The 1,153,433-nt window shown below is 48.0% G+C and overlaps 1 protein-coding gene, 1 long non-coding RNA gene and 1 other non-coding gene across 8 annotated transcripts; 2 read left to right on the top strand and 1 right to left on the bottom strand.

The window, feature by feature from the left end:
• The first annotated feature begins 151,694 nt into the window (after positions 1-151,694).
• TRNAI-AAU (transfer RNA isoleucine (anticodon AAU)) lies at positions 151,695-151,768 on the top strand. The gene has a single exon. It is a non-coding gene; the product is annotated as a tRNA-Ile (tRNA).
• A 125,711-nt stretch (positions 151,769-277,479) lies between these two features.
• Positions 277,480-320,848, bottom strand: LOC138526913 (uncharacterized). 2 transcript variants are annotated; one of them, XR_011283772.1, is made up of 8 exons: positions 320,677-320,848; positions 307,773-307,832; positions 307,504-307,564; positions 306,542-306,673; positions 290,713-290,811; positions 290,288-290,379; positions 284,550-284,736; positions 277,480-284,083 (listed from the first exon to the last, which is right to left on the bottom strand). It is a non-coding gene; the product is annotated as an uncharacterized lncRNA (long non-coding RNA). The 2 variants fall into 2 exon arrangements; XR_011283773.1 differs by having other exon boundaries at positions 284,550-284,663.
• Positions 320,849-320,951: 103 nt separating this feature from the next.
• Positions 320,952-1,120,979, top strand: GOLGA5 (golgin A5). Of its 5 annotated transcripts, none has more exons than XM_069637746.1 (14): positions 320,993-321,077; positions 428,170-428,256; positions 439,127-439,728; positions 564,600-564,830; positions 590,867-591,086; positions 622,053-622,176; positions 622,564-622,767; positions 623,058-623,228; positions 652,289-652,417; positions 726,111-726,209; positions 959,307-959,532; positions 977,949-978,054; positions 1,002,728-1,002,791; positions 1,120,101-1,120,979. In XM_069637746.1, exons 3-14 carry the CDS (start codon positions 439,149-439,151, stop codon positions 1,120,179-1,120,181), a joined length of 2,235 nt encoding a protein of 744 aa, XP_069493847.1. In that variant the 5' UTR covers positions 320,993-321,077; positions 428,170-428,256; positions 439,127-439,148; the 3' UTR covers positions 1,120,182-1,120,979. The 5 variants fall into 5 exon arrangements, with proteins under 5 accessions (XP_069493844.1, XP_069493847.1, XP_069493846.1 ...); XM_069637745.1 differs by having other exon boundaries at positions 428,170-428,315; XM_069637742.1 differs by lacking the exon at positions 428,170-428,256 and adding an exon at positions 346,143-346,285 and having other exon boundaries at positions 321,001-321,077.
• Positions 1,120,980-1,153,433: the final 32,454 nt, after the last annotated feature.

Below are 1,153,433 nucleotides of genomic sequence, written 5' to 3'. Positions count from 1 at the left end.
TGAGGCGATGCTGGTCGAGGAGCGGCCTGCGAGGTAAGTTTTTCGGCACCGTTCATTAAATTGTAAAAATGTCTAATGCCTAGTTTCTTACTTTTTTGCAGATCCGTCGGTTCGGGAGGAGTGCTGGTTCCAGGATACTGATCTCAAGAGCCGTGGACAGCTAACGAAGAAATTACAGGTAACCTGCTGCTGCTAACGATGTCCTTTTTCTCCTTTACAGATGCTGTTCTTCCGAGGTTCGCGGGTGCAGCTGAACACGGTGAGCGTCACGTTGCAGAATTGCAAAGTAACGCGAAGCGTGTTATCCCAGTCGGGTGTGGTTTAAATAGCTTCAAGAAAGTAGTTCAGGTAAAATAGTTCCTATGGTACCACACCCAAAAATACTATACCGCATAGCTTGGTTCCAAGGAGCCAAGCTATGTGGATGCCTCCATGATGATTGACACTGAAATAAAGTAGTTCCCAATACAAGACCATTATCAAGTATGAGCCAGGCACCAAAGGCGCCAGGACTGGCCCCAAGAAGGCCTAGGCCTAGGACAATGATGCCTGGTTTTAGTGGAGACCCTTCCTGGCCCATGGGCTTGCCAGGGGGTCTTCTGGATGGGGGTAGTGACACATACTTGGAGATCTGTTTGGGAGTTATACGTAAGTGGTTTAGAATTTTAAACTGAATTAACCTGAAGTTTAAGTTCATGGATATCTCCCTAGTGTATCGGCAGTATCTGGACCATTGGGCGTCTTCTATGTCAGTGTGCAGGTCCCATTCCCATTTAAGAACATATTGCTTATAAACTCGATTGATGGCTCGGATGCCTGTACGATGGCCCCTTTTCTCTCTAGATCTAATATCTCTTTGTCTAACATGGCCTCATCTTCTCTGTTGAACGTTATAGGTTTCGGGAAATCTGTTTGTATTGGCTCTTGATAGAATTCTAATCGGAAGCCTGGTACAATCTGTTCGACCCATGTATCTTCTGAGACCACTTTTCTAAGAATAGTGCAGCCCCGCCCCCTTATTTCTGGTGTTTCCTTGCTTCGCTGGCCGATTCAGAACTTTTGCGCTCGCTCTCACCTGTGTTTGTTGCCCTCTGTTGCTGCCTCTCCAGCCTCTGCCTCTCCCCCTTCCTCTCGACTGAAAGAAGGGGCTGGGTTTGCACTTTTATTGGTCCCTCCAGTAGCCCCTGTTATTGTAACTGGGCGTCTATGAGGAATATCGGCTGGCTGAGTGGCCACTTCCTCTGCAAGCCCTTCCAAAAACCTTCTGCCCAAATACTCTTTTCAATGAGACCTGAGCTTTGCCGATAGCTGCATATGTATTGGCAAATGTCGCCATCTCTTTAATGAAGGCATCTCCGAAGAGCTTGCCTTTACCTTCCCAGGCTGACTATGAGCTGGCCAGCACACTCATTTTGAACAAGTTAGACCTCTGTCTTTCTGTCGTGAGGGCGCTGTTGGCGTTGACGAGTAGGCATATTGGCCTCTGCGCCCATTCCACTAGGATCTCAGGGTCAACTTTTGCTTCGGATGTTTCGCCTCTTCAGCCATCTGCCAGATCTTTGCTAGAGGGCTTAAAATGTCTAAGGCTTTATCTTGATATGATCGCCATGATCTATCTATGCACCTTCCCATGAAGGATAACATCTTTTCGTCGATCTCTGTTGTTTCCGCCACCCCGACTGGCACTTGAGGCCTGGGGTATTCAGCTCAGAGTTTGCTCCTGGCCTCTTTTGACAGCGAATTACGGATCCTCCTCTTAATCTAACTGGCAATCTTGGCGGGGGCTCCCACTCTGCTGACCTGGGATGGATGAGAGAGTGTGGGTCATACACCTCGTCTATCTCTTCCTTCTCCCTTTGCCTTTTCCTTTTCTTGGCAGCCTTATGTTTTCTAGGAGGGGTTGGGATGATACTTCTCGCTCCTAAGAGCTCTCTTCGGAAGTTTCGTCCCACTCTTCCTCGTCCAGTTCCTCAGAAGTGGACTCCTCATCCGTGTAACCACTGCCTCTGCTTCCCCATGAACTCACTCTTTTCCCACCCCTTCTCTTTCTGCACGGTGTGCCTGGGGAGCAGGGGGTTTGGCTGCTGCAGGCCTTTCATGCTTTCTTTCTTTCCCTATATCCCCATGTGATATCTCTCTGGGGCTTCTCCTCTAAGGGCTTGCATCCCCTGGGAGAATGATATCAAGTCCTTCACTAAATGTCGGCCTTGGGCTAATGATCCCAGGCCTGCCCTCAGTACTCTTTGTACTGCCCGTCCCCTGCTGGGTTCTGCCCACCTTCTGCTGGTATGAGGCTCCTCATATTCATTTTACACTCTGGTGGGTCACTAACAGAGTCTTGGGCCTGTCCCCGTCAATGTGCAGCTTAATGTGGGTCTGGGGTGTATCACTATATTACTGGTTGGCTTGGGTCTGTGACCATCTGTTGTGCAGTGTCCACACACTGTATTTTATTAGCTGCCGGCTCTCAGTGCAGGCAATGCGTTTGTCCTGAAAGGACTTATTAATGTCTATCCCACTAGGTGACGCTGGCTCTCATCAAGGCAAGCCTGTCTCCTTCGTTGTGGGCTGTGTCTGGCTGGCGGTACCCTCGCACTGAAATGCAGGGCTCTGGTCGTGTAGCCGACCCTTGAGATGCTGCTTGGTTTATGTAATATATAACATTAATGGCTGCTCGAATTCTTAATCGGATTCCTGATGCGCTTCTCTCATGGAATGACGTTGATGCAGCGCCGGAATTAGTATCCTGTTGGCCGCTTCGTCTTCCGTGAGAGAGCACCCTCTCACTCTGAAAAGTAAAACTCGGCACTGGCCCTCCCACTGGGCCCATCGCGCCTAATGTCCACCGAGGCTGTTACGTTCTGGCTCTGCGTGGAGGCAGAACGTTGAAGGCCTCTGAAGTAGGCCGCGGTGGCGCAGCTCCGGCCGGAGCGAAATGAAACACGCCACATGTTGTTAGAGTCTTGGCCCGGAACTGCCTCCCATGCGCGGGGACGGGGCTTTTATTAAGATGCCCTGCGTCACCGCGTTGCGGGACGCAGGGCCGATATAACATTCCTCCTTTATTATAACTTAACTTAACATTTAACCACACACATCATCCAGATATGCAACTGCTTAAAAATACAACCCAGGTGCTTTCCGATTTTAGAGTCCTCGTGGGGCAAACTACCACACATAGGGCCTCATTACACGGTAGGCGCTGAGCCATGGCGCTATTAGCGCTATTAGCGCCATGGCTCATGCCGGTAAAATACCGGCACCGCCTTGGCGGAAAGGGGATTTACCGCCCCATCCCAAGGTTGGAGGGGCGGTAAATCCCCCTTCCGCCATTGCCCTTCCCCATTCCCATTTCTGCCCCATAGGGCTCAATGGGAATGGGGAAGGCGCTAATTACGGCACCGCAAATTACGCGGTGCCGTAATTAGCTCCGAGGTCCGTTAGCGGGTTGGTATTTAACGCCTGCAAAAAGCAGGTGTTAAAACTCCAACCCGCTAAGGGACCTCGTAGTAAGGCGGCAGGGATTTACCGGTACCGGTATTTTACCGGTACCGGTAAATCCCTACCGCCTACCGTGTAATGAGGCCCATAGTCTTTGAGCCGAGCTGGCGGCTTGGTGGCGGTTCTTAGGCCATATCTCCCACCCCTGGAGCTGGGCCCCACTGTCTCATTGGGTCTCTCACCTTCCATCTCCGGCTCACCCATGTCCGGTTCACTCCACTGCTCCCACGTTCTGTCACTCGCTTCTTCTTCACTCTGAAAGTTAGTGGATTCGTCTTCAATCAGCTGGGAGTCTTCATCTTCTTGGGGACATTCCCTATCAGTCCATAGGTTACGTGGCACAGCCTTGAACCACGACGCATTTCGTGTCACCTGACGGTGTCCTCTTTGCACAGTTATCATGGTCCCTTGTGTCTCACTGACAGTCCATGGGAGAGACTCATAGCGGGAGTCCAACTTGGACTTTGTCGGGTTCTGCAGCATGACCACCTGGTCGCCCACCTGATGGTTGGATGGTTTCGACCTCCTCTTGGCGCTCATGTGGGCATTGGCACCTGTTCTCCTTCTTTCGGTGCGCTCATTGTCGAATCTGTCCGGGCTTCTGCTGGGGTGATTGGAATGGAAGACTTTATGACGGTGCCGAACATGAGGTCAGCTGGCGGGACACCAGTCGTGCTGTGCGGGGTGACCCTGTAGTTTTGCAGAAAACGATAGAGGTCGACTTTCCACGGACTGGCATTTGCTCTAGATATCCTCAGCACTTTGTTAATTGTTCTCATGAACCGTTCCACATCCCCATTCGCCTGGGGCCACCTTGGCATGATGTGATGATACCGGATATTAAGTTCTTGCAGGTAGTGTTTGAACTTCTCCCCTTGGAATGGTGCGCCGTTGTCACTCTTGATTGTAGTGGGCAGTTCATGCGTTGCAAACATCTTCTCGATGGCGGGGATGACCACCTCCGCTGCCGTGGATTCAACCACCTCGACTTCGGGATATCGGGAGTGATCATCAATGGCCACCAGGAGTTACAGGCCTTCTTGCAGTTTACAAAAGTCAATGCTTATTGCGTGCCATCTGCCAAAACCTCATTCCGCTGACTGGATTGGTCCTGGATCAGGTGGGGCTCCGGTTATCAGGCATGGTAGACAGGTGTTGACTAGCCTTTCCACCTTTACATCTATTTGTGGAAACCATACTCGGTGTCGAATTCGAGCCTTCGTCCGAGCCATCCCTTGGTGGCCTTCATGGGCGAGCGCCACTATTCTGTCCTGCAAGCACGGCGGGATGATGATACGATTCCCCATGAGCAGCAATCCTTGCTCTGTGATCGACAGGTCCTGTCGTATGGTGAACATCCCTGTGAGGAATGCCTTTGCTTCCGCTGTCCTGTTGTGGGTGTTCTTCATGAAGGACCTCCAGTCTCCTGAGATGATGGCATCCTTTACCAGGTCGCAACACGAGTCCTTGTGTGTTTCATCTGCAATGTCATCGATGCTGACAGCCTTTGGTCTCATGGCCCACACTACCTGGCAGATATGTTCCTTGGTCTCTTCGGCTACCTGAACTTCCTGTGGCGTCGCTGCTCGAGGGTGTCTTGAGAGGAAGTCTGCCGGGTTTCCGGTTCCCGGCTGATATGCCAACTCAAAATTGTACTGTTGGAGATGTAGCAGCCATTTGGCTATTCTGGCCGGCGGGTGCGAGGATGTGCCCATGAAGATTGGCAGGAGGGGTTTGTGATCCGTGATCGCCGTGAACCTTCTGCCATACAGATAGAGATGAAAGTGGTGACACCCCCACAGTACGGCAATTGCCTCCTTCTCAATGTGAGAGTATCGATGCTCTGTCATTGTGAGAGCTCTTGACGCGTAGGCGATGGGCCTCTTTTCACCTTCTTTGGTGACCTGCATGAGGATGGTCCCTAGGCCAACAGGGCTGGCATCCACAAAAAGTTCAGTCGGGAGCGCAGTGTCGTAGTACGCCATTTTCGTGTCCATGGATAATGACTCTTTGATGCTTTCTGACACGCGTTACCCCATTCCCACTTTGTGTTGAGCTTGGTAAGTTCTTGAAGTGGTTCAGAGAGAGTGACCAGGTTCCGGATGAACAGTATGTGGCCATCCCCAGGAAACTGCGCACGTCAGTGGGTGTCATTGGCGGACTCGCAGCCTGTATGTCGGCAACCTTTTGGGGGTTCAGGGAAATGCCAGTGCTGCTGAACTTGTAGCCAAAAAACGATATTTCCGTATTGAAGAACTCACTTTTTTCTTTGTGAATGGTTAGTCCAGCATCTTCTAGTCAGCCCAAGAGCATCCGTAATCTCCTTAAGTGCTCTCCTCTGTCGTGAGCATGGATCAGGATATTGTCACTCACATTTAGGACACCTGATATGCCCCGGATGACTTCCTGAATTGTCTGTTGAAAGACTTTGGCAGCCGAAGAGATCCCAAAGCTTAGCCGCTTATATCTTCGCAAACCCATGTGTGTCGAAAAAGTGGTTATGTACCGAGAGTCCCTATGCAGCTTTAGCTGGTGGTATCCTGCTTTCAAATCCACCTTAGAGAAGTCCCTTGATCCCGTGAGGTCAGCCTCGATTTCGTAGAGGGTCGGTGTGATGTGGCGCTCCCGCTTGATGGCAGTGTTCGGGAGGCGCATGTCTATGCAAATACGGACCTTTCCCGGCTGTTTGGGTTTCTTTGTGACCACCATAACGGAAACCGATTATATTAAAAAAAGACGGCCCGTTACCTCTTCTATTATGCCGGCTTCTTCCAATTCTTTAAGTTCTTTCTCCACTTGTTCACGCATGTGGAATGGGGTCCTCCGGTGTCTGACGGCCTTTGGCTGGACCGACTTGTCAATGTGGAGCTTGATTGTCTTTCCTTTCAAACACCCAATCCCGTTTTGCAGGTTGGGATACTGTGCAAGGATGTTCTCAACCTCTTGTGCTTCCTTGACTTGACTGATGAACTTTACTAGCCCTAGGTCCTCAGCTGCATCACCACTCAGAAGGCATTCGATCCCCGCATTTACTACGTAGATTTTTGACGGTAGCCTGTTTTCACCGTGGCTGAGGGTGGTGCGGAATCTGCCAACCACCGGTAGGGGTTTCCTACAGCCATATGCAAACAGAAGGGTGTCTGTGTTCTTCAGGTCTGGTCGTGGTTGCAGTGTTTGAAATGTGCTTGTGGGCATGATATTTACGGACACTCCCGTGTCTATGGTCATCCATAACCGCTGGTTTTGGAGAGTGACCTGGCATTTGCGCCTCCTGAGCCCTTTTTTCAGCGTAGCATGTCCATGATCCAAAGCTGACACCAGGTATACTTTTCTCCCTTTCGTCCGCTGCTCCCTGCCAGATTCTTGTTGGCTCCCTGTGACATCATCCCCTTCTTCCTCAGTTGAAGAGTTGGTCGTTTCGACCCGCCTTGCACTCGCTTGCTTCTTTTTCTTGGTCCCACTCTTCTCCGGGGATTCTATGGAGGCGTAGTGGGGTGCCCAATGACCAGCACACCTTAGCATAGTGGTCTTTTCTGCCACATGCCCCACATGTTGTCCCTTGTGCCGGGCAGTTCCGCCGTCCATGACGTGGTCCACCACACCATCCACACTCCGTGGATCCCGGGATCCGTGGCTGCCATCTGGCTGGTGCGTAGTTGCCGCCAGCCTCATCTCTTGTGGACTGTCTATTGGTGACATGGGCCACCATGGATGTCGTGAGGGCAGGCTGTAGTTTTTGAAGAGTCACGCCCATGTTGGCGGCCCTGGCATGTGCCAGCTCCCTTTGATGACCCAACTCCAGAATGCGTGTTAGAGAGATGCCCTTCTCACTCAGCACCATCCTTCTCAGTTTCTCCGATTGGATGCCGTTGATGAGTTGTCTCCGAATTTCTTTCTCGACATCCGTGAACTCACACGAAATCACCAGCTTCCTGAGTTGGATGTGGTAGGCATCCAAGGTCTCCTCTTCTGCCTGAAATGTGGTGTAGAATATGAAGGTTTCATAATCAGGGTTGAGTTGTGGGAGAAAATGAGCCATCAAGGCATCTTTCGCTTGCTGGTAAATGTCCTGGCCATTAGCAATGATTAGCGAGTTGAAGATACGTAGCACCTGGTCCCCCACATTTAGCAACAGGTGCAATCTCATTTTCCTGGCAGTGGTTATGTCCTTGCATTCTATTGCCATTTCAAATTTTTGGATCCATAGCTGCCACCGGGTGCCAACTGATGATGGATCCGTGAATAGGTAAAAAGGCTGAATCATTGCAGAGGAGCTCCCTTGTGGGCGAGCTTGTGGTGACAACATTGACAGATTTACCACGAGTCTAGAGGGCGTACCGGTCCTGGGGGTGGATGTGCCAGTCGCCATAGTGGGGCCTCACTGTCAGTTGATGGGGTCTATTCTCCTCACCTTGGTACGTGGTTTCAGGTGTCAGTGGTCCCTTCTGTGGCTGACCTTCGAACCAGTAGCTGATGGGACCGCTGCCTCGCTCCAGGTGCCTGCTGCCGTGATCACACATGTGAGTTGCATGTGCGATGGCTTCTCACGTAGTGCTGTGGTGCCTCTGGCCCCTGGACACCAGTTGGTTGGAAGTTGCAGCGCCCTGGGACCACGCTGTGAGGCTGTGTCTCCTCCAGCACCTGGGCCCCGTGTGGAGAGCAAATTTGACAAATTCACCCGAAAAGAGAGAGAGAAGAAAATAATATATATTTTTTTTTTGGGTGGGGGGGTTTTGTGTGCCCCCCCCACAGGGTGTACAAAAATTGTGCGCGTCGCTGCTGAAACATAGCTCTCAACCATTTGTCTCGCCCGATTTTGTTTCTGGCGGGTGAGACGCCTATTGGAATGAATGGGCGTGCAGGAGGCTTGGCGGGTGAGTCAGCCCTTTGCAAGGCGGGTGACACCCGCCAAAAGCGGGTGAGGGCTATGGCTGAAATAAGCAGCTGGTAGGGCATTGAGCGCGTGTGCTGGGTCCCGTTTCCCTCGTCATCATATAACAATAATTAACTAGGGGGGTGTATATACTTATGGTGACTGTGTTTGAACTTGCTTGACATATTAGTGCCAGTGTATTTTTTACAAGTGTGTTTTTAAATAAATAATTATATACTTTTATACCAAAGCTCTGGTCACTGTTTGCTTGTGCTACTGTATTTTTAGCCCTATTGTGTATACTCTATATACTGCCTAACTCTTCTTGAGAGAAGTCTGACTGCTCAGCCACAGCTACCAGGTAAATCTGGGTGCCTGCTACCAATTGGGTTTATTGCTTACTCCTGTGGTCTTAAACTTTTTGCAGTGGTCCCTAAGGAAACTGCACAGGTTTCTGCCTAACACCAGTCATGGTCTATGAATACTCCCATGGCACCGCAGTCCACTTGAGCCAGGGTGGGAAATGAGTCTTTCTCAGTGGGTGACAAGATCGTTTGGAGAGCCACTAAGTTGTTTTGGCTGGGACCATTTAAGGAAGGAAGGGATGCGGAGCAGGCATTTTTCTCCCAAAGCTGTGCTCCGGTTAGGATTGGGAGCTGGCGTTTCCCCACATGCCTGGTTGGTGCTATTGGGCATTCTCTTACAAGATGTTTGTCAGAAGCACAATACATGCAAAGTCCGGTATTGATCCTACGGATCCTATCTTGCTGAGAAATTGGTCCGCGGAAGGCACCCACCTGCATTTGTTCAGGGTCTGATGAATGTTGAATGGGTGCTTCCTTGAGGCAAGGATATTCCATGGTTGTCTTTGGGGATGTTGTCTTTGTTTTTCTTTTCTCTGCCTTTCTCTCCTGGATTCTGAAATCGATTTGCAGGGATAAGTCCATTAAGGCCTGAAAGGAACTTGGGCGGGCCACTTTGGCTAACTCATCCTTGACTTCGTCATTCAACCCTCTTCAGAATAGGGTGAAACTAGCTTCTTGGGACCAATCGGCTTCTTTAGCTAGTTGTTTGAAATGAGTCACGTAAGTAAGCATATCCTGACTCCCTTGCTGGAATTCCAGAAGTCTTTCCTGGGCGCTGTAGACGAGTTATGGTCGATCAAACATGGCCTTAAAGGCTTCTATAAATCCATCTTAATTATCCAGGAGTGGGTCTCCTGAGTTGACCAAGGGAGTCGCCCATATAAGGCATTGCCAGTGAGGTGAGATATTATAAAACCTACCTTAGCCCGGGGCGTGGAAAAATAGTAGGGTTTGAACGTGAAATGTACCAGGCAGGAGTCAAGGAATGAACCCAGGGACTTGGAAGCGCCATCATATTTGTCTACTATACCCCCTACCAGGGCGCTTTCTTTGAATGCTGAATCCCGGGACAAGACAAGTTGTTTTAATGCTGCATTTTTGGCCTTGAGATTTTGAACCTCTGTTGTTAATTCTTGCATTCCTCTCATGAGGTCTTGGACTGCAGCCTCCATGTCTACTCCGATATCAGGTTCTTGGCATCTCAATCTGTCACACCCTTCCCTCTTTCTCACCTGTTTGTCCTTGATTGCCGTCTTCTAGGCATGTCAGTGTTACGCTCAGGCTCCGCACGGAGGCAGAACGTTAAAGGCCTCTGAAGTAGGCCGCGGTGGCGCAGCTCCGGCCGGCGAAATGAAACACGCCACACGTTGTTTAGAGTCTTGGCACGGAACTCCCTCTCATGCGCGGGGCTTTTATTAAGACGCCCTGCGTCACCGCGTTGCGGGACGCAGGGCGGATATAACAGAGGCTACATGGAGTTGCTCCGTCTTCAGCCCCCTTATCCATATTCGCATGCGCGCTCGCACTCCTAACACCAACCTTATCACTAAATGTAAAAGTATACAATCATTTCACATACATACCGTTCTCCAGAATAATGAAATAAATGTGTACTTAACTGCTGCCCAATCAGAAAAGAAAAAGGAAGGACAAGAGAAAGGATAGAAGGTTATGGACTATCAGAGAAAGGATTGTTTAAGGATATCACATGTTTCAAGTTAACATATCAAAAATGGACTACAAAAAAAGACTATTTCTTGCTTAATGTAGTTTTTGTTGTGTTGATTTTTTATATATTGTGATTGTTAGAATGCTGCTCGAGTTTGAAGTAAAGGAGGAAAGCATAATCTGAGTGTTGGGCCTTGACATAGAATTTGTGCCAGTTCTATAAACAATGGGCCCATCTAAAAGAACATGTACGCTGATGAGCCAGTCTTCAAAATACAATCGTTATGTGAGCTATTGGCGTTTGCTGGCTGATAGAAAACTGCTACATGTTACACTGGCAGCTGATGCCGCAGCTTGCTGACTACACAGCCTTCTAAGAAGGCCCATAAAATGCATGTGATCTTTGTACCATGTCATCATAGATAATGCCTAGATAATTTACAGGTAATCCTCATTACTCATAGTCATACTCTTCCTCGTCACATTATTTACTTTTGCGGCCCGTCCCCAATCTCAGGAACCCTTCTCCAACTTTAATTGCTCCAACCCAGTGCTGGAAATAGGAAAAATGTACTTTCGGAACTCTCCCACATTCGTGCAGGTGGGTGTTTTTGTGTAGGTGGGGCTAATCGGCGGAGCCCCAGCCAAAGGCACGTAGCACCATATTTCTTAAGGGAACCAAATCCTTGTGATTTGCACAAAAGCACAGTGCATTTTGGGAACCTAAGAAGGACTACATTTTGCATTTGAAATATTTCTGTCATTGTTATTCAGCGTGAACGTGCTGATCAACTAGGGGTTGGAGCCGAATATGGCATGTGTCATATGCCAGTGACACATGCCACTGCATGTCACCGATACAAGTGACACGTGCCACGGTAAGTCTGTCTCTTCGTTTTTCAAATTATAATTCTCCTTTTTAAAAATAAAAATACGAAACGCCAATTTGAATCCTTTTTTGTAAAAATAAAATTGGAAGTTTCCACGAAGATTCAAACTCATGACCACGTGATATCGAGCCTAGCCCCTTTAACCACTGCACCATTACGTCATATGACGTTAAATCTTCAAATTCTACCTCTAATCTAAACTCTTAGATGGTTCAAAGCTTCTCCTTTTCTTATTTTAAGTCACATCTTAAAACAAACTGCATGTGCAATTCTGAAAGTTTGTAGGATTGAAACAATTTACTGAAAGTATTTGCATCTTGTGCTTTTCTTGCATAATACTAAATGTAAAAAACAGTTCAATCCAAAACCTGTTACTGTGTAATGATTTAAATGTCAAACATGTATTGTGTACATGTTTTCCAAAACAGTATGGTTGCAATATTAAAGTGTGTGTGTTTGTACATTAATTCATGTGTTTCACACTTGACTGTACGAACTGTGACAAATACAGTACAACCATATCCTACTGATAATATGTATAACTTATACATCAGAGTATATACAGGATCATGAAAACATAATTTACAAATGTTGCTAAATCTTCAGATTTAGGTCCCAAATCATAGAATCCAGCGCAGGAGCAGCACAAGTGCTGCACGCCGAGAAGGAGCGTGTGCCATGCGTGCACCGTTTGTGGCACGCGTATTCACGGATTTTCTGAGACATCGGTAACCGTGGCGCAGAGAACATCAAGTACCGCCAGCAACGCCCCCAACACACCCCCATGCGCAGGCAAAAGCCAGTGAAATGCCCAATACGGCGCAACGCCCCGCACCATCCGTGACCCAGCACACATCCCCTCCATTGTAATTGCGTGAAAAATCAGAGCGTAACCCGCTCGCACCAGCCAAATCACGTGAAAAGGCCCATGTGTACCCCGTCAACACCCCAGCAAAATCTCGTACCCCGCTCGCACCAGCCAAATCGTGTGGGAAGGCCCGCGCGTACCCCATCCACACCCCAGGAAAATCATGTACCCCACTCACAAAATCACGTGGGAAGGCCCGCGTGTACCCCGTCCGCGCCCCAGCGAAATCACGTACCCCGCTCGCACCAGCCAGATCACGTGGGAAGGCCCGCGTGTACCCTGTGATACATGCACAACTCCCCTGGAAGCAGACGCCTCCTCACAGGGCAGCCAGACCCCAGCAGTGGACCATTCCCCGCAGGCAGCCCATACCACATGGTCCCCCCATCACCCGTGACCACACCCCGCAGGCAGCCTACACCAAATGGGATCTCCACCATCACCCGTGAACATAACCTGCAGGCAGCCCACACCACATTGCCACCCCATCACCTGTGACCACACCCTGCAGGCAGCCCACACCACATGGGACCCCCACCTTCACCCGTGACTATACGCTGCAGGCAGTCCACACTACATGGGACCCGCACCAGCACCAGTGAACATACCCCGCAGGTAGCCCACACCACATGGGACACCACCATCACCCGTGAACATACCCCGCAGGCAGCCCACACCACATGGGCACCCCATCACCCGTGACCATACCCTGCAGGCAGGCCCTGCCTCATGTCCCCACCCCCCACCAGTGACGGCAACCTGCATGCGGGCCCCGCCTCATGTTGCCACCCCCCAACAGAGGCGGCAACCATCAGGCAGGCCCCGCCACATGTGCCCACCAGTGACAGCAACCTGCAGATAGGCCCCGCCTCATGTCCCCACCCCCCAACAGTGACGGCAACCTGCAGGCAGGCCCTGCTTCATGTCCCCACCCCCCACCAGTGACGGCAACCTGCAGGCAGGCCCTGCCACATGTCCCCGCCCCCCAACCCAAAACACATTGGACCAATATACAATCACGCAGCACATGCCAACTAAAGTGCCACCACACGCTGCATCCCCCTGGTGCACCTCAACACCCATCCATTAGTCATGCTCCCTATGTCATGTGAATCCTAACATCACACATGCATGCTTGTGCACACATGAACAACATTGGTGAACAGCAGGAACAGGCAAATGCGTCAAGGAGGAGTGAAACATGCACTAAACCGTTGAGACCAGATACCACTTCGATTTCAATGTCAAAAAATTATATTAAAAACATGTATCTAAGTCACACACAGTAAAAACAACAAATTAAACATGCATGAACCAAATGAAAAATCAAAATAAAGTGAAAACCAAAATCAATGTGATGTAAAAAATGAAAGAGTAAAAAATGTGGTCCTTGTCCATTAATGTATGTGCAAATGAAATCACATATCATGTGAAAATCATTCCAAATTAAAATCCAAATATTTACAAAGATCCATGTCCCAAAACATGTAGAAAAATCCTAAAAATACAATACAAAAATAACTATATACAAGATGCGGAGCAAAGTCTAGGAACTCCAAATAAAAATAAAAAAAACAAATGAAACCTACTCCTAAAGAACTGTATACAAAGGTAGCAGGCTAGTCCATCTCCTCACCATGCTCTCTCATAGTCTCTGCCAGGGCGTCATCGAACACTGCGTCCACTTTCAGTAGGCGGGCCTCGGCATCCCCCTCTAGGGATTGCAGGGACTCCTTCATGCTCCTCTCGAACTCCCTGCGAGTCTCCTCGAGGACCTCCGCCCGCCTCTCTGCTCGACGCAGTGAATTCTCCGCCTTGGCCATGGTGAGTTCGCCTCCTGTGCCCGCTGCCGCTCTTCCCCATTTTGGCGGTCCAAACGCTCCAACACGGAAGACATCCTTGTCGTAAGGTCCACGTTTGTCTCCTGCCCGATGGCCGATACCTGCCCCTCTGATGATGAACGCCCCGAGTCCTGTTGCCTCCTTTCCTGAGCCTGCTGCTGCCAAAATGCCCAGTGCCTGCACCACAAGGACAGCCTCCGGGATGATGACACAACGCGGGGCTGTCATGCACATGCCCTCCTTCTTCGTGCCTGCACTTCCTCCCTTGCCATAGCTCCTGTCGCTGCAGTGACAACCTCTGCTGATCCTCCTTCGACTCCCGACTGTGGCAGGGATGTGATCTCCACCAGACTGCCCGCTGGGGTTGGGACAGGTACACAGGGGGCCCTGGTGGTATCTGGGCCGGAAGACGGCATGGAGGACACTGGCGCACAGAGGATTAAAAGGAAGAGGGGGTTGCAGCAGTGGCCAGCACATGTACCAGATTTGTGACCAGGAACTGAGCTAGCCAGTTAATGAGGCGATAGACCTCATCGTGATGATGTGCAAGCCCCCGATTGGAAGCCTGAACATCATCACGAATGGTGGCTGTATGCCTCGCAATACTGGCTAGCAACGGCTAGCAACGGTTCCACCCTGTGACAAATTGCTTCATCCGCAGGTAGTGGAGGATCTGTTTGCGTGGATACATCTGCCACCTGTGGAGGGGTCCGGCCTGAGGCATGCCCGCAGGTGCATACTGGTGCAGTCTCAGTTCCAGGGACAAGATCAGTCACAGGCCCCTCCACGGTGACCTGCACTGCCTCTGGCCCCTGATCCTGGACTGCACCACTCACACCTAACTGATCACCCATGCCGGGTCCCATGTGCTGGGCTGATATGGCCTCCTCCTCCTCCTCCACCACCACCAACCTGGATGACTCCCCACTGTCTTCTGCATCGGATTGCCCCTGTGTGGGCTCACCTGTCCCTCCCACTGCCGAGGTGCCCACGACCAGCTTCACCCTCTTGGGCCTCCCCTCAGCAGGTGAGGCCATTGTCATGGACGCGGCACCAGTCTCCTCGCTCCCGGAAGATGACGGTACCTGGGAGGAGGACTGGGCCCTGCGTCTGTGCCTGGTGGAGGCATCCCTGCTGCGGTGCTCCACAGCGCCTTCTCCGCCCTCTTCTTCCATCGTCACTGTGGATAGGGAAACATAGAACACAAACATCAGGCTACTGAACATATGTGTGTATGTGTGTTTGTCACAATGCAAATGTACATCAGTGGCACTGTCAAAGGTCACAACCATCATCACCCTCCACTAGACATAGGGAAGTACCATTCACACACATTCACAAACATGTCTATCAATCACAACAGACATTCACATCCATGGACAAGGCACTGACACAAGATCATAATTCTGTATTCAGCTCACACACATCATGGGACATACACATCTCATTCACACACATCACCTGACAGTCATGAGGCAGGCCATGGAGCTATCACGTCACAGTGCACTCAAGGGCAAATTGGCAGCGTGAGGCAATCACAAATCAAGAACTCAACGTGCGGAGTGTTGGGCAGTTACACACTCACTACTCAGTCACACGCACATGTACACCATGCATGTCCATGATGATGACATAAGCACCCATGTGTCACACCTCTCGCATGCCCCAGACCAGACACAGGTATGCAAACATGTGTGCATCGTTTCATGCCGGTGCGCAACACAGACACCATTGATGTGGAACACGCTTGAATGGACTCTCATGCAGCACTGTCAGGGACATGCACACAGACATCTGTACAGGAGGCATGCCAGACATAAGGCCAAGGTGCACACTCCAGCCACATGTCAACATGCACATGCTCAATGGTGGGCAAGAACACATGAACCATTCAACTCCAGATGGAACACCAACTCCAAGACCTGGGGGTACAGCACTGGGTAGGCTCCAGGACCCTCATCTCGTCGGTGGTCAACCGGCCCCGGCACCTCACTCGATCATCACCAACCTTAATGAGGCACCGGGCCTTGTTGTGGGTCCTGGACTTGAAGTCTTCCCAGCACTTGTGGACATGATGGTAGTCGCGGGGTGCCAGCCCCTCTGCATTGATGGCACCCACGATGTCCCCCTAGATCTTCTTCCGTCCTTCATTGCCAACTTGCGATGGGCCGTGGAAGAGGGCATCATGATGCCCCAGGACTTGCTCTACCAGGATGCCAAATTCCCTGGGTGTGAAGCTGACAGCCCTCTGCCTCCTGCGAGGGGGTTGCCACTTGCCTTAGATGGTGTGGTGAGGCAGGTGTGGGTGGGCAAGGTGGTCCTGGGGCTGGGCTGTGGAGCGGTGGTATGACAGTCAGGAGTCTTCAGGATCAGCAGAGGTGGTCACAACGACAGGATCACTGGCAATGGCTGATGAGCAGACACCAAAATGCAGGTCATGTGGGCAGCAGGCACACAGAGTGGGCTGGCATCAGCAGATGGCTCGTAGGAGGCAGCTTGGGCAGTTGGAGGCAGGTAAATGGCCTTGTAGGCAGGAGCGTGGGTTTTCCATATTCTTTCGCGTGGCCAGCCGGAAACTGAGTGACTCCACACATGCGTAAACAGCGCGTTAGCGTGTAATCAGAGGAAAGGCCCTAAGCGCGTAAGTTACATGACATGCGCTGGACGTTGAGCGTTGTCATTCAGTATCGGGTTAAAGGTCTGCGTAGGACAACAGTACACTGTACATGCTTTTCGTGGGGATGGATGCGTGAACTTCATATTTTTGTGGGTTCACACGCAAATAGTTCACTACTGTGGCAGTGCGTACTTCTTGTTTTGGAGCAGGAGTTGCCTACACGGACACACATGTATGATTTTCTTTCATTCTACGAGACAGACGGTGAGTTGTACACACATTTTTCCCACTGTGGTTGCCCCTGTGTGACGCATACCCCATTTCCGAGGTCATAGTAGCCTATGTGTTCCTCGCGTACACATTTTTTGTGTTGCTGGGTGACACAGTGTACTGCAGGATGTTTTTTACTCAACGTGGGCTACTGAGGGGTCACATACACGTTGAGTTTTGTTTTTCGGGTGCCTGAGCATTGCACAACCTGTTATTTTTTCACCTGGGGTCACATAGAGCCTTTCTGGAGCTCAGTGGTATGTTTTCCATCACATACCCTTGCCCCTCACTCCAATTGCCCAAGGACAATTGTTTGCTGCACCTCCCATTGCGCTAGTCCATCAGTGCCATGACTGGGAGGGCAACAAGTGGGAAGGGAGGCAAAAGTGGGCGACTTGGCCAGGGTGGCCAAACTGGCCAAGGTGGGCGACATAGCCAGGGTGGCCAATGTGGCCAAGGTGGTCCACGTGGGCAAGGTGTCCAGGACCATGCACAGAGAACTATGCCCCACACCCAACCGGGCCAGGGAGATGCCGTAGCTGCTGACATATCCAGCACCCGTGGTCCCGGACAAGCAGTGCCATCTGCTGTCCAGAGCAGCCAGAGTGTGGAAGCTGCAGGGGCAGCTGCGGCTACCACTACCCAGGCTCAGGGTCAGCCAGCCTGGACCGTTGTGGTCCCAGCACAGGGACAGGGTGACTCAATGGCTGATTTCCATGTCCCGAAGGCCAAGACACGTGCGGTGCAAGTTCCAGGCACCGGCACCTGGGGATCTGGAGCAGCAGTGTCATCTGCTGTTAACACCGGCCAGGGTCTGGAAGCTGCAGGGTCAGCTGTAGCAACCGGCACCCTGTCTCAGGGTCACCCAGCCAGGAATGGATTGGTCCCGGCCCAGTGTGACACAGGGGCCAAGTCCCTTGTCACTAAGGCCAAGACACGTGTGGCGCAGAGTCCTGGAAACAGCACCGAGCTACTGATACCTGCAAGCTGACCTTCTGTAGTTACATTGGTGGCTGATTTCATAGGCCAGTCCACCTGTACTCCAGCCCCTACTGACCAGAGCGGTACACGCCACTCAGGGTCTGCACCCCTCACAAGAAGCAGAAGCATGCTCCAGTAGTACAGGCTTAGACCCCAGACAAAGCACAGGAGTCCCACAAGTCGAGAAAGAGGAGTTTCTGTGATGAGGAACTGGAGATGCTTGTGGACTACATGTTGGAACATGGCCGTGACATGCTGGTGCAGGCAGGGAGCACACATACACCTGCACAGAGTATGACCCACTGGCAGTGCCTTGTTGACTGTATTAGCGTCTTGGGCTATGAGAGGCGCACAGCTGGTGATGTTGTGAAGCATTGGAATGACTTCCAACACCAAGCAAAAGACAAGCTGGCTACAAAGTTCGCCTCTACTCTGGTGACTGGCAGTGGATCACCACCAGAGGACGATGAACTCACTGGACATGAGGATATCGCTAGTGATTTCATTGCAGTGGAGCAGATCCAAGGCGTGGGAGACCTGCCAATGTATGAGGGAATGTCCGGTGAGTGGTGATGCGTGTGTGTACAGGCCATGTGTATGTTGCTTGGGTGATATGTTATGATTGTCTGCCAGTTCAGGCTACATTGTAATGACTGCCATGTGTGACCCATGTGATGTTGGACTGATACGTGCTTGTTGTCATGCAGACTGCATACAAACCATATGCTGCACACAGAGGCAATCCTCATCACCACACCTGCTCCCTCCTTCCATGACACTCTCTGTCCAGCCTCTCTTGGCCCTATTCTTGCTCCAACCTGTGGTCACGGATAGCCTGTGATGATCTTCCACTCAACAGTCGCCTTATATCATTACATGACTGATGTCCCTGCAAGTTGCTCATCCTCAGAGGCATTCTTCCTTTCCTCTCCATCCCCCAGCAGCTCACTGTCTCCAGAGGACTGGTAATTCCTTTGATGGACTACTGCAACAGGCTTTACCAGGATTTCTATGATTCTACACTCTTCCCTCTGCAACTCTGCCAGTCCTGGACTGTGTGAAAAGTCCTTTAGGCTTGGTGCAAGGTATCTCCCTAGGACTGTGATAATGGCACAGGCTCACAGTGGCTAGCTATGTGTGTTCATTCCTGAACCCTGTGCATTCTTAGCAAGTCCCTATGGGTCCTGGGCCAGCAATTCCTTCAACTCCACCTCCAGTATTTACTTCATTCTCATGGTCTTTGATCATCCCTTTCTTACTCCCTCAGGGTCAGTTGCTCCTCATGGAAATTAGTTTGTGGTTCATGTCTGTGTTGAGCTGGGTCCTCCCTCTGGTACAGCCTCCCTGCCTTTATGTAACTGGAGGTGTAGCTTCTCCGGGTCTGCAGGCACTTCTAATGCTTCCTCCCAGATGACTGAGAGAATGCACTTGCCACCTGCCCACACTGTCTGCTACAACACGGTACTCTGAGCAGCCATTTTAACACATGCACTGCCTCCCAGCCACCCCCTGCCCTTGGGGGTGGGGTTTACTGTATCCCTACAACCCACTACCAACACTTTACACATGATGACGGCACTTACCCTTACACTGCCATCAGGCCACGACATTGACATTACTGGATCTGTGTTTTTATTCATAGTTGAGGCCGTACCCATGAACTGCACTGCACCCACATACTTCTAAACCCTCTTATCCCCTTCAATATGCCTATTCACTTGCATGATGTCAATGTGACCTAGCATTATTGAATCCGTATGCCTGCCCTCACTGTATTACAACACCCTAGCGTTGTTGCACCCTGTGACACATGTGGGTTTTCTAATAGTGAATTCCATGACATGTCATCTGACATGCATTGTACATGGCTCATGGTTAGTAGTATTCAACTTCCATCTGAGGTTGGTTGACAATTCTGGCATGGCTATACTACGTGCCATCTGTGTATTGGCATCAGTCATGTTTGTGGAAGGACTATGCCAGTCACATGTTTGTGTGTGATGCAGGTGCTATGCAGTATATGTGTTATTTTTCCCTTTGACACCCATCCATGTCTGCTTTCTGGCGCCCCTTCCCTTTCATTGACACTGCATGCGTGCCTGACTTTGTGTCATGTGTGGTGGATGGTGCGAGCTGGTGGTGCGAGGTGGTGGAGGAGGCTGCGGTAGGGTTGGCTAATTCCTTGCAGACTTTGAAAAGTGTGTCCGTGTTATTGGATACCGCAGAGATGCAGGCTTGTATAAAGACTCTTTTCTGGGAGCAGATGCAGAGTCTATACTGCCTTTGGAGGAGGCGGCAGGCCAGTTTGTCAGAGGGTGCTCCAGAGGAATCCCATTTCTATTTGGCTGCCCTGCACTTGTGTTTAACGGAAGTTGATTTGGAGTCATACCAAGAGTTGCACTTTTTGGTAGGCTTCAATCGTACCCTCATGACAGAGGCAAGAATATAAAGAGTATTGGAAACAGAGAGGTTAAAGTTTGAGAGGGCTGTGGCAGGGTGGGAGTCAGTCGCAGGAGTGGAAGGAGTATGATAGGTGGAGGCAAAGGCAGCTACTGAGACTATTTTCATGGGTCAGATGACATTGTAGACGGAAGGCAGTGCCGTGCTTACCTATGCAACGGGAGAAGAGAGCTTCAAGTGAGAAGAGAGGAGAAAATGATCAGTCCAAGAGAGAGAAGTAGTGAGAGGGATAGATAGCGGAATATCAGTTGAGAAGAGAGCATCCAAGGTGTGGCCAGGGCTGTGCATTGGGCCAGACGGTAAGATGGAAAGAAAGGGAGAGTCGCAAAGGTTGCATAAAGGTCTTAAGGGATCAGGTGAGTCGAGATGGATGTTGGGATCACCCAGTAGGAGGAGATGAGAAGAGGAGGAAAGGAGAGAGAAGGCCAGGTCAGCCCATTACGAAAGGAAGAGGGAAGGCTGACCAGGTGGCCGATAGAAGGTGGACAGCAGCAGTGAAGAGTTTGGAGAGAGGGACAGCCTGCAGATCAGGGACTCAAAGGATGAGTAGGCCTGAGTGGGAATGACAGACACAGGGATACACTCAGGGAAGATCAATGCTACTCCCCCACCTGGTCTGTTTGGTCTAGGAAGAGAGAGTATTGTGTACCCTTCTGGGGGAAGTGTGTCAAAACTTGTGACAGAGCAATCCTTGAACCAGGTTTAATTGATGGCAAGAACATCACAATCCAGGAGTTCAAGGAGGTTTCAGATGTCAGAGGAGTGTTTGACAGCTGAGTGAGTGCTTGCCATGGCAATGTGGAGCAGATTGCATAGTACCTGAGGGACAGAGGTAGAAGGAGGCAGAGGAGCCAAGTCTGGTAAGGGAGCCAGGACCATAATGGGTGAGGAGAGAGCCAGTGCGGGAGGCACCACAGGGGGCAAGGGAGCCCCAGATACAGTGTTAGTGGGTGACTGGTTCACCCAAGGGGAGAAGGCAGATGGGGTTGTCAATGTGTCGGGTGGTGGCAAGAAAGCCATGGCAACGGTAGAAGGGTAGTTAGGGGGTGACAAGGGAGCCAAGGTGGGCACAGCAGGCATGGGAGCCAGGGCAGCTGAAGGAGCTGGTGCAAAAGGCGGAGGGAGGTTGATAAGGTGGGGGAGGAGCCTATGAAAGAGTAGAAGGTTGGTTTGAGGACCCTGGACCATGATGGTACCATTGCAGTAGACATTGATGATGACCCTGGAGGTGGAGAGGGAAATAAAACCTTGCAGCGGGTGCCACCATTGATGGGCAAAGAAGAGAAAGGAGAGAGAAGAGCAATCATATGGAGAGTCCATAGGATGGGTGAAGGAACAACAGAGTATGTCTGTGAGAGTCTCTCTGGCAGAGGCAATGACGTAGGTGCCTGCAATTGGAAGGCCTGGTTTAGAGCTCAGTATGTCCTTCTTGAGGTTCTTCCTGACAGACTTAGTAAGGGGTGAAGGATAAGAGATAGAGAAGCAGTTTGAGAAGATAGGAGAGATAGATAGCGCTGTAGCAAACTGCAGAGAGTGAGGTACACTTAACCAGGCTGAGGCCACAGAGGCGCAGCGAGAGCAGAAGGTAGAGGGGGGGAGACAGGGAACAAGACTGGGAGAAAAACAATGGGAGCTGGGGGAGGTAATATGCACAGAAAAACAGTGAACACGCAGAGGAAGGGGACGTAGTGGGTGTATGGCTGAGGGGAATAACAGCACAGATGGACAATGGAACTGAGGAAGGGTGAGGGAACCGGTAGCAGACTAGACAGAGTACAGAGGGGTGGACTTGTTAACACATTCTCATGAAAAGCAGGTTATGCATGCAGCTAAAAACAAATGTAAACAGGAGCAGGACAATCAAGATGGGCCCACAGCTGAAAACGAATTTAAAAAGCAGCAGGACAATCAAAGTGATAAATATTTTAGAGGAGTCATCGATCTGACCATGCTAACCAGAGCTTTCGCCTCAACTTCCACTGCCTCCGATGTCGACGCCCGAAGACCTGGATAACCCAGCAGGTAGTCCATGGGGTTGCCAGCCACTGCATCGAAATGGACAGTGACCATGTAATCTGACAGTTGCAATCAAGTGCTCTAATGGGAGTGGTGTGCGATGAAATGACCCTTGGGAAATTGGCAGTAGGGGTTTTGGGTCCATCACGATCATGATAGGATGATGAAAAATGTAAAGGTGGACATGACGACACCACAACAGACCAAGGAACACCTCACACTCTATTTGTGAATGTCGCATTTCTGTTCGTATCAATGCTTTGGGAGCCCCCACTCTCTGCACCCCCTATTCCAGGGTAAAGGGCCTTCGTTCTTTCCTTATGTGGCTCCTGAAATGCCTGACCTGTTTAATATACCAGGGTACCCCAGGCTCCATCTAGCCCATGTGTCTCTGGAAATATTGTTTTTAACTAAACCCTGTCATGCTTTTCTTCTATTCTTTGACCCAATGCTGAGATCCCACACAGTAACATGTAAAATGTGACTCGGAAGCAATGGGCCTCACAAAATGGACAACTTATCAAAATGCAACACATCACACACATCTATGACTCCAAGAAATCTACAGCCTACAGAAGGACAAACATATGATACATAGATTTTAAGAGAAAGCTATATTTCACATGGGCCTGCAGTATAAGAATATTGTTACTCTCTTGCCAACATGGACTAGGGGAAAAGCCATATAATTGCTGCCATTTCTTCCATAAAGCTGTGGCCCTGAGGGCAGTTGTCAATTTCATGCATGCCTTTGAAGGACAATAGAGGTCGTGCAGAGTGTGAGAAATATGAGCCACAGCGACATTCAGAGGGACCAGTCTGTTGGGAAGTGTCTGGATTTTCCTCGGGCTGGGGCTTAAGGAAAGTAGACATTAAAGTGAAGTAGTCTCTCCGTGAAGCCTATCCCTTGACGTTGACTGGGGTCTGCAGCACCAACCTGGTAGTGATGAACTTGCACATGAAATCAATAAGAGAATTGCAAGGTCCTCTCCTTTCCTGATGTAACATTAAAAAATGAAAGGTCTGGCTTAGAAACCCTAAACTGTGCTTCATATGAGACTGCAGGATGTGGTTTCTAATCATATTTAGAAGCAAAGCAAGAATATGTCCTGCCAGACACTACAGTCATATTTGGGCGCCAGAATATACATGTCAGACCATCACATGGGCTGTGTAGCCTCTCGCACACCACCTGTGCTGAAATTAAACACATGGGGCCTCATTACGACCCAGGCGGTAAGTATTGAACATTACCGGCATGGCGTAATGAACGTTTACGCCGTGGTCCGATGGCGTAAAGAGCGGCACATTCTGACCCATCGCGCACGAGCATTACGCCATGTAAATTATATGTAAATTACGCCATGGCGTAAATGAATCTAAAACGGCCCCTACGGCATAGTACGCCGCGTAAGGTGCACTACCGCCACCCATCATAGCGGCGACCGTAGTGAGTGGTCACCGTAATTAGCGGTCACCGCAGTTAGCGGTGACTGTAAATAAGCGGAACCGGAAGTAGCGTCATCGCGGCGGAACGGGAAAGAGCACGGCGGCCATCTTTAAAAACACAATCCATTGCCATCCTCCCCAACCATTCCACATCCGACCCTGAGACCTGTCCAAACCCATAACCCACCCAATTACCAACCTGAAAATGCCCAAAGTTGTTAAAAAAGCATGCGATCGGCAGGGCCAGGACCGCTTCTCCCGGGAGGAACTAACCATGCTTGCTGAGACCCTCCAGGACAATGCTGCGGTGGTCTTCTCTACGCAAATGTCCAGGCCGGCAATAGCCAAAAAGAAGGCCATATGGTCCCTGGTGGCACAGCGTGTCAGTGCAGTGGGGAGCGTACCCCGCAACGCAGAGCAGTGCAGAAAGCGGTGGGACGACCTGAGGCTCCGCGTCAGGAGCATCCTCTCGGCGAATAGGAACCTGGGCACGGCAACCGGGGGTGGATCTGATTCCCCCATCAAATTGCAAGCATGGGAGGAAATCTGTGCATCCACCATTGGAATGGAGAGCATACAAGGAGTCGGAGGGATGGAGAGAGGAGTCCCGACATCAGGAGATGCAGGTAGGTGGCTCCAATCAAGCCTTGCAAAAATCACCAAAGTCCAATCATGTGAAGTACTTTGTTGCAGGAGACTGCCCACAGACACATCCGAAATCCACCCTGTACACATGCAGCATGCACACCCTAACTGCCGGCCCCCAAATACCACCATGCTACTTCCACACAAAAGGCAGACAACCGGTATGCCCCTGCCTCAAATGTGCTGCATGTACCTACTGATAAGATGTCATTCGTCACAATGCACGCACAATGTCCGCAGACCCATCAATAACACTCTCCCTCCTTTGCTCCACCACAGGCTCTGATTCAGACCTCCAGGATGAGGACACCACTGCCTCCACAGCCACCAGGAGGGCCAGGACAACTGTGCCTAGGCCGCAAGCCTCCACCTCTGCCGTCCTGAGGAAAACACCCCAGCAGCCACAAACCCTGCCAGGGGAAGAGGACAGGGCACTGACAGCCACCACAACTGTCACCACAGACTCAGCAGCAGCAGCGCACATGACACACATTGTGCCCACCGAAGGGACAGGCTCTGCTGCAAGCAGCACCCTTGGCGAAATTGCTGCCATAGCAGCATCCTCCGACAGTGAGGCACGGAGCATCGAGGAGAATGATGATGGAAGCCCCACTGCCCACCCACATTCCCCCTACACATCCCTAAGCCCCCTGCAGGCGGATGCCACATAGGGGCAGTTGGAGGCCGAGGATTGGCCAGCCACCCCATCCCCGCTGCCGGAGGTGAGCAGCCCAATGGGCATGCCAATGCCATTGGCCATGAGCCAGAGGAACCAGCAGACCCTGGATGAGATTGTCACCCGGCAGCAGCAGCTATCCACCCTCCTCAATGAACACGTTGCAGAGTGTGGGGGGGCAAGGGATGCCATGGAGAAATGTGCAGACAGAGTCACTGCTGCCATTGAGTCCTCCACGAAGGACATCTGCACAGAACTCGCCGCTGTGCGGCACGTCCTCTCAGAACTGGTGCAGACCATTCGGGACAGCCGTCCAAATGTGCAGCCAGGACCCTCCTCGTCAACCAGCTCGGCACAGAGCAGCCCCATCTGCAGATCAGGGAGGAACCTGCGCAGTACGGGCAGGGGTGCACCGGGGGCCAGGGGAGGGGACTGTCATTAGTGCCTGGACAGTGGAGAAGAACTACATCACACACTGCTGCACAGATTGAACCACACCTTCGTAGGGATTCCAGGGGGGAGGGGGGAGTGGGTGTGTTGGGGTGTTCAGGGGGGAGCGGGGAGGGGGGAGTGGGTGTGTTGGGGTGTTCAGGGGAGGGAGCGGGGGGAGTGGGTGTGTTGGGGTGTTCAAGGGGGAGGAGGGAGGGAGGAGTTGGTGTGTCATACCTTTTCACTATTATAATACACTTTATCGTTTAGCACAAATCCAATGTGTGGACATTGCTCATTGCGTATGTGTGCTTTATTGTTGTACAGTCCACAGTGTGCATGTCCCAGACACACACAGTGCCCCAAGTGCCGTCTCCATGTTACACACACCCGCCGTGTGTGCTAGAAGCATTGGTCAATGAGATTCTGACGCATTTCACGTCCCTCCTGTGCATCGCTGCCTCCTTGAGGTGCTGCCACATCCCCACCCTCCTCATCCTCATCGTCAGGTGGTTGCAGTTCTGCGTCAGGGGGCGGGGGCACATTTCGTCTGACGCACATATTGTGTAGCATGACACATGCCATGACGATCTTCGCAACCTTCTCATGGCGGTACTGGAGTGCCCCGCCAGACCTGCTGATGCAGCGGAAACGTGCCTTCAGTAGGCCAAAAGCCTGCTCAATCACCACACGGGTACGTGCATGGGCACGGTTGAAGTCCTCCTCATGCTGGTTCTGTGGGTTCCGGACTGGTGTAAGAAGCCACCTCTTCAGGGGATAGCCTGCATCACCTGTATGTGGGCAACAATGTATGTGTCAGGGATGAGATTGATTTCTGAACATGACGTGCCACCATGTCTTGCATTCAACTGTAACTTTGCACCACTTTTAGTTGCGCTAATGGATTCACACTATGCAACCGGTATATGTTCATAGCTCTCATGTACTGTTTTACATGCCAAAACACAATGTATGCAGGGGGGACAAGTGCCTTGTGAGTGCCCATCCACTGTGTACGTTCAGGCCGTTTCTTTAGGTGACCTGGCACGTGTCCTGTGAGGTTAACGCTCACATGATCGCAACATTGCTGTCTGCCTCATTATGACCCCAGTGAACAATACTGATGTCAATAGGGACAGTTTGTGGGCCTTGCTGTCTGTGTTGTGGTGCATTGATGTTCCAGTCCATCATGTGCCTCCTTTGGGCACAGTTATGGGGGACAGGCCTTTCAGTAGATGGTGTTTGGTGACGTGCATGTAGGTGCATTTCGTTGGAGTCAGTGTGGTCACATTTTGTACAATGCACTTGCAGATGGTTGTGTCATGGTTGGGACACACCTTCATTCACATGTTAGGGCTGCTTAGGTCAGGCATCGCGTATACAGGTGTCAGATGACGTAAGTGCTGCCTCAGGGTAAGATCTGGCTACTGCTAGTCACAGCCAGGTGAAGTATGCATCATCCCCCCCCCTTTCTGCCAGGTGAAGTATGCATCATTCCCCCCTCTTTCTGCCAGGTGAAGTATGCATCATTCCCCCCCCCTTTCTGCCAGGTGAAGTATACATCACCCCCCCCCCTTTCTGCCAGGTGAAATATGCATTGGTACGTCGATCACCTACCCACTTCACATTTCCATGCTCATGACATGAGACTCACCGAGGAGCCAGGATCTTGGCCTTGCATGTCGCTCCATGTAGCGTGGTATTGTGGAGTTACGCATGACCATTGAATCATGGGTTGATCCGGGGAATCGGGCACAACAATGTGTGAAGATCCTGTTGGAGTCACAGACCATTTGCACGTTGATTGAGTGAAATAGTTTACGGTTGCGGTACGGTACCTCCATGGCACGTGGGGCCGACAATTCCACATGGGTGCAGTCGATGGCACCAATGCAACCAGGTATGCCAGCTAGTGCATGGAAACCCACTTTGGTGTTAGCAATCTCCTGGGCAGACCGTGGCAATGCGATGTGGTCATCTGTGTGCTTGAGGAGGGCATCCAGCACTTGGATCAGTGTGCGTGAGAATAATGGTTGTGAAGCCAGGTGAAGTATGCATCATTCCCCCCCCCTTTCTGCCAGGTGAAGTATGCATCATCCCCCCCCCCTTTCTGCCAGGTGAAGTATGCATCATTCCCCCCCCCTTTCTGCCAGGTGAAGTATGCATTGGTACGTCGATCACCTACCCACTTCACATTTCCATGCTCATGACATGAGACTCACCGAGTAGCCAGGATCTTGGCCTTGCATGTCGCTCCATGTAGCGTGGTATTGTGGAGTTACGCATGACCATTGAATCATGGGTTGATCTAGGGAATCGGGCACAACAATGTGTGAAGATCCTGTTGGAGTCACAGACCATTTGCACGTTGATTAAGTGAAATAGTTTACGGTTGCGGTACGGTACCTCCATGGCACGTGGGGCCGACAATTCCACATGGGTGCAGTCGATGGCACCAATGCAACCAGGTATGCCAGCTAGTGCATGGAAACCCACTTTGGTGTTAGCAATCTCCTGGGCAGACCGTGGCAATGCGATGTGGTCATCTGTGTGCTTGAGGAGGGCATCCAGCACTTGGATCAGTGTGCGTGAGAATAATGGTTGTGATATGCCATGCAAGTGCCCCACTGTATGCTGGTAGGTGCCTGTGCCTGTGGCCAGGAAGAGATGTCGTTGTGTATCATGTCCACAATGGTGGTGATGGTGTCCCGGTCCAGTCGGTACAGGGTGTGGATCTGCTCAGCGGTGAGGGTGAATGGACTGGCTCTGATGCGTGGGATTGGGGGCTGCCTGCGTGGTGCCACTGGCTGTGCTGGTGGGGCTTGCTGGCCCTGCCTTGCCCTCCTTCTCCGCCTGCGTCTCCTCTGTGCAGCCTCTTGTTGTTGTTGTTGTTGTTGTTGTATTTGAAGTTGTAGCACTTGCATTGTTATCAGGTCCTCCAGCCCCAACATTGCTAGTCCTATTGGTATCATTGTGGAGTGTGACTGGGTGTGGGAAGGGGTTGGGCGTGCTCTTTTTGTACTTCCTGAGTCTGTATTGCCTCCACCTGTGCTGATTCTGTGCACCTGTGGCAGCTGGATTCACTTTACATGGCCCTTTACGGTTGGTTCGCGATGGCGTAATTAGCACCATGGCGGTAAGGTACTTAACGGGCTGGGTGATGGCGTTAGGTGCATGTCCGCTTTGGGTCGGCATTCGCGTACCTTTGCGCCATGCCGGTAATTACGGTGTGGGATCTTGCGTGCGCGCGTCCTTGGTGCAGTTAGCGGCAGCGTTAACTATGATGCTGCTAATGGCATCGTAGTTAACGGTCACGGGTCATGATCGGACCTAGCGGAAAACGATGGCGGTAATCATTTACCGCCATCGTTTTTCACTTAGCGCCTGGGTCGTAATGAGGCCCATGATCATCTTATCTATCCCATTTATCCCTCTTTATCCAAAGTTGCCACTGAGATCAGCTGGAAATTCAACAGTCAAGGTGCACAGGACACAGTTTAGCCCCAGTCAGACCAGCATGTGCTGTTGAGTGCTGTGTTCAGCAGTGTGTTACTTACTTCACCCCAGTGTTGCCACAAACAAAGGGACTGTTTGAGGCACAGCTGAAGATCTTTGCAGATGTAGAAAGAAAATCCTGCTCAAATACGAGAGTGCAGGTCTCCGTCTTCTTTTGCTAGAGACTCCCACGATTTTAGGGACACTTGGCAGCTCTGTTGACAGAGAAATGTAGGGGGCACTCCATGACACGATATGGAATACATTGCCAGAAAAAAGGGACTAGCCAGAAATGCTGTCTGATGGTAAACTCCATTGAGGCAGTTGGTACTGTGGTAGAGTCCAGATTGTCAATACTTTCTTTCAGGAAAGTCATGATTCTATTAAAGACAAAGAGGCTCGTATTATGCATACTCTTCTTTATTAAAACTCAAGCAGCAATCTTAAAAAGAAAAAAAACATTAAACAAAAATCAAAGAAAAAAACATGTTCTGTGTCAATGTAGTCTTTGCAGTTTGAAACTCTATTGCCCTCAGGCATGACACTTGTCCTAGTCCATGAATCACAACGTTATGGTCCTATCACCTCACAATTCCTCATCCTCAATTCCTCTTTCTTTCACTGTCTCGCTGTAGCTTCCTAATAAATGACTCCATCTCGAACAGGGTATAGCGAAGAACAAAACCTGTAATGAACCACCTCCAACTCCAGCAGGGATCCGCCGTGTGTTGTCTGCCTGTTTAGTGCCCGCACCTGCTGTCAGGTTCCCTTGGAGGTTCAGCAGATTCCTTCTTAGATAAGTGACTGTAAAACTACTGACGAATGCAACTTGTTATGACATATGATTGATGGGAAATTGATCAGTTAGTTAAAAGAACTTTTAAACAGAAGAGGTGATTGAGCAAACATAAGACTGTCAAGTAAAGTTTAGTCTTTAATGGAAAGTCAATACTGTGATGTTTCAAAGGGTCGTTCATTTTCTACAGGGGCAGAGACAGTGCCCCAGCTTTGAGTCTGTGATAAACCGCAGGAACTCCATTCTCTGCTGTGGTGGTCTCGGATTTCTCCCAATTGATGAGAAATCCCAGTTTCTCTAGGAGACCCGTCATTGGGACCATTTGCTCTGGCAGCCGCATCGGATCCTGCGCCATGAGACAAATATCCTCGATGTATAAAATCAATCTGACTCCTGAGTAGCTTTGTGAAGCACCATTGTGCTGAAGTTAGTCCGAAAAGGGAGACACATAAACTCCCACCTTTGCCATCACCAGAGGAATCCTAAAAATTGCTGGTGCATCTCAGGAATGGGTACTGCTAGATAGGCATCCCTCAAATCTATGCAGGTTAGCCAGTGTCCTTTCTGCAAAATGTCCCTGAAGAGATGGATTTCCTCCATCTTGCAGTGTCGGTACACGAAAAAGGCGTTAAATTGTCTGAGATTATCACCGGCCTGACCTTTTGCTTCTGTTCCACCAGTAAGACATTGCTTAGGAAGCGTTGCGCCACCTGCTGCGCTGGCCTTATCGCCATTTTCTTTAGAAACTCTCCTACTTCCTTGTCCATGAGGCTTTGTTCCTCCTCTGCGTTTAGGGAGAATTCTCAAAATGTGCTCATTTCACTTACCTTTTGAGACCCCCAGCAACTTTGTTGGATTTCTAGGATTTGATTTTTCTACCTGGGAAGAGTGTGAGCCTTTTTTCCCACTCTTCCATGTATTTTGATGTGTGTTTTACTTTTGTGTTCTTTTAGTTATGGTTGTTTAAAACAACTCCAAAGGCATCATCTTTTTCTTTGTGTCACACAACACTTTCAGTTCAGTGGCAAACGGGTGTCTTTCAGACTCCCCAAGGTTTAAACACTTTCTCTGGGACTGACTACTGTCTCCCAGAGCATGTAAAGTTAAATTGACTTTACTAGTCTCTTTATATTTACTGACCCAGCACACACTATCTTCCTATAGAGTTCTGGAGGGGTTGCCTAGCACCCCCTGAGTCAAAACACTCATGTAACAGTCAAATGTTACCCTTTCCTAGTTTAAATGGCTGGTGGCAGTGGTTTAGATCAAACTACCGTGATTTTACCAGACCGCGAACAACGGTAGCAAAATATCGGTCAGCCATGTTTTTCAAGATGGCGCCCAAGACCTATCTGTAAAAACAGACTCTGGTCGACTTTTTTCGCTGTTTCTTTTAGGAAAGGTCCTTCTTGTGTTTAACCAGGTTTGGTCCGTTTGTTTGTTGTCCTTTTGCGGGTTTCAGTGCTGAAGCCCTCCTCTGGCGCCTCAGTGTCTGGGGTGGACAGGATGTGAGGGAGGTGCCCGAAACTCCCTGTGCTTAGTCTCCTAGGAGACCTGAATGCACGCTGGCGTGATTGGCTGGCTGGCTGTCCAGCAACAACAGCCACCCTGCTTTGTGAGTGACAGCCAGACTGGAATTAATGGGGGAAAACTGTTTAAAAGCAGGTCTCTGGGACTTGGAAAGCAAAGTCGACCACTGGAACGAAAGAACCGAAGACGAGCTGAAGGAAGAGGACTAGTGCAACTCCTGGACGATTGGTGAAGTCCTGCTGCAGGTCTGAATTGCCTGAAACTCCATCGACAGAGAAGCCCTTCAAGGTTAACTTCTTCCCTCGAATTTGGTGGGACCATCCAACTCACAAGCCGCCTGGAAACCGTCCCCTCCTTGTCCAATTTTCTACAGAGTGCTGTGGAAAACCGGATAGCCAGTGGGAAGGATACCAGTTTGTGTTCTTTAAGGCACTCATACCTTAAACCGACGTTTAGCCAAGCTTGTGGCATTGTCCCTGAGCCGTGCAGGAACCTCCCGACGTCCTCCTTCTTGTCCTCACGACTGAAGCACGGGAACAGCGAGGTCTGCTCGAACTGCCAGGAACAACTGCCTCAGCTACAGCTCTTCTTCACTTTAAAGGTACTGTGCAAACGCGGTCCGGAAATCTTTTCGACCACAGAGAAAGTTTGTGAAACTTTCCCCTCTTTGAACGCTGGTCCTTCCCTAAACAGTTGTCTAACTTTTCACCTAGCCAAATTCTTCTAAAAATCGTGGCAAAGACTTAACCGTTATCTACCAGAACTGTGCTATCCTATACAAAGACTCTGAACCATTGACTTTGACCCAGGCCTACCGAATTGAATTGCTGCTTGCAGTTAACTGAAACCCTTTGCCCTACCTATGAATGTATTTGGGCTGCATTTCTTATAACCTTGTCTTTTTAAAGTAACTGAAGTGCCATTTTGTTCCCACTTCAGGGGAGCTGAACTTGTTCAGTAACTTATTGGTTGTGTATTGTGGTGTATTAGTGTATGATATTAAGCTGCTTTTGCTAGTGTAATGTTTTCTAATTGACTGTGTAAATAAATGTGTATTTTTTTACCAAGAAACCTTGAGTTGAACCACTGTATTTGTTGGTCCCTTTGTGTAACTTGTTCTACTGCTCACTTCAACTCTTGAGATACGTCTGGCTGCACAGCCAATGCTACCACATAACTGTGTAGTACAGGCTTGTACCAAAGGTGAAATTGGTCTGACACTTGTAGTCTTAATTGCATGTAGTGTTCCCAAAGGGTACTGCATGTGATTCTGCCTAACACTCTGAAATTGCGAAAGCGTGCTGCAGTTTAGTTTGTGCTCTTTAAAAATTACAGACAACACCCCTGCACAGTCTCTGCGACCCAAGAGTCCACGGTAATCCCCTCCCAAGCGCTTAGGTGCATCGCTAGCCTACCAACTATTGCGGGAATTGCATTGCTTGCTGCTGCGCTGTGTGCATACGACTGTACTCTCACCTGCTGCTGCAGTGCCAACCCTGACCCCTGCCTCTTCCACGGGAGGGGAAGGAAGGATTCAGCTTTCTGTCTTCCTGCTGTCACCAGTTGTTTCCTCTATAGGGCCTCTGGCCTCCTCAGTGGCTGGCAGAGACGCCTCTGCTTCTGCCGCCCTGGCGGATACACAGGGCACAACCACTCTTTTTAACGATGTCTGACCTTTGTCCAGAGCAAAAGGTGTTAACAAATCTGGACAAGTCTTTGACAAAAGCTTCTCCAAACAAAAGCCCTTTAGCTGCTGCAGTGGCCTCAGTGGATGCCAACTCCCTGAGTTTTAGGTCAATCTTTACTACAATCGATCGTCTGCTCTCCGCTGCTATTGTACAGTTGGTATTACTTATTAAACAAACTGCTCTTTGTGCCCAATTAGGCAGAATATGCACATCCATAGGCAGGGCCTCTTTGGTCTCTTCGACCATTTTAATGATCTTGGCCAATGGACCTATGGAATCGGGCAGCGTGTCCTGGCATGCTATCCATGAGCGGTCAATGCCCTTTTCAGGTACTTGGTGTGCTTCACCATGAATGAGTCCACCTCCAGAGTGTCCGCTACTTTATCCGGCAGAGAAGGTCTGGGATATTGTGTCTTCAATTAGCCTCTCAACTCCTTATTTAGAGGCGTGCGCAGTCACTTGGCCAAGTACTTTTTGGCCTTAGGTGGGGGCTTCCCCTCCGAGGATCTCGGGTGGAGTAGCAGGTCTGGATGAAAGGGGTCGACCAGGGAACTATCTCTGCATTTCTAAACGCTCTTATTGTGCCTTTTGCACGGTTCTCCTTCCTGAGGAGTGGCCAAGCTCACAGAAAGGTGAGAACTCTCAGTGCTGCTGGAATCCCATTCAGTTCCCTCTTGGACTTCCTGTGGGCTAAGGGGTATGTCACCTTGTCCCTTCCATCACGCCTTCCCCTTAGCATGCCTCTCTTTTGTGTGTCCTTTGCATGATTCGGACAGTGGTTCGCCACTGGCCTTATGTTCCTCCTGCCATTGTCTCTTGCAGGCTCTGGGCCTCACAGCTGTCGGCCCTTGCGAGAAGGCGACCCAGCCCAGGAGACAGTCCAGCTTATGGGATCGCTGTCAGAGGATTCTACTTATACCCAGGCCATATTGTGTAATGCACAGGAGACAGACAGCTAGCAGCCGCAAGGTGACGTACAGGGTTTTTATTATTAAATTTAATTTATAACATCTCTCAATGGTCATGAGGCTATTTCTTCACTTGTTTAATGTCTTTGAAGTCATTTAAACAGTACATTTTACATCTGCTAGTCCAGAGATTGGTGACATGCTGTGGCATGCTGGAGTTCCAAGTGGCTGAAAGTTATGAAATATAACACAAGAGGCTAAGAGGTAAAATGACTGAAGTAATTTTGAAGCAATGAAAAAACTGATTTGAAGCAGATATAAAGAAATGTCTAGGTGGCATGCCACGTTAGAATTGACACTGAAAAGGGACTTTCAGGGCCTGCTGGTTGAATAAGCCATAAGAACTAGCACCACAACTTTCCCATCTAAAGCATTGGTGCAATCGTAGAACTTTAGACTACATTGCGTGAGGTAGAAAGTTCTAAGAAGCTCTCGGAATTCAAATGTTTCTTTTTTTTAAAGAAATTTGATTTATAACATCTCCCAATGATTGTGAGGCTTTTTACTCACTTGTTTAATGTCTTTAAAGTCATTTAAACATAAAATATGACATCAGCTAGTCCCGACAGGGGTGACATGCTGTGGCATGCTGGAGTTCCAAGTGCGTTCGACCATTCAATTGCTGAAAGGTATGAAACATAAGACAAGAGACTAAGAGGTGGGATGCCTGAAGTAATTTTGAAGCAATGGAAACACTGATTTGAAGCAGATATAAAGAAATATCTAGGTGGCATGCCACGTTAATATTGACACTGAAAAGGGACTTTCAGGCCCTGCTCTTTGAATAGGTCATAGGAACTAGCACCAGCAATTTCTCATCTAAAGTATTGGTGCAATGGTAGAGCTTCAGACTGCAGTGCATGAGGTTGAAAGTCTTGTTTTTTTATTTATTTGATTTATAACATCTCACAATGATTGTGAGGCTTTTTATTCACTTATTTAATGTCTTTGAAGTCATTTAAACAGTAAATTTGACATCAGCTAGTTCCGAGATTGGTGACATGCTGTGGCATGATAAGTGCTTAAACCATGCATTTGCTGAAAGTGTTTCAATATAAAACAATCCCACAATGATTGAGAGGGTATTTTTCCCTTGTTGAATGTGTTTGAAATCCTTAAAACTGCACATTTTACATCAGCCAGTCCAGAGATTGGTGGCATGCTGTGGCACGCTGTGGCATGTGCCACATGTCACATTCGGCTCCTACCCCTTCTCTAAATTGGTTCACTGCCTTTTCATGTGTCTTAATACTCACCCTCACAAAGAAAAAGGTATGTACATTCTTAGACATATATATCCAGCTAGACATCTAATCCATTGTGATGCAGACAGGGCGGTGGGATGAGTTGTCTGTTTATGTGAGACAAGTATTGATTGGTGGGTCTGGTGCACATCATCCTTTAGGATGGGGAAGCGCCTGCGTGGGTCCGCACACGCACCCGATAACTAAGAAGAAGAAGAAGAAGAAATCTAATCCAAACAATGTGAGGCTTGTTTTGTTTCTACGCAAATCTTCCGTCTTCTGAAGTTGGAGTGGATGAAAGCTGTTGCTGAGACTGCAGTGAGATTATCATAATAACGTGAGCTGCCGCTTGGGAGCCTGCAGTGAGGTGAGAGCTACGAGGGTGAAAACTGCTGCTTGGTAGTTTGTTTTGGCGACTGCTGGGATGGCCTTGCCCCAGGGGTTTGGGCCCTATCATCCCCCAAAGGGCGGTAGAGGTTGGTCAAGTGTACTGTGATAAAGAAGGTTAGGACTAGGAGTAATGAGGATTACCGGAAAGTAAAGATTACCGATAAGTAAAGGAAGAGGCATTACCTCTACGTCCCTCTTCCTACTTACTTTTGAGAAATACCAAAATTGAACATAATATGGCCTAAGAAACACCACGCAGCACACGTCTAAATTGCAACGCATTGGGATAGATTAGGCAACCTGAATAACAGGAAATACATGGAAGGACAACATGCAGAAGGAGATAAACCGGGACACCTATTGGCCTAACTACATAAGACTGAGTTTAAGTGAGATATGATATGGGAGGTCACAGGAGGCAATGGAGAGGCCCTCACGGCGCAAGAAGGCTTAAACAAACACTTTTACGATTACTACAGGAAGCTGTATGCCGAGATATCAACAACACCACCGTCAGAGATAGACGAGACCCTAGAGCAGACAGATCTTCCCATATTCGATGCAGAGGCAGCGAGCAGGTTGGACGTACCTATAGCGATAGAGGAATTAGAATCTACCATACAAGGGTTGCTGATGGGTAAAGCTCCAGGAGCAGATGGATTGCCCAGCGAATTCTACAAGGAATTAATGGCTGAGGTCGTACCCCAGCTGTTGGAAATGCTCAATGAAGCATTTGATGGGGGCATACTACCAGCGTCATTGAGAGGATCAATCATTGTCCCGTTGTTGAAGCCCAGCAAGCCGGACAAGGAAACACTGGGCACCGCCGCGGCTGCAGCACCACCTGATTCCTCACCGACCCAACCATTAGTTTGAAGTGAACTGGTCTACGTGCAGAATTTTGTCCGCAGGTAGAGCGACCCCAGGTATAACAGGCTCTGCCAGGTCGTCTTTTCCACTCCCCTTGAAGTGAAAGTTAAGGAGCTCCGCTACTGGATTTACTTATCGAACGTCCGAAGAGCACCCCATAGCACCCCACTGTAGCCATAAGAGCATATTTCTACGACCAGTGGCCCTAAAAAATGGTATGCTGATACAGATTAACTACATCCTTTTCAAATACTACGTACCAGTACCACTACCACTACAACTAAATTGCAAGCACGTCATTTTGCGCGGAGGGTGCACTCTTACACCCTTCCAAACTCTCTCTCTCTTTTTCTCTCTTTTTTTTCTCTCCCTCTCTCTGTGTCTCTCGCTTTCTCTTTTTCTCTCTGTCTCTCTCTCTGTATAATATAATTGCTTTTCAGAAACAGCAGAAGATGGACCCAGCGCTCTCAAACTACTCCAATATAAAGGAAAATGTTAGTTATAGTAGTGTGTCTAGATTTTCATTCTCATACTTGTGTGCCATGCATTATATTGCAGGGTTGTTTGCAATTGTTATGTTTGCATTGGGTATTTAGTGAGGGGCTGTTTTTATATTGGGGACACTTATAAAAAGGGGGATGTCTATCAAAACACCACTGTTAATGTATATATTAATAATACAAATGCAACTATGTCTTTACTCTCCCTAATACACAACAACAGCACCCGGGCCGTAAACTTACATGCCAGCATTGACAGTTCTGTCCCTGTTACATGCGCACCCACTTGATTCATGGTTTTCATAATTAATTTGCAGGTCCTTAGTATTCTCCAGTGTTTTTTTCCGATACAAGTTTTACAAATGGCACTAGTAGTTGTAAAATTATTAATGGATATATACAATGTTCTAGGCGCACTAAAAGACAAACAAAAAGAGGCAAAAGGTGATGCCTACTATGGACTTGGCTTAAATGCTATAGAAGATGTACGCCACCCAGAATTGTCAAACAGTTGGTACATGGACACAAGCACAGTGGGAAGAGATAAAGTGAATGGAAGTTGTTATGTCTGTTCATTGATACTGCATGCATCAGGGGCCCCCAAGGTCTTAGTGCCGCACGAAGTACCCATTATAGAGGCTCAATGCCTGATCCACATAGTGCTATGCAGGATACGAGGCACATTCTAGGCACATAGTGTGAGGCTCGAAGTATTGGATACAGATCAACTGTAATGCAACAACAATCCTAAAAGCATCAAGTGTTTGCCAAGACCCCATTTGGTGTTACAAAAAAGGTTAGCAGGCGCACCTCTCTCGAAAGAACACAGCATGATAACTTTTTCAGTGGTTTTTAAGCACCCTGAGAGTTTGCAGCCATCTGCATTTTGCTCACTGTACCTTTCACAGATGGGAAATACCCATTTGCATATCAGTCTTTGTTCCGCCCACTCGGGCCGTCCAGCACCGAAATGCTATGTCAATTCCCTTCTGAACAAGACTAGCAACCCCATACACATGTTTCAGCCTTGTTGGGCCTCATCAGTGAGGTGGAGCTGTGCCTCTCTGAGCCCAGTGAGCAGGGAGTCCTTATCTGGGTGCTCCCAGATAACACATTTGGTGTTACAAGGACTTAAATATGGGGCAAACAAGTGGCAAGAAACGACGCTGAGCTGTATGGCGGGTGGCTTGATAGGGTTTGAAGACAAGGTCTTGGCCTGGGTGAATACAGCATGCTTACCATTCTAATTTGACTATATGGCAAAACTGACATGAATAGAGGCAATGGAAGAAACTGTGCACAGAGAAGAAGCATATGGACTTTGTTTTTACAATGAAGGGACTGTTTCCATAGGGGCCAATGAACGTTGTAATAAGAGTTTGCTCATTCCAGACCTCAAGAAAGGCACAACTGTAGTTATGGACTATTACTGGGTGTGTGGTCAGTAGGCGTACTTGCACCTACCACCATTATGGAGGCACTACTGTTTCCTAGCTACCTTGCACTCAGCACTGCTTGTAATACCAGAAGAGCATCTCCAAGGAGGGCTGGTGGACTCATCACCGCCCATGGCAGTTCCCACCTCCGAAGGGCCTACCAGAAATCCATTACAGGCCCCGGAGATCCACATCCTCCCTGAAAGCGAAAGAAAAGTTGCAAAGGAAGAAAAGAGCTATTTATCTCATGATTCATCCAAACTTCTCAGTGAGATACCTGATGAGTATAGGCTATTCAGTGGCACGGACATGTTCTTTGCATCACTGTTACTGCCTGGGGTCCAAGCAGCTGCTACCGCTAAATGGCCTCAGATTTCTCTGCTGAGAACTGATACTGCTGGCAAATGACACAGAACAAGGGTTCAATGCCATAAAAGTATAGCAGCGGCCCCTACGGTTGATGAAGATGCAGAACCACTACGTTCTTGACCTTCTCACAGCTTTGGAAGGAGGCGTGTGCAAAAAGATCAGAGATTCGTGTTGCACATTTGTGCCCCTTAATCATGAAGAGAACGGCTCCCTCTCGAGAGCTATAGCCCTCCTATGCTTTGATCCCAAGACCCCACATACCATAGTGCCAGCCAGGCCCAGACTACCGAATATAAAGCTGTAATAACCCCGATCGAACCCCTGAGGAGTATGCCCGATCAGGAGCAAGTTTGCGCAATATGTGTAGAGCATGGGATCCTAAGGAGGGATCGCCACCATATTTGAAAGCTGAACGGTTAGAAAGGGTACAGAGATTGGAAGAGAGACATTATTGGGGGATAAGCACTGGTGACAATGCAGGAGATTTTGTTAATGTAGAATTAATGAAAGGGGGAATGTTAGGAAGGAGAGAGTATCTTCCTACCCCCTTAGGTGATTCCAAATGAGAAACAAACAATAAACCACACTTCGAGAGAGCAGGTCGGAGGGGGTCGTGCACACAGGAGAGTGCACTATTGCGTAGTGCATGCATTAGGAGCTACATAGTAGAAGCAAGTGTAAACACCATCTTGGTTATTGGCATCCATTTTGGAACAAAGGCACAATTGCTGTAAAAGAACCAAACATGTTAGTATTAGACTTGTATTATTGGCACAGACGTAATCCACACCACAAGTGAACTTCAGGGAGTTACGAGCCTTTAATTATCTTCACGCCCCGGAAAGAATGTGCTCGGCAAGGCCAAGACACCAGAGAGGCAGAACACCTCTTGGCAGTTCCCATCCCATGATACAGATAGCATGGCCCCTCATCCCCAACACCCCTCTGCATCAGAGCTATAGCCCTCCTATGCTTTGATCCCAAGACCCCCACATACCATAGTGCCATCCAGGCCCAGACTACCGAATATAAAGCTGTAATAACCCTGATCGATCAAAAACATCAGAAAGCAAGGCTATCTTGCCTTCACTTTTGGGTCACTTGATTTGTGCTGAGAGGTATGGGGAAGGGATGAAATTATAGCCCAAAACGAGGGTGGGAGACCTTGGGAGGTTGCTGGCGCATCTGGGAATGAGTGAAGTATGCGAGTTCGGATGACATCGGCTCTCCCCCTGAGCCCATGTCTGTGTCTAACAGGTGCATCGTTACAGTGATAGAGTAGCATTGTTTTCAAAGTAACTAATTGCTTATTAGGCCCTGTTTTACTGCAGATGACGAGCCCAGAAGCACCCAAGTGGACAGAGATGGACAAGAAGGCTGGGACCAATGGCCTAGCTTCCCCTATGGAGTGGACCGCCTATATATAGGGTCCTACCAACCAGCCACATGGGTTTCCACTGCATGTAATGACGTCACTGATGACGATTTGTACCTTCATATGATCCTGCTCATGCAGATTTCGGCCAAACGTTCAGTGGCTGCAGAGTTCTTTGCTGATGCACTTCTTTTGTGTATGAATGAAACTTGTTATCCTTGCAAGCAGAGTCTTGGGTTTTGTCCCTAGCGGGTTGTATTTTTTCTGGTGTGAGCTTACAGCGGCGTGCCTTCATTGTACAAATGTGAGCCGCATGTGATTATTGCTGTGATCAGAAACAATCGTCTAGGAGTTCTTGCTGCACCAGGCGCCCATCCCTTCCCTCCTCCCGCTCACTGTAAGTAGTGAGTCAATTACTTTTGGGGGCGGCAGGTCCTCATCAGAGTAAGGGGGGATGGGACATTTTGCCTGAGGCAGATGTTTTGTTGCCCAACCTTCTCTGGCCTTTACATCAAGGTCCCTCCGGTCCAGTGTAGACACCGAAAATGACCCTTCAACAGGCCAAAGGTCTGTTCTATGCACAGCCTGGTCCTGACGTGTGCCTCATAATAGGCCACCTCCTGTGGCGTACATGGATTACACACAAGTGTGTCATTAGCCATGGTAGCTTGGGGTATCCAGAATCACATGCAAGGGCAAAGGTAACAGGTGTCAGTCACAGTGCATTGTGGATGAGTTAGCTTTTCAAAAGGCATGTTGATAGATGCTCTGTTCATGCATTTTTTCTGCAGTGTTGCACAACATGGTTTTCCATCCCAGTAATTGAATGTGCTGTCATATGCTATGGGGGTACAGATGCATTGTTGTTTTACACCATGCACAAAGCTCTCAACCAGCAGGCGTCACTTTCATGGCCTGTGATTGGCATTGCAAGGTGCATGATGAAAGTTGTCAGATCTCCCATATGATTAGGGCGCAAGAGCAACAAAAGACCTCTTATGATAGAAAGGTTTTCTCAGATCCTTTTTGATAGGTCAAAAGGTGCTTGTCCTGTTACCAACTTCAGAAAATAAGCATGTGTCCAAATGACATGGACAGTATGAAGTAATAGAACAAACAGGCCCATGCCTCACAACCTGATTGCTGCCTTAAAACACAAATCTATCATGTTAACCTGTTAAAAGAATGGAAAGAGCATCCCGAAGAGTCTCCCACCATAATATTATCTTGTCTTTTACCTAAGGACACAGAAAGTAAGGCCATAATTTCATCTGACCTCAATAACAATCAGACACAGGACCTATATGAACCTGTAAGGAAATATACAGATGTATTCCAGGAAGAACCTGGAAGAGTGAGGGATGTTTATCATCATCTCTTCTTCTCCATCCTCCTCCTTGAATCCCCTACCCCCTTCTACTTCCCCTCTTCTTCTCTCTTTCCCTGCCTCTCTCCCTCCCCTACTCTACACCCTTTTCCTCCCTCCCTTTCCCCCTCTTGCCCTCTCCTCCTTCACTCCACCCCCAACCTGTCCCTTCTCCCTTTCCCCCGTCCCCTTTCAGTTAATTGCTCTTTCCATTGTTTTGATGTTTGATTGATTCATATTGTTATGCTTCAACAGTTTATCATTCATGTTTTATGTATCATGTTGTTCTTTGTACAGCGCTTTGGCGTAAGGCGCTTTATAAATCAATAAAATACAAATACAAATCATATCCGAGCTCCTGTGGGTAAAGTTGTACATCTAAAACCGTACCAGTTACCTGAGGCCAGGAAATAAGTCATAATTTGGGAAGTTAAAACTATGCTAGAGGCTACCATCATAGAACTGTCTACTAGCCCTTGGTTTCCCCTATTGTATTGGTGGCTAAACCGGATGGAAGTTGGAGGTTCTTTATAGATTTCTGTAAATTGAATGCCATTTCTGCTTATAATGCTTACCCCATGCCACACATTGATGATCTGATAGTTTGGCTGGGTAATGCTGTATATTTATCAACCCTCGATCTTACTAAGGGGTATTGGCAAGTTCCACTACATGAAAAAACTGCTTTTGCCACTCCACTAGGGTTGTTTCAGTTTAAAGTCCTACCTTTTGGGTTAGATGGTGCTCCTGCAAAATTTCAGAGACTTATGGGTACAATATTACAACCTTACTCTGAATTTTTGCAGAGGCTATAATGATGACATTGTAATTCATAGTAAGACATGGGAAGATCATTTGTACCACCTTTACACCATCATGAAAGTACTAAGAAAAGCAGGGTTAACTGCTAATCCAAGAAAGTATAAACTGGCACGGTCAGTAGTAAAATATTTTCTTTTTTTTGTGGGCAAAGGCAATGTCGAACCATAACAGGAAAAGGTAAGAGCTGTCCTGGAAACACCCTCTCCCAAAACAAAGAAAGACTTAAGAGCCTTTTGGGGTTCAATAGGGTACTAGCGTAGGGTTATCCCAATTTTCTTCTGTAAAACAGGTGGGAAGAAGAGGATGAGATTTGTTATGCTTCCTTGAAACAGGCCTTATGCCAAGGCCCTGTGGTGGGCGTAGCTGACTTCTCCAAAGAATGTATTCTTCAGACGGATGCCTCCTTAATGGGATTAGGAGCAGTTTTTTCACAAAATGATGATGCATTTGAACATCCTATTTTTTTTTAAAAAAACTTGTTTATTTTGGTCGCACACATGAAAACATTACATTACAAACAATTTGGCACATGTTGCATTTTAAGCCATTTTCATCTTCCCTTAAGCCCACCCTCTAATTCTGGTGTCTTCCGGACCTTGCTCCTCTGCTGATTGAGCCAGATCCCTGTCCTCTGCCCGTAGTGCATTCACCACCAAGCGTGGTTTGTATGTTAGAGCTGGGAAGCGCTGGTCATAGTCTATCACGGGCGACCAAATGTTTGTGAAGCGGTGAAGGTGGCCCCTGTTTGCCGCCATGATCTTTTCCGCTATGAAGGTGTCCCAGAGTTTTAACCAACACAGAATCATTAGGGGGCCCTCTGGGGATTTTCAGGTTTGAGCCACTGTGATTTTAGCATCCAGGAGCAGCTCTTTTATGAGGGCCGCCTGCTCACCAGATCTCGGATGTGTGCCCGGAATCGGGACCCCCAGTAGTATTGATTCTGGCTCCAGTGGCAGCGTGGTCTGGGTGATGTCTGCTATGGTGGCGATACATTGGGACCAGAAGTTCGCCACTATCGGGCATGTCCACCACATATGTAGGTAGGAGCCCGTCATGCCGCAGTGGCGCCAGCATAATAATAATAATAATAATAATAATTAGGCTTTTATATAGCGCTACAAACCCTCAGGTATCTGAGCGCTGCTTATTATTACCCACGGTGTGTGGTGCTCATTTATCGACCTCGGAAGGATGAAAGGCTGAGTTTGGCCCCGCCGGGATTCGAACCTGCGTTAACAGGCTCTGCACGGGTGTCAAAGCGGGCGCTCTACTCGCTGTGCCACTTGACCGGCATAGCGGGTCTAGGGACTGGTTGAAGTGGTGTAGCCGAAGCGGTGGGTAGTACCACCTTAATAGGAGTTTATGCGCACATTCCCGGTTGGTAACACAGAAGGAGGACGAGTGAGTTTGTGACCAAATGTCTGCCCAAGACTGGTCTTGTATCGGGTGTCCTAACTCTATTTCCCACTGTGACATATAGGTTGATTTCGCTTCAAGCAAGTTTGTCTGCAATAGTTTGTATAGCGTTGAGATTCGCCCTCGGCTCAGAGGATCTGCAGATGTTAACTCGAGGGAATCTAGTTCCCGTGTGGCCGCCATGCGGGTCTGCCAATGTCGGATTTGGATATAACAGAACCTGACGGTCTCCGATAGGCCGAAAGCGCTTTTACATTCGGCGAAAGTCAGCGGCTGAGTCCCTTCGAATAGCTGATTTAGGGAGTTGAGGCCCCCGGCGATCCAGTTTTTAAAGTTTGTGGGGCAAATTCTGGGTGAGAAGGCCGGATTGTGGAACACTGGGACGGATGGGCTTAGGTCTCTCGGGATGCCTCTGCATTTGCGCGCCCAGTCCCATGCTCTTAGTGTCTGTTTGGTCGATGATAGGATGGATGGCCAAGTCCGCCGCAGGGAGGCTGGCAGGTGTAACAGAAAGCGAAGGGAGAGAGTTAGTCGGGATTGTTCTATTTCTGTCCACTTGGGGCGCCCTGATGCAATGGTCCAGGCTCGAGTGTGAGCTATCTGCGCCGCCATCTGATATCTTTGGAGGTCGGGAACCCTGAGGCCTCCCAGGTATGGGGCACACAGCATAGGTTTCTGTGGGATACGTGACTTTTTCCCTTTCCAAATGAAGCTGAATATCTTCCTCTGAAGGCGCTTGAGCGGAGGGCGGGGGATTATGGTGAGGAGGGCGGAGCAGGCGTAAAGGAATCGTGGTAGGAGGTTCATCTTGCAGGCTGTGATGCAACCTATTAGCGAAATCTCCTGCGAGAGCCAGCGATCCAGGTCTTTCTCCAAGGTCTTGAATAGCAGCGGGAAGTTTATCCGTTAGGTATCTTCGGGGCAGGCGGGGATCTGGACCCCGAGGTAAGGGATTGACTTTTCGCTTAGTGGGATCGAGCAATGGGATCTAAAGGACTCTTTATCTCCCAGTTCTAGGCCTATCCCCAGGGCTCTATATTTCGCGAAATTGATGGAAAATCCTGAGACCCTTCCAAATCTATGGATATCTGCTAAGGAGGCCCTCAGTGACTGGGAGGTGTCCGTTATGGTCAGCATCACGTCGTCCGCGTTTAGCGCAATCTTATGTTGGGAGGGGCCTACTTGGAGGCCTTTAATTCTGGAGTTGAGGCGGAAACGTTGGGCTAGGGGTTCCATTACCAGGGCGAAGAGAAGAGGGGAGAGAGGACACCCCTGCCTAGTGCCACATGTTAGAGGGATTGGGCTGGATAGTAGACCGTTTACCCGGAGGAGGGTATTCGGAGCTTGGTAATTCGTTAGGACGAGCTTCAAGAAGGAGGGTCCAAAATGGAAGGATTCCAGGGTGAGTCGGAGGAACGACCAGTCTACTTTATCAAAGGCCTTGGTCGCATCTAAGGCCAACAGGGCTAATTTTCGCAAGTCTCCTTTAGCTATCTCGATCAGATTGAGGACCCTGGTATGTTATCTGTGGTTGCTCTATTCATTATGAATCCTGTCTGGTCTGGATCTATAATATCCGGGAGTATTCTCGCTAGTCGGTTTGCCAAGACCTTCAAATAAATGTTCGCGTCTAGGTTTAACAGGGAGATGGGTGTATATGCTGCCATGTCTCTGCGGTCTTTTGATGGTTTGAGAGCTAGAACTGTGATTGATTCTTGCATCGATGGGGTAATAGATCCTCAGATGGCAAAGGAATTAAAGAGCGTTGTCATGGGGGTCAGCAGCTGGGGCTGAAAGAGTTTGTAAAATTGAGACGAGAACCCATCTGGTCTGGGGGCTCTTGATTTCAGACTTTTAATGGCCGCGTCGACCTCCTCGTGGGTGTTCGGGGCTTCTAACTCTTCCCTTCTTGTGGTTGTGATGTGAGGTAAGGCTGCATCCTGCAAGTAGGTTTGCTGTTCTCCACTGGATCTTGGGGTTGCTGACATCGTGTCTGTCAGGTGGGCTTCTGCAATCTGCAGTTTCATCGCGATCCGCGAACTGCACTGTACCCTGCGGATCGCGCAGGCCTATGATTGTGTTCCTCTTCTTGACTCTTGCTGATTTTTGCACCAGGAATTTATTTGCCTTATTACCTCTGGCGCAGTAGCTTTGTTTTGTTTTGGCTAGAAGCTGAGCTGTGTCCTCTGCATAGTGGGCCTCCAACTTCTTCCGGGCTGCCTGCAAGGCTCGGCAGGTTCTCGGGGTCCAGTTCCTGGCTTTACACACTCTCTCAGCCTCCTGCACCTTGTTCTTTGGCGGATCTGTTGCTTTTGTTTATGGTAGGCTGCTCCTTGGGAGATTAACACCCCTCTCACCACCGCCTTCATTGGATCCCACGTGTTTGCTGGGGAGGTATCTTCATTCTTATTTTCTTTAAAGAACTCCATTATTGCTTTAGCCACCACGTCTCTTAATGACATGTCTCCCAGAATCGGGTCATACAGGGACCATCTGCGTCGCAGGGCCGGGTCAGGGTCATGGGCTCTGAGCGTTAGAGTTATTGGGGCGTGATCTGAGAGAATTCTGGGACCAATGACCACTTCATCCGTAAATGCTAAGACTTGCGGGGAGGCCAGCAGGAGGTTGATGCGTGAACACGTTCTGTGTACATATGAGTAAAACGAGTAGCCTCGAACCTCAGGATGGAGGACTCTCCAGGTGTCCACTATGTCCAAGGTTCTAAATAGTTTGAGTAACGCTGCCGCCAGGCCGAAATCTCTACGAGCCGGAGGGTGTGATTTGTCTGTCAATGGATCAGGAACTCCGTTGAAATCTCCCTCGCTGATAGTCTAGCCCTCAGCAAATGGTGGGAGGGCTCTTTCTAAGGCTGAATAGAACTCCTCTTGCTCATCATTAGGAGCGTAAACCGAGATCAGTGTGTAAAGTTGGCCGTAAATTCGGCATTTTATAGCTATGAAGCGGCCATCCGGGCAAAGCAAGGAGTCTAGGATCTGCGGCCTGAGGCCCTTGGCAAACAGGATCGCTGTACCACCCTTCTTCATGCCATTCGACGCCGGAAATTGTAGTGGAAATTGGTGGTCACGGAGCGGGTGAAATCAGACGGGGTCAGATATGTCTCCTGGAGGAAGACTATGGAGGCCTCTTCGTTCTGTAAGCGCTGCAGTATCGCTTTCCCCTTCTGCGGGGCGTTGAGACCCCTGACGTTCATCGTCAAGAATTTCAGTTTTTGGTGTGGGGGGGGTCTCCTGGGCGCCCTCCGGTGGGGGGAGCTGATCTGGGGGGGGAGGATGGAGGTTCTCAGTCATCATCTAGGGACTTGGCTTCGACATGGTTTTCCTGTGGCTGGGTTTTATATTTTCTCCAACGGGAGGGTAAACTCATCATTGAGTGGGGGCCGGATTTTCCGATGCGGCCCTTCCCACCGCCAACTGGGCCATAACTGTCTTCCCAGCCAACGGGGCTAGGATCAAACCACTTAACTGGGTTCGCCTCCAAGGGTGGGTTGGTGACATACTCCTTGGAGTGGGGTATGGGCCGCTCGGGACCAGCAGCATCGTTGATTTCTTTTTTAGGTATAGGATCGGTCATTTCACGACCGCCGGTCGTGGCCGGATCATTTTATCTTCCGGCGTCTCTGTGCTTTGGACCAGGACTGCTGCCGCTGTCTCTGAGGCAGCTGATCTGACTCCCCTGGCAGACGGAGTGGACTACGGGCGGGCGAGGGCTCCGGAGAGTTCGGGTGTAGGATGGACTCTGCATCTTCTAGGTGGCTTATTTTGCGCTGGGTTCCCTGGAATGTGAATTGGAGTGTGGAGGGGAACAGCCATCAGTAGCGTATCTGCTGGTTCTGCGGGAATAGGGTCAAGGGTTTAAGGGCTCTTCTTTTCTGTAGGGTCATCAGAGAGAGGTCCTGGAATATCTGGAGCTGGGTGCCCATGAACGAGAGCTCCTCCTTGGTGAGGCTTATTGCTGAGATGGCCTCTTTAGTGGCATAGAAATGGACCCTGGTAATTACGTCCGGGGGAGCGTCCGAGTCTACTCCTCGTCTTGGGCGCAGCCTATGGGTGCGGTCCAGGATGAGTTGGGCTTTGTCCATGAGTGGGAGGAGCGCTTGGAAGAAATTGCCTATGTATTCTGACAGCTCTTTGTCTTGGATAGTTGATGGGACCCCTCGAATGCGCAGATTATTTTGTCGCGCCCTGTTTTCTAGGTCGTCCTGCTTAAACTCCAGCACTTCACTCCTATTCTGCAACGCCTGAATCTCGCGTCTCATGTCTATTAGTGTGGCGTCATGACTGGGTCAGATCCTCAACCTCACCCAGCCTCTGTTCCGCTTCAGTGAGCCGTTGATCTGTCTGTTCCATCCGCGTGGAAAGCTCTGTCATGCAGGACCTAAACTCTGCTTTAATGTCCCGCATGAAGGCCTGGATGTCTTCCTTAGTGGCCAGTTTTCCCTGCTCCTCAGGGGCCTTCTGTAGGGTTAGTTTACGGGGGGTCCGGTTTCTTTGTCTTGTCCGCTGCTAGCAGCATGGTGGAGATGTCCGAGGATTTGGTTGCCTTAGCTAGCTTCGACATCATGCAGGGCTTATGACTCTGGGCTTTCTGCGTCTGCTATGCTTAAGTTGAGAAGGTCGGCTGGACTCTAGGGATCCCTTTATTTGGAGGTGTAAGAGGGGGGGATTTGTCAATGTAAGGGGTGTTAGGGTCTGATTCAGAGGCTCTCGGGTGGCCGGTTGATGATAGACTGGAGGTCCCAAGGAGGATCCGGAGTGCTGATTACTATGCTTCAGGCGTGATAGAGGGGAGGGGGATGAACCTCTGACATTGGCAGCCAAGATCCCCAAGATCCGATGATGGTGAGGGAGACCTCTTCCACCGCGAGGATGGAGTCCCGGAACACCAGGAGGATATTGGGAGATAGTGGGCAGGGGCGCCTCAGGAAGCAGCCGGGTAGCAGGGCGCGGCGGGAACCCCAATCCCGGGCTCTTGCGGTGTTGGGATTGTGCCGGAGTAACCGTGCCGCCAGCGTGGTACTTTGGTAAAGGGCGGCCGGGTAGTGTCAGGTAGCTGGAAGATTCTGGTAGGGTTCCGGAGGAGGGCTCCAAGAGGTGCCACTGCTGGTGGCAAGCCTTAAATTGTGCCCCAACTAGGGAAAATGGGCCAGGGCGCCCCAGGAGGTTGGGAGGCCTAAGAGGTGCACTGCCCGAATGGCGATTGTGCTGTCAGACCCTCTGGGCAGCAGCCCGCTAGCACCTCCTCAGGCCTCGCAGCAGCGTTCTCACCTTTTCGGTATCTGGAGGATTCTGGTCGCCGCCGTCGGGTGCGCTGGAGGAGACGGATTATAGCTGGCTGGTGGCGGCTCCCATGTCCATCCCTAGAAAGTAATGCTGGGCCCAGGCTCGGGAGCTACCGCTCGACCGGCACCTCAGGCACGGAGCTCGTTGCTTCCCCCGCAGGGCTGTCACACCAGAGGAATGGGCTCTCCCCCTCCCTGACGCCGCTGTAGGGAGCTGCAGCCCATGCTTCAGAGAAGCAGGTGGGGGAGTGAGGGAAGGGCCGTCTGCCGCCCGATTCTGATGCTCCTGCACGGCTCAGCCGAGAAGCAGGCAACTCTCCCTCGTCCTGCCACGGGCACTGTCGGCTCCCTCCATGCTCCGCACCCGCATCTGGGTCCGGGCGGGGACCCCCTTCACTGCGCTCCTCGTCCGGGTGATCAGCAAGTCTCGTCCGCCATCTTGGAAGCGCCGGATTACGACAGGGCTCGTGTGGAAGTTCGGGCTATTTCAGGGCTAATTAGGGCGGTAGCGAAGCCCCACTGGGCCGCAGCAAATGCCTCTGATCTTCCAACTGCCATAAATCCGAAGATCGCTTCGATCCGATCAGAGGGGATTAATTTATTGCTGGATGCCGCGGGTCTCGGACGGAGGCCATCAGGGAAGCCGCCACATCGCTGGTGCTTCTGGCCATGCCCCCCTGAACATCCTATTTTATACATTAGTAGAAAGCTCCTTTCCAGAGAGAAAAAACTATTCAGTCATTGAGTTAAAAGCATCGGCCATTAAATGGGCTATAGTCCATCTGAAGTATGATCTATTAGGTTGAAAAATGTTGCCTGGTGACAGATCATTCTCACTTAGTTTGGATTAGCCAAAGAAAAGAATCCAACCCTCGAGTAATGCAGTGGTTCCTGGACCTTCACCCATATTGCTTCACAGTGGAACACTGTAAAGCCGAGAGCAAGGTAATGTAGACTTCCTCTCCTGGTTTCCATGTTAAGCACCTCGATCCAACCCGCATTGGGGAAGGATATGTGAGAAACCTGAGGGTACTCTCTCTCCTAGTCCCCATGGACCTTCTACGCAGGTGGCCAGGGAAAGGCCATCCCTCTTGCATCCTGACCCTGTGGGTGGACAAGCGAGGGCGGATCACCTGGGTGGAGGGTCTTTTAGGACTGGGAGTGGGGTGTCCTTGGGAGAGACATGATATCCTACCTTTCCTCCCAACAAACCACCTGACCCTAACCCAAGCTTTAAGGGCTATTGTAAGCCAGTTTTCCTCAGTTTTCCTAATGTAACTTATGACAGTACTGTGACGAGGAAGAAGAGACTAAGACGAATGAACACCACACATTTTTTACCACTTAGGTACTGGGGCGAGGAAGTTGCACCCCGAGCATTCGGAAGGTCAGGCATGTCATCCTAACTATTGTCAGGCAGATCTAATTGACCAGGCACACCTGCAGCCGATTAGAAGGCTGCAGGTACATAAAATGAGGGAGAAGCTCCAAAACCGTGAGAAGCAGGGAGACCAGCGTGGCAGAGACCAGCAGGGCACCCGCTCTTCGTGGAAACAGCAGTGGTGGGACTGGATGCCAAACCAGGATGCCAGTAGACCAGGATCACAGAGGATGCCGTCTGCGTCCACCGGAAAGCAGAAGAAGAACCAGAGCCAGAAGTATCCGGCAGGCGAGCAGGGCTCACGACAGAGATGTTTCCTGGCTCCAGAAGTGGAGCGGAGAAGGCAGGAGCTGCTGGGATAAGGAGCAGACTGCCGGTGAGCGTCTGAGGGACATGCAGGCACTGGGGAGATCTGAAACTGAGCAAAGACAAGTGCCGGTCCATGTATTTTGAATTCTGTACTGAAAGCCAACTTATATTTAAACACAAAAGTGCATTTTGAATACCAAACTGAAAGTAAATGCACATTTAACAACAAAAGTGCATTTTGAATACCAAACTGAAAGCAAACTTATATTTAACTTATAACAGTGCGTTTCAAATGCATATTTAAACTTCAAGAAGAACAATGCATTTCAAATACACAAGAGTGGGTTTTTTTCAGAGGGAAACTTAAACCTTAACCAGCGCAAAGAAATATTGAAGTGAGAGCAATTCATCTTCAAAACCCTTAAGCAATTTATATGTGAAACCCAATAAGAACATTCAAGTACAATCCCAGAGGCTGAAGCCAAAAAGAGTGGGACGTTGTATACGAGGCCGGGAGGCCCATCTAAAGACATTAAGCAGAAATACCTTGGTGCACAGGAGCAAGTGCAAAGAACCACCTTGGTGCACAGGAGTAAGTGCTAAGGAACACTGTGGGGTACTGGAACCAACACCAAGAAACCCCTTGGCGCACAGGAGCTAGTGCCAAGGAATCAGCAAAGGCTGAAGAGCCCAGGGATCCTGGTTTCGTGACCTGCAATGTGTGGACTGTGTGGTCTAACAACTGTGCCTTGACCAGTGAACCCTAAGGACCCAGCATATTGGGAACATCAATTGAGAAACAAACTACAACAAGTACAAAAGGTGAAGTTGTAGTCTTGGGGAAGGGAGCCCTGAGACTGGAAAACAGTTGTACATTGTCTTGAGAGTGAGATCTCAAGACCCTTCCCTTTTTGTTTGGAATTGTGTTGCATGAGACTTGGGAAAGGGAACCCCGAGGATTATCTTGAACTATGTTGCTTGGAGCTCAAGAGAGGTGATTGTGAGACTGTTGTGGGACTATATTATACTTGGGGAAAGAAAGCTGAGAGCTGGAAGAAGCACCTAACTTTGCACTGAACTTTGCTTCTTTGGTTATTAACATCCCTACACATTGTTAGTCTATATGGTGAGGGCAAGGATAGGTTGTGGACACAGACAGACTATTTGACTCAGACTTTGCTTAGTTTTATTCCGATAGGGAAATCCCATTTTATCATAGGGCAAGATAGGCTTTCCACCATCCTGACATTTGATTTAATAAAGTGCTTTAGTTTGAAATATAAATCTGTTGTCTGTGTCTTTTTTAAAAAAAACTCTTTTTATTGGTGGTCACACAGGGATACACAACACTTCTCAACCCGCACAATACTTATACAACAAAATTATGAAAACATGATCATGAAATTTGCTCAGTCTTACAACGATTCATCTTCATCCGAGGACAGGTTACACAAATAAGTCCTGAATGGGCCCCATATATCTTTGGGTCTGCAGGCTGTGGGTCGGGTTATCACAAACTGTTCTTCCGCCTCATTAACATATGTAAGTTCGCGAAGAAATTGGTACATGCTGGGTGGGCTTGCGCTTTTCCGCTTCAACAGAATACATTTTTTGGCAATTGTACATGTTACATTAAACAACCGTCTAGTTTTTTCGGAGCATTTGCCTATGTCCCCAAATAGATATTTCTGGGGCTTCAGGTCTGGGGGATCTGTGTCATTTCTCCCAACATTTCAGCAACTTCTCTCCAGAAGCTCCTCACCACCCGACATTCCCAATAGATATGATACTCGCCTGCCTGTGGCATGTTACATTTGGGGCATGCGTCTGACGCACCAGGAGTAAATTTCGCTATTTTATTTGCGGTGTAGTGTAGCCTATTCAGGATCTTGAATTGGATTAATCGTAAACCAGCGTTCAGAGAGACCCTCTTTGTCAGCGAGCAATATCTATTACACTTCTCGTCCTCTATGGGCGCCTGCAGGTCCCTTTCCCATTTTTCTTTCATATGGTTTACAGTGGGGGTGTGAGTCTGTACCGCCGTGTATAGTTTAGAAATTCCCAGGCCTCCCACAGCCGTCACCATCTGCAGACATGGGTGCGGTTGGGGTTCATCCGGGAACAGTGGCCATTTCTTTTGGAACGCCGATCTCATGCGGTAATATTGAAGTGTCCTGAGTTGGCCACCTCCGAACGCCCTCAGTATGTCCTCCAGGGCCACAAATTTGCCATTTAGAAACATATCACCCACTTTCATTCCCATGTTGGGGTCCCAGGATTCCTGTAAAGAACTGCCGTGCGTGGGGGGTATACCTCGGTAGTTCCAGAGGAGTACCTCTGGATTGTAGGGCTTTTGTAATTGTAATTTTCTGTAAATGGCCTCCCATGCTTTACCGTACAGCTAACTGGATTGTATTTGCATGTGTCCCTGTATTGTGTATCAAAAATGATGGACTGTATATTTGTGGGGTGTGTGGTATAATTCTCTATTAGCGCATGGGGCGTCTCCTGCGTGGTATCATACCAGTGTTTTGCAAATTGTGCTTGAGCCACATGGGAATAAAGCTCAAAGTCGGGAGCTGCTATTCCGCCAGCGGAATATGATTCAGTCATCTTCTCCCAACTGATCCTAGCAGTTTTCCTGTTCCACAGGAACGTCACCACTACGGAGCAGAGTCTGGCGAAAAAGGTTCTACCCGGCCATATGGGAATATTAACAAATAAATAGAGCAGCTTGGGGAGGACTATCATTTTAAGAACCGCCACTCTGCAGTGCAGTGAGATAGGCAATCGCCCCCACAACTGGAGTTTCGTAGTAATGGTCTGTAGTGTAGTCTCATGATTGTCCTGGTATAGTGTATCCCTATCTCTGGACACAAGGATCCCCCGATACATAATGTGTAGATCTGACCATTTAAGTCCTTGCAGCACATCTGGGTATTTGGTGGATGGCGTGAGGGGAAATATTTCTGATTTGGCTCTATTCACCGCGTACCCAGAGTAGGCCGCAAATTCCTGTATTTCCGCCATTACGGGTGCTATATTCGTCCTGGGTTCACGCATGTACAATAGAGTATCATCGGCATATAGTGAGATTAGTTGGATTGTGCCCTTTATATTTATGCCCTTATCGGCGTGTCTTAATCTCACCGCGGCAGCCATGGGCTCTATAGTCAATGCGAACAGGAGGGGAGAAAATGGACAGCCCTGTCTAGTGCCCCTATCCAGTAAGAAGAGGTCAGAGATGGATTTATTGGTCAGAACTCGAGCTCCAGGCTCGGTGTATAGTAGCTTGGCATATCTAATAAAGTAAGGGGCCCATCCCAAATGCTTCTAGTACCGCCAGGAGGTAGGCCCAGGACACGGAATTGAAGGCTTTCTCAGCATCTAGGGATATTGCAGCTGCACTTCTCTTGGGGACTATTTGCGCCATTAGACCGAAGAGCCTACGAAGGTTGAGGGCTGTGGACCTAGCAGGAATAAACCCATTTTGATCGGGGTGTACCAGCCCAGGAACCGCTGGTAAAAGTCTATTGGCCATCACTTTCGCGAATATTTTGGCATCAGTGTTTATAAGTGACAGGGGTCTATAGGACGACACAGCCTTTGGTGGTCGCCGTGGCTTGGCGAGGACCGTGATCATCGCCTCTCTCATAGATGGAGGCAGTATACTGCATTCTAGGGATTCCTCCCAAAACTGGAGAAGTACTGGGACAAGCTCTTCCCGGAATGCCTTGTAGAATTCTGCCCCTTTCCCATCAGACCCAGGTGCCTTACCAGATGTCAACATTTTAATGGCTTCTGTGACCTCTTCCACCGTTATCGGTTGGTCCAACCCGGCGCGTTCAGCCTCCGAGAGCTGGGGTAAACTAAGAGACGCAAGATAGTTTTTAATGTCTACGGGTGTCTTTTTATCTTGGTTGGAATACAGCTTGGTATGAAATTTTACAAATTCTTGGTTTATCTCATCCTCCCCCAAGAGCACCTCCCCCTGTTCCGTTTGTATACTAGTGATTAGGTTAGGTTGTTTATCACCTTTGAGAAGATTAGACAGTGTCCTACCAGCCTTGATCCCCTCCACATATCGCCGTGCACGCATGGGAGCCGCCACATACTGCACCTCTCTAGCGGACAGTTTATTAAAGTCCTGTAAGTATGTGTGTATGTCCGCCAACAGTTCCCTATTTTGTGTCAGGGTGTAGTTCCCCACCAATACGGCCAATTTACTTTCAATATTAGGTAATTCAGTGCGCACACTCTTCAGCATGCCAAGGGATTTGGACAATAGTACTCCCCTGATCCATACTTTAAAGTATTCCCACACAATAGAGTACTTGCTTACCGTTCCCACATTATTAACAAAAAATTCCTTTACCTCAATATGTAATTTTTCCATCACCCCCGAGTCTCCCAACATTCCATTCGGCATTCTTCATCTTTTTGTGGCACAGGGGGCATTTTGAAACTTCAGTTCCACCGCCAGTGGGGAGTGGTCAGAAAACGTGCGGGGCAAGATTTCACATTTCTGCAGCGAAGAGGACATACCCGATGCAACAAACCAATAATCTATCCTGGACTCAGAGTCGTGAACCGAGGAGTAATATGTATATTTCCTGTCTCTTGGTTGTAACATACGCCAGGCATCTACCATTGACAATTGTGAGAGAACGCTATTCAGGGTGGAGGCCATTTTACTAGGGGTTCTATTGACTCTGGAAGCCCTATCTAACACAGGGTCCAGTGCCACATTGAAGTCTCCCCCCATATCACTTTGGGCAAACCACAGGCGTTAATCATCTGATACATATTTTCGTAAAATGTGGGGTCGTCTATATTCGGCCCATACGTATTAACCAAAAGTAGTTGTTGTCCAGCGAGCCTACCCCATACGACCACATATCTACCCTGTTGATCCACCTTGTGGCCCTCCAGCCCAAACCCCAGGCTTGGATGGATAAGAGTGATTACCCCTCTGGCCTGTGTGGAATAGTCCGTATGGAAACGCTGGGTACCCCATTTAGGCAATATGCGCAAATTGCTGCTTCCCATTGTATTGTAAGCAGTTTTATTCGCATCCCGTCACCAGTATTATGTAAAAACAAATCAACCCAAAGCCATGACCATTATGGCTGTGCCGTTTGTGCCAGCCGACCAGCGCCACTTCCAATGCGACCATTTTTTTAACATAAAACAAGCAGTCAACCACAACCAAACTGTAACTTGGGTCACTCTTCTCTTGGTGACCAGAACTTCTCCATTCTATAACATTACCCCCCTTCCCCCTTCCCTCCTCCCCTCCCAAATCATCATCCCCAACTTGATGACTAACCCGGTTAACTGATGGAGCATTCCAGGGGTGGACATGTCGCTCCACATGACTGCCGATTGGCCCCAACACTCCAGTATTAAACATGGAGGGAGCCGCCCAGACCAATTTTTCAACCAATCTGGATTCCATTAAGCACAGTGGCCCACACTTAAGCCAACACCACACGTGTCCTAGTCCTCCGGCCTGTTGTTTTGTGCCGGTCTGCTCCCTCTGGGCAGAGGAGGTATAGAAGTCTCAATGTAATGCGTGGCCTCAGCCGGGGTTTCGAAGAAGTGCACCCTTCCTGCGTGCTGTATCCTCATTTTAGCCAGAAACATCAAGGCGTATGACACTTGGCGGTCTCTGAGGAGTCTTTTTACCGGTTCATAGGATCTCCTGCTGGCCTGAACCCCGGCGGAAAAATCTGGATATATATGAATACGGTTCCCTTCATAGTGGAGTGTTCCAGCCTCCCTTGCCAAGTGTAGGATCGTGTCTCTGTCTCTATAATTCAGGAGCCTCCCAATTATCATCCGCAGCGGCGCGCCAGGTTTAGGGGCTGGGCCAAGGTTCGATGTGCCCTTTCCACTAGGAAATTTTCTGAAAAAGCCTCCGAGCCGAACACAGTTTTGAGCAGCGCTTCCAGTTGTTTCTCCATCTGGCCTTTGCCGAATGATTCCATCACTCCCAACACTCGGATATTGTTGCGCCTTGAACGTGACTCCAGGTCCTCGCACTTATTTTGCATTTTTGACATGGCTTCCTTGAGTTGGTTGATGTCCCGACTGTGGTATGCTATAGTATCCTCATTAGTGCTTACCCTGTTCTCTGTTTCCGTGACACGTGCACTCTCCTTTTCAATCCTTGCCTTAAGCGAGCCTATGGTGGATACTGTGTCGTCCAACTTAATATTCACTGCTCGGAACCCATTTTGAACTATTGTTGTAAGTCTGTCTTCCTGTTCCTCGCCCACAGCGCTCAGGGCCTCTCTGGACTCGGTGGGTACCTCTACGGCCGTGGTCTGGGCCTGGCCGCCTGTGTAGGCATCCATTGGGCCTTTTTTCTTGCTGCTGGGGGTCTTGTTCCCTCTCCCCGATTACTGAGGTTCACTCATGGTAGTAACGTATATTATGCAGTTCTGTGGCATCCCCCTTTCCCTTTTCCAGCCCCTTGACCCACGTTATATGAATAAACTGACCTTGTCAAGAAGAGTCTAACACGAAAGAGGGGGTCCAGGGGATGTGAACCATCAGTGGACTGTGTCCTCCCATGTATATTTGACACAGGATACCAGTACGGAGCAATCCAGTGATGCCGCTGGCCAGGGGAGCGCAGGGAGCCTCCCACGTTATTTCTATGTTGCAAGGCCAACACAGACTCTCTGCGGGCCAAATACAGTGTTTTTCCTGGCCCCAAGTTGTCTAATAGGGTGTCTGTAGGTTGAAAACAAAGGATACAAGTATGGGGTGATCTAGCGCTGTCGTTCACCAGAAGTCCGCAGGGGTCTTCCCGCGAAATAAGTTTGTGACAGAGCAGCTTTGGGCTTTGCACGGGCCAACTTCGGAGTTTTACCTGGCCCCCAATTAACTAGCAAGGTGTTCGGAGATAGAAGAGCACGCGAGCACCGCGGGGCAAGCTGGTAGAGGGCCCCAGTATGACCAGCACAGAGAAAGGAATGAGGTCACATCAGCCGCAGTCCACAGATTGCAGGCGGGATCTCCCACCCCCCACGGCCTCCGCGGCCGATTATGAATTAATGTTCCTCTCCAGGGGGGGGAATTCCGGGGCCCGATGCGGCGGTCAGGTAGGGCCAACCCAGACAGGCACGACAAGCCCAGGATAGATCAAACTCCGCAGGCTGATGCCCCCGGAGCCCGGGGAAACACTACTCCGGATGAATCCGGCTCCTCGCCGATTACGGGTCGAGCATGTTCAGCCGCCCAGTAGCAGAGGGGCCCAGGAGTCAAGCGATCTCCACCCCGCGCCTCTGTGTGGAAGGTATCGTCGTCGTGGAGCCCTCAGGCGAATCGCGCCCCCGGCACGGGCCGGTCTAGGATTGAGCGGGTGCAACCTCCGACAGCGACCACACAGCTGTCCAGGATTTTCGCCGCTTACAGCAGGGTATTCAGGCCATCTGTGTCTGAAATTGCAGCACTCCAGGCGGCGTCCATCAGGATGTTTGAACCAAGGATTTTCAGTCGGAACAGGAGCTCACAATCAGGCAGCCATTTTCCTTGTGCGCAACAGCACCCCCCGTCTGTTGTTTGTGTCTTGCTTCATGATGTCATCACAGCAGTCTAGTCTTGTTTGGACTCATCAACCTGGCAGGAGATTTAAAACTGACATGAACAGAGAAGATGGCATCAGGTGAGATAGCAAGTACACAGACTGCTGGAGGAGCGCAGACCCTTATTCGAAAGTGGTGTAGCAGAAGAAGCATTCAAGACCACGAGACAGATGCAGAGTATATGCAGCAGGACGCAAAGCTGGGAGAAGATAGAAGCCTGTGGCAGACAGCAGAGAGGAAGCAGGCAGGACCAGGCAGAGCTTCGGAATGAAGCCCAAGCTGCGAGATAAGCACCGGTGGCAGATGCAAATCCACAGAGAGCTGCTGCAGAGGAAAAGTGAGTCTGCCGCATGCAAGGGATCGTGGTGGTCAGAAGCCATGCGTGATCGCCATGCACAACAAACCCGGTGAGTGAGCCTAGAAAAGCTTCTAGAGGGGCACAGAGCGGAAAAATGAAAGGAGATCTGAGAAAGACAGAAAGCACAAGATATAGATAAGGAAATCAATTAAAAAGGAAAAGGGCGCTAGCGGCACAGATGGAAAGTAAAGACATTAAGACGGTGCAAGTGTCCACGAGAGAGCAAGGAATATGCAAGTGTGCACGAGAAAGAAACAAAAGAAACAAAAGAAAACAAGAAGGGGTGCAGGAAGCACCTGAAGGAGAAAGGTTTAAAAGGAAGAGCAAAGAATCAAGAGAGGGGTTATAGATCAGAGTGGTCACGCCTAGGAGGAGCAAAGAACCTGGCGGCTTGGTCAGTCTCTGACTGTACCCCACAAGTGAAGTGTGTGTGAAAGAACTCTATATGAGAGAGAGGTACATTCTGACAAACTGAACTTGTCTTTAAATCCAAGAGGGGCCTAAGCTGGGGGAAGGGAAACCTGAGAGGCCTAACAAAAAGTTCAATATCTATTGGTTTGTCATGCTAAAGAAGTTAAAAGCTTGGGGAGGGGAACCTTGGGAAGCTTGAAGAGGAACTGCGCATATTTCATTTGGTTGTGTTTTGAACTTGGAAGAGTTAAAGTTTGGGGAAGGGAATCCCAAGGAACGTAAGACATTGAAAGTGTTTGAGACTACTGCAAGAACTGTGGAGAAGGTTTTATGAACAACCTTTTTTTTGTTTAATTAATTTTTGTGAAACTGACCAACCTACACCTTGGTTTCCTATTTTCTTTTGAACCACTATATTCTTCTTTTAAGAGACTTCTAAACACATTTTTTCAGAGAGTGAGGGCAAGCATAGGTTTAGACACAGACAGATTTTTATTTTGGACTTTCAGACTTTGACGGCCCTTATAAACATCAGTTAAGGGAACCATTCCTTTAAGTTAGGGCCAGTTAGGCATACGCCAACCCAGAAACTGTAAATAAAGGTTTTAAAGATCATCTTTGAGTCTGTGGCCCTCATTACGACCCTGGCGGAGTGGGTTTACGCCAGCGGTATTCGTGGCGGACCCGTCCGCCCTACTACGAGTTCCCATAGCGCCATGGAGCCTTTCTCCGCCTGGTTTTTCCGGGCGGAGAAATCCATGGCGCTACGGGACCTTGTTGTTAATTACGCCACCGTACTTTACGGTGGCGTAATTAACTCCTTCCCCACTCCCATTATACCCTATGGGGCAAAAATGGGAATGGGGAAGGGTAAAATGGGGATTGGGGATTTACCGCCCCGCCAAGGTCGGAATGGGGCGGAAAATCCGCCAACCCCCATGGCGGTATCGGCAGCTTTCCGCCGTGCTCCAAGGTGCATTTTGCACCGCGATTTCCGCCAGGGTCGTAATGAGGGCCTGTGTCTCTTTTGACACCATGCCTGTCTCCCACCAGAACTAAGTAAGGGAAAGGATGCAATCTTTAAAGTCCCTATTTATTGGATATCTATAATAATTATAGTTTTCCTAATTATAGTACTTGTTTTATCTGCATAGAGGGCCATCAGAGGAAGTGAATGTTGATACTAAGGACGATCGATGAAGATATTCAGTACAGAGAGTAGTCCTAACATGCAGGCATGAGCCAATCAGCAAAAAGTGGCTAAAAGACACCACTTTTGATCATTTGGCATTATAGTGTGTGAGGTCCTACCTGGGGTCCTGAGGTAAGTGGGGCATCGGTGTTGGTGGGGCAATTCACTGGGGAAGGCAAGTCTAGATGCGCCCTGCAGTGGATGGGCAGCGTCCCTTAATGCACAGTGTGACCAATCAATGGAATGTGTCCCTTCTCCCCAAGGAGGCCCCCTCCCGTGTCAGGTGAGCCCACTCCGTAACACCCTCCATATGTGTCGAGGCAAATGGGACCTCACTGGGAGAGACTCCCCCTGTGGGGACAAGGACTCCCATTCCTGTGAGGAACTCCCTAGAAAAGACCTTGAAATGGCCTACTTAGGAATATCAGACCAACAAAAAGTATGCAATACAGAGACTTGCATGAAGAAAGAACTAGAATACGTTATTATCAACAGGAAACAGAGCCTGTCACTTTATATGGAAGCCTCCATTTAACTGGGACGTAAAGGGTGGAGTGAAGAGAGACGGTGCAACAAGCGCAGAGAGAGACACGAACGTCAGCCACGGATGCGCCAAGGTGACCTAACACCTGAGAGGGGAGGAGACTCTGCAACTGGCAAAGCCTGTGAGTTTGGAAAATGTTTGGGTACTGAAGGCAGAGTGCTAGACGTGCAGCGTCCTTGGAAAAGGACAGAGCAAGAAGCTTATGGCGGTGGCATTACCACAAAGACTTCTTGGTGGACCAGCGGATCACACAACAACGTCAAAACCACTAAACGGTCAAAGCCGCATACGCTCCAGAACACGGGCAGAGTTGCTAATCCATCCAGAAGGAGAATATGGAAGGCAGGACACCGGAGTAACGAGAACAGAAAAGGAAGTGAAGGAGACAGCGAACCCTGACCAAACTGATTCCTCAGTGACGTTGTCCCAGAAAATCCACGGTAACAGAGAGAACGGAAGACCCGGGAGGCTGCCGGGGAATCATTATGGGACTAGTCATACTTGTCCCATTCAAAACAAAGTGAGCATAATATCGAAAGTGAGAAACTGGAATAATGGCAAGGAGATAAAGATGAACCCAATAAAGATTGACAGAGAAACTGAAAGACAAAAGCCCGGGGAGAAAAGCAGAGTGATATATGCATTGCAGGAGATAACAACAAATCCCATTATCAAATTTCAGTGTAGATGGGGGTTGGGTTAGGGTATTAACTAAGGTTTGCAAGGGGTCTACCCCAAATTGATTTGGGGTGCGATATGTTTTTTTAAAAAAAAGAATTGGATGGAATGGGATTTGTTGTAATATTTTCAATGTAATCACGTAGATCCTGATATATATATATATACAAGAGGGAGAGTTGTAGAGGCTGGATATCAGTACTGTTGAAAAAGGGGAAAGAAATCCCTTTTTGTAGAGTGAAAGAACAGAACCAAAGTTACACCAAAATCCTTAATACGGATCAAAGCATTCATCCAAGGTCAAAGAAACCAAGTGTTGAGAAGGAACAAAACTTTAATGAGATCTTGAAAGAGTTATACCAACCGATTAAAGAAGTCACAAAAACTATTTAAAAATCACCTATTAGACTGGCCACCAAGGGGTGCAGAGACGAACATGGACCCTGCGTGAGCTCTGCCGCCGCGGCCCCGTTAAGTGAATTGATCCCCCACTTGACGCCCCCCCCGCCTTGGATGCAATCAAGCGACTGCCACAGGAAGGTCCCCTTGTCCTCTGACTGAAATCCCGAAGAAAATCGGATCAGCATTCGTCCTGAAACCACCCCTGAAGCACGAGCGCCCCTCGGCCCAGCAAATCTTCAGGAAACTTTCACTTGCGGTGCGACACAGAGCGACTCCTGAACTGGAAAACAGGCCCTGAAGTGGCCCTCGCAGCACAAATAACACAAGATCTTCCCAAGAGAGAGCAAGCAGAGGAAGGATTCATTCTCATATGCACGGTGCCCAGCGTTTTGGAGACCGCAACCCGCCTCGAACGTACCAGAAAACCAAAGGAGGCCCAGCTCTTTCTGGGTGCATCTCCTTTGAGGTAGCGACTCGGAAGTAGAGCCTTCGGATAACGCGCTTGCCGGACACCCCACAGGCCCCCCTCCGCTGGTAGGAAAGTGAACACTAAATATTTTTGCTTGCATTTGACTGGAACTTGCACCCCCATCGAACGATGTAGGCTGCAAAACAGGGAGACTCAATGCGCACTTCTCCGACACTATGAAAACGGAGGGCAACCCTGACAACGCCCAGAGTCCCATATCAGAGAAACCTCACGGCGAATCGAAGGGAACGGAAAAGTACACAGTGGAGTAAAACCCCACTCCACTCCATTACCCAGCCTTGCCATAAATCTCCTATGGATGTGAAACATAAATTGGCCCTGTTTGTTTGCCTACACCCCCATCCCTGCAGCTTCCAAACCTAACATGGCAACCAGTGAAACCACAGAGAATGAACTCGCCGCCACAAAAGGAGACATTGCGGCCCTACTGGGAGAAATTAAAAACATGAGCGCCAATATAAGAAGCAAGATAGATAAACTCACGCAAAGACTGGACACAATGGAGGATAGACTTGAAGGAGTGGAGAACAACCAGGCTTCTATAGATACCTTAAAAGCACAACTTGATCACAGGATGACGGAATTGGAACAACGGGAAGATGATTTTAAGCTCAAGTTGGACGATTTGGAAAATAAGAGCCATCCTCTCAGAAAAATGTTTTATGGCGTTACAGTCTAACTCAAGAGGGAGGGACTCTCTACGGGTAGGGACACTTAATGTGAAGGGGCTCAATTCTCAAATGAAACAATCACTCGTGGCCAGAGAATTTCAGAGGTCTAAAATGGACATCTTACTGTTACAGGGGACAAAATATGTGAAGGGTGAAGAACGGAGAGTCTTAGGAAAGCATGTAGGAACAGAATTCTGGGGTTGGGGCCCACTTAAAAAGGGAGGTGTAGGTATTCTGGTCAGAAAAGGATTAGAGTTTGTCGAGATGAAAACATGGTCAGATGTAGAAGGTCGAGCACTATTGGTAACTGGCAACATAGGCAAGGTGAATCTAATGATTGCAACATTATACTCCCCGAATGCAGGACAAAATAGATTCCTTCGCAAAGTAATCCCCAAAATACATTTAGAAGCCACAGGACACATTATTCTTGGGGGCGATTTCAACCAGTGGGCGAACCCACTCAAAGATAGAAAGCCGGGTAATCCGGACGTACAATGTCAGAGTAGAGATGATCCAACTGAGATGGCAAAGATGATGGAAATATATAATATGATAGATGTGTGGAGGAACATGCACCCCAATGCACAGGATTATACATTCTTTTCTGCCCCCCACAATACATACTGTCGTATTGATTACATATACCTGTCCAGAGAACTCGCCAAACACCACAACACATTCAAAAATAACCCCGATCACATGGTCTGACCATGATTTGGTGCTGGCTGAAATCCAATGGGAAAACTTATCAACTAAGGGGGGAAAATGGCGCTGCAATGAGAGTCTTTGGAAAGACGCAGCCTTCAAGGCTGAAATGGAGACTGAAATCACTGAATTCCTCAAAACAAACGACACTGGTAAAGTCCCCAAGCAGACAGTGTGGTAAGCGGGGAAAACCACTTGGAGAGGGATCTTAATAAGGGAAGGGTCAACAAAAAAAAGGGAACGAAATATAATTGAGCACAGATTAAGATCCGAAATTTGTCAACTAGAAGGTGACATCAAAAAGGGCAGGGGAATTGACCATCTAAAAATCAAAGAGGCAAAGGGTAAGAGGGAAGAATTGAAATTACTGGAACATAAATAAATAGTCAGCCAACTCAGAATGTTGAAACAAACCTTCTATGAAAAGGGGGATAAGGCGGATGCACTACTGGCTGTTAGGCTCCGAGAGCATAGAGCACAGCGGAAAGTGGTGGAGATCATCGAAGATGACCCTAAAACAACGCACACTCACCCCACCATTCCCGAATGCTTCCCTAACTTTTATGAGAGCCTATATTCCTCAGAAACAAACCACTACCAATCAGAAACAGACTCATACCTGTCCCTGATCAATATGTCCAAAATACCGAGACTAGATTCAGAACAGCAGGAATCCCCTATATCTGAACAAGAGGTCCAAGACGCAATAAAGAGATTAACCTTTGGCAAATCCCCGGGGGAGGATGGCTATACAGCGGGATTCTATAAAGCGTTTAGCACACAATTCATGCCATTTATGACCGAACTCTTTAATGAAGTAATATAAACTGGGCACGCCTCTGATTCCTTCACCCGTGCACTGATTACAGTGATTCCTAAGGAAGGGAGGGACCCCAAAAAATGTGGATCATATTGCCCAATTTCCCTGCTCAACCTAGATGCAAAAATATACACGAGGGTGCTGTTACGATCCGCGCAGTACCGCCCACCTCCCAGCGCAGCACAACACCACCCACCTCCCAGCGCAGCGCAACACCACCCACCTCCCAGCGCAGCGCCACACCGCCCATCTCTCAGCGACATCTTACCTACGGCGGTGGCCTTGGCCGAGCGCCCCCCTTTAGAGGCCAGGTTGCCGGACTCCCCGGAAGAGGAAGGCGGCGCGTGACAGCTTGGAGACTGTGGCCGCGATGGTGCTGGGGTGGATTGAGCCTCACCACCCCGTCGTCCTGGTCACCTAGGCAACGCCTACGTGTTGCCGTAGGAGCGGCCCGCTCGTCCAATCATGTTGCTGCTCCCCGGTTGCGAGGGTCACGTGATATGCTGCGTCGCTCACGTAACCCGAACACCGGTTTAAAAGAACGCGGAAGCTGAGTCTCCGCGCTTCTCAGCTGTTTCCGGCGATACAAGTGGCGTTGTGTTGAATCTTGGAACTCTGGTTTTTGAACTCTGGCTTCTGATTATTTCTGGACTGTTTTTGCCTGCCCCTTGGATTTGGTTGCTTGAACTATTGCTTACACGGATTTTGGAACTCTCTGGCGTGAATCATTGGACCTGCTTACGGATTACGGACTTGGCTTTTGGAACTTTCAACGATTGTATCTCTTGGATTTTGGACCCGGTTTTTCTTGGGACACTACTTTGAACCGCCTTGGAAACTCCCTGACTCAAGGGTGCTTTGGTTGGACTTCGGCTCAGCACCACGTACAGCCCCTAAATGTGGGGGTCCTGAACACCTACCTTCCTGGCTGCCTTCCCGTCCTGGTTACCCTTCCTGATTGGTAGGTCCCACTTCATTATCTTGATTATTGAGTATTCCCATATTCTTTACCGTGTACTTACACTCACCTGCTTTTTCCTTTGCAGTGCCTGGTGCCCGTACTCACGGCCCTTTTCTCCTTCGCTGGAGCTTGGGGGACGGAGGTACCCATAGACATCGCAGAGGTTCGTTGTAACAGACTGAGAAGCCTTCTCTGCTTTGGCTATGGATGCCGCCGCCGGGGACCAGGTAGCTGCTCTGGTACAAGCTATCACGGTACTCAGAGCCGACATGTCTGCTGCCACGGCAGCCATTCATCAGCGGCTAGACACCATACAAAGCGAACGTCATGCACTCCCCCCTGATCCGGAATTCGGAGACAATATTCCCCAGATGATCCCACCAGCTCCTGCTCCGAATACTACCCCGATCTATGTTCCCACACCGTTTCCTTTGGCCCCCCCCGAAAAGTTTCATGGAGACCCCAGTAAATTCCGTACATTTATTAACCAATGTTAACACCATTTCTTGTGCCGCCCCTTAGCCTTTCCCGATTCCACAACGAAGGCAGCATTCACGCTCTCACACCTGGGAGGCATAGCAGCCGCCTGGGCCAACCCACTGTTAGAAACAAACAGTCCCGTATTATATGATTTCGATTTGTTAATCACGGAAATGACAAGAGTGTTTGATACTAGGCACAAAGCACAAACCCGGGACTTAGAATTACTAGAATTGGTTCAGGGTAAGAGTTCATTAGTGGATTACATTACTCGCTTTAATCAATTATCAGTAGAGACGGCATGGCCGGAAAATAAAAAGGCTGTGGTGTTTTATCGCGGCCTAAATGAGGCAATGAAGGATGCACTAGCAGTAGTTCCTTCCCTGCCAGCTCAATATCCCGAACTTGTGGATCTGACACTTCAGGTCGATGCTCGAAGGGCTGAGAGAAGAGTTGAGGCTAAAAGACCCGTTCCCTTTTCAAATCCCAATACCAGCGATTCTCCTCCTGAACCTATGCAAATAGGTGGGGTACGTAGTCCCATTACGGCTACCGAAAGGGAACGCCGTCGGACCTCCAACGCATGTTTTTACTGCGGGTTGAATGGACATTATGTCCGGGAATGTCCTCGACGTCCTAAACCTAAGGCGGAGGATTTTCGGAAAGCCCGTCCCTAAATGAGGGGGTTCGGACGGGTCCTCCTTTTTCTTCCCCCTCGCCTGCAACATTTGCGGGACCCATGCATATTCAGGCCCTTCTCTTTTTCCCTGGCAGCACTCCCCATCAGGTGTGCTTGGCAATCGATTCAGGAGCCACGGGGAACTACATTGACATCGCCCTCGCTGCCTCGCTTAACTTACCCATCCTGAACAAAAGACGACCGGAACCTGTGCAAGCAGTTGATGGTTCATCACTCATTTCGGGCCCCATCAAGCAACAGACAGCTCTTTTAACCCTGGTCATCCACGAAAAACACAAAGAAACCTTGTCATTTGATCTTATCACGACACCACAGTACGGTCTCATCTTGGGTCTTCCGTGGTTGCGAACCCACAACCCTATCATTGATTGGACCCAGAGTAAAGTGTTCTTCGAATCCCCCTACTGTCAAGATCATTGTTTGGTATACCCAGAATCGGTGACCTCTCCTTCCCAAGTGCTGGGTGCTTTGGCTCACTTGCAGCTCACGGATGTGCAGGATATGGAGTCAGATCCTCCTAACCATGTCATAGGAGTCACCGCTTCTGGCATACCTGCAGAATACAGGGATTACCTGGACGTTTTTGATAAAGGAAAGGCTGAAGAACTCCCGCCTCACAGACCTTATGATTGCCCCATCGACCTCATCTCGGAGGCCGCAATTCCTTGTGGTCGGATCTATTCCTTGTCACCCACGGAAGATCAGGCTCTCAAGGACTACTTACAGACCGCCTTAAGAATAGGCCACATTCGGCCATCACAGTCCCTGCTGCCAGTCCTATCTTTTTCGTTCCTAAGAGGGAAGGGGACCTACGTCCCTGTGTAGACTACCGCCGTCTCAACCAAATCACCATTAAGAATCGTTACCCGATTCCTTTAATAAACCCCCTTTTAGACAATCTTACTCACGCGGTACTGTTTACCAAGCTCGACCTCAGGGGGGCCTACAATCTTATCCGAATTAGAAAAGGGGACGAGTGGAAAACCGCTTTTTGCACCCGACATGGACTCTATGAATATACCGTTATGCCTTTCGGACTCTGTAATGCCCCGGCGACATTTCAGAGATTCATAAATGACACCTTCCATGATATCCTAGATATATTCGTCATAGTCTATCTAGACGACATTCTGATATACTCCTCTTCTTTTTCTTTACACGTAACTCACGTTAGAGAAGTACTCCATAGACTCAGGACCAATGCCTTATTCGCCAAACCTGAAAAATGCCTCTTTCATGTCTCCGAAGTGGATTTCTTAGGGTTTCACATCACTCCTAAAGGCCTTTCCATGAATGCCACCAAGGTTGATGTTGTCTTGAAATGGCCTGTACCCACGACACTCAAGGCATTGCAATCATTTCTCGGGTTCGCAAATTTTTATAGGAGATTTATTGCGGGGTTTTCCTCCATAGCTGCACCACTTACCCGCCTGACCAGCCCTCGAGAACCATACACTTGGGCGAAAGCACAGGATCTGGCCTTCGAGACATTAAAGGCCGCCTTCACTTCCGCACCCATTCTGCAACACCCAAACCCGGAGCTGCCTTTTATAGTGGAGGCAGACGCCTCGTCATTCGCATTAGGTGCGGTGTTGTCGCAAAATTGTCCCATCTCGGGGTTATTACACCCCGTTGCCTATCACTCCCGCAAGTTCACCGCTACCGAACTACATTACACTGTAACCGAAAAAGAGCTGCTCGCTGTCAAAGACGCATTTCAGGTTTGGAGACACCATTTGTTGGGAGCAAAAAGCCAAATTGTTGTTTATTCTGATCATCGCAACCTGCAAGATCTGGCGAACCTGAAATGCGTAAACAGTCGACAAGTCCGTTGGCACCTGTTTTTCTCCGCCTATGACTTTGTCATACGACACCGTCCTGGCATTGGTCATGGTAAAGCAGAAGCTCTCTCACGCCTACAAGGTGGAGAGTCTCTTCCTGTGTTCCCTGAACACATCTTAGAAAAAAACCATGTCATCTGTCTATGTACCCCTCCAATCGACCTAGTCAGTGCCATTCGCACTTGGGCTTCTACGCACTCCGATGAAATGAGTGACTGGGATTTAGAGTATCGTGAAGGGTTACCCTTCATGCAAGGCCTCTTGTTTCTCCCCACCACGGACACACGCATTCAGGCTCTCGAATGGTCTCATGACGCCCCAGTCAACGGACATCCGGGACAACAAAAGACCCTCACACTATTAAGGAGATGGTGTTGGTGGCCGTCCATGCGTCGTGATGTAACCAACTATGTCCTAAACTGTCCAATTTGTGCTCAATGTAAAAATACTAGAGGACGCCCGTTGGGTCTGCTTCAACCATTGCCCATACCTCCCCGTCCCTGGCACACTGTAACCATGGATTTTATAACTGATCTGCCGAGGATCCAGGGGCATGATACCATCTGGGTTGTGGTGGATGCATTCACCAAAATGGCACGTTTCGTTCCATGCACCGGCATCCCATCAGCACCAACACTAGCCAGATTGTTTTTCCAATCGGTATTCTGTCTCTTCGGATTACCTTCAGTAGTCATTTCCGATAGGGGCTCCCAATTCACCTCTAGGTTTTGGCGGTCCCTCACTCGCCTCTTGGGGATTGATGCTCGTTTCTCGTCTTCATATCACCCCGAAACTGACGGCCAGACCGAACGCTGTAACCAGACACTAGAACAGTATCTCCGCTGCCTTTCTCTCCAACATCAATATACCTGGTTCCAAGTTTTGCACCTTGCGGAATTCGCATATAACAACGCACCTCATTCTGCCACTGGTTTCTCTCCGTTTTATTCCATGTATGGGCAACATCCCCGAGTCTTTCCCATTCCTGACTTCTCCAATACATTAACTCCTGCGGCTGCTGACTGCATTAGGGATCTGAAAAGCGTACATGCTCAGACCCTGGTGCATTTAAAGGACGCCCAGACTGCCATGTGCCGTGCGGCCAATAGACATCGTGCCCCGAGCCCTTGTTACTCGGTTGGGGATAAGGTGTGGTTGTCCACCCGTCACCTGCGGATACCTGGTTGCCGTAAGCTCCTTCCCCGTTTTGTTGGCCCGTACCGTATTTCGAGGGTCATTAACCAAGTGGCCTTTCGTCTAACCATTCCTTCCTCTTGGCGCATTCACCCGGTGTTTCATACTTCCCTGTTGAAACCTTGCCGGCCCCTCACGAGACCACTACTACCGCCGGCTCCTCTGGTGCAAGGGTCCTCCGATGAATATGAGGTGAAGGACATATTGGGTTCGCGCCTTCGTAATGGGGTCTTGTACTACCTGATTGATTGGGCTGGCTTCGGCCCGGAAGAGAGGTCTTGGGAGCCTGCGTCTCATGTTCATGCCCCCCTGCTTGTATCACGATTCCATCGAGAGCATCCGTCCTGCCCACGTGGACGTGGGCCTTTGGGTGGGGGTTCTGTTACGATCCGCGCAGTACCGCCCACCTCCCAGCGCAGCACAACACCACCCACCTCCCAGCGCAGCGCAACACCACCCACCTCCCAGCGCAGCGCCACACCGCCCATCTCTCAGCGACATCTTACCTACGGCGGTGGCCTTGGCCGAGCGCCCCCCTTTAGAGGCCAGGTTGCCGGACTCCCCGGAAGAGGAAGGCGGCGCGTGACAGCTTGGAGACTGTGGCCGCGATGGCGCTGGGGTGGATTGAGCCTCACCACCCCGTCGTCCTGGTCACCTAGGCAACGCCTACGTGTTGCCGTAGGAGCGGCCCGCTCGTCCAATCATGTTGCTGCTCCCCGGTTGCGAGGGTCACGTGATATGCTGCGTCGCTCACGTAACCCGAACACCGGTTTAAAAGAACGCGGAAGCTGAGTCTCCGCGCTTCTCAGCTGTTTCCGGCGATACGAGTGGCGTTGTGTTGAATCTTGGAACTCTGGTTTTTGAACTCTGGCTTCTGATTATTTCTGGACTGTTTTTGCCTGCCCCTTGGATTTGGTTGCTTGAACTATTGCTTACACGGATTTTGGAACTCTCTGGCGTGAATCATTGGACCTGCTTACGGATTACGGACTTGGCTTTTGGAACTTTCAACGATTGTATCTCTTGGATTTTGGACCCGGTTTTTCTTGGGACACTACTTTGAACCGCCTTGGAAACTCCCTGACTCAAGGGTGCTTTGGTTGGACTTCGGCTCAGCACCACGTACAGCCCTAAATGTGGGGGTCCTGAACACCTACCTTCCTGGCTGCCTTCCCGTCCTGGTTACCCTTCCTGATTGGTAGGTCCCACTTCATTATCTTGATTATTGAGTATTCCCATATTCTTTACCGTGTACTTACACTCACCTGCTTTTTCCTTTGCAGTGCCTGGTGCCCGTACTCACGGCCCTTTTCTCCTTCGCTGGAGCTTGGGGGACGGAGGTACCCATAGACATCGCAGAGGTTCGTTGTAACAGGTGCTAGCTGCGAGGTTGGAAACACTAATGCCACAGCTAATAAATTCGAACGAGGTTGGGTTTATATTAGGGAGACAGGGAGCAAATACAATGCGGAAGACCCTTCATCTTCTCCACACATCACAGACATTAAATACTGACCCAGTCCTCTTTTCGATTGACGCAGAAAAAGCCTTTGACAGGGTAGAAAGGGGATTTCTGAAAGCAGTGCTATGCAAAGTAGGTATACGCCCAATATTTAGAAGAGCAATACACTCAGTGTCCACAACCCCCAAAGCATCTCTTTTTGTGAATGGAGAATACGTCAGGGATGCCCCCTCTCCGCTATTCTTTTTGCACTCTCCCAAGAGCCCCTTGCACAAGCCATGCGAACAGACCCCATGCTAGAAGGTATTTGTCTATGAACTGTGGAATATAAAGCAGCTCTCTATGCTGAAGACATACTCCTGCATATCACTAACCACATGACATCAACCCCCCAAGCACTATCAATGCTAGAAGAATATGGTTGGCTCTCAGGGTTCAAAATAAATAAAAATAAATTGATACTCTTTCCCTTACAAGGACAAAAAGAAGAAAATTAGGTAAAATTCTCCACACTAGGTTTTAAGATTGAACATACTAGATTACAATACCTGGGTATACAGATTACCAGACTTATAGACGATCTTTACAAAGCAAACTTCCCCCCTCTCCTTCAAATGTTTAGTGCAGACCTAACTAGATGGAACAAACTGACGATATCTTGGCTGGGACGACTTAACACGACTTAACACCATCAAAATGGTATCTATATCATTTCCAACTGCTACCCATTAAGATGCCGAGAAGCTTCTTCACAGAAACCAAGAAAACCATTGTTAAATTCCTCTGGCAAGGGAAGAAAGCGAGAATCCTGTATGATACCCTAACACTGCCAAAAGATAAAGATGCGGTAGGACTCCCAGATCTACGAAAATACTATGAAGCGTCCCAACTCTGGGTACTGATCCCTCATTTATGTAACCACAAAGACATCCAGTGGGTTCAAATGGAAAACCTTTACCTGTCACCTGCCACAATATCTGAATGGCTATGGTCCCCCAGGAAAAGGCTTCATATTAGAACCAAAGGCCACCCAATTTCGAGTGTCATATGGGACATCTGGAAACAGAGCACAAACATGCATAAAATCACCACATGGCCATCCCCCCTAAGCAACTTATGGTCTCCTGGTATCAATAACCACATCCCTAACGTAGAACGATTTCAATCATGGTACGAGGCAGGCTTGGAGAGAGTGGGGCAATTAGGCCCTCTGTCCACATTCCAATATATACAAATAAAAGGTGTCCTAACGAAACCAATATGGAAGCCCAAATTAATGAGAGACCTCACTCCGCTTGAGAAGATATTGGATAAGAGAACGGAAATGAAGGGCTTGATATCGGCACTATATAAAGAGTTGATTATTGCGGGTGCAGGGTCCACAGAAACGCTCAAAGGCCGTTGGGAAAGAGACCCAGGCGAACAGATTAGTGTAAACACGTGGGAAACGATATGTGACGCCGCCACCCACACATCTATTTCAAATCAATACAAACTACACGCTATCAAGCTCTTACACAGATGGCAGTATGACCCCGTCCGGCTTTCCAAAATGTTTCAAACAGCTAACCCAAAATGTTGGCGAGGGTGTTGGGAAAACGCTGATTATTGGCACATGTGGTGGGGATGTGCCCAGATAAAGATTTTTTGGGATGAGGTCCTGGGATGGATCAAGGACATAGATGGCATATCCCGGGTGGCTGACCCCTACCTTATACTGTTTGGTCTTGAGAGGGACGAGGAAGACTGGAATAAGATTAGAGGCCCAGCGCCTCAGCTGTTATTAGCTGCTCGAGCAACACTTGTAATTAAATGGAAATCCAAATCCGCCCCCACCAAGAATTAATGGATTAATGTTGCCACCAATATTTGTATAATGGAACTGATTACTGCATCATTGCATGGGAAGTCATCACAGTGTGAGGCCATATGGATGGACTACAAGAATGAACACCTCCCTAACGGGCTGTTCCGTTGACCAGCCAAAATCTACGACTACAATGTACACGAGGCGGCTAGGTGATCAAAGCGAAAAAATGCAACAGCCTCACGGACAACTGTCCTGAAACAAATCCCTACATTCTGAAAACATTTAAAAAGACTGTGACCCTTTACAAGAACACGCCAAGACGCCCAAGAGCTTTGTTATTCGACCTGCAGGGGGCAGGGGGGAGGGAAAATGGGAGGGGTGGAAAAAAGTAATGTAAGACTACAATAGCTGGATGGAAGAAACATGTAAAAATAATTCTGTAGCATTATTGGAATTCCTGTGTTCGCTATGTAACTCTGAGATCGTAATTGTGTTATGTAATGTGACTTTCAATTTAAAAATGTTAATAAAACCAAATTTACAACAAACATAAATCACCTATTAAGAAGAACTCAGAAGAAGAGGTTTGCAAAAAGCAAAGCACCAGGAGAAGGGAGTCATTCTCCTGTCTTTAGTTGTTAGAATAGTAGTAGGGTCAGTTTAGGGTTAGTCTGGACTGTGAACATATTCTTTGAGACATCCACAGAAGTCTGATGGATACCTTAGTTTGTTTTATAGGTAGGAAACACCCCATAGTTACAAGGAAAATTAGACTTTATTCTTTAATAAACATGCCTTTGAAAATGTCCTCCAAGAGTGAGTCTTTCTTCTGACCCGCCACAAGGGGCACACTGAGGTGCAGAGCTCTATGTAGGCAGGGGCAGGGCAGCAATAACAAGACAACGCACTGAACACTCAGGTAGAGGTTGTTGCTGGCTCTGCACACATGCATACAGGCCACGCATGTTATTATGCACCTAGACATTGCCTTGCATCACTGCATGATGATGTGTGTGCATGTGGATCTGTGTGAGGGCAGCTGTACAGTTCTGATCCCACACTTAAGCATTCTTTAGCTCCACATCACTCACAGTGTGATGCTGGCCCTTTAAGGGCGCGCACGCGACGGGGTGACGTTCACTCCGTTGCGTGCTCTGCATAAATAAAGAGGGTGTTCCCCGGTGGCGTCACAACCACCGTGGAGCCCACACGAGCAACATCTCTGCCTCTGTGTCTTTGTGTCACAGGGGGTGGGGGGCACACGGAAGGCGGTGTCGGAAAACCGCTAACAGTGGCGACGAAGACCGGATCACTCCCTGGGACAGGTGGCAAAATTTGCTCAGTGCGCGGATGATCGTACGTGAGCGCATCAGCGATATTTGAACGCGGAGAGGGGAGAGACACATGCGGCCGGCGGCCATTTTGTTGTATAGGCCTCGGATGTTCACAGCCTCGTAACGAGGCATCCGTGAGCCATTCGGACCCAATTTTTGGATATTTTAGTGGCAAATGGCCACTGGATGCAGCACGTGTCATTTTTCCAATGACCTATTGACAGTTTCACTGTTTTTCACTGAGTTTGTGGGTGTGACCCCTCTGGAAGACTGCTGGTTTCAAATTGGGGCCTACCTTGCTCAATTTTTGGACCCTCCATTGTCTGTTTGCGGCCAAGACTGCGCTTCCTGGATCTGCATGTGCCTGGCCACAGTGAAAAAGTGGTGCCATCGGTGTTGGGTGTGTCTGGTGGTGAGTTGCGGCCCCATCAGTTGGATGCATTGAGGGTGCCTGTGCGCTTGCCACCATGAGCCAAGCTGCGGCGGCCGCAGCTGCTGCGCAACAACAGGCTGCACCCGCAGTTCAGCCTCCGCCTGTCCTGCCGCCAAGACCTCTGCTTAAGCCACCTGGTTCCCTACAGCCAATGCCTGAGTTTGATATCTCGGGCACACCTTCAAGTCTGGGACAGAGGTGGAAGATGTGGATGGACAGACTTGAGATGTACTTCAGGGCCACGATGGAGACGGGCGACGACAGTAAGTTGGCCACCCTCCTATATTCTACTGGCCCGGCAGTGCATGAGATATTTCTGTCCCTGCAACCTGTGAATGGGTCGTTTGCGGCAGCGAAGGATGCGCTCCACAACCATTTTCTGCCAATGGCGAATGCAGATTATGAACGTTTCCTTATGGGCACTGCTCGGCAAAAGGATGACGAGACTCTTGATGTCTTCTATGGGCGACTGCGCAGACTGGCGGCGCCATGTGCGTGGAACGACCCGGACGTCATGATCCGTAACCAACTCATACAAGGGTGTGCCTCTGGCAAACTGCGGCGCCAAATACTTCGTGAGCCTGGCATCACCCTTCCCCGCATACTGGAACTTGGAAGATGCCATGAGGTGTCCGAGCTGCGGGCAACCAGAATGGAAGCAGGCGTGCACCCCGGCAAGGTGTAGGAGGTCTGCGCAGTCAGCAGGGGCCGTGGATCTACACGCCCCATGAACACCCAAGGTACACGACCACAAGTAGCGCAATCCTCGTGCCAAAAATGCGGGTACGACCTCCCGCACCCAGCGGAATGTCCAGCCACGGGAGTGAAGTGTGGTCGGTATGGGGGTGCAGACCATTTTGCCAGGATGTGCAGGACAACAGCTCCGAAGATAGTCCCCAGGGGGCCTGTCCGGGCCGGGTTCTTCCGCCCCCAGAGGGCGTCAAACATTGCCTAGGTAGACCAGGGGGTCGAAGGGACCCCTCAAGAGGGTGAAGAGGAAGAAGAGGATGAAGAAAATATTTTCTTCGTGTCAAGTGTGAGCCTGCTGAGAAATCGCTCCAAGAGACAGCCCAGGTGCAACGTGCTAGTCAATGGGGACTCAATACCAATGCTGGTAGACACCGGTGCATCTGTAAATGTGATGGCCAGACAGCATTACGACGCAATGCAGACCCCACCAACACTGACTCCTCCGAGGGCACGCATCTTTACGTTCGGAGGCGACCAGGCCATTCCCCTGGATGGTGTGTTTGTGGCAGAAGTTCAGTACAGCGATTCATTCATCCGTGCTAGATTTTACGTCACACCGGTAAGCAACAACACGCTGCTGTGCTGTGCGGCTGCAGAAGCACTTGGCATTGTGACATTCGCCTATTCGGTGTACCTGGACGACATACAGGTGCTCCTTGCCAAGCACACCTCCCTGTTTGAAGGCATTGGACAGTTCGTGGGTGAGCCGCTACACATTGATGAATCGATTCAACCAGTGGCGCTGAAGCATCGGAGAGTACCGTTTCACCTCAGGGACCTGGTGGATCAAGAGCTCGACAACCTTGTAGGCTTGGACATTATTGAAAAGGTGGAGGGCCCCACTCCATGGGTCTCACCCATTGTCATCGCACGGAAGCCCAAACAGCCTGATGCCGTGAGAATCTGGGTGGACATGCGCCTCCCCAATAAGGCAATAAAGAGAGAGCGACATTTGACCCCCACCATCGATGACATCATAGCGGAATTGCAGGGGGCGAAATTCTTCTCTAAACTGGACCTAAGAGCGGGGTATCATCAGGTGGTCCTGCACCCCGAGTCTCGCTACATCACAACTTTCACCACCCATCGGGGTCTTTACAGATATAAGAGACTGAGTTTTGGGGTGTCTTCGGCGGCGGAGGTGTTCCAGAACATCATAAGGGGGGCATTGGCGGATCTGAATGGAGTCCTTAACATCAGCGATGACATCCTGGTGTACGCCAAGTCTGAAACGGAACACCTGGCGTGCCTGGCCAAGACATTCGAGCGTCTTCGCTCGCTGGGATTCACCTTGCACAAGGATAAGTGCGAATTCCTCAAAACAACGATTGAGTTTTTCGGGTTTGTCTTCAAGGCGGATGGGGTGTCGCCTGATCCCTGCAACGTGAAGGACATAAGAGAGGCTCGACCGCCAGAAAATGTCGTAGAGGTGAGGAGCTTCCTGGGCATGGTCACTTATCGTGGCCGCTTCATCCGGAACCTGGCGTCCCGCTCAGAGCCGTTAAGATCTTTGACAAAGACGTACACTGTGTGGCAGTGGGGGCCCCTTGGGCAAGCAGCGTTCGATGATATCAAGAATGCCCTGGCGGCGGAGGACACCAGGGCGTTTTTCGATCCAAGCCTGCAGACGGAGATCGTCGTGGATGCCAGCCCCTACGGCCTGGGGGCGGTGCTCACTCAGGTGAGGAGTGACCAGGAGGTTCGCCCCATAGCCTATGCAAGTAAGGCACTCTCCGATACAGAACAAAGGTATTCTCAGATCGAGAGGGAGGCTTTGGTGGTCTTGTGGGGCTGTTGACATTTTCGCCTATACATTCTGGGGCGACCTGTGACTGTCGTCACGGACCACAAACCCCTGCTGCCAATCATAGCTCGCTCTTCCTCCAGGCCACCGGTGAGAATTGAGCGCTGGAGCTGGCTCTGGTCGAGTATGGAGTGTCCTTAATATATCGTCCCGGGGCCAACAATGCTGCTGACTATCTGTCTCGTCATCCAAGAGGGGACTCTCATGCATCCACGTCAGCAGAAGAGGCCGACGAACACTTTCGCTTGGTCGTAGAAACGGCCACCCCTAACTCCATGCAGGTGGAGGAGCTGGAGCTAGCGTCAAAGAACGACGAGTGCTTTGCCTTTCTAAAGACAGCCATGCAACAGGGTGCCTGGAAAACGGTTTTGGAGGCTTTGGACCGCAGAACGTGCGAGGCCAGAGTGGCTCTGGAGCAACTGTGGCGGGTGCGCGAATAACTGACATTTTCGGAGTCGGGGCTCTTACTGAGAGGGGGAAGGATCGTGGTGCCCCAGACCAAAATCCCACAGGTTATCGCCCTGGCTCACCAAGGTCATCAAGGAGCCCCCAAGACGAAAGCTTGTCTCCGCCAGAAGGTGTGGTTCCCTGAGCTCGAATGGCGAGTGGAGGAGTTTGTGGCATCATGTGTGTGGTGCCAGGCCGCATCACCGGCCCAGAGGGACCCGTCCATCGAGACAATGCCGAGAGGGACAAGACCATGGGAGGTGGTGCACGCGGACTCGGGGTCCACATCACGGGGCACTCACTTCCTAGTGGTAGTGGACAAGTGGTCTCGATATCCTGAGGTTGAATTCATGGAGTCAGTGGCGTTTGACAACGTAGTGATAGCACTGGAGAAAATGTTCGCCACTCATGGACTACCCTCTGTTCTGTGTTCCGACAACGGGGCACCATTCCAAGGCGAGAGCTTCGCTGAACTCATGAGGGACTATGGCATTCAGCACAGAAGGGTCTCCCCGCTCTGGCCTAGGGCAAACGGGGAGGCAGAGCGCATGATACGTACCCTGAACAAGGTGTTCAGGATCGCCCAAGGGAAGGGCGAATGCCTACAGAGGACGCTGTACGTATTTCTGCAGGGGTATCGGACCACACCCCATTCATCAACTGGTGTGGCACCTGCTGAGGCCCTATTCCAACGGTGCCCGAGAGACATAATTCCTGAGGTGGGGGTTCGGGAGCCGGCTGCCATTGACAAACAACAGGTGGAGGCGGACCGACTGGCTAGAACACAGATGGAAAACATCCAGAGAGGGCTGAGACCACCCACTATTGCCCTGGGTGATGAAGTGCTAGTGAAGAATCGCCACCCACAGGGCAAACTCTCCCTCATGTATGAACTCGCTCCCCTCAATGTCGTGGCAGTGAAGGGGTCCATGGTGACCGCCTCTGACGGGACTTCATCAGTGACCAGGAATGCCAGTTTCTTCAAGAGGTTGGGTGAGCAGAGAGTGGACAGTACTGACAACCGAGAGGGCGAAGAGGCACTGGACGAGGGTGGGGGTGAGGCCCCCATCGTGAGCTCTCCCGCCCAGAGCGGACCAGGTCAGAGCACACCGACCAGAGACGTCGGCAGGAGGTACCCCCTGAGAACAGGGTGTGGGAAACCTGCCCGTCTCACTGACTATGTGAAGGACTGAGCCGTGGAAAACACCGCTGAGGGATCCAGGGCGGCTGTCAATAAATGGGGGTAGTAGGTGTGTATTGTGTGCTGTGAAATGTTTTAGTAGTTAGATTCTCTCCTTTTTAATTGTTGTTGTCATGGAAAAGGAGGAGTGTGGCGCTGGTCCTTTAAGGGCGCGCACACGACGGGGTGACGTTCACTCTGTCGCGTGCTCTGCATAAATAAAGAGGGCGTTCCCCGGTGACGTCAGAACCACCGTGGAGCCCACACGAGCAACATCTCTGCCTCTGTGTCTTTGTGTCACAGGGGGTGGGGGGCTCACGGAAGGCGGTGTCGGAACACCGCTAACACTCACCACCTTCAATAAAAGTTCCCATTTGTCATCGTTCTCACCCCATTATGAAGTCCTTGTTCTTGTTCGGTAGTCTGGTGGTTCTTCGCTCTGTGCATTGTTTCTCTCTGTGTTCTTCATGGCCAGGTGCAATGGTTTCATTCCCTGTCTCAGGCATCCAATCGGCTATTTGTTTATCCTTCATCATTTTCTCTACAGCTAGTTCTCTCCTTTCCTCTGGCGATTAGTCATTGCACGCATACGCCATCTCATCGCCAATGCTTCTACTGTCGCCCACTTCTCCAGTTGCCTGAAGTGCAAGTTCTTTGTGATGGACAACTGTCTGCAGTGGGAAGTCACTATGCTGCCCTCTTTTGTGGTTACCATGAGTGGAAACGCGTCAAATGGTAGGTTGAACTTGCTTTGTGAATGCAAGTTCTTCACTCGAGATACATCTCCTACACCCTGTTCGGGCTCTTTGGCTCCCTGACGTGCGATCACTGCCATGCTGTGCTCACCTCGTTTTGTTGCGCATCTCTGTGTATCTAGAGTGGTGGGTTCCCACCCCAAGGTCGTTGGGTTGGTGATTCTAGGAGCTCTCCCTAGCAAGAGGCTGGCTGTCGCTACCACCTGTGGCTCTATGAGGGGTTCACCATTATTCCAGCAGGAATTGAAATATCGCTCTCTCCTGGTCCTCTTGAAGCTTGACCGTTATTCTGAGCATTTTGTTGAGGGTGTGCATGAAGCGCTGTGTGTCTCCCTTTGCCTGTGGCCAACAAGGTGTTATCCTTTGATGCTGGAGACCCTGATCGCTCAGAAATAACTTGATTTCATCACCTTGAAAAGACAGCGCTTTGCCAGACTTGAGGGACACAGGCAGGCCATGGGGTGTAAAACAATTTTACAGTTTTGGTATCTCTGCACTTGCTCTCGTGGAGGCAACAGTCTCCACCTCGGGGTAGTGGGAACATGCATCCATAATTACAAGTATGTGTCTTCCATCTGCTGAGGAGCCGAAATCTGGATATTTCATCCTTTCACCGGAAGAGGCTCTTGAGTCGCCTTTGGGCGTTTGCCTTGTGATGCTGCTGAGCTTTCAGCTCCCCATTCCACTTGGCAGAGGCCAGCACCTCTTTGAACGCGTTTATGCATTCATCTCGATGTTACCATGTTTATGTGGCTGTCTGGGTCCGCAATCTACCTTTCTTCCTTAGCAGCCCCCTCGAGAGGTGCCGTGAGAGGATGTCCACTGGGTTTACTTGCCAAGTGTTATTCGAGTACAAAGTCTTGAATTCAGAGCATCCATTTTTCGATGTGTGGGGCGAACGAAGGGTTGACTGTTCGAAGATGGGGATGAGTGGCTTGTGGTCAGTCAGCACCTTGAATGGTCTCTCATAAAGATCCAAGTTGAAATGTTTGCACCCCCATGCAACAGCAAATGCTTCCTTTTCAATCTGGAAGTAGGGTGTCTCGGGTGGGGTTAACACGCTGCTTTCAAATGCTACCAGTGTTACTTTGCCTGTGAGTGTCTGTTGGGTAAGGACGACGCCCCATCCATGAGGGCTCGCATCCATGATTAGTTCCATGGCAAGCTTGGGTCAAAGTAGGACCTTTCCCTGCCTTCGCCGAGGGTTTTTTTGCAAGTTTTGAAATGCTGCGGAATAGAGTTCTATTCCCACGGTTCTGACAGTTTGGTGAGGCGTTTCAGGGGTTCAACGATGGTGGCGAGGTTGGGGATTAATCTGCCACAATAATTTAACATTCCAAAAAAGCTTCTGACTGGTTCTGTGGAGCAGGTGCTGCCTTGATGTCTTCAACTTTTAATATTATTATTATTAGTATTATTATTATGGTATTTATTGAGCACTGACCTAACTTTGAGATGCAACAGAGCGATTTACAGTCATAAGGGGAACAGGATGGTGAGGGGCGCAGAGAAACAAGGCAGTGGGGAGGGAACAATAGGGCACGGGTGAGGTAGGCTATTTGTCAGCATGTGATCCAAAGAACCAGGGGAGGAAGCAGTGGGGATCATCCAGTCTCATGGTGGGGAGTGGAAGGTGTGTGGACCTAGGTATTAGGGAGGAGCTATTCTTTGAAGAGGAGGATCTTGAGCTCCTTCCTGAAATGTAGACAAGAGGGGGAGAGTCTGATATTGATGAGGAGGCGGTTCCAGAGTCTTGGGGCATAGACAGAGAAGGCCTGTCTTCTGGCTGTTTCCTTCCTGCACTGGCAAAGTTCAAGTCCTTACTTCTGGTGGATCGTAGGCCTCAAGAGATGCTGAATTTTTCAATTAGTTAGCTTGGGGACTTCAGGGTGACAGCCTTGTAGATGATGCAGCAGGATTTGAAGATGATACGGGTTTGCAGCAGTAGCCATGCAGTTCGAGGAGGGTCGGTGATGTGGTTCAATTTGCAATCCTTTGATGAGACATGCTAAAGCATGCAGCACATATCTCAGGGGTGCCAGGTTAGTCGCCAGAAGGCCTTCCTAAAGGTCATTGCCACCATTCAGGTGGAAGAGGACCAAGGGTTGGCCAGCAGATTTGAAGTTGTTTTCTGAGATGATGGCCTTGATTTTCTGCAGAAGAAAAAGTTGGCATCAAGCTGTTTGTGTCTTCCTTGCTATGTGCTATATTTAGGCGAGGTATCTATCGATGTCGAACCCAAGGAACTTGGCAGAGGTGGACAGCTGTGCTGTGAAGCACTTGAGGTGCATAGCAGACAGCCAGGTCTGGATGTCTGGGTGTCAAGGTGTTCAGTGCTCTTGGTCAGGAGTAGGAATTCAACCTTGGAGGGCTTGAGCTTCAGGTAGGCACTTGACATCCACAACTGGATCAATGAGAGGCAGGCCTTGAGACTGTGGAAGTCTTTGATGGGGGATATCTTGAGCAAAAGCTGCGTGTCATCTGCGTATTGGTGGATGTTGATGTTGTGTGGAGCGAGGAGGGCTCTAAGTGGTTCTATGCAAAGATTGGAGATCAAGGGAGAGGGGATGGATCCACAGGTGATGGACAGAGTTGGTGATCTGGAGGAATCGATTTGTACAAACTGGTTGCAATTAGCAAGGTACGATTTGAACTAGCTCAGCACCATCTTGCTAATCCCCAAGCAGCGAAGTAGATTGTTGGTAAGTGTCTGGTGGTCTACTAGGATCATTATGCAAGCCTGCTGATAGCCCTTTCTGGAATATGAAACCAAAGGACTCTAGCCATTCTCTCTTAAATTCGCAAATACACTTTTTTAGCATGAGAACCAACATTCCTTCAATAGTTCTAATATGGCTCTTAATCGGAGGTGGGGTTCGGTCAGGGATTTTGCAAAGATGAGGATGTCATTGATGACGTTGATGATTACTGGGATTTGCACAGTCGCACCTTGAATGGTGTTTTGAAACACTTCAGCTAGCTGAGGATACTTTAGCGGTGCAGGCCAACATAGGACAAGAAGATTGCTATGTATGACCAGTCTTTGTGTAATTGGTTTAAAAATAAGATCTGGTACCCCCTCTACTGAGAACGTACACGGCCAAATAACTTGTTCTCTGGGAAGGTGCCCACTCTGGAGGGTCTACAAGCACGTTTTAGCTCACTGTACCTTTCACATAGGAGAAATATCTATTTGCATATCAATCTGGTCCCACCCACTTGGGCAGGCCGGCACTGAAATGCTTTCACCATAAGTGACCCAGGGTAATCCAGACGTGGACCACTTGCTTGCTGTGCCTTAGAGAGGCCAGCTTCACCTCACTGAGGAGGCCCAACAAGGCAGAAACACTGTCTGAGGTTGTTAATGGTACTCTTGCTCACAGGAGAATTGCCTAGCATTTCGTTGCTATACTGCTCTTGTGGGTGGGACCCAGACTATGCAAATGGTTATTTCTCTAGTAAGCTAAAACGTGGTTGTAGACCGTTCTGAGTGGCAGAACAGGGTATTTGACCCAAATTTGTTCTCAGTATCTGATAATACCCTGCCATCAGAATGGGATGTCTTTTTTGGTTTCAGAACCATGACAAAGGTAGGCACCCAATGTGTGAGGCAAGTTGTAATAGGATAAGGGCAAACGATCTTAATAGCACATAGGATCGTGCTTCTTTTTGGGTGTTTGGCACGATCTGGGATTGGAGCCAGTGTTGCTCAGCGTGGTATTTCTTCCAAGACCCAGAAAATTGCCACTAGACTACCACCCCTTAACCCATTGCAATTTTTTAAAAATAATACAGGCTTCTCTTCCTCGTATCATGAAGAAGAGGGAAATGAGATAATGTTGGTATTGTTTACCAGTAGTTTTCATTCCACTTCCAACTCATTCTCCTCCCAGTACCTTTTGACATACCGCCCAGCCTTTGGAGTTCAAAGGGCGTGTGAAAACAAAAGTTTTTGTTTTTGGGGGTGGTGGGAGTCCATTAAAGTGAATGGCAGATGAGGGGCTTGGCAGAGGGTGAATTGATTCTTAGTATTTGTAAGTATCTGTACCTAACAGCTATGAATAATCTGTACCTAACAGCTATGAATAATTTGTATCATTTCACTGAATTGTCATGCTCATAAAATATAAAATCATGTCAATGTGCATCTGCCCGGCTAGCTCAGTCGGTAGAGCATGAGTACGACCTCCCGCACCCAGCGGAATGTCCAGCCACGGGAGTGAAGTGTGGTCGGTATGGGGGTGCAGACCATTTTGCCAGGATGTGCAGGACAACAGCTCCGAAGATAGTCCCCAGGGGGCCTGTCCGGGCCGGGTTCTTCCGCCCCCAGAGGGCGTCAAACATTGCCTAGGTAGACCAGGGGGTCGAAGGGACCCCTCAAGAGGGTGAAGAGGAAGAAGAGGATGAAGAAAATATTTTCTTCGTGTCAAGTGTGAGCCTGCTGAGAAATCGCTCCAAGAGACAGCCCAGGTGCAACGTGCTAGTCAATGGGGACTCAATACCAATGCTGGTAGACACCGGTGCATCTGTAAATGTGATGGCCAGACAGCATTACGACGCAATGCAGACCCCACCAACACTGACTCCTCCGAGGGCACGCATCTTTACGTTCGGAGGCGACCAGGCCATTCCCCTGGATGGTGTGTTTGTGGCAGAAGTTCAGTACAGCGATTCATTCATCCGTGCTAGATTTTACGTCACACCGGTAAGCAACAACACGCTGCTGTGCTGTGCGGCTGCAGAAGCACTTGGCATTGTGACATTCGCCTATTCGGTGTACCTGGACGACATACAGGTGCTCCTTGCCAAGCACACCTCCCTGTTTGAAGGCATTGGACAGTTCGTGGGTGAGCCGCTACACATTGATGAATCGATTCAACCAGTGGCGCTGAAGCATCGGAGAGTACCGTTTCACCTCAGGGACCTGGTGGATCAAGAGCTCGACAACCTTGTAGGCTTGGACATTATTGAAAAGGTGGAGGGCCCCACTCCATGGGTCTCACCCATTGTCATTGCACGGAAGCCCAAACAGCCTGATGCCGTGAGAATCTGGGTGGACATGCGCCTCCCCAATAAGGCAATAAAGAGAGAGCGACATTTGACCCCCACCATCGATGACATCATAGCGGAATTGCAGGGGGCGAAATTCTTCTCTAAACTGGACCTAAGAGCGGGGTATCATCAGGTGGTCCTGCACCCCGAGTCTCGCTACATCACAACTTTCACCACCCATCGGGGTCTTTACAGATATAAGAGACTGAGTTTTGGGGTGTCTTCGGCGGCGGAGGTGTTCCAGAACATCATAAGGGGGGCATTGGCGGATCTGAATGGAGTCCTTAACATCAGCGATGACATCCTGGTGTACGCCAAGTCTGAAACGGAACACCTGGCGTGCCTGGCCAAGACATTCGAGCGTCTTCGCTCGCTGGGATTCACCTTGCACAAGGATAAGTGCGAATTCCTCAAAACAACGATTGAGTTTTTCGGGTTTGTCTTCAAGGCGGATGGGGTGTCGCCTGATCCCTGCAACGTGAAGGACATAAGAGAGGCTCGACCGCCAGAAAATGTCGTAGAGGTGAGGAGCTTCCTGGGCATGGTCACTTATCGTGGCCGCTTCATCCGGAACCTGGCGTCCCGCTCAGAGCCGTTAAGATCTTTGACAAAGACGTACACTGTGTGGCAGTGGGGGCCCCTTGGGCAAGCAGCGTTCGATGATATCAAGAATGCCCTGGCGGCGGAGGACACCAGGGCGTTTTTCGATCCAAGCCTGCAGACGGAGATCGTCGTGGATGCCAGCCCCTACGGCCTGGGGGCGGTGCTCACTCAGGTGAGGAGTGACCAGGAGGTTCGCCCCATAGCCTATGCAAGTAAGGCACTCTCCGATACAGAACAAAGGTATTCTCAGATCGAGAGGGAGGCTTTGGTGGTCTTGTGGGGCTGTTGACATTTTCGCCTATACATTCTGGGGCGACCTGTGACTGTCGTCACGGACCACAAACCCCTGCTGCCAATCATAGCTCGCTCTTCCTCCAGGCCACCGGTGAGAATTGAGCGCTGGAGCTGGCTCTGCTCGAGTATGGAGTGTCCTTAATATATCGTCCCGGGGCCAACAATGCTGCTGACTATCTGTCTCGTCATCCAAGAGGGGACTCTCATGCATCCACGTCAGCAGAAGAGGCCGACGAACACTTTCGCTTGGTCGTAGAAACGGCCACCCCTAACTCCATGCAGGTGGAGGAGCTGGAGCTAGCGTCAAAGAACGACGAGTGCTTTGCCTTTCTAAAGACAGCCATGCAACAGGGTGCCTGGAAAACGGTTTTGGAGGCTTTGGACCGCAGAACGTGCGAGGCCAGAGTGGCTCTGGAGCAACTGTGGCGGGTGCGCGAATAACTGACATTTTCGGAGTCGGGGCTCTTACTGAGAGGGGGAAGGATCGTGGTGCCCCAGACCAAAATCCCACAGGTTATCGCCCTGGCTCACCAAGGTCATCAAGGAGCCCCCAAGACGAAAGCTTGTCTCCGCCAGAAGGTGTGGTTCCCTGAGCTCGAATGGCGAGTGGAGGAGTTTGTGGCATCATGTGTGTGGTGCCAGGCCGCATCACCGGCCCAGAGGGACCCGTCCATCGAGACAATGCCGAGAGGGACAAGACCATGGGAGGTGGTGCACGCGGACTCGGGGTCCACATCACGGGGCACTCACTTCCTAGTGGTAGTGGACAAGTGGTCTCGATATCCTGAGGTTGAATTCATGGAGTCAGTGGCGTTTGACAACGTAGTGATAGCACTGGAGAAAATGTTCGCCACTCATGGACTACCCTCTGTTCTGTGTTCCGACAACGGGGCACCATTCCAAGGCGAGAGCTTCGCTGAACTCATGAGGGACTATGGCATTCAGCACAGAAGGGTCTCCCCGCTCTGGCCTAGGGCAAACGGGGAGGCAGAGCGCATGATACGTACCCTGAACAAGGTGTTCAGGATCGCCCAAGGGAAGGGCGAATGCCTACAGAGGACGCTGTACGTATTTCTGCAGGGGTATCGGACCACACCCCATTCATCAACTGGTGTGGCACCTGCTGAGGCCCTATTCCAACGGTGCCCGAGAGACATAATTCCTGAGGTGGGGGTTCGGGAGCCGGCTGCCATTGACAAACAACAGGTGGAGGCGGACCGACTGGCTAGAACACAGATGGAAAACATCCAGAGAGGGCTGAGACCACCCACTATTGCCCTGGGTGATGAAGTGCTAGTGAAGAATCGCCACCCACAGGGCAAACTCTCCCTCATGTATGAACCCGCTCCCCTCAATGTCGTGGCAGTGAAGGGGTCCATGGTGACCGCCTCTGACGGGACTTCATCAGTGACCAGGAATGCCAGTTTCTTCAAGAGGTTGGGTGAGCAGAGAGTGGACAGTACTGACGACCGAGAGGGCGAAGAGGCACTGGACGAGGGTGGGGGTGAGGCCCCCGTCGTGAGCTCTCCCGCCCAGAGCGGACCAGGTCAGAGCACACCGACCAGAGACGTCGGCAGGAGGTACCCCCTGAGAACAGGGTGTGGGAAACCTGCCCGTCTCACTGACTATGTGAAGGACTGAGCCGTGGAAAACACCGCTGAGGGATCCAGGGCGGCTGTCAATAAATGGGGGTAGTAGGTGTGTATTGTGTGCTGTGAAATGTTTTAGTAGTTAGATTCTCTCCTTTTTAATTGTTGTTGTCATGGAAAAGGAGGAGTGTGGCGCTGGTCCTTTAAGGGCGCGCACACGACGGGGTGACGTTCACTCTGTCGCGTGCTCTGCATAAATAAAGAGGGCGTTCCCCGGTGGCGTCAGAACCACCGTGGAGCCCACACGAGCAACATCTCTGCCTCTGTGTCTTTGTGTCACGGGGGGTGGGGGGCTACCGGAAGGCGGTGTCGGAACACCGCTAACACTCACCACCTTCAATAAAAGTTCCCATTTGTCATCGTTCTCACCCCATTATGAAGTCCTTGTTCTTGTTCGGTAGTCTGGTGGTTCTTCGCTCTGTGCATTGTTTCTCTCTGTGTTCTTCATGGCCAGGTGCAATGGTTTCATTCCCTGTCTCAGGCATCCAATCGGCTATTTGTTTATCCTTCATCATTTTCTCTACAGCTAGTTCTCTCCTTTCCTCTGGCGATTAGTCATTGCACGCATACGCCATCTCATCGCCAATGCTTCTACTGTCGCCCACTTCTCCAGTTGCCTGAAGTGCAAGTTCTTTGTGATGGACAACTGTCTGCAGTGGGAAGTCACTATGCTGCCCTCTTTTGTGGTTACCATGAGTGGAAACGCGTCAAATGGTAGGTTGAACTTGCTTTGTGAATGCAAGTTCTTCACTCGAGATACATCTCCTACACCCTGTTCGGGCTCTTTGGCTCCCTGACGTGCGATCACTGCCATGCTGTGCTCACCTCGTTTTGTTGCGCATCTCTGTGTATCTAGAGTGGTGGGTTCCCACCCCAAGGTCGTTGGGTTGGTGATTCTAGGAGCTCTCCCTAGCAAGAGGCTGGCTGTCGCTACCACCTGTGGCTCTATGAGGGGTTCACCATTATTCCAGCAGGAATTGAAATATCGCTCTCTCCTGGTCCTCTTGAAGCTTGACCGTTATTCTGAGCATTTTGTTGAGGGTGTGCATGAAGCGCTGTGTGTCTCCCTTTGCCTGTGGCCAACAAGGTGTTATCCTTTGATGCTGGAGACCCTGATCGCTCAGAAATAACTTGATTTCATCACCTTGAAAAGACAGCGCTTTGCCAGACTTGAGGGACACAGGCAGGCCATGGGGTGTAAAACAATTTTACAGTTTTGGTATCTCTGCACTTGCTCTCGTGGAGGCAACAGTCTCCACCTCGGGGTAGTGGGAACATGCATCCATAATTACAAGTATGTGTCTTCCATCTGCTGAGGAGCCGAAATCTGGATATTTCATCCTTTCACCGGAAGAGGCTCTTGAGTCGCCTTTGGGCGTTTGCCTTGTGATGCTGCTGAGCTTTCAGCTCCCCATTCCACTTGGCAGAGGCCAGCACCTCTTTGAACGCGTTTATGCATTCATCTCGATGTTACCATGTTTATGTGGCTGTCTGGGTCCGCAATCTACCTTTCTTCCTTAGCAGCCCCCTCGAGAGGTGCCGTGAGAGGATGTCCACTGGGTTTACTTGCCAAGTGTTATTCGAGTACAAAGTCTTGAATTCAGAGCATCCATTTTTCGATGTGTGGGGCGAACGAAGGGTTGACTGTTCGAAGATGGGGATGAGTGGCTTGTGGTCAGTCAGCACCTTGAATGGTCTCTCATAAAGATCCAAGTTGAAATGTTTGCACCCCCATGCAACAGCAAATGCTTCCTTTTCAATCTGGAAGTAGGGTGTCTCGGGTGGGGTTAACACGCTGCTTTCAAATGCTACCAGTGTTACTTTGCCTGTGAGTGTCTGTTGGGTAAGGACGACGCCCCATCCATGAGGGCTCGCATCCATGATTAGTTCCATGGCAAGCTTGGGTCAAAGTAGGACCTTTCCCTGTCTTCGCCGAGGGTTTTTTTGCAAGTTTTGAAATGCTGCGGAATAGAGTTCTATTCCCACGGTTCTGACAGTTTGGTGAGGCGTTTCAGGGGTTCAACGATGGTGGCGAGGTTGGGGATTAATCTGCCACAATAATTTAACATTCCAAAAAAGCTTCTGACTGGTTCTGTGGAGCAGGTGCTGCCTTGATGTCTTCAACTTTTAATATTATTATTATTAGTATTATTATTATGGTATTTATTGAGCACTGACCTAACTTTGAGATGCAACAGAGCGATTTACAGTCATAAGGGGAACAGGATGGTGAGGGGCGCAGAGAAACAAGGCAGTGGGGAGGGAACAATAGGGCACGGGTGAGGTAGGCTATTTGTCAGCATGTGATCCAAAGAACCAGGGGAGGAAGCAGTGGGGATCATCCAGCCTCATGGTGGGGAGTGGAAGGTGTGTGGACCTAGGTATTAGGGAGGAGCTATTCTTTGAAGAGGAGGATCTTGAGCTCCTTCCTGAAATGTAGACAAGAGGGGGAGAGTCTGATATTGATGAGGAGGCGGTTCCAGAGTCTTGGGGCATAGACAGAGAAGGCCTGTCTTCTGGCTGTTTCCTTCCTGCACTGGCAAAGTTCAAGTCCTTACTTCTGGTGGATCGTAGGCCTCAAGAGATGCTGAATTTTTCAATTAGTTAGCTTGGGGACTTCAGGGTGACAGCCTTGTAGATGATGCAGCAGGATTTGAAGATGATACGGGTTTGCAGCAGTAGCCATGCAGTTCGAGGAGGGTCGGTGATGTGGTTCAATTTGCAATCCTTTGATGAGACATGCTAAAGCATGCAGCACATATCTCAGGGGTGCCAGGTTAGTCGCCAGAAGGCCTTCCTAAAGGTCATTGCCACCATTCAGGTGGAAGAGGACCAAGGGTTGGCCAGCAGATTTGAAGTTGTTTTCTGAGATGATGGCCTTGATTTTCTGCAGAAGAAAAAGTTGGCATCAAGCTGTTTGTGTCTTCCTTGCTATGTGCTATATTTAGGCGAGGTATCTATCGATGTCGAACCCAAGGAACTTGGCAGAGGTGGACAGCTGTGCTGTGAAGCACTTGAGGTGCATAGCAGACAGCCAGGTCTGGATGTCTGGGTGTCAAGGTGTTCAGTGCTCTTGGTCAGGAGTAGGAATTCAACCTTGGAGGGCTTGAGCTTCAGGTAGGCATTTGACATCCACAACTGGATCAATGAGAGGCAGGCCTTGAGACTGTGGAAGTCTTTGATGGGGGATATCTTGAGCAAAAGCTGCGTGTCATCTGCGTATTGGTGGATGTTGATGTTGTGTGGAGCGAGGAGGGCTCTAAGTGGTTCTATGCAAAGATTGGAGATCAAGGGAGAGGGGATGGATCCACAGGTGATGGACAGAGTTGGTGATCTGGAGGAATCGATTTGTACAAACTGGTTGCAATTAGCAAGGTACGATTTGAACTAGCTCAGCACCATCTTGCTAATCCCCAAGCAGCGAAGTAGATTGTTGGTAAGTGTCTGGTGGTCTACTAGGATCATTATGCAAGCCTGCTGATAGCCCTTTCTGGAATATGAAACCAAAGGACTCTAGCCATTCTCTCTTAAATTCGCAAATACACTTTTTTAGCATGAGAACCAACATTCCTTCAATAGTTCTAATATGGCTCTTAATCGGAGGTGGGGTTCGGTCAGGGATTTTGCAAAGATGAGGATGTCATTGATGACGTTGATGATTACTGGGATTTGCACAGTCGCACCTTGAATGGTGTTTTGAAACACTTCAGCTAGCTGAGGATACTTTAGCGGTGCAGGCCAACATAGGACAAGAAGATTGCTATGTATGACCAGTCTTTGTGTAATTGGTTTAAAAATAAGATCTGGTACCCCCTCTACTGAGAACGTACACGGCCAAATAACTTGTTCTCTGGGAAGGTGCCCACTCTGGAGGGTCTACAAGCACGTTTTAGCTCACTGTACCTTTCACATAGGAGAAATATCTATTTGCATATCAATCTGGTCCCACCCACTTGGGCAGGCCGGCACTGAAATGCTTTCACCATAAGTGACCCAGGGTAATCCAGACGTGGACCACTTGCTTGCTGTGCCTTAGAGAGGCCAGCTTCACCTCACTGAGGAGGCCCAACAAGGCAGAAACACTGTCTGAGGTTGTTAATGGTACTCTTGCTCACAGGAGAATTGCCTAGCATTTCGTTGCTATACTGCTCTTGTGGGTGGGACCCAGACTATGCAAATGGTTATTTCTCTAGTAAGCTAAAACGTGGTTGTAGACCGTTCTGAGTGGCAGAACAGGGTATTTGACCCAAATTTGTTCTCAGTATCTGATAATACCCTGCCATCAGAATGGGATGTCTTTTTTGGTTTCAGAACCATGACAAAGGTAGGCACCCAATGTGTGAGGCAAGTTGTAATAGGATAAGGGCAAACGATCTTAATAGCACATAGGATCGTGCTTCTTTTTGGGTGTTTGGCACGATCTGGGATTGGAGCCAGTGTTGCTCAGCGTGGTATTTCTTCCAAGACCCAGAAAATTGCCACTAGACTACCACCCCTTAACCCATTGCAATTTTTTAAAAATAATACAGGCTTCTCTTCCTCGTATCATGAAGAAGAGGGAAATGAGATAATGTTGGTATTGTTTACCAGTAGTTTTCATTCCACTTCCAACTCATTCTCCTCCCAGTACCTTTTGACATACCGCCCAGCCTTTGGAGTTCAAAGGGCGTGTGAAAACAAAAGTTTTTGTTTTTGGGGGTGGTGGGAGTCCATTAAAGTGAAGGGCAGATGAGGGGCTTGGCAGAGGGTGAATTGATTCTTAGTATTTGTAAGTATCTGTACCTAACAGCTATGAATAATCTGTACCTAACAGCTATGAATAATTTGTATCATTTCACTGAATTGTCATGCTCATAAAATATAAAATCATGTCAATGTGCATCTGCCCGGCTAGCTCAGTCGGTAGAGCATGAGTACGACCTCCCGCACCCAGCGGAATGTCCAGCCACGGGAGTGAAGTGTGGTCGGTATGGGGGTGCAGACCATTTTGCCAGGATGTGCAGGACAACAGCTCCGAAGATAGTCCCCAGGGGGCCTGTCCGGGCCGGGTTCTTCCGCCCCCAGAGGGCGTCAAACATTGCCTAGGTAGACCAGGGGGTCGAAGGGACCCCTCAAGAGGGTGAAGAGGAAGAAGAGGATGAAGAAAATATTTTCTTCGTGTCAAGTGTGAGCCTGCTGAGAAATCGCTCCAAGAGACAGCCCAGGTGCAACGTGCTAGTCAATGGGGACTCAATACCAATGCTGGTAGACACCGGTGCATCTGTAAATGTGATGGCCAGACAGCATTACGACGCAATGCAGACCCCACCAACACTGACTCCTCCGAGGGCACGCATCTTTACGTTCGGAGGCGACCAGGCCATTCCCCTGGATGGTGTGTTTGTGGCAGAAGTTCAGTACAGCGATTCATTCATCCGTGCTAGATTTTACGTCACACCGGTAAGCAACAACACACTGCTGTGCTGTGCGGCTGCAGAAGCACTTGGCATTGTGACATTCGCCTATTCGGTGTACCTGGACGACATACAGGTGCTCCTTGCCAAGCACACCTCCCTGTTTGAAGGCATTGGACAGTTGGTGGGTGAGCCGGTACGGCTACACATTGATGAATCGATTCAACCAGTGGGCTGAAGCATCGGAGAGTACCGTTTCACCTCAGGGACCTGGTGGATCAAGAGCTCGACAACCTTGTAGGCTTGGACATTATTGAAAAGGTGGAGGGCCCCACTCCATGGGTCTCACCCATTGTCATCGCACGGAAGCCCAAACAGCCTGATGCCGTGAGAATCTGGGTGGACATGCGCCTCCCCAATAAGGCAATAAAGAGAGAGTGACATTTGACCCCCACCATCGATGACATCATAGCAGAATTGCAGGGGGCGAAATTCTTCTCTAAACTGGACCTAAGAGCGGGGTATCATCAGGTGGTCCTGCACCCGAGTCTCGCTACATCACAACTTTCACCACCCATCGGGGTCTTTACAGATATAAGAGACTGAGTTTTGGGGTGTCTTCGGCGGCGGAGGTGTTCCAGAACATCATAAGGGGGGCATTGGCGGATCTGAATGGAGTCCTTAACATCAGCGATGACATCCTGGTGTACGCCAAGTCTGAAACGGAACACCTGGCGTGCCGGGCCAAGACATTCGAGCGTCTTCGCTCTCTGGGATTCACCTTGCACAAGGGTAAGTGCGAATTCCTCAAAACAACGATTGAGTTTTTCGGGTTTGTCTTCAAGGCGGATGGGGTGTCGCCTGATCCCTGCAAATTGAAGGACATAAGAGAGGCTCGACCGCCAGAAAATGTCGCAGAGGTGAGGAGCTTCCTGGGCATGGTCACTTATTGTGGCCGCTTCATCCGGAACCTGGCGTCCCGCTCAGAGCCGTTAAGATCTTTGACAAAGACGTACACTGTGTGGCAGTGGGGGCCCCTTGGGCAAGCAGCGTTCGATGATATCAAGAATGCCCTGGCGGCGGAGGACACCAGGGCGTTTTTCGATCCAAGCCTGCAGACGGAGATCGTCGTGGATGCCAGCCCCTACGGCCTGGGGGCGGTGCTCACTCAGATGAGGAGTGACCAGGAGGTTCGCCCCATAGCCTATGCAAGTAAGGCACTCTCCGATACAGAACAAAGGTATTCTCAGATCGAGAGGGAGGCTTTGGTGGTCTTGTGGGGCTGTAGACATTTTAGCCTATACATTCTGGGGCGACCTGTGACTGTCGTCACGGACCACAAACCCCTGCTGCCAATCATGGCTGGCTCTTCCTCCAGGCCACCGGTGAGAATTGAGCGCTGGAGCTGGCTCTGCTCGAGTATGGAGTGTCCTTAATATATCGTCCCGGGGCCAACAATGCTGCTGACTATCTGTCTCGTCATCCAAGAGGGGACTCTCATGCATCCACGTCAGCAGAAGAGGCCGACGAACACGTTCGCTTGGTCGTAGAAACGGCCACCCCTAACTCCATGCAGCTGGGGGAGCTGGAGCTAGCGTCAAAGAACGATGAGTGCTTTGCCTTTCTAAAGACAGCCATGCAACAGGGTGCCTGGAAAACGGTTTTGGAGGCTTTGGACCGCAGAACGTGTGAAGCCAGAGTGGCTCTGGAGCAACTGTGGCGGGTGCGCGAAGAACTGACATTTTGGGAGTCGGGGCTCTTACTGAGAGGGGGAAGGATCGTGGTGCCCCAGACCAAAATCCCACAGGTTATCGCCCTGGCTCACCAAGGTCATCAAGGAGCCCCCAAGACGAAAGCTTGTCTCCGCCAGAAGGTGTGGTTCCCTGAGCTCGAATGGCGAGTGGAGGAGTTTGTGGCATCATGTGTGTGGTGCCAGGCCGCATCACCGGCCCAGAGGGACCCGTCCATCGAGACAATGCCGAGAGGGACAAGACCATGGGAGGTGGTGCACGCGGACTCGGGGTCCACATCACGGGGCACTCACTTCCTAGTGGTAGTGGACAAGTGGTCTCGATATCCTGAGGTTGAATTCATGGAGTCAGTGGCGTTTGACAACGTACTGATAGCACTGGAGAAAATGTTCGCCACTCATGGACTACCCTCTGTTCTGTGTTCCGACAACGGGGCACTATTCCAAGGCGAGAGCTTCGCTGAACTCATGAGGGACTATGGCATTCAGCACAGAAGGGTCTCCCCGCTCTGGCCTAGGGCAAACGGGGAGGCAGAGCGCATGATACGTACCCTTAACAAGGTGTTCAGGATCGCCCAAGGGAAGGGCGAATGCCTACAGAGGACGCTGTACGTATTTCTGTGGGGGTATCGGACCACACCCCATTCATCAACTGGTGTGGCACCTGCTGAGGCCCTATTCCAACGGTGCCCGAGAGACATAATTCCTGAGGTGGGGGTTCGGGAGCCGGCTGCTATTGACAAACAACAGGTGGAGGCGGACCGACTGGCTAGAACACAGATGGAAAACATCCAGAGAGGGCTGAGACCACCCACTATTGCCCTGGGTGATGAAGTGCTAGTGAAGAATCGCCACCCACAGGGCAAACTCTCCCTCATGTATGAACCCGCTCCCCTCAATGTCGTGGCGGTGAAGGGGTCCATGGTGACCGCCTCTGACGGGACTTCATCAGTGACCAGGAATGCCAGTTTCTTCAAGAGGTTGGGTGAGCAGAGAGTGGACAGCACTGACGACCGAGAGGGCGAAGAGGCACTGGACGAGGGTGGGGGTGAGGCCCCCGCCGTGAGCTCTCCCACCCGGAGCGGACCAGGTCAGAGCACACCGACCAGAGACGTCGGCAGGAGGTACCCCCTGAGAACAGGGTGTGGGAAACCTGCCCGTCTCACTGACTATGTGACGGACTGAGCCGTGGAAAACACCGCTGAGGGATCCAGGGCGGCTGTCAATAAATGGGGGTAGTAGGTGTGTATTGTGTGCTGTGAAATGTTTTAGTAGTTATATTCTCTCCTTTTTAATTGTTGTTGTCATGGAAAAGGAGGAGTGTGGCGCTGGTCCTTTAAGGGCGCGCACACGACGGGGTGACGTTCACTCTGTCGCGTGCTCTGCATAAATAAAGAGGGCGTTCCCCGGTGGCGTCAGAACCACCGTGGAGCCCACACGAGCAACATCTCTGCCTCTGTGTCTTTGTGTCACTGGGGGTGGGGGGCTCACGGAATACGGTGTCGGAACACCGCTAACACTCACCACCTTCAATAAAAGCTCCCATTTGTCATCGTTCTCACCCCATTATGAAGTCCTTGTTCTTGTTCGGTAGTCTGGTGGTTCTTCGCTCTGTGTATTGTTTCTCTCTGTGTTCTTCATGGCCAGGTGCAATGGTTTCATTCCCTGTCTCAGGCATCCAATCGGCTATTTGTTTATCCTTCATCATTTTCTCTACAGCTAGTTCTCTCCTTTCCTCTGGCGATTAGTCATTGCACGCATACGCCATCTCATCGCCAATGCTTCTACTGTCGCCCACTTCTCCAGTTGCCTGAAGTGCAAGTTCTTTGTGATGGACAACTGTCTGCAGTGGGCAGTCACTATGCTGCCCTCTTTTGCGGTTACCATGAGTGGAAACGCGTCAAATGGTAGGTTGAACTTGCTTTGTGAATGCAAGTTCTTCACTCGAGATACATCTCCTACACCCTGTTCGGGCTCTTTGGCTCCCTGACGTGCGATCACTGCCATGCTGTGCTCACCTCGTTTTGTTGCGCATCTCTGTGTATCTAGAGTGGTGGGTTCCCACCCCAAGGTCGTTGGGTTGGTGATTCTAGGAGCTCTCCCTAGCAAGAGGCTGGCTGTCGCTACCACCTGTGGCTCTATTAGGGGTTCACCATTATTCCAGCAGGAATTGAAATATCGCTCTCTCCTGGTCCTCTTGACGCTTGACCGTTATTCTGAGCATTTTGTTGAGGGTGTGCATGAAGCGCTGTGCGTCTCCCTTTGCCTGTGGCCAACAAGGTGTTATCCTTTGATGCTGGAGACCCTGATCGCTCAGAAATAACTTGATTTCATCACCTTGAAAAGACAGCGCTTTGCCAGACTTGAGGGACACAGGCAGGCCATGTGGTGTAAAACAATTTTACAGTTTTGGTATCTCTGCACTTGCTCTCGTGGAGGCAACAGTCTCCACCTCGGGGTAGTGGGAACATGCATCCATAATTACAAGTATGTGTCTTCCATCTGCTGAGGAGCCGAAATCTGGATATTTCATCCTTTCACCGGAAGAGGCTCTTGAGTCGCCTTTGGGCGTTTGCCTTGTGATGCTGCTGAGCTTTCAGCTCCCCATTCCACTTGGAAGAGGCCAGCACCTCTTTGAACGCGTTTATGCATTCATCTCGATGTTACCATGTTTATGTGGCTGTCTGGGTCCGCAGTCTACCTTTCTTCCTTAGCAGCCCCCTCGAGAGGTGCCGTGAGAGGATGTCCACTGGGTTTACTTGCCAAGTGGTATTCGAGTACAAAGTCTTGAATTCAGAGCATCCATTTTTCGATGTGTGGGGCGAACGAAGGGTTGACTGTTCGAAGATGGGGATGAGTGGCTTGTGGTCAGTGAGCACCTTGAATGGTCTCTCATAAAGATCCAAGTTGAAATGTTTGCACCCCCATGCAACAGCAAATGCTTCCTTTTCAATCTGGAAGTAGGGTGTCTCGGGTGGGGTTAACACGCTGCTTTCAAATGCTACCAGTGTTACTTTGCCTGTGAGTGTCTGTTGGGTAAGGACGACGCCCCATCCACGAGGGCTCGCATCCATGATTAGTTCCATGGCAAGCTTGGGTCAAAGTAGGACCTTTCCCTGTCTTCGCCGAGGTTTTTTTTGCAAGTTTAGAAATGCTGCGGAATAGAGTTCTATTCCCACGGTTCTGACAGTTTGGTGAGGCGATTCAGGGGTTCAACGATGGTGGCGAGGTTGGGGATTAATCTGCCACAGTAATTTAACATTCCAAAAAAGCTTCTGACTGGTTCTGTGGAGCAGGTGCTGCCTTGATGTCTTCAACTTTTAATATTATTATTATTAGTATTATTATTATGGTATTTATTGAGCACTGACCTAACTTTGAGATGCAACAGAGCGATTTACAGTCATAAGGGGAACAGGATGGTGAGGGGCGCAGAGAAACAAGGCAGTGGGGAGGGAACAATAGGGCACGGGTGAGGTAGGCTATTTGTCAGCATGTGATCCAAAGAACCAGGGGAGGAAGCAGTGGGGATCATCCAGTCTCATGGTGGGGAGTGGAATGTGTGTGGACCTAGGTATTAGGGAGGAGCTATTCTTTGAAGAGGAGGATCTTGAGCTCCTTCCTGAAATGTAGACAAGAGGGGGAGAGTCTGATATTGATGAGGAGGCGGTTCCAGAGTCTTGGGGCATAGACAGAGAAGGCCTGTCTTCTGGCTGTTTCCTTCCTTCACTGGCAAAGTTCAAGTCCTTACTTCTGGTGGATCGTAGGCCTCAAGAGATGCTGAATTTTTCAATTAGTTAGCTTGGGGACTTCAGGGTGACAGCCTTGTAGATGATGCAGCAGGATTTGAAGATGATACGGGTTTGCAGCAGTAGCCAATGCAGTTCGAGGAGGGTCGGTGATGTGGTTCAATTTGCAATCCTTTGATGAGACATGCTAAAGCATGCAGCACATATCTCAGGGGTGCCAGGTTAGTCGCCAGAAGGCCTTCCTAAAGGTCATTGCCACCATTCAGGTGGAAGAGGACCAAGGGTTGGCCAGCAGATTTGAAGTTGTTTTCTGAGATGATGGCCTTGATTTTCTGCAGAAGAAAAAGTTGGCATCAAGCTGTTTGTGTCTTCCTTGCTATGTGCTATATTTAGGCGAGGTATCTATCGATGTCGAACCCAAGGAACTTGGCAGAGGTGGACAGCTGTGCTGTGAAGCACTTGAGGTGCATAGCAGACAGCCAGGTCTGGATGTCTGGGTGTCAAGGTGTTCAGTGCTCTTGGTCAGGAGTAGGAATTCAACCTTGGAGGGCTTGAGCTTCAGGTAAGCACTTGACATCCACAACTGGATCAATGAGAGGCAGGCCTTGAGACTGTGGAAGTCTTTGATGGGGGATATCTTGAGCAAGAGCTGCGTGTCATCTGTGTATTGGTGGATGTTGATGTTGTGTGGAGCGAGGAGGGCTCTAAGTGGTTCTATGCAAAGATTGGAGATCAAGGGAGAGGGGATGGATCCACAGGTGATGGACAGAGTTGGTGATCTGGAGGAATCGATTTGTACAAACTGGTTGCAATTAGCAAGGTACGATTTGAACTAGCTCAGCACCATCTTGCTAATCCCCAAGCAGCGAAGTAGATTGTCGGTAAGTGTCTGGTGGTCTACTAGGATCATTATGCAAGCCTGCTGATAGCCCTTTCTGGAATATGAAACCAAAGGACTCTAGCCATTCTCTCTTAAATTCGCAAATACACTTTTTTAGCATGAGAACCAACATTCCTTCAATAGTTCTAATATGGCTCTTAATCGGAGGTGGGGTTCGGTCAGTGATTTTGCAAAGATGAGGATGTCATTGATGACGTTGATGATTACTGGGATTTGCTCAGTCGCACCTTGAATGGTGTTTTGAAACACTTCAGCTAGCTGAGGATACTTTAGCGGTGCAGGCCAACATAGGACAAGAAGATTGCTATGTATGACCAGTCTTTGTGTAATTGGTTTAAAAATAAGATCTGGTAGCCCCTCTACTGAGAACGTACATGGCCAAATAACCTGTTCTCTGGGAAGGTGCCCACTCTGGAGTGTCTACAAGCACGTTTTAGCTCACTGTACCTTTCACATAGGAGAAATATCTATTTGCATATCAATCTGGTCCCACCCACTTGGGCAGGCCAGCACTGAAATGCTTTCACCATAAGTGACCCAGGGTAATCCAGACGTGGACCACTTGCTTGCTGTGCCTTAGAGAGGCCAGCTTCACCTCACTGAGGAGGCCCAACAAGGCAGAAACACTGTCTGAGGTTGTTAATGGTACTCTTGCTCACAGGAGAATTGCCTAGCATTTCGTTGCTATACTGCTCTTGTGGGTGGGACCCAGACTATGCAAATGGTTATTTCTCTAGTAAGCTAAAAAGTGGTTGTAGACCGTTCTGAGTGGCAGAACAGGGTATTTGACCCAAATTTGTTCTCAGTATATGATAATACCCTGCCATCAGAATGGGATGTCTTTTTTGGTTTCAGAACCATGACAAAGGTAGGCACCCAATGTGTGAGGCAAGTTGTAATAGGATAAGGGCAAACGATCTTAATAGCACATAGGATCGTGCTTCTTTTTGGGTGTTTGGCACGATCTGGGATTGGAGCCAGTGTTGCTCAGCGTGGTATTTCTTCCAAGACCCAGAAAATTGCCACTAGACTACCACCCCTTAACCCATTGCAATTTTTTAAAAATAATACAGGCTTCTCTTCCTCGTATCATGAAGAAGAGGGAAATGAGATAATGTTGGTATTGTTTACCAGTAGTTTTCATTCCACTTCCAACTCATTCTCCTCCCAGTACCTTTTGACATACCGCCCAGCCTTTGGAGTTCAAAGGGCGTGTGAAAACAAAAGTTTTTGTTTTTGGGGGTGGTGGGAGTCCATTAAAGTGAATGGCAGATGAGGGGCTTGGCAGAGGGTGAATTGATTCTTAGTATTTGTATGTATCTGTACCTAACAGCTATGAATAATCTGTACCTAACAGCTATGAATAATTTGTATCATTTCACTGAATTGTCATGCTCATAAAATACAAAATCATGTCAATGTGCATCTGCCCGGCTAGCTCAGTCGGTAGAGCATGAGTACGACCTCCCGCACCCAGCGGAATGTCCAGCCACGGGAGTGAAGTGTGGTCGGTATGGGGGTGCAGACCATTTTGCCAGGATGTGCAGGACAACAGCTCCGAAGATAGTCCCCAGGGGGCCTGTCCGGGCCGGGTTCTTCCGCCCCCAGAGGGCGTCAAACATTGCCTAGGTAGACCAGGGGGTCAAAGGGACCCCTCAAGAGGGTGAAGAGGAAGAAGAGGATGAAGAAAATATTTTCTTCGTGTCAAGTGTGAGCCTGCTGAGAAATCGCTCCAAGAGACAGCCCAGGTGCAACGTGCTAGTCAATGGGGACTCAATACCAATGCTGGTAGACACCGGTGCATCTGTAAATGTGATGGCCAGACAGCATTACGACGCAATGCAGACCCCACCAACACTGACTCCTCCGAGGGCACGCATCTTTACGTTCGGAGGCGACCAGGCCATTCCCCTGGATGGTGTGTTTGTGGCAGAAGTTCAGTACAGCGATTCATTCATCCGTGCTAGATTTTACGTCACACCGGTAAGCAACAACACGCTGCTGTGCTGTGCGGCTGCAGAAGCACTTGGCATTGTGACATTCGCCTATTCGGTGTACCTGGACGACATACAGGTGCTCCTTGCCAAGCACACCTCCCTGTTTGAAGGCATTGAACAGTTGGTGGGTGAGCCGGTACGGCTACACATTGATGAATCGATTCAACCAGTGGCGCTGAAGCATCGGAGAGTACCGTTTCACCTCAGGGACCTGGTGGATCAAGAGCTCGACAACCTTGTAGGCTTGGACATTATTGAAAAGGTGGAGGGCCCCACTCCATGGGTCTCACCCATTGTCATCGCACGGAAGCCCAAACAGCCTGATGCCGTGAGAATCTGGGTGGACATGCGCCTCCCCAATAAGGCAATAAAGAGAGAGCGACATTTGACCCCCACCATCGATGACATCATAGCGGAATTGCAGGGGGCGAAATTCTTCTCTGAACTGGACCTAAGAGTGGGGTATCATCAGGTGGTCCTGCACCCCGAGTCTCGCTACATCACAACTTTCACCACCCATTGGGGTCTTTACAGATATAAGAGACTGAGTTTTGGGGTGTCTTCGGCGGCGGAGGTGTTCCAGAACATCATAAGGGGGGCATTGGCGGATCTGCATGGAGTCCTTAACATCAGCGATGACATCCTGGTGTACGCCAAGTCTGAAACGGAACACCTGGCGTGCCTGGCCAAGACATTCGAGCGTCTTCGCTCGCTGGTATTCACCTTGCACAAGGATAAGTGCGAATTCCTCAAAACAACGATTGAGTTTTTCGGGTTTGTCTTCAAGGCGGATGGGGTGTCGCCTGATCCCTGCAAAGTGAAGGACATAAGAGAGGCTCGACCGCCAGAAAATGTCGTAGAGGTGAGGAGCTTCCTGGGCATGGTCACTTATTGTGGCCGCTTCATCCGGAACCTGGCGTCCCGCTCAGAGCCGTTAAGATCTTTGACAAAGACGTACACTGTGTGGCAGTGGGGGCCCCTTGGGCAAGCAGCATTCGATGATATCAAGAGTGCCCTGGCGGCGGAGGACACCAGGGCGTTTTTCGATCCAAGCCTGCAGATGGAGATCGTCGTGGATGCCAGCCCCTACGGCCTGGGGGCGGTGCTCACTCAGGTGAGGAGTGACCAGGAGGTTTGCCCCATAGCCTATGCAAGTAAGGCACTCTCCGATACAGAACAAAGGTATTCTCAGATCGAGAGGGAGGCTTTGGTGGTCTTGTGGGGCTTTAGACATTTTCGCCTATACATTCTGGGGCGACCTGTGACTGTCGTCACGGACCACAAACCCCTGCTGCCAATCATGGCTGGCTCTTCCTCCAGGCCACCGGTGAGAATTGAGCGCTGGAGCTGGCTCTGCTCGAGTATTGAGTGTCCTTAATATATCGTCCCGGGGCCAACAATGCTGCTGACTATCTGTCTCGTCATCCAAGAGGGGACTCTCATGCATCCACGTCAGCAGAAGAGGCCGACGAACACGTTCGCTTGGTCGTAGAAACGGCCACCCCTAACTCCATGCAGGTGGAGGAGCTGGAGCTAGCGTCAAAGAACGACGAGTGCTTTGCCTTTCTAAAGACAGCCATGCAACAGGGTGCCTGGAAAACCGTTTTGGAGGCTTTGGACCGCAGAACGTGTGAGGCCAGAGTGGCTCTGGAGCAACTGTGGCGGGTGCGCGAAGAACTGACATTTTCGGAGTCGGGGCTCTTACTGAGAGGGGGAAGGATCGTGGTGCCCCAGACCAAAATCCCACACGTTATCGCCCTGGCTCACCAAGGTCATCAAGGAGCCCCCAAGACGAAAGCTTGTCTCCGCCAGAAGGTGTGGTTCCCTGAGCTCGAATGGCGAGTGGAGGAGTTTGTGGCATCATGTGTGTGGTGCCAGGCCGCATCACCGGCCCAGAGGGACCCGTCCATCGAGACAATGCCGAGAGGGACAAGACCATGGGAGGTGGTGCACGCGGACTCAGGGTCCACATCACGGGGCACTCACTTCCTAGTAGTAGTGGACAAGTGGTCTCGATATCCTGAGGTTGAATTCATGGAGTCAGTGGCGTTTGACAACGTAGTGATAGCACTGGAGAAAATGTTCGCCACTCATGGACTACCCTCTGTTCTGTGTACCGACAATGGGGCACCATTCCAAGGCGAGAGCTTCGCTGAACTCATGAGGGACTATGGCATTCAGCACAGAAGGGTCTCCCCGCTCTGGCCTAGGGCAAACGGGGAGGCAGAGCGCATGATACGTACCCTGAACAAGGTGTTCAGGATCGCCCAAGGGAAGGGCGAATGCCTACAGAGGACGCTGTACGTATTTCTGCGGGGGTATCGGACCACACCCCATTCATCAACTGGTGTGGCACCTGCTGAGGCCCTATTCCAACGGTGCCCGAGAAACATAATTCCTGAGGTGGGGGTTCGGGAGCCGGCTGCCATTGACAAACAACAGGTGGAGGCGGACCGACTGGCTAGAACACAGATGGAAAACATCCAGAGAGGGCTGAGACCACCCACTATTGCCCTGGGTGATGAAGTGCTAGTGAAGAATCGCCACCCACAGGGCAAACTCTCCCTCATGTATGAACCCGCTCCCCTCAATGTCGTGGTGGTGAAGGGGTACATGGTGACCACCTCTGACGGGACTTCATCAGTGACCAGGAATGCCAGTTTCTTCAAGAGGTTGGGTGAGCAGAGAGTGGACAGCACTGACGACCGAGAGGGCGAAGAGGCACTGGACAAGGGTGGGGGTGAGGCCCCCGCCGTGAGCTCTCCCGCCCGGAGCGGACCAGGTCAGAGCACACCGACCAGAGACGTCGGCAGGAGGTACCCCCTGAGAACAGGGTGTGGGAAACCTGCCCGTCTCACTGACTATGTGACGGACTGAGCCGTGGAAAACACCGCTGAGGGATCCAGGGCGGCTGTCAATAAATGGGGGTAGTAGGTGTGTATTGTGTGCTGTGAAATGTTTTAGTAGTTAGATTCTCTCCTTTTTAATTGTTGTTGTCATGGAAAAGGAGGAGTGTGGCGCTGGTCCTTTAAGGGCGCGCACACGACGGGTTGACGTTCACTCTGTCTCGTGCTCTGCATAAATAAAGAGGGCGTTCCCCGGTGGCGTCAGAACCACTGTGGAGCCCACACGAGCAACATCTCTGCCTCTGTGTCTTTGTGTCACTGGGGTGGGGGGCTCATGGAAGGCGGTGTCGGAACACCGCTAACACTCACCGCCTTCAATAAAAGTTCCCATTTGTCATCGTTCTCACCCCATTATGAAGTCCTTGTTCTTGTTCGGTAGTCTGGTGGTTCTTCGCTCTGTGTATTGTTTCTCTCTGTGTTCTTCATGGCCAGGTGCAATGGTTTCATTCCCTGTCTCAGGCATCCAATCGGCTATTTGTTTATCCTTCATCATTTTCTCTACAGCTAGTTCTCTCCTTTCCTCTGGCGATTAGTCATTGCACGCATACGCCATCTCATCGCCAATGCTTCTACTGTCGCCCACTTCTCCAGTTGCCTGAAGTGCAAGTTCTTTGTGATGGACAACTGTCTGCAGTGGGCAGTCACTATGCTGCCCTCTTTTGCGGTTACCATGAGTGGAAACGCGTCAAATGGTAGGTTGAACTTGCTTTGTGAATGCAAGTTCTTCACTCGAGATACATCTCCTACACCCTGTTCGGGCTCTTTGGCTCCCTGACATGCGATCACTGCCATGCTGTGCTCACCTCGTTTTGTTGCGCATCTCTGTGTATCTAGAGTGGTGGGTTCCCACCCCAAGGTCGTTGGGTTGGTGATTCTAGGAGCTCTCCCTAGCAAGAGGCTGGCTGTCGCTACCACCTGTGGCTCTATGAGGGGTTCACCATTATTCCAGCAGGAATTGAAATATCGCTCTCTCCTGGTCCTCTTGACGCTTGACCGCTATTCTGAGCATTTTGTTGAGGGTGTGCATGAAGCGCTGTGCGTCTCCCTTTGACTGTGGCCAACAAGGTGTTATCCTTTGATGCTGGAGACCCTGATCGCTCAGAAATAACTTGATTTCATCACCTTGAAAAGACAGCGCTTTGCCAGACTTGAGGGACACAGGCAGGCCATGTGGTGTAAAACACTTTTACAGTTTTGGTATCTCTGCACTTGCTCTCGTGGAGGCAACAGTCTCCACCTCGGGGTAGTGGGAACGTGCATCCATAATTACAAGTATGTGTCTTCCATCTGCTGAGGAGCCGAAATCTGGATATTTCATCCTTTCACCGGAAGAGGCTCTTGAGTCGCCTTTGGGCGTTTGCCTTGTGATGCTGCTGAGCTTTCAGCTCCCCATTCCACTTGGCAGAGGCCAGCACCTCTTTGAACGCGTGTATGCATTCATCTCGATGTTACCATGTTTATGTGGCTGTCTGGGTCCGCAGTCTACCTTTCTTCCTTAGCAGCCCCCTCGAGAGGTGCCGTGAGAGGATGTCCACTGGGTTTACTTGCCAAGTGGTATTCGAGTACAAAGTCTTGAATTCAGAGCATCCATTTTTCAATGTGTGGGGCGAACGAAGGGTTGACTGTTCGAAGATGGGGATGAGTGGCTTGTGGTCAGTCAGCACCTTGAATGGTCTCTCATAAAGATCCAAGTTGAAATGTTTGCACCCCCATGCAACAGCAAATGCTTCCTTTTCAATCTGGAAGTAGGGTGTCTTGGGTGGGGTTAACACGCTGCTTTCAAATGCTACCAGTGTTACTTTGCCTGTGAGTGTCTGTTGGGTAAGGACGACGCCCCATCCATGAGGGCTCGCATCCATGATTAGTTCAATGGCAAGCTTGGGTCAAAGTAGGACCTTTCCCTGTCTTCGCCGAGGGTTTTTTTGCAAGTTTTGAAATGCTGCGGAATAGAGTTCTATTCCCACGGTTCTGACAGTTTGGTGAGGCGTTTCAGGGGTTCAACGATGGTGGCGAGGTTGGGGATTAATCTGCCACAGTAATTTAACATTCCAAAAAAGCTTCTGACTGGTTCTGTGGAGCAGGTGCTGCCTTGATGTCTTCAACTTTTAATATTATTATTATTAGTATTATTATTATTGTATTTATTGAGCACTGACCTAACTTTGAGATGCAACAGAGCGATTTACAGTCATAAGGGGAACAGGATGGTGAGGGGCGCAGAGAAACAAGGCAGTGGGGAGGGAACAATAGGGCACGGGTGAGGTAGGCTATTTGTCAGCATGTGATCCAAAGAACCAGGGGAGGAAGCAGTGGGGATCATCCAGTCTCATGGTGGGGAGTGGAAGGTGTGTGGACCTAGGTATTAGGGAGGAGCTATTCTTTGGAGAGGAGGATCTTGAGCTCCTTCCTGAAATGTAGACAAGAGGGGGAGAGCCTGATATAGATGAGGAGGCGGTTCCAGAGTCTTGGGGCATAGGCAGAGAAGGCCTGTCTTCTGGCTGTTTCCTTCCTGCACTGGCAAAGTTCAAGTCCTTACTTCTGGTGGATCGTAGGCCTCAAGAGATGCTGAATTTTTCAATTAGTTAGCTTGGGGACTTCAGGGTGACAGCCTTGTAGATGATGCAGCAGGATTTGAAGATGATACGGGTTTGCAGCAGTAGCCAATGCAGTTCGAGGAGGGTCGGTGATGTGGTTCAATTTGCAATCCTTTGATGAGACATGCTAAAGCATGCAGCACATATCTCAGGGGTGCCAGGTTAGTCGCCAGAAGGCCTTCCTAAAGGTCATTGCCACCATTCAGGTGGAAGAGGACCAAGGGTTGGCCAGCAGATTTGAAGTTGTTTTCTGAGATGATGGCCTTGATTTTCTGCAGAAGAAAAAGTTAGCATCAAGCTGTTTGTGTCTTCCTTGCTATGTGCTATATTTAGGCGAGGTATCTATCGATGTCGAACCCAAGGAACTTGGCAGAGGTGGACAGCTGTGCTGTGAAGCACTTGAGGTGCATAGCAGACAGCCAGGTCTGGATGTCTGGGTGTCAAGGTGTTCAGTGCTCTTGGTCAGGAGTAGGAATTCAACCTTGGAGGGCTTGAGCTTCAGGTAAGCACTTGACATCCACAACTGGATCAATGAGAGGCAGGCCTTGAGACTGTGGAAGTCTTTGATGGGGGATATCTTGAGCAAGAGCTGCGTGTCATCTGCGTATTGGTGGATGTTGATGTTGTGTGGAGCGAGGAGGGCTCTAAGTGGTTCTATGCAAAGATTGGAGATCAAGGGAGAGGGGATGGATCCACAGGTGATGGACAGAGTTGGTGATCTGGAGGAATCGATTTGTACAAACTGGTTGCAATTAGCAAGGTACGATTTGAACTAGCTCAGCACCATCTTGCTAATCCCCAAGCAGCGAAGTAGATTGTCGGTAAGTGTCTGGTGGTCTACTAGGATCATTATGCAAGCCTGCTGATAGCCCTTTCTGGAATATGAAACCAAAGGACTCTAGCCATTCTCTCTTAAATTCGCAAATACACTTTTTTAGCATGAGAACCAACATTCCTTCAATAGTTCTAATATGGCTCTTAATCGGAGGTGGGGTTCGGTCAGGGATTTTGCAAAGATGAGGATTTCATTGATGACGTTGATGATTACTGGGATTTGCTCAGCCGCACCTTGAATGGTGTTTTGAAACTTCAGCTAGCTGAGGATACTTTAGCGGTGCAGGCCAACATAGGACAAGAAGATTGCTATGTATGACCAGTCTTTGTGTAATTGGTTTAAAAATATGATCTGGTAGCCCCTCTAATGAGAACGTACACGGCCAAATAACCTGTTCTCTGGGAAGGTGCCCACTCTGGAGGGTCTACAAGCACGTTTTAGCTCACTGTACCTTTCACATAGGAGAAATATCTATTTGCATATCAATCTGGTCCCACCCACTTGGGCAGGCCAGCACTGAAATGCTTTCACCATAAGTGACCCAGGGTAATCCAGACGTGGACCACTTGCTTGCTGTGCCTTAGAGAGGCCAGCTTCACCTCACTGAGGAGGCCCAACAAGGCAGAAACACTGTCTGAGGTTGTTAATGGTACTCTTGCTCACAGGAGAATTGTCTAGCATTTCGTTGCTATACTGCTCTTGTGGGTGGGACCCAGACTATGCAAATGGTTATTTCTCTAGTAAGCTAAAACGTGGTTGTAGACCGTTCTGAGTGGCAGAACAGGGTATTTGACCCAAATGTGTTCTCAGTATCTGATAATACCCTGCCATCAGAATGGGATGTCTTTTTTGGTTTCAGAACCATGACAAAGGTAGGCACCCAATGTGTGAGGCAAGTTGTAATAGGATAAGGGTAAACAATCTTAATAGCACATAGGATCGTGCTTCTTTTTGGGTGTTTGGCACGATCTGGGATTGGAGCCAGTGTTGCTCAGCGTGGTATTTCTTCCAAGACCCAGAAAATTGCCACTAGACTACCACCCCTTAACCCATTGCAATTTTTTAAAAATAATACAGGCTTCTCTTCCTCGTATCATGAAGAAGAGGGAAATGAGATAATGTTGGTATTGTTTACCAGTAGTTTTCATTCCACTTCCAACTCATTCTCCTCCCAGTACCTTTTGACATACCGCCCAGCCTTTGGAGTTCAAAGGGCGTGTGAAAACAAAAGTTTTTGTTTTTGGGGGTGGTGGGAGTCCATTAAAGTGAATGGCAGATGAGGGGCTTGGCAGAGGGTGAATTGATTCTTAGTATTTGTATGTATCTGTACCTAACAGCTATGAATAATCTGTACCTAACAGCTATGAATAATTTGTATCATTTCACTGAATTGTCATGCTCATAAAATACAAAATCATGTCAATGTGCATCTGCCCGGCTAGCTAGTCGGTAGAGCATGAGTACGACCTCCCGCATCCAGCGGAATGTCCAGCCACGGGAGTGAAGTGTGGTCGGTATGGGGGTGCAGACCATTTTGCCAGGATGTGCAGGACAACAGCTCTGAAGATAGTCCCCAGGGGGCCTGTCCGGGCCGGGTTCTTCCGCCCCCAGAGGGCGTCAAACATTGCCTAGGTAGACCAGGGGGTCGAAGGGACCCCTCAAGAGGGTGAAGAGGAAGAAGAGGATGAAGAAAATATTTTCTTCGTGTCAAGTGTGAGCCTGCTGAGAAATCGCTCCAAGAGACAGCCCAGGTGCAACGTGCTAGTCAATGGGGACTCAATACCAATGCTGGTAGACACCGGTGCATCTGTAAATGTGATGGCCAGACAGCATTACGACGCAATGCAGACCCCACCAACACTGACTCCTCCGAGGGCATGCATCTTTACGTTCGGAGGCGACCAGGCCATTCCCCTGGATGGTGTGTTTGTGGCAGAAGTTCAGTACAGCGATTCATTCATCCATGCTAGATTTTACATCACACCGGTAAGCAACAACACGCTGCTGTGCTGTGCGGCTGCAGAAGCACTTGGCATTGTGACATTCGCCTATTCGGTGTACCTGGACGACATACAGGTGCTCCTTGCCAAGCACACCTCCCTGTTTGAAGGCATTGGACAGTTGGTGGGTGAGCCGGTACGGCTACATATTGATGAATCGATTCAACCAGTGGCGCTGAAGCATCGGAGAGTACCGTTTCACCTCAGGGACCTGGTGGATCAAGAGCTCGACAACCTTGTATGCTTGGACATTATTGAAAAGGTGGAGGGCCCCACTCCATGGGTCTCACCCATTGTCATTGCACGGAAGCCCAAACAGCCTGATGCCGTGAGAATCTGGGTGGACATGCGCCTCCCCAATAAGGCAATAAAGAGAGAGCAACATTTGACCCCCACCATCGATGACATCATAGCGGAATTGCCGGGGGCGAAATTCTTCTCTAAACTTGACCTAAGAGCGGGGTATCATCAGGTGGTCCTGCACCCCGAGTCTCGCTACATCACAACTTTCACCACCCATCGGGGTCTTTACAGATATAAGAGACTGAGTTTTGGGGTGTCTTCGGCGGCGGAGGTGTTCCAGAACATCATAAGGGGGGCATTGGCGGATCTGAATGGAGTCCTTAACATCAGCGATGACATCCTGGTGTACGCCAAGTCTGAAACGGAACACCTGGCGTGCCTGGCCAAGACATTCGAGCGTCTTCGCTCGCTGGGATTCACCTTGCACAAGGATAAGTGCGAATTCCTCAAAACAACGATTGAGTTTTTCGGGTTTGTCTTCAAGGCGGATGGGGTGTCGCCTGATCCCTGCAAAGTGAAGGACATAAGAGAGGCTCGGCCGCCAGAAAATGTCGTAGAGGTGAGGAGCTTCCTGGGCATGGTCACTTATTGTGGCCGCTTCATCCGGAACCTGGCGTCCCGCTCAGAGCCGTTAAGATCTTTGACAAAGACGTACACTGTGTGGCAGTGGGGGCCCCTTGGGCAAGCAGCGTTCGATGACATCAAGAATGCCCTGGCGGCGGAGGACACCAGGGCGTTTTTCGATCCAAGCCTGCAGATGGAGATCGTCGTGGATGCCAGCCCCTACGGCCTGGGGGCGGTGCTCACTCAGGTGAGGAGTGACCAGGAGGTTTGCCCCATAGCCTATGCAAGTAAGGCACTCTCCGATACAGAACAAAGGTATTCTCAGATCGAGAGGGAGGCTTTGGTGGTCTTGTGGGGCTGTAGACATTTTCGCCTATACATTCTGGGGCGACCTGTGACTTTCGTCACGGACCACAAACCCCTGCTGCCAATCATGGCTGGCTCTTCCTCCAGGCCACCGGTGAGAATTGAGCGCTGGAGCTGGCTCTGCTCGAGTATGGAGTGTCCTTAATATATCGTCCCGGGGCCAACAATGCTGCTGACTATCTGTCTCGTCATCCAAGAGGGGACTCTCATGCATCCACGTCAGCAGAAGAGGCCGACGAACACGTTCGCTTGGTCGTAGAAACGGCCACCCCTAACTCCATGCAGGTGGAGGAGCTGGAGCTAGCGTCAAAGAACGACGAGTGCTTTGCCTTTCTAAAGACAGCCATGCAACAGGGTGCCTGGAAAACGGTTTTGGAGGTTTTGGACCGCAGAACGTGTGAGGCCAGAGTGGCTCTGGAGCAACTGTGGCGGGTGCGCGAAGAACTGACATTTTCGGAGTCGGGGCTCTTACTGAGAGGGGGAAGGATCGTGGTGCCCCAGACCAAAATCCCACAGGTTATCGCCCTGGCTCACCAAGGTCATCAAGGAGCCCCCAAGACGAAAGCTTGTCTCCGCCAGAAGGTGTGGTTCCCTGAGCTCGAATGGCGAGTGGAGGAGTTTGTGGCATCATGTGTGTGGTGCCAGGCCGCATCACCGGCCCAGAGGGACCCGTCCATCGAGACAATGCCGAGAGGGACAAGACCATGGAAGGTGGTGCACGCGGACTCGGGGTCCACATCACGGGGCACTCACTTCCTAGTGGTAGTGGACAAGTGGTCTCGATATCCTGAGGTTGAATTCATGGAGTCAGTGGCGTTTGACAACGTAGTGATAGCACTGGAGAAAATGTTCGCCACTCATGGACTACCCTCTGTTCTGTGTTCCAACAATGGGGCACCATTCCAAGGCGAGAGCTTCGCTGAACTCATGAGGGACTATGGCATTCAGCACAGAAGGGTCTCCCCGCTCTGGCCTAGGGCAAACGGGGAGGCAGAGCGCATGATACGTACCCTGAACTAGGTGTTCAGGATCGCCCAAGGGAAGGGCGAATGCCTACAGAGGACGCTGTACGTATTTCTGCGGGGGTATCGGACCACACCCCATTCATCAACTGGTGTGGCACCTGCTGAGGCCCTATTCCAACAGTGCCCGAGAGACATAATTCCTGAGGTGGGGGTTCGGGAGCCGGCTGCCATTGACAAACAACAGGTGGAGGCGGACCGACTGGCTAGAACACAGATGGAAAACATCCAGAGAGGGCTGAGACCACCCACTATTGCCCTGGGTGATGAAGTGCTAGTGAAGAATCGCCACCCACAGGGCAAACTCTCCCTCATGTATGAACCCGCTCCCCTCAATGTCGTGGCGGTGAAGGGGTCCATGGTGACCGCCTCTGACGGGACTTCATCAGTGACCAGGAATGCCAGTTTCTTCAAGAGGTTGGGTGAGCAGAGAGTGGACAGCACTGACGACCGAGAGGGCGAAGAGGCACTGGACAAGGGTGGGGGTGAGGCCCCCGCCGTGAGCTCTCCCGCCCGGAGCGGACCAGGTCAGAGCACACCGACCAGAGACGTCGGCAGGAGGTACCCCCTGAGAACAGGGTGTGGGAAACCTGCCCGCCTCACTGACTATGTGACGGACTGAGCCGTGGAAAACACCGCTGAGGGATCCAGGGCGGCTGTCAATAAATGGGGGTAGTAGGTGTGTATTGTGTGCTGTGAAATGTTTTAGTAGTTAGATTCTCTCCTTTTTAATTGTTGTTGTCATGGAAAAGGAGGAGTGTGGCGCTGGTCCTTTAAGGGCGCGCACACGACGGGGTGACGTTCACTCTGTCGCGTGCTCTGCATAAATAAAGAGGGCGTTCCCCGGTGGCGTCAGAACCACCGTGGAGCCCACACGAGCAACATCTCTGCCTCTGTGTCTTTGTGTCACGGGGGTGGGGGGGGTCACGGAAGGCGGTGTCGGAACACCGCTAACACTCACCGCCTTCAATAAAAGCTCCCATTTGTCATCGTTCTCACCCCATTATGAAGTCCTTGTTCTTGTTCGGTAGTCTGGTGGTTCTTCGCTCTGTGTATTGTTTCTCTCTGTGTTCTTCATGGCCAGGTGCAATGGTTTCATTCCCTGTCTCAGGCATCCAATCGGCTATTTGTTTATCCTTCATCATTTTCTCTACAGCTAGTTCTCTCCTTTCCTCTGGCGATTAGTCATTGCACGCATACGCCATCTCATCGCCAATGCTTCTACTGTCGCCCACTTCTCCAGTTGCCTGAAGTGCAAGTTCTTTGTGATGGACAACTGTCTGCAGTGGGCAGTCACTATGCTGCCCTCTTTTGCGGTTACCATGAGTGGAAACGCGTCAAATGGTAGGTTGAACTTGCTTTGTGAATGCAAGTTCTTCACTCGAGATACATCTCCTACACCCTGTTCGGGCTCTTTGGCTCCCTGACATGCGATCACTGCCATGCTGTGCTCACCTCGTTTTGTTGCGCATCTCTGTGTATCTAGAGTGGTGGGTTCCCACCCCAAGGTCGTTGGGTTGGTGATTCTAGGAGCTCTCCCTAGCAAGAGGCTGGCTGTCGCTACCACCTGTGGCTCTATGAGGGGTTCACCATTATTCCAGCAGGAATTGAAATATCGCTCTCTCCTGGTCCTCTTGACGCTTGACCGTTATTCTGAGCATTTTGTTGAGGGTGTGCATGAAGCGCTGTGCGTCTCCCTTTGCCTGTGGCCAACAAGGTGTTATCCTTTGATGCTGGAGACCCTGATCGCTCAGAAATAACTTGATTTCATCACCTTGAAAAGACAGCGCTTTGCCAGACTTGAGGGACACAGGCAGGCCATGTGGTGTAAAACAATTTTACAGTTTTGGTATCTCTGCACTTGCTCTCGTGGAGGCAACAGTCTCCACCACTGGGTAGTGGGAACATGCATCCATAATTACAAGTATGTGTCTTCCATCTGCTGAGGAGCCGAAATCTGGATATTTCATCCTTTCACCGGAAGAGGCTCTTGAGTCGCCTTTGGGCGTTTGCCTTGTGATGCTGCTGAGCTTTCAGCTCCCCATTCCACTTGGCAGAGGCAAGCACCTCTTTGAACGCGTGTATGCATTCATCTCGATGTTACCATGTTTATGTGGCTGTCTGGGTCCGCAGTCTACCTTTCTTCCTTAGCAGCCCCCTCGAGAGGTGCCGTGAGAGGATGTCCACTGGGTTTACTTGCCAAGTGGTATTCGAGTACAAAGTCTTGAATTCAGAGCATCCATTTTTCAATGTGTGGGGCGAACGAAGGATTGACTGTTCGAAGATGGGGATGAGTGGCTTGTGGTCAGTCAGCACCTTGAATGGTCTCTCATAAAGATCCAAGTTGAAATGTTTGCACCCCCATGCAACAGCAAATGCTTCCTTTTCAATCTGGAAGTAGGGTGTCTCGGGTGGGGTTAAGACGCTGCTTTCAAATGCTACCAGTGTTACTTTGCCTGTGAGTGTCTGTTGGGTAAGGACGACGCCCCATCCATGAGGGCTCACATCCATGATTAGTTCCATGGCAAGCTTGGGTCAAAGTAGGACCTTTCCCTGTCTTCGCTGAGGGTTTTTTTGCAAGTTTTGAAATGCTGCGGAATAGAGTTCTATTCCCACGTTTCTGACAGTTTGGTGAGGCGTTTCAGGGGTTCAACGATGGTGGCGAGGTTGGGGATTAATCTGCCACAGTAATTTAACATTCCAAAAAAGCTTCTGACTGGTTCTGTGGAGCAGGTGCTGCCTTGATGTCTTCAACTTTTAATATTATTATTATTAGTATTATTATTATGGTATTTATTGAGCACTGACCTAACTTTGAGATGCAACAGAGCGATTTACAGTCATAAGGGGAACAGGATGGTGAGGGGCACAGAGAAACAAGGCAGTGGGGAGGGAACAATAGGGCACGGGTGAGGTAGGCTATTTGTCAGCATGTGATCCAAAGAACCAGGGGAGGAAGCAGTGGGGATCATCCAGTCTCATGGTGGGGAGTGGAAGGTGTGTGGACCTAGGTATTAGGGAGGAGCTATTCTTTGAAGAGGAGGATCTTGAGCTCCTTCCTGAAATGTAGACAAGAGGGGGAGAGTCTGATATTGATGAGGAGGCGGTTCCAGAGTCTTGGGGCATAGGCAGAGAAGGCCTGTCTTCTGGCTGTTTCCTTCCTGCACTGGCAAAGTTCAAGTCCTTACTTCTGGTGGATCGTAGGCCTCAAGAGATGCTGAATTTTTCAATTAGTTAGCTTGGGGACTTCAGGGTGACAGCCTTGTAGATGATGCAGCAGGATTTGAAGATGATACGGGTTTGCAGCATTAGCCAATGCAGTTCGAGGAGGGTCGGTGATGTGGTTCAATTTGCAATCCTCTGATGAGACATGCTAAAGCATGCAGCACATATCTCAGGGGTGCCAGGTTAGTCGCCAGAAGGCCTTCCTAAAGGTCATTGCCACCATTCAGGTGGAAGAGGACCAAGGGTTGGCCAGCAGATTTGAAGTTGTTTTCTGAGATGATGGCCTTGATTTTCTGCAGAAGAAAAAGTTGGCATCAAGCTGTTTGTGTCTTCCTTGCTATGTGCTATATTTAGCGAGGTATCTATCGATGTCGAACCCAAGGAACTTGGCAGAGGTGGACAGCTGTGCTGTGAAGCACTTGAGGTGCATAGCAGACAGCCAGGTCTGGATGTCTGGGTGTCAAGGCGTTCAGTGCTCTTGGTCAGGAGTAGGAATTCAACCTTGGAGGGCTTGAGCGTCAGGTAAGCACTTGACATCCACAACTGGATCAATGAGAGGCAGGCCTTGAGACTGTGGAAGTCTTTGATGGGGGATATCTTGAGCAAGAGCTGCGTGTCATCTGCGTATTGGTGGATGTTGATGTTGTGTGGAGCGAGGAGGGCTCTAAGTGGTTCTATGCAAAGATTGGAGATCAAGGGAGAGGGGATGGATCCACAGGTGATGGACAGAGTTGGTGATCTGGAGGAATCGATTTGTACAAACTGGTTGCAATTAGCAAGGTACGATTTGAACTAGCTCAGCACCATCTTGCTAATCCCCAAGCAGCGAAGTAGATTGTCGGTAAGTGTCTGGTGGTCTACTAGGATCATTATGCAAGCCTGCTGATAGCCCTTTCTAGAATATGAAACCAAAGGACTCTAGCCATTCTCTCTTAAATTCGCAAATACACTTTTTTAGCATGAGAACCAACATTCCTTCAATAGTTCTAATATGGCTCTTAATCGGAGGTGGGGTTCGGTCAGGGATTTTGCAAAGATGAGGATGTCATTGATGACGTTGATGATTACTGGGATTTGCTCAGCCGCACCTTGAATGGTGTTTTGAAACACTTCAGCTAGCTGAGGATACTTTAGCGGTGCAGGCCAAGATAGGACAAGAAGATTGCTATGTATGACCAGTCTTTGTGTAATTGGTTTAAAAATAAGATCTGGTAGCCCCTCTACTGAGAACGTACACGGCCAAATAACCTGTTCTCTGGGAAGGTGCCCACTCTGGAGGGTCTACAAGCACGTTTTAGCTCACTGTACCTTTCACATAGGAGAAATATCTATTTGCATATCAATCTGGTCCCACCCACTTGGGCAGGCCAGCACTGAAATGCTTTCACCATAAGTGACCCAGGGTAATCCAGACGTGGACCACTTGCTTGCTGTGCCTTAGAGAGGCCAGCTTCACCTCACTGAGGAGGCCCAACAAAGCAGAAACACTGTCTGAGGTTGTTAATGGTACTCTTGCTCACAGGAGAATTGCCTAGCATTTCGTTGCTATACTGCTCTTGTGGGTGGGGCCCAGACTATGCAAATGGTTATTTCTCTAGTAAGCTAAAACGTGGTTGTAGACCGTTCTGAATGGCAGAACAGGGTATTTGACCCAAATTTGTTCTCAATATCTGATAATACCCTGCCATCAGAATGGGATGTCTTTTTTGGTTTCAGAACCATGACAAAGGTAGGCACCCAATGTGTGAGGCAAGTTGTAATAGGATAAGGGCAAACGATCTTAATAGCACATAGGATCGTGCTTCTTTTTGGGTGTTTGGCACGATCTGGGATTGGAGCCAGTGTTGCTCAGCGTGGTATTTCTTCCAAGACCCAGAAAATTGCCACTAGACTACCACCCCTTAACCCATTGCAATTTTTTAAAAATAATACAGGCTTCTCTTCCTCGTATCATGAAGAAGAGGGAAATGAGATAATGTTGGTATTGTTTACCAGTAGTTTTCATTCCACTTCCAACTCATTCTCCTCCCAGTACCTTTTGACATACCGCCCAGCCTTTGGAGTTCAAAGGGCGTGTGAAAACAAAAGTTTTTGTTTTTGGGGGTGGTGGGAGTCCATTAAAGTGAATGGCAGATGAGGGGCTTGGCAGAGGGTGAATTGATTCTTAGTATTTGTATGTATCTGTACCTAACAGCTATGAATAATCTGTACCTAACAGCTATGAATAATTTGTATCATTTCACTGAATTGTCATGCTCATAAAATACAAAATCATGTCAATGTGCATCTGCCCGGCTAGCTAGTCGGTAGAGCATGAGTACGACCTCCCGCACCCAGCGGAATGTCCAGCCACGGGAGTGAAGTGTGGTCGGTATGGGGGTGCAGACCATTTTGCCAGGATGTGCAGGACAACAGCTCTGAAGATAGTCCCCAGGGGGCCTGTCCGGGCCGGGTTCTTCCGCCCCCAGAGGGCGTCAAACATTGCCTAGGTAGACCAGGGGGTCGAAGGGACCCCTCAAGAGGGTGAAGAGGAAGAAGAGGATGAAGAAAATATTTTCTTCGTGTCAAGTGTGAGCCTGCTGAGAAATCGCTCCAAGAGACAGCCCAGGTGCAACGTGCTAGTCAATGGGGACTCAATACCAATGCTGGTAGACACCGGTGCATCTGTAAATGTGATGGCCAGACAGCATTACGACGCAATGCAGACCCCACCAACACTGACTCCTCCGAGGGCACGCATCTTTACGTTCGGAGGCGACCAGGCCATTCCCCTGGATGGTGTGTTTGTGGCAGAAGTTCAGTACAGCGATTCATTCATCCATGCTAGATTTTACGTCACACCGGTAAGCAACAACACGCTGCTGTGCCGCTGCAGAAGCACTTGGCATTGTGACATTCGCCTATTCGGTGTATCTGGACGACATACAGGTGCTCCTTGCCAAGCACACCTCCCTGTTTGAAAGCATTGGACAGTTGGTGGGTGAGCCGGTACGGCTACACATTGATGAATCGATTCAACCAGTGGCGCTGAAGCATCGGAGAGTACCGTTTCACCTCAGGGACCTGGTGGATCAAGAGCTCGACAACCTTGTAGGCTTGGACATTATTGAAAAGGTGGAGGGCCCCACTCCATGGGTCTCACCCATTGTCATCGCACGGAAGCCCAAACAGCCTGATGCCGTGAGAATCTGGGTGGACATGCGCCTCCCCAATAAGGCAATAAAGAGAGAGCGACATTTGACCCCCACCATCGATGACATCATAGCGGAATTGCAGGGGGCGAAATTCTTCTCTAAACTGGACCTAAGAGCGGGGTATCATCAGGTGGTCCTGCACCCCGAGTCTTGCTACATCACAACTTTCACCACCCATCGGGGTCTTTACAGATATAAGAGACTGAGTTTTGGGGTGTCTTCGGCGGCGGAGGTGTTCCAGAACATCATAAGGGGGGCATTGGCGGATCTGAATGGAGTCCTTAACATCAGCGATGACATCCTGGTGTACGCCAAGTCTGAAACGGAACACCTGGCGTGCCTGGCCAAGACATTCGAGCGTCTTCGCTCGCTGGGATTCACCTTGCACAAGGATAAGTGCGAATTCCTCAAAACAACGATTGAGTTTTTCGGGTTTGTCTTCAAGGCGGATGGGGTGTCGCCTGATCCCTGCAAAGTGAAGGACATAAGAGAGGCTCGACCGCCAGAAAATGTCGTAGAGGTGAGGAGCTTCCTGGGCATGGTCACTTATTGTGGCCGCTTCATCCGAAACCTGGCGTCCCGCTCAGAGCCGTTAAGATCTTTGACAAAGACGTACACTGTGTGGCAGTGGGGGCCCCTTGGGCAAGCAGCGTTCGATGATATCAAGAATGCCCTGGCGGCGGAGGACACCAGGGCGTTTTTCGATCCAAGCCTGCAGACGGAGATCATCGTGGATGCCAGCCCCTTTGGCCTGGGGGCGGTGCTCACTCAGGTGAGGAGTGACCAGGAGGTTTGCCCCATAGCCTATGCAAGTAAGGCACTCTCCGATACAGAACAAAGGTATTCTCAGATCGAGAGGGAGGCTTTGGTGGTCTTGTGGGGCTGTAGACATTTTCGCCTATACATTCTGGGGCGACCTGTGACTGTCGTCACGGACCACAAACCCCTGCTGCCAATCATGGCTGGCTCTTCCTCCAGGCCACCGGTGAGAATTGAGCGCTGGAGCTGGCTCTGCTCGAGTATGGAGTGTCCTTAATATATCGTCCCGGGGCCAACAATGCTGCTGACTATCTGTCTCGTCATCCAAGAGGGGACTCTCATGCATCCACGTCAGCAGAAGAGGCCGACGAACACGTTCGCTTGGTCGTAGAAACGGCCACCCCTAACTCCATGCAGGTGGAGGAGCTGGAGCTAGCGTCAAAGAACGACGAGTGCTTTGCCTTTCTAAAGACAGCCATGCAACAGGGTGCCTGGAAAACGGTTTTGGAGGCTTTGGACCGCAGAACGTGTGAGGTCAGAGTGGCTCTGGAGCAACTGTGGCGGGTGCGCGAAGAACTGACATTTTCGGAGTCGGGGCTCTTACTGAGAGGGGGAAGGATCGTGGTGCCCCAGACCAAAATCCCACAGGTTATCGCCCTGGCTCACCAAGGTCATCAAGGAGCCCCCAAGACGAAAGCTTGTCTCCGCCAGAAGGTGTGGTTCCCTGAGCTCGAATGGCGAGTGGAGGAGTTTGTGGCATCATGTGTGTGGTGCCAGGCCGCATCACCGGCCCAGAGGGACCCGTCCATCGAGACAATGCCGAGAGGGACAAGACCATGGGAGGTGGTGCACGCGGACTCGGGGTCCACATCACGGGGCACTCACTTCCTAGTGGTAGTGGACAAGTGGTCTCGATATCCTGAGGTTGAATTCATGGAGTCAGTGGCGTTTGACAACGTAGTGATAGCACTGGAGAAAATGTTCGCCACTCATGGACTACCCTCTGTTCTGTGTTCCGACAATGGGGCACCATTCCAAGGCGAGAGCTTCGCTGAACTCATGAGGGACTATGGCATTCAGCACAGAAGGGTCTCCCCGCTCTGGCCTAGGGCAAACGGGGAGGCAGAGCGCATGATACGTACCCTGAACAAGGTGTTCAGGATCGCCCAAGGGAAGGGCGAATGCCTACAGAGGACGCTGTACGTATTTCTGCGGGGGTATCGGACCACACCCCATTCATCAACTGGTGTGGCACCTGCTGAGGCCCTATTCCAACGGTGCCCGAGAGACATAATTCCTGAGGTGGGGGTTCGGGAGCCGGCTGCCATTGACAAACAACAGGTGGAGACGGACCGACTGGCTAGAACACAGATGGAAAACATCCAGAGAGGGCTGAGACCACCCACTATTGCCCTGGGTGATGAAGTACTAGTGAAGAATCGCCACCCACAGGGCAAACTCTCCCTCATGTATGAACCCGCTCCCCTCAATGTCGTGGCGGTGAAGGGGTCCATGGTGACCGCCTCTGACGGGACTTCATCAGTGACCAGGAATGCCAGTTTCTTCAAGAGGTTGGGTGAGCACAGAGTGGACAGCACTGACGACCGAGAGGGCGAAGAGGCACTGGACAAGGGTGGGGGTGAGGCCCCCGCCGTGAGCTCTCCCGCCCGGAGCGGACCAGGTCAGAGCACACCGACCAGAGACGTCGGCAGGAGGTACCCCCTGAGAACAGGGTGTGGGAAACCTGCCTGTCTCACTGACTATGTGACGGACTGAGCCGTGGAAAACACCGCTGAGGGATCCAGGGCGGCTGTCAATAAATGGGGGTAGTAGGTGTGTATTGTGTGCTGTGAAATGTTTTAGTAGTTAGATTCTCTCCTTTTTAATTGTTGTTGTCATGGAAAAGGAGGAGTGTGGCGCTGGTCCTTTAAGGGCGCGCACACGACGGGGTGACGTTCACTCTGTCGCGTGCTCTGCATAAATAAAGAGGGCGTTCCCCGGTGGCGTCAGAACCACCGTGGAGCCCACACGAGCAACATCTCTGCCTCTGTGTCTTTGTGTCACGGGGGTGGGGGGGTCACGGAAGGCGGTGTCGGAACACCGCTAACACTCACCGCCTTCAATAAAAGTTCCCATTTGTCATCGTTCTCACCCCATTATGAAGTCCTTGTTCTTGTTCGGTAGTCTGGTGGTTCTTCGCTCTGTGTATTGTTTCCCTCTGTGTTCTTCATGGCCAGGTGCAATGGTTTCATTCCCTGTCTCAGGCATCCAATCGGCTATTTGTTTATCCTTCATCATTTTCTCTACAGCTAGTTCTCTCCTTTCCTCTGGCGATTAGTCATTGCACGCATACGCCATCTCATCGCCAATGCTTCTACTGTCGCCCACTTCTCCAGTTGCCTGAAGTGCAAGTTCTTTGTGATGGACAACTGTCTGCAGTGGGCAGTCACTATGCTGCCCTCTTTTGCGGTTACCATGAGTGGAAACGCGTCAAATGGTAGGTTGAACTTCCTTTGTGAATGCAAGTTCTTCACTCGAGATACATCTCCTACACCCTGTTCGGGCTCTTTGGCTCCCTGACATGTGATCACTGCCATGCTGTGCTCACCTCGTTTTGTTGCGCATCTCTGTGTATCTAGAGTGGTGGGTTCCCACCCCAAGGTCGTTGGGTTGGTGATTCTAGGAGCTCTCCCTAGCAAGAGGCTGGCTGTCGCTACCACCTGTGGCTCTATGAGGGGTTCACCATTATTCCAGCAGGAATTGAAATATCGCTCTCTCCTGGTCCTCTTGACGCTTGACCGTTATTCTGAGCATTTTGTTGAGGGTGTGCATGAAGCGCTGTGCGTCTCCCTTTGCCTGTGGCCAACAAGGTGTTATCCTTTGATGCTGGAGACCCTGATCGCTCAGAAATAACTTGATTTCATCACCTTGAAAAGACAGCGCTTTGCCAGACTTGAGGGACACAGGCAGGCCATGTGGTGTAAAACAATTTTACAGTTTTGGTATCTCTGCACTTGCTCTCGTGGAGGCAACAGTCTCCACCTCGGGGTAGTGGGAACATGCATCCATAATTACAAGTATGTGTCTTCCATCTGCTGAGGAGCCGAAATCTGGATATTTCATCCTTTCACCGGAAGAGGCTCTTGAGTCGCCTTTGGGCGTTTGCCTTGTGATGCTGCTGAGCTTTCAGCTCCCCATTCCACTTGGCAGAGGCCAGCACCTCTTTGAACGCGTTTATGCATTCATCTCGATGTTACCATGTTTATGTGGCTGTCTGGGTCTGCAGTCTACCTTTCTTCCTTAGCAGCCCCCTCGAGAGGTGCCGTGAGAGGATGTCCACTGGGTTTACTTGCCAAGTGGTATTCGAGTACAAAGTCTTGAATTCAGAGCATCCATTTTTCGATGTGTGGGGCGAACGAAGGGTTGACTGTTCGAAGATGGGGATGAGTGGCTTGTGGTCAGTCAGCATCTTGAATGGTCTCTCATAAAGATCCAAGTTGAAATGTTTGCACCCCCATGCAACAGCAAATGCTTCCTTTTCAATATGGAAGTAGGGTGTCTCGGGTGGGGTTAACACGCTGCTTTCAAATGCTACCAGTGTTACTTTGCCTGTGAGTGTCTGTTGGGTAAGGACGACGCCCCATCCATGAGGGCTCGCATCCATGATTAGTTCCATGGCAAGCTTGGGTCAAAGTAGGACCTTTCCCTGTCTTCGCCGAGGGTTTTTTTGCAAGTTTTGAAATGCTGCGGAATAGAGTTCTATTCCCACGGTTCTGACAGTTTGGTGAGGCGTTTCAGGGGTTCAACGATGGTGGCGAGGTTGGGGATTAATCTGCCACAGTAATTTAACATTCCAAAAAAGCTTCTGACTGGTTCTGTGGAGCAGGTGCTGCCTTGATGTCTTCAACTTTTAATATTATTATTATTAGTATTATTATTATGGTATTTATTGAGCACTGACCTAACTTTGAGATGCAACAGAGCGATTTACAGTCATAAGGGGAACAGGATGGTGAGGGGCGCAGAGAAACAAGGCAGTGGGGAGGGAACAATAGGGCACGGGTGAGGTAGGCTATTTGTCAGCATGTGATCCAAAGAACCAGGGGAGGAAGCAGTGGGGATCATCCAGTCTCATGGTGGGGAGTGGAAGGTGTGTGGACCTAGGTATTAGGGAGGAGCTATTCTTTGAAGAGGAGGATCTTGAGCTCCTTCCTGAAATGTAGACAAGAGGGGGAGAGTCTGATATTGATGAGGAGGCGGTTCCAGAGTCTTGGGGCATAGGCAGAGAAGGCCTGTCTTCTGGCTGTTTCCTTCCTGCACTGGCAAAGTTCAATCCTTACTTCTGGTGGATCGTAGGCCTCAAGAGATGCTGAATTTTTCAATTAGTTAGCTTGGGGACTTCAGGGTGACAGCCTTGTAGATGATGCAGCAGGATTTGAAGATGATACGGGTTTGCAGCAGTAGCCAATGCAGTTCGAGGAGGGTCGGTGATGTGGTTCAATTTGCAATCCTTTGATGAGACATGCTAAAGCATGCAGCACATATCTCAGGGGTGCCAGGTTAGTCGCCAGAAGGCCTTCCTAAAGGTCATTGCCACCATTCAGGTGGAAGAGGACCAAGGGTTGCCAGCAGATTTGAAGTTGTTTTCTGAGATGATGGCCTTGATTTTCTGCAGAAGAAAAAGTTGGCATCAAGCTGTTTGTGTCTTCCTTGCTATGTGCTATATTTAGGCGAGGTATCTATCGATGTCGAACCCAAGGAACTTGGCAGAGGTGGACAGCTGTGCTGTGAAGCACTTGAGGTGCATAGCAGACAGCCAGGTCTGGATGTCTGGGTGTCAAGGTGTTCAGTGCTCTTGGTCAGGAGTAGGAATTCAACCTTGGAGGGCTTGAGCTTCAGGTAAGCACTTGACATCCACAACTGGATCAATGAGAGGCAGGCCTTGAGACTGTGGAAGTCTTTGATGGGGGATATCTTGAGCAAGAGCTGCGTGTCATCTGCGTATTGGTGGATGTTGATGTTGTGTGGAGCGAGGAGGGCTCTAGGTGGTTCTATGCAAAGATTGGAGATCAAGGGAGAGGGGATGGATCCACGGGTGATGGACAGAGTTGGTGATCTGGAGGAATCGATTTGTACAAACTGGTTGCAATTAGCAAGGTACGATTTGAACTAGCTCAGCACCATCTTGCTAATCCCCAAGCAGCGAAGTAGATTGTCGGTAAGTGTCTGGTGGTCTACTAGGATCATTATGCAAGCCTGCTGATAGCCCTTTCTAGAATATGAAACCAAAGGACTCTAGCCATTCTCTCTTAAATTCGCAAATACACTTTTTTAGCATGAGAACCAACATTCCTTCAATAGTTCTAATATGGCTCTTAATCGGAGGTGGAGTTCGGTCAGGGATTTTGCAAAGATGAGGATGTCATTGATGACGTTGATGATTACTGGGATTTGCTCAGCCACACCTTGAATGGTGTTTTGAAACACTTCAGCTAGCTGAGGATACTTTAGCGGTGCAGGCCAAGATAGGACAAGAAGATTGCTATGTATGACCAGTCTTTGTGTAATTGGTTTAAAAATAAGATCTGGTAACCCCTCTACTGAGAACGTACACGGCCAAATAACCTGTTCTCTGGGAAGGTGCCCACTCTGGAGGGTCTACAAGCACGTTTTAGCTCACTGTACCTTTCACATAGGAGAAATATCTATTTGCATATCAATCTGGTCCCACCCACTTGGGCAGGCCAGCACTGAAATGCTTTCACCATAAGTGACCCAGGGTAATCCAGACGTGGACCACTTGCTTGCTGTGCCTTAGAGATGCCAGCTTCACCTCACTGAGGAGGCCCAACAAGGCAGAAACACTGTCTGAGGTTGTTAATGGCACTCTTGCTCACAGGAGAATTGCCTAGCATTTCGTTGCTATACTGCTCTTGTGGGTGGGGCCCAGACTATGCAAATGGTTATTTCTCTAGTAAGCTAAAACGTGGTTGTAGACCGTTCTGAGTGGCAGAACAGGGTATTTGACCCAAATTTGTTCTCAGTATCTGATAATACCCTGCCATCAGAATGGGATGTCTTTTTTGGTTTCAGAACCATGACAAAGGTAGGCACCCAATGTGTGAGGCAAGTTGTAATAGGATAAGGGCAAACGATATTAATAGCACATAGGATCGTGCTTCTTTTTGGGTGTTTGGCACGATCTGGGATTGGAGCCAGTGTTGCTCAGCGTGGTATTTCTTCCAAGACCCAGAAAATTGCCACTAGACTACCACCCCTTAACCCATTGCAATTTTTTAAAAATAATACAGGCTTCTCTTGCTCGTATCATGAAGAAGAGGGAAATGAGATAATGTTGGTATTGTTTACCAGTAGTTTTCATTCCACTTCCAACTCATTCTCCTCCCAGTACCTTTTGACATACTGCCCAGCCTTTGGAGTTCAAAGGGCGTGTGAAAACAAAAGTTTTTGTTTTTGGGGGTGGTGGGAGTCCATTAAAGTGAATGGCAGATGAGGGGCTTGGCAGAGGGTGAATTGATTCTTAGTATTTGTATGTATCTGTACCTAACAGCTATGAATAATCTGTACCTAACAGCTATGAATAATTTGTATCATTTCACTGAATTGTCATGCTCATAAAATACAAAATCATGTCAATGTGCATCTGCCCGGCTAGCTAGTCGGTAGAGCATGAGTACGACCTCCCGCACCCAGCGGAATGTCCAGCCACGGGAGTGAAGTGTGGTCGGTATGGGGGTGCAGACCATTTTGCCAGGATGTGCAGGACAACAGCTCTGAAGATAGTCCCCAGGGGGCCTGTCCGGGCCGGGTTCTTCCGCCCCCAGAGGGCGTCAAACATTGCCTAGGTAGACCAGGGGGTCGAAGGGACCCCTCAAGAGGGTAAAGAGGAAGAAGAGGATGAAGAAAATATTTTCTTCGTGTCAAGTGTGAGCCTGCTGAGAAATCGCTCCAAGAGACAGCCCAGGTGCAACGTGCTAGTCAATGGGGACTCAATACCAATGCTGGTAGACACCGGTGCATCTGTAAATGTGATGGCCAGACAGCATTACGACGCAATGCAGACCCCACCAACACTGACTCCTCCGAGGGCACGCATCTTTACGTTCGGAGGCGACCAGGCCATTCCCCTGGATGGTGTGTTTGTGGCAGAAGTTCAGTACAGCGATTCATTCATCCATGCTAGATTTTACGTCACACCGGTAAGCAACAACACGCTGCTGTGCTGTGCGGCTGCAGAAGAACTTGTCATTGTGACATTCGCCTATTCGGTGTACCTGGACGACATACAGGTGCTCCTTGCCAAGCACACCTCCCTGTTTGAAGGCATTGGACAGTTGGTGGGTGAGCCGGTACGGCTACACATTGATGAATCGATTCAACCAGTGGCGCTGAAGCATCGGAGAGTACCGTTTCACCTCAGGGACCTGGTGGATCAAGAGCTCGACAACCTTGTAGGCTTGGACATTATTGAAAAGGTGGAGGGCCCCACTCCATGGGTCTCACCCATTGTCATCGCACGGAAGCCCAAACAGCCTGATGCCGTGAGAATCTGGGTGGACATGCGCCTCCCCAATAAGGCAATAAAGAGAGAGCGACATTTGACCCCCACCATCGATGACATCATAGCGGAATTGCAGGGGGCGAAATTGTTCTCTAAACTGGACCTAAGAGCGGGGTATCATCAGGTGGTCCTGCACCCCGAGTCTTGCTACATCACAACTTTCACCACCCATCGGGGTCTTTACAGATATAAGAGACTGAGTTTTGGGGTGTCTTCGGCGGCGGAGGTGTTCCAGAACATCATAAGGGGGGCATTGGCAGATCTGAATGGAGTCCTTAACATCAGCGATGACATCCTGGTGTACGCCAAGTCTGAAACGGAACACCTGGCGTGCCTGGCCAAGACATTCGAGCGTCTTCGCTCGCTGGGATTCACCTTGCACAAGGATAAGTGCGAATTCCTCAAAACAACGATTGAGTTTTTCGGGTTTGTCTTCAAGGCGGATGGGGTGTCGCCTGATCCCTGCAAAGTGAAGGACATAAGAGAGGCTCGACCGCCAGAAAATGTCGTAGAGGTGAGGAGCTTCCTGGGCATGGTCACTTATTGTGGCCGCTTCATCCGGAACCTGGCGTCCTGCTCAGAGCCGTTAAGATCTTTGACAAAGACGTACACTGTGTGGCAGTGGGGGCCCCTTGAGCAAGCAGCGTTCGATGATATCAAGAATGCCCTGGCGGCGGAGGACACCAGGGCGTTTTTCGATCCAAGCCTGCAGATGGAGATCGTCGTGGATGCCAGCCCCTACGGCCTGGGGGCGGTGCTCACTCAGGTGAGGAGTGACCAGGAGGTTTGCCCCATAGCCTATGCAAGTAAGGCACTCTCCGATACAGAACAAAGGTATTCTCAGATCGAGAGGGAGGCTTTGGTGGTCTTGTGGGGCTGTTGACATTTTCGCCTATACATTCTGGGGCGACCTGTGACTGTCGTCACGGACCACAAACCCCTGCTGCCAATCATGGCTGGCTCTTCCTCCAGGCCACCGGTGAGAATTGAGCGCTGGAGCTGGCTCTGCTCGAGTATGGAGTGTCCTTAATATATCGTCCCGGGGCCAACAATGCTGCTGACTATCTGTCTCGTCATCCAAGAGGGGACTCTCATGCATCCACGTCAGCAGAAGAGGCCGACGAACACGTTCGCTTGGTCGTAGAAACGGCCACCCCTAACTCCATGCAGGTGGAGGAGCTGGAGCTAGCGTCAAAGAACGACGAGTGCTTTGCCTTTCTAAAGACAGCCATGCAACAGGGTGCCTGGAAAACGGTTTTGGAGGCTTTGGACCGCAGAACGTGTGAGGCCAGAGTGGCTCTGGAGCAACTGTGGCGGGTGCGCGAAGAACTGACATTTTCGGAGTCGGGGCTCTTACTGAGAGGGGGAAGGATCGTGGTGCCCCAGACCAAAATCCCACAGGTTATCGCCCTGGCTCACCCAGGTCATCAAGGAGCCCCCAAGACGAAAGCTTGTCTCCGCCAGAAAGTGTGGTTCCCTGAGCTCGAATGGCGAGTGGAGGAGTTTGTGGCATCATGTGTGTGGTGCCAGGCCGCATCACCTGCCCAGAGGGACCCGTCCATCGAGACAATGCCGAGAGGGACAAGACCATGGGAGGTGGTGCACGCGGACTCGGGGTCCACATCACGGGGCACTCACTTCCTAGTGGTAGTGGACAAGTGGTCTCGATATCCTGAGGTTGAATTCATGGAGTCAGTGGCGTTTGACAACGTAGTGATAGCACTGGAGAAAATGTTCCCCACTCATGGACTACCCTCTGTTCTGTGTTCCGACAATGGGGCACCATTCCAAGGCGAGAGCTTCGCTGAACTCATGAGGGACTATGGCATTCAGCACAGAAGGGTCTCCCCGCTCTGGCCTAGGGCAAACGGGGAGGCAGAGCGCATGATACGTACCCTGAACAAGGTGTTCAGGATCGCCCAAGGGAAGGGCGAATGCCTACAGAGGACGCTGTACGTATTTCTGCGGGGGTATCGGACCACACCCCATTCATCAACTGGTGTGGCACCTGCTGAGGCCCTATTCCAACAGTGCCCGAGAGACATAATTCCTGAGGTGGGGGTTCGGGAGCCGGCTGCCATTGACAAACAACAGGTGGAGGCGGACCGACTGGCTAGAACACAGATGGAAAACATCCAGAGAGGGCTGAGACCACCCACTATTGCCCTGGGTGATGAAGTGCTAGTGAAGAATCGCCACCCACAGGGCAAACTCTCCCTCATGTATGAACCCGCTCCCCTCAATGTCGTGGCGGTGAAGGGGTCCATGGTGACCGCCTCTGACGGGACTTCATCAGTGACCAGGAATGCCAGTTTCTTCAAGAGGTTGGGTGAGCAGAGAGTGGACAGCACTGACGACCGAGAGGGCGAAGAGGCACTGGACAAGGGTGGGGGTGAGGCCCCCGCCGTGAGCTCTCCCGCCCGGAGCGGACCAGGTCAGAGCACACCGACCAGAGACGTCGGCAGGAGGTACCCCCTGAGAACAGGGTGTGGGAAACCTGCCCGTCTCACTGACTATGTGACGGACTGAGCCGTGGAAAACACCGCTGAGGGATCCAGGGCGGCTGTCAATAAATGGGGGTAGTAGGTGTGTATTGTGTGCTGTGAAATGTTTTAGTAGTTAGATTCTCTCCTTTTTAATTGTTGTTGTCATGGAAAAGGAGGAGTGTGGCGCTGGTCCTTTAAGGGCGCGCACACGACGGGGTGACGTTCACTCTGTCGCGTGCTCTGCATAAATAAAGAGGGCGTTCCCCGGTGGCGTCAGAACCACCGTGGAGCCCACACGAGCAACATCTCTGCCTCTGTGTCTTTGTGTCACGGGGGTGGGGGGGGTCACGGAAGGCGGTGTCGGAACACCGCTAACACTCACCGCCTTCAATAAAAGCTCCCATTTGTCATCGTTCTCACCCCATTATGAAGTCCTTGTTCTTGTTCGGTAGTCTGGTGGTTCTTCGCTCTGTGTATTGTTTCTCTCTGTGTTCTTCATGGCCAGGTGCAATGGTTTCATTCCCTGTCTCAGGCATCCAATCGGCTATTTGTTTATCCTTCATCATTTTCTCTACAGCTAGTTCTCTCCTTTCCTCTGGCGATTAGTCATTGCACGCATACGCCATCTCATCGCCAATGCTTCTACTGTCGCCCACTTCTCCAGTTGCCTGAAGTGCAAGTTCTTTGTGATGGACAACTGTCTGCAGTGGGCAGTCACTATGCTGCCCTCTTTTGCGGTTACCATGAGTGGAAACGCGTCAAATGGTAGGTTGAACTTGCTTTGTGAATGCAAGTTCTTCACTCGAGATACATCTCCTACACCCTGTTCGGGCTCTTTGGCTCCCTGACATGCGATCACTGCCATGCTGTGCTCACCTCGTTTTGTTGCGCATCTCTGTGTATCTAGAGTGGTGGGTTCCCACCCCAAGGTCGTTGGGTTGGTGATTCTAGGAGCTCTCCCTAGCAAGAGGCTGGCTGTCGCTACCACCTGTGGCTCTATGAGGGGTTCACCATTATTCCAGCAGGAATTGAAATATCGCTCTCTCCTGGTCCTCTTGACGCTTGACCGTTATTCTGAGCATTTTGTTGAGGGTGTGCATGAAGCGCTGTGCGTCTCCCTTTGCCTGTGGCCAACAAGGTGTTATCCTTTGATGCTGGAGACCCTGATCGCTCAGAAATAACTTGATTTCATCACCTTGAAAAGACAGCGCTTTGCCAGACTTGAGGGACACAGGCAGGCCATGTGGTGTAAAACAATTTTACAGTTTTGGTATCTCTGCACTTGCTCTCGTGGAGGCAACAGTCTCCACCACTGGGTAGTGGGAACATGCATCCATAATTACAAGTATGTGTCTTCCATCTGCTGAGGAGCCGAAATCTGGATATTTCATCCTTTCACCGGAAGAGGCTCTTGAGTCGCCTTTGGGCGTTTGCCTTGTGATGCTGCTGAGCTTTCAGCTCCCCATTCCACTTGGCAGAGGCAAGCACCTCTTTGAACGCGTGTATGCATTCATCTCGATGTTACCATGTTTATGTGGCTGTCTGGGTCCGCAGTCTACCTTTCTTCCTTAGCAGCCCCCTCGAGAGGTGCCGTGAGAGGATGTCCACTGGGTTTACTTGCCAAGTGGTATTCGAGTACAAAGTCTTGAATTCAGAGCATCCATTTTTCAATGTGTGGGGCGAACGAAGGATTGACTGTTCGAAGATGGGGATGAGTGGCTTGTGGTCAGTCAGCACCTTGAATGGTCTCTCATAAAGATCCAAGTTGAAATGTTTGCACCCCCATGCAACAGCAAATGCTTCCTTTTCAATCTGGAAGTAGGGTGTCTCGGGTGGGGTTAACACGCTGCTTTCAAATGCTACCAGTGTTACTTTGCCTGTGAGTGTCTGTTGGGTAAGGACGACGCCCCATCCATGAGGGCTCACATCCATGATTAGTTCCATGGCAAGCTTGGGTCAAAGTAGGACCTTTCCCTGTCTTCGCTGAGGGTTTTTTTGCAAGTTTTGAAATGCTGCGGAATAGAGTTCTATTCCCACGTTTCTGACAGTTTGGTGAGGCGTTTCAGGGGTTCAACGATGGTGGCGAGGTTGGGGATTAATCTGCCACAGTAATTTAACATTCCAAAAAAGCTTCTGACTGGTTCTGTGGAGCAGGTGCTGCCTTGATGTCTTCAACTTTTAATATTATTATTATTAGTATTATTATTATGGTATTTATTGAGCACTGACCTAACTTTGAGATGCAACAGAGCGATTTACAGTCATAAGGGGAACAGGATGGTGAGGGGCACAGAGAAACAAGGCAGTGGGGAGGGAACAATAGGGCACGGGTGAGGTAGGCTATTTGTCAGCATGTGATCCAAAGAACCAGGGGAGGAAGCAGTGGGGATCATCCAGTCTCATGGTGGGGAGTGGAAGGTGTGTGGACCTAGGTATTAGGGAGGAGCTATTCTTTGAAGAGGAGGATCTTGAGCTCCTTCCTGAAATGTAGACAAGAGGGGGAGAGTCTGATATTGATGAGGAGGCGGTTCCAGAGTCTTGGGGCATAGGCAGAGAAGGCCTGTCTTCTGGCTGTTTCCTTCCTGCACTGGCAAAGTTCAAGTCCTTACTTCTGGTGGATCGTAGGCCTCAAGAGATGCTGAATTTTTCAATTAGTTAGCTTGGGGACTTCAGGGTGACAGCCTTGTAGATGATGCAGCAGGATTTGAAGATGATACGGGTTTGCAGCATTAGCCAATGCAGTTCGAGGAGGGTCGGTGATGTGGTTCAATTTGCAATCCTCTGATGAGACATGCTAAAGCATGCAGCACATATCTCAGGGGTGCCAGGTTAGTCGCCAGAAGGCCTTCCTAAAGGTCATTGCCACCATTCAGGTGGAAGAGGACCAAGGGTTGGCCAGCAGATTTGAAGTTGTTTTCTGAGATGATGGCCTTGATTTTCTGCAGAAGAAAAAGTTGGCATCAAGCTGTTTGTGTCTTCCTTGCTATGTGCTATATTTAGGCGAGGTATCTATCGATGTCGAACCCAAGGAACTTGGCAGAGGTGGACAGCTGTGCTGTGAAGCACTTGAGGTGCATAGCAGACAGCCAGGTCTGGATGTCTGGGTGTCAAGGCGTTCAGTGCTCTTGGTCAGGAGTAGGAATTCAACCTTGGAGGGCTTGAGCGTCAGGTAAGCACTTGACATCCACAACTGGATCAATGAGAGGCAGGCCTTGAGACTGTGGAAGTCTTTGATGGGGGATATCTTGAGCAAGAGCTGCGTGTCATCTGCGTATTGGTGGATGTTGATGTTGTGTGGAGCGAGGAGGGCTCTAAGTGGTTCTATGCAAAGATTGGAGATCAAGGGAGAGGGGATGGATCCACAGGTGATGGACAGAGTTGGTGATCTGGAGGAATCGATTTGTACAAACTGGTTGCAATTAGCAAGGTACGATTTGAACTAGCTCAGCACCATCTTGCTAATCCCCAAGCAGCGAAGTAGATTGTCGGTAAGTGTCTGGTGGTCTACTAGGATCATTATGCAAGCCTGCTGATAGCCCTTTCTAGAATATGAAACCAAAGGACTCTAGCCATTCTCTCTTAAATTCGCAAATACACTTTTTTAGCATGAGAACCAACATTCCTTCAATAGTTCTAATATGGCTCTTAATCGGAGGTGGGGTTCGGTCAGGGATTTTGCAAAGATGAGGATGTCATTGATGACGTTGATGATTACTGGGATTTGCTCAGCCGCACCTTGAATGGTGTTTTGAAACACTTCAGCTAGCTGAGGATACTTTAGCGGTGCAGGCCAAGATAGGACAAGAAGATTGCTATGTATGACCAGTCTTTGTGTAATTGGTTTAAAAATAAGATCTGGTAGCCCCTCTACTGAGAACGTACACGGCCAAATAACCTGTTCTCTGGGAAGGTGCCCACTCTGGAGGGTCTACAAGCACGTTTTAGCTCACTGTACCTTTCACATAGGAGAAATATCTATTTGCATATCAATCTGGTCCCACCCACTTGGGCAGGCCAGCACTGAAATGCTTTCACCATAAGTGACCCAGGGTAATCCAGACGTGGACCACTTGCTTGCTGTGCCTTAGAGAGGCCAGCTTCACCTCACTGAGGAGGCCCAACAAAGCAGAAACACTGTCTGAGGTTGTTAATGGTACTCTTGCTCACAGGAGAATTGCCTAGCATTTCGTTGCTATACTGCTCTTGTGGGTGGGGCCCAGACTATGCAAATGGTTATTTCTCTAGTAAGCTAAAACGTGGTTGTAGACCGTTCTGAATGGCAGAACAGGGTATTTGACCCAAATTTGTTCTCAGTATCTGATAATACCCTGCCATCAGAATGGGATGTCTTTTTTGGTTTCAGAACCATGACAAAGGTAGGCACCCAATGTGTGAGGCAAGTTGTAATAGGATAAGGGCAAACGATCTTAATAGCACATAGGATCGTGCTTCTTTTTGGGTGTTTGGCACGATCTGGGATTGGAGCCAGTGTTGCTCAGCGTGGTATTTCTTCCAAGACCCAGAAAATTGCCACTAGACTACCACCCCTTAACCCATTGCAATTTTTTAAAAATAATACAGGCTTCTCTTCCTCGTATCATGAAGAAGAGGGAAATGAGATAATGTTGGTATTGTTTACCAGTAGTTTTCATTCCACTTCCAACTCATTCTCCTCCCAGTACCTTTTGACATACCGCCCAGCCTTTGGAGTTCAAAGGGCGTGTGAAAACAAAAGTTTTTGTTTTTGGGGGTGGTGGGAGTCCATTAAAGTGAATGGCAGATGAGGGGCTTGGCAGAGGGTGAATTGATTCTTAGTATTTGTATGTATCTGTACCTAACAGCTATGAATAATCTGTACCTAACAGCTATGAATAATTTGTATCATTTCACTGAATTGTCATGCTCATAAAATACAAAATCATGTCAATGTGCATCTGCCCGGCTAGCTAGTCGGTAGAGCATGAGTACGACCTCCCGCACCCAGCGGAATGTCCAGCCACGGGAGTGAAGTGTGGTCGGTATGGGGGTGCAGACCATTTTGCCAGGATGTGCAGGACAACAGCTCTGAAGATAGTCCCCAGGGGGCCTGTCCGGGCCGGGTTCTTCCGCCCCCAGAGGGCGTCAAACATTGCCTAGGTAGACCAGGGGGTCGAAGGGACCCCTCAAGAGGGTGAAGAGGAAGAAGAGGATGAAGAAAATATTTTCTTCGTGTCAAGTGTGAGCCTGCTGAGAAATCGCTCCAAGAGACAGCCCAGGTGCAACGTGCTAGTCAATGGGGACTCAATACCAATGCTGGTAGACACCGGTGCATCTGTAAATGTGATGGCCAGACAGCATTACGACGCAATGCAGACCCCACCAACACTGACTCCTCCGAGGGCACGCATCTTTACGTTCGGAGGCGACCAGGCCATTCCCCTGGATGGTGTGTTTGTGGCAGAAGTTCAGTACAGCGATTCATTCATCCATGCTAGATTTTACGTCACACCGGTAAGCAACAACACGCTGCTGTGCCGCTGCAGAAGCACTTGGCATTGTGACATTCGCCTATTCGGTGTATCTGGACGACATACAGGTGCTCCTTGCCAAGCACACCTCCCTGTTTGAAAGCATTGGACAGTTGGTGGGTGAGCCGGTACGGCTACACATTGATGAATCGATTCAACCAGTGGCGCTGAAGCATCGGAGAGTACCGTTTCACCTCAGGGACCTGGTGGATCAAGAGCTCGACAACCTTGTAGGCTTGGACATTATTGAAAAGGTGGAGGGCCCCACTCCATGGGTCTCACCCATTGTCATCGCACGGAAGCCCAAACAGCCTGATGCCGTGAGAATCTGGGTGGACATGCGCCTCCCCAATAAGGCAATAAAGAGAGAGCGACATTTGACCCCCACCATCGATGACATCATAGCGGAATTGCAGGGGGCGAAATTCTTCTCTAAACTGGACCTAAGAGCGGGGTATCATCAGGTGGTCCTGCACCCCGAGTCTTGCTACATCACAACTTTCACCACCCATCGGGGTCTTTACAGATATAAGAGACTGAGTTTTGGGGTGTCTTCGGCGGCGGAGGTGTTCCAGAACATCATAAGGGGGGCATTGGCGGATCTGAATGGAGTCCTTAACATCAGCGATGACATCCTGGTGTACGCCAAGTCTGAAACGGAACACCTGGCGTGCCTGGCCAAGACATTCGAGCGTCTTCGCTCGCTGGGATTCACCTTGCACAAGGATAAGTGCGAATTCCTCAAAACAACGATTGAGTATATCGGGTTTGTCTTCAAGGCGGATGGGGTGTCGCCTGATCCCTGCAAAGTGAAGGACATAAGAGAGGCTCGACCGCCAGAAAATGTCGTAGAGGTGAGGAGCTTCCTGGGCATGGTCACTTATTGTGGCCGCTTCATCCGAAACCTGGCGTCCCGCTCAGAGCCGTTAAGATCTTTGACAAAGACGTACACTGTGTGGCAGTGGGGGCCCCTTGGGCAAGCAGCGTTCGATGATATCAAGAATGCCCTGGCGGCGGAGGACACCAGGGCGTTTTTCGATCCAAGCCTGCAGACGGAGATCGTCGTGGATGCCAGCCCCTTTGGCCTGGGGGCGGTGCTCACTCAGGTGAGGAGTGACCAGGAGGTTTGCCCCATAGCCTATGCAAGTAAGGCACTCTCCGATACAGAACAAAGGTATTCTCAGATCGAGAGGGAGGCTTTGGTGGTCTTGTGGGGCTGTAGACATTTTCGCCTATACATTCTGGGGCGACCTGTGACTGTCGTCACGGACCACAAACCCCTGCTGCCAATCATGGCTGGCTCTTCCTCCAGGCCACCGGTGAGAATTGAGCGCTGGAGCTGGCTCTGCTCGAGTATGGAGTGTCCTTAATATATCGTCCCGGGGCCAACAATGCTGCTGACTATCTGTCTCGTCATCCAAGAGGGGACTCTCATGCATCCACGTCAGCAGAAGAGGCCGACGAACACGTTCGCTTGGTCGTAGAAACGGCCACCCCTAACTCCATGCAGGTGGAGGAGCTGGAGCTAGCGTCAAAGAACGACGAGTGCTTTGCCTTTCTAAAGACAGCCATGCAACAGGGTGCCTGGAAAACGGTTTTGGAGGCTTTGGACCGCAGAACGTGTGAGGTCAGAGTGGCTCTGGAGCAACTGTGGCGGGTGCGCGAAGAACTGACATTTTCGGAGTCGGGGCTCTTACTGAGAGGGGGAAGGATCGTGGTGCCCCAGACCAAAATCCCACAGGTTATCGCCCTGGCTCACCAAGGTCATCAAGGAGCCCCCAAGACGAAAGCTTGTCTCCGCCAGAAGGTGTGGTTCCCTGAGCTCGAATGGCGAGTGGAGGAGTTTGTGGCATCATGTGTGTGGTGCCAGGCCGCATCACCGGCCCAGAGGGACCCGTCCATCGAGACAATGCCGAGAGGGACAAGACCATGGGAGGTGGTGCACGCGGACTCGGGGTCCACATCACGGGGCACTCACTTCCTAGTGGTAGTGGACAAGTGGTCTCGATATCCTGAGGTTGAATTCATGGAGTCAGTGGCGTTTGACAACGTAGTGATAGCACTGGAGAAAATGTTCGCCACTCATGGACTACCCTCTGTTCTGTGTTCCGACAATGGGGCACCATTCCAAGGCGAGAGCTTCGCTGAACTCATGAGGGACTATGGCATTCAGCACAGAAGGGTCTCCCCGCTCTGGCCTAGGGCAAACGGGGAGGCAGAGCGCATGATACGTACCCTGAACAAGGTGTTCAGGATCGCCCAAGGGAAGGGCGAATGCCTACAGAGGACGCTGTACGTATTTCTGCGGGGGTATCGGACCACACCCCATTCATCAACTGGTGTGGCACCTGCTGAGGCCCTATTCCAACGGTGCCCGAGAGACATAATTCCTGAGGTGGGGGTTCGGGAGCCGGCTGCCATTGACAAACAACAGGTGGAGACGGACCGACTGGCTAGAACACAGATGGAAAACATCCAGAGAGGGCTGAGACCACCCACTATTGCCCTGGGTGATGAAGTACTAGTGAAGAATCACCACCCACAGGGCAAACTCTCCCTCATGTATGAACCCGCTCCCCTCAATGTCGTGGCGGTGAAGGGGTCCATGGTGACCGCCTCTGACGGGACTTCATCAGTGACCAGGAATGCCAGTTTCTTCAAGAGGTTGGGTGAGCACAGAGTGGACAGCACTGACGACCGAGAGGGCGAAGAGGCACTGGACAAGGGTGGGGGTGAGGCCCCCGCCGTGAGCTCTCCCGCCCGGAGCGGACCAGGTCAGAGCACACCGACCAGAGACGTCGGCAGGAGGTACCCCCTGAGAACAGGGTGTGGGAAACCTGCCTGTCTCACTGACTATGTGACGGACTGAGCCGTGGAAAACACCGCTGAGGGATCCAGGGCGGCTGTCAATAAATGGGGGTAGTAGGTGTGTATTGTGTGCTGTGAAATGTTTTAGTAGTTAGATTCTCTCCTTTTTAATTGTTGTTGTCATGGAAAAGGAGGAGTGTGGCGCTGGTCCTTTAAGGGCGCGCACACGACGGGGTGACGTTCACTCTGTCGCGTGCTCTGCATAAATAAAGAGGGCGTTCCCCGGTGGCGTCAGAACCACCGTGGAGCCCACACGAGCAACATCTCTGCCTCTGTGTCTTTGTGTCACGGGGGTGGGGGGGTCACGGAAGGCGGTGTCGGAACACCGCTAACACTCACCGCCTTCAATAAAAGTTCCCATTTGTCATCGTTCTCACCCCATTATGAAGTCCTTGTTCTTGTTCGGTAGTCTGGTGGTTCTTCGCTCTGTGTATTGTTTCTCTCTGTGTTCTTCATGGCCAGGTGCAATGGTTTCATTCCCTGTCTCAGGCATCCAATCGGCTATTTGTTTATCCTTCATCATTTTCTCTACAGCTAGTTCTCTCCTTTCCTCTGGCGATTAGTCATTGCACGCATACGCCATCTCATCGCCAATGCTTCTACTGTCGCCCACTTCTCCAGTTGCCTGAAGTGCAAGTTCTTTGTGATGGACAACTGTCTGCAGTGGGCAGTCACTATGCTGCCCTCTTTTGCGGTTACCATGAGTGGAAACGCGTCAAATGGTAGGTTGAACTTCCTTTGTGAATGCAAGTTCTTCACTCGAGATACATCTCCTACACCCTGTTCGGGCTCTTTGGCTCCCTGACATGTGATCACTGCCATGCTGTGCTCACCTCGTTTTGTTGCGCATCTCTGTGTATCTAGAGTGGTGGGTTCCCACCCCAAGGTCGTTGGGTTGGTGATTCTAGGAGCTCTCCCTAGCAAGAGGCTGGCTGTCGCTACCACCTGTGGCTCTATGAGGGGTTCACCATTATTCCAGCAGGAATTGAAATATCGCTCTCTCCTGGTCCTCTTGACGCTTGACCGTTATTCTGAGCATTTTGTTGAGGGTGTGCATGAAGCGCTGTGCGTCTCCCTTTGCCTGTGGCCAACAAGGTGTTATCCTTTGATGCTGGAGACCCTGATCGCTCAGAAATAACTTGATTTCATCACCTTGAAAAGACAGCGCTTTGCCAGACTTGAGGGACACAGGCAGGCCATGTGGTGTAAAACAATTTTACAGTTTTGGTATCTCTGCACTTGCTCTCGTGGAGGCAACAGTCTCCACCTCGGGGTAGTGGGAACATGCATCCATAATTACAAGTATGTGTCTTCCATCTGCTGAGGAGCCGAAATCTGGATATTTCATCCTTTCACCGGAAGAGGCTCTTGAGTCGCCTTTGGGCGTTTGCCTTGTGATGCTGCTGAGCTTTCAGCTCCCCATTCCACTTGGCAGAGGCCAGCACCTCTTTGAACGCGTTTATGCATTCATCTCGATGTTACCATGTTTATGTGGCTGTCTGGGTCTGCAGTCTACCTTTCTTCCTTAGCAGCCCCCTCGAGAGGTGCCGTGAGAGGATGTCCACTGGGTTTACTTGCCAAGTGGTATTCGAGTACAAAGTCTTGAATTCAGAGCATCCATTTTTCGATGTGTGGGGCGAACGAAGGGTTGACTGTTCGAAGATGGGGATGAGTGGCTTGTGGTCAGTCAGCATCTTGAATGGTCTCTCATAAAGATCCAAGTTGAAATGTTTGCACCCCCATGCAACAGCAAATGCTTCCTTTTCAATATGGAAGTAGGGTGTCTCGGGTGGGGTTAACACGCTGCTTTCAAATGCTACCAGTGTTACTTTGCCTGTGAGTGTCTGTTGGGTAAGGACGACGCCCCATCCATGAGGGCTCGCATCCATGATTAGTTCCATGGCAAGCTTGGGTCAAAGTAGGACCTTTCCCTGTCTTCGCCGAGGGTTTTTTTGCAAGTTTTGAAATGCTGCGGAATAGAGTTCTATTCCCACGGTTCTGACAGTTTGGTGAGGCGTTTCAGGGGTTCAACGATGGTGGCGAGGTTGGGGATTAATCTGCCACAGTAATTTAACATTCCAAAAAAGCTTCTGACTGGTTCTGTGGAGCAGGTGCTGCCTTGATGTCTTCAACTTTTAATATTATTATTATTAGTATTATTATTATGGTATTTATTGAGCACTGACCTAACTTTGAGATGCAACAGAGCGATTTACAGTCATAAGGGGAACAGGATGGTGAGGGGCGCAGAGAAACAAGGCAGTGGGGAGGGAACAATAGGGCACGGGTGAGGTAGGCTATTTGTCAGCATGTGATCCAAAGAACCAGGGGAGGAAGCAGTGGGGATCATCCAGTCTCATGGTGGGGAGTGGAAGGTGTGTGGACCTAGGTATTAGGGAGGAGCTATTCTTTGAAGAGGAGGATCTTGAGCTCCTTCCTGAAATGTAGACAAGAGGGGGAGAGTCTGATATTGATGAGGAGGCGGTTCCAGAGTCTTGGGGCATAGGCAGAGAAGGCCTGTCTTCTGGCTGTTTCCTTCCTGCACTGGCAAAGTTCAATCCTTACTTCTGGTGGATCGTAGGCCTCAAGAGATGCTGAATTTTTCAATTAGTTAGCTTGGGGACTTCAGGGTGACAGCCTTGTAGATGATGCAGCAGGATTTGAAGATGATACGGGTTTGCAGCAGTAGCCAATGCAGTTCGAGGAGGGTCGGTGATGTGGTTCAATTTGCAATCCTTTGATGAGACATGCTAAAGCATGCAGCACATATCTCAGGGGTGCCAGGTTAGTCGCCAGAAGGCCTTCCTAAAGGTCATTGCCACCATTCAGGTGGAAGAGGACCAAGGGTTGCCAGCAGATTTGAAGTTGTTTTCTGAGATGATGGCCTTGATTTTCTGCAGAAGAAAAAGTTGGCATCAAGCTGTTTGTGTCTTCCTTGCTATGTGCTATATTTAGGCGAGGTATCTATCGATGTCGAACCCAAGGAACTTGGCAGAGGTGGACAGCTGTGCTGTGAAGCACTTGAGGTGCATAGCAGACAGCCAGGTCTGGATGTCTGGGTGTCAAGGTGTTCAGTGCTCTTGGTCAGGAGTAGGAATTCAACCTTGGAGGGCTTGAGCTTCAGGTAAGCACTTGACATCCACAACTGGATCAATGAGAGGCAGGCCTTGAGACTGTGGAAGTCTTTGATGGGGGATATCTTGAGCAAGAGCTGCGTGTCATCTGCGTATTGGTGGATGTTGATGTTGTGTGGAGCGAGGAGGGCTCTAAGTGGTTCTATGCAAAGATTGGAGATCAAGGGAGAGGGGATGGATCCACGGGTGATGGACAGAGTTGGTGATCTGGAGGAATCGATTTGTACAAACTGGTTGCAATTAGCAAGGTACGATTTGAACTAGCTCAGCACCATCTTGCTAATCCCCAAGCAGCGAAGTAGATTGTCGGTAAGTGTCTGGTGGTCTACTAGGATCATTATGCAAGCCTGCTGATAGCCCTTTCTAGAATATGAAACCAAAGGACTCTAGCCATTCTCTCTTAAATTCGCAAATACACTTTTTTAGCATGAGAACCAACATTCCTTCAATAGTTCTAATATGGCTCTTAATCGGAGGTGGGGTTCGGTCAGGGATTTTGCAAAGATGAGGATGTCATTGATGACGTTGATGATTACTGGGATTTGCTCAGCCACACCTTGAATGGTGTTTTGAAACACTTCAGCTAGCTGAGGATACTTTAGCGGTGCAGGCCAAGATAGGACAAGAAGATTGCTATGTATGACCAGTCTTTGTGTAATTGGTTTAAAAATAAGATCTGGTAACCCCTCTACTGAGAACGTACACGGCCAAATAACCTGTTCTCTGGGAAGGTGCCCACTCTGGAGGGTCTACAAGCACGTTTTAGCTCACTGTACCTTTCACATAGGAGAAATATCTATTTGCATATCAATCTGGTCCCACCCACTTGGGCAGGCCAGCACTGAAATGCTTTCACCATAAGTGACCCAGGGTAATCCAGACGTGGACCACTTGCTTGCTGTGCCTTAGAGATGCCAGCTTCACCTCACTGAGGAGGCCCAAGAAGGCAGAAACACTGTCTGAGGTTGTTAATGGCACTCTTGCTCACAGGAGAATTGCCTAGCATTTCGTTGCTATACTGCTCTTGTGGGTGGGGCCCAGACTATGCAAATGGTTATTTCTCTAGTAAGCTAAAACGTGGTTGTAGACCGTTCTGAGTGGCAGAACAGGGTATTTGACCCAAATTTGTTCTCAGTATCTGATAATACCCTGCCATCAGAATGGGATGTCTTTTTTGGTTTCAGAACCATGACAAAGGTAGGCACCCAATGTGTGAGGCAAGTTGTAATAGGATAAGGGCAAACGATATTAATAGCACATAGGATCGTGCTTCTTTTTGGGTGTTTGGCACGATCTGGGATTGGAGCCAGTGTTGCTCAGCGTGGTATTTCTTCCAAGACCCAGAAAATTGCCACTAGACTACCACCCCTTAACCCATTGCAATTTTTTAAAAATAATACAGGCTTCTCTTGCTCGTATCATGAAGAAGAGGGAAATGAGATAATGTTGGTATTGTTTACCAGTAGTTTTCATTCCACTTCCAACTCATTCTCCTCCCAGTACCTTTTGACATACTGCCCAGCCTTTGGAGTTCAAAGGGCGTGTGAAAACAAAAGTTTTTGTTTTTGGGGGTGGTGGGAGTCCATTAAAGTGAATGGCAGATGAGGGGCTTGGCAGAGGGTGAATTGATTCTTAGTATTTGTATGTATCTGTACCTAACAGCTATGAATAATCTGTACCTAACAGCTATGAATAATTTGTATCATTTCACTGAATTGTCATGCTCATAAAATACAAAATCATGTCAATGTGCATCTGCCCGGCTAGCTAGTCGGTAGAGCATGAGTACGACCTCCCGCACCCAGCGGAATGTCCAGCCACGGGAGTGAAGTGTGGTCGGTATGGGGGTGCAGACCATTTTGCCAGGATGTGCAGGACAACAGCTCTGAAGATAGTCCCCAGGGGGCCTGTCCGGGCCGGGTTCTTCCGCCCCCAGAGGGCGTCAAACATTGCCTAGGTAGACCAGGGGGTCGAAGGGACCCCTCAAGAGGGTAAAGAGGAAGAAGAGGATGAAGAAAATATTTTCTTCGTGTCAAGTGTGAGCCTGCTGAGAAATCGCTCCAAGAGACAGCCCAGGTGCAACGTGCTAGTCAATGGGGACTCAATACCAATGCTGGTAGACACCGGTGCATCTGTAAATGTGATGGCCAGACAGCATTACGACGCAATGCAGACCCCACCAACACTGACTCCTCCGAGGGCACGCATCTTTACGTTCGGAGGCGACCAGGCCATTCCCCTGGATGGTGTGTTTGTGGCAGAAGTTCAGTACAGCGATTCATTCATCCATGCTAGATTTTACGTCACACCGGTAAGCAACAACACGCTGCTGTGCTGTGCGGCTGCAGAAGAACTTGTCATTGTGACATTCGCCTATTCGGTGTACCTGGACGACATACAGGTGCTCCTTGCCAAGCACACCTCCCTGTTTGAAGGCATTGGACAGTTGGTGGGTGAGCCGGTACGGCTACACATTGATGAATCGATTCAACCAGTGGCGCTGAAGCATCGGAGAGTACCGTTTCACCTCAGGGACCTGGTGGATCAAGAGCTCGACAACCTTGTAGGCTTGGACATTATTGAAAAGGTGGAGGGCCCCACTCCATGGGTCTCACCCATTGTCATCGCACGGAAGCCCAAACAGCCTGATGCCGTGAGAATCTGGGTGGACATGCGCCTCCCCAATAAGGCAATAAAGAGAGAGCGACATTTGACCCCCACCATCAATGACATCATAGCGGAATTGCAGGGGGCGAAATTGTTCTCTAAACTGGACCTAAGAGCGGGGTATCATCAGGTGGTCCTGCACCCCGAGTCTTGCTACATCACAACTTTCACCACCCATCGGGGTCTTTACAGATATAAGAGACTGAGTTTTGGGGTGTCTTCGGCGGCGGAGGTGTTCCAGAACATCATAAGGGGGGCATTGGCGGATCTGAATGGAGTCCTTAACATCAGCGATGACATCCTGGTGTACGCCAAGTCTGAAACGGAACACCTGGCGTGCCTGGCCAAGACATTCGAGCGTCTTCGCTCGCTGGGATTCACCTTGCACAAGGATAAGTGCGAATTCCTCAAAACAACGATTGAGTTTTTCGGGTTTGTCTTCAAGGCGGATGGGGTGTCGCCTGATCCCTGCAAAGTGAAGGACATAAGAGAGGCTCGACCGCCAGAAAATGTCGTAGAGGTGAGGAGCTTCCTGGGCATGGTCACTTATTGTGGCCGCTTCATCCGGAACCTGGCGTCCTGCTCAGAGCCGTTAAGATCTTTGACAAAGACGTACACTGTGTGGCAGTGGGGGCCCCTTGGGCAAGCAGCGTTCGATGATATCAAGAATGCCCTGGCGGCGGAGGACACCAGGGCGTTTTTCGATCCAAGCCTGCAGATGGAGATCGTCGTGGATGCCAGCCCCTACGGCCTGGGGGCGGTGCTCACTCAGGTGAGGAGTGACCAGGAGGTTTGCCCCATAGCCTATGCAAGTAAGGCACTCTCCGATACAGAACAAAGGTATTCTCAGATCGAGAGGGAGGCTTTGGTGGTCTTGTGGGGCTGTAGACATTTTCGCCTATACATTCTGGGGCGACCTGTGACTGTCGTCACGGACCACAAACCCCTGCTGCCAATCATGGCTGGCTCTTCCTCCAGGCCACCGGTGAGAATTGAGCGCTGGAGCTGGCTCTGCTCGAGTATGGAGTGTCCTTAATATATCGTCCCGGGGCCAACAATGCTGCTGACTATCTGTCTCGTCATCCAAGAGGGGACTCTCATGCATCCACGTCAGCAGAAGAGGCCGACGAACACGTTCGCTTGGTCGTAGAAACGGCCACCCCTAACTCCATGCAGGTGGAGGAGCTGGAGCTAGCGTCAAAGAACGACGAGTGCTTTGCCTTTCTAAAGACAGCCATGCAACAGGGTGCCTGGAAAACGGTTTTGGAGGCTTTGGACCGCAGAACGTGTGAGGCCAGAGTGGCTCTGGAGCAACTGTGGCGGGTGCGCGAAGAACTGACATTTTCGGAGTCGGGGCTCTTACTGAGAGGGGGAAGGATCGTGGTGCCCCAGACCAAAATCCCACAGGTTATCGCCCTGGCTCACCCAGGTCATCAAGGAGCCCCCAAGACGAAAGCTTGTCTCCGCCAGAAAGTGTGGTTCCCTGAGCTCGAATGGCGAGTGGAGGAGTTTGTGGCATCATGTGTGTGGTGCCAGGCCGCATCACCTGCCCAGAGGGACCCGTCCATCGAGACAATGCCGAGAGGGACAAGACCATGGGAGGTGGTGCACGCGGACTCGGGGTCCACATCACGGGGCACTCACTTCCTAGTGGTAGTGGACAAGTGGTCTCGATATCCTGAGGTTGAATTCATGGAGTCAGTGGCGTTTGACAACGTAGTGATAGCACTGGAGAAAATGTTCCCCACTCATGGACTACCCTCTGTTCTGTGTTCCGACAATGGGGCACCATTCCAAGGCGAGAGCTTCGCTGAACTCATGAGGGACTATGGCATTCAGCACAGAAGGGTCTCCCCGCTCTGGCCTAGGGCAAACGGGGAGGCAGAGCGCATGATACGTACCCTGAACAAGGTGTTCAGGATCGCCCAAGGGAAGGGCGAATGCCTACAGAGGACGCTGTACGTATTTCTGCGGGGGTATCGGACCACACCCCATTCATCAACTGGTGTGGCACCTGCTGAGGCCCTATTCCAACAGTGCCCGAGAGACATAATTCCTGAGGTGGGGGTTCGGGAGCCGGCTGCCATTGACAAACAACAGGTGGAGGCGGACCGACTGGCTAGAACACAGATGGAAAACATCCAGAGAGGGCTGAGACCACCCACTATTGCCCTGGGTGATGAAGTGCTAGTGAAGAATCGCCACCCACAGGGCAAACTCTCCCTCATGTATGAACCCGCTCCCCTCAATGTCGTGGCGGTGAAGGGGTCCATGGTGACCGCCTCTGACGGGACTTCATCAATGACCAGGAATGCCAGTTTCTTCAAGAGGTTGGGTGAGCAGAGAGTGGACAGCACTGACGAACGAGAGGGCGAAGAGGCACTGGACAAGGGTGGGGGTGAGGCCCTCGCCGTGAGCTCTCCCGCCCGGAGCGGACCAGGTCAGAGCACACCGACCAGAGACGTCGGCAGGAGGTACCCCCTGAGAACAGGGTGTGGGAAACCTGCCCGTCTCACTGACTATGTGACGGACTGAGCCGTGGAAAACACCGCTGAGGGATCCAGGGCGGCTGTCAATAAATGGGGGTAGTAGGTGTGTATTGTGTGCTGTGAAATGTTTTAGTAGTTAGATTCTCTCCTTTTTAATTGTTGTTGTCATGGAAAAGGAGGAGTGTGGCGCTGGTCCTTTAAGGGCGCGCACACGACGGGGTGACGTTCACTCTGTCGCGTGCTCTGCATAAATAAAGAGGGCGTTCCCCGGTGGCGTCAGAACCACCGTGGAGCCCACACGAGCAACATCTCTGCCTCTGTGTCTTTGTGTCACGGGGGTGGGGGGGTCACGGAAGGCGGTGTCGGAACACCGCTAACACTCACCGCCTTCAATAAAAGCTCCCATTTGTCATCGTTCTCACCCCATTATGAAGTCCTTGTTCTTGTTCGGTAGTCTGGTGGTTCTTCGCTCTGTGTATTGTTTCTCTCTGTGTTCTTCATGGCCAGGTGCAATGGTTTCATTCCCTGTCTCAGGCATCCAATCGGCTATTTGTTTATCCTTCATCATTTTCTCTACAGCTAGTTCTCTCCTTTCCTCTGGCGATTAGTCATTGCACGCATACGCCATCTCATCGCCAATGCTTCTACTGTCGCCCACTTCTCCAGTTGCCTGAAGTGCAAGTTCTTTGTGATGGACAACTGTCTGCAGTGGGCAGTCACTATGCTGCCCTCTTTTGCGGTTACCATGAGTGGAAACGCGTCAAATGGTAGGTTGAACTTGCTTTGTGAATGCAAGTTCTTCACTCGAGATACATCTCCTACACCCTGTTCGGGCTCTTTGGCTCCCTGACATGCGATCACTGCCATGCTGTGCTCACCTCGTTTTGTTGCGCATCTCTGTGTATCTAGAGTGGTGGGTTCCCACCCCAAGGTCGTTGGGTTGGTGATTCTAGGAGCTCTCCCTAGCAAGAGGCTGGCTGTCGCTACCACCTGTGGCTCTATGAGGGGTTCACCATTATTCCAGCAGGAATTGAAATATCGCTCTCTCCTGGTCCTCTTGACGCTTGACCGTTATTCTGAGCATTTTGTTGAGGGTGTGCATGAAGCGCTGTGCGTCTCCCTTTGCCTGTGGCCAACAAGGTGTTATCCTTTGATGCTGGAGACCCTGATCGCTCAGAAATAACTTGATTTCATCACCTTGAAAAGACAGCGCTTTGCCAGACTTGAGGGACACAGGCAGGCCATGTGGTGTAAAACAATTTTACAGTTTTGGTATCTCTGCACTTGCTCTCGTGGAGGCAACAGTCTCCACCTCGGGGTAGTGGGAACATGCATCCATAATTACAAGTATGTGTCTTCCATCTGCTGAGGAGCCGAAATCTGGATATTTCATCCTTTCACCGGAAGAGGCTCTTGAGTCGCCTTTGGGCGTTTGCCTTGTGATGCTCCTGAGCTTTCAGCTCCCCATTCCACTTGGCAGAGGCCAGCACCTCTTTGAACACGTTTATGCATTCATCTCGATGTTACCATGTTTATGTGGCTGTCTGGGTCCGCAGTCTACCTTTCTTCCTTAGCAGCCCCCTCGAGAGGTGACGTGAGAGGATGTCCACTGGGTTTACTTGCCAAGTGGTATTCGAGTACAAAGTCTTGAATTCAGAGCATCCATTTTTCGATGTGTGGGGCGAACGAAGGGTTGACTGTTCGAAGATGGGGATGAGTGGCTTGTGGTCAGTCAGCACCTTGAATGGTCTCTCATAAAGATCCAAGTTGAAATGTTTGCACCCCCATGCAACAGCAAATGCTTCCTTTTCAATCTGGAAGTAGGGTGTCTCGGGTGGGGTTAACACGCTGCTTTCAAATGCTACCAGTGTTACTTTGCCTGTGAGTGTCTGTTGGGTAAGGACGACGCCCCATCCATGAGGGCTCGCATCCATGATTAGTTCCATGGCAAGTTTGGGTCAAAGTAGGACCTTTCCCTGTCTTTGCCGAGGGTTTTTTTGCAAGTTTTGAAATGCTGCGGAATAGAGTTCTATTCCCACGGTTCTGACAGTTTGGTGAGGCGTTTCAGGGGTTCAACGATGGTGGCGAGGTTGGGGATTAATCTGCCACAGTAATTTAACATTCCAAAAAAGCTTCTGACTGGTTCTGTGGAGCAGGTGCTGCCTTGATGTCTTCAACTTTTAATATTATTATTATTAGTATTATTATTATGGTATTTATTGAGCACTGACCTAACTTTGAGATGCAACAGAGCGATTTACAGTCATAAGGGGAACAGGATGGTGAGGGGCGCAGAGAAACAAGGCAGTGGGGAGGGAACAATAGGGCACGGGTGAGGTAGGCTATTTGTCAGCATGTGATCCAAAGAACCAGGGGAGGAAGCAGTGGGGATCATCCAGTCTCATGGTGGGGAGTGGAAGGTGTGTGGACCTAGGTATTAGGGAGGAGCTATTCTTTGAAGAGGAGGATCTTGAGCTCCTTCCTGAAATGTAGACAAGAGGGGGAGAGTCTGATATTGATGAGGAGGCGGTTCCAGAGTCTTGGGGCATAGGCAGAGAAGGCCTGTCTTCTGGCTGTTTCCTTCCTGCACTGGCAAAGTTCAATCCTTACTTCTGGTGGATCGTAGGCCTCAAGAGATGCTGAATTTTTCAATTAGTTAGCTTGGGGACTTCAGGGTGACAGCCTTGTAGATGATGCAGCAGGATTTGAAGATGATACGGGTTTGCAGCAGTAGCCAATGCAGTTCGAGGAGGGTCGGTGATGTGGTTCAATTTGCAATCCTTTGATGAGACATGCTAAAGCATGCAGCACATATCTCAGGGGTGCCAGGTTAGTCGCCAGAAGGCCTTCCTAAAGGTCATTGCCACCATTCAGGTGGAAGAGGACCAAGGGTTGCCAGCAGATTTGAAGTTGTTTTCTGAGATGATGGCCTTGATTTTCTGCAGAAGAAAAAGTTGGCATCAAGCTGTTTGTGTCTTCCTTGCTATGTGCTATATTTAGGCGAGGTATCTATCGATGTCGAACCCAAGGAACTTGGCAGAGGTGGACAGCTGTGCTGTGAAGCACTTGAGGTGCATAGCAGTCAGCCAGGTCTGGATGTCTGGGTGTCAAGGTGTTCAGTGCTCTTGGTCAGGAGTAGGAATTCAACCTTGGAGGGCTTGAGCTTCAGGTAAGCACTTGACATCCACAACTGGATCAATGAGAGGCAGGCCTTGAGACTGTGGAAGTCTTTGATGGGTGATATCTTGAGCAAGCGCTGCGTGTCATCTGCGTATTGGTGGATGTTGATGTTGTGTGGAGCGAGGAGGGCTCTAAGTGGTTCTATGCAAAGATTGGAGATCAAGGGAGAGGGGATGGATCCACAGGTGATGGACAGAGTTGGTGATCTGGAGGAATCGATTTGTACAAACTGGTTGCAATTAGCAAGGTATGATTTGAACTAGCTCAGCACCATCTTGCTAATCCCCAAGCAGCGAAGTAGATTGTCGGTAAGTGTCTGGTGGTCTACTAGGATCATTATGCAAGCCTGCTGATAGCCCTTTCTAGAATATGAAACCAAAGGACTCTAGCCATTCTCTCTTAAATTCGCAAATACACTTTTTTAGCATGAGAACCAACATTCCTTCAATAGTTCTAATATGGCTCTTAATCGGAGGTGGGGTTCGGTCAGGGATTTTGCAAAGATGAGGATGTCATTGATGACGTTGATGATTACTGGGATTTGCTCAGCCGCACCTTGAATGGTGTTTTGAAACACTTCAGCTAGCTGAGGATACTTTAGCGGTGCAGGCCAAGATAGGACAAGAAGATTGCTATGTATGACCAGTCTTTGTGTAATTGGTTTAAAAATAAGATCTGGTAGCCCCTCTACTGAGAACGTACACGGCCAAATAACCTGTTCTCTGTGAAGGTGCCCACTCTGGAGGGTCTACAAGCACGTTTTAGCTCACTGTACCTTTCACATAGGAGAAATATCTATTTGCATATCAATCTGGTCCCACCCACTTGGGCAGGCCAGCACTGAAATGCTTTCACCATAAGTGACCCAGGGTAATCCAGACGTGGACCACTTGCTTGCTGTGCCTTAGAGAGGCCAGCTTCACCTCACTGAGGAGGCCCAACAAGGCAGAAACACTGTCTGAGGTTGCTAATGGTACTCTTGCTCACAGGAGAATTGCCTAGCATTTCGTTGCTATACTGCTCTTGTGGGTGGGGCCCAGACTATGCAAATGGTTATTTCTCTAGTAAGCTAAAACGTGGTTGTAGACCGTTCTGAGTGGCAGAACAGGGTATTTGACCCAAATTTGTTCTCAGTATCTGATAATACCCTGCCATCAGAATGGGATGTCTTTTTTGGTTTCAGAACCATGACAAAGGTAGGCACCCAATGTGTGAGGCAAGTTGTAATAGGATAAGGGCAAACGATCTTAATAGCACATAGGATCGTGCTTCTTTCTGGGTGTTTGGCACGATCTGGGATTGGAGCCAGTGTTGCTCAGCGTGGTATTTCTTCCAAGACCCAGAAAATTGCCACTAGACTACCACATAGCTCTCAACTCACCCGCTTTTGGCGGGTGTCACCCGCCTTGCAAAGGGCTGACTCACCCGCCAAGCCTCCTGCACGCCCATTCATTCCAATGGGCGTCGCACCCGCCAGAAACAAAATCGGGTGATTTCACCCGCCTTTGCGAGACAAATGGTTGAGAGCTATGACTACCACCCCTTAACCCATTGCAATTTTTTAAAAATAATACAGGCTTCTCTTGCTCGTATCATGAAGAAGAGGGAAATGAGATAATGTTGGTATTGTTTACCAGTAGTTTTCATTCCACTTCCAACTCATTCTCCTCCCAGTACCTTTTGACATACCGCCCAGCCTTTGGAGTTCAAAGGGCGTGTGAAAACAAAAGTTTTTGTTTTTGGGGGTGGTGGGAGTCCATTAAAGTGAATGGCAGATGAGGGGCTTGGCAGAGGGTGAAATGATTCTTGGTATTTGTATGTATCTGTACCTAACAGCTATGAATAATCTGTACCTAACAGCTATGAATAATTTGTATCATTTCACTGAATTGTCATGATCATAAAATACAAATCATCTCAATGTACATCTGCCCGGCTAGCTCAGTCGGTAGAGCATGAGACTCTTAATCTCAGGGTCGTGGGTTCGAGCCCCACGTTGGGCGTGGAATTTTTTTTTTCACGTTACATAGAACTGAACTGTACACATATTGACGCCCATATAATTTTACATACGAATAACTTCATGAATTTGACAATACTGTGAGCATATTGACAATAATATATGAATCCACAAATTTGACAATACTCTGAGCATATTGACACTAATATATGAATCCACAGAAAGGTAAAATAAATCGCCCAACGTGGGGCTCGAACCCACGACCCTGAGATTAAGAGTCTCATGCTCTACCGACTGAGCTAGCCGGGCACTTAAAAAATGAGGAACACAGGAATCATTTCAGACAAGAGACGCTTAAGGTGTCCCAGGGCTGTATGAAAAAATTATCTGCGCGAACTGGTGGTAGAACGATAACTTACATTCTTAGAAAAGGAAGCAGGTCGGCCATCTTAACTGTGACGTCTCCTGATGCACTAGAGCGACACCGTCATTCAAACTATTTAGCCGTAACGGAAAATGGCTGTTTCGAATGTGTTCACGTACTGATGTTGTGTTCGTAGAACCTCATTTTTCTGTTCAAGGTGGTGTCGGTTAGGCGAAGCACTTCATTGTCAACCACGTAACCTCGAGTGTGGGCATAGATTTATATTTCTGCTTCAGTAAAGTACGAATTCCGTTTTGACTGTGGGACTACTCACTGCAATGTCTTATTTCAACCTTTAAACAAAATGGGTTTCAGATTTCGAACTGAATACGTGAATTCAAATATGCATTATAAAAGATATAACACCGCAGTGTTCTAATTCAGAATATGAATACCATGTTACCGCCCTCTGTTGTTTGGCCGGTTAGCTCAGTTGGTTAGAGCGTGGTGCTAATAACGCCAAGGTCGCGGGTTCGATACCCGTACTGGCCAAGGTTTTTGTTTAAAACATGCATTGAAATTATTTCATATGTCAAAAGTAAATTCTGTTTTGCTTTTCTGTGTAATATTTCCTAGGCAATACATGTTCACTTTCTAAAGTGCTTTATTCGCTTTAAGAGGTTTTGCTCAAATGCAAAATGTCATTAAGGAAGTGCATTTGAAAGCGCTGTTGTGGCCACATGGCTCCCTGACCCTTTATCCTGTGAAGAACGCGATGGTGATTACTACATAATGGCAGGGCGCACTATCAAGGAAGTGCTTCTAAAAATGCTGTTGTGGCTGACGTGGCTCCCGGACCCCATCACTGGGAAGACCCTGTGAAACCAGCTCTACTGTGACAAGACCACACAGACCAAGAAGAATAAAAACCCATTACTACATACTCAACCCGAGAAGATGGAGTAATGAGGCTCAAGTCTTGGTATCCAATAAGCACAGCTGATGGAAAAAATTCATCAGCAAGAAGAAGAACAAGCCGGACCCTTTATTCCTGTGAAGAACTCTGTGGTGATTACTAACACCAAAATAACCCATTGTGATATCGTGATGGTGGACCTCCTCACGCAGCCACTCGTGTATCCTCTCACGCATGCAAGGATACCCCAACACAGGAGCTGGGGTGCAACACGTCTTTAATCAAACGATATCTGACTCTAACTGCTCTTTTGGCGGTAACCCCGCCCATCCCCAACACGTGGGACGCAGCCCACTAAACAGTGATAATAGAATACAGTGATAATAGAAAGAGGACTCATCCTCATATCAACTAACAGTGACGGCACCAGACCCTCCCGTTACTAAACATTTAGTTACGCTCTCAGTCCATTTCTTCGATGAGGCGATGAGGTTTTTTTCTTGCTCTCTGTGGTCGATAGTTCACTCTTGGAGATGGCTCTGTCCGCTCTTCAGATGCCATGTCGTTTCCAGAGTCTTCCCTGTCTCCGTCATAGGGAGCGTCCCACTGAGAGAATGTGTCACTCATGCTTGTGTCACCGGCGTACTGAGTGCCAGGCATCCTTCTGAAATGAGAGGAGTTTCGAGTTATGGACCGGCGGTCCCCTTTCGCGGTAATGAGTGACCCTTTCTTCTTGACAATGATGAGTGGCTCCTCATTGAAACGAGCTATATTATTGCGCTGTTGAGGTTGTCGGACCACTAGGTCACTTCCTCTGGCCGGGCGAGTGATGTCGGCAGCTTGTTTCATGTTCTACTTCACGAGTGTCTCTTACTCTCATTGCAGCGTCGTCCTCATATTGGTCCTCATTAGCGGCTACATGGGGTAGTCGTGTTCTGATCATTCGTCCGAACATCACTTCTGATGGTGACTTCCCGGTGATACTGTGTGGGGTATTCCTGTAGTCTCGCAGGAGTTGGCATAGCAGTTTTTCAACATGCTCCCCTGTGAGGCGCGCAATTTGTGTTGTGCGTTTCATGCTGCTCATGAACCGTTCTACGGTACCGTTTGCCTGAGGCCACAAGGGTGTTACTTTCCTGTGGCGAAAACTCATGTATTCTGCGAATCTCTGGAAGTCTTGTCCAGTGAATGGGGGCCCGTTATCGGACTTGACTACTTTGGGTATTCCGTAGGTTGCAAACATCCTATCCAGTGCTGGGATGGTGTGATGTGCGGAGGTGGACGGGACTATCTGCAGGTCGGGATACCTTGAGTATTCGTCCACGACTACCAATATGTAATCACCCCCTTCCATGGGTCCGAAGTGGTCGACGGCTATTTCTTCCCAGGTTCCTTCAGGCAGCGCATTCATGCTTAGCGGTTCAGGGAATGTGTGCGGCTTTATGATGGTGCAGGTGGGACAATTCTTCAGTAGTTCTTCCACTGATGTGCCCAGTTGGGGAAACCAAAGTTTTTGTCTTAGCATCCTTTTTGTGGATACAATACCCCTGTGTCCTTCGTGTGCTAGTTCTAGCACCTTCTGTCGTAGGCTTCTCGGGATGACGAGCTTGGTCCCTTTTAGCAGTAGTCCTTCCTCTGACTTTGCGAGTACTTCTTTTACCGCTAAGAAGCATGTGATGTCTTGTTTTGTGTCTTCATTCATTGCTTCTGTTATAACTCGGAGGTCAGACTTGATGGTCGTGCAGTTATGAAATACCTCCGTCCCCAAGTACCGCTCGAGCAGGAATAAATAACTGCCCTAGCAATCTTTGAGGCCACAGGTGTAGAGTGTCATCGTCAGCCTGATACCGGGAACGCCGGAAGGACCCCTGAGTGCTGTAAGGCAAATGGTTATGGTCAAGTAAACAACTACAAGAAATTGGCAGAGAAAGCAAAACAAGGTATGATGACACCAGCTTACCCAGAGGATGGTAGAACAGGTAGGGAACCTATACCAACAGCAGGGGAACCAACAGCAGGCTGAGATGAAGGATCGGCACTCCGGACAACACCTGTAGCAAGAACGTGATTCGTGGTGATTCTTTGAGCAGTCCAAAGGCCAAACAGGAGGTCAAAAGTTCCAGGGTATCAGAAAGTTCGCCAAGTCCAAAAAGTAAATCCAAAGCAGGTCCAAGATAACGTTCCGTGGTCAAGAGGAGGTAAGTAATAAGAGGTAGTAACCAAAGCTTAGCAGATCTCCAATAGAAGCAGCTGTGAAGCGCCGTGTGTTCTTTGCCGGCTTCTTTTGAAGTCGCGAGCGAAGTCACGTGACAAGTCACGTGACCGCTCGCTCGCTTCACGTGGAGCGTGACGCGGCCAGTGATTGGTGCTTCCTGGTGCGTGGGTGATGATGCTGCCGGCGAGCGGAATCACGTGACAAGTCACGCGACTGTTCACGCGCGTCATGTGGAGCGCGATGCAGCCAGTGACTGGTGCGTGAATGCTGGTGCTGCCGGGCATGGAGGAGGCGCCAGGGTAACCGCCACCGCAGAAAGGGGCAGAAAAAGGCAATCCTGCGTCCCGTGGCATCTCGCCTGCTGTGTCTCCCCCGCTGAGGTGGGTGGCGGGCATGGTAGCGGGCGGTGTCAGGCAGGTAAGAGGAGTGCAGGGAAGGGTGTCGGAGTAGGGGCATGAGCGGGGGCATGACAGCTTCGCGGATCTGCTTTGCTTGTTTCCATCTCCCCGTTTCCAGGCATTTTAGGATGATTTGTATTCCTTGGTCTGTGTTAGATTCCCTTGTTATTTGTTCCATGTCAAGCCCTTTTGGAGGGCTGCTGTGAATGACATATCTTATATACTGATCAGCAATGGATGGTTCTGGTCCACTCTTTTCACTTGGGTGGCGGGAGGGAAAGTCTGCGGGGTTTTGTTCCTTCCCCGGCCTGTGCATGATGGTGAATTGGTAGTCCTGTAATTGAAGTAACCACCTGGCTATTCTTGGTGGCATTTTCGCCTGAGGATTGCCATAGATGAAAACGAGTGCCTAGTGGTCTGTTACCACTACAAAAGGTTTTCCGTATAGAAAAAGGTGAAAATGCTCGCAGGCCCAGACGACCGCCAGTCCTTCTTTCTCCGCTTGCGAGTAGGCTTGTTCAGTTTTGGAGAGGCTTCGACTGGCGTAGGATACTATGTGCTTCCCACCACCCTCTCTGTTGTCCAATTGCGTGAGAATGGCACCCAATCCGACGGGACTGGCGTCCACGATGAGTTCTGTGGTCTTCTTGGGGTCAAAATAGGCCATGCTGTGGGCATCAGAGATGCGGTCCTTAATGATTTGGAATGCTTCTTGGCATTTGGGGGACCAGACGAATTCAGTGTTTAGCTTGGTGAGGGCTCTGAGAGGTTCGCTGATGGACGCGAAGTCTCCTATGTACCTTGTGAAATAGCTTGCAAGTCCTAGGAAGGATCTGAGGTCTGAGGTTGTCGCGGGTGGTTCAGCTTCGTGGAGTGCGCTTACTTTTTCGGGTTCTGGTGTCATTCCTTTCTCAGAAAATATGTGTCCGAAGAACCTGAGTGTCTTCTTGCGAAACTCACACTTTTCTTTATTCAACGTTAGCTGGGCTTCTTCAAGGGCCATGCAGACTCTCATTAGCGTGTCATCGTGTTGCTCTTGAGTTTGGCCGAAGACTAAAATGTCGTCGCTATAGTTCAAGCAGTTGGGCACGTGTTTGATGACATTGTGAATTTCTGCTTGGAAGATTTCTGCCGCGGAGGACACTCCGAAACTCAACCGTTTGTAACGGAATAGGCCCAGGTGGGTGGCAAATGTTGTTATATACCTGGAGTTCTTGCTGAGTTCCAGCTGGTGGTAGCCTTTGTTTAGGTCCAGCTTGGAGAATACAGTCGCTCCATTCAAAAGATGTACCATGTCTGTTATTCTCTGAGATTGGTGTCGTTCCCTCAGGATGGCCTCGTTTGGTCTCCTCATGTCAACACAAATCCTAATGTCTGGGGAGTCTCTCTTGGGCACCGGCAATATAGGGGAGACCCACGGTGTGGGGCCTTCTGCTGGCTCAATAATGTCTGCCTTGAGCAGTTTGGCTAGTTCATTTTCCACTTGCTGTTGAATATTGATGGGGATACCCCTGTAGTGCTGTGCTACTGGTGGGACGCTGGAGTTGATCTCTCAATCTGCCTGTCCTTCAGTTTCCCGAGGCCTTTGAACAGTGCTGGGAAGACTTGGTCGATGCTCGTCATTGGGTCTAAGTACTTGTGCACCATGATGCGATATAAAATGTGAATGAGTCCCATTTCAATGGCTGCTCGATAGCTTAGAATGCATCCGCTCTCAGTGGCAGTCTCTAGCACATGCATGGGGATGTCCTCCTCATGTTCCTTGTATCGACATGAGGCCATGAAGAAACCTTTGCATGCCAGTGGTGTTTAGAGCCGTATGGGTAGATGAGAGCTCGTGCTGGCTGTAGGCGCGGGGCATTTGGTATGCTTTCATAGACCTCCTCACTGATTACATTCACGGTAGCTCCCGTGTCTATCAGAAATTCGGCCGTGGATTTGTTGACTTGTATTCTCAGAATTGGGCTGTGTTCTTTTGCCATATTGTTCCCAAGAGCATATAGGTATCCCTTTTTCCTCGGTGTCTCTTGATGTTTTTCCGGCCTGCGGGTTCTCTCTTCCAAGGATGCACTTGACATGCTTTCTGATTGTGACTGTTCTATGAGGCACCGCACGTACCTCCTGGATCTTCTCCTTGTCTTGTGTGGTGTAGTTTTGCTCTCTCTCCACTCCCTTTTGTCTTGTCTCCTTTCTACTCGTTCGTCGAGGTATCTGTGACGTCCTTGTTCATGGGGTTGATGGGTGGCCCGATGATGTTGGGTGGGTGGGTTTTGTTCCAGTTCGTTTGTGGGCTTTCCACTTCTCCCTGCCCCCTTCATCTTGCTGCGGAATATCAAACACACAGCCTTGTAGTGGTTGTCACCACCACATGCGGAGCATGTCTGGCCCATGGCAGGGCATGTCCCTTCATGGGGGTACTCGTGTCCCCATCGATAGCAGAATGGGTCACTGTTGGCTTTCGCCATCCCTTCTAGCTTGTTAAGACTTTCGTGCTTTCCGTGCGTGATTTTTATTTCTTCTAGGCCCTCTACTTGCGCTGCGAGTGCAGCATCTGACCGGGCCAGACGCAGGATTTCGTCCAAACTTCTCGGCTGTTGTAGCAACCGTTTGCGAAAATCAGCGCTTTCACATCCCACAATGATTTGCGACCTGAGGGCCTCCTCATTGGAGTATTTGTTGAAATCACAGTGTTTCATTTTTGACCGTAGCCTCATGACGAAAGCATCTATGGTTTCTCCCTTGATCTGCTTGGTGGTGTGGAATACATGTCGTTCATAGTCTACATTAGTGTGGGGCGTGAAATATTCTGTGAGCGTTGTCTTTAACTTGGTGTAGGTGCATACTTGCCAACCCTACCGATTTAGGCGGTAGGATACCGCTTTTTAAGCAGTCCTACCGCCTACCGATTGTTTGACACCAAATACCGATTCTTTTTGTAAAAAAAAAAAAAACAAAACTTTTTTTTCCCCACGCCATCTCGGGGGAGTCTTTCAAGGGCTCCCCCGAGCTGGCGTACTGGGAGAATGCCCGGCATGCAGGCTTTTAATGTCAAAGGCACCCACGGCGGTGGGCTAAAGCGCCCCTCCGCCGCGGGTGCCTTTGGCAAAAGGCGCCATTAGTCCCCCACCACGCCAGCTTGGGGGAGTCTTTCAAGGACTTCCCCGAGCTGGCGTAGCGGGAGAAGGCGTGGCATGCAGGCTGTTAATGTCAAAGGCACCCAAGGCGGTGGGCTAAAAGCACCCCTCCGCCGCAGGTGCCTTTGGCAAAAGGCGCCATTAGCCCCCACCACGCCAACTCGGGGGAGTCTTTCAAGGACTTCCCCGAGCTGGCGTAGCGGGAGAAGGCGCGGCATTCAGGCTGTTAATGTAAAAGGCACCCACGGCGGTGGGCTAAAAGCACCCCTCTGCCGCAGGTGCCTTTGGCAAAAGGCGCCATTAGCCCCACCACGCCAGCTCGGGGGAGTCTTTCAAGGACTTCCCCGAGCTGGCGTAGTGGGAGAAGGCGCAGCATGCAGGCCTTTGATGTAAAGGCGCCCACGGCGGTGGGCTAAGGGCGCCCCTCTGCCGCAAGTGCCTTTCACAAAAGGCGCCATTAGCCCCCCACCACGTCAACTCCGGTGAGTCTTTCAAGGGCTCCCCCGAGCTGGCGTGATGGCAGAAGGCGTGGCAGGTGCCTCATTGTCATTGAATGCACCCGCGGCGGCGGGCTTATTCAATGACAATGGGCTGCTGACACTCCCTATTCCTATCATTACCTCCTCGCCTGACTATTTTTGAAACTTTAAGATTCCTATAGATAGATTTTTGGTCACAGAACGTTGGCATGTATTTAGGTGTCTATGGTGCTTTCCGGTATTTCGTCGAGGATGTCTCGCACGTTGTATCCTACGGCATGGTTCAAGAGATTTAGTTTCTGTTCATCCTCTAGTGGTCCGGCCGCTTTTAAACATACTTCAAAATCCCTCAGCCATCTTTTCCACCTTGACCCGAGGGTGCCAGTGTCAGTGAGGTCGAAGTTTGCCGGCAATTGGGCTAAGAGACTGTCTGTCATCTTTCTGTGCTCTGTTCTGGCTGGAGTCACAGGGACTGTCAGTGGCTCTTCTTCCGAGCTACTCAGGGGCTGAGCCGGAGTTGCAGGGAATATCAGTGATTCCCCTTCCAATCCACTCATGAGCTGATTTTAGGTGTTTCTCCTTGCGCTGCGCTGCGTTGTGGGCTTGACGGTGGTTCGCGTTGGGGCGCGTGAACTTACCCTCGTGTCTAGTGCGGTGGGGCCTTGGCGCCAGAAGGGGGCGCTGTTCTAGTTTGTAAGCAGCTTGCAGGCACTTTCCCGCCTTGCGCGTTGCAATTTTGCGTGCCAACCGGAGGGCGCTGTGTCGCGTGTTGGCGGGCCTGTGAGGCCTAGTGTCTTGTTGATGGCCCTGATCTGCAGTCGTGGTGTTGTTGCGTGCGCTGTTGGGCCTTGTGGAGGTGAGAAAAGAAAAGGGAGCGTTTGTGCTTACCCCTTGATGTGGTCTCGTTGGAGCGGGAGGTTCGTGCCTCCACAGCTCGTCTTTTGCTTGTTGCCGTCGGCGGGAGGCCAGTGCTCCTCTAGCGCCCGGAATGCATGAGCAGGGAGTTGTTGCTCTACCTGCCGGTGTTTTAGCGTGTGCAGTTGGCTTTGCTGTCGTTGCCGTTGGCGGGAGAAACCCGTTCTCCACCGCCCGGATGATCCACCACGCGGGGAGCCGTTGCAGCTGCTCCACCCGCGGGAAGTGTGTGCGCCGGAGCTCGGGAGATGCTCGCGCAGGGGGGGCTTGTCTCGACGATGGGGAGCCTTCGCGCTCCAACCCACTGTATCGGACTTCCCCGACAGGTGGGGTCCTGCGCTTCCAGTGGTGTCAGGCAGTACACCACGAGCGCGGTGGACCTGATGATGGCAGGCACGGTGGGACCTCGTGTCCGCCTCGTCGCCAATGTGATATCGTGATGGTGGACCTCCTCACGCAGCCACTCGTGTATCCTCTCACACATGCAAGGATACCCCGACACAGGAGCTGGTGTGCAACGCGTCTTTAATCAAACGATATCTGACTCTAACTGCCCTTTTGGCGGTAACCCCGCCCATCCCCAACACATGGGACACAGCCCACTAAACAGTGATAATAGAAAGAGGACTCATCCTCATATCAACTAACAGTGATGACACCACACCCATTACAAACTTACGAGGCTAAGCCCTGTGGTGTGGGCGCCCGAGCCTCAGTGTCAGACATGGCAACATTCTGAAGCCCCTGAGAGGGAGATTTCAGCACCGAAATCAGGAGAATGCATTTTCCCCATAGGAATGCATTGGGAATATTGTTATTTTAGGCGGGAAACAGTAAAAAATAGCACTGTTTTTAATTATAAAATCGGGAGTCTCCCGCCTAAATCGGGAGGGTTGGCATGTATGCAGTGATCGGAGGCCAGGCTGGGCCATGGAGGCAGGCAGCGCAGCAAGCAGGCGCGCAAAGAGAACACAGACATTGTTGCGATGGTCTCAGAGCGTAGACTGCCTTTTCCCGGGCTTTCTCGCTCGAATTTATTTACTTGCCCACGTGGGGTGTGTGGACATCACATCCCTCTCCCACATGTGACGTCTTATGTTGAAAGTACGCATGCACGAGCCTCGTTTTGGGTCGTGCATGCGCATTGTGAATAAAGACGATCCGTGCAGCAGTTGCCTAGGTTGCTGAAGGAGACCGCAGCTGTCCGGGTCCGATCGACACCCGTGTGGGGTCCATGTGAGCGTAACAGAACGCAAAGCCTCTCTACAAATACCCACCCGGGTGTTATGGAAACCTCGGAAACCGACCAACTGGCCCAATTATTGGGGGAACTTAGGGCGGAAGTACATGCCGCTCGCCAAGAGACTAATGCCCTCAGGAGAGAACTGATTGTCTCAAAGGAGCGCACAGATGATCTGGCTAGGCAACTACTGCAAAACCAAGCTGGGCAATCGCCCCTACCTGGATATGAGGGAAACTCAACCCCCGTTTCATCAAGCAATCCTGTGCAAGTGGTTTTACCAGGAAATATTCCGTTAGCTCCACCCGAACGCTTTGCTGGGGACCCCAAAAGGTTCGCCGTGTTTATGAACCAATGCCGTTTGCACTTTTTGTGCAGACCGGGAGCCTGGCACATCTGACCAAGCCAAAGTAGCCTTTGTATTGTCATATCTTAGTGGCAGCGCAGCGGATTGGTGTAATACTTAGACAAATTACAAGAAACTTGAATAACACCAAAAGGTTACCTTAGAGAAACACCAGTCATTCTCCTTCCTAAGCTGCCTTCTTCAGAAAGATTCCGACAGGGGTAGAGAATGAGAGCCTCCCTGAGACCCTTCCTCCGCCCACAATACAAGGAGTAAGGAGGGGAAGGACCCCAGGGAAACCCTCTGGGGAAGAAAACCCTGTGTCGATGGCCTCTGGATGGATGTCGTCTGTCTGGAGAGGTTCTTGGTACCCGGACTATCCGCAGAAGGGGAGCCGTCTGAATAAAGACAGATGAAAGAGGTAAGTTTAAGAAGGGAAACTAGAAAGCAGAATATGGGTAGAGAAAACGAGGAGTACCTGATTGGAAAGGGGATACCACTTATCAAGCTATATTGCAGATCTTCCGATAAGACGCGGATAGGAGTAACCTGTTTCTGCAGAGGTGGGATAATATCAGGTGTCAATTCTGGGTCTATTTCTAACCCATGGGTCTACTAGGGACTGACTATCAATTCTCACGTACCGCTCGCCAGGGAGAGATTCTCACTAGCGAACCGATCAGTGAGGTTCAGCTGGTAACGAGTGAGGCTGAGAGAGTCCACTCGAGTCTCCGATGTCGTGCAAGAGTTGGGAGAAGGAGTCAAGTCTGAAAATAGGTGAGTGGAAAGGGCAGAATTACACAGAAGGAATGACAAACAAACTACTATGCAATAGTTCCTAGTATCGAACTCACGAAGCGTTGTTGTGGAAGAGTAGCAACGCGTCCGCGCGTTGTCTGCAGGAACAGATGAACCGGCTCCGGAGCCGGGGGGCGGTCCTCCCACTGCGCGGTCTTGGTGTAAATCTAGACCCGCACCATCCGTAGCGGCGGCCATCTTGGGAGTAAAGATGGCCGCAATCCGTCTAAGAGACCATCTGTGCCACAGTGACCATGGTCTCCGCAGGGGCGTGACAATTGGTCCATTCCATTAGTAAACCAGGATGATCCTCTTCTCCGGGATTTCAGGGTTTTCAAAGGAGCATGGAAAAACTATTCGCCAGACACTCACAGGGTCAAGCCCTGTACAACAAACTTTTATCCTTACGACAAGGTAACCAGGATCTGCTAACCTATATTGCAACCTTCAATAGGTTGGTGGTGGAAACCGGGTGGCCTGAGGAAAAACGAATTACATTGTTTCATCGTGTACTTCGGGGAGAACTCAAAGATGTCTTGGCTCAAGTTGTGAACCCACCTCAGGATTGCACAGAATTTATAGACTTAGTGGTCCAGTTAGACCACCGACTTCAGAACCGAAAGACTGATCGAGCTAAGTTCGAGAACCGTGTATTGGTTAAGCCCAACGTTGCCCCCAAAGGAACAGATGCATCTGAACCTATGCAGATCGGGGGGTTAAAGGACCCTTAACTCAAAAGGAAAGAGAAAGAAGACGACAGATGCAGTTGTGCCTGTATTGTGGAACCTCAGGGCATTTTCTACGGGATTGCCCTACAAAACCACCCAAGAAGGTGGTAGGAGTTGCTGATAAAAGCCACATAGAGCCTGATTCGGGAAATGACCATGCCCGACAAGTGTAGAGGTCCGCTTGCCGAGCTTAAAGAAGGACACTCAGACCTCGCATCTGATCATCCCAATGGTCCTACTTGATCCCAGGCAGCTATCACGTATGCACGCAGTAAGGGCATACATAGATAGCGGGGCCGTAAGAAACTATATGGACCACAAATTGGTGTCAAGGATGAATTTACCTCTTTGCAAAAAGACCACTTCGGATGTCATCACCACAGTTGATGGAACTGAGATTGCCTCGGGGCCTGTAACTCATTCCACAACAGAGATGACACTGTTGAGTCAAGATGGGCATCGAGAGACTATTGTGTTTGATCTAATCAAAGCGCCACAGTTCCAGATAATACTGGGGATGCCATGGTTGGAAACACATAATCCTTGTATAGATTGGCAAGAGAAGAGAATAACCTTCCCGGATTGTGCACACACCTGTTACCCAGAGAAAACTTTGAACAAAGGCCTGGCTACAGTCGTTAACCCAATCGTGCAGTTACCTCAGGAATACCAAGAATTTCAGGATGTTTTTCAAAAAGAACAGGCCAATACATTACCTCCTCACAGATCATACGATTGTCAAATCAACCTCCTACCCGGTGCACAACCCCCATGCAGTAGAATCTACGCCCTCATGGAACCTGAAAATCGTCACCTACGGCAATACTTGGACCAATACCTTGTTAATTGCTTTATTCGTCCTTCCAAGTCTCCTGCATCCTCATCTTCATTCTTCGTGCCAAAAAAGGAAGGTGACCTTAGAACGTGCATAGATTACCGCACATTAAATCAGATTACGGTAAAAAAACGATACCCATTTCCTCTGATCCCCGAATTACTAGACCAAGTAAAGGATGCTTATATCTACACTAAGTTAGATCTCCGAGGGGCATATCATCTGGTACGTATCAAGAAAGGCGACGAATGGAAGACTGCCTTTCGCACCAAGTACGGATTATTCGAATATCAGGTGATGCCCTTCGGGTTGTGCAATGCACCAGCAGCCTTCCAGTATTTTATGAATGATGTCCTTCGTGAACTCATTGACATCTGTGTCGTCGTATACATAGATGATGTTCTAGTGTACTCCTCCTCAGAATCAGACCATGTTAAGCACGTGCGTGCAGTCCTTGAGAAACTATGCCAGCACAAGTTATATGCAAAATTGGAAAAATGTGTTTTTCATGCTATGGAAGTTGAATTTCTTGGATGTATCCTGACTCCAAAAGGTGTCCGAATGTACTCTCGAAAGGTGGACGCAATTCTCAAGTGGCCATCACCCAGTTCAGTCAAAGGGGTACAAAGCATGCTCAGATTTGCTAATTTCTACCGCAGATTCATTCCGGACTTCTCCCATGTTGTACACCCCATCACAGCACTTTTGCGAAAAAACAAACGCTTCTTGTGGACCGAAGAGGCTGAAAAGGCCTTCCAAGAGCTGAAAGCGAAATTCACATCAGCACCTGTCTTAAAGCATCCACGCCCTGAGCTTCCATACATAGTAGAAACAGATGCATCCAGTTTAGCCATGGGAGCTGTCCTGTCCCAGAAGGATCCTGAAACCGGTCAACTTCACCCAGTAGCGTTTTGGTCCAGAAAGTTCTCAGCACCTGAGTTAAACTATGCGGTTACCGATAAAGAGCTATTAGCCATCAAATCCGCCTTTAAGGCTTGGCGGCACTATCTTCTTGGTGCCAGGCATACTATTACCATAATCACCGATCACCGGAACCTGCAGTATTTAAAAACAGCCAAAGCCCAATCATTGCGACAACTTCGATGGGCATTGTTCTTTGCCGAATTCGATTTCGTGTTCACTTATCGACCAGGCTGCAAAAATGGCAAAGCAGATGCCTTATCCCGAATAGGGATGGGAGAAGCATATGCAAACCCGGAACCGGTGCCAATAATTCCCGAGCAAAGAATTCTTGGCATAACTACTCTACAGACACTAGAAGATATTCATTCAAAAATCCAACAACTCTTCGATCCAGCAACCCTGCAGGACTGGGTAAAGAACGGCCCGGACTACTCAGTCGTCAATGACCTACCTTACTATCAAGGACGACTATTTCTACCACACAAGGAAATACAAGAACTAGTCATCTCCAATTACCATGACACCCTGGTGGAAGGGCACTCAGGTATTGCAAAAACTGAAGCGATAATTAAGAGACAGTTCTGGTGGCCCACTTGGCGAAAAGATGTAAAGTCATTTGTGATGTCTTGTTGTATTTGCGCCCAAAACAAAAGCCAGAAGAAAAAACCTGCTGGCCTTTTACAACCTTTGGATATTCCACCTACACCATGGCACACCTTGTCTTTAGACTTTATTACAGATCTACCTCCATGTAATGGATTTAACACCATCCTAGTTATTGTGGATCTTTTTTCCAAGATGGCCCACTTTATTCCTTTAAAGGGGTTACCTTCTGCTTCGATTCTGGCCAAGGAGTTCCTCGAAAACATTTTTCGATTACACGGATTCCCTTCCGTATTGGTTTCTGACCGAGGTAGTCAATTTATCTCGCATTTTTGGAAGAAATGTTGGCAACTAGCACAAATCGACGTGAGGCTATCAACAAGTCACCATCCCCAGAACGATGGTCAGACGGAAAGGACCAACCAGACCCTTGAACAGTACCTACGCTGCATGCTACAACAGACCAAAAGCAATTGGAAAGATATTTTATGGATTTCCGAGTACGCATACAATAACTCTGTACATTCAGGAACCGGACAAAGCCCTTTTTATACCATATATGGACATCACCCTCGAACCTCAGAACTCGATTCGCTTCAGCACTTAGAAATGCCTGCAGTTAGTAATTTGCACTCTACTATTACACAAGCCTTTAAGGAAGCCACAGAACATTTGAAACAAGCAAAAGAGAAATACAAGAAAAATGCTGATCAACATAGTGAACCTCCACAATACCAGATTGGGGATCAAGTTTGGCTGGCTACAAAACATATACCTCTGAAGGGAACTCTGACTTTTAATCCTAGATATTTGGGACCTTACACCATTAGGGCCATTATCAACCCGGTGGCCGTCAAATTGGAATTACCCTCTAATATGCAAATTCATCCTGTCTTTCATGTTTCACTTCTAAAACCAGTTCAACCAGGGACAAGATTAACCAAACCACCTGACCCCATCTTGATAGATGGAGAACCTGAATTCGAGGAAAAAAATATCCTGGACTCCAAGATGATTAAATCAAAACTTTTTTATTTGATCGATTGGAAGGGCTACGGACCACAAGAAAGATCATGGGAGCCTAGCGACCACGTTCATGCACCTCGGTTGGTGAAAAGATTCCTTCGGAACTTCCCAGACAAACCGGGGCCAGGGGGAAGAACAACTTAAGAAGGGGCCTTGGGGGGGAGTGCTGTCATGATGCATACCCCCGGGCATCAGGACCAAGGCCCTCAGCTCCGGGAGCAGGCATCCAGACATTTGTTTAAACCTCAGCAGCCCCGGCTAGGGGCTGTCCGGGTTCAGTCCTGGCCCCATAGGGTTCATCATAGAAATCAGTCCTGGCCCCATAGGCTCATAGACTTTACTTACCTGATGCAGACCATGCTGCAAAAGAGTCCAAGCCTACATGAGGCCTGGATGGGACTATTTTGTTACAGGGACTATTTTCTACTTGGGCGTGGCTCTAAGGAACTTCTTACCTGGAACTACTTTGGAGGCTACTTAAGCCACACCCGAACAGCAGCACATGCTTCGCGTTATTCTGCATCCAGCAGCGTGACGCTCACCGTGCCTGCAGCCGGCATCCAGTCTTCTGCCACGCCCACGTGCCTGCAGCCAGCATCCAGTCTTCTGCCACACCCGCCTCGAATCCGGAGCTCCTGGAATAAAGAAGAAGAAAAGGACAAGGTTAGAAAACAAACTTATTTCAAATTCCTCACCTAATTTTGGAACCATTTCATCTCCAGACCTGGAAAGTACATCAGTCCTGCACGCGTCGCTTCGCGAGCTCCAGCACGGCGCCATACTCACCAGTTCTCACAGCATCTTTCGAACCGGCACTGTCTCCATCATTTCCTAGGGGACACAAGAAAAAAACAAGGTGAGCCAAGGGAATCAACAAATACAACCTCTGACCACCATAGACTTACCTGATTTACTACTGGCGGTATTATTCCATAACTCTCCACATTTTCATATGTCGCATCTGTAAAGAGGGAGAAAAACAACAAGTTAATGCATGAAATAGTTACCGGACAGCGTTGGGTAACACAGACTCTTACCTGAACGCCAGCAGCAGCTACGAGACCTTCTTCTCACGAACTCAGTTGCAACTTAAGGAAAGAAGGGGACAAGAGTGAACATCGGGCACATTGAACTCTTTGAACTTAATACTTACCAATCCCGCCAGGGACTTCAGAGTCAATACTTACCGGAACTCTCCCAACACCTTCAAACCAGTGAAGTAACTGGTATCTACGCGCCCCTGCAAAACACGCAGGATGGAGAACTCATCTTTCACGAACATAAGGTGAGGTTACTAAGGGGATATCGGAGGTGATTAGTGGGGTAAAGCGAGAACAGTTGGGAGGCCATCACTAAAACCCACAGGTGGTTAGTCCCTGTCTCCACTTGCAGGAAAATACTTCTTCGGGTCCAGCAGACAAGTCTAGGCGGGCCAGTCCAGACAGTCATCGCTGCACTACGCATCACGTTGAAGGAGACCGCAGCTGTCTGGGTCCGATCGACACCCCTGTGGGGTCCAGGTGAGCGTAACACTGCCTCGGCAGGCTGGGGGCCTTCTTGTGTGCCTCCACCTCCCTCCCCCATTTCCCGCTCCAGCATTATAATAGTTTTGTGCTGGGCAGGGTGGCACAGAAGGTAAGCTCCTTTGTTTCCCGACCATGTTAATATGCAAGAGCACATGGGGAGGCAGGCCCAGTGGCTATTATCCTATAGTCCATTGGGTTAACATGTGAGCACTATGGAAGGCGCTAACACGGCTGAACTGTGTTTGCTTCGCAGCAATTTCGCCTGGGAAGTTAGAGAGCTTTATTTTGCGGCGTGGCAAGGGTTATCTTATTACCAGCTGGTTTTACACGTCAAAGCATTTTTGGGCTGTGAGGCCAGAAAGCAGGGCGGCAATAAACTCTCTAATGCACAGTCATTTGTTTGATTGAAATGAAAGAGTTGGTCACGCGAGCCGTCATAGTAACAGCATTTTAATTTAGAAATGTTTTGCATTTGTACAGCGCAAAGCCCTCATGCATCAGGGCGCTATGAGCCTGTTACATGTGTATCCCATAAGCAGGGAAAAGTGCTTAGATTGAATTTTTAGCTAGCATCATGTTTTAGAGATCTATTTCGATGGGTAACACTATTGTATATGCACTTTCACAATACTACCGTGCCATGCCAACAATGGGTGCGATTTAATGAGAATGGATGCAATGTTACATTTGGTGCGCTGAGTTTTGTTTAGGAGCAGCATAAATGGCAAAAAGCTAAAGCATGCGTGGCAGTGGGTTTTAAGCAGATGGCTCTGCTTATAATTAGATTACCTGCAACCCGCATATTAACTTTGGCACCAGGAGTGGGGAGCTAGGGAGGTTTGTTTTAGAACATAAATCTGGGCGAGCACGTCCATTCAGCCCCCGCATCATCCCATCATTGTGTAGGCGCTCATCGCCTCCACCATTGTTTCCGCCTACATGTGGCATGGGTGGGAAGGGCAGCAGGTTTGAATTTAGGGCATTTTGTTTGTTTCAGAGCAATTAAGGCCTTTTGTGTAACTACAATCCATCTCGGGAGGATGGCTCAGCGGCAACGTGCTTGCCTTGGAAGCAGGACGAAACAGAGCAACCTGGGTCCGATCCCCGGGTCCGAACTTAGAAACCTCTGGGTTAAATAACATATCATATCATATCATATCATATCCAGGCCCCGCAAATTGCATTGGCGAGTTATGATAGTTTGGGCTTCAATGAGCATTGCCGAAGCGTGCACAGTTGTTGTTTGTAACGGGTACGTGTACCAAATAAATAAATAAAAATCACATTGGGCAGCCAAGCACTTTCCTCTTCCACAACCGAGGAGTCGGCGCACCAATGATTCACCTGCCTCTTGTGTTTCCTGCTAGCATGCGGAGTGCGGGATGCAGAAGAGAGAGTTGCCTGTTCGGGGGAAGGACAATTGGCACAATCACCCGAAAGGGTATTGCTAGCAGTAGCACACTGCAGCCTCGGCTCTCAGGCAGGGCAGCAATTAGCAAATTAGCAACATTTGTTGCTTTATTTCACTCCTCCCCACCCCCGGGTGGTGCTGCTGGCACGAGCAAGGCGGGCGCACGTGCCCTCCTCCAGGCTATGCGAGTGCACAGTGTGCACTGACACAGGATTGATTGGGGCTCGGCATGGGCAGCCTCCCCTTCCTTGACCTGCTGTCCCGAAATTGCGCAGAATCGTGAAATGGATCAGCAGGCCCAGCTGCAGCCAAACCCAGTGAGCCAGAGCTTGCTGACTTTGCCATTGGGGCACCGTGACCAGTCCGTGCAGCCTGTGGGTGCGAGTGCTTCTGCCTTAAGTTCTGCCGATCAATAAGGTAAGGCAGTGTGCTGCTAATGCTGCTGCCAGCCACTGTCGTGAACATCCTGTGGTGATAACATGTGTAGGCAGTGGCCCAGCACATGTTGTGCCCCAACGTTTTATTTCAAGTTATTTTCATCATGCTATAACACTTTTATAGTATGATGAAAATAACTTGTATCAATCTTCCGAAGATAGGAACCTGTTTTATAATTGCTTGCAAAGACTCCAGTAGATTACATCAGACAATGGAATCTTCCTGTATTGTTCTATCTTTATGGTAATTATACTCTCACAGGCCATGATTCTGCTCAGAATGCAAAAGTGGATATCAAATTCTGTAAACATTTCCTTCTCACAACCATATTTCCCAAGGATGTCAGGGTATATGAAGGAGGCAATTTAGGATTCAGGTGAGCCTTGGGATGAGGAATCCTGCACTCGTGTACATAGTCAACCATTCACTTTCACGTCGGCATGGCGCTTTCCTAAATAAAGGCTACTTGGAGGCATTTATTTATTTATTTACATTTGTAAAGCGCACATCAGCCCTTGGGCATCGTGACGCTGTTGCAGAGACTTTACTTAGTTGGGATGGTAGTACAGACAGAGCAGGCATTTGAGAACATCGTATAATATGCACTCAGGATAAGTTTCACGAAAGCAGCAAATGCAGTGTGTCCCTTGGTTACATTGGAACATGGATTAAGCACATCTTGAACAGGTTAATGAAATAGTTGGGTTTTAAGAACTTTGTGAAAGGTGGTGTAGAATGCTTAGTTTCAGAGGGCTGTAGGCAAGGCTTTCCGGTGTTTGGGTGCTAGATGTTGGAAGCTAGCCCCACCTGCTTTAGCTCTTTTGAAAGTGGGGACAACCATCATGTCGGAAAGGTGTGAACGGATCGGTCTGGTAGAAGTGATGGGAATGATCTTCCCAACTAGGTAGCCAGGGGCATCCTGGAAGATGCATTTATGTGTGATGGCCATGGTTTTGAACAAGATGCGTTCTTTCACTGGGAGCCAATGTGCTTCCCTCCTGGCTTGAGAGAGGCGTTTCCTTTTGGGGATGCTAACGGCAGCTCAAAGGGTGTTGTTTTGTGTAACTTGCAGCCTATGGAGGTTTTTAGTGGAGGTCCCAAACAGTAAGGCATTACAATAGTCAAGTTTTGCCCTAACTGTGGCTCTGGCTATTGCTAGGTGGTTGGTATTGGATAGGTAGTGTTTCACCGCATTGATGATTTTAGTGGTGAATGCAGAGGCTGAGGCAACAGCACTCACCTGGCATGTCATGGATAAGGTTGAATCCCAAAAAACAAGGGTTTTGACTGCTGGTGAGACTTTAATGGGTGTGTTGTCAATGATGAACGTCTGGTATTGCGAGTCAAGTTTCTCAAGCATTTCTTTGGAGCCTACAAGGAGGATCTCGGTTTTGTCCCCCTTAAGACATAGTCCATTTGCTGGCATCCATTTCTGAATGGCTGCTTAGATGTTATCGAGGACGGCAGCATCTTGTGCATAGGAGCCAGTGAGTGGGAGTAGGACTTGGGTGTCGTCAGCATAGTAAGTGTAAGCTAAGCCTCGATCGTCCAAGTCCTTGAAGAGGGGAAGGGTGAAAATATTGTAGAGTGTGGGGGATGTGCAAGAGCCTTGTGGGACACCACAGATTAGGGTGGTGGGGGATGCACCTGCATGGTCTGAGAAGACCCTCATGAGTCGACCCTTGAGAAAGGATGTTATCCAAGCAGTGGCGTTGGTGGAGAAGTGAGCCGCATTTATAAGGTGTTTGCACAGACTGTCATGATCCACAAGATCAAAGGCCGCAGACAAGTTCAGTAGGAGGAGAAGTGACGGTTGGCCTTTGTCAACCAGGTTGCCCAATTGGATCTTAAGATCCAGTAGGGCAGACTCAGTGCCATGTCCTGGTCTGAAGCCTAACTGCCTCTTGCCTAGGATGTTGTTAGATTCAAGGAACTGTTGAATTTGGGTGTGGGCAACTTTGTCCAATATTTTTAGAAGGAATGGGACCGTGGTGATTGGCCTGTAGTTATTTGGAGATTCAGGGTCAAGATTGGGCTTTTTGAGTAGTGCTCACACCCATTCTTCTTTAAGAAGATGGGACTGAATTAGATTAAGGGTGGACGGGACTGAATTAGACTTAAACCAGGCGTTGATGAAAGATGTCAGAAATGGTGCTAGTGAATCAATACAATCTTTAACTAAGGAGGCAGGGCAGGCATCCCCTTTGCAGTTAGAGGGCTTGATTCTCTGGATGATGTCCCATACTTCTGACTCAGTTTCCTCCCTGAAGGAAATCCTCCCTTCCACCCTGAAACTTAATGACACAAACTTTAAGTTTATCAAAGAAAAAAGAGCACCATTCTAATCTCTAAATTGGAAAGGGGTGCAGCAGCGTGCCGGCAGGCATGTGGACTGCGGCAGTTTGTGTACCTTAATGTAGTCCAGACGTGATAATTGCACTTTGTACCGTATTTGGCGAATTGCCGGCTAAGTAGTGCATTTCTACAAAGCGTCTCAATTTTAACAACTTCGGCGCAGGTTTGTTTGTTTGTTTTATTTGTTTATATAGCGCGCTGAACCCTGAGGTAGCTAGGCGCTTTATTTCTATGTCATATATTTCTCCTTTTGCCAAATGACATTAGGCTCGTAGTTGGTGCCAATCCTGATTCCTGACTAATTATAATTTAAACAAATAAGCGAATAAAAATCAAAATCACACAAAATTAATTTAAAATGTTTAATACTATGTTTGAAAACTGCAAATATGGGTCTATGCATGCCAATTTCTCGTTTAGCGCTTAACATCACTTTGAGGACTTTGCTAAGCGCTTTGGAGGAAGTGACTAAAGGGTGGTACTGGAGGTGACATTACGGGGTGACACAAGGTGCTTTGCAATCCTCTTTCTGCAGACAGACCTTCCGGATACACGCTGTTTAAGCAGGATGTAAAGTCAAGGGTGTGGGGGCAGCTAACAAGTCAAACAACAATATCTATTTGGGGGGCTGGCTTAGAGAGCATAAATAACAAGGGGGTGGTTAATACATTCAACGAACATGTAAATTCGGTATTGAAATCAATGGCATCAGCCAATGCATCTCGCTGCGACTCCCAAAGCATTGATGGCAGTGCTATTATCGATTCTAGTGGCCACTTGAGGGCACTTCCTTGAGGGCACTTCCTCACAAATCATTGACTGCCGAGCCCTTGTAAAGAGGTGGGTACCTGGGCATGTCACCCCACTCTCTACAACTGATATGAGTTGCAGGGTGTTTGGTGGCAGTCTCTTGCTAAGTGGTGAGGGCTTACGCGTTTGATGTTATTATCTTGAAAAAGGGGGATGATTTACTGCCGATTTGAATGCAGCCCCTGGCAAAGGATGTATCCAATGCTGTGCTTTAATTTGCAAGGGCAAAGTCAAGAAAAGTTACTTTTTGAACACATAATATAGGTAACATTCTAAGACTGTCACCTAATGTCTAATGTATGCATTTTCTATTGCGTTTGTATTTCCATCTGGTTCTTAATGAAGTGCTCTATTTACAACATTTGTAACACATTTTTCTGGTTGTCATTCTTAGGGGTCGGGGTGGAGGGGGGCGCCAACAATGCTTCCCTCCTGGGGTGCAATCTGGTGTAAGACCGGCCCTGTTTGCCAGTACTGTGGGTATGATTTGCCTCACTCTGATGACTGTCTCGCCAAATCAAGGGTCTGCGGTAGGTGCAACGGTCCTGGCCACTATGCTAGGATGTGTCACGCAACAGCACCGGTGACCACTCACCGAGGGCCGGCGAGGACAAGCGGAGGCGGGTTTAGGAGGCAACGCAGTATTGCGACATTAGAACAAGACGCTCAAAGACTCAACATCGCAGAGGAAGAGGAGGAGGAAGAGTAAATCTTCTTTATTTCGAATCTTTCGACAGGAGTTCGGAAAAGGAGGCAGCCTATGTGTGTTGTAGACATTCAAGGCGCCCCCATACAGGTACTGATAGACACAGGGGCCTCTGTTTGTGTGCTTGCCACCGACCACTACAAGGCACTCCCGGGACCGCCACCGTTGGACGTGTCAAAAGCAAAGATTTTCACTTTTGGGGGTGATACCCCGATAACCCTTCAAGGGGTGTTTGTGGCGCCCGTTACCAAGGGGACCAAGACCATCAAGGCCCGATTCTTCGTCACCGATGTCAGCCCACACTCACTGCTCAGCTGTGCGGCGCCAGAGGCGTTGGACATGGTGCACTTTGCCCTGGAGGTGTACCAGGTGGACATAGATCAACTCCTAGTCAAGTGTTCTGGCATCTTTCAAGGGGTGGGCAAGTTGAAGGCTCCCCCAGTGCATCTCCACATCGATGACACCATCCGGCCCACCGCCCTCAAACACAGATGAATTCCGTTTCATCTCCGGAAGCAAGTGGAGAAGGAACTCCAACTGCTTGTCGAAATGGACATAATAGAGAGGGCGGAGGGGCCGACGCCCTGGGTATCACCCATTGTAGTGGTGCCAAAGCCGAAACAGCCAGGTGCTGTCTGCATCTGTGTGGACATGTGTCTCCCGAATGCTGCCATCAAACGGGAAAGGCACATAACACCAATGCTCGATGACATTGTGGGAGAACTACAAGGGGCCAAAGTATTCTCGAAGTTGGATCTGAGGTCGGGCTACCACCAGCTAGAGCTCCACTCAGATTCGAGATATATCACAACATTTACCACACACGAGAGTCTCTATCAGTTTAAACCCCTGAGTTTTGGCATTTAATCTGCAGCAGAAGTCTTTCAAAATGCCATCAGGGGAGCGCTGGCTGGCCTAAAAGGGGTATTCAATATGAGTGATGACATTCTGGTTTTTGCTGAGTCCATGGCCGAGCATATGAAGAGACTGGAGTCCACCTTGCGGAGGTTGAGCGAGCTGGGCCTTACCTTGCACCGTGAAAAGTGTGAATTTTTCAAAGACAGGATTGGGTTTTTTGGTTTCATCTTCCATGCCAGCAGTGTTTTCTCCAGACCCGGAAAAAGTCAAAGACGTCCACGAGGCGGCGGCGCCCCAGTCCCCTACGCAGGTGAGTAGTTTCCTGGGGATGGTTAACTACTGTGGGCGTTTCATCAGGGGACTGGCGTCCCTATTCAAGCCTCTCAGAGCACTGACCAAGAATGAGGCCACCTGGGTGTGGGACAAGAGAGAGCAGGAGGCCTTCCAGGAGATGAAAATAGCCCTGTCGGATCGCGACACAATTGCATATTTTGACCCCAACGCAGAGTCAGAGATTGTGGTGGTTACCAGCCCGGTGGGACTGGGCGATGTTCTCATGCAGGCGGACACTAGAGGTGACATGCGCCCCATCGCATACGCAAGCAAGGCCCTCACGGACACGGAGAGACGCTACTCGCAGATTGAGAGGGAAGCGATGGCCATCCTTTGGGGTGCCGGCATTTCCGTCTGTATATTCTTGGCAAACCTGTAACAGTCGTAACGGACCACAAGCCGCTTCTGCCCATCTTAGCGGGTGTGTCGTCAAAGCCCCCCCCCGAGGATAGAGCGCTGGATGCTTGCACTCATCGAGTATGGGGTCAAGTTGACATACCGACCAGGGACTAATTATCCTGCGGATTACCTCTCCCACCACCCAAATTACGAGAGGGCAGAGGGTCCCAGCGAGATGGTGGAGTGCCAAGAGTTGGTGCACAACATCGTGGAAGGCGCGATGCCCGTGGCGCTGTCCAGGGCAGTGGTCGCCGAGGAATCGGCGAAGGACTAAGTGTTTCGAATCATCAAGGCCGCGGTGAGATGTGGCGATTGGAAAGAGGTGCTCCAGAACAATGCCAGGCGGGAACCGAGAGTGCAGAAGGACCTTCAGGCGCTCTGGAGGGTGAAGGACGAGCTCTCGATATCGGACGACGGCCTACTGCTGCGGGGAAGGCAGATTGTCATTCCACAGGCCCTGAGGAATCGCGTCCTAGAACTGGCACATAAGGGACATCAAGGGGTCGCCAAGACGAAGGCGCGGCTGGGACCCAAAGTATGGTTCCCTGATCTAGAAAGCCTAGTGGAGTTGTACATGAAGAGGTGCCTGCCGTGCCAAGCGGCGAGCCCCGTAGAAAGGGCTCTGCCCATCAGCTCCATGGAAAGGAGTGAGAGTCCGTGGGGCACCGTCCATGCCGATTTTGGATCGACGGGGAGGGGCATGTACTTTTTGGCGGTGGTTGACCAATGGTCGAGGTATCCGGAAGTGGAGGTGGTGGAGTCAACAGCAACCGACCACACAATCACGGCTTTGGACAAAATGTTCGCGACTCATGGGTTTCCCGAACTTCTGTGCTCGGACAATGGGCCTCTGTTCACGGGGAGCCAGTTTGCGCAGTACTTGAAGGAAAAAGGCATTCAACACCGGAAAGTTTCGCCCCTCTGGCCTCGGGCAAATGGCGAAGCCGAGAGACTTATGAGGACCCTTAACAAAGTGTTCAGAATATCGGCATATGGAGGGGATGACCTATGGCAGAAATTGGTCGAGTTCTTGAGAGAATACAGAACTACGCCTCACCAGTCCACGGGCATTGAGCCAGCCGAAGCTTTGTTTGGATGCTGTCCGAGAGGTTTGATCCCGGAGATCGAGGGCTGAGAGCCTGGGGTTATCGACAACGAGAAAGTCTGTGAGGAGCGAGCTGCACGAAATGCAAAGGAGAGTGCGAGGAGGGGTTTGCAAGATAAGGAGGTGGCCATCGGAGACTCTGTGCTGGTGCGGAATCGTAGACCTGAAGGTAAGCTGTCACTACCGTACGAACCCTAGCCGTGGGCTGTCCCCCATGTCAAGGGGACCATGGTCACTGCGGCCAACGAGCGAGGGACAGTCACCCGCAACCGGTCCTTCTTCAAAAAAGTGGATATCCCATGTGCCGAAGCCGATCCAGATGAAGGAGCCTCATTGGAATCTGCGGCTGAGAACCCCGTGGCTGATGTACCCTGGACGTGCCGCCGCAGGCTGAGAGCCCCGCTGTGGCCCCACGGAGCAGCAGCCGATATCCGGTGCGACATGATCGCAGACTGCCTACTTGTCTCAAGGACTATGTCCTGGACTCAGGAGACTGAGCCGACGTCCGAGTCAGGTCAGCGACCCACTTTGGGTCTAGCTATAGTTACCATGTGTAATGTGTTGATGACAGTTCTGTTTTGGTTAAAGAAAAAAAGGGATGTGACGTCTTATGTTGAAAGTAGGCATGCGCGAGCCTCGTTTTTGGCCGTGCATGCGCATTGTGAATAAAGACGGTCCGTGCGGCAGTTGCCGCCGGGACCCTGGAAAGCACAGATGTATGTCTCCTATCTCTGTGATTGTATGCGTGTGTGTGCGAGTACAGGGCGGTCCGAGGCACGGACTCGCCCATCACACCACATGAGATGAATAAACAAACCAACAACTGAGACAAACATGTGACCATTTCTCCTGTTACAGTGGTGCCCTTTGGTGGCCTCTCGTTCATCGGTCTTGTGTGTTCGATCTGACACTTGTTTATAGGTGCCATTCAGAATGTTCCCATGGAGTCGAGTGAAGGGTACTAGTCGCCTCCGGAGGGAGTAATGTTCTCCATGCTCCCGATGTGGGGTGATGGGCTTGAGCGGACTCCTGCCATCACTTTCTGACATCGAGTGTTCCAGGGTTGGTCTGCCTCTTTGTTCTTTCATTGGTGGCGTTCCCTTGGTCGCTGGGTGTGACACATTTCGGGTCACTGTTTCGGGTCCTCTCATGGCCGTGGCCAGCCTGTGTTCTCGGTGGGTGATTGTCCAGGGAACAGACTCATAGGGGAGGGCCATCTTTCCCCTTGGCACTCTGTTCTTTACTAATGCTGTGTCGCCTACTTGGAGGCCATTGAGTGTGGCTCTCCTCTCTCTATCTTCTTTCGTGTTTTGTTCTTGTATTTGGCGTTCTACCTGTTCCAGGTCCAGTTGGGGTTGCCACGAGTGGTGGAGGGGCAGTCCCGCTTGAATGGACACCCCAAACATTAAGGCTGCGGGGCTGACTTGAGTGGCTGAATGAGGGCTTTGTCGGTACGACCAGAGAAAACTGTATAGTTCAGGCAGCCATGGACGTCCTTTGTCTTTTGCAATCCTTACAGATTTGTGGATCAACGCCATGAATCTCTCCGCATTACCATTGGTCTGGGGCCAGTATGGTGTGATGTGGTGGTGGCGGATTCCCATGTCATCGATGTAGCGCTTGAATTCCTTGCTTGTGAACGGCAGGCCATTGTCGCTTTTTATCAATGATGGGATACCATGGGCCGCACACATTTTCTCTAATTCGGTGGTGACTGAGGCTGCGTCCGTCGAGTTAACTCGTTCCACTTCTGGATATCTGGTGTACTCGTCAACGGCTACCAGGAGGTATGCTTCGTTGGCAATAGTGCAGAAATCAACGCTGATTGTGACCCAGCTGCATTTTCTTCTTGGGGGACAGGCCATGGGCTCGGATGGAAATAACAAGTGGGGTCCTTGGAGTCCCTTTGCCAGACATTATTCCTGGTTACGAGGGCCTTACCCAGAGTCTTTAGCTCACTGTCTTTCACAGAGGAGAAATATCCAAAACATATCAGTCTTTGTCCTCCCCTGGGGCAGTCCAGCACCGAAATGCTAGGCAATTCTCCTCTGAACAAGAGAACCAACAGCAACCCCAGACACATGTTTCAGTCTGGTTGGACCTCATCAGTAGGGTGGAGCTGTGCATCTTTAAGAATAGTGAGCAAGGGGTCAACTTCTGGATTCCCCTAGTAACCTATGGTGAGACCCAAAGTTACTTAAAATATGCAAATAACAAGGGGGTCCTGGGAGTCCCTCTGCCAGACATTAGTCCTGGTTACGAGGGCCTTACCCAGAGTCTTTAGCTCACTAACTTTCACAGAGGAGAAATAACCAAAACATATCAGTCTTTGTCCTGCCCTGGGGCAGTCCAGCACCGAAATACTAGACAATTATCCTCTGAACAAGAGTACCAATAGCAACCCCAGACACGTGTTTCGGTCTGGTTGGACCTCATCAGTAGGGTGGAGCGGTCCTGGCCGGCGGGTAGCTAGACATGCTGTGCAGGTTTCAACGAGTGCGATGACCCATTGCTGTATTTGAGGCATCCACACATGCGATTTGAGGAAGGCCTGCATTTTCACGATTCCCTAGTGGGTTTATAGTGAACATGTCGAAAACAAAAATGTCGAAAAAAATAATGTTGAAAAAAAAGTTGAATGTTTTTTTTAAAAAAAAAAAAATTAATGGGGGGTTCCCCCGCCAACCCCCCGTTTAAATAGCTTAACGCCAAAAAACATACAAATAAAACAAAACACATTTGATTTTTTGTTTTCTACTTTTTGCAATCGACATAACTGCACACCTCCCTGGTGGCCTTCATGCGCCAGTCAGAGGGCCCTTTCATGGAGGTTGGTGGGCATTACTATGTAATGGCCTTTGAGGATGAGGCCTTCGAGTGACAATGATAGTTCGTGGTGTATCCCGAATAGGGCTTGTATCATCTCCTGCACTTGGGTTGTCTTCTGGGCGACAGCAGTGAGGAAAGTCTTCCACTCGCCGGTTAAGATCGCCTTCTTGGTCATTTGTAGGCAGGGGTCTTTGCTTGTCTCTACTATGATCTCATTGAGTTTCATGGTTTTGGGCTTGGCACAGGCTATTACTTGGCATACATGTTCTTCCGTTTCCTTGGCCGCTTCTTGTTCTGTTGTGGTGGCAGGTCGGGTTGTCGCGACAGAAAGTCTGCCGGGTTGTGAGCTCCAGCCCGGTAGTGTACCTCAAGGTCGATGTGTTGCAGTTGAATCATCCAGCGCTCAATCCTGGCTGGGTGGTGCAGTGCTGATCCTTTACATATCGGAACTAAGGGTTTATGGTCCGTCAATACCTTCACTGGGTGCCCTAGGATGTACACGTGAAAGTGCTTATATCCCCAGAAGATGGCTAGTGCTTCTTTCTCGATATGCGCGTAGTTTCGTTCCGTCGAGGTGAGCGCCCTGCTTGCGAATGCGATGGGGACGACTTTTTCCGTTGCGGTCTGTTTGCGTGAGGACAGCTCTGAGGCCCACCGGGCTGGCATCCACCAGTAGCTCTGTCTTGCGTGCTGTGTCAAAGAACGCAATGGTGGCGTCACTGGAAAGTGAGTCCTTGATCTTCCGGAACGCTTCTTCCTGGGCTGTCCCCCAATCCCAGGTTGTCCTTTGTGAGCTCCCGCAGGGGGGTGGCGATGGTGGCCAGGTGCAGTATGTCGCCATACCTAGTAAGCTTCAGACCTCCGTCGCTGTGGTTGTGGCTTGTGCATTTTTGATGTCTTCAACTTTTTCTGGATCTGGTAACACTCCCTTTTCCTTAAAGACATAACCGAAGAAGCTCAGCGTGGATTTCCCAAATTCACACTTTTCTTTAGCCCAGAGTCTTCGAGGGGTTGTAGGGTGGCTGCTAGTCTGCTGTTGTGTTCTTTGTTGGTCTTGCCGTAGACCAGGATATCATTGTTGACATTTGTGATGCGGGGAGGTCTTGGAGCACTTTCCGTATTTTGTGCTGGAACACTTCTGTGGCCGTCGAGATTCCAAAGTTGAGTCAGCGGTATCTCCTCAGCCCAAGGTGTGATGAAAACGTTGTGATATATCTTGATTATTTTGCCAGGAGGATTTTATGGTAGCCTGACCATAGGTCCAACTTGCTGAAGACCGTAGCGCTGTCAGGTCGACGATCAGTTCGTCCACCGTCGATGTTATATGTCTTTCTCTCCCTATTGCCATGTTTGGCAGGCGCATGTCAATGCTTATGCGCACTGCTTGGGGCTGCTTCAGTTTCACTGTTACCACCATAGGGGATACCCAGGGAGTGGGCCCAGTGGTCTTCTCAATAATCCAGAGGTCTTCAAGCTTTTTTAGTTCAGCCTTTACTGCTGCCCTCATGTGGAAGGGGACCCTTCGGTGTTGTACCGCTCTCAGTTCTACTTTGGGGTTGATGTGAAGCTTTACTGTCCTCACTTTGAGGCATCCAATGCCTTTGAATAGCTTTTTGTGCTTGTCTAGTTGGGGATCGATTTCCTTTGACTGGATTGCAAAGTTGAACTATATGAGTTCTAGCTCCTCTGCCGTTGGGCAGCTGAGCAGTGTTTCAATTCCTGCATCCACAACGTAGATGCAAGTCTTGCAGTTCTTCCCATGATCTATCAGAACAGTCTTGAAGTATGCAGGAAGGTGCACCATTACGCGTCTGTGTGCCTTAGCTCACAGAGGGCCAAAGACCACTCACCTCAGAGGAGGAACCCAGACTGGAGGAGCGACACAAGGCCCGGGAACACACAAACATTCCGATCAAGACAACCCGACCACCGGCAGCAGAGGCAACCCGACAGGACCCAAGGGACCAGGAAAGGACAATCCCGAGCAATCGAAGGTGAGGACACCAGCAGCAGCAGGGAGGAGGAACAGTCGAGGAGGGAACAGTCCCCAAGTCGCACCAACCGGCACCGCAACCTCAGGCGAGAAAAGGTCCACATGATATCAGCGGTCAAGCCAACACACGCCAGGCAGACCAATGATAGGAGATCACGCCGCAGCTGCACAGTCACCGTAGGAGACATCCCCGTAAAAATGATGATCGACACGGGCCACAGTGATTGTCATGCCAAGCACAAGGTTTGACAAGCTTGACCCCAGACTGCCCCTGCGGCGGAGACCCGTACAACCTGTCTGGGTTCCTCCTCTGGGGTGAGTGGTCTTTGGCCCTCTGTGAGCTCAGGCACACAGACACGTAATGGTGCACCCTCCTGCATTTGTGGCATGTTGTGTCGTAAGCAGGGCAGGGTTCACCCCTGTGTTGTGCTCCTTCGCACCATAGGCAATCTTTGTGCCTGTTTGCTGCTTGCTGTTGTTGGGGCTTGTGCTGCCGCAGGGCATTGGTCGTGGACATGCTGTTGCGTGGTGTCTCAGTGTCTAGCGGCAGGCGATTGATCATTTGCTCCATTTCTGCCACATGTTCGTCTGTTCTTTCCCGCTGTCGCTCCATGGTCAGGATGGTGTCTAGCGGGAGATCCGTCTCCGACAGGATGGATCTTTTAAGCTTGTCTGACGATAGGCCATGTATAACTTGTTGTCTCACTGCAAATTCCTCGCCTGGGAAGTCATATCCAATGGCCATTTCACGCAATCGGCTGTGGAAGTCATTGATGGTCTCTTGTGGACGTTGTCTGGCTTGACTTATGTTGAACCGTTCAAAATATGAGCTGATTTTGGGTTTGAATTTCCTGGTGAGGATGTCTTTCGCTGCCTCGTAGTCATCCTCTGTGCTTCGGTTCGGGTGTGTGTTGAATAGCCGAAGTGCCATTGTAGCAAGGTTGAGCATGAGGAACGGCCTATCCTTTTCTTCGCTGATGATGTCACGTGCTTTGAGGTTTTTATTAGAGTCCTGTCCGGGGTCCAAAAGGCTGCAATGGTTGCATGAAGGTCCCTTGCGTGGTGTCTAGCCAGGTGTTGGTGTCGGGGTTCTGGCCTTCCTGCCTAGGCAGCGTCGCAGTGGGGTCCTCTGACAGGTTGCGTGGTACACAGGGTGTTCCTTGTGTATGCCTCTGCTGTCGCTCCCTAGTTGCCTTGCTAGGTTGGTGGTCCGCCCTTCCTTGGACTGTGGTCATGGCTGGGTCAAGTCCTGATTGGCTAGTTGGGAGGATCTCTGCAGGTGGGCTGCTGGCAATGACTTGGGGCTAGATGCAGTCCTTGTTGGCCACTTGGGAGTATCCCTGCAGTTGGGCTGCTGGCAGTGAAAAACCTTGAGGGCCAGGGGGCCCGGGCCATTGTCTTGAGCTCTGGGGGCTCCTTCAGAGGCTTGGGGCCTAGATGTGCTGGGGGTCTGGACGTGCTTGAGGCCTGCGGCCTGAACGTGCTAGAGGCCTGGGGCCTGTAGTTCTTTTTTTTTCCCGGCGGCCAGGCTGCTTCTCTTTATTGTTGTTACGCTCACCTGGTATCTATGGGGACGCCACTCAGCCCTGGTTTATTGATTTGTGCCTGGAACCCACTTCCCGATCCTGGGTGGTGCCTTCGATGGAAGTTGGGCCCTATTGTAGTATTCGTCGTGCTCTCCGTCCTGCCTTCTTTGCAGGGGTGCGTAGTCTCCAGCGGTCTAAGCGACCGAGTAACTTCACTGGTGCGAGCCCATTCAAGTGTCTTTAAGGTACGTCTTGCTGCAGCAGTCTTTATATGATACTGTTCTTGCCTTCCTTTTTTTTGGTTAATGTCTTTTCTTTCTTCGTAGGTGAGCGGGAGATTCAGCGTGTCGTGCTGGTTGGATTGAGCGAGGACCTGCCGGTAATGGATGGTGTAAGAACGCACTGCAGTTCGATAAGTAACGCGCTATGCGCATCGCTGTTACGCTTTGTATTTGCTAAACTGTGTTCTTCTTTCCTTACAGGTTGCGATGGTCTTCTCCGGTGAGCGTGGTATTCCGGAACGATGCCGGCCAAGAGGTGACCAGCCAAGTGAGGGTCTCGTAATGTTCGTGGCTATGCCGTGAGTAAACCTTTTCTAACGTTGTCTTTCTCCCTTTCATTTCAGGTTGTTTCGCTCCGGTCAGTAGGCGGTGTCCAGAAGATGCAGTTTGCTGGTTAGACGACAAAGTGAGTAGAATCAAGGACTAACGTCGGGCGGATAACAGGATGGAGTTCGCAGGTAAGAGTCTATTAATGATGTCCTTTTTCTCCTCTGCAGGCTCGTTGCTCCGATGATTGCCGGTATCAAGGACACTGGAAACCGTGAGCGTTACGCTGCAGGCTGCAAAATAACGCAAAGCGTGTTCTGTTGCTTGGGTGTGGTTTAAATAGCCTCCCAGCAAAGTAGTCCAGGTAAAGTAGTCCCAGAATACCACACCCAAAACACTATACCGCATAGTCTAGTAGTTCTAGGAACTAGGCTATGGGCCTCATTACACGGTAGGCGGTAAGGGTTTACCGGTACCAGTAAGGGCACCGGTACCGGTAAACCCTTACCGCCTTACTACGAGGTCCCTTTGCGGGTCCTCCCTTAACGCCTGGTTTTTCCAGGCGTTAAGGACGTGACCCGCAAAGGGACCTCGGAGCTAATTACGGTACTGCAATTTGCGGTACCGTAATTAGCACCTTCCCCATTCCCATTATGCCCTATGGGGGCAAAAATGGGAATGGGGAAGGGCCTTGGTGAATGAGGAATTACCGCCCCCGCTCACCTTGGAGTAGGGCGGTAATTCCGCCATCCACCAAGGCGGACTCGGTACGGTACCGGCGGCAACCATGGCGCTAATAGCGCCATGGTTACCGCCTACCGTGTAATGAGGCCCTATGTGGGTGCCTCCACCCCTATGTGGGTGCCTCCATGTTGACTGCAGGCCCAAAGTAGTCCCATTCAAAGATGTTCCTTATACTGAATATGAGCCGGGCGCCAAAGGCGCCAGGATTGAGTCCAAGAGAGTCTTGGAAGAGAGTGTGAGGCCTCTGAGGCCCTAATGGAACCCCGAACCCTGACCTTACCTGGCATGTGGACATGCCAGTGGGGGTTTTGGTTAAGGGTTGTGACAATTGTGTAGGGTGTTTCCTGCCACCGGGGGCTGTGCACGGCCGTCTTGTGTGGGCCTTGCGCTGGGATTAGAATGTTCAGTGCAATATTGGAATGTTCAGCGTGGGCGGGAATGGGCGCTGCCACTGCGCAGAGCGGCGTGGGTGGTGCACTTACTTTATTCACTTTGCCTTCTTCGCAGCGTTCTCCTGACACGCAGGGACCTGAAATGGTGGGTATGACATGAGTCAGCGGACCCCTGGGGTGCCAGAGGTGCGGTGTCATGGTGTGCAGCCTTCGATGTGGGCTGTTGGATCATGGACTGTGGCACTGTGTTGATCCATGTAGTCTGCTGCTGTGGATGGAGGCTGTGGTGGGTGGGCATCCGTCCCCGTCTTCGTCTCCAGTGTGGTGTAGGCACCCGGGCCTCAGTGCTCGGAGGCCGGGCTGGGCCGTGAAGGCGGGGCGCACAGCAGGCAGGCGTGCAAAGAAGACACGGGGACTGTTGCTGGCTGGCTTTCTCGCTCATATTTATTTACTTGCCCACGTGGTGTGGACATCACACCGCCCACCTCTACCCACAATCCTCATATTGGCAGCACGCGCGCATTCAAGAAAGTGCTTCTGAAAGTACTGTTGTGGCTGACATGGCTCCCAGACCCTTTATTCCTGTGAAGAACTCTGTGGTGATTACTGTGATGCTGCCCCTTTAAGGGTTGCACACACGCGGCGGAGTGACGTTGCACTCCACCGCGTGCAGTACAAATAAAGGGGGCGTTCCCGGCCACGCAGAGCGACCGGGGAGCCCGAACCGAGCAGACGTGTCTGTGTGCAGTCTGTGGCGGTGGGGGCTCACGGACCCCGGCAAGGGCGCGGGACAACCCACAACAGTGGCGACGAAGCAGGATTGTATCCCAGGCCGGGCGGTGAAATCAGCTGTGATTTTCTTTTTCTTATGATGACAATGTCACGGTCTGATAATGTCGATGGGGAGGATGCAAACCATGCGGTCGGCAGCCATTTAGTGAACTGGGCCAAGGAAGGTTGCAGCTTTAATTGTGAAGTGTCAGTGGGTGCCATGGCCACAGGCCCCAGAACACAAAAATCACACCATCTAGTGATGGGGGCAATGGGTCACTTGACTCACTTATGTCCCTTTGGGACCCATAAACCCAAGGGCCCTGGCTGGACTCAGTCCTGGCGCCTTTGGCGCCAGGCTCATATAGAGATGCGAGCAGGAACACTTTATTTGAGTGCAGGAGTGCTTTTACTTTATTTCAGTGAAAGAGTGCTTTTATTTTACAAGAACTTTCCAGGAGCTGAAAGCCTTTATTCCACAGAAAATCCGCATGTGCTGACTCATTGGGTGTGGCTCCCTAGGCCTGGTCTTCATGTGCAGACGCATTGAGTGTGGCAGGCAGGCTGAACCTGGTGGGCGTGGCTTCAGAAGCTCAACTATATAAGCTGCTCCATCCTTAAGGTGCTTTGCGTTACTGTGCACTCGCGGGCAACGTGACGCTCACCGCCGCTTGGACCAGTTTACTTACCTTTGAAACCAGGCGTTTTCCTGCATACTCACCTCCAGGAAACCGGTGCTTCATTGCTTCATCTGCAGACTCATCTCATGCCATCCAGTGATCTTGATCCCAACGCCGCAGCACCACACTCTGCATCCACGAACTCGGACCCTGTGAAGAAGAAGAAAGACAAGGTTAGAACATCTGTACTAGGGCCGCGCCGCATTTGCACCATGCGCGCCACCTAGTTAACAACTTACCAGCTACTGTATCACTGCAGCTTTGTTCCTCATTGCCTCGGGCTGCCGCCTCAAGCTCCGCAGCTTCTGCTGGGCCGGCAACATCACCTGCAAGGGAAGAAAGCAAAAGAGCAAACATCAAAAGTCGAACAGACAGCAATACAAGACAACAAACTTTACAATACAACAAAAACAGACGAGGAAAGATAAAGGCAAACAGGAACACTTACCTGAAGTATAGTGGCTTAGTCGCAGCAGGACTGGACTACCACGTGCAAGGGACCAGTGAAGGAACTCGGTCCAGATCATACAAGTGCCCCTGCCAAAAGCGGCAGTACGGAGTGCTCGCCAAAGCTAATCAACAGGAGCAGTCCCGAGCAGCATCACCTATTACCATCAGTCACCACATAAGCAAAGAGGGCGAAGTCGGGCCCGAGCAACCTCACCGCTGGGAGGGCTGCCACTGTGCCCCAACGCCTCCGCAGAGACCAGGAGAGCATAACAGTGGGCCATCCCGGGCCAATTTCTGGAACCTCCGGCAGCAGAGGGCTGCTTCTAACACATGAAGTGGTTTTTGATGAGAATTCTATTTGTTTTCATCGTGTTTTACCGAGTGTAAGGTGAAGAACCAGGGGATGCCTGCTATGTTAACGGGGTAAACCCTGGGCCCACCTGGCTCAATTTTGGGGACTTCCACCCACATGGGTGTATAAACTAAACTGTGCATAGGTTGTGATTCCTCCTGGTGGTGGATTGGACATTGTCACTGCCTCAGCTGTTTCCGGGGGAGGTGATTTACATCAATCCTGCAAGAAAGGTGGTGTATGTTGCAGCCTTTGTGTGTTTTAACAAGGGTGCTTGTGCGCTCAGTGCCATAGGTGGTGATGGACAAGCGGTGCCTCAACAACAAGTGGACCAACAACAACCTCCTGCACCAGGTCAGCCTCAGGCGCAAGCCCCTGTATTACCAGGTCTACCTCCAGGTCAGCACCCTGTATTGCCTGGTCATACTCCAGCGCAGCCCCCGGTACTACCTGTTCAACCTCCAGCGCAGCCCCCTGCAATGGCTGCACAACAACCGCCTGGGATAAGACCTCCAGGTGCCATCCCACCAATGCCTGAGTTTTATATCTCATGCGCACCCTACAGTTTGGGGCCATGCTGGAAGATGTGGATGGACAGACTTTAAATGTATTTCAGGGCCACGATGGAGACAAATGATGACAACAAGGTGGCCACCTTGTTGTACTGTGCAGGACCGGCAGTGCATGAGGTGTTTCTATCTCTTCACCCCCATGATGTCTCCTACGATGTGGCAAAAGATGCCCTCCATGACTACTTTCTCCCTCTTGTAAACGCCAACTATGAGAGGGTCCTCATGGGTGCAGCTCGCCAGAAAGATGATGAAACCGTAGATACTTTCTATGGGAGACTGCGTAGGCTGGCGGTGCCCTGCACATGGGCCAATCCAGAGACTATGGTCAGGAACCAACTGATCCAGGGGTGTGCATCTGGAAAACTGTCCTGAGGGACCCGGGCATAATCCTTCCCCGCATCCTAGAGCTGGGGCGATGCCAGGAGGTATCTGAACTACATGCATCCCGCATGGAGGCTGGGGTATGCCCCAGTAAAACGGAGGACATCTGTGCGGTGGGCCGTGGCGGAGGAGCCAGACACTCAGGGATGAATCCATGGGAGAGAGCGTCAGCCCTAGTCAACTCATGCTCGAAGTGTGGGTATGACCTGCCTCACCCTGTGGAGTGCCCAGCGGCAGGAAAGACCTGGGGCAGGTGTGGGCGTGCAGACCATTACACGAGATTGTGCAGAGCCACTACTCCACTGGTGGTCCCGCGAGGACCAGTGAGGGCGGGATTCTTCCGGCAGAAGCGCCCATCAAATGTCACCCAGATTGATCAAGCCGAAGATAACCCAGCTCCGGACGATGAAAAGGAAGAGGAAGAAGAGAATGTCTTCTTTGTCTCCAGTGTGGGAGTTCTAAGAGCAAAAATAAGGAGACAGCCTCAATGTCAAGTATTAGTAAACAAATCCTCTGTTCCGGTCCAGGTGGACACTGGTGCATCGGTGAACGTCATGACCTGGGAGCACTACGACGAAATGGTATGGACGCCATAGTATGCCCACCCAGTCTGACCACGCCAAGGTGTGCATATTCACCTTTGGGGGCTGTTAGGAAAGATTTCGTAATTGTAGGTAATTTTCCTGCCATGTGGCAACCCCTAAACTTTTTGCTGTTGTTTTTCACCTTGTTCTTGACTTTGCCAGAGAAGTGCAGCCTTCAGCCGCACTCCTCTGGGCTTTCGCTCCTTTCTTACGGGGAAACTGACATGCCCTTAAGACAGTCAGTACCGGGGAACGCTGTTTCCCGTAGTTTCTTTTATCATGCTGCGGCTTTAGTGCAACATGACACAAGAGGGCACTGTAAGCTAAGTTACAGCTCTCTTGGGTCTCTAGCCTTCTACAGGCCCTAGATATTCTTTTAGGATGGTATTTTGATCGGTGCAAGTCATTCAGGGACTGGAATGGTGGCAGCGATCGATTTGTGTATTTTGAGCGCCTTTTGTCGTTCTGAGCGCGTTTTTCGCACTGAACCCAAAATGGTGGCCTGGCTCCCAAAATGGCCAGACCACGAGGCTCCTTTGTCTTGTCCACTGACCGTCTTGCTCCCTTCACCTTCCCCAGGTCGAGCGACCCGGGGCCTTCCTTATTTGGGCATGTACTTTCCCGCGAAACGTGGTTGCTTTCGCGGGCTTCTACATGTCGTTTGTGTGCCTCCAGGGTGTGGGCTGGGATGTCTGGTCCCAATACACATCCTGGGTGCCAGAGAGTCTAGGGTGGTGTGAATGCCTGGGACCACCGTGGTCCGTGATTGGTCCACGTATGGTATGTGTGTTGATGAGCAGATCTCCCATTGGCTCCCCTCCGTTTTGGCGCGAAGGGAACCGTGGATAAGAGGGGGCTGGAAACACCACTACCAGGTCGATCTCCTGAGTTCTCACGAACGAAGGAATACAGGAGCCAAGTATCCTGCAACCAAGAGGCTGGACCGAGGAATCGCTGGTGACCCGCTGAAGGAATCCTCCTTTGCACTGCTGTCGTCCTGTGAAACCCTTTCCTCCTTTGATCGAACCAGAAGGCCTGTACTGGTGCTTCGACCTTTGGAATAGCAGGAACAGCTATTCCCGGCGACTTCATCATCTCCTGCCAAGTAAGCCTTCGGAAGCGTCTCTGGGCCATCCAGTTGACTGACCAGCTTACAAGGGAGTCCTGCTCTGTAACCGCCGCCAGGTTGTGTTGTATCCCGAGTCCTTGTCACTCTCCCACGCTTCGTGCACTTGGCGTTCCCAGGTCTGAAGGGAGGAGTGTACATTTGGCTCGGATACACACGGCCGCTCCGTTGCCCTGCGGTGGTGACAAAACTGTGCAGGTTTCTTCGATTGGGACGTCTTTTTGCTCTACACGACGACGAGGCATTTCCCGACTCTTCTGAACCTGCCAGCTGCTGAAACTAACGTGGAGAAGCCTGGGTCTGCTTGCATCGGGGACCGGTGAGTAGTATACCTAGGATCTGGTCGCCCTCCTGCAGTTGCCCATTGCTTTTCCCCGCTGTGTAAAAACAGCACCCTTTTGTCCGTACTTGCGCTCTGCTTCTGCTCGCTGTGGAGGCTGCGCTTGAGTCGCGGAACCTGTTCTTCTTCTGTTGTGCACTAACCCGAACTGCCTGACTTCCTCCGAAGAGCTTCTCCTTTTGCCCGTTGGCACCATCGTGTGCAGGTACTTTGAGCACAAGGCTCCACTCTTCGCAGGGCTCGGACTGCCATCTAGTTAGGTGCCTCTGAAGGCGAACTGAGTCTAAAGCATTATCGCACTGCCTGTTTTCCTTCCCTTTCAGGTGGACTACACCTTTCGTGCATATAATGCTTGCGACTGTTGTATTTGTATATATATTGTGTTGATATGGTATGTGTTGGCTTAGTATTGTGATATTGTGATTTTCTCGCTACGGTCATTATTTTAAAGGCCTTAAAATAAATGTGTATCTATTTTTGATATAACAACTGTTTGGAGTAGTTTGTAAGCGCTCTTGCTTTGTGTGCTCATTGCGGGCTTTCAGTCACCCTCACCCCTCTTGAGACCTAGTCTTGACCGCCGCGATCGCTACCTTGATTGGTCTGGCTTGTCCAGAGGTTACCCTGTTAAAAGTAATTAGGTTGGCCTTCTGAACTTCTGCGCCACCAGGACAGAGTTCAGAAATCCGTCTTAACAAATTGGTGTACAGCGGTGGGATACGACTGAAGGTATCCAGTGTTGCGCTCGAACTAAGGCATTTCAGGTGATTCCAACCAGTACACGTAGTGAATTGTTGTAGTATAACTTTAAAAAGGCCATAGTCCTATCAAACAGTATGGAAACAAATACCTTGTTAACTTTAAATGCTTCCAAATCAGAAACGCTGAAAAAGATGTGTGCGGAGAGAGGTGTTTCCTCTCAAGGCACAAAATTGGAAATGATCTAGAGAATCGTGGCGTGGTAAGAAGCACAGCTTGACGCTATAACTTCTGAGGACAGTGCAGAAGGTGGTGGGGCTGCTCTCACTGGTAGAACCGACGGTTCTGCCGCTGCACTGATCCATCGCGACCACGAGGACAGGGAGGATGTGATGTCTAATGTTTCCTCTGCCAGTGCTGATTCGGAGGCTATGCTTGAATTCAAGAAGCAAGAGCTGCGGTTTAGGCAGCAGGAGCTTGAATTCAGCATAGCCAAACTAAAAATCGAACAGGCAGAAAAACAAAAAGACAGGGATCACCAGTTGGAACTGGCCAAGCTTCAGGTTGCAAATGGGTCCAAGGGTCCTGGACATGGGTCTGGGGCTTCCTCTCATCCACGGTTTCCGAAAGATCTGCTCAGTGTGTATGAAGAAAGGAATGACATTATGGACTGGCTGAATGCGTTTGAGTATGCATGCGAGGTTCAAGAAGTTGACAATGCTGATAAGATTGTGTGGTTGCTCAGTAGACTGCCCCATTCTGGCTGTAGTGCCATCATGGAAATGTCGAAGGCTGAGCGAGCTGATTTCGCAATGTTAAAGCAAACTCTCATTTTAAAGTTTGGGAAGACTCCGGCCCAATATTTAAAGCGTTTTCGAGAGTATAAGAAAAAGGAAGGTGGTACTTGGGTATCTTATGTCGCTGAATCTTTGAAAAACTTAACTGGCTGGGTCGAAGGTTATAAGGTTTCTATCTTCGAAGGCATGATAAATCTTGTCATGCTGGAACACATTTTTGCTTCTTCTTCCCCGGAGCTTAAGCAGCATTTGGCCGATTCGAAGGAGATAGATCCTAAGAAGCTGGCCATTGCAGCAGACTTATGGGTGTCACATCGAGTGTCCCATAAGGACAAAACTCATCCTGGTAAGCAGGAGGAAGGGAAAAAGTCCAAAGATATGGAGGGTGGGGAATCTGCTAAATCTTCTTCCCATAAGGGCCACAAAAAGAAAAACAAGGGTAAGACACAAGAGAACTCACAGGGTAGTGGAGGTCAGCCTCCGAAACAGAACTCTGGTTACAATAAGCCTCCCTTCGTAAACAGACCCACTGGGGCTTGTTTTTCTTGTGGAGCAACTGACCATGTGAAGGGGGATCCCCGGTGTAAGGTTAGACCTTTGGGGGTCCACTCCGCTAATCTGGCCTTCTCCTCCTACGAGGAAGAAGAGATTACAGGAGCATCCTTCTCCTCAGACTCATTTCCCAGCGGAATAGAGGCTGAGGTAGTTTTAGTGTCCCTGGGTTCCTGGGAGCCTAAAGTCGCAGAGGCTTATGCTAGGATTCCGGATAATACCAAGCACTACTTTAAAGACAGTGTGCTGATCAATGGAGTAGATACTCCAGCTCTTAGGGATAGTGGGTGCAGTCGCACTGTAGTGGATTCTACCTTGGTAGACTCAGAGGAAGTTGCCAGAGCTACTCTGATGCCCACTAAGTTGGCTGACGGCCCCCTCCGTATGTTTCCAGTAATACCTGTAAATCTTACTTTAAATGGTACAGCAGTCAGGATTCCAGTGAGCATTCAGAGAAGCGTCCCGGGAAAGGTCTTGTTAGGTAATGATCTCAGAGCTTTAGGGCTCATAGGAGACACTGCCGAAAGACCCTACACACGGTCTCAAGCACGGGCAGCATTTGCCAAGTCCAATACGCCGCCCCAGCCGAAGGGGAAACCCAAGGCGAAAGGAGTCAACAAGTCACGACGAGGGAAAGAGAATATTCCCCCGAGCTCGCCTACCACTGCGGTGGAGGAAGTTGGTCAATCGCCCGGGCCTGACGAGGAGGTGGCGATGCCTGAAGTATTCGACCCCAACGATCATCCTGAACTAAAAGACTTGTTAGTTGAAGGAGGTCCTGATAGGGACGAATTCAGTAAAGGCCAACGGGAGTGCCCATCTCTGGAAGGCCTAAGGAGACAGGCCTGCTCCCAGCTTGAGGGTGAACCTCCTGGGAAGCATAGGATTTGTTGGGAAGGTGGACTCCTGTATAGTGAGCCCACAGAGTCTACAGAAGGAGACCATAGGAGGTTGGTGGTTCCCCTTGCTGTTAGGCCCTTCCTCCTGCAGTTGGCGCATGAAGTTCCCCTTGCTGGTCACCTTGGTATGAAGAGGAACAAGCAAAGGTTATCCATGCACTTCTACTGGCCCAAGATGGGGGTGCAAGTAGAAAGTCACTGCAGGAGTTGTGCCTCCTGCCAGTTGTCTGGTAAGGTTGGCGCGACAATCCAAGCTCCGTTGGTACCGCTCCCAGTTGTGGGGGTACCATTTGAAAGGGTAGGGATCGACATCGTTGGTCCCCTTGACCCGCAAACATCCTCGGGCAATAGGTTTATCCTGGTGCTGGTCAACCATGCAACCAGGTATCCTGAGGCCATCCCATTGAAAACTGTAACTGCCAAGTCAGTTGCAAAAGCTTTACTCGGCATATTTACTAGGGTTGGCTTCCCTAAAGAAGTTGTGTCAGATCGTGGCAGCAACTTTATGTCGAAGTATATGCAGGCTATGTGGAAAGAATGTGGGGTCACCTACAAGTTCTCTTCTGCATACCACCCCCAGACCAATGGTCTGGTGGAACGTTTCAACAGAACGTTAAAGAGCATGATTGGGGCTCTGGAGGAACCTCAGAGAAGAAAATGGGATCTTCTTTTACCATGCTTACTGTTTGCCTACCGAGAGGTACCACAGGAGGGTGTTGGCTTCAGCCCCTTTGAACTTCTGTTCGGTCATCCCGTACGGGGACCCTTAGCCATCGTCAAAGAGGGATGGGAGATGCCCACTCCCCCTGTTACTACCAACGTAGTTGATTATGTGCTAGGGCTCAGAAAACGGATGGTACTTCTGATGGGCTTGGCTAGTGATAAATTGAAGGCAGGGCAAGCGCTGGTGAAACATTGGTACGACCAGAAAGCTTCCCTCATCAACTTTACACCTGGTCAGCAAGTCCTGATCATGAATCCAATAAGGCCTCGAGCTTTACAGGACAAATGGTCAGGCCCTTACACAGTGGTGGAGCCCCTGGGTGAGGTGAACTATTTAGTGGACCTTGGAAGGCCTGGACAGGCTCCAAAAGTGTTTCACGTGAATAGGCTGAAGGCTTTCGCCCCAAGAGTCGAAATCGCAGCACTGCTACTGGCTTCAGACATTGAGGAAGAGGAGTCTGAACCTCTCCCCGACCTGTTCCAAAGCGGTCCTTCAGATAGCTCCTTTGAGGGTGTCCGAGTGGCCCCTCACCTGACTTCTGATCAGCAGGCTGAGGTGAAAAGTTTGCTTAGGCAGTTTTCCCCCCTGTTTTCACAGTCCCCTGGTTTGACACCTTGGTGCAAACATAACATTGACACAGGAGACAGTGTACCTACCAAAAGTAGGGGATACAGGATGTCAGACAAAGTACGGTCTTATATTAAGACCGAGGTCAACAAGATGTTAGACCTTGGGGTGATTGAACCCTCTAGTAGTCCTTGGTCCAGCCCTGTGGTGTTGGTTCCAAAGGCAGGCACTTCTGAATTGAGGTTCTGCGTGGATTACAGGGCTCTGAATGCTGTCACCAAGACAGATGCACACCCCTTGCCTCGAACAGATGAGCTGGTGGATACTTTGGGTGCCTCCAAGTATCTCAGCACGTTTGACCTCACTGCTGGCTATTGGCAAATAGCTTTAGCAGAACATGCCAAGGAGAAGACAGCATTTTCTACTCCAGACGGCCTTTACCAATTCCGGGTAATGCCGTTCGGGTTGAAGAATGCACCTGCCACTTTCCAGAGGCTTGTGAATCATGTGTTGAATGGGTTGGACGAATTCTGTCTTGCATATCTGGACGATATAGCAGTTTTCAGTGCCACCTGGGAAGACCATGTGAAACACCTCGGGATTGTGCTCCAGGCTCTTCAGAAAGCCCACTTGACCATAAAGGCTAGTAAATGCCAGATTGGACAAGGCTCAGTGGTTTACCTTGGACATGAAGTAGGTGGAGGGAGGATACAGCCTCTACCCAGTAAAGTACAAGCAGTACAAGACTGGCCTACCCCCACTACGCAAACCCAAGTGAGAGCCTTCTTAGGACTCACGGGGTATTACCGCAATTTTGTGGCAGACTATGGCACCATAGCTGCTCCTCTGACTGCCCTCACAACTCCGAAGAAACCCAAGAAGGTAACTTGGACCGACGAGTGTGAGAAGGCCTTCAATGGCTTAAAAGACTCCTTGTGCCAGGCCCCTGTGCTCAGGGCCCCTGATTATCAAAGACCTTTTATCGTGCAGACGGACGCCTCTGACACTGGGATAGGAGCTGTACTATCACAAGTAGATGAGAATGGTAAGGAACACCCTATCGGTTTTATTAGTCGCCAGCTTAAGGACAGAGAGCTCAGATGGTCCACGGTGGAGAAAGAATGTTTCTCTGTTGTGTGGGCCCTAAGGAAGCTGAGGCCCTACCTCTATGGGACCCACTTCACTGTGCAAACTGACCATAAACCGTTAAAGTGGCTAATGAACATGAAGGGGGAGAATCCAAAGTTGCTTAGGTGGTCCATAAGTCTACAAGGCTTCGACTTCACTATTGAGCATAGGCCAGGTGTCCAACATAGCAATGCTGATGGGTTGTCCAGAATGTTTAACCGACCTGAACAAGAGACTCATCCAGGGGTGGATTAGTTCCCCCTGTCCATAGTCTGGGAGGGGCGAGTGTTAGGAAAGATTTCGTAATTGTAGGTAATTTTCCTTCCATGTGGCAACCCCTAAACTTTTTGCTGTTGTTTTTCACCTTGTTCTTGACTTTGCCAGAGAAGTGCAGCCTTCAGCCGCACTCCTCTGGGCTTTCGCTCCTTTCTTACGGGGAAACTGACATGCCCTTAAGACAGTCAGTACCGGGGAACGCTGGTTCCCGTAGTTTCTTTTATCATGCTGCGGCTTTAGTGCAACATGACACAAGAGGGCACTGTAAGCTAAATTACAGCTCTCTTGGGTCTCTAGCCTTCTACAGGCCCTAGATACTCTTTTAGGATGGTATTTTGATCGGTGCAAGTCATTCAGGGACTGGAATGGTGGCAGCGATCGATTTGTGTATTTTGAGCTCCTTTTGGCGTTCTGAGCGCATTTTTCGCACTGAACCCAAAATGGTGGCCTGGCTCCCAAAATGGCCAGACCACGAGGCTCCTTTGTCTTGTCCACTGACCGTCTTGCTCCCTTCACCTTCCCCAGGTCGAGCGACCCGGGGCCTTCCTTATTTGGGCATGTACTTTCCCGCGAAACGTGGTTGCTTTCGCGGGCTTCTACATGTCGTTTGTGTGCCTCCAGGGTGTGGGCTGGGATGTCTGGTCCCAATACACATCCTGGGTGCCAGAGAGTCTATGGTGGTGTGAATGCCTGGGACCACCGTGGTCCATGATTGGTCCATGTATGGTATGTGTGTTGATGAGCGGATCTCCCATTGGCTCCCCTCCGTTTTGGCGCGAAGGGAACCGTGGATAAGAGGGGGCTGGAAACACCACTACCAGGTCGATCTCCTGAGTTCTCACGAACGAAGGAATACAGGAGCCAAGTATCCTGCGACCAAGAGGCTGGACCGAGGAATCGCTGGTGACCCGCTGAAGGAATCCTCCTTTGCACTGCTGTCGTCCTGTGAAACCCTTTCCTCCTTTGATCGAACCAGAAGGCCTGTACTGGTGCTTCGATCTTTGGAATAGCAGGAACAGCTATTCCCGGCGACTTCATCATCTCCTGCCATGTAAGTCTTCGGAAGCGTCTCTGGGCCATCCAGTTGACTGACCAGCTTACAAGGGAGTCCTGCTCTGTAACTGCCGCCAGGTTGTGTTGTATCCCGAGTCCTTGTCACTCTCCCACGCTTCGTGCACTTGGCGTTCCCAGGTCTGAAGGGAGGAGTGTACATTTGGCTCGGATACACACGGCCGCTCCGTATCTATTTTTGATATAACAACTGTTTGGAGTAGTTTGTAAGCGCTCTTGCTTTGTGTGCTCATTGCGGGCTTTCAGTCACCCTCACCCCTCTTGAGACCTAGTCTTGACCGCCGCGATCGCTACCTTGATTGGTCTGGCTTGTCCAGAGGTTACCCTGTTCCAAGTAATTAGGTTGGCCTTCTGAACTTCTGCGCCACCAGGACAGAGTTCAGAAATCCGTCTTAACAGGGGCGCAGACCCAATCACGCTGGACGGTGCATTCATTGCGGATGTGAAACACGGCGGGCAAGCGCTAAGAGCCCGGTTCTACGTCAAGCCGGTCATCAGCAACACCTTGCTGAGCTGTGCAGCGGCAGAGGCATTGGGCATTGTAACCTTCACCTACTCAGTCTACGTCGAGGACATTCAGGTACTACTGGAGAAGTATGTAGCTCTGTTTGAGGGGATTGGGCGAATGTCTGGCGAGCCGGTGAAGTTGCACATTGATGATTCGGTTCAGCCCATTGCCCTCAAACACAGACGGGTCCCATTTCACCTCAGGGAACTGGTGGATAAGCAGTTGGATAATCTGGTTAAACTGGACATAATTGAGAAGGTGGAGGGCCCTGACTCTGTTTGGATTTGTGTCGACAAGCGTCTACCCAATAAGGCCATCAAAAGGGAGCGACACCTGACACCCACCATAGACGATATCATTACAGAGCTCCAGGGTTGCCGGTTCTTCTCGGAACTTGACCTCCATGCCGGTATGATCAGGTGGTGCTGCATCCCGAATCTAGGTATATCACCACCTTCACCACTCATCGTGGCCTATAACAATACAAAAGACTAAGCTTCGGGGTATTATCGGCAGCAGAGGCGTTTCAGAACATCATTCAGGGGTTGCTGGCTGACCTGGACGGCGTACTAAATATAAGCGATGATATCCTGGTGTTTGCCAACTCTGAAGAGGAAACCTGGTCAAGTTGACAAAGACATTTGAACGCCTCCAGTCACTGGGTCTTACTCTACATCGCGACAAGTGTGAGTTCCTGAGGATGACTATTGAGATCTTTGGGTTTGTCTTCATCGAGGGAGGTGTGGTGTGTCCTCTGACCCGCGCAAGATGAAAGACATCATCAAGGCCCGTCCCCTGGAGAATGTTTCGGAGTTGAGCAGTTTCCTGGGGATGGTCACGTACTGTGGCCGTTTCATTAAGAACTGATAAGAACTTACCATTACGATCTGAGCCCCTCAGGGCCCTCACTAAGAAGGACATGACCTGGCAGTCGGGACCGCTGGAGCAGGCGTTGTTTGATGACATCAAGGGCGCTCTCACGGCGGAAGACATCATGGCATTTTTCGATCCGGCCCTTCAGTCGGAAATAGTGGTGGATGCCAGTCCGTTTGGCCTTGGGGCGGTATTGACATAGATAGACGCAAATCAGGAGGTTCACCCCGTCGCCTATGCCAGTAAGGCGCTGTCAGAGACGGAACAGCGCTGCTCCCAAATCGAGCGGGAGGCACTGGCTCTACTGTGGGGCTGCTGCCATTTCAGTTTATATGTGCTGGGACGACCAGTGACGGTGGTAACAGATCACAAACCACTGTTGCCCATACTGGCGGGTCGTCCTCCAAACCACCGACAAAAATAGAATGCTGGCCCTATTGGAGTACGGGGTGTCACTGGTGTACAGGCCAGGCAGTAACAATGCCACAGACTATGGGCCTCATTCCGAGGTTGGAGGTAGCCATGGTGCTTTTAGCACCATGGCTACCCCCTTACCGCATACCGGGTCTGGGTTCCTCGAATCAGGAATTAACAGGCCATTCCAACCTTGGAGGACCCGGTAATTCCTCATTCAAGGAACCCAGACCCGGTACCTCCCCATTCGAGCCCCCAAAGGGCTCAGTGGGAATGGGGAGCATGCTAATAACGGGCCCGTTAATAACGGGCCCGTTATTAGCATGCTGGTCCTTTAGCGGCTCCCACTAAGGCCGCATGGTAAAACCAGCTGGCCTTAGCGGGACCCACCAAAGGACCTCGTAATGCGTCGGTAAGGGGTTAACATCACCGGCACCATTACCGGTGCCGTTAAAACCTTACCGCCAACCTCGGAATGAGGCCCTATCTCTGAAGACACCCTCGAGAGGACACTTGCGGGGCACAGTCCAGGTGTGCGGAGGAGGCGGATGAACATGTTTGCCTCGTGGTAGAGGCAGTCACGCTCCGTTCTGTGCCGGTGAAGGAACTAGAGCAGGCTTCGGCAGCGGATGACTGTTTCCGGATCCTCAAGGCAGCCATCCAGCAGGACTCATGGCGGATGGTGATAGAGTCTCTGGCAGCAAGAACACAAGAGGCCAAGTCCACACTGGAACAACTGTAGAGGGTGTGGGGTGAATTTACCTTCGCAGAGACTGGTCTATTGCTGAGAGGAGACCGCATTGTGATCCCACAGAGCAGAATGCAACAGATGATTGTGATGGCCCATCAAGGACACCAAGGTTCATCCAAAACCAAAGAACGCCTACGCCAGAAGGTCTGGTTCCCGGACCTCAAGAGGAGAGTGGAAGAATTTGTGGCATCATGTGTCTGGTGCCAGGCAGCGTCCCCTGCCCTGAGAGAGCCAGAAATCGAGACCAAAGTGACCCTACTGAGGCCAAGAGAAACTGGGGAGCGGGAGCCTGCAGTGATTGACAATGAGCAAGCTGAGCTGGAGCAAAGGGAAAGGATGGCGCAAGAGAACATCAGGAGAGGACTGAGACCTCAGAGGCTGGCTCCTGGGGATGAGGTGCTAGTGAGGAACCGGCATCTACAAGGAAAACTGTCCCTGACCTACGAGCCGGAGCCCCTGGACGTGGTAGCGGTGAAGGGGTCCATGGTGACCGCCTCCGACAGAACTGTGTCCGTGACCAGGAACGCTAGCTTCTTCAAACGGTTGGGCGAATCGAGGAATGAAATGGCACCTAGTGGGCAAGTGGTGGAAGTACCGATGAGGGCGGGGACCCTATGTGCTTGCCAGGATCCCCAGCCCGTGGGCTTGTGGGTGAAGGGACTCTGACCCGAGACGCTGGCAGGAGGTACCCCCAGAGGTCTGGGCGAGAGAAACCTGCCCGTCTCACCAACTATGTGCTTGAATAGAGACTGTGATTGGGAGTCAAGAATATCCGGGGAACCAGGGTGGTTGGTATTAAAGTGGTCCCCAGGGTTAAGTTATTTGTGTGGTAGATAGATATCCTTCCTTCATCTGTTCTGTTTGTTATGAAAAAGGAGGAGTGTGATGCTGCCATTTAAGGGTTGCACGCACGCGGCGGAGTGACGTTGCACTCTGCCACGTTCAGTACAAATAAAGGGGGCATTCCTGGCCGCGCAGAGCGGCCAGGGAGCTTGAACCGAGCGGATTTGCTTGTGTGCAGTCTTTGGCGGGTGGGGGCTCACGGACACCCGCGAGAGTGCGGGCAACCCACAATTACTAACACCAACCTATACCCACAATCTGGCTGAGTGCGCACAAATGGAAGTGCTTCTGAAAGTGCTGTTGTGGCTGACATGGCTCCCGGACCCTTTATTCCTGTGAAGAACGCGGTCTTACGAATTTGGACTAAAAGCCACTCTTATTCATGGCCTTTTTGAATATGCAGCTATAGTAACGATATCTACTTGTATACGCTTTTTGTATTATTTGCAGGTGATTACTAACATCAAAATAACCCATTACAAACTTACAGGCTAAGCCCCGCCCACCTCTACCCACAATCCTGATATTGGCAGCGCCTGAATTCAAGGAAGTGCTTCTGAAAGTGCTGTTGTGGCAGAATTGGCGCACGGACCCTTTATTCCTGTGAAGAACGCTGTGGTACGAATTTGGACTAAAATCCACTATTATGCATGGACCTTTTGAATATGCAACTATAGTAACAATATCTACTTGTATACGCTTTTTGTATTATTTGGAGGTGATTACTAACACCAAAATAACCCATTAAAAACTTATGAGGCTAAGCCCCGCTTAGCCATCCATCCATGAACAACTCTTCTGCTTTGTCCATCTCATTTGTTCAACCCACTCCCAGGAAACATCAAGGAAAGCAAAACACTCAACTCTCGACATGCTGAACTTCTTGCATAAGTCCCCTTTTACAACCCACACTTACGGTTATGAATATGGCCCGTCTTTCTCTCGCTAAACTATACGAAACAATGGATGCAAAACTGAACGCACAGCATTCACGTTGGAGAAACTTATGTGGCAACAACGTGACAAGGTCCCTGAGCCCTTGCCACGCTCCAACCGTTCTAGAACAATGCCGATAGCAGATTTGCCAAAACATGAGGGTCAAGCAAATGCACTACTGATCCTTAATCAATGTCCACAGTGGACTTAACAAATAACGAGGGACACACAGTTTCTGCATGTACCAATAATCCTAAATCAATGCCTATAGCAGATTCGACATCTAACGAGGGACAACATATGTGTCAGATAGAGTTAGCAACTTAAAAGTAAACCCAGAAACTTTGAATAAATCAGCAACCAAACTGGCGGTAAAGGCCAACAAGGGAAGAAAAAAAACGGACTTTACAATCTTTACCAAAGCAAAGGGAAAACTCTGCCCAGGGCTGGGCAACTAGAAAACAAAGTAAAACCATCGAGGCAGCTCCTCTGCATAATCATACAGGGCCTCATTACGACCCTGGCGGAAATCGGAAAACGATGGCGGAAATGCAATACCGCCATCGAATAGCGCTCGGTGCGACTATGACCCGTCACCGCAAAGTACGAATCCATTAGCGACACCGTAGTGAACGCCAACGCTAACTGCACCAAGTACGCGCGCGCGCGCCATGCCAAACCGTAAATACCACCATGGCGCAAGGGTACGCGAATTCCGACCCTAGCGGACATGTACCTAACGCCATCAAGCATGGCGGAAAGTACCATTCCGCCATGGTGAGAAGTACGGCATCGCGAATCAACCGTAAACGGCCCCACTGAGTGCCTGTACACCGCTCCCTGCCCACAAAGTACAACTCCCCGTAGGTGCAATGAAGTCACAATGCAACCAGTGAAATGTACAAGTCACCCATGCATGCCAACGAACAAAAGAATCACAAGAGGGGCCAATGGGAGCTGCAGGGCACAGATGGCACGAATACAGAAGCCATTCCAATGGACATGACCACAGTCCCCCCCCCGAAACGCACGCAAACACAGGCACCTGTGACCAGCAATATTCCGAAAATCACAACATTCCACCAGTCCACCTGGCTGACCGGCATCTGTTACACAAAACCCAATCCCCCGCCCCTGAGCATGACAACATTCAAACAGTCATATTGGCAGCCCCCATCCCTGACCTCACTGGGCTCCGTAGGCAAACGCGCCCAGCACAGTACCACGCAACTAAACTCCGAAGCTGGAACCCAATGCAGATCTCCTCACAATACATCGCTCCCCAAATAGGAATATGCCACATCACTCGCAAAGAAGAACGCTACACGGCCCATATCAGAATAGAAATTTAATGCACAACAAAATCACCAAGCCCATACAGCCATTAGTCCATGAACTCCAAAACACATATCACCATTGTGGGCTGCATCCGCAAGGAATGACCAGCTACTACTTGTGAGACGCCCTGTTCCATCATGGTACACAGAGCCACATTCACGTACGAAAAGGCAACATGGAAGCGCACAGAACCGCAGGGCCGTCCCAATGGGGAGGCACTAGTCCAGCTGAAAGGCCGAAATGTTGCTCCGAGCCACTAGTACTGCGTAAGGGCATGTGGCCCATTGGCGATCGTCCCATAAGATCGTAATGCTGCTCCACTGATTAACACGAAGCAGCAGGTGTCGGGAGTAAAAGCCATCTGCAGGAGTGGCATACAGATGGCAGTGGCAAAAGGGGAGGAGATACCTGTCAACCAAAAGAAAAGAAAAAGAACAGAATGGCCATCAGAACTACATTCGAACAACTCACTTCAATGATCACACTAAATCCACAGCCATATGCATGCTAGCCCACTCCAAAGGATCATCACCACCCCAAAACCACTTGCGACTCATAACCATCTATATCGAGGTGTCAACACCATCACAAACGAGTGTACCTGTGCATGCGTCTGTCAAAACAGATTCCATCAGATGGGAATGTTAACGTGCATGGACACAAGTGTCTGAAGGCGCGTCGAGACAGGGAGGGCTCAACAAGGCCAGATAGACGATGGTCCCACTATGGCAGCCCTGCATCACATAGCGCAGGGGAGGCGGATAGATTCCAACAAGCCCTGTACATGGCAAACCCTGTATCAAATCACCTGCCCATGCATCCATTCATCATTCCCTCATCCCGGTATAAAAACGCCTGAATATTTACTCACATAACATTAGAAATTTCCATTGAGTCTGTGCGTTATGCAGCCTGCAAAATCCACAGTGCCCCAGCCCGTAATTCCAGTGTTGTGAAGTAACATGTATTTGGGAACGTCCGGCCTCATCGCCCACGTCGCTATTGCGCATCCCAAACTATTCATATCAATCATTGCTTCCTCGCCATGGCCCCTGTCTCAAGGACATTGAACAATAGAACGTTATATTTGCAGTCAGACCTGTGGGCATCTCCTCGCCGCTAGCTGAAAACCGAAAGCGCCGCCCTTCGAATTCCTCATTTGCAACATCACGTCGAAAAGGCATCTGTGGCCGTTTGAAATCACAAATTAATCCATCTAGTGCGGCTGTGTGTGAAAATGGCAACTGCCTTCACCCACTAATGGGACGCCCCGCCCGTCGTTGCAACTCGGTACAGTGATGCATGAGGGCCCACCGTTACTCGAGTACTACGTTCCACTGACCCATCACAAGTCTGTTCGCGACTGCAAAGATTGTATGTGAAACAATGGGACCATAGCCGAATGTACATATCAACAAATGTTACACGGCCATCGGGTACAAATACATGATTGCAATTGCAAGATGCCATTCCTCGAATTGCAGCGTTGTGTGCGGGACGTGCTCGCCCAAAGGGGAGAGCAGCTTGCACAGGTGGAATGAATCACCACAGGTGGAGGCCATACAGCCTGAAAACACATGAATTGCACACCCGGTCTCCTCCCACAACCACACCCACTCCGAAATGCTACCGGCAGGACTCGCGATGTTGGCCCTGGGGGACCTGATAGCACTGCAAGTACTCCAACTCCAAGAAGAAGACGAACACCAACTACAACCGGCCGCACGGAGGAGACGCAGGAGGAGGAGGAGGCCAAGGCAGGGCCAGCAAGGGCCGCCAGCACAGCCACTACCACCACGCAGGCAGCCCGCAATCCCACGCCTCCGAGCACATCCGTTCAACCTCACTGATGAGCAGATCCACACCCTCTACCGTTTGGACCGGGACACCATAGCCGCCATTGTGGACATGACACAGGCTGACCTTGTCAGCATGATAGATAGCCCAACCGCCATCCCACCCCTACTGAAGGTGGTGTCTGTACTCCACTTCCTGGCCACAGGCACCTACCAGCACACAGTCGGACAGTTGCATGGCATTTCTCAGCCACTGTTCTCACGGACACTATTGCAAGTGCTCGATGCCCTCCTGCAGCACGCAGACGACTACATCTCTCTACCACGCTCGGAGCAGGAAATTACCAACACAAAAGTGGGATTCCATGCTCTTGCCGGCATACCGGGTTGCATTGGTGCCATCGACTGCACCCATGTGGAATTGGTCGTCCCACATGCCATGGAGGCCCAGTACCGCAACCGAAAACAATTCCATTCCCTGAATGTACAAATGGTGTGTGACTCCAACAGGATCATTACACATTGTTGTGCCAGATTCCCTGGATCAACCCATGATTCTATGGTCTTGAGGAACTCCACTATACCACGCTACATGGAGCGACACGCAGGGAACAGATCCTGGCTACTCGGTGAGTCTCATTTCATGCATGATGATGTGGGGTATGTGATGCGGCAATGACCTGGCAGGAAGGGGGGGGTGTGCGTACGTAGCAATGGCATTCCACATCATACGTTTATCGTCCACATACAGGTGATGCTGGGTATCCACTGAAGAGATGGCTCCTCACACCAGTCCGGAACCCACGGGACCAGCATGAGGAGGACTACAACCATGCCCACTCACGTACCCGTGTAGTCATTGAACAGGCATTCAGCCTACTGAAGACTCGTTTCCGCTGCCTCAGCAGGTCTGGCGGGGCACTCCTGTACCGCCATGAGAAGGTTGCAAAGATGGTCATGGCATGTGTCATGCTCCACAACATGTGTGTACGTAGAAATGTGCCCATGCCCCCTGACGCAGAACTGCAAGCACCTGATGATGGTCATGATGAGGGTGGGGATGTGGCAGCACCTCATGGAGTCTGCGAGGCACCGGAGGGCCGTGACATTCGTCAGCATCTCATTGATGCATGCTTCTAGCACTCACGCCTGGTGGCTGATACATGGACACGGGACTCGTGGCACTGTGTGTGTCTGGTACATGCACAATATGGACTGTACGCCTATGATGGCCTAGTACACAAAGATCATTGTCCACACATCTCATTGGTTGATCGTGCACTGTTTATGGAATATGTGATATCATGTTGAACACCCTATCGACCCGCCACCCAAGTGAGCCCAACACACCCCCTCCACCCTCCTACCTCCCCCCCGAACACCAGTGTCCAAAGATGCTCATTGTCAGTGGGCTGTCGCTATTGCAAGCCCCCTCTGCGGGTATCAGGGGCACCCCTGCCTGTGGAGCGCAGGTTCCTCCCAGATCTACGTTGGGGGCTGCCCTGGACGGAACTTGCAACGGATGATGTCTCTGCCTGCTCACGTCCATGCATGTCCCTAAGGGTTTGTGAGAGCTCAGTGAGCACACGGCGCACTGCGGCAAGTTCGGCACATACGTCTTTGGACGTCGCATGCAGTTCCCCCCTCAGGCTCTCGGTGCTTCTCTCCATTTGGACTCTCAGGCTCTCGGTGCTACTCTCCATTTGGACTCTCAGGCTCTCGGTGCTACTCTCCATTTGTGCCCTTAGTGTCTCTGTACTTCTCTCCATTTCTGCCCTAAGTGTCTCAGTTGATGTTTCTATGTCTGCCTTAGTGCCCCCACATTCATCGGCATGGTCCTTGAGGAGCGTGGCCAGTTGCTGCTGTTGCACGATTAACTGGTCGAGGGACTGTTGCCTCTGCTGGGCCATGGCCATTTGCGGGGGTGTCACAGAGGGGCTGTTGTCCTCATGTTGCCTTGCCACAGGGCTTGTGGGGGATGGCCAGTCGTCGTCCTGTGGGTGCCACTGCGTGGTATCCTCATGTTGTACGGGATGGGACAGACAGGGGGATTGGGACAGGTCATGGATGGATCTGACTTCGACATCCCCGTCTTCTGTGTCGGAGCATGCTGCCATCAATGGGGTGTCACCTATGGTGCTGCTGCCACCAGAGGCAGTGCCTTCTGTGGCATCCGTTGGGGTGACCTGTGGTGGTGGTGTTGTGGGCATGCTGGCTGCTGGGGTGCCTGTTGATGTTCCCTCCTCTGTGCTGCCACCTGATTTGTGCTGCTGCCGTGTCTTGATGCGTGCAGCTGAGGTGGAGGGTCTTTGGCCGTTGGTCTTGGCCCTCTTTGCAGGTGTGCTGGTAGGGGTGTCCTGATGCTCGTCGTTTGGATCGGACCCTGTGGTGGAGTAAAGGAGGGCGAGGGTTATTAATGGGTCTGTGGGTATTGGAATGGCATTGTATCACATGCATTGGGGTGGTACCTGAGGGTGATTTGGGTCGGGGCCTTGGAGGTGCTTTCATTTGTGTGTGGAGTGAGGGTGCAGTTGTTTGGCAGCAGCAGGGTGCAGCAGGGTGTGCCTGCTGCACGTGTAGTGGTTGTTTTAGGGGTTTTTAATTATTTATGTATTTATTGTGAGTTTTAAAGTGCGCTATCAGGGCGATGTGTGTGGACGTTCTCCTGGACATGTGTTTCTGTTGCACTATGTGGACACATGGTACTTCACATGATTGGACATTGTGGATTTAGCATTGTTTTATCTGGCCCACCTACCTGAATCTTCGGATGTATGCACTCCTTTCTCCATCCCTCCGACTCCCTCTATGCTCTCCATTCCGATGGTGGAGGCACAGATTTCTTCCCAGGGGGTCAACTTGATGGGTGATTCAGGACCTCCCCCGGTGGCTGTGGCAATGTTGCGGTTGGCAGAGAGTATGCTGCGGACGCGTATCCGCAGGTCGTCCCATCGCTTTCTGCATTGCTGTGGGTTGCGGGGTGCGGTCCCCACCGCACTTACCCGCTGTGCCACCAGAGCCCATATGGCCTTCTTGTTCTCAAGTGCCGTCCTGGTCATTTGCGTGGAGAAGACGACGGCAGCATTCTCCTGGAGGGTCTCTGTTAGCACGGTGAGTTCCTCACGGGAGAAGTGGACCTGCCGCTTGCGGTCGCACGCTTTCTTCGCTACTTTTCCCATTTTTCTTGGTTTCGCTAGGGTGGATGACGGGTTGGGGTGTGTCTCGGGGTAGTGTTTTTAGTGGTTGTGTGGGTTTTGTGGTTTTATAGGTGTACGGCGGGATGTTTCCCGTTCCGGGTCCATGTTTTTGCTTCCGTTTCCGTATATTTACGGTCACCGTACTTTCCGGTAGGCGCACACTGCGGTGTCCGCTGTGATGGGTGGCGGTATTGCACCTAGGGCGCCGTATGGCGGCGGTGTGGGCCGTTTTGGGGTCATTTCCGCCATCGCAGACTTTGCACTTCCGCCATGCCGTGGTGCTCGTGCCCGATGGGTCGGAATGGGCCGCACTTTGCTCCTTCGTGCAATGGCGGAAACGCTATTTACGCTGTGGCGGTCCGGTCAGTCACTTTCCGCCAGGGTCGTAATGAGGGCCACAGTCTCTAAACGCTTTCTAAAAACTATGACAAAATGTAAAAATCATTTGCTCAATGCCAGCACAGCTATTACCAAGAAATAGACCAACATAGCCAGGAGTAATGAAACTAAAAGGACTAAACAAATTACTAATAGTCACTCTACTAGCGAACATGGGCCACTAGATGTCTTATTGAAGAGATCCAACTCCAAAAATCAAAAGCTTTACATTCCAAACACAAACTAGATCCCTCGCCACATGATGTGCGGCAAAAGACTTGTCAGCAGACCAACTTAGTCAAACAAAGGGAATTCCAGACCTTAGAACAAAGGAGAGACGAGATAGCAAAGTCAGTAGCCCAATACCTTCAAAACGTAGAATCGAGCCAGAGAACACCTAAGATACAACCATTATCCAAAAAATCCCTACACAAAATACTCTCTGACAGACCTACCGATCAAAGAACAGGAGAACAAAAATCAGACGATAATCAAATTGCCACCTGCGTTAGTCAAAGTGAGTAAGGTTTGCAAATCAAATCCACTCTGCCACAACTTGATCATCTAATGCAGACGGAGACCCTTTCTGACATATAATCTAAATAGGACGTGCATACTGAATATATTCAGTGATGTGCCGAGCCTAGCGGATCTTGCATCCTCCGACATAAACAGGGTAGAGTTTATTTATGACCCTGATCTCTCCACAGCAAGACTGTGGATACAGTACGGCATAGTTCTAAATACAATATGGCAAGCCAGGCATTCGCTCTACGATCTAGGATTTTCTCTTACTCATGAACCAGTCACGTTGGCCCTTACTGAATTCATCCATGTCAGGACCACCTTCTACTAACAAGTCTTTTAGTTCAGGATGGTCATTTGGATCAAATACTTCAGGTAACACCTCTACCTCGTCAGGTCCAGGTGTTTGACCAACTACCTCCGCCTCAGTGGTAGGTGAGTTAGGGGGAATATTCTCTTTCGCTCTTTTGTCTTTTTTGATTCCTTTAGCCTTGGGTTTCTCCGTTGGCTTTGGCATAGCAGTGGTCTTGGCCAATGCTGCCCTTGTTTGAGACCTTGTGCAGGGTCTTTCTGCTGTATCTCACACAAGCCCTAAGGCTCTGAGATCATTTCCCAGCAAGACCTTTCCTGGGACATCTCTCTGGATGCTCACTGGAATCCTGACTACTGTACCATTTAAAGTAAGATTTACGGGTATAACTGGGAACTGGAGAGGTGGGCAATGAGCCAACTTAGTTGGCATCAGAGGAGCTCTGGCAACTTCCTCTAGCTCTACTACCCTAAGAGCAGGAGTATCTACTCCATTAATCAGCACACTGTCTTTAAAGAAGTGATTGGTATTATCCAGAACCCTAGCATAAACATCTGAGACTTTAGGCTCACTGGAACCCAGGGAAACTAAAACTACCTCAGAATCTATCCCACTTGGAAGGAATCCAAGGAGAAGGATGCCCCTGTAATCTATTCTTCCTCATAGGAGGAGAAGGCCAGATTAGCAGAGTGGACCCCCAAGGTTTTGACATTACATCTGGGGTCCCCCTTCACATGGTCACTTGCGCCACAAACCACACACGATCCACTGGGCCTGTGTACATAGGGAGGCTTACTGTAACAAAAGTTCTGTTTTGGAGGATAACCTCCACTACCCTGTGTGTTCTCTTGTGACTTACCCTTATTTTTCTTTTTGTAGCCCATCTGGCAGGCCGTTTTATCAGATCCCCACCCTCCTTATCTTTGGGCTTTTTCCCGACCTCCTGCTAACCAGGATGCGTCTTGTCCTTATGGGACACTCTATGTGACACCCACAAATCTGCTGCAAAGGCCAGCTTCTTAGGATCTAACTCCTTTGAATCTGCCAAATGCTGCTTAAGCTCAGGAGAACAAGATGCAAAAATATGTTCAAGCATGCCAAGACATATCATACCCTCAAAGGTGGAGACCTTATAGCCTTCAACCCGGCCAGTCACATTTTTTAAAGAATCATTCACATATGACACCCAAGTACTTCCTTCTTTCTTTTTGCACTCTCTAAATCTCTTCAAGTATTGGGCAGGAGTCTTCCCAAACGTTAAGACGAGAGTTTGCTTCAACATTGCAAAATCTACTCTTTCAGCTTTTGACATCTCCATAATAACACTGCAGCCAGAATGGGATAGTCTGCTGAGCAACCATGCAATCCTTTCAGCATTTACAACCTCTTGAACTTCACATGCATACTGAAATGCATTCAACCAGTCCATAATGTCACTCTTCTCATCATACACACTGAGCAGATCTTTAGGAAATCTTGGATGAGAGGAGGACCCAGACCCATGTCCAGATCCCTTGGATCCATTTGAAGCAGGAAGCTTGGCCAATTCCAACTGATGATCCCTGTCTTTCTGTTTTTCTGCCTGCTCTACCTTCAGCTTAGCCATGTGAAATTCAAGCTCCTTTTGCCTAAACAGCATCTCTTGTTTCTTGAATTCCAGCATGGCCTCAGCATCAGAGCTGGCCGAGGAAACACTAGACATCACATCATCCACATCTTCATGGGCACCATGAATAAGGACAGCAACAGAACTGTCAGTTCTGCCAGTGGTAGCAGCCCCACCTCCTTTTGCACCTTCATCAGAAGCTATGGCACCGAGTTGCAACTCTTGCCATTCCTTGATTTTCTGAATTATTTCCAATGTTGGACCTTGTGCAGGTAAACCTCTCTCAGTACACATCTTTCTTAATGTTTCTGACCTAGAAGCATTTAAGGTTATAAAGGTACTTGTTTCCATTATATTAGATAGGTCGATGGCCTTTTTCAGTTATCACTACAAAGTCACTATGTGTCCTGGGTAGGAATAACTTGAAATGCCTTCACTAGTGTGCAACACTGGATACCTTCAGTCCTATCCCACCGCTGTACACCAATTTGTTAAAATGGATTGCTGAACTCTGACCTGGTGGGCAGAGGTTCAGGAGGCCAGCCTAGTTTCTTGGAACAGGGTAACCTTCTGTGTGGTTTTTTCTTACTAAAAGGTTGAAGGTCGAATTTATTTGAAGATTGTACAAATTGTATACATCTTTACATGTACACTTGGAGTCTTTTTTGTATCCAAGAGATAGATACAGTTAATTGCGTATTTTGCACTTTATCAGCCATGTGGTGACTAGCACATAGCACCTTGGTGGAAGCACGAGTCACCTTGTTAGTTGTTGTATATATTAGCTTTTTTGTACAGGTTTTTAACAAATGTATGCTTTATATTAAATTTTATTTTAACAGAATCAGTAATGAAGTCAGGTTGTAGTTTCCATGTACTTCTTTGCGTCATGGTCCAGAATTTTTCTTCAGTGTGATAACTTCCAATCATCCAGTGAACTGTATGTCCAAACCTATCTTAGGTGCGGGAACCTTTTTTGTTTACTTACAAGATATGTCAGGTTTGCTCCCTTGTAACCTGTTGATATACCTGATTTCCCTTTAGTTGTCTTTAGCTTCCAGTACGGCCATCGGTCGTGGGAACCTTCCTACAAATCCCGTTAAGATACTGAGACATACTCAATACAAGTCCTTTTCCAATAATCCCTGGTGCTACCATTATAAAATAATGGCCACAGACAAAGTGAAAGGCTATGATCATAAGTACGTATTAGAATTACTTGCACGAGCCTCAGCCCTAGACCCAGCTAATGGCAGTTCTCCTATTAGCAATGTCAGTAACTGGGATGAACTAGCCCAATTAAAGAAAAGATTCATCAGAACATCTTTACCCCAAGGCCTTGTGGTTCGTAACGAACGAGGGTTATTTCTAGACAACAAACAATTTGTACAACAATGGAGCTATATCGCAAACAAATGCAGTAGAGATTGGATAATTTTAATAATCGATACGGCAAAGGAAATGACCGACACGTTTGTAGCCGAACTATTGACACTAGAAGATGAAATTAAGAAATTGGTATCAATAGACATCTACAAGAAAAGACTGGAAGAAATAAACAAAGAGATAGATGATTTCAAAGATTATACTACTTGAGATAGAGTCAGAAGGATGAAAAAAGATCTAACAAACTTCACTCATGAAAAATCCTTTGTATATACTCAAGAGAACTACAAACCCAATCAATCACGAGATCAACCAAACCCGAGAGGACGCAGAGTACCGTTTGGCAATACTTTCTATAGTTCGCATGGCTCCAGTAACGAAAACGGGGAATAGGGTGAAAATGACTATTCAAACACCAGAGGTATCAAGAGGTAGAAGACCCAATGGCATGAGATGTGGACAACCACAGAGGCCCGGAGAGGGAGAGGGAACTTATGATCCAACTCTAGTTTTTTAGACCAGGAACAAATGATTTGGCACTTCGAGCCACGACACACGAGGAGTAAGAGACCCTATTAGTGAATCTATCCAACTATCATCCTAACGAGGCAGAAAAATACATACTAGAAAAAGGCCTACGTTTTGTGCCAACGAACCGTTATGATCCATTTGGAAATAGAACAGATTTAGAAATGTTATTCAGGAAAATACACCTGAAAAAATTCTTCTCCATTAATAACTACACTGGTGAGACTAATGAAACAGGACTGCAACGGCCTTCGAACTTCAACCCACCTACAACTAGATATACTCCGGAATCGATAGTATTAAAAAAGAGAGTGATGAGTGACCTCGAAATCTTGAGAAAGGTACTATCGCACATACTTTTCAGAATACCAGCAGAAGAGAGAGAGAGAGGCCATCCAAACACTGAAGTCCAATCAAAATATAATAATCATAAAAGCAGATAAAGGAGGAGCTATAGTTATCCTAAATAAGCAGTATTATGATATGTTGTTATGTTATGTTAAGTAATTTGTAATGCGCATCTGGTACCCGAAGGCTGATTATATCAAAGCTTACTGATACTTCTTTCTATGAACTGCTCACTACGGACCCTACGAAGAGATTACAATCCTTGATTAACCTCAAAGTCATGAAAGCTGAAGAAAGAGGCTGGATATCTAAGTAAGAGGCAGAATACTTGAGGCCCTCAAACCCTAGCGTTCCTAAGTTTTATACTCTGCCAAAGATCCATAAAACCCTCGAGAACCCCCCAGGTAGACCAATAGTGTCCGGTTGTGGCTGCCTTTTAGAACCACTCTCAAAATTCGCAGATCGTTTTTTGAGTCCATATGTGAAATTAATGGCATCCTATATTCAGGACACTACAGAAGTTATCAGATTGGTGGAAGGGCTAAAGATTAACGACAACAACCTACTTGTTACCCTAGATGTTGTCTCACTATATACTAAGATTCCCCAGGCAGCTACATTAAGTATGGTAGAAGAGAAATTGTTATCCTCTAGAACCACAGGCAAAACCCTAAATTCCTTTATTTGTGGTGCACAGAGATGGCATTGTGTGAAAACTACTTCGTGTTCAACAATCTGTTTTACAAACAAATTGTGAGAACTCACAACTTCCCCTTTTACTTCACCCAACTCCTCCTCACCTGGATCTCCTGTTGAGCTTGTAGAAGTCACCCAATCTTGTCTCCTTCGGTATTTCTTTGACTCCTTCTTCTTTTTGGATTTCTTTTGATGTAAATAAGGACGTGGCTCCCTGGAGGCCACCGTGACCGGATAGGTACCAAATCCGGGGGTCTCCCAGGAGCCAGTCCCAAACTCCAGGGAAAAAGCTGTTGGCTGAAAAAACCCTGTGTAGCAGATGTAGTCCTTGGACCTGCCGGATGGGACTTTGAGAGAAAGTGCCAGTAAGATTCAGTCTAATAAACTTAGCTCCGTTTGTGAACAAGTGGTTCCAGCTTGTGAAGAAAAGGAGTCTGGGATCTGTAGTCAGAGGCGTAGCCAGGATTCTCTAAGAAGTGGGCCTTGAAGCTAATGCAGTTGGGCCCACAACATTGACATTAACATCTGTAAATGCCCACACAGAGCTGCTGAGTGGGCATTCACAAGTTTTGGGTGGGCCTTGCCCACTCAGGCCCTACCCTGTCTACGCCTCTGTCTGTAGTCAGCTGGCTGGATATGCTGGAAGAGTTACAATGTGAATAGGGAGACAAGAACAGTCTTAGTAGTATAGGTGGGGACTGCAGGATCCAGCATGCACCGCAGGATAGGCAGCACCGTAGGTTCTGCGACACCGTAGGACTGGCGGCACCGAAGGATTATGGCACTGAAGACTGGCGGCACTGAGGGCTAGGCAGGAGGTTGACCAGAAGGAATACTGGACAGAGAGCCTTAACAGAAAGAAGGATCCTGCCTCAGACACACAGAAGAAAGAAAAGAAACGTAAGAAAGGTAGGAGTAGGTCAGGCAGAAATAAGATAGCAAGAAAAAGAGTGAGGGGCGTAGACCCGAAAGACAGGGAAAGAAGCTAATAGGACAGAAAGAGGGAGGAAAGGTACCGAAGAAAGAGATGAGCTTATACCTCTGTGATCTTACCAGATAGACACCGCTAAACAAAGAAAAACCTGTAAGAAAACGGCACCGCGAGTGACTGCAGATAGAAATGCAAAGGTAAGGTTGAAGAAAAAGGCTTCTGTAACACAGAGAAACACTAGCAACAAGGGCAGCGACCAAAGTTCTGAGTAAACGATGATACAACGCACCAATGCTACGGTGCATATGATGCATATACGTTTTCGGATGCCATCTTGGTAGAAGACTAGACCGTTACCATGAACTAATGGCATCCATGTTAGGTGTATTTCCATCGTTACCATATCTTCCATGGTTGGTGCATAACACAAATACATGGTACCGCCATGGGATCAGCTGTGGCACCAAAACTTGCAAATTTGTATGTAGAAACTATCGAACTCCATATCATTATGACCAACCTTAATCCATACAGAAAATACATCCAACTGTGGAAACGGTTTATTGATGATATTTTTATGATTTGGACAGGTGATATGCTGAATGTTGATGCATTTGTACTTTGGCTGAACTCACAAAATCTCTTTCTACAGTTTACTAAAACTGTGAGTTTCGAAGCAGTTAACTTTTTGGATTTGACCATTTATGTGAACAAAGAACAGTCAATACTTCAAGTTAGACCTTTTCATAAAGAAACAGACACAAATTCCAGGCTACTTTATTCTAGTTTCCACCCCAAACATACAAGACAAAATTTGCCTTTTGGCCAATTTTTGCACATGAAGCGTAATAGTAGTACCAAAAGAGATTTTGTGAAAGAAGCAGACAACTTGAAACACAATCTGATTCAAAGGGGTTACCCCCAAAAATTGTTAAGACAGCATATAAAAGAGCGTCCAATAATAACAGAGACGCCATCTTGGAATATAGAGAGACAAAAGTGAATGATGATAACATTATGTTTGTTAGCACATATAATCCACTTTCTAATGCCATAACAAAGATTGTGAGAAACAACTGGTATATATTGAAAAAGAGAGATTGCCCATTGTTTATACCAAAGTGTGCCTTTCGAAGAAGTAAAGATTTGAAGGAACTAGTGACTAGAAATGATGTGGCCCCAAAACCTAGTACTCAACCTACACTAATGGAGAGCTGGGGCCTACCTAAAACAATAGGACATAGCCCTTGTGGCCATTGTAATTGCTGCGCACAAACAATCAGATCTAAAGATAGCGATCTGGGTCTCAAAAAGAGATGGGAACAAAGAGTCTTGACAAATTGTAACTCAACAATGACAGTGTATGCTATCTGTGATAGATTGTACATTGGAAAGACTGAAAGGAAAGCAAAGGTCAGGATAGGCAAACATAAAAGTTGCATTAGGAACAATACTACTAATGCACCACTAGTGGGCCATTTTGTAAGCTTGGGACACAAACCAGAAAAACTACGGTGGACAGTAATCATAAAAATTGAACAAACTCAAGATCCCAACAATGACTACGGTGGACAGTAGTCATGAAAATTGAACAAACTCAAGATCCCAACAATGATAGACATATGTTGAGTGTACAAGAACAAAAAATGATTTATTTAACGAAAAGTTATCCCGAAGGACTGAATGAGAACATTGATTGGAGTGTATTTATTAAATAATACACACTACAAGTGCAGACTATACTTGTGATGAGGACTGCTAGTTACTAGGACTTTATGAGACAGATTTTTGTCCGACTTGGTCTTCTATACAACTCTAGTCGACTTTATATATTTTTTTCGCAAGTCGGTAGATTACACCATCTGACAGTGCATAAACACATTTACACACATAGTGGAATTTTCTTCCACCAGCATCTTTATAACTTCCAACTAATATCTTATCCCTAAAAGATCTTACACCTTTCCAGGTACATACCTCCTAGAACTGCTGCCGTCATGATGGTATCCTTATATATAGACTACATTACATACCTTATTCTTCCAATACTTTTACATCTGGCGAGGCCCCCATTGATTTGAAGATGTATCTTATTTACCTGACTTACGTGCTCCAAAACCGAGCATGCGCAATTGCCCCCACTGTTTATACATCGATCGGATCTAACGTCTCTCATATAAACCACTCTGGCGGGTTCTAATCATTCTCCTTTTCGTTTTGTGCCGCGACCTACACGTCTAGTCGACTTTATATATTTTTTTCGCAAGTCGGTAGATTACACCATCTGACAGTGCATAAACACATTTACACACATAGTGGAATTTTCTTCCACCAGCATCTTTATAACTTCCAACTAATATCTTATCCCTAAAAGATCTCACACCTTTCCAGGTACATACCTCCTAGAACTGCTGCCGTCAAGATGGTATCCTTATATATAGACTACATTACATACCTTATTCTTCCAATACTTTTACATCTGGCGAGGCACCCATTGATTTGAAGATGTATCTTATTTACCCACTGTTTTGTCGCTGTTCTGTTCTTACAGATACACTACAGATATTTACAAACAACCACTAACGTATAGAAGGCCCAACTAAGATCTGTAGCCCTATGATCTGCACAATATACAGACTTGGGAAGTCTTGCGCACCGCACTAGAGATCAGTATATCTTTTACTACACATGCACAGTTGCTTGTTAGACTAATCCTTAGCGTGCCGGGTTTCTATAGTAACGGATCCCTGACTTACGTGCTCCAAAACCGAGCATGCGCAAGTGCCCCCACTGTTTATACATCGATCGGATCTAACGTCTCTCATATAAACCACTCTGGCGGGTTCTAATCATTCTCCTTTTCATTTTGTGCCGCGACCTACACGTGACCATATGCAATTCCACTAACTCACAGTCGATATATTAAGTAACTGGAGCGTTCGCTGCAGTGCAGTCCAGTGTCAGTTTCTACTGCACATGCATAGTTTACATCTACACACAGCACTTCGTGTACATGGTTGTTTTAGCAACAGTGGCTTGATTCCTGTTGCATAGAACGTAGTAGCAGCCTCGACGAACACCGGCGTCCATGTGTATTACAAACCCCAGGTAACCCTGATGCACGTCCTGTCTCTTTCTTTCTGTCTAGCCCTACACTGTTTTTACTCATATATGGCACGGCATGTCCCGACTCTAACCATGTGTAGTAACTTTCTTGCTAGTAACTTTTTCTCTTACAACTTCTGTACGAATGGTTGCTCATCCGAGTTATCTATTATTATTTATTCTTGAGTACTATACCTCGCCCAGTTCCAGAGAGTTCACTGTAGTTGAGGACTACTACGACCTTTTATCCTCCAGCCCTAACACATAGGCCGACAATATTTATTGTCCGCTATGTGCAAGAAGGGAGTGGCTTGACCTTGTCCTACACTTACCATTATCAACGTTCGCATGTTGATTACATTTCAACATTTACATTACAGGGCTTGACCAAGAGTCCAGACCATCGGCACCAGTATTGGAAACATGACTGCGTGTCAAGACAAATGAAATGCCAATTTAATCTAAAATTATGTCTGAAGTAAATCCCCACAAGAACTCACGCTTTTTTCTTAACCTTGATAATAATACTTGGTACTTACAGTATTATTCATAGGCAGCCGTCTTCATACAGGGATTATAGGACGTTATGTTATGTTTTTGTAGGTCTACAGGGATTCCCCCAGGGACTGTGACACTAAGAATGTATGCAGTACCAGAGAATTACTTACCGACACTAAGAGACGGTAAGCCCCCATATAAGGGCATCTTCAAATATCAATGATTATTGATGTACTTGACTAAGCAACCACACTAACTGAGATGTGATTCTGTTTTTATGATTAGGTTTGGCCTGGATCTACCCTCTTGTACCAAGAACAAGGGTTGTGGGCATACACCTCTTTGAATTGTCCACTAGGAAAACATTACCCAGGACTCCACACTGCTACGACAGGCTCAACTTGCTAAGCTCAGCCAAGTGACCATCACAAATCGGGCTGTGGGTGGTTTTTCTGCCCCGGCCTCCACACTCCCCTGAAGAAGTTCCTGACACCAACCTTATGAACTATAGGAACGAAACATGTAGGGTTACTACAGATACTAATGTTAAGTATTTGTTTAAGGATTAAAAACTCCCCTGGTGTACTTTAGGTATGCTCTGACTAATACACCATGTTTAGAGACATTTAATAATAATGAAGGTCTCAATTTATGTACTTTGTGTGGTCTTTTCTTACTAAAAGTTGAAGGTTGAATTTATTTGAACAAATTGTACAACAAATTTGTACAAATTGTATATATGTTTACGTGTACACTTGGAGTCTTTTTTGTATCCAAGAGAGAGATACAGTTAATTGCGTATTTTGCACTTTATCAGTCATGTGGTGACTAGCACATAGCACTTTGTTGGAAGCACTAGTCACTTTGTTAGTTGTTGTATATATTAGCTTTTTTGTACAGGTTTTTAACAAATGTATGCTTTATATAAAATTTTATTTTAACAGAATCAGTAATGAAGTCAGGTTGTATTTTGCATGTACTTCTTTTGCGTCATGGTCCAGAATTTTTCTTCAGTGTGATGACTTCCAATCATCCAGTCAACTGTATGTCCAAACCTATTTTAGGTGCGGGAGCCTTTTTTGTTTACTTACTAACCTTTTGGACAAGCCAGACCAATCAAGGTTGCTTGGCGGCGGTGAAGACTAGGTCTCGGGAGGGTTGAGGGTGATTGAAAGACCTCAATGAGCACACAGAAAGGATACTTACAAATCACTCCCAGTCAGGTGTAGATGTATTAAAAATACATATACATTTATTTCAAGGCCTTTGAGTTTCAACACACAAATCAAATCACAGTAATACTATTAAGCCAACACAATCCTATCTAAATACATATATACAAGACCAATGGGGTCTACAGGGTTAATGCATAAAATTGGTCTACAACCTAAAAGGGGAAGGAAACAGGCAGTGCAAATAGTCTTTAGCCCCTTCTGCATCCAACGCACTCCTAACTAAGAGGCAGTCCAATCCCTAAGACGAGTGGAACCTAATGCTCAAATGTACATGCAATGCAAGCGTACGCAGTAGTTCAAATGGGAAAAACGAGGTCTCTTCAAGGGTCTGTAGCAACTCAGGAAGGTGGGTGAGGCGATGAAGAATAGGTTCCCACTATTCGAGGAGGGTCTCCACTTGAGGGCAGAGTTGATTCCAAGAGTTGGGAATACTTTGCTAGTACGCACTAGCAGTGGAAAGTAGAGGGGATTTCAGGGGCCACTCATGCTAAAAAATGGATGGAGGCGCTAGTGGCCACCGACTCGGAATGCGATTACTCACTGACCCCCGGGACACTCCGGACCAAATTTCGGCAGTCGAGTCCACTTTAGTTGCAGGTTCAAGTGCAGCAATTTGGCGGCTCTGTGGCTTTCAGCAACGAAGATACAGCAATGGTTCCTAAACGGGACAGTGGCGATTTCTCTGCTGCTGGTGGATGGATCAGGCCAGTTTCACTGCAGCTGGCTTCAGGGGCAAGAGGGGCACAAATGCAGCGCACCTGCAAAGATCGTCACCACGGCTGGGCGACACGGTGACTGCGTATGCTCTGGTTCTGGTGCACCCATCTCACTGCAGACCTGGGAACGCCAAGTGTACGTAATTCAGTGTGAGGGTGCCGTGAACACTGAGCTAACTATATACCAAGTTTTGAGGGCCTCCTCAAAACGGCAGCAGAGACAGAGCAAAGGTCCTGTGTAAGCTGGTCAGCCCACTGGTTGGCCCAGGGATACTTCCGAGAAGGCTTACTTGCAGGGTTTGATGACGGTACCAAGAATAGTTGGTCCCACTATTCCAATGGCTAAAAGCGTCTTTGCAGACCTTCTAGGACGACCAGATGCAGGAGGGTCCCACAGGACAACATCAGGCTCAGGATGCCAAACCTTCCAGCGGGTCACCAGAGGTCCTCGACTCAGCTTCTTAGCTTCAGGATACTTGGATCCTATACTTCATTCAGTGAGAACTCCAGAGATCGACATGGTATGGGTGTTTGGGGGCTTCTCTTATCCAGAATCTCCAATACCAAGAGGACCCAATGGGAGATCTGGTCACATACAGGCACACCATACGTGGACCAAACAAGGACCACAGTGGTCCCAGGCATTCACAGCACTCCAGACTCTCTGGCCCCCAGGATGTGTATTGGGGACAGGCACCCCAGCCCACATCCTGGAGGCACACACACAAGGCATGCAGAAGCCCACGAAAGCCTGCCGTTTCATGGGAGAATGCATGCCCAAATAAGGACTGACCCAGGTCGGCTTGACCTGGGGAAGGCAAAGGGGCAAGATGGCCAAAGGACAGGACAAAGAACCTTGTGCCATGCCTCGATTGAGCACGATGAATTTCAAGTCAAACTTCCCGCAGACACCACTATTAGATTAAACTTCAACCAAGAGGACATACTGTTCTATATCTCTAAATTGAGCTCCTCTAGAGCCACTGGGCCGGATGGCCTAACTAATTTGATTCTTAAAACCAACCCAGAACACTCGGCCTGGATCCTCCATGAAATTTTCAAGGAGGACATACACACTTAGATTATTCTGCCATCCTGGCGCAAGTCTACAAACATACCCATCTTTAAAAAAGGCAATCGTCAACTAGTCAGTAACTGCCATCCCATTGCCATATTGGAGAACCAATGGATAAGTAGAAACAACCTACAGGATCCTCATCAAACAGGATTTGTAGCCGGTCGTGACTGCCATCAACTTGACAACAATAACAGCTATCAAAACACAAAGCATACAGGTCAAACATCCAGTCTATCTTGCTTATATAGACTTCAAAACCGCTTTTGATTCTATATCTCAGCACATGCTGATGACCAAACTTGCTGAAGCAGGATGTCTATATTCACTTTTAACTTTAATTCAGCAACTGCACTCCAAAACATGAATTCAAATTTGACTAACATTGGAGGGAACATTATCTCCCCCATCACCACACACCGAGGGCTGAAACAAGGGTGTGTATTGGCTTCAGCCTTCTTCAATATTTTTATAGCAGACATGAGACAGAAACTCAGTCCCATAATGTCTGATCCTCCGCGATTAGGTACAACCCTTGTAGCCTGGTTATTCTATGGAGATGACCTTGATCTGCTCGCTAAAACACCAAGAGGTCTGCAGAACTTGCTATCTGCATTGGGAACCTACGGTGATCAAAATCACCTTGAGATCAAAGTACGCAAGATAAAAATCCAATAATCCAAGTCGAGCGGGTGAAGAAGGGCGAACCCACCAGTACAAATGTCTGGGAATTAATATTAACAACCATATCTCAGATCAGCCCTATCTAATAGAGCTTAAAAACAAAATGACAACTGCCACCTCGCAAGCTCGAATAATCCATGCACAGTACGGAAAATGTTCTTGCTTGCCATTGATAACATTTTACATACAAAAAGTGGCGCCGACCATTCTGTACAGTGCTGAAACTAAAGTGTATAGATCAGAAGTGCACTGGACAAGATTGGAACGGTCCTTTTTTTTTTTTTTTTTTTTTTTTTATTTAACATCAGCCTGGAGTGCCACACTGAGATCAATGTGGCATCAGACTTTTGTTACAAAATTACAACATTCATCAAAATACATTCAGCTAAATCCGAATTATGATGCAGCATAGAGTTATCTAAAAGAAGGAGAAAGGCAATTTCATGAAAATATTCACGGGTCATCAAGATTTAAAGCGCCTAGGTAATCTATTACCGCACAACTTAATTTTATGCTGTGTCCGGCTGCAACGTAGGACCACCAATCTCGAGTGTTACAGTCTGCTGGGATGTATTCTCCTAGATGTTGCATTCTCTTTGTGGTGGTCTTCGTGCATGTGGTGATAAGGTGTTCTAAGGATTCTATTTCGCTATGACAAAAGCGACATAGATTATCTTTAGCTTCTTTAAAATGACGACCCCACATCATTTCTTTGGTTTTAATTACATTTAGACGAAGTCTTAGAAACTGCTCACGGTGGTAACGAGATGGACAGTTTGTTAGGTATCTACTTGTAACATTTAGTTTGTGTTCTCCGATACCAGAGTCTAAAGTGGTCTTCATCTGCAAACGTCGCTCGTTGTTCTTTATCCAGCACCATTGTTCAAATTTTGTTTTTGTGGATTGCGGTCTTGTCAGTAGATCATGCAAGGTCAAATTAGCATTTGATAGAGTTGATATCATTATTTGTTTCCACTCATCTAACAGTTTTAAGTTTCCAGCTTTTTCCCCAGCAAAAATTTCAAATGCCGGCGCTAAGATAATCGAATTCATTTTGCGTAGTGCCGTTAATGATTTCCACATTACGTAAGTATGTAGGGAGTTTAAGGAGAGTTCGTATCTTATGTGGATCATCGAAGTGTATGGAGGGAGTTTCAGGACGCGCCTCCAGTAGATCCCCTCTAACTTTTGCCAAAACAGGGCGTCGATGTTCCAACCTGCCTCTGAACCAAAGGTGATTGCAGGAATCACTTTTTGAATGTAAAAGGTCAGAACTGGAGCTAGAGTGAACTTTCCAAAGTTTCTATTCAACAGCTGGCCTTGAATGCTATATTGAGTCATTCTGTTTACCATGTCAACCTTCCAATGGTGTTCGTGCACTGAGTTATTAAAAATTGTTCCCAAATATCTGATCGAATTAACTACCTCCAGTCGAGTATCATTAATTTTCCATACAAAGATTTTCTGTTCGTTGATGCGACGTTGGCCAATGATGACGATCTTGGATTTTTCGATATTTAGCTCCAAGTCATTTTTTGTTAGGTAATTGCGAAGATTTGTTAACTGGCGTTGCAGACCTATCTGTGTTTGGTCCAGCAGAACCACGTCATCGGCGTAGATTATGCATCCAATTTCGCTATTATTCAATTTCGGTGGAAAGCAGCGCACATTTTTACGATATGCTGGGAGGTCAGAAATGAACAGTTTGAATAGTTCGGCTGCTAGTGGGCATCCCTGTTTCACACCTGCATTTGTTGGAATCGGCTCAGATAGTAGGCCTTGATTGTTTAGTCTTATTTTGATGGTAGTCTCTGTGTATAGAGCTCTTATTGGGGCAACCAAGTCACTAGGACACTTCCAATTCATTAATTTTTGCCATAGTTTACTACGGTTGACGCTGTCAAAGGCACCCCTCAGATCGATGAAAGCCAAGTATAATCTCGATTTTGCTTTTATGCTTTCAAGTTTTAGTATATTTATTAACAGCAGGTTTACCTCCACACCTACACCTTTTGTAAATCCTGTTTGCCGGATGTCAATTCTTTGCTCTTGTATGGACCAAGCTGTTAGCCTTTGTTGTAAAAAAGAGGCGAAAATTTTTCCTATGGTGTCCAACAGGGCAATCGGGCGATAGTTGGTTGTATCAGCCCGGTTGCCCTTTTTGTAGATTGGTACTATAATCGCCACGCGCCAGGAATCAGGTATCGTCTTTGATTTGGACAGGCGTGCAAACAGTTGTTCAATAAAGTTCGCCCATTGTTGTTCGTTCTTCTTTAGCATCATGTTAGATATTAAATCTGGACCTGTTGCATGCGAGCTTTTGAGGGCCCGTATTGCAGCTCTGATCTCTTCCGCTTTTGTTTGAAAATTCCAGGATGTTAACTCATTTGTGGGTGTACACATTTCTTCATGGAATGGTTTATTGAAGATGTTAGTAAAGTGTTGTTCCCATGTATCAGCATCAATCGTGTTAGATGGTGTTTGATGATGTCTCGAGTTGCCAGTATTCAGGATTTTCCAGATTTCCCGTGGATTCTTCTGAATTAGATGTTTCAGCAGAAACTCGGCTTTGTCTTGCTCAATTATTAGTTTCTGAGATTTCAACCAGTTGCGGTATGCTTTGCGACGCGCACGTATTGCATCTTTAATTGCAGTTATCGCACTGGCTGCCTTATGAGACTTTTTTAAGGCTCTGATATCGCGTCGCATGATCTGTTTGGCTTGAGTCAGAGTTGAAGACGAGAGATGTTTGTGAGTTACACCCATTATGCGTTTTGCCGCTTTTCTTATTATGAAGTCCTGAAGCAAAGGAGCGTAGTTCACGGACAGATCGCTATCCTGGCAAAATTGCTGGCGTAATTTATCAATCTTAGGACTGTCGATTCTAAGACGATTTCCGCCAGTATTTACAGAGATTGTTGGTTCATAAGTTCTTGCATCAGATGACCATTCCACTGTACAGGCCAGTCTGAGAAGCTTATGATCGCTATTTGGCATAGCTCTTATTGACAGTGTCAGATCGTTTTCAAAAAGATGTTGAGATACCCAGAAGTAGTCAATTATTGACTGTGCGTTATGAGAAGACCATGTTGGCTGAGGAGGTTGGTCTCCTATAGCTTGACCATTTACCATAAAGCAGTTTCGATTCCATAGTGCCTGTCTCCACTTGAACTCTCTACTTTTTTCTTCATCACGAGTTAATCCTTTAAACGTCTTCGTGACAAGGTCGTGTTTAAACCATGAGCAATTGAGGTCACCTGCACAAATTATAGATAAGTTCTTATAATCAATTAGTGATTTGTCAATGCAAGATGTTATTGCATTTATAAAATTTTTAGTGCTGATTTTGTTTGGATTCCAGTATCCGTTTAAGATAAGCAAATGTTTCCTTGTGTTTGAAATAACATCTGTTGTCTGAAGCAATGCACTTTGCACAAAAGGATTGGGGTTAGAGGACTCTACAAGGCACCACCTGGTGTTTATTTTAATCATCATTAGTAGGCCAGAGGATGGTTGCCCCTTTAGGTTTTTAATTGCTGGGTTTAATAGTGTCAGGAAGCCATCTCGTGACGGGGGGTCACATAACCAAGTCTCCTGCAGACAGATGACGAAGACTTTGTCTAAATCGACGTCAAATTTGTTAAATAAGTGAATGAATCCTCGAGTATTCCAGGAGATGAATTCACGAGTGCATTTGTTTCCAATCCTTAATGGCTAGTGTCGTTCGACATCCTTGTTGTGGTTAGTGATTTTGGCAAAGTGGATGTTATTTGATCTTGGGTTTTCCTTGAAGGTCATTGCTCTGCGTAGTTCGGCGCAACTTTGGTTTTGCGTTGCTTGGAGCGTTGTCGGACTGCGTGCATTTGACCTGTCGAGTCTTGTGCTTGTAGGTTCCACAGAGATGTCGAAACCAAACGCAAGCAATTCCTCTGCGGCTTTTACAATGGTGTTGCGTACTGAGGACGCGGTAATATGTAATAGAACCTGGTCGCATCGTTTTTCTGTTGCATACTCAACAATTCGTATGTCATCAGACACTATCGTTCGTAGAGATGGAATACAGGCAAATAGTTTTAGTACATTGTTGCGATTCAAGTTTAGATCACAATCTTCACGATTTAGATTTTGTAATCTCAATTTACAATTCGTTGGGCTTGAGCCGTTTCTTAGAGATGAGGAGGCATGAGAAATATAACGGTTTTTCTTTGTTTCTTGAGAGCGTGTGTATTTGGGATTCAACCGCGCTAGCCAGTCGGATGATGGCCTCGAGAGCATCGACCCATTTTTATGATTCATGACTTCGTTCGCCGCAGGGTTTACTTTGTGTTGCAATTCGTGAATAGCGTCATCAGGCGTCACGATAGGGGCGATAATAGGGATTCTAGATTCGGCATCGTCGTAGTAGGTTGAAAGATTGCATAAATCGATTTCTTCATCCGATGACTTACTCATTCGGCTTTCGCAATCAGATTCCACTCTTTGTCGTTTGTTCACTGGAGCAGTGAGACGCCCATGGCTTCCAGAGTCGTTGTCCACACGAGCAATATTATTATTGCTGGATTTAGGCAGTTCTGTTCTGCTAGATGAAGCTGACCTGTTGTCTAGCATTGTGTTTCGGAGGAATTTCTGTGGCTTTGAGTTGTTAACGCGTTTTTTAATAGCAGACGTTCTCTTCCCAAGGGCTGATTGTCGCCCACGCGTTAACAATGCTTTTTGGTCGGAGGTCGTGGAGATCTTTATGGCTTTTGCCGCGCCTTCGAAGATTCTAAAAGAGGTCAGAGGTGGTTCAAGATGCGCACTTATTGCTGAGCAGGGTACTTGGATGCTCATCGTTTGCACAGGAGCAGGTGTAAGCGGGGGCGCAATCAAGTTTCTTTCTCCACCGTTAACAGCCGGAACGATGTTCATTGTTTCTACGGCTGATGACTTCGAAGTTGGAGCAGAATCGTTTGTATTTTGTGGTCGTGTTTGCGATGGTCTTGAGGCCTTGGTTGAACGTATGGATGCTTGAGGGTTTATTGGAACGTTGTTTGATCCCATCATGGTTGATGAATGTCTCATCCATTTCACGGCTTCAAGTAACCCATCAGATAGGGTATCATTTTGGCAATGATGCCGTGCTGCAAGGTCACTCAAACGTTCTTGCCATCGTATCGTGTGTTCAGCTTCCTGGGTCAATTGTGATTGTAAAAAGTTTGTCACATTTTCAAATTTATCCATTTTTTCCTTGAGGGATAGAATCAGTGAAGTCTGATCTTTATATGCCTCCTGCAGTGACTCGTACATCTTCAAGAACGGAAGCAAGGCTGCAGAAGAAGCTGCTAGAACGTTGTTATAGATCTGCATCGCTGCAGCTGACGAGAGACTTGGTTTTGGGTCGGTAGTAGTTTTGTCCGCTAAAGATGATTGTGAGCAGTTTGTATTTTCTATTTGATGCTCACTAGAGGACGATGTATTCACTGCTGCGGTGACAGAGCTATTCTGTAAGTGTTGTGAAGGTTTTGGCCGTAGATTCACATTTCTTGGTGTACTAGAGGAGGCCATATTAGAAGTGTGAAATCTCGTCTTAGTATGGATTGTATTAATGGTGCTGTCGTCTGCACCACCAGTGTTTCTTTTGTCACATGATGTTATGCACTTTTGGTTGCTTTGCCCTGTCAAACCATGGTCGGAAGATTCACGTGATCTATGCAAGTAATCACTTGCAGTGTCGAAATTACGACTGGGTTGATAGGTTGCTTGCCCTTGACTAGCATGACAAGTAACAGGCCCATGTAGAGGCTGCGTAATGCTTGGCATCACATCTTCTTTTGTTCGTGTTGTCGCAATACTATCTGGGAAACTATATGGCGTTGTTACTTTCGTCAACCTGGAATTGACAGTGAGAGAATTGGTTTCCAGTAAGGCACTCGATTTAGATTTGTGTGTATAACGAGTTTCAGCTTCAGCGAGCACGGGAATGTTAACCACAGCCTCAGAGACCTTAGTTCGAGGCATCACAGTTTGCATTTGCCCATCGAATGCAGTCAAGTTGTCAGTTCCTTCCACATCTTTCGAGGCTGCTATGATTTCTACATCAGTGATTTCGAAAGGCGTGAAGAATTCTTCAATGTTTTCTATTGAATTTAACGTTGGCTGGAGTGTGTACTTGTATTGGGGTGATCGTGAGGAATCTAAAGGGATTGGAAGTAAATTAGTTAGGGTTAATAATGGACATTGTGAGAAGACGTCCGAAGGTTCAACTTCATTCACAGTGGGAACACTCGCTTCTGGATTGTCGGGCACAAACACACGCGCGGCCATGACCTCCTCTGTATTAGATTTGGGTTTAGACGTGAGTTGGGCCACTCTGAGAATTGTTTGGGTGGTTTCGCACTCAGACAAAAGTGCGGATTGCTCGCAGACATTAACATTTTTATAAGGAGAGATGGAATGTGGGTCAGTGCTCACAGGCTCTACAGATGTCGCGGTGCAGTCTTTCTTTGACCGGTCCGCGCTCATTGCTCTAACCTTTGAGCACGTCGTGTTTGTAACCAAAACTTCAGAATCGGCGAGGAGAGAGGTGGTCACTACGGTCGCAGCGATCTCAGGCGAGGTCACAGTAGAAGACGTAGAAGGCACAGACAGCACCGGTGCTGCTAGTTGGTGCATGTCAGCCGTTAGGTCTACAGTTTCAGATGATACTTTGGATATGTGTCTCTTTAAGACAGAGCTTACCTTTGAGGACGTAGGAGCAGAATCTACCTTCAGAGCTGTCCAAGGGTTCTGCATCCGCCGTTGTTGTATTGTTTTGTGCCTTGTTTGGGGGCCTCCATGGCCAGTTTGAGCAGTCATTTCGCAAGCTTTGTGTGCAGTACTGCCAGACGCGGGCTGACGCAGACTGACTCTGCTCACGACTCCGCGCGCGCTCCGCGCTTGGCGTGGAGTTATGTAGTCGCCGCCCACAGCCGGCAGCCGGCAGGATTAAAGCGACAGTGCTTGATTTAAGGCACGTAGCGAAACACACGGCAAACACTGTACTGATCACATAGCTGCAGCTCCTCACACCCAGAAAAAGGCAAGTGGACTGACGCAGACTGACTCTGCTCACGACTCCTATCCTAGCCTTACCAAAAATCCAACTCATGTGCATATTTAGGTATGAACTAGGCTTACCTTCATTGTTTATCATGTATTCTTGGAAAGCATGTCCTTTGCATAGGAAATGTCTCTTAGCTGAGAAATCAAACATGCTTTTGAGCACATTGTCAAGCTATATGAACTGTTCCGAACATGCCTTTGCATTAGAATGGCGAAACCAGATTGTCACATTGTTGATTGCAGCTGACATCCCTGAGGACTTGTTGCTATCCAATGCGAGCAAAACTGAAACTATGGCAATACGATTGGATATGCACCATTGAGGCATGTAAGACGTACAAGTCATTTATAGATAAACCATTCGTCCCAAAAAAATACGCTCCACAGAATCCTATCTATTAAAATGTCCTAGTCCAGCATATAGGACTGCCTTCTTACGGTTCCAATTAAATCTTTGGAAAACTAGAGAAATGCACGCCAGACCACATGAAATCCCCAAAAACAATAACTTCTGCAGGTTTGGATGCAATCTAGAACAATGTGAAAGTCTGCAGCACTTAGTGACTGAATGCCCTGCTCTACTAGATCAACACATTTGGTACCTGAAACCCTATAAAGATTTCAGGACATTGACACCAGAGTCTATGTGGCAAAACAAAATTCAAACCAACACAGCAATGATCAAAATTGCAACTGTCAAGTTCTTACTGTCTTTAAATCTTGAATAGATAAAGAAATGCATTTTACACGAGATGAACATAATTTAAAAATAGAAAGTAATTAATTTTTCTCTGAAGTCTTTTCTCAAATCAATTTCATATGCTTACATTTGAACCTATCCTTACAGAATTTCTAAGATGTGAATTGTTAACAACAATGTACTATGTTTTTCACATCTCCTTAATGTATGAATCAATGTGATGTATTTGATTAGAAATTATTGAAAGGTTGATGTATTCAACCATAATATTAAAAAAATAAAACAAATAAATAAAAATAAAAACGTCATTAACATGGGGCAACTCCTAAAGACTTGCTGGGATTTCTAAGGAAAACAGTTTTTTCTGTAGTAGATGTAATATATATATATACATATATCACTAACAAAAAACGTTGTTAAAGGGACGTTATGGTTAAGTTGCACTAGCAAAAACCTGTAAGAATGTTTTTTCATTGAATTTCATAGATTTTTGCTAGTGCAACTTATCCATAACGTGCCTTTAACAACGTTTTTTGTTAGTGAATTTCATAGATTTTTATTAGGGCACTACAAACATAACGTTGCTTTAGCATCGTGCATTTAAAAATGATGCTATGTTTGTAGTACCGCACCTTCACCACAACGTCCCTCTAGCAATATTTTTTGTGGCTCATTATGATAAAAAGCTCCTTTCAGAGTGTCACAATGTAAGTGGCAATGAAGGGAGCCAGTGCGACGTGCATCGTATACCCTCCACACAATTGTATACTAAATGGAAGGAACCTTGGTACTGTGGAAAACACTGCAGTGGAAACGTTTAGATATGGGTGGCTGTTGGTTGAAACAGATGGTTGTGCGTGTTGCAGTGCGTTTTCAAGAGTGCAAGTGCACAACAGCAAGCACAAACATTATTCCTATACTTCTAAAAAGGGCAGCAAGGCAATGTGTGTAGAGCTTGCAGAATTCAGAAATGCAGTATTGTCAACAGGAAAGCTAGTTGTGGGGAAAACTGTGTGTGCTGTGAAACAATAGATTCCCATTTGTACAGTAAGACAATGGCACAAGTTGTAAAAACATACAAATACACTTCTTCACAATGTCCATTTCCGGACCAAATAAAAAGTAACGCGCCTACATGGGTGTATGCATAATGGTATACACAATTATGAAGGAGATCGGAAATAGAAACATTACCTGGCCTAGTGTCTCCCTCAGCACAAACGGCACTGACAATTGTGTTACATGGTGTTCATTTGTCCCTCCAAAATCAACAACAATGATATTGCCGTCAATGAGCATCACCAAAGTCTCACACAGACAAACCAAAAGCAATCACTTCATTGTAGGTGCTCCATACGCGTACAAACCCACATGATACACTCCACACATAACTCCCACCGGACTCTGTTTTCCATTCACTGTTAAGTAATGTATGTGCAATTCACCCACAAAGCACATGCTGTGGCTCGTACAACACACAGCCATAAACTCACCCTCTGCATTTAGGTCGACAAATACGTATACCACAGTCTGTGCGTGCACTCCACACCCAGAAAGCTTATTGCACAATCCCGTGTCCTCCACAGTCCCAAATATAAGGTGGCCATGTGCAAAAGGGGCGTATGTTACACATACAACCCTGCAACTGTTGCGATTACTGCAGACTTTTCCATGTGTGTGCATGCGAGAGTAGGGGAATAAATGTCAACCAGCGTAGGGGATGTGCTTTGTAGTGGTGGCTCTTAAAAAAGGAAATTTCTTTTTATTTTTTAAAACAGCTTCCACAGTAATAACTTTTTTTTAGGGCTTTTATAATTGTTTTTATTTGTTGCACTGCGCCTCACATTCTTACAATAACATCTTCAGTGCAGCCTATAGATTGGAATACCAAATGTCATTGCCACTGGGCGACAATGAAATGCCATTTCCATTGAGTTGGTGCACATATCGATCACCAATGTTGTTATTGTCACAGGAGTACATCCCAGCAGCACACAAAAAGTTACACATGCTTCTGTTTATAAGACGTCTTCCCACCTCTGGCTGCCGACAACATTCATTTGGATAGTTAGATACTGGACTTGGTGGTATACATGAGAAAAGCACCTTTGCAGTGCAAAAATGTGCTGCACTTGTTTCATCATCTTTTTGAGTTGACTTTACATACTTGCACAAGCTATGGAACCCAAAAGAAATGCTCCATAGTGCACTACCACAACGTGTACAGTACCTAAAGTGGCCACTTGTCGACATTCTGCATGAAATGGCCAAAAGTACAGACAGTGACACCGCACCACAAAGTCTCCACTTCGTGCAAATTCAAATTGCCATTAAGGCCTCTTTCCATGGCATACTGGAGCAGATCTAGCACAAAGCGTTCACCCACTATAAAAAATGTGCGTCTGACCATCTCAGAGTAATGAAACCAAATTTGGCTGCCCTTTCCTGTGACGCACACTCTAACCACCTGATTGGACAATTGCAACAATCGCATTTCCATTGGACAGCATGTTCAAAAGCGCAGAATGTAACACGTGCGCCGCACAAAGTATCGTAAGGGCCGCACCCCAGTAAATCATGAACAGTCCTTCTTCTCTTTACACTGTCCTCTTCCCACCACAGCCTTATTAGGTATTGCTAAATACTCACACACGCATCCACCAATGCCCTCCAAGACTTCAGCATCTTACAATGTCAGTTCTCCACAGGACTTCATATGTACCGTTACAAAATCAGCCTGTACGTGTGCTGTTATTGGAAAGCACGTCAAGTGGAAATTTCAGTGACACATTGCATGAGTTACATGTGCACATTCATCCACATAAGCACCCATCACCACAAAAGAAAGGTATGAACAGTTTTTTTGCAGTATGTTCACAACACTGTTATAGGTGTCTCTGCACACGATATCTGCCTCTAAGCGTCCACTACGTGTTTAAAAAGCATACTGATGTTCCTTCCATCTCCTACAATAAAGTGGCAATTTGTTGTTATGTGCTTGCAACGTTTTAATTTACCCATATCATACACTATATTAGCAAAACAGGAACTCTCTTCTTTCCATCCGACAATGCTACGAAAATTGTTCCCCACTAACCCACCTACTACATAATGCGTAAAAAGAAGGCACTAACGCCACCACTAAATGTATTTTAGCAACCTACAATCACTTTCCAAAAGGTCAGTGTCTGCACGGCTGTGGTGCTTTGTACGCTGCACTTTTGCCACAGGCTCTTTTTAAATCTGCCAGCTTCCACTCTGCGCCCTCAGCAACTCATCCATAATAGGAGTGCCCAACTTGTCCTTGGCCTGAACGGCAGGGATCGTATCTCTGCTGGACTAAAATGTCTGCAATAGCTCACAGTGCTGCGAACAATAAAATAAAAGCCCTGTGCATTATGCAGAAGGCATTCTGGTCCCTTGGACCTCAATACCTTGCACTCTCACTTTCTAAATATCTGCTTGCTCCATCTCGTCCCTCAGCTGCTCGTCCTCCCTCAGGGTCAGTTGCTTGTACACGCAACCAGATGTGTTTCTTCTGCTGGGGCCCTCCTGTGGAACACACTTTCTGTCTCCCTGGACCTTGAGGAGAAGCATCGTAGGGTCTGAAAGCACCTGAAAACCTTTCCATGTGCTTCTTCTTTTTCCCATCCTACTCACTTCCTGGCTAAAACATATTGTGCACTGCTTTCCTACCCACTTTATAATCTGTGCCCCATGCCACCTCCCTCCCTACACTTCCACTCCTGCACTGCTGTCTAACAAACCCCCGCAATTGTGGACTGTTTTTTATAACTTTAACAGTCCAGCCACCACTTCATGTCTACACTTATCCTTGTATTTGCCAGCACTGGTTGTAGTTGCATGTATTTCTATTTTTTATTGTTCCCATGTACTGACTTTGCCCTCCGCCTTCCCATTCACTTGCGCACTCTCAATGTCAGCTGGCCTAGAGGAATCAGTGTCTCTTTGTGGCCTCCATTCCGCCTCCCTTTCCTCTGCACGCCTTCACACACTTTTATGTAGGCGCGATACAAATGGCACAAAATACCATAGCACATCATATCATATGATGCACACACTGCATTCATAACAACATGATGCCTGCCACTTACCTTGTATACTTCACAATATGGTCTTCCCACTGTAATGCATGTACTACAAATGTCGGAAAAGTGATCCCACAAAAGCAGTAGGGAATGTATATTAGCAACGTTAAGCAAGTACGTTCAGTGCATGCATACAAACAGGATACAGTCCCCTTACCTGGCACATTTTCACCATAGCCTCCTACATGTATCAGTACAAACAGACCTTCTGTAACAGTGTTTATGTACACACCACAAGCAGCAATCACATTGCCCAATGGCTTAGCCGCCACATGGCCAATGCCATAGCTGCCATCCTAAAAAGAGTGCAAATTGACAAGGGGGGGTCCTGGGAGTCCCTCTGCCAGACATTAGTCCTGGTTACGAGGGACTTACCCAGAGTCTTTAGCTCACTATCTTTCACAGAGAAGAAATGTCCCAAACATATCAGTCTTTGTCCTGCCCTGGGGCAGTCCAGCACTGAAATGCTAGGCAATTCTCCTCTGAACAAGTGTACCAACAGAAACCCCAGACACGTGTTTCGGTCTGGTTGGACCTCATCAGTAGGGTGGATCTGTGCCTCTCTAAGAATAGTGAACAAGGGGTCCACATCTGGATTCCCCTAGTAACTTAGGGTGAGACCCAAAGTTACTTAATTATGCAAATTGACAAGGGGGGTCCTGGGAGTCCCTCTGCCAGACATTAGTCCTGGTTACGAGAGACTTACCCAGAGTCTTTAGCTCACTATCTTTCACAGAGAAGAAATATCCCAAACAAATCAGTCTTTGTCCTGCCCTGGGGCAGTCCAGCACCGAAATGCTAGGCAATTCTCCTCTGAACAAGAGTACCAACAGCATCCCCAGACACGTGTTTCGGTCTGGTTGGACCTCATCAGTAGGGAGGAGCTGTGCCTCTCTAAGAATAGTGAACAAGGGGTCCACGTCTGGATTCCCCTAGTAACTTAACAACACTCCCTTAGTGGCGCCTATTGGCGACTATAAAACTTCAAAAACGCCTGCACCAATCACATACTAAACTTCTGCATTACACAATATCATTTCTGTACACAACTCCATATTTCCTGTTAAACACTCTGAGAGCACATTCCCTTTGCTTCCAAAGCAACTTCACAAGAACCTTTTCCTACAGGATGCCCTATTTCAGCATCCACAATGATCCTGATGCGTACCCAACACACCTTTCGCCATGCACACAACAGTCGACCCTTGCCCACACCCAGCACAACACTATGAATCCATGAGTGCGACCATGTGGGCAGCTAACATTGTGCACAAATGTAACATACGCAGCGGCACTTCAACCCAACTCCCTCACACCATAAAACACCCATTCACGAAAATAGGTCACAATTAGCAGTATTCACAAACATACCACAGCCTCCATCACCCCTACCCACTGCCATTCACAAAGTATTGTGTCACTACCAACCTAACCAAACATTTTCACAAAATTGGCCCTACTTCAACAAATCTGCACACAGTATAGTAAAGAATCCATACAAGCTACACTTCAACCATACCCTCTGCCATACTGCCAGTATGCACACACGTCACCCAGTGCCCACACTGTGTGACTTTTCATTGCACCATCTCCAATCACACATCCAAATCTTTACCATGTTCTAGCAGTGACCTCACCTGTGGAACCAAACATACACACCTGCCAGCTCACTTCTGCTGCTCTATGGCGTCTGAAATGTATTGCACAATCATTCTTTGCAGGTCACCACCCTCTACCAGAAACACAGACAAAATTGCATTAAAGGCGTGGGTTTCCTCAAGTCCTAGGCTCTTCAATGCATGGCCTAGAGCCTATGCACCCAATAGGCTAGGCCTTGAACACAGGCACCTCAACGCAATGCCACCATGCATGTGAGCTATCACCAACAACGCCAATCCACATACACACCACTGCCACCAGCACGCCTACCCGACCTGCACACGCATCCACCAATCACATATTGAACCTCTGCATTGCACCCTTTTACGAAAACAGGTTGCTATCAGGAGAATCCACAAACATATCAGAGCCTCCCCACCTCTACCCACACCCGATTCACAAAGTATTGTGACACTATCAACATACCCACAACTTTTTCACAACATTGGCCATACTTCAACAATTCAGCACACAGCATAGTAACTAAGCACATTTAAGGTGCACTTCTACCAAACCCTCTTCCATACTGACAGTATGTAAACCCAGCACCCAGTGCCCACACTGCATGACCTTTCACATCACCATCACCAAGTACACATCAAAAACGTTACTATCTTGTAACAGTGTCCTCACTTGCGAAACAAAACATGCATGGCAGCTCACTTCTGCTGCTTTATTGCACCCAATAGGCTAGGCCTTGAACACACGCACTGCAACGTAATGGCACCATACATTTCACCATATCACCAACTACGACAATTCACATACAGTCCACTGCCACCTCTTTCACCAATCACATACTGAACCTCTGCATTGCACCTATTCAAGAAAACAGGTCCCTATCAACAGAATCCACAAACATACCACAGCCTCCACCACATCTAGCCACACCCATTCACAAAGTATTGTGTCACTACCAACCTAACCGCAAGTGGCCGGCCAGAGCAGGGCTCCCATAACAGAAACATGCCAGAAAAAATTCACATCTTTGTAGCAGCAAAATATGACAGGAACAAGTCCAAAAAAAGATTCTAGATCTCTGTCAATTAGTTGAGCATATGGAAGATCAGGAAGGTGAAAAAGAGATCCAATGTAAGGGAATATACCCAGTAACGCCTAAACCTGCAGTAGGGTATACAAACCCAGTCTATAATCCTCCAGTGGTAGAGAGAGTGTCAACAGGATTACCAGGATTAGCAACTAGTAGGGGGGACTCAAGAGCTTTTGCACCTCCATATAACCCATCCACAAGCTCTAATATGCCCACAGCATTGCTGTACCGAGAGGGTCCACAAGTAGACATTGACAATGAGTTAAGAGCATTGTGGAAAAGGTTGGTGAGGTTACAAGAACCTGAAGAAGTATCACAGAAATAAGGGTATCTGTACAGAAAACAGGGGGTTGGAAGTCATGAGATTTTTTGTTTAGGTTTAACCCTTGGGCAATAGGAAATGTTGGTGTTGAAAAATATGATGAGCAGAGGGTATGGACGGTCCTGGGACAAGAAGTAGAACAAGCAAGGGAAAATGGAGGGGAAGATCAAGGTGGTAGAAATAATGAAGAGGCAGAGGAAGAAAGAGATCAAGGAGAGAAGGCAGTGAGAAACTTGTCTCTGCCACAAGAGTCAGTGGAGAGGGGCAGACCAAGAAATAGACCAGAAGTAATCATGGTAGTTCAAGATCAGAAGTATACTAAAGGGGTAGGTGTCAACACTATCAATTTTCTCATCTATTTCTTGCGTCTCACTTTCTTCAAACACCCCCTCCTCCTCACCTGCTTCTTCTCATGAACTGCCTTGGCGTTGTTCCTTTTTTCTTCAGTCTCCTCTTTTATTTTTGAAGAGGTATGGTCTTCCCTGCAGCAAAGCCACTATGATGCCTTCTTAAAGGAGGCAGCAAAGGACCCCGTCCCGAGAGAGCCCTTAGAGAGGAAAAAGACGATTTGGCAGAAAAAACCTCTCATGGAGTGCGGAAAGCAGTCTATGCAAACCGGTAGGAAGCAGGTAAGTGTCTTCTATAGTGGTTGGAAGCGTGGGTTAATCCGACTTCCTGATCAGTTCTGAAGGTTACTTCACGGGTAGTTTGGATCGGTGGGCAACTCCAAGTTCTTCAAGGCTGAGTAGACAGAGCGCAGTGGAGTCCGGAGCCTCAGGTAAGCAGAATTCCGGTACACAAAAAAGGTAAGTAAAGAAAAGGAAAATAATGGCACCGGTAAAAGAAAAGGAAATAACAGACCGGAGCTGGTAAAGGAAAAGAAAGAAAATCGCTGTAGTGGCGGAAGAGAACAGAAGACAGAAATGAGTACGAGCGAAAACAGAAAGGCTACGGGTCGTAACCCGGAAAGCCAAGGGGGCCAGGAAACTGAAAGGTAGAAACAAATTGGAAAGTCGGGTAGAACAGGGCAAAGAGGACACACAAGCGTGGGAACCCAGAAGGGAAACGGTAGGGTTGCAACGCAAAGCGTTGTGGAAAGGGGCGTGGTTAAAAGGAAAAGGAAACAAACACAGACAAAAAGCTAGACCGCTGCACCAGGAAATGAAAGAAAGAAACGGCACAACTCAATGGCAGCGAAACCGGCAAGTAATCCATAGTCTCCATGATGGCATTTGCCTAACGCGCGTGACAGTAGGAAACAAAATAGATATGCAGATGCCTCTAATAGATAAAGAAGTAGGGCTAACACAGTATGTGCCATGGCCTCAAATGGACAAAAATAATTTGATCGAAGCTCTCCCTCAGTTTATAGACGGAGCTAGTAAATGGATCTATAAATTTGTAAAACAACCAGCAGGGGTAGCCTTAGCAGCAGGAGGCTTTAAGAGTTTACTGGTCACCATAGCTGAGGACCAGGCTGGGGACATATGGGCAAGAGCTGGGGTAAGTTTGCAGATAATTAACATGATGGAACAGCCTTTGATGAGGCAAGGGCAAGGGTAAGGGCTGCCCTACGAAGGATGTACTCAGATACCCCTGACTTATATTCTTTAATGCAGTTCACAATGGCTGATGATGAGGACCCACTTAGGTTTATTCTTCAGTTACAGCAAATGTGGAGAGTTGAGACAGGACCATTTTTCTATTTTATTGTAAAGAGGGGACTACCAAAAGAGGTCTAGAAGGCACTAGTGTCATCCGCCGCCGCGATTGGCGGATTCTTCCGCATTACAGGTGGCGGCACAGGGGTGGTGTGTTTTAGTCCTCTTTCTATGTTCATCATTCTCAGCCATTCTTGTGGGCGGTGCCTGACGGGGGTTTAAATACTTCCTCTTTCCCAGCAGACTCCGCGTTGCAACCCGCTACGGAAGTCTCTCTTCTGGGTTTATGTGCTCCCGAGGCTTGGCACTCCTTGCTTTGCTGCAGCCTTTCCTCGCTCCACTGTCCACCACTTCGCTCTTTCCGCAAAGTGTTTTTCTGACGCTTTCCTTTGAGCGTTCTTCAGTGTTTTTTGTTAGGTCCGGTTCTTTATTTTCTCCGGACTTACCTTTCTCCTTCTTACTTGTTTCTTTCTCCTTCCTCTCCACCTCCTGGCTGTACTGCCCGGACTTCTCTCTGCCCTCTCTTCCTTCCCTTACCAGATTCGGCTCCCTCTTTTGGAGCTACTAGGCAGACTCACCCGTCCTCGGCTTGCCTTCCGGAGGTCCCATCTGCCAGTGTTGTTTCCTTCATTGCCTCCTTCAGAGGCGCTGCCCGATCTTCAAGCCATCCTACTCGTTCACTTCCTGCTCAGCCTTCACCGACACCTTCGGAGAGGAAAAAGAAGTGAGCTCAAGTACTACGAAGGGTTTTTTGTTCCCGATTGGGTTTTTCCCTTCTTCCGGCTTGATTCCGGAAAAGGGACCACGGAACTGCTGTTTCCTAGCGGTAACTGTGGCTTCCTTCCGTGACAAGCACATTCATCCAAGAAGGGAGAAGGATTACCTGGCCAGGCGGAACCTACAGTCTACGAACAACAATTCCGGCAGCTCAGGTGAGGAGAGTGCAGAAGGAGGGAAGGAGGAGGGAACGAAGGGAACTAAGGGAATCAAACTAGCACAGTTTGCAACGCCAAAGAGTAATAAGATGTCAGCTGAAGAGCAAGTCCAGGAATTATGGAAAGCCTTTCAAGCCATGTCCCAAGAATGACAGGGGGTAAAGACAGAAAACGCGCTCCTCAAGCAAATGGTAACAGCAAGAGAACCCTCACCGCCAGAACTACCACCCATGGCACTTTCCTTAGGCAAATTTGACGGCTCTCCAAAGAAGGTGAAAGAATTTTTGGAAGCTTGCACGGTATATTTCACCTTCAGGCCCCGTACTTTCGTAACGGACCAGGCCAAGGTTGGATTTCTAATTTCTAACATGACTGGAAATGCACTAACTTGGGCTACTCCATTGGTTACTAGCGGCAATGCTATCCTTCAGGATTATGTAGGGTTTCGGAACCTACTCAAACAGACCTTTGAACGTCCTGAACTGTCTTTCACGGCCTATGAAGATCTGCTGGACGTTAGACAGGGTAATTTGGATGTCCTGTCATATATCTCTTCGTTCAAGACCCTAGCAGCCGGAGCAGGATGGCCTGAGACAGCGCAGTATGCCATTTTCTGGAGGGGTTTAAAGGAAGAGATCAAGGACGAACTGGCCAGATCTCCTCATTCACCCACTTTTGCGGACTTGTGAGCTGCTGCTCTTCACATAGAATATCGACTTCAAGAACGAAAGTTAGAGCGACGCAAACAAAGAGGTTCCGGGTCCTCTTCGGACTCCTTTCTGCACTCTCTCCCTGGTCATTCCTCAGCGACAACCTCAGATGAACCAATGCAGATCGGTGCCACCAGGGCCCCTTTATCCGTGGCAGAGAGAAGGCGAAGAAGAGAGAAGGGTCTGTGCGCGTATTGTGGTTCCGATCAACATCTTCTCAAGGACTGCACTGAACTACCAAGTAGGAGGTCCGGAAACGAACTCCCTCGGCACAAATAGGGACTAGTGTCCGAGGGTTACCAAGCTCTTCTCAACGTCCCTATGTTTCCTTATCCATTTCCTCTCCTGATTTCCGAGAAGACTCCAGACTTATGGTAGTTCCAGTGATCCTAGACTTAAAGGGAAAACAGGTGAAAAACCTTAGCCCTATTGGATTGTGGTGCCGCAGGCAACTTTATTGATACTTTATGGGCCGATAAGCAAGGGCTAAGTCGGATCGCCCACAAGGAGGGGCAGAAGGTTGAAGGAGTAGACGGGTCCCCTCTGTCTACAGGCCCTTTGACGCATACCACAGAAGATCTTTCCTTGAGAATCTATCAACATTCTGAAATTTTGAGGTTTGACAACATCAGGGATGCACACTTCCCTATCATCCTGGGCATCACGTGGCTTCCCAAACACAACCCCTGGGTCAATTGGACTGAAAACCAGTTGAGTTTCCGTTCCTCATTCTGTGCCACGAACTGTCTTCCTGTGGAGGGCAGGGAAGATCTTCAGCCAGTAAAGATTTTCACTAATCATCACATTGGTATCCATGCTCTTCCCAGCTATTGCTCCACCTTTACAGAAGTGTTCCAGGAACAGTTGCATGCCAAACTGCCTCCACATCGGCCCGAGGACTGTGCAATTGATTTGGAACCCAATGCCCTGGTTCCGTTTGGAAGAATGTTTTCCCTCACGCAGACAGAGTAACAGGTGTTGCATAGGTATTTGGACACAAACATGGAGAACGGACTCATCCAACCTTCGAAGTCCCCGGCTGGAGCTCCTTTATTCTCCATAAAGAAAAGAGAATCAAATGAGCTTAGGCCTTGTATTGACTATCGGGGTCTAAACAAAGTCACCATACGAGATCGGTACCCGATGCCCCTCATCACCGACATAATAGAGACAGTCCAGGGGGCGAAAATATTCACTAAACTCGATTTAAGAAACGCCTACCATCTGCTCAGAATAGCCAAAGGAGATGAGTGGAAAACTGCCTTCCGCACCCCATTCGGCTTATACGAGTATAAAGTGATGCCTTTTGGATTAGTGAACGCGCCAGCTACAATTCAAAGATTCATGGACAGAATGTTTTCTGATCTTTTGTCAGTCTCTGTCATTATCTAACTTGATGATATATTGATTTTCTCCTCGAACATGAAGGAACACATATGGCAAATCAAGCAGGTTTTGAAGCGTCTTCAGGAGAACAAACTGTTGGTCAAGGCTGAGAAATGTAAGTTTGCAGTTCCGTCTGTGCAATACCTTGGATATGTGCTATCCGAAGATGGAATTAGCATGGACCAGGACAAAGTACACGCCATACTGAAATGGCCGGCTCCCACTAATGTACGAGAGGTTCAAAGATTTCTTGGGCTTTCCAACTATTACAGAAGATTTATTCCAAATTTCTCTGAGGTGGTATATCCCATTACCCGACTGTTGAAGAAGGACAGTGTTCCATTCCGATGGTCAACTGCTGTGGAGGAGAGTTTCCATCATCTCAAAGGTCTTTTCTGTTCTGCTCCGATTCTGCAACATCCTGATCAGACACAACCTTTCATATTGGAGACGACACCTCAGCTATTGCCATTGGAGCAGTGTTACTTCAGGCTGTCAATGAAGTGGAACATCCGGTCGCATATCTATCTAAGACTCTCACTCCAAGCCAACTGAACTATTCAGTTCTGGAGAAGGAACTGTTGGCTATGAAACTTGCCTGTGAGGAGTGGCATCACCTGATCATGGGGGCCGACACCAGTTTCTGATCCGAACTGATCATAAGAACTTGAGGGTTCTACAGGAGATGGAATGCGCTAACTCCAGGCAGGCAAGGTGGGCTCACCTTTTCTCGCAATGTGATTTTCAAATCACTTACATCCCCGGAACATCTAATCGATTGGCAGTTGCATTATCTCGCAAGGACTCAAGCAAGGAGAAGGCCTTAATCAACACCGAACCTATGTTTCACAGAAATCAGATTCTAACCCTGGCTGGTTCTTTCCTCCAAGAAGTGCAAGCAGCAGTCATGAAAGAACTACCTCGAATATCTCTATCCCCCAAATCACTTTATCAAATGAAAGATGGCTGGGTTTTGTATAAGAAATGCTTGTACGTTCCAGATGGTCCCTGGCGAGAAAAGATCTTAGACTGGAGTCACAACTCACGCACAGCAGGACATAGAGGATGGAATAACACCTTGGAACTCATCTCGAGAGTCTTCTTTTGGCCCACTCTAAGGGAAGAGACTCGGAAATATGTCAAGTCATGTCCCATCTGTGCCAGGTCTAAATACCAGGCCGGCAAACCTTTGGGTTTACTGAAGCAGGCAGAGGTACCTACTCGTCCTTGGGGACATCTTTCTACTGACTTCATTGTGGATCTTCCTCCCTCTGAATCCTGTTCTTGCATTATGGTTACTGTGGACTCTTTTTCCAAACTGGCACATTTCTCCCCTCTTATAGGTCTCCCAAATGCATCCAAGATGGCAGAAGTGTTTGAGAGAGACATCTTTCGTCTCCATGGCCTACCGGATAAGATTATTTCAGATCGAGGTAGTCAGTATGTCTCTAAGTTTTGGTCAGCGTTCGGTCAGCGATTGGGAATCGAAAGTGCTCTTTCTTCTGGTTACCATCCGCAAACTAACGGACAGACCGAGAGGCTGAAATCTACATTGGAACTATACTTGAGGTGTTATGTCACTACTCATCAGGAGAATTGGGTCTCTTTACTTCCTACGGTGGAGTTTTCCTACAACAATACCAAACATTCTGCCACAGGTTACTCAGCTTTCTTTTGTATGTATGGAGTTCACTCAAGATCCATCCTGCCTTTGATGCCCAGTTTTACCAACTCTCCAGCAGTTGAAGATGTGTTGCAGAATATCACGGAGGCTCATTCCACCACCTTACGCAGCCTGGAAGCTAGCAAGAGACGTACCAAAAAGGAGACGGACAAGCATCGCAGGGATTGTCCGGATTGGAAGCCGGGTGACAGGGTGTGGCTGTCCACAAAATTCTTGCCCAAGTGGGTCTGTCCTTCTAAACTGTCTCCTTGTTTTCTGGGACCTTTTCCCATTCTCGCTAAGATTAATCCAGTGGCTTATCGTCTTCGACTTCCCCCCACTCTTCATCGCATACACCCTGTATTCCATTCCTCTCTTCTTAAACCATTTTTTCCTGATCCACATCACAGATCAGTGCCTCGTCTTCCTTCCTACCCCAAACCAGACATGATAGAATATGAGGTCGCTAACATTTGGGACTCCAGATTCTATCGGGGCCGTTTGGAATACCTAATTTCCTGGAAGGGTTCCCCTGAGTCGGAGGATTCTTGGGAACCAGCTACACAGGTGAATGCCCCTCGGTTACTTGCCAGATTTCATCGCTTGCACCCGGGCATAATGTCATCCGCCGCCGCCGCAATTGGCGGATTCTTCCGTGTTACAGGTGGCGGCACAGCGGTGGTGTGTTTTAGTCCTCTTTCTATGGTCATCATTCTCAGCCATTCTTGTGGGCGGTGCCTGACGGGGGTTTAAATACTTCCTCTTTCCCAGCAGACTCCGTGTTGCAACCCGCTACGGAAGTCTCTCATCCGAGTTTATGCGCTCCCGAGGCTTGGCACTCCTTGCTTTGCTGCAGCCTTACCTCGCTCCACTGTCCACCACTTCGCTCTTTCCGCAAAGTGTTTTTCTGACGCTTTCCTTTGAGCGTTCCTCAGTGTTTTTCGTTAGGTCTGGTTCTTTATTTTCTCCGGACCTACCTTTCTCCTTCTTACTTGTTTCTTTCTCCTTCCTCTCCGCCTCCTGGCTGTACTCCCCGGACTTCTCTCTGCCCTCTCTTCCTTTCCTTACCAGATTTGGCTCCCTCTTTCGGAGCTACTGGGCAGACTCACCCGTCCTCGGCTTGCCTTCCGGAGGTCCCTTCTGCCAGTGTTGTCTCCTTCTTTGCCTCCTTCAGAGGCGCTGCCCGATCTTCAAGCCATCCTGCTCATTCACTTCCTGCTCAGCCTTCACCAACACCTACAGAGAGGAAAAAGAAGTGAACTCAAGTACTACGAAGGGTTTTTTCTTCCCAGTTGGGTTTTTCCCTTCTTCCGGCTTGATTCCGGAAAAGGGGCCATGGAACTGCTGTTTCCTAGTGGTAACTGTGGCTTCCTTCCGTGACAAGCACATTCATCCAAGAAGAGAGAAGGATTACCTGGTCAGGCTGAACATACGGTCTACGAACAACAATTCCGGCAGCTCATGTGAGGAGAGTGCAGAAGGAGGGACGGAGGAGGGAACGAAGGGAACTAAGGGAATCAAACTAGTACAAATAGATAAAATTGTGGGAAATGAAGCCAATGAGTGGGCAGAGATCCAAAGTATAATAGTCCACAATTGTAAGAGAATCAAGTAGCGGGACAGGGAGACAGTCCAGAAGCGGCAAACAGACGAGGCAAAACTAGTGGACACTATGGGGTGAAGGAGTACACGAAAAATGGGGTGGGGGGGACAGTACCCCAACCCACAGTGGCATTATGAAGGAGCACCAAGGGGAAAAGAAGTATTTGGAGGAGCAAGAGGCTTGGGGGTAAACGGAACATCACAGTGCTGGTATTGCGGAAAATGGGGGCATTTCGCAAGGGAATGCAGGAACAGGCCTGGGATGAGATTTAATTATGGGCCATCACCTCCAGGGCAGGGATTCCAAGGGTTTCAAGGAAGAAGACAAATGCAATTTGGGCAAGAGGGGCAAAATCAGTCCCCTAATGGGGCTGACAGGCACGGGCAATGTGGGCAACAACTACAGCAGGGTAAGGGAACACAGTTTAACAGGATGGCACGGGGAACAAGGAGTTGCAATGATGCGGCGGCCTTTTTTCATTCCCCAGGACAAATACATATTCTGATTAGGACAGCCCACAGAAAGCACTTGCATGTCCAATCCTATTAATAACCGCACACCCTGAAGAGGAGCCCTTGGTGGAGGTGGAAATAGGAAACAGGCAATTTATATTTATGGTAGATTCAGGAGCAACAAAAGCATGCATCATGGAGGGGAACTTTCCAATATCAGGTAAAACTCTTTACATGCAGGGATTCTCTGGGGCTATTTCTACAGTTCCATACACTGAGGAGCTGGATATAAAAGTGGGAGGAGAGGTAGTACGAGCCCCCTTGTTATATTCAGAGAGTTCCCCTGTGAACTTGTTGGGTAGGATTCTGCACAGTACAATAAATATAATTGTATTATTCACAGATGAGGGGTAGTTTGTTCCACTCCAGGGATGTGTGTAACTCAAGCAATGGTAATAATTAATGCAATACCAAGGGAGTCAGTAGTACATGGGGTTCCTGTAGTCGCAGATATATGTTTTGTTATGGTATTAAGGTATTAGTAAAAAAGTGCCTCAAATTGTGACAAAGTGTTGGCAAATACCTACAGATTTTATTTTCCGACCCATGGCGCCACCCGAGATGGTGGCAGGGACAATATTGTCATTAGATGTATAAAGACTAGTAGTATCAGACAAAAGAGTAGATTATCTTGGTACAGACCAGGATGGGTGCGAGTAGCGCACAATATTCTGTATAGACCCGAAAGTGTAATTAAAGAAAATGACTGACGAGGAGTTATTTGAGGACAGTGATCCAAATGGGAGATTATTTTGGAAATCTGAATCCCCTGTGATATCATGGTGCAGTACAGGGAGGTACAGTGCCCGCTGATGGCAGTAGTAACCCAGTCATTTTTATTTTTTGAGGACATGCGATATGTGCTAGCACAATTATCAACTGTTAATCCATATGATGTTGGGTAACTAAGAGATGCGACCCCAGTAAAAGATTACATTGAAGTAAGGTGCTTAGCACAAATCATCCAGTGCGTGGATGATCGGTTGGGATGTAGTGAAAATAAACTTCAGTCCAGGAGGGATTCTGTTGCATTATTGTAATTGCTGGCTCACAAAGGGTACAAGGCAGATACAAAGAAGATACAATACTGCCAACAGGAGGGTCTATACTTGGGACAACTCATTTTTGTAATGGGGACAAAATTATCAGATAGGGTGGCAGCAGTATGCACCACCCCTTGGCCCAGTACTGTGAAGGAAATATAGCAGTGTTTTGGGCTTATGTATTTATTGTAGGGCATGGATCCTAGACTACGCAGTTTACACAAGGCCTCTGTTACAAAGTCTCAGGGAAGGACAGAAGACTTAAAAGTATATTTTAATGGACTAACAAAATGATTAGACAATTTGAGGACTTAAGCTATCTGCACGCCCCCTGTTTTAGCAACTCCGGATTATATACAGGAGTTTTATTTATTTTCCCACTCTGATGAACGACTCATACATTGACGGAAGGAGACATATTATATGTTGATAGTCATAAATAATTGACCAGTGGACGGGACGGAAGCACACAGGGGCGGTAGTGGGACACGGTAAAAGGGGGGGAGAAATAGTGACCACCCCTGTAGAAAGCAAGACCATAGTTCCATACACAGCATTGCCCATATTACAACTGGACCATTATTATATGGGGAACTGATCAGCCCCAAGTTTAAAGGTCCATATAAGGTAGTCTTCTGTACTCCTCTCGCCATCCGTATGAAGGAATTAGATATTGGGTGCATCTCTCGGATATCCTAAAATCACCTGAGATAAGGCAAAGTTTAGTAAGGGCATAGCCAAAGAAGAGAGATTTTTGGGGATCCATGCCAGGGTGGTGTGCAGTGGCACACGCTTGCTTTTTTTCTTTTTTCATTTTTTCCTTTTTTTCCTTTTTTCTTTTGTCAATTTTTATTTGATTTTTCATTTTTTGGTTTGTTTTTTGGAAGGTCCAGGATCCGATCGGCCCTGGATGAAAAAGGGTCTCCTACTCCCTCTGTTTCTCTTTCTCTCTTTCTCTCTCTCTCTCTCTCTCTCTCTCTCTCTCTCTCTCTCTCTCTCTCTCTTTCTCTTTCACTTTCTGTCTTTCTCCCTCTCTCTTTCTCTCTCCCTCTCCCTCTCTCCCTCTTTTCTTTCTGTTTCTTTTTCTCTTTCTCTCTCTTTCTTGATAACCTTTTTTCTCCTCTCCTCTCCTCTCCTCTTCTCTCCTCTCTTCTCCTCTCCTCTCCAGGAATAAGCAAAGATGGCTGACAACCTCTCTGTTATGTAGGGATTAGATCAAGACAAAAGTAATTTGTTCTAGGAATTATGTATTATATAAAGTACTATGTTGATTTTTATGACACTGGTTGTGGCTGTTGGAGTGGATGAAGGGATGTTTGTTATATGGGGTGGCCATATAAAGGGGGGATGGACAGTTGAAAAATAATAATAGTATAAATATATCTATGAAACAAAAACAACAATCACAAAATGTCTCACGTTTTGGCAGCCACCCCTACAAGTTTTCCTGGACGAATGAAACGGGAAGTATGAGTGACGTATGATTTACATAGGGGGTTGGGCTTTGACAGTATTTCTGACATCCAGAATGTAGAAACATTGAATAGCTGGTACTCTGATATGCGCATTGCAGGAAGGAATATAATCAATAAAAGCTGTTATGTGTGTGCACTTATCCCGTACACATCAGGGGCTCCTAAGGTTTTAGTTTCACATCCAGTCCCAATTACAGAGGCACAATGCTTGGTACATTTTGCACTATAAGGGATAAATGGCACATTCCAGACACACAGTGTGCAGTTGAGGAGCATTGATCTATACCCAGATTTATGCAATGGCAACACAAAATACTGCCAGTGTGTCACGCATGGCAGTCAGATTGCATCTGGACCTGTAACTCATTCTTACAGACCTTGTTATGCCCATAGAACTACAAAGCCCTCCTATTCTAGATGGAGGCTGTTTGATACCTTGCCCGGAAAATGGCATTTGCATTATACATGTCGTTAGTATCACGTGATTGGAGATTGTCACGTGTGTTCGACTCTACGTTTATTAGCAGCGTTTGGATGTCGCTCGCTGCTTCTGATTGAACAAACATGGATTCTTGTAGCTGAACCTTTGATCTGCATCCTCGCAACTCTTCAGCAACTCTTCGGCTTTTCTTGCAGCGTGCAAATTCTACACGCTAACTCCTGTAGCTACATCCCAGAAGACCAAAGTGCGGGTTTCCTTGCTGCGTGTAATATACTACACGCAAACTCCTTTAGCCGCGTTCCAAGAAGAACAACGTGTGGCTTTCCATACTGCGTGTAAATATTCTACACGCAAACTCCTGTAGTTGCGTCCAAGAAGAAAATGTGCGACTTTCCTTGCAGCGTGTAGATTCCACATGCTAACTCCTGTAGCCGCGTCCAAGAAGACCAACGTGCGGCTTTTCTTGCACACACAAACTCTTGCAGTCCCAGTTGCGTGTACTTGTGCCGCGTATAAAATCCACACGCAGTTTCCTGAAACTCTTGCAGTCGCGTGTAAGAAGACTAACGTGCGGATTTCCTAGCTGCGTGTAATATTGCCACATGTAAAATCCACACTGAGTTATCGTGCTACTGTCTAATTGAGTCCTGTCGCCTGTGATGAAACAGGTGGATTTCTAACTTATCCTTTGCTACTCATTATCTTCTGTTCTACATGGGAAAGGAAGTATTGCAGAGAACTGTTAATTAAGAAGGTGATTGTGCACGTCACTTTGGACGCTATCCTGTGGTGCACCAACCCGTAATCTAGCGTGACCCTCATGCCGTTCGGGATAAGCTTCCCTTACTTACCTTCCCTCCTTTTTTGTTGTTTCTATATTGGATTGCTTCAGAGACTTGTGTCGGAGTCTTCTCCTGTTATCAGCATCTACAGGTTATTGTTGTCCTATTTGTTGAACTATTAGTGAGAATTAATGTTGGGACACATCTTCATTACGCCTTATTTTATCCTAGGCTAACTTCCAATTGTTTTCCCACGCCCTTTCCAGTGATTTCTCCCTCTGATTGTTATCTTAGTCAGAGAGTGGTATCATTTGGAAGGTCTAATTTGACTTCACTACCATCAAGCCGTTTGCCTTCTCAAGGATCCGGAAGAACCCTATCCATTGTATGCTTTATGGTTATAGCTGTATCCTTTACTGGGCAATATAAAATACGTGGTTGATTTATGACACAGTGTCTACAAGGACCATATTTCTCCTTGGGAGGTTACTCAAATGACAATGACACATTGCAGGGCACCACAGTGATGTGCCTGGCAGATGGGCTGATCCAGTACAGCAGAGAAGCAATATCCCAAATAGAGACTATGGTGTGCAAATAGGGTCCCAACACATCACAAGGCTGACACGTATTGCAACAATGAAGAAGCCAGTCAATAGATAGAGCCAAACATTTTGAACTTTATTTTAGCAATGAAGGAACAATTCCTGGTGGCACAAACACACAGTGCAACCACACTCTTGTGATCCCTGGTATGACGAAAGGTACAGCAGCAGTGATGGATTACTACTGGGTTTGTGGGGCGACAAGCAACTCCTACCATCTTGGAGGGGCAAGAGTTCACTGGCCACTATTCACTCAGTGCTGCTATTAATCCTGGAAGAACACCTGAAGGGAGAAGGAATGCCTATCGATGTGCCAACAGCCACTCTAGCACCTAAAGAAGCAGAAAGAAGCTTGCAGCTCACACAAGAATTTGGTATGCTGCCAGAAAAAGGACGATTTCAACGGCAGGGTTGAAAGAAGAGATCAAACTGTCTCAAAAGACTCTTCCACACTAATCTTTTTAGCTCAGCAGAGACATTTCTTTTACATCTTTTTTGGCTCCTGGGTACAAGCAGCTGCTGCACTTTATACCCCCGGAGGATGCTGAGAATGGGTCACTATCCCACATCATCAAGGCAGTGCACAATCTAGGTGTTCAAATGAAGAAAGAAGGTGGCGTTCAGAACGCAGATTGGCTATCGCTTGCCTTTGATTGGGTCATGTCATGGCTGGGGGCAGTAGTAAAATTACTGATCCCTGTGATCGTGTTCTTTTTGGCTCTCTTCTGCACGTGCCAATGGGGTCCGATGATGTGTTCCTATAGTCCCTGATAGTGCAAAGATTATGGTATCAATTGGGGGATCTAAAAAACCTTGCCATACAATAAACAGCAAAACTCAAACTAATATTTCTGGGGTTGTAGATATGTCGGGTGGGGATGAGTTTGTTACTGTAGAAGGAACGAAAGGGGGGAATGTTGGGGAGGAGCTAGTGCTTTGGCTAGCGCTTTCCTGCACCCCTCAAGCACTTTACAGTTAGGCAAGACTTCTCTAAGCACTATAGCAGCGAGAAAGCTTTTTTCATTCAAAAATAATTACACACAGACATGGCCAGTCACTAAAATAAAGATAGGTAGTATTTAAAATATAAGGTGCAAATAACCATTTGTTGAAAACACGTGTAAATGTTATTCTGTGGAGTTTTTAAATCAAATCTCAAAGCAGGCTCTCTGCCAGAAAGAATGCAGCTTGTGCTAAAGATATACTACATGCATTGCCTGGGGACCGGCTAGCTCTAGCAGAAAGCACAAGGTAATTTAGCAGCTGTTCCTGTCCATCACAAGCCACTGGAGACTAAAAAAGATTCAGCACGACATACAGAATTCTATGGGGAAAACAGGTTTTTTTGTAGCAATTACTGGACCAGATCAAATATAATTTAATTGAATGAAGAGTTGCAAGAATGGCAGGAAGATGTGTTTTTGTATGAATGTTTATAACATAGCAAATGATGCTAAGTAAGAGCACAATGTATTCCTGCAGATGCAGCACTTTGTTAAAGTAGGTTGGTCTAAATGTAAACCTGACCATGCAACACTGGAGACTACAGCATCCCTTGTATGGCAAGAAGAACAGATTTGGATGAGCTCTGCCGGTATCCAGTAACCAAGTCAAGAATATTTTATCCCGAGGCCCAGCACCAGTCTTCAGGGCCTGGGAGCCAGCCAAGGGAGACAGAATGCTGGCCAGAATGGCAGAGTCCTCTGCTATTCCCCAAATCCTCATTTTTGTAAAGATTAAAGTTTGTTATCTCTTGCAAGATAGACTCATTGCCTTAATTCCCTAGAGGGGTGCTTTTACTCTGGTTTGAGCGGGATCAGGGGGTACCCCAATGTATTTAAGGGGTACAAGTATGGCCTACCGTTCACACCACCGCACTGTCCTCCGATACACCATGGCAGCATTTCCCAAAAACTTTGACGCAAAACACGCTTCCCTCCAGCCAACCACTGGCCGCGTCCAACATTCGATGACACTTGGGCCCGCGGAGCGAACAGGGAAATGGGTAATTTTGGGACCCCCCTATAACTCTGCCCCCCCCATACGAAACCTCACCCAACTTGGCAAAAAAAATCAAAGCCATCGATATATTGTTTTTGCAAAGTTTGGTGAGGATTCCTCCAGGGGGAGCGAAGTTATAAGCCGCTGAAAAAGTGTTCTTCCTATGAGTTTAGCAAGTTAACCATAACTACACGCCGCGTAATATATATATATATATATATATACACAAGACATGTGCAATACCAAACTTTAAAAATTCCAATAAATTAGGCAACTTTGTACAGCACATGTTGGCCTGGATTCCAAAATGGCTGCCAGTGAGTGAGGACGTGAAGTTCTCTGCTCCGCTCTGGGGCACACAAGCAAGCCACACCTTTCAGATGTAAGAGGCGGGCTGGGTATCAGAAATAGCCACAGAACCTCGGACTGAGGCGGTGACCCAGCTCAGCAATTGTGCGCCTCCGGCCATGGTGTAAACGGAAAGATATTGCTAGGCCTCAAAGACCGGGTGTCAGCGGCACGCAGTGCTGGTGCAAGGAACAGTGATCCAGGCGGCACAGGTGTGATTGAGGGAACAATGCCCCTCGTAAGGCGCAAAGCCTCATGAAGGGGGCAAAAAGTCAACTGCCAGGATTGCTATAGACTGTGGCCACTCTCCGCTGGGCTTGTCAATTGAATAACAGCAGGAGGAGGGTGTGAGCTAAGGGCCAGGCAGCACTGCTGGTACATGTAAATGGAGTGAGAAGGAAAAAAAGGGCTGGAAGCGTGCCCTGGGGGGTAAAAAGTGCCCTTTTCCTGGCGTATGATGGTGGCAGGAGGTTGAGGGCCTTGTTAGAAGTATAAGGGGGTGCAAAAGTATGGTGGATCCTCATGGGATGTGACTTGGGGGCATCCCTCTAAGAAGCTAACTGGCAGGGGTGAGAGTGGTGCAAAGGAGAAGAGTCAATGGAGGACAGAGAGCCCGGAGGGACCGACATGCCTACAATATAGGCTCTACATAAGCGTAGGAAGTCGGGAAGCAGGGGTGAAATACATATAATATATAGGTGGGGGGGCGCCACTCAGATGCCAAAACCTAAAGAGAAGGGCATCAGGGTCAGGAGAAGGCAACCTCAAATTGCGCAGAAAGGACAGCTGGAGCGTTGTTGACAGCAGCGTGTTGAGGGTGCAACAGGGGCTAAAGAAATAAAAGAGGACATTGAGGAGGAGAAAGGAGGCATCCAGGAGAGAGGTGAGATGGCTCTCAGTAAGGGAGACCTTAAGGAATGCCTCAACGACATGGAAGGGAGACTCACAAATATCTTCCGGGAACAGTTTACTTTGCTGCAGAATGAACTGAGGAACTCTGTGACTGCAGTCAAAAGAGGAGGTGAAAGTGCTGGGGGGGAGGGTGGATGTCTCTGAACAGGGCCTTGTGGAAATGTTGTATGAAGTATGGCAAAATAGTGAGATTTTGGATCAGCTGGCCAGGGTCACACACAACTTGGAACTGCAGTCGAAGGACCTGGAGAACCGCTTGCACAGGTCAAACATTTGCGTGAAGGGCTTAAGTGAGTCAATTCTGGATACTGATTTAAAGAGTATGATCCAGCAGTGCTTTGGGAACTTATTTACAGACATACAGCTGGGAACACTTTGTTATTGACCGAGTGCATAGAGTGGGGCCAGGAGCCGGGAGCCAGGCCGATAGATTTACTGGTTGCCCTAACTTTGTATGGTTTAAAAGAGAAACATTTTCCTGCCACAAGAATCGATGGGAATATTACAGTGAATGGGGCACAGGTGCAGCTGTTCCAAGACTTGGCTCTTGTGACACTGCAAATGCAAAGAGACATGGGCCAAGTGATACAAGCTCTAATTGCGAAACAGATTCCATATAAGTGGACATTTGTGTTTGGCTTACTTTTCAACTTGGAGGGCATACGACACCGAATTACATCATGTGCATAGGGGCTGGCAATACTGAAAATGGAGGAGGAAGAAGGGCATGTAGAGAGATGAACAAGGCCCTCCTCCCAACGTGAGATATGACAATGGGACTGGTCTACGGTGCAGGGGAGGAGGGGAGACAGGGGTAAAACTAAAAGGTCAGCTGGGGAGAGGACATGGGGAGGAGCGGATGAGGGTGTGGGTGGCGTCTCTTAGTAGTAAATGCTGAAGTCAAGTAAAGGAGGAGGTGGGTGATGTTGTGGGATTGGATACTGGTCTGGTCACCTGGAGGGGAGGGGGGTGGTCAATGTTTTGGAATCAGGGGGAGGTGTTAAACTACGTTCCCAGTGGGGGTGAGCTCAGGTATTTTCTTAGGTCAAAGCTTTGGGCCTGGTCCCAGAAGGTATCATAAGATCTTCAGCCTGGTCCTGAGTTGGTTTGTTGGGGGGGTGGGAGGGGGTTGGTTGGGGAAGTTGAGGAGTTTGGGGGGCAGGGGGGGCAGAGGTTGTGGAGAAATTGGCATTGCTGGAGTTGTGGATCAATATAAGCATGGCATAAGCAGTCCAATTATAAACAGGCGTTCAAGGTTGTGCCATAGGACGTGAGGGGGTTAAATTCCCCTGTAAAGCGTGAAAAGGTGGAAGCCCTAATGAGAAAGAAATATGCAGATGTTATTAGGTTACAGTAGACACATGTTAAGAGGGCAGACAAGTCTGTGGTGAAATGGCAGCATTTTTCCCTAATTTCTCAGTCCAGTGCGATGGGGAAGACTTCTGGGGTTTTGATAGGGCTCAAAGATTTGCTTAGGGCTACGATCGTGCGGTACTTAGCGGATATTGAGGGGAGGTATCTATTTGTACTAGTGCAGGAGGAATACAGACAAATTACCTTGGCAATGGTATATACACCTAACACAGGGCAGGTTGGGTTCTTGCGGGAGGTGGCAGCTAAGCCAGAGGGCTCTGCAGTAGGTGAAATTATATTTATGGGCATTTAACTTGGTGTGGGATCCCATTATAGTTAGAAGCGCAGGTGCAGAGAAGGGGTCAGTACTCCCTACACGGGCACTAAAAGAGAGTTTTGAAACGTTTACCCTACGAGATGTCTGGTGGACTAAAAGGGGAGAAGAAAGGGGTTATAGGTGTTTTTCGCATATATATCAATCCCTGTCCAGAATTGATTATGTGTGGGTAACAGCTAGGCTAATGGAGGAGGTAAGAGACATAGAGTTGGGCTCCATTTCATTGTCCGACCATGCCCCTCTACTGGTGACGGTCAGGGATATAGGGCCCCGCATGGGCCTATGGGACTGGACATTTTACAGACAAATAATTGAATGATGAGGCGGCGGCAGAGGTGATTGGGGACAAGACCGACGAGTATATCTTGGTTAATGACAATCAAGCTGTCTCGCCAGAGGGAACCTGGGATGTCTTTAAGGCAGTGATGCAGGGGGAACTTATTGCATTGTGATCTCAGCGCGAGAAGCCGAGAGGGAGAATGGAAAAGGACCTGGAGGCTCAACTATGAGATATCCAGCATGCTATTACAAAGCGTAGAACGAGGGCCCTTTATACAAAGTTGAAGGAACCCCTTAGCCAACAATAATTGCTGCAGACCGGCAGGGCAGAGAGATCCCTGCTGATGACTAAACAGAGGCTCTATGTGCAAGCCAATAAAGCAGACTTGCTTTTGGCTCGGCAGCTGAAGGGATCAGAGGCATCAAAGACAATGCAGCGGATTACACAGCCCGATGGCTGGAGCGCTACCGAATCGGTTGCCCTAATAGAGGCCTTTGTCAAATTTTACGAATCATTATACGCTTTGGAGCACCCACACCCCCGGGCTATAAATTAGTATTTATCGGATATATCTATGCCAAAGATAACGTCTATGGAGCAGGAAGTGCTGGATGGTGACATTAGAGAGGAGGAGGTGGAGGCAGCCATTAGGGCACTACCATGTAATAAAGTGCCGGGAACGGACGGGTTCTCGGCAGCCTTTTATAAAAAATATGCTAGACAATTGATCCCAAGGTAGGAGGGGTTGTTCAATAAGCTGGTGGCTGGGGGGGGGGGGTAAAACTGACCACAACAGAGGCAAAAGTGGTGGTATTCGGGAAACCAGACAAATATCTGACAAAATGCGGGTTTTGTAGACCTATCGCATTGATGAATATTGATGCAAAATTGTATATGGGCATTCTGGCAGCTTGATTGGCACCTCTTCTTACGGACTTGATCAACACTGATCAATTGGGGATTATTATGGGGAGATAGACTTGGGACAACACTAGGAGGGCTATCCATTTAATAGAGATGGTCAACGCAAAGCAGATTCCATCTGTGCTAGTGTCGTCAGATGCTGAATAAGCATTTGACCAGGTGTAGTGGTCCTTTTTGTTTGCCGCTATGGAACAGATGGCAATAGGAACTAAGTTTGTATGTGGCAAGACTTGAGTGTTGCGTGGATTATTAGGACCTGCGCCCCTAAGTACCGAACAGAGGAGTACAAACAACTCGCTGTTCGGTCTTTAGGGCCACAGGTGGCAGGTACAGGTACGCCGGAAACACAGAGACAGCTACAAGGAAAACAAGTAAGTATGTAATGCGTGAGGTGACACACCAAACTAGGTAAGTATGAACAGTGTTACAATAGGGGTAGCCTTACCTAAGTGTTGGTAAACCTGGAAGGGAGCCAAGGGTGGTGACAGGTAATGGCTCCCCCTGTGGCGTAATCCGTACCCTCAGTGAAGAGCAGCAGCAGGAGGAGAGAGATGGCCTGCTATGGCAGTTGAACACTCTCACTGGAAGCCCCTGAGAAGATGGATAAAGGGGAGCGTTCGCTTGGCAGACGTGGTCAGGGCTGACCTAGTCCAAACAAATCCTGAGCTTTATGTTGAGTCGTGATATGTACAAGAAGAAACCAAGACGCCGTTACTGAAGCGTAATCCAAAAGAGTCCTTTATGTAAAAAGCCGTGGTCAAAGTACCAGTAGAATCCGCTGGATGAAAGGCAAACAAAAACAAAGGGATATTCCAAGGCGGTCCGGTGTACGTGGTCCGTGGTCAGAAGTATTCACAAGCAAGATGAGAGTCAAAACGCTAACGCTGCAAAAACCACAGCTGTGAAGCGCGGAAAGGCGCGATCCACAGTGGTTTAAAGGGTTTCCATGGGAACCACGTCACGTGATCGGACCCTCTATATCACGTGACGAGTATTGGTACGTGGTACCATGGTAACACCTCGCCTCGTCATGCGCGGTGTCAGGCGCCAGGGCAGTTGCCAGTGGAGGAACAGGCGCAACCGGCTGGAGCAGTGCCAAGTCTGTTGGGCTGTCCTGGAGCACCGGAGGACCTCCCCCTGCTGCTGAGAAGATACCGAACAGGATGTGCAAGTGGGCGTGTTCAGAGGTAAAGCTGGGGCCTTCTGGGATATGAAGTGCTGTGAGCCTTGGTGCATGAAAATACGGATGCTACAGGCAAATTACCAGGCTCCTAAAATACATCTGTTGATTAATAAGCAAATTTCCCGTAATATAGATATAGGTCGTGGAACAAGGCAGGGATGTCCCTTGTCACCCCTTCTGTATGCAATATATGTGGAGCTATTTTTGGTTAAACTTAGACAAAGGTCTCTGATACGGGGCATACCTTTTGGAAGGGAGGAGCATAAGATAGTGGCTTTCGCAGATGATATGCTAATAACACCGACACATCCGGAACTGTCCATACCAGCGCTTGTGGCAGAATTGACAGAAATAGAGCAAGTGGCGGGCCTCAAGGTTAATATGGGGAAGTAAGAGTTGTTAGATTTGGGTCTCTCTCCAGAGCAGAGGGAAACTCTACCTTCCTATTCTCCATTTGTGGTTGCTGATAGCTGCATTGGATATTTAGGGGTTCATATAACTAAGGCGGTTTTGCAGATGTTTGATATTAATTACCTGCGAGTGCTCCAACAGGTGAAAGAGGATTTGGGGAAGTGGACCCTGCTCCAATTTTCATGGTTAGGAAGGGTAGCTACCATTAAGATGGTGACCTTTCCGAGAGTACTTTACAATTTCCAAGCTCTCCCGATAACGGTCCCACATTCATTTTTTGCGGCATTTAACAAAGTGGTGTCGAGATTGTTATGGCGAAATAAAACCCTGATAGTGGCACTACATACTTTCATGGGGGGGTGGGCCTTCCGAATGTCATAAAATATTATGAAACTGCACAGTTGCGTGCACTCCGGGATTGGTTTATGGGAGATACCTCGAAACCCTGGTAAGGATGGATAGGGCGGTGGCGGGATGTCCATTGGAGTAGGTTATTTGGCTATATACACAGGATAGGCCCCAGAACACTCAGCCAGGTTTTGGCAGTGGTTTGCGATGTATGGGACTGATTACTAGAAAACGGATGTTATTCACGCGCCCATTTCCGTTTACCCCGCGATTTGGGAATCCGCAGTTTCAGCCAGGGATGGTACAGGGAGCATTTAGGCAATGGCAGAAAGTGGGGTGTACAAAGTTGCGATATATGGTTCAGGGAACTGATATTTCTACATCTGAAGAATGTAAACAGCTTGTGGCTCTTTCTGAGAAGGATAGATTGGGGAGCTATCAAATGAGACATTGGTGTCATGATGCCCGCTCCCGGGGAGCCGGTTCAAGCCCTGCGTCCCCGAAAGCGGACATCCAGTCCCCAAGGAAGGACCCACCAACCCCATATAGGGGCCCTTTGGACAGTGTCCTGGCGCCTGTGGTGCCAGGCTCATAAAAGACATCAGTCCTGGCGCCATAGGCGCCAGGCTCATTATGGATGTGCTTGGGTGCACTTACCTGATGCAGACCATGCTGCAGGATCCCGGCCTCCTTGAGGGCTGAAAGGAACTACTTTACCTGTGGGACTAATTTACCATCCGGGCGTGGTCGGGGAAGGATACATACCTGATTGGAGGAAGGATACATACCTGGAACTTCTTCAAAGGCTATTTAAACCCCACCCGAACAGCCACACGTGCTTCGCGTTGTTCTGCATCTAGCAGCTGGACGCTCACCGTGTCTGCTCCTGCATCCTGACTTCTGCCACGCCTGCCAGCATCCTGGATCACCTGCAAAGGAAGAGAAGAAGAGAACGGAAGAAGGAAAAGTCCTTACCTGCTAAATCCGCATCCCGGAGACATCTCGCCGACAATCCTGAAAAGGAAGACTTTTATTTAAAAGCTCATTGCGTCGATCGCTGCCGCGCCACATTCCACTCACCTTTACTGGGCGCCTCCATGTTCAGCAGCGATCATCCGGATTCGCAGTCACGCCCCAGCGCCTAGGGAGAAAAAGACCAGAACAAAAGGTGAGAGAGAGAAGGGAATAAGGAAAGCTAAATCTCCATGTTAAGACTTACCTGTTGATTCATTCCCTCTTCATTTCGGGTCCGCGCCGCATCCTGGCATTTCCGGACCCCGGCCCCTAAGGGGAAAAAGAGACATCAGCGTTAATGAGCGAATGAAAAGACATTACCAAAAAACGCTCATTAAAGACTTACCTGATTTCTACAAGGATTTCACCTCTCATCTCGGGCCGGTGCCTGTTCCCCGGCATTCCGTACCCCGGCCCCTATGGGGAAAAAGACACTAGCATTAGTACATTAATGCATGGACACAAGGGGAACCTCTTATCAAAAAACTTACCTGGAAGCCAAGCAAGTTTGGTTCTCACCAATCCGAAAATCCAGTGAAGTAACTGGATACCAACGCACCCCTGCATCAGAAGCAGGATGGAGAGCTCGTCCTTCCAGACCATAAGGTGAGACTCTACGAGGAATCACAGAAGGGTTTCGAGGAGGGTGAGAGGGGGAAAGTGGGAGGCCGATTGCATTACCACGCAGACAGTTAATCCCCTATTTCCGCCTACAGAAGGATACTTCTGCGAGCCAGACAAGCCAGATTTGGGGGGCCCGGTCCAGTCCGTCTTCCGAACCCTGCGCATCACCTTAGAAGAGGTCACAGCAGCGCGAACCAGGCCAGCGCCTCCGTGGGAGTCAGGTGAGCATTACAATTGGATCGCCAGCTCAGAGCTAGAAAGCAGTAGCGGGGAGAAAGCTCACAGCGTTTGAAAAATGTATTACCACACGTTCTGGTAACAGACAAAGGGTGTCAAAATTATATTCGAATTTGGTGAAAGGGGAGCTGGGACAGGTTTGGGGGTTATATGCGCAGTTGGGAAAATACATTGGGGAAGGACCTCCCGAAGGAGCACTGGGAAAATCTATGGGTGAATATCCCCAAACTGACAAGGTCGATCCAGGTCAGGGAAGCGTAGTATAAAATAATGGTCCAATGGTACTACACCCCAGAGAGATTGCATAAAATGTTTCCGGCATCCATGGAAGAGTACTGGTGGGCATGTGGCATGAAAAAGGATTGGAGACATATCTGGTGGGTGTGCCCGAACTTGGGGAAATTCTGGGAAGAAGTCACAACCCAGATAAAGACAATGGTACCCCGGATGTAAATTTTACACCTAGGGAATGGTTGTGCAGTTTGTTTGACCCGGAGATCCGCTTGCCCATCAGAGCACGTAGCAAAGCCTTTATGTTAATGTAATAGGGGCATGGCTGCTGATCGCGTATTGCTGGAAACAGAAGCGGCCACCCACGATGCAGGACTGGCTGTTTAAACTGTGGGGGTTATGGTAATGGAATGGATGACTTACAACCCGAAAGGGGAAATTATGAGATTCCAAAGAGGCTGGAAATTGGTTTTAGATTTTCTCAAAGGGGACTATGTACGGGAGTGGTGCCCTCACAACTTAAGAATATTGAATAGTATGTAAATTGTATAACGTTTTATTGATGACCTGCAATGTGGAAAATATGGTAACACAACCCATCCCGAGGTGTTGGGGGAGTTGAGGGGTCGGGATGTACTCAGGTGCGTTCTTAAATACTAGCTTTGAGACTGTGGCTACAGAGGGCTGTTCTATTTGCCATAACACATACATATGCATGCCATTCACTATACTGTCACTACTGTAGGATGGTGTCACAGATTAGGTACAATGTGCCATGAGCTTTTTCAGTTTGGTGAATCAGGGAAGGGCAATGAAAAGAGATTGCATAATGTACAGTGCTCTGGACCCAGACATGCTGGCTTATTAGGTACTAAATTGCACACAACATTATCATCACAATTTAGATACAAAACACATGCAATACCAAACTTTCAACATTCAAATAAATTAGGCACATTTGTTCAGTATATTAATATGTTGATATCTGTGGCACCACATAGAGGTATGCCTATCACCACAGTCCATTCATTCCTCGACACCAACCAAGCCTTCTGTGGCCACAGTCTCACAGCTAGTGTTTAAGAACGGTACCTGGCACGCCCATCACTTTTTAAAATTACTTGAATTTTTTCCATGCCCCCAGCATCTCCCCCACTCCTCCGCACTCACCCACCTTGGCCCCTTCTAAAACCAAATCACAAACACTCTTTGCTATCACTTGGCTTAATTTCTCCCTGGTCTTTTGCGTGAGATGGTAAGATTTTCCATGCTTTTCTCTGCACTTTGTAATGTGATTCTGAATTGGTGTGGAGGAATGAACGGAATGCAGTGATATGCATACCTCTACGTGGTGCCCCAGAGATCAACATATTAATATGCTGTACAAAGTTGCTTAATGTATTTGAGTATATATATATTTTAAAGCCAGTACTTTGTACAGCAAACATTCAGAATTTCGACCTCTTTCAGAATTATACAATTGCTTTTGCAGAATTTTCTGTATGTATTATACAAAAAGATGAAAGGAAAGGGTAAAGAGCCATTGCTATTTAAAAAGAAAACTCATATACATACATTGACAGAGATAATAGGACAACAAAACATTTATGATGGAACTAGTGTACCTGCCAGTGTACAGAGCCAAAGTGCAGGTTTTCATTGACTCAGTAAGACCACTATATATCCTACGCCAACAGTTCCCTCTAGGTGACAAAATGTGAAGCTATGCAAATTGGCATTACCTCTATATATTCTAAGGCAACAGCTCCCTCTAGCAGTGACAATAGGCAAATCTACTGCATTGGATAAACATACAGGGACAAACATAAATCTGGCCTTTTATTATATTGTTAGACTAGACGCACCCCCGGCGTTGCCTGGGTCCGTAGCTGACATGCACGTGGGGATCTGCTATATCCTTGTGTATGTTATAATGTGTCCTAACTTCCTATTTTTGAAAAATCATAACATTGGCAATCTCCAGAAATTGCCTGTACTGATAGCACATGGCCGGACCCCGCTCCATCATTGTGCAGGGATAATGTGTGGGGTTGGTCAAATTTTACTATCGCCAGTACACCCAAGACTTGTATGCCGACCTTGTGTCCTAACTTCCTATTTTTGAAGAAGTCGCAAAATCGGCAATCTCCCGAAATCACCTATACTGATAGCACAGGCAGGGCGAATAGTTGGTGTTGGTTGGATTTCACTATCTCTAGTACACCGCAAACTGGTATGCCGACCTCAGGCAAAAATGTCAGCCCACCAGCTGTTGTGCTCATCCCAAAATCACCTATGCTGATAGCACAGGGCCGGACCCTGCCTTTTGCAAGGTCGAATGGGTGGGGTTGGTCAAATGTCACTATCGCCAGTACACCCCAGACTGGTATGCCGACCTTGGGCCAAAATGTCAGCCAACCAACGGTTATGGGGCTAGAGCCAACCCCGAACATACAAACACACTTTCACAAATATATATATATAGAAGATAGATTAGATTATTATATTGTTAGATGTTAGAAGATAAGATAGCTGGATGCATGGATTCAAAGGGGGAAAAGAATAAGTAGTATATTGTGGAATGGCCCGAAGGCAATCATTATTGTTGGAAAGTCCTTCACCTCCAGATGTCTTACTTAAAAAGGTGGTCGGATAATGTCAAATGGTGCCCCTATATCCCAAACGCGTAAGCGCACAAGCGTAGGTCAGATCACAAAAGTGTGTGTCCGCATCACAGTTCCAAATTAAGTTGTTTAGCCCCTCCTTTTCAGTTGGGGGACAACGGGGGTTAGGGGAGAACTTTTTGTCTGAGATAAAAAGTATATAATACATACTATATATGGGTACTTCACACTTTTTTGTTATCGAAAGACCTGTTTCATGATGGGAAGATGCACATCACAATATACACACAGGGAACAGGTTACCCCTCCCTTTTACAATATAAGTCACACTTTTTCATAGCTGAGATCTTCACAAATCATCAGCACTTGCGCCAGAGGGATTATTTATAAAAGTTTCCTAGTTTATTTTTTGTAAACAACATTTGCTGGTTCATTGATTAACATCTTGAAAATAATATTTAACAAACATAAATTGTGAGAAAAACTGTGTTCGCACCCTCGGATTAGTACACCACTGTGTATCTGTATACTTTTTAAATGGCACCAAATCAAGAGAAATCATTTTACAATTTGCAATAGTATCTACCACATGTGTCACACCTTGTACAACAGACAAGTAGATATATATACTATTTAGTCTTCTTTAGCCCTTCGCATGGGTTGTCAATCTATTTACAGCATAATGTTGTGCTACGTTGCAGTAAAGAAAGGTTTTGTGTCCTTTATAGGGGATGGACTAGTCAACCAATGGTGTCTAGTCAAGTTATAGGTGGACACATTGTGTTTCTGCCCTGATGGTGAGATGGTTTCTAAGGGGCCTTCGTCAGGACAGGATATTTCTTTCAGGTTATGAGAGGGAATCTGGTGAATCCAAATTTTCTTAGACATGGGAAGCTACAAAACAAAAAAACAAAATCAATACAAATACTTAAAAACTGACTCTGGATGTCTCGCAAGATTTTTTAATATATCTCTGGAAAAGGGTTTAACCAACTGAGCTTAGTTTTATCCTGAAGTGTGTAGGGCGATTGAATTGATTTTTTATCTTCTGCGATCAATACAGAGTGCTGCAGTGTTCCACTAAATGGGGCAACAAAACAGCCAGTCATTACAATGCAAACTCAATCGCTGTATGTCACTCAACGTTTCTTGTTTAGTATTCTTAGTATTCTTAGTGTCTACTGACCTTAAAGTGGAAGGACACGATTATGCCCCGATGGAGGGAACGTTCTTTATTTGCTTTATTTTCTTGAAAACCACTGTTTTAATTTCAGATGGTTGTTGTAGGGCTATATGCGGCCTAAATGCATGGCGCAGCGGGAAACGCAATGAGGCACAGACACATGTTGATGGTTCACTGGCCCCGATCCGAACCGCCATGCTTGCGCAAATCGGGCCCCTTTATTCTCATGTCATGAAGCCAATCACATGACACCACACTCCTCCCATTTTTTATAACAACAGGCCTCGGGCCTTCAGAACAAATTATAACTAGTAAAACAGCCATAGTGTGAATTTCAAACAAACATTTCAAGTACATAACTCCTGTGCATTGAGTGACTCACAGCCTCCTCACAGCCTCCTCCATGGTAAGTCCTCAGGTGCTCAGGTCATAGTCCTTGAGCCTTGCCGGGGTCCTCTCAAGTCTCTGTCGGGGTACTGCTGTTCGGCCCCGCTGGTATGGGCCGGTCCTTGGAAATGCCCCGGTTCCCTGGGTGCTGGCTCGACAGATACTTCTGGGTAGGGCTCTCCCGCGTCATCCTTTCCATTGTCCAATTCGGGAAGGCAGGCTGCAGAGTCCCTGTTTTGTCCTTGACAGTCCACTGGCATCCGAGGGGGGCTTACAGCCTTCTGAAGAAGCTCGAGTTTCGTGTGACTAATCCGTGATCATCAGCGGCTGCCACTTGTGAGCCTTGTACCCGTACCATTAGGGTGGGCTTGTGCTGGAGCGAGAGCTTTCCTTCAGAATGGCAACTTCTTACTAGGACAGTGTCTCCGACAGCTATGTCGTGGTTTCTTAATCCTCACCTGTTGTTCAACCTCTGGATTGTCGTCTCTCTTTGGGTTTGTTTATTGTTCCTGAAACCCTTCCCTCCAGGTTCGGCAGGAATGTGTGTGGGCACCTCCGGAAGAGGGCTTCGGTGGGAGATACTTCCATTATGCAGTGTGGAGTTGTCCTATATTCGAGAAGAAACTGAAAGAGGGCACTCTTTTCGTATGACCCTTGTCCATGTGCTATGCGGAAACACTTGTTAAGTGTATGCATGAAACGCTCCGCTTCGCCATTCGCGCGTGGCCACACAGGCCTTATCTTTCGGTGACTGATGCTTCTTCTGTCTCGGAACTCTTCTAACCCTGTGCTCTGGAAAGGGGATCCATTGTCTGATCACACTTCCTTGGGGAAACCATGGGTTGCAAGCATTTTTTCCATTACTGGAATTACGTCTTGGAGGGCTAATGATGGCACAGAGTCAACTTCTGGGTACCTGGACCTCTGGTCCACCATAACTTGGAAGTGTGAATCTCTCTGTGTCGACCCAAAGTCCATGTGGACAGTGTCCCACGGTTCCTCACTTCTGGGCATGCTCTGGATAGCTGGTTCTCTGACATGAGGGGCGGCAGCCTGGCACGATATGCAGGCTTTGATAAATTCTTCTACCTTCGATTGTAAAGCTGAGAACCAGACCTTAAGGTTGAGGCGGCTTTTTGTTTTCGCTGCGCCTTGGTGGCCATGGTGAGCAAGCGTTATCACCCGTCAATTAGCTCGGTGGGGATGACTATGTGTGGCCCTGGCTGGGGTAAATGAGGTGTTTCAGGAGTTCTACAAGAATCTCTATCAGGAGGGGCCCCTGATTCCTAGGGACTACCTGGAAGAAGTGTTGGGGGAGATAGCACTCCCTAGGCTCAGCCAGGAAGCGAGGGACGGGCTCGAGGAGCCCATCACCCTGGCAGATATACAAAGAACAATCATAGCTTTGCTGACAGGGAAGCTCCTAGCTCCTCGGACCGGATGGGCTGCTGAGCAAATATTATAAGGCATACGCATCAGAACTTGCCCGCATTTACTTAATACTTTCACAGAATCCTATGAGGTAGGCATCCTTCGCCTTAGTTTGAGGGAATCCATGATTATACCACTCCTTAAACCTCACAAACCCCCAACGGAGTGCAGCTCGTATAGGCCCCTCTCAATGCTCAACTAGGATAACAAGATAGTGATGACAATTCTACAAAATAGGCTGAAGCGAGTGATACACACCCTGATACACCCGGATCAAACCGGCTATGTGCCAGGCTTGGAATCTGAGGAGGTTACATCATGTGATGGACAGAATGTCAGCCTGTGAGTCTCCGGGAGTCATAGTCACGCTGGATGCGGTAAAGGCGTTTGACTCCATTACGTGGGACTGGCTCTATGAGACTCCCGTGACCCATCAAATCTGGTCGACTTATACAACAATACTCTCAAATCTGCTCTGGATATTGCAGCCCCTCTTAAACTCAGAAAAGCCAAACCCCAGGCTCACCTTAACAAATGGTTCACCCCCAAACTAAAAAGTCTTCAAAACTTAAAAAGAGCAGCCGAATCCACCTGGCGCAAATCCCTGTCCCTCAATAACAAAGCAGCGTTCTCCTCAGCTTCTGCGTTATGCAAACAGGCTATCCTCTCAGCGAAAAAAGACAATTACAAATCCAAAATCCAGAATGCTAAATCCAATAGCAAGGAACTTTTCAGTATCCTAAAAGAGCTCGAATCCCCTGCACCACCATCACAAGACTGCATCGAAGATGCGGAATGGTATAGCAAAATTCAGCAAGCATTCAGTGACAAAATAACTATGCTCCAAAATAAGATCAAGGCCAAGAAAGCAAGCCTCACTTGAAATGCCCAACATCCCTTGGACCCCAAGAAATCCCCATTCACATGCACCCCCTTAAGCTTCTCTCGAGTCACTCCGAAGGAAGTAGAGGACATTATCAAAAGTCTGAAACCCTCTCGCTGAAAAGGTGACATTTGTCCAGCCACACTAATCAAAGAAGGTGCCAAAAACCTTGCCCCCTTCATCGCTGCACTTATAAACTCCTCCTTCGCCACCAATCAAGTTCCCAACAACCTCAAAGAAGCATGGGTTATGCCCCTTCTAAATAAAAACAATCTCGACCCAAATGTTCTACAGACCAATCACCACTGTCCCTTTCCTTCTAAAAATTCTGGATCGGGTGGCTTATCTGCAAATACAGAAACACCTCGAGGACAACAAACTCCTTGGTCTCAGACAATCCGGTTTCAGACCCACACATGGAACTGAGACTGCCCTTCTAGACCTAAAGATCCAAATGGATGAGCCAAAGACAAGGGGAAGCTCTCTATTCTCCTCCTAGACCTCTCTGCAGCCTTCAACCTCATCAACCATCAGATCCTTACCAAACAACTGATCACAGCAGCAGCTTTCTCCACGAATGCCTTTGATTGTATAAAATCCTTCTTATCTAACAGGACTACCAGAGTCTTCTTCCCATCAGCTTCAGCTGACCCTACACCAATCCTTTGTGGTGTCCCCCAGGGCTCTTGTGTGTCGCCCACATCGTATAATATTTTTACAAAGCTTCTCTTCGACCGTCTGGATAACTTGGGAGTCATCTACACCAACTATGCAGATGACACCCAAGTCCTCATCTCCCTTACTGGTTGCTATGACCATGATTCTAAACTTTTAAACACTACCTACCTCAAAATTCAGGCCTGGATGGTGACCAATGGTCTGTGTCTCAATGGCGATAAAACGGAGCTGATGATCGTGGGAACTCAGGCACGCCTGAACAAACTAGACTCGAACTATTCCGCCTTCGTCATTGATGGCAACACCATCAGGGTTTCCAGAGAAATAAAAACATTGGGGGTCTACCTTGATTCAACTCTCTCCCTCAAAAAACAGGTAAATAGTCTTCCACTGCCTATACCAACAAACTGATCTACAGTTGTAAAGCCTACCTGTCAACAAGTAACTGCCTATTACTGGCCAGAGCTCTTGCGCTCTCCAAACTCGACTATTGTAACACCCTCTTCCTGGGCTCTTCTGAAAAAAACCTAAACAAACGCCAGGTACTTCAGAATAACTCTTTAAGAGCTGCACTTAGCCTCCCTAGAGCCTGCCACATCTCCCATCACAGACAGAATGTGAACTGGCTACCTATCCGTGATAGAATCACGTTACGCACCCTAGACATCAAGCAGAAATGCTTATCCAACTCTGCCCCAAAATATCTGGCTGATAAATTTTGCAAACACCTTCCCACCCGTACTACCAGATCAGCCCACTCACATAACCTGACAGTACCAAGATACAAACTGAAAACAGCAGGAGGAGCCAGCTTCCCAGTACAGGCTGCCATACGATGGAATTCCATTCCCATCCCTTTCAGACAGGAACCCTCATTCCTCACCTTCAAAGCCAATATAAAGAATTGGTTGGGCAGCAAATCTCCTCGTCAGCAGACAGCTACCCTGCATAAGCACCATTGTGTTTTTAAGAATTATATTTAAGAATCTTAATTAACTCATCCTTTGTTCTTCTTTTTCGTATCTAACTCTATGCCTCCTTTTCAACTACCGACCCACCTGTAACCAGGGTCCTTTCATTGTTATCCCTAATGTTTGTACTATGGCTACACCTCTGTACATTGCCGTTAAGTTTCTCAAGCGCCCAGTTAACTCAGGGTTTGGTGCGCGATACAAATAATAAACAAATACAAAAAAAATACTCTCCGTAGGGTCAGGTTTGGACTAATATATATTAAGTGGGTTTGACTGGTGTATGCTAGGCCAATGGCAATTCTCACATTTCACAGTTCTGTTATGCCTAGATACTTTAGACAGCTGAGTTGTTGCCACAAAACTAAAATACAATTAGCTGTGAGGAGGTTAAAAGCCACCATTCTGGTCCCGTTGGTGATGTAGGTGAAATGAGGATCTACCTGGTCACCCCTCTGTAATCCTAAGAAACTAGGATCACAGAGAGGTTTCCAGGGAAACCCTCCTAGGGGAATAAATCCTGGGATGAGCTGCTAAGGTGCGTAGGGTCTGGGCCTCGCAATGGTCCGAGATATCGGTGATTCGATGTGAAGTACCAATCCCTTAACAGTGTATCCGTCTTCCTGAGGCAAAATAGAAGGGACAGATTACTAGAGTCCCAGATCCCTGCGACTGGGTTCTGCCGGAAGGTAAAGAACCAATAATGAGAGAAGTTACCCTAACTACACCCTTTTGTAGGCTCCTTCGAGGAGGGAGCAAAGGTGTCATCCCTGTTTGGTGTTGATCTTCTGGAGCAGGCCCTTTAACAGGCGAAAGGAGGTATATAGAGATAAGGAGGAGTGACAGAAAGAAACAATAAAGGAAATGGAGAGGCCTGAACCTTTCCCTTGCGTGATGGACACGTACCAGGTCTGCGACAGCAATAACGCAGAGCGTGCCCATTTATGCAGCAGGCGTCTTGGAATGGTAGTGCCTATCAACTTCTCCCGATGACTTCTGGGTAATTAAGTTCCGGGATAACAAGGTGGCAGCTCGGATAACCGGGTAATGAAAGGACTGTGATTAAATGGGGGAACAGGTGCCTATGACATATATTTAAATCTGACATAAACTCTTCCTAGCTAAGTAGCTGGAAACCCGTGTCAGAGTATTGAGCTGCTGACGTGGAACGAGACAAGGGACGAAAATCGCTATCTGCACTATGCCAGCATCACAGTGAGGAATGGACAACTGAGAGGGATGATAGAGAGTGGTAGAGTGAACAGGCAGTCACATAAAGGAACAAGTAGAGCAGAAACTGGAATATATAAATGATGATAGCGCGCAAAGAACTTACTGTGCATGAGGGCACTCGGAAGAGAGTAGCAACGTGAAGCTGCTTACCCGGCCTGCTGTGAAATACTGTTTCCTGCATTGTGGTCATTGCCTGACATGGATGCATGGCTAGACCGTCACAGAGCAGATACCATGTTGGTAGTTCCTCCTGTTAATGCTGTGCGAAGTGTCCTTCGAGGTTGAGAGCGCCGCGGATGCGGAGATCTCATCACAGTATGCCCCCTTATAGGGTGACACACCGCCGGTTTGCCCGGGTGGCGACGATGGAAATGCCACACTAAACGAGTTGCATGTACTGCTGTAGCTGGCTTCCATGTGCATTCCGCTGGAGAGTAGCTTTTCCAGTCCACCAGGTATTGCAATTTTCCTCTGCGATATCGGGAATCACAAATCTCTGCAACTTCGTACTCTGGTCCCAAAGAACTGAATATTGGAAGGGGTTGAGTTGTGACCCTTGGATGAAAGCGACTGCGTTTATCAGGCTTCAGTTGAGAGATATGGAACACTGGATGGATACAGGACAATGAGCCTGGGAGTCGAAGCCGAAATACTGCAGTACCAACTCGAGACAGGACCAGAAAGGGACCAAAGTACTTGGGAGAAAATTTAGAAGGTACCAAGTGACGTGGCAGGAATCTGGAGGCCAGCCATACTTGTTCACCTTCTTTGATATCAGGTGCGGGGGTTCTGTGACGGTCTGCAAACTTTTTGAGCTTCTCTTGGGATTCTTGAAGAGCTCTATGCGCTACCTTATGGCCTTGCTGGATGTTATCTATCAGCATGTCAACGTCAGCGAACGATGTAGCCGGAGGATGTTGGGTGAAACCCTTAGGTGCAGCAACAACAAAAAAACTTCTGTCAGGATAACTCTGTAACCGTTCAAAAACTACTTGCATCTGTAATAGTATTTTGTCAGGATGATTCCACAACAATTCACCATAAGCTTTGTGACCTTACCACTTCTTCTTTAACACTTTTAATGGTGCCACAGTACTTAAAAGACTTCTGCCTGGTCCACTCACCTGCCAAGCCTACACTAGAAGGTTATTTTGTCCTGTTGTACTGCCCTGTCAGGACTAATACAACTTTCAACACTACTACAAGTACTTCTGTGGCACAGTTCTACTTCACACACCTTCTACATTCTTTTGACTCTTCACAACATTACCTTCGACCACTTCTTCGGGGAAACCCTGAGACACATTGGTGCAGTTTTTTCCACACTCTTGATTGCCACATGCAATGCAGGTTATTCTCCTATCCTCCTGAACACCTTCCGCCACTCTTGTTTTCACCCTCCTGCATGAACCAAGTGCTGACAATGGTTTTCTCTCACTCCTCTTCTTCTTTGTCTTAGGCAATGCTTATTTAAGTCAGTTCCCCCCTATTGCTTCTTTCTTCTGCTGACCATAGGGTCTATAACAACTTGATTCTTAATTGCCCCATCTTGGCTTTGGCAGTGCTGGTTCTTTTTCACAGGATGTTGTATTGCACTCTTTTGGCTTTGGCAATGGTTGTTTATATTTGTTTCTATAATGCCCATTCGTGTTGTTGGCAATTGTTCTGAATCAACACCATAATGACATTCTGCTGGCCTGCTTGCCAAGTTCTTATATTGCAACTTTATCCACTTCGTATCCGCTTGGAATGCAAAATAATTATCTTTCTGCTTCACATCAGTTCCACAGGTATAATACTTATGTTTATGCCACCCAATACACAAGCCAACTCACCTGGTTTGACGTGTGCGTCCGCTCGCCTTTCTGCTTCTTCTCCGGGCAGCGCAGAAAACTGCTTCACTCTGTTTTCCTTGGCTCGCACTGATCAAAACAGGAGTGTTCCATGCTCCAAAGGCTCATTGGTGCTCGCCTGCCTTACTGGGGGTGGGGGACTTCTCCACTTCATGCTTCCCGTCGCCCACCCTCTGCAACCGCGATCTTCAGGGGGAAAGCTTTTACAGATAACGCTTCCCGCTGCGCGATCTCTGCAAATCAGGTCTCTGAAGAAAGAGACCCACTCAGAAACGGCATCCTTACTGCAAACAACAGCGGTTCTGGCATCTCTACTGTCCTTCAGCTGAAACTGCAATGTAGAGCTACTGCAACCACTCCACCTCCCACTGCTACTCTTCTCTATGGCCTGCACCTGAGGGGGCCTTTTATGCCTCCAGTCTCCCTCAGGTGTGGGTCATTAACCCTATTAACCTGCCACTTGCAATCTAGGGCCTCTACTTCGTCCCAGTACTTTTACCAGTATGGGACTAGAAGTTCCCAATGTTCAAGCGACCTTTTTCCTGTTTCAATCTTATGATAAGCCATTAGGATGGTAGGGTCTCTGGGAAAGTTATTAAGGGGGTCTCCCATTCCTCCTGAGCTGACCTGCTCCCCCCCATGTGATCCTCCCACAGACTGGGAAAGTTATTAAGGGGATCTCCCATTCCTCCTGAGCTGACCTGCTCCCCCCTATGTGATCCTCCCACAGAACACCACCCCCAGGGTCAGGAAGTGTCTGCCTTTCCCTGTCCACATGAGAAGGGTCCAGGTCAGAATTTCTGAACAAATCATTTGGATTGCCCCCTAATCACATTTGGCCCCACAATTCCCCATCCTCTTGCCCAATGGGGCATGCAAGTCTGAGGAAGAAAACACCATGGCCTTGCATGGCTCACCAGGCATGCAAATCGAGGAACTCCAAATTGAAAAGGGTAATCAGGTTTCCCTGCTTTTGCTGTCTCAGTGGTGGTTCCTCCAGGTTGGGGGGTCGGCACTGCGTTGCCCATTATGTGCGAGCTGCCACTGCAAATAAGGCACAAGAGAAAATGATTTCACCTGGAGCATTTACTGCTTAAATAGTGAAGGTGGGATTTCAGGGATAGGAAGATTACAATGCGGAAGAATGCAAATTCGTAACATTTCTTTAACAAATTTGGCTGCAAATATTTATGAGGAGTGGGTAATCATGATAATAAATATAGGGGGTGGGCATGGACGGTCTCCACCCATCATATATTTGTGACAAAATCGAATTAGAGAAAACATTTTTTCGGCTGAATCATATTCGAAAAAATCTTTTCGATCTAATCACATAGAACCCGATTTCAAAGCACCGCGATAGTGCGATATCCCCACAAACGTGATCACATATCTTCCCAGGTGTAGTGGGTAGAAGGTTTGTTTGCAACAATTCTTTTTGCAATTTGTTTTTAAAACGCCATCTGGCTGTGGAATGAAGTGCAAAAAGAATTGTGCCTGTGCTTTGCTAACTGAAGTATAGTGCTTTTGCAACAGTTTCGTGACTGTTTTTAATTTTAATGGTGTTTTATGGGTTCTAAAGTGATAGATATGCATTTTAAAGCCAGAACACAAAAACACAAAAGAGACCGATTGTGTGTGGCCTTCAAAATGCCGAAATATGACATTATGACCCCACCCACTCCAAGGGAAGGCAATACCCCCCAACCCTCTCCCGTGCTGGCAGGATTTATCGGCATTCAGGGGTTTCACCCCCCCTCCCTTCCGAGCCCAACATGTTCCGCCCTCTGCCCCTCACTTACCTCACTCATGTGACTTCCTTCACCTGGTCTTGCCTGTCAGCCCCTGGGGCATGACAGTTCAATTTAGGAAGTTTGCTTTGAGCGGTCTCAGAGGTGTTTGTCTAAAATCGGTTTGGTTAATTTTTGAGAAAATGTTACTTTGCACTTAATACCGTTTCATGAGGTATTGCAGTCATCATGGCTAACTGTCCTCTTCCTTTACTCTCATCTTCCCCATGTTTGGCTTTCAACTTACTCTGTTTTAGAAAGAAGAAGTACACAACTCATAATAAATTACTCGGACAAATATGAAAATCCTTATAGAAATATGTCAAGCAAAAAAGTACTATCGTAGCATTTTTTCCCCCTCTTAGCTCGAAGACTGCAAATGACAGAAAGCAGTTCAGTGAACGGCTATGTAAAATGGCCTGTGGGTTTTGTAAATGAACGTTCAAGACTTACAAAGTGAGAACCAAAAGATAATGTGTGAAAAGGCAACCTGGCTACTTTTCATTGCCAGAGAAAAGGACGTTAAGAAAATGTGATATTGTACAAACAACACGTTTTTTCGTGTGCCAAATAAAAACACATGAAAATAAGGGAGGTAGTTCAAAACTTCTTTTTGTGTGACATTTTAATGGACTTGGAAGAAGGCATAGATGTGGGCAGCTGTGTGTGCTTTCAGAATAAAAAATCGCCTATTGTAGTCTATAATCGAAACATTAAGAAAGTCTTCAGCAAAACAATGGTTACATGAGAGCTCTACCAAAACAAAAAGAGAGGCAGCGGTATTTATCAGGACCCAGTTGGTCCTGCTGTGAGGTGTGTACCCATACAAACATGACTTAGAACTTGTGAGAAAACGAGTGAGATTTTGGGACCAACTTGTGCTCCAGTTGATTTGGAAGTGAGATTATTTTACTCCCCATTTTTTTAAATGGGGAGTAAAATTATTTTTGGGGGTGTAATAACGTAAATCCAATTCCAAATGGGAGTATTTTGTATGTGAATAAATGTTTTAACTTGAAAACAGAAATATGTTTGTAATCCTTATTTCTTTTCACCTAATTATTCATACGCATTAAAAGATACATGTTTACTTCTTTTGAACAGTCATTAATAATACCAGTTTCTTCCTGTGGTATTACATGAACTACTGTCCAAACAAATCCATTGAGCTGTGTGGGTGAAAGCTGGCGCACACGGCCCTAAGTGGCTGTTTCCTATTTTGTGTTGGGAGTAGTTTTACTCCATATTTCTATTTTAGGGAGTAAAAGTGGCAATACATCCCTTATCTCAGGGGTCTGCAACCTGTGGCTTTCCAGATGTTTTGAACTACAACGCCCATGATCCTTCACAATTGACAATGCTGTCTAGGGATGAGTGGAGTTGTAGTCCTAAACTTTTGGAGAGCCAGGGTTGTAGACTCCTGCCTTATCTGTAGGGCTGGGACAACTTAAATGACATCCACACACTTATTACATTGTTATCAAATCGCATACATTTGAAATAGGATTTATGTAAGATCTTTTACGATTCTGATAAGATCCTTATTAGAAAATCATTAAGAGATTGTTGTATGGGAGATATTTGTCTCAAGCGTTGCAGGGGCTGACAGCACGTCCTTCCTGGGACAGGAAGAAAAATTAGCCCCAGGCATGAAAGTAGCACAATAAAATCTGTATTACTTGGTTTAGGAGTGGCAGCTTGTGCCTGCGAGGCTCCCATGAGTGTGTGGCCGTGGGCAACAAAATAGACTGCATGTCCAAGGTACACGTCTCAACCTTTTGTTTCCCCGGGCGCTTTTAAACAAACGAATTTATTTTTGGTGGGTGAGATTCCATTGAAAAGTATGGATGGGTTAGGGGATTGTCCGGTGAGTGAATGGATGCCATGGCGGGTGACAGCAGCCAAAAGAGAGTGACACCAGAAGTATACCAAAGGACGTCCCTGCAGTTAACTTATTGTTTAATTGGGCATTACATTTGTTAATAGATGTATTTTTTCTTTCCATCTCTTTAGTGGAGACACGTTTTCGTGTCAGTGTGATAATGCATTCTTCATATTCTGAAGGTGTATGGGTTCTTGACACTACCATCCTCACACACTCACAAGTGCCAGAGGTAGGTACAAATACATACGCAAACTAGCTTTTAGGATCACAACACTGACTCTGGGTTTTAATTCTAACAAACAATTTGGCGCGATCAGTGTCACCCACTGGGGCACATATATTTATTGCATATGGTATTCCCGGAAAGAAAACAAGGATTTCATGTTTAAAGAAGTAAAAACAAATGGACTATTGTTGTGGGTACCAGTGAAGACAGCAGAGTCTCGGTGAATGACAGTAAAAGTCTTTACTGAGTGAGCCAGGTCTCTAACAGGCAGATGTTAGTTACATGTAGAGAAAACCGGCACCAGCACCCAGGCTAGCGTTAGTCTAGCTCCCGCTCAACTGACTCCTTTAGAACACTGGCAACCAAATGCCTAGTAACATTCTTAGGTGGAATGTGGGAACATACATACACACACTCTAAGATGATCACTGACACACTGAGGAAGTCACCACACACCTTCCCCCTAAACACAAGGGAGGGAAAGACGAAGAGTGTACAATGAACACTCCTCAACCAACATCTTATTGGCAATTTCTAATCTAAACGAATAAGATGAAAACCATTTCCTACTTCATAATACGTAAATATCATCTGTACTTGTATTACAACGTGCATGGCAATATTATCCTTAAGCTTAACAGTTGTAAAATGAAACACCCTTTACTTCTTAAAAGCTGAAAAGGATATGTCCGTATGCTCAATGCTATATACTGTCCATACATGATTACAATATTATGCAATTGCATTTACCTGTTCGTCCTGTAATTACCCTGTATGTCACTGTGATTCTCATTAAGTAACCTTGTAAGCTTTGCACCTTCTTTTTGCTGCGCCCTGTTACCTTTGGGTCTGGTGCGCATTAGAAATTCAATAAACAAACAACCAAAAACAAGCATACGAATACCATCTGTGCTTATGCTGAATGCTAAATACTGTCCATACTATACTAAATGCTAATGGCAATATACATTCCAACTTAATGTACATATCTAATATATAAGCATGTAAAAAAAGGTGGATGAGGCGCGCACTCCAATTCCTGGCCAATATACTACCTGAAGAAAGAAAAAATATATAACTGGGTTAAAACCCAAAAGTGTCCAATTCACTGGGTTAGATCCCAATTGCTGCCAAAATATTCACAGGGTTGGATCCCTTCTGCTGCATTTCTGCTGCTGTTCTCCTCCTCCTATATATAAGCATGCATCATTTGTGCATGTACACCTCCTCTCCCCCTAGCTTCACGACAACATGAAAAACAGAAAGCGCACAGGGGAAACCAAACCAAGGAAGAAATGACACAACATCCTCATTCGAAAGATCACACTCGTGGGCCCTACAGGTGTGACCAATCCTTTTGGCAAACAGGGCAACCAAGACCATACAGGACGAAAGACAACTTAAACCAGCCAACCGTTGAACACAAAAATTGATGCTCAAACAAAAGACCTTCAAGATCCGGAATAACGTCACACGGTAGAACCCTTCCTGAAAAATATGATCTCAATGTTATAAAAAAGGAGACATGGCTGCCGGACACTCTTGCGAGAAAGAGCGCAAGAAGAAAATAATGAAATTTCCCTCAAAAGCACAAAGAAACAGACTGCCCGCACACACCAAAAATATATACCTGTTAAACTAAGCCAAGAGAAAAAACACAGGACATCTCTCGCCCAGGACTGCCACCCCCGGGTCATGGCACTGCCATGCACCAATCGGCTATCAAGGACCAACCAGTTTTCAAACACACAAACTCCTTCTGGCCAGAACGGCCACTCCTGGCCCTCGGCCCTGCCACGACTGAGCATGGTTCCAAACACCTTCTTGTTATTGACGGAAACTTCAAAACACCTAACCCATGCAAGTAGATGCCTGCCTGCTGCGTGCTGGGATTCCCCGATAGGATTGCCTATTACAAGTGGCTCCACAACTCTCTGGCCTCTGTGGAAACCACTTTTAAAGCAAGTCTATTAACGAGAATACCCACATACTCACAAAAACTCTCATTCCTACACCCTCAGGTAGACTAAAAATAGCCAGATAGGATGATGCCCCACTTTATCGTAGTAACATCCACACAGGCTCAACAATAAAACAAACAGCTTAAATGAAGATGATAGAAACCCATGGACCACAGTCCCTCTAAGCTCTTTCATATTCACTAAAATAATGGCTCTGGAAGGGACAAAAAAGTACAGTTGTGTAAAACACACGTTCCCAAATAACGGTGTCTAGTCAAATGGTCGACAGACAAATGGTCGACACAATTTGGTCGACAGGACAAATGATCGAAGTTTTTTTTTAGTTATATATATTTTTTTAGGTTTTCGTTTAGGGAAATAAAGGGGTTTTAAGCAAAATAAAGGGGGTTGGGGGGACCCCCCAAAAAAAAAAAATTCTATCATTTGACCTGTCGACCTTTTGGTGTCGACCATTTGTCCTGTCGACCATTTAGATTCGACCATTTGACCTACAACCCCAAATAACCGTTATATTTCTCCCATCAATCGCACACATCTAGCACTTGCGTTGAGGGAATTGTATCACCAACCCTATTAAGTGGGGGCTAAACACACACCCCTAAAAAATGATATTGATGCCATTACATAACTGTACTCCATAACATGGCGTCAAAATACGCACCCCTGATAATTGATGCATGGTATTCCATCATAAACCAGATCAAGTGGGGTAAAATACACCCCCTAACCAATGATAAATGGACATCAAATCCTGGACCTAATAAAGAGATAAAACTCGCACAGATGTCGTTTCAATGACACACAACTTCATGCTATGTTAACTGCATTAATGTGTACAGGGATAACAGAATGATATCATCACAATCATTACAATGCAATGAACACTGTTCAACACACATTCCCTTTCCGGAAAGACAACATGTTTGTATTTGTAAAGTTCTTGCGAAGTGGGGTAGCACTACACCTGAAAATCCTACAAAAGGTGAGATGCTGACACATTCACACTCCGTTGTTAACCGTTTTCAAAACTCATTCCCTCTCAGGAAAACACATGCATATAAAGTGCCAAACAAACCGCTAATACAGAGTCAGAAAGACCCCACTCCTTATATAGCTCAAATAGCTCAGAGTCCAGTTTCTGGAGTACTCTGATGGGCTCTCTCCCCTTTAGGGGAAACATGTGGCTGCATATGAGGCAACGGCATGTTACATCGCCAGTTTCCCTTCATCCTCTGTGCAGGAGAAACTTTGGGAGCATGGAAAGTGTGGTGTCGTCACCAGTGTATTGAAGAGAGGAACAGTCCTCTCTCTTTGTTTTCATTATTGAGTGGGCTGCGCCCCACGTGACAGGAAGAGGAGGGGTTACCGCGCAAAGCGGCAGTTAGGAATTAGCACAATAAAGATAAGACGTGTTGCACCCCAGCTCTCGTGTCAGCTTCATTTGTAAGGGAAGGAACGCGTGTGAGTGTGAGGAGGTCCACGCATAAGATACTACAGAAAGCAAAGCCGCTTTAGCCTCTCTCGCCACTGCTCCTCCTCCTCATGACCCCCAAAACGGAGCAAGTACCTCATGAATGCAGGCTGTGTCCTGTGAAGCATTCTCACTTCCTTCTGGGGTTGCTCCGTGGAAAGTACTTTGGCCGTTTGAAATCCGGTGCATGACCCTCGGGGCTCAACATCATGGTAGGCTTTTTTTTTCTTTGTTGGTTCGGGTAGAAGCCAGAAGGTCTTCGCTGCTTTGGTTCTTCCTCTTCGCTCCCACCTGATGACTCTCCACGCAGTCCTTGGAATCAGCGCTCACTGATGCAGGCGGAGAAAATGCGCTTGCTCGCAGGATGATGACAACACCACTCCGCCATGCGCTGCCAAGGAGAACAGAGCTCCCAGGATGGACAATGGGGCTCCATGGTGTTTTGCTTTATATCGGCCACGTGCAGCGACCTCAAAATTACGTCCCCCAGACCAGAACAAAATATGTTATTGGACTCAGATAGGTAAGGAATCACACTTAAACCACTGGTTACATAGACTTAAAAATGGCTCGTTATAGGCCCTTTATTCAGACACATATAGACAATTATACATAAACATAGAAAAAGAGCTTCACCTTTAATAAGGTTCCAGAAGACACCTTCATCTCGGCCACCTGGGCAGTCAGGGTTTAGATCCCTTCACAGCACTGAGACAGCTATGCTAGATCTTCAGACCTATATGCTCGGAATAATTGATATGGGACATATGGGCCTTCTGGTCCTTTTAGATCTCTCAGCGGCTTCCAATTTGCTGGACCACGAATGCCTACTTCACGCACTAAAAGATGTGGGTTTATGTGGTCAGGACTCCATTGACTGGGTGTATTCCTTCTTGACACATTAGATGTCCAGAGTGTGCTGGGGAGAGGCAACGTCCTCTCAAGCTCCGATCAACTGTGGTGTTCCACAGGGAGCCTGTATGTCTCCCATACTATTCGATCTTTACATCAAGCCCTTTTCTAGCCTCCAGGAAGGCATGCCTGTCTACTTTACTAACTATGCCGAAGACACCCAATTGGAAATGGAACGAACGAGGTGACTACTCGTTGGACTCAAACCATCTGCGGTACATCTATGCTCCAATTGGGTCTTGGATGAATACCAATTGGATGTGCCTTAATGGCAACAAAACAGTTATTAATGTTATATTTTTTCCCCAAACTAAAGCTAAATTGCACCCCAAATGTCATTCTTTTCGCCTTGACGATTGTGATATCTCGGTTGTAGAAATGGTCAAAACACTTGGCACGCACCTGGATTCATCGCTTTCTGCAGACCTTCACGTAAACAAAGCGTCTAAAAACTGCTCCTGCTAGCTCCAACTGCTGAGGAAGACCCGACCCTTCCTATCTGAGAAAAACTGTGGCTCTGTTACTCTGGGCATAATCTTGTCTACACTTGATTATTGTAACTCACTTTTTATTGGAGCTAATTAGAAATGCTGGTCTAAACTTCAAATTTCCCAGAACGACACAGTTAGAATTGTCAAAAGCAAATCAAAAGCCTGACCACGACTCTAAGAGTAGGCAAGAACTCCTCTGGCATCCCATCACATCTCATATATCCTTCAAAGCAGTGATACTGGTACACAACTGTCTTTATGGCACCTCCCCTGCTTAACAAAAGTCCATCATTCTTCCCCATGTCCTGATTAGATCTCTGGGCCCCTCCGAGATGGGGTTAGTAAGATATTTATGTTTCAATCGGACCAATGGCCTTGGTAAATCCTTTCCAGTTGTGTCAGCTAAAATATGGAACTTCCTTCCTTCTAATCTCAGATTTGAGTAAGATAAATTCAGCTTTCGTCATAAACTGAAAACTTGTCTCTTTGAATAAATCCCTTCCTACTCCTTAATCCTGCTGGAGCAATTGCTGTCTCGTCTGCTTTGGGTCTGTCTCACTTATGTTGGTGCGCCCTGACACCTGCAGGCTTTGGCCTCTTACAAATAAAATAAATACATACACTCTAAAATTCTCAGACACACTGAGGAAGTCACCACAGACCACATTTAAAAAAAATGCAAAGGGGTGGGTACAATTGTAAATGTATACAGCGCTTATACACAGATGGAGTGCTTTAAAGCGCTTCAAGGTGGGAGGGCAACAAGGGAATAGAGTAATCATTCTTAGTCCATTCAACAGTTCAGTTAAGACAACATGTAAATGAAGCGTCAACAGACTATTAGAAGTGAAGTTGTCAAATTAATGCCTGGGGATCTGTTGACATGTGTGGCTCCAGTGCATGCAACGGGGTGTGCAATCCTCCAATTAAGACAAAATAAAAATGAAGCATCAACAGCCACTTTCTAAAAGCGAAAATGTCCAAATAATGTTCTGTCCACACTTCAAAAGAAAATGTGTATAGAATCAAAATACAAACACATGTGTATGAAATACATCTTAGTTTCACTGTACAGCCGTTTACATGTATACCTAAAGTGTAACTACATACACATTGCAAATGAAAAGGACGCCTGAAAAGAGACAAAACTATTTTAACATGTACATTATTTAAATTTGTGTTTTAGTGTAGTTTTCTATATTACGATAACTTGGAGAAAGGCAGGTTTTAACATCCAGATGGTTACCCTCAGGCCTCGAGATAAGGTGCGTACCAGGCCTTTTTACACATGAAAATCTTCTAAATACGACAGCTTTACTATTGTCCCTTGTACATTTTCACACAAGTTTAGAGCAGAGGGCAGTGCAAAGGTCAAGTTACAAGACAGAAACCAGAAGGCTTCTTTTGATTTTTATCTACAAGGATGTAATTGCGAGCCATGGATAAACGCCCCTGAAACAGAATGTATTTCTTTGAAGCCTTTCAAAAAAAGAAACTGCACACTGTGAAAAAAGGAATGGTTTATTTCCATTCAGCTTCTGCTGTGTTGCTGCTCATGGAGCAAACAGAAGCACTGTGCATATTTATTTTCCTAGCATTTTAGGATTGTAAAATGTATAGTTGCAATTGAGAACTAATATTTTGTAACAAATTATGCTTTTTTCCCCAGTGAAAGCATACCAGCATTGCACAATTGTATTTTTCAGAGTTCCTGTGCTGTGTGCATAATCATGCGGAAGCAGACCATTTTTATACTCACAATTTAATTTACACTCCAATTATAAAAACAGTGTGTAAATGATGACTATGCACGGTTTAGTTTACATCCATTCAACCTTGCAGTCAATGCGGTACATTACTACAAATGGTCAACGGCAGCAGAGTCTTTGTTCAAGGGTGAGTGATTGTCATTACACCAATCACAGGTATTCTAGCCTCGCAAATCTTCAAGATTGCAATTAAAACATCCAAAACCTGACTCTCCAGGAAGTGCAAGCGCCGTTCAAAAACAAACAGATGAAAGTTACATTTGTAATTAAAAAAGAAACCCAGCAAAACCTGTCCATGTGATAATCCAGATATGTATTTAACTTTATGTAGCGCTTCATACATGGTTCATCCAACATCTAGGCACTGTGATTATTATACTTCAGTCGATACTCAGTTAACTGACTTCTGAAGGATGTTCGCTAATAAGATAGCTCAGCCAGTTGAGTACTCATTGCTGCGATTTGTGCATGATCTGTAGGTTGCAGGTTCGAATCCCGGCAAGGCAAACTCCGCCTTTCTTCCTTTCAAGTATGATAAAGGAGTGCTTCGGTTTGATGATAACTGTGATCGATATGTTCTATGTACAGCGCTTGGCCAAAAGCGCTATATAAATAACGATTTGACCATGCGATTAGATATAGAATTTAGCATGGAGTCCTTGCCTGTCTGCACTGTTGTACCATAACATTGGCATGCCATTATGTAGTAATAGCTCCAGGCAATGAGGACTTTCATTAAACATCAAAAGACAATTCTGCTGTCGAACCTCAAAACACACAATACAAATCATACTTGCCTTACTATGCAATTGGCTAGGTTTTTGATTTTTCAACATTTAAATATATACTGGAGAGATCACAGGGCCAGGCCTTAGAGAAACAATGAAAGGTGTATTCTGTCACAATGCAGAAAGCTGCCACATAGTAATGATTTCCATACAGTTTTTGCACACGTCGTCTGGATGTCTCATACATTTTACTCTCTTGCAAAGGAGAAAAGTCATTTTTACTCTCTTAAAATCACATTTACTCTAAAAGTTTAAAAATTGGGAGAACAATACTCCCACCTGAAAATCTTATCTGGAGCACTGGTTACCCTAACTGCAAAAATGTTCAGTTTAGCCCTTCGCCTGTGTCTACGTGTTGACATCACTTGTCTTCTGTCAATGGGGACAGCATTTCCGTGTCCACGTTCCTGTGTGTATGTGTTGACAGAGGGAAGGCGGGTCTAGGGCCTGCATAGATTGGGGAGTGGGATCCAGGCCCGTGAAGCAGCACTGCCAGGGGATCTCACCTATATATGCACCTTGTCCTGAGTTATCTTGCTCTCGGTAAGGATAATTGGGAACTAGTATTGGGCATAACATATAGGGTTGATCAGAGAAGCCACAGCTGTGGTGGGGATTCATAGATTGGGGTTCCCCAAAAGGGGAGCTGATGGGCTCTGTACAAAAGGTAGATTCAAGCAAGTATAGGAGAGATAAAAAAAAGTAGAAAACTGCTGGCAGACTTTCTATGACCTGCGTAAAAGAGGTTTATTGATCACAGGAGTGGGAAACATAGCGCTCAAAGGGGTTTGCTGAAATGGTGCTGAATGGTCAAACAGTAGAACATGAGTGCTTAGCTATGTGGGCTGAGGGCCCCCAGAAAAAGTAGCTAATGTGCTAATTGCATCTGTCACTACAAAGGCTGCATGGTGGAGAGGGCAGAGACCACCTGGGGTAGTGTTGAGGGAGCCACCAGAGTTTGGGCTTAGAGGGGCTTCTTCTGTGAAGACTGAGGTCACACACAGTGACAACGGATTGCCACTAAGCAGGATGTGGGACGGTCCCTAGAGTGTCAGTAAGTTGGCTATGGGGGAAGGGGGCTCAGAGGGGTAACCAACGTAAAACCCAATTTACATTGTGAGGTTTGGAATCTTGGTTTCCAAACCATGGTAAATTGGATTTGAGGTCGAACAGTATACCCAAGTCAAAAAGGACGACCTTCCTGGAATCATTCTGGAGTCATCCAGTGACTCCAACCTAGAGTCATTCATGGCGAGCTCAGGGAGATCATCCTAAACCATCCTTAAGTATGTGCATATGCCAACATATTTAAATGAGATGAGTCTAGAGTTATCACAGAAACTACTCCAGAATGAGTTCCGATTACTTCCAGTGATGATCTTGTATTACTCCAGGATAACCCCATGACAACTTCAGGATGGATGGGGGGTGGGGGGAGACTACTCCAGGATGACCCCCATGACTTCAGGATGAGTGGGGATTACTCCAGGATGACCGCCATGACAACTTCAGGATGGATGGGGGGTCAGGGAGAGATTATTCCAGGATGACCCCCATGACTTGAGGATGGGTGGTGATTACTCCAGGATGACCCCATGACATCTTCAGGATGGGTGGTGATTACTCGGGGCTGGTTCCATGACAACTTGAGGATTGGTGGGGGATTACTCCAGGGGGACCCAATGGTAACTTCAGGATGGGTGAGGGATTACTCCAGGGGCACCCCATGAGAATCATGATGGGTGGGGATTACTCCACGATGACCCCCATGACAACTTCAGGATGGGTTGGGATTATTCCAGGATGACCCATTGACAACTTCAGGATGGGTGGGGGATTACTGCAGGGTGGTTCCATGACAAATTTGGGATGGGTTTGGAATTGTGAATGATTATTGCAGACAACTTCAGGAGGAGTTATTTCATGATGCTTCCAAAAGATTTAGGAAAAGGGTTTTGATTACCACCAGGATGTATCCCTTGTGTGTAAGACGGCTGGTATTACTGTAGGGCGAGTCTAGTTAGATTTATGTAATTTGCAGCCATCATTTTCCATCTTTGCCTTCTTTGGTATAGCTTCTCCAATTTAGCATACAAAACTACAAATCCACCCCACAATGTCACAAACCAACCTGTAAACGCCCTCATGTGATGCCACGTTAGCTAGAGATGAGAACTCTAGCTAACGTGGCATCACACCCAATAAACTCCCATATATACAAATCGCTGCACTAAATAAACACTTTCAGTGACCTAAACAGAATCCGTTAAAGGTCTACCTGCATGACAGAATGCCGACAGTCACTTCACCCCAATATCACTATGAGCAGCTAACAATTAGTTCGACCATTCAACACACCCAAGAAAACACTGGCTGACTCCACCAGAAACCATAGACAATACCCAATAGCACAAAAACCATTTACAAGTTGGCACCAACCTAGAAATTCACCAGATCAACTATATAGTTCTACACATAAGAGCATCTTCAGCAGCATGTGAGCAACAATTACGTTGTCGATTAGTAGCAGGGGCTGACATAGCAACCAAACTCAGTTGTGGGATGTTCCAATTCCATTGTTTTTAAAGACGGTAATCTGAATGATCGATATATGTCACTTCACTTTCTAAACAGGCATGACTATCATACTGTAACAAGTACATACTGTTGAGAAGACATGGTGATAGAGTTGAGCTTGTCAAATTGATCTGTCTAAAACTTTTGTAGCAGACAATTGACTGTTACTTGATAGTCCAATATTTTGTAGTTGTTGCACAGCTGCATCTTTGGGAACTGCAACATTACACTGAGACATCTGCCGATTTACTGCTGTGTCTTTCAATTGTACAGGTGAAGTGACAGAGGTGCGTTCTGAGGCAGGAATGTAGGAGGAATGAAAAACAGTAGCCATCCCTGCCAAAAGAGTTAGAGTTTCCAACTTTTGTGAACAGTCATTTCTAAGTGTGACAATAGTGGGTTTCTACACACCAGCTTTTACAATATAATTCTTTTTTTTCACTGCATCTTCTTCTTGTAGTTCATGCAACACTACGTTTTCCAGCACTTCGCAGATTCCATCAGTAGCTGCATTTTCTCCTCTGTCTTTTTAAAGCTTGAATTAGTCCCTCAGCATCACAATGGGTTTTACTTATTTTATCAAATGTTTTCTGCGTCGTAATATACTGTTTCTTGGCTGCAGTATGAAAAAGGCAAGTTAAAACTTAAAAATGTGACATACAACTGATTTCTTGCTTGAGCTTTACACTGGGGTAACTGACTGCCCTTGAGGGCGATCCTATCCGTCCCCTTGGTTTCATTTTTGCTTCTTATGCTCCTTGGCACTTTCCCTCCCTCCCCATGCAGCAACTAAGTCTAGCTGCACACATACTCTGACATGGCTACTGTCCCCAGGGGCGTTCAAACCATAGCGCTTTGAGATCATACGAATGGTAAAAGGCGTTCTACAAATGCCCAATAACATGATAAATCAAGCTATGCTTTAGAGAGTTACTCTAGTGGAAATAGATGCTGTCAAAGAGTGGTGGGCATTGTGCAGAACTCATGTGTGAACAATGGAAATGCCTCCGCGTAGGGGCGTCAGATATACCCCCCTCCCCCAAATATCAAATAAATGGACAACAAAAAATAAATGTGCTTACCTGCTGACTGGAAAAGCACTACTGCTATGAAATCCTGTTCTTCACGTATTCCTCTTCTACTTTCATCAAGACCCTCTATTAGCCAGGAATTGCCAAAGGCTCAAATTCCCCATCCTTTTCAAATACACAGAGAATTGTCGGAATCAAAGAAAAGCAGATTAAAGAGTGCCATGATTTGAATTAATGCCTGAAAGAAGAAAAATATATATATTTTTTTAAAAAGTACATTTAGTATGCTCCAAGTATTTGTGAAACTTGTCTGTACCCAAAACCATTACATTTATAGAGGGCTTGCTATGGATGTTCCTGCGTCCCTATTTGTGAGTGAAGCATCTCTTGGTGCTTGGTAACATCCTCCAAGACTGTCGTGGCTTAACTGGTTGCATCTGCTTGCTAATACAATTAGAGGTGGGTGTTCTGGAGAGGCAATACGTTAACTGCAGAGCTCTTGTACCTAAAATGCTGCAGAGCCATTTTGTGTGTCCTTTAAAAGACAGCACCGGTTTCAATTTCTTAAATGTAAATATCAACCATAGAGAGTCCCAGCTAGTGGACAGCAACATGTACAGGAATTTATATGGACCGGCAATCAGAGGGTATGCAGGGACAGAACCCATGACCAAAGTGATCTTTACTGCAGGAACAAAAAGAAAATATTACACCTTAGCAGGCAAGCCTTTGCTAATTGGAGCTAGGTACTATCCTCCAGGAGGGTCAGAAGCCCCCCCCCCCTCCCAATAAGCTTCGCCAGTGTGGATAAATTATGCACTACAGCTGAATTAGTGCAGCGCTTATGATTAGTGGCAACATCCTGCAAAAAAGTAAACTAAGCCATGGGTATATTTTGCAGAGGCATGGTTTCTCACACACGCGCCACAGCCTGATACACATAGCTTATTACTTAGAGAATCGCGTGCAACTATTTGAGGAAGGCATGGACCTATTCATGTGCAACATTGTGAGTGCATTGGAGCAGCAACAGCGTTAAAGCCAGAGAGGGGCAGCCAGTAGGGGAATGTATCCCCTACTTGGCGATGGTTTGAAAGTAAATCAGACTGATCAGTAGAACATTTCATTGTGTGGAACTAGAAAGGGGAAGGGAAGGAATCACCCAACCCACGAAAAGGGGGCCTCTGTATGCTGAACAGCTAGGGTGCCTTAAGGCAGTGGTCTTCAAACTGGGAGGGCCCGCAGGATGCCTGGGGGTGGTGAAGCCCTTTAAAACAGGAGTATGGTGACTTTTTAATAGGGAATATAAGCATTTGTGGCTTGTGTGTGGGCAAGGGGCCCAGAAACTATATTTTTATTCAAGGGGGGAACTCAGCATAAAAAGGTTTGAAGACCACAAAGGGAATAAAGTGACCTCCAACTTTCAAATACCAAATACATTAACAGCACACCTTTCACGCCCAGGTCAGAAAACTCCTGCTACCGTGCAAGTCCTCTGTTACACAAGGCTTCTGAAAAATCCATAAAAGCAAGAAAATGGCACCAAGCTCCACAACATCGAACGAGAATGAACTGGTCCCATCAATAAAGACACACAAAATAAAACAAAGAACAAAAAAAAACAACACACATCCATCATGAAAAGCATTCACCTCAGATCATAAACAATGATCAAAAAAGAGATTTTCAAATGTTCTCTATGTGTTCTTTAAAATAAATGGCGTAAAAGCAATACAACAGCTCTGCCTCACGGGTATAGCATCCGTAACTTCCAGCAGCGAAAAAATAATATTCAAAAGCATTAAAATACTAAATTACAGTCTGAATGCCAGACAGTTTGCTTTTTATGGGGGCAGCTTTTACAGACCTTGTTAGGGTTGCCTTGAACTTGAGAACATAGTACCTGTCATGTACCCAGCTTGAACGAGGTGTAAAAGGAAGGGGGGGTGCAGGGGGTTGAAGCTTTCCATTAACGCAAATCTCTGCTCTCCATTAACGCAAATCTCTTTCAGTTGCTGGACAAAATGGATTCCACTTCAAGAGTGGCGTTCTGTGATTTTACTTTTTTTTTAGTTGGCTGGTGTTCAGTGACTTCAGTGAGTGAAAGCAATGATCAGGCCACAAGCAATGTTAAGAGAAATAAAAAGATGGGGGGCATCTGCCCACTGTTGGTTAGAGAATCCTTTTTCTACCTTCTTAATGAGAGCTTGGATGGCCAAAATCTGCAACCATTCTCTGTGCGCAGAAACACAACAGCAAATCTAATTTGGAGATTTCATAAGCCCAAAGGGCCCTCTGCCACCAGAAGCAGGAATCAAAGAGCGCATTCATTAGGGCATTTCAACCATCCCTGGCCTGCGACTACACCGCACGGTGTGAGCAGCACAGGCTGTACCACACAGCAGCTCAAACAGTCTGCTACACACTTCAAAACCAGCCTTCATGCCAGCCAAACAAAACTGTGCTCCTTGGCACCCTGCTTCAGAATTAAGCAATGTTGAAGATGCTGCAAAAGTCGCACACGCTTCCCATGTGCCACACATCAACAATCCTCACACAAGGGAAATCTATGCCAGTGGGCGTCTGAAGGTGCGGTCATGTGTACGAGTTGTATATGCACCATAACATACACGCAGCAACGTCGCACAAAAGGGCACCACAAACACATGGATAATGGACCACTTTAAAAAGTAAAAAAACAACCAGGGATTTTGCAAATGTTTGTTTGTTTCCGCTGTTCAAGACTGCACACGTGCACTGACCCCCAGGGACCAACCGGGGAGGGTTTAAGTGCTCTTCCAAACTAGCAATCAAAGTGTATGGTATGAACATATAACAGTGCCAGCAAGATAGCAATTAGGTTATTTGTCTTTCTAAAAAAAAAGAATGTTCTTGATAACAAGATAAGTCACTCTACAGCAGCGGTCTTCAAACTTTTCTGACACCCAACCCCGCCGCCACCTAAGAAAAATGTAGCTGGCTTGCACCCCCCTACACACATGTACACCCAAATGTTTATCGGTTGTGAAAGGTTTAAAAACCATTGCTTGCAAATAGATTAGAGGACAAATATTTGTAAACCCAGCATTCAAAATGTTTTGCTTCAATACAGAGGACGTGACTAAAAGTAGTGTTGGATATTTATTTCCCACAAAAGAAAACAGCCAATATTGCTGTTCTACAGTAATGTCTGACATGCAACTGATGTAACAATGTGTTTCTTAAGTACATTAACATTCTTCCACCTCCAGCTTTGACCGATATTTAGTCTTTAGGGCTGCAAGTGCTGAGAATCCAATCTCGCAAAGGTACGAAGTGCTGAAAGGTAACAGTACATTGACTGCACATTTGGATAAAGTTGGAAACTCTGCAGACACAGATTGCCAAATATCAGACCCAAGGACAATTTTAATGTATTGGCTCTCCAGTAGGCAGTCACTTAGAAGCTCCATTAGTTGCTCCTGGAGGTGTATTGGGAGGTGGGCCTCTACATTTGCTATGTGACGCTGAATCACCCAATCATTGACGTTACAATTGTCCTCTGGCATGTACTTTGAGACTGGTTCTGAGATGGTTTCCTATTAGTTCAGCAACACATGAAAGATCGACTCTGTCTCCTCAAGAGCATCTGCTAATAATGGAAACACATTGGTAATGTCGACATCAACCATCCACCTCCTAAGTTCCAGCTTCTTCTTGAATGCTGATATGTTTGCGTTCATATCAAATGATGTGGTGTCTGTGCCTTGCAGGGAGAGGTTTAGAACATTTTGCTTTTTAAAGAGGTCGCCAAAGTTAGCTAACAGTATAAGCCAGCGTGAATCACACAGACTCTTCTTTCGACTGGCTTAAACCCAGTAGAAAGTGTCTCACTTCGTTCCTGAGTTCATAAATGTGATTTAAAACGTTTTTCCTGGAGAGCCACCAGACCTCTGTGTGAAACAACAAAGCATCATATTCAGCTCAATTTCTGCACATAATGTGGCAGACAGCCGGGCACTTGTGGTGTGCATCTTAACAAAAATTACAATCTTTACAACAGAAGTCAGCACCTCTGAGTTCATTCCCCATATTGCACACTGGCAAAGCTTCCTGGTGTATTATGCAGTGTGTACAAAATCTATGTATAGCCACTGCCAACACTTTTACTTTTAAATCAGCTCTAGCAGCACACATTGAAGGAGTGCCATCCATGCAAATACCAACACATGCCTCCCACTTTAGGCAGTGGGAATTTGGAAGTCCACAATGTCAAAGACTCCCGTTGCAGTTGCTCTGCCCGGAGTTGGTCTACAAAATAGGAAATCCCCCAATATTTATTTTACATGGCAATAGCTCACTTAAGCAATCAAATGAGCTTCTTTTTAAATGTCAGTGGCCTCATTGTAGGGCAAACTTATGTTTCAAGCGGGATATCAATTCTGTACTTATATCAGAGGACAGGTCAGTGATGCAGCAGAAAATTGTGGTGTCAAACATAAGGATACTTTTGCATTTTTGTGCTGCACCGTCACCAAGCATTGCCCGGTCGACAGCAAAATTTTTTGGCAGAATCACTTTCTCAGCATCTGTAAGAGGCTTTTGTCCGGGTAGTACGCAATGTGGTAAGAAGCTTCCAAAGCATTTGCAGCTACTGAGGCCACATTTTTAACAGTGTCTTTTTGCTTTTTTATGACTTGCAGCTGCCGTACAAATAAATCTCTGGTCTTTTTTGCAAAATCGGCATGTTTTGTTTCCAAATGCTGCCTTAATTATATTGGCTTCAGGCTGTCATTTGCTGATGTAGCATCACAAATCACACACTGTGGCTTAACTTCTCCAGCAACTGTGATCCATGTGAACCCAAAGTCCAAATAAGAGACATCATATTTCCGTGTTTTTACATTTCTTTTGTCTGTTTCCACCTATCCTTCTGCTTTTCGTTTGAGATTCTTACCATCTTTGGGCACTAGGAAACAATCAGGTTCTATGCGATATTCCCACATTATAAATCCCAGCACAAAAAAAAGACTGATTTTTCCGGCCATTTTTGTGTTGGCTTTAAAATGCAGAAATGATCATATACTGCCCCCCTCCTTCACGACCCCAACCTCTCCCACTCATTAACTCGTTAATCAGGGAGGTTTAACCCCCTGAATCCCCACCTAACACCCTCTTCCTGCATCAACACACGCAGCCTCCCCACACATACCCACATAGACACACACACAGTCCAAAACTCACCTCTGCCTCACGCAATGACTCTGCTGTGGCTCACAGAGTCCGACAGCCCATGCGCACACTTGTGTGCAGCAAGGGTTTGACAAGTATGATAGTTCAATTTAGAAAGACCACTCTGTGCGGTCACGGAGCGGTCTTTCTAAATCAACCTTTTTCTCATCGGTACAGTGAAAAAGGTCTTTTTAGTTAGTACCAACGATCCATCTAAAAAATGTGCCCAAATCTGTGAGAACATTGCAAACCTCCACTTTGCTGTATGTCACGTTAAAATGCCAAAAAAAATTCTAAATGGCAAACACCACATGCACAGATTCTAAACCAACCATGTGAAAAGCTTGTGGGGTAAATGGGTCAGAAATACTGGTTGGATTAAAAAACTACATTGATACAAGTCTCAGAAGACTACCTGTTCACATAGTGAAGCTTGATTTTATTTTTTTAAGTGTGGTCCTGGACTGGCCACAGATTGGCTGTGAAAACCACACCTGGATGCACATTGCACAGGGCCGATATATAATCCTTCAGCACTTTTACTCAACTATTGGTACATAGGGAAAAGAAATCCTTACCTGCCTGCGTGACTGGGTCAAGTGCTTCACTGGATTTGTCTTGCTGGGACACAGGTGGTTAGGTTGATCCACTGACGCTTGAAGCGATGCTGCTGCAATGAAAACGAACAGTTAGTCAAGGATACATGGGTCTACCGGAGACTTCCGAATTAAGATTAGGTGAGCAGCGGATAAAATCAGCTCTTGGGTGTTAGGCATCAGCTACTAAGCAGGACCTAACGTTGGGAAACCAAGAGAGAGTAAACAGTGCACTGTAAATTCAACTCCCACATGAGACGTGAACTTTCATTACCGCCCCAAACAAGACATAAGAACAGTCTCAAAAATAGCTTTGAAATCCCTGATTGTGACTCCACACTATACCTTTAAAATTGCCCCACCTTTAACCACAGCAAAATACAGTTTTTAAAAAAAGGCATCCTTACCTTCGGCAAGTTCTACTACAGATGTCAGGATTTTTTATGGTGCCACTGCTGCTGGGGACTTTGCTGTCCTAGATGGGATGATAGAGCCAATTTGTGTTCCTGCAATTGAAAAAATATTATAGACATCCTCCCCCAAACACAAAAGGGACCTAGTGTGCAGAATCCTACCAGGAAATCTCCAAAGTTCCCTATAAGACAGTCCACCACAGCTCGCAGAGAGAACATATAGCAGTCAGAGCACATACCTGAAAATGTGACTCGTACTCACAGTCACAGTGACAAAAAAAAGATAGAAAGAGAGCATCAGCTTGTTATATTTTACCCTTTCTATTGCTTGCCTAGAATAGTTGAGAAGTCCAACCTGCTCGCATTCCAATCATTCATCTACATATCTAACATAGAATCCACCACAGTAGTGCTTAACCCACCAAGCTAGCTTTTGGAAACATCGAGTAATAGCCCATTAGCTTTTACTGCAGATCGGTGACAGAGCTGAATTAGCAGCAGACTCTGCCGTGGCTGCCGTGCCAGACACAAGGATCCCTGGCTTCTCTGCAACATATGGTGCCCCATGCAGGTGAAGGCATGGCACCCACGGCAGAAAGATATACATGAATTCCACTTTAAAACACTACTATGACAGTGATGCACCCAAAGTACTGTTGGTAATGCAGTGATTATTTTGTACATCAAGGGATGAATAGACTTGTTTTATAGTAGATGGCTACCGGGGTATCTCAGCCGGTTGACAGACCGTTGCTGAGATGTAATATTTATGCAAAACTAGTTAATAAAATGACGTTTTAAAAATTACTTACAAAAAAGGAAGCTCTATAAAGGCCAGGAGATGGGTTGGGCAAAGGCTTGCGTTTTCTGCCTCTGTAGTGAAAATCAAAAGTCGGTACCCATGAACCAGTTTAATTTCCTAATAACTGCTGTCAGCAAAACGAAGCATTAATTTGTGATTAACCAGTTTGACAAACAGAAGAAAACAAACGGGATGAGCAAACAAAGACAGGAAATGCGCGAGTGACGGATGGGCAAAGGAGCACAGGGAAGATTAGGTCACTGAGCCCCCAGCTTCCCTCAGCAAAGCTGGGTGCTTGGTAAAGCCAGGTCAGGGCTGAGGCAGGTTGGGTCCCGAGATCCTGCCAGACATCCAATGCCGGATCTCAGACCCGGCCAGAGCGGCCCATGGACCACAGGTGTGATGAGGCAGAGGGGCAGCCAAAGCAGGGAGACCAGTACTTCTTTTGATATCTGGCTCCCCCAAAGCAGATTGCTGGAGCCCAGCTATCTGCTGTGGGGGAGGCAGATATCATACAACACCAGCTATATATTTATTGCTGTATTTATACAGCGCTTACACACAGGTGGAGTGCTTCAAAGAGCTTCAAGGTGGGAAGGGGACAAGGGAATACAGTAATCATTTTTAGGCCTTGAAGTTTCCGAATGATCTAAACAGAAAACTAGCATACTAGGCCTGACAGCATTTCTCTGAGTGCAAGTGCATGAAGTGTTACAGTTTCAACCCAGCTAGGGTGGGAGGACAGAAAAAAAGAAGGGTTGGGGGGCGAACAGGACAGACAAACTTAGAAGTCCTAGTACATTTAGGTAGCACATGAGTACAGAAAGAGGTGCGGGGGACAGGGGGGAACACATACGTCCAGTCCAACAGGGCTCTGGGTTAAGTGCAGAGAGGTTGCCTCGCTCATAGAGCGTAAGCAGAAAGTGCAGTAATGGTGAATATAGGTCAGTGGGACGGAGGCAAGTACAAAGACTGGGATGGGGCCTGGGACCTGTAAGGCTCTGGAGGTGAACCAGGCCACCAGTCAGCAAAAACTGAACAGAGTAAGGGAGGAGAAGGAGGGTAGAGGGAGAGAGAAGGGGGAAGAGAAGACAAAGGTCTTGAGGAGTTTCCAGAACTAAGGTGCTCCGGCTCAAGATGGAGAGAGGCAGGGAGGCTGTTCCAGAGGGAGTCCTGCAGAGGATAAAGATCTACCCCCGAATCTCTGTATGTGAAAGCGGCTAACCCGCAGAGAGTTGGAGGACGACGAGCGCAGGACGATAGAGGGAGAGTATTTAGGAAGAGAATGTTGTAGATAGTGTGGGCCCCAGCCCCAGAAAACCTTGTGGATTATGAAGAGGGTCTTGAACCTGATCCTTGCATCCACAGGGAGCCAGTGGAGGGATTTAAGTGCCGGAGAGATGCGGTCCCTGGGTTTGAGGCGGAGGATAAGTGTTGCGGTTCTGTTCTGGATGAGTTGTAGAGGACGGAGAGTAGAAGTAGGGAGGTTGAGAAAGAGGCTGTTGCAATAGTCCAGCCTGGAGAGAACCAGGGCTCCTGAGGTAGTGAGCCGCTGGGGGAAAGTGAGGAAGGGTAGAATACCTCTGAGAAGGTGCAGTTGGTAGTGGAACTTTTTGGAGATGTCTGAGATGTGCAAAGTGAGGAGAGAGTGGAGTCAAAGATGACAGCACACTTTTTGCCTCATTGGTCGGCGAGTGTGCAGGGCCAAAGAAGGCCAGCCAGTGAGAAAGTGGGAAAGCGGAAAGCAGGGGTCCCAATGAGGACAATCTCGGTCTTACTGGCATTCAGTTCAGGCAGAGATCGTTAGCAGCACACCAAGATTGAATTGTGGATAGACAGTCAGGGATGTGCTAGGAGTAGGCTGAGGTAGCCTAAAAGAGAGCTGCATGTCATCCGCATAACACTAAAAAATAGAGGTAAAGGTAGAGGTCCTGTGGGTCAAGGGGGGCATGTAGATATTGAAGAACCAGGGGGACAAGTCATCGGGTATGTCTGGGGAGAGGGAGGAGAGAAGAGGGGGGGGAAGGGTGGGGGTAGCCGAGTGGGGCCCAAGAGATGTTGGCGCAGGACAGGGAGCGGAAGAGTGTGAGGACAGGATGTCTGGTATTTTGGTGGTGAAATGTGCATCCAGAACTGAGCAAAGGGCCCTGGTGGGTCCAGTAGAGGATGCAACTACAGTAGGGTTGGCCAGCTCCCTGCAGACTTTTAAAAGTTTGTCCGTGTTGTTAGATGCCGCAGATACGGGCTTGAATGTAGACTGGACTGGATGCAGTCTATACTGCCTTTGAAGAAGGCGGCAGGCCAGTTTGTCAGAGGGTGTGCCTGAAGATCCCCATTTCCATTCCGCTGCTTTGTACTTGCGTTTAAGGGCAGCCAGATCGGCATCGTACCAGGAGTTGCACTTTTTGGCAGGCTTCAGTCGGACCCTCATGACAGGGGCAAGAATATCAAGTGTTGGAGATGAAACAGTGAACATTAGAGAGGGCTGTGTCAGGGTGGGAGTCAGCCGCAGTAGGTGTAAGCAAAGGCAGCCACTGACACTTTTCATGGGTCGGATGACCTCGAAGGCAGGAGTGGTGTAGTGTGTGCCATTGCAAAAGGAGAAGAGAGCAGAGCATGACCAGTCCAGAGGAATAGAGAGTGGGATGTCTGTGGAGATTAGAGCATCCTTCTGTCCCCTGCTCACCTCCTTTCCCCATGCCTCCGCCTTCGTGGGTCCACAGGGGGAGAGGGGAGCAGATGGACTGGGAAAGGCCTGAATGCTCACTTCTCGGCACCCCCTCCAACCATGGTGTGGGAGGGGGGACGATCCAAGAAGCAGCATCTCTTACCGGGCAAGAAGACGCTGGCGGCACCAGCAAGAAGCAACAATGCAGCCTGGACGCACAATCCAAATGCAGGAATGCGCACGTCCAGGCTGCGTTTATTTCCTGTTTCATGGCCCCACCCCCATCACGTTGCACTGACTGAGCATAGGCATGGTGGGCCAATGGCTGACCATGCACAGTTAAGGGAGGCAAAAAAAAAGAAAAAGGTTTTGCTTCTCTTTTCTTGCCGTCCTGGATCACGCTTCCCCCGGGTGGTGTGGGGGGTGCACCCCACCAATTGAAGATCTCTGCCAACAGTATGGCTAGTTTTGAGGCAAAATACTCAATTGTTATCTTATCTTGCTGGCAAGACTACATAGGAGTCTTTTCAGTGTAGAACGGCATAGTATACATGAACATGCAGGCATCTAGCCAGTGAGACAACAAAGGGAAATTAAGGAACTCTGTCCTATACAAAGGAAGAAATGCTGGAGGGGGGGATCCAGGAAGACATCTTGTGGTCAAACCTGCCTAGTCTCTGGGTGAAGCCTGGAGACTCAGGGTTTCCACGCTCTCCTCCGGGTCTCCAGGGAAGAGCATGGAGTCTCTCGGTGTCTGGCTGTTTGAAGTCAGGCACCTTCATTCTGTAACATCGGAGGGCGGATGTGTTGTGCAGCCTCTTATCACATGAAAGACAAGGTTACAAGTTAATTGTGAGGAAGGGCGCTTTGCCACCAGCTCACTTTGCATGACAGTGTGCTGGAGGCAAAATGCCCTTTATTTACCATCGCCATGGACAGCAAGGGGGGTGGCCGGTGTGCAAAGGCTAGCCTTCAAATTCCACATGACAAAGGATTCGAGCAATTGACACCCTCAGCTTCTCCTTGCTAAGGAGTATTGGAAAACTCTTCACTTTGTGGTTTCATGTAAAGGCAGTGTTGTACCGGAGTACAGAATAAGGATGCAACACCAGTTTAGAGAGCTCCGTCCCTTTATTACCTCCTTTAGCAAATACAAATCTCAACTACCCCCTTCCTCGTTTGGCTCCGCCCCTTTCCTCCTCCCACTTCCCGCTCTGGTTTCCCCGGCTCCTATTAAAGGCACAGTAGTCTCCAACACCACCCCTGGACTTATGTTCAGAGTTCTGGTCTAGCATGATGATGACCCGCTGGGGGCGTCACCCTTCTTCTGCAGTGCTTCTGTCAGCTCTCCCTTCCCTCTGCTCGTTTCCGTTCTCTCTCTCTCTCTCTCTCTAGCTGGGGAACCCATGGGATGTCATGGGGCTCAGGCCATTCTGGTTTCGGGTCTGCAATTGGTGTGGTCTCCTCTTCTCGTCTGATGAAGTGATTGAACTGCGAGGCATTCCTGGTGACCTCATGTTGTGCATTTTGGACTGTTACCAAGGTCCTCTTGAGGGCCATTACAGTGAGGGGTTTCAGTGAGTAGCGGTTATCTGATTTCCTGGTCATTGGTGGTCTTACTAGCACCTACTCGCCGACCACAAATTCCTTGGGCGCTGCTCTCTGTCGAAGGTCAGTGTCTTGTTTGGCGTGCTCTGTTATTACTCACCACCTTAGTAGTTTTCAGTACCGCAAGAACTACGGGAGTCTCCGGAAGCTGGAAGTAGGACTGTAGATACGGTTGGTTGGAGTTTGGAAAATGGGAGGACCCCTGCGATCACTGGTGGTTGATATGCTACTGTAATATATCCTGCACCCTAACACAAGGTTTGTCTGGGAACCAAAACTCCAAAGTCCCCAATGAATGTTTGTGGGGAAGGTGGGTTGACAAACCTTGAGTAGAGACGCTGGTGGTTGGTTTTAACCACTGAATAGGATCATTGAATTTTTTACTTCTTGGTTGTTGAAAGAATTGAGCAACTCTGGATTTGTTTGTTGTTGTGTAAGTTTAATGTTGTTTACAAGAATAAACCAGAAGGCATAGCAGAAGTGCTAGGTGCATGTGAGAGGGGAGCCAACACGTGTTTGACCGTAGTCTTCTTCAAGTCGTGGGTCATGATAAGCGGTCCTGTTTAAGGGATTTCCTCACCTGGTGAGTACATCAATGTTCCTTCTAGGCGGCGGGCTGAGTAGCCAATCTGTACAAGCTGGATAGCCATTCCGTGGTACTTACTTTGCTAGTAGAGGAAGAGTTCTTCCTATTAATGTACCCCGCTGATTGTTAAGATGCGTACAACCAGAGGAATTAATCAATTGGAAGATACGGGAACACACCACTCGAGAACTGCCAGCTGTAATATAGGGGGAAAAACAGCGTTGTTAGTAACATAGACCACAAATTCCCCCCTAACAGCAGAAAAGGGTAGGAATGAGCTAATCTCTACAGTGAGTATGGTTTACTCCAGATCGAGCCAGAAATGCGTGTGGTATGGAGCAGCAGGGGTCCCTTTGTGTTCCCAATTCAACCAGGGATACCCAAGGAGACAGGAGTTTATTTAGGAAGACAGAATGCTGGTAGGATCAGTATAATAAAGAAGGTACCGAGGATGAGAACTTACCAAGCGTGGATCAGCCATGAAGCAATGCAGTTCGGAAGTCCAAATAATCCAAGACAGAACGTACGAAAAGGGAAGAAAGTGGTTAGTGGGACCTGTCCCAAAGGCACAAGGACGTTTGAGCGTACGAGAGATGGTGCAGTACAGCAAGCGTCACAGTAAAGGTAATAGAAAACATGTAACAATGCTGAGAAATCTGCACTGATGCGTGATGATCAGCAGAGCGTCTCTGATGGAGTGTCGTGAAGGAAAACAGCAGCACAGGAATCCAAGGGACAGAAGCAGTTGTCAAATGTGCGGGCAGTAATGAGGCAGAAACGCCAAGCGAAAACAATCGGGGGTTGTAGCAGCAGTCGGCATTGATCAGGCAGTGGGAAGCAGGGCGTGAGGCAAAAAGCAGTCGGGAAAACACCAGGGTCAAAAAGGTCCAGGAATGAAGCAGGGGGCGGGTCAGCAACGTAGTATGCAGCAGAAACAAGGAAGGCATGGAGTCAAGGAACAATTCTAATCAGTAGCGCTGAGTTGGCGGCGAAGATAATACTTATTTCTTAACTCACGTAACGTCCTATGCGTCATGTGTAACGCTCACCTGATTCCCACGGAGGCGCAGGTCTGGCTTCGAGTGCTGGTGTTTCTTCAATGGTGAAGCGCAGGACTCTGAAGATGGACAGGAAGGGCCCCTCTACTCTGGCTCGCAGGAATATTCCCCTGTGCGTGAAAAGGGAGTATTACCTACTGACTGAGTTATGCTCAAGCCTCCCACTCTCTTCCAACCCTCCACGATACCCTTCCACGATTCCCCGTGAAGTCTCACCTTAGGGTCAGGAAGGATGAGCTCTCCATCCTGCTTCTGATGCAGGGGCGCGTTGAAACCCAGTTACTTCACTGGATTGAGGATTGATGGGAGTTCAGGTAAGCTTGACTATTCAGGTAAGGCGCTGTAAAAGTTCTGCTGCAAGTTCAAAAGTCCAAGCTTAATAATAATGTTCATTGTCTTGTTGCAGCAAGCGCTAATGCTTATGTCTTTTTCCCCTTAGGGGCCGGGGTTCGGAATGCCGGAGATATGGCGCCGACCTGAAGTGAAACGTGCAGTTCCAGTAAATGACAGGTAAGTTCTGGATGAGCGCTCGGGTAATGTCTTTGCATTCGCTCATTCAATGTCTTTGTCTTCTTTCCCCATAGGGGCCGGGGTCCGGAAAATGCCTGGAAGCGGCAAGACCCGAAATGAAATGGGAATGACCCAACAGGTAAGTCTTAGAAGGAAACTGAGCTTTTCCTATTCCTTTCCTTCTCTCACCTTGTTCTTGTCTTTTTCTATCTAGGCTCTGGGAAGTGGCTGTGGATCCGGATGATCGCTGCTGAAGATGGAGGCGTCCAGGATAGGTGAGTGAAATGCAGCGCTGCAGCGATCGTAGCAAAATGCTTTTAAAAATGATGTCTTCCTTTTCAGGATCGTCGGTGTGATGTCTCCGTGGTGCTGATTTAGCAGGTAAGGTCTTTTGTCTCCCTTTGCAGGTGACCCAGGATACTGACAGGCGTGGCTGAGGTCCAGATGCAGGAGCTGACACGGGGAGCTGACACGGTGAGCGTCCAGCTGCGAGGAGCAGAACAACGCGAAGCGCGAGTTGCTGATCGGGTGTGGTTTAAATAGCTTTGGAAGAAGTTCCAAGTGTGAATCCTTCCACCGAACCCTTCCACCGATCAGGTATGTATCCTTCCCCGACCGCACCCGGGTGGAAAGTAGTCCCACAGGTAAAGTAGTTCCATTCAGGCCTCAAGAGGGCCTGGATGTATCAGCATGGTCTGCATCAGGTAAGTGCACATTAAAACACTTGAACACATGTCTAGCTTTATGAGCCTGGACAGGGGTCCAACATGAGCCTGGCGCCTAAGGCGCCAGGACTGCGTCCAAAGGGCCCCAGCTTGGGCCCGCTGGCACTCCCCTGGGGGAAATGATGCCTGCCTCTGGGGTTGCTGGGTCGGACCTGGCTCCTTGGAGGTAGGCATCATGACACATGTGACCACGAGGGCCGGTCTTCCCATTGGATGCCGTATGCACTGCTACGTGTATGCAGAGGCTTCCAACGTCGCCATTGCAACCTCCACAGCAGGAGGGGTTGTCCTCCCTGTATACGTATGGAATGCTTGGAATGCTTGGCAGAGGAGTGGAGCTGAGGAGCCATATACAAAGAACCTTTCCCAGTATGTGGAGACTGCACAGTGAGGTTATGTAAAACCCTGGGCTTACGCTTATGTGGACTCCTGACACACTCCTGCCACTCTGCGTCTCTCGTCATGATCTCCTTGCTCGGTTCTGCTGGGTCGGTCGAGTTTCTCACCAACCTGGTCTGTACCTCGTAGCTCATCATTAGCTCGGCTGCTGTCCTGCCAGTTGCCTCATGGGGGTGGGCGGTGTCCCAGAGCATCCTGCACAGTGCTTGGTGGGGGTTCACTGCTTTGACATGGGCCGTTTGGATGGTCTTTTTAATAGATGCCATAAACCATTCTGCCATCCCGTTTGCTTGTGGCCATCTGGGGGTGATCTGATGCTGGAACACCATGTGTTTTGCAAAGGTGGCAAAGCCGTGGCTGTTGAAATTTGTTGGATTTGATCATGCAGGGTATTCCCCATTCCCTGTGGATATGCCGTTGTGCCCAGATTCTTGATGATAAGGAATCTTAAGTGTTCGTCGATGAACACTAGCAAGTTGTCTCCTGTGTCCATTGGACCAACAATGGCCACTCAGTCCCATAGTCGGTTTGGAATTTGTGTGGGTTGTAGTGTTATGGCCGATTCCTCTATTGCACTGGCACTGGCAAGGCAGTCAGTTTCATACCCACTCTTCTACAAGGGTGTCCATGAAAGGGAACCAGACGTGGCACGTCAGCTATTTTTTCATGTTGCCTGCCCCTCTGTGTCCTTCATGAGCTGCTTTGATCACTTCTGCTCTGAGTGTAGGAGGGATTACTAACTTGCATCCTCTAGTAGTATGGAGTTGTCCTTGTTGGCAAGTTTGGTGTGAATTCTGGCCAGCCTCTCAATTTCCTGTCTGCTAGTGCCTGGGTGGCTTACAAGCTGCCACCTATAGCCTCTCCATTTGTTGCTGGTGGTCAGTCCTATGGTCAACAACATGGGCGCGTCGGCTGCTGATGCGGAGGCCACTGTTTCAAGCGAGAGTGCCGGCGGTAGCGCATTCATTGTGACATAGTTGAGGTATTCAGTGTCTCCTGTCCTTGTTGCTTGGTTTCCTGTGGGGTGTCGTGAAATGTAGTGTGCAGTGTTCTGGACCCCCACCCAGGTCTGTGGATGATTGAGTAGTCATATTCTTGGAGCCGTATGCCCCACCCTCAATCCTCTGTGGCATTTTGGTCCTGGGATTTCCGAAAATTGAGAGGAGGGCTTAATGGTCAGTGATTAAGGTGAACTTCTTCCCTATGACGAAGTCGTGGAAATGTTCACATGCCCAGACTGCCGCTAGGCTCTCCTTTTCAGCCTGCAAATAAGCTGTTTCTGTGGGCGAGAGGGCTCTGCTCGCGTATGCTACCATGTGTCTAGGGTGTGTGTGTTCTCCACTGGTTTGGACGAGGATGGAGCCAAGTCCAACCAGGCTGGCATCCACTATTAGTTCTGTGTGCCAGGTGGGATCAAAGTAGGCAAGTCCTTTGGCTTCGGCCAGCGCCTCCTTCACGTTACCAAATGCGCCCTGGCATTAATCAGTCCATTGGAATATCATGTCTTTCTGTAGGAGGCGTCGTAGGGGCTCTGTGCGAGTCACGTAACGAGGGATGTATCGAGCACAGTAGCCCACCATTCCGAGGAACAGCCATACATCGCCACCTGTTGTGGTGCTTGTAGATTGGTGATGGTACTCACTTTGTCAGGGTCTGGTGTCATCCCCGCATCTGAGAAGACATGACCAAAGAATCTTAGCCGCTTCTTGTTAAACCTGCATTTCTCTATGTTTAGTGCAAGTCCAGCGCTCTGTAATACCTTGCACGTGAGCAGTAGCACGGTGTCATGTGCTTCCTGTGTGGCCCCAAAGACCAAGATGTCATTGCTGTAGTTCAGTGCAGATTTGATCGGGTGACTTGCCGGATGGCCTCCTGAAAGGTCTCTGAAGCTGAGGAGGTGCCAAAATGTAGACATCGGTAACGGAAAAGGTCTTTGTGGGTTGAGAACGTGGTGATCACCCGTGACTCCGGGTGCAGTTCTAGCTGGTGGTACCCCTGGACAAAATGTGGTTGCCCTGTTTAGCTGCACTATCATGTCTTCAATGCACGGGCCGGGGTGACGCTCTCGTTGTATGGCGTTGTTGGCCATTCTCATTATTGATGCATAGACGTATGCATCCGCTTCCTTAGGGACCATCACGAGTGGGGAAACCCACGGGGTGGGTCCAATGGCTGGTTCGATGATGCCTTTTTTCAGTAACTGGCCAGCTGCTGCAATACTGCTCTTTGGAGGTGACACCCCACTATCCTGGGGTGCTGGAGGACAGGTTGTATTCTCTCATCGATGTGCAGTTTTTATAGAACATTCTTAAAGGAATAGTGCGCTCAAAAATATTATTGACCCGAGGGTTCGGGCATGTGTTTTTAAGCAAACGTTGATCGATTGTACAAACATTTCCTATGCACCTTACCGTAGTTTTCCTCTTTGGTACACATGCGAAATCAGGCAGCAGGGCGCGGCCATCTTGTGATATTCTTATCCGTTGCCACATCGCCCAAGGTGGACTGACCTGGCGGCACTAAATCATATCCCCCGCCCAAGGCTGACATTACCGAACCTAGTGATATTCTCTGCCTATCTCCATGACGTTACTGGGCAGCGTAGCCAAACGCGCCCAGTCATAACCTACGTGACGCAGAACCTGGAAATCAACACACATCATCTCACAACACAGCGCGTCACAATTCGGAATATAAAACTATACTTTAAAAAGGAAATAGCAAAACTGTACAATCAGTAAAGTACTTTTATTTCACAATAGAGAACATCCGGCGATTGCCATATTCAATCAAATAGGTACATTTTTTCTTTGTTCTCGATCCTCAAATGTTTATCGTGATTCACGCAGTGTTCCTTTTGGGTATAAGAAGCGCATTGGACACACCGTGCATCGCAAGGCTTGGGCATCAGCTTGGCGCTAGGCCACTGAAAACGATGTCAAGTTGCTCCTTATCGCTGGTCCCACATAAGGGCATATCAGCCCGTGGCGATCGTCCCAAAAAAGCGTCACTGTGATCCAGGCATTCAACTGTATCTGCAGCTGCCGGTTAAAAAACCTGTCTGTTGGTATCTGGAATCGTTGACAACCGTAGAAAGACAGGATGCAGCTGTTTGAAAAACATAACAGAAATGTGTCTCAGTAGCCGATCTTTATTACACTTTATCATTTTACCCATTAATTCGGCCCTTGTTAAAACTAATGATGAACACAGACGTGAAACAACGGGAACACAGAGAAAACAACGTGGACAGTAGTCTACAATTTGCTTCAGAGGTTAGTGCTATGGAGTATGTTCAGCTCGAAATGGGATGCGGAAGATGACGCTACAATTCGAAGAACACATAAACGGCATTTTAATTAAATATTAGCATTGAACGTGGGGAAACCAAGGGGTGGACATCAAATGCATCTCGATGCTGGACTGGCTATGTGCTCGGGACAAAGACAAGTACACACACAGGTTGTATTTGCGTTTCATTGCAGTATGCTACAAAGAACAACCCAGTACAATGTAAGCCAGCAATAACGGTCGGCTAATGATAAGTTGACTCGTTGGTCTATAAAATCGTTGAAAGTAAAATTTACATTATATTCGGCATTTCCATTCTCTTGGCATAACGCAGAGACTCTGTTCAGATCAACGATTTTTCATTAAATGAAATTACATGTTCCTTTGTCCAGTTTTGGAATGGTGAACCTTATCATATTTGACGTTACTACACCCCTCCCTTCGTTCATTCCTTTCGGAACCATCCATTACTCTCAAGGTCGAAAAAGAATTGAATCTTGTGCGATGCGTGGGCTAGCTCAGCTCACCAGCAAAATATTCAAAGCTGCTGAGCTTCTCTCAGTATGGGAGCCAATAACCCTTCAGACCATAGTGGCATTAGAATTTTTTTTCTGCCATCCACCAATGGCGCTCGAAATTTCAAAGTGTTTTACTTGGTTCCTCTGGAGAACTTCGCACTCTCCCAGCGACTCCCAGAGCCAGCCCACACCACCTGTCAGCTCAGCCCGTCTCGTGTTCACACGGCAAATCAAGTACACATTTTTCGCAAGGAGCAAGTCTCGAGCCCTGACAAAATGTGCTTGTACGATCATGTCTGAGCAAGCCCTGCTGTAACCCCCTCCTGCCAGGCCACAGTCCCCTGAACCCATGACCATAGTTAGATATTAGAGGCCTATAAATTGCACACATGTGTTTGTACTATCCCACTTTGGGTCACTAGCGAGGTGAAGGGTGTGGGGGTCTTTCCCCTGAGACAACCAGCACAGGTCGGTATTGATAGCTCACAGGTCTGGCACATAAGAGCTAGAAAAGGGGTGGAGTGACACTTGTTTAGGGCAGAATATACTGTGACTGGGGTCTTGTTTTATTGGGAGGCACTCTGGGGTGGTCAGCAAGGAAGGGTCACACATCTGGTACATGAAAATAATAGCTTTAGAGGGGCACAAGTTTGAACAAACAGTCATTTTCCAGCAGCGAGAGCGAGAGGTACAGGAGAACAATTGTTGAGATGGATGAATAACTACAAGTCATTGTTTGGCCCTGACACACACAGGACAGTGATCTCGGAGGAAGATTTAAATTAATACATTTTTAGTTTGCAACATCTTGTCTCTGCACATTCATGAGAAAGGGACTTGTGAGGCACAGGAGGAAAAATGTGGGGGCTGTCAGTGCTCGCTGTTCGCGGCACTGCTGAGGGGTAGGCTAAACTTTGCAATGACAGAATGCGGCCTAGTCCAAAGTTGGAGTCGAGGTTACACAAAATGGAGTCCAAGTGTATCTAGCAATAGCCCCACCTCTGCTTATGTCAGGGCCTTCTTTCCCATGGCAGCAGAAGGGCAAAGGACGCATCCCCCATGAGTGCAAGTGCAGGGTGTCACTTTTGCGTATAATGTATGGGGGCCGGGGGCTCAACCGACCCACTCCTTCCTTACATTAGCAACGACCCCCAACACATACCCCCATGAATATATTGGTCAGAGTGCAGCTATTTCTCACCAACAACCCACTTTGATGCGCAGTTTTGCTCAGTCAGTAGTTCTTGCATGCCGAGTATCTTATCTAGCCTAGGTCTCATCCCTTTTGTGAGACGAGTAGTTATTCAGCTACTTGAGCAACTGTTTGGTAAGGCAACTGCAGAACACCAAAGTAGCTTTCATACTGTTATTCATCTGGCCCTCCAAAGATCAAGGTAGGTCCCACAGTAGCTCAACGAAACTGGGAAGTGTGAAAGCACAGCATTACATTGTATGGCATTCGTAAAAATGGTACTTGTTGAAAACAAATTGACAAAGAGGATAGATTTCAAAAGACAAATTGGATGCTTTATTTGGACACTTCATATAAACATTGTTGATCAAAAATACAGATGGTAATCATTTGTACCTGCAAGTGAACTGTTCCAGAGCTCTGCTTTAGGTGGACAGGGGCCGTTGGCAATGTTTTGTGGCAATGTATGTGTCCTCGGAACAACATTGCGCGCGATTCCGTGAGTATGTATCTCCAAGACAGTCGTAATAAGATCTTTCACAAAATCGAATTCCATTTCCTCATATATTGGCTTGACCACCCATTTTTTGCATCTTTTCGTAAAGGTCATTGAGTAGCGAAGCATCCCAAAGTTTCCTGCAGGCCTCAATTTTTCATGCCCTACATTCTCATTATGCACTAATACCGCTAGTAATGTCCTAAATTGCATCCCTTCTATGCTGAAATGCAATCTCTTTTGCCTGTACTTTAGGCACATATTGTGGAACACCTCCAAATCTCCCATGTGACAGAATTCTGTGAGTCCCTTCAGATCTCTTGATAGAGTTTTATCAAACACAATCTTCTCAAGAGCTTTGTGTGGAGGTGAAGATGGAATCAACCACTTCTTCTTCCGTTCCTGCTCCGGTGACAAAGGGCCAATGTTGGTTTTCTGTCCAAGAGTGAACGTTGGAACAGTGGTGCATTAGTGACTGGCATTTTTCTAGCAGAATTTCCACAGACCCATCACAAGTTTTGGAGCTCCACCAAAGATGGTTGCCGAAAGATTGGGACCACTGTAAAATATTTTCAGAATCTTTTTTTCCCCTGCAGCTGAGATTGTTTTATTGATTGATTTGGCAACGTGCCATACATCAAATTGATGGCGAATATTTTGAAACTGCTCTCATTGTCTTAGCTATTGAAATGTGTCTGTCTGTGGCTATGAGGTCGATTTGCATTCCCCTCGATTGGAGATCTTCCAGGGATTTTTTCAAAACCAAGTTTCTCCATGGCCACTGAGGATTTACATTCGGACACCTGCACGACCACCGAACTCACAATTCTTTTAGTTTCCATGTCCTGAAAGTGATATGGGCAGTACTTTTCTGAAAATCTGGGGCTATCACACTGTCCCACGCCAGCTAGCCTGAACCGTTTTTGGGAGAATGTACTTTGAATAGACATTTGTTCAATTTTCCAAGCTTCACTAATAGCAGGGAATAGATATTCATGTTGATATTTGTAGTACTGCATTTTAGAAAGGAACCGGAGTCCCACAAATTGACAAAAACTGGACAAATGACTGAAACTAGAGCCACTGAAAAGTAAAGCAGCTGCACACAGTAGATTTCCAGCTGGCAGTTTCCCCAGTATCAGTTGAGCGGACCATGAACATTTTGCATGCAGCATTTCACAGGTGGCTCGTATTTTGAGATTACTGGCTTGTGATACACGAGTCACATTCACCAATGGCTTCCTGCATACTTCCCCTCTCACTGGATGCACACATTTCAGCATCATTATAATCTCCATCAAGCAGCTGCCGAATACAATGTATTTGCGCGCCTTTATTAGACTATCATCCTGCATGAATGTTGTTTCTGACCCAACTGTGGTTGACATATCAGTCCAACTGGACAAACTGTAGTCGAGATCTTTGTCTAGTCGCTCGGTCATTTGTGTTGATGCTTCAGTCTCTGCTATTTCAGCTTCTGCTGCTTGAACACGAATCGGAGAAAACATCAATGTTGATTGTTTTTGGGTTGCCATTTTTTGGCGGGTGTCGATTCTGTCAAGTGGTCTGCGTCTAATTCAAAAGCATCTTCATTTCATTCAGTTTCATCTTCATCTGGTGGAGCTCTCGCATTGTAGCAATGGTCCAACAACACTTTGCTGGCTTCAACTGTGACATTCAATACATTTTCTGGCCATTGGGCAAAAGCATCTTGAGTCTGCTTATTGATTTGAACACGCTGTGCCTCAAATAATAGTTGCTCCATGGTCAAATCAGTTTGGCAAGCAGCATCTCTGACTTCTGTAGCTGGCTGTGCATAGTTCGTACACCATCGGGCAACCAGAAGACAGGTTGGAAAAACATGTTCAATGTAAATCCAACATACAGTATATGGCACTTTAGATTTTTTAAAAAGCATGTTATGAAGGCACCAGCACAAAACACTGTTTGAAAATGAAATTGTAAATTACCGTAGCTTTCTTGGTTTTCTGTGAAACCTTCTTCTTCTTCTTCTTCTTTACTGTAAGGACTGCACCAGCAAGCTGGTCCACCGACTCGGATCCACATGCCTCCTCTTCTATATCCCAATCTTGTATACATCCCTAGAAGAGTATCCATTAAAAATAAATCATTCGTATTTGAAATCATATTATTCCATTGCACACATTGCTTACACAGATACCCTCGTACACGTCAATTAGTCAAAATATACATTTTGAATTTCCCCAGATTGATAGCTAGTTTACTCGATGAAAGATGACTGTGCGAAACCCACTGTTACACCTAATATGGTTATCGGTTCTATATCCCGACTCTCGTACGCGGCGCGAGAGTTCGTGTAGATTTCAATCTGCTCCTACTACTTACTTTCCTCACTTCTTTACGCTGTTATCTCTAATAGCTGTGACGTCCTTTATTTTCTTCTTAGTGAAACCCACCGGGCTTTAAGCCAATGGTCTTTCCACCCTTACGGGTTCTGCTAGCCTCTTCAGCGACTCTATCATGTGTGTTACTACGTACCTATTCTTACGGCCCTTTACTTTTGTCAATCATTCTCTGGAGATTCTTTATCATTGTTCTAATCCTATTTTCCCCGTAGCACTTCTGATTCTAGCCACAGCACCAGAAGAAGTAGGAGATCCTACCCGGAAGTACAGGAAAGGGATTTCCCTTCGGTTTATTGGCTCAGGCGGTAAGGGAAGCATTTTGCGTTTCAAGACAAAGCCACTTGCACAAGACTTGAAGATTTATAACCTTATCCTTCTTTAGCTCATTTAGATTAGGAGTGAGCCTCTTCCCGCCTTTTTTTTTTATTGAAAGGTTGCACTGAAGCAATTTTCAAAAGATGCTCGCTTATAATAATGTCAATGTCTAATGGTATCAGATCTAGGACCAACTTTCTTTCATTCGAGGGAACTGTCAGTACACATACCTATGGCTCTGTATCAAGCTCCGAAGGATGGTGTAATTGTAGTCCAAGTACCAGCATCACCCTGTAAAACAATTACTTGTTTTAGTATGGATGAAAGAAAGTGAAATTGAACACACACACAATGTGATGCAGACAATGGTACATATCAATAAAAACCCATAAATGAAACATTATGTAAACAAACGACAGTATACGTAAATTTGATCATATTATCTCAAAATCCATGCATAAAACATTTTCTCCGAAACTGTATAGCTAATTAAAACTACCTGATGCGCACTCGAAGTTGTTGTTGACTCCAGGAAAGACATGGATGCAGAATCTTGCTTCTTCACATTCAGTGCATTATCATGGAGTTGTAAAGGGAAAATTAGATTTGATTTAGAAATGCTAACCTAAAAAAATGACATGTAAAGCACCCGATTACGAAAAGATTATGCTCATTTCCAAGGGCACTATAACATAGTTGTCTGTGCCCATAAATCATTTTCCATGATGCTCCTAAAACCAATGATCTTGATTTCCTAGCCCTAAAAGAAACCTGGCTTCTTGAGGCATCAGTACCGGGTAGGGCGTCGCTAGCCATCCCGGAAAAATACTCTATCCTCAGAGCTGAAAGACCTAACTCTAGAGGAGGAGGCGTAGCGATCATCTCCAAATCCTCCCTAGACTTCAGATCAGCCTCTTCAGTGTCATTCACATCCTGCAAGATACTCACAGCCAAATTGCAAACCTCCCCCACAAGTACGATAACCCTCCACCTCATATACAGACCCCCAGGGGTCTTTGAAGAAGACCTCACATCTCTCATTGCTGAAAACTCGAAACCCTCAGCACAAATTATTATCCTCGGGGACTTCAACGACCCAAAAGATGCACATGCTGCATCCCTAGCCAATGTCCTAACAGAACATGACTTCACACAACTCAATGCACTCCCCACACAAATCAATGCACTCCCCACCCACCAAAAGGGCAGAATCCTTGACTGGGTAGCAACTTACAATTGCAACACAACCTCTAAGGACCCCCAACCTCTGGCATGGACAGATCATCACCTGATCCCTCTTGAGGTCAATATTAATCATGTACTACCCAATAAATACCCCCTGGCACCAGCCTGTCCCACCAGGAACAAACGCAACATTACTGCTAAGCCCTACTACCCCTGGTCCTACCTACCCTCAACGCTCTCCCGGCCAATGCTGATTTAAACCTACTGATTGACACCTTCAATGACTCCATGGCTAAGGTGATGGAAACCATTGCCCTGCTGAAACTATGTAAAGTTAAACCAAAAGCTCATCTGAACTCGTGGTACACCCCTGAACTTAAATTACTCAGAAAAAAGAAAGCTAAGGCACAACTGACATGGAAGACCAACCCCTCCGTGGAAAACAAATCTAACCTCACGAACATAACCTCTCTATACAAAAGTGAGATAATGTGCACTAAAAAAGATGCATACAACACCAGGATTGTTCAGGCAGGGTCCTCCATTAAAGAATTTTTTAAAATTCTGAAAGAACTAGAAAACCCTAGTTCACCTCCAGTCACCTGCTTGAAAGACAAATCCTGGGGCACCAGCATCCAAAACGCCCTTAACAACAAAATTACAGGACTCCAAACCAAAATTGAGGACAAACGCCAACAACTCTCCAATAACAAGGTCAACACCCTGGCCTACCTACGCCCAACAATACCAGGTCGGGCTTCACATTTAAGAAAGTTACCACGGCTGAAGTTCAAAAAATCATCACCTCCTTAAAACCATCGAACTGCAAAGGGGACAGCTGTCCCGCCCAGATCATAAAAGACGCAGCTAGAGAGCTTTCCCCCTTCATCACCAAACTTATTAACCTATCCTTCATCAATAACTCAGTCCCTAGCAACCTAAAACAATCATGGGCTCTCCCACTCTTGAAAAAACAATCCATAGACCCAACCATACCCACCACCAACTGCAGGCCTATCACCAGAGTCCCATTCCTACTGAAAATCCTGGACAGAGTCGCTTACATCCAAATTCAGGAATACCTGGAATCCAACCAACTGCTAGGAATACATCAATCTGGCTTCAGACCTCAACATGGAACAGGAACTGCCCTTGTTAATCTCAAAAGTCAGATTGATGAAATCAAAGACAAAGGCAATGCCGCGATTATACTCCTCCTCACCTCTCAGCGGCCTTGGACTTGGTCAGCCACAAAATCCTTTGCAGTCACCTAGCCACCGCAGCTCACTTTTCCTCCTCTGCCATCACCTGGATACAATCCTTCCTGGCAAATAGAACGATGCGGGTTTTCTCAACAACAGCTGCAGCAGACCCCATCCCCATCTCATGCGGGGTCCCACATGCTCCTGTGTATCCCCCACTTTGTACAACATATTTACAAAGGCTCTATTTGACCAACTGGGCCGTCTGGGTATCACCTACACGAATTACGCAGATGACACCCAGATACTCCTCACCATCACAGGCAATTACCAAGCAGACGTCACCCGGATCAACAAAATATTCTCCACCATTCAGGCATGGATGGCCTCTCATGGTCTCTGTCTGAATGATGAGAAGACAGAGCTCCTCATCGTTGGCTCCCCCAGCAACCTAACTAAACTTAATCCCAGTTACAATAATATAACGATCGATGGTCACACCATCCCTATTGCCAAAAGCGTGAAAACCCTCAGCTTCTACCTGGATGCCAACACTAACCTCCCCAAACAAACCAATATGATCGCCTCACCCTCAGCCTATACCGGCAAGCTCATCAGGGCCTGCAGACCTTTCTTATCATCCAATAGCTGCCTCACCCTCGCCAGAGCCCTAATACAATCCGAACTGGACTACTGCAACAGCCTGTACCTAGGTGCTAACCAATCCGTAATTAACATATTACAGGTACTACAAAATAACGCACTGCGCACAGCCCTCAACATTCCCAGGCGAGAGCATATCTCCACTGCTAGGAAATCTTGCAAATGGCTCTCCATACGCCAGAAAATTGATTTGAAAACCATCTGCCTCACGTACAAGTCCCTTAATCACCTAGCACCACCATATCTAACTAACAAATTCACCATGAAACCTGCCACCAGAACCACTAGATCCTCCAACACTCTATGCTTGACAGTGCCCAGATTCCGCTTAAAAAGAGCTGGAGGGACCAGCTTCACAGTACTTGCCTCCCAACTCTGGAACACCCTACCTCTCAACATCAAAACCATTGCGTCCTTCCAGATCTTTAGGAAGCAGGTTATCAGCTGGCTCCTGAACAAAGAGTAGCACCACTGACACCTGACTTCACTTCTCCCTGCACGGTTAACTGCTGCATGTACTGTAAATGACTGTATATTGAAATTGTATATTGCATACTGTATATTGTTTAAACTTATAACTGTAAATTGTATACCTTTATATAATATTTGTATGTAGTATAACTATATATGTATTAAGTATGTAACACAAAGATACTTCACAATTGTGTAACCGTCTTCTTAAGCGCCCTTCTACCTCTGGGTTTGGAGCGCTATACAAATAAATAAAACAAACAAACAAGGACAGATGTTTAGCAAAATGTGGTTTAGTTATAAAGCTGTCATGATGCCTACCCCCGGGCATCAGGACCAAGCCCATCAGCTCCGGGAGCAGGTATCCAGATACTTATTAAAACCCCAACGGCCACGGCTGGGGGCTGTTTGGGTTCAGTCCTGGCGCCAAGTTCATCATGGAAATCAGTCCTGGCACCATAGACGCCAGGCTCATAGACTTTACTTACCTGATGCAGACCATGCTGCTAGTGAGTCCAAGCCAACGTGAGGCCTGGATGGGACTATTTTACTACAGGGACTATTTTTTACTCAGGCGTGGTTCTAGGAACTTCTTACCTGGAACTACTTTGGAGGCTATTTAAACCACGCCAGAACAACAGCACACGCTTCGCGTTATTTTGCATCCAGCAGCGTAACGCTCACCGTGCCTACAGTCTGCATCCAGTCTTCTGCCATGCCTGCCTCGAATCTGGAGCTCCTAAAACCAAGAGGAAAGAAAAGGACAAGATTAGAAAACAAACCATTTCGAATTCCTCACCTGATTTCGGATCCATCTCGCCTCCGGACCTGGAAAGAACATCATTTCTGTATGCGTCGCATCTCCAGCTGCAGCGCCGCGCCATACTCACCAGTACTCGCAGCATCTTTCGATTCAGCGCTGCCTCTATCATTTCTTCGCCGAACTCCGGCACCTGAGGGACAAAAGAAAACAACAAGGTGAGCCGACAAAACCAACAAATAAAACACTTATCATCATAGACTTACCTGATTACCACCGGAGGCATTATTCTATAACCCTCCACATCTTCATGTGCTGCACCTGCAAAGGGAGAGAAAACAACACGTTAAACACCGGCAATATTTACCGGACGGCGTCGGGTAATACAGACTCTTACCTGAGCGCCACCAACTGCCACGAGGGGTATCTTCTCACGATCTTAGTTGCAAGACAAGGAAGGAAGGGGGGGAACAAGAGTGAATCATCGGACATATTGAACTCTATGAACTTGATACTTACCGACCCTTGCCAGGAACCTCAGAGTCAATACTCTCCGGAACTCTCCCACGCCTTCAAACCAGTGAAGTAACTGGCATCAACGCGCCCCTGCAATCCTCGCAGGATGGAGAGCTCATCATTTAAAAACATAAGGTGAGGTTCCTAAAAGGGGATTTCGGAGGTGACAAGAAGGGAGAACGAGAACAGTGGGAGGGGGCTATCACTCATATTCACGGGTGGCTAAATCCCTTTCTCCACTTGCAGGAGAATACTTCTACGGATCAAGCAGACGAGCTTAGGCGGGCCAGTCCAGACAGTCATCTCGGCACTACGCATCACGTTGGTGGAGACCGCAGCTGTCCGGGTCCGATCGACGCCCCTGTGGGAACCAGGTGAGCATAATAAAAGCAATACAATCTTGTAAATATGAAAACTATTATAAGGGACATTTACACCTAAAACACCAATCCGTCCATGTAGTTACCTGTTCAGTACCCCAAGGCCTACAGCTAAAGAACCGTGACTCATCTGAGGCAGCGTGTGCATGGATCGAGTCGGAATTGCGTTTGGAAGCAATTTACGAGACGTTCTGAGTCGATGCTTCTTTGTGTACTGCGATTGGTCATACATATTTGTGGCAAAGTGCAGGCTGCAGATGCGGAATCGATCACCCCTCGAGTCCCCCAAGACTTGATGGGCTCTACTTTCAAGCTCTTCTGGCGCAAATCTGCAATATCTGACCCATTCTCTTATTAGATCTATATTGCTCGGGAATACATGCATTGTAGTGCCTTTAGGTTTGTTATGGCTCTTAGAGCGGCAACCAGAAACCTTACATGCAGGCATTGTTGGAAATTCTTATATATATTTTAAAAAAAAGTCAACAGTATTAATTACTTTGCATAAAAGCGTGAGAAAGATGGAATTATATCATACATTTTTCTATGCAATCTATGTCTTGGTCACCGAAGCAAAACCTTTTCTAGCGTAGGCGGCTGTATAATAGGATAACTTTCATACACAATTCATTGATGTGACAGAAATCGTTACATGTTAGACACGGTCCGTGAAGGATGCAATTCGATCCCAATTGACACTGATGACAATTGCTATATATCGATAACATAAGAAATTAAACTCAAGTCAATGGCAATGAGATGAATGAACATTACACTACTGGATACGTTCGTTCGAAATAGAAATTTAAAGATCAAGGTAAAGATCTAAGAGATATGAATAGGTGACCTGCCCTTTCCTTGACCAACAAACAGTTAGATTCAGCAAGCAGGGCAGTTAGTAGCAGGAGAACAGGGAGATGTTCACAGGTAGCACGATGACGAGATGTCTCGCAGTGGTCACAGAAGTCCTCAGGTAGCACGTTCACGAGTTGACTTGCAGTGCTCAAAGATGTTCTCATGATAAATATCAAGAGGTTTATAAAGAATTAGAAAAGTGGGTGTGTATGTGAATGAATGACGTGTATATGGCGTGGTCTTATGTGGATTGGAGGGGCGCGACCTGCTTCAAGTGGATCATGCCTGGAGACACGAGGTCTGAGGAGGGCATGTGAACAATAAGATACATTTGAAGTGTACATGGCGTTTGGCACCTTGGCCGCTCCAACCCCTGCCAGCCCCCTTTGGCAGCACACAACCGCTGGTGCCAACTGCCTTTGATAATGGAGGCGGGATGGACGCGCCCGAGGCGTGCAGGAAAGGGCCGGAACACTGCTGAATGGAGACACACTTGATTCACTGAAAAACTGAAACAACCATTGATAAAAGTTCTGTTGTGTTTTATTTATTTGCTGATTTTGATGGCACAAATGTACTACACATTATAAAGTTCTGGTTGCAGCACAGTATTTGTATTTATTTTATTTATAGAGCGCACCAGGCCCGAAGGCAACCAGGGGCGTATTTTAGTTACAACATGATAGGGCAGTCAAGGCAGTACAATTAAATTACAATAACATTATAAACATATATACATAATGCAGATGTGTGTGGGGTCAGACAGGCCTATGTACAAGAGATGGCTAGCGTGTGGGCTGTGGAAGGCGTGTAGGTGTAGGGTCTTGGGCGGTGAGCCAGGTTTTAGCCAAGTTTTTGAATCTGTAGAAGGACGGTTCAGATCTTAGCAAGTTAGGAAGCGAGTTCCAGAGTTTCGCTGCCATGACAGGGAAGCTAGCTCCACCGGATCTTTGAAGGTTAAAACGAGGTATTGCGAGGCAGTTAGTCTGAGTAGTTCTCCGAGGTCTGTTGGTGTTGAGGGGGGTGAATCTGTTGGCTAAGTAGGGGGGGCTTGGTTGGAAAGGCATTTGTGAGTGAGAGCAAGTGTTTTCAGGGTAATTCGTTGAGGGATGGAGAGCCAACGCAAATTATGTCTGGTATCCGCGATGTGTTGGTTCCTGGGGATGTTGAGAGCGGCTCTAATAGCGTTATTTTGGACGACTTGTAACTTCTTTAAGTTTTATTTTATTTAGCATTTGTATAGCGCAAAACCACTGACCCTAAGGCTCAAGGGCGCTGACAAAATACAGAAACAAATAAAGAGACATCCAGACGGGATATATAGAGCCAGAAGAAAGAAACCAGGACCATGATGGTATTAGTTAAATAAATAGGTTTTAAGACCCTTTCTAGATACTCTGCTAGAGCTTTCGGTTCTGAGTTTCAATGGAAGGTTGTTCCAGGCAGTGGGGGCAGCAGAGTAAAAGGCTCTGACCTTAGTCTGAGAAAGTCTGCAGTTAGGGACAATAAGCTGGAAGAGATCATTAGATCTGAGGCAGTAGTTGCTAGTTCTAGGCTTAAGTTCCTCATTGAGGTAAATAGGACCAGAATTGTTCATACAGTTGAAGGATATAGACAGGAGGCGAAAGAGAATACGAACCTTAATAGGAAGCCAATGAAGCTCCCTTCTTGACTGGGAAAAATGATCTTATCTCTTTTTGTCCATAACGACCCTAACAGCGTTATTCTGTACTACCTGCAATCTATTTACTTCACATTTTGGAAGACCAATCAGGAGGCTACTACAGTAGTCAATCCTTGAGCTAATCAGAGCTCGGGCCAGTGTTTCTCTGCTGGTTTGTGAGAGAAAGGGTCGTGCGTGGGAGAGTAGTTTTATATAATACGAGGAAGAGGAGACCAGATTACTAACCTGCGCTTTCATATTCAGGTTACAGTCCAAATAGATCCCTAATATTTTAACTTTTTTCTTGATCTTTATGAAACAATTATCAATCACAAGCTGGGAGTATAAATCCTCCAGTTTGCGAATTTTTGGGTCAGTGCCCACGAGCATGAGTTCTGTTTTGTTAGTGTTAAGGCCAATCCATTGGCACACATCCAACTTTGAATGAGCGAATATATCCTGTTGATTTTGGCTTCATCATCCGCGAAGACACCCGTAATAGGAATAATGCACTGGGTATCGTCAGCGTAGTTGGTGAACTCTATATTTGTTGTCTAGAAAGTCAAGAAATGGAACCGTAAAGATGTTATAAAAGATTGGGGAGAGACAAGCTCCCTCCGGGACTCCCTGCGTCAGATCAATGGGGTTGGCTTCTGCTGCATTACTGCTCACTCGCCATTGGCGCTCTTTCAAGAAAGAGGCGACCCATGCGGCCGCAGGAGCGGAAAAGCCCGCAACCTCCTTCAACCAGTGGACCAAAACTGAGTGGTCCACCAGGTCGAAGGCGTCAGAGAGGTCCAGCAGCATCAGCATGATCGGTGTGCCTTGATCCATAAGGCGAAGAAGCCTGGATTTTAAATCCAGCACGGCAGACTCTGTACCATGTTTTTCCTTAAAACCAGATTGTCTATTATTTAAGACATCAGTAGTTCTCAAGATGTGCTAATAATTGAGAATACGCAACTCTATTGAGGGTGTTGAGCAGGAAAGGCGAGTTGGAAATAGGACGATAGTTCAATGGATCATCGGGGGATAGATCCGTTTTTTTAAATAATGGAGTCACCCAGGATTGTTTTATGCATGTAGGCACAGCACTGTCCCTGAAGGATGCATTAACAAACTTACATAAAGTAGGAATAAGTGAAGGGTCGCAGGCTTTAATTGTGAGTGCCGGGCATACGTCACCCTTACAGTTAGATGGTTTAAGGTTTTGAATTATCGCTGTAAGGTCGATGTTACAGCTGTTGGTGCCCAGATAGAGGGCATTACAATAGTCCATTTTTGACAACACAAGGGTTCTAGCAAGAGTGACACAATTGGCTGGTGAAAGGAAAGGGCGGCTGGCTATAATAAGCTTGCAGGTGTATGCCCCTGCGGAGGCAACTGCATTTGTTTTTCTGGCCAAGGATAAGGTAGAGTCAAGGTATATCCCTAACGTTTTAGTATCCTTAGATGCCTTGATAGTATTACAGTCAATGATGGAGTTAAAATGCAAGGTCAGTTTGGAACGTTTTTGAGGAGAACCAAGGATGAGGAGCTCTGTCTTCTCGTCATTTAGACAAAGTCGGTGTTGCGCCATCCAGGCTTGGATGACTAAATAGATAGCATTTACAGAAAGAGAGTCAGTGTCATAATCTCCTGTAATTGGGATGAGTATCAGTGAGAGGAAAATCCCCTGTACTGACCGCTGTCACTGGGGAAAGTTTCTCTAATGGCACCAACGACACAGGTGGGTATTACTCGTCGAACGCGGTGTCCAAGCCTCCCATGAAGCCACCATGTAAGCGAACGATAGGCCACCAGCCTGTACCACCTGTGAAAGAGAAAGATACCAACTGTTTTTAAATTAACAAGATAAGTGTATTGAACCGTAGTTGACAATGACAAATCTTGTATCCAATGGCATTGTTGCAAGTACTTAGACACTGTACAATATTGAACGACTATGCATTCCATTACATTTGGGACACAAAGAAATATTGCTTCATGGCTGTACATGAAATAAACATAAGGAGACCACTATGATGTCCCCAAATTGCGAGTGATGTATAGAATTGCAAGACTACATTAGTTTGGCATTCATAGATCAAAGTTACGACAATATAGGAGACAATCATGAAATGGTAGTAGTCTAAGTGACATCACAACTAGAGTACACTTACTTGTTACTTGGATTGCGAGGGCAAACTGTTGCCCGAAGTTTGGGAATCACCATCATAATCCTCAACATGGACCGTGTGAGGCAGGCTGCCCTGAAGTCTGGCAGCTTGGTAACGCATTGCGGACATGTCTCACCTACCGATATGTAGGACAAGCATCCAGAGTTTTCTTGGCATCAGCAGTTCTCCTCCTCGGTTGGCATCAGCGGGCGTCAATTTCAGGTACACCAGGTGGAAAAGCCGTCCATGTAACTAGGCTCAGGCTCTTGATCTGTTGAATCGTCCTCCCAACTGTTGTCCGAAGCCCCATTGTTTGTGCATCTTTATCTTTTAAGTAATTCCGCCTCAGAATACTCCAGCTCGTACTGGTAGGGCTGTATTGTTGCCATTATGGGGCAAAAAAAAAAAATGGATAGTAATCGTACTAGTATCTGTAGCAACGACGGTAGCCGACCAGAGCACAGAAACGAGGCACAGGATACTAAAAAAAAAAAAAAGACAGTGAAACGATTGGAAAAGCAAATCTGATGTCTGATGAGAAGCGGTCTGTTTATACTTATTGAGGAAAGAGGCGTCCTGCCATTTCCATGGAGACGCGTCATTAGCTGAATCGCAGAGAATGTTGACACGAGACCTGCATTGGTGTTGTGAAATGTGCAGTATGCGTCTAGTGATCTCAGCCTCAGGGGCGGGGGATATGATTTAGTGCCACCAGGGCAGTCCACCTTGGGCGATGCGGCAACGATAAGATTATCACAAGATGGCCGCACCCTGCTGCCTGTTTTCGCATGTGTAAAAAAAAAAAAAAACAGGAAAACTACGGTAAGGTGCATAGAAAATGTTTGTACGATCGATCAAAGTATGCTTAAAAACACATGTCCGAACCCTCGGGACTATAATATTTTTGAGCACACTATTCCTTTAAGTTTCCCAAGCCATTTGCAAAGGTTGGGATATTTTGACTGAATAACTTCTGTCGAGATTGGACGGTCCCCAGCGTTAGTGTCGGACATGGTGAGTATCGTTTCTATTGGTGATCCAGAGGATTGAATCACTTCACAGTCCTGGTAGTGGAAGGCTATTAGCCCCAGCTCACTCACGGTGTGGTAACCCAGCAGGCAGCGACCCTTTGTGGGGCTATTATGCGGATTAAGGTGTTGACTGAACACCCATTGTGGACTAGGGTGCATCCTAGGGTGCATCGAAATAGTCCTACGGAGTGCTGGGGCTGGGTGACACCCCACTGGAATATTCTCGGTGTCTTTGTAAGGGTCGGCTTCTCAGGCATTTGTAGTAACTCCTGTTCCCCCATTATGTTGACTGGTGCTCCCGAGTCCACCAAGAAGCAGTAATGTCTGTTCCCTAGGTTTACAGGGACTCCTTCGCTTCTTGATCATTTCTAATGAGGTCGACGTATTCATCCGCTTGCGCGTGATCAGTCATAGGCGTAGTCATATGAATGCCCCGATTGTTGTTGATGGGTCTCCCAGATGTTGGTACTGCCGTGGGGGCACATATTCATCCTGAACCGTGTGCACGTCCCATTGATCATAACTTAGCTCGGGGTACTGCAATGTCATCTCGTTCATGGCTCCCATGAACCGCGGTTAACTTTGGAACTGTGTTTGTTTGGGGCGTGGAGCGTAGTGTGGCTGTTGGAATGCCCTGCTGAAATGTCTACCCTGTGGTGGGGGGGTTCAATCTGTGGGTTAGAGCATTTTTGGGTGAGTGCCGAGAATGTTCCGGCATGTGGGAAATTAATTCCGCCTCAGTAGCATTGCCTTTTAGTTTGTTGAAATGTATGGTTGTTAGGCCGTCCTGCGGGCGGACCCTGCCCTGCGATCCACTGAGGGTGTTTTGCTTTGATGGATTCATTTTGCAACCCTTTGTCCATTGGCGTGTTCTCAATGGATGCCGCTTGTGCATCAACTCTCTCAAATATTCTTACAAGTTCACCGACTTCGTTGATGGTTCAAGTTTTTTAAGGAGTTTTCTGAATGTTGGTTGTATCGCCTCTTCAACTGACAATTCATGAAACCGGCAGTGTGTGTGCTTTAGCCGCAGGCGTGTGATGACGGTCTATGGTTTTATCAGTTCTTTGAGGGCACTGGTTGAAAACGTACTGCTCTTAGTCTCCGTTTGGTTCTATGATGAGTTGTTGAGCGCCATGATGAGTGATGCATAGGTGTCTCTCATTTGGCGGGATTGTCTTGACTATTGTTTTTATCACTCCTTGTATGTCGAGGCCATGACTGGGGTAGAGTTCCCCGTCTTGTTGGGGAGTTTGGGCTGCTCATGATCACCCAAGTGTTGTATGGAGGTTGCTCGCTCTCGCATTATTAGTGTCTCTCTGGTGGGTATCTGGGTCGTTGGGTGTGGCGCCTGTTGTGTCCTGGGGCTTGTGCCTGTTGAAAGTAGGGCTTATGAAAACATTGACTGTAGGAATGGCTGTATTAGGCTTTGCCACAAACAGGTGGTGGTGAGGCCTTTTTTTTCCCCTTGTAGGATCTCCCCTGAGGCTTTGTTTCTTTCCCGGCTTGTGCCGTTTCTTGCCTGGGCTCAGCCTGGTGGTGCTGCCACCTGCATGAGTGCGCCGTGTTGCCCGTCTGTGGCAGCTCCCTCACACGTGGGTCGAGAGATCTCCTGTGTGCTGCACTGCATGGCTCATGCAGAGTGGGACTTCTCTTTCTTTTGGTGGGATAGCCGTATTATTCACCTTATGCGGGATGGTGGACTGCCGTGCGGATGAGGGAGGATCACCTGGTACACTGGATGATGGCAGACTGCCATTGGAGGTAGGAGGGAATCGCCTGGCAGCGCTCCAGGCACTGGGTGAGGCGGATGCTGGTGTGCAGAAAAAACCTAGTCCCCAGTTGTTGTACCGGAGTACAGATAAAGGATGCAACACCAGCTTAGGGCACTCCTTCCCTTTATTATCTACTTTAGCAAATACAAATGTCAACTGCCCCTTTCCACCTCCCGTTTCCTGCTCGTTTCCCCGAGTCCTGTTAAAGACACACTAGTCTCCAACAGGTAGAAAAAACAATTGCGGTTTACTGTACGAACCCTAAGAACAAAAAGTATACTACTAAAGTGAATTTCTGTCCCCTGCCGAGTTTACTAAACTAAGAAAATACCTTTAATTTAATTTCTAGCATGGGGTCTGTCCAAATAAGGATTGCAGTTTTTGACAGCTCCAAAACCGAATAGTTCTATTGAAGCAACATGTGCTGGAAATTCAGAGTTCACGTTAAAAAAGTTGAAGAGAAAATGGAATGTTCTTAATCATTTTTTAAAGGTTAACAAACCAATAAAAATAAAAAAAATAAAAAAGAAAAGAAAATGGAATGTTGAAAAGGAAGGCCTCTAGATGAACTACTCACACCTGGCATTTGAACTTGAACACAGATGGGTGGGATAACTAATTAGTGAAGGGGCCAGAGCGCTTTCAATGTTTTATATTCTCTTGGTCTTGGCGTTCGCTGCACTACCATAAATCACTTCTGCTTGGGGCGGGGCGCAGTGAGCCGGGATGGGAATACGACTTACCAGCCGGGAAGACACGCTGTTGCTGCAACCAAAATCAAAATAGGAAAATCAAACCCTACGGCACCTAAATATACCTGGCGCTTTCAAATAATTGCGAGATGTATAAACAAACAATAAAAAATAAATACATGCCCGTGCTGGGCATAGAATCCTCCTTCCACCATGATTCTCTTCCTAAACACGTAGACATCTTACGTGAAAACGCCACGACGACTTAATGGCATTTCAGTTAACGTCATGACGCCTTAAAGGCATTTTGGAAAGTGTCGGGGGAAACTTTTAAATCCACACACAATGCTGTCAGGTCTCATAGGGACTTTAAATGTGTGTTTCTATTGATAATGAAAGCAACAAGGCTTCCCTTTGCGGAACTCTCCTTTTCAGTTCCTAGGCAGCATCAGGTGAGTGCATAAGATCCAGCTTTTTGTAGTGAATTTTACATGAATTTCTTTTAGCAGCCATTAACTTAGATAGTTCTCACCCCTTTGTTGTTATATTGGTAAGAGGAGACCCTTTGCAACCTCTGGAAACGCACGTTTGAGTAAGAGCCCGCAGCTGAAGCTGTCATTTGTTGTATTGTACTTATCACATGTTGACATAAAAAAAATGTAGGTACGTGACTTTCTAAACATCTGGTTTTGAAATTATACAGGGCAGCCTGTTGGTGTCGTAGACACAGTAGCTGCTCCGATGCTCATTTACGGTACAGTTTAGGCTCTGGAATGCTCAGACGCAGTAACTGCTGTGCAGCTACTACACCGACCGTGGTCTGGTGTAAGTGACTCTATTACCTGCTCCGGCTAACGATTGCAGGCGTGTACTGTCTCCAGTTCCAATGCCTACTCTGAAAGTAATGATTCTCCAGGGCTAATGGCTGCAGATCCGGTACTTTCTCTGGGTTTAATGAACCTGCTGTGGATAATAACTGCAGACACAAACAACACCCTGATGTATATCAGCAGACACGACCTTCTCTAGCGCTAATGGTAAAGGGCCATGGCTGGAGGGAATCCAGACATAATACCTGCTTTGGTGCTAATGACTTCCGATACAGTACATACCTGCTCATCAGCTACATCTGACAATACCCGCCCCTTGGCAAATAATTACAGACACAGTGTCGGGTTGGGATACTGATTCCAGCCAGACACAGTACCTGCCCTGGAACTCAAGGCATACATTCGTTTTAAAAAATTGATTAGCAGAATTTGCTAATGAAAAAAATTGCTTTGATTAGCAAATGAGTTTATTTGATTAGCAATTTTGTACTAATTTTGAATGTCACCAGAACTAGTTGTACCCCATCAGTGCATAGCTGCGTGCTAGCAAAGGGCTCTAGGATGAATATTTTGCCCACCCAATGCACCCAGCCCTGCAATTTTAACACATCCTGCTGGCAGAAAGCATTCTAAAATTCTTTAAATTGTGATTGAAAGAATATTTAAAAGGCTTTCTGCCAGCACAGGCAATGCTTTTTGTGTGAGGTTGAACGCACGCAAGTGGCAGGTATTGATATTTCTCCCAGGAGAAAATTAATTCCCATCGCAGCCACCTGCACCAATAACAGATCCTGCTTGCAGAAGGCCTTTGAATAGTCTACAATTAAAAAGATATTTTTAGAATAAAAAGTTAGACTAGGCTTTGCTTACCTCTTAGGCCCGTTGTTATCAAGTCACAGTGGGAAGGACCTCTCTGCCTAATCTTCCTCTAGACTGCAGACCAATTCCTACAAAATAGGCAAAAAGCAACTCATTACCTACTCACAACAATGCACACTCACTCTTGGAGGGGGGCCTCGAGAATCGACAGGGCCCCTCAGCACCCGCTATGGAGTGAAAATTATATTTCTCCCACCCGAACAAATGCCAGCGCAGCCACTTGCTAACACCCAGCCCAGTAATTTGGGACAGCGTTGGGGCCTTTCGCCTTTACAAACAAAAGAGGCCTCGAGCCTCAGGGGGCAGGGAGTCCGGCAACTGCCGCCATGTTTCCAGTCCACAAAGCACAGCAAAAAAAGTCACAATTCTCGTCTGGGGCTTTAAAATGAGCTTTGCAATGCTCACATTATAATTATGGCCAGTGTAAAGCTTCCTACTGGCTCTGGCTGCCTGCCTCATGATAAATTCGGCAGCTAACCTCCGTGCACCACTGCAGGCTGCTCGGGCTGACCTATAGGGCAATAGGCCCATGGCTTAACCAAAAATGCAAAATGCTTTTGTAGGCCCACTTTTTGGGACAAAGTGTGCCACCTTTTTTGCCATGTGGGCCAGTTTGATGAATTACTGGACTAAATTATGTGGCTAATAGTTTTGACCAGTGTTGCTGAATATTGTACAATTTGCATCACATTTTATCAGAAAAGTCCTCCATGGGTTATTCAAACAGCGTCACAAAAGGAATTAATTCCCATTTCTTTGCAACTTTGGAGCACTTTTCGTTGGTGCCTGAGACAACTGTAGGCTCCAGTCCGTTCACCACTGTTTCCACCCAGCAGTGGAGGGCCGGGGGGCACACATCTTCAGCCAGGACTGTTGCTGCTTACTGCGGGTCCTGGGTGTTAGAGAGTGGCTGGCAAAAATATTTCTCCCACCCGTACGGGCAGGAGAAATATTATTGCCGGCCACTTGCTAACACCAGCACCCGCTGTAATAACACAGCCTGGTGATCGCAGAAGACCTTTTGAAAGGCCTTCTAGGAGCAGCAGGCTGTATTATTACAGCGGGTGCTGGGTGTTAGAGAGTGGCTGGCAATAATATTTCTCCCGCCCATTCGGGCGGAATAAATATTATTCTCAGCCACTTGCTAAAACAAGCACCTGCAGTAATAACGCAGCCTGCTGATCACAGAAGACCTTTTGAAAGGCAGGAGAAATATTATCGTCAGCCACTTACACCCAGCACCGACAACACATTTGCCTCAAAAGGGCTCGGCTCCCCACCCAAACCTCCCCTAGCACCGTGACTCCCTCCACTTCACCTCTTGAAAGGCCGAAGCCAGAGTGTGAGAGGGGGGCTGAGATCCTCCTCTCATGATGTGATGACGCTGCATCTGGGCTGGGCTCATAACATTAATACAATGTTTTTAGCCCAGCCCGGGTGCTTCTGCCTCACCTGCAGTGCACGCTGTGCACAGAGGCAGACTTTAAAGGCACAATCTTTTTTTTAATTAGCTGTGGAAATCATATCGCAGTTAGTGCAACATGATTGTTTAAATACACAGCAAAACAGCAGTATTATATCGCAAATTGCGATGCAATACCACTTATTTATGCCTTGGAACTAATGAAGTTTGATACAGTACCTGTTAATCCGTTACATTTGACAGAATATCTAGGGTTAATGACTGCAGAAACGGTAAAAACCCCATGCTCCTTTTCCTTCTTGTGTGTCCTTTCCCATTCCTAATTCCCGTCTGATCCCTTGAACCACACTCTCTGAAATGAACGTACAGTGTAAAGAAGTGATCAGTAGAGATAAACCTTTGTGCCACGATTTTCAAAACGTGTTTGGTGCAACTGATGGGATGCTCATTCACTTCACTTGCGACAAAAAGGCGGTGGACCGTGCACAAAGGACATTTAAATGTGTGCCTCATAGTATTGCACATTGAGGTGTTCTTTTCCCAGTAAATGCACAACTGGGCAAGGCAGATGATGCAAAGGGAGTTCTGGGCATTTTCAAGTAAATCCGATTTTTTTAAAGGGGTGCACTTTTCAAAGCACAGGGAAAAAAAGAAAATTCCCTGTGCCTATTTGCAATAGGTGCAGGAGGATATAAAATGTATGGGAAGGTCCTTTCTGATACTCTCGGGCAAAGAGTGAGTGAATGCTGTGTGTGAAGAAGAGTGAATGTTGAGTCAAAGAAAGTGTGTGGGTGTGTTTTTTTTGTGTTGAGCCAGGGAGCTTATTTTGGCTGGTGAGGGCAGCACAGTAACAATGCACTTCTTCTAGTATTTTATTGATATTTTCAACAGTAAGAACACATGTAAACCCCATCACTTCTCGTCCCCCACCCCCCCCCCCATCAATCCCAACACATGTAACCAACAGTGCACCCAGTCCTGTTGCCCCCGCCCAGAGCCCATAAACTCTGTAGATGGCTCACAGTCCCAAGTTTCTGTGAGTGGCCAGCTCTCTTGCCAGCTGTTTTACGGCCCCTGTTTGAGAACTTCCCCACCATAGTCCTCGCCGCACCTAGAAACTTCAGCCATATCTCCTCCCAACTTCATGTGAACGCGCCCTCCCGAAGTGGAGCGAGTAATCACACCAGCAATCTCATTTTCCTTGGGCACCATGCGGCCCGCGAGTCACACTGAAGGTGAGGCAGGACAGTGTCCCAGTCTGAGAGAATACTAGTAATACAAAACATAAACAGTGACCAAGGCTATTTATATCACACCCAAAACATACAATTATTCAGTTGGTATTATAGAATTTTTCTGTTTATTCAAAAAAGGCATAAGTCTTTTATTTATACCAAAGACCACATATTTATTTTACTGCAAACGTATACACATTCAGTGGCCTTTATAAGGGCCTTCGTATAAAATTCGAAACAATTTCTAAACATATCAATATCAGACACTAACCCATTTGTGTCCTGTGGGGGGCAGCTTTTAGTTTCCATTTGTGTGCCACCACAATCGTTGCTGCCACTATCAGGATGAAGTATATCTTTCTTTGAGCTTTCGAAAGTAGATTTTCCAGAACCCCCCCCATTCCCAGGATAGCCATCCTTAAGGTGTCCGGCATCTACCAAAAATACTATTTGTTGCTGCACAGATCATGTCCCAATAAGGCTGTATGACTGGGCATTCCCACCAGATATGCTTCCCCAATCCCAGTCCCCCACATCCCCTGCAGCAGAGTGCTGACATAGTTGGGTAGAATGTAGTTTTTCTGGGGTGAGATGCCAAGGGACCCCATTATCTTAACCCACATCTCCTGAGTCTGGATGGCCTCCGTGAGCTTGGGGATATCCTTCCATAACTGAGTCCAAAGTTCCCTCTCCACCGACTGCCCCGCAGCAGTTTCCCACTGCTTCGTATAGGGACATGCCTGGCTCATTGGCCCTTCTGCTATAATCCGGAAGTTTGGCGCTCACAGCCCTCGCTTACTTCTCAGAGACATTAGCATCTGCATAGCTACCCGGGGTCTCTTGCGGTTCCAAATATATGGCCCCACATTTTTTTAAAGGGTCCTTAAGAAACCCTGGGGATCCACCACTGGCAGGTCCATGAAATAGTACAGGTTCTTGGGTAAAATAACAATTTTAAGGGCAGTTATCCTCCCCATCCAGGATATAGATAAGGGCACCCATTCCGGCAGCAGCCGGTGCAGATTTTTTGCTAAAGGCGGGTAGGTAGCATGGTAAAGAGCACCCAGCTACAATTTCCGACTTACTCCACCCCTGGAACTGTTCCAACTTCCTTCTCTTCACCGGGGAATCAAGCCCCCTAATGTTTATGGAGGTCACCCGAAGCACTTCCCTCTTTCCCATGGTCGTCTTACCATGCGGTTTGCACTAATGAGTGGCTGCCGTTGGGATCTCCCTCCCCCCAATCCCCTTCTCCCTTCACCTTCCCACCCCCTCTGAGCGGGCCCAACCAGCCTCTAGTTCCCCGTGACCCATCATCTCTGGAATTCAGCCCTTGTAACAACCCTGAGTAAACCTGTGGGGGTCCCCCTAGACCCATGAAGATAAACCAAGACTTCCTGTACCACCCACCACCCCCGGTACCTTCCCCTAACTTCCTGCATCAGGCACCCTACAACATTCCTTCCTGTAACCCCCCTTTTCCTTCAGCGTGGCGATCCTGTGTTGATAGGCTTGTGGGAACCTTCCCCTCGTTGGGGGTTTAAACCGGGCCCCTTAGGCCCTGTTTATTTTAGGCCCTTGTCGAAAACTTTGTCCACTCAAACATTTACCTCTTGAGTGGTTCTCTCGCCGATCTTTGTTCTTGCCTTGGTGACCCATTCGTCCTCGATCCTCAGTACCTTTGTCGCAGGTGGTGACCCAATGTTGTTTCCCTTCCCATTCGAACAGTAGTTCAAAGGGAAAGGTCCATTTATAGCATATGTCCACCCGTATTAGGGTGCGCACTACCGGGCACATCGTCCTATGCTTCACCAGGGTGGTCTGGGCTAGTACCTGGAATAGCTGAAGTTCCGGGCCATTGTAGATGATTGATCTGGCCCTACTGGCAGCTGCCAGCACCTTCTCCTTCTTCCTGTACTCATGTAAGGCCCCACTCTGTGTATGCTGTCCAGCTTTATCCCCGACCAGTATTCCACCACCAGCAGGTTCGCGAACACTTGCTCCATCGTGCGTAGATCCTTGACCACCTCAGCGAGGCCCTTTATTCTGAAGTTAGATCTTCTCGAGCGGTTTTCAAGGTCTTCGCTCTGGGTCTCGAGGTCCTGCGTGACCCTTGCTAATTGCTCTACCAGCTTGTCGATCTTCTTTGTGTCCTCTGCAACCTCTTGTATGGCGCTCTACGCATCGGTCCGCTCCTCTAGTTTCGTTATGTCCCCCATTACCTCTTGCAACGATTGGGACAGTTCCGCTTGCATTTTGCCCAGCTGTGATTGAATGGTGTTCGCTGTCTTGTCCCCAAAATCCTGACCGCATTGGTGAAGGACCTCCTGAGGGTTCCATGTAATAATGTCCTTGCAAAAATGTCTCCTGACAAAGAAAGTATCAGTTTTTTTGCTGAGATATTATTACATAGAACATGTGGGGGACACCCCGTAACCCCTGAATTATTTTTTTTTTTTCTTTTTACAAGTGGAGCAGGGGTCATCCCAGCAAGCTGTCCCCATACATAATGTCACCATATATAATGTCGCCAATGGCTTTTCCCGGTGACATTATGTATGGGACTTATTACCTGATACCCTCCCGAGTGACCACTTAGTCTTTTGCAGTGCCTGCCGGCGCCCCCAAATCCTTTCTGCCCCTGATCTCCCCCAGCGGGTAAATCACTGTCTCTGCCTCAGATTCTGTGCAGATTGCCCTCCTGTGGTTTCTTTACCGACTTGAGGGCAGCCTGCATGTCCTTCCCCTTTTATTTTGGACATAGTGCATAGGCAGGTCTGATTGGGGAGGCCTGCCCCCTCCTTTTCTCTCAGATGTCGTGTCGCACCCTCCTTCAGACCTTTTCTGGCCATTTTTTCAGGGTGTATGAACCTCCTCCCTCTGCTGAGTTGTCGAGCAGGGGGGGTTTGGAACTCCCCTCTAACTGTGCGCAGGTGAGCCACTGTTTGTCCTCTTGCTTGTGGTTCAAATTACCCTCCTCCTGGCCTTGGTGCCAGGATCACTCTGCCCTGAGCCCGACCAAATGGCCTCTCCCTCATTCTTCCTTGCCCACCACAGATGTAGATGAACTCTTAAGCCCTCTTATTTAGCCTCAGAATTGGCCTGGGAAGGCCATGGCGCTGGTCACTGTCTCCTATGCATTGTTCGCCTCTTGCTCCCTTGTGTCCCTTGCTCTGCTTCTGGATGGGGTTGCACTGGCTGAGGCACTATATGCAGCTCCAAAATTCAAAATGGGCCTCAAGCCACCCTGGCTTTAACACCACAGGGCCTCCCTTGGTCTTCTCTGCAAAGTTCCGGCTTCAAAGCTTGGGCACAAGCCCTCCCGCCACGCTCCCCCACTCCTCTCTGCCACTCTGCTCAAAGCTGCTGGTCAGTCTCTGCCTGCTTGCACCCTTTCCTTGGGCCAGGGCGCATGCTGACCTGTGATGGTTCTCCCCCAAAGGGGTTGGTGGGGGGAGTGGAGAGTCGAGCCCCTCAGGGTCGCCGCCTTCCTGCCTCTTGACATTCCCTGTGCGGCCCTTCCCGGGCCTCTTGGCCGGTCCGGGTGGTGCACTTCTCTGCTGCGCAGCTCTCAACAGTGGGCTATGGGTATGGCCCCTCCGGATCCTCCTGATCTCTCCGATGAGATACTGCTTCTCCGGAGCAGGGGTGCTAGGCCCCACCTCAATCTTCTCCCTGGTGCTCACCAGCAGGGGAGCCCCGGCTCCACAAATCCAGCCCCGGTGGACATCCAATATCGCAGGAAGCTCCTTCCTGATGGGCTTGTCCAGCTGTGCACCGTTTGACAGCGGCTGCTTTCTGCCACCCTGCCTCACAGCCGCACTGGGTCCTCGGCCGCCACAGGTCTACCCGAGTGGTTCTTCTTGCTCGTGGTCTGTGAGCGTGTCTCTCAGCTCGGCCTGCACTGGCTGCAGGTGCAGTGCCTCCGCACCTCAGACACCACGGAGACGAAGGCCGCACACCCGCCTCTGCCGAAGTCCCCCAGCGATGCGGGCTGCTGCACTCCACCACCTCAGCCTACATCGATAAATCCCTACCTGGGGAAGGCTCTTTTATTCTATCTTTATTGTCTTTGGCCCCGGGGTTGTGAGAGCTCTGTGATCACGCTGCTCTCCCCTCGGCGGCCATCTTGGAATCCCAATCACAATGCACTTTTAATGGGTATCCGTCATAGATGCCAGTACAAAATGATGTTTTTTTTAAAAAAAAAATTATAAAGATCTGTGCTTTTATGTGGCTGCACTTGCATTTTGGGGTGCCCAGTCTAGTATTTCTTTGCTGTTGCATGACATATTTTTTTTCTTTTGACTGAGATTCTATGACAAAGCAAGTATGAGTGTTATAATGTACCCAGACTGGCATTTAGGGCAGCCAGTCAAGCCATTTCTTACTGCGGCGTTGCTTTTTTCACTGGGCATCAAGGGTAAAGCAAACCAGCATTATTAACCATCTAGTCTCGCCTGCACTGTGCAGCCAGTTTGGACGTGTTTTCTTGTTGTGACTAGACATTTTTAAAGGCAGAGCCAACAAGAGTGTGTGGCAGAGCCATGGTGGGCATGTTTTCTTATGGTATCATTACTGGCTGTATGTTATGTTAAGTTGATTTGTGCCGTGCACTGTTACCACCCTGGGGCAGTCTCGAGGCACACGCGTGGCTCTGCAGAAAAAGGGGTTGGGAGGTTAGTGGGCAAAAAGGTGAGAGGATAGGGTCAGAACCAGGAGAAACAGGAGTCTGTTTTGCATGTGGTCATTTGTGAGCGACCTCACGCATTGTAACCATATAGGTAAGATTCCATGCCTCGGTGTGTGTTAGTGTTTTGTGTTTGTGTTAGTGTTGTGTGGTTATGATGGGTTGGTCGTGTGCACTTGTTGGATAGTGTCCATAAGGGATTCAGAGTCACAGGTGGTCGTAGCTGTAAGGTAGTTCGGCATCTTGGTGTGTTGTTGCACTTTAGATGGTATTGGGCTATGTGGGTGGTCCACTCTGGATGTCGGCATAGTAATGGTTCTCTGTATGTTTGAGTGTGGCTAGTCCAAGATCTGGTGTAGAGGTGACAGTTATGTCGGAGGAGCATTAAGGGACGAGGGTTAGTGAAGTCGTTCAGTCCGTTGTGGTCTCTCTCTGCGGCAGCCCTTTGGATGCCGCTTGGCGGTATCTGGCCAGGTTTTTCTCCTAGTTTTTTGTCCGCGGTGTTGTTGTTGCCAGTGTCCCAGGTTGTCATTGTCTGCTGAATAACCAGGGTTTGAGCAGTTTCCTGAAGGTGATGTGGTTTTCTGTGGTTCTAATTACTTTGGGCATGTTGTTCCAGGTGTTTGCAATTAGACGTGAGAACGCTGTTCCGCCGAAATTCCTTTTTTCGTAGTGTTTTGCCTCTATTTGTAAGTCGTTGCTGGATATTAGTTCCCTTTCTGGGCGATACCGGTTAATCTTGTCTTGGAGGAATTGCGCACATTGTCTGTGCAAGGCTTTGTGGGTCGATGCAGAGTGCTTTGAATTTGATGCACTTTTCTTTTACTGGTAACCAGTGTAGGCTTTTCAATGCTGGAGTGATGTGGTCTCTTCTGTTTAGTCTCAATAGGAATCTGGCTGCTGTATTTTGCACCCTTTGGGGGTAGAGGCTGTTTGCGTAGGTAATTCTTGTGAGTATCAGGGATATGATTGTGAGGGTTCTGTGCGGAAAAGAGAGGTAGTGATTAATTCTCTGAGTAGTTGTAGGAGGAAGCATTTTTGGTGATTGTGTTGACTTGCGGTTCCAATGATGGTCCATTGTCCATGAGTATTCCTAGGTTGTTTACTACATTGGTAGTCTCTGGTTGCGTTCCAATGCTGATTGGCCAGTCCAATTGTGGGTTCCCTCTGTCGAATCCTGCAGGTGAGAACATTATTTCAGTTTTTGCTGGTTGCCGTTTGAGGTTGTTTGTTGTCATACATTTGTATATGTCTATGAGGCAGCTGTTGATGTTATTTTGTTCCTGTGTTCTATTTGTTTTCACGATCAGTTGTCTGCATAGTTGTAGGCGGTAAGTCAGTGGGATCGAAGGATTTTCATCAGTGGGCACATGTAGACGTTGAAAAGTAGAGGGGAGAGGCTGGACTCCTGTGTCACTCTGGATATATTTTTGGTGTTTGAGGTGAACGGTTGTAGGTAAGTTCTTTCGGTTTGGTTTGTTAGAAATGAGGTAAGCCACTTTAGTGCTCATTCCTGAATGCCACATTCCATCAATCATTTTAATAGTGTTGCATGGCTGATTGTGTCAAAAGACGCTGATATGTCCAATTTGAAGGAGGTCCGATTGGGTGTCGTTGTCTGCATTTATTTTCAGGTTGTCCTATATCGATGGAAGTGCTGATTCTGTTCCTCTCATTGGTTTGAAGCCAACTTGTGATTGGTCGAGTATTCCGTTTGTTTCTACGTGTTTAAGATGGATTTTGTAGACGTGGTTCTCCAGGATCTTCTCTAGGTAGGGCAGGTTGGATATCGGTCTTGGGTCTTCTGCGCTTTCTGACCTTTTTTTATCAGTGGTTTGATGTATGCTGATTTGAAGGAGGACGGTACTATTCCTCTTTTGAGTGATAGATTCATTAGGTTCTGGAAGCATGTCGCTGGGGTTATGTGGTTGAGGATTCCTTTTAAAAGACGTCTGGGGTGTTGGGGTCCGTTGGAGATCCTGCAAGGTTGGTATCCTTGATCAGTGTGGCAAAAGTTTCCTCTGTGATTGGTTCTAGGCAGATGAGTTTTGCTGTAATCTGTGTTCCGCCTGGTGTCTTTGGTCCAGTTGTTGCGGTTGTATTTGCGCTGGCGAGGCTGATGGTCTCCTGTATTGTCTATTTTTTCTCTTAGATGGTTGGTGATTTGTCACAAAGTGTTTGTGTAGGGGTGATGTCATTTTTGCAGGAAGAGTTTTTTTTTTTTTTTTTTGTTTTTTTTTTTAATCTGATGATTTTGAAGAGTTCTTTCTGTGGATTGTTTGCTGATTCTATTCTTGTGGCGTAGTAGTTTTTTTTTTTTGCTTTGAGGACTGATGCTTTGTACAAGAGTTGTCTTTGGTATTTTTTGTCTTGTCTGGTGCATTGTTCTCTCCATTTTCTATTTTGAGGTAGTTTTTGGGAGTTTTTTTCAGTTCTTCTGTGAACCATTTTGCTGACAGTTTTTTTTTGGTGTAGCTTTGAACGTTTTAGATGGTGCTTATTGGTCAAGGGCTTTGGTGATTCAGTTGTTGAGTGTGTTTTCTGTTCTATCTACGTTTTTATCAGTGGGATCTCTTTCGCTTGGGACGGTTGCGTCTAGTAGGTTTGTTAGGGCCTCTAGGTCCAAGTTCTTCCAGTTTCGTTTCTTGCTGGTGTGGAGCACTTCCTTCCCGGCTGATGGACAGGTTTGGGGTATGATGTAGAATGGTATCAAGTAGTGTTCACTCCACACCATTGGTGTAGGAGGCGTGGATGCGCATAGTTCTTCCCTGCAGAAAATTGCATCCACGGTGTGTCCCGCGTCGTGGGTAGATCCATTTACTATTTGCTTGAACTGCAAGATTTCCAGGAGTGCGCCAATGAGTTTGCTGTGTACTCATTTTCTTTTTCGAACCATAGGTTGAATCTCCCAGTATGACTAGGTTGTTGTGGTGGGTTTAGCATGGCGGCCTCGTCCACTAGTTTTGTTGTAAGAAGATGGTCTGTAGATAAGGAGGAATACTATGTTGGATTGGCTGCTTAGTTGTATCTTGATGTGGAGAGATTCATAGCCTTCCGCGTTGGTTGTGATTATTTGGGATGCTCGGGTGTGTTCTTTGTGTATAATTCCGATTCCGCCTCCTCTTCAGTTTTCTCTGCTGACGTGTATTCATTTATAATTGTCGGGTATTGCTACATTCGCAATGGCTGTATAGTTGTCTGATAGCCAGGATTCTGTAAGGAAAAGCACGTCTGTGCCTCCTTCGCTTAGGAAGTCATGGATTTCTGTTGAGTGTTTTACCTTGGATCTAACGTTGAGGAGGTGGCAGTGTAGTTTGCTTGATTTTCCCTTTCGGGTTGTTGTTAGTATTTTTTGTTCTGGCCGGTGGGTTGTTGGTTGGGTTTCCGTTCCAGGTGGGCTTTCACCGGTTGAGTCTGTTGGGTGGGGTGGTTCTTTGTTGGTCAGTCTCTTTGTCAAGTAGATCGGTAAGGTTTATGGCGGGGTTGGTTGGTTCCGGTTAGTTCCAGGTTGTAAATAGGGTAGCTACCTCTCTGTTGTTCCAGTCTTGATGATGTAGGGGGTGTAGAGTTTGATGGATTCCAACTTGTCTCTTATTCTGGTTGGGGTATTGTCCATGGTGGAGACCGGGTTGGGATGGTTTATTAGTTGTCTTGTTCTGCTTGGTGTCCTGGTTGGGTCTGTACACGTGACGCTTGTTGGCTGTCGGTTTGTTGTTGCTGTGCCGTTTTTGTTTACCACGTTGTCGTATGTGGATAAGTAAGCGAGCATTGTAGTCTGTCTTTGCTCTGTTGTTTGTATGTCTCCTTGGGACATCTGAGATGTTTGTCAACTTTTTGGGGTTTGTGGAATCATGCTGGTCGGTGCCTCCTGAGTGGTTTGTGTTTTCTTATTATTTCTGTTGTCTGTTCTCGCTTCTTTGTCTTTTGTTGTGAGGCATGATGTGTGCGTCGTGTTCATTTGAGTGAGCATCCTTTCGATTAGTGTTTTTTCCTAGTCTTTTGGGTTTAGTCGTTGCTGTTTGTGGTTTGTTGCTTCTATTTGGTAGGCTGTGGGTAGTTGAGACCACAGTTGATGGGACTTTGTGGTACCGTTTGTTTATTGCTTCTTTCTTTTTTGGATCCTATGTGGTTTTTTATGTTGTTGTGTTTTTTGTTTTTTTAATCATGGAGGTCCCTTTGGTTATGTTAGCTGATGGTTGAATTGATATTTTGGATTATGCACAAAGCAAACATGAATACTGTGTGAATGAATACATGTGAATACTGGCATATATTGGTGCAATCAGCATGGAAAAGTATTGATTGTGAGGGTGCTGGGTTCCTTATTTTGACTGGGATGGCAAAAGATTCTCACCCAGGGGGTGCATGCTATGTTTAGGCCCCTGGCTTCCACTTTGGCCCAATAAAGGCTCAAGCTTTGTTATGACAATTTTCTGAAGTCCTACGCTTAGTAAAACCATTCAACTGAGGCAGTACAAGACTCCACTCTTAGTATAAGGCTGTACCACCTGAGTTCAGGGTAGCGTAGACAGAGCAGCCAGGCTTATCTTAGGAGGGAGAGAGGGCTGTAGATGGGTACCAAGAATCAATACCACACAAATGAATTAATAGAACCACTGACAACCAGAAGCATTATTTAAAAAATACAGGTTTATTTTAAATACAAGCAGGCCAAGTTACGTCTTGGGGTAAGTACAGGTTAAAGTGTCATACACGCATTTATAAAAACACAACCCAATGCTTGAAGGCACACAGACCAAAGCATATAACTTTATTTGGAACACCTAACGGGAGTTCTAAGGAAGTCAGCCCAATAGTTAATTTTTAGATTACTTTCAGTAATATAAGCGTAGTGGCCCCTAGCAGTTGTACCGTGACGATCAGCCAGAAATCGCTTAGTAAACCAACTGGAAAATATACTTTTTGTGAATAGTGTAACATTTATTCTAAGTACAGTACACACCTATAACTTCTTTTGTGATAACCCACAGTTATACTAGGTGAGTAAAACCTAAGGATGTAATATTCTATTACAGATGCTTTTGAGATCAGTAAAACACTGATTGAGATATGTGTGATGCTGGAAATGCATTGGAGAGTCTAGGGCCTCCCTGTCTTTGTCCTGTAGTCCTTTTTTATTTGCGTTCTGTAATGTTTTCTGCCCAGGAGTCCATGTGGGACTCCTGGCAGTCCAGCTCCTTATGGCACCCATGGGTGGGGGCACAACCCTGTAACCCTAGTTTATGTTTTTGGGCACCTGTGTGTGACCCACAGAGCAGGGTATGGGCTGGTGGCAGCTCCATGCTGAATCTGACAGGTGATCTGAGTATCTTCCATTTTGGGATACCTAGGCCCTGCCATTGGAATAAGTTGATTCCTGATAGGAGACAAGATGGCCCCTGTGGCCTCTTGCTTTATATTGCCTGTTACCTTGTTTTTCTCAAAGTCCTGGGAAGCCCTGACTCTGTTCCTTCTCCCCTGACTGGCTGTTGGGTGGATGTTCCATATATGTTATTGTGGGGGAATTCCAAGCCAGACTGGCTGGAGCCTTCCCAGTGACTGTATGTTGTGGGTTCACCCTGTGGGTGGGACCTGGGTGAATGGAGTGTGTGACCAATATGCACTTCTTGTTATGTGTGTCTAGTTTCTTGTATGTGACACAAAGACTGAGAAAGCTCTGCCCGAAACTGGTATGAATGCAGTGGTGAATGGCTGGGTACTTGTCCCAATACACATTCCTTGTTATGAGTGTCTTAGAGGGAGGAGAATGGCCTGAATGCCCTGTGAGCCTGATTGGCTGCCTGCCTGCTGAATGCCCTTCTGAGTGATTGTTTGCCTGAGTGTGACCCAGAAGAATGAATGAGAGTCCAAACAGTATATCTCGGGGCCTCGGGAAATAGTTCAGAAGCTGAAGTCGAAACTGATACTTGATCTCGACCGCCGAGCCCGAAGAAGGTTGAGTGCTGTTACCTTCACCGCAATCCGAAAGCTGCTGTGCTGTCGAAACTGATCCAAGAGAGGACCTGGCTAGGAGACATCTTCCCGAGCTACGAGGGACCATTGTGCACCGCTAACCTTCGCTGAAGCACCCTGGAAGCCAGCCTTCGAAAGACTGTCAACCGGAGACTGGGACCGCGAGGAGAACAAAGAGAAGCACCGGACAGCCGTCCACCGTCGCCAACCAGGGTTTGCAGGTTTGCTATGACCGCTGGAGGCCCGTCAAAGCTGTGTTGCCCGGAAGCGGGAACTGTTTGAAACTGAGCCACCGATGACCGGAGCCGCAACGCTCCATTGATTAAGACATTTGAATCCAAGGACTCTCTCACCAGCACTGCCGACCGCTTTGTCCGGCTGGAGAAAGTTGAGGCCGCTGACGCTGAGGAGCATCCGCCGGTGGGTTTCCTGCCACCCAAAGACCGCAGAGACGCCAGACGACCCGACGCCCTTGCTGGGCCAAAGTTCTTCAGTGACTCTTTGTGGTAACGAACTACCGTCGTCGAGGTGCACCGCACGCCTCCTCCTCGCAGGACGTCCACGACCGATCGTCGACGAGCACTGCCAGGACCGAAGCTGCTGCCTCGTCGCCGTTGTTCACCATTTCTCAGAGGGAGCTCGACGATCTGTGGCTCCTGCCTTAAAGGGAGCCGCTCAAGAAGGATCCGTCGACGACCCGACATCGAACTCTGCTATTCCAGGTACATTGGTGTGGTAGAACTATTTTTAGAAGGAAATAAGACTCATAGAAACAATATATGGACTGGGCTTGTATTATATGTTTATTTACTGGTTGGGATCCTAACACTGAACTTTGTTTAGGTAACAGGGCCAGTATTCTGCCTATTGTTTTAACCAACCTGCTTTCCTCCTATGTCTATTGTTGGGTCACTTTATTAATTGATTTGTATGACATTTGAACTGAGTACAGTTGATGCATTTTAATGGAATCTAAGAGTAATTGTGGTACCACATAGAAACTGTATATATTTGTCATTGTAGATTAACCAGAGCACAAAGTGTGTTATTGTGTATATAACCTTGAACCTTAATTATATAAAGACTGTGTTATCACTAACATAGTGTGTGAACATTCCTTTGTGGGTGCTTGGGGAATACACTGTACTTAAGAACCAGCCTGCATCACCTTCTGAGAGCTTAAGCCTTGATTGCTCGCCCATAGCTACTGAATAGAGAATCTTGGCTGGGGGGCCCTGTGCTCCCACTTTGCCATATAGAGAGCAGCAGTATAGACACCCCCGCCAATCTTTACAATAAGCAATAACTCTTGTAACTTATATTAGGATGGCAAAAGGCTACCTCAAGGTAAGTGAAACATATACACTTTTTAAAGGAGCTATCAGCAGCTTAAAGGCAGGTATAAACCTCAGCCTGTTTAAAACAGACCAGGGAAAGCAAAACCCAGTGTTACACTTTACGAATGACTCAAGGTTAATCTGGGTAGGTAAAACCTAATGCAGACTTAACCTGGACAGGCTAACAACAAGTCAGGGGAAGCAAGACCCAGTTGGGAAAGCTATTCACCTATTCTCTGAAAGAAATAGTTAGTGAAGCCATCAGCATTACTTTTGGGAAAGCGGCACAGTCAATTTACAGGTGAGTAAAATAACCTTCCATCTACTTTCTATTAGAATGACGGAACAGTTTCTAAGGAAAGAAAGATGTTGCATGTACTTTTCAGAATGGCTGAACATTTCTAACATAAGTAATACATTTTGTAACTGTTCACTCTCAGAGTTAAAGTAACCAACCAACTTATTTTGCAAGTAAGTAACTTTTAAACATGTATTCTCTTTTCTAGGCAAAAGGCCAAATCCTTAGAAGTCTTTCCCTTATTCTTGGAGCATGAGTTTTCTCAGTGGCAGAAGGGGGGTCACTAGGGTCTAGTGTCCAACAGGCATTGTCAGGATAGGTTCTTAAGTAGCAAAAGTCAGAGTTCCTGTTAGTTGAGTCCATGGGCTTCAGAGAAGACACCCTAGGAGGGTTCCGCAGGAGCTTGGGCGAACTGAATGAGGGACCGTCCAATCACAGCAAAACAACCCTAAGCTTTACAGAAATCCCAAAGGCTTAAGGTAAGTAATATACCCCAGCCAGCACAGTGCCTCAGCACAGAAGAAGAGTTACAGCAGGAAGACTTCAGGATCTGCAGCCAAACACCTGGTTGGTGGACTCCTTGTCGTGGTGACTGAAAACAGGACCTTGCAAGGGACTTTGCAGCAGGACCTTGGAAAGGACTTTGCAGCAGGGATCAACGGGGAAGGCTCCCGGCAAGAGTTTCTTTGCGGCTGGATGCGGTTCTGTGGATTTTGCCACCCTTTTCTGGAGCTAGAAGAAGACTATCGCTAGTCAGATTTTTGTCACTTGGAAGGTCTAGCACTCTGGTGAGGGGTCTTTTAGGACTCAAATTGTGTCTCCTGAGTTTCAGCAGGATGCCCACAAAGTTTGTGTGATTCAGAATTCGGAAGACCATGCACCGCCAGATGGATCGAGGTCCCAGGTCATTGGGCTATTGCAGCCCCACAGTGTCGTAGCATGAGGTGTGATGGCTCAAAATGCAGATCTTTTTGAGTCTTAATCGGTCTCACCAGGCTCTGGGTCGGAGATCGTGGTTTTCGAAGTCCCCAGGTTGATTGAAAGGAAGGGCTATAGCAGGCTCTGGTTACACATCAGGCTCTCTGGTCTCTGGAAATCGTCTCTGCTGTGTTTCCTTCATCATCCTCTTCGGTTTTGGTTCCAGTGGTCGACTTGTCTTCAGCTCCAGGTTCGGAGTATTTAACAGGAACTACAGCACAACCTCTGCATTCTCGCCCTGCATTTTACAACAAGGGGCAGTCTGGTTGTTCCATTAGGGCAGCCAGCCCCCGCCACTGGGATTTGCCCCCATTCAGACAAGGTGGAAGACCAAGGGCTGTGGAGTTTTGGACCCCTTCCTTGCTTCCAGCCTTCACAGACACTGTGGAGCCTGGGCGGGGAATCCAAGGATGAACAAAGAAGGCTGGGGCCATTTTGGTAAACTGGGCACTCATGGGTGCCTTTACCGCAGCTGTGAAAACAGCTTGCGGTATTAGTGCACCGAATTTGGAAAAAAAATCATCCCCGGCAATCCCAACAGGGTTCTGGGCCCCGTTCAACACCTGTGAGGCCGGCTGTACGCCCACATCCGGCCCCACAATAATGGCGATGAAGGAAACGGACCCCCACATTGTGGTCGGTCACCCACCGGGGGAAAAGGAGGAGGAGCAGCATCCATCGCCGTGAGGGGATGCCGGCTACTCTGCCCCGTCCGTGGCCCTCATTGAAGAGGATGCTTGTGTGGCCGGGATCGATGTAAGCCCGCAGCCCCCTGCAGCATTCACTGCCACAAGAAGTAGAGAGTGATGCCCAGTCTGCTTCGCAGGCGCCAGCACAAGTCATGTAGCTGGCTGCCCGCCGAAGCAATCAGCAAGATCCCGGTCCTCCGGCGGTGAGAACAGACCTGCCAACCCTCTGCTGTGCCGGCGGCCTCCCCGAATGCTTCCCGCTGCTCCCTGCGAGTCCCCGGTCCACACGGTGGTGAAGTGCTGTGGCGCTCCATGTCCGCGTAAAAGATATGGCCCCCATAGTGATCCCGGGGTCCCCTCTGGTGGTGAGCTGTGAGTACTCTGGATCGGAGCAGTGAACAAAAAAAATGAAGGAAAAGAGGGTGGCAGACCGCCTTTGCAGGAAAGACATCCTGCCTGTGAGTGATCGGCCTGCCTGATAACCAGAGGCAGCATTGCCTGCGCAGCCCCCCCTGCTCTGCTGTGCAGCGTCCTGCAATGCTGGTGACCCGCTGCCACAGGAGGGTGGGGATGCTGCACCCGGCACCAGAGAAGGTCAGCGCTGCCCCTCCCACCCCGTAAGAGGCATCGTCGGTGGTTGTTTGCAGTGCTGGCACAGCCCCAAGAAAGATCCAGGGCCAGGAGGCGGTGAACATCTTGACATGCTCCCAAAAGCGGAGCAAACGATAAAAATGAAGCGCCCCATGCCAGCACAATGAAAGATCAGGTGTGCTCCGATGAAGTGCTTGTGGAGAAAAGGCCCTGCACAGAAAGATCCCGTACCGCACAGCGGTCAATTCTGATGCGCTCCACATTGGAGCAGGAAGGAGATGGCCTCCATACATATCCCAGGCCCGTTGGCAGTGAAGCACCGTAGCAGCTCATGTCGGTAGTCTGTAAAGAGATGCACATTGCACGCTACAGATCCCAGGGCCAACAGCGGTGAGGTGAAGACTAATTAATAAAGAAGGATACGTGAATATTGTTGACATTACACACGCACTGCATGCAACCTCATAAAAAATGCGAAGTGAGTTGTTTTCTCACCTAGCACCCATAAGCGAGGAAACAAGTGAAGCAACCTATCGCCCAACTTCGTGACAATAGTACTGAAGAACTGTGGAGTGCTTCACGTTGCGCACCTCGACCGCACTGCATATCTGAAAGGAGCCCGATCTGTGAAATTAACTTATCAGACGCAGCTCTGCCAGCTAAAAACAAAAGATGACCTTTCTGTGAGAAAAAAGGAGATCCTATGTGTTTTACCACAGCATGCTGCAAGATCAGGCAGCAGATATTCACAGCAGTGATTTACAAGTTCGGAAAGGAAGAACTGGACTGGCACCTTCTGCTACTGGCAGCGCCCTGCCCACATTCTGGCCACACGTGTCACTCTGCCTGCCCAGTAAGTGGCCCCAACACCGTGCCACTAGTGTTGCCTTTCCTGCCCTACCATCCATGGACTAGGCTGATGTGGCTGCAGGTGCGGGTTGCTGCCAGCGCCTGAACTGGGACATCACCTGCCTAATAATTCTCTTGCCGAGAAAGGAGGGTGAGTAATCTACTCCCACCCTCTGCCCTGTCAGCACTCGGAGGCATTCCCACCTGGGGGAACCTGAATGTGGCGGAGCCTATGGCTTGCTACCCGCGTCTCGCTGCCAGCCCCAACATCAAGGCACTGACTGAGCCTGAACGTGGCCGAGCCTAGATGCCCTGCTACCCTCATCTCGCTGCCTGCCTCAACATCAAGGGACTAAGCCGATGTGGCCCCTTTGCCGGCCTTTGAACTGTGCCATCAACTGACCTTGACGCGTGGTAGTGTCTATCCTGAACAGACACTGATGCAAAGTGAACTGGTCTGCAATCCTGCAAGTGCTCTAAGAAAACATGTGTTTAGATGCTCTTAGCCTGCATGTAAATTATATGCTTAAAGTGGTCCCAGTTAAATGGATGCTAAGCTGTTCTCCCATAGTTAGTAGGCATGCTCTAAATGGTGCCAGCAGCTAACAATGGCGTCATTCAGTTCCACTCACCCCAGGTTGGTAGAACTGCCAACATTCCACCAGCAGTTCGCCAACCACGACTGTCACCCGCTGAATATCCCTATATGTATCATTCGTCTACCCTACAATTCCCAAGTGGTATAAGCATTGTCATTTTGTAACGGGGGGCAGGAGGACATCATTTATGTTTCAGTAACATTTGTTTGTTTGTTATGAAAAAGGAGGAGTTTTGCCCTTTTAATATGGTGTGTCCATCCCAAGTGTATAGCCCTTTTAAGAGGGGCCATGGCTGTGTCATGGCCCGACCTAATAAAAGGAGCCCCTGCATGCAGAAGCCCCTGTCACTTGGCTACCCACTAATCTCAGGCCCAGGTCCCCTCCCCTGCGAGCTGCACACCTGCACTGCCTCCCAGGCAACCCCTGCACTTGGGAGCTGTTTCTGTATCACTACAGTCCCCTCCAGCTCTTGACACCTAATGTCTGCACTCACCCCTGCACTTGCCACAAGCTGGCCGCACTTTTACCTATATTTTTATTTAATTAATGTTGATCCTATGTATTGCGCTGCACCCCTGCCACACGTTCCCTTCCTCCCCTTCCCTGCACTTGCACGATCTCAATGTCACCTTGTCTAGTAAGATCGTTATTTATTTATTTATTCGAATTTGTAGAGCGCGCAACAGCCCAGCGGCATTGTGGCGCTTGTTACAGACAGATTTCTTGGTTACAGAAGATTTTGAGAAATGGCAACAGTTTGCAGTACAAGCATGAGAGATAGCAGGGTATCGTGGCGCTTGTTACAGAGGATTCTGAAAAAAAGAAAAACAGTTTACCTTATAAGCATGTGAGGGAGCAAGGCAATGAAGGATTTAGTTGAAAAGGGAGGTTTAGAGTTTTTTTGGGAAAGCAAGAAGTGAGTTTTCTGTTCTGATGTCAGCGGGTAGTGCGTTCCATAATTTGGTTGCAGGGTAGGGGAAGCCCAGCCCTCCAGCTTTAGACCTGTTGATGCGTGGGGTGTGAAGTTGGCTAGTGTATTGAGTCCTGATGGGCCGAGTGGACGTGGATGTATCTATAGTCTCTGATAGATAGGATGGTGCTGTGAGGGTAAGGCATTTGTGGGTGAGGATTTTGAAAGTGATGCGCTCTTTAACCGGGAGCCAGTGAGCTGTCTGTCTAGCCTGGGAGGGGGATGCTTAGGGCTGCTCGAAGCGCATTGTTCTGTGTGATTTGGAGTCGATGGAGGTTTTTTTCAGATGTACCTGCTAGAAGGGCATCACAATAGTCTAGTTTGGCACCAATGGTGGCTCTGGCTATTGATAGACAGATGGGCTTAGATAGGTATGGTTTTATGGCGTTTATGAGCTTGGTAGTATGTGCTGAGGTCGGAGGTGATGGCGCTGACCTGCCTAGTCATGGATAGTGTGGAGTCTATGTATACCCCTAAAGTCTTCACAGATTTGGAGACGGGGATAGTTGTGTTGTCAATTGTGAAGTTGACATAATTCCTGTCGAGTTTGGCTAGTGCCTTTTTTTTTTTTTGGCCTAATATGATAATTTCGGTCTTCTCCACATTGAGGCAGAAGCCATTATTTGCCACCCATGCCTGGATGGTGGAGTATATTAGGTGAAGTGCTTCAGAATCTTTGTTATACAGTCCGGTGAGTGGGAGAAGTAGCTGGGTATCGTCAGCGTATTTAGTATACGCAATACCAAGTGCGTCAAACCTGTTGAAGAGGAGCTTCGTGAACAAGATGTAAGGTGTGGGTGCTGTGCAGGAGCCCTGGGGGTTGTGGGGGCTGTGTTGGCTATGTTAGAAAATACTTTCATTTCCTTGCCTTCCAAGAAGGAGGTGACCCAGAGAGCTGCTCCTTTGGAGAAGTTAGCTGAATGGGTAAGGTGCGAGGTGAGAGTCTAGTGGTCCACTAAATCGAAAGCAGCTGAGAGATCAAGGAGTAGCAATAGGGCTGGTGTTCCTTTGTCCATGATTTGGGTGATCTGTTTTCTTTAGATCCACCAGAGCTGTTTCCGTGCCATGTCCTGTGCGATAAAGCCAGATTGTCTGGTTCCGAGGATGGAAGGAGATTCAAGGAAGTGTTGGATCTGCTATGGGCGGCTTTGTCCAAGATCTTGAGGAGGAAAAGTACAGTGATTATGGGTCAGTAGTTGTTAGGCTGTAGTGGGTCTAGCGTGGGCACTTTTAGAAGGGGGCGAACCCATGCCTCTTGTAGGCTTGCTGGGATGATGCCTGATCTGAAAGAGGCATTGATGAAGGCTGTCGAGCGGTGCGAGAATGTCGGCACATTCCTTGATGAGCTCAGGTAGACATATGTCCCCTTTGCACATGGACGGTTTTAGGTTTTTAAGAAGGTTGATAACTTCTATTTCTGTGGTGTCGCTGAAAGAGAAGAGAGGTTTGGTGAGGTTGGTAGGAGAAGGAGTGGAGACTGTTTGTTTGGGTCCAGAGTGGTGAGGTAGGGTTTTACAATGGTCCTTGATTTTTTTTTTTTTTTTTTTTTTTTTGCAGGAGATCAATTTTGTTTAGCATGGCAGATTGAATGCTGGCACACCATGCTTCATCTTTGATGATCTCGTCTGGGGAGTTAGGAGGTGAGATGAGCTCATTGAAGATAGCGAGATTGTGAGTTGGAATTTGAGATGCGGGCATTAAAGGAATTAGCTTTCGCTTTGGTGATGGCTGCTTTATATTGGTGGGAGATTAGATCAAAGCAGTTTTTAGTAGGGATGTTGGGGTTAGATTGCCAGTTTTTTAATGCTTCCTTTTCATGGGAGCGAAGGGCCTGTAGTTCTTCTGCGAACTAGGATTTGGCGTGCAGGGGTAGTAGTGTCTTGGTGGAGCTTTTTAGGTTGTCGCTGAGTAGATGGATAAGGTGTTTGTCTTCCCTCTGTTCCCCCTCCCTTGCCTCGTCCCGCCTTGAAACACTTGTGTATAGGACGCGTTATAAATGCCATATCATATATCGCTGCTATTGCCCTTTTAAGACTGTGTCATGGCCTGACTTAATAAAAGGAGCCCCTGCATGCCTCAGTACAGCTGCAGACTCCAAGAATGGATCTGTTGTCTCCATCTCTCACTTTGTGCATGCAGGCCCACACTGTGTGATCACGCTCCTGCGGGTCCGTACTGGTCTGGGTCCTCCGGATCAGCCTGGTGCCCTGGGTCCAGCCCAGGCATCCTCCATTTAGGATGCTCTCTGCATCCAGGGTGCCCCTGGCACCCCAGGCCGTAACTCTATGGCTTAACAGGGTCCTGCCCTGCAACCACTTTAAGTCCGGGTGACCCCATCAATCCCAACAGGGTGCTGTGCCCTCTAGTCAGCGTCACAATAGTAATGTGTCTAAAATAGATTTAATGATGTATGTGTTTGATTCATGGGAATTTGTGTTTCCAAAATAAAGCATGATTTGTTTTATTAACGTATCTGCATTTGATAGTTTCATTTAGTTTTACGTTGGTATAGTATGTTTGGGGAGGTAGTCCATGTTCCCTAGCATTGCAGGATGACTTCAAAATCATAATTTGATGAGCTAAATTAATCTACTGTTGGAAATAAATAATTGCGGTAGAATGAAGAGTTATCTCCACATTTCGCCATAAAACAGTGTATTGTTTTTGGAGGTATGTCAGAGCAGAGCAGGTGAAAAGCATTCTAGAATGATGCACCGAATATACCATATGGTTGTTTGGTGTGCATTGTGTAGCTGGCACAGAGTGAGTGCTGAATGAGGTTGGATATTCACAGCAGATGACAGCTGGTTACTGCTCCATAGTAAAAACCGGCACAAACCCAACTAAATAATACAGAAATACTACATAACTTGTAATCCTCACCTGAACTCTAGAGCTTCTGTATTCTAATAGAAGGTAACACGTTGTTTGAGCACTTCATTATCACCTCTAAAAAAACATCCTTATACTTATAAATGCATACATATGTCGAGATTTGTGGTTTTGAGCTTAAAAGGTTAAAAGTCTGTTTCTTTGGTTGTTTTTCATAGCTTAGAGTTTCTGATGGAATGAGGAAGTTCAATTCCCCACTACATAATAAATTGTCCCCTGAAGAATGTCCACTGTATTGGTTACTATCAAAAGACAGAAACATGCCTAGGTTGGGAAGTCTATAAATACCAGACCGGTTTATGCTATATGAGTTTAGGAAGAGAAGTTGTTCTAGTGCAAACAGGGACATTTTGCCCAGTGACACAACCTACTTTGCACAGTGAGGGTTTGACGGTGAAACGCGTCGTTGCCTGCAGTTTTTTGCTCTTTCCACAGCACAACTCATAAAGGATACTTGTTGATGCAGATACTTTGGTCGTTTGTCTGGCAGTGTTGGGGATTCTTTCACACTACTGCTTCTGGAGTGCTGTCTGCTTTTTGTACTTTGTGCAAGTTCTTTTTTTTAAAAAAAAAAATATATATATTTTTTTTCCTGTATGAATTGTATTGTTTGTGATGCATATGTTCTTTAATGAATTGAAATAGAGCTGCACAATGTAAATGTGTTAATGAATTTTGATTAAAATATAGTTTTTTAAAAAAGGGTCTGCGGGAAAGGTTTCTGTTTTGAAATGGACACTGTTGAATTGTGTTTAGCAGAGAAGTAAAGGAAAAATACACTGTAAAATACAATAGGTCCCTTTCTTATTGGATACATTTGTAGGCCGGTTTGCCTATTGCATTTGGTTGGCAGCCCCCTCTTTTGGGTTATATAAAGAAAATAATACATTCTAAACATACTGTGAGACACCTGACGGTGTCTCAGCCGCTGGTCCCCGGATATCTGTCATCCAGGTGGCCAGGACATCGCTGTTTGATCCAGTTCCTGGGGTATGGACCAGTCGGGAGGATCACCTGGATGGGGGGGGGTCTTCGGGGAGTGGAAGTCGGGACACCGAAGGTTGAGACGCAGTACCCCTTCCAATTAACAACTTTTCCCCATCCTACCTCTTAGGATACTCCGAAGTTGATCCCCCCCCTTTTCCTGCACAAACACTTTCCTACACCGAGACAACGGATCAACACTAGGACTGTTTACCTGACATGTCCCAACACAAGCGTCAGGCAGAGTCAGGCAATTAACAAGAACTATGCACACCTGACGGCCCTTTCCCTTCCCAACAGGGAGCAAGGCCGAATGCACGAGGAAGCAGCCATTCCGGATTGGCAGTTCAAACGGGAGGAGAAAGGCAGAGAGACCTGGATGGACGACGAAGAGGGAAATTGCCCTTGCCCTTTGCAACTCAGATACACGAAGCCTCCAAAAGGTAAAGGATAAGACCGGGAAGTCAAGCTAGCATGTGGTGTTACAGGTGTCAGTGGCACACAGGGTCCTCCCACGCTGATAGTCAAAAGCGGGAGAAGCACTTGCTCCTGTGGTGCCGTCCTTGACTTGCAAGACAAGAAAACTCCAACAGTTCAGCACAGCTGGTGAGTTGGGGAAGACAGATAATAAAACTGTGCTTGGCCCAAGGTTGCATGCGGCAACCTTGTTGAACAATGAACTTGTGTAATTGAACTTCAAAGAAACCCTGGAAAAGGTTCAGAAGCAGAGTGGTCAGGCATTCAAAGGACTCTGACTGAAGCCTTTTTGGGTTGTGTTGTTTGGTGGAAACTACAAAGACAAAGAGGCCTTAGGAGAGGCTGTTGTGAAGTGTCAAGTGGGCCTACGAGGGTCGAGCAAAATCCCTCATACATTAGAAAGTCTTTAACACATAGAGGAAAATTGAACTGTTAGAATGTCTATGTGAACTCAACGGAGGATTGCCAAGGGAAAAGCTAAGATAAGTAAATCCCACATTGTGATAAAACTGAGTGTACTGTGAAAATTGTGAAATGTGAACCCAACGCAGGGATGCCTATACATTGGGGATAAACCGTGATATACCCGTGAACATTGTGGCAATTGTGAACCCAGCTGAGGGATGTCCACAATAACTGGATGTTGAAAAGGACATTGATACTGTTTGAATGACGTGTTTTGAAAGGCCGTAGTGAACCCGATTGAGGGAGGCTAATGTTGCAAGAAGGATCGAAGCCCGGCTGAGGGGGATTCAAAGGGGCGAAGAGCAATCGCCCAAGGTGAAAGACAACCAACAGAACTTTTGTTTTGTTTATTGTTTATGATCGAGCAGGCCTTCTAAGGCAAGAGACTTGGCCCCAGAAGGTCCTGGCATTGTTGAAAGGAACTGTAATCTCATGCTGGCGAAGCCCAGGAGTGTTCTTTGCTCAAAGGTCCTGCCTTGTCCTGTGCTAAAAACGTGGGGAAGGGAGACCCCATCTATAACTTCCTGACTTATCATTTTGTGAACATTTCTTTCTTTTCTTGTGAACATTATCCCACACTCTTTGTGAAGTTAGCTGTCATCACTAGGACTGCCTTATTATTATTTAATGGTTGTTGCTTACTCCCATCTTAGATTTAGGTTTAGATGAGGCGTTTTTCCAACCCCTTTATGCAGTTTAATAAACACACTTGAACTGTGATCACTTGTGTCTGTCTTTACTGTTGCCACCTTGAGTCCCTTACAATACTGACAGCATTTATATAATGTATTTCTTTTAAAAAATCAGAATATAAATAACATTAACAATTTATATAAAAACCTGTCGAGCACCTCCTTTTGAGAAGCTTTTCAACTGTACAAAATTTCACCCAATGGCCTTAGCCAGTGCTAGTAATTATTTACATGTACAATACAATCACCCCTTTTCGACCATAAAGTAAACCAATTTGCAAAGATTGTAACGTTTTCTGTATGTTTAGAATGTATTATTTTCTTTTTTACTTTTTGAATGTAGTTAAGTGATAACACATTGTTTTAATATTTCATTAGTTATCTTCTATGAGAATATAGAAGCTGCAGGGTTCCGGTCGGATTGCAAGCTCCTTAGTGTTTCTGTATTATTTGGATGAAATTGGACAGGCACCCATAAGGAGCACTGTGGAAGCCTCACTAGGATCCAAAGCCGGCGCCTGCTGTCCTCTTGCTAAGTTGTGTACAACAACAACAAAAATGGGGGGTGGCAAGGGCACCCCAAAGTCCACAAAGTCAAACCGTACTCTACCACCAGATGAAAACGGAGGTCCAAAACCATATTGGTATTTGCCAATAAAGAGACAACACAGAGTGGATTGTGGTATGCCAAATGCAAGGTAACCCAGCTTTATTTGAAAGTAAAGCTGGGAGGAAAAACGAAACCAAAAGCCAAGCTCTCACTCAAGATTTTCTCCAACATTTCAACAGGAAACAGCAGTTTATTTAGTCATTTTGATGTCATAGTCATGAAAACCTATCGCTCCTGGTCATTGGGTCCCTCTACTTAGCTACATATATAATTCTATATGTCCAACAATAATGATTGCGAAATTCTTTATCTAAGATCCCACCCATAAAACATCCCATAAACTGTGCTACATCATCATGCTTGAATATTAATGGGAGGCTCTAAATTAATTCTGCAGTGAAAAAGACATGTGCTTATCGGTTAACCTGCGGTCACACTGTCTGTGAACTGGCGGCATGATGACATGTTTTATGTAGATGGGAGGAGAGGACAATCTTAACGCCTTTGTTCTAAATTAAATAAAACAGCCCATGCTATCTCTGCCATGATGTCTGAGTTTCAATGAACAATTTCCAGTAATTCGGGTCTGCAACAGTAACCGCCATTCTGTTCGTGACACATTTATGAATACTGTTGTTATGAATCCTACTGCTTTCACCATGTGCGTGGTAATTATTTGTCTTTTTAGCCACATCCGCGTTTCTCTGTCACGCCTAGCTGATCGTTTAGACATTAATCTGCCAATTAGGACATTTCCTGAGATGTTCAGTTCGTCCCATGGACTTCAAATAGTCAGCTTTCTTATCTTAACTTGATGTATCTTAACACTTGAATGCTCACAATGGTATCTTGTTCCGCTATGTAACCCAAAACTAACTATTCATTGTGTCAGTTGCATTTCCAGGAGAATTTAAAGTGCAGTTTCAAATGTGTCCTTTCTCATTTAATAATTTTGTTTCTTCTGAGGAAGGCAGGGAGGTAGAGCCTGAACATGCTCTATAGTCAATAATTGCCCCACTACAAAGGAAAAATTCAAGCAGTGCATCTGAGAGTGGCAGTTGTAGGTGCCCCAGGTGATGAAAACGGGTTACAGTGATAATTTCGACAACAAAAATGTCGAAAGTCAAAATATCGAAAAAAAAATGTCGAAAAAAAAAATGTCGACTTTTTTTTTCAATGCATTTTTTTTTTAAATGGGGGGTTCCCCCCCAACCCCTCTTTTTTAATTTTTTTTTAAATTTTTCCCTTTTTTTTAACTCCCGAACCCCTAAAATAAATATATAATTAAAAAAAACGAAAGTCGACATTTTTTTTTTCGACATTTTTTTGTCGACATTTTTGTCTGTCGACATTTTTTTTTCAAAATTATGACCACCCACCGATAAAAACATTTGGCTCGAATGTGATGGATGGATGGATCTGTTCTTTGTTGTAGCACAAAACGATATACTGAGTTTTAGTTCGCAGAAGGTACAGCTCAGGCCTCAAAATGTGCTTTCTTCACTTACTATAGCTAATTGATTTCACAGTATCACTGCTACTAATTGAAGTATCATTGATTTCTCCTTTTAAGCTTGTTTCCTCAGTAATGCAGTTTGATGGGTTTGATAGCGTTAAAAGTTTTGGGCGAAAAGGCAACATTTACTAAACTTAAATTCATACATAGGAAAGTAAATAAAACAAGAGGTTCATATCCAGCCTGGCACTAGACTTTAGCATGAATAGGAAAAAGGAAGGATTTTGAAAGTGCATGGACTTCCAGCAGTAAGTCTCAATACTAATTTATTTGGAAATGTTAGTACAGTGGTTTGGGGAGGTTTACAGAGAATAGGAATGCAAAGACCCAATTTCTTTTTTAGATGATGTATTTTCCCAGCTTTTGCTTACAATTAGACTCACTCTAAGCGCTTCTAGTTGGAGCAGAATTGAGGAAGAATAAACAAAATATAGTGGACACTCCCAATTTGGCAAAATCTTGCTTGTTAACAGAGTTCATTCTGGTGCCCTGCCAAGATTTCGGTGAATTTCAGAAAATGTTATTTTTAAAATGTTAGGCTAACATGATCTTAATTAGTATATGCCATTAAGATAATGCATGTTACGTTACGTATTGCTCTGTTAATGATTACACCACTAATGGAAATACTTCAGTAATAACCTTTGTCAGTGCATAGAATGAATTGAATCAAACAATACATAAACTTTAGATAAAAAGTGGAAGAGGTTAATTTTGCAGCTTATTTTTTCTGCTTCTTGGGTGTTAAGGAAAGTCCTTAATGGACTTCTCAGTCTCCTTTTGCAAGCATCTTCCTCCTCTCGGGACTGGGACAGTCAACTATTAGCCTCTCAAAATGACTTCTACGTGTCTGCAGTGGGTAGACTAAATCACTGTCTGAACAAAATGGTGCTGAAATGTGCAGTAACGTAAAAGGTGTGTAAAATGTATTCTTGTGGGGTCAGTTCTTGCTACTCTAAAATAAAATAAATCTTCTGATGATCTTGAGCAGAGTTCAATATCTTAGCAAAATGGCAATTGGGGTGGCCAAGAAAAATAACAGAATTTGTGAAGTGTCTTTCTACGAAGGAACTGAGTATTTACAATATATATATATGTATATATATATATTTATATACGACACCAAGAAAGTTATGGTGGATTTAAAAAGGTTTGGAAAAAAAACCTTTCATCTGTGACAATGGGAAAGTCCATTTGAGCCTGTGTGTGTATGTGTGTGTGTGTGTATGTGTATATATATATATATATATATATGTGTATATATACTTTTTATGAAGTAGTGCCCTTTTGCTATATCACCACATATCTAATCCCAAATGTTAGATGAAGAAAACATGAGAAGTGTTTTACAGCTCAGCTCTCTGCCATGCCCAATAGTTGGATAAAAGATTTTTATGAATTTACAAAGTTGGTTGAGGTATTTATTTGTGTTGAAACATCCCCAACAAATTACAAACTTCCCTTCTAAATGTGCTGCAATAAATCTTGGTTAATTTTTGTTTCTGTGTTTTGAGTATCGTTGGATGTGTATTAACGTCTTATTAAAAGGTTACTTTTTTTGGACATTCATGAAGATTGTGCCTGCAAGTACCATGCCCTAGGCAGTGTGCAAAATGTTTCCTCTCCCTCTGCCCTGCGTTTCATTGTGCGCTGCCAAGCTTTTTCTCCAGACCAAAACCTCTAGTTGTCTCCTTGACTGAGCTTATTAATGAAAATCTTAATTTCTGCATTTTGGCATATTGGAGCTCTGTGCGCCCATAATTTCACAGAAGTGGAGATGGGTTTGAAAGGGGGAAGTTGTTTCTCGTCATGAAAAGAATATGTGCTTCAGTGATAGGTGCTTCATTTTAATTAAGGGTGAGAGAGTGTTGTATTTTTATACAATGTTTCTCTGCAAAAACGTCAGAGAAGTTGGCTTCCTTGTCAGAAGAGACATGATTGCTTTTCTGATGTAGAGACGTTTTGTCCATTAGCAGAGTTATCAATATACATTTGCTTCTATTTTTTACCCGACATAGACAAGATTTTGTTAAAGGTACAGTAAGTAGAGGAATACCTATTTGGGGAGGTGGAACAAAAAGAGGTATGATCTAAAAATCCTAATCCTTGTCGGGATCATCAAAACACTACAGTGTACTTCCACTTCAGTAGGCAGATGGACACATGGTCTTCAGTCCAAAAGCACTGGCCCAGTTCTAAAAGGCATGGCTTCCGAGTATCCACCTCAGAATAGTGTTCAACAAAATCAATCAAACTCAGGGAGTTGATGGCATTGGGCCCTTCCTTAGTCTAGGTTAGTCGTGGTCTTCCGAGATGCTGGTCGTAGCTCATTGTCTGCGCCTTGGCTGCGTCGCATTCTGGGCCAAAAGATGTCCTCTGGTGGTTGTTGCACCACTTGTGACCTCATAGGTCTGGAATGGGTAGGTGTGCAGCCTCTCCCTTCTGCCTAGAGAGCCTCTCCCTTCTGCCTAGTGGTCTCCTGGGCTTGGATTTCCTGCTGTGACAACATGGGTAGCTATCCACCCTTCCACTCATCTCTGCTTGGGTTGGCATGGCATGGATAACATTTTCACCTCTACCCGAGTAATTACTCTAGGGTAAGGGTCTGCAACCTTTGGCTCTTCGAATGTTCTGGACTACAGCTCCCATTAACCCCAGCCAGCATAGTCAATGGTGATGGATCATGGGATTTGTAGTCCAGAACATCTGGCGATCTGCAGGTTGCCGACCCCTGCTTTATGGACTTGGGGGGTAGTGTTAATGGCCTGCTCTTGGCTACCTTAGTCTGAACCCCACCCGCACCCTATCATTTTCGTATTGTCTACTCCTGAGGATTTAGTGCTCTGCTCACTCTGACAATTTTAGGTGAAAAAGGACTCCTGACAACCTTCTTAGTACTATCCAAAATGGCCCTGGCAGCTTCTGTTTCCAGATTCTCTATAGGCCCCATGCTTTATCCTGGGGTTTGCACTTGGCCACTGGAGCTGAACCATTGCCTGTTCCATGTATTTGTTTTCAAGTGACCATCCTGGGCTCACACTTTTGTTTTTGCCCGGTTCCACCTGTTTTACTCCTATTCCCTTGCTCTGGCTCTTGCTTTCCCTCCAACCTCTTCCTATCTCTCCTACTACTAAAGTCTCTCAATCTCTGCGCTATCTCTCTAACTCCAACCCTGCTCTCAGGGATGCAGACAACTTGCCACACTAAGCTAGGTAAGTTTTGGCCCTTTTATATTGTGAGTAATAAGGTGATTGGGTCAATAGGTATTCTGTTTGGCTCCTTCCTTTCTTTGTCTACCTAGCCTTGTGAATAAACCCTCCACTCCATAATTCCTTGTGAGGAGATGTTTCTGATGGTTTAGTTCAGAGCTAAACATTTCAAATTGCAAACTAGGAGATGGGTTTAAAAAGTCACTCTCATCATCAGTTTGCCACCTGCACACAGGACATCATTTCGAATGTATTGTGTCCTCCCAGGTATTCGTCATCTTTTGATATCTCCGAAATCCAGCTTCAGCTGGTTCTGAATCTTTTTCGGCAGAGTGCACTGTGCGTCGATGCGGTTGACTCGAAGTCCCTCGAGGCCCTCCATCTCTAGGATTATCTAATTCAAGGTATATATAGCACGTGCAGCGCCCGTTGGCTGCAGTTCCGTGTTTCAGAGTAAACGTATACTTTGTGAACTACCGCACGCTTCTGATATTTCTTCGAGAATGATCAACAATGTCTTTGTTTTTGGCTCTGACAACCCTGAAGACCGGGTTTAAAAAATGGCAAGACTGCGACGCGTAAATGACACTGACGGACCCACATCGGGTCCGTCAGTGTCATTTACGCTTGTGGTGCTTGTGGTGTCTCGTGTGGAGCACAAATCTTGACCTGTCAGAAGTGTCAGTCGATGACCGGAAAAGCTCTGACCAAGTGTAAAAGGAAATTGGCAGTGTGTAGAATCCCCCAAAAATCCCCTTCGACTACCACGTTGAAAAAAGATTCTTCTGACGAAGCGAGAGACGACTCTCCTCGATCGAAGAAGACAACTTGTCGTTGAGAAAATCAAAGAAAAGGCATCACAAATCGCCTACTTCGTCTTCCTCGTCCGATTCTTCCCCAGAGAGGACTATATCTTGCCTCACTAAGGCCTCTACTCCGGCTGAATAGAATCATTCAGGCAGGAAAAGCTAAACATTTTCGAGAGCCAGAAACCCTCGAAGCAAGTAGGCCATGCTCCTACCGCACCTTCTGAAGCCGGTAAGGAAAGGGCTCGAGACAAATTCTGCATGCCCCCGAGCCTGGGGACGAAGGCCAGATTCTCATTGAGAGCCGTCGAGACCTCGACACAATGAAAAGTAATCGAAAAATCCTTCGAGTCCATCACGGACAAAGTCCACAGACAAGTCACCGTTGAAGTCATCAAAGCCAGTGGCACCATTGACGCCATCTGTGCCATCAACGTCTAAGAAATCTTCAGCAAATACATTGACGACTCCATCGCATCTGGATTGAAGCCATCAACGCCTTTGCCAGTAATTCATGTCGCTCTACAAAATAGTGTATGTGCGAATTGGGAAAGCACTAGAATCAAATCCGGCAGTAAATAAAAATGTGACCAAAATCCGACCATCCGACCAGATCAGGATGATAAGCGTATAGACTCCTGGTCAAGAAAAGTATTTTCTGCCGGGAGCATGGCTCTCAAATCAGCCAACTCTACATGTGCTCTTGCGAAATTCACCTATACCTTATGGGTCTGTGCATCCATGGCGGCTGATCATACTCCCGAAGGGGAGGAAAGTCCGCTTTTTGGACATTGTATAAGATGGCAAGGATGCCATGTGTGAGTCTCTTCAGTCGGGTTCGGATTCTGCTGACAGTATCTGTAACGCTCACCTGATTCCCGTAGAGGCGCCGGTCTTGACTGGGCGTATACTGTATCTTCAAAGGTGATGTGTAACACACGGCTGGCTCTTTGGGCTGGACTTCTGTGCACTGTATGTCTGACTCGAAGGGTAAGATGTCTGCAGATAGAAAATATGGGATTAAGGAACTGGGTTATTGAATGTGTCTCCCTTCTTCCCTTTCTCTTCTCCTGTAGAACCCCAAAGGTTAACGCTCTCACCTTAGGTAAGTGAACGCCGTGCTCTCCATCTGCCTCGGGGCAGGGTGCTGTAACCAGTTTCTTCACTGGATAAGGGGAGCAGGCCTCTTGACTTCAGAGGACTGCTGTCCGTCGTTTACTGCACGAACGGTAAGTTTCGAGTAATTCTAATGTCTTTAAAGTCTTTAGTAATGATGTTTCTTGTTTTGCAGGGTTCCGGCGATGGCGGATGACGGGCTGAAGTGAGTTGAAGATGGAGCCCGTGTGATGAATAGAAGCGCCTGGAAGCACGTAAGTAAGCGCTTGTTGCCTGCTTCACGATGCGCTCTAACTGTCTTTTTATTTTGCAGGTACAAGTTCGGAGCGGCTGCAGGGTGCCGGAATACCCACTGGGTTAGATGTGGAAAGGAGTAATGGCACGTGAGTATTAAAGTTCCCCAATGTCTTTAAACGCACCTTGTTTTGTCTTTCAGATGCGGGATGCAGCGCCGAAGGCCTCCGGAGCGTGCAAAGAGTTGGTAAGCTTTTGTCTTTCAGATGCCAGAATGCAGTGTGAAGACCTCCGGAGCGCACGAGGAGTAGGTAAGCCTTTGTCTTTCAGATGCCGGAATGCAGCGCGAGGCGTTGGTGACAGCCAATGGACCAGGTAAGTGAAGAGCTGTCACTGAAGACCGTAATGCTAACCTGTTCTTTCTTGTCTTTATAGGTGTTACTGAAGACTGGATTCAGGATGGTAAGCCTTTTTCCTTAGGCCCAGGATCAGATGCAGAAGACACGATGAGCGTTCTGCTGCAGAGGATGCAGAATAACGCAAAGCAAGATTCATCCATCGGGTGTGGTTTAAATAGCCTCCTGTAGTGCTTAGGTGTCTCCTTCCACAGCCACGCCTAGGTAAGAAAAGAGTTCCTGCTTTCCAGAAGAGTTCCAGTGTTCTGAATCTAGGGAGTGGCTCCTGCCCCACCCAACAGGAAAAGTAGTTCCAAACAGAAGAGGATCAGAGGCTCAACTGGCAGGCAAGTAAGCAGCATGGTCTGCTGCAGGTAAGTCCACCCAAGCATTATGAGCCCGGCGCTTCCAGCGCTGGGACTGGGCATATTTATGAGCCTGGTGCCACTGGCGCCAGGACTGGGTCCAAAAGGTCCCAATTGGGACTGGTTGGCACTCGGAACCTGGGTTATGGATCTGCTTCCAAGGGAGTTGGGAAAACCCTGACCTTTTGGAAGCGGAGATCATGACAGTACCCCCCCTCAAGGCCCCTCCCAAACCGGGCTTCTCCGGGGGTTTTGGCTTGTCAGGAAATGTTTGGTGAAATCTTTTGATTAGGCGAGGAGCGTGGACATATTCAGCAGGTTCCCAGGATCTCTCTTGGGGGCCGTAGCCTTTCCAGTCAATTAGGTAAAATAGTTTAGATTTGGAGATCTTGGAGTCCAGAATGCTTTTGACTTCAAACTCGAGTTCTCCATCAACTAGGATAGGTTTTGGAGATTTAGTTAGTCGGGTTTGAGGTTGCACGGGTTTTAATAGAGCGACGTGGAAGACCGGATGTATCTTCATGTGCGGGGGCAAGTCCAACTTGACCGCTACTGGGTTTACTATGGTAGTGATGGAATAGGGACCAAGGTATCTTGGGTTGAATGTGCGTGGCCCTTTTAGAGGTAGATATTTGGTGGATAACCAGACTTGATCCCCTACTTGATATTGAGGGGCTTCCTTCCGATGTTGATCTGCTCCTTTCTTGTATTGTTCTTTAGCCCTTTGAAGGTGAGAAACAGCTTCCTTAAAGGCTTGGGTGATTGTAGAATGCAGGTAGTCTACTGCTGGTGTTTCAAGATCTTGGAGGGGATCCAACTCCGAGGTTCGAGGGTGACTGCCGTACAAAAGAAAAAACGGGGTTTTCCCAGTTCCCGAATGGACAGAGTTATTGTAGGCATATTCGGCTATCCAAAGGATGTCTTTCCAAGTTTTTTCAGTTTGTTGCAGCATGCAGCGTAAATACTGTTCCAGAGTTTGATTGGTCCTCTCGGTTTGTCCGTCAGTCTGAGGGTGGTGACTGGTCGATAGTCTCACATCAATTTGAGCCGACCGACAGCAACTTCGCCAAAAATGAGAAATAAATTGACTACCTCGATCCGAAATTAGAACCGAAGGAAAACCGTGCAGTCGGACGATGTTTTCGAGAAATTCTCGGGCCAGAGTTGCTGCTGTTGGCAAGCCTTTGAGCGGAATGAAATGCGCCATCTTGGAGAATAAGTCCACTATTACTAGAATCGTATTGTATCCGGAGCATGGAGGTAGATCGGTGATGAAGTCCATAGAAAGCGTATGCCAAGGGCGAGGTGGGATGTCAATAGGGCGTAAGAGGCCTGCTGGTCTTTCCTTTTGACTCTTGTTTTGGGCGCATACTCCACAGGACATTATAAAGTCTCTGATATCTTTTTTCCAAGACGGCCACCAGAAGTAGCGCTTGATCTTTTCTGAGGTCTTGGCCATACCGGGATGTCCTTCCATTAAAGAATCGTGATAACAAGAGATTACTTTTTTCTGTAAATCTGTGCTGGGTAGGTATAATCGTTCTTGGAAATACAATAAGTTGTCCTTTACTGCAAAGTCCTTTCCCTGCAGATACCAATTCTGTATGTCTGCTGGAGTTACAAGTTGCCTGGCTTTATCCTTAACTTCCTCTATGGATTCTGTGGCGATTACACCCAGAATTCTTTGTTCGGGAATGATTGGTACAGGTTTAGGGTTGATCAAGTGTTCTTCCACTCCCATCCGAGAAAGGGCATCAGCTTTACCGTTCTTTGTACCAGGTCGATAGGTAATTATGAAGTCAAACTCGGCAAAGAATAATGCCCAACGGAGTTGTCTAGAGGATTGGGCTTTTGCGGTTTTCAAATATTGCAGGTTTCGGTGATCCGTAATCACAGTAACGGTGTGTCGGGCCCCCAGCAGATAATGCCGCCAAGCCTTAAAGGCAGACTTGATAGCCAGAAGTTCCTTGTCCGTAATCGTGTAATTGATTTCAGGAGGCGAGAATTTGCGGGACCAAAATGCCACGGGATGCAACTGATTGGTTACCGGGTCCTTTTGTGATAGAACTGCCCCCATGGCAAGGCTTGAAGCATCAGTTTCCACGATGTAGGGGAGTTCGGGGCGAGGGTGTTTTAAGATTGGTGCAGAGATAAATTTAGTCTTCAAATCCTGGAAAGCTTGTTCCGCCTCGGTAGACCATTCAAAACGTTTGTTTTTCTTTAACAAGGCAGTGATGGGCTGGACTATTCGAGAGAATTCGGGGATAAACCTGCGGTAAAAGTTAGCGAAGCCTAACATGCTTTGCACACCTTTTACGGAGGATGGTGATGGCCATTTGAGAACTGCATCGACCTTCTTTGAATCCATACGCACTCCGCCAGGTGATAATATGAATCCCAAGAATTCAACTTCAGTCACGTTGAAAACACATTTTTCCAACTTAGCGAAAAGTTTGTGTTGACGCAATCTTTCGAGGACCATTTTCACGTGTTTCCGATGTTCAGATTCCGTTGAAGAATAAACGAGGATGTCGTCAATGTAAACAACAACACACACATCTATGAGCTCCCTGAGGACATCGTTCATAAAATATTGAAAGGCGGCCGGGGCATTGCAAAGTCCGCATGACCTGATATTCAAATAGCCCATACTTGGTGCGGAAGGTCGTCTTCCATTCATCGCCCTCTTTTACTCGTACCAAGTGGTAAGCTCCTCTAAGATCCAGCTTTGTATATATGCATGCTTTTCTGACTTGGTCCAGGAGTTCAGGGATCAAAGGTAACGGATATCTATTCTTAACGGTGATCTGGTTCAGGTAGTGATAATCTATACAAGTTCTAAGGTCTCCTTCCTTTTTTGGAACGAAGAACAAAGCTGAAGAAGCAGGGGACTTGGAAGGACGAATAAACCCATTTGCCAGGTATTGATCCAGGTATTGTCGAAGGTGAAGGTTCTCAGGCTCGGTGAGGGCATAAATTCTACTACAAGGAGGAGTAGATCCAGGTATCAGGTCTATCTGGCAGTCATAAGACCTATGAGGAGGTAGAGAGTTAGCCTGATCCTTCCGGAAAACATCTTGGTATTCTAGGTATTCGGGAGGTAACTGGGGAGTCTCTGAAGAAATTGCTGCCAGTGCAACACCAGGTGGAGGGTGACAAGTAGAGACACATTCTGGAAACTGGACCGTTCTTGCTCGCCAATCGATCAGAGGATTGTGTTTCTCTAACCAAGGTATTCCTAGAATAATCTGAAACTGAGGGGCCTTGATCACATCGAACACAATCTTCTCATGGTGTCCATCTTGACTTACTAGCGTCACCTCTTGAGTGGTATGCGTTACTGGCCCGGAGGCTATCTCCGTACCATCCACCGTAGTAATGACGTCCTTTACAGCCTTGGGACAAAGAGTTAGATTCATCCTCAAAACCATTTCATGATCCACATAATTGCCGATGGCACCGCTGTCGACGTAAGCTTCAATTGCATGTAATCGATCCGGATTATCGGGGCTAATGAGGACCATAGGTATCACGAAATGCGAGGTCACGGAACTGGTTTTCACGCTCGGCAAGAGGACCTCTATTCTTGTCGGGCGAGGTCGTTTCCCTGCTCAGAGTTTGTAACTTTGGTAACTGCAGCTCCTACTGCCTTCTTGGCAGGTTTCACCGGACAGTCTCGAAGAAAGTGCCCTGAGTTTCCGCAATAGAGGCATAATTGCAACTGTTTTCTCCTTTCCCGCTCCTTTTGTGTTAGAGGACCTTTCAGACCCCCTATTTGCATGGGTTCCCCGGAGTCTACTCCTTTGGAAGGAGTTGGCGGTTTGGAAAATACTCGAGCATCAAACTTGGAACGATCGGCCTTCCTGTTCTGTAGTCTGTGATCTATTTGAACGACTAAGTCTATATAGTCCGAACAATCTTGTGGGGGATTCACTACTTGGGCTAACACATCTTTGAGCTCTCCACGTAGACTTCTATAAAACAGCGTAATCCTTTTGTCCTCAGGCCATTGAATTTCCACTATCAGTCTGTTGAAAGACGCAATATAAGCCAAAAGGTCTTGATTACCTTGTCGCAACGAAAGAAGCTCATTGTCCAAGGCCTGCCCCTGTGAATGTCTTGCGAACAGTTTTTCCATACTGAGCTGAAAAGCTTGAAAATCATGGAGGACCGGATCATCTTGATTTACCAGAGGGATCGACCAGTCTGCCGCATTGCCACTAAGGTACGAAAGCACGAAAGCTACTTTAGCTTGATCAGTTGGAAAGGCTGCTGGCCGGCATAAGAAATGCAACCGGCACTGATTGATAAATACTGCAAACCTCTTTGGGTCACCAGAAAATCGTTCGGGCGGAGCCAGAGGTACATTCCCAGGTAGGTTGATCTGCACTGGATTCATAGAGGATGTAGAAGGAAGATTTACCCCAGATGCGGGTAACGGGGTCTGTCCGGCTTGTGACTGTAGCAATTGTCTAGCGAGATCATCTGTTCGCTCCTTGGAAATAATCAGTTCCCTTCTTAGAGCGTTCATTTCCTGACGGGCTGCATGCACTTCTGCCCTTAGTTCCCCAAGTAACTGGGCTAGCTGGTCGGTATCCGAGGTTTCCATAGCGCCTGGACGGGAGTTTTGTGGTAGGCTTTGCGTTCTGTAACGCTCACCTGATTCCCGTAGAGGCGCCGGTCTTGACTGGGCGTATACTGTATCTTCAAAGGTGATGTGTAACACACGGCTGGCTCTTTGGGCTGGACCTCTGTGCACTGTATGTCTGACTCGAAGGGTAAGATGTCTGCAGATAGAAAATATGGGATTAAGGAACTGGGTTATTGAATGTCTCTCTCTTCTTCCCTTTCTCTTCTCCTGTAGAACCCCAAAGGTTAACGCTCTCACCTTAGGTAAGTGAACGCCGTGCTCTCCATCTGCCTCGGGGCAGGGTGCTGTAACCAGTTTCTTCACTGGATAAGGGGAGCAGGCCTCTTGACTTCAGAGGGCTGCTGTCCGTCGTTTACTGCACGAACGGTAAGTTTCGAGTAATTCTAATGTCTTTAAAGTCTTTAGTAATGATGTTTCTTGTTTTGCAGGGTTCCGGCGATGGCGGATGACGGGCTGAAGTGAGTTGAAGATGGGAGCCCGTGTGATGAATAGAAGCGCCTGGAAGCACGTAAGTAAGCGCTTGTTGCCTGCTTCACGATGCGCTCTAACTGTCTTTTTATTTTGCAGGTACAAGTTCGGAGCGGCTGCAGGGTGCCGGAATACCCACTGGGTTAGATGTGGAAAGGAGTAATGGCACGTGAGTATTAAAGTTCCCCAATGTCTTTAAACGCACCTTGTTTTGTCTTTCAGATGCGGGATGCAGCGCCGAAGGCCTCCGGAGCGTGCAAAGAGTTGGTAAGCTTTTGTCTTTCAGATGCCAGAATGCAGCGCCGAAGGCCTCCGGAGCGTGCAAAGAGTTGGTAAGCCTTTGTCTTTCAGATGCCGGAATGCAGCGCGAGGCGTTGGTGACAGCCGATGGACCAGGTAAGTGAAGAGCTGTCACTGAAGACCGTAATGCTAACCTGTTCTTTCTTGTCTTTATAGGTGTTGCTGAAGACTGGATTCAGGATGGTAAGCCTTTTTCCTTAGGCCCAGGATCAGATGCAGAAGACACGATGAGCGTTCTGCTGCAGAGGTTGCAGAATAACGCAAAGCAAGATTCATCCATCGGGTGTGGTTTAAATAGCCTCCTGTAGTGCTTAGGTGTCTCCTTCCACAGCCACGCCTAGGTAAGAAAAGAGTTCCTGCTTTCCAGAAGAGTTCCAGTGTTCTGAATCTAGGGAGTGGCTCCTGCCCCACCCAACAGGAAAAGTAGTTCCAAACAGAAGAGGATCAGAGGCTCAACTGGCAGGCAAGTAAGCAGCATGGTCTGCTGCAGGTAAGTCCACCCAAGCATTATGAGCCCGGCGCTTCCAGCGCTGGGACTGGGCATATTTATGAGCCTGGTGCCACTGGCGCCAGGACTGGGTCCAAAAGGTCCCAATTGGGACTGGTTGGCACTCGGAACCTGGGTTATGGATCTGCTTCCAAGGGAGTTGGGAAAACCCTGACCTTTTGGAAGCAGAGATCATGACAGTATCAGCAGAGCCATGGGGGCAATCACTGTGATATGCAGGTTTACGTGGTTGTGGAAGTTTGGATTTTCACTGGACGTGCAGTCTAGACTCCTCAATATGCCTTTTGACGGTATTGGCAGCAAGGCCGACGAAAGTCTTGAGAAGCTGCAAACCTTGAAGGTGGCAGACAAGTCTCTAGGTGCCGCTATTGGGCAGCCTCAGCCCTTTCACCCCAGTGGACCGTCTTGGAGGGTTAGATCCTTTCGCTTTTACTCCTCAGTTGGAAGAGTGGTAGGAACGGCTAGTCATAGATGCCAAAGAAGATTCCTTTGTGGTGGACGAGGGAGAGGTGCAAAGCCTGTGCAAGCAGCGGCATCTTAACCATCAGCCACTGCTTCAGCCGTCTCAAAACCTCTCTGATGTCTTGACTCACGACACCCCAGTGGGAGGCAGACAGTCTCAGCATCTGAAAGAATGGCGGGGTATTACTTCAGATGCTTGGGCACTAGAAACCATAGCCCAAGGTTACTGCCTCCCCTTCATTCAGAGACCTCAGAATCATCCACCGGGGAGCCATTCGTTAAAGGTTCTAGATCCGATCCTTGTGCATGAAGTTTGACCCTGCTAGAGAAAGGTGCTATAGAGCCAGTACCTGTAACCAGCCCTCCAGATAAAGTGCGTATGAGGCTTTTTTATGCACAGATTTCTTGTCAATATGGCCCATTTTTAATTATTCCATTTACACATGCTATTAATGGCAGCACCGCCATAAATCATGGAGCTCACTGGTGACAAGCTGGCTAGCAGCAGTTTGCAAATCCACTCTTTAATTTAGCAATCCAAAGAAGTAACTGGGATAAGTCCTGGTCTGTTTAAATTTTGTTAACACGCTCCTGTATTAATGATTCTATCAAGATAATACTTTCTGATTAATGTAAACTGCTTGCATTTTGTAGGTTACAGTTTTATTAAAGCATCTTGAACCTTTAACATGCATTTCACTTTGCTTAAGGACACGTAGTATTATGTAAAAAGAAAATTGTCTTAAACAAGGGCTGCATTTATGCTTCATTTTCCTTAGTCTTAATCCGCTTTAGTAGAGGCAGCGCAGTTGCAGCAGCATGGGCATTTCATACTTTGCTTTCTTTTCATCACAGAAGTACATCAATTGCATTTAATGGCTTGGGCTTCTTGTTCTCTTGAAGTTTTAAAAGAGCCTCCCAGCAAGCAGATGTTTGGCTTTTGTGAGGAGGATATTTATTTGGGTGTTCTATATGAAGATGTGTTTTTTTTGTCTTAAGATTGAATGTGCATTGTAGTGTATTGTAAGTGGACTTCTAAAGCGCAACAAAGACCTGATGGCATCAAGGCGCTGAAAACCAGAGAGGAAAGGGCAGCAGTCAACATTAAAAAAACAGTGTTTTGAACTGTTAATGAAAGATAGCTAGAGCGTGAATGGCATGAACGGGCACTAGACTAATAGCTAGGCATGTGGTCTGAACTTTAACTCCCTTTCTGACCACCCACCGCAAGCAGGTATAATGGATACATATGGAAGCAGTGCTGTATATATTTTCAGTGGCACAGATTGTACCGGTACCTCTCAAGGACTGCCATATATTCAGGGTATACGCATGTCATAGCACAATGCCAAATAATCACAGCAGGGCTGATTACATCATGCCCACATTTCTCAGCAGGACTGCTATGTTTTGGGACAGTACCTGAATTTCGTAACAGAGCTTCTGTAATGACAAAGCACGAACATATGTTGGCATTTTCAAATAGATTGTGTCCTCCAACGTATTCCTTATCTTTGACATGTAATGTCCAGCTTCAGCTGCCTCGAAAAACCTTTTCCGCAGAGGGCAGTGTGCGTCGATGGCTTTCGTGTTGATGTCCCTTGAAGGCCTCCGTCAAGGGTGACGTCATCAGAGAGCATATATAGCATGCGCGGCGCCCGTTGGTCCCAGTTCTGTTTTTCTGTGACAGCATTTGCTTCGACAATGAAATTCGGCGCGCCTCGTTGTCTGGCGATTATTTTTTGAGAAATTCTCCTAAAATCCTTTGTCTTCATTTTGGACACCACTGACCCCGAAGACTGGCTTTAAAAAATGTCGAGACTACAGGTCCAAGATGCCTCTTACCGACCTGCACCGTGTCTGCTTATGGTGCCTCAGCGAGGGCCACCAAACGTCCAGTTGTACCAAGTGCCAGTCCATGACAGGAAAGGGGTTGCGGGAGCAGAAGGAGAAACTCCAGGTAGGGAAAATATCCAAATCCCCTGAACCCTGACCTGCTAGGCCTTCGACCGACGAGTCGAGAGGAGACTCTCCTCGAAGGAAGAAAGCAAAGTGCTCTAGGTCTAGGAGTGGCTCCCACCACTCATCGTCTTCGAAGAAGTTGAAGAGAAGGCACCGGAGGTCGCCTTTGTCGACTTCTTTGTCCGACGCCTCTCCCAAAAGGGTTGCCTGCCCCACAAAAAAATCAACCCTAGCTGAATTGGAAGCTTTCCGAAAGGAAATGTTAAAACTCTTTGAAAAAGGTCATGCTCCTACCAAGCCTTCTAAGCAAGCCGGTAAGGATAGGTCTCGCTCTAAATCCTGTGCGCCCTTGAGCCTGGGAAAACGACCTGACAAACATTGGGAGCCCTCGAGGCCTTCATCCGATGACAAGCACAGAGAAAAATCGCGATCAAGGTCCTCGACGCCCTCAAGATCTTTGACGCTGGCCGTGTCTTCGACACCTGCCAGGCCCTCGACGACAGAGGTGTCTACATCAAAGTCGAAGACTTCGAAGCCAGCTGCGCCGCATACGCTGGCTGTCCCACCGAATTTGAGCACCCTTCCTCTGTCGACACCTATAAAGCCTTCAACGTTATCGAAGCCTGTATCTTCCATTCCTGAGAAAAATGATGCTCCTCTTCCCAGATAGGAGTTTTTCAAATCACTCTTCAATTTATGAAGATGAGGAACGCTCTGATGAGGAAGATGCTCCCTTTTTGTTGCAATATGGGACACCCAATGTTCCAGAGTGTCTAATATCCGAGGAGTCCAGAATTAAGGACTTGAATGATAATTTACAGTCTTCGAGTGGAGTTGATACTTCACCTGAACTGGAGTTTGGAAGACCTGAGCCTGGCGAACATGCTGACGCTTCATACAGACAACTCATGTCCAGAGTTGTTGAGTACATGGGATAGAGCAGACCACCACTCCCTTATGAACAAGATGACCTAACCGATATTTTGGATAAGTGTCCTCAGACTGACCCTGTTATGCCCTTCCTTATGGCATTACAAAAAAGGGTGGCTAGAAATTGGCAGACTCCGGAGAACAATTCGGCAGATAATAGGAATCTGACAAAAAATTACCGCCCCTCCAGTAGTGAGCCCGACTATCTGTCGAAACGCCCCACTCCGGAGAGTCTGGTGTGCAGGCAGCTACAGCTACTTCGAAACAGACAGCGTACCCCACCATCCCTTCTGATAGGAACGATAAGTGTATAGATGGATGGGCAATAAGGGTATTTTCAGCAGGGATCATGGCACTGAAATCTGCCAACTCCACTTGTGCCCTCGCAACATTTTCATACACTCTGTGGGATTGCATATCTATGGCAACAGAGCATATTCTCGAGGGGAAAGAAAGGGATGGCTTCTTAGCTATAATTAAGGATGGCAAAGAAGCTAGTTGTGAATCCCTTCAGCCTGGATGGATACTGCGGATAGTGTCAGCAGATCTGTGGCTATCAGCACCATAATCCATAATGCGCAGATATGCGTGCTTGAGGAAGTCAGGTTTTGCACCGGAGGTGCAGTCTAGGCTTCTCAACATGCCTTTTGACTGGTCTCCTCTTTTTGGCAGCATGGCTTACGAGAGCCTTGAGAAGTTGCAGACCTCGAAGGTGGCAGCCAAGTCTTTAGGCGCTGCTGTTAGCCAACCTCACCCTTTTCGTACTAGTGGATAACCTTGGAGGGGATCTTTTCACTAGTAATCCTCAGTTGGAAGGGTGAGAGGAATGGCCAGTCAAAGGGGCCAAAGAAAATGTCCTTGTGGTGGACGAGGTAGAGGTGCTAAGCCAGCTCAAGCAGCAGCCTTCTTACCATCGGCCTCTGCAGGAGCCGCCTCAAAACCACTCTGAGGTCTTGAGTCACAGTTCACCCGTGGGGGATGGGCAGACTGTCTCAGCATCTAGAAGAATGGCGAGATGTTACTTTGGATGCTTGGGCTCTGGAAACCGTAGCCCATGGTTACTGCATTCCCTTTATAAGAAGACCTGAGAACAATCCACCGGGGTAACGTTCTTTGATGGTTCCGAACACCCGCTCCTTATGCAGGAAGTTTTAACCCTGCTAGAGAAAGGTACTATAGAATCAGTACCTGTAGTGGAGAGGAACAAGGAATGGTACTCCACATATTTTTTTGATCCCCAAAAAGGAACGAGGATTGAGACCCATCTTGGACTTGAGATACTTTACACGTTCCTCAGGAAGGACAAGTTCAAGATGGTCACACTTTCTCAGATCCTTCAGGCCCTCCAACTTCAGGTTTGATTGGTGTCATTGGGCCTCCAGGATGCTTATTTTCAAGTTTCAATCCATCTCAAGTACAGAAAATACCTGAGGTTTGCAGTTGGCTGTTTGCACTATCAGTTTAGAGTTCTGCATTTCGGGCTGACCTCTGCCCGAGGGTTTTCACCAAACTGATGGTGGTAGTGGCAGCGAATCTCAGAAGAGGGGGGATTCATGTCTACCCCTACCTGGACGATTGGTTGATCAGGGCACGTTCTGCCAAGCAAGCCCTGGATCATCTCAAAGTCACCTGCCACTCTCTTCACAGATTGGGCTTCTCCCTCAATTACAAGAAGTCCCATATGACCCCTTCTCAACAGCTCCAGTACATTGGGGCTGTATTAGACACATCCTTGGGAAAGAGCTTGCCACCCACGTTGAGGGCTGAAGACATTCTTCAAGATGGTTATCAAATTTCGGAGTGCCGAGAATGTTCCAGCCTTCGATTTCATGCTCAGCCTCATGGCATCCTGCATTTATCTGGTGCCAGAAGCCAGCCTGAGAATGAGAATCCCTTCAATGGGCTCTAAGAGCACAATGGTCCCAAGTCTCAGGAAAGATGTCAGACCAACTTCATTTTCCAGCCACGGTCTCACTGGATCTTCTGTGGTGGGCCTGCGAGGAACATATTCTGAAGGGAGAACCCTTTTGGCAGCCATGGCCGGAGATTACAGTAGTGACGGATGCCTCACTGACAGGGTGGGGAGCTCACGCCAACAATCTGACAGTCAGCGGTCATTGGTCTCCATCGGAGTCCAAACTGCACATCAATCTTTTGGAGCTGAGGGCAATCAGACTAGCTCTGAAGGCCTTACTGCCCTCTGTACAGGGAAAGAATGTCCTGATAATGATGAACAACACAGTCGTCATGTACTACCTTAACAAGAAAGGAGGTGTAGGGTCACTACCACGGTGCAGAGAGGCAATGCAGCTCTGCTACTGGGTAATTCAAGAAGGAATCTCTCTATCAGCAGTTCACCTAGCCGGAAAGGACACGGTGGCGGATGATCTGAGCAAGCAGAGCACTGTCTCCTATGAGTGGGATCTAGCTCAGGAAGTCCTTCAAGAGATCTTCACCCTTTAGGGAACCCTTCAAGTGGATCTGTTCGCGACCAGTGTCAACCGGAAGTGCGACCTGTACTGCTCCAGGGAATTTCCTCCAAGAGGAGCTCTAGGGGATGCATTCGTAGTGGACAGGCAGTTTCCACTTCCTTATGCTCTTCCTCCAGTCCCTGTCATTCCTCACGTGATCAGGAGGTTGAGAAAGTTTGGGAAATCCGTGATCCTAATTGCCCCGGATTGGGCCAGGAGGATGTTGTGCCCAGACCTTCTGGACATGCCCATCTGCCCTCCAATACATCTTGCACAAAGAGAGGACTTTCTCTAGTGAAAGAGTCTGGTTCTCCATTCAGAGATCAAGACACTCGGCCTTTATGCATGGTTTCTGAGAGGCTGAGGTATAAGGATTGGGGCCTCCTAGATGACGTAATGGAGATTTTGCTTTCAGCCAAAAGGCCAGCAACAATGTCTTTGTACCGCTGCCATTGGAATACATTCTGCAGCTGGTGGAGGGATAAGAATGTGGACCCTTTCATATGCAAAACACCAGAGGGGTTCTCTTTTCTGCTGTACTTGGCCAATCTGGGGCTCCAGGTTACGACCATTAAGGGTTATTTGGCAGCGCCTTCCATCTTCAAGCTCTCCTCCGAGGAAACGCCATATTTTAAAATACCTATGGTGATACAATTTCTAAAGGGACTCACTAACGTGTTCCCTCCATCTCCTTTTCAGGTTCCGGTTTGGGACCTTAATCTTGTTTTAAAGTTTCTCATGTGTGCACCATTTGAACCGCTCCATTTATGTCACTTAAGACTATTAAAATTCGAAACCATCTTGTTAGTAGCGCTAACATCAACCGAGTGAGTTGCAGGCACTATCTTCTAAACCACCCTTTATGGTCTTTCACAAGGGCAGGGTTATCCTTAGGGCTAAAACTTCACTCCTACCTAAGGCCTTATCAGATTTTCACTTGGAACAAAAGATAGTGTTACCTACATTTTACCCCCACCTCATCCTGGCAAGGAAGAGGAGAGACTACACAGACTTGCCCATGGAGGGCTTCGAGTTTCTACATTCCAAGGATGTCAAAGTTTCGTCTGGATGACCAACTCTTTATAGGATACACTGGTCATAGGCTGGGACAGGCTGTAACCAAACAGTCCAGATGGATTATTTTAGCTATTACTGAATGCTAAAGGCTGGCCGGGAAGGATCCCACAGAAGGCTTGGTAGCCCATTCCACTAGGGACATGGCTACTTCTTCTGCTCTGCAAAGAGGTGTTCCAATAAAAATATTTGTGAGGCAGCCACTTGGCCTAACATTCACACTTTTACAAAAAATTACTGCCTGGATTCCACCTTAAGTCAGGATGGAAGCTTTGGGAAAACAGTCCTTCATTTGGTTCATGACAACCCTTGATTACAAAATTCTCACTCCCGCCTGCAAAACCAACACTTCTTTGGGAGTCTATCAAAGATGAGGAATACGTTGGAGGACACAATCCATTCGAAGAACAAGTACTTACCCTGGTAACGTTCTTTCGACTGGATGTTCCTCTCATGTATTCCTCATTGCCCCTCCCTGGCTCCTCCGTAGTAGAATTTCCATGTTATTGCAGTTTACGCTCCTTCAGAGTCTTGTGTGGTCTAATCCGCTTTAATGCGGGTAGTTCTATTGTAAGAATGACACAAAAAAGCAGAACTGAAGCCAACGGGCGCTGCGCATGCTATATATACCCTCAAGACTGAGGCCCTCGAGGGACATCGAGTCGACCGCATCGACGCACAGCTCCTTCTGCTGAAAATGTTTTCAGAAGCAGCTGAAGCTGGATATTGGAGATATTAGAGGAATACGTGGGAGGAACAGTAACCTGTTCTTCTTACTTGCCAATATAATGGCTAGTGGGGAGTGTGAATTCTGATGCCGGGTTTAGTTTTTGCCCTGCCCAAGCCCACAGTGTACGGTAAGGTATGATTATCATGGCTGCTTCCTGATCCAGTGCTCTGCCTGCCACGTTTATGGGGAACTGGCTATCATGAGCCGGCACGCTGTTTGGCTAGTTCACATGGAACAAGTATTCCCTTCTCTGAATGTGCACCTTTAAACGAAGGCTGCAGTTTATGATTATGCATCTTGCAAAAACTCCCAATTCCTGTTACTGTTGTAGGCTTTTTGTTTAGAGCCTGGCTATGGCTTTGCCCCTTGGGTGCCACAAATCCATAGTGGGATGCTCAGTGAGCATTGACATGCACATCGTTTTTAATTGTTAGCTATTTTGTATCTTCTCACACAGTAACAGATCTGTGCTTTTTGTTGTGCAATTTTGGTGCTGGAAGATATTGGGCCTCATTAAAGAGGTTGGCATTTACCCGCCGGTGCTACCCCGTGACACCCTTACCACCACATGATATCCCAGTGCCACCCGGATATCACAAGTGGTAGCGGTACGTGTTAATCCCCATTTCCATGCAGTCCCATAGGACTCCTTGAAAATGGGGACACAGAAGCACCGGAACCGTTCCTTCTGTGACGACCATGACGTTAGGGGCCTGAACTCCAGGCAGGACCGGCCTGCCGCGGGATCCATTGCCCCTACTGGCATCGTTGTAATATGTATGGTACGTTGCTACCGCCACCCTCATTTTCCGGATCGCCATACTTGGAATGAGGCCCATAGTGTTTAGATGAATATCGTTCCTTAGCGTGATTTTTTTTTTTTTTTTTTACTTTATTTTAAGTTTGGCAAGCACATATTAAACCTATTAACAAGACGCTGTGACACAGTGCAATCATTACATTGCAGACCAGGTTTTTGGCATGGCAGTACCCATTGTAGGGAAGGCATGGTATCAGAAGTATGACACTGACATAATGGAAACTATTTGTAAAACCTTTATTGAAAATGTTGGGGTTGGAGAATTTTGCCCTATAACTAAAATGGGAGTAGTCGCAACCATCAAACGATAACCAAACAGTCCTAGTGGAGTCCAGCAAATCAGAAGGGCCTGTGCTAACAAAAACCTAATGCCTGCCCTATCTCTTGTGTAAAAAGGAGAAATGTATGTAAAAGAAAGAATCCGTGTTCAAAAGAATAAACGTAGTTGAACCAGCTCTCCTCACGTTAAACCTCATGGTGTAAGGCTTTCCTCATAAGCAGGTTGACACACTGTGGCTCGGTTTCTAACACTCTATGCCATTCCATACTGTGGATTGTTGCCTGCCTGGCCTTCCACATTAAAGTCTCCTTCTTGACTTTCAAAATGTATTTCCAATGTAAAGTTCACAAAGGTCCCCCTTTGCCGGCTCAGACCTTACAGCACACAGTTCACGTAGGTCCCCATCTGTTGGGCACAGACCTCTCACATTACAGTTCAATACAAACTTGCAAGGAGGCTCCCTTCCCCAAGCGTTTTTTACTTTGAGTCTCCCTCAATAGGGTTCGGACCCATTTTGGATGTCGAAGACTTTTGAGTGTGCATGGTTCTCTTAACAGACCACAGCGGGACCACTTCGACTCGTAGTTCACGTTTACTTCCGTGTTATTTACTTGTGTTGTCTATTTGCTTCATAACTTCAAACAATGTACCTTTCACAGAGACTTTTGAATGGGTTACTTCCTTTTGCCGTACCACTCCATTACTTAGTATCGGTGATCTCACAGCTGCCTTTTACTTCAAAGTTAATTCACAGGTCTGCCTTCCTTCGTGTCTCATCCCCACGCGTGCAGCCTTCACTTGTGATATAATGTTGCTAATTCATTTGCTTTAACACACACCAGTCTCTCGGGGAGCTTGCCAACTCACCAGCTGTGTGCCCTTCTTTCTTGTTTTGCTATTTTCAATTCACGAGTCAAGGTTAGTACCACAGGCTTGGCCTCGCCTCGCCAACTCTGCTGTTCACCCGGGAGGGGCGCTGGTGTTTTTGGAACACAATGCATTCTTCACTTATGGGATCTGACCTTCTCCAATTGTCTTTCACGGTTTGTCTGAGGCAACAACCTCCGGTAGGGAACCCTTGGGGTTTTCGGCTTGTTGGTTCGTTGCTCTGCTCCAGTAGGCGTATCCTCATCACGGAAGTTCTGCTCGTGTTCTGCCTTGCTCAGTGTGTCTTTAGGTGTTGCCTTTTAATAGTGTGAGTAGAGCTGACTGGTATCAGGTGTATGCACTTAGTATAAAATGCATGATTTTGCCTGACCCGATTAACGGGACATGTCTAGTACGATGTGAGCGAGTTAGTCTGGTTACTCTGTCACCCTCTTCCTCGGCCCAGTGTTTGTGTAAAAAAGGGGGGGGGCGTTGTGCTTTTGTCTGGCCGTATAGGGGCATACCTCAGACTTGCCTGTCCCCGGCGCACTTGCACAATAAGCTGTTGGACTCAGACAGGTAAAAATAAGACACATAATAACCAATATCTGTGCTAAAGATTGTAAAAGGCTTGTTATAGGACGTTTATTTACTCAACACAGGTGCCTGTATATGTGTGTGTGTGTGTGTGTGTGTGTGTGCATATATATATATATTTCTGAGGCTTGTGGAATCTGCTTAGAACACATGCTGTGCATAGGCCGACATCTAGTGGAAGCTACGGAGTATTACAGTTTGTTTTTCGAAACTCGAAAATGGGCGTCGACACAGGGCGTGCCAGTAATACTATCCCTAGTGTGTCGTCCACTGTACCCAAGATCCCTCACGCGTCTAGGATCCTCAGATTGTTTTTTTCCGCCATACTGGTCGGAAGCATTTTGCGGAGTCTCCTGGCCTTAGCCATACTTTTGCTAAAATATTAATCTATTTACATCCTTCCCCATCCCAACGTCGAACTTCGACACTCGACGCCGGCTGGAGAAGAAATCGATCATCGGCTGCTGCACAACGGATTTGGGCCTCGGAAGGGCTCTGGCCTCGGCCCGGGGGTTGGAAGGCCTCTGGCCTCGGCCCTGCAAGTAGGGAGAGTGGGGGGTTGTACATACTCTACACTCTTGGTATATAGGTACACCTTATTAATTTCCTACACTTAACAGCCCGCTGCCTCAAGGTGCGTATGGAGGGTACCCCTTTTCAATTCTGCCCCAAGTGCAATCGCAAATACCCTTGGGTCGACAGGCACGCCACGTGCAATCTCTGCTTGCCGAGGGACCACCCCGAAGCGAACTGCAGAGCGTGTAGTAGGTTTAAACCTAAGACACTTAAGGACCGTTCGAAGCGTTGGGCCCACCACGCCAGGCAAGCGGCCATGGCAGCGGAGGGCGCCTTCAGCTACGCCGTACTTTCGGACGGCGAGGGCAATACGGCGTCGAAAGACAGCCGAGCGCAAGTCCCCGACCTCGGAAGGTCGTCCGGCAGGGCGGCTATGGGGAAGACCCCCGGCGACACAAGCGCTTCACACACCACACACACTAAACACACAAAGTCCAACCGAGACTCGACGACGTCGAGTTCTCGGAAAGAGGCACAAACAGAACGGTCCGATTCGGTGTCCTCTGGATGTTCTCGATCGAGATCGCCGCATGACTCCAGGCAATCATCCACTCTTGCCAAGAGTGCCTCGCTCCCTAGGCTAACAGAAGTTTTGATCGTCGGAGGACGAAGACGACTTCCACCCCCAGGGCGCGCTCCAGGAGTCGGAGCCCGCAGACAAAATTAGCGAGGCCCCACGCTCGAAGGACAGGGACCCTACCCCCGATCCAAGGATGTCTTCTTTGGCTGATTTTTACGATAAAAATCCAGACCATTTCCTTTCGTATGATCCACAAGGGGCGACACCCTCAGGCTCTAATGATCCTATCCCCCCCGAGTAGGAAGCCCCGGTTTGAAACACTGATGAGGTCTACAGACCCCTTCGAGGTACTACCATACTCAAGACCATACTCACTGTATCAAGGAGAGGCTTCCTTTGGTGAGGACCAAGAATTTGGCTTGGTAGAAGAGCAAACCGGGACGGGATACTATGGGGATGATGAGGACCAAGAAGAGGAAGAGGAAGACCCTGAAACCTACAGAGTAGATTCCCCAGTAGAAAACGAAGCCCCGGTTACCGATTCCCCTGAAGATAACCAACCCCTCCTAAACGAGGTTCTCGCACGTGCAGCATAACATTTCCATATTGACACCCACGGTGTCCAGGAGGAGAGGGACTTTGCAGAGGAGTTAGTGGGAGAAAGGAGGCCTGTTGCCCAGACCATCCCGATCCTTAAGTCCATTCAGCGAAGAATAGACCCGTCGCCGGTGAACCCGAACCTCACCAGAGCAGTCAATCCCAGGGTTGAAAAACTTTTCAGGGCAGCCCAGTCTGACCCTCTCTATCTGAAGCCAGACTCCCTAGTTGTCACTAACACTCGTAAGAGGGCTGGAACACCCTTGTCATCGTCCGAAGCTCCTCCCGACAAGGAGAGCAAAAAACTATATGGTTTCGGCAGGAAAGTAGCCTCAACGTCCGCCTATCAAGCAAGGATTGCAAACTCCACCACCCCGTTGCCCAGCTACAACTGCCATCAGTGGGAAGAAGTCGCGGCACTCATAGCCTCTGCTCCTGAACCTTTAAAGGGCCAGTTAGCTCGGATTTCCGCAGAGGGTAGAGCCGTGTCTGGTTGCATTTTGAAAGCAACCTTTGACACCGCGGACAACGCAGGCAGATTGATAGCAGAAGACACTGTTATCAAGAGACATGCGTGGTTACGGCAGTCTGGTTTTAAGGCAGAAACCCAGGCATCATTGTTGGACAAACCGGTGGAAGCCGATCTGTTGTTTGGTAAGGCGGTCGAAGACGCACTGAAGAATGCCAAGGACGAATTCGAGACACTCAAGTCCCTTGGCCATTTAACCAATAAACCCCCTAACCAGAGAGGGAATAGTAATTTTCGTCGCCCACAGGGCCAAAATCCCCAGAGAAGATCTAACTATTCCCAGGGGCAGGGTACACAGTGGAACAACAGCCAACAGCCAACAGTCTACCCAGGGTTATGGCAGGGGTAATAGGAGAGGTCGTGGTTAAGGCAGAGGCAGCCCCAGCAAGGGAGGCGGCACGCCTCCACCAAAGCAGTGACGCTCAGTTCAGGGTCCCTTCTCACGCAACCCCAGTAGGGGGACGCATTTCCAACTTCACCCAGGCTTGGGAAGGGATCACATCAGACAGATGGGTGCTGTCAACAGTATCCACCGGGTACTGTATAGAACTACTGCAGCGTCCCCGGAACCATCCTCCACGACAAAGAGTACACTCTTTAGAACATCAGAAGATTCTCCTCGAGGAGATCGCCATTCTGCTAGAAAAGGACGCAATAGAACTCGTCCTGGGACACCAGGTAAACGAGGGTATTTATTCAACTTACTTCCTTGTGCCAAAGAAAGATTTGACAATGCGCCCAGTATTGGACTTCCAGTCTGCCAACAAGTATGTCAAGCCCCAAAAGTTTCGTATGACTACGCTACAAGAGGTAACCCCCCCTCCTAAAAAAGGGGGATTACATGGCAACCTTGGATATGAAAGATGCTTATTTTCATATTTCCATGTTCCCAGCGCACAGAAGGTACTTGAGCTTCAAGGTGGACAGTCGACACTACCAATTCAAGGTACTGCCCTTCGGGATAGCTTCAGCACCAATGGTATTCACCAAGGTACTGGCGGTGGCGGCTGCACACCTACGCAGGGAGGCAATCCCGGTGTACCCTTATCTGGACGACTGGCTCATAACGGGGGAAACCCCAGTAATTTGCAGGACAAACATTCAAAGGACTATCGACCTCCTACACGAGTTAGGCTTCTCAATCAACGAGAAAAAGTCAAGCCTGGTGCCAAGCACCTCCAAACAGTTCCTAGGAGCAATCCTAGATATTCAAGAGGGGTTGACCTTTCCTTCAGAGGAAAGAATTCGGAATATACTACTGCAAATTCCGCATTATCAGTCCGGTCGCCAAATAACGGTACGCAAAGCAATGCGTTTACTGGGCATGATGGCGTCATGTATTTACCTGGTCCCCCACGCGCGCCTGCGCATGCGTCCCATGCAGGAATGGTTGGCGAAACAGTGGTCTCAGGCAAGTGGTCAATGGGACGATCCAGTGGTCGTTTCGCCAACACTAGTACAAAGCCTTCACTGGTGGACAAGAGAGAATCTCGCACAGGGGAAACCCTTTTACGATCCCGAAGTACAGGCAGTAGTCACTACCGATGCATGTCTGACGGGGTGGGGAGCTCACCATCTACACCACACAGCTCAGGGTCTCTGGTCTCCCTCAGTGTCCAAGAACCACATCAACCTGCTAGAGCTTCTGGCAGTATTCAGAGCGCTTCAAGCGTTCGAGCCCCACCTACTAAACCTGTCAGTGCAAACCCGGACGGACAGCACAACAGCCATGTTCTACCTGAACAAGCAAGGAGGGACTCGTTCGCCAAATCTGTCCAAGCTTGCCCAGAAAATCTGGATATGGGCACTCAGACGGAACATCTTCCTTTCATCACAACATGTTCCAGGGGAGCTCAATTCCCTAGCGGATGCTCTGAGCAGAGACTCCCTCCCAGAGGAACACAAATGGGTTCTACACAGAGAGGTCGTAGAAGATATCTTCTTTCAGTGGGGTTTCCCCACTATAGACTTATTCGCCATAAGCGAAAACGGACAATGCCCAGGATTTGCATCCAGGTTCCCCCAACCAGACTCCCAGGGGAACGCCCTGTGGATGAACTGGTCAGGGATGTTTGCGTACGCTTTTCCACCAACTCCTCATCAGGAAAGTGGTGAACAAGATGAACAGAGAATCGATGACGCTCTTCCTAGTTGCTCCCATGTGGGCAAGACAACTGTGGTTCCCACACCTACGCAAGATGGCGGTGTGCAAGCCCATCAAACTTCCAGCCTGGTACAATCTACTGTCCCAGCACCAAGGTCAAACAGTGCACCAGCAACCCAACTCAATGAACCTGGCAGCATGGCTCCTGAGGTCATAGAGTTTGGACATCTCAATTTACCACAGAGGTGTATGGACATCCTAAAGGAATCTAGGAAACCAAACACAAGGCACTGTTACTTTGACAAGTGGAAGAGGTTTGTTATCTGGTGCCAGAGTAGACAGATCAACCCTGTTGATTGCACTCCTTCCACTATTGTTACATACATGCTCCACCTGCTAGATGCAGGATTGGTTTTTAACTCACTGAAAGTACACCTGGCAGCCCTGTCGGCATACACCACTTCCCATAGCAAGGTCTCGTGGTGGAAAGTACCAGTAGTTAAAGCCTTCATGGAAGGAGCAAAGAGACTTCACCCTCCTATTTCAAACCCACCACCAGGGTGGGACCTTTAATGTGGTGCTAGCCAAGCTCATGGGACCCCCTTTCGAGCCCATGCATAAAAGCAGTCTCAAACACCTGACTTATAAAACGGCCTTCTTAGTAGCTATTACTTCTATAAGAAGGGTCAGTGAAATTCAGGCTCTGTCAGTGCAGGATCCTTTCTTTACTGTCCATAAAGACAAACTGGTTTTACGCACACACCCTAGGTTCTCACCTAAGTTTATATCAAAATTCCATGTAAACCAGTCCATCGAGCTTCCGGCTTTCTTCCAGGACCCTCAAAGCTCGGCTGAGGTGAAACTACACACCCTAGATGTGCGTAGGGCGGTCCTCTACTATGTAAATAAAACCAGACCACTAAGAAAAACAGATCAACTGTTTGTCTCCGTAGCTACAGGCAGAGAGGGGGATCCCGTCTCTAAAGGTGCCATCTCGAAGTGGATTATTAACTGTATCCAGCTGTGTTTCACGCCAAGAGCCCACTCTACTAGAGGCATTGGGGCCACTCTGGCTTTCATTGCAAATGTACCCCTTGACACCATTTGCAAAGCAGCTACTTGGAGCTCTATTCACACTTTTACTCAGCATTACTGCATTGACACCCATTCCAAGGCAGATACACAAGTGGGACAAGCGGTTCTAAGACATTCATTTGCTCATGACCCTTCTCACATCCCACCTCCTTCTTCAGGTACTGCTCGCTAATCTATGCACAGCATGTGATCTAAGCAGATTCCACAAGCCTCAGAAGGGATACATTACTCACCGTAATCGTATTTCTGATGCTTGTATCTGCTTAGATTCACATGCGACCCACCCTTCCTCCCCTCTGAGAGAAGGCGCATGGTTGATTGTAGTCTTACCTTTCTATCTATCTGCTTGGATTATCTGTACTCGCGCTACTCCTCATGCTACCTCATGTCAGAAAAAATACAATCTGAGGATCCTAGACGCGTGAGGGAACTTGGGTACAGTGGACGTCACACTAGGAATAGTATTACTGGCACGCCCTGTGTCAACGCCCATTTTCGAGTTTCGAAAAACAAACTGTAATACTCTGCAGTTTCCACTAGATGTCGGCCTATGCACAGCATGTGAATCTAAGCAGATACAAGCATCAGAAATACGATTACGGTGAGTAATGTATCATATATATATATATATATATATATATATATATATATATATATGGATCGCCAAATAACCTATACTTAGTTATATAAGATTATGGAAAGAACACATCACCATTAATGCTGCCGCAGAAGACCCCTTTATCTTAGCCACTACGACACTGCTTAGTCCCAGAGCAGGTAGGCAAAGAGATCACGTGCAATAATGGGGTCTGGAGCGGAGCGTCCTTCCAACCAGCGAGACTACATCAGCCAGAGATCCCAGTTCTGACTGACCCTTTGATATACAAGTCTCTTTTATGGGGGCATATCTCCGCCTCTTTCAGTTATGGCTGCCCTCGGCCGAAGAGCAGATCACACGTGGAAGGGGCAAAGAGTGGAAAAACCCAGCTTCCCTCTCCTCGCAATTATTCCCAGGACCCCTTATCACTGCACCTGCAGAGCGCTCCGACTCCCTTTTCAATTTGTCCTTCAGCGGACAATACCATAACTATTCTCCATCAGCGATGTTTCACCGTTCGAAATGGGGTGGTTATTCAGGATCTGCACCGCTTCTTGCACACGTTCTCGCCATCCCTTTTTAAAGTACCATCACCCGTTTTCCGTAACTGTGCTTTCAACAAACCATTAATTCTCTCAACCCCGAAGTCTCAGGGTGGAAGGGGACCTGAAAAATCCATTCAAGTCCTTTTTCCTTGCAATAGTCCAGCACCACTTTCCCCCTTAAAGTGGGAGCCATTGTCAGTTTGAATTTGCAGAGGGATACCATAATATATAGCTACTTGATCCAATAATTACCATTAAGTAGCCAGAATAAGTATCTAAAATAGTGCACGCATATTGACATCCTCTGCTAATGGGCATGGGACTAATATAATCAATTTGCCAAATCTGTCGAGGTAATTTCACTCTCTTTAATGTGCCGTGAATTGTGTGGAATAGCTCTCTGTTTTTGATGTTGACACATAGGACATTGTAGGATAATCGTTTTCACAATTTCTAACGGAATACTGATTCCCGTCTTGTGCCCACCTCATAGCAGCTTTTTCTCCAAGATGTCAACTCTTCTGGTGGGCCCATTTCGCAATCGCTTCCAAATCTTCCTCCTCTGCCCTCGCGTCCATGATTGCAATTTTTGCATGTTCATCTGCAACAGAATTGAACCATTGTTCTAATAAATCTGTAGCACAATGCGCATGTACGTGATATACATTTACTGGAGTATGCACTAGCATCTCGGCGATATCTTGCCACAATTCTTTTTCCCACACTTCTTTGGCATGAATTTTCCATCCATTCTTTTGCCAAATCGGCAACCACACCTCTAGCCCATTTGCAACAGACCATGATTCCGTGTAAATGTAACATCTACCAGGCGCCTCTTGCTTTAAAGCCTAATATACAGCATAGAGCTCTGCAAACTGGCTACTCTTCCCTTTGCCAGAAGTTGTGAGTACCTTTTTCAATTTTGGATTGTACGCTAATGCTTTCCAATGTCGCTCGACTCCTACATATTTAGCCGAATCATCAGTAAACCATGCATGTTCAACTTGTTCATTTGTTAATTCTCCATATGGGATCCCCCATTTAACCGGAGGTTCGTCAATATTAAACTCTCCCTCTGGCTCAAGGTCTATTAGTGGGACTCCCGCCACTTGCTCATGTCGTTTTGCCACACCACTCTTCCCGGTCTTGGCACGATCTTGTATGTACCATTTCCATTTGATGATACTAGCCTCTTGGGTATGACCTATTCAATGTGTTTTTGGGGACCTTAATACCCATTGCATAATTGGTATTTCAGGTTGGATCAATACATCATGACCCACCGTCATCTGTTCTGTATCTATTAGTGCCCAATAGCATGGTAACAGGTGTTTCTCAAAGGGAGTATATCTGTCACCGGCATCGGGCAACTTCCAACTCCAAAATCCTAAGGGCAGCCATTTTCTATCCTGTTTTTGCCATAACCTCCAACTGGCATAAGCATCCTGTACAGAGACTCCATTTCTTCGTCCCTCAAAGGCCATAAATCAAGTACTTTTTTAATGTTATCTTTGGCTAGTTGGAACGCCCTTTCTTACTCCTCACCCCATTCAAAACTGAATTATTTGCGTGTAACTTTGTAAAGGGACGCAAAGAGCTGTCCAAAATGTGGGACGTGTTGTCTCCAGAATCCAAACAGTCCAATAAACAGTTGAGCCTGTATTTTCATTCTCAGAGTTGAAAACTCGAGAATCTTTTACTTGGCTTTTAGCACCATTTCACAATGTCCTTTATGCCTTTATGCCACTGTATTCCTAGAAAATCACTCTCTCTGCCGGACCTTGTGTTTTGTCATCATTAATTTCACACCCTTCCTTCTGTAAACCATCCTGAATACGTTCCAAGTGTACCCGCACACTGTTCTCATCTTTACCTTGAATCAAATGTCATCAGTATAATGCACGATCTGTACAATGCTCTGCCACCAGCCGGTGACAGATTGTTGGACTATGCATGTAGCCCATTGCTAAACGTTTAAACGTCTACTGCCTCCCATTCCAAGGAAATGCAAACTGTTCTTGGCATTCGTCCGCATTGGGTACAGTGAAGAAAGCAATAGCTAAATCCAACACTGCATACCAAGTTCCTTCACATTTTTGCACATTTTCTACCAGGGTCACCGCATCTGCTACCGCCGGTACTAGCGGAGGAGTATGTTTATTCAATTAGCGATAATCGACTGTCATTCTGTAGCTACCGTCCAAATTGGATTGTTCCAGCCCGTGTTTATGGGACGTAACCCACCGGCTTCCACATATCCTTGAATGGTTTCAGAGATTTCCTTCTGGCCCCTGGGACGTTTTACCGGGAATTCGATATTGTTTCATGCACACTCTTTCAGTGGCTATCGGGACCTGCACCGGGGCATTTTTAACTGTCCAGCTAATACGGGTGAGCAAGTGATAGCACTTACCTCAAATTGGTATAGCTTACCTCCTATTCCAAGAGTCAACCCTTCCAAAACATAGAATCCAATAATGTATTCAGGAAGGGGGACAATCCAGACTTGATAAGTATCCTTTTTCAAATGACCTTTTTTGATATCAACCTTGGTTTGGACTGCAGGGGTCTCCTTGCCCCCCAATCCTGTAATCATAAAAGGTCTCCCTTTAAATCTAGAGCGATTCCCGTGTATCAAGGAGACCTCTGCCCCGGTATCAATTGAGGCTCGAACCTCTTGAGTGTTGCCCGATTGCCACTTGAGGTCGTCTGTCTACCTTAATATGGACCGCTGTTACTGGAGTTTGACCCCCATCCTATTCGTACTTGTAGTGCACGTATTTGGACACGTTCTACCGTTGTACTCACCATCTTTCTTAAGTCTGCATAAGTTGGCTGAGAGGGGCTAGATTCGTTGGTACTCTCCTCGTCTCTACCCTCAGGAGGTGGTCCAAACAGATCCTCCTCCTTCTTCGGCTTGAGCATTTCCTGTCATTTTACTTGTTTGTAACGTTCCTTTCCATCCAGACCCCGTTTTTTATACAGTTGGTACATCTCCCGCATTTCAATCCAATCGATATCCCCCCACGGTACTCCATCCTTCAATAGGGCTAAAAACATATCCTTTCTGTATACGCGAGAGTCTCGGCTTTCAAACCTTTTGCCAGTAGTGTGCCTTTCACTACACCCCTCCCTCTCTCGCTCCCTTGGTCATTCCTCTGGCTTTTCCCATTGGCCTAGGTCTGCCAATTGCCTAATAGCATTCACCACCTCATCTGTTATTTTGCCCGTCAATCCTCCTAACAGGGTCATCATAATATTTTTATGTGCTGGGGGGGCAGTTTGAATAAGGGCATTTCTAGCAGAACTTATAGGTTTACTAACCCCATATGTTCTGGAGTTTACACATGAATTGCTTCTTTCATAGCATGTTCCCTTACTCTTTGCATGGCCTCCTTCAACGTATACCACTTTCTCTCCTCAGTCGGCCAATCTGATGTAATCGGATACTTGTGATTACAACCCTGGACTGCTAATTGTAGGAGAGACATTTTTCCCTCATCTCCAATGGCTTCACGGGCAGGGCCTACACCTACGATTTCCTGTATCTGGACCTCCTATGTTAATGGTAGAAACTTAGGAGAATCAGTCGCATCTACTAGAATACCCGCTGACCCTCCATCAAACAATCGGACCATCCATGCTAAGGGAGATTCACCATCTTTCTGTTTTAATCAAGTGATACTCTCCAGTCTCTTGTTGTGAATAATCTTCAAGCGCGGTCAGATCTACCACACCTCCTCCCGGAACCATTGGATGACGACCCATCCTTCTACGCACTACTGGTTTAACTGTTACCTCTTTCCTGCCAGGCTCTGGTTTGGGAACAGCCTCTGGCTCAAACCACTATCGGTACTGATGCTGTCAAATACATCTCCATCCCATCTATCAGGGTCCCAATCCATTCCTGTGGAGGCGATCACCGCTGCCACTTTCCGCAAGTTCACCCTTCCCCATCTTTTCCGATATTTATATCGGGCAACTCTCACCGCCGCTCGCTCAGCTACTGTCTGATATTTATGTTTATCATGGTACAATTTCATTTGGAATTGCTGCATCAACGCAATCTGTTTTGCAGCCGCCACCTGCTGTTCTAATCTTTTAACTTCCTCTTGCAGGTCTACTTTCTGCTGGTGCATTTTCCGAAAAGCATGCATCAGAATCCAACCCCTTCTTCCTAAAGCTGAACACTCTTTCCCTGTTTCCATTTTACCACATCGCCCGGACTCGCCTCTCGTATACTGGTATCCCAGGTTTCACTTAACGTTGCACCACATTCCCATGTTTGTGCAACTTGATCGTATGGAAATAGTTACCTTGGGACAGTCTCCGCCTGCAGAACTTCCCCTTTTCCTAAACAGGGAACTCATTGTATCAAATGGATCTCTCTCTCACTCACTCTCACTCTCACTCTCACTCTCTCTCACACACACACACACACACACACACCCTTTTTTCCTCTAGATGTTTTGCCGTTCCAAGTCCACAAATTATTAGAACCAAATCAGCAGTGTTCCTTGCAATCAAAATCAGCACAGGAACCCTGCTCACAGCACCAAAATGTTGTGCTTTTGTCTGGCTATGTAGGGGAATATCTTAGACTTACCTGTCCCTGGTCCCCCTTTCACAATAAGCTGTTGGACTCAGACAGGCAAAAATAAGGCACATAATAACCAATAGCTGTGATAAAGATCGTAAAAGGCTTGTTATAGGGCGTTTATTTACGCAACACAGGTATGTATGTGTTTGTATATATATATTCACTAACAAAAACGTTGTTAAAAGGATGTTATGGTTAAGTTGCACTACCAAAGACCTATGAAATTCAATGGAAAAACATTGTTCCACGGACGTTATGGCTACAGGTAAAACTGAAAAAACCCCGAAATTCGACAGGTATGGTAAGCTAAGCAACCATAACTCGTGCCACCAGTGTGCACTGCAAGGACTAACACCCATGACATCAAAGATGCCATCACAAATCTCATTCATTTTACCAGGCGTCCTTAGCGGATCCTGCGAGCAGCCCAGCATGCTAACAACGGGCCCGTCATTAACGGGCCCGTTGTTAGCATGCTCCCCATTCCCATTGAGCCTTATGGGGACTCAAATGGGAATGGCGATGTACCGGGTCCGGGTTCCCTGAATGGGGAAATACCGGGCCCTCCAAGGTTGGAATGACCCGGTATTTCCCCATTCAGGGACAAATAGCAGCATGGTTACCTCCATTCTTGTAATGAGGCCCATTGTGTCTGCACTCAGCAGTGTGATAGAAAGTATCAAGAGGTCGCCTGCCGGTCGTACTGTTCAAGGAAACTTGTAACTGCATGTGGGACAGTTTGTAGTAAGTCTGCAAAATGGAAAAGCTGGTGCACCTTCCTCACGCACATACTAGTGCAGCTAAAGGCAAGTAAGGAAACAGCAGAATATGCAGAGCGCAAACAATCTTAGTGACGATTAGAAAAGCCCTGTAGCTGCATGGGTCGCACAGAATAAATGGCTTCCTGCTGCACGTAATGAAGCTGTGTTTTGCATTGGTGTAAACATTCTTGTATTCCACAATGTATGTATATTCGGGAATGCTACCCCTAACACTAATTGCGTAGCATAAAGTGTTTCTACTGCATGTGACGACAACTGAAATGAAAGCACAAGGGACCAGTGGGCAGGCTACCGCCCTTCCAACAATTACGTAGGGTATTTTCATGTACAGCATTTGCCACATGTGCTGCGGGCAACAATAGGGGCACTCCTGTAGGGCAGCAGAGCTGTAAAACAACCTTTGCAAACCATATGCCGCGCTACAGACCCTTACCCGGCGAAGGGCATCGTATTGTGCATGTACTGCAAGGCACTACTGTACAGAGGGAAGGTAATTGTAAGTGCGTGTGAACAGTCCTTACGGGAGCAGTACAATGACAACTGCCTATGTAGGTGAGGGCCACCCAATAATTCCGTCTCCCGGCACGTCCCAGGTGCTGTCCCTTCTGTACCTGACCTTTCCTGCCGTTCCTCCTGTGGCGTGTGTGAGATCACCATAATAAATGAAAATGAACTGGGAAAGGAAAAAAGATGAATAAAGAAAGCACCTTTCACAGATCAACAACGGAATTGCCAATGCACGCATGCAGGGCGGGAGGTGTGACAGTGTGGTAAACACTGTAGCTCAATCGGTTAGAAAGGGAGTTGCTGTACAAAGAGGTTTCTTTACGTGCTGCAGAGCGTTTTCAAGAGAGTCCGTGCGCAATCACTACTTTCAAGAAGGGGACCAAGTGAATTTAGATGGGATGTGCAGAAATCTGGATGGGTGGCATAGTAAGATGAACGTTCTAGCTGGGGAAAAGTATTCGTGCTGTCAAACGTTATATTCCTATGGGCGAAGTATGCCATTGGCACACGTCGGACAAAGGCACAAATACACTTGTTTGCAATGTACTGCACTGTTTGCATTTATGGCCGAAATAGAAAATGACAGTGCCACATCGGTGGCTGCACAATGCGATAGAAACGTATGCACGAGATCAGAAACAAACCCATGTACTGGGCAAATGCCTCCTACATCGCAAACGGCACTGAAACTCGTGTAACATCCTGTGCAATTTTCCCTGTACAATGAACAACAATAATATCGGCATGATTGCGTCTCACAGTGTCGCACAGAGAAACCAAAATCGGGCACTTCATTCTAGCTACTCCATAGCACTACACATGCACATGATAGATTGCAAAATGAATAGCCACTGCACAGTGTTTTCCATTCACTTTCAGTCAATGTATGTCGGAATCCCCTAAAACCTGCACGCTGTGCCTCGTGAAACACACAGCCATAACCCTCTGCATTTCTGTCGATAAACACACCGTGTAGCACAGTCTGTCCGTACACACCACACCCACAAACTTTATTGCCCAATCCCGTAGCCTCTGCAGGCTCATTTCTATGGCTGTCATCTGCATGGCATGTAACACGTGCCACCCTGCAACTATCGTGATATTCGCTGACTTTTCGTGCTGGGCGCGCGCGCGATTTGGGGAATAACTTTCTACCAGCGGACCTCGTTAGTTGTGGTAGCTCTTAAAAGAATGTTTGTGTTTTTTTAAGGTGCTTTTTCAGGTCTTCATGCGTAAATGTGTGTTTTCAACATCAGCTCTCATTCCTACAATTGGGTCTTCAGTGCAGTGTGTAGATTGTGAAACATTTCATTGCCACTGGTCAACAAAGACATGCCATTTGCCTTGAAAAGGTGTATGTATCGCGAACCAATGTTCTCATTCTCACAGGAGAACATCCCAGCAGCACTCAAGAAGTCACACATGTTTCTGTTGATCAGACCCCTTCCGACCTCTGGCTGGCGATAAGAATCATTGGAATACTTCCACACTATTCTCGGGGGTATACATGAGAAAAGCACCTTGGCAGTAGGAAAAATGCTCTGCACTGCTTTCATCGTAATCGTCAGTTGACGGAACACACAGGAACAAGGCATGTAACCCAAAAAGAAGGCTCCAAAGTGCACAATCACAACATGTACAGTTACATACATGAGGCCACGCGTCGACATTCTACAAGCAGTCCGCCGAAACAGCACACTTCGACACTACACCACAAAACATCCACTCCCTCCAAACCGAAATTGCCAGCCAAGTCTTCTTGTAGGGCATACACGCATGGATCTTCCACAAAGCCATCACCCACAACGAAAACTGTGCGTCTTGCCATGTTTGCCAACCGCAGTACACAAAGTAATGGAAAAAGTGAATGCTGCCCTTTCCTGTGGCACACACCCAGAGCACCTGATTGGCCAAAGGCCATAGTCCCATTCCCATTGGCCAGCATGCTGAGAAGCACAGAATGTGGTACGTGCCTTTCTCCAAGTATGGCGAGGGCCACGCCCCAGTAAAGAAGGAGGAGTCCTTCTTCCTATTGGCGCACTTTCCTGTGACGCACACCCTGAGCACCACCTGATAGGACAATCGCTACAGTCCTATTTCCATAGGCCAGCATGGTGAGAAGTGCTAAATGTGGCACGTATGGGTCCCCAAGTACGTCGAGGGCCGGGCCCGAGTGAAGCAGGAGTCCTTCTCCCTATTGCCGCACACCCTAAGCAGCTGATTGGACAATCCCCACAGTTCCATTTCCGTGGCCGCCACCCCCAAAATCCCCAGATGTGGCTTTTGTGCTGCATGCGGGCATGGGGGAACCAATGCATATTTTGCGACCTCATGATCTCATAGTTGGTGAAGAACATGCCAGCCGTCTGCATAAATTCACACATAATTCTGTTTATAGCACACCTTCCAACCTCTGACTGGGGACAAATTACACCTTCATGGATCCATACTCCTCTTGGTGTTATGCATGAGAAAATGTAGAAGAAATACGCATCACTGTGGTCAGCAACCTCTTCAGGTGACGGATTAATTGTCCACACAACATGTTACCCAAATGTAGACTTCCATCGTGCACCACGACAAAGTCAATGTTCGTGACGGACGCCGCGAACCATCCCGCCGAAACTGCAGTCACCCTGATGGAAAGTGTCCACTCCTTCCAACCCAAAATTACCAGCAACGCCTCTTTGCACACACCACTGTGCAGATAGCGCACAAAGGTATCACAAACGATAAGCAGTATGCGTCTCTCCATCTCGACCCACCCTCACGATATAGTATTGGGACAAAATGGTACCGCCCCTTCCTGTGAACCAAACCCTAAACTCCTAATTGCCTATTTCCCACAATTCCATTTCCCTTTCCACCCTGCACATAATGGCAGTATTTGGCACATGCGCTTTCCCATCTACAGTGAGAGCCACAGCCCAGTAAAGCACATACAATACTTCTTCCCTTTGCACAGTCATTTTTGCAGCACTCCCCCATTGTGTGCTGTCAAATTTTCAAACACGCATGCAGCAATCACATACAAAACCTCTGCATTGCACACTGTAATTTCTATACACCACTCCATAAGTACCGTTAAACACTCTCAGTACACGTTCCGTTTGATTGCAAAACCCCTCCACCTGTAACTTCTTCTAAAGAATGCACGATTGCAGCATCCACAAAGATCCTAAGATGCACCCAGCACACCTTTTGGCAATGCACACAACAGTGCAGCCCTTTGCACACCCACCACAACACTATACATCCAAGCAAGTGACCATGTGGGCACCTAATATTATGCACAAACGTAACATACGTAGCAGCACTTCTACCCAACTCCCCCACACCATAAAATGCCCATTCATGAAAACGTGCCACACTTAGCAGAATCCACAAACATACCACAGCCTGCACCACCCCTACGCACTGCCATTCACAAAGTATTGTGTCACTGGCAACCATTCCTTACATGTCACCAGCTTCTAACTGATCCACAGTCAAAACTGCATTACTGCTGTGGGTTTCCTCAAGCCTCAAGACCTAGGCTCATGAGTGCATGGCCTATGGCCTTCGGCCATGCACCCGATAGTCTAGGCCTTGAACACACCCACAGCAACGTAATGCCACCATGCATGTCCCCATGTCGCCACTACGACCATCCACATACACACCACTGCCACCAGCAATCCTACCCAACTTGTGCACCGCCATGGAACTATGCAGCATCAGATTGCAACAGTTAACATAATGTACCAACAAAACCCTCTCTCCTGCACCCCTGTGCACTTTCATTCTCATATTATGGGCGTACCCACTTCCATTCACAAAGTACTGTGTCACTGCCAACCTACCCACATTCTGTTCGCAACACTGGCCCTACTGCAACCAATCTGCATGTACCGCACTATGCAAGCACCACCCTCTACCAGATGCAGAGTCAAACATGCGTTCCTGCAGTGGGTATGTTGCAGCCCTATGCTCTTGAGTGCATGCCCTACAGTCTACAGCCTATGACCTTCGGCCATGCACCCAATAGTCTAATCCTTCCACAGACCCACTGCACCTTCATTCACCCATGCATGCCACCATGTGCCCAACTACCGCATTCCATCTGCAGCGCACAGCCACCCGCGCTCCCATCCAACCTATGTCATGTGGAAATCACTCTCCTTTTGCAATTGACCTGCCACCACTCGCCACGAAAAGAGGTTGCCGCAAACAGGTTGCGACAGAAGCTATGGGGCCGTTATGACAGCTGCCTCCAATCACCACACAAAGTACTCGCCTACATATGTCACATGAACCACTTCTCACTCCCCCACCCGTTCCCTCCCTTATTACTGCCAACACATTGCGTACAGTACATTTTTTGCAGACCTTTCCGCCGTCTCACTATCCTCCGATACACCATGGCGGCTTTCCCAAAAAATGATGACGCACAGGACGCTTCCCTCCAGCCAACCAACGGGCGCGTCCAAATTTCTCCGACAACATGCCATACCGCGAGCCAATGACCCTTCTGTCTGCTGCGCGAACGGGGAAATGGGTCAGCGGAGCGGACCCAGATATCACACATTTTTTGCGATGTGCATTTCAGTATTTTGCAAAAAAATGACTGGTCAGATTTCCAACAAACACACAAAAGCATGCTTTCTGACCCAAGCCCCCGCTCCTGCCCAAATTTGGTGAAAATCCGTCCAGCCGTTCGGCCTGACGGCGTGCGCAAAGTTTTTCCCCATTCAGTCTATGGAAAAAAAATGTTGGCACCCCCTTATAACTTTGCTCCCCTCGCACCAAACCTCACCCAACTTGGCGGAAAAATTCTGAACCGACCATATACTTTTTTTGCAAAGTTTGGCGAGGATTCGTCCAGGGGGAGTGAAGTTATAAGCCGCCGAAAAAGTGCTCTTCCTATGAGTTTAGCAACTTAACCATAATATGGAAAGAAAATATCATCACCGCTAATGCTGCTGCAGAAGACACCTTCATCTTAGCCACTGCGACAATGCTTAGTCCCAGAGCAGGTAGGCAAAGATTTCACACATAATAACGGGGTCTGGAGCAGAGCGTCCTCCCAACCAGCGAGATTACATCACCCGGGGATCCCATTTCTGACTGACCCTTTGATATACAAGTCTCTTTTATGGGGGCATATCCCCACCTCTTTCAGTTATGGCTGCCCTCGGCTGCATTGTTATATGTGTCTTCACAGTCATTGACCCACGTTAATTCTCCCAACCATTCACGTTCATTTGGAGGTTGTTGAGCTTTCCATTTTAGTAAGATACATCGTTTAGCCAGCATGCAGCCAATATTTAGGAAAGACCTTAAGCGAAGCGCTTTTCTGGGACAGTCCAAACCAACCCCCCTCCCCAACCCCCGCCCAGTCGCCAGCCAATACACTCATAGGCGATTTCTCCAGTTGCTTATCCACCACACTAGACAGTATTTTTGCAGCTTTCGGCTATCCTCTTTAACCTATATTTGTCAGATATGAAGAAAGCATTCAATCTACCCGAAGCCAACCCAGTGAAGATTAATATTGTTTTGATTGGATGGCTTGCGTATGCAGACGATCTGTTAATACTAGATTATATGCCTGTCGGTCTGCAGCGTATGCATGACCATTCAGCAGCATACTCTATGGTTAATTGACAATCCATATTGAAAAAAGCAAAATCATGGTCTTTATAAAAAACATAGACCTAAGAAATATATTTGGACATTGGAGTCCGGAAAAATTAAACAAGTCAATACATATATGTATTTAGGGATAATCATTGACATATATATGTGTAGAAACAATAAACAATGCTATTCAGTGTCGGCATGAATGACTATTTATTTATTTTTTTAAACTTTGGTTTTATTAACATTTTCATGGTATAACATACAGGGTCAAAGCATGATCAAAGAATAGACAATCGGTACGCCCTGCAACCCCGGCCCCTCCTTCCCTCCCCCCCCCCCCACAAAATGAAAATAAGAAGAAAAAAAGAAACAAGAGAGGAAAAAACAAAAGCACATTTCAACTAGTGCAAAATAACTGGGAGACACTTTGAGTGCACATATGTAACCAGAGCTTGGAAGCGACTGTGGACGCTGAAGTGTTCCATGAATGTTGTTCGATCACCGTTCCCCGGGCCGTGGGGATCCGCCCTCCACCGAGCTCCTGGCCGTTCCTCTCCCCCTCCCCCCACCCCCCACCGGGCTTCAATGAACATCCCATCCCCAGGACTCCTGCACCCCATACCAGTTCGCTTGGAATGAGCCAGAGTTATTGTTTACCATTGCTGTCAATTTGTCCATCAAGAACATCTGCTTCACCTTCTTTAGCCAGTCTTCCTTTGAGGGGGTCTCCGGACTCTTCCATTTCTGGGCCAAGGCCACCCTCCCCGCCCTTAGCATTGTTTCCCACATTCTGGGGTATCTATATGTGTCCGTGTCTTCTGGGGGGAGACCCAGCAGCACCGTTAGGGGGTTCTGGGGGAGCAGTTCCTCTGAGACTTCCGCAATCCAATCCCTTACCCTCTCCCAGTACGCCTGTACCTTCGGGCAATGCCACCACATATGACCCCTCGATCCGACCTGACCGCAACCCCTTGGGCATTCGGGGGACACTCCTGAAAACATTTTTGACAGCCTCTGTGCCACCCCTGTAGAATTTTAAAGTCTGCCGTGAACAAGTTTCCGTGGAATGCAATTTTAAATATCCTCGACCAGGCGTCCTCTGAGATCAGCTCCCCTGCCAGATCGTTCCAGAATGAACGGAACCCCCTCCTCTCTGCCAAATTAATGGTGTTAAGAATCTTGTATATCCCAGACACTGCCCCCTTCCTTGAGGTCGCTGAATCAAGAAATTTCTCAAAAGGAGTCAGCTGCCTTTTTAAGTTCTGACCCCATGACTGATCACAGAGGATACCTTTCAGGCGGAGATATTCTAATATGGAAAGAGACCCCTGCCCCAGAGCGCCTCTTAACTCCTCATATGATAGGAATTCCCCTTCTTTAAATAGTTGGCCCGCCCATTCCATTCCCGAGTCGGACCAGGTCTGAGCCTTTTGGAACACCCTGCTCCCCAGTTTGAGGGGGTGGCCCCAGAGTGAGGACATCGGGGACGGCCATGATGTCAAATGTGCAGTCAGGAGATCTCGAACTTTCATGGGGTGAGCATCCATATCTTCCAGGTAAGACCAGTAAATTCCCATCCCCTCCTTCATGTGCTCCAGTAGGACGCGTAATTGGGCTGCACGAAAGTACAATTGGAAGTCTGGGAACCCAAACCCTCCCTCCTCTCTCGGTAAGGTCAGGACCGCCTTTGTGGTCCTCGGGGTCTTGCCCTGCCATACAAACTCTCACTGCATTCTGTAACGTCCTAAAGGTGTAGTCTGGGACGGTACTGGGGAGTGCAGTAAAGAGATAAAGTAAGCACGGTAGTATGTTCATTTTTACCGCCGTCATACGGCCGTACCAGGACAGGACCATCGAGCCCCATCTCCTGAGGTAAGCAGAGATTCCCGCCAGGACAGGATCATAATTGGCGGGGGACGGGGCTGGATAGGTCCCTGGTAAGGAGGACGCCCAGGTATCGGATAGAGGCCTTCCCCACTGTTATTCCGTTGAGTCTGTCCAGGGGATCCAGACCCGGGTCACGTACCCTCATGGGGAGTAGAACTGATTTGGAAGTGTTGATCTTCAATCCCGAGAAGCGCCCGAAAGCGGACATCAGAGACAGGAGAGGGGGGAGCGAGGAGCTCGGGTCCACCAGATAGGCTAGAATTCTACTTCTCCTCTCCTAATCCCCCGGATGTTCGGGTGTGCTCTTACTGCTATGGCCAGGGGCTCCATTGTTAGGACGTATATCAGGGGAGAAAGCGGGCATCCCTGTCTCGTTCCCCGGGAGAGGGAGAATGATTCTGACAGCCTGCCATTCACTTGGACCCTTGCCCGCGGGGCTCTGTACAGTGCTGCCACCCATTCCCTGATGTGTACCTTGAAGCCCATTTTCTGGAGGAGGAGTTGCATGTATCTCCACTCGACCCTGTCGAAAGCCTTTTCCGAGTCCAGAGAGAGGACACTCGTGTCAAGATCCGATCCCTGGGCATAGTGGAATAGATCTATGGTTTTGCGGATATTATCCGAGCCCTGCCTGCCTCTTATGAATCCCACCTGGTCTCCATGGACCAGTTTTGGTAGTAGCCTCCCAATTACCTTGGCTAGGATCTTGACATCAATGTTAAGTAGGGATATTGGGCGGTAGGAGGAGCACTCCGTGGGGTCCTTGCCTTCCTTGGGTAATACTACGATTATGGCTTCCATCATAGAGTCCGGAAGAGTTCCTCCCTCTAGGACTGCATTGAACACCTTTACTAAATGTGGGGCCAGGGTCGAGCGAAACCTTTTGTAAAAGTATACTGAGAAGCCGTCCTCACCCGGGGAAGTGCCCGCCCTCATCCCACTAATCACCTGTTCGACCTCGTCTTCCTGCACTGGACCCTCCAACCTGTCAGCCATTTCCCTAGTCAGGGCCGGGACTTGTATGGAATTCAAAAACCTTTCTATCTCGGTCTCGCCCCCAGTATATTCAGATGAGTACAATTGTTCAGAGTATCGACGGAAGGCCTCTCCTATATGGGACGCTTCATGTTCTATTGACCCCCACATCGTTCTTCACGGCTTTCACCATTATACTTCTTTGCACCTCCCTCAGTTTCCAGGCCAGGATCCCATCTGCCCTGTCCCCCTTTTCATAGTATTTCTGCTTAACCAGCTGGAGACTCCTTTCTGTTTTGTGGAGGAGGAGGTCCTTCAACTGGAGCCTGTAGTCATCCAGGGCGATTACCTGTTCGTGGTCTAAGGGCACCGTTGGGGAGCCCTCCGGCTGGAGATGGGCTATTTTTTCCCTCGGGGACCTTTCTTGGGCATCCCTCACTCTTTTATTCTGGGCTCCCTTCTTAATGAGGACCCCCCTTAGGGTTGCCTTGAAAGCATCCCATAGGGTGTGTGGGCCGACCTCCCCATTGTCATTGATCTCGAAGAAGTCCGTTATGGCGTCTAGCACCTCCTGCGCGTGGACCTCGTCCTTCAGCAAGGAGACGTTGCATTTCCATCTACCCCTCTGGTCGATGGACCATCCCCTTGCTACAGTGACTCGTACCAGATCGTGGTCCGACCAGGGGACAGGGTCCACCCTATGGCCAGTGACAAATGGACATAGGGTCTCATCCACTAGGATGTAGTCTATTCTGGAAAAGGAAGTGTGGATGGCTGTGTAGTATGTGAAGAGGGGGGCACCCGACCCAGGGAGGGGGGGATCGTATCCACCAAGCCTAATTCTGAGTTGACTCTCTGGAAATTTCTTGCCATGGTCTCGTCTGCCACCCTGGAAATCTGGGGGCCCACCCGTTTCCTATCTGGACGGGTCTAGAACCATATTGAAATCCCCCCTTACCACCTTCGGGCCCTGGACGAAGAGCTTAAGTTTATCCCTCACCTCTTCCCAGAATTGAGTTTGACCTTCATTCGGCCCGTATACTACCGCTAAGGTTAGTGGGGCACCCTGCAGGGACCCCCGGACCAAGAAGTAACGGCCTTCTGGATCTTTCAATATGGCCTCTGTTAGGCAGAAACCTGTGCAGTTCCCTTTGGGAATTCTGCAAAAGATTTAAGACTACAGGTGTTGGCAGTAAACCCACTTGGAAGCAGTCTGTACCACCCAGATTTACCTGGTAGCTATGGCTGAGCAGTCAGACTTCCCTCAAGAAGAGTTAGGCAGTATGCAAAGTATACACAATAGGCACTCAGATACAATAGCACAAGCAAACACTGACCAGAGCTTTGGTATCAAAGTATATCATTATTTATTTAAAAACACACTGTTTGAAACACTCCAGCACTCTTATTTGTAAAACACTCTAAACACAGTTACTATTATGATATATACAACCCTTATTCCTTATCAGACAAGTCTTAGTTAACACCACTTATTTCCAGACAGAGGTGAGCGCTTAACTATAGATGGCACTCCAATAAGTTCATGAAAAAGGGAGGGAAAAAGACAGAATATGTGAAGATACACCACTCTAAGATTTAGGAACACTTTTTAGCAAGGCAGAAGAGCAAAAGTCACTGTTGAGCCAAAGTCCATAGGCTGGGCCCACTCTTAGAGAGAGCAGAGCACAAATGCGCCCAAGATCACACAGTTACACTAGGCTTTGAAAGTCTTGCAGAGAGTTCGAAAAGAGTTTAGAGAGGCTCAGAAAAGTTTAGCCAGGGTGTCCCAGGCTAACCCAGGTTCGAAAGCCGGGGGCTAAATCTACCCCGTACAGTCGGTGGCAAGGGAAGCCAGGCGGAACACGGTACCTTAAGTGGGAAGGATCCTCCAGCGGTGGCAGTTGTTCCTGGCAGCAGGTGCAAGTCTCAGCGTCGTCCAGAGGAAGAGAAGATCTCAACTTGGAGGAAAGATGAAGGTCGTTGCACTGCCAGGGAAGAAACCAGCCGCAGAGTTTTCCGGTTAAAGATATTACCCTTTATTTCACGGTCGTTGTAAAACGTGGTATTCCGGTTGCCGGGGTGCTTGGCACAGGCAAGGCGGCCACGAGATGCGTCGGGAAAGCGAAAAGACGGTCAAACTGGTTATCCCCACCAGTCAAATGAAGAAGACTCTCCGGCGGGAGATCTCCTCTGTCGTTGGGAAAAGTGGTGAGATGGTTCAGCAGGGCTCCACCGGTGGTGTCGTCGTAGCAGGTCGGCTCAGCTTCTCCCTCGTCGGATTCTTAGGTCCTGTGCCGACCTCTGAAGTTCCAGTCCCCAAAGCCCTGCTTTTATGCAGAAAACCCCCATTCACTCAGCCTAGCTGTCACTCAAACATGCTAAGTGGTGAGCCGGGCGGCTCACCACTTGGGCCAAACAGGACGGAGTGCGACTTGAGTTGCCTAGGCAACTCAGTCCAGGGTGCCTAAATTCCCCTCCACCCTTCCTAAGTACCCCAGACGGAGTGGAACAAAGGGCTCGACTTGGGTTGGAGTCACTAAGAGAACACAAACGCCATTTTAGAACCGAGTTTTGGCAAAAAATACCAACCAGAGAATTAATAATAAATTAATAACCAGCGGTATGTTCGAGGCTATCGTAATTAAATAAATAAAGATAGTAGCCTCGAACAATGGGAAAATCCCATAGAGAAATATTTGCGGTTGAATATGAAAAGTAGTATCCACTGCCACCAGCCAAAACATCAATCAGGGGGGACGGATACGTGCCCCCCTGGACTAACAGACCCCGGGGCAATTGAATTGCCCTGGCCAGTACGTCCACAATATGATGGTGTGTACTGGTTCCGTTCAGAATTCAAGACTAGTAAAGTCAATGGTGACTTTACATGCCCTGGGAGACAGTAGTCAGTCCCAGGGTATGGAGTCTATACTGGGGGGTCACTATGACACCCCTGTGTTACTGCACTGAGGGTGCTGTGTAACACACATCACAAAAACACATGAAGCCCTATGGAGTAAAAGACCCCATAGCCCATTAAACACATCTACAGTCAAAGGAACACACTCAAATCATGTCCAAGAGTGAGGGTAAAAGAGTCTCACTCTTGGCAGGAGAAAAAAATAAACCCCAAAAATCCAGCAAAGCTGCTGGGGGACTCACTAGGTTAGGAAATTCAGCCTAAACAGAGAATTCTCCCTAACAGCCTCTTTCTCGAAACCCACATTCCTTGATATTAAGATGGCCACTCCTCTTTTCTTGCCCTTATGGGATGCACAAAAGACCTCCCCAATTCCACCACCCTGCATTTTGGGCTCCTTTCCCCGGGCCCAGTGAGTCTCTTGCATGAAAAGACGGTCAAGGTTAGCCCTTCTAAATTCCCTGCAAACCAGGGACCTCTTTGTTGGAGTGTTCAGACCCCGGACGTTTAGGGAGCCCACTCCCAGGGACGGTAGACTGTCAGCCATTATCTAAGTATTCTTTTTTCGCCGACCACCTCGTTACCTCACCTCTCCTCGCAAGCTCTCTTAGTGTCATATTGTGCTCCCTCTTTCCCCCCCACTCTGCCCCTCCCCCCTGGAGGGCCTAAAACATTTCTCCAACTGCCCCCCAGTCCCAACCCCTAACTGAACAACCCCAACAATCTTGTGTCCCCCCTCCCACCATCCCGGCGTCCAGCCAAGTAGTTCTGCCATCGCTGGCTTTTGGCCAAACCACCAGCCTGCCCGCTTCGGCCAGGCGCTCCATGTAATGCTCGTCCTTATGAGCCCCCCCCCTTCCTCCCTGCAGCGTCGTCCCCCACATGACTCCCCCATACTTGCTGTTCGTAGGGACGCTGATAATGGCAAATCCACTGTTTTTTTGCTTCACATTGCCGGATTCGGCGGGTTTCCCCAGTCCTCAGTCCTCAGAGTCGTTCCGCTCTCCCTCCTTAACTGGCGACGGAGTATTCATTTTCCTATATTTCCTCGCACCCGCTTTTCTTCTCCTGTCTTTCGATGGGCCTGGGCCCCCCGGAGTATCCCTCTCCGGCCCCGATGGGCCCCTCCGGGGATTCGAGACCACTACGTAGTCCTGGATGGCTCCTCGTATGTCGTCTTCCGTGATCAGAGTTGACCGCTGGCCCATATACTCGAAAGTCAGGGAGAATGGATAGCCCCAACGGTAGGGGACCCCCTTTTCCTTAAGCAGCAGTGTTAGGGGGCGACGCATCCTGCGTTTGGCCAGAGTGTAGGCGGAGAGATCTTGGTAGATTGCGATCTGGGCATTGTTGTAAGTGATCTCCCGAGCCTTCCTGGCTTTCTCCAACACTTTTGTTTTTTCCGAATAGTAGTGAAACCGGACCAGAATAGAACAGGGGCCCCCCGACCTACCCTCGGCTCTATGCACCCTATCAAATGTGAGCTCCGTAGTAATTTCTTCAGCGAATAGGAGGGTGATGATGTCTCTCACCGTTCGGACAATGTCTCTCTCCGTTTCCCCTTCCACTTCGGATACCCCAAAAATTCTGAGGTTGTTCCTCCTTTCCCTGTTTTCAAAGTCGCCCATCTGCCTGGACCTCTCCTCATCTCTTTTCTCCAGGGCCGCAAGCCTCAGCCCTACATCCAACTCTAGGGACGCTGAAGATGTTTGATTGGTCTCCACCTGCAACAGTCTTTCCTCGACCTTGTCCACCCTTTGATCAATTTTCTCAAATTTCTGGGCAATGTCAGACCGCATGTCCCTGATTTGCTGTAATATTGAGGCAAAACCTCTTTCCATGGCCGTCGTGGAGGGTACCGGGGCCTCCGACTGGGCCATTCCATTAGTGGGGCTTGGGCTTCTCTTGCCGCTCGCCATCTCCTGAAAGCGAAATTCCTGTAAGGTTTTTCGCCAGTTCATCTGGCTGCCCCCTTCTGGATCCGCCAGTGGTTTCCTTCCTGGGGCTCTATGTGGGGGGCCTTGAAGAATTGGGGGGGGCCGGGACGGGGCACACCCCCGCCTAGCTGTAATATGCCGTTGCAGGGGGGTCTTTATTGGGCGTGCACACGCCCCACCGTCTCCAAGTGGGGGCCTCTCACCCGGACCAGGGTCACCGCGGCCTGCTTAAGTTGTCGCTGGTCTGTCCAGTTGTATATTTGTGGGCAACTGGGTCCGTGGTGCCTGCCCCCAATCCTCCGCTCTCTGATCTCCAGGGGGGGGACCAAGGCCGTCCGCACAGGACTGTTGATGCTTTCCTCGTGGGGGGGAGGGAGAGCGGCACAGGCCCGACTTGTTTTCCCCGCCCGGAACCCTCCGCCTCCGTGACGGACAAAGTCCGGCTCCTTGCCTGGCCTGGGCCCCCCTTGCCGTGATGCGGGTCGTACTGCCTTGTTAGGGGCCTCCTGCCTGGCGATCCTCAAAGTGTCTCGGGGTTAGCTCCGAGGTGCACTGGGTTTCGGCTCCTCTGCGTATTTTGCATATTTTCTCCGCCCGCCGGGCTAGGCCCGCGGCCTGCTGCTCCGCAGAGGCTGGGGGGAGGGGCGAGGATCCGTTCCACAACCCGGGGGGAAGCCCCCTCGTTCTGCCGTGGCCCCCGCTCTCGGGGCCGACCGTGCAGCAGGATCGGGGAGCAATCGGGTGAGGCGGGGGGAGGGGGACTCCACACCGCGCCTTCGCGGCGTCCGCGGGGCTCCTCTCCAGTCTTCTGCACCACAGCTGCTCAGGCCCTGTGCGGGTTCGTCCCGGGCAGACGTCACCGGTCCCGTTCTCTTGCTTCCCGGGGACCGCGAGCGTTGCTTTTTCGCTCACCAGGTGCCCCGGGGTATCACCACACAGCACCGTCGTGCTGGTTCCGCCTGGAGGGGTTCGGGGGGGGCTCAATCCCCTTGTTCTTGCCCGGCTTTAGCGGGAGCAGTACGATCAGGCAGCCATTGCCTGCGCGCCCCCTGGTGGCCTCCCCATGAATGACTATTTATATGGCAAAAGTAAGGTCAATGCTTTTGTACGCCACAGAGATTTGGGGTTACAAATTTGAAAATCTTTTAGTGTTACTAGAAGCTAAGATACTGAGGACATTATTGTGACTCCCACAATGTGTGAGTGTGGAATATTTGTATTTGGAGTTTGACTTAAAAGGAATTTGGTATGCCTGTATAAGCCAATGTGTGATGTTCTATGAAAAGGTGTGCAATTTGCAAATCGACACGATAATTGTTCCATATGTGAAGGCGCTCTTGCGACTGGAAGGCAATGTGCTGATTAGAAGGAGTGGCAGTACTACAGGAGCCTTGAAAATGTGGCTAAAAGGAAACTGTATGAGTTTGCTTATGACCAAAATATTATAAAAATTGCTTCAAAACCATACAATAGTGCCTATTGCGAAGAGCGATCCACTAGAATTAAGCCCCCATCATACACACTAGCCTATCCAAGCACAAGCACCTTTTTCGTACCCATCTACTCCTCAAATGTAATGTGTTTGAGGCTTTGGAGACAAAAGAAGATAGAATAGGACTTGCACATGATCTGAGGGAATGCCGACTGTGTGGAAACCATGTAACTGAGTGACTACTTCATTTGATCATGTATTGTGAAAGTCTACTGCGAACACATTTCTGACCTAATCATAGTCGGTGATTATGAGTTTGTGGTGCACTGCAGTGAGGATGGCTTGATAAACGGCAATCAACTCTGCTACCGGACTACTTCAGGGTCCTATTTTGTAACCGGCAGACTGTTCCGGGGTATCATTCACCCAGTCATTCCCAATGCCAGCCACTAGTTCCCCATTGTTATCCACATGGTAGGAGCACCCATCCACATAAACTGTGGGTATCCCCTGACACATGTTTCACATAGACCTTGTGCAGGGAAAAGAAGTACGCCTCCAGATTGTTGTTGGTAATTAGACTTTCGTCCTCGATACAGTTTTCTTGAGCACAATCATGCAGGTCTGCCAACCCTTGCGCTAGGGGACTCTTCTTGTTTTGTTCATATCTGACCTCCACAGGAAGGCCTTGCATGGACAGAATCCAGGAAGTAATTCTGGAATTACTAACGTTCCCTGCCAAATTCTGTCACTTTGTAAATATTGCAAGGGTTGGTGAGGAGTCTCGACAATGGTGTGCCCCCCCTGGATGAATGGACGGTCATTTTTCAATGATGACTTTGTTGAACTTGTCATGCTTTTTGTACAATACTGCTGTTAGGCAAGTATCTGAGAACCGTGTCTCCAAGAAGAACACCTTGTTTAACTGCCTCAGATTGCTCTGCACCCCACTCCCACTTGACTCCGGCCTTTAATAAATGGACCAAGGGTCGAGTGACCTCTGCGTAGTCTTCGATTAACTTTCTATTATAATTAGTGAGTCCAAGAGGGCTTCTTAATTCTCGCAGAGTAGTAGGGTTTTTAATTTCATTAAGGCTTCCACCTTCTTCACCTGGGGATTAAGACCCTATGGGGTAATCTTGTTCGCTAAAAAGTTCACTCGGATCTTATACCACTGTGCCTTCTAAAAGGACCGTTTTACTCTGGCTTTCTGCAACTGTGTGAGAACATAGTGGATTTCTGTTATATGTTCCTTCACAGTTGAGCTCTTGATCAGAACATCATCTACATATGCCAGCTTTCCGCTTTCGCCCAAGTCGGGCATAGCCTTATGTAGAAAGATGTTGAACTCATTGCCAGAGTTTATGTATCCAAAGGGGGTTCAGGTCCACGTATATTGCTGCCCCCCGAAGGTAAAGGCCTGTTTGTATTGGTCTTCCCTACTCACGCATACTGCCCAGTGGCCATTGGTCAAGTTAATGGCGGTGTACACCCTTAGATCTGTGCCAGCCCTTGATCAATGTAGGGAAGTGGCCATCTTGACATGTGGAACCATTTGTTCAACTACCTCAGGTCTGGACATGGTCTCCATGGGCCATTTGGTTTGAGTACCCCCAGTACCGGGTTGTTGAAGGTGATGTAGATCTGACGAATTATCCCACAGGATTCTACGTTTTTAATAATTTCTATGAGTTACTTCATGACGCGAGAGGTAAACGGTATTGTTTAACAAATGCTGGAGCCATCTCGGGGTTCATGGGTATGGTGGTTGAATAAATGGCTGTGCGTCCACAATCATATGAAAAGATATCCTGGACCATCTGCTTGAAACCTGGAAAGACCTCGGGCTTATAGGTGCTCTTCTCTTTCAAAGGGGATGATCCTGAGCTCCTCCACAAAGCAGGTTCTTCTTTGGCCTCTTGTACTTAGCCTGTGCTCTTTGGGTTCTCATTTCCTGGGGGTGGAAGAGTCACTTTCAGGCTGAGAGGTTTCTACGGGTTCTGTCTGGGTGAGAAAAGAAGCGTCCTCTAGGGCTTGGTATCTCCCTTCCACCTAGGCCCCCCTCCTCAGGAACCTGTGGTTTGGTTTGTTGGATATTTCCTACCGTCATTTCACCCCAGGAATCAGTGTTGGGTGTTGGGGAATTCTGCAAAGCAGGTATAAGGTTGAGGGTTGGACTGAGCCCTCAGCATGCACCCCTGTTGCTCTGGCGGCAAGACTTTTTATGGGTTGTGGTGAGGTCTCGAGTCATACTGGTTTCATGGATCTATTGTCCTGGAAGCGCGGGGAGAGGAGGATTATTTTGGAAGTTCTGGTTCAGGGTGTATCTGGGGAAAAAGTTCTGGTTTGGAGGTGGATTGATGCTTCTCTCCTGAGTGAAGTTTGGCAGGAGGTTTCCCGGGGTAGTACTTACCTGGTTGGGGTCCCCCTGGCCGGGTGAGTGTGTGCATACCCCAGGATTGGCTTGGTACCCTTATACCTAGAGCCTACATAGGTGGCAGGGTCAGAGGGATCATTGTTCTGGACCCCTGCCTGACTACCATTCGATTGGGCCGTGGCGGGGGTCACTTCTGCTTTCCATTTTGCCTTTTCGCAGGAGGGATATTTTTAGGCCCCTTCCATCTCCAGGTCTAAAGGAGGGGTAGATGGCATGGGGGTGTTTTTACTCAGTGGGCTTCTGGACCTCGTAGATCCTGGTGGCTTGTTCAATTACCCAATCCAGGTTCCGTTGCTCATGAAAATCCTGCACCAACGGAGTTATAATATATTTGGGTAGCGCATGAAACTAAGTGGTCACAAACTCCCTACTATGGGTGTTCACCCGCCGGGAACTCTGCGCAAAGGCACGCTTTAACTCCTGCACAAACATCCTAGGTGCCTGATCCTCCCCACATTGCAAATTATATGTAGCCTTACGGGCCTCCTGTGGGTAGAGACATTTTTCAAAATGACTGCCTTATAGGTGGACCGTTTATAATGATCTAGGTCCTGCAAAGAAACTGGAGTACTCGGGTGAAAAAGTCCATTTAACAAATGCTAGTCAATTCACATAATTTCTGATCTGGAATGATGCCATCATCTGATAATAAAGTTCCAGGTGCTCCCATACCGGATACTTGGAATTCTTGTTGTATAGGTTCAGGAAGCTCTTTGTGGCTTTGATTTGTCTTATTGAGTACTAAACAAAACCTGTGCTCTGTTTTGCTGTCTTTTTCTTCCTTTGCACCCACGTCAATTCATTTTCTGACCCAGAGCTGCTATTTGTACTCCATCCCTTGTCCTGTAGGCACTCCCTAACTCCATAAGATTAGGATCATCTCCCAGACTCATAGGATGTGGAGTCATCTCGCCTGGACCGCAGTGAACTGGCAGGGTCACTTTCCCTGTAGTTACTTTTAGGCCCAGGATAGAACACAGTTTTATCATCCCTCCTTCCAGTGAGTCGGAGGACCCCCACTTCCCCTGAATGTATGGAGGTTTTTAGAATGCCCTTCCTCAGCTGAAGCTCTGGTTTTTCAATATATATATTTATTTAAAATACTTTCCATATGCTCTATTACATACTAATATGATGGTTAAAATCGAACCAAGACTAATGTGCTCCATATCGATTCATTGTCCTAACATTAAAAAACCTTATGAGTTCATTTAGCTGTTTCAAAAAGTGCTTGTATTTTCTGGCACATGTGGTATATTGAAAAATTCAAAACCGTTGCATTCCCTGATAATATTAGGGCCCATGATTGATCCAAGGCATAGTTAGCTAGTTCATATCTCAGGTTAAGGTAACCCTTTTTATGTGCATCTCCTAGCTTATCACAGTTTGTTAATACATGTCTCGAAGTCTCAATTTCTATATTACAGAGTCGATACACAGGGACGTCATTGCACTAAAATGCCAGGAGTAGCGGAAGTGACATCACACGACCCATGACCTCTGATGACATCACAGGAAGTGATGTCTTATGACTCCACCCCAAAGTGATATCACGTGAAGCAATGGAACGATACCTTTCACTCCTTGACAAGACAGGAAGTGGCATCACATAGCATTGTTTCTGAGTGCACTATGAAAAATATGGTTACGATATCACTGTAAAGTGATGTACATTGCATAAAAGAATGTATCACCATATGTATCATTAATATTAGTCCGTATAGGCTTATATTACCGAATTACTGTGAATCCAAGCAGACGTCCAAGGCCAAACAATAACAATGTGTTATTATATAGCACTTACGCTTAAGCACTTCATATAGAACAAATATACCTACAATATCACCCAACCTGTGTTGGTACTCATTTATCAACCTCAGCAGGAAGAAAGGCTGAGTTGGCCTTGCCAGGAGTCGGACCTGCAGATTACACATACATTGCAGCAGCAAGTGCTCTACCCACTGAGATATCTTACCAGCTATAGATACCAGAAAACTAGCCACTCCAGAAACAAAGAGCCACAATTAAAAAAAGAAAAAAAAACTTTTTAAAAAATATATTTTTTTGGGTTAGCAAGACAGACTACTGTCACAAGCCTCTCCCTTCTCACCTGCTTTTGTTGTTTGCTTGCGACATTCTGTGATGTCTTCTTTCTCACGGTCCGGGATTTGTACAAACCCGAGCGCTGGTCCTCGGATTCCAGCATGAGGTTCGCTATCCAACTTCCGGGAACGTTCAGAAGTCCAGGGTGGATACCAGGAAGGAAATATGTTCGCACTCGGAGGCATGGAACGCCTTGACCCGAGCGCGGAAGAAAATCCAGGAAGTTCAGAGTTAAGGTAGAGGAATGGGAGGAAGGAAGGGGGATTCAAGGAACCGGGAACCAGGAATCGGAAGAAAGCCCCGAGCGAACTCCGGCAACACACGTCCGACTACAGCAAGCGGTAGCGTTGAGACGCGCAGAGCCGCGAGGGCGTGTCTGTTTTGTAGAGCGTACAGCGTGGAGCGTAGAGACTGGCCAGCAGCATTCCGTTTCAAGCGGCCATGTTGGAAGGATCACTGTATTCAGTCCCCTATGGGTCAGGGATCAGGAAGTCCAGAAGGGACGCAGACAACGGTTCATGACAGCATGCCTCCTCTGAAGCCCAGCTCCTCCGGGCTTGCCCGGATGGCTACGATGGTATCTTCGAACCAGCCTGGGGGCATTCATGTTTGACATGGGCGCTCACTGGGAGGGTATCCTTTCCATTCGACCAAATACTGTAGTTGACAACGTCTGTACCTAGAGTCACAGATTCTGGAAACCTCGTATTCAAGTTGGTCATTGACAATCACTGGGGTAGATCTTGGAGCTATTCGAGATGACTGAAGATATGGTTTTAACAGTGAGGTGTGGAAGACGTTATGGATCCTTTTCCATGATTCTGGTAGTCGGAGTCGAAAGGCCACTGGATTGACGATTTCTTGTATAGAAAAGGGCCCGTAATACCTGGGAGCCAATTTATTTGGGTGCAGATGTTGAGGAAGGAGCTTCGAGGATAACCAAACTTTATCGCCTACTGAGTAGGAAGGTCCAGGTCGTCTTTTGGAGTCAGCATAATGTTTAACGTCTCTTCGGGCCTTTTCTAAGTGTTCCTTTGCTTCTTTGTCTACAGTAATAATGGTTTCAATCCAGGAATTAACCGCGGAACTGGGGTAGGGTGTGGGAGAATGGACGGTAGAACTGAAGGATGCAATCCTTGACTACAGAAGAAAGGATTGGTTTTGATAGCTGAATGATCCGAATTGTTATAAGCGAATTTGGCCACAGGTATTAAGAGTGACCAATCATCTTGGACCTTGGTAGCGAAGCAACGAAGGTATTGTTCCAGAGTTTGGTTTACACGTTCAGTGGCTCCATTGGTCTGTGGGTGATAACCTGAAGACAAGGCACTTTGGATTCCCAGTATACGACATAATTGCTTCCAGAACTGAGATATGTACTGGGGTCATCGGTCTGAAATGATCTTGGAAGGTAGCCCATGAAGCCGGAATATGTGTTCCAGGAAGATTCCGGCAAGTTCAGATGAGGATGGCAGTTTGTATAAAGGTGTAAAATGAGCCATATGAGTAAACAAATCAATAGTAACCATGATAGTTGTGTAGCCCCTAGAAGCTGGTAGTTCCACGATTAAATCTGTGGCAATGATTTCCCAGGGTCTTGTTGGTATTGCTGGTTGGAGCAGCAGACCTGCCGGTTTCTTATTATCATGTTTGTTCTGATTGCAGACTGCACATGTCTGGATATGGATCCTGATATCATCCTTCATCTTCGGCCACCAAAACTGTCTTTGTATTAGATGGAGGGTGTTAGTTATGCCACGGTGTCCTGAATGAAGGGTATCATGACATAGGCTTGTGATCTTTTGTCTCAGTCCAGGAGTGGGAATGACCAAGCGATTGTCCTTGAATAGATATCCATCCTTTGTTTTGAGATTCCATGGATTGTTTCTCTTAAACTCCTTCCAGGTTTCAGAGGATTCAGTTTGAATTCGAATATTCTCCAGGAGGGTAAGTGCTTGGGCAACAAATATTGTGTGGGGAAACATCTTTGGGAAGGTCCGATCTTCAAAGGGGTCGTTATCGGGACGTCTGGATAAGGCATTGGCTATTATGTTGTGTGTTCCAGGGACATGATGGATTTGAAACTGGTATTGAGCAAAAAAGAAGGCCCACGGGCTTGACCACTGTTTCTACATTCTAGAGATTGTAGGACTTGGAGATTCCGATGGTCCGTGTGAACTTGCACTGGGTGTTTGGCTCCCAGGAGGAGATGACGCCAGTCAGTGAAGGCTTGACGGATGGCTAGTAATTCCTTTTCCAGAACGGATTAATGAGTCAAGGTGCGAGAAAGATAGGCGATGGGGTGTTCTAACTTGTCACCCAATTCTTGTTTTAGGACTGCCCCAATGGCATAGTTGGAAGCATCAGTTTCAACAAGAAAAGGTTGATCAATGTCGGGTTGAGCTAGGATGGGGGCTTGTGTGAACCGTTGGAACGCTGTATCTTGGGCTGAGGTCCACAGGAAAGGGGTGTCCTTCTTTAACAATGTATCGATACGATGCACAATCTCCGAAAAAAGTTGTTATGAATTTCCGATAGAAATTAGCAAGCCCCAGGAAGGATTGAATTTGTTTTACGGTAGTTGGAACGGGCCAGGATAAAATGGAGTGTACCTTCGAGGAGTCCATACCTATTCCCTTTGGGCTGAGAACGAATCCGAGGTAGTGAACAGTTGATACCTGGAAAAGGCACTTCTCGGTCTTGGCCAGGAGCCTTATGTTCACATAGACGTTGTAAGACTGCCTTCACATGCTCTTCATGTTTTAGATGGTCCTTGGGGTATATCAGTATGTCGTCCAGATATACAATGACAAAGATGAACAGCATATCAGAGGACACTCGGTCCATAAAATGTTGGAAGACCGCTGGGGCATTAGCAAGTCCAAAGGGCATAACCAGGTATTCAAAATGGTCAAAGGGGGTTCTAAAGGCTGTTTTCCATTTGTCACCTTCCTTTATACGAATAAGATGGTAGGTACCCCTTAGGTCTAGTTTTGTGAAGACTACTGCACCTCTGACTGCTTCCAGGATATCCGAGATGAGAGGCAATGGGTAGCGGTCCTTGAGAGTGCACTGGTTAAGGCCACGGTAATCTAGACATGGTCTGAGCTCCTTGGTGTCTTTCTTGGGAACAAAAAACAACGAAGCACCCGCTAGGGATTTAGATGGTTGTATGGTGCCATTTTCCAGGTTAGTATCCAGATATTCCCGGAGGACCCTTTTTTCAGGTTCTGATAAAATGAACATCCTCCCGAAAGGAATCACTGCTGAAGGTTCAGTGTCGATGGCGCAATCCTCTGGTCTGTGAGGAGGGAGAGCTTGGAACTATAGTGGTCGAAAATACATCAGTGAAGGTCTGGTAGGCCCTGGGAATGCGGATGATGTTAGAGACGGTGACTGGGTTTTGCTGACTCTCTTGCGCGTCTTCAGAAGACTTTGGTAAGGAATCTAGGGATAAGCAGTGAGACATACAGTGTTCAGAACCAAGGAACAAGGAGCCTGCTGCCTAAATGATGTAGGGGTTATGCTTTTGTAACCAGGGCATTCCTAGAACCATTGGATAATGGGCTGATTTTATAATGTCAAATTTGATCCTCTCTTGATGGTTGTTTATAGAGAGTAGGATCTCTTTAGTCTGAAGGGTTATGCGTCCTGAAGACAGCGGTCTCCCATCAATAGCCTCTACATGTTGCATAGTTCCTCGAGTTTCATGTGGAATATTGTGAGCAGTGACCCAATCATGATCTATGAATGTGCCCATGGCTCTGCAATCTACTAATGCCAGGATGGGGTAAGATTCTTTCTTGGAAGGCGATGGAAAGGCCTGTAGAACCACAAGATTATTTTGTCCAGGAGAGTTCAAGGATGGAATTGATGTGGAGCAAACATCTCTCTCCCGAAACTGTGCCCCTTCTATGATCGGGAGCTGGCGTTTCCCGAACGCCGTGGAGGAGCAATAGGGCATTCTCTCACGAGGTGTTTATCGGAGGCGCAATACATGCACAGACCAGTGTGAATCCGTCGCATCCTTTCTTGTGGGCTAATGGGTCCACGGAAGGCCCCCATTTGCATGGGTTCTAGGTTGAAGAAACTGTGGGCTCAGGTCTAGACGGGTGTTCTGTGGCGGCCTTTTGGAAAGCCAATTTAGACTTCTTTTTCTCCGCTCTTCTTTCTTGGATTCAGAAGTCTATTTGCAAGGAAAGGTCCATGAGAGCCTGGAAGGAGCTCGGGCGAGCAACCCTAGCTAACTCATCCTTTATTTCTTCATTCAGACCTCTTCGGAAGAGGGTGAAGCTGGCTTCTTGAGACCAATCTGCTTCCTTAACGAGTTGTTTAAAACGGGTCACATAGGTAAGCATATAGTGGGATCCTTGTTGAAATTCAAGTAGTCGTTCTTGGGCACTGTACACCTGTTCTGGTCGATCAAACATGGCCTTTAGAGCTTCCACAAACCCATCATAATCATCTAGGAGGGCGTCACCCGAATTGACTAGGGGGGTTGCCCAGGTCAAGGCATTTCCAGTGAGGTGTGAGATCATAAAGCCCACCTTTGCTCTAGGAGTGGAAAAGTAGTAGGGCTTGAAGGTGAAGTGCACTAAACATGAATCAAGGAAAGCACGGATAGTCTTTGAAGAACCATCATATTTGTCCACTACTCCTCCCAATAACACGCTTTCCTTGGTTGCAGAGTCGCGTTACAAAACTAGCTGTTTTAATGCAGCATTCTCAGCCTTAAGGTTCTGCACCTCTGTGGTTAGTTCCTGCATGCCTCGCATGAGGTCTTGAACAGCGGCTTCCATCTCTGTATCTTTTTTTAGGCATATCAATCTGTCACCAGTCTCTCCTCCTCTCACCTGCTTTTGTTGTTTGATTGCAACCTTCCGTGATGTTTTCTTTCTCACGGTCCGGGATTTGTACAAACCTGAGCGCTGGTCCTGGGATTCCAGCGTGAGGTTCGCTATCCAACTTCCGGGAACGTTCAGAAGTCCAGGGTGGATACCAGGAAGGAATGATGTTTGCACTCGGAGGCACGGAACGCCGTGACCCGAGCGCGGAAGAAAATCCAGGAAGTTCGGAGGTAAGGTAGAGGAATGGGAGGAAGGAAGGGGGATTCAACGAACCGGGAACCAGGAATCAGAAGAAAGCCCCGAGTGAACTCCGGCAACACACGTCTGACTACAGCAAGCAGTAGCGTTGAGACGCGCAGAGCCGCGGGGGTGTGTCTGTTTTGTAGAGCGTACTAGTTATTGGGGTTATCTCTTGCCCCCTTTTTAAGAATTGGGATCAATATAGATGCTTTCCAGCTAGTTGTTGCTATTCCTGTAATTACAATTGAAGTGAACAACTGAGAGAATATGCAAGACTAGAATTGGTGTCTATGCTTATAAAGCAGATTTGGGTTCCCATCAGGACCTGCTGCTCTAGACGGTTTCATTTCAGTTATCAATTTCTCAATATTCTCATTAGAAACATCCAGAGTTATATCTGGGTCTGAGTCAGTTTCCTTTAAAGTAGCAAGGTTATCGGCTGTGTAATATAACTGGTGTACATGCGTAACCCAGTTGCCCTCTGGTATTGGATTTCTCTCTCCCACCTCAGTCCCCCCAGTAAACCTATTACAGTGGGACTGATGGAAGTCCCAAAATCTACGTCCATCAGTGTTTTTGAGTAGACTTCACATCTGAAACCACCTTAAGGCTGCTTCCACGGCCTTACGTCATTTAACAAAATGTTTATATTTAGTTTTTATATTTGTTATTTTTTATTCCTTTCCAAATCTGTGCCGATCATCCTCTTTTCCCTCTTTACTTCTTTATTGTATATCTTTTTTTCTCTTGCTATCACTGCCTCATATGACTGCCTCTTTGCTATGGTTTTGATATCTAGTTTCTAAGTTGTGTGTCAACTGTTTAGCACTGTTTGAAATTGATATAAACATATCTGGCGCAATATTCATCTTCCAGGTAATTTTCCTTCAGTAGATTATAGAAAAAAGATATATATCTCTCCATGTTGTTAATCAATCAAGTAATTCGATTGCCACCTTGTGTATTTGTATTTTGTATTTGTTTATTACTTATATCGCGCGCCGAACCCTGTGGTAACTGGGCGCTTGAAAGCATAGGTTACAGGTATAAACAGGCATACAGGTCATACAGATAATGAACAACAGGTAGGACCCTGGTTACAGCTGGGTCGGGATATGAGGTGCGCAGGTGAAATTGCGATAGTGGACCCTGGTTACTGTAGGGTCGAGACAGGAGAGGCAGCAAACCTCTTACTGAGAAGGATTGTTGCTTAGCCAGTTTTTTATACCAGCTTTGAAGGTGAGGAAGGAGGATTCCTGTTTGAGGGTGGTGGGGATAGCATTCCAGCGTTTGGCGGATTGGACTGGGAAGCTGGCTCCACCTGCTGATTTTAGATTTTACCTTGGAACCACTAGGTTTGAGGCATGAGAGGACCTGGTGATGCGTGTGGGTTGGTGGGGAGAGAATTTATCTGCCAGGTATTTCGGGGCAGAGTTAGTGAGGCATTTGTGCGTGATGGCCAGAGTGCGTAAGGTGATTCTGTTACGGATGGGCAGCCAGTTGGCATTGCGTCTATGCGTGGATATGTGGCAAGATCTCGGTAGATTGAGTGCTGCTCTTAGTGAGTTATTTTGAAGCACCTGGAGTTTGTTTAAGTTGTGTTCTGAGGTGCCGAGGAATAGTGTGTTGCAATAATCAATTCTAGATGGGGCGAGTGCTCTAGCCAACGTTAAGCAGCTGCTTGTGGATAAAAAAGAGTTGCAGCTGTAGATCAGTTTGTTTGTGTAGGCTGTGGAGGATGCAACACTATTAACCTGTTTTTTTTTAGTGAAAGGGTTGAATCGAGATAAACCCCCAGGGTTTTTATCTCTTTGGAGACGATGACTGTGTTGCTGTCAATGACGAAAGAGGAGTATCTGCTATCAAGATTATTCAGGCGTGCCTGAGTGCCTACAATCATTAGCTCTGTCTTGTCGTCATTGAGACAGAGGCCTTTGTCGGCCATCCAGGCTTGAATTTCGAGATAGATATTGTTGAGTAGTTTGGAGTCGTGGTCATAGCAACCAGTGAGGGGGATGAGGAGTGTCGTCAGCATAATTAGTGTAGACGACACCCAGGTTGTCCAGACGTTCGAAGAGAAGCTTCGTGAAGATGTTATATAATGTGGGTGACACACAAGAACCCTGTGGGACGCCACACAGTATCGGGGTGGGGTCTGCTGAGGGTGAAAAGACTCTGGTGGTTCGGTCTGCTAAGAAGGATTCGATCCAGTCGGAAGCGTCGGAGGAGAATGCTGCTGCTGTGGACAGGTGTTTGGCTAGAATTTGGTGGTCGACGAGGTCGAAGGCCGCAGATAGGTCGAGCAGTAGGAGGATTGCTAGTTTGCCTTTGTCCTTCGTCTTGTCCATTTGGATCTTTAGGTCTAAGAGTGCTGTCTCAGTTCCATGTCTGGGTCTGAAGCCAGATTGTCTAAGACTGAGGAGGTTGTTCTCGTCTAAGTGTTTCTGAATTTGCAGATAGGCCACACGATCCAGAATATTTAGGAGGAAGGGGACAGTGGTAATGGGTCTATAGTTGGTGGAGATGTTTGGGTCAAGATTGGCTTTCTTTAGTAGTGGCATGACCCAAGCTTCCTTGAAGTTGTTGGGTACCAGGTTGGAGGTGAATGGAGAGTTTATCACGGTGGTGATGAAGGGGGCTAGGATTTTAGCTCCTTCCTTGATGATAGTGGCCGGGCAGACATCTCCTTGGCAATGGGAGGGTTTTAAGCTTTTGATGATGCTTTCAACTTCCTTGGGTGTTACTTGCGAGAATGAGAAAGGAGGGCAGGGGGGGCCGTTTTATCATAGTTGAGGTAAGATGGCTGGTGGCCCTGTGTAACTATGCATCCATCTAGAGTACCAACTTTTTAAAAGATTTCAGATTGAATGCCATATTTCTGGACTACGTGATCGCTTAGATGTGTGGCGCAAATGGATAGTTGTCCCATAAATACCATCATTGGTTTGGGAAAAAATACATAATCTACCCATGAATATATGCCTCTTGCAAACCATGTGTATGAGAACTTGTCCTCCTCCGCTTTATCTATATAGAGTTGGCAGCAGTCATTGGCATATATAAGCGATTCCCATGCATCATTTGGTTCACATTAATCTCTCTCTTGTATAATGGTGGCTCCCCAACGATTCGCTGTTGTAGGTAAGTTCTCACGAGTTTCTTTCATAGGGTTTGTGAATCTTGTAGAATTGAAGTCACCCACAATTATGTAGAAGACCCCAATATTATCACTAGTCCATTCGTCAATGATGTTACCCAATTATTCTATAACGGACCCTGTTATGATGTCATTGGGTGGATTGTATACATTGATGAAGTATTTTTAACATCACCTCATTGATCTTCAGTTCAAGGGTGGCCACCAATATACATCGGTGAGTTACAGACTTGTTATATTCTGTTAGATTTAATTGGTTCTTTGCTCCTAATATTAGACCGCCAGTCGGCCTACCCTTCCCCGAGCATTTGGCCTTTTCTTTTGTATTCTTTTGTATCCATCCAAGATGAAATCATAACATAAGCACGTCTCTTGAATAGCAAAAACATCAGCACCCATTAGGATAGCCATACCCTCCATATTGGTGGCAAAGAAATGATAACCCCTGGAATTCCACGTTATAAAGCCTAAAACCTTGTTATATTCATCCTTGTGTCAGTCAATATCGTCGCAATCTCCATTTGTTAATAGCTCATTATTCATATTAGTGGTATACAAACCACCAGCATTAAGTTCTTCCACAATATTATGTACCAGTTTCTCAATACTCAAACCACCCATATTCCCTTTTATCCCTTTGGGTTGTTTTGAATTAGCACCTTGCACCCTATTCTCCTTTTCCTCAATTCTTAGCAACTCGTATCCCATCTCTTTAAACTGGTTAGCATACGCCATTATACACTCAAACACTATGGGAGACACCAGATGTAATATAGCCCAGTTCGGTTCACAAGCTGTTTTCGGAATTTCCACAAGTGTGATCTCTTGTGAGGTAATGACTTTCCGGTCAGTTACTTGGTATAACAATTCCAAAGCATTTGTTGTATTTTATAAATGGGCTATGGGAGGAGGCATACATATCAACAATTTTAATATTTTTCGTCCTACTCATAGTGGAACTCAGGATGTCTTTTAAACCTAGGGTCTTAGTAGCCATCTTTTTCTGGGCCCCCATACTACCATTGTCTAGGTCTACGGGCACAGGCCTCAATCTCATTAGTTTCATATACCGTCTCATCCATGGTAGGTTCATTATTCTCCCTTCCCATTTAACAAAATGTAACCTTCTTCATCCGAGTCTGCTTTGGCTCCTCATTCCTTAGCCATGTTTCTATTGACCCTCGTGTGGCTTTCCCTTTGCTTTTGTTTACAGGTTTTTTTTGGAGCCTTTCTACTTTTACATTTGTTTTGATAGGGCTTACCCATATTGTTGCAGCTTTCATCTTCCACCAGTTCAATGTTATCATTTGATTCTATACATATTACTCTATTCTGAGTTGTTTCGGCCAGAGATTGAGCTGCTCTTTTCCCAGTGTTCTTTCTCTTATTTTTTCTAATGGTCATCTGGTTCCTCTTTTTTTTTTTTTTTACCATTTTATCAATTATAGGTGACGTTCTGGGAGAATTAAGATGTGTGTCAGGCCTATTTACATTTGTGGACATCTCTATCTCATCATGGACTGTCAATATCGAGTCATCCGCGTTTAAACTGCAGCCATTTACACGATCAGTATTCATCTGAAGATCATTTGGTATTTTGTCCTGGGCCTCAACCATTTTTGGGTGGGGTTTTGATATATTTAGTATCATGTCCACCATTTTTATTTTTTTAGTGAAGCCTTCTTTCACTATGTGTTGCTCTTTGAAAATAGAGCTGCAAATAGTGAATAGTGCTTTTGCATTTTTTAGTAATTCTGGTTCACTCCTCCATTTGTCCCCCCAGGCGTCAGTCGAGGAAAAGGAGTCGTCCCCCCAAGGTAAAGATGTATAGACCTTATTCGCAATTTCATTCAGATCGGGGGTTACTTCCAGATTTGTAGCTGTTCCCTCCATGGCCAATGATGGATTATATGGTGTATTTATCGTTTGTTCCGGCACTCCATTCGTAACATTTTTACATTTTATAGCCATGTTTAACAGTGAATTATTGTCAATAGGTTCAATTTCCACCCACAAACCCCACTCGTTTTCCTTACCCCTTAGGTGTATCGCCACCTGCACAGATTCTGGTTGCATAGATTATTTGTTCTTCGGTTTTAAATATGTGGTAATTTTGTCTTGTGCCATGTTTGCCTCACCCCGTTTTTTTCCCAAACCGCCTCAACCACTGCTATTGAAACCCCCTCTGCATTTAATTTATTGATACTGATTTGTTTTATTTTCCTGTTAATAACTCTCCTCTCACTCGCCACTTCTGTATGTCTTTTGCAAGCCAATCTTGCATTGCTCCTAAAATGGTATTTTTTCATAATTGCCGGCATATCACCCCACTATTGTTGATCCGAGTGGGTCCTACCCACACCCAAAAAACCGGTGTTCAACACGCCCCAACAATTGTACACAGTATAGTGGTTCACAGTACAATGGTTCACAGAATCCAGCTACTTTAAAGCAAGTAGTTTGTGCAAAGTTATCAACTCGGTAGGACTTACTTACATAGGCCAAACTTCGTTCTTAATACCCCTCTGACCAACCTCCCCACCAGCCTACCACCAGTCCTGGGTGCGCACCCGCTAGTGCATGTGCCTCTCAGTTTTATACTGCTTACTGGGAAAAAAGGGGTCGTGGCCAAGTCAATTATTAAAAATTTGTCGTAATATGTATCCAGTGTTGCCAAACGCTTTCAGCACAGAGATGCATTCAAAGTGGGCTCCACCTTCCTTCAGAGTCTCTCCAGCACTAACAGCACTCAAGGTGCACTCCTGTAAATCCTCCTGAAATGCCTCATTTTCTTTGTGGGAGTCCTGTATTATGTGTACATATTCCAGGTGCTTTTCTTTCAAAAGACTAATCTTTCTCCTGTGCACCCCTTCAATTGTTTGCCTGTGACAGGTCAGCTTCTGCATTCTTGACATGCTCCACAAGTTACATGTTCTCTTGCCTCATTCTGGTCGTTTTCTGAGAATCTGACTGACCATTTTCTGCACCCCTTTCCAATTTTGATGCATCCTGGTCTTTACTTGGTTGTAAATTCTGTTGCTTCAGAATATTTAAATCCTGAAGCATTTTGTCAAACTCCTGTTTTGAGTCTGTGGTCCTCATTACAAGTTTGCCGGTCCGGAAACAATGGTGCGGGTAAGCTTACCGGCACTGTTGTTTCTGGACCGGCAAGCTACGAGTCTGCTGGCGGGTGCCGTTCCGCCCGTTAGGTCTGACCCTGGCGGGCGGTACGGCTCCCGCCAGCAGACTTTCACGGATGCACCAGCATCGTTATTAACGGTGTCAGTGCTTTTGTGGTCCCCATTCCTGTGGAGTCCTGTCTGACTCCACAGGAATGGGGATTAACAGAATTGCTGGCACCGGATTTACCGGACTACCGGGGCTGTATTGCCCCGGTTAATCCGGCAAGTCTGGCGCCTGTAAATCACCGGTGGCAGCCTGCTGGTTTTATCGGCACAGCTACCGCCGGACTCGTAATGAGCCCCCATATCTTTGATGATTGACTGTTTTCCCTTTTTAATACACTAATTTATGGTTTGAGGGACATAATGTCATCTAACAACCCTCTGTTATGACCAGTCTGGTTATTCAATTTGCATTGGAGGCGGCTCACAGTTTCTGCACTCTTTTCGCATGTGCCTTTCAGGGCAGCTAACTCTATTCCCTGCTGTGCACTGACCTGTGTGGGGTTTTACCGCATTTTGTAATTTTTCAATGATGTTTTGTTGTTTTACTTCAAAAATCTGACTCTGTTGTGCTTTGTTCTCGAACTGTCTGATTTCTTTCTGAACTTGTTTATATTTCTCAGTCTGACTCCCTATTTGCACTCGCTCTTCTAGCAATTGCACATAAAAATATGAATGAGCTATGAGTTGAGCCATTTGAATCTGCTTATCATGAATATTTTGGGTCATGTAAAATTCAGTTAATGCTTGATGCAAAATGCTGTGATCCTGCAAAATATCATTTCCTACTGATGTGAGTTCTTGTAACATTTTAGTCTGCCAGCTCCCAGCTTTGACCTCACTCCATTCTTCTTGAATGAAAAGCTTAGCAAGGAGATGTTTCCTGGCCTCACACACTTCTATGGTAGTCATTTTTAAATGGCGTTTTTGCATCTTTTTAAAGTTTTCTTTGCGCAGGGGCAGAATCGCACTGTTCCTGCTTCATTTCCACACACAATGCCAAATCAAAATCAATTCTAATCAGTCATCTTTTTCACCTATACACCTTGATGAAACTCGGAGGTCAAGTTTTTGTGTCACTTTGTGTCACTTTAACAAAGCAAAAGGAACTTTCTATTCACCTCATTGCGATTACACCAGAACGAATAGTCTGTCACAATGCATTTGCCACAAGACATTAAGAGAAATCCTGGGCACAAGCACCGAATTTGTAACAATAATTGGGCAACATAGGGAGCCCCCGCCCGTCCCCAGTTAAACAGGACCACAGTACACCATTCATTTGAATTCAAATACACCCCACTTATCACTCATATAGAACCCTGTGGATCCCTCCCCTGTGCCAACAATGAGCCAAGAACAAGGTCGGTGTTCAGAAAGAATGTATATTTATTTAAAGTATGGGGTCAATGAGGTTCTGTTACGCGCGCCACCTTCCTTGTGGCACAAAACAAAGCTTCACACACAATGAGGTTTTTTTCTGTAATAAACATGCAAATTCGACTTAAGATTCAGATTGCAACCAAGCACAGGTTTTATTTTAAATCAAATTACACATTATGCAATGCCATGCTGGAGAAATGAGGTTTCCCTTTTGCAAAGCACTTCTCTCCCCAACACCAAAATCCCAAGATTCAGTGATATGCAGCACCTCTCTATTTAAAGGCCAAGTCTAGGGAGTGAGGAAAGTTTGGGAATTTCATTTGGGTCCAAGGGCACCCCTTTGTTTAAATACAATGTTTAAGAAGTGGTGATTATTGGGAATTTTATTTGGTGGCAAAAAGGTCTTTTTGCTTCAGTAGAAGGTTTGGGAATGGAACAAGCACCTTTTTTAAAAGGTACGGTTTGGGAATGGTGACCATTATCAATTTTGTTTTTGGTGGCAAGGACACCCCAATTGTTTTAGGTGGCTATAACATTATTCCCGCTAAAAGAGAGGGTGAAAGTTTAGAATTCTTTAAATTAATATACAGTCAAATATGCTAGGGGTCTAGACAATGTCCCCCATCCGCTAATGGAAGGCAACCCACTCATTAAAAAGGAATTGGTTAATTAAATGGATTCCCACGCTAACATTTTGTTAGACAATCTACTTACTTTTGGAAATCTCTGGGCTTGGCAATCATGGAGACTGAGCAGGACTTTGCGTTTGGCTAAAAACAGGATTCTGGCCAGCATGTCACTCATTGGGATCCCACAGCAATCATCCCTCTACGGCTCCTGGTAAGTATCACATCCTCTGTTATCTGGTCTCCCCAGCAATGGGAATCGCCAGCCCTCTTCCAATAGTTCAACCTAGAAGATTTTTCAGCCGTTCTCCTTTGGTGATTTTTAAGCAGTTGTCCCTCTTCCATGGTGCAAGACCTTTTTGTTCTCTAAGCCCTCCAATATAAAATTAACATTAGGAGGTGCTAACTTTTGATCTCGCAACCAGGATTGGACATTTACATTTCTCTCCACCCCCCAAGTCCAGCCCCTCTCTAAGGATTGGTTGAGTCTAAAACAGAAATATTGCAACTCCCCTTTGAAATTCACATTTTCTTTTCCATGTCCAGTTTTACCCAAAAAATCCATGCATGGCAAGAATTTTGTAATTCACCAATAAATGCCATGATATGTAAATATTAATATTCTCCTCCTCATGACGGATCGAGAGAGGTCACACCTGTTTCGGCAAGTGATTGCACAGGTGCGCTATGGTTCTTCGCCCTTTATTTGAAAACCAACATAGTAAAGATTGTGAAACTTCATAACTAGCTCTCTAATTTAGTCATAAGTCCCCCAAATTTCAGATTTCTAAAATGTTCGGGGCAGCTAGAAACACCTTTTCACTTATGACTTGAGCCCCAGAAATGTGGAAATGTGTGGCAACATAATAGCCTTGAAAGTAAAAGTAAAATGACACCAGCCACAAGTCAAAGTTATTGAACAAAAAGACATTTTCAAAGAAACTCAATGACCATATATTTATACACCTAAACAACAGTTCGATGTTTGTTTCTTGGTCTCATTCCCTGAAACCTTGTGGTCCAGCCATGTGCACTAGGCTGTTGGGTCAAGCTTGCAATACAATCATCATCACTCTGGTGGGGTCCAAAAGCTGTGCGAAGAGAGTCAGCAAAGATTATATTTTTCTTTATGACATGCCATCCCCAATGAAGTCAGGATTTTAGTCCACACGATTTCTTCAATTTAAGGTATTTTTCAAAGTTCAGCTTCACTTGATTACAGCCTCTGTTTATACAGACCACCAATACATCCCTGTCACACTCTAGCCACATCCTTCTGCTTGGGCTTGAAGTTCAAAGCAATTGTTTATCAACTGGGAAGTCCTGAGGCAAGCCAGCAGTGGGGGAAGTTTTGTTTTGAATCTCTGTGTTGCAGTGAACCCCACTCTCCATTAGAAATGTCATTTTGGCTAATCCAGTCTTTCCTTTACTTTTCAAACAGCAATCTTTATTAATGTGGCAAACATTAAGTGACGGGCCGCTGTTCATTTGGTCACTCACAAATATATTTATATTTCTATTATGTCCGTTTTTTTGCAGAAAAGTGGGTTTTAGTCACCTGAAAGGAAAGCTATTCACATGGCTTTGAATTTCGCCTGCAAGGCCTACTTATTTAAATGTATGGTACACAACATTTTGATGTGTGACGGTTTCAATTAAAATGCTGCATTTATCACAACAAATGCTGTAATGTGCCTTTCCTATCTTTACATTGTACTTTGTGTCATTTTCAGCAAGACACATATTTTCATTCACCATGCCCCTTCGCTGTGTTAAGGTTGTGGCTGGCATGTATATTCCAGTGTGTCTCTTATCATTAGGCCAATAGATTTCACAATAAGCCTAACCTGGTTTTTCCTTTTGTCATGCAGGGCTGACATTGAACCCAACAATAGGATGCAAGGGCATTGAGTTTGTGGGCATATTATTGCAATATGTGACATTTGAGTGTGGTACCTCACTGTATGATGGCACTAATTGGAGATATGGTGCCATCCCCACACCACGCCACCAGTAAAACCCTTTACACAGTTAACAACCTAAAATCGTTCAAACAAAAAAAAACTCTAATCCTGCATCCCTTTCCGCTTCACCCTTACACTCCTCTATACACTTTACATACATTCAACATCTACATGTAAGGCAAGCCAGACATATTGGGCCTCATTACGAGTCTGTCGGTAACCCTGCCGGTGCTACCAGCGGGTTGCATCCGGACTCGTAATATTTTACCAGTGCCTGACTTCCCGGTGCCACTGGGCTATTACAAGTCTGGCGGCCCGGGAGTCAGGCGCCAGTAAAATGTAAGTCCCCATTCCCATAGAGTCCTATAGGATTCTATGGGAGTGGGGATTCGTAAGCACCAGCACTGTTACTAACACGGTGCTAGTGCTTCCGTGAACGATCTGCCTTCCGTGGCCACAGTGCCCGCCAGGGTCAGACCTGTCGGGCACAGCGGCCACGGCAGGCAGACATGTAGTTTGCCGGTCCGGAAACAGGGGTGATGGTGAGCTTGCCTTATGAGGCCCATTGTCTTTGCAAATGTTACTGCATGGTCTCTGGGTATGGTTTGGAATAAGAAAGGCTCTGTAGGTTTCTTCAGCAAATATTTTAAAACCAAATGTTATAATGAGGGCATCAGTCCTTTAAGGAGTAATACGTCTTTTCATAGCATTTTTAAAAGTGTGCACTTTTGGTTGAAATAGACCAATTACGTATACGTATATCTGTATGTGGGAGTAGGGGGTTAGGGTTAGAGGTATGGTCTAGAGGGGTGCATAGGTGGGTGCTGCCCATGAGAAATAAACAAAAACATTGGCCAAATTAATTTCAACCAAGCGGACATGTTTAAAAAGCTGTCTATCACAACACCTAGAACCCTCTAGGACAAACAGATGATTTCTGCTTACTTTTTTGAGAGATGCAGTGTTTGTTTCTACGCCTATGACACAATTACATGCATGTATGCAAATGAGCGTTCAGTTCCACCAAAGACTACTGAAACACAGCAATCATTCCTCTGCCTCACGTTTTACACCTAGAATGACCTGACCTGCTGGTACAAAGAAATCTTGCTATGGGTATTACAGATGGACCATTAGTACCCTTTTCATCCGTACCAATTTTTGTCGGTTCTTAAATCTTTTTTTTCACTTATAGGTAGGGTGACCTGTTCAAAATGTCATACATCTCTTGAACTGCTATGAAACACTTTGAGTGCTGATTTTATTTTGAGCTAAATTCCCATTAAGTTCACCAAATTTGGTAAGCAATTGACCTAGCCAAATCGAAAATTTGGCAATGTTTCAACAAAAAAAGCCTTTCATGTCTCAAATTTTACTGCTTCTTTTTTTCAAGATGTTTGGCACACACCTAGGCTATAGGTTTCAATTTGACATTGATTTAAATGTGTTTAAACTAAAAAATAGTCCATGAAGTTGACTGTTTGTTTTTCTTCTTGGAGTCTGTCAGACTGTGCAGATCTACAATGCAAGGTTTGATACTTGTGATATCATATGTTGTGACATCATTGCGTGAGTGACATTCTCTACGCGCAAAGAGTAGGCTGGAACAAAGCAGGAGCTGTACAAATGAATGGAGTTGAATATTTTTCCTGCTGGGTGGAGACTATGACATTAAAAAGACGAAGTCAGGATAGGCTGGGAAATGTCATTTAATGTGAGGAAACGGCTGCAAACCAATAAAATGAACAGGATTTAGGTGGGAGTAAGGAAGACTACCCGAGACACTTAGCAAGCTTGACTTCCTCCGGGGCAGAGCTGGAAAGGAAGGGGCCAGAAAACCAAGGACCAGCATCTGACCAAGATGAATCAGGGATCTGTTCCCATCTTCACGTTGTATTTGAGAATTCGTTCCTTTTATAAGCTTAAATTGAACTTCTAAAGTCACATTTTCCCAAGGTTTTAGTTAGGGGTTTGAGTGAGCAGGGTTGTTTGCAGGCTATCCTCACGTCTGTTGACTTGTGTTGGATACACATTGAGCCAAGTTGTGGTAAAAATGTGGGCCTAGCGCAGGTCCTCTTTGTTCTCTCCTTTATTTCTAGCCAGTTAAGTAGTCTAAAACATACATCTGATGGATGGTAGAGAATGTTCCATCAGGTAGACTGTTGTTTTTATCATATTTGATAGTTTTTCATTTGTTACCTTTTAGTAGCCATGGGTTTTAGCTGTATGTTTTTGATAGGTTTGCCAATGTTGAAGTGGCGTCATGTGACTTCTGGGATGCCTTTCCAAACTGCACCAATGGGAGTACATGTTTCTAGTCTTTCCGTGTCCTGTTACAGATGGCTTTTCACATGAGAATAAGCTGTAGGCCTTGGAACTCTAGAAATTAATAGGAGAAACTCAGCAATTTCTTATTATTCGACTGCTATTTATAATGCTCATAGATTTTCTTTATGCAAGAACATAATATACACAAATGCTAAATAGAGGGGTAGAGAGAATAGGCCCTGCACAGGCAAAGCCTACCAAAAATATGTAAATCCCCACTGAGCGCTGCATGGGCATCTACAGATTTCACCTTGTAGACTGAGCAGCAGAGGTTGTTGTCTGGCTCTTGCCCATGTCGGAAACCAGGAGGATCTCCCTCCCTGAGTGGAGCGTGCTAGCTGGAGGCCTATGGAGCAGCTTAGGAGATGATGGTGGCGGCAGCGAGTCTGGAGGGGAAACCAAAGGAATGGGGGGCAGCGGGGAAAGCGTTTTTGTTTGTGTATGCTGTTATTAATCAAGGGAATTTGTCCCTTCTCCCCAAACGGGAGCCCCCCCATTTGAGACTAGGAAGGTGAGCCAGCCAGGCAAAACACTTGCCAAGGGGATTGGACAAGCGGGATCTCACTGGGCGAGGGGCGTGACCTCCCCTTAGGGAACAAGGACTTCCAAGTGAACACGTCTATAACATCTCCCTTAATACCAAACAAGGTTGAACACATGGGGCCTTTTTAAATGTGCATGGTTTGGTGGCTGACCCTCCTTGAAGGTCGGAACCCCAGGACCAATGGGACTATGTCTCTCGTTGTAGCGAGAGACATAAAAGGGACAAGACCCTTTCTCGGAATTGTGGAGCCGGTGCAGAACTAAACGACCACTATATGAGAGCCCGCTGGAGAGAGGTTGTGCAGAGCGGAACCCGCTGACGCACCCCGGAGAGGCAGGACCACGAGGGGATTCTGAACTGTGTAAAAAGTAGAAAATACTGTGATGGTTGTATATGGCAAGGCCGATTCCTCCAGAGGGGAATATATCCGGCTGGGAGTCAAGAGACCAGTCTGTGCTGTGAACCGTAACCACTCACCTGAAGTAGAGACAGCAGGTCCACGTGTGGCCACAAACATACCTCCATGAATCTGAACCGTGGAGGGGGTGAACGAGAGACAGCAGTTGGAAAAACTGAGATTCTTACAAATCCAATTTGTGCAATTAAGGGGCGAACTTCTACAGTTTACCAGAACTTGGTGGATGGGCATAGACGATCACCCTAAGAGTTTGTGTTGAAATCCAAGGAACCTGTTAGTTTGAACTGTCCGAGAAGGCAGGTTCAAGAGGAACATTTCCAGAGACATTGTTGGGAGGGGGTTTATACATAAGCCAGCATAAACCAAGCAAGGGGAACTAAAACCACTTCTCTAAGCTACGTTTTCTTTCTTTTTTTTTTCCTTTAGTAGGGGTAGGGCCAGTTAGAAGAATAGCATAGGTTTGGACAGAGGACAGAGTTTGTGTATGATATCCTGACAAGCACCTTTTCTTTTGTTATTTCTTTTTAGAATAGGGAACCACCACAAAAGCAGTAGGGATAGGTGAAGGCTTTTCTTATACTTTAATAAAACGGAGAAAGTTTGAACAATGTCCAGTTGTCTACGTCCTATCTCTGACCTACCACAAAGCTTGTGCAGTGTGTGGGAGGATTGTAGGTACAAGGCAAAAATAATTAGTATCCCATAGCACTTTACTACGCAATACTTTAGGTTTGCTAATTAAATTGACACTTGCGTAGCACAGCTAGCTATTTAAAAGACCCTGTGCAATGAAATCACAGCTCACTATGCATACCTCTCTTGCCCTCAGGGCTCTCTCCACCCTATTTTTCTCTGTTCACTGCAAGTTCAAAGGGGATAATGGAGAGAACAGTGGAGTAGATGATTACTGCTGCACTGTAAGTGCCAAACTCCTCTGTCGTAGTGCTAGGCAGGAAAAGTTATTTCTTTTTCAAATAATTGCAAATCAGTCATTATTGGGGTGAAATTTGTATTGAGCTCTTGATATGTTCTCTTTGGAAAAGACCAGTATGTTAACTTAATTTTTTTTAAAAAGACAGTCCTGCAGTTCCATTCCTGAAAATGTAAGTTTTTATATAATGCACAATTACAGTATTGCTGCTGTAAAACACTGCAATGTCACCCATGTTTTTCAGTAAAGTCTAGGTTAGTGTATCTAAATCTAATAGTGTCAACTAGATGTCATTTTGTTGGGGAAGGTGCATCATATTGACGAGTGAACTACTTTGGAATATGTATATGATCACACGGCAAGTGATTTTGATTGCAACCTTAGGTCTGTGACCAGCTGGGTGCATACATCTGTGCAACTGGTGCTCAACCCTTGAGCTGATCCAAACTCATCAACATTATATCTCATCACCCTGTTGCTGCATACCAGCAACCCTGAAAGTGAGATGGCTGCAAATTACAAAATTCCACAGTTTGCCCAGTTCTCTACCTGCTATGCCATTCACTCTGCTTAGTCTCTTACTTTCTTTCCTCTTACATAATAAATACAAAAATCTAACTAGATGTTTACGCAAAGTAGTGGTCAACAGTTCCATCCAGTCTGTACATCTAAGTATCTACTGCTATGATACCATACACATTAGTTAGCCTCTAGAGCTCGCTTTGCCCTACGATTATGATTGCATTATATATTTGCACCTGCGGGAGAGAGCTGGCCAATATGGAGGTCGGGAACAGATGAAGTAGCCAACCGCATTTCTTGACGAACCACTGTGCCACTGCCCATTCTTCACACTGTCCTTGGAGACGGTTCCCCAGGACGAGTCTCCACTGGAGTGCCACATTTCAACCACCCTTCCTACTCGCCTGCGTATCTCCTGGTGCACTTCCAGCTCCTGGAAATAGTTATTTCCAATGGGGACGGATGGATTGTGCAGGATCTGGTTGCCTTAAAAGCAATCAAAAAAGGTATCGGCACCACAGATAGTAGCTCGAGAGAGCTAATGACAATAATAAATACTGCTTTCATGGGTGCGCAGGGCTCTAATGCTGCGCTTGGGTCTACTGGCATGTGCTTGAGAACCGTTGGTGGCCCAACCGTCCCCCAAAATGGTATTTTACACCATATTGAAAACAGTTGATATCAATGACGGGAAAGGCCATCTTTTCCACTTGAAGTTGACAATTACCCTGCCTGACCCAACACCATGCTACGTACGAAGTCTCAGGCTATGACTTTTCTTTAACATTGTGAAAGTTTTGATTTATGAAACTTCTCCTTACCTCAGCAAATGATGGTTCAAGCATACAATATACATGACACTGCCCTGTGTAACACCATCTGCAGATAGCAGCACACAGCTGTTTTCAGAGCCTTTTATCATATATGTTTATATATTCGTGTCCATTCATGCATCTAAACCTTACATTTTACAGACCCTCATCTCACGTATGTCTTGCATCAGGCAGTGCATACAAATGCAGGGTTTGACATTGCTGGGAGCTATTTAGCTTCTGGGTATACCCTAGTTAGCTTGATTCCAACAGCTATCAGGTTCTACTTTTGGCTCCCCAAACCAACTGGTGCCAGACAAACGTATCTCTCTGACATTCGCTATGTATGTCTTGGAAAATTGTGTACAGGTGGTTAAGGAAACCTCTAGGAGACATTGGATGCAGGATTGGTCATTAAGTACTGGACACAAAACTGCACGGAGAGAGTGAGGTAGCAGCAGAGATCTTCAGGTTGTGGCAGTAAAGAGACAGCAGTGATTTGTGTAATAAACATATGTACTGGTCTGTTTATGGATGTAGTAGGAACGATTATTAGTGACCGAATGAGAGGTACCAAAATAAAAACTGAAAGGAAGGAAATGTACAGAGAAAATAACTGGAAAAGCAATATGAATAGGATGTGAGAAATGTGAAGCAACGTTGCAAGAGACTGATGGGAATCAACAAAGTCTATTATAGAGCAAAAGACAACAGCGTAGAAGTAGAAACATGGCTTTATGGTATGTGCATGCCACAGTTCGAAAATAAGAAATCACGTTCCACCATCTATCGGGCACTGCAGAGTAGCTATTCTAACATGTATGCATCTCTCGCTATACAAAAGTAGCATTTATTTCAATCTCTGCATTTATTTTACTCTTACCGTGCTTCTCCATATTTTAGTTATCCATTAAACGTGCACCATCTTGAGAACACATTCATGAAACGTTCCTTTAATAGCTCCTGGTTACTTTCAGTAAATCCCGGCCAGGGAACGATTTCCACACCAAGGGACTACTTCCAGCTCCTGCTTCATAAATTCTAATTTCGACCGATGAAATGCGGTACTGTTGCTCATTTAATGTCGGGAGTATAAACAACTCCTGGTGACATTAAAAATATTAGTAGAAAATTGCTAATCAAATAAATGTGTGCACTAATCAAGAACAATGCATGTCAGTGATGAAGACGCCTGTGAAATGACATTTCCCCAAAAATGCACCCTCAGTAAAATCAAACACTTTATCCAAATATTCTAAGATTGTCGTTTATAGTATAAAATTATACCCCGCCTAGAATATTTAGGGAAAGTATGTTAGGGGTCAGGAAAAAAGTCACCTACCTGGAGACTTTTTCCAGGAGACATTATCATATTGAACGAAAAAATGTAATTAGCAAACTCTGCTTATCAATTTTTGAAATCTAATGTATGCCTTGAGGCATTTATGAATGTATGTATGCATGGGTGTGTGTAATTGTGCGAGGGTGTGTCTGTAAATGCACACATTAATGAATGCATGCAGCCTGAATGGTGAACATGGGGGCGAGAGTGCGAGCAAATGCTCTGGGCGCTCGTGTGAATGACAGAGAAGCTTTATGGGTGCTTGACTGGTGGGTGGATGTGTGTGTAGCTCTGTTTATGTCTCTGAGTGTATGTATGTTCTGTGTGTGTTCATATATCTGTGTGCCTGTGTGTCTGTCTGTCTGTCTGTGTGTGTGGTGCATTAACATTTTATGACAGGTTTACTGGTGGTGTTGAGAAAAGCAAAGCCAGCTAATTTATGTGAAGGAAGGTTTGGGGTGGTGGAGTGTGCTACAATGGGATTTGCAGGGTACTGTTGTGGCATTGAATTTTATTTTGAATTTGCATAAAGGGAAAAATCAACGTGATGAGTGGTCTTACATGGGGGGGGATGTTATTGTTTTACTGGTGTTAAGGTCAAATGCAACATAAGGGTTCTTACAGGAAGACCATGTTTTCTTACTGTAGCATGGCTTTTTCTTTTATTGGCACTAAAGCAAACCCAATAAGTGTATGTTCATATGTTCGGATGCTGGCATATTTTGGCAGGGCCAGCATGAACATATTTTGTTATAGTATCATTACTGGCATTATGGGCAAAGCCAACATGAGTATGTTCTTAATTGGGAATGCTAGCAAATAAAGGTGCACCAGAATGGGCATGTGTGGGCACAATCAGTTTGAACATGGTTTTTACACTTGCAGAGTACTGGCATATAGCGGGCAAAGGCATTATGAAAATGCATTGTTAAATGATCCTGTTCATTGTTGTGACTTTGCATCTAAATGGCTTTTTTCATGACTTACCCTAGGAAAACGGATTGTAAACTATGTGGCTTTTTACCAAATGTATCACAGAACGTGTACTGTAAAATGCACCATTTTAACCCATAATTTCCAAATGTTTCCGGGGGTAAAATGGGTGGGGGGGGGATCCCCCTTGATTTGTTTTGCGCTTCCTCACTACATTTGGTTGCTCCTGCATTTCGGCCAGGTGCAGAACAAGCCTGCTTCCCTCTGTGGGCTCCCCTCAGTTCAAGGCCCTACTTGTTAATTAATCCTGGGTACGCCTCTGCATATCGCAGTATTACATTGTGTGTTGGTATATTGAGTATAAGAGGCATCATGTTGCAAGTGTAAATGCTTGTTTTAGGGAGAAAGCCCTGTAGGGACATTTAATTACATTTAATGTTGATCGTTTACTCAAGGTAATGCAAGTGGGTTCCTAGGAGTTCTGGTTGTAGGCCCCGTACTGTTTTGCTGACTAATAGTAAGCCTACCAGGTGTTCATGGGTAGAAGGTTTAATTGCCATAAGGGCATACACCAACACTCTCTTTGAAGCCCTGTGTCATGTATAGCACTATTCTCTGCGGCAAAAGCAGCCACGTCTCCAGGCGGGTGGTATACTGCCTCTTTGTTGGAGGTTGTGCCTCCGGCAGGCAGGATGAACCCAAGTTTTCATTGAGTGCTTATTAAGTGCTTATTAATCAATATTTTACCTTCCCTTACTGGTTGTCCATCGTCAGCTCTTTGCTTCATCTTAATGATATTCCCAATACCCTCTCACTGATAATGAATGTAGCTCAACTAAATGATTTCTCCTTGACAGATGCATTGATTGTTCCCATGTTTCTCCACAAGGCGCTTTTGTTTGCCTCTGCTGGAGTCTGGCTTCAGTTAAACATTGCATGATGATGATGAAGATGATGATGAGTGGGGGTGGTCAGAAAGTCACTGAATTCTTGTTTGTATTTCTGTAGTGTTGTAAGAGATAATGCTTGAGATTAATTTTAGTGGTGCCTGGGGGAAGTTTATTGTAGTTTCTTATTTAACTCACGGTTGTAACAGGGATGTAGAAGATGGCTCTGGACTCTCCTCCTTTAGAGGTGGAAACCCATTATTGGAGAATGGGTTCAAGCTGTGCATTGAGGGAAGTAGGGCTTAGTGACTGTTTTACAAGTTAAATGTTTAATTCGACGGCGGCTTTAGCAAAGCTCTGTTTTCCAAATGTAACTGTGTACAAATGCTATGAAAACAGCTGATTGAAAGGGAACCTTTTCTTTTTTCTACCAATAGGTTACTGAGATGGCTCCGTCGCTCTGGTTGTCAGCCATGTGCTTCTGACCGTAGCTGCCTGTCACTGTGACCAGAGTATTCACCTAAGTTAGTTGGTTGTGTCAAGTCATCTCTCTTTTTTTTTTATTTTTTAATACGCTGACGAGGTGGGTTTGTTGACGTAATTTCTAATGGTTTAGAAGTGTACCAAACTTTGAGGGGCAACTTGCCCGTTCATGACATCACAGGCAAGGTATGCCTTAAATATGTTACCAGATCCAGCTTAAGATATACAACCCAACGTTCCCGGCTTTGTGAAATTTGAGAAATTTTTATATTTACTATCGGCAGTCCTACAAATAGGCAGAGTACCATTGACTTTTTACACATTTAAAAACGAGCACATTTTCCAAATTAAAACAAATGGGGAGTAAAACTACTAGAAACAGCTGACACATAGGGGTCTGTCCCCTAATTCCATCCATAGTGCTGCGTGCATATTTGGATCAGTGGTACCAGAGGAGTAGTGCCACTAGAAGTAGCTCTAATTATTGTTACTGCTTGATCTGAAAAGGAGGTTTAAGGTAAAAATGCTTTTTTTAATTTCCAAGAATTACTAGGTCCAAGGAAGTATGGATTACTATAAGTTATCTGGTTTTGATTTAAAATATATGTTTACTTTGCTAAAAAGTACCCCATTGGGAAGGAGGATTGCATTTTCACTCCCTAAAATATTTGCACTGCCCTCCTCAGTCTGTGTGATTTTAAATCCATGCTAAATACAGGGTGATGATACTAGGGTGACCCTGGAGGTCGGGTGCCACTGCCTGCTCCATATTTCTAGGCCCCAAGGAGGTAGATGTGAGATTCCCAGTCACCCCATCCATCCCTACCCTCTGTGCAGGAGACCAGGACCCCTAAAAGCCCGGAGTCCTCTGACCTTAAAACCCCTCAGACCTGCAACAGTTTTTCCTGCAACCGAGGGGAAAATGGAGTGGGAAGTAACTATGGACCCACTGCCTGTTGGTCATGCTAGGGAGGAACAGACCCCACTGTTGTCCTTAGACCCTCTCCCATTGCCCCCCCCTTGGAATCATGGTCGCAGTGAGGGGAAACAATGTAGTCCCCTGGAACCAGCAGGAGACCTGGACACCCAGCTTCAGTCATAAATATACCTTCATGTGCAAGGACCACCCGCTACCGGTTCATGCAAAGACACCTAGTTAGAAGGGTAAGGACACTTGTGTTAAGCAGGGTGATGCTTATAATGCAAGTACAACTCATCCTCAAATATTAGCAGTACCCTTTTGTTGCAGGCCACAGGAAAGGTCGATAGACTTAGACTAAGGGAAGAATGCCTTGGACCAACACAGTGATCACCCACACCTGCAGTTGCCCTTGGGACTTTTGTGACAGGTCACTTCAACCGAACAATGTGTATTTAAAGTCCTGGTTCTAGTGGAGATAATGTTTGTTCATTAGGCCTCCCAGAGCAGCTTGTATCCAGCCTGCATTTCTGGAAATTCTGGAAAAAAGCAGCTTTGCACAAGGAAGCAGACACTTACTGTGGTGAATCGTGGGAATTAACCCCTTCTCCCCAAGGGGTTGTGCCCCCACCCACCCTTGTGAGGTAAGGAGGTGATCCCGCTCTGCAGTATCCTCCCTAGTGGTAGAGGCAAGTGGGACCTCACTGAGCGAGTCTCCCCCTTTGGAGACTGTGAGAAACCTGAAGGTGTCTCCCCAGCTAGTTCCTGGGGATCTGTCATTCAGGTGGCCAGGACACAGCTATCGCTATTGGATTCAGCCCTGGGGGTCGACCTGTGAGGGAGGATCACCTGGATGGGTGGGGGAGAAGGTCCTCTGGGAGTGGGATACCAATGGGTGAGACACGGTATCTGTCTTCCACACCTTTTCCCACCTCCTCTCACGTAGGATATTCTAAACTACTACCACCCCTTTTCCAACACGAACACTTTCGCATAGCACAAAGGTCAATTGATCAGAATCGCACAAACCTGATGGCCCTTTCCCTCCCCCACGGGGATAAAAGGTGGAGCCAGAGAGCACAGTACAAACAAGGCAGACAGCACAACGAGATGGCTAATCAGGCGCAGCAGTTCAAGAGAAGGAGAAAGGCAGCAGGAATCGAGAGGGTGGCGAGGAGAGAAGTGACCTTGCCCTTTTTGTCCCAGGCCCGCAGAACCTTCGTGGAAGAGAGCCTAAGACTGTGAACAATAGCACAAGTTTCTTCTAGCACATATCAACGGTGCACGGGGAAAGCTTATGCCGATAAGCGGGACAGAGGGAATCTCCTGCGAACCTGGTACCGGCCTTGATTCCAGGAAAGCCAAAAGCCAAGCGGTTCATCACAGCCAGAGAGTCGAGGGGAGAATCGATAAGAACCGAATTGTGTTTAATGAGAAGCGCAAAGTGTCAAGTTTGAACCAAGTTTAATGAACTGTGTGAAGAGCTGTAAAAAGGTGTTAAGTGGAGACCGGTTGCCGAGGGAAAACTGGCACCACGTGGGTGCTAATTCAAGAGACTCTGGTCGATCCCCATCTGAGCAAAACTACAGCTACCAGAAGGCCATAGGAGAGTCGGCGGATCTCAAAATAAGTGAAAGAAAGGGAAGTGAATCAAGCAGTGAGACGAAACAAGGGACGCAAATCCCTAGAAGGGCAAAGTCTAAAGTCCCAAGAAACAGTGTGTTTGGAACTGTTTAAAAAGACAGTAAGATTAGGGTAATACAATACAAGAAGTGTCAGCGCCCATAAGAGGGGGACCCAGGGGTGAAGCCATCACCCTACGTGATGCTGTGATAAACAATTGAAAAGGGTCATCGCCCAGAAGAGAAGGGCCCAGAGGTGAAGCCATCACCCAGCGAACATTGGAAACAAACTTTTCATTTGTTAAAGGAACTTTTGTTCAGTTATTTGAACATGTCAGGTCTTCGAAGACAAGTCTTTCACGTGAAACGAGACTTGATCGTCAACAGCCCTGATAGCTGAAAGTTCTATAGTGTTTCCTGAGAGCTGTCATTTGAACTGTCGTCTTGTGCTGGAAAAGCCTGAGACTGTACTGTGCTCCGAGCTCCCATCTTAACCTATGTCCAAAACATGGGGAAAGGACACCCAAGCTACCACATCCTGGCATATTATTTGAGAACACTTCTTTCTTTTCTTGAGAACTATCCCATACCCCTTTTTGTATTAGTTGTGAGGTTTGGCAATAGGTTTCTTAGTTAAGGCCCTTTTTATTTTGACACAATGCCACTAGGACTGCCTTATTTTTCATTTGATGGTCAACGCTAGCTTCCATCTTAGATATAGGTTTAGATTAGGCGTTTTTCCAATCTGCATACAGCGTTCGTTGTTTAATAAACACCCTTAAACTGTGATCACTTGTGTCTGTCTTACTTGTTGCCACCAGGAATTTCTCACAGGACAAAGGACTCCTATTCTGATGAGGAATTCCCTAAAAACCATTTCAACAATACCACTGAGAACATGTACTACGGAAACATGCATGAACAAGAAACAAGTATGTGTTACCATCTCCCAGAAACTTTAAATAACTCTTCAAAACAAAATATCCCATTCAACTGGTACAAGGAGGATGATGTATGTAGGAAGAGAGAAGCCATGCGAAAGGGAACGATGAAGACCCGGACCTACGCTGGGCAAGTCGCAAGCATATGTCATACATGACGTTGGAGGAGATTGCCAAAAAGATAAGCGTGCAAATTACAAAATGATACTGCTGCCGGCTGTAGAGAGAGAGTTGGACGTGCAGTGTCCTGTGATTAGAAAGGAACGTGAAGCCAAATCAGACGAGCAGCGGTTTACCTGGAGGAGAATGAAAGAAATCGCCAAACGAGGAGCATCCTGGAGTTTAGAGAGAGACGCACACAAAAGGTGACTCAGGGTGGACCAGGAGTTCCCCAAGCAATGCTCAGACCAATCTGCAGACAGAGACGCAGAGGCTAGCAGTTTGGGAAGAACCAAACGACTCTCCTCGACAGTGACATGAAAGAAGAAGCATTACAGTAGCAAGAGAGAACACGCTGACGGTACAGAAAACCGACCCTGAGAAGCTAGAAGTCCCAGTGACGTTTTCCCTCGGAACCCAAGATAACTGAGATCACGGGAGACCGGGGAGGGAAACCAGTTGTACTTGTTCGAGCCAAAGTAGAGAGACTGTGATACTTTAACCAAGAGTATGGAATGAAAATCAATACGGGAATGGTTTATAGTGATAGTTTCAAATCAAAAGTTTCGAAAAACAAGTTTAGAAAACAAAAGCTGTGATATGCTATATTCAACATGCAAAGTGCATTTCTTTCTAAACCAATCCGTCGACAATAGTCATGGATTGGTTTCAATTGAAATGCACTTTACATGTTAAAAGTAGCATTTCAATGCTGTTTTTTTTTTGTAACGTTGAAACGTTAGTTGGAGCTGTCCAGTGCTGTAATTTCAACCCTGGACAGCTCCATGTAACGTTTCAAGGTTTTAGTGTATATTGGGGGAGGGGGTTCCCCCCCAGCCCCCACCAACCCCCACGCCACCCTCCCACCCCCAACCCTATGCCCCAACCCTAACCCATGTTGACGGCACTTTCAAATTTTTTTCAAAGAAATTGTCATTCGAAAGAATGGCATTTTGAGAAAAAAAAATTCAAAAATGTGCCTTTCGAAACTTTTACATTCGAAATAATTACAGGACACCAACGGGAATACTCAGTCTTTTATCAGTAAAGTCCAAGAAAGTAAAATAGAAGGAGATACTTATACATTTTGGATAACTTTACCAGGGAAAGAGAGAAGAACAAATCTCTGTAAAGAGAATCAAGAGGAGAGTCATAGAACCCAAAATCTAACCATGAAGGTGGGTGAAGTGTTCTTTAAGGAGTACACTTTTTTCAGGTGTTTTCTGGTGAAGGCTTAGAAAAGACACTACTGCCTGCAGGGTTCCCACCTAATTAGACAAGACTCTTCTCTGGCAACATGAGAGAGCAGGCAGACTACCCTTTTGTATGTGTATCAGGATGGCATAAGGTACAGTTCTTCAACCCACAAGTACACAATAAAGGATTTTCCACACATTCAATTAATAAAAAAATATGCTCCTTAGTAGAAGTAAATCATGAAAGGCATTTATACATTTCCGGGCAAGTAGTAGGTTTCAGTACAATTCATATTAACACAGATCTGAGAGGCTTCTAAATTCAGCAGAACAATTGATGATGCCAGCAGTAGATGGGAAGACCAGTGCTTTGTACACAGAAAGGCCTGTACAAGAGCAGGAAGATAGAAGTCAAGCAATTTACTTTCAAATATATCTTACCAGCCCAAATCATCTTTACAGCCTGTAGGAATAAGATTACACAGGTAAGCATGTTTAACTACTTTATGGCCTACGAGTGTAAATCACTTCATTAATACCACTGAAACTGTTAATACAATCACAGAAATACTTTAAAAATACACAGGCTTCTCTGAAAAAACTCGGGACTCAAGGGAGACAAAGCAAGAACGACAGTTTACAGATCGGTTTTAGGGTTTTATTTGTTCCAGAAATGTTGTCTATGGAGTTTAACAGGAGAAATGCAATTTCCCACTGTTGGTGAAAGATAAATATATGTTACAATTGATGAAAGTGGGACAATGGCAACCATTCAACCATTGAGGAGTCTGATGGGCCCCTCTTGAAGAGCTCTGGACTCTGGTTAACTCACCAAAGGCCTGCAGAAGTATGGCCACACAGAGCAACCTATGCCCACAGAACAAACACTGTCACAGTCAGGGTGGTGTCATACTGTTGCCTGCCTGATCATGGGCACATCCATGGGGGTGACTAAAGTCTGAGTGCCTCCCTGCGCCAGTAGAGGATGTGGCCTGGCAGTGGGGCGGAGATCACGGAGGGATAGAGGGGCTGGAGGATCTCCTGGTCACCTTCCCTGTGGGATAGTGCTTGTGACTTTGACCATCCCCCCTGCCCCAGTTAGTTGTGGCAGAACATTCTTGGTATCTTTAACTCCACCCCACTACCCTAGTAAGGCTGTGTGGGATAGCTGAAGTAACCCTCTCCCCAACTGAAAGAGGCTGAAGCTCTGTAGGCATTACCAATGTCCTGGAGAGGAAGTTAATTCAATCCCATACCAGTGGTACCATTTGTCCTAATATTGTTTCAGTGGAAACAATGGTATCAGAAGATTCATTTCAGAGATATGATCCGACACACTGTAAACGCCTGTGATCCATGCTTGATATGATGTTATCCAAGTTCAGAGGAGTCTCCTGTAGCTTTGGAGACCCGTACTTGATAAGAAATTGTAAGTTTGCTCTTTTCCGACCGTGGATGTACCCATGGATGAGACGAAATTACCAAATCATTTTCTGCCCAGCAGTCTTAATTTTCAAAGGCTATTGCAAATCTACCACATGCCAACACTCTCTGCACATTCAGAGAGTTTAGAAAGCTTCTATGATGAGTTGCTGCAGCATACCATATATATCCTGAGAGGAAAGGAAAGTAGGGTCCTGTGCAGTCAACACTACAGATGCTCAGGAACGTGCGGGGAAATCTAAGATGGCAAACCGGCTAAATCAAAACATAGTCCTGCCCCCAAAGCACAAAGTGAGGGCAGACCCAGGAAACAAATCTCAATTACCAGACAAAGGTGCAGATACCTACCCAAAGCCCAACCCAGAAGGAGGAAGGGGAACATTCTAAAACAGGGTGGAGCTAGCATTGGGTGGTGGCTGGGTACTAGCAAGAGCTACAGTAATTGCAGGCTGGAAAGATGGAGGAAGTTGGAGAATGGTAGAAGTAGAGACCAGGCAGGGGTGGTCTGCTAAGAGATTGAAGGTGAAGACTGTTACAGAGCTAGTTTTTGGGTATGCGAACCGGGCTGGTTTGTGACTAGCCCATCGCCTGGTAAAGGGTTAGGGAAACCGTAGAGACGGCAAATTACAAGGGGTACAGGACCCTATTTGAAATCTAAGGACCAAAAGAGATCTTTGCGAGACATGAAGGCCCAAGATGGCAAGGTGACCACATAGGTTTTTATGGGGGCCTCCTAGAGGTGGTGAAGCCCAGTTAAGTCCAAGGAGAAAAAGCATCCTGACATATTGGTTTGGGGAGGATCAGGTTTATACTGTAATTTTGCCATTTCTAATAACTATTTCCCTAAATGATACCGTCGTCAACATATGGTTTTGGCATACATCTTGGTTTCAGATGTTTATGTGCCATTGGGCAAAGAAGACTCTCGGCACACAGATATCCTGAAGAAGGTGCCATTTGACAAAATGTGGGTCCCAGGACCTGAGGAAGGTTGCCCAGATTGAAGCCTGCTGTGAGAAACGGAGTACAGGAAGTCTTTCCAGATGTCTGTATTGGGTTTGGCTAGAGAGGACCTCTTCCAGGTTACCTGCTATAAGGATGGCACGACAGCACGAGCAGCAGTATCAGGGAGCATAGAGACCCAGGTTGTAGGAGGTTCAGGTTGGCAGAAAGGTGTGTGTGTGTGTGTGTGTGTGTAATACTCATTACATATATATATACTTCTGTGTGCAACTCACTTGGATGTCTTTCTGTGGTTTACTGTGCTTGAACAGCACCACAGTAGCTCCAGAATCCTGCCTTACTGCATGACCTACGTTACCTTAATTGAATTTGGCTAGTCTAAGTGTCGAATGCTGTGTTCACCAACTAGGTTGACCTCTCAGCACTCTCCCACAGGTCTCATTCCGAAAATTCCTCTTAACACCCGGGTGAAGGCATGATTGACAGAATGAAGGCTGTGAGTCGTGAGTCTCTGTCCTCGTTTGCTTCGTGATTAGCACTTGCTAAGTGTTTCCATATACTCCTACTTCTATGGCAGGTGTTGACTGTCTTTTGCATTTGTTGTGCTTTGGTTAATAAAGAGGATCGACCCATATCCCGGAACCCGCAACCCACATTCCGAAATGATAAAAGCTGTTGTCCCTGTTGGAATGAGGAGATTACTCATTGTGGCTCATGGAGCTGGAGCTCCAACTTATCTGTGTTCCTGTAAGTTATTTTTGTTGTTTGGCAACACTGAACGTTAGCTCGTGTAAGTGTTATCCTCCTGTGTTTCTAGTGGATGGCAAAGGATCTCTTGTCAGGCTCCTGTCCAGTTTCTATACTGGAACTTGTACGCTTGGAGTGTGCTGACTCAGCAATTTTACTGGTCTTGGACCAGAGCTTGCAGAGAATGAAAAATCAAGCTATATTTGTCCAGGTGTCTTAACATTGGGGAATCTAGGTCTTGAGCCTAAAGACAGGTGTGACGGTTGTTTAGATGGCGTCCCCTCTCCACAGGGGAGAACCCCTCTTCATGAGGCTGGGGAGGTGAGGCAGCTAACCAATAGTCTCCCTATGGGTGGTAATATGCAGGAGGATCTCATGGAGAGGGACTCTTCTCCTGGCGATAAGGACGCAAGTGGGAGGCACAGCCCCTTTAAATTCCAACCCAGTAGGCTAACGTAGGACCTGAACCTTATGGGTCTAAACTCATCTCTAAAACCATGTGTTACTATGAAACCTTGAACTACCCTGATGGTTTAGGTAATGAGATGAAGAAATTCCAGATAAAGCTACAAGCCAGCGGGAAAAACACCAGAACAGCTGTAGTCAATTAAATGGATGTTACGTCAGGGGGGGCCCTACTATATCGGGGCATCAGAAACCAGCGAAGGCAGAAGGGTACCATGAAGAAGGATAACGAAGAGATTACTATGAGAGAACCAGAGGGGGCAGTCGAAGTGGAGATATAAATTGAGAATCGGAGAGCGAACGAAGCCGAGAGAACACCCGAAGGCAGGCTCGAGGAAGCTCGAGCAAGAGTCTTGGAGGGTGTGGTTCAAGGGGACACACAAGGACGTTTCACAGGCCGACAGGGTGATGGCCATGGAGAAAGCAGAAACGAAGAAGGGAATATGCATCCCGCATGGAGGCAGAACACCAAACGCTATTCAACTAAAAGCTGGTGGCCGTTGGGAGAGAGGCAAGTGGAACAAGAGAAGGAGTGGCAGAAAACAGAAGTACATTGTTCGTAAGATGCAGGGAAAGCATCATACCAGTCGGCCGAAAGTCAGCCCTACAGAAGGATGGAGATTGGGTCGTTGTGGTGTGACCTGTAGTGGGTGGACCGGGCAGTCCAACAACTGTGCCGAAACCGTTGACCTTATCCGTTCGGACAGCTACCTACACAAATCTGAACAGTATCTAGAGAGGTGGTGGCTGGACGTTCTCTACATGGAAGAAAGGTCAAGTCCCAGGTCCACTACCCGACAGCCAGCTGTACAGGGCCCAACAAGTGAATCCAGACAAAAGTGTGAGAAGACGATTGACCGTCATCCGACATCCTACCGACCTGGTGAAGCACCCCAAACCCAATAAAGGTAATGGGAGTTAACGAAAGTCCAGGAGGGAGTGGACGAGCTGTTTAAGAAACTCTTTAGACATTCCATGGAACTTAAGGCAACAAGGGAGAACAGTGAATAGTATGAACTGAGAACACCTACCTCAGCAATTGAGAAGATACATTGTCCGTGAGCCTGAGACCCCAAATCCATAAAATGCAATTGATGTGGGTTATCTTGGCAACCCTGGAAAGTACAACAGACGGGCCAAAAAGTTTGGAGACTCAGGGATAGTTTTATGCTCTCCTTTATCCAAACATTGAATACCTGGGGAAACCTCTGCCAATGGAGAGAATCATCGAACACCCCCAGAATCATCTAGGGCTGGTCCATCATCACCATCTTCTGTCAACACCACTGTTACCCACTGCTGATTGGTCAACACCAGATCCTGCCAATAAAGTCTTTTCAGCTCATGACCTTAACCTTCCCCTCCTCAAATATAAGACGGAAACCATGAACCAATTTGTTACAGTTCCCAGTCTAGTTCCACAGGAGTGTGGTGCTGTGTAGTCAGAAGGGATTCTGGGGAACTGCTTAATAATCCCAGTGGGGCGGATCGAGAATTGTGCAAAAACCTAGAGATTGTGAAAACCTCTATAATGGAGCAACAAATCTTGTTAAGAACTGTGAAAGACATTGGGAACCAGCCAGGGGAAGGGAGCCATTCTCCTAGCTCCACAAGAACTTTATGCAACTGTTTACTTTCTGTTGAGTTACGTAGAACCCGGAACCTTTGTGGAGCTTTTGTATTGAACAACCCAAGAGGGTTTTGACGCTTCACATCCAGGAGAAGGAGTAATTCTCCTGGATTACGAACAGTAACTGGACTTTATGGTGTTTTGTTGTAGTGACAGAGAAAGAATAGGAGCCTTTGTGAACGGGATGGTGCATTTTTGTTTTGTCTCGCACAGACTTCCTGACTAGCACCCAAGTTTCTTTAATTTAGGTAGTGAAAACCCCTTAGGGTTAGGGATAGATAGGTTTGGTTTTCATTTAATAAAAGTCTATATCAACCCCTATTGCACCACTTGGTCAGTCTCTTCATTCCTTGTCGCCTCTAGGCCATAAATAGGTAATATTGTAAGAGTAACTAATGCATTGTATTCAACTCCACAGACCCACTTTCACCATCCAGTACTGTTCTTTTGAGAGTGCACAATCCGTTGTGGTGGTCACCATGTGCTTTAAGTTAGCAAACCCATCTACACCCATTGTTTTTAGAACCATTGATCAGGTAAATGAGTACTTGAAATACAAACCGAAAACGCTCCAGTTGAAGCTTTATGCATCTTGAAGCAGCTGATTGACACCATGGCCCTCCAATATGTACTTACAAGAGCTCCTGCAATGAGCTAAAGATCTCTCTTGCCAGACCTAATAAATAATGTGGTTGCCAGACCTAATAAATAATGTGGATGAACAGATGTTGTACAAAAAGCTACCTGACATTTTGAAGATTGCATTTAACAAACATGCACTGCTCTTCCTCTGTCACTAATGTTTTTGTTTCTTTTACCTTTTTAGGGATTCTTGGCAAAACATCAACATGTCTTGGTTTTCTGATCTTGCCGGAAAGGCAGAGACACTACTGAATAAAGTGGATCAAGGTGCAGCAACAGCACTAAGCCTAAGCAAACATGGTTCCCAGACAGACCTTTCCTATCATAGCACAGGTTCTGAAGCACTTGGCAATTATTCCGAAACGCAAATGCAGCAGTCAAATACAAGTTTACAATATCAGACCTATGGCAAAACTGGTTACATTGCCTCAGTTGCTGGCAATATAAAACAGCAAAAGTCCACCATTCTTGCTGGTACACTAAATGTAAAGCCTGCCTCCTGGACATCATCAGACACCCCTCCAGGTCCTCCAGGAGGGGTTTCAACTCCTAGGCCTTCCACCCAGTTTGTGAGACGGAAAAAATCAGAACCAGATGATGAACTGCTGTTTGATTTTCTGAATAGTTCAGAAAAAGTATCGAATGGGAAGGCCGATTCTAAAAAGGAGAAAATCAAAGAGCCCATCATTGAGAGTCATTCCCGGTCATCAAGCATCAGCTCTGTTTCTACTAGTACGCCAACCATCAGAACCACAGAGGATGACTCCACCAACATCCAAAGCAATGGTACAGCAGACTTCTTTATTGCACTGGCTAACTTTTTGTATGATCTAGTGTTGATAGATGCAAGATTTGGTATTGTGTGATTTTTTTTTTTATGCTCATCTTTGCTTTGCTGCAGCCTAATATCTGCTGCAATGACCTGCAGTCTGCATCCTGAACAATGAGGATTCTGACACTTCAGCAGACCTCAGTAGTGATTCCATAAACAGCCAAACAGAGAGTGACACAGTGTGTTGCCTAGGGAGACCGTTTCCCCATAATACCATAAATGGGGCTCACAGGGTTGTAGATGTTCTATCTTCAACTTTCAGGTGATGCATTTGCACATGCGATATCTTAGGAATATTGCCCATCAGAGTTGTGGACACACCACAAAGAACTTTAGAAGAAAGATGACAGCTCAAAATAACTGGGAGCTGTGAGCGATTAGTCCCCTTCTTGTGCCTTACAGGTGCAGTTTAGTATAATTGAGCCAATACTAGGAGCTATGCTTGAATCCAAGATAACTGTTGCCATACATACAAATATTAATGAAATTAAACCTGGTTTGGCCACTTGGGATTCTTCTAAATGACCTTCGGAATTACATTTAAAGTTGTGGTTAAATGTTCATAGTATGTGAAATTATTGTGAGGGGTCGGAAATGCGATATGGACACAAAGGTAAAGTTTACTCACGGTTTGCCATTTTATTACATGAAAATGGTGAGATAAACACCTAACTTCCGCTATACTGACGAGGATGTCGGTACCTAGCAAACTAAACTAAAGAAAAATGACCTGGTGTCCAAAAAGTCTCTCACCCTCACACTAATACATACAAAAGACTAACAGGGAGTATTTGGCAGTCTTCAATTCAACACAATAGAATAAGAGTTCAAACATATAAGTGGTTGAAAGTACTCCTTGTAACGAGGGGTGCATTCCCTTCCCCTGGATAAATGTAGGAATCCCTTTGGAGAAGTTCCGATTAAACAAGGTACTGTTCGTTTCAACACAAAAGATCTTTTCCTCCAAATGCTACTTCTACTTGTTAAAGTAAATGTCTCCTTCATAAAAACTTGTTCCACAAGTCTTTGTTTCAAAACATAAGTTCATAAACCAAAGCAATGATCAGCAGATCACCTTTCCTCTTCACATAGAATGCTTTGGTTAAGATAACACAGCAACTGCTTCTGTTAATGCCACACCTGTTTGTTAAAAATAAAAATACATCTGTCAGGATAGCACAGCAACTGCTTCTGGTAATGCCACACTTGTTCTTCAAATGAAGTTCTGTTAACACAATTTTTTCTTTATAGCACTTTGCCACAAAACCGCATCTTCTTTCCTGGTCTACTTGCCTGCCAGGACTAACTACTATTGGTCCCTTTCCTGGTTTACTCGCATGCCAGGATGTAAACTCCTACAAGTACAATTTGTGCTTTGTTGCAACATTTGTTCCACAATACTCCACACCAGTATTCTTTGTGGAGAGGGTTGAACAATGTCTGCCTCGTTTTATAGTCTCTTGGCTATGCGGGTTGGAATGACCCAAAAAGATGGTATTTAAAATTCTGAATGGGAGATTTGGTCGAATTTCGACCGTTCAAAAATTCTGAATCACTGAAAAGTTCTACTAAATCCCCCATTCGGTGGCAAGGGCTGCAGGGGCTGCAGGGGTGTCCCCCCACACCCTTGTTCACCCTTGTTACCATCCGAGGCAGGTTAGTGCATGTTGCTGCTGAGGAGCCCCCTGGGTCCTTATTTTGGATATTTGCAGGGTAGTCTTTGCGCTTGCAGCGCCGTTGTTGTACCCTCCATCCTACCCCTCTTGCATCCATTTCCCTGATTCCACCTGCCTCCCGACCCTCCCACCTCCCCTGATTGGCAGATAGCGCTGGTGCTTCCAGGCCTAGACACCTGCTGCCCTCGCCGCACGCCTCTTACCATCCAAAGCAGGTGAGTGCGTGTTGCTGCTGAGGAGCCCCCTGGGCCCTTAATTTGTACATTTGCAGAATAGTCTTTGCACTTGCAGCACCGTTGTTGTCCCCCCCCCACTCCTCTTGACATTTCCTTATTACCGCCTCCCTAGCCCTCCCTCTCTGGTGATTGGCTCCTGCTTAAGAGCCTCGTAGGCCCTACGGCCGTGTCTCTCCCCCTGCCTGCACTTTACATTGTGCAAGGCAGGTGACTAAAGGCCCTTGAAGACCCTCTGGGCCTTTGCATTATATTTGTGCCTCTGGATCCCCCCTCCCCCCGCCTGTGTACTCTGCTCCCCTTCCACTTGCCAGCCTTCCCTATTCCCCCTCCCTACCCCTCCCCCTCTGGTGATTGGCTCCTCCCCTGTCTTAAACCCCCCAACCCCCCCCAGGGCAGCCCTGTGGCTAGGGACTCCGGGGCCGGGGGCGGCTCCAACAAAGACAGCTCCAGGAAGTGGCAGCGGGTGTCCGCAGGGGAAGCCGGTGGCCAGCCGTCAACCATCAACTACAAGGACCAGTAAGGTAGGAGTGACCCCAGAATCCTAACCACTTAGCAAACCAACATTAAACAGTGCGATTAGGCCTCCCTCCCAATATACAGGGGTCTCAAATTTAGTAGGGGTTATATTTCCAGGCTGCATTGTGCGATATTCAGATTTCATTGATAGGCCTCTCTCCCACTATACAGGTCTCCAAAATGTAATGGGGGTTATATTTCCAGGCTGCACTGTATGATTTTCAGATTGCATTGATAGGCCTCTCTCCCACTATACAGGTCTCTAAAATGTAATAGGGGTTATATTTCCGGGCTGCATTGTGCAATATTCAGATTGCATTGATAGGCCTCTCTCCCACTATACAGGTGTCTAAAATTTAGTAGGGGTTATATTTCCAGGCTGCATTGTGTGATTTTCTTATTGCATTGATAGGCCTCTCTCCCACAATACAGGTCTCTCAAATTTAATAGGGTTCCTATGTCCTTATTGCATCGTGTGATATTTAGATTGCATTGATAGGTCTCTCCCCGACTATACAGGTCTCTCAAATTTAGTAGGGGTTATATTTCCAGGCTGCATTGTGTGATTTTCTTATTGCATTGATAGGCCTCTCTCCCACTATACAGGTCTCTCAAATTTAATAGGGGTTCTCTGTCCATATTGCATTGTGTGATATTTAGATTGCATCGATAGGCCTCTCTATAGAGGTCTCTCAAATTTAATAGGAGTTCTGTGTCCATATTACATTGTGTGATATTTAGATTGCATTGATAGGCCTCTCTCCCACTATACAGGTCTCTCAAACTCAATAGGGGTTCTGTGTCCATACTGCATTGTGTGATATTTAGATTGCATTGATAGGCCTCTCTCCCACTATACAGGTCTCTCAAATTTAGTAGGGGTTCTATTCCCAGGCTGCATTGTGTGCTATTCAGATTGCATTGATAGGCCTCTCTCGCACTATAGAAGTCTCTCAAATTTAATAGGGGTTCTGTTTCCATATTGCACGTGTGATATTTAGATTGTATTGATAGGCCTCTCTCCCACTATAGAGGCCTCTAGAATTTAATAAGGGTTCATTGTCCGTATTTCATTGTGTGATATTTAGATTGCATTGATGGGCCACTCTCCCACTATAGAGGTCTCTAGAATTTAATAGGGGTTCATTGTCCGTATTTCATTGTGTGATATTTAGATTGCATTGATGGGCCACTCTCCCACTATAGAGGTCTCTAGAATTTAATAGGGGTTCATTGTCCGTATTTCATTGTGTTATATTTAGATTGCATTGATAGACCCCTTTCCCACTATGCAGGTCTCAAGCTTAGTAGGGGTTCTATTTCCAGGCTACATAGTACGATATTCAGATCGCATTGATAGGCCTCTAGACAGGTCTCTCAAATCCCGCTGACCAACTCGATCTAAAGAAAGTGAGGGAGAACCCATCAGTGAATTACCTTGGAGTGACACCCCGATTAGGGGCTCATGTCTCATAAGGCGTAAGTCCTAGCTGCGCCCCTCTAAATTACCCCTTCAACTAGTAGATATCCTTTTAAACCCACATTGCTAGTTCACTGCAGTGAACTGCATTTAGGGAGACAGACACTAAAGAGAGCCACCGATAACACCCAACTATATAACCCCTAACCGCCTCACCTACCCCTCTCAAGACCGCGACTGAACGAGTCAGCAACATCAGCCGGAAATACCACCTACAGACAGAGCCCTAACTGTTAGCGAACAGCCCTCAACACCCATTAATAACACCACAAGACAACCAGACCGAAGCAGAGCCAACTGGACATCAACAAACAATAAAGACTAAACAACTCTCTATCTTATAATGCTGCGCAAACGACCCATTCCGAGGGAAAGAAAAAGATAAGAAAGAATAACCACCAACGCAATAACACCTTACATCACCAAAGCAAGAAGAACTTCCAATCATCAACCACAACTAATGGAAGAAGAACCCGATGAAAACAAAAACCCAAGACAGAACCTAGAAGAACTCTTCGAAGATGCTGACATCCCAAAACCTACACCTCAACAAGAGATCGACCAGGAAGGAAACCTCAACACCGAACAAAAGACGACCTCAACAAGAAAGTCCAAACCACACAACACCTCCAAACTCCAATCTTATAAACGCAAGATCCATATCAAAACACTCAACAGAGATCTTTGACCTACTCGATGACAACGACATTGACATCCTGTTCATCACAGAAACATGGCTGGACGACAAATCACACTCCAAAGCTGCCTTCCAACCAACTTCAAATGCCTTCAAATAAACAGGAAAAACAAAGGAGGAGGAATCGCAATTGCATTCAAAGGACACCTGAAAATAAAAACAGACGAACCGCTCAACATCCTCAACTGTGAAACCATGGTAATACACCTAACAGCTAGCCCAAAAACCAATGTCACATTCATCCTGGTGTACAGACCACCGACATATGATGCAACCTTTGTCGACAACTTCATAGAAGCCATCACCAACATAGCCATCAGGCACGAACACCTAATCATCCTGGGAGACTTCAACATCTGGTTTGAAGACGGTCGCGCCAGCTCCCAAAACTCACGGATTGAACAACTCACTACCATGAAACTACGACAACTAGTCAAAGGCCAACACACTCTGCAGGACACACCCTCGATGCAATTTTCGCCAAGGAAAAACTCATCACAACGGCACCGCCGATACAAATATTGTGGAGCGACCATCTCATCATCCCATTTGTGATGACGCTGCCTACTCAAGCCTGCATCCAACCCCCTAAATTCACAACCACCACAAAAAGAAACTGGAAACATGTCAAAGAAAGCAACCTACTCCAACAACTGGACTTGACCCAAACCCTCAACTATAGAACTAGAGCTAGCTGACCTAGATGGGAAAGCGGAACTACTACACAAATGGATTGCAGATGCAATTAACAAGATCGCTCCAGGAAAACCATTCACCCCTTCAAAAAAAAGAGCAATGGCAAAATGGTTCACACCACTATTGAGCACAATGAAAAAGGAAAACAAAAAGATGGAACTGGAATGGAGGAAAGAATACAACCCAGACAAAAAAACACTGTTCCAAAGACAAATCCGTGCATATAAGAAAGAAATTCAAAAGGCGAAGAGAAGGCATTATGACAGAATCACCAATGCCACCAACACACAAAAAGAAATGTTTAACATCATTAAAGAGATTAGAAACCCACCAGGCTTCGACAACACCCTAACCCCCTCAGAGAAACTATGCAACGACCTGGCAGACCACTTCAAGAAAAAAATAAATGACATCCGACAAACCATACAAAACATACCGACCACAACATACTACCTAGCGAACCTTTCACAGAACCTCAGCACAAGCTCAAAAAAGTTCCTGAAATATCAGCAGAGGCATTCGCAATGCTGGTAAAACAGAGCAAGAAAGCTGGATCACCCATGGATCCATATCCCCCGGACATCTACAAATCAATCCTCGCACAAGGAACGCCAGCAGAATACTACAGAAACCTTCTGAACCTATCACTAGCAACAGGAACTGTACCGAGGACCTTCAAATCAGCATATATCAAACCACTTCTGAAAAACACAAGTGGCGACGTAGAAGACCTCTCCAACTACAATCCGATTTCAAACATTCCCTACCCGGCAAAACTTTTGGAAACCTACGTATACAAACTGACCCAAGAACACATAGAAAAACACCACCTGCTAGACCAAGCTCAAGTCGGTTTCAGACCCGCAAGAGGAACGGAAACGGCACTACTATCCATCTGAGACAACCTAAAAACTAACGCAGACACAAACACAACCTCAGCCCTTATTCTGCTCGACCTCTCCACAGCCTTCGACACAGTTAGTCATGAGACCCTAACCAAAAGACTAGAAGACATAGGCATAACAGACACAGCACTACTCTGGACTAAATCTTTCCTAGCAGACAGAACAGATACCGTATGGATTAAACACTTCTAATCTTCTCCATGGGTTAACGGCTGTGGAGTGCACAAGGATCCTCACCATCACCACTGTACTTCAACATCTACCAGACTCCGGTTATCAGAATCTTCAAAAAATACAACATTACATGCTACAACTGCGCAGATGATACTCAAATCATCTACAAAATCAAAGACGCCCAAGCCGATCATTCAACCCTAATCGAGTGTTTAAAAGAAGTCTTCAACTGGATGAAGGCCAACAACTTGAAAATCAACCCAGGAAAGACAGAAATCATGATCATATCCAAAGACCAAGAGAATGAAACCGCCATCCTGTGGCCAACGGAAATGGGAACCGCACCATCACCATCTAAGGTAGTAAAAATTCTGGTAGTCCTGATGGACAACACCCTAACCTTAGAACCACAAATAAATGCAACAGTCAAGAAATGCTCTTTCCTCCTTCCCACGGCAAGAAGAATCCTATCTTTCCTCTCCTTTACGCACAAAACACTCACTATCGTCGCCCTCATCGTGTCAAGAATCGACTATGCAAACAGCCTCTACCTCGAAATACCAGAACACCACCTGAAGAAACTACAACAGATCCAAAATACAGCAGTCAGACTACTCCTCAAACTATCAAGAAGAGAACACATCACCCCTGCTCTAAAAACACTAAACTGGCTCCCAATAAAACATAGCATCACCTTCAAAACAATGTGCATAACGCACTGGGCAATCAGTGGGCAAGGAGCAGAATTCCTACAAAAGAAAATAACAATCTAAAAGCCAACAATACTCCTCAGGTCAAGCAACGAAATACGCCTGGAATCAAAACCATACCTCAAGAAAAAACTTGGAGGCACCTCCTTCTACCACTTAGCCGTCAGAATCTAGAACAACATCCCAAAAGAAATAAGAAACACCAAAGATCACCTAAAATTTAGGAAATTACTTAAAACCTGGCTCTTCAACACCCCAGACTCAAACTGAAAACCGAAACAGAAAGGAATGGGACGACTAAACTGGAGTGAACACGGACCGCTCCCAGAACCGACTGGGAAGCTCCCACGGCACCTGGATGGGTGACGCCGGGCAGAATGGAACACAAGCGACACCCATGGAGACGGAATCAACAACCCCACCTAATCCCATCCATCACCCTCTCTCGCCCCTTAGTTGCCACCAGGTACCACAGTGTAGTGGAATTGTCGGGATATTGGCAATCACCACACTAGCTGAGCTGTGGACATTGGCAGGTGCACTGGCCGTATGAGTGGGAAGGGAAGACAGGTAGGGCTGTGAGGGAGGCTGCTGGAGGAGGGGGCCAGATGTGAAAGGGATCTTGAAGGCCGGACGGACCCAGATCAGGACAGACGCACAGGGGTGCTCCCGAACCCCAACTGGGGAGATTGCACAAGCCCAGCGCCTCAATTCAGGATAAGAGATGCCAACTAACCAATTGCACTAACAATTTCCCCCTCTGCATGCACCTCTCAAACTCCAAACCAAACACAACCACAAACCTACAGCACAACAAACCGCACAAACTTCACTACATTGCAACAAAAAACAAAAACACAGACTTGCACAACAGTACATGACGTCTACCGGCCGCAAATGCCCCAGGCCCAGCCAACAGACCCACCGGGCTGAGGCCGCCAACAGCACATCACTGCTTTCTTGCACCTTTCCAGCTTCCTCCCACTAACCCCCCCCCCTGCCTTCCTCTTTCAGAGCCGCCAGAGCGCCAGGGGACCACTCCGGTGGTGATAGTGCGCGGTACAAATGTCCATTAACATTAACATACTGTGAGCTGGGGTTCTGGGGCTGTCCCCTGCAGCTGTTCCCGTAAAAATAAAGTTAAAGCTGCAGCACCGGTTCCCGATCACGGAAGTGAAAGGGAAAAGGTGTTGCAGGGACAGAGCATCGGCGGCACACCGCCGCAAGGTAAGTAGGGGGCTGGAGACAAAGGAAAAGTCTGAAATGTTCAGGGGAGAGGAGCGAAAGTTATTTCCGGGAAAAATTATTTTCGGTCTTTTCTCCCTCAAACATTTCAGCGGTGGTTTTACAACCCAAATCCATGCGGGTTACAGCTCTCCCCCAGTTGGTGTCCCGCATAAGGGGAGCTGGGCCCTTGTTGTCTTAGTAATTCTCCTTTGCAACCTCTTGGCAATGTGGGTCATAAGTTTCCCCCAGTTGGTGGCCCCAAAAAGGGAAGTTGCACCCTTGTTTCCATTCTTCTACTACATTATAGCCTCTTGGCTGTTGGCAATGTGGGTTAAAAGGTTCCCCCATCAGTGTCCCATATAAGGGGAACTGCATCCTTGTTTTGCTTTATTCGGTCGATATTCAAAAGTTGTGGTGTCTGTTAAATGTTTAATACCGCTGCCCCGGAGTTACCTTTTAGTTTTAGGCCAACTCACTGGTCTTCTTTGGCGTCTCCTTTTCCCTTGCACTTGCTGCAATGGACCTTTTGCCATCTTTCTGCATTCGGTCAGCTGCCGCATAACTCCTGCAGTCTGCACAGCTTCTTCCTGGATCTCTGACAGCTCTGGCGGTCCTCCTGCACGCTGAAGCGCTGCCTGTCGGAAGCACGGCTCCCTCTCGGCTGGGCTTTCTTCGCAATACCGCTTCCCGTTGCGCTTACTCTGCCATGCCATTGGCCTTCACATCCCACGGCGGCATCAGCTGGCATTCTTCTGTCGGTTTCTGCGGCCGACCCAGCATTCAGGCCTGCCTCTGCCTCAGCTACTCCTTCAGCATCCTCCTTTCCTCCTTCTTCCAGTTGCAACTCATTTCTGTGTTCAAATGTTCCGCTTAGGTATTGTGGTCCACAGCAAGTAGACCGCACATTCTGGTTAATGGCATTGTTGATCCTTAGTAACTCTAGGCCTCTCTTCTTCCTCCCTGTACCAAAGGTATAATGGAGCCTCAAGTAATAATGTTTGTGGGATTTGGATGTTCAATTATTTTGGATTGTTTTTTGAATTTAGCATTGTCATAGTTAGGGAAATTTGTATGAAAGGTTTGTGTTGTAACATTGGGTTTTGAACCTCTATTTAGGACATGATCATCACAATTGGAGGATGTTGCATTTAATTCTTGAACCCCCCAAAGTATACACCTCATTCTGATTGGATGACTTTTCCCAACATGTTCGTTGGTTATTTGTATCGGAGGGACTTGTATAATGACAGCATGCCATTCAATATTTGGGGATCTCATCCTCATTAGAAGATGAATACTATGTCTCTCCCAAAGGAGTCACCACTTCTCTCTGACAGCCATCTCCTCCCATGTAATCCTCCTTCATGATACTACCCAGAGGGTTAAGATCAGGTAGCGGCTGCCTTCGCCTGGCCACATGGGAGGGGACTTTAAGTTGGTGTTTAGTGATGACTCAGCAGGATTCATCACATAATGCAATGTGATTAATGGTTCACCAAGTCATGTGTTGATCTCAGGTATGTTCTGAGATGGTACATATGCTGGTGCTGGAAAGGCGCCAGATCTAAACCACACTGTTGGGAATATTGGCGAATACATCTAAAGACTTTTAGGCTATCCGCCTTTTTGCTTCCCGACACCTGTTGGGGGCATTCTTTATTTTTGCAACCGGCAACTTGATCTATTAAGGTCATGGTTTTTCTTGGTGCATATGGAATTATGTTCATGAATTTTCGAATGTCATTAATCAGATTACTGCCTAGATAAAGACCCGGGGGGGTCAAAACATGTGTTGGCTGCGTTTCTTAGAACACTGTATATGGGCACAATATTTGTTTTGTAAATAAACTAGTTAAAAGGTAGCGCAGTGTGTCAGTGCTGTCTTATCTTAGGTTCATTTCTGAGTCCAGGCGGGCACTGGGACTCAACAATTCTTTGTCACCCACTGCAGACCTGCTTGTTATGTTTCTATTGTTATTGTATACATTGGTTGTTGTGTATAAGAGCAGGGGATTCAGTTATAAATGCCCAACTTTGTCTTACTCCATTGCTAAAGCTGTCCAGGTCATGAAATATGGAAGTCCTGTACTTAGAAAGAATATTTCAGGTCTAGCACCGAACGCTGCTGGGCAAAGTCAGTTTTTGTGGCTGCCCATCAGTGGAGAAGGGAAGGGAAACTAGCAATGCCCACTTGGTTAACAGAAACCTTCTCATGAAACCAACCATCCAGCGCTTTGGAAGCAATTGACTGTCACGATCCTACTCGCCTGCCACCCAGCACTGCTACATGCGTCTCTGCCTTTATTTCCTTGTTTTACCGCTGCGGTTTTGGGCTAATCTAATTGCACGTTCCATTCTGGCTTTTGGGTTTAACCAGCAGATGCATTCTGGGACATCTATGCTGTCCAAAAGGCAGAGGGCTGGAGGAGGCATACTAAATACATTTGTTTGCAGCAAGCTACTAAGAGTTGCAGAGGGCCTGATTGCATCCACCTGTTTCAAGCTACTGCAGGCTAGGCTGCAGAGAGCTGGAGAGCACTTGATTAGAAACCACTGCTGCAGGCTACTGAAGCCAGGACTGGGCTTAATTGAACACAACTGCCAGAGCCTGCAATCCGCTCTACCCTGCTGGCCTGCTGGCTGGGAGGGCCTTTATCTTTATAAGCTCACTTTGAACAGAAGCAGTTGTCAGTCAACTGCTTCCACTGGGAGTTCGTGCTGGTGCTCCTGTTACCAGTTTTTGACCTTTCCTGGAAATCCTCTTTTAGCCTTTTGATTCTTGTTGCTGTGGATGCTTGCAGCTCCCTCTCCAGTCTGCTGCAGCCTTCTTCCCTGCTCCTCTAGGCTCACACCTGGTGGCTATGCCTCACTCTGCTGCCTTCTGCCCTGCTCCTCTGGGCTCCCACCTGACGGCTCTGCCGCACTCCGCTGTCTTCCGCCCTGCTCCTCTGGGATTCCACCTGGCGGCTCTGCCACACTCTGCTGCCTTCCGCCCTGCTCCTCAGGGCTCCCACCTGACGGCTCTGCCGCACTCCACTGCCTTCTGCCCTTCTCCTTTGGGCCTCCCTGCCTGGCAGCCTTTACACACTCCTCTGCCTTCTGCCCTGTTCCTCTGGGCTCCTTGCCTTGCTTCCTGCCTGTTCCAACTTCTGATATCCTATCCTGTCCTGCACCTGGTTATTTCTTTCAACACTGCTTTCTACTTGTATACATCTTGGTCCACTGTGGTGTCTCCACTTGAATCCTTTTTACAGTGTGACCCTGGATTGGTCTCCGTTCAGATAAGATAAGGGAAGACTTCTGTTGCCTTCACCTAGTCCGTTGAAGTCGTACCTGCCTCAGAATATGGTCTTTCAGTTTTACCCTTGCACTGAGTACAACAATTTCCCCGGGACACGCCTAAGTCATGACATTGCTGTATGACTGTTGTTAAGAGTAATCTGCTGGTACCTATCCCAAGGGCTTTCCTTAATCCCTGGAGACCCCTTATCATATTCCAATACACCCTTATTTCTGATCAACCCAGGTTGCCCAGCGTACTTGCTTGTCTTTGCCTTTTCTCTGTCTCTTCGTTTACAGCCTGCTCCTGCAGTTCCTGTGGATATCTATTTCAACTAACAGCTTGGTATGTACCTTTAATCGGTTATATTCTAGCATTGTCTCCACAATCTCCCTTAATCTACTTGCATACAGTGAGAGATAGCCTATGCCCTGTACTCTCCGCCTAGACTTGTGACATTGGCAAACAATGTGTGAAACAAAATAGTGACTCCAATATTACCACTTGCCTACAGGACAGCCATAATTGTTTTATGCTAATTAAATTCCTCCGGCAACTCTGCTGTGTAGGTGAGTATTTTCTGCATGGGTTTTACTTCAGCTTCCAACCTTTCGATATTGTGAATAGCCCAACGGGACGATTGTTAATGGCTACGTATGTGGCAGCCATCAGGAATCATTTAGATCAGAAGGTGGAAGTGGCCCTTAGGAAGGCATGCACTGTGGCACAACTAACACTTTGCACACACACTTAGGTGTTTTATACGGCTCATGCAGTACTGAATGGCTTTCAGATCCTAAATAAATTCAGGGGAGGGTCATTACAGTTCAGTACAGTTCAGATTCCAACATGGACAGAGAAACAAGAAAAGACAACCACTGGCAAAGTTCCTAACTAAAAAGCTCATTGCTTAAATGGCAGATGCCTGGGTGACAAGAGAGGTGTGGGTGCTGAAGGTACTGCAACTAGATTTAAAAGATATCATTTCAAAATCTCCCAACTCCAGTGGAACCATCTATGCTCCTCTGTCAAAGAACAAAGTCAAGAATAAAAGTCTCTTGCAGGGCATAAAGGTTTACAAAGCAAAAATTGCAATATTTTCAGAAATGAGAGGCAGCCACAAAGTGGTAATGTTCTCAAAATTAGCCATTTTATTAACAGGAAGGGGTTTAAATACATACCTTACTTTCCCTATCCGTCCCTTCTAATAAAACTAAAGCAGAATGACCTTGTGTCCAAACTCAATCAGACTCTCTCACGAACATACACAATTAGACCGTGCAAGGTAAATGTTTTAAAATTCAACTCAACAGAAAAAGCGCAACAACTCAAACATATAACTTCAACGTTAACAATACTTGTATCTGAAGAAGTGGTGCTAGAAGTGGTCTGGCCGCGCACTAAAGAATCTCAAACGATGGGCTCACAGTAAAAACTGAGTGCAGCCAACCGCAATAAGCTACACGGGCAATCTGCGGGAGGGAACGGACTCCCTTTTTCAAACTACCGATTTATTTTGGTTGGTTGAACCTCCACTAGCTCTCCCCCTGCGATGTTGCAGCACAGAAGAACCCAAGAAGAGCTCCATTCATTGGAGCCCTTTGTTCCATACTTAGCACAGTGACTGCCGAGCGTTTGCTCTTTGAGCCATGCTAACGTGGACTTTCGCACACTGACTGTTGAACGTTTTCTCTTTGAGCCGTGCTAGTGTAATTTGCAACTCTCTGTAGCTATTCCTCTGAGAGTGGAGCAGCTGCAACGTTTATTGTTCATCGTTACTGTGTTGTTTTGGGGTGAGGAACTAGGAAGCACTGGAACCAACGTTAGAAATAAAATCTGACTAACAACCTTTGTGATTATAGCATGCTGAGCGCCGGCCCACGGACTAGACCTCAAATGATACAACTAGACCCGGCGGACCCACTGGCTGAAAGTGACATTGAGATAATCTCTCGTCCCCCCCACTCCTCCCAACCCTCTCCTTTAAAAGGTTCCCCATTCATGGGGGGATGAAACAGCGTTGATTGCTAACACTTCCTTTTCAGATCTACATTTGTAATTCAACGATTGCCCAAGTCAACAGCGAAGTAATTGCGCTACAAGAAGTGCCAATGTCTTTAAGTGAATTAAATGCAGATAAAACAATAATAGAAAACAACGTGAGCCTGAAGTCACGAACACTAAAACACAGGAAGGTGGAAGAAAGGCAAGAATTCCTCAACTGATAAATCAAATCTTGGTGACAGAGATTCTGTCTGAAGTGCTTGACGGTAGCAGTCAATGCAACATAGCAGACCAGCGTCAAGTACACTGATCATGGAGATGACGACAAAAAATCAATCTGCAGTGGCCAATGCCTCGCTCTCTATGGGGGCACAAAAAACTCACGTCCAATGACGAATCAAAATTTGATACCGGAGATGCCCTAAATGGGAAGATGGAATCGGGACATTGCTGCACTTAAGCAGAAGATCGCCTCCTTCCAAAATGACATGATCCAACCAACCAAAAGCGAAGTCAAACTGAGACCGAAAAAGAGGACGAGATTGGCCTCACCTGAAACTACAGAGCATTATCATGACCTGGAGAAGTCAGCAAAAGTAGACCGGAATACCCTGAATTCAACACACAAGGTAACAAACACGAAGAAGATGCCCATACCGCTCCCCCTCGATCCACCAACTTGAACATAAACGCCAAAAAACAATAGAAGGAAATGCAACATTCATTAACATCTGAGCAATCTACTCACTGGATTGAGAGCTGCAATGTCGGATCTGTGCCTAATTCTACAGGACCAAATGTGAAAGCTAGCTTATCACCAGAAGCAATGACCATCATTCAAAACAAGATAGTAGTGGCCCTTTCAATCTCCTTAGCACCATTTACCAATTGAATGAAACCTTAAATGACACATTACGAGATCAAACCACTTTAACAGCAATTCTACACACTAAAATGATTTTCCTATAGTCATTCACAGCTACAGTCCAGATTAAACAAAGAGGCTGAAGTGTCAGCACAATGGCAAAGTAGGATAAGTGATCTTGTCAGAGGACAGATAATGGACAAAACCACTATGATGGAAGTACCTCTTGCTGATTGTAATTGGATGCAGAAACATGGAGGTCACATCAGCTAAAGGTGGATCAAGCAGGCTAAAGTGGGATCAATCCCTACCAAACAAAAAGTAAAGTGAAGCCTAAAAAACATTAGAAAAGAGGCACAAACAAACCCCCCCCGCCAAACCATCATAGATTCATCAGATGTAGGATATCAAGTCAACACCACAGAGGCGACAAATCAACCTGAGACTCAGAATGATGGAAATACACTGATCACTCAACAAAACTCCCAGGTTCAAGACAAGACTAGAAGAGCCATCGAGCTGACAGAACTAGATCTGTCACACCACCACTGGTCGAATAAATAATATGGCAACAAAACTAGTAGATCCCAAGGCGTCCCACAAGATCTTCTCCATATTTACTTCCAAAAAAGATAAGTCTCAGAACACAACCTCGACACAAGCTCGTAAACAAAGATCCTCAGAAAAAGGTCCAAAAGCATTCAATTGGCTCCTAAAATTTAATTAAACAGCTCAAGAGCCTTCATGCGCAACCTAACCACTCCTTTTGAAAACCAAAAATGTCAACAACAGCACCAAAACGACTCGATTGGCCACTAAGTCGAACTCAGAAAAAACCCTAACGTCTAAAAATACAACTGGCCCAAAGACACAAGATCCTAGTGATGAAGATTTTGAAAGAGATCTTGACCTTACATGGTCAGCCTAGAAAAACTCCTGAATACCAACGATAACCGAATTCTAAACAGAAGAAACGTGATTAAACTACTCCATTGCGCTCCTAAATTAAGATTCATAAATTCTGAGGCTATCCAGGTGGTCCAATTTCTTAATGAACAACGGATGGACTGGGTCATCTTACATTTAACATCCGATCTGGTCAAAACCGCATTACTGGAGGCAGCAGATGATTTTCTGCCCTTGGGTTTTGATTTGAGAGTGGACTCTGCCAGAGGGAAAACTACCTCAAAACCCAAACAAAATGATAAAACCACAAAGGAGCACAATAGAGATCCACAACGCCTAATATGGTTCAAGTCTGAACAACCAGAACAGGGACTTCACACCTTCAAGCCCTTGAAAATCATAGTCAATTGTTCGACCGCACACCAGGGTGTGTTAATAACATAGCAACAAGAAAGGACCAGACCGGCCATGCCAGAAGACTGGTCATGGTTAGCAGGTACACTTGAAGCTCCCACAAAGAATGAATGCCGAACCATGGATGATGGAGCCTATTTGTCAATAGGCTCTTGGAATACCCGTGGGTTTATTCATCTATTCATTGATAAAAACATGGAACTAAAAGCTTACGAAATCTTATGCCTTCAAGAAACCTGGATAAGAACTGTACCACAGTGCGAGGGCTACACTTGTCATTTAAACTCAACCATGAAAGGCTTGACTGGTCGCCCCCATTCAGGACTACTAACACTAATAAAAGTGGGGACAGGGTTTATAGAGAGGGATGTCCAAAATCCCAACACTTACATACATATGTTGACAGTAGAAACTGGTATGAGGTAATCAAGATGATCGAAATAACCATGAAAACTGAGAATTCATACATAGTCATTTGTGGAGACTTAAACATTACTCTCCTTGATGCTTTGGGGATTTGCACATCAAACTCAAAATTGTCAAGACGCGCCGCTGCGTGGATGGGAGTGGTGGAAGACAGAAACCTAAGAATGTTAAATGGACAGACTAGAGGAGATGTCCCGGCAAAACCGACATGGAGAAGGGGAATACAAAAAGCGACATTTGATTATTGTTTTGTCTCTATAAACAAATGGGAACGAGTGGCTATGTTTGAAGTGATTGCTATGAATGCTAGTGACCACGATCTACTTGAAAATCAAATGGCTAAGTAAACTAACCACTGAGACGATGAAAATTGAGAACGAACTTCAAGTAGCCCACCGTAGAAACCGACTGAGAATTAAGCCACAAGACATGCCTAAGATCATAGAAAACTTTAACCATCATCTAAATCAACTACAAAACGATCTAGAATACGGTTGGCTCCTAACTGACTTTGAACAGACCAATTCAGGGCTTGAGAAAGGAAGGTTTAACCCATACACAAGTACAATCTGGAAGTTATTGAGGCAAACAAAGCCTTAAGGTCAGATCTAAGAAATCTAAAAAAGGACTGTAGAGAAGCCAACAGAGACTAAATAAACCGAAACAAATATACAGTATTTGGATGAAGGCCCCCAGACCGCAACACAACGCAGAAATTATGCTGAAAATGGTATGCCAAAAGAACCCCCGTTGCCTGTGAGACATTCTAAACAACAATGTAAACTTCCAACCAGCTGTCATGACCAATTAAGTCTCTGAAACATCTTGGGTTGCTCATTATTCAACCCTGTTTGCCCAGGCTAAATCAACACAAATAACAGAAAGTAAAACTAACAACGTTTCTTGGCGATTAAAATGGAACAAGGAGGAATTAACCTCCATAATAAATAAACTAAATCTCTCTAGGGCACCTGGTCCAGACGGGACTAACTGATTACATCCTGAAAGAAGCGCCCAAACTCAGGGCTTAGTTTACTGACATACTTTTCAAACAATCTGAACAGATGGGAGGTGCATCAAAGTGATAATCAGTGAAACACAATGGGTGTGAAGATAATTCAATACTAATGTCTCTAATAAGTCACAACATTTCAGGTGCAGGCGGGTGGTGCCCCTGACCTGTTGGGGCTCTGGCATCAACTAAACAAAACACATACCAGTCGTTGCTGACTGGTGACCCCGAATGCACTCCTCTGGGTCCAACAACCCTCTGTAGTTAAATTGAGCTTAAATACCAAAATTCAAAAAATATACTGTAAGTATATCTTGTAACAAGTGTGTCAATCAATAATCAATCGCATGAATTTGTTCACAAGTGCTATTAAATACAATCTTAAATGTTTCTCTAAAGCAAAAACAAATTTGAATCCATAGGGTCTAAATCACATTACATGTGTAGAAATGTTCATATGGTCAGATGAAAAACTCAAACATTCATCTAGATATTCATTGCACAGTGTTAACACGGAATGTCCATTTTGATAAGTCTCAATAGTAAAACATTGCAATATGCTGACGCGTTTCGGAATCACAAATTCCTTTTTCAAGGCTGTCAACCTGTTACTTTTTAACATTCATTGACATCACATTTTGGACTTGCAGATGCAGTTGCAGGGTTGTTGATCCTTTTCAAACAAGTCATAAGAGCTATAGATGTCCCAGCCTCGTGGATATCTGCCCTAATTGTCCCAATATATAAGAGGGGTGACAGAGAAAAGCTGGAAAACTACTAACCCATTGCCCTGCTCGATATCTTGGGAAAGATATTTGCGAAACTTCTGCTGGGGGAATTACAAACTTGGGCAAAAAAGGCACACATATAGACCCCAGACAGACAGGCTTTGTAAAGGGTGTGAGGACCAGCCTGAATATTTTTCTCTTGAATCTGCTGAAAACCAAAGCAAAAGCAACATAAAGACACATTTACATGGCCTTTCTAGATCTGGAACAGGCGTAAGACAGCGTAACCAGATAATGCCTGTGAGAGAAATTAGAACACTGGAACTGTCTCCAGGACTTCTCAGAGGCAATAAAGGCACTGTATACCGGAAACATCAATAAGAATCCGTTTAATAGATCAAGGAATATATTCACGAGAAGTATACACGTTCAGAGGTCTAAAACACAGATGCTCTCTGCCAACAATCCTATTCAATCTATATCAGACCTGAAAGAATCGCAATACATGGTCAGAGCCTTCCACCCCCAATAATTCAGGAAGGTAAGATCCAATGGTTGATATACACGCACAACCTGGTCATCATAGACCAAACTCCAAAAGGGCTACAGAGAAGCCTAAATGGACTCCGGGACTACACCCCAAAAAACAATTTGCGCCTCAATGCCAAGAAATCTAAAATCTTAATATTCAACGCTCCTCATAGACAAACCAAGAAGGGTTTAAAATGGTATATAGGAAACACCAATATTGAAAAAGTCAATAAAATGATATATCTAGAAGTATTGATAAATGGGAGCATCATAGACAAACCATGGCTCGACATTCTAAGAGAAAAAATGGTGAACCTAAGAACATAAACCAAAATCATCCACAAAAGATATGGAAAATTTGCACGGATTCCCTTAAACACATTTTACAAACAGAAGGTAACACCTGTGCTAACTTACGGAGCTGAATCCATTCTAAATTTACCCTGGGCAATATGGAATAGATTAGAATGTCTATTCTGGAAAGGAGTATTGAGACTTCCCTTAAGTTTACCAGTTGGAACACTGAGGTATGAGCTCAGACTGCAATCCCTGAGCTCGATGGTACTGTGGAAATCGTTGCAATTATACAGGAAATGCGAAATGTCGGAATGTCTCCCACCTTTTGTAGTAATAAGAAAGCCAAGTTGCAAAAAACAGCAAATGGGTGCTGGAAAAAATGGAGAAAAAAATGTGAACGTTGGTTAAACACACTGAGAGACTCTATCGATACAATAACAAATAATCCTGACAAAATTAAGTGAAAGTCCAAGATTGGATTGAGACGCAGAAAGAAAGACACAAATATAAGTTGGCTCTAAACCTAGTCCATGATTGATTGAACGATCTACCTGTCTACCTCTCCAGATTTCCATCCACACACCACTGCAACCTATTTCTGAGATTACACCTCAAAGGAAGTTTTGATATTCCGAAAAAAACGATCCAAGGATCAGGGACATTGCAGATATTGCAACACCAAAGCCACGTGTGAATCCATATTTCTTCTACTTTTACAATGCAAGAATTTAACAGTGATAAGAACTGAACACTTAAGCAAGCACTTAAAAAACTGTTCTACATTATCAGCTGCAGACTTGTGGAAAGGGATGTTTATGGGCACCAATGTAAGTTTGACTCTTGCCATTATGAAAGTGACAGAATTTTATTTTAACATGGGATGAGGATAATGTGGACTTAACATTGTTTCAGTGGTTCTAGCTTTGTACCTTTTCCCAGTTTGTTACCAAAGGACCCTAAAAAAAAGACTTGCCACGATATGGTACTCAAAGGAAAAAAACCTTTGATGTAAAACTTGAGATGTAAAATGTGTTTTCTATTTCTTGCTCGAATTTTATAAAGGTTTATATTTAAACAAAAAAAAAGTAAATACATGTCTTGCAAGGCATGGATGATTTAAAAGCAACAATGGCAATATTTTCAGTGGCATTGGAAACAGAAGGAGACCCAAGCCATCACAAAAATACAGATAGCATTGAATCTAAAATGGATGATCAAACTATTCAAATACATTTTTAAGGTGGACACCCTATACAAAATTAACCCAATGATAATAAAGGATGGGGGCGGCCATGACATAATTACATCAGCAAGATGTATATTTCCATGTGCCCATCAAAAATATTGCAGGTTTTCAGTGAAAGACCAGCATTACTAGTTTCTAGCTCCTCTGCTTGTCCTGAAAACAACCACTCATGTAATTACCATGGTCTTGGCTCTGGGAGCTTTGTGAGTGGTCAGAAATAAGAGCCAGACATTAGCCATTTTATTAACAGAAAGGGGTTTAGCTAAAGGCCTAACATTCCCTATCCTAACATGAATGTCCCTTCAAATGAAACAAAAACTAAAACAGAACGACCTCGTGTCCAAACTCAATCTGACCCTCGCACTAACATACACAATTAAACTGTGTAAGGTAAATGTTTTTAAAATTCAACTCAACAGAAAAGTGCAGCAACTGAAACATATAACTTCAACCAAAACAATTCTTGTATCAGGGGGTGGATCCCTTTCCATGAATTGTTTCAGGTAAACTATTCACAATGTTCTATGTCAAGACCAGTGTCTTAAAGGTCTCTTTTACCTAATACTCTCCTCGGGATGGTAAAACAAATGTTCTTTCCACATGATTAGTTGGAACATAAAAACAAGGAAGTCTCCCTTAGTCTTTCAGAATGGTAAAACAAAATATTTTTCCACAAAACTGCTTGGAATGAGGCAAAGGAAAGTCTTAACTACTTTTCAGGATGGCTATGCAAAATGTCTTTTCCACAAAGCTGATTCAAGTATGGTAAAACGCAAGTCTTTTCAAAGTCTCTAAACAAGAACTTAAAATTACCAAGTCTTCCTTCAACACACCAGTTTAAAATGAGTTTCCTGGTGCACTCTCCTGCCAGGAAACTCTTCAACTGAAAACTCTTGATATCCTGGCTTATTCCTGCCAGGAATATTCCCCTTTTTGGCTCACATAGATCCCCTGGTGTACTCCCCTGCTAGGTATCTCTTCTTAAAAAGGTTTCACAACCTGATACCCTTATCAGGCTTCTCTGCAACCTTCTCCTTAGGTATTACGCAATTGTACTTCTTCACTAGCACAGGTTTTATTGTCTTCAGTTATTACTTGTGCCAATTTCCCACATACTGACATCCCCTATAATGAGGGCTTGTTCAAGCTCTGTTAACCTTTCTTTCAATCTCATTGACTCTTGGCAATGCTTCTTCCCAGGTTTCTTCAAACTGACCTCTCATGTCAAGAGAATTTCACAACTCTTGTCTTTGTTTCTCTGTCTCTTTTGGCTCTTGGCAATGTTGGTTCTAGGTTTCTCCCAACTGACCACTTATGTCAGGTGATTTATACCATATTTGCCCCCTGTTCTTTTGTTAATGGCTTAGGCAATGCTGGTCCCAGGCTTTTCCCCAGCTGACATCTCATGTTAGGAAAACTGCATCCTGGTCACCTTTTACTTTCACTTCTATTTTTTTGGTATTCAAAATGACTTTCAAAATGATATTTAGCGTATACGCACATCCCGGGGCCCCTTTACTGCAAAGCTGACTTACTGGTTCACTGTGCGGCTGCTGAGAGGTGCTTGCGAGGGGCCAGCATGCCCTTTTGGGCAGAGTCTCTTTAGATCGCTGCGCCAGCTCTCCTGTCCTTCACCGCCAAGACCCGTGCAGCTTCGCAGGACCCCTTCTCCTCTCGCAGCCCCGCTGCGCACCATCAGCTTTCTCACTTCTGTAGTTCTTCTCCTCAAGTCCTAAACACAGCCAACCTGCTTTGTTCTCCCCACAAACCTTTGTGGGATTTCCTCTGCCACCGGTCACGCTTTCAGTTCTGCGAACTCTGCAGCCTTCCTTCTCTCTACTTCCTCGTTCTCCCTTCCACCCGTGATCTGAGGATTTAAATGTCTAGCAAAGTTCATTAGATTGGTAACGACTAGACTGCACATTATTCTTAATGTCACATTTCCTCCACATGGACTCCTTGCTCCTCTTCCTCAACCCAGTACTTGAGGCTTTCTGGGACTTGGAGTCCAAGGAAGTTTCAATTGATTTAAAATCACATGGTTGAATAGTTCCATTTAAAATACTATCACAATCAACATCAGATATTTCATATGTTATAGGTTCACCATCTGCACATGAAGACTGAATAGGGTTTCTTTTAAACAAAGCGGTTCTCAGGGTTTTACAATTAGATGGTTTTGAATAATGGCAGCAAGCCATCAACAACTCTGCAGTTGCGAGATCTTCCCCTTAGTAAAGGGAAGTATTCCACTTCTCTCCTTGTGGACTCACCACTCTCCCCTGACAGCCATCTCCTCCCATGTGACCCCCCTCACCCCTGAAGAATACCACCCACAGCGTCCGGATCAGGTAGCGGCTGCCTTGCCCTGGCCACATGGGAGGAGACTGTGGGCTGGGAATTATTGATGATGCTGCAGAATTTATAACAGCACTGAATCTGTAAGGGAAACAGGTTTTTGTTTATTACCATCACTGGATGGCCAATGTCTCCACTGTGAACCAACTGAAGGTGCTTTATTAGCGGGCTTGCAAACAACTGGGTTCTTTGAGGCTAATGATCAACTAGGGCAAGTCACAATTGATATATACACAGAACATTTTGTACATGGGGGCTCAAAGTGATGCAACCCCAGGATAGGCAAAGGAAATTGCAGGCGTTACTGACCAGCATCCTAAAATAAAACAATAGCTTCAGTGAAACAGCTATTGCAACTTCAGAAACGCATGGCATATTGTGTATTTGTTCTGTCCTGGGCAAGGCTGCACCCAAGCCCACTTGTAGCACACATACACCAGTACTGGAAATTGTTGTGACAGGAATGCAAAATGATGATCCCAATATCCAAGGGTCTGAGGGAAGGTCTGAATTGATGGTTGATACAGGGCAACGTGGGAAAAGGTTTCTTCTTTGACTTGCCCCAGAGATCGTTTGTGTAACAGGTGTGACTATTGTACGAAGGGGCGCTATTCTGGATCAAAATCTGAAACACGAAAAATGAGAATTGATGTCTAAGGCTTTTCAGGATCCTGCAGTAGTTCCATGGAAAGGAGAGCCGTACTGGTCAGGACAGATAATAGCACCACATCACCATGTCATATGTGATTAGGCAGGTGGGGACCAGATCCCTCCGCTAGTAAGGTTGGTTTTTAAGATTTACTGTTGGACAGAGAAACTCCTTCCATCCCTTTGAGCAATACACATCAGTGGACAAAACCTCAGCAGATTGGGTGAGCCATATATTTGATATCCCAGAGATGGTGGTTTAGCTGTGGATATTTGTAAGCTTCTGTGTTTCCTCCATTGATCATTTTACACCCACAGCCTGGTATTCTGTGTAAGATTCCTACCAACCAACATGTGAACAAAACAGTAATTTTATTGCCTTTATCACTATTTGAAATCATCAACACTCACAGACTATGATTTCCCTTGTCTTTCTTCCACTTCACCAACCCCATGCAATCCCCTATTTTAATTAATGTTATGTTTTTCTAGACAATGTATTTTAATTTCAACTATATTTCATCTTCTAATTTTGTTTACATTTTGACATGTATCCTCATGATCTGATGTTCTAAATGTATGCATTTAGCTACAGTGCCTAGTTTTGAAAAAGACCTGGAATAGGTTGAAACACGTGTCAACCCAAGGGCACACCTGTTTCACGATTGGTGCAGAGTGGGCAGAATTACCCAAAATCTGAACCAGGGAATTGAAATATGCGTGATCCCTACGGTTTTGTGCATCATGCATTAAAATATGATCTGATAAGTCATTTATAACGTGTCTGTACACAAGTGTTTCTAGGCATGACAAGACAAGGGAGGAACGACGGAGGGAGGACAAAAAAAACGGTCTTACTAGGTCTTGTGTCATTCATTACTCCTACGTCCCGTCCCCTTTCCTCCATACTTGTGGGACATCTCTCCGTCCTGTGGGACGGGACCGGAGCACTTTGTAAAAAGCATCCAAATTTGTCCAAAAATGTGTCCTTCCTCTCTTTCCTGCGCGTGGCCCGGCACGCGGCCATAACCCCGCCCACCTTGGCTCCGCCACGAGCATCGCCCCTCATTCCTTTTCTCCGCTCGATCGGGGCCGGACGCACTTGCATCCTCGGAAGATTTTCTTCCCCGTTTTCCTCTCTGGCTCTTGCTAGCGTTCGTCTTATAGTCTGTCTGTCTTTTAAATTAGACTTTCCAGACTGCTCTTCGTGTCATCGTCGCTTCGCGAGGGCGGATCCCCATCCTCTTTGTTTAGAGTGTTTGGGTCCGGAACACCGCTGGGACTCCTGTTTATACTGTGACTCCCTTTTGGTTCGGGCTCTTCAACGTCGGTTGAAACGGTGGGAGGAGGTGTTCCGACGCGCTCCTCAATCTCATTTTCAGGCGTTCATCGACGAGAAGAAGAAACGCCCGGTAAGTTCTTTAGTTTTCAGAGCACCCCGGCCGGGGATACCTTCCCGGGTTCCTCTCGAGCCGGGTGGGGCGTTGATCGCTCTGTCACCGGGGTTCTCCCTGAGGTGCCTGTCGGCCCTAATAATTCTACCAGAGTTTTCTCCGAGGGTTTCCGTAAGGGGCCTGTGTACACCGGAGTAACTTCCGAGGCCCCTCCTGTGGGGGATGTGTGTAGACCCAGTACTGCTGAGTCACAGGGTACCGGAGCTTGCTCTGAGGCCTCTCTTTCGACTTCCCTTAAAAACAAGACCGGGGTGCGCCCCGAGGCCTTGGCTGGGCTTGTGTTTACCGAACGGATGTTCGAGGCCCGTGCCGATAAGGCTATTACCGGGCCTAGGCCCGAGGTCCCTCGTACAGAGGCTAAGGCTACCAGCAGTTCTGAGGGGCCGGGCAGGGCCCTGTCGGCGAAAGCGGTTTCTCACCGTTCCCGCTGTTGTGGTGATACCAGATCTGTTGAGGGGGTAAAGAAGCAAGGTTCTTCTTTTACCGGCAGTGCCGAGGTCCTTCCTTCGAAGGCTCAGTTGGCGGTTGGTATGTCGCAGAAACATTCCAGGCCTCATAGTACCGGCTGTGCCGAGGTTCCTTATGTTAAGGCTAAAATTAAGACCCCTGATTCATCGACGGGGACCCCTGCCTCACCTCCTCACGTGCCGCAGTTCCCCTCAGATGAAGACAAAATGTCGGCCGTTCCCGCCACGACCACGGCGGCCATTTTAGGTACTACCCCTACAACTACGCCATCGGCCTCTGGTGTAGGGTTCGGTCCCTTGGGTGAACATAAGGTCACTTGTGCGTATCCTTACTGGCCCGTTTATGATTGGAACGCCCGGATGCCTCTTCCGCACAATGTTTCGTTGCCTGCAGGGGCGGCCCCTTTGATTTATGTGGATATGTCGGCGGAGGGGCCGGCGTGTCACCCTTCTCCGTTACGTCCCTGGATTTGTCCACCTCATGAGAGGCCTCCTCAGGTTCCGAAGCCATCTCCTGAGAAGCTTTTTTCGGTAAATTTCAAGCGCTTAGGCGCACCGACCCCATGAGGGAGTATTTCAAAGGGCTTTTTAAGGAAATTTGTCCACCAGCGCCTCCGGCTCCACCCGTTCCTCTGGTGGTTCCGCCGACGCCTCCTTTGCCCGTGGTGCCTGCCCCTGCTCTTCCGCCTTTGTCACCGTTGTCCCCAGTGGACAAGGCGGTGCCTGACACGGTTCAGCAGGATCCTGACCTGTCAGATGACCCTCGAGGCGAGCAGGACAACGAGGACCTTCCCCGCTCTGTTAGAGCTTTTCATGACCGGGTACTAGACATGATGAATTTCTTAGATGTCCCGGTTCCCGAGGCACCTGCTCCACAGGAGGGGCGTGCTTTCTGGGGCGTTCACCCTGTCTCCTTTGGAGCGTACCGGCCTTTTCCTGCAGAAGGATGTTTTGGCTGAGGTCCGAAGAGTCTGGAAGAAGCCACACTCAGGACTTTTCGTCAATAAAAAGATTGACGCGAGGTACAGGCTGCACTCTTCGGAGGAAGTGGCCTTGTCGTCTTGTCTGCCTCCCTCCTCCACAGTGGTGGCTGCGGCCACGTTGCAGTCCAGACCTGCAGCATCCTCTTCCGCGACGGCTACTCAGGTCTTGGGAAAGGAGGATAAGCTCCTGGACTCCCTAGGGAGGAAAATCTTTGCCAATTCGGCCTTGCAGCACAGGCAGGCCAATGCCGAATTGATTTTGGCGGGAGCTAACATGCGGATGTGGAAAGGTCTGTCGGAGTTTGAGGAGCATATTCCGGTCGAGAAGTTGGAAGATTTCAGAGGTGGCCTTTCCGATGCCAGGGTCTTGGCCCAGGATCTCCTGGAGGCTGCGGCTCATCACGTAGACACCTCGGCTCGGGGCATGATGCTCGGGGTTGATACTTCGAGGCAAGCGTGGTTGCATGCCACCAAGTTTTCGAAGGAAGTGCAAGACAAGGTTTTGGACCTTCCATTCGATGGTAAGGAGCTTTTTCATTCTTCTACTGATGTAGAGCTCACCAAAACCAAGGATAGCACTCAGACGGCTAAATCATTGTCTGTTCTGGTTAAAGCTCCTTTCAAACCTCGGAGACCGTTATCACAGAGTCGACCTTCTTCTGGTTTCAGGGGCTTCCTCGACCGCAGATCGCGCAGAGTGGACACTCCTGCGGGAAATAACCGCCGTAGACAACAGCGTACGCGGTATTTCTCCCGCTCCTCAGCCTCCTCATCAGGTTCAGGTGGCACCGCCACCGATAAACCTGCCAAATGAGGTTTTTCCATGCTCGCACGAGACCCCGGTGGGAGGACGCATCGCGTCTCATTGGGAGGCGTGGCAGACCATCACAGAAGACAGATGGGTCTTGTCAGTCGCTCGGGCGGGCTTCTGCTTACCTTTACCCCCTACCCCACCCCTCAACCCTCCTTTTCAGCTGTCGGGCTCACCCTCCCTCAAGGCCGATGTTCAGAAACTTCTGCTCCTCAGAGCTGTGGAACCCGTTCCCCCTTGGGGAGCGAGGGGAGGGCTTCTACTCCCGGCTGTTTACGGTGCCCAAACCCAACCAGGCTGGCCTGCGCACCATCCTAGACCTTTCCCAGTTCAATCTTTCCTTACCCCAAGAGAAATTCAAGATGATCATGCCCGGTCAGATTCGCTCCTCATTGCAGGCGGGCGATTGGCTCAGCGTGGTGGACATTCAGGATGCGTACATGCATATCCTGATTTGGGCTCCACACAGGAGGTACCTCCGTTTCTCTTTGGGAGAGGAGCACTTCCAGTTTCGGGTGCTTCCTTTTGGCCTCAGCGGATCTGTTGGCCACGTGTCAGATGTTTTCGCAGTCGGAGAGTATGTCGGCCTGGTGGTTCCAGAGGCTTCTGGGCCTCATGGCCTTGTATGTGCTGGCTCTTCCTCTTGCTCGTCTCAAAATGAGACGGACCCAGATGGCCCTTCGGAATTCATGGTGTCAGGCAGTGGACCCAGACTCCATGCGGATAATGATTCCGGATTCCATGAGAGTAGACCTGGACTGGTGGTCATCTCTCAGCAATCTGTCTGGGGGCGCGGGGTTTCAGGACCCGGTCCCTATGGTGACGATCACGACGGACTCCTCCCTCCTAGGGTGGAGTGCGACGTTAGATGTCCTTCAGGTCTCGGACCTCTGGTCGCCTCAGGACAAACTCATGCACATAAACCATTTGGAGCTTCTGGCGATTTTCTTGGCGCTCAAGGCGTTCAGACCGGTCATTGTCAACAAAGTGGTCCGCATAAGAACGGACAATGTGGTGTCAATGTATTACATCAACAAGCAGGGGGGAACAAAGTCCCCCCCCCCATGGACCTGTCCATCCAGATTTGGGAGTGGGCCGTGCTTCATGGTGTCTGGCTGCTTGCAGTGCACATCCCGGGCCTGCTGAATGTCACAGCAGATGCCCTCAGCCGGCGGACAGTGGTCAGCTACGAGTGGGAGTTGAAGGTGGAGGTCCTCTCAGGGATTTTCTCGTGCTGGGGCACACCGCAGGTGGACCTCTTCGCAACGGCGGCGAACAAGAAACTTCCTCTGTATGCCTCCAGAGGGGGGCTGGGAGCCTCCTCTCTGGGGAATGCTCTAGAGATTCCATGGCACAACATGAGAGCTTACGCCTTCCCGCCTCTGCCTCTAGTTCACCGGGCAATTTAGAAGTTGAAGAATTCGGTGAACTGTTCTCTTCTACTGATAGCCCCGTGGTGGCCAGCCAGGTATTGGTTCTCGGAACTCCAAAACCTTTCGGTTTATCCGCCGATCAGGTTACCGGTAACTCCCGATCTTCTCCACCAGCGGGAGCAGCAGCTGTGGCACCCCCCCCCCCCCCACAATCGCTCAGCTTGGCGGCTTGGTGCCTGAGTTCAGGTCTTTAGAGCATCTGAATTTGTCTGCGGATAACATGTGTATTATCCAGGTAGCCAGAAAACCTTCGATCAGTACAAGAGTAAATGGCTCAGGTTCTGTCATTGGTGTCTAGAGAAGAAATTGGATCCAAGGGGGGGGCCACGGTTGACTTCGTGTCCTCCCTAGCAGAGTCAGGGGTTCATGTTCTGTCATGCAGGACTTACCTGTCAGCGGTGTCTGCTTATCTCTCTACGGATCAGTGTTCGTACTCTCTGGCTAACCCAGTGGTAAAGAGGCATTTTGCTGGTTTAACACGCCTTTACCCTCCAGTTCGTAATCCGCACCCGCCATGGGACCTGAATGTTGTCCTTACGGCGCTGTGCCATAAACCCTTTGAGCCGATGGCTACTGTGGACCTCAAGTACTTGTCTTGGAAAGTGTTCTTTTTGGTCGCCATCACATTGGCAAGGAGAGTGAGTGAGCTCCAGGCATTGTCGGCGGAGCAGCCTTTCTTGGTCTTTCACAAGGACAAGGTAGTCCTTCGAACTAATCCGTTTTTTCTGCCGAAGGTGGTGACCGAATTCCATTTGAATCAATCGATCTCCCTACCGGTCTTTTTTCCGAACCCCGCCTCCGAGGCGGAGAGGGTTCTACACTGTCTTGATGTCCGAAGAGCTCTCAAGTTCTACCTGGATAGGACTTCCGAGCTTAGAAGTTCTTCTCAACTTTTTGTGACTTTTGGCAACCCTCAAGGCAAACAGGCGTCTAAGGCAACTATTTCTAGGTGGATTGCTGCCTGTATCAGGGAGTCTTTCACTGTCCAAAAGCTGAAACCTCCTAAAGGTATTCATGCACACCTGGTGCGGGGCAAGGCAGCTGCGGTTGCTTTTCAGAAGTATGTTCCCTGGGAGTCCATCGCTAGGGCAGCTACTTGGGCCTCTCCATCTGCTTTCTGTAAGCATTACTGCCTCGATATGAGTTCTATAGCTGATGCTCAGTTTGGTCAGGCTGTGCTGAAGAACCTTTTTCAGTAAGGGGTATTTCCATCCACCCGTAGAGTGCTTGGGAATCTCCCACAAGTATGGAGGAAAGGGGACAGGACGTAGGAGTATTACCAGGTTACTCACCGTTGTGACCACCTTACTCCTAGTCCATAGTCCCCTTTCCTCCATACGCCCGCCCGCCGTCCCCTCTAATAAGGTTCCTCTGTATTGGTAATGGGTCTCTGACCTGGCAAAGAAAAGGACTGAGGGGCGATGCGCGGGCCGGAGCCAAGGTGGGCGGGGTTACGGCTGCGTGCAGGGCCCCGCGCAGGAAAGAGAGGAAGGAAATATTTTTGGAAAAATTTGGATGCTTTTTACAAAGTGCTCCGGTCCCATCCCACAGGACGGAGAGATGTCCCACAAGTATGGAGGAAAGGGGACAATGGACTAGGAGAAGGTGGTCACTACGGTGAGTAACCTGGTAAATCGTGCACGTGCGATACGCAAAAGTGCAGGGGGTAGTGAGGGAGAGGGAAAGGGTAGCGAAAGAGGGAGAAATAAATACAGTCAGGAATGAGAGTAGAGGAGGCTGAGGGGATCCTGAAGGAGAGCTGAGTGCCATCTGCATAACACTGAAAGTTAGAGGAGAAGGTGGGCCAAGTAGACATTGAAGAGCCAGGGTGAGAGGTTAGAGCCCTGGTGAACACCACATGTGGAGAGAGAGGTGGTAGAGAGAAAGGACCCATGTTGGACCTGGGAGGGTTGGTCCAGGAGGAAGGAGGTCAACCAGGCCAGGGCCTGATCCGTAATGTCCAGGTTCTTAAGGAGATCATGGATTAGGATGGCATGACTTGACTGTGTCAAAAGCAGAGGAAAGGGGGCGTGGCCAACTGGAGAGCAATGCAGACGTGAATCCCGATGAGCTACTGTGAACGCAGATAAAATCCTGTCATTATATCCTGTATCAGTGGTGGATATTGTGCCGAATTGTATCCCTAGAGAGCTGATATGGTATTGAGTCGCTGGCCGCGTGAAATAAAAAGGAATCCTGCGCATATCGAAGTAACTGGAGCCGAACCAGTGCCCCACGGCTGGCTGAAGAAAGTTTCTCATAATGGCTTCCGCAATGCGGATGAACCACTGGGGGACCTGGGAGAGCACGGCCAGACCTGCGTGTTATCTGATGTCAAGACTCTACACCCTGTTTCAGCTGGTTACCTCTGGAACAGATATTATCCCGCAAGCGGGGTGAAAGCAGATTGTGGAAAAACGCACCACACACCATCACAGCAGCCGAGAGGTCCTCACTCCCCTGAAGCCCCATACGCGAGCATGATACCTTGCTGCGCCGCAGCGGACTGGACAAACATGCTGGTGGCCTGAGCTGTCATACCAGTGAGGCACCACATAGGACCGGACTCCCGGGAAGTTGGAGACTCCCCCCGGCAACGCAGGTAGGAGTGCGAGGCCCCGCCACATCCTAACCTTCTTGTGCCCACTGAGAAGGGAACGTGGAGCAACGAGCAACGCTGTGGCTCTGGAGGCACGTCTCGGAGCCCCCAACCTCCCTGCAATCCCCCAAACTGGTGTGGAGTTGGGGCATATGAGGCCACTCTAAAATAACACTGTCTGGCCCGGTGTCTAGAAATTATCTGATCAAGCAGCATACGGTGGGCATGAACGGAGAGCCGGCAGGCAGGATTCCGCTTTACTGTCCCTTCACTACTATCCATGAGGAGAAGTGCTCAACTTTCCAGAAAATGATCGGGCCGCCTGCGTGCAATCTTTCAAATAACGGCAGGGAAGGTATATTGAACGAAGTGAAAGAGACTGCTCCCTCCTCTGTTCAAGGGAACTGCAACCCACCATTTTCCCCACTCACACTGAGACCGGATAGACCGATAGTCACAACCCAATCTAAGCTCTAGCCAGGCTGACCACCCCTACACAGCACAGCACCCTTCCCTGCTGGAAACAAGGGAGTAAGGTGTAACGGAGTATTTTTTTCCCACTAAACAGACACCAATGTGCCAGAGTCCGGGTGACACTACCGCAGCAAACCAGCATACACGAGGGGAAGGAAGGATAGTCAACACCCGCAGCTCTCCTGTCACCTCTGTGGAGGGACATACACCTGCCCAACCTGGCAACGGGTGGTTGGTGGGCCCTTGACACCGCTGGCATCCCTGCTGCCCATGGGCAAGGCTATCTCTATGTCCCGGGACAACGGAGCGAGATAGCTCAGATCGCCTATTATAAGCTACAGTTCCTTCCTGACCCATCACCGGAAACCACAGATGGCCCCACTACTGTGAAGGATTCCATGTGATAATATAGCCGCAAAAATATCACCATACAAATATTTCGCCATATTTTTGCAGCAATATTACCCCATGGAACCTGCGGGGGACACCCCCGCAACCCCCATAATATTTTAAAAGGGAGCGGGGGACACCCCCGCGACCCCCCCATCCATTTACCCCATAAATATTCCCCACCAAAAATATTGCCTATGGCCGTTCCCGATGACCATATGTACGGCAATATTTTTGGTGGGGATAATATTACCTGATACCCTGAAAAGATCATTCTGTGATCCAAGTCAATACCTACAAACACACAGTTGTGGGACTAGTCCAGGCGAGACATCTGGAACTGGAGTGGCAAGCCGGGGCGTAACCAATCTGACCTTTAAAGCGCACAATAGTGCCAGCCTCTACCACTGCTCGGTGCACTGTGCCACAGATTGTACAGCCTCTGCTAATTTGTTATCGACAGCTGGAAACCCCCAAGAGCAACAGTTGTGTACTGGAAGGGGAAAGGCCCTGCGCACCTTGAGCCACCATCGACAATCAGACCTACCACATGGTCGCACCATTCATATGATACACAGGCATAAATGTAGCTTACCGGCCCTGCCACGCAACATGGTTAAGGACAAATTGAAGAAGACATCTACACAGAGCAAGATGGACCAATACGCAACTATCACAACCGCACCTATGGACCACAAACCGCAGCCAGAAGCCCAAACCATAGAAGACACTCTTTCCCTAAAAGATGTGATGGCTGCTATAGCTAGCTCCTGCTCCTCAATGGAGAGATGACCTACAGAAACTATCCTCCTGCACCAGCGAGGCCGAACAACGCCTCTCTGGAACAGAGGACGGACTCAGGGAGGTCAACCAACAACTCTCGCAGGTGATGGCTTGCCTGAAGACCGTGGAAGCCCGGGTCGTCGAAGGAGAAGGGAGATCGCATCGCAACAACCTGCGCATTCTAGGCCTCCCTGAAAAAACAGAAGGACCGAGCATGGAACTCTTCCTGGAGCAGTGGCTGCCTGACATCTTCGCCCCAGAATCTTTCTCAAAGTTTTTCTCAGTGGAAAGAGCCCACCGGATGCCAACAGGAAGACCTACCCCGGGCGCTCCACCCAGAACAGTAATAGCCAGGCTCCTCAACCATAGAGATAGGGATGCAGTGCTGCAGATGGCCTGCACGAAAGGAGAAATCGCATACAATGGCTCCTGGATGTCCTTTTTCCCAGACTATACCCGCGAGGTACAACATGCCAGACAATCTTTTGAACAACTAAAGAGGCGACTGTATGCCATGAACGTGAAGTATGGGCTACTGTTTCCGGCTCAATTGAAGATTTATCACAACAGCACCACGGTGCACTTTACCAACCAACAGGAGGCCTGGAACTGGGCAGAGAGGCACCTAGAGGGGGACTGGGGACTAGAATCGAAATGGGTGGGCAGGAGACCCCACTACAGACCCGATAGGGCCCCTCCAGAGAGATGTCCACCACCACTGGAACGGAATGAACGTGAGCGAGCGGAAGACCCCTGATACTGTGGCCCAAGATCTAGATGACACTACTTGTCTGAGCAGGACTATAAAGACATGTGGAGTCCGGATAAGAGATACTCTTCCACTCTAACTTTCCGCCAAGGTGCCACAGAACTGCCATGGCGTCAGCTTGTAAGTTGAAACACGGCAAGCCCCCCCATCCCCTCCTTTCCTTCCCTTCCCTTGCCTTCCTCTTTCCTTCCGTTGAGTTGGTTTGTCTTGGGCTGACTCTTGTATCCGTCCCAACCGATGTTCACTGCCTGTGATTTGTAAGCAGAGTTTTTTGGGGCAATCTATGTTCTTGGTTTGTGCTGACATCATAGTTTTTTAACTGTCGACAAAGGTTTGGGCGACAGATGCTTTGGGCTGGGGCGGAGTATGGGGTTGGGGGAGGGGGTATAGGTATGTTTTGTTTAATGTTTGAGATTATTAAAAGCCTGGATCAGAGCCGATTCTTGCCCATCGTTCAAATGGATTGGTCACAAGACAGCAATAACGCCAGAGAGCACTGGCAACAAAAGGTGCAGAGTAATAATGCAGAAACAAAGGGCAAAGGGCAGGGTCCATGACACGCGATGTCTCCGCAGGGCCCTTTAGAATTCCGAAAGGTTGTACATGACACGTGACGGGGAAAATATCTATACTGACATGGAATGTCAACGATCTGGGCTCCAGCATAAAACGGAGGTTGATCCTCCAGTTCTTAACCGACACTCCCCCCCCCCCCCCCAACTTCGCCCGTCCCACAGAAACTCACTTAATTTGTACTGACTGCCACTTTTAAGAGATCCAACTATTCTCAGGCATACCATGCTGGGTTCTCGCGGGGATCCAGGGGTACAATGATCCTCATACACAAAAGAATACCATTCCGGCTGAGGAAAGTACACGCAGACCCAAGAGGCAGATTTGTGATGATTCTTGGGGATCTGAGGGGAAGTAGCTAGGTTATCATTGCAGTCTATGCTCCCTGCCGCCCCCCCCACTTGCAAAGGAACCTTTGAACGACCTCCAATTAGCAATACTTGCTGAACAGGCAGACACATGGATCCTGGGGGGAGACTCTAACGAAGTCATGGAGGTGAGCAGGGATAGATCACACCTGGGCAGTAGGAACGGGGGACGGGGGCACTTCGACCAAACTGCACTCCTTTGCTGTGGCAATGGGGTTGGTAGATACATGGAGAATGCTCCACGACACAGAGCCCGGGGTCTCATTCTACTCTAACGCACATAGATTGCTGTCCAGGATAGACTCTTTTTTTTATTTCACGAAACGTAGCCCATATGATGTTGGCAGCGAGGTTCCTCGCGAGAGGCATCTTGGACCACTCCCTGTTACTGATATCGCTGAAAGATGGGCAAACCAGGCCTGAGGCCACCTGGCGTCTAACAGCATATTATCTGGGTATTATAGAAGATTATGGAAGACCTCTCTCTAAAGACCACAGACTCCTTCGAAATTAACAAGGGATCTGTGGACTGCCTGGTAACCTTGTGGGAAGCATATAAGACAGTCCTACGGGGTGAAGCTATCTCTACAGTATCGGCCCACCGCCGATGACGCGTGCAAGAGATTATAGAAGCAAAGGAGCGGGTGGCCTGGGCGGTGGAGCAGCTACTGGAGTCGGGGTCCCAATCCTCACAGGAGGCACTAATAACAGCACAGGAGGTCTTGAAAAACCTTGCGCTAGACAACACACGCACTGCTCATTGGTCTGTCCAAAGTCCTATATATGAGACTGGAGATAAGGCTGGTAAGACTTTGGCTTAGCTGGAGAGATGAAACTATAGCAAAGGACAGGTACAGGCCATACTCACGGAGGGTGGCGAGGAGTTAACTGCAGACTATGACATCATCGAGGCAGTCGCTGCCTTCTACGAGAGGCTTTAATTTCCCCCCCCCCACCCCTGTAAGAGTGGCCGAGAGAGATGGCCGAGCTTTCTAGATTGAATCGAACTCCCCCCCGCCTCTCGGAGCAACACACATCAGATCTTGACTCCGAAATTACGGAAGAAGTAGTAGCGACAGCCTTATCACAGCTCCAGTCTGGGAAAACCCCCCTGCCCAATGGATTCCCGATAGAAACCTGTAAGAGACTTGGGAACACTGCAACTAAGCATATGCATCGTATGTTTGTACGCAGCAAGGAACAGGGACCACTCCCCATGTATCTCAGGAGAACATGCATTGTGGTGATTCCCAAACCCAGGAAACCCCTGGAGCTCTGCGCATCACACAGGCCCATATCGCTAATTAATGGGGAAGCTAAGATCCTTGCTCGGATCCTAGCAACCCGTCTGCTAGGAGTGATAGGTTCCCTGGTCCACCCGGACCAATGCAGATTTATGCCTGACAGATCCTCCCTGATGAACCTCTGCAGGGTACACTTCACCATGGAACAGGCCTCGGCCATCTCTGACCCACTAGCACTTCTGGCCGTGGACTTCGAGAAGGCATTTGACACTGTGGGATGGGGATGCCTTGTGTGAAATTATGGAGCAGATGGGCTTCAGGCAGGGATTTATGTCCTGGGTGAAACTCTTCGGAAGCGGTCGTTAGAGTGAACGGCAAATCCTCTAGAGTATTTATGCTAGTTCGTGGGATAAGGCAGGGATGTCCCTTCTCCCCACTGTTGTTTCTCCTCGCCATCGAACCATTAGCAACAAGACTTAGAACGGGTAAGAACTGGACTGGATTCTCCTGGCCCTGGGGTAGAAAGGATCGCCTTTCGTTGTACGCAGATGATCATCTCATATATCTTAGTAACCCCGTGATATTGAGCCCGCAGTGTCCCACATTCTCACAGAATATCAAACATTTGGGGGGCTGCAAGTGAACAAACAAAAGACAATCTTTTTCCCACCTCAGGGAGGAGATGCTGCAATCCTTGAGCAATGCCCGTACAAGGTCTTGATCCTAGGCTTCAACTATATCGGCATAGGCATCATTCCGGCCTTGGAAGACTTCCTCCAACTTAACTTGCAGCCCCTGACAGATAGATTCACTACCGATGTGCCCCACTGGCTAACCCCCCCCTTAACACTTTTGGGCAGGGCGGATCTGTTGAAGATGCTAGCACTTCCATGTTTTCTATACGTCCTCCAGAATGCCCTCTCCCCATCCCCCACACAACCTTTACAGTAATTGACCGCATCCTCCGCAGGCTGCTATGGGGTGGGAAACAGCCCTGCATTGCCCTCATGACCTTGCAATGCTCTGTGTGGGAGGGGGGGTGTGGGACTCCTGTGCTATTACTGGGCAGCACAAATAGGAGTGGTAAACAATTGGCTACATGGGAACCCGGCAGTCCCTCACATTGGGGCGAAGATGGGTACGACTGACACAACCACCCAAATTCACATACTATATGATGTAAACAAGAGAATGGTGGGGATGTCAAAGATGATGCTACATGTCTGTCAGGTTTGGGGAGAAGCTCATCAACATATCGGGTGGAGAGGAAGACTGACACTTGAACAACCACTGTGGCACAATAAGCACCTCACAGAGATCCAGAAAATGGGGCACTTTGCAACCTGGGAGAGACGAGGCATACGCACACTTGTGAATCTGGTACAAGACGGACGCCTTCTGAACTTCGAGGCCCTACAAGAGAAATTTGGGATCCAACCGGGCGACCGTTACAAATACTTGCAGATAACACATGTCATGAACGCCCAGTTCCCTAATTTAAGCGTGATTCCGAAGAGCTCTGCCCTCGAGACCAATGTCTTCCCTGAGCGCATCCCAACCAAGGTTACCTCCACACTATACCAAGTCCTCAACTCCTTCGGAACGCATGAATTGGTCAAGCTAAAAGAGAAAGGTGAAAGAGATTTGGGCCCACTGGAACCTGAGGAGTGGGCGCCCATGTTCCCACGGGAGATCGGTATTGATGCTAAGTTGAGATTGATTCAACTTAAAATACCCCCCCCAAGTGTACAATTCCTGCACAGCAATGACGCGATGGGGGGGGGGGGGGAATGGGAAATGTCTATGATGCAGAGAGATGAGGATACTTTCTTTCATATGCTGTGGGAGTGTGATGTCCTTCAAAGCTTCTGGAGGGAATGTATTAACGAGATATCTATTGTCATGGGGTCCCCGGTTTCACATGATCCAAAACTAATATTGCTGGGCATATGGGGGGGGGGTGGAGGGGAGGAGAGACGGATTTTATAAAGTATGAAAAGGCGTTTCAGGAAGTTGCACTGGGGGGTGGAGGGGGAGAGGCAAACCAATGCAACCTGGGGTTCGGCTGATAAATTGAGCGTGAACAGATGGTTTAATGATGTGGACAGATGTGCATCCTTAGAGAGACGCATTTATACAGCCAGAGGATGTTCCCCCAGGAAGTTTTGCAAGATCTGGGGGAATTGGGCGGACTCTTGATAAACTGCTTATAAGTGCTGACCCTGGTGACCCCGAAGATGCTACTAGATGCAATGTTAGTCCCAGACTTCATGTGATGGTCCCTTGTGACCCATGATTTTTTTTAATTAATTTATTTTTTTAAATGTGTTTATTGGTTTAATAACATGAGGTAAACAAGAAAACAAACCAATATCATTAGCGATTGGTCAAGCATATCAAGGCAATACCCAAACCCCCCCACCCCCGAAGACCACGGTTAGTTCACTGTTCCTCTCTAGTCCGTGCCCGCGTCCGGGCAACTCTCTCCGCTCCGCTCCGTATTATCCGCCTCAGGGTGGAGCAATGGCACCGTCATGGCCACCCAACGGTATAGTTCCTTGCTGGAATCTAGTCTTTGCACATGGATAGCCGTTTCCCACGCAGCGGTTTCAGCTATAATCCACTTCGTAAGGTCTCCCTACCATAGGGGCATATGTGGACCTCTGGGGCTTTTCCACCCCATGGCAATACGTCTTTTGGCTGTTATGGCTGTTATGTATATAAGATCTGTGAGCTTGGTTAGGGGTTTGTTCTTCCTGTTTCGCCTATATCTGCCCAGGATACAGGCCGTAGGCTCGTCCACCTCAACTTCGATGTCTGCGCTGGCCACTCTGTCCTTCACTTGTGACCAGAACTCCCTGATCACTGGGCAGCCCCAGAACATGTGAGTCATTTCTGCCCTGGGTTGACCGCATTTGGGGCATAATTGGGTTCCAGCACCTGTGAATCTTGATATGGCTTCAGGTGTGAGGCACGCTCTATTGGTGATGTACATCTGGATAAGCTTCAAGCGGGCGTTCCTGGAAACTTTCTTATGGTAGTGGGTTATGTCACCCCAATCTTTGTCTTCAAAGACAAGGCCCAGTTCAGTTTCCCACTTACTCCTGCATTTAAGGTCTCCCCTGGTCGTACCCCACAACAGAGCCTCGTAGATTCGTGAGGTTTCATGGCCCCCCTCAGCGGAGTTCAGTATCGTTTCGATGCATTCATTTTCCTCAGTCAGGTCAGCAGCGACTGGCCATCTCTTGTACAAGGCCTGTACGACCACCCTGTGCAACAGGAACTGTCCTGCCGGAAGGCCCGTGGCCTCACAGAGTTCCGAGAAAGTTAGGATTTCCTGTTCTTGAATCAAGTCCCCAAGCGTGGCCACCCCAAGGGGCTCCCATTGTGTGCGTTTTTAAGTTGCCCCCAAGAGTGATTAACCATAAGTGCAGCAATGGGGATCTGTGGGGAGAACGGGTCGTCCGACCCAACTAGCTTGCAGGCCCTTTTCCAAAGCCGGATCCCGAGCTTGGCGAGGTAAGGGCAGTGTCTCGTAGCACCCTCCCCAGCCCAGAGTATGTGTCTCAGTAACAACCGGGGGAGGGCCGGTTGGAGGAGGCGAGTGTCCGTCGTGCTCTCATCGGCCATCCATTGCGTGTCATGTCTCAGCTGGCTGGCAAGGAAGTACAGCTCAAAGTTGGGGATCTTAAGTCTGCCCCTTTCGTATGGTCTTTGGAGAGTCTCCAACGCCACCCTATGCCTAACTCTCTGCCAGAGGAAGCCCCTACAGAGTTTGTTGAAATCTTTGAAGAATAAGGGGGGGGGATGTTGAAGGGGACGTTAGTGAAGTTATGTAGTAGGCGGGGAAGGGCGACCATTTTAAGGAGACCAGCCCTCCCAGCCATCGAAAGTGGGAGCCGACCCCAGAATTCCATGGATTTCGTGAGAGAGTCTTTGGCCCTTACGGTATTAAGGATGTGTTCTGTGCCGGGGTTGCGGTGTATGGTAATCCCCAAGTATTTGAAAGATGTTGCCTGCCATTCGAGATCTAGAGAGCGGAGGGATCTGTATTCATCAGTGTAAAGTGCTGCAAGGGGGTAAAGGCAAGATTTGCTCCTATTAATCTGGATCCCGGTGAGCTTGTGGAAGCAGTCCAGGGTTTCCAAGATGTAGGGCAGGAGGTGCTCAGGGTCTTGAAGGTACAAAAGGGTGTCGTCCGCCTACATAAAGATGAGGTGGGTCACCCCGTCTATCTTAATACCTCCATCCCCATATTCCTGTCTCAGGTAGGCCGCCACTGGTTCCGCGGCAAGAATGTATAACATGGGGGACAGAGGGCACCCCTGGCGGGTGCCCCTGTGTAGGGACCATTTAGCGGAATAGGTTTTGTTGGTGCGTACTCTCGCGGTGGGGTTAGCATAAACTAGCTGGGTCCACTTTAGGAATACAGGGCCTATTCCCATTTTGACCATGGTGGCATACAACCAGTCCCACCTCACGGAATCAAAAGCTTTGGTGGCATCTAGTGACGCCACTGCAAGTTTCTGCGGCCTTCCCTCAGTGCTATAAATGACATGATGTAACCTGCGCAGGTTCTCAGTGATGGAGCGCCCCGGGACGTATCCAGTTTGGTCCTGATGGATCAACAGAGGGATTACTCTGCGCAGTCTATTCGCAAGCAGGGCAGCAAGGATCTTGCAGTCTACGTTAAGCATAGAGAGGGGCCTGTATGAACCACAATCTGCCCCGTCTCTCCCTGGTTTAAGTAGGGGTACAATCACGGCCTCACTCATGGAGTCCGGAAGGGTACCACGCTCGAAGGCCTCATTAAAGACCTGGGCCAATATTGGGGCGAGTGTTTCCTCATAGGTCTTGAAAAATTCCCCCGGGAGACCATCCGAACCCGGGGTTTTCCCAGCTGGTAGCGATCTAATTACCACCTTCACCTCGTCGGGGGTGACGGGCTCGTCAAGGGTCTAAGCCAATTGCGAGTCTAATTTAGGTAGGTCAATGACGTCAAGGGTGTCTTCGATCCTGGAGTCGGATGGGGGCGGTGCTTTGGAGTACAGGCTACTGTAGAAGTCAGTAAAAACCGAATTGATTTCTTGTTGGGTATTGTAACCCTCACCTGATTCCCGCAGAGGCGCCGGTCTTGACTGGGTGAATGCCGTATCTTCAAAGGTGATGTGTAACACACGGTTGGCTCTTTGGGCTGGACCTCTGTGCACTGTATGTCTGACTTGAAGAGTAAGATGTCTGCAGATAGAAAATATGGGATTAATGAACTGGGGTTATTGGGTGCCTCTCTCCTCTTCCCTTTCTCTTCTCCTGTAGAACCCCAAAGGTTAACGCCCTCACCTTAGGTAAGTGAACGCCGAGCTCTCCATCTGCCTCGGGGCAGGGTGCCGTAACCAGTTTCTTCACTGGATAAGGGTGCAGGCCTCTTGACCTCAGAGGACTGCTGTCCGTCGTTAACTGCACGAACGGTAAGTTCTGGGCACTTCAAATGTCTTAAAAGTCTTTTGTAATGATATCTCTTGTTTTGCAGGGTTCCGGCGATGGCGGATGGCGGGCTGATGAGAGTTGAGGATCGAACCCGCGTGAGGAATAGAAGCGCCTGGAAGCACGTAAGTAAGCGCTTGTAGCCTGCTTCACGATGCGCACTAACTGTCCCTTTTATCTTGCAGGTACAAGTTCGGAGCTTTAGAGAAGCTGAAGGGTGCTGGAATACCCACTGGATTCAGCGTGGCAAGGAGTAATGGCACGTGAGTAATAAAGTTGCCCAATGTCTTTAAACGCACCTTCTTTTGTCTTTCAGTTGCGGGATGCAGCGCCGAAGGCCTCCGGAGCGTGCGAAGAGTAGGTAAGCCTTTGTCTTTCAGATGCCGGAATGCAGCGCGAGGCGTTGGTGACAGCCGATGGACCAGGTAAGAGATGCGCTGCCACTGAAGACCGTAGTGCTAACCTGTTCTTTCTTTGTCTTTACAGGTGCTGCTGAAGACTGGATTCCAGGATGGTAAGCCTTTGTTCCCTTAGGCCCAGGATCAGAAGCAGAAGACACGATGAGCGTTCTGCTGCAGAGAATGCAGAATAACACAAAGCAAGATTCATCCATCGGGTGTGGTTTAAATAGCCTCCTGTAGTGCTTAGGTGTCTCCTTCCACAGCCACGCCTAGGAAAGAAAAGTGTTCCTGCTTTCCAGAAGAGTTCCAGTGTTCTGAACCTAGGGAGTGGCTCCTGCCCCACCCAACAGGAAAAGTAGTCCCAAACAGAAGAGGATCAGGGGTTCAACTGGCAGGTAAGTAAGCAGCATGGTCTGCTGCAGGTAAGTCCACCCAAGCATTATGAGCCCGGCGCTTCCAGCGCTGGGACTGGGCATCTTTATGAGCCTTGTGCCACTGGCGCCAGGACAGGGTCCAAAAGGTCCCAATTGGGACTGGCTGGCACTCGGAACCGGGATTATGGGTCTGCTTCCAAGGGAGTCGGGCAAGTCCTGATCTTTTGGAAGCAGAGATCATGACAGGTATGCACGGCGGTGCCGTCAGGTGTGAGTATGTGGCAGATGGGTGGCCTGGGGGTCTCCCTTTTTTAGAGCCAAGCTAAGAGTTTCCCCGGCTTGTCTCCCAGAGCATGGATTCTCTCTGTGTGCTTGGCGTAACTCAGTTTACCGCGGGATTCCCAATGAGTTAGGCAGGTTTGTCTAAGTTTGGCCATTTTTTGTAATTGGTCAGGGGATGGGTCAGCCCTGCCTTCGAGTCTACTCAGGTCCCTCTCTGCGCGCTCAAGCAAGGATGTAATGGATCTCTGAGCTCCCCCAACTGCTGCGATCATCTCGCCCCTCATGACCATCTTGTATGCTTCCCAAGTTGTGCTCAAGTATCTAACGCTATGCAAGTTATTTTGCCAATATTTCTGAGTACTATCTTTTATGCGTTCCTTGAATGCAGTGTCAAGTAGGGCCTCAGCCTCCATGTGGGTACAGGGGGTTTAGGCGGGAACACCTCCCAGGTTACCAATAGGGGAGAGTGATCAGACGGCACCCTAGGCAGGTAGCGCGCATCAACAAATATGGACGGTTGTGTTAGGCTGAGAAAAATGTAGTCCAGCCTGGTGTGTACGGCGTGAGGTGGGGAGTAGAAGGAATACTTCCATTGCTCCGGGTGCTGGACCCTCCATAGGTCACTGAGTTGCAACTGTTGGATTAGTTTGGAAAGTATTTTGGCCGGAGGGAAGGGGCGATCGTGTTTATTATCTGATCTGTCCAGTAGAGGGTCAAGGGTACAGTTGTGGTCACCCCCACACATATCATAATTCTGTCCACATATGGGTTGAGTCGCGTATAAAGGGATTGGAAGAAGGCAGTCGCGTCATGGTTGGGTGCGTAAGTGCTGACCAGGCATACCTCTTTGCCCTCGATGGAGCCGCACACCACCACCATCCTACCTTCGTTGTCTGTTTTAGTGCTAGTGAGTTTAAAGAACAGTGGGGGCAATCCAAATCAGAACCCCTCTGGCGTAGGAGGAGTAAGCCGAACCTATTAGGGTACCACGCCAAGTTTTGGCCAGGGATTCCAGTTTCTTGGCAGTTAAGTGAGTCTCTTGCAGCATGGCGATTCCGACCTTGCATCTTTTCAGGTAGGTTTGGACACGCCGTTGTTTAACGAAGCTGTTCAGGCCTCTGACGTTCCAAGTAACGACCCTTATTGTGTCAGCCATAGGCGTAGTGTGGTTTATTGTATGTAACAGGTGGAGCTCGAGGTCTTGATGGTGTTGCGTTGCATGTGAATTGTTCCCGTGGTCTCGGTATATCCCAGTGTATGTCCCCAACTTGTGCAAAAACTCCCCTATTCCCACCCCCCCCCTTAACTGTGAAATCCCCAAACATAGAAGTGGCCCAGCGAGGTTACCCTCGTTATGACTGTCCCGTTTCTGCTCCGTCGGACCGTGCATTGGTCTCCAGGTGCCCTACGGGTGGGTATAGGAAACATTCAGGGGGTGGAGTGAACTTGGTCTCCGCAAGGAGGATCCATTCAGCTGTGTAGAGGTTCAAACAAAAGTATAGTTCCCACCAGGATGACAGGAGGATCATTATCTCGGTCTCCGCTTCCTTTCCTCAATATCAGGGATCTGTAAACGTCCATCCAGTCCCTGGCCTGAGCCGGAGTGTCGAACAGGTGCGCCTTATTGTTATGCAGCACTTTATTCTTAGAAGGATACAGGAGCATATAACGCAGCCCGGCGGCTTTCAATCTGGCCTTCGTGTGTATGAACTGCGCTCTGTTCATTTGGACCTGAAAGGTGTAATCGGGGTATATGGTGATTTTAGCAGAGTTCCGTTGGATTTGGCCACCTGCTCGGGAAAAGGCCAGAATAACTTCTCGATCCCTGTAGTTGAGAACTTTTGCTATCACTGGCCTGGGTGGGGCCCCCAGCGGTGGTTTCTTATCCAGGGATCTGTGGGCCCTCTCGATGGTGAAGCCCTGGGAGAGTTTGCCAGCTCCCACCTCGTGTAGCAAGAGGTTCTCTATGTAGTTAGTGGGGTCGGAGCCTTCGGAACCCTCTGGCAGCCCGAGGAGACGTATATTGTTCCAGCGAGCCCTCCCTTCCGCCTCCTCGGCTCTGTCCTCCAAGTTTTTGACCCTTTGCTGAAGCTCATCGACGCCTCGAAGGAGGTGAGTTTTGGATTCAGTGTTTTCCCGGACTTGTGTTTCAAGCGCCTCGGTTCTGCCGGCCAGGGAACGGACATCTTGACGCAGGAGGCCCAGGTCTGTGGCAACGGCGTTGATTTTGTTTTCCATCCTTGCCTGGAAAAGCTTGATGGCTTTGAGTATCTGGGTGTTACTAGGCTGAGTAGCCGCAACTGCCGCGGGGTTAGATTGAGCGTAAGAGGCCGCCTTGCCTGTGCCCTCGGAATTTGGGGATTTGCAGGCTGCGAAGGTGTCCATCGTGGTCTGGCGCTGCTTGGGCCTGCCGTTTCTGCCGGACATATCGTCAACGCAGGGCCTCACCGCACCGAGAGTGCAGCTGCGGAGGGGAGACTCTCATTACCGCCGCAGGACTGACAGGGCAATGATATGAAGCTGCGGGACGGCAGGCCAATTTCGGGAAGCAAAGGGTAACTCGGTTCCAGCGTGCGCGTTGTGCGCCGGACGGCCCCCCCAGTTGTCGGCTGTGGAGTGGAGGGGGAGCACGGGGACTCCCCTAAGAGTGGGCCTCACAGTCCGCCGGAGCGTCAGTCTGCAGGCAGGGGGTAGGTGTTTTCGCCCACACCTCCCCCCCAATGAAGGTTCATGCAGGCGGGGGAAAATAGAGAGCAGGGGTCTCAGCGCCTCGGGGAGGCAAGCCCAAGTTCTTGCGTTGCCACCAGCGGCGAAGTCAGGCGCAGGGGGGTAGAGTAATGCGCGGCAACGGGCCCCACGCACCCAGCCACCAATGTGGATGTCCGGGCTGGTCTTCCGCCGCACCCGCCTACCTCCGCGGCACCGGTCGGCCACCGCTTACGCCGGGGGCCCTCGCGACTATCCAGTGCACACCTCAGCCCAGTCGTGCGCCGCAGGCAGGGCGCAGTCCGGCAGGGGCGTCAGGGTCGGTCCTCTCAATTGATGAGTGCAGCTGTTTAGCCCCCTCCTCCAGACCCGGCACAGGTCGGCAGCCCAGGATCCTCTCCCCCTCCCCCCGGCGGGCAGCGTCGTCGGTGGTGATAGTGCGCTCCGGTCTTTCGAGGTATCAGGGCGCGGGAGCCGCCATTTTGGATCCGCTCACTGACACTTTTCGCACGCCGGGCAGAGGTGTTAGCCGTCTCTTCTCCGCCTGGGAGACGGTACGAAAGTTGCTGAAGAGGTTCTACGGCGAATGGTGCAACTTGTAGGGTTCCGGAGCACTTTAAAGTCACTTAAAACAGCTTATCATGGCACATCAGCATGGAGCTCTCAGGAGACACGTCAGCTCTACATGGCGGTTAGCCACGCCCCCCCTTGTGACCCATGATGTTGCCCTTAACCCGGCCTAACAATGCTTTAATTTGCTAAAATGATGTTTTCAGGACTTGTCATGTGACCCATTGTATGAGTTTAATGTTATGTAGTGCTTTTACTCAATAAACAGAGTTCTAAAAAAAAAAAAGCAGAGGAAATATCAAGGAGGATGAGGACAGATGGAAGGCTAGAATAAAGATTAAAGGGCAGATCTTCACAGGTGTTATGGAGATCAGTTTCTGTGCCTCTGGCTGCTATGAAGCCAGACTGATGGTCATGGAAACAACCAACACATTCAGTGTGGAGAGTAAGCTGGGAGATGGCCAGCTTTTCAAAGAGTTTGCCCAGGAAAGGAGTGATAGAGATCGAGCAGTAGTTTGCTGGACAAGAAGGATCGGCAGAATGCTTTTTTAAGAGAGGGTGCACAAGATGGTGCTTGAGGTGAGAGGGTAAGTTCCAGTGGCAAAAGAGTGATTGCAGAAATCAGCAAAGGCTTCTGCAGTCAATGTGGTCCTTGATGGTTCTAGAGGAGCTGGGGGAACACCTGCTTGGACGACACTTTCATCGATTGGACTTGTCTAGAAACATTGTCAAGAGTGGTCGAGAGAAAAAGAGGGCAAGGAGCAGGAGAGGGAGAGGCAGCCAGAGAGGGACTAAGAGAAGTACAGGGAGAGGAAGAGTAGGTAGAGGACAAAATGTTCTGAGTTCTAGTGGTGAAATGAGAAGCCAGAGCTGTGCAGAGGGCCAGGGTGGGATCAGGCGAGATGGAGACTGCAGAAGGATTGTCCAGTTCCTTACAGACTTTCGAGTTTGTCTGTGTTGTTGGAGGCCTCAGAGACGTGGTCATGGATGCAGGCTCTCTTCTTGGACAGGACAGAGAGTCTGTAGTGCCTTTGGAGCAGGCGGCAGGCCAGTTTGTTAGAGAATGAGCCCAAAGCCCTCCACTTCCTCTCAGCCAGCCTACACTTGCGTTTCAGGGTGGTGAGATCGGAGTCATACTGTCATGCTTTCAGACTCACCCAATCACGACCGGGTGATATGCAGGCGGCGGAGAGAAACATGGACCCCTCCCGCGATCACCTTTGCTCGATCGTTAGTGGGACGCTACACTCTGAGGCATCCCTGGCGTCGATTTCCACGCCTGCAGTGGGGATTGCCTTGGAGATTGCAAGCGCGGAGGAGATCACCACTCCATACTGCGGTCCCCCGCTCGACGCGATTCGTTACGAAGAAGGGGTCATGTGACATGGCTTCCAGGAAACAGGCATCAAATGAACCACTGGATCATGTGACCAAGTGAAAGATCACGTGACCAGGAAAATGGATCACGTGACCAGGAAACCGTCCCCCGATTGGCCAACGAATCAGGAAGACTGCAATAAAAGGGGCTTGGCCTTTGCACACATTGCTTCTCAGCTGATCTCTCGGCGTTTAGCGGTTTCCTGTGTTTTGAACTTCATGCTCATCGAATTTCTTGGATTTTGGACTTCGTTTTTCTTCTGGATTACCCTCAAATTTTGGCGCTTAGATTTCTTCTGACCTGTATTACTGGATTATCTGAACTTTGAACTGTTTTCCTGGATTGTTTGTGGATTGTCTTTTGGATTTGGCGCTTGATAAACCTTCAGTTACCTCTTGGAACTTTGGATTATCTGAACTTTGAACTGTTTTCCTGGATTGTTTGTGGATTGACCTTTGGATTTGGCGCTTGATAAACCTTCAGTTACCTCTTGGAACTTTGTCAAGAACTGTGCACCTACAATCAAGCCCTCTCCTCTCCCTTTAGATCCCGTGGTCCCGTTATCCCCTCTGCACTACTCATCTGACCCTTGGGGAAAACTCACTTAGATTCAAGTCACTCATCATTTACCTCCAGGGTATGTCTTTCTTATTATTTGTTTATGCTTGTTGTGAATACCGAGTAGCCATTAGCTAACCTGGTATTTTCTTTGCAGCCACCCGGGACCTGGAGTTTCCTGTTTTCCCCACCCGTGGCTCCAATAACCGGTCAGCGAGTACTTTGCCCCTCTCTGACTGGTGCTTGGGGACGGCGGTATACTAATCCACGTGGCCCTCAGGATTGGACACATACCAAGAGTTGCACTTGGAGGTAGGCTTCAGGTGGATTCTCATGACGGGGGCAAGGACATTCAGAGTGTAGGATATAGAAAGTACCAGGTTAGAGAGGGCTGTGCCACAGTGTGAGTCAGCCGCAGGTGTAGGAGGAACAGAGAAAGTAACGTCAAAGGCCACCACTGAAACACGCTTCATGGGCCGGATGACCGAGAAGTTAGGTGGCAGTGTTGCGGTCGGCTTTGCCTGGGGGACAGAGAGCTTCAGGTGAGAGGAAAGCAGAAAGTGATCAGTCCACGCGAGAGGAGTGATGAGGGTTAGAGAGAGGGATGGCTGAGGAGGTGAGCACATCCAAGGTGTTCGGACCAGGGGGTAGAATGGAAAGATGGAGCATGTTACAGAGGTTGCAGAAGAGCCCCGAGGAGGGATTAGAAGCCTTCAGATGGATGTTGAGGTCTCCAAAGAGGAGTTGAGAGGTAGAGGCAAGGAGAGAAGAGGAGAGTTCAGCCCACTCTGAGATGAAGACGGTGACCTCGCCAGGTGGCCTGTAGATGGTGGCCACAAGAGAGAGGTCAGGAGAGATGGAGAGCCTGCAGTCCCGGCATTAAAAGGAGGAGTAGGCCTTACGTAGGAATGACGGAGGCAGGGACCCAATCCTGAATAATCAGCGCTACTTCCCCTCTGTGACTATTGGTTCTGTTTTCGGAGAGGATCTTGTAGCCATCAGGGAGGAGAGTGTCAAAACTCGTGACAGCAAATGTCAGAGGGTGTTTGACAGCAGAGCGAGAGTTGAGGGTAGCGACATGGAGCAGGTTGCCACATTTGAAAGACTTCCGTGGAGGGGTACAGCCTTGAGGAACGCCCTGCAGAGGCAACAAACAACCCAAGAGGACAACAACAATTTTTTCAAGGGTGAGGCAAACTGGGCAGACCGAGACAGCAAGGCTACCACGGGATGCGGACCCGACAGTGGATCCCCCCACCCGAACAGAATTGGTGATCCCAATCTTTAATTTATGTCAATATCACCTAACCCCACAAGATACCGATGTCCTGAGCAAAAAATAAAGCAGATCGATTCAACACGGAAGTCGAAGTCAGAAGGTTTTTCAGATTGATCCGGCTAAGAAATTTTTTCTGAGATTCAACAAGTACACAAAATCAAGACCCAAACACGACATGCCTAAAACCCAAGTCAACTTTCACGCCAATGACATCGAGGATATGCCCAGAGATCCTTACCTTTGAGAATAGGATCCTCAGAGAAATGGATAATATATTTAAAACTAAGAACCATTATAGAGACAACCTTACCAACACAGAAAGAAAAGCCCTAAGAAACTTAGAAACCAACAGCCTTTTCCTAGTGAAACCCGCAGACAAGGGAGGCGGCATTGTTTTGTGGGGAAAAGATCTATACGAAGAAGAAACTGCCAAACAGCTCTGTGATACCCGTTTTTACAAAAAACTGGACAACGACCCCACATCACGCCTTACAGAGGAAATCAAAAGCCTGATGATATATGCCACCACACAAGGATGGATCGACGAAGATGAACAAGCCTTCCTGACAAAAGAACATCCAACAATACCAGCATTTTATAGTATTCCAAAAATTCATAAAGGCACCATCAAACCCCCAGGCAGACCAATAGTTTCTGCCATAGGGTCCATTTTAGAAACCTTGTCTATATATACAGACGTATTCCTGAGGCCATGTGTCAGGAAAATGAAATCGTTCATTCAAGACACCACGGCTGTGATTCATCACCTCAGCCACATTCCCACATCACAACAAGATATTCTGGTTACATTTGATGTCGAGGCATTATACACCAGCATACCTCAAATGGAATGTACCAACATCCTAAAGGACTACTTAGATAGACGTACAAATACTTCTACACCTACGTCTTTCATCCAGGAATGCATCCGACTAGCCCTCACAGAGAACTATTTTTTACACAAGGGACAATTCTACCAACAGATCAGAGGATCGAGCATGGGATTTACCGTCGCACCAGACGTCGCAAATCTGTACATGGACCATTTAGAAAACCAATTTATATACAGCGACATGAACCAACACCGGAGCAAACTGGTCGGGTGGGTGAGGTACATAGATGACATCTTCACAATTTGGACAGGTGGTACTGAAGAACTACAACAATTTCATAGTTGGCTCAACCACGTCGATCCTTGCATAACGTTTACGATGCACCACGACACCAAATGCATAGCTTTCCTGGATCTCAATATACTTGGGGCAGGAGATGGCGAAATCACAACTACATTATATTGCAAACCAACGGACAAAAACACCTTATTGCATTTTACAAGTTTCCACCCACAAGCGCTCAAGGAAAATGTACCTTTTGGGCAGTTTCTGAGAATCAGAAGGAACTGTTCATCTGTATCTGAATATGATCGCCATTGGAAAGGAACTAGAAAACCGACTGAAAAACAGAGGATACCCAGGAGCAATCATAAGGAAAGCGCGGAAAACAGCAAGGAATCGGAAGAGAAAAGACTGCCTGACTAAACAGACCAGTATAGAAGACAAAAACAAGATCACCTACGTCACCACGTTTTCACCAGTCAGTAATGCATTAAGAAAGACGATCACAAAGAATTGGCACTTACACAAACAGATACGTTCCAACCAACCACGCCAAGCTTTGCCTTCAAAAGGAGTAGAAACATCAAAGATCATTTGGTCCACACATAGCCCACGGAGAAATTGGCCATAACCAATCAAACGACTCTCTGGCATCTACCTCCGGTGGTGGGACATTACCGATATGGAAAGTGCTCAGTCTGTCATTTAACCCAAGACCAGAAAGAGGTATCTCTAAACGGCATAACATGGAAGTACAAAACCTTCTCGAACTGCCTAACCAAATGGAGTGTATACATGAACAAATGCCCATGCAAACTGCTATACATAGGGAAAAGCAAACGCGAAGTGAGACAAAGGATCTGCGAGCACAGATCATGCCTAAAAAACAAAATAGAGGACAAACCGATGGTGGCCCATTTTGTACAGAAAGGACATAAACATACAGAACTGAGATGGTGTGTGATACAAACAGTGGAAGCAAAAGCTCGGGGGGAGACAGAGACTTAGAACTGAGAAAACTCGAGCAAAAATGGATATACCGCTTAGACACTGTAAAAAACGGCCTCAACGTGTGCATTGAGTGGAATTTGTTTTTTTTGAAGTCATATGTCTGAAATTGTTGTCCTGAAAACTCAGCAAGCACAAGAGAGACCCTCCGTAAAACAAAATTTCTGTTTCCATACACTTCCCCCATACAGATGTAGAGCCCCAGCAACTATAACGTGTGTAAGGAACTACTGAACAATGTGCCATTAGGGAAATGTAAAATATTTGGAGTGCCATACAATGACGGGTTGTTTTGAATAACCATTCCATATCTGGTTGTTTTCTTTGTTTTTTTAGCTTCTGAGATAATAAGAGATAATATGAAAAGTAAGCCAATAAGAGTAAAAAAAAAGCAACCAGGACTTTGGGACAATGGACACTGTCATTGATGGTATACTAGATGTTAAGTTGCAGCAACAGAAATATGGGAAGAACAAAGTGAATAATGTGTTAGGAAGGGTATGAATATCCAACAAACTGGAAATCAAGTATTCAATAGCATTGCAATATGATAACCAATGGTAGCTGTATGTGAGTCAATATCATTGGTGTTTAAATGTCCTTACATGTATCGGGGTCCACAGATATTTGCTACACAAAAATCTGTTGTTGAACTAATGTACAATGTACCATGACTGTGTGTTCAGTGTTTTTGGAAACCATAGAATCACAACAATGATTGAGGCCCTTCAACACCTCTGTTGAGAGGTGAAACAATGGCACATTGAAGAATTCTCTGCTATGTTAAACTGTTAACACATTGATCAGTGTAGGGCCTACAGGGTGTGGTTTCGGCTGAACTGAGGGAGACGGAAGCAAATCTGGAAGAGGCCTTAAAAGCCAGTGACGATACAGCAGAGAAACTAGATTTGATACTTAAGCTACAGCAAAAATGTGCGGAATACTGGGAGAGGTTGTGTAACCTTAATTATAAAAAGTACATTGAGAGACAGCATGCGGGAGGTGATAAACCGGGGAGTCTTTTGGCGTGGTTATATAAGAGCGAGACCCCCAGAGCCACAATTAGAACTATAGAGAGGGAAGATGGTAGCGTAGAGGACACCCAGGAGGGAGTTAATCAAGCGTTTGTGGATTATTATAAAGGGTTATACGGGGAAGATGGGGAAAGTAGCCGTGTAATGATAGAGGAAACGCTTGATGATATGGGGCTGCCCAAGATAAGCGAGGAAGAAAGAGAGGAATTGGACTCCCCGATTACCCTGGAAGAACTGGGGGAGGTGGTGAGGCAGTTGCCTACTAGTAAGACCCCGGGGACAGATGGGCTCCCAAGCGAATTTTATAAGGTATATATAGAAGAGGTCCTCCCCCCCGCTGCTAGAAATGATAAATGAAGCACTTGAGATGGGCCACTTACCAGAGTCACTGAGAGAGGCTGTCATAGTACCTCTCCCTAAACCAAATAAACCTGGGCATAGCTGTGGTTCCTTTAGACCTGTGTCAATGCTGAACTAAGACGGCAAGATATTAACTGCAGTCTTGGCGAATAGACTGAAAAGGGTCATTAGCAAGTTAATACATCTGGATCAAACGGGCTATGTCCCCCATAGAAACATCACCAATAATCATAGGCGACTCCAGAGGATCATTGAGTTTGGCAGTGGTAGTGATGAGGAAATGGCGATCGTGTCCTTGGATGCGATCAAGGCCTTTGACTCCGTCAAGTGGCTGTGGCTGCTGGCGGCCCTGAAACACTATGGGTTAAGGCCTGGCTATGTAAGGTGGGCGAAGATTTTGTATAGTGAACCGCTGGCTAGAGTTAAGACAAGGATCTGTTATATCAGAGAGGTGGCAGCTTAGCCAGGGGTACTAGACAAGGATACCCGTGGTCTCCTATGCTCTACATACTGGCCCTGGAACCTCTTGCGATCTATCTGAGGCAACAATATGACACCATAGGCATCGAGGTGAACGGGGAGCGGCATTTGATCTCCCTATATGCGGACGACATGCTGCTGTATGTGCGGTTTCCAGAGGAGAACCTCCAGTACATCTTGGAAGTGCTTGGGAGATACGCTGAGCTATCCGGCATAGCGGTGAACCCCCAGAAGTCTAGCCTGTTCCCGTTGGGGGGATACATAGGGGTTCCAGCGGAGAGGTTACCAGTTCTACCGGTACCGTGGGCGGTTAGCACTTTTCGGTACCTTGCGATAGACATATACCACACCGTTGTGGAGGAACATAGGTGTAATACAGAGGTGGCAAACCAAAAATTTGAGAAATCCACGCTGTTTTGGGCGAAGCTGCCTTTGGCGATGATGGGGCGGGGAGCGAGGCTAAAGATGGTGGTCCTGCCGAGGCTCCTACATTACTTCGGGAATATACCGTACCCGATTCCTAGTTTTTTTTTTTACCAAACTGAATAGCATGTGTAGGGACTTTCTGTGGCATGGCACGCGAAATAGAGTGGCGTTATGGAAGCTTCAGAACTTCCATGACAAAGGGGGAATAAAGCTGCCCAACTACGAGGCGTACTGTGTGGCGAGCCAGTTGCAGTAAGTTGCCAAATGGCTATCTGATGAAGAGACCTCTGAACATAGGTTGTTTGGGCGGGATTGTGCACCTTTTTATCTGAAAGAAGTTATGTGGGCACCCAGAGCGGAAATGGTGGGGCGCCCTACAATGATGCTACTAGGGTGGAAGGTGTGGCGCAGGGCATTCCAAATGATGGCGGACACGTCCCCATGCTCACCACAGATGCCATTGGTTGTATTGACAGGGGCGGACGCTCAGCTGCGACTGATACTCCGGACCCACTGGGAACCGGATGGGGTGGCAACGATGGGGGATATCTGGCAGGAAGGCTATAATGTTACTTTTGAGGGGCTGCGGGAAGTAGCTGGGTTGCACGAAGGCCAGTACATTATGTATCACAGAATGGTACAGAGGATTAAGAGAACATGGCCCGAAACTGTGCTGGAGGAAGAATTGGGCGCTACCATAGACGTGATATATGATATTGCTGAGGGGGGGTCATGAGATTTCCAGACTGTATGAGATGTTGATGTCTAAAGTGGGGAAGGAGGTCACGCTGTTGAGAATGGACTGGGAAACGGAGGTTGGGGCCCAAATGGGAGATGGGATGTGGGAACGGGTGCAAGGGTATCATAAGAAGGTGTCTAGAAATGCAAGACTGAAACAGATACAGCTGTACATAACACACAGGTCTTACATGACGCCTTGGAGGATATCGAGGTTCGAGAATGCAGGTCGGCAAGCATGCCCCAAGTGTGACGAAGAGAACGCGGGCATAGTGCATATGTTCTGGTCATGCCCGATCATAGAGAGGTTCTGGAGGGGCGTAAAAGAGAGACTAGAGGGAAGAGGGGTCAAGATAGTAGTGGATAAGGTGTGGGCCTGTCTGCTGGGGGGGTTCCACAGACCACAGAAACTCAGGCACGTAAGCAAAGTAAGGGACCTGGCTTATGTGCTTGCAAAAAGGATTGCCATGTGATTGAAGTCATGCCATGTGCCGAGGATAGAGGTGTGGTGGAAAGACTTGCAAAAATGGGCAGAAGCCGAAACCATGGCATGGCAAGAAGCATGTAGCAATGGGGGGGAGGAGGAGAATGAGTCTCTGATGGCCTGGAAATCACTGATAGCCGGATTGTTTGGGTCATTAGACGACCCGACTGAGCCTGTGGAGGAGGAGACCGAACCACAGGGTGTGGAAACTGAAGGTTCAATGCAATAGACTCGGAAGGAGGGGTGGGGTAGAGGGAGTAGTGGTTAGGAACTAAAAAGAGTGTATTGAAAGTGTTGGATCATGCAATGTTTGTTTGGTTTTATTGTTTGTTTGTAAAATTTAATAAAAACCTTTTAAAAAAGAAAAAAAAAAACGATCAGTGTATTACCATACATCCACATTCAGTTCTGTAGGACCTTCGGCCGAGACACTAATCCCCCGCACTGGCCCTACACAAAACACTGATCACACGCGCAGGTGCACTATACACCCTGACGCGGACATAAAAATAGATACGCATGTGCGCGGCTAGACACTACGCCACTCACACGGCAATCGGCAGCGACGCAGCAAGGTAAGCAAAATTATGTCCCTTAGCGAAGTCGATCACTCGGAACTATCAGCAATTTCCCGTCCTGGACTAAAAGCGATTACTCGGCCTCTGCATGACCGCATTGGGATATTAAGAGAAAATCACTTCCTTTGTGCATGCCGCGCACGTTGATTCCCCGAGGTTTCACAGAAGGCGTGTAAGCAAAAGAAGGGAGTAGACCAAATAAGCGGAACATAGTACACCAACAGGTCCCTTAGACAAGTAGTTATTCACTAACCACGCACCAGGCACCCCATTTGCTAGACTTCTATAATCTAGCATCAAACACCAATAAGAGGATTCACCCGAGCAAAACATTAAGAGCACGCGCACAGTAAATAATGTTAGTGCTTTTACGTATTAAAAAACAAAAACTCTGAGATATATTTATTATCTCGTCCAACAGCTTAGGAGCTGCGGCATCATTCATAGACACACATGAGTGATTTCAACAAGCGCATAGAAGGTGTTTTGGAGCGAAGACTTCGAACAACCTGTGACACTGTAAAAGAATGCCTCAGGTAGGATATAGCCCAGCACACTCTCCAGGCAGTGCAGTACCTGTAAAGAAACCCCTAATTCTAATTGTATACTTCCTTATCTTTAGATGGCCCATCACTGTGAGACATTGCGGACACCAGCAAATCCTTTACACTTGTCCTGAAGACTGCACCTCAAGATTAGCAACCCACAGGGTGCAAGAAACACCACTAAGTGTCGGCCAGACAAATGTGAAGACAATCACACCACATTTGAAAGTCACCATGTGTACTAACCCACACTGCAATCAGCTGTATGATTAAGTTTAATTGCACAAGGTTGATATTAGAAGCCTTGAACAGTGGATCTTTACCCGGAAATCACATGCCAACAAAATGTTTTGGATGAAAATGTGATAATGTTTTTAGTAGTCATGAGAATAAATTTGCTTATATATGTAAAGTAATTGGGGTGTTCTTTTGTTATACAGACCACCCAACTGAGTACTAAGTGTGCTGCAATCCATTCCGGGCCAGAGCCATACAGGTGGGGTAGCCTAGGTCCCTGTTACTGTTATATTTACCCCCTTGTGACTTAGGCCCCCCTGATCAAAAAAGAGGGCGATCTCACCCCTTATATTAGAATACGAGGTGGTAGAGGGGCCAGATGGTGGGCAGAGGAGGTAGAAGGAGATGGCAAGGTAGCCAGAGAGGATGAGAAGGGTGCCAGAGAGGTGGCAACAGGAGGAGGTAGCGAAGGAGCCAGAGAGGTGCTGGTAGGAGTAGCAGGAGAAGGAAGGACGTTGATAAGATGCGGGAAACACCTCTCAAAAAGGAGGAGATTGGGCTGAAGGCCCTGGACCAAGACAGTGCCATTGAGATAGACATTGATAATGGTTTTGGAGGAGTGGAAGGAGGCTAAGAGTACATTTCACTGAGTGCCACCATAAATGAGAGAGGAGGAAAAAGGAGAGCGAACAGAGACCATATGAGGGGTTCATAGGTCTGGAGGTGGAACACCAAAGAGGATGTCCGTGAGTGTCTGTCTGGATGAAGCACTGATGTAGGTGTCAGCGATAGGGAGGCCTGGGTTGGAGACTAGGATGTCCCTCTTGAACTTTTTCCTTCCTGACTTAGTGAGAGGGATAGGATAGGAGATAAAGTGCCAGTTAGAGAAGATGGTGGAGACGAAAAGCATCAAGAGGCTGTGTGGAGGAAATAAACGGGGGTGGGGGGCGAAAGAGAGAGGTGGGATACACAGCCCAACGCTGTGCACCGCAAAGGTACTCCGAGCGGGTGGGGACCTAGAGAGTGGGAGACAGCCTAATGAGACATAGTGAACAATACCACAGTTACCACAAGGTAAACCCGAATCAACTTTCCTGAAAAGAGGGAAAAATGTCTCATTTTTTAAACACAGTAGCAATGCAAAAAACCAGATGCAATTTTCCTAAAAAAAGGAATAAAGGCCTTGTTTTTTAAACACAGCAGCAATGCAAAACCCCAGGTGCAACTTTCCTAAAAAGAGGGGAAAGGCTTTGTTTTTTAAACGCAGCAGCAATGCAAAGAATGTGACTATCCAGCGGAGATGTGAGGGAAGACTGAACAATAGTATTTACTGTGATGATTATGTGTGTTGTAGTAAATGACGTAGGAGTGAGTAGAGGGGGGTGGGTACATTTTGTGGGGTGCAGTGAGTGCTGGCCCCCCTGACCGCACCTACCTGCTCGGACGCAGCAGGTTGATGGCTGCAGGCTTCTTGCTTCTCCGGCGGACACCGGCAGACACCAGCAGACACCAGCAGACACCGACAGACACCATCTGGAGCTGCTCCTGTGGGAGCTGTCCTTAACCACGGGGTCCTTTGCCGGAGGGCTGCCAGGCAGATGGGCTGCCTTGGGCCTGGGAGTGTTGGTAATAAGGTGTTCAGGCACCAAGTGGTGTGCAAAGAACCAATCAATAGTTGGAGGGCGGGCAGAGAGGTGGGTTGCGGGAGGAGGGGGAAGCAAGGTCAGGGGAAGCGGGAGCACGGGAGTGCGGGAGAGCGAGGAAACCAAAGGGTAGCAGTGATGAAAATATTAGTTTCCAGTAAAACTAAAATGGGAGCGCTGTGCTCGATGAAGCCGCTCCCCACGATCCTGGAAGATCAAGTGTCCCCTTTGCCTCAGCTGCAGAGGCTATGCCCCATCGAGGCTTCCGGTGCTGGCACAGTGAGGAAGCCCAATCAGCAGTTGGAGGGCAGGCAGAGAGGCAGGCTGCAGGAGTAGGGGAAGCAAGGGCAGGGGAAGCGGAAGAGCGAGGAAATAAAAGGGTAGCAGTGATGAAAACTAATTTAGTTTCCTGTAAAACAAAAATGGGAGCGCTGTGCTCGAAGCCACTTACCACGATCCTGGAAGATCAAAAGGAACATAGATCAGGTTTAGTTGACTTCCTTTGGGGTGAAGGAAAGCAATCAAAGATGTCTAACTAATACTAATGATGGATACAAAGTGGGGAGGCTTCAGGCTCCTTTTATCCCAAGGAGTACCACTATGCATTTCTTGTCAAAGCTGCTCACTTCTTACTAGGGTGTAGCTCGATGTACAGGATTGAATGCGTAGATCTGGGCTAGCAGGCAGTTCTGCCATGTGATTTGTGCTAATGTGCTCTCAACAGAAAATATAATTTTGAGCAAGACTGCACCTCCAACCATGAAGATGACACTTGCCTTACTGCAGCGATGGTTGAGACCTAGGAGTGGGAATTGTTTCCTTTTAATGCAATCAGCTATTTGGGGAAATCCAGAGATACACAGTATCCCAAAAGTGTGGATAATGCACTCCCCTGCACTCTGTTCAAGGCTGAAATCGCCAAACAGTTAGATCAAGTTTATGGGATTTTTTTACAAGTTATATGTAGAGCATCCATGCTTTAGATTGTTGTGTTCAAAAGAAATAATTTCAAAGATTAAGTGTAATAATGTCCAATCCTTATGTTCTTCATCCAGAAGATGTATTCATAAAAATAGTAGGATCCAGCTCAACATGTTTCAGGACTCAATTGTCCCTTCATCAGGAGTAATTTCAAATTAAATCTGTAGAATTTATAAAGATGAATAACCATCACTGATATAATCTAATAATTTAAAGTTGATCAAAATCAAATATGGAGTTAGTGAAGGATTTCTTGATCCTTTAACTTGAAAAATACACATGGTTGACATCTTTGTTCATAATTACTTTTATTGAATCTTCAGATTTACATTTTGCTGACTCCTTGCGGATTACTTTCTTCCACACAGTTTGATTGGGTATAAAGCCTATGCTTGGGGAATTCCATATGAATCACAAGGTAAATGACCTTCACTAACTCCATATTTGATTTTGATAAACCTTTGATTATGTAAGAATTATTTTCTTTTATTTGGGGAAATCCAGTCATTAAAATTAACAGTAAGATATAGTGTTGGAAGACATGGATTTTTGCAAATATTTGAAAGACCAGTGATGTCTTGGTAAATAGGTTAATGGTTCTATTAAATGACTCTGTGAACTCTTACATACTTCGAGAAGGGGAGTGCAAAGTTAGAGCCTATTGAAATGTATCTTGGAAAGGGTCATGTCTGAGCAATCCCAGGATGTCCGAACGGAACCTGCTCTATATGTACCCTGTTTTGGATGGCCATCTGCTTGTAAACACCCTGCTGAAAAGTCACCCTAGGGAGAACTGTTTCTTTGAGAATTGGAAAGCTCTAGTGGAGGCTTAGGAACTGGTCTTGGGAGGGTTGCTACTAGATGGGAAATGGGGGGGAGGGTAGGGAAGCTGTCCCATACACTGTATGTCTAACGGTACGATCTGTGCTTTCGATTCATCAAAGAATATTTTGTTCAGGCTGTACTGTACCCCATGAAATGTACAATTTGCATCTGCAAAATAATGACTTCTGTTAAGGTTGCAACCAATGTGTGTTGTACTCAGTGGGTTAGACTTGGTGCTCGGTGTGAATATTCCGAAAAAGCCACAGTTAAATTTCTTCAAGATTTTCCTGTACTCCCAATGTTAACTCTGCAACAGATTATGTGGTTTTATAGGAGCCTGTTGGTAGCCAAGCAGCAAGTCCTCTGGCCATGGAAAACAAGAAAGAAGCTGAATGTGGAAAACTGGCTGTAGGATCTGGCCACTCTAGTTTTACAAAAGAAAAGAACCACAAACACTTGCGATGGAGGACCATGAAGCAGTCTGGAGCACCTTCAACAATGTATATGTTGGATCAATGTTGAGTGGTCCTCCCCACCTTTTCCCTCTTTTGGGTGGCTGTCTGTTCACTTCCCCATTGCTCTCATTTCCCCAGGTATAACAAATAGATTAAGTGTTTTCTGGCACATGTTATGACATGGGTAGCAAAGCTCATCATAGATGTAGACGGGCTTTCCTTCTATTTATTATTTTGCTTGTGCTGAACACTATTGATGTAGGCTATTTGGAATGAGTGGCAGACAATCTTGTTAACGACTTTGATAGTTCAATAAAGTATTACTTGCACGAAAAAGAAATTGTGCCCTGGCTTAGCATGGCATAGCCTAACATCACACAATATAGCATAACCAGGGATTACAGCTGGACAAAGAATGTTTTATATGGATATAAATTGACTGAGTCTTTGTCTGGGTATGGTAACCCAGACGGCTGGAAGGACCTGTGTGGATTTCCACTAGTTCTTTATCTATCTATTTATTTATTTATTTACTTGTGTGCAGTCAAAAAGAGAAAATTGGGGGGCGTGGCCAGCAACAGAACGATGAGGACATGAGTTCCTGGCGCTCCGGCGGCCGCAGCAAACAGCCTGAATAAATAGCCTGCTACGAGTGGCAAATCTGCCCAAAATGCATACCCTCCTGAAGGTAAGCGCACCCGGCGCACATGGAGAAAATTCCAGGCCAAAACGCATTGTTCTGAGCGAGTTCGGAGCTGCGGCAAGGAGGCGACGCGCTCGCGGCATCGCACGATCAAAATGGCCGCGCTCACCGGAGTGAAGCAGGACTGCGGGAAGTCGCGCTGAGGGAGATCTGCGACTGTCCCCCCCACGGACCGCAAAGCGAACGATCTGTCCGCTGTGCCTGCATAAATCAACGGAACTGGCGAGCGGCAGCCCCCGTGTGATCTGCAGAGAGGCCTTAGCTGGTGAGGTGGGACGGGCGGGAGGCCCACCACACACCCCGGCCAACGAAAGGAAGCGGGCCCCCGTGTGCGGGTCAGCCTCCAGCCCACACGACAGAGCCGGGAAGAGGCTGTGCGGGGTGGAGCACAGAGGACTACTCTTGCCGCCGGGGTCGGTGAAGGGGAGCCCGTGAATTGGCTGGTGAGACAGGGCGTGCGGGTCGCCCACCACACAGCACGGCGAACGAAAGGAAGCACCCCCCCGTGCGCATTATAAAAGCTCCTTGCTCCAATATCGACAATAACACTATACTGTACTATTGTTAAGGACAGAGCACAGACACATGTCTGAGGAGGAGTGATTGTAGAGTGATTATGGAGTGACTGTGGACTATATGTCCTTGAGCTCCCCTAGCCGAATAGAGTGCTCCCTCCACCTCCTCCTCCTCCTCCTCCTCCTACTCCTCCTCCTCCTCCTCCTCCTCCTCCTCCTCCTCCTCTTCCACTTACTTGTTCACTCACATTGCGGCTACTCCATTACGCCCTAAAATAAAGTTGCTCTTGCTCCTGCCTTTGACTGTCTATTGTCAAAAAAGAACAGGATAAAGACGCTAGGAAACATCCCTGCACGTCTTACAGTGCTCTTTACGTAGCCTATAGCTGCAGTTGGCATAGCTGCAGCTGACAACTGACACACTATAGCCATCCCCCAGCCTAGCATGAGTGGCTGTGAATTTCGTTTGCCTGACCAAATCACTGGTGCAAGACAGCTTTAGGCCCATTTAGTTCAGACAAAACCATGGGCAGAGGGTTAGTCGCTAGCCTCGACTTAGAGCCTACCACAAATCATCTGGTAGAAGCTCTAGTTGTAGTGGGGCAGAAAACAGAGTCTGCCAAAAATACCATGGATCTTGAAAATACCCTTGGTGATGGGGCCAGTTCGGCAACACTACAAAACCAGCTAAATGATTCCTGCGACTATGTGGAACCTGACCTAGAGGCGACTACAACAGAGCCACAGGAGATTAAAGAAAATTGTCCAATGACGGACAAGGACATCGCCACAGGTTCAATTCAACCTCATAAGGAGACCGTGGTCAGTATAGATGAGGTCTACCTACCTCTAGCCGCTATATCCTGTGATACGGCTACATCCACCGGTCCTCCCAAATCCTTGGAGCCCAAACCCCTTAAGACCTCTAATAGAGGGGTCCCTAGGCGACGGGCATGAAAACCTAGTGGCCTAAGCTTTGGCTCTAATTTTGGGAACCTATGCTATTCACAGAGTGATTCCTCTTCAAGACCCCCATCCATCCTGCCGCCTACTGCTGAGACTCTCCGCCTAAGTAAAAAGGTGGGGTCTCCCCCCCCCCCCCACGGAAAAACCAAGAGGGGTGCCCGGGAAAAACTAGGCAATCCTCAATTATTCATCACATAACCACAATCGACCCAGAGAAAAATCCTGGCAGCCTTGGCTTGGAAATCGCTTGTGAGAAAGAAGCAGCTCCTTCGAGAGAAAACTCCAGGGCGCTTAACTCTCCTTCTCGAACAGGCAAGAGAGCGAATAATAGTGAAGATGATGAAATTGAGCACAGTGGGAGAACGAAGAACACAACTAAAGCCAAGTCTCCAAGGCCCATAGATCCTTCGACCTCACTAGGTGCAAGTTTCCCTAGGAAACGGCACAGGCTTTCTTCATCAGTGGAGATCAACCCTAGGAACAATGATTCAATATCTGACGAACATTTATTATTGGACATGATTGCGGCTCAGGTGGAGGAAAAGTCTTCATCGAATGCACTCTGTGATGCCAATATGATTGCGGCATTTTCTGTCACCATGAGTCCTTTCATGAAATTGTACGAGAGCATCGCGGACTAACTAAAAGACCAATCCACCCTGATCGCAATGCTACACACCAAAATGATCTTCGTGGAAGGATTCATATCGGCTTTACCTGAAAATAAACACAAGCAAGCGGAGCACATTACAAGCTTTTTGAAAACTATCCTGGAACCTCTAATTAGAGACAAGGAAAAAAGAAGGCAATCCTTGTCAAGCACTAATCAAAATGGTCCCATCTTCGATGTTGATCTAAACACTACATTGACAAACTCTGGGGGAAATTCTATGAATTTGGGTGTTACACCAATTTCATCGACTACCAGCACGGTCAACACTGGCGGCCCTGCTGCATTCCCTCTGGATGTAACCAAGAAGCCCTCAACACAATCCATCAATGGATCATGCAAAGAGTCACACCCAGACGACCCAATGCTCCATCCAGGGCAATGGAAGTTTGTGGGAGTTGAAGACAATCAGATCCCGGGGACCTCGAAGCAGTCTCCCCCTAAGACATACCATGACTGTAGTAACACCGTGGGGAGAAATGCCAAAAAAACCAAAGGAGATTAGGTCCGCCTTGTCCAATCTCTTGCTACTTGGATCTGCTATGGCACCTGGGCCATTTGCATCTGCGCCTTCACTTTTTCCTAAAACATGACATCTTCACAAATTGTGATATGGGACCCAGTTTTGCCACTAAGATTGGTTCCAATTCTGGAAAGAAACCTATACAGTCCAATAAACAAACTAAACATGTGAACTTTGCAAATAAACTTGCTAAAAGCAAACAATCATGTCCACCTGTTGCAATAAAAACCTTCAAGGACTTGGCGCTTAAACAGGCCATCATCCATGATCCAAAACAAATACACCAACAATTGATAGAAAATGAAGACTCTTTTACGAGCATGGAATTGGATGAAGACATAGATGAAATCAGAAAGTCCTCTTTTGCCCCAAATTCCATAAATAAGCCTAAAAATATCCTAAACTCAGAGGACTTGGAAGATCTAATGAACCTTTCGGTGTATTTCGCTGATTGGGACGAGGTCCTTGAGATTGATGCCTCCTTGGAAGATCGCCTTAAGGCACTAAAAACAAACAATGCTTGGGCATCTTCACCCAGCATCTTATTGGAGGCGATCAACTTCAAAGGCATTGATGATGAGTCTGTTAGTGACTCTGACTGTGAGGATTTAAAAAAAATGCTCCAGCCCTCGACTATAAAACCTCAATCCAGAACTAGAACTGTATCCAGAGTTCACATGAATAGATCCTCCAGTGAGGATTCACTGCTTCCGTTGGGCAGGAGATTTATGACGCAGGATCAAAACAGTAGGGCCAAAGCTAAGCAACCAAAGAGGCTGACAAAGAACTATAACGCGGACAACAGACAACGTGAGAACAGCCCTGGAAAGGAGACTACTTCAGATTCCTACTGCATGGAACTACAAAGAATTCTTTGTATTAAAGACAATCTAGTTCTAAATGGAGCTAACATCTTGAGGCTCTTCCGCAGTATTGATGCACTCTCTGGACTCAACACAAAGGATTTATCACTAGTAGAGTTTCCGGATAAATCAAATTATGATAAAGCCATAATACATCTTACTTCCATGGATGTGAAAACTCTACTACAGCAAAACTCTGAACCACTGAAGAATATGGGGTTTTCCCTAACCGCTAGATCAACCTTGAACCTAGGAAGAAGAGATGAGGCCAAATTCTATGACCAGATGCCCACTAAATCTCATCATCTTAACAGCTACAATCCTGATGCGGGGAGCGGGAAGACAGACAACATGGACAGCGACTGCTCCTTGAACACAAACCAACTTAGATGTGATTAAGGATTGAGTAAAAAAAATAAGGGCAAATTCAGAATCACGATCAATAACCATACTGCCTCAAAGATCACTTCCGGGGTACCACGAGGGACCAGGGGTGATAGGGATGGGGACAACTGGGACTGGCTAGCCAGTTCATTGGCCAGAAGATCATAATGCCAGGGCCCAGGCGACAATTATCCCCTGCCCTACATCCACTTGGGTTGTTGGAACACGCGTGGTTATAAACATCTACTGGGTGATGGTAGTATTCGACTGGAAGATTTTGAGGTCATTTGTTTGCAGGAGACGTGGCTGTATGTTTAACCTATCATCAAGGACTTCGTCATCCTTATGAACCCAGCAATAAAAGGCATAAAGGGTAGACCAGTGGCAGGCCTATTGACCGCAATCAACGAAAGATGTGGCCTGGTCAAAGAACATTTCACCATTTATTCAGATCACCCTACTGGTATATCAAATTGGTGAAGAGGATGCTATGAGGCGGATCCTTTTGTGTAACTTGTATTGGAACTGCAACAACCTTGCAGCCAAGAACTTCATGGACCAGTTACTGGAGGAGGTTGACGCTGCAATGGTTGACTACTCCAACTTGAATGCGATCTTATGTGGGGACCTAAACATTCACTGTTCCAATAACTCTGGGGCTCTCATAAATTTCTATGCGAGCAATCTACAGGAAGCTGAAAAACGAGGCCTGTCATTTAGGAAGGAGTTCGAGCTGAGAAATATCTCATTACTAAATGGCATTACATTGGGAGACATCCCACCAACTCCAACCTGGAAGAGAGCGACTGTTCCTCATATTTTAGACTACTTTCTTGCCTCCGACAGCCTTCATTGTAGAGTAGTGGCTTTGACGATCATGTAAACTCCACAGAGTGACCACAATATGTTGAAATTAACACTTGAACTGGGCAGGACATCAAAGTCTTCGCTAGATGGGGATGCCTTGGAAGTACAGCCTGGAAGAAACAGAGTAAGATTACTGAGGGAAAATGTATCAACATTATCTAAAAATCTAAGAGACAATGGCAGGCCGGAAGACATAGATTATACGCTGCCCTTGGCCATCTTTAGCGAAAAATCTGGCCCAGGAAGATCAAAGGGCTTTTGCCACAAATACACTTTCAACCATGAGATTGCCACAAGAAAAAGGAAGCTAAAAAAGTTGCAAAGAGCGCTGAAGAAAAATCCTTCCCCGGCATCACTTGTGGCGGTCAAGAAAATGAGGACTGCATACAATAATTGGATAAGACAGCATAGGCAATCTCTATTGCAATCGAATGCCGAACATATGCTGGAATTAGTTGCATCTAAAAACTCTAGTGAAATGTGGCAAATTTTTAACATGCTAGACCCACCTCAACAGAGTCTCATTTCCAACCCTATTCCAGCGAAGGACTGGATGGACCATTTCTCCAAGCTCTTCTCAAAGCCTACCCTGCAAGCCTCAAAGGCTGTAGAAAACTCTTGTTCGAACTGGGAGTTTGAAACTGAAAGGGAAGATATCCTCGCCCTAATTAAATCGTCCAACAATTCCAGAGAGGCGGGTCATGATGGCCTCACAATCTGTCATTAAAACAATATCCTGAGGAATGGGCAACTTTCTTACACCAACTTTTTCTACTGGTGAAAATAAAACGCTGTATCCCGGCCACCTGGACGCAATCCATCATTGTACCGAACTTCAAGAAGGGTGATAGATCTGTGGCTGCAAATTACAGACCTATCGCCCTCTTGGATGTTATCGGCAAACTTTTTGCGGCCCTGATCTTGAATCACCTCACGGCCTGGAGCTGGGAATCAAAACATCGGGATGGCTGGCAAGCAGGGTTTGAAAAGGGAATCGGAACATCGCTAAACCTCTTTCTGATAAATTACCTGAACCTGAGAACGGTAAAAAAGAACAGTAAAAACATATACCTCGCATCAGTGGACTTGTCTCAAGCCTTTGATTCAGTAAAACGAGAGAAACTTTGGCAGAAGCTAAAAGTCTGGGGGTGCCCCACTGACATATGCGAGGCTATGGAGGCCCTTCATAACAACACAAGCATTCAAATAAAGCTGAACCAAAAGGGAGACCTGTCGAACTCCATCAAAACAGGAGTGGGCCTCAAGCAAGGGTGTCGACTAGCCCCAGCCATCTTTAAACTACACATCTCAGACATTGGTGACGCCTTTACGGAAATTAGATGCTTCCCCCCTTGTATTGCAGGCTCCCCAATGAATCGTTTATTGTACGCAGATGATGTCATTCTTCTAGATGAAACTCCAATCGGGCTCCAGCGCCAATTGAATGCCCTGGCTCTCGTTTTATCTTCCAATGACCTAAGAGTAAACGCCACCAAATCAATGGTGCTTACCTTGGGGAAGACAAGACGCAACCTTATGAACTTTAAGGGTTGGCACATAAATGGTGACCAGATCTGAGAGACATCAGAATTGCTTTATTTAGGCATCCCAATCAGCGCAAGCTATAGTGAAGCTCCAAGAGAAATGGCGCTAAGGCGCAAATTGAAGATGCCGACAGCCCAGGCAAGACTGATCAAACGCAGATATTGTAAATTTACATTGATACCTTTGCTCCGTTTTTACACCATGAAGGTAGTCCCCATTGTGACCTATGGGGCTGAGTGCTCTCTTCAGATAAGCTGGAAGATATGGCAAATCTTAGAGGGCCTATTCTGGAGAGCTGTACTTGACCTCCCTAACTGTATACCTGTGGCTGTAATAAGAAAAGAGTTTGGACTGACTTCTCTCATTACTTACGTCAGCTGGAAAACTCTATCTTTCTATCACAAATGCTTACTGCCTCCACCAGATAGCGGGTTTGGACTGTTGGGCCAAGCACTGAAGTCAGAAAGAGAGCCTTTACTTGTTGAATGGAGCACCAAATGTTTGAGCCTGTTGGACTCAATAGACTCTACTGCGAAACTACATTGAAAAACCAGATCTTGTAAAGAAACGGTTGTATGAGTATGATTGGATCGAGTCCTCAGTGCTGGCGCAGTCATCTAAACTCTATGGCAAATACTGCGTTGCTTTGAACAAGCGAGGCCAAACTCCGCTGTATCTGAGCAGGTTTCCTTCGGCCGAGTTGCGACAGCAATTTCTCAGACTTCGCTTCAATATCTTTCCAACCAAAGAAATTCTTGAAGCAGGAAAACAGAAAAGTACGAGAGACTATAAATGTCGACTCTGTGGTCATCCAATGGTAACACTTCGCCATCTCATCATGAGCTGTCAGGGCATCATGGACATTCGTCACAACCTACTGGGGAGATTTTTTGTCAACAATCAAACTTTAACAAAGAAAGACGTTTGGTTACTGCTGCTACAGGGCTCAAGGTTATCTATAACTTTTGCCCTGCTAGAGATGGTATCAATCATCTTTAAAAAAAACTTGATGGAGAAAAGTGAGAAAGAAAGTTTATTTCTGCATAACAAGACTGATAGAAGCTGCCAACTGTGGCTGAACTGATACTTCCCTCTTCTTCCTTTTACCCGTTTTTTTCTCCTTCCTTTTATTTTTCTCTCTTTTTCCTTTTCCTTTTCACAGCAATTGACTGAAATAATATGTTTTCAGAACTATGGAATGTTTTCAGAGTTATGGAATTTTTTGCTTATATATTTTTTTCTCTAATTTTTCTCATTTTTCTTTTTTTTCATGTTGAATTTGAACTGTAAATGGTAAAAAGCTTCTTTTGAAGCTAACACTAATAAAAAAAAAAATTAAAAAAAAAATAGCCGACTCGCGCGCCTCCATGGAGCAGAAAATGGACGGCATCAGCATGGACGTTTCCCTCCTGCGACATGACCTCCAGAAGCTGACATCGCGCACCGGTGAGGCAGAACAACGCATATCCGACGCGGAAGATGGAATAAGGAACATAGAACAACAGCTGGCCAGAGTCACAACACGTTTGAAAACCATGGAGGAGCAAGTGGATGAGAGCGAGGGAAGATCCAGGCGTAATAACGTTAGGATCCTGGGACTGCCGGAGAAAGCGGAGGGCCCACATATGGAGCTATTTTTGGAACAGTGGCTCACAGACATGTTTGAAGAAAACACGTTCTCTAACTTCTTCTCCATTGAACGAGCCCACCGTGTACCGACGGGTCGTCCACTTCCGGGCGCCCCACCTCGTACAGTGATCGCCAAACTATTGAACTATCGTGATCGTGATGCACTGATCCAGTCCGCAAGGGCGAAAGGCACTCTCACCTATAATGGATCCAAAATAGCATTCTTCCCAGACTACACCAGGGAAGTGCAGAAGGCTAGACAATCGTTTGACCCACTGAAAAAACAACTACAATCCCTGAAGGTGAAATATGGCCTAATGTTTCCTACCCAACTCAAAATTTACCATGGAGGCACAACAGTCCACTTCACCGACCCCAGAGAGGCGTGGAGATGGGCGGAACAACACATAGAGGGAGATTGGACGATAACGAGGGGCAACAAACGGAACACCCTGTGCCCGGCCAGGTCCTGAACCGCCAGACCAACAACCACCTGCACCGGGAATCGCACCACAGCTGCAGGAATAATAGTACCAACTCCTGAAATATATGTGAATTGAAACACACGAGACCCTACCATATGGGGTTTAAGGTACTGTATACTAACTTAATACTGAACATGTGTACAGGATAGCCACGAAGAGACACACTGCCAAGCGGCCAGCCCAGACGGAAGCTCCCCCTTCCCCTGGTATTCCGCCCTGTGACATTGCACCGGGGTATCTCCGGAGCCTACACACAGGGATACAACCCCGAATAGTTTACTTGTTAGCGGGCTCACTCAGCTGCTGTTAGCTGAGGTTTGTTGTTGAATGTTTGGGCGACAGATGCTTCGAGTTAGGAGTATAGGGTGGGGGATGGGAAGTTTGTTTAACGACAGTTTTGTTAAGAAAAGGGTCCAAAGTTCAAAACTAGAACACTTTGCCACAACACTATTAGCAAACAACATGTGCACACGGTGCTATGAGCCAGTGACTAACCCTCACTCTTCACCAAATGGCCTCCACTAACACAGATGTCAGAACCCTACGACTCCTAACCTGGAATGTTAATGGGATGGGAGGTAGAATCTAGCAGCGTTCACCACAGCAATGGGACTGCGGGATGTGTGGCATGACCTACACCCGGACACGAGGGAATACTCCTTCCACTCAGGGGTACACGCCTCTTTATCGCGATTAGATTACTTCTTTCTGCCTGGGCCAGAGATTCACAGGGCCGCAAAGGCAACTCTACTGCCACGCGGCATATCGGATCACTCCCCCCTGCTGATCGAGCTCAACATGGCTAGACCACGTCCACCCCCCTCCTGGTGCTTAAATAACTGCTACCTAGGCCTCCCAGATTTTCTGGAGCAAATACAACAAAAACATACTTTGAGTTAAACACGGGATCGGTGGATGATCCGGGGATCCTGTGGGAGGCACTCTAACCGGTGCTGAGGGGTGAGATTTTGTCATGGTCTGCTGCACACCGAAAGAAACATCAACAGAAATTAGTAGAAGCCGAAGAGCAAGTGACCCAGGCTGAACTAAACCACCTGGCACTAGATCAACCGGAAACAAACCGAGCACTAACACTTGCCCAAAAAGGCTTACAGAACGTTGTGCTAGACAATGCTAGGCAGGCACATATGACGATGAGAGTCAGAATATACAAGACCGGTGATAAAGCTGGCAAAATGCTGGCATGGTTAGAAAAACACGAAATAGGCAGCGGCCAGGTCAGAGCGATAAGATCAGAAGGAGCTGAACCCTTACTGACCGACCGCGACATAGCCGAGGGCTTCGCAGCTTACTATACAGAGCTTTACAAGTCACCCACATCGCCCATCAATAGTTCGGTACTAAATGACATAATCCTCCCCACTCTAAACGCTGAACAGCAGGCTTTACTTGAGAAATATATCACAGAGGAGGAACTGGTAGCAGCCATGTCGGAACTCCAGACGGGAAAGACACCAGGGCCAAACGGCTTCCTGATTGAGATGTGGCGTAAACTTGGTACAAATGAAATTGCCCCCCACTTACTGCGAATGTTCCTACAGTCCAAAGAGAAAGGATGCCTACCGGCAGGCCTCCGGAAAGCCACGTTAATAGTGATTCCCAAAGCAGGCAAACCGCCAAACCTCTGTAGTTCATATCGACCAATTTCACTTATCAATAGTGAGACCAAAATACTAGCAAAAGTACTGGCCAACCGCTTACAACAGGTCATCACAACATTAATTCACCCCGACCAGTGCGGATTTATGCCGAAACGTTAGACCCGCTTGAACATTCATAGGCTGCATACTGTAATAGAGAATGCGCCCACCACCCGAGGCTCCCTGGCTGTACTGGCGATTTACTTTGAAAAGGCTTTTGACTCCGTGTACTGGGAGGCAATTTGGGAAATAATGCGTCGGATGGGGTTTGGTCCCCAGTTCCTGAGCTGGGTGCAACTCTTATATGAATCCCCCGAGGCACAAATGAGTGAATGGGTGGCCATCGCAAACCTTTAAGCTTGGGAAGGAACCAGACGGGTGCCCATTATCCGCCATGATATTTGCCCTGGCTGTGGAACCGTTAGCAGAGGCATTGAGAACGTCACCGGCCTGGTGTGGTATTCAGTGGGAAGACGGGCGAGAGGATAGAGTCTCCCTGTACGCGGATGACTTGCTTCTTTACTTAAAAGACCCACACCACGCCTGCTCCATGATTGTAGACATACTAGACAGCTACGGTACTTTCAGTGGGCTAAGAGTAAACTGGCCCAAATCAATACTGTTCCCAATAGGCACCACAACTTTTATACCGCCAGCCAACTGTCCCTTTCGCTTAGAAACTGAGCAGTTTAAATACCTTGGCATACACATTACTAACGACTTAAGCAAATATGTGACCAATAATCTCCACCTGATAACAACCAGATTCACAGAAGATATCAGGCACTGGGTCTCTCTCCCATTGACCCTGCTAGGAAAGGCAGCTTTATTCAAAATGATGTATATACATTGGGTATTCCTGTCCTCTCTAATTCCGTACTGCACTATTTTAGAGCAGTATGTGTTTTAAACCTTCCAAAGAAACCCATGCATTAGTACTGAATCCTAATCATGTGGTGATGAAACAACCCTTAACAATGTTAGGTCTTTATGGTAGCCTCTTTATTATTTTCATGGCTAGTCTTTTTAGTTATATTCTTAAAACAAGAACAAATCAAATGTTCAGATAAAACAAGGTGGCACAGAGAATCACCATGATTTTAACTTGACATAACTTGGTCAAAAACAGGTCAACAACTGTGCGTATGTAAAAGAGTAAAGACAAAGATGAACAAAGCAAAGAAGCAAAGATACAAAAAAACTAATGCAATTCTTCTCTGGTCTGTGCAAACAATCTGCAGTGAATATTTATGTTTGTTATAATTGAGCTAGAGGGGTACACAATATTACTTCATAAAGGTCACCATTCTATAGTTACAATGCTGCAAGGTACTGTGTTCAATTCCTGTTTTTTTCAATACATTCAAGCAGACCGGTGAGGTTAGAAAAGCACAAAATTCAAACAATTATATTTGTTCATATAACAGTAGTTGGAAAATCAGGATGTCAAGAGAGACTGGTCCAAAATTCAAACAATTATATTTGTTCATATAACAGTGGTTGGAAAATCAGGATGTCAAGAGAGACTGGTCCGACGTCTATTGAACAAATGGAGAGAATTCAGTGTGGTCCTAAAAGGTGGTATACAATAAATTTCCCACAAGGATCACTGACGTTTCGATTGTTCAAATACACAATCTTCTTCTGGGGCCTTATATATGTAGGTCTCCCTAAAGATAGACAAAGACAAAGGTGTCCACTTAGAAGAGAGTACCAAGTGTTTCTATTAAAAATGAAATAATGCAAGTGAAAGGATATAAAAGGGTTCATATTGCTGTAGCTGCAATGGAGAAGTGAAGGGCTGAGAGCCCTCAGAGTTCAGAGACTGACCTGTCCTAGGAGCTGTGTGGAACCTCCTGTGGTTCCAGAGTTCTGTGGGGGTGATGAATCCTAGGCTGTGCATAAGAGTCGCAGTCTGGGCAGGCTGAGTACAGAATTCAAATCATTGCCTGTGGATGTGGGTCCATTAAAGCGGCCCTGTGGATGAGAGTGAGAGGAAAGGCAAAGTGGAGCTGTATAAGTAAGTGGCTTTTCCCTCTGTAGAGTGCTTGCTCCGATCCTGACTGCGTATGAGGAAAGTCAGGTAGCTATCCTGGACAGGAGTTGTAGAGAGGCTAACAGGAGGCTAAAAAGGACTAAAAGGAGAGCTCACCTGTGTCAATGTTAATGTGGGTGAGACTGGGGTCGCTCCTTCGTGTGCATGTCATCCGGAGGGGAGCCGTTATTGAATGCGAGGGAGCTGCTCGTCTTGTGTATAAATGAGCAGGCGCGTCCGAATAGTGTTCAGGCAAGTGCGCATGCGTTACACGGGGCAGGCGAATGTCTGCGGTGTACGCACGCGCACTGAGGAGCAAGCGGGCTCCGCGTCCAAATGTGGCGCGGGGCAGAAGCCACTGCCCTACAAGGTGGAAGCGCATGCGCACATGGCTGTGTCGCGGCGCCACCGTGCCAGATACTGGAAAAATTCCAATATTGTATGCGAGTGTCTCAGGAGGAGACGGCAATTACGTCTAGCAATGGTGCATACTGTCTTAGTTTCGGCAGGGGTGCCCTCCCGGGGGGGGAAAGGAGGGGGATGGAGAGGAAGGGGGAGGGAAAATGGGGAAAATGATTGGACAAGGAAGGGACATTGATGAGGGAGCCTGCAAGGTGGAATGTGGAGTCCGCCCAATTGTCCGGGCCAGTTAAAAGGCTGCTGGTCCTGGCTGATAGGCCAGATCAGGATGGTAAAATACACCATAGGAAGTATTAGGACCACTATCAGGTTGTGGTCTGGTAGTCCAAGGGGGCTGCTTCATAAATAAAGTGTGAAACCAGTGGTGCATTGTGTACTCTGCACCTTATCCTTGATTTGTGTTCACTTATTCTTTTATGCACAGGTCTGGACGTTTGACCCACATATCTGAGTCCGCAGGTGCACTCAATGAGATAGATCACATTAGTTGTTTTACAATTGGTAAATTGTCTGAGCTCCCATTCCTTGTCTCCTATAAGGAAAGATTTCATTTTTAGCGTCTGTTTACAAGCCATGCACCACTGGTTTCACACTTTATGGAACTACAACATGCCCATGATTCGTTTAAATGGTGGGTGATTGACCGAGTCATAGGTACCACCAACAAATCCAACTCCCTTAAACACAAGGAATCCTGGTGGATATTCAAACTACAGACCCTGACAAATGGTCTCAATGAAGCAGCACCCTTGGACTACCAGACCACAACCTGATAGTGGTCCTAATACTTCCTATGGTGTATTTTACCATCCTGATGTGGCCTATCAGCCAGGACCAGCAGCCTTTTAACTGGCCCGGACAATTGGGCGGACTTCACATTCCACCTTGCAGGCTCCCTCATCAATGTCCCTTCCTTGTCCAATCATTTTCCCCATTTTCCCTCCCCCTTCCTCTCCATCCCCCCCCCTTTCCCCCCCCGGGAGGGCACCCCTGCCGAAACTAAGACAGTATGCACCATTGGTAGACGTAATTGCCGTCTCCTCCTGAGACACTCACATACAATATTGGAATTTTTCCAGTATCTGGCACGGTGGCGCCGCGACACAGCCATGTGCGCATGCGCTTCCACCTTGTAGGGCAGTGGCTTCTGCCCCGTGCCACATTTGGACGCGGAGCCCGCTTGCTCCTCAGTGCGCGTGCGTACACCGCAGACATTCGCCTGCCCCGTGTAACGCATGCGCACTTGCCTGAACACTATTCGGACGCGCCTGCTCATTTATACACAAGACGAGCAGCTCCCTCGCATTCAATAACTGCTCCCCTCCGGATGACATGCACACGAAGGAGCGACCCCAGTCTCACCCACATTAATATTGACACAGGTGAGCTCTCCTTTTAGTCCTTTTTAGCCTCCTGTTAGCCTCTCTACAACTCCTGTCCAGGATAGCTACCTGACTTTCCTCATACGCAGTCAGGATCGGAGCAAGCACTCTACAGAGGGAAAAGCCACTTACTTATACAGCTCCACTTTGCCTTTCCTCTCATTCTCATCCACAGGGCCGCTTTAATGGACCCACATCCACAGGCAATGATTTGAATTGTGTACTCAGCCTGCCCAGACTGCGACTCTTATGCACAGCCTAGGATTCATCACCCCCACAGAACTCTGGAACCACAGGAGATTCCACACAGCTCCTAGGACAGGTCAGTCTCTGAACTCTGAGGGCTCTCAGCCCTTCACTTCTCCATTGCAGCTACAGCAATATGAACCCTTTTATATCCTTTCACTTGCATTATTTCATTTTTTATAGAAACACTTGGTACTCTCTTCTAAGTGGACACCTTTGTCTTTGTCAATCTTTAGGGAGACCTACATATATAAGGCCCCAGAAGAAGATTGTGTATTTGAACAATCGAAACGTCAGTGATCCTTGTGGGAAATTTATTGTATACCACCTTTTAGGACCACACTGAATTCTCTCCATTTGTTTAATAGACGTCGGACCAGTCTCTCTTGACATCCTGATTTTCCAACCACTGTTATATGAACAAATCTAATTGTTTGAATTTTGGACCAGTCTCTCTTGACATCCTGATTTTCCAACTACTGTTATATGAACAAATATAATTGTTTGAATTTTGTGCTTTTCTAACCTCACCGGTCTGCTTGAATGTATTGAAAAAAACAGGAATTGAACACAGTACCTTGCAGCATTGTAACTATAGAATGGTGACCTTTATGAAGTAATATTCTGTACCCCTCTAGCTCAATTATAACAAACATAAATATTCACTGCAGATTGTTTGCACAGACCAGAGAAGAATTGCTCTAGTTTTTTTGTATCTTTGCTTCTTTGCTTTGTTCATCTTTGTCTTTACTCTTTTACATACGCACAGTTGTTGACCTGTTTTTGACCAAGTTATGTCAAGTTAAAATCATGGTGATTCTCTGTGCCAGCTTGTTTTATCTGAACATTTGATTTGTTCTTGTTTTAAGAATGTAACTAAAAAGACTAGCCATGAAAATAACAAAGAGGTTACCATAAAAACCTAACATTGTTAAGTGTTGTTTCATCACCACATGATTAGGATTCAGTACTAATGCATGGGTTTCTTTGGAAGGTTTAAAACACATACTGCTCTAAAATAGTGCAGTACGGAATTAGAGAGGACAGGAATACCCAATGTATATACATCTTGATTTTCCAGCCCATTAGTTCCTGTCCGATTCTAGGGCTGTCCCTCCAGTTACAAATTATTCAAAATGATGGCTCTCCCACGTTTCTTATACAAACTGCAAAACGCCCCACTACACATCCCAGCAAATTAATTCAAAAAGATAGACAACGCACTAAGGAAACTCCTCTGGAACAATGGACATCCACGTATTGCGCTGGGCACTCTGCAGCGCTCCATTTGGGAGGGTGGGATATGGCTCCCCCGCCTACAGTCCTATTATTCGGCTAGCCAAATAGCAGTGGTCAATGACTTACTGCACGGGGACATCACATTGCCACACAATAGACTGGGGAGCGCCAGAGGACGCGCTAGACCTCAAACCGAACTCCTTTACAAAGCGATTTGTAACTCAACCCCACAGTCTATGCTATCACACGTTGCCCGAGTATGGAAAGACGCACACAAGTTCCTGGGATGGGAAGGGAAAATCATCCCACTACAACCACTGTGGAACAACAGGAATCTACCTGAGGTAAACAAGCTTCCGAGATGGCGTACATGGTTACAACATGATATCAGTACAGTGGGCGATATCGTAAAGGGGGGCAGACTTGTATCCTTTGAAACCCTAGAATCCAGATTTCACCTCCCAGGCACTGAACGGTTCCAATATGCGCAGATGCAGCACGCCCTACAAACCCACCTCCCAGCACTTGAAGACTTGGCCGAAAGCACTCCCCTCGAAAGAAACATAGTTGAGGCAAACATTGAGACTAAAGTAACGTCCACCATGTACAATGTAATCACTTCCTTTGCCACCACTGAACTAACCAGCCTAAAAGGCAAATGGGAAAGAGACATAGGATTTATACAACGGGAAGACTGGGTGGGGGCCCTCATGTACCCTCGGGAGGTGGCCATTTCGGCCAGACTTAGACTTCTCCAGCTCAAAATACTGCACAGGATTTACTACCCAAGGGTGGCATTATATCGCTGGGGGAAAACAACGGACCCTCAGTGTCTTCGGTGCAAGAGGGAGGAGGGAACCTTCTTTCACATACTGTGGGACTGCAACCATATACAACAGTACTGGCAAAAATGTTGCGATGATTTCTCACGGGTACTGGGGAGAACGATACACAGAGACCCGAAGCTACTCCTGCTTGGGGTGGAGGAGGAGGGAGAAACATCTAAATATGAGAAGTTGCTCCTATCGACGACCTCGGCAATAATTAAAAGGAACATTGCACAGTTATGGGGTTCGGAAACAACACCGCAGTACGAACAATGGGTTTCGGACGTCAACATATGTATTGCAATGGAACAGAGAGTACATACAGCCAGAGGGTCTCCGAGGAAAGCAGACAAAATATGGGACAAATGGGAGGAAGCTCAGTGACTGTACCAACCTGAACAACGAATGATAACGCACAATGTACAAAAGTAATACAATCTGGCATATAGCGTGAGATACAATGGACACTGCAAGACCCTTTTCTTTCCTTTCCTTTTCTTTCTTCTTTTCTTTCTTGTTCTTCTTTCACCTGACAAAGGACTGTTTCACTGGTCATATAGGTTGAATGTTTATATGAAGAATGTATGTTTTGTGATGTTATGATGGAAAAAACAATAAAATGTGTTATAAAAAAAAAGAGACTCGACTTTTACAAGAAGAAATGTACAAAATCAGGAATCTTTGTTTCTTACTACTTGAGAACAGTAGACAGAAAAGAAGGTAGGGTGGCGAGGGAGAAGGTCAGAAAGTTCCGGGGTTGTCTGTCGAACGACGAAACGGAGAGTTTTCCATGTTATCTTAGCCAGGTCAGCTAAGAAAAGTCTTTATTTGTTTGAGGTTGAAGGGAGTTAATCTTTTTTAAAAGCTACTTCCAGTAGTTCGGCTGTTGCTAGTTCTTTATTATTTAAGTCTGTTGCATTCTTTTCTTTGAAAAAAATGATACTGCAATTTGAATTGAATTGATTCAAAAGTCTGTATGGTGCTTTATGGCGCTTTATTCCATAAAAGGGGGAAGAAAAGGCCTGTGAAATTTGTGTCCAATGCTTTTCGGTCTTTGTGACCATCCTCTGGGACAATTTCAGGTTTCCGTTTCTTAGCTTGGCAATTACCTTATTTCTTTCTTTGTTCTGGAACCCTTGGATATGTCTTGATGGCTTCTGGGCTGTATAGCACAAGGGTTCCTGTTCTGCTGTCCTTTTCTTCTTGATATTAGTTTTGGCAGGGCATCCGGTTTTCTCTTTATTTACAGAGTCAAAACTTTTATCTGCAGTGGTTTTGGGTGGCCTCTATGGCAACATTAACCACCTCTAAATAATTTTCTTTCCCACCATAAACCGAAACGCGCATCTTGACACAGCTCTTGTAGTGAAACACTGGTTTATTAAATAACACTGGTTTATACAATGGAACTTTTACCACCCCAAGACATGTGTTCACGCTAAGTTTCCCTTAGCACCACCACTAATGCACTACAGATACATCCGTACAACTTGTACACCGTCCTTGAACAGCAGTCTGTCAGATACTGCAGACCATTAGGAAATACTTTCCTCCCATAGACTTTTATGGGACACCCTTTCCTTTTGCTTTGTTTATACTCTGTGGCAGGTCGGAAAAAGGAGACGTACACTTGAAGGACATTATACTGGTCTTTATTAACATAATTAGGATATGGCCTATCTTTCCCTATTGCTAGGGGGGTATCCCTGCCTATTTAAATACCTCCAGATGCTCTTCACTCATCAGGAAGTCCCAAATGAATATGTCCACAGTCCAAAACTAGTTCTAATTGACCGTACCGCTGTTTTAACTCATTTAAATTCTACTAGGATAATGTCTCCTCTCTCTTGATTATCTCTTATGGCAATGTCTCTTCTTTATTTAATTTAATTTATTATTAATGTGTTACAGCTTATTATAAGCTTTTCACATGTCATAAGAAATTACATTCAGCAAAAGAAAAACAATTGATCATACAGATAAATACTAACATATTAAATGAATAAAGAGAAGAAGATAATAACATAAGGAACAAAATAAGCAGAGTAAACAAAAAAAAAAGAAGGAGAAGAAGAAAGAAGAATTGAACATAAAAAGAGAGATGAGTTACAATCAGAGTTCAAAGTTAAAAGAATGTACGGATGTGTTCGTAATCCAGCAATGGATGAGTATTAATTCTTTTACATATTAAAAACTGCAAGTCCAAATAGTAATTGCTGTTGGGAAAATTATAGAGTTTTTTTTCCTGATAAAAACTTTCTCATAGTAAAACAGAAGGAGAGCATCCATGAGTTGACAGTTCGCTATATGTTTATGCCCAATAATTTCTCGACAGTCATCCAAACATTATACAAGGCAATGTATAATTTCATTCCGTTTCCCTTTGCGTTAACGGCTCTTTGCCAGAATTCATTACTGCCAACATGTTCCATGTTATGGACAAAGTCTGTGTAGAATGATGTGTAGACCTTTATCATAACGGCACATCTGGTAAGAACATGTTTGCCCGTTTCTGATTTCATTCTGTCCTTACATAACCTGCAGAAACGTTCAGGTAAGGGGAGATTATTCTTAATCCCACTTATGGCCAGTACAGGCAGCTGATCGATCCTTAACAAGAGGATAAATCGTCGTAGCCGTGGCGAAGGGCATAGATTCAGATATGGCAATGGCTTCTTGAGAGTGTAATTCATGCATTGCACAAATTTATAGCGCTTTAGGTTTTCCAAGTGTGCAAAATTGCTAATCCAGTCGTGCAATTCAGATTTCTTGGCTAACGCTCTCAACACAGGAGTGGAGACCTCTTGTTGTTTTTGGGTCCAGCCGATCTCTTCAAGATATTTGACGATGTTCTTTTTCATAAAAGGATATGAGGATGTTTTGTTAATTTCGCAATGAATCGCCACTAACAATAAATTGGCTGTGTCCGGTGTTGCTTTTAGGTATAATTCGGCTCTCTTCCTGAGTACAAGAGACTTCCAGGAAGTAAGGCCGAGCTCTAATCTAAGAATGGCCATTGGGATACAGCCCGGGAGACCGAGTATTTTTTTCCAAAATTTTCCTTCAAGGGTTTGAAGCCAGTCCAGTTCTATCAATTGCAATGCCTCCAGGCCATAGATTATCATTGGTGTTAATACCTGTAGGTATAGTTGGCGTGCTGCCCAGATGGTATAGCCACAGTAAGTTGTGGAGAAACGATAGATAAGTGCTGTTACTTGAGCAGCTCTTGTAGTTCTAATTTGTTTACAAATGGTGTAATGCCCCTTGTGCTCAACCTCGACGCCCAGGTATCTATAATATGGGGTATATTTGATTGCCGTCCCGTGTATGTTTAGACCGGTTCTTGCTATCTTCTTGGAACTGAACATTACCATCTGTGTTTTATTTAGATTGATAGCCAACCCATTGGCTTGAGTATAGGACCATAGTGCCTCAGCTGATCTACGAATGCCGCTGATAGTGTGGTCCAAGATGACTAAATCGTCAGCATATGCTAGCACTACACAATGGGTGGATCCAATCTTGGGAGGGCAGTTGTTTTCCAATGATAGTGCTTTAGGTATATCGTGGACAAACAGGTTGTATAGTATTGGTGCCGTAACACATCCTTGTTTCACGCCACAGTTTTGGTTGACCTTGCTGGTCATGTTCCCTTTTGCGTCCAGCTTCAGGGAAACTGTGGTATTGTGGTGCAATAACTTAAGGTAATGTAGTATTTCTTTAGGACATCCCAGTTTTTCGAGTTTGGCCCAAAGTAGTTCCCTGGGGACTAAATCAAAGGCGGACTTGAAATCTATGAACAGGGCATATAGAGGTGGGTTACCTGATGTTCTGGCCTTGTTACAGAGAATATCCATTACTACCAAGTTATGTGTAGTGGAATATCCGCTTCTAAATCCACATTGGAAACAATCGAGGATCTTTTCTCTGTCTGCCCATATTTGGAGTTCCTGAAGAAGATATGATGCGAATAGCTTGCCCGTGCAGTCCAGCATTGAAAGTAGGCGGTAGTTTCCAGAGTCTGAGCGGTCACCTCTCTTATATACAGGGATCAGGATTGCTGTCTGCCAGGATTCGGGGATTTGGCCTTCCTTCAGAATTTTTTCAAAGAGGATCTTGAGTACCTCTGCCCAGTATTCCGGGTTGCTCTTTAATACTAAATTTGCTAAGCCGTTAGGTCCCGGTGCTCTTGAGGATTTGAGCTTTTTTATCCTGATAATCAGAGATTCGACTGACACTTTGAAAGGGATCAGAGGTGGATCCTGGGGCATCCTCTCCTGTGGCTTTGCCTGGTCCGTGCCGTTCCGGGTTTTCAGGAATTCCTCCCATTGGCTGATGCCAATTGAATTGGTTAAGGGGATGCTGGTGTCACCCCGAGCCGTGCTCAGTAGTCCCCATATAGTTCGGGAGTTACCCGTGCATAACGTTTGGACTGTTGTTTGCCATTTGAGCAATTTTATTGCATAGCGTTTCTGCTTTAGCCATGTTCTGTAGGCATTTTTTAGCTTCTTGCTAAGAGTCAGATAGTTGTACAATGTAGTGGAGGCTTTACGTAATTTCCTCAGGTCAGCTCTTAGAGTTCGTTTGGCATCTCTGATTTCAATATCAAATATATTAGTAGTCTTGGTCTCGGGGGCCCGCATATTTATTTTAATCGCTGCATAGGTGTTTGAGAATGCTGCGATCCATTCTTCGATCTCATTGCTGGTCATGGCCAAGAGTTCTGTTTGACACAGATTTGGATAGTTGATTGTATGATCTATGGCTCGTTTAATATTGATATCAGACCATCGTATCTTGGAGAGAGCATGATTCGTCTTCAGCTCACCAATAGGTTTATACGATGTAAATTGTGTAATATAATTGAAAGAGAGTGTGAGGGTAGCATGGTCGCTCCAATCGTTATCCTTGATCTTCATATCTGTGACCCAGGTGGTCATGGTAGGACTTACGTATATATAGTCCAATGTACTACTGGATAAGAAGTTTCTCCATGTTGATTTTCCCGGATAGTCACTGATGGTTCTGCCGTTTAATAGTTCAAAGTTCCATGCTTTAAAGAAATTAAACCATAGTTGTCCCTCCGCATTTACGCTTCCATGTTTCAGTTTGCCTATTTTCTTCAGCAGGGGGTTATTACTGGTGCTCGGCTCACCAATTAAGTGGCAATTAAAATCACCAACAAAGATAACCATATTTTTCTTCGGCTCCGTCAGCCAATTGATCAACAAATCGTGACAGGCTTCCTGGATAGTCTCGCTCTGAGAAGATTCAAATGGATTGTATATATTAACCAGGAGGACGTACTCCGTTTTATCTTCGCCGGGGAGCTCCAGTTCCACTGCCAGTATGAATTCATCCATTTTCGTATGAATGCGGATAGATCTTAGCGGATGCAGGATGCCAATTAATAGACCTCCATATGGTCTTCCCCTTAGTCCCTTTTTTGCTAATTCCTGGTGTATAGTGTACCCATTTAGAAGGGCTCGAGAGGTAAGCCACGTCTCTTGTAGACATATACAGGTATTGCCCATTAATAAGGGCATTGAGCCATCAGGCGATAATAGATGGCTGAATCCCCGGCAATTCCAAGAGATGATGGTTTGCTCTCATCGATTTGCTGTTGTTCCTGGTAGGGACTCTAATAGCCATTTGAGGACCTTCTGTATGTCTACCAACTGTACAGAGTCATCTTTAGGTGGCTGTATTATGGTCCTTTCTTCCATAATTGGATTTGGCATCTGGGTCGGCCACTGTGGATCGGTGATGTTCGGATCAGCATCTATTTCCAGATCGACTTCCCTCAAGTTGGTTTTAAAGTTACGCAGTAGTTCTGCAGTGGCTAGAAATTTGCAGTGAAGGGCCGATGTACTCGAGTTCGTCACTTCTAGTGGTTCAACAAATGCAAAGTCCTCAGATCGTAGCACTCTCAGCTGCGGAATGGTATACAATCTGGTCATCAATGCTGATCTGGTAATCCAATCGTGGTTACTAGATTGATAGAGATTTTTAATCAGGCAGATTCTTCCGCCTCTAGGTACCATAAAGTTGCCCTTTTCCTCAGCTGGTAATGCTGTTGTTGATTGAGGCTCGTTAATCAAGGGTATTGAGATAGCTGATATATTGTTTGTGTTATTCTGGGATATATTTGCGTCCTGTTCTTTTTCACATAGAGAGGATTCTGGTTCTGGAGCCACTGTTAATTTAGGGGTATTGCATTTGTCATTAATAAGCCAACTAGTGAGCTTTCCTTCTTTTACTGCAATGCGTTTGCGTGCCCGTGCCGCTCTCCGTTTGACTTTTCTCTGTCCTTTTTTGGGAGTGCTGCCTACTGTTGGCCTCAAGATTTCCTCCGCTGTCTCTACTGTGTCTGGTAATATGATTGTTGCAGTTTGACGCTTTCTTCTTCCAATCGCCTTTTTTGTCAGGCGTCTCTGTTTACGTGAGAGGTAGATTTCCGAGTTATTGGTGATATTTGGGTCCTGAGTCCCAGAGTCAGAACCATCTTGCGTGTTAGTGTTGATGAGTTCCGGCTCGGTCTCCTTAGGGTTGTTTTTCTCAGTGTCGCTTTTTGCGATTGCGAGGGTAACGTCAAGTATCTTCCCGCACATCTTCAATAGGATATTTAATGCAAATTGTACAGATGCTACAGAAGCTTGCAGATCCCCCAGGCTCGTACTGCCTTCTCTGAGGTCACTGTTGTTTTCGGATTCCTGCGAGTCTGAATGGACAGCAAGGTTAGGGGAAGCGGATAATCTATCTATCGCTTCCCGTTGCGAAATTATCGTCTGGGGTTGGTAACTATTGATTTGATTGCTTGTGTTGCTTCGCGGTAGCGGAGTCATGGCTCTCTGCATAGACAGACAGAGGTCAAGCAATGAGTTGTTATCAATTATACTCTCCCCTAGGCACGCTGAGTTGTTCGTTCTACTGTGAATACTCGGCTCCTTCTCCCCGCTTAGCGATGGGCTTATGATGTTTGGAGTAGGCGGAGGTGGAAAAAAGTCAGTGATAATTCCTCTTTCCTTCGGAACTGTTTTCATACCCTTACCCTTATTCGGTCCTATGGTAGAGTTTCTGCCCTTCTGATTCCGAAGGTTGTATCTCGTGGCAGAACACTTCTTGACAGTTAGCATAGTGATACTGTTCCTTCACTTCCTTGTCGGGTCAGGGTAGAAGGGGAATGTATCGTGGGCAATATGTCCAATAAGGTTGTCTTTAGCTGATATATAATGTTCCCTTGGTTCTTTCAAAAAACGTTGGGGAACGCAAACGGGGTATCTTAGGGGTATTTGAGCAAATGCTCAGGTAGTTAGCACCGTTGCTCTGGGGACCCAAATAGAGGTTTCAATCAGTATGCACCACTAATGTGTCCTAGGCTCGGGCAGATGTCCGAAAATTTCCCCAATTCACAGTATATGTGGATGACTAAGGCCTGTGTCTTTAAGTTGCATCTACCCTAAGCTCTGACTAACATGCCGTTGTTCTAAATACAGGCAAAGCAGGTAGGGGAGCAAGGGGAATATGCAAAGGTTCCTGTTGTGCAGTTGTCGTCTGGTGTACAAGATTCAGGCGACTGTGCTGAATGCAATGTCAGAACACGTGTGCCAGATGATAGGAAGTAGAGACCACCGGGCAGTGGAGAAAACGGGAGAGGTGGGCCCAGGTTCTTTTGATAATATGATGGGGGGGGGTGCGAGAGGGGCCGAGGGCGAAGAGAATCCCTGCTCAATCCCCCGGAACGCCACTCGCTGTGCTTCACCTTCGCTGGGCACGTCGGCGCAATTTGTAGAAGCTCTGGGAGCTGTCTGAGCCTCAGGTCAGTTAGGCTCAGCTCCGCTCCGCTCCACTTTTAGCCTCTCCCAGCTCTCCGCGATCCCTGTTTCGGCCCCGGGAGGGGGGGAGGGGGGGGGGGAGGAGGGGTGAGAGGGGCTGGGGGCGAGGTGAGAGGGTGAGAGGTGTGAGGGGCTGGGGGCAAGGAAGATCCCAGCTCAGTCCCCCAAATCCTCCGTATCACCGCTTGCAATGTCTCACCTCTGCCGCACTCATCCGTGTCCGCGTCCCCGCCAGAGGTTATGGGTGGCTCACCTCGGCTTCACGGCTCTCTTCCGGCCCTCTACAGCCCTCTGCATCCCCCACTCTGGCGCGGCGTCCGTCCTGCTTTCTGCAGCTGCGCCCGCTTCACCTCGTCGTACGTTTCTGGTTGCTGGCTGCTGCTAGAGGAAAGTACCCTACGGCTTCGATACCCGCGTCAAGCGTCAAGCCGCACCTACAGACACACACACTCAGACTCTAGCAAAGTGGCGTGACGAGGCCGCTTCCGAAGCTTTATCCATAGTTCTCTTCAATAAGATAACTTTAATAGTCTCTTGCAACCTTCTGGACAAGATCTTGTAGCTCTTTTACAATGTAGTTAGGTTTGGTCACCCATTTAGGGATAGTTGTTACACAAGTATTTGTATTACTCTTTCTTATACTGATCCATGCTTGTATGCCTTTCTGACTCTTGTAACCTAGGCATTCTTAGGTTGGTTATTGTGAGGGGTGAGAAATGTGAGGCAGACAACTTTGTGAAGGCTTTTCAGAAGATGCCATTTTATTTTCTCAAAAGGTTGAAAGAATGCCTCACTATCCCTACCCTGATGAGGATTTCCCTGCCTATCAAAATGAACTAAAGGAAACGCTGTAACAAAAGGTTTCTGTCCCTCACACTTGTACATACACCAACTTAACAAGGTAATAAATGGCAATTCAAATATAACGGAAATAGCAGTTATATTCACAACCTGAAAACCATTTCTCCTTATAATCTGGGTGAATTCCCATTCCCCAGATTCAAGCAGGATTCCAATCAACAGTACAAAGGAATGAAGAAATCCTGTCTTGCAATACAAGTTCCAATACAGTTCTTTTTGTTCCAACTTGAACTTCCATCAACAGTTCACAAAGGTCAACAAGTTTTTCTTCTTTCCACTTGTGATCAAAATGTCAAAGCAAAGTCTTCTCTTAAACCACAAATACTTCCATAGTTCATTAGGGTCAACAAAAATGCTGCGGCACTTCACACAACGCTTGCTTCAGCAATATTAATTTGTCAGAATGATTCTGCAACAGTTACAAAAACACTTCAGTGGTTCTCCCACTTCTTCAGGATGATTTTTAACCACACCACTTCCATAATTTCCACCTGGTCCATTCCCTGCCAAGTCTACTACTACAAGATTGTTTACCCTGGTGTACTAACTACTGCAAGTACTTCTGTGGTAAAGGTTTCTTCCAACAATTTAGCAATGTCTTTTGTTTCACAACATCAAGTTAAACCACTTCTTCTGGGAAGACATGAAACACATTGGTGCTGCTCGTTACACTCTTGTGATTGTCACACTTAATGCAGGTTATGCTCCACTCCTCCTGAATATCTTCTGCCATAAGGACAGCCCTCCTTGTTTCCCCACTTCTGCATTAACCAAATGCTGACAATGGTTTTCTTTCACTCTTGCACTTCTTTGGATGTGGCAATGTGGGCTTACGCCAGTTCCTCTTATCGTCTATTTCACACACTGGAAATATGATTTACAACTCTTAGATTCTTAACTGTCCTGTCTTGGTTTTGGCAATGTTGGTTCTTTTTAATTTGCATTGTTATCATACTCTTTTGGCTTTCGCAATCGTTGTTTGCATTGTTTTGTAATATTGCCCTCACTTGTTGCTGCTAGTTATTCTAGCCCACATAAATGCAATCACACCTTTCTGGTCTGCTTGTCCAGTTCTTATTCTGCCACAATTTCCTCTTAAAGTCAGCTTGATTTTCAAACAGATTATTTTTCTGCTTTACAACAGTTTGGCATTCACAATAATGTTTGCTTTGCCACTTCACTCTTTTTATATTAGTTCCAAATTTAAAGTACCCAGACTTGGCCAGCAGGCGATCACGGAGCACTCGGGGGGTCACAATACAATAGTGAGCTAACCGGGTGTGGTATGTGCTTCCACTCGCTCTGATGCCTCCGTATGTCTTCTGTTGCTGTGCGTGGTCCGAAAACCTGCATCCCTTGGCCCTTTGCTATCCATGGCAGTCAGTAAAGGAGCGCTCCTCGCTCCACAGGATCTCTGGTGCTCGCCTGCCACCGGAGCCCAACTCACTTTGGGGGGAAGCTTTTATATTTTACGCGACCTCTGCAGCCTTGGTCTTCAGGGGAAAGCTTTCAAATCCCACTCTTCCTGCTGTGCAACCTCTGCAATCAAGGTCGCTGGAGGCAGAGACTCTCTCAGGACCGGCTTTTACTCGACACATGACAGTGGTACCGGCGTCATGCTATCCTCTAGCTTCTGCTGCAATGTGGAGGTACCACAACAGCTCCAACATCTGCTACTGCTCTCTATGGCCTGCACCTGAGGGGGTCTTGTATGCCCTACATTTTCCCTCAAGTGTGGGTCATTAACACCATTAGACTGCAACTTGCAGTCTCTTGCCTCTGCAGCCGCCTTCTTCGTCCCAGTACTTTGGGCATTGTGGGACTTGAAGTCCACAATGTCCAAATATTTTTTTCTCATGGAAATGCCAATTAACACATTAATTTCACTCCTTAATTATATTGCCTAAAGGAGAATTATAAGGATTCAATGAAAGGTTTGGCTTTACCAGGGAATTATGTTTTTCAGAATTCTGCACTTGGTCCTCTCTCTTTGTGACAGGTCTGAATGTGGGTTGCAGGGTGTCTTGTGGATTCTCCTGCTGGGTGGTTTTGGTGCTGTTAAATGGCGCACGGCCCACCACGAAGACGTTGTGGTTATGCCACCACTGGCATAAGTATTCCCTTCTCCTCAGGTTCTCTCTTCTCCGAAGCGCTGGGCCTCCAGCGTTTTCCCCTGATGCTTGGTGCTCGCCTGACAGTCGCAGGCTCTGTGGCTCTCCACAGCTCCACCTCCTCCAGGCACTACCTTGTCAGGGGGCTGCCCCTGCTTATGCTCTTCTCTGACTGGCTGTGCTTCTGCTCTCCTTTGTGTGCTCTCCCTGTTCTGAGGATGTTTTCTCTCTCTTTCCAGTCTGCTTGTCTCTGTTAAATGTACGTCTCTCTGTTACGATCATTCACCGCTGCGCCTGGGCATGACAATTGCAGGCACCTTATGCGGGACGTCAGACCATTCCAAGATGGCGCCAATGTTCCACACGACATAACGCCATGACGCTGAAAGATCAATATGGCGCAGTGCATTCAGCATTGATTGTGCCACACAAGTCCTGACAAATTGCGATGCTAAAAACCTGCAAAAGAGAAGGAGCAGATTCAGGAATTAATAGCTGCGGTCCAGGGGCTTACACTTGAGGTACAAAACCTTAAAGCAGAAAACGCTGTACTCAGACAGTATTTGGCCCAAACGGATGTCATGTTACGAGCCACACAATACTGGGCTACTTCAGTTGAAAAATACCATGGAGATCCAAAGAAATACAAAGAATGTGTGGATGCTTGTGCAGTGGCTTTTGCATTTCGTCAAGCCTCATTTTCTACTGACAGAACTAAAGTCGGTTTTATGATATCCCATATGGCCAGCAGCTATCTTTCCTGGGCAACACCTCTGGTGGTGGCCAACAATCCAGTACTGGATGACTATAGAGCATTTCTAACCGCATTCGCTGGAATGTTTGACAGACCTGAGCTGTCTTACACGAAACAGGATACCTTCTTGGATTTGATACAAGGGAACTCCGACTTACTAACCTATGTCACCAAGTTCAAGCAATAGGCGCAACAAACCTGATTGGCCAGAGAAAGACTGTTTTACCCTTTTTCTAGGAGGTTTGTCAGATGACCGAAAGGATGAATTAGCCCACGTGCCCAACCTTTACTGCCTACACCATCGACATCCTCAGAAGACCCCTTCGCAGGAAAACATGTGCTGATCGAGGCAGCCAGAGGTCCACTTTCTGAAGAAGAGAGACAACGTTGCAGAAGCAGGTGACTGTGTATGTATTGTGGTTCATCTAGTCACCTTGTTAGAGCATGCCCTTTGGCCCCTCCTCGTAAGGTGGGAAACGCCAGTTCTTGGACATCGAAGGGGCAGTTTTCTGGGAGAGTGCTGTCAGTCCCTGTCTATATGGCTCTTTGAATCCTTCAATAGGGTTTATGGTCGGTCTTTGCATCGAAAAGGATGCATCGAAAAGACAATGCATTGTAAAATATCCAACGAAAATAAATGCATCGAAAGTGTGTGTTTTACATTGAAAGTACATATCCATCGAAACTTGTCCATAAAATGGATATGTTCTTTTAAATGTAAAAGATAGCATTTCGATGCTTTTATTTTCTACGTTAAAATGTTACATGGAGCTGTCCAGTGCTGAAATTTCGGCACTGGCCAGCTCCTTGTAATGTTTTAATGTTTATTGTATATTGGGGGGGGGGGGTCGGGGCTCCCACCCACCCTTAATCGAACCCTTAATCGAACCCTAAATCGAACCCTTAATCTAACCCTAACCCTAATAGCCCATCGAAATTATCCCTCGAAATTCATTCAATGAATATGCTTTTCGATGGAAAAGCAATTCAATTACTACATTTCGATGGATAGGAATTTGATGGATAGGTATTCAATGGAAAGACCAGATACCCTTCAATAGGAAGAACCATGTCCTTATTAGTGAGAAAAGTCAGTTTTGACATAACCACAAGGAGTTGAAATTGAAACAGTGGGAATGGTGGACTCCGGGGCTGCCAGAGTGTTTATGGATAAAACTTGGGCCCAGAAGATGGGAATCCCCTTGGTGCAAAAACTAAAAGCCTTGCCTGATGAAGGGGGTAGATGGTCTACCATTAAGCTGTGGAACAATTGTTGAGTAGACAATTGACCTGTTAATGTCCATACAACAACATAAATAAAACATATCGTTTGACCTGATTACTGCAGCCCATTACCCGATTATTTGGGGCATTCAATGGCTGGACTGGCATAGCCCTTTCATTAACTGGAAGGCCAGGTCCTTGTTTTTGGGGTCAGAAAGATGTGTGACTACTTGCACGAAAGAGGTTGGAGACGTAGAAGCCATCCCACTAGCCTTGTCCACCACCAAGACTGCCATATTGGTCTCCAATCTAGTACCATCAAAATATCAAGGGTTTTACGTTGACAGTTGTATGTTCATTTTGTCTCAGACCGAAAAAACAGTGTTATGAGTTCACTTGAATGAGAATTTAAAGAACGGGTTGATGACTGAGTCCAAGTCTGGGGGCGCATCTTTGTTCTTTATTCCAAAAAGGACATCACCAAATTGAGAGCCTGTGTTGACTATAGGGGCCTAAACAGGGTGACAATACCAAACAAATATCCCCTTCCACTCATCTCGGATATCTTGGTAGCTATTCAAACTGCCTAGATATTCACCAAGTTCGACCTTAGGGGAGCATACCTCCTGGTGAGAATTAGAACAGGCCGATGAGTGGAAGACCGCATTTAGAACCCCTTTCGGTCATTTTCAGTGTTGGGTCATGCCTTTCTGCTTGGCAAACGTTCAAGCGGTGTTCCATCGGTGTATGAACCACATTTCTTTGAATCGCCTTTGGCCTATTGCTTGAACTTAGAGCTCTATTTAGATGACATCCTCATATATTCCAAGACACCTGAGGAACACGTTCAACATGTATGTCAAGTACTTCAACGTCTCCAACAGCATCATCTAAAAGCCAAACCGGAAAAAATGTGTTTGCCAGAGTCTGTTCCGTATCTATGGTACATCATTTCCAACCAAATAATTTCCATTGACTCTAGAAAGGTGAATGCCATTCTACAGAAGAAGCATCCCCAAAATGTGAAGGCATTACAGAGGTTTCTCGGTATGACCAATTTCTATCATGAGAAATTTCTCCTATGTGGTTCTTCCCTTAACAAACCTCTTAAAGAAGAAGGTTTCTTTCCGATGGATTTCAGAGGCAGAGGTGACTTTTGACAACCTCAAGATCTCACTTACCAAAGCCCAACTCCTTCACCAGCCACTGTATTTATTTATAGCCACTGTATTTATTTATAGCCACTGTATAGGAGTTCATTCTCGAATCTGACGCATCGGATTTCACAGTAGGTGCAGTCCTCAAACAACAGCAGGACAAGAGCGAACATCCTTTGGCCTATTTCTCTAAAACGCGATCACATGCATAGAGGAACTACTCGGTTTTAGAGAAGGAGCTCTTGGCTATTAAATTGGCCTGCTAGGAATGGAGGCAATCAATTGGTTGTTGCTCAGAAACCCGTAGAGATCGTAACGGACCACAGGAATCTGCAGCTGCTACAGAATTATAATTGCCAAAACAGTAGGAAGGCCCACACGCTATCGGTTCCGAATCACTTACATACCAGACACAAAGAATCTGATCACTGATATGCTCTCTCGCAGCATATTTTGTTTAAAAAAAATGACCTCTTTATGGAAAGATGGTTCATCAGGCTATGTTTCTATGCACAGTGGAAACATGGATACATCAGCTAAAGAGAGAGACCCAAGAGAACCCCCCCCCCCCGACATCACTTTACAGTCCAAGTTCGAACACAGTGATGGATTGTACTTTAACAAAGGGAATATCTACGTACCCTCAGAAGGTATGCGTAATTTTATCCTACGTCTGTCATGATTCAGTAGTAGGTGGCCATAGAGGAGCGAACAACACCCTAGAGCTCCTCTTAAGAAATATCTGGTGGCCAAGAATGCATCTGAACATCAAAAGACACATAACAAAACTGCTTGCAGATCACCGGTGGGTAAGCTTAGGCAAGCATCATTACCCAACAAACCGTGGCAGAAAATATCAATTGATTTCATCATAGAATTGCCCCCTTGACAAGGACAAACTCCCATCATGGTAACTGTTGATTCATTAGCGCAATTGGCTCATTTTTCACCCTTACCCAAGTTGCCTAGAGCCTGCGAGATAAGTGAAGTATTCATCAGAGATATTTTCTGATTACATAGTTTACCTGACTTTGTTACTTGGGACAGGGGAACTCGGTACACTTTCCAGTTTTGGTCAGCAGCGTGTAAGCAATTGGGCATGAAAACGTCTTTTTAATCTGGAAACCAATGAACAAACTGAGATTAGACCAGATGCTAGAACAATATCTCTGCTGATACACCAATTCAGCTCAGGACAGCTGGTCAACTCTTAGTTTTGGCTGATTTTTTTTCTACAATGCCAGACATACATTTATGGGAAACAGGCCTTTTTTCTGCACTTATGGCTACCATCCCTGTTGGTTACATGATCTACCTTCACGCTTTTCAACAGTACCCATGGCCAAAGAAGTGATTCATACCTTGCAACAAGTACATCAACACACATTCCAAGCTTTACTACAATCTCAAAGAACCAACAAAGCATATGCTGACAGAAAAAGGTCTGAAGGCCCTGTGTACAAGAAAGAGACCAGGTATGGCTTTCTGCTAAATATCTACTTCGCAGATTAACACCTGGGAAATTTGTAAGCACGTTTTTTGGACTCCTTTCTGTCTTGAAAGCTGTAAACCCTGTGGTTTACAAGATCTGTTTACCTCACTCATGGCTCCGCGTTCATCCTGTATTTTATGTTTCTTTACTCGAGCCTTTTCAAGGCACCCTGCAGAAAGGACTTGAACCACTGGTTCTTCACAGGGATCCAGAAGACTATGAAGTTTTTCGAGGGGTGTTGCATTACCTGATCCATTGAAAAGGGTATTCAGTGGCTGAACAATCCTGGGACCCTTACTCCAATGTGCATGCCCCACTGTTAGTAAGGCGTTTCCATTCAAAGTACCCATGGAAACCGGGTGGTACAGGCCTTGGAAGAGGTCATGATGTTACAATCAGTCACTATGGTGACGATATGCGGGACGTTGGCCCATTCCAAGATGGCGCTGATGTTCAACACAGCGCAACGCCATGAAGCAGGAGCATCAAAATGGCGCGGTGCATTGGGCATTGACTTTGCCTACAAGGATGGCAGCAACAAGGTAAGCAGTGCATAACAATCTGTGTGGTTCCTATGATTGCAAAAGCGCTAGTTTGCTGGTTCTCATTGCCTTACTTCCTTGTTACCTGTCTGCCTCTATTCTGTTCGACAGCCCATGTCCCTTTATTCATTGCCTTTCAAATGTTCCGCTTGCCTCCCTCGCTTCACTGCTTTGTCTTACTGCTTCACCTCAGTTGTCCTTAGTTTTTGCATCGGATAGTTACTGAAGACTTGCTACTTTGGATCATAAGGAGTTTCTGAACTCCACTCTGCTCCGGCAGGAGGTTTGTTTCCCTGACTTAGGGTTTTCCTCCATAATTGAGACTTGCCCTCTCTGAGTATCACTCTGGCTGTATTGTGACACAAACAGACGCTGGTGTGGCTACTTGGGGAGAAATGCCTTACCTCTTTGAGTCCAAGCCAAACAAGTCCTTAGAAGTAAGGCCTGTTGCTGACACTCTCTTTAGAGAGACAGATCCTTTCCTTGTGCATAATGGGATATTTTAGTTTTGTCTTCAGCCAAGTCCCTGGAGCTTATAATGTTATTCATATCTGATAGTCCTATATATACCACTGAGGTAGATGGTCTAAAGTGCCTCACAGGAACGTGGAGTCCTTGTCCCCTAAGGGGTAGTCTCCTCCAGTGAGATCCCACTTGTCCAGACCCTAGGGAGGGTCTTGCGAGTGGGTTTACCTAAGTGGGAGGCCCCCCCCTTGCAGAGAAGTGACGAATACCCATGATTCATCAACTCCTGACCAGACTTTTTAGAGGTGAGTAAAGCCTTCTGCTTAACTTCCATTGCTTTGTGCTAATTTATATGGGGAAACTGAACTGTCCATTTGACTGTCAGTACTGGGAGACTATCAGCCTAATTACGAAGTCCCCGGTCTGGTACAAATGCAGGGAAACATTGCCGGTAATACTGGCCCCAGAATTTTACTGGACCAGGGAAACCAAGGTTGTGCGGTGAGGGCTCTGATCTACCGGCCGGCCTTTCCTGCCGGTAGATCAGGCCCCTAACAGCAAAGAAATGCCAGAATCACTGGTACCAGTCATTCTGCCAATCCCATCCCAATGAGTCCTATGGAACTCCATGGAATGGGAACTTAACGCTGTCTGCGCCGTCCGTAAAATCCCAGTGATACCGTCGGGATACCGGAAAACCTGTAATGAGCCCCTATGTCTCCCTTAATCCTGAGGAGTCTTCACTGATCCCCAGCCTAAGATCTTCTCCCATGTGGCCAGGGGACGGCAGCCGCTACCTGATCCTGACCCTGGGGGTGGTATTGTAAGGGAGGATCACATGGGAGGAGATGGCGATCAGGGAGTTGTGGTGACCCCATCGGAAGAGTTGAGGTATTCGTCCTTTATAAATGGATAAGACCCAATAATTCCTAAATTCCTGATGGCATGTTGTCACTATACACATCCCTCCAGTTACAAAACTCTAAAAACCTTTCCTACCAAACATTCTAGGCTGAATACCATTCACGCCTCATATGTACATTACACTCACATAACAGCTCCCATCTGATGGTTTTGTACTAGGTAAAAATCCCAAACACCATCACCTTGGACGTCCTATTAATCCGATGGACTCCAACTTCCATAACACCTCAAGTACTGAGATAGAGAAGAGGAGGAACAAGAAGAAGATGGAGTTAGTGTGGATTGAAGGAAACCCTAAACTGGACATGTAGACTAGTTGTTGCAATGTAGATCAGCCATTTTAAGATGGTTTTCACTTGCAATCAAAGAGAAGAGAAGCAGCTCGGTTGAAGCGGGGAGCAGGACCCCAGTTGAAGGTAGACGCACAGGAGCAGACTGTGCTGAAGCAGGCAAGTGTTTTCAAGCTGCCGCCTGTCAGCATTTCTCACGCTAGTGGCGAGAGACCCAGAGGACCATGGCACGCTCCATGGAAGAGCCGCAAAGGTACCGGCAGCAGCAGGGAGGTTGTCAAAGACACGGTCGAGCTGAACAGCAGCAACCTTACCGGCAAGTGAATGCGGAAGGGCAGAAAGGGGGTCTACCAGGCGGAAGATTCCATTCCCGTATTGAGACTTTGCTGCAGCAACGTGCCACGGGTCGGAAACGCTATGAGACACCAGTCAGTTGGCCCAGTGAATGTGGGAACCCCGGGCGTACCGACAGGCACATGAACCATTAAAAGTGCATTTTGAATATCGACCAAGTAAATAAGAGACATAATTTGCACAATTCCTCATGCTTGTAATGTCAATATGGGGAAAGCTGGAGCAAATGTTATCACAAGCAGATGAATGTTAATGAAGAAACTGAATGACAAAATGTGCACAAGTCTCCATATATGAGAAGTTCATATGGGGAAAGTTGGAGCAAGCATTGCCGTAAACAAATGAATACTGGTGAAGAAGTTAAAAGATACAACTTGAACACATCTTCATATGTGAGATGTTCATATGGGGAAGCTTGGGACAAGTTTATCCAAAGTCAATGAAGTATAGACTGTACAGGAGCATAACTGTGCTATACTGGGAAACAATGAGAACATCGAAAGAAAACCTGATAAGGGGATATATTAGGCAGTCAGTCTTTTTGGGGAAATATATATGGTATGAGAGTACACTAGGGGATCTATAGAACCCAGAAGGGGATACCTGGCAGGGGCGTATACCAGGGGATCTGGAGAAACTACCGAAGAATTCCTGGCAGGGGAGTATACCAGAAAGCCATCCTTGAGAAGTTGTGTGAAAGAGACACTTTTGTCATTCTTGAAGCATTTGTATATAAGACAGTTTTTGCCATCCTTGGAAACAACAGTTGTATAAAGGAGACACTTTTGCCAACCTTGAGAAATTGTATGGAAGAGACATTATTGCCCTCCTTAAGGAAACATAGTTTGGGAAAGGATGCTTTCGCTATTTTTCATGAAATAACGCAGGGGAAGGGAACTACCCTCTGGATTAAAGGACATTTCTTTGGAAGTAACCATTTTTGTTGGATTTGTTTTACATTTGAACACTTTTTGGTTGAGCTTAAATAAGAGAAATGTTTCTTTGCACTCTTAGTTAATTTCTAGAGTGAGGGTCAGATATGTTGTTTTGGACACAATTACAGTTTACTTAATTTTAACGACAAGACACAGACTGATCTTTAGGTTTTTTTTGTAATTTTTTTTATTTGATTTAATTGTATACACAATTTGTACAAAAAGAAGAATCAATTCAAGTTCTCGAGTGCGTTTGCTTTGCTGTAAAGTTCATTAGCTACGAAGTCACGTCCTTTCCTCTCTCATCTCCTTAGACGAACAAGTGAATGTTTCTTTATGAATCAGATCCTTTGTGTCACTTACGCGACCAGGCTAATCATTTTAAAGAAACCCACCACTGCGATGACCCAGATTGTTTTTTCTCCGCTTATTAAGTGGGCCCACCATTCCTGTTCATCGTAAACATGTAAGTTTTTAAGCAGGTGGCCTAGCCATGTGGATCTTTCCTTTCATAGGCCTGTGCAGGATAGAAGGAGATGCCTTCTTGTCTCAATTTGATGCTCTTCGGTGCAAAAGCAACATTTGTTTGAGGGCACTTGTCGCCTGATCGCTAAGATCTCGTTTGTGATGATTAAGTTCAAGCAAATTCTCATGAAGTTTGCTCTTAGAGTGTCATGCCTACCTCTCCGCCCTCTCCACCCGGCTCCGTTGCGAAACCCAAACGTCCCTGTTTTCCGGCTTCCTCATCCTTGAGAACGGCTAGACCGTTCTACACTCAATGGAAGTTATCCAGGAGGCGCTAATCCAAATGCATGTCAGCTGACTCCATTTAACGAAGCGGAAGCCTTGCAACTGCGCTTCTGATCGTTGTTACTCACTTCGCGTTCCGGAGCTTACTTCTGCCTTTCGCAGACGTTTTCTACTTCCTAAGGTACGGTTGCCTTCCCGCGTTCCGACGCAGCTCCCGTCAACTTCCAGCTTTCCTTGAGCTGCCTGTTTTTTCCGCTCTCATACGTGGTTCTTCACTCCTCGTTCAAAGTCCCACCATTTACCCGCGGCATCTTCCTGTTATTTCTATTGGAAGCTTGCCACATTGCTGCTCCACACCGCAGCTTCCTATTGACGTATAGAGACTTAGGCTGTCTACCAGGCAGCACCAACATCCTGCAGAGTCCCACTCTGCCTCCGGCTGTCTACCAGGCAGCACCAACACCCTGCAGAGTCCTGCTCTGCCTCCATCTATCAAGACTGCAGAGTCCTGCTCTGCCTCCATCTACCAAGATCCTGCGCTCATCGAACTTCTACTGCTTTAAGGACTTGTACTTCCTGGATCAAGATTCTCCTACTCTCCTTCTACACGTGCACTGGACTCTGGACGCTTTCCTGTGTGTGCACCAACCCGTCTCTAGTGCGACCCTCGTTCCGCTCGGGTTAGATCCCTCAATAACCTTTCCTTGCCGTAGTTTCCTTGGATTCTTCGGACTTCTTGAGACTTCCTTGGCTACACATCCAGGTTAGTGTGTTCAACATAGGTTCTTATTGTCCTTCATATCAATCATCATTCTAAATTAGTTCCCTCTTTATCAACATCCTGGTGAATCTTGGTCCACTCACGCCCTTCCCACTAATAGCTCTATCTGACTGTGGGTTTTACTAGTCAGAGAGTGACATTAGTTAGAAGGTTCTCTTTTGATACACTACGCCTTACCTCTGACATCTTCCGTTGGAAGAAGACTTCAAGTGTATCCTTTGTTGCTACCAGCCTGTATCCTTTTACGAGAACCTTTTTGAATCATTCTCCTGTATCCATTGTGTTTCAGTTCTTAACATAGAGCTTTGTCTGGGAGTTTCACGAGGTGTGGTATGATTTCTTTTTTTGAATTATTTGGCAGATCCTTTGTCAGGCTGCATTGTTCAGCTGCATTCAGAGTCTCTATCCAATCCATTTCTAAGATCTTTTTATTAACTTTCCCTGGATTTGAGAGGAGTTCATCTTCTGAACTTCCAATTTTTTCCAGTAAGCTCTTGTTCTTGGATCTCCGTTTTGTGAGCATTTGATTTTCATTGTTCCACATTGCTCTGTTGATTATTTCCAGAATTGGTTTTGCAGCCGGTTGAATGATCTTCCTGTATAGCATCAGACCATTTCTTTCGACGGTTGCTTTCAGGGAGGTCAAACTTAGTTCACGTCGAATCAGCACCCTGGGAGTCGACTGTGGCAATGACAGCACTTGTCGCCAAAAATGTCCCTCCACCTTGATCCATATGGAGTCCGTCAGTGATGGCATCGCATCAGCTCCAAATACTATACTTGGGATCACCTTTGATCTAAATCATTTCAGGATTGGCGGTAAAGAGAATCATCCAAACTTTCTGTTCATGATTTTTCTTTGAACTATTAAGGTTCTCATCTTTGCTCGTAGATGGTCTTGCATTGGTGTTTCAGCTCTACTGTGGCTCAGTATTACCCCCATGTATTTGAAACTGGTGACGTTTTCCAGCCTGTTACCCTCCGTAAACAGTTTGAGGCTGTTTTTTTTTTGTCCCTTTTTCCCAAACCACATTACCTTTTGTTTTTGTTTCGTTGAGTTCCAAGTAGTTATCTCTCAGTTAGATCTTCAAGTTATCCATCTGTCTTTGTAGCCCGACAGGGGTTTAGTCTAGCAGTATTATATCGTCCGCGTAGAGGATTCTTGGTATTTTTGTATTTCCCAATGACGGCGGGAAGGCTCGAATTAATTCCTGCGAGTCCCTATAGTCAGTGATGTAAGAGTTGTATAAAGCTGGCGCTAGGGGGCATCCTTGCTTCACCCACATGCTGGTACGATCTTATCTGATAGCAGGTCAGCTTTATTTAGTCTTACTCTCATTGAGGTCTGTGAATACAAGGCTTGAATAGGCTGTAAAATTGAACTTGGGCACCTTCGATTAATCCGTTTTTTCCACAAGATTTCTCTATTCACCCTGTCGAAAGCTTGTATCAAGTCCAAGAAGATTAGACATGGTCGTGTTTTACCTTCTGGTACTTTTGCCTTCAGAACACTTATTAGGAGAATGTTTGCTGAAGCTCCCAGTCCACGAACGAAACCCGCCTGTAGTGGATCATAATTATCAGAGGCAAAGGTCCAATCTTGAAAGCCCTCCAGAGCTAAGGAACCCAATATTTTACCTATGGTATCCAGTAAAGCGATTGGGCGATATTGCCTCGGGTCATTCTTGTCTCCTTTTTTAAAGATTGGCACTAGGTTGGCGTTTTTCCATGTTAAGGGAATTGCACTGCAGTCTATGAAATCCTGGAATATATCACTCATCAGGGATGCCCAGGCTTCGGGGTGCTGTTTCAGGTTATAATTAGTTAACCCATTCGGGCCCGGTCCTTGAGTTATTTAATTTTCTGATCTTATCTTCTATAGTCTTCTTGTCACTGGCAATGTTCCAGTGCACTCTAACAGAAGGCGAGTCCAGGGGGCATTTGTTTCCCAATGATTTATATAATTCCTTGAAGTGTGTAATCCAAGCTTGTTCAGCCACATTGTTATCAAGTGTTGTTAATTACTTTGGTGTTAAGGTGTCAGAGCTCTGCTGTTTGTTAACTTTGTGTACTTTAAGGAAAGTCTGGTAGGCAAGAACTTCTATGCCTCTTTTTCCCCACTTTTCCTTGCTTGGCGATAGTCAGATGTCAAGGAGAGAATTTCTTTTTCTTTTAGTCTAAGGCGTGTGTACCCCTTACGAGGTTCCAGGTTATTAGGCATGCTTTCCCTATTCAGGTGAGTGACTTTGCAGTGGGTTGCTAGAAGGTTATGATCGCTGTTTAAGGTTCTCACAACTTTAAAGTCTTCAATTTGCTCCAGCAATTTTCTTGAGGCACACGTGTGCTCTATCGTGAGACCCACTCCTTTTCCTTCCCATGTCGGAACTGATGGTATTTGGTTGTTTTTTATTTTGTGGAGGTTATGCAGATCATAAGCATCCATTAGCAGATTCCATTTTCTGCCCCTGAGATGTGAATGCACTCTCGAATGAAGTTGTGCCTCCTTTACCCCCTCTATTACACACACTGTATTTAAATCGCCCGTAATTATTGTGTGATCGATTTTATGGGTGGCATTAGCTTCTTCAAGGGTGTCTTCTATGGCGCGTAAGTATTTGTCATCATCAGTTCTGGCTGTGTTCCAGTAAGTGTTGATTAGAAGGATCTTTTCAAATTTAGTTGGTTCTTCTTGGGACTCTTGTCTGTTCCAAAAAAGTAAGACTGCTTAAATGAGTTCTGTGGCTTGAAGGGTAGAATCAAGCGTTAACCCGCAAGAGCTTCCTGCTCTTATGGCGATTAGAAGCCCTGAAATGGGCCTACCGACCTCCCCCTTAATTGCTGGTGAGAGTTCCAGGTCGTATCCATCGAGGTAAGGCTTTGTAGTTAACCATGTCTCTTGAAGACAGACAATGTCGGTGTCACTAAGTTTAACATCTGAGATCGTAGTTAAGTGTCCGAAACCTCGGGTATTCCATGAGCACATTGAGTTTTTCCTTGGTGCAACTCTTCTTCTGACTTCCCCTGGGTCAAGCCCCAGAACCTCCCTGCATTTCGATGTTGATGACTAGAAGAATTTATAGTTTTTCTGGACTCGTGAGGTCCAAATGCTCTGCTTTGCGGGCGGTTGTTGCTCGTTTTCCTCTCTATGCCTGTGCTGGTGGTTTCTCGGAGTCTCATGCTCTTTGTTTGTCACTTTATCGTCTTTATTGTTTCTCCCTAAGGCAGGGCCTCGTGTGAATCTCTCTTTAGCTTTTTCGCCTTTTTGGCATAGATTCATTAAGGATCCTTTCATGTGGTGAACAGTGTTCACAATTTCGAAGATACCCCATGGTTAGGCGTCCTTATGTAAGTTCTTGCACATCTATAGTATATGTCCTTCAATTTTGTATTATTTGGGCTTTCTTGTTGAACTTTTCTTCCCATGTGTCTTTCTCTCTCTTGATTCATATCAAACTTTTGTCTCTTTGATTCGTGAATCTCCTTAATTTCATAACCTATCCTTTTGAAGTCTTTATAGAGTTTCTAAAGAGGCTCCTTATGTTAGTTGCTTCAATATGGAGATAGGAGCAGTCTTTATTATCTTGCTCCCTAGGTTCAACTATCAGGATGTCCCCTGAGTGCAGTCTTTTCAGGCTTTCAGTTTGTTCGCAAAGTTGTATAACCTTCCTTCGGTTGAGTACTACATTATTTGTTCTGTTGGAGATCGATTCAAGTTTAAAGACACTCTTTTCTTGTGGTCTTTTGTTCTCCTTTCCATTGTTTTTTTTAGGAGACACTTTGGGCCTCATTATAACCCTGCCGGTCCCGAAAGAACGGTGTTGGTAAAACCGCCGCCACCGTTCTTTCCGGACCGGCTGATTGAGATTCCTGCAGGTGGGAGATGTCACTCCCACCAGGTCTGACCTGGCGGGTTTAACACCACCCACCTGAAGGCGGACATGAAACACCGGCTCCGTCATAGACGGAACCAGTGTTTCCATTGTCCCCATCCCCATGGAGTCCTATGGGGCTCCATGGGAATGGGGATTTATACAATTCCGCCTCCGGAATTCCCGGGTCACTGAGGTCGTAATGCCCCGGTGATTCCGGGAATCACAGAGGTGGAATGGTAATACGAGTCCAGTGGTAACCTGCCGGTTTTTCCGGCACGGTTATCGCCGGACTCGTAATGAGGCCCTTTGTGTTTCTGATCCTTGGTAAACCCCCTTTTTGAGTTTTCCTTGTGTCTTTGCTTATTCCGTCGGGTATTGGAGGATTACCTCCTTGCTGAATCGCCCACTCTCTGTGACCTGGAGTTACTCCTGGTTTTCTCGCGCCTCGCTCTGGATTTCTCACTTGGCCTTTTATACAGGGCTTTTTCTTCTCTACTTGGACTTCTGCAGGGTCGCCCCCTCCCCCTGTATTCCTCCTGACAGCTGGAGCGTCTATCTGCTGACGACGCCTGCTGATGTATGACAGGCTTCCGACCCTGCCAGCATTTTGGCATCTGTCAGTTCATCAACCGGAAGCTTCTCCCCCATTGATTTTGTTGCAAAAAAATTTTTCAACGTGCTAGATGGCACTTATTTTTGCTGTAAAGAGAGGAGACCAGGTTTCATTTTAACGCTTTGGGGCGCGAACACGTGTATACTCAGGGTCTCTTTGAGTCTTGTCTTCTGTTTTGTACCCCGCTGATAGAATAACCCCCCCCCACTCCCTGGCTTTCTTTTCACAGCTTTGGTCGGGCTGAGCTTTGACCCTCGGGGGCCCGTCACCTCTTGGCAAGCGTCTTCAGTAGGGAGGGTTGAGGTAGTGGCTTGCGTAGACTTATCTTGAATTTTCTGGCTTTTAGCCTTCTTAGGCGTTCGCGAGATCTCAGAGCCTACTTCCCCGGGATCGTGTGGCCCTTTGTCTCGCTGTCTCCCAGTTGCCGTTGACTGCTTTGACGGGGCACGCTTCTTGTTCCATAATCGTTTGGCGCCCGCTGTGCAAACTTCTGTTTTTCGTCCATTGGTGCCCCGACAGCCACTGACTGCAGCAGACTGGGTCCCACTCAGCGACCACACTCTGCCTGGTCTTTAGTACTTCAATGCTTTTCTTGGAGGTACTGGTGGGAGGAACTCCGTCAGAAAATAAGGAGTGGGGTTAGTGTCCGAGAATAGATCCCCCACAGTCTCCCAAACGGCAGCGCCTATTGATTCCCCACAGTAGGTAGTACTGGTGTTGTCTTTATTTTGTGCACATGTGATAAACTGCAGGAGCAGTCCTCGCAAACGTGTCGACTGAGGCTTTTGTCTGTTTCCTATCTTTATTTCTAGGTGACTACTTCTGTTAGCGTACCCGGATCAAAGGCTCAAGGCCCGCAGTCTCCGGTCGCCAATTATGTTGTCAGGTTACCTCAGAGTCTAGATGTAGGGAGGGCACCTTCTTTCGCTGTGCTTATTCATTGGGTGAGATCTTTAGTCACAGAGAACGAGGCACCCGGCAGCAAAGCAGCAAACAGCCAAACAATAGAAGCAGAATGCGCCCTTGACTAGCGCGGGCTTAGCCAGGCTTTAGTTTTAGTTTCCTAGGCTTGAGGATAGGGACAGAGAGGCGTTTATCCAACCCTTTTATTTAAATAAAGATGTCTGATGATGAAAACACTGCCACTTTGCGTCTGCCTCTCATTTCTGATCCCTCACAATACTTTTTTAAAATATGTTTGTGGTTACAAATGCAATGTGGACAGGATGGACTGGTGGCAGTTAATATTTTTCTACAGTGTATTGAACTTTTTTTATGTATTTTTTATTGTAGTAAAAAAATTGCAACAACACAAGGACACAAAAACATTAAATCTCTATCCTAAAGCACTTTCATCCTTCCAAACATTAATTGCTTGTTAGAACAACAAAAGAAAACAAATGGAGATAACCTTGGAGGACCTCTGCAATGAAGAGTCATATCTTAGCCAGTACAGTCCCGACTAAAATTCAAATCATGGATGCCCCATGAAGTTTGCTGAAGGCTCACCACTTCATCTCAATTGCAAGACAGAATGCCCACAGCATTTACATTCCCTATCCCAGAGCATCACCTGGCCCCACTGTCGTGCAGTAATTCACATTTTCCCCTCGACTAAGCTTGATCTGACCCCCTAGTGCCATTGTCTGGAGAGATGTCCACCCATTCCACTCAAGTGCTTTGTGGGGGCACCCCATTCCCCCTCAAACGTAGATAGGTCATCATGTGACATGTATGTAAGCTTCATATTAGATACATATCCCAAACCTTCTGCAACCAATCCAGTTTGTCAGGTGCAATCTGCAGTTTCCACTTCTGAGCAACTGTCAGCCTACCTACATGTAAGGGAGCGCCTCCCACATCCTCGGAAATCAATGACCCACATAATCCCTTGCGTGGGATATCCATTAGTACTGTCAAAACATCATCTGCAGGGGTGCCCATGTAAGGTCCTTAATCCTGCTCAAAAGCTGTGCCCTGAAGATCTGTATGAATAGACACATCCATCACATATGAATTAACGTCCCCCTATGCCCACACCTCCTATAACACCTGGGAGCCTACAAACATCTTAGAAAGTGTCTGAGGATCCCTATGCTACCCTTGGAGAACTTTGAAAATGCTCCATCACATGCGTCAAGAGGTTCCTGTGAAATATCACTTCGAATATTTTATACCACAATCTGTCAGGAATATACCCACTCACTGCCAAGTCCCAGAACCCCTTAAAACATTGTCTGCCTAACATATCACCACTGATAAGAGATCCATATATTTTGGAAACAATGTTCCGTCCTTGAGACACTGGAGTCAAAAACCAATTCAAAGGGAGTGAGATCTCTTTCTAAGTTCACCTTCCATCTCTGGTCAGTAAGGGGGCCCTTCAACCTCAGATAATCAAATATATAGAAAACCTCAACCCTCACCTTGGATCTGACAGAATAAAATTCTTTAAACTTACCTCCCTAAAACAAGTGACATGCCCTTTCAAGTCCCAAGTTAGATCAAGCCTGAGCAGAACGTAAACCCAATTTACTTCTATCAAGATGGGGGCCCAAAATGAGCTGAGAGGGCCGTGTAGGAAGCATCCTGTTATTCACTCTCTCCACAACGACCACAAGACCCTGTGACAAATCGAGAAATTCAGTCACTTCTTCCAATGGGAGAGCCTTTTGTTGTGAGGTTTTTATTTATTTATTGTTCGCTTGTTCAGTGCATAGGGAGGTTAGCTAGGTGAGCCTGATACGCAACATTGTCCTAGGGGTGGCGGCAAGCGGAACCTCACAGGGAGAGATGCCCCTAGTAGGGATAGGAACTCCGTTCTGTGAAGGAACTCCCTACAGCCCTTTTTCCTGGACCAACTTTAACATCTGGACTTCATGTGACTCCAACAAAACAAGCCACTGTTTGTTATTGTAAAATAAACTCCAATGTTTTACATGTGGAAAACACTGTGATGAAGAAGAAGAACAGAGCAATAGCGATTTGCTCAAGAGAGAGAGAAAGGACTATGAGCTTTCACTGTAGAGGATCCAGCCGAATAACAATATAATAAGTGAATAAAGACTAGGAAGAGAGAGTCCTGAAACCTGTGAGTTTCAAATCTGCTTAGGCGTAGAAGCTGAAGGAGAGCAGAAAACACTCAGTCGAGGAGAACCAGCCTGCTGGAAGAGACTGGAGAATGGACAGACTAAGGCGCCAAGCTGCGCAGGGGACGTCAGTACCAAGAAAAGGAAGGAAAGCAAAGCAGTGGCGTGTCCCAAATAGGTTGGACTCTGCAGTCCTTGAACTACCCTGATACTGCTACAGCGCGTACTACGTGGAGTCGCGAGTCCGAAGAAGCAGATGCTAGGAACAATCGATTGAACGTCAAGGACGTTCAGGCTCCCAGTGTCGTCCCGAACCGGTCGACAGACCCAGTGGCGCTTACCCTTACAGACCAAGGTAAAGGGAACGGCGGGAGACCCAGGAGGTAACACGGGAGGAGTACATAGGAACTACCCATACTCGTCCCAGTACATTGTCAAGATTACAGAAGAGTGAAGGATACATGGGGACTACTGTAAGGGTGTGGAAGAAGTTTATCTTTATAGTATTCAACCGTCCCAGCCAGGAGATCATCAATTTACCACCTCCCAGTGTCAGTCAGAGTAAGGTACTCACTTATCGCCCCCTCAAATTCCACTCGCAACACATGATCCTTCCACAGAGAGTTGTTACATTAACATTTCCATTTGTTGGAGCATACGTCTTTCCAGAAAAAATCTAGGGATACCATGTCATGGTCGGACCAGGCAATCGGTTGGATCTACGAGCCCACTCATTCAATCTTAGGTTCATCAATGGTGTCCTCCCCAAACAATGCTTTAATCGCCTCATGCACAACCCTTTGCAAGTCTCTCTCTTTTTCGCTCGATTTCTCTGGTATCCCCAAAAATGTCAGGTTGTTCCTCCTTTCTCGATTCTCGAAGTCGTCCATCTTAAGGGCGACCTCTCCTTCGCTTCTTTCCAGTTCCACCATTCTCATGTCCATCTGGATCTCCAAAGTCTCAAGGGATGTCTGTCGCCTGCAGCCTCTCGTCCAATTTATCTATTCCCATATTGATTTTGTCCACTGTTCCTCCAATATCAGCTTGCATTCGCTTAATCTCCTCCAGTAATGAGGTAATGTCCCTCTTTGTGGACACAGGATCCTCACCTCCCTCCGACATATTCAAAATTTGGGGTTGCGCCTCTCGACCCCGTACTCCTTGGGTATTCGAATTGTCCAAGCTTCAATTTCCAGTCCATGTGAAAAGCAGCGCCCTCAGTCCGGGGCAGGCCCGGTCATCTGTCGGGAGTGACCCTAAACCCCGCCTCCACCGGAGACCCCATCCAAGCACCGTCACAACCCTTCTTCAGGGGCTCTCCCTTTCGGGGGGAACAGACCAGTATGACTCACCGCACCAGCCCGGTCTTCCCTTGTGCCTTTCTGCCTTATGTTCCCACCAAGTCCCAGTCACCTGTCAATCCCAGTTTTGACCTTGGGCCCCTTTCAACAGGTGTCCGCTCAATGCAGAGGTCTGGGCTGTTGGTATACTCCTTATTGGCCTTCGGCATGGGTCAGCTCCTCTGCACCTGCAGCCTCCCCCCCCATACCCTCCAAACAGTCCTCTTTCTCCTGGTGGCGGCTCACCTCACTCTTCCTGTGGGGTATTACCTGGGGACTGCCTGCAAGCCGCTATGTGATAATCACCGCCGCTGACCCAGGAGGCGGGCACACTCCTCAGGCCACAGGCTGGTGGCTCACACCTTCCCTAACTGGCACAGTGCCACATTGTACACTCTGCCACGCTCCCTCAGGAGGGCGTGCTGCACCTATGTTCCACAGTGGCCCCACTCAATTGTTGCAGTCTCACCTCTCGGGGGCATTCTGCTCTGTAGGCCTCCCCCTGCTTCTTCTTCTCAGCGTCTCTGTGTGAGCACCCCCGCAGTCAGGCTGGAGACCTCTACCTCACTGTGCAGCACGCCGAACTGGCAGGCTCACCACCTTACCGGTCCAATGGTTTGCTGCTGCCTGGACCCCTCTCAGTGGCCCGGGACCCTCCTCTCAGGCCCCAGGTTGTCCCCAAGGCCACGTTGCTTACTGGATGTGGAGCGTCGCATTCAGGGAAACACTTTCATTTTCCTGCTGCAGTCTTCTATCAGTTGTATCTCTGTTTGGAAGCCTCTAATCTGCCTCAATTTTCAGAACAGTGAGCACCAGACTTTACCCCCAGACCACCAGAGGGGGTCCAGCCAGTGTCTGTCAGGGGGTTGGGTGGTGGTCTAGGTGGGGGCCACCTTCTGGCCCAGTGTCACAGGACCAACACACTCAAGCTGCTGCCATGAGCGCGCCCTCTGGTGGCCTCATCAATATTGTTTTAACTGCCATGTATTTCCTTGTTTATTGTATGTAGAAGTGTGAGGGACAGAAACCCTTTGTTAGAGTGTTTCCTTTAGTTTATTTTAGGCAGAGAAATCCTCGTCCGGGCAGTGATAGTGAGATGGTCATCCAACCTTTTAACATTATAAAATGGTATTGGTTGAGAAACCTTCACAGGATTGGCTGCCTCACATTTCAGACCACTCACACCACTCTCACACCCTTTATGAGCCTAAGCCTTACCAGTCTGCTACTATTCCTTGATTGGGTTGGCTAGACCTCAGTGTCTCCCTGTTCACCATAATAGGTTGGCCTTTCAAAATCCACCCCCAGAGTTGATTTTGGAATTCCATCTTAACACAGGCACATATGGTTTACATTATTTATTTATGTGTATTTATTGTGCATTTGTAAGGCACTTATAGATCAAGTGAATTGTGTTTCAAAGCACCCACAGGGCAACAGGGAGGCGACATAAGAATGAAAAACAAGTACAACAATGAAAGATAGAAGCGGACCTACTAGACCCTGTGAGCATTCAGAACGTGCAAGTGCAGAGAGAGAGAAGGGATGAGTGAGTGGGGTGGGGGGGTAAGTGCTAGGTGTATCAAAAGGAAGTGCTAGGAGTGAGCAGCTTGTAAGTGCCTAGGTGGAGTGGTCCGCCGCCAATAAATAAGTAAGTGCAAACCTGTGGTGGCATAGGCCAGTGGGTGCCAGGGCAAAGTGTTGGGAGGGTTGGAGGCTGTTGGTGATTGGGTGTTGGAGGCCAGGACCCGGGAGGACACATAAGGGCCCTTTTCACCAAACTCAGCATTTAACAGAGGAGGGAAGGAGGAGGTGAAAAGGAAAGTCTTGAGGTTCTTCCAGAATTTAAGGAGATCCGGCTCAAGACGAAGAGGAAGAGGAAGGGGGAGGCTTTTCCATAGGAGGCAGCCTGCTGAGGAAAGAGATCGACAACCAGCTTGCTGTTTAGCGAAGTGCTTAACACACAGAGAGTTGGTGCCGGAGGAACGTAAAGATCTGGAGGGAGAGTATTTAGTGAGAGCAGGTTGTAGATAGCGTGGTCCCTGGCACCAGACAGCCTTGTGAATGATGCAGAGGGATTTTAATTTGATCCTTGCAGGACCCGGGAGCCAGTGGAGAGTTTTTAGGGTGGGAGAGATGCAGTCCCTGTGCTTGAGGCCAAGGATAAATCGTTCAGCCCTATTCTGGATTAGCTGGAGGGTTCGTAGAGAAGAAGAGAGTAGATTAAGGAAAAGGCTATTGCAGTAGTCTAGCTTGGAGAGAACCAGAGTTCTAGAGACATTGGGCCTCATTATAAGTTTGGCGGTAGCCTGGCCGGTAAATCCGACAGGCTGCTGCCAAACTTGGGAAAATTTCCGGCACCCGCGAATGGGCCATTACCGGGTCATTACGACCCCACCGGACCTGGTAATTGGCCATTCGCGGGTGCTGGAATAAAATGCTTCCCATTCCCATTTAGGGCTCAACTGGGAATGGGGAGGTCGGATGCACCAGTACCATTCGCGAATGGTGCCGATGCATGCAACATGCTCTGCTCTTGGGTGCCATTCCACCAGCCATGTCTGACCTGGTGGGCAGAAAGGCACTTGTGAGCACAGCTCGTAGTTTGCCGGTCCGGTGGCAACGGTGCTGGTAGCTTACTGGCACTGTTACTACCGGACCGGAAAACTTATAATGAGACCCATTGAGCTTCTGGGGGAAAGTGAGGAAAGGAAGAATTCCTTTGAGGAGGTGGAGTTGAAAGTGGGACTTCTTGGCAAGGTCCTGAATGTGAGGGATGAAGGAAAGAGAGGAGTCGAAGATGACTCCAAGGTTTCTGGCTTCTGATGAAGGAGAAGGGGGAGAGCCCACAGAAGATGGCCAGAGTGAAGGACAGAAAGAGGGAGCAGGAGTCACACTAGGAAGGATCTCAGTCTTGCTGGCATTGAGGCAGAGATCATTGAAGTACACCAGGACTAGATGGTAGATAGGCAGTCAGGAATGATGGAGGAAGTAAGAAAAGGATCAGAGGGAAGTTTGAAGAAGAGTTGTGTGTCATCTGCATAAGACTGGAAGTTTGGGGAGAAGGTGGAAATGAGGTGTGCAAGCAGAGCAAGGTAGTTGTTAAAGAGCAAGGGAGAAAGGTTGGAGCCCTGGCTATCGCCGCAGGTGGAGATAGAGGTCGGGGAGCAGAAACAGCCCAGAATTACCTGGGACGGACGGTCACTGAGGAAGGAGGTCAGCCAGTCGAGTACCCACTCCGAGATACCTAGGGTATTGTGAAGTTGTTTTATGAGGATAGAGTGGTTGACCCTATCAAATGCAGAGGAGATATCAAGTAGAATGAGAAGAGCTGGAGAGTTGGAATCAAGAGATTCAAGCATTTCCTCACAGGTGTTCAGATGAGCAGTTTCCATACCTCTAGATGCTCGGAATCCAGATTGATGGTTGTGGAGGCAACCAACAAGTTCAGTGTGCCGAGTAAGTTGGGGGAAGACCAGCATCTCAAGGAGTTTTCCAAGTAAGGGGGTGATGGATGTAGGGCAGTAGTTAGCTGGACAAGATTGGTCTGCAGGGTTTTTTTCATGAGGGGGCGAGGGAGGAGGGGAAAGATCCAGTAGCAAAAATGTGGTTGCAGACATCACTGAGAGCAGGGGCAAGATAGACAATATTGTCCTTAATGGTTCTGGAGGAGCAGGCAGGGGAAAACCTGTTTGGGTGACCTTCATGGAGCGGACAACTCTGGTGACCTCATCGGGTGTGATGGGGGAGAAGGGGGAGAGAAAGGCAGAGGGACGATGGGAGGCCATAGGAGACAAGGGGGTGGTTGACTGGGTGGGTAGAGGGACGCGAGGTTGCTCAGGATGTCCTGAGTTTTTGTAGTGAAATGTGTGGCCAGTGCGTTGCAGAGGGCCTGGGAGGGAAGAGGTGAGGAGGATATTGCAGATGGGTTGGCTAGTTCCCTGTGCAGATTTTTAAAGAGTTCAGCCATGTTGTTGGATGCACTAGAGACGCGGGCCTGGATGTGGGCCCTTTTCTTGGTGTGAATGGAGAGTCTGCATTGCCTTTGGAGCAGGCGACAGGCCAGTGGTGAGCCTAAGGTCTTCCACTTCCGTTCCACAGCTCTCCACTTGCATTTCAGGGCTGCACGTTCGGAGTCGTTCCAGCTGTTATGCTTAGAGGCATGTTTCAGGCTGATCCTCATGACTGGGGCAAGAATGTCAAGGGTATTGGTAATGGCAAGTTGGAGGTTGCTGAGAGCGGAGTTAGAGGTAGCGTCAGTAGTGGGGACAGAGGGGGGATGAAGGTAGATGTGAACGCAGCAACTGACCCTTGTTTCATCGGACGGATGTTCGTGAACGAGGTTGACATTGCTAGGGGAGGTGTGGTCAGAGGGCCGAGAGAGCCCAGGTAAGAGGTGAAGAGAGAATGGTCTGTCCAGGAGAGTGGGGAGGTGAGTGGGGAGGAGAGCGAAAGCTCAGTGTGAATGAAGGCATCAAGAGTGTGTCCAGCCAATTGGGTAGGACAAGAAGGGAGAATGGAGAAGGAGAGTGAGGTGCAGAGATCATGAAAGAGAGTGGAGGTTGTGGTTGAGGGGTCAAGGTGGATGTTAAAATTGCCCATGTGAAGGAGTTTACTGGTGGTAGTAAGGAGAGATAAGGATCAATCAGCCCATTCAGAGAGGAACAGGGTGGTAGAGCCAAGTTGCCTGTAGATGGTGGCAATGGTCAGTGAGGAGTTGGGCGAGATGACCAACTTGCAGACTAGGCTCTCGAAGGAAGAGTAATGCTGGGTGGGTATGAGGGAAGAAGGTACCCATTCAGGGAACATAAGAGGAACCTCACGGCCTGCACGATTAGGGCAAGGTTTGGAGATGATTTTATAGCCATCAGGAAGAAGGGAGTCAAAAGCAGTGACTGAGCTGCGCTTGAAACATGTCTCGGTGAGAGCAAGGATATCGATATAAAGGTCTTCAAGAAGGAGGCAGATGTCGGCAGAGTGTTTGATGGCAGAACGAGCATTGAGCATGGCTAGATGCAAGAGATCTCTACCTTTGAAGATTTTCAGAGGAGTGGTACATGCGCCGTTCAAAGAGGAGAAGGTTGGGTTGAGGATTCTAAACCAAAATGTGCCAGTGTGATGGACATGATATATGTGGATGATGCGAAGCCCGCCAAGAGGACTTCCGATTCAGTGCCATCATTGATGGGTGAGGATGTAAGAGGAGAGAGAGTAGAGATGAGATGAGGAGTCCATTGATCTGAGAGGGGACATAGAAGAGGATATTAGTAAAAAATATGTCTGGAAGTTGCACTGTCATAGGTGTCTGCGATAGGCAGGCCGGGGTTAGTGTTCAGGATATCTTTTTAAGCTTTGACTTCCCGGCTTTGTGACAGAGGGAGGATAGGTGATAGTATAGCAGTTAGAAAAGATAGGGGAGAAGTGCACGTTAATCACTGCTCCAATGCAAAAAATCTAAAACATGCACACCATGCAGAGGCCTGCATTTTTAGATCTTTGTCAAAGTTGCAACAAAAGCCTTGCCCTGTTCAATCTGTTCTTTACTTAGACCTGCTCTTTCAAATCCTAAAGTGCCAAAGGACAATGAAAATGCCAGAGATAGTGCTATAAAACACCTGAAAACATAAGTCATAGCAAAGAGTTCAACGTATTCTCCTATGGGACAGAGCACTGCCCGGTCCAAGCAATTCCGGTGAGCGGAAACTGCAAATGAATATTGGTTCTTCTGGCATCAGTCTGCTATACTAGACCCTCTGGTTCGCAGACCAGCTCGGAAGAATATATATTCCCCCTGTCAAATCAAGTGATGTGAAACTGAAACAAGGCTGGTCATGCCTTAATGCAATTCTTGGTGACCACCCTGGGGATCTCCAATAGAGGAGCACAAGGGATTCTGTCCCTGAACCAATAAATCTGCCCCATTGAAATGGAGGCTTTTGCATGTTATCATGAACATTATTACCTTTGAACTTGTTTTTATGCACGATGTTGGAATATTCTCATAAAAGTAACCCCCTATTTTATGCCCCACTAACAACTCATTGATATAAACTAAACTTTAAACAAGCATCAGCAAAGCCAACAGTTTTAGGTTCTGCATAGGCATTCATCTATCTCCAAGCTCCTCCCCCTGCCACTTACTCTTCTCTTTTCCTCCCTGTTCTACATCAACCCTCTACACCTCTCGCCCTCCATTCCCTATCTCACCACCCCATACTCTTTTTCCTTTCTTTACACGTCCTAAGTTTACTACACTCCCTGCTTCTCTCTCTCTCTTCCTCTCTTCCTCTCTTACTCTCTTTCTCTCTTTCTCTCTCACCCTCACACTCCCCCTCCCTGTGTCCTGGTCTTGTCACACGCCTCTGCTTCTTCTCTCTCTCACCAATCACCTTACCTGCACTCTTACAAAACCCAGCCACGGTCTCCACCACCTGTATCCTCTTTCCGCCTCATGGTCTCTCTGTCTATCAACTCCCCTAATGACCTAACCCTAGCAACTTTCAAAGTGATCTGGGTTGGCTGGTCATTTATAGCCCCGCTAACCCTGTTCTAGGGGGTGTCTGGCTCTCATTGTTTGTTCCTGTCCCAATCTCTTGCTTGCTTTTCCTCCTGTGGATGGGACTGAATGTAGGAAGATTTAAAAGTGAGGCTAAGCCCACCCCCTTTTTGGTCTCTGGCAGCCGCTGGAGAGAACAGTTCATTTTGAGGGGATTGGGTCCTCCGACGTATTCCATATCTATGACAGGTAATGTCCACAGCTGTGCTGCTTTGGAAAATCTTTGGCGTCTACGTCCTGCGTCGATGACGTCGATGCGCCGTCCCCGAGGACCTCCTCCGACGTCACCCGATGTGATAAGTAGGACGCACGACGCCCATAGCCTCAGTTCCGTTTTTTCCGCGAACGTGTTCGCTTCATGAATCTCGGTACGCCTCGACTCGTTGGAGTTTGCTGTTTTCAATTCTCGGTTCGTTGAACCTGTTTGGTTTGTTGTGAAGACCTGTTTGTGGCGATGTCTTCTTCGTCTTCAACCCCGCGTCCGGCCTTCAAGAAATGCGGGGACTGTGGGTCCAAGATGTCGGTCACGGACTCGCACAACGCCTGCCTCTGGTGCCTCGGGGAGGCCCACGATACGGACGACTGTGTCGACTGCCAGTCGCTCACGGCAAAGGCCTTGCGGGAACGCAAGAAGAAGCTGTCGGTAGGCCGGGTTGTCTAAGCCCCAGAAGTCGAGGTCTGCGGGGCTTTCGACGGATGACTCGAGGGGCGACTCTCCGCGTCGTCGGAAGTCCAGTGGGTCTCCTTCCAGGAGTCGGTCTCGCCACTCCTCCGCCTCTTCGAAGCATTCCAGGAAGCGCCAGCATAGGTCGCCTTCCCCGTCCTCTTCCGAGGACTCCGCCCGTCGGCGGGTCGCTTATCCCTCCATGCAAGCGACACCGGAGGAATGGGCTTCCTTCGGGAAGCAGATGCTAGCGATTCTTGAATCGCAGGGCACCGGTCCGTCCGCGCCTCTGAGTGGGGTCGGTCGGCACCGGTCGAGAGACACCGCTCGTACGCCTTCGGGCTCGGGTGGTCGGCACGGCTCGCGGGAGAGGTCCCGCTCGGACAAGGGTAGCCGTTCTCGCCATGCCCGTTCCAGGTCCCGGTCCTCGACGTGCTCGAGACCGCGTGATCCTGTGCCGCCTTCGAAGAAGACGTCGACGCCTGTGGCGCCGAGGTCGTCGACGATTTCTCGACGACCCCCTCGGAGGGGGTCGTCGGCGCCTAGGTCGTCGAGAGACACGCTCGGAGCTCCGGCTTCGAGGCCTGTGTCGACGCCGCCGATGCTGGCGGCGCTGCAGCTGACGTCGACACCTTTTCTGTCGACGCCGACTCGTTCGGCGCCCTTGACGCCTTTCGAGGCGGTGGTGTCGGAGGGGCCCCGTGGCACGGGGTTTGCCCCTAGAAAGGCTCTGGCTAAGGTCAGGCACTGCTTTGGTCCCCAGAGGTCTTCCTCTCCCCGCCTGGAGTACATTTCTGAGGGTGATGAAGGCTCTGATGGCGGCTTGGTTACGGTTCCCGATGACCTTATCTTGGGCCGTAGCCAGTTTGATGACCTGCGACAGTCGCTGCATGATGCCAGTGGACTGGACACCTCTCCGGAGGTGGAGTTTTCTAGGCCGGAGCCTGGCACTCATGCCGATTCTTCATATCGGCGCCTTATGTCTCGGGTCACCGAGTATTTGGGTTGGTCAGCTCCCCCAGGGGAGTTCGTTCAGGATGATCTCACGGACATCCTTGATCTCAGTCCCCCCACTGACCCGGTTTTGCCTTTTCATATGGCTCTGCAGAGAAGGGTGGCGGCGGCTTGGACTGCTCCGGAGAGTCTCCCGGTAGTGGGCAAGTCTTTGTCGCGAAAATACCGTCCAGCCAGTAGCGATCCCTGCTACTTGTCTAGGCACCCCACTCCGGAGAGTTTGGTGGTGCAGACGGCTACAGCCCCGGCAAAGCAGGCGTCGTATCCTACCATCCTTCCGGATAGGGATGACAAACGTTTTGACGGCTAGGTGAAGAAAGTGTTTTCTTCGGGGGGGTATGGCGCTTTAGGCGGCCAACTCCATTTGTGCCTTGTCTCGCTTCACACACCCTCTGTGGAACTGTGTTGCATTGGCGGCTGAACATATTCTCGAAGGGGACGAACGGGATGGTTTCCTTGCTATGGTTCAGGATGGCAAGGATGCCATGTGTGAGGCCGTTCAGTCGGGTTTGGACTTGGCGGATTGTGTCAGCCGGTCCATGGCAGCGAGCACCGTAATGCGCAGGTTTGCGTGGTTGCGGAAGTCTGGGTTCGCTCCTGATGTGCAGTCCCGGCTCCTCAACATGCCCTTTGACGGTGAACACCTTTTTGGCAGCAAGGCTGACGAGAGCCTTGAGAGGTTGCAGACCTCCAAAGCTGCAGCGAAGTCGATGGGCGCTGCAGTTCGCCAACCTCTGCCTTTTCGTCCTAGGGGACAGCAATGGAGGGGAGGTTCCTTTCGCTATTACTCATCCTTCAGTAAAGCGAGGGGAGCTAGCAGTCAAAGAGGCCATCGTAAGAGTGCCAGAGGTGGAAACAAAGGTACTCGAGGTGCCAAGGCCGCTCGGGCAGTTGCCTCTTTGCCCTCAGGCAACGCTGCAGCCGCTACCACTCAGTCATGAGGCCAGGTCCCATGGTTCGCCGGTTGGGGGAAGGCTGGCGCAGCATCTTGTAGAGTAGCAAGCCATTACTTCGGATGTGTGGGTTCTGGAGATCATAACCCACGGCTACTGTCTTCCTTTTCGGCAGAGGCCTCACGACAATCCACCAGGGAACCTCTCTTTGAAGTGTCTGGATCCGCTCCTTGCGCAGGAAATTCAAGCCCTCCTGGAGAAAGGTGCCATAGAACTGGTGCCTGTAGCGGAGAGGAACAAGGGATGGTATTCCCCTTATTTTTTTATTTCAAAGAAAGACGGGGGATTGAGACCCATCATGGACTTGCGCGGTTTGAACAAACTCCTCAGGAAGGACAAGTTCAAGATGGTGACTCTTTCTCAAGTCCTCTAGGCCCTTCAACTTCAGGACTGGTTGGTGTCTCTCGACCTCAAGGATGCTTACTTCCATGTGCCGATTAGGGTTGTAACGGTACACCGGTATAAATACCGTGAAACATTTCATTTACAACTAATAACCGTTATCTGATCTACACTGGTTTACCGTGGGGCCTGCTGTGAAGCCTTCCCCTGATTTTGTAGTTGTGTTCACAATTGGCTGCGCACAGAGTAAAGTCTTTAACACGTTCAGTGGGATTTATGGCACCCAAGCTGGGAGGCTGTGTGCCTGGGCAGCTTCAGTAGCATGACTTGCGCTGAAGACAGAGGTGGTGGCAAGCAGTGGCTCCGCATTGGAATTCACACAAACAGCCAATGTTTCTGCTGTTTAACACTTCGCCAACTGTCCGAGATAACAGCTGCAGGTCCGGACCACCAGCCAGCAACATGGGAGGCTCACTGAGCAGAGCATGCATCTAATGGGCAGTTTGAAAAGTGCCCGAGGTCTCCTAACAACGTGCGGCATGTAAAATACTGAAGGAAAAAATGCTCAATTGGAGTGCTCTGATCTTTGTAGCACGCTCTGTTTGCCTATCTGGCCCCTGGGCAGGGCGTGTGCAATTAAGATGGTAATGGGTAAACATCCCTGCTGCCTGCACCGTGACCCCGGCACTGACACTTGCAGGAGCTGCTAAATCGTTCTGGGCTGGCGCCGAAGGGGTGAAGTGAAGAAGCAACAATAAGCCATGGGGGAAGTGATCTCCTATTTCAATCATAGAGTTAACTTCCCCATGGCTTTATTGCTGGCTTCTTATCTTCACTTCACCGGCGCCAAGCTGCTAAGTTTCCTTTCATGGCTGCGCAGCTCCACGAACAGAGAAGGGAAGGGCAACGCTGCAGAATAACCCAGTAAGATTGATTTAAATACACCATGCATGAATATGTGGTTTATTTTCCAATCCTTTCTGTATTTCCCATTTTAAGCATTGCTCACTTATCAGGTTTTTTGCACATCACGTGTTCCGCTCATGAGAAAAGGGTGCATGCTGGCGCACCCTTATTAACACTTTACCACACTATGTCCAGTCACCATTTAACCCCATGACACCTTGTGCATGCAGTTTATAAACAATTCCAGGGGCAATAGGTACAGGTAAATGAAGCGCCACATCATGGTTGAACCAGCCTAGTTGTAGGTAGCACCGACCATCACTACCCAGAATTTCCAAAGAAACGAAAATACCTCCATCGCAACCGATTCTAGGGGCTTCAATTGAAAGAAAAGCATCTTTATTCAGACTGCCTTTTTGACACAAAGGGAAGAAACTGCCCCATTCCAGGAGCAACGTAAAGCAGCACCCTGTACTTGCAACCATTCCCCAATGCCCTCTTGTTGTAGGTTTCCAACTTTCCAGACTGGTAGGGCAATGAAAGCTAGGCTTTCTAGCACTATGCACTCGAAAGATCACCCCACCTCGCCAGGCTGGGAGGGAGAAAAATGGACTGCAGCAGTACGACTGGTACTAGTAGCCACAGACTATTTATTCACAACACAGGCTGGGGATAACACTAGCAGCTCGCATGACAAATGGCACAAACCAAAGCGCACGCTGAAACCGGACGCAAAAAGAGCTTGGACAAAAATCTAAACACAAAGACGAAAGCCTTGTGTGCTTCTACTCCACTTTCAGCAGCCCACAAACGCTTTGACCCCCATTGAAGGGTTCGTTTTTCCAGCAGCCCCCATTCACCAGTGAAAGCTGCCTGGAGAAAGTGGGCTGGGATTCCTGCAGGACGGTTCTGAAGTACAACAGCATCCCCGAGCAGGCAGGTCCGAAGGCTCAGGACCCGAGACGGACTATATTTTAAACTTGACAACTAAAAGGTGGAAGGAAAAGATACCCCGATCCTATTCCAAGTAAGTGTACAAAGTCCACTGAAAACATTTAATTAATATATGAATTTAACAAGGTGGTTGCTTATCGAAAATAAGGCGGCGTTGTTCATATTAAAAATCTCACTTATTTTATTATGACCATTTCATCTTGGTCGAAGTTTGCCTTATTTACAATAATACCTTGTATTTCACGTAGCACCTACACAGTAGACTGTGGCTTCATAGCGCTGTAAATAACAGGCGTTACTATTATCCAGCACACTTAAAATATAGTAACTATCTTTTTCTTTCTTTCCGTTTTCACGCTGGTGTCAGGGGTAGATAATAGCCCCCAGGGCCTTCTTTACTGACTGGGTGCAAGTCTTAATTAAATTGAAATATGCATAATGCAAGAGGTGATAAGGAAGAGGTGTGCTTTAGCGGTTATGGTATTGTTACCAAATGTGGATCCATGAGATCCGGGTCCTAATCCTGCCTTCCCCACTTGAACGACATTGTGTGATCCTGTGCAAATGGCTTGGCCTCTCTGTTGTTCGACCATGTAAGGCTTTCGTGTTAAGAGTGCTGGGAGAAACCGAGAATGATCGCTGCAATGCGCAGAGCTGCGGTGCTGAAGGGGTTCTCCAAAGCAATACATTACAGCTCTACAGAGGAGCGCTGGGCTTTTTTGGGCCAGATTATGATATTGGACATTTAGTCACACGCCACAAACTAGTAATTTGGTGCTAAAACACGTGTTTTGTTTCACTTCGGCTAACCTAACTCAAGGGTCCTCATTTCAACGACCACTGAAGAACAAAAAGGCAGATTCTGCACTGATAGGATTCGAAACTCTTGGGACCATGTTACAATTGCGCCTCTGCAGTGGGCACGCAATTCACTGAGCTATCTTTCCAGGAAAATGTATTCTAGAGTGACACAGCGTAGGGACGCGGGTCCCCGGGGGGTGGTTGGAAGAGAGAATCCCACTGCCCAGTGCCCACCCTCCTACAGCTGTTCTCCGGTGGTGTCTAACACTGAGCACAGACACACATTTACAGTACACATTGCATAAATATTCTGTCGCTCACACAAACACACACAGATACACACGAACGGCTATGCCTGCATAACAATAAGAACATGCTCTTTTTGTCTTCAAGTAATTAAACAGTTGAAATAAAAGATGTTTTAAAATACACACAAATGAGATGCATTGGCACGCATACAATAGTTTTAGAAGCAACGTGAAAATGCTATGAAATAAAAAGCAAATGTGGGATGAAGGGAAACAACTAGGCAGAACCTGCAGGTTTAGTTGTTTATAATATAACAAGTACCTTCAGTGGCATCACTAGATTGCATTAACTCATGGTGTCACCCCTGGGGGGATGACACCAACCCTAGTGACGCCACTGGGTAGGGGTCAGGCTCCCTCAATTTGTTGGCTTTCTTGCTTGTATTCAGGGCAGGGGGATTACTGCTCCCGTAGTGAAAATCAAAATTTGGCACCAATGGATCTGGTTCTGCATGTTCACTACACTGACCCACTTCGAGATAATAGAGCGATTGCCAGGAAGAAAGCTCCAATTCAGAGTGCTATCACCAGTGTCTGAAATTGAATTACACGCCTCATTGCCAAACGCCAGAACTTAACCTCGCAGAGAGAGTACTTTTGTTGCATTGGTGGTTCAGAGCCTGTTGATAAGAAGAGTACATGTCTGTGAGAGCGGGGTACTGAACAGTTTACACATGCGCAAATAAATGAAGGCAGCCTTAGCAAAAGATGTGGAGTAGCGTTTATCTGATAACTTTATTTTTGCAACTTTAAGCGTGATGGATTCAGACCAATAGGGTGTCAGTCAGAGCCGTATGGGAGAATGTAGTACGAAAAAAGCTGCTTGTAATTTACTGACACACCCTTGAGAGCACTGTGGCTCCCAAAAAACATTTAAAGACGGGTCGGTTAAGTCATATCAGCTCCCTTAGCAATGACTGAACAAGACAGGTACTGTAATCCCATTGAGTGCTCTCACTGCACAGCATTGTGAAAAAATATGCCATTTATTATATGTTAACCTTTGTATAAGGAGCACAGCAAATCAGTGAACAAGCACTGAACAGGGCACACACAACGAAAGTGCATCAGTAATGGGTACTAGTGCACGCTGCATTGTTCTGCAGAGCCTCGTCCTCCTGTACTAGGTATATAAACTTCTGCAAAGGTTGTATTTTATATCACAGTTAAACTGGACTACCAAACTACATTTGGATGACTTTTTCTAGCAATATAAAATTAAAGTAAATGTTTAAGCATGTGTGTGCTATACTGCGATAACCACGGTATACCGTATTTTCATTGGAAGGTTATCATACCGTCAAAAAATCAATACCGTGACACCCCTAGTGCCGATCCATCCCAAGTACCTGAGGTTTGCGGTTGGCGACTCGCACTTTCAGTTTCGGGTCCTGCCGTTCAGATTGACCTCCGCCCCGAGGGTTTTCACCAAGCTCATGGTGGTGGTGGCAGCGCATCTCAGGAAAGGGGGGATTCACGTCTACCCCTACCTGGACGATTGGTTGATCAGGGGGAGCTCTCCCGAGCAAGTCCTGGATCATCTGTCCGTCACCTGCCACTCCCTTCACAGGCTGGGCTTCTCCCTCAATTTAAAGAAGTCCCATTTGACACCAACGCAGCGGCTCCAGTACATCGGAGCAGTGCTCGACACGTCCCTGGGGCAGTGTTTTCCTCCTCAGGTGAGGGCTCTTCACATTCAGCAGATGGTGAACAAGTTTCAATTTGCCCAGGATCTCCCAGCGTCCGAGTTCTTGAGACTGCTCGGCCCCATGGCATCCTGCATTCTTCTGGTGCCAGAGGCTCGTCTGCGGATGAGATCTTTGCAGTGGGCACTCAAGCTCCAGTGGTCTCAGTCCTCCGGCAGGCTGTCGGACCCTGTTCAGGTGCCGTCCTCGGTAGCCCGGGACCTTCTGTGGTGGGCCGTCGAGGGCAATATGATGAAGGGGTCCCCATTTTGGCTGCCCTGGCCGGAGGTGACGATCGTGACGTACGCATCCCTCACGGGATGGGGAGCTCATGCCAACGAGTTGACAGTCATCGGTCGTTGGTCTCCGTCGGAGTCCAGACTCCATATCAATCTGTTGGAGCTGAGGGCCGTCAGGCTAGCCCTGAAAGCTTTTCTGCCGACTGTGCGGGTAAAGAGTGTCCTGATTCTAACAGACAACACGGTGGCCATGCACTACCTCAACAAAAAGGGGGGGCAGGGTCACTTCCGCTGTGCAGGGAGGCGATGCAGCTCGAGTTCTGGGCCATCAAGCAGGAAGTTTCGATCTCGGCGGTTCATCTGGCCGGAGACGACAACGAGACGGCGGACGCTCTGAGCAGGCAGAGCACAATCTCTCACGAGTGGGAGCTGGCTCAGGAGATTCTCCTGGAGATCTTCGCCCTTTGGGGGACCCCTCAAGTGGATCTCTTCGCCTCCAGTGTCAACCGGAAGTGCGAAAGGTTTTGCTCGCAGGAATTTCCTCAAAAAGGAGCCTTAGGAGACGCGTTCGTGGTGGAGTGGTCATTCCCACTGCTGTACGCGTTTCCTCCAGTCCCCGTCATCCCGCAAGTGCTGCGGAGGTTACGGAGGTTCGGTTCCCGGATGATCTTCATTGCTCTGGCATGGGCCTGGAGGACGTGGTACCCGGACCTTCTAGACTTGTCCATCTGCCCTCCACGTCGTCTTCCCTACCGAGACGATCTGCTCTGACGGGAGGGGGGTCAGGCTCTCCATCCAGAGGTCAGATCCCTCAATCTTCACGGTTGGCTTCTGAAAGGTTGAGGTATAAGGATTGGGACCTCCCTGAAGACATGATGGAGGTGTTGCTCTCGGCCAGGCCGCCGGCAACAAAGTCTCTGTACCGTTGCCGTTGAAGAAAGTTCTGCGACTGGTGCAGAGTTCAGAATGTGGATCCTTTTGAATGTGACATTCCCATGGTTCTGTCTTTTTTGCTTTCTTTGGCCCACAGGGGCTTGCAAGTGGGGACCATTAAAGGTTACCTTGCGGCGCTGTCCATATTTAAGCGCTCATCTGAAGAGTGTTCCTATTTTAAGATTGCTTTAATTTCGCAGTTTTTGAAATGGCTCACTAATGTGTTCCCTCCGTCACCTTTTTTGGTGCCAGGTTGGGATTTGAACCTTGTTCTTAAGTTTCTTATGGGTGCTCCGTTTGAACCTTTACATTCTTGCCCTTTGAGGCTGTTAACTCTGAAAACTGTGTTTTTGGTTGCGGTTACTTCCGCTCGCAGAGTGAGTAAGTTACAGGCACTTTCAGTTAAGCCACCCTTCCTTGTGTTTCATAAGGACAGGGTTGTCCTTAGAGTTCATCCTTCTTTTCTTCCGAAGGCGGTTTCGGAATTTCATTTGAGCCAGAAGGTTGTTCTTCCGGCGTTCTATCCTCCTCCACATCTTGGTAAGGAAGAGGAGAGGCTCCATAGGCTTGATCCTAGGAGAGCGTTGAGCTTTTATATTTCGTGCATGTCCCGGGTCAGAGTGGACGATCAACTTTTCATTGGTTACGCTGGAAAGCGTTTGGGACAAGCTGTGACGAAACAGACTTTGTCTCGTTGGATTATTTTAGCTATCTCCGAGTGTTACCGCTTGGCGGGTAAGGATCCTCCGGCTGGCTTGCGGGCCCATTCTACCAGGGGAGTGGCTGCGTCAACTGCCCTGCAGAGGGGAGTTCCTATTCGTCACATCTGTGATGCAGCCACCTGGGCTTCAGTACATACTTTTGTACGTCACTACTCCCTCGATTCCATCAGAGGGCAAGATCTGGCCTTTGTCAAGGCAGTTCTCTATTCTGCAATTTGATTGGGCATGCTAAATTTGTATTCTAAATTCTTTCCCACCTCCTTGCTTGGTACTGCTTTGGGAGTCTGTCATAGATATGGAATACGTCGGAAGACCCAATCCCCTCGAACTTACTTTCTTACCTGGTACCGTTCTTTCGATGGGATGGTCCGACGACGTATTCCATATCGCTCCCTCCCTGCCTTCCCCGCTGCAGAATTTCTTTTGCAATTGCAGCTTGCGTTCCGCAAGGCCTTGTGTGTCTGACTGGCAGAAAACTGGTGGCCCACGTTCTGGGAAAAAAACTATAACTGAGGCTGTGGGCGACGTGCGTCCTACTTATCACATCGGGTGACGTCGGCCGTCGGAGGAGTTCCTCGGGGACGGTGCATCGACGTCATCGACGCAGGACGCAGACGCCAAAGATTTTCCGAAGCAGCACAGCTGTGGACATTACCTGTCATAGATATGGAATACGTCGTCGGACCATCCCATCGAAAGAACGTTACCAGGTACGAAAGTAACTTGTTCTTTTGCTGTTCTTTTGCTGTTCCAGTCATCCATCGCCAGCTGGGTTTCCTGGTTGTTCTCGCATGGAGATGAGGATTTGTTCGACACTCATCTCGTGAGGTGCAAGTTCGGTACCACTGGGCTTCTACTGGCTAAGTTGTTGATGCAATTCCAACTCAGATTTTCTTGGTTGTGGTTGGACCTTGTGGGGAAACGTGGTTCTGCAACACACACATGAGACCTGTCCAGAACAGAGGCTTCTAGGCTTTTCGATGGGTCAGTACCACAGTTTTCATACATGGTCCTACACACTAGGGAATCGGGGACTGGCGTCTATAACAGCTACCTCACACCACCTCTGGATAGGCCAGCCTCTTGTAATGCCCCATTGAGAAGGGACACCACTACCCCTGACAGGGTCTTGACCCAGACTCTTGTGTCACAGATTGCTGGCCTTAACAATTAAGAGTCTCCAAGAAATTTCAATGGTTTTTATTTTTAACAGAAATTGTGCAGGTTATTCACTGTTAGATTGTTTGATGGGCAGCTATTCAATGTAATGCCGGCTGGAGATGAGGTGAGAAAATACACTAATGGCTGCCCCTCTCGTTTTCCCTTGGCTTTCCTTCCCTGGCATACCTTAATTACAGGGTGACCCACTAGCGATCAGTAGCACCTACTGTATACTCTTCCCAACATCTACACCCACTACCGCTGTATACCCTCTGCACCCTCCTCCATACACACTCTCTCTCACTTTCACTCTCTCTAATTCCCTCTGCACATCTTTTTCCATCTACGCACACAAGTGGTAACTCTTTCTCACGAATGCTTCTCTGGCACTCTGCTCCAATACTGCTACCAACTCTCCATCGTTCTGATCCTCACCCCATCCTCTGCCTGGTCTCTTGGTCCACCTTCAGACCTCCTGCCCTCATCCCTACGAACTAACTCTGCCTCCCCTGTCTCGTTCTATACTGTAGATCTGCTGGTTGTGTTTTCCCATCTCCCCTCCATTCGCTGCAGCTCACGCCTGACTCTAGGAGCCAATCTGTGTGCCATTTCCCCAAGGACAGGGTTACACAGGTGAGGGGCTTTAGAACTCCTCCAATCCCCTCCCACTTTTCCAGCATGATTTTGGAAACTATCTCTGATGGTGTAGCAGCTAGGAGCTCAGACTGTGCATTTGGCCTGAGCTTTTCTCTGGTGCTGGTAAGTTGTGTTGGCAATGTTGGTTGTGGAGGGTTTCTGTGTGAATCTTGTCCTCATGCACTCTCTTCCAGTCCGTTTCCCATTACCCCAGCATTCACCTGGGACCATTCTGGGGTTGACAGGTTGGGTGTGGGGTGACTCAGTTTTGTTTGGCATGGAAATTCCCAGTCGCTTCTCCGGCTGTCCTTGATTCCATTCCCCTAGCTCCGGTCCTGCTTTTCCTTAGTTGCTCCCGGGTGCACTCAGAGAGTTGGAGTCCTGCAACTGAAAAGAGAGAAGGGCGGCCAGCAAATCCACTGCAAGGCATTGTGTGATAGAGAAACTAATGATGACATTTGTTGCACATGGTGGGATCATTTACTGGCCTCCCTCCTCACCCTTCACAGGGTCATGACACTGACCCCATCACAAAGATCCCACAACTAAACAGAAGTGCCATTCTTATTTTTCAAAGACAGTATTTTTGAAACACTACAGTTTTTGCTTTATAAACCCTTTCTCACTGTGCTGGATGAGTAGCATGTGCAGCACCAGGCTGCTGAAGGCAACCTTTAACCTTTCCCCATCCATCAACACAATGTAGCACTCTTGATCTTTAGGCAGTCTTCTGATTGTGTCAGCAGGTATTCATTTTTCACAATGATCCATTACATTTTAGGAATACAAATATTAGCGTTTTACTGCACAATTTGAATCATCTAAAGTCTATACATTAAGAGCAATAATCCATTGACCCAATAACTGGGTACAAAGAATGCAAGTATAATGCCCTATGATGTCTGTAATTGTAGCACACCAAAATCAGTGAATTATTGTTCGAATTACTCAGTTTTAAGGAATCTCTACCCTGTATTCTTTGTGTCCGATACACCTATTCTTTCTAGACTCTTTTTCGCCTACCATCCCATAAAAAGTGTGTGAGAGCCTTTCTTTTCCTCTTGCATTTCTTGAATATGGCGGATAGCGCAAAAATGTGCAAGGGTGTGTGCATATAGTTTTGAGCAACTCAATTGCCACCTTTGCATAAAACAGACTTGCATTCATGATTTTAGACTTTATCATTGATTTTTGAACATCAAGATTATCTAATACTCAATCGAATGGATAGTTTCTGACAAACCATAAATAATCAAATTCTAAACTGTATCCAATTCACAGCTGTTCCATGTCCAGGAACTCCTGATGGTACTAAAGCTGTGCACCTGGATGCGAATCGAGAAGATGCGTCTTCAAGTTCTGCTTCGAGCCACAGCCATGCAGCAAATGACGATGGCAAAACTCATGAACTTTCTAATCTACGGCTCGAGAACCAGCTCCTGAGGAATGAGGTCCAGTCACTTAATCAGGAAATGGCAGCTTTGCTTCAGAGATCTAAGGAAACACAAGAAGGTAAGAGTGCAATTGTTTTTAAACTTTCAGCTGCAAACCTCTTTAAAGAAGAGAAAGCAATTGCTTAAACTATCCCCTAGAATCTGATGTTTTTTTTAATGCACACTGAATGTCGCTGTATCCTGCGTCCTTGTTTGTCTGCATTTATCTGCTCCCATCTGTTTTTATTACCCCCCCCCCCAATACCTCCTTTTATCATGCTTTTTAAAGAAATTTGAAAAGCACCAGCTATCTGCAGGTAAGCTCTAGAGACAAAAAGGTGATTTGTTGGACAAAAAGGTGATTTGTTGTACAGGGGTACTTTATCTGTGTCCCTGTGATGTAGGTAAAGAAGCGAGATGGGTGCTATATTCCTGCGTTTGATTTGTGCAAAAAAAATAGCTGGGAGCTATATTCCTGTGACAAGCATAAAGAAGCAGGCTGGACGGTATATCCCTATTAACAGTCGGGATCCTGAACCCTAACACTTTGTAGATTAACTTCTTCTGGCACATTTTTCACATGCTTTTTCTGTCTGCTACACTTTTCAGTCACTATTCGCTCAATGGAAGACCAACTGATATTTAATCAAGGCATGACAATTTTGCTGTTTCCGCATCAGCTGTCTATTCTGTAGTCTGCTGTAACCTAAAACTGGGCCATGTGAAATAAGTTTCTGAATTATTGGCAATTTTATATAATTGTCTCATAGATAAACCTATCTGAACGGTCTAGTCTTCAGTCACAGACTTTAACAGATAGGGATATAAAAACTGCCAATGGACTCGTCTGAATGTCAGATGCTCCGGAGAGGAACTGTGAGAGGGACCGGTGCTCGAAGTGGAAAGCGTTAGGAGCAGCCCCAGGTGTGGAGACGCTGAAGTGGCGGTCTCCACCGGACACGCTGAGTGAACCGAGGGGCTGGTTGGGGAAAGCACCAGCAGCGCAGCACTACAGTACCACGTGGTCCAGCTGGAGGAAGAACACAGAACTGCGTCAGAAGCCGCAGAGCTGCTGCTGGCAAGCCGAACGGAACCCCAGAGCTTCAGTGAAGCAGAGAAAGACCCGGGGAAGCCCACAACCAACCGTAGGGCTGCAGCCCAGACCCTAAAGGTATTTGGTTGGCTGAGCCTATTTTGGGGGTCCCCAGAGGGTAACGGAAACCCTAAGACAAACAGTGTCTGGAAAGTAGGGGAAAGAGGAAAACCCCTACCGGACACTAAAAGAAACATTATCACTATACTGTAATGAGAAGTATAGGGACTGGGACCCTTACAAGAAAAGATCACATCAATTAACAAGAATATCCAATCTCCCTCATGACAGTACTTGGAGGGAAGGCGTCCCAGGGCTGTCAAATAAGAAGGGAGAAGATGAAGAGAACTGAGATTGCAGTACTTGACAGGAGAGTAAACCAAGTCTGCATGTGAAATCAGGAGACTGTAAAGAGAACTGTGAGAGTAATGCATATTGTGAGGGGTCAAAAATGCGAAACGGGCACAGAGGTATAGTTTTCTCACAAGTTGCCATTTGATTAAATAAAAAAGGGTGTGACAAACACATTTATTTCCCTAACCTAACAAGAATGTACCTACCCAACAAACTAAGGCTAATGAAAAATGACCTGTTCTCCAGAAAGTATCTGACCCTCACACTAATATACACAGCAACATTATACAAGGTTTGTTTGGCTGTCTTAAATTCCACAAAATAACTTATCAAGTCAAACTTTGAATGAATTAACAGTAATCCTTGTGACGTGGGTTGTATTCCGTTCCCCTGGATCAATTCAGGAATATCTAGAACAAAGTTCAGTTCCAAGAAAGTTCTGCTCAGTTACCAAGTTCCATTCAGTGTAGCATCCAAAGTCTTTTCCATTCAGTATATCCTTTCACTTGGCAACGTGAATATCTCTGTCCCAAAGACTTGTTCACAATTCAAAGCAACTGTTAATGTTTCCACAACCTCCTACTTTCCTCCAAACATAAATTCACAAATCAAATGCAAGTGTTCTTTTCTGAAAACGTTAAGCACTTGTTAGCATATCATACTTATTCAAAAGAAACACTTTAGTCAGGATGGTTCAACAATCACTTTCCGAAATGCAACAGTTTATGAAGACAAGTTGATTGAATTAACACTTATTTTCCTCCACAAACATTTACTACAACTGCAGTACTTTAAATCAGCGTCTTCTTCCTGGCATACTCGACTGCCAGGACAAACTACAATTGGTCCCTTTCCTGGTTTGCTGGCCTGCCAGGATAAACCTCCTACTACTGCAATTTATACTCTGTGGTAATGCTTGTCCCAAACTCTCCACAATAGAATCACAAATGAGTCTTGATAGTCTTCTGAATCTTAACGGAATGTGTTACGTTTCTTCCCAAATAGATATTCTTCAAAGGTTAATTGTTCTCTTGCTTGTCTTTTGGCTTCAGACAATGCAGGTTACGGTTCTCTCCCCCTTGGTCTCTTATACAAGGAGGGCTTTTCTATTGCAGCCTTTGTTTTCTGGAAGTGCAACCTCTTGGCTGCTGGCAACGCTGCTTACAATTGTTTCCCAACTGACATCTCTTTCTGGGAAAGTAACACCCAATTTGTCTTTGTATCACTCTTCTGCTGACTTGACAAATGCAGGTGTGTACTAATTGGTATCCCTGGTTAGGATAGTTGTGCCCTCTGTATATCAGTCTTCTCTGGCTTTGGAAATGCAGGTTACAATGCTCACCTATTTGGAATCCCTCCTTAGGAGAGTTGTGCCCAATTTGCCTGATTATCAATCTTCTCTGGCTTTGACAATGCGGGTTATTAGTTTGCCCTATTTGGAATCCCTCATTAGGAGAGTTGCGCCCAATTTGCCTTATTACTGCTTTTCTTTGGCTTTGGAAATGCAGGTTACAATGGTCCCCTATTTGGAATCCCTCAGTAGGAGAGTTGCACCCAGTTTACCTTAATTCAATTGTTCAGTATTCAAAGTAATTATCCCTGTGTCACCTGCTTCAGGCCAACTCACCGGTATGCTCCGGTATTGAATCCACACCACAGAGTGTGCACAGCGGCAGACCAGCAGGAGCTGTCATAAGCAGAAGAATACCGAAGAGATCCACGGGAACACTGGCTAGTCAGAAATCTTTCTGCCTAGCCGGTGTTGCTGCGGGTCTCTTCGGGCAGTCCATCAGTGCGCCGCGGGGCGCTGGCGCCAGGGAGCCCAGTACTTTGGCGTGGGAGGCAGGACGTCGGAGACTCGCCGAACAGCATAAAGGAATGCCGCAGGTCGCGCGGCTCAATCAGACCAGAAAGACCCAGAGACATCGGCAGCCGCCAAATGTAAAGGTAGGCTGCCCTTCGTTTAGAGCACCTATGTTGTTGAAAGAATACCCAGTCAACTCTTAAGCACCAACTCAGGATTCAGGCCCTGCCCAAGCCAACCAGAAGCTCATTGGGAGGGAGATCCAGCGTGCAGGGGCCCCCCCAAGAGGTCCTACTTTAAGCTCAGTGGACAAGAGCACCCGCCAACATAGCCCCCAGGGGCAACTCACATGAGGGTGCAAATTCAGGAATCCCAAGAATGTGTCACTAAGGCCCCGCTTAGCAAACTTGGTGCCACGCAATCACGGGGCTAACCTTGCAGTGCACCTGGGTGGCTGAGTAAGGGAACAGTTGCAGCGAACAGACAAGCCCAATGCCAGGCGCCAGAACAAAAGGCGCACCCCTGAGAGTAAAAGGGACATCCAAAATGCAAAAGAACCAGTTGGCCAAGTGCTGGAACCAAAAGCTATCACAGGACCCGCTCCCTCCACTGTCCCAACGGAGCCTACCGGAATCAAGTCCAGCCACACCCCGAGGTACGATGGACTCCGACAAAGACGAGCTACTGAAATGTTTGAACGGTATGGAGGCAAGGATGACAAGCGCATTTCAGGCCCAAATAGGACAGCTGCAGGAGGACCTAAAGGCCTCGCTGCAAGAGGTCTGCAGAGAGGTGAACGAACTAGGAGACAGGGTGGACACAGTAGAGAGCGGCCTCTCCAATCTTGCGGAAGAAGCAAAACAGAACAGCATCCTACTCGATCAGGTAGCAGCAGCCAGCAACAACCTCGAACTGCAAGCCGAGGACCTTGAAACAGGTCACGAAGGTCCAATATCAGAATTAAAGGCCTGCCGGAGTCGGTCCCGGATGCGGACCTTCGCGAAACGATGCAACACACCTTTAGCAACATGCTACACGACACCATGCCTGAATCAATCGGGTTTGACAGGGTACACCGTGTGGGCCCAAAGAAAAGTGATACGGGTTCCAGGCGCAGAGACGTGTTGGTGGCCCTCACTTCTTATGGGATGAAGGAGCGCATTCTGAGAGCGGCCAGAACCACCACTAACCTGACAGTCAACGGTAACCCCATTCAGCTGTTGCAAGATCTTGTGCTCATGACCCTCCATAAGCGTGAGAAACAAATAGCCTACAGCTGGGCTTACCCCTTCGCCCTAACATTGAGATGGGAAGGAAATCAGAGACGTATAAGCACATGCGAAGAGGGTCTTTCCTTGTTGAACCTGGAGATGGACCAGAACCGGGGAGAAACCGGGCCAGCGCGGAATGCCCAGACCGTAGTGTCTAATCCATGGGAATGGTCCACAGAAAGGAGAGGCAGAGCCAGAAGAAAAAATGAAGCTTGCAGGCCCATATAGAAGCTAAATAAAACAAAACTGGACGCACAGAAGCGAGAGGTTGTGCCTCCCGCCGTAACTCATACAGAGACGCTAGCTACAAACGAAGATCGATAAATAAACCGGAAGGCTTGCCTGTGCGGAGACAGGCGTAGTCAATCCTTGGTATCCTATCCGAACCATGGAATCTCCTGGTTGCTCAGAACTTGTGAATCGGACAGTGATCCAACGCCCCAGGTTGTTAGCGGGGGGGATTCCCAGGAACCCTGATCAGAGTCCTTAAAAGGGGGGGGGGTAGGGATGGGGAAATGGTGGGAAGGGATGGAGAGGGGGGTGTAGGGGTTTTACATACGGAGGAATGGTCCAGAGCTCGGGAAGGGAAGGAGGAAGAAGGAGGGGAGCAGCAGCAGGGTAGACCACTGCTTAGCGGGGTCAACCAACAACCTCTTTTCATATTGAAATGGCAGAGTCGACTGTAGTCTCCCTGAACACACAGGGACTGAACTCGCCAACGAAACCTTGAGCAATCCTGGACAGGCTTAGGGCAATGCAGGCGACGATAGGGATCCTACAGGAGACACACCTTCTCCCAAAAGATGAGAAGAGGATGACCCATCGTGCCTTCCCTCTACAGTTATATGCATCTAGTGGTGGGAAAAAAAGGGGAGTCGGCATTCTGATCGGCCGGGAACTAGAGTTAAAAAAATTGCAGCTCTGCAGGGACACAGAAGGGCGGTATCTAGGGCTGAAAGGTATGATAAAGGGAAGCATATGCACAATCCTTGCCCTATATGCCCCCAATGAAAAGCAAGACATATTCATCACAGGCATCCTGGAAAAGTTTGGCAGTTGGTGCGAGGGCCGGTTGATCATAGGAGGGGACTTCAACTGTGTCATGGACCCAATTTTAGACAAAACACTCCCTCCCACGCCCGCAGACCAGAAAAATAGGCAAGCACTGGGTCGCCTCTTCAGGGAACTAGGGGTCAAAGAAACATGGCGGTTTTTTCAAGGGGAGAACAGAGAGTATACCCACTATTCGGCCGTCCATCTCGGCTACTCTAGAATGGATATGATTCTAGTCTCAGCTACCCTAGTCCCCCAGATAACAAAAGTAGAGATAGGGGTGGAATATCTCTCGGACCATGCTCCGGTGATGGTTGGCATCGAATGGGGGGAGGGGGTTGGGAACTAAACAAAAACCAATCTGGAGATTAAACAAGCTACTCCTGAAAGACATGGCACTTAGGGCCCACATGGAGAGCTTCATCAGTAATTTTTTTAAGGAGAACAATAATGGGGAATCAGATTGGGGGGTGGTCTGGGATGCTGGGAAAGCGGTGGTCCAGGGAGAGTGTATATCACAGGCAGCAGCATATTATAGGGAAAGAGTTCTTATAACACGCCAGTTGGAAAAGGAGGTAAAGGAAGCCGAAACCCTGCACAAAGCCAGACAATCAAGGAAATCCCTACGGGAGCTCAGGAAGATTAGAGCACAACTCAAGAACCACAATGCAGAACGGGTGGCCCAGTCACTGCTGAACCTGAAACAGTCCTATTACATACATGGGGGCAAGGCCAATAAATTCCTTGCTGCAAAATTGAGAAAACAAAAAACTGTCATGATGCTACCCCCGGGGACCCAGACCAGGTCCAGCAACCCCGGAAGCAGGCATCAAGTTATTTTGGGCAAGCCCAAAAACCCCTGCTAGGGGCTGCTTGGGTGCGGTCCTGGTGCCTATGGCGCCAGGCTCATATGGAGAGTCAGTCATGGCGCCATAGGCGCCAGGCTCATAGAGTAGAACTTACCTGATGCAGATCCTGCTGCAAGCTTACCTGATGCAGACCATGCTGCAAGAGCTCCAAGCCAAATGAGGCTTGGAAGGGACTATTTTACCTAGGGACTATTTTTTACTCGGGCGTGGCTGGGGAGGAATACTTACCTGGGACTACTTTGGAGGCTATTTAAACCATGCCCGAAGAGCAGCACACGGTTCGTGTTATTCTGCATCCAGCAGTGTAACGCTGACCGTGCCTGCAAGTCTGCATCCAGTCTTCTGCCTCGCCCGCCTCGAGTTTGGAGCTCCTAGAAAAAGGGAGAAAGAAGGAGAAAAGGTTAGAACAAGAGCAATACCTTTGATCCTTACCTGAATTCCCGATCCATCGCGCCTTTGAGCTGGAAGAAAGAAGTTATTTTATGCGCGTCGCCTCGCCTGCTGCAGCGCCGCGCTGAAGTCACCGGCCTTCGCAGCATCTTCACATTCCACCGCATCCTCCTGCATGTTCCCGCCGCATTCTGGCACCTAAGGAGAAGACAAGAACAGCAAGGTGAGCCAAGGGAATACACAGAGGAATATTAGTAACCCCCCCATAGACTTACCTGATTTTACCACCGGGGGTACTATTCCTCTTCACGGGTCGGCGCAGCTTCCACTGCATCTGCGTCGAACCCCGGCCCCTAAGGGGAAACAAAAGGACAGCAAGGTGAAACAAAGGGACTATCAAGTGGAACCCTCCTCACCACATTAGACTTACCTGATTTTACCGCCGGAGGTATTATTCCCCGAGACTTCATACTTTCTCTCCATGCCTGAATAAGGGAGAAAGCAACAGGTTACATATTGACATTATTTATCGAACTGTGTTGGAAATACAAATCCTTACCAGAATATTACCGGTTGCCACGAGAAACTCTTCACTAGGGTCAAGCTGCAATCTGCAAGGAATCGGACAAGAGTGAAAGTCAGGCATTTGAACTCTTACGAACTACATAATTTTCAGAGTCAATATTGTTCTGGAACTCACCAATTCCTTCGAGCCAGTGAAGCAACTGGTTATCAACGCGCCCCTGCGCTCAATGCAGGATGGAGAGCTCATCATTTCAAACCATCAGGTGAGACTATAAGAGGGGACATCAAATGTGATCCGTGGGGAGAACAGCGGGGGTTGGGGGATGTACACTCAACTCCATGGGTGGTTAATTCCCTTTCTCCATTTGCAGAAGAATATTCCTACGGGCCAAGCAAACAAAGCTAGGTGGGCCAGTCCAGTCTGTCATCTCGGCCCTATGCGTCACATGGGTGGAGACCTCAGCTGGCCAGTTCAGATCGACGCCTCTGTGTGAGCCAGGTGAGCATAACAAAAACCTGCAACTATATAGTGCAATTAAACGACAAGCAAGGAACTCCACATACGGCGAGTCTGAGAAATTGGGCATAATGAAGCAATTTCACGAGGAACTCCTACACAGTGAGGACCTTGATTTGGAGCGACAATTCTCGTGTATTCGGTCTACCCCCTTACCTCAGATTACGGAAAAGGACAGGTTGATCCTTGGGGGCCCGATCTCTGCACAGGAAGTCAGTGATGCAATTTCAGCTATGCCAGCAAATAAGGCCCATGGCCCGGATGGCCTCGGAAACTGCTATTATATGACCTTCTGTATGCAGCTGCTAGCCCCGCTGACATGTCTCTTCAACACAATTAGAGAAAGCGGTTCTGTAATGCCAGATATGGGGAGATCCATGACTATACTGCCCCTTGAACCGGGGAAAGACCATCTCGAGTGTTCCAGCTACCGCCCCATAGCATTACTGAACGCGGATGCAAAAATGTATGCAAACATTCTCGCAACCAGACTGATGGAAGTCCTACCGAACATCATACACAAAGACCAGGCGGGTTTCATTACAGGAAGGCACACGCAAGACAACGTGCGGAGGGCGATATACGTTATAGACATGGGGATACGCACACAACAAACGTTTGCAGTGGCAGCTCTGGACGCCAGTCGAGCATTCGACATCGTGGTCTGGCGATATTTGAAATTAGTCCTGGAGAGCTTCGGGTGCGGTCAGGAATTTACTACGATGGTGCTCGCCACCTTCCAAATCACAATAAATGGTCAAAGCACAGAGCACGTCAAAATACGGCAAGGTACGAGGCAGGGCTGCCCCCTCTCCCCTCTGATCTTTGCGATGGCGATGTAGCTATGCGCGATCCAGTTTCGACAAGATGCGGGGTTCGGAGGGATGAGGTGCGGCCAAGAGACCCATAAAATCGCATTGTATGTGGATGATATCATGCTCTTCATGGGAGACGCCGGGAAGACGATGCCTAGAGCTATGTCAAAGCTGCAGGAATTTGAAAAGGTCTCGGGGTTCGCAATCAACCCTTACAAAATCTAGGGCAATGAACATTACGGAGAACAGAGAAGTGATCGAGAAACTGCAAAAGGCATTCCCAGTGATCTGGGAAGGGGAATCTTAAGAATACAGAGGGATTTGCTTAACAAAGGACTTATCTAAGCTGTACAAGACAAACATTGTACCCCTATGGAAACAGCTGCAAGAAGATATGCACAGGTGGGAAACCCAGGAACTGTCATGGTTCGCCCACATTGCGGCTATAAAGATGACCACCCTACCCCTGCCTTCTTTATGTAGTAAGCTCGATCCCGGTGGTCATCCCACCCACCAGGACCAAAGAACTCCAAAAAGCAATATCCAAATTCATTTGCCATGGCAAGAGGTCTAGGGTCCAAAAATGCACACTGATGCGCCCCCCACTCATCAGAGGCCTGGGAGTCCCTAAAGTGGACAGATATATAATGGCAGCGCAGCTGGCACCAATGTTGAGATGGGAGAATCAAGAAAACCTTAAAGGGTGGTGTCGGATCGAACAGACGGCCACGTCAATCCCCTTGAGAACATTGCTAGGGCTGAAAGCAGAGAACCGGGAGGAACCCTCCTGACAACTTCCAGGATATCCCTTCAAAGCTGGGACAAGGCTCTGAGCCGGAAGCAAATTCCTCACGGATTGGGGCCCTGCACCCCACTAATGCACAACCCGGAATTCTCACCGGGCCTCCAACCGAAATTCTGGGATGGCTGGACAGGTGCAGAAGCAATGACCCTAAAAGACATGCATAGAGATGCCTCCCCCTGCTCTTCACAGACTGTCAACAGAAATTCAGAATAGGGGAAAGGGAGCGCTATAAATATATGCAAATTAGACACTGGATAACCCATCCAGTGGTGCAAAAGGCAGGCATGAGGCAGCCGTCTGGTCTTCAGCTGACTATGCGGGAAGGCCTGACATCAAAGGGTCTGACTAGACTATACAGATTGTTATCCAATGCGCAGCCAACTGATAATCTCCCATACAAAGCAACTGGGAAAGAGACATGGGAGAGACAATATCTGATGAGGAGTGGAATCAAATATGGGCCAGGGCACACGGCACATCCAGATGCACCCTGATTAAAGAGTCGGCATACAAGCTGTGTTTCAGATGGTACATGTCCCCCGACCGTCTTCACAAAATCAACAAGGGTTACCCTCCCACTTGCTGGCAGAACTGTGGGGGGAGGGGAGACTTATACCATATGTGGTGGTCATGCCCCAAAGCTGTGGCCTACTGGAAGGAAAAACTAAGTCTCGTAAACAACATTGTGGGGGTGGAGCTCCTGATGTCCCCGGAAACAATCCTGCTGGGAGCACCCATAGAGGGAGTACCCATAGAGGGAGTATATGCATGTCGGGCCGAGAGCAGCCTTAATTACTCATCTTTTATCTGCGGCGAGAATGCCCTTACACAGAATTGGAAATGTGAATCAGGACCAATCACAGTCTGGTGGTGGGTCATAATTTGGGGAGTGATGGCGATGGAAAAGATATGCGCCCTCATCACAGGACAATTCTTAAAGTTCCTAACAATTTGAACCACTTCCATGAATGGGTGAGAGACAGAGAGGCCCTTTACTTTAAACCATGTCTACTCAAGAGTGTAAATGTCATCTGAGCCCCAAACATGGGTCAAACCTGGCACAGCCCTCCAAGAAGGAATTCAACTAGGAAGAACTCTGGACTTTAGAGCTTGGAGTAAAAGAGGGGAGGTGGGAGGAGAGGTTGGGAGAGGGGGGAAAGAGGGTAGGGTTGGGTAAATCTTGAAAATACTCGGAGGCAAGAGTGAACCTTTGAACTGGACTGGTGAAGCGTGTAGTGGGCACGAGCATTTTACTCCTAGTTCATTAAGACTGTTATTTTGTCATAAGGATGTTTGCCTTCGATCAATAAATAAAGTTGTTTAAAAAAAAAGTGTCTTCATGTTGGTACCTTTGGTAATTCTGGCAGAGGAAACCATACAGTGACAGCATGCCATTAGATATTTAGACATTAGGGACTTCTCACCCTCAGAAGAGGATGAATACTGAATCCCCCCTAACAGAGTCACCACTTCCTTCTGATAGCCGTCTCCTCCCATGTGATCCTCCCTCATGATACCACCCTCAGGGTAAGGATCAGGTAGCAGCTTCTTTCCCCTGGTCACATGGGAGGAGACTTTATGCTGGGGTTTAGGGATGACTCTGTAGGATTCATCACTATATGGAGACAGTACTTGGCAGACAAGTAAACCAAGTCTGTGTTTGGGACTATTGGACCTGGAAGAAAAGGTAAGCAGGTCTGCCAGCAAGGGTCATGGACCCACCTGAGTTTGGAGAAGCAACCAAACTCCTCCTCATTGCAGTGCCTGGTGGAAGGAAAGCAGTACTGCCAACTAGGGTCAGGGACCCACCACAGCTTTAAGAAGTATCCAGGCAACTCTTCTTCATTGCAGTGCCTGGTAGAAAGTAACCAGGTCTGCCAATCCGGGTCTCGTACCCCAAAGACCGAAAAGAAGCCCGGATAGGGCAGTTACAAAAGGGAGACATTTCCCCACCAATTGCAGCACTGTTGTAAGCCTAAGGAAGGCTGGGGAAGGGAGACGTTCCCTCCAATACTTGAGAAAACTTGTAAACCAAGAATTGCCTTTGTGTCCAGGGCAAGAGTCATTGAAACATAGTGTGATTGCAGAGCTAGGATTCTGACATACGACTGTGGACTCTTGCTTTTTGGACATCCTGACTGTGTCATTCGTAACATTGGTTGAGACAGGGAAACCCCTCCTAAAGCTAGGGCAAGATGGGGTTTTCTTTTCATTTTCACTATGAATAAATGTTTACGCCAACCACAATGACCACTCTGTGTCAGTCTTAATTCTGCACCCTTGATCATGACCGGAGATAAGTGCTTTAGAGTAAGACATTTTGCCAATTATGGCTGCTGTGAACACCATTTCTAGCTGAAACTGAGGCGTGGCAACAGCATTAGATGAAGCAGGAGGATGAAGAGGGAATATTTATGCATGATAGTTTATTTGACACTTCATCTTTTGGAAGAACTATATAGACAGCTGTGAGGTGTCAGAAATGTGAGGCGGGCAACTTTGTGAAGATTTTTGACTTTATTAACTCAAAAGCTTGATTAAACCTCTCACTGTTCTTGCCCTGACGAGGATTTCCCTACCTAAAATAAACTAAAGGAAACACTCTAACAACAGGGTTCTGTCCCTCACACTTGTACATACAATAACTCAACAAGGAAATATATGGCGGTTCAAACAAGGAAACTTTATCAGTAAGGTTCACAACTTGATAACAGTCTCTCCTTATAATCTGGGTAAATACCTCTTATCCAGATTTCAGCAGGATTCTGTTCAACAGTTCCAAAAAGATAAGGAAATTCTGTCTTGTAGCAAAGTTCCACGTCAGTTCTTTTAGTTTTCATTTTGACAACAAAAATTCCAACTTGAATTCACCCAGCAGTTGAAGATTATCTAACAAGGTTTCCTTCCTTCCACTTGTGATAAAGAACTCAAAAATCTTCTTCTCATCAAAAAAGAATACTTCCATAGTTCCTAAGGATTACCCCCAATTGTCTTTGTCAGGATAGCTCTGCAATCGCTCACAAAACCTTTGGTTCCAAGTTGTTAAATGAATCCGCAACATTTTATACAACACTTGCTTTAGGAATAACTTTGTTAAGATCACTCACAAAACCTTTGGTTCCATAATGTTAGATGGATCTGCAACAGTACACTTGCTTTAGGATCAACACAAATGTCTTTGATATGATCATTCTGCCGTCGCTCACACAACCTTTGGTTCCATAATGTTAGATGAATCTGCAACAATTTATACAACACTTGCTACAGTGATATAGATGTTATTAGGATGTTTAAATAACAGTTCAGCAAAATATTCCAGTGGTTCTGCCACTTCTTCAAGATTTTTAAACACACTAGAGTACTTCAACAACTTCTGCCTGGTCTACTCACCTGCCAGGCCTATACAATATGGTCCTTTGTCATGGCGTGCTCCCTTGCCAGGACTAGCAAAACTACTGCTACTTCTACAAGTACTCTTTTGTTTCATTTTATCTTCATGCAACTTAGAAGACTTGATAATTTGGTCAACAACAACTTGTAACATATTGGTGCCGTTTGCTTCACAATCCCTGTTTGCCACATGCAATGCAGGTTATGGTCATCTGCTTCTGTACACCTTTTGTAAGAAGGGCATCCTTCCTTCCACTCTGGCTTTCCCCCTCTTGCATTAACAAAGTTCTTATAATGGCTCATTCTCACTTCTCCTTGTTGGCTTAGGTTTGCTGCGAGCCAGCGTTCTGTTACGGAGCACTCTGGGTTGACGATGCTTAAGTGAACTCACCCGATTTGCTATGTGCGTCCACTCGCCTTGCTGCTCTCAGGTTCCTTGCTTCTTCAGCTCGGGACGTTGGGGAAAACCACCTCGCTTAGTTTTCCGCAGTCTGCGCTGGGCAGAGCAGGAGCATTCCGTGCTCCTAAGGCTCTCAGGTGTTCACATGCCACCACAGTCTGCCTCGCTGGGGGCGAAGGCTTCTTGGCTTTACACTTCCCGATGCGCTATCTCTGCAACCACGATCTTCAGGGTGGAAGTCTATAACAGCAACGCTTCTTGCTGCGTGACCTCTGCAATAACGATCTTTAGGAGGAAAGCTTGTACTTGTAACGCTTCCCGATGCCCTGCATGATCTCTGCAACGCAGGTCTCCAAAGGAAAAGACCTTCTCAGAATAGGCATCAGTACTCCAAGTCACGTCAGATCCGTTGTCTCTATGTTCATTCAGCTGCAACCCCTGCACTGTGGAGTTTCTGCTTTCATTCCACCTGCTTCTGCTACTCCTCTCTATGGCCTGCACACAAGGAGGTCTTTTATGCCTCTGTCTCTCTCAGGTGTGGGTCATTACCACTAATAGGCTGCAGCTTGTAGTCTTGGGCCTCTGCAGCCCCCTTCTTTGTCCCAGTACTTTGGGAATTATGGGACTTGAAGTCCAGAATAGGAATATTTGCCTTTCTCATGGAAATATCAACGGCATGTTAATTTCTGTCGTTCTTTATATTCACCAAAGTAATATTATAAAGATTCCAGTAAGAATTTGGATTTACAGAGGAATAAGTGTCTTCAGGGTCTAAATTGGTAATATTCAAAGACTCATCTTTATTATTCCCCTGGAAGTCATAGGAGTCTTCGTCTTCAAGAATGTCAGTGGTTTCAAAAGGGGTTTTCGTACTCCCAATATATAACTGGTCTTGATGGTTTTCACCCACACTGCGCTATGGAAAATAAAAGCTCTCTCCGACAACGAGCCATTACATATTCTGGTATTATGAGCTTTCCTTCCTTGAGGAAGACGAATACTGTGTCACATTCCACAAAGTCCTCCTGTTCCCCTGGTACCCTTCTCCTTCCAGGTGATCCTCCCGGCTAAAACCGCCCCCGGTATCAGGAAGAGTCAGCCTTTCCCTGGCAACAAGGAAGGAGACTTCAGGTAGGGTTTTTGTGAGGACTCTGCAGGATTCACCACATACCTTCCCCCCCCCCCCCCTAAAGACCTGACCACCCGGTCCAGGTTTTTTTCCCCTTTCTAAGCCATCAGCCTCTCCCGCATATTTAGCAGGGTTCACCTGTCTTCCTGTCCCAGACTGCATCCTCTGAAACTGTTTCTCCTTGAACCCAGGAATTTTGAGGGAAATACAAAGAAGATATTTTCCCTATTTGCTTGGCAAAAGATTTAATAGATTTAATCTGTACCACTCGTAAAAAAAGCATTAATCAAAATGGGGAATCTCACTACCCAAGATCATTGGTGTAGGAAGATTAGGTATTACTGCCACCAATACCGATCTGGTTTTTCCCAGAATGGTTATATTAAGCTTAGTCAAGGAATGTCCTTCTGCTTGTCCGTAACGCAGCCTATTCTCTTTTGACCTATGGGTTCCCAATTTAATGGATTAATGCCAGTTTGGACCGCAGAGCATCTCCTCCATGTGTTTCCCTGATATGATATGATATGATATGATAGGTTATTTATAACGCGCTTAATACCCAGAGGTTTCCTAGCTCGGACCCTGGGATTGAACCTGTGGTGCTCCGTGATGTCGTGCTTCCAAGGCGAGCACGTTGCCCCTGAGTTATCCTCCCGGGATCCACCTGAGCTCTTCTCCTCCCAGGTGATCCACCAGGCTAATACCGCCCTCAGTGTCAGGAAGCCTCAGCCTTTCCCTGGTCACCTGGGAGGAGACTTTAGGTAGGGTTTTTGTGATCACTCCGCATGATTCATCAGTGTGTTAACAAACCAGAAGAAAAGATCAGCGAGTAAACTGAAGGACACAGTCTTCCTTTATTCTGTCAGTTTAGTCTTCCATCCTTCGAAGTTGAATATAACTATTTAATAATCTCACCTTTTACTAGCATCATAGAACATTTAGTTTAAATGTGTGCACTATTCATTTCCCTATTAAGTGAAATATGAATACTATGCTCCGACAGTGGTGGGTAAAGCCTTCATAGTGTGTTTCCATGTAGAGATCATCGCAGTGCGAGAACTGTCTTTTCCACCATCCTAAGGAATGTTTGAGGTGTTTTATAACATATTGTTCCATAGTGGTAAAAAGAGTTTCTTTCTGATTTATATTTGGTATGTATTTAAGCTTTCCTGGGGTTAGATTCATTCAGTTCTGGGTAATTACTCAATCAGAAAGCGGATGAGCCAAATCCTCTCATTCCTACATTCCTGCCACACTCCAATTTAACAAGCACAGAGCCACAGAACATGCCAGGAAGGGACCCTCCGTACCTGTATTGGCACTCCATATTGGAGGTTTGAGAGACACTTTGACCAGGGTTGCAGCAATTTTCTAAGCCCAGAAATGATTGTGTTGCCCCATATTAGGCAGACAGCATTCGTCAGAAATGAATTGCCATCTGGGTATGCTTTGTGAAGGCATCAGGAAGTAGACACAGACAACTGAGGAAAGCTTGGGTTACAAACCTTTACTAAAATCACAAAAGGGGTTGGGATAAGGCCTATCTTGCCCTATGCTAAGGCAGGATTTCCCTACCGAAATGTAACTAATGATCGTCTGTGTCGGGAAGTCCAAAGTAAATTTTGAATGGATTGTGTCCTCCCACGTATTCCTCATCTTATGATAATTATCTCTCCACCTTAAACTGCTTTGGAACTTTTTATTGATAGAGGGCGCTGTGTGCAGTGTCGTTGAGTCGATGTCCTTCGAGGGACTCCGTCAACGTCATCATCAGTATACGTAGCGCACACCGCGCCCATTGGCTTTAGTTCAGTTTTTCTGAGCTAGGGCTTAGAGAAAATTATGGCACGCTTCAGCAAAATAGTGAATTTTGCTTGAAAAATGTCTTGTTCGTCGACACCATCAGCGGCCAAGTCTGGCTTTAAGAAGTGCCAAGACTGCGGGTTGAAAATGTCGATCATCGCCCCCCACCGTGTATCTCTGTGATGTCTGGGTTCCGGGCACCGTACCTCGACTGTGTCTCCTGTCAGGCGATGACAGTGAAGGCTCTCAAGGAGCGTAAAGGTAAATTGGCGGTGGGGAGGTTACCTTGGAAGTCACCTTTCAAGAGATCAAAAAAGACAGATGAGCCGAGGGATTCTTCTCGGCGCAAAGAATCAAAATGGTCTCGACCGAGAAGTCGATTGTGCCATTCTTCGTCTTCTTCGAAGAAGGCCAAGAAGAGGCATCAGAGGTTACCTTCAACCCCTTGTAATTCCTCAATGGAGGTAATCCGGTGTCCTACGAAAACTGATTCCCCTGCAAAATAGGGTGCATTTTGTAGTGAAATGCTGCGATTCTTTGAGAATGCGGCCTCGACCCCCTCGAAGGACAAGCTGCAGAGCCATGCCCCAGTCGCTCCACATAAGGATGACAAAGGGAAGTTGAAGACAACATCTTCGACACAGAGCTTGAAGCCGGTATTGCATCAAGAAAGTTCTCGATCCGACGAAAAATCGTTGAGGGATTCGACGAGTCAGGAACCTAGCCCATCGAGGGTTCCATCGAAGAAGCACAAGACGTCAAACTTCATAGCCTTCGCCGACCCTGCCGGCATCGGAGCTGTCGATGCTGAAACCAAAGTAGACGCAGACTAAATCGACGACTACAATGAGTACTTCGACATTGTCGAAGCCTGAAGTGGTACAGGAAAAGGTTTACAAATCTTTACGTAAAAAGGACCATTTTAAGTCTGTCAGCCATATATGAGAAGGAACTTCCTTCTGATGACAATACACCACTTTTTTTTCCAGAGATTTGTACGATGACCTTCAGTTAGCTAGTGGGTTGGATACCTTGCCAGAGTTAGAGTTTGGCAAACCAGAACCTACTGATCTTGCTAACTCATACAGAAAACGCATGGGAAAGGCTATCAAATGTTTAGGATGTAGTAGTCCCACACCATCTTTTGAGCACGATGACATGACGGATATGTTGGACCACGGTCCTCGGAAAGACCCAATTTTGCCCTTTCATATGGCATTACAGAAAAGGGTCCCCGCCAATTGGGAGACACCAGAAACTGTGGCTGCAGTAAATAAAAACTTTGCAAGGAAGTACAGACCATCCAGCATTGACCCGGAGTATCTCACTAAGCATCCCACATCAGAAAGCTTGGTGGGTCAGCTGCTACATCTACAAAGCAGTCAGTTTACCCATCCATCCCTCCTGACAAGGATGATAAGAGAGTGGATGCCTGGGAGAGAAAAGTTTTCACTGTGGGTAGTATGGCATTGAAGTCGACAAATGAGACTTGCACATTGTCTAGATTTACGTTTACCCTGTGGGACTGTGTTGCTATGACGGCTGACCACATCCCGGAAGGAGAGGAAAGAGACGGCTTCCTGGCAATCAAGGATGTTAAGGAGGCAATGGGTTAATGTCTCCAGTCAGGTTTGGCTACTATAGACAGCATCAGCAGATCCATGGCGGCTAGCACAGTGTTACGCAGATTTGCGTGGTTGCGGATGTCTTGGTTTGCACCAGATGTGCAAGCTTGACTACTCAACATGCACTTTGACGGCTCGAGGTTGTTTGGCAGCAAAGCATATGCGAGTTTGGAAAAGCTGCAGATAGCAAAGGCGGCGGCTAAATTCCCTTTGCGCCTCCTTTGGACACCCTTAACAACTCTATTCGGACTCCTCTTCCTGGAGGGGTAAGTCCTTTCGATTCTACTCCTCATCTGGAAGAGGAAGAGGACAAGCCGGTCAAAGAGGTCAGAGAAGATTACCTTGTGGTGGACGAGGGAGAGGTGCAAAGTCATCCCAAGCAGTGGCAGCCTTGCCTTCAGCTGCTGCTTCAGCCACCTCTAAACCACTCTTGAGGCCTTGACCCACAAGACCCCGGTGGGAGGCAGACTTACTCAGCATCTGAACGAATGGAGGGGCATTACTTAAGATGCTTGGGCACTGGAAACTGTGGCTCAAGGTTACTGCCTTCCTTTTAAAAAAAGGCCTCAGGGACATCCACCATGGAACAACCCTTTCAAAATTTCAGATCTGCTCCTTGTGCAGGAAATGTTGACCCTGCTATAGAAAGGTACAATAGAACATGTACCTGTAGCAGACAGGAACAAGGGTTGGTATTACCCATACTTTCTGATCCCCCAAAAAGGATGGAGGATTGAGACCCATCTTGGACTTAAGAAACTTGAACAAGTTCCTCAGGAAGGACAAGTTGAAGATGGTTACCCTTTCTCAGATCCTTCCGGCTCTCCAACTCCAAGAATGGTTGGTATCATTGGACCTTCAGGATGCTTACTTTCATGTGCGAATCCATCTCAAGCACAGAAAGTACCTGAGGTTCGCGTTTGGCAGTTCTCATTATCAATTTCGAGTTCTGCCATTTGGGCTGACCTCTACCCCAAGGGTTTTCATCAGTTGATTGTGATGGCAGCAGCGAGTCTCAGGAGAGGGGGTATTCACGTCTACCGCTACCTGGACGATTGGCTGATCAGGGCTCGTTCACCCGAACAGGCCTGGGTACATCTCAGCGTAATCTGCCACTCTCTTCACAAACTGATCTTCTCCCTCAATTACAAGACGTCTCACTTGATACCATCCCAAAGACTCCAATTTATTGGGGCAGTCCTGGATACTTCCTTTGGGAAAGCCTCGCCACCCGAGCTGAGAGCTCAACACATTCTGCAGATGGTTACCAAATTCTAGAGTGCCCAGCATCTTCCGGCGTTTGATTTTCTGAGGTTGCTTGTTCTCATGGCATCCTGCATTTTCCTGGTGCCAGAAGCTTGCCTGAGAATGAGATCCCTCCAATGGGCTCTCAGGACTCAGTGGTCCCAGTTTTCAGGCAGAATGTCGGACCACCTGCAAGCTCCGAACAGAGTTGTTCAGGACCTTCTGTGGTGGACTTGCAAAGACAACATTCTCAAGGGTTAATCTTTTTGGCAGCCATGGTCGGAGATAATGGTAGTGACGGATGCCTCACTCACGGGGTGGGGAGCCACACCAGCGATCTGACAATCGGCGGAACTGGTCTCCATCAAAGTTCATACGTCATATCAACCTTTTGGAGCTGAGGGTAATCAGATTAGCGATGAAGGCCTTCCTGCCCTCTGTACGGGGAAAGAATGTCCTGATAATGACAGACCACACAGTGGCTATGCACAACCTCAACAAGAGAGGAGGTGTAGGGTCACTACCACTGTGCAGATAGGTACTGCAGCTCTTGTTCTGGGCAATTCAAGAAGGACTCTATCAACAGTTCACCTAGCCGGGGAGCACAACACAGCGGTGGACGCTCTGAGCACGCAGATCAGTCTCCCACGAGTGGGAACTAGCTCAGGAAGTCCTTCAAGAGATCTTCACCCTTTTGGGGAACCGCTCATGTGGATCTGTTCGCGACCAGTGTCAATCTGAAGTGCGAACTGTTTTGATCAGGGGAATTTCTTACAAGAGGAACTCTAGGCGACGCGTTTGTGGAGGACTGGGAGTTTCCACTACAGTATGCGTTCCCTTCAGTGATCGGAAGGTTGAGAAAATTCAGAAACCCATGATCCTCATTGCCCCGGATTGGGCCGGGGGGACGTGGTACCTGATCTTCTGGACATATCCATCTGCCCTCCAATACGTCTTCCACAAAGAGAGGATCTTCTCTCGCAAGAGGAAGGTCAGGGTCTCCATCCAGAGGTTAAGACACTCAGCCTTCACGCATGGTTTCTGAGAGGCTGAGATGCAAAATCTTTGTACCGTTGCTGTTGGAACAAGTTCAGCAACAGGTGCAGGGATAAGAATGTGAATCCCTTTCTAAGTGAGACAACTATGGTGCTTTCCTTTTTGTTACATTTTGAAAATCTGGTGCTCCCGACTGGAACAATTAAGGGTTACCTAGTGGCGCTTTCCATTTTCAAGCGCTCTTCAGAGGGGGATTCATATTTTAAGATCCCTCTGATTGTTCCATTTTTGAAAGGCCTTACTAATGTATATCCACCAGTCCCATTCAATATCCCTGTATGGAACCTCAATCTAGTATTATTTTTTAACATGCATTCCCTTTCAGCCTTTACACTTGTGCCCTTTAAGGCTCTTGACATTAAAACCCATTTGGCTTATTGCAATAACGTCAGCCGGCAGGGTAAGCGAGTTGCAGGCCCTTTCCTGTAAACCTCCACATACGGTATTCTTTTTTCTCAAGGCAGTCTGTGACTTCACCTTGTCACAAAAAATTACATCACCAACTCTCTATTCAACTCCTCATCGAAGAAAAGAGGAGGAGAACTGCAATCAACCTCCGGGGGCGGGGGGGATAAATAATTCCCCCCCCCGCCACCCCCCGTTAGAGCTGCTTAAAGAGAAATGGGAAAGAGACCCTGGGAATTTGGAAAACGAGTGGGTGGAGGAGATGGTGGCAGCAAGAGAGGTTAATGTGTTCTCCAGGATGAGGCTGATCCAATATAAAATACTGCACAGAATATACCTATCAAGGGACAGATTATACAAAATGGGGAGGGCCGAGAAAGACAAGTGCCTCAAATGTGGGGAGGCGGTGGGTACCTTCGGTCACCTGCTGTGGGAATGCAGGTTGGTGGCGGGACTGTGGGACAGAGTCTTGGGAAGAATGAGGGAGGTGCTGGGTATATCGATCCCCAAAGACCCCAAAATGCTGTTATTGCATACTAGTGGGGAAATGGAGGGAGCAAGATGGGATAGCCAGCTCCTGAACATTGCGCCAATGGTGGTCAAGAAGGACCTGGCAGCTAAATGGGGCTTCAAAGACATGCCGACACTGAACAACTGGGAGACGGGCATGGAACATTTCTGCAGCATGGAAGAAGTTGTATACCGAACTAGGGGGATGTTGAGGAAATGTCACAAAATTTGGGGGAAGTGGGAGTGGGGACGGGGGATGGCCAGGAACGGAGGAGAGAGGTAGATGGAACTGGGGGGGTTGGGGAAGGATGCTCACATTGTGCAGAGTTTAAGGTTGCACAAGTTTTATAATGCAAATAATAATAGAGTTTTTTAAAAAAAAACAATGCACCTGCCACCTTTCAAAGGCTTGTGTATCGTGTCCTAAATGGGTTGGATGAATTCTGCTTAGCATATCGGGATGATATAGCAGTTTTCAGTACCACCTGGGAAGAACATGTGAAACACCTGGGAATAGTGTTGCAGGCTCTTCAGAAGGCCCACTTGACCATAAAGGCCAGTAGGTGCCAGATTGGACAAGGATCTGTGGTCTACCTTGGACTTGAAGTAGGTGGAGGGATGATTCAGCCTCTACCCAGTAAAATACAAGCAGTAAACGACTGGCCTACCCCCACTATACAAACCCAACTGAGAGCCTTCTTAGTCTCACTGGGTACTATCGGAACTTCATGGCAGACTATGCTACCATAGCTGCTCCTGTAACTGCTCTCACTATTCCGAAGAAACCCAAGATCATCTCTTGGTCTGAGGAGTGTGAGAAGGCCTTCAACGGCTTAAAAGACTCCCTGTGCCAGGCCCCTGTTCTCAGGGCTCCCGATTACAAATGCACTTTTATTGAGCAGATCGATGCCTTTGACCCTGGGATAGGTGCTGTACTATCACAGGTAGCTGAGAAAGGCAAGGAACATCCGATTGGATTAATTAATAACCAGTTTAAGGACGGAGAGCTCAGGTGGTCCACTGTAGAGAAATCATGTTTCTTTGTCGTGTGGGCCCTAAGGAAGCTGAGACCCTACCTCTATTGGACCCACTCCACTGTGCAAACTGACCGTGAGCCCTTAAAGTGGCTAATGAACATGAAGAGAGAGAATCCAAAGTTGCTTAGGTTGTCCATAAGCCTGCAAAGGTTTGACTTCACGATTGAGCACCGGCCCTGGTGTCCAACATTGCAACGCTGATGGGTTGTCCAGAATTTTCAGTCAACCTGAACATGAGACTCATCCAGGGACGGATTAATTCCCCCTGTCCTTGGTCTGGGAGGGGCGAGTATTAGGAAAGATTTGTGGACCATACACATTTTTGCTTTTGTGTGGCTTACCTAACCTGACTTTTTCCAGTGGAGCACAGCCTTCTGCTGCACTCCTCTGGGATTTTGCTCCCTTGTTATGGGGAAACTAACACGTCCATCAGGTTGTCAGTACTTGGAAACTGTTTCCCTTAGTCTTTGACTATGTTTCCATTTCTTGGTAACTTTTTATCTATGTGCCAACTACCAAGCATAGGGGTCATTTTGTTTTATGGCCCTAGCCGCCCTCTAAGGATTTGTTGGTGTTTGTACAATTGTGCCTAGAGTGAACTGGTGGCAGCAGTTTACTTTTATAGTATTTTTACTTCGTTTTTATGGACCTTATCGCGTTTACCGTGTTTGGCCCAGGACTGTGGCCAGTGTCGAAAATGGCTGTGCCACAAAGTTTGTTGTTCTGTCTTTTGGTCATTTTGTCCCTTTAACTTCCCCCAGGCCGAGAGACCCAGGTAATCCTTATTTGGGGATGCAGCCTCCCGCGAAAACCCCATCTTTCGTGGGCTCCTGCATGTCATGTGTGCTAATGCCCAGGGAGATGGTTGGGACTATCTGGTCCCAGTCAACACTACTGGTGCCAGTATGTCTGGTATGCCTGAATGACTGGAACCACCGTGGGCCATGATTGGCCCCTGCATGGCATGCATGTAAGAGAGCAGATCTTCCATTGGCTATCCCAGATTTGAGCGCAAAATGAATTTTGGATAAGAGAAGGGGCTCTGCACCCATTCCAGCTCGATCAACTGAAGTTTACACCGAACTACAGAAGGAGCCAAGTATCGTGAAATGAAAGAGCAGACCCGTGGAACCACCAGAGACGTGCTGGAAGGTTTGGTGCCCTGACCCTGCTGTTGTCCCGTCATACCCCTGGTCTTGCACCAAACAAAGAAGGCCTGCAACAGCACTTTGACCCTTTGGAGTAGTGGGACCAATTACTATCGGTACCTCCTGCTTAAGCCTCGCAAAGAGCTTCTTCAGAAGTGTTCCTGGCCCTTCCAGCGAACTGACCAGCTTGAACCTGGAGTATGGTCCAGGAGTGCCGCCGTCCCGAGTAAACATTCAAAACTTTGGGAATTGCTTACTTGGGGTCCTGGGCCATCTCCCGCCAAAACGTGTTGTCCTAGCTCCTCTGGGTCACGATTTATGAGAGTGCACCACGCCGTGAGCATTTGCTATCTATGTTTCGCTCTGCTGCTGTGATGGTGACGGTAGGTGCCTTGCAGACCTGCCCCCCTGTGCCCTGAGACGTGCTGCACTGGAACAGACTTCCTTTCTTATTCACGAGCAGAGAAAAGGCTACTGTCCCGCTACAGACGATCGTCCCGTCCTGCAGCCGCTGAGAGCCGGAGCGACGTGTAACTGCATGATGATGATGATTGGTTATTTATTATACGCTTAATACCCAGAGGTTTCTATGCGCGGACCCGGGGATCGAACCTGTGTTGCTTTGCATCGTCTTGCTTCCAAGGCGAGCACGTTGCCCCTGAGCTATCCTCCCGAGATATGCAGGGGGTTATACTTACTAGCGACCTGGACTAGACTGACAACGTTTGGCCCGGACTGTGTCGAGGGTCAGTGAGTACCTGCATCACTTACCAGTGGTCCACTAGCACATCCATTTGTTTTAACACACAAGAATCCCTGAAAAGATACTCACTTTAGCTGGGCTAACATGCGCTTGCTAGCTATTCCCCAACTCAGAAAGTCGCTTTGCCTACAAGGGTAGACCCTCCTCGAATAATAGGGCTTTATTCTTCAACACCTCAACCCTCTTCCTGAACTGCTACAGCTCCATGAAGAGGACCCATTTTTGCTCCTTCGCATGGCTGTGCATTGTCAATGCTCTGCTTTACCTTTGAGCACAAGGCTCCCCACTTCGTAGTGCTGGACTGCATAGGCTAGGGATTGACACATAATGTGCTTATTTTGTTTACTTCCCTCTTCTGTTACAGGTTGTGTTTGTTTTCTCCCCCTTATCTGCATTAGGCGAAACACATTTTGTATATATGCTCTATAGTGTAAGGTGTGTGTGGTAACTGTTCATTATCACTGTGGTTTATTTTGTGTTTAGTTAAAAAGGCCTATAATAAATGCATGTTTGATATACACATGTCTAAGAGTATTCTGTGACGTTTTACTGTGTTTGCTCATTGTGGGATTCCGATCACTCTCACCGCTACTGAGATTGTCTTGACTGCCTGCCAAGCTTCCATACTGTGGTCTGGTTTGTCCAGAAGGTTTCCCTGTTACACCAAACTAGGGTTGCCTCCTAAACTTCTGGCCACAGGATAGAGTTTAGAAATCCATCTTAACACCCACTTGTAACATTCTACATCATAATTGCATGTTACCCTGTGCCTTTTTATCACCCTTCTCCGCTCTTGAGCGTATAACCTTGACTGCTGTGCTAGATCTACCTCTGGGAGGGTCTGGCACATAAGGAAATGGAAGCCATGCAACCGCTATTACTCTCTATCCCTCTCTGTCTTACTTTCCTCTTTTACAGTCTCTCTTTTCATAATACGCCCTTCCTCTCACTCGTTCTTTCCCTCTTCTACACTCTTCCAATTCCTTTTGAACTTTCTCTTTTACAACCACCTTTCATCTCCTCTCCGTCTTTCCTTTTCTATGTCCCTCTTTTTATGATTCTCCCTTTCTCCTTCATTCTACGCTGTCTCTTTCCAGCCTTCTCTTCCCTTCCCTTCACCTCTTCCCCTTTTCATCCCACATCTCGCTTTTTTGTGTTCTCTCTCGCTTTCTTCTGCCCCATCCCCCTTTTTGATCTTTACGACCTTCATTCTACTCTTCCTCCCTCACAGTCTCTCCCTCTTCCTCTCCCCTCACACTTATCTGGCCCTCTTTCCAGCATTCAGTGATTCATTCCGGCTTTTCTACATGCTTTTTCCAGTGTGCTTTCTCTTTGCTATGTCGCCTTCTCTGGCACTGAATGTGCGAATGGTTCGCCTGCTACACATATGTACAATATAAGTCGAAATCAAAGCAAACTAGGTCTTCAAGAAGTATGCATTTAAAAAGAAAATGCAATCTGTGTTGATGACCCATATGCTATACAACCTTACTTAGCTCCATTTGCTCCTGAGCTGTCAGGAACAAATAAGATGCTTTACAAGATGTACAGCTCCTCTTGCCATACCAAACGCACAGTTGATTTTAATAAGGTTTAATGTTGCCAATAATCCCATGCCATACCCTCCAACCAGGCACCCACCCCAACCTCCTTAGGACTTTGGATGCGGCTATATGGGTTTTCTCTTGGCCTGCCCTGCTACATTTCCCCACTCTATCATCAGCCTTTCCTATTTCCGGCAGCTCTTGTTGCTTCTTCAAGGATATTTGTCAATTCACAGAATGTATCTTTGGGAAGTAAAATGGCTGTGTTCACAAGCACCCTTTGAACCCAGAGAAATTTCTGTCTCTTGCTAATTCTTAGTAATCTATCATTGAAATCTTCCTTTGTTGTAAATAATTCTTTTACAACTAATGTTTACAGGTTAAGCTTGTCCTTTTAACAGGGGGGCAAGACTGCACTTTGCAAAACCGAACGCTACCATGGTAGACTCATCCCTCCATCCGTATGAAGTCAATATGTTGTGTATGATTACACTGGATAGTAAGCTCTTACAAGTGAAGCGCTAATGTTAGGATTGTTTTTCTGTTGAATGTCTTTCTTTTTAGAACTGAACAAGTCACGAACAAGAATGGAGAAGTGGAATACTGACTATTCGAAGAGTGACAGGGTGGTGCGAGAGTTGCGAGCGCAAGTGGATGATATGATGGAAGTGATTTCTGCCAAGGATGCACAGCTGGCAGTACTGAAAGTGCGACTGCAGGAGGCTGACCAACTGCTTAGCAGTCGCACAGAAGCACTGGAGACTCTACACAGTGAACAGTCACGGTACTTCAAATACCACCAGGAACCTAGACAGTCCCCAATTTATTGTGGCCTTTATTAATGTGCAGTTAAATCCTCCACCATGAGAGTTTGAAAGTGTTTTAGTTGTTGAAAGGATGTTTGAAAGTCTGTACATCAGCATCCACATCCCAGATACATTTGTGGCTCAAGTCCCTTTTAGAAAAGTACTAGGACTTTCAGAATTTCACTGCCTCTTGTTTAGTTAACGTTTGAGATACCTTCAGAATTTTGCAATATGCTACTTTAAGTCATATATTCAGGGTATGGAAGATGAACGTGAAACATATGGTGATGAAAAATACTGATATATGTAAGTGTTTTTGTTCTTTCTATGAGACGTTATATGCGGAGGGTACCTTTCCCCAGAGGTTTGATCTGGAGGAATTATTTGAGACTGTTGATGCTCCTATAATGACACAAGAGGACAGGATTGCTTTGGATGCTCAAATTGAGATTGAAGAGGTAATGGAGGTGATAAAACAACTTGGTATGGGAAAATCTCCAGGGTTTGATGGTTTGCCTATTGAGTTCTACAAGTCGTTTGGGTCAGTATTGGCCCCCAATTTATGTGAATTGTTCAACATTTATGTAAGTAATGGAAGCTTGTGTCCATCAATGCAGAAGGCCTTAATCACATTAATTCCAAAGCCAGGCAGAGATCATACAAAATGTGGGAACTATAGGCCAATTTCATTGCTTAATGTATACGTGAAGCTATTTGCAAAAGTACTGGCGAACAGATTAGACAAATGTATTGGAAGTAATTCATATCTCAGGTTGGATTTATGCGTTGAAGATTTGGATATGATAATATAAGGACTATCATTGATGTGATGGATCTTCACAAAGAAGAACTCTCGGACACAGTATTGGTATTCATTGATACACAGAAGGCGTTTTGATTAGAGTAAATTGGGAATTTGTGCAATTTACTATGCAAAGATGGGCTTTGGAGATAATGTTTTGAAGGCAGTTAGTTGCCTACATAATGAAGCGACGGCCGAAATATGGGTGAACAATGAATTGTCTGAATCGTTCAGTCTAACACGGGACATGAGGCAAGGATGTCCTTTGTCACCCTTTTTGTTCAATATAGCTCTGGAGCCTTTGGCCGCCTATATTCGATGCAAAGAAGGTATTGGAGGTCTTAAGTTTGGGGAAGTAGAAGTGAAGAGACTGTCCTATGCGGATGACATGGTGATTATTCTCTCTAATCCGTAATAGGGTAGTGTTATTTTGAAAAAAGCATTCGAAAAAAATAGGTAAACTTTTCGGACACAAAGTCAGTTGGGATATGACTGAAGTTTTTCCTCTTTCGCTGACCTGTGGAAGAGGAGATTTCACGGAGTGGAATTGTCAATGGTCAAAAACTCATGTGAAATATTTACGGGTTTATTTAATGAGAGACCTAAAGAAGATGGTAGAATTCAATATAGATAGATTGATAGAAGTGTTCAAGGGAGACGTGAGGAAATGGGATTGATTAAATAAAAGTATCTGGGCAAAGGTAAATGCTATTAAAATGACTCTGCTACCAAAGGTACTCTGTCGTACAGTGATTGCCTTTAAAATGCCTGAAAAAGCAGATGAAGAGGGTTGATTGGATCTCAGAATTTTCTGTGGGGCGAAAAGAAAAAAACGAAAGTTCTCCAGCATGGGGTCTGGCATGGATTTGCATGCTCATGAATATTCCCATCGTCGGGCTGGGAATCATCAGTAAAAGACAGTTTCATTCTCACTTTAAAACTGTATTTCTCCTCTAAACCAATCACTGTCGCGGGGTCATACTGACCCCATCAAATGACAGTCCTCTGCCTAAGCCCCGCCTCTGTCAGCATTATTTACTTGTTTACTGCACACTTCATTGTTGGGAGTCTTCGAGTTGCTCTCAGAGCTAATTGTCTGTTTTTTCAAAGTTTTTTCACAGAAACATTCGATTTTTTTTGTTTTTTTGTTTCCACCTGAGCCTGTGTGCTCTCCTCATCAGCCGGAAACAGGGATCCGTTGTCGGTGAAGTTTTTTTTTGACGTTTCTGGAAGGCTTTCTTGGGCCTACTTCACGCTCTCCGACCATGACGGAGGAGAAGGAGGGAAGGACCCTCTTCAGGCCCTCCACCAAATGGGGGCTACGGAACGTCTTTGTGGAGGACAAACATCTACAATGGCTTTATTCCCTGCGCCCACACCACATGAAGGTGGAGTGCGAGATATGACCGAGCTTCTCAAAGAAGACAATGAAAGACAGGCACACTAGGCTGGCGGCATGGCTCAATTTGAACAAGGTCTCTGCCTCGTGCTCCGAGCAGGGTCATGCCTCGCCCAGGACAGGCCGGTCCAAAGAGCGGTCTCCCTCTGGGAAGAGGTCAAAGTCCTCTGAGGTCGCCCCATCCGTGAGGGTCCAAAATAATGCCAAGAACCACAAGTCAGATTCCACCAGGTTCGCTGCTGATGCGGGTCCCAGGCTGGATAGGCCGCAATCACTATTGCCGTCCACCTCTGGAGCTAGTCTGACATCGAGCTCCTCTTCAAAGAGGTAGTCACCACTCTGGCCAAGTTACGGGAGGAATCGGATAAGCCCAGGACGGAGGTAGAGAAGGCAGCCGCGCAGCCCAAGCAGGCTCAGCTGGTGCAGCAAAAGTCCTTATCAAGCACTTCATCAACACCTGCTCTGACGACCACGGCGGAGGTAGATGCCGATCCGATCATGGTGGCTCCTATGGCCCAAAGGCTATCCATGCCTTCAAGGCGTGACACGACCGCCAAAGAAGCAGCGAAGGCTGCAAGCACCCTTGGGGGGGGTGAGGGAGGCGAGGCACCGCTGCAGATCCCAGTTCAAAACCCTCAGGGAGGAAAAGGGGGGGGGCAAAAAGGGGGAGCAAGGAGGTTCCAGAACAACCCTCCCAAGGTTGGCATTCAACCGATGGACATCTCATCCACGGACGACGATGACCAAGAGTCCGTCCATACGGTCCACGAGGATGGCGCAGGGCCTAGCAATCCATTGTCCACTTCGCAGCCAAGGGACATATCCATGGACATCCTGTTGACTCTCCACAACCTGGTGATGGAGATCCAGCAGAGATTGCCCCCCTGCACTGATACCTGTAGTGCCGCAGGCCCCTGTCCAGCCTCTGCGTAAGAAGAGAACATCTGACGCCTCCACATCAGTCTCCTCCTCCACCACGTCGGGCCTGACTCCACCAGCGGACCTGGACACGGAGGCTGGTACGGACACGGTCACGATGGTCACAGGAACCGATGAAGATGAGGGCTTTGTCCCGGCGGATGATGAATCACTGCACCTGGACGCCCCTCATAGTCTCTCCACTAGACGAGGTGAGATGATTCCACTCGATGATCTCTAGGGCCTCCAAGCTGTTCCTCCAAGGGCTTCTTGTATCAACGAAGAGAGTCGAGGAGGAAGACCATCATGGTGGTGCCCTTAGTGGACGACATTTGGGTGGAAGGCCTAGCCCTCATTTAGAACCCATGCACAGCTCCAACCAAGCAATACAGGTTGCAGAAGAAATATAGGGTGTCAGACTCCGTCTCCAAGTGCCTGAGGTCGCAACTGCCCCAGACTCGGTATTGTCAGCTGACGCAAGGTAACGTTTGGTTTACCTGGCTTACTTCATCATCATCAGATCCCCCGGACAGCGAGGGGAAGAAGTTGGATGCCATGTGGAAGAGAGTCATTTTCAGGGCGTTGTCCACGATCAAGGCGGCTAATGATCTGGCTATCTTGGGCCGATACGACCGGGAGCTTTGGTACAAGCTGGGCCGATTCTAGAATACCTCCCTGAGGACAAGAAAATTGGAGCTCTTGCCCTCTTTCAGGCATGGGAGGTGGCGCCCACGCAGGAAGCCTCCAGAGGTCGCTTCCAGGCCTATGGTAGCAGAGGTACGCATCGCTGTCATCCTCCGGGCAGGGTGCAAGAGCCCAAGCAAGCCTGAACCGGCCAAGACGTTGGGGCCCTCACTCGTGCACACCGGTGGGAGGCCAGCTGACTAGGTTCGTCAGCAAGTGTAGAAGTATCACCACCGACAGATGAATGCTCGATGCTCTCGCCCAGGGACACATCTTGGAGTTCCAATGCAGGTGTGCACATATTCCACTAGTTCCCCGTCAGGAGCTTTACATCCCTCAGCTCCTGGAAGAAGTGTGAGCCATGTTACAGAAAGGGGTGATGGAACTTGTTGCCCAACGTCTCTGGGCTCCGGAGTCTATTCCAGATACTTTCTGGTAAGAAAGAAGACAGGGGGTTGGAGACCCATCCTAGACCTGCGCCGTCTGAACAAGTACCTGAAGTCCCAAAAATTCAGGATGGTCACGTTGCAGCACATGCTCGGCCAACTGGAGGAAGGGACTTTCTTTACGTCGTTGGACCTAGAGTATGTGCACTTCCATGTCCCCATCCACAGGAAGCATCGAAAGTTCCTATGGTTCAAGGCGCAAGGCCAGCACTACCAGTTCAAGGCCCTGCCATTCGGCTTGAAATCGGCCCCAAGAGTGTTTATGAAATGCCTGTCAACTGTGGCGGCCCATCTGCGTCTACAGGGCATACACGTGTACCCATACCTGGATGATTGGCTGCTCTCGAGAGCTAGCCGACGAGCACACGAAGGAGACCGATCGACTACTGACGTAGCTGGGATTCTATGTTAACTATTTGAAGTCCTCCTTGATGCCATCGCAAAACGTGCTATTCCTTGGTGCCAAACGCAACACGGTGACTTGGCTGGCATTGCCCTTGGAGGAGAGGCTAGCAGACATTCAAGGGAAGGTGCAATGACTGTCTGCGAAGACGGCTTCAGTGCGGGCCATCAAGTCTTTGCTGGGCATGATGTCGTCCTGCATCTACCTCGTCCGTCTCTGCAGATTGCAGATGCGACCCCTACAGAAATTCTTGGACTCACGTTGGATACAAGTGCCCTGGGGGTTTGCGTAAAAGATCTCTCTCAACGAGGAGTTTCGGTGGGCGAAAGAATGGTGGTGGGTGCACTCCCACATTGCCCAGGGGATGGGATTTAAAACCGTGCCATACCAGGAGACCGTCACCACGGACGCCTCTCTGGAAGGTTGGGGAGGGGGGCTCACACCAGATGGCTACACGCCAGAGGTCTGTGGCTTCCAGAGGAGAAGGATCTGCACATCAACATCCTGGAGCTACGGGCAGTGTTCTGGGCCCTCAAGTCTTTCCTACCATCTCGAAAGGGCAAGGTTGTGAGGATTTTCAGACTACACCACCACCATGTACTAAATCAGGAGGCAAGGGGGCACTTGATCCCCAGTGCTTCCCAAGGAAGTTCAGGACTTGTGGCACTGGGCCATCAGACTGGAGATATTCCTTGTCCCACTCCACTTGGCAGGCATCAAGAACATCATTGCAGACGCCCTCAGCAGGGAACTGTGCTCCTGCCACGAGTGGGAACGTTGTCAGGATCAGGTGGACCGCCTGTTTGTAAAATGGAGCAGACCCCATATCGATCATTTTGCCACAGCGGCATACTCCAAATGACAGAAGTTTCCCAGCAGATTCCGCCAACCGAGGAGCTTGGGGGACACCTTTTCCTTCCCGTGGGACAGTCTACTTCTGTACGCCCCCCCGCCCCCATTTCCTCTCCTACTACATGTCATCAACACACTTGGTGTAGATTGTAAGTAAGGCATTGTATCAAACAGCAATACAGACACAAGTGATCACAGTTCAACAGTGTTTATTGAAATTCAAATGGGTTTGAAAAACTCCTATCTAATCCTAAATCTAAAGATGAGAGCAAGCTACGACCATCAAATAATAATGCAGTCCTAGCCGAGTCTGTCAAAAGGAAAGGGCCTGTACTAATAAGCCTATTGCCATTCCTTACTAGTAAATAAAAATAATTTGGGAAACAATGTTATGCAAAAGAAAAGTGTTCTTTCTCAAATGATGTGTCAGGATATTCAAGATGTTGGCTTCCCTTCCTCACGTTTTCAGCACGGGACAAGGCAGCGCACTCGAGCTAAGCACACTCTCTGGCTTCTGTAGCATGAGGATGCAGTTCAAAACTTCAACATCAGGGCCCTCTGTGCCATAGTTTCTTTGACATTCAAAGTTTCTTATTTGAGAGGGCCTGATGCAACACGACAAACATTAAAGTTCCTTTCTTCTTAGGATTTTACATAGACAACTTCTCGGGTGATTTACTGTTCACCCCTAGTCCCATTCACTAGACGCAGACCCACTTTAACACAAAACCTTCAACTGGTCTCTCTCCGCCGGACTCGTACCAAATGTATCTACTTTTCCAAGCTTTCTCTACTTCATCAAAATCAAAGACTTTTGACTGTGTGCGGGATTTAGCTTGACCCGTCACAGGACCCATTTGATTCACAATTACTTGTTCTCTTCTTCATATAAACTTTTTCTTACTTTCACTTTTGCCACTTCTCAGCTTAGAGAGACCTTAGATTGAGCACCCACATGGTGCCGAACCACTCTGTCAAAGGTATTGTATCTTTCTTTTAAAGTTCAGTCACTCATCAGCAGTTCAACTTCACTTGAGTCTCTTATCACACGCGTTTAAACAATGTTCTTGGAAAGTAATGGTTCCTTGTCGAAAAGGTCAAGGGAACTTCCCTCCTTGCGATCCCCTTCTGTTTTGCCATCTTTCCTCTCTCATTCAGCTGCTGTCTCGAAACTGCTGTTTCCTCGTGACCTTGGCCTCACTCAGTGTGCTCTTGTGCTCTGCCTTTTAGCCGTGTGGGGAAGCTTAATGGAAGTAAGGTGTGCGAGTATAACGTCCTTTCATCGGCAGACATTTTTGCAAGTGCATATTAAATTTGTTCGAATTTCGAAAAAGGTTACTGAAATATTTTGGGGGGTGGGGTGGGAAAGGGCAGAGAAGGGATTAGGGGATGGGAATAGTTATAAATAGGTGGTGGCGGTGGGAATTGCCTCCCAAAAAAAAGAACATTCAATTACCTTTTTCGTTATTTTTTACAAGTTTAAAAGGCAATCGTAAAAATGCCTCACGATGAAAGAACATAGAACTTTGTGTGTGATGGTCAGTATTTGCCTGACCGTTGTACTGGGACATGTCAGGTATACAGCTCGGGTGTTGGTCTGTTTTTTCTCATAGCGGGCTGTCCATGAGAACGTGTTTGTGTTGTAAAAAAGGGGGGTAGAGTTCCTAAATATCCTACCTGGTAGTATGGGATAAAGGTGTTATGTGTAAGGGGATACCTCGTCTCACCATCCTGTGTACCAATCCCACTTCCTGAATACGCCTCAGCCAGGTGATTCTCCCGCACTGGTCCACCCCCAGGAACTGGATCCAAAAGCGATGTGGCTGTGTCCTGGCCACCTGGATGACAGATCCCCGGGGACTAGTGGGTGACACACCTTCTGGTTTCTCACACGATGCAAGATGCTACTCATTGCCCAGGTGTGTCCGAGACAGATTTGGTATCCGTACCTGCTCAGCCTGGCAGCATCTCCTCCAGTCAAGTTGCTGGTACATCCGTATCTGCTCACCAGAGAGAGAGGTACAATCCTTCATCATGACCCAGGATCCATGAACCCGAGGGCATGGCTCTTGCAGCCTTAGAGTTTGGAGGATATGAGTTGCCAGCGGACTGCAGGGAAGTCCTTAGCAAAGCCAGGGCATCATCGACTCTTAAGTGCTACGGCCATACGTGGAAGCATTTTGCGACATGGTGCTGGTCACAGAAGCTTACCCCACTGAGGGTCACGGCTCCACAGATACTTCCATATTAATGTCTTTGGAAAAAGCTAGATTGGCTTACGCATCCATCAAGATACTCAAACTACACCAGATCCTTGGGAAGATCCTTGCTGTGGTCCCACAGACTCGTCAAGGAGTTCCTCAAGGGGCTTTTCCGTTCTTTACCCACTGGTGAAGGCTCTTGCCCCGGCATGAGAACTCAATGTGGTTCTGACGAGGCTCATGGGGGCACCTTTCGAACCTTTGCATCAAGCCCCACTCAAGTTTTTCTTGTGGAAAACTGCTTTCCTTGCGGGCATCACCTCTGCCAGATGTGTCGGTGAGATCCAGGCCCTATCCTGCAAGCAACCGTATCTGACTTTCGACGAATCGAGGGTGGTACTGTGTACACACCCCTCCTGCATGCCGAAGGTTCTGTCGGAATTCCACTTCAACAAGCCCTTGGTGTTGCCTCTTTTCTTCCCGAAACCTTTGTCACTGGCGAGGCTCTGAATTTGCTGGAAAATGCGTGTGCCTTGAAGTTCTACGTAACTTGCAGGAAGCGTTTTCGGAAGACTTCTCAATTACTTGTGAACTTTGGTCCAGTGAACCATGGGAAGGCCTTGTCCAAGGCTTCCATTTCAAGGTGACTCTCTGGCTGCATAATGCAGTGTCATTGGCTGGCGAACCGGCCTGTGCCGGGCCGCTCGAGAGCCCATTCCACCAGAGTGATCCCTGCGACGACGGCGTTTCTTTCTGGTGTTCCCCTGCTTGACATCGGCAGGGCAGCAGTGTGGAGGTCCACGCATACCTTCACGAAGTTCTACTGTTTCGGCAGTGAGTCCAGAGTCGGCCAGGCAGTGCTACGCAACCTGTTTGCTTGAGGTGAGTCTGTTCCAGGGGTAAGTGTTAATTGCTTTTGTTGAGCCTTGCCACCTCCTGTGGTTGTGTAATATTGTACTGTTGTGTATTTGTTATTCATGAGCATGTGAATCCATGCTAGACCCCATGCTGGAGAAGGTCTAAGTTATTACCTGTAACTATTGCATGGGCCTGGCATGGATACACATGCAAACCCTCCCTCTGGCCCCTATGTGGCTCTTCTTGGTCATACTGTCACTTTGTGTTTACCAAATCTGAAGATGGCTGCCAGAGGCGGGCCTTAGGGAGAGGACTGTCATTGGATGGGGGCAGTATGACCCAAAGGACAGTGATTGGTTTAGAGGAGAAATACAGTTTTAAAGTGGCTAGTTTGGAAGGGAATTTGTATTTACGTTATAAGGCTTCTGTGAGAAACCTGAAGTTGTCTCCCTAGCTAGTCGCCAGGGATCCAGGTGGCCAGGAGGCGGCCATCGCTATTGGATCCAGTTCCTGTGGGTGGACCAGTGAGGGAGGATCATCTGGATGAGGGTTCTTGGGGAGTGGGACACCGACGGGCGAGACGCGGTATCCCCCTCCTTTGAACACCTTTTCCACATCCTATCATGTAGGATATTCCAAAACACTGCCCCCCCCTGCTTTCCGACACAAACACTTTCACACAACACGGAAGACAACGGACTAACGCCATAGCCCTTTACCTGACATGTCCCAATGCAAGGGTCAGGCAAAGTCAGGCAATTGACCAGAATCACACACACCCGACGGCCCTTTCCCTTCCCCAGAGGCATAAAAGGTGGAGTGCCAGATCACAAGACGAGCAAGGCAGACTGCACGACGCGAGAGCTAACTCAGCACAACAGTTAAGACGGCGGATACTGAGAGGATGACAAGGAGAGAAGTAACCTTGCCCTTTCCGATCTAGGCCAGTGAAACCTCAGCAGATGGAAACCCAAGACCTCGTGCAATAGCTAGCGTGTGTTGCAGCAGATGTCTATGGTACGCAAGACCTTGCTCCTCTGATAACCAAGCCGGGGAAAGACGCTGATCTTGATGGTACCAACCTTGACTCCCAGAAGAAAGAAAGACAAGCGGTTCATCACACCTGGTGAGTCGAGGGGAAAATCGATAAGAAACCGAACTGTGTTGAATGACAAGTAGCCAACGGCTAATTTGAACTTTGAAAGACTTAAAGAAAAAGATTGAGGAAAGAGGGGGAAAACCAGCAGCAGAGAAGACCAGCACCACGTGGGTGCTCAGGCAGGAAACTATGGGCGATGACCCGATAGTAGAAACTACTGGAACCAGAAGCCCTTGGGAAGAGGGGAAAAGAAGTCAAAGTAGTCATACAGGGATCTTGTAAAATCCCCTTGTTAGGGAGAATTCTCTTATAAGGCTAATTTCCCAAACCTAGTGAGTTCCCCAGCAGCTTTGCTGGCTTTTTAGGGTTTGTTTTTTTCTCCTGCTAACAGTGAGACTCTTTTACTCCCACTCTTAGGCATGATTTGAGGTATGTCTTTGACTTATGTGTTTATGGGCTATGGGGTTTCTTTTTACTCCGTAGGGTATCTGTTTTTCTGTATGTGTGGTACACAGCACCCTCCGTGCACTACCACAGGGGTGTCACAGTGACCCCCAAACATAGACTCCACACCCTGGGACTGACTACGGTCTCCCAGGGCATGTAAAGTTACCATTGGCTTTACTAGTCCAAAATAGTGAACAGAACCAGTACAAACCATCATATTGTGCAAGTACTGGTAAGGGGTAATTCGTTTTCCCCTGGGTCTGTTTTCGAGGGGGCACTGTCCCGTCCCCCCTCGTCGAGTTTCTGGCTGGTGGCAGTGGTTACCATGCAAAATATTCCACCAGAATATTCTCTATGGGATTTTCCCATTCATTTTAAACGCACCACTTTTTGGTGCAATGTTAAAGATACCGCCGGTTTATTTATTTAATATTAAATCACTGGTTGGGTCTTTTTGCCAGAACTCTTTTCTAAAATGACGTTCGTGTCCGTCTCTGTAACTCTGACCAAGGTCGAGCCCTTTGTTCCACTATTTTGGCGGGCTTCTCCACAGAAGCCCTCCAAGTGGTGCCACTCTGTCTGGGTTCCACAGGAAGGGTGGAGGGGGCAATTGGCACCCTGGACTGCATTGCCTCGGCAACCCAAGTCGCACACTCTACTCTTATTGGCCCAGTGGTGAGCCGCCCGGCTCACCACTTAGCATGTGTGATTGACAGCTAGGCTGATGAATGGGGGTTTTTCTGCATAAAAGCAGGGCCTTTGGGACTGGAACTTCAGAAGTCGCCACAGGACCTAAGAATCCGAAGAGGGACGAAGCTAAGCCATCTGCAACGACAACACCACCGGTGAAGCCCTGCTGCAGCTACCTCACCAGTTTCCTGACGACAAGAGAAGATCTTCTGCTGGACGAGTCTTCTTCCTCTGAGCTGGTGGGACCAACCAGTTCACCCTTTTTTGCCTTCCAAGACGGCCCTTGGTCGAATCGCCTGTGCCAAGCACCCCAGCGGCCGGATAGCCAAGCTCACCACTTTTGACAGCGAATAAAAGGACTGCACCTTTAAACCGGGAACTCCGCGGCTGGTTTCATCCCTGTGCAGTGCAACGACTCCAAGTTTCCTCCTCGACGAGATCCTCTCTTCCCCTGGTCGGAACAACGAACTGCAATCACTGCCAGGAACAACTGCCCCCGCTGGAGCTTCTCTTTAAGGTACTGTGTCCTGCCTGGCCTCCCTTTCTACAGATTGCTAAAGGTGACCCTTCAATCATTGGCTTCTATACTGGGTTGACTCCAGACCTCTAACTATATCTTTTGAATCACCCCAACCTCTTTTGAACACTCTGCAAAGACTTTCAGTGCATTTTAAACCGTGTGATCCTGGGCACATTTCGCTTTGCTCCATTTAAAGTGGGCCTGGCCTATGAACTTTGGCTCTACAGTATAACCTGCCTTTCCCCCCTTGCTCTGAACTCTTAAAAGTGTTGGGAACTGTTTTATTTTATGCTCTGCCTTTTCTCTCCCCTTTTAACCTAAACTATTGGAGTGCCATCTAGGTTAAGCACTCACTTCTGTCTTAACAAATAGTTGTGCTCTAACCCTGACTTGTCTGATAATTATCAAGGGAGGTGTAGATACTTACCTGACTATGTTTTAGATTACTTTTCATTGAGAGTGCTAGTGTATTACCTAAAGTGTGTTTTGAATAAATAACTATATACTTTTTATATAAAGCTCTGGTCAGTGTTTGTTTGCTCTGCTGTGTTTTGACCCTATTGTGTACACTCTGCATACTGCCCTACTCTTCTTGAGAGAAGTCTGACTGCTCAGCCACAGCTACCAGGTAAATCTGGGTGGTGCAGACTGCTACCAATTGGGTTTACCGCTTACTCCTGTAGTCTTAATCTTTTTGCAGTGTTCCCTAAGGGAACTGCACAGGATTCTGCCTAACACCCCTCTACTGTCGAAAGTCTTTGACCTACAGATGATCGCGATGCTAAGGGAGATGAATCCCGTTTGGTGAAATCAGACTGAACTGTTTATAGAAGTTGGCGAAAGTGATCCCGGGAGAGGGAAGCCAACAATCAGAGGCAAAGCCTGAAGTGCTATTCAAAAAGACGTTAAAACTCATGAATGTAACAGGTATTGGAAGACCAGGGGAAGTGAATTGTCCCCCTTTTCAAGTGTATCTGAGCCCGGTCGAGGGAGATTCAGGGGTGAAAGGCGATCACCCAAATTTCATTGATAAAGGAACTGTTCAATTGATTGGTTGAATACGATATGAGAGGGGTCGGCTGGTTGAATACGATATGAGAGGGGTCGGCGCCTGGAAGAGGGGGGATCCAGGGGTGAAGCCATCACCCAACGTGAACCGTGGAAAATAACTTTTTGTTTGTTGTGGAATACATCAGGCCCTCGAAAGCAAGAGACTTTTTAATGAAAAGAGACTTTTCCATCGAAAAACCTGATAACTGGAATGGAACTGTCGGCTTGTGCTGAGAAAGCTCGAGCGCGTGCTGTGCTCCACGGTCCCACCTTTCCCATGCTGAAAACGTGGGGAAGGGAGACCCCTGGTAATGACATCCTTACTTATCATTTGAGAACACTTCTTTCTTTTTTGAAACCCTGTCCCACACTCTTACATTAGTTGTAAGGACTTGGCAGTATGTTTTTCTTAGTATAGGCCCTTTTATTTGACACAAAGCCACTAAGACTGCCTTATTTTTCATTTGATGGTTGACGCTTGCTCCCGTCTTAGATTTAGGTTTAGGTTAGGCGTTTTGCCACCCTACATTCAGTGTTCAATTAACACCCTTGAACTGTGATCACTTGTGTCTGTCTTTACTGTTGCAACCACGAGTTCCTTACACTTCCCTTTGGCATAATCCTGGGTTTCAAATTGCTAATAAAACACTAAATTGGCACAGTTGGATTTCAAAAGGAATTTTGGAAATAGGGGATGTGTTCCAGGGTGGACAAATGAAACCGTTTGAGGAAATACAGGGTGTATATGGTCTAAAGAATGGGGAGGTAGGAAGATTTAGAGCTATTGAAACTCTTTTATTGCAGAGATTGGACATGTTGTCTGGGCCAATCGTGAACGAGCCAAACGGATGCACTATATTTGCTTCATGGCCATGCATGGTGAATCATGGGAAAAACTGAGGGGGCTTGGAAAGCGGATTTGGGTTGTGAAATAATGGATGGAGAATGGATGCAGGTGCTAGGAGTGGGTTGTAGGAGTAAATTGGATCTGAGCTTGAGACTCGTGCATCAAAAAATATTGGGGTGTATGTACTGGACTCCAGTGTGGATGTATGGTTTGGATTTCATGGACAATGACACTTGCGTGGAGTGTGGTAGAGAGAGGGGCACCCTTATTCACATGTTATGGAACTGTTCTAGGTCAAAAGGCATTTTGGGCGAATGTGTTGGATAGAATGGATACAATATTATCAATAAGCTTACCAAGAATGCCTCTTCAAACTCTCTTGCTATCCAGCAGAGGAAGATGTAGAATTGCCAAGTAGTATGGTCAATGGATTGACAAAGTACTGGTAGCGACAAAGCAGATCCTGAAGTTAAGGAAAATGAGAACAAATCCACAGATAGAAACTGGGTGAATGTGCAGGTGTTGTAGAATTGTGAGAAAACCATGTCTAAAAAGCAGAAACAAGAAGGAAACTATTTAGAACTCTGGGCACCTTTTAACAGCTTGCATGTTACACGAGAGCCGGCTATATTGCATGTGACTTTTGTTGGTGAAAGAAACTCTGAGTAACTGGGTCATTTATTTGCATCTTATCCACGTGTTTTTTTTGTGAGTGATCTCTCCCCCTTCCCTTTTTTGTTTTTTCCTTTTTTTCCTGTTCTTTTCTTTCTCCCTTTCTTGTCCTGTGTTGTGTGTTAATTCTGTATTTGGGATGAGCATGTTATGGATAAGATTGAGTTATGTAATGTTAATTATATGATGTATTCAGTAAAAAAAAAACTTTGTTAAAGGGACGTTATGGTCAAGTTGCACTAATGAAAACCTATACAATTCAGTAAAAAATGTTGTTAAAAGGACGTTATGGTTACAAGTAAAATCTAAAAACCCCTGAAATTCGCCAGTTATGGTAAGCTAAGCAACCATAACTCGCGCCACCACCGTGCCCTGCTAAGGCTAACACCCAGGACATCAGTGGATGTCTGCATACAACCAAAACACGAACAAAAGATGGCGTGTGCAGCAAAAGAATCTGACGCACTTCACGCTGTTCCACAACCAATCAGTGAAAGCGTCACATGTCCGCGGACATGACGCTACGGATTAGCCAATCGATTTCTTGTCCGCGGAGCGAATCGGGAAGTGTGACCGTGGAGCGGACATGGATATCACTAATATTTTGAGACATACTTTTTGGTCGTTTTAAAGGAAACTACTCTCACCAAATTTACAAAAGCACGCTTTCGGGACCAAGCTCCTGCCCCTGCCGCGAATTCGGTTTGGCCTGTAGGCGTGCGCAAAGTTTTTCCGCCATTCAGTCTATGGGAAAAAAATATGTTTTGGGACCACCCCTATAACTTTTCCCCCCCGGACCAAACATCACCAAACTTTGCAAATAAATTCAGAGTGGCCCATATAATTTTTTTTTTTTGCAAAGTTTGGTGAGGATTCACCCAGGGTAGAGCGGTGTTATAAGCCGCCCAAAAAGCAACTTAACCATAACTACACAGCCACTACCGTGGCTGTGTAATTTGAACCTTAAGGATTCCTTAGATATCTAATAAGTCTTGGTTATTGCTGGGGATAATTTTACTCCCAATGTTGTACTGATAGTTGTATTCACTGTTTGAGCAGATTGTCTTTTTTAATGAAATGTATAAATAGTGTTTTTAAAAAGAAAAATAATTAGGCAAAATAAAATATGTATAACCTAGGGATGTAATCTGCAGTGTAGAAATACATAACAATTTAAAATCATTAAGGAAAGAAGGGTCACCATATATTTTTTATTTTTCAAATTTTACTGTGCATTTGTTAGCCGCTTATAGTAAATTGTGTACCAAATAGAATAATAAATGGTTATCTACGTAACAATTAGGTAAAGAACAGAACAGTTGGGCCTTTTCGTTTATGGGTCTTTAAATAGCTGGAAAATGCCTTTCTAGATAAATAACAAAACTTTTTTTGCTTACAAAAATACCAATTAAGCATTTTTATCTAACTTGATCTCGCCTCACATATTGTCTGTGACTGTCATGCTCTTCCATCTAGTGGGCTAGTGGTCTTTTTGACATACGAGCCAGTTGAACAATATGTAGTGTGTCTCTATATATATTTCTGAGGCTTGTGGAATCTCCTTAGATCACATGCTATGATCACATGCTATGCATAGGCCGACATCTAGTGGAAGCTGCTGAGTGTAACGTCCACTGTACCTGTTGTGCTTCATGTGTCGAGGTCCCTCGCATTGTTTTTTTCCGCCATCACTGTCGATCGCTCATAGCAGAGTTTATTCTGGCTATCGCCTTTACTTAAAAAAATAATTAAACATAGAATACTCTTCCTGTCCTTTGTTAGCCGTTCTCTTGCAATATCTTTGGCGACAGCACCGAGGACAACTTTTGTTGACGATTACACCAACTCATCTCAACGAACCTTTCAGACGGCCTCGGAAGGCGTCAACGGGCCTCGGCCCTCACAGTAGGGAGAGTGGGGGGAGGTTCATTCTCAGTCTCCCTAAGAGAATGCATGTTCACTTCTCTACCCACTTAATCGCCAGGCTGCCTTCCCCATACACAATGGAGAATACACCTTTTAAGTTTTGCCCATCCTGCAACCGTAAATGCCCTTGGAAGACTGGCACCGGATGTGCAATCTTTGTCTCCCAAGGGATCATAATGAGGGACAGTGCAAATCGTGCAAGCTCTTCAAGCCCAAGACACTTAAGGACCGCAAAACAAAGTGCTGGGCTCACCATGCCATGCAAGCTGAGGCCGCCATGGACGTGGAGACAGCCTCCGGTGATGGCAGCGTCAACGTCTACAGTGACGTCAAGGGCGAACAGGATACACCGGATGCCTGCATTGGTCTTTCTGGGAGCGCAATTCCAGATGGCTATCAAACTAGTCAAGCCATTGAAGGAGAGAATGGAGCAGCTCTTGTCTCCATCGGGCTCTTTTTCATAAAGAACGTCGGTCATGGTCCGCTCGTTCAAGTCTTTCCTCGGCACCATGTCGTCCTGCATCCCACTCATTCCCAATTGCTGTCTCATCAGGTGGCCAGTGCAGGAATTTCTCGCTTACAGGTGGTCCCAGACGCAGGGCTCCTATTCGGACAAGTAGATAATTTCCCGATCTCTGGCAGACGACCTACAATGGTGGACTCATCCTGTCAATGTCGAGCAGGGCATACCCCTGGTGGAACCAGATTTTCAATTCACTAACATGACCGATGCCTCGCAGACCAGATGGGGTGCTCATCTGGACTAGTTCCAAGTCAAAGGCCTGTGGTCTCCCATGGAGGTCTTGCTGCATATCAACGTCCTAGAGCTGAGAACGGTACACTGGGCACTCAAGTCGTTTCTTCCCCTCATCCAGGACTCGGTGGTAAGGATTCTCACCGACAACACCACAACCATGTTCTGTCTGTGCATGCAGGGGGAACGCACTCATGTCTCCTTTTCCAGGAAGCCCAAACCATCTGGCATTGGACCATACCTCAATGAATTTGGATCCTGGTTTTCCACCTGCCAGGGATGCAAAACATACAGGCAGATTCCCTCAGCAGGGGCTCTTCTCAGATGCACGAATAGCAACTGATATACTCCCAGGTGGCGAAGATCTTTGAGAAATGGGGCTCACCCCCTTTGGAGCAATTTGCCAGCCCCAAGAACAAGCAGTGCCGTAATTTTGCCAGCAGAGTTCCTCATCTGGACTCCAGTGGGGATGCTTTCTCTTTTCCATGGACAGGGATGTTTGCATACGCTTTTCCCCTGATAAGGAAAACAGTTCAGATGATTTGCAGGGTTCCCTGCAAAATCATTCTGGTGGCCCTGTTCTGCCCAGGTGTCAAAGGTTTCCCCCAGGCTCACCTAAGTTCTCTTCTTGTGGCGTTCCGCGGAGGACTCCTTCTCCCAGCCGGACCGGGACTTGTATAAGTGCGCGCGAGTCGAGTCTGACTCCAGCGCGTTGTCACGACTCGCTCCCTTCGCTCCCGTTCCCGCCACTTGGGGGCATGTTTTGGGGCTTATTCCTTGCTGGACATTTCCTCCGAACCTAATGCCACAGTGCTGTAATGAATTGGGAGCGCTAAATCCCTATTTTCCAAACTACTTCCCTTCCGGATCCATTCCAGGTTTTTGGCAGCCAGCATGCTTCTTTAACCAAATGACTGTGCTTCCCAGAATGCCTGGCCCACTGCTCCACCTCCACCCTTGCAGGACAAGGTTGGGTGGAGGATAGGCAACACCTGTGGCTGCAGGTGCAGCAGTCAGCACACCTGAGGCGTGTGCTCGTTAAACAGCTTTAAAAGCCTCAGTCTCACTTCAGTCCAGCGCTGGTCATCGTTTGCAGTGTTCCTGTTTTTGACTAGTCCCTGGTCCCTGGTTCCTTGCCTTTGTACCTACTTCCTTGTTCCTGTTTTCTTGTTTCCTCCGCCCTGAATTTCGGATTCATGCGCTAATTGATTTCTGCTCCCTTGATTTCCCTTTTTGTCTTCCCCTGTTTGCAGGCAGCAATTCTCAGTGCTTTCCCCTTTTAGATGCAGCCCAGTTTGTCTGTGTTCTATATTTCTTTGACTCTGTCCTTTGCTGCTGTTACCCATTTGCCTTAGCCTTCCTCTTAGTTTAGTTTCCTGTCTTTTCCTTGAAGGGGTAGGGAGAAGTTTGCATAGGTTATTTCGTTTTTCCCTGCTCCTGATCCTTACTTTCTAGAGGATCCATTCCATGTTTTCCATTTCACTTCTGCATCCATTTCCCATTTGATCATTAGGTGTGGTGTGCGGTGGTAGCTAGCTCCTGTGTGAATGCTTATGTTTTCCCCACTAATTTGTAATCCCTATTCCAACTTAGGTATTTAGTTTTCTGCAGCGGATCACGCTCTGCTGCCTTCCAGTCTCCACCCTTGCCCTGCCGGGCTCTCCACATTGCAGCGGATCTCACTCTGCTGCCTTCCAGCCTCCGCCCTTGCCCTGCGGGCTCTCCACATAGCAGCGGATCACGCTCTGCTGCCTTCCAGTCTCCGCCCTTGCCCTGCCGGGCTCTCTACATTGCAGCGGATCTCGCTCTGCTGATTCCCAGCCTCAGCCCTTGTCCTCTGGGCTCCCTGCCCGGCAGCCTGCCTCATTCCGGCTGCCTTCAGCCCTTGTCCTCTGGACCTCCCTACTTCTCCCATTGCTGTTATAGCCTTTTCTGGGTCCCAGATTCATCAACAGGATTCGTGGGCTAGCTGACATTCAAGAGGTGTATCTCGTCCTCGTGAGTACAGTTCTTAAGTTCCCTTATGTAATACCATCAAGAGTGTTAGTACACAGATCCTGTCATTGCTGGCCCTCCACGTGGGTTTAGCGCTGTCAGTACCTGTAACAGCAATTGGGGGTAAGGTGCTTGCCGACTTTCCTCGCGGTCAGGTGCTTACCCCACATCCCTTTTCATATATTGGTTTTGATGTCACACTCTATTTGCACTCCTGGGTTCTAGCATACCTGAGTCGTTGTTCCTGGGTGCACATTTCCCTTGCCATATTTGCTGCCTTTGTACTCGCCTGACTAATCCTGACACGCGTGCGTTCAAAGTTCCTGGAAGTCGCGTGTTCCAGGACGTCCAGGAAGAGGATCGAAGAAAGGTAAGAGATGCTGGAAACAGGGGAAAAGAGAAGAAAGAATAAGGGAGTTGGCCAGGAACTTGGAAGGGTAACGCGGAGCAGCACACACACGTCGAGACACTACCTAGAGATAGCGTTGAGACGCGCGGAGGCGTGGGGGCGTGGACCATTTATAGAACGTGCCGTGTCCGACTTACAGGCTAGTACGGAACACGGCACTGGGCACGGCCATGTTGGAAGTATCAAGGAGCACACTCTCCGTCTGGACCCGGACCAGGAAGACTAGAAGGGGCTATGTCCATGGTTCATGACAGCATGCCTCCTCCGAAACCCCGTCCCACCAGGCTTGCCAGGGTGTGTGAGATGGAATCTTCTCCGCAATCGAGGGGTGTTTAGGTTGGATAGTGGTTCCCATGTTCTCTCGCTAGGAGGATAGGAGTTCCACTCGACCAGGTATTGAAGCCGACCCCGTTTGTACCTGGAGTCACATATTCTGGATACTTCATATTCCAGCTGATTGTCCACAATCACAGGACTGGGTCTGCCGGTTTTCCGGGTGGAGTGGATGTAGGGTTTGAGTAGAGACGTGTGAAAAACTGGATGTATTCTCTTCCAGGAGTCTGGTAGCTTGAGCCGATAAGAAACAGGATTGATGATTTCTTTTATGGAAAATGGACCATAATATCGGGGGGCTAACTTGTTAGGGCGTAGATGTTGTGGTAATAGTTTCGAGGACAACCAGACCTGGTCACCAATAGAATAGGAGGGTGCTGGTCTTCTTTTGGAATCGGCATATCGCTTAGTGCGAATCTGGGCCTTTCCCAATTGTTCCTTGGCTTCCTTGTGGATGTTGAAGAGAGTTTCAATCCAGGAATCAAGTGAAGGTACTGGAGTTGGATGTGGTAGAACTGAAGGTAACACGGAGGGATGAAAACCTTGACTGCAATAGAAGGGGCTAACGTTGATCGCTGAGTGATCTGAATTGTTATAGGCAAATTCGGCCAAGGGTATAAGGAGGGACCAATCATCCTGTACCTTGGTTGCGAAACAACGAAGATATTGCTCCAGGGTTTGATTAACACGTTCTGTGGCCCTGTTGGTCTGTGGGTGATATCCAGATGAAAGAGCGCGTTGAATCCCTAGAACACGACAGAGATGTTTCCAGAATTGTGAAATATATTGCGGTCCTCGGTCCGATATGATCTTGGAAGGGAGTCCATGAAGATGGAAAATGTGTTCTAGGAAAATTCCTGCGAGCTCTGAAGAGGAAGGAAGTTTATAGAGAGGCGTGAAATGTGCCATATGAGTAAACAAGTCTATGGTTACCATGATGGTCGTGTAACCCCGGGAAGGTGGTAATTCCACGATGAAGTCTGTAGCTATACATTCCCATGGTCTTGTTGGCAGTGTAGGTTGCAATAGAAGGCCCGCCGGTCTCTTATTGTCGTGCTTATTCTGACTGCAGACAGTACAGGTCTTGATGTACTCTTGTACCTTGCATTTCATTTCCGGCCACCAAAGCTGTCTTTGTATAAGACGGAGCGTGTTGGTTACGCCACGATGTCCAGAATGAAAAGTATCATGGCAGAGAGTTATTATTTTATGTTGAAGTTTCGGTGTGGGAATGACCAAGGCATTGTCCTTGAATAAGTATCCTTCCTTGATTCTTAAGTTCCAGGGATTCTTCCTAGAGACGTCCTTCCAGAGGTCAGAGGACTGGGTTTTGGCTCGAATCTCTTCCAAGAGGTTGATCGCTTGAGCTATAAAGATTGTGTTGGGAAACATTGTAGGATAGGTCCTATCTTCAGTGGTTAAATAGTCAGGACGTCGGGACAAGGCGTCCGCAATCACGTTTTGTGATCCAGGAACATGAGTGATTTGGAATTGGTACTGGGCGAAGAAGTAGGCCCAACGCTCCTGACGACTGTTCCTGCACTCCATAGATTGGAGAATTTGTAGATTTCGATGGTCCGTACGGACCTGGACTGGATATCTAGCACCCAGGAGTAAATGTCGCCATTCTGTGAAGGCTTGGCGGATTGCCAACAGCTCCTTTTCCAGGACGGAGTAATGGGTTTCGCTGGTTGTTAGGGTTCTAGAGAGGTAAGCCACTGGGTGGTCCATCTTGTCCTCAAGCACCTGTTTCAAGACTGCTCCTATGGCATGGTTGGAGGCATCCGTTTCCACTATGAAAGGGCGGTCTAAGTCAGGCTGAGCCAGGACGGGGGCTTGCGTGAATCTTGTCTTCAAGCGTTGAAAAGCCTTCTCTTGCGAGGAAGACCAGATGAAGGGAACATCCTTCTTCAGCAGAGCAACGATTGGTTGGACGAGCTCAGAAAAGGTAGGAATGAACTTTCGATAAAAGTTAGCAAGTCCCAAGAAAGACTGAACCTGTTTCACTGATGTAGGAGCAGGCCAGGCCAGTATGGCCTTTACCTTTGAAGGGTCCATTCCAACTCCTTCTGGGCTGAGGATGAATCCAAGGTAATGAACTGAAGTCACGTGAAAAAGACATTTCTCAGGTTTGACCAAGAGCTTGTTTTCACGGAGCTGTTGTAGTACCGCCATGACATGTTCTTCATGTTTCAAGGGATCCTTGGAATAAATCAAAATGTCGTCTAGATAGACAATGACAAAGAGAAAAAGAATGTCAGAAAACACCCTATCCATGAAACGTTGAAAAACTGCAGGGGCATTAGCTAATCCAAAGGGCATGACTAGATATTCAAAGTGACCAAAGGGCGTTCTAAAGGCGGTCTTCCATTCGTCCCCTTCCCGGATACGGATTAAGTGATAGGCACCCCGGAGGTCCAACTTCGTGAATATTACGGCGCCTCTGACAGCTTCCAGGATATCTGAAATCAGAGGCAGAGGGTACCGATCTTTGAGGGTGCATTGATTTAGACCACGGTAGTCAAGGCTGGGTCTGAGTTCCTTGGAATCCTTCTTAGGAACGAAGAACAATGAGGCACCCGCTGGAGATTTTGAGGGTCTTATGGTGCCATTTTCCAAATTGATGTCCAGGTATTCTCGGAGGGCCTTTTTCTCAGGTTCTGAAAGGATAAACATTCTGCCAAAGGGAATTACTGCTGAGGGATCTGTCTCAATGGCACAATCTTCGGGTCTGTGAGGGGGTAAAGCCTGGACTATGGCAGTCGAAAAGACATCAGTATATCCTTGGTAGACCTCTGGGACTTGTACAATGTTGGAAACCATGAGTGAGGTTTTTTGCTCTCCTGAATGTTCAATAGCTGGTGTTAAGGAGAGATCCAGGGATAAACAGTGGGACATACAAAACTCAGAGCCCAGAAACAATGACCCTACTGTCCAATTAATGTACGGAGTATGTCTTTGAAGCCAGGGCATACCCAGAACCATTGGGTAATGGGCTGATTTGATGATGTCGAATGTAATCTGCTCTTGGTGGTGGTTTATGGAGAGACGGACCTCTTTTGTCTGTAGGGTTATGGGTCCTGAAGAGAGAGGTCTCCCATCAATTGCTTCTACCGGCTGTTTAATGTTCCGTGACTCATATGGTATTTTATGTCTGATAACCCAGTCTTGATCAATGAAAATTCCCATAGCTCCACAGTCCACCAGGGCTAGTATGGGATAGGTCTTGTGCTTGGAGGGCGATAGAAAGGCCTGTAGCACCACCACGTTATTCTGTCCAGGAGAGTTCAAGGATGTGATTGATGTGGAGCAGACATCTTTCTCCCGAAACCTCGCTCCATCTAGGGCCGGGAGCTGGCGTTTCCTGAACGCCGTGGAGGGGCTAAAGGACATTCTCTAACGAGATGCTTGTCTGAGGCACAATACATACACAGGCCGGTGTGAATTCTTCTCATCCTTTCTTGTGGAGTAATTGGCCCACGAAAGGCGCCTATTTGCATTGGTTCGGAGTCGTTATCAGGGGTTGAGACAGGATCGGATTTCAGTCGACCCCGGAGGGGTTCGTTGAAAGGCAGTCTTAGCCTTTTTCCTTTCAGCCCTCCTTTCCTGGATACGAAAGTCTATTTGTAGGGCTAGATCTACCAAAGCCTGAAACAAACTGGGGCGAGCCACTCTGGCTAATTCATCCTTGATATCGTCATTTAGACCCCTGCGAAATAAGGTGAAACTCGCTTCAGGGCCCCAATCAGCCTCCTTTACCAGCTGTTTGAATCTGGTAACGAACGTTAGCATATCCTGGGATCCTTGCCGAAAATCAAGTAGGCGTTCCTGGGCGCTGAACACTTGTTCGGGGCGGTCAAACATAGACTTGAGCGCCTGGATAAATGCATCATAATCGTCCAGGAGGACGTCTCCAGAGTTCACTAGGGGAGTGGCCCAAGATAACGCATTCCCTGTAAAATGGGAGATTATGAAGCCCACCTTGGCCCTGGAAGTTGAAAAATAATAGGGCTTGAATGTAAAATGCACCAAGCAGGAATCCAGAAATCCACGTAAGGATTTTGGCGAGCCATCGTATTTGTCTACCACTCCACCCAGTATCACGCTTTCCTTATTGGCAGAGTCACGTGACAGCACTAATTGTTTCAAGGCTGCGTTCTCTGCCTTTAAGTTCTGTACCTCGGTTGTTAGCTCCTGCATGCCGCGCATGAGGTCCTGGACCGCTTTCTCCATAGCGGTTTCGGTGTTGATCGTTTGGCGTCTCAATCTGTCAAAGGTTTCCCCCCGGCTCACCTGAGTTCTCTTCTTGTGGCGTTCCGCGGAGGACTCCTTCTCCTGGCCGGACCGGGACTTGTATAAGTGCGCGCGAGTCGAGTCTGACTCCAGCGCGAGCGTTCAAAGTTCCAGGAAGTCGCGTGTTCCAGGACGTCCAGGAAGAGGATCGAAGAAAGGTAAGAGATACTGGAAACAGGGGAAAAGGGAAGAAAGAATAAGGGAGTTGGCCAGGAACTTGGAAGGGTAACGCCGAGCAGCACACACACGTCGAGACACTACCTAGAGATAGCGTTGAGACGCGCGGAGGCATGGCCCATTTATAGAACGTGCCGTGTCCGACGTACAGGCTAGTACGGAACACGTCACTGGGCACGGCCATGTTGGAAGTATCAAGGAGCACACTCTCCGTCTGGACCAGGACCATCAAGACCAGAAGGGGCTATGTCCATGGTTCATGACAGCAGGCAGACCTGGTTCGCCGACCCTCTTCACCTGGGCTCCCATCCGGATAGTCTCTCTCAGAACAACGGGATGGTGTGGCATCACAATCCACGCTCCCTCAACCTAGCTGCATGGCTCCTGATCAATCAGAGTTCGACAACCTAAATATATCTCAGGATTGTCTTAACATTTTGGCTGCGGCAAGGGCTCTGTCTACCAATGCATCATATGTCCGTAAGTGGAAGAGGTTCTGTGTCTGGTGTTCTCAACAACCTGATCTACAGCCATTGAGGGTGTCACCTCAACAACTCCTTCCTTATCTTTTGCTGTTAGCGAAGGATGGTCTCGCAATCTCGTCTATCAAGGTTCACTTGGCGGCAATTTCAAGATTCGTGCGAAAAAGGAATTCTATGCCTCTTTTCAGCGATAGATTAATCATTTCTTCAAGGGTCTTTTCAGGACTTTTCCGCCCAAAGAAAAAGTTCCCTCCCGTTTGGAGCCTCAACCTTGTGCTCTCAGCACTCATGAAACCACCGTTTGAGCCTGTGTCTATGGCTGCGATAAAATGTGTAACTTGGAAGGCAATCTTTTCGTGACTATTACGTCCTGCAGACGAGTATTGGAACTGCAGGCTCTGGTCATTGACCCTCCATATATGCGCTTCATGAAGGACAAGGTTCTTATCTCTACAAATCCGCACTTCATTCCCAAGATTCCATCGGACTTTCACAAAAACACTACTATTGCCATACCAACTTTTTCCCCTAATGCTTCGACTCCAGCGGAAAGAGCTTTGCATTCCCTGGACGTCAAAAGAGCTTTGAAGTACTATCTGGATTGCACTAAGTCCATCAGAGCAGCCAAGCAACCTTTAGTGGTTTTCGGCCCCTCCAATAAAGGGAGTTCAATTTCTAAGCAAGACACCTCACGCTGGGTGGTGTCCACAATTACGTTCTGCAACGCTAAAGCCAACAAACCTTTACAGTCGGCAGCTCATGGTTCACTCGTCGAGGTCCACGGCGACTTCGGCGGCTCTTTGGGCGGGTATACTGATCAGACACATTTGCCAGGCAGCGACCTGTGCAGTGCCCCACGTGTTCACCAGGCACTACTGTCTAAATCAACAGCATGCTGAGGACGTACAGGTGGGACAAGCGGTGCTCCAACACCTGTTCCATTAAGGTAAGCCTTGCAGCTTCTGGGTTTTTTGGTTCTAAGCCTGTTTTCTTGTGGTGATTTGAAGTGATGTCCTTCTCTTGTTGATCATATTGCCCTACGTCTATGTCCTGTTTGCCTGTTATTCACCGCCAGCCTCTTACTGCTACAGAAGGGAGTAGTTTCTTACCTGTAACTCCATTTCTCCAGTGTTGGTATCTTTCATAGATTCACATGCGCCCTCCAGCCTTTCCCTTCAGTCAAACAGTCTCTTAGGACATCCTCTTTTTGGAGAGGTTAAAATCTGAGGGAAAGCCGCAGGGGCGGAGCTATACTCTCGACGTCCCATTGGTGCGGCCTAAAGCACCCATAACGACGTCGGTAGAACACTCAAGGTGTTGAAGTTTATTTCCATAGGAAAACTACTATACTAAAATCACCAAGGTTTCCCAGCCTGCCAACGGAATATTCACAGCATGTGAATACATGAAAGATAACGCTGGAGAAATGAGTTACAAGTAAGAAACTACTCCTATCCATTCCCCAAGACCCCAACAAAACAAGTTATTGGACTCTGACAGGTAAGAAATCACACTTAAACCAATAGTTATAAAAAAATAAAAAATTTAAAAAAAATGGCTTGTTATAGGCCCTTTATTCACACCTTATACATAACCCACACATAACTAACATATAACATATAGTCATTTATACATAAACATAAAGAAAATGCATCACTGTTATAATGGTTGCAGATGACACCTTCATCTCGGCCACTTCAACACTGCTTAGCCCCAGAGCAGGTCAGCAGAGAGATCACTTGTGCTAATGCGGTCTGGAGGGGAGTGTCCTCCCTCTCAGCGATTATGCATCATCTGCGGGTCCAAATTTTATCTGACTTCTGAAGAGGAATACCTCTTCTCTTTATGGGGGAGTCCCCGCCCTTCTTGGTTATGACTTCCCTCAGCCGAAGAGCAGACCACAAGCATAAGGAGCAAAGAGTGGAAAAATCCATCTAAAAATGGAACAACCCAGCTTCACTTCCTTGCCTTCGTTCCCAGTACCCCTTATCACTGCACCTGCAGAGCGCTCCGACACCCTTTCTGGCTCATCCTTCAGCAGACAATAAAACTGTTCTCCACAGTTAGTTCATTTGATATCATTATGTGACCTTGCCTCTGCTGCAGAAATGTATGTTTACTTACTAAGCCCACGAAAACGTAGGCTTTCATTGCGGTGATGAAAGTGAATGTCCAAAATGGTTGCGCACCGACGCCATGTTTTAGCTTGTTTCGCGCATAAGCACTACACCTTGCTGCTATCATCCTCGTATAAAGTTTGCCGTCTACATTAATGAACGCTATATGGCAGTATGAGGAGCACAGCTGTGAATGTTTGCCTGGCTTCGGAATGAGACGGATGTGTGCCATATTCATGGATTTTGATATCTCCCCCTTCTCTCGAAAGTAATTAAATACCTCTGTAAGGGCCTGGGCGAGCGGCTCCCTGAATGTTGTTTAAAATGCTGCTGTTAGCCCATCTTCCCCTGGGCTCTTGTTTGCCTTTAATCGTGATATTGCTCTTTGCACTTCTTCATATGTTATGAGTTCTTATAGTTGTTCTTTTTGCTTGGGGTTAATCTTGGCCCGTCCCAGCCTGATAGGTATGCTGCTTGCCCTTCCTCATCTGTTGGGTCCTCCCTGTATAGGTCTGCCTAGAATTCTATCACAATCCTACGTTTGGCTTCCTCTGCCCCAACTTTTTTGCCACCCCTATCCTCCAAAGTGGCTATGAACGCTTTCTGTTCTCTGGCCCTTATCTGCCACGCTAAGGCTGTCTCCACTTTATTACCTTGCTCGTAGAACTTTTGCCTGCTCCTTAAGAGGGTACTCTCCACTGACCTGTTAGTTAACTGTTTAAGTTGCCCTCTCGCTTGCACTAGTCTCCTGGCCACCTTATTCGTTCCATTGCCTTTATGCATCCTCTCAAGTACCCATAGCTCTCTCTCTAACACCCCCTCTGCTTCTTTCCTTGCCTCATGGCTCTTCTTTGAAGCTCTTATGAAGTACTTCTTAATGTGCTGCTTAAACACATCCCATCTCTCCCCCAGACTGTTTCCATCACCCCCCACTCTTCCACAAATTAGCGTATGTCATTTTCTGTTGTCTCACCTCACAATCTCTGAGAAGATATTCCTCCAGTCTCCATTCCCCAGTCCCTCCCGCCTGTTTCCTCCCTCCCACTCTAGTGAGACCAGGGCGTGGTCCAATATTGTCATGCTCTAAATATGAACTCTGCTGGTTGGACCACCCCTCGCGTTGCCATAATATGATCTATTCAGGAGTATGTCTTGCGGACATGTGAATAGAAAGAGTAGTCTCTCTCTTGTGGGTGGTGTCCTCCACACATCATTGACCCCATCTTCTTTAAACCTTCTTAACAGGCGTTTGGACATTGTCCCCATTCCATGCCCCCTCAATCCATCTGACCTGTCCCAGACGGGGTCCACTGCCAGGTTAATATCCCCAGCTACGATAATTTCCCCCTCCCAAAACTTGCCCAGTTCCTCTAGAAATCGATCAAAGAACCCTTCGTGCCCCTGATTGGGGCATATACTGATGCCCATGTATACGCCAGGCCACCCATTTTCCTTTTCACCATCACATACCTCCCCTCTGGATCCCATTTAATCTTGGTCCCTTCTATTCGTAAGGATTTATGGAATAGGATTGCCACCCCTGTCCGTTTGGTTCCTGCAGCTGCATGATATTGTAGTGGGTAGTTCTTGCTATGTAGGCGACGCTCATCTCCCTTCATCAAGTGCGTCTCCTGTAGGCAGACTATTCCTGCCCCCGCTTTTTGTCAATTTCCCTCAGGATTGTGAACCTCTTATTCGGGCTGTTAAGTACCCTTATATTCCATGAGTTTAACCTATACAATCCTTCTTGCTAGTGTTACACCCAATTGCCATGGCACCCCCTGCTTCCTCTGATTGACTGAGCCTTTGTCTCGCTGTATCCGACTGCCCTCAGAAGTGGCTTTACAACTCCAACTTGTAACTGTCCCAGGATCCATAGTCCGGGTTCTCAAAGTGGTCCCCTTCTGCGAACAGTGTGTGGTATTCGCCCCACCCCCGCCCATCACTCTCCCAATTCCTTACCCCGCATCATGGTATATTCTAGTCCTTTTTAGTGAGCCTCCTCCCAGATCAATTTGTCCTTCTTCATGTCTTCTTCATCTTTTTCGTGCACCACCCATGGGGCCCAGATTGTGCCTCGCCCAACACCTCTCCTGGGTGGTTTTTCAGCCACCCCCAGGGCCCTCAACCTGTTAAACAGTTTTTTCCTCGTTGCCCATGCGAAATTGGAGCCTTGTTGGGAAGAGCCATCTATATCTCATCTTCCTCTTATTCAGTTCCTTCATGAGTAGCTTGATATGAGCGTCTCCTTGCCAGTCTGTTTTGGGACAGGTTGTCGTATATTTGAATCTCACAGCCCCGCACTCAGATCTTCCCTTTCATCCTGGCCACCCCCTTGAGCTGCGCTTTGTCCTTGTAGTTATGCATTTTCACTAGTATGTTCCTTGGCTCTTTCTATCCCCATATTTCGGGCCTGTTCCCCCCTCTACTAGGTTCTCGAACAATTCGTAGTTGCAGACTTCCAGGTCGGAGTCCTCAACTCCCTCCCCCAGGTCCTTAATCCGGATATTGTCACTTCATGACCTATTTTCTTCTCCTCCAGGGCCCTTATTCTCTCCTCCCCCTCCTTTGTCTGTTGTGCCCACTCGGGCCCCTTTGTGTCCAGCTCTGTCAAGCGCTCTTCTGTCTCCATTACACGCTCTCCTAGGGAGTCAATGTCTCTCTGGTTGCTCGTAATGGTCTACGAGAGCTCTTCTCTTATGCTTACTCCCTCTGTCTTGACTGTCTCAGTGAGCTCCCCCTTGAATTTGGCCAGTGCAGTAAGCAGATCCTCTTTGGTGAGTGCCATATCCCCGTCGCTGTGTCCCGCCAGGTTTGCAAAGGGAAGCTTTGTTTGTATTTGTCCCTTTGGGGCCCTTCCTGTTCCCTCTCTCCCGGGTTAGTATTCTTCTTTTTCGGTCCCATTGACCGTCCCCTATCCCATTCTTGCAAACATCTCTGTCCGCTGGCCCCAGGTTTATCAGTTCATTCTGATAAACCCTTCCAAAATTTGAATTGCCCTCCCCTCCTGCTTGCTCTTTTCCGGTCTGCTTTGCTGCTTCATGTGGTGCTTTCCTTCTGTGTGTTCCGGGGGTACTCCTCTGATGTTTCCTGGGCCTTCTCCCCTTCTTGTGTCTCAACTCTCACCTTCTATTGCTGCGGGCGTGTGGTCCCCTTGCGTTTCCCCAGGGCCTTGAAGTGTCCTTTCTCCTCCCCTCTGTTTCCCTTTGGCCCCTGGCACCGCTGTGTCTCCGGGGTGCCTTGGCTGGTGAATACTCTTTTGGAGGTTGTTTATTAGTCTCCAGGCCCCGCAGCCCCCAGTCGTTATGGGTGCTGTCCATTCTCCTTTTGCAGGCCGTGTCGTTGTCACGCTGCTTCCCTCCGCTCTTTCAGGGCCTCACTGCTCACTGCACTAAGACTGCAAGCGCAGGGATCCCTACCTGCAGCCTGTCTCCTTTTCAGCCCGTTGCTCCTCCTCACCTGTGTCCCCCAGGCTCTGGATTACCCGGGCTGCTTCAATGCTTCTTTCCCACTTCCTTCACTCTCCCTCCTCCATTCTCCCATTTCCCAGCACTGTTTCTCGCCTCCTTGCCGTCTGGACTCCAGCAGCTTGGATGGCCACTCCTCCCGCAGGCTGTATGTTTCCCTCGGTGTTCCGCCGCTCCGCTCCTTCTCTCCGGCAGTGTGCTCCCTCCTCGCTCTCCTGCAGCGCCCCCGTACTTCTTTACCTCTGCTGGAGACAGGATGGAGTTCTTGTGTGCTATCTTCTTCGCCTGGCGGCACTTGCTGTTCCTCCTCTGACTGCTATCCCCCGGACATCTGGGGCCAGGCGTGCCTCCCACCACGCTCCTTCTCTTTTAGACCTTCCCAACTTGCGTACTCCTTCCCGGTCCGCCTTTGCTTCCCTCACAGCCGCACCAGGATTCTTTGAACAACATTCCCGGTCCTTCCTGTATGGGGACTGCTCTCTTCAAGGTTCGGTGAGTTCCCAACTGCCTCAATTCTCCCAAGGTGCAGATCCACCGCTCTCCCCTGGGGCTAGCAGGTGCCGTCCACCATCTTTTCCACGGGGCCTTCTTCGCTGCCTCGCCTGTTATGCCTTCTCCTTCTCTTGGTGCGAGGCCGTTGCACTGCTCCCTCCTCTATCTCAGCTCACACTATTTCTATTATTTAAGGACACGTCTGATAGCGGCGTCCATGTTGTTAAATCGAGACAGAGCTCATCCATAACACGTCTGCTCAGCCTGCCATCTTGGTCATGCCCCCGTGTTTGCTTTTTGTAGTATCCAATCCAATTGGTGATCCCCTCACCAAGAGAAAATGGACCTGGACCCAGTCCTAGATAACCGTCAGTGGATTGTGCCATATCCTGTGTACCAAATGAGTTACAAAACAAACTTGAATTATTAGATGAGTCATTAAATGTTAATTTACCATACCAGGTTATGTACTTAATATCTTTGAATCAGCAGACCCTACAAAAATTTACAGAATTTAGGAAAAAACCATGCTGTGTAGTTTCTTTCTTATCCTTTATTTTTCTGCATTTTAAACAATATCATAAATAGTACTCTAAATCCTTTTTTCTCAGAATATTGCAGGACCAAACAGAAGGAAGCAGTATGCACAGCCAGGCCTTACAAAGTATGCAGGAGAGACTTCGGGAATCAGAGAGCGCAGTGAAGCGGGAGCAAGAGAGCTACAAACAAATGCAGGTGAGAGGCAAAGGGAAATGACGCAGGTTATCTGTTGAACAGTGGGAGGTGCCCCAAGTGCATGAAGTTATTTTGTAATGAAAGTCTAGAAATGCAGGATTTATACAGAACAGGGATCAAGAAGAAAATTTGCATGCTTGAAGTGACATTGCGGCCCAAGATGGAGACTGTATACACATTTTGGGTTGGATGTTAAAACGCAGAGACAAGCTTAGTATATGGGAAAGGTTCCTGCAAAAATAGCACTTGACATTTTTGTGGAATATCGCATAAAACAGAGTACATTGGCTGAGGATGGCGTGGTCTGAGGGGCGGGACAAGGCAGCACGTTTAGCTGATTGTTAACACTGTCAAAAAGCATTGTTTTTTTTTATACCTTGCCACTAGAATGAGTTTACAACGCGCCTCAACAAGATGGAGGTAGAGCGTCAGACTTTAGTGGAAGCTTTGTCTACAGCAGAGAAGAAACACGCAGAGGAGAAGCGGAGAGGGGATGAGTTGAATCAGCAGGTGAAAATTCACAAAGCCAGTGTGGAGTCTGCCAAACAGGAGATGATTGATTACAAGCAAAAAGCCACTCGAATTCTTCAGGTGAGTACCGCTGCTGCTAATATTGTACTCCTAGCCAATTTTCTGTCATCACTGGTAAAATATTTTATTCCGTTAGGTTATTTCCACTGCTTTTGAAGTGCGGTTCACCATCCTCGATTGGTTCGGGAGAGCAGTTGAAAGTAGTTTGATTCTGGGTGTATTTCATTCTTTGTTGACCAACTTGCAGTTTTTGTCAGTTGTCACTTACACAAGCAAGCACATAATAAATTCAGTGTTTAGGAAATAGTGTGTTTAAAAAGTCTGAATATTTTTTTTTCCTTTTTATATAGTCAAAAGAGAAGCTGATTAACAGCTTGAAGGAAGGCTCTGGTATTGAGGGCCTGGACAGTCACATGTCTAATGCAATGGAACTGGAAGAAGTCAGGCATGAGCGTGACGCACAGAGAGAGGAAATCCAGAAACTAATGGGGCAGATACAACAACTCAGAGCAGAGCTCCAGGTAGAGTATCTCTCTTCACCCATCACTTAATCATTGTAGCTAAGCTGGAGTCATTAGGCAGATCATTTTGTGGTTACCTTCGCATTTACTGTACCGCTGAAAGATGTATAATTGTGATGCTTGCAAAAGACTCCCCTTTTGTAAGGGCTTCTTGTAGAAGTCTGTGGTGACTACCAGTGGGACAGGTCGACTCCTAAAGAGCACAAATGCTAGAACAGGACATGTTTTAAAACAATGTTGTTAGCCACTGTTAGGAAGGATTGCCATTTCATGTGTAATTTTCCCTCCAGTTGTGGACCTCCCAACGTTTTGCCATAGTCTGACTATACCAGAGGAGCCCAGCCTTCTGCTGCACTCCTCTGGGCTTTTCGCTCACTTTTTATGGGGAAACTGACATGCCCTTAAGGCAGTCATTAACTGGGAGACTTTGTTTCCCTTAGTACTTTCCAATGTTGCAACTTTTCTGCAACATGTAACAAGTGTGCAATGTACCTTCCAGTACAGTGCGTGTGGGTCTACTAGTAATTTCCAAAGGCCCTAGATACTCTCGAAGGATTTTTTAGGAGAAGTGCAGATGTGCCTCGGACAGGGCTGGTGGCAGCTTATCATTTTGTATATTTGTAACCCTTTCATGTAAGGTAAACCGCAATTTCTGCGTTTGGCACGAATAGGTGGCCTGGCTCCAAAATGGCCATGTCACGAGGTTCTTTGTACTGTCCTTTGGCCATCTTGCCCCTTCACCTTCCCCAGGTCGAGCCGACCCGGGTCAGTCTTTATTTGGGCATGCATTTTCCCACAAAGCGCCAAGCTTTCACTGGCTTCTGCATGCCTTGTGTGTGTGCCTCCAGTATGTGGGTGCGAACATCTGGTTCCAATACACATCCTGGATGCCAGAGAGTCTGGAGTGCTGTGAATGCCTGGGACCACCGTGGTCTGTGATTGCTCCAGGTATGGTATGCCTGAGCAGATCTCCCACTGGGTCCTCTTCGTTTTGGCACGAAGGAGATTCTGGATAAGAGAAGGCCCGAAACACCCACACAATGTCGATCTCTGGAGTTCACACTGAACGAAGGACAGGATCCAAGTATCCTGAATCTAAGAAGCTGAGTCGAGGAACCGCTGGTTACCCGCTAAGTTTGGCACCCTGAGCACGCTGTCGTCCCATGGGACCCCTCTGCATCTGGTCATCCTAGAAGGTCTGCAAAGGCGCTTCGACCCATTGGAATTGTGGGACCAACTATTCTCGGCACATTCATCAAACCCTGCATGTAAACTCTCTCAGAAGTGTCCTTGGGCCAACCAGTGGGCTGACCAGCTTATGCAGACTCTTTGCCCTGATACCACCATCGTTTTGAGGAGGCCCTCGAAACTTGGTACGTCGCTAGCTCTGTGTTCACAGCACTCTCACACCGAATTTCGTACACATTGCGTTCCCAGGTCTGGAGTAAAGTGAGTGCACCCGAACCGGGGTATACACGGTTACTGTGTCGTCCAGCCGTGGTGACGAATTTTGCAGGCGCGCGCTGCATTTGTGCCTTTGAAGCTTGCTTCAGTGAAACTGGCCTGATCCATCCACTAGGATCGGAGAAATCGCCACTGTCCCGTTTCGCAATCATCGCTGTATCTTCGTCGCCGAAAGCCGCACAGCCGCCAAATTGCCGCACTTGAACCTGCAACTGAAGTGGACTCGACTGCCGAAGTTTGGTCCGGAGTGCGCTGGGGGTCGGTGAATGATTGCAACCCTAACCGGTGGCTCATAGCGCCTTCATCCATTTTTTTACGCACAAGTGGCCCCTGAGGGCCCCTCTCCTTTCCAATGCTAGTATGAACTAGCGAACTATTCCCAACTCTTGGAATCAACTCTGCCCTCAAGTGGAGGCCCTCCTCGAATAGTGGGAACCTATTCTTTATCACCTCACCCACCTTCCTGAGCTGCTACAGACCCCTGAAGAGACCCCGTTTTGTCCATTTGAACAACCGCGTGCGCCAGCATTGCATGTACATTTGAGAAATAGGCTCCACTCTTCTTCGGGATTGGACTGCCTCTTAGTTAGGAGTGTGTTGGATGCAGAGGGGACTAAAGACTATTTGCCCTGCCTATTTCCTTCCCTTTTTAGGTTGTGGACCCATTTTGTGCATTAACCCTTTAGACCCCGTTGGTCTTGTATATATGTATTTAGATAGGAATGTGTTGGCTTAATAGTATTACTATGATTTGATTTGTGTGTTGAAACTCAAAGGCCTTCAAATAAATATATTTGTATTTTTAATATATATACACCTGACTGGAAGTGATTTGTAAGTGTCCTTTGCTGTGTGTGCTCATTGAGGTCTTTCAGTCACCTTAACCCCTCCTGAGGCCTAGTCTTGAACGCCGCCAAGCTATCTTGATTGGTCTGTCTTGTCCAGAAGGTTACCCTGTTACAGGAAACTAGGCTGGCCTCCTGAACCTCTGCCCACCAGGTCAGAGTTCAGAAATCCATCTTAACATCCACCACTTGTAATAGGTATTCAGATCACTGAGGTATGAGGTCAATCAGAGGGTAAAGTTGCAGTTCTGTTTTGTTTAGTGGTCTAAAATTGGCAGAATGCTATATTTTGTCCAGACTTCCATACGATGGTCCAGACTCTTCTTCACAACAGGCATCTTTTTATATCAAAGTTTAATGTCCCAGCAACCACTCTTGTTGAAGAGCTCTACTGTTCGAGTTCTAACATTGCCTTCATTGAGAACAAGCAGTTTCCTTAATACCACCACTGAGAGTTAGTCAAGATTTTTATAGCCAGGATCCCTAAAACCTAAACAATATGTCTTTCGGAAAGGAACTTCTGAAATTCAACTTAATAACCAGTTCGATTGCAGGATTATAAAACAATGTTCATTAACAAAGTCAACTGTAATTTCGGGCGGTACTGCTCGATAATTGCCTTGGTGCATGCCAAGTTCTCCCCATAATTGCCAAAAATGTGAGCCTGGGCAGATGCTGAAACATTGCTTGCTGTTAGTCCAAAATACAAACACCATCCATGGCTATGCTCTCATTAAAAGTGTTTCTTGAAGCTTGGAAACTCCTATTGCTTTGGTAGTGATCCTTTTCCTCACAAACATTTGCACAAACGGGTACTTTTTTCCGAAATCCCGTATATGTCTTGCTCAGGGGTCTCCGAGAATATGACACACCTCTTTATATTTTCTGGCATACATTTGGGGGCTGGTAGTAGATTTTCCTGCCCCCTTACATTTCCAGCATGTTTCCCTATGTTGTGATAGAAATATTATATACTGTGCCACCACCGGTGTGGTCTCAGATCGCAGTGGCTTGTCTAGAGGTTTGCAGATGGTTCATCCCCCTTGGGTATCAAGATCGTAGTTCGCAGTGGAAATGAAAAGGGACGTGTTAAAAGGGCCAGGGAAAGAAGGTACAGATAACATAGTGGGGCTTAAATAGATGTGGTGCGTATAGGTTGAAGTAAGAAGGAAAGTGTTTGTGGTAGCTTGCGTGCTTCTCCATCCAGGCAAGAAATAATACATTTCATGAGTGCCTTGGACGATATTCAATCTGAAAAAGTATAAGTGGTCAAATGCAGGATTTCATTAACGCAAAAGTCCTTTGTGCAGCAATGTTGTAACTCCCAAAAAGCATTTGTGGAAGATAGCAGTTTTTTTACTTTAGGGCCGTGGATGTACATGAGCTTCGGATGGTGCAGAAGAGCAGCCATCACTGTGGCAATGATGTGGGAACAGCAGCCATGCTAAGGGCTGAACACCGATTGGTTGTCAAGCGCACGGTTACCCATGTTGTACGTGATTAATAGGGACACAGCCCCTTTAAGAAGACACACACGCGAGGAAGCGGGAAGAGGGCGGAAGGGGAGGGGACAAGGGAAGAGGCAGTTACGTTGTAGAGGTGAATAAAGAAGGTTCATGACATGAGCGGCTCCATCTGTCTATTGAGTATGGACGTGTATGTATGGTGAGAGCCCCAACAACTGGCGACGAGGCCGACACAAACCTTCGTGTGACGGCAACAGATCGGGAGGGCCCGTCTGCCCAGCAGCTCAGGACGGCCTGTGCGCCCAGCAGTTTGAGTGGGCCGTGTGCCCTACGAGGGAGCAGAGGCCCATGTGCCCTGCAGCAGTGTAGAGGCCCGTGCGCCTTACGAGGGAGCGGAGCAGAGGCCTGTGCGCCTTACGACAAGGCAGAGGCCCGTGTGCCCTGCAGATCGAGACGAGCCTGAGCGCCCAGCCACCTGGAAAACACGACCTTGCGGGCCCGTGCGCCTGGCATCAACCAAGAGGCCTGTGTGCCTCTAGAGGGAAGGACCAGCGACTGCAGAGCCGCCTAACAGCGAAGAGAAGACCAAGCCTGCGGCACCCGTGACAGCGCAGCAGGCCCGGCTGCTCGGCCACTTCACCCCGTCAGCGGCAGCAGGAAGAGAGGAATCAACAGACCACGGCGGCTGCACCCCCAGTGAGTAATGTGTTCTGTCGGGGGTCGGGAAAGAAACGGTCACAAAGAAGGGAACACCCGTGTCTCCCACAAAGTGACATTAAAAAAAAAAGGAAAGGGGAATACATGTGTCTCCCACAAAGTGACAAAAAGAAAGCAAATAACATGTAGAACCTGAAACACATGACCTAGCAGCAGTAACCCCATGTCTCCTGCTCAGTGACATTCCAATAATTATAAGTGCAACAGTGGAAATAAAAGCCAAACCCTAGGGCCCAAGCATAAGTGCGACAGTGGAAATAGTGGTCGAACCCGAGGGCCAAGTAACCACACGGCTGGCCCCGCCCTACCAAACCAGCAAATAGTAGCTACCTACAAACAAAAGGACATATTGTGGCACACAAAACAAACAAAAGGACATATTTTGGCACACAAAACAAGTGACCACAGGGCCTCAGGACAGGGTTAAGACCGGCACCCACGTGACACCCAAACAACTATAGTATACACAGCGGCGCCATCATGTCTGCTCCAGATACGGCAGACGTCACTGCCCCGCCACCACTACCAGGTGCACCCTCCTCTCACGGCAGTTTGATGAGAAGACCCACGCCATTCACACTAAATCCAAATCACGATCAGGGTCAGCGATGGGAAGAGTGGGTAGAGTTCGAGGACTTCGTAGGTGCCATCGGCACACAAGAACCCCCCAATATACTCCGTATCTTCGCCAATGTTGCAGGGAGAGAAATTAAAAACATCATTCGCACGATTCCCCTACAGGACCGCACCACATATGCAAAATTACTACAAGCCATCAATGAGAAAATCGTCATCTCACCCAATCGTGACTATGAGCGGTACACTTTCAATCAATGTGGTCAACTCCCTCATGAATCCATAGGAGAATTCGTCATCCGCCTTCAGAGAAAGATAACGAAGTGCGACTTCGCCAACTTTAACAATGACCAGGCTATCGGGCTGCGCATAATAGAAGGGTGCATATCCTCAATGTTCAGGAAGCATCTCCTAAAAAAGCCCCTTTCCCTAAAAGAAGTACTGGACTTGGCCAGAGTTTATGAAAGAGTGGATGTCCAGGCCGCAGCTATCGAAAATCCCAAGAAGGGCGACATCGTTGCAGCAATGAGCCCCTATGCCCGATACCCAACCTCACAAAATAGAACAAACCCCAGATACTCGACTCAACGGACCCAGGGCGACCGTCAATGCTATCGCTGTGGGTTCGAGTACCCACACAGAGGGCCATGCCCCGCCATCGGCCAGCGCTGCCTAAGATGCAGGATGGAAAACCATTTCCAAGTGATGTGCAAAGAACAGCTCTCCGAGGGAAGCTCAACCCGCCAATGAACTGCTAGCCGCACAGCAGAGACACACGTGGAACAACAACAACGCGCCTTCGGAAGACATACAACATACCCCATGCATTCCTATCAACGACCGAACACTGTGAGGGCACTAGAAGGTCTCCAGATTGAACCAGACAGGAGAGATCATGAACTGTATGACATTCGCCAACGTGAACCACTGCAGACACCGGAACAAGGAGCGACATACATGAGGGACACCCTTTCACCTCATGACCAGGACATAGACCCATACACCAACTCCCCACCGAGACATCAGTTTGTGGAAGACAAACAAAATTACTACTTGCAAGATGGCTACGATGGGGAATACGTCTGACTCCTCAGCGTCGACGTTGAAGACGCCTCAGCTCCCAAAGTGACGGTACTAATGGGGAACACCAGGAACAAGTTTGTGGTCGACACGGGAGCGACGGTAAACGTCATGAATGAAGATCTGTACCGTGACATCGCCCCTCTGTATCCCCTTCGAGAATCCAGAACACACATCTTCCAATGGGGAGCAGCTCTACCCATGACATCAAAGGGACAATTCCAATGTGACCTCGCACACCGCAATCTCAGTGATATCCACGATCCACGTCATTAAGAGCCCATCCATAGGTCGCTGCCTCCTCAGCTACCGAACAGCCACTGCCCTGGCACTGATCGACCTGCATTATGACCGATCGGAAATAGAGGGACATCCCTCAACACCGGAAACCATCATGGCAGTAACAGGCCGACCCCTCGCAAAAGGAGACCTCAAACACCAATTCCCCAAACTATTTGAGGGAGTGGGAATGCTCAAGGACCTACCCAACAGACTACACATCAACCACATCACCACGCCGGTGCCACAACACCCCCATAAAGTGGGCTTCCAACTTCAGGAACAAGTGTCAAAGGAGATCCAGCTCCTCCTCCTCAACAATATCATGGAGAAGGCAGAAGGACCAACGCCATGGGTATCCCTAATAGTGATAGTGCCCAAAGACAATGGACGCCTCCGCATATGTGTTGATATGCGCATCCCAAATACTGCTATCCAGAGGGAGAGGCATCCAGGCCCAAGCCAGGAAGACATGCTTATCAGGTTAAATCAGGCGAGGTACTTCTCAAAACTAGATCTCAATCAGGGCTATCACCAGCTCGTCCTGGATCCAGACTCAAGACCCATCACCACCTTCGCAACCCATGACGGACTGTTTAGATACAAGAGACTAAACTTTGGCATATTGTCTGTGGCGGAGATTTTTCAGGAGACAATCAGACGCCTGATAGCATCTGAAATGAATGCCCTAAACTACAGTGATGATATTCTGATCTTTGGAAAGGATCAAGAACAGCACGACAATGCCCTAATAACTGTTTGCAAGATCCTCCAAGAAGCAGGATTGACACTAAATGAACTCAAATGTGACCTCAACAAGACCAGCCTCAAATTCTTCGGGCACATATTCTCCAACAAAGGAATAACAGCCGACCCGGATAAGATAAAGGCCATTACCGACCTCCAGGCCCCCAAGACAGCAGCAGAACTGCGCTCCTTCTTAGGCATGGCAGAATATTGTGCACGCTACCTCCTGAACTATGCCACAATCACTGACCTGCTCCGCACCCTCCTGAAGAAGGACCAACCCTTTGTCTGGGATGCACCATGCCAAGCGGCGTTCACGAACATAAAAGAAAGCCTCACCAACAACCGTAAGCTGGCATACTTTCATCCAGAGTGGCACACCATCATTACGGTAGATGCCAGTCCGGTAGGTCTCGGAGCCATCCTTGCCCATACCGACGCCAAAGATAACAACCGGCACTCAATGGTGGCATATGCCAGCCGCTCACTATCACACACAGAAAGGGCCTACTCACAAGCCGAGAGGGAAAGCCTGGCGGCAGTATGGGCCTGCGAGAAATATCACCACTTTATCATCGGCCGGAAGTTCACCCTCGTAACAGACCATTAGGCACTCCTCTCAATATTTGGCAACCCCTAAACCAAAATGCCACCCCGAATAGAGCGCTAGGGAATAAGACTACAAGAATAAGACTACGTGATCATTCACAAACCCGGGGGAGAAGCCAACCCGGCAGACTACCTGTCCAGGCACCCCACGATGAACAAAGACGACACCCTGGCCCATGAGGCCGCTGACTACATCTCCTACCTATCCTCAAATGCCATGACACCGACGATCTCAACTTCAACATTTGAGGAAAGAAGCAAGGCCGACCCTTACGATCAAAGCCGCCGTCTCCCTCACCCGCTCCAACAAATGGAGAGAGTTCCAAAAAAGTGGTAACGGAGGGGAGGAAGCAGACAAAGAGCTCGATCGACTAGCCAAAGTGCACGAAGAGCTAATAGCCACAGACCAAAGAATATTACTGCGCAGAAACAGACTGGTAGCTCCGAGTGACCTAAGGAAGACCCTGGTAACGCTAGTCCATGAGGGCCACAGGGGGATTGATACAGAAACTACGTCTGGTTTCCTTACAATGGACGTCATAATTGAGGACATGCTGATGCACTGCAGACCCTGCCAACTTGGGCAAAGGGGCCAACCACAACCCCCCTCCAACTAACCACACTTCCAACAAGGCCCTGGCAAAAAGTCGCGATGGACTTCTACGGACCCCTGGAAGAAGTAGGATACCTGCTAGTGATAATAGACGAATACTCAAGGTTCCCATTCATCAAGCAAATACCTTCGACATCATTCGCGGAAACAGCACCCATCGTATATGAACTATTCAGCGAGTGGGGCATCCCAAACATTGTCAAGACAGATAACGGATCCCCGTTCCAGGGTCGAGAATTTGCGAGATTCGCTGACCACTTAGGATTCCACCACGAGAAGATTACACCACTCTGGCCCCAAGCCAAATGGATGGTGGAACGGTTCATGGCCACCATCAAATTGACCAGACAGAAAGCGGTAGCAGAGCCGATGCCCCACATGCAAGCCATCTGCAGTATGCTCAGAAGCTACCGAAACACTCAGCATGATGCGACGGGAAAGCCACCGGCCGAACTCGGGGTGAGAAACCAACCCCGAACACGCATTCCCCGGTGGGAAGATTACACACCAGAAGAAGATGCGACCATCAGAGAAAGAGACGCCGAAAAGAAGAGGAAAGCCAAACAGTGGGCCGACAAAAGGAGGAGAGCGAAAGAACACCAACTAGAGGTAGTAAAAACTGTCCTAGTCCGACAAACTCAGCGTAAGAAGACACACGTGCTACAGCCCAGAGCCTCGGGTCATCACAGCCATCAAAGGACCCATGATCACGGCGACCGGAGAACCAGGGGACATCACCCGAAACTCTTCATTCTTTAAGAGACTATATCTAGAAGAGCCAGAGGCACAGGAGATAGCAGCTGAAGATCTAAGCGAAGAAGGCGAAACTGAACCCCAAGTGGAAACAACTGGTGAAAGCAGAGAATCCCCAGGGAGGCCTCTCAGAGCAATAAAGAGACCAGTGAGACTCATCAAACAGATGTGACTGGACTTTCATGTTAAGCACGGGGAGGTGTTGTACGTGATTAATAGGGACACAGTCCCTTTAAGAAGACCCACACACGGGGAAGCGGGAAGAGGGCGGAAGGGGAGGGGACAAGGGAAGAGGCAGTTACGTTGTAGAGGTGAATGAAGAAGGTTCATGGCATGAGCGGCTCCGTCTGTCTATTGAGTATGGACATGTATGTATGGTGAGAGCCCCAACAACCCATAAGGCTGTGCCAGAATGAGCCACCGTCCAGGACACGCATACGCCATCCTACACGCCTTTCATTTGGTCATGAAGTCTGTTATAGCTGCCTGAGAACTGGAAAAACGACTATGTGACTGCTGACTTTGCAGCTTAGCTACCGATAGGTGCAATGGAAAGCTACCAGTGAGGCGGAGGTCTGTATTACATAAGTAGGCTGAACAGTATTACATTGATATTGAATTGCCCTGTAAAGCCATGTCCTCAGGATGTACTGTTAGGAAGTACATTGTTAATGTAACAGACTGACTTTTCTATATGAGATTCATAATATACTGTTTCCCAACCCGTTCCTGCACAGCTGTATGTGTTACAGGGAAGGGATACCACATCTCAACCCTCGGTGTCCCACTTCACACCCGAAGACATCTCGCCTAGGTGATCCTCCCCTGCTGGTTCACCCCCAGGAACTGGATCCAATAACGGTGGCCGTGTCCTGGCCACCTGGACGACAGATCGCTGGGGACTAGTAAGTTTGATGGTTCCATGTCATTTCATCGTGGGGTGTTTTTTCGCTGGGTTTTTTACCGCGATTTTATTTTCGAAAAAACCCATCGACATTTTTTTTTTTTTTTTTTTGGGGCGAGGTTTTACCCCTCCAAGCCCCCCATTTTCTAAAAAATTAGATGGGTTTTAAAAAAAAAAATAGCAGGAAAAAACATCCCGCGACGAAAGGACGTCGTACCAGTTCAACACCCTTGGGTTTCTCACATTTGCCATCAGTAGAATAACTGGAGTAGTGTAATGGCATTGTGCATGAACCATGCAAGGATTAAATTAAGGCAGCTCTGGGGATATTGTCAAACTTTTATTTTTCTTGAAATTTCGACAAGAAAAGCAAAGGAACAATAGAGCAATGCATAGTCGAAATTCAATTTTTGGCATCCATAACAACAATGACCCACCCCAAACAAAACCAAACAAAAAATGGTTCCCAAAATTGAGCTCTCCATCTTAATGACCAATTTGTTACCAGTGTGTATGTATTAGCCTTAGCAAATGTATTGCGCCCTTCAGTTGTCAAAGCCCCAATGCTCAATAATTTCCCTTCTGTGCTATCTATTCCAAGGACACTTTTTAAAATAATTGTAGCCTATAAAGCATATGTTCTTTCTCCCAAACATAGTCTAAAAAGTGTGCCCAAGTTCGAATGTATTTAGGCTTAGGCATGGTGTCAGACATTAGCACAGAAATCCTTTCCATTGCTATAATCTCCCATACCTTCAGCCACCACTATGATATAATTGGCCCCTCCAGTGTTTTCCAAAACCTGGCTCGGGTTATTCTAGCTGCCATAAGCAGGTGGGATTTTAGTTCTGCCTAAATGACATAGCGGTAGCGTTCTGGCACGATATATCCTTTAATTTTGCCAAGATTTCCTTCCAGTATATTTGACTAGTCGGGCAACTCAACCACATATCGGCCATATTCCCTTTTTGACTGCAGTTATGCCAGCAGCAGTCTGAGCATTCAGGATGTACACTATGCAATATCTGTGGGATCAAATACCAGTGGTAGCACAGTTTAAGAGCCCTTTTTTTATCAGGGTGCACCTTGAGCTCTTATGCGCCATAGCAAGGCATACATTTGTTTAAAAAAAATGATTAGCAGAATTTCGTAATTCAACTTTTCTTGATTAGCAAACAAACTTATTTGATTAGCAATTGTGTACTAATATTTTGAATGTCACCAGAGGTTATTAGAGGTGACCTGGTCTATTGCCAAAGAGCTAGATGGCCAAATGCCAATCTAGATTATATACATATTTTTCTTTGGTCATGGTCCCTTGTAGAGGGCCTACTAAGTATTGATCAGTAGGACAATCCATAGTTGCATTACGAGCCCCACAATATCTAGAACCATTAGGGAACAGTGCTCCCCCTAAACGCAGTAGTAGTAGTTGTGATGCAAAGAGTAACTGGGAAACATTCCATGTTCCAACCGGTCCCTTGAGGAGGGAAGTGGGCTCAAGTCCATATCAATATGACGAAAGAGGTAATACTGATGATGTAGATTGAATGGGAGTGGGAGGGGGAAGTGTTGACCCGGGGGAGGCAGGGGAGGGAGTTCTCAATGGTGGCCTGGAATATTGCGGGACTAAATATACTAATGGACGACAAAGACTGGGTAACTTATGTGCAAGGTTTTAAAGTAATTGTAATTCAGGAAACATGGTGTTGGGCCCCGAAACATCTTCAAGGGTACCAAACATTCTTTGAGGCAGCAACAAAAGGGAAAAAGGGAAGACCAAGTGGTGGACTGCTATTTTGGATATACATGGGTCTGGGCTGGAGCCCTTAGGCAAAACACACACATTGTGCAGACTTGCAATGGCTATCGATCCGTACTGGGGATAAGGAACCACTAGATCTATTTAATATCTACACTTCCCTTAAAACTGGCTTGGAGACCCTCCATTCCCTAAGGGAGTGCTTCGAGTCAGCCTCAAGGATGATCACTAGGGGAGGAGGGGGTGGGTATGACTGTAGTAGCTGGAGACTTTAACATCCAGATCGAACCACTAGGGCTGCTGAACAATCTCTAGGAAGACCAGGATCTTGCCTGAGACATCCCGGATGCAATAATCCCGGCTCCAGCAAGGCTACATCACATTGCTGTGGAAACAACCTGTCTCAGTATCGGGTATTAATATCCCCAACAAAAATATTGCCGTAAATATGGCCGTTTGATTCGCCATAGGCGATATTTTTATTGGGGATATTATGTGGGAGCAGGAGTTGCAGGGGTGTCCCCCGCACATTAAAAAATGATGTGGGGATTGCGGGGGTGTCCCCCACAGGGTCCATTGTGAATTTCGCCACACAAATATGGCAATATTTTTGTATCGCCATATTTTTCCAGCTGAATTATCGCATCGAACCCCTGTCTCCTGTGTAGCCTAAACTTGAGAGCCTGCAATGGGCACTTTTTCAAAAATCAGCCAGCAAAAACAACATATACGGGCCATATCTGTTCATCGCTCATTGACTACATATTAGCAGCAGGGGTGCCTGGGCTAAGGTCATGGACTTTGAAATCAATCAAAGAACATAGAGTGACCATCCTCCCTGGTTTGTTCAATTTGGCAGTAGGGTACAAAAGGCAGTAAATCCCGAAGTACCAAGACATGAACACTCTCTACGGGTGGAAGGTCACGCTCGTAAATCAGTGAAGTGGCCAACGTTGAGGTTACAAAATGGGAAACAAGATCTATATAAATCAATTATAACTAACATAGAATCCTTCTGTAACCCTGAAATAGATGATTGCTTGGTGCTAGAGGCATTTGACGATACGAAAAAAGACCTACTACCTCATATTTCTTAGCAGAAGAGGCCAGTCAGGAAGAAAACACTGCAAAAAAGATGAGTGGTATGGCGAGTGCCTGTTGGCAAAAAAAGCAATTCTGGGTTGCATTAACACAGGGGGCAGTAGATAAAAATAGATAAAAATAAACTAGAACAGGTCAATTTTGTGTACAAAAAGCTGATTGCTACCAAAAATAATTACTATGTACAGGAAAAGTGGAAGGCAATGTCCAAGGCACTGCAAGATAAAAAAAATGTGCTATTTTGGCAGCTAGTAACATACAACAACCTGGGAGGAGAACAGACACTCAATTGTTGTATAGGCGCAGAGGAATGGCGATCTCATTTTGAGACCCTATATGGCGGTGAGGTGCAGATTGATCCTGTAGAGGTACTTTCTAAGGAAGCTGTCATTCCATGTGATGGTGCAGAGTGTGTGTCATTAGAGGATGTGGTGCAGGCAATTTCCACCCAAATAGGGGGGGAAGGCAGTAGGCCCAGACCTTATCCCAGCAGACTTATTAAAAGACGAAGTAACCATCTGGGCCCCGGTGTTGTGCAGGATATTCAACGCAATCATTAGGGAGGGTGTGATCCCAGAGTCCTGGCGCAGGGCCACTATAATCCCCATCTATAAAAAAAAAGTGGGAGGGAAGGTCCGGCCAATTACCGCCCAATATCCCTTTTGGACAGAACGGGTAAATTGTTTGGGAAACTGCAACTCTGGGCCAACAATAAGGCAATAAGGGCCATCCAGGCAGGATTTCGGAAAAATAGGGACCAATAGAGCATTGATTTCTATTGTATATGCTTATTCAGAAATAAACAGTGCTGAAGCACATGACATTGTATGCTGTGTTCCTCAATTTGAGGAAAGCTTTTGATTCCGTCTCCAGAGGAAAACTCTGGAAGATACTGTCCCTACGTAAAGCCCCGGCCCACCTGATCAGACTCATTAGGCTCCTTTATACAGATAATAAAGCCTAAGTGTGATATGTGTTAGGAGGGGAATTGACTGAGGATTTTAATGTTACAAGGGGGGATCTGCCAGAGTTGCCCAATGGCTCCCATCCTATTCAATCAATATATCCAGGAAATTATAGTCACTCTCCTCTCAGAATGCCAGGACTGCCCCAAACTAGATGAGGATAAAACACCTGCCCTATTCTAAGCTGATGATGCAGTAATCCTTGCAACAGCACTGCAAGGGTTGGCATTATTATTGCATTGTTATGCGGAAGTGTGAGGAATTGGAGCTGCACCTGAACACTGATAAGACAAAATCAATGGTGTTTAGGCCCAGGTTTGCAAAAAATAGATCTATAACTCTGGGGGTGAAGGGAAACCAAATAGAGTAGGTAAATTATTTTGACTATTTGGGGATCCGGCTTCAAGAGACTGAAGGGTGGTTGCCCAAGTGAACCATTCTGCAACCACCCTCGATAAGTTTGGGCTGTCTATAGTTGCATGCCATGCAGGGCACAGTGGTGGTGCTATCTCCCCAGCACTAGACCTGCATGGGAAACAGGCAGTTGCTGCCACATTATACGGGGCTGAACTATGGGGGCATGGTAATGTGGAAAAACTGTCTATTATTGAGGCCAACTTCCTGAATAAACGTGTCCTTTTAGACAAAAGTACCCCAACTGCATTGTTGCTTCTGGAGCTAGAGGTAACCCTGATGGCTTCTCTTGCATCACTCGGCCTGAGTCTTTTCTGTCTGAGACTTTGGAATCAAGAGGGTCTGGTGAAATATAAAGAAGCATTGTGCCATGTAATGTCTCTGGAGGGAGGGGAATCCCTAGAGTGGGTTCGCCATGTAAAGAAGACGCTTCAGGAATTGGATGGTGTTAACCTATGGGCTAACCCTCAAAACTAGTTGCTTGGCATTAGAAAGGAGCTAAGGTCATGTGCTACTGAAAAAGCTAGGGAAGGATTGCTGGTCAGCGCAAGGAGGTTAAAACTGGGCCCTGCATATCTCGATCTTTGGTCTCCGGGTAGGAAATTCTACCAAGATTATATCTCTCCGCCCTATGAGAAATCTCTCTATATGCAAGTGAGATTGGGGACCCTCCAAGTGGCAAGTTTTACGGGCAACTCGAAAGAATGGAATTCTGATAAGTGTATACTGTGCGAGAAGGTAGTAGAAACTATGACACATTTTATGTTTCTATGCGAGAAAACAAAATATTTGAGGAAGGTGAATCTGAAGCCTGTATTGAGAGAAGCTGGATTGAGATATACCATAACAGCAATGAGATTCCTAAAACAAAGCACTCGCCAAGCTGTTGTTTTTTGCAGTGGCTAACTACACCCACAGATCTTGGCTGTTAAAGAGGAAGCTAATCAATTTGCATTTGCAATATAATTGAATTGATTGAAAGCGTAGAGGCTTCGAGCAGGACTCTCCTCTCTGGGATGCACTTTAAAGTTGTGCAATATGTTTTATTTCAGTGCCAAAATTGAATTGACTGAAATACCATGATCTGTTTATATTAAATGTATTGTGTATTGCTTGGATTAATGTTTTATGTAATGACGAAGATTTTTTTATGTCGAATAAAAGTATGTTCTTTTTGTGATTTTTTTTAAAAACCTTTATTTTTGTCGGCAGAGGCATACAGCAAACACATACATCAGAGCAAGCAGTACATTCAGCGTACACATGGAAGAATACAGTAATTGAAAAATCGGTTTTACAACAGGTGGGGGAGCAGTAAATTGTGATATACCACAAGGTGTAAACATGTCATTGTGAGGTCAGAGAAGAGCCACTCTTGGAAGAGCTCTCCTCTTGGCTGTGAAGGTAGCTATTGAAAGCAGTTCAAATGTTGTTAGGGTGTGAGCGAATAGGAAGCATGTTAAGGTACTCTTCTTCACAGTTTCAAGACCAGGTAAGCAGATTTAACCACTTCTGAAATGTAGGGGGAGAGGGACTCTTCCAACTTTGAAGAACGCATTTCTTGGCCACTATACAACTTATATTTAAAAATTTGGCAATACATTTAGCCCCGTCAGCCTTCCACACCCCAAACAGGACTCCCATCGGGTCAGGGTCAATAATAGTGTCGCTGATCTCAGATAATGTCCCTAGAATTTTTTCCCAGAATTCCGCCAGCTTTGGGCATTCCCAGAACATATGTAGATGGTCCGCGTTCTCCGCCTTACAGCGAGGGCAGGATTGCGGGATGGTACGAGCAAATTTAAAGATCCGGAGAGGGGTGTAGTACAGCCTATTCAACAATTTGTATTGTATGGCTCGGTAGCAAAAATTGAGGGAGACTCTATTAGTATGCAAACACATTTTCCCCCATAGGTGGTCAGAAACCTCCAAGCCCAACTCATTTGCCCATTCATCACGCACCCTCGTGGGTCAGGCCGGGGCACTCATCAGTAACAGTTTGTATAATGAAGAGACAACACCACGGGCTCCACCTGAGTTAGCAATGTATGCAATTCCTGGGGAGTCCGGGGGCTCATTGGGGAAACCCGGCCAGGCGGCCCAGAAGGCAGCACGAAGCCTATAGAACTGCAGAAGTTCCAGTGCCGACCCTGAATGACCCGGCTTCCATGTCTGTGGGGTTATGAACTGGCCATCGGGATAGAAGTCTGTTACTGCGTGATAGCCCAGGGTTCCCCAGTGTCGCGCCAGGGCCATGTGATGTGTAGGCTCCAGCCCAGGGAACCTCCAGACAGGGAGCCACTTGTAGTAGGGGTGCTGTTCAGCCGTGGTACTAAATAATCGGCCACAGGCACACACAATGGTTCTGACTGGATCGATGGACGAGCCAGGTACATACTGCTTGTGTAATATTAGTGTCATTACATTTATGTCTGCTGCTGCAAGGATCTACAGCTTGACATGAGGCGAGGAGGAGACCCAGGAGACCAGTAGGAGGCGTATGGAGTCTGTGCCGCCAACCAATACAGCGTCAGGTCAGGGGCGGTAAATCCCCCTCTTTCGTATGGGAGCGTCATATCTGACCATTTTTGCGCACAGCACCAGAGTGCCACAGGAATTGCGCGCACAGTTTGTGCAATCCTGTAAAGTATTCCCCCCCTGGCCAGATAGGTATGTTACGAAATGTGTACAATAACTTGGGAAGCAATACCATCTTGATGAGTGAAAGCTTCCCAGCGAGTGACAATGAGAGGGAGCGCCAAAGTGCCATTTTGGCCTCGGCTAGGTGCCAGCTAGCAATGTGTCTTTGGTTAGGGACACCTGGACCCCCAGGTGCTTAATCCCGCCGGTGACCAGCGGAGTGGGTTTTCAGTGGCAGGTTGTTGAGTGGAACTAGTGAGAGGGAAGACCTCAGATTTGGAGTAATTGATTGTGAATCCGGAGTGGGTGCCTATGCGAGTAATGTCACGCAGAATTGGATTGAGGTGGGTAGCGGGGTCCCTGATGAACAGTAATGCATCATCTGTATAGAGGGATATAATCTCGGGGGTGTCTTTCAGACGTATCCCCTTGCGAGAGTGGCGTGCTCTGGTGTGATCTGCCATTGGCTCTATCACCAGGGCGAAGAGAATCGGGGAGAATGGGCAGCCCTGTCAGGTGCCTCTGAAGAGCGGGATCAGAGTGGACGTCAGGGAGTTGACTCGGACCCTTGCCACTGGAGAGGTATATAATAATTTAATGTATCTAATCATGTTGGGGCCAATGCCCATTGTATCCAGCACCAACCACATGTACTTCCAGGATACCATATCAAATGCTTTTTGAGCATCAAGGGTGATCGCAACCGCATTCGAGTCCTGATCGATTCGTGCCAAGACGTTGAGCAGCCTCCTAATGTTGTGGGAAGTGGATCTCCCAGGTACAAAGCCTGCCTGATTCTCATGGACCATGTATGTCATAACTGGGAGGAAGCGGTTCGCTATTACTTTGGCGAAGATCTTAGTGTCCAGATTCATGAGCGAGAGGGGCCTGTAAGAGCCGCACTCATCACTAGGTTTACCAGGTTTAAGTAGCACCGTTATGACCGCCTCACGCAATGTTGGGGGGAGGGCAGACACCCGGAGTGACTCGTCCCATACCTCCAGTAGCTTGGGGGCCAGTATAGCTATGTGTTCCTGATAGAATCCGGCCATGCGCCCTTCGGGGCCCGACGCCTTACCTTTAGGGAGATTCGATATGGCATCAACTATTTCGTCTAGTAGGATCGGAGAGTCTAGTTGGTTCCCGGTTGCGGGGGAGATACATGTCCTGGGTATCTGTTCAAGGAGATCCCTCATATGTCGTTCACTATGTTTGGGGGGTTGGGAATAGAGTTCTGTATAAAAGTCAGTGGAGATGTCCAGTATCTGCTGGTCAGACCACTGCGCCACGCCCCGACCGTCCTTAACACAAGTAATCTGGGCCTGACCCCACTCTCCCCTAGTTAATGTAGCCAATGTTTTGCTGGGTCTATCGCCCTCTCCATACCTCCGTGCAGCCTGTGGACGGCTAAAATATTGGACCTCCCTGGTGGCGTGTTCGTTAAAGGATTGAAGTTCCTCGCTAATTAGGGCAAGGGTGGCAGGGTCGACCGATGTTGGATGTTCCCGCTCCAGCTCTCGTAGTCTGGACTAGGAGCGGCTGAGGGCTGCTCTTATTGTCTTTAGTACTCCTGCCTCCTTACATATGGACATTCCTCTGATGTAGGCTTTGAAAGCGTCCCAGTGGACACCAATGCTAGTGGCCTGAGGAGTGTTGCGCTCAAAATAGGACTCGATGTCCGCTAGGATGTCGGCCTTAAACACAATGTCTCGTAGGGCGGCGGACTTGAATCAGCATGTGTTCAATGTTGGGGCAGGTACCCCCAATTCCAGCGATAGGGTGATTGGGGCATGGTCTAAAAGGGTACGGGTAAGTATTTGCGCTTCCCCTCCCTTCCCATCATTCCGCTTGACACCAGGAACAGATACATTTTGGAGGAGCTATCATGAACGGAGGAGTAATGGGTGTATTCCTGTAATTGCTGGTGTAGTATCCTCCAAACGTCTCAGATGTCAAGTGTTGCGCCATGTACCAGCAGCCTGCGTGCTGCGCCCGACAGTGGTCTGGGAGCGGTCCCAGTTCTGTCCAGCTTAGTGTCTAATATAAAATTCATATCTCCTCCCCAGATGATCTGGACCCCCACATATCCCAGCAGTATAGATGCCACCGAGTCCACAAAGTCGGGCGAGTCCACGTTGGGACCATATGTGTTCACTAAAAGGTATTCTCTGTCAGTAATTGTGCAGTGTAGTATAACGTATCTACCCTCGGGTCAATGTAGCTCTTGTGTAGTACGAATTTGACGGATTTATGAATCATTGTCAGCACACCTCTGGCCCAAGTAGAATAGGAAGTAGAATATCTGTTGGGAACCATGACGGTGCCATACTCATTGCCAGGGGGCCTTTAGAGTGCGTTTCTTGTAGAAATATTTTGTAATCATGCCTGTGAGCATAGGCCATGATTTTCCGGGCCTTAGTGTGATTACTCAAACCCTGGATATTCCAGGACATTACGGTAGTGGGCATTTCATTTGTCTAGGGCACATCCCAGCACTGTTGTCGTAGAATGTGTTTACAGCCAATATTGCCACTCTCAGGTCGCCCTGATGCAGCGCGTTAGCTGCCTCAGCCCTCCATCGTTGGATACACAAGGATAGTAATGTGTTGTGCTGTCCCACCACTGGAGTAGTGATGAGTGGTAGTGGCAGAGATTTGCTATCTACTAGTCCAGCAGCTCTTGATCGTTGAGAAAATGAGGTTGTGGGCCCTCAGGCAGTCAAGCACAGAAGCTGATGGGGCCCAGGGCCCTGCCAGACCTGCCAAGCCTCAGTAGATATTGGGGCCCAGGGGGCCAGGTGTAGCAACACCCCGCACAGTCCAGTCCAGTCAGCAGGGGCCAGATATTGATGAGGCAGGCCAAGTCTCCACTCAGCCTGCACACACCCCAATGGAACAGGCAGTTGCCGAGCTGGGCTTACGCCAGGGAAGGAGTAATGATGAATATAGGACCAGCGGGGGAGTCGGCCGCACAGGTAGCAATTGTGGCCCAGAGTTAATCCCCCCAAGCGCCTCAACTGCCCCGCGATTGCGCACGTCCCAGCTCGCGGGGTGCGACCTCCAGCAGGGTGTTGTTAGTAATCCGGGTCAGTTTGAGACAATGGTGCCGACGGGGACCGCTGATATAACTGGATTCGTGTCTATTCCACACGGAGCTCTGTGGCTAGGCAGCCATTTTCAGGCTGCTCAACAGCGCGCCCCCCCGAATAAAAGTATGTTGACTGGCAGTTTCATAAATCAAAAAAGTTTGCAATGTTAAAGGAAAATCATAGCCTGAAACTAAGTGCGTAGTATGGTGTTGCAGCAGGCAGAGTAATTTTGAACGTCAAGTGAGCAAGATGAATCTTGCCTGTTATTGAGAGCATTAAATACCACTTTGGGGGAGGGCAGGGCCGCTAAAGGCTGTGAAGCGCGAGCATGGTAGGTTCAAGCGCATCATTCCAGCCCTGCGCACCCATGAAAGCAGTAGTCATCACTGTTAGCAATCAGATCGGCCATTTGGGGTACCAATGTTTTTTTGTTTGTTTTTGAGGGAACCAGGCTTTGTGCAATTCACGCTTCCCTTAAAAAGAAATTACACATATGCCTGCAATTGGAAATAACTATTTTACAGGACCTCAAGGTGCGCCGTGATGTGGGCACGGGGTTGAGGTGTTGCACTCCAGTGGAGACTCGGCCTGGGGCACCACCTCTAAGGGCAGGGTGACGGCTAGGCAGAGATGGCGTGGGCTGGCATGAAATGCGGGCAGCTACTTGGAGATTTTGTTTGGCAGATTTCTCCCGCTGGTGCTAATATAGAATGCAATCAACATCGTAGAGCAAAATGAGCTCTGGAGTCTAACTATAGCATTATGGTATTGCAGTAGATCTGTAGGTGTACAGACTGGATGAAACTATTGATCACTACGTTGTGTAAATATCTAGTTAGCTTTGTGTATTCATTATGTAAGAGGAAAGAAATTCATAAGCATAGTGAATGGTGTAGTAGGCATGGAACTGGGCAAACAAGATGGAATATTGTAGTTTGCCGCCATCTCACTTTCAGGCTAGCGGACCGTTAGGTAAGATTTTCATATCAGTGCTAAATCTTCCTGACCTGTGTGAACCCCAGAACCTTTTGCTGGACTGGTAGATTATTTTTCCCTATACCTCAGTGAGTGGTATAAGGAAAGCATGGTATCAGACAGTGAAGACATACACAAGTGATTACAGTTCAAGGTTGTTTATTGAACTTCAATGGGTTGGTTGAACGCCTTTCTAAACCGACATCTAAGGATGGGAGCAAGCTACGACCATAAAATAATAATAATGCAGTCCTAGTGGAGCCTTTGTCAAAATAAAAGGGCCTATACTAATAAACCTATTGCCAATGCTTACAAATGTTGTGAGACAACAATGTATGCAGAAAGAAAAGTGTTCAAGAAATGATATGTCAGGATAGTTGAGCAGTTGGCTTCCCTTCTCCATGTTTTCAGCACGGGACAAGGCGGCATGCTCGAGCTTCGCATACACTATGGCTTCTCTGACATGAGGATATAGTGCAAAGTGTAGGTATCGGGGCCTTATGTGGCAAAGTCTCTTTCCAAATAAAAGGTTTCTTGTTGTAGAAGCCTGACATAACAAAACAATCACCAAAGTTCCTTTCTTATCAGGATTTTTAGAGTTCACATTTGGTCTTCCTCGTTCAGGCTCGGGCCCCCTAAACACAATGTTCACAATTGGTCGCCCTTGTTTGGGCTCAGACCCTTTATTACACAATGTTCACAATGGGTCTCCCTTGATTGGGCACTGACACCTTTTGTATGAAGAATCGAAGACATTCGATTGCGCGAAGATTTTTGCTTAAATTGTTGCAGGACCACTTCGATTCACTTAATTCCTCATTCTCATTCTTTTTCTTTCTTTTCTTGCATTTCTTGGCTGGATACCTAACAGAGACCTTCGATTGAGCACACTCGCAGTGCTGGACCACTCTGTTACTGGTATCATATCTTTCTTCTGAGTTCAAACATCCATCAGCAATTAAGCTTTCCTTGCGTCTTTCATCACACGCGTTACCAATCTTCGTTCTTGCGCTCTTTATACTATGTTGCTGCTTGCAACCTTGACTTCAACACAGGCTGGCTTGCATCGGTCTTCCCAACTCACCGGCTACGTTGATCTCTCAGGCGCTGCTTTGTTCTTGGAGCCAAGGACGGTGCCACGGCGGCTGCTGCTCCTCCCCGACTCGATCAGCCATACAGGAGGGCCCCGGGCATCACCGACACAAAGTGCAGGATTCTTCAGTCTGGTTTCCTGACCTTGCACTCTTTAATCTGAAAGATTTAGAAAGTCACAGTTTCTTGCCAGAAAGGTCATGGGTATCTCCCTCCTTGTGCACCCTTCTAGGTTTGCTGTCTTTCTCCCCTCGTTCAGCTGCCATCTGAAAAAATGCTATTCCTTTGTGTGCTTTGCTTCGCTCAGAGTGTGCTCTCGTGCTCCGGCCTTTTATCTGTGTGGGGTAGTTTAATGGAAGTCAGGTGTGAGTGGTTACCAGTAATTGTCTGACCTTGCCTGACCATAGTAGCGGGAAATGTCAGGTACAATGCTCGGGTGTGAGTTTGTTTTTTCTCAGAGGGGGCTGTCCGTGTGAAAGTGTTTGTGAAGGGAAAGTGGGTGGGGTAAAGATCCCAAGTTCCCTACTGGGTAGGAAGGGGTAAAGGTGTTGCAGGGAAGGGGATTCTGCGTCTCGCCATCAGGTGTCCCACTCTCACTCCCAGAAGACCCCTCACCCAGGTGATCCTCGCGCACTGGTCCATCGCCAGGGTCTGGATCCAAAGGCGTTGGCCGTGCTCTGGCCACCTGAGAGAGAGAGACCCCCAGGGACTAGCGGGTGAGACACCTTCTGGTTTCTCGCAGTGGGAACCTTTTTCCACACTCAGAATCGTTTGCTCTTATTATGGGTGTAATTTCTAAGACTCTCCATAGTGTCTTTTAAAAGTTATCCTCTTTGACAACTTGTTGGCAATAAGTGCCTATTGTTTCTGGGTTGCCCTAGGTGCTTGCCTTTTAACTTTCTCTGGCTAACCGTGTGCAAACTACTGTTCCCAAGGGTAGAAAGGATCTTTGGATCCCTTTTACATTTTATTAAGTGAGACCAGCACCCCCCATCTTACGTGTAGTGCTGGGGAGATACTGATTATCCCATTTCTCATTTTAAATATAACATTTGTTACAAGGGCAAACTTACCTTAATGGCTGGTGGCAGTGAAAGTTTCTTGTCCTTTCCCTGACCTCCAGGGTGGGAAATTCCTGTGTGTTTTTTTCTTCGGCGGGACTCCTGTGGACTCCTCCCCTTGCTCCAGAGTGTCTGTGAAGGCAGGAAGCAAGGGAGGAGTCCAAATCTCTGCAGCCCTTTATCTTACAGCCTGTCGTGAGAATCAAGTTCAAACTGGAAGGCTGGCTGTCCTGAAAGGACTGCCAACCTCCCACGTTTGAATGTTGCATGGCTGTTTGATTGGCTGGGTTCCTACATAAAAGTCAGATCCTGGAAGCTGAAGAGGTAGTCGACCACTGGAACCAAAACCGAAGAGGAAGATATAGAAACCACAGCTGAGACGATTTCCAGTGAACTGAGAGCCTACTGTGTAACCACAGCCTGCTCTAGCCCTTCCTTCCAATCGACCTGGGGATCCTGAAACAGAAGACCCCGACCCAGAGCCTGGTGAAACCCACTAGACTCAAGAAAACCTGAATTTTGAGCCATCCCACGTTGTGCTGCGACCTTGCGGGGCTGCAATACCCCAATACCCTGGGACCTCAGGCCATTGTGCAGAGCACAGTCTTCCGAACCCTGAATCTCGCTGAAACTTTGTTGGCCTGCTGGATCTCCAGAGGCACGATTCAGGTCCGGAAAGTCCCCTCACCAGAGTGCTGGACCTTGCAAACGACGAGAATTCGACCAGCGATATTCTGTCTTCTTCTGTGCTCCTGAAAATGTGCCAAATCCGCAGAGCCGGATCCCGCCATGAGAAAACTCTTGCCTGGAGCCTTCTCCTGTGATCCCTGTTTCCTGCAAAAGTCCTTCTAAAGTCCTGTCTTCTTATCAAATGAATCCATAGACCTGGTTTTTGGCTGCATATCCTGAAGTCTTCCTGCTGCAACTCTTCTTCTGTACTGAGGTACTCTTTTGGCTGGGGTATTTTACCTACCTTAAGCCTTTGTGAAGTCTGTATAGCTTTGGTTTTTTTTCTGTGATTGGGAGGCCACTCATCCAGTTCACGCAGGCCCACTGCAGAATCTGCCTAGGGTGTCTTCTCTGAAGTTCCTAGACCCACAACTAACTTTATAGTGAAATACTTACTCATTTGAACAGTCTTCCTCTGGAACTCTGACTTTGCCTGCAACTGAACCCTATCTCACCCTTCCTGCAGCTGGCACCTAGACCACTAGGGTCCCTCTACTGCCTCTGATTGAACTCGTGCTATAGAATAAGGGAAGGACTGGATAAGAAAAGGTTTCTGCCTTGAAAAGAATAACAAGTGTGCAAACGTTACTTACTGGTAAAAGAAGTTGGTTGGTAACTGTAACTCCGAGAGTGAGCAGTTACAAAAGTGCTTACTTACCTTGAATGTGTGTTTCACTATTCTGAAACGTATATATAAAATTAAGTTACTCACCTGTGAATTGGTTGTGCTTCAAGCCCCAAAAGTAATACAGTTGGTTTCACTTTACTACTCCTGTTAGGATAAATGTATGAGTGTCCCCAATTGGGTCTTGCTTCCCCTGACTTGCTGTTAGCCTGTTCAGAATAAGTCTGCCTTAATTTTTTGTTTTAGTTGGAGTTTTTGCTTATCTCAATCTGTCTTCCGCTGATCTTAACAAGCAACTGTAATAGAATATTACAACCTTAGGTCTTACTTGCCTAGAATATATGTGTGCCATTCCTGAAAAGTGTTCATTTAGGTGTAGCTGACCTTGTGTTGCCTGCAGCATCCACAATTAGAGTAAATAGTTCTTGCTTATCTTAGCCTGTGTTTCACTGAGCTGAAAAGCAGCTATAATTGTATATTACACAAAAAGGTCGAACAGGTCTTACATCCAAGCCCGTTTCTCTGCTGCATATAACAACTCGGCCAAACTCTTTAAAATCTGCAAGGAGCTGGCCAACCATGCTGCAGTCTCTACCTCTCCTGTTGCCTCCCTGGCCCTTTGCACACAGCCCTTGCCTCTCCCTTCGTCTAAAAAACTCTCCTTCTGTGAACCCTGGCCCTCCTGCGGCCACCCCCCACCCTCTTTCTCCTCCTTTCCTCTTTTCTCCACTGACAAGGTCTCTTTACAAGTCCGATCTTTGAAAGTCTCGTCAAAACAGGTTCCTCCCTGTTCTTCCAAAATCATAAAGGACCACATTGACACCCTCGCTCCTGCTCTGGCTGATTTCTGCAACCTCTCCTTCGCCTCAGGAGCCTTATGCTACTGGCATGCCAGTGCGGCAGAAGGCTGCACTTCTCTGGCAAAGTCGAGAACAAGGTGAAAAACAACAGCAAAAAAGTTTAGGGGTTGCCACATGGAAGGAAAATTACCCACAATTACGAAATCTTTCCTAACAGGCTCTCAAACACAAAATTGTCCTACTGTCCCAACACGTTCCAGGAGAACTCAATCTTCTAGCGGACATGCTTAGCAGAGATTTCCTACTGCCCGTAGAATACGAATGGCGTCTGCACGAAGACATCATCTCCAACATCTTCGCAGAATGGGGCTTCCCAGTGATCAACCTGTTTGCAACTCAGGAGAACGCCCAATGCCAAGACTACGCCTCCAGGTACCCCCAGAACCGCTCCAAGGGGAACGGACTCTGGATAACATGGTGAGGGAAATTTGTGTACGATTTCCCCCCGCCCCCTCCGACTCCCCTACTCAACAAGATAGTGCACAAGATGCACCAGGAACCGGTTACCATGATTTTGGTGGTCCCCATGTGGGCCTGCAAACACTAGTTCGCTCATCTAATGGAAATGTGCCTCTCCCCCCTGTGAGACTACCCTACCCGTACAACATGTTGTCTCAGGACAGAGGGGAGACACTACACCCATGCCCGCAAACTCTGAACTTGGCGCCCTGGCTCCTGACGTCATATAGTTTGGACACCTTCAACTCCCTCAGAGATGCATGTACATACTCAGGGAGGCTAGAAAACCTAACACTCGTTATTGCTATTCCAGTAAGTGGAAAAGCTTTGCCATTTGGTGTAAAACCAAGGGCGTCAATCCCATTGACTGCTCGCCTACCCACATTGTGTTGTACCTAACTCATTTGTTAGACTCAGGTTTGGTTTTTAATTCCCTAAAGGTTCATCTAGCTGCTCTATCAGCCTATACTATGTCACACAACAGAAAGTGTTGTGGTGGAAAATACCTGTTGTTATTAAGGAAGGGGTTAAGAGAATACACACCCCTCCCCTCCGCCGCCCCCATTTCTAACCCAGCTCCCGGATGGGATCTAAATGTGGTTTTGACCAGCCTCATGGGGGTCTTCCTTTGAACCAATGCATAAAGCAAGTCTAAAAGACCTTATTTATAAGACAGCCTTCCTAGTGGCTATCACTTCTATTAGAAGGGTAAGCGAACTACAGGCCCTTTCAGTTCTAGACCCTTTTGTTACAGTCCATAGGGATAAGGTAGTTCTGCGCACTCATCCCAGATTTGCGCCTAAATTCATTTCAAAGTTCCATGTGAACCAATAAATCGAACTACCCACTTTCTTCCAGAATCCCACTAGTATGGCCGAAAGAGATGTGCGCAGGGCAGTCATGTTTTACATGGAAAGAACAAAACCACTGAGGAAGACAAACCAGTTTTTCGTTTCAGTGGCAGCTGGTAGAGAAGGGGATCCTGTATCTAAATCAGCTATCTGAAGGTGGATTGTCAAATGCATCACACTATGTTATACTCTTGCTAAGAGAGAACTGCCCTTCAAGCCTAGAGCACACTCTACTCTGGGCAGTGGGGCTTCCATAGTATTAATTGCAAATGTTCCCCTTGTTTCCATTTGCAAAGCGGCAACCTGGAGTGCTGTAAACAACTTTACAAAACACTATTGCATCGACACTCATTCTAGATCTGATTCTCAGGTGTGACAAGCAGTATTAAGACATCTTTTCACTACTGTTCCTTCTCACAACCCACCTCCAACTCTGCGTACTGCTCGCTAGTCTATGCACAGCATGTCATTCTAAGCAGATTAACAAGCATCAGAAGACATGCATTACTCGCCGTAATAGCATTTCTGATGATTGTATCTGCTTAGATTCACATGCGCCCACCCTGCATCCCCGCTCAGATGGAAGTAACAATAGCATGGGCTCCCTTATAGCAGTAAAAATACAATCAGAGGGACCTCGGCGTGTGAGGGATTTTGGGTACACTACACCTCACGATAGGGATAGTGTTACAGACACGCCTATGCCGACGTCCCCTTTCGGTCCCCGAAAGACAAGATGCAATACTCCGCAGTTACCACTGGATGTCGGACCATATGCACAGCATGTGAATCTAAGCAGATACAATCATCAGAAATGCTATTACGGTGAGTAATGAATGCATGTCATATATGCATATATTATATATATGCCTATACACTTAACAAGCGTTTCAAAGCACTCCAACGCAGGGAGGGTGTGAACGAAGATTATCATTCTTAATAGGCATTAGTATATTCAAAATGGGCAAGTGCTAGGAGTTTAGTGGTACAACATAGGACAGGAGGAATACAAACTGTTACAACATATGACATCAAATATTGCATGTGCCCGACGGTCGTTACAACAATGCAAGAGCTATACATGGAGAAAAGAGAGAGGGAAGGGGGGGATGTAGGGTAAGACGAACAGAGCAAATGTGCAAGAGACATATAGGAGGGGAAGGGATGAGGAGGGAGTTAGGCGGGCACACTATGCACATCCAACCCAAAGTGGCTGCAGATGAAAAAAGGCCTAAATTCTATGTTTAAGCAATGCACACTAAACACTGGAAAACCATAGGTAGCTGCAGATGTAAAGTCACGGTGTAACGAAATTAGGTGAGCTGCCTACTCGCATGTAAGACTGCATGTGTACCTTGAGTTCAGGTAGGCCTTGCACGAGGGGTAAATGTCATCCAGGTAAATTCAACAGGATGTGCTTAGGTGGAGGATGAAAAAAATGGGGGGGCATTCAGTCCAGCCAGGCCCTGACAGGCACAGCCAGGAGCCTTAAAATGGGAGCTTTAAGCGAGGGGCCAGCATCGCCTGCAGGCTACAGGCCTCCCGTCTTATTTGTGGCTAGCCCCAGCCAATCGGAGGGGCATGGAGGCGGTCTTCTGGCCTCCAAGGTGCTGGCAACAGCACCTGATGCATCCTGGTGGCCATGATGGAAAGGCCACGCTGGAGTGAAAGTAAAGGAGCCCTCACAGGCTCGGATGTTGGCTGCTTCCTCCAAAGCAGTAAATAGGGAAAGGCAGGGCCAGACAGGAATGGGCCTTAAAAGTGGGGCCTTAGGAGAGGGGCCGGCATCGCCTGCCGGCTACAGGCCTACAGTCTTCTTTGTGGCCAGCCCCAGTCAATATACATTGAATATACATTCAATAAACTTTGAAGCTGGCAAAAATCATTTCCCCTATGTTGTCCCAGAGTTAATTATATGTGAGGTAAGATGACAAACATAGGTTTGAAACTTGCAAAGCAGCTACCCACCTTTTAACTTTTACTTTCTGGGTTTAAGCATTAAGAAAAATTATTAGTAAGACAAACCTCTCTGATTATTGATGTATGTAGAAGTCGGTCTATTTTGTGCTCTTATGAAAGAAAATGTATTGCTTGATAAACTGAACTCAGTTATTGCGCTAGCATTGGCTACATCTGTTTTAAGTCCTCAAGTTACTAATATTTATGTTCCTTCATCAAATCTAATCAAAGATGGCACTGATGAATTGCAGGGTTTCTTGATTTGGCCACTTCCAGAATTTGAGAGGATGTATAAAAAAACATAATTTCAAAAAGTGTCCAGGATCAACATATGACTAAAATACCAATACTACAAAACTAGTGTTACATGTAAGTAGTTTACCATTCTGTTTTGGTTAACAGATGTCTTTGTTTGCCTCCCTTTAGGACATGGATTCTCAGCAGGTAACCGAAGCAGAATCAACAAGAGAACAGCTGCAGGACCTCCAAGAGCAGTTAGCGGGACACAGAAGGTCAAAACAAGAGCTAGAGGCTGAACTGGAACGGCAGAAGCAGGTAGGGATTTAATGTGGAGGCGTCAATACTGGCAGCACTGTTCAAAGACATAGGGCCTTGTTACAAGCACAGCGGTGTGGCAAAAGATGGCGCTAATTCCATTACCACCACTTTACTGCCACATTACCACTTTGCCGTACTATGAGTTGTGGCAGTAAGGAGGATGATGTAGCTTCCTGCTTTCCCCAGTGATGAAATCCCTTATAAGGTTATGCACTTGCCTGGGAAAGCTGCTGCTTTTGCAGGCTAGTGAGCCTTTGTGTGTGTGTGTGTGTGTGTGTCTGTCTGTCTGTCTGTCTGTCTGTCTGTCTGTCTGTCTGTCTGTCTGTCTGTCTGTCTGTCTGTCTGTCTGTTTGTTTGTGTCAGCCAAAGGGAGGTGGCTGGGACTGTCTGGTCTCAGTCCACATCACTTGGTGCGTGAGAGTCTGCTGCTGAGCAGATGTGAAACCAGTAGTTGTCCCTGATTGGGTAACTACTGGCTGTTTGAATGTGTCAGATCCTTACCATTGGTTTGGACTTGCTTCCAACCCCAAATCTGGTTAAGAGGAGGACTTCTGCAGCCATTCTTCAGATCTATGTTGAAGCTAATATTCCTGTAAAGAAGAGCAGCGCGCTAATTACACAATGACTTCTGCAGAGTACCAGCATCCCCTCCAGTGATTGGCCCGGTGAAGCACTGCTCCTCTCTCTGATCTCAGAAGACCCTTGTCAGTGTTTCAGCCCTTGGACTAATGCCTGCCTTATCTCTTGGCAGGGAGAAGGGAAGAGTCAATAGCTACACCAGGTCAGTCGTGTAGAGGAGGTGGGCTTAAAAGAGGCACAGAGCTAGTTTACAAATACTAGCCATTGAGGGTCACAGATCAGTTTGAAAATGGACAAAAATCAATGTATTTGTAGATTTAGACACATATGTAGAAATAGTAAATTCACAAACACAAAAAAAAAACAAGACCAGATTTGGCAAAAGTCACATATGAGCCACATTTGGTTTACAATGGAAGATACTACTGTTAAATTAGTAGCAAGTTACCGACTGTAACAACTTGCTAGTAATTTAACAGTAGTATTTCAAATCAACACGACAAAGAACAAGTTACTCTCTTACTTGGTAACGTTCTTTCGATGTGATGGTCCGACGACGTATTCCATATCTATGACAGTAATCACCACAGCTGTGCTGGTACGGAAAATCTTTCGGCGTCCGCGTCCTGCGTCGATGACGTCGATACGCCGCCCTCGAGGACCTCCTCCGACGGCCAACGTCACCAGATGTTAGAAGTACGACGCACGTAGCCTCAGTTGTAGTTTTTTCCCCCAGAACGTGTGGTACCATTCTTCTGCCAGTCTGACACACAAAGCCTTGTGGAAACATGAGCTGCAATCACGCAAGAAATTCTGTAGCGGGGAAGGCAGGGAGGGAGCGATATGGAATACGTTACCAGGTAAGAGAGTAACTTGTTCTTCGAGGGGATTGGGTCCTCTGACGTATTCCATATCTACGACAGACTCCCAAAGCAGTACCAGTGCAAGGAGGTGGGAAAAGAATTTAGAAAACAGAAATTTAGAATGCCCAATCAAACTGCGGTGTAAAGGACCGCCTTGCCAAAGGCCAGATCGTGCCAACGGAAGGAATGGAAGGAATAGTGACGTACAAAAGTATGTACCGAAGCCCAGGTGGCTGCATCACAGATGTTACGAATAGGAACACCCCTCTGTAGGGCAGTAGAGGCAGCCATACCCCTGGTAGAATGGGCCCGCAAGCCAACCGGTGGGTCCTTACCCGCCAAGCGGTAACACTCAGATAGCCAAAATAATCCAGCGAGACAAAGTCTGTTACGTCACAGCTTGTCCCAAACGCTTTCCAGCGTAACCAATGAAGAGTTGATCGTCCACTCTGACCTGGGACATACGTGAAATATAAAACGCTCTCCTAGGATCAAGCCTATGGAGCCTCTCCTCTTCCTTACCAGGATGTGGAGGAGAGTAAAACGCCGGAAGAACAACCTTCTGGCCTAAATGAAATTCCGACACGACCTTCGGAAGAAAGGAAGGACGAACTCCAAGGACAACCCTGTCCTTATGAAACACAGTGAAGGGTGGCTTAACTGAAAGTGCCTGTAACTCGCTCACTCTGCGAGCGAAAGTGACCGCAACCAAAAATACAGTTTTAAGATTCAACAGTCTTAAAGGGCATGAAGGCAAAGGCTCAAACGGAGCACCCATCAGAAACTTGAGAACAAGGTTCAAATCCCAACCGGGCACCTGGAAAGGTGACGGAGGGAACACATTAGCGAGCCCTTTCAGAAACTGAGAAATTAAAGGAATTTTAAAATAGGAACACTCTTCAGACGAGCGCTTAAATATGGACACCGCCGCCAGGTAACCTTTAACGGTACCCACTTGCAAGCCCCTGTGGGCCAAAGAAAGCAAAAAAAGACAGAACCATGGGAATGTCACATGCAAAAGGATCCACATTCTTAACCCTGCACCACTCGCAGAACTTACGGCAACGCTACAGGGAGTTTGTTGCTGGCCGTCTGGCCGAAAGCAACACCTCCATCATGTCTTCAGGGAGGTCCCAATCCTTATACCTCAACTTTTCAGAAGCCAAGAGTGAAGGTTGAGGGATCTGACCTCTGGATGGAGAACCTGACCCTCCTCCCGTGAGAGAAGATCGTCTCGGTAGGGAAGACGACGTGGAGGGCAGATGGACAAGTCGAGAAGGTCCGGGTACCACGTCCTCCGGGCCCACGCCAGAGCAATGAGGATCATCTGGGAACCGAACCTCTGTAACCTCCGCAGTACTTGCGGGATGACTGGGACTGGAGGAAACGCGTACAGCAGTGGGAATGACCACTCCACCACAAACGTGTCTCCTAAGGCTCTTTTTGGAGGAAATTCCCGCGAGCAGAACCTCTTGCACTTCCGGTTGGCACTGGAGGCGAAGAGGTCCACTTGAGGTGTCCCCCAAAGGGCGAAGATCTCCAGGAGAATCTCCTGAGCCAGCTCCCACTCGTGAGAGATTGCGCTCTGCCTGCTCAGAGCGTCCGCCGTCTCGTTTTCGTCTCCGGCCAGATGAACTGCCGAGATCGAAACTTCCTGCTGGATTACCCAGAACCAGAGCTGCATCGCCTCCCTGCACAGAGGAAGTGACCCTGCCCCCCATTTTTGTTGAGGTAGTGCATGGCCACCGTGTGGCCCGTCACGATCAGGACATTCTTTCCTCGCAGAGTCGGTAGAAAAGCCTTGAGGGCTAGCCTGATGGCCCTCAGCTCCAACAGATTGATATGGAGTGTGGACTCCGACGGAGACCAACGACACTGACCGTCAACTCGTTGGCATGAGCTCCCCATACCGTGAGGGATGCGTCCGTCACGATCGCCACCTCCGGCCAGGGCAGCCAAAATAGAGCCCCCCTCATCAGATTGCCTTTGTCGGCCCTGGAAGAAATCTGCAGGAACTCTTCATAATTCGCTGTTTGTCAAACCCTCTCCAAACTATCTATAGCTAGGGTTGTGTTTTTGGACTTAAAGGACTTGCCAGGCCAAGAAACCGTCTCTAGAACCTTGATCTAAGCTCATGTTGCACTAACCTCTTCTTCTTTTCCTCCCTTTAAGTGACTTTTATATTTGTGTTTGCAGAGTAAATGCATTACCGGATAACCTGTTGAAAACCACATGAGTGCGCAATAACCGATAATACGATAACACTGTCTTTTCCCTTTCTAACGTTGCTACAAATGTAACAGCAAACAAACATAAAAGTGAAATTGCCCTTCGAAGTGTATTATATAGTATTCCTAAGTGTTCTACCGTAAACGTCTGAAGTATTTAAAGTGATTCTGGTGTAAATATACTAAATATATATCTTCTATATGATTATATGTGTACGTTATTTTTTGTTGTGCCTGTCTAGCTAAGATTCAGTGTACTTACCTACAGCGCACATCTTCCTCTTAAGATAAACCTGAGTGATCTGTCACACTACCATGGTCCTGAGCTAGTACAGACTGATACTAACGGCCTCATCACAAGTTGGGCGGTAACCCTAAAATACGGCGGTAATGCTATTACCGCCGCATTTAAGGGACCGCACAATCGCGAGCTCCAAGCTGGTGGTAAATGCGCCCGAAGAAATGGCCATTTTCGGGCACAATTAGCGCCGTGCCAATTGCGCCGAAAATTCCCCATTGGGGGAATGGGGAATTACAGTTACTGCCCAACCCTTAATCTATTGCTAATAGCGGCAGACCGGCTGGTGGTAACGCTATTAGCGCGGGCGGTAATGCTGGCGGTAATACCGCCGGGTTATCGCCAACTCGTGATGAGGCCCTAAGATTTGGGGGATCTACAAATCACTGGGAAAGCTAACTAAAGTCTTACTCCCAGTAGGACTTGACGAAAACTCCCCTAACACTGTGCCATGAGGCTTTTTGCTTATCCTTTGGTCACATTGTTCTTTGGCATTCCTTTCCCGGGGATGTCTGCTGCTGGGAAGATGTTTTGGGCAGTAGCTATCCATGATTAAATAGTGTTGGGGAGAATTTTCATTTCTGGGCCAATTCCCTTTAAACCTTAGAGACCCCCAGCTCTTTTGCAGGACTCGGGTTTAAAACAAAAAATGTACGCCTGAGTGAGTGGGTCCTTTTTTCTCACTCACTCATGTGTTTTCCTGACTATGATTTTCTATGTTCCTTAGAGTTCTGGTAAACTCCATAGACCTCTGCTTTTTGCATTGTGACCCACAGCACCGTGTGTGCAGTGCCACTGAGAAGTCGCTTGGGCTTCTCTCAATGTTTAACTACATTTTCTTGGTTGAACTACTGTTCCCAAGAATAGTAAAATGACCCCTGTCTTACTTAGCTTTACTTTATGGGTCCAGCACACACCACCCTATGTGGAATGCTGGCGGGATTACCTACTCATTCCTTTAACCCATTCCTCATGTAACATTTTGTTACACTAACTCACTTGAATGGCTGGTGGCAGGGGTTTCTTTTTTTTACTACCTAGTGACATTGGTATTACCCAAATTGTTCGTTTACAATTGTTCAAATGAACAATTGACCGAATTTAAAGGGTCACAATTGACCTTTTCACAATTGACCGTATATATATATATATATATATATATTTCTGAGGCTTGTGGAATCTGCTTAGATTCACATGCTGTGCATAGGCCGACATCTAGTGGAAGCTGCGGAGTATTACAGTTTGTTTTTCGAAACTCGAAAATGGGCGTCGACACAGGCGTGCCAGTAATACTATCCCTAGTGTGACGTCCACTGTACCAAAGATCCCTCACGCGTCTAGGATCCTCAGATTGTTTTTTTCCGCCATACTGGTTGGAAGCATCTTGCGGAGTCCCCTGGCCTTAGCCATACTTTTGCTAATTATTGAAGTTTAAAATTATTTATTGACATCCTTCCCCACCCCAACGTCGACCCTCGACACTCGACGACGGCTGGAGAAGACATCGACCGTCGGCTGCTGCACGACGGATCTGGGCCTCGGCCCGGGCCTAGTAGGCCGCTGGCCTCGGCCCTGCAAGTAGGGAGAGTGGGGGGTGGTACATACTCTTCACTCTTGGTATATAGGTACACCTTATATATTTCCTACACTTACCAGCCCGCTGCCTCAAGGTGCGTATGGAGGGTACCCCTTTCCAATTCTGCCCCAAGTGCAACCGCAAATACCCTTGGGTCGACAGGCACGCCACGTGCAATCTCTGCTTGCCGAGGGACCACCCCGAAGCAAACTGCAGAGCGTGTAGTAGGTTTAAGCCTAAGACACTTAAGGACCGTTAAGCGTTGGGCCCACCACGCCAGGCAGGCGGCCATGGCAGCGGAGGGCGCCTTCAGCGATGGCAGCGACGCCGTACTTTCGGACGGCGAGGGCATTACGGCGTCGAAAGACTGCCGAGCGCAGGTCCCCAACCTCGGAAGGTTGTCCGGCAGGGCGGCTATGGGGAAGACCCCCGGCGACGCAAGCGCTACACACCCTACACACACTAAGCACACAAGTCCAACCGAACCTCGACGACGTCGACTTCTCGGAAAGAGGCACAGATAGAACGGTCCGACTCGGTGTCCTCTGGGCGCTCTCGATCGAGATCGCCTCATGACGCAAGGCAATCATCCACTCTTGCCAAGAGTGTCTCGCTCCCTAGATTAACGGAAGTTCGATCGTCGGAAGACGAAGACGACTTCCACCCCCAGGCCGCGCTCCAGGAGACCGAGGCCGCAGTTAACACCAGCGAGGCCCCACGCTCGAAACACACAGATACCTCTCCAGACCCTCGACAACAGGCGTCGAAAGTCTCTGGGGCCTCCAAGGGGCAGGGAAAACATTTTTCCACGCACGGGGAGGGGGGGAAACAGCGGAAAGCACAGCCTTCCACTCCTGTAAGACCATCCTTCCACCCTAAGCAGACAGACAAACACAAATCTACTGGGACATCAACATCCAGCAAGGGTACCCTTGATAAGTCCTCTAAGTTGCCTACTAAAGTCATACCCTGTTCCAAAGAATGGTCCAGTGAAGACATAGACAGGGTCATGTCAAGGATGTCTTCCTTAGCTGATTTTTATGACAAAAACCCAGAACATTTCCTTTCGTATGACCCTCAAGGGGCCACACCCTCAGGCTCCTCTGATCCTATCACCCTAAGTAAAAAGGCCCGGTTCGAAAGACCTGAACCCTTCGAGGTGCAGCCTTACTCTACTCCATACTCTACTCCACACCCCAGATACCAAGGACAGCCTTTCCCTGAAGGGGACCAGGAGTTTACAATTATGGAGGAACAAACCGGGACTGAATACTATGCGGATGATGAGGACCTGGAGGAGGTAGAAGATGAGCAGGAAATTTACAGAGTAGATTCCCCGGTAGAGAGCGAAGCCCCAGTTACCGACTCGCCAGTTGATAACCAGCCCCTCCTTAATGAAGTTCTCGCCCGCGCAGCAGAACATTTTCACATCGACACCCACGGTGTACAGGAGGAAAGGGACTTCGCAGAAGAGTTGGTGGGAGAGAGGAGGCCGGTCGCTCAGACCATCCCTATCCTTAAATCCATCCAACGTAGAATAGATCCATCCCTGGTGAATCCTAACCTCACCAGAGCCGTCAACCCCAGAGTCGAAAAACTTTTTCGGGCAGCCCAGTCTGACCCTCTTTATATAAGAAGACATCTTAAACCAGACTCCCTAGTGGTTACCAACACTCGGAAGAGGGCTGGGACACCCTTATCGTCGTCAGAAGCTCCTCCCGACAAGGAGAGCAAAAAACTGTACGGGTTTGGCAGGAAGGTAGCCTCAACGTCCGCCTACCAAGCAAGGATTGCAAACTCCACCACCCTGTTGGCAAGTTACAACTGCCATCAATGGGAAGAGGTCGCGGCGCTCATAGCCTCTGCTCCTGAACCGTTAAAGGGCCAGTTGGCTCGAATCTCGGCAGAAGGGAGAGCCGTGTCTGGTTGCATATTAAAAGCAACTTTCGACGCCGCGGACAACGCAGGAAGATTGATAGCAGAAGGTACTGTTATCAAGAGACATGCGTGGTTATGGCAGTCGGGGTTCAAAACAGAAACCCAGGCTTCATTAATAGACAAGCCGGTGGAACCCGATCTATTGTTTGGGAAAGCGGTCAAAGACGCACTTAAGAATGCCAAGGACGAATACGAGACTCTCAAATCCCTTGGCCAGCTTACCAACAAACCCCCTAACCAGAGGGGGAACAGTAATTTTCGTCGCCCACGTGGCCAAAATTCACAAAGAGGCAACTATGCCCAAGGACAGGGTACACAATGGAACAACAACCAGCAGTCTACCCAAAGTTACGGCAGGGGTAACAAGAGAGGTCGTGGAAGAGGCAGAGGCAGCCCCAACAAGGGAGGTGGCACGCCTCCACCAAAGCAGTGACGCTCAGTTCAGGGTCCCTTCTCACGCAACCCCAGTAGGGGGACGCATTTCCAACTTCACCCAGGCTTGGGAAGGGATCACCTCAGACAGATGGGTGCTGTCAACAGTGTCCACAGGATACTGTATAGAATTACTGCAGCGTCCCCGGAAACACCCTCCACGACAAAGAATACACTCCTTAGAACATCAGAAGATCCTTCTCGAGGAGATCGCCATTCTGCTAGAAAAGGACGCGATAGAACTCGTCCCAGGACACCAGGTAAACAAGGGTATCTATTCAACTTACTTCCTTTTGCCAAAGAAAGATTTGACAATGCGCCCAGTATTGGACTTACGGCCTGCCAACAAGTATGTCAAGCCCCAAAAATTCCGTATGACCACGCTACAAGAGGTAATCCCCCTCCTAAAAAAGGGGGATTACATGGCAACCTTGGATATGAAAGATGCTTATTTTCATATTTCCATGCTCCCAGCGCACAGAAAATACTTGCGCTTCAAGGTGGACAGTCGCCACTACCAATTCAAGGTACTGCCCTTCGGGATAGCTTCAGCACCAAGGGTATTCACCAAGGTACTGGCGGTGGCAGCTGCACACCTACGCAGGGAGGCAATCCCAGTGTACCCTTATCTGGACGACTGGCTCATAACGGGGGAAACCCCAGGAATTTGCAGGTCAAACATTCAGAGGACTATCGACCTCCTCCACGAATTAGGCTTCTCTATCAACGAGAAGAAGTCAAGTCTGGTGCCAAGCACCTCAAAACAGTTCCTAGGAGCAATCCTAGATACTCAGAAAGGGTTGACCTTCCCTTCGGAAGAGAGAATTCGGAATATACTACTGCAAATTCCACATTATCAGTCAGGTCAACAAATAACGGTACGCAAAGCAATGCGGTTACTGGGCATGATGGCGTCATGCATTTACCTGGTCCCCCACGCGCGTCTGCGCATGCGTCCCATGCAGGAATGGTTGGCGAAACAGTGGTCTCAGGCAAGTGGTCAGTGGGACGATCTAGTGGTCGTTTCGCCAACACTCGTACAGAGCTTACACTGGTGGACAAGAGAGAATCTCGCAAGGGGAAAACCCTTTTACGATCCAGAAGTACAGGCAGTGGTGACTACAGATGCATGCCTGACTGGGTGGGGAGCTCACCATCTCCACCACACAGCTCAGGGTCTCTGGTCTCACTCAGTAGCCAAGAACCACATCAACCTGCTAGAGCTTCTGGCAGTATTCCGAGCGCTTCGGGCGTTCGAGCCCCATCTGCGAAACTTGTCGGTGCAGATCCGGACGGACAGCACGACAGCCATGTTCTATCTGAACAAACAAGGAGGGACTCGTTCGCCAAATCTGTCCAAGCTTGCCCAGAAAATCTGGATATGGGCACTCAGACGGAACATCTTCCTGTCATCACAACATGTTCCAGGGGAGCTCAATTCCCTAGCGGATGCCCTAAGCAGAGACTCCCTCCCAGAAGAACACGAATGGGTCCTTCACAGAGATATCGTAGAAGATCTCTTCTCTCAGTGGGGTTTCCCCACTATAGACCTATTCGCCACAAGCGAAAACAAACAATGCCCAGGATTTGCATCCAGGTTCCCCCAGCCAGACTCCCAAGGGAACGCCCTGTGGATGAACTGGTCAGGGATGTTTGCGTACGCTTTTCCACCAACTCCTCTCATCAGGAAAGTGGTGTACAAGATGAACAAGGAATCGATGACGCTCATCCTAGTTGCTCCCATGTGGGCGAGACAACCATGGTTTCCACACCTACGCAGGATGGCGGTGTGCGAGCCCATCAAACTCCCAGCCTGGTACAACCTACTGTCCCAGCAACAAGGTCAAACAGTGCACCAGGAACCCAACTCAATGAACCTGGCAGCATGGCTCCTGAGGTCATAGAGTTTGGCCATCTCAATTTACCACAGAGGTGTATGGACATCCTAAAAGAATCCAGGAAACCAAACACAAGGCACTGTTACTTTGACAAGTGGAAGAGATTCGTTATTTGGTGCCAGAATAAACAAATCAACCCAGTTGATTGCACTCCTTCCAACGTTGTAACATACATGCTCCACCTGCTGGACGCAGGTTTGGTTTTTAACTCTCTGAAAGTACACCTGGCAGCCCTCTCGGCTTACACCACATCCCATAACAAAGTATTGTGGTGGAAAGTACCAGTAGTTAAAGCCTTCATGGAAGGAGTAAAGAGACTTCACCCTCCTATTTCGAACCCACCGCCAGGATGGGACCTCAATGTGGTGCTAGCTAAGCTCATGGGCCCCCCTTTCGAACCCATGCATAAAAGTAGTCTCAAACACCTGACTTATAAAACGGCCTTCTTAGTAGCCATTACCTCTATAAGAAGGGTCAGTGAAATTCAGGCTCCTGTCAGTGCAGGATCCTTTCTTTACTATCCACAAAGACAAACTGGTTTTACGCACACACCCTAGGTTCTCACCTAAATTTATATCTAAGTTCCATGTAAACCAGTCCATCGAGCTTCCGGCTTTCTTCCAGAACCCGCAAAGCTCAGCTGAGGTGAAACTACACACCCTTGATGTGCGTAGGGCGGTCCTCTACTATGTAAATAAAACCAGACCGCTAAGGAAAACAGATCAACTGTTTGTCTCCGTAGCTACAGGCAGAGAAGGGGATCGCGTCTCTAAAGGCGCGATCTCGAAGTGGATTATCAACTGTATACAGCTGTGTTACTCTCTTTCTGAAAAAACTCTGCCTTTTACGCCAAGGGCCCATTCTACTAGAGGCATTGGGGCCACTCTTGCTTTCATTGCAAATGTTCCCCTCGACACCATTTGCAAAGCAGCTACTTGGAGCTCTATTCACACTTTTACTCAGCATTACTGCATTGACACTCATTCCAAGACAGATACACAAGTGGGACAAGCGGTTCTAAGACACCTGTTTGCTCATGACCCTTCTCACATCCCACCTCCTTCTTCTGGTACTGCTCGCTAATCTATGCACAGCATGTGATCTAAGCAGATTCCACAAGCCTCAGAAGGGATACATTACTCACCGTAATCGTATTTCTGATGCTTGTATCTGCTTAGATTCACATGCGACCCACCCTTCCTCCCCTCCGAGAGAAGGCGCATGATTGCTTGTAGTCTTACCTTTCTGTCTATCTGCTTGGATTATCTGTACTCACGCTACTCCTCATGCTTCCTCATGTCAGAAAAATACAATCTGAGGATCCTAGACGCATGAGGGATCTTGGGTACAGTGGACGTCACACTAGGGATAGTATTACTGGCACGCCTGTGTCGACGCCCATTTTCGAGTTTCGAAAAACAAACTGTAATACTCCGCAGCTTCCACTAGATGTCGGCCTATGCACAGCATGTGAATCTAAGCAGATACAAGCATCAGAAATACGATTACGGTGAGTAATGTATCCCATATATCGGTTTGGGGGGGTTTGGCGTTGGGTGCGGGGGGTTGTGGGGGGTTTCCCCCCACATATGTTACAATTGACCTTCACAATTCGGTCAATTGTGAAAAGGTCAATTGTAATTCGAACAGTTGTAAAACGAACAATTCGTATACAACCGTGACATTTATCTGCAGGCTGATACCTCCGCTACAGTGCTGCACCAAGGGTGACCATTTTCCCAAAATGGCCCCTGTCTTCTTTTTTCACCATTTCTTGTTAGTTTCTTCTAGGCTTTTACTCTGTTGTTTGTATCAGGTTTGAGCCCTTTGTGTAGTGTACCTTTGGTAGGCTCCAGCCATGAAGCCCGCCTAGGCTGCAGTGTGTCTGGAAAGCAGGACGTGAGGGAGGGACCTTGTCTCTAGGTGTGCCTGAGTGAAACCCATTCCTATTGGCCGACTGGCTGTCCTGAAAAGACAGCCACCCTGCTGTGTGACTGACAGCCTAGGGCTGTGAATAAATGGGAACTTGCATAAAAAGTGAGGTTTTTGGGTCTAAGAGCAGAGTCGACCACTGGAGGACAGAATCCGAAGCAGAGGACGAGAGAAGTCTCCAGATGGACCCTCCTGGACCGCAAAGTGCCTAGTGAAGCCCTGCAGCTGTGCTGACCATGGTTTTGAATCGACAGGGAAGATCCGCAAAGGACGACTTCCTTCCTTAGGCTGGTGGGACCAACTAACCTCGAGACAAACTCTATTCTGGCACAACCCACAACTTGCTGCGACTTTCCAAGGCTGCAGAAGACCAATACCCGGGGTAACTCGACCGCTTGTGATTGCGTTGTCTTCCGAACTCCAAAACAGGCCAGATCTTCGTAGGCATCAGGAGGACCCTACAGAAGCAAGAAATCTGCGTCCAGAGAACCCTCACCAGAGTCCAGGATCGAAGGATCAAGAAAATCCTAACCAGAGCTTTTCGTTCTTCATTGGCGCTGAGAAAAAGGCACCAAAACCACAAAGAGCCGCTAAATCAATGGAAATTCATTGCTGCCGAGTCCCTCTCTCGAGTGCTGCCGCAGGAGCCCGTCAGACTTCCTCCCTTTCGTCACCACGACCAAGGACCAGGAACAAGGGTATACTGCATTGCATTATGGAGGCAACCAGCTGGAACACTTGCTTCATTTTCAAGGTATTGTGGGGCTTGTGGTATTTTATCCTTTTGCCATTCGGGGTGCTTCCTACCTTGGGGAGTGCGTTTCAACCCAACACCAAGTTGATCTCAACTTACCTGCATTGGCCTTACAGCTTGTGCTTTCTAAAGGTGACTCCTCTTGAGTTGCTGTGATTGCTCTTTTGAACACTGACTATTTAAGAACATTTTTCTAAGAAGAGCATCAGAACTTTGACTTTATCCATTGACTTTGGCTGTCCTGGCTCCCTAAAGGTCTCCTTCTGAACCTATTGGCGTTGGCAGTGCTTGTTGCCTTACAGGTCTTAAATGTTGAACACTTTAATGCTGGGATAATTGACTGCCTGCAACCCTTTGGGAGAATCTAACTGTTCTTATAACCTATCTGTTTGTTCTGATCTAACCCTAACCTTGCTTCCTGAGAAACTTAATATTGCAAAGGTGATACTATATAAATGCTATACTGACCTCAAATGACGTCACCTGCGGGTGCTGGAGCATGTGTAACATATGAATTAATTACTCACCTGCTTTATTGTTCACTTTTTTTAATTGAATCCTAACTTGTAATTAATGTTACAGCTCATTACTGCTTTTTTAAAGAATGCTTTAAATATCTTTGTGTATAAATAAATAATGTATTATTTCTTTAAGTGTGTAAGTGTTTACTTGGTTACCTGTATTTACTGGTTTCATTGCACAGCTCTACAGCTCACATTACTCCTCTTAAGATAAGCCTGGCTGCTTAGTCACACTACCTACTTGTGTAGTACAGACCTATATTAAAAGGTAAAGAAATAGTCCATATGCGTCCCTCTTCTAGAACAAACACAGCCTATTGACCTGTTCTTTGGGAAGGTACCCACTCGAGAGTCCACAGCCACACTTTAGCTCACTGTATCTTTCATGAATGGGAAATATCCATTTGCATATCAGTCTTTGTCCCGCCCACATGGGCAGTCCTATTGACAATTTCTTTAACTATATTAAAAGGTGGTGGGTCTAATACCAAGGAGATAAGTCTTGTGTAGTCTGACACCAGTTGGACTGCACTAATTCTTACCTAACAAATAGCCACTACCAGTTCGAATCGTGCAGATCTTTACATTGGTGGACCTGGAAAAGCTTCCAATCCCAGTCTTGGATAAAAGGAGGACTCCTGCAGCCATTCTTCAGATCACAGTTGGAGCCAAGTTCTCTATGAAGACGAGCAGCAGGTTTAAAACCCAAAGACAACCCCTGCAGCTGACCAGCACTAACTCCAGTGAAGTCTGGATGAAGCCCTGCTCATCTGCCTTATCACAAGAAGACCCTTGTCAGTACTTTCACCCTCGGACCAGTGGGAGCAACCAGTCTTGATCCCTGCTCAAGGATCAGGTCTTCTGAGCCCTGGGAAGTGTCCCCGCACCAACCAGTGGACTTACCTGCTCTCCCCTGGGCTAAATCACTACAGTCGTCACTGTTCTGAGTGCCTCCTGGGAACTTGTACAACAAGAAACCTGCTTCTGCATTTTCATCCTTTTTACATCAACAGAAGCCATGAAGGACCTGCTTCTTTGTTCGTCCCTTGAAGATCGCATGTCCATGGTGGCTCTCGTTGTCATATGGCTTTCTTTGCATCGTAGAGGTGTCCTGAGGTCACCTCCACCGCAGAAGTCTGCATCTTTTCTTCATTTGGTGTTCAGCTGGAAGGTGTCTGATACTGATTGCTAAACACAGGGACAAAACAAAACTAAAATCCTCTGTCCAAAAGTGAACTTTCACTCACGGCCGCCTTTGACTGGATGTTTGAACTGCTTAGTGTGCATTTTAAAGGCCTAATACGTTATTGTACATTTTTATACTTGCCTGTCTTACTGTAATTATTTATGTTGTTCTGTGTGGCTACACAGCATCTTGCCGTCATCAACAGGGTGTGGGACATGTGGTTAGAGCAGAACTCTGCCTCATCCTCACCCACCCTCAATAGGATAAGCAAAAGCGAGAACCTCCTATGTGCCAATTATCCGTTTTCCTATGCCCACACGACCAATAATTCAAACTCGCATCCGGGTACATCATGACCAACTTTTCTGGCGGGTGGTACCATTTGTGTAATATTTTAATCACCTGCCACCTATATTGCAGAGGTGTGGTGGTTTGCAATACCTTCCGGGAGATGCGAGACCATAGGCAATCTATGAAGTCAATCTTTACCCCATCCTATCTTTGCTCTTACATCTCCCTTTGGCTCCGCCAGCAGAAGTTCTCTGTACAATTTGGAGATCAGCCCCTTGCTACTACTCTTGGAGATGGGAAGCTCCTCAAAGCCTTAGAGTTCCCTACAGAGATTGTCACCCCACTTTGAATCTGTAAGTGCTCCTTTCAATTGAATATATCTGGAAATTGGTAGTACCGCTATTTGGAGATATCCCGATAACTGCACACATGACAGAAAACATCTGCCCTCCCACATCTGTCTCGCCTTTTCTAATGCCGCCTTGCACCATTTCTGAAATCTCAACAATTCATGTATAAGATCTTGCAGGGGGCGCCCAGATACAGCTCAAATGTGCTAGATCACGAGGTGAGCCATCACGTCAATCTCCCCTCCTTCAACATACTCGACAGGACCTCCAGCACCGGGTTTCAAGAATCCTTCTAGGAAGCTCCCGATATGGGACATATAACCAATCTCCCTGTGAAACCCGAAACAGAATCGCATTCTCCAGTGCTACCCACTGTTTAGAAGTGTGCGGTCAGGATGATCCAGCAGCACCCTCAACTGGGCCGTCCTATAATAAGACAACAGGTTGGGATAGCCCACCCCTCCCTTCTCCCTGGGCAGTTTAAGAGTACTATATGCAATTCTGGGGTGTGCGCAGTTCCACAAAAAAACTCAACAGGGCCCTTGTTACCATCCTGATATTCTCCTCTGGTATCATTTGAAATCGAAATACAAACTTAGGGAGAAGGTTAATTTTCACACAATTCAGCCTGGCCCGGATATGATGTGTCGGATAGTCTGTTGCGTTGGTTGCATAAAGCAGTGTGTCATCAGCAAAAAGTGCCAGTTCATACTGCCTCCCCTGAACAGTGATACCTTTTTACCTCTATCTTTTCTGATACTATGGACCCAGGGCTCCATCAACAAAGCATAGAGAGCGGGGACAGAGGACAGCCCTATCTACTACATCACAGGAAGCAAAACGTTCTGGACACCATACCGTTAACACCTTGGCCAAGGGGGAGGAGTAAAGCGCCTCCATCTGGCCCTCTCCCATTCCCACCTTTCTAAGTACTGCCTTCATAAACACCAGTTGACCCGGTCGCAAACTTTCTCTGTGTCGAGAGAAAGCACCGGTACCCCCTCCATCCCGGCCAACGTGGACACCAGAAGGTCCATTGTCTTCCTGAGATTTTCCGACCCCTGCCGATTATGTACAAAGCCTGTCTGGTCGGGTGCACCAGTCTCAGGAGGACCACCTCTAATCTTGATATGATAAGTCATTTATAATGCACCAGTATTTCTAGTCGTGACAAGACAAGGGAGGGAAGACAGAGGGAGGACAAAACAAACGATCTTAGATCTTACTAGGTCTTGTGTCATTCATATCGTGCATGTGCAATATGCAAAGTGCAGCGGGGAGAGGGCAAATGCCAGGGGGGGGAGGAAAGGGGAAAGTGCAACGAGGGCAGCATCGCTCTAAGTGAGTGCAGCTTGGGCGCCACAGCTCTGGGTAAGTGCAACGAGGCAGGGGACTGAGGGTTCCAGTTACAGCCCCTAAGTGCACGGTGGCCCGGAGGCAGTGCAGGGGCTACTGGTCATGGAGGAGCCTGGTACCCACTTAGACTCTGAGTGTAACCAGGCAACCAGTCAGCGCAGCAGACAGGTAGGTCAGCAGGGGAGAGAGAGAAAGCAGAAGCGAAAAAGAAGGTATTGAGCTGCTTCCAGAACTTCAGGTGTTCCAGCTCAAGTTTGGGAGGGGCAGGGAGGCCATTCCAGAGGGAAGCACCTGCAGAGGAGAGAGATCTATCCCCCTCTGTCTTCCTGGACATGCGTCTGATCCTCAGAGAGTTGGTGGCGGCAGAGCGAAGGGCTCGAGACCAAAGGTGTTTAGGAAGAGACAGTTGGATGTAGTGCGGGTCTCTGGCCCCAGAAAGCCTTGTGGAGGATGCTGTCACAAGTCTAGATGTAGAGCACAGGGCAGAGGCTATCTCTCACTGTATGCAAGTAGATTAAGGGAGATTTCGGAGACAATGCTAGCATAAAACAGATTAAAGGTACATACCAAGCTATTAGTTGAACAGGTACTCACAGGAACTGCAGGAGCAGAAGCAGGCTGTAAACAAAGAGACAGAGAAAAGGCAAAGACAAGCAAGTACACTGGGTAACATGAATTGATCAGAAATAAGGGTGTACTCGAATATGATATGGGGTCTCCAGGTATTAAGGAAAGCCCTTGGGATAGGTACCAGCAGATTACTCTTAACAACAGTCATACAGCAACGTCATGACTTGGGCGTGCCGAGGAAATTGTACTCAGTGCAAGGGTAAAACTGAAAGATCATTTACTGAGGCAGGTACGACTTAAATAGACTAGGTGAAGGCAACAGAAGTCTTCCCTTATCTGATCTGAACTGAGACCAACCCAGGGTCACACTGTAAAACCGATTCAAGTGGAGGCACCACAGTGGACCAAGATGTATACAAGTAGAAAGCAGCGTTGAAAGAAATAACCAGGTACAGGACAGGATAGGATATCAGAAGCTAGAACAGGCAGGTTGCAAGGCAAGGAACCCAGAGGAACAGGGCAGAAGGAAGAGGAGTGTGGCAAGGCTGCCAGGCAGGGAAGCCCAGAGGAGAAGGGCAGAAGGCAGTGGAGTGTGGCAGAGCTGCCAGGTGGGAGCCCAGAGGAGCAGGGCGGAAGGCAGCGGAAGGCGGCAGAGTGTGGCAGAGCTGCCAGGTGGGAGACCAGAGGAGCAGGGCAGAAGGCAGTGGAGTGTGGCAGAGCCGCCCGGTGGGAGCCTGGAGGAGCAGGGTGGAAGGCAGCAGAGTGCAGCAGAGCCGTCAGGTGGGAGCCCAGAGGAGCAGAGCGGAAGGCAGCGGAGTGTGGCAGTGCCGCCAGGTGGGAGCCCAGAGAAGCAGGGCAGAAGGCAGCGGGGTGTGGCAGAGCCGCCAGGTGGGAGCCCATAGGAGCAGGGCGGAAGGCAGTGGAGTGTGGAAGAGCCGCCAGGTGGGAGCCCAGAGGAGCAGGGCGGAAGGTAGCGAAGTGTGGCAGAGCCGCCAGGTGGAAGCCCAAAGAAGCAGGGCAGAAGGCTGCAGCAGTCTGGAGAGGGAGCTGCAAGCATCAACAGCACCAGGCATCAAAGGCCAAAAGAGGATTTCCAGGAAAGGTCAAAAACCGGTACAGGAGCACCAGCACGAACTCCCAGTGGAAGCAGTTGACTGACCCCTGCTTCTTTTCAAAGTGAGCTTATAAAAGCCCTCCCAGCCAGCAGGCCAGCAGGGTGGAGCTGATTGCAGACTCTGGCAGCTGTGTTCAATTAAGTCCAGCCCTGGCTTCAGTAGCCTGCAGCAGTAGCAGCAGTGGTTTCTAATCAAGTGTTCGCCACCTCTCTGCAGCCTAGCCTGCAGTAGCTTGGAACAGGTGAATGCAATCAGGCCCTCTGCAGCTCTTAGTAGCTTGCTGCAAAGAAATGTATTTAGTAAGCCTCCTGCAGCCCTCTGCCTTTTGGACAGCATACATGTCCCAAAATGCATCTGCTGTTTTAACCCAAAAGCCGGAATGGAACATGCAATTAGATTAGTCCAAAACTGCAGCAGTAAAACGAGGAAATAAAGGCAGAGGCGCATGTAGCGGTGCAGGGTGGCAGGCAAGTAGGATCGTGACAGATGCAGAGGGTCTAAAACTTGATCCTTACAGCCACCAGGAGCCAGTGGAGAGATTTCAGGGCTGGAGAGATAGTCCCTGGGCTTGAAGCCAAGGACAAGTCTTGAAGTCCTGTTCTGGGGTAGTTGCAGAGGGTGGAGAGTAGAGGAAGGCAGATTGAGAAAGAGGCTGTTGCAGTTGTCCAGCCTAGAGTGAACCAGGGCTCTCGAGACAGTGATATTCTGAGGGAAAGTGAGAAAAGGAAGAATACCTCTGAGGAGGTGCAGTTAGTAGTGGGCCTTCTTTGCAAGGTCTGTGATGTGATGTGAGGAGAGAAGGAGGAGAGAGTGAAGTCGAAGATGACACCAAGGTTTTTTGCCTCACAGGAAGGCGAAGGAAGAGGGCCCAAAGAGGGCGGCCGGAGTGAGCGCGGCGAAGTGGGAGCAGGCATCCCAATGAGAAGGATCTCAGTCTTACTGGCATTAAGGATCGTTGGAGGCGCACCACTCCTGAATCACGGATAGACAGTCTGGAATGAGCGAGAGAGGAGAGGGGTCTGAGAGGACCCCGAGTGTCATCTGCATATCATTTGGCGATTCAGTGGTCCCGTCGTTCTCTCTTACCTCTCTTTCTCTCTCTCTCTTTCTCTCTCTCTCTCTCTTCTCTCTCTCTCTCTCTCTCTCTCTCTCTCTCTCTCTCTCTCTCTCTCTCTCTCTCTCTCTCTCTCTCTCTCTCTCTCTCTCTCTCTCTCTCTCTCTCTCCTTACACACACACACCCTCATTCTAACGCCTCCCAGTCCCCTTCATGTGTAGGTCATTTACACCAATTAAGAGATCACTCCCACAGTAGTGTTCATCTGTATCCCTCTTCCTTGTCCCAGTACTGAGGGAATTATGGGACTTGAAGTCCCTGGCAACAAAATTAGCTTTTCTAAATCTTTATACTTGGCAATAAGCCATTACAAGACATCTTGGGGAGGTGGAGTTGAATAGGGAAAGCTCCCCATCTTCCTGGCCTGTGTCTGCCCCATGTGATCTTCCCGCATGAAGCAGCTGCCTTCCCCTGGCCACATGAGGAAGGTTCCAGGTCAAGGTTTTGGGGTGAATCATTACGAATTCATCATGTCATGCAGATACTTTACCTCATATAGCCATTTCGGCATCAAAAGAGCTCACGAGGGTGGGCGACCTCCAACTTTGGTGTATGCAGTTATCAACCTCAATGTAGTCCCCCAGCCCCCTTTCCTGGCAACATGCCTCAATATTTCCAATATATAAGAAAGGAGGTAGGGACTCGTCAGTAAATGTAGACCTATTTCACTCCTGGGTAGTGCAGGTAAAATTGTTGCTAAAGCCATACTGTTCCATTTGCAATCCTTGGTAGAGGACAACAGTTTTGTCAGCAACCTCCATGCTGGTTTCCAGAAACATAAAAGTGCTGTGGATCAAAGCTTTCGATTGTTCTTGCTGATCCAGAAGTACACTGTGCTTAATGGAATGAAACTCTATGCAGTTTTTGTGGACCTCAAGACTGCCTTTGAGGGGTTTTCTCATGAAACTCTTTGGCATGTCTTCAAAAAAAGAAACACACCCAATCATCTGATTTCTGTATTACAGGCGCTGTATAGTAATAGTAAAGCAGTGGTGTGATATGGCCTGGCTGGTGAAGTTACTGACGCCTTTTTTGTATGCAATGACGTAAGGCGCACCACGTCTTCTACTTTGCTGGTAAGCCCTGTGGGGATTCCATCGTTCCCTATGGAGCGTGCGCCGCTCTAGCATGGCCGCCCTGGCCCCTTTGCATGTCGACCAAATTCTTGGATGGCCTGATCCCGCCTCTGCCTTTTGAGGATTGGCTGGATCCCTTGCTAACACCAGGATGCGAAGGGAGCTGGCAGGCGAAGACAGCTCCCATCTAAGAGCCGCATCCAGGGGCCTTACTTCGCCTCCTTTCTGGGCCTGGCCAGGGCTGCTGTTGGCAACCGCTCGTCATCTCTGTCCTGTGCATCCCACTGCACCTTGCTGTTCCTAGGTATGTCTCTCGAGGCGTTGCCTTTTCGCTGTACCACACTCCAATCTGGGTAAGGAAGTCTGCACCCCCTTCCCGCCTATTCCTATTGGTTGCATGCCTGCTGTCTGTGCTACCATGATCTTGCACTATCTTGTACTTCTCCCACACATACAGCGCGGCTGCAGTGCTTACTATTCATGGACTGCTTGTTATCTGACGTCTGCGCACAGGAGAAGCCAGTCTGTCCGGTCAATGGGTGAGATGACGGAAGGTAACGCAAGGAACCAGCCCCAATTCCGCCCATGCAACAGAGGATTGAAAGAGGACCAGCTCCTGACGCCACGGATCGACCCTTCCCTGTTTTTAACGTGACGCAGAACAGTGCAAGCACTGGCAGGGAAGGTCGTCTGCAGATGGTATGCTGGACAGGTGGAGAAGAGTTGTCCGGAGCGGATGCATTGAGATGTGGAGTCGTCCTCAGAAGACTGGTACCCAAGCAAGGCAGGAGGCTGACTGGACAGGCAGGAGAGGAGAAAACTCCAACAAGTACAACAGACAGCGAGACCAGGAAGAACTGTGAAGGTCAGGCAAGGGCAGGGAGAGATAGTACCTTATTTGCCCTTAACCAGGACCATGAGATGCATGTGTTTCTATAAAATATTATCAAGATCTACAATACAACCAAACAATTCTCTTTTGGGTGTTTATGATGTATTTACCACTTGTGAAGCCGTTCTACCCTATACTAGAATGAATAATGCATATTTATATTTCTGGAAAAAACGCAACGATGAACCCTTAAAATAGAAATTCATGAATCTGTCAGGGTATTAATTAAGTATAACCTAATAATTTAAACATAAGTGTATATATTATGAGGGTATAATAAATATATATAAACTGTTAATAAGAATTTATCTACTAAGTTAATCACTGCAGAATTAATCGATTTTTTCTAATTAGACACTTTATAGTCTACTGTAGGATTCTACTGGGCAATCAATAATCATTTATTAAGAAACATAGAACTCAATTTTTGAGAAAGAGAAGACAATTGATGCGGGCAATAATCTCAGCAAGAAAAACATATGCTGTCAATGAACGCACGTGTGACGTCATCATGATAACGTACGTGTGACATCATCGCGTACGTGTGCGCGTGACGTCACTACGATGCGGCCCGCGTTTTTCGCGGGTTACAATGTATTTTAGAGTCTTTGCAATTTGCGGGATACTTTGGAGAAAATGGAACTGCTGGGATTTAACCCATTGATTGGTAAGTTTTATGAATTATAAACCCCAAGGGAAAAGGCCCATTTCTTGTATTCCCTTTTTGGAAATTTAAAGGAATCTAATGACTTTGACCGACAGAATATAAATAAATGGAACAATAGATGTGAGGAGATTTGTTTAAATACCAGTACAATGTTGAACCCATTATTTAAAACAATAGCTTAATTAAATGATTCAATAGAGAGGAGAGTTTATCAGATACGTGCTTATAATGAAGCCCTTAAATCTGACTAACAAAGTAATTCATGTTTTAATGGAGGTGATAAATTTACAGTTATTTGTATAAAGTTGAGTTCGTTATTTTGTAGGTGAACTTTGATTTTTGAAGCATACATTTTACAAGTTAAAGAATTCGGGAATTTACAGCATCCAGTCTATATATGTCTCAACAGACTCATCCGTAACAAGTGGGTGAGCATCTTCAATTATTACTCAATGGGATTTTAGTTTTTCCAATAGGGAATATAATAACAAAATAATAAATTATAAAAATTAAAAGGAATTTTTCATACAGATTTGGAAAACCGAATTGTCAAATCAAGATCAAGTGTGATCAGCTGTTTTTCAGACTTCAAACTTGCGAATTACAATGATCTATATATGGGGTAAGCTTCAGTTATAGCAATATTGCCTGACGAAGTACTAACAGGTGAATAAGTTATATTCACAAATTCACAATTCCATTTTGAATATTTACACTATGGTCTGGCTAGAATGGTTTCACAAGGTGTATGTTTTGGATTTTCCCCATTTCTTCTTTTGAGAGAACTAACTATGCATGAAGCTAATACTTTGAATATCAAATGCTATTCCTTTTGATTTTCTTCAATTTGGAGTTAATATATAAGTAGATTTCACTGTGAAATTTAGCTGAGAAGCGTTTACTTTTGTGCATCAGAGATCTCTTTGATGGAGGAACTAATTTGTGGTTTCAAATTTATGTTTTTTCTTTTAACATCGATTCAAACTTTTGATCATGGCGTGAATTTTCCCTCATCCTGACCCGACATGTGGAATTATATGTTATGGTTTTCTTTTTTAAAAAATCTTTAAAAATTCTACATATTGAATGACTGTATAATTTTGCACAGCCTTGAGAATGACCGTTGGTTGAAACACATGTCAGCTGTTTCTCTTTGACAAATTGAAAACATTCTATTTTGAGAAGCATCACACGGATGGACTTTTTGGATTGACTTTGACTTATTTCAGACGAATATAGATGTTAGACTTGTAATAATCTGTAACTTTGATCAAGTGTATGGTGTGAGCGCGAGATATCTTCTCGAACCAGGATTTTCTGTGCTGCTTCACTTGGGTTCCATCTGCAACCTATTTCTCCTTCTGTGTTCCACTAACTGCATTGCTCCGTGAGGCGTAACACTACCACCAGCTTCTTTCATTTACTGTAATTGTCCCTGCTTTCCACCTATTGTACTTGCATTGTTGTGTAGCCCCACCATCCCCCACGGCATGGTGTGAGGCAGTCCAATTGTGCATATGACTTTGTACCTGCATTGTGATGTTGCCCCCCCCTTCTCCATAGGGTGAGGCTTTCCCATGTTGCATATGTGTAAAGATGTGGTCCCATGAACCCTGCGTACCTGAGCTCCCAGGAGACGTGCGCACAGGAGAAGCCAGTCTGTCCGGTCAGTGGGTGAGACGACGGAAGGTAACGCAAGGACCCAGCCCCAATTCTGCCCATGCAACACAGGGTTGAAAGGGGACCAGCTCCTGACGCCACGGATGGACACTTCCCTGTTTTTAACGTGACGCCAGAACAGTGCAAGCACTGGCAGGGAGGGTCGTCTGCAGATGGTATGCTGGACAGGTGGAGAAGAGTTGTCCGGAGCTGATGCGTTGAGATGTGGAGTCGTCCTCAGAAGACTGGTACCCAAGCAAGGCAGGAGGCTGACTGGACAGGCAGGAGAGGAGAAAACTCCAACAAGGACAACATACAGCGAGACCAGGAAGAACATCAAAGGTCAAGCAAGGGCAGTGAGAGGGAGGACATTCCCTACCCAAAAACCAGTATACAAGTACCTGAGAACCAGAGCCAGAAGCCTAAGGCAGGAAGCCAGAGAGCCCGGGAACCAAAGAACCAGGGAACCAATGGTGGGAACCAAGGGGCCAGGGAACCAACAGTGGCAAGGCAAGATAGGGTAAACAGGAGCCGGGAAGAGAGGGCCCCGGAGGCCAGAAGCAGAGCTCACAGAGCAAGTGAGCAAGCAGCAACAGGAGACTGGCGGGCTGCAGACCAGGAGCGAAGCAGAGGGTCAGGAACCAAACCACATTGAGACGCGGCTGGCTCCTGATCCGACCGCCTGATACAGAGCTCTGCACGGAGCCAAGGCCTGACACGCAACCCGCATTCACCAATGACCGCCGGCGAAGCCGTCTCGAAAACGAGTCTTGGAACACAAGCCTGTGTACCGACGTCCCGCGAGGCTAGCGCATGTGCACATGCCTGAGCTTGATTGAGCATTGCCCATCGAGACGGGGGACGTGAGGAAGCATGCCCGCCCACAAACCCAGGTGGGTGTCCTAACAATATGACTTACCTTATACATGCATTGTGATGTAGCCCCCCTCTCCATAGGATGAGGCTTTTCCATGTAGCCTATGACCTACCTTGTACCTGCACTTTCTTAACTTGTTTTGCATTTAATGTACTTTTCTCCTTCTGCCCTCCCTTCCTCCCCCTGTCCCCCTTCTCATGTTTCAGCACTTGCATGCTCCGAATCATCTCACGGCCTAGTAGGAATGCTTTTTGATGTTTGTTTTTCATCCCTGCTCCCCTGCTATAGCACTTGCACATTCCCAATGTTTCAAGACCTTTGAAGAAAAGGTTTTGTTTTTGTTTTATACCTTTTCCTCATCCCTATTCCCCCCCTTTTCTTGATGTGCCTTGAAACACAATTTTCGCTGTATGCTGTGTATTACAAATAACCAATAAATAAATAAATAAAGACAAGGCTGCATTTTGGCCCCTTTATTCCTTGTTTATATTGAAGAGATTATTGTTTCTTTTTTGCAGGAGTGTTTGGATTGTCCTAGAATGGGTATTGTGATGAATCCAATGGAGTCATCACAGATTCCCTGGCGGGAACCTCCTCCCATGTGGCCACGGGACAGCAGCCGCTACCTGATCCTGACACTGGGGGCGGCTAAATGAGGAAAAATGCCACATACGAGCAAGAAGAGCCGAAGAGGTGGTGGGAGATTGTACTGAATGTAACATTTGAATTGTCCAAAGAACCTGCATGTTTTAACCTGTAGCCTGTAATGATTATAGGGCTGCAAGTATACTCTCCCTATTTTTATGGTCTCTTTTACTTTGTTTTAATCTATAATGTTGTATATTTTGTAAATGTGTGATCAATTGTATGGCTGAAGATGAAGATGATCCGAGCATTCCAAAATGCAGAGGGAAAATCGTCATTGGCGCTGATGCCATTGAACACCTTAGTGAGAGGGGGAGGCAGACCATTCACAAACATCTTATGAAAAGTGGACGTAAAGCCATCCTCCTCCGGGCCCTTCCATGCTTTCAGATTTATGATAGCTTTTTTTAAACTTTCTCTACTGTGATCTTGGCATCCAGGCCTTGCCTCTCCTTATCTGACAGTATTGGGAGCGTCATGTCCTTCATGTACTGTACCCACATTAAAGCCGACAAGACATCCCCAATACAGTTCCTCATAGAATTCCACAATCTTTTGAAGTATTCCTTCTGTGTCCTGTAGAACTCCACCCCAAGCGTCCATAATGCGATCAAGCCTCCTGTTTCTCACCGCCTTCAGCCTGTTGGCAAGCAAAGTTCCTACCCTATCCCCCTCTTCATAATATTTCTGCTTTGTGAGTTTCATTGTCCTATGCACCTCGGCAATGAGAAAATGTTGCAGTTCCTGCCTTTTTTTAATCTCTTGGAAGATAAAGATCCTCCTGGCCCTGGTCCTCTGTCAAATTGGCTCTTAATCTCCCAATCTCCTCTTTCAATCTACCTTCCAGTAATCCCCTCTTCTGATTTTTCTTTGCTCCCGCTGCTATGAGAAACCCTCGGAAGGTAGCCTTTGCTGCTTCCCATACATCTGAGATACTTCCCCCATGTCGTTAACCTCAAATAAGCTATCAATTTCTCCTTCAAGGAATTTCCTAAACAGCATGTCCCCCAGGAGAGGGTCATTACAGCACCACCTGGTTTTAGGTTTATCACCAACTGCGATTTGGAGTGCCGTGACGACCATGCTGTGGTCCAACCCAGCTACCATCTACAGCAACACTGCAACCTCGGAACCCTTATATTCTTTGGCCAGCAGAAGGAGCTCTATTCTTGTGCATGTGTCATGTGGGTGGAAATAGGTGTACCCGCCCAAAGTATTCAGTAATGAGGTTTGCAAATGTAACTCTCCCTTTGTCACTACTCTTCCTAGCCTCCCGTCTCCCTGACTTCCAATCTCGCAGTGGGTCCTGGAACCTATTTAAATCCCCCTAACCATCGAGAAGCCTTCCGACCATTGCTCTCACATGTCGAATGCTGTCCTAACAAAGGATAGCTGGTATGAATTGGAGGCATAGAGGGAGGCCAAGGTAATCATTCAACACCTCAAAACCCCCTTGACCATAAGCAACCTGCCTCCCAGCCCTTTTTTATCTAGCACCTGCTTTAGGGCCAATGATTTCCCAAGTATACCTACATTCCCCTTTTTTCCTCCCTCCTTCCGAGTCCCAGAAGGAATGCCCAACCACCCCTCCAATTAGGGGATACTCTGTACCATACCTGTAGTGCGTTTCCTGTATATGAAAGTGACCCCCAGGTGTAATGTTCTAAACTCTTTGAGTAATAGGGAACGCTTATGCAGTGAGTTAAACCCCTTCACATTCAGGGTTGCTGTCTTGATCTCAGCCATGATCTATCTCTAGAATGCACACTTGTACAAATTCAATCCATCACTCCCAGGGATACATACCCCTGCCAATGTCTCTGCCTGGAGAAAGGAAACCCCATTGCCCCCATCCCACCAATCGCCAACCCGAGCTTTATAGGGTAATATCCCCCATGAAACCACACTGTGTAATCAAAAGAAACCAGAAAAACCCTTCAAACAAAGAGACTCCCAGTAGTTCCTGCGCCACTAGAGTTCAGCTCATCAGCTACCATGAGCTCCACAAATACCACTACATGTTCGTGCCATTATTGCCCTTGAAGTTTGCAGCCCTACCTAGATATTGTTTGCCCTTCCAGTTCACAGGCCTATCTTAGATAGTGTGGGTCTTCTGCTTTTACCATGTACATTCAATAACGAGCCCTCCAGGACCCCTCCAGAAACGAGGGAAGTAGGTTGGTACTCCCCCACCTTCAAGATGCTTTCTTCTGCAGGGAGAGATTAGTCTTCTGGAACTTTTTCAATCCCGATACCTTCTTTCTTCCACCCGTTTGGGCAAACGCCTTCTTAAACTTCTCCCTCATCTGCACTACTTCCTCTGAACCAGAATGGGCCAGGCCTCTTTTAAGTTACTGAAGAAGCTGCTCCACCATTTCGCCTTTTTTTTATCTCGGTAAGGGTCTCCCTTGCTCTCAAAGGACGGGGCAAAAGAGTAGGGCCATCTGTATCTGATACCCTCTGCCTGCAACCACATAGCCAGTGGTTTACGTTGCCTTCACTGATCCAGTGTATGCGCTGATAAGTCTTGAAATATCTTGATACAGGCACCTTCCCACTCAATCGTTCCCACGTCTCTTGTTAACCGCAGAATGTCCTCCATATCTTGAAAATAGTGACACTTTGAAACAACGGACCTGGAAACTGTGCCTGAACCAGCTCCACTGTGAATTCGCTGCACGCCTTGATCAGCGAAGGAGGACACGGTTTTGTTTATTCATCTGACCTGTATAAGAGAGGAAACTCCTACGGAGAAGAGAGAATTACTACGTAGAAGCGAGCCGACGCCTCGTTGACATCCAAGAGTGGCAGAGTCACGTTGGGCCGCAGAGCCAAGGAAAGCGAGCCAGAGGCGAGCCAAATGCCTGACAGTTGGCATTCTCCCCGACCAAGGAAGTGAGGCCAGAGAGGGAGCCAAGACGTGAATCCCCATGTCTCATTTGGTGGCACGACCACTAGCGAGCAGTGGTGGGCCGGTACGCCGAGACTGGAAGTCGAGACCGGAACACATGAGGAGCCTGAGTCCTTGTACTTGACATCCGCGGGACTGTAGCGGCAGAGCCAAGTAGCTGCTTGGGAAGCCGACGAGCTTAAAGGGGTTCCGCCACAAGGTATGAATATTGTGAGTCACGGCTATGATGGCTATCCAGGTTACGGCAGCCTGAGAAACCCGAATATACAAATATCCTACACAAAAGGGATTGAGAGGATGCAAATATTGTGAGTGACGGCTATGAAAGAATATAGAAATATCATATACAAAGGGGATTGAGAGCGATACAAACATTGTGATTGATGGCTATGAAAGCTATGCAGGTTACGGGAGCCTAAGCAACCCGAATATACAAAAATCCCTATGAAAGGGGGATTGAGTGGGACATGAACATTGGCAAGAACGTCTGTATAAGGGGAGTTTTCCTACAGTCCGAATGGCAGTAAGACTTTAGTAAGCTATCCCATTGGTTTGTAGATCCCCAACTCTTAGTATCAGTCTGTACTAGCTCAGGACCTTGGTAGTGTGGCAGAGCAGTTAGGCTTTTCTTAAGAGGAAGATGTGAGCTGTAGGTAAGTACGCTGAATCTTAGCTAGACCGGCACAACAAACAAGCACATACACATATATTTATATAAAAGATATATATTTATTATATTTACACCAGAATCACTTTAAATACTTCAGAGGTTTACGGTAGAACACTTAAGAATACTAGATAATACACTTCAAAGGGCACTTTCACTTTTGTGTTTGTTCGCTGTTATATTTGTAGCAACGATAGAAAGGGAAAAGACAAGGTTATCGTATTATCGGTAATTGCGCACTCATGCAGTTTTCAACAGTTCATATGGTAATGCATTTACTCTTCAAACACATATAGAAAAGTCACTTAAAGGGATGAAAATAAGTCGTTAATGCAACATTAACTTAGTTCAAGGTTTTAGAGACGGTTTCTTCGCCTGGCAAGTCTTTTAAGTCCAAAAACGCAACCCTATCAAGAGGCAGTTTGGAGAGGGCTTGACAAACATCGAATTGTGAAGAGTTCCTGTGGATTTCTTCCAGTGTTTAAAATTATTTAAGCAGCAAGTTAGCAACTAACAAAGGAGACCTAAAACCGGACTTGAGAAGGGGACACAAGCAGCGGCTTCAGTCAGAGGTAAGAGGGGGTTGCCCTGGACACCTCTAAATGCACTCCAACACTCTGGAGCGACTTCTTGGAATCAGGTAAGCAATACCTTTTCCCCCCCACAGTACCTTTGGTTTGAAGAAAGGGTTTGTGTTGGTTTCTCCACGTTGTGGCAGCGCTGGACCCGATCTCCAGATTCCTTGGTCTGAAGACGAAAGACAGGACAATGGATGGTGTCTCTCAGCAGCAGTCTGGAGGGAGGACCTGCAGCACGACTTTTAGAAACTTCTTGGTTCATTCTGCGGTTTTGGTGCCTTTTCAGCAGCACCAACAAAGGACACGGATTGCACCGTCAATCTTCTTCGCTCTCATGCGGGACTTCCTTTGCATCTTGTACTCATGGTGGCCCTGAATCATGCTGTTCCCATCTTCATCTTGTATCCTGGCTTGCAACATTATGTATTACTACTGACTTCTGAAATTGTTTTCGCCCTCCCCTATTGCTTTTCTGCTCTTTTTGACTGCTTACTCTCTGTTCTCTCCTCTCCCTTTCTTCCTTTTCCTATCTCCTCTACTACTCCCCTTACTTTCTTCTATGCACTTACTATATCAGAATTGTCCCTGGACCTAGTATGATGGCAACCTCGTCTGTCTCCTCCCCCTACTTGTCCCCCCCCTCCCTTCTCCAACCCTATCTGAAATGTTGTCAGGACTAGTACGATAGTCGCTTTTTTTGTTCCTCCCCTCCCTTGTTGCACTCCTCTCCCTCTGCTAGAAATGTTGTCAGGCCTAGTACGGTAGTCGCCTGCCTGTTTCCATTTCCTTCCCACTCTACCCCTCCCTTCCTTATCTATGTCTTAGCTCCTGCACTATCTGAAATGACGTCAGGCCGAGTACGATAGCTAATTTCACATCCTTACTGTAATGTAAGCATGTCATTGTATTTTCCCTTGTTCTCGCCCTTGCCTTGAAGCGCTTTGAAACACATTGTGTATAGGCGCTATACAAATAAACCATCATATAAACAGTGAACATTCTTACATGGGCTTGAACAATAAGAATGTGAAATTAACTATCGTACTCGGCATGGCGACATTTCAGATAGTGCAAGAGCCAAGACAATGAAGGGAGGAGGTGGGCGTGAAGGGAATGGGAACAGACAGGCAACTAACGTACTAGGCCTGATGACATTTCTGATAAGAGCCGGAAGATTACAAGAAGAGAAACAAAAAAATGGACAAAACAAGCGTCTATCATACTAGATCTGGCGACATTTCAGATAGTGCTGGAGGAGGAGGAAGAGAAACGAGAGGAAGGGGGAGGACACGCAAATCTTCCAATGAGATCTAGACAAGCGTTTCCCAGCAATAACAGTTTTAAACAAGTTACCACCTATGAGGGACAGAAATATCAAAGTCAGTGGACTAGAAGAGTCTGCAGGGAGCCAGGACAACCAAAGTCAATTGGAGCACAGTCTATGGAGCGGAGGCACTTCTTACATAAGTCTTGCACAAAGTTAGAGAGTTTGCCGAAATCACTTCTAGGGTCACAAGCTGTGAAGGCTGTGAAAAGCAGAGTTGGAATCAACTCTAAAGTAAGCTAATGTAATTCTCAACTGAGAAGAACACAGCTAAAAAGACACTGAGGTAAGTACCCCAAGTCTAAACAGTACCTCTGATTTGAAGAAGAGCGGTCCAGCTAGATTCTGTCCTGTGTCAGCAGTGCAGACCCTGGGTTCCTGAGCCTCAGTTGTGGGGATAAGAGGGAGGCCGTCTGGAGGGCTCATACGGCAGCCATTTGGAGGTCGTCTGCAGCTCCGGGCTTCTTTCGGATCAGCAGCACTTTGCGGTTTCAGTTCTCGGTAAACAGCACTGTTGTGGATCTCGGATACTGGTTGGGCTTCCTTCATTCCTTGGGTCCTGCACTCTGGTGAGGTGACTCGAGCTCTGGTCATCCTGCTTCTGGAGGGTCCTTAGGAGACTCCTGGAGCTTCTGGACGGATTTCAGACTTTGCACTCGACTACGGATTTCTCGATCCCTGGCACTCAGTTCCTGCAGCAGCAAAGAAGTACAGCCAGTCGGGGAAGATGGTCCAGTGGATTTAGGCTCAGGGTTAGTTGGTCCCACTAACCCAAGGGAAGAAGTCGTCCCTTCTGGAGTTTCTCTGTCTAATTGAAAAAGGAGTTTCAGTTGAGCAGCAGGGTTTCACCGGGCAATTCAAAGGTCCAGGAGCATGCAGCAAGCTTTGTTCAGTTTCTTCGACAGGTGTTTCTCCCAGTGGTCGACTCTGTCTCTAGTCCCAAAACCCTCACGTTTTAAGGAGGTTTCTCCTGTTCATGCACAGCCTAGGCTGTCAATCAAACAGCAGGGTGGCTCTCCTAAAAGGACAGCCAGCCAATCAGGACTGGTTGCATTCATGCACTCCTAGAGTCAAAGGACAGGGGAGTTTCGGGAACCTCCCTCACATCCTGGTTTTTCAGACACTCTGGAGCCAGAGGTGGGCTTCAGGGCTGATGCCCCCCAAAGGCAAGATGAACAAGGGGCTCAAACCTGGCTCAACACACAGAGTAAAACCCGAGAGAGACCTCACAAACAGAAAATGGTGAAAAAAGAAGACTGGGGTATTTTTTACAGAAATGGTCACCCATGGGTGCTGTACTGCTGAGGATTCAGCCTGCGGTAGAAAAGCACAATGGTAGTAAAATTAAACCACTGCCACCAGCCATTTAAAGTAGTGAGGGTAACATAAAAATGTTTACATGAGAAGTTAGGATAAGGGGCTACTAGGTAAACACCCAGCACTCCACATAAGATGGGGTGTGCTGGACCTACAAAAAGAAAAGGTAAGTAAAGTCAATTACACTTTACTATTCTTGGGAACAGAGGTTCACATAAGAACAGGTATTTAAACCTTCTGAGAAATCTAAAGTGTCATGATGCCTACCCCCGGGGAACCAGACCAGGTCCAGCAACCCCAGAAGCAGGCATCAAGTTATTTTGAGCAAGCCCAAAAACCCCTGCTAGGGGCTGTTTGGGTGCGGTCCTGGCGCCTATGGTGCCAGGCTCATATGGAGAGTCTGTCCTGGCGCCATAGGCGCCAGGCTCATAAAGTAGAACTTACCTGATGCAGACCATGCTGCAAGCTTACCTGATGCAGACCATGCTGCAGAGCTCCAAGCCAAATGAGGCTTGGAAGGGACTATTTTACCTAGGGACTATTTTTTACTCGGGTGGGGCTGGGGAGGAATACTTACCTGGGACTACTTTGGAAGCTATTTAAACCACGCCCGAAGAGCAGCACACGCTTCACGTTATTCTGCATCCAGCAGCGTAACGCTCACCGTGTCTGCAAGCCTGCATCCAGTCTTCTGCCACGCCCGCCTCGAGTCTGCAGCTCCTAGAAAAAGGGAGGAACAGAAGGAGAAAAGGTTAGAATAAGAGCAAAACCTTCGATCGTTACCTGAATTCCGGATCCACCGCGCCTTCCAGCTGGAAGAACGAAGCATTTTACGCGCGCCGCCTTGCCTGCTGCAGCGCCGCGCTGAACTCACCGGCCTTCGCAGCATCCTCACGATCCATCGCATCCTTCTGCACGTTCCCGCCGCACTCTGGCACCTAAGGGGAACACAAGAACAGCAAAGGTGAGCCAAGGGAATTAACAGAGGCAATAGCAACTACCCCCATAGACTTACCTGATTACCGCCGGGGGTACTATTCCTCTTCACGGGTCGGCGCAGTCTCCATTGCATCCTCGCCGTACCTGGGCCCCTAAGGGGAACAAAAGGACAACAAGGTGAGACAAAGGGACAACAAGGGGAACTCTTCTCACCGCAATAGACTTACCTAATTTTACCGCCGGAGGCATTATTCCCCGAACTTCATATTTTCTCTCCACACCTGAATAAAGGAGCAAGCTACAGGTTACTTTCTGGCCTTATTTTATTGAACTGTGTAGGATAAACCAAATCCTTACCTGAACTTCGTCAGCTACCACGAGGAACTCTTCGCTGGGGTCAGGCTGCTAACTGCAAGGAATCGGACAAGAGTGAAAGTCAGACATGTGAACTCTTACGAACTACATACTTTTCGGAGTCAATATTGTTCTAGAACTCGCCATTTCCTTCGAGCCAGTGAAGCAACTAGTTATCAACGCGCCCCTGCGCTCAATGCAGGATGGAGAGCTCATCTTTTCAAACCATCAGGTGAGACTATAAGAGGGGACATCAAAGGTGATCTGTGGGGAGAACAGCGGGGGTGGGGGGATTTACGCTCAACTCCACGGGTGGTTAATTCCCTTTCTCCATTTGCAGAAGAATATTCCTACGGGCCAAGGAAACGAAGCTAGGTGGTCCAGTCCAGTCCGCCATCTCGGCCCTACGCGTCACATTGATGGAGACCGCAGCTGTCCAGTTCAGATCGACGCCTCTGTGGGAGCCAGGTGAGCGTAACATAAAGTACTTCTCTGTGACATAGCACTGAAGGTGCTGTTTGTCACCATACAAAAAATAGATGCCTATGGAGTTTGTCAGACTCCAAAAACAGAGGAAACACATAATCCAAATCAAGTCAAAACACATGAGAGAGTGAGAAAAAGGTCTCACTCACTCCAGGGTTAAAATTAAAAAGTCTTAAAGAAATGAGAATTCTCCCTAACACACGCCTCTGCAATCTCTCTCATCACTTTACAGAAAGGGGCGTTTGGCCGTCCAATCAGGACAGCCATGCCCCCTGTGGAAGCTGGACCTATTCAGGCACTCTGGCAGATAAAGGACAGGGAGGTGGATAACTCCTCCCCCACTTCCTGCCTGCCCAGACACTCGGGAGCCTAGTTGGGAATGCCTACTGGTTCCCGCCAAAGGCAAAAAACACACAGAAACCTCCCTCTCCCAGAATGGTAGAAGAAGGGCTAACGAAGAACAACCATGCTAGTAATGGCGAAAAAAGAAGGGAGGCCCCAAGTTGGGACTTGGGTGCCCTATTGTGCACCACCGAGGCTATGGACATAGCCTGCGGTATAAAAAAATACACAGTAGTTGGTAGAACACGTCCACTGCCACCAGCCATAACTAGGTGATTGTCCTTGTGACTAAAAATTCACAGGAGCAGAGAGAAGGGGGATACTAGGTATCCCTTTGGCACTCCACTGAAGGTAGTGTGTGCCAATCTCTTAGACTGTAGAGTTTAGGGGGAGACACTAAGAATCTCTATCCTTAACAACTATAGTAACTTAAGGATATAGAATAAGAATCTTAAAGGAGGACCCTCTGGGTCCCCAGCAAAACTGCCCATAAGGAGCAGTGTGCTGCAGTAGAAAAATACAGATGTCTTTAAGAACTATGGAGCAGATCGTACATAGTACAGATGAATACAAAGAATAGAGTTCCAAATGACAGTGCCCACAAGAATGAAGGAGTGGAAAAAGGCCCCACTCATTCAGGATTGAAAGAAAAAGGTCCAGAAGTACAGCAAAAAGCACTAGAGGTCTCACTAGGAGAGGGGATGAAGCACCAAAATGATAAATCTCCCCAACACTCGTCCCACTCAGACTAGGGACAGGAGGCTTTAATCCACACCTGGAGGGATCTCTTGATCCAGTCGGTCATACTTTCTGGAGAGACCATCAGCATTCTTATGTTGGGTATCTGACCTGTGCTCAATAATGAAGTGAAAGCTGTGTAGGCTTACGGACCACCTGAGAAATGTTGGGGTTTCTCCTTTCATTTGCATCAGCCTCCTTAAGGGTTGGTGGTCAGTTTGAATCTTGAAAGTAGTTCCATAGACGTATGGTCTGAATTTCTTCAGGGTCCACACAATAGAAAAACATTTACGTTCAATGGTTTCCCACCTTGTCTCCCTATCTTTTAATTTTCTACAAATAAAGCAGATGGGGTACACCCTGCTTCTGCTATCACATTGGCTCAAGACTGCTCCTATACCTGTGTTGGAAGCATCAGTTTGTAATAGGAATGCCTGAGTGTAATCTGGAGCTCTCCGCACTGGAGCTTTACAGAGGACATCTTTCAGCCCTTGGAAGGCCTTTTCACAGTCCTCATTCCACTTGACCATTTTAGGGGACTTGAGAGCGGATATGGTATTCAAAGGAGAAGTTAGGATCCCATAGTTCTCAATGAAGTTCCTGTAATAACCAGTAAGTCCTAAGAAGTCTCTCACTTGAGTTTGAGTAGTTGGAGTGTCCCAGTCTTGGACAGCCTGTACTTTGCCCGGTAAGGGTTTGATCTCCCCTCCTCCTACCTCATGACCAAGGTAGACCTCTTTACTCTGATCAACTTGGCATTTACTTGCTTTGTTGGTCAGATTGGCCTGCTGAAGGGCCTGCAACACATGTCCCAGGTGGTCAAGATGTTCTTCCCAGGTAGGGTTAAACACTGCTATGTCATCCAAGTATGCCTTGCAGACGTTCTCTAACCCTTTCAGAACATGGTTAACCAGTCTCTGGAATGTAGCAGGTGCATTCTCCAGACCAAAGGGCATGACCTTAAACTGGTACAAGCCTTCGGGAGTTGAGAATGCTATCTTCTCCTTGGACTGGTCAGTCATGGAAATCTGTCAGTAACCACTTGTCAGGTCAAAAGTACTGAGGAATTCTGCTGAGCCCAGCCTATTCACTAGTTCATCTGTCCTTGGCAATGGCTGGGCATCAGACTTGGTAACTGCATTCAATGCCCTATAGTCCACACAGAATCTAAGTTCCTTAGTTCACACATTTGGTACTAACACAACTGGGCTAGCCCAGGGATTAGTGGAATGTTCAATCCCTCCAAGGTCAAGCATCTTATTGACCTCTTCTTTTGTGTGATTCCTCACATTAGCTGACATCCTTTAGCCCCTGCTTTTAACTGGTACACTGTCACCAGTGTCGATGTTATGCTGGCCCCAAGGGTTCAAGCCTGGTTTAAGTGAGAACAGAGGGGCAAAGTGAGTCAACAAAGCTCTGCACTCCTCCTGTTGCTGCATTGTCAGATTAGTAGAGAGTTTGACCCCTTCTACTGACCCATCTGAAGGGTGTGCCTTTAGTAGATCTGGGAGAGGCTCACTCTCCTCTTCTTCTTGATCAGAAGCTAAGAGCAAAGCTCCTATCTCTGGCCTGGAAACTGAAGTCTCCAGACGGTTGGCATGAAAGAGCCTGGGGGCCGCCTTGGGGTTGCCCAAGTCTACCAAATAATTTACCTCTCCAAGTTTTCCCACAACTTTGAAGGGTCCTGACCATTTGCCCTGTAACACCCTCTGTTTTACTGGGACCATAATGAGAACCTGCTGGTCTGGAGTAAACTCCACCATGTTTGCCATCTGGTCGTGCCATTGCTTAACCAGAGCTTGACCAGCTTTAAAATTCTCACTAGCCTCTGTCATCAGAAGTGCCATACTCTGTCTGAGGCCAAGCACATAGTTAATAATCTGTACTGGCTTGCGGGAGGAACACTCTCCAGACCCTCCTTGATCAGGGCCGAAGGGCCTCTGACTGGATGACCATAAAGTAACTCAAAGGGGCTAACGTCCACTCCACCTTGAGGAACCTCTCTGTAGGCAAATAGAAGGCATGGCAGAAGAAGCTCCCACTTCATTCTAATGTGGTTCTTCCAATGCTCCAATCATGCTCTCATGGTTCTGTTGAACCTCTCTACCAACCCATTTGTCTGAGGGTGGTAGGCAGTTGAGAACTTTTAGGTGACCCCACTGGTTTTACACATGACCTGCATGTAGTGGGACTTAATATTTGACCCACTGTCAGATACAACCTCCTTAGGAAATCCTACCCTGGTAAAAATACCAAGTAGGGCCTTAGCCACTGCTTGAGCAGTAACAGTTCTCATTGGAATTGCATCAGGGTACCTGGTGGCATAGCCCACCACAACCTATATAAATTGATTGCCTGAAGAGGTAGGAGGGTCTAGGGGACCAACAATGTCAAACCCCACCCTCTCAAAAGAGACTCCACAACTGGGAGAGGCACTAAGCGTGCCACATTATTGGGTCCACTCTTAGCAGATAACAGGCAGGTGATACAACTCCTATTTGTACACCCTTCTTGGGCCAGTAAAAGTACAGTGAAATCATTTCCTTGGTCTTCTTAGAGCTTAAGCAACCAGCCAGGGCGACTTCATGTGCTAACTGTAGGAATGTGGGTCTCAATTCCTGGGGTACCACCGGTCTCGCGAGGTCTCTTGGAATAGACTCCATAGGCTCACTGGATAGAAGTCCATCTTCCCAGTACAGCCTATTCTTCCCTGGGTCGTGTCCTTTCTGGGAAGCTGCCTGCTGATGCAGACCTTCTGGAGAGGGATCCTCTCGTTGTCCCCTACTGAAGTCTGTCCTTGAGGGTCCACCATCTGCAAGCAAAGTCTGCAGCTCTGAATAGTCACTGGGATCCAGATCTTCTAGACGGGGGTGAATCTCCTTCTCCTCTGATTCATCAGTAGAAGGTTCTTCAGGGGATTCCTCTTGCACCAACTCAGCCTTACCTGGTGGTGTGGTCACTGGGGTGACCACTAGGTTTTGAACCGGAACCTTCTTCCTTGTGGAGGTTTTGGGCTTGGGGCCCTTCTTTCCTTGAGAGACTCTAGGTTTCCCCTTGGTATCAGATGGAAGATCCTTTAAGGTTGCCTCTCTGACTTTCCTTGTCAAATCCCTTCTCTTCTTAGAGGGGGGTTTGGGGGTGCTGGAGACTACACCGAAGACCTTCAAATAATTGTCCAACAGTACCCTTCCTGGTACTTCTGATTGAACACTTACAGGAATGTTTTTTTAATTTTTTTAAGTTCTTTATTTTTAAGTTTTAACAACAACAACAAAGACTAACAAGGTGTCCGATTTCCTCCAGCACCCCGCCCCCCCAATACAGAAAGGAAAAACATTCACAGAGTGCGAGACACAGTTGCATCCTTACTTCCATCAACACCATTAGTCCGCAGTTGTCAATCCCCATACTTCTGGAGGACAAGCATGTAAAGGTAGAGTCAGAATAAAGGCTTTGTCAGTATCATGACAAAGCTACATCCTGGAGCCAACCTTTGACACTAGGGGGGCAACCCTTCCCCAAAGCCATAGCCACCCTCCTGCAAGCTACCACAAGCAGTAGCCCCGCCTAGCGTCTCGTAACGGGCAACAGGGTCCTTGTACATCCTTACAGAGCCACCTTAGGATCTAGATCCAGCACTTCCCCAGTAATCAATGAGATTTTTGTCAATACCTCCAACCAGAACTTGGAAACCTGTGGACATTCCCATGCCAAATGGAGAAATCCTGCCGAATCAAAGGCACAACTTACACATGCAGCTGAGGTGGTGGGAAAGTGCCTGTTCAGCCTGGCAGGGGTATAATAGACCTGGTGCAGGCACTTAAAATGTGTTTGTTTGTATTTGGAGTTCAGGGACACTTTCTGAGTTTGTCTGAGCACATAGGTCCAATCCTCATCTCCGATTGTTTCCCGTAGGCCCGCCTCTCACTGCCTCTTCGGGGCCTATCCTCCCACTGTATGTCCGACATCCGCCCACTATAAATCCGTGAGACCAAGCGACCCCTCCCCTACGATTGGATCACGCCCTGCAGCAATGGCCACATTGTGGGCTGTGCCGTATGCGTGTTGAGGAAGGCTCCGAACGCATACCGCACTCAGAAATATAGAAAGACGTCAAGCACAGAGCTTGCTCCCTAACCTGCTGAATCGTAAGAAACACCCCATCTACAAACAGATCTGTAGGGTATTTTGTGGAGATTTGGGGCCTGACGGTATTTTATTACCGCCGAAAAATAACTTAGCAATAATCACTCTTTGTATTTAGATTTGGCCATGTGCAACAATAATACAATGGACATGCATTATTTCAGCACCCAGACCTGCATATTTGGTATACGTGGTTGGTGGTATTTTGGTGAGCATAATTCCCTTGTTTTATTTGTGGCCCCAATGTCCAGAATCCCTTATCTTTGCTTAGATTTTTCGTGTGATCACTAGAGAGACCTCAGACCTACATTTTAGGAATACCACATTTTCAGTGATAGTGTTGGTGTGCCACCATGGGCGAACTCACTGACTTATTTACGACAGAGAGCTATATATGGTAGTCTTGTGGTAATTTCCACTACCTTATATACGGTAGGGAGCTATGTTCAGAGAGTCTCTCTTCCCGTTGGCTCATGTACCTCCAACAAGCTATGCTACAGTCACTCACAATTATTCATACTGATTCTGACATGCACACATCTGTCTTAAAATGACCATTGCACTGTTTAAAAATCTCCCCACATCATCGGCATTGTAATGGTAAATAGTAAATACACCACCCATCTGTTTTCAAATATTTTTCTGTATTATAAAAGTTGCATTTAAACACGGTCTCATTCTTTACAGAAATAAATAAAATGGTACAGTAAAAGCATTGTCTATGACACACTGCAAAGAGAGTGGCGGAGAACAGAACTCAAATTGCAACATTGGTATTTGATTAAGACACGCACAGGAATCCCCTTTCCTACACTGACTGCATATTTTCGTGCAGACACGGCTCCCACGCTTATGTAATTACCTTATCTGTTCAAAGTTTTCTTCAGCTGTTCTCCTTCGGAATGTGGTTCCCTTGAAGATTAACCCCAGTAAAAGGATCGCCTTTCCTTTTCAAACCGGGGTCATTGCCTGGAATTCTTAGCTTTTGCAGATAGGAATGCCTCCAACCAGGAAAAGGTCTTCCTCCTAGCTCTGCCAAATCTGGACTGTAGCAGGACGCAGGAATCTGCATTCAGTCAGGAGTCCCACAGCCAGGTCTTCTCCCCAGTAGTGCAGAAAAATGTCTCCCTGTCTTTTTCCCCGATACTGCCCACTAAAACTTTCATCCCAGCCCTCTGTATGACATGTCCCAATGAAATCCATCATCTCTCATCCTCCTACTCTCAACAATAGCTTCGCTTATACATTTGCAATTGTTGCAAATCTGACTTCCTTCTTCCTGTAGTTACTGTGCACAAAAACACGGAGAAGCAGGCAGAGAAGAGAAGAAAAAAAAATCTGCACACACATTTAAATGGCTTTCAGAGTATGCCTAATTCTGCAGTGGAGAACACATTTTATTAGTGGGTTATGTTAAATAAGGTTTTATTAGTCAGGTTAATGGTTAATAGGTTAGCTGTTAATTTTCAAATGTGTCTCTCGCACCATAGGCATTTCAGGTGAAAATAGTGTGCATTTTTAAATGAGCATGTGTGCTTTTAACTGTAAAAATAGATTTGCATCTTATATGTTAAAATCGTTTTTGACTGAATACCTGTCTTTCCTTGTTAATCTGGTAACCCATATAGCAATGCACCGCACCCTTGTGGTGGTGCTGCAAAAAAAATGTGCTACTTGTGCAGTAGTGCTGTACTCTGTGCTGTAACATGCCAAATATCCTTACATATACCCTCCTTTTGTTTTTAGAACTTGGCTACAATCCAAGCCAATTCCTAAAAACAACTTATTCTCTCTCTTTTTTTTTTTTTTTTTACAATATAGCAATCCAACAAAATGAATATTCATGTGCATCAATGAAAAATTTGCAATCAACATTTCATCTGAGTCCATCAGTTCATAAAATGTTCCACATTTGCCTTCTCAGTGGAAGTGGCATTACGTTAAGTTTAAATTTTCCAAGTCAATTAAAAACAACGAAATAAAACAACTAACTAAAACAAATAATTAATATAACAAATTAAAATAAATAATTAAAATAATAAATACGTGGAACTTCATATGCCGGAACTTTTGTTTTGTCTCTTTTGGTATGTCCCGACCAGCGATGTTATTCGGTTCATTCGAGTACTCTTTCATCTTGGCAATCTTGAATCCACAGTAGTCATCTCTTTTGGCATTCCGGTTATTTTGTCTTCACCTCCACCTGGAGGCAGGCATCTTTTGGTCTTCATCCAGGGGACTCCAGGACTCCATCGTCTCTCCCGTGGGCTCTGATCTCGGAACCTCCGATCAAATAATGTTAATTGTCTAAATCAAAATAGAAAATAAACAAATTAAGTACATAGCATAATACTAACTTCATCCTTTTGCCAAAAATAAAACATGCTTGGTAAAAATATTTCATTTTTTTTTTTTTTTCTGAAATTAAACACAAGTTAAAAGAAAACAAGCAGATATTCAATATTTAACACACTTTCTCTCTGCACACCAACCATGAGCTTCCATTATATGTGCATTTATTTATTTATTTATTTATATTATATATTTTTACATATATTACAGTGTTTATGTACCATCATAACAATCAACTTTTTAACTTCTTTGTCACTGCCTCCTGATTGTACCCATTTATTTTCTCTTTTTGTGTTCAAGGGATTTTATCTGTTTCTACATGCTCAAGCCGCCTGATCTCATGTCTGGGATGGCATGGTTTGATTTGATTTACATGGACAAACTGCTCTATTGCTGTTTCACCTTCATTTTTCAAAATTTTATACACTACAGGAGAGATCTTATCTATAATCCGAAATGGCCCCTGCCAGGCTGCTAGAAATTTAGAATTTTTCTGTTTACTTTTTCCAAAATGAAACTTGTACACCTGATCCCCTACACTGTATTCCTTTGCTGATGTCTTTTTGTCATAATATGACTTTGCACTGTCAGCAGCTCTTTCCAGATTTCTCTGCACAAAAGCAAATGCATGTTGCAAATGCCTCCTCAGTTCATCAATATATTCATGAACTGTGGATGCACTCACTAGAGTTTGCTCATGTGTTCTGTATAGTAGGTGTTGTGGTAACACCATTTTCCTACCTGTTAAGACCTCATGGGGGCTAACACCTGTTGCTTTGGCAGGAGTCGACCTGATTGCCATCAGAACCAACGGTAAACGTAAATCCCAGCTGGAACCTGCTTCTGCCACAAATTTCTTTAAAATATCCACAACAGACCTATTGCTTCTTTCAACTGTACCTGAAGACGCCGCCCGATATGCGATATGTAGTTTCCTTCTTACACCTAGTATTTGCCATACTTTACTCATTAGAGTACTTGTGAAATGACTTCCTCTGTCTGACTCAATTCTTTGTGGCAACCCAAACCTTGAGAACACATGGTTCACCAGCAATGTGGCTGCTGTTTGCGCACTACAATCTGGTGCAGGAATGCATTCAATCCACTTTGACATCAAACATACCACACTCAAAATATAACGGTGTCCCCTGCTCGACCTTTTTAAAGGACCTACATAGTCTATTTGCAAATCTGACCATGGGAGAGTTAGGCCTCTTTTCATCAATGATGCTCTATGCATTGGTGAAGCAGGTTTAAATTGGGCGCATACTAGACATCCTCTAGTATATAATTCCACATCTTGGGACATATGTGGCCAGTAAGCATAATCTTTTAATATTTCTAATGTTTTTTGTGAACCTCTATGGCCTGCAGTTATGGCATCATGTGCATGGCGTAGCATCAGTCCTCTGAATGAAAGGGGTACTACCCACTGTATTTGTCCTGTTATGGACTCTCTAATCATGAGTCCATCCTGTAATCTGATTCGTGTTTTGTTCTTTAATAACACCCTCAACTCTTCTTTTCCCATACAATCATTTTCTGTTAAAGGATTTTGTTCAGGATCTATCAAATGATTATAATAGATTCCCAAAATTTGATCATTCTTTTGTGCCTCAATCAAATCTTGGTCTGGCGTGTCATGACTCCACTGCACCACCGGTTGATCTACCTCCTTTGGTGCTTTAGAACGTGTGACTGCATCAATTTGTATTTCACCCATTAAATAATCAATAGGTAGCAATTCTCCCATCACAGCCCCAATCTTAGCCAGATGGTCTGCCTTATCATTTCCCTCCTTATCCTCTCCTGGTGTATTTAAATGCCCACGAATTTTTCTCCAGTATATTGTTAAATTATTTTCTGACACCAATTTGTCTATGGCTTGTATCATTTTTCCATGTTTAAGTGGCTTTTTGTTGTATGTAACCATGCCTCTTGCTTTCCAACCATGCAAATACTCCACAAAGCTATTCCGTGCATAGTCAGAATCAGTCACCAGGACAATTTCACTGAACTTTTTATCAACTGCAGTAGCAATTGCTTTATAGATGGCTGGCAATTCCGCCACCTGACTGCTCCTATCTCCAATCCTCATCCCTATACTGGGAACGCCTTCACATTTCAACCAGACATTTCCTATTCCTGCCACTAACTGTTTATTACTGTCATTTTCAATGTGAAAAGCACAACCATCCACATATACAGTTGGCAAATCCTTGCATATTTTTTCATCAAAAGCTTTGTGTGATGATTGTTCAAATTCCTGCAAACTATTTTCCACTTCCATTTCATTTGGTATTTGTTCAGCTGCACAGTCATGTAAGTCAGCTAACCCTTGAGCAATTGGGCTCTTTTTATTTTGTCCATATTTCACTTCTACGGGAAAACCTTGTAATGCCAGCGTCCATGAAGTGATTCTGGATTGCGCTAGATTGCCTGATCTAATTCTTTTACTCTCTAAAAATTGCAAAGGTTGATGATTTGTTTCAATAATCACCTTTTCTCCCTGAACAATGGGGCGGAAATGTTGTAGCACCCACACAGTGGTTAATAGGGCCTTTTCACATTCATTAAATTTCATTTCAACTTGGGAAAATGCCTTACTTGCATATGCAATGGTTTTGGGATTCAAATCGTGTTTTTGTGATAATACTGCTGACATACAATGTTCAGAAAAACCTATTTCTATAAAGAAATCCCTGTCCTTTATGGGGTATGCTAAACATGGTGCCTTTACAAGACATTCCTTCAATCTAGCCACTGCATCAGACTGCTCTCTTTCCCATCACCAGGGAGTATTTAGTTTAAGCAGTTTAGTCAATGGTTGAGTGATTTCTGCATAATTCTCAATGAACTTTCTGTTATAGCCTGTCATCCCTAATAAACTTTTTACTCTTTTCACATTTTTAGGATCTTTTAATCTTTGTATGGCCTCTATTTTCTTCCTTTGTGGATTTAGCCCACGTTCAGTCACTTCATGCCCTAGAAAGTTCACTTTTTTCTTGCACCATTGTGCTTTTTGCAAAGATACTTTGGCGCCTGTTTTCTGCAATTGGCCAAGTACATGTCTTATTGCATCAAAATGGCTTTTCAGGCTTTTATTTTTTATCAGGACATCATCCACATAAACTATTGTTCCTCTTTCCGCTGCATCCGGCATGGCCTTTCTCAAAAATATGCCAAATTCACTCCCACTATTGATGTACCCGAACGGAGCTCTAAGCCAGGCATATTGAGTCCTGTCAAATGTAAAGGAAAATAAGTGTTGTATCTCCTCTGCCAATGGCACACACCAATATCCAGATGTGAGATCTAATGTGGTAAATACATTTGAACCATGTATCTGAGCTAGGCCCTGATCAATGAATGGTAGTGGCCATCTAGATACTGGTACTCTTTTATTTAACTCTCTTAAGTCTGCACACAGCCGCCATTGACCATTTGGCTTTAACACACCTAAAATAGGCGTATTGGATGTGCTATGAATGGGCCTGATTATTCCCCGTGATTCCAAATTTTTAATAATCTCTGCCAATGATTCTAAACATGCCAGCGGTAGTCTATACTGGCGTACAAACACTGGATTCCTGCTACAACCTTCTGGTAGTGTGGCCACATGTAAATCAGTTAAACCACAATCATAAGCATCTTTTGCAAATACATCCTTAAACTCCATAAATATTTCCCTCAGGTCGTCTCTATCCTTATCGCTGTCACATGCATCCGCTAAGGAGATCTGCTCTTCTACCATTCTGGAAAATTCTGGAAACTCTTCTGGTAAAGGAATCTCAGCGCTTTCCTCTAACTGTGTGGCTGTGTCTTTTTGTAGAGCTGCCACTTTTAAATATTTTGGCATATCAGCTTCCACTTCAATGGGCTGATTTCCTGTTTCATTTTCATTTAAATTAAATATTATGCAATCCTCTTGATGGCAGCACACTGTCTCATTTGAATCATAAGGATACACAGAATGAATTTTAAATATTCCTTTGGGCTGAGAGTCCAGGTGTTCTGGCAACTCGCCCTTGGCATCTACATATTTTTCAGGAATATTCCCAATCACCATGTTATTTAAATCTGCCGTATAATGTGATTTTTGTATGGCCATTCCTAATGGGGAGTTTTCCTCTAAATGAATATCCTGACAACCTTTATTATTTACCATGATTTTTACAGATCCCTCACCAATGTCTACCAATGGAATGTATTCATAATCCAGGCCTTGCTGTTTTATGGATTCATTCAGGCATACAAATGCATCAGAGCCTTTCATCTGCTGCCCATTTTTGCATTTCAGTGTTATTGCAAACTGTTTTGTAAATGCAGGAATAATAGTATTTTTCCTCATTTGTAATTCGACTGCATAAGGAACCAGTTGTGCACAATGATAAGCCCTTCTTTTGTCTTCAAATTCAGGTGCCGGACCACCTAGGCGTGACCATATTTTTTGATTAAGTAAATCTAACACCATACACATTCTGTGCATGATGTCATTGCCCATGTAAAATTCATTTTGTGCTCCACTCACTATCCATACATTATGGTAAATTGTTTTCTGCCCAATGCTAATTTTAAGCATGCATCTGCCTGCAATTCGGTTTTCAAAGTCTGGACTGTCCAACCCAGAAACATATTGGTTTTTAATCCTAAATTTCGGGATTTCTTCCCTCTCCATAATTTTTTGCAACAATTTCTCATTAATGAAACTCCTTTCATGTTCAAGTGCTAAAGTGGCTTTTATTGTTTTAAGATAATCATTTATACCAACATGAACCCATGGTTGCTCATCTTCCATGTGTATTTCTGCTAGAGTGGTAATGTGTTTTTCTGAATCTGTTTTAGGAGCAATATTCTGTTTGCATGTTTTCTCTTTTAAATAGAAACGTAATGTGTGCTCATCTATGGCAGTCTGCCAATCTTTCCTTGGGTCCAAGTGTACTTGTACAGGTAGTTTTTCATTGTCGCTCTGCATTTTGTCTTGACACATTAATATAACAGTGACACTAGGTATGCAGCTATTCTGGAGATATACCTCCACAGCATCATTTGTTTTGGCAACGGTGTGACATTCATTTATATTGCTGTTTTGTGATTTTAGTTTCTTAGGCCTCAATGGTTTTTTGGTTAAGGACAACAGCACTCCATTCACCCCATCTATGAGAGGAGACAATCTTTTCAGGCAATCTGTCCCCATCAGAAATGGAATTTCACAAATAGATGTGATCAATACCTCTTGTTTCATTCTGTGCTTTCCTATTTTTATGTCAACCTCAGTTACACCTATGATGGGCACCTCCTCCCCATTAAAGTTATGCACTGGGCCTTGATTTGCCTTCACTGTGATCTGACTCTGTGGAGGCCTCCCTTCATTGATACTCTTTACCAGCTCCTTGGACATAATTGTGGCCTGTGCGCCAGTGTCAATCATAGCGAAGGTGTGGCATTTTTCTTCTACAGTGATGGGTGCATAATATCTGTCCTCAACTTCCTCTAATACACATAAGAAATGTGAATTCTTACTGATTTCACGGCTCACCTTTCTCAGATCTTTTTCACTTTTGGCTAAGCACATTGGTAAATGAAAAGACATTTTTCCCTCCTTTTTACCCATTTCTGTGCGAGATATTTTATTCATTTCTCCATGTTCAGAGGTTTTTTGGAGTGTGGCCACTGTTCGCCCATCCATCTGGGTAACATCAGAGACCACATTACAACCTTCCAACTGAACATGTGTAACAACATCATTCAGCAATTTGTCATTTTTTAATTCTGTGCATTTGTGATCATTTAGTGTAATACCAGCCCTTTCAGCCTCTTCAAAAATATGTGGCTCAAAGAATTCTTCAGGTGATTGACTTGTACCCTCCTTGTGAGTATTTCCTTTTTCTGTCTGTGTTTGGTCATTGTTTTGCTTGCCCAGGGAAGGAGCTATGGCATCCCCACTTACTCCCTGTTCACTGGTATTCCCCATGCATGAGTCATTTTTCTTAAATCTGTCCCTTTTGTTCTTTTGGAATTCCTAATGTTTCTTTTTCATTTGTGCAAATCTTTACTGTTTTATTTAGCTCTAAGTTAAACCGTACCTCTTTTTTAGAAGTATTTGCACTTTCTATCACAATTTCATTTACTGGTACTTTCATTTTTAATCCATTAGGCATCTCAGAGTCGTTATGCAAAATTATATCAGAGCAATCTGTCATTTTGGCACTGCGATTATCATGAGTACTTAGTCACTTTTCGGAAGCCCCCCGGTCATTGCTATGGCCATCAGCCCCCTCTTTGGAAGGTTGTTTTTGCGCTGTATAGAGCTTTCCTATTTGCTCAGCTAACATTTTCACTTGGGCCTCAAGGCACTGGAACCTTTCCATCTCTCTAGGATCCTCTTTCTGTGGCCTAGGTCGATATTGGTTGTTTTCCCCCTGATTGGATCTATTCTGATACCTCTCAGGTGATTGATGTCGGTTGGGATGGTTTCTGAACTCTTGATTCATTTGTGGAGGGGAGCGGGTTGCACCCATCCTTTGATTATAGTCCCCTGGTGGGGAATCATTGTACTGGCGTGGATTGTAGTTCACGTTTTGCCTCATGTCCTGTCTCTCAGATTGTGGGTACTGGCCCCTATGTTGATTTCCATTATCAGTAAATCGATCCACATATCGGGGCCTATCCTGATTACCATATATCATGGTGCTGGGATCAAATCTGCTCTGTGTCCCCAATGACTGGTAGGGACCATCATTTCTTTGATCTTGATTTTGTCTCTGGTTATTGTTCATACCTGCCATATCAGGCCGATATCCTACCCGGGGTCTATCCCCTAAATATCTAGGGCTGATGTAGCTCTCTCTATTACTAGGATCATGTGTTTGGAACATTGGTACAGGAAATGGCGATCTTTGTTGATTACCCCTTTGTTCAGGTGTCACATTATTTTTACCTTGGCTTTGAGCAGACTCAAGGGACATTTTGGCTGACCTGATTTCCATTACTGTGGCTGAGGGTTCTTTAGATTTAGGCCTGGTATCTTTCATTTTATCACTTTCTCTACCCTGACAATAGAGTACCTCATATAGCTTTGTGCTTTGATGTACAATCCATTCAAGGGACTTGTCACGGTCAAATTCACGGACCAATTGGGATATGATGTCTTTCTGTAGCCCATAGAAGTATGCGGTTTTAAACTCATTGGAATTTGAGTCAAAAGATACATCAAAGCGAGAGAATGCTCTTTTTAAGTCTTGTAAAAATTGGCGAGGGGATGTATTAGGTCCAGCAGTAATTGTGTACTTGACTTTCTTTGCCTCCTGCAATGACTGAAAAGGAGAAAAATGACGCCTAATTTCTTTTTCAAACTCCAGCCATGTCATATTCTGCTGTTCATTTAATCCCCTTATGATGCTGGCCGTCGGGGCATCTAAAGTTAAATGAAAATATTGTCTGTACTGTTCCCTAGGTATCTGGAGTGCTTTAAAAATGTCATGTACCGCTTCTAAGTGATCCTCAATGCAGCATTCACCTCCCTTTTTAAATGGTTTGATCAGGGCTTTAATGGATTTCATTATTTTTATGGGGCTACTTGTTGCAATGCATGGAATTGCACTATTTTGTGATTCAATCCTGTTTTCAGGTGTATGAGATTGGTGGCTGCCCCCAATGGGAGTATCAAATCCCCCAAGGGCGCTGCAACCAAGTTCAGTCACCGGCCCAGCCACTGTAGCACTAGCTCTTTGGGCATAGCTAGAATTCACCTCCACTCCATTGAATGTGGTACCCTGCCGCCTCTCCTGGGACCTGGGAATGCACATTTGCTGTTCTAAGTCCTTACACTTTTTAAGGAGTCTGGTTGCTTCATTTTGCAAATAATTATTTTCATCATTCATTTTATTAATCACCTCCTGCATATCGCACATTTGCATTTGGCATTCATTGAACTCTTTATTTCTCTTGTCTCTTTCTTGAATCATTTTAATCATTTCTTGTTCTGCACTCTGGAGATCACCTTCTTTTTCGCAATGTTCTTTTTGTAAAATCTGCATTTCTGAAACAACCTCATCTTTATCCTGCCTAATGTGATCCACTAAGGCTTTTAAGTGTGCCAATTCTTGCTCACTATCTTCAAATTGTTTCTTGCTTTTGGATAACTGAGTATCAAAGTCTCTGCATTTTAATTGCATGTCTTTTTGGCATACATCCAATTCTGCTCTCAACATTTCATGATTTTTACTTGCCCCCTCTAATTCAGTCTTTAACCTGTTAATTAGCTGAGTATCATTCTCTTGCATTCGCAGGGATTTGTTTAAAATAAACCATATTTTGCTGCATAGCCGTATTAAACAGTCTTTCTCTGCACTTTTATCGGCTGCATTCAATAATCTTGTAAGGCAGACCTGAATTATGCTGCCTTCTGCAAAAATATTGTCTAGTTTTTCTTTCTGCACCTCACCCTGAATGCGGTTACTCCATTCTAACGTGCTATTCGAAGACCAATTCCCATGTGCAAATAACTTTGCCTCTAAATATTGCACTAGATCTGAGAATGTGGTTTCCCTTTGTGACATTCTGAAATTCGTTTTTAGTGGCACACTGCTATTATAAAATGGGTTCCCTTTAATGTGCAAATGGCAGTGTGAGACACACTTGCCACGCCCAGTAGGTACTCTATGATCACTTTCCCGGCCTGCAACGCACCATAAATATGTAGGGTATTTTGTGGAGATTTGGGGCCTGACGGTATTTTATTACCGCCGAAAAATAACTTAGCAATAATCACTCTTTGTATTTAGATTTGGCCATGTGCAACAATAATACAATGGACATGCATTATTTCAGCACCCAGACCTGCATATTTGGTATACGTGGTTGGTGGTATTTTGGTGAGCATAATTCCCTTGTTTTATTTGTGGCCCCAATGTCCAGAATCCCTTATCTTTGCTTAGATTTTTCGTGTGATCACTAGAGAGACCTCAGACCTACATTTTAGGAATACCACATTTTCAGTGATAGTGTTGGTGTGCCACCATGGGCGAACTCACTGACTTATTTACGACAGAGAGCTATATATGGTAGTCTTGTGGTAATTTCCACTACCTTCTATACGGTAGGGAGCTATGTTCAGAGAGTCTCTCTTCCCGTTGGCTCATGTACCTCCAACAAGCTATGCTACAGTCACTCACAATTATTCATACTGATTCTGACATGCACACATCTGTCTTAAAATGACCATTGCACTGTTTAAAAATCTCCCCACATCATCGGCATTGTAATGGTAAATAGTAAATACACCACCCATCTGTTTTCAAATATTTTTCTGTATTATAAAAGTTGCATTTAAACACGATCTCATTCTTTACAGAAATAAATAAAATGGTACAGTAAAAGCATTGTCTATGACACACTGCAAAGAGAGTGGCGGAGAACAGAACTCAAATTGCAACATTGGTATTTGATTAAGACACGCACAGGAATCCCCTTTCCTACACTGACTGCATATTTTCGTGCACACACGGCTCCCACGCTTATGTAATTACCTTATCTGTTCAAAGTTTTCTTCAGCTGTTCTCCTTCGGAATGTGGTTCCCTTGAAGATTAACCCCAGTAAAAGGATCGCCTTTCCTTTTCAAACCGGGGTCATTGCCTGGAATTCTTAGCTTTTGCAGATAGGAATGCCTCCAACCAGGAAAAGGTCTTCCTCCTAGCTCTGCCAAATCTGGACTGTAGCAGGACGCAGGAATCTGCATTCAGTCAGGAGTCCCACAGCCAGGTCTTCTCCCCAGTAGTGCAGAAAAATGTCTCCCTGTCTTTTTCCCCGATACTGCCCACTAAAACTTTCATCCCAGCCCTCTGTATGACGTGTCCCAATGAAATCCATCATCTCTCATCCTCCTACTCTCAACAATAGCTTCGCTTATACATTTGCAATTGTTGCAAATCTGACTTCCTTCTTCCTGTAGTTACTGTGCACAAAAACACGGAGAAGCAGGCAGAGAAGAGAAGAAAAAAAAATCTGCACACACATTTAAATGGCTTTCAGAGTATGCCTAATTCTGCAGTGGAGAACACATTTTATTAGTGGGTTATGTTAAATAAGGTTTTATTAGTCAGGTTAATGGTTAATAGGTTAGCTGTTAATTTTCAAATGTGTCTCTCGCACCATAGGCATTTCAGGTGAAAATAGTGTGCATTTTTAAATGAGCATGTGTGCTTTTAACTGTAAAAATAGATTTGCATCTTGTATGTTAAAATCGTTTTTGACTGAATAGCCTGTCTTTCCTTGTTAATCTGGTAACCCATATAGCAATGCACCGCACCCTTGTGGTGGTGCTGCAAAAAAAATGTGCTACTTGTGGAGTAGTGCTGTACTCTGTGCTGTAACATGCCAAATATCCTTACAGATCCCAGAGTGTCTCTATGCCCAGTTTGCTTGCCCACTGTAGATATACCTTTTCACTAGATATAGCCAACCCCGGTAAGTGTAGAGCTGGAAGAAGAGGAGAATACAACACAGGGACACCCACCTTCCCTGTCATTTTTTTCCCAACAGTGCAGGAGATCTTGACAACGTTCAGTATATTGCGTGGCACTCGGGTCTCCCCAAGAATCGCTGCTTGCAGCAGGCAGGGGGCCGCTCTTGCCCTCTCTACCTGCATGCACGGTCTCACATTCTGTGTGGTGTACCAGTGTCCCAGGAATGTGCCTGCAATGCCCAATAATCCTGTTCCAGATAGGGCAGAGCCAGCACCTTCCCCGCTTCCCTTGTCGTTGGCTGCGTCAATGTCGCATATGCTACCCTTGCTGGCTTCCCCGCCCATAACCCTTAAAGGAGAAGCCTTCGCACTCGCAAGAAGCCGCTTGACAATAATAAGGGATGATTGAAAAACAGAATCAGGAATTTGGGGAGTATAATCATTTTGACAAAAGCGATACGCCCCAGGAGCTTGAGTGGAAGCAACCTCCATCTTGCCACTGACTCTTGAAGATTCCTAATCACCCTCCCGTAGTTGTCACAGTATAATTCCTCCCTGCTGCAGGATACCTGCACCCCCAGGTACCGCACTCCAGAAGTCTCCCACCTGAGACCGAACTCATCATTAAACTTCTCAGTCTCCTCTGTAAGGGGAAATACCAGACACTTGCTGTGATTGATTCTCAGGCCTGAGAAGAATCCAAACCTCAGTACCTCCCGCATCACCGGGCACAAGTTATCCACCGGATTCTCAACATAAAGGGCTACGTCATCCGCATACAAAGATATGATCAGTCTGTGCGGACCAAGATTAATTTCCCTCTGGATGTGTCTCTCACTCTTAGGATCGCCGCCAGCTGCTCCATTGCGAGGGTAAATAAGAGCGGGGGGAGGGGAGTACCACCTGCCGGGTCCCCCTACTCATCCTGAAGCCTGCCGATCTCGCCCGCCCCATCACAATACTCGCTGAGGGACTGCAGTACAACAGAGAAACCGGTTTGATAAAGTGGGGCCCAAGACCCAGCTTTTGGAGCACTGTGAATAAGAAAGGCCATTTGATGGAATCGAAGGCCTTCTCATCATCCAAGAAGATCGCTATCACATCAGCCAACACCAGACCGGGCATCAGTGGGAGCAGGCGTTTCGCAAGGATCTTTGCGAATATTTTGTTATCAACTTTGATTAGGGAGATGGACCGATATGAGGCGCAATCTTCAGGTGGCTTCCCTGGTTTATGCAGCAGCACTGTATTTGCCTCGTGCATCGTAGGGGGGGAGAGTTCCGGCCTGAAGCGATTCCTCATATACTCGAAGGAGCAGCGGGGCGAGGGTTGGGGCATATGCCTTATAAAATTCCCTGGTTAAGCCGTCGGGACCCGGTGACTTTGACCCCGGGAGCTCCTTGATTGCCGCAAGGATCTCCTCCAGAGAAATCACCCGATTGAGGGGCTCACAAATACATTTCCGCCCCTTCCAGATAGTGTTGCAAATCCTCTGGGGCCCCCGAATACTTGGATCTGTAAAATTCCTTGTAATAAGACCAGAACACCCCCACAGTGCCCTCTTTGGAATGTACCAGTTCACCCTGGGTGTCTCGCACACTCTACCTGTGGGGGCCGTCTATCAGCGGCTAGAAGTGCCCCAGGCTTTTGCCCTTTGCTGTAGTGGTGTATCTGGTGGGCGCAGGCTAAAAATTTGACCTGCCTGTCTGCATTGGTCCTGAATCGATCGAGCTCCTCCCGAAGCTGTGCCAGAGTCTGGGAATCTGTTGTTGCTATATATTCTACTTCTAGGTCTTTAATCCGAGCTTACGCTTCTGCGAGCTCCCTTCTAATGCTCCGGAGAATTACATTCTCTTTGGACATACACACCCCTCTAATATGACATTTGAGGCTTTCCCAGAGCACCCCTACAGCGGCAACGGAGCCCTCGTTATTCAGAAGATAGGACTGGATTTCCCCCCGCAGCTCCTGACAGAACACTGAGTCCTGCAACACGTCCGACTTGAATCTCCAAGAGTGCCCTCCCCCCCTCGCTACTCTCCCCACACTACAGCCCAAAAGCACAGGAGAGTGATCCGACAGTGTCCGCGGGAGTATTTGACTGTCGCTCCACTGGAGTCCTCCCTCGGGATACCAACAAGTAGTCCAAACTACAGCTGGAGCCATGAACCCAAGAGTGTTGTGTTGTCCCGGTCCTCCCGGTGCTGGAGCCTCCATACTTAAACGAGGTTGTGCATTTCACATATTTCTCGCACCTCTAAACTTGCCATGGTCGCACTCCCCTGTCTCGCCCCGGATCTTTCCTGAAGGAGATCCAGTACCGTTCTGAGATCTCCCCACCCCCACACTACTGTGGCATCTTGGCACCCAGCCAGCTGCACCATAACCCAATCAAAGGCATTCGGGCTGTCTACGTTGGGACCGTATTAATTTATCAAGGCGACTGTTAGGGAGAATTCTCAAAATGTGCTAATTTCCCTTACCTTTTCAGACCGCCCAGCAACTTTGCTGGATTTCTAGGATTTGATTTTTTTACCTGGGAAGAGTGTGAGCCTGTCTTCCCACTCTTCCATGTATTTTGTGTGTGTTTTTACTTTTGTGTTCTTTGGTTGTGGAGTTTTAAAACAACTCCATAGGCATCATCTTTTTCTGTGTGTCACACAGCACCTTCAGTGCAGTGGTATAGGGGTGTCTTTCTGACTCACCAAGGTTTAAACACCTTCTCTGGGACTGAGTACCGTCTCCCAGAGCATGTAAAGTTAAATTGGTTTTACTAGTCTGTTTAAATTTACTGACCAAGCACACACTATCTTGCTATAGAGTGCTGGAGGGAGGGGTTGCCTAGCTTCCCGAGTCAAAACGCTCATGTAACAGTCAAATGTTACCCTTTCCGACTTTAAATGGCTGGTGGCAGTGGTTTACATCAACTACCGTGATTTGTCCCAACCGCTAACAACGGTAGCTAAAAATCGGGTCAGCCATGTTTTCCAATATGGCGCCCAAGACCTAACAGACTCTGGTCATCTTTTTTCACCATTTCTTTTAGGAAAGGTCCTTCTTGTGTTTGTCTCTGCACGTCAAACCAGGTTTGGTCCCTTTGTTTGTTGGCCTTTAGCGGGCTTCAGTGCTGAAGCCGTCCTCTGGCGCCTGAGTGTCTGGGATGGACAGGATGTGAGGGAGGTGCCCAAAACTCCCTCTGCTTAGTCTCCTAGGAGACCTGAATGCACTCTAGTGTGATTGGCCGGCTGACTGTCCGGCAAGGACAGCCACCCTGCTGCGTGAGTGACAGCCAGGCTGGAATGAATGGGGAAAACTGTTTAAAAGCAGGTCTCTGGGACTTGGAAAGCAGAGTCGACCACTGGAACGAAAGAACTGAATACGAGCTGAAGGAAGATGACTGCAACTCCTGGACGACCGGTGAAGCCCTGCTGCAGGTCCGAGATTGCCTGAAACTCCAATCGACAGAGAAGCCCTTCAAGGTTAACTTCTTCCCTTGAGGTTGGTGGGAACAACCAATTTGCAAGCCACCTGGACACCGTCCCCATCTGATTGAATTTTCATCAGAGTGCTGTTGAAAACCGGATAGCCAGAGGGAAGGAAACCAGCTTGTGGACTTTAAGGCACTACCACCTTAAACCAACGTCTTGCTAAGATTTTGGCCTCTCCCTGGGCAGTTCAGGAACCTCCCGACGCCCTCCTTCTTGTCCCCACGACTGAAGCCCATGAACAGCGGGGTCTGCTCGAGCTGCCAGGAACAACTGCCTCAGCTACAGCTCTTCTTCACTAAAAAGGTACTGTCCAAACGCGGTCTGGAACTCTTTTCGGCCCCTGAGAAAGTTTGTGAAACTTTCCCGACTTCGAAGTCTTGTCCTTCCCTAAAACATGTGTCAAACTTTTCGCCTAGCTAAATTCTTCTAAATACCGTGGCAAAGACTTTACTGTTACTACCAGAACTGTGCTATCCAATACAAAGGGCCTGATTCCGAGATTGGAGGTAGTCATGGTGCTATTTGCGCCATGACTGCTTCCAATAACGGAACCAGCACCGGTCTCGTTCATTGGGGACTTACTGGTGTAGTCCGACCTTTGCGGGACCGGTAGGTCCCCATTGAAAAAAAACATTCCCCATTCCCATTTGAGCCCCCATAGGGCTCATTGGGAAGGGGGAAGTAGCTAATAACGGTACCGCAATTTGCGGTACCGTTATTGGCTCTGATTTCCCTTAACGGGTCCCGTCCATAACGCCTGGTCAGACCAGGCGTTAAAGGAGGAACCCGCTAAGGGAACTCGTAGTAGGGTGGGAAGGGATAACCGGCAGCGGTCTCCTTAACGGTGCCCGTTATCCCTTACCGCCCCACTCAGAATGAGGCCCAAAGACTCTGAACCATTGACTTTGGCCAAGGCCTTTGAGATGAATTTCTGGTTGTAGTATACTGAAACCCTTTGCCCTGCTTACGAATGCATTTGTGCTGTTGATTCTTATACCCTTGCCTATCAGGATGGCCACCTCTCTGGCATAGGAGGAGTAGGAGGAGAAATATCTGTGGCACCCCCACTTGGCGCCCCATTTATGTTCAGAGGAGGTGGTGAGGTGGGTCTCTTGGATGAAGGCCACATCTATCTGGTGTCTTCTGAGGTAATGCACGACTTTCCGGATCTTGGAGGGGTTGTTCCCTCCCCTAATGTTCCACGTCGCTACTCAAAACCCCATCGATTCCCAGGGTGCACATACATTGGGGATAGTTCTCTCTCAACCACACTTCCAGTTCAATTGCTTTGTTCAGGCACTCTAGAGGGACATCGTCATGAGGCGCTCTGGTGGGAACCGGACCCCCTACAATCAAACCAACTCCCAAACCCTTCTCCCCTCCCATTAACCCTCCACCTCCTTCCCTCTACCGGGCTCCCTTCCCCCAACCCTCCTAGATCTCCCTCCCCATGGCCAACCCCCAACCCACTCGTTAGAATCCCCCTACTCCCTGAACTACAAAGAAAAAACAGTGCCGTGCTTGGGGCGCTAGAGCCCGATCAAGCCTGCGAAGCTCCACCGCCATAGACGGTACATACATATTTGAGGCTATCTAAAACAGGCACCTAGAGCAATAACAAGTGTTACAATATTATTTGTATTTATTGTCTTTATATAGCGCTTTCATCCAAAGCGCTTTACATTATAACAGAATACATAGAACATCATAACAGAAGAAGCAATTTACAATGAATCGAACCAATAAAAAACAGCAAGTAGAGCAATTAATCTGTGAGGGGAAAAGGGAGGGGTGAGGAAGGAAAGGAGGAGGGGAGAAACAGAAGGGATATAAGGGTGAAAGTGAGGGAGGATAAGGGGAGGGGGAGGGAGGAGAGGATCATATGGAAGATTCGAGGGAAGGTGAGAGGATGAGAGGTGGGCAAGGTTTCAAGGCGGGGAATGGAGAAGGAGAGATTTCAGGGAAGTGCGGAAGGAGGAAAAGGTAGGTATAGAGCGGATTGAGAGAGGTAAGGAGTTCCAGTGCAGGGGGGCTAGGAGCTGAAGTGAGCGGAAACGGGAGGAGGCACATTGTTCCCCCATCATGCCACTGTTCTGATTTGTCCCCCTTGCCCCCCAGGCCTCGGACCCGCTCCTCCCCACAAGGTCTCAGATTATTCCCGGGATGGCGTAGACCCATCTGATTCAAGTAGGAGCTCGATGCCTCCGGCGACTTGAATAATTGAGTTCCTCCATTGTGCTGGATTCAGAGTTTCGCTTCGAACAGCATGGAGTATGGGATGCTACAGTCTCTCAAGGGTCGCTTTACCCCTGCAAAGGATTGCAATGATGCCTGAATTGCTGCAGAGAAGTCCAGATATATTTGGATTTTGTCACCGTCATACTGGAGATCCCCCTTTGTCCTGGCCAGACGCAGAATCGTGTCCCGGTCCCTGTTATTCAGGATGTGGGTGATGATGGAACGGGGGGCTGCTCCAGGTATCGGAGGGCTGCTGGTGTTTGGTGTGCCCTCTCCACCACAAACAAAGGTGAGAGCTTGGAGCCTCCGAAGAGCTCTCTGCACAGGGCTTCGACAAACGCCTCCTTTTTGCACTGCTCTTGCTGTTCTCTGATGCCCACAAGACGGATATTGTTTCTGCTGCCCCTTCCCTCGAAAATCCTCCTTTTTTGCAGACACTGCCTTGATCTGGGCCTCAAGAGATGACACCCAGGTGGCAAGTGACGTTGAGCCATCTTCCAGGCCGCTCTGTTCCACCTCGTCCAACCGATTGCCATGCTTGTCCAGCCGATGTTGTCACAGGTCAACCTTAGACGAAAGAGAGTCCAGCTTGGAGACAAGACCCCTGATTCCCGCCTTAAGATCCAGTAGAATTTCCCTGATGGGATTTGCGTGGCTCCTTAGATTGTGGTCCCTGCTGGTTCAGGCGTCTCCATCTGGGGCTGTGATTTAGGTGTTCAGGAGGATCCCCTCCCACCCCCCTCGAAAGTGAGCTTACGCTGTGTTTTGTCTGCTTTTCCCATACTGAGGAGGGGTCACCTCATGACCCGGATAGCTAGCCAAGTATATCTCGTCAGGGAGCCCGGTTCCGGGATAGCTGCAGAGTCATGTACCTTCGATGCTAAGTACACAGGCCGCTCTGACCTGGCAGGTTTGAGGCCATGGCCGTGGGATCTCTCTGCTGTTATTGTGCGGCCCCTAATGACGAGGGAGGGCACCAATGACGTCCACTCTCACCCCCCAGAACGGGGGGTGATTGAGCCACCCCCCTCCGGGCCACCAAAGACCGCTGCAGTGCCCCTGTTATCCGCCGGTATTTATGAAGAGTCCATTCCCCAAATTCTTCTGTTGCCTGGACTCGTGTCGGCCGGACTCCTTCCTGCGGGGCAAAATGATACCCCCCCCCCACCCGCTCAGTAGCTCTCCATTGGCTGGGGTTTCGTATCAGCACACACAGACCACCCCAGAATGGGCACTCTTCGTCCCACCACCAGATACATGGGGTGGGGGGGCACTGGTCAGGCGTACCTGGTCCTCGTGTCACCTCCTGAGTGCTGTGTTATTCCCCAGCTACGGCCGCTTCTCCCTCTGAGATGGGCTTCGAACTGCCTCTGCCCCTGTGCTCTGCTTTCATGCACCGCAGTGCTGCCGCTGGGCCCACTGCTAGCCTCTTCGCCTGGTTACCCCGCTATGCCGCCCCTCCAACTTAGTGAAGGCTGCAGTGCAATAGGAGACTCCCTTCACTCTCCCTGCCTGCTCAGCCATACACCCGTACCAGACAGCGTTGTGGGGATGAGGAGGAGTGGGCTCCAAACTGCCTCTGCTCTTGGGTTGCGGCAGGTTACCCACTGGGCTCCTCTTTGGACGAGCCCCTGTCCCGTCACTCTGCGGGGGGGGGGCGCTCCACCACTCCTCTGTGGAGAGGGGTCAACTCCAGACACCCCCGCCTTGTCCTAGCCGCCTACCTTCAAGACCGGGCATCTGCGTATCGCAGCCTGTGCCTAAGCCTCAGGAGCGGGCTCCTGACAGCCGCCACACCCGGGTCGGGCCGCAACCAGTTCTGTCCCTTCCTCATTCAGAGGCTATGCTGCACCGCTCTTGAGCCTGCGTGCGGCCCATCCAGCGGGGTGCTGTGAAGTATCCCTGCAGGGGCAGGCTCCAGCCCCAGGATGTCCTCCACCGTCTTCCCGCTCTTCTTGCCGCCAGAGCCACGGTCAGCTCTGCCCTACAGTCCTGGGAGGTACCTCAGCAGCCCCAAGTTCCAAGGCGTAGCGGAGGGGCTCTTAATACTCTCTGGGATCCTGATCCAAATATTGCAGTCGCCTCTACAGCTGATATTCACAGTATTTATTGGAGCACCTCACAGAGCTCACAGAGAGACAGCCATCTTGGTTGGGCTCTATAGCACCCTCCTTACAGGAATGTGTACAGTCATCTTATTATACTTAATGATAGCTGGCAATACTGGGCACATTTGTACTGGGCCTCCTGCTAACTTGATAAGCCTTTTGGGAGCCTTAGCAACTTCCTCAGGTTGAAAGAAACTTTCATCTACCACTGTTATACTGGCTCCAGTGTCTCTAATGGCAGGGGTGTCCTGACCATTCACAAGAATACTGTCTTTATAATACTTTTTAGTATTATCATGAATGGAATTATAGACCTCAATGTTTTGTTGTTCCCACAGTTCCAGAGATACAAAGCAGTGATTGCACAAAAGTGAAATACACCCCGCGGGCTATGTGAGGAGGAAGTTCGCCTCATGGCCCAGGGGTTGAATTTCGTTCCGTTTCACGTCAGCGTGCATAACACTAGCTGACATGAAACTGAAAGTAAATTTCACTGCAGCAGCCATTTTTCGGCTTACGCAGTGAAAAGAGAAGGTGACACCCCACCGGCCTCCCCGCGCCCATCCTGGAGCAATGGCTCGGCTGCGTTACAGAATTTCCCCCTGGGGATGGAAGGGGACCCTGCCGGGGCTCCCTGGCACTGCCACTGTGCTTGGGGACGGTACACCCACGCAGCCCAGCCGCAGCTCCAGGATGGTCGGGGGTGATGTCCCTGGCCTTGGGCATCTGTCTCCCATGTGGGTTAACCACCCCCAAGCACAGCAGCAGTCCCAGGGAGCCTTGGCAGGGTCCCTGTCCTTTCCCAGAGGGAGAAGCTGTAATGCAGGCACCCAAGACCAGGGACATCACCCCTGCCCATCCTGGAGCGCTGGCTGGGCTGCGTTACAGAATTTCTCCCAGGAGGGAAGGGTATCCCTGCCAGGGGCTCCCTGGCGCTGCTGCTGTGCTTGGGGACGGTACGCCCACATGGGAAACGGATGCCCATGGCTGGGCACATCTTCGCCAACTGTCCTGGAGTTCTTGCTGGCCTGTGTTACAGCTTTTCCCCACCAGGGAGTCCAGGCAGTATGCCAATACCTCCCTGAAGGGAAAATCTGTAACACAGCGCAGCCAGAACTTCAGGGCGGTTGAAGGTGATGTCCCCGGCCTTGGACATCTGTTTACCATGTGTGTGTATCGTCCCCAAGCCCAGCATCGGTTCCAGGGAGCCCCGGCAGGGTCCCCAACCTTTTCCGGAGGGAGAAGCTGTAACGCAGGCCAGCCAGAGCTCCAGGAAAGTTAGCATTAAATGTCCCTGGTCTTGGGGATGGTCAATCTACATGGGAGACAGCCTCCCAAGTGCAGTGGCAGTCCCAGGGAGCCCCGGCAGGGTCCCCAACCATTCCCGGAGGGGGAAGCTGCAATGCAGGCCAGCCAGAGGTCCAGGATAGTCAGGAGTAATGTCCCTGTCCTTGGTGGGCTGTCTCCCATATGGGGCAGCCATCCCCAAGTGCAGCGGCTGTCCCAGGGAGCCCCGGCAGGGTCCCCAGCCCTACCACGAGGGAAATTCTGTAATGCAGCTGAGCCAGAGCTCCAAGATTTGCCGGGAGTGATGTCCCTGGCCTTGGGTGGCTGTCTCCCATGTGGGTCTACCATCCCCAGGTCCAGTGGCAGTTCTGACAGGGTCCCCATTCTTCCCCAGAGGGAAAGGCTGTAACGCAGCCCAGCCAGAGCTCCAGGCTGGGCTTGGGGATGGTCAATCCCCATGGGAGACGGGTGCCCAAGGCCAGGGACATCATCCCAACCATCCTGGAGGTCTGGATGGGATGCGTTGCAGAATATACCTCCGGTAACGGAGGGGGACCCTGCCAGGGCTCCCTGGGACTGCCGCTGCACTTGGGGATGGTCCACCCACATGGGTGAAGGGAGCCCAAGGTCGGGTGCATGATCCCCAACCATCCTGGTATTCTGGCTGGCCTGTGGTACAGCTTCTGCCTCCAGGAAAGGTTGGGTACCCTGCCGGGACACCCTGGAACTGCTTCTGTGCTTGGGGACGGTCAAACCACGTGGGAGACAGCTGACCAAAGCCAGGGACATCAACCCCGCCCATCCTGGAGCACTGGCTGGGCTGCGTTTACAGAATTACCCCCTGGGGAGGGAAGAGGACCCTGCGATAGGCTCCCTGGTGCTGCTGCTGTGCTTGGGGGGAAAAGCTGTAATGCAGCCCAGCCAGAATTCCAGGGCGGTTGGAGGTGATGTCCCTGGCCCTGGACATCTGTTTACCATGTGGGTGTACCGTCCCTAAGCACAGCGGCAGCTCCAGGGTGCCCCAGCAGGGTCCCCTTCCCTCCCCCGAGGGAAATTCTGTAATGCAGCCTAGCCAGCGATCCAGGATGGTCGGGGGTCATGTCCCTGGCCTTACGCGGCTGTCTCCCATTTGGTTTGACCATCCCCAAGCCCAGCAGCGGTTCCAGTGAGCACCGGCAGGGTCCCCGACGGTTCCCAGAGGGAGAAGCTCCAGGGAGCCCTGGCAAGGTCCCCTCCCTTCCCCGGAGGGAAATTCTGTAACACAGGTCAGCCAGAGCTCCAGGAAAGCCGGGGGTAATGTCCCTGGCCTTGAGTGGCTGTCTCCCATGTGGATTGACCATCCCCAAGTGCAGCGGCAGTCCCAGGGAGCCCCGGCAGGGTCCTCCTCCCTTCCCGGGTAAAATTTTGTAAAGCAGCCGAGCAAGTGCTCCAGTATGGTCGGGGGTGATGTCCCTGGCCGTGGGCGGCTGTCTCCCATGTGGTTTGACCATACCCAAGCCCAGAAGTGGTTCCAGGGAGCCCCGGCAGGGTCCCCGACCTTTCCTGGAGGGAGAAGCTGTAACGCAGCCCAGCCAGAGCTCCATGCTGGGCTTGGGGATGGTCGACACACATGGGTGACAGCCACCCAAGGCCAGTGACTTAACCCCCGATCATCCTGGAGCTCTATCTAGGCAGCATTCTAGAATTTCCCTTGGGGATCAGACGGGGACCCTGCCGGGGCCCCCTGAGACTGCCTTTGGACTTGTGGATGGTCGACACATTTTCTTTTCCACCCAGGTAGGTGCACCCACACATGTGAGGTACTTTTTTCATCCGGACACCTGTGGGAATGTGAGAAGTAGGATATGTGGGTAATGGCCCAAAATGTCACCCTCACAATTGCGATGGCCGACTTTCTTTTTTTTAAAACACCCCCTTTATACCACATATATATGCGGGGGGATATGGGATATTATAGTAATATGAGGGTGTTGCGGGGGTCTCCCCCGCATATCTATGTGGTGTAAAGGGGGTTTAATAAAAAAAAAGCCATTTTCGGCCGTCGCAATTATGTGTGGTCGCAGTTATCACATAGATCCAATATGTGGTGTTGGGGGCATGTTTCAGTAGATTCCAGGTGGGAAATGTCTGAAAATGACATTTTTTTCCCTAAATTTGGGACTTTGCCGGGACTTGTGGGTAATACATTCTAAGGTGATTCCCCCAAGTCAGACCTCTGTGGATTCCCACGGGTGTCTTCTTTTCGGAAATGAATGGGGTTCCCTGTTTTCCTTGGTGGCTGCGACACCCCAGACCTAAATATGTAGGTTGTCCACAAGAGCAACATCTGGCAAAATCTGCTCAGTCGAAAGACGTGGGGTTACCAGTGGTTTAGCCTTTTCCCTTTGCGCCTAGGTAGGTGCACCCACACATGTGAGGTACCGTTTTCGTCGGGACACCGTGGGAACGCGGGAAGGTAATGTGTTGTTGGTGGCGTGTTTCGGTGGGTTGGCGGTGGGAAATGTCTGAAAATTGTGTTTTTTCCCCCAACATTTTGGACTTTGCTGGGGCTTGTTGCTAATGAATTCTGGGGTGATTCCCGCAAGTCAGACCTCTGTGGATTCCCACAGGTGTCTTCTTTTCGGAAATGCATGGGGTTCCCTGTTTTCCTTGGTGGCTGTGACACCCCAGGCCCAAATCTGTAGGTTGTCTCCCCAAACCCTTTCGGGGGTTGCAGTGGTTTAACCTTTTCCCTTTGCGTCCAAGTGGGTGCACCCACACATGTGAAGTACCATTTTCGTCGGGACACCTGTGGGAACGCGGGAAGGTAGTGTGTTATTGGCAGTGTGTTTTGGTGGGTGGGCAGAGGGAAATGTCTGAAAATTGGCTTTTATTTGCCAAATTTAGGACTTTGCCAAGGATTGTGGTTAATAAATTCTGGTCCGATTCACGCAAGTCAGACCTCTGTAGATTCCCACGGGTGTCTTCTTTGCGGAAATGCATGGGGTTCCCTGTTTTCCTTGGTGGCTTCGACACCCTAGGCTCAAATCTGTAGGTTGTCCACATGAGCAAAATCCTGCAAGATATGCTCCGCCGAAAGACGTGGGGTTACCAGTGGTTTTAGCCTTTTCCCTTTGCGCCCAGGTAGGTGCACCCACACATGTGAGGTACCGTTTTCATCAGGACACCTGTGGGAACACGGGACGGTAGGACATGTTATATGAAACCTTGGGCATGATTTCTTCATGTTAAGAATGTACTGCTCAAAATTGGGTTAGCTTCTTTCTGGCATAACCCAGAAATCCTAGTACCTGCAGATTCTAAGAAACTAAACGTTTATTATTGAGATTGTGTTCTAACGAACAAAATGTGAAGCAATGAGAGAAAGAGTACATTTCAAAACTATCTAAGACTTAAGCTGACTTTTAGAATTGGAGCAGTACCTCTACTGGATTAGCCAGACGGGAGCCAGAAAACTAAATTGTTACGTCTCGGAATCCTACCTGTACATACTCTTACGTCCCGGCCCCTTTCCTCCTCCATACTGCATGGGCGTCCCTCGCGAAGGACGGGAGGCAGAACCTTTTTCACCAGAAAAATCTTCTTCCTCTCTAAATTTAGAGGCGCGCGTAGGCGCTGCCCTGCGAGCATGCGCTGCCCTGACTCCGACGCCACACCCCTGTCCCCTTTTCCGTGCTGACGGGAACGGCCAAATTCACCAGCGCTCCTGGGTTTGGCTCTGGCCATGTAATTCCACATGTGGATTCTTCCTCTATGTCTTCTTTTGTCTTTTTATTCAACAGGTACTTGGTCCTCAGACGCCACAGCTCCTCCCCGGCGCATGTCGACTTCGACAGGGTTCAGCAGGTGCCCTCCTGCAAAAAGGGCCTTTTCCAACTTCAGACCCCCACGCCCTCTGCCTATGTTGCCTTGGTCCAGACCACGGTTGGAAAGCCTGTTCGGCTCGCTGTCCACAAAAGCGCTGAACAACAGACTAGCCAGGTGGAGGAAGATTTTCCAGCAGTCTTCTTCTGAGGACCTTAAGAGTTTCGTGAGACGTTCCAGGCCAGAGGTAGGACCTGTATTTTCATCTGCACTTCGCAAGGGAGACTTCTTCCCAGGGACTCTCCTACGCGGGAGGGACCGATCAGGTCCTTTTACCAACTCACGCACCGAGGCTGTCACTGCTACCGGCCTTTGGGCTGAGGGGTCCTCGGGTCCTCCCGGTGCCAGGGTTGAGGGGCCGCTAGGCCCTTTTACCGGGCTTGCGCCTGAAGGGCTCTGCCCTTGTACCGGCATCATGGCTGAGGGGCTACGCCCTGTTACCGGCAGTACATCCGATGGGGCACCTGAACGCAGCTCTAACGACCCCCGGGTCGAGGTTAATACACCTACCGGGCACGTGCCCGAGGAGCAGGACAAGTCGCGTGCCTCACACATGAGACTTGGCAGAGGAACGCAGCGACGAACCGAGCAACACGTCGCAGCCACGTGGTAGGCAGCTCAACAAGATGGCCGACAGGCCAGAAAAGGATACCCTTTCAACACCTCTGAAAGACTTCGGCGAAGAGCGAGTATCGAGGTGGGACTGGCATCAATCAGATACGTGGGCTACAGCCTACCCTTCTTATGCGCAGGGATGCTTTCCCTTGCGTCTGTATGTACAGGGTCGGCAGCGGCCTCAGTTGCCTCTAGTAACCCCTTCAGTGCCCTCCTCCTCTTCGGTCAGTGAGGACCGGAACTTCGAGAGGTTCCTCTGCCTCATGAAGTCTCCTGATATGGGGGAGATCATCAAGGACGCAGTCGGGGAAGTCCTTCCCGCTATGCTAGCAGCACCACAGATGCCTCCTCCGACACCTCTGGCCCCGGTGCAGCCGCCTCCTCCGGCTCCTCAGCCTACTCCACAGGCGGTTCCATACCAACCTCCGCCCCTCCCGCAGCCTCCAGCCGTGGTCCCTGTGTCCCAGCCTCCGGCTCCGGATACTCCTCCTCCTCCTTCACAGGATCCCCCAGACCCTCAGGATACTGATGAGGAGGAGGATCCTGACACACCATCATCGGCCAGGGCCTTCCACGAACGTATTGCAGGCCTGGCGGAATACCTGGGCCTACCACAGCCAGAGGTCGAACAGCAAGCGGTGGGCGTCCTCGCTGAAGTCCTCACAAGGCGCCCTTCCGCCAGAACGGGAATTCCACTGCATACTGATGTAGGCCCCCTCGCCAAGAAGGGTTTGCTCAAAAAACACTCTGTCCAGCCAATCAACCGCCGCCTGGACGCCAAGTACAGGCAGATGGAGGGGGATACACTCTTGCTCTGCTCCCATCCTCAGCCACACTCCTCGTGATCGCTGCGGCATCACTGTACTCCAAACCTCAGTCGTCCTCGTCGTCTTCTTCGACGGCGCTGTTAGGCAAGGAGGAGAAAACCTTGGAGGCATACGGTAAGAAGCTGTATTCGAACGGTTCCTTGCACCTGCGTCAGGCCAATGCAGACGCAATGTTGGTGGCCGCTAACCAGAGTTTATGGCAGGAAATTGCTGACTTCATCCCCAAACTCCCTTCCCACAGCCAATCACGTTTCAAGGCGGGTCTGCCCGAGGCCAAGCTCGTGGTGCAGGATATCATGGAATCCACGCTAGCACACATCGATACCTCTGGAAGTGCCATCTGTATTGCCATGGACATGAGAAGGATGGCCTGGCTCCGGGCAACCAAATTCAACCCAGATGTCCAGGAACGTATTCTAGATCTGCCCTTGGAGGGGAGCACCTCTTCCACTCCAGCACAGACGAAGAGCTGGACAAGAAGAATAGCTCGTAGACGGCTAAGTCTTTATCCATTCTGACAAAGGCCACGCCCAAAGCGTATTACCAGTCTCAGCAACGCTCGGATAAGTGTCGCTCATCAGGAGGCTTCCGCGGCTTCCAGGACCGCAGGTCTAGGCAGCCGGAACACTCGCTGACCCCTAGTCGGTACAAGCATCAAAAAGGGAGGGGGGGGCAAGGGCTTTTTTCCAGTCCCCCTCCTCCGCCTCGGATGGAAAAAAGTCTTGACACACCCCTCCAGGTCCACGAGTCGCCAGTGGGGGGCAGGCTTGCCCTTCACACACACCTTTGACGACAGAAATTTGCAGACCCCTGGATCCTGTCAGTAGTGTGCTCGGGGTACCGTCTACCTATGCCAGCCTCTCCTCCCCTCCCCCAAGTTGGGACAGCAACTCTTTTGACAGAGATTCAATCGCTTGTCCTGAGCCAGGCCGTGTAGGAAGTCCCAGCCTCCCAGCGAGGTTCGGGCTTTTACTCCAGGATCTTCGCCATTCAGAAGAAGAACCAGGCGGGCCTGAGAGTTGTACTGGACCTTTCCACCCACAACCTCTTCAGAGATTCAAGATGGTTACGCCAGCCTTTATTGCGGAGACATTATGCAGGGGAGACTGGATGTGCTCCCTGGATCTGAAGGACGTGTATCTGCACTTCGCGATCTGGCAACCCCATCGTTCTTTCCTCCGGTTCAGGATCATGGGCTGCCATTTTCCGTACAAGGTCCTCCCTTTTGGCCTCAACTCGGCCCCCAGGGTCTAAACCAGACTCATGAATGCTGTGGCAGCCCTCCTCCGCGCTCAGGGCCTCCACATATACCCATACCTAGATGACTGGCTCGTTAGAGCTACATCTCCGGAAGCAGTTCAACACTCCTCCCAAGCACTGATGAACACACTACACGACCTGGGCTTTTCGCTCAATCTCAAGAAGTCACAGCTGCAAACCATGCAGTCTCTAACCTTTCTGGGCCTAATCTGGGGCACACGTGCTGAGAGGGTCTTCCCCTCGGATGACAAGATCTCGGCCATCAAGAGGGCCACGTCCCACTTTCTCAGCCGAAGCTCTACTTCGGCTTGGTGGTACCAACATCTCCCGGGGCTTTTTGCAGGGGTACTGTTGGCAGACCCCTACACAAGACTCAGGATGAGGAGGATCCAGCCCAATTTCTCAGCGTCGTGGAACCAGGAGAAGGGATCGCAGGCTGAAATCATCGAGAATCCCACTTTTCTCCACCCGGACCTCACATGGAGGTCTGAAGGCTGCAACCTGCGGACGGGCAACCCTTCAGGCTCCCCGCCCCACAGGTGACGATTACCACAGACTTCTCCCTCGAAGGATGGGGAGCCACCCCGGAGGAGCCATCGGTCCACGGCACATGGACCCGTCAAGAACAAGAGTACCACATCAATTGGCTGGAACTGAACGCCATCTGGTTAGTGCTCAGAGCCTTCCTCCCACGGCTCAGGGGAAGGGTTGTCCTGAGCCAGACAGACAACTCTTTGTCCCGCCCACATGGGCAGTACAGCACCGAAATGCTATGAAAATTCCCTTCTGAACAAGAGTACCAACAGAAACCCCATACACGTGTTTCAGTCTTGTTGGGCCTCATCAGTGAGGTGAAGCTGTGCCTCTTTGAGCACAGTGAGCAGGGAGTCCACGTCTGGTTGCCCCCAGGTAACTTAGGGTGACCAACCCCAAGTTCCTTGCAAAATATATCAAAAAAGGTAGCAGGCGCTCCTCTCCAGAAAGAACATGGCATGATAACCTGTTCTGAGATGAGAGTATGCAGCACACGCTTTTTGCTCACTGTACCTTTCACAGATTGGAAATATCCATTTGCATATCAGTCTTTGTCCCGCCCACATGGGCAGTCCAGCACCGAAATGCTATGGCAATTCCTCTCTGTACAAGTGTACCAACAGCAACCCCATACACGTGTTTCAGCCTTGTTGGGGCCTCATCAGTGACCAGTATGCACTACATCAACAAGCAGGGTGGGACTAGGTCCCCCTCCCTGTGCAGACTGGCTATCAACATGTGGGAATGGGCCTTGGGAAATGGGATTTTCCTCACAGCAGTCCACCTCCCGGGGGAATCCAACCAGGAAGCGGACAGGCTCAGCAGGTTGGGGCGTACAACTACGAGCGGCAGCTGAACAACTTTGTGACACAGGAAATCTTCCACAGAAGGGGTTCCCCCACCCTCGGTGGATCTCTTTGCCACCAGGCACAAAAGGAAGTTCCCCCAGTTCGCCTCCTGGCAGGGGCAGGGCCGGGGCTCCCTGGGCGACGCCTTATGGATTCAGTGGAACGACATGGCAGCATACGCCTTCCCGCCCACTCCACTGATTCACAGAGTACTTTGCAAGATCAGGGAGTCTCACCAGCTCAACGTCATTCTGATAGCTGCGTGGTGGCCAGCCAGGCCATGGTTCTCAGAGCTGCTCAGCCTCTCGGAGTTCCCTCCAATCCACCTCCCGACGCGCCCAGCACATCTTCTGACACAGCAGGGGGGCAGAGTCGTCCACCTCGCCCCTCAGAAGCTGGCCCTCACAGCGTGATTCCTGAGCAGGTGATGCTCAACCACCTCAACTTATCCCAAGCCAATCTGGAAATCATACAGGGTCCAGGAGCAAGGCTACCAGAGCCCAATATAAGAGTAAATGGACCAGGTTCTGCCACTGGGCGCACACCTGGGAAATAGACCCACTGGCATGTTCACTGGACGACATGCTGTCATTCTCTGCTCACCTCGCCAACTCCGGCGTGCAGGTAGACACCTGCCGCGCATAGCTCTCAGTCATTGGGGCTTACAGGAACTCGGAGGAGGGGGGTCTTCTCCTCCAACCCAGTTGTCAAGAGACATTTGGCCGGACTCGCTAGACTCTACCCGCCCATTAGGAAGCCACACTCCGTGTGCGACTTGAACCTAGTCTTGGGTGCCCTCGCACACAAGCCGTTTGAGCCTATGGTGTCTGCGGACAGCAGGCTGGTCACCATCAAGACGGCCCTTCTAGTCGGCCTCACTTCAGCGTGCAGGGTCAGCGAGATCCAGGCTCTAGTCACATCAGAGCCGTACACTACCTTTCACAAGGATAAGGTGGTCCTGCTGACCCATCCGGCATTTCTACCTAAAGTACCATCAGCCTCACACTTAAACGAGGAGATCATCCTTCCTACATTCTTTGCCGACCCGAAGGACGAGCCTCAGAGAGTTCTGCACTGCCTAGACGTCAGGCTCGCCCTGAAATTCTACCTGGACAGGACCAATATCTTCTGCAAGTCGGATGCCTTGTTCATCACCTTCGGAGGCGCCAGGCCAGGCTATCAGGCCTCCAAAGCCTCCATTTCCCGCTGGATGGTCTCTGCCATCAAGGAAGTGTACAAGGGCCAGCATAGACCCCTTCTAACGAACATTCAAACCCACAAGGTCAGGGCCAAGGCAACGGCCATCGCCTTTCAGTGCCATGTCCCCTGGCAGGTCATAAGCAGGGCGGCCACATGGGCCACCCCATCCGCTTTCTGCAAGCATTACTGTTTGGATTACGGCTCCAGGTCGGATGTGGCTTTCGGACAGGCGGTTCTCCGGAACCTGTTTGCTTAAGGAGGGTCTCCTCTTCACCCAGGGGCTAAATTCAGTTGTAATGGCCCATGCAGTATGGAGGAAAGGGGACGAGACGCAAGAGTAATTACAAGTTACTCACCGTAGTGACTAACGTACTCTTAGTGCATAGTCCCCTTTCCTCCATACGTCCCACCATCCACCACCCTAATAATCTGGTGTCATTAGGCAATGGTAAATCTATTGTCGACGCGTCTTTGGGAACTGAGGTGTGGCGCCGGAGGGCGGAGTCAGGACAGCGCATGTTCCCAGGGCTGCGCCTGCGCGCGCCTCTAAATTTAGAGGGGAAGAAGATTTTTCTGGTCAAAAATGTTCCGTCTCCCATCCCTCGCAAGGGACGCCCATGCAGTATGGACGAAAGGGGACTATGGACTAAGAGTACGTTAGTCACTACCGTGAGTAACTTATAATTTTTCGTTCTAGAAAATAGCCTACAGAAACTTGCTCGTGTTGTCGGATGTGTAGTGCAGAAAGGGAGGACGACTACGATTTCCTTTTTTTCAGTCCGGTATTGATGCCTCTTAGAAGAAGATGGTTTATCCCGATTTTAAAACTAAGTTTGATACTGTGAACAGGGCTCTTCAGTTTTGTAAAACACCTACTTGCAATTCAATAGTTTTTGCTGTTGCTAGTTATCCAAATAGAGCCTGGAACTGTCGGTCGAAGTACTGAAGATGAAATCCTCCCATGAATGCTTATGGTGCTGTTATATTGAATTTTTATAGTGCCATTTGTAGTTAACATACATATTTTTACGGCCTTGTCCTATTCCCTAAATCTTTTTTTTTTTTATTTAACAGGTACTGTTTTTAATGCTGGGATTTGTTCTTAATTATTAGTTTTTATTTGTGTAAGATCAATTTGTAAGGTGCTCCTATTCTAGAGTGGATTTTGTAAAACTGCTTTTGTTTTTTATATAACTGATGTAAAGCATCAATCAATCAAACCTCTAATTACAAACGCTGTATTAGAGCATAATATTGTTATATCCAATATAATTCACTGGAATTCCATCCTTCTTTGTTGTAGTGCCATAGGAAAGAAATGATCAGCATCAGCTGATCAATAGCCACTGATACCCAAGGAGCACGGTGGTCTGTTGGGCTTGGTATTTGAATTCTACCATTGATAATCTGCTCTGCTTGTAAATGGCATTCAAACCCAGCGACCATAGCGCTGATTCCTCCGACCCAGCCCAACACCCATTGTCTCCATGTGTTTGGGAGCCAGTATTCAGAGCTCCTGCAGCTTTAATGTGTTTATTAGGCTCCTGCTAGGCTCCTGCTGGAGCTCTGTGGTGCCCTCTGCTCGAACTCCGGCAATGTAACTCACCTGAACAGATTGTTTGCTGGTTCAAGTTACTGCTTCAAAAACTGCCTCTGGAAGCATGAAGCACTGTTATTGTATCCTTCTTCAGCCTTGGACACAGCGCCTCAACCCTCTAAAGGGTTATAATGCTTGGAGAGAAGGCACTGTGATCAAAGTTGGTAGATGGTGTCAGCAGTCCACCAGAGCCAACACTGTCCCCACTAGCTTTGTACCTCAGAACATTCAGTTCAGCTTGCGCCCAGTTCCTTCCTATGCCTTCAGTATGTTAATGGAAGTGTATGATTTTAATGGAAAAGATTTAGTCATAGGTAGTTCTGCCTTATTTTGGGGATATCTTGGTGACCACATGTTTGTACCACCTATCCTGTTTGCCTCCTACCTTTGTGTTTCTCCTGAGACCATGTGGAAAATGTTACATGAGCCATGTCATTGGAGGGTTTCTACCAGATGCCAGGAGTGGCCAGGGTCTTGCTACCCGAATCCCAGGATGCAGATCTTAACCACTCCTTTGAAGGAGAGTTACGGTCTCTCCACTGATGAACGGGTACAATATAAACTGGCATTGCTGCTGCAAAGACTTGCTGTCTTAATGGGAGCTCACAAAACTTGAAACCAAACATGGAGGAGTTAATGTACCGTTACGAAAAATGAAAGAGGCCAAGAGCCTGTAATGGCTGATCATTTAACATCTGACAGGGGGGACAATTTCAATCACTGTAAACTCTCCTCTATGTTACACTGCTTTTAATACTTCAAAACAAAATTCAAATAGGCCTGCCTAGTTGTGGTTTGAAAAGACATGCAGCTTGTTCTGTGAATAAATGTGCAGTAATGCAAAAATAATAGTAGCCGATGCCATGGAAAGTTCAAGGAAAGGGGTTTACATTGAGATTCTCCCTCATTTTTGTTTTTGAAAGCATATGTAGGTCACTGAAGCTACCAAGTACTGTTTAAAGTTTTGGTGTTGAGAGTCACATATGCCAAATCTCAAATCACCTCTCTGCTGCAGTCTACTGCCAAAGAAAAAAGGTTCAAAACAAAGCGACAGCAAAAAACAAAATAAGTGCAAGGCTGCTATCACTGGGTGAGACTTTGCGCGGGCTGTAGAACCTATCCCAACCTTTACAGCTCAGAAAACACTGCCAAGGGTCTGGCCATCACAGAGCCGTTAATTTGGCTAGAGCCTCAAGATCAAGTAGTGTTGCTGTCTATGCTCTAGTCTGTCCTTCAAGAATGTGTTCTTTACCTTCCGTTTTGTTGAGCTATGTGGGCACAGGGCAGATTTCCACAAATTGATATACATACATCCTGCATTGAAATCGCATCTGCTTGAATGGGGGAGGAAACCCTTTAGTGGGATATTGCACTAATCTAACAAGAGGGGGATTTCTAGGTACTGAATGTTCTTAGTGCAAAATGATTTAGGTTACACAGCTTTTTGCTCTAAGTGTATTGGATTTTAAAATGTGCAGACCCTAATGGAACACTCTCAATGATCTGACCCTCTGTACCAGAAGGGTGAAATCCTTCACTCCTGTCCGTCCTCTCTGAGTTTGAATGTGTAAAGGTCAATAAAAGATCTTACACAAACTACAAAGGCTCCCAGAAAAGGTGAGCTTGTGCTTTAAGATGTTGGTCCTGGCAGACATAGTTTGTAGTTGGAAAGAGCTAGCTTAACATTCCCTTATATCTGAACTCATCGGCGCCACACACAATCTGTGATTCAAGTCCTTTTTTATGTAACTGCATTGTGCTAAAGGAAATGGAATTTACAATGGTCTCTGATCAGGGTCAGACTGGGGTGTAATATGGGTCCGGGCACCAATGAATAAATGTCCTACAGTTGCCAATAAAAATTACTTCCTTTTTTTACACTGTTTGAGTAGTACTCAAGTGGGAGTTTTTTTTAGTTAATCAAATTTGTTGCAAATTCTGCATTTGAAAGGATATGTGTTCAGTAACACTGTTCAAAACTACTAGCCGAATACTGAAGTACATAATTAAAGCGGCTCACTTTTACCAAACAAACCAGGCCCATTTTGACCGAAAAAACCTGTCCCACATTAGCATGTTGGGCATTTAGTTTGGGCACTGCTCTATTGCCCAAAAGGCCAGTGCGGGCCTGTCTCTGATAGTCTTTGTCTGTTCCTTCAAATATTGATTGATCATCACCTGTTGTTTAGAAACAAGTTAAAACACCCCCTTTAGCAGCTCAACTTAAACCTTCCCTGTTGAGACCGGATCTTCTGCTCTGAAGCAACCAGTGTGTGGAATGCATGTAGCTTGTAAACATTACTGAAGTTGGTGTACAGCACAAAAAAGAAAGGTGTCAATACACATAATAAATGGAATGTATATCTTTTTGTTAACTGTGTTATAGGAGTTCCAGTACACCGAAGAAGAACTTTACCGAACAAAGAGTACATTACAAAGCCGTATGAAAGACAGAGAAGATGAAATTCAGAAACTCCGGAATCAGGTACTAAATCTTTAGGACCAATATTTTCTATTCAGTGTATGTTGATTATTAGACCGCGTTAGGACAGTTTTTCTGAAGTTCAACTAAGGGCTTAGTAAAACCATTCAACTGAAACAGTACAGGACTCCACTCTAAGTATAAGGCTGTACCACCTGAGTTCATGGTAGCGTAGTCGGAGCAGCCAGGCTCATCTTAGGAGGGAGAGAGGGCTGTAGAATCGGTACAAAGAAATTGTAATACATATGGTCCAAAGAAACACTGCCACGCTATGTATTGTAAAAATAAAGGGTTTATTTGATATACAAGCAGGCCAAGAGATTCTTGGGTAAGTAAGTACTATCATAAAGCATATAAACACATTATAAAAACACAACACTGTGCTTTAAATACACTGATCAAAGGACAGACCTTATTCAGAACATCTAACAGTTTTTCTAGGTAAGCTGGACCTTTGTATACACATTTGGTATAGGGCACACCAATTCTTGGGGAGTAAAACTGTAAGGTACTTTCAGATTACTTTACAGTAATTCAAGGGTAGTAGACCCTAGCAGTTGTACCGTGACGCTCAGCAAGGAAATCACATAGTAAATAAACTGGACAATATACTTTTCAGAATAGTGGGACACTTATTCCAGGAACAGTAAAAACCTATAACTACATTTGTGATGACAGTTATACTAGGTGAGTAAAACCTAAGGATATACTATTACAGGTGCTTTTTGAGATCAGTGAAACACAGATTGAGATAAGCAATAATGCTTGTAACTTATTTTAGAATGTCGCAGAGCTAACTCAATGTAATTAAAACCTATACACTTTTTAAAGGAATTATCAGCAACTTAAAGGCAGGTGTAAACCTAAGACTCGTTTTGTGTCTGTCTAAAACAGACCAGGGAAAGCAAAACCCAATGTTACTCTTTATGAATTACTCAAGAATATTCTAGGTAGGTAATATCTAAGGCACACTTATCTGGACTGGCTAATAGCAAGTCAGGGGAAGCAAGATCCAGTTGGGGAAACTCATACATTTATTCTAACAGGAATAGCAAAGTGGAACCAACAGCATTACTTTTGGGAAGAGGCACAACCAAATCACAGGTGAGTAATATAACCTTACATCTATTTTCTGTTAGAATGGCAAAACAGTTTCTAAGGAAAGAAAGATGTTACATATACTTTTTAGAATGGCAACACATTTCTAAGGTAAGTAAAGCAACAGTATATATACTTTTCAGAATGGCAGAACATTTCTAAGTTAAGTCGTAACCTTTGTAACTGTTCACTCAGTTACAGTTACCAACCAACTTCTTGCATACTTGTTATCCTTTTCAAGGCAGAACCCTTTTCAAATGGATTGTGTCCTCCCACGTGTTCCTCATCTTTGACACTTGTTGTCCAGCTTCAGCTGCTTCAGAATTTCTTTTTTGGGCAGAGGGCGCTGTGCGCCGATGGCGTCGAGTCAATATCCCTCAAAGGCCTCCATCGAGGATGATGTAATCAAAGGCATATATAGCATGCGCAGCGCCCATTGGCCTCAGTTACGTTTTTCCGCTACAGCAATAGCTTTGAGCGAAATTCGGCGCGCCTCATCTTGTGACGTCTCTGTTACAAACACCTTTAATGATAATGTCTTCATCATTGACACCGAGGACTTCGATGTCCGGTTTCAAGAAGTGTCGGGATTGCGGGTCAAAAATGCCACTCACTGACCCAGACTGTATCTGTGGTGCCTCAGAGCAGACCACAACACCTCTGACTGTTCGAAATGCCAGTCCATGACTGGAAAAGCCTTGAGGGAACGGAAGGGGAAGCTAAAGGTAGAAAAAAAAACTAAAAAAAATCTATTACCTGATCCGCAAAACCTTTGACTGAGTCGAGAGGTGAATCTCCTCAGAGGAAGAAGGCCAAGTGATCCAGGTTGAGGAGTGCCTCACACCACTCTTCTTCATTCTTGAAGAAATCGAAAAGAAGGCACCGTAAGTCGCCTTTGTCAACTTCGTCGTTGGACGTTTCCCCCAATAGGGTTGCTTGCCCTACTAAGAAGTCCACTCCAGCCGAGTGGGAAGTCTTCAGGGCTGAAATGCTAAAGATTTTTGAGAAACAAAAAATCTATGCTCCTACCGAACTTTCGAGAGAAGCCAGAAAGGAAAGTTCTCGTCTGAAATCCTGCGCGTCCTCAAGCCTGGGAAAAAGGCCTGATCTGCATCATTAACCTTCGAGGCCTTGATCCGATGTTACATCGAAAGATCATATGAGACAAAAGGAAAAGTCGAAGTCGTTGACGGCATCAACACCTTTGACGCCCGCCAGGCCGTCTACATTGACTCCAAAGCCTTCAACCCCAACCACGCCACATTTGCCAGCTGTGCCGTCGGTGCCGGGCGCCCCTCCTAAGTCTGCTCCAATAAAGAAAGCATTGACGACTTCGATGAGGTCTCAGCCAATTATGAAAAAAACAGACCATGTATATGCTCCACTACCTAAAAGTATTTCTTTAAATCGCTTACTTCGATTTTTGAAGAAGAGGAGCGGTCTGAGGATGAAGCCCCATTTGGTTTACAGTACGGTACTCCCAATGTACCAGAGAGTTTTATTTCTGAAGAGTCCAGAAAAAAGGACCTGTATGCCAACTTGCAAACAGCAAGTGGGTTAGATACCTCGCCCAAACTTGCATTTGGAAAGCCAGAGGCTGGGGAGCATGCGGATGCTTCCTACAGGCAGTTCATAACGAAAGTCGGAGAATACATTGGTTGGAGCAGGCCTCCATTGCCTTATGAGCAGGACAATCTTACTGAGTTTTTGGACAAGGGTCCACAATCTGATACTATTTTGCCTTTCCATATGGCATTACAGAAAAGGGTAGCTAGGAATTGGGAGACTTCGGAATCCAATCCGGCAGTATATAAGAACTAGACTAAAAAATACCACCCTTCCAGTAGTGACCCCGACTACCTGTCAAAACACCCCACTCCGCAGAGAGTCTGGTGGTGCATGCCGCTACTGCTACTTCCAAACAAGCGGCGTACCCTACCATCCGTCCTGATAGATGGGCGAGGAAGGTATTTTCTGCAGGGAGCATGGCACTAAAATCTACCAACTCCACTTGTGCCCTCGCAAAGTTTTCGTGTACTCTATGGGATTGTATTTCCATGGCGGCAGAGCACATTCCCGAAGGGGATGAAAGGGACGGCTTCTTAGCTATTGTTAGGGACAGCAAAGAGGCCAGGTGCAAGTCCATTCAATCAGGTTTGGATTCTGCAAATGGCATCCGTAGATCCATGGCTACCAGCACCGTTATGTACAGATTTGCGTGGTTGAGAAAGTCGGGTTTTGCACCTGATGTGCAATCTAGACTTCTCAACATGCCCTTTGACGGGTCTCACCTTTTTGGCAACAAGAGCCTTGAGAAGTTGCAGACCTCAAAGGCGGCAGCCTAATCTTTAGGCACCAATATTAGGCAACCTCAGCCTTTTCTTCCTAGGGGGCAACCTCGATGGGGCAGATCTTTTCACTACTACTCCTCAGTTGGAAGAACGAGAGGAATGGCCAGTCAAAAAGGTCAGAGAAGATTTACTCATGGTGGACAAGGTAGAGGTGCTAAGCCAGCACAAGCAGCAGCCTCCTTGCCATCGGCCATTGCATCAGCTGCCGCAAAACCGCTCTGAGGTCTTGAGTCACAGTTCACCAGTGGGGGGCAGACTGTCTCAGCATCTAGAAGAATAGCGAGAAATTACTTTGGATGCTTAGGCTCTGGAAAACCGTAGCCCACGGTTACTGCCTTCCTTTTATAAAAAGACCTCAGAACAATCCACTGGGGAACTGCTCTTTGAGGATTCCGGATCTGCTCCTTTTGGAGGAAATTTTAACCCTGCTAGAGAAAGGTGCTATAGAACCAGTGTCTGTAGCGGAGAGGAACATGGGTTGTTACTCCCGATATTTTTTGATACCCAAGAAGGACGGAGGACTGAGACCCATCTTGGACTTGAGATACTTGAACAAGTTGCTCAGGAAGGACAAGTTCAAGATGGTCACACTTTCTCAGATCCTTCAGGCCCTCCAACACCAGGATTGGTTGGTGTCATTGGATCTTCAGGATGCTTATTTTCATGTGCCAATCCACCTCAAGCACAGAAAATACCCGAGGTTCGCATTTGATGGTTCTCATTTTCAATTTCGAGCTCTGCCATTCGGGCTGACCTCCACCCAAGGGTTTTCAACAAACTGATGGCGGTAGTGGCAGCGAGTCTCAGGAGAGGGGGGGGATGCACGTCTGCCCCTACCGGGACGATTGGCTGATCAGGGCACATTCTCCCGAACAAGTCCTGAATGATCTCAATATCGCCTGCCACTCTCTTCACAGACTGGGCTTCTCCCTCAATCACAAGAAGTCCCCTATGACACCTTCCCAAAAGCTCCAGTACATGGGAGCTGTGCTAGATATATCCTTGGGAAAGAGCTTGCCAACCGAGGTGAGGGCTCAAGACATTCTACCGATGGTGACCACATTTCGGAATGCCCACAGTCTACCGGCCTTTGATTTTTTTTGAGGTTGCTCGGCCTCATGGCATCCCACATTTCTCTGGTGCCAGAGGCCCGCCTGAGAATGAGATCCCTTCAATGGGCTCTAAGAACTCAATGGTCCCAGTTATCAGTAAAGATGTCGGACCAGGATTCCAAGATGGCTGCCGGCACTGAGTAGACGTGCCGACGGCGCTCTTCGGACCCAACTGAAGCGAGGTGCCCACTGCCCCTTCAGCAAGCTTTTGCAGTGGTCAGGATGGACCCTCGGCGTGCAAGGATGGAGTGGGAATCACCCAGAGTCAGCGGGCACTGGTTGCGGGTCCTAGGGAGTGGTGCAGCCGGGGCGGGACCATAGGCGGCCTGCAAGGCGGACAGTGGGAGCTCCTGAGGAGGCGCCGAAGCAATCGAGGCCGGCAGCGTGTAGAGCCTGGAGGCTCGGTGAAGAGCGGTGCTACCGAGTGTAACGTGCAAGCAACTCCCGGCAATCTGGCCAGCAGAGTCTTTGCGGGAAGCCTCTGGGTCCTGTCGGGAGGAGCCCGGGGAGGACTTGGACCAGGGAAGCTCGGAGGAACAGGCAGCGATGTCCAGACGGGAATTCCGGAGGGAGTTGCAGGCTTTACAATTGAATCTAGCAAAGACATTCCAGGAACAATTTCAATTGATGAGGGCTGACCTAATTGAAGCATTGGGAGAGATTAGACAAGAGCTGAGGCAATTGGGTGAAAGAACTGACACGCTGGAAAAAGGTCTCCAAGAAGTAGAGGATGACACCATAGCTAACAGCGAGTCTATAGAGAGGATCGACGTGGCAACACAAAACTTAGAGGCTCAGATGGAAGATTTCGAAAACAGATCCCGAAGGATCAACATTAGAGTGAAACTTCTGCCGGAGTCAGTGTCGGAGAAGGACTCGAAAGCGGTCCTCCAGGACACTTGTGCTGATATCTTAAATGAAGAGTGCCCTGAGAAGGTTGAACTTGACCAGGTGCACAGAACGGGGCGGTTGCCCAAAGGCCAGATGGCGAGGCCTAGGGATGTTCTGGTGGCTTTTACTAGATTTTCCCAGAAGGAGGCGGTATTGCACGCAGCTCGGCAGCGGGAGCACATTACATTCAAAACAGCGCAAATTGCGCTGTTTCAAGATTTGGCAAGTAGCACGCTTCTAAAAAGAAGACAAATGGACCCATTGCTAAAGGTTCTCAACGAGAAGGACATACGGTACAAATGGACTTTCCCCTTTGGCCTGCTTTTTGAATGGGAGGGTGGCCAGAAGCGAGTTACATCTCTACAGGAAGGGGCTGATCTCCTACACATGGACTTTGAGGAAATTCCTTCGAGCTCAGGGTGGGAAGGTCCGCCCCAGGCAGAAACCCTGGGATGGACGACAGTAGGAGCGAGCAGGAAAAGAGGGGGTAACGAAAGCAAGAAGCAGCTAAAAGGAAACCCGGGCGAGGACAGGAACGGGTCACCAGTCGACTCCTGATTTCGAGAGCCGTAAAGGGGGCGGTGGGCCTCTAACAAGGGATTTGAGGAAACGGGTCTTAGGAGGAGCAACCATTTTGGGAACGGAAAGGGTGTGATGCCCGAGTTTGGAGTGGTGAGTGGACGGGAAGGGGATGCCCTTTCAGGGAGGAGGGTAGGGGGGGAATGGGGATGTTGGGGGGGAGTGGGTCAAGGGGTAGGGGTGGATGAGTCATTCAGAGGAGGGAGGGGAGAGAGAGGTAGAAGCTTATGGCGTGGCCCAAGTCGCAAATCATGGCTCCTTAAGTGTTTAACGCATAATATGAGAGGGCTAAACTCCCCTCTAAAGAGGAAGAAGTTGGAGCTCCTCACGGGAAAAGGGAAACCTCATGTTATGGGACTTCAAGAAACACACCTGTTACACAAGGACCAGGGTAGACTGAAGCTGCGTGGATTCGCTCTGATCTTCCATGCCTCAGGGCAGAGTAAAGCAAGGGCGGTCGCTCCAGCAATTAGGAACACGGTTGACTTTGTTGCTGAAGCAGTTATGAGAGATAAGGAGGGGAGATACGTAGTGGTCAGGGGAAAATACCAGGATACCCCATATACCTTTGCGGTTATATATGGCCCCAATTCCGGTCAGGAACAGTTCTTGCTGCAGGTTTTGAAAATATTGGAGGAGCATTCTAGGGGGCAGATTGTTTTGCTGGGAGACCTGAACATCGCTTGGGGTAGGGAGAGGGAAAGAAATGGTAAGCGAGTGAGCGGGGGGCGGAGGGGTGGTAATGTCGGTTGAGTTGAAGGAGAGGATTGGGAGTTTGGGTCTGAAGGACGTGTGGAGAGAGTTGAAGGGGGAGGAGGAGGGCTACACATTCTTATCGGGAGTACATGGATCGCAATCCAGAATAGACTATATTTGGGTTTCGGTGGGACTGGTGGGAGGTATTCGAGAGGTGAATGTGGGTCCGATAGGGATAGCGGACCATAAGATAGTCTCAGCGGTTCTAGACCTGGGTAGAAGGGTGAGAGGAGTGTGGGGCTGGAAATTTACATGGGCAGTCCTGAGAGACCCCGCTGTTCGCTGCGACATAGAGAAGATTGGGACCTTCTTCTCTTTTAATAGAAAGGAGGATACAGGAGAAGGGGTACGCTGGGATGCGTTTAAGGCCACTATCAAGGGGGACTTAATTGCTGCAACTGTTCTCCGCGTGAAACAATTGAAGGCTTTAGAGGCTCAACTTGAATCTGAGGTGGAAGCGGCTAGGCAGGCGGCGGGGATGACCCCTTCCCGGGGTGGCTATGCGGGAATATAGGAAAGCAGTAGGCCAACTGGAACTCCTGCGTACCAAAAAGGCTGAGGGGGCTTTGCTAGCAGTAAGACAGAGATTCTATGCGAAGGCAAATAAAGCGGATATGCTGTTGGCACGTCTCCTTAGGGGAAAACGAGCGCAGAACGCTATAACTGCGCTGAAAGTGGGCCCGGGAGTAAGGGTCACCAAAAGGGCTGAATTACAGGAGGCCATAGCGGGGTTCTAGGAGTCCCTCTATGCGTCCCAAAACCCCCCTGGTGATGCGCAGGACAGGTTCTTACAGTCGGTAAATTAAGGGAAATTGATAGGGAGTCGAGAGTCGCCCTCAACCGAGAAATTACAGAAGAGGAAGTCCGATGGGTGATTAGAGCCCTCCCGAAAAATAAGGCCCCGGGTCCGGACGGTTTTACCGCAGCCTTTTACAAGATGTTCATTACGCATCTGGCCCCCCACCTGACCTCTCTGTTCAATTCGTTTTGGCAATTGGGTAGAATTGCCCCGTCCATGGAGGAAGCGAAGGTGATCGTTGTTCTCAAACCGAATAAGGACCCAAAAGAGAGAGCGGCCTATCGACCTATAGCCTTAATCAATGTCGATGCCAAGATTTATATAAAAATCTTGGCTAATAGACTGGACGCTATTCTCCCATCTCTGATCCACCCTGACCAGGCGAGCTTCGTCAGGGGTCGGCAAACGGCCGATAACATCAGACGGGTAGCTCATTTGGTAGAAAAGGTCCAGCGAACGAACACTCCTGCGGTCTTGGTAGCGTTAGACGCGGAAAAAGCCTTTGACCGTGTGGAGTGGTCCTTCTTGTTCTGGGTAATGGAAAAGATGGGCATTAGGGGAGAATTTCTGACCATGGTGCAGGCCAATTATCAGGCTCCCTCGATTAGAATAATGGTCAATGGGTTAGCCACTAGGCGGGTCAATCTCCAGAGGGGAACGAAACAAGGTTGCCCGCTATCCCCAATCCTCTATGCGATTTATTTGGAACCGTTGTTGCAAGCAATTAGGGAAGCGCCGAACATACGGGGTATCCCGTTTGGAGGGGACCAGCACAAGGTTGCAGCCTTTGCGGACAATATGCTGCTTATGCTGACAGCCCCGCAAGCATCGCTACAAGATAGTTTGTCCTTGCTGGAACAGTTTGGGGAGGCCTCAGGGTTAAAAGTTAACGCTACCAAATCGGAGGTCCTCAACTTGACCCTGAGGGGAAAGGAACGGGACGAGGTAAAAGGGGGCACTCATCTCATGTGAAGTCCGGGGGGGATCAGATATCTAGGGGTAAGGATTACGGCGACACTGTCAGGGTGGTATGCAGCGAATTTTCCCCCTCTCCTCAAAGCAATTAAACGGGATTTCCAAAGGTGGAGGAGTCTTAGGGTCTCATGGTTAGGGCGATTAGCAGCGGTAAAGATGGTAACACTCCCGCGACTTCTGTACTTATTCCAAGCGGTCCCTCAACCGGTTCCCATGAGTTTTTTTTAAGGAATTAGGGACCCTGACCAAAGAATTTATATGGGAAGGGAAGAGACCTAGGGTGGGTAGTAACTTGCTGATGGCTCCCAAGAGTGAAGAAGGCCTAGCGCTCCCAAACTTCCGATGTTATTATGAGGCTACTCAGCTGCGCATTATTAGAGAGTGGTTGATGGGGGGACGAAAACCAGCAAGATAAGCTCTGGGTGAAAATGGATAGGGCGGTTGCTCACCGCGCTTTATCGGTAGTGCTTTGGCTCCCCAAAGAGCATAGGCCACGGCACCTTTATGAAAGTACCATAACTAGACTCATGGCAGATACTTGGGATAGGCTGGTGGGCTCTCAGGGTATCACTTCGTATCCATCCCCTTTTACCCCCCTCTTTGGTAATGGTAACTTCACCCCAGGCCTGGAGAGGGGTGCTTTTGAGAAGTGGCGGGAGGGTGGCTGTGCGAAGTTATGTGATATGTTTTGTGAGGGGGAAATATTGTCGTTTGATGATTGCAAACGTGAATTCGCTATACAGGAGAGGGAAAGATTGAGATATGCACAGATAAGGCATTGGGTACTACATCCGGGAGTCAGGAGGCCGGCAACTAGGGAACCGACATTTTTCGAAAAGTTCCTTCTAACCAATGATGGATCGAAAGGCCTTATCTCTAATATTTACAAGATTTTGAATAGCTCTCCTTCGGATCCTCAGTGGGCGTACATGCTAGAATGGGAAAAGGTTTTAGGGAGAGTCATCAGTAGGGCGGAGTGGGAAAGATTGTGGAGACGGATACCCAAATTGGCTAGGGCGACACAGCTTCAGGAGGTATGGTATAAGATTTTATTTGGCTGGCATTATACCCCTGCCAGGCTGCATAGGATGCTCCTCACAGTATCGGGTAATTGCTGGAGGGTATGCAATATGGCAGGCACTGCAGAGCATATATGGTGGAAGTGCCCCAATATTGCACCCTTCTGGGAGGAGGTACAAAGGGGGCAGAACCAGTCTTTTGATCAGGAGGATGTACAAACCCCAATGCAGATTCTTTTGGGCATTCGAGAAACTCCCGAAAAGGGGAAAAGCAGAGGAATGGAGAAAGCGAAAGTGATCCTGACGCTTGCAGCAATGTTGTTGATAGCGCAAAGATGGAAGGGCCATGAGATCCCCCGTATTCAGGACTGGTTAGGGAACATCTGGGAAATAGTAGCTATGGAGAGGGCAACTTACGCCATGGAGGATAAAGTGCAAAACGTTGCCGCGGAATGGGGGGAGGTGATTGCCTTTCTTAAAAATGACTACAGAGTGATGTGGTGCATGCAGCGCCTGAGACTACTAGAGCTCCAATAAGGTGGAAGAACTGACTTGAAAAAAGAAGATTTGGGTCTGGATGGCTCGTTATAAGGGATGGGGGGGAGGTGGGGAGGGGTGGGAGGGAATGTTTTACTTCTCTGTTTCTTTCTTGTTGCAAAATTCAATAAAAAGAGTTTACACAAAAAAAAAAAGATGTCGGTCCAACTTCAGATTCCAAACAGGGTCTCTCACAGGATCTTCTGTGGTGGGCCTGCAAGGACAATATTCTGAAAGGAGAACCCTTTTGGCAACCATGGCCGGAGATTACAGTAGTGACGGGCGCCTCACTCACGGGGTGGGGAGCCCATGCCAACGATCTGACAGTCGGCGGTCGTTGGTCTCCATCAGAGTACAAACTACATATCAATCTTTTGGAGCTGAGGGCAATCGGACTAGTGCTGAAGGCCTGTCTGCCCTCTGACCGGGGAAAGAATGTCCGAATAATGACGGACAACACAGTGGACATGCACTACCTCAACAAGAGTGGAGGTGTAGGGTCACTACCACTGTGCAGAGAGGCAATGCAGCTCTGGTACTGGGCAATTCAAGAAGGAATCTTCCTATCGGCAGTTCACCTAGCCAGGGAGGAGAACACAGCGGCCGACGCTCTGAGCAGGCAGATCACAGTTTCCCACAAGTGGGAACTAGCTCAGGAAGTCCTTCAAGAGATCTACACCCGTTGGGGAACCCCTCAAATAGATCTGTTCGCGACTGAGGTCAACCGGAAATGCGAAAGATATTGCTCCAGGTAATTTCCTCCGAGAGGAGCTCTAGGAGACACGTTTGTAGTGAACTGGGAGTTTCCACTCCTGTACGCGTGCCTCCAGTCCCCGTCATTCCTCATGTGATCAGGAGGTTGAGAAGATTCGGGAAACGTGATCCTAATTGCCCCGGATTGGGCCAGGAGGACGTGGTACCCGGACCTTCTGGACATGCCCATCTGTCCTCCGATGCGTCTTCCACAAAGAGAGGACCTTCTCTCGTGAGAGGAGGGTCGGGTTCTCCATCCAGAGTTCAAGACAGTCAACCTTCACGCTTGGTTTTTGAAAGGCTGAGATATAAGGAATGGGACCTCCTGGATGACGTAATGGAGGTGTTGCTTTCGGCCAGAAGGCCAGCACAAAGTCTTTGTACCGGTGCGGTTGGAATAAATTCTGATACTGGTGCAAGGAAAATAATGTAGATCCTTTTCTATGTACAATAATGTGTGTTTTATCCTTTCTTCTATCCTTAGATAATCTGGGGCTCCAGATTGGTACCATTAAAGGCTACCTGGCGGCGTTGTCCGTTTTTAAGCGCTCGTCAGAGGAATGTTCCTATTTCAAAATTCCACTGGTGACTCAATTTCTAAAAGGGCTCACTAATGTCTTCCCCTCCATCTCTTTTCCAGTTTCCGGTTTGGGACTTTAATCTGGTTTTAAAATTCCTAATGTGTGCACCATTTGAAACTCTGCACACATGTCCCTTAAGCTTATTAACCTTAAAAAATCCTATTGGTTGCTCTGACATCAGCCCTTAGAGTGAGCGAGTTGCAGGCACGTTCATCCAAGCTACCCTTTACCATCTTCCACAAGGATAGGGTTGTTTTAAGGGTCAAACCACCTTTTTTGCCCAAAATCATTTCTGATTTTCATTTAAATCTCCCACCTCATCCTGGCAAGGAGGAGGAAAGACTGCATAGGTTAGACCCTCAAAGAGCGTTACGTTTTTACATTTCAAGAATGTCTAAATTACGAATTGATGACCAACTCTTCATCGGATACACAGGACACAAGCTGTGTCAGACTGGAACCAAACAGACCTTATCTAGATGGATAATTCTGGCAATATCAGAATGTTACAGGCTGCCAGGAAAAGACCCTCCTGAAGGTTTGAAAGCTCAAATCACCAGGGGCATGGCTACTTCTACGGCCCTTCAAAGAGGCGTTCCAATTAGAAACATTTTGTAAAGCAGGAACGTGGTCTTCCATCCACACGTTTACCAAGCATTATTGCCTGGAGTCTTCTCTGGGTCAGGATGGTACTTTTGGCAAGGCAGTCTTTGACTCTCTCCATGAAAATGTATGATTTAAAATTCTACTCCCTCTCTCAAACCAAATATTGCTTTGGGAGTCTGTCAAAGATGAGGAATACGTGGAAGGACACAATCCATTCGAAGAACAAGTTACTTACCCCTGGTAATGTTCTTTCGAATAAATGTTCCACCTATTCCTCATCGCCCTCCCAGCCTACCCCTCAGTCAAGGCTGAGTATGGTCACTCCTGTGTTTTACAGGTATCTCTGCTGGAAGAGGAAGAAAAACAGAACTGAGGGCAACGGGTGCTGCGCATGCTATATATGCCTTTGATGACATCCTTCTCGACGATGGCCTTTGAGGGACATCAACTCGATGCCATCAACGCACAGCGCCCTCTGCTGACATTCTTTTTCCAAAGCAGCTGAAGCTGGACAACAAGTGTCAAAGATGAGGAATACTTGGGAGGAACATCCAGTCGAAAAAACGTTGCCTGGGGTAAGTAACTTGTTCTTCTTATCCAGTCCTTCCCTTATTCTATAGCATGAGTTCACTTGGAGGTTGTAGAGGGGCCCTAGTGGTCTAGGTACCAACTGTAGGCAGCGTGAGATAGGGTTCAGATGCAGACAAAGTCAGAGTTCCAGAGGAAGACTGTTCAAATAAGTATTTCACTTTAAAGTTAGTTGAGGATCCAGGGACTTCAAAGAAGACCCCCTAGGAGGATTCCACAGTGGACCTGGGTGAACTGGATGAGTGGGCTCCCAATCACAGAAAACACCCCAAAGCTATACAGAAATCACAAAGCCTTAAGGTAGGTAAAATACCCAAGCAAACACAGTACCTCAGCACAGAAGAAGAGTTGCAGCAGGAAGACTTCAGGATCTTCAGCCCAAAACCTGGTCGATGGATTCCTGAAGATGGAAGACAGGACTTTGGAAGGACCTTTGCAGCAGAGATCACAGGAGAAGGCTCCAGGCAAGAGTTTCCTCGCGGCTGGATGGGGCTCTGCGGGTTTAACGCCTTTTCAGGAGCACAGAAGAAAACAGAATATCGCCAGTCGGATTCTCATAGTTTGCAAGGTCCAGCACTCCGTTGAGGGGACTTTTCAGACATGAATCGTGCCTCCGGAGATCCAGCAGGATGTTCGGAATTCGGAAGACCATGCACCGCACAATGGCTTCAGTATACAGCCCCCCAAGGTCACAGCATGGAGTGGGATGGCTCAAAATGCAGGTCTACATGAGTCTAGTGGGTCTCAACTGGCTCTGGGTCGGGGTCTTGTTTTCAGAGTCCCCAGGTCAATTGGAAGGAAGGGCAACAACAGGCTCTGGTTACACAGCAGGCTCTCTAGTCGCCGGAAATCGTCTCAGCTGCGTTTCCTTCATCATCCTCTTCGGTTCTGGTTCCAGTGGTCGACTACCTATTCAGCTTCCAGGATCAGACTTTTATGCAGGAATCCAGCCAATGAAACAGCCGTGCAACATTCAAACTTGAGGGTGGGTGGTGGAGGCGGAGGGGGGCGTTGGCGGTCCTTTCAAGACAGCAAGCCTCCCAGTTTGCACTGGATTCTCGCATTCAGGCTGGAAGACAAAGGGCTGCAGAGTTTTGGATTCCTCCCTTGCTTCCTGCCTTCATAGACACTCTGGAGTCTGGGCACGGAAGCCACATGATTCACGCCGAAGATTTTCACACAAAGGAATTTCCCATCCTGTATGTCAGGGGAAGGAACAAGAAATGACAAGAAACGCTAAAATGGGGCCATTTTGGTAAAATGAACACCCATGGGTGCCTTTACCGGGGGCTGTGCAAACAGCCCGCTGTAAAGGTGCACTGAATTAATAAAAAGGTTCACTGCCGCCAGCCATTAAAGGTAAGTTTGTCCTTGTCACATAAATGTTACATTTAAAATGGGAAAGGGGATATTCAGTATCTGCCCAGCACTCTACATAAGGTGGGGTGCTGGACTCACTTAAAAAAATGTAAAAGGGATTCAAAGATCCTTTATACCGTTGGGAACTGTAGTTCTCACAAGGTTAGCCAAAGAAAGTTAAAAGGGGAGCCCCTAGGGCAACCAAACAACAACAGGCCCTTATTGCCAAAAGGGTAAGAGGATAACTTTTAAAAGACACTATGGAGAGTCTTAAAAATGACATCCATAAAAAGAGTAAATACTCTCCCAGTGTGGAAAAATAATCTATCAGTCCAGCAAAAAGTTCTGGGGTTGACACAGGTCAGGAAGATTTATCAATGATATGACAATCTTACCTAACAGGCCGGTGTCATGTGACGCATTATAAATAGGGATTTGTAGTGCCACCAATGTTTAGAGAGTCCCACAACTCCCTCCCCCTAACCCCATCCCAGCGGATGACAGGGCCAGGAAGGGCCGGACATATTTGATGGACAAATGGGATTCAGTGTACTCCTGGAGATGCCAGAGCCCGTTGTAAAAACAATACAAATTATGTTCTGCTCTGCGTGGTTTCTCCTCTCTAATTTATAAATATTTTCTTGTTATCTAGGCAGGTGTCTTATGGACCGAGGTGGGTTATGTAATTTCAGGCTGTGCCAACATACTTTTGACCATAGACCACTCCTTAGGGGGACTGCAAGGGGAATGATGCTGATGATTGAAGAGCTCCGTCTTATCTGGCACAGCGATTGATTGTATTAGTGAAGAAATAAAACGCTACGCTTCATCAAATGAAGGATCAGTATCTGAAAGTTTTATTTTCTGGGACGCTATGAAGGCCACCATCTTGTGAATATTGATATCAGGTCTCAAACAGGAATAAGCTCAGTAAAAAGGAGGCAAATACCTTTGGGAAGAGAAGAGGCAAGCAAAGATCCACACACATCATGGAAACTGGGGAAAAGTGGGTTCTTGCTCACTAACTGGCTAAAGAAAGAGGAGGCGAGTAAACTAGTTATATCTATTATTGAGGGAAATGGTAATGTCCTCAGAAAAAAACTGCTACACAAATTTGGCCTTCAGAAGCCTCTACGAAAATCTGTATGACAGGAGCACACCAATTGACAGATCAGAACTCAGTGAATTCTAAATAGGCTGTATCTTTCCAAGTTGGCTGTCAGGATATGGAGTGCCTAGAGGCTGCTGTCACCTTTGAAGCAATGTATGCAACCTTAAGTAGTCCAGGAAGAGCCTAGTTCAGGATGGGCTACAGGGTAGGTACTTTCAGGTATTCTGCAGTGTTATAATACCTGTTCTTAAAACATTGTTTGCTGACATTTTCCAATGGGGACAATTCGCCAATCTATGCAAATTACCCTCATCACCATGATCTCCAAGATGGGGAAACCGATTGTGCATATGTGCCCCCAGCTTTGCTACACAGTATGGATGCCAAGATTCTAAAGGTTTACACTCCAAGATTGGTGAGAATAATTCCATAGCTCATTAGCTAACCACTATCAACTCAATTGTTTGAGCCAGGGAAGCCTTGCTCCTCCGCCTTACCTCAGAAGACTCCTGTTAGTCCTTGGGCCGATGGGAACAACCAGGCCTGACCCCTGTTTGCGGATCCATGCCTTGGAAGACTTTGGAAATGCCCTTGGACCACTCATTGGACTGAGCAGCCCCCGGTTAGGTTGCTGCGCTGTCACCATCACCATTCAGAGCAAAGCCTTGGGATTCACAGGATCGTCAGCGTATGCCATAATTCACCTGTTGTCGCAACTTCAGTCTATCTCATGACAAGGGAAGCTGAGCTGGGGCTGCTTCTATGTCTGCTGCTGGAAAATTGCCTGTTGCCGCCTGACCGTGGTGACCTCCGCTAGAACCATCCTTTTGCATCCCATGAGGTGTCTTCAAGGGTCTGCACCATCAAGCTCTGCATCATTTCCTCATGGGGGGGTCTTCTTTAAGAAGTTGCCTGGAACCGTCTGCTGAGAACCGCAAACAACTCCTGACACGAAAAGTGACCTTTGCACCCGTAACACCTCGGCTCCCCTCAACTGAAAAGGACAGATGATTGAAGCCCCATCAAATTCCGCAAGATCTACAGTGTCACCTGGAAGAATCACAGTCAGGGGGGTAAGTGAACATACCCGTTTCTGTCCCCTGATCTCTATGATAGAGCAACATTGGATAGCAAGCACTTGTCCCTAAACTCCTTCTGGCCTGGCCTTTGGTCAGTCCTAAGTGCAACCATAGTTTTCACTGGACCAAAAAAAAAGAGATCGATTCAGAATGACCACTCTGTGAATGCGCTAAATCGAGCTGTCAGCCCCAGCCGCACACAAGTGCATGCAGGGGCTGACAGGCTCTCGGGTGAGTGTCTGCATGCGTCTGTGTGAGTGTTTTTGTGAACGTATGTGTGCGGATTTGGTGTTTGTTGTGCTGGGAAGGGGGGTGGGGAAAGGATGCACTTGGCGGGGGCACTTGAACCCCCCCTTGCCCCCCGTTTAACATAAAAATTGGCGAGAGAGGGTGGGATTGGGGAGGGGGTCATCTTGGGGGGGGGGTGGGAGTGGAGGATGTCATATTGCTGCATTTAAAAGCCAACTCAAAAACAGCCCAAAATTGTGTTTGGTCTTTTAAATGTGGTGATATCACTTCCGATGTTTTTTTGCTAATCTGCTTAGCATCACATGCTGTGCATATGGTCCGACATCCAGTGGTAACCGCGGAGTATTGCATCTTGTCTTTCGAGAATCGAAAGCGGACGTCGACATGGGTGTGCCTGTAACACTATCCCTACGTGGGTTTATAGTGAGTATTTCGAATGCCATTTTGACGAAGCCAAAATGCCAGAAAAAAAATTTCGAATGCTTTTTTTAAAAATCTTTTTTATTGGGGGGGTTCTCCTCCAATCCACCTTTTTTTTAAATTTACACTTTTTTTTTTTACTAGCAAAACAGAAAAAAATATAACATTAAAAAAAATTAATTAGACATTTTTTTTTCGGCAACATTTTTTTCGCCGAAATAGCATTCCAAAAATGTTTTTTGACATATTAACTGGATACCCCCTAGGTGACGTGTAGTGTACCCAAGATCCCTCACGTGTTGAGATCCCTCAGATTGTTTTTTTCCACCCAGCATACTGGTAGCCTTCATGCGGAGCTCGTAAAACTTGCGTATTGTCCCATTGACCTTTGGTTGAATAATTATATAAAATATCCATATCACCCTAACCGTCCCTTATTTCGATGGCTGTTACAGATTTCTGCCGAAGACCTTCAAGAACTCAACGGACGGTGATCCAGTCGGCACTGCCGACCACGTGGCCGGGCCTTCCGCCGGCCTATATAGTGGGGAGAGTGGGGGTCGGGGTGGAAATTTCTATACAAATTGAGAATGCCTTTCCTTCCTCTTTCCCTTTCGGTCTTCGTCACTCTACCCATCCTCAGCTATGACGAGGACTCCATTTAGGTTTTGCCCTAATTGTAGGAGCAAATTCCCTTGGAAAGATAGGCACAGACGGTGTAACTAGTGCTTGCCCCTCTATCACAAAGAAGGATGCGCGGCTTGTAAACTCCTCCGTCCTAAGACATTAAAGGATCGTAGAGTCAAGTGGTGGGTGGCCTACAGTATGTCGAAGGTCGAATTTTCTCCCGCTGCCGCAGCCACCGAATGTGACGACGGCGAGAGTGACAATCAGACCTCCGAACCGGAGGTTGTTGACGGTTCCGCATAGTCTGTCCCTGGCCCCGCTAGACCCAGTTTAGGCACTGCTATGGGTGTCAAAGACAAACATGTACACAGCACAAAGCACACAATCCCAAATCATTCTTCGGCCAGGTCGAAGAAGACTTCAGCTCCAACGGGTACACCAGAAGCTCCGGCGGCACCCGCTGACCGTCAGGATGGGCAACCCTCCCCGCAGTCGCAAATGCGCCTAGCGACCGGGCAACAAAGGGCGCTAACCCATATATATCAGGTTCCGTCGAGATGCATCGCAAGAAGGTGTCCGGCGGCGATAGGGTTCCGGTTCTGCCAAAAAAGGCGGTCGCAGAAGATAAGGCCCAGGCACTGCCGAAAAAGGCAGCCAATGAGGACAAGGCCCCGGCACCGGCGAAGAGGACCCCTTCGCAATCGCAGGCTGAACCTACGCGCCTCTCGACCGCGGAGGACGTCACCGGCAGCTTAGCTAGAATTTTCGCCGCCGATTATCAGAAGCGGCAACCCGGGGATGCGCCGAGGCCCACGGAAAGGCCCAAGGATCCGCCGAGGTCCAAGAATTGCCTAAGGAGGGTACCGGAACCCACCCATAAGCCGAAAGAGAAGCACAGAGACGTCTCACCTCTGTCGGTACCTCAAGAGGAGTTCTCTGAGGGCGTAGAAGGGCTATTTTCGATGATGAGACGAAAATCACGATGCTTTTTTGACAGATGAACACGATGAAGACCTTTTTCCACCTCTAGACCATTCTAGGTCTTCGGTTTGGACTAGAGAAACGTTAGAGAACTGTATGGAAAGGCTGGACAGGTTTGTTTCCCGTTCAGAACAACCTACACCAAGGAGGCCAAGGGATGAGAGCCCCATGGACCCCAAAGCTAAATTTCCCAAGACTTTTTGACCCCTCCTTAGAAGAGGATATATACAGTTACGACCTAACTGAGGATCACATTCCTGCTGACTCTCAGGATGAGGAATTAATCAACCCTGACGACATGCATGATCCCATAGAGGGCTGGGAAGAAAACCCAGATGTGGGTGACCCTCAACCATGGCAGTCACCAGATCATCAAGATCCTGATGCCCTGTCTCTGTGTGAAAACAAAATCAAAATATCGAGGCTGAGTACCCCAAAAGGAAATACACCGAACACGGGTTACAAAGGAACATACAAAGATCTTTATTTTATACTGAACAGTTTTCCAAGAAAAGTAACAGATAGCTATCAGCCCTCAGTACAACACAACAAATCCAGCGTGGTTCAGTGTGCTTAGTGAGAGAAGCTGTACATTAGAATTTGTCGCTCTTTTATACCATCTGTGAGCATGATGTCCAACCCTACTTCGGGTTAATATTCCTCTAATACATTACTGATCTAGGGTTCATACCACTATATGCATAGGGATTGCCTTTAATACATTCGCCAACAAGCCTACATGGTAAGTGTATTTTAGGATTTCTCATAAAGGTCTTCGCAAACATTAATACAATGTAGTTAAACAAGTGTTCTTAGTTCAGAATTTGGATACATTGTTCTTAACATATGCTTGTGGATTAGTTTCATTGCACGAGTAATCCTTTACACACAAGTCAGCGAAGGACAAGGTCTCAGTTCACGACCCCAACAAGTGGCCTGCAGGCAAGTTGCATATTAATTACACACAGAGGTCAAGACGGCCATGTTGTATTTCGGAATGACATCGTCCACCATTTTAACTCACAGGGTGACTTTACAGAGAGGACCTAAAATGGCAGATTGACCTAAAATGGCGGTTTACATTGATTCTAAGGTCAGGACCTTGCAACACAGATTCCTTCTCAAGTAGTTTATAAGCAGCTTGGCGTAGGCCAATATACATATATTCGTTGCAATAGGAGGTACAATATCATTTCCCGTTTGACAAACCCTCCTTTTGGCCTAAGCCAAGTGCTAAACTACTTCGGATCTCCTTGCAAATAACTCCATGCATCATCGTCCATGCACCCTGAATCGCTGTCAGAAATGTCTATTGCATCAGATCATTCGCTAAAATTTCCTTTAACACGTATTCCTTGGAGTTTTTATCCGGCACATACACTTTATGTCCTATCGTACCCATCGCTTGTGCGCAACATCCCCCTATCATCGAACATATGCTAGATAGACACTGGATACAACAACAAAGGAACAACAGAATTCCCAAAATGATCAGTAAGACCGAAAGTACCTTCCAACGGCAAGATCGCAAGAAGTCCCAGAACCAAGCGCTAAGATCCCAGTGTCCCTCGGGAACATGCACTTCTGAACTAAGGACGTGCAGATTCTGTATTGCCTTGAAGATAGTTGGGGAGGAATCTGGCACGAAAACACAGCAGGCGGACCCCACTAATTTACACACTCCACCACGTTCAGCCAGAATGACATCTAATGCCATCCGGTTCTGAAGCGCTACTAGTCTTATCACTTTCTGTTGTAATGTCATATTATAGAGTATGTCCGTGGTCCGGTTGATGGTTCTCTCCAGTACTCTCGCTAGTCTTCTGATATCTTCGGAATTCGCTATCTGTCCCCAAAACGGCACAAATGATTTTGCTACATCTCCCAAGACCTGTGCTGGAGTGTCACCATTCTCGTCCCGCCGTGGACGAGCCTTTGAAACCTCTACTGTTCTAGCTATAAATACCCCAGGTAACAGGATCCCTAAATAACAGGTTCCCTGCCAATCCCTGGGAAACCGTGGAAATGCTACATTACCGCAAACAAAGTAGACAGGTTGGCCTACATACAAAGGTCTGTCTTCCCCAGTCAAATTTGCAACGTTGGCAAAACCTCTAAAATCTCCCATTGACTGAGTACCATTCCTCTGTATGCAAAAAAAACTGAATCGGGGCTATGGTTAACAGTGTAAGAAGGAGGCATGGTATCCTTATTGCCTATCGGAGCCATTTTAAAGGAAATCAAAGATTGGAAAGGACGAGATAGTCTGTCAGAAGGCCTAATGGAAGCAACGTTGAGCTTACTCCTATTTGCGAAAAGCGAGCATCCCAGGGGAGTCAGAACACGTTTCTCAAAACTATTCAAATTAGTATCATTAAAGTTGCCCGAGATGCTATCTTTCCAACGGCCAAAGACCAGTGCTCTAAGAGAAGCATAGCAAGCAGTTGTCAAAGGTAACGGATGAATATACCAACCTAGCCCCTTATCCCCATGTTGGGGTAAATGTGAGCAGGCCCAACAGTTGGACTTATTAAAAATGGCATGCGTGGCATTCATGATAAGTAGCAGAGTATTGTTGTGGTACCTTTGTCTATGCTGGGAGTCCCTAGGGCACAGAGTATGCAAATGTACGAATAGAGTACGAACAGTAGGTACATTTTCAGTCGGTAACAAGGACTCTAAAGTATGAGTTTCCTCGAGGTACCATAAGCCTAAGACAGTGACTATTATAAAACCAAATATTATTATAAGAACACAGCAATACGTTTTCGGGGCCCAAGTACTTTGTCCATTATCCCGGTTGGTCACACAATCATTTACAAGTCCCATACGAGTGGTAGCGGTGGCAGGCATTGTAGTCTTCAAACGGAAACCCCCAATGTTCGTTGCTGGTGACCTCCCGGCCGCGCGACTTCTTAGTCCTTCCACAACCCTAGCCAACAGAATCCCCTTTCTCAAATTTGGGCAAAAACAAGCCCTCAATGATCCTTTCCTTCTTCAAATGCACAGCCAAACCGTGCCGTAAGTCTATTTTCTTGGTCGAAGATTGTACCTTGCTTTTCCCGGTACTGATTGATCCAGAAACAATATGTGTCGTCACTTCCCGTTGGAAGCAACGTATCAAGAGCAAGTGAAGATGCCGAATTTGAAACAACAATTTCCGGAAGCAAAACTTTTGGAGAGTGTGGAGACAAAATGGCAGGTTTCCCAAGCCTCACTGGCTCAGAAAGATTCTCCGATACACTCTCAGCGCCAATTACTGCTTTGGGATTGTTGGTTGCAGCATTAGCGAGGGGTTCTGTTTCTTCTGTATTGTGTGGCACTGGGTGAGGAAGTTTCTTGACGTGCGACGCGTGGATCCAGTTCTTTCTGCCAGAAACCTGCACCGCCGTCTGTGTGACCAACAGGACCTGGAATGGGCCCCGCCAGCGAGGTGCAAGGCAGGAAGAACGCTCAAATGCCTTGAAGAGCACCAAAGCTCCCAGGCCGTATGCTGTGGCCTGGGCCCTCGTATCGCACAGGTAAAGCCTCTCGCACCTGGTGATAAATCAAATACAGGTTTTTAGTCAACTGGTTGCAATAATCTGAAAGTAATACATTTTCAACATTTCTCAAAGAGCTACATTTAGGAAGGTTCCAGATATTGGCAGGTCTCCCCATTACCACCTCAAATGGAGAGAGCCCAGTCTTAGTTTGAGGGGTTGTACGCATGGCTAATAACACGATCGGTAAGGAGTCCGGCCATTTTAATTTAGTGCCCGCACACGTCTTAGCGAGCTTGTTCTTGATGATACCATTGTCTTTCTACTAGTCCGGCGCTCTGAGCGTGTCTGGCCGACTGGAACCGTTTGTCGATCTGTAATGCTGCACATATCTGCAGAATTACAGCAGCGACAAAATGTGGACCATTGTCCGACCAGATGACTCTTGGTAGCCTGAACCGTGGGAAGTATTCTTTTAACATGGTTTTCGCAGTAGTCATGGCCGTAGCATCTTTGACAGGGAAAGCCTCAACCCATTTACTAAAAGCACAGATGACCACTAATCCGTACTTCATATTGTTGCACCGTTCCATTTCAATAAAGTCGAAATGGATGACTTCGAAGGGGACAGAGGGTGGCCTAAAACTTCCCCTTGGACTTGCTGTCCCCTTTCCCACATTATGGTGTAGGCAAATCATGCAGTCCTGAACATAGCGCTGGGCAATTTTCGAAATGTTGTCATTTGCCTAAACTTTCTCTAACATTTTCGTACTTTCTGGGCACATATATGCATAGGACCATGAGCCATGATGACCATCATCATTACATAAGCGTCAGGGAGTAGCCATTTCCCTTCAACTATGTCCACTCAACACCCATCATCAAGTTTTTCCCCAAGCCTTCAGCCCACCTCTTGGATTCCTCTAATGTGGCATCGGCTTGGATATCCCGTGCAGACCCAACACCCTCGTCCATTGCATAGGCATTTACAATCTCCCTTGAAACATACATCTCCGTAAAGAGATCAGTAGCAGTCTGTCTAGCTATCTGATCAGCGAAAGCATTCCCTTTTCCTATGTCATCTGTAATCTTTCGATGTGCTGCACATTTTATGAAGGCTAATTGAGTAGGGAGCGCAAGCGCTGAGAGCAGTTGTACTATTAGGGAGCCATGTTGGATTTTGGTGCCATGTGAAGTTAAGAAACCTCTCTCTGACCAAAGTCTCCCAAAGTTGTGAATCACCCCAAAGGCATGCTGACTATCAGTATATATGTTTACTGTAAACCCTTTGGAAAGGTCACAAGCTCGGGTCAATGCTATAATCTCTGCGGCCTGCGCAGAGTTATGCGTGATTCTCTTGGTTTCCACGACCGTGCTTAATGTGGTGATTGCATAAGCAGCTGTGGATGTACCATCCGGAAGTTTGAAGCAGGAGCCATCACAAAACAGCTCTCCTTGCGGATTATTCAAAGGAGTGTCTTTCAAATCAATTCTACCCTTTGTCTCTTGTTCGGTAGTATACAAACAGTTATGTGACTCTTCATCGCCGAAAGCAATACCTTGCAGGAAAGGTAGGAGTTTAGCCGGATTAAGAACACAACACCTCTTAATTTGGGTGTGAGGAGCAAACAAGATCAATTCATATCTCGTCAACTGTGCGGAAGTGAGGTGTTGCGTTTGGGTTCGGTTCAGTAGAGCATCTACAGAGTGAGGCACCATCGGGGTTAGATCATGGCCTAGGACCATTCCCTCACTCTGTTTTACAAACGCAGCAGAAGTGACAGCTCGCAAACATCTTGGCAAAGCACATGCTACAGGATCAAGGGCGGAAGAAAAGTAAACGTACATGCCAGAAATGTGTTTTATTCTTTCAGGTGTCAATCTTCTTCCCTCCTTTGACAGGAGATATCCGAAATAGGTGACCTCCTGGCAACAATATTGAAACTTTTTAAGCGAAGCTTTGTGACCATGTTTAGCCAGATGAATAAGCAACAACACAGTGCCCTCCTTGCAGGCACTTTCAGAGTCTGCAGCTAAAAGCAAGTCATCAACATACTGAAGCAATGTACAAGTAGAGGGCAATTCAAGAGTATCAAGCTGTTCTTTCAAAGCCCTAGTGTAGATGCTAGGACTCTCTGTGTAACCTTGAGGTGCACCCCCTAAGGTGAACGCGAACAAGTATCTACTATCCTTGTGTATAGGAATACTAAAGAAAGCATTCTTCAGGTTCACAACACTAAAGTAAGTAGCTGTAGCTGGAATCATGGTCAATATTGTCGTCACATCAGGCACAATTGGAAATTGCAGAGCGACGACTTTATTAATGGCACGTAAATCAATTATGAAACGGAATGGAATTGCATTATCGCCTTTCTTGTACATGGGTAAAATCGGACTATTGCACAAACTTCCTGAAATTTCCTCAATCACCCCGCGATGCACAAAATCGGAAACCATGCATTTTAAAGCTTGCTCGCCCTCAACAGAAATCTTATACTGGGGAATGCGTGGCAGCTCAATTCCATGTTTCAAGACTATCTTAACAGGCTCAATCTGCAAAACTCCGACATCATTGTCGTCAACAGCCCATAAAGACTCTGGTACATCACTGAATTCTGGCGGCAAAGGTCTGGTTAAGAATTGAGAGACAGAAAATTGCTGTGGTGAAATCAAGCGCACACCATCGGAAGAACAATACATTGCATTTAATTCTTTCAATAGGTTTAAACCCAGCAAATTCTCTCCACAATTTGAAGTCAAAAGGAATGGACAGTGGGCCATAAAGGGACCCAAAGAAATAGGTACCGGAGAAGAAACTGGACAAGCAACTGGTGTGCCAGAAAACCCTACAGAAACATTAGTTTGCCCTGACAGGGGAATGTTTGGAACCCGTGGATGATCGATGGAACACTTCTGTGCTCCAGTATCTATCAAAAACTGATGTTTCCTATTTCCTACTACCATTTCAACATAGGGACCTCTCTGATTGACGGGAATAGGTGTAGGTTCCAAGCCCTGCTTCGGGCAATCCTAACGAAACAGAATATCATCAAAAGGAAGCTCTTCAGATAGATATGCAGCAGAAGGATGATCAAATATGTTCCTAGTATCCACACTCGGAGTCTGATTATCCTGTGAGAAAGATTGCTGAGGATCCTGTGCAAACTGACCTCTACCAGGGCCCCCTACACCCGGGCGACCAGTGGATCGTCTACCCCTGTTCCCAAATGTGTTATTTGACCTCTGTCAAAGGACGGGGCATTGTGCACGCCAATGACCCTCTTGTCGACAATAGGCACACTGGTTAATGTTCACAGGACCCAAGGGCACATTCCCTTGTGGAACATACTGACCTCTAATCTGTGAACTAACAATTTGCTGTAATAATACTTTAGTCTTTGTTTGTTTGTTTGTTTATTATTTATAGCGCGCACCAAACCCGAGGGTAACCGGGCGCGTTGTTCAAGGATACTTTAAGCTTTACAGGTTACGCATGCTTACAAGTGTTGGTTATACATCGTAGAAATTACATAATGCAGGACAATAGGGAGAATATACATTGTGCATAAAATAAACATATAACATAATATGTACAGGACATATGCAGTAGGAAGATAGAGAGTATATAATTATGTGCATAGTACGTCTGTAGGACAGTAGTTATGTTAGTGTAGGGCGGGACTATCGGTCATTTTCTTTGATCCAGTTGATACAGTTAGATCTGAAGAGAGCGTAGGATTGGGTAGATCTCAGGCCGGGCGGGAGGGAGTTCCAAAGCTGGGCCGCTTTGATCGGGAAGCTGTTTCCTCCGGCCGTACTTAGTTTAAATGGGGGTATCACTAACTGGTTGGAGTATACTTCTCTGGTGGGTCTAGTGGAGATTTTTCTGTTGAATTTAGCAGTTAGGTATTTGGGTGCTAGGTGGTTGATACTTTTGAAAGTTAGAGAAGCTGTCTTGAGTTTGATTTTGTCCGCTGTGGAGAGCCAGTTGGATTGTCTTCTAGCCTCTGAGATATGCTCCCTTCTTGGAATTCCTAAGGCAGCTCTAAGACCATTGTTCTGTAGTGTTTGAATCTTTTGCAACGTATGTTTATTGGCCCCTAAGTATAGTGCGTTGCAATAGTCCAATTTCGACAGCACTAATGCTCGAGCAAGGGTTAGGCAATTGGCAGTGGATAGGTATGGTTTTGCGGCTCTAATCAGCTTGCATGTATATGCGGTGCTGGATGCCATTGCGCTCACCTGTTTGGTTAGGGAGAGGTGGGAATCAAGGTAAAACCCTAGTGTTTTTACCTCTTTAGCCACCTTGATAGTGTTGCCGTCTATGACGAAGGAGGAGTATTCTACTTTTAGTCTGTTGATGTTTTGTTTGTTCCCCAGTATGATAAGTTCCGTTTTGTCATCATTCAGGCATAGCCCGTGGGTGGCCATCCATGCCTGAATGATGAGATAGGTCTTGTTCACCAATGCCAAATCTTGTTCATAATCCCCTGAAAGTGGTATGAGAATCTGAGTGTCATCCGCATAGTTAGTGTAGGTAACACCCAGATCATCTAGATCATCGAACAAGGGCTTCGTGAAGATGTTGTACATAGTGGGGGAGACACAAGAACCTTGTGGGACTCCACATGTGATGGATACAGGGTCAGCAGCAGCAGAAGTAGAGAAGACTCTCATAGTTCTACCGGTTAGGAATGATTTGATCCATGTGATGGCATGTGTGGAGAAATGGGCAGCTGTTTCTAGGTGGGTGCAGAGCACATCATGATCCACTAGGTCGAAGGCTGCAGAGAGGTTCAGTAAGAGGAGTAGGGCCATCTTTCCCGAGTCTCTCAGCTCATCAACCTGAGTTTTAAGATCGATGAGCGCGGTTTCAGTTCCGTGCTGAGGTCTGAAGCCTGATTGTCTTGTGCCTAAAAGGTGGTGCAGCTCCAGATGTTTTTGGATCTGCAGGTAGGCTACCCTGTCAAGGATTTTTAACAGGAAGGGTACCGTTGTGATAGGCCTGTAGTTAGTCGGGATGGACGGGTCCAGTGTTTGTTTTTTTAGGAGGGGGAGGACCCAGGATTGCTTGAGGTTATCTGGTATAGTGCCTGAAGCAAAGGAGGCATTAATAAGCTTAGAGATGAATGGGGAGAGGTCTCTGGCCGCGTCCTTTATTAGTTGGGCTGGGCATAGGTCGCCTCGGCAATTGGATGGCTTGAGTGAAAGTATTATCTTTTCAGTTTCGAGTATAGTTACTTTCGAGAAGTTAAATTTAAGGTCTAGTTTAGTGCTGATTGGTGGTTTGCCTCTTGGGTTAGTTGAGGGTGGAATATTCTGTTTCTTTGTCTCAATTTTTGTTTGGAGTGTGGTAATTTTGTCATTTAGTGCTTTTTGGATGTTTGAGCACCATATTTTATTTTTGTCACAGTTATCTTGGACAGGAATAGGGTTTTCTAGTTCCTTTAGTATAAGGAATAGTTCTTTCGTTCCAGATTTGGCCTGCAGTATTCTATTGTTGAAATTATCTCTTTTTGCTTTCTTTATTTCATTTTTGTAAATCTTGGAGGCATTGATGAGTGTAATTTTATTTGTCTCTGTTGGGGTTAGTCGCCAAGCAGATTCGCATTTACGTTTTTCAAGTCTTAGAGATTTGAGGTGAGGAGTAAACCAGGTGTTTAGGTGGGCTCTGGGCTTGCTCTTTCTCAGTTTCAGTGGGGCAATAGTATCTAGAGCTGTAGCCATGGAAGAGTTGAATTCATTTACTAGTGATGAGGTGTCCAATAAGTCAGGTAGAGAGTTTAATCTGGGGATCTTTAAATCACCTTTTCGTTTTTCAACTCTATCTTTTTAATTGTTGACACGATTCTCGTAGTACTGAGCCATGTGCAGTACTTCTGATTGGGGCTTCGCCTGCCAAGCGTTCTCAGAAGACATAATTTGTGACTGGATGTCGGGCAGCAATCCACGCACAAATTTGTCCACAAATAATCTTTTCCCAGACTCTGTGCCTAAGTCTTGTCCGCTGAAATCCGAGAATACCTGGTCAAGCCGATTAAAGAACTTGGTAGCACCCTCAGACTTCCCTTGGACACAGGCCGTAAGTTTGTCCCAAATAATTCTTTTCTTAGGAATGATGGTTTTCAATTTTGCAATAATTCTATCAGGCAAAGTTAGTATCACCTGGGGCGGTCTTTCACCAGCTGGCCTTTCTCCATCGAATCTAGTTATGTTCGCCCATGTATCCTCCAACCCTGGTACGTCGTCTATAGTCCTAACTTGTTTCCATAAATGTATGGGCAGGAGTACAGGAAATAACAAATCAATATCACCTAGGGTGAACACTGAAGGCTGCAAGACAGACTCTATTTTTTTACAGAATCCTGTCAGATTTTTCCTAATATCAGGAATAGATTGTCTATTAGTATTCACTTCCTGTCTTGAGAATGGGATGTGAACAAATTGTGATACATAATGTGCAGGAATTTTCACAGCGACTACATTTGTTGCAGGATCAGCCGGAATCTCAACCTTCGGGACAAATGTCGGAGGAACCTCTCTCATAGGCAATTGAGAAGTAGGCAACTTTGAACGCTTACTAAGCAACAGAGCTAAGTCGAGCGCTAAAGCAGTCGAAAAAGTGTCAAGTGAAAAAGCTCTCTTATAAATACTCCATAACTCCGTGGGACAACTCATTTTTCTCTTTACACAATCATCCTTTAGGTACTCTATCATTACCTGTATCCCTTTCCTCTGTATTTCTGGCATATACTGACTATATGTGTCATATACCTCAACTGGAGTTATCGACATATCTGAAATCCATCTAAGCGCGTCTTTCGTACAGATTCGTGCATCCTCAGATATCGATTTACGACAAGGAAGAAACCGTTTCTGTACATACATACGTTCCCCCTCGTCATCCTCATTCTGTAACCTTTCATCTCCTTTCTATACTCAAATAACCTCTCGACATGTTCATTAACTTTCTCCACAGTGTCTCTTGAAAACGCTAAAGTGTTTAGATCCCTTAACCCTTGTGGGAGATCTGTATTATTTAATTTGCCCCACATTACACATAAATGAATCCCTAAACCTTCAATAAAAACATTTTTCTCAGGAAAATTATCCATATTGAAAAGTGTGGCAAAAACATTAGCTTGATCATCTCTCTCCATACAATGCTTAGCCCATGCAATCAAATCCCGTTTCTTCTCTGGTGGTACAGTATTGCGGGTGACAACCCTTGACCCGCACCCTGATCGGCTACAAGCGGCATAAGACCACTTGGAAGAGGGGGAGCAGGCAAATTCAATGGAGGTACTGTTACTGGTGCAATAGGAAGGGGTGGAGGAATAGGTGGAGGAACAGAAACTGGAGGAAGAGGAACATTAGGAGGAGCAGGAACAACAGGAAGAGGCAAAGCTGCGGGAAGAGGGACATACAGAGGTGGCGCAGAGGCACCAGGCCTTCGTTCATTTAACAATTTGTCGATGAATTCGTCGGAAACATGAAGGTCTTTAGAAGGATACATTTTCTGAATTCCAAGTGAGAAAGCCCCATCTATAGTCCTAGTCGACTCAGAATGTTTATCTTGGTCATACAATAATGCTTTTTCGGCGTTTGTTTTATGACGGCGCGCATGTTTTTCTCTACTCTTAAATTGCTGCAACGCTTCTTTTTTCCAATTCTGCAAAACATTGAATGCTGCAGGTCTAGCCTTTTTCTTTAATAGAATTGACTCTAAATACTCAATACGAGGGATTTCAAAACTACCATTGATTGGCCACTGAAGTTCGGAGGCATGTCTGGTTTGTCTGTGCCAAATATCATGAAACACTATACTTCCAATGCCATGCTTACAGTACATAGTACACGCCGGCGACACCTCCTGTGGTGCTGGAAGGTCAAATTCCAAAGATTGTCTATCACTGTGGAACAACGCCCTGAAGCAGGTAGACAATTTCCCAGGCATATCAAATTATTGGTGTTAACTGGTCAATAATTGTGTCTGCAGATACAATACGCCAAAATCAAATTATCAGGCTATTTAAGAATCGGGTCACGACTCACCTGATCAATCCTAAGGAGGTCCGATCGGATTACAAAGAATCCTACTTAACTAATCTTACCTCGTGTTTGGTGATTTCGGCAAATCTGCCCGCCTCGATAAGTGGACCCTCGTCAAGATGCCGTCTCGGACAACAAGCTAATCGTCCAGGGATCGGGTCGTGCAGCGCTGCTGAGCGGTCGCGTCTTGTTCAGAAGGGGCCCCTTATTTTGTCACACCGTCTGATCCCGGTCCTATAGTGTGTGTCAACCTTCGACAATCCGGCATCAATCTTGAGGGTCCCTATTCGGGCGCCAACTGTGAAAACAAAATCAAAATATTGAGGCTGAGTACCCCAAAAGGAAATACACCGAACACGGGTTACAAAGGAACATACAAAGATATTTATTTTATACTGAACAGTTTTCCAAGAAAAGTAACAGCTATCGGCCCTCAGTACAACACAACGAACTCCAGCGTGGTTCAGTTAAGTGTGCTTAGTGAGAGACGCTGTACATTAGAATTCGTTGCTCTTTTATACCATCTGCGAACATGATGTCCAACCCTGCTTCGGGTTAATATTCCTCTAATACATTACTGATCTAGGGTTCATGCCGGGTTCATACCACTATATGCATAGGGATTGCCTTTGATACATTCGCCAACAAGCCTACATGGTAACAGTGTATTTTAGGATTTCTCAAAAAGGTCTTCTCAAACATTAATACAATGTAGTTAAACAAATGTTTTTAGTTCAGTATTTGGAAACATTGCTCTTAACATATGCTCGTTGATTAGTTTCATTGCACGAGTAATCCTTTACACACAAGTCAGCGAAGGACAAGGTCTCAGTTCACAACCCCAACAAGTGGCCTGCAGGCAAGTTACATATTAATTACACACAGAGGTCAAGATGGCCATGTTGTATTTCGGAATGACATCGTCCACCATTTTAACTCGCAGGGTGACTTTACAGAGAGAACCTAAAATGGCGGATTGACCTAAAATGGCAGTTTACATTGATTCTAAGGTCAGGACCTTGCAACACAGATTCCTTCTCAAGTGGCTTATAAGCAGCTTGGCGTAGGCCAATATACATATATTCGTTGCAATAGGAGGTACGATATAATTTCCCGTTTGACATCTGGACTCTCCCCAGTCCACTCCTACTAGGCAACAACCCTCACCAGTTGATGACCAGTTGACCTTTAACATAATGTTGCGTAAAGCAGCTGTTCACTTTAAAATTGCTACAGATGAAGCGGTCCCCGAAGCTGACTTCGTGGAGGACATCCTTAAGGAGAAACCGCCAGCCAGCCAGGCTGTTCCTCTCCTCAATTCAATTAAAAAACGTCTAGCACCCTCCTTATCAACACCTGTTCTCACTAGAGGTGTCAACCCACGAATAGAAAAACCCTTTCGCCCTTCTCCATCAGACCCTCTGTATATCAGAGGTCATTCCACCCCAGACTCCCTGGTGGTGACTACGACACGAAAGAGGGCAGTGGTCCCTTTGTCAACAGGTGAGGTACCCCTGATAAGCAAGGTAAGCAAATTTACGCCCTTGGGAAAAGGATCACAGTCGTGGCAGCGTTCTCACACGCATTGCCAACAATAATACCTTGTTGGCCAGCTATGCAGATGCCCAGTGATTCTTACTACAGGAAGGCATACAGGAGGTTCCAGAACCCCTATGTACTCGTCTCCTCACCACTGTCACTGAGGGCAGACAGGTGAACCAAAGCATTCTTAAGAATACTTTGGATTCTGCAGAAACGGCTCGTCAATCCCTTGCTCAGGGCACACTCCTGAAGAGACAAGTGTGGCTACAGAACTCTGGATTGAAGCTAGAGACGCAAGCATCACTGATAAACAAACCAGTGGAAGAATCCAATCTGTTTGGGAAGGCGGTCGATGAGGCCCTCGAGACTGCCAAAAAGGAGCATGACACCTTGAAAACACTGGACCAGATTACACAAAGACCCTCTATAAGAAGAGGATCTGGGTCCAAACAGCTTTTTGGTGGTGAACACTTCCCTCAACAACAATATTCATCGGGAAACAATTGAAATTTTACACAGGGAAATAGCAGATACACCACCCCATATCCCCAGAGGGGTCAGCGATGTGGCAAAGGAAGAGGCCGGAACTCTACACCCAGACGGCTTCAGGTACGAAATGACCCGAAGATTTGGGTTCCCCCCCATGCCTCCCCGGTCAGGGGCTGGCTAACATTTTTTCTTCAGGCATGGGAGGGAATAACTGCAGACCAGTGGCTGCTAAAGACCGTGGCCCACGGGTACTGTATCGAGATCAACCGGTCCCCAACATTCAGACCTCCACGAGCAAAACGACTGACACCAGACCATCTTCGCATTCTCCTGCACTACAGGAAGTCGAGACACTACAGGAGAAAGGAGCCATATATATCGTACCTCTGTCACAGGTAAAAGAAGGTATTTATTCAGTGTACTTCCTTGTACCCAAAAAGAATCCAACCATTCGCCCTGTTTTAGATCTGCGCCCAGCGAACAAATTTGTAAAGCCACAAAAGTTCTCCATGGTCACACTGCCGGAAGTAATCCCACTGCTATCACAGGGAGATTACATGGCAACACTGGACATGAAAGATGCATACTTTCATATTTCAATGTTGCCAGCGCACAGAAAATACTTCAGATTTATAATACAAGACAAACATTATCAGTTCAAAGTACTACCCTTCAGCATAGCATCTGCACCAAGGGTATTTACAAAAGTACTAGCGGTGGCAGCAGCACATCTGCGCAGGCAATCCATCCCGGTCTACCCTTACCTCAACGACTGGCTCATAACAGGGCACTCTAACGAAACGTGTGTCAAATATCCAAAAGACGATAGATCTTTTATTTAGTCTGGGATTCCTTATCAACGAGAAAAAATCCAGCCTAGACCCCAGTCAGGTCAAACAATTCCTAGGGGCTCTAATTCGAACAAAGGAAGGCCTCGTCTTTCCCTCCAACGTGAGGGTCCAAAACATGCTGTTTCAGATCCCTGAGTATGTAGCCAGTCGAGAGGTGACTGTACGCAGGCTATGCAACTGCTAGGAATGATGGCGTCATGTATCTACTTGGTTCCACACGCGTGCGCCCAATGCAAGAGTGGCTCAACAGCCACTGGTGTCGGGCCAGCGGACAGTGGGACGGTCTAGTGGTCGTTTCGCTGGCCCTCATTCTCTCGCTGCAGTGGTGGTGGAGGGACAACCTCTTGAAAGGTAAATCCTTTACCACCCCCGCAGTGGAAGCTACTCTAACCACAGACGCGTCTTTTACAGAGTTTGGTCGTCAGACGTAGCATCCAACCACATAAACCTGTTGGAACTTTTGGCAGTGTTCAAAGCTCTAAAGGTTTTCCAGACACAACTGCAGGGGAAGACGATCCTCATCCTCACAGACGGCACCACTGCCATGTACTCTCTGAACAAACAGGGGGGCACTCATTCTCCAGGGCTGTCCAAACTGTCCCAGAACATTTGGAAGTGGGCTCTCAAACGCAACATGTTCCTGTTATCACAACATGTTCCAGGGGAACTCAATCTTCTGGCAGATGTACTCAGCAGAGACTTTCCGTTGCCCAAGGAGTACCAATGGCGATTACATGGAGACATCGTCTCCAACATTTTTCGCAGAATGGGGCTTCGCAGAGATCGATTTGTTCGCAACTCTGGAGAATGCTCAATGCCAAGATTACGCCTCCAGGTACCGCCAGAACCATTCTAAGGGGAACAGACTCTGTATAACATGGTCAGGGAAATTTGTCTATGCTTTTTCCCTGACTCCCCTTCTCAACAAAATCGTGCACAAGATGCACCAGGAACCAGTCACGATGATACTGGTGGCCCCCATGTGGGCCCGCCAACCCTGGTTCGCTCATCTGATGGAGATGTCCCTATCTCCTCCAGTCAAACTGCCTTGCCCGTACAACATGTCACAAGACAGAGGGGAGACGCTTCACCCATGCCCGCAGACATTGAACTTAGCGGCCTGGCTCCTGAGGTCATAGAGTTTGGACACCTGCAACTCCCTCAGAGATGTATGGACATTCTCAGGAAAGCAAGAAAACCGAACACCAGATACTGCTATTCCAGTAAATGGAAACGGTTTGTCATCTGGTGCAACTCAAAAAGCATTAACCCGATTAACTGCTCTCCCACACACATTGTTTTATACCTAACTAATTTACTTCACTCAGGCCTGGTCTTCAACTCCATAAAGGTGCACCCTAGCTGCACTTTCAGCCTACACAACATCACAACAGAAAGTGTCATGGTGGAAGATACCAGTTATTAAGGCTTTCATGGAGGGAGTGAAGAGAATTCACCCTCCCATTTCTAACCCGGCTCCCGGATGGCACCTAAACGTGCCCATGCACAAGGCAAGTCTTAAAGACCTCACCCTTAAGACTTTTTTGATAGCTATTACCTCCATCAGGAGGGTAAGTGAACTACAAGTGCTCCCAATCCTAGATCCCTTTGTAACAGTTCACAAAGATAAGGTGGTTCTGCGCACTCACCTTAGATTTGCGCCTGAATTCATTTCCAGGTTCCATGTGAACCAGTCAGTAGAACTACCAACGTTCTTTCAGAATCCTTCAAGCCTGGGAGAAAGAAACCTGCACACACTGCAGAGCTGTCATGTTCTACATGGAAAGAACTCGACCACTTAGAAAGACTAATCAGTTTTTCGTTTTGGTGGCAGCAGGAACAGAAGGAGACGCGGTCTCCAAATCCACCATCTCTAGGTGGATTGTTAAATTTATCACTCTGCTACACCCAAGAGAGAGCTGCCCTTCAGGCCTAGAGCACATTCCACTCGAGGCACTGGGATGTCCATAGCATTCATTGCAAATGTTCCCTTTGAATCTATTTGCAAAGCGGCAACCTGGAGTTCTGTACACACCTTTTACAAAAACACTATTGCCGAGACACTCATTCTAGGTCTGATTCTCAGGTGGGACAGGCAGTACTAAGACATCTTTTCACTACTGTTCCTTCTCACAACCCGCCTACAACTCCGGGTACTGCTTGCTAGTCTATGCACAGCATGTGATTCTAAGCAGATTAACAAACATCAGAAGACATGCATTACTTACCGTAAAAGCATTTCTGATGGTTGTATCTGCATAGATTCACATGCGCCCACCCTTCCTCCTCGCTCGGATGGAAGGAACGTAGAGGTCTTACTACTTTCTCTCTTTTCTGTACCCACTGACGATAGTCATAGGGCTCCCTCACGGCAGAAAAAATACAATCGGAGGGACCTCGACGCGTGAGGGTTCTTGGGTACACTACACATCACGTAGGGATAGTGTTACAGGCACGCCCATGTCGACGTCCCCTTTTGATTCTCGAAAGACAAGATGCAATACTCTGCGGTTACCACTGGATGTCGGACCATGTGCACAGCATGTGAATCTAAGCAGATACAACCATCAGAAATTCTTTTACGGTAAGTAATGCATGTCATAGAACACTTTGGTCGTCTAACTTGGGCTAAAGATACTTTCCTAGGATGTACCTTGGGAACACGATAGAGTGGAGTACTTACCTAATTTGAAGTACAAACTTACCGTACTTTAAAGACCTTTTCAATCATCACCACAGCCGAAAGCATCAGTTCTGAAATACCTTCCCATAGTTGGAACTTGTGACTTTTGGGTACAAGACCATGTACATCTTCATGCTGGACTTCATAAAAGAGAGCAAACTGGGTTTGTCATTTATCATATCTGTTTTTCCTACATTTAATTACTCAGCGGTTGATGAATGGTATTTAATGAATATCCAATCTTATTTCATTGAGTGAATGTATATATTTCTGAGGCTTGTGGATCTGAATAGATCACATGCTCTGCATAGTCCGACATCTAGTGGTAGTTGCAGAGTATTACAAGATTTGTTTTTGAAACTCGAAAACAGACGTCGTCACGGCGTGTTGGTAATACTATCCTTAGTGTGACATCTACTGTACCCATGGTGCTTCACGCGGTGTGGTCCCTCAGATTCTTTCTGCAATCTTAGTCGGTCGGAAGTTGAGGAGTTCCTTTTCAGGCTGATGCCTTTGACTAGTTAAAGTTTATTGGTAGATTTCTCTTTCTTTCTTTTGCTGTCTGCTTATTTTTGCTGTTGACGCCTGACTGACTCGATGACCAGACACAGCCTTCACAGGCCTCTTCGGGCCTCGGGCCTTAAAGTATTCCATTTATTATGAAAGACTCCTTTTTTTTAAATGTTGCCCTACCTACCATAGGAAGTTCCTGTGGAAGGACATGCACCGAGTGTGCAATTACTGTCTCCCTAGGGACCACCCAGAAATTCTTTGCAAGTCCTACTAACATTTCCACCCACAGCTGAAGCCTCCTTGACGGGGGAAATCAGCGAGGGGCAGTATCAGTGTCCCTAGTGACGCCAAAGGCGACTGAGGTTCGTCGGAACCCCATGTGCGGGTCCCCGACTCAACTAAGCATGCCTGTGACTCTGTGACAGAGACGACACCCGGCGGCTGTAGCACACACACTTCCAAACACACCAAGCACATAGCCCATGGCCGACCTTCGATGAAATTATCAAATATCGATGCTCATGCGGTGTCTGCAGAAAAAAGCCTCTAGATCTTCCCTGTCCTCTGGGCCATCGCTTACGCCTTCGCCTCGTGACAGGCCTCCAAAACTGACCTCGAAAGTCGGTTCAGACACCACGCATAAAAAAAACCCTCCTCTCGCGCGCAGAAAAACAGGCAGCGAAAGGCGCATCGGCATCCCCCATACTTGCGTCGAAAAGGCAGGAACTACAGTCAGGGGCTGCAAAACATCAACCCCCTGCCAAAAAACCTCGTCTTGACCCACAGCCAAGCACTTTCGCCCTATACCCCTCTTCCCCCATTTATCAAGACCCCTCTCACAACATATATGCTATCGATCCCACAGGGTCGCAAGACCCCGGCTCTCAGGGAGATCAATACAGTCAGGACCAGTACTACGATGACGACGATGACAACATCTGTCATCCTGTCGCCTGACCACCACGATCAGCCTGTAGCAGATTCACCTGTAGATAATCGGCTTCAATACAACAAACTGCTACTGAATGCTGCCCAACATTTCAGTATTGACACCAAAGATGCACCAGGAGATAAAGGGCCTCATTACGGTTCCGGCTGTAACCCTGCCGGTGCAACCGGCGGGTTGCTGCCAGACCCGTAAAAATACTGGCACCTGACTTCCCAGTGCCACCGGCTCATTACGAGTCGGGCTGCTGGGAAGTCGGGTGCAGTATATTTGTCAATCCCCCTTCCCATAGAGTCTCATAGGACTCTATGGGCGTGGGGCATGGAAGCACCAGCACCGTTGCTAATGGTGCTGGTGCTTCCGTGAAGGGTTTGCCTACCGTGACCGCTGCACCCTGGCAGGGTCAGACCTGTCGTGCACAGCGGCTCCGGCATGCAAACACATAGTTTGCCAGTCCGAAAACAAGGGTGCCCGTGAGCTTACCAGCACCCTTGTTTCCAGGCCGGCAACAATGTAATGAGGCCCGAAGACTCTGTGGAGGACATTCTTGGCTACAATAAATCCGCCACTCAGTTTATTCCACTGTTACAGTCTATACAAAGACGTAAACTGCCTTCCTTACTTATGAATAACCTTGCTAGTGTGGTTAGGTTTAGAGCTGAAAACGTGTTCGGGCCAGCGCCCACAGACCCCATGTATATTAGGGGTCAGCTCAAACCTGACTCGCTTGTCACCTCCACTAGAAAGAGGGCGGCACTACTCTGGCATCGGCTGAAGTCCCGCCAGACAAAGAAAGTACAAAAATCTACACTTTCAGAAGGAAGGTTGCATCCTCAGTGGCATATCAGGCTATAATTGCAAATAATTCTACCCTCCTAACTAGTTATGGCTGTCATAAGTGGGATGAGTTGGAACGCCAGGTTGAAGTCGTTCCAGAACCACTGAAATCACAACTACTAAGCACCATCTCAGAAGGCAAGCAGTTATCTAATTGCATCCTTAAGAACAACCTCGATGTAGCAGACTATGCTGGCCACATCATTGCAGAGGGCACGCTTATCAAGCACCATGCCTGGCTTAGTCAGTCTGGATTTAAATTGGAGACACAGGCCACCCTCCTTAACATGCTGGTGGAACCTAACGTCTTCTTTGGCAAGGCCGTAGAAGAAGCCCTCAAGAGCGCGAAAGAAGAGTATGATACTCTTAAGTCCTCGGCCAACTAACAAACAAACCCTACGTCCAACAGGGTTCCTCAAACTCCAGGAGGTTTTGGGGACCGGAGCACACAAAGCTCTTCCAGATACAATCAGGGTAGACAGTCTTCAACATGGGGACACTCACAAGGACAATCTTCCTCTTCTAATTTTCAAAGAGGACATAAAAGTTCCAGAGGCAGAACCTCACTTGGGAGAGGCTCCATCACTCCCAAGCAATGACGCACCGCTGCAGGTCCCCTTCCATGCCACTCCAGTAGGAGGTTGCATCTCACACTTCACCCATGCATGGGAGGGAATAACGTCACACAAGAGTGTCTTGTCCACTGTAGCAGGCCGGTATTGCATCAAACCTTTGCAAAAACCCCCCAATCTCCTGCAAAGACACAGAAAAATGATGCCAGAAGAACGGCACATACCATTGGAGAAAGTATAGACCCTACTAGAAAAAGACGCCATAGAAATCATCCCAGCAAATCAGGTAACCAAGAGTGTTTATTCAAAGTACTTCCTCTGTGCCAAAGAAAGACCTGTCAATGCGCCCAGTACTAGATCTGCACCCTGCAAACAATGTCAAACCTCAAAAGTTTCGCATGATCACTCTTCAAAAGGTAATCCCCCTCTTAAAATGAGGGGATTACATGGCAACACTGGATATGAACGATGCATACTTTCATATTTCAATGCTCTCAGCACACAGAAAATACCTGTGATTCAAAATAGCGGGAGTGCACTAACAGTTCAAAGTGCTCCCCTTCGGCATCGCATCTACCCCAATAATGTTCACAAAGGTGCTCACAGTAGCAGCAACACACCTCCACAGAGAGTCAATCCCGGTGATCCCCTTATCAGACCTTCAAGGATTTTGCGGCATGAAATGGCAAATTTTGCGGCATAAAATGGCAAATATTGCGGCACAAACCTTTATTTATTGCAGGATGTTTGCTGGACATTTTTTATTAACTGAAGGGTATAAGATTGCCACATTGCAGGAAAGAGGCAGAGTACAAGGCTACAAGAGATCCAGGGTATCATTATTATGGATCTTTTGTATTCATTTAATAGGAAGAGTCCCAGATGTCTCTTGCTTGTTTGATTTGGCTACATTTTTGGTGTAATGTCCATGCCCATTTAGTAGTATTAACTAAATTGATCATTATCAGTTGTAATGCTGAAAATATTCCCCTTGTATGTTCTCCAATCCCTCAAACACCCACACAACTCTCACCAACACACATCCCACCAACTCCCCATTACAATTGCATTCCTGAACCTATCTGTCATATGAATACTCACGTGATATGTCACACTGTCAAGTCACAATTTGCATTTCCCAGCCCCTGCCACACGCCAAATCATATTCCCAACTCACACCTTACACTCTCAATTCCTCCCGCAATATACTGTCCTTCATTCTTTTGTGCTGCATCTGCATCTTGCATCCTTTCTCCCATTCTTTCGCAATCTTCCCTCATCCTTTTTCACAATCTGCAGCTCAGATTCTTCTGGCCATCCGCTTCCACTCTGCTTTCTGGTTCACTGACCACACGCTCCCTCTACTTTCTGTACCTCCGCTCGCTCTCAGAATCCTGGCCCACCGCATCACTGCTTCCTCTGCTCTCTTGTGCACCACTTTCTCCTCTGACCCACTGCTCTCCCTCTGCTTTCTTGCCTATCACTTCACATCTCACCCATCACTCTCCTTCTCTATCCTTTCCCTCTCATAGTGTGACAATTTCATTTTTTTTAATTGTAGATTTTGACCCAGATCCTCAAAAAATGGGGCATTTAAAAATAAAGCAGAGGATATGCTATTTTTAGACAACCCGTTTTTGGAAATGAGCAGGTCACCTTAGTCTCAAAGGTGACCGGCGCATTTCCACAGGCTTGAGCTGTAGTGCAAATTGTGTACTGGCCTGCTTCCTTGAATAGGGTTCTGGGTTGTTTGACTGAAGTGTAATTATTTGCGGCGGAATTGACCATGGTCAATTGCGCCGCGAATCGATTTGCACTTCAGCCAAACAACCCAAAAATGTACCTTTCACCACCACCGCACCGCCTCCCCTACTTAACTGCTTAGTCGTTGCCGCTTCCCCTGCAACCCTGCGGTGTCAGATCCGTATCTATAACGTGGGTCGGATCCGACTCCGCAGGATCCCTTTTTAGTTATTTTCTTTTTTTTATGGTCCCCTGCCTCCAATTTTGAGCCAACGGGGGACAAGAATTTATAAAAATCGATCAAAAGGTACTGGCTGAAATAGGTCAAATTGTACCATTCAATCAATTTTTGTCGGTCAAAATGGGTAGTACCTTGAATAGAAGTGCTCTCCCGACAGTGTTCTGCAAGCTCCCAGCGCCTTTCACAGGGACAGGCCCTTCAGGAGACTGCCACTGTAAAATGCAACCCAAAAAACACATTTTTATCCTGTTTGAGGAACAGAAACGCAAGCGATACAGCAGCGTTTCATACCTTAAAAGAAATGCATGACAGGGTCAGGAAAGACCCTGTCATGCAGTGGCACCGCCACATCCCGTGCGCTTGGGTTGCCTTCAATTTCTGCACATTTAAAAGTACATCTTGCTTGGAAATGTTGGATGCGCTTTTAAATTGGCAGAAACGCCCCCTGATTTGCTCAGTGAGGTGAAAAAGGCCATCTGAATGGGCGCACATATAAAATGTGCCCATTAAGGTGTCCCTTGTGGATTGGGCTGCTCTTTTTTTGGGCGCAAGTGATGAGATGTGTTGGCGCATTTCATTTCTTGCGTAAAAAAAAGTTTTGAGAACCTGCCACCCTAAGTATTTTTTTAAACAGTAGTTTTTGCAGATCTATTTTTTTGTTTAAAAAAAAAAGCTGTTTTGTACAAAACGGCCGTTTTTGCGGCATTTTGCGGGATCGCTAAATCGCTATAAGATGAAGGGTCTGAGCCTTATCTTGTCAACTGGCTAATCACTGGGGAGTCTCTTCAAATTTGCCGACAAAACACCCAAAGAACGATAAACCTTCTTTTCCATTTGGGTTTCTCCATCAACGATAAAAAATCAAGTCTAAATCCCAGCCAAATAAAAAGTTTTCTGGGAGCCATTTTAAAGACAAAAGAGGAGCTGGCTTTCCCGTCAAACAAGAGAGTAGAAAACATGTTGCAAGTACTTCATTACAAGGCCGGTCGCCAAATAACTGTACGCAAAGCAATGCACTTGCTCTGAATGATGGCCTCATGCATTCACTTGGTTCCACACGCGTGCCAGCCCATGCTCCCAATGCAGGAGAGGCAAGCGAAACAATGTCTTGGGAGGATAGCTCAGGGGCAACGTGTTCGCCTTGGAAGCAAGACGACACAGAGCACCACAGGTTCGATCCCGGATCCGCGCTTAGAAACCTCTGGGTATTAAGTGTGTTATAAATAACCTATTGTCATCATCAATCATCAGTGGTGTCAGGCAAGCCGTCACTAGAACGATCTAGTGGTTGTTTTGCTAACCCTAGTACAGGCTCTTCACTGGTGGTCCGGGGACAACCTGCTATAAGAAAAATCCTTTTGCATTCCACAACCACAAGCGATACTAACTACAGACGCCTCACTCTCCGAATGGGGGTTCCCTTCCTCCACCACACAGCCCACGGTCAGTAGACACGCACTACCGCCCAAAACACATCAATTACCTAGAACTTCTGGCAGTTCTCAAGGCTGTTCAAGCCTTTCAGTAACATCTTTCAGGTCAAACAGTGCAGGCCCTCACAGACAGCACCACTGGGGAGGCGCACACTATCCCAAAAAATATGGAAGTGGGCATTCAAGCAGAACATGTTTCTAACCTCTCAACATGTTCCAGGGGAACTCAATGCTTTGGCAGACACTTTAAGCATACACCCTCTACCAGAAGAACACGAGTGGCAACTTAACAGAGATATTCTAGATGGAATATTCTCCCAATGGGGTCATCTCCCATTAGACTTGTTTGCCACAAGCCTAAACACGCGATGCCCGACTTTGCCTCCAGGTTTCCCCAACAACACCCTGTGGATAAACTGATCAGGGAAATTTGCTTACGCTTTTCCTCTGTGACCACTCCTCAGCAAGATAACGCACACGATGCACCAGGAACAAGCAACTCTAATCCTGGTTGCTCCTATGTGGGCAGGACAACCTTGGTTTCCACATCTACTCAAACTGGCGATGTGCAATCCGATCAAGCTCCTGTGCCCTTAAAACATTCTAACGGAACACAAGGGAGCATCTCAACACTTTCATCCTCAATCTATGAACTTGGCTGCCTGGCTCCTGAAGTCATAGAGTTCGGCCACTTAAATCTTCCACAACGGTGTATGGATGTCCTAAAGGATGCACGGAAACCCAACACCAGACAGTGCTATTTCAACAAGTGGGAGCAATTTGTGATATGGTGCAGGTCACAATCCATAAACCCAATAGAGTGTCCCCCAGCTAAAAATCTGCATTACATGGTTTATTTACTAGACTCCAGCCTAGTATTCAACTCCATCAAAATACACCTGGTGGCTCTGTCAGCTTATACCACTTCACAGAACAAAGTGTCCTGGTGGAAAGTTCCTGTTATTAAAGCATTCATGGGGAGGGCGCTAGAGAGCCATCCAAGATGGCAGCTCACTAGTGAGCTCTGTGCTGAGCCCTGGAAACATCCAGAAAAACAGTGCTTTGTGTGCATATAGACGCTCCCCCCGGACGAAACCGGGAACCTGCAAACAGAAGAATACCCGCCGTCGTCAAAATAAGCGCAGCGGGCGGCGGAGGGAAGACTGCAGCCCGCAACAGCTCAGTGCGGCTGATACACCAAGCCGCCGGGTCGGGCCTGCCCCCGGACCACTGGCCGGCTGTTGAGCCACCCTTCAGTTACCTGCGCAGGCTGCAACGAGGAGCCACGAGAGATTCGGTGATGGCGTACCTGGGGGGGCCCGCTGAAGAGGTGGTGCGGTTTGTCGGCGGATGGGCCTGAGGACCGAGAGAAGCCGAGGCCCCCCGGAGCAGCGGCAACGCCTGAGGTGGAGGCAGTTAGGAGCCCATCTGTTCACGCCGCTGGAGCAACGTGGAGACCGCTGAGCCTGGGTGGCTCGACCCGGAGGCTCTGGAGGAGGACAGCGCACTGGTGCGCATTGCCGGACAGCGGAGGCACCCGCTGCTCACAGCAATGCTGAGACACGTTCGGTGCGTGGCAGCGCACCGCCGTTGGAAGGGCGTCGGCCAGGAGCCACACACCAGGTAGGGGGGGCACCAGCAACCCAGTTTGTGCCACCCCAGCGCGGACCGCCCCCTGGACCCGGTAGTGTGCCGGGTAACTGTCGGCGGGCATAGAGACTGGAAGCTGCAGTGCTTTGCTTTCTTTTGTCCACAACAGGCCAGTGGTGCTTCCCGGATCAGCGGGAAGAGAGTGCACCCCCCCTGCCTCCGGCCTGAGCTGATGGCGCGGGCCCTCCGCCCCCAACTCCCCCGGCTCGTCCCCGCCCAGGCCTCACCCAGGACTTGATCAGGACACAGCTGAGGGGCCATTGTTACACCAGGCCCCCTCATCCACTTTGGAGGCCATAATCGTCTAATTTCTAAGGGGGGCAACAACTGAATTTCACGGCACCACTGTGCGCCACCCCTAAATACACCCAATAGTAGCGCAAGCCCATACCGAACCAGCGCGGGAAAACTCCAGAGACCCTGGCAGCAGCAGATAACTCGAGACAGTTTGTGAGCCATAATCTCTGGTTCAGAACCCCCCAGTGGACCCCACAAAATTTTATGAGCCAGCTCAAAGAGGGGCAAAGTATCTTTGTGGCCTGTTTTCAAAGCTAAATATACAGCACATACTTGGACAGCATTATGCTCACCGCGTGGGGACTTTCTTTGTCTCCACGCCGCCCTCCCACAGCTACCTCGGAGTCGGGGATTCCAGCATTGGCAAAACTGATAAGTCTCAACTGAAGCTGACCTTTGAGGTGGGGGCCATTGTGAAGAATCCCAGACAATCAAACCAGGAACTTGCTCCGGCATCAGCCATGGAGCACGACAATGATACCTCTGGTATAAGAGAAATCCTTCTCGACCTGAAAGCAGGTATAGGCGGTCTTGACTCCAAAATGGATGCCCTCTCAACTAAAGTGGACCTGCTACAGCATCGCCTCGATAAACATGGCGAGAGACTAAACACTGCGGAGCAGAGAATCTCCGACCTGGAAGACAGCGCCTCATCCCTGTCGCTCAGGGTGACGGCGTTGGAGCGCCAGATGAATGAGGTAGCTGCCAAAAACGAGGACTTAGAGGGGCGCCGTCGCCGGAGCAACATCAGACTGGTGGGAGTGAGAGAGCAACACACCCCATCAAAGATGGAAGATTTTGTGGAACAGATGTGCAAAGATCTCTTGGGAGCGGCTGCTTTCTCCCTTTTATTTGTCGTGGAAAGGGCACACAGAATACCGGCTAATCGCCCAATACCGGGGGCGACACCCCGCCCCATTATCGCTAAGTTAATGAATTTCAGAGACCGCGACACAATACTCAGACTGGCCAGAGATAGAGGCGACCTCCAGTACGATGAAGATAAGGTCCAGATCTTCCCAGACTTCACCAGCGGTGCAGGCCGCACGCTGAGCCTTTGCGGGGGTGAAACATTCCTCGACAACATTGGCTGCTGCCCTCTACGGGACCATCCAAAACCACAGAGGAGAGAGAGAAGCGGGAGAAATCCTCCTTGAAACTGCGCAGGCAGGAAAGGCAAGCATCCAGCCAAACTCTGCAGAAGGAAGCACAAGCACACATTTTCTTGGTTACACACTGGGGCCAGTGACTCTTGGAAGGCATTAACGCCCGAGCACAGCACAATTTGTTTGGTTATGTTAAAGGGGTTGGGTTCTTTATCGGGTGGATTGGGGGTTGCCCAAAAGGGAGGGGATGAAGGAGATCAGCACTCAAGTTGGGATAGTTGTAAAGGTTGTGGACTTGTTCACCACTACCCTGCCCCTTATGGAAGATTACAAAATAATGCCTGGATAGCATCTCCCGCCACCAAAGCATGGACACCGCTCCTCAATACCCCGCTAAGATATAATGCTGCTGCTGCCCATTCAAGTTGATCACGTGGAACGTCAGGGGTGCTAACCATCCGGCAAAGGTGAGGAAGATTTCACTCTACTTGAAACGGCACAAAGTGGACATCGCCTTTATCCAAGAAACCCACATCACCCAAACCACCAAAAACGAATGGGCCCCTATAGGAGGCTGTCATCGCTATTATTCCTCGTTTTCGTCATATGCCAGAGGGGTGGCAGTGCTGATCCATAGGAAGTTGAACTTCAAGCTCCTTAAAGTCTCACGTGACGCTGAAGGGACAGCTTTGCTGGTGCACGGCATTTTGGCAGGCGTCAGCGTGGCTCTGGTGAACTCCTATGGCCCTAATGTCGATACGGCTAACTCCTTCGACTGGATAATGCAACACCTAGCAGATGTTGATAATGCTGTAATAATCTGGGGAGGAGACTTCAATATGGTGCTAGATCCTAGTCTAGACAGATCCAGTGCAAATGCTGGCTTGCCCTCAAAAGCCAGCGCCCAAATCCAGGAAATCTGTAACACATACGACCTTGTAGATATCTGGAGGCGGACACACCACACTTCCCGCGAATACACGGTTCATTCGTGGGTGCATGGGACCGACTCACATCTAGATTACCTGCTGGTATCCAAAACAGGCTTACTGCAATGGGGCGACTGTTCGATTCTACCCCGAAACATCTCCGACCACTCCCCACTCATACTAGATGCCACACCAGTAGGCAACATCAAAAACAGAAGCCCATGGATGTTTAAAGCAGGAGCCCTCCAAGATGCGGTGTTCGCCCAGGAACTCTGGGAAGAAATCAATTCCTTCCTGACAAAAAACCAATAATCGGCCCGTCACACAGCACTTCGTGGGAAACTCTAAAGTGTTAAACGAGAGGTGTCTGCATCGCTAAGGACTATGCCGTTCTGATTGCGATCAGAAATGACCTTCAAAAAAATGAATCCCAGCTGAAGGATTTGGAAACCATGTACGGTGAAACAGGAGACCAGTCCGTCCTGGCCCAGTTAAAGGAGGAGCTAGAAGACTTCAGGACCAACGCGGAACGTGAGAGCCGATACCTAGCGAGAAGTCATCAAACGCGCCAATATTGCGAAAGCCAAAAACCAGGAGCCCTCCTGGCTAGAATGCTTGCAGCAGACAGGAAACCTCTGGTGATTGAATGTGTCCATGATCATCAGGGGAAGCCGGTATATACAGAGCTGGAGATCGTAGAGGCTTTACGGCACTTCTACCAGGAACTTTACAGCTTGAGGTGCACAGGCGATACAGCTGCTCTTCAAGAATATCTCGAAGACAGCGAACTATTCTGGCTCTCTGATGAAATGAGAGACCACTTCAATAAACAAATTATGACAGAAGAAATTTTGGAGGTTATAAAGGAACTACCAGGATCAAAAGCGCCCGGACGGCCGAACCGGGGAATTCTGTAAGGCAATGGGAGCTCCCCTCGCCCCGCTTCTCCTGGGCGTCTACAATGAAGCCGCCACAACAGGCTACTTACCCCCCACAATAAGAGAAGCTAATCTTATACTGCTGCACAAACCCGGGAATCCACCAGAGGACTGTGCCTCGTACAGGCCGATCTCATTGATAAACCTGGACAACAAGATCCTGGCCAAGTTACTGACCAACAGGCTCCTCCCCCATGATGCCTGGTCTAGTGCTAGCAGACCAGGCCGGCTTTGTGCCGGGACAGAACACAACTTTTGGCATCAAGAGACTATTCGGTGTCATTGAATCACTAGATCCATCGATGCAAGCAGCAGCGGTCCTTCACGATGTGGAGAAGGCATTTGACTCCCTGGAGTGGCACTATCTCTTTGCTGTACTCCAGAAAATGGGCCTAGGAACCTATTTGCTCTGGCTGGTCTCACTTCTATACAAGAGTCAGCAAACTTCCATCACCCTTGGGACCACAAAATCGCAACTTATAGAGCTGAGAAGGGGGACCAGATAGGGCTGTCTCCTGTCGGCCCTGCTGTTTGCCCTCGCTATGGAACCGCTGGCCGCAAACCTCAGGAGCAAGTTCATTGGTAGAGGCATCTCGTTGGGACCACACAGACGAATCCTCTCTCTCTACGCAAACGATGTAGCCCTGCTGCTCAGCGACCCCTGCAGCTAATTTGAACGCAGTCATGGGAGAAGTTATAAAAGTTGGCACACTGTCAGGGCTAAAGATAAATAACAGCAAATCAATAATATTCCCGTTGATGGGAAACACGCTGGAATTTGAAAATGACTTCCAGTTCCGATGGGAAACGACCAACGTACAATACCTTCGAATCATGTTGTCCAGGAACCACGTGAACTTTTCCGGGATAATTATGGAAGAACCATTGTGGCCCTCACAGAGAAATGAACACGCTGGAAAAGCCTACCCCTTACACTCTGGGCAGGGCCTCGATTGTTAAAATGGTGATACTCCCCAAGCTATTATACCTATTCGTCAACCTTCCTTTGCTGCTACCAAAGTGCTTCTTCACACAACTGAGCAGTCTCATCCTGGAACTTATTTGGGTGGGCAAGCCGGCGAGAGTAGCATACTCCATCCTGATCCAACCCATAGCAAAAGGAGGCCTTGCGCTCCCTGACCTAGAGCGCCATTATTGGGCGGCTCAAGCACAGTTCTTGAGCCACTGGTTCACGACCCAATTCATTCGACCACATGTCCAGGTACTGAGGGCAGTAATTGTAGGAGAACTACCTGTCCCGCCAAAGATCACGAATGTTGTATTAACTACGTATGAGATTTGGAGGAGGATCGCACGCAACTGTGGAGTGGTTCACAGGTACTCCCCTCTTCTTCCAGCGAAGTTGATCCCAGGATTGCCACTCACCTTGGAATGGGTCTACCTCCAACTTGCAGACAAGCTATAAATCACCACGATTGATGATTGGTTTGTTGAAAACACCTTCATGTCACTCCGACAGGTCAAAGATCGCAGCCCTGTCACATCGCTGGAGATCTTCGTGTACTTCAGAACTCGCCATGCTCTAAAGACCTTGTTTTCTACCTTCCCGGCACGACCGCCCACGTGGCAGCTCTTACGCGAGGTGATCCTAGCTCAAGGAGAAGGCAAATTAGTTTCGTGCATTTACAAAGAACTACTGGCTGCAACTCCCCAGTCGCCAGCCCCCAAGGCAAGGTGGGAAAAGATACTGGCAGGTTCGATAATCAGCAAAGATTGGTCGTACATATAGAAACAAACCTAGAAGGTAGCTCTGAACTCGAGGTTCAAACTTATATACTTCCACTTCCTGCATCAGACGTACCTGACCCCCAGCAGACTTCACTGACAGCAAGCAACCGTTTCCTCAGCGTGCGATAGATGCAGAACTACCCCCACAGACTTCCTTCATATAGCCTGGGAGTGTCCACAGGTCAGCAGTTTCTGGGAGGAAGTACTGTCTATAGTGTCCACAATTGCGGGAGAACAGATCCAAAAGTGCCCCATGGTGGTGTTGCTGGGGTGCACCCGTGAAATACAGCCAGCAACAAGAAAACTGATTGGTCTGCTGGTGGTGTTGGCAAGGCAGCGAATAGCTATGACCTGGGGAAAGGGCCCGCCACCAACAAAGCGAAGGTGGTTGCAGGATATGACCCATTGTCATGACATTGAGACTAACTTTATCAGGACACTCCCCCTGCACACCAGACTACCAATCATCTGGAGCCCCTATGTGAACTACTTACTGTCTCATCCGAACTGAATGTTCAGCATGATGTCAAAGGGCAGCGGTGACGACACCATGAACGCATTACAGATCACATAACTGTGAGCGGGATAAATGAGTCGAACTGGTTTCAGATACGGGAGGAGGGAGCAGGAGTTAGAAGCGTGAGTGGGAGGAAATAAGGGGGGGCAATCTTCTTCGTAGTCTTCTTGTTTTGTTCTTGTAAAAAATATTAAAAATAAAAGTAAACAAAAAAAATGTAAGCATTCACCGAAGAGGTAAAGATGCTATGCCCTTGCATCGCTAACCCTCCACCGGGTTTGGGTCTTAATGTCGTGCTCTCCAAACTCATGGGTCCGCCCTCTGAGCCAATGCACAAGGCCAGCCTAAAACATTTGATTTACAAAACTGCATTCCTAGTAGCCATCACCTCTATAAGACTAGTGAGTGAGCTACAGGCTTTGTCTGTACAAGACCCTTTCTTCATAATCCACAAGGACAAAGTTGTCCTCGGACCACACCCTAGGTTTTCACCTAAATTCATTTCATAGTTCCATGTTAATCAATCTATAGAACTTCTTACCTTCTTTCAAAATCCATCTAACTCAGCTGAAAGAAGCCTCCATACACTGGATGTATGGAGGGAAATCTTGTACTATGTGAACAAAACTAAACCCCTTAAGAAAAAAGACCAACTCTTTGTTTCCATAGCACCTAGGAGAGAAGGCAATCATATATCAAAAAATCCAATCGCCAAATGGAGAGTCCAGTGCATACAGCTCTGTTATTCCCTATCCAAATGAGTTTTACCTTTCACTCCCATGGCTCATTCTACCAGAAGTACCGGAGCTACCTTAGCGTTCATTGCAAACGTCCTTCAAAACACCATTTGCAAAGGATCTACATGGAGTTCCATACGTACTTTCACACAGCATTATTGCATTGACATACTTTCACACAGCATTATTGCATTGACACTCACTCTAAAGCAGATTCACAGGTGGAACAAGCGGTTCTAAAACATCTATTTGCTGCTTTACCTTCTCACATCCCACCTCTTTCTCCAGATGCTGCTTGAAAATCTATGCAGAGCATGTGATCTAAGCAGATCCACAAACCTCAGAAGGGATGCATTACTCACAGTAATCGGATTTCTGATGCTTGTATCAGTGAGTAATGTATCCTATATTTCTGGGGCTTGTGGAATCTGCTTAGATCACATGCTATGCATAGGCCGACATCTAGTGGAAGATGCGGAGTATTACAGTTGTTGTTTTCGAAATTCAAAAAGGGACGTTGACAGGGCGTGCCAGTAATTCTATCCTTAGTGTGACGTTCACTGTACCCATGATCCCTAACGCGTCGAGGTCCCTCAGATTGTTTTTTTCCGCCATCGTGAGCGGTCGCTTACCGCAGAATGCAATTTCGGCGTACGACATTGACTTTTTTTATAATAAAGTGTTAATAATAGTTACTCTTTCTGTCCTTTTTTCGACCGGAGTGTCTCAACGCGGTGAAGAACTCGACAAGGAGAGGACGAACCGTCGGACGAAGATCTTCGACGGATTTCGATCGGCCTCGGAAGGCCCACCGGGCCTAGGCCCTTACAGTAGGGAGAGTGGGGGGCATTCATTAAAAGGTGTATATTTCCACCCCTTTCCCTGGTCGTCCAGCTGCTTACCCCAAACATGGAGAGAACTCTGTTTAAATTTTGCCTGTCCTGCAACAAAAAATATATGTGGATCGATAAGCACAGAGTGCGCAATCTCTGCCTTAATCGAGACTACAACGAGCCTCACTGTCGAGCCTGTAAATTGCTTCGACCCAAAAGACCGCAGGACAAAGCGTTGGGCCCACCCTTCGGACAGCGAGGGTGACTGGGAACATCTTTGTTCCCCAGTGCTAGCCCCTGTCCCTAGTAGACAGGCTGGCGGCTCTGTTGTGGGGAGGACACCCGGTGGCAAAGGCACTACACTTTCCCACACCAAAGACATACCCCACAGCGATGTGTCTCACACACGGCGAGAGTTGACGTCTAGGGGCAAATCTACAGATTCATTGTCCTCTGGGCACTCCGAGCCTCGACTGCCTCATGACAGGCCCCATAAAACCAAGGACGCCAAACATAAGACCCTTTCTACTGACCGCAAGACATCGAAAGACGCTGGTAAAGCCTTTCCAGTGCAGAAACTCGACCCACACCTTGGAAGACGCCTAAAGAGTCAAAACTGTCAATTTTAATCGAGAAACATGTCTTCAAGGGTCTAACTAAGGCTTCTACCTCTAATAAGTCATCCTCAAAGAGTCCTATTCACAAGGATAGACATAAAGACAGGGATTCTCCCCAGAAGGATAAGAATAAGAGCCTTCAGGTCAAAAGTAAAGACAAAACTCTTAGTAAGGATCCACAAGAGCCTGATGAGATCCCAGCAGAGGACATTTCTCAAGAACAGGATTATAACCTGATAGAAGTAGAGGAGGGAGACGATAACTTACCTATACCCTCCACTCCTACCATTACTTCCCCTGGGATCATCCCAACCTCTGCCAAGTGGTCAGCCAATGACATAGACAGAGTTATGAGCAGGATGTCTTTCTTTGCGAACTTCTTTGAAGAGCACCCCCAGGCCCTTGAAAGTTTAATGAATACACCTCCTACCACTCAAGCATCCAGTTCCAAGGCCTTAGCTATAACTTTTCAACCCTGCACGTCTGCCCAACCGTCAGGGAAAAGATCTCTCCCCCCTGCCGATATTTATGATGCACCATCCACTAAAAGGAAACGCATCTCCACTGGTCTTTATGACCTACACGCAGAGGAGGAAGAGTATCTAGACCAGGATACATACTATGAGGAGGATGACGTTGGGGATGAGGACGGGGGTCAGGACTATAATAATAATGATGATGACAATGAATCAGTGGTCTTTGCTATGGATACTCCAGTCCTACAAGACCCTCCCTTACCTGATTCCCCAGTGGAAAATCAGCCCTTGTTTAACGATATCCTGCTCAAGGCTGCTGAACATTTTGGCATTGACACTCAAGAAACCCAACAGAACAAGGATTTTGTATAGAACATCCTGGGGGACAAAAAGGCGGCCACACAGTTTATACCAATGCTAAAATCTGTACAAAGAAGGATTCAACCTTTCCTAGAGTTGCCCAACCAAACTAGGGCAGTGAATCTGAGAATAGAAAAGCTATTCCGGCTGGCACCCTCTCACCCCTTTATACATAAGGGGGCAGCTCAAACCGGATCACTGGTAGTCACTACTACCCGAAAGAGAGCAGGCACTCCATTAGCCTCTTCCGAAGCTCCCCCAGACAAATAGAGCAAAAAGCTCTACACAATGGGGAGGAAGATAGCTTCTTCTGCAGCTTATCAAGTCAGAATCGCTAACAATTCTACTCTGTTGGCAAGTTAAGATTGCACAAAATCGAACGAGGTTACAGCCCTGGTGGATTCAGCTCCAGAACCCCTTAAATCAAGACTCACCCTGGTAGCGGCTAAAGGCAGAGCTACTGCCAGCAATCTACTTAAAAACAACTTAAACACTGCAGATAACGCCGGACGCAGTATTGCGGAAGGCACCATCCTAAAGCGCCATGCCTGGCTACGTCAGTCTGGTTTTAAGTTAGAAACACAGACCATATGCTTATAGAACCCAATGTTTTATTTGGCAAAGCAGTAGAAGATGCGCTGAAGTCAGCCAAGGAAGACTACGAGACGCTCAATTCCCTTGGCCAGCTAACTAATAAGCAGACGGAACAAAGACGGGGTAACAAATTTCGCTGTTTTCGATGCCAAAATTCTCAGAGGCTCTGAGTATAGTCAGAACCAGAGCGCTGCGTGGAATAACAACCAGCAAGCATCCCAAGGTTATCCCAGAGGCCAAAGCAGAGGTCGCGGTTAGGTCAGAAGCCCACCTCCAGGGGAGGGGGAACCCCCTCCAAACAATGACACCCTGCTACAGGTCCCCTCCCATGCCTCCCCAGTTGGGGGACGGATTGCAAACTTCACCCACGCATGGGAGGGAATAACCACGGACAAGTGGGTGTTATCTACGGTAGTGGGAGGTTATTGCATTGAACTCCTGTGGATTCCATCAAATCTTCCCCTGCGGCAGAAAAGGTCATCAAGAGAAGAACAGCTCATCTTGACGGAAGAAATAGCAGCACTATTCCTCAAAGACGCCATTGAGGTTGTGCTGATTTACGAGGTAAACAAGGGTATCTATTTAACACATTTCCTTGTTCCAAAAAAAGATCTAACCATGCGCCCAGTATTAGAGTTGTGCCCTGCAAACAAATATGTCAAGCCACAAAAATTCTGTAGGACGCTACAAGAGGTAATTCCACTGTTAAAACAGGGAGATTACATGGCAACATTGGACATGAAAGAGGCTTATTTTCATATTTCAATGTTCCCAGCGTACAGAAGGTTCTTGCATTTCAAAGTAGCAGACCAGCACTACCAATTTAAGGTGCTACCCTTCGGAATAGCCTCAGCTCCAAGGGTATTCACCAAGGTACTGGCGGTGGTGGCAGCGCACCTATGCAGGGAGGCGATTCCAGTGTACCCCTACCTGGACGACTGGCTGATCACAGGAGAAACTTACCACCTTTGCAGAATAAACATACAAAATACCATAAATCTTCTTTTCCAATTGGGCTACTCGATAAACGAGAAAGGTCTAGTCTGGTACCAGATATATCAAAACAGTTCCTACGAGCTGTTCTAGATACAAGGACAGTCTTAGCCTTCCGATCCATGGAGAGGGTACAAAACATGCTTTGGCAAATATCCCAATATCAAGCCGGTCTCCCGATAAGCGTACGCAAAGCGATGTGCTTACTAGGCATGATGGCATTGTGCATTTATCTGGTCCCACATGCATGCCTGCACATGCGACCAATGCAGGAGTGGTTGGGGGAAACAATGGTCTCAGGCAAGTGATCAGTGGGACGATCTAGTGGTCATTTCGCCTACTCTAATCCAAAACCTACACTGGTGGTCAAGAGAAGATTTAATGAAGGGGAAACCCTTCCACGACCTCACAACAGACGCATCACTTTCCGGATGGGGGGGCCCATTCCCTTCACCACACAGCACATGGTCTGTGGACACAAGTCACAGCCAGAACCATATCAACCTACTGGAACTATTAGCAGTCTTCTAGGCTCTACAAGCTTTCGAAAGACATCTGACAAACCACTCAGTCCAAGTCCTAACAGACAGCACCACTGCCATGTTTTATATCAACAAACAGGGGGGCACACACACTCTCCGAATCTGTCTAGGTTAGCTCAGAAAATATGGAGATGGGCACTTAAACGAGGGATGTCCCTGTCCTCCCAGCATGTTCCAGGGGTAATCCACACTCTAACAGAAACTCTCAGCAGAGATCCACTGCCAGAAGAACATGAGTGGTAACTACTCCCACATGTTGTAGACCACATCTTCTCTCAATGGGGTTACCCTACTCTAGACTTGTTCGCTACAAGAGAAAACAAGCAATGCCCATACTTCGCGTCCAGGTTCCCCCAACCAGGCTCCAAGGGGAACGCCCTATGGATGAGCTGGTCGGGGAAATTTGTTTATGTCCCCCCCTCCCCCCGACACCATTAATCGGCAGAATAGTGAACAAAATACACAGAGAACGGATGACGCTCATCCTAGTTGCTCCTATGTGGGCGAGACAATTGTGGTACCCACATCTGCACAAACTGGCGATGTGGGATCCCATCAAGCTCCGGTACCAGGTCAACCTGTTAACCCAACACGAGGGGCCAACAGTACAACCACACTCCCTGAACTTGGCAGCATGGCTCCTGAGGTCATAGAGTTCGGGCAACTTAATCTTCCACAGCAGTGTATGGATATCCTCAAGGAGGCACGGAAACCAAACACTAGACACTGCTATTTCGACAAGTGGAGAAGATTTGTAATTTGGTGCCAGTCAAAACAAATAAACACCATAGAATATACCCCATCACACATTCTAAATTATATGCTCCACTTGTTGGATTCGGGGTTAGTCTTGAACTCTATAAAGGTCCACCTAGCTGTTTTATCAGCTTACACCACCACTCAAAGTAAAGTCTAGTGGTGGAAAGTGCCAGTTGTTAGGGAGAATTCTCCAAAATGGCTAATTTCCCTTACCTAATGAGTCCCTCAGCAGCTTTGCTGGATTTCTTTTTTTAAACTTTTCTTTATTGGCATGGTGAGAGAACAGACAATCAACACAATGTACAGCATAACAAGGGTATCAGATACATATATGGTAATGCAATACATGGGAAATGCCAGCAAAGGACAGATAGGACCATAATTCGGATTTATGCGGCGCAGCAATGGGTTAATTTACTTCACAAGGGGGGGGCACTAGTTCTAAGTCATCTTTGTTATTCAAATAGGTGCAAAATTCCGTCCATACATTCTTGGGTCGAGAGGTCAGCGGGAGGGTATTGATATAGTCCTCCTCACACGCTTGAGCCAGGTGAGGGCTCCCAACCACATCTCAAACGAAGTGGGGGATCGGCGCTTCCAACATTATAATATGCATTTTTTTGCTATTATGGTGGCAACATTCAGAAACCTAGACATCTTCTTCAATTCAGGGCTATCCCACAGGCCGAACAGTATAGCTAGGGGTTCTGGAGGGATATGGGACGCTGTAATATCTGAGAGAACAGCTTCAATTATGGCTTTCCAGTATGGGCCCAGCGCATCACAGTACCAGAACATGAGTGTGATCTGCAGCAGGAGACCCGCACTTAGGGCAGGTGCGGGCCTGGGTGTGTGCAAACCTATCCAGTCTTTGAGGCGTGTAGTATAGTCTGTTCAGGAGCTTGTATTGTATGCACCTATGTCTGGCATTCAGAGAGGTGGTACGGGTGTGTATGCACATTTTTCCCCACAGTGCGTCAGTGATGGGGAGGCCCAGCTCCTCACTCCACGTATCCCGTGCCTTGAGTGGCACGTCCGTGGGGTCGGCCATCAGCAATTTGTACAGCGAAGACACTATCCCCCTAGCTCCAGCCGAGTTGGATATGTAGTGAATCTCAGGTGCGTCTGAGGGCTCATCTGGGTATGAGGGCCACAGGCGTGGAACACCGCCCTCAACCTATAGTATTGTAGTAGTTCCAACGCAGTACCCAGATGTCCGGGGCGCCACGTCTGCGGAGTGATACACTTCCCGTCGGGGTAAAAGTCAGTCCGGGCCCGGTAGCCAAGGTCGTGCCAGTGTTTCATTAAGAGTTTATCTTGTGTAGGGCTGAGGCCTGGGAACTGCCAGATGGGCAGCCATTTGTAGTATGGGTGGTGGTCAGGTTGTCTCTGCAGGATATATTTCCAGGCCCTGATAGTGGCCGCTACAGGGTCTGCCGGAGCGTCGGCGTGATGTGTGATGAAGAATGAGGGAAAGGGTGTTGACACTCTCGCTTGCTAGTTTCTCGAGCTTCACATGCGGGGGGGGGGTCGGAGAACGTGTACCAGTATGTGGTGTGTTGGGCCTGCGCGGCTGTCCAGTATTTAGCAAAGTCGGGGGCGGTGAAACCCCTGTTTCCATAGGGAAGAGTCATGTGCTGCCATTTCTTACGAACTGCGCCCGAGTGCCATAGAAATTGGGCACATGCAGGTTCCTGAAATATCGCTTTCCGGGCCAGATCGGCACATTAGTCAAGACGTAGAGAAATTTAGGGACCATAATCATTTTGATTAGAGATAGTCTACCCGACAGAGAGAGTGGAAGACTGCGCCATTTCAACATTTGAGCCTCAGCAAGCTGTGCCACAGCCGCGTAGTTGTCAGTCAACAGTGAATCTTTAGTGAGGGACACCTGCACTCAAAGGTATCTGATGCCCCTCGGTGACCATCGGAGGGGGGATTTGCAGGGCGGTTGTGTGGTGGACGGGGTAAGCGGGAAGATTTCAGATTTGGAGTAGTTTATGGTGAAGCCCGAGAAAGTGCCAATTTTGGTTATTTCTCTCAATATCGGGTCCAGGTGGGCAGCCAGGTCTCTAATATATAGAAGCACGTCGTCGGCATATAGAGAAATGATCTCGGGTGTATCACGAAGACATATACCTTTACGCGTGTGTTTGTCCCTAACGTTGTCAGCCATGGGCTCTATAGCGAGCGCAAAAAGTATCGGAGAGAACGGGCAGCCCTTGCGGGTACCCCTGTGGGGAGCGAAGGGGGCCAAGGCCCTGGAGTTGACTAGGACTCTGGCTGCGGGGCTTGTGTAGAGAAGTTTGATGTACAATCTCATCCGTGGACCAATTCCCATTTTGTGGAGCACCGCCCACATATATTGCCATGACACCATATCAAACGCCTTCTGGGCATCGAGGGTGACTGCCACGGCCTGTGCGTCGGGGTCAATTCTAGCCAAAACATTGAACAAACGACGGATATTGAGGGCGGTGGATCTGCCGGGCACAACGCCACTCTGGTCAGGGTGGACTAAGTGGGGCAAAATGGGGAGAAACCTATTGGCAATAATCTTGGCAAATATTTTCATGTCAGTGTTAATCCGGGAAAGGGGTCTATAGGACCCACATTCGTCCAACCGTTTACCCGGCTTGGGTAGTACAGTTATAAGCGCCTCACGCTTGGATTGGGGTAGGATGTTTAACTCTAAGGATTCGTTCCACACCTCCAGGAGTCTGGGTGCCAGAATGGCTACATGTTCCCGATAAAACTCAGAGGTTAGGCCGTCCGGGCCTGGTGCTTTGCCCCTAGGGCAGTTTGAGATGACCGTGGTTATCTCATCGAGGGTGATAGGGGCTTCAAGTAGGTCGCTGGTCGCGCGGGAGAGGAGGGTCATGGGGGATTTGATCTAGCAGGGTGTCAGTGTCTTGCAGGCTGTGTTCTTGATGGGGGCCATACAGGGTCGTGTAGAACGCGGTGAATGTCCCAAGGATATCATGGTCGGACCAGCACAGGGTATCTCCTGTGTCTTTGACGCAATAAATGCGGTTCCTGCCCCCCTCAGTGCGGACCAGTCTGGACAGTGTCCTACCCGGCCTATCCCCCTCACCATACTTCCTGGCCGCTACGGGACACGCGAAGTACCGAACTTTTCTTAGAGCATGAGACTCGCATGTTTCTAATTCCGCCCTGATCTGTGCCAGTATGGTCTGGGAAGGGGCGGTGGCATATGCCCTCTCAAGCTCTTTTAATTTCGCTTCCGACTGCTGCAAGCTATTTTTTATGGCTTTCAGGACCCCAGCCTCCCTAGAGATGCACATCCCTCTGATGAAGACCTTGAATGCCTCCCAGCGTACTCCATCGGGGGTGTCGTGCCTGTTATTGCACTCAAAGAAGATGTTGATGTCAGCTAGGATATCAGCTTGGAAGACTATGTCTAGGAGGGCCTCCGACTTAAACCTCCAAGAGGAGCGAGGGGGCTGGCCGTGTCCCACTGTTATCTGAAGTGTTACCGGTGAATGGTCCGATAATGTGCGCGGTAATATCTTGGTCTCTGTGACCCTGCCCATCATGCAACTCGATATGATGAAAAGGTCGATCCTGGAGAGGCTATCGTGTACCGATGAGTAAAATGTGTACTCTCTAACCTGTGGGTTGAGAGCCCTGCATACATCCCTGAGATCAAGTGTGTCTATGTGGGCGTGTAACCTATGGGCTGCGCGTGATGGGGCTCTGCGGGCCTTCCCGGACCTATCCAGATCTTTATCTAGGATCAGATTCATGTCCCCACCCCATATGATGGGAATACCAATGTATTTCAGAAGCGTGGTGGTGATGGCATCAAAGAACTCAGGGGCGCCAAAGTTAGGGCATATGTGTTCACTAGGAGGCATTCCATATTAGCGAGTGAGCAATGGAGGATCACGTATCTACCCTCCGGGTCAATATGGGTGGAACGCAGGGAAAACTGGACTGACTTATGGATTAGAGTTAGGACCCCCCCTGGATTGGGTGGAGTATGTATTGTTGCCCCACGTCGGGGCGGGACATGTTGCTAGGCGCCCAAGGGCATGGGTTTCTTGGAGAAAGAGGATTTTGGCGCCATTTCGCTGGGCATAGGCAGGTATCCTGCAGGCCTTAGTGAAATTGCTCAGACCACGGATATTCCATGTTACAATGTTCAGAGCCCCAGTGGTAGTATTCGTTAGCATTCCACCTTTTGCATTTGCCGTGTGCACAATAATATTGAGTCGAGGTCATGTATCTCTCAGCCATGTTTTTAACTGTTACCTCAACCCCAACTTCGCCACCCACCACCCTCACTGCCCAACCCCAACATGCAGTGCAGACCTCCCACCCCAGAACACACATGACGCCCTTTGGGCCTACTCCAACCGGAAACCAAAGGTCAGAGGACCAGATCCAACGTGGATAGGGCCACATCCCAGTCCAACAGGGGCCAGTCATTAAAAGGAACAAAATAAAATTGAAAGCAAACATTGCAACTGCAACGGGGAGCGCTGGTGCCGTGCGGCTGGCATCTGGAGCTTGGTGTGGGGCAGCAAATGCTGTCCCTGATGTGTTGCTGCGGTAAACGGGTATCACAGACAGCCTCTAAGACCAGAGCGTGCCCTCTGGTAGGTTGACATTGCAGAAGAGAGTAGGACACAGGGATAGCTCCGAGAACCAAGTGGGGGAGAAGGCAAAGTAAGCAGTTTAGGAGCTCGCCTGTGGCCCGCATACATGTGATAAGAGGCCGCAGTTGCTTAGTGGACACAGTGAGGTTGCCATCAACGCATCATAAGGCATGGATCTGTGGACACTTTGACCTCGTGGGCTGTGCAGTCTATGGCGCGTGGTCGCCTCGCGGCCCAGGAAGAGGTATATGAAACTCAATGAACTTCACTGTTTCGTCAGGGACAGTGAAAAAGAAGATCTTGCCATCATGAGTGATCTTTAGCCGTGCCGGGAACAGGATGGCGTAGGGGACGTTGCGCTCCTTGAGCATCTTCTTGATGCCTAAGAATTGGCGCCTCTCCTGCTGCACCGCCTGGGAAGAGTCTAATGGTATGGGCCTCAAATCGCAGGTCTCCCTTTTCCCGCGACAGGCGGAGGATGTGATCTCTGTCGCAGTAGTGGAGTATCTTGGCCATAATGGGTCTGGGGATGTCGCCGGGTCTGGGGCGCGGTGATAGGGCCCGATGAGCCCGCTCGACTGTGAAATATGGTGAGAGGGCAGGGTCATCCAGCAGGCCTTTGAGGAGTTTCTCCACTGTGTCTTCCATCCGCCCCTTGAGGGCATTCTCGGGGACCCCAATGATGCGCAGGTTGCTCCTACGAGAGCGCGATTCCAAATCGTCACATTTTGCCTTGACACTTTTCATGTCACGCGTTAGGGAGGCCACAGTGTCTTGGAGCGCGTTAATACCATCTTCGTTTAGCGAGATTCTATTTTCCGCCTCGGTGATCCTCGATCCCGCCTGGTCTACTCGAGTCTTTAGCGAGGCGACATTAGCATTGATGTTGTCTAGTTTTTCATGGAAGGAGGCGAAGTTTTTAGCCATAGATTCCATTAGTAGGGTGAGGTCAGGTGCTCCGACCACTTGGCGCAGGGTCAAGTCTGGCTTGTCCTGGGGCGATGATGTGCTGGCTGGCTCATCTCGAGGGACCGCTTTAGCGTACTTGTCCATTGCGCCTCCTTGGGCCCCCGCCTTGTGTCTGCTAGGCATTGTCACTGTAGTGGACCTGGTTGCAGAGAGGGTCCACCTATGAGTAGGCTGAAGAACTGGGGAGGGCAGGGGCCGTCAGGCGCAACCGTAGTGTCTTTTTGTGCCGGCAGATGCCACGAGGCGTTTGGGGGGCCACCGCAGATAGCAGAGAGTTACCAGCGGAGCAGCAAAGCTATGATGGCGGGCGTTCGGGGCCTCCACGTGTGTTCAGGCTGCACAGGGTGGCCAGCGGGATCTGTCTCAGGAGGGCGCAAGCGGAGGCGGCGACAATGCCAGCGGGAAAGTAGGCAGACAATATGGTAAGGGACGCTTCCTAATGGCAGTTCTGGCGCCCAGCAGCGGCCCGCAAAGTCGCACGCAGCGGGCCGAGGCCTCGCCGTCCACGCGCTCCAGCCCCGGCTCACCTGGTCCACCGTGACAGCGGGGCGAATAGATCCTCCGTGTTGTCGGCGCCGGGGGAGGCCGCGATGATCGCTGACGCAAGAGGTAGCATTGACAGTGTGGCGGCGTCCGCAGCAGGACTCCCAGGCCGCTGCAACAACGGCTCAGAGCGGCAGGAAACAGGAGCTGGGGGGGTGATCCGCGAGTCAGGCAGGCCGCCGGGGCCGGGTAGAATGCTAGGCCCAAATCCAACAGAGGTTCCAGACTCTATCTGATACTGCTCACTTGCTCTTGCTATAAGTCTGGCTGCTTAGCCATTGCTACCACTTTACTGTGTAGTACAGGCTTGTACCAAAGATGAATTTGTGCTGCCACTTGTAGTTCTAATTGTGTGTAGTGTTCCCAAAGGGTACTGCATATAATTTTTCCTAACACCAGTCATTAAAGCATTTTTGGAGGGAGTAAAGAGACTCCAACCTCCAATTTCTAATCCCCTGCCTGGCTGGGATCTCAATGTAGTACTAGCGAAGCTCATGGGACCCCTCTTTGAGCCTCTGCACCAGACTGCCTTCTTAGTGGCTATTACTTCCATAAGAAGAGTCTGCGAACTCCAAGCATTGTCAGTGCAGGACCCCTTCTTTATTATCCATAAAGACAAATTGGTGTTACAATCTCATCCTAGGTTTTCACCTAAATTCATTTCCAAATTCCATGTAAACCAATCCATTGAGCTTCCAGCCTTCTTCCAGAAGCCAACTAGCTCAGCAGAGGTTAAACTCCACACACTAGATGTGAGGAGGGCGGTTCTCTACTACGTAGATAAAACCAAACCGCTTAGGAAGACTGATCAACTGTTTGTCTCCATAGCTACAGGCAGAGAAGGAGAACACATTTCAAAAAACGCTATCTCCAGATGGATGGTCAAATGTATACAATTATGTTATTCTTTATCAGACGAGACACTGCCTTTTACACCCAGAGCCCACTCCCCACGGAACACTGGGGCTACTAGCCTTTATTGCAAATGTCCCCCTAGACAGCATTTGCAAGGCGGCTACTTGGAGCTCAGTAGATACCTTCACTCAGCACTACTGCATTGACACACATTCCAAGATAGATACGCAGGTGGGACAAGCGGCTCTAAAACATCTATTTGCCGCTGCTCCTTCTCATGACCCACCACCTTCTCATAACACTGCTCGCTAATCTATGCATAGCATGTGATCTAAGCAGATTTCACAAGCTTCAGAAGGGATACATTACTCAACGTAATCGTATTTCTGATGCTTTTATTTGCTTAGATTCACATGCGCCCACCCTTCCTCCCTGAGAGAAGGTGCATTGATGTTAGATGAGCTTTCTGTATATATCTGCTTGGATACAACTGTACTCACACAAAACTTCATGCAACCTCACTTCAGAACAAAACAATCTGAGGGACCTCGACGCGTGAGGGATCATGGGTACAGTGGACATCACACTAGGGATAGTATTACTGGCACGCCCTGTTGACGTCCCTTTTTGAATTTCGAAAACAACAACTGTAATACTTTGTAGCTTCCACTAGATGTCGGCCTATGCATAGCATGTGAATCTAAGCAGATATAAGCATCAGAAATACACGTGAGTAATGTATCTCATATATATATATATATTTCTGAGGCTTGTGGAATCTGCTTAGATCACATGCTGTGCATAGGCCGACATCTAGTGGAAGCTGCGGAGTATTACAGTTTGTTTTTCGAAAGTCGAAAATGGGCGTCGACACAGGCGTGCCAGTAATACTATCCCTAGTGTGACGTCCACTGTACCCAAGATCCCTCACGCGTGTAGGATCCTCAGATTGTTTTTTTCCGCCATACTGGTCGGAAGCATCTTGCGGAGTTCCCTGGCCTTAGCCATACTTTTGCTGTTATTATAATTTTAATTCTTATTCATTCCCTTCCCCACCCCAACGTCGACCCTCAACCTCGACGACGGCTGGAGAAGTCATCGACCGTCGACTGCTGCACGACGGATCTGGGCCTCGGTAGGCCGCTGGCCTCGGCCCGGGCCTAGTAGGCCGCTGGCCTCGGCCCTTACAAGTAGGGAGAGTGGGGGGTGGTACATACTCTTCACTCTTGATATATAGTTACATTTATATATATTCCTACACTTAGCAGCCCGCTGCCTTAAGGTGCGTATGGAGGGTACCCCTTTTCAATTCTGCCCCAAGTGCAATCGCAAATACCCTTGGGTCGACAGGCACGCCACGTGCAATCTCTGCTTGCCGAGGGATCACCCCGAAGCGAACTGCAGAGCGTGTAGTAGGTTTAAACCTAAGACACTTAAGGACCGTTCGACAAAGCGTTGGGCCCACCACGCCAGGCAGGAGGCCATGGCAGCGGAGGGCGCCTTCAGCGATGGCAGCGACGCCGTACTTTCGGACGGCGAGGGCATTACGGCGTCGAAAGACAGCCGACGAGCGCAGGTCCCCGACCTCGGAAGGTCGTCCGGCAAGGCGGCTATGGGGAAGACCCCCGGCGACGCAAGCGCTACACACCTAACACACACTAAACACACTAAGACCAACCGGACCTCGACGACGTCGACTTCCCGGAAAGAGGCACAAAAAGAACGGTCCGACTCGGTGTCCTCTGGGCGCTCTCGATCGAGATCGCCTCACGACGCAAGGCAATCATCCACTCTTGCCAAGAGTGCCTCGCTACACACACTAACGGAAGTTCGATCGTCGGGAGACGAAGACGACTTCCACCCCCAGGCCGCGCTCCAAGATACCGAGACCGCGGTTAACATCAGTGAGGCCCCACGCCCGAAGCACACAGATACCTCTCCAGACCCTCGACGCCAGGCGTCGAAAGTCTCTGGGGCCCCCAAGGGACAGGGAAAACATTTTTCCACGCACGGAGAAGGGGGGAAACAGCGGAAAGCACAGCCTTCCACCCCTGTAAAGCCTAAGCAGACAAGCAAACACAAGTCTACCCTTGCTGTCAACCCCAGAATTGAAAAGATTTTCCGGGCAGCCCAGTCTGACCCTCTGTATATAAAGGGACATCTTAAACCAGATTCCCTAGTGGTGACCAACACTAGAAAGAGGGCTGGCACGCCCTTATCTTCATCAGAAGCTCCTCCCGACAAGGAGAGCAAAAAACTTTACGGGTTTGGCAGAAAGGTAGCCTCAACGTCCGCCTACCAAGCAAGGATTGCGAATTCCACCACCCTGTTGGCTAGTTACAATTGCCATCAATGGGAAGAAGTCGCGGCGCTCATTGCCTCTGCTCCAGAACCGTTAAAGGGCCAGCTGGCTCGGATCTCGGCAGAGGGGAGAGCCGTGTCTGGTTGCATTTTAAAAGCAACTTTCGACGCCGCTGACAACGCAGGGAGATTGATAGCAGAAGGTACTGTTATCAAGAGACATGCGTGGTTACGGCAGTCGGGATTCAAGACAGAAACCCAGGCTTCTTTAATAGACAAGCCAGTGGAACCCGACCTACTGTTTGGGAAAGCGGTCGAAGACGCACTTAAAAATGCCAAAGATGAATATGAGACTCTCAAATCCCTTGGCCAGCTTACCAACAAACCCCCTAACCAGAGGGGGAACAATAATTTTCGTCGCCCACGCGGCCAAAATTCACAAAGAGGCAACTATGCCCAGGGACAAGGTACACAATGGAATAACAACCAGCAGTCTACCCAGAGTTACGGCAGGGGTAACAAGAGAGGTCGTGGAAGAGGCAGAGGCAGCCCCAACAAGGGCGGGGGCACGCCTCCACCAAAACAGTGACGCTCAGTTCAGGGTCCCTTGCCACGCAACCCCAGTAGGGGGACGCATTTCCACCTTCACCCAGGCTTGGGAAGGGATCACCTCAGACAGATGGGTGCTGTCAACAGTATCCGCAGGATATTGTATAGAACTACTGCAGCGTCCCCGGAATCATCCTCCACGACAAAGAGTGCACTCCCTAGAGCATCAAAGGATCCTTCTCGAGGAGATCGCCATTCTGCTAGAAAAGGACGCGATAGAACTCGTCCCAGGACACCAGGTAAACAAGGGTATCTATTCAACTTACTTCCTTGTGCCAAAGAAAGATTTGACAATGCGCCCAGTATTGGACTTACGGCCTGCCAACAAATATGTCAAGCCCCAAAAATTCCGTATGACCACGCTACAAGAGGTAATCCCCCTCCTAAAAAAGGGGGATTACATGGCAACCTTGGATATGAAAGATGCTTATTTTCATATTTCCATGCTCCCAGCGCACAAAAAGTACTTGCGCTTCAAGGTGGACAGGCGCCACTACCAATTCAAGGTACTGCCCTTCGGGATAGCTTCAGCACCAAGGGTATTCACCAAGGTACTGGCGGTGGCGGCTGCACACCTACGCAGGGAAGCAATCCCGGTGTACCCTTATCTGGACGACTGGCTCATAACGGGGGAAACCCCAGGAATTTGCAGGTCAAACATTCAGAGGACTATCGACCTCCTCCACGAATTAGGCTTCTCCATCAACGAGAAAAAGTCAAGTCTGGTGCCAAGCACCTCAAAACAGTTTCTAGGAGCTATCCTAGATACTCAGAAAGGATTGACCTTCCCTTCGGAAGAGAGAATTCGGAATATACTTCTGCAAATTCCGCATTATCAGTCAGGTCAACAGATAACAGTACGCAAAGCTATGCGGTTACTGGGCATGATGGCGTCATGCATTTACCTGGTCCCCCACGCGCGTCTGCGCATGCGTCCCATGCAGGAATGGTTGGCGAAACAGTGGTCTCAGGCAAGTGGTCATTGGGACGATCTAGTGGTCGTTTCGCCAACACTCGTACAGAGCCTACACTGGTGGACAAGAGAGAATCTCGCAAAGGGGAAACCCTTTTACGATCCCGAAGTACAAGCCGTGGTGACTACAGATGCATGCCTGACTGGGTGGGGAGCTCACCATCTCCACCACACAGCTCAGGGTCTCTGGTCTCACTCAGTAGCCAAGAACCACATCAATCTGCTAGAGCTTCTGGCAGTATTCCGAGCGCTAAGGGCGTTCGAGCCCCATCTACTGAACTTGTCGGTGCAGATCAGGACGGACAGCACGACAGCCATGTTCTATCTGAACAAGCAAGGGGGGACTCGTTCGCCAAATCTGTCCAAGCTTGCCCAGAAAATATGGATATGGGCACTCAGACGGAACATCTTCCTGTCATCGCAACATGTTCCAGGGGAGCTCAATTCCCTAGCGGATGCTCTAAGCAGAAACTCCCTCCCAGAAGAACACGAATGGGTCCTTCACAGAGACGTAGTAGAAGATCTCTTCTCTCAGTGGGGTTTCCCCACTATAGACCTATTCGCCACAAGCGAAAACAAACAATGCCCAGGATTTGCATCCAGGTTCCCCCAGCCGGACTCCCAAGGGAATGCCCTGTGGATGAACTGGTCAGGGATGTTTGCGTACGCTTTTCCACCAACTCCTCTCATCAGGAAGGTGGTGTACAAGATGAACAAGGAATCTATGACGCTCATCCTAGTTGCTCCCATGTGGGCGAGACAACCATGGTTTCCACACCTACGCAGGATGGCGGTGTGCGAACCCATCAGACTCCCAGCCTGGTACGACCTACTGTCCCAGCAACAGGGTCAAACAGTGCATCAGGAACCCAACTCTATGAACCTAGCAGCATGGCTCCTGAAGTCATAGAGTTTGGACATCTCAAATTACCACAGAGGTGTATGGACATTCTAAAGGAGTCCAGGAAACCAAATACAAGGCACTGTTACTTTGATAAGTGGAAAAGATTCGTTATCTGGTGCCAGAATAAACAAATCAACCCGGTTGATTGCACTCCTTCCAACGTGGTGACATACATGCTCCACCTGCTGGATGCAGGGTTGGTTTTTAACTCGCTGAAAGTACACCTGGCAGCCCTCTCGGCTTACACCACATCCCATAACAAGGTCTCGTGGTGGAAAGTACCAGTGGTTAAAGCCTTCATGGAAGGAGTAAAGAGACTTCACCCTCCTATTTCGAACCCACCGCCAGGATGGGACCTCAACGTGGTGCTAGCTAAGCTCATGGGACCCCCATTCGAACCCATGCATAAAAGTAGTCTCAAACACCTGACTTATAAAACGGCCTTCTTAGTAGCCATTACCTCCATAAGAAGGGTCAGTGAAATTCAGGCTCTGTCAGTGCAGGATCCTTTCTTTACTATCCACAAGGACAAACTGGTTTTACGCACACACCCTAGGTTCTCACCTAAATTCATATCCAAGTTCCATGTAAACCAGTCCATCGAGCTTCCGGCTTTCTTCCAGAACCCGCAAAGCTCGGCTGAGGTGAAACTACACACCCTAGATGTGCGTAGGGCGGTCCTATACTATGTAAATAAAACCAGACCGCTAAGGAAAACAGATCAACTGTTTGTCTCCGTAGCTACAGGCAGAGAGGGGGATCGCGTCTCTAAGGGCGCTATCTCGAAGTGGATTATCAACTGTATACAGCTGTGTTACTCTCTTTCTGACAAGACTCTGCCTTTTACGCCAAGGGCCCACTCTACTAGAGGCATTGGTGCCACTCTGGCTTTCATTGCAAATGTTCCCCTCGACACCATTTGCAAAGCGGCTACTTGGAGCTCTATTCACACTTTTACTCAGCATTACTGCATTGACACTCATTCCAAGACAGATACACAAGTGGGACAAGCGGTTCTAAGACACCTGTTTGCTCATGACCCTTCTCACATCCCACCTCCTTCTTCTGGTACTGCTCGCTAATCTATGCACAGCATGTGATCTAAGCAGATTCCACAAGCCTCAGAAGGGATACATTACTCACCGTAATCGTATTTCTGATGCTTGTATCTGCTTAGATTCACATGCGACCCACCCTTCCTCCCCTCCGAGAGAAGGCGCATGATTGCTTGTAGTCTTACCTTTTCTGTCTATCTGCTTGGATTATCTGTACTCACGCTACTCCTCATGCTTCCTCATGTCAGAAAAAATACAATCTGAGGATCCTACACGCGTGAGGGATCTTGGGTACAGTGGACGTCACACTAGGGATAGTATTACTGGCACGCCTGTGTCGACGCCCATTTTCGACTTTCGAAAAACAAACTGTAATACTCCGCAGCTTCCACTAGATGTCGGCCTATGCACAGCATGTGAATCTAAGCAGATACAAGCATCAGAAATACGATTACGGTGAGTAATGTATCCCATATATATATACATATATATATATATATATACATATATATTACATGGCCACGGTAGTGGCCATGTAGTTATGGTTAAGTTGGTGTTTCCATAGGAAAAGCACTTTTTGGGCGGCTTATAACTTCGCTCTCCCTGGACGGATCCTCACCAAACTTTGCAAAAAAAAGTATTTGGGTTACTCTGAATTTTTTTTTGCAAAGTTTGGTGAGGATTCGTCCAGGGGGGGCAAAGTTATAGGGGGGGGTCCCAAAACTTTTTTTTTTCCCATAGACTGAATGGGAATTTTTTTTTGCTCGCGTCTACAGCCCAAACCGCTGGATGGATTTTCACCAAATTTGGACCAGGAGCAGCGGCTTGGTCCCGAAAGCGTGCTTTGCAAATTTGGTGAAAATCCGTCCAGTAGTTTTTAAAAAAATGATCAAAAAGTAGGTAAAAAAAATGTGTGATATCTGTGTCCGCTTCGCAGACACACTTCCCTGTTGGGTCCGCAGACAGGACGGTGATTGGGCAAGCAGCTTGCGTAATGTCCGCGGACATCTGACGTGCTCTCTCATTGGATGCGGTCAAAGCGTGCAGTGCGTCGTGGCTTCAGAGACGCCCGCCATCTTTGTTCCTCGCATGAGAGGCTTTGTCAGGTCAGCAGGAGCGGGATCTGCCGCCTGCACAGTAAGTTCCCGACCCCCGCTCATGGCCGTCTCCTGTTCCTCCCACCCCCCGCTCATGCCCCGTGTGTCCTTCTTGTCCCCCCCACTCATGCTCCGTGTCTCCCCTGTTCCTCCAGCCCCGCTCACGCCATCGGCACACGGTGGCCAGCGGAGGGCCGAGGAGTGGGATCTGCCGCCTGCACACAAACTCATGTCTGCTCATGCCCCGTGTGTCTCTCGCCCTCCCCCCACCCCCCGCTCATGCCCCGTGTGTCTCTCATCTCCCCCCCACCCCCGCTCATGCCCCGTGTGTCTGTCCCCTCCCGCCCACCCCCCGCTCATGCCCCATGTGTCTCTCCCCTCCCGCCCACCCCCCACTCATGCCCCGTGTGTCTCCCCTCCCGCCCACCCCCCGCTCATGCCCCATGTGTCTCCCCTCCCGCCCACCCACCGCTCATGCCCCGTGTGTCTCCCCTCCCGCCCACCCCCCGCTCATGCCCCGTGTGTCTCCCCTCCCGCCCACCCCCGCTCATGCCCAGTGTGTCTTCCCTCCCGCCCACCCCCCGCTCATGCCCCGTGTGTCTTCCCTCCCGCCCACCCCCCGCTCATGCCCCGTGTGTCTCTCCCTCCAGCCCACCCCCGCTCATGCCCCGTGTCTCTCTCTCCCACCCACCCCCTGCGTGTCTCTCTCCTCCCCCACCCCCCGCTCATGCCCCGTGTGTCTCTTCCCTCCCCCCACCCCCGCTCATGCCCCGTGTGTCTCTCCCCTCCTGCCCACCCCCCGCTCATGCCCCGTGTGTCTCTCCCTCCCACCCACCCCCTGTGTATCTCTCCCTCCCGCCCACCCCCGCTCATGCCCCGTGTGTCTCTCCCCCCACCCCCGCTCATGCCCCGTGTGTCTCTCCCCTCCCCCGCTCATGCCCCGTGTCTCTCCCCTCACCCCCACCCCCGCTCATGCCCCGTGTGTCTCTCCCCCCCACCCCCGCTCATGCCCCGTGTGTCTCTCCCCTCCCGCCCACCCCCGCTCATGCCCCGTGTCTCTCCCCTCCCGCCCATCCCCCGCTCATACCCCGTGTCTTTCCCCTTCCCCCCACCCCCCGCTCATGCCCCGTGTGGCTCTCCCCTCCCCCCACCCCCGCTCATGCCCCGTGTGTCTCTCCCTCCCGCCCGCCCCCCGCTCATGCCCCGTGTGTCTCTCCCTCCCGCCCACCCCCCGCTCATGCCCCGTGTGTCTCAGATCTCCCACCCACTCCCCGTGTATCTCTCCCTCCCGCCCACCTCCGCTCATGCCCCGTGTGTCTCTCCCCTCCCCCGCTCATGCCCCGTGTGTCTCTCCCCTCCCTCCCACCCCAGCTCATGCCCCGTGTGTCTCTCCCCTCCCTCCCACCCCAGCTCATGCCCCGTGTGTCTCTCCCCTCCCCCCCACCCCAGCTCATGCCCCGTGTGTCTCTCCCCTCCCCCCCACCCCAGCTCATGCCCCGTGTGTCTCTCCCCTCCCGCCCACCCCCCGCTCATGCCCCGTGTGTCTCTCCCCTCCCGCCCACCCCCCGCTCATGCCCCGTGTGTCTCTCCCCTCCCGCCCACCCCCCGCTCATGCCCCGTGTGTCTCCCCTCCCGCCCACCCCCCGCTCATGCCCCGTGTGTCTCCCCTCCCGCCCACCCCCCGCTCATGCCCCGTGTGTCTCCTCTCCCGCCCACCCCCCGCTCATTCCCCGTGTCTCCCCTCCCGCCCACCCCCCGCTCATGCCCCGTGTGTCTCAAATCCCGCCCACCCCCCGCTCATGCCCCGTGTGTCTCCCCTCCCGCCCACCCCCGCTCATGCCCCGTGTGTCTCCCTTCCTGCCCATGGCCTGTGTGTCTCTCCCTCCCGCCCACCCCCCGCTCATGCCTGTGTGTCTCTCTCCCTCCCGGCCACCCCTTGCTCATGCCCTGTGTGTCTCTCCCCTCCCCCGCTCATGCCCCGTGTCTCTCCCCTCCCCCCCACCCCCGCTCATGCCCCGTGTGTCTCTCCCCCCCCCCGCTCATGCCCCGTGTGTCTCTCCCCTCCCCCGCTCATGCCCCGTGTGTCTCTCCCCTCCCCCCACCCCCGCTCATGCCCCGTGTGTCTCTCCCCTCCCCCCCACCCCCGCTCATGCCCCGTGTGTCTCTCCCCTCCCGCCCGTGTGTCTCTAGCTCCCGCCCACCCCCCGCTCATGCCCCGTGTTTCTCCCTCCCGCCCACCCCCTGCGTGTCTTTCCCCTTCCCACCACCCCCCGCTCATGCCCCTTGTGGCTCTCCCCTCCCCCACCCCCGCTCATGCCCCGTGTCTCTCCCCTCCCGCCCACCCCCCACTCATGCCCCGTGTGTCTCCCCCCCGCTCATGCCCCGTGTGTCTCTCCCTCCCGCCCACCCCCCGCTCATGCCCCGTGTGTCTCTCCCTCCCGCCCACCCCCCGCTCATGCCCCGTGTATCTCCCTCCCGCCCACCCCCTGCGTGTCTTTCCCCTTCCCCCCACCCCCCGCTCATGCCCCGTGTGTCTCTCCCTCCCACCCACCCCCCGCTCATGCCCCGTGTCTCCCCTCCTGCCCAACCCCCGCTCATGCCCCGTGTCTCCCCTCCCGCCCACCCCCTGCTCATGCCCCGTGTGTCTCCCCTCCCGCCCACCCCCCGCTCATGCCCCGTGTGTCTCCCCTCCCGCCCACCCCCCGCTCATGCCCCGTGTGTCTCCCCTCCCGCCCACCCCCCGCTCATGCCCCGTGTGTCTCCCCTCCCGCCCACCCCCCGCTCATGCCCCGTGTGTCTCCCCTCCCGCCCACCCCCCGCTCATGCCCCGTGTGTCTCCCCTCCCGCCCACCCCCCGCTCATGCCCCGTGTGTCTCCTCTCCCGCCCACCCCCGCTCATGCCCCGTGTGTCTCTCCCTCCCGCCCACCCCCCGTGTGTGTCTCCCCCTACGCCCACCCCCCGCGTGTCTCTCCCCTCCCCCCACCCCCCGCTCATGCCCCGTGTGTCTCTGCCTCCCGTCCACCCCTGCTCGTGCCCCGTGTGTCTCTCCCTCCCACCCACCCCCTGCGTGTCTTTCCCCTTCCCCACACCCCCCGCTCATGCCCCGTGTGTCTCTCCCTCCCGCCCACCCCCTGCTCATGCCCCGTGTGTCTCTCCCTCCCGCCCACCCCCCGCTCATGCCCCGTGTGTCTCTCCCTCCCTCCCACCCCCCGCTCATGCCCCGTGTCTCTCCCTCCCTCCCACCCCCCGCTCATGCCCCGTGTGTCTCTCCCTCCCTCCCACCCACCCCCGCTCATGCCCCGTGTGTCTCTCCCTCCCACCCACCCCCGCTCATGCCCCGTGTCTCTCCCCTCCCGCCCACCCCCCGCTCATGCCCCGTGTCTCTCCCCTCCCGCCCACCCCCCGCTCATGCCCCGTGTCTCTCCCCTCCCGCCCACTCCCCGCTCATGCCCCGTGTCTCTCCCCTCCCGTCCACCCCCCGCTCATGCCCCGTGTGTCTCCCCTCCCGCCCACCCCCCGCTCATGCCCCGTGTGTCTCTCCCTCCCGCCCACCCCCTGCGTGTCTTTCCCCTTCCCCCCTCCCCCCGCTCATGCCCCGTGTGGCTCTCCCCTCCCGCCCACCCCCTGCTCATGCCCCGTGTGTCTCTCCCTCCCGCCCACCCCCTGCGTGTCTTTCCCCTCCCGCCCACCCCCCGCTCATGCCCCGTGTGTCTCTCCCTCCCGCCCACCCCCCGCTCATGCCCCGTGTGTCTCTCCCTCCCGCCCACCCCCCGCTCATGCCCCGTGTGTCTCAGATCTCCCACCCACTCCCCGTGTATCTCTCCCTCCCGCCCACCTCCGCTCATGCCCCGTGTGTCTCTCCCCTCCCCCGCTCATGCCCCGTGTCTCTCCCCTCCCCCCACCCCCGCTCATGCCCCGTTTCTCTCCCCTCCCCCCCACCCCAGCTCATGCCCCGTGTGTCTCTCCCCTCCCGCCCACCCCCCGCTCATGCCCCGTGTGTCTCCCCTCCTGCCCAACCCCCGCTCATGCCCCGTGTGTCTCCCCTCCCGCCCACCCCCCGCTCATGCCCCGTGTCTCCCCTCCCGCCCACCCCCCGCTCATGCCCCGTGTCTCCCCTCCCGCCCACCCCCCGCTCATGCCCCGTGTGTCTCAAATCCCGCCCACCCCCCGCTCATGCCCCGTGTGTCTCCCCGCCCGCCCACCCCCGCTCATGCCCCGTGTGTCTCCCTTCCTGCCCATGGCCCGTGTGTCTCTCCCTCCCGCCCACCCCCCGCTCATGACCCGTGTGTCTCTCCCTCCCTCCACCCCCCGCGTGTCTCTCCCCTCCCCCACCCCCCGCTCATGCCCCGTGTGTCTCTCCCCTCTCCCCCACCCCCCGCTCATGCCCCGTGTGTTTCTCCCTCCTGCCCACCCCCCGCTCATGCCCTGTGTGTCTCTCCCTCCCGCCCACCCCCTGCGTGTCTTTCCCCTTCCCCCACCCCCGCTCATGCCCCGTGTGTCTCTCCCTCCCGCCCACCCCCCGCTCATACCCCGTGTGTCTCTCCCTCCCTCCCACCCCCCGCTCATGCCCCGTGTCGGACTCCCACCCACCCCCGCTCATGCCCCGTGTGTCCTCCCTCCCACCCACCCCCGCTCATGCCCCGTGTGTCCTCCCTCCCACCCACCCCCGCTCATGCCCCGTGTGTCCTCCCTCCCACCCACCCCCGCTCATGCCCCGTGTGTCACTCCCCCCACCCCGCGTGTCTCTCCCCTCTCTACCCACCCCGCTCATGCCCCGTGTGTCTCTCCCCTCCCTACCCACCCCCGCTCATGCCCCATGTGTCTCTCTCCTCCACCCCCGCTCATGCCCCGTGTCTCTCCCCTCCCGCCCGTGTGTCTCTCCCTCCCGCCCACCCCCCGCTCATGCCCCGTGTTTCTCCCTCCCGCCCACCCCCTGCGTGTCTCTCCCCTACCCGTACCCCCACCCCCGCTCATGCCCCGTGTCTCTCACCTCCCGCCCACCCCCCACTCATGCCCCGTGTGTCTCCCCCCCGCTCATGCCCCGTGTGTCTCTCCCTCCCGCCCACCCCCCGCTCATGCCCCGTGTGTCTCTCCCTCCCGCCCACCCCCTGCGTGTCTTTCCCCTTCCCCCCACCCCCCGCTCATGCCTCTTGTGGCTCTCCCCTCCCCCACCCCTGCTCATGCCCCGTGTGTCTCTCCCTCCCGCCCACCCCCGCTCATGCCCCGTGTGTCTCCCCTCCCGCCCAACCCCCGCTCATGCCCCGTGTGTCTCCCCTCCCGCCCACCCCCCGCTCATGCCCCGTGTGTCTCCCCTCCCGCCCACCCCCGCTCATGCCCCGTGTGTCTTCCTTCCCGCCCATGGCCCGTGTGTCTCTCCCTCCCGCCCAACCCCCGCTCATGACCCGTGTGTGTCTCTCCCCCTACGCCCACCCCCCGCGTGTCTCTCCCCTCCCCCCACCCCCCGCTCATGCCCCGTGTGTCTCTCCCTCCCGCCCGCCCCCCCGCTCATGCCCCGTGTGTCTCTCCCTCCCTCCCACCTCCCGCTCATGCCCCGTGTGTCTCTCCCTCCCTCCCACCCCCCGCTCATGCCCCGTGTGTCTCTCCCTCCCACCCACCCCCGCTCATGCCCCGTGTGTCTGTCCCTCCCACCCACCCCCGCTCATGCCCCGTGTGTCTCTCCCTCCCACCCACCCCCGCTCATGCCCCGTGTGTCTCTCCCTCCCACCCACCCCCGCTCATGCCCCGTGTGTCTCTCCCTCCCACCCACCCCCACTCATGCCCCGTGTGTCTCTCCCTCCCACCCACCCCCGCTCATGCCCCGTCTGTCTCTATCCCTCAAACCAACCCCCGCTCATGCCCCGTGTGTCACTCCCCCCACCCCCGCTCATTCCCCGTGTGTCTCTCCCCTCCCCCGCTCATGCCCCGTGTGTCTCTGACCTCCCCCCCACCCCCGCTCATGCCCTGTGTGTCTCTGACCTCCCCCGCTCATGCCCCGTGTGTCTCTGACCTCCCCCCCACCCCCGCTCATGCCCCGTGTGTCTCTCCCCTCCCCCCCGCTCATGCCCCGTGTGTCTCTCCCCTCACGCCCACCCCCCGCTCATGCCCCATGTGTCTCTCCCCTCCCGCCTACCCCCCACTCATGCCCCGTGTGTCTCCCCTCCCGCCCACCCCCCGCTCATGCCCCGTGTGTCTCCCCTCCCGCCCACCCCCCGCTCATGCCCCGTGTGTCTCCCCTCCCTCCCACTCCCCGCTCATTCCCCGTGTGTCTCCCCTCCCGCCCATGCCCCGTGTCTCTCCCTCCCGCCCACCCCCCGCTCATGACCCGTGTGTCTCTCCCTCCCGCCCACCCTCCGCGTGTCTCCCCCCCGCCCACCCCCGCGTGTCTCTCCCCTCCCCCCAACCCCCCACTCATGCCCCGTGTCTCTCCCCTCCCCCCCACCCCCTGCTCATGCCCCATGTCTCTCCCCCCCACCCCCCGCTCATGCCCCGTGTGTCTCCCCTCCTGCCCACCCCCCTGCTCATGCCCCGTGTGTCTCTCCCATCCACCCCCCGCTCATGCCCCGTGTCTCTCCCTCCCACCCCCGTGTATCTCTCCCCTCCCCCCGCTCATGCCCCGTGTGTCTCTCCCCTCCCTCCCACCCCCGCTCATGCCCCGTGTCTCTCCCCACCCCCGCGCATGCCCCGTGTGTCTCTCCCCACCCCCACTCATGCCCCGTGTGTCTCTCTCCCTCCCGCCCACCCCCTGCTCATGCCCCGTGTGTCTACCCCTCCCGCCCACCCCCCGCTCATGCCCCCCTCCCTCCCGCCCCCCTCCCACCTCCCGCTCATGCCCCGTGTGTCTACCCCTACTGGGGTGCGGCGCACAGAGCAGAATTGATCTGCCGGGCTCACGAGGGTGGGGGCTGTGCTGCTCGGAGCAGACTGCTCCAAGCAGCACAGCCCCCACCTTCGCGGGCCCGGCTATGTACTCTGTGCAGCTGTGGTGCCTGCATGAAAAACTTGCAGGACATTTATGTGCGGCCAATTCGGCGCGGGCTGTCGCGCCGTGCCGCGCTGAACCGGCTCCTGCGCCGAACCAGCCACGCCAAATCGTGCCGGGCCGAACCGGCCGCCCCAAAATGTCCTGCTCCGTGCCCCGTGTCTCTCTCCTGTTGCCCCCCACCCCCTGCTCATGCGGGGGTTGGGTCTCCTGTACCCCCTCACATCCGCCCTGCTCATGCCCCGTGTCTGTCTCCTGTACCCCCCACCCCCCGCTCATGCCCCGTGTGTCTATCCCTCCCGCCCACCCCCCGCTCATGCCCGATGTGTCAATCCCACCCGCCCACCCCCCGCTCATGCCCCGTGTGTCTATCCCTCCCGCCCACCCCCGCTCATGCCCCGTGTCTCTCCCCTAATGCCCACCCCCCGCTCATGCCCCGTGTGTCTCTCCCCTCCCGCCCACCCCCGCTCATGCCCCGTGTGTCTCTCCCTCCCGCGCCCACCCCCGTTCATGCCCCGTGTGTCTCTCCCTCCCGCCCACCACCTGCTCATGCCCCGTGTGTCTCTCCCTCCCGCCCACCCCCCGCTCATGCCCCGTGTGTCTCTCCCTCCCGCCCACCCCCCGCTCATGCCCCGTGTGTCTCTCCCTCCCGCCCACCCCCCGCTCATGCCCCGTGTGTCTCTCCCTCCCGCCCACCCCCCGCTCATGCCCCGTGTGTCTCTCCCTCCCGCCCACCCCCCGCTCATGCCCCGTGTGTCTCTCCCTCCCGCCCACCCCCCGCTCATGCCCCGTGTGTCTCTCCCCACCCCCCACCCCCGCTCATGCCCCCACCCCCGCTCATGCCCCGTGTGTCTCTCCCTCCCGCGCCCACCCCCGTTCATGCCCCGTGTGTCTCTCCCTCCCGCCCACCCCCTGCTCATGCCCCGTGTGTCTCTCCCTTCCACCCACCCCCCGTGTATCTCGACCTCCCGCCCACCCCCGCTCATGCCCCCTGTGTCTCTCCCCTCCCCCCCACCCCCGCTCATGCCCCGTGTGTCTCTCCCCACCCCCCACCCCCGCTAATGCCCCGTGTCTCTCCCCACCCCCCACCCCCGCGCATGCCCGTGTGTCTCTCCCCACCCCCACTCATGCCCCGTGTGTGTCTCTCCCTCCCGCCCACCCCCTGCTCATGCCCCGTGTGTCTACCCCTCCCACCCACCCCATGCTCATGCCCCCTCCCTCCCGCCCCCCTCCCACCTCCCGCTCATGCCCCGTGTGTCTACCCCTCCCACCCACCCCCCGCCCACCTCCCGCTCATGCCCCGTGTGTCTACCCCTCTCGCCCACCCCCCGCTCATGCCCCGTGTGTCTACCCCTACTGGGGTGCGGCGCACAGAGCAGAATTGATCTGCCGGGCTCACGAGGGTGGGGGCTGTGCTGCTCGGAGCAGACTGCTCCAAGCAGCACAGCCCCCACCTTCGCGGGCCCGGCTGTGTACTCTGTGCGGCTGTGGTGCCTGCATGAAAAACTTGCAGGACATTTATGTGCGGCCAATTCGGCGCGGGCTGTCGCGCCGTGCCGCGCTGAACCGGCTCCTGCGCCGAACCAGCCGCGCCAAATCGTGCCGGGCCGAACCGGCCGCCCCGAAATGTCCTGCTCCGTGCCTCTCTCCTGTTGCCCCCCACCCCCTGCTCATGCGGGGGGTGGGTCTCCTGTACCCCCTCACATCCCCCCCGCTCATGCCCCGTGTCTGTCTCCTGTACCCTCCACCCCCGCTCATGCCCCGTGTCTTCCTCCTGTTCCCTCCACCCCCTGCTCATGCCCCGTGTCTTCCTCTTGTCACCCCTCCTATGATGCCCCTTGTTGACCTCTTGTTCCCCCACCCCCGCTCATGCCCCGTGTCTCCCTTCTTTCCCCCCACCCCCTGCTCATGCCCTGTCTTCCTTTTCCCCCCAACTCCACGCTCATGTCCCTTGTCTCCCTTCTCCCCCCCAACCCCGGCTCATGCACTGTGTGTCTATACCTCCCGCCCACCCCCCGCTCATGCCCCGTGTGTCTATCCCTCCTGCCCACCCCCCGCTCATGCCCCGTGTGTCTATCCCTCCCGCCCACCCCCCGCTCATGCCCCGTGTGTCTATCCCTCCCGCCCACCCCCCGCTCATGCTCCGTGTCTCTCCCCTAATGCCCACCCCCCGCTCATGCCCCGTGTGTCTCTCCCCTCCCGCCCACCCCCGCTCATGCCCCCACCCCCCGCTCATGCCCCGTGTGTCTCTCCCTCCCGCGCCCACCCCCGTTCATGCCCCGTGTGTCTCTCCCTCCCGCCCACCACCCGCTCATGCCCCTTGTGTCTCTCCCTCCCGCCCACCCCCCGCTCATGCCCCGTGTGTCTCTCCCTCCCGCCCACCCCCCGCTCATGCCCCGTGTGTCTCTCCCTCCCGCCCACCCCCCGCTCATGCCCCGTGTGTCTCTCCCTCCCGCCCACCCCCCGCTCATGCCCCGTGTGTCTCTCCCTCCCGCCCACCCCCCCGCTCATGCCCCGTGTGTCTCTCCCTCCCGCCCACCCCCCGCTCATGCCCCGTGTGTCTCTCCCTCCCGCCCACCCCCCGCTCATGCCCCGTGTCTCTCCCTCCCGCCCACCCCCCGCTCATGCCCCGTGTCTCTCCCCTCCCCCCACCCCGCTCATGCCCCGTGTCTCTCCCCACCCCCCACCCCCGCTCATGCCCCCACCCCCCGCTCATGCCCCGTGTGTCTCTCCCTCCCGCGCCCACCCCGTTCATGCCCCGTGTGTCTCTCCCTCCCGCCCACCCCCCGCTCATGCCCCGTGTGTCTATCCCTCCCGCCCACCCCCGCTCATGCCCCGTGTCTCTCCCCTAATGCCCACCCCCCGCTCATGCCCCGTGTGTCTCTCCCCTCCCGCCCACCCCCGCTCATGCCCCCACCCCCGCTCATGCCCCGTGTGTCTCTCCCTCCCGCGCCCACCCCCGTTCATGCCCCGTGTGTCTCTCCCTCCCGCCCACCACCCGCTCATGCCCCGTGTGTCTCTCCCTCCCGCCCACCCCCCGCTCATGCCCCGTGTGTCTCTCCCTCCCGCCCACCCCCCGCTCATGCCCCGTGTGTCTCTCCCTCCCGCCCACCCCCCGCTCATGCCCCGTGTGTCTCTCCCTCCCGCCCACCCCCCGCTCATGCCCCGTGTGTCTCTCCCTCCCGCCCACCCCCCGCTCATGCCCCGTGTGTCTCTCCCTCCCGCCCACCCCCCGCTCATGCCCCGTGTGTCTCTCCCTCCCGCCCACCCCCCGCTCATGCCCCGTGTGTCTCTCCCTCCCGCCCACCCCCCGCTCATGCCCCGTGTCTCTCCCCTCCCCCCACCCCGCTCATGCCCCGTGTCTCTCCCCACCCCCCACCCCCGCTCATGCCCCCACCCCCCGCTCATGCCCCGTGTGTCTCTCCCTCCCGCGCCCACCCCGTTCATGCCCCGTGTGTCTCTCCCTTCCACCCACCCCCCGTGTATCTCGACCTCCCGCCCACCCCCGCTCATGCCCCGTGTGTCTCTCCCCTTCCCCCACCCCCGCTCATGCCCCGTGTGTCTCTCCCCTCCCCTCACCCCCGCTCATGTCCGTGTCTCTCCCCACCCCCCACCCCCGCGCATGCCCCGTGTGTCTCTCCCCACCCCCACTCATGCCCCGTGTGTGTCTCTCCCTCCCGCCCACCCCCTGCTCATGCCCCGTGTGTCTACCCCTCCCACCCACCCCATGCTCATGCCCCCTCCCTCCCGCCCCCCTTCCACCTCCCGCTCATGCCCCGTGTGTCTACCCCTACCACCCACCCCTCGCTCATGCCCCCTCCCTCCCGCCCCCCTCCCGCTCATGCCCCGTGTTTCTACCCCTCTCGCCCACCCCCCGCTCATGCCCCGTGTGTCTACCCCTACTGGGGTGCGACGCACAGAACAGAATTGATCTGCCGGGCTCACGAGGGTGGGGGCTGTGCTGCTCGGAGCAGACTGCTCCAAGCAGCACAGCCCCCACCTTCGCGGGCCCGGCTGTGTACTCTGTGCGGCTGTGGTGCCTGCATGAAAAACTTGCAGGACATTTATGTGCGGCCAATTCGGCGCGGGCTGTCGCGCCGCGCTGAACCGGCTCCTGCGCCGAACCAGCCGCGCCAAATCGTGCCGGGCCGAACCGGCCGCCCCGAAATGTCCTGCTCCGTGCCCCGTGTCTCTCTCCTGTTGCCCCCCACCCCCTGCTCATGCGGGGGGTGGGTCTCCTGTACCCCCTCACATCCCCCCCGCTCATGCCCCGTGTCTGTCTCCTGTACCCTCCACCCCCGCGTCTTCCTCCTGTTCCCTCCACCCCCTGCTCATGCCCCGTGTCTTCCTCTTGTCACCCCCTCCTATGATGCCCCTTGTTGACCTCTTGTTCCCCCACCCCCGCTCATGCCCCGTGTCTCCCTTCTTTCCCCCACCCCCTGCTCATGCCCTGTGTCTTCCTTCTCCCCCCCAACCCCTGCTCATGCCCTGTGTCTTCCTTCTCCCCCCCAACCCCGGCTCATGCCCTGTGTCTATCCCTCCCGCCCACCCCCCGCTCATGCCCCTCCCTCCCGCCCACCCCCCGCTCATGCCCCTCCCTCCCGCGCACCCCCCGCTCATGCCCCGTGTGTCCCTGACTCCCGCCCACCCCCCGCTCATGCCCCGTGTGTTTCTCCCTCCCGCCCACCGCTCATGCCCCGTGTGTTTCTCCCTCCCGCCCACCCCCCGCTCATGCCCCGTGTGTTTCTCCCTCCCGCCCACCCCCCGCTCATGCCCCGTGTGTTTCTCCCTCCCGCCCACCCCCCGCTCATGCCCCGTGCGTTTCTCCCTCCCGCCCACCCCCCGCTCATGCCCCGTGCGTTTCTCCCTCCCGCCCACCCCCCGCTCATGCCCCGTGTGTTTCTCCCTCCCGCCCACCCCCCGCTCATGCCCCGTGTGTTTCTCCCTCCCGCCCACCCCCCGCTCATGCCCCGTGTGTTTCTCCCTCCCGCCCACCCCCCGCTCATGCCCCGTGTGTTTCTCCCTCCCGCCCACCCCCCGCTCATGCCCCGTGTGTTTCTCCCTCCCGCCCACCCCCCGCTCATGCCCTGTGTCTTCCTTCTCCCCCCCAACCCCCGCTCATGCCCCGTGTGTCCCTCCCGCCCACCCCCCGCTCATGCCCCGTGTGTCCCTACCGCCCACCCCCCGCTCATGCCCCGTGTGTCTCTCCCCTCCCGCCCACCCCCCGCTCATGCCCCGTGTGTCTCTCCCCTCCCGCCCACCCCTCGCTCATGCCCCGTGTCTCTCTCTCCCTCCTGGCCACCCCTCGCTCATGCCCTGTGTGTCTCTCTCCCTCCCGGCCACCCCCCGCTCATGCCCTGTGTGTCTCTCTCCCTCCCGGCCACCCCCCGCTCATGCCCTGTGTCTCTCTGTCCCGGCTCATGCCCCGTGTGTTTCTCCCTCCCGCCCACCCTCCCGCTCATGCCTCATGTGTCTCTCCCTCCCGCCCACCCCCCGCTCATGCCCCGTGTGTCTCTCCCTCCCGCCCACCCCCCGCTCATGCCTGTGTGTCTCTCCCTCCCGGCCACCCCTCGCTCATGCCCTGTGTGTCTCTCTCCCTCCCGGCCACCCCCCGCTCATGCCCTGTGTCTCTCTCTCCCTGGCTCATGCCCACCCCCCCCGCTCATCCCTCCCGCCCACCCCCCGCTCAAGCCCCGTGTGTCTCTCGCTCCCGCCCACCCCCCCACTCATGCCCCATGTGCCTCTCCCTCCCGCCCACCCTCCCGCTCATGCCTCATGTGTCTCTCCCTCCCGCCCACCCCCCCGCTCATGCCCCGTGTGTCTCTCGCTCCCGCCCACCCCCCCACTCATGCCCCATGTGCCTCTCCCTCCCGCCACCCCCCCGCTCATGCCCCGTGTGTCTCTCCCTCCCGCCCACCCCCCCGCTCATGCCCCGTGTGTCTCTCCCTCCCGCCCACCCCCCGCTCATGCCCCGTGCGTCTCTCCCATACACCCAACCCCCGCTCATGCACCGTGTGTCTCTCTCCCTCCCGCCCACCCCCCGCTCATGCCCCTTGTCTCCCTCCCTCCTGCCCACCTCCCGCTCATGCCCCGTGTCTCCCTCCCTCCTGCCCACCTCCTGCTCATGCCCCGTGTCTCCCTCCCTCCCGCCCACCCCCCGCTCATGCCCTGTCTCCCTCCCTCCCACCCACCCCGCTCATGCCCCGTGTCTCCCTCCGCCCACCCCCGCTCATGCCCCGTGTCTCCCTCCCTCCCGCCCACCCCCCGCTCATGCCCCTCCCGCCCACCCCCCGCTCATGCCCCTCCCTCCCGCCCACCCCCCGCTCATGCCCCGTGTGTCCCTGACTCCCGCCCACCCCCCGCTCATGCCCCGTGTGTTTCTCCCTCCCGCCCACCCCCCGCTCATGCCCTCTGTGTCTCTCCCTCCCGCCCACCCCCCGCTCATGCCCTCTGTCTCTCCCTCCCGCCCACCCCCCGCTCATGCCCTCTGTGTCTCTCCCTCCCGCCCACCCCCCCGCTCATGCCCCGTGTGTCTCTCCCTCCCGCCCAACCCCCCGCTCATGCCCCGTGTGTCCCTGACTCCCGCCCACCCCCCGCTCATGCCCCGTGTGTTTCTCCCTCCCGCCCACCCCCCGCTCATGCCCCATGTGTCTCTCCCTCCCGCCCACCCCCCGCTCATGCCCCGTGTGTCTCTCCCTCCCGCCCACCCCCCGCTCATGCCCCGTGTGTCTCTCCCTCCCGCCCACCCCCCGCTCATGCCCCGTGTGTCTCTCCCTCCCGCCCACCCCCCGCTCATGCCCTGTGTCTCTCCCTCCCGCCCACCCCCCGCTCATGCCCCGTGTCTCCCTCCCTCCCGCTCATGCCCCGTGTCTCCCTCCCTCCCGCCCACCTCCCGCTCATGCCCCGTGTCTCCCTCCCTCCTGCCCACCTCCCGCTCATGCCCCGTGTCTCCCTCCCTCCCGCCCACCCCCGCTCATGCCCCGTGTCTCCCTCCCTCCCGCCCACCCCCGCTCATGCCCCGTGTCTCCCTCCCTCCCGCCCACCCCCGCTCATGCCCCGTGTCTCTCCCTCCCGCCCACCCCCCGCTCATGCCCCGTGTCTCTCCCTCCCACCCCCGCTCATGCCCCGTGTCTCTCCCGCCCACCCCCCGTGTGTCTCTCCCTCCCCCCCACCCTTGCTCATGTCCCCCTCCCTCCCCCGCACCCTTGCTCATGCCTCCCTCCCTCCCACCCCCCGCTCATGCCCCGTGTGTCTACCCCGCCCACCCCCCGGTCATGCCCACTCCTCCCGCCCACCCCCCGCTCATCCCTCCCACCACCTGCTCATGCCCACCCCTCCCGCCCACCCCCCGCTCACGCCCCTTGTGTCTCTCCCTCCCGCCCACCCCCCCGCTCATGCCCCGTGTCTCTCCCTCCCGCCAATCCCCTCGCTCATGCCCCGTGTGTCTCTCTCTCCTGCCCACCCCCCGCCCATTCCCCGTGTGTCTCTCCCTCGCGCCCACCCCCCGCTCATGCCCCGTGTGTCTCTCCCTCGCGCCCACCCCCCGCTCATGCCCGGTGTCTCTCCCGACCGCCCACCCCCGCGTCTCTCCCTCCCGCCCACCCCCCGCTCATGCCCCGTGTGTCTCTCCCTCCCGCTCACCCCCCGCGTCTCTCCCCTCCCCACCACCCCCACTCATGCCCCCCTCCCACCAACCCCCCGCTCATGCCCTGTGTGTCTCCCCCTCCCGCCGACCCCCCCGCTCATGCCCTGTGTGTCTCCCCCTCCCCCACCCCCCCGCTCATGCCCCGTGTGTCTCTCCCAATCGCCCACCCCCCCTCTCATGCCCCGTGTGTCTCTCCCTCCCGCCCACCCCCCCGCTCATGCCCCGTGTGTCTCGAATCCCCCCCACCCCCCGCTCATGCCCCGAGTGTCTACCCCTCCGGCCCACCCCCCACTCATGCCCCGAGTGTCTACCCCTACCGCCCACCCCCCGCTCATGCCCCGTGTGGCTACCCCTCCCGACCACCCCCGCTCATGCCCCGTGTGGCTACCCCTCCCGCCCACCCCTCTCTCATGCCCCATGTGTCTACCCCTCCTGCCCACCCCTCTCTCATGCCCCGTGTGTCTCCCCCTCCCGCCCACCCCCCGCTCATGCCTCGTGTGTCTCCCCCTCCCACCCACCCCCCGCTCATGCCTCGTGTGTCTCCCCCTCCCACCCACCCCCCGCTCATGCCTCGTGTGTCTCCCCCTCCCACCCACCCCCCCGCTCATGCCTCGTGTGTCTCCCCCTCCCACCCACCCCCCGCTCATGCCTCGTGTGTCTCCCCCTGCCACCCACCCCCCGCTCATGCCCAGTGTGTCTCCCCCTCTCTCCCACCCCCCGCTCATGCCCTGTGTGTCTCCCCCTCCCGCCCACCCCCGCTCATGCCTCGTGTGTCTCCCCCTCCCGCCCACCCCCCGCTCATGCCTCGTGTGACTCTCCCTCCCGCCCTCCCCCCGCTCATGCCCTGTGTGTCTCCCCCTCCCGCCCACCCCCGCTCATGCCTCGTGTGTCTCCCCCTACCACCCACCCCCCGCTCATGCCTCGTGTGACTCTCCCTCCTGCCCACCCCCCGCTCATGCCCTGTGTGTCTCCCCCTCCTGCCCACCCCCGGCTCATGCCCCGTGTGTCTCCCCCTCCTACCCACCCCCGGCTCATGCCCCGTGTGTCTCTCCCTCCCGCCCACCCCCTGCTCATGCCCCGTGTGTCTCTCCCTCCCGCCCACCCCTGCTCATGCCCCCCTCCCTCCCACCCCCGCTCATGTCCCGTGTGTCTACCCCACCCACCCTCTGTTCATGCCCCGTGTCTCTCCCTCCCACCTCCGCTCATGCCCCGTGTCTCTCCCTCCCACCTCCTGCTCATGCCCCGTGTGTCTCTCCCTCCCGCCCACCCCCTGCTCATGCCCCGTGTGTTTCTCCCTCCCGCCCACCCCCTGCTCATGCCCCGTGTGTCTCTCCCTCCCGCCCACCCCCTGCTCATGCCCCGTGTGTCTCTCCCTCCCGCCCACCTCCTGCTCATGCCCCGTGTGTCTCTCCCTCCCGCCCACCCCCTGCTCATGCCCCGTGTGTCTCTCCCTCCCGCCCACCCCCTGCTCATGCCCCGTGTGTCTCTCCCTCCCGCCCACCCCCTGCTCATGCCCCGTGTCTCTCCCTCCCGCCCACCCCCTGCTCATGCCCCGTGTCTCTCCCTCCCGCCCACCCCCTGCTCATGCCCCGTGTGTCTCTCCCTCCCGCCGACGCCCCGCTCATGCCCCGTGTGTCTCTCTCTCCCTCCCGCCCACCCCCTGCTCATGCCCCGTGTGTCTCTCCCTCCCGCCCACCCCCTGCTTATGCCCCGTGTGTCTCTCCCTCCGGCCTACCCCCCGCTCATGCCCCGTGTGTCTCTCCCTCCCCCCATCCCCCGCTCATGCCCCGTGTGTCTCCCCCTCCCCCGCCTACCCCCCTCTCACGCCCCGTGTGTCTCCCCCTCCCGCCCACCCCCCGCTCATGCCTCGTGTGTCTCCCCCTCCCGCCCACCCCCCGCTCATGCCTCGTGTGACTCTCCCTCCCGCCCACCCCCCGCTCATGCCACGTGTGACTCTCCCTCTCGCCCACCCCCCGCTCATGCCCCGTGTGACTCTCCCTCCCGCCCACCCCCCGCTCATGCCCCGTGTGACTCTCCCTCCCGCCCACCCCCCGCTCATGCCCCGTGTGACTCTCCCTCCCGCCCACCCCCCGCTCATGCCCCGTGTCTCTCCCTCTCTCGCCTACCCCCCGCTTATGCCCCGTGTCTCTCCCCCTCCTGCCCACCCCCGGCTCATGCCCTGTGTGTCTCTCCCTCCCGCCCACCCCATGCTCATGCCCCGTGTGTCTCTCCCTCCCGCCCACCCCCTGCTCATTCCCCGTGTGTCTCTCCCCTCCCCCACCCCTGCTCATGCCCCCCTCCCTCCCACCCCCGCTCATGTCCCGTGTGTCTACCCCACCCACCCTCTGTTCATGCCCACATCTCCCGCCCACCCCCGCTCATGCCCCGTGTGTCTCTCCCTCCCATCTCCTGCTCATGCCCCGTGTGTCTCTCTCTCCCGCCCACCCCCTGCTCATGCCCCGTGTGTCTCTCCCTCCCGCCCACCCCCTGCTCATGCCCCGTGTGTCTCTCCCTCCCGCCCACCCCCTGCTCATGCCCCGTGTCTCTCCCTCCCGCCCACCCCCTGCTCATGCCCCGTGTGTCTCTCCCTCCCGCCCACCCCCTGCTCATGCCCCGTGTGTCTCTCCCTCCCGCCCACCCCCTGCTCATGCCCCGTGTGTCTCTCCCTCCGGCCTACCCCCCGCTCATGCCCCGTGTGTCTCTCCCTCCCCCCCACCCCCCGCTCATGCCCCGTGTGTCTCCCCCTGCCCCGCCTACCCCCCTCCCACGCCCCGTGTGTCTCCTCCTCCCGCCCACCCCCCGCTCATGCCCCGAGTGTCTACCCCTCCCGCCCACCCCCTGCTCATGCCCTGTGTCTACCCCTCCCGCCCACCCCCTGCTCATGCCCCGTGTGTCTACCCCTCCCGCCCACCCCGCTCATGCCCCGTGTGTCTACCCCTCCCGACCACCCTCCTGCCCACCCCCCGCTCATGCCCCATGTGTCTCCCCCTCCCAACCACCCCCCCGCTCATGCCCCGTGTCTCTCCCCCTCCCACCCACCCCCTGCTCATGCCCCGTGTCTCTCCCCCTCCCACCCACCCCCTGCTCATGCCCCGTGTCTCTCCCCCTCCCGCCCACCCCCTGCTCATGCCCCGTGTGTCTCCCCCTCCCGCCCACCCCCCGCTCATGCCCCGTGTGTCTCCCCCTCCCGCCCACCCCCCGCTCATGCCCCGTGTGTCTCCCCCTCCCGCCCACCCCCCGCTCATGCCCCGTGTGTCTCCCCCTCCCGCCCACCACCCGCTCATGCCCCGTGTCTCCCCCTCCCGCCCACCCCCCGCTCATGCCCCGTGTGTGTCTCCCTCCCGCCCACCCCCCGCTCATGCCCCGTGTGTGTCTCCCTCCCGCCCACCCCCCGCTCATGCCCCGTGTGTGTCTCCCTCCCGCCCACCCCCCGCTCATGCCCCGTGTGTCTCTCCATCCGGCCTACCCCCCGCTCATGCCCCATGTGTCTCTCCCTCCCCCCCACCCCCGGTCATGCCCCGTGTGTCTCCCCCTCCCCCGCCTACCCCCCTCTCACGCCCCGTGTCTCCCCCTCCCGCCCACCCCCCTCTCACGCCCCGTGTCTCAAAACTCCCGCCCACCCCCCGCTCATGCCACGTGTCTACCCCTCCCGCCCACCCCCTGCTCATGCCCCGTGTGTCTACCCCTCCCGCCCACCCCCCCGCTCATGCCCCGTGTGTCTACCCCTCCCGACCACCCTTCTGCCCACCCCCCCGCTCATGCCCCGCGTGTCTCCCCCTCCCACCCACCCCCCGCTCATGCCCCGTGTGTCTCCCCCTCCCACCCACCCCCCGCTCATGCCCCGTGTGTCTCCCCCTCCCACCCACCCCCCGCTCATGCCCCGTGTCTCCCCCTCCCGCCCACCCCCCGCTCATGCCCCGTGTGTCTCCCCCTCCCGCCCACCCCCCGCTCATGCCCCGTGTGTCTCCCCCTCCCGCCCACCCCCCGCTCATGCCCCGTGTGTCTCCCCCTCCCGCCCACCCCCCGCTCATGCCCCGTGTGTCTCCCCCTCCCGCCCACCCCCCGCTCATGCCCCGTGTGTCTCCCCCTCCCGCCCACCCCCCGCTCATGCCCCGTGTGTCTCCCCCTCCCGCCCACCCCCCGTGTGTCTCCCCCTCCCGCCCACCCCCCGCTCATGCCCCGTTTGTCTCCCCCTCCCGCCCATCCCCCGCTCATGCCCCGTGTGTCTTCCCCTCCCGCCCACCCCCCGCTCATGCCTCGTGTCTCTCCCTCTCCCGGCGACCCCCCGCTCATGCCCCGTGTGTCTCTCCCTACCGCCCACCCCCCGCTCATGCCCTGTGTGTCTCTCCCTTCCGCCCATCCCCCGCTCATGCCCCGTGTGTCTCTCCCTCCTGCCCACCCCCCGCTCATGCCTCGTGTCTCTCCCCCTCCCGGCCACCCCCCACTCATGCCCCGTGTGTCTCTCCCGCCCACCCCCCGCTCATGCCCTGTGTCTCTCCCTCCCGCCCACCCCCGCTCATGCCCCTTGTGTCTCCCTCCCGCCCACCCCCCGCTCATGCCCCGTGTGTCTCCCTCCCGCCCACCCCCCGCTCATGCCCCGTGTGTCTCCCTCCCGCCCACCCCCGCTCATGCCCCGTGTCTCTCCCTCCCGCCCACCCACTGCTCATGCCCCGTGTCTCCCTCCCGCCCACCCCCCGCTCATGCCCCGTGTGTCGACCTCCCGCCCACCCCCCGCTCATGCCCCGTGTCTCCCTCCCCCGCTCATGCCCCGTGTGTCTCCCTCCCGCCCACCCCCCGCTCATGCCCCGTGTGTCTCCCTCCCGCCCACCCCCGCTCATGCCCCGTGTGTCTCCCTCCCGCCCACCCCCCGCTCATGCCCCGTGTGTCTCCCTCCCGCCCACCCCCCGCTCATGCCCCGTGTGTCTCCCTCCCGCCCACCCCCCGCTCATGCCCCGTGTGTCTCCCTCCCACCCCCCGCTCATGCCCCGTGTGTCTCTCCCTCGCGCCCACCCCCCGCGCTCATGCCCCGTGTCTCTCCCTCGCGCCCACCCCCCGCTCATGCCCCGTGTGTCTCTACCTCCCTCCCACCCCCCGCTCATGCCCCGTGTGTCTCTCCCTCCAACCCCCCGCTCATGCCCCGTGTCTCTCCCGCCCACCCCCCGCTCTCATGCCCTGTGTCTCTCCCTCCCACCCCCCGCTCATGCCCCCTGTCTCTCCCCCTGCCCACCCCCCGCTCATGCCCCGTGTGTCTCTCCCCTCCGCCCACCCCCACTCATGCCCCCCTCCCCTCGCTCATGCCCCGTGTGTCTCTCCCTCCCGCCCACCCCCCGCTCATGCCCCGTGTGTCTCTCCCTCCCGCCCACCCCCCGCTCATGCCCCGTGTGTCTCTCCCGCCCACCCCGCGCTCATGCCCCGTGTGTGTCTCCCTCCCCCCCACCCCCCGCTCATGCCCTGTGTCTGTCTCCCTCCCGCCCACCCCCCGCTCATGCCCTGTGTCTCTCCCTCCCGCCCACCCCCGCTCATGCCCCGTGTGTCTACCCCTACTGGGGTGCGGCGCACAGAACAGAATTGATCTGCCGGGCTCACGAGGGTGGGGGCTGTGCTGCTCGGAGCAGACTGCTCCAAGCAGCACAGCCCCCACCTTCGCGGGCCCGGCTGTGTACTCTGTGCGGCTGTGGTGCCTGCATGAAAAACTTGCAGGACATTTATGTGCGGCCAATTCGGCGCGGGCTGTCGCGCCGCGCTGAACCGGCTCCTGCGCCGAACCAGCCGCGCCAAATCGTGCCGGGCCGAACCGGCCGCCCCGAAATGTCCTGCTCCGTGCCCCGTGTCTCTCTCCTGTTGCCCCCCACCCCCTGCTCATGCGGGGGGTGGGTCTCCTGTACCCCCTCACATCCCCCCCGCTCATGCCCCGTGTCTGTCTCCTGTACCCTCCACCCCCGCGTCTTCCTCCTGTTCCCTCCACCCCCTGCTCATGCCCCGTGTCTTCCTCTTGTCACCCCCTCCTATGATGCCCCTTGTTGACCTCTTGTTTCCCCACCCCCGCTCATGCCCCGTGTCTCCCTTCTTTCCCCCCACCCCCTGCTCATGCCCTGTGTCTTCCTTCTCCCCCCCAACCCCTGCTCATGCCCTGTGTCTTCCTTCTCCCCCCCAACCCCGGCTCATGCCCTGTGTCTATCCCTCCCGCCCACCCCCCGCTCATGCCCCTCCCTCCCGCCCACCCCCCGCTCATGCCCCTCCCTCCCACCCTTCGCTCATGCCCCGTGTGTCCCTGACTCCCGCCCACCCCCCGCTCATGCCCCGTGTGTTTCTCCCTCCCGCCCACCCCCCGCTCATGCCCCGTGTGTTTCTCCCTCCCGCCCACCCCCCGCTCATGCCCCGTGTGTTTCTCCCTCCCGCCCACCCCCCGCTCATGCCCCGTGTGTTTCTCCCTCCCGCCCACCCCCCGCTCATGCCCCGTGTGTTTCTCCCTCCCGCCCACCCCCCGCTCATGCCCCGTGTGTTTCTCCCTCCCGCCCACCCCCCGCTCATGCCCCGTGTGTTTCTCCCTCCCGCCCACCCCCCGCTCATGCCCCGTGTGTTTCTCCCTCCCGCCGACCCCCCGCTCATGCCCCGTGTCTTCCTTCTCCCCCCCAACCCCCGCTCATGCCCCGTGTGTCCCTCCCGCCCACCCCCCGCTCATGCCCCGTGTGTCCCTACCGCCCACCCCCCGCTCATGCCCCGTGTGTCTCTCCCCTCCCGCCCACCCCCCGCTCATGCCCCGTGTGTCTCTCCCCTCCCGCCCACCCCTCGCTCATGCCCCGTGTGTCTCTCTCCCTCCCGGCCACCCCCCGCTCATGCACTGTGTGTCTCTCTCCCTCCTGCCCACCTCCCGCTCATGCCCCGTGTCTCCCTCCCTCCTGCCCACCTCCTGCTCATGCCCCGTGTCTCCCTCCCTCCCGCCCACCCCCCGCTCATGCCCTGTCTCCCTCCCTCCCACCCACCCCGCTCATGCCCCGTGTCTCCCTCCGCCCACCCCCGCTCATGCCCCGTGTCTCCCTCCCTCCCGCCCACCCCCCGCTCATGCCCCTCCCGCCCACCCCCCGCTCATGCCCCTCCCTCCCGCCCACCCCCCGCTCATGCCCCTCCCTCCCGCCCACCCCCCGCTCATGCCCCTCCCTCCCGCCCACCCCCCGCTCATGCCCCGTGTGTCCCTGACTCCCGCCCACCCCCCCGCTCATGCCCCGTGTGTTTCTCCCTCCCGCCCACCCCCCGCTCATGCCCTCTGTGTCTCTCCCTCCCGCCCACCCCCCGCTCATGCCCTCTGTCTCTCCCTCCCGCCCACCCCCCGCTCATGCCCTCTGTGTCTCTCCCTCCCGCCCACCCCCCCGCTCATGCCCCGTGTGTCTCTCCCTCCCGCCCAACCCCCCGCTCATGCCCCGTGTGTCCCTGACTCCCGCCCACCCCCCGCTCATGCCCCGTGTGTTTCTCCCTCCCGCCCACCCCCCGCTCATGCCCCGTGTGTCTCTCCCTCCCGCCCACCCCCCGCTCATGCCCCGTGTGTCTCTCCCTCCCGCCCACCCCCCGCTCATGCCCCGTGTGTCTCTCCCTCCCGCCCACCCCCCGCTCATGCCCCGTGTGTCTCTCCCTCCCGCCCACCCCCCGCTCATGCCCCGTGTGTCTCTCCCTCCCGCCCACCCCCCGCTCATGCCCCGTGTGTCTCTCCCTCCCGCCCACCCCCCGCTCATGCCCTGTGTCTCTCCCTCCCGCCCACCCCCCGCTCATGCCCCGTGTCTCTCTACCTCCCGCCCACCCCCCGCTCATGCCCCGTGTCTCCCTCCCTCCCGCCCACCTCCCGCTCATGCCCCGTGTCTCCCTCCCTCCCGCCCACCTCCCGCTCATGCCCCGTGTCTCCCTCCCTCCTGCCCACCTCCCGCTCATGCCCCGTGTCTCCCTCCCTCCCGCCCACCCCCGCTCATGCCCCGTGTCTCCCTCCCTCCCGCCCACCCCCGCTCATGCCCCGTGTCTCCCTCCCTCCCGCCCACCCCCGCTCATGCCCCGTGTCTCTCCCTCCCGCCCACCCCCGCTCATGCCCCGTGTCTCTCCCTCCCACCCCCGCTCATGCCCCGTGTCTCTCCCGCCCACCCCCCGTGTGTCTCGCCCTCCCCCCCACCCTTGCTCATGTCCCCCTCCCTCCCCCGCACCCTTGCTCATGCCTCCCTCCCTCCCACCCCCCGCTCATGCCCCGTGTGTCTACCCCGCCCACCCCCCGGTCATGCCCACTCCTCCCGCCCACCCCCCGCTCATCCCTCCCACCACCTGCTCATGCCCACCCCTCCCGCCCACCCCCCGCTCACGCCCCTTGTGTCTCTCCCTCCCGCCCACCCCCCCGCTCATGCCCCGTGTCTCTCCCTCCCGCCAATCCCCTCGCTCATGCCCCGTGTGTCTCTCGGTCCCGCCCACCCCCCCCGCTCATGCCCCGTGTCTCTCCCTCCCTCCCGCCCACCCCCCCGCTCATGCCCCGTGTGTCTCTCTCTCCTGCCCACCCCCCGCCCATTCCCCGTGTGTCTCTCCCTCGCGCCCACCCCCCGCTCATGCCCCGTGTGTCTCTCCCTCGCGCCCACCCCCCGCTCATGCCCGGTGTCTCTCCCGACCGCCCACCCCCGCGTCTCTCCCTCCTGCCCACCCCCCGCTCATGCCCCGTGTGTCTCTCCCTCCCGCTCACCCCCCGCGTCTCTCCCCTCCCCACCACCCCCACTCATGCCCCCCTCCCACCAACCCCCCGCTCATGCCCTGTGTGTCTCCCCCTCCCGCCGACCCCCCCGCTCATGCCCTGTGTGTCTCCCCCTCCCTCCACCCCCCCGCTCATGCCCCGTGTGTCTCTCCCAATCGCCCACCCCCCCTCTCATGCCCCATGTGTCTCTCCCTCCCGCCCACCCCCCCGCTCATGCCCCGTGTGTCTCGAATCCCCCCACCCCCCGCTCATGCCCCGTGTGTCTACCCCTCCGGCCCACCCCCCACTCATGCCCCGAGTGTCTACCCCTACCGCCCACCCCCCGCTCATGCCCCGTGTGGCTACCCCTCCCGACCACCCCCGCTCATGCCCCGTGTGGCTACCCCTCCCGCCCACCCCTCTCTCATGCCCCATGTGTCTACCCCTCCTGCCCACCCCTCTCTCATGCCCCGTGTGTCTCCCCCTCCCGCCCACCCCCCGCTCATGCCTCGTGTGTCTCCCCCTCCCACCCACCCCCCGCTCATGCCTCGTGTGTCTCCCCCTCCCACCCACCCCCCGCTCATGCCTCGTGTGTCTCCCCCTCCCACCCACCCCCCGCTCATGCCTCGTGTGTCTCCCCCTCCCACCCACCCCCCGCTCATGCCTCGTGTGTCTCCCCCTCCCACCCACCCCCCGCTCATGCCCAGTGTGTCTCCCCCTCTCTCCCACCCCCCGCTCATGCCCTGTGTGTCTCCCCCTCCCGCCCACCCCCGCTCATGCCTCGTGTGTCTCCCCCTCCCGCCCACCCCCCGCTCATGCCTCGTGTGACTCTCCCTCCCGCCCACCCCCCGCTCATGCCCTGTGTGTCTCCCCCTCCCGCCCACCCCCGCTCATGCCTCGTGTGTCTCCCCCTACCACCCACCCCCCGCTCATGCCTCGTGTGACTCTCCCTCCTGCCCACCCCCCCGCTCATGCCCTGTGTGTCTCCCCCTCCTGCCCACCCCCGGCTCATGCCCCTTGTGTCTCTCCCTCCCGCCCACCCCCTGCTCATGCCCCGTGTGTCTCTCCCCTCCCCCACCCCTGCTCATGCCCCCCTCCCTCCCACCGCCGCTCATGTCCCGTGTGTCTACCCCACCCACCCTCTGTTCATGCCCCGTGTCTCTCCCTCCCACCTCCGCTCATGCCCCGTGTCTCTCCCTCCCACCTCCTGCTCATGCCCCGTGTGTCTCTCCCTCCCGCCCACCCCCTGCTCATGCCCCGTGTGTCTCTCCCTCCCGCCCACCCCCTGCTCATGCCCCGTGTGTCTCTCCCTCCCGCCCACCCCCTGCTCATGCCCCGTGTGTCTCTCCCTCCCGCCCACCTCCTGCTCATGCCCCGTGTGTCTCTCCCTCCCGCCCACCCCCTGCTCATGCCCCGTGTGTCTCTCCCTCCCGCCCACCCCCTGCTCATGCCCCGTGTGTCTCTCCCTCCCGCCCACCCCCTGCTCATGCCCCGTGTCTCTCCCTACCGCCCACCCCCTGCTCATGCCCTGTGTGTCTCTCCCTCCCGCCGACGCCCCGCTCATGCCCCGTGTGTCTCTCTCTCCCTCCCGCCCACCCCCTGCTCATGCCCCGTGTGTCTCTCCCTCCCGCCCACCCCCTGCTTATGCCCCGTGTGTCTCTCCCTCCGGCCTACCCCCCGCTCATGCCCCGTGTGTCTCTCCCTCCTCCCATCCCCCGCTCATGCCCCGTGTGTCTCCCCCTCCCCCGCCTACCCCCCTCTCACGCCCCGTGTGTCTCCCCCTCCCGCCCACCCCCCGCTCATGCCTCGTGTGTCTCCCCCTCCCGCCCACCCCCCGCTCATGCCTCGTGTGACTCTCCCTCCCGCCCACCCCCCGCTCATGCCACGTGTGACTCTCCCTCTCGCCCACCCCCCGCTCATGCCCCGTGTGACTCTCCCTCCCGCCCACCCCCCGCTCATGCCCCGTGTCTCTCCCTCTCTCGCCCACCCCCCGCTTATGCCCCGTGTCTCTCCCCCTCCTGCCCACCCCCGGCTCATGCCCTGTGTGTCTCTCCCTCCCGCCCACCCCATGCTCATGCCCCGTGTGTCTCTCCCTCCCGCCCACCCCCTGCTCATGCCCCGTGTGTCTCAGATCTCCCACCCACTCCCCGTGTATCTCTCCCTCCCGCCCACCTCCGCTCATGCCCCGTGTGTCTCTCCCCTCCCCCGCTCATGCCCCGTGTGTCTCTCCCCTCCCTCCCACCCCAGCTCATGCCCCGTGTGTCTCTCCCCTCCCTCCCACCCCAGCTCATGCCCCGTGTGTCTCTCCCTCCCGCCCACCCCCTGCTCATGCCCTTGTCTCCCTCCCGCCCACCCCCCGCTCATGCCCCGTGTGTCTCCCTCCCGCCCACCCCCCGCTCATGCCCCGTGTGTCTCCCTCCCGCCCACCCCCCGCTCATGCCCCGTGTCTCTCCCTCCCGCCCACCCCCCGCTCATGCCCCGTGTCTCTCCCTCCCGCCCACCCCCCGCTCATGCCCCGTGTCTCCCTCCCTCCCCCGCTCATGCCCCGTGTGTTTCCCTCCCGCCCACGCCCCGCTCATGCCCCGTGTGTCTCCCTCCCACCCCCCGCTCATGCCCCGTGTGTCTCTCCCTCGCGTCCACCCCCCGCGCTCATGCCCCGTGTGTCTCTCCCTCGCGTCCACCCCCCGCGCTCATGCCCCGTGTCTCTCCCTCGCGCCCACCCCCCGCTCATGCCCCGTGTGTCTCTCCCTCCCACCCCCCGCTCATGCCCCGTGTGTCTCTCCCTCCCACCCCCCGCTCATGCCCCGTGTGTCTCTCCCTCCCACCCCCCGCTCATGCCCTGTGTCTCTCCCTCCCGCCCACCCCCCGCTCATGCCCCGTGTCTCTCCCTCCCGCCCACCCCCCGCTCATGCCCCGTGTCTCTCCCCCTGCCCACCCCCCGCTCATGCCCCGTGTGTCTCTCCCTCCCGCCCACCCCCCGCTCATGCCCCGTGTGTCTCTCCCTCCCGCCCACCCCCCGCTCATGCCCCGTGTGTCTCTCCCCTCCGCCCACCCCCACTCATGCCCCCCTCCCCCCACTCATGCCCCCCTCCCCCCACTCATGCCCCCCTCCCCCCGCTCATGCCCCGTGTGTCTCTCCCTCCCGCCCACCCCCGCTCATGCCCCGTGTGTCTCTCCCTCCCGCCCACCCCCCGCTCATGCCCCGTGTGTCTCTCCCTCCCGCCCACCCCCCGCTCATGCCCCGTGTGTCTCTCCCTCCCGCCCACCCCCCGCTCATGTGCCCTGTGTCTCTCCCTCCCGCCCACCCCCCGCTCATGCCCCGTGTGTCTCGCCCTCCCGCCCACCCCCCACTCATGCCCCGTGTGTGTGTCTCCCTCCCGCCCACCCCCCGCTCATGCCCAGTGTGTCTCGACCTCCCGGCCACCCCCGGCTCTTGCCCCGTGTCTGTCTCCTGTTCCCCCCACCCCCTGCTCATGCCCCGTGTCTCTCTCCTGTTGCCCCCACCCCCTGGTCATGCCCCGTGTCTGTCTCCTGTACCCACCACCCCCTGCTCATGCCCCGTGTCTTCCTCTTGTCACCCCCTCCTATGATGCCCCTTGTTGACCTCTTGTTCACCCCCCACCCCCTGCTCATGCCCCGTGTCTCCCTTCTTTCCCCTCCACCCCCCGCTCATGCCCTGTGTCTGCTCTGTTGGAACAGGGCAGACACGGGGCATGAGCGGGGGTGGGGGCCCCACCTTGCCCTACCCCCGCTCATGCCCCGTGTCTCTCCTGTTCACCCCCACCCCCGCTCATGCTCTGTGTCTGTCTCCCTCCTTTTCCCCCCGTTCATGGCTCGTGTCTCCCCTGTTCACCCCCACCACCGCTCATGCCCTGTGTCTGCTCTGTTGGAACAGGGCAGACACGGGGCATGAGCGGGGGTGGGGGCCCCACCTTGCCCTACCCCCGCTCATGCCCTGTGTCTCTCCTGTTCACCCCCACCCCCGCTCATGCTCTGTGTCTGTCTCCCTCCTTTTCCCCCCGCTCGTGTCTCCCCTGTTCACCCCCGCTCATGCCCCGTGTCTCCCTTCTTTCCCGCTCATGCCCCGTGTCTCCCTTCTTTCCACCCCCTGCTCATGCCCCGTGTCTCCCTCGTGTTACCCCCACTCATGCCCCGTGTCTCCCTCCTGGTCTTCCCGACACCCTGCCGATGCCCTGTTGTGTTCTCTTTATACACCCTGCCTTCCCTTTCCCTGGTGTCCATCTTGGTAAAAGATGTTCCTTCCTACACCGGGACGCCTGCCTGCGGTGTCCTGGTTTGGGAAGAAAAATATTTTTTTTACCACCCCGGGTTCCCACTTTGAGAACCTAGGATGCTAGTGGTCTTCCTCCATTGAAAAGGACGTTATGGTTACGTTGCACTAATAAAAAACTATGAAATTCAGTAAAAAATGCATTTGCAATCACACCCGCCGCACAACAGGCCCCCAAGGTCGAGAGATAAATCCGACTTAGACGCTGTGTCCAATACTGCCATGAGCATCGAGGGACACGGCTCCGGCTTGCCCTTCCGCCGAAAAACGACAATCTTCTATAACGTTGAAAATGGCAAAACACCCACAGACACCAAAATTGTTGCACTTGGTCAAGAAACATGCCCCTAAACACTTCTTCAAGGGCAGATTTCGAAACACCATAATTCAAAGAGCGACAAACCCCATAGGGAAAAAGAGAGTGCATCCCATAGGGAGAAAGACAGTGTTTCCCAGGGGATGTGGGGGGTACTTTGTCTACAACTATGAAACACAAGAAGCAGCCTACACCAGAACTCCACCATACTCCAGTCACTATCCCAAGTTCCTCACAGTGGTCTGCTGAGGATGTAGACAGAGTGATGAGATGTATGTCCTTCATGGCTGATTTCTTTTGAGAAAAACCCTCAATCTATGGGTAATCTTCAGAGCACACCACCAGCTACCGGGGCGACAATGTCTCAACCCCCAGCAAAAAGAGCCCGGCCAGACACCTTTCAAGACACCCCTCAGCAGGACCCAAACCAATTTGATCTCTATGACCCCAATACAGATTCTGAGGATCAAGAGAACCTAGGGGAAGGTAGATCATTATTTTGATGACAATGACGAGGACGTTTACGTCTTACCTTCTCTAGATCATGTAGAACCGCCAATGGTAGATTCACCAGTGGACAACCAACTAAAGGCAGCAGAGCATTTTCAAATTCAAACACAGGAAACTGAGGTCGACAAAGACTTTGTCGAGGACATATTGGACGACAAAAAAGCAGTAACCCAATTTATCCCTTTATTAAAATCCGCACAAAGAAGGATTCAACCCTCTCTAGAAACCCTTAACCTCACGCAGGCAGTAAACCCCAGAATTGAGAAGATGTTCCGCCCAGCCCCATCAGACCCCCTCTACATAAGGGGTCTATTAAAACCAGATTCACTTGGAGTTACCACGACAAGGAAAAGGGTGGGAACACCACTCGCTTTATCTGAAGCACCCCCTGATAAAGAGAATAAGAAACTATACACTTTCGGAAAGAAAGAGTATGACACTCTAAAGTCTCTGGGTCAACTCATCAACAAGCCCTCGGGCCAAAGGGGGGGAAATAATTTTCATCGTTTCAAGGGGCCAACATTTGCACAGAGGATCAGGATACAACCAAGGTCAGGGTTAATCCTGGGGTTCCAATCAAGGACAATCATCTCAAGGTTTCCAAAGGGGCCAACAAAGATCTTGCGGCCGAGGCAGATCCTCCTCTTCCACGGGTGGTTCCACATCCCCAAAGCAATGACCACCCGCTTCAGGTGCCTTCCCATGTCACTACAGTAGGAGGACGGATAACACACTTCACCCATGCATGGGAGGGAACCACCTCAGACAAGTGGGTGCTTTCTACCGTAGCGGACGGCTATTACATAGAACTACTGCAGCGACCCTCCTTCCACCCCCGTGACAGAGAGCCACCACAAGGGAGGAACAGAGCATACTCCTGGAAGAGATCGCAGTGCTGCTGTTAAAGGACGCCGTCAAAATCGTCCCGGCGAAACAGGTAAACAAGGGTATCTATTCAACGTACTTCCTTGTGCCCAAAAAAGATCTGACTATGCGCCCTGTATTAGATCTGCGCCCTGCAAACACCCATGTCGAGCCACAAAAATTCAGCATGACAACGCTACAAGAAGTAATCCCACTGCTAAAGCAAAGGGACTACATGGCAACTTTGGATATGAAAGATGCCTTTTTTCATATTTCATTGTTCCCATCTCACAGAAAATTCTTGCATTTCAAGACAGCCAACCAGCACTACCAATTTAAGGTGCTACCCTTTGGCATAGCTTCGGCTCCAAGGGTATTCACCAAGGTACTGGCGGTGGTGGCAGCTCACCTGCACAGGGAAGCAATATCAGTGTACCTATACCTGGAAGACTGGCTGATCACGGGGGAAACATCCCAAATTTGCAAGCAAAATACACAAAGAACAATCAACCTTCTTTTTCAATTGGGCTTCTCGATATACGAGAAAAAATCAAACCTCCTACCAAACTAGACAAAACAGTTCTTAAGAGCTGTCATAAAAACAGAAGAAGGGCTAGTCTTTCTATCAAAGGAAAGAATCCAAAACATACTGCTGCAAATACCTCAGTATCAAGCCGGTCACCAGATAAGTGTACGCAAAGCTATGCGTTTGGTTAGCATGATGGCATCTTGCATTTACCTGGTCTGACACGCACCATTGAGCATGCGCCCGATGCAGGAGTGGTTGGTGAAAAAATGGTCTCAGGCAAGTGGTCAGTGGGACGATCTAGTGGTCATTTCACCAACACTAGTACAAGCCTTACGCTGGTGAACAAAGGAGAACCTGTTGAAGGGAAAACCATTCCACGACCTGGCGGTGCAAGCAATAGTTACAACAGACGCATCACTCGCCTGGTGGGGGGCCTATCACCTTCATCTCAAATCATATGGTCTGTGGACTCACATCACAGCCCGGAACCATATCAACCTGCTGGAACTTCTAGCAATATTCAAAGCGCTCCAAGACTTCGAAGCACACCTAACAAATCAGTCGGTGCAAGTTCTCACAGACCGCACCACTGCAATGTTCTATATCAACAAGCAGGGGGCACGCATTCTCCATATGTGTCCAAGCTAGCACAGAAAATATGGAAGTGGACACTCAAACGTGGGATGTTCCTGACTTCCCAACATGTTCCAGGGGAACTCTCAACACCCTAGTGCACTCATTAAGCAGACATCCTCTACCAGAAGATCACGAGTGGCGATTCGACAAAGATGTCATACATCACATTTCCTCACAGTGGGGTTTCCCCACGCTAGACTTGTTCGCTACAAGAGAAACCAAGCAATGCCCAGACGTTGCGTCCGGGTTTCCCCAACCAGACTCCAAGGGGAGCGCCTTATGGATGAGTTGGTCAGGGAAATTTGCCTATGCTTTGTCGTCCTTGCAGGGCTTCTCTGTCGAGATGAACTTAGCGATTCGGACCTGCAGCAGGGCTTCACCGGGCAAACCAATGGTCCAGGAGTTGCAGCAGCCGTCCTCTTCAAGCTCGTCTTTGATTCTTTTGTTCCAGTGGTCGACTCTGCCTTCCAAGCCAAGAGACTCGCCTTTTATTCATTTCTCTCCCATTTATTCCAGCCTAGTTGTCACTCACCCAGCAGGGTGGCTGTTCTTTGCCGGACAGTCATCCAGCCAATCATAACAGAGTGCATTTGGGTCTCCTAGAAGACTAAGCACATGGAGTTTCAGGCACCTCCCTCACTTCCTGCCCACCCCAGTGACGCTTCAGTCCTGAAGCCCGCCAAAGGCGAATGAACAAAGGAACCAAACCTGGTGTGGCGCGCAGAGCAAAACTCTAGAAGGACCTTTACCCAAAGAAATGGCGCAAAAAGAAGACCGGGACCTGTTTAAACAAAGGAGGCTCAGACACCATCTTGAAAAACATGGCTCCCGCGATTTAACGCTACCGGTGTTCACGGTTGGGAAAAATCATGGTAGTTGGTTGTAAAAACTTTGCCACCAGCCATTTCGAGAGGAAAGGGTAGCATTTGACTTCTACATGAGTATCTAGACATAGGGGATACTAGGTAACCCCTCCAGCACTCTATTGTAAGATAGGGTGTGCTGGGTTTAGGAATTTAAATAGACTAGTAAAGTCAATTTCACTTTACTTACTCGGGGAAACAGTAGTTTATCCCAGAGAAGGTATTTAAACCTTGGGAAAGCCTGAAAGGCTTCCCTGTGCCACTACACTGAGGGTGTTGGGTGACACAAAAAGAAAAGATGATGCCTGTGGAGTTGTCTAAAACTCCATAACCAAAGAAAACACAGACGGGAAACAAACAGATTTAAAAGTTCAATGTCCCAAAGTTTAGCAAAAGAGCTGGAGGGCTCTAAGGTGGGAGGAATTGGCACATTTATGAGAATTCTTCCTAACACTCTCGAGCCCTTTGCTCCTCTACTTCTAACTCCCTCAGGGTCAGTCATTTTTCAAAGAAACGAGCTAGCGGCAGATCTGTCTTCGGCTGGGGCTTCAATTTGGAACAGTCTTCCGGCCACCCTGAACCTTGAGAGGAACCATCTCGGGTTCCGGAAGGCCCTCAAGACCTTCCTCTTCGCAGAAGTGCCCCTCTTCTCCCCTGCTGATCTGCTTTTCTCTCTCGGACCATGCACCTGGCCACTGTCTGTCCTTCAGGACCCAAGTACCTGCTCACCCTGCCTCCATCCTGCACTGCCTCCGGGCCACCCCTTGCACTGGGATCTGCATCTGGACCCATACAGTTCTCACTGCATTTATTTATTTATTTATTTATTTATTCATTCATTCATTCATTTATTTATTTATTTATTGCATTTCTTATCTATTCTGTTCTCTCTTCTGGTCCGCACTTCTCCCCCTTCCACGCACTTTCCCCTTTTCACTTGCACGTTCTAAATGTCACTGGGCCTACTAAGATCGTTGTTTTTTGTTCTCCCTTGTTCCCTTCTCTTTTGCTTGGTTGCGCTCTGAAACATTTGTGTGAGCCTGATATAAATAAAATATCATATCGCTATTGCTTAGAAACATTTTAACAAGAATATTCTTTTTGTCCTTTAATATCCGTCTACCGCAAGATCTTCGGCTACGGCATTGTTAGGCAAGATTGTATGCAGTACCCTTTGGGTGCACTAAAATAACATTGACCTCCAACCTTTGGTATAAGTCTGAACTAGACAGGTTTGTAGTGTGGCTGAGAAGCCAGGCTTATCTCAAGAGGGGTCAATGTGAGCAGTAAGGTTGTGACACAGAATTTCACAATACAGCTATTCAAATAAACACTTGTACTCAAGGTTTCTTGATAAAACAGTAGTCTGTTTTATATAAGCCTTCTTCAGAAAGGTTGCAATACATGTAACACTTAAATATACTTCAGAACGGAGGGACAGTAGGTGGCGCACATCGGATATGGCCGTCTGAGTGGTGAGCTCCGACTCATGCAAAATCCTTTTCACAAAATATCTTGCCAGAGCCAGCGCAAATAAAATGTGATTGATAAATCCAGCGTCGGAAGGTCCACTAAATAACCTCTGAAAAATCTGGACACGTTTGCTGGGAGACAGCCGAGATATCCTGCTCGGAATTCGCAGCGGCTGGGAGGCTGCGGCGTGGCTGGCCGGCGGCTCCACACATCCTCAACGCTCGGCCGGGGAGTCAGAGCCTGAGAGCAGGCCGAGGGGGGGAGGGGCACTGCACCCGGAGCGAGTCACTCCGGACGAAGGAAACTTAACCGCCGCTGCCCTCCCCCATAGAGAACCAACTATAACAGCTGGCCCTATATATGCGGAGGAGATTGTGAAAGCTGCGGCCACACGCTTGGAAAACTGCAGACGGCTCCGGTGCGGAGGACCCGACTGGGGGACGCCGCTGGAAGCACAGCGGACAGCTACGCGCCCAAGCTCCGTGTGACAACGTTGGAGGGGGAGGCCCGGGGTGCGAGTGGAGGTGCGACGGAAGCCTCTGGGGCCCCGACCGGCCCAGCCCCCAGACAGCTTGCGGCGAGACCTGCAGCTGTACAGCTGCGGAAAGAGGACCTGCGAGGGAGACAGACATCGCCCCCCCCCTGCCAAGTAAGTGGAGCGCAGCGAGGGGAGCCCCACACTATCAACAGCCGCACAGATTGATTCTTTAAGGCGGTACGGGCCCCGAATTTGCCGTATGTTGTGGCACCCGCGAGCACAAGGCCACCGGACCACTTAGGCTGCAAGACACTACGCGAGCACCCTGCACTACGACACGGGACGAACACGCCAATCCTGCAGGGATACTCGAGTCTTCACTCTACTGTAAGCAAGGGGCACTAAAGAGCATCAGGCCATCTACGCTACCAAGTATTCTGAGCGGCATAGCGAGGGCTGAAACCCCTCTTCATCGATAAACGCCTTCCAGGAGCGGCGCGGAGGGTCGCTGAGCCCCGGCTTCCCTTGAGGAGACCTGCGCCGGGGAATGGTGGATCCGCGCTCAGACACTGCCTCATCAGCAACAAACTCTCCCGCAGTAACCCACAACGAACACAGGCGATAGGTGAAAGTGCCCCTCGCCCACCACCCCTCACCCCGGCAACAACAACTGGAGAGGACCCACGCGGGGCCCCTGCCTGCCTGGGAGCCGAGATACGCGGCTCGGCCAACTGCAGGCCGCAACCCCAGAAATCACAGCCAGAAGCGAAGCAGCATTTCAACATCGGGAGGAAGAGGGGGCCCTCTGCCGGATCCGCTGCACATCCTGCCCTTTTCGTCACCGGATCCCAACCGCAGCAAACCTCCATTGACCCAGCTCTCCCTCAGGGCAAAGAGACTCTGAAGTCATACCGGAGGCTGAGGCCATTGCCTGCGAGCTTGCAGCAACCCAGAAGAAACACCAATCGAAAACAGGTGCGCTCCTAGATCTAGAGGCTTCCCAAGACGACTGCCAGGAGCTGCAGGGGGACTGGCGGGCGGAGCACCTGTCCACCTGAGCTCGGGAGGCCGGAGCGAGCCCTCCTAGTCATTGGCGCCTCCACCGACTGGCAGGGGTAGCGATCTGTGGCCTGATAGCCCCAACCCTCTATCGGCACCCCGGCCTGGGATCAGCAAGGGAGAGAACCCCCCTCTGACAGCAAGCAGCGGTCACACCTGACCGAGGACCGCAGAGAGGAAACTTTTCCTCCCTCCCCCGCTCCCAGCAAGCAGGGGAGAGAAAGTGTGTCCCATAAAAGAGGCACAACTGAAGCAGGACGCGCCTGCAACGGGCATGCCCCCCGGTAGCAACATCCGGCAGCTGCCGGACCCACCCGGCAAAACTTTGAAGAACACCTGGAACACCAAGTAAGTGCAGAGGGGGGGTCACAAGCGATGACCGGGGAGGAGTCCTCCCAGCCTGGGAGGGGGGCACCTCACAGACCCAACTTGGATGGGGCCCTCCAACCCCTTCCGTTCCATGATCAGCGGAGCAAACCAACGGACAGACCTGTGACGGCGCCCTGCAGAGTGCTGTGCCGGGTCAGGGAAGGCACCTCGCGCCCTCCAGGCCTGTCGGGCACCTCACAGGCTCAGCGGCAGAAACAGGGAGACCCCCTCTAGAATTGCAGTGTTCCCCGCCCGGGCCGTCGCAGGACCGCGCCCATTGTGCCACCCGGCGGGGGAGCAGGCTTGGGACAGACACCACGAGCATAGGGTACATCCTTGAGAAAGGTCACAATACGGGACGCACGAGTTGACGCAGAAAAGCATCCACAGATATACAAAGGGCAACTCGGCCTTTTCATTAAAAGCGGGACTATCTGGGAGTGCCCTATGCTCTATGGTTAGAATCCTTTGCACCCCGCTGATCGGCCCCGGCTTGGTGTTTGGAGACACTATTATACCCAACCACACAGAATACCGCTGGGAAACCTAACCGGACGGAATCACCACCAGCAGAGGCCCACGAGAACAAGTGTCAGGAGGCCCATACGGAGTCTCAACGGTGTGAGAACCCGATGCCTGGGAATAAAGGAAAACCCCCCCCACCTGAGAACCAAAACACTGGCGAAAAACCAAAGTCGTCTGCTAGAAAGTTACTGGAACACAACACAACAAAGTGCCCCCCAAGAACCTCCGGACCAGGGAGAACCAATGACCCCTCACAACTCTGACATGGCTATAAATAAGGAAGAACTACTTGATTGTCTTAGGGGCATGGAATCCAGGATAACAAACACGCTCCAGACCCAACTAGAAACAATGAAAGAAGTGCTGAAGACATCCCTGAAAGAGGTACGACAAGAAATAGACAAACTCGGAGGCAGAGTGGACACACTTGAAAATACAATGGCCTACTAGACCAAATTACTAGAGCCACAAATAATCTAGAGATCCAAACCGAAGATTTGGAAAATCGCTCGCGAAGGTCCAACATCCAGGTCAAGGGCCTCCCAGAAACGATCCAGGATAAAGACCTAAGGGACACCCTGCAACACTGCTTCAGCAGAATCCTGAACGACGACCCCCCCCCACCCCTGGAGAGATTTGAATTTCACAGGATTCACCGAGTGGGCCCCAAAAGGAACGAACCAGGAGCGAGACCTAGAGATGTTCTCATTGCCATGACCTCCTATAGTCTGAAGGAAGACATCTTGAGAGCTGCACTTACCCACAAAGAACTAACAATCAATGGAGGACGGATCCAACTGTACCAGGACCTAGCATTGGTCACCCTACAGAAGAGGAAGCTTATGCAACCGATCACAAAAGCACTACAAGCCAAACAAATCGCATACAGATGGACATTCCCCTTTGGACTAGCCTTCCCCTGGAAAGAGAAACTAAGAAGGATCAGTACATGCGAGGAAGGCCTCTCATTACTACAAATTGGGGAAGAACAAACCCAAACCGAAACTAGCCCACAAAATAGCGCCCCCAGTAGCCAAAACAACCAATGGGAATGGTCATCCGAAAAGAAAAGACAGTCTAACAGAGAAAAGAAACTGACAGGTCCCTTCAAATATCATGAGCGAAACACCCTGAAGAAGACACTAAATGAAGAAGCGACTGGAAGAGAAACCGAGGAACCACCGGACCACAGCAGGTGGGCCACTTCAAACTAGCCCAAAACAAGACACATTAAAAGACAGAAGCAACATACATATTCCATACAAAAATGGCAAAGACACTGATCGTCTCGCTAAATGTACAAGGGCTGAACTCTCCCGGGAAACGACGAGCGATTCTCAACAGGCTCGAGAAGATGCCTGTAAAGGTAGCGATCCTGCAAGAAACCCACCTCTTGAAAGTGGATGAAAAAAGAATGCGCAACAAGGCATTCCCACACCAATTCTTCGCCTCCAGCGGCTCGAAAACAAAAGGGGTCGCAATACTGCTGGCTAAAGGAACTATCAAGGGGAAGACCTACTCAATCCTGGCGATATACGCCTCTAACGACAAACAAGACCGATACATCACAGATCTCTTACTGAAAATAGGGAGCTGGTGTGAAGGCCAAACAATCATAGGAGGGGACTTCAACTGCATAATGGACCCTAGCCTCGACAAAACCTTGCCCCCTACGGTTGCCGATCAGAGAAACAGACAGGCGTTGGGAAAGTTCCTCAGAGAGCTAGAAGTAATCGAGACCTGGCGCGTCATCCAAGGAGACACGAGGGAATACACTCACTATTCTGCAGTACACAGAGGATACTCCAGGATAGACATGATCCTGGTCTCAGCAGCTCTAATCCCCCAAGTGACCAAGGTGGAAATTGGGACACAATGCATTGCAGACCACGCTCCAGTTCTAGTTAGCCTGGAAATAGACGGAGGGGAAAACAAACAACACCCGCCGTGGAGACTCAACGACCTGATCCTGCGCGACCTGGTGCTTAGAGCACACATGGAAGAAACTGAGAACGACAACTGCGAGGTTGTCTGGAAAACAGTCTGGGATGCGGGGAAGGCTGTGATCCATGGAGAATTTATGGCCCAGGCAGGCATATACTGCAGGGAAGGAGCAATACTAACCCGGAGGATGGACCTAGCCCTAAAAGACGCAGAGAAAAAACACAAGTCCCGACAGACGCAGAAATCCTGGCGAGAGCTAAAGAAAGTCTGTGCTCAACTGGAAGGTCACACTGCTGATACGGTAGCGCAGACGTTGCTTAACACTAAGCAATCATACTACGTCCACGGAGGAAAGGCAGATAGATTCCTAGCGGCCAAATTAAACAAACGGAAATCCCGTAACTATACAGCTGCCCTAAGAAATGAGAAAGGGGACGTGCTCACAAAAGAGGAAGAAAAACTAGAAATAGTGGTCAGTTTCCATGAAGAACTCCTACAGGAAGCAAACCTAAATGCGACAGACCAAAAATCCTATCTACTGGCTACTCATCTACCCCAAATCTCAGACAAGGACACAGAAATCCTGGGGAGACCAATAACAGCTCAAGAAATCAATGAAGCTATCTCTGCATTACCAAGGACCAAGACCCCGGGCCCAGACGTCTTCGGAAACGCATACTACAAAACATTTTTAACACAACTACTGGGCCCCCTCACCCGACTTTTCAACACAATCAGAGACACTGGTTCGATTTCCCCAGATATGGCAACAATCCTAGTGCTGAAACCAAACAAGGATCCCACCAAATGCTCAAGTTACCGTCCGATAACACTCCTAAACACAGATGCAAAGCTATACGCAAAGATATTAGCGAATAGACTATCGCAGGTCCTCCCAGATATTTATTTATTTTATTTTATTTATTGCATTTATTACTCGCCCAAACCCTTGGGTACCAGGGCGATGTTACAGACAGCTTGGTTAAAACATTTCTTGGACTTTGCCAATCGGGCGCAGTGCATGTGAATACAAAAATAATCATACACGAAGACATTAAATGCAGGGTTTCAGTACACTGATATTTCCTGAAACATGGAGGGGGATTTTTTAGTCTTGGTTAAATAGCCACGTTTTCAGGGATTTCTTGAAACCTGAGAATGTTTGCTCATTTTTGATGGGGAGGGGGAAGAGTGTTCCAATATGTGGGTGCGAGGTATTGGAAACTACTGCCTCCTGCCTTGGTTGTCTTGTAGCGGGGGATAGCTAGGAGTAATTGACTGTTAGATCTGAGGGGCCTCTTGGGTACTTTTCTGGTGATGGCGTGGTTGAGGTAGATGGGGACACATGAGTGGATGCATTTGAATGTGACGCACAGAGCTTTGAATGTGACCCTGGCTTTGATGGGGAGCCAGTGATGGTTTCTTCTAATATTTGAGATATGATCTGACTTCCTTATTCCAAGGGCCGCCCGAAGGGCTTTATTTTGGATGAGCTGTAGTTTGTTTAGATTGGCTTTTGAGGTACCCAGGTAGAGTACGTTGCAGTAGTCGAGCCTGGATAAGATTAAGGCTCTTGCCAGCGTGATACAATTGGTGGGTGTCAAAAATTGGCGACTGAGAGCAATAAGTTTTGCAGTGTAGGATGTAGAGGAAGAGAGGGCGTTGATGTGCTTGGTCATGGTGAGGTTGGCATCAAGGTAGACACCTAGTGTTTTCACTTGTTTGAGTACTGATATGTTTGTGCCATCAATGTTGATGGATGAGTAATCAGGATGTAATGCTTCTATTTTGGATTGGGAGCCCACAATGAGAATCTCAGTCTTCTCATCGTTGAGACAGAGGCTATTTAGTGCCATCCAATTTTGGATTATGGCATATATTTTGTTGATAGTGTCGGTGTCTTGAGTGTAGTCTCCCGATTAAGGGATGAGGATCTGGGTGTCATCTGCAAAGTTGGTGTAGATGACACCCATGTCTAGCGCTGAGAAGAGGAGTTTGGTGTATGCATTGTATAATGTTGGTGAGAGACAGGAACCTTGGGGGACACCAATGGGTACTATGATGGGGTTGGCAGCTTGTTTACCTATGGCGACCCTGGAGGTGCGGTCAGCAAGAAAGGATTTGATCCAGGTAGTAGCTTCGGTGGAGAAGTTGAAGTCTTTCGCTAGTGTGGCGCACAGTTTATTATGGTCTACTAAATCAAACGCTGCGGAGAGATCGAGTAGGAGGAGGATGCAGAGTTTCCCTGAGTCTCTGATGGTATCCATCTGGATTTTTAAGTCAAGGAGCGCCGTTTCTGTGCTATGGTTGGGGCGGAAGCCTGATTGCCTCGTGCCAAGGAGGTGGTTTTGTTCGAGGTGAGTTTGGACTTGGTTGTATGCTAATTTATCCAATATTTTGAGGAGAAATGGGACAGTTGTTATTGGCCTGTAATTAGTGGGCACAGTGGGGTCTAGGGTAGGTTTTTTCAGGAGAGGGGTGACCCAGGCTTCTTTAATGCTAGCTGGTACTAGGTTAGTATTGAAGGATGCGTTGACGAAGTTGGTGATAATGGGGGTGAGGGTGTGAGCGCAGGATTTGACTACTGATGCTGGGACAGAATCGCCTTTGCAATTGGAGGCTTTAAGTTTGGCGATGGTATCAAACACTACATTTTGGGATACTGGTGTGAAATGGAATGGGGCGCTGGTGAATTCCTGATGTGGTCGATTTAGGTTAAGGAGGGCAGGTTTGTTGGCTAGTGATTGTTTTTTGGATGTGATTTTTATTTGGAGTAGTTCAATTTTGGCTGTTAGTGCGTCTTGTATAGTGGTGCACCATTCCTTGCTGGGGATGGTTGGGTTTATGGCTGGAGTGGGGTTTTCCAATTCTTTTAGAATGCCAAATAATTCCTTGGTATCTGAAGTAGCATTGCTGATCCTATTATTATACGCATTAGATTTGTAGGTAATACTAGCTGTTTTATAGGTTTTGTATATTTCTTGGTAGGCTTTTTCTGCCTCTGCAGTAGGATGCTTTCTGTAGGCATGTTCATACGCGCGTTTGGTTCTTCTGAGGGCGATAAGATCATCATTGAACCAGAAGCTAGATCGCTTGTCTGTGCGTTTTGCCTTGGTGGTGAGCGGTGCTATAGCATTAATGGTTGTAGTGAGGCAGTTGTGATATATGTCTGCTAGGAGACAGGGGTTGTCACTGGTGATCGAGGTAGAAGCTAGGATTTTTGAGAGAGGAGGCGTGAAGTTTTCTGGCGTGAGTTTGCGGGCGTTTCTAGTTTCATAGGTAATCATAGTTTTAGGTTTCTTTTGTGAGGGTTCGGAGGGGTTGATTGTAAATAAAATGTTATGGTGATCGGTCCAAATAAGAGGGGAGATGACCTCAATGGTTACGGGGGTATTAAGGGAGAGGATCCAATCAAGAGTCCTGCCTTTGATATGTGTGGGTGCATTAACTAGTTGGCTGAAACCCATGTCCTTCAGGGCGGAGTGCAGTGATTCTGCTTTGGCATCTTGGCTGTCATTGAAACCTAGGTTAAGGTCGCCCAGGATGATGTATTTCGAGCTAGGTTTTATTAGTGGAGCTAATAGCAACGGAATTTCAGTCTCTGGGTGGTTGTTGGGGCTAGGTGCTCTATAAATTACTATTAAATTAATAGTAGTTTTGGCATTTATGGGAAATTTTACGAGTAATGTTTCATACCCTTCAATACTTTCAATGGGACAAGATCTAAGCTGTAATTTAGTCTTGGCTATAATAGCAACACCGCCTCCTTGTGAGTGGGTCCTATCTGTTCTGAATATGGTGTAGTCGGATGGGATTGCCAGAGTTAGTAGTGGACCTGATGCTTGATGGAGCCAGGACTCTGTGACTACTAGTATATCGAGCTGTGATTCCATAATGAGGTCGTGAACTTCTATAGCATGCGCCCCTAAGGAGCGGGCATTGATAAGCGCTCCTTTAAAGGTGGATAGTAATTTATTGGGGGTGTCCGGAGCTGGTTTGGAAGTAGTGTTGGGTTTCTGGCTAGGAGTATGGTTTTGATGAGGGGGAGGTACTCTGGGCCTAATTTGTTTGGGAGGTGTGTGTACATGTTTGACTGGGTTGGGGTGGTTGAAGGTACGAGACATTAATCGGAAGTGTCTTGCTGCACCTGTCACGGGGTTAGAGAATTTTTCGGTATGGCTGTGGTGAGGTGACTCTGCTGTGGGCAATACATGTGAGATTGGATCAGGGCTGATAGCATGATGCTTGATGGTATTCAGATAGGTCCTAGGCGTAAGACTTGCGCTGTTTGGGAATGGGGGAGTGGAGGGAAGGAACGGTGTAGGACATGGGATAGGGTGATGCCGGGGGCATGCCGGCTTGCTGAGACCATTATTATGGGGCCAGTAGTAGTGGGCCAAGCAGGGTGTGTGGTTGGGGAGAATGCAGAACGGGAACATGATGAGGGGCAACCAAGTTTGCATATTGGATTAGTGTCAGGGCAAACTGCGACCATAAGGCACAGCGCTAATTCCTCAAAGTGGTCTGTATGCGACCAAAGGGCGCAATACGGCAGTCTAATGTGGTCTGTAGGTGATCCTAGGAACAATACAGCAGTCTAATGTGGTCTATAGGCGACCAAAGGGCACAATACAGCAGTCTAATGTGGTCTGTAGGCGACCAAAGGGCACAATACAGCAGTCTAATGTGGCCTGTAGGCGACCAAGGCACAATACAGCAGTCTAATGTGGCCTGTAGGCGACCAAAGGGCACAATACAGCAGTCTAATGTGGCCTGTAGGCGACCAAAGGGCACAATACAGCAGTCTAATGTGGTCTGTAGGCGACCAAAGGGCACAATACAGCAGTCTAATGTGGTCTGTAGGCGACCAAAGGGCACAATACAGCAGTCTAATGTGGTCTGTAGGCGACCAAAGGGCACAATACAGCAGTCTAATGTGGTCTGTAGGCGACCAAAGGGCACAATACAGCAGTCTAATGTGGTCTGTAGGCGACCAGTATTAGAGACTGTGAACACATTTCAGTAGAAGGGGTTAAAATTACAAACATACAGTAGTTTCTCCAGTGTTGGCATGTACTTACAGTACGTTTTCATTGTCCGAGTGGTAGTCTATCGGTTGGAGAATAGTAAATATGTGCAGGGGGGGTGGCCACGCCGCGCTTCCATGCGCGTAACAGGCGCAGGAACAGGCCTTTGTTTGGCCTTCGGACTGGCCGCCGGCGAATCCGCCTGCCGGCGGAACCAGCTGATGTAATCGAGGCTCAGCCTCGGTTTCGCGCCGCGCCGCGCCCGGCATGGGCGAGTCAGGCGCCGTATGGGGACAGGGTCAGGCAGGCCCTGTCCGTGTTGCTCGCTAGGAGCCTGGATCCTCTGCTGGGCTGGGGGGGGCTCCTGCCCTCACCCCCCTCGACGAAGGAAGATGAAATGGGGGGATCTGGGGCGCAGGAACAGGCCTTTGTATGGCCTTCGGACTGGCCGCCGGCGAATCCGCCTGCCGGCGGAACCAGCTGATGTAATCGAGGCTCAGCCTCGGTTTGGCGCCGCGCCGCGCCCGGCATGGGCGAGTCAGGCGCCGTATGGGGACAGGGTCAGGCAGGCCCTGTCCGTGTTGCTCGCTAGGAGCCTGGATCCTCTGCTGGGCTGGGGGGGCTCCTGCCCTCACCCCTCGACGAAGGAAGATGAAATGGGGGGATCTGGGGCGCAGGAACAGGCCTTTGTATGGCCTTCGGACTGGCCGCCGGCGAATCCGCCTGCCGGCGGAACCAGCTGATGTAATCGAGGCTCAGCCTCGGTTTCGCGCCGCGCCCGGCATGGGCGAGTCAGGCGCCGTATGGGGACAGGGTCAGGCAGGCCCTGTCCGTGTTGCTCGCTAGGAGCCTGGATCCTCTGCTGGGCTGGGGGGGCTCCTGCCCTCACCCCTCGACGAAGGAAGATGAAATGGGGGGATCTGGGGCGCAGGAACAGGCCTTTGTATGGCCTTCGGACTGGCCGCCGGCGAATCCGCCTGCCGGCGGAACCAGCTGATGTAATCGAGGCTCAGCCTCGGTTTCGCGCCGCGCCGCGCCCGGCATGGGCGAGTCAGGCGCCGTATGGGGACAGGGTCAGGCAGGCCCTGTCCGTGTTGCTCGCTAGGAGCCTGGATCCTCTGCTGGGCTGGGGGGGCTCCTGCCCTCACCCCTCGACGAAGGAAGATCCACGAGGATCAGGCAGGCTTTGTCAGGGGATGACACACCCAAGTCAACGTTAGAAGAGCCATAGATATAATCGAATGGGGGAGACATTACAAATCAGAAATTTGCAATAGCGGCCCTAGACGCTACACACGCTTTCGACAGCTTGGACTGGGAATACCTTTGGATGATCCTAGAGAAATTCGGATGTGGGACACAATTCAGCAGGATGTTCCTGGCAAATTTTCAACACCCATCTACAACATTTCGGATAAACGCCCGCGACTCAAAACAAGTGGAGAAACGGAGGGGTACACGCCAGGGCTGCCCCCTATCTCTGCTAATATTTGCAATGGCTATGGAACCACTAGCAGCGCGGTACAGAGGAGACCCTGATATAAAAGGAGACCCCCGCAGAAAATAGCATTATATGCTGATGATGTGATGCTCTATATGGGAGACACTACGAATACACTACCGAGAGCCGTAGAGACACTGGAAGAATTTGCCACCATATCCGGGTTTACGATCAACTACAATAAATCAAAGGCACTAAACATAACGGAAGCCACAAACACAATAAACCGCATGAAGCAGAAATTCCCCCTGAGATGGGAGGAAAACACTCTAGAATACTTGGGAGTTCACCTAGCAAAGAAATTCGAGGACTTATACAGATCAAACATCCCCCCTCTTTGGAAACAACTAAAAGAGGACCTGCTGAGATGGGATAGCCAGGAACTATCGTGGCTTGCCAGAATAGCAGCGGTAAAGATGACCCTTCTCCCCCGCCTACTATATGTGACTAGCTCAATACCCGCTGAGATCCCGCTACAGGTAATCAGAGAACTTCAAAACGCAGTATTTAGCTTCATATGGGCGAAAAAGAGACCTAGAATACAGAGACGCATACTGACGCGTCTCCCGCTCCTGGGAGGCCTGGGGTTCCCAGACCTGGGCAGATACATCATGGCAGCGCACTTGGCCCCCATACTCCAGTGGGCTAACCCAGCCAACACCAAAGGATGGAGAGGCATAGAACAAGCACCCACACAGATCCCGATAACTGCGCTCCTAGCACTGAACCCCAAGGCCCGCGAAGCAGAAGGAAAATTACTAGGAGCTACTAAAACAGCCCTGAGTAACTGGGGACAGAGCCATGCGAATGAAAAAGATCAAACGAGGGTTGGGCCCATTATCTCCAATAGCACATAACATCGACTTCACTCTGGGCTTGAAGAAGAGTTTCTGGGAGGGATGGAAAGGCGCAGACACTGACATTGCAGGACATGTAACAAAACTGTGACCCAATCCCTTTTTTAGAATGTAAAAAGAAATTCGATCTGGGGGGAAAATGAAAGGTTCAGATACACGCAAGTACGTCACTGGATCTCCCACCCGTCAATAAAAAGGGCGGGAACAAGAACCCTAACAAGCTTGGAACTAACAATGCAAGAGGGGGAATCAAGGAGGGGGATATCTAAAATCTACAGACTGCTCGATGGAGCACAACCAACGGACAACCTAACATATAAAGAGAAATGGGAAAAAGACGTAGGAGAGCCGATAACGGAAGGAGAGTGGGACCAGATATGGACAAGAGCCCATAGATCCTCCAAATGTACAGCAATTAAAGAGGCTGCATATAAATTATGCTACAGACGGTACATGACCCCCCAATAGATAACACAAAATAAACCCAGAGTATCCCCCAGACCGCTGTAAACAATGTGGAGGGAGAGGAGACATATTACACATGTGGTGGACATGCCCCAAAGTGATTTCCTATTGGAAAGAGATACTGGGATACATCAAAGACATTACTGGCAGAGACTTACCGCTCTCGCCTAAGGTGATCCTGTTGGGAGCGGAGGCAAAGGGTATATACGCGGCGTCGGGACATATGTCCACTCTAATAACACACCTACTATCAGCAGCACGAATGACATTGGCACAAAGGTGGAAGACGCTAGAGGGCCCGACAACACCATGGTGGTGGGTGAAAGTATGGGGAGTAATGGCAATAGAGAAGGTAACTGCCATAAGAACAGAGACATACCAGAGATACCTGTCCATATGGTCCCCTTTAGAGACTTTGTTGGAGACAGGGAAGGCCATTTCTATAAACCACGGACCCTCAGAAATATGTCGATCACCTAACAACCCAGAACAGGGAAAGCGAGAGAGAGGGTCAGCACCACGAGGAAAAGGAAGAAGGGAAAAGTAAAGAGGGGGAGAGAAATAACTGTTTAATTGTCCCACTCAAGAACCTATGCATGAAAGAATTGGACACGATCTATAAGAAGAATGCTTGGGATTCTACATTGTTTTTCTTAAGCACGCTCGTAACCTAGGCTCTTGTCAATTCTAAACTCACACCACAGTGAGAATAAATCCATCAGCAACACAATATACCCTCCCCTTCCGAGTTTGAGATCAACGGGACCCATGATATCCATGGCCAACTCACTCCACACACCCGCTGGGACATTAAACCCCATAATGGGCTGCTTCTTCGCTTCAGCCCCTTCCCTGAGTTGACACAAAACTGACATTCCCTAAACCTTCTTGCAACGTCTCTGTCAAATCCTGGCCACCAGTAATCACTCCTCAATACACCTTTAATCTTAGCAATGCTAATGGGCCCACTACGGGCCAAATCGATCACCCTACTCCTGAAGCCCTCAGAAAACACAGCACGCTCCCATCTAAACACAACACCATTGACCACACTCAATTCATCCTTCACTTCCCAAAAAGCCTTTTCCCTATGCCGTAAATCCCCCTCCCTGGGCCACGCTGACCACTCGGCGTAAGCCATCACATGCATAAACACAGTATCTTTATCCGATTGTTTAACTGTTACACTCAAGAGTCAACACTGAAACGAAATGAAAACTGACTGTATGAAAATTGTTTAAATTGCTATACTTTGTTTTTCGCAGATATGCCTGTAACTGTGCTCTTGAGAAGAAAAACAAAATAAAGTTTGTAAAAACACAAATATACTTCAAAACACACTCTTAGTTTCTCTAAATCAGATGATACCCATTGGGGATGACATACAGACACTTCCTACACCCTCAGGTGACTTAAATAGCTAGGACACTGTGGACATTGATTTATCACTGGTACATTTAGAGCAATACAGAGTTTGGTGCTAAAGATAGAATAGAGGAATAAAACAGAGGTTAACAAATAATTCATAAACCGGTAAGTACTTTTAAAAACCTTCCAAAGCACAAAGTCAGAGGTAAAGAGGAGTCTCTCAGGGAGCCAGGACAGCCAATGCTAATTGCACAATGTCAAGGGGAGCTGAAGATCTTCTTTGCAGATGGGTAAACAGTCCTGGTTTTAGAAATGTTTGTAGAAAATTGAACACTTGAAGGGCCACAGCTGGGAGGCTTGTGGGGGGCAAAGCTTTACCAACTCTGCAAGGTAACCAAGACAGGTCTCAACTGAGAGCAATTAAGGCTACACAACATGAGGTAAGCTTTCTTAGACTTTACAGTACCTCTGGTTAGAAGAAATGGTTCCAGCTGGCTTCTGTTCCTTTACAGCTCTGCAGATCCTGTTGTTCTGGACCCTCAGTCGTGGGGACAAGAGGGAGGTCAATTGGGGACTCCTGCTCTGCAATGGCAAGGTCAGCTGCAGCAATAGGCAAACTTCAATTCAGCGGTCCTTCAGTGTTTCATCTCCTCGCGTCTGACAGCAAATAGCAACACTGTGGTTCTCGGATATCACTTCTGACTTTCCTCGCGTTTGGGGTCCAGTATTCTGTTGAGGTGGCTCAGGCTTGGTCAGTCCTGCATCAGGGAAGTCTGGAGGATCTTCCTAGTGCTCGGGTCCAACTTAAAAGCAACACACACAATATAGTGTTCCTCTCCCTGGCAGTTTGGTTCCAGCAGCAGTGGAAATACAACCAACTTCGAAAGGATGTCCAGATGGGCTTACTTTAGAGTTGATTGGTCCCACCAACTCAAAGGGAGAAGTCTTCCTTGCACGGCTTCTCTAGTCGAGGCGAATTCGGAATTTCAGCACAGCAGCAGGGCTTCACCAGGCAAACCAACGGTCCAGGAGTTGCAGCAGGCGTCTCTTCCAAGTTCTTTCGGATTCCTTCATCCAGTGGTCAACTCTGCCTTTCAAGCCAAAAAACCTCGGCCTTTTATGCAGTTTTCTCCCATTCATTCCAGTTCAGCCGTCAATCACACAGCAGGGTGGCCACCTTTGGGTACATTCCTGTAACCAATAGGATTAAGCACAGGGAGTTTCGGGCACCTCCCTCACTTCCTGCCCCTGCCAGACATATTGGAGCCAGAGGCGGGTTTCACTTGTGAAGCCCGCCAAAGACAAAACGAACAAAGGGACCAAACCTGGTTTGGCGCTCAGAGTCAATCTCAAGAAGGACCTTCCAACAAGAAATGGTGAAAAAAGATGATCGGGCCATTTTGACGAAAGGGGCACCCATGGGTGCCTTATCGTGGCTGCGAAATCAGCCTGTGGTAATAACACAAAATGGTAGTAAAAAGTAAACCACTGCCACCAGCCATTAATTGTAGAAAGGGTAACATAAAAATGTTACATGAGAAACTAAACAAAGGGCATAGTAACCCCTTCAGTATCCTATTGTAAGATAGTGTTTGCTGGCTCTAGAAAGTTACAAAATGTAAGTAAGGTCAATTTCACTTTACTGCTTTTGGAAACAGTAGTTTATCCAAGAGAAGGTATTTAAAACCTTTGGGAAATCTAAGAGACTTCCCTGTGCCACTGCACTTAAAGTGCTGTGTGACGCAATGTAAAGATGATGCCTATGGAGTTGTTAGGCAGAATCCTATGCAGTTCCCTTAGGGAGCACTACAGAAGATTAAGACTACAGGTATGTGGCTAAGCAGTCAGACTTATCTCAAGAGGGAGATGAGCAGTATTCAGGGTTTACACAATAGGGTTACAATACTATGGCACAGGGAAACACTGACCAAAGCTTTGTATTAAAAAGAATATATATATATATTTATTTTACACACTTCTAGTTTAACACATCAATCACAGTCATTAAAGCAAGTTAAAATCAGTCAAGAAAAGTATACACAACTCCCTGGTTAAATTGTAGACAAGTTTGAGCAAGAGTGAAAACTGAGCAAAATGGCACAGTGAAAACCAAACACAAATGGCACTCTATCAATTTGTCACAAGGGAGGGAAAGAACAGGTTATACAAGAATATACTCTTAGGCACCCTAGCAACACTTCCCAATACGATTGTGAACAAGTTTAGGCAAGGCAGTACTTTAGCATGTATAATACTGAGGTGAAAACCGAGCAAAGTGGCACTTCACAAGTTTAAAAAGTGGGAAGGAAAAGGTGGTTATAAGAGTTAGGTGCACCAACACATTTCTAGGTGAGAAACAATCTAGAGAAGGCAGTTGTGACAGATTTAGCCAGAGTCAATAGGCCTGTGCCAGAGTCCGTGGTATAGGGCAAAGAGCCCAGGAGCAAAATGTTCTTGTAGCTGCAGTCAAGTCTTCGTTAAACGATTCGAACAGGTGGTTGCAGAAGGTGAAAGACAATGTTAGATGATAGGGCCGGCCAACCCAGCAGGTAGGTAAAGGATTTTAAACACCTTTAGCGGTACCAAACGAAACTGAAGGCCTGGCGGAACAAAATACCTTAAAATGTAGAAGAGGCTCCTGCGGTGGCGGTTGTTCCTGCAGTTCCTGCAGTTCGGGAGATCCAGCAGAGGAAGAGAGGTTCTCGTCATGCAAGAAGGTTCGAGTTACTGCACTGCCCAGGGTTGAACCAGCCCCAGTGCTGTCAAACGAAATAAAAGGTACGCTCCTTTAAATCGCGGTCGTGGTAGACGGGTGCCTGGCTATCCGGTCCCCGAGTGCAGGGCACTGGCGATTTGACCAAGGCAGGTCCTGGAAGGTGATTGGCAAACTGGTTGGCCCCACCAGCTCAAGGGAAGAAGGCTCTTGCAGATGAAGATCTTCTCTCGTTGTGTGGAGAAAAGTGGTGAGACGCTGCAGCAGGGCTTCACCGGTGGTTCAGTTGGTGCAGATGTCTTTGGCTTCTCTCCTCTGCGGCTTCTTAATTCCAGTGGCAACGTCTTGCTCTTCCAGTCCTCAGGACCCTGCTTTTATGCAAAAAGACCCCCATTCATACAGCGTAGCTGTCACTCACACAGTGGAGTGGTCATCCTGGCGGGAGACCCTCCAGCCTTTCAGGGCAGAGTGCGACATGGGTTGCTGGGGCAACCCTGTCCAGGGGGCCTACTCCCCCTCCCACACAATGGGTCCACCCCAGACTCAGTGGTGCCGAAAGGAGGGCTTCTTGGCAGAAGCCCGCCAAAAGGACGATCAAAGGATCCCCGACCTAGGGTAGAATCTTAGAGAAAGACACGAGAAAGAATTTATATAAAAGTTCTGGCAATTAAAACCTACTGGGGTAAAGTTAATATGAAAATAAACCGGCAGTATGTTAGAGGCTGTCAGTAAATGTGGCAGCCTCGAACAATGGAAAAATCCCATAGGGAAATATTCGCGGTCTAATATTTTTGGTAGTAACCACTGCCACCAGCCAGAAACCTTTGAGAGAGGGACTGTACTGTACCCTCTCGAAAATGAACCTAAGGGAAAAACTATTAACCCTTGCCAGTACCTCCATAGTAAGATGGTTTGTACTGGTTTAGTTTATAAAGGTTGACTAGTAAAGTCAATGGGGACTTTACATGCCCCGGGAGACAGTAGTCAGCCCCAGGGTATGGAGTCTATGTTTGGGGGGTCACTATGACACCCCTGTGTTACTGCACGGAGGGTGCTGTGTAACACGTGTATAAAGATGGTTCCTATGAGGGTGAGATAACCCCGATAGACATTAGGAGGATAGCTCAGCGGCAGCGTGCGCGTCTTGGAAGCAAGACGACACGGAGCAACAACAGGTTCGATCCCCGGGTCCGCGCTTAGAAACCTTTGGGTGTTTAAGCGCGTTATAAATACGTAACTAAGAAAAAAAAAAAACAATTCCTGTAACAGCGCCTCGATGCCTGCGGGCTGTGTGAGCGCTTTATAAATGTGAAATAAATAAATAAACACAAAAAATAGCCTAGAACACACATATCAAATATGCCTAAGAGTGGGAAAAAGAGTCTGACTCTTAGCAGGAGAAAAAGACAAACCCTTCAAATCCAGCAAAGCTGCTGGGGGACTCTATGGGTAAGGGAAATTAGCCATAGAATGAGAATTCTCCCTAACCCTCCCCCCCAGAATAAGGGACAGGAGGATCTAATCTACTCCTGTATGAGTCTCTTACCTCTAGTCGGTTATATACATCCTAGAGAGACCATCAACATTTTGGTGGTGACATCCTGACCTGTGCTCAATGGTAAAATCAAACCCTTGGAGGCAGATTGACCATCTTAGCAGTTTTGGGGTTTCCCCTTTCATTTGCATCAACCATCTCAAGGGCTGGGGGTCTGTTTGAATAATGAAAGTAGATCCATACAAGTATGGTCTAAACTTCTTCAAAGACCACACAATTGCAAAAAATGCTCTCTCAATAGTTGCCCACCTTGTTTCAGGTTCCTTCAGTTTCGTACTGATGAAGCAAATGGGGTGCTCCCTACCTTTCTCATCCAGTTGACTGAGGACTGCACCTATACCTATATTGGAAGCATCTGTTTGTACAATGAAGGGTTGGTGGTAGTCAGGAGCTCTGAGAACTGGAGCTGGACAAATGGCTTTCTTCAGACTTTCAAAGGCCTGATTGCACTCTTCATTCCATTTGACCTTTTTAGGGAATTTTGGAGAGGAGATTACATTCAGAGGAGAAGCTATGGATCCATAGTTCTCATTTAAATTCTGTAATACCCAGTGAGGCCTAAGAAGGCTCTCACCTGGGGTTCAGTAGAAGAGGTTGTCCAATTTTGCACAGCTTCAATCTTGCTGAGAAAAGACCTTATTTCACCACCTCCTACCTCATGCCCAAGGTAGACCACTTTACTCTGACCAATTTGACATTTGCTTGCCTTTATGGTCAGATGGGCCTGTTCAAGAGCCTGCAAAACATCTCCTAGGTGGTCAACATGTTCTTTCCAAGTAGGGCTGAACACTGCAATGTCATCCAAGTATACCATGCAGAACTCCTCCATCCCATTCAGAACCTGATTAACCATCCTTTGGAATGTAGCAGGTGCATTCTTTAGTCCAAAAGGCATAACCTTAAACTGGTATAAGGCAACTGGGGTGGAGAATGCAGTTTTCTCCTTGGCATGGTCAGTCAGGGCTATTTGCCAATAGCCTGACGTGAGATCAAATGTGCTGAGGAACTTGGCTGAACCAAGTCTATCCACCAGCTCATCTGTCCTTGGCAAAGGATGGGCATCAGTCTTAGTGACTGCATTTAGGGCTCTATAGTCCACACAGAATCTCACCTCCTTGGATCCTGCTTTTGATACTAACACAACTGGGCTAGACCATGGACTAGTAGAGGGCTCTATTACCCCGAGATCAAGCATCTTGTTGACCTCTCCTTTGATGTGGGTTCTTACCTTACATTTTCTAACATTAGAAACACCAGCTTTTGACAGTGTCGGTAGACTTTTAAACTAACACACTATGCTGTCGGGTCTCATAGGGACTTTAAATGTGTAATTGCTAATAAAAGCAACGTAAGGGCCTCCCTTTACGAAACTAATTTCCTGATTCCAGGAAGCATCAGGCAGAAAACATATTATGGCTGACTCTTTAACTGAAAACTTCTTTGGAAGGCTAAGACATTTAGCCACAACGCTAGAAAAAGAGACGAAGCAGTTGGAACATACATTTCACCAAGAAAGCTCAGTACACTAGGCGTACATCTGCTGACACGATTTGCTTTGTTGCATCACCCTTCAGAAAGCCACCGTACCATAATCCTTGAAGGGGGCTACTGAGAGTGTCATGTTAACTACAGTCATAACTCCATTGGCGATACGATTCCAGCATATGATCCATCCTTGGCATTTTGCATATTAATGGCTACTTATATAAGCTTCTCGCTTTGTATCTCCTGATGGAAGACGTTGTTTAATACACACTCTACGTCGAAACCGGTTGAGTTTATTCTTTTAGGGATGTGATCTACACAACACTTCTCCTCACAGATCCGCCCTTGTGATAGATTGTTTTTAATGAATTCTATTGCTGTTTGTCTAATATATTTGTAAACATTAAAATATTCAAATGGGATGTGATGAATGTTTGTCCCACTCCCAATTGGCAAATAATGTTAATTAATTTAGTTATCTTTTTAGCCATTGTTGGTTGGTTGAATGTCACTATGTATGATGTATGGTTTGGATGCTGCACTATGAATGTTTGTTGAGATGGATGTATTTTAGTCACAGTTATTTGTTAATCTAGGCTGTTGTGTTACGTGATTTATTGATGCTCTACAAAGTAGAATGCCATTAATTGACTTGTTTAAATTTTTGTATCATGATAAATAAAATAATTTGACACTTTTGTAAATAATAGTGTTTTGCTCTCTGGACATCTCTTCAGTTTCTCGTTTTACGATAATACTCTGGTCCAGAGGATAGAGTTTTCCTGCATCTTTCCGCTTTTGCATTTGACAGATAAACAGTCACCAGTATTGATATCATGCTGGCCCCAAGGGGTCAAACCTGGTGCTAGAGAAAATAGAGGGGCAAATTGATTTAACAAAACTTTGCACTCCTCTTGTTGTTCAGGTGTCAGATTAGAAGAGAGATTAACTCCTTCTACTTTCTCATCTAAAGGTTTGCCTCTGAGGAGGTCAAGTAGAGGTTCACTCTCCTCCTCTTGAGTTGAAGCTAGAAGCAAAGCTCCCAGTTCTGGTCTCGAGACATAAGCTTTTAGACGGTTGGCGTGAAAGACTCTAGGAGCCTCCTTAGGATTGCCTAAGTCCACCAGATAGTTCACCTCTCCAAGTTTTCCCACAATCTTGAAGGGTCCCATCCACTTGTCCTGCAAGTCCCTCTGCCTTGTTGGCACCATAACAAGAACTAGCTGGTCTTGAGCGAACTCAACCTTGTTGGCCTTTTGGTCATGCCAATGCTTAACCAGAGCCTGACCTGCTTTCAAGTTATCACTTGCTTCAGCCATCATGTGTGACATTCTCCTCCGGAGTCCTATCACACAGTCGGTGACCCTGACTGGTTGGGGGAAGGAGCACCCTCCAACCCCTCCTTGATCAGGGCCAATGGACCTCTGACCGGATGGCCATAGAGAAGTTCAAAGGGACTGTAACCCACTCCCTCCTGAGGGACTTCTCTATATGCAAAGAGAAGGCATGGCAGTAGAAGATCCCACTTTTTCTTAAGGGGGTCCTCTAAAGCTCCTATCATGCTCTTCATGGTTCTGTTAAACCTTTCTACCAATCCATTTGTCTGAGGGTGGTATGCGGTTGAGAACATGTAGGTAACTCCACAGTTTTTCTACATGGCCTTCATGTAGTGGGACATAAAATGTGACCCCCTGTCGGATATTACCTCCTTAGGAAACCCAACCCTGGTAAAAATACCCAAGGAGGGCCTTAGCTACAGCCTGAGCTGTAACAGTTCTCCTAGGAATTGCTTCAGGGTACCTAGTAGCATGGTCTATTACAATTATAAACCTGTTCCCTGAAGAAGTTGGAGGGTCAAGCGGACCAACAATGTCGATCCCTACCCTCTCAAATGGTACTCCCACCACAGGGAGAGGCACTAAAGGTGCCACGTTCTTGGAGCCACCTTTACCAGAGGTTTGGCAAGTGTGGCAACTCTTGCAATACTTATCTACCTCAGCCCCCATTTTAGGCCAATAAAAGTAGAGAGACCGCCTTTCCTTGGTCTTCTTGAAACTCAAGTGACCAGCCAAAGGTATCTCATGGGCGAGTTGCAAGAATTGGAGTCTGTTCTCTTGGGGCACTACAAGTCTCTTGTAGTCTCCAGGGATTGACTATGTCGGTTCACTATAGAAGAGGCCATCTTCCCAGTATAACCTATACTTCCCAGGTTCTTGCCCTTCAAGCTGAGAAGCTGCCTGGTGGTGAAGACCTTCCAGAGTTGGACATTCTCTTTGTCCCCTGCTGAAGTCTGCCCTGTTGGGGCCACCTTCTGCTAGTAAATACTGCAGCTCAGGATGGTCCACAGGGTCCAGATCTCCAAGAAGTTCCTGGCCTTCTACTAGATCTGAGTCCTCAGGCTCTAGTTCAACCACACAGGGTTGTACCTCACTCTCAGCCTCAGCTGGAGGAGGAATCACAGGTGTGATTTTGGACAACATAGGCGATATCCTGGTCGGAAGCACTGGCTTGCTTTCTGCGGGTTTCTTCTTAAAAGTCTTGGGTTTCCCCTTTGCTTCTGGTTGTTTTGAAATAGCAGTTAGTAACTCCAGTGGAGTAGGAGTGATCTTTGTCCATCATCTCCTCAGGAGAGCCCCTCAAGGTCCTCTCCCTTGCAGGTCTGGTGAGCTACTGCAATCTTTTGCTGGGAGGTCTAGGAGTACTTGACACTACTCTCAGCTCTTCAAGGTCATTCCCTAAAAGAACCCTTCCAGGCACGTCAGATTGCACACTAACAGGTATCCTCACAGTCATTACATTGCACTGGATGAGAGCTGGTAATTGGGGAAACATCTGCACAGGCCCTCCCCTTAACTTGGTGAGGTGTTTGGGTGCCCTAGAAACATCCTCCACCTTGAAAAAAGATTCATCCACCACAGTCATGCTGGCCCCAGTGTCTCTAATGGCAGGGGTCTCCTGACCATTTACTAGGACACTGTCTTTATAATACTCTTTAGTATTAGGAGGGATAGAATTATACACATCTAAATTCTGTTGTTAACACAACCCGAGGGATACTAAAGATACACTAGCTGAGACTCTGATGGGGTCTTCAGCTAGTAGTTGAAAGTTTCCACTGGCCATATTGTGAAATCAAAATCAAAATATCGAGGCTGAGTACCCCAAAAGGAAATACACCGAACACGGGTTACAAAGGAACATACAAAGTACTTTATTTTATACTGAATCCAGGTACTAAGAACAGAGCAAAAATCAAATAGCTATCCGCCCTCAGTGCAACAGAACAAACTCCAGTGTGGTTCAATGTGCTCAGTGAGAGACGCTGTACATTAGAATGGATTGGTTTTTTATACTTTTTGTGAGCACGATGTCCAGCCCCTCTTCGGGTTAATATTTCACTAATACATCACCGATCTAGGGTTCATGCCAAGTCTCGCACATCCGCATATAACTGGTTTGCTTTTAATTCATATATCAACAAGCCTATACGGCAACTGTGCATTTTGAGATTTTCCATGCAGTTCTTCTCAAACATTAATACAATGTAGTTAAATAAGTGTTCTAGGTTCAGTGTTTGGATACATTGTTCTTATCGTATGCTTGTGGATTAGTTTCATTGCACGAGTAATCCTTTACACACAGATCAACGAAGGACAAGGTCTCAGTTCACAACCTCAACAAGTGGCCTGGAGGCAAGTTACATATTAGCTACATACAGAGGTCAAGACGGCCATGTTGTAGTTTGGAATGACATCGTCCACCATTTTAACTCACAGGGTGACTTTACAAAGCGAACCTAAAATGGCGGATTGATCTAAAATGGTGGCTTACATTGATTCTAAGGTCAGGACCTTGCAACATAGATTCCTTCGCAAGCGACTTGTGAGCAGCTTGGCATAGGCCGATATACATATATTTATTGCGATAGGAGGCACAATATAATTTCTCATTTGACAAACCCTCCTTTTGGCCTATGCCAAATGCTAAAACTACTTGGATCTCCTTGCAAATAACTCCGTGCATCATCGTCCATGCACCCTGAATCGCTGTCGGAAATATCTATTGCCATTAGGTCATTTGCTAAAATTTCTTTCAACCCATACTCTTTGGAGGTTTTATCTGGGGCATACACTTTATGTCCTATCGTACCTATCGCTTGTGCGCAACATCCCCCTAGCATCGAACATATACTAGGTAGACACTGAATACAGCAACAAAGAAACAACAAGATTCCCAAAATAATCAGCAAGACCGAAAGTACCTTCCAACCTCAAGATCGCAAAAAGTCCCAGAACCAAGCACCAAGATCCCAATTTCCCTCGGGAACATGCACTTCTGAACTAAGGACGTGCAGATTCTGTATTGCCTTGAAGATGGTTGGGGAGAAATCTGGTACGAAAACACAGCAAGCGGACCCCACTAATTTACACACTCCACCACGTTCAGCCAGAATGACATCTAATGCCATCCGGTTTTGAAGTGCTACTAGTCTTATCGCCTTTTGTTCTAACGTCATATTATAGAGTATGTCCGTGGTCCGGTTGATGGTTCTCTCCAGTACTCTCGCTAGTCTTCTGATATCTTCTGAATTTGTTATCTGCCCCCAAGATGGCACAACTGATTTTGCTAGATCTCCCAAGATTTGTGCTGGGGTGTCACCATTCTCGTCCCGCCGTGGACGAGCCTTTGAAACTTCTTTTGTACTAGCTATAAACACCCCAGGTAACAGGATCCCTAAATAATAGGTTCCCTGTCAATCCCTGATCAACCATGGGAATGCTACATTACCGCAGACAAAGTAGACAGGTTCGCCTACATACAAAGGTCTGTTTTCCCCAGTCAAATTTGCAACGTTGGCACAGCCTAGAAAATCTTCCATTGACTGAGTTCCATTCATCTGTATGCAAAAAGAAAGTGAATCGGGGCTATGATTAACAGTGTACGAAGGAGGCATGGCATCCTTATTGCCTATCAGAGCCATTTTAAAGGAAATCAAAGATTGGGGAGGACGAGACAGTCTGTCAGAAGGCCTAATAGAAGCAACGTTAGGTTTACTCCTGTTTGTGAAAAGCGAGCATCCCAGGGGAGGCAAAACACGTTTCTCAAAACTATTCAAATTGGTGCCATCAAAGTTCCCTGAGATGCTATCATTCCAACGGCCAAAGAACAGTGCTCTAAGAGAAGCATAGCAAGCAGTTGTCAAAGGTAAAGGATGAATATACCAACCTAACCCCTTATCCCCGTGTTGCGGTAAATGTAAGCAGACCCAACTGTTAGATTTATTGAAAATGGCATGCGTAGCATTCATGATAAGTAGCCGAGTATTATTGTGGTACCTTTGTCTATGCTGGAAGTCCCTAGAGGACAGAGTATGCAAATGTACAAAGGGAGTAGGAACAGTAGGTATACTTTCAGTAGGTAACAAAAATTCTAAAGAATGAGTTTCCTCAAGGTACCACAAACCTAAGGCAGCGGCTATTATAAACCCAAATATCATTATAAAAACACAGCAATACGTTTTCGGGGCCCAGGCATTTTGTCCATTGTCCCGGTTGGTCACCCCCTCATTTACAAGTCCCATGCGAGCGGTAGCAGGCATTGTAGTCTTCACACGGATACCCCCAATGTTCGTTGCTGGCGACCTCCCGGTCGCGCGGCTTCTTAGTCCTTCCACAACCCTAGCCAACAGAAACCCCTTTCTCAAATTTGCGCAAAAACAAGCCCTCAATGATCCTTTTCTTCTTCGAATGCACAGCCGAACCGTGCCGTAAGTCTATCAGATGAACAGCAAAACCGTGCCGTAAATCTAATTTCTTGGACGCAGATTGTACCTTGCTTTTCCCGGTACAGATTGATCCGGAAACAATATGTCGTCACTTCCTGTTGGAAGCAACGTGCCAGGGACAAGTGAAGATGCCGAATTTGAAACAGCAGTTTCGGTATGCAAAACTTTTGGAGAGTGTGGAGACAAAATGGCGGCTTCCCCAAGGCTCACAGGCTCAGAGATATTCTCCCACACACTCTCGGCGCTACTTACTGCTTTGGGATTGTTGGTTGCAGCATTAGCGAGGGGTTCTGTTTCTTCTGTAACGTGTGGCAATGGGTGATGAGCACCCAACTCCCAAGCCGTATACTGTGGCCCGGGCCCTCGTATCGCACAGGTAAAGCTTCTCGTACCTGGTGATAAATAAAATACAGGTTTTTAGTCAACTGGCTGCAATAATTTGAAAGTAATACATTGTCAACATTTCTCAATGAATTACATTTAGGAAGGTTCCAAATATTGGCAGGTCTCCCCATTACCACCTAATATGGATAGAGCCCAGTCTTAGTTGGAGGGGTTGTACGCATAGATAATAACACGATCGGTAAGGTGTCCGGCCATTTTAGTTTGGTGCCGGCACACATCTTAGCAAGCTTGTTCTTGATGATACCGTTGTTTCTTTCTACTAGTCCAGCGCTCTTAGCATGTCTGGCCGAATGGAACCGTTTGTCAATTTGTAATGCCGCACATATCTGCACAATTACAGCAGCGACAAAATGTGGACCATTGTCCGACCAGATGACTCTTGGTAGCCCGAACTGCAGGAAGTATTCCTTTAACATGGTTTTTGCAGTAGTCATGGCTGTAGCATCCTTAACGGGGAAAGCCTCAACCCATTTACTAAAAGCACAGATGACCACCAGCACATATTTTTTATTGTCACATCGTTCCATTTCAATAAAGTCAAAGTGGATAACTTCAAAGGGGACAGAGGGTGGGCCAAAACTTCCCCTTGGAGTTACTGTCCCCTTTCCCACATTGTGTTGTAGGCAAATCATGCAATCCTGGACGTAGTGCTGGGCAATTTTCGAAATTTTGTCATTTGCCCAAACTTTCTCTAGCATTTTTGTCATCTTCTGGGCACATACATGCGTAGGACCATGGGCCATGATGACCATCATCATTATATACGCGTCAGGGAGTAGCCATTTCCCTTCCGCTATATCCACCCAACACCCGTCATCATCAAGTTTCCCCCAAGCCTTCAGCCCACCTCTTGGATTTTTCTAACATGGCATCAGCTTGGATATTCCGTACAGACCCAACACCCTCATCCATTGCATAGGCATTTACAGTCTCCCTCGAAACATACATCTCCGTAAGGGGATCGGTAGCAGTTTGTCTAGCTATCTGAATAGCGAAAGCATTCCCTTTCCCTATGTCATCTGTAATCTTTCGATGTGCTGCACATTTCATAACTGCTAACTGAGTAGGGAGCGCAAGTGCTGAGAGTAGTTGTACTATTAGGGAGCCATGTTGCATTTTAGTGCCATGTGAAGTTAGGAACCCTCTCTCTGACCAAAGTCTCCCAAAGTTGTGAACCACCCCAAAGGCATACTGACTATCAGTATATATATTTACTGCAAGCCCTTCGGAAAGTTCACAAGCTCGGGTCAATGCTATAATTTCTGCGGCCTGCACAGAATTATGCGTGATTCTCTTAGTTTCCACAACCGTGCTTAATGTAGTGATTGCATAAGGAGCTGTGGATGTAACATCCGGAAGTTTGAAGCAGGAGCCATCACAAAACAGTTCTCCTTGCGGATTATCCACAGGAGTGTCTTTCAAATCAATTCTACCCTTTGTCTCTTGTTCGGTAGTATACAGTCATGTGACTCTTCATCGCCGCAAGTAGGATCTTGCGGGAAAGGTAGGAGTTCAGCCAGATTAAGAACACAACACCTCTTAATTTGAATGTGAGGAGCAAACAAGATCAATTCATATCTTGTCAACCGTGCAGAAGTGAGGTGTTGTTACTCTCACCTGGCTCCCACAGGGGTGTCGAGCGGAGCTGGACAGCCACGGTCTCCACCAACGTGATGCGTAGTGCAGAGATGACTGACTGGACTGGCCCACCTAGCTTCGTCTGCTTGACCCGTAGAAGTAGTCCCCTAAAGACGGGGAAAGGGAATTAGCCACCTGTGGATTTGAGTAGTAACACCTCACTGCGTCCCCACTTATCACTTCTGACATTCCCTTTCACAAAGCTCACCTTATAGTTTTGTATGATGAGCTCTCCATCCTGCGAAGAATGCAGGGGCGCGTTGATGGCCAGTTACTTCACTGGCTTGAGGGTATTGGAAGAGTTCTGGACAAATCTTGGCTCCAAACCTCCATGCGAAAGGCCGTAAGTATATAGTCTAAAGAGTTCAAAATGTCCGAATAATCACTCTTGTCCAATTCCTTGTTTCTTTTGCAGCTTAGACCCAAAAGATGATCGTCTTGTGGCAGTTGAAAGCGTTCAGGTAAGAGTCTGTGTTTTGTAACACTGTCCGGTAAATGATGCCAAGGTTTAACTCACTGCTTTCTCTTTTCTTGCAGGTGCAGCGTAGGAAGATTTGGCGTGCTGGTGGATAATACCTCCTGCGGTAAAATCAGGTAAGCATATGGTGGCAAGAGATTGTCCTTGTTTGTTCCCTTGGCTCACCTTGTTGTTTTCCTGTCACCCTTAGGTGCTGGAATGCGGCAACCTGGTGATAGAGACAGCACCGGATCGTAGAGATGCTGCGAGGAACGGTGAGAATGGCGCGGCGCTGCTGCTGGCGATGCGACGCGTTTAAAATGAAGTCTGTTTCTGGTTCGAAGATGCGCTGAATCCGAAATCAGGTAAGAAATCCAGTAAAGTTCTTGTTCTAACCTTTCTTCTTCTTTCCCTTCTTTCTAGGCGCTCTGGACTCGAGGCGGGTGTGGCAGGATGCTGGATGCTGGATGCTGACTGCAGACACGGTGAGCGTTACGCTGCTGGATGCAGAATAACGCGAAGCATGTGCTGCTCTTCGGGCGTGGTTTAAATAGCCTTCAAAGTAGTCCCAGGTAAGTATTCCTCCACAACCACACCCGAGTAACAAAATAGTTCCTAAAATAAAATGGTCCCTTCAAGCCTCACATGGGCTTGGATCCCTTGCAGCATGGTCTGCATCAGGTAAGTTTTAACATATGAGCCTGGCGCCTATGGCGCCAGGACTGATGTCCCATATGAGCCTGGCGCCATAGGCGCCAGGACTGTACCCAGGTAGCCCCTAACCGGGGTTGCTGGGTTTGCTCCAGGTAACATGATGCCTGCTTCTGGGGTTGATGGACTTGGTCTGGATGCCCGGGGGTAGGCATCATGACAGCACTCCCCTCCCCCCCCCCCGCCACCCCCCCCAAGGCCCCTCCTAAAGTCGTTCCTCCCCTTGGCCTTGGTTTGTCTGGGAAATTCCGGTGGAATCTTCTCACCAACCTAGGTGCATGAACGTGGTCACTAGGTTCCCATGACTGTTCTTGTGGTCCGTAACCTTTCCAGTCGATTAAATAAAAAAATCTTGACTTAACCATTTGGGAGTACAGGATACTTTTCACTTCAAATTCGGGTTCCCCGTCTATAAGGACGGGATCAGGTGGCTTGGTTAGTCTTGTCCCAGGTTGTACTGGCTTCAGAAGCGACACATGGAAGACGGGGTGAATTCGCATACTAGCAGGTAATTCCAATTTGACTGCCACCGGGTTGATAATGGCCTTAATAAGCTAAGGTCCCAAATATCTAGGGTTAAAGGTCCGTTTTCCCTTTAGAGGTATGTGTTTTGTGGCCAACCAAACTTGATCCCCAATTTGGTATTGTGGAGCATCACTTTGATGCTGATCAGCATTTTTCTTGTACTTTTCTTTCGCATGTTTCAAATGTTCAGGTGCTTCCTTAAAGGCTTGTGTAATAGTAGCGTGCAGATGGTTCACTGCGGGCATTTCTAAGTGTTGAGGCGAGTCAAGTTCTGAGGTTCAAGGGTCGTGCCCATATATGGTATAAAAGGGGCTTTGTCCAGTTCTAGAATGTACAGAGTTATTGTAAGCATATTCTGAAATCCATAGAATGTCCTTCCAATTACTTTCAGTCTGGTGTAACATACAACGCAGGTACTGTTCAAGAGTCTGGTTGGTCCTCTCCGTTTGACCATCGGTCTGGGGATGGTGACTGGTTGATAACCTCACGTCGATTTGCACCAATTGACAACATTTCTTCCAAAAATGTGAAATGAATGGACTACCTCGGTCAGAGACCAATACGGAGGGAAATCTGTGTATTCGAACAATGTTTTCGAGAAATTCCTTGGCCAGAATTGAAGCAGAAGGTAATCCCTTTAAAGGAATAAAGTGGGCCATTTTGGAAAAAAGATCCACAATAACGAGAATGGTGTTAAATCCATTACATGGAGGTAGGTCTGTAATAAAGTCTAACGATAAGGTGTGCCATGGTGTAGGTGGAATATCCAAGGGTTGTGAAAGGCCAGCCGGCTTTTTCTTCTGACTTTTGTTTTGGGCGCAAATGCCACAGGATATTACAAATGACTTTACGTCTTTTCGCCAGGTGGGCCACCAGAATTGTCTCTTAATTTTAGCTTCAGTTTTTGCGATACCTGGGTGCCCTTCCATCAGGGTGTCATGATAATTGGAGAGGAGTAGTTCTTGTAGTTCCTTATGTGGTAGAAATAGACGCCCTTGATAGTAAGGTAGGTCATTGATGACAGAGTAGTCTGAGCCTTTCTTTACCCAGTCCTGCAGGGCTGTTGGATCGAAGAGTTGTTGGATCTTTACCTGAATATCTTCTAAGGTTTGTAGAGTAGTTATGCCAAAAATTCCTTGTTCTGAAATTATAGGCACCGGCTCTGGGTTCGCATATGCTTCTTCCATTCCTATTCAGGATAAGGCATCTGCCTTGCCATTTTTACAGCCTGGTCGATAAGTGATCACGAAATCGAACTCGGCAAAGAACAATGCCCCTCGAAGTTGGCGTGATGATTGGGCTTTGGCTGTCTTTAAATACTGCAAGTTCCTGTGATCGGTGATTATAGTAATGGTATGCCTGGCACCGAGAAGATGATGCCGCTAAGCCTTGAAGGCAGATTTGATAGCTAATAGCTCCTTATCGGTAACCGCATAGTTTAACTCGGGTGCCGAGAACTTTCTGGACCAAAATGCAACTGGGTGAAGTTGACCGGTTTCAGGATCCTTCTGGGACAGGACAGCTCCCATGGCTAAACTGGATGCGTCGGTTTCAACTATGTATGGGAGTTCAGGACGCAGATGCTTTAATACAGGTGCAGACGTGAATTTCGCTTTCAGTTCTTGGAAGGCATTCTCAGCTTCTTCAGTCCACAAGAAGCGTTTTTTTTTTGTTTTTTTTTGCAAGAGTGCTGTGATAGGGTGTACAACGTGCAAGAAATCCGGAATGAATCTGCGATAGAAATTAGAAAATCCGAGCATGCTTTGTACTCCTTTAACTGAACTGGGTGATGGCCATTTGAGAATTGTGTCCACCTTTCGAGAGTCCATTCGAACTCCTTTTGGAGTCAGGATAAATCCAAGAAATTCAACTTCTGTAGTATGGAAAACGCATTTTTCCAATTTTGCATATTACTTGTGCTGGCGTGGTTTATCAAGGACTGCACGAACATGCCTCACATGGTCTGATTCTGAAGAGGGGTACACTAGAATATCGTCTATGTATACGACAACGCAGACGTCAATGAGTTCACAAAGGACATCGTTCATAAAATACTGGAAGGCTGCTGGTGCATTGCACAACCCTAAAGGGCATCACCTGGTATTCGAATAACCCGTACTTAGTGCGAAAAGCAGTCTTCCATTCGTCGCCTTTCTTAACACGTACCACATGGTATGCCCCTCGGAGATCTAATTTAGTGTAGATGCAAGCGTCCTTTACTTGGTTTAGTAATTCTGGGATCAGAGGCAATGGGTATCGGTTCTTAACCATGATCTGATTTAAGGCGCGGTAGTCTATGCACGTTCTGAGGTCACCTTCCTTTTTTTGGCACAAAGAACAAAGCTGAAGATGCAGAGGACTTGGATGGACGATTGAAGCCATTGGCAAGGTATTGGTCCAAGTATTATCGTAGGTGAAGGTTCTCAGGTTCCGTAAGTGTGTAGATCCTACTACATGGAGGTTGTGCACCAGGTATGAGATCAATTTGACAATCGTATGATCTGTGAGGTGGTAAGGTGTTTGCCTGTTCTTTTTGGAAAACATCCTGGAATTCTTGATATTCGTGCGGTAACTGCACAACTGGAGTAGCGACTGTGGCCAGGTCCTTTTTCAAGGTTTTTATTGGGTAACAAGTATGTGCACAATCCGGGAAGGTTATTCTCTTCTCTCGCCAATCAATACAAGGATTATGTGTTTCCAACCAAGGTATCCCCAGTATTATTTGGAACTGCGGGGCTTTGATTAAATCAAACACAATAGTCTCTTGATGCCCATCCTGACCCAATGTCATCTCTGCGGTGCAATGAGTTACAGGCCCAGAGGCAATTTCAGTTCCATCGACTGTGGTGATGACATCCGAAGTGGTCTTTCTGCAGAGAGGTAGATTCATCCTAGAAGCCAATTCGTGGTCCACATAGTTTCCTATGGCCCCGCTATCAATGTATGCCCTAACTGCGTGCAAACGTGATGGCTGCCTTGGATCTATAAGGACCATTGGTATGATGAAATGCGAGGTCTGAGTATCTTTCTTCAAGCTCGGCAAGTGGACCTCTACGCTTGTCGGGCGTGGTCGTTTCCCGAGTCAGGCTCCATATGGCTTTTATCAGCAGCTCCTACCACCTTCTTGGGTGGTTTTACAGGGCAATCCCGTAGAAAATGTCCCGAATTTCCACAGTATACACATAATTGCATTTGCCGCCTCTTTTCTCTTTCCTTCTGTGTCAAGGGTCCTTTAACTCCTCTGATTTGCATGGGTTCTGAGGCATCTGTCCCTTTGGGGGTAGCGTTGGGTTTAACCACCACCCGGTTCTCGAACTTGGCTCGATCAGCCTTTTGATTCTGAAGTCTGTGATCTAACTGGACCACTAAATCTATATATTCAGCACAGTCTTGAGGTGGGTTCGCAACTTGAGCCAAACATCTTTGAGTTCTCCTCGAAGTCCCCGATGAAGCAACGTAACCCGTTTTTCCTCGGGCCATCCAGTTTCCACCACCAACCTATTAAAGGTTGCTATGTAGGTTAGAACGTCTTGGTTACCCTGTCGTAGGGACAAAAGTTTGTTATCCAGGGCCTGTCCTTGAGAGTGCCGGGCAAATAGTCTTTGCATGCTCATTTGGAAACCCTGAAAATCCCGAAGAATAGGGTCATCCTGATTGACTAGTGGATTGACCAATCCGCTGCACTGCCGCTGAGATAGGATAATACGAAGGCTACTTTGGCTTGATCGTTTGGAAAGGCTCCAGGTCTGCATAAAAAGTGCAAACGGCATTGGTTCATGAACACGGCAAATCTTTTCAGGTCCCCCGCAAAGCGTTCTGGCGGGGCTAAAGGGATATTGCCTGGTAAAATCACTTGCACAGGGTTGCTTGGTGAAACAGGGTTTGGAATCCCCCCCGAGTCCCAGTAGGGGTGTTTGTCCCGCTTGGTTTTGCAGTAATTGTCTAGCAAGGTCATCAGTGCGTTCCTTCGAAAACAATCAACTCTCTCCTGAGTGTATTAGGTTCTTGGCGAGCGGCATGTACCTCAGCCCTAAGTTCCCCTAGTAATTGGGCCAGTTGGTCAGTTTCTGAGGTCTCCATGACACCCGGGTGAGAATTTGTAGGAAGGCTTCGCATTCTGTTACGCTCACCTGGCTCACACAGGGGTGTTGAGCGGAGCTGGACAGCCACGGTCTCCACCAACGTGATGCGTAGTGCAGAGATGACCGACTGGACTGGCCCACCTAGCTTCGTCTGCTTGACCCGTAGAAGTAGTCTCCTAAAGACGGGGAAAGGAAATTAGCCACCTGTGGATTTGAGTAGTAACACCTCACTGCGTTCCCACTTATCACTTCTGACATTTCCTTTCACAAAGCTCACCTTATAGTTTTGTATGATGAGCTCTCCATCCTGCGAAGAATGCAGGGGTGCGTTTGATGGCCAGTTACTTCACTGGCTTGAGGGTATTGGAAGAGTTCTGGACAAATCTTGGCTCCAAACCTCCGGGCAAAAGGCCGTAAGTGTATAGTTCTAAAGAGTTCAAAATGTCTGAATAATCACTCTTGTCGAATTCCTTGTTTCTTTTGCAGCTTAGACCCAAAAGATGATCGTCTTGTGGCAGCTGAAAGCGTTCAGGTAAGAGTCTGTGTTTTGTAACACTGTCCGGTAAATGATGCCAAGGTTTAACTCGCTGCATTCTCTTTTCTTGCAGGTGCAGCGTAGGAAGATTTGGCGTGCTGGTGGATAATACCTCCTGCGGTAAAATCAGGTAAGCATATGGTGGCAAGAGATTGTCCTTGTTTGTTCCCTTGGCTCACCTTGTTTTCCTGTCTCCCTTAGGTGCTGGAATGCGGCAACCTGGTGATGGAGACAGCACTGGATCGTAGAGATGCTGCGAGGAACGGTGAGTATGGCGCGGTGCTGCTGCTGGCGATGCGACGCGTTTAAAACGAAGTCTGTTTCTGGTTCGAAGATGCGCTGAATCCGAAATCAGGTAAGAAATCCAGTAAGTTCTTGTTCTAACCTTTCTTCTTCTTTCCCTTCTTTCTAGGCGCTCTGGACTCGAGACGGGCGTGGCAGGATGCTGGATGCTGACTGCAGACACGGTGAGCGTTACGCTGCTGGATGCAGAATAACGCGAAGCATGTGCTGCTCTTCGGCGTGGTTTAAATAGCCTTCAAAGGAGTCTCAGGTAAGTATTCCTCCGCAACCACACCCGAGTAACAAAATAGTTCCTAAGATAAAATAGTCCCTTCAAACCTCACATGGGCTTGGATGCTTGGATCCGTTGCAGCATGGTCTGCATCAGGTAAGTTTTAACATATGAGCCTGGCGCCATAGGCGCCAGGACTGATGTCACATATGAGCCTGGCGCCATAGGCGCCAGGACTGTACCCAGATAGCCCCTAACAAGGGTTGCTGGGTTTGCTCCAGGTAACATGATGTCTGCTTCCGGGGTTGATGGACTTGGTCTGGATGCCCGGGGGTAGGCATTATGACAGGTGTTGCGTTTGGGTTCGGTTCAGTAGAACATCTCCAGAGTGAGGCACCATCAGGGTTAGATCATGGCCTAGGACCATTCCCTCACTCTGTTTTACAGACGCAGCAGCAGCAGCGACAGCTCGCAAACATCTTGGCAAAGCGCATGCTACAGGATCAAGGCGGAAGTAAAGTAACCGCACATCCTATTCTTCCCTCCATGTTCCTGCGTTAATACAGCCAAAGCACATCCATCACATTCATGCACAAACAACACAGAGGCCTTTTCATAGTTTGGTGTGCCCAAAACTGGTGCAGAGCATAATGCAGTCTTAAGCAAGTCAAACGATTGCTGGTGTTCTGCGTTCCACGGCAATGGTGAAGAAATGCCCTTCTTTGTCAAAGCCAACATCGGTTTGATCACTAGTGAAAAATTTGGGATCCACAACCTACAGTAAGAAGCCATACCTATCAAGGCTCTAACTTCCTTCTGTGTATTTGGGACAGACATGCCAGAAATGTGTTTTATTCTTTCAGGTGTCAATCTTCTTCCCTCCTTTGACAGGAGATAGCCTAAATAGGCGACCTCCTGGCAACAATATTGAAATTTTTTAAGCGAAGCTTTGTGACCATGCTTAGCTAGATGGATAAGCAATAATACAGTGCCCTCCTTACAGGCGCTCTCAGAGTCAGCAGCTAAGAGCAAGTCATCAACATACTGAAGCAATGTACAAGTAGAGGGCAATTCAAGGGTATCAAGTTGTTTTTTGAAATCCCTACTACAGATGCTAGGACTCTCTGTGTACCCTTGAGGTGCACGAGTAAATGTGAACGAGCGTCCCCCTAAGGTGAACGCGATCAAGTATCTACTATCCTTGTGTATAGGAATACTAAAGAAAGCATTCTTTAGATCTACCACACTAAAGTAAGTAGCTGTAGCTGGAATCATGGTTAGGACTGTCGTTACATCAGGCACAATTGGAAATTGTGGAGCGACGACTTTATTAATGGCACGTAAATCAATTATGAAACGGAATGGAATTGCATTATCGCCTTTCTTGTACACAGGTAAAATCGGACTATTACACAAACTTCCTGAAATTTCTTCAATCACCCCACGGTGCACAAAATTGGAAATAATGCATTTCAAAGCTTGCTCGCCCCAAACTGAAATCTTATACTGGGGAATGCGTGGCAGCTCAATTCCATGTTTCAAAACTATTTTAACAGGTTCAATCTGTAAAACACCGACATCATTGTCGTCAACAGCCCATAAACTCTATGGTACATTAATGAATTCTGGCGGCAAAGGTCTAGTCAAGAATTGCGAGACAGAAAATTGCTGTGGTGAAATCGCCAAGCGCACTCCATCAGAAGAACAATAAAGCACTGCATTTAATTCTTTTAACAGATTCAACCCCAGCAAGTTCTCTCCACAATTCGAAGTCAACAGAAATGGACAGTGGTCTGTAAAGGGACCCAAAGAAATGGGTACCGGCGAACAAACCGGACAAACAACTGGTGTGCCAGAAAACCCTACAGAAACATTGGTTTGCCCTGACAGTGGAATATTTGGAACCCGTGAATGATCAATGGAACGCTTCTGTGTTCCAGTGTCAATCAAAAACTGATGTTTCCTATTTCCCACCATCATTTCAATGTAGGGACCTTTCTGATTGACGGGATTAGGTGTATGTTCCAAACCCTGCTTTAGGCAATCCTAACGAAACCGAATGTCATCAAAAGGAAGCTCTTCAGATAAATATGCAGCGGAAGGATGATCAAATATGTTCCTGGTGTCCACACTCGAAATCTGATTATCCTGTGAAAAAGGTTGCCGAGGTCCTGTGTAAACTGACCTCTACCAGGGCCCCCTACCCCCGGGCGACCTCTGGATCGTCTACCCATATTCCCAAATGTGTTATTCGACCTTTCTCGAAGGACGGGGCATTGTGCGTGCCAATGACCCTCTTGACGACAATAGGCGCACTGGTTAATGTTCACAGGACCCAAGGGCACATTCCCTTGCAGGACATACTGACCTCTAATCTGAGAAGTACCCCCTCTGGGGCCTCTAACAATTTGCTGCAATAGCACTTTAGTTTTCAAATCACCTTTTCGTTTTTCAACTCTATCTTTTTCATTATTGACACGGTTCTCGTAGTACTGAGCCATGTGCAGTACTTCTGATTGCGATTTCGCCTGCCAAGCGCTCTCAGAAGACATAATTTGTGACTTGATGTCAGGCAGCAATCCACGCACAAATTTGTCCACAAATAACCTTTTCCCAGTCTTCTCCACTGAAATCCGAGAATACCTGTTTGAACTGATTAAAGAACTCGGTAGCACCCTCAGACTTTCCTTGGACACAGGCCGTAAGTTTGTCCCAAATAATTATTTTCTCTGGAATTATAGTTTTTAATTTTGCAATAATTCTATCAGGCAAAGTCAATATCACCTGAGGCAGTCTTTCACCAGCTGGCCTTTCTCCATCGAGTCTAGTTATATTCACCCATGTATCTCCCAACCCTGGCACGTCGTCTATAGTTCTAACTTGTTTCCACAAATCTACGGGCAGCAGTACAGGGAATAACAAATCCATATCCCCTAAGGTGAACACTGAGGATTGCAAGACGGACTCTATTTCTTTATAGAATCCTGTCGGATTTTTCCTAATATCAGGAATAGATTGTCTAATAGTATTCACTTCCTATCTTGAGAACGGGACGTGAACGAACTGTGATACATAATGTGCAGGAATGTTCACAGCTTCTATATTTGCTGAAGGATCAACCGCAATCTCAACCTTCGGGACAAATGTCGGAGGAACCTCTCATAGGAAACTGAGAAGTAGGTGGCTTCGAACGCTTACTAAGCAACAGAGCTAAATCGAGCACTAAAGCAGTTGAAGAAGTGTCAAGTGAAAAAGCTCTCTGGTATATACTCAATAACTCTGTGGGACAACTAATCTTTCTTTTTACACAATCATCCTGTAGGTACTCTATCATTACCTATATCACTTACCTCTGCATTTCTGGTGTATACTGACTATGTGTGTCATATACATCAACTGGAGTTATCGGCATATCCAAAATCCATCTAAGTGCGTCCTTCGTACAAATATGTGTTTCCTCAGATATCGATTTACGACAAAGAAGGAACCGTTTCTGTACATACATACTTTCCTCCTCGTCATCCTCATTCAGCAACTCTTTTAACTCCTTTCTATACCCAAATAACCTCTCGACATGCTCATTTACTTTCTCCACAGTGTCTCTAGAAAACGCTAAAGTATTTAGATCCCTTAACCCTTGCGGGAGATCTGTATTATTTAATTTTCCCCACATTACACATAAATGTATCTCTAAACCTTCCATAAAAACATTTTTCTGAGGAAAATTATCCATATTACAAAGTGTGGCAAAAACATTAGCTTGATCATCCCTCTCCATACAATGCTTAGCCCATGCAATCAAATCACGTTTCTTCTCTGGTGGTACAGTATTGGGAGTGACAATCTTCGACCCTGCACCTCGATCGACTACAAGCGGCTCAGGACCACTGGGAAGAGAGGGAGCAGGCAAATTCAATGGAGGTACTGTAACTGGTGCGATAAGAAGAGGTGGAGGAGCCGGAGGAAGGGGAACATTAGGAGGAGCAGGAACAACGGGAACAACAGCAGGTGGAGCAGGAATAACAGGAGGAAGAGGCAAAGCTGCAGGAAGAGGAACATACGGAGGTGGCACAGAGGCACCAGGCCTTCGTTCATTTAACAATTTGTCAATAAATTCATCGGAAGCATGGAGGTCTTTAGAAGGATACATTTTCTGAATTCCAAGTGAGAAAGCCCTATCCATATTCCTAGTCGATTCAGAATGTTTATTTTGGTCATACATTAATGCTTTTTCGGTGTTCGTCTTATGACAGCTCGCATGTTTTTCTCTACTTTTAAGTTGCTGCAACGCTTCTTTTTTCCAATTCTGCAAAACATCAAATGCTGCAGGTCTAGCCTTTTTTTGTAATAGAATTGACTCTAAATACTCAATACGAGGGATTTCAAAACTACCATTGATTGGTCACTGAAGTTCGGAGGTATGTCTGGTTTGTCTGTGCCAAATGTCATTAAATACTATACTTCCAATGCCATGCTTACAGTACATAGTACATGCCGGAGACCCCTCCTGTGGTGCCGGACAGCTAAATTCCAAAGATTGTCTATCGCTGCGGAACAACGCCCTGAAGCAGGTAGACAATTTCCCAGGCATATCAAATTATTGGTATTACCTGGTCAATAATTGTGCCTGCAGATACAATGCGCCAAATTCAGATTATCAGGGTTGAATTAAGAGTCGGGTCACGACTCACCTGAACAAACCTAAGGAGGTCCGATTGGATTTCAAAGAATCTTACCTAACTAATCTTACCTCGTGTATGGTGATTTCGGCAAATCTGCCCACCTCGATAAGTGGACACTCGTCAAGATGCCGTCTCGGACCACAAGCTAATCGTCCAGGGATCGGGTCGTGCAGCGCTGCTGAGGTGTCGCGTCTCGTTCAGTGGGGCCCCCTTCTGTCACACCGTCCGATCCCGGTCCGATAGCCTGAGTCAACCTTCAACAATCCGGCATCAATCTTGAGGGTCCCTATTCGGCCGCCAACTGTGAAAACAAAATCAAAATATCGAGGCTGAGTACCCCAAAAGGAAATACACCGAACACGGGTTACAAAGGAACATACAAAGTACTTTATTTTATACTGAATCCAGTTACTAAGAACATAGCAAAAATCAGATAGCTATCGGCCCTCAGTGCAACACAACGAACTCCAGCGTGGTTCAATGTGTTCAGTGAGAGACGCTGTACATTAGAATGCATTGGTTTTTTATACTTTTTGTGAGCACGATGTCCAGCCCCACTTCGGGTTAATATTCCACTAATACATCACCGATCTAGGGTTCATGCCAAGTCTCGCACATCCGCATATAACTGGTTTGCTTTTAATTCATATATCAACAAGCCTATACGGCAACTGTGTATTCTGAGATTTTCCATGCAGGTCTTCTCAAACATTAATACAATGTAGTTAAACAAGTGTTCTATGTTCAGTGTTTGGATACATTGTTCTTATCGTATGCTCGTGGATTAGTTTCATTGCACGAGTAATCCTTTACACACAGGTCAACGAAGGACAAGGTCTCAGTTCACGACCTCAACAAGTGGCCAGGAGGCAAGTTACATATTAGCTACATACAGAGGTCAAGACGGCCATGTTGTATTTTGGAATGGCATCGTCCACCATTTTAACTCACAGGGTGACTTTACAAAGCAAACCTAAAATGGCGGATTGATCTAAAATTGTGACTTACATTGATTCTAAGGTCAGGACCTTGCAACATGGATTATTTCTCAAGCGACTTGTGAGCAGCTTGGCGTAGGCCAATATACATATATTTATTGCGACAGGAGGCACGATATAATTTCTCATTTGACAATATGTACTTCCTCCTCTGGAGTGAAGGCTAAGGAGACAGTGTGGACCCCTGAAGGTTTACCCTTACACCTGAGATCCCCTTTCACATGATCAGTACAGCCACAAACATAACAGTTCCCAAATGTCTTTATGAATGGTGGCTTGTTCTGACCTCCTTCTGGTCTGGGACAAGAAGGTACACTAGCCTGATTAGGTTTCCCTTGTGGCTTACCCTTAGAATTTTGTTTGGGGCCCTCTTTGGAATTATTTGAATTATCTTAGTTGTCTTTCTTAGGCTGCTTTCCCTCATCCTTTTTCTGAGCGACCCCTGAATCCTTGTGAGTAGCCCTGTTGGCAACCCACAAGTCAGCAGCCTTAGCTAGTTTCCTAGAATCTAGTTCTTTTGAATCAGCCAAGTGCTGTCTGAGCTCAGGAGAGCAGGCATCATAGATAGACTCCAACATTACAAGATTTCTCATTCCTTCATAAGTGTTCACTCTGTAACCCTTAATCCATCCCTCTAAGTTCTTCAAACCTTCATTCACCCAAGTAGCCCAAGAGGTACTAACATGCTTTTTGAGGGTCCTAAACTTCTTAAGGTACTGGGAAGGAGTCTTCCCAAATCTAGCTATTAAAGCTAGCTTCACACATTCATAATCCATCCTTTCTCCAGCATGGGGTCTGGCATGGATTCACATGCTCATAAATATTCCCCGTCGTCAGGCTGGGAATCCTCGGTAAAGAAAAAATCAGTATCAGTTTTGTTTCTGATCTGTCTTTCGTAGTAGTAACCAATCACTGATCTCTGCGTCATACTGACCACAGCCAATGACTGCCCTCTACCTAAGCCCCGCCTCTGGCAGCCATCTTCAGATTTTTACCGCACGTTCAAGTGTTGGGAGTCCTCGTGCTTAGCTCTCGAGCTTTTACTGCGTGTTTCGCGCTTTTTCAGGTGAATTTTCACATTTTTTTCGGTTAATCGAGCCTCAAGCTCCACCGTTTCTACTCCTGTTAACGGCTACCCGTTGCGGGATTTTTCTACGCCCCTCAAGGGTGAAGATTTCGTCGAATCAACTTCTTGGAGGATTCCAGAAGATTCGCGGCCTACTTCGAGATGGCCCAGGATGCGAGTTCGCCGCCCGGACCCAAGCTGTTTCGCAGCTGCCCTGGATGCGGGCTGCAGAATGTGTTTAAGGAAGACGAACATTCGCAATGCCTCTACTGTCTTCATGGGGACAAGACTCATGTAGAGAAGGACTGCCAGTTCTGCAAGAACTTGTCGGAGCGGACCATGAGGGACCGTCGATCCTGTCTCGCAAGCTGGTTGGAGAAGGGCTCGACGGGTGAGAAGAAGAAGAAAGGGTCCGAGCGGGCTTTTAAGTCCTGTGCGGGCGCCCCGGCGACGGGGGCCCAACACCAGGCCAAGCGCCGCGAGTCCGCTGGCTCCGGGAGCGCCGAAAGGTCGGGCTCTTCGGTCGCCAGGTAGGGCGCACCTTCCCCGGCACCGTCAACCACGAGCCAACGCTCCGGTTGGGGGAAGAGAAAGTCTGAGACCCCGGGTAAGCTTCGGGAGAAGCCCCATCCGATCTCGGAAGAGGGGGAGCGAGGCGTCGCCCCTCCCCCGAAGGAGAGGGCCCGGGACGCACCTAAGGTGGTGAAGGCCCCTACCCAGCAGGCGAAGGCCTCTATCGAGGCTATCGCAGCGACTCTGGCCAAGCCGGCAGAGACACCGCCAGCGGAGACCGCCTCCGGGACTAGAGTTTCCCTACCGCCAAGGAGGGAATCCTCTTTTCAGCCCATCGTCGTGGCCGCCATGATGGAAGAAGCGAGGGGGGGCACGGTGCCCTCCTCGAGCTCGGAGTCAGCCTCGGAGGAGGAACTGACCGAGGCCGTGAGGAACCTCGAAGTCCAATTCGAGAAGGTTCGATCCCGTCAAGAGGATCCTCGGGAGATAACCGAGGAAGACGACGATGGTGAGGAAGAGCGGCCTTCCCTTCCGGCGCAGCTGGATCCTAGGCCTCAGGATGGCTCGGTGGCCATTTTGTCTGCCATCCAGTCCTTATGCTCTGAGATAAGGACGAGATTCCCACGGCCCAGACCGGAGGACCCGCAACTTGGCCCGTCGGGAAGTCCTCAGAACAAACGACAGAGGACCCAGCCCTCTCCTCCGCTCGCCCCCGTAAGGCCTACAGTTCCCTCCTCATCCTTGGGCTCGACGACGGGTTCTGAGGGTGACGACGACGGAACGGGTCTCCCGTCTCCCGTCGCACGGGCCTCGCCGCCCGACGAGATTGGCTCATTCCACGCCATGATCGCCAGGGCGTCCGAATTGTTCCAGCTCTGCCCGGAGGAGCAGAAAAAGGAAGGTTTCCTCTATCAGCGCCGGGAGGCCAAGAGGAAGACGGTCATCGCGGTGCCCCTAATCAATGACATCTGGGAGGAGGGCCTGTCGGTTCTCAAAAACTCCTCCACGGCACCAGCCAAACGGGACCAGTACGAGAAGAAGTACCGGGTCCCCGAAACCGCTCCCCTGTGCCTCAGGGCCCAACCAACACCAGACTCGGTCATCTCGGCGGCGGCGGCGAAGAAGAAAGCGGCGGGGTCAGGCGCCTCGATGTCGAATTCCCCGCCGGACGGCGAGGGAAAGAAGTTGGACGCCATGGGGCGGCGGGTCATTTCGTCGGCGGCGACGACGATCAAAGCGGCCAACACCCTGGCGATCGTGGCCCGTTACGACAGGGAGCTCTGGTTTAAGCTGGCCCCCATATTGGACTTTCTGCCGGACGACAAGAGGTCCGAGGCCCTGGAAATACTGCAAGAGGGCGAGGTGGCGTCGGACCACGCCATAACGGTGGCAACCGATATTGCCGATACCGGGTTCCGCCAGCTGGGTAACGGTGTTTGCCTACGACGACGAGGTTGGCTCCGGGCGACCGACTTCCGTCAGGATGTCCAGACCAGGATGCTGGACATGCCGTTCGACGGCAGCAACTTGTTCGGGAAGGCGGTGGACGAATCCCTCCAAGCCATAAAAACGGACACGGAGACGGCCCGCGCCCTAGGAGCCCTTCAGCAACGACGGCCCTTTCGGAGCTCCGGAGGCAGACAGGGTGCCTCCAAAGGATCCAGCGGTGGCTCGTCGTCCTACCGCCAGGCGGCACGCTCCTCGTCTCAGGAGGCCTACAGGGGTCGCGGTAAGCAGGGAGCGCCTCGCCGTCGGCAAGGTGGCCAGGGCGGCAAGGCCACCACCTCCAAGCAGGACTGAACCGGCCGTGGTCTCGGGCCCCCACCGAAGCACCCCGGTGGGAGGCCGGCTGACGAACTTCGTCAGCGTGTGGAAGTCCATCTCCACCGACCGTTGGGTGCTGGATACCCTGGCAAGAGGACACTCTATCGAATTCCTGAAGAAGTGCCCTCACGTTCCACCTGTGGCCAGGAAGGAAAATCACGTCCCGTAACTGCTGTTGGAAGTACGGGCGATGCTCAGGAAAGGCGCCATCGAGCTTGTCCCGAAGAGGCTCCGGGGTATACTCAAGGTACTTCCTCGTCAGGAAGAAGACGGGCGGCTGGCGCCCCATCCTGGACCTTCGTCGTTTGAACAAATACATCAGATCACAAAAGTTCAGGATGGTCACCCTCCAGCACGTACTGGGACAGCTGGAGGAAGGCGACTTTCTATCATCGTTGGACCTGGAGGATGCATACTTCCACGTTCCCATCCTCAAAAGTCACCGAAAGTTCCTCAGGTTCGTCGTCCAGGGACGCCACTACCAATTCAGAGCACTGCCGTTCGGATTGAAGTCGGCCCCCAGGGTCTTTACCAAGTGCCTAGCACCAGTGGCGGTGCGGCTGCGCCTGCAGGGGATTCACGTCTACCCCTACCTGGACGACTGGCTCATCCGCTCAAGGACGATGGAACTCGCCGTCGAACACACTGCGAGGACCGTCCAGCTACTCAGACCTGGGATTCGCCATAAACTACCCAAAGTCCCACCTGGTGCCGTCGCAGGTGGCCCTGTTTCTGGGAGCAAAGCTCGATACAGTGAAGCGCCTGACGGCCCCGTCGGAAGAACGGACGAAGACCATTCTAGGCAAAGTGCAGCGCCTGCTTGCCACAACATGGCCAGGGTGAGGTCCATCAATTCCCTTCTGGGGATGATGTCCTCTCGCATCCACCTGGTGCGCCTCTGCAGACTACGGATGCGCCCTCTTCAAGAATTTCTCGACGCCCGTTGGATACAGACGACGGGCACCTTCGAAGACAGGGTCCCCCTCAACGAGGTGTTCCGGCGGGCGATTCAGTGGTGGGGCGTTCGAGCGCACCTCACGGCGGGCAAGGACTTTCAGACGCCGGCGTACCAGGAGACGGTGACGACGGACGCCTCCCTGGAAGGTTGGGGCGCCCACACCGGAGATCTCCACGCAAGAGGCCTCTGGCTCCCAGAGGAGGGGCTCCTGCACATCAACGTCCTGGAACTCCGAGCCGTGTTCTGGGCTCTCAAATCGTTCCTCCCGTCGCTCAAGGGCAAGGTGGTGCGGATCTTCACGGACAACACCACGACAATGTTTTACATACGGAAGCAGGAAGGCACCAGATCCCCAGCCCTATCCAAGGAGGCACAGGATCTGTGGCACTGGGCGGTCGCTCAGGGGATGTTCCTGGTTCCCTTCCACCTGGCAGGAGAAAGAAAGACCATTGCCGACTCACTCAGCAGGGAGCTGCGCGCGTGTCACGAGTGGGAACTGCGCCAGGATCAGGTGGATCAACTCTTCCGACGATGGGGCAAACCCCAAATCGACCTGTTCGCAACAGCGATGAACTCGAAGTGCAAGAGTTTCACCAGCAGGTTTCCCCAGCCGAGAAGCATGGGCGATGCGTTCTCGTTCCCCTGGGACGGCCTATACCTGTATGCGTTCCCGCCGTTGCTGCTTCGACTCATCAGCCAGCTCAAGAGGTCCCGGTGCAGGATGATCCTCGTCGCACCAGCGTGTCCGAGGCAGATCTGGTTCCCGGACCTTCTGGACTTGGCAACGTCCCCTCCCATCAATCTGTCGGCGGACGCGGACCTTCTCTCCAGAGAGGGAGGCGCCATCTTCCACCACGACCCGGCATCGCTGAACCTGCAGGCTTGGCTCCTGCAGCGCTAGAGTTTGGAGGCTACGATATACCGCCCGATTGCAGAGAGGTTCTTGCAAAGGCCAGGGCGTCCTCTACTCTCAAATGCTATGGTCATAAGTGGAAGAGGTTCTCAATCTGGTGCCGAGCACAGAAGATCAACCCCCTACGGATTACGGCCCCTCAAGTGCTGCCGTACCTGCTATCGCTGGCAAAGGCTGGGCTAACCCACGCCTCCATTAAGATTCATCTGGTGGCGATCTCCAGATATACCAGAACCACAGGACGGACGTCCCTGTGGTCCCATCGACTGGTAAAAGAGTTTATGAAAGGACTGTTCCGGTCGTTCCCGCCGGTGAAGGCCCCGGCCCCGGCGTGGGAACTTAACGTGGTGCTGACCAGGCTCATGGGGCCCCCATTCGAGCCGATGCACTCCACACCGATGAAGTTTGTGTCGTGGAAGACTGCGTTCCTGGTGGCCATTGCCTCCGCACGACGAGTGGGAGAGATCCAGGCCCTATCCTGCAAAGTACCGTACTTGACTTTCCATGCCTCGAGGGTGGTGCTTAAGACGCACCCCTCCTTTATGCCCAGGGTGCCATCGGACTTCCATCTTAACGAGCCCTTGGTGTCACCTGTTTTCTTCCCGTCTCCTTCGTCGCCGGCCGAGAGGACTTTGCACTTGCTGGATGTGGCTAGAGCGCTGAAGTTCTACGTGGACCGCACGAAGAGTTTCCGGAGGACATCACAGCTGTTTGTGAACTTTGGACTTGTGAATCAAGGGAAGGCTCTCTCGAAGTCTTCTATTTCCAGATGGCTCTCCGGCTGCATCATGCACTGTCACCGGTTGGCTAACCGACCGCTGCCAGGCCGTCCGAGAGCCCATTCGACCAGAGCGATCGCTGCTACTACGGCGTTCTTATCTGGTGTGCCCCTGCTGGACATCTGCAGGGCTGCTACGTGGAGGTCGACGCACACCTTCACGAGATTCTACTGCGTCGATCGGGATTCCAGGGAGGAGTCCAGGGTCGGCCAAGCAGTGCTGCGCAACCTGTTCGCTTAAGGTGAGCCGGGTGAGGAGGTAAGAGATGCTTAATGTTGAGCCTTTTGCCACTCCCCGTGGTTGTGCATGTGTGTACTGCTATGTATTCTTATATTCATGAGCATGTGAATCCATGCCAGACCCCATGCTGGAGAAGAAACAAGTTACTTACCTGTAACTGTTGTTCTCCAGCATGGGTCTGGCATGGATTCACATGCGAACCCTCCCGCCTACCCCTCTGCGGCTCTTCACTTGGTCATACTGCCACTTTACGTGCTACCAAATCTGAAGATGGCTGCCAGAGGCGGGGCTTAGGTAGAGGGCAGTCATTGGCTGTGGTCAGTATGACGCAGAGATCAGTGATTGGTTACTACTACGAAAGACAGATCAGAAATAAAACTGATACTGATTTTTTCTTTACCGAGGATTCCCAGCCTGACGACGGGGAATATTCATGAGCATGTGAATCCATGCCAGACCCATGCTGGAGAACAACAGTTACAGGTAAGTAACTTGTTCCATCCACCTCCCCCAACTCCATTACCACATCAGATGCAACAGGGGGGAGCCTAGAGAATAACCAGGGGATCAGCTGATTCCCTGTGATATCCTGGAGCCCATGATTGTATTCAAACCTAGCTAACCAATCTAATACATCCAATTTAGGTTCATACATACCCACAATCTCTTTAGGCATCCAGGGTCTTTTTGGACTGGAAGATCTAGAGGATTCGGGGAGAGAAGCATTTTCCAAAGACAGTTTCTTCATCTCTATCTCATGATTGTGTTCCAATTCTTTGAGCCTTAGTCCTTGGTGCCTCTGTTCAGTTTGGGCACTAATTCTTTTGAATTGTAGCTCAAGTCTCATTTTTTCTAGGGTGATAAATTCAGGACTTAATGTGGGACCTGACAATGGTCCAGTATCCACAGGTTGAGGCCTTTGAGCAGACAGAGGGCTAGAGGGGGTGACATTGCTATTCTCCTCTTCCTCCTCTGCTTCAACAATAACATCATCAACATTATCATCCTCAATGTTTGCTACATTTGCTGGAAGAGTAGGCTCTACAGCCCCACTATCCAGACTTTGTTTTTCTAACAGTCGATCAATCATTTCTGATTTCTTGCCTTTGACTGGAAGACCTTTCTGTCTACACAGATCCCTTAGATAATCAGCAGTATTAGTAAGAAGGGTCTCCTGGCTGTAACTTTCCATACTTTGACTTTGTTTAAAATAAACCTTTTTGTGATTTTTAGCTTTGTGGTTATTTGAACCAAGGTACTAGCAGCACTCTAAAATGTAAATTCAATACTTCTATCCTCACTGCTGTGCACCAGTGTTAGGCAGAATCCTGTGAAGTTCCCTTAGGGAGCACTACAGAAGATTAAGACTACAGGTATGAGCAATAAATCCCCTTTGGTATCAATCTGTACCACAAAGATTTCGTTGGTAGCTGTGGCTAAGCAGTCAGACCTCTCTCAAGAGGGAGATGAGCAGTATTCAGGGTTTACAGAATAGGGCTACAATACTATGGCACAAGGGACACTGACCAAAGGTTTGTATTAAAAAGAATATATATATTTATTTTACACACTTCTATTTTAACACATCAATCACAGTTATTAAAGCAAGTTAAAATCAGTCAGGAAAAGTATACACAACTCCCTGGTTAAATTGTAGACAAGTTTGAGCAATAGTGAAAACTGAGCAAAATTGCACAGTGAAAACCAAACACAAATGGCACTCTATCAATTTGTCACAAGGGAGGGAAAGAACGGGTTATACAGGAATATACTCTTAGGCACCCTAGCAACACTTCCCAATAAGATTGTGAACAAGTTTAGGCAATTCAGTATTTTAGCATGTATAATACTGAGGTGAAAACCGAACAAAATGGCACTTCACAAGTTTAAAAAGTGGGAAGGAAAAGGTGGTTATAAGAGTTAGGTGCACCAACACATTTCTAGGTGAGAAGCAATCTAGAGAAGGCAGTTGTGACAGATTTAGCCAGTCAATAGGCCTGTGCCAGAGTCAGTGGTACAGGGCAAAGAGCTCAGGAGCAAAATGTTCTTGTAGCTGCAGTCAAGTCTTTGTTAAACGATTCGAAAAGGTGGTTGCAGAAGGTGAAAGACAATGTTAGATAGGCGCGGCCAACCCAGCAGGTAGGTAAAGGATTTAAAACACCTTTAGCGGTACCAAACGAAACGGGAGGCCAGGCGGAACAAAGTACCTTAAAATGTAGAAGAGGCTCCTGCGGTGGCAGTTGTTCCTGGCAGTTCCTGCGTTCGGAAGATCCAGCAGAGGAAAAGAGGCTCTCGTCGTGGAGGAAGGTTCGAGTTACTGCACTGCCCAGGGATGAAACCAGCCGCGGTACTGCCAAACGAAATAAAAGGTATGCTCCTTTAAATCGCAGTCGTGGTGGACGGGTGCCTGGCTATCCGGTCTCCGAGTGCAGGGCACTGGCGATTCGACCAAGGCAGGTCCTGGAAGGCTATTGGCAAACTGGTTGGCCCCACCAGCTCAAGGGAAGAAGGCTCTTGCAGATGAAGATCTTCTCTCGTCGTGTGGAGAAAAGTGGTGAGACGCTGCAGCAGAGCTTCACCGGTGTTTCAGTTGGTGCAGATGTCTTTGGCTTCTCTCCTCTTCGGCTTCTTAGTTCCAGTGGCGACGTCTTGCTCTTCCACTCCTCAGGACCCTGCTTTTATGCAAAAAGACCCCCCATTCATACAGCCTAGCTGTCACTCACACAGTGGAGTGGTCATCCTGGCGGGAGACCCTCCAGCCTATCAGTGCAGAGTGCGACATGGGTTGCTGAGGCAACCCTGTCCAGGGGGCCTACTCGACCCTCCCACACAATGGGTCCACCCCAGACTCAGTGGCGCCGAAAGGAGGTCTTCTTGGCCGAAGCCCGTCAAAAGTACGAACAAAGGATCCCCGACCTGGGTTAGGATCTTAGAGAAAGACACAAGAAAGAATTTATATAAAAGTTCTGGCAATTAAAACCTACTGGGGTAAAGTTAATATAAAAATAAACCGGCGGTATGTTAGAGGCCTGTCAGTAAGTGTGGTAGCCTCGAACAATGGGAAAATACCATAGGGAAATACGGTTGACTATTTTTGGTAGTAACCACTGCCACCAGCCAGAAACTTTTGAGAGAGGGACTGTACGGTACCCTCTCAAAAAACGAACCTAAGGGAAAAACTATTAACCCTTGCCAGTACCTCCATAGTAAGATGGTTTGTAATGGTTTAGTTCATAAAGATTGATTAGTAAAGTCAATGGGGACTTTACATGCCCTGGTAGACGGTAGTCAGCCCCAGGGTATGGAGTCTATGTTTGGGGGTCACTATGACACCCCTCTGTTACTTCACGGAGGGTGCTGTGTAACACATGTATATAAAGATGGTTCCTATGAGGGTGAGATAACCCCCATAGACATTAAACCCAAAAAATAGCCTAGAACACACATAGCAAATATGCCTAAGAGTGGGAAAAAGAGTCTCTCTCTAAGCAGGAGAAAAAAACAAACCCTTCAAATCCAGCAAAGCTGCTGGGGGACTCTATAGGTAAGGGAAATTAGCCATAGAATGAGAATTCTCCCTAACAGGAGTTTGCAGACTCCAAAGTCAAAAGAAACATAGTGAATACATCACATTAAAATTAAATGAGATAAAAGTCCTAAAGTCCAGCAAAAGAGCTGGGGGTCTCTAAAGTAGAAGGGAATTAACACATTTCTGAGAATCCTCCCTAACAGGCATCAAGGGCGAATTGCCATTGTCGACAACTACAACAACTCGTCTCGATGAACCCTTGCCACTGCCTCGGAAGGCCGCAACGTGCCTCGTCCCTCACACTAGGGAGAGTGGGGGATGGTTCATTCTTTAGTCTCATTTAGAGAATGCATATTCCCTTCTCCACCCACTTATTTCGCCAGGCTGCCTTTCCCATACATAATGGAGAACACACCTGTTAGGCAAGATTGTAAGCAGTACCCTGTGGGAGACTGCACCAGCCTTGTCCTCTTGGCAATAGTTAACCCAACCTTTGGTATAAGCATGTACTACACAAGTTGGTAGAGTGACTGAGCAGCCAGGCTTATAACAAGAGGGGTCACTGTGAGCTGTAGGGTTTTTACACGGAGATTCACAGTGACAAGTATCCAAATAAACACCTACTCTCAAGGTTTCTTGATTAAACAATTATTTATTAATTTAACAGTCAGTTGAATAAGCCTTCTTTGGAAGGGAGCAAAAATATGCAACACAATAATATATTTCAAAACTACACACCCTCAGTTTCAATAAATCAGTAGATGCCCATTTGGGATGACACACAGATACTTCCTACACCCTGAGGTGACTTAAATAACTAGGAAATTGTGGACATTGATATATCACTGGCACATTTAGAGCAATACTGAGGTTAGTGCCAAAAGGAAAAGATGAGGGAATAAAAAAATGGTTAACAAATATTCTTCAGCAGGTAAGTACTTTTTGAACCATCCAATGCAAAGTAAATTAACCATTTCCCAGCTACACAAGTTATCTGATGTGTGACTTTTGTTGAGGGATAGTTAATGCACAAAGTCTGAGGTAAGACGAGTCTTTCAGGGAGCCAGGACAGCCAATGTCAATTGGGCAGAAGTCTAGGTGAGCTGAAGCACTTCTTGCAGGTAGGTAAAAAGTCTTGCACAATGTTTTAGACATCTTTGTAGAAAAAGAAATCACTTTAGAGCCACAAGGTGGGAGGCTTGTGAAGGGCAAAGCTGCAAGCAACTATGCAAAAGCAACCAAGACGAATCTCAACTGAGAGCTAGCAAGGCTACACAACAAGAGGTAAGTAACCCCTTAGTTTTACAGTACCTTTGGTTTGGAGAAATTGGTTCCAGCTGGCTTCTGTTCCAGTTGTAGGTCTGCAGATCTTGTGTCCCTGAGCCTCAGTTGTGGGGACAAGAGGGAGGACGTCTGGGGACTCATGCACTACGAATTGAAGGTCAGCGGCAGCAATGGGCAAATTTCAGATCAGTGGCACTTCGCAGTTTCAGCTCCTCGCGGCTCTCGCAAACAGCACCACCACGGTTCTCGGATACCTTTATGGACTTTCCTCGCATCTGGGGTCCAGCACTCTGTTGAGGTGGCTCAGGATTGGTCAGTCCTGCTTCATGGGAGTCCGGAGGATCTTCCTGGAGCTTGGGTCTGACTTATAAACAATACACTTGATCCTGGTGTCCCTCTCCCTGGCAATCGGTTCCTGCAGCAGCAATGGAAGTACAGCCAACTCCGAGAGGAAGTCCAGACGAGTTCGCTTTGGGGTTGATTGGTCCCACCAATCCAAGGGGAGAAGTCGTCCCTTGCAGGGCTTCTCTAGTCAAGGTGAATTCGGAGCTTCAGCAATGCAGTAGGGCTTCAACGGGCAAACCAACGGTCCAAGTGTTGCAGCAAGCGTCTCTTCCAAGTTCTTCTTCGGATTTCTTCGTCCAGTGGTCGACTCTGCCTTCCAGGCAAAATACCTCACCTTTTATGCAGGTTTCTCCCATTCATTCACAATCTAGCTGTCACTCACACAGCGGAGTGGTTGTCCTCCAAGTACAGCCAGACAGCCAATTACCTTTGGGTGCATTCCTGTCACCTAGGAGATTAAGCACAGGGAGTTTCGGGAACCTCCCTCCCTCGCTTCCTGCCCTGCCAGATACGCTGGAGCCAGAGGCGGGCTTCAGCAGTGAAACCCACCAAAGACAAAACGAACAAAGAAACCAAACCTGGTTTGGGGTGCAGAGTAAATCTCAAAAAGGACCTTTCCAACAAGAAATGGCAAAAAAGAAGACCGGGGCCATTTTAACAAACTGGGCTACTGTAGCTGCAAATGCAGCCTGCGATAAAAACACACAATGGTAGGAAAAAGTAAACCACTGCCACCAGGCATTAATTGTAGAAAGCGTAACATAAAATTGTTACATGTAAAACTAGACAAAGGGGATACTAAGTAACCCCTCCAGCACCCTATTGTAAGATCGTGTGTGCTGGGTCTAGAATTTTACAATGTAAGTAAAGTTAATTGCACTTCACTGTTCTTGGAAACAGTAGTTAATCCAGGAGAAGGTATTTAAAACCATGGGGAAAACTGAGAGACTTCCCTGTGCCACTGCACTGTAGGTGCTGTGTGACACAATGTAAAAAGATGATGCCTTTGGAGTTTGTCAGACTCCAAAACCAAAAGAAACACAGTGTTCATATTAAAGAAAAATACATGAGAGAGTGGGAAAAAGGTCTCACTCTGTCCAGGTTAAAAATTAAAAGTCCTAAAGTCCAGCAAAAAGTGCTGGGGGTCTCTAAGGTAGAAGGGAATTAGCCCATTTTTGAGAATTATCCCTAAGAACACCCTTTAAGTTTTGCCCCTCCAGTAATCGAAAGTTCCCTTGGAAAGACTCACACCGGGTGTGCAATCTCTGTCTCCTAAGGGATCACGTCGAAGGGCAGTGCATGCCGTGCAAACTGTACAGGCCCAAAACACTCACGGACCGCAAAACAGAATGCTGGGCCCACCACGCCATGCAGGCCGAGGCTGCCATGGACGTCGAGGGATACCCACGTGCAAGCCCCCGACCCCAATAGGCCTGCCAGCAGTGCTGCTACGGGTACGACATCCAGCGGCACTAGCACAACCAAGTTTCACCACACAAAACACACCTCCCACGGCCGAAAGTTGACCACAACGCCGACCGGAAAGTCACACACGGCATCAAGGGGGGGGCAGAGGGGGGTCTGAAAGTTCCCTGTCCTCTGGGCCATTGCGTTTGCGATCGCCACACGACGGGCCCCAAAAACAGACAAGCAAGTCAGTTTCTAACACTGTCTGAAGCCAAAATGTCCTCACACGCCGACGACCAGGCGTAGAAAGACACATCGATGGCCCCCTAGCATGCCGACCACTGACCGTCAAAGGACTCATCGAAGGTCTCTTCGACGACTACACAGAGCTCGAACTCATGAAAAAACACGTCCCAGACACTCTGTTAAAGAGTCGGACGTCGAAAAATCATAAGTCTTCTAAAACACAGGGAGAGGGCTCCATTTCGTGGGCTATGCACCATAAAAGACCCCCTGCACCAGAACCAACACCCCCCCCCCCCCGTCCCCTGCCTCTGTTCCCCCAGTAATCCCAAATTCATCTGTATGGTCAGCAGAACAGATTGAGAAGATCATGAGGTTTATGCCCTCCCTAGCTAATTTCTTTGATGACCACCGAGAGGTCTTGCAAAACCTTCAGGGTGCCCCACACAGCAGGCCATTGACTACTCAAAGCGGGGCAGCAGTTACCCAGCCTTACACCAAAAGAGCCTGCACAGACCTCATGCAAGCTTCCACCTCGCAGCAGGACTTAGGCCAGCATGCTTATTGTTACACCATGCAAGACCCACAGGACCCTGGAACTTACACAGATGACTAAGGGGACATGGGTGATGTCGACCAATTCTATGATGACCATGTCTGTCATCCAGTCGCCAGATGACTCAGACCTGCCGGTGGCAGACACACCAGTGGATAACCAAATACAGTATAATGACTTGCTCCTAAAGGCGGCAGAGCATTTAAAAATCAATACACAAGAAACACAAGTGGCTAAGGACTTGGTTGAGGACATACTAGGGGATAAGAAGTCAGCTACCCAATTTATCACCCTACTTCAATCAGTACAGAGAAGTATCCAACCCACTCTGATTACTCCTAATTTAACACGGGCAGTCAACCCACGCATTGAGAAAGTATTCCGGACAGCACCCTCAGACCCCTTTTTAAATCAGTTAAAACCTGACTCCTTAGTGGGAACAACTACTAGAAAGAGAGAAGGAACACCTCTGGCATCCTCCGACGGCCCTCCTGATAAGGAGAGTAAGAAAATGTACACTTTTTGAAGGAAAGTAGCCTCTTCGGCAGCTTACCAGACTAGAATCGCTAATAGAACGACTTTATTAGCTAGTTACATTTGTCACAAGTGGGATGAGATGGCCGAGTAAATAGCATCATTTCCAGAGCCCCTTAAAACACAACTATCGCTCTCCATTGCAGAGGGTAAACGAATAGCAAAGTGCATCCTCAAGAACAACTTGGATGCAGAAGACAATGCAGGAAGAATAATAGCAGAGGGGACTTTGATCAAACGCCACGTGTGGCTACGCCAGTCTGGCTTTTAGCTGGAGACTCAGGCTACCCTCCTTAATATGCCCATAGAGCTCAACGTATTGTTTGGCAAGGTGGTGGAAGACGCTCTAAAGAGCGCGAAAGGAGAATTTGACATCCTACAATTATTAGGGCAGCTCAGAAATACACCCTCCGGACATAGAGGGGGCTTTGATTTTCAACGCCTTAGAGGGCAAAACTCTCAACGAGCATCTGGTTACAACCAGGGACAAAGCTCATCCTGGGGTTCATTGTAGGGACAGTCCGCTTAACAGGGGTTTCAAAGAGGCCAAAGAAGGTCTTGTGGCAGGGGTAGATCCTCTTCCTCCAGAGGTGGCTCAACACCGCCCAAACAATGACCATCCGCTACAGGTTTACTCCCATTGTACTCCAGTAGGAGGCCGCATATCATACTTTACCCACGTATGGGAGGGAATCACCTCAGACAAGTGGGTACTTTAAACTGTGGCAGGTGGTTATTGCATAGAACTGCTATAGCAACTAACCAACCACCCACCAAGACAAAGGAACACCTCCCAGGAAGAACCACGTATCCTGTTGGAAGAGGTGATGACGCTGCTCTTAAAGGACGATGTAGAAATCGTCCCAGCGAACCAGGTAAACAGGTATTTATTCAATGTACTTATTTGTGCCAAAAAAATACCTTACGATGCGCCCTGTCTTGGACCTGCGCCCTGCAAACACCTATGTCAAGCCAAAGAAATTCTGCATGACAACGCTACAGGAAGTAATCCCACCGCTAAAGCGGGGGTCTGCATGGCAACCTTGGATATGAAAGATGCATACTTTCATATTTCAATGTTCCCAGCGCATAAAAGATGCTTGCGTTTCAAAATAGCGAACCAGCACTACCAATTCAAGGTTCTACCCTTCGGCATAGCCTCCACTCCAAGGGTATTCACTAAGGTACTGGCGGTGGTGGTAGCAGCCCTGTGTACCCTTACCTGGACGACTGGCTGATCACAGGGGAGAACCCCTAAATTTGCAAACCAAATACCCAAAGAGCAATAAATCTACTTTTTCAATTGGGTTTCTCTCTCAACGAGAAAAAGTCAAGCTTTGGACCAAACAAAACCAAACAGTTCCTAGGAGCTGTTAAAAAGACAGAAGATGGTCTAGTCTTTCTGTCGAACGAAAGAGTACAAAACATATTACTGCAAATACCCCATAATCTAGCCGGTCGCCAGATAACCGTACACAAATCAATGTGCCTGCTCGGGATGATGGCATCATGCATTTTACCTGTCCCACACGCCCAATTGCACATGCGCCCAATGCAGAAGTGGTTGGCGAAACAGTGTTCTCAGGCAAACGGTCAGTGGGACAATCTAGTGGTCGTTTCGCCAACCCCTAGTACAAGCTCTACGCTGGCGGACAAAGGTGAACCTGCTAAAGGGATAACCGTTCCACGACCCGGTGGTGCAAGCGGTTATCACAAAAGACGCATCACTCACCGGGTGGGGAGCCCTTTACCTTCATCACACAGTGCATGTTCTGTAGACTCAGATCACAGCCCACAATTAGATCAACCTTCTGGGGCTTCTAGCAGTGCTCAAGGCCCTACAAGCATTCCAAGCACACCTGACAGATCAGACAGTACAAATACTTACAGACAGCGCCACTGATAAATTTTACATTAACAAGCTGGGGGGCACACACTCTCCAAGTCTGTCCAGGCTAGCACAAAACATGTGGAAGTGGGCACTCAAGCGGGGCATGTTCCTAACATCGCAATATGTTCCAGGGGAACTTATTTCTCTAGTAGACTCACTAAGCAGAGATCCTCTACCAGAAGAGCACGAGTGGCAACTCGCCAAAGATCTGCCCTCTAGACTTGTTCGCCAAAAGAAAAAATAAACAATTCCCAGACTTCGCATCGAGGTTCCCCCAACACGGATCCAAGGGAAACGCCTTGTGGGTGAACTGGTCAGGGAAATTTGCCTACGCTTTTCCCTCTACTCCTCTGATTAGCAAAGTGGTGTACAAGATACACAAAGAACAAGTAGCATGAATCCTAGTAGAGACAACCTTGGTATCCACCTCTGCGCAAACGGGCGATGTGCTACCTGATCAAACTCCTGCGCCCATTCAATATGCTCACACAGCACGAGGGAGACAACATTACACCCTCAACCTCAGTCTATGAACTTGAAGTCATAGAGTTTGATCATTTAAATCTACCACAAAGGTACATGGAAATCCTCAAGGAGGCACATAAACCAAACACTGCAAACTGGTACTTTAAAAAGTGGAAGAGATTTGTAATTTGGTGCCAGTCAAAACAAATAAACCCAATAGAATGTACTTCATCTCACATTCTTCCTTACATGCTTCACTTACTAGACTCAGGACTAGTATTTAACTCAAGGTTCACCTAGCGGCTCTATCCGCGTACATCACTTTTCAAAGTAAGGTGTCCTGGTGGACAATCCTGGTCATTAAAGCATTCATGGAGGGAGTAAAAAGACTCCATCCTCCTATCTCAAACCCGTCACCAGGGTGGGACCTAAATGTAATACATGCAGAGCTCATAGGACCCCCCCGCCCCCTTTGAGCCTGTGCATAAGTCCAGCCTTAAACACCTCACATATAAAATGGCTTTTCTGGTGGCCATCACCTCCATACTGAGCGTCAGTGAACTGCAAGCTTTGTCAGTGCAAAACCCTTTCTTTGTTATCCACAAAGACAAATTGGTATTAAGAACGCACCCTAGGTTTTCACCTAAGTTAAGTTCCATGTCAGTCAGGCCATCAAACTACCAGCTTTCTTCCAAAATCCATCAAGCTCGGCTGAGAACAAATTCCATACACTAGATGTAAGGAGGGCGGTCCTTTACTATGTAATCAAGACCAGACTGCTAAGGAAAAGGACCAACTGTTCATCTCCATAGCTCCAGACAGTGAAGGAGACTGTGTGTCCAATAACTCCATCTCCAGATGGATAGTCAGATGCATACAGCTCTGCTACTCTCTATCAAATAAAACACTGCCTTTCACACCAAGAGATCACTCCACCAGGGTTACAGAAGCTACCTTAGCTTTTATCGCAAACGTCCCGCTAGACGCCATTTGCAAAGCAGCTACATGGAGCTCTATCCACACTTTTACTCAGCACTACTGCATTGATACTCACTCTAAAGCAGATTGCCAGGTGGGACAAGTGGTGCTAAAACATCTTTTTGCTGCTGTATCTTCTTAGAACCCACCACTTTCTCCAAATACTACTTGCTAATCTATCCATAGTGTTAGGGAGAATTCTCAGAAATGTGCTAATTCCCTCCACCTTAGAGATCCCCAGCAACTTCGCTGGATTTTGAGAACTTGATTTTGTTTACCTGGAAAGAGTGAGACCCTTTCTTTCCCACTCTCTCGTGTATTTTAATGTGATTTCTGAACTTTGTTTTTCTTTTGGCTATGGAGCCTGACAAACTCCATATGCATCATATTTTACATTGTGTCGCACAGCACCTTCAGTGCAGTGGCACAGGGAAGTCTTTCAGATTTCCAAAGGGCTAAATACCTTCTCTGGGATAAACTACTGTTTCCTAGAGCAGTAAAGTGAAATTGACTTTACTTACCTTTGTAACTTTCTAGACCCAGCACACACTGTCTTACAATAGGCTGCTGGAGGGGTTACCTAGTATCCCCTTTGTCTAGCTACTCATGTAACATTTTTAATGTTACCCTTTCCTCATTGAATAGCTTGTGGCAGTGGTTTACCTTTAACTACCGTGGTGTGCATTTACCTTGGGCTGCGTTCGCAGCTGCAGTAAAGCACCCAAGGGTGCCATTTTTGTCAAAACGGCCCTGGTCTTCTTTTTTCGTCATTTCTTTGTGGAAAAGTCCTTCTTGAGATTTACTCTGCGCGCCAAAGCAAGTTTGGTCCCTTTGTTCGCTTTGCCTTTGGTGGGATTCATGAGTGAAACCTGCCTCTGGCTCCAGGGTGTCTGGTGTGGGCAGGAAGTGAGGGAGGTGCCCAAACCTCCCTGTGCTTAGTCTCCTAGGAGACCCAAATGCACTCTGTAGTGATTGGCCGACTGACTGTCCAGCAAGGACAGCCACCCTGCTGTGTGGCTGACAGGTAGGCTGGAATGAATGGGAGAGAACTGGATAAAAGGCGAGGCTTTTGGCTCGGAAGGCAGAGTCGACCACTGGACGAAGGAACCGAAGAAGAACTTGAATAGGACGCCTGCTGCAACTCCTGGACTGTTGGACTCACAAGTCTAACAGCTTATGGCCCTACATTGATTCTTCTTTTTCTTCAAAGACTTCTGAAACATAGAGCAAATAATGTTCTTACTTACCTACACATTTTTCATACTTACCTACAGAGAAGTGCTTCTGCTCACATAGACTTTTGTCCAATGACTTTGGCTTAGCCTGTTTCACTGAATGACTCATATTGAGGGACCTAAAAGTATTTGCCTGCTTAAGAATATTTGTGGTCTCTTGTATGTCCTAATAACCCTTTCCTTTGACTTACTCCTATATGATTTTAAATACAACAGTGATACATTAATGTCCCCAGCACCCTAGCTATTGAAGTCAGCTGAGGGTGTAGGTTGTTTTTGTGGGCCATCGCAAAAGGGATGATTTAGAGATATTAAGAGTGTGTATTTTATGAAGTATATTTGAGTGTTACTGTTATATTGCTCCCTTCTGAAGAAGGCTTACTCTAACTGACTGATAAATAAATTAATAATTGTTTATTCAAGAAACCTTGTGTGTGTTTATTTGAATACTTGTCACTGTGAATCTCTGTGTAACTCCCCAACAGCTCACATTGTCCCCTCTTGAAATAAGCCTGGCTGCTCAACACGCTACCAAACTGTGTAGTACAAGCTTATACCAAAGGTTGGTTTTCCCATTACCTGTAGTCAGGGTTGTTGTAGTGCACCCAAAGGGTACTGCATACAATTGTGCCTAACACACAGCATGTGATCTAAGCAGATTCCCCAAGCCTCAGAAGGGATACATTACTCAACGCAAGCGTATTTCTGATGCTTGTATCTGCTTAGATTCACATGCGCCCACCCTTCCTCCCCTGGAGTAAAAAGTGCATAGATGTTTTCTGGGCTTTCCCCTGGAGTAAAAAGTGCATAGATGTTTTCTGGGCTTTATCTGATACATAATCTGCTTTACTACACCTGTACTCGGGCTACACTGCATGCAACCTCATGTCACAAACAAAACAATCTGAGGGACCTCGAAGCGTGAAGCACCATGGGTACAGTAGACGTCACACTAGGGATAGTATTACTGGCACGCCCTGTCGACATCCCTTTTTGAGTTTCGAAAACAAGAACTGTAATACTCTGCAGCTTCCACTCGATGTCGGCCTATGCACAGCATATGAATCTAAGCAGATACAAGCATCAGAATTACGATTACAGTGAGTAATGTATCATATATATATAGATTATATAAAGTTCTGACTGACTCATCTCAACACCCTGCTCAAACCATTTAACCTAGGAACATGACATTTGGAAGGTACTTTGTTTTCGTGACATAGGCACGCACTACAGAAGGATTTTTGGAAATTCCGTCCCTAAGAGGGGTTGAAAGGGCGGGGTGAATTTTTATATACGAGGATACCTGTATCTCAAAATACTAAGATGTTACAGATGTGAAAATTGGCATTTAGATTCTTCTTCAAAAATATAGAAATCCGTTTTTTTTACCATTTTCAGAAAATCCAGGTAAAGGAGGTGGAAAAGGGGGGTGAATTTCTTTTTTAAAGATACCCATATCTCACAAACCGAAGATGTTAGAAAAGTAAAAATTCACATTTAAATATTCATTATAAAGTAAGTTTCCAAACTGCTGTAGAGGAGGAGGCAAGTACCTCCACCTCAATCAAACCGCCTCTTTTACTTGTATGCTGGAAACTCAAGTATGTGACATACACAGAACAGTTGAATCGACAAAGAGCAGAGTATGGACTCAGTCCAGTACCAGTGTAGGTGCCAGTACCTAAGAGAATCTGGGAGCCAAGGTACCCATTGAGAAAACCATATCTATATACAAGGAAATATGATAACCATCTGATTGAAATCCCTGAAGAAGCAGAGCCAATAAGTGGCAATGATGAAGATGACGTAAGTAGAAGAGATCCAGTGACCAGAGAATGCAGATATTCTATAAGGCATCAAGAAAGTAATAAGGATAAGTGACATCTTGGGATCAAGGTGAAGAAGCCTATGCCACAGAAACAGATGAAGATATCAAGTTATTTTACACGTGTACAGATGCAAAAGTAACGCAAGCAGCAAAGTAATCGTGAAGCTAGCTTTAAGCTTATAGTGAATAGATTGCGGCAAGCGTCAATGTATACATATATAGGAATAAAAAAAACTATGGATGGTTCCACTAAACATATTATAGCAGGTTGGACAGTAGCAAAGAAGGCCTCATTTTAGTGTGTCACAGTTAAAAAAACAAGTTGAATTACAAGTGAAATTCAGGAGGCAAGGCTGGACGAACAAAGAAGCCAAGGTCTTATCAAACTGGAATGAACTGACACTAGATACAATTCATGTGAAAGAACAGAAACTTATGTTCAGAAGGATTGATCAAAACAAAAGACGTCAGAGGACTATCAGAAAATAATATTAAATGCACGAAAAGGCTTGATTCCATGGTCTCCAGTCACATGGAAACATGAAGTTGGATGGACGAGATGGTCACACCTACGCACATAGGCAGGCTGTGCTTCTCACTCCCTAATTTTCTCAGAGCTAAGAACACTCTCAAGGACAAGCTTCAAAGGCCTAATTGACAGTAGACCACTTAGGTGATGATAGATTGATATGCTAATTGGTGGGAAGCTAAAGTTAAGGCGACCTCCCCAGCACATGGATGGACAGCATGCAAGCTGCTAACGTAGGTGGAAAAGTACTGAAGGAGGATAGAGTGCCAACAAATTATAGAGGACCTGCGTATGTAGGGGTCCTATAGTGTGTAAACCAATTGGACTTCATGTATTTAGTGACATTCAGAGTGGTCATTTTTAGATGAGGACTTAGTTGCCCCACCTGATGTTAAGTAACCAAACGCATAGTTACACTTTTTTAGACTAGTATGGATCATATACTTAGATGTTCACTCAGAACCAATCACCCATGCTTATAAGTTTTTGTAGTTTGCCACTTAGGATGACGATAGTACACATGTACGTTAGACGTCATTGATGACGAATATTGCTTATAAAAGTTTTTTCTTAAATGCATTGAGTAACAGGATCGAGCAATTGCATTGATGTTCGTTATGCTCCCTGTTTTAGAAAATTGATATTAAAACAGTCTTCCTTTTGTCAACTTCCTGAGTCGGCTGTATTATTGATGTATGAGTAAAGACTGCATCCCCATCCATCTCCAGGGCAATTGCTACTCATCGAAGAGGCTGGATTATCCAGTTCACTGCTTCTTTAAATTGGTAACGCAGAGTATCCTGTATTTGAGAGCAAAATTGTAATTCCTTCCGACCTAGACACAATCGTCGATTCCTTAGCAGACCTCACATCCAAAATATACCCTGACATAAAATCTAATTTAGAAATCTACAGAATGGTTATGTGAGCATGCCACTTTAATGCCAAAGAACAGCATGGGTGCTGTAATCAATAAGATACTTATTCATTTTTTAATTTTTTTATTAACTTGTTATACAGCGATACAAACAGCTTTTCAACACAATAAAATCCCAATCCCGCCCACACCTCCATCCAACCCATAAATATTTTAGTAGAAGTTAAAAATCTCTAAAATACCCACAATCTTCCTCCAAAAGATAGTAAAAAAATTATGGAAGACTCGTTGTTCCATCCCATTATCAGAGCCCATACAGCCTCCTCATGAATAGAAGAAGGCACCCCGGCTGCAATGGCGGCCTTTGAACTCAAGTTATTCAAGTATTTGCAGCTGGTTAACTGGTCTTTGACTGTCTCTAATTGTTTATCAAAGTCGGCAGAAGCAAAGAGACCTGGTGGTGGTGTTCCAGGCACCCATAATTTCTATTGTCTTTATTGAATTCCTTTTAAGCTTGAGGTATTTCCAGAACAGGAAATTACCCAAAAGCTGTCCGATGTAATTGGGGGAATGCTCCTGAGTAAGCATGTACTCAATGAACAGCCCACTATTTGCTTTGGAGGCACGATCCACTATAGACTGCTTGCGATAACCTGTATAAACAGTGCCTTGAACAGTAGCTTTAAAGCGCGCAAGGGACCAACTCAATAGAACATCCGGGGACAAAGCCAACCAACCTGGTAGCAGCAGCAATATAAAATAGAACACTATCCTGCATGAACATTGCATTGACTTGAACGGCATCAAACACAAAATAAATTTACGGTGCAAGCCTGAGCATTGGCAAGTTTCCAGTAGAGTTTTAAACAGGTCACCTGGAACTTAGCCAAGCAGAAGTCGCTACCTAATTCAAGTAAAATTGCCTCTAGCTGAGTGCGTATCTGGAGGTGAAATAATCTCTTAAGCAATGAAGCCTTCAGTTTGGCCACCCCCGTAAGGTTACCAAGGAGTCAACATTCAGCCCGTACATAACTGGGAGGATCTTGGCCAGATATAACACATCTGCAAAAATATCCATCAAAAATCATAACCTCTGGGTGTAAAGGACAGTCAGTGACAAGGAAAGGTTATCAAAAGAAAGGGCTACATGACACAAGATGGAATAGGTACTGTTATAGAAAATTGCAGGAACATCAATGAGTATGTTATTATCAAAATATGTCTTTGGTTTGGTTTCCAACTCAGCAAAAAACTAAGTCTGTGATTTTGTTCCCTTTCTTCGAGCCTTTGTTTTTGCTCTGTGTGAGAAGCTCAAAAACTATAATGAACTTCTAGAACTTTTGCACGTTGGAAAATCAAGATCTCTATGGCATAATAGAGATGCTTTTTTGAATACTAACCCAGAATGAATGAGAGCAAGTGTGAAATGTGAATTTGTTAACCACAGTGTGTTATATGTTTTTTTAACAAGAAACAACATTTTTTGAAAACACTGGAAACTTTATGTGAAATAAATAAAATGATGGTTTCCTGTTTGAAAACACAAAGTTTTGAGTCTGGTCACTAGGAGTTAACAGCTGTGCCAACTCCATGTTGCTGTTGTAGGTCTAACAACATTTGTTTTTGAAACACAGCAGTAGGCGGCAGTCTGTGATTCCTATAGAATACGTTATATGTACCCTTTACATCACAGACCCCTCGATAACAACAAAATTGATGGGTATGACCTGCTGCATACATGCAGATATAATTGTGCCAAAATTCCAACAGAGTATACCCCTCCTGTACAGGCTAGTTTCCCAAGGCTCCCAACTTCCTGTTCACACTTTAACTTAACATAGTCCAAGTGGCGACCACTTAGTTTATCATCAAAATATTCCCCAGTATTTATATTCCTTGACTACCTCGAGTCGGTTTCCATGGAGGTGCCATGGTACAATGGTCTTTTTCCGTCCAGGAGGAAGGAAAACCATTCCCTTTGTTTTGTTGATGTTAATAACAAGGGAGTGAATATCCAAAAACTTCTTTAGCAGATCAAGAGACGCTTGTAAGCCAGACAGAGTTAGGTCCAGCAGGACGATGTCGTCCGTGTAACCCTACCACTGTAAGTGGAAATTCCCCAATCTTGGGGCAATCGATGTAGGATTATCCAACATCACTCCTGTGTACGTGAGATATACATTTAACAGGAGAGGCACCAGAGAACACCTTTTTCAACCCACGATCCGTGGGAATCCAGGAAGATGTCCTGCCGATTTCTCCAAGCTAACATTAACCCTTGTGTTTGTATGAAGGGAAATAATCATGGAGGATAATCCTGCAGGGATGTTCCAATCAGACAGCTTCCGCCATAGCTTGTTTCTATTGACGGAGTCGAAAGCGGTGCTGTAATTAATGAACACTGCATGAACAAGGCGTTGTCTCATAAGCCATGCCTGTTGGATAACAGTCAACAAAGCAAGCCAATTAGTCGTGGTGCGCAGGCCCCTCTGGAAGCCAGACTGATTTAATGGAATAAGCTTGGAAGCTTCTGCCCATGTCCATAGTTTGCTCAAGAGGAGATAAGCAAAGAGTTTAGATGAAGCATCCAGCATGGTCAGGAGACGATAATTGCAAGGATGAATGCAATTGCCCCTCTTCCAGATGGGGACGATAATACTGTCTCTCCAGGGACAAGGAATATGTTGGAATTCACCATTCCACTGGAAGATCCAGTCCAACTTAATAGACCAGCATTCAGCATCCATCTTAATCACAGTGCTGCAAATGCCATCAGATCCGGGAGCCCTTAAGGATTTGTTGCCGGTGATGAGCCTCAAGATATCATTTGAATTATATAAATAATTCCATCTTACCGCTAGTGGAACCAGTTCAGGTAATGGCGATTAACCACCTCCAAGGGTGTTGGAGGTGAACTCAACCCAGACTGCCTCCGGTACACCCAAGATGTCATAAGTTGGGTGAAGGGGATTGAAGGGGAATATCCATGTAATACCCTCCAGAATTCACATGTGTTGTGAACGGATACATATTTATTCTTTCTGAGGAGTCTAAATGGAGTACAAATCTGTAAACTCAGTGTTACAAAGTGATGACGCAGTCCACAACCCTGTTGAGTTATTGAACACTTTAAATCCTCCTGATCTTCTGGAACACAAACCTATCCTCAAAGTGGGAGCATCTGTGATTTTATTGCGGAGCCTCAACGCACCTAAGCTCTAATGGCAGAGTGAAAGCTCTCCACAGAAATGTGATTGTGGCTACTGTGCTTCTTGGTTCTGGCCTGGGGGAGTCTGTGTTCATACTACGAATACCTCTTATAGATTCAGAATATCCGTTTGAATTCAAAAGACATCAGTTCCCTTTAAAGGTTTGTTTCACCAAGACTATCAACAAATCTCAGGGGCAGACTTTAAAGGTAGCAGGGATTGACCTAAGGGAAGACTGCTTCTCTCATGGGCAGTTTTGCGTGGCCTGTTCCAGAGTGAGCTCATCTTATTCTCTGGTAATCCTAGCACCTGAAGGGAGAACCACTATTGTAACAAATCCAAAAATCCATGCGAGCGAAGCTGCGGGCAACAGCTAGAGTGTGTTTGTATATATATTTCTGAGGCTTGTGTAATCTGCTTAGATCACATGCTGTGCATAGGCTGACATCTAGTGGAAGCTGCGGAGTATTACAGTTTGTTTTTTTGAAACTCGAAAATGGGCGTTGACACAGGGCGTTCCAGTAATACTATCCCTAGTGTGACGTCCACTGTACCCATGATCCCTCACGCGTCTAGGACCCTCAGATTGTTTTTTTCTGCCATACTGGTCGGAAGCATTCCCTGGCCTTAGCCATACTTTTGCTAAAATATTGTTATATTTCCCCATTTCTCCACCCCAACGTCGAGTCACTGCATCCACACTCGACGCCGGCCCGGAGAAAGAATTGACCGTCGAGGGCTGCACGACGGATTTGGCCTCGGAAGGCCTCTGGCCTCGGCCCTGCAAGTAGGGAGAGTGGGGGGTGGACATACTCTACACTCTTTTGGTATATAGGTACATTCTTATATATTCCTACACTTGTTAGCCCGCTGCCACAAGGTGCGTATGAAGGATACCCCTTTCCAATTTTGCCCCAAGTGCAACCGCAAGTACCCTTGGGTTGACGGGCACGCCACGTGCAATCTCTGCTTACCGAGGGAGCACCCCGAGGCTAACTGCAGAGCGTGTAGTAGATTCAAACCAAAAAAACTTAAGGACCGTTCGATCAAGCGTTGGGCCCACCACGCCAGGCATCAAGAGGCCATGGCAGCGGAGGGCGCCTTCAGCGATGGCAGCGAGGCTGTGCTTTCGGACGGCGAGGGCAACGTGGCGTCAATTGACAGCCAAGCGCAAGTCCCCGACCTTGGAAGGTCGTCCGGCAGGGCGGCTATGGGGAAGACCCCCGGCGACAAAAGCGCTACCCACAGCACTTCCACAAAACACATGAAGTCCAACCGAGACTCGACGCGCACGACGCGTACTCGGAAAGAAGCACATAGAGAATGGTCCGAATCGGTGTGCTCTGGGCGTTCTCGATCTAGATCGCCGCATGACTCGAGGCAACCATCCACTGTTGCCAGAAGTGCCTCGCTCCCCAAGGTAACAGAGGTTCGATCGTCAGAAGACGAAACTGCCCTCTATCCCCAGTCTGCACTCCAGGAGTCGGCGTCAACAGGCCGCGCAACGGCTGCTCCCGAGTCCCAACCTCCACTATCCAGAGATAGGGACACTACCCCCGAACCTCGGCGCCAGGCATCGAAAGGCTCCGGAGGGGCGAAAAAACAGGGTAAACACTCTTCCACACACGGGGAAGGGGAAAAACAGAGGAAGCAGTCTCAGCCTCCTTCCACACCTCAAAAACATTCTACCCCACATAAAGAGATGGACACGTCTCGGTCTTCTGTTATCCCAAAGACCCCTGTTCAAACCAGTAGGTCTAGTCTAGATAAGACAGGGAAAGGCCTTCAAGAAAGAATCATTCCCAGTTCAAGAGAATGGTCTACTGATGACATAGACAGTCATGTCAAGGATGTCATCATTGGCAGATTTCTAGGCCAAAAACCCTGCACACTTTCTCTCTTTTACCCCCGATGGGTCAACTCCCTCAGGGTCTAAGGATCCTATACCCCCAAGTAAGATGTCCCGGGTTGAAGCTCCTACTTCAGACCCCTTCAGTATACAGCCCTATTCTCAATATCAGGGAGATCCATCCCTTTCTGAGGATCCAGATTTGGGCATGTTGGAAGAACAAACTGGGACGGGCTACTATGGGGATGACGAGGACCAAGAGGAGGAGGAGGACAACCCAGAAACCTACAGGCTAGATTCCCCAGTAGATAAAGAACCCCCGGTTACCGACTGCCCTGTCGATAACCAGCCTCTCTTGAATGAAGTGCTGTCCAGAACGGCAGAACACTTCCACATTGACACCCAGGGTGCTCAGGAAGAGAGGGACTTTGCCGAGGAGTTAGTGGGAGAAAGGAGACCTGTTGCCCAGGCCATCCCTATCCTTAAGTCAATACAAAGGAGGATAAACCCTTCCCTTGTTAATCCCTATCTCACTAGGACGGTAAACCCCAGAGTTGAGAAGCTTTTCAGGGCAGCCCAAACAGACCCACTGTACATAAGAGGGCATCTGAAACCGGACTCCCTGGTAGTTACAAACACCCGTAAGAGGGCGGGAACACCCTTGTCATCGTCGGAAGCTCCTCCTGACAAGGAGAGCAAGAAGATTTATGGCTTGGGCAGGAAAGTAGCCTCCACTTCTGCCTACCAGGCAAGGTTTGCCAACTCCACCACCCTGCTGTCGAGTTACAACTGCCACCAGTGGGAAGAAGTCGTGGCACTCATAGATTCCACCCCAGAAGCCTTAAAAAGCCAATTGGCACGAGTTTCGGCAGTAGGAAGAGCCGTGTCCGGTTGCATATTAAAAGCAACCTTTGATGCTGTGGATAACGCCGGCAGATTGATAGCAGAAGGTACTGTTATCAAAAGGCATTCTTGGTTGCGACAGTCTGGGTTCAAAGCCGAAACCCAGGCTTCATTGATAGACAAACCGGTGGAGCCGGAGCTATTGTTTGGAAAGGCAGTCGAGGACGCACTGAAAAATGCCAAGGACGAGTATGAGACACTCAAATCCCTAGGCCAGCTAACCAATAAACCCCCAAACCAGAGAGGGAATGGCAATTTTCGTCACCCACGCGGACCAAATTCCCAGAGAGGGTCTAACTATTCACAGGGGCAGGGTACACAATGGAACAACAACAGCCAGCAGTCTACCCAGGGTTATGGGAGGGGTAATAAGAGAGGGCTTGGTAAGGGTAGAGGCAGCCCCAGTAGAGGCGGCGGCACGCCTCCACCAAAACAGTGACGTTCCGTTCAGGGTCCCTTCTCACACATCCCCAGTAGGGGGACGCATTTCCAACTTCACCCAAGCTTGGGAAGGGATCACTTCAGACAGATGGGTGCTGTCCACAGTGTCCGCAGGATACTGCATAGAACTGTTAGAGCGTCCCCAAAACCACCCTCCACGACAAAGAATACATTCTTTGGACCACCGGAAGATCCTCCTCGAGGAGATCGTCAACCTTCTAGCAAAGGACGCGATAGAACTCGTCCCGGGACACCAGGTAAACAAGGGTATTTATTCAACTTACTTCCTTGTGCCAAAAAAAGATTTGACAATGCGCCCAGTATTGGACTTACGACCTGCAAACAAGTATGTCAAGCCCCAAAAATTTCGCATGACTACTCTCCAATAGGTAATCCCCCCTCCTAAAAAAAAGGGGGATTACATGGCAACATTGGACATGAAAGATGCCTATTTTCATATTTCCATGTTCCCAGCGCACAGAAAGTACTTGCACTTCAAGGTGGACAGTTGGCACTACCAGTTCAAGGTACTGCCCTTCGGGATAGCCTCGGCTCCAAGGGTATTCACCAAGGTACTGGCGGTGGCGGCAGCAAACCTACGCAGGGAGGCAATCCCGGTGTACCCTTACCTGGACGACTGGCTCATTACGGGGGAGACCCCAGTAATTTGCAGAACAAACATTCAAAGGACGATCAACCTCCTCTTCGAATTAGGCTTCTCAATAAACGAGAAGAAGTCAAGTCTGGTGCCAAGCACCTCCAAACAGTTCCTAGGAGCTATCCTAGACAAGCAAGAGGGGTTGACCTTTCCATCAGAGGAAAGAATTCGGAATATACTGCTGCAAATTCTGCAATTTCAGGCCGGTTGCCAGATAACGGTACGCAAAGCAATGTGTTTGCTGGGCATGATGGCGTCATGTATTTACCTGGTCCCCCATGCGCGCCTGTGCATGCGTCCCATGCAAGAATGGTTGGCGAAACAGTGGTCTCAGGCAAGTGGTCAGTGGGACGATCTAGTGGTCGTTTCGCCACCACTGGTACTAAGCCTTCACTGGTGGACAAGAGAAAATCTGTCCAAGGGGAAACCCTTTTACGATCCCGAGATACAGGCGGTAGTCACAACCGATGCATGCCTGACAGGGTGGGGAGCTCACCACCTCCACCACACAGCTCAGGGTCTCTGGTCTCACTCAGTGGCCAAGAATCACATCAACCTGCTAGAGCGCCTGGCAGTATTCAGAGCGCTTCAAGCGTTCGAGCCCTACCTGCTGAATCTGTCAGTGCAGATCCAGACGGACAGCTCTAAAACCATGTTTTACCTAAACAAGCAAGGAGGGACTCGTTCGCCAAATCCGTCCAAGCTTGCCCAGAAAATTTGGATATGGGCACTCGGACGGAAGATCTTCCTGTCATCTCAACATGTTCCAGGGGATCTCAATTCTCTGGCGGATGCTTTGAGCAGAGATCCCCCCCAGAGGAACACAAATGGTGTCTACACAGAGAAATCGTAGAAGATATCTTCTCTCATTGGGGTTTCCCCACCGTAGACCTATTCGCCACAAGCGAAAACAGACAGTGCCCAGGATTTGCATCCAGGTTCCCCCGGCCAGACTCCCAGGGGAACGCCCTGTGGATGAACTGGTCAGGGATGTTTGCATACGCTTTTCCACCAACACCTCTCATCAGGAAGGTGGTCAACAAGATGAACAGAGAATCAATGACGCTCGTCCTAGTTGCTCCCATGTGGGCGAGACAACCGTGGTTCCCACACCTACGCAGACTAGCGGTGTGCGAACCCATCAAACTCCCGGGATGGTATAACCTACTGTCCCAGCACCAAGGTCAAACAGTGCATCCTCAACCCAACTTAATGATCTTAGCAGCATGACTCCTGAGGTCATAGAGTTCGGACATCTCAAATTACCTCAGAGATGTATGGACATCCTAAAAGAATCTAGGAAGCCAAACACGAGGCACTGTTACTTTGACAAATGGAAACGATTCGTTATCTGGTGCCAGAATAAGCAAATCAACCCAGTTGATTGCACTCCTTCCACAGTTGTCACATAGATGCTCCACCTGCTGGATGCAGGACTGTTATTTAACTCACTGAAGGTACACCTGGCAGCGCTGTCAGCATACACCACATCCCATAACAAGGTGTCGTGGTGGAAGATACCAGTGGTTAAAGCTTTCATGGAAGGAGTAAAGAGACTTCACCCTCCTATTTCAAACCCACCACCAGGATGGGACCTTAACGTGGTGCTATCTAAACTCATGGGCCCCCCATTCGAAACCATGCATAAAAGCAGTCTCAAACACCTGTCTTATAAGACAGCCTTCTTAGTAGCTATAACCTCTATAAGAAGGGTCAGTGAAATTAAGGCTCTGTCCGTGCAGGATCCATTCTTTACCGTTCATAAAGATAAACTGGTTTTACGTACACACCCTAGGTTCTCACCTAAGTTTATTTCTAAATCCCATGTGAACCAGTCCATCAAGCTTCCGGCTTTCTTCCAAGACCCAAAAAGCTCGGCTGAGGTGAAACTACACACCCTAGATCTGCGTAGGACGGTCCTCTACGATGTAAACAAAACCAGACCGCTAAGGAAAACAGATCAGCTGTTTGTCTCCGTAGCTACAGGCAGAGAGGGAGATTGTGTCTCTAAAGGTGCCATCTCCAAGTGGATTGTTTTTTTTTTTTTTAAATGTCTTTATTAATTTTACAACAAACTATACACATAAGATCAAATTAATCATTGCCACATGAGTACTTCAACGGAACATAAAACAATTCCCCCCCTCCCTCCCCACCCACCTCTTCTGAGACCACAGTTAGACCTTCAATCCTTGTTATAGACCCTCGACGGCCCTGGACTGTCAGAGCCTTCCGAAGCGCTCTCTCGCGCTGCTGGGTGGAGCAGTGGCACAGTTAATGCCACCCACCGGAGTAGTTCCTCGCTGGATTCTAATCTCTGTACTTGGATTGCAGTTTCCCAAGCAGCAGTCTCGACCGTTATCCATCTTTTGAGATCGGCCCACCAGAGGGCTTCACTCGGGCCTCTTGCGCTTTTCCAGCTCATAGCTATACGTCTTTTCGCCGTTATGTATATTAAGTCCTTGAGCTTGTTGAGGGGTTTGTTTTTGCTGTTTCTTGTATAGCTACCCAATATGCAGGCTGCTGGGTCAAGAATATCTACTACTATTTCGGCATATGCTACCTTTTCCTTCACCTGCGCCCAGAACCTTTGAACAGAGGGACAACCCCAGAACATGTGGGTCATTCCGGCCTTTGGCGTATTGCATTTGGGGCATGTCTGGACTGCGGCTCCCCTGAACCTAGATATGGCTTCTGGTGTGAGGTAGGCTCTATTAGTAATGTAAAGTTGGATGAGCTGTAGGCGGGCATTCCTAGATATTTTTTTGTGGTAGTGGGTTATCTTTTCCCATGTTTTATCTTCAAACTCCCTACCCAATTCGATCTCCCATCTGCTCTTGCATTTGAGTTCGTTGGTGGTTGTGCCCTGCAGCAACGCTTCGTATAGTCTGGAGGTTTCGTGGCCTCCCTCAGCAGTGTCGAGCATGGACTCGATGGTCTCGTTTTCCATGAACTGGTTTGCGGCTTCCGGCCATCTCTCCTTTATGGCTTGGATTACCGCCCTGTGGAGCAGAAACTGGCCTGTGGGTAGGCCTGTAGACTCACTGAGGTCGATGAACGACATTAGTTCTTGTTCGCTGGTGAGGTCCCCCAGCACCGCTACCCCCCAAGGTTCCCATAGGGTGCGTATTTCCTTGTGCCCCCATGGGTGTTTGGCCATGATCGCGGCGATGGGTATTTGCGGGGAGAGCGGATCCGCAGTCCCCACTTTCACGCAGGCACGCCTCCAGAGCCGGGTCCCAAGTTGAACTAGATAAGGGTAATGCCTTAGTGTCTCCCTTTCAACCCACAGTGTGTCCCTAAGTAGCAACGTGGGCATGGCTGGCTGGAGAAGTCGGGTATCAGTGGTGGTTTCGTCGGCCATCCATTGTGTCACGTGTCTAAGCTGGCTGGCCAAGTAATATAGCTCGAAATTAGGGATCTTCAGCCCCCCCCTCTCGTAGGGTCTTTGGAGATTTTCAAGCGCCACTTTGTGCCTACCCCCCTGCCAGAGGAATCTTCTACAAAGTTTGTTCAAGTCTCTGAAAAAGGAGGGGGGAATGTTGAAGGGAACGTTTGTGAAGAAATGCAGTAGACGTGGGAGTGCTACCATCTTGAGTAGACCCGCCCGCCCCGCCACCGAGAGAGGGAAATTCCCCCAAAAGACCATGGACTTATCAAGGGATACTTTGGCTCTGACTGTATTAAGGATATGTTCCGTGCTGGGGCTGCGGTGTATGGTAACCCCAAGGTATCTAAAGGATGTCGGCTGCCATTTAAGGTCTAGTGGGGGTAGGGATCCAAGTTCGTCCCTGTGTAAAGCAGCCAAAGGGTAAAGACACGATTTTTCCTTGTTGATCCCAATGCCCGTAAGTTTATGAAAACATTCTAGGGTCTCTAGTATGTAGGGCAGAAGGTGCTCTGGATTGTGTAAGTATAGCAGCATGTCATCTGCGTACATGGACACAAGATGAGTCACCCCATCCAGTTCAATGCCCCCGTCACCATATTCTTGTCGGAGATACGCTGCTACCGGCTCAGCCGCAATAATATAGAGCATGGGGGACAGTGGACATCCTTGTCGGGTGCCTCTGTGAAGGGGCCATTTATCAGAATACGTCCTGTTGGTGCGCACTCTGGCGGTGGGGCGGGCGTAGACCAATTGGGTCCATTTCAGGAAGGCGGGCCCGATCCCCATTTTGCCCATAGTGGCATACAACCATTCCCATCTCACCGAATCAAAGGCCTTGGTGGCGTCTAATGACGCCACCGCGTATTTTCGGGGGTTATGCTCAGTGGCGTATATGATGTGGTGCAACCTACGCAGGTTTTCGGTAATAGAGCGCCCCGGTACGTAGCCAGTCTGGTCTTGGTGGATCAGCTGGGGGATCACTCTGCGTAGCCTATTTGCAAGAAGTGCTGTTAGTATTTTGCAGTCCACATTTAGCATAGAAAGTGGTCTATAAGACCCGCAGTCCGTTCCATCCCTTCCAGGCTTTAGCAAAGGGATGATTGTGGCCTCACTCATGGAGTCTGGGAGGGTGCCCCGCTCATATGCCTCATTGAAAACCCGTGCTAGCATTGGGGCGAGGGCGTCATCGTATGTCTTATAAAATTCCCCTGGTATGCCATCAGCGCCAGGCGCTTTTCCGGTTGGTAAGGATCTGATTATAGCCAACACCTCATCTTGGGTAATTGGCTCCTCTAGGGCCTCAGCCGATTGGGCATCTAGTGAAGGCAGCACTATGCTACTCAGGGCATCCTCTATTTCAGTGTTGGTGGGGGGCGGGGATTTGGAGTAGAGTTCTCGGTAAAACTCGGAGAAGACCAAATTAATCTCATCTTGGGTATGTGCTGTGGTGCCATCTGGTCTGAGTATGGAGCAAATGGGTGACCTGGGGACTTCTCTTTTGTAGAGCCAAGCTAACAGTTTACCAGGTTTATCCCCCAGTGCGTGTGTTCTTTCAGAATGTTTAGCGAAGCTCAGTTTCCCCAGCGACTCCCAGTGAGCCAGGCAGGCCTGTCTCAATTCAGTAATTTTCTGTATATGTTCCGGGGTCGAGTCAGCCTCGCCTTCCAGCACACTCAGTTCTTTTTCAGCGCCCACTAGGGAGGTTGTGATGGACTTCAGGGTACCCCCAATTGTGGCAATCATCTCACCTCTCATTACTACTTTATAAGCCTCCCAAGCTGTTCCGATGTAGTCCACACTATCTAGGTTGTTCTGCCAGTACTCCTCTGTGCTGTCTCTTATATGTTCTCGGAAGGCTGTATCCAATAAGGCCTCGGCTCTAAGTCTCCAAGTGGGAACTGGGGGTCTAGGGGGGTATACCTCCCAGGTGGCTTGCATGGGAGAGTGGTCTGATAGCATTTGGGCAAGTAACGTGCATCGCCAAATCCATCAAGCTGCCCCCGGCTTATTAAGATATAGTCCAATCTGGTATGGACCTTGTGAGGTGGGGAGAAAAAGGAATATTCTCTTACCTCAGGGTTCCTCTCCCTCCACAGGTCGCATAGTGCCAGCTGGGTTATTAGTTTAGAGAGTACTTTGGCTGGGGGGGGAAGGACGGGAGTGCTTAGAGTCGGACCTGTCTTTTCGGGGGTCTAATGTGCAGTTGTGATCACCCCCCCAAATCACTGTGCAGTCTACACAGGGGCCAATCCTAGAATAAAGGGAGTGGAAGAATGCTGTGGCGTCATGGTTAGGTGCATACGTGCTAATCAGACATATCTCCCTCCCCTCCATGGTCCCCTGTACCAGTGCCATCCTGCCTTCGTTATCTGTCTTTGTGTTCACTACTCTAAAAGGGATGGATGGGTCTATCCATATCAGGACCCCTCTAGCGTATGAAGAATAGGGGGATCCAACTTGGGTTCCACGCCATATTTTGGCCATAGCCTCTTGTCTGTCCTTTGTTAAATGTGTTTCCTGCAGCATGGCGATTCCCACCTTGCATCTACGCAGGTAGGTGTATATCCTGCGTTGTTTAACAAAGCTATTCAAGCCTCTGACGTTCCACGTTAAAACGTTAATGCTTCCTGCCATGGGTGTCATGGTACCTGTAGATTGTCCTCTGCTTGGGCCCAGGCCTTGCAAGTGATATTACTGTTGTGAAGTGTTCCTGTGGTCTCGGTGTGGTCAGACTAAAATTCCCAACTTGGGCTTTACCCCTTCGTGTCCCTTCCCTCCTTGTATTCAAGACTTCTGTAACAACGGGTCCCCAAACATGACCCTTTAACTGCAAGATCCCAGAACATAGGACCGGTCCGGCGAGGTTCCTCTCGCCGTGACGGGCTCTCAGGAGTGTAGCATATGAGTTTCCCATCCCAAAAACGTTAACCATTAAACTTTTAACCAATAAAACCAGTCTAGTGGGGTTGCCCCCCCTCTGACTATCCCGTTTCCGCTCCGTTTGACTACAGGTGCCCTACGGGTGGGTTAGTCACCCAAAAAGAGTTACTGGGGAAAAAAGAAAGGTTGGCTCAGCAGGTGTATGCTTCGCCGTTGGTCTTCAGTATGGCTCCGGTTGATTCCGTGTTGCCGCATTTAGAGTGTCATGCTGTGTGTTGTCGTCATCAGGTTTTGGGCCAGTGTTGCAGTGGTCAGGGCTCCGACCGGCGTGGTCGAGGCTGTCTGATCTCAATGTCTGGGATTTGTTCCCTGTCCATCCACTCGCATACTTCCACTGGTGTATCGAAAAAATGGGCTTTATTGTTGACTAGGACCTTCAGTCTGGCGGGATATAGGAGCATGTACCGCAGGCCTGCATTTTTCAGTCTAACTTTGGTGTGGATGAATTGGGCTCTGTTCCTTTGAACCTGGAGGGTGTAGTCCGGGTAGATGGCGATTTTCACTGAGTTCCTGATTATGCTGCCGCCTGACCTGGAAAAAGCAAGGATCGTTTCTCTGTCTCTGTAATTAAGCACCTTGGCTATTATCGGCCTGGGTGGGTTTCCAGGTGGTGGCCTCTTGGTGAGGGATCTGTGAGCCCTTTCGATGGTAAATCCTTGGGACAAGTTACCAGCTCCAATTTCCTGGATCAGGAGATTCTCCACATAGTTTGTGGTGTCATTCCCTTCGATTCCCTCCGGTACGCCGATGAGTCTGATGTTGTTTCGGCGTGCGCGCCCCTCCGCCTCATCCGCCCTGTCTTCTAGATTCTTAATTTTCTGAGTTAGAATGTCCACTTCTTTGAGGAGCAGCGTTTTCGCCTCCGTGTTTTCCTTAACTTGAGTCTCAAGCGCTTCGGTTCTGCCCGCTATGGATCGTACATCCTGCCTTAGCAAGTTTAAGTCTATAGCAACTGCGTCGATTTTACTCTCCATCGTTTTTTGTAACGTCAAGATGGCTTCCAGCAGCTGGGAGTTAGCGGGTTCGGGGGGCCCGTTGCCCGCCGCAGCTCCAAGGTCAGGAGCGGCATCTGCCCCCGCAGCCCCCGTGGCCGCGTAGGTCTCCATTGTTGTTTGCCTCTGTTTGTTTCTGGGCCCTTTAGTGGCCATTGCTTCGCTCAAGCCTTCGCGCCTGCTGCCCATGAGGAGTTGATAGTACGGCGATGCAATTACCCCTGTCCGGGGCTCAGCCCAAAGCGTAGCGCCCCTGGGGTTATCAGGGAGTCCTCTGGGGTGGTCGCCCGAGTAGGATGTTTAAGTATGCCGGTCCCTGGTCCCGACTCCGAGCCAGGGGGTGTGTACGTGTTCGGCCTGCGGGTGAACCTCCGCACCCGCACCACGGAGTCCAGGCCCCCTCACCCCTTTCGCCCCCTCCTTACTTCGTTTTTAGGGGGGTATTCCACCGAAATCCTCCAGCTGCGGATTGGTTGCGACTTGCTGCGGGCGAGGATCAACTCGGCTCGGCGAGGGTTGGTCGCCTCTTCTCATCCGTCGCACGCGCTGCCCCTCCCGGCCTCTCCAGGCCTCCGCCGCCTGGTCTTGCGCTGAGTCGCACAACTCCGGCCCGGTCTAGGGCCACACACCGCCAGCAATCCCCGCCTCAGCCCGCCTGCTCCTTGTCAAGCGTGCTCCGATCTCTGCGGAGTTCGCCGGGTTCAAGCCTCCGGGTGTAGCGGCCGATCCGTGCCGATCCCTGCCGCCATTTTGTGCGCCGGATCGCTTCGCCAGGCCCACGGCGTTTCTCTCCGGCGGAGTCCTCTAGACGTCCGAAACTTCGGCAGACTGCGCGTCCAGCCGACCCCTGCCTCTGGCATGAAAATCGGGAGTGGTTGCTGCGGCTAAATGTTGTTTTAGCGGCCAAATGTTGGGCACATCGCTGGAGCCGACTGAAGACGCGTTCTTCTCACATGGCGGTTAGCCACGCCCCCCCTCCAAGTGGATTGTTAACTGTATCCAGCTGTGCTACTCTCTTTCTGACAAAACTCTGCCTTTCACGCCAAGAGCCCACTCTACAAGAGGCATTGGGGCCACTCTGGCTTTCATTGCAAATGTACCCCTTGACACCATTTGCAAAGCAGCTACTTGGAGCTCTATTCACACTTTTATTCAGCATTACTGCATTGACACCCATTCCAAGACAGATACTCAAGTGGGCCAAGCGGTTCTAAGACATTTATTTGCTCATGACCCTTCTCACATCCCACCTCCTTCTTCTAACACTGCTCGCTAATCTATGCACAGCATGTGATCTAAGCAGATTCCACAAGCCTCAGAAGAGATACATTACTCACCGTAATCGTATTTCTGATGCTTGTATCTGCTTAGATTCACATGCGACCCACCCTTCCTCCACTCTGAGAGAAGGCGCATGGATGCTTGTAGTCTTATCTATCTATGTATCTGCTTGGATTATCTGTACTCCCGCTACTCCTCATGCTACCTCTTGTCAGAAAAAATACAATCTGAGGGTCCTAGACGCGTGATGGATCATGGGTACAGTGGACGTCACACTAGGGATAGTATTACTGGCACGCCCTGTGTCGACACCCATTTTCGAGTTTCGAAAAACAAACTGTAACACTCCGCAGCTTCCACTAGATGTTGGCCTATGCACAGCATGTGAATCTAAACAGATACAAGCATCAGAAATACAATTACGGTGAGTAATGTATCTCATATATTATTATTATTATTCTTGATTTGTTTAGTTTCATAGAAACTTTACAAAAATTGGATCATTTAAAACATCTTATAACAGTAAATTTCAGTCTTAAAAGCAATCTCACATCTAAAATCACATCATCATCAACAACAATTTATCAGCAAGTTTAAAAATGTTATTAATACCTCATTAAAAAAACACATCTCTATCAAAATTTGTTTTAAAACATTGACTTTCTAGCCGATTCCCCTAATTAGGTTATCTAGGCGTATTTTTTATTATTGCCCACACTGATACATAGCAATAAGCACCTTTTGGTTATCTTTATTGAGACAATAGGCCCAAAAATCATCACTTTTAATGGATCATAATTATATACAAAAGGGCCTAGTAATGTCATATATTCGGAGCCCAATGTTTTGCACTCTGTAAGAATATGCTTTGCGGTCTCAAGATGTTCGGGGACCTTACACATCCGTCAAAATCTATCTTTTTGTAGGAGACCCATCTGCAGACCTGTTAATGCAAGTATTTGCACTGATTTGTCCTCAACCTCAGTCTAAATGAACACACCTTCACACTTGAACATTGTCTGAGGTCTAGTTGAGGTTGCAAATAGCTATGCATGACCCCCGCCATAAATACATGACTACGCAGGGCCTCCATATGAGTATAATTGGCAGCCCAGTCCCATTGCTTGACTTTTCTTGAAAAAACCTGTTGCAGAATTTCGTAGGATGCGCCCCAAATTTCCAAAACAATCTTTGCCATGCCCTGGAGCCGCCAATAGGCTCAGTAATTGACATCTGAGATGTGCATGGATTTTCGTGTATAATAGGCTACTTCTTCTCAATAGTTCCCCTTTAATAGATATCGGACCAAATTCAAGTCTGATATACTGAATGGGGGCCGAGGCCTTAAAGCCTCGTCACTTGTTTCCAAAAACTACCATCCACAGTATCTAACTATGTTAACTCAGCTATCGCTAGGGCCTGAAGGCGAGCGTCCCCCTGATAGCACGATCCTCCCCTCAATGAGAGACAATAATGGACTCTCCCAGGATGGGAATAAGGCCAGGACAAAGTGCGGGTGAGCTTAAATGGGAGTTTATCGATCAGAATAGGGCATGCAAAGAATTCTGCAAACTCCGAGAGCGCTCTGTCTGACAATAGCAAAGACAGGCGCATATATTTACAGAATGCGTCATAAGAACCTACATGCTATAGGGGGCACAAGTTCGTGGGGATTGGGTGGCGACGACTAACTATAGGTGTTGCTGCGATGTGGTTTGCCGTGGCTGGAGGACGTCGCTGGTTACCCTCGTGGGTTGGGCTGGGCCTGGCAGGTCAGCTGGGCTCATCCGGACGGTGTTGTTGTGCCAGCCGTGACCAGTGTCTGTGATGAATGTCTTTCCTGGCTTTCTGCCCTAGGGCCACGCACACCGCAGTCATTCAACATTGCAATATTATCTTCCCTGGTAAATCTTCCAATAGGTTATTCTACAGGTTAACGCAACACAGGAGGAATGCACCTAGAGTGGGGTCTTTTGGCGATACATCAATACATGGTTACCATCGTCCTGTTAACCGGGTATCGTAGGTCGCGAGGTTGGGTCTCAGGGCATGGGACAGGCGGTCCGCATTATCATGTCTCGTTAGAAGTCCTTATGGATGTGTTCCTGTGGTGTTGCCATAATATTGGGTGTCCTAATTTTACAGGGGCCATTAACCTAAGGTGAGCCGGTGGGTCGTGGAGCCTAAGAAAAGGGCGCCTTTGGATCTGTGTTTTAAGGCTGGGGTTTACTGCTGGGTTGTAAATAATTCAGGTGGCAGGCCGTGGCCTTGGGTGCTGCGGGGGAATGTGAATGTTTGAAGCGGCTCCAGCCGAATTGGGGTAGGTGGAGCAGAGCAGCACAGGCCTCTGCTTTTTCGTCTGGCAGGCTTCAAGGGGGAATGGCCTTGTATGTGCTCACAAAGGTATTTTCCTCGTGTGTTGCAGATTTAGGTGGAAGAGACATAAACATTCACATAATATACAATACTCATTGAGTCTTTTCAAAGCTCACGTTTTTGACATTGTTAGTGCCTTTCATATGGCCAACTTGAACACATTACTTATACGCTAAGTATTTAACAACCACAACATTTTGTTACATGTCTATACATGTGCGGTAAGTGAGGTAGTAGTAAGGTTGGTGGAGCGCACAGGAACAACCTGCCAATAAGACTGACGGCAGTGACACATGGTGAGCTTGGGCATACATATGGTGCATTTTCATGCAACCCTTACGTGAGCTCCCAATAGGGTTGCATTTGTCTTCCCTTGCACTCTAGCAGCATTAGTTCAGTTATGGCATGGGACCTTGGGGTGCAGGCTTCTTGGTAAAACACAAAACATGAAAAACTCCCGGGACAGTTTAACTGTTTGCGCATAGCTACAGGGATGTGGGTGCTTCATCCCTAATGTCATACAAGCACACATTCTGCCATTTTTATGGAGGTTACAGGTTTTTAGTCAGAGAGGTCGTGGAGAGAAATGTTTCATCACAGGTGATTTTCTCATTAGTATTTGGGGGCTCTGCTTTTGTCAGGAGACCATTTTACAGTTCTTTTCCACCCCGGCCCTGCTGGCCGGGTCATATTGGAAACAGCGATACACTGCGGAAGGTGAAATGTTACAGTGTTGGTATCTAACACTAGCTCATGTCCGTCTGTTTGTGGGAACGGGCTCTCAGCGGATCTGCCAGAGAGCTGCGGTCACAGGAATAATTGAAACTCTCCAAGGGTGGGGGCCGCACTGCGGTGCACAGGGCTCAAACCATCTTTATCTCACAAAATGGTTTCCAGGGCTTAGCTAAATTCAGCAGGTTTGGTCAATGTCTTCAGCCAGTGGCCCACCCACCACCTGGGCCCTGGTGGCAGGGGGGACCCCTGACGAGCCATGGACTTCACCGGGGGGAGAGGATGCAGGGGAGGTGGGTCTCCTGGACCAATCCTCCCATACAGGCCTCAAGTCCATAGAGCACCATAGGGCAAAAACTTTGCTTGTAAATTATTATACCCTCCAAGTAGAACCCGGCTGTGTCCCTCGCAAATTTTAAAATTAAACGGGTCATCCTACGGGCTTTAATCTTTTTTGCCTCCACTATTTGCAAATATGATTTGGTGCTACTTATGTCCAGACCCAGGTATGGATAAGAGTCCACATATTCTATATTTCCAAGCGAACAACTAAAGGTAGGTCTTTTCACATTTTTTGCAGACACTACCAAGACTTTGGTCTTTCTCATGTTTATAGTTAATTTATTCTGTGTCGTATAGTTACATAATGCCGTGAACATGGCCTTTACCCTCAGAAAAGTGTGGTTTAGGAGGATGAGATCATATGCGTAAAGTAAACATGGCAAAGGGGGGGCCCTCTAACCTTGGACAACACCCTACGTCTGGGTTTAACCAATCCGGCAGGTCTGACATATAGGGTTATACAAAGTCTGAGCCAGAGTACAACCCTGTTTCATGCCTTTCTGTCTCTCCACCATATCCGTGACCATGCCATCACCTGTGAGCCTTACTGCCGCCTTTGTATATTGGTGTAGGCCCTTAAGAATATTGATAAGCCAGGGAGGACAACCCCCTTTATTAAGCTTCTCCCAGAGTCTAACCCGATCCACGCTATCAAACACTGCCTTAAAATCCACAAATATTATATGCAATGTCTGATACCCAGTCTCCAGGGTGTTTCTAATTAGTGCATCCAGCACCCTGAGGATGTGACTCGTACTCGAAACAGCACGAAAGCCAGTTTAGAGTAATGTAGGATCTTAGATGCCTCTACCCAAAGTTGCATAGCTTCCAGCACAATGGATGAGAATATCTTCCCTGTCACATCTATCAGTCTGTTACTATCTAGATAGGATGTCTCTGGAAAACTATAGATTACTATCACCTTTTTTTATAGACGGGTAGGAGTACCGCTTGCTGGCATGAATCAGGGATGTGCTGATTATGGCACACTTTCTCAAATAGGGCCCGTAATACTATAGCCCACTGCTCAGGGTTCCTTTTTAACACCACATTGGCTAATCCTTTAGGGCATGGGGCTCTTGAGTTTTTCAATTTAAGAATTGCTTTTTTAACAATCTCTGTAGTAAAGGTTAGTGGCCAACCACCAAGACTGGGGGTGAGTTTTGTGTATGTTCACCTACTCTGCCCTCTAGATAGGTCTTCCAACTTTTTCCTTGTATTGGGTTTACTGTTAGTTCTCCAACTTCACCTTTAACATTAGACAGTATTGCCCATATTGCACGAGGGCAGCTAGCATGCAGAGTTTTAATAATGAGCTGCCAGTCAGCGTTGCGAATAGACGCTTTCCATCGTCTGAGGCAAACTTGATATTTTCTTCGGATCTCTTTGCTTGGCATAGCCATCTCCAAACATTTACCCCCTTTCACATGCAGTTTACAAATTTCTCTACGCATAGCCCTTTACGCATCATGTATGGTTTTATCATATTGCAAATAACTAAACCTGAGTTCTTAACATTACCCGCCATTCTGGTCAGTTGTAGTATCCATCTTTCAATCTCCTCCTCGTTCATGCTGTCAATGTTTCTTATGAAAGCGCTTATAACAAAGCCGCCATAGGGCCTGCCTCGTTCGCCCTTAGTTGCTAATTTTAATAATAATATGAAATCCCTTGACTGTCAAAGGGCAGTCCAGCCATGACTCCTGCAGCATAAAGATGTCAAAGGTTATAAGCAGCTGCATCGAACCAGCATTATTCAACAAATGGCTGTGACCTCGTGTGTTCCAGCTCACTAATTTCAGAGGTCAACAGATAGAGATATTCCTGCTTTGGAATTTAACGTTATTTGTGGCAGCCTCCCAAGGCCGGACGTCCTGGTTTAATACACTCTGACCAATGTTTTGACTGACATCAGATCGAACATATGTTAATCTCTGCACATCTACCCACGTGGGCATTCCCTTTTGGTAGTCATCTTTTTTTTTGCTTCCTGAGCTCAGAGATAAATCTTGCCCTACAGATACCTTAAGTCCAATATTTAATAGTTCAAGGGCATTTTCACATAATATGGCCGCAGACATTTTATTTGAGAAGCGTAGCAATGCCCAATTTGTTGGGCTGCCCATTTTGGGGAGCTGAATTTGTGCTATGTTCTTCGATGTTATGAGTGACAACTATGGCATAGTAGACCATAATTGAAGCAAAGTTGTTCTGTTCAGAAAAGGGCTTGCATCTGTGGTCACAATTTCGTCCAGTCTGACCAGTAGACCAGAGGATCTACTTGTTATACCTTTTTGCTCGTATTCTCTTGTGTTACTATTGCCCATAGTCTTAGATGGCTCCTGACACACCGACAGCTTAAGTCCTGATCTTAATAGCACATGGGCATTATCACATAGTAGGGCCACTGCGATTTTGTTGGAGAATCGTATCTGCACCCAATTAGTACAGCTATCATGCTTGGGCAACATGATCTGTGCGATATCTTCAGATGTTATTAGTGATAGCCTTGGCGTAGTGGACCATAACCGTAGCCGACTGATCTATTTAGGAAAGGACTCATGCCAGTAGTATCAATTTCATCCAATCTGAGCGTCAAGCTCAATTCATCAAGATCATGAATTGATGGTGCCTGTGTCTTATCCAATTCACCAATGATGGGAAAGCCTGGAATCTCTCTCGTCTGATCGAGTGGAAGATTGTATTGACTCTTTGTTGTTGTTTTCGATTTCCCACTGCAGGATTGCATTTGGGTCTTTTTAGATACAACTAGAGTGGGCCTCTGATGTTTCTCGAGTACCTCCCCCTTGTTGTTGGGGAATTTTAAGAGCCCCCACTGTACTCGCCACCGAACCCACTCCAAGGGCTGGGTCTGCCTGGACCGTTTTGACGTGGCCACCTATAGGTGACATATTCATTTGAGATTCCTGGGGGTTTACTGTGTCAAGAGTTTGAAAACGGACCCACTTATCCAAGGGGCCATTTAGCATTACTGATCTAATTGATCCATCCTGCTGTTTCCTTGTGATTACTCGTTGGCATCTTGCTGTACCAGTTCCAAGGCCTATCTGCTGATTTTCACTCTGTCACCACCGTCTTTAAGGGGTGATGACCCTCGCCTTGCCGAGGCACTTTAACTGCATTAGGGGAAGAGGCAGCCTCCATCGAGGAGATTTCAGCGCATAGAGCGTCTATAGCGTCTTCCTCTGATGCTGCCGCAATGTTCACTGAATCTTGCGACCTCCAGGAAGTATTTAGAGTGTCCGGTATTGTAATAGCTTCTACTGCTACTACAGGAATAACCAATGGCCGACTACTCAAAGATTTTTCATGAGGAGGGTCAATGATTTTTTCCGACATCATGGATGTCCGCGAACAGATTTTACTAGGTCTAATAGACTCAAAGTTTGCACCCCTTCCGGGGGCGTTGGTAAAGATCGGTTTAGTTGTGAGTGAATAAAGCCTTTGCTGATCCGAGGCCATTACAGAACAGAGGGAGAAAAGAGCTTCCACTTTCTCCATTAGAGACTAAAGCATAGACTGTGTAGGAGTATCCACATTAAAGAAGCATCTGTGACTAATAGTCTCCTCTATTACTGAGTCCTCATTGTGATACACCAAACTAGTCATTGGTTGTGTTAAAAGGTCCAAATTGGAACTTGCTGACAAATTGGAAAATGGTGTCTCCCTGGGGCTAGCTTTTAAACCTAACCCCAGGGAGTTTCTTCTGACATTCGCACAAAGGGCCAATAGGGAGCCATTGTTATCCAAAGAGCCCTCATTGAATAGTGAGTGATCAGCCTCCGCCACTATTCCATTGGCTCCATCTGAGCCCTGCGATGGCTCCTTTGATAGTTCTTTCCCTTGTTCCACATTAATAGGCACATCTTTATTTAAATTTCCAGCACTAGAAAAAAATCCTGATGCCTTTGTCTGCTGCGCCAGGATTTTCTGATTGTCTGCTTTATTTTCTTTCATACCTTTCTTTCTTCTTAGGCCCTCTCGGTTGTTTATAATGGCGAGAGCTGGGCTATGGACCCGTTCACCCTTTCCAAGGGCCTCACTATGCAATCCAGCTCTCTTTGTTCATCTCAATTTCATGTTTTATCACACGTGTATCAAAAAACTCTTGTGGGAAATAAACGCTCAATGTGGTAGAGGTAACACTCTAGACAGCTGGGTCACAGCACAGGATGATAACAATTTCCTTCTGTTTAACTCACCGAGGCATCATTATGTAACAGTCAACTTTCAACGATAGTGCAAGTTTTCGGTACTTACTAAGCCCGTTTCACATGATATCCGGCAGGTGTTTGAAGGCTCCACACGTCATCTTTGTCACAGTAGCATCTCGCTGGCAAGAGGGGAGATCAATGACGCCCTCCACCTAACACAAAACACTCCTGCACTCCTCGCTTCGCTTGGCTGGAAGGTTTTAACCCTTTCAAGCGATGCGAGAGTCACGGACTGCTGGAAATGAAAAGAGGATTACAAGTCCAGGTGAGGCAATTTCCAGAACTTCAGATATGCCTCCAAACGCAAAACACTCCAGCACTATATAATCATTCAGTGAAAAAACTTTGTTAAAGGGACGTTATGGTTAAGTTGCACTAATAAAAACCTATGAAATTCAGTGAAATTTTTTGTTTAAGGCACATTATGGTTGCAGGTAATCCCCAAAAAACTTAAAATTTGCCAGTTTTGGTAAGCTAAGCAACCATAACTTGTGCCACCACCGTGCACTGCTAAAATTAACACCCAGGAATGTACTCATCCATCACCCGATCATCACTTTATATGAATTCCAAATTCTCACATTTATGTTTCTCGTTCTGATACCCCATCAATTGGATAAATACATTTATTTTTTATGCTATAAATATCTTCTATATTATTCTGTGATGCATTCCTTTTTTTAAATTCCCAATTAATAGTCTGCAGACTAGACAACTATTCGGGGGGTCTGTTTACAAAAAAGTGTCTGCACACATCGTGCTGTGTCTCACATAACGCACTTTTAATTATTCCACAGACAGAACTCCCATTTCTGGACATTCATGTGCATGAACCCAATGTCTCCCACTGAACGCGGTCCGCGAACACCCGCCTCCATACACACACCCCCAGACGTCATCATCTAACCGCGCCCATGCAGCGTTACGGAGTGTCCGCAGACTGTGTCCATCACCGCGTACTGTTTGATACTGAATTTTCGGCTAATATACAATATTTCTATTTGAAGTTTACCCCTCCAGAGCTCCTAGACCCATTGTTACTTGATCTGTTAACTTTTTGCAACTTTCCAAGGCCTACTTTCGGCACGGTAGTCCGCGGACGGTTCCTCTAAAGGTACCCACCCACTACTTTTAATCGGTTATAATCGGGCACACCAGCAGACAGGATCTTTCAGGAGAGCTACTTTCAACAGACATATAGAAGTTTAACAATGGCATCCCTTCGAGCCATCACTCCTTCCCAGGGGCCCCCACCACCACATTGAAAGGCCCGGACTGGGCAAAAAGCAAAGTGATGTGGATAACTGGAAACAGGAAGAGTAGCTTTAGGAATTCCCTTTCTCCAACGCCCGGAGAGAGTCATGGGTGTGGCGGTTTACCACCGTTTGGGTAGTACTAAAGGCTCAGGCTGCCCAGGTGATATGCTTTTGGTGCGTGGTCGTACATACTCACGAACAACCTGGGCAGTACTCCTTTGGCAGGACCTCCATGCGCTGCCACACCAAATCCAACCACTCGGGTGCCCTGAGAAATTCTGTTTCTTTGCCACGGAGTATCAGTTAACTTCCTCTACCCGATCTTTCTTAACCACTTCTGCCACCACACAAGGTACTCCTGTGGAGCAGAGGATCCGGCCAGCTCCCTCGCTGGTCATACAGGAGGCTGTTGATCCTTACCTTTCAAGGGTCACAGTTCTCGGTATGTACTGCGACACACCGCTCTTCAAGGGGGAGCAGTTTCAAAGTGCAGTCAAGGAACAAGGCAAACACTGCCCTCTACCTTATGTGTAAGGTCCACCCAACATCCTCTCCTTTCCACCTGCCCCCCCGTATATGTGGTTGCTACCACTTTTCCTCCCTACCTTCCCTCCCCTACCCCGTCTCCCCTTCCCTCCTCCACTTTACCTCCTCACCTCGCCGACAAAAAAAACAAAATAAAAAAAACATAAAAGCCAGAAAGACCAAAAACAAGGTTCTATTTGGAGTTACTTTTCACAGTTAAAAAATAGAAAGAAAAAAAAAATCAGAGGACCTTTTTCAGCCTGCAAGGTCACATACACTATTATAGTGTGCAGACACCTGAGAAATTCCAGGCACGGTGCAGGGGAATTAAATCAGTTAACTTGTTTTTCATTAAAAAAATGGTGGTTCTTAAAAGAACCTTTTTTTTAACTTTATGACTTCTATATATTTTTGATTATTTGATTTTATGTCGTTATGTAACAAATGTTCAACTAAACTTCATTATTTTTTCTAACTCACAAAAAGTGCTTCTAATTTTTGTTGCTTTTCCTTTTTATTTACAAGTACTAAAAAATACTTCAATCCATATTTTATATGTTCACAGAAACTGTTTCAATGCATTTTGAACATTATCAAGATACATCTGATTGCCAACATCAGTCAAATGCATCTCTTCAAAAAATGTTGACAATATTAAATTTTATATTTTTACTGTGCAAAGATATAATTCCAACATCCTGCAAAAAAGCACATACAGCTTTGTTTACATTACACCTTGCTTTCTCAATTTGTGGACTGAATAAATTCGAACACTTACACATTTGTCTTTCAGCTATCCGAGAGAAAACAATCTCCATGAACTATGAAAATGTATCCTTCATTACAAACTGTAATAAAATTCCAATAATGTAGCCCAAACTATTGCCATGACAGTGAACCACAATGATGTCCGTATGCTTCAAAGTAACCATGCTCTAACAAAACTGGAGCAATTCCACCCACTTTATTCCTCAAACACCAAATCAAGAAACTTCAAATTCTTCAAATCCAAAATGCCCAGTAATCCACACTGCTCACAGTACACTTTAACCCAGTGGACCCAAGAATCGGTCAATAACCACACACTCTGCTTCCTCAAAGCCATACCCATTGTCACCGCATACAACAAGCATAACTCTTGCTTCCCAGTCTTCCTGTATACCACACCCACAAAACCAGTAGTACCCTTTCCATGCCTTGCATCCTTAAAATACCTGGATTGAACATATAGTTTTCACGGACTACCATGTTGTCCGCAGACAGCATGACCAAATGAATTGGGTGCGGAGGTTTTAAATCAGTTTACAACATTTATTTTGCAATGGTGGGCCTTAAAAGAGCTTTTTGGGGGGGTTCTTTTTTTCTTCTCATTTGTATGTCCTGCACCTACTAAGAAATGCTTTAGTATATACTCCACATCTTCCCTTTTAACTTGTTCACATGAACCATTTCAATGCATTTTTTACTTTCCAAAGAAAAATCTGATTGCCAACATCAGTTAAATGCACTTCATCGCTCTGAAAAGTATTTACACCATCCAACTTCACATTTTCATTCTCAAAAGGTGCCATCCCTAAACCATATAAAAAAAGCACATATGCCTTTGTTGACAAGGTGCGTAGCTTCTTCCGTCTGTAGAGAAAACAAAGGTGGACATCTCCAAATTTGCCTTGAAACTTCGCTGCTAGAAACAGTTCCATTAGGCTGCTCAGCATATTCTTCATGGCAAGCTGCAATGATACTGGCCTTATATAGCCCAAACTGTTGCCTCCACAGTGCACAACAATAATATCTGGACGTTTAAAGTGAGCCATACTCTGACAGAATGACAATAAGGTTGCCCAGATTAACCCACAAACTGCTCCATACCATGAAACTTCCACTTCTTCCAATCCAATAGTAGCAGAGATGCCACAAGATTCAGTATAACCCTTCAATGAATGCATCCAAGAATCTCCCACCATCCACACATTCTGCTTCTTCATAGCCATAGCTACAGACATCTTCACTGCACCCAACAAAGAAAACATCTGCTCCCCTCTCTTCCTGTACACCATAAACACAGAACCTGATTGGCTATTCCCCTCGATGCCCTCTGACATCCACGACTGTCTGCGGTCACTGCAATCCCCTTTCCATGCCAGGCATCCTTAAAAGACCCAGATGGTACGTACGGATCTGCAGACTACTATTGTGCCCACGGACAAAATAGCACAAGGCAGCCCTTCTACCTGTCCTGGCCACAACTACCACAATAGAATTAAACCAAGTTTTTCACTACTAAAATGGCTCCATTTTAACTTTTTTGCACTCTCCCACCCTTCCCAGCTGCCCTTTCAGCCATAAAATAACCCCAAATGTGTTTTCCTCACTTTCTTTTTCACTGCGCTGTCCGCGGATCCGGCGGCACCTCCAAACCCTTCTTTACCTATAAAAACAGCTCCATGTCAAATTTATTCCACTCTCCCACCCTTTTCAGACCCTCTTTCGGCCACCAAATAACCCCAAATGTGTTTTTCACACTTTTTCCTCACTGCCCTATCCGTGGACATGGGTGGCTGTCTGTGGCTCCAACATGGCGACCGTTTCCAAAAATGTGACGCTGCTCGCATTTTTCACCATCCAATCAGCGGGCGTGTACTATGTCCGTGGACATTACGCTGGATCCTGATTGATCCAGAGGTGTCTGTGGACTCCGAATCAAGAAAAGAGCCTGCAGACCCAGATACCACACATTTCTTTTTACCTACTTTTTGGCCATTTAAATTTAAAAAAAAACTACTGGACGGATTTATACCAAATTTACAAAAGCACACTTTCGGGGCCAAGCCGCCGCTCCTGATGCAAATTTGGTGAAAATCCATAATCCATCGAGCAGTTTGGGCTGTGTAGGCGCGAGCAACCTTTTTTTTCATTGCATCTGAGGATTTCCACACATTTTGGGACCCCCCTATAACTTTGCTACCATGGACGAAACTGTACCAAATTCACAAAATCATTCCGAGGGGGCCATATACATTTCTTGCAAAGTTTGGTGAGGATTGGTCCAGTGGGGGCAAAGTTATAAACCACCCAAAAAGTGCTCTATCTATGAGTTGAGCAACTTAACCATAACTATAGGGCTGCTACCGCAGCCCTGAAGAAGAGTCTAAAACCTCATGTTGAAATTGAATTTTGTTCACATCACCTAGTAACCAAAATCTCACAAGACATGATATATGTGGCTGTGTAAATAACATTAGATTTCAGTTTATGCTGCATCAATAAACCTAATAAATATTTGTACACGCCCTCTATATACCTTTTTCTTGGAGCGCTTACATAGGGATGTACCCCCCCGAAAACTCAAACCTGCTTATTAAGGCATTTGTGACTGAGAGTCTATGCGTGTTCCCTGTATGCTTGCCCTTAACCTTGAAGGGTGGTCCCACCTCCCTAACCCAAGCTACCTACCCCTAAATGGCTTAACGTAGTTTTGGGTCACTATGGACAGAGCTTGACCTACTCTGTGGCAACGTAATGTCAGTAGCCCAATCGCTCTCTCTCTGGGACTTTCTCAGTGACCTAAACATGGGTAACCTGATTGTTGGGTCATACCCTTCCTCTGTGTCATTGGCCATTTAGTTCTTACTCTTCCCTCCATTCCTACTCTCTACTCTGCAGTCTGGGTCTCAATTCTTCTCTTTCCCCTTCTCTTCACTCCTCTCTCTTCTTCTGTCCACTCTTCCCCCTCCTATTCTTATTTCTCCTCTCACTCCACCTATTTCTTGCGCCTCTTCCTCTCACGGCTCCTGTCTCTATTCTCCTTCTACCTCCTGATTTAACCCATGCTCTAACTCTTACTTGCACACAGATCTACAGCAATAATAGTACCACTTTGAGTCCAACATCTTACGATCACTCTCTAAACAGTCCAGTGCTCTCCTCCAACTCGGCCTCCACCTGCTGCACACTCATCTCTAGCCTCTCAGTCCAACTGCACCTCTTCTGACCACACCAGAACATCTGGCCCCCCACAATCCCCTTTCAATATAAACACTTTCTCACACTGGAACAGACAACGGACTAACACCAGAGCCGTTTACCTGACATGTCCCAACACACGGGTCAGGCAATTGACAATAACTACGCACAGCTGATGGCCCTTTACCTTCCCCACAGGGATAAAAGGCGGAGCATGAGAGCACATGACGTGAAAGGCCGAACGCACAAGGAGACAGCTACACCACACCGTTAGTTCAAACGGAGGAGAAAGGTGGCGAGACCGAGAGGGACGGCGAAGGGGGAACTGCCCTTACCCTTTTCAACTCAGACCCGCAAAGCCTCCAAAAGGGAAATCATAAAACTGTGAGTTACAGCTGGCGTGTGGAACAGCAGATGTCAACGGTGCACGGGGGCCTCCAGCATTGATAATGCAGGCGGGGAGGCAAGCTGGATACCGTGACACTATCCTTGACTCCAGAGCTCCGAGAAGCCAATGGGTTCAGTATAGCCGGTGGGTCAGAGGAAGCTGATAATAAACCGAACTGTGTTGAACCCAAGGTTGCAAGTAGCAACATTTTTGAACTCTAGAACAAAGAACTTGTGTGTTAATGAACTTTAAGGTCCAGGTGCAGAGGGGTCCAGCGCCATGTGGGTGATCATTCTAAAGACTTTGACCGTGACCTGTTTTGAAACTGCAAGTACCAGAAGGCCCTCGGAGAGGGTGGCTTGAAGCATCAAAGTGGTCCTACAGTGGCCATGTCAAATCCATTGTACAATCGAAGGTCTCTGACCCGTTGCAGAAAGAAAGCTACGGGAAGGGAATCCCCGCTTTCTGAGAAGAGTGTGAGTAAAAGCATGAGCTGTGTTAAAGATGGCTATGTGAACCCGGTAGAGGGATGCCTGCAAGTTTGGGTGAAAATTAATACACCTGTGAACATTGTCGCGACAAGAGTGAACCCGGTCTAGGGTTGTCCACAGTGGGAAGTTGTTTAAAAAGACATTAATGCTCTTGAACATTGCAAGCTGCATTTGAAAGGCCAAAGTGAACCTGACGGAGGGAGGTCCAAGTTGCAAGAAGGATCCGATCCCGGCAGAGGGAGATCCAAGGCGCGAAAAGCAGTCGCCCAAGGTACAAGATTATTGAAGGACCTTTTGTTTGTTTTATTGTTTTGATCCATCAGGTATTCTAAGGCAAGAGACTTTGCAGAGAAGAGACGTGTTCCCTGAAGGTTCTGATATCGTGGAAGTGGAATTGTGAGCCTCATTCTGGAGAGGCCCTGGAGTGTGCTGTGCTCAGATGTCCTGCCTTGTCCTGTGCTAAAATCGTGGGGAAGGGAAACCCAGCCACGTAGTGGTAAGGATTGCCAATATTTATTTTTTTAGTATAGGCCCTTTTTAATAATAATAATCATTTAGCATTTATATAGCGCTGCGAACCCTCAGGTATCTGAGCGCTGCTTATTATTACTCATGGTGTGTGGTGCTCATTTATTGACCTCGGAAGGATGACAGGCTGAGTTTGGCCTTACCGAGATTCGAACCTGTGTCAGCAGGCTGTGCACAGATGTCAAAGCGAGCGCTCTACTCGCTCTGCTATCGGACCAACTTTTTATTTGACAAGACGCCACTAGGACTGCCTTATTATTATTTGATGGTCGTAGCTTGCTCCCATTTTAGATTTAGATTAGGTGTTTTTCACACCGATTTATACAGTTTAATAAACGCCCTTGAACTGTGATCACTTGTGGTTGTCTTACTGTTGCCAGCATGAGTTCTTTACACACCCCACTGCCTTTATTCCTTCATTTCTAAAACATACTACTCACCTTTAATGTGAATATATTATTTTCTGCACAACATTTGATAGTTGGATGTTCATTAATATACTGTGTGGGTATTCCTATATTGTGTGTGTGTGTGTGCGTGTGCGTGCGTGTGTGTGTGTGTGTGTACACGTCAACGTCAACTGTACCTGATTTCCGCACTACTCCCCTAACAGGAATTCTGCCATGACTACTCTGATTAGCCACCACTTGAAGATTAAGGAATCACTTAAGTGAAGTCCTGCTTACAAACGATAGGTTGAACTTCCAAAGGCCCCACCAATGGACTTTTGGAATATGATCCTCTCAAGCCTTTGGCCCTGACAATGTTTTCGATTCTAATTCTCATTTGAAAGACCTTGACAAATCATGTCCAGTTTATCCCTAAAATGTAATCTGGGCAAGACTGAGTGTCTCCTTTTCACTTTTGTAATTCTTCACCCAAGATCCATTCTTGATTAACTGACCTGGTTTCCACTAGGGATTATGTGAAGTATGGAACTTCATGCGAAAAATTCCTTGGTCTTTGCTGTAGGCTCCCACCTAACAGTATCTTGGCAATTTGAAGGCATCTAAAAGACCAACACCTACCAGTTACATCTGTCTTGAAGAATCAACCCTCTCATCCCCAGAGTTAAGTTCAGAACAGTGGTGCAAGCTCTAATTCTCTTATAGCACTGGAGCAATGTCTTCATTAAAAGAGTACTGTGATGAATTGTGGGAATTCGTCCCTTCTCCCCAAGGGGCAACTCCCCCTGTGAGGCTAAGGAGGGGAGCCTGCTCCGCAACGCCCTCCCTAGTGGTCGAGGCAAGTGGGACCTCACTGGGAGAGACTCCCCCATTGGGAACAAGGACTCCCGTTCCCGTTAGGAACTCCCTGATGCCTTCAAAGTGATGGCCTAGATGGATTTGTCCAACATAACAAACTTATGCTATCCACAACAGAAAACTAAGACTATTCCTTTAAATCAGTGCCCCCAATGGACTGTGCCGAAAATCCAAAGATGCTGAAAAGGAATGATATGATGAGAGAAGGGGGAAAGGTGAGACAGGCCAGAGAGACAGCGAGTGAGGGCGAGAAGCCGAAAAGCATAGGGAACCAGGGGAATTCCCAGTGCCGAGCAGAGCAGAAGGACGCTGAGCTCTCGCAGAATGCAGAGCGTGCGTAAGCCAGTCGATCTCCGGCATGGAGCTAAAGACGCTGGGAGACTGGCGTATGGGAATAAAAGAAAGGACAACACTATTGAAGACAGTGTCTAGTGGTGGCATGACCACACAGCAACGGTGGTGGGCAGTCCGCAAGTGGAACAGAGCTGATATCACTGATGGGAGAAAACCACTTCTGACCCGAGATACATTGCAAGTTCAATTTGGAGGACGAGAAAGAAACTCATGTGAACCAGGCTGCGTGACACGTGACCCTTGGAGCCAAGAAGAAGCAGAAAGATAGTCCAAGACCTTCCCGCTGATGTTACCCTCAGAATAGAAGGTAATACGTTTAAAACGAGATTACTGGACAGTTAAGAGGGACTCGTTATAACTCAGTGCTAATGAGAAAAGTATTGTAAATTAGTTGAGGAATGAGAGCGGGTTCCTGAAAGACAGAGTTACATGAAATACACACAGTGGGAGAGGAATAGAGTTGACGACTCATTGCCTTGGGGAAAGGGAAAAGTAATCCCAGGTCCCGAAGATGAGAATGAGAATATAATATATAAAGACATTTGGGAAACAAACACCCAGGATACCAGAGAGACAAAGCTTGTACATGAAACAGCACTCTGGTAAGGGAGGCTAGAAGCTGACAAGAGAGAGAAGTAACTTATACAAAAGTAAGATTGTTTGCATAAGAGGGGAGAGGGAAACTATCAGTTCCTTACAAAGGTTACAGAACTTAATCCAGAGCATAAGAAGAGACTATTTGCATAAAACAGACTAGAGCCCGACAGAAAAGAGAGAAAAAACATATACCAAAGTAAGATTGTTGGCATAAAACGAGAGATGAAGACCATCAGTCGCCTACAAGAGATACAGAACTTAATCCAGAAGATAACAAGATACTATTTGCGTGTGGTCTACTGAGTGGAACACAAAAACATAGAAAACCCTGTAAGAAAGTACAGCAACCAGGAGAAGGGAGTCATTCTGCTGTCCTTAGTTAGTTACATTAGTAGTAGTATCAGATAGGTTGGCTTTGGACGGACTTGTTTTTGGACATCCATCCTGACTGACAAGAACCTTAAAGTTATTAAAATAGGTAGGTGTGAGGGGTCAGAAATGAGAGGTAGACACAATTGTAATGTTTTCAACATTTTATTAAAATAAAAAGGTTTGGATAAAGGCCTTTCTATCCCTATCCTAAAGAAAGAAGTTTTCCCTACCTATGAAACCAAAACAAAATATCTGTCTCATCGTCAAAAGTAGGCAAATTGTCATTGTGTCCAAAACTTATCTGACGCTCACATTAAAAATGAGCAACAAAATGCGCAAGGTAAGTTTATTGAACGTATTCAGTTCAAACAATAGTTCCTAAGAGTGGTAGAAATGTCTTTCACATAACACTTCCTTAAGATGATGTAAACTGTCTTTTCCAAACAATGGCTCCCAAGAGTAACAGAAATACCTTAAGAGTGACAACGAGTATCTTTTCATAGTAGTGCTGATTTTCATAAGAATTGCAAAAAATAGTCTCTTCTAGTCGGCACTTTATTAAAGAAGGTCTCTTGGTACTCCCCTGCCAGGAATCACCCTCTGGGTTTAGTAGATCCCCTGAAATACTTTCTGGCCAGGTATCTTTGCCACAAAGGCACACTGCCTGGTGCACCTCTTTCACCAGATCTTCTAACAATATTTCAGTTCTCTTTCACTTTTAAGTATAAAACAGTTGTATTCCTTCACTGTTTATACTCTGTTGGCTCTATTGGCTCCAGGTAACACTTGTTCCAACTTCCCATATATTGATATCCCTTATATGGAGACTTTTTCAAGTTTTGCTTGTTATCTTCATTGTTAGCATTCATTGGCCTGTGGCAATACTTGTTCCAATCTTCCCAATATTGACTTTTCATGTATGAAGTTTTATACAGATGTCTTTCACTTGCTCCACTAAAGTTCATTTACTCGTGACAAAATTTACTCCAGCTTTCCCACTATCAACATCTCATATATGGAGACTTGTGTGAATTCAGACTTTCTCTGTCGCTTGTTTGATATTTAAAGTGATTTCCTAATTGTTTGTGCGCCTGTCGGTGTGCCTCTGGGCTCCCAATACTCTTGGGCAGACTCCTACCCGTGGCGTATGGTGGCAGCCATGTCTGTGTCTCAGGGAAGTGTTTCCCGCTTTTCAGACCCTCACTCTGTTCTCCTGGTGACTTTTCTGTCCTCCGCCAATGGAACTTCTGCCTTTCACCTTGATTGCGCATGGTTCGAAATTGAGGGGAGTTGGGAGCTATTAAGCTCCTGATTGTAGCCCAGAAGAGCCTGGTTAGCTTGATATCAACTGCTACAAGGAGCTACTTTTGACTCCCTAGGCCAACCAATGACGAACAAACACACCTATGTGAATTTAGCTCTGTGCGTTTGGTTGAATCTATAATGAAACATTAGGACATATCTATACAACATTTAAGCATAAGGGGTTAGAAACAATGAACAAAAGTATGTTTGCATCTCATGTGGAAGTTAGATTTGTGGAATGCTACGTACTAGCTCCTGGTTCCTAAGCAGTAGCTCTGGTCGCTGGTTAATGCTGGATTCCCAGGATCTGCTTTTAGCTCCTGTTTACCCAATCCTAATTTCAAACCCTGCTGCGTCCCCGACAGCCTCTCCACTGCTGCCAATTTGTCCACAGTTCTTCTGTGGCACCCGCTCTGCTTCTCCCAGTCTCTCGCAATCCCAGTAGAAAGCGCCTGCTTTCCTCCATCGAGTTCGCTCGCATGTGTCTGCCTTCATTTCTGCTTCCCACTGCGCCCGCTTTGCATTTCTCTTTTCCTCCTTCCCTGCTTCCATGAAAAGGCACACCATTTTTAAATATTGTGCATAGCTGATGGGCATTACAACAGCTAGCTTGCACATTGGTCTTTCTTCTGCTCCACATTAACTGCTTTCTCCTCTTCATCCCAGTACTGAAGGTTTTTTGGGAATTGGAGTCCAGAGGAGTTTTGAAACATTTAAAGCTATTTTGCTTTAGATTTTTGTTCACATTAAAGCCAACATTAAAAGGAGATTGTTAGGGAGAGTTTTCATTTCTGTGCCAATTTCATTTAACCTTAGAGACCCCGAGCTCTTTTGCTGGACTTCCACATTCCTTGCTGTTTTATGGAGTCTGGTAAACTGCATAGGCATCTGCTTTTGAATTGTGACACACACCTCCTTTTGTCCAGTGCCAATAAGAAGTCCCCTGGACTTCTCTTAATGTTTAACTACATATTCTTCAAGTGAACTACTGTTCCCAAGAATACTAAGATGACCCCTGTCTTACCTTTACTTTATGGGTCCAGCACACACCGCCCTATATGGAGTGCTGGGAGGGTTACATAGTAATTCCTTTGACCCATTCCTCATGTAACCTTTTGTTACACTAACTCACTTGAATGGCTGTTGGCAGTGGTTTCTTTTTTTACTACCTGGTGACATGTATCTGCAGGCTGATACCTCAGCTGCAGTGCTGCACCACAAGGGTGACCATTTTCCCAAAAAGGCCCCTGTCTTCTTTTTCGCCATTTCTTGTTAGTTTGTTTCTTCTAGGCTTTTACTCTGTTGTTTGCATCAGGTTTGAGCCCTCTGTGTGGCGAGCCTTTGGCGGGCGTCAGCCCTGAAGCCCGTCCAGGCTCCAGTGTGTCTGGAAAGGCAGGAAGCGAGGGATGGTCTCTAGGTGTGCCTGCATGAAATCACTTCCTATTGGGCAGCTGGCTGTGAATTAATGGGGACTTGGATAAAAAGCAAGGTTTTTGGGACTAAGAGCAGTGTCGACCACTGGAGAACCGAATCCGAAAGCAGAGGACGAGAGAAGACACCAGCAGCACCCTCCTGGATCGCATAGTGCCCGGCGAAGCCCTGCAGCTGTGCTGACCCCATTTTCGAATCGACAGGAATGACCTGCAAAGGATGACTTCCTCCCTTAGGCTGGTGGGACCAAATAGCCTCGAAACAAACACTGTTTTGGCACAACCCCCCATCTTGCTGCGACTTTCCAAGGCTGCAGAAGCCCAATATCCGGGATACCTCGACCACTTCTGAGTGCATTGTCCACCGAAGTCTGTATCTGGACAGATCTTCGTAGGCATTCAGAGGACACCACAGAAGCAAGAAATCAGCGTCCATAGTCCCTTCACCAGAGTCCAGGACCAAGGGTCAAGGAAATCCTAACCAGAGCTTCATTGGAAAAGGTGCCAAAACCACAAAGAGCTGCTTAATCAACAGAAATCATTTCTGTTGAGTCCCTCTCTCGAGTGCTGCTGCAGGAGCCCGCCAGACGTCCGCCCATTCGTCACCACGACCAAGGACCAGGAACAAGGGCCTACTGCATTGCATCGTGAAGTCAACCAGCTGGAACACTTTCTTCATTTTCAAGGTACTGTGAGGCTTGGGGTAGTTTATCCTTTTGCCATTTGGGGTGCTTCCTACCTTTGGGAGTGCATTTTAACACAACACTAAGTTGACCTCAACTCACCTGCATTGGCCTTACAGCTTGTGCTTTCTAAAGGTGACTCCTTTTGAGTTGCTGTGATTTCTCTTTTGAACACTGACTATTTAAGAACATTTTTCTAAGAAGAAGAGCATTAGAACTTTCACTTTGTCCTGACTCCCTAAAGGCCTCCTTCTGAACCTATTGGCTTTGGCAGTGCGTGTTCCCCTAAAGGTTTTAAATGTTGAAAACTTTAATGCTGTTCTGATCTAACCCTAACCTTTCCTTCCTGAGAAAGTCAATATTGCAAAGGTGATACTATATAAATGCTATACTTACCTCAAATGACGTGACCTCCGGGTGCTGGAACTTCTCCACCATGGGGTCTGGCATGGATTCACATCTAAACCAATCACTGTATTCTGGGTCATACTGCCCCCAGCCAATGACAGTCCTCTCCTTAAGCCCCTCCTCTGGCAGCCATCTTCAGATTTTTACTGCACGTTTCAGTGTCCGGAGGCCTCGAGTATTGCTCTGTGAGCTACTTCTACATTGTTTTGCTTTTCGACGGAAAGTTTCTATTTTTTGCCGACAGCGGGGATCCGTTTATCAGTGAATCTCAATGGCGTATAAGCGTTGAATTTTCCAGAAGACCTTCGGGCCTACTGCGTGCCTCTGACCATGGCGGAGGAGAAGGAAGAAAGGTCCCTTTTCAGGCCCTGCGCCAGATGCGGACTATGGAACGTGTTTTGTAGAGGACAAACCAGTCCAATGCCTCTACTGTCTTCTCCCGTACCACAAGGAGGGAAAGTGCGAGATCTGCCTCTGTTTCTCCAAGAAAGCAATGAAGGATTGCCACAGTAGACTGGTGGCGTGGCTGAACGCCAAGGCCGCTGCCCCGTGCTCCGAGCATGGTCATGCCTCACCCAGAACCAGCCGGTCCGAGGAGTGGGCTTCTAAGTCCTTTGATGGCCCCCATCCGTGGGGGGAACCAAGACAAGGCCAAGCACCGCAAGTCCAGCTACACCGGGGTCGCCGTGCGAGCGGGTCCTACGATGGGCAGGGTGTGATCAACATCACCATCTGCCTCCCTCTCCAGTCCGTGATCAAGCTCCTCCTGAAAGAGGAAATCGCCCAACCCGGCTAAGCTGCGGGAGAAGCCTGAGATGCCAGGGGCTGAGGAAAAGGCAGCCGACCTGTCCAAGAAGGCCCAGGCAGCACAGGAGAAGTCATTGTGGACGATTGAGCTGGTCGCGGCCGCTCTCACGAAAGCGAAAGGGGCTGACCCTGTCAAGGTAACCCCTACTGCGCCCAAGGTGTCCCTGCCTCCGAGGCGGGAAGCTTCCATTGTGACTGTGACAAAGCAAGCTGGCACGCCAGAGAAGAGGATACCGTCTCTAAGCCCGACTCTGATCCCTCAGGGTCCGAAAATGGGTGGTGACGAGGAAGTCCCAGGCCAGCCCCAGGCAGTGCCCCAGCCCATGGAAGTTTTGTCCATGGACGACGAGGACCTGAAGTCCCTACATGTGGTCCACGAGGACGTGGAGGACGACGCCGGCAGCAACCACAGCGTGGGGCCTAGCACTCCAGTCTCACCAGTTCCGCCAAGGAATGTATCCCTGGACATCCTATCGACCCTGCACACCTTGTTGGCTGAAATCCAGAAATTGATGCCACAAGCCTCGGTCCCTGCGGCCCCGGACTATCCTCCGGCTAAGACGAGGAAGCGCCGCGTCGGGTGCCCCCCCCCCCAGTGGACCAAGACACAGGGATGGACACGGCCACGGCGTCGATGACAACGATATCCTCACGTCGGCATATCACTGCAACCGAGAGCGCCCCCACCAGATGAGGTGGGGTTGTTCCTTTCCATGGTTGCCAAAGACGAGAGGCCAAAAGGAAGACCATTATGGCGGTACCCCTGCTGGACGACATGTGGGAGGAGGGCCTGGCTTCTTGAAGAACCCCTGCACGACCCGGCCAAATGGGATAGGCTAGAGAAAAAGTACTGGTTGACGGAGTTCGCACCCAAGTGCCTACGGTCACAACCATCGCCGGACTTGGTGGTGTCGGTGACTACAAGAAAAAGGTCATTGAACCCTTCATCATCATCCTCGGTCCCTCCGGACCGTGAGGGGAAGAAGTTGGATGCCAGTGGAAGGAAGGTTTTCTACATTGCAGCGTCAACCTCAAGGCAGCCAATGCGCTGGCGATCGTGGCCAGGTACAAGCTGTTCCCGATTCTGCACTACCTCCCCGACGACAAGAGGGTGGAGGCCATAGCCCTCTTCCAGGAGGGAGAGGGACTTCCGACCATGCCATCACATTGGCAATGGACATCGCTGACACAGGTTTCCTGCAGATGGGGAACAGTTTCTGCCTGGTTGTCAAGGCTGGCTGAAGGCCACGAATTTCCACCAGGAGGTCCAGGCAAGGGTACTGGACATGCCGTTCAGAGATGACCTTTTTGGGAAGGTTGTCGACGAATCCCTGCAGGCCATCAAGGCGGATACAGCCTTTGCCCTGGGCACACTCTGTCACGCCACTTCGGGGGAGACCGAGGTCCAGGGCGATCGCTCTCCCTCTTCCTTCCTGGCGGATCTACCCGCGCTTTCGCGTCTGGGGAGCCGCCGGGAGGAGAGCTTCAGGAACCGCTGTTGGTGGGCTACGGCGCATGCGCGGGAGACCACAGTCTCGGTCCCGCGCATGCGCCGTAGATCAGGCTTGTACATCGGGAAGGGCTTGCCTTCCAAGCCTCGTTTTGGGTCCGCCGGCGCTCGGGGGCGAAACGGCTTGCGTTTCAGGCCTCGCGGGCACCGGCGGCCCATAAAAGGAAGCCGCAACAGAAGCTATTCGCGTCTCAACGCGGAAGCTTCGTTCGTGTTGCTCGCTCCTGGTTTCCAGCGATTCCAGCTTCCCGCTACCCTGCCTTGTCCTCTGCCTGCCTGGACACCCTTTCCTGCCTGGGTATCCTGTCCTACTTGCCCTGCCTACTGCCTGCCTGGGTATCCTGTCCTACTTGCCCTGCCTACTGCCTGCCTAGGTATCCTGTCCAACCTGCCCTGCCCACTTGCCCTGCCTACAGCCTGCCTGGGTATTCTGTTCCACTTGCCCTGCCTACAGCCTTCCTGGGTACCCTGTTCCACTTAGGGTCCTGTTGCCTGCTACCCTTTTGTCTGCTTGGGGGTCCAGTTAGTCCTAGATCTTTTGGGTCCCTCTGGTCCCTATTTCAGTTCCTTGGTTCCTTGTTCTTGCCCTGCGTCTTACGGGTTCTAGGGTTCCCCTCTGAATTCCCCTGGGACCTTTTGCTCGTTCCCAATCTGGTTCCCCTTTTCCAGTCTGACTCCGCCTGGTGCTTGGTGTTCCATCTTCATACCAGCTATCCGAAGTTAGCCTGCAGCTTGGTGCTTTGACCTTCAACTTGGACCTCGTCTTGTTTCAACTCTTCAGACTGACCGTTGCCTCTCCTGTCTGTGCTTGCACAGTCCCATCGTCACGTTAATCGGGAGAGTGCTTTCCGTGGCGCTGGGAGTCTGCCCATCCTCCACCCTGTGCCATTTGGGTGGTGGAGAGGCGGGTTCCCCGAGTCGCACACTCATCGTTCAGAAGACTGCAGTCTGGCGGCCCCAACAAGAACCACATCAAGGAAAACAGGTACACAGTCATCACGAACATCTCAGCTTGACACACTCTAGCAACACTGCTCCTCCTTTCACTCCTCCGCAGGAAAGTCAAGCAGACCAACAAAGGGTTTCTCCTCGTACCACCAGCCCTCCAGATCCATGAATCAGGAGGCCTACAGAGGCCGTTACAAGGCCTACGGTGGAGGTGGTCGGCGCCTCTGTCGCCCTTAAGGCAAGGGGCCGGATCCGAAGCAGGACTGAATCAGCAGGATGTCGGGCCCCCAACCATGCACCCCGGTGGGAGGCCGGCTGCCGGGATTTGTCAGCGAGTTGAAGATCTCCATCGACAGATGGGTGCTATACGCTCTCGCCCACGGACATACCCTGGAGTTTTAGCACAGGTGTCCGCGGATCCCTCTGGTGTCCCGGCAGGAGCAGCACATCCATCAACTCTTGGAGGAGGTACAAGCCATACTGCGGAAAGGGTCAATAGAACTGGTTCCACAGCGACTCTGGGGCTCCAGAGCCTACTCCAGATACTTTTTAGTCAAAAAGAAAAGCGGTGGCTGGAGGCCAGTTCTGGACCTGCGATGTCTCAACAAGTACCTAAAGTCCCAGAAATTCAGGATGCTCACGTTGCAGCACGTGCTCAGCCACCTGTCAAAAGTTGACTTAAGACGTCGCTGGACCCTGAGGACGCCTACTTCCACGTCCCCATTCACAAGAGGCACTGAAAGTTTCTACACTTTGTGGTGTAGGGACATCACTACCAATTCAAGGCCCTTCCATTCGGCCTGAAGTCAGCCCCCAGGGTATTCACAAAGTGCTTGGAGCCAGTGGCAGCCCATCTGCATCTATGGGGGATACACGTGTTGTCATGCGGCAACCATGGACCCTTTGGCAGAGATGAAGACATTGGTATTAAACTTATTCCGTTTCCCAGGGATAAGAACTCTTCAGCGGTCTAGTTCTCACCTAATATGGCCGACCTACGTGACTACAAACTTGCACTGCGCCTTACGCTCAGTACGTTATATCAGTTATTCTTGCCTGGTACCCGCTGCTGTTTACAATCTCGTCCGTCCCTCTCTTTGCTTGCCCTAGTAGTTTTTTTTCCCTTCAGGCTTTTTCTTTCTGTCCTCCTTCGTACCGCGTTCCTCGCGGCTTGTCACACTCCGCTTTCTCCCTCGCGTACCTACACTTCTGCTTTCAGTCGTTCTTCCGACTGATGCCTCCTTTTCTCTTTCTGTCTTTAAATCATCTTTCCGCGACCTGTTCCTTTTCTTCTACCGGCTTGCCGTTGCAGTGCTACTTATTCCTTTCGCCATCCTGGTATTATCTGTTCTGTTTCTTTTGCTTACCTGCTTTTCTGATCTTTCCTTGTGTTCTGTCTTTGTTATTTCATCGGAGCTACGCCCATTCACGTTTGTGGATTCACCTACGAGAGAAGCCAGTATTCTGCAACATCACGATCATATCTGCATAGTGTTTTGTTTGTGTTTGCCTGGGACTTTTTGGACTTCCCTGATATCTGAAGTGGAGTTCCTAGCCACCGCCCTCCAGACCTCAATACTCCTTGACCACCAATCTCATTCGTATACAGGAAGGATCTTCCAGCAGGGTTTTTTGGTGCATTCAAGCTTTATCCCTGCATTGGGTTTGGCTCCCTGGGGTTCCCTTTGGCTAGGACTTTTAATCCTGCCAAGGTGGCCTCTGGGGGAGCCAAACCCTACCTCTATGATAAAAAGAGCAACAAGAGCCAGGAGCCCAAGAAGACCAGAATCAAGAAATCCTCTGAGGCCCGGAGCAACTCATCTGGAGAAGGAGGTGAGGAAGGGTCTCGGGAGGATACTCCAGACAAGGCTAGGAACGACAGCATACAATGCCAAATTACCAACATGGCCACACTCGAACAGTACCAAGAGATGGTGACAGCTATCCAGGGCCTTACCGTAGAAGTTCAGACGGTTAAGGCTGAAAATGCCGTTTTAAGACAACAGATTACAAACCGTAATGAAGATTTACAAACCGCTAAAGAAAAAGTGGATGCAAAGACAAGAGAAAGCACACTTATACCTAAAAATAAGAAACAATCACCAACTCTTGTATATGTATCAAAATTCCCATTGCAGAGTATGCAAATTAAAAGATGCATTACCAAGCAATGGACGATACTGAAAAATGATGAAAGAACAAAAGATCTTTTTTCAGATGCCCCTACTTTTGCCTATCAGAGATCTAGTAACTTGAGAGATTTGCTAGTCAATACCAGAAACACAATAAAAAAGAAGAAGAAACCCAAAAGAATAGGAACCTTCCCTGGTCTGAACTTTAGCAACTGCAATAACATCATAAAAGGGGAACTAGTTCCTCACCCGTACACCGGAGAGAAAATCACAATTAAATGTTACGCCACTTGTAACACAGAAAATTGCATTTACTGCATACGATGCCCATGCGGACAATACTATGTAGGGGAAACAGGCAGAAAAATAAAAACCCGCATGAATGAGCATAAATCATGCATATGCAACCACAGCAGTTGCAAGACACTTTAATGAAAAGAAACACAACATCGCACAGATCAAGTTTCAAGTGTTGGAAATTATTGAAGCACAAGGTTCCTATATGGATATCAAAAGTAGAAGGCAACAGAAAGAAACCTACTGGATAGACCGATTGGAGGCTCTATTCCCCAAGAGGACTAAATGAAGAATTGGACCTTAACTGTTTTTTATAATAACAATGAGATCTAACGTGACCCTAATTGTTCTTTACAAGAATGTGCATAAACAGTATTTATTGATCAATTTTTTTGCGAAATAATCAGTAATCTTGTATCCCAAATGTTTGATGCCCATATATTGACATCAAGAATACACAAACAGCATTCTGTCTCCTAAATAGCATCCTGATCTGGGAACCTCAGCAGTAACCTTACATCCTAAATGTTTAAGATGCCCACACTTAGACATCATAAATATACAAATAACAGCAATCTGTCTTCTAAGTAATATCTAGATCCAAAATTTCATTGTGAAAGCAAAATATATTTGCATCCGATAGTACCCGTATCAGCGTTTTGCGTTTTCTACACTATAAGAATATGTGTAAACAGCATTTCATAATTATTCTTCAAGTATAAAATATTTATTGACCCAATAAGGTTTTGCAATCGCTCACTGCGAATTCCAGACAATAAGATCATAACTGACCCATTATCTTGCAGCCAACACAAATATGTAGTCATTAGACATAAGTACATAGACACAGCATCACTATGTTTACAACTCGGTGAGCCATCGACAAAAACGAGGGAATAAAGTTGCCCCCACCAAAATGGCCGACGCACGTAGTTACGTGCGGCCATGTTGGTACCTAGCGTTGATATAGCAACGCCCAAGACCTTAGCAAACATTTGCAGCAGGCGCGCGAGAAGGAACGATCGTACGCTTGTAACAAGGTAAGCGACTGCAACAGCACGGCGGTCAACTATCGCTTAGAAAACATTATGCCGATACTGTTTAAACTGATAGGGATCTGTTAACACGATCTTACCTCCTATTGTAGAGTGAGCATTACGAGATAGTGTATCTCGTCACACAGAGAATCAATACGGCAAACAGGTCAGTAGTTCACATAGGGTGCATATTGCCACAAATACAAGAATACTCCTCTAATAATTAAATGACACTACATGAGGGAAGAGAATATTAACAACAACAATGGGCACACTGCATGGGTTTATGCCAGTAAGCAAACTCGGATAATGCACATGACAATATAGAGGGATAACTCGGTTACTTTCACGTATATATCGGACGATAACATTGGCACTGGGCATGATAAATAAGATGGTTCACAGATGCTATAAAGAATGACAATTGAGAATTGCTATAACAGAAATGCTATAATAAAATATATTCACGAGATAATTTTTGCTTATGTTTTCTCCTATCTGTTGATTGTGTGTTTGTAACTGTGGGCGCCCTGTACATATTATATGGATCAAATGTGTTTCATTAATGTTTTATGCATAATTGATTTGAACATTTCAATATATAATGTATCCTTGGTGTTTATGATTTAATTGACATTTACAACCTGGCTTTGAAGAAGGATTTCATTCCGAAATGCATTAGCCACATAGGGTTGCATATTTGTTTGCCTCTGATACAGCATTAGCCTAATTGGTGAAGCTGCACTTCGAAAAAAATTGGGTAACTGAAATCCAAGAGATACTTGAGAAATAAAGGATCTTAACATAACCATACTTAAATGACAATTTTTTGATAGTCTCACAAAACTGCTGAACCCGAAGTGGGTAGTAAGGGTGTGCGGCCCACACCGAAGGCTTAAAAGTCTTGGTCTCTTTGCTTCAACTGAGGGGACTTGCTCATATTGCTTTACCCTTTGGAAAGTACGATGGTAACCCCCAAACCATGAAGGAGTTCATAGATGCTTGCCAGGTGTACTTTACATTCCATCCTCGAACATATGAAACAGACAAGTCCTGAGTAGGATTCTTGATATCCAACCTGGTGGGGAACACCCTAGCGTGGGCAACCCCTCTGGTAACGAACAATGACCCAGCCTTACAGGACTGCAATCAATTCCAGCAACTTTTCCGTACAAGGTTGATCGGCCTGAAGTTCTTTTTTCGGCTTATGAAGCTATATTAGACCTCAGACAAGGTGTTATAGACGTCTTAACCTATATATCTTGTTTCCAGAAGCTAGCAGTTGAGGCCAGTTGGCCGGATTCCGCTCAACAACCTCGTTTAGGAGGGGGCTTCATGGAGACCTAAAGGATGAGCTGGCTCGGGTAGCGCACCCTGCTGCCTTTCATGAGCTGGTTACTTTAACTCTGCAGATAGAATTTCGTCAGTCGGAGCCCCGACAAGAGAAGAGGAGAAATCGTGCCTACCCTCCCGTGACATACCTCCCTCATCGACCGAAAGAACAACCACCTGATCGCAACCAGGAACAACCAATGCAGATTGGGGTCACTCGAGGGCCATTGACTCCAGAGGAACGACAGAGAAGAAGGGATTCTGGCGTGTGCATGTACTGTGGGTCCTCTAAACATCTGTTGAGGAATTGTCCTGAGGTTCCCACCAGGAGGAAGGGAAACTTCTTCACCCGATCCTTTGCAGGGGAGATATTGGGGGAGGTCTCTCAAATTCCTGCAACCAGACCCAAACAATGAGTCAAGACGAGGACTCACGATTAATGGTGTTTTCCATTAACTTACAGATAATGCCCACGCTATCTTTAGAGGTACTAGCCATGCTGGACTGTGGGGCAAACGGCAATTTCAAGGACATAACCTGGGTAAAGGATTATGAGATCCCTTTGTCGGCCAAACAAAGACCTATACCGGTGGAAGGGGTTGATGGTAAGCCCTTGTCGTCAGGTCCCATAGTGATGGGTACCGAAGCCATAAGAGTACAGATGGGAAGACATAGGGAGGAAATGAGATTCGATATAATAAGGACTGCACATTTCCCTGTGATTCTCGGAATTCCTTGGCCTCGAAAGCACAATCCTCAGATTGACTGGTCGAAGAACGTTCTGAGTTTTGATTCCGCCTATTGTTATTACCATTGCTTAGTGCTTAAAGAGATCTCACATCATGGGCAAGCTATACCATTGACTCATCCTGTGGTGTCAAGCAAACCTACTCAATATTTTGAGTTCTCTGAAGTGTTCAAAGATAAAATACCTAAACTACTTCCTCCACACAGACCAGAGGATTGTTCCATTGAGATACAAGAGCGAGCCACTGTTCCTTTCGGACGCAAGTATCCTCTTTCCTTACCCGAAAGGAAGGCCCTTTGTGACTACCTAGATGCCAATCTGCAGAACGGGCTTATCAGAGAGTCCAGATTATCCGGGGGTGCGTCCCTTTTTTTTGTCTCTAAATAGGGGACTTCTGAACTTAGACCCTGCATCAACTATAGAGGTCTCAATCATATCACCCTGCGGGACCGTTACCCTATGCCCCTTATCTGAGACATTTTGGAAGCAATACAAGGGTCTTCCATTTTCACTAAGTTGGACCCCAGGGGAGCCTATCATCTCCTGAGGATAAGGGAAGGGGATGAATGGAAGACTGCCTTCTGCACTCCATTAGGTCTCTTTGAATATCGGGTGATGCCCTTTGGACTCCTGAATGCTCCTGCAGTATTCCAAAGATTTGTGGACAAGATATTTTCTGACCTTCTATTTTTGTCCGTTGTAGTGTATCTAGATGATATTTTGATTTTTTCATCTTCAGAAGAAGAACACTACCAACATGTCTCTGAGGTCTTGAGAAGACTCCAATCCAACCACTTGTTTGCTAAACCCGAGAAGTGCCAGTTCCATGTACATTCTGTCTCTTACCTGGGATATGTGCTATCTAAGGAAGGTGTCCACATGGACCCAGGAAAGGTAGAGGCTATTCTACGTTGGCCAGAACCTCAGAGCGTCAAGGACGTGCAACGGTTTCTGGATCTTGCTAATTTCTATAGACATTTTATTCCACACTTCTCTAACGTCGTCTTGCCTATAACTGCCCTACCTAAGACAGGAACAGTGTTTCAGATGAGTCAGCTGCCCAACAAGCTTTCCAACAATTGAAGTCTCTAGTCACCACAGCACCGGTGTTGATCCAGCCCGATCAGACACGCCAGTTCATTCTTGAGAGCGACGCCTCTTATGGTGCTGTCGGGGCAATTCTGTAACAGAAGGCAGCAGATGATCAAGAACACCCTGTGGCATTTTACTCTCAGACGCTCACTTCCAGTGAAAGAAACTATGCAGTCCTTGAGAAGGAGCTCCTCACGATCTAGCTAGTGTGCAACCAGTGGAGGCATTTGCTACAAGGTACTATACAACCCTTCCTAATCAGAACTGACCACCGTAACTTTAAGGTCTTACAGCAGATGGAATGCTCTAATTCCAGACATGCCAGATGGGCATACTATTTCTCACAGTACGATTTCCTGATTATCTAGATTCCAGGTTCTGAGAATGTTGTAGCCAATGTACTGTCCAGAAGTTTTGAGCAGGAACTCGGAACGCCACAGAGCAAGGAGTTACTCCTACCAGAGAAAAGATTTGTGGCATATTTATCAGCATTCTTACAAGCAGTTAAGAAGGGTATACAAGGACACGTACCAACTTACCCTGAAGGAAGGTTTTTTGCTCCATTCCTCCACATTATTCATTCCAACCAAACCGCTACAGACTATGGTTCTTTCTTGGTGTCATGAGTCACCCTTAGCAGGTCACAAGGGGCAGAAGAATACTCTAGATTTGATCCGCAGATCCTTTTGGTGGCCTACTATTAACAAGGACGTTCAGGAGTATGTATCTTCTTGCCCAGTTTGTGCCTCTAGTAAGACAGCCACAGGACAACCTATCGGTCAGTTACAACAGCATTCACTGCCTTCCAGGCCATGGGAACATGTGTCCACTGACTTCATAGTGGATCTCCCAGCTTCTGATGGGTTTCGAGCTATCATGGTAACGGTAGACACCTATAGTAAGTTGGCACACTTCTCTGCTCTATTCGGTTTACCTTCTGCCCCAGAAACTGCATCCATGTTTCTTAGAGACAGTGTTCGCCTGCATGGAATTCCCAAGACATTACTGTCTGATCGCGGTAAACAATTCACTTCCAAGTTCTGGAAGGCTCTCTGTAATCAACTAGGCATTCAAAGGGCACTCTCGTCTGGCTTTCACCCCCAAAGTAACGGCCAGACTGAGACTCAATGCCACATTAGAGCAATACTTACAATGTTTCTGCAATAAGGAACAGGACAATTGGTCACAGTTGCTTCCATTGGCTGAATTTTCGTATAACAATACATATACAGCCATTCGCATTAGTCAATTCTTTTGTACTTTCGGATATCATCCTCCGCATCTTCCCTGGAAGGGTTTCACTACCACAAATTCGCCTGCAGTGGATCAGCTTATAAGCAACCTTCAGAGTACTCACAAGGAGGCAAGACAAAACCTGGAAGAGAGCAGACAAAGATACAAGAGATTGGCAAATCAACAGAGAACGGACAATCCCGACTGGTCTCCTGGTACCTCGGTTTGGTTGTCAACCAAATATGTACCTCAATGGGTTCACGCAGGAAAGTTCTCTCCCAGATATCTGGGTCCATTCGCTGTTTCTGCCAAGATCAATCCAGTGGCCTACAGGTTAAAATTACCCAAGAGCTTGCAGAGAGTACATCCAGTCTTTCATACCTCCCTCTTAAAGGAATACCTACAAGATGTCTTTGGAAGGAAGAAGTTCTGACCTCCGACAGAGCCCAGAGAGTATGAGGTGTTACGGATTGTCGACTCCAGATACCAGCGGGGTACTCTGCAGTATCTGATTCATTGGAAGGGTTATTCACAGTCAGAGCAGACTTGGGAACCCAAGAGTCATGTACATGCCCCCGTCTTCTATGCAATTTCCACAGGCTACACCCGGGGAAACCGGGGGGTACTTCCAGAAGAAGAGGGCATACTGTCATGCAGCAACCATGGAGCCTTTGGCAGAGATGGAGACATTGGTACTAAACTTATTCTGTTTCCCAGGGATAATTACTCTTCAGCGGTCTAGTCCTCACTTAATATGGAGGTATTGGGATTGAAGGTGAATCAGATGCGCTGATCCCAAGTAATCAATTTGAACATAAATCAATGAAGTTGATGACAAGAGGAAAGCTTCTGAGGTATCAAATCTTGAGAGATTTGTGAGAGTCTTTATAATGCAATCAAAATAGGAGAGTCTTGGGATTCCAACAAAGTCTTTATCGTGAATTTGAAAAATAGAGGAATCTCGAAGATCTGCCTCACTTAATATGGCTGCCCTAAGTGACTGTAAACTTGCACTGCGCCTTACGCTCAGTGCGTTGTATCCGTCATTCTTGCCTGGTACCCGCTGCTGTTTACAGTCTCGTCCGTCCCTCTCTTTGCTTCCCCTAGTAGTTTTTTTCCCTTCGGCCTCTTTCTTTCTGTCCTCCTTCGTACCGCGTTCCTCACGGCTTGTCACAATCCGCTTCCTCCTTCGCGTACCTAGGCTTCTGCTTTCATTCTTTCTTCCAACTGATGCCTCCTTTTCTCTCTCTGTCTTTCTATCTTCTTTCCACAACCAGATCCTTTTCTTCTACCGGCTTGCCTTTTCAGTGCTACTCTTATTCCCTTCGCCATCCTGGTGTTAGCTGTTCTGTTTATTTTGCTTACCTGTTTTTCTGATTCTTTCCTTGTGTTCTGTCTTTGTTATTTCGTCAGAGCTACGCCCATTCACGTTTGTGGATTCACCTACGAGAGAAGCCAGTCTTCTGCAACATCCCGATCATATCTGCATAGTGTTTTGTTTGTGTTTGCCTGGGACTTTTTGGAGTTCCCTGATTTCTGAAGTGGAGTTCCTAGCCACCGGTCTCCAGACCTCAATACTCCTTGACCACCAATCCCAGCATTGGGTTTGACTCCCTGGCGTTCCCTTTTAATCCTGCCAAGGTGGCCTCCGGGGGAGCCAGACCTTAGCTCTCTGATAAAAAGAGCAAGAAGAGCCAGGAGCCCAAGAAGACCAGAATCAAGAAATCATCTGAGGCCCGGAGCAACTCATCTGGAGAAGGAGGTGAGAAAGGGTCTCGGGAGGCTACTCCAGACAAGGCTAGGCACGACACGTGTACCCATGACTGGAAGACTGGCTCATTCGACCCAGTTCGCAAGAGTTGGCCGTCGGACACACAGAGACGACAGTCCAGCTGCTGACGGATCCGGGATTCTCCATCAATTATCCGAAGTCCTGCTTGATGCCACTACAGTCCCCTGCCTAGCGTTGCCCTTGGAGGAGAGGGTAGCGGCTATTATGGGGAAAGTGCATCGACTGTGGTCGCTGAAGACCTCCACGGTGTGGACCATCAAGTCACTTCTCAGCATGATGTCATCTTGCATCTACCTTATAGATGCAAGGTGACATCAGGCTCTGCAGGTTACGGATGCAACTTCTTCAGGAGTTCATGGACCCTCGCTGGGTTGAGGGGCCCGGAAGCTTCGTGGACAAGATCCCGCTCGATGAGGAGTTCTGTCAGGTGATAGAGTGGTAGGGCGTTCACCCCAACGCTGCCTGGGGCAAAGGGTTCCAAAGCCCCCCGTACCAGGAGGTGGTCACCACATATGCTTCCCTGGAAGGCTGGTGAGCACACACTAGACATCTGCACACCAGAGCCCTGTGGCAGGCATGGGAGAAGGATGTTCACATCAATATCCCGGAACTGCAGGCAGTGTTCTGGGCCCTCAAGTCCTTCCTTCATCTCTAAAGGGAAAAGTGGTGAGGTTCTTCACGGAAAACACCACCACAATGTTCTACTTAAGGAAGCAGGGGGCACTCGATCCCCAGCACTCTCCAAAGAGGCGCAGGACTTGTGACATCGTGTCATGATCCATCGATCACGCCCCTTCTGGTCTTCCTGGTCCCTGGCACGTCAGGGGTTACTCGCTGTAGTACACCCAACATGGCCGTATACACGGAACGCGGTCTATCGACCTTTACGTCCTATGCAGCACATCCTATAAATTAGCCACTCCCCTGCGGTTCCGCGTGTCTCAACGCTACCGATAGCTGTGGCCTGACGTGCTCTGTAGTTCGTTCTCCTGAACTGTGTTGCTTCCTGGTTCCCGGACCTTCCTCCTTCTCCTTTCCTACTACCTTCCTTGATCCTGTCTCTTCCGCGTTCCGCGCAGACCGCCTCCGTGTGCTGCCTCCATTCCAAGCTTCCTGGAGTTTCGTAGATCCCAGACGAAGAAGCTGAACGAATCCTGGAATCCGAAGACGGCCGAGCGGGCTTGTACAAGACCCGAACTGCTCGAAAGAAAACCCAGACAAAGGACTCTGCAAAACAGAGAAAACGGGTGAGAAAAGGGGAAACCTGTGACAGATTGAGACGCCACCTGACCGATCTCGATACAGACATGGAAGCAGCCGTCCAGGATCTTATGCGTGGCATGCAAGAGCTGACGACCGAAGTGCAAAACTTAAAGGCGGAAAACGCTGAGTTAAAACAATTGGTGTTATCCCGTGATTCCGCCATGAAGGAGAGTGTAATTCTAGGCGGCGTTGTTGATAAGTTCGACGGTTCAGCAAAGAGCCTTCGTGTATTCCTAGATTCTTGTTTGGTCCACTTTACATTTAAGCCTTATTATTTTTCTACGCCCAGGGCTAAAGTGGGCTTTATAATCTCGCATCTTTCCGGGAATGCCTTGACCTGGGCCACCCCATTGGTTAACTCTGATGATGCTCACCTGGATGACTACGATGGCTTTATAGAGGCCCTCAAGGCCATGTTCGAACGCCCGGAACAAGTTTACAGTGCCCAGGAACGTCTACTCGACTTTCATCAGGGTACCCAGGACTTGCTCACGTATGTCAAACGCTTCAAACAGCTGGCTAAGGAAGCGGATTGGTCCTCTGAAGCTCGTTTTACTTTATTTCGAAGAGGGCTAAATGAAGAGATCAAGGACGAACTAGCCAGAGTGGCACGCCCGGGTTCTTTTCAAGCCCTAATGGATCTCACTCTACAGATTGACTTTCGCATTCAGGAGAGAAAGGCAGGAAAGAAGAAAAACAAGTTACCACTCCAGAAAAACCCCATTGGAACCCCTTCAAGCTCAGAAGGCATTTCTACTCCAAGCAATGAGCCTGAACCTATGCAATTAGGGGCCTTCCGTGGACCCATTACTCCACAAGAGAGGATGCGAAGGATTCATACTGGATTATGTATGTATTGTGCATCCGACAAACATTTAGTAAGAGAATGTCTGATTGCCCCCCCACGGCGCTCGGGAAACGCCAGCTCCCGATCCTAAACGGAGCGCAGGTTCGGGAGAGAGATGTCTGCTCCACCTCTATTTCATCCTTGAACTCTCCTGGACAAAATTCCTTGGTAATCTTACAGGCCTTCTTGACAACATCCAAGAAAGAAATATACCCCAACCTGGCAATGGTGACTGTGGAGCTATGGGGGTATTCATAGATCATGAATGGGTCTTAAAACACCATATTCCTTATGAATCCCGGACTATCATGCAACCTGTGGAAGCAATTGATGGAAGACCCCTTTTTTCCGGACCTATAACCGTGCAGACCAAGGAGATCGAGCTTGCTATAAATCAACATCGAGAAAGGATAAGATTTGACATCATCAAGTCCGCCCATTACCCCATGGTTTTGGGAATGCCCTGGCTTCAAAGACACAACCCCTATTTCAATTGGGCAGCGGGATCCTTGGTCCTGGGTTCTGAGTTTTTTGTATGTCCCACTGCTTACATCCAGACCTTGATCCTACACCATCTAAGGAGTTTCCTACAACTCATCAGAACACAATCTCAGTTTCAAACATCATCCGGGTCCCTGAGGCTTACCAGGAATATTCCGAGGTTTTCTCCTCCGCCATTGTTCAGGCCTTACCTCCCCACGGACCTGAAGATTGTGCTATTGAGACAGAACCTTCCGCGGTGATTCCATTTGGAAGGATGTTCATCCTATCAGAACCTGAAATGAAAGCCCTTCGTGAATACCTGGATACTAATCTCGCAAATGGCACCATACGACCATCTAAATCTCCATCAGGGGCCTCCCTGTTCTTCGTTCCTAAAAAAGACACTAAAGAACTCAGACCGTGTCTGGATCATCGAGGTCTAAATCAATGTACTCTCAAGGACCGCTATCCGTTGCCCTTGATCTCAGACATCCTGGAGGCAGTAAGAGGCGCAGTTGTGTTCACCAAGCTGGATCTCAGGGGCGCCTATCATTTGATTCGTATCAGGGCAGGTGACGAGTGGAAGACAGCCTTTAGAACACCTTTTGGGCATTTTAAATACTTAGTCATGCCCTTTGGACTTGCTAATGCCCCAGCGGTGTTCCAACGTTTCATGGATCGAGTGTTCTCGGACATGCTGTTCCTTTTTGTGATTGTCTATCTGGATGATATTCTAATATTTTCAAAGGACCCTCTCAAGCACGAAGAACATGTGAAAGCAGTTTTACAACGCTTACGCGAAAATAAACTCCTGGCGAAGCCCGAGAAATGCATCTTCCATACTTCTACTGTTCACTACCTAGGGTTTGTCCTTACTCCCGATGGTATCGGTATGGATCAGTCCAAGGTCAAGCCTATTTTATCCTGGCCATCCCCGCCTCAGTGAAACAGATACAATCCTTCCTGGGCTTGGCTAATTTTTATAGGAAATTCATACCTTCCTTTTCCGAGATTGTCCAACCAATAATTGCCTTATTGAAAAAAGATGTGCCCTTTCATTGGACCATGGCCCAAGAGAAAGCCTTCCAACAGTTAAAGTCTGAATTTACGCAAGCTCCCATTCTTGCTCAGCCTGATGTTAATCGACCATTCATAGTGGAGACAGATGCCTCCAATTACGCCATTGGAGCCGTTCTAAAACAGCAATTCGAGGATAGCTTGGAACATCCCATCGCCTACCTTTCTCGGACATTAACTCCTAGTGAAACCCATTACTCCGTCCTAGAGAAAGAGCTGCTAGCCATCCGTCAAGCCTTCACAGAGTGGCGTCATTTACTTCTAGGAGCCAAATTTCCGGTCCATGTGCGCACGGATCATCGAAACCTGCAAGTATTGCAAGCCCTGGAATGTAGCAATAGTCGCCAAGCTCGGTGGGCCTTCTTTTTTACCCAATATCAGTTTCAGATTCACCATGTCCCTGGAACCCAAAATGTGATAGCTGATGCACTTTCTCGTCGTCCAGACTATGAACCTCCGGAGGATCGGACGCATCCCAAGATGTTTCCTCATACCATATTTGTAGCTCAAGCAAACAACCTCCTGGAAGAGATTTGCGTACAAACTCAGACTTCGGAACTTTGGAAAGGACTTTCAGAGAAGAATCAATGGGACTTAAGAATCAAGGACGGATATTTGTTCAAGGATACTAACCTGGTCATCCCCACACAGAAACTACAACAAAGGATAATAAATCTCTGCCATGATACTCTTCACTCCGGTCATCGTTGTATTTCCAACACCCTTCGTCTAATACAAAGACAATTTTGGTGGCCCAAGATGAAGACAGACGTACAACTGTACATTCAAACTTGTTCCGTCTGTAATCAGAACAAACATGATACCCAGAAGCCAACAGGTCTTTTATTACAGCCAACTCTACCAACAAGACCTTGGGAAATCATAGCTACAGACTTCATTGTGGAATTTCCGCCTTCCAGAGGTTATCCCACTATCATGGTCACCATTGACCTATTCACTCATATGACTCACTTTACTCCTCTGTATACATTACCATCCTCATCAGAACTTGCTGGTATTTTCCTGCAACACATCTTCCGACTGCATAGACTTCCTTCCAAGATCATATCGGACAGAGGACCACAGTATATCTCTCAGTTTTGGGAACACCTCTGCAGGATATTAGGGATCCAACGAGCTCTTTCCTCGGGATATCATCCCCAAACCAATGGTATCACAGAACGAGTGAATCAAACCCTTAAACAATATCTTCGTTGCTTCTCTACCAAAGTCCAGGATGATTGGTCACTTCTCATACCAGTGGCCGAATTCGAATACAATAATTCGGATCATTCAGCTGTTAAGACCAGCCATTTTTTCTGCAGCCAAGGATTCCACCCTTCGGTCTTACCTTCTGTTCTCCCACACCCAACACCTGTTCCAACTGTCGATTCCTTGATCGAAACACTCATCAATGTACAGAAAGACGCCAAGGATCATCTTGAAAGTGCGCGAATCCAAACCAAGCACTATGCAGATTCAAAGAGAAGACCAGGTCCTTCTTACTCTATTGGGGATAAAGTATGGCTATCCTCGAAACTTCTGCCCCGACATCTCAGACCGAATAAATTGGCTCCCCGGTATTATGGGCCCTTCTCTATAAAATAAATTATTAATCCTGTGGCCTTTTGACTCCAACTTCCGGACTCCTGGAAGAAGATACGTCCAGTTTTTCACAAATCTCTGTTGAAGCCATTCATCCAAACCACCCGGACTACTCTTAGACTTAGTCCTGTGATTGTTGATGACCAGCTGGAATATGAAGTTTCTCGTATTTGTGACTCCCAATATAGACGAGGCCGACTTCAATACCTGGTGGAATGGAAGGGCTATCCACCCAGTGGAACGTATCTGGGAACCAGTCTCGAATTTAAACTCCCCAGATTGCTCAGACGGTTCCACCGAATACATCCAGGTAAACCCGGTGGAACGGGTTTTAGAAGGGGGCATGCTGTCATGATCCATTGATCATGCCCCTTCTGGTCTTCCTGGTCCCTGGCACGTCAGGGGTTACTCGCTGTAGTACACCCAACATGGCCGTATACACGGAACGCAATCGATCGACCTTTACGTCCTATGCAGCACGTCCTATAAATTAGCCACTCCCCTGCGGTTCCGCACGTCTCAACGCTACCGATAGCTGTGGCCTGACGTGCTCCGTAGTTCGTTCTCCTGAACTGTGTTGCTTCCTGGTTCCCGGACCTTCCTCCTTCTCCTTTCCTACTACCTTCCTTGGTCCTGTCTCTTCCGCGTTCCGTGCAGACCGCCTCCGTGTGCTGCCTCCATTCCAAGCTTCCTGGAGTTTCCTAGAACCCGGACAAAGAAGCTGAACGAATCCTGGAATCCGAAGACGGCCGAGCGGGCTTGTACAAGACCCGAACTGCTCGAAAGAAAGCCCTGACAAAGGACTCCGCAAAACAGAGAAAACAGGTGAGAAAAGGGGAAACCTGTCACACATTGGGCCATCAGACAAGAAATGTTCCTCGTCCCCTTTCACCTGGCGGGAGTCAAGAACACCATTGCTGACTCCCTCAGCAGGCAGTTGCACTCCTGCGACGAGTGGGAACGTGGGCAAGACCAAGTGGACCGCTTCTTCATCAAGTGGGGCATGCCCCAGATCGAACTGTTTGCGATGGCGGCAAACTCCAAATGCCAGAAGTTTGCCAGCAGATTCCACCAACCGGGGAGCATGGGAGACGCGTTCTCCTTCCCGTGAGAAGGCCTGTTTCTGTACGCGTTGCCTCTCCTTCTGCGGGTTATCAATCAACTCAAACAGTGCTGATGCAGGAGAATACTCATCGCCAGTGGTGCCAAGGCAGATTTGGTACCCGGACCTTCTCAGCCTGTCAGCGTCGCCTCCAGTCAAACTGCTGGTGGTCGCGGATCTGCTCACCAGAGAAGGAGGTGCAATCCTGCATCATGACACGGGATCACTGAACCTGAGCGCTTGGCTTCTGCAGCCCTAGAGTTTGGAGGATGCAAGTTGCCAGCAGACTGCAGGGAGGTCCTTGCCAAGGCCAGAGCATCATCAACTCTTAAGTGCTACGGTCACAAGTAGAAGCGTTTCGCTATGTGATGCCAGTCACAGAAGATCACCCTTCTGAGGGTCACAGTCCTGCAGATTCTTCCATACTGCTGTCCTTGGCCAAGGCGGGACTGGTGCACGCCTCAATCAAGGTGCATCTGGTGGCTATCTCCCGCTACACCCGGTCTCCAGGAAGATCTCTTTGGTTCCTCAAAGGACTGTTTCGATCTATCTTTCCCACCGGTGAAGGCTCCTGCCCCGGCGTGGGAACTCAACATGGTACTGACGAGGCGCATGGGGGCCCCCTTCGAGCCTATGCATCAGGCTGCTCTCAAGTTCCTCTCATGGAAAACGGCTTTCCTTGTGGCCATCACCTCTGCCAGGAGGGTGGGTGAGATCCAGTCCCTGACTTTCCACGAATCGAGGGTGGTGCTGCAGACGCACCCCTCCTTAATGCTGAAGGTTCTGTCGGAATTCCACCTCAACAAGCCTTTGGTGTTACCTGTGTTTTTTTCATAGCCTTCGTCACCGGCTGAAAGGGCCTTGCGCTCGCTGGACGTTGCTCGAGCTCTAAAGTTCTACGTGGCACGCACAAAGTTTTCGAAAGACTTCTCAACTGTTCGTGAACTTTGGTCCTCTGAACCATGGGAAGGCCTTGTCCAACGCTTCATCTCAAGGTGGCTACCCGGGTGCATCACGCACTATAATCGGTTAGCGAACTGACCCCTACCCGGCCGTCCGAGAGCCCCAGCCACCAGAGCAATCGCTGTGATGACAGCATTTCTGTCTGGTGTGCCGCTTGTCCACGCACACCTTCACAAAGTTATACAGCGTTGACAGGGATTCCAGGGAGGAGTCCAGAGTCGGCCAAGCAGTGCTGCACAACCAAGATATAGCGAAAGTTAGGCCTCATTATACTGTATAATAAATATCCTTAAAATGTCTTAACAGCTGCTGACGGATCTGGGATTCTCCATCAATTATCCGAAGTCCTGCTTGATGGTCATGTAGCAGCTGCCTTCCCCTGGGCACATAGGAGAAGACTTTAGGCTGGGGTTCAGTGATGGCTCAATGCGATTCATCACATAGGGAACACCCCAAGATATAGCCTGTTCCAGAGGTAAGAGTAATTGCTTCTGTTGAGCCTTGTAATTTGTACTGCTATGTTTTCCGTATTCATGTCCATGTGAATCCATGCCAGACCCCATGCTGGAGAAGGAACAACTTACTTACCTGTAACTGTTGTTCTCCAGCATGGGTCTGGCATGGATTCACATGAAAACCCTCCCTCCTACCCCTCTGCGGCTCTTCTTGGTCATATTGCCACTTTTCATGCTTACCAAATCTGAAGATGGCTGCTAGAGGAGGGGCTTAGGGAGAGGACTGTCATTGGCTGGGGGCAGTATGCCCAGAGTATTGGTTTAGAGGAGAAATACAGTTTGTACGTGAAAGTGAAACTGTTTTTTCTTTTACTGAGAATTCCCAGCATGACGACAGGGAATATTAATGAGCATGTGAATATAAGCCAGACCTATGCTGGAGAACAAAACATACAGGTAAGTAACCTGTTCCATGTATAACATATGAATGAGTTACTCACCTGCTTTATTGTTCACTTTTCAAATTGAATCCTAACTTGGGATTAATGTTACAGCTAATACTGCATTTTAAACAATGCTTTAAATATATTTGTGTATACATAATTAATGTATTATAGCTTTAAGTGTTTAAGTGTTTAATTGGATACTTGTATTTACTAGTTTCATTGCATAGCTCTGCAGCTCACATTACCCCTCTTAAGATAAGCCTGGCTGCTCAGTCACACCACCAACTTGTGTAGTACAGGCCTATATTAAAAGGTGGGTCTAATACCAATGAGAAGTCTTGTGTAGTCCCACACCAGTGGGACTGCACTAATTCTTACCTAACAGAGATGTTAAGAGAGCATTATGTACATGTGAAGTGTGCATGGTAACCTGCCTAAGAGGTTTTAGGGTTTTACCACTGGAAGGATTGGTATAATGACAACATGCTGTCGCGAATTTAGGTATTATAGTGTCATCTTCAAAGTGAATGGAAGAATACTGCATCCCTCCTGATGGGGTAACCCCATGTTCCCACGGCTGTCTCCTCCCATGTGATCCTCCCTCATAATACCACCCCCAGGGTCAAGGTCAGGTAGCAGCTGCCTTCCCCTGGCCACATAGGAGAAGACTTTAGGCTGGGGTTCAGTGATGGCTCCATGCGATTCATCACATAGGGAACACCCCAAGATATAGCGAAAGTTAGGCCTCATTATACTGTATAATAAATATCCTTAAAATGTCTTAACAGCTTCTGTGTCCGTCTTCTGATCCTCCACACTACCTAAATCCTCTTTATCGCCTATCACAGCACTACTCCACTCAGCATCACGCTAAGTATCTCGAACCAAAATCTCCAACAACATCCAAACCATCCTCTCCAAACTACATTGGCCTCCCTGTAGGTTTGCATCTGAGATTTGCTTAATTACCTTTAAAGGTATCCTACTTGGCCACCACTATAAAAATAAGGAATCCATAACACGTGGCTCGCAAACTACCAGAAGTAAACCTGTGACACCGTGAACAATCCTCAGAATAAAAAGGGTAATACATTGAAATATCCTTAAATGTAAATTGCAATCATACTAAACGTTTACCTAATTCCTAAGATATTTTCCTTCCGAAAAAAGCCCTTGAGAATCATTTCCTCTCCACACCTCTGTTAGAATGTATTCACATTTTCCACCCTATATATTACCCCTACTTATACTGTTATGACAGCTGGATTTTTTTTGTACACTGTTGTGGTAATCTCTGTTATAGTTATTAATTAGCAGCCGGTTCAGGTTCCTTGTGAAGTCAAATTATAGGAATGTTGTGATAATAGCATGCTTTACATGAATTCCAATCTCGTTTGTGTTAGGAACGTTTTTCTTAAGTCGAACTAAGAGCTTAGTAAAACCGTTCAACTGCGACAGTACAAGACTCCACTCTTAGTATAAGGCTGTACCACCTGAGTTCATGGTAGCATAGACCGAGCAGCCAGGCTTATCTTAGGAGCGATAGAGGGCTGTAGAATCAGTACAAATAAATTGTATTATACATATGGTCCAAGGAAACACTGACACACTATGTATTTAAAAAATGAAGGGTTTATTTTATATACAAGCAGACCAAGAGATACTTGGGTAAAGTAAGTACTATCATAAAGCATATAAACAAATTATAAAAACACAACACTATGCTTTAAATACACAGATCAAAGCACAGACCTTATTTTGAACACCTAACAGTATTTCATGGGGGGTAAGAGTGTAGATTACTTTCTGATTACTTTCAATAATACATGGGTAGTAGACCCTGTCAGCTATACAGTGACACCCAGCAAGGAAATCACACAGTCAACCAACTTGCAAATATTTTTATTTTTTATTTTTATTTATTTGTGTTTGGCTCAATGCGCCTTTACAAATATTTGAACTACACATATGCAGATTTATAAACCAACTGGTCAAAGTGTACAAACAAACTTATTCCCATGTGCATAACATATTGTAGCAGTACACCTAAAATACACAATCCACTTAAAACAATTAAAAACCATCTCATAAAAAAGAAAAACATCTATTTTTCATTTTTCTTGAAGTGTTCCTATAGATTGTCCATGGCTTTATACAGCTTAGTTTCATTAGTATCTCAAGCCAAACATATCGTCACAGGTTTCATATATGTAAGCATACCTTAAACCTAGTCAGGCACCTTAGTCTCAATTCCAATAAGATGCTCGCGGATAACTGTCAGAAATTGGACCAGTGCAAATACCACTGTCTGTCTGTTACCCCACATGCATTGGGACCATAGTAACTCGCTAGATGCTAACAAATCAGCTTTATAGAACTTGCCCATAAATACATACCGCACATTCTCAAAATAGCCACAGTGTATCACTAAATGTTTTAGTGACTCATAGCTTTCATTATTGCCACAGAATCTACAATCATACAAGTCAGCCACACTTTGTTTGTTAGCCTAATGCATCGTTCTGTCTTTGGTGTGAAATAAATTTAACTTTAATCTCATATATATAGTTCTTGCTTTTGAACATGGAAACAATACTAAATATTGCAGACGTGGACATTGTTTGTGAAAGAAACTTGCTTGATCTCTATAAAATGTATACTTTCCATTCAAATCAATTATATTTGCCCAGTCCCATTGAAAGATTTTTTTTTACCACACCTGGCCTTTCATATAATTCATTTTGTTCCATTGCTATAAGGTGTAAAAACGTTTTCATCTTCTTGACATAGTGCTTAATCAACAATGGATATTCATGTACCACCATTCTACTAAAGTCCTCACATAGCGAATTCGCGGGAGGATGTAACATTTTTCCATAATTCGTCAGCATTCGCCACCAGTTTTGCTGCTAGCGAGTTAAGACACAGTTCATGTATAATCAGAGAATTTGGTAATTATTTGGGTTAGCCTAATACTGCCTTCCAGGTCTTACCTTGGAGCTTATTGAGTATTTTTGTTAGATCCAATATACGTAAATCGAGTCCATAAAGTATTATTGGTTCAACCTTTAGGGGGTAAAATTCAATCGTAGGTAGGAGAGAAAATTTTGAGTGCTTATGATAGATTTTCATTTGAGATTTAAGATATATTACTTTAATATTTAATGTGCTGCTCCACAATTCTAAGGAATTAACATCACATAGGTTATAATCTAAGTACCTGGTTGCCAATACCTGATCAATTACCACTTGATTCATCTTCCAGGTAAATCTGCATCCTTTTTTTCTATTCGCAAATACCAATATATTCAATTTGGTTGGATTGATGGCAAGATTGTTATTTTTAATATATTCCGAGAACACATTCAATTTGGTTTGCAGCCCATAGGGCATTCGATCAAAGAGAATGATGTTGTCAGAGAATGCCAACCAATTGATTCTTGTGTCTCCTAGCTTGACTGGAAATACCTCCATATTTTCCCGTATTTTGTCAGTGTCGCAGCTATATAGGTTAAACAGTATAGCTGCCAACTGGCATCCGTGTTTAACCCCTATCTCTGTGTCGATTGCCTCTGGAGTGGACCCATCTTGGTTAATCCATACCATGTATGACTTTCTGGTATGAAGTAATGCTATTAGTCCCACAATATGGGCCGGAATTCCATACGCAATCAGCTTGTTCTACAGTCTAGCCCTTATTACGCTGTCAAAGGCTGCAGAGAGATCTAATGATGCCATATAAATGGCACCTGAGGCGGTATGGTGAGAGGTTTCCAACAGGTGGGCTAGGATTGATGCGTTAAGTGTGGTCCCCAATACTTTCCTAAAACCCACTTGATATTTAGATAACATCATCTTATCTGCTACGCAGTATTCAAGTTCCCTTAGGAGAAGAGTGGCAAACACTTTGGCAGGAACATCAATTAGTGAAATCGGGTGAAAATTGCTAGGTCATCAATCGGCCCTTTTTCATGAATAGGAACGATTATTGCTGTGAGCCACGATTTCGGAATCAATCTGGTTTCAAAGACTGACTCAAAAATAGGTTTTAATAATTTAGCCCATAAGTGCGGATCGTCCTTTATTAAGCATGGCCGAAACCCATCAGACCCTGCAGCCTTGTAGTATGTCAGCTTTTTGATAGCCCATCTCACATCGTCAAGATTCCATGCACATTCTCTTGGGATCTTCGTAACTAAAGCAGAAATATTTGCAGATGGAAAACCCTTCGGTAGCGCATATCTATCTAAGATGTACTCTGTCCACTTCTCACCATTAATAGCCACATCAAAGATAGCATTCTTAGCTTTACCGCAGGAGCGAAGTATCGCCCAAACAGCTTTCGTTTTGCGTCTACATAAAAGCCTAATCATTAATTGATTGTGTGCCAAATACTTTGCCATCTTTACCTTTTTAAGTGCATATTTGCTTCGCACTTGGATCTGCCTTTTGAGGCCAATAAATACCTGAGAATCTTCTGTTAACCTCTTCGCCCTTCTAATATCCCCATTTCGCATGCACTTTATATCTGCGATCTCCGCACTATATTTGCAGGGATGACTGGGTGTACACTTCTTTTGTGCACTTGCAATATCAGCCAGATGACGTTTTATCACATTAGTGTTGCATCCATTCAATTTCTGTTTGTTCCAGAACAAAGGGGGACAATTCTCTCCACACCACATATCTCCCACATATCTCTGTTCACCAAGTATGCTAAGTTTCTACATATTTTTGAATTCCATCTAATCGACTTAGGATGCTGGTGTACTTCGATTAGAGCAAGATGTATAGTTTTCATAAACAATTGTGGTTGAATATTTAGTGTTAACTTCAGCATCCTTTGGTCACTAAGGCCCATGTTATGTACCTCAATTGGCTTCGATAATTCCAATATGTTTTTGGATACAGCAAAATAGTCAATCAATGGCCTTGAATTCCCTCTGAACCATGTATAGATAATCTGATTTTTTGCATGTGGGATCATGTGTATATTCCAGTTCTCAAGGAACTTCAACCAACAGTACCCTCTTTGATGTACCCCAACATTCTGGATTTGAGTTACAGCAGTTAGTTTGAAAAAGGCAGAGTCTTTCAAGACGGAGTTAAAATCTCCACCCGAAATTACTTCATGGTTGTCATTTCTAATACATTATTTCTGTAGTATAGCATCCAATTCATTTATTGTCCCATAGTACAAACCTTGTTTTGGATTGCTGTACACATTAATAATCACCATATTAATATGATTTAATGTTATTTCAATAGCAAGTAGGTTATGAGAAGAAGAAATTAAGTTAGCTGCCATTTTGAAACTGTTGTGGACAAGGGTTAATAACCCTCCTGCTGGACGACCACTCTTTCCATGCCTAGCAGGATGGCTGAAGGACTTAAAACCATCTACATTAATAGGATGGACAGCCATGGTTTCTTGTATCAGAATGATACTCGAATTGTTCAATATCAAGTTACTATTGTATTATTTCAGGTATGTGGACGTCTGCTTAGAATGTGTAGAAGCAGCACGCTTCAATAATGTTTCCAATCCAGCCAACCCTTTTATTGCATTCACCACCGAGGTAAGCTGAATTAGCAAGTTTTGAGTCATAGCTGTATCTGAGCCCAATTGCCCACCTGTGGTTGCAGTGGTATTTCCGCTCATTTGTGGTTGAAATTCTATAAAGGTTATGGATTCATTCATGTCTTCAAAGCAGTACAATTCATAACATAGCATATTGAAATTGTCGCTATGATCCCATAACATTTTTGCAATTAGGGGAGACTGAACCTTACATAACATCCTGTTGTTGTTGGAGATCGACAGTTTAATCCATTCAATGTCCTGTGTGTTCAAGTTCCTTAAAGTGGGTATTTTTTTTAAACATGTTTAATAGGTAGGTGCGATTGATTCTGTCAATGCCATGCATCTGAGAATCGCTCCTTGGGTATATCATCACATGACTTTATGTATGCAGTATCGGTTTGCTGCTGATTTCCATGTGCTTCAATAGTGTATTTTTTGCCCAAGTGTAGCCCGTGTTGTTCTTTTTCACCACCCGAACTATCTGTGTTCATGTGAGTTTGCAAATCGTTTGAAGACCCAATTCGCTCAGCATTAGCTCTGGGACTAACATTGTTTGTTTGACATAGAGTGTTTAGCTGAACTATCTGTTTTTCAATTGCATGTGTGACTGTGTTTCAGGCATATATAGGGGATTTTTCCTTGTGGTTGTGTTTGTGGACCTTGCAGAGTTATTTGTGCCTGGTCACTATTACTTCTATCTCTTTTAAATGTGTTTTTGTTTTTTGTTACCTGATAAGACCCAGCTAAGTTAGATTGTTTAAAGGTTTTTTTAAAAACGTTTGACAGTGCTAGGGTGGGAAGTGCCAGAATCTCCTTTATGAGTAGCAATGCCTTTCGTTGCATCTTGCCCATTCTGCAATAAGTGCGGATTATATTGTGTGTTCCCTGGCGCTTGTTGTATATTAACCACTTCAGCTTGGGGCTCCTGGATCTCCATTTCCAGATGGGCTCGAGATTCAGCATCTAACTGAGAGGGATCAAAACCATTTTCCTGTGTCGAGTCTATAGATCCCATTTTTCTATTCTTCTTTTTTATTTTTTTTAATTGACCCTCTGTTTTTTACTTTGCAGGTCCTTTTTAAGATCAGTTTTGTTTGGGGAAATGCTAGCGTTTCGGTTTCTTTTTTTATCCTCACATTTTGTTGCTCTTAATTGTAGTTTTCTTTAGCTTTTCTGGACATAAAGAATTTCCATCCTGCATTAGTCTCTGACTCATGTTCTGGACTAACGACAGTCACCTCCTCCTCCTTCTTTTTCAGTTCATCTTGCTCCAACAGTACTGTAAGTGCTGATGGACTATCGGGAGTATGTATATCTGCAACCTCCAGGACCTCTTTTAATAGCTCACCTTTAGATGTTCCTATAGTGGGTTTATTTCCCACCATTTCTTTTATGAATAGATTTTCTAAAACCAAGAGCCTGTCGTGATGCAACTTTGCTACCTTGTTTAGGTCCATTTTTTCTCTCTCTTCCTGTGTCGGCTTGTATGAATCTCCTTTTCCTCTCATTAATTCATGTTCATTGAGAGTTTTCTCATCTTTAGCAATTCTATCATGAGTCTGTGTTGAATGTGTTGTCATGATAACAGTGTGATTTGAGACACCAGGACAATTTGTATTGGTATCAGAAGTGTTGACATTTAACTTCACCCTAGAATTTAGCATAACCTTGTGTGCCAACATAAAGCCTTCTAGCTTATTAAGATTCCCCAACATCTCACTCAAGGAGCCTTTCATTTCTCTTACGTCAAAGTGCGTGAATTGGTGTCCTTTGTCCAAAAGGTTCAAAATTCTTGTTAATACAGGAAATGTATGACAATTTTGCTCATTTAAGTCCAGCATTGTTTCATCCGTAAGATTGTAAGTATTATTCGTCCTAGCTTCTTTTTGAGGGGGAATATCTGCATCATTCCTTACCAAGGAATGAAACTCTTCATAAGCATTAGTTAGCCATTCTTTTTGCCCTTCTATACCAGACGGCGGGTGGACAACAACATCTGCCAAGTCGCCTTTCCCAAGAGAGACTTGACAGAGGGCGCCATGTTACAACACATATCACCTTTCTTATTACTATGCAGATGTACAAAATCACGTTGTATTCTAGGGGTGGAAACTGGTGTAGAGAGACTTGAGGATAAAGATACATGTCTGTTGAGTGCAGCCATAATCACTGGTGCTAACATAGAGACATCTGCAAGCTCACCATTTGCTAAGTTCTCAGACTGATATGACATCTCGTGTTGGTGATCCTCACAGGATGACGTAATGTCATTTCTAATTTCGTGTAGGCCATTTAGTTCCCTTAGATAAAGTACCTTTTCATCATTTGATGTATTTTGGGGTGTTTTCAATGGCATACAACATGGGTTTTGAGCTTCAGTATGTGTCAGAGATGCATTATACGGTAATTTTGATGGTTGTGGCATTATTGAAGGCATTGTAAAAGAAAGCTCTGTTACTACCGGGTCTATACCAATATCAGAACTTCTAACATCTGGTGCTATTTCTTCTGCGTTTTTGGGTGGACACTATTTTTCTTTGCCACCAATGCCATCAAACGTTTGCCTTTTCTGAGACTAGTTTCCATGATGACTTCTATTAACAAGCTTGGTGTAAATTAATTAGACACTTGTGTCTCCACCATGGCACAATATTCATCCACCTGTTATTTCACAACACAGAATTTGTGCCCAATTATATCAGGGCACATAGACTCCTTGAAGTCAATTTCTCATATACCTCTGTTTCAAAATATGCATAGGGCTCAAAGGCACTAGGGCCCGCAGTCACCCCACACACGTATTACACACATGTAGCAACCAGACCTAGCAGTATTGTTCTTTAAGCAGTGTACTCCCAAATGCAAAGCGTCTTATATACTGCAAATATACTTTTCTGAATAGTGGAACACAGATTCAAGGAACAGTATTATACCTTTAGTAAGTTTGTGATAACACCCAGTTATAGTAGGTGAGTCAGACCTTTTTGGTATAATATACAATTACAGCTGTTATTCAGATCAGTGGAACACAGGCTAAGATAAGCAAGAACTCTTTACACTAATTGTGTAGGCACCAGGCAGAACAAGGTCAGCTACACCTAAAGGAACACTTTTCAGGAATGGCACACAGCTATTCTAGTCAGGTAAAACCTAATGTTGTAATATACTATTACAGTTGCTTTTTAGATCAGTGCAACATAGATTGAGGTAAGAAATAACTGTAACTTGTTTTAGGATGGTACATGGATAACACGAGGTAAGTAAAACCTATATACTTTTTAAAGGAGCTATCAGCAACTTAAGAGGGTAGTATAACCTAAGGCAGACTTATTCTGGACAGGCTAACAGCAAGAAGGGGAAGCAAGACCCAATTGGGGACACTTATACAATTATCCTAACAGGAATAATAAAGTGAAATTAACAGCATTACTTTTGGGAAGAGGGGGGGGGGTGCAATTCACAGGTCAGTAAATTAACCTTCTATATGTTTTCTGTTAGAATGGCGAGACAGTTTCTAAGGAAAGTAAGACTTTGAGAGTACTTATTTAAGAAGGCACACAGCTTATTCAAGGTAAGTAAATCCTATATATACTTTTCAGAATGGCAGAACATATCTCAGGTAAGTAATAACCTTTTGAAACTATGCACTCTGAGTTAGTTACCAACCAACTTCTTTTACTAGTGAGTAACTTTTGCACACTTGTTATTCTTTTCACGGCAGAACCCTTTTCTTATCCAGTCCTTCCCTTATTCTATAGCATGAGTTCAATCAGAGGCAGTAGAGGGACTCTAGTGGTCTAGGTGCCAGCTGTAGTCAGGGTGAGATAGGGTCCAGCTGCAGGCAAAGCCAGAGTTCTAGAGGAAGACTGTTGAAACAAGTAGGTATTTCACTTTTAAGTTAGTGGAGCACTGGATAAGGGACGACACCCTCAGAGGATTCCGCAGTGGGCCTGGGTGAACTGGATGAGTGGCCTCCCAATCACAGAAAACACCCCAAAGCTATACAGAAATCATAAAGGCTTCAGGCATGTAAAATACCCCAGCCAACACAGTACCTCCGCACAGAAGAAGAGTTGCAGCAGGAAGACTTCAGGATCTACAGCCAAAAATCCGGTCGATGGATTCCTTTGTCAGGAAGATGGAAGACAGGACTTTGGAAAGCTCCAGGCAAGAGTTTCCTCGTGCCTGGACATGGCTCTGTGGATTTGGCGCTTTTTCAGGAGCACAGAAGAAGACAGAATATTGCTGGTCGTATTCTCGTCGTTTGCAAGGTCCAGCATTCTGGTGAGGGGACTTTGCAGACCTGAATCTTGCCTCTAGAGATCCAGCAGGGATGCCCACGAGATTTCAGCGAGATTCGGAATTCGGAAGACTGTGCACCGCACAATGGCTTGAGTTCCCAGGGTATTGGGGATATTGTAGCCCCGCAAGGTCGCAGCACGACGTGAGATGGCACAAAATACAAGTCTTCTTGGGTCTAGTTGATCCCACCAGCCTTTGGGTAGAGGTTGTCGTGTTTGGGACTCCCAAGTCGATTGGAAGGAAGGCTACAACAGGCTAGGGTTACACAGGAGGCTCTCTGTTTGCTGGAAATCGTCTCAGCTTCAGTTTCTTCATCTTCCTCTTCGGTTGTGATTCCAGTGGTCGATTACCTCTTCAGCTTCCGGGATCAGACTTTTATGCAGGAACCCAGCCAATCAAACAGCCAAGCAACATTCAAACTTGGTGGGGTTGGCAGTCCTTTTAGGACAGCCAGCCTTCCAGTTTGAACTGGATTCTCATAGTCAGTCTGGAAGAAAATGGGCTGCAGAGTTTTGGACTCGTCCCTTGCTTCCTGCCTTCACAGACACTCTGGAGAGGAGGCCCGCCGAAGATAAAAATCACTCAAAGGAATTTCCTGCCCCGGAATGTCAGGAGAAGGAACAAGAAAGGACAAGGAATGCTGAAATGGCGAAAAAAGAGGGGGTCATTTTGGTAAAATGAGCACCCATGGGCGCCTTTACCAGGGCTGTGCAAATAGCCCACGGTAAAGGTGCACAGAATTAATTAAAAGGTTCACTGCCACCAACCGTTAAAGGTAAGTTTGTCCTTGTAACTTAAATGTTACATTTAAAATGAGAAAGGTAATACTCAGTGGGCCTCATTACGAGGTGGGCGGTAAGGGATTACCGGTGCCGGTAATCCCTTACTGACCACTACGAGTTCCCTTTGCGGGTCCTCCCTTAACGCCTGCTTTTACCAGGCGTTAAGGACGGGACCCGCAAAGGGACTTTGGAGCTAATAACGGTACCGCAATTTGCGGTACCGTTATTAGCACCTTCCCATTCCCATAGAGCCCTATGGGGGCTCAAATGGGATTGGGCAAGGGCCCTGGTGAACGGGGAATTACCGCCCCCGCCAACCTTGGAATGGGGCGGTAACAGTTCCATTCACCAGGGCGTAGTCGGTAAGGTTTTGGAGGCAGCCATGGCGCTAATAGCGCCATGGTTACCGCCAACCTCGTAATGAGGCCCAGTATCTCCCCAGCACTCCACATAAGGTGGGGGTGCTGGTCTCACCTAATAAAATGTAAAAGTGATCCAAAGATCCTTTCCACCCTTGGGAACAGTAGTTCTCACAAGGTTAGCCAGAGAAAGTAAAAAGGGGAGCCCCCAGGGCAACCCAGCAACAATAGGCAATTATTGCCAAAAACAAAATGCAATACTCCGCAGTGACCACTGGATGTCGGACCTATGCACAGCATGTGAATCTAAGCAGATACAACCATCAGAAATGCTTTTACGGTAAGTAATGCATTGTCATCTGTGTTGCATTCAAATAAATCTGATTTGTAAACTGTTGATTGCCTGAATGCAGTTAGCTTACTCTTTTGGCTTGCTTTCAGGCAGTTATTTTGGAATTTCCAAATGACTTATGGATTAATATTAAAATACCCCCATATTATACTGGGGAAATGATACCTTTGTAAATGTGACACAATGTGTTTCGATTTCAAAATAGCCATATTTTGTAACTTTGTGAAGGATCTCTATAATCGTTAAAAAAAGAAGTGCATTCTAATATGTTCATTTTTGCACAGCTGACAAACAAAGCTTTGAGTAGTAGCAGTCAGACCGAGCTGGAGAATCGTCTGCACCAGCTTACAGAGACCCTGATCCAAAAGCAGACTATGTTGGAAAGTCTCAGCACAGAAAAGAATTCACTAGTCTACCAACTTGAGCGGCTTGAGCAACAACTGAAGAGCATCCAAGGCAGCAGTGCCAACGGGCCTTCAATTAACATGACTGGTGTGGACAATGGTGAAGGTATGCTTGAGACCTTTTACTCTTAACAATAGGGTTAATTTTATGCAAAAAGATAAGCAATTTCGACAAATGTTTTAAACACTAGTTCTTTTTCTTCCATACAGCGAATTAGCTACTTGCGTGCATCGGAGATCTGTGCAGTTGTAGTAGTGCATCCTTAAATACTAGCAAATTAGGAAATGAGAAAGAAATGCTAATTTCGAATGGATTGTGTCCTCCCCACGTGTTCCTCATCTTAGATATCTCCAATATCCAGCTTCACCTGCTTTGAAGAAAATACTTTCGGGAGAGGGTGCTGTGCGTTGATGCGGTCGACTCGATGTCCCTCGAGGGCCTCTGTCTCGAGGATGTCATCGAAGGTATATAAAGCATGTGCAGTGCCTGTTGGCTTCAGTTCAGTTTTTCTAAGTAAGCTTTTGCTTCGTGAACTACGGCATGCTTCATACATTTCTTTGAGTAATATCAGAAAATGTATTTGTCTTCGGCTAGGACAACCCCGAAGACCGGGTTTAAAAAGTGGCAAGACTTCGATGCCAAGATGTCACTGGCGGATCTGCATCGAGTATGCTTGTGGTGTCTCGTGTGGAGCACAAGACCTCAGCCTGTTCAAAGTGTCAGTCAATGACCGGAAAAACTCTGACGCAGCGTAAAGGGACATTGGCAGTAGGTAGACTCCCCAAGAAATCCCACTTGACTACCCCGTTGAAAAAACATTCTTCTGACAAAGCGAGAGACAAAAAAGACAAAAAGTCCAGGTCACGGAGTGGCTCCCACCACTCCTCCTCCTCGAGGAAATCGTAGAAAAGGCATCATAAATTCCCTACTTCGACATCCTCGTCTGACTCCTCTCCAAAGAGGACTATATCTTGTCCCACTAAGGCCTCTTCTCTGGCTGAATGGGAATCATTCAGGCAGGAAATGCTCAACATTTTCGAGAGCCAGAAACTCTCAAAGCAAGTAGGCCATGCTCCTACTGTGCCTTCTGAATCCGGTAAGGGAAGGCCTAGAGCCAAATCCTGTGCGCCCTCGAGCCCGGGACGAAGACCAGATCCCCATCGAGAGGCGTTGAGGCCTCGTCATGATGAAAAATCAGTGAGGATTCCTTCAAACCATAAGTCAAAGGACAAGTCGATGTCAAAGTCATCGACACCGTCGAGGCCATTGAAGCCACTGGTGCCATTGACGTCGAAAACATTGACTCCATGGGTATCTGGTTTGAAACCTTCAATGCCATCGATGCCTCTACCTGAAATGTAGAAATCCTTTACCAAGGAAGGATTTCTTTAAGACTCTTACTTCTATTTATGAGGACAATGAGCCGTCTGATGATAATGATGTGCCACCCAGTATGTCACACCAAATGTCCCTGATCATTTCATATCAGAAGAATCCAGGTTGAGAGATCTGCATGAAAATGTACAGACAGCCAGTGGAGTGGACCCTTCACTGGAATTGGAATTTGGAAAGCTTGAATCAGATGAGCACGTAGATGCCTCGTACAGGCAATTAATGACCAAGTAAGTGGATTATCTGGGATGGAGCAGTCCTGCCCTCCCATTCGAACAGGATGACACACAGATATCCTGGAAAAGGGTCCGCAAAGGGATCCTATCCTACCCTTTTATGTAGCTCTTCAAAAGAGAGTAAGTGCTAATTGGGAAGCACCAGAATCAAGTCCAAAGAATCAAGCAGTGACCCCAGCTACTTGTCGACGCTACCCCAGAAAGTCTGGTGATGCAGGCAGCAACAAGATACCTCCAAGCAGACTGCTTATCCGACCATCCCACCGGTTCGGGATGATAAACGGGTAGATACTGTAAGAAAGGCATGGTATCAACAGTAAGACAGACACAAGTGACCACAGTTCAAGGGTGTTAATTGAACTACAACTAGGGTATGGTAAATGCCTATCTAAACCTAAATCTAAAAAATGGGAGCAAGCTACGACCATCAAATAATAATAATGCAGTCCTAGTGGTGTCTTGTCAAAATAAAAGGGCCTATACTAAAAATCCTATTGCTAATCCTTACCTCTAAATACAAACAGTGTGGTGGATAATGTTACAAAAAGACACAAGTGTTCAAAATGATATGTCCGGATGTTCAGGCCGTTAGCCTCCTTTCACCATGTTTTTAGGGAATCATCCAAAATGACTGAGTTTATTAGACCGAATGGGTGATTTGGCCTAATTTCGGCCGTTCAAAAATTCCGAACGGCCGAAAAGTTCGACTAAATCGCCCACGCAGTGCTAGGGTCTGCGGGGTGTCCCCCGCACCCTTGTTCACTATATTGTGAGCGGGGGTGTCCCTCACAGCCAGCCCAAAACAAATTTTAAAAAAAAATTTAAAAAATTTAACATTTTTTAAAAAAGTGGGCTGCAGGGTTATCCCCCGCACCCTTGCTCACTATATTGTGAGCAGGGTTTGCAGGGGTGTCGCCTGCAGCCATCCTGAAAAAGCCACAAAAAAAAAGGAAAAGACCCTGCGGCGCCAGTTTCCAATCACAGAAGTGAAAGGGAACAAGCGTTGCTGGGTTGCGGTTAAGTAGGGGAGTGGGGTGTGGGTGGGGGCAGGGGCAAAGTTGGAAATGTTTAGGGGAGAAAAGACCAAAGGTTATTTCAGAAAAATACTCTTCTGTCTTTTCTCCCTAGAACATTTGGATCTCTGGCTTTCAACCCCGAACCATTTTTAGCACAGACTCTGGCTTCTTTAGGACGAGGATACAGTTCAATCAGAACATCGGGACCTTCTGAATGCAAAACTCTTTACTCGTCAAAGTCTCTTCATTCAGAGGAACTGAGGCAACCAAACAAAAACGATAAGTTATTTTCCTCTCCTCTTTGGATTTCTATAAGTATTCACTTTAGGTGATTCACTATTCACTTGGATCCCCCTCAGTCTGGCTCAGATCTCTTCAGCACAATGTTCGCAGGATATTCTTTCGGGTGCCTCACGGTTCACCTCGGATCCCCCCTCAGCCGGGCTCAGATCCCCTTTCTAAACACAATGAGTCTCCCTCAGCTGGGCTCAGACTAATTTCAATCAAGTATCAAAGTCTTTCGAATGTGCACAGGGTTTAGCTTAATCCATTGCAGGCCCACTTTGATTTTACAATTCCTTCTCTTTACATTTGTCCCCTTTGGGTTTGGATACCCAACAGAGAATGAGCACGCATGTGGTGCCAGAACACTCTGTTTATGGTATCTATCCTCATTTTAAAGTTCAGTCACTCATTTAGAGCCCATCCTTTGTATTCCTTTTCGGTCACACCGTCTTTCGCATTGTATTAAACTGCCATCTTGGAACTGCTTCTTCCTCGTGTGCTTTGGTTCGCTCAGAGTGTGCTCTCGTGCTCCACCTTTTATCCGTGTGGGGAAGTGTGATGGAAGTCAGGTGTGTATAATGATCAGTAATTGGCTGGCCCTGCCTTACCATCGTGTTGGGCCATGTCAGATATACGGCTCGGGTGTTAGTCCGTTTTCCCTCACAGCGAGGTGTCTGTGAGAAAGCGTTTGTGTTGTAAACATTTTAAACTTTGAACATTGAAGGAAAATCGGCTGCAGAGGGGTCCGGCACCACGTGGGTGCTCACTTGAGAGACTCTGGTTGATCCCATGTTTGTTAAACTACCAATACCAGAAAGCCTTAGGAGAGCGACAAAGAAAAGGTCAAAGTGGCCATACAGGGGTCTAGTAAAACCCTCTTTACAGTTGAAAGTGTTTGACCTACACGCAATAGGAAAGCTAAGGGAGGTGAATCCTGTACAGTGAATTCAAAAGAAGAATTGTGTGAAAGGAAAGAATTGGCAAGAGTGAACCAAACGGAGGGATGCCGATAGAACGGGGAAAAGCCTGAAGTCCCAATGAACAATGTGTTGACGAAAGTGAACCCGCCAGAAGGGTGTCCACAGTGAACTGTTTAAAAAGACATTGGGCCTCATTACGATTATGCCAGTCCGGAAACACTGGTGCCGGTAAGCCTACCGGCACCAGTGTTTCTGGATCGGCACAGTACAACTCTGCGGACAGGTGCCGTCCCACCCGCCAGGTCTGACCCTGGCGGGCGGAACAGCACCCGCTGCAGAGTTTCACAGAAGCACCGGCACCGTTATTAACGATACTGGTGCTTCCGTGGTCCCCATTCCCATGGAGTCCAATACAAAAATCACCGGCTTACCGCCAGACCTGTAATGAGGCCCATTGAAACTTGTGAATATCACCAGTCAGCTTGTTCTGTAATGCCATAGTGAACCCGATGGAGGGAGGCTGAGATTCGTGAGGAGTCTGCGCCCGGAAGATGGGGATCCAGCAGTGAAGTCATCACCCAACGTAGATTTGGAAAAGAACATTTTTGTTTGTTATTTTTGGAACCCATTAGGTCCTCTGAGGCAAGAGACGCTTTGTAGAAAAGAGACTTAACCACCGAAGGTCCTTATACATGAAGCGGAACTGTTGTCTCGTACTGGGAAAGCTCGAGAGTGTGCTGTGCTCAGGAATCCCGCCTTGTCCTCTGCTCAAAACGTGGGGAAGGGAGACCCATGGCTACCACATCCTGACTTTTTATTTATGAACACTTCTTTCTTTTTTGTAAACACTATCCCAACTCTTTTTGTATTTTGCGTAAGGATTGGCAATAGGTTTTTCTTAGTATAGGCCCTTTTATTTGACACAACGCCACTAGGGCTGCTTTATTATTATTATTTGATGGGCGTAGCTTGCTCCCATCTTAGATTTAGGTTTCGATTGGGTGTTTTTCCAATCTACCTATACAGTATAATAAACACCCTTGAACTGTGATCACTTGTGTCGGTCTATGCTTGGTAACAAGCTTTCCTTACAGAAGAGGAATGACTGGATCAAAGAGGTCAAAGAAGATTCCCTTGTGGTGGACGAGGGAGAGGTGCAAAGCCCGCCCAAGCAGCGGCATCACCACTGTTTCAGCCACCTCAAAACCTCTCTGAGGTCTTGACTCACAACACCCCAGTGGGAGGCAAACTGTCTAACGATCTGAAAGAATGGCGAGACATTACTTCGGATGCTTGGGAGTTACGAACCATAGCCCAAGGTTACTGCCTCACCTTCATTCAGAGACCTCAGAACCATCCACGGGGGAGTCATTCTTTGAAGGTTCTAGATCCATTCCTTGTGCAGGACGTTTTGACCCTGCTAGAGAAAGGGCAGTACCTGTAACGGAGAGGAACAAAGGATGGTATACACAATATTTCCTAATCCCCAAGAAGGACGGACGACTGAGACCCATCTTGGACTTGAGATACTTGAACAAGTTCCTTAGGAAGGACAAGTTCAAGATGTTCATACTTTCTCAGATACTTCAGGCCCTCCAGCTCTAGGATTGAATGGTGTCATTGGACCTTAAGGAGGCTTATTGTCATGTCAAATCCATCTCAAGCGCAGAAAGTACCTGAGGTTCGCCGTTGGCAGTTCTCATTATCAGTTTCGAGTTCTGCCATTCAGGCTGACCTCCGCCTCAGGGTTTTCACCAAACTGATGGCGGGGGTGGCAGCGAGTCTCATCAGGAGAGGGAGGGTTCACGTCTACCTCTACCTGGACGATTGGTTGATCAGGACACATTCTCCCGAATAAGTCCTGGATCATCTCACCGTGACCTGTATTAGGTAAGATTTTCATAGTAATGATGCATCTTCCTGACCTGGGTCAACCCCAGAACATTTTGCTTTACTGGTGGATTATTTTCTCTTATACCTCAGTGAGTGGGAACACTTCAACACTCACAGAATATTTTTTTTTTTATGGGTGTCATTTTGTAGACGCTCCATAATGTCTTTTTAATTCTATCATCTTTGACAACTTTTGGCACATACTGCCTATTGTTGCTGGGTTTCCCTTCTGGCTTCCCTTTTAACTTTATCTGGCTAACCTTGTGAGAACTTCAGTTCCCGAGTGTAGAAAGGAACTTTGGATTTGTTTTACATTTTATTTGGTGAAACCAGCACACCCCACCGTATGTGGACTGCTGAGGAGATACAATGTATTCCCTTTGACACTAAAACTGTAACAGTTCTTTTACAGGGACAAGCTTACCTTTAATGGCTGGTGGCAGTGATACCTTTTACAAATTTGGCGCGCCTTTACCATGGGCTGTGTTCACAGCTGCAGTAAAGGCACCCAAGGGTGCTAATTTTACCAAAATGGCCCCAGTCTTGTTTTTTTGTTGTTGCCATTTTAGTGTTTCTTGTCCTTCCTTCTTTCTACCTGTGACGTCCAGGGAGGAAAATTCCTTTGTGTGATTTTTATCCTCAGCGGTAGTCCCATGCACTCCCTGCCCAGGCTCCAGTCTGTCTGTGAAGGCAGGAAGCTAGGGAGGAGTCACAAGCTCCACAGTCCTTTGTCTTCCTCTTTGCCTGAATAGGGACAAATCCCAGTGGTTCTGTCCTGATTGGACAACCAGACCGCCCCTTGTTGTAAAATGCAGGGAGAGAATGCAGAAGCTGTGCTGTAGTTCCTGTTGAATACTCTGAAGCTGGAAGCTGAAGACAAGTCGACCACTGGAACCAAAACCGAAGAGGAGGATGAAGGAAAAGCGGCTGAGACGATTTCCAGCGACCAGAGAGCCTGCAGTTTATCCAGAGCCTGCTGCAACCCTTCCTTCCAATCGACCTTTGGACTCCGAAAACAACATCCCCGACCCATAGCCTGGTGAGATCCACTAGACTCAAGAAGACCTGCATTTTGAGCCATCCCACGCCGTGCTGTAACCTTGTGGGCTGCAATACCCCAATACCCTGGGACCTCGAGCCATTGTACGATGCAAAGTCTTCCGAATTCAGAATGTTGCTGAAACTTCGTGGGCATCATAAGATCTGGATCTCCAGAGACACAAATCAAGTCTGAAAAGTCCCCTCACCAGAGTGCTGGACATTTGTAAGGGTGGAGAACACTCATGCTCCAAGAATAAGGGAAAGACTTTTAAGGGATTGGGCCTTTTGTTTAAAACGTTCTTACTTGTAAAAGAAGTTGGTTGGTAACTGTAACTCTGAGAGTGAACAGTTACAAACGTTCTTACTTACCTTGAATGTGTGTTGCACTATTCTGAAAAGTATATATCAGGTTAAGTTACTCACCTGTGAATTGGTTGTACCTCTTCCCCAATAGTAATGCTGTTGGTTTCACTTTATTATTCCTGTTAGGATTATTGTATGAGTGTCTCCCAACTGGGTCTTGCTTCCCCTGACTTGCTCTTAGCCTGTCCAGAATACGGCTGCATTAGGTTTTACCTACCTAGAATAATCTTGAGTCATTAATAAAGAGTAACAATGGGGTTTGCTTTCCCTGTTCTGTTTAAGACAGACCCAAAAACAGTCTTAGGTTTATACCTGCTCCAAGTTGCTGATAGCTCCTTGAAAAAGTATATGTGTTTTACTTACCTTGAGTTAGCTGTGTGCTATCCTAAAATACATTACAAGAGTTACTACTGAACTCAATCTGTGTTTCATTGATCTCAAAAGCACCTGTAATTGAATATTACATCCTTAGGTTTTACTCACCTAGTATAACTGTTTTTTATCACAAAAGTAGTTATCAGTGTTTACTGTACCTAGAATAAGTGTTCCACTATTCACAAAACATATATTGTCCCGTTGACTTATTATGTGATTTCTTGCTGAGAATCATGGTACAGCTGTTTGGGTGTATGTCTTAAAGTAACCATTGGTTTTACTCCCCAAGAATATGTGTGAACTATACTGAATGTGTTTAAAAAGGTTTAAAAAGGTTTGACTTCCCTAGAACTACTGTTAGGTGTTCCAAATAAGGTTATATACTTTGGTCTGTATACCTTCAAGCATGTGTTGTGTTTTTTTATAATGTGTTTATGACTTTGACCAGTACTTCACTTGGCCTAATTGTATTTAAAATAATCCTTGATTTTTTTTTTTATAATACTTCTGGTTGTCAGTGTTTCTATTGATTCATTTGTGTGTTATAGATTCTTTGGACCCATCTACAGCCCTCTCTCCCTCTGAAGATAAGCCTGACTGCTCTGTCTACGCTACCATGAACTCAGGTGGTACAGCCTTATACTAAGAGTGGAGTATTGTACTGTCTCAGTTGAATGGTTTTGATGAAGTTTGGTAGAACTTCAGAAAAACTGCTCTTACAACCTGCCACTCTCTCCGGAGACTGGGCTTCTCCCTCAATTATATGAAGTCCCACATGATACCATCTCAAAAGCTCCAGTTCATCGGGGCTGTATTTGATACATCCTTGGGAAAGACCTTGTCACCCGAGGTGAGGGCTCAAGACATTCTGCATATGGTCACCAAATTTCAGAGTGCCCAACGTCTCCCGGCCTTCGGCTTTTTGAGTTTGCTCAGCCTCATGGCATCCTGCATTTTTCTGGTGCCAGAGGCTCGCCTGAGAATGAGATTCTCTCAGGACGCACTGGTCTCAGTTCTCAGGCAACATGTCAGACCTTCTTCAGGTTCCAAGCAGGGTTGCGTAGGATCTCCTGTGGTGTGCCTGAGAGGACAATATTCTGAAGGGAAGAACCTTTTTTTTCTCCAGCATGGGGTCTGGCATGGATTCACATGCTCATGAATATTCCCTGTCGTCAGGCTGGGAATCCTCGGTAAAAGAAAAAAGGTTTGTTTCGTTTTTAAACTGTCTTTCTCCTATAAACCAATAACTGAGCTCTGGGTCATCCTGCCCTCAGCCAATGACTGCCTTCTACCTAAGCCCCTCCTCTGGCAGCCATATTCAGGTTTTTACTGCACTTCCTTGCGTTTTGCTCTTCAAGCTTTTCTGCGTTTTTTTGCTTTTTGTAATAGAGAATTCTATTTTTCGGTCAAACGAGCCTGTGTGCTCCATCGTTCATCCTTCCAATTAACGGGGACCCGTTTTTCGGCATCTTTCATCGCCCCTCAAGGGCAGAAATTGTTGAGTGTTCTTCTTGGAAACTTCCAGAAGTCTTCAGACCTAGACCGTGCCGGATCATGTCGGAGGAGAAGGACGGAGCTTCCCTCTTCAAGCTGTGCACCAGCTGCGGTTTGCGGAAAGTTTATTCGGATGACAAAGATTCCCAGTGCCTGTACAGTCTACACCTGGCACATAAAGAAGAAGATTGTGAGATCTGCCGTGGCTTCACCAAGCGCACGATGAAGGATCGGCATGTCTGGCTGGCAGCGTGGCCCAAAACCTCTACCGCAACAATACTTTGATGTGACCGTCGTCACCGAATGGAAATTAAAGCTTCTAAACAAACCAAAAAATTCACTTAAGTACTTTTTGAGACTACTGTTACCTAACGAAAATGACCATCCATAAACAAAATAAGCAACTCATTAAGGAACCTCCTGAAGAACCGTCCAATATACAGACGGGGAAACGCGTGTCGAGGAACCTACAACAAAAATGACCATCTTCTGTAATAAAAGAGGAATTCATAATCAAAGTGACCAATTTGAGACAATATAGAAACTTGGAGCAAAACTTGGAGCAAACCACTATATCAAGCAAACCAACTGAATGAAAACGTAAATTCAGTGACTGTGTTGCATGTACAAGAGAGGAACAAACGATAAGGAGTTAAAGCTCAAGTACAAAGTGCGAAAACCAAGTGACAATCTAAACTTTGACAACACAAATTCAGTGACAAAAAATTATTTTCTTTTCCCTTTTAAAATGAAAGGCACAAATTCAAAAAATTACAGCAGTCTTTGTTGTTCTTTTTCTATTTTATACCCTGGTCAGCCTAAGGGTGGTCTGTAATTTTGAATTTGAAGCCAACCACTGCAACAAACTACTTTTGACTTTTCTAACCATATAATTATACACAAGAATCTAAGGCCGCCAGTAACCGCTTCTAAGGCTGAAACTCTTTTTTGAATTAAGTCCTTTGAGGGCGCTCCATCTTTGGGGGCCCAATACAATGTCGAGCACAGCGAGTCCGCTTCTGTCGGGGACACCGCTCCAGCAGGACCTGCTACGGTCAGGGCGCGTTCGTCATCTCCATCGGCCTCGATCTCCAGCCACCACTCCAGCTCTTCCTCCAAGAGGAAGTCAGCTAGCCCAGGGAAACTGCAGGAAACACCAGATAAGGCCAAACAGGGTAAGGTGTCCGAACCGCCTGTGAAGTATAAGGGCAAGCAGGACAAGAGGTCCGAGCTGCCGTGAAGGAGAAGGTCAAGATGACTAACCTGCCTGTGAAGGCCCGGGTGGGCCAGGCCAAATCATCATCATCATCATCCTCCTCGATCGAGTTGGTGGTGGCCTCCCTTTCGAAGGCAAAAGATGCTGACCCCGTCCAGGGTTCCCCCGGCGACAGCGAGAGTGTCTCTCCGGGTCAGGAGAGTCTTCGTTCAAGCCGATAGAAAAGACCCCAGAGAAGAGGATGCCAGAACTCTGCCCGAGAACGACCCCTCAGGACCTGAAGAAAGGTGAAGAACTCCAGGGCACAGACATTTCTTCATCCGAGGGGGATGAGATCCTTTCTGTCCACACCATCCACGGTGATGACGACGATGGAAACGTCGAAGAAATGCCCGCTGAACGGCAGCGACAACTACAAGGTGGATACCGTCGACGAGGATGACGACATGGGCGCTGGGCCCATTGACTCTGTTCCCCAGGTGCCCCCTGGGGATTTGTTGCAGAATATCCTCTCGACACTTCACATGCTGGTGTTGGAGATTCAGAGGAGATTGCCGACGGTTCCACCAGCGACACCACCGGTGACCCCATTGACACAGGGGCTGCCAATGGTGAAGAAGAGGAGGAGACGCCCTACGCCTCCATTCCAACTGTCACTGCCCTCCGCCCCGGCGGGGACGGATACGGACGATGATGCAGGGTTGGGAGACACTGCATCGCCAGCGCCGAGAGCCTCTCCACCGGACAAAGTGGGATCTTTTCATTCCATGATTGCCCGGGCGTCAAGCGCTTTTTCAGTTCACCCTGGAGGAGAAGCAGTGCTTCCTGTACCAATGCCGGGAGGCGAAGAGGAAGACTATCCTGTCGGTACGGCTCCTGGATGACATGAGGGGCTGGCGTTGCTGAGGAACCATGCTTCAGCTTCAGTGAAGAGAGACCGGCTTGAGAAAAAGCACTGGGTGCCGGAGTCTGTACCCAAGTGCCTGCGGTCTCAACGGTCGCCGGAACTCGGTGGTCTCGGCGGCCGCCAGGAAGAAGTAGTCATGGTCATCGTCGTCTTCATCTGTACCCCTGGACAACGAGGGGAAGAAATTGGATTCCATGGGTAAAAAGGTAATCTACTCGGCGGTGATGATGGTGAAAGCGGCCAACACCTTCGCGATCGTGGCAGATGCAACCGGGAGCTTTGGTACAAGATGGCTCCGCTCCTGGATTTCCTCCCTGATGACAAGCAGGTCGAGGCTTTGGAGATCCTCCAGGAAGGCGAGGTGGCGTCGGAACCACGCCATCACAGTGGCACTGGACATTGCGGACACAGGTGTCCGCCAGATGGGCAACAGGGTTTGCCTTCGCCGCCGTGTCTGGCTCAAAGCCACCAACTTCAGGCAGGAGGTCCAGACGAGGGTCATGGACATGCAGTTTGACGGAGACAACCTGTTCGGGAAGGCCGTCGATGAATCTCTCCAGGCCATCAAGACCAACACAGAGACGGCCCATGCTTTGGGCACCCTGCAGCAACACCGCCGTCCTTTCGTTCATCAGGAGGAAAGTCCAGTAGGGCTTCGAAAGGTTTCGGCAGGGGCTCGTCCTCTTACCGCCAACCCTCCTGATCTTTGACCCAGAAAGCCAATAGGGGTTGCTCCAAGGCCTCCGGAGGTGGACGCCGTCGTCATCAAGGGCCCCAAGGCAGTCCGACGACCTCCAAGCAAGATTGAACCAGCCAGGACGTTGGGCCCCCACCCATGCACCCCGGTGAGAGACTAGCTGGCGAACTTCATCAGCGTGTGGGAGACCATCTCTACCGATCGATGGGTGCTGGACACTCTCGCCCACAGACGCACCTTAGAATTTGTGAATACCACTGGTGGCCCGGCAGGAAAATCACATCCCTCAGCTGCTTCTGGAGGTTCGGGCCATGTTACGAAAAGGAGCGATAGAGCTCGTCCCACTGCGACTGCGGGGCTCCGCAGTCTACTCAAGATACTTTCTCGTAAGAAAGAATACCGGGGGCTGGAGGCCCATTCTGGACCTACGACGACTCAACAAGTACATAAAGTCCCAGAAGTTAAGAGTTTGGTGGCTGTGATCTTACGGCGGATTGTAGGCTGGTACTCTCCAAGGCCAGGGCATTGTCTACTGTGAAATGCTACGGACACAAATGGAAGCGCTTTGCGACTTGGTGCTGTTTGCAGAAGATCAACCCTCTGAGGGTCACGGCCCCTCAAGTACTTCCGTATTTGCGGTCATTGACTAAATCGGGGCTGGGGCACGCCTCCATCAAGTTACATCTGGTGGCCATCTCCCGCTATACCACTGTGGTCGGACTGTCTACTCAAAGAATTAATCAAAGGACTGTTCTGTTTGTTCCCGCCGGTGAAGGCTCTGGTCCCGGCGTTGGAACTCAACGTAGTGCTGCCTAGGCTCATGGGGGCTCTATTCGAACCTATGCATTCAGCTACACTCAAATTTCTGTCGTGGAAGACGGCTTTCCTCGTGGCCATCACCTCTGCAAGAAGAGTAGGTGAGGTCCAGGCCCTGTCCTACCAGCGGCCTTAATTGACTTTCCACAGGACGAGTGGACTTTACGCACCCCTCCTTCATGCCCACGGTTCTGTCGGAATTTAATCTCAACGAGCCCTTGGTGTTACCTGTGTTTTTTCCAACGCCTTAGTCGCCGGCTGAAGGACTTTGCACTCGCTGGATGTGGCTAAAGCGCTGAAGTTTTATGTGGCCCGCAGGAAGAGTTTCCGGACAACCTCTCAACTTTGTGTGAACTTTGGTCCTGTGAACCATGGGAAGGCCCTGTCCAAGGATTCCATTTCCTGGTGGCTCTCCAGCTGTATCACTCACTGTCACCAGTTGGCAAACCAACCATTGCCTGGCCGTTCGAGAGCCCATTCTACCAGAGCGATCGCTGCTACAACTGCGTTCATGTCTGGTGTGCCCCGGCTGGATATTTGCAGGACTGCTACGTGGAGGTCGACTCGACGTACACCTTCACGAAATTCTCCGTCGACAGGGATTCCACGGTCCAGAGTCCGCCAAGCAGTGCTGCGCAGCCTGTTCGCTTGAAGGTGAGCCTGGTGAGGAGGTAAGAGTTGCTTCTGTTGAGCCTTTTCACCTCCCGTGGTTGTGCATGTATGTACTGCTATGTATTCTTTATTCTTGAGCATGTGAATCCATGCCAGACTCCATGCTGGAGAAGGAACAAGTTACTTACCTGTAACTGTTGTTCTCCAACATGGGTCTGGCATGGACAAGATTTCACGCATGGTTTCTGAGAGGCTGAGGTACAAGGATTGGGACCTCCTGGATGACGTAATGGAGATTTTGCTTTCGGCCAGCAACTAAGTCTTTGGGCCTCATTACGAGGTGGCCGGTAAGGGATTACCGGCACCGGTGCTGGTAATCCCTTATCGCCCTACTACGAGTTCCCTTTGCAGGTCCTCCCTTAACGCCTGGTTTTACCAGGCGTTAAGGACAGCACCTGCAAAGGGACTTTGGAGCTAATAACGGTACCGCAATATGCGGTACCATTATTAGCGCCTTCCCCATTCCCATTGAGCCCTCTGAGGGAATGGGGAAGGGCCCTGGTGAATGGGGAATTACCACCCCCGCCAACCTTGGAATGGGGCGGTAATAGCTCCATTCACCAGGGCAGAGTCGGTAAGGATTTGGAGGCAGCCATGGCGCTAATAGCGCCATGGTTACCTCCAACCTCGTAATGAGGCCCTTTGTAGCGCTGCCATTGGAACATATTCTGCAGCTGGTGCAGGGACAAGAATGTGGACCCTTTGCTATGCAAAACACTGCCGGTGTTATCCTTTCTGCTGTACTTGGCCAATCTGGGGCTCCTGGTTGGGACCATTGTTAGGGAGAATTCTCAAAATGTGCCAATTCCTCCCACCTTGGAGCCCTCCAGCTCTTTTGCTAAACTTTGGGACTTTGAACTTTTCAAATCAATGTGTTTTCTGTGTTTCTTTGGTTATGGAGTCTAACCAACTCCATAGGCATCATCTTTTTAATTCGTGTCGCACAGCACCCTCAGTGCGGTGATACAGGGAAGCCTTTCTCTGGGATAAACTACTGTTTTCCAGAGTAAGTAAAGTGAAATTGACTTTACTAGTCTTTTAAATTCCTAGACCCAGCACACCCTATCTCACAATAGAATGCTGGAGGGGTTACTTAGTATCCCCTGTATCTAGATACTCATGTAACAGTCAAATGTTACCCTTTCCTCTCAGAATGGCTGGTGGCAGTGGTTTTACAATGAACTACCATGATTTTACCCACTGCAAACTATTCGTAGCTCTGGAAACGTTAAATCGCGGGAGCCATGTTTTTCAAGATGGTGTCTGAGCCCCCTTTATTAAAACAGGCCCCGCTCTTCTTTTTTCGCAATTTGTTTGTGAAAAGGTCCTTCTAGAGTTTTTCTCTGCGCGCCAAACCAGGTTTGGTCTCTTTGTTCATTCGCCTTTGGCGGGCTTCAAGAGTGAAGACCGCCTATGGCGCCTGAGTGTCTGCGGTGGGCATAAAGTAAGGGGGGGTGCCCGAAACTCCCTGTGCTTGTTGTCCTAGGAGACCCAAATGCACTCTGTGTTGATTGGCTGGCTGACTGTCCGGCAAGGACAGTCACCCTGCTGGGTGAGTGACAGCAAGGGTGGAATGAATGGGAGAGAACTGAATAAAAGGCGAGTCTCTTGGCTTGGGAGATCGACCACTGGATGAAGGAACCAAAGAAGAGCTTGAAGAGGACGACTGCTGCAACTCCTGGACTGTTGGTTTGCCCAGTGAAGCCCTGCTGCAGGTCTGAATTGCCAAGTTCGCATCGACAGAGAAGCCCTGTAAAGGACGACTTCTCCCTGAGTTGGGACCAATCAACTCCAAAGTAAGCCACCTGGATACCCATCTCGGAGCTGGTTGAATTTCCACAGAGTTGCTGCAGGAAACCTTAGGACCAGGGAGAGGGACACCAGCTTGTGTGCATTACTTATAGCCACTGGAATTGAAGCTTGCCAGTTGTGAGCTTTTTGACCAGTCCGAGTGCAGTGCAGGAGTCCCCCGACATCCTCCCTCTTGTCCCCACAACTGAAGTACAGGAACAGCGAGATCTGCAGGAACTGCCAGGAACAGAAGTCATCAGCTGCATCTTTTTTTCTTCATTGTAAGGTACTGTGAAATGAGACTGAGAGTACTTACCTCTCGCGGTGAAAGTGCTTGGAACTTTTGCAACTCGCAGGCCTAATCAGCTTGTGACCCAACATATGATTCTTCTTTTTACAAACTACTTCTGAGAACTTGTGCAGAGACTTTACCGTTTACTTACCAGAACCGCTTTATCCTATCCAAGAGTTTAGCCCATTGATTTTGGCTTAGCCTATTGAATTGAATTGACTCTTCTGGTGAACTCCAAGTATTTGCACTGTCTAAGAATAATTGTAACCTTTCATGTTCTAATAATCTTTGCCTTTTACTCCCCTTGAAAAGTATTCTGAAATAGTATATTTGTGTGCTATATAATTGGCTCCTTCAAATAAATTATTAACAATTTATCAAAGAAACCTTGAGTGTAAGAGTTTATTTGAACACCTGTGATTGTAGACCTCTGTGTAACATCATAACTGCTCACATTTCCCTCTTGAGATAAGCCTGGCTGCTCCGCCCCGCTACCAAAACTGTGTAGTACAGACTTATACCAAAGGTTGGTTTGCTTACACCTGTAGTCATAGTTGTGTGTAGTGTTCCCAGAGGGTGCTGCATACAAACTCTGCCTAACAACCACTAAAGGTAATTTCGCAGCGCTTCCCATCTTCAAGTGCTCGTCTGAGGACATTTCATATTTGAAAATACCTTTGGTGATAACATTTAGGAAAAGGACTCACTAATGTATTCCCTCCATCTCCTTTTCAGGGACCTTTTTCTTGTTTTAAAGTTTCCTATGTGTGCACCATTTGAACCTCTCTATTCATGTCCCTTAAGACCACTAACATTGAAAACCATCTTGTTGGTAGAGCTAACATCAGCCCGTAGAGTGACTGAGTTGCAGGCACTATCTGCTAAATCACTGTTTACGGTATTTCATAAGGATGAAGTCGTTCTAGGGTCAGACCTTCATTCCTACCTAAGGTCATATCAGACTTTCATTTAGGACAAAAGATAGTTACCCATTTTCTACCCTCCACCTGATCCTGGCAAGGAAGAGGAGAGGTTAAACGAGCTCGACCCACAAAGGGCTCTGAGTTTCTACATTTCAAGGTTGTCAAAACTTCGTCTGCATGACCAACTATTCATAGGATACACTGGTCATAGGTTGGGACAGGCTGTAACCAAACAGACCTTGTCCAGATGGATTATTTTAGCTATTTCTGAATTCTATACGCTGGCTGGTAAAGATCCCCCAGAAGGCTTGAGAGCCCATTCCACTAGGGGCATAGATACTTCTTCTGCTTTGCAAAGGGGTTTTCCTATTAAAAACATCTGTGAAGCAGCCACTTAGTCTACAAGTCACACTTTTACTAAGCATTTCTGCCTTGATTCCACCTTAAGTCAGGATGGAAGCTTTGGGAAGGCAGTCCTTCATTCCGTTCATGGCAACCATTTATGACAAAATTCTTACTCCCTCCTCCAAAATAAAAACTGCTTTGGGAGTCTATCTAAGATGAGGAATACGTGGGAGGACACAAAAGTTACTTACCCCTAGTAACGTTCTTTCGCCTGGATGTTCCTCCCTCATATTCCTCATCGCCCCTCCCAGAAAAACCTGCTGTAGCATTTCCATGTTATTGCAGTTTATGCTCCTTCAGATTCTGTTATGGATAAATCCACTTTTATGCGGGTAGTTCTACTTGAGAATGACACGAAAAAACAGAACTGAAGCCAACGGCCGCTGCGTGTGCTATATATACATCTTCGATGACATCATCATCAAGACAGAGGTCTTCGAGGGACATTGAGTCGACCGAATCGGCGCACAGTGCCCTCTGACGAATGTATTTTTCCAAAGTGGCTTTAGCTGGATATTGGAGATATCTAAGATAGGGAATACGTGGGAAGAACATCCAGTCGAAAGAACGTACCAGGGGTAAGTAACTTGTTCTTCTGTACAAAAACAGCGAATGTTTGAAAAAACCTAATTGGGTTACTCTACCTATTATGGAAGAATTTGGACAATGGCCCATTTAAAATGTTGCTCTTGCTTTTCAATTGCTGAGTTAAATTTGGTATTTCAAATCCTCCCCATTACTATGTAAAGTAAGAATATCTTCTGGTGCACTGTGAAAATCAGAAAATAAATAATTTATGATCCTCATCTTTAAATCATTTATTGGAATATCAAAACCTTAAGTCACAAACAAAGAAACTAAAGTTATGCAATGAAATTGAATTATAATTTCGATGAACCCATGCAAAAATTAGGTTTATTAAAAAGACAAGCCACAACAGTGAAGGATGAAAAAGAGAATATAAAGAGATGGAGCGGACAGATACTGAAAGCAAATTCCAATGGGAGGGAGCTAACAGAGAGAAAGAACGGAAATGGGATTTAACACAAGAACTATTTACTACCAAAAGAAACTGAGACTTGGAACAGAGAGAACGAGTTGGAGTATAAAAAGAAACCAGGGAAGAAAGATAGATGGTGCAAGACCATAAAGAGATTTAAAGACTAAACACAGGAAATTACATTTAAGATGAAAATGAAATGAAAGCTAACGAAGAGCAGAAAGTGAGGGAATAATAGAATCACGTGGTGAAAGAAGATAGAGAAGACGAATGGACGCATTGAAAATTGATTTCAATGGGGCAGGATGCGAGAGAGGACGACCAATTTAATCTAATTCTCTTACGGGTGTATGTATGTTTATGATGGATTATTCTTACCTGCTTAAATAGTATTTTCATATACTTACTTGGATTACTGGTGTTGCTCTGTGTGGACTCCTTGTAGTCTTCAACCATTCTTACACCCTCCAGGAGGCTTAGCCTTGCCGCTCTGCCACCTCACCTTGATTGGGTTTGGCAAACCTCTTTCTCCCTGTCTTCCTTGTTTACCAAAATAGACAGGCCTCCAAAAATCCTACCACCAGGGCTGATTTGGGAAATCCTTCTTAACACAACTGTTGTAATACGTCAATTGAAAAATGTCCATTAAAGGATTTGTATCAAAAAGTGTATTAATTGTTGAAGTTATCATTTGAGTTAGAAGCAGATGATGTTATTGTTGTATCATAATGGATTTAATGCCTAATTAACTATATGTCAGTCAATGTGTTTTTCTATTTTCTTGCAGGAACCCGCATGCGCAATGTCCCTGTGCTTTTTGGTGATTCAGATACCAATGTGGAAGGAATGTATGGGAGAGTACGCAAAGCTGCCAGTACCATAGACAGGTTTAGGTAAGAGATCACCTGTTTGACCAGTGTAATAGTGCTAAAAAGTAACTTAAAGCTCTGTGAACTAATGCATTAGTGTAATTTCCAATTTTCATAGACTATATAATATCCAAAATTACCAACTCATACAGCCTTGCTTGGTGAAAGAGTACCACTCCAAGCAAAACCTAGGTTTTAAGTGGTTGCTATTTTCACAAAAGCAAATATCTGATTTCACCTCACTGTCTGTCTTGGATGTTTCGTAGGGCAGGATTTTTACTCACAATATCATCCAAAAAAGTGGACATCAAAGACAATTCTTCATCTTTTTGTGCTCTTCAATTTCTTACTACTGGAATTCTTCAATACAGTCATGCTGTGGCACAGTGGCTATTTTCAGTATATTTCAAAGACCGCATCTTACATAAACCTACCTGGCAAAGCCTCAAACTGTATTTAAGGTTTCTTAATCATAGATGGGTCTGATTTAGGGTTATATCCCGCCATTCGTTGCTCTTCAGCATTCACCATAGCCCTACTAGTAGTTAAAGTTCTTCTGATATCAAGGAGTATGTGTCAGCCCATATGTGGTTGACCGGTCAGTCAATTTTATTAACCTATTCCTTTCCATTTACATCTGGAATATCATTTTTGTTATACAGTTACTTATCCATATCCACCATGCAGCACCTAGAAACATGGATATAGGTATTTTGCATCATAGGAGATATCGAATTCGATTCCATCGAATTTTGGCACAAATTTATCAGGGGCTTGGGTTATTAATAAATGTGGGCGTGATATCGGGTGGTCTCCCCCACATACATTTGCAATGACATTTCTTTAAATAACTTTTTTAGATGTTATCAAATTCGAATAAATGGATTTAATGGAATCATATAGTTCTGGAAAATGCACTTCTAAATACCAATGTGAGCAGCTTTTAGGTTGAATGTGTACACAGATAAATTTGGAGGTGGTTAATTCTCAACATTCCTGAAGACCCTTTGCATCAGTATATTCGTCTGAGTTATGCTCTGAAAGAATTGAATGCAGTGTCAGCTATGCTTCTACAGGTTTGGGATGACCCATAGTCTAGAGAACTGCATATCCATGTTCCTCTACGGTTCACCCGTGTAGAGATTTTGTACTTAAAAGAAATGTCTCTTTCACAATGCAACATTATCCTTTTATTTAAATTTCAGAAGAAAAATCTATTTTTTATCTCACTACAGTTAAGGATCTTGCAATCCCAACGATGCAACACACCTCTGAATAAATACATTTCTTGGGTGATCTTTTGTTGAAAGGCACCTATTTTGCCATTTAACGCCACAAGGCGTAGAGAGTGTTTGTTACATTTTCTTGTATTTTTTTGTTTACCTTTTACATTTTGTGTAGTTTTCTTATTGTTATATCGGTGGTCCTGAGCCTAGTTCACCATTATCCAATCTGTGTTGGCATCATAAGACGTCAATTGTGCTATTTTACTTGGTAGATTTTACACGTCAAAATCAGAGACCCCCATTAGGCGAGCAAGACCTAGTCCCAGCAGTGAACTTCAGGGTCTCTGCCAAGAGCCTCAACTCAGTTTTTATAAACTATTAATTAATGAGATCAAATCACAGGATCAAGCAACCATCCTCTTTCCAATGGTGACTCATATTCCATAAACTCTGTTCCTAGTGCAGAGAAAATATTCTGGTACCCACACAGTGTCAGTTGATATTGCTTCAGCGACTTCACTAAAAACATCATATACTGGTAGGTAGATTTTCAATTTTATGCACAATGACTCCTACATGTGAGTCACCCATCACTGTGTGCTGGACTACTGGATTTTTGGCCTGTTCCCCTAAATGAGTGGGAACCTTTTTCCACACACACACTCCTTCTTTTACCCTATCTTTTATGATCCTTTTGGTTTTAAAACCTTTTCTTGGAATTATACTTTACTCCAAGTTTTATGGCATCTGTCTTTTGACTTTTGCATCACACATCCCTCTCTTGCTGGGAGTCATTTGGCCTTCCCTTTTTATTTTATGCTATATGAGGATATTTTTCAACCTTCCTATATTTTCCTATTGTAGGATCAGCACACTCCACCTTATGTGGAGTGCTGATGGGCTACATAGTATCCCCTTTCTCACTGCTCCTGTAACATTTTGGTTACAGTGGCAAGTTAATCTGAATGGCTGGTGGCAGTGGTTTTATCCTACCTACTTTTGTGCAATTTATACTCCCAGGCTGTACTGACAGCTGTGTTAATGCACAGAAGGGTTACCATTGACCCAAAATGGTGACTGTTCTTTTTTCACCATTTCTTGTTTGCTTGTCCCTTCTCGGACCTTCTTCTGACATGCTGGGTGGAGAAGGTCCTGGTTTTATATTTGTCTTCAGCAGGAATCCTTTGTGAAGCCCGCCAAGGCTACAGTGTGTCTGTGAGGACAGTAAACAGGGGAGGACTCTGAAACTCTGCTGTTCTTTGCCTTCTGGTGTGCATGCCTGGACCATTTCCAACTGGGGGGCTACCACCACTGTATTGCTCTCCTCTGAAAAGTGCACAGAACTACCATAAATCACCAATGTAATTATAGATCAAATACTTCAACCCAAAAAACAGACAGACACAATAACAGCCACGCACCCTTAAGAAGATAACCAGCTCTTTACGGCTATTTATTCAAAGATTACAGGTACATAGAAATAACTCATAAAACTAACATGGACATAAATCACAGAAGAAGTAAAGAAGTCAAAGAAAGAATACATCACCGTGAGCGTATTATCATTCCTCATCTCGCCCATTTGCGGCTGGAAGACCCCGGGGACAGCCAGGACGAGAGTGCCACAGCTCACAGGAAGGCCAGACGGAGCGTCCTTCTCTGGCTGAAGTCTCACCTGACCCCTCCAGGTTTCCGCCTATATAGGCACTCCAAAAAAAGGAGTTAATTCTCGAACCTTCTGAAATTGCACCTGCGCAGTTGAGGAACAGCCGTCGGTTGCCAGCTGGGTCAATCGAGAGCTCCCCCCAAGGAACGCAGGGCCTCCCTACTATAAAAACATGCTCCACGGAGAACAGTAGCAAGTCATAACAACATTAGCTTTTCCCAGCAGAAATGGCCTTGACTGCATACCAAGTTTGAAAAAGCATGTTTGTCTCAGCACTGTGAATCTAACACTTCAGCAAAATGTGTGCAGCCTTTCACTGCGGAGTGAAGTAAATATCCAAAATGGCTGCGAGTGCTCCCAGAATGCATTGTGCCTATGCCATTTTGAACTAAGCATAAATTAAGCAGAACATTCCACCCTTTGGATATTTATCTTCCGTAGCCAGGTGGCACTGGAACTGGTCTTTGAAACCTACGAAATGTTAAAACTAAATTGGGAATACATTGAAGACAACAACAACAAGCAATTATAATGGACAATATAATAAAAATGCAAGCAAAAATATAACGTAGTGTACCCCCAATATCAGGTATCCATGAAAATAATCAATCCCACCAGCTTCTGTTTTGATCTTGAGATACTTGAGAAAATGGGATCCCTCAAACCTCTAATATGACTTTCATTGGATTGTGAGTGGTCACACAAATTGAAGCAACACATACCTTCAAAGGCATTACAACCTAAATTATGTTTCAGCAATTAGTAATCAACAGCAGCTCTGTTCTGCTAAGTAGCTTTTCTAATAACTTGACTATCAAGGAGTAATTCCTCTAGAGCTTTCGAAGTATGATTAAGACTTTTAACTACTAAACACGCTAATTTCATCAAAGATTTGTAACCTACAGCAGCTAAACCCCAAACACCTACTAGTGAAAGAGTTAATGCTAAAACCTCAGTTTTTGATAGTAAATGTACATGTGAATCACAGTCAGGAGATAATCCCATAGATTCAAAGGTTGACCTTTTACCTCGAGTTATCGCTGAGTGTAAAGGGAACATCATTAGTCCTAATCGAGTCAAAACACATGGACCTCCAGAAATGTTAGCTGGAATATAAGTATATGTAATGTTACCACATGAAAAGAGCCATTCTGTTTCAAATGCTACCATCTCTAATTAGAGCTCACACACTTGGCAGCATTACTACAAATCAAAGGCCTTAACATACGCACAGCTAACTTTGGTGTGCGCATTCCTTTTGTCTCAAAATATATTATGCTCCTGCTTGCCCAACCCTGCTGCCCCAACAATTCATAAATCATTTTCCTGGCTACATGCAATGTAGTAATTTTGGAAAAGTCTAAACATCTCTGGTTAAAGCAATTCAGTGGGAAGGGCAAAACATTTAGTTTTTTCACAGATTAATCTCAAAATGCATTTAAGAATCAGGTTTCAACATGTTGGCATTCAAGTGCCGTTTCACACAGCTGTTTGTGGTGCATGATGTCACAGTCCACAACCCATTGTCCGCAGTCCTTTAGACAAGAAAGGCAAAACATATCAACAAGGTCATTACAACCGTCGACTGAATCATTTGAATGTGCAGCATCAAATGTTTGACAATATGCCAAGTCTGCACCGTGACAGTTCTGGAAAAGTTATTACTTTGTTGGACACTTCTCGCAGGTTGCAGAACAAATGTCCTCACGCTTCACGCACGTTAGTAGCATTGAGTGCGGTACAGGACAGGTTCAAAGTTCACATTGCACCTCGCAGTGACCCGCTTTCTCTGAGGATGCGTCTGCTTGACTGATCAGTGTCACCCGGCAATTGCACACGTCTACCCCCCAATCATGGCACGCTACTGTCTTGGTTATTTGCCTAGGCAAAATACAAACAGAAATGTTAAGATTTCATCAAAAGGTACACTATCAGTGTTATCTACTTTAGGATGTCATCAAAACTTCAATATCAGCGCTGTCCACCCCTTACCTTAACACCACCCCCGCCTTCAGAAGTCTCATCAGGTAACTACACACTTTATCATATCATTGCTACCGCAATTATTTGTCACCCTCCTGCATGTTACTGGGGGCTTATTTGCACTCAACCATACGGGGTGTAACTGCCTAGTCACAAACTAATTTGTGCAATGCGATCATAGTTGGTTAATGGTACCTCAGACTGATCTGTGATTTTACAATAGCCATATAATAAGTACCCAGGTCGCACTTCTCAATGGATCAATGCTTTTCTTTGTCACCAAAGCGATCACGAATGCCAGGCGCCAGGCGCCAACTTGCTGCCAGTGTTTCATGATCTTGATTTAGGTTGCCCTGCTGGCATCACTCCATTTTTCAAAGGTAAAGTCTTTCAGTCCAATACCGCCTGCAGTTGCACAAGCAGCTTTGTTTATCTTTTCTCCAGTTCTCCATACAGGCAGTGTCTTTAAAGCCTCTGGTTTTCCACTTATTAGTTTCCCAAAGGGTGTCTGCTGGTTTCTTGGGCCGCCCCTTTGAGAGCGATAGTCTGAGTCAGTTCCTTTAGTTGCTTCAACAAATCATTCATTCTTGCACTAAGCCGTGAGGCTTCTGGATCATGGCTAATGTGCCGTGTTCATGTTATACTCCAAAGCCCCGCTCTGCATGTTGTCTCTTGCAAAACGGCTACCTTTGTCAGTTTTTTGCTTCCATCTGGAACGCCATAATGTCTTTGTCAGTTATTCCAGCCCTGGCAATGTAGCTTGCATTTTGCTGGCTGTGTATTTTCACTCCTTAAAGCGCTTAGAGGTTTCTTCTCCAGTGCACAGCGCTTTACTTCACTTCACATCACATGGGGTGCTGAGATGCAGCTTGCACGGCAATGTCTCTTGAAATGGGCAGCTGTCTTTTCTTAGCCCATTCACAGGTGCACAGTTTTCCCAAATGTTCAAATGCGTGATGCTCCCAGCCTGCCATCTGCATGCAGCATTTCTTTTTCTTCCAGTGTTGATACTGGGCAAATTCCTTACTTCTGATCAGCTCTGTTATTGCATGCCAGTGTCAGAAAGCATGCGTACATCAGAATGTGTAAGGTAGATTGCGCTCTTTTTCATCTCCTCACTCACAGCAATTATTGCCTTCAGTTCAGTTTCAGCATTCTGGCTTCCACCTCTTCCTTTGCTCATTAACAGTGTCTCTCACAGGATGGAATGCGACTGCTTGATCATTGTTTATCATTCCTGTGCACATGGCAGCGTCATACGCATGCAGCAAGCTTGTCTCTTTGCTCTTAGGCCTATAACTGTTAAACTGGGGCGGCTTCAATGGAAGCCACTCGTTTCAGACAGTTCATCCAGATTAACTGTTTTCTGCGCTGCTCCAGCAACTCATAAAAAGCTCCCATATCTGCCAGCTTCTGTAAACACCATTTTACTGAACAGGAGCGCGGCATTCTGCTTTCCTCACTTCTTCCACTCATAGCCATTTCACGCAGCCAGCCCATGACAGGAATTTCTGTGCAAGTTATCTTCAAGCCACAAGCTCTGCACAGCAACACTCTTATTTTCAAAAGAGGCACCTTTTCTTGTCATCAGATTCAACTCCATGTAATTCTGCAAATCTGCAAAGTGTTTTTTAGCCTGTTTAAAAGCAGGCTGCTGATCAATGTCCCATTTAAAGGCATACATTTTTCTTTTTCCTCGTAACCTTGTAGTTTGGCTTCACAAACTCACTCCAATGCAATGTGCGATCTTTAAAAAGAACCCTCAACCCACTGAATCTTTGTGCTGTCTTATCACACACAGATTTTCCATTCTGTTGTACCATTGCCAGAATGTAACCACTTATTTCAGTGCATTTAAAACATGTCATGTGTAGTGCAGCTCCCTGCACGTTTTCTGCAAGAGCAACCCACACTCTATATTGCTTGTGGGCTGTTAATGTGTCAACAACATTATCACTATATATCACAATCAACTTGTCCTTGTCTTGTGTAAAACATACATCCCTTAATAGCAACAGTACTTTGGCCATTGGCAACAATCCCATGGCATAGTGTGGGAACAGTCAAAATACTCTAGGGGCAATTTAGAAAATATAAATTGTCTTTTCCCCCCAAACCGTTGCAAACTGATTCTGCAATTTCAAATCAATACACAAAAATCGAAAATTCAAATGCCATTCACTCACTTTTTTTTATCAAGTGAGTTTCTCACCCCTTGCAAACATGGCACAGCTAAAATGCAATGCAGGCACTTTTTTAGTGTGTTCCTTTAAACAGAATGCACCACCAGCACATGGAATTTACAGTTTACAAAAACAAACCCTTTAGGCTTTCAACACTGATGTTACTCTTTCTCCTAAACACGGCTCATTTCCACGTTATCTTCAGGAATGTGAACACTTCAAAAGCATACATTATAAGAAAGACGCAACTTCGCCTCCTTATATTACAGCCCCCCACTCGCTAGCACACTGGGGCTGAGTCACAATGTTTAAACACTAGTCACAATTTGCCTGTCAAATACTTTCAACTTTTTCTTTCTCTGCCCTCATGCCAAAATAGAGCAAGCTTTCACTTTGTAATCCAAATTACAACTTTGTCAAGGGAAACCGCATTAAAAAAAAATTCTTTCCTAATTGAACATAAATCTTTCTTCACCATTCATCGGAGCACTGTGAACATAGCCATTTTCCCGCTTTGCTCATTGCTTTTCGGCTCCCTGGCTTCGTTCCCAAGCAGTAAGTCAGCCACGACTGATTTACTGACGGGGAAAGATCTCAACCACACATGCTATCGGCCGCGGCAGGCCGACACAAAAGTGCTGTCTATTGGCTGTCTCAGAGCTGCAGTGAGACGACCAAGGAAAGGCTACAGCCTGCTCTTCATTCTGCACTGCATTCTCTCACACAATTGTCATTTCACAGCAAGGGAAAAAAAAACAGCTTAACAGTTCAACACTCGCTGCCCAATTACTTTCGCTTGCAAGATAACCGAAGCCTGTCTGCATTCAAACAGAATATTTGGATCACTTCATCACAAATAACCCTGCTCACAGCACCATAATGTATTGCTCTCCTCTGAAAAGTACACAGAACTACCATAAATCACCAATGCAATTATAGAGCAAATTCTTCAACCCAAAAAACAGACAGACACAATAACTCACAGCAACGCACCCTTTAGAAGATAATCAGCTCTTTAGGGCTATTTATTCAAAGATTACAGGTACATAGAAATAACTCATAAAACTAACATGGACATAAATCGCAGAAGAAGTAAAAAAGTCAAAGAAAGAATACATCACCGTGAGCGTATTATCATTCCTCATCTCGCCCATTTGCGGCTCGAAGACCCCGGGGACAGCCAGGACGAGAGTGCCACAGCTCACAGGAAGGCCAGACGGAGCATCCTTCTCTGGCTGAAGTCTCACCTGACCCCTCCAGGTTTCCGCCTATATAGGCACTCCAAAAAAAGGAGTTAATTCTCAAACCTTCTGGAATTGCACCTGCGCAGTTGAGGAACAGCCGTCAGTTGCCAGCTGGGTCAATCGAGAGCTCCCCCCAAGGACCGCAGGGCCTCCCTGCTCTAAAAACATGCTCCACGGAGAACAGTAGCAAGTCATAACATTAGCTTTTCCCAGCAGAAATGGCCTTGACTGCATACCAAGTTTGAAAAAGCATGTTTGTCTCAGCACTGTGAATCTAACACTTCAGCAAAATGTGTGCAGCCTTTCACTGCGGAGTGAAGTAAATATCCAACATGGCTGCGAGCGCTCCCAGAATGCATTGCGCCTGCACCATTTTGAACTAAGCATAAATTAAGCAGAACCACCCATAGTTTGAATGGTGCATGGGTGCTGATTGGCTAAGTTCCTGCATACGAGGCATGGATCCTGAGGCTGTAGACAAGCCGACATCTGGAACAGAAGAATCGACGAGGAGGAAGAGAAGAGATGTCCACATCCACTTCCAGATGACCGGAATTGCCCTCTGAGCAATCACTGCTGTCTGACCACTTATTCCAAGGGTCAGGAAAACTCCAAAGAGTATGACTCTCTCTTTTAGACTTGTGGGACCAATCAGTCTTGAGACGCCCTGCATTTATAGCCATCCCACAACAAGCTGTGACCTTCATGGGCTGCAAACCGCCAATACCCTGGGACCTATCCCCACTGTGGAGTACATCGTTTTCTGAAGATCGAATCCTCCCGAAACTTTGGTGGGCTCCTTCTGGGCCTCCAGAGGCAGGATTGCACTCCTTGAGGTCACCTCACAGAGTGCTGGAACAAGAAAGCGAGATGAATCAATCAGGCGGTAATGGTGCTTCACTGGTGTCTTGAAAAGGGTGCCAAAAGCACAGAACCCTTTAGTATCCTTTTTTTCTGAAACCTCTTCACTGGAATGCGGATGCGAGATCCATTCCAGTGTCTCTTCTTTCGTCTGCGTGACCAAGAATTCGGTGACCTGGTCAGATGCTGCTGCTGCATCATTGGGGCATCGTGCTGCAACTCCTTCACTGCTAAGGTACTGTGAGACTCGTGGTAGCGCTTATCTAGAGTTGCTTTGCTGCTCCTGTGTTGCTGGAGTGCTAATTTGTGTGTTTGGGGGTTTTCACATACACATTCACCCAGGCCTAACGCCTGTGTGCCTACAGGGAGCCTTCTCCGACGTCCCTGACCCTTTTTTCAACAAAGATTGTTAATTACTTGTGTATGGAAGGCATGGCATCAACAGTAAGACTTGACACAAGTTACCACAGTTCAAGGATGTTTATTAAACTTCAACAAGGGTATGATAAACGCCTATCTAATCCTAAATCTACAGATGGGAGCAAGCTACGACCATCAAATAATAACGCAGTCCTACTGGGGTTTTTGTCAAATACAAAGGGTCTATACTAAAAAAACCTATTGCCAATCCTTACCTCTGAGTGTGGGGTAGTTTTTATGAAAATTAAGAAGTGTTCACAAAATGATATGTCAGGATGTTCAGGCCGTTGGCTCCGTTCCCCACGTTTTCAGCAAAGGACAGGGCGATTCACGCAAGTGTATCGCAATCTCTGGCTTCTTCGGCACGAGGATACAGTTCAATCACTAGCATCAGGGATTTCTGTGCTCAAGTCTCTTTACTAATCAAAGTCTCTTGATTCAGAGGGCCTGATGTACAAAAACAAATGAAGAGTTTTTTTCTTCTCATAAGCGTTCAATTCAGGCGATCCACTCTTCACCCCGGATCTCCCTCAGCCGGGCTCAGATCCCTTTATACGATGTTCAGAGAATATTTTTTCTCAGGTGACTCACTTTTTACACCGGAATCCCCTAAGCCGGGCTCTGATCGTTCTATACAATGTACATTACTTTGCATCCCCCTCTTCCGGGCTCAGATCCCCTTTTAGACAATTAGTCTCCCTCAGCCGGGCTCGGACCAATTTCCTTGAGTTACAACTATCGACTTTTGAATGTGCACAGGATTAAGCTTGACTCGTTGCAGGACCACTTGAATTTCACAATTCCTTTTTACTACAACATCTTTCAGTTGGATACCTGACAAGAGACCTTTGAATGAGCACCCATGCGGCACCGGACCACTCTGTTTAAGGTATCTGTCTTAGCTTCAAAAGTTGTCACTCATCTGCTGATTATTCACGTTGCTCGTCACATATGTTTCACACACTGTTCTCTTCTGATTTCTCTATACAATGTTGCTGCTTGCAACCTTGCCGCTAACGCAGCCCGGTCTGGTATAAGTCTCTGGCGCTGCTTTGTTATAGGAGCCAAGGACAGTACCACAGCAGCAAACACTTCTCCCTGCCTTGGCCATTAATGCTGGAGAGCTCTGGCTACCTCCGACACACAATGCAGGTGTATTCAGCTTTAATTCCAGGTGTTATGTTTCTTATTCTCGAAGGCTCTTGAAAGTAACAGTCTTTATCTGAAAAGGTCAAGGGCTCTTCCCCCTTGCAATCCTCTTCAGTCTTGCTGTCTATCTCCTCATGTTATACTGCCATCTTTGAACTGCTGCTTCCTTGTGTTCTTTGCCTTGCTCAGAGTGTGCTTTCGTGCTACACCTTTTATCCATGTGGGGGAAGTGTGATGGAAGTCAGGTGTGTGTAATTATCAGTAATTGCCTGACTCTGCCTGACGATTGAGTTGGGACATGTCAGGTATAAAGCGCGGGTGTTAGTCCGTTTTCTCTGACAGAGAGCTGTACATGAGAACGTGTTTGTGTCGGGAAACGGAGGGGATTGAGTTCCTAAGTATCCTACATGGTAGCATGGGGAAAAGGTGTTACAGGAAAGGGGATACCGCGTCTAGCCGTCCGGTGTCCCACTTCTTCTCCCCGAAAACCCCTCATCCAGGTGATCCTCCCGCACTGGTTCACCCCCAGGAACTGGATCCAATAGCGATGGCCGTGTCCTGGCCACCTGGATGACCGATCCCTGGGGACTAGCTGGTGAGACACCTTCAGGTTTCTCACACTTGCTACAGAAGACTTCCTCTGGCAGCCTTGGACTTTCTACAGCCTGTGCCTTACCTGTTCTGCCCTCCAATCTGTCTCTGTAACACTCATAACTAGATTGGGCTGGACGTCTAAAGGGTTAGGCCGCCAAGGCATACAATAAGCACTGTCACATAGCAATTTGCTATACAATTGTGTAAGTTTGCTAATTAAATTGGCACTTGTGTAGCTCAGCTAACTAATTAAATTACCTTGTTCAATGAAAGCATAGCTCACCTGGCATTCCTCTATTGTACTTTGGGCTCCTTACACCCTCTTTTATCTGTTTACTGCAAGGGCAAAGAGACTAATGGGAGATAGTGGAGAGGATTTCTGCTGCACTATTAAAATTGCCAAAGTCCTGTGTGGGAGTGCTAGGCAAGAGACATTGGGCTTCATTAAGAATCTGGCGGTAGCCGTGCCAAAAAAATTGACAGGCTGCCGCCGGACCCGAAATACCATTCCGCCTCCGTGATTGCCGGAATCACAGGGGCATTACAAACCCAGCAACCCAGTAATTCCGGAGGCGGAATTCCGTAAATCCCCATGTCCATGGAGTCCCATCCATGGGGATGGGGACAATGGAAACACTGGTTCAATTTCTGCCTGCAGGCAGGTTGCGTTACTTCCGCCTGGTCAGACCTGGCGGGAGTGACACCGCCCGCCTGCAAAACTCGGAATCAGCCGGTCCAGAAACAACGGTGGTGGTGGATTTACCACCACCGTTGTTTCCGGACCGGCTGACTCCTAATGAGCCCCATTCTCTCTTTTATCAAATAATTGCAAACTAGAAGTAATTTGGATTATACTTTTATTAAGCTATCTATAACCTGTCTGGCAAAGACAGTTCTGCAATTCCCTTTCTAAAAATTTAAAGTTGTTAAATAAGGATGCCGCCCAAGTTGTGTTGAGGCCCTATGAGATTTAGATACAATGACTTAAACTTTACTTAAAAATGTGTAGACAATACATTATTGCGACGCTGCATTTTCAGAGCCTTTTTATCATCTATGCAGCTAACCTTTACATTTTACAGACACTACTTGCACTAATGTATTACTTCAGAGGTACATAGAAATGTTGCAATCTTCCTAATGTTTTGTCTTTGGTACACATAACATTGGTGACATTTAAAATATTCGTACAAAATTGCTAATCAAATAAGTTTGTTTGCTAATCAAGAATATTTTAATCAGAAAATTCTGCTAATCCATTTTTGAAAACTAATTTATGCCTTGGCCTCTGTGAAATAATTACAAGTATTTACCTGTTTTATGCTGGTTTAGTTTCATCCATCTATACCTGAAACAGGTATTCTGAAAGTTATTACAAAAGTGATATGACACCCTGCGCTATTTATGAAGCAACCCCTGACTTCAACATGGCGGCGCTATTTACGAGACAGCGCCTGACTCCAACATGGCTGTTCTTCCGAACCGCTGTATTGTCAACAGCGGTCTAGTTGTTAACACCCAGAATGCACCGCTGCTAACCGCCCGGTGTATTGGTCCCGCAGTATATCAACGCGTTGATGCCGGAAGAAGACGCGTTGCTACTCTCCAAGGAGCCTGCAAATGCTTTGTGAGTCCGTGTGAGGGAATTCTTCGCCCAAATTCTTGACTTACCCTTTTGCTCCTGTGTGTGGTTGTTTTGTGTCAGTGTGCAAGTTCAGGCTTCACCTTTTAACATTGTTTTCTCTATTAGAACGTTTGGGCTTTGTTAGTTTCTTCGATCTGCTTGAAACAACTGAAACCTCAGAGACCTCTCGAGTCTGATACTCGCCAGTTCTATCTTCGGCTGCGGGAGTCTTCCCTTCCCGATATTCTTTCGGGTAGGCTATTCGCTATTTTCTTCTGGTAGGGTATTTTATTATTTAGTGGCAGGTTTAGAGATTCCTGTATAATTATGTTTCTTCTATAGATCTGGCACGGCCTTTCATCTCACCAAGAACTGACATTGTTAGAGCGAGTCCGGTTGCTTCCAGGTAGACTTCTTGCGTTTAACTACCTTTCCTGGATTTACTCTGTGTTGTGCCTTTAGAATCGATTGATAGTATTTGTAACCTGACTTACTTTCCTGATCTAGTATTCCGTTCCAACCAGGATATCATCAACACTCTTTCTAACACCACTCTTACTTCCTGCCCGTTGGTAAGAATCCAGACCTTGAATTTTCATTTCCCATCTCTGCTAGTTTGTAATCTAATCACTCTAATCTCCTCTTTTTCACCAGTCATTCTGACATCACCGGTCAGGATCAGAAACTCTAAAGCTACATCCGTTCTACACCAGACTGCCGGGATAATACATCTTGATCACTGGGACATCCCAAGGAGCCTACGCACCCTAGCAGCTCCTCAGGGTTTTATTCCCCGTGAGGGTTTCCCTGCGATTCTCCCGGGGATCAAGCTTATTGCCGCGTCGCCTCGGGAGTCTCAGGGGGATTCTACATTCATCTAGAAGACGATCCCACTTCCAGCCTGGTTATATAAGGCTGGAAGTGACATCCATCCTCAGCTCTTCAATACTCAGGTGAGATACCTATGTGTTTGACTTTGTCTTAGTGGGGACACTAATGTTTGCAGAATTGTAAAATATTTAATTATTCTTAACAGTTAGTAACGCCTGAAGAAAGGGAAATAGTGATAGCAACCATTTGTCCCTAGTAAGATTCAGATTCATAGGTTGAAGGATGGATCCACAACAGCAACAGATCCAACAACTAATTACTGCCGTTCAATCTCTCACGAACGAAGTTCAGCAGTTAAAACAGGGGAATACTTCCCTGAGACAGCAGCAACAAAAGGCGGCTCAACAGATTGCTCAACAAGCTGCTGTGTCTCGTATTGCTCATTGTTCAGAAGTTCCGCCCGGGCCTCTTCCGGGCGGACAATTTGATGGGAATCCACATAAAGTAAAAGAATTTTTAGATGCTTGTGCTGTACAGTTCACATTCAAAGCTAAATTTGTTCATACCGATCGAGACCGAGTAGGCTATATGGTTTCCCAAATGATAGGACCAGCATTAGCCTGGGCTACCCCTCTGATTACTAATAACAACCCCATTTTGGATTCCCATCAAGCCTTTTGTAATAGCATACGTACTATGTTTGGTCACCAAGAGATTCAAGTAGCTTCACAAGAGCATATTTTGGTCTTTAAGCAGGGTAATCTAGGCATTCTAGCCTATATTACAAAATATAAGCAAATGGCTAGTGAGACCACATGGTGGGACGATGCACAAGTCACAATTTTTCGAAGAGGACTTTCAGAGGATCTTAAGGACGAGGTGTATCGAGTACCACGTCCCACTACCCTCACCGAATTCATAGCATTAGTCATGCAGATTGACTACAGGATGAAGGAAAGGATGGCAGAGAGGAAAAAAGGAAGATTGACAAGAACCTCTTTCATTCCTGCACCCTCCAAGTCTCAGACCACCGATGAGCCTATGCAATTGGGTTCAGCTACTCGAGGACCGTTAAGTATGGAGGAAAGAAGTCGCAGGCGAAACCTAGGATTATGTATGTATTGTGGTGCGAACACCCACTCTGTTCAGGAATGCCCAATTGCACCTATTCGGCGGTCGGGAAACGCCAACGCCCGGTCGTAAGGGGAACCACGATCCAGGAACCCAAATCTGAATCAGGTTCCTCACAAAAATCATATTCATCCTATTGTACCAACCACTCAACTTCCAACATGCTGGTTCTCAAAGTATCCTTTACCATCGGGAGCCTTATCTTACACGACATTCCCGCTTTGATCAATAGTGGGGCTGCTGGAAATTTCGTGGACAATCACTGGGCCGCTTCTCAAAACATCCAACGATCCTCTAAAAGGGAACCCATCCCTGTTGAAAGCGTGGATGGTAGTCCGCTGATTTCTGGACCCATCAAGGATCAGACAAACTCACGTTTAATGTCCATTGCATCTCATCAAGAAATTCTAACTTTGGGCATTATTAGAGCAGCTCATCATCCTGTAATCCTGGGGTTACCCTGGCTCAAAACACAACCCGTTTATCAACTGGACAGCTGGTTCTTTCTTTCTAGGGTCAGAGTTCTGTCTGGCTCATTGCATAGGTAGCCACCAGAGGGTATCCATCGAATCAGCACCTGTAGAAATAGACACAATAGGGGTACATTCTCTTAATCAGATTGTTGTAATTCCGGAAGTCCATCAACAATATCAGGAGGTGTTTTCTGCTTCTGAATACAATCAATTGCCCCCTCATAGGAGGGATGACTTTGCGATTGAATTAATACCAGACCAACCTCTACCGTTTGGACAAATGTATATGTTATCCAACAACGAGAAAGAAGTGCTTCGAGAATACCGTCGCACCAATTTGATGAATGGTCTGATAACTGAGTCTACATCGCCAGCTTCCGCCTCCTTATTTTTTGTATCAAAGAACAACTCTGACGAACTGCGTCCCTGTATTGACTTCCGTGGCCTGAATAAAATTACCATCCCGGATAAATATCCGATGCCGTTAATTACAGATATTCTGGAAGCTGTAAAAGGGGCCACAATCTACACAAAGTTAGACTTAAAGGGAGCATATCATCTGATCTGTATAAGATCTGGAGATGAATGGAAGACAGCATTTAGAACACCTTTTGGACATTTTCAGTATAGGGTCATGCCGTTCGGGCTGTCTAACGCCCCAGCAGTATTTCAACGCTTTATGGATCACCTGTTTGCAGACCTTCGCTTACACTGCATGGTTGTCTATCTTGACGACATATTGGTTTTTTCATCCTCCATGCAGGAGCATATACTACATGTACAAGAGGTACTTCGGCGTTTACAGCAAAATCACTTGTTCTGTAAACCAGAGAAGTGTACTTTCCATCAGCCTGAGGTAACATATCTGGGGTATGTTCTATCAGCCAGGGGGATATCAATGGATCCTGAGAAAGTTTCAGCTGTACGGGACTGGCCTACTCCTACCTCAGGAAAAGATATACAACGGTTCATTGGGTTTGCAAACTTCTACCGGAGGTTTATACCTGAATTTTCAAGACTAACCCAATCTCTTACCAGTCTTTTAAAGAAAGGAGCAATTTTTGTCTGGTCTTCGACAGTTGACCAAGCCTTCTGTGATCTGAAGAAATTGTTTACCTCAGCCCCCATTCTTCTAACTCCAAACCAAGACCGAAGGTTCATTGTGGAGACTGATGCCTCTCAATACACTTTAGGAGCGGTCCTTTTGCAGAATGATGATCTTGATCAAGAACGTCCAGTGGCCTTCCTCTCTAAAACCCTTCAGCCCTCCGAGTTAAATTATACAGTATTAGAAAAAGAGCTCCTCACCATCAAACGTGCCTTTGAAGAATGGCGACATTTACTTTTAGGAGCTAAATTTCCTGTTGAAGTCCGGACAGACCATCACAACCTTCGGATACTGCGGTATGCCCAGACTTGTAATAGTCGGCAGGCACGATGGGCTCATTTTTTTTTCGCCATTCAAGATTACGTTCTCTTTCATTCCCGGGAGGGATAATTTAAGGGCAGATGCTCTGTCCCGCAAGGAACATCCTCCCAGCAGCCTATTCAGGTCGAAACCCATATTTCCCTTGACAGGTATGGAAATAGCTTCTGCTCCTGACTTCATAACTCATCTTAGATCTCAATCTAATCCTGCAGGGAAGAAACTACTTTCACGCCCAAACAAGTTGGCTCTGATTAAGGAGGATGGTTGTTATTTCCTTGGCCATAAAGCATACATTCCTACTCATCCTCTCCAAAAGGAAGTTCTGGATATGTGTCATCAATCCAAGACGGCGGGTAATTGTGGATTCACTTCCACTTTGGAACTAATTTCACATTATTTTTGGTGGCCTACATTACAAAGGGACTCCAAGGAATATGTGGGGTCATGGTCAGTTTGTCTTCAGACCAAAGTACCGAGACAATCTCCTCTAGGGGAACTGGTTCGGATGCCCTTACCATCCCGTCCGTGGCAAATAATCTCTATGGATTTTATTGTAGATTTGCCTCAATCTCAAGGATACTCCACTATAATGGTCACCATTGACACTTTAACGAAATTGGCACATTTTGTTCCCTTGGTTAGAATACCAACTGCTTCACAGATGGCGCGTTTCGAGGGGATTGGGTCCTCTGACGTATTCCATATATATGACAGTAATCACCACAGCTGTGCTGCTTCGGAAAATCTTCGGCTCCTGCGCCGATGATGTCGATACGTCGCCCTCGAAGACCTCCTCCGATGGCCGACGTCACTGGATGTTATAAGTAGGACGCACGACGCCCATAGCCTCAGTTCCGTTTTTTCCGTGAACGTGTTCACTTCGGGAATCTCGGCGCACCTCGACTCTTTGGAGTTTGTTGCTTTCTGGGTTCTTCGAACCTGTTTGTGAAATATTTCTTCGTGAAGATGTCTACCTCGTCTTCCACACCGTGTCCGGGCTTTAAGAAGTGCGGGGACTGTGGGTCCAAGATGTCGGTCACGGACTCGCACGACGCTTGCCTCTGGTGCCTCGGGGAGGCCCATGACACGGATGACTGTGTCGACTGCCAGTCGCTCACGTCGAAAGCCTTGCGGGAGCGCAAGAAGTTATCGGTAGGTAAGGTGTCCAAGCCCCGGAAGTCGAGGTCTGCGGGGCTTTCGACGGACGACTCGAGGGGCGACTCTCCGTGTCGTCGTCGGAAGTCCAGTGGGTCTCGGTCCCGGAGTCGGTCTCGCCACTCCTCTGCCTCTTCGAGGCACTCCCAGAAGCGCCGTCATCGGTCACCTTCCCCGTCCTCATCCGAGGACTCCGCCCGTCGGCGGGTCACTTACCCCACCAAGCATGCGACACTGGAGGAATGGGCTTCCTTCGGGAAGAAAATGTTGGCGATTCTCTAATCGCAGGGCACTGGTCCAGCCACGCCTCCGAGTGGGGTCGGTCGTGATCAGCCGAGAGACACCGCTCACACGCCTTCGGGCTCGGGTGGTCGTCCCGATTCACGGGAAAGGTCCCGCTCAGACAAGGGCAATCGTTCTCGGCATGCCCGGTCCAGGTCCCGGTCCTCGACACGCTCAAGACCGCGTGAACCTGTGAAGTCTTCGAGGAAGACATCGACGCCTGTGGCGCCGAGGTCGTCGACGGACTCTCTCGAGGCTCCACCTCCGAGGAAGTAATCGATGCCGTCGGCGCCCAGGATGTCGAGGGACACGCTCGGGGCTCTGCCTTTGAGGCCTGTGTCGACGCCGTCGATGCTGTCGGCGCTGCGTCTGTCGCCGACGCCGATTCTCTCAACACCGGCGCCGATTCACTCGACGCCTTTCGGGGCTGTGTTGACGGGGGTACCCCGTGGCTCGGGGGAACCACCTAGGAAAGGCTCTGGCCAAGGTCAAGCATGGCTTTGGTTCCAGTTCTGTGCCTTCTTACCGCCATCTGGAGTTAATTTCAGAGGTGGATGAGGGCTCCGATGATGGCATGGTGCCTGACACGGTGCCTGACGAGATTCTCTCGGGCCATAGCCAGTTTGAGGACCTGAGGCAGTCCCTGCATGATGCTCGTGGGCTGGACACCTCTCCAGAGGTGGAGTTTTGTAGGCCTGAGCCTGGCACTCATGCAGATTCTTCGTACCGGCGCCTTATGTCACGGGTCACCGAGTACTTGGGATGGTCTGCTCCCCCAGGGGAGTTTGTTCAGGATGACCTTACGGATATCCTCGACATTGGTCCACCAACTGACCCGGTACTGCCATTTCATATGGCTCTACAGAGGAGGGTGGCGGCGGCTTGGACTGCTCCGGAGAGTCTCCCGGCAGTGAGCAAGTCTTTGCCGTGAAAATACCACCCAGCCAGTAGTGACCCCTGCTACTTATCCAAGCACCCTACTCCGGAGAGTTTGGTGGTGCAAGCGGCTACGGCCCCGGCAAAGCAGGCGTCGTACCCTACCATCCCTCCTGATAGGGACAACAATCGTTTTGACGGCTGGGCGAAGAAAGTGTTTTCTGCAGGGGGTATGGCGCTTCAGGCGGCCAACTCCATTTGTGCCTTGTCTCGTTTTACGCACACTCTGTGGAACTGTGTTTCCTTGGCAGCTGTATATATTCCCGAAGGGGATGAACGGGATAGTTTCCTTGCCATGGTTCAGGATGGCAAGGATGCCATGTGTGAGGCCGTTCATTCTGGTTTGGACATGGCAGATTGCGTCAGCCGGTCCATGGCGGCGAGCACCGTGATACACAGGTTTGCATGGTTGCGGAAGTCGGGGTTTGTTCCTGATGTGCAGGCCCGGCTGCTCAACATGCTCTTTGACGGGGAACATCTTTTTGGCAGCAAGGCTGACGAGAGCCTTGAGAGGTTTCAGTCCTCAAAAGCTGCAGCGAAGTCGTTGGGCGCAGCAGTTCGACAACCTACGCCTTTTCATCCTAGGGGACATCAATGGAGGGGAGGTTCCTTTCCTTATTACTCATCCTTTGGTAAAGCGAGAGGAGCTGCCAATCAAAGGGGCTACCGTAGGAGTGCCAGAGGTGGTAAATAAGGTACTCGAGGTGGCAAGGCCGCTCGGGCTGTTGCCTCTTTGCCCTCAGGCAACACCACAGCCGCTTCAGCTCAGTCATGAGTCCATGTCCCATGGTTCGCCGGTTGGGGGAAGGCTGGTGCAGCATCTTGCAGAGTGCCGCGCCATTACTTTGGATGTGTGGGTTCTGGAGATCATCAGAAGCTACTGTCTTCTTTTCCGGCAGAGGCCTCAAGACAATCCACCGGGGAATCTCTCTTTGAAGAGTCCGGATTCGCTCCTTGCGCAGGAAATTCAATCCCTGCTAGAGAAAGGCGCCATAGAACTGGTGCCTGTAGTGGAGAGAAACAAGGGATGGTATTCCCCTTATTTTTTGATTTTCAAGAAAGACAGGGGATTGAGACCCTCATGGACTTGCGCGGTTTGAACAAACTCCTCAGGAAGGACAAGTTCAAGATGGTTACTCTTTCTCAAGTCCTTCAGGCCCTTCAACTTCAGGACTGGTTGGTGTCTCTCGACCTCAAGGACGCTTATTTTCATGTGCCAACCCTTCCGAAGCACAAGAGGTACCTGAGGTTTGCAGTTGGCGACCCGCACTTTCAGTTTCGGGTCCTGCCGTTCGGATTGACCTCCGCCCCGATGGTCTTCTCCAAGCTCATGGTAGTGGTGGCAGAGCACCTCAGGAAAGGGGGGATTCACGTCTACCCCTAACTGGACGATTGGTTGATCAGGGCGCGCTCTCCTGAGCAAGTCCTGGATCATCTGTCAGTCTGCCACTCCCTCCACAAGCTGGGCTTCTCCCTCAACTTAAAGAAGTCCCATTTGACACCTACTCAGAGGCTTCAGTACATTGGAGCAGTGCTCGACACATCCCTGGGGCAGTGTTTTCCTCCCCAGGTGAGGGCTCATCACATTCAGCAGATGGTGCACAAGTTTCAACTTGCCCAGACACTCCCAGCGTTCGAGTTCTTGAGACTGCTTGGCCTCATGGCATCCTGCATTCTTCTGGTGCCAGAGGCCAGGTTGCGGATGAGATGTTTGCAATGGGCACTCCAGCACCAGTGGTCTCAGTCCTCCGGCAGGATGTCGGACCCTGTTCAGGTGCCGTCTTCGGTCACCCGGGACCTTCTGTGGTGGGCCGACTAAGGCAATCTGATGAGGGGGGCTCCATTTTGGCTGCCCTGGCCGGAGGTGACGATCGTGACTGATGCATCCCTCACAGGATGGGGAGCTCATGCCAACGAGTTGACAGTCAGTGGTCGTTGGTCTCTGTTGGAGTCGACTCCATATCAATCTGTTGGAGCTGAGGGCCGTCAGGCTAGCCCTGAAGGCTTTTCTGTCGACTGTGCGAGGAAAGAATGTCCTGGTCCTGACGGACAACATGGTGGCCATGCACTACCTCAACAAAAAGGGGGGGGCAGGGTCACTTCCTCTGTGCAGGGAGGCGATGCAGCTCTGGTTCTGGGCAATCCAGCAGGAAGTTTCGATCTCGGCAGTTCATCTGGCAGGAGACGAAAACGAGACGGCGGACGCTCTGAGCAGGCAGAGCACGATCTCTCACGAGTGGGAGTTGGCTCAGGAGATTCTCCTGGAGATCTTCGCCCATTGGGGGACCCCTCAAGTGGATCTCTTTGTCTTCAGTGTCAACCGGAAGTGCGAGAGGTTCTGCTCGCTGTAACTTCCTTCAAAAGGAGTCTTAGGAGACACGTTCGTGGTGGATTGGTCATTCCCACTGCTGTACGCGTTTCCTCCAGTCCCCATCATCCCGCAAGTACTGCAGAGGTTATGGACGTTCGGTTCCCGGATGATCCTCATTGCTCTGGCGTGGGCCCGGAGGACATGGTACCCGGACCTTCTCGACTTGTCCATCTGTCCTCCACCTCGTCTTCCAAACCGAGACGATCTGCTCTCACGGGAGGGGGGGTCAGGTTCTCCATCCAGAGGTCAGGTCCCTCAACCTTCACGCTTGGTTTCTGAAAGGTTGAGGTATAAGGATTGGGACCTCCCTGAAGACGTAATGGAGGTGTTGCTTTCGGCCAGAAGGCCCACAACAAAGTCTCTGTACTGTTGCCGTTGGAGAAAGTTCTGCGACTGGTGCAGAGTTAAGAATGTGGATCCTTTTGCATGTGAAATTCCCATGATTCTGTCTTTTTTGCTTTCTTTGGCCCACAGGGGCATTCAAGTGGGTACCATTAAAGGCTACCTGGCGGCGCTGTCCATATTTAAGTGCTCGTCTGAAGAGTGTTCCTATTTTAAAATTCCTTTAATTTCTCAGTTTCTGAAAGGGCTCACTAATGTGTTCCCTCCGTCGCCTTTCCAGGTGCCCGGTTGGGATTTGAACCTTGTTCTCAAGTTTCTGATGGGTGCTCCGTTTGAGCCTTTGCATACATGCCCTTTGAGACTGTTAACTCTTAAAACTGTATTTTTGGTTGCGGTCACTTCCGCTCGCAGAGTGAGTGAGTTACAGGCACTTTCAGTTAAGCCACCCTTCACTGTGTTTCATAAGGACAGGGTTGTCCTTAGAGTTCGTCCTTCTTTTCTTCCGAAGGTGGTATCGGAGTTTCATTTAGGCCAGAAGGTTGTTCTTGCGGCATTTTATCCTCCTCCACATCCTGGTAAGGAAGAGGAGAGGCTCCATAGGCTTGATCTAGGAGAGCGTTAAGCTTTTATATTTCACGCATGTCCCGGGTCAGAGTGGACGATCAGCTCTTCATTGGTTATGCTGGAAAACGTTTGGGACAGGCTGTGACGTAACAGACTTTGTCTCGCTGGATTATTTTGGCTATCTCTGAGTGTTACCGCTTGGCGGGTAAGGACCCACCGGTCGGCTTACGGGCCCATTCTACCAGGGGTATGGCTGCCTCTACTGCCCTTCAGTGGGGTGTTCCTATTCGAAACATCTGTGATGCAGCCACCTGGGCTTCGTTACATACTTTTGTACGTCACTTTTCCCTCTATTCCATCCGGGGGCAGGATCTGGCCTTTGGCAAGGCGGTCCTTTACTCCGCAATTTGATTGGGCATGCTAAATTTCTGTTTTCTAAATTCTTTTCCCACCTCCTTGCATTGGTACTGCTTTGGGAGTCTGTCATAGATATGGAATACGTCGGAGGACCCAATCCCCTCGAAGAATAAGTTACTCTCTTACCTGGTAACGTTCTTTCGATGGGATGGTCCGACGAGGTATTCCATATCGCTCCCTCCCTACCTTCCCTGCTAAAGAATTTCTTATGCAATTGCAGCTTACGTTTCCGCAAGGCTTTGTGTGTCAGACTGGCAGAAGACTGGTGGCACACGTTCTGGGAAAAAAACTACAACTGAGGCTACGGGCGTTATGCGTCCTACTTATAACATCCAGTGACGTCGGCCGTCGGAGGAGGTCCTCGAGGGCGGCGTATCGACGTCATCGACGCAGGACGCAGACGCCAGAAGCAGCACAGCTGTGGTGATTACTGTCATAGATATGGAATACGTCGTCGGACCATCCCATCGAAAGAACGTTACCAGGTAAGAGAGTAACTTGCTCATCTTCATCAAACATATTTTTTCCATCCGTGGATTACCAGAAACAATCATCTCAGACAGAAGACCACAATACACCTCTCAATATTGGAAACTGGTCTGTCGATCCCTTGGCATCTCCCGAGCTCTTAGCTCCGGATACCATCCCCAATCTAACGGTGAAACAGAAAGACTAAATCAGACGTTAGAAGGGTATCTCAGGATGATTGGAAGGATCTTTTACCTCTGGCCGAATTTGCGTATAATAATTCATATTATTCGGCCATTCAGACCTCACCATTTCAGCGCACTTTTGGGTTCAATCCTACATCTTTTCCTACTATGGGAAAGTCTGATACAAAGTATCCGGACCTTAATACACTAGTGGACCAGATCAAGCAAGGACATCGCTCAGCGGTAATCGCCCTACAGCACTCACAGAAGAAAAGAAAATTGTTCGCGGATCGTCATCAAACTCCTGCTCCAATAATCAAGCCCGGTGATTGGGTGTGGTTGTCTTCACGATTTTTACCTAAGCATTTAGTACCCTCTAAACTCTCTCCCCGATTTTTCGGCCCATTCCGGGTCATTGCTGCCATAGGTTCTGCTGCTTTATGCTGGTTTTGTTTCATCCATCTATACCTGAAACAGGTATTCTGAAAGTTATTACAAAAGTTTTACTTACCTTTGACTTGCATACTGCCATTTTAAAAGTATTACAAAAGTGATTTACTTACTGTAAAGATTGCATTAGTTGTTCTCAAGTTAGTTATTGTGTGTTATAGTACATATCTTTCTGAAGAATTACTTTACCTTAGTGTATATATATATAAAATAAACCATTATTTGTATATCACCTTTGACGTGTCTGTGTTTCTTTGGCCTATGTGTACAGACTACTGCCCTTTCTCCTTTCTAAGATAAGACTGGCTGCTCGGTCATTGCTATCAACAAAACTTTGTGGTTCAGGCCTATAATAAGAGTTGGAGCTCTGTGTCCCAAGTGTGAGTGTTCACAAGTCCTGCAATTGGTGGACTTTTGTAAAAACTCCCTATCATCTACCGCTGTTTTTTTTATTCAAACAAATGTGTACTCTGTATATAGATGCAGTATAATATGAGGTGTTGACTATAGGAAAGCAAACATTGAGCATTGTTTATTTTTATTTTTATTTTATTTATTTTTCATTTTTATGTTCATATATTGCATCCCGTTTGAGTGAGGAGGGCATGGAGCTCTGAAATGAACGCAAATGGGGATATTTGCCTAAAAATATCTCATTTAGAAAACTAGTCACGTGGATCTGAATTATCCTCATCTGTACCTTTTTTTTTCAGTATCCGGCTTGGAATTTTCCTAAGGCGCTACCCGATGGCCAGGCAATTTGTGGTTGTATATATGGTAAGTTGGTTACAATAAAAGTGTACAGAATGGAGGACAGGACAATCCCAGGGAAAGAATTTCATGTTGACTTGTATTCACTCGATTTGGGTGGTAGTTCAAGATTTCCAATTTTAATAAATGGAAGGGGAATTTTTCCATTTTGCTTAGTATGAGTGTTTTCAAGGTAACCTTGCACAACATCAGATGAAGCATTTTCAGACTTTCTCAACTGCACTTGTTGGTGTATCCTTTAAATTGCATTCTCAGAAATGAAATTACATTTGCCCCTCAATGTAAATGTTTACAAGACAGCCTGCTGAAGGGCATCAATAATCCCATAAATGCCCAATATGAGTTTCTTTGAAGCATTTTAAATGAAGATATGAAAATCTATCTTATCATACAGTGTAATATAAGGCCAGAAGTAGGTTCTTCTGATGCAGTCATGCGCAGTAGAGACTGCCCGCTTCGCCACCACTAGAGAGAGTTGTTGCCTTAGGTATTATATTACAGAACGTGTTAACACACTGAAAATCTCTCTCCTCATGCACTTTGGCACATGTAAACAGGCTTTCACGTCTAGTAAAATAATAAAAGAACTTGCATTCATGGAGTCAAAGGTCTTGCCCTTCAATTTTGTACAGTGTTGTGTTTAGTGCCTCAAAAAAACGTACTTTGCGTGTTAGTCTTCATATATTGCTTTAGTTGACATTTGATTGTAGGTTGGCAAGCTAGTGTGTTGTATGGCTTATGATTCTTAGCGTTGGCCTATCAATTCGTTCATACAGTATTTTTCTAGTTGTGGGAATATGTATACTATCACTTCCTATATTTATTTAGTTCCGGATTGTGATTGTTGCACTTAATGTTAATTAGTTTGCTAGGTTGATTAGCTGTCATTTCAGTGTCAGCATCTTTTTTTTCTTTGCATCGCTTAGACATGTTGATATGCGCACATTAGCTTCATTAGAATCTTTTATGTAAAGTTTAAAGTGTTTTATTGAATTTCTTTGTCTTGTGACATTGAGTATTTGAATACTTGTCTCTTAGAACATGTCTTCTGTATCCTTTCTATTTCTCACAGACGGAGAGTTGTATACTAGTTGCCACTGGTTATTTTCTGACACTGTATTTCATCCTTTTTTGCTTTTTCACCTTCCAGTTATTTTTCTTCTGTGCCATTTTCCTCTTTTATTTTCTTTATTCAATCATTTTCACTTCCTTCTTTACTGACCTATTTTCATGTTTGTCTTGTTTGCTTATCTTTTTAGTTTTTATTTTGCCTTTTTTATGTTACATGTTTGCGCGTTGCAAAACAAGCAAAAAAATGAATGTTAAAGTAGTTTACCTTTACATTTTTAAAACTACTTGAGCAGCCAACCCCGCATGGGGAAATCGTCTATGGCCACAAAGTAGTATCTTCTCCTTTCAAAGATGGCTGATGTCGCCTCAGAAGCGACCCTCCTGACTCCCAGCACATAACGGAATCAGATGAGCACACCCGCGTCAGAGCGCAATGATTGCACATTCGCTGCACTTCCTATCCAGCCCCCTGCAAGCCAGCAGGTGAAGTCATCCCGTTATGATGGTCTGATCAAAGGCCTATCGCATATCCTGGCTGCACTTGACAAGCCCTCCCAAACAGTCATAGTCACCCACTCATGATGTATGCTGCAGCTGATGCCAACCTCCGCTGCTACCCCAGGCCGCCCTGTTGTACATCATCCTGCCTCCGTGCTCTGGTAAGCCCCACTGGGCCCCCGCTACTGCCTCTGCAGCCCCAGCCTCCTCCAGTTCAGTCAACAGCTATCTACTCTGCCCACCAGCAGTGGTATGCACGCCATGAGCCCTACCAGCTACAGGCCATGCACCAAAACCTGCTTGTGCCCCTCTTCCACCTGTAACGAAGGCATGGTATCAAGAATAGACAGACACAAGTGATCACAATTCAAGGGTGTTTATTAAACTGTATAGGTAGGGTAGAAAACGCCTTGTCTAAACCTAAACCTAAGATGGGAGCAAGCTACAACCATCAAATCAAAATAAGGCAGTTATAGTAGTGCCTTGTCAAAATAAAAAGGCCTATATTAAGAAAAACCTATTGTCAATCCTTACTCTAAATCCAAAAGAGCATGGGATAGGGCTCACAAGAAAAATAGAAGTGTTCGCAAATAATATTTTTTTTGTATTTTTATTGTTCTTTATATAGCGCCTTTATCCAAAGCACTTTACATAAGAGATCAACAGTACATCAGAACAGTAGAGAAAAACATGGATCAGGTACAGGTAACATGGATTGCATAGGAGATCAACAGGGTTCCATATGTTAATATCCCCGCAAAAATATCGCAATACAAAAATATTGCCATATTTTTGCGGCAATATTTACCCATGGACCCTGCGGGGTACACCCCGCAACCCTGCATTCTTTTAAAATATGCGGAGGTCACCCCCGCAACCCGCGCTCCCACAAATTATCCCCCGAAAAATATCGCCTATGTGAGACAAACGGCCATATGTACAGAAATATTTTTGGTGGGGATATTTTGTAGAGATACCATCAACAGTACATAAGAACAGTGGAGCAAAACATGGATCAGGTACAGGCGGTAACAATTAATCAGGGTACTGAAGCAGGTGAGTTTTTAAGGAGGAACGGAATAGAGAGTAAGAAGTAATAGATCGAAGGGACAGAGGGAGCAAGTTCCAGTGAATAAAGGCGAGGAGCTGAAAGGAGTGAAAGCGGGATTTAGCGCAGGGAGGACGGGCAACGGTCAGTCTAAAGAGATCCGAGGAGCCGAAAGAACGAGAGGGAGAGTAGAATGAAAGGATGGATGCAAGATAGTCAGGGGCCAGTCCGTATGGAGATTTGAACACTAGTCAAAGAAAGTTGTATTTAAGTTGAGAGTGGAAAGACAACCAACCAAGTGAGACAAGAGAAGAAGAAATCGAGTCACAATAAGAAAGAACAAAAAGTGAGCGAGTGGCTGAATGATAGATAGATAGATTTAAGAGGAGCAAGGCGCGAGTGAGGAAGACCAAAGAAGGTGACAGAACAGTAGAAAAGTCGAAAGAAGATTAAAGACGAGATGAGAAGTTTTGAGGCATGGAAAGTAAGGAAAGGGCAGACTTTGCGAATGTTGTAGAGATGGAATCGACAGGCGCGGGATGTGAGAGAGATATGGTGGGCAAAGGAAAGGTTAGAGTCAAAGTAGATGCCGAGATTGCGGGCTGTAGGGGAGATGGATATGCTGGAAGGGAGAAAGGACATGAATGGGAGAGGAGACTGTGTTGGGAGACTTTTTGCGGGAAAGAATAAGACTTAGGCCTTACCGGCATTCAAAGTGAGAAAGTGGGAGGTCATCCAGGATTTGATAGCAGACAGGCAAGTTGAGAGAGTAGAGTGAATGTCAGGCGTGAAAGAGGTGAACGAAAGAAAGAGCTGAGTCATCAGCATAGAAGTGGTGAGATAGTCCAAAAGAGGAGATTATGGGGGCGAGGAAAGATGTATATAAGGAGAATAGAAAGGGACCAAGTACTGATCCTTGAGGAACACCATGATTTAGGGGGAGAGGTAAAGAGGTGTTGTCACCCCAGGAGACGGCGAAAGTCCGGTTGGATAGGTAAGAGGAGAACCACAATAGAACAGAGCCACGAAAGCCAAAGGAGGAGAGAGAGTTCAGAAGCAGAGAGAGTGATCAACGGTGTCAAAAGCAGCAGATAAGTTGAGAAGAATAAGGACAGAGGATTGCTTAGAATAACGAGCTGTGAGAAGAGAGTTAATTACACAAGGCAAGGCTGTTTTAGTGGAGTGACGGGGATGAAAGCCAGACTGAGTGGGAGGAAGAAGAGATAAACCAGAGATAAATGAGGAGATTTGAGAATAAACAAGATGCTCAAGGAGTTTAGATAGAAAGGGTAAGACAGAAATAGGACGAAAGTTTGAGACAAGAACGGGGTTAGCAGTGGGTCTTTTTTAAATGGGAATGATGATGGCATGTTTGAAAGCAGAGGGGAAGGTAGAAGTGGAGAGACAGATATTGAGGAAAGAGGTAAGAAAGGGTACCAGTAACGGGTAGATTTTAGGGATGAGCGAGGATGGAATGGGGTCAGTGAGGACAGCAGTGGGGTGAGTTTTGGCTTAGAGGAGAACCTCTCGGAGTCAGAGACGGTGAAGTAAGAGATAGTGTTGTGAGGGGTAGGGGATGATGGAGAGGGGTTATAAGAGGGTGATAGAATTTCCTGGCGCAGAGAGAGAACTTTAGAAGAAAAGAAGTTTGCACGGTCAGATGCTGATAAGGGTGAGTTAATGGAAGGATCAGGTAAACGAGGTGAAAGAAGCCGGGTTAGTGTTTGAAAGAGACTTTGAGGGTGAGTAGATTGAGTATGGAGGAGGTCAGAGAAATAAGTGCGTTTGTCAGAGTTCATACAGTTGACATAGAGAGTATGATAGAAAAAGTAAGTGGCGTGATCGGAAGGAGAACGGAGTTTGAGCGGCGCATTGCACAGAGATGGGGAGAAAGCCAGGGTTGGGCAGGTTTGCGAGTAGGTTGAAAAGGAGAACGAGGATAAAGTTGGTCGAGGCTGGAAGCAAGAGATGAAGAAAGGGTGGAGGCAGTATCATCGACAGAGAGAGTAGAAAGGTTTGCGATAGAACGAAGGGAGTTAATACAGCTATTGTAGAAGAGGGAGGGATTGAAGTTGCGTAAGTCAGGCCTGAAGAATGTACTGAAAGAGGAAGGACTAGAGATAGTAGGAGAAGTGAGTGGTAGCAGTGAGGCAGAGAGTAAAGAGTGGTTGGATAAGTGGATAAGTTGGATAAGGTAGCGCAGAAGAGGAGGAAACTGTGAAAGAGGAAATGAAAATCAAGTCGAGAGTGGAGCCAGAAGTATGAGTGGGAGGGGTAGGAAGTGGGGAGAGCAGGTGTGAATCAAGTATGCTGAGGAAGCGAGAGGCGGAATGAGAAGAGGAGTGATGGAGGTTAAAGTCTCCAAGCAGAACAAGTGGAGTAGGACTAGGTAGGATGTGAGCAAGAAGGTGGTCGATTTCCTTGTAGAATGAGCCAAGTGGGCCAGGAGGGCGGTAAACAATAAGAAAAGATATGACATGGGGAACATAGACGATCTTATAAAGGAACTCAAACGAGGAGTATTCCGATAAGGGGATAGGTGAAGGGATAGACACACAGTTGGAGCGATGTAGAACTCCAACACCACCACCCTTTCCATTGTGGCGAGGTACGTGAGCAAAGGAGGAAAGGCAAGAAGTGAGAGAAGCAGCTACTGTAGAGTTGTGGGGAAGAATCCAAGTTTCAGTTATGCATAGAAAGTGGAGATGTAAGCGTAGAAAAAGGTCCAGTACTGCAGTGCTCTTATTGCAGAGTGATCTAGCATTCCATAGGCCCAGGTTAATCGTACTAGAGGTATCGACAATTTGTGGGTATACAAGGGTAGGATTTGAGCGTGTGGTGTTAGAGCGACATTTTGAATGATGCGGTCCAGGTGCTGGATTGGTAGGTATTGTGACAGTCATTGAGAGGATAAGCAGTACCTTTGTGGTGGTCCAAACTGCAGAAAATGAGAGCCGGGAAGGTGCAGGAAGGGGCCAGCAGGCGAGCAGGATCATAGCTATTGGGATGAAAGCGAGGCAGGTGGGCGTGGCCTCGTGCTGTCAGTGGTTGCCTGTCGATGGGGGGGGGCGTCGTCCTAGCAGTGATTCTGGCAAGGTGGTCCAGATGGTGTAGGGGCCGAGATGTAGAGGCCCATGGCAGTCCTGGGAGGAGCTGGAAACACTCCCAGAGCTGCAACCAGATTGCAGTTCACTTGTCCCTCTTCGCCGCGGCTTTTGTCTTTATCACTGTGGAGTGATTTGTTGAGATCAATGGGCGGAATGTGGCAATGCTGTCAGGCTCTATCCTCGAGAGGTATTCAGGATACAGGCTCTCTGTGTGGAAAGCCTTGGTTCTGGCGCTGTATCTTCCATTTCCCCACTCCTTGGGTCCTCCAGAGCTTGCGTTGTGCTTTTGCTTTATTTACATATGTTGTGTAACACTCCCCACATCCCAGGGGCTCGCTGATAGAAACCTGAGGGTGATGGCACTGTGAGCTCTGCTCATTGCGCAGAAAGTCGCTTGGGCGAGTGTGCCACAATACGCATAAAAAAGTATGCAGGCAGGTTGTGGTCACTGCGGAGAGTCACGTGAGCGAGTGTGCAACAATACGTTAAAAAAAGTATGCAGGCAGGTCAATGCTTGTGCCGTTTGTGGCTGTCTGGAGTCTTGGTGGGGCTGGAGCCTGAGCAGAGGCTGCGCTGAATGTGCAAGGGCGTCCGAGGAAGTGCGTGGGCAAGCTAGCACAGCGTATTCTTACTTGCCGGTGGGGAGGGGCTCTATGGAGCGGGCTCCGCTGGACTCATATGTATATGTACTCAATATGTCAGGATGCGGTAGTCGTGGCCTCCCTTTCCCACATTTTGAGCACGGGACAAGGTGGGACTCTGTAGCACAGCACACGCACAAGCTTTCCCAGCACGAGACAACACTGTTCCATTTTCAGCTATCAGGATCTTTGATGGCCAAGTCTCTTGTTCTCTAAACGTCTCTTGCCTGATCCATTCAAAATAACAACAAAGGTTCCTTTCTGCTTGTACGTTGGGTGATGCTTTTTTCACCCTAAGATCCCCCTCTATGGTATTCACGAATCTTAATGTAATTTTAAACAGTTCACGGTGGACAACCTTCTGCCGGGTTCACTCTTGTCAACACACTGTTCTTTGGAACTTTAAACGTTGCCCCTTTCTATAGGAATCCCTCCTTCTGGTTCACTCTTGCCAATCTTACAGTACCTTCTACTTTCTTACGATGTGGGATTCACTTCCCTTATTCACGATTGTCTGCCGGTCAAATACTTTCGACTGGAAAGAGGATTTTACTAGAGCCCCATATTATCCCTTTTTTTTAATAAAACATTTTGATTGGATTTTCATACATAAGTAAACATTACAATTAATACTTTACATAAAGGGAAAAGGGAAAACAGGGGGCCGCGGCCCCAGGGATCGTCAAGTACTAAAGAGGGATCCTGTAAGCCAGTCTGTTCATGTCAGACACACATGAATTAGTTTGCCCATTCTATTGGGGGTGTAACATTTCTAATGCACCTTAGAACAGTCAGCGGGCATCCTCCCATTTATTCCAGATTTTGTGCGCCTTCTGAGGGCACCCCCTCGCTGTATATACGCTGTGTTCCATTGCTGCGCATATGTACACGTCTGTGGCCCATTGTTCGTAGTTTGGCGTCGTCTCCGATCCCCACAACTCTGCAATGTTCCTTCTAAGTACTGCTATAGCAGTCGACCAGAGTAACTTCTCTTCGCTTTCGTCCGAGACCCCTAGTAACAAATGCTTTGGTTCCCTAGGTACTGATTACCCATGACTCTTGACAATTTATCGCAGCATTACTGCCAGAGCGGTTGTATGTTGTCGCATTCCCATAAGATATGAAAAAAGGTCCCTTCTACACGTTTGCAATACAGGCATCGTGAGTCTGGAGCTCTACCCCACCAGAACAATGCTACTCTCAGGTAATAGGTGCGGTGTAGGATCTTAGGTTGGACCAGTCTGAGCCTGGACGATATGGTTACTTCACGGGGATACATCCGTGCCTCTGTCCAGTCCTCTGGCTGTAATGTCCCCATGTCCCGCTCCCATTTGGCTTTTAGGCTGGTGAGTTCCGGTGTGGCAAAGGATGTGATCGCATTGTACATGGTTGAGGTGATTTTGTGTTTAATTTGTTCCTGGACTATGTTGCGTTCCATTGGGGTGTAATCTGGCATATCCCGCATGTTCTGTACGTTAGATTGCAGTGCATGCTTCATTGGGGTATAGTGATATATTTCTGTGTGTGGGAGGGAGAAGTCAGATTATAGTGTTTCAAGCGGGATTATCTTGCCCTCCCGCACTATATCTCCAATCCTTGCTATCCCTTGCTGGTTCCAGGCAGGCCATTTGGGAAGCTTGCTTATTCCAGGGGTGATGCTGTACCATCAGCATTGATCCCTCTAATGTGTGGCAAGTTTGCGTCCCCATGAAGCATGTCGTTCACCACTGCCATCTGACCAGCCCAGTAGTATGTTTGCAGTCTGGGCAATCCAATTCCCTCCTCCCAGATGGACCTTTGAAGTGTGGGGAGAGCTATCCTTGGGTGACCCCCGCACCATAATAGTTTCCGGAGGACACAATCAATTTTGAGGAATTCGTGCTTTGGGATATGGAGTGGTGGGTTTTGCAGGATGTACAGAAACCGAGGAAGAGCAATCATTTTGAACAGGGCCGCTCTGCCTAACAGCGTCAGTGGTAGGGAGATCCAATGGCGAGTGTCCTCTGCAAATCTTGCCATGATTGGATGTAAGTTAATGGGTATGTAGTCCGTGAGGTTTTGCGTGATTTGTACACCGAGGTATTTAAATTGTCCCATTACAATGCGGTAAGGACAATTTGTTGGTATTGTGGAGATAGCGCTTCCTATGGGGAACAATGTGGATTTGGACCAATTTACGCCTAGTCCACTAAAGGCCTCATATCTCTTTAGCATGTGCTTGACTCTGTGGCAGGATTTAATCGGGTCTTTCAAATAGATTAACAAATCGTCTGCATAGAGTGAAACTTTGTCCTCCCATGTGTCTGACCATCGGAAACCCTCCCAGAGTGTGGTGTTTCGCAGGAGTATAGCCAGGGGTTCTATGGCGATCGCAAAGATCATGTCTGATAGAGGGCAGCCCTGTCTCGTGCCCCTGCCCAGGAGAAAGGAGTCCGACTGCCAGCCATTAACTTTTAGTTCTGGCGCTTGGGCCGTTGTATAGCTCATGAAGTACCGGCCGAAGCCCATGTGGCTCATTATTTCCCAGATGGCCTCCCATCGCACCGAATCAAAGGCTTTTTCAAAGTCGATTGCTAGTAGTGCTAATGGACTCTGAAAACTGTCTGGCCTTTCCAGGGCTGAGTGTAGCCTGTAGAGGTTCATGCGGGTAGATCTTTGGGGCATGAAACCACATTGGCCTGGGTCTGGGTGGATCAATGAAGGGATGACTTGCTGCAATCGGTCCGCTAGTATTTTAGCTAATATTCTTGTTTCACTATTTATAAGTGAGATAGGTCTGTATGAGCTACAGAGTTCGGGGGGTTTATCCGCTTTGGGCAATACTATTATTGAGGCTTCCCTTAGGTTCGGGGATAGGGAGCCCTGGTCCCTTGCGTGCTGTACATGCACAGTAGGTGCGGGGCGATTACATTCGCTCCCACTTTCCGCCATAGCTCACCGGGAAACCGTTTGGGCCCGGGGACTTGCCAGATTGGAGACCAGACATGGCACTCAGCATCTCCTCCTCTGTGATTTCCTTCTCTAGTAGGTCCTGTTGCGTCGTGTTTAAGGTGGGGAGAGTAATGTCCTCCATGATCGAAGTGTCTATAGGGGTGGTGGGTGTCTTACGCAGATCGGCATAGTAGACCGCAAAAACTTCTGCTATATCATGGTCTGACACTAGTGGATTTGGACGTCCTGTCTCAAGTTGTCAGACTTGGCTGTGACCATGCTCTCTGCGTTCTAGCCATGCCAACATCTTGCTGGCTTTATCCCCCGTTTCGTATATCCTCGCCCGCATCGCCCTGTGTGCTTGCCTTGCATTGTCTAAGGCTATGTTCTGGAGGCGTTTCTATGCTAGCAGTAGGGCCCGGTTTGTGTCAGGCGTGTCTTGGGCTAGGTGTATCTCTTCTGCACGTTTGACTTACTGTTCCGCCTTGTGTATCTTATGGAGGTGTTTCTTTTTGTATGCGGTAGTTCATGAGATGATTTCACCTCTCAGTACTGCCTTGTAAGCCTCCCATAGCATTCCCGGGTCCGTTGCGGACTCCGTGTTTAGCTTGTTTGATTTGGTCATTTCTTGGATCTTGTCTAATTATTCTTGAATACCCAAGTAGTAGTTGTTGAGACGCCCGCTGGGAGGTGGGGTTGGTCTGGATGTATTGAGTGCTAATACCAGTGGGGAGTGGTCAGAGATTCCCCTGGAGAGTAGAGATGCCTCGTGTGCTTTGTGTATGTCAGGTGACGGAAGAAAAAAGTAATCTAATCTAGAAAGCGAGGCGTGTGCCCCGGAGTGATAGGAGTATTCTCTATTATTAGGGTGGAGGTCTCTCCATGTGTCCCGCATGCCCAGGGCATTTGCAAATGTGGCGAGTTTAGTAGGTGCGCTGTGGTTTCTGCTGCGTAGATGTGAGCGATCTAACCCAGCGTCCATGACTTTGTTCAAGTCGCCACCCATTATCATGATATTATTTCTCTAAACATTTAGAGTTGGAGAATAAGAATTTTTTAGGTATACTTCTCCCAGCCTCAGGGTTCCGGCGGCCATTATTCAGGTTAGTGATTGGTGTTTTTGCTTGGTGAAACTTGGTACAAGAAGTCTAATTTACATGTTACCTTGACTATTATCACAGACCCTCCGCGTAACCGCATCGTGAAAACATGTAGTGCCCTGTGTGAGGTGTCAGGTCTCTCAGCAGAACGTTTGGTGTCGTAGTATTCTACTCACTGCTGTGCACAGGGGCCCCTTAGAGATTGAGGCGGGGATGAACCACCTATGTCTTTCCGGTTGATCTTGTCTTGGTGCCTGTGGTGGTACCAGTCGTTGGTCGGCTGGCGATCTGGGGTTTCTGCCCCTGTTGCTTCGAGGTGTTGACCAGTCTCCATCTATGTGCTGCTCTGCGCGCCATGCCTCCTTGGGATCGTTGAAGTGGACTGTGGTTCCTTTGTGGTAGATTTTAAGCTGGGCGGGTAAGAGCAGTCTGTATTTGACTCCCAGTGTGTGAAGTTGCCTTTTGAGCTGGTCAAAAGATTGTCTGGCTTTCTGCACTTCCCTCGTGTTTTGGGGGAAGAAGGCAATCTTGGAGCCACTAAAGGTGATTGTGCCCTTGGCACATGCCCGTTGTAGCAGCGCATCCCGATCCCTATAGTTTAGAAGCTTCGCGATCACTGTATGTGGGGGTGCGCCGGGCACTGGCCTTCCAGTGGGCATGCAATGTGCTCTTTCGATGGAAAAAAACGTAGAGAAGAAATCGGGTTCGAACAGGTCCGTAAGCCATTGTTCGAGAAAGAGTTCCATGCAGGGACTTTCTGTTTTTTCGTAAATGCCAAGTATACGAACATTGTTGCGTCTGGATCTCCCTTCTCCTTCCTCGATTCTGTCTTCCAGTGTCTTGAGCTTGGTTGTGACACCATGGAGTTGCTGTTGCATGTTGTGTAGTCCGTCCTCTGCGTGGGAGATGCGTTGTTCAGCCTCTCCGGTGCGCGCTGATAGTTTTTGTAAATCGTGGGGAGACGTCCAGGCTTATCCCGTCCATCTTCTGCTCCATTGATGTGCGGGATTCCGCTATGGCGGCCATGACATCCTTTAGAGAAAGCATGTGCTCTGGCTCTGTTTCCATGGAGGGCAGTGTTTGGGGATCGTGGGCTTGCATTGGGGATATTGTGTACTGGTCTATTCTGTTTTGTATGGGGTTTTTCGTCAGTTTATCCTTCCCCATGTTCGCTAACGGGTCTTGCGGTTGGACAGGTGTGGTTCTGTAGTGTTGCTTACTGTCTTTGGTGGATGTGAAGCGGTGTGCTGTTTGGTCCGAGGCCTCGTGATGTTTGGTGCTCTGCCTTATGGTCCTGTAGCCCGCAGGAGGTATTCCAGTTGTGCTGAGGGGTGGTTTTGTTCTGCATATAGCCGTGGCCAGCTCTGTAGTAGTTTTGCCCTGCTGAATTCAGAGACAATGGTGCATGGTCGCGCCTGTTTTCCCTTGCCCCTGGTGATTGGTGGTGCTATTATGGTGCCCTGGCAGGTAGGGCTATACTTGAGGATTGTGCGCCTTGTGGTGGGCCTTTACTGAGTCCTGATGTTGTGCCAACAACCAGTGTTCGCCGTTTATGGTCTGTGCAGCAGCCCCCAGCGCCGTGGCCTGTGTCGTTGGTGTGTGTTTTCAAATCCAAGCTTCTCTGTTACGAACCCTTGGTTTGCTTCATTCACGCCTCTTTGGCTGCCTGGAGAGGATTCCAGGGCATCGGGTGTCACAGCCACCGCTGTTGTGCAGCACTGCAGGACCGTCTGCTTATTGCCCAGGGTAGGATGTGTGCTGCTGTTGCCGGGCGCTTATGCAGTTGTGTTGTTCCCCCCCCCGGGTGAATATCCGCTTGTGGCTGGAGAGGGTTCTCGAGTCCTGGTGTAATATACACCGACAATGCTGTACGCTGCAGGCCCTCCGGTCCCTTACACAGGGCAGTATTTGCACTGGTGTTGCTGGGAGGCTGAGCAGCTTTATGACTCTCCCAGGGCGGGCCAGCCTACAACCCGGGGGCCTCTATGTTCTGCAGTGTGTGGGCCACTGGGAGGGCACTCGCCGGTTCAGTTGTCTTGGTCGCTGCGTTCTTTCCCCCTTCCTTGCTCGGCGCTCCAGCTGATCCACCACCTCTGGCAGAGCCGTGGGCGGATGAAGACGGCGCGGAGCACCGTAGGACAGGATTCTCCCGGTCTACTGCTTCTGCAGCGCTGCCCGGGATCGGCCCGCCTCCTGAAGGCGCTCGCCACAGGTTCGGTTTGCTAAGCCACACAGGCAGCGTCCGCGCCGGGTCCGCGGGAGGGGATCGCCCCGCCCGGCCGCCGCTGTCATTGTGCTTTATTTTTATGTGGGGGCTGGGGACCACCCGGACAGATACTGGTGGCGGGACGGAGGTTTGGGCTCTCCAGGAGTACAGCGCTGGTCTTCGTATGCAGCACGTATGATGTCTCAGCTCAGGTGGCCAACTTGGGTACGCGTGGGTGAGTACCCGTGCCCCTTTCACACGCTTCTAACTCTTTATCCCGGGCGCGATTCTCTCCGCCCTGCGTTCTGATTGTGGCCCATGATGTCAGTTACTCAGCCGGGATGTTTAGAGACCCTGCAGGATCCGAAAACAGGCGTTTAGATCAGGATTTTGGCTGCGGTCGCGGGAGCCGAAGAGGCTCAAGTTGGTCGCATCTTGCTGCTAGCCACGCCCCCGCCATATTACCACTTTGACCCTCTTGACGCCTTTCCCAAGGACTTCTAGTAATAGTAGTTCCAACAATCGGGTAATCGCCCAGAGTTTCTCGAGTGAGAACCCAAGTGGTGCCTGGCTCATCTGCAGCTGGCTTTCCCCTTTTACATCAACAGTTCTTTGTACATTCTGCACAGACGTTTGCTACTTTGTTCCACACAGTTTGGTTTCTTTATCAGTCCTCCCCTCGACTCACTGGCTGTAATGAACCGATTGGCTTTCGTTGCATCGGGAGTCAAGGCCGGTACCACGGTAGCAGGCGTCTCCCTTTGTCCTGCTTTTCAGTGTAGACGCGCTCCGTGTACCGTTGACATCTGCTGCAACACACTTGGGCTATTGTTCAGTCTTACAATTCCTTCTGCAGAGGTCTTGCGGGCCTTGGTTGGAAAGGGCAAGGTCATTTCTCTCCTCGTCACCCTCTCAGTTTGTGCCGTCTTTCTCTTCCTCTTGAACTGCTGTGCCTGATAGCTGTCTCGTCGTGCGGTCTGCCTTGCTCGTATGGTGCTCTCGTGCTCCACCTTTTATCCCTGTGGGGAAGGGAAAGGGCCGTCAGGTGTGTGTGATTCTGGTCAATTTCCTGACTTTGTCTGACCCTTGTGTTGGGACATGTCCGGTAAACGGCTCTGGTCTTTGTCCGTCGTCTTTTCGTAATGTGCAAAAGTGTTGGAAAAGGGGGGAGGAGGTAGAGTGTTTGTATATCCTACAGGGTAGGATGGGGAAAAGGTGTTATAAGAAGGGGGATACCGTGTCTCACCTGTTGCCAAGGACCCCCCCCTCCAGGTGATCTTCCCTCACTGGTCCACCCCCAGGTCCTTGATCCAATAGCGATGGCCGTGTCCTGGCCACCTGGATGACAGATCCCCGAGGACCAGTCAGGGAGACACCGTCAGGTTTCTCCCACACCTGTGAGAACAAGCAGGTGGAACCCCTACGTACTTCTATGCCTGCCTCCTAGTCTCCCCCATGCCCTCACCTGCTCAGGCCCACCCTCTAACCTCATCTGACTTCTATAAAGCGAAGGCATTAAAGTTACCATCAATACCTATGCCTGCTTGCATCCTACCGAGGCACACAATAACGGTGCCCCCTCTGTTCTCCATATCAACCCCACGCCCTTCCTTCCCACATTCCGACCTAGCCCATCTGCACTGATCCGCAGTCGCCTGCTGCTGGCCCAAATACCTGCATTGAGCCGCCTCCCTCACAAAGGTCTCCAACAACCATGCAGCCCTGCTCAGCAGCTATATTGCCTCCTGCAACCCCCCACAACATTGCTACTCACATGACTACTTCAGAGCCTTCTATACGCTCCCTTCCATGCACAGCAAAAGAAAGATCACTCAGGCTATCCACTCACACTGGTGCGCCACCCATTCCGCATTCTATCCCACCACTATCAAGCATCCGCAACAAGCACCCCTGAACGCACCACACCATCCCTCCGCTCAGATATACAATACGCGCGCGACCTGCGATTGCCCATGCCACGGATATCAGAGAGTTGATCACCAACCTAAGCCTTGACATAATCGCAATAATGGAATCAGGGCTACACCCGGCCGCTGGCCCAGCACTCTCTATCACCATCCCCAATGGTTTTGCCATCCTTCGTTGTGACCACCCCTTACACATCACCTCCCCCTCCCACGAGATACTTCGCCCCAAGCTCCTTGCCACCCCTACCACTAATATCACCATCCATGTCTCCTACCGCCCTGCAGGCCCTGTCAAAACGTTCGAGGAAGACCTCTTACAGCACATATATGCCAGCATCAAGGCCACCTCCAAAATATTCATTTTGAGGGATCTAAACCTGGGCTTCAATGACCCCACAAACGTAGGTGCCCTCAATCTCGCCAACTTCCTGAACAGCCTAGGCTTCACACAATGTATCTGACCGGGAACTTACATCCCCTGCACACTATCCTTTGTCTGGAAAACCAAACCAACAATTAGAGGTGTTCAAACATAACGTTCAATCAATATATATATATTTCAAGTAATAGCATATACTTGAAAGAAAATTTCTCAAACAGAAAATTTTTGGTCACAAGAAACCATCTTCTTTTTATTCATGATGTCGAAGTCGGGAGGGGCCCAACGCGTTTCGAGTGCTTCACACTCTTCATCAGGGGCAATAAATGATTTCTAAAGAAAAATTATAATTTGAGCTTACATTAATGATTTGCCATAATTTTTGTGAACAATTTTGACAATATATGTTCAAAACATTAGTACCATATAACTGCCTTTGTATCATCTTGGTAATCGTGGTATTCATTGTTCCCATATTTAAGTATTTAGCATAACCATTTAGTATTTCTAGTAATGGAAATCTCAAAATTCATACTGATTTTAAGAAGGTAAATCCAAAAAATAACATTCGCAAAAAGTGGGTGCATGGTCATTCCTAACTATGATGGTAACAGTGACTAACGCCAAGAAGTTATGGTGTACAGCTAACTAGGCTGAAAGGATGATGTTTTAAGAGAGAGCTTCTAACCTTGTGTTTTTCAATCTCTACGGAGTGATGCCAGCAAATTGACGCTGGGAAAGTCCCAAGGTAGTCTGCTAAGTGCGGCAGAGGGCTTTATGGCCTTCTGCTTCCCGGTAATATCTGTTAAACAAGGCTAGTGTGGGATTGGTTAACAGTTTAGAGACTAAAGACTCAATAGAGATAACTACTCCTTAGTAATTTAAAAGGACTTACATATAAGTTAGAACATCCACTTCCTGTATAACATTGGCGGGTAACACCTGTGGGTCAGACTCTCAGGTCTCCGTGCCCCACCACCATCACGGGCAACTTCCAGAAGCACTGGACTGACCATCACACTACCATCTTCAACATACCCGTTTGCTCTCCACAGACGGAAGGTTGAATCTGGTTGTTTTGCATTGTGCTGTGTTCAAAAACCAAGCCTTTTTTTCCACTTCTAGGAAAGTTGTATCTGAGTGTTTTGCATTCTGGCAACCCCAGATCTCCCCGTAAGGCGTGCTGTTCACTGTTGTGTGTTACTTGTTCTCCTCCTGTGTCTTCCTTTGTTGTAACCCCCACCCCCTTCTGCGCATCCTGAGTTGTGTACCACATGGCTGTGCTTCTCTCTCTCTCTTCCCTCAGGCCCTTCTTTTACCCCCTGCCTCCTTCTCACCCTCTATGGTGCTCGCTGTTTCTCCCATCTTCTGTAACTGCTACTTTATCTCCTATCCTATACTTCTCACTAAGTCTGGAAGGAAGATGTTGAAGAGGGACATCCTGGTTGCCAACCCGGGCCTCCCTATCACTGATACCTACACCAGTACTTCCTCCAGACAGACCCTTACCAACATCCTCTTTGTCGTTCCCTCTCCAGGCCTATGGACCCCTCATATGGTCTCTTTTCTCTCCCCTTTTTCCTCCTCTCCAATTAATGGTGGCACTCGGTGGGAGGTCCTCCTGGCTCCTTTCTACTCCTCCAAGACCATCATTAATGTCTATCTGAATGGCACCATCTTGGTTCAGTGCCCTCAGCCCAATCTCCTCCTTTTCGATAGGCGTTTCACGTGTTTTATCAACTTCCTTCCTTCTCCTGCTACTCCTACCTACACTCTCCTGGCTCCTCTGCCACCTCTCTGGCACCCTCCTCATCTTCTCTGGCTACGTGCCACCTCTCCATCCCCTCTGTCTATTCTATCATCTCCTTTTTCCTCCGCTGCCCACTCTCGGGCCCCTCTACCACCTCCTCAGGGTGTAACTCATGCCCGTACCCCTCCACAGAAGTCTTTCAAATGTGGCAATCTGCTCCACATCGCGACTCTTAACTCTCGCTCTGCTGTCAAACATTCCTCCGACATCTGCTAACTCCTTGAAGAACTTGATCTGGATGGTCTCAGTCTCACTGAGACATGGTTCACGGCCAGCTCTGTCAGAGGTTTTGACACCCTCCTCCCTGATGGCTACAAGAGCCTCTCCGAACACAGAACTAACCGTCCAGGAGGCGAAGTAGCCCTGATCTTCCCAGAGTGGATCCCTGCCTCTTTCATTTCTAAGCAGGCTTACTCCTCCTTTGAATGCCTGGTCTGCAGGCTCTCTATCTCTCCTGGCCTCTCTCTTACTGTGGCCACCACTTACAGGTCACCTGGCCAGGTCGCCCTCTTTCTCTCTGAGTGGGTCGACCTCTCCTCCTCCCTCCTTACCTCTACCTCTCAACTTCTTCTCCTCTGAGACCTCAACATCCACCTGAATGCTCCTAACCCCTCCTCTGGGCTCTTTCGGAATCTCGGCGACTCTCATTCTATTTTACCTTATGGCCCGACACACTCTGCCGGGCACACCCTGGATGTTCTCATCTCTTCAGACATCCCCCTCTCTAACCCGCTTACCAATCCTCTCTCTTGGACTGACCACTTTGTTCTCTCCTCCTACCTGGCGCTCTCTGTCCCCCAGGTGAAGCCGACCCCGGCACTGCCATCCACCGTCTCAGTAATCCGGCCCATGAAGCGGGTGTCAGTGGAGGCCTTTGCCGCCACTTTCTCTCCTCCTCCTACGCCTGCGGCTGACTCACACTCTTGACACAGCCCTCTCTAACCTGCATCTCTCTATCTCTAACACTTGTGTTGTCCTTGCCCCTGTCATGAGGATCTGTTTGAAGCTCACCTCCAAGTGCTACTCTTGGTATGATTCCAACCTCGCCACCCGTAAACGTAAGTGTAGGATGGCTGAGAGGCAGTGGAGGGTATCCGGTGCATCCTCTGACAAACTGTCCTGCTGCCTGCTCCAAAGGCAATACAGACTCTCTGTCCTGTCCAAGAAGAGAGCCTACATCCAAGCCCACATCTCTGCAGCCTCTAACAACATGACTGAACTCTTCAAAATCTGCAAGGAGCTGGCCAATCCTGCTTCAGTCTCCTCCTCTCCTGTTCCCTCCCAGGCCCTTTGCACAGCACTGGCTTCTCACTCCACCACTAAAACTCAGGACATCCTCTCCTCTTCCTCGCCCTCTCCCTCTACCTTGCTCAGACCCTCTCCGGCTGCCTCTCCCTCTCCTCCTCCTTTCTCCTCTTTCCCTGTGTTCAATCCTGACGATGTTTCTAGACAAATCTGATCTGTGAAAGCGTTGTCCAAGCAGGTGCTGCCCTGCTGTAAGTCACAAAATATATACTATGGAAACAAAATAAGATTACAAGAGACACGGAGATAGATAGTAAACGGAAACCAGTTTATTAGGCATGGCAGGGGAAGTCTGTTGCTCACTAACAAGCCAAGGCCCATAGCACTAGCACTAACACTCTAGCACTAGCACATTAATACTAGCATACGCTAGCATACTCGCTCTCCCCCTCGCACGAACACCAAACAGAAATCCACTGTTTATACATGGTGACATTGACGTACGTTACATGCGTAATAGCATTTCAGGAAGAACTGCATGCTTTTGCCTATGTGCATACATTTCATAATATCATGTACTGTACTGGAACATAATCTAAGAAAGCAAGGCATATTGTGCAAACGGCCTCTTTCGTTCGTACAAGACATCCTAACTCTGCCGAAACAAAAACATTTGTCATACTATCTCCGCAGTCAAGGCTGTTTCTCTGTGCTAAAGGATAGCTGACAGTCTGCCAACAGTGTCTGCCAAAAGACACTGGGCCTCATGACGACCCTTGCGGTCCGGAAATAACGGTGGCGGTAAACCCGCCGCCACCGTTGTTTCCGGACCGCCTGATCCCGACCCCTGCAGGCGGGAGGTGATGTTCCCGCCAGGTCTGACCTGGCGGGTTTAACACCGCCCGCCTGCAGGCGGACGAGGAAACACCGGCAGCATTACAAGATGCTGCCGGTGTTTCCATGATCCCGATTCCCATTGAGTCCCATAGGACTCAATGGGAATGGGGATTTACACCATTCCGCCTCCGTGATTCCCGGAAAGCCGGGGTTGTGATGCCCCGGTAATTCCGGGAATCACGGAGGCGGAATGGTAATACGAGTCCGGCGTTAACCAGGCGGTTTTACCGCCTCGGTTAACGCCGGACTCGTAATGAGGCCCACTCTCTTCTAATAACATCTCTACAATGTGTTTAGCTGCATTCAGCATTTATCATGAACACATTTCCTTGTGTACTCAGGAAAGCCTGATTCATAATGGACAAAAACAAACCACATTTAGCGCTTAGAAAACCAGAATGTGCGCTATACATAATAACAAGTATATCTTTCTGCATGGCTCTCAGCAAATGTAGATCCATGATAGCTCAGAACAAACCATAGTGCTAAACAGATTTTACATTAATTAATGAATGAATGAATGGATTAGCTTATACTAACCATAAAAAATGCAGATTAACAAACGCTCCTTTTAGCATGGGCTAATCAATTCTAGGACAGTAAAACTTGGTAGTAATGTGGAGGAGACGGTACAATACCATCAGGCAGGTGTCATGATGCCTACCCCCGGGGACCCAGACCAAGTCCAGCAACCCCGGAATCAGGCATCAAGTTATTCCAAGCAAGCCCAACAAACCCTGCTAGGGGCTATTTGGGTGCAGTCTTGGCGTCTATGGCACCAGGCTCATTTGGAGAGTCAGTCCTGGCGCCATAGGCGCCAGGCTCATAGATTAAAACTTACCTGATGCAGACCATACTGCAAACTTACCTGATGCAGACCATGCTGCAAGAGCTCCAAGCCAAAAGAGGCTTGGAAGGGACTACTTTACCTAGGGACTATTTTTTTTTACGCGGGTGGGGCTGGAGAGGAATACTTACCTGGGACTACTTTGGAGGCTATTTAAACCACGCCAGAAGACCAGCACACACTTCGCGTTATTCTGCATCCAGCAGCGTAACGCCCACCGTGCATGCAAGTCTGCATCCAGTCTTCTGCCACGCCCGCCTCGAGTCTGGAGCTCCTAGAAAAGGGGAGAAAGAAGGAGAAAAGGTTAGAACAAGAGCAATACCTTTTCATCCTTACATGAATTCCCGATCCACCGCGCCTTCGAGCTGGAAGAAAGAAGTTATTTTATGCGCGTCGCCTCGCCTGCTGCAGCACTGCGCTGAACTCACCGGCCTTCGCAGCATCTTCACATTCCACCGCATCCTTCTGCATGTTCCCGCCGCACTCCGGCACCTAAGGGGAACACAAGAACAGCAAGGTGAGTCAAGGGAATAAACAGAGGCAATATTAATTACCCCCCCATAGACTTACCTGATTTTACCACTGGGGGTACTATACCTCTTCACGGGTCGGCGCAGCGTCCACAGCATCCTCGCCGAACCCCGGCCCCTAAGGGGAAACAAAAGGACAGCAAGGTGAAACAAAGGGACGAACAAGGGGAAACCTCCTCACCACAATAGACTTACCTGACTTTACCGCCGGAGGCATTATTCCCTGAGACTTCATACTTTCTCTCAGCGCCTGAATAAGGGAGAAAGCAACAGGTTACATACTGACATTATTTTATCGAACTGTGTTGGATAATACAAATCCTTACCTGAATATTACCGGTTGCCACGAGGAACTCTTCGCTAGGGTCAAGCTGCAACCTGCAAGGAATCGGACAAGAGTGAAAGTCAGACATTTGAACTCTTACGAACTACATACTTACGGCGTCTTGCCGGAAATCTCAGAGTCAATATTGTTCTGGAACTCACCAATTCCTTCGAGCCAGTGAAGCAACTGGTTATCTACGCGCCTCTGCGCTCAATGCAGGATGGAGAGCTCATCTTTTCAAACCATCAGGTGAGACTATAAGAGGGGACATCAAAGGTGATCAGTGGGGAGAACAGCGGGACTGGGTGGGGGTTAACGCTCAACTCCACGGGTGGTTAATTCCCTTTTTCCATTTGCGGAAGAATATTCCTACGGGCCAAGCAAACGAAGCTAGGTGGGCCAGTCCAGTCCGTCATCTCAGCACTACGCGTCACATTGGTGGAGACCGCAGCTGTCCAGTTCAGATCGACGCCCCTGTGGGAGCCAGGTGAGTGTAACAGCAAGTTACATGACAGAGGTCAGTCAAAACAGGGATAAAAAGAAGCAGGACGTGTAGCTAGACACTCAGGCATACTAAGGCAGTAACATGGACAGTGAAATATTCTCTTAGTGCAAGAAGGCAAATCTTTGACAATTTACCATGATGACCTCTAAGTACGCCAGATCTCTGGAAACATGGGCATAGAATGAAAACTAAAACAGGGACACGTTGTATACAAAGGCAGCATCCTATGATGACACCTGCACGCACTGCAACAGTGACAAAAATGTTGGTGCTGTCATTCTATTTCCCTGAAAACATTCTCTAAATGATGCGCAGCAAGCCTTGTACAAATACAGGAGATATATATATTTCTGAGGCTTGTGGAATCTGCTTAGATCACATGCTGTGCATAGGCCGACATCTAGTGGAAGCTGCGGAGTATTACAGTTTGTTTTTCGAAACTCGAAAATGGGCGTCGACACAGGCGTGCCAGTAATACTATCCCTAGTGTGACGTCCACTGTACCCAAGATCCCTCACGCGTCTAGGATCCTCAGATTGTTTTTTTCCGCCATACTGGTCGGAAGCATCTTGCGGAGTTCCCTGGCCTTAGCCATACTTTTGCTAATTATTGAAGTTTAAAATTAATTAATTATTGACATCCTTCCCCACCCCAACGTCGACACTCGACGACGGCTGGAGAAGACATCGACCGTCGGCTGCTGCACGACGGATCTGGGCCTCGGAAGGCCGCTGGCCTCGGCCCGGGCCTAGTAGGCCGCTGGCCTCGGCCCTACAAGTAGGGAGAGTGGGGGGTGGTACATACTCTTCACTCTTGGTATATAGGTACACCTTATATATTTCCTACACTTACCTCAAGGTGCGTATGGAGGGTACCCCTTTCCAATTCTGCCCCAAGTGCAACCGCAAATACCCTTGGGTCGACAGGCACGCCACGTGCAATCGCTTGCCGAGGGACCACCCCGAAGCGAACTGCAGAGCGTGTAGTAGGTTTAAGCCTAAGACACTTAAGGACCGTTCGACAAAGCGTTGGGCCCACCACGCCAGGCAGGCGGCCATGGCAACGGAGGGCGCCTTCAGCGATGGCAGCGACGCCGTACTTTCGGACGGCGAGGGCATTACGGCGTCGAAAGACTGCCGAGCGCAGGTCCCCGACCTCGGAAGGTTGTCCGGCAGGGCGGCTATGGGGAAGACCCCCGGCGACGCAAGCGCTACACACCCTACACACACTAAGCACACTAAGTCCAACCGAACCTCGACGACGTCGACTTCTCGGAAAGAGGCACGGATAGAACGGTCCGACTCGGTGTCCTCTGGGCGCTCTCGATCAAGATCGCCTCATGACGCAGTGCAATCATCCACTCTTGCCAAGAGTGCCTCGCTCCCTAGATTAACGGAAGTTCGATCGTCGGAAGACGAAGACGACTTCCACCCCCAGGCCGCGCTCCAGGAGACCGAGGCCGCAGTTAACACCAGCGAGGCCCCACGCTCGAAACACACAGATACCTCTCCCGACCCTCGACGCCAGGCGTCGAAATTCTCTGGGGCCTCCAAGGGGCAGGGACAACATTTTTCCACGCACGGGGAGGGGGGGAAACAGCGGAAAGCACAGCCTTCCACTCCTGTAAGACCATCCTTCCACCCTAAGCAGACAGACAAACGCAAATCTACTGGGACATCAACATCCAGCAAGGGTACCCTTGATAAGTCCTCTAAGTTGCCTACTAAAGTCATACCCTGTTCCAAAGAATGGTCCAGTGAAGACATAGACAGGGTCATGTCAAGGATGTCTTCCTTAGCTGAAAACCCAGAACATTTTCTTTCGTATGACCCTCAAGGGGCCACACCCTCAGGCTCCTCTGATCCTATCCCCCTAAGTAAAAAGGCCCGGTTCGAAAGACCTGAACCCTTCGAGGTGCAGCCTTACTCTACTCCATACTCTACTCCACACCCCAGATACCAAGGACAACCTTTCCCTGAAGGGGACCAGGAGTTTGAAATTATGGAGGAACAAACCGGGACTGAATACTATGCGGATGATGAGGACCTGGAGGAGGTAGAAGATGAGCAGGAAATTTACAGAGTAGATTCCCCGGTAGAGAGCGAAGCCCCAGTTACCGACTCGCCAGTTGATAACCAGCCCCTCCTTAATGAAGTTCTCGCTCGCGCAGCAGAACATTTTCACATCGACACCCACGGTGTACAGGAGGAAAGGGACTTCGCAGAAGAGTTGGTGGGAGAGAGGAGGCCGGTCGCTCAGACCATCCCTATCCTTAAATCCATCCAACGTAGAATAGATCCATCCCTGGTGAATCCTAACCTCACCAGAGCCGTCAACCCCAGAGTCGAAAAACTTTTTCGGGCAGCCCAGTCTGACCCTCTTTATATAAGAGGACATCTTAAACCAGACTCCCTAGTGGTTACCAACACTCGGAAGAGGGCTGGGACACCCTTATCGTCGTCAGAAGCTCCTTCCGACAAGGAGAGCAAAAAACTGTACGGGTTTGGCAGAAAGGTAGCCTCAACGTCCGCCTACCAAGCAAGGATTGCAAACTCCACCACCCTGTTGGCAAGTTACAACTGCCATCAATGGGAAGAGGTTGCGGCGCTCATAGCCTCTGCTCCTGAACCGTTAAAGGGCCAGTTGGCTCGGATCTCGGCAGAAGGGAGAGCCGTGTCTGGTTGCATATTAAAAGCAACTTTCGACGCCGCGGACAACGCAGGAAGATTGATAGCAGAAGGTACTGTTATCAAGAGACATGCGTGGTTACGGCAGTCGGGGTTCAAAACAGAAACCCAGGCTTCATTAATAGACAAGCCGGTGGAAGCCGATCTATTGTTTGGGAAAGCGCTCGAAGACGCACTTAAGGATGCCAAGGACGAATACGAGACTCTCAAATCCCTTGGCCAGCTTACCAACAAACCCCCTAACCAGAGGGGGAACAGTAATTTTCGTCGCCCACGCGGACAAAATTCACAAAGAGGCAACTATGCCCAAGGACAAGTTACACAATGGAACAACAACCAGCAGTCTACCCAAAGTTACGGCAGGGGTAACAAGAGAGGTCGTGGAAGAGGCAGAGGCAGCCCCAACAAGGGAGGTGGCACGCCTCCACCAAAGCAGTGACGCTCAGCTCAGGGTCCCTTCTCACGCAACCCCAGTAGGGGGACGCATTTCCAACTTCACCCAGGCTTGGGAAGGGATCACCTCAGACAGATGGGTGCTGTCAACAGTGTCCACAGGATATTGTATAGAATTACTGCAGCGTCCCCGGAACCACCCTCCACGACAAAGAATACACTCCTTAGAACATCAGAAGATCCTTCTCGAGGAGATCGCCATTCTGCTAGAAAAGGACGCGATAGAACTCGTCCCAGGACACCAGGTAAACAAGGGTATCTATTCAACTTACTTCCTTGTGCCAAAGAAAGATTTGACAATGCGCCCAGTATTGGACTTACGGCCTGCCAACAAGTATGTCAAGCCCCAAAAATTCCGTATGACCACGCTACAAGAGGTAATCCCCCTCCTAAAAAAGGGGGATTACATGGCAACCTTGGATATGAAAGATGCTTATTTTCATATTTCCATGCTCCCAGCGCACAGAAAATACTTGCGCTTCAAGGTGGACAGTCGCCACTACCAATTCAAGGTACTGCCCTTCGGGATAGCTTCAGCACCAAGGGTATTCACCAAGGTACTGGCGGTGGCAGCTGCACACCTACGCAGGGAGGCAATCCCAGTGTACCCTTATCTGGACGACTGGCTCATAACGGGGGAAACCCCAGGAATTTGCAGGTCAAACATTCAGAGGACTATCGACCTCCTCCACGAATTAGGCTTCTCTATCAACGAGAAGAAGTCAAGTCTGGTGCCAAGCACCTCAAAACAGTTCCTAGGAGCAATCCTAGATACTCAGAAAGGGTTGACCTTCCCTTCGGAAGAGAGAATTCGGAATATACTACTGCAAATTCCACATTATCAGTCAGGTCAACAAATAACGGTACGCAAAGCAATGCGGTTACTGGGCATGATGGCGTCATGCATTTACCTGGTCCCCCACGCGCGTCTGCGCATGCGTCCCATGCAGGAATGGTTGGCGAAACAGTGGTCTCAGGCAAGTGGTCAGTGGGACGATCTAGTGGTCGTTTCGCCAACACTCGTACAGAGCTTACACTGGTGGACAAGAGAGAATCTCGCAAGGGGAAAACCCTTTTACGATCCCGAAGTACAGGCAGTGGTGACTACAGATGCATGCCTGACTGGGTGGGGAGCTCACCATCTCCACCACACAGCTCAGGGTCTCTGGTCTCACTCAGTAGCCAAGAACCACATCAACCTGCTAGAGCTTCTGGCAGTATTCCGAGCGCTTCGGGCGTTCGAGCCCCATCTGCTAAACTTGTCGGTGCAGATCCGGACGGACAGCACGACAGCCATGTTCTATCTAAACAAACAAGGAGGGACTCGTTCGCCAAATCTGTCCAAGCTTGCCCAGAAAATCTGGATATGGGCACTGAAAGGAAGCGCCCCCAATTTCAGCACGATCCTCCCCGCAATGAGAGACAATAAGGGACTCTCCCGTAGTGGGAATAAGACCAAGACAGAGTGCGGGTGAGCGTAAGTGGGAGTTTATCCAAAGAATAGGGCATGCAAAGAACTCTGCAACCTCCGAGAGCGCTCTGTCTGACAATAGCAAAGACAGGCGTATTTCTAATACAAAAAACGTCATCAGAACCTACACACTATAGGGGGCACAAGTTAATTGGGATTGGGTGGCGTCGACTAACTATAGGTGTTGCTGCAGCGTGGTTGGTCTTGGCGTGAGGACGTCACTGGTCAGCCTCGTGGGTTGGGTTGGGCCTGGCAGGCCAGCTTGAGGTCATCCGAGCGGTGTTGGTATGCTGGGGCAGCCTGTGACAAAGATGAATACCTTTCCTGACTCGTTTGCCCTAGGCCATGCACACTGCAGTTATTCAAGAAACGACATCTAAGTTCATCAATAAATCGCTCAGCAGTTTGTCTTATAAAATAAACGCAACACATGAGGAATGCACCTCGTGAGAGGTCCGGTGGTTGTCGGTTGGGGTGAGATTTACCTGTGTCCTATTGACCGGTATTTTAGGTCGAGGGGCTGGGCTCTGGGGCCTGAGCCGAATGATACATGTCTGTCTGCCGCGTTAGAAGTTATTATATAAATGGGTCTCTGTGTCTTGTCCCAGTGATGGGGGTCGTCTTTGCACGGGGTCATGATTCTTGGGGTGGTCTAGGGGGGGTTGTGGAATTTACGAGAGGGTGCTGGTAGATCAGTGGATTTAAACGTGGGTTTATTACCGTGCTGTAAATAACACAGGTGGCGGGCTGTGGCCTTGGGTGCGGTACCGGGGCCTCTGACTCTCTGAAGCGGCTCCAGCTTGGTTGGGGGAGGTGAGGGAGCGCGGCACAGGCCTTAGCTTCTTTATCTGGCAGGCTTGGTAGGGTGGGAGGGAGAATGGCCTTGCATATATTCACAAAGGTTTTTTCCTCGTGCGTTGCTAACTTTTGAATGCAGAACTTTTATAATGTTCCGCCTTATTTTGATGTTATTTAAACACACATATATATTTCAATTTCGTTACACATTTCTTTAATACAGTCGGTCCGAGTACCTTTTCGTTACCTAACATTATATTTACTACATGGTGTGATTATTTTATGTACATTAGACGTTACACGAGGTAGTTCTAGGTTATGGCCTACAGAAATTGATGCTCGCTGCTTTAGGTGATTAAGAAAACATATATGAGTTCAGGTTTCTACATAAAATTGTAAGAACACTTATACAGATAAAGGCTATACATTTGGTCGACATCTTTCTCTGTGGTTATAGCAGCACTAGTCCAGACCTGGGGTGGTATCATGTAACGTTACATCTTTATGGTTTATTCACAGTTTACAGGATCTGTTTAAACAGAGGTAGTTCGTTGATACCAATACTTGAATTATTTTCTACTTTCTTCAGATAGTGATGCTTCAGCTTTTTTCCCGTCACCCCGGCCTCGCGAACCAGGTCATGCGGGGTGCAATATTACATTGTGAACGATAAAATGTTACAGTGTTAGCATCTCGGGTTAGCTCATACCCGACTTTCTCATGGGAACGCGCTCGCAGCGGATCTACCAGGGCTACTGCGGCGGCGGAGATGCATGAAAGGCCCTCCAAAGGTGGGGGCCTCGTTACAGTGTGCTGAACTCACGCCATGTTTGCTAAACAAGATGGCTTCTAGGCCTAACTGAATTTTGGTATATGCAGGGAACGGATATGTGTGGGCAATGTCGTCGGCGGGTGACCCCTCCTCCACCTGGGCCCGGGTGGCATGAGGGGACGGCCACCGAGTCATGGTCCTCACCTGGGGAGAAGGCTGCAGGTGAGGAGGGCCTCGCGGCCAGTCCTCCCCTACAGCACTCAGACGGAACATCTTCCTGTCATCACAACATGTTCCAGGGGAGCTCAATTCCCTAGCGGATGCCCTAAGCAGAGACTCCCTCCCAGAAGAACACGAATGGGTCCTTCACAGAGATATCGTAGAAGATCTCTTCTCTCAGTGGGGTTTCCCCACTATAGACCTATTCGCCACAAGCGAAAACAAACAATGCCCAGGATTTGCATCCAGGTTCCCCCAGCCAGACTCCCAAGGGAACGCCCTGTGGATGGACTGGTCAGGGATGTTTGCGTACGCTTTTCCACCAACTCCTCTCATCAGGAAGGTGGTGTACAAGATGAACAAGGAATCGATGACGCTCATCCTAGTTGCTCCCATGTGGGCGAGACAACCATGGTTTCCACACCTACGCAGGATGGCGGTGTGCAAGCCCATCAAACTCCCAGCCTGGTACAACCTACTGTCCCAGCAACAAGGTCAAACAGTGCACCAAGAACCCAACTCAATGAACCTGGCAGCATGGCTCCTGAGGTCATAGAGTTTGGCCATCTCAATTTACCACAGAGGTGTATGGACATCCTAAAAGAATCCAGGAAACCAAACACAAGGCACTGTTACTCTGACAAGTGGAAGAGATTCGTTATTTGGTGCCAGAATAAACAAATCAACCCAGTTGATTGCACTCCTTCCAACGTTGTAACATACATGCTCCACCTGCTGGACGCAGGTTTGGTTTTTAACTCTCTGAAGGTACACCTGGCAGCCCTCTCGGCTTACACCACACCCCATAACAAAGTATCGTGGTGGAAAGTCCCAGTAGTTAAAGCCTTCATGGAAGGAGTAAAGAGACTTCACCCTCCTATTTCGAACCCACCGCCAGGATGGGACCTCAATGTGGTGCTAGCTAAGCTCATGGGCCCCCCTTTCGAACCCATGCATAAAAGTAGTCTCAAACACCTGACTTATAAAACGGCCTTCTTAGTAGCCATTACCTCTATAAGAAGGGTCAGTGAAATTCAGGCTCTGTCAGTGCAGGATCCTTTCTTTACTATCCACAAAGACAAACTGGTTTTACGCACACACCCTAGGTTCTCACCTAAATTTATATCTAAGTTCCATGTAAACCAGTCCATCGAGCTTCCGGCTTTCTTCCAGAACCCGCAAAGCTCAGCTGAGGTGAAACTACACACCCTTGATGTGCGTAGGGCGGTCCTCTACTATGTAAATAAAACCAGACCGCTAAGGAAAACAGATCAACTGTTTGTCTCCGTAGCTACAGGCAGAGAGGGGGATCGCGTCTCTAAAGGCGCGATCTCGAAGTGGATTATCAACTGTATAGAGCTGTGTTACTCTCTTTCTGAAAAAACTCTGCCTTTTACGCCAAGGGCCCATTCTACTAGAGGCATTGGGGCCACTCTGGCTTTCATTGCAAATGTTCCCCTCGACACCATTTGCAAAGCAGCTACTTGGAGCTCTATTCACACTTTTACTCAGCATTACTGCATTGACACTCATTCCAAGACAGATACACAAGTGGGACAAGCGGTTCTAAGACACCTGTTTGCTCATGACCCTTCTCACATCCCACCTCCTTCTTCTGGTACTGCTCGCTAATCTATGCACAGCATGTGATCTAAGCAGATTCCACAAGCCTCAGAAGGGATACATTACTCACCGTAATCGTATTTCTGATGCTTGTATCTGCTTAGATTCACATGCGACCCACCCTTCCTCCCCTCCGAGAGAAGGCGCATGATTGCTTGTAGTCTTACCTTTCTGTCTATCTGCTTGGATTATCTGTACTCACGCTACTCCTCATGCTTCCTCATGTCAGAAAAAATACAATCTGAGGATCCTAGACGCGTGAGGGATCTTGGGTACAGTGGACGTCACACTAGGGATAGTATTACTGGCACGCCTGTGTCGACGCCCATTTTCGAGTTTCGAAAAACAAACTGTAATACTCCGCAGCTTCCACTAGATGTCGGCCTATGCACAGCATGTGATCTAAGCAGATACAAGCATCAGAGATTACAGTGAGTAATGTATCCCATATATAGTCAACCTGGTGCTCAAGACGAAAACTATCAAGCATGTGTGTGTGTACTTGAAAAGAAAGCATAGCATAGTAGGTGTTATGGACGTGGGCTACAGTTTTCTGAGAAGTTGTGCATTCTCTAGTACCCAATAGACAGTTATTATCATCATTACCACAGTTATTAGCAGACCAAGTATAACATATTTCTTCTGGATGACCATGCTCTCCTGGACCTGATCATTTCTGTGGCAAGTGTCAAAATCCTCACTTCTGCACAACCCAATCATGGGCATAGTTTATCAGTGTCCGTTAAGAACCCTCACATGTTCCTCCTTAATTCAAGTCTTCTGGTCCCTGCTCCCCTCTAACACCAGGCGTTTTTGGGCGGGTATAGAGGGAACACACGTTGGTTTCTTGTGTGTGCTGCACAAATTGCTGCAACACTTTCCTACTTCCAAAAGATTTTCCATATCTCTCCTTGGCACAGATTGTATCGTTTCACCCTGGGCACAGAGGGCTCTTTGAACAATTCAGTTATATTCCGATCTCAACAGACCCTCGGGTTTCTCAAAACCAGGGTCTGTATTTATTTTTCTTTCTCACTGAAGGGCACACTGGGGTACATATTTGGTACATATTTATATGTCCCCTACACCCTCCTTTACACAGTTTGTCATAGGGCAGAGGCAAAGGTCATTATTTCAGATGTGCAGCGTTGATCCAATTTCTTTTCTTGCCGTCCATGTGAACAGCTTGTATAATGTACGTATGATAAATATGTCCATTTCGAAACACATCAGGGAAATACATCTCTCAATTGCAGGCAGTTTCTCTAGCGTCTTGCACTCTGGGATTCGAGCCAGCAGCCTCATGACTGTGTACTTCTCAGACGGAGCGGTTATCATGCTTGGCACTCTGAGGCATTACGCATTCCACAGTGCTGCGATCGCTTGGCTTGGGTGTTCAGCTGTAGGCCAGTCTTCCCACATCAGATTTAGATAAAGAAACAAAAAACAAAAAAGTGCAGCATCAGGTATGGCATATATTGTTAAACTGTTTTCAAACAAGGCAAAGCCATTAATTCCTGCATTATACTGCATAAACACTCTTCTTCACAATGTTATACAAGGTAAAACCTGTTCTAGTCTGTGTCAGAGACAGCAATGTTAGGAGCTGGGTGTCAGCCATTCCAATGTACTGTGTGTTGGTTCAGGAAGTGACAAAGATCTGTCAAACAAATGTATTCTTTCTGTTCTCTCTTGTTCAGTAATGTACGCACATTCTTGGTCCTCCTCATCCCCATCATTTTGCTCTGGGAGAAGTAATAACTGAGCTGTGTTCAATAGGTTACATCTTGTGATCCTAATGTGTGCTGTGAACAGAGTAAGTTCATATTTCGAGCTGATGTGACATGTTTCTGTAACTGACACATCAACTGAATGAGGCACCATGGTTAAGCAGTGGCCCAAAACCATGCCTTCACTTTCTTCGCATGATGCAGCTGCTGATGCAGCTGCTGTAGCTACTGCCCTAAGTCTTTCAGGTAGGGCATAAGCAACAGCACCCAGTGTGAAGGAACCATTTCCCCATGGACTATTTTTCCAACCATGTTCCTGGGGTATTACTGCTAAAGCACATCCACAATATACAAACACCACACACCTGTTGAAATAATTAGAAATCCCCAAAACTGGAGCGCAACACAAAGCAGTTTTCAGTATGACAAAAGCCTTCTGACAGTGAGCATCTCATGGCAATGTTGATGCAACATGTACTTTCTCAAGAGCAATGCTCCTACCCTCTTTCAACAAGAGGTACCCTATATAGGTGACCTCATGTTGACAATGTTGGTACTCTCTCAAAGAAACTTTGTGACCTATATTTGCAAGATCCCTTCTGGCATGCTTCACATGAGTCTGCTGCAACTAGTAAAAATGTGCAGTATTGTGTCAACTGTAATTTATCAACCTGTTCCTTAAGAGCCCTACTGTAAATGCTAGTACTGTCAGTGTATCCTCATGGTAATCTAGTAAAAGTGAATGTATCAATCACAGAAAAGTATGCTCCCTGAGCAGAAATCATGGTCAATCTGGTGGCAATGTCAGAGACAACTGGAAATTGTGACACAACCATTTGTCAATTGCTTTTAAATTAATTGCAAAACGGTAGGGAAAAACGTTGTCACCCTTTCTTAAAAACTTGCAAGATGGTGCTGTTACAAGTGCTGTAAGATATTCCCTTAATTACACCGTTCCTCGCCAAATCGGAAGGCAATGCTAAATACTGTGAAGAAACATTGTTCTGCTGGGACATTGTTAAGTATACACCATCAGTGCTGCAATTAATCGCTGTGTACAATTCTTTCAATATATTCAATCCCAATAGGTTCTCTCCATAATTGGATGTTGGCAAGAAGTGGCATTTATGTGTAAAGGGGCCAACGAGAATGGGTACTGGCTGAGATACAGGGCATATTTCTGGTGTACATGAACACCCTACAGAAACATTCTGTTGCACTGACAGGGCAATATCTGGAACCAATGAGCTGTCTACTTGGCAAGGATCCCTGATACTCTGGTCCAAACGCCCTCCTCGATCATCCTTGGAAGGGTTTCTTCTCAGGCGCCAAGTCACAAAATATATACTATGGAAACCAAATAAGATCACAAGAGACGCAGAGATAGTAAACGGAAAACAGTTTATTAGGCATGGCCGGGGAAGTCAGCTGCTCACTAACAAGCAAAGGCCCCTGGCACTAACACTCTAGCACTAGCATACGATAACATACTCGCTCTCCCCCTCGCACTAACGCTGAACAGAATTCCATTGTTTATACATAGTGGCATTGACATACATTACATGTGTAGAAGCATTTAATAGAAAACGGCATGCTTTTGCCTATGTGCATACATTTCATGATAGCATGTACTGTACTGGAACATACTCTAAGAATGCAAGGCATATTGTGCGAACATTCTATTTCGTTCGTACAAGACATCCTAACTCTGCCGAAACGAAATTATTTGTCATGCTATCTCCGCAGTCAAGGCAATCAAGGCTGTTTCTCTGTGCTAAAGGATAGCTGAGAGTCTGCCAACAGTGTCTGCCAAAAGACACTCTTCTAATAACATCTCTACACTGTGTTCAGCTGCGTTCAGCATTTATCATGAACACATTTCCTTGCATACTCTGCAAAGCCTGATTCATAATGGACAAAAACAGACCACATTTAGTGCTTAGAAAACTAGAATTTGTGCTATACATAATAACAAGTATATCTTTCTGCATGGCTCTCAGCAGATGTTGATCCATGATAGCTCAGAACAAACCATAGTGCTAAACAGAATTTACATTAATGAATGAAGGGATTAGCTCATGCCAACCATAAAAAAAGGCAGATTAACACTGTTCCTCTAGAACCATCAAGGACCACATTGACACCCTTGCCCCAGCCTTGGCCGATTTCTGAAATCACTCTTTTGCCACTGGAACTTCCCCTCTGCCCTAAAGCGCTCCCCTGTGCACCCCTTCCTTAAGAAGCCTTCCGCCGATCATTCCTCTCTGGCAAACTACCGCCCATCTCTATCACTCCTTTCCTGGGCAAACTCTTGGTAAAGCTGGCCATCTCCTAGCTTACTCTCCAATCTGAATCTGCTGGTTGTCTCCATGACCATCGGTCTGGCTTTAGAGCAGCCAGAAGCACAGAAACTGCTCTCTTCAACACCCGTGAAGACCTGCTCTCTAATCTCGACTCTAGCCTTCCTTCTGTCCTCATCCTCCTTGACCTATTCTCTACTTTTGACACAGTCAAACAGGCCATCCTGATCAATCGTCTGTGTGACAACTTGGACATCACGGATCAGGCCCTAGCCTGGTGGACCTCTTTCCTCTCCAATCAACCCTCCCAGGTCCAACTGGGGTCCTTTCTCTCTGCCACCTCTCTCTCCACATGAGGTGTTCCCCAGGGCTCTAACCTCTCACCCTGGCTCTTCAACCTTTACTTGGCACCTCTCGCCCACCTCATCTTTGCATTCTCTCCTAACGTTCAGTGTTATGCGCATCACACTCTGCTCTCCTTCAGGCTCCTCTCTGCCTCCTCTCCTCTCTCGCTCATTCCTGACTGTCTATCCGCGATTCAGGAATGGTGTACCTCCAACGATCTCTGCCTCAATGCCAGTAAGACCGAGATCCTTCTCATTGAGACCCCTGCTCCCGCTTTACCTCTTTCACTCTGGCTGCCCTCCTTTGGCCCTCTACTTGCGACGCAAAACAACTTGGTGTCATCTTCGACTCCACCCTCTTCTACTCTCCTCGCATCACAGACCTCTCTAAGAAGTCCCACTACCAGCTGCACCTCCTCAGAGGTATTCCCTTTTCTCACCTTCCACAAGAAGCTCACTTTCTCCAGAGCCCTGGTTCTCTCTAGGCTGGACTACTGCAACAGCCTCTTTCTAAATCTTCCTGCCTCTACTCTTTGCCTTCTGCAACTAATCCAGAACAGGATTCTGAGACTTCTCCTTGGCCTCAAGCCCAGGGATCGTATCTCTCCAGCCCTGAAATCTCTCCACTGGCTCCCGGTGGCTGCAAGGACCAAGTTCAAGACCATCTGCATTGTCCACAAGGCTTTCTGGGGCCGGGGGCCACACTACATACAACTCTCTATTCCTAAGCACTTTCCTTCTCGAGCCCACCGCTCATTCACCTCCAACTCTCTAAGGGTCAGGCGCTTCTCCATGCAGTGAATGGGGGGTAGATCTCTCTCCTAGCCTGGTGCCTCCCTCTGTAAAAGCCTCCATGCCTCTCTCAAACTTGATTAGGACCACCACAGGTTCCGCAAGCAACTCAAGCCCTTCCTTTTCACATCTGCCTTCTCTCTCTTTCCCCTGCTGATGTTCTTGTCTGCTGCGCTAACTGGTTACCTGGCCACCCTCGGAACCTTATGGGGACCATGCTCCTTCAGGACCAGTAGCCCCATGCACTGCCTCTGGGGATACCCCGCATTTTGGACTGTTTCTGCAACCCTACAGTACTCTGCCTCCTTGCCCTTACTTAGAGCCGGCCACCCCGGCGGCACTTTCCTGAGCTTTGCTCATTGCACTCTCCCTTTCTCTCTCCCTGGCACTTCTCCTCTCCCTTCGCCTTGCACGATCTGAATGACACAAGGCCTAGTAAGATCGCCTAAAAACACTTGTGTACAGGTGCGTTCTAAATGACATATCATAACCCCGAAAATATTATAGTCTGAGGGATTGGCACACACCACCTTATGTGGAGTGCCAAAGGAATACCTCGTATCCCTTTCTCTCTGCTCCTGTGACTTGTCAGTCACATAGACAATCTCCTATTTATGGCTGGTGGCAGTGGATGTGTTCTACCAACTGTGTCATTTTTCTACCGCAGGCTATGTCCATAGCCTCAGTAGTGCACAATAGGCGCACCCAAGTACTAACTTGGGGCCTCCCTTCTTTTTAGGCCATTACTAGCATGGCTGTTCTTTGTTAACCCTTCTTCTACCATTCTGTGAGGGGAAAACGTGTGTGTATGTTTTGCCTTTGGTGGGAACCCTTGGATGTCGCTGCCTAGGTTTCAGAGTGTCTGGGCAGGAAGGAAGTGTGGGAGGACTTCCCTCCCCCCGGTCCTTTGTCTGCTAGAGTGCCTGAATGGGACTAGCTCCCACTGGGGGGTCTGGCTGTTCTGATTGGATAGCCAAATGCCCCTTTCTGTAAACTGCTGAGGAAGACTGCAGAAGGGAGTGTGCTGGAACTGTATAAAAGGTGAGGCTCCTGGAGTGAAAAGCAAGTTGACCACTGGAAACTGAAGTACCCAAATAAGAAGACAACCAGAGACACCTGCACACCCTTTGCAAAACCGTAAAACAACCACTGCTCTCCTGACCCTATTTTGTGTACGACAGAGGAACTCAGAAGAGGGCGACTCCTTCCCTTTGACTGGTGGGAACAACCAGTCCCATGACAAGCTTTGATTTGAGCCATCTCCCGAGGTCCTGTGAGTTTCCAGAGCTGCGGAACCCCAATACAAGGAGACCTGCTGCCCATTTTGAGTGCAACATTGTGGAAAGGCAGAAACCGTCCAAGTCTTTGCTGAGCCCTCAAGGACACTCCACAGACCCAGTCCAACTCACCCAGGCCCCTCATCAGAGTGTGTGACTGCAGGAACTGAAGCAGATTGACCAAGCAAATCGGTCATTTGTTGGTGCTGCAGAAAAGGCGCGAAAACTGCAGAGTGACCAGAGAAGTTGATGAAAGCCGTGCCAGAGGTCCTCCCTCGAGGCTGCTGCTGAGAGATCCCGTCCATTGACCTGCCTTTTGTCATCAGACCAAGGAATCCAGAGGTCAGGTTTAGATCTGCACCATCGTGGAGCATCCTCCATAAATGTTTTCTTCAGACCGAAGGTACTGTGAGGAAAATGGTATTGCTTAACTTATTTCAGAAAGTTGCTCCAGGGCGTTGGGGTGCACGTAGATGTTTCCAAGGCAACACCCTCGTAACTCTGACTCAAGCCGCTGCTTGTGACCCTTTAACAGTCCTTTAAAAGGGTCTCCAACTTTGTTTAAGCCTTCTTGTATCTTCCTTCCAAAAAACTAGAAAGTATCCACAGGAACTTTTGACTTGTGCTGCTTTTCAAGACTTTAAGACTCTCTGAACTGTCTTTAAGCTAAGGTTGCGTTTTTGGACTTTAAAAGACTTGCTGTGCAGGGAGACTGCCGCTAGAACCTGAAGCTCTGATAAGATAACACTAACCAATTATGTTCCTTCCCAAAAATCTCTATCTTATATGTGTATTCTGACTAAATGAAATTACCGTATTACTTTGTGGGAGCGCCTTATTTACCAGTAGGATAGTGGACCTGTCCAACTCCGCTAAAAATTGTGCAAGATCCTGATACGCTTAGATTTTGATCAGACTGAGGTGTCGTCGTGCCTTCATAAGTGTCTGACCGCTGTTGGTGAGTGGATGAGGTGCAACTGGTTGAAATTGAATAGGGACAAGACTGAGGTGTTGGTGGTTGGGGCTCCCCCTGATCCTACTCTTTGGGTTTCTCTTTTTGGCCTTCTTCACTTGTTCTTCCTATCCCTGTGGCCAAGGTGAGGAATCTAGGAGTAATTGTTTCATCCTCGCTTTCGATGAAAGATCAAGTGTCGGCAGTTTGTAAAGCTGGTCATTTCCACCTAAAAATTTTAAAAAGGGTTCTCCCGTTGATACCAGTGACTTTCCACCCGCCTGTGCTGGCTGCCTTGGTGCTGAGCAGACTTGATTATTGTAATGCTCTTTATCTGGCTCAGCCCAAGTGCACCATCCAGCGATTATAACATCTTCAGAATTTAGCCACCCGGTTGGCCACAGGGTCCCTGTTTGGCGCTCACATCTCCCCCGTGTTGCGCACCCTCCATTGGCTCCCTGTAATGCAGCGGATTACAATGTTCACAGGGCACTACACGGTAAGGGGGATGAGTATCTTCAATCTAAATGTACTCGTTACTTCCCAGCCCGGCATCTTCGCTCTGCTGCCGCTGGCCTTTTGGTTGTCCCAAGGTTTCGCAGATCACGCATTGGAGGAAGTGTCTTTTCAGTCGTTGCCACTCAAATGTGGAACGACCTGCCAGGGAGTTTAGGAGAGCACTTAAAACCCTTCTATTCTAGCCCCTTGGCCGTTTCCGCTTGCCATACTGACAGTTTCTCTCCTCTCTAGCGCCAAGATACTTTCGGGTGAACACTGCGCTTTACAAGTTATACTATCATAACATAGCAAGTTCAGCATCTACCAACTAAGAAGTGGCCTTTTGAAAGTATTGAGTAAGGCAGGCATGGTATCAAGGCAAGACAGACACACATGATCACAGTTCAAGGGTGTTTATTAAACTTTAAACATGGGTGAGATAAACGCCTAATATAAACCTAAATCTAAGATGGGAGCAAGCTACGACAATCAAATAATAATAATACAGTCCTAGTAGAGTCTAGTCAAATAAAAAGGGCCTATACTAAAAAATAAAGCTATTGCCGATCCCTACCGCTATGCTACAAAAGAGTGCGGGATAATGTTCACAAGAAAAGAAAGAAGTGTTCACGAAATGATAAGTCAGGGTGTTGTGGCCGGGGGTCTCCCTTCCCCATGTTTTTAGCACGGGACAAGGCAGGACTTGTGAGCACAGCACACTTCTCTGGCACAAGCTTAGTTCCTTTTCTCTATATCAGAAGTCTCTTCTCATGCAAAGTCTCTTGCTTCAGAGGGCCTGATATGCCAAAAAACAACAAAACAAAAGTTCCTTCTGTAAATCTTCACCTAGGCTGACTACTCTTCACCCTAGGATCCCCCTCAGCCGGGCTCCGATCCTTTTTTCAGTGTTAACCTCCCAAAGCACTTGCCAATGTAAACAGAGACTTCCGAAGGGCAATCTTGTCTCGCTGGGTCACTCTGTTAGCCTATGGCAAGTGCGGGCTTCACAAAATCACAGTTCACCTGGCGTTCCCCTCAGCCAGGCGCAAATGCCTGTTTCACAATTCCCTCAGTCGGGTTCCCAATTTTGCAGTTTACGATTCCTAAATCTCATCAGAAAGCTGGGGTTCCCTTCCCCTAGCTTTATCTTGGCATCCCCCTGTTGGGTTCACATTTGCCACAGTTCACATTTCAACAAAAAGTCATTCTAGACCCCTTAGGTTGTTCCTTTTCATCCAAGTCCGGGTCTCAGCCCCTAGTCAGGCTTTCTCTAAAGCCCCCAGTCAGGCTTCGCACAGTTCATTCATCACAATGTATGCGCAGACATCCCTTAGTCGGGTACACGTCTGCCTCCACAACATGTCAACACTTCTACAACGTGTCAAGGACTTTTGATTATACAAGGGGTTTGGCTTGACCCTTGTATAACCACCTTGACACCTCACACCGGCCTTCCCTATGGCCCTTTAGTACTCGTTGTTTCTCCTGGTTCGGGAGAGGGGGCACCAGCCAGAGACCTTCGAATGAGTGCTCACGTGGCACTGGACCACTCTATCTCTGGTGGGAGTTTATCTCACAAAGTTCACACGGTCTCCCTCTGCCAGACTCGGACTCTTCTCGCGGAGTTCACAATCTTCAAAAGGGTTTTGGGACTTCCAGCCCCAGAATGCACTGTCAGGATTTTGCTCCCACTTCTAAGCTCGCCAAAACGGCATTTGACATTGGGAGCTGCAGGAGCTAAAAGGGGATATTCTGGTAGGGTCAGGGTCTCTTTTGCTGACCCTCAGGGACCTGGGTTCACCGGACTTGCTCAGGGGAGGAGTCTTACTGTGGGTACTGCCATGCAATTCCAGCTGCACCATGTCTTGCCTTCTGGAGGTACAGCTCCCGCTCCAGAGTGCAGTCTCTCCTGGACTCACAGGCCAGTGTCGGGGCGGTTTTCTCCTCCTCCAGGTCTCCCAGGGACTCTGCAGCTCTTCCAGTCTTCCTCTGGCTTTGTGCAGCATCCCCTACTTGTTCCAAGTGTGCTTTCCTGCCCCGCCTTTTATACTTCCTGGGAGTGGTGATTTGGTTCAGGTGTGCCTGGCTGTAAGGGAATGCCTGACTTTGCCTGCCCTCGTTAGCGGGACAAAATGGTGGTCCTGCATGGAAGTCAATGGTCCTGGGATTCCTATGGGTAATCCCCATTCCTCCTTGTTGCGCTCTCTTCTTCGCAGTATTTGAAAGACCTGGTGAATGAAGGGGATTCTGGGAAATGTAGTGAGTTGCATATTTTGGAAGAAAGTTGGCTGAATAATTATTGAAAGGTTTGTCAACAAGAAAACGGGGATTATGGGGTTTCTAGTGTTCCACTTAAGTGGAGGGAAGTACTGGTGTAGGATGGGACTGTTGTGGCAATATCCCATAAAGATGGAGGGGCTGTTGGGTAGGGGTGTATCGCAGGAAAGGGGATACAGCGTCATTTGTCCGAGGGCGTTCCTTCCGTGGTCCCCAAGGGCCCCTTGCCCAGGTGATCTTCCCTCTCTTGTCCACCCCAGGGCCGGAATCCAATCGCAATAGCCCTCCCCTGGCCACCTGAACAAAGGATTCCCGGGGTCTACCAGTGAAAACACCCTCAGGTTTCTCACAGTCCCTATGTGTTGCTTTATGGTGTTAAGTATTTAACATTGACTCTTGTGTAAATATAATAAATCTATATTTTAATATACATGTAGGTGCAAGTGTTTCTTTGATGTGCATTAATAGATATGTTCAATGTACTTACCTACAGCTCACATCTTCCTCTTAAGATGAGCCTGACTGCTCTGCCACTCTACCAAGGTCTCTGAGTAGTACAGACTGATCCAAAGAGTTAAATCCAACTTACGTTTTCTAATGACTTCCTTGTGTCAGGCCTCTTGTCCATACGATTTCCGTACCTATCCACCCAGGGGTCTGTGTGTCGAGCTGCGAAATAGACCACCTGGTACCTTTTTATGTTCAAATCTCAGTAATTCTGCAAGTATACATCTATGTGTAAGTGTTTCTTTGATGTGCATTAATAGATACGTTCAATGTACTTACCTACAGCTCACATCTTCCTCTTAAGATGAGCCTGACTGCTCGGCCACTCTACCAAGGTCTCCGAGTAGTACAGACTGATCCAAAGAGTTGGGGGATCTACAAACCACTGGGATTGCTTACTTAAGTCTTACCTTCAGGTGGGACTTTAGGAAAAACTCCACTAACATCTACAACCAACTTCACCAAAAACGCTACATGGTGCTAAAATATCCATGATACCTTCAATAACAAAATGTCCACCCTCCTGCAAAAAAATGCAAGGAGATTAAGCAGTCACCCAGGTTTTGCCCTCCACTCTTGACTCCACACCCAACCCTGCCTCATCCCCACCGACCACTCCCCCCACCCTGTTTAGCTTCCTCCCGGTGTAGCTTCCTCCCGTCACGCAAGATGATATCACCAAAATCATTGCTAGCCTCAAGCCTTCTTGATGCCAAAGAGACACCTGCCCTGCCCCGCCCCACTCATCAAGGACTGTGCAGCAGCCCTCGCACCCATCGTCACAGCATTCGCCAACTCCTGCTTCAACACTAGCCTAAACTTAAGGAAGCCTAGAACTCCCCTCTTATCAAAAAATTATCACTTGCTCCTTCCGCGCCCACCAATTACCGCCCCATGACGACAATCCCATTCTTACTAAAAATCATGTACTTTGTCGCCTACATCCAAATACAATCCTAATTCGAGAACAACAACATCCTAAATCCAGACCAATCAGGATTCCGCCCAAGTTACGGTACTGAATCAGCACTCATCGACCTAAAAAAAACAATTAGATGACCAGCACTCATCGACCTAAAAAACCAGTAGAGGACATCTGCGACTCCGGCAACCTAGCCCTCCTACCTCTGCTCGACCTGTCAGCAGCGTTTGACTTGGTCAACCACCACATCCTCTTCCACCACCGCCGCCAATTTCTCACCCAAAGCAACCAACTGGGTCACTTCATTTCTAGCAGACAGAACCGCTTGTGTTTATGCAGGGAATGTATCTGCCGTCCCCACACCAGTTCCTTGCAGTGTCCCTCAATGCTCCTGCATCTCCCCCAACCTATATAACATCTACACCAAACCTCTCTTCGACCATCTCAATGTCCTCCGCATCTCCTACACCAACAATGCCGATGACACCCAGATCCTCTGCCCACTCACAGGCAAGCATGCAGAAGACACGATCACCATCAACAAAATCCATGATACCATACAAGTCTGGATGACCACCCACCAACTCTGCCTCAGTGTGTACAAGACCGAAATCCTCTTAGTGAACCTCACATCATAGCTAACCAAACTGGACTCTGCCTTTCAGTCCTTCATTATCGATACCCTCACCATCCTAGTCTCTTATTTTGTCATGACTCTGGAAGTCTACCTGGATTCCAACCTCAGCATGAACCATCACGTAAACGCCATCGCCTCATCAGCTGCCCACACCACCAAACTCCTGAATGCTGCAAAACCCTTGCTACACAAGACCTGCTAACCATAGTCAGTGCAGTAATTGGCTCCCGGTTAGATTGCTGCAACTCTTTCTTGGCAGGCACCTCTAAGCGCAACCCCAACAAACTCCAGATTATACAAAACAATGCTATCCGCGCCAGGGGTAGTGGTAGTGACCTCACATGACCCTTGACCTCGGATAACATCACAGGAAGTGATGAAATTTTACCCCACCCCCAAGTGACATCATGGGAAGTGATGGCACACGACCTTTCACCCCATGACAAAACAGGCAGTGGCGTCACATAGCATTGTTCATCAGCACACTAAGACAAATATGGTTAACTAGATCACTGTAATGCATTTCATCTCAATATGTAGCATTTATATCGCTGTTTACAGGCCCATATTACCGAGATCTTTTAGTTGTGTGACCACCAAATGGGATTTTGCCATGTTCCCCTGCCCAATGTGTTAGGGAGAATTCTCATTTCTGTGCTAATTCCCTTCAACCTTAGAGACCCCCAGCTCTTTTGCTGGACTTTAGGACTTTTTAATTTTAACCCTGTAGTGAGCGAGCCCTTTTTCTCACCCGCTCATGTGTTTTGATCTGATTTGGAGTATATGTTTCCTTTGTTTTTGGAGTCTGACAACTCCATAGGCATCTATCTTTTGCATGGTGACACACAGCACCTCTAGATTTCTCATACGGTTTAAATACCTTTTCTTGTGAGAACTACTGTTCCCAAGAATAATAAAGTGAAATTGACTTTACTTACTTTGTAGGTCCAGCACACACCATCTATTGTGGAGTGCTGGGGGGTTACTTAGTAGCCCCTTTTCCTACACTCATGTAGCAATTTTTATGTTACCCTCACTACTTTAAATGGTGGGTGGCAGTGGTTTAACATTCCTACCATTGTGCTTTTCTACAACAAGCTGAATCCTCAGCTGCAGTATAGCACCCATGGGTCACCATTTTGCCAAAATGGCATTGTTCTTCTTTTTTGACCATTTTCTGTTTGCGAGGTCTTTCTTGGGTTTTACTCTGTGCGCCAAACCAGGTTTGAGCCCTTTGTTTGATTAGCCTTTGGCGGGCTTCAGTACTGAAACTCGCCTCTGGCTCCAGTGTGTCTGGAAGGGGCAGGAAGAGAGGGAGGTGCCCGAAACTCCCCTGTCCTTGGTCTCTAGGGAAACCTGAATGCACCAAGTCCTGATTGGCTGGCTGGCTGTCCTTTCAGGACAGCCACCCTGCTGTTTGAGTGACAGCTAGGCTGTGTATGAATGGAAACCTGCTTAAAAGGCAGGGGTTTTGGGACTAGAGACAGAGTCCACCAATGCGAAGAACAACCCAACGAAGAAACCGTGAACAAAACTTGCTGCATCCTCCTGGATCGTTGACTTGCCCGGCGAAGCCCTGCTGCTGTGCTGAAACTCCTTTTTCTGTTCAACAAGAGAAGCTCCAGAAAGGACGACTTCTTCCCTGGAGTTAGTGGGACCAACTAACTCTGAGATGAACTTTGCTGGAAGACCTTCCCCGACTGTCTGTACTTCTTTGCTGCTGCAGGAACCGAGTGCCAGGGGTTGAGAAATATGTAGTCGAGTGCAACATCTGTGATCCGCCCAGAAGCTCCAGGAGTCTCCCCAGGACCCTGCAGAAGCAGGACGACCAGAGCTCGAGTCCCCTCACCAGAGTGCAGGACTCAAGGAGTGAAGGACGCCCAAGCGGTATCCAAGATCTGCAGTGGTGCTGTTTACCGAGTGCTGAAACTGCGAAGTGCCGCTGATCCGAATCAAATTGCTGCGCAGGAGTCCCCAGACATCCTCCCTCTTGTCCCCATGACTGAGGCCCAGGAACAAAAGGATCTGCATCGCTGCAACCAGACAAAAGCCAGCTGGACCCTCTTCTTCTAACCAAAGGCACTGTTCTGACTTTGGGGTACTTACCTCATAGTCGGTAGCTTGCTCATCTCAGTTGAGACTTGCAGTAGCTGCTTTACTAGAGTTGATCTCAGCTCTAACTTTTCAGAAGTGTAACAGCTTGTGACCTTACAGTGATATTTCGTCAACAAACTCTCTAACTTTGTGCAAGACTTTTACTATCTAAGAAGTGCCTCAGCTCCATAGACTTTACTCCAATTGACTTTGGTTGTCCTGGCTCCCTGCAGACTCCTTTATTCCATTGACTTTGATTCTTACTGTCCTTCATATGTGATGCATTGGTTTTAAACTAATATTGCTGGGAAAGGTTTTTATCTAGACTTCATTGGAAGATTGAAAGTGCTCACATGCTCTAAGAACCTGTTTATCCTTTTTCCTTCTTCTAACCTTTACTTTCTGCGAATCTCAGAATCTACAAAGTGTACTAGTGATATATAAATGCCAATACTGTCCTACGTAGTGAAGTCACCTCAGGGTGTAGGAAATGTGTATGAAGCATCTCTGAAGAGTATCTACTAGCTTTGTGTTGATTCTGGAAAGTATTTGAAGTGTAGTTGATTGCTGCATATATTGCCCTTTTTAAAGAATGCTTATTTAAAAGCTACCGTTGAATAAATAAATAAATAAATATTTTAACTACAAACCTTGAGTGTAAGTGTTACTTGGCTGCTTGTATTGGTGGATGTCATTGCTACAGCTCTACAGCTCACATTTACCCCTCTTGAGATAAGTCTGGCTTCTCAGTCACACTACCAACTTGTGTAGTACAGACCTATACCAATAGGTGGGTTACCTAATACCAAGAGGACAAGGGTTGTGTAATCTTCCACAGGGTTACTACATTAATTCTTGCCTAACACAATGGACCTTGACAAATACCAACATGCTACTGGGCGCAGCCAGTTAAAAAACATAGTGTTTTTTTGGCCCAGAGGTAGCAAGAGAGATAGCGGGGTCGCAGCTGCGACCCCCACATGACGTCCCTGTACCATGTGTCAGCCCACACCCATTGGTTACCTGTGAGAGAGAAAATTAACTTCAAAATTCTATCACCCAGCGATGCCTCTCAAGCACTGCACTGCCGTACCTCTCTCAGAGAATCATCAGACATTCCTCCTCTAAACCTAGCAGAGCGGCTTACAGCGACAGTCTGACAATCCAAAGATGTATGTGCTTGAAAGCTGGAATTGCCAGTTTCCCAACCATTGCTGCACGCCTATGGAATGCCCTGCTGCCACGCCTGCTGGCCGAAACATACTGGCCGTTGAGGAAACGACTCAAAACCAGACTGTTCAATTGTAACCTTTGTACCCTTTATCTGATGACCCCCCTCAACCTTCCCCCTTCCTCTCTGTAACCAGCACCTGGATGACTGGGGGCTTTGCATGCTCAATAAATGCAAAAGTAAATGAATACATTATAGTCATTTTGGGTCATACTGCTCAGAGCCAATTAGACATGTCCCATTAGCTTCACCCCTGGTGGCCATCTTCAGATTTGGAAGGGCCTGAGATGTGGCAGAATGAGCCAAGAAGAGCCATAGAGAGTTAGGTGGGAGGGTCGCAAGTGAATCCATTTAAGATACCAATGCTGGAGAGCAGGAGTTACAGGTAAGTAACTTGTTTCTTCTGCAGCATTGGATCTTTCATGGATTTACATGCTCTTGAATAAGATTAAACAGCAGTACATATACACAATCAATCGGGTGGAAGCATAGCTCAAAAGAAGTAACCAACTCACCTTAGGAACACTCAACTCATGCAAACAGGTTGTGAAGCTCTGCCTGGCTGACTCGGGACTTCTCTCTGGAATCCCAATCGACGCAGTAGAACCATGTGTAGGTATGGACAGACCTCCACGTGGCTGCGCTGCATATGTCAAGCAGGGCGACACTAGACAGGAACGCAGTAGTAGATGCCATGACTCTCGTCCAGTGTGTTCTTGGGTTTCCTGGTAGGGGCCTTTTGGCTGGATGATGGCAGTTGGAAATGCACGCCGACAGCCACCTCGCAATGGAAGACTTTGAAAGGGCAGTGCCTTTGCCGACAGGTCTGAAGGCAACAAACAGTTGTGATGTCTTTCGGAACTCCTTTGTGTGAGCTACATAGAACTGGAGGGCTCAGCGACATCTAGAGAATATAAGGATCGCTCCGTTGGAGACAAAGGAGAGCCAAAGAACATCGGCAAAATAAACAGTTCATTAAGGTGGAATGCAGAAGGGACCTTCGGCATGAAGGAAGGTTTCATATGTAGTGCCACCTTAGACTGGTGAAAACACAAATAGGGCAGTCTGCAGGAGAAGGCTTGCAGTTCGCCTACACGCCTGGCTGAAGTAATGGCAACGAGGAATGCAGTTTTCCAGGAGAGAAATTTCAAAGAGGTTCTATGCAGACACTCGAAGGGAGGGCCAGTTAACTTCAAGAGGACCATATTGTCTTCCCAAGCTTGAGCAGGAGCCCGAACAGGAGGAAACATGCAAAATAGTCCCTTTAGGAATTTTTTGACCAACCTCTGCGACCAGAGCAAAGGCGCACCAGGAGGGAAGGTGCACCGGAGGTACGCGTGTAGTGTGAAATGTCTGCTAAATGTACCTTGATAGAACAGTGTGCTAGCCCAGATTTTGTTACAAACAGCAGGTATGGTTTGGCCAGATACTCCCTTGCTGCTCAATTAGCGCATGCATTCTCTTGGGTGCAAGAAGTAGACCCCCCGAAATGGCGACAAATCGAAGAGACCTGGTGCCCGGTTCCACTACCCGATCTCCCGCACCTACCAACTATGAAACCTCAGGCAAACAGCGGGCCCCTATCAGCCACAATGGTAACGACCCACTGCTGGAAAAGCGCAGCACGGAAATGGAGAGTACGAAGCGCCCAGGGCCCCATGTCCCCCATCTGGAACAACCCTGAATTCTCACCAGGAAATCCCCTGAGGGACTTCCAAACCTGGATAGCGGGAGGTCTGGCGAAAACTAGTAACTTTCTAGAAGAAGGTTTACCCATCACATTCGACAGTTGCAAAATCAAATTTGGAGTGGGAGAGCGGGAAAGATTCTGTTACACCCAAATCAGGCACTGGATGTCCCACAGAAAAACAAGAGAAAAATGCTCCAGAGATCCAACATTGCTGGAACTTACGCTAACAACTCCAAACAGCAAAGGCAGAATGTCCGTAATCTACCGACTCCTAGACAGGTCAGATCCTACAAAAAAAGAAAGATACATGAAAGAATGGGAAAAGGATCTTGGGCGTGAGATAGCGGTAGAAGAATGGTGGAAAATATGGGCTAGATTGCACAAAAGCTCACAATGCATCACAAACAGGGAAGGGGGCTATAAACTGTGCTACAGATACTATATCACTCCTACTCAAGTCCACAAAGCCAACCCATAAATCCCTGACACATGCTGGCACGGTTGCCAGATTCCCGGATCCCTATTCCACCTGCTGTGGTCCTGCCCAAAGGCGGAGGTATACTGGAAGGAAGTCCTAAAACACATCAAAGACATTTCCGGTCTCTCCATTCCCTGGGACCCAGTAATTGTTATCTTAGGCGAAACCGGAGACGGAGCATTCCCGATATCAGGACTAATACCCCCGCCTATGCAATCATCTGCTACTAGCCGCAAAAATTGCGTTGGCCCGACTATGGAAAGACGAAGGTGGTCCCTTGCCCTATGGTGGGCCAAATGCTGGGACATAGTGCTAGCCGAAAAAATCACAGCAATACGAACAGACTCCCTAAATAGAATCTGGAATATATGAGACCCATTCTTGGATTACGCAGCCAAATTCCCAACCCTCACCAGGAGGCCCCCTCTCACCAGGTGGCTTCAATGCAGCCCACTTTACTGAACCCCGGAGATCCCCTAAACACGCCAGAGTCAAGGGGGGTCACCTCCCTGGGACCAAGATGACCCGCCGTTGATGGCCAGAAGTGCAGCACCATTCTCAACCCCGACCTACAACCACCGCGAGTGACACTTACTCATGACTTATTTTATAATTGTTGCATTATTGTAATGAATATATCACTTTGTAAAAAAACAATAAAATGTTGTTATAAAAAAAAAAACAGCAGGTATGGTAACGCTTCTGCCACCTGAACGGGCAGCAGATCTAGTTGCTGAGTTGCACACCATATGGTAAAGCGTTCCCACTTGCTCTTATAGCAGGACAACATAGATGTTGCTCTTGCTCTGGCTAGTATTCTCTTGCATTTTGGAGGTAGCAGAATACTTCCAAACTCTAGGACTGCAGGAGCCAGGCCGTCAAGCTGAGGGATGTTTGGTCGCGGTGTAGACCCGACCCGCCGTCTCTGCATAGTAGGTCTGGAAGCAGGTTCAGTCTGATGATTAGAGCCAGCGACAGGTGAAGCAGGTCTGAGTACCAAATTTGCTGCAGCCAGGCTGGGGCTACCAGGATCATCGTACAGCAGTACTGAAAACTTGAGGTAGTACAGGGATTGACGCGGGAAGTGTAAATGAACTGTCCTTCCCAATGGAACAATAACACTTCGCCCATGCTCCCATGTTGGTGAAACTGATTCGCAAATTTGTTTCATTTCCTTTTGGTCGCTGTAGCACAAAGGTCGAACTCCGGCTGTCCCCATTTGGAGAAGAGACAGGGAACAGGGCTTGGGCAAAGTTCCTATTCGTGGCATGACCTTATTTCTCCGTTGAGCGAACCTGCAATTGTTTTGTGGATCGCTGGTGGATGGAAAGGAATCAGAAACATGTTGTGCACAATCGTCCATTTCCACAGTGCCTGCACCTCTGCAGACCGAATTGGAGAGTGGGTCCTACCCTGTTTGTGGATATAAAACATGGTGATGGTGTTGTCTGTGAAGACGCTAACCACCTTGTTATGCAGCTGTGGTCATTGATGTGTAGAGTTTTTTTTCAAGTAGCCAAAGACCTCTGCCATGGAATTCTCCTATGTTGGCTCCCCAACCCTCCAGGGAGGCCTCCGTGGTTACTGTGACTTGATGTGACAGAAGCTGAAAAGGTGCCACTTGAGTGAGGTTCTGCTGACAGCTCCACCATTGGAGAACTTTGCGAAAGCATGGTGTGAGGCAAAGCTTGTCTTCGTAGAACCCCATTTATGTTGCCAAGGGGCATCTAGAAACTCCTGAAGTGGTCTCGCCTGGAGACTGCAGTGAGGGATCAATGGGATGCAAGATGACATCATCCCCAGAAGGGACTTAAGGGAGCAGACTGGTGCAATCGGTAGCCCCGACAGATGCTGGGCCTTGTTCAGTATTGACTTCACCCACTCCTCTGAAGGCGTGGCGCACGCAAGTGTGTTGAGATGTGAGCCCAAGAATAGTGAGTTTTGAGCAGCATCGACGCATGACTTTGCAAAGTTCTCTGAGAACCCCGAGATGTCAGACACTGTATGGTATGCTCGGTGTGTCGTGTTGCCAGTGGTAGGGATGGAGCGTGCACCAAACAGTCATCCAGGTACGGGTAAACATGGATGCCTGAATGACAGAGGTGGGCTGCCACTGGAGCTAGGCACTTTGCGTAGACTCTTGGGGCAGATTTCAACCCGAAAGGCAGTACTTTGAACTGGTAGTGTTTGCCCTGGACCTGAAATCGGAAGAAACACCTGTGCCTTTGAATTGTGGGGATGTGAAAGTAAGCATCCTGCAGGTCTAGAGACGCAGGGAAATCCCCTTCCTTCAGTTGGCCTAGGATGTGTGCAGCATTACTATGCAGAACATTTGACACTTGAGGAATTTATGTAACCTCCTGAGGTCTTGTATAGTTCTCCATCCTCCTGATATTTTCTCCATGCTCCTGATATTTTCCTTATAGAAAGTATCTGGAGTACACTCCGGAGCCCTGGAGGTGCGGTGGTACGGCTTTGATCGCTCCTTTTTGTAGGAGGGACTGTACTTCTTGGATGCGCAAGGATTTGGGGGTTTTCCTCCTATGGGACGGGTGGGGGGATGGATGGATGGATGGATGGATGGACATTTCCCCATGAATTCCATGGTACGGCCCTGTTGAATGATGGGCTGCCCCTATATTTCAGTGGTGATGTTATTCCACTGTGCAACGAAGTTTGCAATCCGCCCCCAGCTTTGGTTGGTGAAGTGAGGGGTGGGTCTGGTGGCCCTGTCAGGCCTGTTTCAGGGCTTGGCTTATGGAGGAGGCTCTGCTTCTTCGTTGGTTTCCTTTGTAGGGTTCAGATCGTCCTTTATACCTCTTGGCCGGTGCCAGTACGGGATGTTTGTGGATAGTAGGAGGACCTGTAGTCTCTCAAAGTTCTGCAAAACATTGCTTTCCCCGAGTGAAAGGATTTGTGGTGTTGTTGTAGCATGCCAAGTGAACTGGCTGTTTCTGTGTCTGCCGTGATGGCTTGTAGGGTCTCATCCACCTTTTTCCCAAAGAGATTGACACCATCAAAAAGGCATCTCAACTACTTTTGACTGGACTTCGGGCCGGAAATGTGTGGCTTTCAACTACTTTTGGCGGCGTAACACTGCCCCATTGCCCATCTGGCGGAATCCTGTATCGCTATGTCCACGGCAACTGAGATGGCGTGGTCAGATGCTGCTTCCCCCTTATGTAGCAGTGTAAGTGTTTCATCCCGCTTGTCATCGGGGAGGAAATCAAGTATTGGTCCTAGTTTGAACCAGAGTTCATGGTCCTATCGGGAGAGAATCGCATGCGAGTCTGCCGCCTTGATGGTCGTTGCGGCTGTCGTGACGACTGTCTTGCCAAAGGCGTCCAGCTGTCTGCCCTCTTTGTCAGAAGGCACCATATAGGTAGAGGTTGGACTGGCAGAACCCTTGCGGGCAGCTGCAGACACAACTGAGTTCAGCTAAGGTTGCCTGTGTAGGCTCGTTGGAGCTGACTCTGGGACCTATTTCTTCTCAAAGCGATCCTGTTTGGGGCAGTGCTGAAAATAGGTTCCTGATCACTAAGGGGCCGTCTTCACAAATCCTCCAGTACTGGAATTGCTACCATTGATCGTCTGGCAGATTCCCGCATTTGGTAAAGGAATCTCTCCTTTTTCTGTCCTTCAGGCAGAAGATCAAAAAGTTTTGCTGCTTGTGCCATAAGGGCATGGAAAGACTCAATCTTGTCTATATGCGAGTCTCTTGATGGTAGGTCTGCTGGCTCACCATCACCTGCCACCTGATCTTCAAATTACTCTGTAGAATGTGTGCCTGGGAAACCATCCGTCGGATTATCTGCATCTCTGTCCGTATTTGTGAGGGTGACTGGAGGCAAAATAGGGACTTCTTGAAGAGGCCTGGAAGGAGCAGAGGAGCTATGCCTTGCCTTACAGGGAACTCATGAGGTTGTGCATGAGAAGGCAACTGTGCAGTAGGAACCTGCTGTTGGACCTCTGAAACAAGTGTGTTCAATGTGAATAAGATATCCATTGAGGTTCTATGTGATTTTACCTAAATCATTTTCAGAGAGGTATTTTATAATTAAACAATTACCATTGTTTTTTTGTTGTTTTTTTTTCTTCTTTATTTGGGGGTAGGCGGGCAAGCCCTCCATTTCCCTATGTTTTTAACCCCACCCATAACCCCACCAATTGTAACCCCCATACCCTATCATATATATATATATTTCTGAGGCTTGTGGAATCTGCTTAGATCACATGCTGTGCATAGGCCGACATCTAGTGGAAGCTGTGGAGTATTACAGTTTGTTTTTCGAAACTCGAAAATGGCCGTTGACACAGGGCGTGCCAGTAATACTATCCCTAGTGTGACATCCACTGTACCCATGATCCCTCACGCGTCTAGGACCCTCAGATTGTTTTTTTCCGCCATGCTGGTCGGAAGCACTGAGCGGAGTTCCCTGACTTAGTCAGATTTTACAAATATTGTTATATATTTCCCCGTTTATTCCACCTATACGTCGAGTCTCCGAACATCGACACTCGACGCCGGATCGGAGAAAATTCAACCGTCGGACTACAGCGATGGATTTGGGCCTCGGAAGGCCTCTGGCCTCGGCCCGGGCCTCGGAAGTCCCCTGGACTCAGCCCTGCAAGTAGGGAGAGTGGGGGTGGCACATATCTTACACTCTGATTAATATAGGTACATTACTTATATTCCTACACTCCCAGCCCGCTGCCATAGGGTGCGTATGGAGGGTACCTCCTTACAGTTTTGCCCCAAGTGCAACCGCAAGTATCCTTGGGTTGACAGACACGCCACGTGTAACCTCTGCTAGCCGAGGGACCACCCTGAGGCGAATTGCAGAGCGTGCAGTCGGTTTAAACCAAAGACCCTTAAGGACCGTTCGACAAAGCGTTGGGCCCACCACGCCAGGCGACAAGAGGCCATGGCCGCGGAGGGTGCCTTCAGCGATGGCATCGACGCCGTACTTTCGGACGGCGAGGGCAATGTGGCGTCGATGGACAGCCAAGCGCAAGTCCCTGACCTCGGAAGGTTATCTGGCAGGGCAGCTATGGGGAAGACCTCCAGCGACACGAGCGCTACCCACACCACTTCCAGCAAACAAAAGTCCAACCGAGACTCGACGCGCACGTCGAGTTCTCGGAAAGAGGCGCGTAGAGAACAGTCCACCGAGTCGGTGTCCTCTGGGCGTTCGCGTTCGAGATCGCCTCATGTCACCAAGCAACCCTCCACTGTTGCTAAAAGTGCCTCGCTCCCCTTAGTGACTGAGGTTCGGTCGTCGGAGGATGACGCCGACCTCTACCCCCAAGCTGCACTCCAGGAGTCAGCATCTGCAGGCAGCGGTAAGCCTGCTACCGAATCCCTTACACTCTCCAGAGACAGGGACTCTACCTCCGAATTTCGACGCCAGGCATCGAAAAGCTCTGATGGGGCCCTAAAGTCGGGGAAACACTCTTCCACCCACGGGGAGGGGGGAAAACAACGAAGTAAGCAGTCCAAGCCTACTTCCACACCTAAACAGACGGACAAGTCTCAGTCCCCTGTCCCTAAGGCCCCTGTTCAGGCCAGTAGGTCTAGCCAGGACAAATCTCAATCTGTTGTCCCTAAGACCCCTGTTCAAACCAGTTGGTCTAGTCAGGATAAAACAGGGAAAGCACTCCAGGAAAGAGTTATTCCCAGTTCAAGGGAATGGTCCAGTGATGACATAGACAGAGTAATGTCAAGGATGACATCATTGGCAGATTTCTATGCCAAGAACCCCAAACACTTTCTCTCTTATACCCCAGAAGGGTCAACTCCCTCATGCTCGAAGGATCCAATACCCCCAAGTAGGAAGTCCCGGGGTGAAGCACAATCTTCAGACCCCTTCTATAGACAGCCCTATTCTCAATATCAGGAAGATCCATCCTTTGTTGAGGATCCAGACGTGGGCATGTTCGAAGAACAAACTGGGACAGTCTATTATGGGGATGATGAGGACCAAGAGGAGGAGGAGGAGGAGGAAGAGGACGACCCAGATACATACAGGGTAGATTCCCCGGTAGAGAAAGAGCCTGCGGTTACCGACTCCCCTGTCGACAACCAACCTCTCCTGAATGAGGTCCTGTCCAGAGTGGCACAGCACTTCCACATTGACACCCAGGGTATTCAGGAAGAGATGGACTTTGCAGAGGAACTAGTGGCAGAAAGGAGACCTGTTGCTCAGGCCATCCCTATCCTTAAGTCAATACAAAGGAGGATTGACCCTTCCCTTGTTAACCCCAATCTCACTAGGGCAGTAAACCCCAGAATTGAAAAGCTTTTCAGGGCAGCCCAATCTGACCCACTATACACAAGGGGACATCTCAAACCGGACTCCCTGGTTGTTACAAACACCCATAAGAGGGCGGGAACACCCTTGTCATCGTCCGAAGCTCCCCCCGACAAGGAGAGCAAGAAGATTTATGGCTTGGGCAGGAAAGTAGCCTCCACTTCCGCCTACCAGGCAAGGATTGCAAACTCCACCACCCTGCTGGCTAGTTACAACTGCCACCAATGGGAAGAAGTCACGGCTCTTATAGACTCCGCCCCAGAACCCTTAAAGAGCCAATTGGCACAAGTTTCGGCAGAGGGGAGAGCCGTGTCAGGTTGCATTTTAAAATCAACCTTTGATGCCGCGGATAACGCCGGCAGATTAATTGCTGAAAGCACGGTCATCAAGAGGCATGCTTGGCTACGGCAGTCTGGTTTCAAGGCCAAGACCCAAGCGTCATTGATAGATAAGCCGGTGGAGCCGGATCTATTGTTTGGAAAGGTGGTCGAGGACGCGCTAAAGAATGCCAAGGACGAGTACGAGACACTCAAATCCCTAGGGCAACTAACCAACAAACCCCCTAACCAGAGAGGGAATGGCAATTTTCGTCGGCCTCGCGGACAAAACTCCCAAAGAGGCTCAAACTATTCCCAAGGCCAGGGTACTACATGGAACACTAACCAGCAGTTTACCCAGAGTTATGGCAGGGGTAACAAAAGAGGTTGTGGTAGGGGTAGAGGCAGTCCCAATAAAGGAGGGGACACGCCTCCACCAAAACAGTGACGCTCCGTTCAGGGTCCCTTCTCACGCATCCCCAGTAGGGGGACACATTTCCATCTTCACACAAGCTTGGGAAGGGATCACATCAGACCGATGGGTGCTGTCCACAGTGTCCGCAGGATACTGCATAGAACTCCTAGAGCGTCCCCGAAACCACCCTCCACGACAAAGAATACACTCCTTAAACCACCAGAAGATCCTACTCGAAGAGATCGAAATTCTTCTCGCAAAGGACGCGATAGAACTCGTCCCGGGACACATGGTAAACAAGGGTATTTATTCAACTTACTTCCTTGTGCCAAAAAAAGATTTGACAATGCGCCCAGTATTGGATTTACGGCCTGCAAACAAGTATGTCAAGCCCCAAAGATTTCGCATGACTACTCTCCAAGAGGTAATTCCCCTCCTAAAAAAGGGGGATTACATGGCAACATTGGATATGAAAGATGCCTATTTTCATATTTCCATGTTCCCAGCGCTCAGAAAATATCTGCGCTTCAAGGTGGACAGTCAGCACTACCAGTTCAAGGTACTGCCCTTCGGGATAGCCTCGGCTCCAAGGGTATTCACCAAGGTACTGGCGGTGGCGGCGGCACACCTACACAGGGGGGCAATCCCAGTGTACCCTTATCTGGACGACTGGCTCATCACGGGGGAGACCCCAGTAATTTGCAGGACAAACATTCAAAGAACTATCGACCTCCTCTTCGAATTGGGCTTCTCCATAAACGAGAAAAAATCTAGTCTGGTGCCCAGCACCTCCAAGCAGTTCCTAGGAGCTGTTCTAAATACTCAAGCGGGGTTGGCTTTTCCTTCAGAGGAAAGAATTCGGAATATACTACTGCAAATTCCGCAATATCAAACCGGTCGCCAGATAACAGTACGCAAAGCAATGTGTTTGCTGGGCATGATGGCGTCATGTATTTACCTGGTCCCCCACGCGCGCTTGCGCATGCGTCCCATGCAAGAATGGTTGGCGAAACTGTGGTCTCAGGCAAGTGGTCAGTGGGACGATCTAATGGTCGTTTCGCCAACACTTGTACAAAGCCTCCACTGGTGGACAAGAGACAATCTATCCAAGGGGAAACCCTTTTACGATCCCGAGATACAGGCGGTAGTCACGACGGACGCATGCCTGACAGGATGGGGAGCTCACCATCTCCACCACACAGCTCAGGGTCTCTGGTCTCACACAGTGGCCAAGAATCACATCAACCTGCTAGAGCTTCTGGCAGTTTTCAGAACACTTCAAGCGTTCGAGCCCCACCTACTGAACCTGTCGGTGCAGATCCGAACGGACAGCACGACAGCCATGTTCTACCTGAACAAGCAAGGAGGGACTTGTTCGCCAAATCTGTCCAGACTTGCCCAGAAAATTTGGATATGGGCACTCAGACGGAACATCTTTCTGTCATCTCAACATGTTCCAGGGGATCTCAATTCTCTAGCGGACGCTTTGAGCAGGGATCCCCTTCCGGAGGAACACGAATGGTGTCTACACAGAGATATCGTAGAAGATCTCTTCTCTGTGGGGTTTCCCCACTATAGACCTATTCTCCACAAGCAAAAACAGAGAGTGCCCAGGATTCGCATCCAGGTTTCCCCAACCAGACTCCCTGGGGAACGCCCTGTGGGTGAACTGGTCAGGGATGTTTGCGTATGCTTTTCCACCAACTCCTCTCATCAGGAAAGTGGTGAACAAGATGAACAGAGAGTCGATGACGCTCGTCCTAGTTGCTCCCATGTGGGCGAGACAACCGTGGTTTCCACACCTACGCAGACTTTCGGTGTGCGATCCCATCAAACTCCCGGGCTGGTAAATCTTTTGTCCCAGCACCAAGGTCAGAAGGTGCATCCTCTACCCAACTCCATGAACCTAGCAGCATGGCTCCTGAGGTCATAGAGTTTGGACATCTCAATTTACCACAGAGATGTATGGACATCCTAAAAGAGTCTAGGAAACCGAACACGAGGCATTGCTACTTCGACAAATGGAAGAGATTCGTTATCTGGTGCCAGAATAAACAAATCAACCCAGTTGATTGCACTCCTTCCACAATCGTGACATACATGCTCCACCTGCTAGATGCAGGTTTGGTTTTCAACTCACTAAAGGTACACCTGGCAGCACTGTCAGCGTACACCACCTCACATAGCAAGGTGTCGTGGTGGAAGGTACCCGTGGTTAAAGCATTCATGGAGGGAGTAAAGAGACTTCATCCCCCTATATCTAACCCACCACCAGGATGGGACCTGAACGTGGTGCTATCTAAACTCATGGGCCCCCCATTCGAGCCCATGCATAAGACAAGTCTCAAACACCTGACCTATAAGACTGCCTTCTTAGTAGCTATTAAATCCATAAGAAGGGTCAGTGAAATTCAGGCTCTGTCAGTGCAGGATCCTTTCTTTACTATTCATAAGGATAAGCTGGTTTTACGGACACACCCTAGGTTCTCACCTAAGTTTATTTCTAAATTCCATGTAAACCAGTCCATCGAGCTTCCGGCTTTCTTCCAAAACCCACAAAGCTCGGCTGAGGTTAAACTACACACCATGGATGTGCGTAGGGCGGTCCTTTACTACGTAAACAAGACCAGACCGCTTAGGAAAACAGATCAACTGTTTGTCTCCGTAGCCACAGGCAAAGAGGGAGATCGCGTCTCTAAGGGTGCCATCTCCAAGTGGATTGTCAACTGTATCCAGTTGTGTTACTCTCTTTCTGACAAAACTTTGCCTTTTACGCCCAGAGCCCACTCGACAAGAGGCATTAGGGCCACTCTGGCTTTCATTGCAAATGTTCCCCTTGATACCATTTGCAAAGCAGCTACTTGGAGCTCTATTCACGCTTTCACTCAGCACTACTGCATTGACACCCATTCCAAGACAGATACTCAAGTGGGACAAGCGGTTCTAAGACATTTATTTGCTCATGACCCTTCTCAAATCCCACCTCCTTCTAACACTGCTCGCAAATCTATGCACAGCATGTGATCTAAGAAGATTCCACAAGCCTCAGAAGGGATACATTACTCACCGTAATCGTATTTCTGATGCTTGTATCTGCTTAGATTCACATGCGACCCACCCTTCCTCCCCTCTGAGAGAAGGCGCATGGATGCTTGTAGTCTTATCTTATCTATCTTCTATCTGCTTGGATCATCTGTACTCGCGCTACTCCTCATGCTACCTCATGTCAGGAAAAATACAATCTGAGGGTCCTAGACGCGTGAGGGATCATGGGTACAGTTGACGCCACACTAGGGATAGTATTACTGGCACGCCCTGTGTCGACGCCCATTTTCGAGTTTCGAAAAACAAACTGTAATACTCCGCAGCTTCCACTAGATGTCGGCCTATGCACAGCATGTGAATCTAAGCAGATACAAGCATCAGAAATACGATTACGGTGAGTAATGTATCATATATATATATATATATATATAAAAGAAATCCATGTTTTTTCATTATAATTGTTTCGTTATGAAATACCTCTCTGAAAATGATTTAGAAAAAATCACTGGATACCATCCATTGACACATCTTTGGAGCCGGATGGGAGGCCCACTGGGGTAGGTGTCACTGAGTATGGCTGAGCAGGTCCCTGTGGTAGAGGAAGTTTTTGCTTTGGTGGAGCTGGGGGAGGCATGTTGGCAACAGGAGTCACCTTTTCAGTTTCCTGCGTCATCGTTACCACTTTTTCTTCTGCTTCGGAGGACTCATCTGAATCCACACCCTGTTGCAGTATCTGCTCAGGAGGGCCCATGGATATACATGGTGCTTTAGGCAGTGTGTAAGGAGCCAAAGAAAACAGTGGCTGAGCATGAGTCTGGCCCAGAAGATAGGACAATGTGGACAGGGCCTCCCTGTCCACAGCAACTCCCCTTTGGAACGTGGAGACTAATGGTCTCTGTGACAAATCAGGGGTATTCATCCCTTCTTCCCAAGAGGGAGCCTCCCTCTTTGAGGCTGGCGAGGTGAGCCCACTACACAAGACCCTCCTACGGGTCTGGGAAAGTGGGACCTCACTGGGAGAGACTTCCCCCTTAGGGGATTAAGGACTCATGTTCCTGTCAGGAACTCCTTAGGTCATCCACCATCGTAGCAAATATGAAGACCATTATAAGATCCAGGGATGTGGTTGAAGACAAAACTAAAATACCTTATATGTACAAGGACAACAATCTGTCTCTTTAAGGAGAGACGTACATATAACGAGACAAGTAGACTGAAGATGGACAGCACGCCGAGGAGAGGTGAAGCACAGATATAGAGAGAGAGAGAGAACAGCGTAAGCAGGGGAAGCCTCCTGATAATGTGATACCTGGAGGGGGAGGAGTTGGGGAGAGCTGCAGAGCCCATGACTCTGAGAAAAGTCCTGAACGCCAGAGGGAAACACTTGAGGCCTGGCTTTTCAGAGTAGAGAGAAACAGAGGAGAAGGGGATCCATATCCCGTTGGTGGTGTGACAACTACTTTGTGGTGGGCCTTGCACCTGTCAAACCACACCAAAACCACTCAGCCGGGGAGTCAACGAGAAAGCGAACCGAGGGCGGGACACCGACAAGAATGAGAAGCACGAGACCCAGAGCACAGGAAAAGAACCTGAGCGAGCCTGACCCTGATAGCGTTCCCCTGCAGGTACAGAGGTAATGGGTAGAACGGGAGAGCTGGGGGCCATTGTTATGGAGTGGGAGAAACTCGTCTCAGTGAAAGTGACGAGCTACTGAATACAAAGCCATTTAAGTGGAACTGTGTTAATATGATAAAGAGAATAATGAATAAGTCTGAAAGAGAAAGCATTAGGAACTGGGCACAAATAGCCTGAGCCTGGGATGAGGGGAAGTACCCCGTGGTTTGAGAAGTAAAGAGTGGAGCAAACCAGAGAGAGAATTCTATAAATATGAATATGAATTGAAATCAAGTGAACCAAATAAGAGGAGAGATAATCCAACTGAGCAACCCCAGGAGAGAGGGAAAGTCAAGTCACAATAAAGCATACCCAACTTAAGAAGGCCTGGGTCACAAGAGTCAGAAAGGCACACAAGCCTAGATCAAAGTTTGAGAAAGAGTGCTAAAAAGGAGTGTCGAAAAACTGTCCCTAAAGAGCTGATAAAATCCAAGTGCATTGTGAAAGAGTTACATGAACATATCTAGAAAGTGGCAAGAGACTATTACAAGATATCACACTGTAACAAAGAGACATTGCCATAAGAGACAAACAGGAGAGGGGAGATAGTCTCCTGATCTAATTTAAGTTAATTAGTATAGTGGTAGGGTCAGTTAGAACTAGTTTTGGACCATGGACATATTTCTTTGGGATTTCCTGATGACTGACGAGCACCTTTAGTAATTTACATAGTGCAAGGGTGCAGAAGCAGAGAAACAAGACACAGGTAGCATGTTTGTTTGGGGTAAATACTTTTCTCCAGCATTGGATCTTTCATGGATTCACATGCTTAGAATATTCCCCGTCATCAGGCTGGGAACCCTCTGTCTTTTTTTAAAAGCGTTTTCCTTTGGAAAACTTCGACACTTTAGTGTCCTATCGACGTCATTTTGGGACGCTTACGTACCACCCAATAGGACGTAGGGCATAAATAGACCCGCCCCACGGCTTCTCCTCAGATTTCAACCGTCTCCAAAGTGTCGGGATCACCTTGTGCTTTCTATACTTTTGTGGGTTGTAGTAATTTCTTTCCCAATGTCGGAAAAGCGCTGTTTTTTCGCCTGTGTTCTACGTGCGGAATGAAAAAGATTTATGAAGGGGAGGGGCACATGGACTGCCTCTATTGCCTCTACCCTCATCACTCCGCGGATACCTGTGACATCTGCAAAGGTTTCTCGCAGAAAACTTTGAAGGACCGCAATCGGCGTCTGATATCGTGGCTGAACAAAGGGGCCTACCCTCCATCTGAGGTAGGATCGGTGCGCAGTCTAGCATCGGAGAGGCCTTCCCCCGCAGTTCCTCGCCGGTCGGTGTCGGCTGAGTCTCCGGCAAAGAAGGCCTACAGAAAAGAGTCTTCCCTCTTCGGGGAAACATCTGACAAAAGGGGCTCATCATCAAAACATGGTCAATCTGTCCACTCCCAAAAGCCTGAAAAATCTTCTTCTTTGAAAAAGGACAAAAAGGACTCTTCGAGACGCCCCTCCTCAGGTGACCCTCATAGGTCTTCCTCAAGTAGATAATCTTCGAAGCACCTGTCCAGAGACTCAAAAAAGGCGGGATCGCCTGACAAGTCTGTGCCACAACTGCCAGCGCCGTCGACGGGAGCCTCACTGCCAGCTGCACTATCGGTCTCTACAGTGGTGACGTCGACCCCAGTGGCGGCAATCGACGAGGGCCCTAGGCTTTCATCATCGACGGTCGATGTACCAGGGTCTTGGCAGCCTTTGGCGTATGACGCCATTCTACCGAATACCCTACTGCAACAGGAGTCCGCCCTCTCGGTGTCGTCGATGGAGGAGGAACGAGAGCCTGTGGTTCATCCAACAAATCTCGGCTTACAGTGCGTGGGCCCTTCGACGACGGCGGGAGCGCAGAATGTTCCACCTGTGTCTCCTCTGTTGAATCCGCAGTTGGTGCTGTCTCTTCAGGTGTTATCTACATTGCAGTCTCTTTTAAGTCAGCTGGATACCAGACTTCCTCCTATGGGTATACCTCCGGTAACACCTATCGTCGACGAGGCAGGTTTCCCTCTGCGTTCAGCGTCCACGGCTGAATTGCCGGCTTCCCGGCCGGTGAGCACAGAACCTCCTCATTCTCACCAGGAGGAGGGTGAGCTACAGGACTCTGAGTCGGACCAAGGTCCTAGGGACTCCATCTCAGACATTTCATCGTTAACATCAAGAGACCCAACTTTGGGAGTCTGACGGAGAAATAGAGGCTCCTAGGAGTCCGGCGCAACCGTCTCCCCCGGATGACATTGGGGCTTTTCATGCCAGGATGGCAAAAGCCTGTGTTGAGTTTGTTCGGACCCCAGAGGAAGAACGGAAGGAGTGTTTCTTATTTGACCACATGGGAAAGAGAAGAAAAGCGGTCTTCTCCGTTCCGATCCTGGACCACATTTGGCAAGAAGGCTTACGTACCATGCGCCATCCATTTTACGGAGCCTGCAGTTAAGGGCAGGTTAGATAAAAAAATTCAAGGCCCCGGACTCTAAGCCAAAGTGTTTGGTTGCACAACCTTTTCCTGAATCAGTGGTGTCAGCGGCGGCTAGCAGGAAAGCCAGAACACAGCACAAGTGCACAACACCTCTGGACAGTGAAGCTAGAAGGCAAGATGCCTTTGGAAAGAAGGTTTTAACAGTGGGGGTGACGACAGTCAAGGCCGCTAACTCGTTAGCGATTATGGCACGCTACGACTATGAAATGTAGCATCGCCTGGCCCCCATATTAGAACATCTGCCCGAAGAACACCGAAAGGCAGCCATGCTACTGGTGCATGAAGGTGAGGAGGCATCAAATGACAGCATTAAAATCGCTGTAGATTTAGCAGAATCGGGGTTCAAGCAGATAAATAATGGTGTGGTACTAAGGAGGCAGGCCTGGCTAAAGTGCACAGACTTTAGGCTGGAGGTCCATTACAAGGTGCTGGACATGCCTAGTGAGGGTGAACTATTGTTTGGGGAAAAAATAGATGAAGCCCTCAAAGGTATGAAAGAGAACTCCGATACGGCGAGGTCACTGGGAGCTTTGCAAAGCGGGCGAGCTTTTCGGCCCTTTTGTCCCTTCCGTGGAACCTCAGGGAACACTCGATTTGCCGCATCCAGAGACCGAAACTACAATCGGTCTGGATACTCCTCACAAGGATACAGACGAGCAGTTCAGGCTACATGAAGAAGCTGTGAATTTCCAACATCCAGAAGGAGAGGAGGACAGCCTTCATTCACGAAGAGTAAGCAAATTAAATCGCAGCAATGACAGTCTTCGAGATGTCCTGGGAGGCAGAGTGGCCCTACACCTCGACTAGTGGGAGAAAATTACATCAATCAGGCTGGGCCACTCTCTAGAATTCAAGGACCCACCACTTCTTTTTTTAATTTTTTTTATTTTTTTTTGCGTTTGGTTTACAAAATATAAACCTTTACAAAAGAAAACACAAAATACATTTTTTTATACAAAAAGGAAAAGTTTCAAAATTAGTTAAAAAACAATTAAAACCCTATTTCTCCTACAAGATATATATCCAAAGTGATGTTAGACCATTCCTGTCTAGAACATACACAAATGTACATACATACATATAGAAGTTGTCGCTTCAAGCAATTTTTCCTTTTTTTACATTTGTTCAATTGAAGAAAAATATTTGGCTGCAAATAGATTACAGACTTCGTGCAATTTCACTGTAGCCAATTTCCGTGCATTCAGTTTACCATAGAGAATATTCCACCAGAAATCTTCAATATCAACTCTGGACGGATCATGAACAAATTTACCAAAGATTGCGAGTCTTTGGGTTACCAGTGCCTGACAGTTTAATAACAAATGCTTCAGTGTTTCAGATACTTCATTACTGTGGCAAAAACAACAGGTGATTCTCTGTATAGAACCTGAGGGAATTTCTAATATTTCCCCTGTCAGCAAAACATTGAAGCGAAATCTCATATAAGCAGCCCGCCTTTTAGGGTCAGGGAATTTAATTAGATATGACTCCGGAGTACCCATTTTCTTTCCATCATAAAAGATCTGATTATAAATCCTGGAGGACTCCGCCCTTTCCATAGACTGCATCCAATCCAGGGATTGAAGTTTTTCCTTAACTTTCAGGGGGTTAAGTATCAAAGTTTCCAATGTCAAACAAACTGAATGAAGACAATTCAAACAATCTGTTTGGAGGTTCAACAACCACTTCGAAGTCGAAGAACCAGTTCTCAATCTACAGCCCATCAGTGCATATAAGGTGTTCTCTTTAGCGATAATTAAATTTGGATAAAGGTTTAGCCTTTTAAGCTTGATTTTATTGTCTAGTGAAAGAAGACCCAGCTCAAAACGGATAGCTGATATTGGCACTCCTTTTGGTAAACAATAGAGTATTTTCCGCCAGATTTTAGATTCCAATTTGGCGGCCAATTGGTGTGTTGGAAATGGTAGAATTTCAAAACCATATAGTAATTTAGGTAAAACTTTAAGATTGTAAAACTTGATTACCGGGGTTACTGAATAATTACAGTATTTAGTGGCTACCTTTTGCATTTGATAGATCAATTTGTCTGCTTTATCGAGGTAGTAATTCCAGTACATATGTACAGTAGAGCCACTGAAGATAGGGAAGCCCAAATAACGAAGTGATCTAACTTTAAGCAGAGGATATCCCTCTATCTTCCATCTGAAATTGGGGAGTTTTTTCCGATTAGTTAGTGTAATTACAACAGATTTTTTCCCATTGATAAACAGGCCATTATAGTCAACATATTTTGAAAGGGACACCAATTTCCGCTGGAGACCCACAGGGGTGGAATCGATCAAGAGGATGTCATCTGCATAGGCTGTCCAAGGTATTTTCCCACCCTCAACCCTTGGTGTCACAAGAGATGCTGCTGTTAAAGACCCATCCACATCTCTTATATATAGATTAAAGAGAGTGGGTCCAAACAGGCACCCCTGTCGCAAACCATTACCTATTTGAATTAGCCGTGACAAATCCCATGAAAGATTTAATCGAATTTGAATGGAAGAATCTTCATGTAAATTGATGAGTATGGTCAGAAGTCCAGAAGGAATACCCATTGAAGCCAGCTTGGACCACAGTCTTACCCGATCCACCTTGTCAAACGCAAGATTGAGGCTGGATATATGGGGGTGGCGAGTTTCTTGCATGCTTTTTCCAAAAAAAGAGTAAAAATTAGACCCCCTATTTCGGTGCCCATCTCTTTTCGGAAACCAAATTGCTGCATGCGAAGTATCCTATTTTCTACTATCCATTCCTCGATTTTCAGAAGGACTATTCCTGCAAATACTTTTGATATCGGGCGGTAATTATATGGGCATCTTCTGTCCCCTTTTTTATATATCGGGACAATATAGGAGATCCTCCAGGAGGAAGGAATGGTGCGTGTCAGCATGATGTCTGAAAATAATATATAAAGAGTCTTAGCCCATACTTCTGGGTTTCTTTTGAGAGTACTATTAGTAAGCCCGTTTGGGCCTGCAGCTCGAGAAGTATTCGAGGCCTTAATCTGTTTTACTGTGTCTTCGACATCAAAATTACAAAGCCAGTTTCCCATTTTGGTTATTTCTAGGCTGTTTGTCATAGCAAACTTTCCTTCATACAAGGTAGAGAAATGGGTGGACCAGACATCCTCTTGTACACACACAGTTTGTTGCATGACCTGTGTTTTTTCCAACAAATTTATTAGCGTCCAGAAATAGCAGGCAGATGGTTCTCTTAGTGCCGTTAACATTGCTGTGTTGTCTTTCTCCAGCATATACATGCCATGGCATTTTAACCCGTTTTTTATTTTGCTTGTTTAATAGACTAGATTGCCTTAAGCTTTATATCCTGATGTTGGTTGGATTTTTGGATTGCTCTAATTTGTCGATTTGTATCGTTTTTTTCGCCCTTACCATAGGATCATAAATGTGAACTTTTCGGGTCTTATGTTTCCAATTTTTTTACGTTTTATGGAACTGTCAATTAAACATTTAACATATTCACAGAAAAAAGGAACAGAAAATAATGTTTGTCTTGTGGAAAGTGGCGTACAGTGGTGCTCATAGAGGAAGACCGCATTTAATTTTCCTATATTGCCATCATGCCATCTAATCCTATTCCCCCTGCATGACACAATCATAGTAGTTGGGAGGGAATCCGGGATCTGTTTGGCACAATTCCAATACAGTTTAGCCTCCAAAGTTCTATGATCACTTGCGTAAGATTCACCCACACAAAAGTCAACACAGCGAGCTGCAGGTCGATCAGATAGAAACATGTGATCTATAGCTGATTTTTGTATGCCATTCGACCATGTATGCTCATTTGCTAAAGTATCGAATATAGAATTCATGTGAGTAAGTCCCCAAGAATGGAAAGGTTTAGACCAGATGTGCCCCTGCATGCTTTTACGAGAGGTGGAAAAGGGGCGCCATCTATCGGTCCCGAATTTCCCATAGATCTAATAGAAATAGAGCCCATCCTCTTATGCATTCCCACACCATATTTGATTTCTGAGTTAAGATCACCCAATATTAGCATATCAAGACCTCTATATTTGAGCAACATGTTCAAAAGGCAAGTATTAATGGCCGGCAAAATATTGTCCATTGCATTTTTTAGCGGATTATAGTAAATGTTCATTACTAGCATAAGACTCAAACAGTTTGAATTCCTATATTCCAGTACAATCAGCAAGATACCGCTTGCAATATTGAGAGATTCCATTATTCGCATTCCATTTGCTGTTTTCACTGCTGTTAATAGGCCCCCAGATGGTCTACCACAGGGCTGTGTCATAGCGAATTAGTATCTACATTCAAAACCTTCCAAAGGAACTCTCAGCCAGGTTTCTTGAATACAAATTACATCCATGGATTTAAATTTAGTGCCTACCACATTTGAGGTCATCAAAATTGAATGGCCTCTAGAGTTCCATGAAAGAATTTGCCAGTTCTGCGTAAGGTCTATACAACTAAAGTTTCTTTTGCATGGTTTGGGTTTAAGATATAGATTCTCGCAGGGATAATGCCAACCATCTCTAATCTTGGTCATCACCACCCCTTGTCGCGATATTGACATCCCTACTCATACGGCCCTCCTCCCGCATTGGTGCGCGATGGGTTTCTGATCTTTGGAGTCCCTATCGCTATCCCAACCATAACTGAAAATAAGGATATCATACCCCATCTTGTTAAAGTGCTCCGTCTCCTGTATTATGAGGTCAAAGATGTTTTGAGACCTCGGAACTATTCTCACATGATCCAGCCACGAAGGGTGAATAAAGTCCACCAAACATATGTCTGCCGACGAGATCAGTCTCAATTGTGGGATCTCATTAAACAGTGAGAGGACACATGCCCTATTGAGGGAAAGTGGGCCACCAATGTCACATAGATTATATAGCAGAATGCTTGGATAATCTGGAAGTGCCGGTTGCCGCCAGGTCATATTACGCAAGTCACTATCTTTAATGTGATTTGGTGGTGTTGGCTGTTGGATAGACCTTGCGTCACCATCTTGGTAGGATTTTGTTTGACTAATTCTGGGGTTAAAAGGCTGTTCCGATAGGTTCCCTTGGACCCTTTGTGAGTTTTCCCCCATACTTGCCTGGGTTATTCGAGTATGGTATTTCAGAGACTGCTCGCCTTGCATGTTAGTATTGGAGAAAGCCTCCTCGCGGTCCTGATGGAAGTTACTATTTCCTTCCTCTTGACTTTCCCATTGATCCTGATTTTTAAGCTTAAATGCATCTGGTAACAAATCCAATAGAATTTTCTTAATAATCATTGGAAGGTCACTATTATCTTTCCTCGGTACTTCTGTTAATTGTTGTGGAACAGTTTTTAACCCCAGTGATACTTGGTCCGTATCCTCCCTTTTCTTTGTGTTAACCGGTTCTATTTCTAAAGTGGGCACCTTGTCCGGCAGAAGCCAGGAGGCCACATCCCTTGTTGGTAGGGGATCCAAATTGCCAACCCGGGGTTGAGAGGTAAAGCCCAATCTGTTAGATTCCAAGGAGGTTGTTGGGACTTCCTCTTGCTGATTTAAGATCTCCTGCGGGAGGATTTGACGACATGAGGTTGATTTTTCCAGTACTTTGTAAAAGTTGGATAACTGGAGCTGTTTTACTTCTTTAGTATCCTCCCCCTTCAGACTGGATGAGAGAGATCTATTCTCAGGCCAAAAGTTGTATTTCCACCTGTGATACTCTTCATCCCCCCTTGTTCTGTCTTTGTATTTTTAGTTTTTTGTAATTTTTGGTTTTTTTATTATCCAAGACAGGGAGGGTTTAGATCAGGGTTGACATTATGCACCTGCAAAGCCATTCGACTTTCTTCATTCAGCTGTATCAGGTCTGACAGTGCCACCTCATTTGTCAGAACTTTACATTCTTTGGTTTTTGTTTGTACCTTGTCCGGTTATTGATTTTTCTTTAGTTGCCTTTTTTTTGCTTTCATTGCCAAACGTTTTTGGCGTCTTGAAAGAGAATAGCCCTCACATTCTTGCATTGATACATGTTCTTTATTTTGAGAGCCCGCGGGTGAGTTGTTTACATTTTTGGACTTTTCCAAAAGATCTGTTAAGACTGATGGACTATCTGGAGGGTCAGGAGGGGATTTTAGTATCACCACATTCTTTTCACCCTCCCCACCGGTTGTTTTGAGGGAAGAGGACTGAATCAAAGTAGATACTGCCTGTTCTACTTTATTCATTTTTTGATAGTTCTTTCATTACTGTAAGAATTTGTTCATCCCCTTCGTCACATGTTTTTAGACTATTGTTTGTAATAGCAGAGCCAGTCATTGTCGATTTAGTTATTGTTGTTACTGCTAAACTATAGCTTGGACGATTGTTTAGGGATTCGCAAGTCTGAGTACTCTGGGATTTAACTGTCACATGGAAGGGTAAAGTTGGTTTTCCTACTCCGGGGATATCGATACTGATCTTACCCATTAGGAAACCTTCCACCCGATTAAGTTTGGATTGTGAATCTAGTACAACCCGTTTCAGATCTCTGATTTCCCAGTGAGTCAACTCATGTCCCTTATCCAGGAGATTTAGTATTCTAGAAATGACTGGCAATGATTCCTCAAAGTGGTCAAAGAGCCCCTAGGTGGAGGTGAATGCATTCTGGGCTCAGAATTCAAAATTTCATCATTCACCCCTGGACCTGTCATACACTCATGCGTAAGCAAATCCATATTTTTCTCCAAAGGCCATTTTTGTCCCCTGGCCTTGGAGAAAATTGATGCTGACGGAAGAGGGAATTTCGCATTGGCAGAGAATATTCTATGTGGAGTTAGAGTCTGTATACGAGGAAGAGTATTAAAGAGGTGAACCTTGTCAACACCATTACGTGATGCGTTGACAGGGGTAGAGGGACCTCTTGAGAGCAATACACGTTTGCTCAGTTCTAATTTCACAGTTTGTGACATCATTGATACATCCACTTTTGTATCCTGCGACTCCACCAGTTGCCCTGGAGACTGTTGTTCAGACTGATTCTCTCGTATACTCAGGAAACCTGTCTGAATGGGAACTTGTGAGTCAAACAATAGACCTAATGGAGTAAATTTGTCATCCTCATCCTCTGACACATTTCCCCTATCCCTTGCACGTACCTGGGCGATCATGTGCGATAATTTCACTTCCTGTATAATATCTGTTTTTATGGGATCATTTGCTGCCACATTCATCAAATGGTCACTGTCTACCCCCACCTCCCGACCCACATCCATAAAGCTCTCTTTTTGTTCATTTGTATCTCTCCCTATCTCCCTCTCAGCCTTGAGTTCGGCCATATCATTTCTTTTTTTTTTTTTTTTTTTTTTTTTTTTTTTTGCAATTTCTAGTTTCTTACAAACTTTTATTACAACTTTCTTCCTCAATCACTTCGCCCTGCAATTGCGTTGACATCTGGAATTTGCCAGCTCCTTGGTTCATGATTTCAAAATTTGTTCAGAATTTGCTCCAGAAAGTTTATAACTGCACAGGTCAAGTGAACTGAGGTCCCGCTTAGAATTTTCAACCACAGTTCTTCCATGCAATCGGTTTGAGGGGCGAACTTAAGTAAATGGAGAGACCTTGTGTCCTTCAGTGAGTGACAATCAGTCAGGAGATGTTTTAATGATTCTGAGTGATTTCCACAAAACCTACATGAGGGGTCTTTTACGTTGTCAATGTGTCGTAGAAAGCACATTTGTCTGGTTTTGTGGAGGTTTGTTCTTAGGCGTAGAAAGCCATCTCTGTGATGGCGAGACGGGAATGTACTCAGATATTTTGGTAAGCAGTCTAATTTGTTCGGAATCATGCTTAGGTCTATTGCAGTCTTTAATTCATTGAGTTTTTCCAAGTTGTCAATCCAGAGATAACGTCTCAGTTTTTTTTTTGCATTTTGGGGTCGATCTATCAACATCTCCATATTGATGTGAGCAACTTGCATAATTGTTTTTACTTTTTCGGCCCATACTTCTTGTAGGGTGTTTGAATTTAAGTTTGTTTGTGAGTTGAACAGTTTATATGCTGGCTCAACCTTCTCCAACGACATCTTTCTTAGTAAGGTCATTGATTTCCAAATGACAGCTCCGTACATTGGTTCGAGTCCCAATTCATGGCGAATTACTGATACTGACAGGTATTTGGGTAGTCTTAACACGCGGCGCCAGAATAATCCTTCAAGTTTAGGCCAGATTCTGAAGTCGATATTCCACCCTGTCTCTGCACCGAATGTCAGGGATGGTATCACCTTTTGTTGGTAGAAGGTTCGTACTGGAATCAGAGAGAATTTTCCAAATTGTGAATGTATCTTTGCTCCTTGTAGAGATAAGATTTTTATTCTTTTTTCAAGTTCGGACACCCAACTCCATTCTCTTATGGACATAGAAAATGGAATACCCAAGTATCGAATTGAGGTCACTTCCTCAATCGGGACGTTGTTTAGAAACCATTTGTATTTCTTGTTTTTCTGGGACTCGCCATGACCTAATTTCAGAATTTTTGTTTTATCCACATTAATTTTTAGGTCGTGATCCATCATGTAGCTGTTCAATGCATTTAGTAGCCTTTGTAGCCCTATTTGCGTTTTGTCGACTAGGACAAAGTCATCGGCGTAAATCAGGTAGCTTACAGGAAATCCGTTGAGTTTGGGAGGAAAGCAGTGGGTATTTGTTAATGTATCTGATACATCTGCAATGTATAATTTAAAGAGTTCCGCTGCTAGAGGGCAGCCTTGCTTCACTCCCTTTTTCGTTGGAATAGCTTCAGAAAGAACACCATCTTTGTTCAACCTTATTTTAACTGATGTAGATTCATGTAGGGCTTTTATGGGATTTAATATATTTGGAGGACAGTTCCATTTGTTCAGTTTTCCCCAAAGTTTTTCTCGGTTGATTCCGTCGAAAGCTTGTTGCAGGTCTATAAATGCAAAAAACAGGATTCCCTTGCGTCTCAGGGCTTCCAACTTTAGTAGATTAAGTATAGCAAGGTTGTTTTCAGTGCCCACTCCTTTTGTAAAGCCAGTTTGACGTACATCGTTTAGTCCGCAGCAGCGTGCCCAGGCTGAGATCTTTTCTTGTAGGAACGAGGCAAAGACTTTCCCGATAGTATCCAATAACGCGATAGGGCGATAATTGGCAGGTACATCTCTGTTGCCCTTTTTGTAAATCGGGACAATGATGGCCTCCAACCAGGATGACGGAATTGTCCTGGAGGAGGCTATAGTCAAGAATAGATCGGCTATGAACTTTGCCCATTCGTGGGGATGTTGTTTAAGCATGATGTTCGATATGCCATCTGGGCCAGCTGCTCGGGAATTTTTTAACTTTGCTATGGCGCCATGTATGGTCTTTGCAGTTTCTGCAATATCCCAGCGCACGTTTCCACCATTTTTCCCGGCCACCAACATGGTGCTATTGGATGAGAAGATGTTTCTGAAATGCGCTGCCCAGACCGCCTCGGGAATACCGTTTGCCATGATTACAGCTTGATTTGGCTGATCCATATTTAAGATTTTCCAAATGTTTCTGGTGTTCTGAGATCTTATCAAGGACAACATCTCCTCGCCACGTTCTTGGTCACGTTGGAGGGCAAAAGCTTTTGTCCAATTTCGGTATAATTGTTTTCGGTGTTTAATTTTTGCAGCTTTATTAACGCTACTTTCCGCTCTTAGTTCTTTCAGGTCTTTCCTCAGTTTCTTCTTCTCGTTATTCTGGGCTACACTCCATGTGTGTATATGGTTGGACACTGACGTGTTTTTTCTTGGTTGGGAGCTGGCCACAGTTTGGAGAATGGCAGGATAATCGGTAAAGGTTGTCGATGCTTCATTTCTTAATTGAAAGTCGGAAGTAAGGTGTTGTATCTGTTTGGAGGACATCCGAATTCTGTTGCGGCTGGCGTTCACCTCTAAGTCGGAGCATGCCGTGGTATTTAGACGCTTACAGTGGGGTTGCCAGTGCATTTTCAGCGGAAAATGGTCGCTGTTCTTCGTTGGCGTAATCTGCATATTGAAGATTGTCGGCATCAGGTTATTTGAAACCCAGATGTAATCCAGGGTTTTCTTTAAACCCATGTTCGTCCACGTAATTTGCGGAGGAGTGTCGCCCGGGACATTGCCGTTTAACATGGTACAATCTCTTGCTTCCATGGCCTCCTGCCATCTTGTTCTTTTAGAAGAGTCCTTGAGCTCCTTGTTACAGCGATGATTGAAATCCAAGTGGTTTCTGTTGTGCCAAGATATATTTAGGTCACCACACACAATTATCCAGAGATTATGAAGATTTCTTAAATTTGTGTCGATTATTGTTGTTATTGAGTGAATAAAAACCCCAGCCGAGATCTTTGCAGGGTTCCAATATACATTAATTAGCAACAGATGTTGAGGCAAGCTGAGGTCTTTTCTAGATTCGCTAGTTTTTCTTACGAGTAGAGTTGACTGGACATGGCCATTAGGGTTCGATGTGTCTGCCACTTCCCAACCTGTTCCTATTTTTATCAGTGTTAGTAATCCTGAGGACGGACGACCTCTCACATTTTTGCTTGCAGGGTTTATTAGTATATGGTAGCCGTCTTTTACAGGAAGCTGTCGCATCCAGGTCTCTTGCAGGCATATTATAAAGTTGTCTTCGAGGTCCACTGGGAAGTTGTTATATAAATGGCCGAAGCCTCTGGTGTTCCATGAGATCAGGGTGTTAGCGGCCTCGGGTGCACCATTGTCTAGTTAATGTTTTTTCTTGTCGTGTTGTGAGGTCCTGTTTGTCTTGGCAGGTGTCAAGTTTGAGTTCAGGTGCCTTCGAATCTGCTCACGCCGATAGCTCAGAATGGTTTTTTGTTCAAGTTCCTCAGATGGGTTATCTCTGTACAGTTTGGGTGATTCCAGGTATTCAAGGATTTCAAAGCCGAGCCGTAATATGTCTTCTCTTGCCTCCATCATAGATCTTCTAACTGCATGCGAGTTGACATGTAGTAATACGCAGTCGAGTCTTTCTTCGGAGTAGTATTCGACAATTTGGATGTCGTCCGATGAAATTGTCCTTAGAGAAGGGACTGAATGCAGAAGGCGCATAACATTGCCACGATTCAAGTTTACATCAGAGTCGTCAGCCAACACATTAGACAGTTTGATTTTCTTTGCTGTCATGGCTTGGTGTTGCACGACAGGGGAACGTTTTCCTCTTGTGTCCCTGCATTTAAGGTTCTGGGCGATTGTACGCTTTGGATTTAGAACCGTTGCTAGCTTTTCCTCATTGATCTTTAGGTTAAGATGTTTTTCCCCGATCAATTTGCTATCAGACTTTCTTACATCGTGTGTGCGTTTCTCACTCAGTTTTGTTGACAGACATGTTTGCTTTCCTTTTGTTGTCCAGGGATTGTTGTGTGGTTGAGTGTGATGCTCAAGGGGGGACTTGTCAATGTTTGATATGTTAGCGTCCTGGATATGGCCGCCGTCCACACTCACATCATGTGAGTAAGTGGACAGGTTACAAAGTTCCTCAAGGTCATTTATAGTTGAGTCGCTGCCAGGATCCGAGACGACCCTCCTTCGCTTATGTGGATTTAGTTTTATTTGCTTAGTCGCATAGTTTAGCGTATTTTTCTTCAGGGATGGATGGTTGGCTGTTTTTTCTTCTGCTTTTTTGGAGTTTTCTCTATTCGAGACCGGGGTCTGGAATAAAAATTGTCTCTTTGGCAAATTTCCTGGCGTGTTGTCACGGACAAAGATTTTAGATTTTGGAGGCGTTGTTAAGTTTCTAATGAATTTCTTTGAGATTGGAAGTTGTTTTGGTACCGTTGTAAATCTGGTCTTTTCTTTCTTTTTGTTGTGGGGATCGCTACTTGGAGGACCACCTGATTTTCTATTTTGTGTGGCGCTAGGAATCTTTCCAATTTGGAGGTTTTTTGCGCCCCCGTGGAAAATACCAAAAGAAGCCTTTAGATTTGAGCAGCTAGGAGCTGCTGGGGGAAGATCCCAGATACTAGGAGGGACTTTACCTTTTAAATTTTGATGTACTTCGCTTTTATTTGGCAGTTGAGAGCCTTCCACTGCGCAGGGTTGATGTTTCGCGGGAATGTCAGATTTGGAGCTTATTTCTTTCGCTTTTGCTACCTGCTTTAGTGCATTTACTTCCGCGTTTGCTTGAGGATAGGTAACACCTTGCACGTTCACTTGTACTATTTCCCCTGGGATTGTTATTGGCAGTGCAGCTATGTCACCCGAGTTTATGTGTTGATTAAATCCGTTTTCCGAATTAAACAATTTTGATAGGGTTGGACTTGTGTGCAGAAGAGATTTTTGCATGAATGTCGACAGGTCATCCATTTGAGTCTTTGCTTCATTTGAATTTTTTTTCGATCAGCAGGACTATTTTTCTGAGGCCATCTTCCATCTCCAATTGATCTTTTGTTCGTTGTTCTAACTGCAGGTTAAAGTTATATTCCAGCAGAGATACTTTTTCTGTCAGGTGACCAATGATTGCACCGTTATTGTGAAGTGTTTCATTCATGCTTTCGTATAACTTTATGAAGGGTATTAGAGCCTGAGATGTCGCTGCTAGCACGTTGTTATGTATTTGTATTGCTGCAGCGACTGAAAGATTAGATTTTGCTTCGGAAATTGAGTCCATTGGATTAGGCAGTTTTGGCTTGTGGGGACCGTTATTTTCGGAATCGTCCGGTTGAAATGGTAAACGTTGTTTCTCTCGGCCTACATCAGCGGATACAAATTTGTGAACGTGCAAAGGGGTCGAACACTTTGGGGCGGTGTCACCACCTTTGTTTGTCACAGGCTTTGGTCTAATCATAGTCTCTCCCGCTTTCTCAGCTCGATCCTTTCTCAGCATATGGGGCCGAGGTGGACTTGTGGCACCTCTCACCCGATTCGGTGAGGTAACCAATGTTTGTTCTTCCTTATCTCGAGGACTAGATTTCTGTTGGTGGGATATTGTTCCCAATTCAACATTGGTAGGTGACCCCAAAGTTGACCTTGTGTGATTTTTAGACTCATTTTCGTCTTTTCCTTCAGGAAAACTTCCAGAGAGTTTTACTTTCATTAAGTCAAAATCGGCTTGTAGCCTTTGTGTAAGTCGAGCCTCCCGACCAGACGAATCAGTTACAGTGTTTAATGGTCTTGTAGAGGGAGTAGAGTGTGTGGAGTCTACTGGCGTGTTATTTTTATTGCTGTGCGCTGGTTTGTAACTGTGTCCTGTACTTAAGTTAAACGTTGTGTTGTTTGTCAATTGATTGCTCAGGGGATGACTGTTCTGAGACAATCTGCGGGAAGTTGTATTGGCAGCAGAACGAGCCGCATCCTTATTGCGGAAATGAAATCGTAGCGTTTTTGGGTTTTGGTGGATGCGTGAGGGATCCGAGTTTAAAAGCTCGGCATCCGACACCTCAAAGGGAGAGTAAAATAGCTCATCTCCGTCTTCATTACTCTCTTCTGGTGTACAGCGTGGATGTAGTATCTTGCATGTAGCGTCGAAATGTGTTTTGCATGTGTGTTCCACGCAATCAATTTTTAAAACAGGAACAAGTTCTGTGTTCAAGTGCGTGTGTTCATTTCCTTCTTTTAATACGGGGGAGCATTGGCCCTCATTTGATTGATCAGTGTTTGGGCTTTTGGGAATTGGGGTCGGAAAACATATTTTCCCATTTCTTAGGACTGTGGCCATATTGGAAAATTACTGAAAACACACTCTTCCTTTTTACCGACACCTCACCACCACACGGCCAGTTCCCCTGACGACCGCACCTCTGAGTTCAGGAAGTGACTGTGACAAGGGCCGGGCTGGGAGCGAAAGACAGGGAAAGGGAATACAATAAATTCAGTAAATGGAGAGGAGAGGGAAACGGAAGAGAAAAAGCTCACACTTTAACACTAGTTACGTGGCACTTTGAGAGAAGATGGTCATGCGCCAGTAGAAAGTCAAGAGAAAAGTTGTTAATTACTATATTTACCCAAGTTGTTTAGCCCAGTCATCGCGCCTCACCAGCCCACCCGAACAGCCAAACAGAACCCTTGGCGACACTTGGATGCGCTCGCAGGATGCGCGTGCATGCAGGTTTTATAGAGATTTCTGGGAGTAGTTTGAAGAAGGGGCGTGTCTATGACACGCCGTGCATCTAGGAAGAGAAAGAAAAAAAAAAGAATAAAAAACGTGTCAGAGGGCAGGTGTTTGGATTTTAAGGGGCTTGCAGGTGGGATATTATAACCAGGGAGGAGTTACCAGCTCAGCCCAGTCCAGACTTACTACGAGCTCACTAGAGCCAAGCCCAGCATACAGTCACGTAACAACACGCACTTATATTTGCTTGCATAAATAATTACTGTTGTTGTTGAAGTCCTTAGGCACAAGTCCAAACAACAGCGTTTCGCCGCATGAAAAGAAAAAGGGCTTCCTCTCGCGCATACAGCCTTTTAGCAGATAGGAAAGTCCATGTTATACACAGAGTTCCATCAGAGTCCGGTCCAAACGCCAAACAGCACACTTGCCGACACTTCCCATTCCTCCCGTGTATTCTGCGCAACCTCATCTTCAAATCTTACAGCAGGAGGTTGTACTTATGCTGCAGAAACGGGCTATAGAATTGGTTCCAGTAGCCGAGAGAGGTCAGGGGGGGGTTTACTCCCATTACTTTGTGGTAAAAAAATCCAACGGCAAGTGGCGACCCATTCTGGACCTTCGGGCCCTGAACAAGACTCTGCAACACCTTAAGTTCAAGATGCTTACACTTCAGAAAGTCATCAGGTCGGTGCAACCAGGAGAATTTCTGGCGTTGTTGAATTTGCAAGACGCGTATTTCCACATACCTATGCGTCGATGACACCGAAAATTCCTACGGTTTGTGGTGGGTCATACTCATTACCAATTCCGAGTGCTCCTGTTTGGTCTAAAATCGTCTCTCAGGACGTTTATGAAATGATTAGCGCCAGTGGTGGCGTGGCTCTGACGAGAAGGTCATCACGTCTATCCTTACCTGGACGACTGGCTGATACGGGGCTTGTCTCTGGCGGTGACGCAGGCAAGTCTCAACGTTACCATGCAGCTGTTGCAACGGTTGGGCTTCGCGGTCAACTTCGAAAAAGCATTTCTATCTCCCTCCAAGAGCTTGGTGTTTTTGGGCGCGGAATTCCAGACTGTCAGGTCTGCTGAAGCCTTCTGTCAAGAGAATTCAAAAACTCAAGCAGAAAGCAGCAGAGTGGAGAGTCGGAACGAGAGTATCGGTCAGGAACTACATGTCGCTGCTGGGAGCCATGGTGTCATGTATTCCGTTGGTGAAGGACTGGCATCTCTTCATGAGACCAGTGCAGGAATTTCTGGCAGACCGGTGGCCTCAAAGTCGCGGATTATGGTCCGACAAGCTGGTGATCAACAGCGACTTGCAGGAAGCGCTTCGGTGGTGGCAACTCTCGGACAATCTGAAGCGAGGAATGCCGTTACTGGAGCCGGAATTTCAAGCTACAATTGTGATGGATGCCTCTCAAACAGGGTGGGGAGCTCATCTGGGGTCCTTCCAAGTTCAAGGTCGGTGGTCTCCATTCGAATCGAGTCTTCATATCAATGTGCTGGAACTGAGAGCGGTTCATTGGGCTCTAAAATCGTTTTTGCCACCCATACGAGGCTCGGTCGTGAGGGTGTTCATGGACAATACAACCACGATGCTTTACCTCAGGAAGCAGGGGGGCACGCATTCCAGAACACTCTCGAGAGAGAGGCTCAGGAACTATGGCATTGGGCCCTCAAACACGACATCAATATTGTGGCGTTTCATCTACCAGGGGTGATGAATGTACAGGCAGACTCTCTCAGCAGGGAAATGAACCAGCTCCACGAGTGGCAACTGAAGGATCAGCAGGTGTCGATCATTTTTAAGAAATGGGGTTGTCCTTCACTAGATCTCTTCGCCACCCGATAGAACAAAAAGTGCAAGCAGTTTGCCAGCAGATGGCCTCAGCCAAATTCACTGGGTGATGCGTTCTCGTTCTTGTGGACGGGCAGGTTCGCGTACGCATTCCCTCCATTTCCACTCATTCGGCGGACCCTCCAGTGGATTCAGAAACACCCATGCCGTGTGATTCTGGTGGCCCCTTACTGGGCGAGGCAGCTGTGGTTCTCAGACCTACTCCATCTATCGGTAGCCGAACCACTGCGGTTTCAAGTGACGCCGGACCTTCTGTTTCAAGACAAAGGGGCAGTTTGGCACCACGATCCGGGCTCTCTCAGCCTGACGGCGTGGCTCCTGACTTCTCCGAATTTGGATTACTAAACATTCCTGGGCACTGTCGCCGCATTTTAGAGGCGGCTAGAGCTCCGTCCACGAATGTCTCCTATGCATGCAAATGGAAAACGTTTGGTGTGTGGTGTAAGGATCAACCTGGGATAGACCCTTTAAGCATTTCATCGGAGCAAATTCTTCCATACTTACTACATTTAGCAAAGAATGGTTTGGCATTCTCCTCCATAAAGGTTCACCTGGCTGCCATTTCTAGATTCACTCAGAAGAGGCACGCTACCCCGCTGTTCAGTGATCGTCTTGTTAAATTTTCCAAGAGGATTGTTTCGGACTTTCCCTCCAGTTAATAAGTTCCCTCTTGGCTGGAGCCTTAATCTGGTGCTGTCGGCTCTGATGAAAGCCCCGTTTGAACCCATGTTGTTGACGCCCCTAAAATTTCTGTCATGGAAAATGGCTTTTTTAGTGGCCATTACTTTAGCAAAAAGACTTTCTGAGTTGCAAGCTCTAGTGATTGATCCTCCGTACTTACGTTTCTTCAAAGACAAGGTGGTGTTAGCTACTAACGCACACTTGATTCCAAAGGTCGCAACTACGTTTCATAAACTCTCTTCTATTGTGCTACCATCATGCTTTGCTTCGGCTTCCTCATCGGCAGAGAGGGCGCTGCATACGCTGGACGTTAAAAGAGCATTGAAATTTTATCTAAGTCGTACTCAAGAATTCTGGCGTTCAAGACAACTGTTTGTGGCTTATGGACCTTCCGTAAAGGGAAGGGCAATCTCCAAACAAGGCTTATCGCGCTGGCGGCCATTTCCTTCTGTCACTCTAAGGTGGGAAAGCCTTTGGAGAGGCGCCCGAAGGCGCACTCAACATGATCCACCACATCATCAGCAGGATTATGGTTGGGGATTCCGCTGGTGGACATCTGTCAAGCGGGCTCCTGGTCAGTGCCGCAAACATTTACTCAGCGGTATTGCCTGGAACAGCAACATGGTGCAGATTTACAGATGGGACGTGCAGGCCTGCAACGCCTCTTTCAGTAAGGTAAACCCCACAGCGTGGGGTACCTGTTTCAATGTTACCATGGCTAATGTTTCTTGCTGGTAGTATATATTGCATTCCTAATGTATTGGTTTGCATTACACGTCACCATGTATGATAAATACTGCTATGTAATCTATTCTAAGCATGTGAATCCATGAAAGATCCAATGTTGGAGAAGGGAGTAGTTTCTTACCTGTAACTCCATTTCTCCAGCGTCGGTATCTTTCATGGATTCACATGCGCCCGCCGGCCTCCCCTGGATGCAAGCTTAGTTGGTGCCTCTACTTTGGAGGTTAAAATCTGAGGAGAAGCCGCGGGGGCGGGTCTATTTATGCCCTACGTCCTATTAGGTGGTGCGTAAGCGTCCTAAAAGGACGTCGATAGGACACTAAAGTGTCGAGGTTTTCCAAAGGAAAACGCTTTTGAAAAAAGACGTTCCCAGCCTGACGACGGGGAATATTCTAAGCATGTGAATCCATGAAAGATACCAACGCTGGAGAAATGGAGTTACAGGTAAGAAACTACTCCCTTATTTAGACAACAATGAAAGGAAAACGGGTTTGGGTTTGCCCTACCTCAAAACTAAAACTATGGATGGTCATAAATCCACCATGAAAGTCCACCGTCTCGTCTAACCTAACTCTGTCCCTTACACTTGAAAGAATATAAAAAAGGTGCATAGGGTTTTCTCTTCTTTAGACAACACTTCCAATGTTAAAAAAACACAGTTTCAAATAGTGTTGCAACAAAAGTTCAAAAAGGGCAATTCTTTGTGGGCCCTCCTCACAGCAAGAAAAGGTTTCAGGATGTCAAGAAACAAAGTTCCTAAAATATGTTACAGTTCAACTGGTTTGTATATTCCTAGGGGCTCGTCCCTTCCGCTAGTATGTTTACAGACAGTTCAAAGGAATAGTTGGCACAGTTCTACGAATGTGTAGGGAGGAGTCTTGTGTTTTCACTTCCCCTAGAATGTTTAACTGCAGTTTGAAGGAAAACTTGGCAAAACAAAGAGTGTTACCTTGTGGACACCCAGGGTGATCCCTTTCCCTTGGTGTAGTCCAGCAGCAGCTCCACAGGGGGTTGTATTCCTACTTCTTTGTTCACATACACTGGGGTCCCCCTTCCCCTAGTGTGTGCCTCCACGTCAGTCTCACGCTTTCTATCTCCCAGATAACTCTGTGCTGGTTTCGGGTCTCTTACCCTGGGTTTTCCCTTTCTCACTTTCTTCAATTCTGGCTGCCCAGGCCTTCCTGTGATAGTTGTAGGTCCTAGACCCTTGGTTTGATTCTTCCTTTTTGTCATAATGTTCACAGAAATGCCAGAGGTAGTGCTCCTTCTCTTGGTTTTTCCAACTCCCAGTCAACACCCAGGTACTGCCTCCCTTCCCTGGTTACCATAGACACAAATGTTCACAATGCCAAGAGCTTGTCTAGTCACTCTTGGTGTTTCAAAATGCAGTCCTCACCAGGGTACGGCCTCCCTTCCCCTGGATGGATACTTGTCATGATTTCCAGACGCTGCTCGGTCTCGAATACGTAGAAGCTTCACTCGTGGCTCATTGTACGCTTTGCCCCTTCCAAGATGGCACCCGTCGCTTCCCACTGCCCTGTGTTTCTGTCCATCCCATCATGCCGGCATGCTGCGTGGCGAGAAGTCACATCCCTCAGATGATGGGATTACAGGTCAGCTGGATAAGGACACAAGACTTCTTAAGCCTTCCTCCGATGGACACCATGCATCTCAACGCTTAGGTAATGCTGTTCCTTAGCTCAGCGCTCCTATTTTGCTTGTGGTTTCTGTCCCTTCCTTCCTCATGTCCTGGCTCCTTACTGCCTTCCTAGTTCCTTGTCTCCTGCCTCCTTGTTGTTTTTCAGTTCTCCTCCTTACAGTTGCCTATCTCCTTACCTCTTTTGGACATTGTTACTCTGTGCTCCATCCGCTGCTTCTGTCTTCAGTACTGCTGCAATCTGCGATCCTGACATTTCTCGCTACTTCAAACCTTCCTCTGTGGCCTTAGGTTTTTTCCCACTGAAGGATTTATCCTAATACTACCGGAGTCTGGCTCTGGGTGTCTCCCCACCTGTTACTATATAGTATGCAGTGTGCCGTCTGTAGAGAGTCGTCTTTATCTGCAGGACTCTCATTTTCGGTTCGCCGTCGCCAGACGCGAACATCTCCATCACTACAATGAGAAAAGACTCTGTTGAGTCTTGTGCCTAACAATACCAGATGCACAAATGTTCATAAGGCCAAGAGGCAGTTCCTTTTTTCCTGGCCTTTCTAATTTCTCCACAGGACCAGGGGGAATTACTCCCTGCCCCTGGTTTTTATATGATCAAGAGGATGACTCCCTCCTCTTGATGTCACCATGCATATGACAGTTCAAACAAAAATGGGTGCGAGTCCCAGACTCACAATCATCTTGCCTGGTATACTCTCCTGCCGGGATATGAGTTACTCTCTTGCGTACATTTGGGTGCTGGTCCCAGACTCGTAATCGTCCTGCCTGGTGTACTCTCCTGCCAGGACTTTACCAGGATTCACAGTCTCATACAACTTCAATATCTTGCCTTTGCAGCTTTCGATACTTTGCTTTTCGTAAGTTTGTTTTCTTGTGTAAGTATTTCCACAAAGAAGATATCTCCTTTTCTGGGTGAGGGATTGGGTTTCCGACCCATCTTCTCAACCCCTGTGGTTCCCCATGCAGCGCCCGGGTGCCCCAACTCCCTTCTATCAGCCCACTGGCTTTTCGTGGTGGCTTTCGGTTCTCTTGCGATCTCAGTTTGGCTCTGTGGCTTCGCTCTGTACTCGGATAGCATTTCTCCCACTGCCCAGTCCGCTCAGTCTGCGGGAAGCCTCCGTCCTTTCTTCTGCCTCGATCCTCGCACAGCGGAACTCTTTTGGAAGTGCCTCTCATCAGGACGCCATCTCCCTGAGCCTTTCTGCTCCACGGGTCTGCCTGCATCTCTACGGTTCTTCGACCCGCGTTGAGAGGAAGAAAACTCCCTATTTCTCTATGCTCTGTGATTTTGAATGTCCCGGCACCAATTGGATTGGTACAACAACTACAGCGCATATCTTGGTTCCTCTGGTATTCTTCATCGCTCTGGCCCTCTTCCTCATCCCTGTACTTTGAGTCAGACCAAAAGGAGGTATTTGTGAACTTGCCTATTTGTCATACAAGGATGGTCTTTTTCAACATGACAATAGGATATGGAGGATTGGGGAATTGGGTCCTGGGTGTCCACCTCGGATGGGTAAGTGGATACCATGTTCTCTCTGGGATATTGTCCCCAAATCTGCAGGGGAACTCCCTTCCCGTGTGATCCTCTCTCTTAATGCCATCCCCAGGTGGTGTTCTGGCCACCCTGGCCACATGAGAAGGGGTTTCCCCCGTGGAAAGCAGTGGCGACATAGTCAGGTTTGTCACAGTAGGCTGGGATACTCCTCTAACAATAGGGAAATATAGGCCTTATCCTTATTATTTTAATAAACGCCAGTAAAAAATGTCCCTTAAGTGTCCGCCTCCTTCTTCCCAGCCACCACATCTCTGAACAGGGACAGTCGATGATGCAGACATGGTTGGCTACGGCGTTGGTGCCGATGGTAAAGATAAGTGATTATAGAAGACTTGGCTGCTGACGATGTGGACGACGGGCAGAAGTTATTTTCATTGTGAACGTAGTTATCTTAGTCATTTACAGGATTGTGGTGTTCATCAAAAAGGTCTTAGCTGTCGGCAACGATTTAGGGCGACCGTGGGTCGTGGACTGGGTCGTCGAAGATGATGCTGTCAACGAAGGAACTATAGTTGTGGATGAGCATCGCCTCTCTGAAGAGTGCTTCAACGACAAAGCTTTCGACAAAGGCGTTCTCTGCGCAAAACTGGTCAAGGTGGTGACCGTAGGCGTGAATGGAAACGTCAACAAAACAGTTGTCGAAGGACTAGCCTTAGTGTGTGACAAATGTCCCTTCTTAGCCATCTCTCCCCGGGAAGATTCTTCTTGGGACCTCGATCTCTTGGAAGGAGTGCGCTCTAAGGGTCTTCTGTGCCTGGTGGAGGCATAACTATCGATGAAGCGGAGTCAGAGGCCCTGACACTTTCATTCAACCAGGCCACTAAACTGCGGTGGCCATCCTTGCGGGTCTTGATGAGAACCACTGACAGATGGTACAGCTGGTCAAGTCGTTGTCCGGATAAAAACAGTAAAGACACTGCTGGTGAAGAGCTTCAATGTAAACGTTTTTCAGGTGTCATGTTGAACAGGCCTTAAATAGGCTTTTCTTCCTTGTGTCTGCCATGGTTTATAGTCAAAGGGTCGAATACAAAAGGATCAAATGGAATACTTTCGAACCAAAAGGATCTAAAAAAAAAAAATCGAATGTATTTTATTTTAATTTTTTTATTTTGGGGGGGGGGGGTGGGAGTTCCCCGCCAAACCCCCGTTTTTGGGGGAAATACCACTATTTTTTTCTATACGAAAAGATATATATACATTTAAAAAAAAGCCAGTCGAACTTTTTTTTTTCCAATCCTTTTGTGGCGAAAATATTGCATTTCGAAACTATGTATTCGTTACTTTGACTGGACACCGTCTGCCATCTCCCCACACTCTTCAAAAGGCTTCAGATGCAAGGTTGGAACTCCGGATTGGAATGGGGGAAAACTTCCCCGACGTGGGCAAGAAGCGATGCAGTGTCAAACTTGAACGTTAGATGGAAAAAATTGCAAAAATAGACAGAAAATCAGTGGATTTCTAGAAGAGAGAATTCTCAAGGACTCCCAATATTTGACGTGCAGTAAGAAATGTGAAGATGGGCACCAGCGGTGGAGCTAAGGGAACCTGTCTAATTGGCTGTGGGAAGTATGAACCAAAATGACTATAATAGTGCACTAAAGTGACAGTTTAAAAAATGTAAAGGTAAACTGCTTTAATGTTACAGAGGATTTCCAGCCTGATGATGGAGAATATTCAAGAGCATGTGAATCCATGAAAGATCCAATGCTGGAGAATTATGTATACTGCTGCCCACAGTCTTGGAGAATTGTTGAGCGTGTCTTTTCTTTACCTCTGCTAGGTGAGTTGTGGCCACACAATGTTCTAGTTTTCTGCTACATAAACATTGAAGTTCTGGCTTCATTGCTTGCAAACCAGCTAGGTATCTTACTCTTGTGGCAGTCCAGGCTGGAAGCTGTTCTTCTGCCAAAGAAATGCTCTAGATTTTTAAAAAGCTTTACAGAAGTTGCACAACTCCCTTTACACTACACCCCACAACCCCACTCCCATCCTTTCCTTCTTCTGGCAGTTGGGTGCTGTTTGTCATATTTAAAAGCATCTTATACATACTGGGACGATTCGCAAGGTGTTGTCACTTCTCCCTAAGGGGGAACCCTTTTCCATGATGCTAGGTAGGTGCGGCTGCTACCCAATAGTCCCCCTATGGGGGGTTTTAATGCAGGAGACCCTCATGTAGAAGGGACTCCCCGTCTCGGGAACAAGGACGATCACCTAGGGTACAGCCCATTGAGTAATGCCACAACCCCAACATCCCCTAGCCCCCCCTCTACATTCAGAGCCATTTCATTGAGAGTTAAACCCATGTATGTTGGTAACACATGTATTATAGCTAAAGCAGAAAGTACTAGGACAAAGAAGAGCACAGAAGGCATGAAGATCACTGACCATGCTAATAATGGTACGAGGTAGCCCCGAGGAGGCATGAAGATCAAGTTGTCAACAGAAATAAAGGACTTTGACAATCCGCCATGGCGGGACTGGCAACATTGTATAAGAAGAGACGATGGACTAACAAACATGCCAAGCCCATCTGGGAGAGGCAACAGGCGTGGAAATCAGCAGGAGTTTCAAATGTTGTTGGCAGACCAGAGTCTCAGAAGAACTGAGGATGCCAGTGAAGCGCTGCGGGAGTTCTCTGTGGGTCCTGCTGGAGCGGACCTGAAAGCAAAGCCAGAGAGAGCTGACCAGCACAGCAGAGCGCAGTGCCCACAGTGCTGTTGAAGCGGGAGAGAGAAGTCCAAAGAATCGGAGAGGCGAACCCCTGTCCCAGGAAGTTGCGGTGGCGTACCGCAATCCCTCAGAAGGTAACGGGAGGTATGAGTGACCCGGAGGGCCCACTGTGGTGGAAGAGAGATGGCTCGGGGACTCTTATTCCGTACCTAGCATCCAAGGAGCACTTCCTCATCACAGTGGCAACAATAAGCCCACTGCCCACCAGAGACGGGTTGGGGACCCTAGCCATTGCAAACCAGGCATCTGAGGGGAACTTCCTCGTCACAGTGGCAACGGCAAGCCTACTGACCACCAGAGAAGGGTCATGGACCCCTAACCATTGCAAACCATGCATCCGAGGAGATCTTCCTCGTTGCAGTGGCAACAATAAGCCCACTGCCCACCAGAGACGGGTTGGGGACCCTAACCATTGCAAACTAGGCATCTGAGGAGAGCTTTCTCGTTGCAGTGGCAACTGCAAGCCCACTGACTACCAGAGAAAGGTTGGAGACTCTAACAAGTGCAAACTGAGCATTTAAGGAGAGCTTCCTCGTCGCAGTGGCAGCAATAAGCCCACTGCCCACCAGAGAAGGGAGCCCAACAAAAAGGAACTGAGCAATCAAGTAGAATTTCCTTGCGGGAGTGGCCAGCATAAGTCCATTGAACGCGAAGGAAGGATTTGTGACTTTGTCAACACTGAAAGTTGCAAAGTGTACATGAAGCTGAAAGTTGTAAAACAGAGTCCGGAACTGGGAGTTGTGCTAAAGATGCCAAGAGAAGGGAGTTATTTCCCCTGGCTTTACTGTAAACTGAATGGACAAATACTAGGAGAAGGGAGTCATTCTCCTGGCCTAGAATAGGAGTGGTCTAAAGGCTCTGTGGAGCCCACAAGCCAGAGGAAGGGAGCAAGAGAACATTTTTAAAACACTATCCGATGAGCAGGAGAAGGGAGACATTCTTCTGAAGAAGGAATATTCTGTTGGATTATTCTTTAGTTTTAGTGCGAGGGATAGAAGTAGGTTGTGATACAGGACAGTGGAGTTTGATTTTGATGGACATTCTGACAGATCCTTTAGTATTAGTTTTGAGGCAGGGAAACCCCTCTTAGAAGATAGGGATAGTGAGGATCTTTTTTCTGCACAAATACGTTTATAACCACCACCATGCCACCTTTGTGTCAGCTTCCTTCTTCGACACCCTTATTGGGAGGATAGCTCAGGGGCAACGTGCTCGCTTTGGAAGCAAGACGACACAGAGCAAAACAGGTTTGATCCCCGGGTCCACACTTAGAACCCTCTGGGTATTAAGTGCGTTATAAATAACCCATCATATCATACAATACCTGCAGCTGGAGTACCATCCCCAGTCAACTCCAGTTTGCAGCCAAAGACTGAGATCACTGAACCATCAAATCCAATCCAGGCTGGACTTCTGTTGACTTGCCAAGCTCTAGCCCCCCGAGAGGTGAAGTGAAGGTGCACTCAGGTTTTCTTGCCTCTCTGCTCAGCAATAGACATAAGCATGGGCAGGGTATGGATTGGGACCAGATAGCCCTAGCGCCCACATCCCACCAGGTGCTCACACTGCTGCTTTGCCTGGAAAAGTCATTTGCTCAGGAACTCTCCAGACTTGAGAGGGAAGGAAGAAGGGCAATGGGCATGGCCATTTTGAGTGCTATGTACTCAAAAAGACATTTGCCCTTGTTAAGAGTTGGCCGGTACACAGTGAAAGTACTGGTAATAACGTTTACAGGCACTTTTACTGGACCAGCTAACTACAACTTTGCTGGTAGGGGTGACGGATGCACCTCCAGCTAGAAGCTGGAGGTAAATCTGACACCTACCGGCAAAAAAATGACTATATTACCGGCACAGTAATACTGTTGCAGTAATTGCGACAACATGGAGTCCTATGGGACTCCATGGAAATGGGGGCTTATTGTGAATACCGGTATTATTGGCAGACAAGTGCCGGTAACAGTATGTCCGTTTGCCTGGCCAACCCGTAATGAGGCCCATTATGCTGGAAAAAGCACAGGTGCACGTGTGAAGAACAAAATCCACAGTAGAAAAATATCTACCAACCCATCTTGGACGTATAGCGAAAGTAACAAAAACGTTGCTAAAAGAAAAAGGGGTGAAGCATTGGTGGGATGAAAGAAAAACATTGTTTTATATTTGTTTCAAGAGCAACCAGAAATATTACAGTATTCTTGATTAGCTTTTACAGTATATGGCATAGAGGAGTCTGGCTTCGAAACATAGAGAAACAAATCATCAGCGTCGGCTGATAGTTTCCCCTCAACTTTCCGATTTTAAGTTCCTTTTGTGCATTATTTCTTCACTGTATTCAAAGAAATGGTTCAAGGGCAATGAAAAAATATATAGTTGAAATGTAAAGCCTTGCACCTGTATCGCACTGTAGAAGTAAACTGCTAATCCAAAGCTGTTGAGTGTTGAGAAGAAGGTCCACGATGCACAGTCAAAGGCCTTCTCTGCATCCAGGGGCCACCAGCCCTACAGGTAGGTCATTTACACCTGGGAATGACAGAACTTGATAAATCAGCCTTGTGTTAGAAATGCCAACTGCAGCCAAATAGTTAGCTAATTGCATACAAATTGCGGGGGGCGTGGCCAGCACGCATGGTGTGAGGACGTGCTTTCCTTGCGCTCCTGCCCGAGATCCTACAACGGACCGAATCGTTCAGCCAACTCAAGTTGAATAAGCATACTTGAAGTAGCTACGAGAAGAAGAACCGTTTTCCTACCCTCGGACCAAGATAACTGTTATTCGAGGCAAGCAGAGAGGAGGCCCCCGCCCAACAAGATGGTGGCGCCCGCAGTTCCTATCTGAGGCGCACTGTTGGAGAGCGGATAGCCTCCGGAGGGGAGAGTGTGGGCCGCTGCATCCAGCCTGGCAATCCGGCGACACCCCGGGGAGGACCGACCCCCGCTGCTGGCTGCAACATGGGTCTCTGCCTCCGGGACCTCGAGCCGCGGTCGCCGCAGCCGTGGGCTGGGGAGCCCCGAAGCTGCAGAGAGGAGGAGACGGAGGAGGGGACCCTCTGTGCGTGGCTGCTGGGTGCGCCGTCTGCCGGGACCCCTCGCACGCAGCGAGGAAGAGGGGCCCCGAACGGTACCGGCTGGCGGCAGACTACGAGAGACACAGAGAGACAAGGAGAAGGCTCTGAGGAAGTAGACGGCGGGCGGTTCCCTCCGGGAGCCAAGTCTGGGGACATCCACGAGCTGACGACTCCCCGTTAGCGGCGGTCACCTTCCCAATCGACTCTACATAAACATCCCCGCAGAACGGGAATAGGTCGTGGAGTAAACCCAAAGACAAGAGATGTTGCCCCCCAAGGGTAAACTAAAAACCGCGACCATGGACTCCTTCACCACGGTCAGGGCTAAACAACAACAGGGAACAGAAGCAGCAGACGACCCGACGGCCAAGGAGGACGATCCCACAAATATGCAAGTGCTACAAGCTATAGCAGCGCTACGAACGTCCATCGAAACCAGGATTGATGAAATCAAGTCGGACATGCAGCTGATGAGACAAGATGCCCGTAACCTTACTGAAAGGGTGACTACAGCGGAGGCAACGCTGCAAGACAATGTTAACAACACCACAGAACTTAAATCTAAGGTCCAAGAACTTGAATTGCAAGTAGCGCGGCTAGAAGCGCGATCAGAAGACGCAGAAGGGGGCGCCCGCCGCGGCAACATTCGAATCCTGGGGGTACCAGAAGATATAGAGGGCCCAGACCCAACTGAATTTGTAGAAACAATGCTATTGCAAGAAATTGGGCCCGGCAAACTGACCCAGGGCTTCTCGATAGAGCGGGCCCACAGGTCACTACAGAAAAGACGCCCACACCCCCCGGGCTCCCGACCGCGCCCAATAATTTCAAAAGTCTTGAACTTTCGCGACAGAGAGACTATATTGAGATTCTCGGTAGAAGGAGGGGAAATCGAGAAACATGGCGCCAAAATAGTCATTTATCCAGACTATACCCCCGCGGTACAGCGAGCACGGAACTCATTCGTACCGGTGAAAGCTAGGCTACGCAAACTAAACCTTAAGTACATGCTAATGTACCCTTCCTGCCTTAAGGTACTATACAAAGGGAAAGCCATCTTCCTTGAGACCCCGGCGGTGGCAAATATGTGGCTTGAGGACAACAACCTTGCAGATGATAAGGAAAGCACTGCGCAGGAAGTCACAGGCCACTGAATGCTCCAAGCAACAGGAAAGAATAAAGGTTTGCACAACTGCCGAATGAACACCGGACCGCTTGAGATTTACAACTCCACGAATGCTACGACTGGCAGGAGCGCACCGACCCATGCGTACAACGACGAAGCCGACGCACCCCCCTGAAACACGTGAAGGCCGACTGCCGATACACCACCCGCACCAGGAGGCCCGGAAAGGCCTGCAAGTTTGAGGCAACTGCTGGGGGCAGTTCTGAGTTGAAAGGTTTGTTGCCTTCATTCACTAGAATTTGGATTGTTAATGTTAAGTCTCCAAGTGACACTGATGGAGGAGGAGGAAGGGAAGGAGCAAAGGAGGTGGCTCGTGCCCCAACCCAAACGCAGACCGACCCCTAGATAGTAGGTCCAAGCCTAGGGGCGGGGAGAGGGGGGACAACGGATCCGTTACTGAACCCCTATGGCCGCGACCACCATAAAAATAATGACATGGAATGTAAGGGGTTTGGGGACTTATCTCCGAAGAAACAGGATTAAAACGAACCTGCACAGAAAAGGGGTAATGATAGCATTACTGCAGGAGACCCACTGCACGACGGACTCTGTGACCAAACTAAAAACGCATTGGGGAGGACAGGGATTTGGGACCACCTACTCTAAATATGCAAGAGGGGTCTACACCTGGATCCACCCACAGCTCCCATTCCGGGTGGACAAAACAGAGATAGACCCGGAAGGTAGGTTTGTCGTAATTTGGGGATTCATTGAACAGGAAGCAGTATGCATCATGATCTCCTATCTCCCTAATAATAACATACCGTCCTACCTGAACACACTGTACCCCAGAGTTGCACAGTATGGGAACGATCTTTTTATTTGGGGGGGGAGATTTTAACTGTGTGCACGACTGCTGGACAGGTACCCACCACAGTTGGGAGGCCTATCGACTGCTACGGCAGCACTGACCGCCATGTTGGGGGAGGCTGGACATGGCGGATGTGTGGCGGGAAAAGCATCCTGAAGCACGCGAATACTCATACTACTCATCTCCGCATAAGCTACAAACAAGACTAGATTATATACTCATAGACCGAGAACACTTGCCCCAGGTGGAGGGAGCACAATACCTGGGGAGGACTATCTCGGATCACTCCCCGCTCCTGATGACATGGAACTACAAAGGGCCCAGACCCCCCCATTCCCATGTGGAAAATGCCTACCGACGCCCTGAAGGACCCAGCCTTCCGGGAGGAATTACGTGATTCTATTGATGCCTACCTAGAGGTTAACACCGGTAGTGTAGCACACAATAGCACAGTGTGGGAGACTCTAAAGGTGGTGACCAGGGGAGAAATCATCGCAAAGGCGGAAGGTATCAAGAAGCTGCTCAGGAAAGAACTAGACCTAGTGGAGCGGCAAATTGAGCGACTTGAAACTACCCCCATAGATACCCAACAGAGAGAGGAGGGGCTTGTAATACTAAAAGAGAGAAACATAACTGCGTGGAATAGGCTGGAAAAGTTCGACTATACTACCAGGACGAACAGAGCACATGTTGAGGCGGACAAACCGGGCAGGTTACTGGCCTGGCTCTGCCGAAAAGAACACCCCTTCACCTCACTACAGGATGAGGAAGGGAACACACACTACACACAGCAGGGTATAAATGGCACTTTCATTTGTTTTTACACACACCTGTACTCGCATGAGGAGCTGGTCCCCCATGAACGGTTGGTAGAAACATTATAGGAGATAGGGCTCCCTAGGCTGTCCCCTGAACAAGCCAACTCCCTTGAAACAGAAATCACGCCCGAAGACATTACTGAAGCAATTAGATCCCTGGCCACAGGCAAGGCACCTGGTACTGACGGGTTACCCACAGAGTTTTTTAAAACGTATGAGTCCTCCCTGACCCCCCTACTACACGCAGTATACCATGAGGCATACGAAGAAGGGATACTACCCGAAAGTATGAGGGAGACGCTCGTGATCCTGATCCTCAAGCCCAACAAGCCGGCAGACCAATGTGACTCATATCGCCCGATTGCAATGTTAAACTAGGATGTTAAAATCCTGACTACGATTTTAGCAAAGCGGCTGTCTAGAATAATAGGGGATATAGTTCCAGATCAGTGCGGCTTCGTACCGGGTCGCAACACATCCATGAACCTACGCAGGCTACAACATATTATAGCGCAAACCGATAAGGACAAGGACTCATACGCACTGCTGTCTCTGGATGCAGTTAAAGCGTTTGACTCCCATCTACTGGGAGTGGCTTGTGGCACTGCTCGGGAGTGGCTTGTGGCACTGCTCAGGGAGTTTGGCTTTGGCCCCGGGTTTATCAGGTGGATTAACATCTTGTATGCTAAGCCTAATGCAAGGGGGAAATCTGGGAAGCATGTGTCGGAGGCCTGGGATATATGCAGGGGGACTAGACAGGGCTGTCAGGGCTGTCCACTATCCCCAATGCTTTACATCTTGGGACTAGAACCCATAGCTGTCTACTTTAGGAAGCAGTTTTTCGATGCAGGCATAAGGCTGGGAGACGTGGACCACATCATCTCACTCTATGCGGATGATGTTCTCTTATACGTCACGGACCCACATCTCAACGTACCAACCATGCTAGAAGTATTGGATAATTATTCCAAGGTCTCTGGGATACGCTTTAGCAAGTCGAAGTCCTGTATGTTCCCCCTGGCGGCCTTGAAAGATGTGAATTTGGAGGCACTCCCTGAGGTGGGGATCCAGTGGCAGAATACGTCATTCCGCTACCTTGGAGTGCACATAATGCATACCCCCGAGTTAATGCACGAACGCAACACAAAGGCAGCACTCCCAGCTCTACGCAAATCAATGACGTTTTGGGCGAAACTCCCCCTTTCAATGATGGGCAGAGCTTCGATAATCAAAATGATCGTTCTCCCACGATTCCTTTATGGGTTCCAAAATGTACACTACTATATACACAAACCCTTCTTCCGACTGCTTGAGACCATACTGCGAGAGTTCTTATGGGGGAAAGGAAGGCACAGGATAGCGTTGCAGTTGCTAACCCTACCACATAGTCAAGGCGGTATTCAACTTCTGAATCTGGAAAGGTACTACCTAGCAGCAGAGCTTAGTTTTGTGACCAAATGGCTAGATGATTAACCCACATCTGAAACAACACTGCTACAGGCCATGCTGCCCCAATTCCATCTGAAAGAGCTGGTCTGGGCGCTGTCCAAACTGCTGGGAACTTTACCCTTTTTGGCTGACCAAGGGAGAAAAATTTGGCACAGGGTGAAAACACTCACTAACTCATGGAACCCCTATGCCCCAGAAGTTCCCCTGATCGCAGACTTATGCACAACACTTTCTGACTTGAAACGCATCAGGCTTTGGGAGAGGGAAGGGGTCTACACCTGCGGAGACCTGTATGATGAGAGCACTTTTAGGGAGTTCACCTCGATACAGGAGACGGAGGGCATACATACCGGCCAATTTCTATGGTATCAAAGAACCCGTGCTGTGGCCCGATGCAAATGGGACTCGTGGCCTGAAGAACCAGCTACAGACCCATTCCTCACTCTGATGTACAACTTAGGAGAGGGCGGTAGACCCATATCGCAAATATATGGCCACCTGATCGACATGCCAAATCCTCGGAGTATGGAAATGAAAAGCAAATGGGAGGTGGACATAGGCCGGGAAATGTCTGAAGGGGAATGGAACAGAGCTCTTACATTCCCCAAAGCGGTATCCAGGAATCATAGATTCAGACAGATTCAGCTAAATGTTCTGCATAGAACTTACCTGACCCCGTGCCGCATAGCCACCTTCAGTTCCCAGGCACAATCGCCCTGTAACTGGTGCATGGGGGAAAAAGCGGATCTGACCCACATGCTATGGGAATGCCCCAAATCTAGGTCTCTGTGGGAGAAAGTTCAACAAACCTGCGAAAAAGCAGGCCTGAGCAAATATAACTGGACACCCGATGAGTGCCTCTTGGGAACCTACCCCAGACCAACCAAACTCAAGCGTGCGACAAGACTCATGGACCTATTGTGCATACTGGCCAAAAGAACTATCGCAATGGCTTGGAAAAAACCTATGGGCCCTCAGTTCAAGCTATGGCACAAAGAGACTGAACGATGGGTGCTAGCCGAGACCGTGGCATGGGAGGACTGTGTGGCCAGATCCACGGATGACTCCAGTATGACACTCGAGGCATGGAAGGAACTCACCAGACACATGTTCCACCCTTCGGATGACAAACCCCCTTGAATTGGAACTCAAACTAGGCCCATGAGGGACCTACCATAAAGCCAGCAGCAGCTGAAGTGCTGCAGACGATAGAGACCTTTCGGAAGCCCTCCCCCTTTGAAGTTACCAGATGGTTCCCCTTCGCTCCCACAATCCCCCGTAGCAGATGACGCTATATGATACAAACAAAATATGGAGACAGTTAAGGTTGTTTTGTTTTGTATTTGTATTTTCTTGACGTTAAGTTAAACACATGGCTATTGCTATTTGAGAAAGGCATTACCGCACATAACTTGTTTGATATTATTGAAAATGGCAATAAATACATTTGAAAATAAAAAAATTGCATACAAATTGCAGCCAAAATTGATATAATTTGGTCTAAAGCAGGCTTCACAATTTGAACTCGCCGTTAGCCATTAGTGACTGATATTTGCCAGTTGGTGAGTAGGAAATGGTGGGCTGTGTGCATGTGAAGAATTAAGGGGAGAGTGACTTTCTGCTCCTGGCTAGTAGCTTGCAAGTATTTACCCCTGGTATACAGATACATATGTTAATGTTAAAGGATATTTGTACCGCGCTCTATCACCACCGGAGTGGTCCCCTGGCACTCTGGCGGCTCTGAAAAAGGGAGAAGGGGGGGGGGGTGAGTTAGTGGGAATAAGCTGGAAAAGTGCAAGAGAGCAGTGATGTGCTGTTGGCAGCCTCAGCCCGGTGGGTCCGTTGGCTGCGCTTGGGGTGTTTTACGGTCGGTAGTCGTCGTGTACTGTTGTGCAAGTCTATGTGTCGTTTGTTTTGTTGTTGCAGTGTAGTGAAGTTTTGTGGAGTTTGCTGTGTTTAGGTTTGTGGTTGTGTTTGGTTAGAGTTTGAGAGGTGTATGCAGAGGGAGGAAATTGTTAGTGGATTGGTTAGTTGGTGTTGCTGTCCTTGCAATTGTGTCTAGGTGTGATGCTGGCTATCATTCACTATTCCATCTGAGTGTGGCACTTGCTAATCTTCAATATTCTGTCTAGACGTGAGGCAGGCCAGTGATCACGATTCTATCCAAGTGTGGCACCTGTCATCACCCACAGTTTCATTTAAGTGTGGCACATGCTAACACCCACAATCCTGCCCAGATGCGACGGAGGCTAAAGTCAAGAATTCCACCTAAGTGTGGCACACGCTAACATTCACAATCCTGTCTAGATGCGACGCAAACTAAATTAAAGGATTCATCTAAGTGTGGCAGATATTAACATTCACATTTCTATCTTGATGTGACGCCAGCTAAAGTTATGAATTCCATCTAAGTGTGGCACATGCCAAAATTCACAATTCTGCCCAGATGCGACGGAAGCTAAAGTTAAGAATTCCATTCAAGTGTGGCACATGCCAACATTCATACTCTAATTTGACCTTTAATATATGTGACATATCCAAGGAGTTTCTGTGTTCTCCCCAAGGGGGAGCCACCCCCTTTGGGACTGGGGAGATGAGCACACTACGCAACGGACTCCCTAGGGGGAAAGGCAAGTGGGATCTCATTGGGGGTGACACCCCATTTAGGAGACAAGGACAGCTCAAGCCAAGCACTACTACATCCTACTTGTATTCAAAGCCCCACTCATTCATGGGTTATATATGTAAAACCATACAGGGCTCTTTTAAGGCTGGAAGCTTGGTCTCTGATCCAGTGTTACTGGCTCTTTTACCAGAAGAATGGAACCGATGGTCTGATCTCTCTTGTTCCAGGTAGTACTATAAAGATGCAGACACAGCGAAAGAGAGAACGAACATACCTAAGGGCTAGCAAACTATGCGAGCAGCTGACTGAAGGGACGCCTTCCTCCCGCGAGGAACCTAAAGGCAGGACCACTCGCCGAACATGGTGGGTGGAGACAATCCCAAGGCCACGAAATGCTGCTGATCCCAGGTGGGCGGAGAGCCCGAGTGATGCAGAGCTGCCACTCGAAGGGGGAAACTGAATCCTGCCGCAGCCACACACAGGCGTTTAGCTATTCTGAAGCCCTGCCATGGAGAGGCGGGAAGAGCCGATGCACAAGACCTGGCCTCGAGGAAGACAGAGCCGGGGTCCTGTGACCCAGAAGGAAGCCGGCTCCCCAATCAAGCAAAGCCACAGGAGAAGCAGGTAGGTGGCAGAGGGTAACAAGCAGGAGGAGGGTAGCGAGGGGTCTGAGATGCCCTGGAGAGCCGGACCCTTGAAACACCCGACCAATGTGTGAACTACACCCGAGAACAAGCAGGCCTGGAGAGCCGAATATCCCAAGAGGGGTGAAGCCAGAGAACACCGAATGAAGGGGTATTGCAAACCAAAGCAGCATTAAGCCTAGTGTACTGAACAACCCAAAAAGGGCTGAACCAGAAATGACTCCAGAGAGAAGTAAACCGCACCAACAAATCAGCAGGTGTGGATGGCCAAATAACCCTAAAGGAGTGAAACTAGAGAATACCGAACTAATAGTTGAAATAAACCTGAGAATCATAAAGCCATAGAAGGCTTGGTTACCCAAGTGGAGTTGAAATAGAAATGATCCTACAAAGGGGTGAACCACACAAAAGAGACTTATGGCCTGCAGGGCCGAGAGTCCCACAGGGTGCTGGAATAGAGACTATCGTGCAACGTGTTGAATCCAAACCATAATGGTAAGGCCTGCAGGGCCATACAGCTGAAACAGAGTTTAGGAATTTGAGAATCCAAAGCAATTTTTCCTACACGGAGCAGAACTTTGTGAAGAGAAACAACTTTTGTTTTGATTTTTTCGAACTATCAAGCAAGATGGAGCCTGAAGAGAAGGAAGGAGACTCGGAAGACATTATTGGGTGGGGTCATCAGGGACCAGCCACCTAACACCTAAATTATTAAATGTAACTTAGATAGAATTTCTGTTATTTATGTCATTAGTGATAGGGAGAGCCAGATCAGGTTTGGGACGGAGTACTGAACCTTTTTAAGGCATATGGAAGAACATTAGTTTTATATTCTTTACTCTTTTAGCATAGGGAAAAACCTCACCACCATAGTTGGTAGGCATAGAATAGGTAGTTCTCTTTTCTTTAATAAAATTCCATGTTACAACATGTCCTTTTGGTCCGTCTTCTATCTCTAGCTTGCACATATATTTATAGCATATTTAGGGATTAACACAATACGATTTTCTTTTAAAAAGAATCCCAACTCCCCAGTGCTGGCAAAATGTTGCAACAAACGTAACAAATAAGGAGGAAGTACATTTTCAAAGGCCTTTTTAAAATTCAGCTTCTGCCCTTCCGCACAGGAAACCTTACAGACCTTGACTGAGCTAACATCTGCAAATAAGACAGAGATAGAAATAAGCTGTTTTGAAAAGTGTCATATTGCACATTTCATATAGGTATGCAGCACTTTCTAAAAACCATTTAGTAAGACCAGTGAAGAGAAATCGGGATTATTTTCCCCTTTTTATAAAAATCTATGCATGAAGGGGTCACTTAATCGGAAGGTTTTTAAAAAAAACTTTGACACTCAGTAACTAATACTTTTACTTCCAATTAAGGGAACCACTCATTTGTGTACACAGCCGGAACTTGGATTTTATTTATTTTTCTACTAAGGTGATTGGTTGAAACTTTTCTAGAACTGTTGGCCCCATGATAAAGTCTTGTTTGCCAGCAGCCACTGCTTATCTTCCTCTGTCACTCAGTAACACGTTTCATATAAATCCAGTGTTAAAGTTCCTTTTGGTAATCCATATTATTGGACAATAAAAACATTCTTTCATGCCTTCAGATTTCTTTCTCAATAAATTTGATTCTCGCATTGAAGGTTTTATTCATGTGGGCCATAATACTAATGGTGGCCCCTGTAGCAGTTGCCCTGACAACATCCCAGTTATTACAAGGATTTATATGCTCCATGGAGTTAAAGAAATCAGTGATATCGTATTGTTTCTTGTGTTCGTTTCCTCAGACAAGACTGACAAAGGAAGGAAGGAGGATAGGCAAGGCAGTCACTTTGGGGAACAGAGCGTTAGCAGGAATTACCTCACTTGTGACACGAAACCCGAATCTCTTTGGCGTTAATCCCGGGGTGGACGCGGCTGCCGGCGACCATTTACAAAACGACTAAACCGCTGCTATGAACCCATTCTATTATGTGAGGGAATGGTGCAGCGTGAAAGATGCCAGTGACTCCAGAGGGACCAATCAGTCCTCACAGTAAGAGTTCTGACAAAGACCACAACATTGATTCTACATCTGTTACATCTGCTTGGGGGTGGGGGCACTTGTAGAGGGCAGCTTGTAGGTTGAGATATCTTGCTACAGAGTGTGAGAAAAGCCAACAGGTCATCCAATCTAGAGTATGAATTATGAGGTGCAGAGCAAATGTTAAACTCATTCATAATAAGGGGCTTCAAATGACACGGATTCCAACCAGTTTGGTGTTTTATGCCCATAGCTTTTTTAAATTCTTTTTATTGAGCAAGTAACCAGAGAATAGCACAAAGGATTACATCAGTTGCCAGGATAAAGTAGTAAATTACTATTGAAAATCTTGCATGTGGAGTACATCAGTACTTTGCAGGATGATCGGGGAAATAGCAAGAAAAAACAAACAGCAGCCAACCCTCATTGTGTAGGGGTGACACTAGGTGGCGCAAAGGTGTTGTCTGCATGGACATCACCAGTGATATTTTGTGTATCGTAATTTGCATAGATGCTTTTGAAAGCCCATGGAGCACCGTTTGGTGGACAGATTGTCTTGAAGCAATTCCTCACATCATTGCATCAGATTAGGTCCCAAAACTATCTTGATGGCATCAGATGGGCCTTACCATTCCAGGTTAACGGTAGGCACTGATTGGTAGCAGTAGTTCCAATGAAAGAAACCTACAAATATACTTGGCCAACTCCCGTATCCTGCCAGCAGGCAAACCAAGGTATAAGGCTGCAGAGCCAAACCAGATACAGCATTGATGGTGAGTCACTCTGGACCCAAAGTGTGTGACACATCTAAAACTCAAAACATGTGAAAGAACTCAGGTCTCTTACTCCCACACATAGGAAACACAGATGTGTCATTTGGGAACGATTTCTGAAGTCTAGACAGGGTACCATATGCCCTATTAAGGATTGTAATTGCATTCATTTTATTTGTAATAGGATGCCGAATTAGCAGAGAAACAGAGCTCACACATCAATTTAGGTTAGTGACAACCAGAGATCGCTTTTTTTGCCTTGCAAGTCAAAAGACTAGGTACACCTTCACCTAACGGGAACTCACTGCAACAACCTGATTCACCCTCAAGACCTCCTACCTTTTTACAGTACTAATCAGGTGACTAACTCGTTAATAAGCTTGAGAACATTCCAGGACTATAATCTAGCCTTTAGCCGGAAGAATACTTCCCTCGCCACACAAATGCATTGTAAACCCTCATGGGATAAGTCCATTGTTTATGCAATATCTAAAGCACCACACTCATTCCACTCCTTAAAAAAAATAGATATAGTTTACAGTTATACAATGCAGCTAGGCATTTCTAGTGGAAAGGTGTGGGATGTAAGACTTTAGAAATGCATCCAAAATCAGTAGCACTTGCTAAAATTCTGGGCTTTGGCCTAAAACTCCCTGGACCCAAGGGGTCACTTTCAGAGTATTTCAGATGAGAAGAACTCCATAGAAATTGAGGGGATAAAGCATAGCTCTCAACCATTTGTCTCGCAAAGGCGGGTGAAATCACCCGATTTTGTTTTTGGCGGGTGAGACGCCCATTGGAATGAATGGGCGTGCAGGAGGCTTGGCGGGTGAGTCAGCCCTTTGCAAGGCGGGTGACACCCGCCAAAAGCGGGTGAGTTGAGAACTATGGATAAAGGCAGTAGCCACAATGGTGGCCCTAGCCCACTGGTGTAGAAAAGACAGAAACTGATTCCAAGGTATGCCAGAGTACGCTCTTCTGAAGAGCTCTAGTGCCAGATTTGAAATCCAGCAGTCTCAGGAATAAAAGAAAAGCAGGATTCCGGCCAAGGCAACTGAATTGCAAAACCTGGTTGAAGGCGGCTTGTAGAAACATTTCACCATGGACCATGGGAACCCCAGAGAGTAAGTATCATTCTTTAATAACCCACCAAACAAGTGCAGAGGTATATGTTCTCACAACAGTGTGTTCTGAAAACATAGCTCAGGAACAGCGAAACAGCCTGGTGAGTACAAGGTCTTCTTCTGCAGTGCAATGTACAATACCCGGTGGAACACCCAGGGACTTGAACCCAGGTTTAACAATGAGCTAGACCACCCAAAATATCTAAGAAAAGAACAATAACCTTCCTTGCAGTAAGACCCCAACAGCCAGAACCGAAAACAATGGTGAATACAGCTCCAGGAGGAGAGGAACCCAACCAAACAGGTTTGGCAGCTCAGAAGGCAGAGAAGTAGCACCCAACAGAAAATGGTTCCATGAAGGAAACATCAATGGAAGCAACCCAGGACTACTCAAATGAATAGGAGTGGCAGGGTATTGATCCTACCCCCCCCCAACCCTTTCTGGCTGATCGCAGCTTCCTGCACTTAGGTGCACGTCAAAGATGGTAAAAAAAAAAGATCAGGAGCAGTCCCAGCATGGAAGTCGCAGTCCAGCCAACACAGAGACTCAGAGGGAGTACAAATCCTCCCAAGAAGGATGTTCAGCAGCCACAAATCAAAGCGTGCCATAGGATGGGACACAAGCCCAGCCAGTATGGCCAAACCTGGTCACAGAATTGCAGTTTCTTGGCAAAATAATCCCCCATCAGGTATGTACATCTGAAGATTTCAACAGAACCCTAGGAAAAAATCCAGCGAAGGTCAGGCAGGGCCAGGGTCTTTCCTAAACAAACCCCTACACTCATGGGCTGGCCTAACCTAACCCAACTCTCCGACCACACAACAGGGCACCTAAAGAAAGGTTTAGGCTGGCAGCCAATCATGTTGGTCCCAAAAACTGGCAAGCATTCAGGTTCACCCACACAGAATGTCTAATAGCCGGTCTAGAGTTACGGGCTGGTATAAACCAGTCCTTCTCCAGCATGGGGTCTGGCATGGATTCACATGCTCATGAATATTCCCTGTCGTTAGGCTGGGAATCCTTTGTAAAAAGAAAAACAGTTTTGCTTTAGCTTGAAAACTGCATGTCTCCTCTAAACCAATCACTTTACTCTGGGTCATAGTGCCCCATCCAATGGCAGTCCTCTCGCTAAGCTCCACCCCTGGTGGCCTTCTTCAAACTTTTACTACACACTTCAGTGTTGGGAGTCCTCCTCTTGCTCTCCGAGCTATATTTGTTCCAATTGTTGTGAATACTTAGGCCACTGTATATTGTTGTGAATATGTTGTAACCTATATCATGTAATGCAACTAATGTAATGTTTGAATGTGACTAATTTCTAGCTGTCTTATAACCTCGCTGTGACACCCGAGGGTCTGGGCCTGTAACAAATAAAATAAATAAATAAATAAAATAAATATTTCGATTTTTAAAAAATGTTGACCAATTTTTGTCTCATCGTTTCGACCGGAGGTAGATTATCAGCAGCGGGGACCCACTGTCGGCAAAGATCATTCTACATTGCGGATATTCCATCGGGTTGCGAGAAGGCCCGGACTTGGGCCTACTTCGCGCCTTTCCACCATGGCAGAGGAGAAGATATGCCTCTTCAATCTCTGCGCATAGTGTGGATTGAGGAATTTGTACGTAGAAGATCGCCACCATAAATGTCTGTATTGCCTGCATCCGGGCCATGATGAGGAGGGATGCGAGGTCTGCTGCAGGCTTTTGAAGAAAACAAAGAAGGATCGCTACAGCAGGCTGGCAGCGTGACTCAAATCGGGCAAGGCCTCTGACTCTGCTTCCGGACATTGTCATGCTTCTCCCAGGACACTCCGGTCCCACGAGCGAACTCACTCCGAAAAGCGGTTGAGGTCCTTTGAGGACGCCCCACCCTAAGGGGTCCAACAGAACGCTAGGCTCCACAACTCCAATCCCACTGGTGTCTCTGTGGCTGCGTGTCCTAGCTCTGGGAGGACAAGGTCACCATCACTGACTACTTCCACAGCGAGCCTACCGGTGAGGGTCGCTCCCTCCAAGAGAAAGTCCTTGACTCCGCCAAAGCTCTGCTTACCATCGGCAGACAAGACAACGAAAGAGAGATCGAAAGGTGGCCCTTTGCTGCCCCCTTCGGCAATGCCATCGTCATTGGCTGCTCAATCAGCGCCCAGATTCCTCGGGTTAGGTGCGCTCTACAAATGCCAAAGTAAATGAACCAGCCAGAACTATATCATCGATGATCACGACCACATCGTCGAAGGCTGCTGTTACTGCCCCGTCGAGGCACTCGTCGAATACCGGCACATTTCTGTCAAAGGAGGGCCATGTCACAAAGGTGGTATTCAAGGTCAAGACGGCAGCCACACGTCGAGTGTTCCTACCACAACGGCGTGAAGCACCTGTGGCAGCACCAACTAAGGCATCTGGAATGGGGACAACTCCCCTAGCCACTCTGCTCCAGAAGTCTCCAGAGAAGGGAAAGGATAAAGTCCCTCCTACTGACCTTAAGAAGGGTGCACGTCCACAAACTGCCACGGAGAAACTGGTGCATATTTATACGAGCTCCGACGAGGATGACCATAATCTGCCCATGGACTACTATCCGGACCATGAAAGGGCGATACGCCCGTGTGCATAGGGGGGTCCCCACAGGGTGAGCCCTGTTCCCCCTTGCCGGAGGAGGCACAGCAGTCCGTATCCTCCACCACTTGCTCCTTTCACGCCTCAGCCAAGGGACATGTCTTTGGACATTCTGACAACGCTGCACATGCTAGTTTTGAAAATCCAACAGAGACTGCCTCCCACACCAGCTCCTGCCACGTCTGAGATCCCCCCAAGGCCGCCGCCCCGGAGTACACCCTGGTGCAAGTGTAAGTCAAAGGACCCAGCTCTGGAGCTAGGCGTCAACCGACACCACCACCTCCATATCAGGATCTGACTCCTACTGGGAAACTGGCTCCGCACGCAGACACAGGCACAAATGCGGCTACTACGCTGACAGACACCGACGTGGTCGATGACTTCGTACCAGCTGACAAGGGAGCCTTTGGGCGCAGATGAGCCCCACAGGGCCTCTCCTCCGGATGAGGTCGATTCTTTTCAAGTGATGATGTCCAGGGCCTCTGATCTTTTTAATCTGGTGCCTGAGGAGACAAAAAAGGAAGGATTCATTTATCAACGACGTGAGTCATATGGAAGACCATCATGTCCGTCCTCTTGCTAGACGATATCTGGGAAGAGGGATTGGCCCTAATGAAGACTCCAAGTACTGCTCCTTCCAAGTGGGATAGAGTCGAGAAGAAATGCAGGGTCCCAGACTCGGCCCCCAAGTGCCTGAGATCCCAGCCTTCACCCGACTCTGTGTTTTTCTGCCAAAGCCCAAAAGCTCTCGGTGAACCTGTCGTCCTCGTCCATGGTACCTCCGGACCAAGAAGGGAAGAAGCTGGATACGATGGGCAAAAGGATCATGTATACTGCGGCCTCCACCGTTAAGCCAGCTAATGCCCTGGCCATTCTGTCCTGCTATGATCCGGAGCTATGGTATACATTGAACCCTATTCTGGACTTCTTACCTGAGTTCAACAAAGTAGAGGCTCTCGCCCTGTTCCAGGTGGGGAAGGTGGCCTTGTACCACGACATTACACTGGGGGTGGACATCGTGGACACAGGTTTCTATCAGATGGGCCATGGATTGTCTCTTTGTCGACACAGATGGCTGAAGTCAACCAACTTCAGACCAGATGTTCACTCCAAAGTGTTAGACATGCCATGGCCTCTCTTGTTTCCTATCTTGCCTCCCTTCATTTAAACATGCTTCGATTCTACCTATTCTGAAGAAACCTTTTCTTGACCCCTCACTTCCTTCTAATTTCTGACTTATTTCTCTTCTTCCTTATCTTTCTAAGCTTCTTGAGCGCCTTGTCTATTCTCAGATCTCTACCTTTGTTACTGACAACTCCATTCTTCCTCAGCTTTCGTCCTCTTCATTCCACTGAAACGGCTCTTCATTCTTTCTGTCTGTGATTCCTTGCTCTCTGCTCGCTATTCTAAACACTCTTCTCTTCTTGTTTTATTGGATTTATTGGCTGCTTTTAACACAGTGGATCATACCCATCTACTCTCTTCGCTTTCCTCTTTTGGGTTTTCCGGTTCTGTCTTATCTAGGTTTCGCTCATACTTATCGAACCAAACCTATTTGTCATCTTGGGCTGGGTCCTCTTCTGACACTGTACCTCTTCATCACGGTGTTCCCCAATGTTCTGTAATAAGACCTTTTTTTCTCTTTCTACACATCTCCTCTTGCTGCTATAATTTAGTCCTTTGGGATATCACATCACTTCTATGCAGATGACACCCAACTTTTTCTGTAGTCTTCTTCTTTTCCATCTGCTATTCAAGATAATCTTGCTTCTTGTATTTTAGCTATTAAATCCTGGATGTCAGATCGCTTTCTGTCCTAAATACCACTAAAACTGAAGTTCTTTTCTTTCCTGCTAATACTATTTGGGCGCTTTGAAACAGTATGTACTTGCTGTATAAGCGCCTAATAAGCGAACAATAAATAAAATAAATCAATATGCCTTCTCATTAGCCTCCTCCATTTTCCCCTTCACAACTGCCTATTTATCTTCTGCTCGAAATCTTGGTCTTTATCTTGATACTGACTTGTCTTTCTCTTATCATACCTCTACTTTGCATGTCTATTGCTATCATCTTTTTAAATCCCAATTTTTTCTTATGTTTGATGCTACTTGTCATGCGCCTGGCGCCTTTGGCATAGGGGGAAGCTGGTACACCATTAAACTGTGCCTTCACATGTTCCCCCGTTTCCTATAGTGCAGGTCTAGTCTTTTCCAACATGGCTGCCGACCGGCGGTCGGCGCGTTGCAACCACTTCTATCTTTCGTTTCGCTGCGGCCATACACTATGTTTTCCTTTCCCGTTCCTCATCATGGAACTCTTTCTTTCCTCTCTTTATTCGGGCTGCCTAGCCCTATCTTTCTCTCTCGCTGTCTCCTTTGTTTAGTTTTCTTAGTTTCGCCCCTGAACTTTCCCTTCGCTTACTATGTCTTCTGTCAGCGCTTTCTCTCTCGGTCACCTTCGTTCTGTTTCTCCATTCCTCCGCCCGCTACTTTTCGGTTACTGCATTCTCGCTCTCTCTCAGCCATTCAGCTACCAGTTTGTCCTCTTGGTTTTGAGCTGACTTTGTTTTTCTGCACCTCTGGAAGGGTACGGAACATTGGTTTATCTACCTCCTCTGTGCCTCCCAGCTCCGCTTTACCCAGAGACCGGTAGCAGTGCTGCTTACTCCTGGCGTGGCACTGTGTTACTGGAACGTCGTTTCATAGCGCTGAGACCTGTTGCCTAATCTATATCCGAAGTTGGATTCTTACCACCCATTGGAAATCCAATGCTTCCATCAAGAAACAAGTACAAAGGGATTTTTGGTGCCGAAGAAGCTTTTTTTCCCAGCGCTTGTCCTGCTTCGGGAAAGGGCCACAGGACTGCTGCTCTGCGAACAGTCACTGTGGCTTCCTCTCGCAGCAGGACTCCTCATCCGAAGAAAGAAAAGGACTACAATTACCAGAGGCGAGTAACCTCGGACTCTCCGGATTCCAGTGGCACATGTGAGGAGGAAGAGAAGGACACTTTCCCGTGTGGGAGCAACGGGGGTATTATACTATTAAACGTTTGGTTTCTTCACTCTTTTTCTCAAGTTTATTTTAAACTCTGCCACACTATTTGGTCTTCCTGTCTCTTGCTTGTCTCCTCTTAAGTCTGTTTTCAATGTTTCTATTCGTCTCATATATTTTCTTTCTTCTTGTGATTCGATTTCTCGGTCCCTATGCACTTTGAGTTGCTTTCTTTTCATTCCTGTCTTAAATTCAATTTCCTTTCTCTAGTTTTTAAGTGTCTTCCTGGCCTGCCACCTTCTTACTTATCTTCTCGCGTTTCCTTTTTTTTTCTCCTGCTCGTGTGCTTCTCTCTCAGATTCAATTTCTATTATCAGTTACCCACCCCGCTGTGCCCAGTCAGGGTTTCATTCTTTTACCTTGCTGACACTATGTCACTGGAATGCTCTTCATCTATCAATCTGCTCAATTGTTTCTTATTCTTTATTTCGTACCACCCTCAAAAATCTTCATCTAGATGATCAACTATGAATACTCCTTATTAGATTTTTTTATATTGCATTTTATTGTACTGTAAAGTGTGTTCCTTTTTTTCAGTGCTTTGGTGTAAAGCGCTATATGAATTACAAATAAAATACAAAAATAAAATACAAATGCAAATGGGGTTTTCTTTGACAATTACCTGAAACTGTCCCAGTTCATTGAGGCTAGTTTCCATCACGGCCAGACTTAACCTCCTTAACATTAGAAAGATCTGCCCATACCTCATACACCACTCACCTAAAACACATCTTTACTTTTGTGCTCTGTAATCTGGGCAACTGCATGAGCCAACATCTTTGTCTATCACTCCAATCTTCTGCTCCCTTCAACTTTGCGACATGTACCTTTTTCAACGTAGACAGATGTTTCTCCACCTCTGCCTATCGTCAACGTGCTGGGTGGCTCTACATGAATAATCACTCTTTAGATTTCTTCTTCACATCTATAAATTCATTCATGGTCTTGCCCCCAACTACCTGACTGACTGCATCTGGCTGTAATCTCCCTCTCTGCTCCTTTTCTCTACACAACATATCACTCCCCTCTCTATTATTGAATACTGGGTGCCCTTCTTCCTGTCTTAATGCACCAAGAGAAGTTAACAATGATTGTGATAGCTCCAATGTGGTCTCGTCAGACATGGCTTTCCCACCTCAAGATGAACATTTGCTACTGATGAAACCAACATGTGCTTACAGCATGTTGTCACAGAATCATCCTCATCCTCACACAATCAACTTAGCTGCTTGGCTCCTGAAGTTGTAGTTTGGTCACCTTATTTTACCTGTCAGATGGCAATTCTGAAGAAAGCGTGTAAGCCCAACACAAGACACTGCTCCTTTGACAAATGGAAAATATGTGTGTTATGGTGTAGAATGTAAAATGTCAATTGTGAGGGATCTGGACAATTCGTCTCTTCTCCCCAGAGGGGAGAAACTCCCTTCAAGAAGAGGGAGGTGAACCCGCTAAGCAAGACCCTCCCTAGGGGTCTGAGCAATTGGGACCTCACTGGCAGGGATTCCTTTCTTGGGGACAAGCACTCACATTCCGAGCAGGAACCATCAATCCAAAACACATTTCTGTATGGGTTCTTCAAAGACTTTGGCATCTACCATTAAGACTATAACAACCAAGGACCCTTATTTCACTCCTTTGGCTTCAGTTAATGCTTAACGTCTGAATGCCATAAAAATGACCACATTTCTGGTATTTCTGATGATGTAAGTAAGAGCAGGGCGGACTGTGAGTTGGCGAGAAAATCCTACAGAGGAACGTGGGAAATCCCAACGAAGAGGCGAGTCATTGTCTTGGAGTGTTGGGGGCCACACCTGGCCGCAGAACCCGCAGTGGTGTGCAGAAAGAGAGGACCACTAGCTGGAGGCTTAAAGGGGTCGTTCTGGCTGTGCGAGAGGCTCCGGTCGAGAGAAAGGGACCACGGGAGAGCAGTGGTGGGCCTGGCACCCGGCAACCAATGCTAAAACCATAGGAAAGGAGGGAGCCTGGATCCCCTAGCTCCACACGGCAAGAACATTTGCTGCTAAAATGAGCACCAACAAGGAAGCAAATGCTCCTAAAATAAAAACACCAGTGAGGGCTATGAACTTTGGAAAACCAACGAGGATAATCGGGAACAGAGAGACACACTGTTGGGAAAGCCGACAAAGATAGGAGAGCTTGAGAGCATGGAACAGATTCACACCCTATGTAAAACAGAGCAAAAGCGATATGAACACTTTATACCAAGGCTGGAAAAGCTGATGAAAGTACGAGAGCATGAGAGAGCTGACCGGGCATAGACCCTATATATAACAGAGTGAAAGAGATATGTGTGCTTTATGCCAAGGCTGGGGAAGCCGACAAAGGTACGAGGAACTGATACTCAAACGAGCATGCGTCATACATAAAACAGATTGAAAGCAGTATGAACAATTTGCAGCAAGGCTGAAAAAGCCAACTACCTTCCAGGAACCTGGGAGTCATGAGCAGGCAGACTCCCTAAGTCTATCAAGTTGTTTGAGAGTCGGTATGCCTACCTAGGAGTTACAGGACTTTGGGGAGTCCAGTTCCACAAAAGTTGGGCATAGAGAATTGTGTAAGAAGTGATCCTGGAGGGATCCGAACACTTGTCAAAATCTGAGAAAGTAATCTAAGGAGATGCCTTTTTTTTCCAAAGGGGAAGATAAAACAATACAGAGGATATTTGTCTTTTTAATCAGCAATATCTACAAAAAGACTGTGAACTGTGTCATTATATTTTTTGGGACTGAAAATAAGTAATTAAGTGTTGGGCCAGGCAGAAGCCAACGACAGAGACCATTGCTACGGCCCCCTTCTTTGTGTTAAGTTTTCTTAAGTGATTGGGCCAGTTAGTTGTTAGGATCTGGACTCGGGACTATTTTTTGGGGGGATTGATGGGCGATCATCATTAGTTTTAGTTTGTTAGGCTGGTAGGTGTGATGCTGGAAATGCATTGGAGGGACAGGGCCTCCGTATCCTTGTCCTCTACTGTTTTGTATCGTGTGTTCTGTCGTGTTTTCTGCGCAGGAGTTCATGTGGGACTCCTGGCGGTGCAGCTCTCTTTTGGTTTGGTGTACAGACCCATGGGTTACCCTTATGGCACCCATGGGTGGGGGTGCAACCCTGTGCCCTTAGTGTATGTTTTTGGGCACCTGTGTGTGGCCCACAGAGCAGGGTGTGGGCTGGTGGCAGCTCCATGCTGAATTTGACAGGTGCTCCGAGTATCCTCTATTTTGGGATACCCAGGACCTGGCATTGGAATCAGTTGATTCCTGATAGGAAACCAGATGGCCTCTGTGGCCTCTTGCTTTCTATTGCATGTTACATTGTTTTCCCAAAGTCCTGGTAAGCCCTGACTCTGTCCCTTCCCCCTGGCTGGCTGTTGGGTGGAAGTTCCATATATGGTGGTGTTGTGAAGTCCAGGCCAGACTGGCTGGAGCCTTCCCAATGACTGCATGTTGTGGGTACACCCTGTGGGTCGGACCATGGTGAATGGAGTGTGTGACCAATATGCACTTCTTGTTGTGGATCTCTGGTTTCTGGTGTTTGACACAATGGGCCTCATTATGACCCAGGCGCTAAGTGTTTAACGGCGCCGTAAAAGGCTGCGGCGCCGGTAAACACTTAGCGCCTAATTATGAGGTCCCTTTGCGGGACCCGACCTTAACGGCTGGTTTTACCAGCCGTTAAGGTAGGGTGCCGCAAAGGGACCTTGGTGCTAAGTACGGTGCCGCAATTTGCGGCACCGTACTTAGCGCCTTCCCCATTCCCATTGAGCCCTATGGGGCAAAAATGGGATTGGGGAAGGGCCCATGGTGAATGGGGAATTACCGCCCCGCCAACCTTGGAATGGGGCGGTAATTCCGCCATTCACCATGGCGGACCCCGGCATGGACCATGGTGCTAATAGCACCATGGTTTAGCGCCGGGGTCGTAATGAGGCACAATGAGTGAGACAGCCCTGCCCGAAACTGGTATGAATGCAGTGTGTAGTGTTGAATGGCTGGGTACTTGTCCCAATACACATAACTTGTTGCGAGTGTCTGGAGAGAAGTGAATGGCCTGAATGCACTATGCACCTGATTGGCTGCCTGCCTGTATGAATGCCCTTCTGACCGATTGGTTGCCTGAGTGTGACCCAGCAGAATGAATGGGAGATCAACTATTATATCTGGGGGCCTCTCACTGCTAGAATTCGTGTTCAGAAGCTGAAGAGAAACTGGATTTGAAACTGAAGCTTAACTTTGAACCCCTGCTGGAAGAGAAGTCTTTCCGCTGCTCTACTTCGTCGATATGAAAGCTGCTGTGTCTCCAAGGACTGACCCAGAGAGGACCTGGTTAGGCACCCTCTTCCCAAGCTACGAGGGACCATTGTGCACTGCTAATCTTTGCCAGCGCTCCCTGTTAGACATACCTACGAAAGGCTGCCGACCGGAGACGGGGACCGCCGCGGAATCAAAAGGAGAAGCGCCCGGACACTGTTGTCCATCACCGTCGCCGACTGGAGCCGCGGTGCTCACTTTGCCTAAGTAACATTTGATCCATTGACGCTCTCGCCTGCACTGTCGACTGCTTTGTCCCGCCGGAGAAAGTCGATGCCGCTGACGCGCCGAGGAGCATCCGCCAGTGGGTTTCCTACCACCTGAAGACCTCGGAGTTGCTGACAACCCGACGCCCTTACTGGGCCAACGTTGCTCAACCTCTTTGCGGTCCTGAACTATCGTCACTGAGGTGCCCTGCATGCCTCTTCCTTGCAGGACACCAATGCTCTGTCGTCGACGAGCACCGCTAGGAACGAAGCTGCCACCTCACCGTCGTCGTTCAACCCTTTTCCTCGTGGGATCTCAACGATCCGTGGCTCCTGCCTTAAAGGGAGCCGCTCAAGAAGGATCCATCGACAACCCGATGACGAACTGTGCTATTCCAGGAACATTGGGGTGGTAGAACTATTTTAGAAGGAAATAAGACTCTTGTGAACAATACATGGACTGGGCTTGTAGGATATCTTTATTTACAGGTTGCCCAGGTGGGGGGATCTCCACACAGAATTGTGCCTAGTTGGTAGGGGCCAGTATTCTGCCAATTGTTCTAACCAACTGCTTTCCTCCTATGTCTATTGTTGGTTACCTTTATTAATTGATTTGTGTGACATTTAACCAGAGTACAGTTGATGAACTTTAATGGAATCTAATAATAATTGTGCTACCACTTAGAACTGTATATATGTGCCATTGTAGATTTAATGAGCACAACGTGAGTTATTGTGATTGTGTACATAACCTTGAACTTAATTATATAAAGACTGGGTTTTAACTAATACAGTGTGTGGACATTCCTTTGTGGGGGGTTGGGGACTACACTGTACACAGAACCAGCCTGCATCACCTCCTGAGAAGCTAGGCCTTGATTGCTCGACCAGCGCTACCCTATAGAGAATCTTGGCTGGGGTCCTCTGTGCTTCTCCTCTGCCATATAGAGAACAGGAGTACAGACACCCCCCTTTCAGTCTTTACAGTAGGATAGCTAAGGGGCAACACGTTTATCTTGGAATTAAGACAACGCATAGCAACACCGGTTTGAATCTCGGTCTTGTGCTTAGAACCTGGTCTCCGGTATTAAGCGCTTTATAAAAGAACAATCAAAATTAGGCAGGGAACTTCCCTCATAGCGGTGGGGCCATATGAGCATTTTTCTTTCATTTCAAATAGATATTAGTGGATCATGACCCACTGTAGTTAGTCCTTCTCCTGGTTCACCACACAAACCAGTTGACTGTTCACCATCGCATATAGTTGTAAGGAAGGCATGGTATCAAACAGTACTACCGACACAATTGATCACTGTTCAATGGTGTTTATTGAACTTCAATCAGGTTTGAAAAACGCCTATCTAAAGTTAGGAGCAAGCTACATCCATCAAATAATAATAACACAGTCCTAGTGGTGTCTTGTCAAAATAAAAGGGCCTAAACTAATATTTTATGTTATGTTAATTGCCATTTATATAGCGCTCTATATATCATTAGTATGACCTCAAAGCGCTGGTAGGTTGAACGCCCTCAGGAACCGTAGTTTACAGTTTAGATATAGGTTAATGATGCTGTAGAGCGGTGGGGCTTTCTGGAGTAAAGTAATTGCTCTACTCCCCACCTGTGCCACACTTATATTTTGGTTGCTGGTTGACGGCTGGTCGCTGGCTTCCCCTGCAAACACCTACTGACACTTTCTGGAGCCGCATGTGTAGGAGCCGCCCTTTGCCTTGGGGCCCTTAGCCGCAGGGGCTGCCAGGCAGAAGGCTGCCTTGGGAGGTTCAGGTATAAACAGAGGAGTCTGCCAATAGCGGCCTAGGGCGTGGCAGCACTCACCTGCTTAAGGAAGCAGGGAGGCCACTGCAGGTCGCCAGACCCATATCAACGGCTACAGATAGCCAATGGGGAACGGTGGAAAGGATGGGCGGAAGGGAGCTGGGAAAATCATGAAGGAGCGGACAGAGTAGGAAACCGAAGGGGGAACGAAGGCCTAGGGGGGCAGAAATGACTTTTTTGGGGGCATCTGTGGGCGGCATTTGATGCGGGCACTCACCTGCTTCTCGATGGTAGTGAAAGCAGGGAGACCACCGCGGGTCGCTAGACCTGAATCAATGGCCACAGATAGCCAATAAACCTATTGCCATTCCTTACTTCTAAATACAAATAGTGTGGGAAACTATTTTTATGCAAAAGAAAAGTGTTCAAGAAATGATATGTCATGATATTCAAGCCGTTAGCTTCCCTTCCCCACGTTTTCAGCACGGCACAAGTCAGTTCACTTGGCCGTAGCACATTCTCTGGCTTCTCTAGCACGAGGATGCAGTTCAAAACTTCACTATCGGGGCCTTCTGTGCCAAAGTCTCTTTGCCATTCAAAGTCTCTTATTTCAGAGGGCCTGATGCAACATGACAAACATCAAAGTTTCTTTTCAAAATGGATTTCACATGTACAAATTCTCAGGTGATTTTCTGTTCCCCCTCTGCCGGGCTAAGACCAAATTCATGAAATTTTCCAAATTTACTCTATTTCATCAAAATCAGAGACTTTCGACTGTGCGGGATTCTGCTTGACCCGTTGCAGGACCACTTTGATTCACATTTATTAGTTCTCTTTCAACTGGTCATCTGTGCTGGGCTCGTACCAAATTTATCTACTGTTATTACTTCTCAGCTGGATACCTTACAGAGAGCACCAACGCAGTGCCGAACCACTCCGTCAAAGGTATTGTAGCTTGCTTTAAAGTTCAATCACTCATCAGCAGTTTAGCTTCACTCACGTCTCTTATCATATGCGTTTAGCAATGTTTGTTCCAGAGCTTGTCATACAATATTGCTGCGTGCAACCTTGGTTTCAACACAGACCGGTCTTGTATCCGTCTCCCCAATTTACCGGCTGTGTTGACTTCACTGATGCTGCTTTGTTCTTGTAGCCAAGGATGGTACCACAGCGGATGGTGATTCTACCCGCCTTGATTACGGACGCAGGAGGACCCCAGGTATCTCCCAACACACAATGAAGGATTCTTCAGCCTGGTTTTCTGGTCTTGTGCTTTCTATTCTTGAGGTCTCTGGAAAGTAATGTTTCCCTGTCGAAAAGATCAAAGGAATTTCCCTCCTTGCGATCCCCTTCGGTTTTGCCATCTTTCCCCTCTTGCTCAGCTGCCATCTCAAAACTGCTGTTTCCTCGTGTGCTTTGCCTTGCTCAGTGTGCTCTCGATTGTCGATAATTGCCCGACCATAGTATTGGGACATGTCAGGTACACAGCTCGGGTGTTAGTCTATTTTCACCTATAGCGTGTTGTCTGTGAGAAAGTGTTTGTGTTGTAAAAGAGGGGCGGGGGCTAGAGTTCCTAAATATCCAACTGGGTAGGATGGGGTAAAGGTGTTACAGGGAAGGGGATACCGCGTCTCGCCATCCGATTTCCCACTCCCCTAAAACCCCTCACCCAGGTGATCCTCCCGCAGTGGTCCCGCCCCACAGAAACTGGATCCAAAAGCGATGGCCGTGTACTGGCCACCTGGATGACAGATCCCCTGGGACTAGTGGGTGATTCTTCTCACATAGTGCATTATCTATTGCACTTATTGGACTCAAGTCTTGTTTTTAATTAAAAGTCCATCTAGCAGCTCTGTCTGCTTAGACAACTTTGCAGAGTAAGGTTTCTTGGTGGCGAGTTTGTCGTCAAAGCCTTCATGGAAGGAGTAAAACGGCTTTACCCTGCTATTGAAAACACACCCCCAGGATGGGATTTAAATTGTGTCCCAAGCAAACTCATTGGCTCCCCCTTTAAGCCAATTCATAAATCAAGTCTCAAAGATCTTACTTACAAGGTCGCTTTTCTTATAGCAATTATATCTATTCGGAGCGTAAAAGGTTTCATATCAACCAATCAATTGAACTGGCAACTTACTTTCAAAATCCTCAAAAATCAGGGGGAAAGAGCACTCCACACTGGATGTTCGAAGGGCAGGCATATACTACCTCTACAAGACTAACCCACTCTGGAAAACAGAACAGTTATTTGTAACCTAGCACCCGAGAGTGGACCCTGTCTCAAAGGCTACTATCTCCTAGATGGATGAAATTAAATGATATTTTTATTTATATCACGCTCGTACACAAGTGTTTCAGAGCGTGACCAGGCGAAGGGAAGGGAACAGGGAAGAACAAAAACAACGATCTACTAGTCCCAGTGACATTAAGAACGTGCAAGTGCATTGGAAAGGGAAAAGGGGGAAAGTGTATGGAAGGGGGGAAAGTGGAAAAAGTGGAACAGAGGAAAGACGGAATAAATAATAATAAGTTAAATAAATAAAGGCTATAAAGAGTGGTAGTGCAGCCAGCAAGTGGCAAGTGCTAGATTAAGCAGATAGGGTATATCAAAGAAAAGTGGGTGGTTTTGGGATATGTTTTAGATATTTCTCCTCTGTGAAAGATAGTGAGCTAAAGAATCTGGGTAAGGCTCTCGTAACCAGGACTTATGTCTGGCAGAGAGACTCTCAGGACCCCCCTTGTTAATTTGCATAATTTAAGTAGCTTTGGGGCTCACCCTAAGTTACTAGGGGAATCCAGACATGGACCCCTTGCTCACTGTTCTTAAAGAGGCACAGCTCCACCCTACTGATGAGGTCCAACCAGAGTGAAACACACTTCTGGGGTTGCTGTTGGTACTCTTGTTCAGAGGAGAATTGCCTAGCATTTTGGTGCTGGGCTGCACCAGGGCAGGACAAAGACTGATATGTTTTGGATATTTCTCCTCTGTGAAAGATAGAGAATTAAACAATCTGGGTAACACTCTCGTAACCAGGACTAATGTCTGGCAGAGAGACTCCCAGTACCCCCCCACACCCGCTTGTTAATTTAAACAGTTATCTACTAGCTTGCCTCAGAGCAAACAATTAAATGAGACATGTGCATGTACAATCAAGGCTTACTTTCTTCCCGAAACTGCCATCCTGCCTATTTATTTAACAGAGCAAGTGTCTAAAGTCCCACCATTGATCTCCTGTATGGAGCAAGCATCAATAGCACTGAGCCCTCGTTTTCTGCCATTGACAACAATAACTCTCTTCTTGCCCTGTGCTACTCATTGCATTACACTCTTACTTCAGACAACCAATCGGCCCCAACCATCTTTGAGACATTTGAAACAATCACTCCCGCAGTACGTCCTGAGGAGAATGCAGCACCATCGATTGATGGATCAGGGAAGAGACTATCGACATCTCCCAACATGTGCCCACTCGAAACTGCCTCATTTTCAGCTTTAAAGGCATTAAATACATCTACAGATAAAATGTCGCCACATAGCGAGATGCAGGCATACATTTCAGTGCTGCAATTCGCTATGAAGGTGCCTCTGCGGATGTGTGTGAAGATTATCGAGGATGTTGCAATTATGTCCAAAGTGAAATCGGACATTAATGCAGGCAACAAAGATCTAGATGACCTTACCGCAGTGGCCGCACTACAAGCAGACATGATCACAGAACGACAATTAAGGCAATAATCTCTGGGGGCCATTGGTATGGATGGTGATGGCTACTTAGGTGGATAGTGTGGACATAATCAATGATACCTCGACCATATTTCTATCTATAAAACAATGTAGACACAAAAAAATCAATACTTGGCCTCTTCAAGGCGACAGCAGGATGGTTTGCAGGTCCAACAGAGTTATAATACGTCCTCAGCGGCCAATGGACAGAAAAAGAAGGTGGCCAAATGTTTAGGCACCTTAACGAGTTGGCTGCTTGACAACAAGAATACACCTGTGAAGGCTTTGGAAACCGCCAGTCTCGCTCAATCAGCCATCTTATTCTTTACTTTATTCCATCTCCATACCGACCATACATCCTGCACCATTGCCAAAGGGTAATTGGAGCTGTCCACAGCTTGTTGTTCCTACTACAGCATTGGGGAGATCTGATGCAGCCAACCGATCGGAAGAGGTCACATTGGATACCTCGCCAGTCTTTACTATTAAGAGAACTGTGCAGGACACCATCAGGTAAAGTACACATGTTAATAGGTCTACCTTCATGGCACTAACACATACAATTTTGCCCCTAAGAATTCTGGACTTCAAAGATTTCGAGTTTTTTGAACCCATCAAACCAACCAAATATCAACATAGCGCAGAGTTCATTGTTGCTCAGATGAAATGGCAATTTTGATCAGATCATACAAAAACAGATATTTTGAACTCTCCTACAAATTGGACGCTAAGGAGGAAATTGAGATTCTAAATAACAGCCTCACTGGGATGCAAGCTATATGGAACACTTAAGTCAAAGAACAAAGCTGTGGGAAAGGCAAATAATGGCAACACTTTACAGGGGAACGTCATGGGGATTCTAACTTGGCACATGCAAAATACCAACTGCTCCCTTTTTGTGAAAATTGATTATTGTTAATCTGTTCATGGAATACTCGCGGTTTCGTGCACATATTGGATGAAGGGGAGTCCTTAAAACTATTATTGCAGAATGCCATTTACCTTTTACAGGAATGCTGGCTGGTTTCTGAACTTAGGATGGATGGATTTCAAATGTTTCAAATTTTGGCTAAAAAAGGTCCTATAGGCAGGCGGTATAGGGGCCTCGTCATTGGTGTCAAAGAATATTTGGAGAGCGGAAAGGATAAAACTTTCCCCCGAAAACCCATCCATCCTGGCAATAAGAATTAGCCACCTGGATTATTCTGAACAGTTAAATGTGATAAATGTTTACGACCCCCTGCGTTTACTAGAGACGGAACGTATCACTGAGATAGTGATAGAATTAATTTCTGATTTTGAAAGCTCCCCTGAACACGAAATAGTTATATTGGGTAGCGATTTTAACGCGCGTAGTTGCTGCTAATTTACAATAACTGAAACCAATTATGTCTATAGTATAATACGACTAATACTGGATCACAGGCGCTGATTATGGGGAAAAAATGAAAGGCCACTGTACTAATGAACGCAGCAAACGGATGTGTTGGTGCCGCATCCGGTATTAGCCTATTGGGTATATTAGACATGTACAGTGCTTTTGTGCCACAGTACCATATGGGTTATATACACTTTGTATCGAGGACTTGTCCTGGCTTAGGGTGAGCAAAGGCAAGTTCTGGCGTAGAATTTTACAGTTGGGGACATGTTCCCCGATGGAAATAACACAACTAGAACTAGGCCTAATATCATTAAGAACGATCGCTCTTAAAAGGCAATGTGTACTGTACTTCAAATCAAAGAAAACTCTGCTTTGTCCTGTGCTTAAATTGATGGGGAACCAACAAGGGTGCCCTGTCAGTTCTACCCTTGAGTCACTGGCCATTAAGACCTTTGAGGTGATTGGGAGGGCACCCTTTATACTTTTAAGAAGGGTATGACTTTGAAATTGGATCAGTGGGACTGATGCACCAACTACACTTATTTGGCAGCACTGGTAAGCTATCAGACTCCGATAGAAAATTTGGCCCACATATTTCAGATCCTGCAAACATAGCTGAAATGATGCCCGTTACCTGAGCTAAGGAAGTTCCTTCTGTGCTTACGTAATAAACAAATTCCCAGTTCTTACAGTTATTGGCCACAAGCTTGGCATACCCAAGAAAGAGAGGTTTTGCCGTTTGTGGCTTGAACAAAAACAAGAAACGGCATGTCATGTCCTCACGGAGTTCCGCAAACAAAGCCCCCTGTATATGACGACATTGGTCCCCTTCGTGACAACATCAAGAGTGATTCATTTTGGATTTACTGTCTGAATTTAGAGCTTTGCATGTCACACTTTATAATGTATGGAGGGGAGTTTTGGCTACTGGGAACTTATGAAAAAGAGCAAATTAGAGCCAAGCTGCGCCCTGTGAACCATTGTTGTTGCCACTGATATTGCTTTTTCCGTTTTTCTATGCATATAGGAAATTAAATTAAATAATTGTTTTTTAACTTTAAGTTTTACGAATTGTATTGTAACCATTTTTCTGTTATGTAAAATATGTTCAAAGTCTTTGGAGCTATAAACATAATAAATATTGAGGTTTTTGTTATCCCTTCCACGTCCTTTCAATGGCACCCGTTCAGCGCTTTCAGCGCTCCAATGCCCATATCGTTTTCTGCTGATTCGTTTGAGTAATTTCAACTTTTAACCTTAATGCACCCATTAAGTTTCTGACACAGATCCTGAGAACCATTCTGTGTGTTTGCTCTGCACTGTATGTTACTGAACACCCTGTCTCCTTTGTTTTATCAGGCAATGCTTCACATCTGGGTAATGATTGTTCTTCTCACGTACACCCCGGAAATGCACCATGATCATCCAATCGGCAGATAAAGATTTTGGCTCTTCTTTTGCTGGACATTGCAGAGTTTACCAGGCCTGATGACATATACACATTTTAAATGCAATTCTCACGTCTGCAGTTACCTAGGGGAGAATAGATAATTTTAAAATCAAAGCAACTGTCATAATTGTGGACTTCTTTCTGGGGTTTGTAGATGTTAAATATTATATTTATTTAAAAGGATCCTTAGTTTTAATAAGAGTTCTTCATGCTGCCAAAAACTGAAGGTGCAGGTGATGGAGGAGTTGGATATATGCAAGCTAGGAGAATTTGGTGGAAGGGAGCCTTTGACGCATTGTGGTGGTAAGTGGAAAGCAAAGTGGCATTGCCACACTTCACCTGCATTGCTTGTGTGGCTTTGGCAGTTTAACCTATTAGGCCAAACGTATCTTTATCTCTTTTATTTTATTAGATATGCCTTTTTCAAGTACTATATGAAGGAGCCACTCCACAGTGGGCTTGTTTCCATCTCCTAGCAGCCTGCTTTAATGCTTAGTCCATGGGCGTAGATCTGAAGATCGGTCATTTTAGGAATCTGCTACTGCAAATACTATTGGTGTGCATTTTGATCAGGGCATTCATCAAGAAAACAAAATGTACTTAGTAGTGTACATTGAAAACCTTGGCATTCTTTGTTCAGACTGCTTTTGCACTTGTTCATTTTAACTGTAAATATGCATTTTATTTTTCATTAACTCTGTAAAAAGATTTCAGAAAACTGACAAATGATGAGTGCAATATCCTAAGAAAATATCATTTGTAAATTAATAAAATGTATCCTTTTTAAAGTCCTCCTTTTTTGACAAATCTTCCAAGAAGCAATTGAAGCATAGCATAACATTGCTGCAGGAGATAATAAGATGTTGGTCTTCACCAAATAAAAGTGGCTGGATGTTGGTATATGTGTGATTGATGAATGTGGCCTAATATTGCAACAAGGGATTGGGAAAAGGTCTGCAGAGTAGCAAAAACATTTATCCATAAAACCACACACTCGTAATGACACATATACACGAGAAATAAAAGGTGAAAAAGGTCAAATAAAGATATATTAACATTGATGAGAGTGTCTTATTTTAAAACAGAGACCATATACTTCCCTACCACGAAGGTCAGGTCTGAAGTAACAGTAACTGAAGGTAAACCAAAGCAGGGCGACACAGACCAAAACCTGCACTTTTAATAACAGTTACTAATATTCTCAATGCAAGGACAGCATAAATTGGACATCAAATCTTCTTCAACGTCTCAGTGACAATAACATAATGTTCCCTTATGGTGGCCCCCGTGCCTTTTAGTGTGACTGAGTTAAGTGGCAATTTATTTAACCTGAATTTTATTAGTAATCCATGTCTGAATCCATGTCTGAATCTGTTCTTAAGTTTTTCTGAAAGACACAGGGAACCCCACACTCTGGATTAGGGTTTTAAAGTAACAGTTGATTGCGGAAAGGAACATGCAAAGGATACAATTTGAAAATGGGTATCAAAGGAATTTATTAGACGTGATACATCTTTAATATGACTTGAATCATGATTTAATCTGCACTTACTGCGAAAAATTACATAGCTGGAAAATAACTTTTAAGAACACATCTATAAAATACAATTCTATTTCTTCAAACGTGCAACCATTCGTCCACAAACATCCATCACTCATCAGTTCACTCATACAACCCAACAATGAATATAAAATCAAAAATCTATAAATAATCATGACCTATAATTCATCAGATAGATTTATAGAAAGAATGTGAAATCAATATCGCCACACTAGATAATAAAGTGGCCGACAAATTGAGATGGGTCCAAAGAATCTTCAGCCATGACCTCATCCCAAATTTCTCTCTACCGGTTTCGACATTTGTACTTTATCATAGTGACGTCTTCTTCAGGAGATAAAAATTACATTCTAGAGAAAGGAAACATAAACCTATGAATCCCTTATCTATAGCTGGAGACATGGTATAATTAAAACCAGATGCACAATACTAACAACATAATAAATCAATATCTAAGAACCAATACATTAAAAACAATAATATCCTGCTGTCACCCAGAGTACAGATCTCTAAAGCCAAACCATGGGGGTCTAACAGGAAAAGTGCTACCCCTAAGAATTCATGCCCTAAACTCCAGTGGCCTTGGGTCATGGACAAAAACAGTGCCAAAGAATTAAATATATTCAGTTTTGAATGAAACAGGCATGAGAAACTCTCTCAAATTTGCAGTGGACTGCAAAAGGCTACTCAGGAGTCAAATGCCACATAATTCTAGAATATCCAAGAGTCGTATATAGACCTTCCTATGTGTTTGGGCGTGTTATTCCAACACATCGTTTGAAAAAATATATTACCAGTAAACGCTAACCTTGACATGGTAAGTAGGGAGTAGACATAATCCCTCATTCCCTTTATCAAGACTGGAACAACTGTTCGTTTGAATTAGCAGTGTCCAGAAGCTAGTTCCTGCACAGACAATGTGCTGGGCTCACAGTAAGGTACTCTGTTGGATTATTAACTTAATTTAACACAAATGCATTTCAATCCCAACTCCAATGTGAATTGTCCCAACATACGAGCTTACCTAAAGTGTCAAGGTGGTAAAAATGCTCTAGGGATGGGAATGCAGGCTACGAGCATCTCGCTCTAGGCCACACAGGAGTCTTGCATCCCTAAAACAATCAACAAAAGGCCACATCACTTATACTGAAAGATCAAACAGGCATCAGTGTATCTATGACGTACGTGATAGAAAAGATGAGTCAGTTGTAACATATTCAAAAAAAAACCGCGAGTTGGGTCAAATCTCAAAACCCATGTCAGTATAATGTTACGGTTTTTGAAAACCCAACATGTATCATCTTTGCTAGTCTGGTTTTAACCGTGGCTATAGTTTAAATGCCACAGTAGGAAAAGAAGAGTTACAAGTAACTGTGTACACTTATCGCTTACCTTTCGCCAAAAGCAGGGGGGCTCGTGAACCCACCGCCGACTGGATAGTCCGCGACAAGTGAGCTCGAGCGGACGCGAGCGTGCAGCAGCACTACGCTGCTTTCGCTTTGGGTAAATATAGCGTCCCCTCGTTCATGTGATCCCAGTTTGTGTCACATGATCTTACACCGGGTCCGGTGTAGACAATCCGAAGTAAAGAAAGACTCATGTCTCTCGATACGGATTGTATAGGGTAAATAATTGAACTCAGCCTGCCAGTTAAATTAATTTAGGCCGGCAGTGCCTGATTATATAAGTCAATTGCCACTGGGACAAGGACAAAGCAACATTGTAACATCCGCATGCTGCCGTAAATTACCACGAAACGTAAGATCAAGCAGGACCTTAAATCAAGGATCCTGCAAAAGTAAACAGAGTAGATAGCCACTCATGTGGTTGCCTGCCATTAGACCCTACTATACGTGAGAAAACAAATTGGATAAAAACCAATTAGGGACCTACATTTACTCTGATTGAAAAAGGCATACAATTGCACAGATATAAGAAATCCCATATGAAGGAGATAACTATTCTGAGAATTAACGCACTGAGTGTGCTGATATTAATTATTGTGATGCCTTGGCTCTACAGTATTTAAACTGTGTGTTAATGTTTTTAGATTAAAAATCCAAAGTGTTTCTTTATAATCCAGATTTTCTATCATTTGAGCCTGGTTCTGGGCCTACACTTCTACGCAGAACCATTCTATTTGTTCCGCATTATGTCCCATCTCTGCAAAGTGAATTACCATAGGCGCATTTAAATTCCGCATTTTAATTTTTGAGTGATGTTCATTGATACGGGTGCTCACATCACAAGTAGTTTTACCAATATACAACAGTTGGCAGGGACAGCGAATGGCATAAATAACATTTTTACTTCTACATGTGGTAAATGTCCAGAGGCCCCAATTTTTCTTTTGCGCATTAAAAGAAATTATTTTCTTTGAAAATGTACAGGCAATGCACGAAAAGCATGGATAGTGGCCAACCACTGGATTTAGGTGAGTATCTTGAATCGTGGGAATCTTTAATGGTATCCTACTTGCACGAGTCATCTGTTTCAGATTTTTGCTTTTTTTGAAAGTTTAGGCAGGCTAATGCCTGAGGCATTAAGAATGCGCCATTTTTTTAAGATAATGCCTTTAATAGCATTACTGTGTTGGCAGAAAGTTGAAACGCACACCAGCTCTTCCTTTTTTCAAATATCACGTTTAGGTAACAAGAGCTGGTCTCGATTGGCATATCGAGCTCTCTTTCTCGACTGTTTTATACATTTTTTTGGGTACCCGCGTTCCAAAATTCTTTTTTCTAAAATGGTAGCATGTTTTACAAAGTTGATAATGTGCATGCAATTACGGAGTAACCGTAAAAACATACGGCATGTTTCTACGGTCAGCCCTCCCAGGTTCAACTGGTACCATTTCCTCTACCTCACTCTCCCTCAGGGCTCCATCCTCTCGCTATGGCTTTTCATCATTTACCTTGCCCCTCTTGTCCACTTGATCTCCACCTTCTCCCCTCATTTCCAGTGTTATGCTGACGACACACAGCTCTCCTTTAAGCTTCCCTCCTCCTCTTCTTCCTCTCATTCCTCTCTCAGTCCTGACTGTCTTACTGTGCTGCTAATAATCTCTGCCTTCATGCCAGTAAGACTGAGATCCTTCTCATTGGGACTCCTAAACCCTCCTCCCCTAAACACTCTGCCCTCCTTGGGCCCCCTCTTCTCACCCTCCTGTGAGGCTAAAAATCTGGGAGTCATCTTCGACTCTTCTGTCTCCTTCTCACCTCACATCGCTGACCTCGCCAACAGGGCCCATTATCAGCTTCACTTCCTCAGAGGCATTCTCCCTTTCCTCACCTTTCCCCAGAAACTCATTGTCTCCAGAGCCCTGGTTCTCTCAAGGCTTGACTACTTCAACAGCCCCTTCCTTAATCTGTCTCTTTCCTCACTCCACCCTTTTCAACTAATTCAGAATAGGACTGCAAGACTTATCCTTGGTCTCAAGCCCAGGGACCACATCTCTCCAACACTAAACTCTCTGCACTGGCTCCCGGCGGTTTCAAGGATCACATTCAAGACCCTCTGCATCATCCACAAGGCTTTCTGGGTCCTGGGACTTTGCTGCATTCAACTCTCTCTCCCTAAATACCTCCCTGCTAAAGTCCTTCGGTTCTCTAGCTCCAGCTCTCTGCAGATCAGAAGTTTCTCCAAGCAGAGAGTGGGGGTAGATCTCTCTCTTGGGCAGGATCCTCCCTCTGGAACAGCCTCCCTACCCCTCTCTGACTTGAGCCGGATCTTCTTAAATTCCAGATGCTTCTCAAGATCTTCCTTTTCTCCTCCCCCACCACTGCTAGTCTCCTCCTACCGTTACGACTAGATGCCTGTGTCCCTTGTGAGTCTCTGTGAGGCCAGTCTTCCCCTCTCACCACCTCCTACCAGCACTTGCCATCGAGCACCCTACCTTGACCAGCCTTCCGAGGCTGGCCTCCCACACAACCCTGCACTATTGAACCCTTTACCTGGGTCCCCCTGCCACTGGCCCTCTGGGCCACCCCTTAGCACTTGTTGAGCCCCTTGGGCCCCTTCCCTCCAGCACTTCTCTCTCTTCACCCACTCCCTATCCTATCCCTTGTCTTGACCTTCCCCCTCCTTGCACTTTTTGATACTGCACTTACACGATACGAATGTCGCAATGCCTAGTAGGACCGTTATTTTCTCCTCTTCCCCCTGCCCCCCCAGATCCCCTTTATAGACACCATACAAATGTTCAATAAATCAAATAAATTCAGCAGGAGGAAGTGGAAAATAAGATGCAGCGTGACATTATCAGGGTCAAGGGTATCCCAAAGGAGATCAAAGATGGTGAGCTTGAGAATTATGCTATAGCGCTTTTATGCCAGATCCTGGAGTTTCCGGACGATACAGAGGACATGCTGGACAAAACCCAGAGTTTATTTGCCATACCAACAATCAAGAAATCTGTCACCAGATGTGCTGACAGAGGTTTACTTCTACAAGCTCAAAGAGGATATGATGGCTGCAGCGAGCAGACAGCAGGAGGTGAAAATTAGGGGTGGAAAGATTCCTTGTTTCAGGACTTGGCCCAGACAACTTTACAAAAGTTAGTGACTAAGACTGGTCACAGGTTGGTTGAGAGAGAGGAAGTTGAGATACAAATGGGGATTCCCATGCAAGCTAATATGGGAAGTCCTATGCTATCAGCAAGGGAAGTGGTGAAATTGCTGGCTTAGGATAACAGCGATAGGCTTCATGATTCGTCACCACCAAGAGGAAGGGAACGAGCAAGGAAGCACTTAAAAGGGGCGGGGGGAATAGAGCACACACAACCCTCAGAGACAAAGGGTCTGCTGAACTGCTGGCTAATACATGAACAGCGCTGATAATGGGTACTTGAAAGATGTAAGTTGCTGATGCAATTGAATTGGAGGATTGGTTAACAAGCCGACATGTGAACAGTGCATTCCATGTAACAGTTGGGGAGATTAATGTAATGGAAAGGGACAGTGGTTGGGAGATTTTTTCAATGGTTACTAGAGGGTTATATGGTTTGAATGTTACAAGGTGGTAAATTGGATGGGCCGCTGCTGTTGATATTTTGGAACTGAGGTGGGGGAGCTGGATGAGGGGCTACAGTGTGGAGAGCTGTTTACCCCTGAAGGCCTATGCGATTCTACCAGGCGAGGAGGATTAACCCTGGTGGAATAGTGGAGTGGATAACATGTGGGCCGATGGCTTGGTACCATCTCTTTAGTTTTTTTTCTATTTTTCTTAGTCGGCATGAAGGTGGCAAGGACGGGATTGGAGTTCCGAAAATGAGGCGCCTTAATCATAATGTAGGGAATTGTACCACTGGCTGACCTACACCTGGTGGCCCTGAATGTTCGGGGTCTAAACTCTCCACTCAGTATTCAGAACACAGAAGATTGGGGGAGATTGGGCATTGATCGCTTTCCTGCACGAAACACACTTGTTGGAGCAGGACGAGGGAATACTGAAGCATAAGCGCTTCCCTTCCCAAAATGTTGCATCTAGTGGGCTTAAAAGAGGGGAGTAGCAATTTTTTTTGGGAGATGGATGACATATTGGCAGACATATTGCTGAAACTGGTGAGATTTAGTGAAGGGGAAACCATAATTGGGAGGGGGGTTTAATTGTGTGACAGACCCTTCCCCAACCCCACAGGACTGGCAAATCAGACAGGTGCTGGCAAGATTGCTGAGAGAATTATCCCCGATACAGACCTGCTAATTTGTTAGAGACTAAAATGGTCTACACATGTTATTTGTTGACCTATAGGGTGTTATTGAGAATCGACACAATCCTGATTTAGTCGTCGCTAATTTCTAGAGTAGAGGCCTTTGACATAGGACAAATAAACCTGTCTGATCACGCCCCTATATCCCTCGGAATGCAACTAGGTGCCCTAGAGGCGAGGAGAAACCCTGGCATCTGAATTATATGATATTGAGGGATGCAGCCATTTGGACACATGTAGAAGAAACCCTACTGAAGTAGTTTCAGGAGAATGATATAGAGAACGTGGACTGTGGGATATTATGGGATGCCAATAAAGCCGTAGTTGGGGAAGAATGAATGAATAAATAAAACTGCAGCATTCATGAGAGGTAGAGAGGTGACACGGATAGAACTGGTCAAGGAGGGGGGCGGGCGACACATGGGGACAATAAGAACTCTCAGGGCGCTGACGTGGGCTCGCCGTCTGTTAGAGGCTCATCTGGCAGATAGATCTGCACAGACTTCTGCAAACTAAGCAAACGTATTGGAGACCATGCAAATGGTAGCGATGTACGGTATAAATCAACATAACATAAGAAAGGGAAGTAAGGCAAATTGCTTTTTAGCGATGAAACCCTGAAAGCTAAGAGCTCGACATTTTATTGCGTAACCGAAGAACCGGTTGGATATTCCTCCGAGGGGAGGACGGTGTAAACTTAAAATAATAGCATCTTACTATGAATAACTCATGAAAGGGAGGTTGATAGACCCAGACAAAAATAATTCTTGGTGTTACTGCAGATTCCAGAGGAAGATAAACAATTCTTAAAAGATACTATCACTCCAGAGGAGGTGGGAGGGCGATTGATGCCTTACCATGGAATAAAGCCCCTGGCACAGGTGGGTTTATGAACGGCTATTATAAGGTTTATAAAACAAAACTAATGAGCCCACTTGCCAAACTGTTCAACACATTAAGCTCGGTAGGAGCGGTTTCACAAAGCACGAAAATGTCAACGACCACGCTAGTAGTAAATGCAAGGAAGGACCCATTTGCATGTGAAGCATATTGATGTAGATATCTTCTCCATGCGGATGTTAAAATATATGCGAAGATTCTAGCAACCCATCTGATGCGCATATTGCAGGGAATAATTCACCCAGTTCAAACAGATTTCATCCTGTAGCATAGTGTGAATGACAATATTACATAGACGGGTCACACACTAATTGAATGGAGGATAGAACAGGGCATTGGGCATTTGATAGGTTATATTGGACATATACATAAATGGTATTAGGAGCCTATGGGTTTGGCCCAAAGTTTACCAAAATGGTATTAGCAAATTGCAAAACCCTTAAAGTGATAATTAATGTTAATGTGGAATTGACAGAACCTATTCAGATCTCAGGAGGAATGATACTGGCCGGTCCCCCGCCCTCCCTGATCTTTGCCCTAGCTGTAGAACCCCTGGCCCACCTAGTATGGACTGATGATAGAATGAAGGGAATAGATTCTGGGGGGAAACAGCATAAAATAGTGTTATTTGCACATTACAGTATGTGTTCGCGGGGGACCAGGGATCTTCTCTATCGGCAATCCTGAAGGGTCTTCACTGGTTTAGTGAGGTTTCTGGATTCACTATAAATTATGGGAAATCTAAGACCCTCACCATCCCAGAGGACCCAGAAGTGGGTGGAAGAGAAGGTGGAATGTCTAAGAGTTAACCTAACTCTGAAATATGAAGGACTATATAGGGTCAATATTCCAGAGGTATGGGACACCGCCGTAAATGATAAGAGTTTGCAAAAATTATCCTGGTTTGCTAGAATGGCAGCTGTTAAAATGACCATACGGACCAGATTGCAATATATCTTTAGAGCCTTGTCTCTAGTCATCCCATTACAAAATATGAAACGGCGGCAAGTAGAGATCTTCTAATTCACATGGAATAAAAAGCAGTCTAGGAAATAACAATCTGTCCTAATGCGATCCCCAATTTTGGGTGGGGCAAGTGTCCCAGATATAGGGCGTTAACTACTGGCAGCGCAAATTGCACCCAGAATGGAGTGGGCGTTGACTCCTGGGTGGAAGGATATGGAACAGCAGGCTATGTCCATCCCTCTAGCGAAGATCTCCTGTGTTGGTGGCGAGGCGAAGTACAGAGTGGGAAACCTACTGCCCTCAATGAAATGAGTACTGTATTACTGGGGCCGGGACTGGGGAATGGGGATTAAATCGGATTTGCACCCCTATCACCAATAATGGATAATCTGCAATACACAGTGGGGATGGCTAAGAATTATTACAATAGATGGGAAAGAAACCACCCACTCACACTGGTTGATATGTATACAGTGGGAAGACCCTGACGCTAGTATAATGTAAAGCGAGGTTTGCAATAGGGGACGAAGAAAGATTAAGAAATGTCCAGCTTTGACATTGGATATCCCATAGGGAAGGGACCCAAGCTGGTTACAGGAACCCAGCAGGCTTAGAATTTATCAAAAGAGATGGGCCAATAAGGGTAAAGATTTCTAGATTATACAAGTTGATGGACCGGTGAATGCCAGAGGACAGCCTGCCTTATATGGAGAGCTGGGAACGAGAAGTCAGGGTAGGCATTCCAGCAGAATCATGCTTAAACATATGAGCACATAACTCATCCAAGCGCACAGCTACAAACACCTCTAATAATTCTTAGGGTACATCCTGACTTCCACCCACAGTATTGGAGCAGCCATGGAGCCGCAGGAAATTTGGGCCATATGTGGTGGCTATGCCAGAGAATTAAAAATATATTGAAAAGAAATATTGGGGCACCTAAAGGACCTAACTGGCATCCTCCTGCCTATGGATGTTAAGGTAGTCGTCCTGGGAGATGTGGCTGAATGGAATTATGCTACGCAAGATGCTCCGGCTGAATAGATTACACAATTATTGGATGCAGCCTGTTTAACTTTGGCACAGAACTAAGAGACCAAAACTGGTCCTAATGTGGTGTACTGGTGGATGACAATTTGGGGTGTTTTGTCAATGGACATTTTAACAGCCTTGGCCAGTGGCAGATTTGCAAAATACCTACATGGTCACCTTTTTTGGAACATGCAAAAGAGAAGGAAGCAAGGCACCAAAGACCCCCTATTGCTGAAGAATTTCTGCCTACTGTATGGATGGGGTATCTTGATTGGTGTAGGATGGTAGGATGGGCGGTGCAGATCAAATGGTAAAAGATGGTGATGTTCTTGAAAGTCTTCATGTCAACGATTCCGTTTTCTGATATTGATTTCTTTACTTTCAATGGTTGTAGTATAGGTTACCTGGCCATTCAACAAAGACTGACCGAATGAACAGCAATACATTATAAGTGTAATTGTTTGAGGGACCGGGAAGGGTTGGAAGATGGTTTATATTTACAGAAATTCAAAATATATAATGTGTCTTTTAAAAATAAAATCGGTTAGATTTTTTAACCCAATTCAGAGGTTTCTAATGTAAAGTTTGACGAACAATGGTGAAGTTACATCCAGCAAGTAGACTAGCCAGTATCATTTCAGATCTCTGCGATGACCTTTTTTAAAAAAAAATGGGGCCAGCTAGCCAGGTCTCTCTCGTGCTTGCATATCATTTTAAACACAGATTTCACAATAGGAGCTCAGAAGAGGGCATCATACTGGAAGATGTCCCAGGACTGTAGTCGGGACCTGGCGATTTGAGATATCTTGTTTACTATGTCTGCAATTACATTGCTCAAAGTAAAGTCTAAACAAAGGATTCTCTATGCCGCTTTCACCCCATCCCCCTCCTTCCCATCAGCATTGTCAATTTACATGCATCACCTCAAACCATTTGGCTAGGGAGGCCATACAGTGATGAGAAATGTGCACATTCATGAATATTAGAAAGCACAGAACAGGGACAGGCGCCACGTGACAGGTTGGTTGTGACATGGGGTCACAACCTACTAGATCTTCATGCAGAATAGCAACATTGAACATCCCCTGTTCTCTTCCCTGTGTGCTCAGGTTAGCTGCTCTAACAGTATACCTATAGCTTCTTCTTTTCGCAACAAATATAACCGTATCTCGTGGCATGGGCCAGCAAATGTAGCGGGACTGTTTGGGTACTTGCAATGATTGTCGTACCATCTTACCACAGGCCTTGAGTTAACATCCTTTGACATCTTCCATCTGTTAAAGATAAGGGTCTTATCAATCCTAACAAGTTGTAGAGTACAAACTGTTTATAATAATTACAATGTACAGTTTTCAGTCTACACTACATTAACAACCTTTTACTTGTGTGTCTGTGTGTGATGTATACCTCATACCAGCTCTCGCCCCTCGTAAGAATGAAGCCAGGTTGCTGTGCTACATTTACCATCGAGAGGCTGGACTAACTTGGTGGAATCCCTGCACATATACAACAGGTTGGACCCTCTGAACCCCTAGAGGTACTCAGGAAAACATCATGAAAGACTACTTAACATGTGTCCCAATTATTGACCTCACTATTGTTCGTCAGAGAATTGTTTAGGCAAAATCCATCAATTTTGTATGATGATTCCTACCTTAGAAGCTGAGCCTTAAAAAGGTTAGCAAGGAAAGCCCAAGTACCTCTGCATATTGAGACTTGAACAAGATCAATGATCAGAATTACTGGAGCATAATCCAGTATTCTTATGGAATATATTCTCTTGTTGAACACCCGCCCGGGTGAGAAATCAAATAAATATATTTAAAAACTCCTGGAACAGGTGAGGAGTTATGGGAGAAGAAGTTGTACTGAACTTTATTTGGAGCAGAGGGACGGTGTGATTTGTCTAGGCGGGGTTTCCAGAACTTGTTAACATGCAGTCTTTGTATCCAAAAACCCAACCCAGAAATCAAACTGTCCTCTGCCTTTGACACACAGTGGCATGCCAGTACACTCAAAGGATGTCCTCCTCTTCTCTTGACTGTGATATTCCGCCAAACTTGGGTGAATGAGATGTCTTTGTGAAAGGGCAATGCCACTCCACTACTCTTAGCCGATGCTCGGATATATGTGGGTAACATTTATGTTTACATTGTTGCAGGTCTAATTTTAGGAGGTTGGTTTCTTGTAAACAGAAGGCAGCTGATTGTTGTTACTTGTTTTAAACTGTCAGGTCTTCTTCCTTTTGATCAAGGAATGTAATGCCCTTATACTGACTGAACTTAACTTATACATAGAGACATCATTTCACCAAAATGCCTGGGGAAGCAGAAGTGACATCACATGACCCTTGACCCCCTGATCGGATCACAGGAAGTGATGTAATTTGACCAGGCCTTCAAGTGACATAACAGGAAGTGATGGCAAACGACCTTCCGATTTTTTTAGCTGCATCTAGCACCCGTATTTCCAGGTGCTCTAATTTCAGCCATATATAAGAACCGAGGCACAGAGGGAGGCATGATTTGTCCACGATTACACATTTGGGGAATGCCATTTTCCAGATTCGGGGTCTATATGTAAAACATAGATAATGCAGTATATCTAACAGGGTAACCAAAATCTGTAACGCAGGCTATAGCTAGTGTATGAAACATCTATAGATCAATGGACACAGAAGTACGTGTTATCTGTGGCGATGCTGTGCCAAAAAACCACTGACCCGAGAGGCACGTGCTGCTGTTTAACCAGGAGAAAAATGCTGCACGAGCAAAGGCCTGAAAATTAAATCATTGACCAGGATTTAGCATCAACAAAATTCCCTGGTTATAAATGTATTTATGATTCAGCTAACGCTACGATAAAAGACACCTATTAGACTGGTCTGCATGCACAGAGGGGAGTGCACTTGATAATGTTATCTTTGCTGGAGTATAATACCTGGGAAAGTTTCTTTCAACGCACCCAAGACCCCCCCATAGTTTTTATTATCTAAGCGTAATACTTGGTGCCAGAGGAGTTTTAAAAAAATAAAAACACCATTTAATGTAATATCATTGCTGCACGCATAAATTCATAGCACCACACAATGTTTAAAATCGAAAACACCCACGAGTTGCTTCTCACCCGGGTACTCCCTGGCAGACTTCAAGACGTGCACTGCATACTACCCCTTTGTCAGACCCAATGGCATAGCACAAAATTATGCAGCTCCCCTGGGAGCCATGCTGTCGGGGCCCCCACGCTCCTTAAAAAAGCACAGGGCACGCCACACCCAGGCCGGTCCAGACCATCACGTGTGCGGAATGTCCTTGATGATTGTGCTGCTGCAGGGGCATGCACTACTGCAAGTGAAAGAGGTAAATATGTTTTTCAATCAAAGCTTAAATCGTTAATGTAACATAGAGAGAAGGGGGCGGTGCCTGGTCCACAAATACCAGTGGTGGCTGGTGAGTTGTTTTTTTGGAGGGTGTAAATATTTGCCACAAGTATGTGATTGCGACTGAGCATAGCGAGGGAGCCCGAACTAACGAAAATGGGTTTGTGGGATCCAGGGGGGATTCTTCTCCCTCCCAAGAGTAAATATTTTGAATAATGGGTTAAAATGGTGCATTACAAAGCACACTTTGTCCAGCATGGGGTCTGGCATGGATTCACATGCTCATGAATATTCCCCGTCTTCAGGCTGGGAATCCTCTGTAAAGAAAAATATCAGTTTCAGTTTAGTTTCTGAACTGTCTTTCTCCTAATAACCAATCACTGGTCTCTGGGTCATATTGCCCCCAGCCAATGACTGCCCTCTACCTAAGTGTAACGCTCACCTGACTCCCACGGAGGCGCTGGCCTGGTTCGCGCTGCTGTGACCTCTTCTAAGGTGATGCGCAGGGTTCAGAAGACGGACTGGACCGGGCCCCCAAATCTGACTTGTCTGGCTCGCAGAAGTATCCTTCTGTAGGCGAAAATAGGGGATTAACTGTCTGCGGGGTAATGCAATCGGCCTCCCACTTTCCCCTCTCACCCTCCTCGAAACCCTTCTGTGATTCCCCGTAGTGTCTCACCTTAGGGTCTGGAAGGACGAGCTCTCCATCCTGCTTCTGATGCCGGGGCGCGTTGGTATCCAGTTACTTCACTGGATTTTCGGATTGGTGAGAACCAAACTTGCTTGGCTTCCAGGTAAGTTTTTTGATAAGAGGTTCCCCTTGTGTCCATGCATTAATGTACTAATGCTAGTGTCTTTTTCCCCATAGGGGCCAGGGTACGGAATGCCGGGGAACAGGCACCGACCCGAGAGGAGGTGAAATCCTTGTAGAAATCAGGTAAGTCTTTAATGAGCGTTTTTTTGGTAATGTCTTTTCATTCGCTCATTAACGCTGATGTCTCTTTTTCCCCTTAGGGGCCGGGGTCCGGAAATGCCAGGATGCGGCACGGACCCGAAATGAAGAGGGAATGAATCAACAGGTAAGTCTTAACATGGAGATTTCGCTTTCCTTATTCCCTTCTCTCTCTCACCTTTTGTTCTTGTCTTTTTCTCCATAGGCGCTGGGGCGTGACTGCGAATCCGGATGATCGCTGCTGAACATGGAGGCGCCCTGTAAAGGTGAGTGGAATGCGGCGCTGCAGCGATCGACGCGATGAGCTTTTAAATAAAAGTCTTCCTTTTCAGGATTGTCGGCGAGATGTCTCCGGGATGCGGATTTAGCAGGTAAGGACTTTTCCTTCTTCTGTTCTCTTCTTCTCTTCCTTTGCAGGTGATCCAGGATGCTGGCAGGCGTGGCAGAAGTCAGGATGCAGGAGCAGACACGGTGAGCGTCCAGCTGCTAGATGCAGAACAACGCGAAGCACGTGTGGCTGTTCGGGTGGGGTTTAAATAGCCTTGGAAAAAGTTCCAGGTATGTATCCTTCTTCCAATCAGGTATGTATCCTTCCCCGATCACGCCCGGATGGTAAATTAGTCCCACAGGTAAAGTAGTTCCTTTCAGGCCTCAAGGAGGCCGGGATCCTGCAGCATGGTCTGCATCAGGTAAGTGCACCCAAGCACTCCCATAATGAGCCTGGCGCCCATGGCGCCAGGACTGATGTCTTTTATGAGCCTGGCGCCATAGGCGCCAGGACACTGTCCAAAGGGCCCCTATATGGGGTCGCTGGGTCCTTCCTTGGGTACTGGATGTCCGCTTTCGGGGACGCAGGGATTGAACCGGCTCCCCGGGAGCGGGCATCATAACACTAAGCCCCCTCCTCTGGCAGTCATCTTCAGATTTTTACCGCACGTTCAAGTGTTGGGAGTCCTCATGCTGTAGCTCTCGAAGTTTTACTGCATATTGTGTTTTTCGAAGAGTTTAATCTTATTTTTTCAGTCAATTGAGCCTTAAGCTCCACCGATTCTTCTTCCAATCAACGGGGACAGTTTCGGAATATTCTACGTCCCTCGAGGGCGATTTTCGTCGAATTACACTTCTTGGAGGATTCCGGAAGACCTTTGTGGCCTACCCCGAGTTGGACATGGCCCAGAACAAAGGAGATTCGACTCCTACTGGATCCATACTGTTTAGGAACTGCCCAGGATGTGGACTGCAGAACGTCTTTAAGGAGGATGAGCACTCCCGGTGCCTCTACTGCCTACACACCAACAAGTCGCACGTGGAGGAGGACTGTGCGTTCTGCAGGAACATGTCTGTCCGGACCATGAAGGACCGTCGTAAATGACTTGCTGACTGGCTGGAGGCAAAGAGCCCAGCAACAGGTGAGAAGAAGAAGCCAGAGGGGTCTTCTAAGACCTTTGAAGGTGCTCGGGCGACAGGGACCCAACAAAACTCAAAGCACTGCGAGTCCATGGGCACCGGGAGCCACATTGGTTCGGTTTCCTCAGCTGCCAGGCAGGGCGCAATGTCACCGACGCCATCATCCACGAGCCAGCGCTCTGGCTCGGTGAAAAGGAAGTCGGAGAACCCGGGTAAGCTTCGGGAGAAGCCCCGGTTGATCCCGACGGAGAAAGACCAGGGGGGGCAAGGCAGTGACCCTCTCCCTATAGTGAAGGCCCCAGACGTGCCCAAGGTTGTGAAGGCCCCCGATTCCCCCGGCTAAGGCCTCAATTTAAGGAGTCGTGGCGGCCCGGCGGTAGCTACCCCAGCGGAGACTACCTCCGGGCCTAGAGTTTCCGTGCCACCCAGGAGGGAATCTTCTTTCCAGCTTATCGAGAAGACCCCCATGAAACCCTGGGACGCGAAAGAGGGGGGGTCACGGTAGCTCTAACGGACTCGGATACCTCCTCCGAGGATGAGGTGAGCTGGCTGGCGTCAAAGCTATCCTGAACAAGAAGTTCGAGGAAGCCAGAACCTACGGGAAGGATCCCGAGGAGGCGGACGTAGAGAGCGACAGTGGAGCCGATGAGGAGCCTCGGGCTCGTGGAGGAAACGGAGGACCCCACACCCCAAACGACGCTCCTGTCGCAACCGATGCCTACACCACAGGACAATTCAGGAGCAATCCTGATGGCCTTGCAGACGCTCTGTACGGAGATAAGGACAAGGTTGCCCTTACCCCCAGCGGATGATCCAGCGGCTCCTGGACCATCGGGGAGCCTGCCGAGCAAGCGGAGGCGAGTCCATCCTCCCCCCCCTTCCAGCCTTCACCCCATCCCCTCCGCCGAGGGACGAGATGGCGACGACGGCGACTGATGACGGTGGCAACAACGGAATGGATCTCCAGTCACCTCCCGCCTGGGCTCCTCCTCCCCACCCCCCTGACGAAATTGGCTTCTTTCACGCCATGATCGCCAGGGCCTCGGAGCTCTTCTAGCTGTGCCCTGAGGAACAGAAGAAAGAGGGATTTCTTTACCGACGACGGGAGGCCAGGAGGAAAACTGTACTCTGTCCCGCTGTTGGACGACATGTGGGATGAAGGACTGTCTCTTTCGAAGAACCCATCCACGGCCCCTGCGAAGATAGACCGGAAGAAAGTGGCAGGGGCGACGGCGTCATCATCCACTTCCCTGCTGGACAACGAGGGAAAGAAGCTAGACGCCATAGGACGTCGAGTCATCTCGTCGGCAGCGACAACCATAAAAGCGGCCAACGCCCTCGCGATCGTGGCCTGCTATGATAGGGAGCTGTGGTTCAAAATCACCCCTATGCTGGACTTCCTCCCGGACGACAAGAGGGCGGAAGCCCTGGAAATCCTGCAAGAAGGCGAGGTGGCGTCGGATCACGCCATCACGGTAGCTACGGACATCGCTGATACCGGATTTCGTCAGATGGGCAACAGCGTTTGCCTGCGTCAGCACGGTTGGCTCATGGCCACCGACTTCTGTCAGGATGTGCAGACCAGGGTACTGGACATGCCCTTCGACGGAAACAACATGTTTGGGAAAGCGGTGGACGAGAGTCTGCAGGCCATCAAAGCGGACACCGAGACGGCCCGGGCCTTGGGCACTCTCCATCAACGATGGCTGTCCTTTGGACCTCCGGAGGCAAATCCCAAGGTGCCTCCAAAGGATTCGGCGGCAGTTCATTGTCGTACCGTCAAGCTGCCTGTTCCTCATTGTAAGAAGCTTACAGAGGCTGCAGCAAGGCCGGTGGATACCATTGTCATCGCCAAGGAGCACAGGGTGGCAAGGCCTTGGTGAAACAGGACTGAACCGCCCGTGACGTCGGGCCCCCACCTAAGCACCCCGGAAGGTGCACAATAGAACGCGTCCCAAAGAGGCTCCGGGGCTCAGGAGTATACTCGCGGTACTTCCTCGTCCGAAAGAAGACCGCGGCTGGCGGCCCATTTTGGACCTTCGACGCCTCAACAAATACATCAAAGCCCAGATGTTCTGGATGGTTACCCTTCAGCAAGTGCTGGGACAGCTGGAGGAAGCCGACTTTCTATCGTCGCTGGATTTGGAGGATGCTTACTTTCACATCCCCATACACAAAGGACATCGAAGGTTAATACGTAGTCCAAGGGCGGCACTACCAGTTCAAGGCCCTGCCCTTCGGGTTGAAGTCAGCTCCAAGGGTCTTTACCAAGTGCCTGGCACCAGTGGCGGCGCGGCTGCGCCTGCAGGGGGATCCACGTATACCCCTACCTGGACGATTGGCTCATCCGAACAAACTCAAGAGAACTTGCCGTCGACCACACAGCGAAGCCTGCTCACCGAGTTGGGATTCTTGATCAACTTTGCAAAGTCCCACTTGGTACCGTCGCAGGACGCCCTGTTCCTGGGAGACAGACTTGACACAGTGGTGCGGTTGGCTTCACCATCGGCGGAAAGGACGAGGGCCATCCTGGGCAAGGTACAACGGCTGTTGACCATGGAAGTGGCCAGGGTGAGGTTCATCAAGTCCCTGCTCGGCATGATGTCATTGTGCATCTACCTCATGCGTCTGTGCAGGTTGCGGATGCGGCCACTGCAGGAGTTCCTCGACGCCCGTTGGATGCAAGCAGCAGGAAGCTTCGAAGACAAGATCCCACTCAACAAGACTTTCCGTCAAGCGATCTGGTGGTGGGGCACCCGTGCGCATCTCGTGGTGGGCATGGACTGCCAGACCCCAGCGCACCAGGAAATGGTGATGACGGACGCCTCCTTGGAGGGATGGGGAGCGTACACCAGAGATCTCCACGCAAGAGGCCTTTGGCTCCTGGAGGAGAGGTCCCTGCACATCAATGTCCTGGAGCTCTGGGCTGTCTTTCCTTCCGTCCCTCAAGGGCAAAGTGGTATGGGTCTTGACCGACAACACCACCACGATGTTCTATATCCGGAAGCAGGGAGTTTCCAGATCCCCACCACTATCCAAGGAAGCGCAGGATCTGTGGCAATGGGCCGTCGCCCAGGGGATGTTCCTGGTGCCTTTTCATCTGGCAGGTGTGAAAAACACTGTCGCGGACTCACTCAGCAGGTAGCTGCGCTCTTGCCACGAGTGGGAACTTCAGCAGGATCAAGTGGATCTCCTATTCCGACGGTGGGGCAATCCCCAGATCGATCTGTTCATGACAGCGACGAACTCCAAGTGCCGGAGGTTCGCCAGCAGGTTTCCCCAGCCGGGGAGCATGGGCGATGCATTCTCCTTCCCCTGGGACAGCCTGTTTCTATATGTGTTCCCACCGTTGCCATTGCTTCTGCGACTCATCAATCAATCAACTCAGACGGTCCCGGTGCAGGATGATCCTCGTCGCACCGCGTGGCCGAGGCAGATATCGTTCCCGTACCTTCTGGACATGTCAGCGTCCCCCCCAGTCAAACTGCAGACAGACGCGCATCTGCTCGCCTGGGAATGAGGCGCCATCCTACATCACAACCTGGGATCGCTGAACCTGCAGGCCTGGCTCCTGCAGTACTAGAGTTCGGAGGCTACGCCATCCCGGCCGACTGCAAGGAGGTGCTTGCAAAGGCCAGGGCATCCTCGACTCTTAAGTGCTATGAACATAAGTGGAAGAGGTTCTCTGTCTGGTGCCGTGCACAGAAGATCAACCCTCTACAGATCACGGCCCCTCAAGTGCTGCCATACTTGCTGTCGCTGGCCAAGGCGGGGCTGGCACATGCCTCCATCAAAATCCATCTGGCGGCCATCTCCCGCTACACCAGAGCTCCGGGGCGGTCGTCGTTGTGGTCTCATCGCCTGGTGAAGGAGATCATGAAGGGACTGTTCCGCTCATTCCCGCCAGTGAAAGCCCCAGCCCCGGTGTGGGATCTCAACGTAGTTCTGACCAGGCTCATGAGTCTGCCATTCGAGCCCTTGCACTCGGCACCGCTGAAGTTCCTATCGTGGAAGACAGCTTTTCTTGTGGCCATCACCTCCGCACGACGAGTGGGAGAGATCCAGGCCCTCTCCTGTAAGCCTCCATATCTGACATTCCACGAGACGAGGGTAGTGCTGAGGACTCACCCCTCCTTCATGCCCAAGGTGCCGTCAGACTTTCATCTCAACGAGCCCTTGGTGTTACCTGTTTTCTTCCCGTTGCCTTTGTCGCTGGCTTAGAGGACTTTGCACTCACTGGATGTGGCTAGAGCGCTGAAGATCTACGTGGACCGCACGAAGAGTTTTCGGAAGACATCACAGCTGTTTGTGAACTTAGGCCCTGTGAACCAAGGGAAGGCCCTCTCGAAGGCTTCCATTTCCAGATGGCTCTCCAACTGCATCATGCACTGTCACCGATTGGCAAACCGACCGTTGCCCGGCCGTCCGAGAGCCCATTTGACCAGAGCGATCGCTGCTACTAAGGCGTTCCTATCTGGTGTGCCCCGCTGGACATCTGCAGGGCTGCTACGTGGAGGTCGACGCACACCTTCACGAGATTTTACTGCGTTGACCGGGATTCCAGGGAGGAGTGTGGAATCGGCCAGGCAGTGCTGCGCAACCTGTTCACTTGAAGGTGAGCCTGGTGAGGAGGTAAGAGATGCTTAATGTTGAGTTGTTGTAATGCTTAATGTTGAGCCTTACCACCTCCCGTGGTTGTGCATGTGTGTACTCCTATGTATTCTTGTATTCATGAGCATGTGAATCCATGCCAGACCACCTGCTGGAGAAGGAACAAGTTACTTAACTGTAACTGTTGTTCTCCAGCATGGGTCTGGCATGGATTCACATGCGAACCCTCCCGCCTACCCCTCTGCGGCTCTTCTCTTGGTCCTACTGCCATCTTACGTGCTACCAAATCTGAAGATGGCTGCCAGAGGAGGGGCTTAGGTGGAGGGCAGTCATTGGATGGGGGCAGTATGACCCAGTTACCAGTGATTGGTTATTAGGAGAAAGACAGTTCAGAAACGAAACCGAAACTGATTTTTTTCTTTACCAAGGATTCCCAGCCTGACAACAGGGAATATTCATGAGCATGTGAATCAATGCCAGACCCAGGCTGGAGAACAACAGTTACAGGTAAGTAACTTGTTCCTTCTGGGAATATTTGTGTAAAAGGCCAGCAATGTGGATAAAAGGCCAACAATCGGTTTTTTAGGGTAAATCATGAAAAAAGTACAGTAGATGCAAGTGACCAAAAGTGCACACAGCGTTTCCCAATGCATTATCATGCCGGTCTATACAATATATGTCAGTATAAATAACATGTGTATGCTGGCTGTGTCCATGCATTTCCATGCTGGCTTCACCAACATATGCTGGCATTCTCATATAAGACCATACTTATGTTCGCTTTAAGATGTTTTTCTATAGTATCGTTACTGGCACTGGGCACAAAACTGGCTCTGCCAATATATGCCAGTACTCCTATGTAAGTACATATTCCCGTTGGTTTGGCCATTAAAAGTGACTTGTCACAATAGGAAAGCCTGTCCAAACTGGTTCCAATGTAAGCTAGTCTGGACCCATAAGAACACTTATCCTGCTTGATTCAACATACATGCTCAGTTAATAAAGTCATGCTACAGTGAAGAATATACAGGCTGCTACGCCAAAACATCAATCTAGCGAGGTAACACTACTTATCATGCTTGCTTTTTTAAATATGCAGAGTAATAAATGTCATGCCACAGTAAGCAATGTCTAGACTGACTGCACCAAAATGCCAGTCTGGCCAGGGAATGGCACACATGAACTTACCTTTGCCCAAAAATACCAGTAAAACATGCAAAGTCAATAAACGGATGTGGCCAAAATGCTCCAGTGCTCCCCACTCTCCCAGGGCCTTACACACACTTGCATCCCCTTTCACCCACCGGTCACTCACCCATACATCTCCTCTCGCACTAGCTCACACTGGATTCACCACACAGGCACACACCAAGCCCCATCCAGAACATTCAAACACACTACAACATGTATGCTCATTCACCCAGCAGTCATTCACTCACACCTTCTCTTACATGCACTTGTTGCATTCTCTACACAGGCACACACCCACTGACCCAGAACATTCAAAAACACATCACATCACTTCTCATTCACCCACCAGTAATGTGCACCTTCCGTTACATCCATGCATTGCATTCTCTACACAGGCACACACCCACCCACCCAGAACATTCAAAAATACATAGCACATCACTTCTCATTCACCCAACAGTCACTCACACTTTCTCTTCGATCCACTCATTACATTCTCTGGGCACAGGCACACACCCACCCACCAAGAATATTCAAAAACACACATCACTTCTCATTCCCCCACCATTCACAAACATACATCTGACACGCACTTCACACATGCAAAACACACATCATATTACAAAAAAAGCCTTCTTAGCTTTTTCTTGCAGCTTCGACTTGTCCTTCCAGGCCCCCTAGGCTCTTCCGTGCTGCTCACAAACAAGAACCAGGATAGTGCAAGAGCTTCCTGGTACCTGTATGTAAGCTGCAAGGAAGCCGAGGGAGAATTGGTTGCAGATGAACGTGGCATGTGCCACATGTCACGGTCAGCTCCAACCCCCATGGAGTTCCTCCCTGGCCCAGCCTTCACTGACTGTGATGGGTGAGGACTGCGGGACGGCCCGCTACACCAGGAGCACCTGGTATGTTTCGGGGGGGGGGGCAAACAATATTTTTTTCAAAATGTTTCTTTTTTAGGGGGGTCGCAAGGGAGTCCCAGGGGTTGCAACTGTGTCCCCCAGGGGTCGCTGTTGTGACCCCTAAATGACATCTCTGCTTATATATTAAGTGATTACACCAGCAGCACAATTAAATATACATCCTGCTCCGCTACCCTCTTGGTCCCCTTTTACATTGGGCTTGAATTCTTTTGTTCTCATAGACATGCTGTTTTTTTCGTTTTTTACTGATCTCCTTATTTCCCTTATGGATAATGGGAGTGGGTTCATCATAGTCCGTCCCAACTAGATTTACTTTACTCCCTTAACCATCTATACCTACATCTGAAGGTGGACGAAATTACAGAGGCTTCCACCACGAATTTTCAGATATTTTCGCCTCATACCATCATTTCACTTCATATCATACAACACAAAATGGGTGGCGCAGTACGTATCAAAATGGTGGAGAAAAACAGCTGTGTGTCATTTTGCCTTGACTGCCCTGTTGTAAGTTGTGAATACGCAATACCAACACAATCCGCTTGACCTAAAGCTATTGGGCCTAGCGTAGCACAGGCTTCCTCCCACTTCGCTTCAACCAGCATATCAGTACCCTGCTCTACTAGGGTGTGGAATCTCAGTAGCGCCTACATTCATTATCTGTCTATCCTGGGAAATTCCTTGGCTTCCTATTCAAATCATGCTAGTTCTGTGGTTCCATTTCTTTGAATTTGCACATGTTCATTCAAGCTGTGTCGAGAAATACAGACGATAGTTAAGTTCTTATCAAAAAAAAGCTAGAATATTTAATGGCTTGTTGTTAGTGACATTTCTTGTTCCAAAGCTATTCGTCCTGGGGGTGGCGAAAGCTGTCCGAATCCATCATATATTAGGCATAAGGCTCCCCATCATAAAGTTGCCCACATCTATAATGGTAAGAACTATTGTAACCAACAAGAGAGCATTAAATGTGGACATCAGAACATTACCAGCTTACGTTCTGATAAAGCAAATTTTCCTTTGGACCCAAAATAATCATTGACTCCTTTTTAAATTTCCTCCTGAAAACATAGTCAATAATGAAAGTAAGTTTAGTAAAAACAATGTTGAGCAAGAAAAACAGTAATTTGAACATTGGGCACTTCAAGTCCCACAATGCCCAAAGTACTGGATGGGGAAGAGGGATTTGGAGGAATTAGACTGCAAGGTGCAGTCTAATAATTCTAATGACTCACACCTGAGAGGGTCTGGTGAGTATAAAGGGCCACCTCTGGTGCAAGCCATTAGGAGAAGCAGAAGGTGGAGTAATTGTCGAGACTTCACGTTGCAGTGGCAGCAGAAGTTGAGGGGAAGCCAAGACGCTGGAGCCACTGCTATTTGTGAAGCGGTTAACAAATTTCGTGAGGGTCTCCACCCTTAATGACCCTGTATTCAGAGGTTGCGCGCCGGGGAGGGTTAATCTAAGCCGCTTTACCCAAAGTAACTTGTACTTAGGTTGGCAGGCGAGCACAGGAGTGTCCGTGTAGCGAGGAACGCAACTCTCCCGACCAGCGCGGGCTGCAGCAAGCAGAAAGAAACAGCTTACCATGCAGTGGAAGCAGAAGTGGCCGTGGCAGCGGAGTCAATGGACGCAAATGCGGCACCCACTGAGTTCACTAGTATTGTGTGACCCTGGAACGCTCCGTAATCGACCGATGGCCACTATTGGAAATATTGAATGCCAAACTAATGTAAAGTGACTAAAGTGGCAGACTAAGGCATACCAATTTGATACAAAGCAGCTAAAGGGGCAAAATAAGAGCCATGGGAACAAACAAGAAGGATTCTAATTGCAATTACAAAAGTCGAAATAACTGCCAAAACCTAAAAAGGGCCATTTCAAAATGACCATTGTTAAAGCCAATAGAGGGCAATTAAGAAGCAAGCCACTTGTAACCCCTATTGCCAAACAGAAGAAGAGGCAATAGTTGATAAAGACCCAAGCAAGCATTGCCTAAGCCAAAGAAGAGCAAGTGTGATAGCCATTTTCGGCAGTTGGTTGATGTAAGTAAGTCTGGGAAAACAGGGCAGTGGGGGGGGCAGTAAAAGCTGCCATCCAGACAGAAAGCATTCAGGAGGAGAGGAGCCATAACCTGCATTGCATGTGGCATAAACAGCACCAATGTGTCTCGTTTCTTTTCAGAAGAAGTATTCATTGCTGATGTTTTTGAAAGTGAAAAGACTTTGCTAAGTTGTTTTCAAGTGAACTTTACCACATAAGTACTTGTAGTAGTGTTAGAAGCAGTTAGTCCTGGCAGGCGAGTATACCAGGGCAAGGGACCTGGCAGGTGAGTGGACCAGGTAGACATTGTTGAAGTACTCTGTTGTGGTTAAAGACGGTGAAGAAGACGAAGTGGCTAAGACCACCACATTATTTTGTGAAATTATTCTGACAAAACATTGCTGTTGCTAAAGTTGAACTGTGGGAGTGTTTTTGTTTCCTAAGAAGAAGTTGTGTTGAACTCTTTGCTGCAAGTGGAGAAACAAAGAGTTATCCTTTCTTTTGAACTGTTGGAAAGTCCAAGTGAGAGACTTTTGGAGCAAGAAGAAACTTATCACCAGAACTTTGTTGATGAATGGAACTTTCCTAATTTTGAACTGTTCATACAAATTCCTGCTCTGACTCTGGGGAAGGGAAACCTTACCCAGGTTACAAGGAGAAACTGTCATTACGTTTATGTTGGATATAACTGTGATATATGTTATATTTGAATTGCCATATACTTCCTTCATATGTTTGTTTTTTGTATAACTGTGAGGGGCAGATTCCTTTTGTTAGTGTTTCCTTTAATTTTTTTTGATAGGTAGGGAACTCCTCTTCAGGGTAGGTGTAGGGAGGCGTTTACCCTTTTAAGTTTATAAAATGGCATCTTATGAAAAACCTTTACAAAGTTGTCCGCCTCACATTTCTGACGCCTCACAGCATGCTCAGCAGTTCAACAGCAATATGTGCAAGCTCTGCTTTCTTCTTTTGCCACTACTGAAGTGGTTCACCTAGCAGATCCATAAGAACATTTGTCCTGCATGTATGCCTTTGCACATGAGCAACATCAATGAAGAGGCCTACACAGAAAAGGCAACAATTGCACCATACTTTGGGGCTTATTCTGAGTTTGGTGGAAATACAGCGGTAACACCAGCCCAGGGGTATTACTGTTACTGCCAGAATGACTGACGGAATTACCGCTGTATCATGACGTTACGTGCACCACCCAGCGCCCCTGCCGTAAACGGTAATACCGTGCAGTGGTATCACCGCCGACAATGGCCCTGAGGCAGTAATACCACCAAAATGCAACAGTATTACCGTTACCGCCGGCACACCTGGCGGTATCCCCGCTGGCAGAAATAACATCACTGCCGGAATAGGAAGCACAGCTGTGGCCATCTTGAAAAACTCATTTCATTCTGACATCTCCCATTTCCTGTTGCCATCCGGACACCATACTTGGGGAAGCAACATGTCTCATGAGAAGGCTAAGGCACACCTCCCAGAACTCAGGCTGCGGAAGCCTAAGTTCACAGAATCAAAGCTCACTTCACTGGCTGATGCAGTTGCTGAGCATGCTGAGGAGCTGTTTGTGTGCAGGCAGTGAAAGACCTCTGCTCAGAGGGAGGCGACTATATGGGCAAACATCATGGCTAAGGTGACAGCCTTGGGCACTGTTCCCAGTAATGTGGAGGACTGCCACAAGCGGTAGAACGATCTTAAGGCCAGGGTTCGCATGGTAGGCATAGAGGGCATCAAGAGCGCCTAGAATGGAGCAGGAAGGCATGGCGGTAAGTCTGTCGGACCCCATGTACATGTGAATGCAGTGGCCAATAGCATGCATCCCCCAGCATAGATGCGCACAATGAGCAAAAACATGGCAATCACAGCAAATGCACAGTGAGTACACGCATGTGCCAGGGGAGGTGGGTAAATGTAGTAATGCACATGCATAGTAGGTGAAAAGCGCATGCCAAGACATGGAAAGACCAGCGCACCCACAGTGACCTAGGCAGGCCAACAGGCAACATACACATGCATGCACCTTGTACATCCATAGTAGGCACTACCACAACATAATAGTAGCACTCATTTACCTTTTACCACCTATGCCAGTTACCCAAAATGTGCGTCTGTAGAGCACAATGTTGCATGAGTGTCTTGCAAGCCCACCGATATGTCTGCAAGGTAACTGACAGCATGTAATTGTATTGCAAACCTGTACACAGTCCACAGACAGTAACAAGACGCCATCCACCTCCACCCCTGCACAGGCCAGACCTGTAACCAGCGGGATTAAGCAGCGCAGCAAGGCAGCAAAACCACCACATACTACAGCAGTGGAAAATCCGGCAGGTCTGGAGGACATTGCCATCCCCACAGCAGCGCACAGTGGCCCCTCCACTGGCCATGTTGGTATCCCGGCTGCCACTGAAGCTGCCACAACCATGGCACAGGCAGCACCTTTGGTAATCCACACTGCTGAAGTCCCGCTTCCGGGTACAACACGTCAGGGTACCAGCACGACCACCTCTCCATCACGGGTAGTGAAGCCACCAGACCATTGTGGCACGGGCAGTGTCCACACCACCCAGGACATAGGCTACCGCTCCCCTTGCTTCAGCCCAATCCCTCCACACATCCCACCACCTCTGCCTGTGCACAATATGGTGACTGTATGGTCGAGGCTAGATGCCATTGAGTGGCGGCAGGCATCGCTTGAGGCACTGGCAGGCCAGCAGCTCCAACATATGCAGGCCATGAGGGACTGCTTGCAGGGGTGTATACACTGGATGTCCCATTCTCTCGGCCAGGCCGCTGCTGCCATGACCACAGTTGGTCAGAGTGTGTGTGGGAGCACACAGAGACATCAGCTTCAGCTTCAGCTGAGACACTCAATGTATGCATGCATGCGCTCACCCTGCAGTATATTCATGTCTAGGGGTCAGAGCCATCTACTTCTGTTACCACCACAGAGTGCTCACAACTCAGCACCCCAAGACGCCGCTCACAATGCCACCTCACGCCCAAGGTGCTGGAGCAGGCTTCTATAACCAAAGAGGCCCCGGAATTAACTGTCGACTCTCTGACCCTGCAAAGGTATTTTGGTGATCGTGTGTTGGGGATAGTGTTTTAGGGAGGGGGAGGTGATTTGGCTAGATTTTTGGGAAGGGTTTTTGTGGAGGGGGAGGTGTTTTGTGGATGGGGTTTTGGGGGGGTTTGGGGAGGGTTGTTTAACATTTGCAAATTAAATAGTTAGTCACTTAAAGCAATGCTAGGACATTTCTGATTGCGTGCGTGTTCAATAACGTGAATATATACAGATGTGCATATCAATTGTGATCAAAAGAAATTGTCAATCAGTTCTTGTCAGGATCCACTTGGGAAGCCCCCGTTTTAAGGGACAACTGGGGTCTCCTATCATGGAGTGACTTTTCCCCCCGAGAGCGCAGCCTGCAGAAGACAACCTGCCAGGCTAGGGGCTCAGGTGAAAAGGCCGGAGCAGGACAGCAGAGCTAAAGGGGGAAAAAACAGAAATACACAATAAATGTCCTTCTTATGCCAAATAAGCACAACTACACCACCCTCAGCCAAATCCCCACTCCTACCTGTTGTAGTTATGTTGCAAGCTAGGAACCTATTTGCGATTACTCCAGCCAACGGGGTTTCCAGGAAGAAGTGAGTGCAAACAAAGAAGCGTAGTTTCAGGAGAAACTCTGCAGATACTCCGTAGAAGGTGGGAAGTAGGAGTCTAACCCGGGGGAACGAGGGCGCAACTAGGGATAAACTCCAGTAGAGGACCAGGATGCAGGAAGTCCAGAGAACAGTTCCAGATGAGAAATCCAAGGAAATATCCCAATACAATCCCACAAGCGACAAAGTTCCAGGAGGCACGATGAGCAGGCAGTCCTTGAAGCAATGAAAAAAACAAAAGTTCCAGAGGGAGAGAGTCTGAGTTTGTGAGCAAATTGGGGGAAAGACGAGATGCAGTCCAGTATCCAGAAGCTAAGATAAAAAGGAGCCAAGGAGACCAGCCAGGGAACCAAACACCACACACAGTTTAAGTACTAGAAGCAAAGAGTAACCGTGGGAGGATTGCCAAAGTCAAGGGAATCAAGTATCAAAGGCGTGGAATCGAGCGCCGGGTTCTGTGATGGGACAAAACAGAAGCAATCCAATAAGGAAGGCCAGGAGGTCCGGATACACAGGAAAGCAGGATTACAGGAGGAAAGCCAAGAATGGAGCAAACTTACTGGGCGAAACGCAGCAGTTAAGGAGTGTCGCCCAGCAACCTAGAAGCTGGGATATACTGTTGCTTCCGGGTAGGATGGGGAGCATGAGGACATGCAGCATCATGTGGGGGCTGGGCGCTATGGTGGCTGGGGACGGTACTTCCTTGTGAACGCTGGAGCGTTTGTTGGGTTAGTCGCCACAGCAACCGCCAGATCCTCCGGCGCTCAGCGTTCCGGGGCTGTGTAGCCCCCGGGAGCAGAGGGAGCACGACAGTTCTTGCTGGACCAGGCATCATCCCTACCCTTATACCGCTCACTGCGTGGCAGCACAGCACCCGCATGTACTGTGTGCTCCTCTTCTGAGGTTGGCATGTCCTCATCAGGGGGCAGGGGAACTTAATGCTTGATGCAAATGTTGTGCATCGTGGCACAGGAAAGTACAATGTGTCTGACCTTCTGTGGCCTGTATATTTGGGCCCATCCAGAACAGTGTAGGCACCGGAAACAAACCTTCAACGTGCCAAAGGTCCTCTCGATGCAAAGCCTGGCCCGGACGTGTGCCTTGTTGTAGGCTACCTCCTGTGGCGTCAGTACTGGTGTTAGCTGGGGGCATCCAAAGTCACCTGCAAGGGCAAAGGTCATAGGTGTCCATCACAGAGGATTGTGGATGTATTGCTCATTACAATGGCATGTTTATAGACAGTCTGTGCGTGTATTTTATAGGTATTGTCACACAACATGATTTATCATACCAGTACTTGCATATGGAGTAATTCACTTACGGGGTACATTTGTTCTGTCGTGGAACATCATGCACAAAGCTCACAGCCAGCAATCAAAGCTTTCAGGGTCTGTGATTTACAGGGCCACATGCTATGGTGCCTGTGCGTTCATCCCATGTATGTGCCCGCATAGGTGTTTAGTTGTACTTGTGCAGGTTGTTTGCGTCTATTCCATGATGGATTCACATCCATGGTCACCTGGGAACATGGCATTTCATCTGCCAGTGTTGCATTCCTTAGTTGCAGTGTTGAAGTGTGTTGTTCCATGTATAGGGATGTGTAATGTTGCATTGTGGTTCCTGTAGTCCAATGTGTGTGTTACTAGCCTGTTGGCCGAATATGCATTGGCGATTTGCTGAATCATTGTCACTCATGTCCTAGTCCTGTGGTTGTAGTCTGTCATATGCAGGGTGTGAGGGCAGATCCTGCATGTACAGGGCCCCGACAGTGCATGCATTCTACAGTTGTGATAATTTCTCCCCCTCACATGGCATGCCAATTGTGCTGCGAGAATAGTCTGTATGATGGCACTTTTACTCACCCATACTCTTACATCCCGTCCCCTTTTCTCCATACTGCATGGGCGTCCCTCGCGAGGGACGGGAGACAGAACCTTTTTTCACCAGAAAAATATTCTTCCCCTCTAAATTTAGAGGCGCGCAGAGGCGCGGCCCTGGGAGCATGCGCTGCCCTGACTCCGCCCTCCGGCGCCACACCTCAGTCCCCTTTTCCGCATCGACGGGAACGGGCGGAATTCACAAGCGCTCCTGGGCTTGGCTTTGGCCATGTAATTCCACACGCAGATTCTTTCAAGGCGGGACAAGCCGAGGCCAAGCTCGTGGCTCAGGATATCATGGAGTCCACGCTGGTACACATTGATACCTCTGGACATGCCATTTTCATTGCCACGGACATGAGAAGGATGGCCTGGCTCCGGGCAACCAAGTTCAACCCGGATGTCCAGGAACGTATTCTAGACCTGCTCTTCGAGGGCAGTGACCTCTTTCACTCCAGCACAGATGACGAGCTGGACAAGAAGAAGAATAGCTCTCAGACGGCTACGTTTTTATCCATTCTGACAAAGACCACGCCACGACCACACCCAAAGCGTACTCCCAGTCTTAGCAGGGGTCACTCATCTGGACGCTTCCGTGGCTTCCAGGAACAGAGGTCCAGGCAGCCGGAATGCTCGCCGACCACTAGTCGGTGCAAGCATCAAAAAGGGGGTGGGGAAAGGGCTTTTTTCCAGTCCTCCTCCTCTGCCTCCGAGGGTAAAAAGTCATGATAGAACCACTCAGGTCCACGTGTCGCCAGTGAGGGGCAGGCTTCCTCTTCACGTGCACTTTTGGTGACCGAACTTGGTAGACCCCTGGATCATGTCAGTAGTCTCCTCAGGGTACCTGTAAAGACTGGAGGGGGTGTCTGTACTCTTGCTCTCTATATGCCAGAAGAGAGGCACAAAGGACCCCAGCCAAGATTCTCTATAGGATAGCGCTGGTAGAGCAGTCAAGGCCTAGCTTTGCAGGAGGTGATGCAGGGTGGTTCTTAAGTACAGTGTCGTCCACAATCCCCCACAAATGAATGTCCACACACTGCATTAGTTAAAACACAGTCTTTATATAAGGAACCTGGGATTGGTAACCCTAGGTCTCCTGGGGGCAACCAGACGTGGTCTCCCTCTCACTGTGCTTAGAGAGGCATCAGCTTCACCTCACTGATGATCCCCAACAAGGGTGAAACACGTGTATGGGGTTGCTGGTGGTACTCTCGTTCAGATTGGAATTGCCATTGTATTTCGGTGCTGGACTGCCCCTGGGCAGGACAAAGACTGATATGCAAATGGATATTTCCCATCTGTGAAAGGCACAGTGAGTAAAAGCAGTGGCTGCGAACTCTCAAGTGGTTAATAACCACTGAACAGGTTATCATGTCTGTTCTTGCGAGAGAGGGGCGCCCGCTACCTTTGTATAACTATTTGTTAAGGAACCTGGGATTGGTAACCCTAGGTCTCCTGGGGGCAACCAGACGTGGTCTCCCTCTCACTGTGCTTAGAGAGGCATCAGCTTCACCTCACTGATGATCCCCAACAAGGGTGAAACACGTGTATGGGGTTGCTGGTGGTACTCTCGTTCAGATTGGAATTGCCATTGTATTTCGGTGCTGGACTGCCCCTGGGCAGGACAAAGACTGATATGCAAATGGATATTTCCCATCTGTGAAAGGCACAGTGAGTAAAAGCAGTGGCTGCGAACTCTCAAGTGGTTAATAACCACTGAACAGGTTATCATGTCTGTTCTTGCGAGAGAGGGGCGCCCGCTACCTTTGTATAACTATTTGTTAAGGAACCTGGGATTGGTAACCCTAGGTCTCCTGGGGGCAACCAGACGTGGTCTCCCTCTCACTGTGCTTAGAGAGGCATCAGCTTCACCTCACTGATGATCCCCAACAAGGGTGAAACACGTGTATGGGGTTGCTGGTGGTACTCTCGTTCAGATTGGAATTGCCATTGTATTTCGGTGCTGGACTGCCCCTGGGCAGGACAAAGACTGATATGCAAATGGATATTTCCCATCTGTGAAAGGCACAGTGAGTAAAAGCAGTGGCTGCGAACTCTCAAGTGGTTAATAACCACTGAACAGGTTATCATGTCTGTTCTTGCGAGAGAGGGGCGCCCGCTACCTTTGTATAACTATAAAGTTCAAGGTTATGTACACAATCACAATAACTCACTTTGTGCTCAGTAAATCTACAATGGCAAATATATACAGTTCTAAGTGGTACCACAATTATTATCAGATGCCATTAAAGTGCATCAACTGTACTCTGGTTAAATGTCACACAAATCACTTAATAAAGGTAACCAACAATAGACATAGGAGGAAAGCAGTTGGTTAGACCAATTGGCAAAATACTGGCCCCGTTATCTAGACACAATTCTGTGTGGAGATACCCCCCCACCTGGGCAACCTGTAAAATAAAGATATAGTACAGGCCCCGTCTATATATTGTTCTATAAAACTTATTTCCTTCTATAAGGTTTCTACCACTTCAATGTACTTGGAATAGCAGAGTTGCTCGAGGAGGTGTCGAGGGATCCTTCTCGAGTGACTCCCTTTAAAGCAGGAGCCACGGATCGTTGATGGGCCTCGAAGAAAGTGAACTCGGCATCGAGAATCCTCGAAGGAAGTTCGACGGCATCAGGCAGCAGCTTCGGTCCTGGCGGTGCTCGTCGACGACGAGTCAAAGACGTCCTGCAAGGAAGAGGCGTGCGGGGCACCTCGATTTTGAAAGTTCCGGACAGCAAAGAGTTTGTGAAGAACTGTGGCCCAGCAAGGGCGTTGAGTCATCTGGCGTCTCTACGGTCGTTGGGTGGCGGGAAACACACTGGCAGATGCTCCTGGGCGCGTCTACGGCCTGGCCTTCTCTACGGCCTGGCGGTGCAGATGAGCACGTCCGTGAATCAAAAGTCATAGGCAAAGGAGCGTGCGGCTCCGGTCGTCGATGGAACGGCATCAATTGATCCCAGCTTCTCGGCAACACAGCTTTGACGGGCCTCCAGCGGTTACA

This window comes from Ambystoma mexicanum, chromosome 14, assembly GCF_040938575.1.
Source record: "Ambystoma mexicanum isolate Mex_15411 chromosome 14, UKY_AmexF1_1, whole genome shotgun sequence".
Taxonomy (NCBI): Eukaryota; Metazoa; Chordata; class Amphibia; order Caudata; family Ambystomatidae; genus Ambystoma; species Ambystoma mexicanum.
The sequence above is the reverse complement of the archived record's forward strand: the minus strand, read 5'-3'. Positions and strand labels throughout refer to the sequence as shown.

Bases quoted from the DNA above. Each gene is read 5' to 3' on its own strand.
- GOLGA5 (XM_069637742.1), top strand. From the start codon at position 321,018: ATGAAAGCAACAAGGCTTCCCTTTGCGGAACTCTCCTTTTCAGTTCCT. The intron at 978,055-1,002,727 runs GTAAGAGATCAC...TTTTTTTTTCAG, and splicing joins AGTACCATAGACAGGTTTAG to TATCCGGCTTGGAATTTTCC. The intron at 1,002,792-1,120,100 runs GTAAGTTGGTTA...TTGTTTTATCAG, and splicing joins AATTTGTGGTTGTATATATG to GCAATGCTTCACATCTGGGT.